General features: G+C 47.2%; 4 protein-coding genes across 7 annotated transcripts; 1 reads left to right on the top strand and 3 right to left on the bottom strand.

Moving 5' to 3' along the window:
- Positions 1-47,879: 47,879 nt before the first annotated feature.
- On the bottom strand, positions 47,880-161,735 carry LOC147729842 (protein unc-45 homolog B-like). The gene is made up of 15 exons (XM_086954039.1): positions 160,638-161,735; positions 119,055-119,220; positions 109,426-109,596; positions 105,658-105,829; positions 96,711-97,011; positions 95,422-95,516; positions 88,634-88,775; positions 87,091-87,231; positions 85,482-85,609; positions 84,310-84,376; positions 74,167-74,280; positions 68,045-68,160; positions 66,315-66,432; positions 60,108-60,266; positions 47,880-50,758 (listed from the first exon to the last, which is right to left on the bottom strand). Exons 1-15 carry the CDS (start codon positions 161,733-161,735, stop codon positions 50,498-50,500), a joined length of 3,249 nt encoding a protein of 1,082 aa, XP_086810165.1. The 3' UTR covers positions 47,880-50,497.
- Positions 161,736-244,526: 82,791 nt separating this feature from the next.
- Positions 244,527-1,025,380, top strand: LOC147729840 (schlafen family member 13-like). Its single transcript, XM_086954038.1, has 6 exons — positions 244,527-244,690; positions 600,250-601,319; positions 650,353-650,481; positions 954,288-955,029; positions 1,024,903-1,025,276; positions 1,025,373-1,025,380. The coding sequence occupies exons 1-6, from the start codon at positions 244,596-244,598 to the stop codon at positions 1,025,378-1,025,380; spliced, it is 2,418 nt and encodes an 805-aa protein (XP_086810164.1). The 5' UTR covers positions 244,527-244,595.
- LOC147729841 (uncharacterized) lies at positions 481,965-565,316 on the bottom strand. The gene is made up of 8 exons (XM_086958414.1): positions 564,680-565,316; positions 533,809-533,955; positions 508,516-508,621; positions 507,556-507,703; positions 507,256-507,349; positions 488,030-488,160; positions 483,551-483,648; positions 481,965-482,273 (listed from the first exon to the last, which is right to left on the bottom strand). The coding sequence occupies exons 1-8, from the start codon at positions 565,314-565,316 to the stop codon at positions 482,090-482,092; spliced, it is 1,545 nt and encodes a 514-aa protein (XP_086814540.1). The 3' UTR covers positions 481,965-482,089.
- Positions 1,025,381-1,093,575: 68,195 nt separating the features above from the next.
- On the bottom strand, positions 1,093,576-1,114,258 carry LOC147729839 (myosin light chain 3, skeletal muscle isoform-like). 4 transcript variants are annotated; one of them, XM_086954743.1, is made up of 5 exons: positions 1,114,172-1,114,258; positions 1,104,666-1,104,855; positions 1,099,461-1,099,634; positions 1,097,941-1,098,036; positions 1,093,576-1,094,182 (listed from the first exon to the last, which is right to left on the bottom strand). In XM_086954743.1, exons 2-5 carry the CDS (start codon positions 1,104,841-1,104,843, stop codon positions 1,094,178-1,094,180), a joined length of 453 nt encoding a protein of 150 aa, XP_086810869.1. In that variant the 5' UTR covers positions 1,104,844-1,104,855; positions 1,114,172-1,114,258; the 3' UTR covers positions 1,093,576-1,094,177. The 4 variants fall into 4 exon arrangements, with proteins under 4 accessions (XP_086810869.1, XP_086810868.1, XP_086810871.1 ...); XM_086954742.1 differs by lacking the exon at positions 1,114,172-1,114,258 and adding an exon at positions 1,113,584-1,113,888; XM_086954745.1 differs by lacking the exon at positions 1,114,172-1,114,258 and adding an exon at positions 1,102,623-1,102,813 and having other exon boundaries at positions 1,104,666-1,104,752.
- Between the last annotated feature and the right edge of the window lie 19,511 nt (positions 1,114,259-1,133,769).

The raw sequence follows: 1,133,769 nt of genomic DNA, 5'->3' as shown, positions 1-1,133,769 counted from the left end.
AAAAAAACATCTATTTAGACACTTTTTTACCCATTTATTTTTCTGTCGACCTTTAGATATACATATATGAAAAATATGTATGTTTCAGAAAGACACACATTCACTGGATGATGTCATCAGTGATGTAATTTGAGATGTCAATCTTAATAAGCCAGTTAACCAATCATTTTTTTTTTTAAAACAAGCATTTACACACTTATTTAAACATTTATTCTTATTTATTTATTTTTCAGAAAGACACACATTCACTGGATGGTGTCATCAGTGATGTCATGAGTGATGTCACTGACCATGTCATGAGTGATGTAATTTGTGACGTCATCAGCAGTGCATTACACGCGCAAGTTATAGTGAGTCCAACTAACTATAACGTGGAATTTCAATGGTTTTATGACAGTAAAATTTCCAGCTAACTATAACTGATGTGAAACCTATGGTTTTTTAGTGAATTTAATAGGTTTTTTAAATGCTAATTCCTAACTATAACTGGTGTGAAACCTATGGTTTTTTCAGTGAATATATATATATATATATATATATATAACACAGGGCCTTCATTCAGTGTGGTTAAGGTAGAACTGTTGTACATATACAATTAGCTAACATTCATCAGAATTGATCATCATGTTCTCACCCTGGGACAGATGAACGGTTGAACAAGCTCCATGCTTATTTGAAACTGTGATCCAAAATACAACATGTTTCAGCTGCAAGCACCCTTTCCTAGCATTTCTGCTTGACTCAAACATGTGTTTTTACGGTTTCATGCACACCAAATACTGTGTGCTTTTCACTCTTTCCTATATTGCAGCAATAGCAAAGACTTGTTCTCTGTGCTTTGAAAAATAGCTACATATGCAGTAGGCCCAACAGACAGCCCTCCATGCATTGGGATTGTTTAGGGTCTTAGTGTCACTTCTAAGAAAGGCCTTATGGGGTGTAGTGCAGAGCACTGTTTGCATTGCTTGTTTGCAGATACTGTGGTTGTTGAATTTGCTAAGGTAGCCAAGGTGCTTTGTTTGCTCTTTAGAGTGGAATGTGGAACTAGAAGACGTGGTTTCTAAACATAGCTTTCCCACTTGGTAGCGTGTGTGATTCTGAGCATTTTATACAATTTCACTGGTGCTCGGATTCCAATATTAGGCAGTTTTTTGAAGCTTGCCACAATATGGTACCATACAAAGTACTTAGAAGCGGTTTTACTGGAGCTCAAATGCACTTGGTTAAAGAAATGAGAAATCATTGTTCCCAATATGCCACAATAAATACACATGACGCTGTGTTAACATGTTTTGCACAACAGTGTAGATGCCAAAAGGCTGCTAAAACATATACTAATGGGGTAGCATAATTTAGGCTCCACCCTACACGTCACTGAGACGCAATCTTTATGTGCACTCAGCACAAAATATTCACTGTGCGCTTTAACCTTAGTAATGTAAAGTGCAACACTCTGACATATTATTGAAGTGTATTCACTGTATTAATCAGTCAATCAATCAAACAGAATTTGTTAAGCGCAGCTAATCACCCATGAGGATATCCAGGCGCTGGGGTTCTTGCTGCAGCGGCTCAGTTGAACAGCCAGGTCTTGAGTTTTTTCCTGAATTCCAACATCAAGAGTGAGGTCCGGATGTGAAAAGGGAGGTTGTTCCCTGTCCTGGCAGTGAGATAGTGAGCAGCATCTGCTGTGGCTTTGATGTATGTGAAGGGTGTGAGTGAGGTGAAGGGAGGAGGAGCGTAAGTGTCTGGAGGGTTGGTGGAAGTTCAGGCTGTGGTTGATGTATTCTGGTCCTTGATTGTGCAGGGCTTTGCAGGTGTGGATCAGCATCTTGAAGTAATATCTCTTCTGTATGGGGAGCCAGTGGTGGTTCCAGAGGTGGGGAGGTCGAGGATGAGTTTGGTTGGGGCATTCTGTATGGTCTGTAGTCTCTTCAGGAGGTGCAAGGTGATCCGTACGTAGAGTGCGTTGCTCTAGTCCAGCTGGCAGGTTACTAGGGCTTGGGTGATGGTACATCTGGTTTTGACCATTAGCCATCTAAAGATCTTGCGGAGCAAGCGAAGGGTGAGGAAGTAGGTGAAGGAGACTGCGTTGATGTGGTGGTTTCATGGGGGAGTTGCTGTCCAAGATGATGGTAAGGTTGCAGGCCAATCTGTGGGAGAGGTTCCTAGTTCTGAGGGCCACCAGGAGGAGTTCCACAGGGAGGTGTTGTTCCCAAACATCAGTACCTCAGTTTCCTCTAACAGAGAGAGGATGCCCTGAGTGTTGCTGGTGTTGGAAATTATGTTTAGCCCATGGGTTCTGACGATGCCGGCCAGGGTAAGACTGAGGGATGAGCCTTGAGGGATGCCGCAGATGATGCTCTTGTGTTCAGAGGTTTAGGGAGGAAGGCGGATTGGCGGTGTTCTTTCAGTGAGGAAGGGGGCGATCCAAGTGAAGGCATCTCCTTGAATTCCGATGTGGTGAAGTCTCTTGATGAGTGTGTGATGGGATATGGTGTCGAAGGCTGCTGAGAGGTTGAGGAGGATCAGGGTCTCTGTTTCACTTGGTTCAGGAGGCCTCTGATATCCTCTGTGATGGCAATGAGGGCGGTTTCAGTGCTGCGGTTGGTGCGGAACCCCGACTGGGAGCTATCCAGGAGGTTGTTGGTCTCCAGGTGTTCCGTGAGTTGGAGTTTGATTGCTTTCTCAAGTACCTTGACGTGGAAGGGAAGCAGAGAGATGGGACGGAAGTTCTTGTATTTGCTGGGGTCGGCGGATGGTTTCTTAAGGAGGGGTTTAACTTTAGCATCTTCCCATTCATTGGAGATGGTGGTTGTGGTGGTGGATGTGTTGAAGATGGTGGTGAGTTTGTTACGGATTGTCTTGCTTCCAAGATTGAAAATGTGGTGGAGACAGGGGTCTGTTGGTGCTCCTCAGTGGGCGGAGTTCATTATAGCGGTGGTGCTTTGAGTGGTGATCTGGTCCCAGGAGGTTATCTGGGTTGGGCCCTGTGGTAGAGATGAGGCTGAGGAAGCTGGCTGCAGTGCGTTGGGGCACAATGTTTTTGTAGATGTCAGAGATCTTGTGGAAGAAATCCACCAGGGTATCGCAAAGTTCCTGGGTGATGGTGTTTTCGGAAGCTGAGGGGTTGGCAAACTCTCTGATTATGTTGAATAGTTCTTTACTGCGGTTGGTGTTGGCTTCGAGGCAGATGGCCAGGGCACTCCTATTTGTCTTTTCAGAAGTTGGTGGTATTAGTTGAGTGAAAATGTGTTGTCTGTGGTGTCCTTGCTGGTATGCCATCTCCTCTCCAGTTGCTTGCAGTTATGTTTTGTGGTTCTTAGTTCCACAGTGCACCAGCTGGCCTGGTTGGCGGGGCTCTTTGGTTTTGTGGCCTGATGGGGGCGAGCCGGTGAGCCAGGCGGAGAAGTTTGTGACGCCCTGTTCTAGGTTGGTTGATATGTCAGGGTGGTAGGAGTTGAGGGCGTTGGTCAATTGGCTTTCTGATATTTTTCTCCAGGTTCGGTGAGTGGTGCTGAGCTGTTTTGTGGTGGTGCCAGCGGGGGTGGGACTGTGATAGTGAAGTGGACAATGGTGTGGTCTGTCAATGTTAGTTCGGTGACTTGTCTCTGGCCGTGAAGATGTGGTGGAGTGTGTCCTGTGATGTGTGTGGTGTTGGTGACTAATTGGGTGAGGCTGAGGATGTTCATGCTTTCGAGGAGGTTGGTGATGTTGGTATCATCCGGCCCGTTTAGGTGGAAATTGAGGTCTCTGAGGAGGATGTGCTTGGAGTTGATGGTGAGCGTGGCGATGAAACCTGAAATGGCGTCACAGAAGCTGGGGTGAGGTCCTGGAGGTCTAAAGGCAAGCGTGCCTGTGATGATAGTTTTGTCATCGGTGGGGAGTTGGAAGGTGAGATGCTCCATGATCAGGGTTGTCGTTTGTGGTGGTGGTGCAGTAGATGGTTTCCTTGTGGATGATGGTGATCCCACCTCTGTTTTTGTTGACTCCGCCACACCTGCTGGATACAGGATATCACACTGAGATAAAGGTGATGTCGGGAGACGATTCAAGGTTGACACATATCTCAGTGAGGAAGATGGTGTCACAGATCTCGGTGGAGTGTTTGCAGAGGGATCGTGCATTGAGCAAGAGGAGTGGCGATGTTCTGGGAAGGTTGTGCTTTGTGTGGCAGTGGTTGCCATGTATGCAGGTGCTTTGGTGCTGCAGGTGAAGAGGCGGTGCCAGCAGGCAAAAGGTCCTACGGTAAATTGAAGTGAGGAATGCAGCAGTGGTTGTTGCGGGGTTCATGACTCGGAGGCGGTGTTGCTTCGACCACACTGCAGCCAGCCCCTTTAAGTAAGTCTTGGGAGGGGTGCTGGGAGGTGGGAAGTGGGAGTAAGGAACGGGCAAAGAAGCGGTGGCAAAATGGCGGCAAAAACAAGCAGTGAGTGCAGAAGACAACTGTTAGCGGGGAAACAAAGATACAGTGCTACTACAAAGTTACAGTGGAAAAATGAGTGGTGAATACATGAAGCAAAAGTTAGCGGGTAAACAAAGTTACTTGTGAGTGGAGTAGCAGGCTATGCAAACAAGAGCACATGACTGAGAGTGAGTGGGCGGTTTGCAGCAAAGAGGGGGATCAGGCATGTTGACCTGTAGAAAAGCCTGTAGAAACTACACATTCATAAATGTATGTGTCTTAGGGCCAGATGTAGGTCGGTCGGTAACGGCCGAAAATCTGTATTTTCGGCCGTTACCGACCGGTATTACAGAAATGGTATGTAGGGGCATTATTTTACAGAATCGGTAAATTTACAGAATCGGTAAATTTACCGATTCTGTAAAATACCGAATCTGTATTTTTACCGATTCGGTAAATCTCAGATGTAGGTGGGACTCTTTGAGTCCCAAAGGCCCTACAAATTCGGTATTTTAACACCCAATCCAATTGGGTGTTAAAATACCGAATTCAGGTGTGCATGCACTTGTGTGCATGCACACCTAGCCATGTGACAGACAGACATGCCCATAGGGCATGTCTGTGTGCCACATGGCGCACATGCCTATTTTTGGGGCACCAGGAATCAATAGGGAATACCGATTCGGTAATTACCGAATCGGTAAATGCCGAATTCAAACGATTCGGTATTTCCACATCTGGAAATACCTACATCTCCCCCCTTCATATTTACCGACTATGAAATACCGAATCGGTAAAATTCGGTATTTCAGAGTCGGTAAATATGGTTCACCTACATCTGGCCCTTAATGTTTAAACTGTAACCTAAAACTTCCAGTTCTTATTCGTATTTACACTTATGCTTCAAGTTATATTGCATTTATTTAGAGTGCGTTAGATATGTAACACATGATTTAATTTATTAAAGTTTGCATTTATTCTGAAACTACACTCGCACACATAATCGTGTATTTGAATTGCACATTGAAATGTTTTATTTGGTTATCATGACTGTCAGCCTTAAGTGTTCAGTCCTTCAATGTTTAAGCTTCAATTTCAAGAATCTTTGTTTTTCTTGAAGGTTTTCTCTTCTGGAGGTGTGTTCCGGTGATTTCATAGTCAGTAAAAGGGGTACTTTGTATTAGAGATAGTGAGGTCTGAGAATGGGACTGTTGGCAAGAATGTGAAGCTTTAACGAGACTAAGGAGGTTTCAATTCATCGCGTATCAGGAGCTGAAGGAAGCCCAGGTTTACCCTGATATTCGAGCTGTTGGATGGGAGAATTGAATAATGTTGCCAATTTCTACTGTGCACGGAGGGAAGGTTAACAGAGTCTTCTAATGACGTGGAATTCTCAAATGTTCTCCGTGTTAATAGTTGCTTACGCTTTTGGGGTTAGTTAGACATTCCCTTTTGCATTGGAGAGGTACAGACTTCTATGCCGTTTTTACATTGAGAGTGTGGCTTTATTCTGTACACTTGACCTACTGAAGTCTTCACAATGCTGACACCTTCCTGCTTATTTTGAATTCTTTGAGACCCTTTCCCTAAACTACTCTTATTTTAGATATAGGATCTCGGGACCGATGTAGGCCGGTCGGTAACGGCCGAAAATCGGTATTTCCGGCCGTTACAGATCGGTAATTAGGCGAATGGTATGTAGGGGGCATTATTTTACCGAATCAGTAAAATTACCGATTCGGTAATTTTACCGATTCGGTAAAATAAGTAATCGGTAAATTTACCGATTCGGAGCCACCCATATGTAGCTGGGACTCTTCAGAGTCCCAGGAGCCTTAACGAATCGGTATTTTACCATCAAATCCAATTTGATGGTAAAATACCGATTCAGGTGTGCATGCACATGTGTGCATGCACACCTATGCCATGTGCCCATAGGAATGAATGGGCATTACCGATTCGGTATTTACCGAATCGGTAAATACCGAATTAATCCGATTCGGTATTCCAGCACATCTGGAATACCTACATGTCGGAGCCATAGATTTACTGATTTTAAATTACCGAATCGGTAAAATTCGGTAATTTTAAATCGGTAAATCTTTCCTACCTACATCTAGCCCTTAGTTTGGTGCTTTAGAATTCATTAATGCATATTCTAGAGAACCGGAAATGCTATACAGAGCATCAGCTATTGTTCCTCATTCTGTGTATTGCTGCTACTGAATTTTTTGTATGCTTTTTGCTACTAAGACTGAATTTTGTACAGAGATTTGGATTGACTTTGGGAATACTGTACCTTTATAATATGTTCCTGAGATTCATTTATATCCGTCTGGCTGTAAACCTCTTGCAATAAACCTTCTTATCCTAATTTACCGAACCCTCGTTCTCGTTGTGTGGACAAATTGGCTACTCTGTAAATTGAATTGTTGATTAATGTTACCGCTCTGTTACTTCTTAGGCAACTTTAAACGATTTATCATGGGATAAATGGTGAGAGTTGACCAGGCTTTCTCACTGACATATGAACTAAACCATCTTCTTTCCTACACAATTTTAAAAGACATTCTCCAAAAAGCTTTCAGATTTTGTATGGCCTCACAACCGCTTCAGAGAGAGGACTCGTGAGAAGGGCACAAATCAAGGACCTTTCAGGGAAGTTCCAATGTCACGCTCACACACTCTCACACATGTGGACTGTCACACACATGCACACTAATAAATGCAAAATCTTTTTTTCACTTACCTTAATTCCTCTTCTGCTTTAGTGCCTCCTTCTCCACCCAAGGAAGCAGGTCAAGAATCGCATACAGGATCCAAATAAACTGAAAGGGTTTCAAGGGGACGGACGTTATGTCCTATATTCTGATCGTTAAGGACTTGGATCCCTTCTTTCCTGTTTAATGTGGCCCAGAGACAGACTAACAAGCCCCATTGTAGCTTATATACTGGCTGAGGCATGCGCAGTACAGCTGATAAATTATATGGAATGTGTCTGTGTGTGGGGATGTCGCTGACTTATGCCCCTCACATGTTCGCAGTTCATACATCCATCTCTAGAATGTCATGCATTTACAGGGTAATCTGGAGATGGATTGTGTTTCAGCTCCATACCACTTCTCCCCTTCCCCTGCCTCCTGTTGTCATCGGCCAGAGGGCTCTGTGCTGTAATGCATGATCTTTACATGCACTCGGCCAGTGTCAATATGGCTATTTGTCAGTGCAGGCAGGGGCTTTGTGTCGGTCTCACGAGTGGTAGGCACCGCCAAACACTTCTTTAAACAAGCAGCCACCGTCAATGTGATACACTTCATTTGTAGTAATAATCGCCAATACGGATTCATATGACTTCTCTTCTGTACCAATCACGAACAAATATTAGAACATTGGAATGTTGGGAGCTCCATTGAAAACAATGGAGTGCTCTGGGCTTATAATGGCTGGTATAAGCCTGGAGCTCCAACATTCCAATGTTTCTTTGTTCACAGCTCTGGCTGTGAACAAAGGCTTCAGGGAGCCTGAGGGGATTCCAATCCCCTCACGCTTCCAAAAGGCTTTGTTTTTTTTGTTAGAACATTCTGTCCTCTAGTGGCAGAATGTTCTTATAGCTCTTCGTAGATGGGCTATACCGCTATTAAAGTCCCTCTCCATTGTTAAAGGCCCTCGCCTTCGGCTCGGGGCCTTTAACGCTGGAGAGGGCCTTTAATAGCCGGTATAGCCCTCTACGGCGGGCTATAAGGCTTTATTACTCTACTTTTAGCAGATTCCTTTATTACCAATGTTTTAACATTTAGCAGTGTTTAGATTCTGAATTTAACGTAGATTTAGATTTCCATGGTTTATTTTACTCCCAAAATTATCTTCTGGAGATACTTTAGTGCTGCTTTTTCAAATAGAATTATGGTTGATTTTGTGACGGACATTTTTTTTCAAATTTTGTATTGGACATTTCGTGTTCAGAATGCAGTAAAACAGTAAACAACATGTCTACCATTAAGTAGTTCAGAACAGTCATATTTCAACACTGTACTCGAGTCTGCATTGATTTGTGTAAGTATTGTATGTATAGGCTAGTCACCCGTGACATCTAACTCAGATGACCACGGGCCCCAGATCTTCTGGTGCTTAGAGATGCAGGCCCTCCAACAGAAGTTCATCCCGGTCTCCCATAAAGTCATCAAAGGGGGATCCAGAGATATTCAGCACCTAGCAATGCCTCTTTTCAATAAGCTAGCCAAGACCCATAAAAAGACACTTGTATATAGTGTGTGCTGGACCCTCCTATATCCCCAATAGAGCCATTTTTTGGTCTAGGCACTCAGAGATTTGGATGAGCCCTTTCAGTCTGGGCTGGACAGACCTCCAGTATTTAGCAGTGTGTGGGCATATGATGTGATCAAAGGAACCACTTGGGTCACTACAGCGCCAGTGGTTCAGCTTTCCCCGTTCTCCACAGACGGCCTGGACTGTAATAAGAATGGTGGAAGTATTTGAACTGAATTAGTCTGAGGTTGGCAGAGATAGCCAGTACCCGAGGGGCCATCTTAGCCTCACTCAAGTCGTTGTCGTCCAGGTCTCCAATGTCTTTTACCTACCTCCTGTGCAGCACGACCGGGGGGAGTCAGACTCTTTGAGTACCAGGGAGTTGTACATTCATGAGATACCTTTATGACCTAGTGTGCCTTGTTAGGTAAGTTGCAGTCCTATGAGATATATGACTGTCACCCAAGGCACAGGACGATTGCTGGAACCTCCAGCCTTACTCGAATGAAATGATTCTTCACTCCTCGTTTATTTCATATCTGGCATTTATTTCATTTAATTTGCGTTTTCGTGTTGAGTTCACACGGTTATTTCATTTCTTTCCAGAAAAGTATATACTTCATCAATGCATTTCGGCGGTTAAACCGCCTTCATCAGGGAAACAATCTGTGAAAGTCAAACAATAATATCTCTAAGTATACATTACTCATATGGTCACATGCACCTGATTAAATACGCTTAAATTCTAACTGCTGTTGGCAGGTTCTCCCTCCCCGCTCTGGCATTCTCATGACATGTGTAAAAAATGCTATGTCTCCTGATCGCTGATCGTTTCAATACGTTTTTCTTATTCACCGGACCGGTGAATAAGAACACCTTATTGAAACGTGAAAATTATTGGATTATTGGACAAATATCTACATACTGTCCTGCCAGTCAAAGGAAAACATTGCCTGCAATGAGAAGGAAAAGTGGCCTTTGAACGTTAAGCGACAACTCAAACTAACCTTGATTAAAACACGATGCCTCGCATTTAGATTAGAAACCACCCATGCCAAAATGTTATATTCCACTAGTAGGTCAGAACAACTTAGAAAATCACCCTGACACTACATGTATCACTTCTCTGCTTTACTTCTGAGGATTACAATTTTGTCTGACTTCTCTGCTCTTCACCTTTCTCACTGCTAAATTTCAATACTGCCTTACTAAGGCCTAGTCCCACTGAAACTCTCTTCAGCTGTGTGCCAATCCACAACTCTATGAATTTCTCAAACCCCACCACCATTCTTCGTCAGGAAGGATGGAAGCATGCTCTCCATTAGGTAGACCTTCCAAGTGGCCACTGATGTTAACTTTCAATGTATGTCCTAGAGACATTCACACTTACTCTTCACTTCAATTCAATTTCAATTAAATTCATAAAGCTTTATTCAGTACATATGGAATGACCATAAAAGCACATAAGTAACACATATGATGACAAATATTGCAGATTGGAACAAAAATAAAAACACAAAATGTCAAATAACATGCTTTTCCTGGCATTAATTGATTGATTTAAAAATATAGCAGTATAAAAGCATATATCTGCAGATTGCATGTTAAAAATTAATCTCATTGTCTCATTAACAGTGCGTGAACCATATTTAACAAACAAGAGTTTTAAGTAGGCAATACGGTAATTCTTATAAAGTTTACAGACCAATAAAAAGTGAAAGGTGCTCTGTTTTGATAGACCATCACATAGACAGGGACCGAGCGGGTGTTTTTTAAGGTTGGGCAAAGCCACCAAATGGTGTACCAGTCCACCTTAGTCTAGTAAGTACAAATTTATGTGATGGCCTTGTCACCATAGCTAAATATGAAGGGTAACCTTCATTGACAATATGGCTATTAATTTATAAAATAGAGTGGAGGGCAGTACCCCAATTTTTGATATCCGTCTCCTTACTCTAAATGCTAAAAATGTTGATTTCAGCTCATTTTGGGGTATAGTAGTTGCAGCACTTGGATCGACCATAATGTTTATGTTTAAAATTTCTGAAAAACAGTCGACAATATATTTTAACCAAGGGATTTTTAGATGATTGTCAAGGGAAAGACAATCCATTATAACAGATCTATTAAAAATTTTCTCATCCGTTAACCAGATGGAACGCCAAACCATAAGAGGCATTAGGGATAGTAAATCAATCAGATAATTAACACCCAGTTCTCTATGGATCAGCTCAGTAGGGGCGGTGGGAGGTAAACAAAGAAGCTTTTTCAGAAAGGCGTTTTCCTCCGTCTGAAAGCTATAATCACAGCTATGTCCCCAGACGCCTGCCCCATACAATGCAGTTGACATACATCTGGCTTGATAGATCTGGGGCATATCCCTGGTACGTCTGTCCACAATTTTGGCCGCAAACCTAAAAACCCCATGAGCATTTTTAGCCATTTTATTACGAACGTTGGTAAATTCGTTAGACCACTTTCTATCCTTTGAGAAGGTTATACCCAAATAACAGAATTTGTCTACATGTTGCACTTTTTGGCCATCGATAAAAAAAAGCCTTAGATAATTTTCTTTTGATCCCACAGGTCATAGTATGCGTTTTTCCCTTGTTGATGTCCAGTTTCCTGTCTTTAATAAAAACGGAAAATCTGTCGATCAAACGTTGTAAACCGAGGCGTGTTCTTGAAAGTAGCACGGCGTCATCTGCATATAATAACACTGGCACTGTAACACCATTCACCTGGGGGGCATCAGCATTAACGGTTTTTAAAACTGTATTAATTTCATTAATAAATAATGTAAAAAGTAGGGGGGCAAGGATGCAGTACTGTTATACCTCTATTAACATTAAATTTAGGGGTACACTCTCCTTTTGTGCCATAGCGCACACTAGTTTGTAGCTTTTCATATAACCTAACAAGAAAGAAGATTATGCCCTCCGGAGCTCCAAGCTGTAACAGGGTCAGCCATAGGATGGAGTGGCCCACCAGGTCGGAAGCGCTGCTTAGATCTGCAAAGCAGAGATATAGTGAACCATGTTTGGCTTGCGTATACTTCCCGATCAGTAGGTCTAAATTTATACACTGATCGAGTGTACATCGTCCCTTCCGGAATCCATACTGGCAATTGGCCAGAATCGCCTCTTGCTCTACCCACTCTTCCAATCTCGCCAACATAACTCTACTCATGATCTTAACTGAGGAGTCTAGAAGAGAGATAGGGCGATAATTTTTAACATCTGACCTATTGCCCTTCTTATGTATCGGGATTATAATTGACTCCCCCAGGTCATGGGGGCCTCGGTACATACAGCTGCATTAAAGACAATAGCCAGAAGAGGGCTCCACATCTCTGGTGCGGCTTTATAAACATCAATGGGAACACCATCTGGTACTTGAGCCTTCCCCCCTTGCTTGCACGAATACCAAGTTCGACCTCATGGGCAGTAATGTCCAGAGGTACGACCGGCCAGTTACTAAGGTTGGTTTCGGTACATGTATCGGATTTAAAAATCATAGAAAAATGGGAAACCCACCCATCGCTAGTGACATTAGAAGTAAGCTCCTGGGTATTTATCTCCTTGAGGAAAGGGGAGTTGACCGTGGCCCAGAATAGAGCACAATTAGATAGTTCAGCGGCTTGATTAAGAGTTTCCCATGCCTGCTGCTGCAGCTCCCCCTTCCTACGTTTCAGAGCAAATTTATAATCTAATCTCAGCTTGATGATTAGTTTGGTATCCCTGGGGTTTGATGTCAAAGCATATTTTTAATTCCGTTAAAAGTGAAGTACAAGTATGGTCAAACCAACCCGGTCCGTGTTTATGCTGTACTCTGTCGGGTCTAGTAAACCTGGCATCAATGCGTTTATTAATGCCATTAAAAACATCCAAAACCCGTTCCGGTTCAATGCTATTGTTTAGGATGAAGGTAATATGTGCCAAACACTCTTTGACAATAGAGCTCAATAGTTCATCAGATTTTTCCCCTTTCCATCTCATTCTCACACCGTTTGTTCTGTGGGGTTCCATATTTGTAACTGTCCTCACTGGGCAGACAGGTCTACCTCCCCAGAGTGTAGTTTCCAGAATAATACAATTATGATCACTCAGGGAAGAGACTTCAATCCTGGGGGCTGCACAGTAAGGGACTATGTTAGAAGAGACAATTACATGGTCTATAATTGAACTGGTATACCGATTTTTATAAGTGGGGATGATCTGGCCTTTTTCATCCTTAGAATTTTTTTTAATTTCTAGGTCATAATCGCCCATACATTTATTAAGTGTTTCACCATAGCTATTGTGGGGAAAATGCAGATCGTCCTGACCAGCATTATTTTTGACCCCACAGACTTTTAGGGTTGACATTTCACAAGTCGGGATATTAAAATCACCCACCCAAATAAAATCAAAAGAAACATTCATTTCTGCAATCAAATTATCGGTGGCAATGGCCAGATCCTTTACATCTTGCATCCTTGTGTTATCGAAAACATTATTATAAAAATTGAGGAGAAGTATATTACGCCCTTGTTTCTCATAGAGCCAGAGGATCTGGACGTGAGCACCCACAGTCAGATATCTTTTTACTGTAATGGACCGGTTAATAGAAACTAAAATCAAAAGTCCACCTTTGGCTCTTCCTGACATAGAGCTCTGTGCTACTAAATTATAAGAAACAAACCCCTCATAATTAACCAAATCCGTACACCACGTTTCCTGGAAACAAACAATATCATAAGTATTAATCAAATTCGTCCAGCCCAAAAAATCACCCTTAGAGTTCAACCCAGCAATATTCCAGCTAACAATAGATATGCCATAATTACCCCCTATCTTGATACTATCTAAAAAGGGCATTTCATGTTGTCCATCACCTGCGTTATGATCACCTTTTAAAATATCTCTACTGACTACTACTGTGGTTGGGTGGGCCATCAGTACTGGTTGGGAGTCTACAAATTGTTCGCTTACTTCAGTCACCTGGCAAGCTGGGATCACCTCATGGGAAGAGCAACAATCTTGGCTAAGTCAATCGTTAGAGTCTAGGGAACTTAAAGCTTGGTAACGATTTAGCACTGGTATCTCAAATACAGGACGTGGGTTAGTACGTTTATTAGGCGTTAAAGGGCCTCCTCTACTTTTATCTAAGGGTTCATTAATAAGATGGCTATAAAAGAAACCAAGTGGGCGTAAACAAATAACCTTCTCAGAATATGGTCATGTAGCTGCTCTTAACAAGGCAGTTGCAGCATGTTGGGGATATTTAAAATTAACAATAACACAGTCCCCTCCACTAATCTTTCTGGAGTTGCCAATCCAGTTAACCCTTCTGGTAGTTAAAATCTGATCAGAATAGATCGTAGGAAACCCACATTGTTTATGGAGCCAGAACACAGTTTTATTTTTTAAGGGATTCGTGTGATTCCGGTTGGTTCTGGTTCAAATGTTTATAAAAGGGTGGAACATTTGTTAAAACGACCACATATGGGGCACAGTCGGGAGGTAAGTTAATTGTATGGCTTCTCTTGACTTCTGCCAACACCGGGCCTCTCTCTGGTTCTACTGCCGGGTTCTTCCGGCACCCTATCGATTGAGGGTTAGGCATATCTGTTTCTATCAAATTTATCACTATAACGTCAGCTGGGTTAGGTACACTTGAAGCTGCTTTGCTAGCCCTTGGGCTCTTATCCACAGCCCCAGATCTCTTCACTGATTCAATATGAGCAGATAATAGGTCTCCTAACCTTGAGAACTCTATGGAAATCAGATCTAGCTTTTCAGTTAGAGGTTTAATTGCCTTTTCTATTTTAGCACCCATTATACTGACAAGCAAATCGATCTGGTCAGCTTTCATTTTTACTGTGCTACAGTTGTCTATTAGCTCCTCACTACCTTCAATACTTTTTGGTGGCGTTTTAACTACTTTTTTGTTTGGATTTCCGCCGCGTTTGGTTTGTGTTTTCCTACAACCCCTTCTTAGTCTTGGGACCGGGGACCTCTGAATGGGGGTATTGAAAATTTCCACCGGGGCAGTCTGTGTTGAATTGGAGCCTCCGGGATTATATCATCGGGATTGCTAAGATCTTTGCTGATGTCTATAGTTGGTTCAGCCAGAGGTGTCGATGGCACAATTGGCAGACTGCCGAAACCCAGCGATAATCACCGTTCAGTTTTGTCAATTTCATTGTTTATTTTATTAACTGCTTATACCAAATAATTGTCGAGCGTAGCACTAGCTAGCTCAAGGGGGGCTTTATTTCCCTTCCGTTTAGACATGTTAACATTAGGCAGCAAAACCAAGGATTATATAAAATTAGCAAAAAGTTATTATGAATGAAAACAAAATAAAACTGGTAAAATTATAACCCAGATTTCCTCATTGAGATAAAATACAGGATTTAAAAGCCACAGGCAAAGGACATTACAGTCAATAATATAGTTTGTGAGTCTCACTTTATAATTGTCCTGATGTTCGAAGACCAAGGGGTTTTGCCCAGCCCAGCCTCGTCCAACCATGGGTGGCCACAGACGGCCCGCCCTTTGCCCGGGCTTAGCCCAGTGCTGCCCGCGCGCTGTCCCGCGACGTGGGGATGCTCTCAATTTGAAGCGCCTCCTCGCACGAAAATACCGGGAGCGGCTGCACTGCGGCCGCGCTGTGATCTTCGGGAGCAGCGGCGGCAGGGGGAGACCGGCCGGAGGACCAACTGCGTGCGCCCGACCAGGAACCCAGCATCTTGCCCAGGTAAAAGTTGTTTGCCAGACACCCGCTCCGCCGGGGGTGCTCTCAATTTGAAGCGCCTCCTGGCGCGAAAATACCGGGAGCGGCTTCCTGCCGCAAGGGAGTTTGGGGCTTGTGGTCTCCCCCGCACTGCGGCCGCGCTGTGATCTTCGGGAGCAGCGGCGGCAGGGGGAGGCCGGCCGGAGGACTAATTGCGTGCGCCCGACCAGGAACACAGCGTCTTGCCCAGGTAAAAGTTGTTCGCCAGAAGTAGAGCCTCTTTTGCTCTTCCCTGCTCCTCATACCAACCTCCAATGCACATCTTTCTCTTAATTTGTCGTGTCTGACCACCACCTCTTGGCTACATCCCATACTCTCCCTACATATCCAGTCTTACCCCACTGTTGCATTTCCTTTCCCCCTCAATGATACCTGATGATCTTTTTGCTTTTATCTCCCACTCCCTGCAGCAACCCAACACAACCCTTCCAGCTTTTGCAACCTTTCTTGCTAGTGTTGTCGCCTGCACCTCTAGCACAGCCACTCCAGTTGGTGCTGTTGTCTGCTTCTGTGCCTTTTCCCCCTTTTGCTCATTCTCACTTATCTTAGCTCCACCAGGAAATTATGAATCTGTGCGTTTCTTAGTGCAATTTGTTTTTTCGGATAATTGTCCCAGGATTACCATTTAGAATACAGGTGTATTGTTAGAAGAAAGTGTTGTTCTGCCCTAGATTCCTGTCTCAGATCTGATTCCAAAGTCTAGCCTAGTTGAACCTTGGAATCATGATTCTAGCTCGAATACAAATGTAAGAAAATGTGACCTTAAAATACCCAACAGCAGCATCCTCAACCAAAACAATCAGTTTCAACAGCACAAATATTTGGAAAACCATTTGTTGTTGGGGATCCACTTGGTTTTGTGAGATACACAATCTTGACCTCAACAATTTAGTCACAGAGGCACAGAATCTAATCCCTTTTTATCATTTGTAATGTTGGCATCTAAACCTTGAACTCCATCCACTTTGACTATCGCATTTGCTGATTAGCTTGCACCGTTCAAGAGCATAAAGAAAACACGACAGCCCTGCAGAAGGTCACGTTTTACACATTTGCCAGCACTCTGTCCATGGGCCAATTCTTGCCATGTCACAGATTTTTCCTGTAAGTGCAAATGCCGAAGAAAACAATGATTATTTGACTTTTGGAATTCCTGTTAAATTAGTGCCGGGTTCTCTCGGAATCGTGTTTGTTCTGTTGGGCACGATAAGCATATAAGGGAGGAGGTGTTTTGCTGTGCTTTATAAATAATTATATGTTTTGTGGGTGGATAGTTTAGCGTCTAGACACATGTTCGTGGACGGGGTTGTTGCAGGGAGGTGCAGGAGGGGCCAGAGGGGTAAGTGCTATGGAGACGAGGGATTCTTCAAGAAGGTTTGTGTCGTGACTGGGCCGGAGGGGAACCAGTATCGACCAAAGAAAAGTGGCAGCTTTCCACCCCACTTTCGTGGAAGCTCCGGCGCAGGCAATGTCTGCAAGACTTGGTGTGGTCAAAACAGGCCTGGACTTGGCATGCCAGCCTACATTGGATATTTAGAAGCTTATCTGCCAATGATTTATCTGCTGTGGGAATTCATAGAAAAACACAGTAAACAAACAGCTGCTAGGAATCTTTGACAAGAGCAAAATAGCCATCCCCTATGAGTGTTTTTTTTTTGTTTCCTCGAAGATCGAAAACATGCCTGTTCCACCCCTGGATTGTCACGCACAGAAGCGGAATAGAGGACAGGCTTTTCTTTGTGAGAAGAGGCACGCCCACAATGTACTGCGTGATCACTGTGACCTCCTGGCCGAACTGGATTGGCTCCAGGGAGAAAAGCCTTGGAACTCAGTTAGCATATGTATAATTTGATTAGTGATTAGTTCTGCAGCTGTATACTAGGATTATTAGGATTATTGAACTATCATTGCCTACCACTTCTTTTCCGGGCTGCTCTGGACTGAGTAAAGCCTGACAATTTGGAGCATTTGAGTAAGAAGCGCAGCCAAGTTGCTTGTTCATTTGAAGTATGTGTTTGGTTTACCATCTTTGCTTGTTCCAGTTCATTTCCTAGTGGGCAAGTGTGCTTGATTTGCACAACCATGCAATGAAACTTGCAGTAAGGTGCATTCCTAGATGAGAGGCCAGTGATTGAATGGTGAGAGGGGAGAATATTGAACTTCCCTTTTATATATGCATATTTATGGTATGCATCCAGTCGTAAGCATGCGTCGGACATGGTTCTCTTTGCTGGGTCAGGGTCGTACTGGAACGGACACCAATCTAACATGTTTGACGAGGAGAGGAGGAGGCAGCAGGGGAGGGGAGAGAGGAGGGGACCTGCGCCTGTATTCCTTGTGGGAGCGAGCAGGGGCACTATCTATTTGCAAGTTAATTACAAACAGATCCTTTCAAAGCTCGCTCCCGTAAGGGAATTGCAAAACGTGCACGCGTTGCATTGAAAGCAATGCAAAGCATGCACGTTTTTGGCTGAAAAAGTGATTCGATTCCTAAAGGTCTCGTCATATGCAGCGTAGGCGAGACCTAAAAAGGTACCCTCTATAAATATAGTTCAAGGGGGAGAAAACCAGTGAACCAAGAAACAAAATCTCACTTGACTTTTATTTCTTACAAAGAGGGGTGGGGTCGCACACTACTCACACACCGGCGGAAGTTGCCCCTGAGGACTCTGGTCATTGTAGTAGAGTGTTCGCGATGCATCATCTTTCGATCTTGCTATCTTCGGGGCAACTTCCGCCGGTGTGTGAGTAGTGTGCGACCCCACCCCCTTTTTGTAACTTAAAGCTCTCTTGAGCAGCGGGCTGACGAGCCTGGGATCCCGCACCTACGCGCCGGAGTGGTACTATACCTGGCAGATATTGGCAGCCATCGGCGACCCCAGAACACTGCCTATCCCTGCTGACGAGGGTTGAAAACCCGAAACACGTGTCCAGGGATGGCGAAGACAGCGAAGATAGCAAGATCGAAAGATGATGCATCGCGAACACTCTACTACAATGACCAGAGTCCTTAGGGGCAACTTCCGCCGGTGTGTGAGTAGTGTGCGACCCCACCCCCTTTTTGTAACTTAAAGCTCCCTTGAGCAGCGGGCTGACGACCCTGGGATCCCACACCTACGCGCCGGAGTGGTACTATACCTGGCAGATATTGGCAGCCATCGGCGACCCCAGAACACTGCCTATCCCTGCTGACGAGGGTTGAAAACCCGAAACACGTGTCCAGGGATGGCGAAGACAGCGAAGATAGCAAGATCGAAAGATGATGCATCGCGAACACTCTACTACAATGACCAGATTCCTTAGGGGCAACTTCCGCCGGTGTGTGAGTAGTGTGCGACCCCACCCCCTTTTTGTAACTTAAAGCTCCCTTGAGCAGCGGGCTGACGAGCCTGGGATCCCGCACCTACGCGCCGGAGTGGTACTATACCTGGCAGATATTGGCAGCCATCGGCGACCCCAGAACACTGCCTATCCCTGCTGACGAGGGTTGAAAACCCGAAACACGTGTCCAGGGATGGCGAAGACAGCGAAGATAGCAAGATCGAAAGATGATGCATCGCAAACACTCTACTACAATGACCAGAGTCCTTAGGGGCAACTTCCGCCGGTGTGTGAGTAGTGTGCGACCCCACCCCCTTTTTGTAACTTAAAGCTCCCTTGAGCAGCGGGCTGACGAGCCTGGGATCCCGCACCTACGCGCCGGAGTGGTACTATACCTGGCAGATATTGGCAGCCATCGGCGACCCCAGAACACTGCCTATCCCTGCTGACGAGGGTTGAAAACCCGAAACACGTGTCCAGGGATGGCGAAGACAGCGAAGATAGCAAGATCGAAAGATGATGCATCGCGAACACTCTACTACAATGACCAGAGTCCTTAGGGGCAACTTCCGCCGGTGTGTGAGTAGTGTGCGACCCCACCCCCTTTTTGTAACTTAAAGCTCCCTTGAGCAGCGGGCTGACGACCCTGGGATCCCACACCTACGCGCCGGAGTGGTACTATACCTGGCAGATATTGGCAGCCATCGGCGACCCCAGAACACTGCCTATCCCTGCTGACGAGGGTTGAAAACCCGAAACACGTGTCCAGGGATGGCGAAGATAGCAAGATCGAAAGATGATGCATCGCGAACACTCTACTACAATGACCAGAGTCCTTAGGGGCAACTTCCGCCGGTGTGCGAGTAGTGTGCGACCCCACCCCCTTTTTGTGACTTTTATTTCTTCTTTGGTGCCTATATAGGGTTGTATGATGTTACAACGCATGCCATTAGAAAGCATGCCTTTACAACGAATACCTTTATCCCGACTTGCTGCCGAGGGTGCACTGGAAGTTGGAATAATATAATTTACTATTCCAACTCCAGTATGTGCAACAGTAGGGAAAGTGTTGGAGTTAACTCCAACACCTTCTACCCCCTGCAGCAAGCCTTTCGCATTGTAATGACATGCGTTGTAATGGCATGCATTGTAACGCTTCTGTTGTAAAGGCTGTTTCCCCCAATATAGTGCTGTATGCTCTGACTCCTTTTGCCCCCTACCATGTGAAGGCTCTGGTTTCTAGTTCACCACAACAACAATAGACGTTCCAAAATCTGGAGGGACCATCACCTCATCTCATTTTGTTTAAAACTCCCGATCATAAAAACTCCAACAGGAGCCATCATGAACTAAGAAACTTATAGGCACTGGAAGAAATTCACCCTGACTGATACTTTACCAATATCTATTCCATCAAACTAATAACAAAAGCGGAAAATTTCAATAACTGGCTTAGCAAAGACATCAAAATTCTAATCCCTATAAAAATATACCCATTGGCTATAAGTAAAACAAGAATTTACAATGCACGGCCTCGCCTTTGCAAAAGTTAGAGCTATTGGCATTGTAAATGACAAACTTTATTTATGGGTTGGTTTTGAAAACGGATAAATAAATGGCATTGTCATTTACAGTGCCAATAGCTTAATTTTTCGCAAATCCCTGGAACAGCTAAAAGCGAGCTACATCTTCACCATTAGTGTTAAAGGCTCGCACAGAGTGCTGTCAATGTGTCCAGTGATGTATCACTGAGCATATCTCCTATGCTGAACGCTGTAGCGCATGTTATAAGAATACAGCCATTTTACCGAGCACTTTGAGGCAGAACTGATTCAATTTTATCAGAACTTCTCCGTTTATTACACTACAAATCAGCCAATGGACTCAAAAGTGCTGACGCTATTTTACAGGGTATGCACAGCCCTGAAATGGACACACTACTACAGGATCAGTACTTTGACAGCTGGTTCCTATCAACAGCTGCCGGCTCTAACAACAGCGGGGAGCTCAGATGATGTGATAACTTTGGGGAGAGGGAAAGAGGTAAGAAGTTTCAGTTCAACCTTCTTTGCTCCCATCCTTCTCACCAGGTCAGTGCTAAGTATCCCCGTTTCATTCTCCGACATCCACCCACCCACCATGAAAGACAGTGCTATTTCTTACATCCCCGTACTGACTGTGTCCCCATCTTTGATGATGATTTTCTTCGACTGCATGACGCTGCGGTTGCAGCGCTTCATTTTCTTGCCCTGGGTCATTGTACCATCCACCGCCCCACGCCGCCACCCGCAGCTCATTCACTCGTCGCCGCCATCTTGAACCCGGAGTCCCAGGCACCGACCGACATTAACTCGCAGCGTTGGCAAACTTGCTGCTGTTGTGGTCACGTGACCCTGGCGAGGAAATGATGCGTCCTGCATTCTGACTGGCCGGGGCCTTTGCGATGTGTGCTTTGGAAACAGGTCTTTCCCGGTTGTTTTTATTTTGTTGTATAAATCTGTGAGGGTTTGTACTAGATGCAAGATGGCTAACATGCTTTCGATCTCCATGGTACGTCGTTTGTGCCATAAACTGACAGTACAGCTAAGACCACCAAAGCACACACGTCCCAGTGAAATGTGCCTACATTTTCCTACGCATTGCATGCTCTTGCATCACATCAGAGGTGGCGTTTTCTGCAATCGAACTCGACTGTCCGTGATACACTTCCGTTCACTATTCCTTTTACTTTACACACACATACATAATGCTTATCATAATATCCCTCCCCATGTGACAGAAGAAAGCTGCTTCCGTGGGACCTGCAGAGTGCGCAGTTCTGCAACTCTTGTTCCAGTTTTACTTCCTATTTAATTTCACGAGTCTCCCCTATAGTATTCGAATACAAACACCTCCAATCTTTTATGTAAAGGTCCTTGATTGTTCCCATCAGTGAGCATGTTATGCACAATAACAACACGCACAACCAAAGAATATTCTTCGTCACTCCACACCAGCGAAAAACAAAAAGCATCTAATGATGTTGTCAAATGACTGCTCAAGTTAGCCTGACCAAATCCATACCGGGTGCTTCCCTCAATTAACTATTACTACATACCTGATGACAGTGTGAAGTCTCCTCAAAAGCCGACCATCTTACTTCCCCACCCAGGAAATTACAATGACAGCACTTCAAGGGTCAGGTCTAGTCATAGAGTCGTTTGAGATGACGAGCACTGTTACCATGGAAACATAAAAGCTACTCTGGATGCACGAACAGGAGACTCCGCTCTTTTGGCACACTGTCATGGAAATAGAAAAGAGGCACTGCACTAGAAGCTCTTTAAGAACGAGCACACGCTCCTGTTAATACTACGGCCACCTCCCAGCCTCCCTAACATGGCACGGACAGTGGGCGGGTGGGAGGGAGGAGGCACGGACAGTGGGTGGGCGGGAGGGAGAAGGCACGTACAACGGGAGGGAGGGCGGGGGATAAACAAGGCCACGGACAGTGGGCGGGCGGGAGGGAGGAGGCACTGACAGTGGGCGGGCGGGAGGGAGAAGGCACGGACAACAGGAGGGAGGGCGGGGGATAAACAAGGCACAACCACGGGAAGGGGAGGATAGAGAACATGGACAACTCCTCGGCGAGAGGGAGGGTGTGGGGGGCGGGACTTAAAAAAAGAGACCGAAACGCCCACGAATCGCGTCGTGACGGGGGAAAGAGTGATTGACAACCATCTCTTCCAATGGCTAGCCTCCATTTATGGAGCTAGCCAATGGAAGAGAGAGGCGGGTTAAAGCCCCCTACTGAAGCTCAAAAGATTTCGCCTGCGCGAACACTGCTGCGCTGTGGACGCCAGGCGAAACCTAAAAAAATGGCCTTGGAGGACCAGAAAAAAGTTTTAACAACTAAAAAGAAAACTAGCTGCCGTACAGCAGAGATCGAGAATATCAGACATAAAATAGACAACATTAACCTCCATCACTGCAGAATATACAAATCATGCTTTTAGACTGCAAAAATAGGCACAAGACAACCAACTTTCAAACTAGAAAGGACATGAGGAGGAAAATAAATGACAAAACAAACAACACATGTTTACCTCATTTACACAGCTCTCAGATGCTAAAATCAAAGAATTGGTCATAGCAAGCATGCCATTAATGCTCCATCTGACCCCGATGGAACTTTCATCTTAGAACTCTAGTCCTCCTTCATCAGACTACTTGTGAAAAAGATCCTTGATGCATTAGACCTAGAAAACTATTGACGAATATCTAATGGCCCATTCCCATGAAAACTGATTGAACATCTGTATTCTTACGGATCTCCAACTTCATAAAGGGACGAATCTCACCTTGGACAATCCAACTGGGTACTGGCAAAGCAGGGCTACCAAATTGGCTCTGATATCCTTTTATGATGTAAAATATGAGTGGTGGCACTATTACTGCTCTACCTAACTGTGGCTGTGATATTGTCCACCACCAGATTCTACTACAGAGACTAGAGGAGTTCAGCATGGAAGGAAGTATCCTGAATTGATTTTCCTCCCATCTCCCAGGCAGGCAACTCCCTTGACCAAACACTGTGGAATTCTCCAAAGCTCAATCCTCGCCTCACAAAATGTTAACCTCTACCTCAGTCCATTAGCAGAAATGTTCAGCTTCTTCAACCTAACCTGCTACATTTATGCAGGAAGCAGCCAGATAATACTACAAGTGAAAAACTCAGAGGACCAAGAATTTATTAGACTTGCCCACTGTATCCATGCTTTTGATCATTTATTTGGAACTCAGCTCCTCTAAACCTAACATACTGTCCTGGAATGGGACATCTTCCAATATACAACACTCTGGCCCAAGGAACTAAGGACTCCACCATCTAAGTCACAGGAGGTACATAATTCAACTGATTTTGGATTCCAAAGTGTCTGTGACCCCTCAATTGAATCAATTGCCTTTTACATAAGGCAAAATGTCTCTTCCTACACCTACTATACTTGCAGAAACTACAATTCATTATCACCCTTGCGATGTCACATGTAGATGAGGTAAATGACCTGTATCACGAGTCACAGCTTTTCCTAGAATTCAAAGAGCTGCAGCAAGGTAGCTACTATAGCTACATCCATGGAAATGCATCAGTCTACTACAAGAACTGCTTCACTTTCTGTCTCTAGTTAGACACTCTGCCTTCAATGCAGTGAAGGCAGTCGACAAATGGTTATCAGAGGCAAAGTTTGTTTGTTCAAGACAAAGTCCAAAGCTACTCAGAGAATAGAACACTGCATTCTGGACTAGCCCCTTGCCTTTTGGTCTCATCCTACAAGAAAGTTACATTGGAAGATCATCATTATCAGGCCAGAGGTTAAATCTTTTGGAGTTTCCTTTCAGTAAAAAATCTGAATCACAAGTCATTTTGAAATTCATTGCAAAGGATATGCCCACACAAATCCCCATGCTCACTGTGCCATTAATTAAAACAGCACCTCACTAATTAAGCCCAAAACGACCAACACCAACCAGTTTTAAGTTGCTTGTGTTTTTATCTGAACAGTTCCTATTGCAGCAGCACCAAATCTCATTTGTATATGGTTTGTCCCAATCTAGAATGGCAACGCGGGTTGAAAAAAGATGTACTGGATTGTGACCCCAATCTATCTTAAATGACTGAGTAATCCAAGGATTCCACCCAGCACTTTAGATAGAGTCCAAGAGTTGTGAGGATTAATATTTCTCATTGGTGGCTATGCAACAGAGAACAGGCTGAGGTTGGATTTTTCCAGAATAGGGATGATTTGCCTCCACCTCCTGACTACAGGCCTAGAAGCTCCTCCAGATCATTTTCATGGACAGCTGCATAAAGGACACACCGCATCTGTCAAAATCGCTGCATCCAGCACACAATGGGGCACCCCTGAAGGTCTGTTGTCAGCCAAGCAAGGATAATGCCTCCCAATTTGGTATTAAAAAAAGACATTTGGTATGTAGTGCGCCCATTACATTCTAGGACCTCTGTGTCACTCCAAACCCAGATCAGTTGACTGGGGGTGAGTGCTTGCAATGTTCAAGACTCGGTCCATCATCCCCTTTGGTTTTGCTAAGTTCGCCCTAAGTTGGCAGGATATGCCCAGACATGGGTCCCTTGCCAGTGGCGGCTGGTGACATTTGAAAGTGGTGAGGCGTAAAATGCTAATCATACTGCACCGTAGCGAGCGAGCGAGCCCGAACCCCCTTAAGCAAAGGCTGGATGAGGCAAAGGGCAAAGGCTGCAATTAAGGGTGATGCGTCAGACGGCCAGATGCCTTGGGCATTAATTTGTACTGGCTGTTCTGCTTGAACCAACTCTCCTGTAAGGCATCAGGAAAGCAGGAAATTATGCAAGCCATGGGGTTAGCAGAGTAATCAAGAGGCTGCACTTGTGTGATATTAATAATACACGGGCCTGCTGTTCATGAATGGATGGATGCACAGGGCCCCTTAACAGAACAAGCTCCTCCCCATGGGGATCTCGGTTTACCAAAGGCACAAAACATAGGATGGTTTCCAAAGACTATTCCACACACAGCCTCATAAGAAAGATTTAAAGTACATAAGAGAAAAGGAGCGAGAAAGTAAACACACATCAAGTAAGACTGAAGAAAAGAAACTTTATTAAGACTCCGCATGGGTGCTCGAATACCGCAGAGTGTCGCAAGCAGCACAAAGCATTGCACCAATAAACTAACTTACCCTTCTAAAAACCTGCAAATGCAGTGCAAAACTGGACAGTGACACACAAGCGCCCGCACCGCTCTAGTAAATAACTGGTCTAGCAACAATAATAGGTAAAAGCATTTTTAGGGACCGGTTTGACAAAGCCTCCTTCAGCTGAGCCCATATTCCATGATTTAAACATACATTCTGGAATGTGGAGCCTTCTGCTCCGGAGAGAGGATTAGAGCAATACAACAGAATTTATTGTGCACACTACACATCCCCATATGATAGTGAATAGAAGCATGGACAACTAGGTTTGGAAAAAAATCAGCACACAATTACCAGATAATTGTCCTACAATGCAAACTGTAGCTACAGTTAACAATAACATTACAAAGAAAAATATATATTGGAATACAGAGTGGAAGCACCGCCACTGCTCAGTAGGTTCTTCTTTGGATGTGTGTCTGGAGCTTTTCCCTCACCCACGAATAAGACAAAAACATGTCAGTGAAGCCTCGGCTGCATACATTGCATGCGTTAATGCATATACTATGTATTTATGAATGGGTGGCAAAATATTTTATTCTCTCTGACAACTCATACCATTTCGTGTTATTCCAAGGTGCCGTTCACTGCTCTGATTGTACACTGTGAAGCCACCCCGTATTTACATCGTTAGCTCTCTGAACTGGTACTATCAGACGCAACTCTAAAATGCCTTTAGGCAAAAACAATAACCCTAAAACTTTAACGTTCCTAAATGGCACGCACGTCTGTCTTGCTTTCAATCTACTGTTTACATTACTTTAAAGTGATCCTGCAATGATCTCGCTGCCCTGTAATGGAGGGAAAATGCTCTCCTCTTCCCTCGGACTTTCACAAGCGCTTAGCTTTTGCAGTCTCTGTTCTAAAGAGCAAGAATTTTTATAAAATTGACCCTACAAAGTATTCCATGCATCAGCTGATACGGTATGCGATCAACACACTATGAGGCACAGGTGCCTAATTGACTTTTACTTCACATAAACATATGTTTATTTTTGCAAATTCTGCGTTCCTATTTGATCCTCTATTACGGTGTTGGTCATGCATAGGAGTAATGAATCGTGAGCTCTTATTGGGAAAGGCATTAACGCTACAGCACATTCCATGTGTAAGGCAAATGTATTCAACTGGTATTCTGCTGAGTCATCCACTCAATAGCATGCTTAAGAAAATACTGCTGATTCAACATTTGCAGGGGGCAATTACTCATGATCTCATTTGGGGCTAAAGCTCAAATTCGAATATTTATTTATTAAGACCACGCATTTAGAATTCATAGATGTAAACGTATGGACAATAAATTGGTTGTGAAAGAATGTTCATGTATTTTTTATGAAGAGAACATCTTGTACCATCAAGGCCTCCCTTAAACCTAGAACCTAAATTATTCAGCTGTGACGATCCAAGAATGCAGTGTTTGTGATAAGCAAGATACATGTGTATGGCTCTACAACTAAGATATATGCCTGCAAATGCTAATATAAGATCACTTTTTAGCCATTTATGATGAAAGGATTGTCACAGAAGACTGGTAAAGGGGATAGGTTTGTGTACGTAAAAATGGATACCAACATCATTTGTTCAAGTCACATATCATCCCTATCAAAAGGGCAGGAAAGACCATAGGGTTGAGCATTTGTTTTTCTTTTATTGTACCCAATGCAAAGGTCTGTTGGAAACTTCGATTTGGCAAACCTTTTTGATTTCCCTACTCTGTGTAACAAAATGAGCCTATTATAAAATTTACTAGGTTAAAAATAATGCTGTTCTCCTATGCAGCCCGATTAGCACTCTCAAAAAGGTAAACCTGGAGATATACATTCTGGTTACATTTTCCACTGTGCATAGAAAGTCTGAGCAATAGGAAAGTTTGTACAGAAACCTTCTGCATATATTTTCTAGCTTGACTGCAGTTGATCATACTGAAAAATACTTAACTACTATGTGAGAATCTCTCTATGTACAAAATATCTTCAACTGGGTGAAGACAAACCAGGAAGCACTGCAAACCAAATGAAGTGGAACAATCGATACACCTCTGCAAAATCATGCCAAAACCTTTCCATCGGATACCCCTGGAAGGCCAGGTGTTTCATTTAGAGCCGGAGTCCAGAGAGATACTCCACTCATTGAGCCTTAAAGAGCGACCGTCAGCGAGAACAAACATATACGGGTGCTGCTTAGAAGCAATGCTGAAAGATGCTGGCCATAGCAAGTATTGACCCGAAAGGTGTCAGCACTGTCTGACTGGCGAGGAACGATGAGGAAGCTAAACTAGCCTAGTGGGTGCTATCCCCAGTAATGTCCACGAGGAGACCTGGGTGCGCAAATTAAAGACATTTATGTTCATTCATTCACTCCTATGGTTTGCACATTAGCAGATGATTAATTTGATATCCTGGACAAAAGTTTTCCCAGAGCTCCTATACACTTGGGACTTGCATGCAGCAGTAACACGAGCTCACAGGGCCCCTTTACTGTCATTAGTCCACATTCATCTGTGCATTTGAAACGGCAAGCCTCGGGGAGCTTTTAAAAAATTAAAAGTGTATTTATTTATTTCCCACATTTCGCCACATAATGACAAACCTTCAATAGAGGAGGGACATATGCTGTGTCAATGAGTCAGCAGAATTAATCAGCTTCTTTGTAGACCCGCAATACTGGTTACGATATTTTTTCTATGTGTCTGTACTGTTGCTTCTGATCTTTCCGACGGCAAGATTAAGTAAATGTATTACCTATCAGTTACAAGTCTAATATAGCATAAAATTGCAATAGCTTGTTAAAAAACGTGTAAGAACAAGTAATATAGGGAAATTAGCGCAAACTGGATTAGTGTACTAACATTATGATAACACAAACAACGTATTTGCAATGATAAGACTCTGTTATAAGTGTCAGGCCCCTGCCATGCAGCCGGTAGGATTTACTCGACTTTTTTTTGCCTCTGGTGTCTTGGGATGCATTGTACTATGGCTCTGGAAACTGATCCAAGTACAACCCTAACCCTTTCTACACTTAACTCTCGGGGTAGCAAGCAAATAGCATAGCAGTGACTGTGACTTGTTAACTTCGGGATGGCACTGGCAGAGGAGGCCTGGCCTCACCTGACACAGTAAAAACCTTACGTGGATCGCGGTGGTGGTGGTGGTAACCGTGACGTTGAGTATCTGGAACTTCTCTCTCTCTCTGGTGGTCTGCTCCGAGTCCTCGATGTATGTCTTCCGTTCCGACCCACGCAGCAGCAGTAGACAGGAGACAGGAGAATTCACACTAAGCACCAGGCGGTCCGGTCCGTCCGTAGTAGATGTAGGCAGGAAGGACGACTGATCACTACTAATGCTTTCAGTTTCACTGTTAGTTGTTGTTGTGCAGCACGCCACCATCCTGCTGCAGCAGCCAATCCTGGTGCAGCGTTAACAGCGCCACTGCGCCAGGATTGGCTAACGAGCAGCCTACTATCTGCCCATATTGTGCCCGGGACCCCGGGTCCCTGCCTGTGTCTCTGGGTGATATGGAGAGGGGGGGAGGGAAGGTGTACCATTGTACGCATGCGCGGGTCAGTCTCACTACTGCCTTCTCCTGGATTTCACATGCGCAGTGTTGTAAGTGTCAAACACTATTCTGGCTGCCTGTGCGCCGCAGCCCCGCCCCCACCCCACCGCCCACTTCCTTAAAGATGCCCGATTCTGTCGGGCCGGTAGTGCGCTTGAGTCAGTGCGGCGCCGGTATTTACAGAAAAACTTTTTTTTAATGCATGATTGTTGGCACTGCAGTGCGGTCGTCCATGGATAGTGGGGCAACGCCCCAACGCCCCCAATGGACGCACCGCCACTGTCCCTTGCTCACTTTGCCACTGGATTCAAGATAGCCTGGCTGATGAGGGTTATGAACCCGAAACCGGTCCCAGGATGCTTGTTTCCGGTCCAGGGAAGACATGGCTTGGCAGTTTGGGCTGGACTGTTCCCATGAGGCACAGGGTCAGACTTATTTGCATATGACCATGTCTGAACTGGGGTGGCGGAGTGAGCTAAAGAATGGTGATGGAATAAACCCAGATCAGTTGACTGGGCGTAAGTGTTTGATTGGCTCAAACGCTCCGTCCATCATCCCCTTTTGTATCGCTTTGTTCGACGTAAATTGGCAGGGTATGCTCAGATGTGAGTCCCTTGCTCACTTGGGCACTGGATTCAAGATAGCCTGGCTGATGAGGATTATGAATCCGAATCCGGTCCCAGGATGCTTGCTTCCGGTCCAGGGAAGACATGGCTTGACTCGTTGGACTTTTCCAATGAGGCACAGGGTCAGACTGATTTGCATATGGTCATGTCTGAACTGGGGTGGCAGGGTGAGCTAAAGAATGATGATGGATTAAACCCAGATCACTTGACTGGGGATGAGTGCTTGCTATGTTTAACTTTCCATCCATCATCCCCTTTGGTTTGTCTTTGTTCGCCCCAAGTTGGCAGGGTATGCCCAGACGTGGGTCCCTTGCTCACTTTGCCACTGTATTCAAGCTAGCCTGGCTGATGACGGCTGATTAGCCAGAAACCGGTCCCAGGATGCTTGTTTCCGGTCTAGGGAAGACATGGCTTGGCAGTTCGTGCTGGACTGTTCCCATGAGGCACAGGGTCAGACTGATTTGCATATGGCATGTCTGAACTGGGGTGGCTGAGTGAGCTAAAGATTGGTGATGGATTAAACCCAGATCAGTTGACTGGGGTGAGTGTTTGGCTCAAACGCTCCGTCCATCATCCCCTTTTGTATCGCTTTTTTCCCCCCTAAGTTGGCAGGGTATGCTCACCTCCAGTCAACTGATCTGGGTTTAATCCATCACCATTCTTTAGCTCACTCAGCACTTTTTGCAAGTGGAAAATGCATCACCTAGTAGATTCAAAGTGAAGACATGATATGAAAACAAAACTCCACCTTCATTCTACACAATCTTTTCGATAAGCTGTTTACAATAAAAATCCATCAGAACCAGTGTCTCTTCGATAAGCTGTTTACAATAAAAATCCATCAGAACCAGTGTCTCTCAATGCCTGGGAGAATAATTTACTACCTCAAGAGGACAGGACCGCACCGGAAGCAAGGCACTGCCAAACTGGAAACATAAATACTGCAAAAGAGAAAAACAGTTCTCCATATTCTCTACCAGAATGTAGAACAACATCTCCATCAATGTTATCACTATTATAACTGCACCAAAACTTCTGCAATTCATAAAAGAGCCAAGAACCCACCTCTACAGAGAACGGTACACCTCCACATTATAGCCATATAGCCCTCATCTGAGGGTTATACCTGTTATTAATGGGTCTGAACTAGAGTTGTAGGCCCGAGCCACAAGGGCTGTAAGACTATTAAAACATTCCACCCACTAAGAGTAGAGTATTCTAAATTAAAAAGGGAGAAACTTGAAGACAAACATTGGAATGTTGGCGCTCTGGGCTTAAACCAGCCATATAAGCCTGGATCTACTTCATTCTCTTCATTGGAGCTCTCGGAATTTCAATTTTCTAATATAGCCGTATATCCCACTGCCAAGGGCTATGCCGGTTGTTAAAGGCTCTGAACCAGAGTTAAAGGCCCGAGCTGCAGGCGAGAGCCTATAAGCGAGGTGAAGGCCTTTAACGACAGGTAAAGCCTTAGGCCCAAGGTGCCATAAGGTTACTATAACATTTCACTGACTGAGGGTAGAATGTTCTAAATTAAAAAGGGAGAACCATGAAGACAAACATTGGAATGTTGGAGCTCCTGGCTTATACCAGCCGTTATAAGTCCGGAGCTGCTCCATTGTCTTCAATAGAGCTCTCAACATTTCAATTCTCTAATATAGGATTTACCACCTACAAAAATCTTGCTTCAGTGTAAATGATCTTGAATCGTTACTCAGGACTCACATCCATATTCAGTGTTTCATTGCTGTCTAGTTAGGTTCTACTTTTTGTTCTACAAACACCTTTACATACATACATGCATGCCATAAGGGCCTAAGGCTGATCACTTGTGAGCCCATGGTAATAAAGAAAATATTGCTCCTTTTATCAATTTTAAGATCTTCTGTAAGGCTCTGAACAGTTAGAACATATGGAACTCTTAGTATTCATGAGAGATAAAGTAACAAAGAGCCTGATATAACTGATATGTCCCTATGGAAGGTCCGTATTCAACGCAGGATCTTCTCGCTACAAGAGGTGGGAATTACAGATACCGCTCTGTCTCTCCTTTCTTCCTTTTTAAAAGACCGAGAACAGAACGTCCACTGGGAAAATCTATAATCTGAAACTTTCCATCTCCCGTGCGGTGTCCCGCAGGGATCAGCTCTGTCACCCACCCTTTTAAATGTATATATGTCCCCGTTGGCTAATGTTGTAAGGAAACATGGGTTTTCCCTGATTATGTATGCTGATGACTCCCAGCTCACGATATCAGTGTCTAAACAACCAGAGCTGGTAGCCAGCAGTTTTCATGCATGTCTGAAAGACATCATGTCCTGGATGAGCGAATTTTTTTTTTAATTAACACCGATAAAACTGAGGTTCTTGAACTGGGCAAGGGACCCTCTCTGTGGAACAGCAGCTGGTGGCCAACAGAGGCGGGGGAGTGCCCTTGCCCTGTCACCAAGGTCAGGAATCTAGGTGTGATCCTTGATGATCAACTTAAATGTTCCGCCCAGGTTAATCAGCTGACCTCTTCCTGCTTTTTTCTACTGAAAGTACTTAGGAAAATATTTCCGTTTATTACACAGGCACTCCAAAAGACTGTTGTAGTTGCACTTTTTGTTTCTAAGATCGATTATTGCAACGCGCTCTTCGTAGGGATTGATAAAGCGCAGAGCAGTAAGTTGCAATTGTTGCAAAATGCAGCAGCTAGACTGCTTATGAATATTCCTAAAGGCCGCTCTACGTCGGATGCTATTAGGTCTTTACACTGGCTTCCAGTACAGCAACGGGTTGATTTTAAGTCCCTTTGACTGGTACATAATCAATCAATCAATCATAACACTTGAATAGTGCACTACTCACCCGGAAGGGTCTCAAGGCGCTTGGGGGAAAGGGGTCCGCTACTGCTCGAACAGCCAGGTCTTGAGTTGTCTCCTGAAGGCAAGGTGGTCCTGGGTCAGCCGAAGGTGGATGGGGAGGGAGTTCCATGTCTTGGCTGCCAGGTAGGAGAAGGATCTGCCTCCGGCGGTGGCTCGTCGGATGCGTGGTACGGCGGCGAGGGCGAGGCTAGTAGACCGTAGCTGGCGGGTGGGCGTGTAGAAGGTCAGGCGGTCGTTGAGGTACTTGGGGCCCAGGTCATGGAGAGACTTGTGTGCGTGGTTGAGGAGCCTGAACGTGATCCTCTTGTTGACGGGGAGCCAGTGCAGGTCCCTCAGGTGGCCGGAGATATGGCTGCGTCGGGGATGTCCAGGATGAGTCGGGCGGAGGCGTTCTGGATGCGTTGGAGTCTTTTCTGTAGCTTGGCTGTGGTACCGGCGTAGAGGGTGTTTCCGTAGTCCAGTGGGCTGGTGACGAGGGCCTGGGTGACCGTCTTCCTGGTTTCGGTCGGGATCCATCGGAAGATCTTGCGAAGCATGCGAAGGGTGTGAAAGCGTGATGAGGAGACGGCGTTGACTTGTCTGGTCATCGAGAGGGAGGAGTCCAGGATGAAGCCCAGGTTGCGTGCGTGGTCTGTTGGCTTGGGAGCGGTGCCCAGGGCTGGGGGCCACCAGGAGTCGTCCCAGGCGGAGGGCGATGGTTCCAGGATGAGGACTTCCATCTTGTCTGAGTTCAGTTTCAGGCGGCTGTTCTTCATCCACTCGGCGACCTCTTTCATCCCTTTGTGTAGGCTGGTTCTGGCGGTGTCGGGGTCACTGGTGAGGGAGAGGATCAGCTGGGTGTCGTCGGCGTAGGAGATGATGTTGAGGTTGTGTTGGCGTGCGATGGCAGCAAGAGGTCTCATGTAGACGTTGAAGAGGGTGGGGCTGAGTTATGATCCTTGCGGGACGCCGCAGATGACTTCGGTGGCCTCGGATCGAAACGGGGGGAGGAGGACTCTCTGTGTTCTTCCGGCGAGGAACGAGATGATCCACTCCAATGCCTTCTCTTGGATGCCGATGTTGCGGAGGCGTTGGACTAGGGTGCAGTGGCAGACAGTGTCGAACGCTGCAGAGAGGTCCAGGAGGATGAGTGCCGCTGTTTCCCCGTTGTCGAGCAGGGCTCGGATGTCGTCGGTGGCTGCGATGAGGGCGGTCTCGGTGCTGTGGTTGGCTCTGAAACCGGACTGCAAGGGGTCGAGGGATCCGTTTGTCTCGAGGAAGGCGGCAAGCTGTCTGTTGACGATCTTCTCGATGACTTTGGCAGGAAAAGGGAGGAGCGAGATGGGGCGGAAGTTTTTGAAGTCGGTGGGGTCCGCTGTTGGTTTCTTCAGTATGGCGCTGAGCTCGGCATGCTTCCAGCTCTCCGGGAAGGTGGCGGTGTTGAAGGAGGTGTTGATGACGTCCCGGAGTTGGGGTGCGATGGTGGAGTCGGCCTTGTTGAAGACATGGTGGGGGCCGGGGTCGGTTGGAGATCCAGAGTGGATGGTGTTCATCGTGCGGGCTGTGTCTTCGGTGGTCACCGTGGTCCAGGTGCGGAGGGTGGCGGTGGGGAGCGTTGGTTCGACGGTTGGGTGCGTGGATGGAGCGCCGAAACTGTTGTGGATGTCGGCAATCTTGCGATGGAAGAACGAGGCGAGAGAGTCGCAGAGATCTTGTGAAGGAGTGATGTCGTTGTTGCCGGTGCTGGGGTTGGAGAACTCCTTGACGATGCTGAAGAGTTCCTTGCTGTCGTGGGCGTTGTTGTCCAGTCGCTCCTTCAGTGATTTCTTCTTGGTGGTGCGGATGAGCTGGTGGTGCTTGCGGGTGGCGTGTTTGAGGGCGGTCATGTTGTCGGTGGTCTGGTCAAGGAGCCAGGCTTTCTCGAGGGTGCGGCAGGTCTTCTTGGAGTCCTTGAGTTCGTCGGTGAACCAGGGGGCCTTCTTGCTTCTGGGTCTGCTGGGAGGGCTCTTCAGTGGTGCGAGGTCGTCGGCGCAGGCGGTCAGCCACTGCGTGAAGTTGCGGGCTGCTTCGTTGGGGTCCGTTGTGCTGGCAGGTGGGTTCTGGCCGAGGGAGGTGGTGAGCTGGTCGGCAGTGATCTGGCTCCAGCTCCTGTGAGGAATCTGTTGCGGGTGGTGGTGGGTTGTGGTTTTTCTGAAGCTGAAGTGGGCGCAGCTGTGGTCGGTCCAGTGGAGTTCGGTGGAGTTCGGTGGAGTGGCTGAAGGTGATGTGCTTGCTGGATGAGAAGACTGGATCAAGCGTGTGGCCGGTGTAGTGGGTGGGGGTGTTGACCAGTTGCTTGAGTCCGAGGTTGGCGAGGTTGTCCAGCAGGGCGGTGGTGTTGCGGTCCTTGTTGTTCTCCAGGTGGAACTTGAGGTCCCCTAGGAGGATGTAGTCGGCGGAGGGGAGGGCGTGTGGGCTGATGAAGTCTGTGATGTCTTCGCTGAATTGTGTGCGTGGTCCTGGGGGTCTGTAGATGAGGGTGCCTCTGAGGGTCGTCTTTGGGTTGGTGTGAATCTGGAAGTGGAGGTGCTCGGCGGCGGCGAAGGTGTCGCTGGAGTCGGTCGTGATGCGGATGGTGTTCTTGTGGACGATGGCGATGCCTCCTCCGGTCTGGTTGACGCGGTCCCTCCTGATGATCTTGTACCCGTCCGGGATGGCGATGTCGGGGGCTGAGGAGACGTTCATCCAGGTTTCCGTGAGGAAGGCGATGTCTGGTGATGTTGTGTCGAGGAGGTTCCAGAGTTCCACGGTGTAAGAAGGGGGAGTCTCTAGTTGGCGCAGTGCAACACTAGCGACAAGCAGGGACTCTCCTCTTCCTCGTCAGGGCTGAGGGTTACCTTCCAGACAACCTCTGCTTACCCTCTAGGTAGTGTGGCTTAAGCAGTCGCAGGCTAATCTTTGGGGCATATAGGTTAAACACTTGCAATAGTACACCTTTACAACCAACCCACCACACAACGAGACCAGACTGTATTCTGTAAAAATATATATCTTTATATAGATTTTAAGCAGGCTTGTGAATACAGTCAACGTACTTTATGAAAACGGTTGCAAGTTACTCAGTTCAGGTTACCACAGTTCTTATGCAGTTCTCTTGAGGCCCGTAGGCCGGGGTTAACCCAAGTTCTTGTGGAGCCGGCGGCTTCCAGGGGATCTGTCCCACGTCGCGTTGCCTTCCCGGGGTCGCTGATCGTTGCGGCTCTTCAGCCGAGCAGGTCACTGGTCATCCGGGGCAGCGGTGTTCTGTGGCGGCAGGGTCCTTTCCTCGTCGTCCGCTCCGACCCTGGAGGCGGCGGCTGTGCGGCGGTGACAAGTGGCAGTACGGTCCCCAAGTGCAGGACGTACCCAGCCAAATGTCGGTGCAGCTGTGGGCTCACAGCTGGGCTGTCGGGCAGGCTACCGACCTTGCGGATTCTCGTAGGGCAACTGTCCGTCTTTGCAGGTGAGTGACTGCTCGTTATGCAGTCACCTCGAGAGCTCGGACCGGACGGGTCCTCCTTCGCTTTGCTCTCGGGCTCCCGGTGCAGTTGCGGTCACGGTGTTCGGGCCAGCGGCAGCTGGTCCTTACTTTGCTCTCGCTGTTGCTTTGGGCCCCGGTCACGGTGGTCGGGAGGAAGTTGATGCCTTAGAGGAGATTCCTCTGTCGGTACTGCGGCGATGGTCAGCACCCGCAGTCGCTTTCTTCCAAGGGGGGTAGCGTCCACTGGTCCTGGGACGCTGGTCAGGGGGCAAGTTCAGTTGCAAGCCCTTGGAGATCTCTTCAGCAGAGTTTTGCACAAAGTAAAGCAAAAGTCTTCTCGTAGTCTTTTCTCCTTTCTCTCCTTCGGCAGCAAGGCACCAGACACAGGCAAGAGTCAGCACCCTTCCTTGTCTCTCACGGTCCTTCTCGTCGGGCAGAGTCCTTCTGTGGCCCAAACCGGATCTAATTTTCAAGGAGCAGGGCTCCTTCTTTTATAGGCCAATTCTTTTGTTCTCGCAGGCCAGGGGGGCCTTTGCATAGCCACTCTCAGTCCTTGAGTACCCCGGCGGGTGTACTCCGGCTTCTGCTTTCAGTGTGAGGGGCAGGCGCATCAGACGCCCCACAGGGGGTGGAGCCAGCATTGTGCGGACAGGGGCGGCCAGAGTACCTTGTTGATGGAGGCTTCGCCCTTCCTGGGCCAGGTGCCGGCAGAGTCATCCGCCGCTCCCCAGGAGGGTGGAGCCAGCATTGTGGTGGCCGAGCACAGCTACAGTTCGAGTCAAGAGGCACTCCTACCTCCCACTAAGGTGTAATCTGCGCATTCACCACCTGTCATCCCTCCAGCCCTGTCACTCACACATCCCAGACAGTCCGATACACATACCAGCAGAGGCGGGCTGAAATGGTTAAGCAAGCAAATGCTAACTTTCTAAAAGTAGCATTTGCAAACCCAGGATACTAAAATAAACTTGACTACAAGAAATATCTTATCATCCTGAGTTCAGGCATACTAAACATGACTCGCTACTATGCTCCTTGAGCCTGCGGGAATTATATGGTGTAATAATTCCAGCAGCTCAGTCTGGCCTAATGGAGCAGGTAGCCTTCAATAGTGAAATACGGTCTTGGTTGTAAGTCACTACTAGGACATGCCACACACATCAGGGCCTGTCCTACCTTACACCTACAATGCACCCTGCCCGCAGGCCTACCATAGGGGTGACTAATATGTAGTCAAGGGAAGGGTCGAGGCTGGCAAGTGGGTGCACTTGCCCAGCTGGCGTGACAGTACGGGACCGCACGCGGGTTCTGCGGTCGCAGTTCCCAGACACATCTTTACGGCTGCTTCGGTGGGTGGCGCAACCAGCGCTGCAGGCCCACCAGCAGTATTGGCATCTACAAGCCCCGGCACTCTCTAGTGCGCTTTACTTGGGACTGACAGTAAATCCAATGCACCAATCATGGATACCAATCGTATATACAGTTTTACAGTAGGGAGCACTTGCACTGCGGCACGGATCAGCCGTGGCGCAGTGCCCTGAGTATCGGAAAACCAGCAAACATCGGAGGCACATCAGCAAAAAGTGGAAGGGAGACTCACGCCAAGGTGCCAGGTCTAACATGTGTCCCCTCCAGCTGAAATGTGGGGGGAACTACCCTTCCCCAGGGAGTTCCACATCACTAAGGCGGAAAAATCTGGACAGACCGTCAGCGTTGGCGTGATCGGTGCCAGGGCGGTGTTCCACCGTAAAGTCCATACTCTGTAGAGAAATGGACCACCTCAACAGTTTCGGGTTCTCACCCCTCATTTGCATCAACCATCTGAGGGGCCTGTGGTCAGTCTGAACTCGGAAGTGAGACCCAAACAAGTAGGGTCTTAGCTTCTTCAGCGCCCAGACCACAGCAAATGCTTCACGCTCTATTGCACTCCACCTACTTTCCCGTGGAAGTAACTTCCTACTTATGAAGGCTACGGGTTGGTCAAAGCCCTCCTCAGTCATCTGTGAAAGAACAGCCCCTACACCATGCTCTGAAGCGTCTGTTTACACAATGAACTCCTTGGAGAAATCGGGGGCCAGGAGCACGGGCGCCGTGCACATGGCAGTCTTCAGGGTGTCAAAAGCCTTCTGACAGGTGTCAGTCCAAATCACATTCCTGGGCTGCTTCTTCGAAGTCAGCTCTGTCAAGGGGGTCACGATCGTGCCATAGCCCTTGACAAACCTTCTGTAATACCCAGTGAGCCCCAGGAAGGCTCTCACTGCAGTCTGGGTCTTGGGGGGTTGCCAAGCCAGGATGGTCTCAATTTTGGGCTGCAAGGGTGCTACCTTGCCACTCCCAACTTGGTGTCCCAAGTACACCACGGAACCCTGCCCAATCTGGCACTTGCTTGCCTTGATTGTGAGGCCTGCTCTGCGCAGGGCCATCAACATTTCCCAGAGGTGTCGCAGGTGTTCGGGCCAGGTACCGCTGAACACTGCGATGTCATCCAGGTAGGCGGCACTGAACTCGTCCAGTCCAGCCAACACCTGGTTGACCAATCTCTGAAAGGTGGCAGGGGCATTCTTCATCCCAAATGGCATAACCCGGAACTGGAAATGCCCATCTGGTGTCGAGAATGCCGACCTCTCCTTTGCCCCATCGGTCAAGGCGATCTGCCAGTACCCAGACGTTAAATCAAACGTGCTGAGGAACCGGGCAGCCCCTAGCCGATCAATGAGCTCGTCAGCTCTGGGGATGGGGTGCGCGTCAGTCTTCGTGACTGAGTTGAGTCCTCTGTAGTCCACACAGAACCGGAGTTCGGGTGTGGCTCCCGGCGCAGCAGCCTTCGGAACCAAGACCACGGGGCTGGACCAAGGACTGCTGGAAGACTCAACCACCCCGAGGGCAAGCATCTTGGAGACCTCCTCCTTGATGCAGGCCCGGACCCTGTCAGTTACCCTGTAAGCCTTGTGCTTCACAGGTAAGCTGTCTCCAGTGTCCACATCATGGACGCACCAATCTGTGACACTCGGAACCAGGGAGAACAGGTCTGGAAACTGCCCCAGCAACTGGCGGCAGTCCTCCTGTTGTTCGGCGGTCAGGGTGGGTGAGAGGTTAACTCCATCCACTGACCCATCCTTCTCACAGGCCACCAAGAGGTCAGGAAGAGGCTCCGACTCCTCCTCCATTCCGTCATCGGTTGCCAACAGCATGCCCACTTCGGACCTTCGCAAGTGGGGCTTGAGGCGGTTGACATGTAGGACCCGCAAAGGGTTCCTGGGCGTCTTCATGTCCACCAAGTATGTCACGGGGCTCTTGCGCTCCACAACCTCAAATGGTCCTGTCCACTTATCCTGAAGGGCACAGGGCTCCACTGGGGCCAGGACATACACCTCTTGTCCAGGCTGAAGCTCGACCAGAGTGGCATTCTGATCGTACCACCGCCTCATTTCCTCCTGGCTCGCTTCCAGATTTGCCTCGGCAAGTTGTCTGAAGCGTCTGGTCTGGTTTCTGAAGGCCAGCATGTAGCTATATACATTCTGGGGAGGTTTCCTGGGAGATTGCTCCCAGCCTTCCTTTACCAAACTCAGCGGTCCTCTCACGGGGTGACCGTACAGCAGTTCAAAGGGGCTGAACCCTAGGGACTTCTGTGGCACCTCGCGATATGCAAAAAGCAGGCATGGCAAGAGGACGTCCCACTTACGCCTAATCGGACCTTCCAGGCCCATGATCATGCCTTTTAGGGTTCGGTTGAATCTTTCAACCAACCCGTTACCTTGGGGATGGTAGGGCGTGGTGAACTTGTACGTTACGCCACACTCCTGCCAAAGGGACTTCATATACTTCGATATGAAATTGGTCCCCCTGTCGCTCACCACCTCTAGAGGGAATCCTACTCGTGAGAAAATTCCCATCAGTGCACGCCCCACCACGGGAGCCGTCACTGTCCTCAGAGGGATGGCTTCAGGGTACCGGGTGGCATGGTCCACCAAGACCAGGATGAACCTGTTGCCCATGGCTGTCTTGGGGTCCAGAGGCCCAACGATGTCAATACCCACTCGCTGGAATGGCGTACCGACCACAGGGAAGGGTTGGAGGGGAGCCTTGTTCTTCCCTCCCGTCTTCCCACTTGCCTGGCAAGTTGGACAGGTTCTGCAATAAGCATCTGAACTCTTATGCATTTGGGGCCAGTAAAAGTGGGTGACAAGCCTGTCATAGGTCTTGTCCATCCCCAAATGTCCTGCTAAAGGCACATCATGAGCCAGACCCAGTAGGAAGGCTCTGAACTTCTGGGGTACCACCAGCACACGGGCTGACCCAGGTTCAGCAGCCTTAGGCTCCGAATACAGGAGGTCGTTCTCCCAGTACACGTAATGTGTTTTGGCCTGAACACCATTGGCCTGGTCTGCAGCCTGCTGCCGCATACCCACGAGAGAAGGGCATTCTTTCTGCTCCCTGCAGAATTCCTCCCTGGAGGGTCCTCCTTCTTGCTGCCAATGGGTCAGCTCAGGCAGGTCCCCCAGTTCGGCGATCTGTTCCCCTGTAGGCTCCAGGGCATCCCCCTCAAGGTCTGCTTCCTCCTGGACCGTGGGAACTTCAGGAGCCGGTTTCCCGCGCCCCCTGCGCCTTCTCCCTAAGGCCGGTTCCTGGGCCTCTCCTTCAGGCCCCAGGACCTCTCGATCACCCCTACTGGCTGCCATTGACCGGGTGGTCACCACGCCCAGTCAGGCAGACCCACCATCCGCAGGTGAGTCGTCTTCTCCACCTTTTCCCAAGGGGAGTGCTCCAAGTCGTTCCCTAGCAAACAGTCAACAGGCATGGTTTTTCTCACACAGACCTGCAGAGTACCAGAGACCCCCCCCCACTCGAAGGGAACTTGAGCCATCGGACACTGACTCTCAGAATTATCAGCGTTGATAACCCTACAGTAGGCATGGGGTACAACCTGCTCTTGAGACACCAGGTGCTGCCTCACTGCAGTCACACTGGCTCCTGTGTCTCTAAGAGCCTCAGCTTCCTTGCCATTGATGATCACCACCTGCCCATATTTCTTAGTGTTAGAGGGCAGGTAGTTCGTAGGGATCATCTAGCTGTCTCCTAACGAGACCAGGGTCATGTGAACGGGATCTCCACCCCCCGGGACCATCATTTCTTCTCCCAGGTGAACACTAGTCACTTGTCGGGGCGGAGCACCAGTGGGTGCGGGTTTTCCAAACAGGCGACACTTGGGGTCACTGGATATGTGCCCAGGCTCGCCACATTTGAAAAAATTGAAGGGCCCCTTTGGAACAGGTTTACCTGTCGGGGCCCCATTCTGCTTCGGGGGTGGGGGAGGCTGAGAACCCTGCTGCGGGCTCCCTTGGGAACTACTTTGAGGGCCTTTTTGGAACCCTTTCTGTTTTCCCCCCTTGTCCCCCCCACTCTTCTGCTGGGGACCCTGCCCACTCTTGGCGGAGTCTCCCACGGGACCCTTGTGGACCCTGGTGCTGAGCCAGCGGTCCGCCTCCTCAGCAAGCTTCCTCGGGTTGGACAGCTTGCTATCGATCAGGTGTTGGCGTAACTCAGGAAAACAGTGATCAGACAAGTGCTCCCATGCAATTAAATCAAAGAGACCTTGAAAATCATTAACTTTGTTACCTTTCACCCAACCATCCAGCGCTCTGCAAAAGTAAGTCACATACTCCACATACGTATTCCCAGGCCGCTTAGTACATCCCCTAAACTTCTGTCTATACATTTCAGGGGTAAGCCCGTACCTGTTCATTAAAGCTTCTTTCATCTGCAAAAGTAAGTCACATACTCCACATACGTATTCCCAGGCCGCTTAGTACATCCCCTAAACTTCTGTCTATACATTTCAGGGGTAAGCCCGTACCTGTTCATTAAAGCTTCTTTCATGTGGGCATAGGATCTCTGATTCTCAACGGGCAAATCTAGCAAGGTATCTCTCCCTTCGCTAAGGAACCTTCCCCACAACCCCGCTCCCCAATCCTTGTCAGGGACCCGGTGGGAGGACATGGCTACCTCGTATGCCCTAAACCACTGCCCTATGTCATCCCCCTTAAAGAACTCCTTAACTACGTCTTTCGGGATGTGCACTCTTGACTCTACCTGCACTGGCGATGTGCTGCCACCAGAGGGAGGACGATCCAAGTCTCTCTCCTTGAGACTTATCTCCCTCATTTTTACTTCATAATCCATCTGGTGCTTTCGCTCTTCCAGCGCCATTCTTTTCGTTTCAAGCTCCAGCTGGATTTTCAATTCTGCCAACTTTCTTTCGTGATTCCGGGTTTCCTTCCTGTCCGCCAGCTCCTCTGGCGACAGGCCTTTACCAAAGCTGTGCTCGCTGTCTTGCCTCTCGAGATCGATCAGATCCCCAAGTGCATTCTGCTCCGTCGTTGCATTCTGCTCGGCGAGGACGTCTTGCTCCTCCGGGGTCTTTCTGGACTCCACCCAGGCTTTCAGGGCCTTGTAGAGCTCCGGCTTGTTTTTGCAGCCAGCGTGCGGAACTTTGAGTTTCCTACAGAAAAACTTCAGCTCCGTCTTTGAGTATTTGTCCAGCTTTGCGGCGTCCCACTCCACCTCCAACACCTCGGAGGTCGTGGACTCCGCTCCATCCAGGCTCTTCGTGCCCGGCATGGCTTCTGCACTCGGAATCTTCTTTCAGCAAAATTCAAAAAGCAAAGTCTGTGGCTAAGCAACTGGACCGTAATCCTTGTGTAGTGGTCAGAAGCTCAGGTATAGATATCGCAAGTGTAAATTCGAAAATCCTCACCGCTGCGTCCAATGTAGGAAGGGGGAGTCTCTAGTTGGCGCAGTGCAACACTAGCGACAAGCAGGGACTCTCCTCTTCCTCGTCAGGGCTGAGGGTTACCTTCCAGACAACCTCTGCTTACCCTCTAGGTAGTGTGGCTTAAGCAGTCGCAGGCTAATCTTTGGGGCATATAGGTTAAACACTTGCAATAGTACACCTTTACAACCAACCCACCACACAACGAGACCAGACTGTATTCTGTAAAAATATATATCTTTATATAGATTTTAAGCAGGCTTGTGAATACAGTCAACGTACTTTATGAAAACGGTTGCAAGTTACTCAGTTCAGGTTACCACAGTTCTTATGCAGTTCTCTTGAGGCCCGTAGGCCGGGGTTAACCCAAATTCTTGTGGAGCCGGCGGCTTCCAGGGGATCTGTCCCACGTCGCGTTGCCTTCCCGGGGTCGCTGATCGTTGCGGCTCTTCAGCCGAGCAGGTCACTGGTCATCCGGGGCAGCGGTGTTCTGTGGCGGCAGGGTCCTTTCCTCGTCGTCCGCTCCGACCCTGGAGGCGGCGGCTGTGCGGCGGTGACAAGTGGCAGTACGGTCCCCAAGTGCAGGACGTACCCAGCCAAATGTCGGTGCAGCTGTGGGCTCACAGCTGGGCTGCCGGGCAGGCTACCGACCTTGCGGATTCTCGTAGGGCAACTGTCCGTCTTTGCAGGTGAGTGACTGCTCGTTATGCAGTCACCTCGAGAGCTCGGACCGGACGGGTCCTCCTTCGCTTTGCTCTCGGGCTCCCGGTGCAGTTGCGGTCACGGTGTTCGGGCCAGCGGCGGCTGGTCCTTACTTTGCTCTCGCTGTTGCTTTGGGCCCCGGTCACGGTGGTCGGGAGGAAGTTGATGCCTTAGAGGAGATTCCTCTGTCGGTACTGCGGCGATGGTCAGCACCCGCAGTCGCTTTCTTCCAAGGGGGGTAGCGTCCACTGGTCCTGGGACGCTGGTCAGGGGGCAAGTTCAGTTGCAAGCCCTTGGAGATCTCTTCAGCAGAGTTTGGCACAAAGTAAAGCAAAAGTCTTCTCGTAGTCTTTTCTCCTTTCTCTCCTTCGGCAGCAAGGCACCAGACACAGGCAAGAGTCAGCACCCTTCCTTGTCTCTCACGGTCCTTCTCGTCGGGCAGAGTCCTTCTGTGGCCCAAACCGGATCTAATTTTCAAGGAGCAGGGCTCCTTCTTTTATAGGCCAATTCTTTTGTTCTCGCAGGCCAGGGGGGCCTTTGCATAGCCACTCTCAGTCCTTGAGTACCCCGGCGGGTGTACTCCGGCTTCTGCTTTCAGTGTGAGGGGCAGGCGCATCAGACGCCCCACAGGGGGTGGAGCCAGCATTGTGCGGACAGGGGCGGCCAGAGTACCTTGTTGATGGAGGCTTCGCCCTTCCTGGGCCAGGTGCCGGCAGAGTCATCCGCCGCTCCTCAGGAGGGTGGAGCCAGCATTGTGGTGGCCGAGCACAGCTACAGTTCGAGTCAAGAGGCACTCCTACCTCCCACTAAGGTGTAATCTGCGCATTCACCACCTGTCATCCCTCCAGCCCTGTCACTCACACATCCCAGACAGTCCGATACACATACCAGCAGAGGCTGAAATGGTTAAGCAAGCAAATGCTAACTTTCTAAAAGTAGCATTTGCAAACCCAGGATACTAAAATAAACTTGACTACAAGAAATATCTTATCATCCTGAGTTCAGGCATACTAAACATGACTCGCTACCATGCTCCTTGAGCCTGCGGGAATTATATGGTGTAATAATTCCAGCAGCTCAGTCTGGCCTAATGGAGCAGGTAGCCTTCAATAGTGAAATACGGTCTCGGTTGTAAGTCACTACTAGGACATGCCACACACATCAGGGCCTGTCCTACCTTACACCTACAATGCACCCTGCCCGCAGGCCTACCATAGGGGTGACTAATATGTAGTCAAGGGAAGGGTCGAGGCTGGCAAGTGGGTGCACTTGCCCAGCTGGCGTGACAGTACGGGACCGCACGCGGGTTCTGCGGTCGCAGTTCCCAGACACATCTTTACGGCTGCTTCGGTGGGTGGCGCAACCAGCGCTGCAGGCCCACCAGCAGTATTGGCATCTACAAGCCCCGGCACTCTCTAGTGCGCTTTACTAGGGACTGACAGTAAATCCAATGCACCAATCATGGATACCAATCGTATATACAGTTTTACAGTAGGGAGCACTTGCACTGCGGCACGGATCAGCCGTGGCGCAGTGCCCTGAGTATCGGAAAACCAGCAAACATCGGAGGCACATCAGCAAAAAGTGGAAGGGAGACTCACGCCAAGGTGCCAGGTCTAACACACGGCGTGTCTGTGGACGGAGCGGGTGTTGAGCAGGATGCACTTGAGGTTGCTGCTGGTGCTTGGCTTGGCGGGTGCGGTGCAGGTTCGGAGGCAGGTGAACTTGCAGGTTCTGCAGGTGAAGGGTCCGTGAATGTGTTTCGGGGTGGCCCGGCAGCAGGTGGGTTTCCGGCCGGCATTGAGTGCGTTGAGGGCAGCGGCGTCGTAGGTCTGTCGGGTCGTCTTGCATCGGTGGGGGCCAGGGGTCCTGGCACTGCGCGCGGTCCAGGCGCGGACGGGCGCAGACGGGTTTACCTTTGGCGCGCCTTCGGCGCGCCCGCTGCGCGAGCACGCTGCGCGTACGCGTGGACTCCGCCATAAATGGCGTAGTGGGAGGGGCGGAGCGAGAGAGGAGCAGCTGGGAGGCGGGAGCGGGGTGGCGAGTTGGGAGGGTCGAGGGAACCAGCAGGAGTGGGGTCGGGGCCGCGGGGGAGCAGCGGCAAGGAGCGGGGTGGGCAGCAGTGGGGACGGAAGCACTGGGGAACAGAACAGAGACAATACCAACAGGGCAATACTACGGCGAACGGGGGCAGGGCAGTACACGGGGCAGATAAAACAAATCAGGGCGATAATACAGACCAGGCATGGCAGTACACGGGGCAGGCTGAACAGGACAATCAGGACAGCAGCACAATACAGATAAAACAAATCAGGGCGATATTACAGACCACAGTGGGGGCACAATCAGGGCAGCGAGGCGGCGGCGGCAGCAGCAGGGAACCGGTGATTTCCTGGAGGGACCACGCGGCGGTTAGAGCGACCAGTACTGACGAGGTCAGACTGGGTCACCATACATAAGGCTCTCTATTGAGGAATTTCCGGGGAGATACAGAAATTGTTTTCTCGGTATTCACCTACTAGAACACTCAGATCTACTACGCTTGCTTTTGTCTGTGTTCCAAAAATTCGGAAGACAAGGTGGGGGGGCGCTACCTGTCTTTCTGTGCTGCCAAGCTATGGAATAAGATGCCATTGACACTTCGACTCCAGCCTAACCTCTCTATGTTTAGGAAGGAGCTGAAAACCTGGCTGTTTTCTAGGATCTAAAACTTTTCGCGACGCTTCTGTTCTGTATACTACAATCAGCGCCAAGACGCCTCGCCATTCGAGCGCTTAACAAAAAACAAATCCTCATCATCCCAGCATCAAGGACCATATTTACGAAAGTAATGGAATGCAGTGCAGCAAATGTAAATGTAAATGTAAACGTATAGGCATTTATATAGCGCACTACTTACCAGTAGGGTCCCAAGGCGCTTCGACCGCTGCGAAACCCTTCCTGGCTTCCCTGAGAGATGGTCCCTTAATGGGTATCTCCAGGGTGAGACCAGGCATCCCCGGTGGTCTGGTGGGGCCGTTAGTGAAGATGAGGCAAGCTAGTGCCCAGAGTTGCCGAGTGTGATCGCTGATCAGAGTGGGCACCGAGGCGAGAGAATTATCGAGTCCGCTGACCCTGGTCCAGAAACCTGCCGCGCCGGGAATCGAACCCTGGTCCCGGGCTGTCCTCTGCTCTCGGGTCTGCCGCCTCTAACCAGTGAGCCACACTACTGGAATGCGCCGTGTTTATCACAATACGGCGCATTCCTCACTTTTCCCAGCGCTGGTGCACAATGGGCTGCCAAGTGCTAACGCAGGCCCCTTTGCACCATTGTGCAGGTGTGCCTGTGTTGCCAGCAGGATTGTTTTTGTGCAGGAAAAGACAACTTTCTGTACAAAAACAATTCCCTGAGGTATATACCTCTTTCTATGTGTGGTGCAGAAGGTGGCACACATAGAAAGAGAAAGTAACTAGGAGAAATAAAGATATTTCTCCTCGTTACGCCTCCCATGGGAAGGTGCACCTTTTTGGCGCTTTTCCAGATCGCCCAGTAATGGTAAATCCGGGAAAGCATCAAAATCTATGGTTATTGCATGGGAGCACCCACGCCACGCCCATAGAACGCCTCCCTGGGGCAGAGTAACGCAATGCAGCGATTTGTAGTGCATTGAGTTACTCCAGATTTATCAAGCCATTCCGGGCAGCACAAGGGGGCCTTGCGTGGCTTGATAAATCGCATTTTAAAGGTTTGCGTGGATTTTGCACTACGGTACGTGGTGTGATAGCAACGCACCCTTTGATAAATATTACCATCAAGCAAGGTATGCAAAGTTTGGGCTCCCGAGTCACAAAGATTTTCTTGGAACTTACTCAAGGAGTACACATGACCTAATGCTGTATTCCAGGACTATGCCAGGAGTACTCTTGATTTATTCCTGGAATGCAGGTGTAAGTAATAAATCCTTCTGGCTGCCAGTTAGTACATAAAGATTGGCAATACGAATTCCTTTAATCCAGTAGCTCCTTAATCTAGTTTTCAGTGTTTTATGATCGTGATATTTGTAATAGTTTTTAAACTTTTTTATTTTGTGAAAAAAAACCACAAATATCACAGGTTAGTACAAAATCCTATCACTGAAATCTGCAGTGCCATGTAAAGGGTTTGCACTTTCAGCCTATCCAATCAGCCATCTGTGTGCCAGATGCTTTTCTCTTATTCAGCTGAAGAGGTCATGGTTAAATGAAGTACTAGAATTACTAGCCCTTTAAGTGGTATCTTTGACTGCAATGTCATCACTTTTAAAGGCAACTGTGACACTTGTGGGTTTGTGGTCAATGTTAAGAATGGTCCTTTTCATAAGTGTGCACGTTTTCCTATAAATACACAAGCAACATCTGAAAGTGATAATTCATTTTTATTTCAGTTTGAACATTTCATATACATCCACACATCAGAAAATCATACAAAACAGACCACGAGAAACACCTTCTAAAAAGTTGGCATTTGGAAATAAATATTATGTGCTGGATACAAACTTTAGTTCAAAGGTTGCCACTTTTACTGTGGGTACTGCTTGGTTTTTCCCTATGATATGTAAACAGTTTCCAGAAGCTGCAGGCTCCCGAAAGACTCGATAACTGTACACTTGGGACTAACATTGGGTTGAGACGCAGAGCGGGTCGGCTATGGAAGGGGTGTAAAGACCATCAGTTGAAGGCTGAATCTGGCTTTGAATTTTTGTGAGTTTTTATTTATTTGCAGCAGGGGCAGTTCAAGATTAAACTTTGTGCAAAAGTAAGAAGGTTGGCCATAAGGACTTATGTTGCTGGTTCCTTAAAGCGTTCCGATACTCTTTTAATGGTTGAAGGGTCTTTAGAAATGCTAATAAAATGAGGCGTGGAGGAGGGCAGTTGGGATGAGGGGAGCTAGTGAATGGCATGTATATATACATAAGTAACATACGATTCTTCGTGAGTTATGGTGATGTCTTATTTCAATATCAGGGGACCTCTGTAATGCATCAAGTCTTTTGAGTGATGTTTCCCTGGCAAAGAGTTTGATCTGGGGGCATCTTTTAAGAGCTGGGGAGGCTTCTTTGTAACTACACTCTGTTGCAGGAGGTACACTCTTTGCAGTCGGAGGTACACTCACAGCCAGTTTGAGGGGCAGATGGCAGGCCGATAATGTTGCCAACATGTTCATGAAAGAGTAATGCCACTCGTTTTGGCTGCAGAAAGCTTGCTTCAGAGTTTAGGATGGCTGTTGTTCCCTCTGCAGCTTCAGCAACAGAGGGGTTTTAGCTCAGCGGTTCGTAACCTGGGGTCCGCAACGCCTACTCAGGGGTATGCAGCTGCTTAAAAAATTAACAATATTGAAGATTAATGTTTATATAAATCAAGAAGCAAAATGTAAAAATTAACATTTTATAACGTCATGTAAATGTGAAGCAATTTGAAAATGGAGGCTAAAAACTGTTATCCTTATATTGACGTGTGGGAGCAGTGCAAGTGCATCAAAATGAATATAGGAACTGAACATATTTGTGAGCAAAATTAAATATTTAATCATTTGTTTGATAAATGTTTCTTTCCATATTTTTGGGGTATGTTTTTGCGGTTTAAATCAATGAGATTGCTCAGGCTGGGGTCATCCGGATTCCAGTAATGATTCAGTGGGGGTCCACGGATTCCAATAATGATTAACCTGGGGTCCACAGAAGTGGAAATGTTTAGAACCCTTGTCCTAGCAAATTTAGGTTACCATATTTGTGGGGGATGATAAGATCTGATCTGCAGTAAAATGAGAAACTGTCCTGGAATAACAGCAGTTTTTTTTAGTTGTTTAGTGTGCCTCTGAAATGATTGTGGATAATTCACATATGTACTTTTGAGGTTCAGGGCGTGCAAAGGTACTTGCTGAATAAACCAGAGAAAAGCCCTGGCTACTTCTTAGAGTTCTGCTCCCCCATGTAGCCGCCTGTGTTCTAGGCTCCCATTTGGGACTGGAGCTGCATGGAGATGTCTAATGGCTCAGATGTCCACGTCCTGAGTAGCCACATTGCCTCAATGCGAGGAAATTACTAAATGTCCATGTGCTGGACTCTTATTCCGCTACAATTTCTGAGTGCATGGAAACAGAATAAATGATACATTTAAGCACTATATGTGAAATAACAGGACTCGCGCAAGAAAACCTCTTTCAACTGAGGGGTTGGGGTGGGGGTCCTGCCTGCCGGGAGACCCTAACTGAAGGGAAAGAGTACTTTGCCTTCACGAGGTAACCACTCATTATTTGGACCAAAATAATTAACCAGTCTTTATTTGCTGAAGGTGAATTTGATGCTTCCAAGTCACAAACTATGTGACTGCAGTACAGACTGCACAGAGAAGGCCAGGGAGGAAGTGTCAGCATAAGCATACCAAGGGCGGTCACTCTGCTCCAGGCCTCTTGACTCTGATATCCAAGATGTGCAGTTCTGTGGCACGCGTGTGAAGGAGCGGAGAGCTACCACTGTGGAAGAACCTAGGTGGGTAGGTGAGAGGTAAGGTGGGTGACATGGCAGCACTTTGGACATGACATGACTAGGAACGGTCTAGCTGGGACCTTTTGACCCCTTGATTCATCCAGAGTCATGGTTAAATACAATGCATGGTCAATGACATTAAACAAATACAGTGAGGAAGAACATGTATCCAACCACGTGCATGACAAATACTGATGCTTCCTCATTGATGACTAATTCAGGAGCCAGTTCAGTGTGACACATGCCGAATAGGCCCAGAAACTGATTTTGTTTGGATAGCAGTTGTGTTGGTTTCTAGTTAGGTGCATAGATTTGAATTCATTTATGGTGTTGCAGTATGCAAGTCTCCTCCCTCACCGAGGGGTCATGGTCAGAAAGTGCCTGTCTTTCACAGTTTCTTTGGTGCACGTAAAAAGCAGATTGTCGTCAGAGTCCAACAAGCCCTACAGGGTCCTGGGAATGGTGCTAGATGAATCCATCCTTTGTACGCTTAGGAGACGGGCTTAATAAGCCCGTAATCCATGCATTTGATCAAGGCTTCGCGTGCTACGTTGATGATGTGCTGCTTCTTGGGGTTGTCCTCCTGCTTGCCTATGACTGTCAGGATCTCCAGCATCTCACATTCCACCAGCTTCTTGGCCAGCTCCTTGTCCGCGTTGATCAGGTTGTAGGCGATCACCACGCCGCGGTGCTGCACCTGCAGATCTTCACTCAGGCACAGCCGTTGCATGATTTCCACCCATTGGTTTGTCTGTAAGGGACAGACAGGAATTAAACAGTCATAATAAGACAATGCTACATTGATCAAGTTCTAGACCAGGACTTTGAATTCATTAAAAATAACAATCACCACCATGGTAGCATTGCCTTTATGAAATAATACGGCTTGCAGGTAATGCCATTCAAGTGCCCAACATGGCCATCAGCATAACAGCTGCAATACGTTGCATTTATTTAATAAACAGTTTCTCACTAGGGATCATATCCCACTTTATACCAGGGGCTGTACGCAATCATTGGCACTGACTGTTTCTTAAAGAAAAGAATAGTGAGCACTGCAAATAGTCACCAACATCAATTCCTTCCTATGTTGAGTGTTAGATTACAATAAAAAGTATGCATGTGCCTTTATTACATCCGTTTAATTGCATTTATTTTTACTTTCAGGTGTTCTCTAGGTGTACAAGGCTGGCTAATAATGTTAATCTAACAGTAATGGGTTAGATGGTCCTGTCTATTGGAGCTCACTCAACCAGGATACAGGCAATGGATGTGACCAAACAGGGTACCACCTGGTGACAACACTGAATCTGCAGAAGGAGGAACAGAAGCCCCACTCTGCACTTTTGAGGCAGCACAACATCCCACAGGGAGACATACCGCTGTACGCCTGTATTCCAGACTAGAGAACAGTGTCCCCACTATGCAAACACATTTAGAAAAGGGTGCTGGATAGGTACACCTGGTGATAACAGTGCCACCAGGCAACTTTCCACTCAATGACTTTAGAGGGAAGACATGATGATGTTAATCATGACACCTTCTCTAAGTTACAGTGAGACCAAATCACATTTTATACCATGTGACGGTACCAATAGTGCACACGCTTGGGAGTTTAGCCAGTCTTTTAAAAAGTATTGTGTTGATTTCTTGGAATAACAAATTCACAGAGTGCCAAATCTTGGAAACCATTTATGTAAACTGTTAAATTGATTTTTAAGACTGATGCCATTCACTAGAACCCAGAAACTAATTCATAGCAGGTTGTGAGGAAGACCCGGACGCACATTTGGAAATGCTTGCATTGGACGCCGCGGACCTGTTTCCTCCTTACCTTTCCCCGTCTTCTCTCATGTTTATGCAGAGCTGGTCCGGGGATCACTGGCCCTTTAAGGCGCCAGGCTTCTCAGAGGAGACGTGGGTGTCACGTGGGGCGGAGTCCTTGAAATGGGACGGCCCAGAGGAGATTCGTCGTTCACCAGGACCAACGGCTACGGAACGCCACGGGAGAACGCTGGCTCGGACCTATTCGGTCTTCCCGGAGGACAGCGCTGAAGACCTGCCATCAGAAGGTGCCGGTGCCAAGACGAAGGAAAAGAACCGCGGAGACGAGGAAACCGAAGCTGGAACAGACGGGCAGCCAGACCCTACCTGGCAACGCGACAACTCGAGCCACGGCCCTGGAGGGACGTGGCTCCACAAGGTACGGGGCCGTATTACATCAGCTTGGGGCCGCGCATTGGAGGGTGTTAAGGGTGGGGAAGCTACCGAATAACAGGGCCAGTTACGGGCTAGGACTGCACGGCACGTTTGTTCACTGGTGGTGGTTAAGGTGAAAGCTTCCCTCACTTTCCCTGCTTCCGCGTCTACATATGCTCCAGAATAGTCCCCTTACCGGTTCTTTTTGTTTCTTCTTTTCTTCTGGGTAATGCTGACCCACGGCCAAGACAAATCCTGACTGAAGAGGCCAAAGCAACTACAGAAACCAGAAGCCTTTGCACCGGAAGAGTGCTGCGTTCTTTGTTTCAAAAGACTGTACTTTAAAGAGACTGCTAACTTGCTTTCACCCCTTGTTAAAAAAATAAACCACACTAAACTTGAGGTTTCCGAGTCCTGGTCTGCTTCTGCATTACCCCACACGTGGTGTCAGAAGTGGGATTTTAGGCGCCTACAAAATGGAAAACCTCATCCAACAGTTAATTCGGGGACAGGAAAAATTAGAATGGGCAGTCGAAAAGCAAATGTCCTCTGCCAACGCAGACCGGGAACTGATAAAAGATGGACTGGCAAATCAGGCTGACCAATTATTAAAAGTGGCTGATGACCGGAGAGAACTAACTACACAGTTACAAATACGAGCAGGTACTGGTCCTAACATTTCCCTCCAGAAGTACACCGCTGGAGAGGACCCGGATGCTTTCCTTCTCAATTTTGAAAGGGCGGCCCGAGCCTCTGGGTGGCCCGAAGCTAAGTGGCCTTTTTTCCTTGCTCCCCTCCTAACTGGGGAAGCCCAGGCTGCTTACCAAGTAGCTAACCCTAACGGCAACGCTTCTTATAAGGACATTAAAGACCTTATCCTAGACCACATGGGTATGGATGCCGAGGCATATAGGGTAAAATTCAGAAAGGAGAGAGGTACTGCATCTGACAATCCAAAAACCTTGTATTTTAAGTTGAAGGGAGCTGCAGATAAGTGGTTACAGCCCCATAAACATTCCAAGGATGAGATCATGGCGATGATTTATTTGGAGCAGTATTTAGAAGCTCTCCCGTATCCTATACAAAGATGGCTTAAACAACACCATCATCTTAGTCCAGAACAAGCAGTAGAGATGGCCACAACATTTTACAGAGCCCAACCTAGAGCACTACCTTGGGACACAGAGAAAAATCCCAAAACCATAACTCCCCAAGGTAGGCCTGAGAAGAAACCACTGAAGCCAACTCTGGAACCTGTGCGGCCTAAACCGTTTAAGTTAGATCCTCCTCCATTACGTAACCCCCAATGCTTTGAGTGTGGAGAATGGGGTCACATTGCTAGGAACTGTCCCAGGAAGAAACCCCAGGAAGAACCTATGGACATTGGATGCATACCCCGTTCCATTTTGTATTCATCAGAACTGGGTCCTAGCTTTCACGTAAGTGTACAAGTGGAAGGGACGTCCGTAAAAGCTCTCCTTGACTCTGGGTGTAAACAATCCGTTATCTTAGAGTCATTGCTTCCTCCGTCCAAGGGAATAGTAAGGGGAACAGTACCAATCAGGTGCGTTCATGGGGATGTAAGGGCATATCCTTTGATAGAAATTCCAGTACTCCTTCCTACAGGGCAAACCTTGAATATTAGGCTTGGGGTTGTCCCTACCCTTCCAGAGCAAATGATAATAGGGCAGGATAACCCATCCTTCCTGTTCCTCTTACAGGAAAAATTACAAAGGCACCCATGGCCACAACGTTCCAACCTCCTTACTCAAGCTCCTTGGCTTCTAGACACAAGTTTTAGGTATGCCCAAAAAAACGACCCAACCCTTCGAGCAGCTTGGGAACAGGCAGGCCAATCCTCTTCCTCCTACCCTTCTTTTGTACTACAGAATGAGTTATTATATAGGGTAGCGAAACAGGGAGATACTCCTCAGCTGTTAGTTCCTCAAGCCTTTAGGGAACAGGTTCTTTTTTTTGCACACTCTCATCTCTTGGCAGGACATCGAGGAGCACAAAAGACCACACAAATGTTGTTACAACATTTTTACTGGCCAGGAATTTTCACCCATGTTACAAAGTTCTGTCAGGAGTGTGAGGTCTGTCAGAAAAAGAATCCATATACACCACCAGCAGTTCCTTTGCAACCTCTACCAGTTATAGGCAACCCTTTTGAAAGGGTTGGAATGGACCTTATTGGACCCCTTCCACGCACAAAAAAAGGACATGTATATGCTCTAGTGGTAGTGGACTATGCAACCAGATATCCGGAAGCTTTTCCGTTAAGAACCCCTACCACCCAGAACATTTCAGACAAACTAGTGGAGTTGTTTTCTCGCGTAGGGTTCCCTAGGGAAATCCTCACGGATCAAGGGACCCCTTTTGTTTCGAAGTTAATGAAACAAGTGTGTAAAACACTAGACATCTCCCACATCAAACATCCGTATACCACCCCCAAACTGATGGTTTGTGTGAACGCTACAACGCCACTTTAAAGCTAACACTAAAAAAACTCTTATGTGTAGAGGGGAAAGAGTGAGACATGCTCCTTCCTCTGGCTTTGTACGTGATACGGAGTCAAGTACAATCAAGTTTAGGATGTTCTCCTTCCCAACTGTTGTATGGAAGAGAACCCAGAAGTCTCTTAGAAATAACAAAAGAGGTATGGGAACAAGAGAAGGAAGAAGAAACGAAGTCATTCCTTGATTATACCAGGGGACTACGTTCCAAATTACACAAACTTAGAGAGTTTGCGGACTCTAATCTGGAAAAAGCTCAAACTAAACAGCAGATTCTCTACAATAAAGGGAAGAAGTGGAGACAGTTGTCTGTGGGAGACTGGGTCTTGGTTATGCTACCCTCTGCCATAGGGAAAACTAGAGCCGGTTGGCAAGGACCCTATAAAGTGACAGAAAAGGTCGGACTTACCTCCTATAAGATACAAATCACTCCTAAAAAGTCCCAACTGTATCATATAAATCTTCTTAAGAAATGGCTAGGTCCCCCCCCTCAAGACGTACAACACGTCGCTGATCTCTCTTCGTCCACTTCTACACTCAATCAGTTGGTCATTAATCCAGAACTAACAAAAGACCAGGAGAATACCCTGAAGAAGACCTTAACCCCTTTTGCACAGATCTTCTCTGATTTACCAGGGAGAACCTCCTTAGCGGAACATTCCATCACCACTCATCCAGGAAAACTCGTAAAACAAAAACCGTATAGAATACCAGCTGCTAGAAGGATGGCGATTGAGAAAGAAGTAGAAAACATGCTAGAGTTGGGTGTTATCAAACCATCGACTAGCAACTGGTCTTCCCCTATTGTATTAGTGCCAAAACCGGACGGGTCTGTCCGCTTTTGCATTGATTTTCGCGCTGTAAATGCCATCTCCAAATGTGATTCCTATCCTATTCCTAGGGTGGACGAACTGATAGAGAAGCTAGGAGAAGCCCAGTTCATTACCACACTTGACCTTACTAAAGGTTATTGGCAGGTGCCGCTTAAAGAGGAAGACCAAGAAAAGACTGCCTTTGCCACTCCCAATGGCCTTTACGAGTTTACGGTCCTCCCCTTTGGGCTACATGGAGCGCCTGCTACGTTCCAACGCTTAATGAATCAGGTATTGCAAAACCATCAGCAATATTCCTCGGCTTACCTAGATGACATTGTTATCTTTAGTCCTGATTGGGAAACTCATCTCCACCACTGTTCCCAAGTGTTTTCCGCTCTGCAGGCCGCTGGCTTACATGTAAACGCTAAGAAATCTAAAGCCGGGTTTAGGAAGGTGAAATACCTAGGCTATCTATTGGGAAACGGAGTCATTGAGCCGCAATCAGAGAAGGTGAAAGCTATAGTAGAGGCCCCTTTTCCGTCTACAAAAAAAGAAGTCAGGGCGTTTCTGGGGCTCCTCGGATATTACAGGCGATTCATCCCCCAATATTCTGAGTTAGCAGCACCTTTAACCGACTTGTTGCAAAAACATGTTAAAAATAAGGACCTTCAACAACCCACACCTGCTGCTAGGAAAGCCTTTCAGGACTTGAAGAAGGCCATGACTTCTGCTCCTGTTCTCCGCTCTCCTGATTTTTCCAAGCCCTTCCTTCTCCACACAGATGCCTCCGAACATGGCCTAGGTGCCGTGTTATCCCAAGCTGCTCCCGATGGTGTTGAACATCCTGTTATTTTCATCAGCCGGAAACTTTTTCCTAGGGAGCAAAGATATCCTATAATCGAGAAGGAGTGCCGCGCTATTAAATGGGCCATTGAGAAACTCCGGTATTACCTGGAGGGTGCCCATTTTCTGCTTTTCACGGACCATGCCCCTTTGCAGTGGATGAGTCGAAATAAGGGTAACAATCCGCGCATCCTCAGGTGGTTCCTCTCGTTGCAGCCCTTCTCCTTTGAGGTTATCCATCGTAAAGGTTCTGAGAATGCTAACGCTGACTTCCTGTCCCGATTTCCATTGTTCCCCGATCGTGAACAATCTGGGGTAGGGGTGTGTGAGGAAGACCCGGACGCACATTTGGAAATGCTTGCATTGGACGCCGCGGACCTGTTTCCTCCTTACCTTTCCCCGTCTTCTCTCATGTTTATGCAGAGCTGGTCCGGGGATCACTGGCCCTTTAAGGCGCCAGGCTTCTCAGAGGAGACGTGGGTGTCACGTGGGGCGGAGTCCTTGAAATGGGACGGCCCAGAGGAGATTCGTCGTTCACCAGGACCAACGGCTACGGAACGCCACGGGAGAACGCTGGCTCGGACCTATTCGGTCTTCCCGGAGGACAGCGCTGAAGACCTGCCATCAGAAGGTGCCGGTGCCAAGACGAAGGAAAAGAACCGCGGAGACGAGGAAACCGAAGCTGGAACAGACGGGCAGCCAGACCCTACCTGGCAACGCGACAACTCGAGCCACGGCCCTGGAGGGACGTGGCTCCACAAGGTACGGGGCCGTATTACATCAGCTTGGGGCCGCGCATTGGAGGGTGTTAAGGGTGGGGAAGCTACCGAATAACAGGGCCAGTTACGGGCTAGGACTGCACGGCACGTTTGTTCACTGGTGGTGGTTAAGGTGAAAGCTTCCCTCACTTTCCCTGCTTCCGCGTCTACATATGCTCCAGAATAGTCCCCTTACCGGTTCTTTTTGTTTCTTCTTTTCTTCTGGGTAATGCTGACCCACGGCCAAGACAAATCCTGACTGAAGAGGCCAAAGCAACTACAGAAACCAGAAGCCTTTGCACCGGAAGAGTGCTGCGTTCTTTGTTTCAAAAGACTGTACTTTAAAGAGACTGCTAACTTGCTTTCACCCCTTGTTAAAAAAATAAACCACACTAAACTTGAGGTTTCCGAGTCCTGGTCTGCTTCTGCATTACCCCACACAGGTTTGTTTTCAAAAATTGTCTTTATATGCTTTCTTTAAAGTGTAAATCACAATATTATTGAAAATGGCTGCCCTGGGTTGATTTATGTTGAATGTATGAATAGATCCTTTATCCTTCACCATGCACCCCTTCCCACTTGTAGTGACACATTCATTTACAATCTCTGTTCCAGGGGCGACCCTAAGACCTCCGATCCCCGGATCCTTTTTCCCTCCCATCTTCCTTTTTTCTCCCATCTTCCTTTTCTCTCTGTCTCATCCCCTTCTTCCCTTGTTTTTTGGAAGGAACAACCTCCAACAACCACCCTATGTCACACATCTTTAAAATTAGTTAATTTCTCCTTCTTTTTTGGCACTTGTCCCTAGAGTCCCTCCTGAACCCCAGTTCCTTCTGTTAACCCCTTTCTCTACCTTTGTCTCGTCAAATCTTTTTTTCTGCTTTAATATTAGAACTATCTTCCCTTACAAGGAATGAGATTTACAATTTTATATTTCATTGTAATTGTTTTTTCCAAATTGTTTCAGCTTTTATGATTGAACATTCGATATATTAGTTCACGACAGATGCAAGCTTCATTTCAAATGTGATGGCTCTTGTACACCTGAAAGAGTAAAGGACAAAAAGACAGCTTCCAATTCTCCCTACCAGTGCAAATCTGACCATGGGGTAGGGAATTGGTCATCTTACCTGCAGCCTACAGTTGCTAGTGATTCAGGTAAACATAAGTACAGTTGGAAACGTGTGCGCTATGTACAACTTCTGCCATCTAACTTATAAAGCGCAGATCAGAGAACCTTTAGTTCCTGAGTATGTCCGAGTACCATGGCACCGTAGTAGTTTACACTCTTTTCCAATGACATACCTTCGCTCTAGTTCCTAGAACTGATGTATGTCATTGTTGTAGATTAGCTACACTAACAAACTCATTTAGTCATGTTTTTCAAAAAGGTAATTTGAATTTATTAAAAGAAGCTTCTGGCACAAAATACTGACTTTCGCAATAACACAATAATTGTTGTTCTTATATGAAAAGCTGCGTTAGCCTTACTTATAGTATCATACGGCGGCCGGTAACATTCTGGGACCGTGATGTGTACCAAACCAGCACAGCAGCCACAGTCCTGATGGCTTAGCCCTAGCTGAGTAGTAACACCTGCAAAGCAGGCAATATATGCCTAAGAGCTTGCAACTATGGGTTAGACAGGGCCATAACTACAGTGGTAGACAGGAAGATCCATCCTAGAAGTAACAGCAGTAACAGAAACTCTGCATGGCTAGCTGCTACAGTCATGGAGCTGGCAAGAGTGGCTGACCATTCAAAGCCATTGTGAAGAAAGTACGTGTACAACAATCCTATTCATAAACAAGCAGCACCATCCTAGCAGTCACCTGCATGGAACTGGCAGCTCCAGCCTTTTACTTACAACCAAGATGGGTCAGTACCAGCCTGAAGGGAGAAGCCAGGACGGCTTCTCATCCTTGTTTGGGTGTCTGCCATCCCACCGCATGCTGTGACGCAAAGAGATGCACAAGGGCAGGTGTATAACATTCGATAAGAAGGAGAATTCAAGGGACAGCGAAGCAGAAACAGTGGGAACTGGGGGGATTGCGTGTTTTCTAGCAGAGAAGAGTACGAAAGCCTAGTCATACGATTGAGAAGGTATTCCGTCTGAGGGTGCTATCAGCGAGCATACTGGAAAGCACAAAGGGAAGACATGCACACCACTGCAGAACTTTCCAACTGGCAGAAAGAGTGGGGAACAAATGTGAACCTGTGGCAACCAGGTACCTTTCCTTCGCAGACAGGAGGGCATCCCCTAAAGGGGCGGGCACCGGTCACTTAGAATTAATCAGGTACTACAACAGCCCTTGGTAATTCATTTCATGGCCATGAAGATCACAGGAAAACTGCCCTTGTCAACTACTATATGTCATGTGCTGTGCAGCCGGAGCAGTGTCGCGTCAACCTTGTGCCATGCCCTGAACCCAGCCTCCGTAACGTCACGGTACTGGGGACCTCCAGACTGCAAGTGAATCAGTTGTGGGCTGAAAGTGTTATTCAGCTTCTTCCATACAGGGAAGTTTAGAGGTGGGATGCTCAATGGTTGACCCAATGCTTTTCGATGTTACTTAGGAACAACTGCACCGCACCACAGGTCAAGACAGACACAAATCACTTTTGACTTGGCCTCATTCAGTCATGTCAGTCCAGTGCCATTCACTGTCCTTCAGACTTTCGGAGATGGAGGTGATTAAGAATGTTTTAAAGTTTGCCTTCATTATTCATCTGCGTAAATCTAACTATTTCTCGCATGGAAGATGCCATTAAGTCAATAGCAAAAATGTCATGAACCTTTTCAGCATACAAACTATACCCTTGGCATTGCAGTCAGTTGTGGTGCTGTTGGTGGTGTGTGAGGCACCAGATCTCCTCCCATGTCTGAATCCTGAGCAGTGCAGACAATGCGATTTAGGTATTTTTTACTGTGATTGCCCAGCTGGGATGTGTGTGCACTTCTTGCTTACCACTTCAGTCATCTTGAAGCACAGCTTCTTCTGGGAGGAGGTGAGCATGGCAAGAGCACCGGCGGCGGCACGCTGGAGCTTCTCCTCATCTTCCTCACTGCACAGCAGCACCATCAGTTTCATCCTGTCATTACCTTCCTCCAGAAATCGTTCTTGCACCTACAATGAAGCAGAAAGAGCTGTTGCCAAACACATAATCAATAGCCTTGAATCTCTTTAGACTGGCACAGTATGAACATAGCACTTAACTTCTTGTAGGCAACTTCTTGTGTGACAATAAGGAATTGGGACAGTGATACAGACGCTCTCGTCTCAGATTGGTTGGCTCCATGGGCAGGCACAAGGCTACAGAACCGTTCACGCCTAGAGATGCATGGATGATGTTATTTAGTCAGCGACAGAGTATTACAACTCTGGGGAATCCATATTAGCACAAGGATACAAATCAATGCGCCTCTCTATAAACATCTCGCGAGGTGACACATAGGCAGGGATACCGTTACATGTAAACTTGGAGGCCGATACAATTGGCCCTGGGACACTGAGCATCTCTCCTCTTGGGCTGCAAGGCTCAGTTGAGTTGCACTGGATAGAGTGCCTTTTAATGCTAGGAAAGAATAACCCAGGGATAGGTACCTGGTTAGAGATCATTTCTGCTCTAAGGTTTCAATGTCTTTTAGAATTAGGATTTGAGTATTAAACGTTTAGCCTGTAGGAGTAGATGAATAGTTAATTTGGAAAGGTATACAGAGGTTTTCCATCTGCTGCTTTTAGGATCATACGATTGACACAGGGATAGGGCTTTCGAAACACTTAGCTAGACAGCTTATGGCATTAATACAGGGATACCGCGTTCACTTTTAGAACACATTGGCACAGGGGTAGGTAGAGTTCAGTCATCTTATGGTACCGCTCACCACTTTGTGAAAACACTCGCTGAGTATTTCCAAATGTCTCCAGGAAAGGAATAGCAGACAAGTCAATGTTTTGGACTGATGTCTTTGAAAATATGAATTTTCAGCAACCTTCAGGAACTAAGTAGTTGCTTATTCATCAGATATAAATGTGAAGTGATTTTTAGACACAAGAACTTTTTTCTAATTAAGCTGAGCTACCCAGTAAACGGGGAAGAGTTGGTTGCCTAATAAATTATATGACCGGAGCTGTTTGTGAACTATTTCACATTTCACAATATTGTGATCCTATACTTATAATGTAAAATACCAAAATGTAGCGACAAAAATATTATTGTAAACAATATTGTTAAAATAAATACAAAAATATATTTTTTACAAATGTATCAACATATTACTAACAATAAAACATAAAGTTAATAACATAAAATACATATTAGAAAAAGTAAATATATATAAGAAATATCACATATTGTTTTTTAAAATAACGTTTTTTAAACATTCAATTTCAAATATATATAATAAGGTACAACTAAAAAAAATAAACAATACAGCACATATAAAACTGAAATATTAAAGTTAGGTTAACAAAATATTAAAAACTAAAACAATACAAAAGTGTTAAAAAATGCAAATATATGCATATACCCCCGCTGTCTTATAACATCTGAAACTCAGATTTGCTTCATTTGGATTAATTTGACTTAGTAAAATCTTGTGCTAGCTAAACTTTGACTTATAATTTGTCAATTAGGATATGCTAAATTCCTTTTTTTTAAATTTACTATACACATTTTTCAATTAAAGTGCTTTGTGCATCACAAGTTGGAAGGGACACATTTAGGGCATCCCTTTCACGTTGCAACTTGGAATGCTATCTATCAATGGTTTACGACTCCAATTTTGTCACAACCATTGATAAGTTACTGACTCCTCAAAGGAGGTGATAAACCATTTGCATACTGGAAGAGGTCCGTGTGGATCCACATCCCCTCTGTGAATGAAAAAAAAAGTTTGCCATTTGGCAGGCGTTCAAGGGACCTGTATCAACTCTTGATCATTTTTTGCCTAAATTCAGACGTTACCTTTAAGTTACATTAAAAAAAAAGTACTTTAATAAAATATTATAACAGACATACTGACACCAGCAGGCCACCATCCCTTTGAGTGCATCCAATTTGTGTGAGTTGCAATTTGCGTCCTACCTCTTGAATATTGATGAGGTAGGTTGATTTGCGACCCACTCGTAATGGTTATTTTATGAACCAACCTAGCAGTACAAAGGTCATTTCACAAAATCATAATTGATTCATATAAAGTCAGTGAGCAATTTTTGACCACTTTTTGCATAACTGATTTCTTGTACATCTACCCTTTACCTTGATTGTTGCTTGGTTGGTCCAATTAGATATAACACCTGATGGACATGTATCTGGATACCAAGTCACCCATATGAGCCCTGCAATTTTTAGGTTTCGCCTGGGGCACGGAGCTCCTAGCTCCGCCCCCAGGAGAAATCTTATGTCTCTACAGTGTACTGCTTAGTCCCGCCCTCTATTCCATTGGCTAGCTCCATAAATGGAGGCTAGCCATTGGAACAGAGATCTGTCCGTCATGGCCGGACCAGATTCGTGGGCGTTCCTGCATTTTTTTCCCTCTCCACCCTTTTTGCATCGTCATTGGGCGGTGGGCGGAGTTTCGTTTTTTTTTTTTTTGGGTGTTTGTTTTCGTCATTATGCCGACCACGGCCGCCGGAAGAAGTCCAGGTGAGTGCGTTCCTTTCCCGCCCCCCCCCCCCTCCCGCTGTCCGTGTCTTTCCCGCCCCCCCTCCCACTGTCCGTTCCTTTCCCGCCCCCCCCCCTCCCGCTGTCCGTGCCTTTCCTTGTTCTGCCAGAGGTTGTGGCGCCAGGAAGACCGCGTTTTTTAATTGCTCGTTGAGGGGTGCCGCTGGTGTTTTTTCTCCTCCCTGGATGTTCCTCCACCGGGCTCCCTGAATTCCTGTCCCCCGCCCGGGACCTCCCCCCCCCCAGGACTGATGGATATCCTGTACCTGCTGGGCATACTGGTCTCGTGCGCGGTGGGCGGCACCCGGGTGCTGGCCGGGTACCCCATCTGGTGGTGAGTGGCCTCGTGCTGGGTCTTGGGTGCGGGTTTTGGGTGCCGGGGGAAGAGGTTCTTCTTTGTCCCCTTTCCCGGAGTTGAATGGTTGAGTGTGTAGACATGCATAGACCTGCAAACTGTAGCGCCTCGAGGCGGATTGTCATGAAGGGTGTATACGCACAGAGTTAACAGGAGTTATTTTTGAAGGGCTCTCCCAGTTTGGGTGTTTTTTATTTATGGCTGGTATTCATAGGCAGCAAAGGTGCCGCCCTGTTCAGGGCACACAAGGGCTTGCAGAGAAAGCAGCGGCAGAACAGACTCAGGGTTTATTTTGTGGCGCTATCTATCATTGCCGAAGTGAGTCGAAAGTGTAAAGTTTGTGAGTAGAAGCCCGCGAGGTAGCTTGTGCCAGTGTCTGTCAGCCCTAGAGTGTGAGTGTACGATCATGTCCGCATTTGAGTGAGTGCCCTGCTGTGAACGAGTGAGTGTCTGGATGCATGAGTGAGTGCGAGTGCGTGACTGTGGATGTGAGTGAGAGCGCATGGGTGCACGAGTGTTTACATCAATGAAAGTATGTTGGCGTGCTTGGGTGAGTAAGTGGAAGAGTGCGTGTGCGTGAGAATGCGTAGATGATGAACACGAGAGTGTGTAAGGCAGAGATTGCCTGGGTTCATGATCACTCTGTTGTGACAGGCAGCTCTCTTCCAAGCGCTGAGAAGCAGCCCAGGGTCAGCCTGGCGCTAAGACTAGCGTTCACCAGACTGCCCAAGGCCTCGGTGCTCAGAAGGGGAATTGTGGTATTCGGAAGGGCCCGGCCTTTAGAGGCGGTTCCAATCAGAATATTACTTATTTAGACGGGGAATGTCCCCCGTGGGCCACCGTTCGTCTCAGCTATCGATTAATGGGGCCAGGCGACAGAAGGCCAACTTCAAGATTTGTGTAGCTCTCACTACGGAGCGCGGTTGCTTTGAGGCGCTTGCTAGAGGAAAGGCTCGAGGTCCGGTGCATCTTGGTTATAGTGACACCCTATGACCGGGGTCGCTGGAATTATGCGATTTTGCAGCTGCTGCGTTTTCTGCATGATTATAGATTTGCCGCAGTTACCACCATCTCCTCATTATTTGCAGATTTAAACAAAAATAGTTTCTAGCTGAAACGGCTAAACATTCACTAAAGAAAGATCGAAACGCGGTGCAGCACAATGGCAGACCCTCTGCACATTTTAGATGGTCAATTTTAATAGATACTTTTTGTATTTAGGTGTTCCTGGTGGAAATAAGATGAAATATTTACCCACATAGTATAAATGTGTGTTAAAATGACAAAATAGTGAAATAATGTCGCCACAGAATGTGCTGCACTGTATTGCATAATTTGCCCTTTGTGCCAAATAATGTAGTTAATAGTGCTGCATGATTCGGTGCTTCAGTGCTTCATAATTTCAGTGAATCTGCTCCTGAGCTAATGGGAGCGGCTTAGGGTGGAGTGCAGGAGGTTGGGTGGCATTGATCCTGTGCTAGTGAGAGTGGCGGCGGAGACATTCACAGCCCTAGTTACATTGACATCCTAGGTCCTAAGAATGCCGCATAAAGGTCATGGTATGGCTTGGTAGGCATTATGTAGGGTGGAGCAGGGGAGGTTGGGTGGCATTGATCCTGCGCTGGTGAGAGGGGCAGCGGAGACATTCACAGCCCTGGTTACATTGACATCCTAGGTCCTAAGAATGCCGCATAAAGGTCATGGTATGGCTTGGTAGGCATTATGTAGGGTGGAGCTGGGGAGGTTGGGTGGCATTGATCCTGCGTGGTGAGAGGGGCAGCAGAGACATTTATAGCCCTGGTTACATTGACCTTCGATCACCTAACTGAAGCAGCATAGGTGGTGATTACGTGATAGGCATTGTGTAGGGTCAACCACAGAAGGCTGGGTGGCGTTGACCCTGAATGGCTGAGAGCAGCGGGGGAGACATTGGCAACGCTGTTATTTTACTTAAGAATCTCATAGGTTTGCATTTAGACTCAGGGCCTTATTAAGATCTTGGCGGACGGGATACTCCATCACAAACGTCGGGCACGCCACATTACAAGGGCATTACGCTGTATGGCACTTGCAGTACGTGGATGGAATACAGTCTTGTTTTGGTGGATTATCCTGTCCGCCGCACTCTAGGTAAGGCTCTTATCTCAGCTGGTGAGATATGCAAGCACGTATTTCCGAAACACAACACTGTGCTGTGGAACAGCCATTCCCTCCACGGGGAGATGAGCAAGGTGTCGATGAAAAGTTATTTTAATTACAAGAATTTTCATACAGCAGGAAATGCTAGCAAATGGAAGTTCACCCTAGTATCCTTGCAATGCGCACACACCACCTCTTAGCCCTACCAGGAGGCCAGGGGAAATATTTACTGTATTTTAAGAGAATATGAGTGTCTTAAGGAAAGGTATCCGCATCCCATGTTCCGAGAAGTGGAAAGCGCCAGGATTTTGGAGTGAAAGATTTTTAGAAAAGGGACATTTCTAGTAGCGTCAATTATTGGGCCGGGACTCAAGGGGTCTGAGCACCTTCAGTTTAAGGGGGCCTCGAAACTGGTCTCCATCTGGCTCATTTACCAACACAGGTTGGTAAATGGCAGTACAGAACTCTAGATTCATGGCAGCCTCAGTACTTCTGCCATTGGACGGGTGTGCCTGCACCTGTAGTGTCAGCCGTTGGCAATGTAAATAACAATGCCATTTATTTATAAGTAAAAAAAAAAAGTCATGAGCAATGCCAATAGCTCGAACTTTTCCAAAGGCTAAACCATTGCATTGTAAATGCTTGTTTAGTTTGGGAGCTCAGTCGCAGCTCAGATCAAGACTGAGAATTCTCCCTCCTCTGTCCTGCTACATATATTTCCTATATCACCTTGTATCTATTTATCAGGCACCCACTCTGTGACTGCATATGCCTTCTTATAAAATCAGTCTTATAAATTGATATTTCTAATGTCTTTGACCATTCTGTTCACTTACAGTACGAGTTGATTTTCAGTCCAACAGAATCTTACAGTGACTGCCCTTAACCCTTCAACTCACCACCAGACTCAGACTAACCCCTGCTGTTGCCTCTTCCATCATGGCCTTACTTGTCTACATTAGCTCATCATTCCTCTCTCCCCTCCATCTGCATTCACACGGCGGTGACCTCTCACCTCTTTGTTTATCACCAAGTTGCACATGCACTCTGTGGCTGCCAGCCGGATCTGTTCGTGGTTCTCAAACATGTAGTTTTCTATGTCTGGAATTGCTTTTTCTTTGATGATCTTTTGCCTGCAGATTCCAAATATGAGAAACAGTGATCAATACACAGGACCAGAGCATACACAGTGTGCAAGGAATTAACTTAAGCCCCGTGTAAACTTTCAACAAAGACAGTGTGACAAGCTTGTTGGCCAGCAAGTCCCTGACACTGACTCACATTTACATTGAAATGCAATACAAAATTAGCAAAAATCTTAGTGGAATGCATGCCCATTGTGTAGTGGTTACCATTCAGCAGGTTGGGTCTGGCTGAAATAAATTATGCATGTCAAGTAGTTTGTTTACATTATACTGACACCATAAAATACATTTCCTGTGATTGAGCCTGCAAGGGTAATCTTGGCTATTTTCTGATGGAGTCAGACATAGCTGTCAATTAAGCAGCAGATGCAGTAGTATCAGGACAAAGGGGTGAGAGGGGGCCCCTTCACCCAAATAACAGCATTATTTTCATATCCAACAGGGGTTAAGGGGTACATTTCCATCCCTGCATTAAGGCCCACTGCGCCCTTGCTATAGCACTGGATGAGTTGCATTAAAAGGTTAATTAATATTCTGTTCCTAGGATTTTAAGTCCTGTTGAGCCCGATATCCTTGTCTCAATCTTGGTCTGGTACGCACTACATGTCATTCTGTGTTCACATTCGGGGACTAGTTTGTGTACAGCGGAGTTCAACCATGAATAAAAGCCATCCCCCTTTTGCAACCATTCAGTGGTCAATATACACAGCAATGTTGGCAGGAACATCCGCCACTTTTGCGACTACCTGAAATGGGGCCAATTTCTGGATAGGTGTAGGGAGACTAGAGTAACCATTCAAGCGGCTGGAGATGATGAGGCCAAGGATAATGGGGGCCTCACTACAGGGCGTTTTATTGCACTATTTACGTTTTAATAACAATCTGAACTTATATCAAATCCACAATATCGACAAGGGAGGTTAAGTAGATTAAATTTATACTTCCCTATTTATGTTTACCTTGATGATAAACTGGTAGTCTTGGAGTTATGTGCACATAGCCATATTATAGGGCTTGGTACTGTGGCATACTGTTTCATAAGTCACACACACCGTCGAATTTACCCATCAGAGATTTTTCAAGCTTAACCTTAATTTTTACATTACAGATGTTTTATTGATTGGTCTAAAGAAGGCTTCTCATATCTCCCCTTTCTTTTTTAGAAACACTGGCCAATCATAAATGATCTTCAGTGGGTTTCGGAACTTGTTAGAATTTGGACAAGACTTAGGGTGGGCATTCTGGTTGTAAAGAAAAACTTGAATACAATCTAAAGTTAACTATATACTTACTGTTTTGGGAGGTGACGCCCAATTATTGATGATGACTGACTACAGATGTCTGTTGTGACAAATCGATGACTCTAGGCTAAGGCTGGGTTGATTCACAGGTCCTTCACTGAAAGCCTGGAAACTACATCCTACCTTTGCCACTTGGAAGGATGCACCCCAGCATCACCGATTTGGGGGTGAGCATCTTATTTGGATGCCAAGTGTAACTGTCAAATGAAAATTTTGAGCTGATGTGCCAAAGCGATGCATACAGAAATCTCTCCACTTTGCATATCAATAACGGTTTTTTAAAGACTGTAGCCACTCACCGTAATTTGTCACTTTTTCCTGCAAAATTTGTTAGACCTAAAAGAGCCTCAAAGTTTTGCATGCCATCCCGTTCTGTGTTCAGCAGACTGACTAGCGGCCGCACAACCTCGTACACCTGAGGAACAAAGACAGGTTTTATTTGAAGTGAATGGAATTGTACTTGGGATTCACACACAATAACGTAGGAACCTTAGACCCCCTGAGCAAACACGTTTGCACAGGGATCGGAATTTACCCCTTAACTCGTAATAAGTGCCTAAGTGAGTATTGGAAGAGGAAATGAGTGCACTGATTTGGAGACTTTTAACTCCAGGTCTTGGTGGCCCAGGAATCTGCCAAGAGATGCCGAGCGTTCACTTATTGACTCGTATAAAGTACCAAGATGAAGAGACTTCCATGCATAAGACCAGGTCCTCATTACAGAAGCAACCTCAAATGTAAGACATGGACAGCAAGTGGACGTTTCTGCCGTAGTTTGCTCGCTGGTAGTAAATTCCCATCAGTGAGAGCACCTGCTTGTCATTGCAAGTGGATGGGTGAGTAGGCATAACCTGATTTGTAGGGGCATTCTCAGTCAAAATACTCTACTTCCTCATGTTGTCTGTTCAACATAATAATCAGCATTAAGGAGGCGACTGCAATGGTATATATCGCTCACGTTTAGACCAGTATTTTGCTGGTAGTAATGTGGGTCTTGTAAACTGGATGAGCAACAGTCGGTCTCCTCAAGAGCTGTTGAGTTTTGGGGGTGTCCCTGGTGCCCATTTATCCATGGGAAGGAGGACTCATAGGCTCCCTTCCTTTGCGGGCACGATACTGACCCCGTTTATTCAAATATTCATATTGCCTCTTAGTGCTCTTGTATACAGGTCTTTCTTCCATCCATCTTGATGGATCAATCAATCAATCAAAGACATTTGTAGAGCGCACTACTTACCCAGAGGGTCTCAAGGCGCTTGGGGGGGGGGGTGGGTGCTGCTACTGCTCGAACAGCCAGGCCTTGAGCTTCTTCTTGAAGGAGAGGTGGTCTTGGGTCAGGCGCAGGTCGGGAGGGAGGGAGTTCCAGGTCTTGGCGGCCAGGTAGGAGAAGGACCTTCCTCCTGTTGTCGCTCTTCGGATGCGGGGGACGGCGGCGAGGGCGTGGTTGGTCGATCGGAGGTGGCGTTTGGGAGCGTAGAAGTTGAGGCGGTTGTTGAGGTAGCTCGGGCCTTGGTTGTGTAGGGATTTGTGTGCGTGGGTGAGGAGACGGAAGGTGATTCTCTTGTTGACGGGGAGCTAGTGCAGGTCTCTCAGATGTCCGGAGATGTGGCTGCGTCGGGGGATGTCGAGGATGAGTCTGGCTGAGGCGTTCTGGATCCGCTGGAGTCTCTTCTGGAGCTTGGCGGTGGTTCCGGCGTAGAGGGCGTTGCCGTAGTCCAGTCGGCTGGTGACGAGGGCCTGGGTGACCGTCTTCCTGGTCTCGGTGGGGATCCACCGGAAGATCTTCCGTAGCATGCGCAGGGTGTTAAAACAGGACGCGGAGACGGCGTTGACTTGTCTGGTCATGGAGAGGGAGGAGTCCAGGATGAAGCCCAGGTTGCGTGCGTGGTCTGTCGGTTTGGGTGCGGTGCCCAGGGCGGGGGGCCACCAGGAGTCGTCCCAGGCGGAGGGCGAGGAGCCCAGGATGAGGACTTTCGTCTTGTCTGAGTTCAGTTTCAGGTGGCTGGTCGTCATCCACTCGGCTACGTCTTTCATCCCTTCGTGAAGGTCGGCTCTGGCGGCGGCGGGGTCGTTGGTCAGGGAAAGGATCAGCTGGGTGTCGTCAGCGTAGGAGATGATGTTGAGGTTGTGTTGGCGTGCGATGGCCGCGAGGGGGCTCATGTAGACGTTGAAGAGGGTGGGGCTCAGCGAGGATCCTTGAGGGACGCCGCAGATGACTTCGGTGGCCTCTGACTTGTACGGTGGTAGACGGACTCTCTGTGTTCTTCCGTCAAGGAAGGAGATGATCCATTCCAGTGCCTTCTCCTGGATTCCAACGTTGCTGAGGCGCTGCACTAGGGTGCGGTTGCATGACAGTGTCGAATGCCGCATAGAGGTCTAGGAGGATGAGGGCCGCTGTTTCTCCGTTGTCCATCAGGGCTCGGATGTCATTGGTGGCAGCGATGAGGGCGGTCTCGGTGCTGTGGTTGGCTCGGAAGCCAGACAGTGAGGGGTCGAGGGATCCATTCGTCTCGAGGAAGGCGGCCAGCTGTTTGTTGACGGTCTTCTCGATGACTTTGGCTGGAAACGGGAGGAGCGAGATGGGGCGGTAATTCTTGAGTTCGGTGGGGTCCGCTGTAGGTTTCTTGAGTAGGGCGCTGAGTTCGGCGTGCTTCCAGCTCTCCGGGAAGGTGGCGGTGTCGAAGGAGGTGTTGATGATGTCCCGCAGGTGGGGTGCGATGACAGCGTCGGCCTTGTTGAAGACGTGGTGAGGGCAGGGGTCAGTTGAAGATCCGGAGTGGATGGAGTTCATCATGCGGACGGTGTCTTCGGTGCTGATCGCAGTCCAGGCGCGGAGGGTGGTGGTGGGGGGCGGTGGTTCGGTCGTGGCGTGCGTCGGTTGAGTGCTGGAGCTGTTGTGTATGTCCGCGATCTTGTTGTGGAAGTAGGAGGCGAGGGAGTTGCAGAGGTCTTGCGATGGGGTGATGTAGTTGTTTCCGGCGTTGGGGTTGGAGAGCTCTTTCACGATGTTGAAGAGTTCCTTGCAGTTGTGTGCGTTGTTGTCCAGCCGGTCCTTGAATGCAGTTTTCTTGGTGGCGCGGATCAGTTGGTGGTGCTTCCGGGTGGCAAGCTTGAGGGTGGTCATGTTGTCCGGTGTTGGTTCCCTTCTCCAGGCTTTCTCGAGGGCTCGGCAGTTCTTCTTGGAGCTCTTGAGTTCGTCTGTGAACCATGGGGGCTTCTTGCTGCCGGGTCTGCTGGGCGGGGTCCTCAGTGGGGCGAGTTCGTCCGCGCAGTTGCTGATCCACTTCGTGAGGTTGTCGGCGGCCTGGCTGGGGTTCGCTGAGCTGGCGGGAGGGTGCTGGCTCAGGGAAGCGGCGAGCTCGTCGGCTGTGATCTTGTTCCAGCTTCTTCGAGCAACCTGTTGCTGGTGGTGGTGGATCGTCATTCTTTTGAAGGTGAAGTGGACGCAGCTGTGGTCCGTCCAGTGGAGTCCGGTGGCGTGGCTGAAAGCGATGTCTTTGCTGGATGAGAAGACGGCGTCGAGTGTGTGTCCGGCGAGGTGGGTGGGGGTGGACACCAGCTGCTTGAGACCGAGGTTGGCGAGGTTGTCGAGCAGGGTGATGGTGTTGCGGTCGTTGTTGTTCTCCAGGTGGAAGTTGATGTCCCCCAGGAGGATGTAGTCAGCGGAGGGGAGGGCATGCGGGCTGATGAAGTCGGCAATGTCCTCGCTGAATTGTGTGCGTGGTCCCGGGGGTCGGTAGATCAGGGTGCCTCTGAGGGTGCTTTTGGGGTCCGTGTGGATCTGGAAGTGCAGGTGTTCGGCGGTTGTCAGGGTGTCGTCGGTGTTGGTCTTGATGCGGATGGTGTCCCTGTAGATGATGGCGATGCCTCCTCCAGTCTGGTTGTCGCGGTCTCTTCGGGTGATCTTGTAGCCCTCTGGGATGGCGATGGCGATGTCGGGCGCTGAGGAGTCTTTCATCCAGGTTTCCGTGACGAAGGCGACGTGGATGGAAATTAATGTGTAATCCCTTCCTGCTAGGGCTTTGCCATCATACTGATCTAACCATGTGCCTAAAGCCTGGGTAAGGGTTTTAAAATATATCAGAATCTTAACGATCTTGATGGGTACCATTTGGTGAACCAATGAACCAAAAAGAACCCTTTGCAATTGATTTTTATCTGCCCAGCAACCATTTAATGATTAACTTCCAAATCACATAATCCTTATGCAAGATGCATGCAACACATCTATTTTAGAACATCTAAAATGGATGTTGTATGAATGGTTAGCTATTGACTTGTTAATTTATATCACACAGAATGCGTCTACCTTCCGCCAGTGGCAGACTACCGAAGTCATGGAGTCCACTGTGAGGGACAGGAGATAAATCCCTTCTTACTACCATGAGGACATGATAACCCCTAGACAACGTTATGTGAATTTAAGAATTTCAACCCAAAGAAGTAAGGGCCAGACGTACAAAGATTTTTTGTGTGCCCAAATGGGTTTTAGACCCGTTTGCGCCCGCAAAACACCTGTGGCCCATGTACTAATCCCATTTTGCGAGTCACAAATCAATTTGGGAAACACAAAATATGATTAGCGACTCGCTATTAGAAAGGGGCGTTCCAAGAGCGTCCCTTCCTAATAGCGACTCCTTAAGCTATATAAGAATGTTTTGCAACCACAATTGCGGTCGCAAAACACTCAGTTTACCACCCTTCTAAGAAGGGTGGTAAACCGCCCACAAATGGGAAGGGTTCCTCAGGGGACCGCTTCCCATTTGTGAATGAATGCACAATTTTTTGGGCAGGCAGTGGTCCCTGGGACCACTGCCTGCCCTTAAAAAATGAAACTCAAAAGTTAAGTTTTTATTTTTTAAATGAATCCCGTTTTCCTTTTTAAAAAAAACGGGCTGCATTAAAAAAAATGCTTTATTTAAAAGCAGTCCCAGACATGGAGGCCACCATCCCTGGAGTGCCAACCATTCGCAATGGGGTAGCAAATTGTGACAGCCTCATTAATATGCATGAGGCTTGCAATTTACGACCCCATTGGGATTCGTAAACAATGTCTCAGACACCGTTGTTAATCCCAATTAGCGAGTAGCAAATTGCGAGTCGCAAATGCGACGCAATTTGCGACTCGCTAATTGGCGGGTCGTACTTCTGACCCTAAATTAATTCTCTATTGCGGCCCTTTATGCATGAATACACGTTGCAACTAGGTAGGGAAACTATCTCAACCCTGAAGAAGGCCTCTGAGCCATATGTCTATAAGCCAAACTTGTTGGTAGATAAGGAGGATTTTTAAGTCATAGCCAGTGGCGGCTTGCATGGATCAGGGGTGGTGGAGCAGGGGGGTGTAGTAAAATAAAAATAAACTTACCTCATCGCCGCGTCTCTCATTCGTTGTCCCTCTGCGCCGAGCCGAAACTGAGACAGGAAGCACACAAGCTCCCCTAAGCCAATTACAGTGCTGTTTTCAGCAGCTTCGTGATTGGTCTGAGCGCCGTGGTTCGGTAATCAGATGGAGTCTATGGGCCTGTGCATCTTCTTCACCCAAGAGAACATGCCAAGTGTGCATTACTTTTTGGCCGGCCCAAGACAGCTGGCCAAAACCTCATGTGCACACCACTCTACCCCATCTCTGGTACACTAGACCAAAATTCTTATGTTTGTATTTTCAAATAGGAAACAATTTTTTCAAAACAGCCCGTGTTATTGAAATTAACCAGTGCTGCTTTAAAACATTTTTTTCCTGCTTAGGAAGATATTGTGAAGAGCAGCCAATTGTCACCTGGCCCATTACTTACTGCCCAAAGCCTGTCAACTACATTCACAAAGGGATCAGTGTCCCAAAGGGAGAACTTGCTCTTTACCAGTTGCCACCTCTTTTGAGGTGTAGGTACTCAATGTGATGCTACCACAATAGTGAAATCCAAGGACACCAAATCGCCCCTTTCACATTTATTCCTAACAGCAATTAGATATGGGTCGGGAAACCCATTTTGTAAGTCAGAAATGCTTTTCTGACTTGCAATTGGGGGGGAAGACACCTCGTCACAAATCCTGTGATTTTTGCAAATCGAAGGATTTGCAGTTACAAAATAGCTTTATACAGCTAGCCCCAGGTAAAGGATAGCTTATGAGGCCTTACTTGAGAATAGTGAACCTTTCACCTTCAGGACTAGGCAGCTCATGGATTTTGTGCAAGGATACACAGCTTTCAATTTCTGCGGTTTGGTGAGATCATGGGAGGGGAGTTGTTTCTTGAGTTGGCAATATCACACAAAAAGATTGATCTATTTCTGGAGCATAAATGACATCTAGTATGTATACTCTCACTTCTTATAAAGCTCCAGATGGACTGAAAGTGGAGCACAGACACTCTTATGAGGTTTTTAGAAAGCACAAATACATTTTACATAAGGAAACCTACCCTCTCTCCAGGGAATGCAATATCCGGATTTGAAACTGCAGCAATTCTGGCCAGAGCATGGCTGGCTTTTGCTTTTCCAACATCAGTGCCCTCGAGGGCCAGCGGTATGAGTGACTGGAAAAAGACACAATAGATGCTCAAGGTTAGTGGCAATAGCATACAGGCGCCTGAAACATTTGTATTTTCTATAGTAGGCTATATCTTTTTTTTTTCTAAAGATCTTTTTAATGTTTTCAGATTACTTGTAAGTACAACTTCAACATTTATCCTCTTTGTATTCAGTTCGGGTTCAGTATTGCATAGTATACATTTCACATACACATTGTTATATAATAGGATCTGTACATCTTCATCATAGACACATCAGTTTAGTTAGGGTACCTATTCTATCCATCCCTACTACCTATCTCGATCCCCTTCAGGAAGGTATAGCGCCCCCTCAATAGGTGTGGGGTGTGCCAACCAATGCTCTGCAGCCACCTGTGTCATGTACCTCTGTTGTTTCACCCAAAACCACGCGTAATGTGCCTGTGCAGCAGTAAAATATAGTTCAAAATTCAGTATTCCAAACCCACCCTTCGAGTAAGGCCGCGTCATTATCTCCCACTGCAGTCTGGGTTGCTTACCTCCCCACATAAGGCGTTTCATCTCTGATTTAAGCGTCTTAATGAAGTGCGCTCCGGGTTAAAGAGTATGTTTAAAAACAAAAACAGTAGCTGGGGGAGTATAACCATTGTTATTAATGACGCACGCCCAGCCATGGACAAAGGCAGTGCCACCCATCGTGTAACGCTGTCTGCAATTCGAGTTATGGCCGTCCAGTAGATCACTCTTATAAGCTCCCCCCTATCTCTGGTGACTCTGATCCCCAAATATTTCAGGTCCTCCTCACACCACTCTAATGGGTAGTTCATTGGGAAGCGCTTAGTAGCTTCTGTAAGTGGGAAGAAACTAGACTTCCCCCAGTTTATCTGGACCCTGGAAAGTCGCCCAAACACTATGAACTCACGCAGTATCGGATTCAAGTCACAGATATACAAGGTAATGTCGGCGTATAGGGATATGGGAATTTGGCGTTGAAAACACTGCAGGGCCTTGTCATTATGTGTTTTCCGTAATTTCGCTGCCAGCGGCTCTACAGCGATGGCAAATAGTAATGGGGATAGTGGGCACCCCTGTATTGTCCCTCTCGTTATACTAAACATCTGCGAGGTATGCCCATTGATCAGAACTTTTGCTGCTGGCAGATAGTAGGCTATAACTTCCATTCTCACGCCCCTACTTATTGGATGGAAGGATAGGATGTAGGATGCTTTTATTGTCCATAATAGAAGTACATTGCTTCCTATACAATCAATAGTCCCTCCACTAAAGATGTCAGTGATGGTGCCATTTCAAATTGAAGGAAAACATGATTTTCTTAGGTTTGCTACACATTGCAGGCTGTTATGTTGATAATCTCCTCTTGGTAATATGGTGACGTATTACAGACCCGGGAAGCTTGTGCTGTCTCCTCTGGATAAACTTGTATGCTCCAATAGTTGCATGCTGGAGTGGTTTCCTCCTTTAAAGGGTTGGGATGTTTTCTCTTTTAAAGAAAAGCCACTCATTGCCTATTTGCGTATGGAGTGGAGTGGTCTTTTCAATCGCCAAAATACTTAATAAAATTGGAGAAACCTATCTAATCCGGCCTCTCCATGGGAGATTTATTCATACTTATAAAGGCTCAAAGCTAGCCTAACGTGGACTGTGGTACAGCTGAAGTTTATTGATGAGAGATGTGGATATTCCAGCATCTAGACTGTTGAGATAGTCAATGGAAAAAGCTGGAAGAAAATGATGATCTCCTCTTCCACTCCCAGTTTCCTCACATTGTACCGGGTGAATAATATCAGACCCAGTAATGTCAGAACAAAGCCTGCTGGCTTTTAAGACCAAAAAAGATCATTTCAGTTTTGGCCGGGAGGCGTTCATCCATGCTTTATTTTGTTTGAGACATTCTTTTTTTTATTTTTTTGAGAACCTTTATTATTACTTCAAGCAATTACAAGTATGGGCCTACAACCACCCCGGCCGGCCGCTAGTCAAAGCAGAAATACAGCAGAGCAATGTGAATAGTTGTTAAAGTTCGAAAACCGGGGTCCTACAAATGTCCAGGACATGACTTGTAGTCAAGCATACAGGGCTGAATTCAGGATTATAAAGGTTCATTTTACAATAAGGAAAAACGAAAAATAAGTGCCATAGGGTCATACATGGTCCTACAATAATGAACATGAATCAGGATATCCGCAAATAGTACAAATACAAATGAAGCATTGGGGGTAAGGTACGCAGATCAGGATAAATGTAGGCACAAACCCGTTCCGTAGCAAAACTGAACCTCACCCCTCAAAAACGAAACATATTGTGGGAGACATGAAGAACGACGACACTGAAAAGGGAAAAAAGACTAAAGGGCCATAGAAACAAATAACGGACAATTTGACAAACCCCATCCCCGTACCCCCCACCCTGCACCCCTGCAGAAGGCCACGGCCTGCCCCCCCCCCCCCCCCCCCCCCCCAGCAGCGTGCCTGTCGCCCTAATGGAGACCCAAAATATAGGAAAAGAGGAGAAAGAAGAAGAGAAGAAAAAGGTGGAGGAGGGCCCTCGATCTTGCCACCCGGCCCCACCCCTCACCCCTGCGCCCAGGAGACATCCTAAAAGCAAAATCAGAATATCCATGGAGAACATCAATTACCGACCACACCAACAATGTAATCCCAGCCAAATGTCCCCCAAGCACCGACAGCCGACAATAAGTCCACTAGACTCTGGACGGTATCATCCCTGGCCTTTTCTATCAATGGAACAAACATACGTCATTATCAATCGGTATACAGAGCGGCGTGGAGGGTCCAAGTGACCTCGGTGGGCCAGGCCGAGTTATCGCTTCATAGGACTTCAGCAACCCAAACCCATCCGAACATGTATGGCGGGAATCCGTTTGTGTCAACATTGACCACTCAGTCCCACCCTTTTCAACGTATACATGAGCCCCCTCGCGGCCATCGCACGCCAACACAACCTCAACATCATCTCCTACGCAGATGACACTCAACTGATCCTATCACTCACCAATGACCCTAGCACCGCCAAAACTAACCTACACGAAGAAATGAAAGAAGTAGCTGAATGGATGAAACACAGCCGTCTGAAACTGAACTCAGATAAAACAGAAGTCCTTATCTTAGGCACCTCCCCCTCTGCCTGGGACGACTCTTGGTGGCCAGAAGCCCTTGGAAAAGCACCCATCCCGACGGACCACGCACGGAACCTGGGCGTCATCCTGGATTCCTCACTTTCGATGTACAGACAAGTCAACGCCGTCTCTTCATCCTGCTTCAACATTCTTCGCATGCTCAAAAAAACATTTCGTTGGATCCCCAACGAAACCAGGAAAACGGTCACCCACGCTCTGGTCACGAGCCGTCTGGACTACGGAAACACCCTCTACGCTGGTACTACCGCTAAACTTCAGAAAAAACTCCAACGAATCCAGAACGCCTCAGCCAGGCTCATATTAGACATCCCGCGTAAAGAACATATCTCTGGTCACCTGAAAAACCTTCACTGGCTCCCCGTCAATAAGAGGATCACTTTCCGGCTCCTAACCCACGCACACAAAGCACTCTACGAAATCGGACCCGAATGCCTCAACACACGACTGTCCTTCTAAACCCCCTCCCGCCAGCTACGATCATCTAACCAAGCCCTTGCCACTGTACCTCGCATCAATAAAACCACCATGGGAGGTAGATCCTTCTCCTACCTGGCAGCTAAAACCTGGAACTCACTTCCCACTTACCTTCGCCTTGCTCAGAACCACCTAGCATTCAGAAAGCAACTTAAAACGTGGATATTTGACAAGTAATTCCCCACCCCTCTTCAAGCGCCTTGAGACCCTCTGGGTATGTAGCGCGCAATATAAATTTTTTGACTTGACTTGACTTGAAAACATACCCAAGTCCGACCACAGTCTCACCATCCAAGGAGGGAGAGTCACACAATCCGGCAAGCGCCGAGACGTCGCCAGGGCAGCCCAAGAAATAGATCGGCGTTGTCTCCCCAGCCGCCAATTAGTCATGTGCCCCGAAGAAACACTCGCATGTACAACAGAGCTGTCCAGGGCGATCACGGGAGCCGGATCTTTCAGCGGCTCCAGGAACCCAGGCGTAGCTGGAGCACTCTTCATGGACATAGAGGCGGGCACGTCGGCACTCCGGTTAGATCGAACTGTGCCTGTGTGGAACGGCGGGACAACAATGGCGGCCATCCTTCTTCCCAAGTCCCGGGCATTACAGATCAGGGTCTCGTGCAGGGTCGGCAGAGCAGCCAATATATCTGTGGACGTGGGCTCCTTCTCCTGCCGCCAGTCCCCTGATCTCATCCGCACGGCAACTGTTCGACCTGGATGTGGTCCGCAGGGGAGGGCGCCAGCCGCCATCTTAGCCGATCCGTTTGATTCGAGGCCTACGGCCCTGCCACACAAAACGTGCAATGGCCGATTGAGTCTCCGCGAGCCATCCTGTGGGGGGCTGTAGCGGGAGCGCCCTAAACAGGTATAGTACCTGAGGTAGAAGGGTCATCTTCACTGCGGCCACCATGCCCAGCAGCGATAACGGGCCCTTATCCCACCGGGCCAATTCCTCTCTGATTTTCGTACTCAAAGCCGTGTAATTGGCCGTGACCATCGCGGGGAGTGAGGGTGCCAAAAGGATCCCCAGATACGGAATCCGGTCCCCCGACCAGCTCAAAGGGAAAAGCCTCTGCAAGTCAGCTCTGGTGGCGCTAGTCAGCGAAATATCGAGGGCAGCAGATTTCCCGAGGTTCACCTTGAAGCCCGCCACCGCGGCAAAGAGGTCCAGTTCCGCGATACATGCAGGCAGTGACCTCGGTGGGTCATCGAGCGTCAAAATGACGTCATCCGCATAGAGGCTAATCGCATGGTGAAACTCTCCCATCCTGACCCCTATGATATCGGGGTTCTGTCGGACCCTTTGTGCAAACGGCTCCATATAAAGAGCAAAGAGCAGAGGGGACAGTGGGCATCCCTGTCGCGTACCACGTTCTATAGGAAAGGGTCGGGAGCTGCCCCCATTCACCCGGACCACCGCGGACGGAAACCGGTAGCAGTTGAAGATCAGGTGCCGGAACTTCTCGCCTACCCCGAACTTGCTCAGGACCTTCTCTAGGTAGGGCCAATGCACCCTGTCAAAAGCCTTCTCCGCGTCTATGGAGAGGAGCATGCGTTCCCCGGGAATCCTGGAGGCCTTCTCAAGAATATGAGTCACCCTCTTCGTGTTGTCCACCGTCTGCCTGCCTGGCACGAAGCCGGCTTGATCCGAGTCGACCATGCCCGGGAGATGAAGTGCCAAACGTGCCGCCAGTATGCTAGTGAAAACCTTCAGGTCCGTGTTCAGTAGCGAGATAGGGCGGTAAGATCCACAGGCAGTCCAGTCCTTGCCCGGTTTCGGGATCACGGAGACCGTGGCCTGGAGAAATTCGGGGGGAATGGCACCCGGCTCCGAGAATGTATTGAAGAGGCGGGTCACAGAGGCGCCAGCTCCTGACAGAAGGTCTTATAAAAAAGAGGGATGAAGCCATCCGGTCCCGGGGCCTTACCCGTCTTAAGCCGGGAGATCGCCGTAACCACCTCCTCGATACGAATCTCCCGCTCCAGATACTGGGCCTGATCCGGCGTCAACGACGGGAGCGGCACCGATTCCAGATAGTCCGCCTCCGCTCGGGCGGAGGGGGCCTCGCCAGTGTAGAGGTCAGCGTAGAAGTTACGGAAAACGTCCGCAATCTGCTCGTCCTCCGTGACTGACCCTCCGGCAGGAGTAACCAGCTCCTCCACTCGGTGCTGCTGATGTTGCACCCTGAGCTTGTGTGCCAAGAGCCGGCCACACCTGTCTCCACCGGTGTAATACTTGTGCTTCAGACGAAGCACCGCGTACTCCGCCCGGTCTGTGTCAAGAGCAGACAAGAGTTTCCTGGCGGCCTTCAGTTGCCTCCAGACTCTGGGGGCTCCCGTTCTGTGATGTACCTGTTCCAGCTCCCGCACCTGCCGGGTAAGCTCGTCCGTTTTGAGCTGGCGATCCTTGTTCTCCGCCGAGGAGATAGCGATAAATTCGCCCCGGAGCACAGCCTTCAGGGCAGCCCATTGCGTCGCGCGGGAGGTATCGTCGTTGTCGTTTACGCGCTGGAAGTCCGTAATGGCCGCGCGGATCTGTTGCACCGTCGAACGCCTGTGCAGTAGTGTGTCCCGGAGATGCCAGTCCCCTCTCGGACGAGCCACCGGGGGTATACTGAAGGTACCCTCCACCGGTGCATGGTCGGAGAGAAAGAGGACCCCCATGTCGGCATTCGAGGCTAGTGCGAGCATCGGGCCTGTCACTAGTAGATGATCCAGTCTCGCGTAGGACTTGTGTGCATGAGAGAAATAGGAGTACGCGCGGGTCGCGGGGTGGAGGCGGCGCCACATGTCGTGCAAGTCAAGCTCCTCCAGTCGGGTACGAACCGAGCCCGAAAGCTCTCCCAACTGGTGGCGCCGTTGCACAGACCTGTCCAGAGTCGCATCAAAGACCAAATTCAAATCTCCCCCTAGCACTATGTGCCTATCAGAGGTGGATGCCACGTCTTCCAATGCCCTGTGCAAAAATTGGTCTTGATGGTCATTGGGGCCGTATATAGAGCCTACAGTCATCACCAAGCCCCCCACCTTGATCCTATATGCCAGAAGTCTCCCTTTCTGGTCCGCTACCTTTTGCAAGACCTCCCCCCTGAACCCCCTAGAGAACAGAAGTGCCACACCTGCCGTTTTAGAAGCGCTGGAGGAAAAGAGCTGCGTGGGGAACTTGGCGGTACGCATTCTGGGACAATCCTTGGCCAGCAGATGGGTTTCCTGCAGTAGGCAGATGTCGGCCTGAGAGTTCTCCAACAGAGACAGGACGGCCCGCCTTTTAACCGGGTTATTCAGCCCTTTCACATTCAGAGTAACAACTTTAAGAGCCATCAAGGAGGGGAACCCCAGAAACGCACATGAAGGTGGGCAAGGCCCAGCAGGCGAAACACAGAGGCCACATCAAGAAACCTCAGCACACAGCGTAAGCAAACATCCCTACGGCACAGTACAGTCCCCAAACCCCAAAACCCCCCAACTAAGTGGACCCCCCCCTTCCCCCGGAACTTCGCACACCCAGCTCCACACTGCTCCCAACTCCCAGCCCCCCAGCAAACCCCCCAACTCGAAACATTCCCCTGCAACTCCCATTCCCAACCCCCGCTTCTCAAGCCATTCAAAGAAGTCATTGTCCCAGTCCGGTCCTTATCGGACAAGGCCGTGGAAAGTCGATCTAGTGGACGTCCAGCCACCACCACCAGCACCAGCACTCCCGTCCCTCCCTACCCACAGAACCCCCGCACCTGCAATGATGAAAGGCTAATGTAGACTCCCCCCGGAGTAAGTTCAGGCCGTCAAGGCCACATCACTGTTCGCTGTTGCTCTGGAGGCCTCCTGGATGGCGCTCGACATGTCCGCCCGAATCGTGGGCGAGTCAGGCCGCTCTGGTGGCGGGGAGCACCTCTCCCCGGTCTGCTGCCAACCATCTCGAGTGCTTCGCCTGCGGCGCGGCGCCGGGGTGTCTGTATCCGAAGCCGTGATACCCAATACTGCGCAGACATCCTGGAGGGACCGGAGCTGGTGCAATGTCCCGTTCCACCGGAAGATCAAGCGGAAGGGGTGCCCCCAAGAGTACTGCGTTTCATGCTCCCGGAGGAAGTCTGTGGCAATTTAAAAAGATTTCCTCTTCTGCAGCGTGACCGTGGATAAGTCCTGATAGAGGGCCACTGGGTGGTCTCTGAAGCGGAAAGGCTGCTGCCTCCGCGCCTCGCGGAGGATCCGCTCCTTCAGGGGGAAGTCCGGTAGAAAAGCCAGAATGTCCGGGGGGGGCGCCGTGGCTCTGCGAGGGCGGCCCACCCTGTGCGCCCTGTCGATACGGACTTGAAAGTCCTCTGACTCCCCCAAAATTGCACGGAAGAGGGCCTCCAGGTAGGCGGTCACGTTTTCGCCCTCCTCGTTGGACGGGACGCCCCGGACCCTGATATTGTTCCGCCTGGACCGATTTTCGAGGTCTTCGGTGTGGGCCTGCAGCTCAATCTGTTGCTCCCGCAGCCGCAGGACCTCCTGCTGCAGGTGGGTGATCTCTTCATCTCTGGAATGACCAGCCTCCTCCACAGTGTTGACTCGCTCCCCCAGGGAGTCCACCTCTCTCCGGACCTCCCGGACCTCTCCGGCCACCTCTTGCTTCAAAGTCTGAAAATCCTCCCTCAAGGAGCTAAACAACGACTCCAGGAACGATCAAGTCACCGGGGGCTCTCTGCCTTCAGCGCCTCTGGAAGGGGCCGGGGCGGCTTGGCTCCCCCCGCTGCGCAGGGCACCGCGTACCAACATGTCCGGCAAAGTTCGGTCGCCTCTCCTTTGACCCCTGGCATTCGACATCTTGGCGGGGCGGGAGTCACTGATGGCCGCAGTTTAGTGAAGAGGCTCCTAGGGTCAGGGCAGCCAGTCGTCGGTCAGGAAGCACCGCAACGCAGAGGCCCCGATCAAGGCTGGACGGCCGGTCCGAGGTTCCCAAAATGGCCGCCCATTACAGTTAATGGGCCAACGCCCAGGGAACGAGGCCTACCTCCGTCACGGGTCCAATTGTGATACACACAGTCGAAGGGCAGGCTCGCAGGGCGAGAGGCAACCAGGGCCGGCTCGCCTGGATGTACAAATACTCCGGAGGCGCGACACTACTCCGCCACGGCCAGGGTTGGGCCGGAGCAGCCGCGCGAAGCAGGCGTTCTCGAGCCCCGGACTTGCGTAGTAGTCGTAGGCCGGCTACGCCTCCGTCGCCTTTCTCCGTTCGGCTCCGCTCCGCCGGCAAAGTCCTCCTCGGCACCCACTCGGCCGCTGCAGCGCAGGCACTCCGGTAGGCCACTCGCAGTCGCTGGATCACTCCGGCGAGACCCCAAGCCTGAAGGTCTCGCGGCCCTTGGGCTGCACACAAGCCGGTCAGCGGGCACCGCCTCAGCCGATCCTGGGTGGAATCACCACCGTGGCGGGACACCTGGGGCTCGTCGACTGCTCTACACCACCACGGGGGTCACCAGGCGCGGTTACCGCTCGATCCGGGGGGGAATCAGCGGATGCAAGCGGTGCAGGGTTTCAGGGGCCCGGGAGCTCTCGGCAAGTGCGTCCTCTCAGCCCGCCATCTTGGCCACGCTCCCCGTTGCCTTACTTTTAAGTAAATCTGGGCCCAAGAATCCCTTGCACCTCCAGCTGCTATTGCAATCAAACACAAACTCCTTTATCGAGGATTATGTTTGCACGTAGCGGACCTTCAAAGGTTCTACCTTGCTGAAAGGGAGGAGTGAGGTATTTTTAGTACTGGTGTAATAATAGCTTTACTAGGTTATGGTGGATGATTTCCAGCGGTGGGGAGACATTGATTAAGTTCATAATAATGGGGCTAAACTGAACTGGGACACTAGTCAAAACACATCTGGGTGAAGTATCATAATCTTTGTCCACTGTATGTGTGTTGCCTATAAGGAGGGGGCTTCATTTGTATTTAAGGCAGAATTGTTGGAGGTGAAACGTAAATACATGTGATACCATATCAGAAATGTTCCATTTATTCCGTTGGTATTTGACTGGATTTTTTGAACAACTCATTTGAGGAGGCATTGAGTTTAATAATCGCCCGAATACTTCCTTTCAACTTAGTTTTATTAATTAAAGTTTCACTTATTTTGTTACACATTTCCTTTGGTCATTGTTTGCTCTTATTGGGCCTTGGAGGTATGATAATATCAGACACTAGTTAAAGAAGATTTTTACTTTTCAGTGCACCGGTATTGAATTTAGCATCTAAAATGACATTAAGGTAGGCTCCTAAAAGCTCTTTGTGTTTTTTAAATATGTTAAGCACTACCTTCTGTGTTTAAAGCCATTACTACCATTGAAAATAATGGTTTACATATGCTGATACAGGTAAAGGTTACATGGAATTTCTATTCTCAAGGTTTAATTTACATATCTTATTTTTTTACCTTTCCACCTCCTTGTGCCACAATAATGCCTCTGTCCTTTGGATCCTCACATAAAGCAAGGAATACCATAAAATGGAAAACAACATAAGGTAAACAGCTTATTTCTCCAACAAATATTATGCATAATAGCGTCTTGCTATTGCATCATACAAACTTCTAATTTCCTACTACTATACGTTATCTGCTTTAGATAGACCTAAACATTTTGAATGACTGCATATTCAGGTCCCTGAAAATGTAAGAAGCTTTCTGAGAGCCTCACTGTGCATTCGGACCAAGTTTAGCCATAGTGCCTGGAGGTGTGATGCTTAATGTATAGGGAAACTGCATGTGTGCAATGTGAGGGGAACTGCATGTGTGCAATAATTATCATGGAAATACTAATGGGATCCCTGCACAAATTCCTGTTTACACCATGTTCAGAATGTATAGTATGACAGAAATACACTATGGACGTATTTAAGAGACCACTGAATTTAGATGTGGGGATACTGCTGGGGTTGGGGTTGGCAGACTCTTCTGTTTATAAATTATTTCACCAATAACCGGGAAGAAAATGCAAATGCTGGAATACCGCATTCAAGTCCAGATGTATCCCCCCTTACAGAGTAACTACAGGCCCAAATCCACTAACATTTACTACATGCTTGGAGCGGGTGTCAAAAGGGTGTGAGGGCTTTGTGGAGGCCAGGGATGTGTATGGTTGGTGTGGCAGGTAGATGGAGAGCTGTGCAACAGTTACCCACAGCTCCTGTAGCACTCAAATCGGACTGGGTCAAGTGTCTTCTCGCCCAGAATTTCCAGTATCATAGTTTGCAGACCTGGGATTACCAGATCCAGCATTTATGGACTTGGTAATTTGGGGCCTGGAGACACAGGACATGTTAGATAAACCCATGAGGTATAACTCCGGGAATACCACTCCAAGCTACTTCTACTGACATTGTGCTACAATAACACGGCAGAAAATACCACAATAGTTAGCCACTTCTCGGTTGGTACATAATGACTCAACAGAGTCCTGTTTCAATGGACAATGGGTCAGCTAGGAAAGAAAGCTGAGAGAGCTATCCCCTTTTCCAGACAGTAAAGGTTGTGTGTAAATCTTCAGAATAACAGTCATACAGAGGTAATGCAACCTGGCTTTTATCTTATATTGGTTAGATAGTTACCTTGCTAAGAGCTCCTTAGTTGCATCAGTGAGGATGGCACTGTCTGCTTTCACCATGCATGTGAGCGCCGAAGTCACTCCTGCCTTGAGCAATCGCTTCACTCGCTTCGACACAAAGTCTTTCTTGTCCTGAGAAAGGTAGGATACATCTGTTAATACTTGGCAGTAGGGGTTAGATGCACATGTTATTTGCGAGGAGGTACTTTATGGTTGACAGTGTCAAAAGCTGCAGACAAAACTAAGAAAATGAGGGCAGCTTTCAATTATCTTGATGTTCCCCTTGGTTGCTACAATCAAAGCAGATTCTGTGCTGTGACTACCACTAAAACCACGCTGAGATCAGTAGTTTGGTAGTAGTAAGGAAAGATGACAATTCTGTATTCATAGCTTTCTCTGCTATTTTGGCAGGAAACAGAAGTAGTGAGATAGGGCAATAACTATTAACTTCCAAGGGGTTTAATGAGGGTTTCTTTATTAAAGGTATAATTGATGCAGTTTTCCAAGTTGTAGGAAAGTATCCAGATTTGAGGATGTTATTTAAGAGCGTGGTAAGATGTCCTTGGCACAGATGACTAGAAGGGCAAGTATAAGTAGGAGCCTAATATTAGTGGCTTCAATAAGCTTAATTGCCAGCTTCATTGACGGAGGGGGAAAAAAACGAAACATTTTCTTGGAAGGGTTTATTGTCTATGGCCGGGTTCTCCAATATTTTCTGTGAAAAGAGCGACTTATGGCCAATGAAAATCATCCTTAGCTACTAATATTATTAACATAAGTATAAAAATAGCACACGTTCACCTGTAGGCATTGTGGCGCTGAATTACAGTTGTTTATTTATACCCATTTTATCGGCCTCGGATGTCTGAAAGGATGAGTGGACCCGCCAGGATTTGAACCTGTGACCATGAAGTCAAACATAGGTACCTGCAGTGGACACATTTATCCACTGAGCCAACAGACAGTGTTGTAATACTGACCACTTCAGGCGGCTGGATTACATTAGTGGACACCGTATGCAGGATTACGAACAGTGGTCACCTCAGATCGTCATAATGGTTGTCATCAGTAATGCAGAAAAAGCCCTGCCAATGTGAGTAATACATACCAGCCCTAGGTGCAGCGCCCTTGGCTGTCAGTAAGTAACAATACTATTCAAAGCTGCACGATGTATGGCTCATATGTCAGCTTTACATATATTTTGGAAATTCAACCATTTTTCTCCAAATATTAGCTCATGCGACCCGAAAATACACACATGTGCATCTGGAATATGCACTTTCCACTTATGGTACATGTATATTAATTCAGCCAAGCTAAAGCTTCCTATTTATTAGGGTGGGCTGCACAAAGGAGAGCTACTTATAGGAAGCTGAAGAGCTACAAGTGGCGCACGAGTCACTCACTGAAGGGCCTTGGTCCATGTCTTTCATACACCTGTGCGTCTCCAGCTACATTTGCATCCAGAATTCCTGCTTTTTTCTTGGATTAACTGAATGTGATTAATATGATTCAAGGTTTCCTTGCTCAAGTGTACCACTTCCTTCTTGTTACTGCTGTGAAACTGGCTTTTCTTATCTCATAAGACCTCAATCAACAAGGGCAAGGCCTACCTTGGGATGCTCTTCGGGCACATGCTGTTTTGAGAACTTGGCCAGCTGGACCAGCTCAGGAATGATCTCTTTCACATCGTAGCTGTTGGTGCAGTTCACTAAGGTCGACGCGACAGCATACAGGACCGTCTTATCGCTAGACTGAAAATCAAGAACAGATTAGTAGATAAATACAAATGAAGAATTTGTTTTGATCTTCAAGGGCTCGATTACGAAGATGTTAGGCATCCACTGTGACACCCTTTTCGCTTTACTGCTTTGCTATACATTATTTTCTTACAGTGGGACTGTATGAGAGGGCCTCAGAGTAAATCATCACACGAACACTGATTTGAGAAATCTGTTCTAGCTCGCCATTTGTAAGTAATATAAATATACATATAGAGAGACGTATATGAATATAGAGTGAGATGGCTACCCTGTATATATGGAGTGATGAACATGTTATCTTTGGTAATGCTCTTTATGGACTCAAACTAGCTGCAGATTCTTCTCATTCTGAATATTCTCTAGGCATCAGACTGCATCTGGAAACTTTTCAGCAGTACCTCTGTGTACGGGTAGGTGGTGTCGATGACTCTGCACTGACGCTGTTCCGCTCCGGAAATGATATGCGGACGCTATATTCGCCTCACTCCCTCGCTGACGTCAGTTGCTCTCAAGACTGTCTCTTATCCGAGAGTCAGAGCCCCTATAGCAAATTGGTTGTGACAAGTGTGCAGATTCTTAGAAATTGGATCTTATTAATAAGAGAGTCCAATCACAGAAAAGGGAGGGCGGGTCTGTGGGGAATCTGTGGCAAGATATAATGTCTGTAAGAAAAAGCATTACCGGAGGTAAATAACCGGAAATAACTTTTTCTAAAGAGACTACAAGCTGTAGATTCCTCACCTTTGGAATAGATACCAAAGCAGTACCTATTCAGAGGTGGGTCTGCAAATGGACTCAAACCAGAAAGTCCTGCAGGACCAAGTAGGCAACATTTGAATCGAGTCTCACAGAGATGAGAGGTAGCTCCGGAACCGCACCTGGTGATGTAGAAAAACTGGAGCTAATTTCAGTGCGCAGGATAGCACCTATATAAGCTCCACTTGTCATTTCCGGAGCAGAACAGCATACGTTTGAAGCCGTATGGTGCCACCTCCCGATACGCAGAGGTACTGCTGAAAAGTTTCCAGATCCAGTCTGAGGAATCAGGCCAGATAAGGTGAAGGAATCTACAGCTAGAAATCTCTATCTGAAATTTAAACATATATTAACATAGTAGGCAAATCCTGAACAATTACATTGTATGAAGAATAGTCTTTAAATACATTTGTGGTCCATTAACTTTGTAGAGTCTACTTGTTTGATAGTAATGAAAAAAGGCTGCTCTTACACTACTAGATTACTATAGCAGCAGTGTCTCGAGGGAGAAGAAGAGCAAAGCTTAGAGATTTGATACAAAATCAAGGTCCTGCAAGCATCCAATATCGACAGGCTGGAGTTAAACAAATCTGAAAACATTGTTAAATATAATCAGGTTGAGTGATGGACAAGTTACCTTGGACAGTTCAAACATGGCTTGCAGAGCTGGCTCATCTTCCACAAAGTCATCCTTGACGTCTGCATCCAGGGTCAGGTAAGCAAGCCCCTCTACCGCCCACTTCCTGGTTCGATTGTCAATGCCTGCATTACACAGCCACCTGGGCAAGGAGGCGAGAAAGAGCACAGTCAGTCCTCAGACACAGTGGTTCATGAATCGTTAAAAAATAAACTACGTGTGCCATAAGAATTGTGCAGGTTCAATGATCACCTTGTTCAGACGTATACAATCAATAATACCCTCTTGATGAGGCATAGCTTCTTTTATCATTTAACAGTATTAGATACTTACATTAATTACACGCCTTAGAGTATAACCTATGTCATGATAAATCTCCATCGCTTATGGTAACGGGAAAACACACAGGAAACTGATTAAGTGAGAATGTAGGAACATAAATCTACAGTAGACAAAGATAACGAGATGACAACACTTTCATAACACTGTATAGAAAGAAAACACAAATTCTTATGCAATATTTACAAATTTTTTGATCTAGACGCATTCCTTTTGGAAAGCGACAATGATGAACCCTAACTGATTAGTGTATTCCGATAATATTTTCAACATAAGGGCACTAGGTTGGCAATTTAACCTGATGAAGGCCCATTTTATACCTATCTTTTTCACTATCCCTCATTCTCTCTTCCCCCTGATTTTCTTTTTTTTGTTCCTCTGCATCGTCTGCCCCACTCCCTTCTTATTCCTTTTATTTTGGAAAGTGAAGAACGTTTTATGACTTTTTGATATTTCTTTCAGTCTAGTCACAGGATTCAAAACTGGCTCTGGTCATATTTCATGACGATAATCAAATTTTCATCACGCTGGCTTTGTACCATTTTGGTTATTTGCCAAACGAGAGATTCACCTATTTGGATTTGTAAAACTGTTTATCCTGTTAGCTTTGCACCAAAAAGTCAAGTATCCATTTTCACTAATGTTATAGCCTCAAAAAGACTATTCTGTCAAATCGGCAAACTAACAAGCTGGCATAGATGGAAAGCTGCATCATGGGTGGGTCCAGGAATCTGTATTGGTTCAAAAGAGAACCTAGAGCTGTTGTCTGCGAATGCAAGATCTGTGGGGCCAAATGTATCATCATTGGAAACAGCGCGATGCACCATGTATGCTAAGATATATTGCATTCCTGCTCTCTCGCTGTGCTGGTGCACTCAGTGGAGCCTAGCACCAATAAAGGTACCTTTGTGCCAGGCTGCAAGGATGCCTGCGCTGCAGGCAGGATTATTTTGTGCAGGAAGGGTCAGCTTCTAGCACAAAACAATCCTTAGAGGTGTTTTTCTCTTAATAAGTGTTCTACAGAATGCTGCACACTTAGAAAGAGGAAAAAACGAGGAGAAATACAGATATTTCTCCTCGATGCACCGCTCTCAGGAAGGCGTACAATTCTGATGCATTCCCAAGTTTATCAGTCTTGGTACATCTTATAATGTTCAGAAGAACAAATGGAGGAGTACTACCCGATGAGGGCAACAGAAGGCTTTTGTCTAAACTCAGGAAACATTGTTCCTTTGTTAGTAAACCCCTCACTCACCACCTAGTGGTGATTTGCTTCATCATCGGGGCCCACCCAAGTGGCCTAGCGTCACTTGGGTGTGCTTCAACACCTGCGATTGCAGTGGAGCAGGTAGTGAAGTGTGGGGTGCGAACAAAAAAGAGTGTGAATGTTAAAATTGTCCTGGTTAATGCTTTTATACAATGTTTAATAAAAAAGTAACTGGACAAAATTAAAAATATAGGTGAGATAGTAGTAGGGAAGTTACGACCTACTTATCTCTGTTTATGTGTTGGTCGACATGTTTCTACCATAAGGGGAAAATCCCCGGTATTCCTCAGGACCAAAACAAGGAAGTGGGTGGTTTGTGCCCCTAAAAGACACACCCAGCCCTAATTCCTTGGTCATCCAGAAGAAAAATATACTCCTGGGTAAGCACGCCTAGGGTTAAGGGTGCTAAAAAACAATGCTGGGGCTCTAGTCGAGCTGCATCAAGCAGGAGTAGGGCGCTACACCGGTTACAACATAATAGTTGCGTGTGGCGAAATCAGGCGGATCACCTACTTCTCCGTACTCGCTGCTAGGTAGTGCACTACCTAGAGTGCACTACCTAGCAGCGAGTACGGAGAAGTAGGTGATCCGCCTGATTTCGCCACACGCAACTATTATGTTGTAACCGGTGTAGCGCCCTACTCCTGCTTGATGCAGCTCGACTAGAGCCCCAGCATTGTTTTTTAGCACCCTTAACCCTAGGCGTGCTTACCCAGGAGTATATTTTTCTTCTGGATGACCAAGGAATTAGGGCTGGGTGTGTCTTTTAGGGGCACAAACCACCCACTTCCTTGTTTTGGTCCTGAGGAATACCGGGGATTTTCCCCTTATGGTAGAAACATGTCGACCAACACATAAACAGAGATAAGTAGGTCGTAACTTCCCTACTACTATCTCACCTATATTTTTAATTTTGTCCAGTTACTTTTTTATTAAACATTGTATAAAAGCATTAACCAGGACAATTTTAACATTCAAATTTTGTTCGCACCCCACACTTCACTACCTGCTCCACTGCAATCGCAGGTGTTGAAGCACACCCAAGTGACGCTAGGCCACTTGGGTGGGCCCCGATGATGAAGCAAGTCACCACTAGGTGGTGAGTGAGGGGTTTACTAACAAAGGAACAATGTTTCCTGAGTTTAGACAAAAGCCTTCTGTTACCCTCATCGGGTAGTACTCCTCCATTTGTTCTTCTGAACCTTGACCAGGGAATCAGGAGTATTCCCCGTCCGACGACTACGGACGCAACTCCTTACTCTCCTTCTTGTTTTCCAACATCTTATAATGTGCCAAAATTCAAGGGTGGAAGCGTAGGCAGACCCACGCACCACCCAAGGAACACCTTCAATCAATCAATCAATCAATCAATCAATCAATCAGGACATTTTTAGAGCGGGCTACTCACCCGCAAGGGTCTCAAGGCGCTGGGGGGAGGGGTAGGTTGCTGCTGCTGCCCGAAGAGCCAGGTCTTGAGTTGCTTTCTGAAGGAGAGATGGTCTTGGGTCAGTCGTAGGTGGGTGGGGAGGGAGTTCCACGTCTTGGCAGCCAGGTAGGAGAAGGATCTTCCTCCGGTGGTGGTTCTGCGAATCGTTGGGACGGTGGCGAGGGCGATGCTGGCGGAGCAGAGTTCTCAGGTGGATGTGTAGAACGTTAGGCGGTTGTTGAGGTATTCGGGGCCAGTGTCGTGGAGAGCTTTGTGAGCGTGGGTGAAGAGCCTGAACTTGATCCTTTTGCTGACGGGGAGCCATGCAGGTCTCTCAGGTGTGGCTGTGTCGGGGTATGTCCAGGATGAGTCGTGCATTAGCGTTCTGTATGCGTTGGAGTCTTTTCTGTAGTTTGGCTGTGGTTCCGGCATAGAGGGCGTTACAGTAGTCCATTCGGCTGGTGACGAGGGCCTAGGTGACCGTCTTTCTGGTGTTGGTGGGGATCCACCGGAAGATCTTTCGGAGCATGCGCAGGGTGTTGAAACATGATGATGAGACGGCGTTGACTTGCTTGGTCATCGTGAGGGAGGAGTCCAGGATGAAGCCTAGGTTGCGTGCATGGTCCGTGGGCTTGGGGGCGGTGCCCAGTGCAGGGGGCCACCAGGAGTCGTCCTAGGCAGTGGGGGATGGCCCCAGGATGAGGACGTCCGTCTTGTCTGAGTTCAGTTTCAGACGGCTGAGCTTCATCCATTCCGCGACGTCTTTCATTACTTCCTGGAGGCTGGCTCTGGCGGTGGCGGGATCGTTGGTGAGGGAGAGTATCAACTGGGTGTCGTTGGCATAGGAGAAGATGTTTAGGTTGTGTTGGCGTGCGATGGCTGCGAGGGGGGTCATGTAGATGTTGAAGAGGGTGGGGCTGAGCGAGGAGCCTTGAGGTATGCCACAGATGATCTTGGTGGCCGGTCAGCGGAAGGGAGGGAGGTGGCCTCGCTGAGTTCTGTCGGAGAGGAAGGAGGTGATCCATTCCAGGGCCGTTCCTTGGATCCTGGCGTGATGTAGGCGGCTTGTTAGGGTGCAGTGGCAGACTGTGTTGAATGCGGCCGATAGGTTGAGGAGGATGAGGGCAGCAGTTTCCACGTTGTCGAGCAGGGACCTGATGTCGTCGGTTAGCTGTTTGTTGACGGTCTTCTTGATGACTTTAGCGGGGAACAGGAGGAGCGAGATGGGGCGGAAGTTCTTGAGTTCCGTGGGGTCTGCGGTGGGTTTCTTCAGGAGGGCGCTGATCTCCGCATGTTTCCAGCTCTCCGGAAAGGTGGTGGATGCGAAGGAGTTGTTAATGATGTTCCGGAGTTGGGGTGCGATGATGGAGTCGGCTTTGTTAAAGATGTAGTGTGGACAGGGGTCGGCAGGGGAGCCGGAGTGGATGGTGTTCATCAGGAGGGTGGTGTCTTCAGTGCTGACAGGGGTCCAGGCGTAGAGGATAGTGGTGGGGGGCGTTGGTTCGGTGGTTGGGTGCGTGGTCTGGGTGCTGAATCTGTTGTGTATGTTGGCAATCTTGTGGTGGAAGAACGAGGCGAGTGCGTCACAGAGGTCTTGCGAGGGCGTGATATCGTTGTTGCTGGCGCTGGGGTTGGAGAGCTCTTTAACGATGCCCCCCAGGGCACAGTAACCCAAGACAGTGACTTGCACTGCCTTACGATGCTCCAGATTTATGTAGCAGCACAGGGCCTAGCATGATGGCCTTGTGTTACTTGGTGAATCTGACTTAAGGACTGAGTTGCCTTTGTGGCACCATGCGTGACGCACGGGCAACGCAATCCAACGATAAATCTTGGTACATGGGCTCTGCAGTGGTTTCGGTGGTTTCCTGCCTGCTTTTGTTTTTTTGTTACATTTACATTTCTTTCTTCTTTCCTTTGTTTTTTGTTTGATGCTTTTGATTTCTTTACTTGGTGCTGAAAATTAAAGTATAATATTGCATTTCTCTCTACCGGTGTGCTATGCTAGGGTATTTTGGTAATCCAATCGGCACTTTAAAAGAGAGGCTGCAGAATGAAGGTTGGATTTCACTTTATGATGTGACTTTGTTTTAATCGTGTACTGTTTTGCATAGGATACGAATATCTACATCCCAAATTACCCCCAATCTAGTACATTGATATATATACCTGGAGAATACCCTTGTCTGAAGACGGTTAAGTGGCTGCAGCCTTCTTTCTGGACCTCCTTCTACGTTTGGCCAATACTGGCCTTTCATTCCCATTAACTCCGGAAAGTAATCATTGTCTGGAACCCATCACACCAGCAAGCGCATTACTGAGTTGCAAACATTTCCATCATCATTTTATTTGACCTAGGGATGAAGATAGGTTGATCTTTCTCTCTCTGACAAGCCACAGTGTTCCCAGCACCAGCGTCCTCAAGCAGCCACAGGCCAGACTTGATTGAGCGCATCTGAGAGTTTTGTTTTTTTGTTTTTCCCTAAAAACCTCCTTCATTTGAAGTATGTTTTTGAGGAACATATATCTTTGCCAATAGGGTGCATTCACCATGTTGCCTGCGTGGCAACGCTTAAGTGCCATCAGCGGAGCTGCCACATAGATTTCCTCCTCGGGCATGATATGGTGGACAGTCAGAGGGCAGCCCTCTGCTGGCCTGGCAGATCATCCACCATCCTCTGAGTGAGACTCTTTATCTTTACTTACGTTCCAAATTTGAGAGTGTGCCTCTCAGCCATTGAATGGATACAATATGAACCCTTTCCCCACCACAACACTAAGGCCCTCATTCCAAGGGCCAAGTAATTCCTGATTGGGCCAGTAGTAGGAGCGAACAGTCAAACTGTTGTATGTTTCACCCACACTCCAGTTTCTTTATCCCTATGCACATTTAGACAGGTACAACTTTCTGGATTATGCGCAGAGCAGTAAGGCTTATAGCGGGTGAAAAACCGAGGAACGGGTGTGCAAGCACAGATTCCTGCTGTTATTCCGCACTGCAAGGGTGTAAACTTGTAATTCAGAATCAATTTTGCACAGGGGAAATTCCAATCCCCATGGTATATGTATCTTTCTGGGGTGTAATTCTGTTCCAGATTTTACAGTAAACCCTTACTGAAGGCCTAGGTCCAGAATTAGAATGAGTGGATTCTCTAGGGGGCAATGTAGTCTTGGGCAATATGAATGGTCCCGCCAAATACACAGAAACAGATGAGCCCAGCCTTTTCTAACCCAAGGCCAACCTGAAACCAGAACTCCTCAGTGCAGCCGAAGAGGAAGATGGGTTTGAATGGAGCCCAAGCACACAGCCAGAGCCGCCCTAGTACCCCTAAGCTCTGACCAGCCCAAATGACATGTCTACAATGAAGATCTTGGGCAAGGTTAAGGGTCTGGCTAGTCTGTATCATTGTAAGCTGCCGGCTGACGGAAAGATTCACCTGATTTCCACATATTCATGCCATTTTTTCAAAAGATCTGGAGCCATGCTAAGAAGTTGCAATGAGCTCACAGGAGGAGAAAAGCTGTTCTAGAACCAGGAATTTTTTTTGAAGAATTTCCAATCTTATAATGATCCTGGAATAGAGAACTGTCTGTGCACTTGAGCTTAGCATTTGTGTAATGACTGCAACTGAAATGTGTCGCGCGATGGATTGATACAATATTACCTACCATCACAGGGCAAAGCTGCACCTCAAGCTCACAGACAAGAACAAATGACAGACAACACTGACAGCACTATGGTAAATGCATGCTTACTTCCTGCATTGCTTTGCCAGCTTCTCTGTGGATCCTTCTGCGAACTGCCGCAGACCATAGTCCGAGCCTCCAGCAGAGCCCAGCTTGCACAGCCCCTGAAAAAGAAATTGTTCTTTAGCCATGGGATCCAGGCCAGTGACCAAATGATCAGGACTCATGCAGCTCAATGACAGTGTGAAGCAGGAAGGAAGGGGAAAATGAATGAAAGTAATAATATGATACTCTCTTTTACTTGTTCGCGTGTAACACCACTGGTGAAATATTAGAGCTGCTCAGGCACCTAGTAACGTACTAACTAGGGTTACCACTCAGTTATCAGATTCCCCAAAAGGTATCTCCGAGCCACCAGGTCCTGCGACACTGAGCCGACTATTGCTGCATATCTGACACTGAGCCACTTGGAACTGTGGCACTGCAGCTGAGCCACTGGTGCCCTGCAACATTACCACTGAGCCACTGGGGCCTGTAACACTGCCACTGAGACCCCAGAGCATGCATCAGTGACACTGAGCCACTGGGGTCTGCAACAATACCCGTGAGCATCGAGGACCCCCAACCCCACAGTAGCAGTGTACTAGTAAGACATGCAACCGATCTTAAGACACCACCTCCTGCAACACTAATACTAATGTCACAAACATAACAAGAGACTGAAATCTCAGCTATGCTGGAACTAAGACCTGAGACCTATAATACTACCACTAAGACATTAGGTCCACATTAGACCTACTCTAGAGCCATGAAACGTACTCCACAACCCACCCTCTGAGCATCCAGACAGTCAGTCTTACAGTATATCCTTTGTACCATCAGGCTGGCCCCACAACCATACCTGTGATCACCAAGATTATCTCACAACCCCTATATTATCCTTCAGTCCCTGAATCATTGCCACAGAGGCACTCTGTGCCCTTCTCACAAACCGTAGTAGATGATAAGCCACAGTGTGAGACACTGTACTCACAACACAAACTGAAGCACAATTAAATTGGCCCAGATTCACATCTGTAAAAGTGACTCATCTGAATGGCCTAGAATCCTACACAGGGTTCTTCAAGCAGCCCTGCAAGCACAACAATGACTAGTTTCATTTCAGAAAATGGTACCATTCGTATTTAGGTTTTTCACTTGTACTTTAAAACATAGAAAGAGTAACCTTATCTAAAAGCATTGATGGATAATGCGTTGCACCCCAACAGCATGAAGTACCAACAAAACCACTGTATGAGGATTCAGTGATAGCATCTCTTATTCAATGATATCGGCTCTTGAGGTTCTGGATAACTCACCACCAGTGCTCGGATTTTAATCTTCTCATTCTTGGTTTTCTTATAGATCTCCTTCAGCATGGACACGCCATTGGTGATAATGAAGGTGGCTCGGCTCAGCTTGGTGGAGGCGTGGATCAGCGCCTCTACTGCTACGAGCTGGTCAATCTCGTTCTCAGAGCTGGTAAGGGCCACCATCATCTCCATAACCCCCTGCATGCCCAGAAGCTTGTTGCCAACATCAAAGGGACCCTGCAGGATGCCCGACACAGTCTGGATCGCGTGCAGATTCTTTTCCATGTTGTTTGGGTCAAATTTGCCCCTTCAGGAGAAAACAAAGGAATATGTTATCAGTCTCAATCCCACAGGGCTCTGAGAGGGAAACAATGGCATAGGATTTGGGGGCCAATGGTGATGTGAGATAAAACGAGACATTGCTGCACATTGTTTACCATCTGTAATGCTGAACATCGTTTGCCGTACACTATTGCAATGTACTAATGCAAATGCAATATTACCACAAAAAAGACTTTCCATTAGTTCTCACTGTGGCAAACTGATGTAAGTTTGTTTTTTTGTTCATCCTTTGCTCCTAAAATGGTTTCTGTCAATTCTGACATTAATCGTAGCTATTTTCGGTGTGTTCAACCTTTTTAGTGCATACATAGCGTGCTACTTGCGCTTCAAAACCCCATCAGGGGTAGCAAGCGCTTTATATATACAAACCTTTTTCCCTCTTCTATCCCGCCACCTACCCTTCTCTACCCATATAACTGAATACCATATCCACTACTCAAATTACTTCATATTTTACTATACTAATTTTCAACACTAATCCTTTATGGGTTCCGGAGTTCAAGTTCAAGTTCGGGCATTTGTATAGCGCACTGCTCACCCAGAGGGTCTCAAGGCGCTTGGGGAAGGGGTTCATTATTTGTCGAATAGCCAGGTTTTAAGTTCTTTTCTGAAGGAGATGTGGTTTTGAGTAAGGCGGAGGTGAGTGGGGAGTGAGTTCCAGGTCTTGGCAGCAAGGGAGGAGAAGGATCTGCCACCCATGGTGCATTTTCGGATGCGCGGGACAGCGGCGAGGGCTTGATTGGACGATCTTAGTTGGCGGGTGGGTTTGTAGAAGGACAGTCGAGTGTTGAGGCATTCGGGTCCTAGATTGTAGAGGGCCTTGTGTGCGTGGGTGAGAAGGCGGAATGTAATTCTTTTGTTGATGGGAAGCCAGTGGAGGTCTTTTAGGTGTCCGGTGATGTGATCTTGGCGAGGGATGTCTAATATGAGTCTCGCTGATGCGTTTTGGATGCGTTGGAGTTTTTTCTGTAATTTTGCTGTGATTCCGGCGTATAGTGTGTTACCATAATCCAGTCGACTCGTGACCAGTGTGTGGGTGACAGTCTTTCTTGTCTCGAGGGGGATCCAACGGACGAACTTTTTGAGAATGCGAAGTACGTTGAAGTAGGAGGATGAGACTGCGTTGACTTGTTTGGACATCGAGAGAGAGGAGTCTAGGATGAAGCCAAGGTTACGTGCATGGTCTGTGGGTGTGGGTGCTGTGCCCGGAGCGGAAGGCCACCAAGAGTCGTCCCAGGTAGAGGGGGAAGATCCTAGGATGAGCACCTCCGTTTTGTCTGAGTTGAGTTTTAGGCGGCTATGTTTCATCCATTCGGCTACTTCTTTCATGCCTTCGTGAAGATTGGTTTTGGCGGTGTTAGGTTCTTTGGTGAGGGAAAGGATTAACTGGGTGTCGTCGGCATAAGAGATGATGTTAAGGTTGTGTTGACGCGCGATGGAGGCGAGAGGACTCATGTAAACGTTGAAGAGGGTGGGACTGAGTGAAGATCCTTGTGGTACGCCACAGATGACTTCAGTGGCCTCAGAGTTGAATGGGGGAAGTCGGACTCTTTGAGTTCTCCCAGCGAGGAATGAGGTGATCCAGTCCAAGGCTTTTCCTTGTATTCCGATGTTGCTGTGGCGTTGCATAAGGGTGCTGTGGCAGACTGTGTCAAAAGCGGCGGAGAGGTCGAGTAGAATGAGGGCCACTGTTTCACCGTTGTCCAGTAGTGTTCGGATGTCGTCAGTCGCTGCAATGAGGGCGGTTTCGGTGCTGTGTTTGGCTCGAAACCCGGATTGCGATGGATCGAGGGAGTTGTTGGATTCAAGGAAGGCAGCGAGCTGGCTGTTGACGGCTTTCTCGATGATTTTGGCCGGGAATGGGAGGAGGGATATGGGTCGGTAGTTTTTAAGTTCAGAGGGGTCTGCTGTGGGTTTCTTCAGAAGGGCGCTGAGTTCGGCGTGTTTCCAGCTTTCTGGAAAGGTGGCAGAGTTGAACGAGCAGTTGATGACATCACGGAGATGGGGTGCGATGATGGAGTCCGCTTTGTTGAAGATGTGGTGGGGGCAGGGGTCGGTTGGCGAGCCAGAGTGGATTGAGTTCATTAGGCGGATGGTGTCTTCAGTGGTGATTGGGTTCCAGGCGTTAAGGTTGTTAGTTGGTGGAGTAGGATCTGAGGGGGGTGGGGAGGGTTGAACGCTGGGAGTATTCTCGAAGCTGTTGTAGATGTCGGCAATTTTGTTGTAGAAGAAGGAGGATAACGCATCGCAGAGGTCTTGGGAGAGAGTGATGTCGTTAGATGCTGCGGTGGAGTTGGTGAATTCTTTGACGATGTTGAAAAGTTCCTTGCTGTTGTGAGTGTTGTTGTCGAGACGATCCTTGAATGCTGATTTCTTGGCGGATCGAATCAGTTGGTGGTGTTTGCGGGTGGCTGCCTTGAGGGTGGACATGTTGTTGGTGGTTGGGTTTTTTCTCCATGTTTTCTCCAGGGTGCGGCATAGCTTCTTGGATTTTTTAAGGTCATCATTGAACCAGGGAGCCTTTTTGCTGGCTGATTTGATCTGGTGCTTTTTCAGGGGTGCTAATTCGTCAGCACTGTGGGTGATCCATTGCTTGAGATTGGTGGCCGCTTGGTTTGGGTCCAATGAGAGGGTGGGAGGGTTTTGGTTGAGTGATGTGAGGAGTTGGTCGGAGGTGATTTTGTTCCAGTTTCCCCGAGGAATAGGTTGTGGGCGGTTGTGGGTCAGGGTGGTTTTGTAGCTGAAGTGAACACAGCTGTGGTCCGTCCAGTGGAGCGCTGTGGTGCGATCGAAGGAGATGTGCTTGCTGGAGGTGAAGATAGGGTCGAGCGTGTGTCCGGCTACATGGGTAGGGGTGTCAACAAGTTGTTTGAGTCCGAGATTGGCCAGGTTGTCCAGAAGGGTGGTGGTGTTGCTGTTGAGTTTGTTTTCGAGGTGGTAGTTGAAGTCTCCTAAAAGAATGTAGTTCTCTGAGGCGAGGGCATGTGGGCTGACGAAGTCCGTGATGTCATCGCTGAATTGAGTGCGGGTACCTGGAGGCCTGTAGATGAGGGTGCCTCTAAGTGTGGTCCTAGGGTCGGTGTGGATCTGAAAGTGGAGATGTTCGGCGGTTGCAAGATTATCATCGGAGCTGGTCGTGATTTTGATGGTGTTCTTATGGATGATGGCGATGCCTCCTCCTGTTTGATTGGTGCGGTCTTTACGGGTAATCTTGTAAGCGTCTGGTATGGCTATGGCGATGTCGGGTGCTGATGATGTGTTCATCCATGTTTCTGTAAGGAAGGCGATGTCCGGTGACGCAGTGTCGAGTAGGTCCCAGAGTTCCGATGCGTGTCTGTGGACCGAGCGGATGTTGAGCAGGATGCACTTCAGGCGGTTAGAGTCGGAGCTGTGTATGGAGGAAGTGGATTTGGTGAGGGTCCTGAAGCAGTTGAACTTGCAGGAGAGGCAGGCGAATGGACCGTGGGTACGTCCTGGGGTGACTTCGCAGCATTGTGGTGCGCGTCCGGGGTTGAGGGCGAGGAGAGTTGCGGCATCATAAGTGACTCTAGTGGACTGGGTACGGTGGGAACCAGGGGGACAGGCGCTGGGCGCGGTCCAGGCGAGGACGGGCGTAGACGGGCTTACCTTTGGCGCACCTTCGGCGCGCAAATGGCGTGACCGCTGCGCGTGAACGCTGCGTGCGAATGCATCTGTCATATGTGGATGGTAGAGGGGGGAGGGGCGAGGGCGGGTCAGCTGGGAGGCGGGAGCGGGGGTGGAGACTCGGGTAGGGAGCCACAACAACAACAGTGCAGTAATCAAAACAAAATGGACGCAGGCCAAAAGCGTTTTACAATTAAAGAGCTACGATCCAAAATGCGCTTCGAAATTAATTAATTATTTGTTCAAGCGCTACGCTGTACTTGCGGTACTTCGTGCAGGCAGGCGAAGGTAGGAGTCTGGCAGATCGGGGAGCAGCGTGAGGGAGCGACCGCCTCTACAGAGTGCAGGATGGTCACAGCGCTACAGCGGGGGGAGCGGGGCTAACGCTATCAGTGGGAGGGCGGGTCAGCTGGGAGGCGGGAGCTGGGGTGGAGACTCGGGTAGGGAGCCACAACAACAACAGTGCAGTAATCAAAACAAAATGGACGCAGGCCAAAAGCGTTTTACAATTAAAGAGCTACGATCCAAAATGCGCTTCGAAATTAATTAATTATTTGTTCATCAAGCGCTACGCTGTACTTGCGGTACTTCGTGCAGGCAGGCGAAGGTAGGAGTCTGGCAGATCGGGGAGCAGCGTGAGGGAGCGACCGCCTCTGTGATTCTCACCAGAAAAGCGCTTCAACATCCATCAGGAGTAACAAGTGCTATATGAATGCAAACCTTTCTTCCCCCTTTATCCCTCCACTATCCTTCTTACACAAATAACTGACTAATATCCACCACTGAAATTGCTTTCATATTTCACCATACTAATTCACCACTAATCCTTATTGGATTCCTGAATAGCGTGCTTCAAAACCCCATCAGGGGTAGCAAGCGCTTTATAAATACAAACCTCTTTCCCTCTTCTATCCCTCCACCTACTCTTCTCTACCCAAATAACTGAATAACATATCCACTACTCAAATTACTTCATATTTTAGTATACTAATTTTCAACACTAATCCTCTATGGGTCCTGGAGTAGCATGCTACTTGCCGAAAAAGCACTTCGACGCCTAGTCAGGGGTAGTAAGAGTTATATAAATGCAATTACAATACATTTAGATGTTTGCTTCTCGCGTTTAACATTTTTTGGAAGTTTGTTTCTTTTGAGACAGAGAAGGAGCTCTGCTTATCTGGAGCAGAAATGCATCTGGATGATGAAACACAGCACTGGGCAAGTTTAGGTATATAAGTTGCTGATGGACACTCCCATCTGCATCACCATATATCAGACCCTCCAGCTTTTCGCGATTTTGCGATTCGCAAAATAATCGCGAAATCAGCTAAGGACCGCAATGACCACGATATTTACCTTTTGGGCCGCAAAATAAAATGGTGACATCTTATTGGCTGTAAGCGCACACGTCACTACATGGCGCCATACAGCCGTAATAGCGGCCTGCTTCCTGAGTCTACAATGGTCAATACGAGCTTCAGAGGAGGCTTGCACTGCCAGTAACAAACCTACACCGTGAACCCGAGAGGAGTCCTGCAGCTTGAAAGTAAGGAAGCTGCACTATTCGCCTGAGAGGAGTTCAAAGTCGTTGTTGTCAGACTAACTATGAAACTGCCAGGAAAACGGGCATGTGAAGGTAAGAAAACTGCACCGACCTGGAGCCTGAAAGGGGACATGCACTATTTTCATTCCATCGATCTTCAAATCTGAGACGCCTAAACTGCGCATGGCGGGCCCTAACTGCAACCACAGGATAAAATGAAACACTGGCCGTGGGGCCTGAGTGGCAGGGAGGAGTGCCGGTGTTTCAACCACTGAGGGTCAGTTGTGCATTCTAACATTCTCCCCATTCAATTGACAGGCCTGTAATCAAACTCTCCCCACTCGTAAAGAGTAAGCATGTTTGTTCCGAAAATATAATTTCCCTAAATATTTACAGACTGACCTAAGAATATTAAATTATTGTCTCCTCTTCTCTAATATATATGAAAATATGTCTATGTCTGTTCCCCGATTTTCAGAGGAAGCAATCAAATCGGAGCCCTTATTGGAGACACAGACGGACAGGTGAGTTGTGCGCTAGCCCCAGGGCAAAAAGACCCCACGTGATATTAAAGGCACCTGTTTGGTCGTCAACCAATAAAAACATTGCCTGTCTGATCGCAAATCGTGATTTGTACCAATGTGTGAAAACATATCGATGTTGTTCCTATAGTAGATTTTGGGGAGCAGCAAAGTCCTGGTAATTAAAAAAGAGCAGAATTGTGTGACTGCGGATGAAACTGAGACTGCCAGGAAACCGGGCATGTGAGGGTAAGAGAACTGCACCGACCAAGAGTCTGAGAGGGGACATGCACTAGTTTGATTAAATTGAACTTCAACCCTCCACTCGTAGGGCCCTCTCAGTGAGCATGACTGAACATGCACTCTGAACCGGGGAGGCGGGTTGAGCTCCTACCGTCCCATGCTTCCACACCTGCCCTTCCTGCTCTCTTTACTGTGCCCCTGTGATCCTGTTACCCAATGTGCCAACAGGGCCTCTTACCGCTGTAGGACTACTTGTGCTCTAGTCTGGTGCTGCTGTGCTCGCCAGACCCGGGGTGCCAAGCTCCTTTCCTGGTGGCATAGCTGCGGCTGCTGATGGCTATTGTTAGACCCAGATTAGGGATTCCCGGTCTCATTGGCTCTGTTCCTGGTTTCTGTTGGTCCCGGGCTCTGTGTTTGGGGAGGCCTTGCGGGTTTCCTGCTAGTGAAATGGTTCTAAATTGGATGAATGGTGCCAGCCTTTTTTATAAGCGTCCTTTCAAAAGAAAACTCAACGATATTGCGTGCACCTGTGTGTCTATGCGTAGAATTAACATAATTTAGGTGTAGGGTTATTTGTGTTGGTTAACAACCATTGAGCTTCACAGTCAAAGACCTCTTCCAAACTAAATATTGATGAAGCGTTCACTAACATACAGAGAAAAATATCACGCTCAGAACCAAATGAAATGGCGCCGGGGCAAATAAAGTGCTACAGTAACAAAGAAAGCCATTTGTATAGTAAGCTAGATGGTAAACTTGCTGAACTGTCAGGATAATTTGCGGCGAGAAGTCCACAGATGCTCGTTAGGCCATCCAAAAACGCAACCGCAGCATAAGTAGGAATGCTGAATAGACGTGGTTGCATCTTTTGAGAGAGAGGTGTTATGTGCTCCTGTACATTCCTCCAAATGAGAGACTGACAACTTGAAGCTGCATGTGTCTTCAGAATTCCATACCCTTAAGAAGTCTATGTGGTCATGGGACTCCTTGGTGCCTGGCTATATCCTTATAATGTACGGTAGTGGGTGCTTTCACCACAGAAAACGGGATGACTGGCAACTCTCTGCTATTGTGCTTGGCTTAACCTATGATCCAGAATATTACCACAAAGGGGAATATAGCAAATAACATTTTAGACACTTTAAACATGTCTATTTCAGAGTGGAATATACTGCTAAAACATTTTCACATTGATTTAAGGCTGAAAAGGAATGATTACAAGTAAAATAAAGTGCCGCAATAATGCTGCACAATTTCCGTTTCTGTGCCGCTAAATTTCCATTTTTGTGTCGCAAAATTTGCAAATCTATGCCGCAATATCCTGGGGGTCTGATATGTGTGCTCGTGTTGTATTGTCCCGTGGGTCAGTCCCCTGAATACCACAGAAGACCATCAATGCAGATGTTCACGTAAATTATCAAGTTGTGGTGTATGCTTAAATAATTTTGGGGGATGGCTTTCGGATGTAGCAGGGCACCCAGGCCCTCTTGGAGGCTGGATGCATCCCATAAATCCTGGAAAAGGTTTAATCCCAATGCCATCTTGCTCTGGGAAAAAGTAGTGAACAAGTGTAACCCGCTCCGGGGAGGGTTGAGGACCGTGATGTTGATCTCTCCTTATTTTTTTTAACTCAGGCAAATCGATTTGCATTGGATCACAATTTCTGAATATGTTGATCAATAAGCCGTAAATTGTATTGGTGGTTCTGAATAGAATACAAGAAAGAATCAAATAATGCAGGACCTCGCAGAGTACTAAGGAGCACTGTTTCTCTGGTGCAGAAACTCCTATATATGCCCACAAACACATTCTCTTATGGCTGTTTTCAAGGCTGTATAGGGTCCTGGTGCTCATCCAGCCACGTAGGCCACTGAGGTCCAGATTTACAATATTTGATGCAAGGGAGTGCAGCAAACAATGCTGCTGCTCTGCCTTGCACATAAGGGAGAGAGGAGAAATGGCCATAACTACTAAGATGTGCATTTTTTGCTTTCTCTTTCAGTTCTAGTGCACTTTTGCCCGCCATGCTCCGATGCACACACTCTTGTGCCATAGTGCAGTGTTGTGAGCGTTTTCTAAAACATATGTTTGTATTGGACGGGGGCCCTTCCAGTACAAAAACTATCTTTTTTTATCAGATTTCCCACTTCATAGGGGTGCCGTACAACGAAGCACAAATGCACAGTTGGAAAAATATGGAGACATTAAAACAGTTCTTCTAGTTACAGCCGCCAAAAGGAGGCATGAGGTTTTGGCACAAATCTTTGTCTACGAATGTTAATAGATAGGGATATGTGTCAAAGCCCATGGAGGCTTCATGGAAAGGCCCATGTAGCACTTATGGAATGCCCTTTTTTTTTTGCAAAGTGGTGCAAAGTAGCACATAGTGTGATTTTGCATTATTTCAGGGATATTTTTAAGTACACATCCAGGTTTGCAGGGGACAGTAAATCCCACCACAACTCTCAAGAAAATCCCAGCCCAACACTTGAGAAAATCCCACCAAACACTTTGCGCGGCAATTGTGTTAGTTTTGGGCGCAAACCCAGGCTTACGTGTTAGTAATCCTGTGCCCTTGTGTCTTTGGCCTTCTTGGGTTTTCCCTGTGTCCAGGATGGCCGGTTCAGCCCATGTGCGGTGATCATTCTTCATGGCTTACGTGATATATTCCTCACAGATCTTTCTGTAGTTCTCTCTCTCCGGGTCACACCGCAGGTCGTCGTAGAGCTTGTTCATAAGGATGGAGGCAGTCATCCGAGTATTTTCAGTCAGGGGGAGGCAGCTGGGCAACTCTGGGATCTGACCCAGGACTTTCAGGATTTTCCTCAGTCCTACATGGGGAACATAGGGGAAAAAGTAGGAAGAGAGCAGGGAAGTTCAATGGGTAGAACATAGGAAGAAAACAGGGGAAGTGAAAAGAGAGACAGGGCAAAGGTAATGAGACAAAAGCAACACAAGTGAGAAAATCTTGGCTAGGCAACAGCAACAATCATAGGGAAGGGGACTGGAAAGAGACTCAACAGAGAGAGCAAAATGGGCCATGTGAAGGCGAGCAACAAAAAACGAATAGACCAAAGCTATGAAGGCTGCAACCAGGTGAAAGTAAAAGATACAGGAGAGAGATGAGTTTAATGTGTCACAGTGCTCTAAAATCAATGTACAGAGACATGTAAGACCACAGAACACAATCAGTGCAAAAGAAAAGGACAAGACAAAGTAAATCATTAGAAGACACTCTTGAAGTAAGCAGATAAGAAATAGAAGATAGTAAGATAAAGAGAGAGAGACAGGCAATATGCTAGGAGGAAAAGAATGTGGAAAGAATCAGTAGGGAAGTAATGAGCGTGTGTGAAGTTGAGAACAGAGTGAGTGAGTAATGGAGAAAGACTTGGGAAAAGAGAATAGTCGAGGTGAGAAAAGTTTAAGGGTGTTAGAGAGGTGCGAGCAGAGAGTAGAGAAAGACAGAGCAGAGGGTGGAACAGAAAGAAAAGAGTACAACAATCTAGAACAAAACAAAATGGCTCAGCATTTTTTACTGTGCTGCAGGCCATGTGGCAGTGTCCATGCACGTCATAAGTGATTTAGCCGAAACCGAGCCTTAGGGTCTCTAACATATAGTAATGGCGAGAAAGTCACAAGTGTCTACTTTAGGATTGTTGGCGCCAATAAAATAGAATTTAATTAGAAGAAAGCTGGCTCAATAAGGTGTGACAATGGTATTAGTACTATTAGTAACATGACCATTGTTATGTACTGGTTGGGGAGCTGCCTGGTCCGAGTCCATTTACATGTAATTAAGTTCCAAGGCAAAAATCTTTGTGGAGGTAGACGAGCATATGGCAGTACGCAGAATTTTCTGTTGTCATGTGTCTTGCACTTAAGCTGTGAAGGAAGAGGCGGCTCCTCCGTTAAGGCGGAGAAGCATCGCCCCTTTGCTTTTTAGGAGTGTCAGTAAAGGAAACACAAAATGATAATAACAAAGTTGTCATTTTATGTTTCCGTTCTGCTTTGTGGGAGGGCTGCTCTGAGGAAGGGGGGAGTGGTTTGCGCACTCCTAGTGCACATCAGGGTTGGACTGGCCTTTGCGGGCACCGGGCGTTTCCCCTGTGGGTCACCAGGTGAGGGCCGCTTTTGGGACCCTGGGGGCCAGTTTTGTTACCGGGGCTGGCAATTTCGGCCACCTGTAACAAAATCGCGCGAAACTGGCCCTTGCAAACAGCTCGGCCGCACCCCTTGCCCCCTCCAGGGGGGGGGGCTGCCGAGCAGTTTGCCAGGGCCAGTGACGGTACCAAGTCCGGCCCTGTGCACAAGGACTGTTTGGCCGGCCGGGTCTGGTGGCTCAGTGGACTAATGCATCCACTGCAGGGGCCTGTGTTCGACCTCATGGTCACAGGTTCAAATCCCGGCAGGTCCACTCAGCCTTTCATCCATCTGAGGTCGATAAAATGAGTACCCTTGAGTTGGGTAACAATAAACATCTGTTATTCAGCGCCAAGATGCCCCATCAGGGGTGAACGTGCGCTTTACAAATACACGTATTATGTTATGTTATGTTATCTGGGGCCATCCTAAACAGTCATGCACACTTCAGATGTTCTCCATATAGGCTGCATTACAGCTTGTGTGGAGAACTTGCCCCGGCTCCCAGTCTCCATCTGGGTGCCGAGCTCAGAACAATCAAAACGCTGCATTGCAGCGTTGTGATTGGTCAGGGGAACCTGGGTGCTTCCTGGTTCCTGTTCGGCGCTAGTGGAGTCCTGACGCAGAAGAGAGACAAGGTGGTGAAAAGGTAACTTAGAATTTTACCCCTGCTTCCGCTCTCCACCCCCAATCAGTGCCGGCCGCCACTGAGGGGCTATGTTTTATCCCAATTTCAGGATTACAGAACCTGAGATGCATTAGACTGATATGCTCAAGATAGGCCTGAGATCTACCTTGAAAAATAATGGAATTGTTCTTTTGACCAATTAGGCAGAGGCAGTTTGTCAAGGTCAACTATTTACTGGAACTTTCTTTTTGTAGGGTTACAGATATTGGAGTCTTTTTGTACAATTTTATTTTATTGACCAATTTTTATTTGTTTTACGCCATCAAAATGACAATGATAATGTAAGTTGGCACACATCATTATGGTGCAGGAGATGAATTGACAATTATACATGTCAGGGGTTCTCAAGTCGTGCAACATGTTCAATGATGCATAGCACTTTGGTCTGTTGGAGGGCATTTCAAGTGAGGCACCATGCTGGCAGCTCTGCACTACCATTTACAAACACTTGTTTTATATCAGTTTGGTTAAAGTGTGAATGGAGACTATAACTTCTACAATGCATGACTCTGATGAATGAAGCCCAGGGCTTTAAAGATGGCGGGTGGGTGACATGGAGATATATGGTATTCTTAGTGATTAAACTTCCAGATAGCCGATGAAATTTTGATATACGAGTAGGACACCCCGTTTTACGGTATTTATATTTTTATCATTTCCGTCTGTATTTATCCATATTTCTTTTTGCTAATTTTACCTGTATTTATCCATATTTATTTTAGGTTTTGTGAAGAAATTAAGCTGAAATGTGTATATTTCTGCATTTATTTAACTGGTTAATTAATGTACACTCGTGTCTGAACGCCTGACAAGTTTCAATGATATATATACACACTAAGATGATAAAATATGCACTTATAAGAAAACATGCACAGTTTAGTATCATGGTTGTGCAAATCTACTGTTGTTTAAGGCTCTTTACTAAAATTCCTTTCTTTTGTAAAACCCTTGCCTGTCAATCCGCGCTGCTTTTGGCCTGGCAGTCATGATTGACAGTATTCAGAATCACTAAAGAACAACCCAATTTCCGTTTTTATCCACATTTAAAAATAAATGCAGACAGGAAAATAAATGGTTTTCTGTCTGTATTTATCTGTCAAAATCAGGAAAAACGGAAAACAGGGAGTCTTATGTACAAGCCACACTTAATCCATTAGCTAGGTTGTATGCCATATAGCGTCCTAGATATCGCTCAAAAAGATGGTCCAGTTTTGTGTAGAATTCCTATTAATAACTCCAATGTTGCAATTCTCTTGTAAATCACATTTAAGAAATTCTATTTATGCCAGACGATGCACTGATTAGGTTATTCTGGCTCTATACCATTCGCTACGAAGGAGTCAAGAATGAAGAAAAGAACGGGAAACAGCAAAGATGTTCATGGAAATGTATTGCTATTCAATAAGAAAACACCCCCGAATGCAATACAAGATCATCGAGAATTAGCACCAGGGCAGTCACGTGCATATTGATCTACTTGTTCAATAAATATTAAACTTTACAAAAACTTCTGACTCATGCAATTTTCTTGACATTTTCTGAGCATCCATGAAGCTTTGTACACAACTGAATCAACGTCAATGTGTCCCACTTACGTACCATGGTCAATGACGAAAAGGGTTCTGGAGTGGTCAGGGTTGCGGAGATTCTTACGGGGGATGTTTTTGTTGAGTAGGTTGAGTGCCTGGTCACGTCCATGTCCAGAAACTTGTTTGCTCCCCAGCATGTCCAACAGGGCCACAGTAATCATCCGCAGATCTTTCTTGGTGTCTGCAGATGTTGAACACAGGAGAGAGCTGGGTTAGTAGGTCTGCACCAGTAGCTGAAAGAAATAGAGCATCCATCCCCAACTGGTACTTCTAAATCCTCTCAGTACAGCCTAAATCAACTTATATTTTTTCTTCAACTCCCACTTGAGAGGTTTCAATCTTTGTGGGTATCCCAAACCTGCATTCTAATTACACTCACCTAATGTACCCAGGTAATAAATAGTTAATATGTTCTCTTGAAAGCAGGTTGCGCTGAAACGTATCGGCTCTACATTACTGACCCTTTTTAGTAGTTGGTAGGTTCTCGAAAGAACCAATTGTCACCTGTGCAAAATGGCTCTCCACCCATCCTTACCCATCTTCCACTTTTTCACACGGATTACAGATCTGCTCCTACAGTTGGCAATGTGGGTGGCAATCACATGCATGGCCTTTAAGGGTGTGAGGCAAGCACCAGCACCACTGGGATATACGTCTGTGTTTTCGCTGGTGGTACACATCCAGCAGTGTGTTACCACCTTTACAACCAGATTCCTCTGCCTCTTAACACATCTGTACTGAACATTGGCTCCTAAACTACAAGATTACTGCAGTGGTAATTTGAAGGTATTTGTGGACTACCTCTCTTTTTTGAATATCATTAGTATCTCTGATTAACAGGTATTGTGCGAGAATGTCAAATAGTGAATTTACCTCCGAATTGGAATGATCAGTTTGGGACTGCTACAAGAGCCAGGAATACAACTGAGGCAGACAGCAGACAAACATGTCTGGTTAAATGTGACTCCTTTGGCTCAGCTTCCAGAGAACATTAATTTCAGACAGAGTTAATGCTATTGTTTACAACCAAGAGTGACCAGGGCTAGCTGCTGTTGCCTTTTGTGCTCATGTGGTTTTATCTTTTTGTCCATGTCTGTTTCCTGTTTATATCCTCCTTTACTGTTTATTCTAATTTTTCAACTCTCTTATTCTTCTAGTCCGCTTGTGGGCATTGTGGCGTTGGATCCATTGCGCTTCCACTGTGGGAACTGTGTAATTACTGAGCAGCAGCCACTGGGATTCAAGGGATGTTGGATGCAACAACTTGGTGATGCGTTTTATAGACTGGAGAGAGAGAACTGAAAATCTTCTTTGAACTGGAGGACGCACTAAAAACAAACAAGAGCCCGCCAGTGGAATTGCTTCCATTTTGGGAAGGGTATAGTCGATAAAATGATGCCAATGTTTTTTCCTCCAGGTTTAGCATTTACCCTGAAATGTATTTGGAGGATGTTCCATTACCATCCAACTAAAATTAGGCACTTCATTTGGAAGGCAGTCACAGCTGGTATATTGTCTCCTAAGAACTGTATGACAAGGAACAGTTTGTGCATGTGGTTTGCTGCTATATCTTTATAAAATTAGGACACTGTACACTGCGGAATGCCCTGTAAATATTTTGGATGTGAAAAAAATTGCAGTTCAGCACAAAGACGCACCCATTGCTCAGGCCTGGCATGAAAAGCAATGAAAATTGTCTGGTAACATCATTGGAGCAGACATTTATTTTATTCGTTTTTATATAGCGCAGACTTTACCCGAAGGTGTCAGAGCGCTTCACAATAGGAACAGTAATGATACATGAGGAGAACATTACAAGTGAACAAATTACAAAAGCAAACGTTAAGTTACATGAGGCAAAAATGACAGTTGTGAGCAAACAAAATACAAGAGGTAGCAAACGGTGCATTACAGGAGGAAAAAGTGACATGTGTGCAGGTTACAAAAGCGTACAAAGTACAAGTAGAATTTAAGTGCTGCAATATATGGCAGACACTCAAACACAAGAACAAACGTTACGTAGGCAGTGGTGGCACTTGTGCAAGTATCTAAAGCAAACAAAAAGTAAGAGGTAGCAAACATTGTGTTACAAGAGAAAAGTGACGTGTGCATGTTACAAACGAGTACCAAACACAGGTAGAAGGATAATGCAATAAATGGTAGAACACACTGGGAAGGCACTTCCATAGTCATGGAGAAAAGGATTCTCTATAATGGAGGGTCTTCCTTCAGATAATAGAGAGGGTGTGAATTACAATTGGAAGTGTCTTTGAAGGAGGAGAACTTTGAGGTCAGTTTTGAAGGCCTGGGAGGAGGTGGTGGTCCAGAGCTGAGGCGGAAGTGAGTTCCAGATTCTCACCGCGTTGCCTGAAAAGGATTGGGCCATCTATCTTTTCTTCTTGAAAGTGGGAGGTTCAAGCAGTAAATTTTCCGCATTATGTGATGGTCTAGAGCCTCCAGAGAGTTTCAGTTTATTCACTGGGGAAGCAAGGAGAGGAGGAGTGCAAGGCTTTGTGGGTGATACAGGCAGTCTTGTAGATAGATCTTGCCTCGATGGGAAGCCAGCGGAGGGTGGATAGCATGGGTGTGATGTGGTCACTTCTTTTGGCCCCATAAATGAAGCGAGCTGCTGAATGGAGAACAGATTTAAGGGGGGACAGGTGGGATTTGGGGAGGCCAGTGAGAAGAGAATTGCAGTAGTCCAGTCTGGAGAGGACCAGCGATTGGACTAGGGTTTTAAGATCTTGCTCCGGGAAGAAGCGACAAATTCCCCAAAGAAGGCGCAGTTGATATCGAGCAGACTTTGCAATGGAGTTGATGTAGGAGATTAGATTGAGTTATTTGTCGAGTATGACACCCAGGGATTTTGCGCTGTCGACAATGATGAGTTTATTGTTAAGTAGATTCATCTGATCCATCCATGATTGAACCGGGGGAGGAGAGAGTGAGGAGGAGAGGAGGAGGAATTCAGTTTTAGAGGGATTCAGGATCAGTTGATGGGGTGACATCCAGTTTTGAATGGAGTCCAGAGTAGCGCTTAGGATGGAGAGATCATGAGTGGAGGCAACTTTGAGGTAGATTTGAGTGTCGTCTGCGTAGAGATGATAGTGGACCCCGGATTTACTTAGGAGATCTCCCAGTAGTTCTAAATAGAGATTGAACAGTGTGGGTGCAAGTATAGAGCCTTGAGGAACAACTTGACCTACCGCCGAAGGAGATGAAAGACTGTTTGCTATTTTGATCATTTGGGATCTATCAGAGAGGAAGGAATCAAACCATTTAAGCACAGTGCCCTCCATGCCCATCCTCTGTTGAAGAGTGTTGAGGAGAGTGTTGTGATTGACAGTGTCAAAGGCTGCAGAAAAGTCAAGGATAATTAGAAGACAAGACCCTCCCGAATCGAGTATCCGCAGCTCATCATCAATCACTTACAGCACGGATGATTCAGTGCTGCAGTTTTGGATGAAGCCGGACTGAAAGTTGTCCAGAAGATCATTGTCCATGTTCTGACGAGAGAGTTGTTTCGCTACACATCTTTCTGTGATCTTCGCAAGAAAGGGTAGGATAGTGATGGGGCGGAAGTTGTTGAGGTCATTCGCATCAGCAGTGGGTTTTTTAAACAGAGGGGTGACCTACCCAGTTATGAAGGGGACAGGAAGGGAGCCTTGACAGAGGGAGAGGTTGACTAGAGTTGCCCAATAGGCAAGAGAATGGGTATAGAAGTCAATGGCAATGGCACTAGGGATGGGGTCAAGAGAATGGTTGGAGGGCTTTCTTTCGCGGATGCAATTGAGGAGGGCATCTTCAGAGATGGGGTCAAAGTTCTGCCAAATGACTAGTGATTTGCGTTCCTCTGGAGGAATAGGATGAGCGACCTGATCCACCAGTGATTTCACTTTTTTGTTGAAGAATATAGCGAAATCGGCTGCTTTCTTTGTAGAGTCCTCCAACTTGGAGGTTGGGGGAGAGCAGTTAGTATTCTTGATGAGATCAAATAGTTTTTTTGGGTCTATTTTTGGCTGAATCAAGGAGGGTTCTGAAGTGCGACGCTTTCCCAAGGAAGATGTGCTTGTGGTACTTGGATCTTGCTGAATGAAGCGTGGTCAAATTATCTGTAGAGGGCCCTTGCCTCCATTGTTTCTCAGGAGTCTTAGGTGCTTCCTTTCTTCATAGAGGGATTTGTTGAACCAAGGTGCTGAGGGAATGGGCCTTTTCTTTTTGCTTTGGAGAGGAGCGACGTTATTGATTTCGACTGCAAGGACTGTGAGGCATTGGGAGGTGAGTTCGTCAACATCTAGGCTCGGGTCTAGCCTTGGAAGTGACAACAAAGCTGAATCACAGAGGGAAACTGTGTCAATATTTTTAGTGTCACAGAACCAGGAGGTAGCCCTCTTAGGTTGACCAAGAGTTATAGAGTGTGCAAGGTGAAGAGAGAATGGGAGGAGGAGGTGGTCAGACCAGTCTACATGAATAGGGGTAGCTAAAGAAAGCATGCCTGCTTTAGAAATAACAAGGTCCAGGATTGAGCCCTTGGAGTGTGTTGATTCTGTGCAGTGTTGGATATGATTGTTTTGCAGAGAGGAAGGTGGCCAGTGAATTCACGGAAGAGTCTTGCGGTAAGCCCCAGTGGAGATTGAAGTCACCCACGAAGGTCTGATTGTCACTTTGCGAGTATTGGTCGCTGATGAAGTCCGTGAGTTCCTCCATAAACGGAGGGCCGCTGCCAGGTGGGCGGTAAACGGCATAGAATCTGAGGGGTGAGCGGTGGTGTAGTTGAAGCTCAAGAGATAGGCTTTCAAAAGTGCAGAAGGAGCTGATAGGAAAAGCCTTAAGTTGAAGGGAGTTTCTAAAGATGACTGCAACACCTCCCCCAACTTTGTCAGTTCTGTCATTTCTAAAAATAGAATAGCCTGTGGGTAATAGGAGATCAAACATAGAATGAGAGGTATCGTTGAACCAGGTCTCTGTGAGGAAGAGCATGTCAATATTGTGAAAGGTGATGGTATCGGAGATTTCAAGTTTGTGTTTTCTTGCAGATCTGCAGTTGTGGAGCAGACAGCGCAGCTCTGTCAAGACTGTTTTGGTGACGGGGCACTTGGGCTATGAAGAGTGATAGGGATATTGTACATAGACGGGTGTGCCCAGGCGGGTTTAGGTGGATCTTTGGCTCTGACAGAGGAGATGGTCGGAATAGTGTAGATGGTTGGGTTACTCGGAGATGCAAGTTGAGGAAAGGTGGTGTTCAAGGGCTTATGTGGATTAACGATGGTTGCAGACAACTGGTTATGCTTGGCTATACTGGGGTGTGGGGGCGAGGTGCATCTCGTGGGAAGGTGAGAGTGTTCCAGAGGAGTAGATGTGTAAGGAAAAGAGTAGATCTTGGAACTTTAAAGTGAAATGGTAGCTACAAGCTGGGAGATGGAGGTGATAAGAGAGCCTAACTTATTTTCCAGAGAGATTAGGGCAGAGCACCAAAGGTTGTGTGGCTCGATGGAAACAGGAGGGGGTGAAATTGTTGGTGAAGACAGGGCAGGAGGAGGACAGGAGAGTTGGAGACTAGGGTCTGAAAGGTGGGGAAAGGTGGAGGTTGAGAGCGGGAGTTGGTGTATCAGAGGTGCAGGGCGGGTTGTCTTTGTTGGTGTTGCAAGAAGGAAAGGAATTAAGGACAAATTTAGGGGGAGATGGGTACGGCTCAAGGCGATGGGGTAGAAGGGGGGGAGGACTGTGTGGAATCATAGGGAAGTGGGAGGTTAGGGTGGAAAGGAGGGGAGGTGGTTGGAGAGGTCCTGTCAGCTAGGCGAGGTGGCTGTGAGGAAACGGGCATCTGGCAGAATGAGGGGCGTTGGGAGAAGGGGAAGTTGAAGAAAGGAAATGGTTCTGCTGGGCCCGAGGGAGGGAAATGGAAAGGGTTGCCAAGGCGGAGAGGGGGTAGCCTAGCAATGCTGCAGGAGTGGGGGAAAAGAGAGAGATGCTATGGGTTTGCGGAGAAATCGGGATAAATAGCGAAGGGAGGAGGGGGTAGAGAATAGTGGGAGAGGGAGGAATAAGGGGAGCGTAAGGAAAGTTAACTGGGGGAGAAGGTTGGAGGAGAGGTGGACTAAAAAGGAGGGTGGCAGGTAGGTGGCAGGTGGGAGGAGATGACATTGAAGTACCGGGACGGTGCAGATTGGACGAGGAGCGAATTAGCAAGAGGTAAGGCTGAAGTAATGAAGGGGGGGTGTACTGTGGGGGGAGGAATGTGAGAGGAGGGCACAGGAGAGGGGGAGGGTTGATGGCTGACCTGTGCTTCTCGGGGGTGCAGCCTATTAGAGTGTGGGGGGATCAAGGGAGGAGAAAGGGAGTCATGGGTGGAGCTAGATGAAGAGTCAGGGTATGACCCGGTCGCAGAAGAGGGGAGTAGGGACAGGAAGAGGTTGTCAAAGAGAGAGAGACAGGTGTATTTGCCTTGGATCATGACAGTACCGTTGTTATAGAGTGAGATAGTAAGGGAGCTGTTGAAACACGCAGATGGGGACATTTTTAGTTGTTTCCCATGAGGGATAGAGGGGGAGGAGGTGACGTTAAGAAAATTATATAAGCTGGTGGACCGTCGTGAGTGAAGAAAATGAGATCGTTTTTTAGCCTCCCAACCGACCATTGTTGAATTGATCAACAAAAAGGGAATCAGGGCAACGTTCAATAGTGTTATGCTTCAATCGTTTTACTGAAGCTTTCGTCTGGTTGGAAGGATAAATGATTTTGTAGCAGTTCATTCCAGCCTTAACTCGAGTGGTGGCCATATTGGGACAATGAGGAGGAGGAGGGTGGGGGGATATGAGAAGGGTGTTACTAGGAAAGCAGTGGTGAGGAGAAGTAAAAGGACATAAAGGGGGCACATATTCCAGACGTACACTCAACAGAATCGGTCGTAGTCGCCGTCCTAGACAACCTCAGAAAGGGCATGGATGACAACAACCACCAGGCACTGGTCCTCCTCGATCTTTCCGCCGCCTTTGACACGGTGGACCATACCATCCTACTCACCCGTGTCAAGGCGGCTGGCATCGGGGGATCAGCCCTTGTCTGGCTCTCCTCCTTTCTGAGGGACCGCACCCAGGCGGTCCGTCTAGGCGACTTCACCTCCACTCCCCTCCCTGTCACTTGTGGTGTTCCCCAGGGTTCCTCTCTCTCCCCTCTTCTCTTCAACCTTTATATCTTTCCTCTCATCTTTGCTCTCCAGCAGTTGGAGGTCACCGTCTTTAACTACGCGGATGACCTCCAGCTCATCTTTGATCTGTCCCCCTCTTCTCTCTCGGTCTCCAATTTCCAGTCTACTATGACATTCATCAGGGACTGGATGAATCACAACCACCTTAAACTGAACCCTGATAAAACTGAGCTGGTTCTCACTGGTGGTTCGTCCAGTCCCTGGAACTCTCTTTTCTGGCCCCCCTCTCTTGGCCCTGCACCCTCCCCCTCCACCACTGTCAAAACACTGGGTGTAAAAATGAACAATCAGCTCACTCTTCACTCTCACATCAGCTCCGTGGTCTCCTCCTGTTTCCTCACTCTTCGAACTATCCGCTCTGTCTCCCGTTTCTTCACCCCTCAGGCCCTCAAGACCATCATGGCCGCCCTGGTAATCTCGCGTTTGGACTACGCCAACGCTCTTTTCCATGGCATCCCTGCCTATAGTTTGCGTAGACTCCAAGCCATCCAGAACCAGGCGGCCAGACTGATATTTGGCCTCCCACGTTATCACCACTCCACCCCCCTCCTAAAGAAACTCCACTGGCTCCCCGTGAAACAACGTTCCCTCTTCAAAATCGGGTGCATGGTTTTCCAGGCCCGTCAGGGCACTGCCCCTGCTTTCATCACTTCACTTATCAAACCCTACGTCCCCGCAAGAAATCTCCGGTCCTCCTCCAAGTCCCTTCTCCTGATCCCCCGTTTCTCGCGCAAAAAATGGGGTGGATCCAATTTCTCTACTCTGGCCCCTTCCTTTTGGAACTCTCTCCCTGATAACCTCCGCTCCGCAACTCAGTACCTTTCTTTCCGTGGAGACTTGAAAACTTTCCTATTTAGCCAGGCTTTCCCCGCCTAAATTTTCTCCCCGGTCTTCCTTCCCCTCAGCCACTGAACCTTCAGCGCCAAGAAACCGCAAGGTGTATGCTGCGCTTTACAAGCATTTTAAATTAGAAATTAGAAATTAGACGTCGGGTGAAGATAACTGAACTAATGTGCCGTCCGGGAGGTGAGGTGATTAGGCAAAGATCATTAGCAGAAGAAGATAGGGGGGCTTGGAAGTCTCTGTGATTCCGCTGGTATTTGTTGGGCCCTTCAACTAGGTATACATCATGCCACCTGGCACTAGATGATATTTACAAAGGGAATTGTTTACATATGACCGGGCCAACTGGACCACTGTCAGAACCATCACAAAGCAAATTTAGTAAAAGTAAAACAGATCATAAACGAACACCCAGTACCCACTGGTGATCCCTTTGTTTAGCATCAGCCTGTAGCAACAACCACATTTGGCACCAACCGCCTCTTACCCCCATAATCTCAACAGACTAATATTGGACCCTAATCTCCTGAGAATCACTAACATGAGGGGCATAAAGCACATGTTGGAACAAAATCTCACCAGCATAACCAAAATATGCAAGACAACCTCCTCATCATGTAACCACCTTTAGAGGTTCTCAGAACAGGGTCAATAAATCATACTACTTGAAAAACATTTCATACTACATGAAAAACATTTCCTGGCACCAAAAAATCGTAATAGGGCCTGAAGCCCTGTATCCAGAATGTCAGCTGGCACTAAGTGCTGCGCAGCTGTGAGGGAATGGAGCGAAGTAGTGCATCTCACTGCAAACTCAGTCAAAACTGTCCCCACAGAGAGAGTGGCCTAAACGGTGCAGCTGGCACTACTTGCTGCACAGCTGTTAATGGCCTAAACGGTGCAGCTGGCACTTCTTGCTGCGCAGCTGTAAAAGGCCTAAACTGTGCAGCTGGCACTACTTGCTGCGTAGCTGTAAATGAGGGAGAGTCCGCCAGGGCACTCAAAGTGTCCTTTAAGTAGATAGGAAGAAACGTTGCAGCAGCCCGCGCTGCTTCTGTACTGGTAATGGTTTATCAGTAGCACATGATAAAGTGGGATAAAGTCAATTTGCCCACTCCAAGATGGCCCCCAAATGCAGAGGGTGGAACCAGCCCATTTCACTCTCTATGCATGAGTGAGTGAAGGCAAGGAAGTGCGCCATTGTCACTGAGCCATGCCTACCTTTTGTGCAGTGAATGATTTTGGTATCTCTTGTGCTGGGAACATTAGTCATAGTTTCTTAAAGTGATCTGAGACACTGGGTTAGTTAAACCTGACTTAAGAGAGTTCAACTCTGTTGTATTTGAGATTCTGGTACTATCCAACTGTGTTGCCTGGGCAGTACTGACTACACTACTACGGGTCAAGGCACTACATGTAAGACTCTCCCCTCGCCTCCCCATTGTACTTTCTTCTGCAGACTGTTTTAGGAGAACACTATCTGAAATCACATCTGATTTTACTGCAATCATCGCCCATAGGCAAGTTGAATGTTCTCAAGTCAGAAAGGTGCACAGAGACAGGAAACAGGTGATGGGGTTACTACTTACCCAGGACTATAGCCTCCTCCTTTCCATGTTCTCTCTTCTCCTCACCGGTCAGAGAATCAACAATGGACTGCACCAGGCTGCAGGTTGCCAAGGCAATCTCTTCATGGTCCACAGACATGATCCGAACGATCTTGTCAAATCCAATCATGTGCACGATGGCAGTTGCCTGTAGAAGAAGCAAGATGTGCAGATGAGGACCAAGCAGTCTTGGGTATACCCATGGGAAAGCAGATTGAAATTTTAACAAAAAAAGTAAGATATGTTGTGAAATTTTTGAATATTGTTAATTTGAACTTTTGCCTTTTGGAGAACATATTTGTATTATTATAATTATTCTGACTCTTAAAGATATACAACACAATTGTTCGCAGAGCATGGCGCCGCCCCCTCGTTAACGACATCCGTATCAGAAAACCACCAAGTTTTTACCACAACAGTGTACTATTGTAGCCTGCCTGAAGTCCAAGAAAGTGATGGGGATCCATTCTGCAGAGAAGTGCATTAATCAGGATAGCACAGGTCTCACCTTTCACGAGGCTAAACTATTGCATCCAGCTTATTGCTCCTCGAGCCCACATTGTACGGATGGTATCGTAGTTTCAATGGCAAATTCCAAACCAATAATACCACCCTCTCTTGTAGAATGGGCCCTCGAACCATCAGTCCCCCGAGAAGCAATAGCATTGACTGAGCCCCCTAGTGTTAGCAGGCAAGCACCTTCCCTAAATTCAATAGACTTAGATTTAGTACAAGATAATCCTTCTGGACTTAATGATCATTTGGTACCTTATTCCACTGTCTCAACAACACACACCTTCCCACGCCCAGGAACTTTACCTTCTGACGTTTCATTGAGTACAAGTACCTTAGTTACCTCTAACCGGACGCTCTCTGTTTTATTTTGGAACGTAGCAGTTCTCCGTTCTAAGATAAATTTCAAACCATGGTTAGATATTGTGAATGCTCACCAAATAGTATGCTTACAGGAAACTTGGGCCACCGAGCCCATGCACATTCAGGGCTACAAAACATACCACGTTCCAGCTAGTACTACAACACTACTCCTCTCTCCTCTCAATCACGGACTATCTTCACCTTCCAGCTTCGATCTTATAACTCAGTTTCTGACGCTCTGGTATTCGTTCTCTCCACTAACTGCTTCACTCTGCATGCTCTGATCTTAATATCAAAGCTCACCAGCTGCTCCAGCTAAAATAACTTCAATCTTTCTAAGAGAGTATTAGCCTTCGGTCTTTCTCTGACTTCAAAATGGCGACTGTCTGCCTTAAGTTGATTAACTGCAATAATGCTAACGGCTAGCTGCCGCCTACTAACTGACTGACTGACTGCTTCGTGCTTTTGCTAATATGGAACCTTGTTCATGCATGGAAAGTTACGGCCAGTAACCTGCCGCCCACCAAATTCTTGTACCACCCCGTGCCAAGGACACGTTCTCAGCCGGCCGGCCTGATGTTATGTCTTCGACACAAGGAAAAAATGCAGTCTTTCGATAAGGGCCAGCCTGAGCCGGTTCTCTCCAAGCAAACAACACCTCATAACTAAAACATTACATTTGACCTAAAAGCATCTCAAGCTGCCGAGGCAGAAAGAAAGATGGAGTCTCTCCCGTTTGAGGCCTGCAAGGCCCGAAATAAGCATAACTCCATTAGAAGTATACTAGCAACCTTACAAAAGGACGGATTAGTACTAGTACTAAGGAATCTATTCCTTAACATAAGTTTATGGGTCCTAGAATAAAGAAAAGGATAGGGAATTACATCAAACACCTTGTAAATAGGCCAGGTCTGGGGTTCTAGTCCTCCTATTAGAATGATAGCAGGCTAAAGTCACCTTCACTCAAAAAGGGGCAGAAAACTCGGTCAGAACAGTACCCCTCTAGTATTTGCTATGTGATTTGGGGGGGGGGGGGATTTCAATGTTCCTTTGTGTAACAATTACAAGAAAGGTATTTGCGGTCTCCAAGACGAACACGGCTGCCCCTTGACCCATTTCACACACTTGTATTTAGGCAATACCCTGAATGACTGTCTTTTTTCCCTGGAGCTGGAATATGCTAATGACCTTGCAGAATCACCCGTTGAATTTAAGCCTACATTTTACGGTATGGGTCTGTCTAGTCTCATTGACTATATTCTATGCTCCCAAATATTGCAACTATTTAAAACAGGTTCTGATAATTCAAGCGACCACTTCCCAAATAGTATCTTATTGTCAATTAACATCCCTTTACCTCACACCAGGATCAGCTTATTAAACCAACAATCTCTGACCATGGATAAGGTAAACGGCTTCTCAGTAAAATGGTCCAAAGTTGACCCTGAAGTAATGACTGGCAAAGTTATTTCCAAAGCCCTCCCTTGGTTGAACAATTGCCTGGCAGAGGATTCCACCCCCCAGTTGATTATATCCAGCTTTTTGTAGATCTTAAAAGTCATACGGGCAGAATTATTCTGTCATCATAAACCCCGAGAACAGGAATCCATAGGATGGTTTGATTCTACCTGCCGTAAAGCATTAACTGCCCTAAAAAGAGCCCTTCACAGTCAAAATAGAGATCTAGTTGAGATTGCCAAACTTAGAAAGGCTTACAAATTGGCACAACACAACCGCAAAAAGGAAATAAAGAAAATCTTTGGGCCCAATTACATGAGAGTTGTCTACGTAAAGACAGCTCCCTGTTTTGGCGCACAGTTAAATCACCCTTTTTGGTTGATGCCACAGCCTCTCAACACTTAAATGTGGCTGTGACGGCTGACGAGTGGGTGGCTCACTTTTCAAAGATATTTGGTGGATTAACCGTCGACGTTACAACTGTGGCTCAGACGGATAAGGACAGTATCAAGGATCCAATATATCCCATTGACCTCTACTTCGACCTAAACGAAGTCATTAATGCACTATCATCCTCCAAAACTGGTAAGGCCCCCGGCCCCGACGGAGTCCCACTTGATATCTTTGTAAGTAACATAGAACTTTGGTCACGCCTCCTCACCCAGGTAATGGCAGCAGTATCAAAGATAGGCCTAATAGATTCCTGGTCTTCCTCCATTCTGCTCCCCATCTTTAAAAAGGGTGAATGCAACAATCCAGCCTGTTACAGGCCTATCTCCCTCCTGGACTCCGTGGGGAAAGTCGCAGGCCGTCTGATCTTGGAACGTCTCCAGGATTGGGCGTCGGGGAATAGCATCCTAACCGATCTCCAGTATGGATTTCAGGAGGGACTTGGCACTGTTGAACAGGCACTGAATCTCACCCTCCTAATAGGCAAGTATGTAGGGGCAAAAGGAGGTAATTTGTATCTAGTTTATGTCGATCTCAGCGCAGCATTCGACTGCGTGATACATTCTAGGCTGTGGTCCATTCTCAGTGAATTGGGGGTAAACCCCCCACTTATAAAATTTCTCCGCAAGCTCTACTCTGATGCTACCGCTTGCGTGAGATACGGGATCGGCGCAGAACTATCTCCTTCATTCGCAGTAAACAAAGGAGTCAGACAGGGCTGTGTCCTGGCCCCCTTCCTATTTAATCTGTATACCAACGGGCTGGAATCGGCCATGTTAGTAGGGAGCCAGGACCTTCCATCTATTAACCACCGCCCTATTCCCGCTCTATTATACGCAGATGACTCAGTTATCTTAGCAAGAACATTAATACAGCTACAAAGGCAACTAGACAAATACTGCCAGTTTATGCTTTCCTTGGGGTTGAAAGTAAATAAAAGCAAAACATTTGTTGTGCATTTCGGGCCCAAGGCGAAGAACCCTAAACCTGTTTTTATAGAACAAGTTAGATTGGAACGCGCCAGGGAATATCCCTATTTAGGTATTCTAATGGATGACCAATTATCCTGGAAACAAGCAGTGTCTAGTAAAAAGCTACTCTATCAGAGAGCAACCTCTGCTCTTGTTTCCTTTTCAAGTAAATTGGGCAAACCAGCTCCAGCCGAGTTGCTTAAAATTTATCACGCTAAATGTCATAGCGTAGCAACTTACGGCGCAGGTATTCGGGGCTACGCTCCCGTAGACGATCTACAAAAGGTCCAAAACGGGTTTTTAAAATACATCTTGGCACTTCCTCAAAGCAAACCAATTTACGGTTGCCATATCGAGCTGGGCATCGAATATTTATAGATAACATCAGATGTCAACCGATCCTCTTATGGCACCGTATTTGGAATAAACCGCAATGCCATTTAACCCGTTCACTAATAACTGACTGTTTATCCTTGGCTTGTTGGAGCAAAATTCCTTGGCTCTTTTATGTCTCCAATTTTTTAAAGGATTTAAACTGCACATCTTACTTCTCTGAGCCCACTTCAACATCAGACATCTCCAGGAGTGCCCTGAAAAATCTCTGTTTAAACCACCTCAGAGATTTGCGTATTTCTCAAGAAGTAATTAAACCAACTAATATGCAGATCTTAATGGTCCAGACCTCCCCTGGTATCCAACCATATTTAACTTTTTTCTTATCTAACTATGAAAAATTTGTCTTAACTAGGTTTCGATTTAATTCTTTCTTTCGTCTTGTTACTTTCCCCACTGAGTTAAACTGGTCCCATGATTTGATTAAATGTCCGTGTGATGGAATATCATCTCAGTCCACATTACATGTAACTGTGTTCTGCCGATACTACGAGCAACCCCGCAAGCGCTGGATTATCCCCCTTCTTCGTGCAATGGGCCTGAGAACCTGTCGGCCAGCTAATCTGGTCCTGCAGTCGTTAGACTCACAAAATGCCGCTAAATGCGTAGCTTGTTTTTTGAAATCATGTTTGAAAATCCGCTGTACAGTTTGAGCTACCGTTCTCATGATTTTATGCCTTTTTGTACACAATTCGTCATAATTGTTTTTATCCATAGTTTTTAAAGTCAATCAGTTTTTATTTGAATTATACATTGTGATTTAAACATGTACTGTAATTTTATGATGTACTTTTTATGATTCTGCTAAGTGCTAATCGAATAAAAGTTTTGAAATGAAATGAATGTAGATTTAAAAATCATAAAACAACAAATGACAAAGCTTCAACTGACCTGGCTCAAAACAAACTATCCTCAAATCAATTGTAACCTACACAGAAATACCAGAATGTTCTAGTCCTCAATCAAAACCTAAAAAAGTTATCACTGGAGTAGAGTTGACTACACAAAATAAAAAAATGTAAAAAAACAAATACTTCCAGAATTTCGCAAACCTAAATACACTGAAGAAACAAAGTAACCTATCCCATTTCATAGGAATTTTGTCACAAACTGGCAACTCATTGCACAAACAAAAGCAGAAATGTTCTATTCATACTGCTCACACAAAGAAAGCAATTGCATGAACTCACTCCCAACAAATCCCTTTCAGGGAGTGTTAAGAAAGGCTCAGCTTTCCTTTAACTCCATCGGTGCGGCGCATTTTCCCGCTGTGCGCTGGAAATTTGAAAATCCTGCGGTTCATGACGAGCTTAGCTCGTCATGAGCGTACGAGAGGTGTACTTCATGACAAGCTGAGCTCGTCATGAGCGTCAAAGGGGTTAAATAACTATCACCAGCCAAATGGCAGGATCTTATCAAAACTAGCAGGCCAGCCAGTTGGCCTCCTGACCTTTGTCTTCCACAAATCTTCAAAAACATCTTTGCAACAATTTTTCAAGCACACCAATCAACAACTACTTAACAAAGTAGGTTTTTCTACAAGACTTCAAAAATACATAAGTACAACTATTATTGAAGATGGCAACACTGTCCCCTGGAAGACCTCAAAAATTACAGACCAATAGCAAATAGATCAATCCTAGGCAAATGTCTAGAAAGAGCAGCTTTTGCCCAGATATCAAAATTCATTTAGGATAATTCACTACAATCTGACTTCCAAACAAGATTGCACTGAATTAGACCTAATCTTCATCTGGGACTACCTTAAAACACAGTAGACGAGAAATGTTTTTATTTGATAATTTACGTAACACCTTCAAATTATTATAACTGGCTCACCTCTCTATGCATTGTATTGAACGAGGTAGCCACACTACATTAACTATAACTTGAGCCTTCTCCAGGGCGGCACCGCTTATACCTTTTTATATTATATTAGTTATACTAACTAAAATACCAGCATTTACAACCATACTTATGATGTTGCAAATCACATTTTTTGTGAGAACACATCACTATGTACTGATGTACTTTTGCAAAAAACAGTAAAATTTCGCAAAACGTCTGCAGGCACAAATATCACTACGTTTAAATACACTTATCTCTACTTCAAAACTACTATTTAAACAAAATAACACTGCAGTGTCTGACCATGTAAATAATAATTCATGTTCACCTCCCAGATAAATAATGAAAGCATAGAATCCTTGGATGTCAGGGTGTTTGTGAAAGAAGGACAAATTGCAACCACACTACATAGAAAAAGCACTACTGGAAATGCGACCCTACATGCCAGCAGTGCTCATCCCAAACACCTAATAGACAGTATTCCCTATGGGGAATTACTTAGACACAAACAAATCTGTACCAACAAAGATGTTTTTGATACATGTTGTGAGGAGGCCTTGGAGAGATTTAGAAGGAGGGGATATGAGGAAAGGAGATTGCAGGAAGCAGTCAAAAAAGTGAAGAAAAAATCAAGAGAATCCCTTCTTCCCACACTCCTAGAGGATAAGACAGATGGGGAGGAAGAGATACCTAGGCTTATCACCAGATACAACAGACAAGAGAGGAAGATCAGGTCAATTATCAGGCGTAACTGGCCGATAATATTGACGGATGGTGTACTAGCCCCCAGACTTCCTGACCGACCGACCATTACGTTCATAAAAGGGCCATCTATGCGCACACAGGTAGTGAAAAACAGTCCATAATTGAAAACCCCAGGCAGTTGGTTGACAAACAGACAAGGATTTTTTAAATGCACCTTGTGCCGGGCATGCAAATTTGGGGTCAACACATCTGAATATACTACCCCATTTAGTCCCACTGCCATTAAGATTAAGGGCAATTTTGGCTGTAGAACAGAATACGCAGTGTATGTTCTGACATGCACCTGTGGCTTAAGATATGTGGGTAGTACAAAGCTACAGGTGCACGTCAGAATTCTGCAACACCTACGCGCCATAGTCAACAATGACCCCACGTATCCAGTAGCGAGACACTTTAAGGCAGTGCATAATAACGATCTCAACTGTCTTAAGTGTTTTGTCATTAAAGCTGTCCCAAAACTGCGTAGAGGTAGAGATAGAGAAAAAAAGTTACGTAAACTTGAATCCACCATGATTTTGGAATTAGGCAGCAAAACTCCAAATGGCTTAAACAACACAGAGGATCTCCACTATTTCCTATAAGTCAGTATTTTTCTCCCTTCAGAGTACTTTTTGGGAATTTTTGAATTATGTTTCCAAATACACAGACAATGGTTACCTTGCGGTCAAATACATTTTAAGCATTTATGCAGATAAACAGGTTATTTAATACTCTTCATTGCTCTTTAGTAATTTTTTCATATACACTATCACGAATGCACTTAATTTTATATTGTGTTTAACAGTATAGAATTATGTATTTTAGGCAGCACTTGCACTTTCTGTAGAAATAATTCTATATCATCATAGAATTCTCAACTTTGGCATGATTGAAACTTTAATAGTCTAAATTCTTAATAGGGTCAGTTTACTAGTCCTTGAATATAGTAGGACAGCAACTATAATGATTTAATCAAGACATTATGATAACATTGCATATTTGCACAATTATAAATATATTATTACTGTGTTTTTAGATCAATATTTATAGATGGTTTTAACTTTGGAATTATTACCTTGGTTAATTTATTTAAAAAGATTGTAATATGTGTTATTATATATACATTATATATCTTTTTAATGTATCCATATATTTATTTATTTAATTTATATATGTGAGTATTTATTAATGCATTGTTATCAGATTAAAATTGAGTATTTTACTGGGATTTTAAAAAATAAGGTTATGCAAAACCAATGACCCAAAATTAGAAAACAGACTACAAAAATAAGTTGTATGCCACCGTGATGATAAGTATGTTCTCTATGTTCATTAGTCACGTTGTGTTGAAATGGAAATTTTAAATGGCGAATGGCTTACCCAATGTCAGTGTGATCAAGGACTGAGGAAGTTTGAAACGCGTCACTGAGGGGAAATAAATACATCTGAACCATACCTTCCCGTGGTCCGTGTCTCTCTTTCCTGTGGCAGGGGATTGCAGGAGAGTCGTCTGGTGGTGATGTGAATATATATATATATATATATATATATATATATAGATATATATATATATATATATATATATATGTAAATGTACAGGAATTTATATAGCGCAAATCACCGAGCGGTTTCTAAGCGCTTGCTTATGGAACCCGTCCTGGTATTCCCCTGTGAGATAGTATCCGCAAGGTGAAAGCCAGGCATCCCGCCGCGATGGGCCGTTGTGGAGATTAAGGAAGCTATTGCCCAGAGTCACAGAGTGTGAACCCGTGAATCGAGTAGGCACCGGAGCGAGAATTGTCGAGTCCATGGACATTTTAGGACTCAAGACCCCGCCGAGCTGGGAATTGAACCCTGGTCCCAGGCTGACCTCTGCTTCCAGGTCTGCCTCCTCTAACCAGTGAGCCACACTTCTCCACAATATATATATAGATCCTGAAATTAGCAATCCTGCACCTCCAGCTGCTTCCTGGCGAACAAGGACCACAACGAATCCCAACTTAGAGGCAAGATGTTTATTTAGACCAAATTTAACAGCAACACGGTCTGACGCGTTTCGGGCAGATGCCCTTGATCACAGATGGTGGGCATAAATGGGCATAAATCTCACCATTTCGGTTAAAAAAACTTAGATTGTATGTGACTCCCTCCTAGCATATATTCCATATAGTCCCAAATTATGTTAGCAAGATATGATAGTCCAAATCACAATGTTCCACAAAAATGGTCAATAACCCGAAATGTAGGCCATATACGCCCAGAAACCGATCACCATTAGAAGCATTGGCGGGAGATTGTTGATTCTAATGGTGATCGGTTTCTGAGCATACATGGCCTACATTTCGGGTTATTAACCATTTTTGTGGAACATTGTGATTTTGACTATCATATCTTGCTAACATAATTTGGGACTATATGGAATATATATTAGGAGGCAGTCACATACAATCTAAGTTTTTTTTAACCGAAATAGTGAGATTTATGCCCAATACGTTATAATAAGAACATTCTCGTGACCCACCTGATTTTTGGATATATAACATATTTGGTTATATCAAGGAGTTACCGACCAATGTTGAATAAAATAAGAACGCCCTGAAGAAGTTCTGTTGTACAGAACGAAACGCGTCGGCTGATTGTGGTATATAAACATAAGAAAATAAAAGCAATTGAACAAGTATCAAGACTCTGCACTTCAATAAGGACTTCAAGAAATATGATCTGATTTAATTGACTTTGCAAGTGGTGCCGTACCAAATTTTGGGACAAATATGTTTTACTCTGCGGTGGGAGTGGTGCCCTTGGATCGGGGGTATCCTTGGACTGGCACGCGAAATTCATTTTCTCTTTAATATTGATTGGTCTGTACATATTTGGAGGTTGGTGCTGTTTTTGGTTTGTCTGGTCCACTCTCCGGTTTTGGGTATTTATTGATGATAACCATGTGCACACTTTAAAAAAAAATTATTTTTCAAAGTGCCATGTGGCACACAAGTGCACTTTCTTTTAGGGGCGCCTTAGGGCCGTAGGCCCCTAGGCACCCTTGCATTTGCGTTACCTAATTTGTGATTACCAATTAGGATGGAGTCGCAATTGCAAATAGCGATTCCCTAATTGCGTTTTCAATTCTTAAGGAATCACAATTAGAGAATCGCTATTTGCTCACTGTTTTGTTGCATTGCATTTTGCGATTACCAAATTGTGATTTCTCAAATAATCGCTATTTGGTAATCACAAAATGAAACTTTGATGCGTGTGCCCCTAAATCTTAATGTCTTTATCCACTTTCAATTAAGGCAATTATGTCTTAATTTCTTAGGGAACGTGTTTCTTCATTTTAAATTCCTCCCATTTAAACAAATGGCTGTATTTTTCTGTTATAAATATGGCCCCATGTCTACAGGCTTCCTGCTCCCAGTGGCCTGGTGTCTGTAAATGTGACACTTTAAAAAAGGAGAAAGTTACAATGAAGAGTTATTCATTAAGGTAACTTTTCATTAAAATGTTCTCCCATTTCAAAGTGTCGCCTTTACATACAGAGGCATCTTGCTCCCAATGGCTGGTAGACACTGTGCCATATTTATAACTGAAAACTACAGGCATTATTTTAAGTTACAGAAATTTTAAGTGCAGAAAAATATTCCTTATTATAAAACTTTTTGCAGAACAGTTTTCTGTACTTTAAAGTTCTTCCATATATAAGCTCAAATACATACATACATACATATAAGAAAATGGTTGTAGGTTTGTGTTATACATGTAGCAGTGCACATATGGCAAAACATATGTCCTGTGCAACAAACACATACAACACAGGCTCCCAATCACCCATAGACCTATATCCCATTCATACACACACATGTTTATACATCCCCAAAGACCACACTCACACTGACACACACAGCAGCCCTGTCATAGTGACCCTAGTCAATGATTTTTTTTCAAACCATAATATCTGGCTCTATGGAAATTAGGCTTACAGGCAATTAAGAATGGAGTGAGGTGTCTGGTAGCAATGCACAAGTTGCTTAGATTTCAGTAGATCACTGTTGGACTTGGCCCTTAAGGCAGGTTCACCCCTAATCTTTTTGCTTTAGATCTATGATATGCGTGGATGATTTTCTGGTCTGTGCACACTTTTTTCTCTGTGTCCCAGAGTAAAGTGCGTGCATGTAGTTAGGCTGGCCTGCTCTCCCATAGGGATGCATGGGGAATGTCTGTGTCCCTAGTAGTTCCTGATGCGTGGGGAGTGCATGCTCGAATTTGGTATGTGCGTGTTCGTGGGAATGAATGTTTTGCAATGGTGTATGTGGCATGTGTGTGTCATGAGTAGAAATGCCATTTCTGGGACTTGGCATATTACTGTAAAATATGCCTGCAGTGTGATTGGCTGGAGCTGGCTGGTGAGCCTGGCTCCAGGAAGGCTGGATGGGTCTGCCCGGTGGTGAGTGTGAGATTAGCATGCTTGATGGCTTGGGAGGAGTGCACCTGGTCCCTGATGGGCCTGGACTTTCCCCAGACAATGCTGGCTCCACCCCCTGTAGTGCGACTGATGGCCCTAGCCCTGCCAGTGAATAGAGAGGGTGGTTGAGGTAAACAGAGTACTTCAAAACCAGCTGCGACTGGTTTTCCCCCCACCCTGCACCCTGAGACAAAGAGGTTTTTCTGTATAAGAAGGGGCTGTGTCCCCATACAATTTGTCCTGTCTTTGGTATTCTTCCAGGATCTTGCCAGAGGGGGCTGCTGCTGCTGCTGGGGCCAAGAGGACCGCCACTTGGCTGTCTCCCTGCCTGGAGACCCAGTGTGCTGGCTCTGGCCCTGCCTTGCCCCCCTGCCTGCCTCCAGACCCTGCTGGAGCTTTGCTGCGCCTGGAGGCGCTCTGACTTTTGAATTATAGCGCTAGGCGGGCTTTGTTTCCTTGAAGCGCCGAGCGCGCTTCCCTTGGCGCTTGAGAGCGTTGTGCCTTGCTCCCAGAGCGCTTGGGAGCGCTTTATCGACATTGCCGGTGCCCACCCGGCTTTGGAGCGATCTGCCGATTTTCGAAGTAGCGAGTGCCACCTCGCTTTATCTTTTAATCTAAGGCCGGTGCCACCCGGCATTGCCCCGTTGACATTTTATTGATTGAAGCCGGAGCCCACCCGGCGTTTTCCCGTGATCACCGCCGCAGCCGAGGGGGAGTGAAAGCTGTTGCCGGGCCGCTGCCTAGAGCGACCCGGAAGTCCCGCCTCCTGACCCCCATTGGCGGCCCTGGCGGAAGTCAGGCGGAGGGGAGAGCGAGACAAGGCCAGGCGGGAAACAGGAAGCAGCTTGCAGCGTCTCGCCGAGGCTCCCCGTGAGTGAGCTGCTGCTAGGAGGCTCCCGGAGAAAGAGGAGAGCCCCGCCATGAGACAGCCGGTGAGTGAAGCAGAAGGGAGGGGTGCCGGGACACATTGTTGGTGTCCGCCCCCTCTCCCCCGGTAGCGCGAGCTCGCGCTAGCATTCGGAGTGAAGCCACAAGGGCTTCACAGGGGCATTGGTTTATTCCTGAGTCCCCCGTGAGGGACTCCGACGATCTTGGGCATAAGTGTGAAGAGCCTGCGAGGCTCTGGCGGCATTTTGAATATTTAGAGCCTGAGACGCTTCAGGGGCACATCTGCGTTTTCGAGCCCACGAGGCTCCGAGCTCCCCATTGTCCTGCGAGCCCAGCGAGGCTCATTGCCCACATCGTTTTGAGCCCTGAGAGAGGCTCTGGGGGCATATTATCCTGAGAGCGCTGGAGCTCTACATTTGTGCATTTGTTCGGCGAGCCCTGAGAGGCTCTAGGGGGACACAGGCAGCTAGTTGGTTGTAGCCCCGTGGCTCCCACACTGTGTCTCCCCACCTTGTTCTTGAGCCCTCCTGGCTCCAACGTTGCCCTAACTTTTCCTGCATCAGTTGCCCAGCACTTTGTGGGCAACTGCTACGTTTTGGTTTGTGTGCTGTGCTGCCTGCGCAGCTTCCCTGACACTGAGACGCAGGGCATTCCGCCCCTTTCGAGGCCAGTTGGCCTGAGGGACATTGTGAGTGTTGTGCTACGTGCACCCCGCGCATTGTAATTTCTTGCTATGTGATTCTTGCGCAAAATGTTCTAATCTGCACCTCTGTGTTTAATACCTCATGTGCAATTGTTGACATCCCACTTTAGGTTTATCCACTCTGCTAAATGTAGAGTATTGGTGATGTCCCATTTTATGTTTATCCACTTTGCTAAATGTGACCTGCATAGAGGATTGTTGATGTCCCATTTTATGTTTAGGTTTCCTTCCCTTTGCTAAGAGTGAATTGCTTAGGTGTTGGTATTCCTTCCTTAGGTCCTGATGAGAAGGTCCTAGTTACCTGCGTGATTTCCTACAGTGTTTTAGGGTTGCGTAGGAGGTCTTTACTCTGTTCCAGTGATTACTGGATGTGTGTTGCATTTACAAGTTTGGTGCTAATCATTCTATGTTTACGTCATAAGTGTATACCTACCAGTATTATTTTCTAACAAGTGCCTACCCCTGACAGTGGTCCATGTGGCCTTGTCCTGTACATAATTCCCTTGTAAATTCTGCCCGTGCCTCTGGCACATTGTACAGTTTGCGTGTGTTATCTAATGTGTTCTGTTTATTATAATACAAAGGCTATTTTTCATATATAACCTTGTGTGGAGTCTTTCTTTGTGGTGGGCCTTGTGTGTTGTTGCTGGGGTGCGTGCCCAAATACTTAACTCATACCGCCTCCAAGTTTAGCCTAGACTGCTCGCGCCACGTTACCTAGAGGGTGAGCGGGGGTTACCTTGATGTGTGACTCCCTTGCCCTGACCTTAGGAATGGTGATCCCTGACTGACCTTGACGCGAGTCTTGGCCAGCCAGGGTCCCGTTTCTAACAATCACCATGATTTCACTGATCAGAAAAAGCTCTCACAACAGAAAAGTTTGTAGACCCCCTGTTCTATGGTGTTCTCCTTGCATGGCTAATGCAATACAAGAGCATGGCCCCGCTTTGGTTGGTCAATCTGGATAAACTGAAGGCAGAGCAAATTTCTATCATGTGTTACTTTTCACACCATATTCTACATTGCTACCTAATTTATTCTACATCCACATGCCACTCCATTCCACAGCATTCCACTCTACGCCACTCCACTCCACTATATGCTATTCCACTTTTTGGGCTTGATTAGGGGTACTGCCCATTCTGAGTGTGGCGGTCGGACCGCCGCCTCTGTTGGTATCTAGGATCCCGCGGCACGACGGTCTGAGTCGGGAATATGCTGGTGGTGCAGCAGCGACTCGGCGAGCATATTCTGAGTTGCCAAGCCACCACCCTTTCCATGTTGGTGAGCCCCCTGCTGCCTCTGGGCCCAGGGAGTACATGCGGGGGGCACACGGAGTTCTCAGAACCCCACAAAACTTCCCTGCGATGCTCATGGGGCTATTTCACAGGGACAACGCGAACAACCTCCATCGTCCCCCTCCTTACCCTATCAAGGTTGATATACTGACCAAGGCAAGGATAGGACCAGGGGAAGGAGTCAAAAGGTGGTGGGAAGGGACGTGGTCAGTGAAGACCTGGTGAAGAGTCCCACTAGACTGAGGGCACTTGTCTCGGTATCGCCAGCTATATAAGAGAGGAACCAATCGGTTAGTGCGCCTGCCCACCCTTCTAGCTTGGCCATACACACAACACTCACATCAATACAAGGAACGGTGAGTAATGGTCTATATAGTCACCTTAAACAAAGGTTGGAGAAGGAGCAACTCGAGGGCAGGCACAATACACCCCAGTTCCTGAAGCACTGGAAGAATATGGCACCAGCAATCCAAACATCAGTGAAGGAGAGGAAAGGGCTCCATGCTCACCTGCGTGGCAGCAGGGTAAAAATGTAAAGAAAAACAAGGAAGACTCCTGGGTGGTGAGGAGAACAAAGGAAACCACAATCAGGCATTCCCTGTGCATGTCATGGTGTCGCTAAGCAAGACGCTCCTGCTCTGTGGGGGACCAGGTAAGAAGCAGCGAACACGCGTTCCTTGTGCGTGTCGCGCTGTAACAAATAAGGCGCTCCTGCGCTGTGGAGACCAGGCAAGAAGCAGCGAATATGTGTTCCCTGTGTGTGTCTCGCCGTAACAAAATAAGGCTCTCCTGCGCCGCAAAGGCAAACAACATGTAAACAAATAAGGCGCTCCTGCGTCGCTGGGGACCAGGCAAGAAGCAACAAACACGCATTCCCTGTGCGTGTCACGCTGTAACAAAATAAGGCGCTCCTGCACCGCAAAGGCAAACAATATGTAAACAAATAAGGCGTTCCTGCGCTATGAGGGACCAGGCAAGAAACATCGAACACGCGTTCCCTGTGCGTGTCACGCTGTAACAAGGTGCTCCTGCACCGTGGAGAAACAAAAAAGAAGAAGCGACCACACGCTCTCTGAGCGTGTCGCGGTGCTTGTAAAACAAGGCACTCCTGCGCCACGGGGAAAAGTCAAGAAACCTGTGACCACACGTATCAGAACGTGTCACGGTCTAGGTGCCAGGGAACCATGGGGCTTTTGTCAGCAGGGAAAATGCCAACATGCGTCGGCAAGGGCTCGGGCTAGTCGGGAACTCCAAGGCGTCCGCAGGGGGGTCGTAGGTCACAGGGACAGGCTCATCGGGAACAGTACTGGAAGAACCAATGGGTTAGAGTACCGCAGCGTTATGCAGTCTCACCCCGTAGTGCATCCCACTTGACTGAGTGTGCTTTCTGGTTGGAGCGCTGGATCGCTCACCTGCCCTGCTGTCCTGCGCTCTAACCAAGACTGGAATTGCCAAACATACCACCACACGCACCACCACTCTTCCCTGGCTGGAACCATGACAGTAGTGCCCCCTGGATTTGCACCCCCCAGTTCCTACATGGTTTGGCATGTGTGTCACACTGTGCAGGAACTTACAGTTGTTGCTGTGACCACAGCGGTCTGTATGTCCACTCAATTCCACTCCTCTCTATAACACTGTTCTCCAGTCTATGCACTCCCGTACGACACACCATTCCACTGTACAACACGTCGCTCCACTCTATGATGCTCCACTCCACTATATGGCAAGCCATGCCACTCCAGACTTTATTCCACTGTATGCTACCCGACTCCACTCCATTCCACTCTACTACACTGTATTTCACTCTACGATACTCCACTCTAGCACACTACGCTCCTCCACACTCTACTCCATTGTACTGTACAACACTCCAATTAACAACAAACTAATAAATGACACTCAACCCTACGATTTGAATCACTTATACCATGTGCAATCATAGCATTCATTTTTATTTTTTTTAACATATTTTATTGGATTTTCAATTATGAACACTGCAAATTATTACAGAGTATATACCGTCCTGGTATTCCCCTGTGAGATAACCCTGGCAGGGTATCCGCAAGGTGAAAGCCAGGCATCCCGCCGCGAGGGGCCGTTGTGGAGATTAAGCAAGCTATTGCCCAGAGTCGCAGAGTGTGAACCCATGAATTGAGTAGGCACCGGAGCGAGAATTGTCAAGTCCGGGGACATTTTAGGACTCAAGACCCCGCCGAGCCGGGAATTGAACCCTGGTCCCGGGCTGACCTCTGCTTCTAGGTCTGCCTCCTCTAACCAGTGAGCCACACTTCTCAACAGTGCATCCAAATCATAGCATTCATAACAACACTTATGATATCGCAAATTACATAATTTGTTTTATTTATTTATTTATTTATGAAGAGTTTTGTATAGCGCGAAAAAGACCCTTGGGTATCAGAGCGCTTCACATTACATGAGGTAGTTATAGTCCTGCATTGTTATCATATTTTTCACAGTATTATGAGGTAGGTACATAAATGATACAAAAGGCGACAATATCAATAAAATTTCTACGAGAGTAATAGCATATAGTATGACATAAATTTTTGTAAATAGTAGCAAATAAAGTGTAAAAGAGTCAATCGATCCTAATCAACTATTTCATGTGTATGTTTCAGCTCCAGTCCTTGCGCAAGAGTTCTGACTTCCCGTGCCTCGTCTATGGAAGGAATTTACTCACTAGGAAGATCTTCGTTTCCCTCTTAAAGGTTGCTGTATCTTCAATCTTTCAGATGTTTGAAGGAAGTGAATTCCAGATTCTAGGGGCTGCTCCTGAAAAAGCCCTTTCGTAAGTTTTCTTCTTCCGGAAGATGGCAGGTCTCAGCATTAGCTCATTTATGCTCCTGGTTGGTCTGTTACCTCCCGATAGCTTAATTTTCTGAGCTAGGTATTTGGGTGTATTGTGGTGGAGCGCCTTATGTGTTATGCATGCCATTTTTAGCTGGATTCTTGCTTCGAATGGTAGCCAGTTTAATGCCTTCAAGTGTGGCGATATATGGTCAAATTTCCTTGATCCAGTGATCAGTCGTGCGGCTGCATTTAGACATGCTTTCAGGGGAGCTGTTGAAATTTTTGGTAGACCTGCTAGCGTTGTGCATCCATATTCAATCCTCGCGATAACTAGAGACTGAACTGCCAGTTTGAGGTCTGCTTTGGATATGAATGGTTTCACTTTTCTGATGTAGTTCAGATGGTAGCGGGCGCTTTTTGCCATTGCGTTGATATGGGCTTTCATGTTTAGTTTCTCATCTAGAGTGATTCCTATAGATTTCGCTGAGCCAACTAGAGTAGGGGTGCAATTTAATGCTGTTATCATATTGGACCATTCCTTCACTTCTGTGTGTTTCTTTGGTGGAGATATTAGCACAAATTCAGTGTTCGAGGCATATGGGCTGCAGATGGTACATTATGAATATATCGCCATCTGGTGTTGGGCTCGGATGATTGCACTTTGTTTTTCTCTTGGAGAGTCTTTTGTATCTTGGTGACTCCTCCCTTGGTTGGTAGTGCGCATGGGCATCGGCTCCATCCTTAGATTGTTTTTTTCCGCCATAGGGTTCGGATGAGGATCGAGACGCTCCAGATCAACTTCAGAAGAAAGTGATTTATCGGTTTTTTGTGCGTTTAGTTTCAGATGGTTGATCGATAGCCATTGTAATGTCAGTTTTAAGGTCTCATTCATTCTCATGATGTCTTCCCTGGATGTGATCTTGATGTAAATCTGGGTATCGTCCGCGTACATGTGGTAGGAAATATTAGATTTTCGAAGGATTTCAGTGAGAGGTTCGATGTAAAGGTTGAACAGTGATGGAGATAAAGTAGAGCCTTGGGGGACTCCAATTGAGTTAGGGCATGCTGGTGAGAGTGTTTGAATGACCAGGAATCTTTGCGTTCTATTCTGCAGGAAAGATTCAAACCATTTTAGCACGTTTCCAGTTATTCCCATCCTATCATGAAGCCTGCTTAGTAATTTTTCATGATTTACCGTGTCGAATGCTGATGATAGGTCCAGGAGGATAAGTAGGCATGTTTGATTACTGTATAGTGCCTGTAGTGCATCATCGATAATATGTAGGATCGCTGTTTCTGTGCTATGTCCTGTACTGAATCCTGATTGGCAGTCGTCTAGTAGTGCGAACTTCGCGATGTGTTGACTTAGTTGATTTTGTACGCATTTCTCTATTAGTTTGGCAAGTATAGGGATGTTGGTCACAGGGCGAAAGTTATTTGGATCTGCTGGGTCCGCCGTTGGTTTTTTGATGATAGGGACGACTTGACCTGTTTTTAGGCAGTCTGGAAGGATCCCTTGTGATAGGGAGGCGTTTATTATTTTGGTCCAAATGGGAATCACAATATGGTTTATGACTCTGACGCATTTAGCGGGTAGAGAATCACTATAGTGGTTGTTAGGTTTGATGTCTGATAGTGTTTTGGCTATGGTACGGAGAAGGTGCGATTTATAGTTAATGTAGTGTGGTGAATGAGGTGACAACACTGGATGCCAAGGTACACAACTTATAGTAATTTAAAGGTGCTGCCTCAATTATAAATTTGAGTTATAGCAGTAACTTTAGAATTTCTATGGTTTGTCTAGTTTAAGTTGGATTGTATAAAAGAATGAATACAGTTTTCCTAACTATCCTAACTATAACGTATTCCTAACCCCTTTGTTTATTCAGTGACTTTATATATATATATATATATATATATATATATATATATATATAAAACATGATTTCATAAACCAATGTTGCCTACTGTTACAATTGTTGAGTCAATGTACAGTGCACTTTTGAAGATAGAACACTGGCTCGCTAAGGCAATAAGCAGGAGTTTATTCTATATTTGCCATTGCAATATATTAGAATGTTATTTTGCACTTTGATAATGAGCAATACCTGGCATTTGCACTTTAAATTGTATGTACATATTTACATTCTGATTTAAGCTGAGGAAGAGAATGTTAAGGGCTGTTAGCTGTGTCAATATGTGCAATCTTTATTCATCTGTAAATTACAACTTTTTTTATTTAAACGCTGCTCACGCATTATCACAGTTCACTTTGTGATTTGCATTTAGATAAGTTTAATTTGACATGTTATTTGAGTATGATTTCCCACTGTCCAAACCAGTGCACTTTTAGGCGATGTTTTACAGAACAGTCGATATATTTAATGACATGTAAATTAACACTGTTAAGTTCTACTGAAGGTGGTTGTGAGAACAAAATTGCACTTTCACTTAAAGGATTTGAGATGGTATATAAAGCTCACCTCACGCCACAATAAAACTGTCCGTGTTAAGTCGAGCGTGTTGGGACCTGTTTATTTATTCTGAACGGGTGTGTTGAGATACTTATTCTAGCAGCGGTGTGGTAACCCGACACGCTGCTCTGTTCCGGAGCACCGTGTGAAAATGTTCTGGGGGGGGGGCTGGTTTTTCAAGCAAAAGGCAGAGTGGAGCTGCAGGGGCCCTAAGAAGAGGTGACAACCATCAAAGCCTCATTAACAAGCAAAAGATCTTTAAAAGACCTGTGAAGTACTTGGGTCCGGCTGTGTGTGCTCCCAGGAGGTAAAACACCGTCACTCCGCATTTTTTACTCGCATACCTTTACTCCTCATACCATGATAACGCAGGTACCATTACTCCGCAAAAAAAACGTATGCCATTATATATTATATGCTTTTACCACGCATGCTTTTACAACGAAATTCGTTGTAAAAGCATGATTGGTAAAAGCATATGTTTTTTATATTTAAGTGTATGGTAAGTATATGGTTTTAGTTTGGGGGTGTTGGAGTATAGTTTTTTGGGGTTCAGGGGTATTTTAAGGGTGGGTTTGGGTTATGGGGTGCAGGGGTATTTAAGGGTTACGGGATAGGTATGGGTATTGGGGTATAGGGGTATTTTTAGGGTTCAGGGGTAGGTTTGGGTTTTGGGGTACAGGGGTATTTTTAGGGTTAAAGGGTATGTTTGGGTTTTGGGGTACAGGGGTATTTAAGGGTTAAGGGATAGGTATGGGTATTGGGGTATAGGGGTATTTTTAGGGTTCAGGGGTAGGTTTGGGTTTTGGGGTATTTTTAGGATTCAGGGGTATGTTTGGGTTTTGGGGTATTTTTAGGGTTCAGGGGTAGGTTTGGTTTTTGGGGTATAGGGGTACTTTTAGGGTTCAGGGGTATGTTTGGGTTTTGGGGTACATGGGTGTTTTTAGGGTTCAGGGGTATGTTTGGGTTTTGGGGTACAGGGGTATTTTTAGGGTTCAGGGGTATGTTTGGGTTTTGGGGTACAGGGGTATTTTTAGGGTTCAGGTGTAGGTTTGGGTTTTGGGGTACAGGGGTATTTTTAGGGTTAAGGGGTATGTTTGGGTTTTGGGGTACAGGGGTATTTTTAGGGTTCAGGGGTATGTTTGGGTTTTGGGGCACAGGGGTATTTTTAGGGTTCAGGGGTAGGTTTGGGTTTTGGGGTACAGGGGTATTTTTAGGGTTCAGGGGTATGTTTGGGTTTTGGGGTACAGGGGTATTTTTAGGGTCAGGGGTAGGTTTGGGGTTTGGCGTACAGGGGTATTTTTAGGGTTCAGGGGTAGGTTTGGGTTTTGGGGTACAGGGGTATTTTTAGGGTTCAGGGGTATGTTTGGGTATTGGGGTACAGGGGTATTTTTAGGGTTCAGGGGTAGGTTTGGGTTTTAGGGTACAGGGGTATTTTTAGGGGTCAGGGGTATGTTTGGGTTTTGGGGTACAGGGGTATTTTTAGGGTTCAGGGGTAGGTTTGGTGTTTTGGGGTACAGGGTTGTTTTAGGGTTCAGGGGTAGATTTGGGTTTTGGGGTACAGGGTATATGTATAGGGTTAAGATGGGTTAGTGTTTAAGGGTGTTGGGGTATTTTAAGGAGTAAGAGTGGGTTTGGATTTTGAGGTGCTGGGGTATTTTAAGGGAGCAGGGTAGTATTAGTTTTTAGGGTGTTAAGTGTATTTTTTTTTAAATGTATATATATATATATATATATATTTTTAATTATTTTAAAACAAATATAAATGTAAAAAATGTATTTACTTATATACATATGCTTTATTTGGTTTATTTTTATATATATATATTTATTTTTATTTATATGTATATAGATGTATATATGTTTACACTTTATATATATACTAGCAGCCCGCCCCAGCGTTGCCTGGGGCAGAAGGGGGCTGGGGGCTGCATTTTTACCCCGGGGCAGAAGGTGGCTGGGGCAGCATGTTGAGCGGTGCACCAGCCGACTCCCTCCCGCCCCCCCCCCCGGCCCGCCCCACCTCCCGCCTCCCGCCCGGACTCCAGCAACATCCGAAGCAGCCCGCGCGGTGCACCCGCCGACTCCCTCCCGCCTCCCGCACCAGCAACATCTCCAGCCACGTACCTCTCACTGCTCCTCCGCTTCCCGCCGCTCCTCCCCGCGCTGCCACTGCTCCTCCGGTTCTCGTCGCTCCGCAGCTCCTACCGGCGCTGTTGTCCTCCGCTCTTCCTGGTTCAGGTGAACGCCGCTCCTCTCCTCACGCAGACGTCGCTCATGTCGTCTGCTCTTCCTGGTTCTGGTGAACGCCGCTCCTCCCCTCACGCAGACGTCGTGGCCGGCGCTAGTTGCAAGGGACTACTTTTTTAAATTTATTAATATTTTAAACAACGTTTTATTTTTATTTTTATGTAGCCTATGTCCTTCTGCTTGCCCTGAGGTTTTCTAAGATGTCTTGGGTGTGTTGATTGGCGTTGTGGTTCCCGAGATTACCAAAGGTGCAAGTTCTCTCTTTATAATAGTAGTATAGATATATATATTTTTTTATTTATATATATATATATATATATATTTATGTGTGTGTGTGTGTGTATATATATAGTGTAAGTACATTTTCTAACTTTTCCCCACATATAACTTCACCACACATGCCTTTTTAGGTCTCGTGACCTATCAATGCGCGCAAGCGCATTGAGCGGAGCGAGAATTCAAGTGCTCAAAATCCTCGTCAAACCAAGGGCTTCTTGGTGCGGTTTTCTTTGAGTTCACGTGAATCACGTGACCAAACAAGCACGCGCATCAGCCTCCCTCCCTCCCTCCTAATTGCATTTTTTCACGGCCGCACAGCACATGAAAGGGCTTCTCCCAGCGTGTGCTGTGCGGCTTCTCCTCCCCTAATTATTCATGGCCAGCCCCTGCAGCCTCTTGAAGCCATCTGTTACTCGACAACGCTGGTGGCACTTTCACGTTTAGTTAGTCTCTTAGTCTTCCCCCTTCACACTTATCAAATCATGCCTTAACATTCATTCGATAAAAGCAATGCAGCGTGAAAAAGTAACTTTGTTCATTTTTAATGATTAAAGGTGCCTTAGCCACTTCTAAGGATAGCTTGTTTTCCTCCGTGGAAACGCAGCAGAAACGTGAACATTGATTACATAAACAGACCATGTCCATATTAATTTCGTGGAAACGCAGCAGAAACGTGAACATTGATTACATAAACAGACCATGTCCATATTAATTTCGTGGAAACGCAGCAGAAACGTGAACATTGATTACATAAACAGACCATGTCCATATTAATTTCGTGGAAACGCAGCAAAAACGTGAACATTGATTACATAAACAGACCATGTCCATATTAATTTCGCAGCACCCCGGGGCCCCATCCTCTCTCACCACCACCGACGCCCTCTCCTCCTGCCCTCTGTGCCCGACAGTTTATGATGGCGGTGATTAGAGAACGTGCTGTTACAATTTCTATTTTAACTTCTGTCCTGGGAGCCTCTGACACACGAGTGCTTCACAGAACAGATAAGTGATGCGCAAGTTTACTAAGCTATTTCAGGGAGAAATATTTGTCCTGGTGAAAGCTTGCTTTTTTTCGGCTTTAGAGAGCAGCAGGAACGTGAGGGTTGATTACAGACGCAAATCATATGCACAGACTATTTCAGTGAGGTATTTTCAGTATCGTTACCTTATGCTGTGTTTACTCTGGTTTCCTGCCATCATACACAAGAACACCCGGTGTCAAAGGCTTTCTTTTAGTAAGAGAAAGTTTTTCAAAATGAAAAAAACGTAGCATTTTTTAACATTGCACATTTAAGCTTTTTTAACTTTGTCAAGTTACACAGCAACTACAGTGCACTTTTAATCACCTTTTGCAAATTTAAATAATCAGGTTAGAAAGTAGCATGGACTGCAATAGTAAAATAATATAAACAAGCAATGAGAAAAAGAGTCTAATAGGGGCAGAAAGGCACAACAAGCACTGGCGTTGCCAATAGGTTTCGCATTTGGAAAGTTGGAGCTATTGGTTTTGTAAATGACATTTTATATTTATATATTGTTATTGACAATGCCAATAACGATATATAAATATAAAATGTCATTTACAAAACCAATAGCTCCAACTTTCCAAATGCGAAACCTATTGGCAACGCCAGTACTTGTTTTATTAGTTGATGGCATTTGTAGAAAGCAGATTGGAGCTCCATAGAGCTAACATCAAAGGACACCAGCGGCTCCCTGAATCCTCTCCCCACTCGGAGCCACAGCCTCGTGCCACCCTTCCAACCCCCCAGCGACCGTCCGCTCCCCAGCCATCTGCGCAAACCCCCTCCCGCCTCCACAGCATCTCTTCCTGCGCTGCATTTACCCTGCAGTGCCACGGGTATCCGGTGTCAAAGAGGCAGGAAAACTACATCTGGGGCAACATAAACTCCTTATATCTTGCCCCTCACTGCGCAACCACCATGCGCTCCTGCGCCCGATTCCAAACCGCACGTGGGCCTTCTGCATGCCCACTCGCTGCTCCCATCTGCAAACAACCCCCCCCCCCAGCGCCATGCAGTGCCAAAAGGCACTAACCCTCCCACCTGCCACACCATCCCTCCTAAAGTGTGGCGCAATAGCCAGAGAAGCCAACTAGGAAACTAGGTTATAGTCGCAGCATTAGCTCAGCATCCGTGATTCTGGGCAAATTACATTATACCTTGCCTAAACAATTAACGTGAACTTAGCTGCACATTCTGAGGCATTGTCACGAAGCTATTCAACACTTTAACATACATTGATACAAAAGGAATCAAATTGTGAGCGATAGGACACGCAAGAGTCTTGTGACAAAAACTGTGCACAATCAGCAGATCCTTCTCTAACCATTATTTTAGGAACAATCGGATTTTGTCTTACATGGAAGCATAGGAACGCCATTTTATGTTACAAACATTGTCCTTTCCACATACTAAAAGAAACAGATTGTGAAAAAAGCACAATGCATCACGGACAGGTGAAACTCAGGCGGGCATACGGAGTGCCTCATTTATCCACAACATACCGGTTATGTCCTTGGTTTCGGGTTTAAATTGTGTTCAAATAACAGAGCGCCTGACAATCTTTCGTTTACGTACAAGCTTGGATAAAGCAACAGGTCTGGAATAGGCAAGCTGGTGGTATACACACAAGTATTGGGTCACCAGCCGTGGTACTGGGGAAGACTTTTAGGTGAATAGGCCCCATGTTTTGCTGGGAAAAAGCAAAATGAGAAGGACAGATGAACAGACCAATGAATGAATGAAAAGGCCTGAATCCACCTAAGGCCTAGGGCTCACCTAGCCCGCCCCAACCCCCTGCCCCCTCACCTCACTCAATGCAGCATCGCCTCTCTTCTCCGTAACATTCCCAGGAGATTATTGCTGAGAGCTTCAGAGTCAGCGTTTCACAGCACTTGCAGATTGTCGCAGACTGTGTAACATTTGGCACAGGCGCATCAAGAACTCCTTTTTCTCCCACAAAGGAAGAAAGCTTCCAAATAATTAATGGAGAGTGATGCGCACCAGAGACCAAATCATTGCAAACTGAAGGCCTGGGTGATGATAACAATCTTATCTGTCTTCTTTAGACAGAAGAATGTGTCACATGGGCCGACATGCATCACCACCGCCAGTGATGTTCCCTCTCCAATCCCACAGACTATCTGAAACAGGTGTCCAACAATGGTCCTGAGAGGCTGGATCCATAACTCCTTTTGAGGATCATGATGATTTATGTTGAAACAGTTAATTTATTGTATATGAATGGATCTTATGTGAATATTCTCAATCGCTGGCCCTCGTGGGCTTACGTTGGACACTCCTCTTCTAATGCTAACCACTATACCACTCAGTGAAAACTAGCATTAGCCAAGCCTACAGGCCTTGTTTTTCTTTGTAGTTACTGATCCGAGTTGGAGCGATAAAGGAAACAAGCATTTGCAATGCAATAGGTCTCGCATTCACAAGAGTTTGAGCTATTACAATTGCAAATAACAATGCCTTTTATTTTTGTCTTCATTTTAAAAACATAAAGGGCTTTGTCATTTACAAAACCAATAGCTCAAACTTTCCTACTGCGAGACCTATTGGCAACGCCAGTGCTTGTTGTTGTAAAGGCATGCGTTGTAAAGTTATATGCGGGGTTAAATTTTGCGGAGTGATTGTACTGCAGAGTAAAAGCTCTGCATTGTAAATAATGCGGAGTCAGGGTATGCGGGATTTTTGAATGCGGAATGGGATCATATATTCCTCCCAGGAAGCTGTCTCATCTCGGGCGGCCACATATGAAGGGGGGGGGAGAATGGGAGGGGGAGCTAGAGCCCTCTGAGTCCAATGGGGTTGCGCGCCTGCAAACAAGAGATTTCAATGTGGTGGGAGATTAAGTCTGTCCAGCGATATTTGGATGTGGGCTGTGTACCGAGGGGACTATAAATTCTAATAGCCCCTACATATGCAAACCCTAATCCGGACATGCTAAAAGAGTGGGCGGCAAACAGTGCAGATTTTTCAAAGCGGATGTTAACGATATTGATCAAATATGCCACCATTGATCGTGAAATTCTTCTTAAAGAAATAGAGAGCTTGAAAGAACAATTGAGCAAAATGAGTGACAGGGAGATAAATTCAAGGAGGAAATGCGAGGGCAGCTCAGAAAATATGAACAGACAATAAAAGAGCGTAAAGCGACAACATTTAGGAGAGACAAACTGGACTACCAAAGAGGACATATTTTCACTTTCTCAGGGAGATTTGATAACATACGGCATCAGAAAATGTCACAGTCAATCAGACCTCAAGGAGATACCAGGCAAAGGGGCATCTCCAGCTCTGAAATGGAAACAGATAATGAAGAGGTGAGGCAAGCAGCTTCAGTACCAACAGTGGAGTATGAGTTGCGTTTTTTGCCATGGGGCCGCAATCTAAACCTCCGACCCCTGGTGCATCGTGGCAGGAATTCACGAGGGGCTGGAAGGGGAAGAGGAAAAGAAACAAGCATTTGCAATGCAATAGGTCTCGCAGCATTAAAGTTTGAGTTATTGGCATTGTGTATGACAATGCGTTGCATAAAATTTTTAGCAAACTTTGAATTGGTGAGCAGTTTGAGTGTGTGCAAGAGTATGATGTTGCTCACAGCTGTTATTATTCACACAGCTCTAATGATGCACCTCACCACAGGGCTGACGCAGTTATTATTCACAAAGCTCTGATGATGCACCTCAGGCACGGGCTCACAGCTGTTATTATTCACACAGGTCTGATGATGCACTTCACGCACGGGGCTGCACAGTTATTATTCACACAGCTCTGATGATGCACCTCAGGCACGGGCTCACAGCTGTTATTATTCACACAGCTCTGATGATGCACCTCCGGCACGGGCTCTCAGCTTTCATTATTCACACAGCTCTGATGATGCACCTTAGGCACGGCTCACAGCTGTTATTATTAACACAGCTCTAATGATGCACCTCACGCACAGGGCTGACGCAGTTATTATTCACAAAGCTCTGATGATGCACCTTATGGACGGGTTCACATCTGTTATTATTCACACAGCTCTAATGATGCAACTCACGCACGGGGCTGACGCAGTTATTATTCACACAGCTCTGATGATGCACCTCAGCCACGGGCTCACAGCTGTTATTATTCACACAGCTCAGATGATGCACCTCACGCATGAGCTCACAGCTGTTATTATTCACACAGCTGTGATGATGCACCTCAGCCACGGGCTCACAGCTGTTATTATTCACACAGCTCAGATGATGCACCTCACGCATGAGCTCACAGCTGTTATTATTCACACAGCTCTGATGATGCACCTCAGCCACGGGCTCACAGCTGTTATTATTCACACAGCTCTGATGATGCACCTCACGCATGGGCTCACAGCTGTTGGCCCCCTAGGCGAATGCACTCCTTACCTTAAAGTTTCAAGAGGCATTCGTCAGGGTTGCCTACTGGCTCCTCTTTTATTTTCTCTTTTCATCAATCAAATAGATCTCATTCTGTGCCAGATCCCCGCAGATGCACCATTGATAGGAGGAAGCCCGGTCCCAATCCTACTTTATGCGGACGACGCTGTGCTATTGTCCCGCACACAGATTGGTTTACAGCATCTTATTGACAGTTTTATGTTGTTCATCGAAAGCAGGAGATTATTGGTAAACAAAACCAAAACCTTTGTAATGTCCTGCGGGATGAAAGCCAAGAAAGCAAAAACCAGCTTCTTCATTGACAAAGTTAAAATGACCCAAGTCAAAACCTTTTGTTATCTGGGCATCACCTATGCAAGTAATGGGCTGTGGCAATCCGAGTTTGATAACATCAGTCTAAAAACGGCGAGGTCTACCAACAGCATTTTAAAATTTTCTTCCAAACTTGGGGTGAGGAGTATCAAGGACATGATGAACATTTACAATGTAAAGTGCGTTACATCAGCGCTGTACGGTGCGGGGGTGTGGGGACATTGCATTGGTTCTTCTATACAGAGAGATGAAAATAAGTTTTTGAGGAAACTGCTATGTGTACCGACTTCGGCATCAGTAGAACTGATTCATGAAGAAGTCGGAATCAATCGCATCTCGGACCTAGCTGCATTACGTCCCCTGCTGTTATGGCGCTCAATTTGGGCTAAAACCGAAACATTATTTACCCAGGAGATAATCCTTGATTGCCTCAGGTTGGACCACTCCCCACGTATCAAGTGGTTCAAGTATATACATTACTGGTTCCATCTTTTATTCCAGATTGATATACTCCTCGACCCTAAATCTGTTGTTTCTATTCCCAAAAAAGACATCAAAAACAGGTTTCTAAGCTACAAGAAGGAGTGTCACAACAGGGTGTCCGGAACTTTACAATCTGTGATGTTTTATCGGGACTGCAATTTAAATCCCGGTTTCCAACATTACCTTTCTGGTGTTGTACGCAATTCTCATCGGTTTGTTCTAACGCGGTTAAGGTTGGGAATCGTACATCACCTTGTTGCATTCCCCATAATGGAAGCCAGATCTGATATTGCATGTCCTTGTGATAATATTTCACGCCAGAGCTGTTGTCACTTTTTATTATTTTGTAAATTATATCATTCCTACAGGGTATTGTATTTAAAACCCATCTTTTTAAAACATAATGTTCGTTCTACGAAGAACGCTTTACAACTTTTATGTTCCCTAAAGGATCTGGATATCTGTTTTTTCACAGCATCATACGTACTAAAATGCACAGCTGCCAGGAAAGCCATAGTTCTCTGATAGATCTGATTGAGTTTTGTTATTAATCATGGCTTCCTGTCTGTGGATTGATTTGTATATCTGTATGCATTTTAAATGAATTTTGTCTATTATAGGATACATATTGGGCATCATCCAAATCCTAAATTTTTAACCGACAGTTTGAGTTTTTATAAGTATTACGTTTATTTTGGTTTTTTAGATTTATTATTCTGATGACATTTTAGGAACTAATGTAACATATGTATTTGTTTGTTCTGCTTGTATGGTTTGTTTTACAAATCGAATAAAAGCATTTGAACTGAACTGAGTGCCCGGGCGGAATGCGCATGGCGGCCCCTCGGTGATCGCGACCGTGCCGGCGATCCGAGCGCTGCGGCGGAGGCCACTTTTGAGATATGGTGGAGCTAAGATGAGACAGAGCTCTGGTGGAGGGGTTCCCTACCGCGACCGGCTGCATTGAGGTGGCATCTGGAGGGGTCGCGGCGAGACACGTCTGGTGCGAGGCCTTAGCGCCTTGGAAACTACACGAGTCCCGGACTTATGGGCCTACCTGAAGGGAGGCCTGGCCAAGGCCTCGGAGGGCTGTGCCAGGAGGCAGCGCAGCTATAACGCGGCGGGGAACTAAAGGCAAGTGGGGGCATTGGCGAGCCGCTAGAGGCTGCTGCAGCCAGCCCGGGGCACCTGCGGTGGCGCTCTGGGAGATCCGGTTGCGGACTTTCAATCTGTGGCTTTGCGGTGGCGCTCACAGCCTGGGGGCTCCCTGAAGGTCAGTGCGGTGTAACCCCTGACGTGCCCACTGGTGCACCAAGAAGTAGTGAAGCCTGCTGCCCACGGCGGGGGGGGGGGTTGTTGTTTGCCTATCCCCGCCCCAGGTACACGGTGAGGAATGAGTCAGAGACTGCCATATTAAGAGAGGAGAGTTTGCCGGCCTGCTCCCTGCGCCCACTGAGACACTGATGCTTGGGCTGCGAGCTGAATCACTGGGCCTACAACTTGGAGGCAGGCGCATGCCCTCGGCTGAGGGGTCTCTGAGGAGTCTCTAGCAGTGCATAGTGTGGTCCCCGGGCAGAGTGGAGACCTCTAACAATTGTGGGGGAGACGCGTGCCACCCCTCGGAAGCTTGACTGCTTAGCAGCTGGGTGTCAGCGATCCAAGTCTGGGACTACCGATAGGATTGAGAAAAGGGGGCAGGATCCAAGACTCGCGTCCATCCACCCTGCTCGCGCCGCTGCACTCAGACATGGTGACGGGAGGAAAGGTCCTCAGAGGCAACCCCCAGAAACAGCTTGCGAAATTCGCATGGTCCAAGTCCGGAGAACAGGGTACCTATTCGAAATTAGATAAGGATGGTGGCGCAGTGGCACCCATGCAGGACCAGGAGCCCAGCTTACACAACGTCATGGCGGACATCAATGGGGTGCGTACATCAGTCGATTCAGTTAATATAGAGGTCTCACTTATCAGAGCTGACTTCCGCAAGATGGATGAGAAGGTCAAGGAACTCAAATCAGTCACAAGCGCCCTGCAGACGGACACATCTGAATTGCAATCCTAAATGCTTGAGATGCAGAAGACGCAGGAAAGGGTGTTGCAGCAACTCGATGACTACGAAGGCCGGGCCCGCCGCAACAACATTCGTCTTTTGGGGGTTCCGGAAAAAACGGAGGGGCCAGCTACGGACCTATATGTTGAAGATCGTATCACAAAACACCTCAAACCCAAGACTCTATCCAGCTATTTTTCTATTGAAAGAGCTCATAGGGTGCCGGGGGGTCGGGCGAAACCGGGGGCACCCCCAAGGTCCATTATTGCGCGAGTCTTCAACTCAATCAGACGCCGAAAATTTCAAAACCCTGCTCTCAAAATACAAGGCAGACATCTTGGAAAGAAAGGCTGCTTTCTATGAGGGAAGAATTAGGGAGGCTACTAACATTCAGCGAGAGACATTTACCATTCTAAGGGAACTTACACAACGTGAAGGGAAAATTTCAGTGGGTGACCAACCTGACGGTGACTCCTTTCAATCCTTCTTCCTTTAGAAGGTACAGGATATCATCACTGACATCAATGCACGGACAGTCACAACCATGCTGCCTAGCCAGAATGTTCAGGTGCCATCCATGACTTTGGATAGCTTCCCTCCCATTAACGACAAGTGCTTAGCGCAACTGGTCGCTCAAACTAAATCAGGCTCTAGCATAGATCCATGTCCCCCCAGAATCTTTAAAATGGCTCTGCCAGGCATTCAGCCTCAGGTACTGAGTCTACTGAATAACTCACTTAACTCAGGCTATCTGCCGATTCAGATGAAAGAAGCCAGGGTTTCCCCACTTCTGAAGAAAGCAGGAACAGACACGACAGCCTTAAAAAATTACAGGCCCATTTCGCAGCTGCCTTTTCTAAGCAAGATCCTAGAAAAGCACGTTCTCAGCACTCTAGCCGGCCATCTGGAAGAACACCATCTCCTTCATACCAAGCAGGCTGGGTTCCGGTCCCAACATAGCACAGAATTAGTCATGGCCTCGGTCGCCGATGAGTTGAGAGTCAGTGCAGATAACAAACAGCCCTGTGCCTTGATTCTATTAGACTTATCGGCGGCTTTCGACACGGTCAGCCACACCATCTTGCTGGACCGTGTCGCAAAATTGGGGATCACAGGCCAGGTGCTAAAGTGGCTAGAATCCTTCCTGTCAGGTCGAACCCAGAGAGTGCAGCTAGGAGACCAACTGTCTGAGATCCGCGACGTGACCTGGGGGGTGCCCCAGGGGTCGGCGTTATCCCCCCTGCTTTATAATATCTATCTACAACCACTGGTGGAGGAGCTTATGCGTATGAACTGCGAAATCTTTAATTACGCAGATGATACTCAGCTCTTAGTCCGGCTGGACAACACCAAAGAGGCCCAGGATTCAGTGAGGAATCTGCTCTCATTCACAGTCAACTGGATGACTAACAATATGTTGAAAGTGAATGCTGATAAGATGGAGGTGCTGGTGATTAGCAACAAAGAGGATCCCTGGAGTGACCTGTACTGGCCCCCCGAGCTAGGAACCACTCCGTCTCCTGGCCCTGTGGTAAAAAGCTTGGGGTTAAGGATCGATGCAGACCTCTCAATGGCCCCTCAAGTTTCTGCTGTGGCAGGATCCTGCATAGGTGTGTTGAGGCAATTGCGAAAGCTAGTCCCCATCTTATCTGCCTCCACCCTGCAATCGATCGTATCCGCCACAGTCATTTCGAGACTTGATTATGGTAATGCCTTATACCTAGGCCTACCACAGAAGCTGTTGAGAAAGCTGCAGGTAATACAAAACGATGCGGCCAGGCTGATCCATTCTTTGCCTAGAAACGCGCATGTAACCCCACTGCTTCAGAAGCTGCACTGGCTCCCAGTGAAATTCCGAGTGCAGTTCAAATGTCTCTGTGTGGCCCATAAGGCACTCTTTGGGAAAGCCCCAGAGTACATTAAGCAACGTCTAAAGAGGTACACTCCGGGGAGGCTACTGCGCTCAGGAACAACCCCCAACCTGTTTCAACCTAGGTTCAAATTAAAGACCAAAGGAGGCAGGGCCCTGTCCGTGCTCCTTCCACAACTGTGGAACGAGCTTCCACCTACCTTGAAAGCGGAATCGCAACTTCTACCTTTCAGAAAGAAACTAAAAACTTATCTTTTCAGAAAGGCCTTCATGACATCATAGGAGGTGAAACAACTGAGGTTCTAGGGTCATTAGTGTGTTATGTTCTTTCTGGTTAAGCGCTTAGAGACCGGCGGTGATAGGCGCTATACAAGCAATCCCTAACATAACATAACATAACATAACATAACAGGGATAGAGACATCATCTTAGAGACGGCATGCTCCAGTCCACCCCTGAAGATTGACAACTATGAAGTGGCCTTTTTTCTTGACTTCACTGCAAGGTTCAGGCTTAACGGCGCAGTTATCAAGCTGTGAAAAAGGAATTGAGGGACAGGGAGGTCAAGTATTCGAAGCTCTTTTCCGCTAGGCTGAGAGTTGAATCCGACGGCAAGTCCTGGTTTTTGGACTCCCCAGAGGCGGTCTGGGAGGGGATGGAAGGCTGGAGCTCGGTGGGGGGTAGGAGGAGAGACCGATTGGACAAACCAGGCCAGCGTCAAGAAGTTCGAGTGGAGGAAGATCGTGAAGGCCCAGTAGAAAAGACCAGTCGGCTCGAGGAACAGGACTGATGGACATGGTGGATAAGTCTGACAAGCCCACAAGCGGTGAAAAGTGCAAGTAGTGGGACCGGGGGGAGTTATACCCAATGTTATGATATTGTCCAGCAGGCTGTTTCTAAAAGTTATGACATGATATGTTTAATTTTCAACTTTATGATCAGGAGGGACTCCAATGAATCAATGTGGATGGCAAAGTTTCCAGTTATTGTGATGTGAATGGACGGGAGAGGGGATCACTCTACCCTGAGTAGTTCCAGAATTCTAGTGGGGGAGAGAAGTACTCTGCCAAGTTTGGGGGTGTGTAGTTTTGAATCCACGGGCAGGGGGGAATGGAGGGGTGAGGAGGGGGAGGGCGGACAGGGGGTTGTTTCTAGGTTGCTTGGTTTATTGATGCAATGATTGTTTCACCGATATTAGGGAGTGTACTATATGAAGGAACGCTTTTTTTTTTTTCATATCTTTTTATTAGCATTTTCAAGACAAACACATTTCTGAAATAAAACATTAATACTGTCCATCATGCTACCGAAACCCGCCCCCAAATACAGCAGTTCTTTACAATAACAATACCTACAAGAGACCACCCACTACTCACAAGCATAGAAAGTCAGTAAAAAGCATACAGTGCAATGTTTCATGAATCCAGAGGATAGGTTTGTAAGTATTCAACCAAATACGACCAATAATCTCGCGGGCGTGATCTCGCTGTCAGGTCCTCCTCATAAGTGATGAGCGTGTCATGACAGTAGGCCATGTCTCGAAGCCATTGATGAGTCGTAGGTATATTTTTACTATCCCAACATAGAGAACCTCTACGTATGGCAAGGAGCAAAGCAATCATACAATACTTGCGTTTTAAAGCCCGGACACCCCCCAATAGCCCCAAAAGACATGTGCGGCTAGAGCAGGGAATTAACACTCCCACCATATCACTCAATATTTGTGTGACGTTGACCCAATATTCCTGTACCTTCCGGCAATTCCAAGCAAGATGCAGAAAGTCCGCTGATGTAATTCCACATCGTTTACACCCTGCATCCGGTCTAAGCCCATATTTAAAGAGCCTGGCCGGTGTATAATAAGTTTGATGCAAATACTTATAATGTAATATTCTTAGATTGCCGTTGGGCGTCAACATCCCCGTTAATGAGCAGGTTATTTTCGACTCCTCTTCCATGAGGGACGTTTCAAGGGCCTCATTCCTCCTCGCCCATGATCTATGCGTTGTGTCAGCAATTTCAATATGAAGGAAAGCTTAATAGTATGTTATTAGACTTAAAGCATTCAACAAGTACAATGTACACATTGACTATTGGACGACAATTGCTAAATGGGTGGGTTTATGTTTTCTCCTACATTGCCATGATCCGTGTGATGGAACGAAGGGTGACGTGCAGCTAAGCGGAAGGATAGTGAGCGATCTCTGGCAGTAATGTCCTGGAATGTGAATGGGTTGGGCGATACAATTAAGAGGGGAATAGTGCAACAATACCTGAAGAGGCACTCGCTGGACGTGGTCTTACTGCAAGAGACCCATCTGGTAGGACAGAAATCCAAAGCCCTCACTAGATGGGGGTATAAACTCTTAGCACATGCAGACTACACTACGGGCTCACGGGGTACGGCTATACTGGTGAAAAAGACCACACCCCTAATTGTACACAAGACATGGGCAGACACTGCAGGCTGGTTTGCGGGGGTGGAGGCCCAATGGGATGGGAAAGACATCAATATACTCTCAGTCAATCTGCCACCCGCGCTGAGCAAGACAGCGCTGGAAGACCTGGGCAACAAGCTGACTGGACTCCTGGAAGGCGTACTGATTATGGGGGGAGACTACAACATGACTCTAGACGATACTGTCTATCACCAGCCACCAACGCCACAAGACAAATCTAGTTACCATCTCTCCGGTTTTACACAGACACTGGATCTGACCGATGTAGGTCAGGTGCTACATCCCACCGACAAACTGTTTACCTTTTTCTCCAATGCCCACCGTAGTTTGTCACATATTGACTACTTCTTCACACATTTGTCCTCCATAGGTAACTTTGCCCAATATAGAGTCCTACCTAGAGGGATCTCGGATCACTCCCCGATCTGGACAGAATACACGCAATAGGAACGCCAACCACCAGCCACGATAGTGATTAACCCATGGCTCCTACACATCCCATACATTAGAGACGAACTCCGTACACAAACAGAGTACTACTTTGCTGAGAATGTGGCCTCTGTTGAATCCACGCGCACAATCTGGGAGGCATTCGAAGTGGTACTCAAGGGGCTAGCCCGGTCGTTGAAGACTGGATATATCGCCAAAAAACAGGAGCTCCTGACCAAAGTGAATCTGACCTCCTTGAGCTGGAGAGGGAGCACTCGCTGGATCCTTTGCCTGACACCTGTCATAGGCTTCTCCTGAAACAGGACGAATTTCGGATTAAAACTAGGGAACAGATGGTAACCAAGCACCGCGCAATTCAGCACAGACTATACGAGCTCGGGGCCAGGACGGGCAGGACATTGACGTGGCTAGAGAGGCGGGAGCAGGGCTCTCGATGGGTTCATAGACTGACGACGCCGGAGGGAGACATAGCAGTGCACCCGAAGGACATAGCGGAACAATTCGCCGATCACTTTGATAGGGTATAATCCCCCTCTACTCACTATACAGCAGAAGACTCCCACCAGCTCCTTAAAGACAGTAATGTCCCAAGCCTTTCAGAGGCAGATAGGGAAATTATGAAGTTCGACCTCTCGAGGGAAGAATTAGGTAAGGCCCTAGGACAACTCAAATCCGGAAAAGCGATGGGGCCCAATCGGGTCCTGGTAGAGTTTCTGAAGGCCATGGCCTCTCTGACTGTGCCACATTTGAAAGCCATGTATGAGGAAAGCTTAGTGGAGGGTCAGCTACCACTGGATCAACGACCAGGTACTATCGTTGTTATTTATAAACAAGGTAAACCAATGGATGACTGTGGCTCCTATAGGCCTATTTCGTTGATAAATGTAGAGACGAAGGTGCTAGCCAAAATCCTGGCGAATAGGTTGGTGACAGTAATTACCTCACTGGTCCACTCAGACCAGTCGGGTTTTATGCCAGGGCGGAACACAGCCCTCAACCTCCGTAGAGTACACAACGTAATGGCCCGGAGACAATATATTGAAGAAGACGCAGCTATACTGTCCCTTGATGCCTCTATGGCGTTTGACTCAATAAAATGGCCATACTCATTTGAGGTGCTACAGAGGGTGGGGCTGGGCCCACGTTTTTTTGGCCTGGGTGAGACTCCTCTACACTGGGGTACTGGGCCAGGTAAGGGTCAATGGCTACACATCCCGTACGTTTGAACTCCGTAGGGGCACGAGACAGGGATGCCCATTGTCCCCACTGCTCTTCACCTTGGTACTAGAGCCGCTTGCGGCCTGGATACGGAGGGGCATGATGGTTCATGGTATGCGCTGTGTAGCCGACGTAGAAGATCGCATATCGCTTTATGCAGATGACATTCTGCTTTATTTGGCATCCCCCTATAGATCGATCAGTATGGTACTGGATATTTTCACAAATTTCTGTAAATATTCGGGATATGCAATTAACTGGCGCAAATCAGTTCTGTTTATGTTGAAAGGAGACGTGTGGCGTCTCCCGTCACGGTGTGCGATAACGGCTGTAACGGAAGGATTTCGATACCTCTGGATTTTTATTACCTCAGATCCAGCCTGTTTCTATGATTAGAATTTGGCCCCACCTCTGGCCAGGCTGCGGGCGGATGAAACATTCGAGGACCCTGCCCTTGACGCTAGTGGGGATGGTGGCACTTTTTAAGATGCTGGCCCTTCCGCGCTTTCTATATGTCCTACATAACTGTTCTCACAAGGTTCAGTTCAGTTCAATAAACTTTATTCGGTTAAAACAAATAACCATAAAAGTAGCAGACATAAAACAAATTACAATAATTACAATAATTTCAGTAATTACATCTCATGATTATCAGTACAGTGAGGTAGATCAGTAGGGGGTCTAGGCCATTTCAGTTTGCATTTGTTTCCTAAATTTAAAAACACTTTTTAAATAGTTTAAAACCACAGTAACAGTTAAAACCGTGTCCATTTTCTGTACTTCTAAAAAGGCAGGGCGACATCTGGTTAAATTCATGTCTTTTAAAAAAGGGACAATAATTTTTCTACGGAAGGCACTATAAAATCTGCAGAAAAAAAGGATGTGAATATCAGATTGTTGTGACGTACCATCACACAAACAAGTGGGCAAAATGTGATTCCATGAGTTCATGCATGGAAAAGACACTAATCTAAAAAATATACAAAATCTAAAACGAGTCAAAAGAAAACTATCATAGTTTGTCATGGGCAGGGATAAATATGGCTGGACAGAGTTAGTCTCACAGAGAGTAGGAAGGTGAGAGTGTACTGAAGGTTTCAAAATTTCCACTCTCTTCCTCTTATCCATAAGATGGTCCAGGCAGATGGTTTTTAGTGTACTCCTGGAAATGGTATCCATTGAAGATGGATCCGAATAATATGAATAGCATCCAATCTCGGTTAGGAAACGCTTTACGTATCCCAGCCATTCCATTCTGTCCACATGGTCCAAATTGAGGGTGTCCCGTAACAGGGCCCGGTTCATAACGCATTCATTGGTAGTCCATACCCTATGCCACAGTAGGATAGGTTGAATTTTGATAATGTGCGTTATGTGAGATTGGTCACGTTCAGCGTGACAGTTGAATGTGGCAGCGCACTGTGGAACTGCTAGGACTCCCCTCAAAAATGTATTCTCTACCAGCTGGATTTGATCTACATTTGCGTATCCCCACAAACCTGAGCCATACATAGCCACAGACAAACATGTAGCTTTATATATGGTTAACATTTCTTTTATCGGCTTCCTGCCCAGTTTTCTGACAAAATTCTGTAGGGCCATGATCGTTTTCATAAATAAAAGAGTTCTAGCCTTAATTGCACTTGTCCAGGAGCCTGACTCATGGAATAAAATGCCCAAATAAGAAAAGGTTGGGGTATTATCCAATGGCACATTGTTTAAAAACATACGCTTCATCAGTTTAGCTGGTTTAGGGCCACAGTTCATTGTAAAAGTCTTACTACAGTTTACTATTCAAATTCAATTCAAAAGAACTTTATTCGGTTTTCATGATGAAAGCCATAAAAGTACAAATATACACAATAGAAAATAAAAAGTTATTAATAACATTAGGTTCAAAAAATATAAAAGATTAATCTCTCACAGAGAGCACTATACTATCTCTAAAGTCCGTATTACTAGTAGGTCTAGGTTCAACATAAATTTTTCAAAACTGACTACTAGATTTTGCAGAGCACGTGGAGTGCGTGCCATGAGTACTGCGTCATCCGCATACATAAGCGCAGGGATTGCCCTCCTCCCCACCCTGGGCATATCCCTGCACTCATGCAGCAGGTGGCGCTCGAGCCCATTAATATAAAGAAGAAATAAAAAAGGTGCCAATACGCAACCTTGCCGCACTCCACGGCCTACACTAAATTGTCTGGAGCATTCTCCCCCCTTGCCGTAGCGAACAGAAGCTGTGGCTCCACTGTAAAGTTCCCTCAAGAAGCAAATGATATTATTGTCCACTCCCAAACCTTTCATTATTCTCCACAATTTAGAGTGTGATACACAATCGAACGCTGATGAAAGGTCCACAAAAGTAAAATACAAACGTTCCGATTTTATCCTTATATATTTGTGCTGCAGAAGCATTAGGTTTAACCCTTGCTCAATTGTGCCAATCCCTTTTTGAAAACCAAATTGCAAATCACTGATGATATCATTTTCCTCTGCCCAGCTTTGGAGTCTTGCCAACACAATACGTCCCAAGATTTTTACTGATGAGTCAAGAAGGGAGATTGGTCTGTAACAGGCACAACTGTTCCTATCCCCCTTCTTGTAAATCGGGACAATGACAGAGGTGAACCAGGATTCTTTCAGGCCCATTGAGAGAGCTGCATTAAAAAGTTGTACCAACATAGGTCCCCAGATTTCAGTATTAGCTTTAAATAGGTCTGCCGGAATCCCATCAGGTCCGGCAGCCTTGCCGCCTTTGGTAGATCTCAAGGCTAGAAGTACTTCATCGAGTGTTACAACCAAGTTATAACTCTGTTGTGAATCCAAACTAAAGTTCGGACCCCTACTATGGATATCTTCCTGTGCCTTATAAAGATTTGAGAAATGATCTACCCATTTATCCTCATCTATTGCAATCTCGATTCGCGCCGTATGGGTTTCATATGGGAAAGGGGTGTTAATTACTTTCCAGAATGCAGCGGAATCTTTAGATTGCGAGGCCTCGCAGAGGGAATCTATTGCCTCCTTATTTAGCGCAGTTTTCCTTACTTTCAGGGCCTGATTGTATGTGGACCTGCACTCTCTTATTTCGCCTATATCCCTGGGGCATCTGTGTACTGCCTGTTTTAGATTTTTCAATGCCCTGGTGCATGCATTATTAAACCAACTCTTGGGTCCCTTGCCTCTACGTTTTGCCTCCACCCTTAGGCTACTTTTTATGTTTGTAGCTATTATTCCAAAGTGCTCGATAATTTGATCATTAGTGGAGTTGTCACTCAGGCAAATCCTAAAACTATTTGAGCACACCTCCCAGAGTTCCTTAAAAAAGGTTGTGGGGATTACTTTGCTCCATTTAAGTGTGTACCCATTTTGTCTCCCAAGGACAACATCAACCGCTGTCTCAACTGGAGGCGCGGCCGTCGATGGGTCTGGGAACAAATCTACTACCTTAAGGCATTGTGGAAGGTGGTCACTTATGGGTAATTCGATATTCGTAACCCCCAACAGTCTGTGATTAAGATTACTGGAGGCAATAATAAAATCAATGGTTGTCGCTAAGCCTCTACCAACAAAGGTCGGTACGAAGGGTGTAGGTTCTAGGGCAAATTCATTAGCAAACCCTAAATCGAACATGAATAATAATTCATTAAGCAGGTCCCCCATCAGGGTATGATCAAAATGTGTCAAATGCATATCTCTCTCTGTCATTAGGCCACATAGGCCATGATTCCCTTTAGTACATAATGAACAATTAAAATCCCCCCCCATAAAATTATCAACTCCCTATCATTTTTATCTACCTCTGACTGTACTTGCTCCTTAAGCTGCTTCATTACAACCAGAATTTCATCTCTCGGGATATTATTATAAAAATTAATAATTAACACCCCGGCTCCTTTAAAGTTCCTAAGGGTTATAAGCTGAAAATAACTGGAATATAAATGGCAATGGGCTTGATTAATTTTAAGTTGATTTGAAACAAGCGTGGTCAAACCACCCTTTGCTCTTCCAAAATGACCACCAACAGCTGGTGTAAAGAAGGTTCTGTAACCATTTACATGGATTGATTCCTGAGTCCATGTTTCTTGCAAGGCCACTATATCCTGCCCATTTATTACAGACTCCCAGGCTGGGTTAGTGATTTTTTGCCTAAACCCTGCTATATTCCAAAACAACAGTGCACATGAATCATTCTTTATCTGAATCGGGCCATCTCCTCTCTGTTCCCCACTCCCATTTTTAACATCTATGATAGATTGCATCTGCTCCAGAATATCACTGTCGCATGGTGTCAATCTATCAGAAGAAGAGACCTTTTGTAGAGTGGGCAATTCTTGGGGTAACTTGCTCAAAGCCTCAGTACTTTTAGGGGAAACCATACCCTTATTAAGAGGGTGAGAAACTGGAGGGAAAATTTTTTTCCCGGCCAGATTTTCTTGGGATATCTGAGCTTGCTGTCAATCAACCCCATCCAGACCAGAGAAGATCTGGAAGCGATTTTGGATAGGTAGATTATACATGTGTGGGAAGAATTCACTGTTATTCCATGGTCTACCTTGAGGGGGGTTAGGCTCCAGATATGGTGGGTATTGATTATTTGAAGGGGGGTATTGATGATCTTGCAACTGATATCTTGGGTAAAACACCTCCGGCCTTTGCATGTAAATATGGGGGTCCTGAGCATTTACATAAACAGGACTGCCCAGCAAAGGTGGTGGCCCCCTTGGCCCAGGCCTATCCCAAGATCTCACATTTCTAGACCCCCGTTGTTGATGGGTTGGCTTCTTAAATAGCTGCCTATTCCAGCCCCGTTTATTATGGTCTTTTGATGGTGCATAGGGATAGAAATAGGATAAAAGATGTGTGGAGATGGCATCGCTGCTACTGGCATCGAACCAATCTCCAATGTGCCTCACGGCCCTATAATCCTTAAAATTAATGATTATAACATCACCCCTTCTATCCTTCGGTCTAACTCCCACCCAATTGGCACGCCTTACACTTAGAATTTCACCATTGATGGATGCAGGCAACGGTCTGTTGTCTCGAAGCCAAAAGGTAACCTTGTTCCGTAAGGCTACGTGATCTTCCCATTTACCTGCAGGTAGTTCTGGAACCGCTGCCATTACAATAACAAAAGGGGCAGAGTCTGGGGGTAAATCTATAGTGCGGCTCGTCTTTTCTAAGGCAGTAGTCGGTGGGTTCCCATTTCTCGATTTAGTTGTTAATATATCCTTACTACCACCCTGGTTTTGAGATTCCCCAGATTTAAGGGTTTGATCTTTAATTACTGGGGCTGCCGGCTGAGTTATAGGCACTTGTGATGTGGGAGTTAATAGCGTAACCGTGGGGCTACCCGATCTTACCCTTTCTTGCACTAGTTTCTTTTTTAGCACAGATACAGGTGCTTTAGTTGCTGGTGTTATGGGAGCTGATGTTATGGGGGGAGATATTACTTTAGATTTTGCAGGTAGGTTAGTCTTTGCTATAGGATTCATCTTAGCTTTTCCCGTGCCCTTTGTTAGGTCATGTAAAAGGAGGGAATTTTGTTCGACCTTTTTCTCTATAATGTCTAAGTGTGCACACATGATGTTGGTCTTATCCAGAATCGGTTGCACCACACCCCTGATTAGTTCTACAATTTTGGCCATCATGGCCTCTTCACCTAATAAGGTTTGACTCGTTTGTAACTGTGGGGAGTGAGCTACCCCTTTCCTTATCTTCTGTGCTTGATTACACAGTGGATCACCCCCCCTTTTTTTACTTGTTCTTATAGCAGGAGGGGAGATAGAAGACCTAGAAGATGACTCAATAGGAATTTTTGGGGAGCCTGATAACCTACCATTATCAATCCCTGTAGGTGAGTCCAGTAATGATGAGCTAGTTGGTGTGCTAGACAAAAGATGTTTGCTCATTGTAATGGGATCAAGAGGAAGGTTATCAATATTATCTATAATCCCTGGTTGTGAGAAATCAATAAGCATCACAGAGTCTGTAATACGACTCAGCGAAGTTGCTTCCCCCATTCCTCCCAAGTTGGGAGACCTTAACTCAGAGAATAGGGGTACAGTTCCAAGCACACTCCCCCCTCCTTGTGTAGTTTTATGGCTTGCCTTACTTTGCTTCCCCCTTCGTCTCACTCGGGCTTTCTTGAATCTTCTAGGGGATTCTTTAGTTGCAGGATCATTTATTCCTACAGAGAGTGTTCCCAATCCTGTGGGGGCTTGAACATGTGGGGCTTCATCATGCTGCCCCGCATGGACCATAGCTGTTACAATGGTTACTTTGCCTGCAGGGACCGGATGTTCCATTACCACAGAGTTATTAGGAACAGTAACTGGGGGCTCAGGTGTCGTAGTAATAACAGGCGAATGTTCCAATCCCAAGGAAGCCCTTCTGTTGCTGTTGATTAGCGCTACCTTTTTTATAAGGAAATTGTCCATAGTAACCACTTTAGTGGTCATAGTGGCTGATTGTTCCAAAGTCAAATAATACAAGATGTAATTATGTAGAAAATAGAAAATAGGTTCTCACTCACGTATTTGGAAGCTGCTCAGAAGAGCAGTGAGCATTGATGGACAAAAAGGGTGTGGCCCCGGCCCGGCTCCTCGGTCCCCGGAGGGCCACAGAGGGCCCGCCCTTTGCCCGGGCTTAGCCCTGGGCGTCCCACGACGCGGGGGCTCTCCTGCCTTTGTACGCGTGTTGGCGCTCTCAGGGGCGCGACCCGCGTCACTGTGTACGCGCCGCCGCGAGGCCTGCCGGGATTTGTGGTCTCCCGGAGCGGCGGCGCGGAGTCCGGTGTCCTTTGACTCTTGGCGGTGGCGGCGGTGTCTCCTGGAGCCTTCTCTGCAGCTGATTGACTCGTGGCGGTGGCGGCAATAAGGTGCGTGTTTCCCCCGCTTTGCCGGGGCTCTCCTGCCTTTGTACGCGTATTGGCGCTCTCAGGGGCGCGACCCGTGTCACTGTGTACGTGCCGCCGTGAGGCCTGCCGGGATTTGTGGTCTCCCGGAGCGGCGGCGCGGAGTCCGGTGTCCTTGGACTCTTGGCGGTGGCGGCGGTGTCTCCTGGAGCCTTCTCTGCAGCTGATTGACTCGTGGCGGTGGCGGCAATAAGGTGCGTGTTTCCCCCGCTTTGCCGGGGCTCTCCTGCCTTTGTACGCGTGTTGGCGCTCTCAGGGGCGCGACCCGCGTCACTGTGTACGCGCCACCGCGAGGCCTGCCGGGATTTGTGGTCTCCCGGAGCGGCGGCGCGGAGTCCGGTGTCCTTGGACTCTTGGCGGTGGCGGCGGTGTCTCCTGGAGCCTTCTCTGCAGCTGATTGACTCGTGGCGGTGGCGGCAATAAGGTGCGTGTTTCCCCCGCTTTGCCGGGGCTCTCCTGCCTTTGTACGCGTGTTGGCGCTCTCAGGGGCGCGACCCGCGTCACTGTGTACGCGCCGCCGCGAGGCCTGCCGGGATTTGTGGTCTCCCGGAGCGGCGGCGCGGAGTCCGGTGTCCTTGGACTCTTGGCGGTGGCGGCGGTGTCTCCTGGAGCCTTCTCTGCAGCTGATTGACTCGTGGCGGTGGCGGCAATAAGGTGCGTGTTTCTCACAAGGTCCCAGACTCGTATTCCAGGGCTATCGAGAGTGAGATAACCACGCTGCTATGGGACGGTAAAGTCCCCAGATTTCCGAGGCACAAATTGACGAAAAGCTGGTACGATGGGGGCATAGCTCTCCCGGACCTGCAGAGGTATTACTGGGCAGCGCAACTGGTGACTGTCAATCACTGGATATATCATCCCCCGGATGACCCAGCATACGCCCTCGACAGATACCAAACTGACAGCTCAGGATATTTGGGGGCTTTGTATACCACCGACATGAAAAACAAAGGGAAGTTCTTCAGACCGACCTAACATACACTAGAAATTTGGCATCTGGTTACCTCTCGACTGGGATGGGCGGGCACTCTCTCGTTGGCCACGCCACTATGGTTTGCTCAAAGGCTGGGAAGGCTAGGCTATCAGCCTGGATTCGAGAAATGGGACCTTATTGGACTATTAACAGTGGGGGATTTGGTTAAAAAGGGGGCAATACTGACTTTCAGTGAACTCCAGACAAAATATCAGATGGCACAAGGAGAAATGTACAGATACCTACAGATCAGGCACGCTTTGCAGGCAGCTTTTCCGTCTTTTAAAGACATACCGGAATCGTCGCACCTAGACGATCGCTTGCTTGATGGGCCTCTCAATTCGAAGGCAATATCCCCTAACTTACAAGAAGTTGAGTAACAACCTCCCAGACACCTTCCCGAAGCTCAGGGAGCGGTGGCAGGACTACGTAGGCCCTATAGAGGATGACGACTGGCAGTCGGCCCTTATGTCCCCACGTGAAGCAGCTATCACCCTGAGGTTTTGCCTTATTCAACATAGAATACTCCATCGATCATATATGACAGGGACAGCACTGGCCAGCATAGGATCCAAACCTGATGACAGATGTGTGAGGGGATGTGGGCAACAGGCCACATTTTACCATACACTATGGTCCTGCCCCAGGATACGCCCCCTTTGGGAGGGAGCCACGACTCATATGCACACAGCCCTGGGGAAAGCTATAACACTTACACCATAGCTCGGGCTATTGAACATCTGGGAGGCAACTGACCTAACAGAAGTCGAAAGGTAATTTACAACGCTGGGTTACACACTGGTTAATAGAGAAGTGGCTGGGGGCTGGGGGGACATGCGCCCACCTCGTGTCACCATATGGGCCAAAGAAATGGACAGATGTATGCTGGCGGAGACTGAGGTCTATAAGCCTTGGGGATGCCCCAAGAAATGGGATAAGAAGTGGTCACACTGGAACGAACACAGGGGAGATCTATGTGTGTCACCCACAACTGAAATGGAAATGCGAAGGCAAGAGAGACTGGTAGGAGATATGTAATAAACAACTCTTGATTAATGTTTTAACCGTAATATCTTGATGAGAATATGCAATGTGTCGGTCAATCATGTAATGTACTACTGTGATTTTAATCAATAAACAAAGTTTAAAAAAAACCTCCAGTACCTGGTTGACTTTCATGTCATGCTCCTCCCTTGTTCTTCCCATCGAGAGGATGTCATCCTGGAATATTAATAGGTCATTGACTCCCATGAATATGTTTTGCATAAATCTCTGCAACATCGCGGCGGCGGAAGCCAACCCAAATGGCACTCTAGTAAACCGATAGCATCCGAAAGGGGTTACGAACGTGGTAAGCTATGCTTGTTCAGATGTACAGATGGTGACAACAATAAACTTCAGAGGTGTCTGCTGGCCAGCAAGAAATCAAACACAAAGAGATTATGGATGGAGCGCTGAAACTTTTCAGACACTCACCCCCAGTCACAGATCTGGGTTGAATCCATCATCATTCTTTAGCTCACTTCACCACCTCCGTTCAGACCCAGCTATAGGCAAATCAGTCTTGACCCTGTGCCTCATGGGAACGGTCCAGCCCGAACTACCAAGCCAAACAGAAGGTTTTTTTTTTGTGGAGCAAGCTGCAGTCGCGATCAACCTTTTCGCATCCATTAGACCCCATACAGTGAGTGGAAGATAAAGTGATTTACTGGGGGACTTAGGTGTTTGTACACGTTAGGCAGGGCTTTTAGTGGGATAAAAAAAAACTGGGGGGTCTCTCATTGGGGGGTGGTTGCTGTAATTATTGGTGTGGCTTAAAACACTTAAGCTAAAAATCTGGACTTAGCATAATGTGCCACCCCAATGGTATTTTGCTGCTTCTGTCCATTCATCCAGATATATGACACAAGAAGACACATTACACCTACAACAAGCCCGGACTAATGTCTTTGCCAATGGTTGTCAGTTGCATAAGATAAATAAGCAACAACTATCACGAGCCTCATGTCCTGTTATTCAAAAAATTAATTTATCCTTGTGTGATGTAACTGGTGCGCATGTAAAGCGCTCCAAGTTTGCGATATATAAACCTGAAAAACAAGTCTCTTTGAAGTTTTTCACCCTGAGGGAAAAAATGGAGAGCCCGATAGGGACCCATCTCAGCACCAGCTTTTAAAAACTGCTGGTGCTGAGCACCAGCAGGACCCGGCCTACCTAAAGCTCTGACGTTAGAGAACTGGTACTGGGCCCCAGGACTTGTGCTCACAAAGACTGCCAATTAGCAGCTCAGCCATATCTCCTTCCTTCTTAGAGGCAGCAGAAATGGACCACGTATAACAGCATATTTGCCTTTTCTCGGTAGTAGGCTGGCTTTGTGTTTAAACAGAACCTTTTTTCATGGTCCCAAGTACCCTGCTCACTCCCCCGTCTCCATGTGCACTATTTGGGAATGCTTTGCACTTGTTATTGCATGCCCTCGGGTCTTGCACCAGATTTGTTTGTGTGATTGACACGTTTGTGGGATTATCACGTCACGCCATTTCGGTCAAAAACCGCAGGGTATCTGAGTAGAAATGCATTTAGTGGACAGCCAGAACTTCACACCATTTCATACAGCAGCTTTTCTGCTAGTACTGTGCAGCCGCAACCCGTCGCCCCCCTCCTCATAATTTTACTCTTAAAGAGGGGGTTGGAGGTGTTCCCTGCGGCCCAAACCGACCCTAGGGAGGGGGCCATAAGCACCCCTCCCCCTTTTTAATATTTAAATTTGTCCCCAAAGCCTGGCTCACCTGGGGGCTAAAAAAGAAACAAGCGCTGGAAACTGAGCTTTTTTTTAAAAAAAAAAAAGTTTGCCAGGATTTGTGGATCCTCCCGCGATTTCACAGCAATTTCTTTTGAAAAAAATGCTTTTTGCTCTACATTTATATACCTCCCATCCAGAAAGAACGCCAACATTCCAGTATGGCTCTTGCAATGTTGTTTATTGACATTCCAGTAGGGTTCTTGCAATGTTGTTTATTGATCCAGAGTGCGTGGCTATATATATATATAGAGAGAGAGAGCGAGCGAGAGAGAGAGAGAGAGAGAGAGAGAGAGAGAGAGAGCCACAGTGTGAGGTTTTATATATATATATATATATATATATATATATATATATATATATATATATATATACTATCTCGTGTGAACGGACTATGTTACCCAGCATGCACTGTTCTAATCAAGTAACTAACTACTAAGTACACACCTACTAAAGGCGGGGTGAATTGTCATGCAGTATATTAAGGTCCCACAGAGAACTCTGTAAAACAGTAGTGAAGCAGGCCCTGGAAGAAGAGGTTGTCTTCGAAACGCGTCGGCCGTGAAACGCTTCACCGAATTCAAGACCTGTTGCATGCCAACAATAAAACTTTGGTTTCAAAAGCAGCGAGTGCGCTCTAAATGCTTTAGGGCCATTGAGATACATATATATATATATATATATATATATATATATATATATATATATATATATATATATATATATATCAAACACACAAAGAGTTTCCCCCTTAGAAGAGCCACAACAGCAGTTAGGTACAATTCCGTTTATTCACAGAAAGCTGCAGCAAAGCGGGTGAAAGACCACCAAAGTTATAGTTTGCCTTCAAGTCTGCCTGACGCGTTTCATACTCCACGAGCATTTCTTCAGAGGCAAGGCGTCCATGCACAGTCATTTGCTAGTGTTCCTTATATTTACTCCACCTGCCCAAGTGGGACTCGGCTCTCGCAGAGCCTGATGGTGTTTATAGTTCCACCAACTGTACTGTGAGGCTCCGGACAAATATTAATCCACAGTGGGTCTGGGGGTGTTCCAAGCTCACGCTATACTGCACAATAGTCTCTCTGAAAACGACTTTTCTGCCTGACTGCCGCCAGTCGGGTGACTGCAGCAGACACCGCATCAGCGCGGTAGGACTTCTTCCATGGCCGGGGACCAGCCGTAATTTATCAAACACACGAAGAGTTTCCCCCTTAGAAGAGCCACAACAGCAGTTAGGTACAATTCCGTTTATTCACAGAAAGCTGCAGCAAAGCGGGTGAAAGACCACCAAAGTTATAGTTTGCCTTCAAGTCTGCCTGACGCGTTTCATACTCCACGAGCATTTCTTCAGAGGCAAGGCATCCATGCACAGTCATTTGCTAGTGTTCCTTATATTTACTCCACCTGCCCAAGTGGGTGTCGGCTCTCGCAAAGCCTGATGGTGTTTGTAGTTCCACCAACTGTACTGTGATGCTCCAGACAAATATTAATCCACAGTGGGTCTGGGGTGTCCCAAGCTCACGCTGTACTGCACAATAGTCTCTCTGAAAACGACCTTTCTGCCTGACTGCCGCCAGTCGGGTGACTGCAGCAGACATATATATATATATATATATATATATATATATATATATATATATATATATATATATATATATACATTTATACACTGAAAAAAACATAGGTTTCAGCTACGTTATAGTTAGGAAGTAGCATTTAAAAAACCTTAGAAATTCACTGAAAAACCCATAGGTTTCACCCATGTTATAGTTAGCTGGACATTTCTCTCATACAAAACCATTGAAATTCCCCCGTTATAGTTAGTTCAGCTAACTATAACTCGCGCGCCCGCAATGACCTGCTGATGACATCACATATTACATCACTCATGATATGGTCAGTGACATCACTCATCACATCACTGATGACATCTCAAATGACATCACTGATGACCTCACTTTGTGGGATAATTTTGCGGCTTGCCTGAGCCGCGTTGAAAGCCCCGGTGCTGCTACCACTCCTGCGGCGACGCCACAAGACGCCGCCGTGATGGTAACTGGCTCCACTGTTTGCAGGACAAGAGTGGCAACTGGGACACTAGCGTCTATTTCACCACCCACTGGGGGTTCATTTTCAATATCGCAAGGTACAGCCACGGCTCTCACTGGAGCAGGAGACAGGATTGCAAGGACCACCGGGCCTTGCGGAGGCCACGCCCACATGGGAGGCGGTTTGTGAACATTTAAGCAGTGCTGTGAAATCGCCGTGATTGCACTAGGCATCCAGTGTCTCTGAAGAAGTGTTTTAGCAACACGAAACGCGTCAGACAATTCTGGATCTTTATTTTGTGAAAGCCTGCGTGTGTTCCTGAATGCCCCCTGCAACCAACAATAAATGTGGCAATTACGAACCTGTTTGGCGGCTTTCTTCTATTTTGCAGGCAACGTTTGTGGGATAATTTTGCGGCTTGCCTGAGCCACGTTGAAAGCCCCGGTGCTGCTAGCACTCCTGCGGCGACGCCACAAGACGCCGCCGTGATGGTAACAGGCTCCACTGTTTGCAGGACAAGAGTGGCAACTGGGACACTCGCGTCTATTTCGCCACCCACTGGGGGTTCATTTTCAATATCGCAAGGTACAGCCACGGCTCTCACTGGAGCAGGAGACAGGACTGCAAGGACCACCGGGCCTTGCGGAGGCCACCCCCACATGGGAGGCGGTTTGTGAACATTTAAGCAGTGCTGTGAAATCGCCGTGATTGCACTAGGCATCCAGTGTCTCTGAAGAAGTGTTTTAGCAACACAAAACGCGTCGGACAATTCTGGATCTTTATTTTGTGAAAGCCTGCGTGTGTTCCCGAATGCCCCCTGCAACCAACAATAAATGTGGCAATTACGAACCTGTTTGGCGGCTTTCTTCTATTTTGCAGGCAACGTTTGTGGGATAATTTTGCGGCTTGCCTGAGCCGCGTTGAAAGCCCCGGTGCTGCTAGCACTCCTGCGGCGACGCCACAAGACGCCGCCGTGATGGTAACAGGCTCCACTGTTTGCAGGACAAGAGTGGCAACTGGGACACTAGCGTCTATTTCACCACCCACTGGGGGTTCATTTTCAATATCGCAAGGTACAGCCACGGCTCTCACTGGAGCAGGAGACAGGACTGCAAGGACCACCGGGCCTTGCGGAGGCCACGCCCACATGGGAGGCGGTTTGTGAACATTTAAGCAGTACTGTGAAATCGCCGTGATTGCACTAGGCATCCAGTGTCTCTGAAGAAGTGTTTTAGCAACACGAAACGCGTCAGACAATTCTGGATCTTTATTTTGTGAAAGCCTGCGTGTGTTCCTGAATGCCCCCTGCAACCAACAATAAATGTGGCAATTACGAACCTGTTTGGCGGCTTTCTTCTATTTTGCAGGCAACGTTTGTGGGATAATTTTGCGGCTTGCCTGAGCCACGTTGAAAGCCCCGGTGCTGCTAGCACTCCTGCGGCGACGCCACAAGACGCCGCCGTGATGGTAACAGGCTCCACTGTTTGCAGGACAAGAGTGGCAACTGGGACACTCGCGTCTATTTCGCCACCCACTGGGGGTTCATTTTCAATATCGCAAGGTACAGCCACGGCTCTCACTGGAGCAGGAGACAGGACTGCAAGGACCACCGGGCCTTGCGGAGGCCACCCCCACATGGGAGGCGGTTTGTGAACATTTAAGCAGTGCTGTGAAATCGCCGTGATTGCACTAGGCATCCAGTGTCTCTGAAGAAGTGTTTTAGCAACACAAAACGCGTCGGACAATTCTGGATCTTTATTTTGTGAAAGCCTGCGTGTGTTCCCGAATGCCCCCTGCAACCAACAATAAATGTGGCAATTACGAACCTGTTTGGCGGCTTTCTTCTATTTTGCAGGCAACGTTTGTGGGATAATTTTGCGGCTTGCCTGAGCCGCGTTGAAAGCCCCGGTGCTGCTAGCACTCCTGCGGCGACGCCACAAGACGCCGCCGTGATGGTAACAGGCTCCACTGTTTGCAGGACAAGAGTGGCAACTGGGACACTAGCGTCTATTTCACCACCCACTGGGGGTTCATTTTCAATATCGCAAGGTACAGCCACGGCTCTCACTGGAGCAGGAGACAGGACTGCAAGGACCACCGGGCCTTGCGGAGGCCACGCCCACATGGGAGGCGGTTTGTGAACATTTAAGCAGTACTGTGAAATCGCCGTGATTGCACTAGGCATCCAGTGTCTCTGAAGAAGTGTTTTAGCAACACGAAACGCGTCAGACAATTCTGGATCTTTATTTTGTGAAAGCCTGCGTGTGTTCCTGAATGCCCCCTGCAACCAACAATAAATGTGGCAATTACGAACCTGTTTGGCGGCTTTCTTCTATTTTGCAGGCAACGTTTGTGGGATAATTTTGCGGCTTGCCTGAGCCACGTTGAAAGCCCCGGTGCTGCTAGCACTCCTGCGGCGACGCCACAAGACGCCGCCGTGATGGTAACAGGCTCCACTGTTTGCAGGACAAGAGTGGCAACTGGGACACTAGCGTCTATTTCACCACTCACTGGGGGTTCATTTTCAATATCGCAAGGTACAGCCACGGCTCTCACTGGAGTAGGAGACAGGACTGCAAGGACCACCGGGCCTTGCGGAGGCCACGCCCACATAGGAGGCGGTTTGTGAACATTTAAGCAGTGCTGTGAAATCGCTGTGATTCCACTAGGCATCCAGTGTCTCTTAAGAAGTGTTTTAGCAACACGAAACGCGTTGGACAATTCTGGATCTTTATTTTGTGAAAACCTGCGTGTGTTCCTGAATGCCCCCTGCAACCAACAATAAATGTGGCAATTACGAACCTGTTTGGCGGCTTTTTTCTATTTTGCAGGCAACGTTTGTGGGATAATTTTGCTGTTTGCCTGAGCCACGTTGAAAGCCCCCATGCTGCTAGCACTCCTGCGGCGACGCCACAAGACGCCGCCGTGATGGTAACAGGCTCCACTGTTTGCAGGACAAGAGTGGCAACTGGGACACTCGCGTCTATTTCGCCACCCACTGGGGGTTCATTTTCAATATCGCAAGGTACAGCCACGGCTCTCACTGGAGCAGGAGACAGGACTGCAAGGACCACCGGGCCTTGCGGAGGCCACGCCCACATGGGAGGCGGTTTGTGAACATTTAAGCAGTGCTGTGAAATCGCCGTGATTGCACTAGGCATCCAGTGTCTCTGAAGAAGTGTTTTAGCAACACGAAACGCGTCGGACAATTCTGGATCTTTATTTTGTGAAAGCCTGCGTGTGTTCCCGAATGCCCCCTGCAACCAACAATAAATGTGGCAATTACGAACCTGTTTGGCGGCTTTCTTCTATTTTGCAGGCAACGTTTGTGGGATAATTTTGCGGCTTGCCTGAGCCGCGTTGAAAGCCCCGGTGCTGCTAGCACTCCTGCGGCGACGCCACAAGACGCCGCCGTGATGGTAACAGGCTCCACTGTTTGCAGGACAAGAGTGGCAACTGGGACACTAGCGTCTATTTCACCACCCACTGGGGGTTCATTTTCAATATCGCAAGGTACAGCCACGGCTCTCACTGGAGCAGGAGACAGGACTGCAAGGACCACCGGGCCTTGCGGAGGCCACGTCCACATGGGAGGCGGTTTGTGAACATTTAAGCAGTGCTGTGAAATCGCCGTGATTGCACTAGGCATCCAGTGTCTCTGAAGAAGTGTTTTAGCAACACGAAACGCGTCAGACAATTCTGGATCTTTATTTTGTGAAAGCCTGCGTGTGTTCCTGAATGCCCCCTGCAACCAACAATAAATGTGGCAATTACGAACCTGTTTGGCGGCTTTCTTCTATTTTGCAGGCAACGTTTGTGGGATAATTTTGCGGCTTGCCTGAGCCACGTTGAAAGCCCCGGTGCTGCTAGCACTCCTGCGGCGACGCCACAAGACGCCGCCGTGATGGTAACAGGCTCCACTGTTTGCAGGACAAGAGTGGCAACTGGGACACTAGCGTCTATTTCACCACTCACTGGGGGTTCATTTTCAATATCGCAAAGTACAGCCACGGCTCTCACTGGAGTAGGAGACAGGACTGCAAGGACCACCGGGCCTTGCGGAGGCCACGCCCACATGGGAGGCGGTTTGTGAACATTTAAGCAGTGCTGTGAAATCGCTGTGATTTCACTAGGCATCCAGTGTCTCTTAAGAAGTGTTTTAGCAACACGAAACGCGTCGGACAATTCTGGATCTTTATTTTGTGAAAACCTGCGTGTGTTCCTGAATGCCCCCTGCAACCAACAATAAATGTGGCAATTACGAACCTGTTTGGCGGCTTTTTCTATTTTGCAGGCAACGTTTGTGGGATAATTTTGCTGTTTGCCTGAGCCACGTTGAAAGCCCCGATGCTGCTAGCACTCCTGCGGCGACGCCACAAGACGCCGCCGTGATGGTAACAGGCTCCACTGTTTGCAGGACAAGAGTGGCAACTGGGACACTCGCGTCTATTTCGCCACCCACTGGGGGTTCATTTTCAATATCGCAAGGTACAGCCACGGCTCTCACTGGAGCAGGAGACATGACTGCAAGGACCACCGGGCCTTGCGGAGGCCACGCCCACATGGGAGGCGGTTTGTGAACATTTAAGCAGTGCTGTGAAATCGCCGTGATTGCACTAGGCATCCAGTGTCTCTGAAGAAGTGTTTTAGCAACACGAAACGCGTAGGACAATTCTGGATCTTTATTTTGTGAAAGCCTGCGTGTGTTCCCGAATGCCCCCTGCAACCAACAATAAATGTGGCAATTACGAACCTGTTTGGCGGCTTTCTTCTATTTTGCAGGCAACGTTTGTGGGATAATTTTGCGGCTTGCCTGAGCCGCGTTGAAAGCCCCGGTGCTGCTAGCACTCCTGCGGCGACGCCACAAGACGCCACCGTGATGGTAACAGGCTCCACTGTTTGCAGGACAAGAGTGGCAACTGGGACACTAGCGTCTATTTCACCACCCACTGGGGGTTCATTTTCAATATCGCAAGGTACAGCCACGGCTCTCACTGGGGCAGGAGACAGGACTGCAAGGACCACCGGGCCTTGCGGAGGCCACGCCCACATGGGAGGCGGTTTGTGAACATTTAAGCAGTGCTGTGAAATCGCCGTGATTGCACTAGGCATCCAGTGTCTCTGAAGAAGTGTTTTAGCAACACGAAACGCGTCAGACAATTCTGGATCTTTATTTTGTGAAAACCTGCGTGTGTTCCTGAATGCCCCCTGCAACCAACAATAAATGTGGCAATTACGAACCTGTTTGGCGGCTTTCTTCTATTTTGCAGGCAACGTTTGTGGGATATATATATATATATATATATACACACTGAAAAAATCATAGGTTTCAGCTACGTTATAGTTAGGAATTAGCATTTAAAAAACCTTAGAAATTCACTGAAAAAACCATAGGTTTCACCCATGTTATAGTTAGCTGGACATTTCTCTCATATAAAACCATTGAAATTCCTCCGTTATAGTTAGTTCAGCTAACTATAACTCGCGCGCCCGCAATGCACTGCTGATGACGTCACATATTACATCACTCATGACATGGTCAGTGACATCACTCATCACATCACTGATGACATCTCAAATGACATCACTGATGACCTCACTGATGACATCATCCTTGTGAAAGAGTGGCAGACCTCCCCTTTATAATTTATTTGGGGACACTGATAGAGTGTCCCCAAATAAATTATAAACGCCACCATCATGGGCCCTGACAGTTGGCGATGTACAGTGCACACACTTTTGGCTGTAAATGTCGCAAAAACCGCGGCGCGGCTGCCTGTGATCGGATTGCAGAGGCCGGATCATGGCAGCCTGACGTAACCTTGACGCAGGGGACGTCACATCCTGCTACTGGAGCGCGGAGTTTAAGAGAGCGAAAGGCGGCAGGCTACTGTATACTGGCCGGAGGGAGGCCTGTTTTCATGGCCGGAGGGAGGGAGCGCATCATTATAATATCGTGGCCAGTGCGCTTCAAATGATCAGGGCCGCTCGGAGCTCTACAGATATCATGATAGCACCCAGCCGTGATGCTCGCAGCTCTTCCTGAAACAGCTCGCGTAGGCCTGGGCCGCCGTGTGCTCTCAGCTGATATTATTTCAGCCCCCCCCGCCCCCTGCTGAATTAAATACTTTTGGGAAGAGTCGACGAAGACTGGATGGCCCCGCCCGACTCACAGCGGTCAAGGCAGTACAGCGACCTGGACGGCTTGGGATCAAGAAGTCACTGAGCGCGGTGCCACTGTAGCTCCCCCGACCTCGCTGCTCGAACCCAATTGCAGTCTGATGCAGATGACCTGCCGTGATGCAGGCAAGGACAAGGAACAGCCTTCCAGCAGCTGCTCACTGCCATCACCGCCGGTAATAAATCGACGATAATTATGCGGGAATATGAGATTCTGCCCGCACTCGATCCCAGGCCCACCAGCGCAGGCTGAGAGTGACCCAGTATGAGGTAGGCCATTGTTACTACAGTTAGTAGCTGGTGAAGTCTTCACTAACAATATGCATAATCCGACTCTCACTCTGCTGCTAAATTTGGTTTATAAATTACAAATATTATTAAATAACAGTTTTGCGCGCGGTCAATCAGTTGCCTGCCCACAGCTGAACTGTAGTTTTCAAGGACAAGGCGCTGCGTGACAAAGCATTTTTGAGCCAGTCAGGTGAGAGTGACTCTCTCTGGTGGTGGGCCGTCCGATTCAAAATAAACATTAATTTCAGATCCACTGCGTCACTTAAATCAGCAGGGCCTTGTGTAGCTTGCTGTGACACCCTGCTAGTGGATTGATCTGAGAGCCGAGCAGGTAGCGTTACGCCGCCCAGGGTATAATCATTTATTTTTATGGCGAGTCAGTCGAGTACTACTCCTTTTTTATTTAAATAATTATAGCGCTCTGGCGCCCGGCTGTAACCTGTATGTCAGCCTCAGGCTTGCCAATCAATGATGTCTGGTGCCAGTGCTTAATTTGTAAAATATGAAGTCCAGGTGCTCATATTTTTGTAGGAGGCCACACCCATGTCCCCTAGCTCCACCCACTTCCTTTACTGGCCCCACCCACTCACTCTATTGGCTCAACCCACATCCCCAACTAGCATGGGTGAAAGCCACATTTAATACCCGATCTGAATTCCTACCTTGGTAATATGATGATTGACTTGATACGTGTTGGTTTTCAAGCTCCTTGGAAAGAATATCTTAATAAAATCAAGGCAAAACCGCAAAAGAAACTGGATGTCATGACTTTTTGAACCAAAGATAATGAACTTGTTCTGATCATTAAAGTCCTAACTCCAAACTAATTCTGATATGAATATCTACTTATATTGTATTTTGTGTCTCCCAAGGCTGGACCCTAAACTGCCCCGGACCGGCCTATTACTAATAGATAGTGGGATATGACATTATAGAGCTCAGAGGTACAAGTCCACTATGAAGGCATCTATCACATTAAGAATATATTGGACTCTGCTAGAGGCACAATATCCACCTCCCTGGCAGATGCACGACCTGTAACTGATGTATGCACATCAGTCACTCCTGTAATATGCCCAATATTGTAATTGTATTTATACAGCATTTCCACCCAGACGACATGTCACAGCACTTTTCAGTGAGTGGCATGCGACTCTGGAACCCAAAAAGGATTAGTGGTGGGTTAATATAGGTAAATATATGTTGATTTGAGCAATGGACATGTGAGTCTTTTAGTTTAATTGAATGGGATAATGGAGGGATAGAGGATGGGAAAATCTCGAAAGGGCTATTAGGGAGATCATAGTAGCAAGATGAGGCTTGGGATGACTAAAAGGACAGATGGAGTAGGGACAAGCCTACAGAAAGGGATTTACTCTGACATAAACCAAACATTTCTTTCCCCAATTGGCACCACTTAGCCTTTACAATAATGTTCTCAACATACAACAGTGCCTTTTGCTCCCTAACATGAAGGTAATACACAATGATGTAGCTGTCAAACCCCAACCAGCACAGAATACAATTGACAACAGACTATAAAGAGTATCTATGTCTGACAGGGTGCATAGAAGAAAAGACAATGGACCAAATTTGAATGTTGAAACCATCCTGTTTTGTTTTCATGTATAGCAAACACGACATTGGAAGGTTAATAAACACAACTGTACAAAATGTACTACACACAATAATACACTAGGACACTAGAAACAGCCAAATACGCTCTGCTTGATTTGAGAACACATTTTGCATTTTGTTATTTTAAAACTTGAAACGTTTAATGATTCAATACATTTTGTAACAATCAAACCGAAACCATGCAACTGAAAAATTAAGGAAAATCACACTAAACCTATATATTGGTATTTGTCTTTTTAATTTTTTTAAATCAAATTAAAAAAACACACAATTGTGTCTTACACTTAAGAAAATTAACGAAACCCACAGCATCTGTGGCCAAAGTGCATTCTAGCTGCGTTGTTCTTTAAAATAAAACAACAGAGTGCCATGTCAGGGCAGAGTTCTAAAACTTCTTTGTGGCCAAATTAGCTTCCATGTATTGGGGGCGAGGGAGGGATGCTACAGCTCCGTTAGTGCTATTAGTAAAATAAAATACAGAATTTTGTATTTGTGACTATTCCCACTATTATGATTTTAGTAATGCAAAAGGAAAAAGGGCTGCTGCCTACAAGGTGTCTGGATATGAACTGTTACATTTTACTAAAGTTAAAAAACACTATTCCGTATTATTGTCACCACATGAGTTTATATTGAGCACTGCAATCAGGGCTGTATGAATGGAGAGGGGTGGCCTTTCTAGGGGTGGCCTAAGGGCATGTCGTTGCTGACTTAAGGTTATATACAGGTAGCGGACCTGCTGTCCCTTGCACGTACACAGAGTCACAGACAAGTCCTTAGGTGAAAATCCAGCATGAATAAACAACAAAGGTACCAGAGGGTCTCAGGTAAACGTGCCCATAAACACAAAAAAGACCAGTCAAGAACTCACCCCCACAACCAGGTTATGTCACAGAGAGCTCTCCGTGGATGAGGAAAAATACCCATCAGTCACCATTCGGATCCGCCCTTCATCATTTGGGATTTTATCCGTACCACCCGTCAGAGAATTTTTGTACTCTCCTAGGAGGTCAACCCGGTGGTAGGGGGTAGCCTCACTAGAGTAGAGAGATGACAGTGTGGTATACCACTCGATGTAGGTGAGTGGTGGAAAAAGATGGGACTGGGGTGTGCAGTGCAATAGAAGGTGTAAAGGAGAGAAACCAAAAGAAGGGGGTTTAAAATTGGTTAAGAATAAGCACCAGACAAAGATTTATTTAAATTGTGCTTACCATACCAATGTTAAAAACAGTGCGCCCGCTGACTGTCTAATTATGTGGACAGCCTCAGGACAAGAGATGGTCGACTAGTTTCAGCATTTAAAGGACTGATTTTGTCAATGCTTTCTTCAGGACCAAAAACTAACGACGGGGGCAAACAAAAACACACATAAACAAGGCAGTGACACGGTCATAGAAATGCACAGAGATGTTAACTACAGAGATGTTAACTGCATTCGATGTAGATGCAATGCGCTACTGATGTCAATGCGCTATCTAACTCAGACCGAAGGGGAACTTGATGGACTATAACGTATCTAGTCCAGGAATAGTGTGTCTAGTCAACCTATATTGGTTGCAGGCAAAGAGGGATCTTACACTTGTAACGAGGGCATGATATTGGTAACCAAAAAATAGGCGCTAACAATCTTAAAGCGCTAACTACCTAAGACAGACAGAGTATCCTCTAAATAACAGGATGTCTAGTCAAAATACTATAGTTACTGGGCAGATGTTAAAGCTACAGAACATATGTCAGCTGAAGACCTAGCAGAAAACAGTGTACCACCCTGGGCTGTTGGTTTGAGGCCAAGTATGAAAAATGCATAAGATGGCCCATGATTCACCCATATGAACAGAGGCCTAAGGGCTTGATGTAAAATCGTTCGGAGGGACAGATGTAACTATCTCCCTCTGGCTGCAAATCATGCAAGCAGTACAGTATTAAACAGAGCTCTGGCAAGACAGTATTGCGATCACAGAGAAGACCAGGGAATTTCGTCATTCAGTCCCTCTCTGTGTGTCTTCAGTTTGAGGACCCATCTCTGTTCTTTTCTGAGCAAATAATTAGCCATGTCTGTGGTGTGCGCGTGCATGAACGGCTGTTCGAGGACAGTCCATTGAAATTCTGTGGCTTGATGTTTCGCTTCAAGAAAATGGGCAGTCAGTTTGGTGGCTTGTCTCGCACACCGGATCGTGCTCTTGTGCTCCGAAATACGTATGCGGACCTTCCTTGTTGTCATGCCCACGTACCTGTAACCACATGGGCAGGTAATAAGATAAATCACGTGGTCACTGTTGCAGTTGGTAAACTTAACTTGCTTCCACGGTCTGGTGGTTCCTATATCTATTTCCAGCGACTTCTTAGTCTGTGTACAGACCTGGCAACTGCCACAGGGGTGATGCCCCTGAACAGGAGGTAGATTCCACAATGTGCCAACCGCTCTGGGCATTTCCTCACGCGGCCTGGTGTGAACCAGTCGGTCCCTTAGATTTGGGCCCCTCTTAAAAGAGACAAGCGGGCGGGGAAGCGTAAGGCGCCCGGAGTTCAATATAGGCCAGTGCTTCTTAACCGCCTTCTGAATGCCATTAGAAAGACTCCCAAATGTATGGACAAACGTGAGCCGATCTAGGTCAGGTTTGGGAGGTCTCGGTTCCAAAAGGGCTTCCCGGTTGTTGTTCTTTGCCCTTTTCATAGATCTCTTCACTAGTTTGGGTGGGTAGTTGCGAGCCACAAGTTGTCTGCTTAGATCTTCAGAGTGTTTCTCAAAAGCTGCCCCTGTGGAACAATTCCTCTGTAGCCGTAAGAATTGACTGAAAGGGAGGCTCTCCCTGAGTGCTCGTGGATGGTTACTGTCGAACAATAACAGCGAGTTCCTTGCGCTGGGCTTTCTATAAAGCTCTGATTGTAGGCCATGTGATCCTGCTGTTATAAGAAGATCCAGAAATGCTAATTCTGTTCGACCAATCTCGATGGTAAATCTGAGATGATTATTTCTGTTATTGAGCCAGCCCAAGAATTCAAGGCAGCTCTCACTCGAACCTCGCCACACCACGAAAACGTCGTCAATGTACCTTTTCCAGGTTTTCAATTTATCAATAAAAGGATTGGTCTGGTTAAGTACATGACTTTGTTCAAAGGAATGAACGTACAGATTCACCAGACTGGGGGCGTAAACACTCCCCATACTGGTCCCTGAGGTTTGAAGGTAAACCTGATCCTCGAATTTGAAAAAGTTTTGCTTCATGGCCAGTGTGGCGCAGGCCATTATGAATGAGACAGGAGTGATGCTGTTGAGCTCCCTGGACTCTAAAAGTTGGTGTATCACGTCCAGGGTCTCATCCTGTGGGATGGAGGTATAGAGTGCCTCAACATCAAATGAAACTAGGAGGTCCGTTTCTCTATCAAACTCTATATTGGGTAACAATCTGAGAAGGTCGGTGGTATCCTTTAGGTAAGTGGGCATTTCCTGCACCATGGGTCTCAAGAAATGGTCCACAAAGGTGGAGAGGGGTTCAAGGGCTGACCCTATCCCGGAAATGATGGGACGTCCCGGGGGGGGTCTTTGCTCCTTGTGAACCTTGGGTAAGGTGTAAAAGTAAGGCATTCTGGGGTGCTCGCTGCAAAGATATTTGGCTTCAGCAGGGGTGATCCATCCCTCAGTGGAGGCTTCTTCCACCATGGTTTTAATATTCATTGTCAGCTCATCGGTGGGATCATGATTGACTGGGGTATAGGATTGTCTCATATTCAATTGTCTAAGGCACTCAGTTCTATACACTTGTGTGTCCATTATCACAATAGATCCGCCCTTGTCAGCTGGCTTTATTGTTAAATTTTCGTTATCTGTCAAGGACTTCAGTGCTGTATGTAGAGTTTTAGGCAAGTTGTTAAAAACTCTATGATTAGTGCTGAAGAGGTCATCCATTTCTTTTTCTAGAGCTTGTTCATAAGCCAGTACCTGGGGAGGCATCAGATGGGTCGGGGAGTGAAAGTAGACTTGCACTTCAATCCAGTGTTGGCATCTTCTTCACTCTGCATGTTCTCTTCCTTGTCCGCGAAGAAGAAGTGTAGTCTTATTTTTCTAAGAAACTTGGATAGTTCTAGCCTGGTTTCGAACTCCTCATTGTGGTGAGTAGGCACAAAGCCTAAACCTTTGTTCAAGGCCTCCTCCTCCTGTTGTGTCAGAACATGGCTGCTCAGATTGATGACTATACTGGCGCTGCACTGCTCTGTCCGGTCTCCTTGTTCTTGGAGGAGTTGCTCCTCAGCGTTCTCCCTTCTGTTGATGTTGATGGGGGGCTGAAATGCACTTGGGGCTGTGTGTTCCCTCTCTTCCTGCCTCGGGATCTGCCTCGGCCAAACCCTAAAAAAGGCTGCCCATTAAAGTTGTTTGCCTGAAAATTGCCAGGGAAGTTAGGCATATTAGGACCCATAGGCTGTGGGAACGGGCCCGGTTGTTGCGGTGGGACGAAAGGGTGCAACCCTCCAAAGTGCCAGGGATGAGGTGACCACCACTGTTGTTGTCGGTTGCCCCTACAATTATTTCTAAAATTCCTCTTACCCTGGCCCCTGCCTGGTGGGTAGGAATTGTCACTACCAGTATCGCTGCCTGACGAATTATCGCCGGAGCTGGATGTGCTATAGGATGAGCCTTTTCTGCGGGTGTTATTACCAAAGTCTGGGGGAGTGTAGGTGTCACTAGAATAGGGATAGACCCTCTCGAACTGAAATTTGTCAAGATCTTTTTTGAATTTATCCATCTTGACCGAGAGGGTATGTTCTCTGAAGTCTCTGTTATTTTTGTTTGTTTCATCTAAGTTTTTACTAAAGACCTTCGGAGCAATTGTGGTTTTAATCTTAGATTCTAGGACCTGGATTTCTACAAGCATAGTGTCAGCTATGCGTTTAGACGTTTGAATAATCAAGATCAACCAGTCTCTGGTGCACCTCCAAGCGATCAAAGCACAGTTTTTTAGAAACTCTCTGTCATTAAGAAATAATCTAGGGGTGTTGGTCACTATGAGACCTGTCGGCGCACAGTCATTCCGTAGGTATTGAGCCATAATAGTGCCATGCGTGGCTGTCCTTGTTTGTGATTTCTTCAGAATTAATAGTTTGCCCCAATCGTCCTCACTCACAACGACTGTGGGCCCGGACGAATCTGTTAGATCAGGATGTTCAGCCAATGCTGCTTGAAGGTCAGCATCGGAAAAAGATAAACCATGATTTTCCGCCATGTCAAAGGGGGTGTCTCATATAGCGTGCAAAGAATGATTCAGAGTGGTGAAAAAGGCTCAAATCACAAATGTGTGATGAACCACCTCTACAATAAAAATGATTCGTAGAAAGTACAAGGTCCGCAGTTGAAAAACTGCACTAAACAGCAAACACAATACGGTGGAGGGGGACCTAGGGGAGATTTAAAGACCAGGCTCTGGGTACTATCCCCAACAGAACCAATAAACAACAAAGGTACCAGAGGGTCTCAGGTAAACGTGCCCATAAACACAAAAAAGACCAGTCAAGAACTCACCCCCACAACCAGGTTATGTCACAGAGAGCTCTCCGTGGATGAGGAAAAATACCCATCAGTCACCATTCGGATCCGCCCTTCATCATTTGGGATTTTATCCGTACCACCCGTCAGAGAATTTTTGTACTCTCCTAGGAGGTCAACCCGGTGGTAGGGGGTAGCCTCACTAGAGTAGAGAGATGACAGTGTGGTATACCACTCGATGTAGGTGAGTGGTGGAAAAAGATGGGACTGGGGTGTGCAGTGCAATAGAAGGTGTAAAGGAGAGAAACCAAAAGAAGGGGGTTTAAAATTGGTTAAGAATAAGCACCAGACAAAGATTTATTTAAATTGTGCTTACCATACCAATGTTAAAAACAGTGCGCCCGCTGAATGTCTAATTATGTGGACAGCCTCAGGACAAGAGATGGTCGACTAGTTTCAGCATTTAAAGGACTGATTTTGTCAATGCTTTCTTCAGGACCAAAAACTAAAATATAAAAGCTACTACACCAAGTGAACAAAGTCGCACCCTAGAAACAAAACAAGTGCATACAGTCACCTGTACGTTCTGGGTGTCCTTACTATCTGTGCAAGACACTGTGGGAAGAAGGTGAGGAGAAGGTTTTAAAATGATATATGGGCTGAGTGGTCCAACCATCAAGTATGATTTGGATTTAAACTAAACTATTTATTAAAAAATGCACTACCTGAATGCAAACGAGAATTAGGTACATTTAGGTCACAAGTTTGTTATACCAGATGCTAGTGAACTCTTACCTTAACAAGTAAGGTCAGATGGCCTCACCCCACCTGGCTGTGGCTCAGGGGAAAATGAAGCACCGCTCTAGAAAACATGTAATACACACATTAACACATACATTGCACGCAATATAGACAAGACTCCCAAAGCTAACAATAGCAGAGGATAAATGGTCATCTAGACCAATCCGAGTAACTGGATATAAAAACAGGCAAGCCCAGCGTAGGTAGACAGCCCTGTTGTAAATATGATAGCAATGGCGTGTGGGTTCACCTCACCTAACCGTCGGTACTCCTGGCCGGCGTCCTGGCCATCTGGGGAGGTACCGACAGGTGGTGGGGGAGTGTAAATAAACCTTGCCGTAACTGGAGAAAAGGTCACGTGGGGTACTCACTCGTGTCTGCTGATCGGCATTTGTTCCCGTAAAATAGTGCAACTGTGTGCTGCCGAGTTCGCCCAATCAACAGCAGACAAGGCGAAGGTACAATCACACCAGCGCCGCTATTGGGAGCGCAGCGGTGTGACGCGTGTAACTCGTGTGTTCCAATTGGGCAAAACCCCGTCTAGGACATTGCTCCTATTGGATGACAAATGGGCTTAGCGTCTATTGGGTGTCATATCGGTTGTTTGTTACCAGGCCCGCCTCCGTCTCCTAAACGACGGGGGCAAACAAAAACACACATAAACAAGGCAGTGACACGGTCATAGAAATGCACAGAGATGTTAACTACAGAGATGTTAACTGCATTCGATGTAGATGCAATGCGCTACTGATGTCAATGCGCTATCTAACTCAGACCGAAGGGGAACTTGATGGACTATAACGTATCTAGTCCAGGAATAGCGTGTCTAGTCAACCTATATTGGTTGCAGGCAAAGAGGGATCTTACACTTGTAACGAGGGCATGATATTGGTAACCAAAAAATAGGCGCTAACAATCTTAAAGCGCTAACTACCTAAGACAGACAGAGTATCCTCTAAATAACAGGATGTCTAGTCAAAATACTATAGTTACTGGGCAGATGTTAAAGCTACAGAACATATGTCAGCTGAAGACCTAGCAGAAAACAGTGTACCACCCTGGGCTGTTGGTTTGAGGCCAAGTATGAAAAATGCATAAGATGGCCCATGATTCACCCATATGAACAGAGGCCTAAGGGCTTGATGTAAAATCCTTCGGAGGGACAGATGTAACTATCTCCCTCTGGCTGCAAATCATGCAAGCAGTACAGTATTAAACAGAGCTCTGGCAAGACAGTATTGCGATCACAGAGAAGACCAGGGAATTTCGTCATTCAGTCCCTCTCTGTGTGTCTTCAGTTTGAGGACCCATCTCTGTTCTTTTCTGAGCAAATAATTAGCCACGTCTGTGGTGTGCGCGGGCATGAACGGCTGTTCGAGGACAGTCCATTGAAATTCTGTGGCTTGATGTTTCGCTTCAAGAAAATGGGCAGTCAGTTTGGTGGCTTGTCTCGCACACCGGATCGTGCTCTTGTGCTCCGAAATACGTATGCGGACCTTCCTTGTTGTCATGCCCACGTACCTGTAACTGTAAATACCTAAACTCAATTGATGCGGTTTCTTTAAAATCAAACAAGCAGCAGCTACCCTGTGTCAGTCTCCAGGACCCTGCAGTTTTATAGGTCGCAAATAAAGGCTTCCTCACTAGTTCAAAGCTACCTGGTAATTGACTCTGTCCTCAGGTTCCGATGCACTGTACGGAATGGGGGCAGTGAAGAATACCCATGACTCACCTCGGCCTGGAGTTGCAGCTTGCGTAAAAGAATGAATTCATTTTGGCTACAGGCAGTGGCGGCTGCTGACATTTGAACGTGGCGGTACAAAAGGGGGTGGTGATGGACGGAGCATCTGAACCAATCAAACACTCACACCTAGTCAACAGATCTGGGTTTAATTCATCACTGTTCTTTAGCCCACTCTGCCACCCCAATTCAGACATGGCCATATGCAAATCAGTCTGACCCTGTGCCTCATGGGAACAGTCCAGCCCGAACTGCCAAGCCATGTCTTCCCTGGACTGGAAACAAGCTTCCTAGGACCGGTTTCTGGCTTTCCAGCCGTCTTCAGCCAGGCTTGCTTGAATCCAGTGGCAAAGTGAGCAAGGGACTCACGTCTGAGCAGCCCTGCCAACTTATGGCGAACAAAGCGGTACAAAAGGGGGTGGTGATGGACGGAGCATTTGAACGTGGTGAGGCGCAAAAGTTTGCGATGAGTCCCCTTTGGCGAGTGACCCTGGCTGTCAAAAGAGTGTTTTTGGGGAGGTGAGGGGTTAAAAAGAGTGGACAAATGGTGCTTTTCATGCAAATTTGTTAAACATAAAATGTTAAAACAATTGTGAAAGTGAAGTTGACATCAATAAAGAGATTTCATGTGATAATGGCGTAGAAGTTACTAATACTGCACGATTGTCTGTGCAAATGTAGGGGTGATTGCTATGGATAGTGGAAATGTGCTACATGTTAATGAGAGTGTCCTATGCAATCGAACCATCAATTAGTACAATATTTGGGACAGTGTGGCCCAAATGCACCAACAACATACTGCACTCTCGTTACTTTCATGCAGAATGAGTGGGACCTGTACTATTTCTTGAACCACTGCAGTTTTAGTGACTTTTTAACTCCAGCAGCGCCAGGTGCTAGCAGTTAAACACACTCAGCCAGCCACAGAACAAAATCCAATTAATTTTTTGAGTCATTATAATTATTATAAATGTATCACTGCACTATGGCCGCCATGCGGGATAGGTGCTAGTGTATGCCATCCTGAGTTCACCTTCTCCTGAGCACGCTAGTGGGTGCCTGGGTTCCCAAGCGCTGGATGAGTGCGTGCGAACTACTTGGGGCGCAAACTTTCTATCTATTCAACAGCTATGTGATGGAATATGTGCATGCCAGCAGAAACAATCATATTGGCCCGGGCCATTGCTTCATCCGGGAGCAGAGACTGATTATATTTGCATTTCACCCTGAATGTAGCTGCCTTAACATACCAGGGCCATTTTTTTGCTGTACAAAGCAAAACAGAACAGAGATAGTTTGTCTATTTTTGTTGCACATGTAGTGCGAAGAAAAGAAGAGTTGGACTTCATGAGATAAAGAACGGCGCACCAGGTGTTTGTCGAGCACTTTTCCATTGCAAAAACATTCTGCTCTCGGAGCACGGAGCTGAACGGGCATTGTGTTTGCATGCTAACAAAATAATGATGTCATTGATAATGACGATGTAGACCATTTCTTTAGCTGTTCTGCAGACTGCAGCAGCAATGTTACACGGTGCACTGCAGGCCGATCATTTCCCTGTTTTAAGAATGTCAAATTAACTGTGTCACATGAGGTAGTGGCAAAATAAAACACGGTTAGCATTTTTAAATACTGGGTGATGAATTCAAGCTTGACTGGCACAGCCCCACCCCTTCCGACCCCCATCTTTCCGACTTTTTCCCGAGCAAAACTATTCTACAATTTAACAGAGTCCTGCCCTGGTGTTCCGATATTTGCCATCTTTCTAGCTCCTTGACCTCAGTCGGCCTCTCTCCGTGCGTGCTGCTCTCTGCAGAAGCCCCCGCCCGCCCCCTTCATGAGAGCAGCCCTAGGCTCTGCCTTACCATTAACTTGCTGGGGGGCCATTGAATGTGCGAGACGATGAACAACCTTCTATGGGCCGAGTGATTGTCACCGGTAAACTTAATGGTCGACGTAGGGCACCCCCTTCACTGCCCTCCACCCCGGAGCCCCCCGCGAGCACTGCATCGGCCTACTTCAGGGCCTATGGTGAGTGGCAGCAGGTGACAGGGCCTACCTGCGGCTGTTGAGGTGTTCCTGCACTGCAGTCAGTGCCTGGTAAGAAGCTGTGATCCACCCACCACGGGTGTTTGAGGGGGCACAGTGTGCCCCCGAAACGGACAAGAAGATAGGCCTGAACCTGAGACTGGTGCCACCAAGCCTCTGTCCCAGCTCTGCGTCTGCAGGAGACCAGCTGGAGCGCTCGAGGGGCTAGCCCCTGGGCCAGGACCTCCACAAGGTGGGGGTACTCGGTGCCCAGCAGAACAGGGTCTGCACCTGCAGCGCCCGCTGTGCCCACGCAGCAGGGTCGGATTGGGATCACAATTCGGCCCGGGCACTGACGAAAAAAGTGGCCCACATTCAAGAGGCGTGGCCCATATTTAAGGGGCGTGGCCCACATTCAAGGGGCGTGCCCTTTCATGAAACACCATTTGCACAGACAAGGAATGAAAGTGGGAGGATACTGTTCTTGCACATGACACAGGGCCAAGGTGACAATGGCCTACATGCTGAGCAACTAAAAAAAATAGCAAGGCCCCTTTTTGTCACAAAATTATTCCAGCCCTCCAGCACAGGAGCACCTGAAAATCAGCAAAGCCCCTGCTATTACTAACCTACTCAGCCCTCCCCAGACCTTCAGCTCAGGAGCACATGAACAGAGGTAAGTCCCCTGCAATTAGTAAATTAATCAACCCTCCAGGCCTTGGGAAAATGTCCTGGCAGGGGAGCACAAAACACAGCTTTCTGGGTCATCCAAGGTAGCCAGGTAGCCAGCTGAGGTGAAGCTGGTGCATGGGAAGTGCCTTCCCAGTGTGTTCTGGCAGTTTGAGTGTTTACCATTTACTGTAGTATTACCCTTGTACCCGTGTATGGTACCCTTTTGTAACTTGCACAAGTCACTTTTCTCTTGTAACACACTGTTTGCTCCTCTCACTTTTGTTTGCTTTAGATACTTGCACAAGTGCCACCATTGCCTACGTAACGTTTGTTATGGTGCTGGAGTGTCTGCCATTAATTGCAGTATTATACGTCTACTTGTATTTTGTACGCTTTTGTAACCTGCACACATGTCACTTTTTCCTCCTGTAATGTATCTTTTGCTCCTCTTGTATTTTGGTTGCTCACTATTGTCACTTGATTCATGTAACTTAACGTTTGCTTTTGTAATTTGTCCACTTATAATTTTCTCCTCATCTATTATTGCTGTTCCTAGTGTGAAGCGCTCTGACACCTTCGGTAAAGTCCGCGCTATATAAAATCGCATACATAAATAAAACAAAGAAATTCCAAACATCACCAGGCCCCCACAGCAAGACCCATTCTTCCTCTCCCACTGTGCCCAGAATGTGAAGGGCTGTGGGCGAGGTGCTAAGACTAAGACCATTTCTGGGCTGCATGGGCGCCAGGGGGGCGAGGTGCAAATGGCTCAAAGGCCTGAGAAACACCTGGCCCCCAGGGAGGCTGATTATTGCAAACAATCACCCCTCCCCAGCCCAGCCTCAGCTTGATTGCTTGGCAGGGCAGGGGTGAAGGAGAGCCCGCAGCTGACAATCACTGTCCGGCCGCACAGCGAGGCTGGTTTCATTTTCTCTGTCTCCGTGCCCTCTGTGGGCCGTTTTTTTTTCTCCCCTTTCCTAGTCCACTCTCTGTGGACTGGGACAGGGGAGAAAAAACGGCCCACAGAGGGCACTGAGGCACCGGCCCTTCGGCCCATTCCCGAATGCCCGCCTTGCCAATCCGCCCCTGCCACGCAGCCCAGACCACCAAGCATCCGCAGGTGAGCCGTTTCCATGGCTCAATGGCACGAGCTGGCTGAGGTCGGAGGGCAATGCCTGACTGTTCTTACGTGATGTATCCCCGGGAAGTTTCAACAAGTTTTCATAACGCATCAAAAGTTACTAAAGAAAAACATTTCTTTATTGAGCCAGTTAAGCCGAACTCATAGGCAGGGGCGTAGCTTTAGATGACACCCAGCTACGGCCGGCATCCTCGCGGGAGGTGTGTGTGCTTGTGTGTGTGTGTGGAGGGGGGGCGGAGGGAATTGTTCTTGTGGAGGAAATACAAATATAATGAAACCTAGCTTACCGCCGGGTGCCACAGGAAACTCTGTGGAGGGAAAACGTGTTGGATTAGAGGATCCTAATTGCTAGAAGCATTCCGCGGAGGAACTCCCGGACCCTTGACCTTCAGTAACCAATAGGGAGCTGCTAAAGGCTTACGTGACATGAAGAGTCCAGCCTTCTTCCGCTCCTCAAGGGGCTCTCTAACTTGCTGGAGGGGGAAGGGAACGCAGTGTTAACTGCTGAAATAAAGACGGCTCTTTGAGAGCCTGTTTGCTTTTTTTTTATATTAGTGAAAGCATAGAAGTTGAAATTAAATCGCCAGCCAGCCAGCCCGGAGTGCATGGGCTGATGAATGTGATGTTGCGCAGCACCGAAGCGAAGAGTGGGAAAAGTAAAGCTGCCTGTCTCTCTTCGTGCATGTATTTCTGAAAAATGATATTCACCACCACTGCTTCCTGAAAATAAATGATAGCCCCGGCCCTGACAATAAAGTGCCGGTGCTGAGCACCGGAAAGCACCGGCACAAATTAAGCACTGTCTGGTGCCCATCTGCGGCGTTCGCTTATCAGCTGTGTTGACTGAGACTGTTAATTTGAATATATGCAACTCATCTGTGGTGCGGGGCAGGTAGTTGTGTGCCGGCTGGGGTTGCCGAATTAGGCTATTCATGGGTTAAAGGTAGTTTTTCAAAATAATACACTACAGTACACTGGCTGTTGGCTGTGACTGACTGTGTGTCAGTACACTGGCTGTTGGCTGTGACTGACTGTGTGTGTGCCTGTCAGCCTGAGGCCTGCTCAGTGCCTGACTGACTGCGGCGGCGTCCACGCGTCAGCTGACTTGTATTAACACTTGATTTTAGTGCCCTTCCAATTCTGTGGCTTTGCAGCAGTTTGATCTGCTTAGAGTTTCTCCTTGCTAAAATGGGGAGAATTCGTGATATTTATATGTTTCCTTCCACTTTCTTCCTTGATTTTCCTCGGGACAAAGTTTCTCTAATAGTCGTTGAAATGTCACTCATAATTACCCTGAAATTATAAAAATGTCACTCGTACAAATCTGAAACCTTGGCAGCTATGGGCTTTCACTGCAGGCAGGCCTGGGGGCCAACTTGAATTACCAAGGCCTGCGTGGCTCAAGCCTCACGCAGCCTTCAGCCAGCTGTAGGCCACAGACATCGCGGCCCGGAGGCCAACTTGAATTGCCACGACCCGCGGTGGCTACAGCCTGCCTTCAGCCATCTGTACACCAGAGTCTGCCTGCAAATATACAGCACGAAACTCCAGAAATAGTTTAAGATCATACTTACGAGCGCGGAACCAATCTACTGCTTCTGAAGGTGTACAGTGGACTCTTCAGCAGGCATTTGATGGTAAGATAATTTTTTCATAAGTTGATATGGTGACATGCATAGTAAGATGCTTACTTTGCAAGGGAAAGGTTGCTGTTTTCCCAGAATAGAAATCCCAAATACGGTGACTGTTTCATAAATTCGTGTAAAGCAAGATCTGTATTATATTTTATTACCTCTTCTGCTTTTACATTCACAATCCTGAAGCACTATGGCATTGAAAATCGTAACCTGCATTAGAGTTGTTTGCCAATATAACTTGAAAGGTAATTCTTGCTAAATGCATGCACAAGAAACTATTTAAAACAAACAGTGCACATTATATTTTATTCCCCAGCATCAGTCCACAGACCTGCAGGTACCGAAACTAACTTTCTGTCGAGTGCTGCTCTCTTTGATACTCTCTCTGTGATTGATGGTCATGCTGACAGCTCTTACCTGTTTATGTGCTATAGTACATATATGATATGATTCCTGCATCTTCATTTCTGGATTTTGCTTGTGAGAAAGTGTCACTCAAAGTTGTTGAAAAGTCACTCATATTTACACTGAAATTATAAAAATGTCACACATGCTAATCTGGAACCTTGACAGCTATGCCGGTGAAGCATCCTGCTTGACAGTGGCAGCCTCAATGATGCCCCGGGTGGCCGCCATTGCTTTGCTGCGGTCGGGGTCCGAGTTGGTTTATGGCGGCCGGACACCACCAGCAGGCTCTTGATGCAGCAAAAATGTAAGTGCCCAGCCTAGCGCCTCATCTGACACACAGGCACATTAGCCACATTCAGTAAAGACATGTACGCATTTATTGGTGTTAATATTAATAATGTGTTTAAGTTAATTTTGCGTAGCGCGGCCTATGGTGTATCACAAATACTGCAACAATGTGTCCAGCATTTGCCCAATGGCGAGAGAGGGCTTATGATAATAGGGCGGGCTGCCCACGGTGCGAGGGCGGATGTTATCAGTTTCTTTACGTTTGGCTGGAGTGGATCTCGCCACTGCTTGAACAGCAGGCCAGTATTGCATGCTGCAGCGTCTCATCAAGGTGCCATTAGAATTCAGAATGGAGTTGGACCGCGGTTGCTGCAGTGCTGAAGAGAGTTAGCTGGTGCCTGCAACCTTTCATAATGATGCCGAGCGAGTCTAGACCCGAGACAGAAGGCAAAGTCTTGAGATCAGCCCATTCTTCACCAGGCCTCAGGCTCTGTAAAAGCAATATGGGTAGGGCTAGCAACTCTGGTTCACACGGCGTGACCCCAGATAGTGCACTGTGTGCTAGCCAGCCTGGACAGGGTCAGCGTCATTGACTGGCACCAGGGTGTTTTAATTTTAACTCAAAATCCTCTCGGCACGGTCCCCAGGAAGTCATTGCTGAATGAATCTAAAGAAAACAGCTGCTTGAGTCTTGTTGACACATGCTGCCCACAAGATGTTTTTGGCGTGATAGAGCCAAGCTACACAGTTGACTTCATTGGGGGCTCCGGAGCAAATATGTCCTTTTTTCCGCTGCCCCCCTTCCCCTCCCGCTATTGGCCATGGGTGGCAATCTGAGGGATAGCCCGGGGCGCCAGAAGCTCTAGCTACACCCCTGAACGCAGCCCCCGGGCGCGTTTGCAGAGGGGGAACTAATTTCCCTTGCATACTAGGGGTCCCTGGGGGCAACTAGCCCACCTGGAACCTCCAGTATGCGCCAGGGGGCTGCATTGCAGAGAGGTGTATTGAGGCCACACCCTTTTTTACACCTCTCTGCAACGCAGCCCCAGGGCGCGTTTGCAGAGGGGGAATGAATTCCCCTTGCATACTAGGGGTCCCTGGGGGCCAACTAGCCCACCTGGAACCTCCAGTATGCGCCAGGGGGCTGCATTGCAGAGAGGTGTAATGAGGCCACACCCTTTTTTACACCTCTCTGCAACGCAGCCCCCGGGTGCGTTTGCAGAGGGGAAACTAATTCCCCTTGCATACTAGGGCTCCCTGGGTGCCAACTAGCCCACCTGGAACCTCCAGTATGCGCCAGGGGGCTGCATTGCGGAGAGGTGTAATGAGGCCACACCCTTTTGTACACCTCTCTGCAACGCAACCCCCGGGCGCGTTTGCAGAGGGGGAACTAATTCCCCTTGTATACTAGGGGTCCCTGGAGGCCAAATAGCCCACCTGGAACCTCCAGTATGCGCCAGTGGGCTGTATTGCAGAGAGGTGTAATGAGGCTATGCCCCTTTTTACACCTCTCTGCAATGCAGCCCTCTGGCGCGTTTGCAGAGGGGGAACTAATTCCCCTTGCATACTGGGGGTCCCTGGGGCCAACTAGCCCACCAGGAGCCTCCAGTATGCGCCAGGGGGCTGTGTTGCTTTGCCCCGGGGGGCGGCGGTCCCCAGGGCAGTGTGGGATGGATTTGCCCCCCCCCCCACACACTTCTTTATCACTATGCCCCCGCGATTTGGTCGCCCCAGGGGGTAATTTGAAAAAAAACATACCGGGTTTAAAAAAAAAATTAATTGGGCCTTGGGGGTCCTTGTGGGACCACCTGGGCAGCAGGCCTAGGGGATCAGGGTGTTTCTACCCTGCCCCCTTTTTGTGTTCTACACGTTTGTTTTTCTGCTTTCTTGTGCCTCAGAAACTAGGTTCTAACTATAACTACCTACTGGCAATCGCCAATAGGTATATATATATATATATATATATATATATATATATATATATATATATATATATATATATATATATATATATATATATATATATATAGAGAGAGAGAGAGAGAGAGAGAGAGAGAGAGAGAGAGAGAGAGAGAGAGAGAGAGAGAGAGAGAGAGAGAGAGAGAGAGAGAGAGAGAGTGAGAGAGTTACACACTGTGGATCAATAAACAACATTGCAAGGACCCTACTGGAATGTTGGCGTTCTTTCTGGATGGGAGGGCAACTGTGAGAAACAATCATTTGAAATGCAATATGTCTCGCATTTGTGAGAGTTTAAGGTATTAGCATTGTAAATGACAATGCCTTTTATTTATGTTTTAAAAACCAAAACATAAATAAAAGGCATCGTCATTTGCAATGCGAATAGCTCAATCTCGCATAAATGCAGGACCTATTTCATTGCAGATGCTTGTTTACTTTTAGAAAGTGGACATTTTCTTGCTTAACCATGTTTGTGCCTCTGCCTGCCTGTGGAATACACATCTGGATAAGGCTGACAGTTGGACTGTTTGTGCATTCACTCTAGAAAGCCAGAGAAAGGGAGCTGAGTTGTGCCCTTCATATCCTGATGGCCCATCACCAGGCTGATCGGTCATTCTGAGCTAGAGTGGTTAAGGGCAATGGCACAATTGTTGCTCCTTTGGCCTAGCTGACTTCCAGGAATAATCAAATTTAGAGCTCCAGAGCCTTATCTAGATCAGGACGCATTGGTTGGTAAAGAGCCCCGTAACGGATTGGAATGCAGTAAGGAGAAGTCCCGGATGTGTGTGACTGCCGGAGAGGATAATATATTAAGAAATTGAATTATTTTTTATATACTTCTCGAAAGGATTAAAGTTAATTGCGCATTTGGAAATACTCAAGATAAATTGCTTACCCTTACATAAAGTATTTGGGAATCCAAGAAGAACACAAGGAGGAGTATAAAGGCTTCAACTATATTGCCATGCATTATTTATTGAAACTGTAGAAGAAAACTATTTCATCCCGGAGAAGGTGGCTCTAAATATTGGGATTCCACCGAAACGCGTTGATGCAAAACTTCGATCTAAATCTAACAGGTATTGAGTGATACAGTTGATATCAATTCGAATTTTAATTGGAAACATGATCATGGACGAGGAGAAAATCCCATGGGAGTAATCCTCCTATACTAGATTTAGTTTTGATTTCAGCTGAGAGCGTTTTATTTTATACTTAGTTCCTTGTAGGACAATAGCCAACACATGTTACAGAATAGGTTTGTATTTTTAGCCTCTGTTCTGACCCCGCCCCCGTTTTACTCAGCATCACAGATTTCACAGCCTCCCAGAAAGAATACATTCTTTGTGTACTTAAATCGTTGAGCAATACCCGACTGTCGAATCCTTTAATCAGTGCAACAGGGAGTCTTTTCTCCCTTTCTATGTCGTTTCACCCCCGGCTTGGTGCCCGGAACTTGGGGCAGGCCACTCCCCTCCCATCAGCACCTACTCAAAAGAAGAGGCTGGTAAGCACCTGCACTGCTGTCTGTGGAAGACGAGAGAGGAGGAGGACATTGCAAGGCCAGGGGTATACTAAGCGAGGTGTTCCTAAGATAGGGAGCAGAGGACGGAGATACCAAAGTACACAAGAAAACATTATTTTCTCCGTCGGTTGAGGCACGGAACGTGGCGCACAACAAAATGACTTCTCAGGAGTCCTCTTCTCTTAGAGAGGCGGGGAGGCAGCACCCACTGACGGAGTCCAGTGATGGGAACGGATCTTCCGCGGGAGGCCGGTGAGTACAACCTAACGCTGCCACCTCATCAGTCCGACATCATACTGCCATAACCTGATGTTTAGGGAGCTCCACTCTTCTCTGTAACACCTTTCCTTGTGCTTTTCTTCTGCTCCTATCTTACATGATTTGCATACTGATTTTCTTCTCTCCTAGATGCCTTTCTCCAATTTCTGATTAGCTTCAACACTTCTACACGTTAATTGTACTTATTTTTTATCCGTTTGCCTAATGCGGCGCCGGCGGGCGGGCGGGCGGGCGCCTTTCTTTTTTGTAACGCTGGCACTCCTGAAGTGTTGGGTCACCCGTTTCCCAAAGGCAGAATGTCCATAGAAGACATGGTTGATTACTGTCTATAATATATAATGTTGCAGACTTTCGGATGCTACGAACGGAAAACTTTGCAGCAAAACTTTGGCATAAATTGAATGAAATGCGTAAAATTCGGACATATTTGGAAGCTTCCGCTATTTTAGTTTTGGTTTTGGCAGGCGATGACAGCCAGACTGCACTCCAGCGGCAGCATGAGCGCTCCTCGCTTGTTCAGAGATCCTCAAGTCTGACTGCGAGAGCCATGAAAGGCAGCTCAGAAGGCTCAGTACGTGCTGCGGGGCCACTTGTATCTTGTAGACCACAGATTTTATAAATGCTTGATAAAGTGACTACCACTAAGGGAGACTACGCGGTCTTGGGGGCTGAGGCAAGGGGTCGGGAGGAGGTGCTTGTGCCTGTCTAGGGAGATCTTTGCTCCCCGCCCCCTAAAGCTGTAGGGGTTGGGTTGCCTGCAGCCCCTGTCCTTCAGGACTGGTGTAATCGGGCAGCAGGAAGGTTAATAAAGCAAAACGATTGAATTATTTATCATTTAAGAAATTGCTGGGTGTTGGATTTTTTGGGGGAGGTTATTACACAGAGGACCACACAGAGATGTTGAGTGTGGCAGAAAAAAAGTATGGTAACAGACAGCAAGATAGAGTATGGAAGAGAGAGCTCACCTGTGCTAACTTTTACAGTGTCCACTGTTTCTGGCACCTCACACTATCCAGCAATGCCACCTTCACAAGCTGCCCATGAGAGCCAGCTCCTCTCCGGCCACCAGTGCCAGCTTCACACTGTCCTCAAGCACCTTACAGTGCTCACCACTGCTTGCTTGTTGGAATTCAGAATGCTGTGAACTGGCATATGAGGCCTCTTTGTGCCTCACGTGAGCTTTGGCTGTGCTCCTCCACCAATAGTGTTAGCCAGGTATTAAATTGTGAAAGACTGAGGACTTCAAGGGGAAAAGTTTGGGGCATCCTGTACTGGTGAAAAAGGTGCAATGCAAGGGAGCATTCTGACCGAAGAACATTAAAAGTAGAGATGAGCACATGAAAACATGAGGCGTTTGTGTAGTTCACTTCCGTGCTAGCCCTCGTCTGTGAGGGTTATTGAAGTTTGCGCTACTGCTGCAATGCCTCACTTTGTTTATGTGAAGTTTATGTTTGAGTTTAAGTTTGCACAATGATCTAAACTCTAAATCATCCCTTCAGACCCAATTGGTAAATAAGTAATATAAATATATTCAAGCAATATGTGCACAGGCAAGTAATGCTTCTTTCAACGGTCAATGATCTTTTTTCTTTAGGACTTTTTTCTTTCATCTGGAGCTCCAAGTCCTACAGTTGAGGAAGTCAAAAAGGTGAAGCTAACAAGTGTCCTTTTAAGTCAGATACACCATTGTTGAGCTCCATCTAAAAAGGTTGATTGTGAGCCAAAACATCTGTGTGGAACAAAACTGGATTCTGCAGCTGCTGTCAAATCACTATTGAGGTAGTTTTGCCATCTCACTGCAGACCAAGATTGCACCTTTTGGTTTTAGTCCTTTTTTTTTTTTGTTGTGCACTACTTTTTACCTACCACTATACAGTGTAGATTTGCAAGGATCCCCCATCTCTGAAAAAGTGCTGGCAGTGCTTATAGATCACAATTAGGTTTACTGGATTAGGTCTCATTGAAAAAGTATTCTATAAAGTTAAGTGGAAATTAAGGAGATATACTTTAAACCTCCAGCTGTTTAGACACCACTCATAAGATAGATCTTCTATTATTTGAAGGTCAAACTCAGTGAGTACCATAAAGAGAATGCACTTGGTGTTGTCTTTCCTACTATTTCTTGCTGTGACCCCAAGCATGATGGATGATTGACTCTTAGTATTTAATTCATCATCATTTGACATTCTTGCATCACGCAAACTAGTCTTGAAGTGAGGGAGTGTTCAGTCAAACCATTAACTGACTAAACATATGAAACACAAACGAGAAAGCTTAAAATCAGGAGAGGGGAGTGTTTTAAATAATTCAAGTGAAATGCTGGAGTTCACAAAAAATAATGAAAACGCGTTGGAAAAGGAGATGAGTATGATGAACGTGAAAAAACTAGTCAATTTACTTTAGAAGTAGTCTTGCTTCCAAACTTCTAAAAGCTGTGTACAAACATCTGCAAATTACATTAGCCACACAAGAGAATATTTATAAACCGCCCTTGAAAATTTGAATTACGTACTCTAGGATAAACAGTGCATTTTATTTACAAACACTGTCATAAACAGGCTCCATACCTTCATTTTTCAGAAGCAGCTTCCGAGCATAAATAGACCACTATTTGGTTGACCTTGGCTGAGGTCTGAGGATAATTATTTTTAAAGCCCCCAAGGGGAAGTAAAGTACTTTTCTCCCTATAATGTTTCCCTAAAGAATTTGATCAAAAGTGAACTCTTATAATAATAATAATTCTTTATTCGGCTTTACACATTGGAAAACCATAAAGTAACAATTGATAGTACAGTTTCATATTATACAAAAGATCATGATACAGCGTAAAATTCAGACAAAAACGAATTAATATGTTTAAAACAGTGCATCAAGTTATTTCATTGCGTCATCTGGGCCTAGAGCCGGCGTTAATTTGCAGATTTTTCCTATGTTTCATTACGCATTTTAAAAAATTAAGGACAAGATAACAGACAAGTTCCGATTCCAGCAGTTGGAGACGTATCATTGCAGGGCGACACTGTCTAAGTCCCCAGCGCCTTAATAATGGTAGAAGCCAAGTTTTCCTATGTGGATGATGGAATTTACAAAACAACATTGTGTGTAAATTGCTCTGTGTGGATTCCTCATCACAGGGACAAACAGGGAGAATTAGATCCCATCTATTTCTCTCGGGAAAGGCTACTAGTCTATAAAAAAAGTCCAATCTGAATCTTGTCAGTAACATTCTATCATACGTACTAGTCTGTAATGTTAGATACGGCTGGATGGAGTATGTGACCTCAATCAAGTTTGCATGAAGAACCAAGGGTTTTGTCGACTCAGAAGTCAGCCTCAAGGACTCTAAGTGTCTCAGGGCCAGTTGTTTAAACTCTTTCTTTGGTACATCAATGATTCCTTCGGGTTGAAGATAATAGTTCTCCAAACCAAGATCCTTGAGGAAGTTTCTGATGTACCGAAGCCAAGTTATTTTTGACGATTGGTCCAGGGCCATTGAGTCTACTAAGATTGCCTGTGTCAGCGCATTTTTATCAGAAGTCCAGATGCGCCGCCAAAGCAATAATGGCTGGATCTTTAACAGGTCCTCCAAATAAGGGATTCCAAGTTCCAAATGGAATGCATAGATTGAGGTACGCCTCGGTGTTGCTAAAAGGAATCTGAGGAAGGTGTTTTCTGCCACCTGGAGGGCGCTAACGTCCACGTGTCCCCAGACTCCCGCCCCATACAGTGCAGTAGCCTGACACATGGCGCTATAAATTTTTAGTAGCTCCACTGGTGCCCTCCTCCCCAATCTCTGAGAGAAGCTCATCAGGGCCCCTATGGCTCTTTTAAAAAGATGACACCTTGTTTCTATTGCTGGCCTCCACTTCAGCCTTTCGTCAATCATAATTCCCAAGTACGGGTACTGGGCAGTTACCTCAAGTTTTTGATTTTGGAGATAAATGTCCTTCACTCGTTTTTTCCCACTGCCCGCTACCATGACACACGTTTTTTTAACATTCACATGTAGGTCTAATTCGCCCATGAAGTCCGTGAACCTATTCAGGGATTTCTGTAATTCGCGCGGAGTCTGTGCCAGAATGACGGCGTCATCTGCATAGAGCAGAGCGGAAATCAGGCGCTGTTTTACCCGCGGGAGATCCTGGCCCCCCCTCAGCATCTCTTCCTCCAGGCCATTTGTGTACAATGAGAAGAGAAAGGGGGCCAGAACACACCCCTGCCTGACTCTGCGCTCCACTCCAAAAGATGCCGTCAACTCCCCCTTCGTGCCAAAGCGCACCCTGGCAGACGCTTTAGAATAAATTTCTCTCTGAAAATCTAAAAGAGGGGGATCCACACACATTTGTCTCAGGACCATCCAAAGTTTTGCGTGTGAGACGCAATCAAACGCAGCGGACAGGTCTACGTACACCATGTAGACTGTGTCCTTCTTTGCTTGGGTGTATTTGCCCAGTATCAAACTAAGATTGAGGGCCTGCTCTACCGTTCCAAACCCCTCCCGAAATCCGAACTGAAGATCGGAAATAATGCCTCCCTCCTCAGCCCACTGCTGGAGTCGCTCAAGGACTACCCTGCCAACGACCTTGCCCAACGAGTCCAGCAGTGAGATGGGGCGGTAGCATTTAACATCCTGGCGATCCCCTTTTTTGGAAATCAGGACCATGATAGAATGAGTCCAGGATTTTATCAGTCCCACTTTTGCGGCTGCAGTGCAAACTCTGGTAAGAATGGGGGTCCAGAGATCCAGATTGTGTTCAAAAAGATCCACCGGGACCCCGTCTGGGCCTGGAGCTTTCCCATTTTTACTTGCTTCCAGTGCAACTAGTAACTCAGAGATGTCGAAATGCAGGGGTATTGGGTATTCAACTGCTGGATATGTGTTTTCTGTCCCATCTAGTGTTACTGTATTTTTAAAGATTTTAGAGAAGTGGGAAACCCAAATATCTTCCTCTATAGCCACTTCTATCTTGGGACTATTATTGTCTTAGGTAGGGGGATCTGACGGTTCGCCAAAAAGCCTCGCTATTTTTGGAGACGGCACTAGTATGTAGGTCATCCCATAATTTCTGTTTTAGTTCTTGTATTCTTAATTTGCGTGCCCTTCCATAATGCTGTCTAAGGAGTTGGATCTGCTCCAGGTCTCTGGGTCTTTTTTTTAGGGCCAGCTTAAGGTTAGTTAGGGCCACAGTACAACTATGATTAAACCACCCTTTAGTGGTTGGGTTCGAGCTCCTTGATTTTATGGTGAGAAGTCCCTTTGTTTTCTCTAATATTTGGGTAGAATAATAACAACTTCTTCATCTGTTTCTGATAGATCCAGACATTTAATTATATTTGGGTATGCTGCTTTTACCATTTTTTTGGTAATTTCAGCTGGATTTATTTTCGCCCATTTTAATGTATAGCCATTTTGTTTACCCAACTCCAATTTGTTCTGGGCAAGGGTTTTCGCTATAACTGTAGTAAGGGGCTTGGAATCAGTCAAATGTAGATCCATCCTCAAGGCAGAATGTTCACTTAATACATTTATCAGGACCTGGAAGGATCTGACTATACGTAACAGTCCAGACGACAGGAGTGAACTCTATTATGACCTTAACTAGTTTATGATTTGCCTGCAAAATGCCTCCCCTTCGGAAAAAGCCAGATCACAGGGCGCTAGGGTTAACTGCCTCATCTTTTCAACAAGAATGTTGAAACACAAAGCGCTTCCTTTCCCATGCCAATTGCTGACGCCCCTGGCTAACGTTGGAAGGGTAGAATACATCACTGTGCAATTTGTAGTAAATTCCCGGACACTGATTCAATACAGCCGATTTTAATTTTGCAAAACCGACATTTGCTCTACACAGAGTTCCAAGATGGAGTCACCACATGTCAATGAAAGCTTTGCCAGTTGTTAATCTCAAAGGAGAATGAAAAGAGTGCTTTTGAAAGCTGTCCTTTCCTTTCTTCACTGTTTCAAGGAACAAACTATAGTGGCAGATAAAGACAAAGGCACAGGATTAGCAAGGCAGAACCCAAAGTCCTGCTCACCAGGTCGTGCTGGCGCACAACGCCTACATTTTACTGCTAGTCACAACACTGTGTCCGTTCGTGAGCTGGAAGAGATTGTCGAGCACACAGCTCTGGATGACACGAGAACAGCTGGGCTGCACTTCACAGAGCTCAGTTATTAGAGAACTGCGCACAAATCCAGCTCATTTCCAAAAGCGGCACTGGGCTGGTTCAGCCCTGAGAGGCGCAGCGCCTCTCTCGAGCCTGGCTCCTCTACCTGCTGCTTTCTTCTTGTTCATAGAATTGTAAGGATAAGAACTCCTGGGTGCAGTACCTTCCACTGTCCTGCTTGTTCATGACAGGGGATCAAGCAGTTTTCCAGAGTGACAGTTACTTATTTATAACCAGGGTCAATGCAATTATGCGGTTCTGCAGCCGCAGCGCTTTCCGATTAATTATTGATCTGACGAATTTGCCATATAATTTATTGTCTGCTTCATATTCAGGTTTTAGCCCACAAATGTTTTTAACTCAAATGGACCAAAAGCTAATAAAAAGTACGGTGGCATATGCTGCTGTGCAGTAGAATGCCCTTGTAAACAGTGACGTAGTTGTAGTGCCCCAGAGTCAGTTAGCATTCTAGCGCTAACAATGTAATTACACTAAACACCCACCCACCACTGATGTCACTGGTCAGGTGCCACAGCTCTAATAAAAGTGGCCAAGCGCACGTGCTCTGGGGCAGTTGCACCCAGTAACCAGTGTGTCCTGTGTCTGTAGTCATTACCAGCATGAGGGCCTAGGGCCCGACCCTACAGTAGTTAGAAGTTAGTGTGTCGTGGGTGCCAAGAAGGAAACACAACTTACTGCAATTTGAACTGTGAAATACAGAAAATATCAAGATTCAGTGGGTTCAAGCCTCTAGATCCCGGTGCCACTGCACCAATTAAAGCTGTACTCTCCTGTTTTAGAAAGTTTTTTTTCAATTGGTTATTTATGTATTTGAGTGTTAAACTGGGAATAAACAGGCGAAACCTTTGCCCAGTGTTAGCATGTGTAAAAATATCAAAATAATGAATATTTATCAGAACTTGTGCCACGTTGAGCTGCATAATTTGCTTTTTACTGTCGCATAACTTAGCGACCTCTGCCACTTAATTTGCTCCTCCCTTGCCCCATAATTCCACTATAAAACGTTTTGTTGAATCACAAACAGTTGTAAATTCATGCTGTTGTGCGCAATATCACACTGCCATCCTGTGAATGTCACAATAGAACTTCAAACCTTCACAGACATCATCAAACCATTGTATATTCTGACATTCCTGCAGTTGCTGATTGTTAGAGGTGCTGCAGTGGGTAAACACGAGTGTTTTTTCTTCTACTCAGTATGTCTCCTTTAATATTACACAAACATGAAGAACTCTTAGTATGAGAAATAACTTACGATCGTATTCATAAGGCTGTTAAAAAATCTGTCTCGACCGACACACCCGTTAGACAAATGCTGTAAAAATATACATTTTAAGAAGGGTCGAAGGTTCCTGGGTGCTCAGTGAATTATGAATAGGCGTTTCAAGATTGGGCTGTTTCCCGCACAAATGGGCGACATTTTTCCCATTTGTGCGGGAAAAAACTACCCTCGCGGGATGCGGAAATTTGGGCGACATTTGCCCATGTGTGTGCAAAAATAGTGGATCCTGCGGAGCCCACAGAGAATCTGATATAATCAGGGCCCTCAATCATTCATAGCGCGAACACGGTACTTATGACTGCCCTGCGTTGATGGCCTGCCCCCAAGAGAGAATGGACCAATCATTTTGCAGGTCTGGCCTGTCATCATTTTAAAAAAAAGTTTCCATTTTCCTCTATTGGCGCGGGTGCGCAGCGTACTCTGAGTGCTGTGGTCCGACTGAAGCTCAAGAGAGGGAGTCATGAGTGTCAAGACAGGGCTGGATTGCTTACCCTCCAGCCTGCTTCTGTTGCGCGTGGGAGTCCTTTGGTGCCCAGCAGGTGTTTTAAGGTGAGATTATGTACAAAGTGTCCACTTTTTCTGCGCTGCTATTGTCAGCTGCCCCCTCTTCCTTTTATTCCCTCTCTTTCTGTCTCTCTCTCAGCCCCTCACTTGCTGAAACCTGTACTACAATAAACGTCTCTTACTCTCTGTTTCATTCTACTTTCCTTCATTCGTCCCCATGTGAAATGGATACAAAAAAAGAAAGATACACTTTTTGTTGGAAATGGCGTCTTTTTCTTACATATTTCTATTCCAAAGTGCAGCCTCGGGACCAAGAGAAAAAACAGGTACAAAATAGGAAAAATAAATAACTGAATAACGCTTTACACAGCAGTTGCAAAGTGGCCAGATTGGTTTTATTCTCACACAAACACATTAGCACCACTTTTACAGAGTTTACCATTGAAGCGGTACTTTCGTTTTCTTGTCATTCTTTGAACAATATTGTTTTCCCTGGGTGCGGTAGTGCACCATCCCAGGAGATTCTGCAGTACCTGGTAGTAGTAAGAAGGGATACCTTTCACATCAAACTCCTGGCAGGAAAAGTGACAGGTCTGGCAGGAAACTCCTGGCCGGAAATTTGACAGCTCTAGTCTTAAATTTGACAGCTCTGGCAGCAAACTCCTGGCTGGAAATTTGACAGGTCTGGCAGCAACTTGCTGGCCTTAAATTTGACAGGGCCTGGGCGCAGACTGCTGGCCGCAACCACTAGGGTTTTTAAAAATGGGTGACATGTAGGGTTAGTCCCAAAAGTAACAGGTTTGACTGTAAACCATGGGTCTCTCTGCAGAAGTAGCTGATTGTAAAAGGGGAGCTTTTAAAATGTAGTTGGTGGGAAACTCCTAGTATGTTTTAAAAAGCACAAACCATGTTCACTTTCCCAGGAAGGCTTGGCCCTGTTATAAAATAATAAACCAAAGCCACCCTGAGCTTTGAGATGTTGAAAAAGACAGATGTCGTGTAGAGCCAACGCTTCCCATGAGAACCTGAAACAGGGTGCCAGCTGTTAGGATGTAATTCACACACCCCAAAGCCCCTAGTCCCAAACTTGACTAGCCTGGCAGGAAATTTGACAGTTTAGTCCCAAACTTGACAGGTCTGGCTGGAAAAACTGTGGCAGGAAAATTGACAGGCTGGTCCCAAACTTGACAGGTCTGGCTGGAAAGTTGACCGATTTGGCTGGAAAAACTCTAGCAGGAAAATTGACAGGATGGTCCCAAACTTGACAAGCATGGCAGGAAAACTCGACATGCATTTTTTTAATTTCTGTCGAGTTTAAACATAGTCTTACACAAGATTTTCTGGTGTGAGCCCCTGCTTCTGTAGGCCTGTAGTGGATACAGAAAACGTATTTACGGCATATTTATGTCCGCTACTACATTATTTTCAGACCGTACAGCTCAGAAATAGCAGTCAAAGGGCAACTATTTTTATTTCTGATCTTTGTTGTCTGAAACTAAAGCACCAATTTCAAGAAATATCATGATCCTTCCCAGCATCTAAATAATTCATAGTTAATATTTAGGTTCTGAACAGAGTACAGGGAAGTTGTTTGGGGTACCTATTGCTATAGCAGGAGGAGACGTAGCACTGAATATACAATTGTGGCACACCTGCTCCATGGCATACATTATGTGTTCACACAATAAATAAGTGTACATACAAAATCAACACAACTAAAAGGTGCACTGCAAATGTGTCTTCAATCCCCAATTGTGTAGATTGTGTGCTGTATGTAGCATGTGTAACATTACACACGGACACATTCATTTTTTTGTTTGTTTTAGACACGTGGAGGTTAACTGATTAAGTCATCAGGCCTTGAAAGAGTGGTGCACCAGTTTGGCATGATTCTAAAATCTGTGACTCCTTTCTCAACAGCGTCTGTGAACGCTGCTTCGAGAGGAAACTCTAGGAAGGCTTCAGGATGCCGCCAGACTAGAGCTGCAAATGCATCTCTTCGCATAACAATGGGACAAGCAGCATTGCAAGAGATCCGCGTTCTCTTAACTCTGACTGGGGGATGGGTCCTGCCTCTAAAACACCTTTCTACAGAGACGCAGCATAGGATGCCGGTGTGGAAACAGAGGCTGTGTCTGCAGAGCTTAAATCTGCGATCAGTTATACAAACAAGTGCAACTGTTAAGGATGTATGATTTAAAGGCGCAGCATAGTTTACGGTGTATATTATTTCATTTGTACTTAAACATATGGCAGTTCCATGGCGAGTTTGCACAGACTGAAAGAGTTACATGCCTCTCCGATCTCTTCACCAGCTGAACGTTTTGGAGTTATGGTGCTGAGGTTATTTAAGCTGTTCACATCTTCAGTAGTGCGCACTACAAACAGGGATATGTGAGAAAACAAAAATTATATTGCTGGGGACTGGAACACATAATGGGGTGACCAAAGAGAAATCCAGGAAAGTAGAGGATGTGGGGAAATGACCTGAGCTGCTGTCTTTAAGAACTGGGGAGTGTTGGAATCACGGCACAGGATCGATATCTTCTTATTCTGGAAGCATGTAAAGACTGCTCATTCTGCCCGATTTAACAACAATGATATTTTAACATGGCTTCAGCACCAAATTATTTCAGGTCTTCTGATGAGGGCAATTTAAAACTGCTGTTATCGCTAAGCTCTCATTGAAGGCTCATTGTTAGAAATTAGTTTCTTTTACAGTGTCAAAGTTGCAGAAGGCTTACATGAAAGTAAAACAATTATTAACATGACACATTTTTACAAATGCCTGATGATTAGGGCTCTGTGCAATTCACATTATTTGCTTTTAAAACACAAAAGCTTTTAGTTTTGCTCCATAGCGTGTAGACAATGCCCTTTCCTCAGTCTACCATTGAAGATGTTAAAATATGTGCCTTGAGAGGAAGCTCATGGCAGGACTTCGATATGGACAGCTATCAACGTGAAAATAGGCATCTGTGCATTACAAGGACCATTAGAATATCAAGAGGCCGGTGTTCCGTGATCTCATGACGTCAGTTGCAGACTGGAGGATGGGTCCTGTTGCAAGGAAAACACTTTAGAGGAACAAGAAGCATCAGGTGCTTCTGATCTGAGACCCTGACTGCAGCAAGGATGGGGCTATAGTGCTAAAAAAGAGGCTGACTGATCATTGCCTCCTGCTCAGCGCGAGTTTAAATTAAAAACAATAAAACAACATGTGCAATTTTAAAGCACATAGTATATTTAAATGTATCCATGTTTTCTAGTTAGTTATACATTTAGAAATAATTACTTCTACATCTACAAATGTCTGAGGCATTTTTACTTAGTAAAGGGACAAATATTTCTCAGATCCCTTCAAAAGCGGAGTACATATTTGTAGCTTTTTCATAAGGTTCTTCTCACGTTGAAGTTAATTGAAGGTCTGGTATGTGGAATATGGGAGTAGGTGCAAATGGTAAGATCTAGTGTGATATGGGAGGGAAGAAGATGACTTACATCCAACATTTATAAATAGAGAAAAGAATAGTTGAGATTTAAGCCAAAGTCTAATCCCCGTGACTTTATTTAATAGATCCGGCGGCTGCTCTATATGTCTTGACAGCTAGTGTATTGTAGTACCATCTGACTACTTCCTGTTGGGCGCCAGGATACAGGTGACAGTTGCGCGTTACAAATAACAAATACAATACAATACAATACAAGTGTCCACAGACCCCGTCGATGCAGGGTCAGATGGCAGTAATAAAAATGTACAGCGAACTACACTGACAAGCACATTCAAACAATTTTGCTTCTGAAACTTTCCAGTTTGCGAAGCTGGCTGCAAAGATTAAGTGTAGAGTTTGAAAACATTTGTCCAAGATAATAAGAACGTCTAGGACAGGGGAGAGATGAGGAGAAAGAAAGACATGGATAGAGGGAAACTGAAAGAGGAAAAGACCGAGAGATACATACAAAGTCAGAGAAAGAGAAGAAGGGATGTGAGAGAGACAGCACTCTGCAAAGATAAGTCAGGGGGAGTCAGATTGAGAGAACAGGATACAAATAATGGTATAGAGAAAGACAAAAGGGGAGAGACACAGGGGAGAGAGACAGGGGAAAAGACAGAGAGAAATACATTTGCAGATATGGAAAGACCGAGATAGAGAATGCCAGGAAGAGGCAGAAAGACAGTGGTACTTCTCATGATGGGTAATATGTTTATGAACAAGATTTTCTTGCCTTTATTCAGACTTTACAATCACTTCAGGGCAGCTGCCCCTTGCATGTGATTGGAACTATTGGAAACGGCACCAAGAGGCACAACCAAACATCTAAGCATAAATATGCCTTATAACCAGGGGCAACTAGAATTGTGCAACTGAGGCTGCCTGCTGGATGTCTGCAGACCGGTACATACAACCAAGATTAATCACTCCTTTCTATTGTATGCCAATTGCACCAAGGGAAGAAAATGCGTAATTATCACTGGCTCACTGTTGCCAAATGTTTTGCATTGATACATCCATGTGTGCACACTATCAGATCACTCTCCAGAGACCTTAATCCTTGAGTGTATCCCGGCTGCCCTTCTACTCAAATCATGGAAAATTAACCAAGAATAAACTTACTGTCTTAATGAATGAGCTACAAACCATAGCAAGACATATCCGTTGGAAAACCGCGTAGCCTCATAGGAAGCAGATAGGACTTCTCTACAAGTGGGAATGATGCGAGAGAGTGCCTTACACAAGAAGAAGATTAAGTGGGAACTTTCAAGACCTATTACCTAGATACAAAAGACGCTCCACTGCCTGAAACAGAAAAGTGCTAAGAGCTCTCTTAACTCACTCTTTACCCCCCAGAGCGGGTCATTCCCTTACCATTCCCTTACTCATCTACAATGGCAAATTTGTTAAGAAGGTGAAAATTCTATATGCACTTAGCAACTCAACCTTGCACTCTCTGCGTTACCTATCATCTAATATAACCAGGGCATCGTACAAAAGCACCCCCAAAACCAGGGCCACCAATATTATGCAGCTTAAGAGTACCAAATTATACAGCATAGTTAAGTAAATTATGCATCAGATTTGAGTAAATGATATGGCAAGAAAAATCTAATTATGCAGCATAAAGCAGCACATTTTGTAATAGTATTACGTCATTATTTAGTAATTTGTAAACTTGGAAACACTGTTGGGGTATCGGTTGCATCTCATTAGAACCTATTTAACACCCAAATATAGCAATAAGCAACCATTCCAGCTTTGCAAAGGGCCTTCCACCGAGCAGCAACACGTGTCGCTTCATTTTTTATAACTTTTGAACAGTTTGAGCTAGAAACTACTTTTTGTTAATATCTGCAGATCATGTGATAGATTATGGCTTATGTGTCAAATGTGACAAATCTATAATGATGTGAAAATCGCTGCAGCTGCACAATTGAATAAACCCAATGGCCTTACTCAAAGCATACATTAGATAGTTTCTATTTAGAGTTCTATATTACAGGGATTGGGGAAACCAAACCTGTAGAGGAATGGGGAAACCACATCTGTAGAGGAAGATTTCTTTTCCTGGCAAGACATACCTCAAGTGGAAACAGAGGAGAAAGCACTACTAGAAAGAAAATATCAGAGAATGAAATTACTAACCCATCACTTAATGGCAATTAACCCAATTGTTGGAGAAAGATTCTATAAGTTGGGCAAAGCACAAATGCCTGACATTCATGATTCACTCACACAAGGAAGATGAATCCACTGGTACTTGGATTGTTGTTGTACAAGGCTTTAGGTTGTGTTCATCTCAAACCCATCAGGGGCAACTTATAAAGTGGCCGCTATCTCCAAATATTTTTTTAATCAATGTATTGTTGAAGACTGGTTAAATTTTTAACAGGCATATGGTCGCCCATCATATACCCAGTCACAAGTGACATTTGTTAATAGATGGCGGCCCAGGGGTTCCGTGGACAAATGTATCCACTTCAGGAATCTTTGTTTTATCTCATGGGAACAGGTTTTGAGCCCAGGGGGTCCAATCAGATCTTCATAATTCTGAAGTCAATAGAAAGACTACTGCTGTACTATTGTAGGGTAACAATAAACATATTATTTTAGCACCAAGAGACCTAAGGGTACAAGTGCATTTTAAAATACACGTTTTAAATTATTTGTCCTTGGCTTCTCATTCCAAAAACATCAGCCCTCCCTACTTCCCCTCTATTCATAATTTTCATTTTTGTACATTTTAAGGCTAACTGGAATGGTAGTATAATATTAACCATGTCAAGAGTGCCCACTAGGTTTTGAATTGGAGTGGAGACAGAATAATCTTGAGTTTTTAGGAATACTTGTTAATTGAGGGTTCAAGCACAATATTGATAATAATCAGACATCCTTAATCTCTGAGAAGACCAATTTCTTTATACGAAGATCCATCTTACATTTGACTCTTTAGAGGAAGGCCTAAACAGTGAATATGGTGGGTGGTCCACATTTTGCCTGCTTGTTAGGATTGATCCCCCCCCCGCTCATCCTAATATTTCTACTTCACCAGGTAGACAAAGATATACTATTCTTTGGGGGGTACATAAAACACACCAAACTCTTCTAAACTAAGGGCCGATATGCAGTCATGCGGTATATCATCCTGTGATTAAACAAGTCAACACAATTGGATGTTACGATCTCATCTACAAAAATATTACCTGACCTATTTATTGTCTCTTTAATATTGTTCACAAAAGTATAGTCCCACTGGATGTAGATTTACTATTTTTAACTCCATTGGGGGCAATGCTATTTGAAAATGTTTGTGACACAGTATTTACATGATATTCTGACAACGATATTGCTGTTTCATATGTTTCAATTGTCACAGATTGCTATCTTGCTATCAAACTCTTAGACCTAATCAATAACGGCCCGGCTAGATAGAGGCTACACATTCTACCCCAAAGGTATACCACACATGTACTATGAGTCCCCACTCATGATAGCAATGGATAACCCACTCTTATGACCAATGAACCTAACCTGGAAAGCTGTTCATAAGCCTCTGACCATGTCACACTTTTAAACTCCATTTGAGTGGAAAACCAAATGGGGTAAAACATCAAATGTGTGGTAACCATACCTCTTCATGAAAAAATGATGCACCTGTGCGAACCACAGTATCCAGAATGAAGGACTGTGTGTTATGTTGTTTTATGCATTAGTGTTGCAAAAAATACCTAACACAGAGCAAAAATGAATTTGTATTTGCAGCCTGCAAAATACTACTTTTAAATGAGTGGGAAAGAAATATGCAACATGGTGTAGTAATGATCTTACAATGTTGCAGGCCTTTTAATTTATTGCTAAATGTTCAATGAAACATATTTCCCACTGTAGGATTTTAACTGGATTTACCGTGGTTGACTAAATCTGGCTATGCAGAGCACTTTGGTAAATAACTAACGCCTTTCATGGATAATTTCCTTAACGTTGATGTACATTATGTATTTTCAGTATTAATTTTCGAGAATCTAGTTCTTAAAACACACCAGCCCTTACGGGGAAATCTTTTTTCTGAGGACTCGTATGGATAAATACAGAACCAAATGTGTTCCTTAGAATGCAAAGCGTGCCTAAAATAGCGCTGTTTTGTACATTCAGTGAAAGAATTCCAAATATAATACCAAATCTTTTTCAGTCAGGTAGCACAGTAGTCTTTGGGGTGCCAATGTTAGTTGTAAGTGAATAGCCAAGTAAATGTATTTAGACACTAGAAATTAAAAGTAGTTCTGATGGTTCAGTACTTTATTCATGAACACTGCCAAACACCCATTCAAAAAACCCTTGAGGAGCGACTGGCGTGGATTGTTCTGCTACACCTTGAGGACTCCTGCACCAACATCCAAGTCAAAAAAACCTTTGGGGGAGTGACTGGCCTGGATTGCTTTGCTGCACCTTGAGGATTCCTGCACCAACAGCCCTATCAAAAAACCTTTTGGAGTGACTGGCCTGGATTGCGTTCCTGTACCTTGTGGATTTCTGCACCAACAAACCCTTCAAAACCCCTGGGGGAGCGACTGGCGTGGATTGTCTGGGAGGCACAGAGCCAACCCTTGGAACTTAAGGCAAGAATGGAGCTGAGCAACTTCTCCCAGATTGACGTCGCCTGCCAACATGTAGAGAAGGTAAATAATGGATGGCGCAATGATGTATTAGGGTGTATGTGCAGGTTTAACAAAGATGTACTTTTTAAAAATTCTAAATAGTACTATGTAGGATGGATTGTAAACTGTTAATCTTTAAGGCTATGTGTTGTGTTTAATGTGAATAATGGTGACAATGAAGTTTTTTTAAAAGAAGTGAATTGTAATGTAATGTAATGTATTTAAAGTGAATAAAGGCTTTGTTGAGGCATAGAGTTTAAAGCTATGTTTGTAGGTATTTAATGTGAATGGTGGTGGTGTTGTAGGGCTGGCGTAGAGTTTGCAAGGTTTGTATTTAAGTGGCATAATGTTGTAGGCCTTAGGAGGGTCCCTGCAGAGGGAAACGTGTATTTTACAGGAGCATAGAAACATTTAACCATGCTGTTATACATTTAATGTCAATAAAATGTTAGAAGCTACTACTGCTTTAAGGGTACCAGAGGGTCTTTAAATAAAATACAATGTTTTCACAAATTCAAAATAAATAATGCATTATTGTACTCACCAAGCCGTTGTTGTTTTTATGGGCTTTTCGAGGGTCAGAAGTATGGGTCTGCATCCTTGCAGGAGAGCATGTAAGGGGGTTAGAGTTGGAGGGTCCTGGGGTCCTTTGGGGGGTTCTGGGTCCTTGAGTGCTTCGTTTTAAAAAATAGCCCAAAGAGCCATCTTGTAGTTGGAGCTGCACGGGGGTTCTGAGTGGGGAGGGCTCTGTGATCGTGCTGCACTGGTGTCCTGAGGACCTTGTATTTTTAAAAAAATAAGCCCCCCTGAGCCTGCTTGCATTGTGCGCTGCTCTGGGGTGTGGGCTCTGTGGGTCCATGGGGGGCTCCGGTGCCCTTGTGCCGTAATTTTTTTTGGTATAAAATGACCCCGAGCCCGCTTCTCCATGGCGCTGCTCGGGGTGAGGGTGCTCTGGTTTCCTGGTGTCCGGTAGGGCTCCGGGGCCCTTGTTTCCCGCTTTTTTTTTTTAAACTATCCCCCGAGCCCGCTTGCGGCTGGCGCGGCTCAGGTTGAAGGTCCTGGTATCCCTGGGGCTCCGTGCCCTAGTGCCGAGTTTTGCCCTTTAAAAAAATGATCCCGAGCCCGCTTGTGCAAAGCGAGGCTCTGGGGTTAGGGCTCCGTTGTCTAGCAATCGCGAGCGCTTTACATAAGAGCATGTGGCAAAACATGTAATCCTTAGTCCTTATGTTTTGCCACATGCTCTTATGTAAAGCGCTATGCCACAGGCGTGTCCCGCTCGCGATTGCTAGCAATGAATAAATAAAAAATAAAAAAACGCACCCAGGACTGCTGTTGACATCACTGAAGGGGCGGGCCTAACCCTGCAGCTCCGGATGAAGAAGCTAACAGCCGCCATGTAGCCACGGCCCTGGGGATCCACGTGGGCTCGTGGGAAATGCCCCCAGGACCCTTCGGCTGGGGACCCAGACAACGGAGCCCTAACCCCAGAGCCTCGCCTTGCGCAAGCGGGCTCGGGATCATTTTTTTGTTTAAAAAGGGTAAAACTCGGCACTTGGGCACGGAGCCCCAGGAACACCAGGACCTTCAACCCGAGCTGCGCCAGCCGCAAGCGGGCTCGGGGGATAGTTTAAAAAAAAAAAGCGGGAAACAAGAGCCCCGGAGCCCTACCGGACACCAGGAAACCAGAGCACCCTCACCCCGAGCAGCGCCATGGAGAAGCGGGCTCGGGGTCATTTTATACCAAAAAAAAGCGACAATCGGGCCCTGGAGCCCTGAAGACCCCAGGCACCACAGCCCCCTCACCCCGAGCAGCGCTTTGGAGAAGCGGGCTCGGGGTCATTTTATACCAACAAAAAAAAAACGGCATTCGGGCCATGGAGCCTTGAAGACCCCAGAAACCCCAGCACCCTCACCCCGAGCAGCGCCACGGAGAAGCGGGCTCGGGGTCATTTTATAAAGAAAAAAGCGGCACAAGGGCACCGGAGCCCCCCAGGGACCCACAGAGCCCACACCCCAGAGCAGCGCACGATGCAAGCAGGCTCAGGGGGGCTTATTTTTTTTAAAATACAAGGTCCTCAGGACACCGGGGCAGCACGATCACAGAACCCTCCCCACCCAGAACCCCCGTGCAGCTCCAACCACAAGATGGCTCTTGGGGCTATTTTTTAAAACTAAGCACTCAAGGACCCAGAACCCGCCAAAGGACCCCAGGACCCCCCAACTCTAACCCCCTTACATGCTCTCCTGCAAGGATGCAGACCCATACTTCTGACCCTCGAAAAGCCCAAAAAAACAACAACGGCTTGGTGAGTACAATAATACATTATTTATTTTGAATTTGTGAAAACATTGTATTTTATTTAAAGACCCTCTGGTACCCTTAAAGCAGTAGTTGCCTCTAACATTTTATTGACATTAAATGTATAACAGCATGGTTAAATGTTTCTATGCTCCTGTAAAATACATGTTTCCCTCTGCAGGGACCCTCCTAAGGCCTACAACATTATGCCACTTAAATACAAACCTTGCAAACTCTACGCCAGCCCTACAACACCACCACCATTCACATTAAATACCTACAAACATAGCTTTAAACTCTATGCCTCAACAAAGCCTTTATTCACTTTAAATACATTACAATTCACGTCTTTTAAAAAAACTTCATTGTCACCATTATTCACATTAAACACAACACATAGCCCCAAAGATTAACAGTTTACAATCCATCCTACATTAGCATTTTTAAAAAGTACATCTTTGTTAAACCTGCATATACACCCTAATACATCATTACGCCATCCATTATTTACCTTCTCTACATGTTGGCAGGCGACGTCAATCTGGGAGAAGTTGCTCAGCTCCATTCTTGCCTTAAGTTCCAAGGGTTGGCTCTGTGCCTCCAAGACAATCCACACCAGTCGCTCCCCCAGGGGTTTTGAAGGGTTTGTTGGTGCAGAAATCCACAAGGTACAGCAACGCAATCCAGGCCAGTCACTCCAAAAGGTTTTTTGACAGGGCTGTTGGTGCAGGAATCCTTAAGGTGCAGCAAAGCAATCCAGGCCAGTCACTCCCCCAAAGGTTTTTTTGACTTGGTTGTTGGTGCAGGAGTCCTGAAGGTGTAGCAGAACAATCCACGCCAGTCGCTCCTCAAGGGTTTTTTGAATGGGTGTTTGGCAGTGTTCATGAATAAAGTACTGAACCATCAGAACTACTTTTAATTTCTAGTGTCTAAATACATTTACTTGGCTATTCACTTACAACTAACATTGGCACCCCAAAGACAACTGTGCTACCTGACTGAAAAAGATTTGGTATTATATTTGGAATTCTTTCACTGAATGTACAAAACAGCGCTATTTTAGGCACACTTTGCATTCTAAGGAACACATTTGGTTCTGTATTTATCCATAAGAGTCCTCAGAAAAAAGATTTCCCTGTAAGGGCTGGTGTGTTTTAAGAACTAGATTCTCGAAAATTAATACTGAAAATACATAATGTACATCAACGTTAAGGAAATTATCCATGAAAGGCGTTAGTTATTTACCAAAGTGCTCTGCATAGCCAGATTTAGTCAACCACGGTAAATCCAGTTAAAATCCTACAGTGGGAAATATGTTTCATTTACCATTTAGCAATAAATTAAAAGGCCTGCAACATTGTAAGATCATTACTACACCATGTTGCATATTTCTTTCCCACTCATTTAAAATTAGTATTTTGCAGGCTGCAAATACAAATTCATTTTTGCTCTGTGTTAGGTATTTTTTGCAACACTAATGCATAAAACAACATAACACACAGTCCTTCATTCTGGATACTGTGGTTCGCACAGGTGCATCATTTTTTCATTAAGAGGTATGGTTACCACACATTTGATGTTTTACCCCATTTGGTTTTCCACTCAAATGGAGTTTAAAAGTGTGACATGGTCAGAGGCTTATGAATAGCTTTCCAGGTTAGGATCATTGGTCATAAGAGTGGGTTGTCCATTGCTATCATGAGTCGGGAATCATAGTACATGTGTGGTATACCTTTGGGGTAGAATGTGTAGCCTCTATCTAGTCGGGCCGTTATTGATTAGGTCTAAGAGTTTGGTAGCAAGATAGCAATCTGTGACAATTGAAACATATGATACAGCAATATCGTTGTCAGAATATCATGTAAATACTGTGTCACAAACATTTTCAAATAGCATTGCCCTCCAATGGAGTTAAAAATAGTAAATCTACATCCAGTGGGACTATACTTCTGTGAACAATATTAAGGAGACAATAAATAGGTCAGGTAATATTTTTGTAGATATCGTAACATCCAATTGTGTTGACTTGTTTAATCACAGGATGATATACCGCATGACTGCATATCGGCCCTTAGTTTAGAAGAGTTTGGTGTGTTTTTATGTACCCCCAAAGAATAGTATATCTTTGTATACCTGGTGAAGTAGAAATATTAAGATGAGCAGGGGGGATCAATCCTAACAAGCAGGCAAAATGTGGACCACCCACCATATTTACTGTTTAGGCCTTCCTCTAAAGAGTCAAATGTAAGATGGATCTTCGTATAAAGACATTGGTCTTCTCAGAGATTAAGGATGTCTGATTATTATCAATACTGTGCTTGAACCCTCAATTAACAAGTATTCCTAAAAACTCAAGATTATTCTGTCTCCACTCCAATTCAAAACCTAGTGGGCACTCTTGACATGGTTAATGTTATACTACCGTTTCAGTTAGCCTTAAAATGTACAAAAATGAAAATTATGAATAGAGAAGTAGGGAGGGCTGTGCTAGGAACCAATACCCCATATAACAAACAAATTCCTTTTCGGCATGCAGTGAGATAAATATAGCGTCTTCCAAGGTGTCCATGCTGAGCCATAACAGAAGACACAATGTCCCATGATGTTTTTGGAATGAGAACCAAGGATAAATAATTTAAAACGTGTATTTTAAAATGCACTTGTACCCTTAGGTCTCTTGGTGCTAAAATAATATGTTTATTGTTACCCTACAATAGTACAGCAGTAGTCTTTCTATTGACTTCAGAATTATGAAGATCTGATTGGACCCCCTGGGCTCAAAACCTGTTCCCATGAGATAAAACAAAGATTCCTGAAGTGGATACATTTGTCCACGGAACCCCTGGGCCGCCATCTATTAACAAATGTCACTTGTGACTGGGTGTATAATGGGCGACCATATGCCTGTTAGAAATTTAACCAGATTCTTCAACAATACATTGATTTAAAAAAATATTTGGAGATAGCGACCACTTTATGAGTTGCCCCTGATGGGTTTGAGATGAACACGACCTAAAGTCTTGTACAACAACAATCCAAGTACCAGTGGATTCATCTTCCTTGTGTGAGTGAATCATGAATGTCAGGCATTTGTGCTTTGCCCAACTTATAGAATCTTTCTCCAACAATTGGGTTAATTGCCATTAAGTGATGGGTTAGTAATTTCATCCTCTGATATTTTCTTTCTAGTAGTGCTTTCTTCTCGGTTTCCACTTGAGGTATGTCTTGCCAGGAAAAGAAATCTTCCTCTACAGATGTGGTTTCCCCATTCCTCTACAGGTTTGGTTTCCCCAATCCCTGTAATATAGAACTCTAAATAGAAACTATCTAATGTATGCTTTGAGTAAGGCCATTGGGTTTATTCAATTGTGCAGCTGCAGCGATTTTCACATCATTATAGATTTGTCACATTTAACACATAAGCCATAATCTACCACATGATCTGCAGATATTAACAAAAAGTAGTTTCTTGCTCAAACTGTTCAAAAGTTATAAAAAATGAAGCAACACGTGTTGCTGCTCGGTGGAAGGCCCTTTGCAAAGCTGGAATGGTCACCTTTCTGTTGCTTATTGCTATATTTGGGTGTTAAATAGGTTCTAATGAGATGCAACCGATACCCCGACAGTGTTTCCAAGTTTACAAATTACTAAATAATGACGTAATACTATTACAAAATGTGCTGCTTTATGCTGCATAATGAGATTTTTCTTGCCATATCATTTACTCAAATCTGATGCATAATTTACTTAACTCTGCTGTATAATTTGGCACTCTTAAGCTGCTATATTCTGGTGGCCCTGGTTTTGGGGGTGCTTTTGTACGATGCCCTGGTTATATTAGATGATAGGTAACGCAGAGAGTGCAAGGTTGAGTTGCTAAGTGCATATAGAATTTTCACCTTCTTAATAAATTTGCCATTGTAGATAAGTAAGGGAATGGTAAGGGAATGACCCGCTCTCGGGTGGTAAAGAGTGAGTTAAGAGAGATCTTAGCACTCTTCTGTTTCAGGCAGTGGAGTGTCTTTTGTATCTAGGTGATAGGTCTTGAAAGATTCAAGTCACTCTGTTCCCACTTAATCTTCTTCTTGTGTAAGGCACTCTCTCGCATCATTCCCACTAGTAGAATAGTCCTATCTGCTTCTTATGATGCTACACTGTTTTCCAACGGATATGTCTTGCTATGGTTTGTAGCTCATTCATTTCGACAGTAAGTTTTTTCTTGATTAATTTTCCATGATTTGAGTAGAAGGGCAGCCTGGATACACTCAAGGATTAAGGTCTCCGGAGAGTGATCTGATAGTGTGCACACATGGATGTATCAATGCAAAACATTTGGCAGCAGTGAGCCAGCCATAAAGACGCATTTTCTTCCCTTCGTGCAATTGGCATACAATAGAAAGGAGTGATCAATCTTGGCTGTATGGTATTGGTCTGCAGACATCCAGCAGGCAGCCTCAGTTGCACAATTCTAGTTGCCCTGGTTATAAGGCATATTTATGCTTAGATGTTTGGTTGTGCCTCTTGGTGCCGTTTCCAATAGTTCCAATCACATGCAAGGGGCAGCTGCCCTGAAGTGATTGTAAAGTCTGAATAAAGGCAAGAAAATCTTGTTCATAAACATATTACCCATCATGAGAAGTACTACTGTCTTTCTGCCTCTTCCTGGCATTCTCCATCTCGGTCTTTCCATGTCTGCAAATGTATTTCTCTCTGTCTTTTGCCCTGTCTCTCTCCCCTGTGTCTCTCCCCTTTTGTCTTTCTCTATACCATTCTTTTTATCCTGTTCTCTCAATCTGACTCCCCCTGACTTATCTTTGCAGCGTGCTGTCTCTCACATCCCTTCTTCTCTTTCTCTGACTTTATATGTATCTCTCTGTCTTTTCCTCTTTCAGTTTCCCTCTATCCATGTCTCTTTTTCTCCTCATCTCTCCCCTGTCCTAGGACGTTCTTATTATCTTGGACAAATGTTTTCAAACTCTACACTTAATCTTTGCAGCCTGCTTTGCAAACTGGAAAGTTTCAGAAGCAAAATTGTTTGAATGTGCTTGTCAGTGTAGTCCGCTGTGCATTTTTATTACTGCTATCTGACCCTGCATCGACGGGGTCTGTGGACACTTCATCTTCTTAAATCTCAACTATTCTTTTCTCTATTTATAAATGTTAGATGTAAGTCATCCTCTTCCCTCCCATATCACACTAGATCTTACCATTTGCACCTACTCCCATATTCCACATACCAGACCTTTAATTAACTTCCACATTGAGAACCTTATGAAAAAGCTACAAATATGTACTCAGCTTTTGAAGGGATCTGAGAAATATTTGTCCCTTTACGAAGTAAAAATGCCTCAGACATTTGTAGATGTAGAAGGAATTATTTCTAAATGTATAACAGTAACTAGAAAACATGGATACATTTAAATATACTATGTGCTTTAAAATTGCACATGTTTTATTGTTTTTAATATAAACTTGCGCTGAGCAGGAGGCTATGATCAGTCAGCCTCTTTTTTAGCACTATAGCCCCATCATTGCTGCAGTCAGGGTCTCTGTCAGAAGCACCTGATGCTTCTTGTTCCTCCAAGTGTTTTCCTTGCAACAGGACCCATCCTCCAGTCTGCAACTGACTTCATGAGATCCCGGAACACCGGCCTCTTGATATTCTAATGGTCCTTGTAATTCACAGATGCCTATTTACACGTTGATAGCTGTCCATATCGAAGTCCTGCCATGAGCTTCCTCTCAAGGCACATATTTTAACATCTTCAATGGTAGACTGAGGAAAGGGCATTGTCTACACGCTATGGAGCAAAACTAAAAGCTTTTGTGTTTTAAAAGCAAATAATTTGAATTGCACAGATCCCTAGTCATCAGGCATTTGTAAAAATGCATCATGTTAATAATTTTCTTACTTTCATGTAAGCCTTATGCAACTTTGATACTGTAAAAGAAACGAAATTCTAACAATGAGCCTTCAATGAAAGCTTAGCGATAACAGCAGTTTTAAATTGCCCTCATCAGAAGACCTGAAATAATTTGGTGCTGAAGCCATGTTAAAATATCATTGTTGTTAAATCGGGCAGAATGAGCAGTCTTTACATGCTTCCAGAATAAGAAGATATCGATCCTGTGCCGTGATTCCAACACTCCCCAGTTCTTAAAGACAGCAGCTCAGGTCATTTCCCCACATCCTCTACTTTCCTGGATTTCTTTTTGGTCACCCCATTATGTGTTCCAGTCCCCAGCAATATAATTTTTGTTTTCTCACATATCCCTGTTCGAGTACGCACTACTGAAGATGCTAACAGCTTAAATAACCTCAGCACCATAACTCCAAAACGTTCAGCTGGTGAAGAGATCAGAGAGGCATGTAACCCTTTCAGTCTGTGCAAACTCGCCATGGAACTGCTGTATGTTTAAGTACAAATGAAATAATATACACCGTAAACTATGCTGCGCCTTTAAATCATACATCCTTAACAGTTGCACTTGTTTGTATAACTGCTCGCAGATTTAAGCTCTGCAGAGACAGTCTCTGTTTCCAAACCGGCATCCTATGCTGCGTCTCTGTAGAAAGGTGTTTTAGAGGCAGGACCCATCCCCCAGTCAGAGTTAAGAGAACGCGGATCTCTTGCGATGCTGCTTGTCCCATTGTTATGCGAAGAGATGCATTTGCAGCTCTAGTCTGGCGGCATCCTGAAGCCTTCCTAGAGTTTCCTCTCAAAGCAGCGTTCACAGACGCTGTTGAGAAAGGCGTCACAGATTTTAGAATCATGCCAAACAGGCGCACCACTCTTTTAAGGCCTGATGACTTTAATCAGTTAACCTACAAGTGTCTAAAACAAACAAAAAAATGAATGTGTCCGTGTGTAATGTTACACATGCTACATACAGCACACAATCTACACAATTGGGGATTGAAGACACATTTGCAGTGCACCTTTTAGTTGTGTTAATTTTGTATCTACACTTATTTATTGTGTGAACATAAAATGTATGCCATGGAGCAGGTGTGCCACAATTGTATATTCAGTGCTACCTCTCCTCCTGCTTTAGCAATAGGTACCACAAACAACTTCCCTGTACTCTGTTCAGAACCTAAATAATAACTATGAATTATTTAGATGCTGGGAAGTATCATGATATTTCTCGAAATTGGTGCTTTAGTTTCAGACAACAAAGATCAGAAATAAAAATAGTTGCCCTTTGACTGCTATTTCTGAGCTGTACGGTCTGAAAATAATGTAGTAGCTGACATAAATATGCCGTAAATACATTTTCTGTATCCACTACAGGCCTACAGAAGCAAGGGCTCACACCAGAAAAGCTTGTGTAAGACTATGTTTAAACTCGACAGAAATTAAAAAATGCATGTCGAGTTTTCCTGCCATGCTTGTCAAGTTTGTGACCATCCTGTCAATTTTCCTGCCAGAGTTTTTTCAGCCAGACCTGTCAACTTTCCAGCCAGACCGGTCAAGTTTGGGACCATCCTGTCAATTTTCCTGCCAGAGTTTTTCCAGCCAGACCTGTCAAGTTTGGGACTAGCCTGTCAAATTTCCTACCAGGCTAGTCAAGTTTGGGACTAGCCTGTCGAATTTCCTGCCAGGCTAGTCAAGTTTGGGACTAGATGCTTTGGGGGTGTGTGAATTACATCCTAACAGCTGGCACCCTCTTTCAGGTTCTCATGGGAAGCTTTGGCTCTACACGACATCTGTCTTTCAACATCTCAAAGCTCAGGGTGGCTTTGGTTTATTATTTTATAACCGGGCCAAGCCTTCCTGGGAAAGTGAACATGGTTTGTGCTTTTTAAAACATACTATGGGTTTCCCACCAACTACATTTTAAAAGCCCCCCTTTTACAATCAGCTACTTCTGCAGAGAGACCCTTTTTTTCAAACATAAAAAACACCTCCCACACCCTGGGCTGGGGACTCAGGACTGCCCCTCAGCTGTTCAGCCAACAGCTGTCTGCAACCCCCAGTTTTAAACATACCCAGATATTTCAAGCCTACAGCCACACAGTTTTCTATGCACTTTTAAACACATACACAATTACCCCTTGGTTTGCAGTCAAACGTGTTAGTTTTGGGACTAACCCTACATGTCACCCATTTTAAAAAACCCTAGTGTTTGCGGCCAGCAGTCTGCGCCCAGGCCCTGTCAAATTTAAGGCCAGCAAGTTGCTGCCAGACCTGTCAAATTTCCTGCCAGGAGTTTGCTGCCAGACCTGTCACTTTTCCTGCCAGGAGTTTGATGTGAAAGGTATCCTTTCTTACTACTCCTGGTTGATGACTGGAGTGGAAAATGTTTATTATGATCCTTATCAGCTCTTTTCCTTATTTTAGTTTATACAATGTGTACTGCTACTCTGTGTTCAGGGATGTGGTCTGTTTAAACCATACAACTTATGTTTTGTAAGGATTTAAGCAATTGACATTGAATGGGTCCATTTTCGGGCCTTGTAGTCATGTGCTAACATTTCACGTAAAAACACTCATTGATTTCTGAATAAGGAGTATAAAAGTGTAAAGGTAATAACCATGTTTTTCTGCTTACATTACACATGCTTTACTTAATCTTGTATTCCCTATGAGGGTTTGCTTTTTCCAGGATGTTGTTACTTTTGTTTTCAGGCAGCATATTACTCTAGTGCATAATTGGAAGCAGGTGTGGCTCCGTCCGGAGTTGAGAGCGTGCAGAGTGCTGGCGTCATAGTGGCGGTGGTCGTCGTGGCGGGTGCAGGGACAGGGGCTCTGTCAAGTAGCTAGACAAAGTTTGCATCTCTGTCAGATACTACCTCCTCAGGAAACCCCACTCTTGAGAAAACTGCCAAGAGGGCTCTTGCCACAACAGGTGCTATAGTGGTCCTAAGGGAAATTGCCTCTGGGTACCTAGTGGCTTGATCCACTACCACTAGGGTAAACCTGTGCCCAGATGCAGTTTGAGAATCCATTGGTCCAACAATGTCAATCCCCACTCTTTCAAAGGGAACCCCCACCACAGGTAGTGGTATCAGGGGGGCCTTTGTAGTGCCACCTGCCTTACCACTGGCTTGACAGGTTACACAGGAGCGACAAACTCCTTGGTGTCTTCAGACATGTGGGGCCAATGAAAGTGAAGGATAACTCTGTCCCAAGTCTTGTTCTGGCCTAGGTGTCCTGCTAGGGGAATATTATGGACTAGTGTCAATAGGAAGCCCCTGAATGCCAAAGGTATGACCAACCTCCTGGCTGCACCAGGCTTGGGGTCTCTACTCTTTGAATATAGGAGTCCATCATCCCAATAAAGTTTATGGGTGCCACTAGCATTCCCAGCAGCCTCAATAGCAGCTTGCTCTCTGAGGGGTTCAAGAGAAGGGCAGCTCAGCTGCGCCTGACTCAGATCTGCCCTGGAAGGGCCCCTTGTCCCTAAGAACTCAACCTGATCAGGCTCAAGCGCCTCTGGAACAGTTCCTTCTTCAGGCTCACAATCCGCTTCCTCAGAAGACTGATCCTCACTCTGAGTCAGGGGGGAAGGCACTGCCGTAACCCTACTGCTCCTTTTCTTGGAAGGCACCTGGTCCATTATTCAAGAATCCATGGCCTGTCCAGTGTTAGACTTTCTGACGTGTGGCCTAGTCGCAGCAAACACATGTGCAGGGATCCCCAACATTGCTGCATGGGTCCTCTACTCCACTTCAGACCAGGCTGAAGTCTCTAAATCATTGCCAAGCAAGCATTTTACAGGGAGGTCTGCACTGATCACAACCTTCTTTAGGCCAGTTAACCTTCCCCAGGAGAAATCCACAACTGCCAGGGCATGAGTGGTCCTGACATTGCTGGCATTGATCACTTGGTAAGTCTCGCAAAGTATGACTGTCCAGGGTTCACAACGTCTTTTTTCACCACTGTGACAGTTGCCCATGTGTCCTGTAGGCCTCAGCCTTTTTCTCATTTATCAAAGGCTGTTGTCTGTATTTGCCCAAGTTACTGGGACTCACAGAGGTCATATCCATGCCTCCATCACAGACTAACACAGCCTGAGTTGGAACTATGACTAGGCCAGAGTCCATCTCAGATCCCAGGGTTAACCCTACTACACCATTCTGCTGAGAACCACCACTTGTAGCTGATCTAGGGGGAACAGTTGCCTTAGGGGTAATGGTGGCTGGAGCTGTCTCCTTTTTGGTGCAGTCACTGGTCCAGTGACTATTATTATTACAAACTTTGCACTATGGTTTCTTTGGGCCATCTTTCTTTTTGGAAGATTGGGAGTTCACACCATTAGAAGCTTTTTGGGGACCTTGTGAAGACTTCTGGTCTTTACCTTTCTCCTCACCCTTTTGATCTTGCTTCTTCTGATCACCACCTTGGTTCTGTACCTTCTGCCTCACCCTGGTTCTGACCCATTTGTCTGCCTTCTTTCCCAATTCTTGGGGAGAGATCAGATCAGAGTCTACCAGGTGCCGATGCAACAGCTGGTTCTGACAGTTATTAAGAATTTGTTCTCTCATGATCAGATTATTCAATCCTGTATAGTCGCACACTTTGCTGCCCAGTAACCAGCCATCCAGAGCCTTAGTAGCACAATCTGCAAAGTCAACCCAGTCCCGAGTCTGTGCCTTCTGGGTGTCTCTGAACTGTATTCTATACTGCTCAGTGGTTAAGCCAAACCCATCTATTAGTGCCCTTTTCAGGACCTTGTAATCACCAGCATCCTCTTCTCATACAGTGAGGAGCTTGTCTCTACCTTAGTCTGCAAAGGAGAGCCACAAGATTGCTGCCCACTGCTCCTGGGCAGGGGCAGTTTCTCTTCGAGGGCGTCGGGGCTCCACCCCCTTTGCATTCACGGACAAAAGAAAGCTTCAAAAGCAATACTAAACTGCTTCTTAAAAAAAAAACGTATTCACAATACACATTGAATTTTCTTACTGGGAGCTGCTGTACACTCCCACTCACCGTATTTGTTGCTGTGATGATGACCGTCCCCAAATGCACCTCTGGGTTGGCACAAACTCTCGAGTATTTGCCGGGCTGAAAACCTCACAGCCCTGAGGCCTGTGAGGTCATCAGCTCGGCAAATACATTGCATCCGTGACTAGGCTCCACCCCCTGATGACATGGGGGGTAAAGTTAGCCCTGGGCGTTTGTCTCCAGCCCTGTGGCACTAGGTCTCCATGTCAATCAGGGAGTGGAGCCACTGTCACCACACCCTTTTCTAACTCGACAGACAGACTGCAGGGAGGAAGCCAAGAAATCGAGTCTGCGCAGTTTGCCATCGGTTGTGAAGACACACTGCGCAGACTCGAGGAGTCCCTTGCTTCCCGCGCTGCAGTTAGACGCCATTAGAGCTCTGGCATGTCCTCGGATTTATTGCCAGCAACAGATTCCCGGAGACGTGGAATAAAGGATAAAGTTTTACGCACTGGAGGTGCGAGTGTTTATATGAAGGAGTCTGCATCGGTGAGGTACACAAAATGTCAACTAGTCGATTTTATTTGTTGAAATGATTGGAGGTCTGGCCTGCTCAAATTAATGCCTGTTTCGGTGCTTGCGTAATTATTCCCTCCTTCATGCTGATCGGGTTTTCAAAGACAGACAGGAGCTGTTGTATTGCACTATGCTTGTGGGATTTGCAGACACGCTTGAGGAGTTCCTATTCTGAACTCTATAAAAAATCAAGTCCATGAGCAATACATCACTTTGAATCACTTGGTTAAATATTTGTAGCTCCCAAAAAAGCATAATCATTTATTGGACTGTTGCACTCCAATCAACAAGTAGTTAAAATAGGAGGCTGGAGATGGCACGTATATAGAAAACATTTTCCAGATAGACAGAGCTCAAAGTTTAACATGTGGGTACCTTTATTTAGCCACTTTCAATCAAGACACATTAGGTAAGAAAAACAATTGTTCTGCATTTTTAATGTAGAGCACCCTGATATCAGACTACGTTCGTCTTTCTCTGATGGGGCAATGCAACAAGTAAACTGTGTTTATTTTAATTTCTTGCTCAGCTCTATTTGTCAAATGCAAATGCCGTCCTTGGATGTCTTTGGCGCTGACGTTTATAGCAACAACCGTTATTCTAAATGGACACATGCTAATGCCACTTAGCTATTTTCTTGTAGCCTGCAGCCATTATGTGTGAATAGCTGGAAAACCCAGGCATGAAAGATGCACCCTTCAGTCTCTAAGCAATATGTGTATTGGGTTGAACATACCTGGGGGAGACAAAGTTTGGGATTTTATTTTGCGTTTGAGCAATAGAGTTTGTCCCATTTTATTTTCAATCTCTCTGATTAGAACCTTAAAGTAATATCAGATTGAAAAGACAACTTCCATGTTTTTTCTTAGGGGATGATTGGATATTCATAAGGCTTCTATACAGACTTTTGATTTGTGTAGTTGATGTTCCTTATTGGCTTTCAAAATACTTTACTTTTGTCTTCTCCAAGAGCAGCTTGGGTACCTCCGTCTCCTGCCACTGCCTTGTAAGATGCTGTGAGCGCTTTCTGCACGGGCAGAACCCCACGCCAGGTTGTGGGTGCAAATTGTGTGTGTGCATATTAAAATAAAAACAACTTGTTTTTATTTAGGTCTGCTTGTCGCATTTTTTAAGTGCTGAACAGTTGGCATGCATGCGTAACTGCACTCAGTGTGTATCCAGCAGATTTTGGGAATGATGTGTGTTTACATGCCCTACTTGTTCAGCATATTGGGATCGGTATTAGCTTGTAGAGGATTTTTTAGAGTATATATTGTGACAATGCTATTTGTGCTCAGAATAATATTGGTTTATTTAGTTTGTGCGCATACATACACTGTATACAGTATATTTGCATGAGTACCGTATGTGTGTATATTAATAATGTACAGTTATTTTGATGCCCTGCCTGTATATTTTATAGGGTTTGTACAGTCTGTGTGGCATACTGTGCATGCACATTGTGTTTTCCCTATTTATGTGTTCATTGTCTGTACAGTATAGCGTGATTACAGGTCCATATTCCTAATTTTTCTAGTGCATATTTTAAATGAGGCTAGAATATAGTGTAAGCACACTCCATCAAGCTACATCATTGTATCTCATTTTGTATAAATGACATTTGCACAGGAAATGGCGACTAGCTTTCCAAAAAATGGCGTGCTCCTTAAAGTGACCCCACCCGAGCCAAGCCAAGCCCAGCCCCACCACTCTCAAACTTCACCAGCCGCCACTGCTCCTGGGGTACCTTCTGTACTTTGCAGGCCCTCTCCAGTGCAGTAATCCATTTTTGGATGTCATACTCATTCTGATAGGGAGGGACAATCTTGTTAAGGTTTCTATGGTCTTAAGACCTATCCCTACCACTAGGGATGTTGCTGCCACCATGGGGCTCTAGCCCCATCTTTTCTCTTGCTCTATGGTCTCCTTCCCTAAGGCTACTTGCTGGCTCCTTATTCTCAGCTGGGCTTCTTTCATCCTAGCCTGATGCTCTCTCTTCTCCTGGGAGGTACACCTCCTATGAGAAGAGACAGAGGACTGTATAGATGTACCAGAATGATTAAATTCCACTGAAGGAGATCTGGTCCTTCTGGGCACACCACCAACTCTACCTGGAGGGACAAAGAGAGGGCCACCTTGGCCTTCCTCATCTCCAGGCAGAACTGGGTTCTCCAGGTTTAGGTCATTGTCACCTACCTGGTCTTCATCAGTGTCAGTCCTGGGGAGGTAAATCCAGTGCTTAATTTGTGCCTGTGCTTTCCGGTGCTTAGCACCGGCACTTATTTCTCAGGGTCGGGTGTAGACTCTATATTAACTCACTGAATTCACACAGGTTTACTTTTCCCGGAGAACGCCGTAAAATATTTCAAATGAAAACCAGCATGCTTTATTACGAGCCCCATTCAGCCTCTCTGGGGAGGGACTGCCTGAGAGCACCCAGCGGAGTAGTGCCTGTGTCCATGCTCCTACGTAAGGGCTGATGACTGAACACCATTCGGATTCCACCAACGCAGCGCAGCCCCCAGGGCAGACTCAGCCTTCTGGAACAAGCACCTCCCCCCACTCTCTAACTTCCGCCCGCCTCTCCGTTTTGCGCTTCCTGCCCCATTCATGGTCCTGAGTGACGCCACTGTAATAGTGGAAAAAGACGGGTATTTTCTTTTCGAGAGCTAAAGTAACAACTGAACTACATGCCAGACGTACCATCATGGATTCAGATAAGGTTCCCCATAGCGTGGCTGAATAGCAGCCTGCCGTCATGATTCAAGGTAGTATATGACCAGACGGGTTGTTGCTAATTGCGCCGCAGGGGACGTCACTTCCTGCTGACAGAAAGCGGGAAGTATTGAGGAAGGCGCTGCTTGGCGCTTGCTGGTTTGCGGTCTGCATGAATAGCAGAATGCAAGCAGGAAAGAAACCTGTTGTGGAGTTGCAGTAAGTGAGACAGAGGGGTGCAGTGCAGCCACCATTGAGTATGTGTGTGTTAAATTATTTGTATTGTACACACAAACTGCAAATATTTCCTTTGGGCAGCTGCCTGCAGTCAGTGGGGCCGCAGTGTTACTGAACTTGCTGTAGCTCACAAGTTCTGCCTTGGAGAGGCCGCGGCCCGGGCTCAGAACAACTGTGTGTTTCTGGTCCCCTTATCTTTTCGGTCAAAAGATCGGGGGGGGGGGTGGAGGGTAGTTTAAAAGCTTGTTTCTCACAGTACTAGCAGACGACTTTGTATGTGAGATTACTGCGCAGGTCTCAGTCAGCTTGTGAGACTAATAAGTGGTGCGAGTCAGCGAGCTAGTGTAGAAGGCATCTGTCGGCAGAGGAGACAACCCTTGTAGTTAGCACCTGTATTTATAGATGAAGAGGGACAGAGCAGTAATGTGCATGCTCATAACTAGTAACGTCCAATGTAAACTAATTTGTATACCTCACAGATACAGCCTGCACATACACACACTTAAGCACGTACCTCTGTTGCAAATCCCTAAGCAAAACCACACAGGGCATACACACCAGAAAGGGTCATACCAGGCTCTGAAAGAACAGAGAGAAGACAGGATGTCCCTGCCACACACGATGGAAAATTCTGTAGATGTATCACAGATGTGCTGAAGCACATTTCGAGCAATGCACCACCTTACATAGACTCTGCAAATAGTCCGGCACGGATGAAATTTGTGAGCTCAGCTGTCCATTAAGCCTCATCATTTACCAACAAAACACAGGCACGACCATGCACTGCATGGGAGACACATGTTATGCATAGAACACCTGTCACAACCGCGAGTACTCTGGCAGAAAGGCAGCTAACCCTAACGTGGACCATCATCAACCCTAGTGCTCACATATGGCAGCATTGTACAAATCAGCGCCACTCAAATCGGCGTCTCAAAATGTTCGTCGTCACTGCAAGCACCAGTAAGATATACACAGCCCTTTTATCAGATCTGCAAATAATTGTCCCGTCACATACATCACACATGCAGTACATCACCCACATCAATATATCACAACTACCGCCCAAAACTATACCTGTAATATTGACTACAATTGGTAACATGACAGAGAGGCCTGGAGTGGTGATCTGAGCAGCATCATATAATTGTGAATGTGGAGTCCGAGGCAGGGGCAGTAGAGGTGGAAACATTAAAGCTGAAGAGGGCAGTTGAGTGATGATTTTGGCCTATTAAAGAGGTAACACGTGGAGCAGATATTAATAGGGATTTTTTTTAAGTACTGTTAGTATTAATGTAGCACGTTCCAAATTATAGGAGAGAGACACTTTTGAATTGTTGAGTACACAGGTGCCACTTCCTGTTAGCCGATGATATAGCGCTTATACTCACAAGGAGGTTCATGGTTGATAGGGTTTTGATTGTGGTACTTTGGATGTGTTATTAGGATCGATTGATGAGCTTTACCAAACTTCAGATTTAATTTTAATCTTTTTGATTCATAGCAGCTGAGATCCGCTCTGGCGTCTCTCAGCTGGTAGATCGTCAGGTGGGCAGTTTTGTTTTCAGCAGAACCCTTTATTTATTTAAATGTGGCAGGACCTTCTGTGTTTTTCTAGTGAGGAAAATATGTAACGTAGGTGCAATTTACAAGAAGGCTATTTCAGGTACAGCTAATGTAGGGGCACATCTTCATGTACTTGTCATCTGGGAAACATTGAGGAGTTGTTTGTATTGCAACGTTTTGAATTTGTCTGGCCTTGTTCACTACAGAAGCTGGATTTGTAACGTGTCCCCCCTCAATGCCCTTGAATGTACGGGTTCAGGCTGAATTTGGGATGGAACGGGATGCTTTTCATTAGATGAAAACAGTGTAATGCTACTGTACTGGCCGGGTGGTGTTTGTGGTGGATTTCGCATCATTCTTGTGTTTCTTTACCATTCTATTCTGCCCTGCATTAACAGTTTGAGTTCTATACTTTTGTTATCAGAGTAAAGCAAGTTTACTGTTGAAGTGCAGTAGCATAGAAGCTGCACATGGGTGTCATGTTTTGCTGCTGGACATGATTGTGGTGCATTGTGCGCAATGCTTATCTTGTAAAATATTAAGCGCAAGGGCCTCAAGGATTTCTGGGGCCTGTTGGCATATCCTAATGGCAAGGTTGCTTGATTTCCCTCATTCCTATTTTGCACCTTGCTCCACTTCTGTTCGAATTTCACGCTCTTGCAGGTGCTCTATTCTTCTTCGTCCTTTTCCTATCATTTCTCCCCCCTTCTTTCTCCCTATTCTGCCCCTCTCTTGCTATTTCTGACGCCAGCGCTGCCCCTTACTCTGTGAAATAAATATTCCTTTACTTGATCTTAATTTGTGATTATGGAAGGTCCTATGTATCACCTTTTTAACAAGTCTGTTCTGTCTTTATTTGCATTACAAATTATTTATGGATAGATGACAGGTCTAAAACAGATTTGAATTGTATTATTCTTGTATATTTTTTTTAAAGTGTATGTTTCAAAATGGAAATCACAGGTTTTGGATGACTTCCTCAGTAGTTTTTTTTAGGTCGAGCAGACGTACTCTCAATGCGTGAGCATTGAGAGTGTCTGCTACAGACCTAATGTGGCCCGTATTTAGGAGAGTGGACACGACTCAGACGCGCGCTTTTGCAGTCTCAGTTTTGACCGCGGGAGCGCGCGTCTGAGCCGCGCTTGCGCACAGTAACTCGCAGCCCCTGCTCACACACAGACACAGCCAGCCCCCACCCCTCTGCATGCACACACACACACACAGGCACGCGCGCACACACACACACACACACACATACACACGCTGCCGCCCCCCAGCCCCCTGCATACACACAGACACGCAAGCACGGAGCCCCACTCACCGGGACACAGCCAGCCCCCACCCCTCTGCATGCACGCACACACAGGCGCGCGCACACACATACACACGCTGCAGCCCCACTCACCGGGACTTCTACTCCGCAGGACTCTTCCGACGTCAAGGGCACAGGGACACCGGCACTCCGCTCCTTGGCTTCCCGGGCGGACGCCGGCTGCACGCAGGGCTCTCCTCTCTCTGCACCGGAGCCATGCGCCAGCCACTGCAGCCTGCCTCCTGGGAAGCTCCAGTCGCGTGTCCGGCCCCGCCCCCGTCCCAACAAATTTTGCCTGGCTTCCTGTTGAAGCCGGGCTGTGGCGGTGAGTTTGCTTGTTTCCTTTTGCTTTAGAACTCCATCAGAAAGCATCTGCTTTCCACTAATCTGCCTCATGTTTCTTTCCCCAACCAAGCACTCCTTGTTGCTCTGTCTTTACCATGCGCTTCTCCCTCCTCGCATTGCTCTTTAGTCTATATGCTTTTCTGCTCTTGCCCACTGTGTTGCTGTCTCTCCTGCATACTTCTACCCCTGCTCGAGTTGCTCTCTCCCTGTTGTCCTTGCCAACTCCTCTGATGCTCATCTCCAACCCACTCCCTTACTACCCCATACCTTCACCATTCTTTTATAAATACTTTTATTTTCTTTTGCAGCCAGGCAGCAAATGGTTGCCGACCCTCCACAAAATCACTTTCGCATACATACGTCTTTTTTTGTAATTGACCTATCTAAGGAGTACCCGCCATCTTTGATTGATAAAAAAAGAAATCTAAGTAAATAGTGCCCATGCCATTTTATAGGCGCAGGTTTCATCACACATACCCTTGTCTAAAGAATGATGCCTCCATCAACATTGGCTGCACTAATATGCCTTTTTTGGAGGAGGGGGGAGGGTGATACGAAGCTGCGGCGCAGTGGCTAGAGTGGCTGACTCCAGGTTGTGGGGCTCGCGGTTCGATCCCCGGGGACTGTGGCAGGTCAACATCATGTGGCCATGGACAACAGCTCACTTAATATCCCCAACGGCCTTGAGACCCTTAGGGTGATTAGTTCAAGCTTTACAAATCTTGACATTTATTAATATATACAATGCAGCACCAGCAAAATACATTCGCAAAGGCAAGACCTGCATGCTTTGCCAGCGCTTATTTCATTCCTATTTTTTCTGGTGCAGATCTAACTTGGAGGGCATAGATTCACTTTACAGTGAGCAACGAACCGACCCAACCCTTTCAGAGTGCAGACAGTTACAACAATATTTTTTTGAGTTACAGCCTTGCGTGAAATGAGGAAATACATACACTGTCATATCCATTATGTGCATGTCTTTAAACCTATGTTTTCACGTTGTTTTAAATAGATAGGTGCTGTCAGGTAGGGAGTATCGGTACTTCAATTTTTTTTAAAGGCGGAGGGTAGGGGTGACTGTACGCCTCAGCAGGATGCTTCCAATGGGAGCGGACCTTTTCCGGAGCAAACAGCCCGGTACTCGGATATTATGAGTGCCAGCACTTCATTATTTCTATTTCAAACACGGGTTTTGAAAGGCAGCAATCTTAGCATGGCCTTCACTCTCTAGAGCAATTTGACGATGCTAGGGTCTCCACGGGCCACTCTGCAGATGCCCAGGGTACACCGAGTCAGCTGCGTTTTAGAGCCAACTTGCTTAAAATGAAAAAGGTCAAACTTGAAGCCTTTTTATGCAAAGTGAATTAGTAATATATATATTACGTCTGGATCAAAAAAATGAAAGCACATGGCATCAGCTGCTAAGTGACAATCAGATTTCCCCTCTTCGAAATCGCCTATGGGGAGGCAACTCCCGTTCTACCCTCTCTGTAACTCACCCCCAAACCCCGTACCTCACACAATTACAGGTCTTCCCGGGGTGGTGGTTGATACCCTCTAGCGCCCTTTTATGAAAATCACACAACAATGCCACCCTCGACTCCTTACCACCCCATCCCAATGTCCAGAAGCCGCAGAGACACCACCAAATCAAAGCAACTAGACAGTATCAGCTGATCGGTCTGCGACTCATCCGAGACATATTTTGCAGCCCCCTAATGAGAGCACCATAATGTCATTCTAGTCTTTATTGCCCTTTGCCCATACAAGTTCCCAGTTGCTCACATTCTGAGGCAGACTCCTTCTGTGCGCGGCCATCCTTCGCCAAAGGTAACTTCAGCCTCTGCTGCCAGGCTTCAGCACACCAGGCTGCACACCCCTCACCCCCCAGTCACTTCATCCGCGCCCACTTCACACGCGCTCTGCAGGTCATAAACAGGACCATCTGCTCCACTCCCAGCACTGCATGACCATCTTCAAAGCAAGCTTGTAACACGAGCTGCCCTCAGACGTTCCAAGACACACACTTTTAATGCTTCTGAGGTCGATAACATGAGCCCCGTTGCATTGACACACACTGCCCTCACACACACAAGTTACTGTCACACACACAATGCTCTCAGACACACAGGCACACACAGGCACTGTTCACACACAATGCTCTCAGACACACAGGCTGCTCACACACACAGGCACTGTTCACACACAAGCACTGTTCACACACAGGCACTGTTCACACACACACAGACACAGACCCTGCTCACACACACAGATGCAGCTCACACACACAGGCACTTCACACACACACACCAGCACTTCACACACACACCGGCACTTCACACACACACCGGCACTTCACACACACACCGGCACTTCACACACACACCGGCACTGCGCACACAACAAACCGGCACTGCGCATACACACCGGCACTGCGCGCACACACACAGCCAAGGGTGCCAGGTAAAATGTATAAATAGGGATGGTTTTAAAAGAAATTTGCACTTGTTGTGCCTTTCTGCCCTCTACATCACTACATCATCACTCAGCGCTACCCCAGCATCACTCAGCACCACCACATTATCACTCAGCACCACCACATTATCACTCAGCACCACCACATTATCACTCAGCACCACCACATTATCACTCAGCACCACCACATTATCACTCAGCGCCACCACATTATCACTCAGCGCCACCACATTATCACTCAGCGCCACCACATTATCACTCAGCGCCACCACATTATCACTCAGCGCCACCACATTATCACTCAGCGCCACCACATTATCACTCAGCACCACCACAGCATCACTCAGCACCACCACAGCATCACTCAGCACCACCACAGCATCACTCAGCACCACCACAGCATCACTCAGCGCCACCACAGCATCACTCAGCGCCACCTCAGCATCACTCAGCGCCACCTCAGCATCACTCAGCGCCACCTCAGCATCACTCAGCGCCACCTCAGCATCACTCAGCGCCACCTCAGCATCACTCAGCGCCACCTCAGCACCACTCAGCACCACCTCAGCACCACTCAGCACCACCACAGCACCACTCAGCACCACCACAGCACCACTCACCACCACCACATTATCACTCACCACCACCACATTATCACTCAGCACCACTCAGCACCACCACTCAGCACCACCACTCAGCACCACCACTCAGCACCAACCAGCACATTATCACTTAGCACCACCACAGCACCACCACAGCACCCCCACAGCACCACCACTCAGCACCACCACTCAGCACCACCACTCAGCACCACCACTCAGCACCACCACTCAGCACCACCACTCAGCACCACCACTCAGCACCACCACTCAGCACCACTCGGCACCACCACAGCATCACTCGGCACCACCACAGCATCACTCGGCGCAACCCCAGGTTATAGGTGTGCCATTTGCGAAAGTTATAACTATTGGCATTGTAAAGGACAAAGCTATTAATTTACCTATTTTCAAAACCAACACATAAAAAAAAATTGTCATTTACAAGACCAATAGCTCAAACTTTCCTAATGTGAGACCTATTGCATTGCAAATGCTTGTTTTTTCTTTCTCTCTTTTTTCAAAATTTTTATTTACCTTAAAATTAAAATCCCAACCATGCCTGTAAAATTAGTCTTACTGTAGTACTACTCATGTAATACAAAATACTATTACCAAATCTATCATTTTTAGGTGTGAGATGGTATGTAGTTGTGTTGGTACTGTCATTGACAGCTCTGTAGGGTCAATGGGTGGTGTAAACTGTCGTGAGCTCCCGAAAAGGAACTTGGCTTTACAAATTAAGCACTGGGGTGGAGCAACAAGAGTAAGTGGGTGGAGCCACTGGCGGAAGTGGGTGGAGCTAAAAAACGGTGTTGGATCTAGCCCTGATCTTTTGACTGGGTGAGAGCTTTCTGCTTAATTCAGAGACTCTGTCCCTCACCACCCCTTGTTGTAAATATTTTTGTCCACCCTAAGCGTGGAAGGGTATTCTCAGATGTGAGACCCTTGCTCATTGCACCATCAGGATTCAAGCAAACCGGGCCGAAGACGGCTGTAATGCCAGAAACCGGTCCCCGGGAGCTTGTTTCCTTCCCAGTGTAAGAATTGGCGTTTGTAGTTTGGTTTGCCCTGTTCCCATCATGCACTGGGACAGGAACAGACTAATTTGCATACAGCCAGGTTCTGAAACTGGGATGGTGCAGTGAGCTAAAAAACGGTGTTGGATCTAGCCCTGATCTTTTGACTGGGTGAGAGCTTTCTGCTTAATTCAGAGACTCTGTCCCTCACCACCCCTTGTTGTAAATATTTTTGTCCACCCTAAGCGTGGAAGGGTATTCTCAGATGTGAGACCCTTGCTCATTGCACCATCAGGATTCAAGCAAACCGGACCGAAGACGGCTGTAATGCCAGAAACCGGTCCCCGGGAGCTTGTTTCCTTCCCAGTGTAAGAATTGGCGTTTGTAGTTTGGTTTGCCCTGTTCCCATCATGCACTGGGACAGGAACAGACTAATTTGCATACAGCCAGGTTCTGAAACTGGGATGGTGCAGTGAGCTAAAAAACGGTGTTGGATCTAGCCCTGATCTTTTGACTGGGTGAGAGCTTTCTGCTTAATTCAGAGACTCTGTCCCTCACCACCCCTTGTTGTAAATATTTTTGTCCACCCTAAGCGTGGAAGGGTATTCTCAGATGTGAGACCCTTGCTCATTGCACCATCAGGATTCAAGCAAACCGGGCCGAAGACGGCTGTAATGCCAGAAACCGGTCCCCGGGAGCTTGTTTCCTTCCCAGTGTAAGAATTGGCGTTTGTAGTTTGGTTTGCCCTGTTCCCATCATGCACTGGGACAGGAACAGACTAATTTGCATACAGCCAGGTTCTGAAACTGGGATGGTGCAGTGAGCTAAAAAACGGTGTTGGATCTAGCCCTGATCTTTTGACTGGGTGAGAGCTTTCTGCTTAATTCAGAGACTCTGTCCCTCACCACCCCTTGTTGTAAATATGGCTTTACAAATTAAGCACTGGGGTGGAGCAACAAGAGTAAGTGGGTGGAGCCACTGGCGGAAGTGGGTGGAGCCAAGGAAAGTGGGTGGAGCCTCCGGGGGGGAAATTGAGCACCTGCACTTCATATTTTACAAATTAAGCACTGGGTAAATCACCAGTGTTCTCTTCTTCTGATGTACCCACCCCTTTGCCTACCCGTTCAGGATCTGATGCTTTCTTAGTCATCCAGTAAGAACACCTCTATAAGGCGTTGGGTATTGGGATTCTGTCTTGGCTTCAATTTTCTCAAGGCACACAGAGCTCTTAACTCTTGAAAAGGGAATGTGTCATACTTAGATGTCTGTACTTGACTGGCATCTGGAACAGACCCGCTGGGTCCCTCCTTTGAAGACATGACTAGTGAGGTGTGGTGTATGCACCTACCTACACTATTTGGTTTCCTACTAAACCTGATGACAGATGTGTGAGGGGATGTGGGCAACAGGCCACATTTTACCATACACTATGGTCCTGCCCCAGGATACACCCCCTTTGGTAGGGAGCCACGACTCATATGCACACAGCCCTGGGGAAAGCTATAACACTTACACCACAGCTCGGGCTATTGAACATCTGGGAGGCTACTGAACTAACAGAAGTGGCAAGGTAATTTACAACGCTGGGTTACACACTGGTTAAGAGAGAAGTGGCTGGGGGCTGGGGGGACATGCGCCCACCTCGTGTCACCACATGGGCCAAAGAAATGGACAGATGTATGCTGGCGGAGACTGAGGTCTATAAGGTTCGGGGAAGCCCCAAGAAATGGGATAAGAAGTGGTCACGGTAGAACGCACACAGGGGAGATCTATGTGTGTCACCCACAACTGAAATGGAAATGCGAAGGCAAGAGAGACTGGTAGAAGATATGTAATGAACAACTCTTGATTAATGTTTTAACCTGAATATCTTGATGAGAATATGCAATGTGTCGTTCAATCATGTAATGTACTACTGTGATTTTAATCAATAAACAAAGTAAAAAAAAAAAAGAATCTCCAGTACCTGGTTGACTTTTGTCATGCTCCTCCCTTGTTCTTCCCATTGAGAGGATGTCATCCTGGAATATTAATAGGTCAGTGACTCCCGTGAATATGTTTTGCATCAATCTCTGCAACATCGCGCCGGCGGATGCCAACCCAAATGGCACTCTAGTAAACCGATAGCACCTGAAAGGGGTTATGAACGTGGTAAGCTATGCTTGTTCAGATATACAGATGGTGACAACAATAAACTTCAGAGGTGTCTGCTGGCCGGCAAGAAATCAAACACAAAGAGATGATGGATGGAGCGCTGAAACTTTTCAGGCACTCACCCCCCGTCACAGATCTGGGTTGAATCCATCATCATTCTTTAGCTCACTTCACCACCTCAGTTCAGACACAGCTATATGCAAATCAGTCTTGACCCTGTGCCTCATGGGAACAGTCCAGCCCGAACTACCAAGCCATGTCTTCCCTGGACCAGAAACAAGCATCCTGGGACTGGTTTTGGGGTAACATCCCTCATCAGCCAAGCTAGCATGAATCTAGTGGCAAAGTGAGCAAGGGACCCACGTCTGGGCACACCCTGCCAACTTAGGGCGAACAAAGCAAAGACAAGGAGATGATGAACGGAGTGCTGAAACCTTTAAAACACTCATTCCCAGACACAGATCTAGGTTGAATACCCATCTTTATCCGGCATTGCAGGTGGAAGCAAAACATATCAGAAAAGTGAACACCCACATCAAACAAAAGTTTTTTTTTTTTTGTGGAACGAGCTGCAGTCGCCATCACCCTTTTCGCATCCCTTACTTTTGGAAAAAATTAGTCCCCATACGGTGAGTGGAAGATAAAGTGATTTACTGGGGGACTCAGGTGTTTGTACACATTAGACAGGTCTTTAAGTGGGATAAAAAAAAACTGGGGGGTCTCTCATTGGGACGTGGTTGCTGTAATTAATGGCATGGCTTAAAACACTTAAGCTAAAAATCTGGACCTAGCATAATGTGCAGCCCCACTTGTATTTTGCTGCTTCTGTCCATTCATCCAGATCTATGACACAACAAGACACATAACACCTACAACAAGCCAGGACTAGTGGCTTTGCCAATGGTTGTAAGTTGCATAACATAAATAAGCAACAACTATCACTTGGTTGAATATAACATTGAGAATGCGACTGGCTTCGTGGGCGAGGTTATGGCATAAGGCTAGAGCAGCCGACCCTCAAGCTGAGAAAACAGGCTCGAGTCTCATGTCCTGTGATTCAAAAAGTTAATTTATCCTTGTGTGATGTAACTGGTGCGCATGTAAAGCGCTCCAAGTTTGCGATATATAAACCTGAAAAATTAGTCTCTTTGAAGTTTTTCACCCTGAGGGAAAAAATTGAGAGCCCGGTAGGGACCCATCTCAGCACCAGCTTTTAAAAACTGCTGGTGATGAGTACCAGCAAGACCCGGCCCACCTAAAGCTCTGGCGTTAGAGAACTGGTACTGGGCCCCAGGACTTGTGCTCACAAAGTCTGTCAATTAGCAGTTCAGCCATATCTCCTTCCTTCTTAGAGGCAGCAGAAATGGACCACGTATAACAGCATATTTGCCTTTTCTAGGTAGTAGGCTGGCTTTGTGTTTAAACAGAACCCTTTGTCATGCTCCCAAGCACCCTGCTCACTCCCCTGTCTCCATGTGCACTATTTAGGAATGCTTTGCACTTGTTATTGCATGCCCTCGGGTCTTGCACCAGATTTGTTTGTGTGATTGACACGTTTGTGGGATTATCACGTCACACCATTTCAGTTGAAAACCGCAGGATATCTGAGTAGAAATGCATTTAGTGGACAGCCAGAACTTCACACCATTTTTCATACAGCATATTTTCTGCTAGTACTGCTGTAGCCGCAACCCGTGGCCCACCTCCTCATAATTTTACTCTTAAAGAGGTGCGGCCCAAACCGATCCTAGGGAGGGGGCCCTTAGCACCCCTCCCCCTTTTTAATATTTAAATATGTCCCCAGGACCTGGCTCACCTGGGTGCTAAAAAAAGAAACAAGCCCTGGAAACTGAGCTTGTTTTAAAAAAAAAAGTTTGCCAGGATTTGTGGATCCTCCCGCGATATCACAGCAATTTCTTTAAAAAAAAAAGCTTTTTGCTCTACATTTATATACCGCCCATCCAGAAAGAACGCCAACATTCCAGTAGGGTTATTGCAATGTTGTTTATTGACATTCCAGTATGGTTCTTGCAATGTTGTTTATTGATCCACAGTGCGTGGCTATCTTATCTATCTATCTATCTATCTATCTATCTATCTATCCTCCCTCCCAGCCGGGTTCCAGGAAGAAAAAGCACTCACAGGCACGGCTCAGCTCGTTTCACAGGGCAATTTATTAAAGACAGACGCGTTTCGGGAGAGCCCTCCCTTTCTCAATGTATTTCATCTGACAAGACGTGCGCAGCGCCATTATGAATGTTTTCAAAACATTACGAAAACAAACAAAGGACTGATTCTTGTTTGCAGCACGGGGCGCCATCTTAGAATGTATAAATTTAACATATATTACACTAGATTACTAGTAAGTGTACCACATCCAAATACTGCAGTGTATCGGCTACCTTGGTGTCTTAAAAGCGAAACCAAGTACTGTATAAATATAGTATATTGCATGGCTAAGACAGCAACAACTGTTGGGAATTACCCAACCTGCGACATAAGCACAAAACTAGAATGTGAGCAGGTCGGACATAATCTTGCTGTGGATCGGCAATTGCAGCCCCAGTGTGGACTGCAGAAACATTCGATGTGGCCAAAAACTACAACAAGTCATCTAGTTCAGTCTCAGTGGTGATGAAAACATCCATCACACAACAAAAAACAAAAACACTCAAAACAATTCCAGAAAGTATTGCATCGATAATCAAACTGTAAAGTTGAAGTTAGAAACTCAGTATTCAACTAAACAGAACTCATAGCACAATAATACACACAGCTAACCCAAATGAGAGGCCAGTTCTTCTCCCATATTTAAGCCTCCAGGTGCTTTGGTCTCCAGATCAATGATCTACCGGGACTCAAGTCTCCTGAGTGTGAGCAATCTATTGCCCCCTCTAGGATTCTCTTCGACCTGGTCCAAACAAAAATACCTAAGGAGGTTCCTATCACTGTTATGTTTTAAGGAGAAATGCCGGGCCACGGGATACGTAAAGTCCTTATTCACAATGGCCCGCATGTATTCTAATATTCTCAACTTAACAGGATTAATGGTACTCCCAACGTACCGTAACAGACATGGACACATTAGGCAATAGTCAACAAAGTCAGAATGACATGACATAAACTTTGTTATTCTCTTCCCATCCTTTTTACCCGGGACTTGGTATGTTAATGTCCTTTTACTTGAAGCACAGGCTTTACATTTTCCACAAGGGAAAAATCCTTTGGTGTCTTTCAAGGTTCCTAATGGTTTCTTCATGGATGGTAGGTAGCTCTGAACTATTTGATCTCTAAGAGATCTGGCCTTTCTGAATGTGATAAGTGGGGTGTTAGGAATATCAGGCCCTACGATCTGATCCGATTTTAAGATATGCCAATGTTTGGACAGAACAGATCGCAGTTTGAACGAGTCAGCAGCATATGGTGTTATGATGCGAAATTTGCCTTCAGTATCTGGACCTTTCTTCTTGGCAAAGAGACTAGCACGTGGTATGCTCCTAACCCTATTAAGGGTGTCTTGCAAAAGGGAAGAGCTGTAACCTCTAGTTAGAAATCGTTCCATGCATTCACTAGCTGCTTTCTCGAAGTAAGTGTTGTGGCTGCAATTGCGCTTTAACCGCAAAAACTCCCCGTATGGGATATTATTAATCCATTTACGAGGATGGCCGCTAGAAGCGTGTAAAACGCTATTGCCGGCCGTCGGCTTGCGGTAAAGTTGAGTGCAAATGCGTCCCTCGCTGACACTAACTTCTAGGTCTAGGTAGTTGACCCTGTCCCTACTGATTTCGCTTGTAAATCTCAGATGGTACTCTTTTTCGTTGAGCAGTTGGATATATTGGTTAGCTTCCTCAACCGTACCATTCCACACCAGGAACAGATCATCTATGTATCTGCTCCAGGTAACCACCTTGGTGTTCCATGTGGCAAGTCTGGGGGCCCAGGCTACCTGCTCCTCCCACCAGCCGACGAAAAGATTCGCGTAGCTGGGGGCGAAGCAGGAACCCATGGCCGTACCAGAGAGTTGGCGATACATAGTGTCCTGGAAGAGAAAGATGTTATTGCGCAGACAAAATGAAATAAGTTCCAAAAGCATCTTATTATGCATTGCATATTTGAGTTCTTTTTTGCTCAGGAAATATTCCACTGCATGTAACCCCTGTTCATGGTCAATACAAGTGTATAAACTTGTTATATCCAGGGTAATCAAGATATAAGATGATTGCCACTCCAACCGTTCCACCTTTTCAATGAAATCAGTACTGTCTCTGATATATGATCTTAGGGACAGTACAAAGTTAAACAGGTGGTGATCCAAGAATTTCGACAGATTTTCAGTCAATCCTCCCATGGACGAAATTATGGGTCTTCCTGGGGGTTCCTTGATGTCCTTATGAACCTTGGGTAGATGGTAGAAACAAGGTAATATGGGATTCATAGTTTTTAGAAACAGATACTCCTCCAGGTCTAGCATTTGTTTATCATACCACTTCTTCAGTAAGGTATGAGGGTCGTTGATGCTGGTAGAATATTCCTGTTTTTTGATCACAGCATAACAGGAAGTATCCTGAAGTTGGCGCATGGCTTCTGCAACATATTTGGGCCTCGACATGATCATAATGTTGCCTCCCTTGTCTGAGGGTTTGCATACAATGGTTTTGTCCTCCATGAGTGAATTGATAGCAAATTGTTGCTCTTTAGTGGTATTATATCGCGTCTTCTGGTTACTTTGTGTGTTTCTTAGAGTCATCAGATCCCTGGTGACCACATCTGAGAAGACGTCAATAGGATCCACCGCTAGTTGGGGGACAAATTTGGAGGCCAGCTTAAAGTCACTCTTAGGTGCGACTTGGTCTATGTTGACATTGGCCAGTCTTTGCGTGAGTGTGTTATCCGCCAAGCTGGCTTCTCTCCTTAAATTGTGTAATACTTCACAGGCAGTCAAGTCGTTAACCGTGAGGAGGTCCGTTTCCTTACGATTCAATCTTAGTTGTTGGGCTTCTTTCGCTGTGGGCTTGGTTTTGTGAAACTTATGCAGTTTGACTTTCCGAATAAATTTGTACAAGTCTATACGCGTTTGCGTATACTCCATGTTTTTATTCGGACAAAAGGAGAGTCCTAGCTTTAACACGGACTCTTCAGCTGGCGTAAGGTGTCTCTCCGAAAGATTGACGATGGTGAGTTGCTCCGACGAGCTCACCATCTTCCTCTCCTCTGACTCCTGGTAACCCTCACGGTGGTTTTGGTCTGGTTGGTGCCTCTGCCTCTTCCCTTTCCCCTTCCAGCCTCCCCGTCGGGTTTGTCGGCCTCTTCTGGTGGTTTGTTCTTGCCGTCCCTTAGCCAGCTCTCTTGGATGACCGTGAACTCCTGTTGAAAAGGGGTCTCCTGGGCCACTGTCCCAGATGCAGATGCCAAGCCAGTTGTTTCATCGCCTGACAATTCACTGGCATTCACGTCGGAGTCTGATGTTTCCACTCTAGTTTCGACGTTTGATTTAGGCATTTGTCTTTTTCTTGCCACCTCCTTGCGTGGCTGATCATATTTCTTTGAGAAAGTCAGAACCCTTCCCATGGCGTAGTCCCGCTCATCTCGGTCAAACTTTTCTTGTTTGTGTAATTTGATTTTAGTTTCATATTTCTGAAGTCTTTTCTTCATGTTAGCCCTTAGCACAAAATACTGATAAAGAAGAACAAGAAGCGCTATTATGGTTTCTAATTCTTCAATTTCTTTTACCACTTTGTCGCGATCACTCCAAGCAAACTGGATTAAGATCTCCAGCATGCCTTTACATGAACTGGCTATATGGGCAGCCCAGGCTTCTAGTAGGAGGGGGTCTGGGTTCTCGTATGCAGGGACGGTAAAAATTCTCAGACCTCTAGGTACCCTCTGTACCTCGATGTAACCCTGCAAAGAGGTACCCTCCCACCATTTGCACAATTCACGTTCATAGAGTTTTTCCAGTTTTTGGAACTGCGTTGTCAAGGCATTGGGAGTGGTCACGTTAGTGGCTCGTGCCTGTTTGGAAATGTCCGGGTTTTTGTTTTTAAACATCCCCCCAGCTGCGTCTCTGCGCTCTGACATATTGAACATGTCGGAATTATTAGTCTTGTGCTTCAATTGGAGCCTGGTCCCAGGATCCAACGAGTTGCCCTGCTACGAGTCTGCTGCCGGCTTACGCTAAGCCACCAATGTCAAAGTTCAAACAAACAGATCGGGATTGCCAAAATGTGAAAACGGCTTACCACTTCGTAGGTCGGCCGGTTAGCTGCAATCCCTGTGATGCTTGATCCGGAGCAAAACAACACGGGGGTGTACTTCAGACATCAGTTCACGTTCTCCGGTGGTGGCGGTGCACTCGTGTGATAGAAAATCCGCTCCGTTTTGCACCAACAAAACACGAGTCACTCCAAAGTAGCGGGTGCTGTCTGCCACGATGGTGCTCGCGGAGAAATATCCAAGCTCCCGAAAATCCTAAAAATACCCAGCCGGGTTCCAGGAAGAAAAAGCACTCACAGGCACAGCTCAGCTCGTTTCACAGGGAAATTTATTAAAGACAGACGCGTTTCGGGAGAGCCCTCCCTTTCTCAATGTATTTCATCTGACAAGACGAAATACATATATATATATATAGAGAGAGAGAGAGAGTCAGTCACACACTGTGGATCAATAAACAATATTGCAAGGACCTTACAGGAATGTTGGCGTTCTTTCTGGATGGGAGGGCAACTGTGAGAAACAAGCATTTGGAATGCAATATGTCTTTGTGAGAGTTTAAGGTATTAGCATTGTAAATGACAATGCCTTTTATTTTTGTTTTAAAAACCAAAACCTAAATAAAAGGCATCGTCATTTGCAATGCGAATAGCTCAATCTCGCATAAATGCGGGACCTATTTCACTGCAGATGCTTGTTTACTTTTAGAAAGTGGCCATATTCTTGCTTAACCATGTTTGTGCCTCTGCCTGCCTGTGGAATACACATCTGGATTAGGCTGACAGTTGGACTGTTTGTGCATTCTCTCTAGAAAGCCAGAGAAAGGGAGCTGAGTTGTGCCCTTCATATCCTGATGGCCCATCACCAGGCTGATCGGTCATTCTGAGCTAGAGTGGTTAAGGGCAATGGCACAATTGTTGCTCCTTTGGCCTAGCTGACTTCCAGGAATAATTCAATTTAGAGCTCCAGAGCCTTATCTAGATCGGGACGATTGGTCGTCCCCTTTGTATTAAAGCATTTAAAATAAATACATGGTAAAGAGCCCGTAACGGATTGGAATGAAGTTAGGAGAAGTCCCGGATGTGTGTGACTACTGGAGAGGATAATATCCTAAGAAATTAAATTTTTTTTTATTTACTTCTCTGAAGGATTGAAGTTAATGGAGCATTTGGAAATACACAAGATAAATTGCTTACCCTTACATAAAGTATTTGGGAATCCAAGAAGAACGTAAGGAGAAGTATAAAGGCTTCAACTATATTGCCATGCATTATTTATTGAATCTGTAGAAGAAAACTATTTCATCCTGGAGAAGGTGGCTCTAAATATTGGGATTCCACCGAAACGCGTTGATGCAAAACTTTGATCTAAATCTAAGTCATTGAGTGATACAGTTGATATAAATTCGAATTTTAATTGGAAACATGATCATGGACGAGGAGAAAATTCCATGGGAGTAATCCTCTTTTACTAGATTAAGTTTTGATTTCAGCTGAGGGCGTTTTATTTTATACCTAGTTCCTTGTAGGACAACAGCCAAAAAATGTTACAGATTAGGTTGGTATTTTTAGCCTCTGTTCTGACCCTGCCCCCGTTTTACTCAGCATCACAGATTTCACAGCCTCCCAGAAAGAATACATTCTTTATGTACTTAAATCGTTGAGCAATACCCGTCTGTCGGATCCTTTAATCAGTGGAACAGGGAGTCTTTTCTCGCTTTTGGTGTCGTTTCACCTCCGGCTTGGTGCCCGGAACCTTGGGCGGGCCACTCCCCTCCCACCAGCACCTACTCAAAAGAAGAGGCTGGTAAACACCTGCACTGCTGTCTGTGGAAGACGAGAGAGAAGGAGGACATTGCAAGGCCAGGGATATACTAAGCGAGGTGTTCCTAACATAGGGAGCAGAGGACGGAGATACCCAAGTACACAAGAAAACATTATTTTCTCCATCGGCTGAGGCACGGAACGTGGCGCACAACAAAATGACTTCCCAGGAGTCCTCTTCTCTTAGGGAGGCGGGGAGGCAGCACCCATTGACGGAGTCCAGTGATGGGAACGGATCTTCCGCGGGAGGCCGGTGAGTACAACCTAACGCTGCCACCTCATTAGTCCGACATCATACTGCCATAACCTGATGTTTTAGGGAGCTCCACCCTTCTCTGTAACACCCTTCCTTGTACTTTTCTTCTGCTCCTATCTAACATGATTTGCATACTAATTTTCTTCTCTCCCAGATGCCTTTCTCCAATTTCTGATTATCTTCAACACTTCTACACGTTAATTGTACTTATTTTTTATCCGTTTGTCTAATGCGGCGCCGGCGGGCGGGCGCCTTTCTTTTTTGTAACGCTGGCACTCCTGAAGTGTTGGGTCACCCGTTTCCCAAAGGCAGAATGTCCATAGAAGACATGGTTGATTACTGTCTATAATATATAATGTTGCAGACTTTCGGATGCTACGAACGGAAAACTTTGCAGCAAAACTTTGGCATAAATTGAATGAAATGTGGAACTATGGGGTCTGGAGGGTTCAAATTCGATCATTCCCCCATAGTTATTGCTCCGATTGAAGTATCTCACCTAGTAATGAGAATCTTAATGGGGTAATAACAGTGGCTGCTGGTGATATTTGAAAGTGCTGATGCATGAAATAATTGTCGTACTGCACTGCAGCGAGCGGGCGGAGCGAGCGAGCCTGAACAACCTTCGGTGTGTTTGGCGGGGGGGGGGGTGGGTTGTCTGAGAAAATTTTAATAAAAGAGTGGACACATGATTGCAATTTCAAGCAAACTTCGGGCAGCAGGAAGGTTAATAAAGCAAAACGATTGAATTATTTATCATTTAAGAAATTGCTGGGTGTTGGATTTTTTTGGGGGAGGTTATTACACAGAGGACCACACAGAGATGTTGAGAGTGTGGCAGAAAAAAAGTATGGTAACAGACAGCAAGATAGAGTATGGAAGAGAGAGCTCACCTGTGCTAACTTTTACAGTGTCCACTGTTTCTGGCACCTCACACTATCCAGCAATGCCAACTTCACAAGCTGCCCATGAGAGCCAGCTCCTCTCTGGCCACCAGTGCCAGCTTCACACTGTCCTCAAGCACCTTACAGTGCTTACCACTGCTTGCTTGTTGGAATTCAGAATGCTGGGAACTGGCATATGAGGCCTCTTTTTGCCTCATGTGAGCTATGGCTGTGCTCCTCCACCAATAGTTAACCCGGTAATAAATTGTGAAAGACTGAGGACTACAAGGGGAAAAGTTTAGGGCATCCTGTACTGGTGAAAAAGGTGCAATGCAAGGGAGCATTCTGACCGAAGAATATTAAAAGTAGAGATGAGCACATGAAAACATGAGGCGTTTGTGTAGTTCACTTCCGTGCTAGCCCTCGTCTGTGAGGGTTATTGAAGTTTGCGCTACTGCTGCAATGCCTCACTTTTTTTGCGTGAAGTTTTTTTGAGTTTAAGTTTGCACAATGATCTAAACTCTAAATCATCCCTTCAGACCCAATTGGTAAATAAGTAATATATATATATATATTCAAGCAATATGTGCACAGGCAAGTAATGCTTGTTTCAACGGTCAATGATCTTTTTTCTTTAGGACTTTTTTCTTTCATTTGGAGCTCCAAGTCCTACAGTTGAGGAAGTCAAAAAGGTGAAGCTAACAAGTGTCCTTTTAAGTCAGATACACCATTGTTGAGCTCCATCTAAAAAGGTTGATTGTGAGCCAAAACATCTGTGTGGAACAAAACTGGATTCTGCAGCTGCTGTCAAATCACTATTGAGGTAGTTTTGCCATCTCACTGCAGACCAAGATTGCACCTTTGGTTTTAGTCCTTTTTTTGTTGTGCACTACTTTTTACCTACCACTATACAGTGTAGATTCGCAAGGATCCCCCATCTCTGAAAAAGTGCTGGCAGTGCTTATAGATCACAATTAGGTTTACTGGATTAGGTCTCATTGAAAAAGTCCATACTAATATAATAAAGAGAGAGTCCAAACCTTTGAGGCGGGTAATCTCAGGAACCTCAGCACCAATCACAACACCCAATACAGCGTTGGAATGGGCAGTTGCAGCAGAAGGACATAGGCTATGCAGACGCCCACCATATACATTTAAAAGGTAAAAGAACCGTGCCAGCAAAGTAGTCCCTTGTGGGCATGTCTGCGTTGTGCTGTGGGCGTGTGCTGGGGGCGTGAGAAAAGCTGGGGGCGTGTGGTACGTTCCGCCCTTCATGCCATGTCTCATATCGTGTGCTAATCCCACCCTGCTCCCTTTAAATACCCCTGCACCCCATAATCATAACCCACCCTTACTCCTTAAAATACCCCAACACCCTTAAACACTAACCCATCTTAACCCTATAAATATACCCTGTACCCCAAAACCAAAACCTATCCCTAAACCCTAGAAATACCCCTGTACCCCAAACCTAGCCCTGAACCCTATAAATACCCCTGTACCTCAAAACCCAAACCTACCCCTGAACCCTAATAATACCCCTGTACCCCAAAACCCAAACCTACCCCTGAACCCTAAATATAACCCTGTAACCCAAAACCCAAACCTACCCCTGAACCCTAAAATACCCCTGTACCCCAAAACCCAAACCTAGCTCTGACCCCTAAAAATACCCCTGTACCCCAAAACCCAAACCTAGCCCTGAACCCTTAAAATACCCCTGTACCCCAAAACCCAAACCTACCCCTGAACCCTAAAAATAGCCCTATACCCCAAAACCGAAACCTAGCCTTGAACCCATAAAATACCCCTGTACATCAAAACCCATACCTATCCCTAAACCCTAAAACTACCCCTGTACCCCATAACCCAAAACTATATCTGAACCCTTAAAATACCAAAACACCCCAAAACATATACCTCAGTACCCCAAAACATATACCCCTATACCAATACTTACCTTATCCAAACATTAAAAAAAAACATGCTTTTACCATTCATGCATTTACAACGAATTTTGTTGTAAATGAATGCGTGGTAAAAGCATATAAAATGTAATGCCATGCGTTATAATGGCATTGCGGAGTCATGGTACTTTCGTAATGAAAGTATGCAGAGTGATGGTATGCGGAAAGAAAGTTGCGGAATAATGGATGTTTACCCTCCCCTGGTAAGTACATTGGTGGCACGGCGGCCCACATCTCCAGCAACATACTCATATTTTTTCACCACCCATTTGAAAAATGCACAGGTTTCTCTCATTGATGGCCAGCACCGACATACACTTTTAGACACACCTCCCGCCACAATTTCTAGAATTGCGAACTTTAGAGCTGGGGAGCTACGTTCAAATCTCGGCATCAGCTCAACATCCTGTGATTCCAGGCAAATCGCTTTGTCTCCCCGTGCCTACCACAAATGAATGTGTTCTTCTGTAATGTAAATTGTGCTCATGCCATGTTGTTGGTTCGCGCTATATAATATTGCAAGGAAAAATAAAGTAGGGAAACTCGAGTTCATACACTGCTGAACGCGCACTCTTAAGTGCATCAGCAGTGCACTGTGAATCTGAGCGTTTCACAGGCCTGTCACAGATAAGAAACGCTATCAAAACGAAATCCTACAAAACAATATACTTCTGGCCAGCAGCAATTCATACCTGGACAACGTCAGGACGGGCTGCTAGTATTCTATAAAGTTACGTGGAAATTAAGGAGATATACCTTAAACCTCAAGCTGTTTAGATACCACTCGTAAGATAGATCTTCTATTATTTGAAGGTCAAACTCAGTGAGTACCATAAAGAGAATGCACTTGGTGTTGTCTTTCCTACTATTTCTTGCTGCGACCCCAAGCATGATGGATGATTGACTCTTAGGATTTAATTCATCATCATTTGACATTCTTGCATCACGCAAACTAGTCTTGAAGTGAGGGAGTGTCCAGTCAAACCATTAACTGACTAAACATATGAAACACAAACGAGAAAGCTTAAAATCAGGAGAGGGGAGTGTTTTAAATAATTCAAGTGAAATGCTGGAATTCACAAAAAATAAGGAAAATGCGTTGGAAAGGAGATGAGTATGATGAACGTGAAAAAACTAGTCAATTTACTTTATAAGTAGTTTTGCTTCCAAACTTCTAAAAGCTGTGTACAAACATCTGCAAATTACATTAGCCACACAAGAGAATATTTATAGACCGCCCTTGAAAATGTGACCTGCTTGCACTGTGTACCGAGCGATTGGAGCGAAGTTCACCTGACTCACCCTGACTCTCACCAAACTTCCTGCATTGTCAGCAATTGTCAGCATTGTCAGCAACTGATCGCCCCCCGCTTAGCGGGACCCGCTTCACAAGGACAGCGAGTGAGCGTGGGCTGCGGAGGCTCAACTGGGCTGCGAGCGTAAAGTGTCCAGGAGTCCCTGCGAGGCCAATCGGAGTCACCTGGCCCGCTCTCCCCGGAAGCCACGCCCCCAGCGCCTTGGACCCTTGATTACTGGCCCTCCTCTGTCCAACTGGTGGGACCTGCTTGCACTGTGTACCGAGCGATTGGAGCGAGGTTCACCTGACTCACCTTGACTCTCACCAAACTTCCTGCATTGTCAGCAACTGTTCGCCGGTCCCGCTTCGCGGGACCCGCTTCACAAGGACAGCGAGTGAGCGTGGGCTGCGGAGGCTCAACGGGGCTGCGAGCGTAAAGTGCAGGGACTCCATTGTCCAGGAGTCCCTGCGAGGCCAATCGGAGTCACCTGGCCCGCTCTCCCCGGAAGCCACGCCCCCAGCGCCTTGGACCCTTGATTACTGGCCCTCCTCTGTCCAACTGGTGGGACCTGCTTGCACTGTGTACCGAGCGATTAGAGCGAGGTTCACCTGACTCACCTTGACTCTCACCAAACTTCCTGCATTGTCAGCAACTGTTCGCCGGTCCCGCTTCGCGGGACCCGCTTCACAAGAACAGCGAGTGAGCGTGGGCTGCAGAGGCTCAACGGGGCTGCGAGCCTAAAGTGCAGGGACTCCATTGTCCAGGAGTCCCTGCGAGGCCAATCGGAGTCACCTGGCCCGCTCTCCCTGGAAGCCACGCCCCCAGCGTATACGTTCTCAACCCGAATCTTGCCCGCGCTCGCGGGACGCGAGCGGTGCGAAGCCCGGGCAAAGGGCGGGCCGTTTGAGGCTGTTCGAGGACCTGAGAGACCGGACCGGGCCCCTCCCTTTTCGCCTATCACTTAATCCGTCGATAGAACCAAGGAACAATGTCCACGCGTGAAAGTAGAAGCCGGGCAGTCAAAGGGAAGCAGCCAAGTGGGACCCTTGATGATTTCATAGTGAGGACTAATACTGCCATAGATATGGAGATCCATAAAATGCAGCAGAGAGTCTATTGAACTCGACGCAGCTAGAAGATTATCACAGGAGTTGGCTATGGCAAAAAAATCTTCCTTAGGGCACATTGCTACAGTTAAAACCCCCGAGCGACGTACCTGCCCTGTACCAATCCTGACGTAGGCCGTTGTGCATCAGTCCTTGGACATAACTTCCCCATTGCCAGTCCCTAATTTAGGGTAACCCACTCCGTTTTCCTAACTTAATTCCAGCTTTGGGTGGGGTGGATTTGGCAGGGGGGGCTGCCTTAGAGACAACTCCCAATAAAAAGGAGTCGTGCTGGAGTAACCTGTTTGCTACCAAAGAGGGTGCTATGCAAAAAAGGAAACGTAACACGACATCAGCCTACTCTAGGAAGAAGGCTAAAATAGCAAAGGCCCAGTCCTTTACGGGCGGGAACTCAACTGCAGGGGGGGGGGGGGTGGCGTCCCCCTTCATGTGCCCCCAACTACTAATAGTCCGAAAGCCATCGAGCCTACTTTAGTTACAATAGAAGAGGATCAAGATTTAGTGGCTGATGGTGAGAAGGACGGGGAACCAGCGTATGTGGCAGAGAAGGATGGGGTTCCTGTGTGTGTGGTAGAGGGGAGAGATATGGAATTCTTGAAGATTGTCTGGGAAACACTAAAAAACAGTCCTAATCCCCCTGGAAGTTAGATTATCACGCATAGAAACCCAGTTGCTAGAGGCAGGAAAAAGCATCCTAAATTTAGCAACCCTTAGTATAGCGGAAAACAAATCTAACAGTATACGCAATGCTGACTGCGCTGCTCTAGCACCTGCTGTCATCCCACCTGCTGTCATCCCATCTGCAAGTCCTGTGATCAAACCTATACCCAAACCCCGGTCTAAAGTTCTGGAAAATAGAGTTAATACAATAGCGGTGGTACTTAAACAGCCGCCTGCACAACCAATATTGGCTCAGAAAGACATGCCAGCCCCGAAGCTTAAAGAATCTATTACACAACAATATAACCTGCAGGGGGCTAAATCTAGGGTAAAAAAGGGTATGGGTTTCGTGGATCTTCCCCCAGATGTAAAGCCATATGTGGTGGTGCTAACAGGAGTTCCGGAAATTGCCTATCACCAACAGGAAAAGTTTGGGTCATTGAGAAATAAGGTAACACATTGGCTGAACGATAACAGGCCGCTACCCAACCATTTGAAAAGTAAAATTCTTATGGTTCGAAGGGTTCCATGGATAGGCACTACTCACAAATCTATCCCAGGTGATTGCATTATTGTCTCATTTGAAGATCCCAATACAGTACACCATCTATGTTCATGGAATAACTATGGGGGGAGCCCGTCCATTGAAGTTAGACCTCTTACTTACTTTTATCCCCCGCACTCACGTTCTAACTATGGGGGAAACTGGTTACCGGCAAGAAACCATGTCAAGGGTGGGACTTTGGATGGCTGGCAGGGCGGCCATGGTTGGTGGAATGGGGCACACACCTATAATAGATATGCTTACCTTGAGGAAGTAGACTGACTCACTCGTAGAGTAGTTTGTACTATTTGTTCTGATAATACATCCTTCACACCTAGCCCTATCTCCATGCAAATACCATGCATCCCTGCGATTGGTAACCTAAGGGCTAGTTTCGTTCTGTCTACAGGGGGGGGGGTGTAGTCAATCAACCAGATACTGATATAGTTCCCAAAGTCCCCAGCATTAAGACTGGCAATTTAGACCTAGTTGACCATGGAGTGAGGGGTGATTCCTCCCATAGTGAGACGTATGGAAAGTGTAGGTCACCCCATGTTGAGTTAATTCCTTTGATGCCAACTTCACTGGATGTAGCCATCCGAAGTGACGAATCATCTGGCAGCAGTTGCAACTTGCTGTTGCCGTTGGCTATGGGGGGGGGGAGTTCGTTCGGTCCCTTGAGGAGGTCTCGGGGGGGGTACACTTAAGCTTGACCCCGGTCGAGGCTCCTAGCACTGCTATTGACACTCTTAGGATTGATTGTGTGCCGGGCTTGGAAGATGCAGGTGGTGAAGCGTTGAAGGTCCTTAGTTGGAACATAGCAGGCCTTGCACGGAATATTGACATACCCGATTGGAACTCATTTGTCGATTCTTTCGGGATTTGTCTATTCCAGGAAACCTGGTGCTTGGAACCGCGACACAAGGTGGGCTTCACCACCTACTTTGTGCCTGCGGTACAATCACCCAGAGGTAAGGGCCGCCCCTCCGGGGGCTTACTAATATGGGCAAGTATTTCTCTGGGTCTTTCTATCAGGCATATTGCTACCAAATCACCTGATCTGCAGAGAATCTTAGAGGGCCACGTGGGGGGAGGAAGCTTGAAATTTTTTTTTTTCACAACCAATTTTATTGAGCAAATGAGCATCAAGAATGTGGCGTCTCCACAACCGGAGGTCACCACGACAATATCAATGCAGCAATTACGTAGGCAGCTAATGGTATAGCAGATTCAGAAATAGGCTCAGTATATAAATTCCCCAGCGACCCACCCTATCCCACAACTCCACCCCCCTCGCCCCGAACACACCCCCCCAACCCCCCCTACCACACGTGTATAGAAAGCAATAAAGAAAAATAAGTAGGCATAGTGCCACCAGGGCGTCGCTGCTTCGGGCCAACAATGTCACTGTGGTCAAATGTCCTCCCACTCCGCCGGGGGATCCAGGGACAGACCACGGTAGTCGGCCCACCGCTTCCAAATTTTGTAGTGTTTGCGTGGGCAGCCCCTCGCCTCAAAGATCGGCCTCTCCAGACTCATGAAATAATCCAGCCCAGCCTTCCATGCAGACAGGGGGGGGGGCCCTTACTGATTTCCATGCACGGGCCAGGTCCCGCTTAGCCACGACCAGCCCCAAAAGCAACAAGTGGCGCTTATATATATGTTACCCCCAACCCCCTCCATAATATGCAGCAGGCCCAGCCAATGTGTACGAGGAAGGTCCCAGCCCAGGACCTCAGCCAGGCAACTCCACACACCCCTCCAGAACCCAGTCAGCCGGCCACACGTCCACACAGTGTGCATCAGGGACCCAGGCACCGACCCACAGCGCAAGCATTCCGGGGATGCAATCAAACCAGCTTTCCACAGTCGTTCACGCGTATAATAAGCGCGGTGCAGGTATTTAAATTGGATGAGCCGGAGCCGGACAGCAATGGCGGTGCCACGTGGGGATTCCAGCGCCTCCCTCCAATCGTCCTCATCAAGAGGGCCCACATCCACTTCCCACGCCTCCCGAAGAGAGTGCAGGGTGGAGGAGCAGTGGATAACAAGCGTCTGGTATATTCCTTCCTGTCCCCCAGGTCCCCCATAAACACTTTAGCCTCGACCGGGCTAAACTCCGGCAAGGAGTCGAGGCCGGCGATGCTCGGGGTGAGGGCATGTCGCAGCTGGAAGTAGCGGAAGAATTGGGACTGAGGCATTTGGAACTCCGTGCGGAGCTCCTCGAAGGATTTGAGGGTGGTACCGGACATGACCTGGCCCAGTTGTGTAACCCCTATGGCTTCCCAACCTTCAAAGCCGGTCAGGGCCGCCAACTCCGGGAGCAGACCATTATGCCAGAGCGGCGTTTCAGCTGTCAACCTGCCCCACCATCCCATGCCGCGCAGTGACTGTCGCCACACAGCAAAGACCACCCTGGTAACCGAGGGCAACCCACGGCGTATGCGAGCCGAATAAAGGATGGTGTGGAGCGTGCGATCGCCCATGAGCGATCGTTCCAGGGCATAAGCCGGATCACCTCTATCGCCATACCACCATTCATTAAGGACAAGCAGATGGGAAGCTTGGTAGTAGGAGAGGAGGTCCGAGGTGGCCAGGCCCCCACAGTACGTGGATAAAAAGCACGTCTTCAATGCCACCCTGGCTGCACCGCCATCCCATAGGAAGCGGCCCAACACTGAGTTGACCTGACGGAACCACTCCAGGCCGATGGGATATGGGAAATTTTGGAGCTGGTATAGGAGACGCGGAAGCGCCACCATCTTGAAGATGGCCGATCTCCCAAAGATAGTAAGCGGCATCCTGGACCAAGTCTTGACATCAGCCTGGACCCGTTCCCACACCGGCAGGACTCCATGCGCCCAGGCCACGACCCGCGACTCCGAGAGAAAGACGCCCAGATACTTCAGGCCATTCGTTGCCACTCGCAACCCAGTAGCCCAGGGGTCAGCAACCACACCGCCACCCAGCACCCACAGGGTCGATTTGTTAAGGTTAAGATGAAGACCCGAGACCTCGCCAAACGCCCTCATGATCTCCAGAACCCGGGGTCCCGAGTGCCGTAGGTCAGTGAGAAAGAGGAGGACGTCATCCGCATATAGCGCAATCCTATCCACTAGGTCCTCACTCCAGACGAAGCCACGCAACCGGGCATCCGCTCGCACCCACGATGCCAGGGGCTCCATGGCAAGGGCAAACAGGTATGGGGACAGGGGGCAACCCTGCCGAGTACCGCGACCTATATGGAAGCGCCTAGAGGTAGCTCCGGCCACTCGGACCGAGGCCGTCACGTTGGTGTAGAGGAGACGAACGTACGACAGGAAGACCGGCCCCAGGTTAAGGCGGGCTAACAGGGTGAACAGGTACAACCAACTCACCGAATCAAAGGCTCGGTCCATATCCGCCAGTAGGAGTGCCGCCTGCTCATCTCTAGCACCCATAGCATCCACCGCCGCCTGCGCCCGTCGGATATTATGCCGGGTGGCCCTACGAGGCATGAATCCAGCCTGGTCGGGGTGGACCAGGTCAGCAATGTGGGGCAATAGGCGGTTCGCTAGGGCCTTAGCCAGAATCTTGGCCTCGATATTTAAAAGGGAAATCGGTCGGTAAGAGTCGTGCCTGTCCGGTGCCCTGCCCGGCTTCAAGAAGACAACGATCTCGGCATGGCGCCAGTCCGGTGGTAGCTCCCCCTGAGCCTGCGCCGCTTCCAGAGCGCGCCGATAGTGGGGCCCCAGCTGGACGTGAAACTTTTTATAGAATTCGCTCGGGTATCCGCTCGGGCCTGGCGCCTTTCCAGTATTGAGTTGGCCAAGGGCCTCCCCAAGTTCCTCAGCCGTAAGCGGGGCATCGAGGGCGGTCCTGGTCTCATCGGGAATGGCCTGCGGTAGTAGGTCATCAAGATATGCGGAGATCTCGCCCGTCTCCAAATGATCACGAGGGGCGTATTGCGTCTCGTAATAACGGGCAAAGCTAGCCGCCAGCAAGTCCGGATCGGTCATAACCGAGCCGTCGTCTGCCGTAAGACCCGGCAACACAAGGGGCTGGAAGGTCGCTTGACACAACCTATGTAGCATAGTACAGAACTTGTCGCCCCACTGATACACCCTGCTGCGCGTGGCGAGCCACGCCTGCCGGGCTTCATCATAAAGGACGGAGGCGTACGACTGTTGGGCTTGCAAGAGCTGCCGCACAATGCCTTCATCACCCCCAAGGCGACCACGCTGCTCTAGCTCCTCCACGCGGGCGGCGGCGGTCACAATGGCCTCCCGATGGTTTCGCCGAGCTGCCACGCACCAAGCAATATCGATGCCCCGCAGCGTGGGTTTCAGCGCCTCCCACACCACCATTGCATCCACTCCTCCCACAAGATTCTCGCGCCAGTAGTGATCAATCGCCTCACGCAGGTGATGCACATACTCAGGCCGTTGCAGCTGCCAAGATGACATCCGCCATCGGAACGGCTGTCTTTTGGAGGGGAGGGTCATAGTAGCTAGGACAGGGGAATGATCAGACAGGCCTCTGGGGAGAATCACAGCATCTCTGACTCGACTCAGACAGGCACCCGGCACAAACAGATAATCCAGTCTCGAAGGACCCATGCACCGCCGACACATATGTGAATTCACGCGCAGCAGGATGAAAGTGTCGCCACACATCAACCCAGCCCAGGCCACTCACAGTTGCACACAGTCTGGTGGGAGCAGCAGCGGGGGGGGGATCCAACACAACGGGCACCCGCCTCAGGCGATCCAGGCCCACATCCATAACCTCGTTCCAATCGCCTCCCACCACGGTCAGCGCCTCTGGAATCTCGTCCCACAGCGCAAACAGCCGCTCAGACAAGGCCCATTGCAGAGGGGTGGGGGGGCGTACACGCTACCAAAAACCACTTGTTCGGTACCCAGCAGGCCCTTGATGAAGACATATCAATTGACCTGGGGGTCAATCCATTGCTGTTCATGCACGTAAGCCACCCTGCGGTGTACCAAGATAGCCACCCCCGCGAGCCCCTCGTAAAGCCGGCATGGTACACTTGCTGAAAGCCGAACCGCTGGAGGCTAAGGGCCTTGGAGCCCAGCATGTGAGTCTCTTGAAGCAGCAGCACATCCACCATCTCCCTCTTCCCCCAACGTAGCACAGCCCCACGCTTGATTTTATCCAGAACTCCCCTCACATTCCACGTCACGACACGCAGGGTCTTTTGAGGAGACATAGTCACATGATCAGCCATTATCAACACAGTGTCCAGTACCCAGCCCCCCGCAGCACCCCGGCGCACCCCACAAATCAACAAAATCGAGAGCCATATACACGTGTGGTCCCACCCTCCCAACCCCAACATTCAGCAACCCCCCCCAGACCCAAACCTCCCCAAACATCAGCAACAAAAGAACATCCCCCCTCGCCCCGCACCCCCCACCCCAATACCTCAGAGAACATTGAAGTATCTGTCGCGGCATGGAGAGACCCGGGTCCAGAACAGAGAACCCAGGGCCCGCCATACCAATGGATCCCAACGCCCCTGTCAACACACACTCACCACCCCCCCCACAACACTCACAACCGTGAGGGTCAGAGGCCCACAAAAGGCGCCTCCCGAGCCCCATTGCGTTCCCGCTAAAAGTAATAGAAGTCCTCAGGCGGGAACAGACTGGCATAAGGAAGTTATAATAGAACAGTCTCACCAGCCAATGTAGGGCAACTCAGTACCCGGCAAATAATGTCCAGTCCCATCGAAGTTCAGCTGCCGGTATCAGAGTGTTCCGAATCTCTTGCACCACCCGTCTGTGATGCACTGGCGGAGGCCGACCTCTTCCGAGAGCGGGACCTCCGGTGTCGACCCTTTCGGTTCGCGTGGTTCGTCCGCTCCGGCGACGATCCCTGGGCCCTGCCCGGGTCCAGACCCGGCTGGGCATGTGGCCTGAGTCGCACCGTCTCGTCGGTCCAGCGGAATACCTCCTCGGGTGAATCGAAGAAGTGTGTTCGGGATTGGTACACCACTCGCAGGCGGGCCGGATAGAGGAGAGAGTATTGGAGCTTCAGGCCCCTCAACTTGGCTTTGGCGGCCACAAAGGATTGTCTTTGCTGCTGCACCGTTTTCATGTAGTCAGGGAAAATCATGATGGTATGATTCTCAAAAGTGAGCGAGCCTTTGTTCCTCGCCTCCCGCAGGATAACGTCGCGGTCATGATAGTTCAACAGCCGGGCGATGACTGGCCTGGGACGTTCACCCTCCGGCGGCCGCTGGGTCAGGGCCCTGTGTGCCCTCTCGATTACAAAGCACGTGGACAGTGCCCCTTTGGGGAGCCAGCTCTCTAGCCACTGGGTCAAGAACCTCTCCATGTCGTCCTTCTCGCACCGCTCCGGAAAGCCGATGAAGCGGAGGTTGTTCCTCCGTGCGCGCCCTTCGGCGTCCTCCACGCGGGCCGCCAACGTCTTTTGGACTCCCTCCACCTCCGCCAACCTCTTCTTCAGGGCGCCAATGTCAGATTCGGTCACCGTAATCCGGGATTCGGCCTCGGTGATCCGTCCCACCGCATTCCGGAGGTCCTGGCGGAGCAGTGTGACATCCGCTCCTACCGCCCCAATTTTGGCGTCAAGCATGTCCCGGGATTGGGTGATGGCCGCCAGGATCGCTGCATTGTCCGGCCCAGGGCCACCGCTGCCACCCGCCGCCCCGGAGCCACCACTAGGCCCGTGAATTTGTCAATAGGGCCATGTTTAGGCGGGCCGCTTCCTCCGGCCCTGGTCATGGCCAGTCGCAGGTTCGCCGGGACCGCACACCGGGCAGGGCAGGCACCACTCCCGACAAGGCTCCTGGACGGAGTATTGATATGGAAGTCCCCAAGAAGGAAGTGGGCAGGCCGGCAAGGGCCCGAGATCGCGAAACTCGAGGTCCCGGCTTCACCAAGGCGGGCAGGCCGTCACCACGTTCGTCGCCACTAGTGTCCGCCCAAGGCGCTGGAAAGAGTGGCGTCGCTGTGATCCGTGGGCAACCGTGGCAGCAGGGCCGGGTCAGAAGCGGCGCAGTGGATGCCGCCACCACCCGCAGGCCCGTAACCGCCACTGGGCGTCCCGAAACCCGGGGACCCCGGTCTCCAGCCGGTCACCAGGCCGCACGTCGCCGTCACCTCTTCTCGATTACAGGAAGGAGAAGTGTCCGCCCCAGGCGCAGAGATGTGGCACCGCCGTGATCCATGGGCAGTCGAAGCAGTGGAGCGGAGCCAAGAGCGGCGCAGTGGAGGCCACCACTGCCCGCGAGCCTGCAACCGCCACCGGGCGTCTCGAAACTCGAGGACCCCCGTCCCCAGCCGGTCACTAGGCCGCACGTCGCCGCCGCCTCTTCTCGAAAACCGGAGAGAGAAAAACGCAGGATCAACACACTGGAGCAGGCAGAGGACTTCACCAAATCGGCGCCAGTCACTGGGTAACAATAGCGGGCTCGGGGCCAGGATAAATGAACGGATTAGGTCCGGGCCGACGGGAGCTCTACAAAGCTGCGACCGCCATCTTCGCCCGCCAAGCCACGCCCCCGAAGCTTGAAATTTTAAACATCTATGTTAGAGGAACAAGGGGTGGGTCGTCCACACTTTCCCTTACGGGCATTGAGGAGTGCCTTGGTTCTTGTGGTTCCGACTCATTTGCCATACTAGCCGGGGACTTCAATTGCACATTTGAACCCCTGGCTAGGGATGACATATTGGGTACTATGGAGGATGATGCCAGGAGAGGTATCCCCTCCCTCACGTTGGCCCCTATTAGAAGCTGGTCACAAACTGCTATTGATCTTAATGCACTATGTTTGGAACACGGCTTAAGGGCAACCAACGGTAGATCGATCTCAGATCCCACAGGAGCACATACGTTTAACAGAGTGGGCCACTCTTCGCGAATTGATTTTATTCTCCTAAACTACAGTCTTTGGCCCCACCTGATAGATATGAAGGTCCTACAGTCTTCTGTTAGTGACCATAACCCCCTATCCCTGTCCTTGTCTTCTCTATGGATGGGTGCTACTCCAGCTCAAACCCCACATGTGTGGAAATCAACGCATGAAGTAATTCCCTCTAATTGTGTCAGGAGACTAAAATGAAAATCCATTGCGGCAGACGAGGAAAAGATCTTGGGTGTTAAATCCATAATGTCCATTACTGCGTTGCGTCTAGACTTGCTTGGAGACAGTTTGCTTGATGTTCCAAATCTGTTTGCTGAAACAATAAACACGTTAGGCGAATTGTTTATGGCTAATCCTATAGGCATAAGGAGCAATGCAAGAGGTAGACAAACTAGCAATGCAGGTTGGTTTTCCCCCGCCTGCCGTGCTGCCAAAAGGGAGCTGATTAAGGCTGTAAAAGCAAAGGCTGGGGCCCAGATTAGCCTAGCTAGGCGAAACTACAAGAGGACTATAATGAAGGCAAGGGCCGAGTATGAGACTAAGTTTTGGTACGATTTGAAGGCGGCCAGCGAAAGGAAGGACTCCAAGGGTTTTTGGGACCTAATAAGAACCAGGGACAAACCTGAGGGAGTGTGGTTTGATCACTTTTCCAAACTTTATGCATTGGTTGCAGGTTCTGAGGTCACCCCGTTGGAACAGTACCCCCTAGTTCGTATAGATCCCAGTGACGAATTCCTATTTACACCCAAGGAAGTAGAAGGGGCAATTAAGTGCCTTGTTCCCAACAAGGCAGCGGGCCCCGACGGCATTCCGGGGGATCTGCTCCGTCTCAATCCAGCCGAGTGGGGGAGACTTATTGCCTCCATAATGAATGCTGGCTTGGCTGCCGGACTCATGGAAGGGCGCAGAGGTCGTCCCGATCTTCAAGAAAGGGAGTCGGGATGACCCCGCTAATTATCGTCCTATAAGCCTCCTGGATTCCACACAGAAGGTGGCAGGCAAAGTGGTGCTAGGAAGGGTCTTGCAGTGGGTCCAGGAGAACCATATCCTGTCAGACTTTCAGGACGGTTTTAGAACTGGCACGGGGACGATCGAGCAAGCATTCCGACTCATGATGCTCTTTTGGAAAGTGGTTGTACTGGGCAAAGGCAGTCTGTACCTCGCATTTATAGATCTAAAGACTGCCTTTGACCTGGTCCCACGTAACCACCTGTGGAGTGTACTCGATGCTTTAGGTATTCCCCCGTACTTGCTGGATACGTTGATACGGTTTCATGCAGACAACTTTGCACAGATCAGGTGGGGCAGGCAGGGCCAAAAAACATCACGAATACCTGTAAATAGAGGTGTACGCCAGGGATGTGTACTAGCCCCCACTCTGTTTTCACTGTACGTCAACGGAGTGGTGGAGCACCTGCTGCAACATCCAGCAGACGCACCATCCCTGGCTGGTAGGAGAATACCTACCCTCCTATTTGCAGATGATACCCTCCTGATCTCTAAGTCACCAGTGGGCCTGCAGAGTCTCATAAATAGTTTTAAGACCTTCTGTGACTCTAGGGGTTTAGTCATAAACACAGGGAAAACTAAGTTCCTGGTCCTAAATCCCCCGAAGAAGCCAGTTAGACCACCTACCCTAGATCTAGTCCCACTCGAGAGGGTCAGGGAGTTCGACTATTTTGGCATCCATCTCTGTGACTCTATGAGTTGGAAACCCCATCACCAAAAGATGCTGCTTACCCATAAGAGGATGGTGGGGGCTCACCTCAAAGAACAACGTGCCTCTTCCCTAAAACCAATTGCACCAGTTCTTGACATTTACAGGGCACGAGGTGTCAGTGCATCTCTCTATGGGGCAGAACTATGGGGTGTGCAGAACGTGGACCAGTTGACTCGCTCCGAAAACAAATTTCACAAGGACTTGATGGGCCTCCCTTATAGAACACCAACCCTCCCTCTACTTTTAGATATGGGTACTCGCCCAATCAGTGATCAGGTGAGGTTGCGCCCACTTCTTTTATGGGCACGTATTTGGAGAGTCCCTGAACTGTCCAGTTATGCAGACGGCCTAAAAGAAATCCTTCTAACGCCGGTTGGGCGAAGATTCAGTGGCTAAAGGAAGTCAAGTGCCTTCTCATAGACCTGGGCCTCGAAGATGCTTGGACTACTAGATCTGCCCCACCAAAGACAACTCTAAAGAAATTATTCTGGAGCTGGGTGTCCGATGGCAGGAATAGCAACACCAATCTGTGCAGGTCAACGATGGAATTTCTTTTGGTGAAGGAGGTGCTCTTCTGCGAGCCGTACCTAGATACTATCCTATCCACCTGGGATAGGGCTCTATATTTCAGATTCAGGGTAGGCCTACTGCCAGTGGGTAAATTGACTGCCAGTTGGAAGGTTCCGGCGCAGACAACTCCTTCCTGCCCTTGCTGTTTGGACAAGCTGGAGACAGTCCCGCACTTATTATTCGAATGCCCGGCCTATGCAGATCCTCGCCGCAGATGGCTGAAACCCCTCTGTAGAGAACTTGGGACCAGATCCCACAAGGAGGCCTTAAGAATCTTAAAAACGGACCCTCGGCCCCTGTTTGCCTGTGGACTGGCTAAATTCTTAGGCTGGGCATGGCGCATCAGACTCAATAGACTCTCATATCTTGTCTAAAAAGTATTTTAGATTGTTTTTATGTGACTCTATGCAACCTGTTGTACATATTGTATGTTATTACTTTGTACTGGATTTTAATGTTTTTAATGTACATGTATATCGCTTTTTATGATATGAAAAATATCGAAATGAAGCTATTTACTACTAAAAAAATGTGAATTACGTACTCTAGGATAAACAGTGCATTTTATTTACAAACACTGTCATAAACAGGCTCCAGACCTTCATTTTTCAGATGCAGCTTAAGAGCATAAATAGACCACTATTTGGTTGACCTTGGCTGAGGTCTGAGGATAATTATTTTTAAAGCCCCCAAGGGGAAGTAAAGTACTTTTCTCCCTATAATGTTTCCCTAAAGAATTTGATCAAAAGTGAACTCTATTATGACCTTAACTAGTTTATGATTCGCCTGCAAAATGCCTCCCCTTCGGAAAAAGCCAGATCACAGCGCGCTAGGGTTGACTGCCTCATCTTTTCAACAAGAATGTTGAAACACAAAGCGCTTCCTTTCCCATGCCAATTGCTGACGCCCCTGGCTAACGTTGGAAGTGTAGAATACATCACTGTGCAATTTGTAGTAAATTCCCGGACACTGATTCAATACAGCCGATTTTAATTTTGCAAAACCGACATTTGCTCTACACAGAGTTCCAAGATGGAGTCACCACATGTCAATTAAAGCTTTGCCAGTTGTTAATCTCAAAGGAGAATGAAAAGAGTGCTTTTGAAAGCTGTCCTTTCCTTCCTTTCCTTTCTTCACTTTTTCAAGGAACAAACTATAGTGGCAGATAAAGACAAAGGCACAGGATTAGCAAGGCAGAACCCAAAGTCCTGCTCACCAGGTCGTGCTGGCGCACAGCGCCTACATTTTACTGCTAGTCACAACACTGTGTCCGTTCGTGAGCTGGAAGAGATTGTCGAGCACACAGCTCTGGATGACACGAGAACAGCTGGGCTGCACTTCACAGAGCTCAGTTATTAGAGAACTGCGCACAAATCCAGCTCATTTCCAAAAGCGGCACTGGGCAGGTTCAGCGCCTCTCTCGAGCCTGGCTCCTCTACCTGCTGCTTTCTTCTTGTTCATAGAATTGTAAGGATAAGAACTCCTGGGTGCAGTACCTTCCACTGTCCTGCTTGTTCATGACAGGGGATCAAGCAGTTTTCCAGAGTGACAGTTACTTAGTTATAACCAGGGTCAATGCAATTATGCGGTTCTGCAGCCGCAGCGCTTTCCTATTAATTATTGATCTGACGAATTTGCCATATAATTTATTGTCTGCTTCATATTGTTCAGGTTTTAGCCCACAAATGTTTTTAACTCAAACGGACCAAAAGCTAATAAAAAGTACGGTGGCATATGCTGCTGTGCAGTAGAATGCCCTTGTAAACAGTGACGTAGTTGTAGTGCCCCAGAGTCAGTTAGCATTCTAGCGCTAACAATGTAATTACACTAAACACCCACCCACCACTGATGTCACTGGTTAGGTGCCACAGCTCTAATAAAAGTGGCCGAGCGCACGTGCTCTGGGGCAGTTGCACCCAGTAACCAGTGTGTCCTGTGTCTGTAGTCATTACCAGCATGAGGGCCTAGGGCCCGACCCTACAGTAGTTAGAAGTTAGTGTGTCGTGGGTGCCAAGAAGGAAACACAACTTACTGCAATTTGAACTGTGAAATACAGAAATTATCAAGATTCAGTGGGTTCAAGCCTCTAGATCCCGGTGCCACTGCACCAAGTAAAGCTGTACTCTCCTGTTTAGAAAGGTTTTCTTCAATTGGTTATTTATGTATTTGAGTGTTAAACTGGGAATAAACAGGCGAAACCTTTGCCCAGTGTTAGCATGTGTAAAAAATATCAAAATAATGAATATTTATCAGAACTCGTGCCACGTTGAGCTGCATAATTTGCTTTTTACTGTCGCATAACTTAGCGACCTCTGCCACTTAATTTGCTCCTCCCTTGCCCCATAATTCCACTATAAAACTTTTTGTTGAATCACAAACAGTTGTAAATTCATGCTGTTGTGCGCAGTATCACACTGCCATCCTGTGAATGATGTCACAATAGAACTTCAAACCTTCACAGACATCATCAAACCATTGTACATTCTGACATTCCTGCTGTTGCTGATTGTTAGAGGTGCTGCAGTGGGTAAACACGAGTGCTTTTTCTTCTACTCAGGATGTCTCCTTTAATATTACACAAACACGAAGAACTCTTAGTATGAGAAATAACTTACAATCGTATTCATAAGGCTGTTAAAAAAATCTGTCTCGACCGACACACCCGTTAGACAAATGCTGTAAAAATATACATTTTAAGAAGGGTCGAAGGTTCCTGGGTGCTCAGTGAATTATGAATAGGCGTTTCAACATTGGGCTGTTCCCCGCACAAATGGGCGACATTTTTCCCATTTGTGCGGGAAAAAACGATCCTGGCCGGATGAGGAAATTTGGGCGACATTTGCCCATGTGTGCAAGAATAGTGGATCCTGCGGAGCCCACAGAGAATCTGATATAATCAGAGCCTTCATTCATAGCGCGAACACTGTACTTATGACGGCCCTACGTTGATGGCCTGCCCCCAAGAGAGAAAGGACCAATCATTTTGCAGGTCTGGCTAGTCGTCATTTTAAAAAAAAGTTTTCATTTGCCTCTATTGGCGCGGGTGCGCAGCGTACTCGGAGTGCTGTGGTCTGACTGAAGCTCAAGAGAGGGAGTCATGAGTGTCAAGGTAGGACTGGATTGCTTACCCTCCAGCCTGCTTCTGTTGCGCGTGGGAGTCCTTTGGTCCCCAGCAGGTGTTTTAAGGTGAGATTATGTACGAAGTGTCCACTTTTTCTGCGCTGCTAATGTCAGCTGCCCCCTCTTCCTTTTATTCCCTCTCTTTCTGTCTCTCTCTCAGCCCCTCACTTGCTGAAACCTGTACTACAATAAACGTCTCTTACACTTTGTTTGTTTCTTTCTACTTTCCTTCATTCGTCCCCATGTGAAATGGATACAAAAAAGGAAAGAAACACTTTTTCTTGGAAATGTCGTCTTTTTCTTACATATTTCTATTCCAAAGTGCAGCCTCGGGACCAAGAGAAAAACAGGTGCAAAATAGGAAAAATAAATAACTGAATAACGCATTACACAGCAGTTGCAAAGTGGCCAGATTAGTTTTATTCTCACACAAACACATTAGCGCCACTTTTACAGAGTTTGCCATTGAAGCGCTACTTTCGTTTTCTTGTCATTCTTTGAACAATATTGTTTTCCCTGGGTGCGGTAGTGCACCATCCCAGGAGGTTCTGCAGTACCTGGTTGATGACTGGAGTGGAAAATGTTTATTATGATCCTTATCAGCTCTTTTCCTTATTTTAATTTATACAATGTGTACTGCTGCTCTGTGTTCAGGGATGTGGTCTTTTTAAACCATACAACTTATGTTTTGTAAGGATTTAGGCAATTGACATTGAACGGGTCCCTTCAGGGCCTTGTAGTCATGTGCTAACATTTCAGGTAAAAACACTCATTGATTTCTGAATAATGAGTATAAAAGTGTCAAGGTAATAACCATGTTGTTCTGCTTACATTTCACATGCTTGACTTAATCTTGCATTCCCTATGATGGTTTGCTTTTTACAGGATGTTGTTGCTTTTGTTTTCAGGCAGCATATAACTCTAGTGCATAATTTGAAGCAGGTGTGGCTCCGTACGGAGTTTAGAGCATGCAGAGTGCTGGCGTCATAGTGGCGGCGGTCGTCGTGGCGGGTGCGGGGGCCAGGCATTCTGTCAAGTAGCTGGACATAAAGTTTACATCTCTGTCAGATACTTCCTCCTTAGGAAACCCCACTCTTGAGAAAACTCCCAAGAGGGCTCTTGCCACAACAGGTGCTGTAGTGGTCCTAAGGGAAATTGCCTCTGGGTATATAGTGGCATGATCCACTACCACTAGGGTAAACCTGTGCCCAGATGCAGTTTGAGAATCCATTGGTCCAACAATGTCAATCCCCACTCTTTCAAAGGGAACCCCCACCACAGGTAGTAGAATCGGGGGGGCCTTTGTAGTGCCACCTGCCTTACCACTGGCTTGACAGTTTACACAGGAGCGACAATCTCCATGGTGTCTTCAGACATGTGGGGCCAATGAAAGTGAGGGACAATTCTGTCCCAAGTCTTGTTCTGGCCTAGGTGTCCTGCTAGGGGAATATCATGGGCTAGTGTCAATAGGAAGCCCCTTAATGCCAAAGGTATGACCAACCTCCTGGCTGTACCAGGCTTGGAGTCTCTACTCTCTGAATACAGGAGTCCATCATCCCAATAAAGTTTATGGGTGCCACTAGCATTCCCAGCAGCCTCAGCAGCAGCTTGCTATCTGAGGGGTTCAAGAGAAGGGCAACTCGGCTACGCCTGACTCAGATCTTCCCTGGAAGGTCCCCCTGTTCCTAAGAACTCAACCTGATCAGGCTCAAGTTCCCCTGGGACAGTTCCTTCTTCAAGCTCACAATCCGCTTCCTCAGAAGACTGATCCTCACTCTGAGTCAGGGGGGAAGGCACTGCATTAACCCTACTGCTCCTTTTCTTGGAAGGCACCTGGTCCATTATTCCAGAATCCAGGGCCTGTCCAGTGTTAGACTTTCTGACGTGTGACCTAGTCACAGCAAACACATGTGCAGGGTTCCCCAGCATTGCTGCATGGGTCCTCAACCCCACTTCAGACCAGGCTGAAGTCTCTAAGTCATAGCCAAGCAAGCATTCTACAGGGAGGTCTGCACTGATCACAACAACCTTCTTAAGGCCAGTTACCCCTCCCCAGGAGAAATCCACAACTGCCAGGGCATGAGGGGTCCTGACATTGCTGGCATTGATCACTTGGTAAGTCTCACCAATTATGACTATCCAGGGTTCACAAAGTCTGGTATCACCACTGTGACACTTGCCCCTGTGTCCCGTAGGCCTCAGCCTTTTTCTCCTTAATCAAAGGTTGTTGTCTGTACTTGCCCAAGTTACTGGGACTCACAGAGGAGGTCATATCCATGCCTCCATCACAGACTAACACAGCCTGAGTTGGAACTCTGACTAGACCAGAGTCCATCTCAGATCCCAGGGATAACCCTGCTACACCCTTCTGCTGAGAACCACCACTTGTAGCTGAACTTGGGGGAACAGTTGCCTTAGGGGCAATGGTGGCTGGAGCTGTCTCCTTTTTGGTGCAGTCACTGGTCCAGTGACTATTATTCTTACAAACTTTGCACCATGGTTTCTTTGGGCCTTCTTTCTTTTTGGAAGATTGGGAGTTCCCACCATTAGAAGCTTTTTGGGGACCTTGTGAAGACTTCTGGTCTTTACCTTTCTCCTCACCCTTTTGATCTTGCTTCTTCTGATCACCACCTTGGTTCTGTACCTTCTGCTTCACCTTGGTTCTGACCCATTTGTCTGCCTTCTTTCCCAATTCTTGGGGAGAGGTCAGATCAGAGTCTACCAGGTGCTGATGCAACTGCTGGTTCTGACCGTTATTAAGAATTTGTTCTCTCATGATCAGATTATACAATCCTGTATAGTCACACACTTTACTGCGCAGTAACCAGCCCTCCAAAGTCTTAGTAGCACAATCTACAAATTCATCCCAGTCCTGAGTCTGTGCCTTTTGGGTGTCTCTGAACTGTATTCTATACTGCTCAGTGGTTAAGCCAAACCCATCTATTAGAGCCTTTTTCAGGACCTTGTAATCATGAGCATCCTCTTCTATTACAGTGAGGAGCATGTCTCTACCTTTGTCTGCAAAGGAGAGCCACAAGATTGCTGCCCACTGCTCCTGGGGTACCTTTTGTACCTTGCAGGCCCTCTCCAGTGCAGTAATCCATTTGTGGATGTCATCCCCATTCTGATAGGGAGGGGCAATCTTGTTAAGGTTTCTATGATCATAAGACCATCCCTACCACTAGGGATGTTGCTGCCACCATGGGGCTCTAGCCCCATATTTTTCCATGCTCTGTCAAGCTCTAGGGTCTCCTTCCCTAAGGCTACTTGCTGTCTCCTTATTCTCAGCTGGTCTTCTTTCATCCTAGCCTGATGCTCTCTCTTCTCCTGGGAGGTACACCTCCTATGAGAAGAGACAGAGGACTATAGATGTACCAGAATGATTACATTCCACTGAAGGAGATCTGGTCCTTCTGGGCACACCACCAACTCTACCTGGGGGGACAAAGAGAGGGCCACCTTGGCCTTCCCCATCTCCAGGCAGAACTGGGTTCTCCAGGTTTAGGTCATTGTCACCTACCTGGTCTTCATCAGTGTCAGAGTCCTGGGGAGGTAACTCACCAGTGTTCTCTTCTTCTGATGTATCCACCCCATTGCCTACCCTTTCAGGAACTGATGCTTTCTTAGTCATCCAGCAATAACACCTCTATGAGGCGTTGGGTATTGGGTTTCTGTTCCGGCTTCAATTTTCTCATGGCACACAGAGCCCTTAACTCTTGAAAAGGGAATGTGTCATACTTAGATGTCTGTACTTGACTGACATCTGGAACAGACCCACTGGGTCCCTCCTTTGTAGATATGACTAGTGAGGTGTGGTGTATGCACCTACCTACACTATTTGGTTTCCTACTAAACCTCTCTTGAGCTGTGGTAAGGGTGTGCTAGGCCCTTGACACACATAGCTCTAAGTTCAGTAGAACATACTATATTATAAGCTTGTGTTATATGTACTTATGGTACCTTTGGTGGTTTTTCCAATGGTATTCTCAAGATTATCTGGTAAAACAATGCACGCTGGAATCCCCCACGCTGCACACAAATGTGAGAAGTTGGCCTGGCATATGATGTCCACTATTCTAGTGGGCACCTTGCACCAGTCCAAACGACCCTTATTGATGGTAGGTTTAGACTACCTTTATAGAAAGCTATTCTAGTGGTAGCTGTGGAGAGCAGCCTTCAGGCTAAGTCTTGAAGGAATGTAAAGCAGCTTGTTTTACCAGTCTATAATCTCTTGAATGACCAAATGAAAAGAGCACCACATCAGGTATATATATAAAATATATGTATTTATTCTAAACACACCCCTCTAGCCTCTTTAAGAGGCTAGTGGCAAAAGTACAATACAAGAACTTAAATAGCACTCAGTAAATTAGCACAGTACACGTTTTTCCCTAGGGGCCTCACAAACCATATACTAAGAGTGGTATAAGTACTGCTCTCAGCACAGAGATCAGGCCTAGAGCCTGCAGAACCGCTGGGGCAACCAGGAACCACCCAAGGTAGGGACGCAGGAGACCCACGGGGTACGCTTGCAGTGTCTAAACACAGCTGCGAATCACCATTGACTTCTATGGAGAAAGGTTACAATTTTAAAGAATAAGGACACTTAGGAGGGGACTACGGTGAAACCCTTTCAGTACTGGACACTTCGAGAGTCAAGACCCATGGGAGCACCGAAGAACTCGTGTTACCTCACCCAGGGAAGCCGGGTGCATAGGTGTCTTTTTGTGTCCGGTTTCGTCATCGTTTTCAATGGAGAGCTGCAAAGAAGTGCTGCAGGCGTCCAGGTGAGGAGTGTCTGGATGGATCCAAGGGTGGATCGGAGATCTGCAGAACATGAAAGCAGAGGGGACAGAGTCTGGGTCACCAGTCAGTGACCAGGAAGGTGACCAGAAGATGCCAGCCGATGTTGGGTGCTTTCAAGTGATGGAGGTGAAGCTTGACTCTTCAGCCACGAGGTCCAGGAGGCGTCGACGACAACCAGGAGCTGGATTCTAGCTGTCCCACGTCGGATGTCGAGTGCTGCAGCGTCGGTATCCGGATTGGACCCAACAAGCCTTGGCAACAGCAACCCACGCAAGATGACCAGATTGGCTTCGGAGCCAACCATCAAGGTCTGAGTGACTCGCCCTTTGGAGAGGATTCTGGGCACGTCTGGAGCAACCAGGGAAGCCCACGAAACAAAGTAGATTCCTTCGTGGGGACCCACCAGTCGGCGGACCAGGGATCGCGAAGGGGGCTCGAGCAGGAAAGCAGGAAACGGGCCCACGGAACACTCGTGGAGTGTAGGCCTCTAAGCTTCGGTGCAAAAGGTGCTCAGGGCTTGTCAGGTTTAGAGACGGGAAACAAAGGATTGTTCATTGGAGATGTACATTTCTCAATGACTCCTTGGTATTCAAGTTGATCTTGGATCTCTCTGACCTGTTTCTTAGCTTCTTGCTTTATTGGGTATTGCCTCTGAGCAATAGGTGAAGTTTTTAACAGGATCACGTGTTAAGGAGAGTCCTCATCTCACCCTGCGTGATTTCTGTACAGTACTGGAGCTTCGGCTACTGCCCATTCCTGTGCATAAGCATGTTTTAAGTGAACGGGAACGTAGTTGGAAAATGCAGGAAAAATGACACTTTCTCCCCTGGAGCACTCCATAGCGAATGCAGGCAGCCAATTTTGTTCTGCTAACAGGTTGTCATAACCAGACAATAAGTTTTTCCAAAAGATAATTTACTTTTCTGGGCTTGTTCCCCTCCAGCCGAAGTGTTACTTCATATAACTTATGTGGGACGCTCACCCTGGTATCTGGTGTATCCACCGTGATGTAATCATTCAACTCCGCTGTCACCAGAAATTCCTTCAGGTTCAGGCGAGCTATTGTTACTTCTGCTGTGCTGTCTAGCATCGTCAGAGCCCATTCCCCGTTCAGAAGTTGTGTCCTCAGAATTCTGGGCATGTCTGATTTTCAGACCAGCAACTTTCTTTTTCTTAAATTGAGGTTTTTGATTCTTGTTATCTTCTTTTTTAGAAGTAAAGTCTTGAGTGCGCTGCTTGTCTCTGGACTGTGTGCGCTCCTCTGTGTTCTGACCCTCCTTCTCTTTTCAGAGCCTTTCTTCGAGCACTGAAAGGAACGAGAGGAACGTGTATCAGTATCCTGATACTGGTCAGGTTTCTTAATATTATCCCTATTTCTAAGTTTATACCTCTTTTCAGAGTGCTCCTGTTGAGGAGATTTACCTCAGGACTGAGATCTTTTTTTTTTTTAGTCTTCTTTTTTATTAGCCCACTTCTTTTTAGAAGAAGTCGGTGTCTGTTTAAAAGTATCCTTTTCACGACTGCCCTGTAGTTGAGGTTTTAAAATTTTCCCCCCAAAGTATCCCTGCCTAATTCTGCGTATGCAGTATCAATTATTTTGGGTAGTTCATTCTCCTGTTCTAACTGAGAGAATTCCCTTAGGCATTGGCGGATTGCCACTTATGCTGCTTCCCCTTTGATGTTAGCTAGTATTATGGCTGATACCTGATCGTAGTTATTTAATAACTTCATCCCTAAGTGTTGGACCCGGCCCATTAGGCAGGTTCACCCCTAGACTTTTTGCTTTTTCCTAGCCTGTTTTTGGAACCTGGTGGTGGTGATTTTAGGCCTCTGTGCACTTTTTCACTGTGGTACAGTGTAAAGTGCTTGAGCTCTCTGTGATGTGTGGTGAGTGACCTGCCCTCCCATAGGAATGAATGGGGAATATGTATGCCCATGGTAGTTCCTGATGTGTGGGGAGTGCAGGGTCGAGTTTGATATGTACGAACTCGTGAGAATGAATGCTGCAAAATGATATATGCGGCATGACTGTGTCTAGTCTAGAAGTACTACTTTTGGAAGTTGGTATATTTGTGTAAATTGTTGCTGGCGTGTGATTGGCTGGTGAGCCTGGCCCAGAGTGCCTGGGCCTGCTTGTGGATTGACTGTCTGGTGAGGATGACAGGGTCTGCAGAGCCTCCCAAGGGGTTATCTGAAGCCAGCCCGTGGATGAAAGGCTGCATCTGCTGCCAAAGGAAGTGGGAGGAGATATCCCCTGGGAATGACCAGGGCTGTGCCTGCCAGACCACCATGCTGGCTCCACCTCCCGCTGGGAGGCTGTCATCTCTGTCTCTGATACTGAGAGCAGAAGGAAGCCAGGACCTTTGCACAAGGACTTCAAAAGACTTCAAAGGACTTCAAAGTCTTTTTTCTGTATAAGAAGGGGCTGTGTCCCCTTCCAAGTTGTTCTTGTTTCTAACTTGAATCTGCCAGGGGCATGCTGCTGCTGGGGCTCAGGGGAATCCCTGGGCCCTGCCCAGCTCCTGGACATCTGATGGACTGCTGGGGGACTCTTCCTGGCTGTCCCCCTGCCTGGCTGCATCTTTGAGGACTTTTGCTGGACTTTGTTCTGCCCTGGAGACCTTAACCTGTGATGCTGGGACCCTTCTTGATGCAGGGGTCGTTCCTGGGAGCTTGTCTATGCCCCTAGCGCCTTGAGAGCGCTTTATTTTTCACCCGTATCAGCGTGTCTCTGCCCCGCATTTTGCGTGGGGAATTGCAGGTGCCACCCTGCTTTCTGCCCGACATCGTTGTATTGATATTTATGGGTGCCACCCCATTTATTTTATTGACCTAGCGAGTGCCCACCTCGCTTATTTGCTATTTCTTTATTTTCCTCGAGGGAGCCCACTCCTCGGGAAAACTCAGCCCCCGCCTGCCTGCCTAGCGAGGGCCGCCGCGCTGCCCGCGGCGACCTTGAAGTGACTGGCCGGCCGGCCAATCCCAGCGCGGCCGGCCGGAAGCCCTGCCCCGCAGCCCAAGGGAAGGAGAGAGGCTGCTCGAGTGGCGAGGAGGAAAAGCATGGCGGCTTTGCAGGGCTTCCCATGAGCGGAGGGAGCCCTGCGGAAGAGAGGAGGTGTGGCCGGTCTCCCATGCCTGGAGGGAGACCGGAGAGGAGCCTGACAAGGGAGGAGCGGAGGGGGCGCGGGGCACATTGTCGGTGCCCGCCCCCACCGCAAATCCGTACCGCTGCAGCCGAGGGAGAGCCGGAGCCCCCGCCTGCAAAACAGCCTGGTGAGTCAAGAGGGCTGGGGGGGGGGCTCCGTGATGTTGCTGGCGGTGCCAAGGGAGGCAGAGTCAGGGCGGCCCCGGTTGGCAGTGGGTCGCCCCAACGTGTGAAGAGCCCTGAGAGGCTCCATGCCCGCAATTTTGATTTACGAGCCTGCGAGGCTCGTGAGGGCATTTGGTTGTGTTGAGCCCTGCAAGGCTCCAACGAAGGGGGCATATCGGGGCAGATTGTCGTTGCCCGTCCCCAGCGGGCCCAGTTGTGTTTAGAGCCACAGAGGCTCTAAGGGGCCCCTAGTTATTTAGAGCCTGAGAGCTCCAACGTTTGGCTATTTACAGTAGCAGAGCCTGTGTGGCTCCAGCAGTGGCGCAGTTGGTGCCTAAGGGCCAGTGAGGGCCTTGGCGCAGTTTGTTGGCAGCTGCCACGTTTAGGCTTTTTGTACTTTTGGACTGGCGCTGCATGGCAGCGCGCTCTGACATTGGACTCAGGGCATCTTTGCCCCACAAGGCCAGTTGGCCTAGGGACTGCCACAGGTAGTGGCTTATGTAGTGTTGGCGCAATGCAATTTCTATGCTTTTAATAGTAATTGCCTACTGTGTGTTTTTGCGCTATTGACTTGTTATGGCACCTCTGAAGGTTTATGCATTATGTGTCTTCCTTTCCATGCGCTGCACCTCTGAATGGTTAGTCATTATGTGTCGTCTTGCGCTGCACCCCTGAATGTATTTTATTGCATCAAGTGCTCTATTCTTAACACCTCTGAATGTTTATGGTGTCATGTGTTTCTCCTTATTACTCCTCTGAATGTGTTCATGCATCATGGGTAAGGTGTTCTGGTTTATACCCCTAAATGTGTTTATTCTTAGGTGGTTGTCTTTATTACTCCTCTGAATGTAGGTGTATTGCATCATGAGTAATGTATTCTTTCCTAGACCCCTAAAGGTGGTTGTTCTGGTTAGTACAGGTGGTCCTAGGGAGGTCCTGGTTCCCTGCGTGACATGCTCCTAAAGTGTTTAGGGTTGCGTAGTGTGTACTTACCTGTTCTCAGTAGTTACTGGATGTGAGTTATAACTGTTATGTTATGCTACAGGGATTTTATATCCTTTTATTCTAATTTCTGAAAGTATTTCATTTTTCTACGAAGTGCTATTTCTGATTCTGACAGTGGCCCATGTGGCCCTGTCCTGTACATAATCCTATGTGAATATTGCCCGTGCCAGTTGGCACAATGTACCTGTGTGATACTATCTGATGTGTTTTTACAATACAAAAGTTATTTTTATAATAACCTTGTGTGGAGTCTCTTTTATGGTGTGCCTAGTATGTTGTTGCTGTTGTGCGCTGGCGCAAATGCTTTACACATCGCCTCCGAGTTTAGCCTTACTGCTTGTGCCAAGCTACCAAGGGGGTGAGCAGGGGGTTATCTTGGCGTGTGACTTCCTTGCCCTGACTAGAATGGTGGTTTCTGCCTGGCTTTGGCGTCAGCCTTAGCCTACCAGAAATAGCCAGTTCTAACATTGTTGGTCAGCGGTGTGGATTTGGACTTGTGTTTGCGCAGTGCCATAGCGACAACTGGCTACATTACAAAACTCTGCAATTTTTTTTTCAGATAGTCACATGTTTTGGATTATTGTTTTTGATTTTTTTTTCCTCGAGTGTCATTTTCAAATGTGTTTCTGCACTTTGTTTAGTGGCAGATGAGAGGAATTGACAGGGCGGGACGCCATTAGAGGGGAGGTTCCCATAGATTAGGAATTCCTTGCTGGGTCCCGTGTCCAATCCCAAATCCTGTCCCTGTGTGGGTAGATGGAAGAGAGGGAGTGTGAGGAGAAATGACTAGCTCAGAAGGGTGGTTGTTCCCTGAGTGTAGTGTGTGTGTCTGGATTCCCCAGTGTGGTAGGATCCAGTGGTGGCAGCTTTAATGTGTCCAGTGTGTTAATTCCCATTCCCCGCTCCCAGAGTTTGGTACCTGTGTCACTTGTGGTCAGGTTGAGTGATCAGGGGTGGTAGAAACTGCCTTACCAGTCCGAGGGGGGGGGGGGAGTGTGCAAATGAGTGGTGTCTTGAACTGGAGGAGTTAGTGTGAGTTTTTTTTTTTTAAGGAGCTTGCACGTGAGGTGTACCTCTGGTGGTGTGCAGGAGGTCCTGCAGAGGCACTGGACAAGAAGGTAGATGTCTGGCGGTGTGCTAGATGTCTTGCAGAGGCATTAGGGAGTGGTTCCAAAAGGAGTGGCTTGGGTATCTGATGATCCTGTAAAGGGGAAGAGGTTCATGTGTAACCCAGCTAGTTCCCAGTAGTATGGTAGGGGTGTAGGGGCTCACGCCCTGTCTCAGTGGAGGCGGAGTGAGTGTGGACGGTGTGTCCCACGTTGGCCTGAAACCCTATCTCAAGGCCTGGAGGGTTCCCTAAGGGAGCGCCAGGTCAGGGGCCTAAGCTGTACATTGGTCATTTGAGGAAGATCTTCCTGTGTCTAGAGGACGGGGAGTGTCTGTAACCAGAACTCCGGCGGTCCTAGTGTTGGGCAGTACCGCTCCTAGTGGAGGGTGCAGAAGTCCTGGCTCGTTGAACATTTGACCGTCTAGAGCGCTTGACCATTTGTGGGGCCTCTGGAGGTCGTTCCCCGAGGAGGGGGGAAAGCCGGGTTGGGGTTGTGGCCTGACCTGGAAGGAGTACCGAAGGAAAGTGTGTCACTGATACGCCGCTGGCGTGTGCTCTGTCTAGCCTGGGACATACTGAGAATCACCCTGTGATAGGGAGTACTGGAGGAGAGTGTGTCGCTGATACGCCGCTGGCGTGTGCTCTGTCTAGCCTGAGACATACTGATACTGGAAGGGGGTGCAGAGGGACGGTGTCCTTACTTTTGACCCCGGTTCAACCTGAGGGTTTAGATCTTAGGTTGGGAGATTAGGAAGCTTCAAGGTCAAGAGGAATCTCTGCCAAGGTAGATCAGCTGAAGAGACTGAGGAGGCTGCCCTTGCTGTGTGTTCTGGGGCCCACCTGCAGTTTGTTGTTTTCACTAAGGTAGAGGAAAGGGGGCTTTGCTGTGGACTGTGCCCCCCCACCTGCTTGAAGAGGGACTGTGCTGTGTGTTTTGTACCTCAGAAGTGGAATAGTTTCCAGGTGGTAGACCAGTGATGGAGTGAGGTCCTGATCTGGTAGGAGAATTGTGTTCTGGTGAAGTGCCTCTCTGTGAGGGTGCGGAAACCCAGAAGTCAAGGTAGGGTGGGGCATTCTTGCCCATGACCTCTGGTCAGCCTGGGGGTGTGGACCCTAGATTGTTGGATCAGTGGTAGTTGTAGCTACACTGAGAGAGTGGAGAATGGCTATTGTGTGCCAGGGGTTACTACCCCCCGCTCTGTGGATTGGTTAGGACCTGTGATATTTGGATGGTCTTGGCTGTGGATGACTAGTGTGTACCAGTGAGGTACCCTAGTGGAGTCGGAGAGTTATTATTTGGAGGAAACCATGTAGGTTCAGAATGGCGAAAAATTGGACGGTGTCCCTGCTGTGCGGGGCTGTGTCCGTGTTTTTGTCGCCCAAAGCAGTGAAGCCCATCAGTGGTGTGATTGGTCTACCCTGCGTTTTTGGCTGGAAGGGGGTTGTGTTGGACCCGGCCCATTAGGCAGGTTCACCCCTAGACTTTTTGCTTTTTCCTAGCCTGTTTTTGGAACCTGGTGGTGGTGATTTTAGGCCTCTGCGCACTTTTTCACTGTGGTACAGTGTAAAGTGCTTGAGCTCTCTGTGATGTGTGGTGAGTGACCTGCCCTCCCATAGGAATGAAAGGGGAATATGTATGCCCATGGTAGTTCCTGATGTGTGGGGAGTGCAGGGTCGAGTTTGATATGTACGAACTCGTGAGAATGAATGCTGCAAAATGATATATGCGGCATGACTGTGTCTAGTCTAGAAGTACTACTTTTGGAAGTTGGTATATTTGTGTAAATTGTTGCTGGCGTGTGATTGGCTGGTGAGCCTGGCCCAGAGTGCCTGGGCCTGCTTGTGGATTGACTGTCTGGTGAGGATGACAGGGTCTGCAGAGCCTCCAAGGGGTTATCTGAAGCCAGCCCGTGGATGAAAGGCTGCATCTGCTGCCAAAGGAAGTGGGAGGAGATATCCCCTGGGAATGACCAGGGCTGTGCCTGCCAGACCACCATGCTGGCTCCACCTCCCGCTGGGAGGCTGTCATCTCTGTCTCTGATACTGAGAGCAGAAGGAAGCCAGGACCTTTGCACAAGGACTTCAAAAGACTTCAAAGGACTTCAAAGTCTTTTTTCTGTATAAGAAGGGGCTGTGTCCCCTTCCAAGTTGTTCTTGTTTCTAACTTGAATCTGCCAGGGGCATGCTGCTGCTGGGGCTCATGGGAATCCCTGGGCCCTGCCCAGCTCCTGGACATCTGATGGACTGCTGGGGGACTCTTCCTGGCTGTCCCCCTCCCTGGCTGCATCTTTGAGGACTTTTGCTGGACTTTGTTCTGCCCTGGAGACCTTAACCTGTGATGCTGGGACCCTTCTTGATGCAGGGGTCGTTCCTGGGGGCTTGTCTATGCCCCTAGCGCCTTGAGAGCGCTTTATTTTTCACCCGTATCAGCGTGTCTCTGCCCCGCATTTTGCGTGGGGAATTGCAGGTGCCACCCTGCTTTCTGCCCGACATCGTTGTATTGATATTTATGGGTGCCACCCCATTTATTTTATTGACCTAGCGAGTGCCCACCTCGCTTATTTGCTATTTCTTTATTTTCCTCGAGGGAGCCCACTCCTCGGGAAAACTCAGCCCCCGCCTGCCTGCCTAGCGAGGGCCGCCGCGCTGCCAGCGGCGACCCGGAAGTGACTGGCCGGCCGGCCAATCCCAGCGCGGCCGGCCAGAAGCCCCGCCCTGCAGCCCGAGGGAAGGAGAGAGGCTGCTCGAGTGGCGAGGAGGAGAAGCATGGCGGCTTTGCAGGGCTTCCCATGAGCGGAGGGAGCCCTGCGGAAGAGAGGAGGTGTGGCCGGTCTCCCATGCCTGGCGGGAGACCGGAGAGGAGCCTGACAAGGGAGGAGCGGAGGGGGCGCGGGGCACATTGTCTGTGCCCGCCCCCACCGCAAATCCGTACCGCTGCAGCCGAGAGAGAGCCGGAGCCCCCGCCTGCAAAACAGCCTGGTGAGTCAAGAGGGCTGGGGGGGCTCCGTTATGTTGCTGGCGGTGCCAAGGGAGGCAGAGTCAGGGCGGCCCCGGTTGGCAGTGGGTCGCCCCAATGTGTGAAGAGCCCTGAGAGGCTCCATGCCCGCAATTTTGATTTACGAGCCTGCGAGGCTCGTGAGGGCATTTGGTTGTGTTGTGCCCTGCAAGGCTCCAACAAAGGGGGCATATCGGGGCAGATTGTCGTTGCCCGTCCCCAGCGGTTGTGTTTAGAGCCACGGAGGCTCTAAGGGGCCCCTAGTTATTTAGAGCCTGAGAGCTCCAACGTTTGGCTATTTACAGTAGCAGAGCCTGTGTGGCTCCAGCAGTGGCGCAGTTGGCGCCTAAGGGCCAGTGAGGGCCTTGGCGCAGTTTTGTTGTTTCCCAGCTGTCCAGCACTTTGTGGGCAGCTGCCACGTTTAGGCTTTTTGTACTTTTGGACTGGCGCTGCATTGCAGCGCGCTCTGACATTGGACTCAGGGCATCTTTGCCCCACAAGGCCAGTTGGCCTAGGGACTGCCACAGGTAGTGGCTTATGTAGTGTTGGCGCAATGCGATTTCTATGCTTTTAATAGTAATTGCCTACTGTGTGTTTTTGCGCTATTGACTTATGTTATGGCACCTCTGAAGGTTTATGCATTATGTGTCTTCCTTTCCATGCGCTGCACCTCTGAATGGTTAGTCATTATGTGTCGTCTTGCGCTGCACCCCTGAATGTATTTTATTGCATCAAGTGCTCTATTCTTAACACCTCTGAATGTTTATGGCGTCATGTGTTTCTCCTTATTACTCCTCTGAATGTGTTCATGCATCATGGGTAAGGTGTTCTGGTTTATACCCCTAAATGTGTTTATTCTTAGGTGGTTGTCTTTATTACTCCTCTGAATGTAGGTTATTGTATCATGGGTAATGTGCTCTTTTCCTAGACCCCTAAACGCTGAGTGATACTTAGGTGGTTGTCTTTTCTACTCCTCTGAATGTAGGTTTATTGCATCATGAGTAATGTATTCTTTCCTAGACCCCTAAATGTGTTTATTCTTAGGTGGTTGTTCTGGTTAGTACAGGTGGTCCTAGGGAGGTCCTGGTTCCCTGCGTGACATGCTCCTAAGGTGTTTAGGGTTGCGTAGTGTGTACTTACCTGTTCCCAGTAGTTACTGGATGTGATTTATAACTGTTATGTTATGCTACAGGGATTTTATATCCTTTTATTCTAATTTCTGAAAGTATTTCATTTTTCTACGAAGTGCTATTTCTGATTCTGACAGTGGCCCATGTGGCCCTGTCCTGTACATAATCCTATGTGAATATTGCCCGTGCCAGTTGGCACAATGTACCTGTGTGATACTATCTGATGTGTTTTTACAATACAAAAGTTATTTTTATAATAACCTTGTGTGGAGTCTCTTTTGTGGTGTGTCTAGTATGTTGTTGCTGTTGTGCGCTGGCGCAAATGCTTTACACATCGCCTCCGAGTTTAGCCTTACTGCTTGTGCCAAGCTACCAAGGGGGTGAGCAGGGGTTATCTTGGCGTGTGACTTCCTTGCCCTGACTAGAATGGTGGTTTCTGCCTGGCTTTGGCGTCAGCCTTAGCCTACCAGAAATAGCCAGTTCTAACACTAAGTTTAGGGCAGGTTCTGCTCCATAGTCCTTTTATATTTGTCTTGACACATCTGGAACTACTGCTGGTGAAGGAATACCATGTGTTCTGGTATGTATGGCAGCAAAGACTGTACCCCAAGAGGTGCAGTCCTCTAACTGTGGTGTTATCCCCATTGGCAAACAGATTATTAACATTCTGTGTTTTTCAAATGGGGTTGTATTTGGAAATACTGCTTCTAACTGGGTTATCTTCTGAGCTACCCAGAAAGGAATTTGTTCATGTTTTGTGGGCACTTTGCCCATTACCCCATGTAATATTTGTGGAGTAATTTTAGTCCCTGAGCTCTATGTAGGAGCTGCTGTCTGTGTAATTACTGTAGGTTGGACCGCAAGTGTCCTCAAGACAAAGTGTCTATGATGTGCATAATATGATACCATCCTTATATATATCCAATGCATTGGATATATATAAGGATGGTATCATATTATGCAAATCAAAAATGAAATAGGAAAAATGTCAATAACCTACAAAAAGGAAAATTACGAATAAAATGATGATTGCAAACATTGTCTGAAATAATTTATAGAAACCTCTGTGACCCACAGAGGAATCATTGTGTGCATACAAGGATGGGACCAGTGACCCACTGACCCCACATTATAGACTGTTATATTTGATGTCGAGGGACGCCTGACATCACTTGTATAGCACCTTAAAACCAAGGAATAATCTGTTACAAAAACCGCTGTGCGCCAGCCCTACCTATACTGCTGTTTTACGTCTTCGCGTCCACTCTTGGACCGGCTGCACGCAAACACTACAACATGAGTAACTTCGACGACATATCCAAGAGCACAGAGGCCAGAGCCTCAACCTTTGCGTTTAAACCAGATGAAGCAAATCGGATTCACGCACTCATTAGGGAGGAAAATGCCCAGGAAGCCACCACCCGCTCCAAAGAGCAACACATAAAACAATTAATTTATCTAAGCAAGAGACGCATTAACCAGCAACTACATGCGAGTACATTGGTTAAATACCACCGCAATCTACGCATACCAAGGGGACTCAGAATTGCCCTGAGACCATCACTCTGCAAGAATTCTAAAACTTTCCAAGAAAGGTGGTTCGAGATCCTTAACAAATGCTCACTCGACTTGATCCTTCTAATTATAGAAGAACTGTCCGGAATACTTGGTGAACTAACCAGGGAGATAGAGGAGACATCTACAGAACTGTCCAAAATGTTAACGGAGGACGAGCTTAAAGACATACTGGATGATATCCAAACCCAGATGGATAAGCACACCAAAGACATCAACGAACGCAAGATACGCAAATACAGGAGGGATACTCTTGATTATAAGCTCGGAGAGGTGTATACATGGGCTGAAGTCTACGCCCAGAAAAGACGCAACAAACCATATACATCACAGACAGATACCTCCTCATCGGATAGTGACAGCAACCAAAGAACAAGGAGAACTCCGCCAATACCAACGGAATCAGACACAACCAGGGCACAACAACCAACGACCAGCCACCAGACAGACCCAAGTCCTTTTTTAGAACAGGGCCAAACACAAAAAGGAGACCCCGGAGAGGACAAAACAAAAGAAAAAGAAACAAGGAAAGACCCACCCACCACGAGGAGCACAACGGGAACGATCAAGGACAAACAAACCAAGAAAATACAGAACAACTAGTCATTAACATTAGTGACTACCAACTTACCCAACACGAAATTCAACTTCTCCAAAAGGGAACTTCGTTTGTACCTACGACCGACTCAAACAACCTGGAATTGGAAGTCAGTTTCTTTAAACTCATGCGCAAACTTCGACTTCGTCATTTTTTTGACAATGTGCTACCACCCAACCCTCAAGTGGAACCAGACCAGCTACTCGGACTGAGACCACACAGCACATTCCAATCACCAGTAAGCCATAAAACACTAGATCTATTTGAAAACAGAGTCAAACAAGACCTAATGAAAATCAATCATAAACACACAAAGACCAAGAACATCACTCAAAAGGACCTAACCACATTGAGAAAAATATCCAATAATGAAACCATCACTTGTGTTAAAGCGGATAAGGGCGGCGCCCTCATAATCATGAACACGGTCATGTATGAATCGAAAGTGCTGGAGCACATTAGCGACACGACAACATACATGAAACTGGACAGGAACCCGACAACGGAATACATGAAAACCTTAAGCAACATACTGGATAAAGCGCACGAAATGGGAATAATCAATACCAAAACCAAGAACTTCCTCACCAAATCCAATTCTAGAAGCCCGATCTTAAGAATGGTCCCAAAGATTCACAAAAACCTAAGGGACCCACCCATGAGACCCATTGTCTCTACATGCGGGAGTCTACACGAACCCATTGGGCAACTACTGGACAAATATCTTCAACCAATGGTACAAACCATGAATACATACACCAAAGACACGACACACTTTATTTCGAAATTAATGAACCTCAAGCCTGAAGCAAACCAAGAACTCATCCTATGCACAGCAGATGTACGCTCCCTGTACACGTCAATACCCCACTCCTTGGGGATTGAAGCCATAGAACAGTCCTTACTCAAATCTGATATGGAAAGACCTTTTCAGACATTCCTAATGGAACTTATGTTATTTACGTTGTACCAAAGTTATTTTAAACACCAAAACACATGGTACCAACAACTCGTGGGCATGGCTATGGGCAATTCAGCTGCCCCCGCGTATGCGAATATCTTTATGCAACACTTTGAAGAAAACCATATACTCAATAACAAAAATTGGACAGAACACCTAATGCTTTTCACAAGATATATAGATGATATCTTCATCGTTTGGAAAAGCACACAAGAAGAACTGCAAAACAGACTGTTGGAATTCAATAACATAGACGAAAGAATACAATTGACCTGGGAAATCTCCAATACCTGCGTCAACTTCTTAGATGTAAAGGTTTCCATCAAAGGAACTGAATTCGAAACAGATCTCTACACAAAGCCCACCGACAGGAACAACATGCTACACTATAGCAGCTTTCACGAATCCAACCTAAAAACACATCTACCATTCTCCCAAATGGCACGAGCTAAACGCATTACATCTAACCCTCAGAATGCAGCACAACGGATCAAAGAAATTGCACACAAATTTCGCAATAGAGGTTATCCAGAAAACATCATTGAAGACTCCATACAGAGGATTAACAACCTAGACAGACAGAAACTACTGCAACCTAGCGCCAAGAAACATCAGACACGCTTAGTGGTTGTCTCAAAATTCTCTACCACCACCAACAAATTCAAAAAGATTATTCACCAACATTGGCCATTATTGAATCTGGAACCAGACTTTAATCAGATTTTTCAGGAACCTCCGCTATTCGCATATACCAGATCACGTAACCTAGGGGAACTTGTGCGACAGAAACCAAGAAAACAAGTTAGCTACACAGGGACTAAACCATGTTGTAACTGTGGAAACTGTAACTGCATCATTCGAGGTAACACGATCAACCACCCAATGAAAGGTAATAAGATCAAACTCCAAGTCAACGCCACATGTGACACCAGCAACGTCATCTATGCTCTAAAATGCCCGTGTGGAAAACTATACATCGGAGTCAGCATTAGCAGTACACTTCCACGAAGAGAAACACAACATTGCTCAGCTAAAATTCATGATACTGGAAACCATTGCCAAACAAGAGGGTAGAGATAACACCAAATTTCTACTCCAAAGAGAAAACGTTTGGATCCAAAGACTTTCCACACAGAAGCCACTGGGGCTTAATGAAAGAATCGAACTCTCTTGTTACCTGTAAAAGTTGCTCATGGACCGAGTCAGTGACTCCTGAATGATTTAAGGACTTCTGGTTAACTTTTGTTTATCTTTAGCATTTTTTAGTTTTTAATAACGCATATCGCATCATTGATTGAACTTGATTTAATTTGATTTATGAAGTACACCTATGTACTACCATATGGCTTTTCTCATGTCACCCCACACTCCCTTTAACCAACCGCACCACCCCACTCACAACACATCACCCGATCTACCCGCTTCTTGTAACACAACTACCATGCCCAGATTGCACTGCGCTTTTAACTCTACCCGAACGCGCGATAACACCATACTGTTCCTTTAACCGGCCAGAAACACTCCCACCTTCTCCCTACTAACCCACGTGACCGTGTCTCTTTAACGAAACGAAACGCGGTCAATGGCGTTCCGCCAGAACCGGCGTCTAAGAAAGGAGGACCCTACTAACAACCATCAGGTCAGTTTGCAACTGGGAACTATGCTAACACTGCTAAAACCCGAAGCACCACTTATCGGCAACTAACGCGCTTCCCCACGTTTTCCTTCGCAGGAGTATGCGCTAACTTTCTGAATGATACACGTAAGCATTCTTGTGTCGAACTTGCACACCACGCTTGTCTCACTCGGGAATAAATGGGTCACAGCATGGTGCACCCTATAAATTACCCTCACTTTTCTCCACTCCGATACCAAAGTCACCCACGATCTAGGTCCCACCACCGTGCATGCGCACACTTATATTGTATCCACGCTCTATTTAGACATTATTTATGATCCATATACTTTGTGTTTACAGAGTCCTTTCCCTGATGAAGGGGTGTATGACAACCCCGAAATGCATTGGATATATATAAGGATGGTATCATATTATGCAAATCAAAAATGAAAAAGGAAAAATGTCAATAACCTACAAAAAGGAAAATTACGAATAAAATGATGATTGCAAACATTGTCTGAAATAATTTATAGAAACCTCTGTGACCCACAGAGGAATCATTGTGTGCATACAAGGATGGGACCAGTGACCCACTGACCCCACATCATAGACTGTTATATTTGATGTCGAGGGACGCCTGACATCACTTGTATAGCACCTTAAAACCAAGGAATAATCTGTTACAAAAACCGCTGTGCGCCAGCCCTACCTATACTGCTGTCTCAAGACAAAGTGTGTCATGTTTCTTTGTGTTGAACAAGTAGTTCATCCTGTGGCATTGCGTCAATGACTGGATATGGTGCATAGGTCGCTAATATCGGCCATGTTGCTCCTGGAATCTCTAAATGACCAAGCCTTGCTCTTGTTCTTATGCGGGGTAGGGCGCCATTAAACCAGAAAATATGTTCCTGGAAAGTACGTGGAATCTCAGTCTCTTCAAAAGGAGTGTAGACCGCTTGAATGTCATCATGTAAGTAGTAATGAAATGTTTTGTTACAGCATCTGATGCTGGGAATACAACCCAAAAGTAGAATACCTCTGTTTTGATATTTTCGTATAGTAACGAATATGACTACACCTCCTCTGGGTGGTAACCCATGTTTGAGTAGTTTAACTGTCAGAGTTTGTCATCCGCATCTACCTCACCAGACTGATTAGGTCCTTGATTTAAAACATCCTCCTCAGCCATCATGTTTAGAACACAGTCTGATTGTCTAAGGAGTTTATAAAAAGGTTTTATGCAAAGGTTTTATGCACAATTTTGGGAAGTTTTCCTTTTCAAGCTTGAATAGCCAACAGTCAATACATAGGATATTTCGCCTACTCAGCTGTGGCGGATTTTGTTCCCCACTTACTCCAGACGTCTCTGGGTTTTGTAAGTAGGGTCTCTGAGAATAAGCACAGCACCACTAGGCTTCTCAGATTCTACTGTTTCAGTAAGTGCGCCTTTTATACCACGTTGGGCACCATGTAGTGTAGTCCTAATAATACCCTGTCATGCAGGACCTACGACAATTACGGATAACATATACTGTGGGCCTGGTGGCAGAATTCGCCGCATATATCAGCCTATGGTTTGCATTAGGTAGCTCACAGTGCCTACTAGAATCCCCTGTTATCGGAGAGATTAGATTTGGCAACCTCAGAACACAATAACCTCACACTCGTGGAAACTATATATTAGTTTTCCCCCAGTCACTCGTGCATGCTTGTTTTTGCTCTTAGAGAGATGCAGAGAAGAAACAGTTGAACGTGCTTACAAGAAGAATTTATTGTACAGTAGTCCTTCTAATGTAGAATATGTGTGCTGTTACAAGTGCATCACCGTAGCACAGATATAGAACAAGCAGTACAGTGAATAAAAAGGAATAGTATTGTTCTACCATTTTTCAATAGTCATGAACCTATACATGAATAAGAAATGCATTTATAAACTGAAGTGCCTACTCCTAAGATGCCTGTCTAGATGTAACTAAGTGTACCTAGCATGTGAGTAGGTGCTATATAGCCTAAGCCTAAGAGCCAAGAATCCGACTAGGCTTTAGTTAACCCCCCATACCTGAATAGCAAAAGTGTGGGACTTCGTCCTGAACCTGAGCTGGACACCCCGCAAGGGATCGTCAGACCACTGTCAGCTGGAGCGATGGCATGCCTGAACTGCAGCATCTCTGGTCAGTGTGTCAGCCGTGAAGTCTCGGTCCCTCCTGCCTTTTGATAGCAAGAGGTGGGTATTTATACAGTCTATGTGCGTATGTTCCCCATTGTTCAGTATGAGGATGACGTTGGGGATTAAACCTTGTGCGTCTATGCGAGACGCACCCCCTGGACATTGAACTCATCAATTATTCATATGCGCTAAGGATGACGTCTCGATTGGGAAAAAACCACCCTCCGCATGGAACTAGGTGAAACTTTTAGTCCATAAAAGGCTGCAGTCCTTATAAGGCGTTATGTCCTTAAAAGGCTCATTCATATGAAATAACGGGCGCTGATGTAGGGAAAGTGTACGAAGGTACCTGGACCTGTATTAGGGTACCGGTATGAAATATAACACCAAAGACCAAAGAGGGGGCTCACCCCCCACCAACCGCCTAAGAGAAGGCGAGCCAAAAGGGGCGCAAAAATTAACTGGCCAATGTGGGGTCCAGGTGAGTTTTTGAACTCCTAATGGGGGGATGCTGCCACCGACCAGAAGGGACAGCAGGGGGTTATAAGGGCACCGCTCTCCCAGCACAGCTCACTTCTTTCACCTCTTGGAGCTGAGGGATACAGTTGCAGGTAAAAAGTAACCAGAGTCATTTGATTCATGAGTACACTAGGTTTGATTAGTTTGACAGTTAGCCTAACTTCCCTGAACCACATAAGGCACATCTTATTTAATTATTTCCTTTACATAGACTGCAAAGTTTCTGACGATTAAAATAAATTCTGGATGTCCAAGCAGATCTGTTTGACATTTTTCTACCAAGGTATGTGAAGGAATGCTGTCAAATCCAAGGCAGTCCTTGATCATCTTACTATGTAACCCCCTCTTTGCGCACGACTGCCGGGAGCCGTCATGCGCAACAGTGCTCACATGTGCAGGACTGCTTCCGGCCGTCCTCGCACATGGCACTGGAAATCCCACTGGTGCAGGCACCAGATGGATTTCTTTTTCTCCCCTAAAGGCTCAGGAGCTGGGGTAGAGATTTCCCTGCTCCCGAGGGCCCCCCCTTTCTGTGAAATGACGATCCGCTCGCAAGTAGTGCTGATGTCCTTTCACAGACATGAAACTGAAATGAGCCTATAGGCTCATTTCAGTTTCATTTTCTACGTGCTCAGGGGGCTATCGCAGAAAGACGGGAGAGGTATTTAGGGTATGTTAGAAATAGGATTTCCGGTAGGCTAGGGCCAGGGCCGGAGCTAGGCAGAAACCTACACTCTAGTCAGGATAAGGGAGTTACACTCCGAAAATAACCCCTGCTCACCCCCTTCGTAGCTTGGCACGTACAGTCAGGCTTATCTTAGAGGCAGTGTGTAAAGCGTTTAGCACCCAACCGACAGTAATACAGTGGAAGCACTACAAAAGGACACCACGCCAGTTTTTAGAAAAATAACCAATAACTTTATAAACCAGCCCAAAGATGATAAAAATCCACAATACTATTTACAGAAAAGTCTGTAATTATCAAAATAAGATTCCAACAATGTTCCTTGATGTCATTAGCTCCATCCGGGGCGATCACTGCGTTGTATACAAACAAATCCAAAATATTTCTGGCGGTCTGCGGGACGCAGGCCAGCTGCGGTGTCGGGAGGACCCACAAACAGTACCTTTCAGAAATGCAGGGCAACGGTGGCCTTGAAGTCACTTGCATTTCAGGTCGAGCTCCTTTCTGATGGGATCAGGAGCACTGGTGCCAACAGGTGTCGGGTGCTGCGTTGCGAAGTGCAGCTGTGCAGCGCGGCGTACGGTGCCCCCAGGTCACGGTGCGAGCAGCGACTTGGTGGTGGCATCAGATGGCGTAGCTGATGAAATCAGGGTCGCGGTGCGAGATGAAGGCGGTGCTCGTCACGGTGTTAGCAGGTCAGGGTGCAAGCAGCGTTGTCGTTGTTGTTGTTAAAGCGCTGTCGTCGGTTGACGAGCGGGAGTCGATGGCACCGGCATCGGTGAGCCAAACCTGCGGTGTGGTATGAGGGCGGTACATCGTGTAACTTACGAGCGGTGCCCTCGAACCACGGTGCAAGCAGCGCCGTCTATTTCGGCGGGAAGTGGCAGCGTCAGGAAGGCATCGGCATCGTCGTGTAGTGAGGCGGTGCGGAGTGCGGTGCCCACAGGTCACGGTGTGAGCAGTGGCTCGGTGATGGCGTCAGCAGGCATCGAGGGTGAGAACAAAGTCGCGGTTCGCTTGGCGGTGCCAAAGCTTTGTCGAGAAGCGAGGCGGTGCGGAGTGCGGTGCCCACAGGTCACGGTGCGAGCAGCTGCTCAGTGAGGGCATCAGCAGGTGTCGTCGGTGGGACCAGGGTTGTGTTGCAGCGGTGCCCTCTGCTGTGCCTTCAGGATACGGATTCGGCAGGGTTGTCATAGATGTCAAGTTGGTGTTCTTTGGGTTGCAGCACAAAGCACACAGTCCCTAGTGCTGCGGGTCGAAGAACCTGAAGTCTTTGCTGTTCCGGAGACTTGGTGAACAGGGGGCAAGCTCTACCTCAAACCCTTGGAGAGACTCACAAATTCTGTTGCAGAAAGTCCAGTATGTGGTACGTAATGGTCTGCGATATAGTAGTAATGCACACCAATCACTGTAAGTCAAGTGCTAATGCAAGTCCTATCCCACCGCTGACAACCAATGTTAGAAATAGGATTTTCGGTAGGCTAGGGCCGGAGCCAGGCGGAAACCTCCACTCTAGTCAGGATAAGGGAGTAACACTCCAAAAATAACCCCTGCTCACCCCATTGGTAGCTTGGCACGAGCAGTCAGGCTTATCTTAGAGGCAGTGTGTAAAGCGTTTAGCATCCAACCGACTGTATTACAGTGGAAGCACTACAAAAGGACACGACACCAGTTTTAGAAAAATAACCAATAACTTTATAAACGAGCCCAAAGACGATAAAAATCCACAATACTATTTAAAAGAAAGTTTGTAATTATCAAAATAAGATTCCAACAAAGTTCCTTGATGTCGATAGCTCCGTCCGGGGCTATCACGCGGCGTGTACAAACAAATCCAAAATAGTTCTGGCGGGCCGCGGGCCAGCTGCGGTGTCGGGAGGACCCACAAACAGTACCTTTCAGAAATGCAGAGCGATGGGGCCCTTGAAGTCACTCTGGTTGCAGGTCGAGCTCCGTTCTGATGGGATCAGGAGCTCTGGCGCCAACAGGCGTCGGGTGCTGCAGTGGGAAGGGCAGCGGTGCGGCGTGCGGTACCCCCATGTCGTGGTGCGAGCAGCTTCTCGGTGGCAGCGTCAGATGGCATTGTTGGTGAGACCAGGGTTGCGGTGCGTGATGAAGGCGGTGCTCGTCACAGTGCAAGCAGGTCATGGTGCAAGCAGCGTAGTCGTTGTTGCTGAAGTGTTGTCATCGGCTGACGAGCGGGAGTAGATGGCACCGGCGTCAGTGAGCCAAGGCTGCGTTGTGGGATGAGGGCGGTGTGTCATGTAACTTACCACGGTGCACGCAGTTTCGTTGATTTTGGCGGGAAGTGGTGGCGGCAGGAAGGCCACAGCGTAGTTGTGTAGAGAGACGGTGCGGAGTGCGGTGCCCACAGGTCACGGTGCAAGCAGTGACTCAGTGAATGCGTCAGCAGGCTTTGTCGGTGAGACCAGGGTCACGGTGCGGCGTTGTGGCCGTGCTCTCGGCGGTGCCAAAGCTTCATCGTGCAGCGAGGGTGTGCGGAGTGCGGTGCCCACATGTCGCGGTGCAGCAGGTGTCGTCAGTGAGACCAGGGTCGCGTTGCGGCGTTGCAGCAGTGCCCTCTGTGGTGCCTTTAGGACACGGATTTGGCAGGGTCGTCGTAGATGTCGTTGATTTGGTGTACTTCGGGTTGCAGCACAAAACAGTCCCCAGTGCTGCGGGTGGAAAAACCTGAAGTATTTGCTGTTCCTGAGACTTCGTGAACAGGGGGCAAGGTCTACCACAAGCCCTTGGAGAGACTCGCAAATTCGGTTGCAGATAATCCAGTCCAGGCATTTCAATGCCTAAGACAGAAGCAGCCACTGCAGGTCAGCCCAGCAAAGCTACTTTGTGCTTAAACACAGGCAGTCTTCTTGATCCAGATGAGTTATAAAGTTCAGGGGTCCGGGCCCCAGAATTTGTATACAAAAATCCTTTGATTTTCCAGGCAGAGGGTGTCTGTTCCCAGCCAGAACCAGTTCGGCCTTCTCTGGTGTGATTTCCTGGCAGGAGGTGGAGCATTACAAAAGGGGGTGGTGATGGACGGAGCATCTGAATCAATCAAACACTCACACCCAGTCAACAGATCTGGGTTTAATCCATCACCGTTCTTTAGCCCACTCTGCCACCCCAGTTCAGACATAGCCATATGCAAATCAGTCTGACCCTGTGCCTCATGGGAACAGTCCAGCCCGAACTGCCAAGCCATGTCTTCCCTGGACCGGAAACAAGCTTCCGAGGACCGGTTTCTGGCATACCAGCCGTCTTCAGCCCGGCTTGCTTGAATCCAGTGGCAAAGTGAGCAAGGGACTCGCGTCTGAGCATACCCTGCCACCAGAACGGTGATGGATTAAACCCAGATCTTTTGACTGGGTGTGAGTGTTTGATTGATTCAGATGCTCTGTCCATCACAACCCCCTTTTGTACTGCTTTTGGCCGCCATAAGTGTGGCAGGGTATGCTCAGACGTGAGTCCCTTGCTCACTTTGCCACTGGATTCAAGCAAGCCTGGCTGAAGACGGCTGGAATGCCAGAAACCGGTCCTCGGAAGCTTGTTTCCGGTCCAGGGAAGACATGGATTGGCAGTTCGGGATGGACTGTTCCCATGAGGCACAGGGTCAGATTGATTTGCATATAGCCATGTCTGAACTGGGGTGGCAGAGTGGGCTATAGAACGGTGATGGATTAAACCCAGATCTTTTGACTGGGTGTGAGTGTTTGATTCAGATGCTCCATCCATCACAACCCCCTTTTGTACCGCTTTTGGCCGCCATAAGTGTGGCAGGGTATGCTCAGACGTGAGTCCCTTGCTCAGTTTGCCTCTGGATTCAAGCAAGCCTGGCTGAAGACGGCTGGAATGCCAGAAACCGGTCCTCGGAAGCTTGTTTCCAGTCCAGGGAAGACATGGCTTGGCAGTTCGGGCTGGCTGTTCCCATGAGGCACAGGGTCAGACTGATTTGCATATAGCCATGTCTGAACTGGGGTGGCAGAGTGGGCTAAAGAACGGTGATGGATTAAACCTAGATCTTTTGACTGGGTGTGAGTGTTTGATTCAGATGCTCCGTCCATCACAACCCCCTTTTGTACCGCAGGAGGTGGAGCATTGTCAGAGGCAGACCAGGCTCTTTGAGGTGCAAGGAAATCTTCTCCCTCATCCCCCATCACATCCCAGGCCTATTCAGCCCTTTCCTGTGCTACCTAGACCTACCTAGACTATCTGGAGCCATACCCGCTCCCCAGCCTTCTGTCCTCCAAAACCCAGACAGGCAATCCACATCTCAGCAGAGACACACAGGATTACCAGGCAAAATAATACCCACTTTCTAGAAGTGGCCTTTATCAACTCAGAATGAAAAGGGCACCTTCCCTAAAAGCTGTGTCTTTAGATTCCGAGTTCAGGCATACTAAACTTCATTCCCTTACCTCCTTCCCCGGGCCCGTTGGGTTTATACATTGTGATAAACCAACTGCCTGATCCATCCTATGGGGAAGGGGTGACCTTGCAATAGTGAAGAGCAAATTTGGCTGTATTCACTATCAGGACATGCCACACACCCGGGCATGTCCTGCTTTTCACATACAATGCACCCTGCCCATAGGGGTACCTTGGGCCTACCTTAGTGGCGCCTGACATGTAAGAAAAGGGAAGGGTCCGTTATGGCCAGTGTGGGCACGGGCCGTGTCAACATGGCAGTTGCGACTCAATATACCTATGTCAGCATTGGTCGATATGTTGTTGCATTTGGCTTTATGTTGAATTAAGTGACTTTCACTTGAAAGTGGAAACCCTATTTCGAGACACTTGACTTATCACTTACACACAAGTCGTTACTGTCTTCATACATTGATAGTATTATTTGTATACTTCCCAGCCCTGAGGAAGTTGCAAGATAACTCCCATTGGCGACGAAATACATGTCGGCTGGTTTTCGTGTGTTCCATTGAATAATAAAACAAGAATGAATACACTGAAGATTGAACATTGAGACTTTTTGAAACTTTTAAAGCTCTCATTTGATTGACACCTTGTTCACGTGTGCCCGGGACTTATATTGCATTGACTGTGTAGGGTTTGACCGTACACACATTTAGGGGTTTTAGGGAATTATCCCCTTGCCTGGTGATACCGTACACTCATAATTAGTATACACGAACCGTTGACATAGCAGTGCGTCTTTATCTCCTGAGTCACTAAAAATCCTTCAGACACACCTCAAACACATGGCAGTCTCGACTGCGCACAGACTCTGCGGTGGCAGGTCTGAGATACCATTTTAGGGCTACGTACATGGGTGGCACAATCCGTGCCACAGGCCCACGAGTAGCAGTTGATTCACAAGCCCCGGCACCCGTAGGGCTCTTACCCGGGACTGACGAGTAAATCAAGCATCCGACTATGGAAATACCAATTCATAACACAATTTACCATAGAAGCACCTGCACTTTACCACTGATCAGCAGTGTGAAAAGTGCACAGAAACGTTACGCCAGCACAAACCGGGAAGTCTGATAGTAATAACTCAGGGGAAACATGCCAAAAAGATGCCAAGTCTAACAGGGTATTTAGGGTTTGGTAGGTTTCCCTAGATGGCTATGAACCCCGGGTCCAAAAATGCAGATGCCCCTATGTATCCGAAAATTACCTGTTTTGCAAGGGATGTCACCTTGGCTTTTGGCCACGGGCTCAGTGGCCATCTTGGGAAACTACCAAACCCACACATTTCTGAAACGTAGACACCCGGGGGAGTCCATCGAGGTATGACTTACGTGGGTCCCCCAACGTTTTCCTACCCAGAATCCCTCAAATTTAGCTGAAAAAATCACTTTTTCCTCAAACTTCTGTCTGGGAAAGTTCTGGAATCTACATTGATCCACAAATTTCCTACCACCCAGCGTTCTCCCTGGTCTCCCGATTAAAATGATACCTCACTCGTGTGGGTGGGTCAAGTACCCGCGACAGGCAAGGGCCCAAACCGTATTCAGGAGACATCAAGATGACCTATCACAAAACAACCTGGTTTTGCAAGGGTTGTCACCTGGGTTTTTGGTCCCAGATTGGCGGCCATCTTGGGAAATTACCAAATCCACACATTTTTGAAAACTAGAGTCCAGCGAGGTATGGCTTGCGTGGATCATCCAATGTTTCCCTACCCAGAATGCCCTGCAAACCTCATATTTAGCTGAAAAAAACCCATTCTCCACATATTTTTGGGTGGAATAACCGTGAGGATACACATTTCCTACTCCACAGTGTCACCCGAGTAAAATGATACCTCACTTGTGTAGGTGGGGCAAGGTCCTGTGACTGGGAAGAGCCCAAAACATAGGTATTTAGGGTATAGCACCGACAGTTCTAAGCACAACATTTTTTTTGAAGCGTTTTTATCCAGTTCTGCATTGGACACCCACACAAGTGGGGTATCAGTTTATTCTGGACACTAAGGAGAATGTGGTGGGATAGGACATTTGTGCCAGCACGGTGATTCCACACAAACATATGTGGAAAATGTGTTTCTTTCAGCTACATTTGAGGTTTGCAGGGGATTCTGGGTAGGAAAATGTTGGGGGACCCATTCAAGCCATACCTTGCTGGACTCCCCCAGATGTCTAGTTTTCAGAAATGTGTGGGCTTGGTAGCTTTCCCTAGATGCCGTTGACCAAGGGGCCAAAAACTCATGGGACCCCCCTTGCAAAACCAGGTTGTATTGTGATAGGTAATTTTGATGTTATTCACATGAGGTTTTGAGCCCTTGCCTGTCGGGGGTATTTAACCCACCCACACAAGTGAGGTACCATTTTTCTCTGAAGACTTTGGGGAGTGCAGGGTGGGTGGAATTTTCTGGATCCACACAGATTCCAGAACTTTCCACCACAGAAATGTGAGGAAAATTTGTTTTTCTTTTACACATTTTGAGGTTTTCAAGGGATTCTGGTTAACAGAACCTGGTGAGAGCCAGACAAGTCAGCCCATCCTGGATTCCCCTGGGTGTCTAGTTTTAAAAAATTTATAGGTTTCCTAGGTTTCCTTAGGTGGCGGCAGAGCTAGGGTTCAAAATCTACAGCTAGGCACTTTGCAAAAAAAGGGTCAGTTTTCACTGTGAAAATGTAGTGTGTCCACGTTACGTTTTGGGCAGTTTCCTGTCGCGGACACTAGGCCTACCCACACGAGTGAGGTACCATTTTTCTCTGAAGACTTTGGGAAATGCTGGGTGGGTGGAATTTTGTAGATCTACAAAGATTCCAGAACTTTCCACCACAGAAATCTGTGGAAAATGTGTTTTTCTTTACAAATTCTGAGGTTTGCAAGAGATTCTGGGTAGCAGAACCTGGTGAGAGCCAGACAAGTCACCCCATCCTGGATTCCCCTGGGTGTCTAGTTTTCAAAAACGTATAGGTTTGCTGGGTTTCCTTAGGTGCCAGCAGAGCTAGTGTTCAGAAACTACAGCTAGGCACTATACCAAAAAAGGGTAATTTTTCACTGTGAAATTGATGTGTCCACGTTGTGTTTTGCACCGTGTCCTATCGCAGGCACTCAGCCTACCCACACAAGTGAGGTACCATTGTTATTGGAAGACTTTGGGAAACGCGGGGTGAGTGAAAATGTGTGGATCCACGCAGATTCCAGAACTTTACACCACAGAAATATGAGGGAAATGTGTTATTTTAGGCACATTTTGAGGTTTGCAAGGGATTCTGGGTAACAGAACCTTGTGAGAGCAAGACAAGTCACCCTATTATGGATTCCCCTAGGTGTCTAGTTTTAAATATAGTATAGGTGTCCTAGTTTTCCCTAGGTGCCGGCAGAGCTAGGGTTCAAAATCTACAGCTAGGCACTTTGCAAAAAAGGGTCTGTTTTCACTGTGAAAATGTGGTGTGTCCATGTTGCGTTTTGGGCTGTTTCCTGTCATGAGCACTAGGCCTACCCACACAAGTGGGGTACCATTTTTCTTGAAAGACTTTGGGGAACGCGGGGTAGGTGAAAATTTGTGGATATATCCAGATTCCATAACTTTCCACCACAGAAATGTGAAGAAAATGTTTTTTTCAAAAAGGGTTAGGCTTGCAAGGGATTTGGGGTAACAGAACCTGGTGAGAGCTAGTCAAGTCACCCCATCCTGGATTTCCTTCGGTGTCTAGTTTTCAAAATTGTATAGGTTTGCTAGGGGTCCCTAGGTGCCGGCACAGTTAGGGTTTAAAATCTACAGCTAGGCACTTTGCAAAAAAAGGGGCCGTTTTCACTGTGAAAACGTGGTGTGTCCATGCTGCGTTTTGGGCCGTTTCCTCTCCCGCACACTAGACCTACCCACACAAGTGAGGTACCATTTTTCTAGGAAGACTTTGGGGAATGCAGGGTGGGTGGAATTTTGTGGATCCACTGAGATTCCATTACTTTCCACCACAATAATGTAAGGAAAATTTGTTTTTTGGGACATTTTTGAGGTTTGCAAGGGATTCTGGGTAACAGAACCTGGTGAGAGCCAGACAAGTCAGCCCATCCTGGATTCCCCTTGGTGTCTAGTTTTAAAAAATGTATAGGTTTCCTAGGTTTCCTTAGGTGGCGGCAGAGCTAGGGTTCAAAATCTACAGCTAGGCACTTTGCAAAAAAAGGGTCAGTTTTCACTGTGAAAATGTAGTGTGTCCACGTTGCGTTTCGGGCAGTTTCCTGTCGCGGACACTAGGCCTACCCACACGAGTGCGGTACCATTTTTAGGTCTCGCCTAGACGAAAGCAAAAGCGAAGCTTTTGCTGTCTATGCGAGACAACTTATGTTGCCGCTTTTCTGGGAATATTGTGGACATCAGACTGTTACGAGCTTTTTCTGCTGTAGTCAGGCTGTCACGAGCTTCTCCTTTGGAGATTTGACCTCGTGAGCGCGCCTTGACTGCATCTAATGGGCCGTGCGCTTCCTTTAGTCAGTTTCACTTTGTTTCATTTCAAAGTGCAGGCGTCAATGTGTCTGGTAGTTGTTCATGTGGAGTGCCTTCTGAGTTCGTGAGCGCGCCTTGACTGCATCTAATGTGTGTGGCTTTTTTTTTCAACGTGGCCCGGGCGCTTGCTTCAGTCAGTTTCACTTTTAAGGTGCAGGCGTCAATGGGTCTGGTACTTGTTTTATTTCCATTTAATGCTCTTTGGAACAACAATTTTATATTACTTGTGTGTATTACCACTGGCCAGAATTTCAAAGACTTATATTCACGCAGGTGAAATAATACTATTGTGATTAGGGCCGATTTTTGGAGTCTGACCGTTCAGAGTGCAGAGTGGAGCTTCAGAGTGGAGCTTCAGAGTGGAGCTTCAGAGTGGAGCTTCAGAGTGGAGCTTCAGAGTGGAGCTTCAGAGTGGAGCTTCAGAGTGGAGCTTCAGAGTGGAGCTTCAGAGTGGAGCTTCAGAGTGCAGAGTCAGTGTGGAGCTTCAGAGTGGAGCTTCAGAGTGCAGAGTCAGTGTGGAGCTTCAGAGTGGAGCTTCAGAGTGCAGAGTCAGTGTGGAGCTTCAGAGTGGAGCTTCAGAGTGCAGAGTCAGTGTGGAGCTTTAGAGTGGAGCTTCAGAGTGCAGAGTCAGTGTGGAGCTTTAGAGTGGAGCTTCAGAGTGCAGAGTCAGTGTGGAGCTTCAGAGTGCAGAGTGGAGCTTCAGAGTGCAGAGTGGAGCTTCAGAGTGGAGCTTCAGAGTGCAGAGTGGAGCTTCAGAGTGCAGAGTGGAGCTTCAGAGTGGAGCTTCAGAGTGCAGAGTGGAGCTTCAGAGTGGAGCTTCAGAGTCAGTGTGGAGCTTCAGAGTGCAGAGTCAGTGTGGAGCTTCAGAGTGCAGAGTCAGTGTGGAGCTTCAGAGTGCAGAGTGGAGCTTCAGAGTGGAGCTTCAGAGTGCAGAGTGGAGCTTCAGGGTGGAGCTTCAGAGTGCAGAGTGGAGCTTCAGAGTAGAGCTTCAGAGTGCAGAGTGGAGCTTCAGAGTAGAGCTTCAGAGTGCAGAGTGGAGCTTCAGAGTGGAGCTTCAGAGTGGAGCTTCAGAGTGGAGCTTCAGAGTGGAGCTTCAGAGTGGAGCTTCAGAGTGGAGCTACAGAGTGGAGCTACAGAGTGGAGCTACAGAGTGGAGCTACAGAGTGGAGCTACAGAGTGGAGCTACAGAGTGGAGCTACAGAGTGGAGCTACAGAGTGGAGCTACAGAGTGGAGCTACAGAGTACAGAGTGGAGCTACAGAGTACAGAGTGCAGATTCAGAGTACAGAGTGCAGATTCAGAGTGCAGAGTGGAGCTTCAGAGTGCAGAGTGGAGCTTCAGAGTGCAGATTCAGAGTGCAGATTCAGAGTGGAGCTACAGAGTGCAGATTCAGAGTGCAGATTCAGAGTGCAGATTCAGAGTGGAGCTACAGAGTGCAGATTCAGAGTGGAGCTACAGAGTGCAGATTCAGAGTGGAGCTTCAGAGTGCAGAGTGGAGCTTCAGAGTGCAGAGTGGAGCTTCAGAGTGCAGATTCAGAGTACAGCTTCAGAGTGCAGATTCAGAGTACAGCTTCAGAGTGCAGAGTGGAGCGTGGAGCTTCAGAGTGGAGCTTCAGAGTGGAGCTTCAGAGTGCAGAGTGGAGCGTGGAGCTTCAGAGTGGAGCTTCAGAGTGCAGAGTGGAGCTTCAGAGTGGAGCTTCAGAGTGCAGAGTGGAGCTTCAGAGTGGAGCTTCAGAGTGCAGAGTGGAGCTTCAGAGTGCAGAGTGGAGCTTCAGAGTGGAGCTTCAGAGTGGAGCTTCAGAGTGGAGCTTCAGAGTGGAGCTTCAGAGTGGAGCTTCAGAGTGGAGCTTCAGAGTGGAGCTTCAGAGTGGAGCTTCAGAGTGGAGAGTGGGGCTTCAGAGTGGAGAGTGGAGCTTCAGAGTGGAGAGTGGAGCTTCAGAGTGGAGAGTGGGGCTTCAGAGTGCAGAGTGGAGCTTCAGAGTGTCAAGAGCAATGCCAATAGCTCTAACTTTAACAAAGGCAAAACCATTGCATTGTAAATGCTTGTTATTTTACCGAATCACATGCTCATGCTGCTGCCTGGTTTGTCTACATGCACACAGGCAGAATCACTCGGTACAAAATGGCTCCTGTTCACTCGTCAGTACGGTCTTGCGCCGCCCCACCTTCCCCCTGCCAAATACATTCATTCCAAATACTGCTTATTTTCATATCAGACTGACTTCTCACATCTGGGATAGCAGGGGCACCTTCCACAGTGATTAGTGCTTCACAAAAAATAATTCTCGGCTAGCGCTCAGAAGCCTTGAAGCTTTGATTGAATGACACTGCAGTTTGATGCCCGCTCGTTTTTTGATGCTATGCGTTCCAGACACTGATTTTATTAAGACTCACTTGGAGCTCTAAACTGTCACTTGATCTTTCTTTGGGTCATTTCGTTTGCCCGGAAGGACTAACATATCTGTGAAACCCTCTTCTTTTATAGTTTGAGCATCGTCTTCGTTTAGCAGGATAACATTATACATTTGAAAATACAAATATCCGGGAAGAGCAGAGAGCAAATCTCCGCGATGTTGGGCATTCTCCTATCATAAAGGAAGCGTGTTGGTGGGACCTGTGGCATCTAACGCATCATTTAACCCTATATGCGTGGGCACCTACCACAATAATGTATAGGATGAGTTTGTTCCGTTCCCGTTTTTAATTTGATGTAAAACTCAAATCACTGCACACTCTCTACTACACACTCTCTACTACACACTCTCTACTACAGTCACTACTCTCTACTACACACTCCCTACTACAGTCACTACTCTCTACTACACATTCTGCTACACACTCTCTACTACAGTCACTACTCTCTGCTACGCACTCTACTCTCTACTACTCTCTACTACACACTCTCTACTACACACTCTACTACACACTCTCTACTACAGTCACTACTCTCTGCTACGCACTCTACTCTCTACTACACACTCTACTACACACTCTACTACACACTCTCTACTACACACTCTACTACACACTCTCTACTACAGTCGCTACTCTCTACTACACACTGTACTACACACTCTACTACACACTACTACACACTCTCTACTACAGTCACTACTCTCTACTACACACTCACTACACACTCACTACTACAGCCACTACTCTCTTCGACACACTCTATACTAGACACTCTCTACTACACACTATCTACTACAGTCACTACTCTCTACTACACACTGTACTACACACTCTACTACAGTCACTACTCTCTACTACACACTACTACACACTCTCTACTACAGTCACTACTCTCTACTACACACTCTACTACACACTCACTACACACTCACTACTACAGCCACTACTCTCTTCGACACACTCTATACTAGACACTCTCTACTACACACTATCTACTACAGTCACTACTTACTACACTCTCTACTACACTCTCTACTACACACTCTACTACACACTCTACATTACACACTCTACATTACACACTCTACATTACACACTCTACATTACACACTCTCTACTACACACTCTCTACTACACACTCTACACACTCTACTACACTCTACTACACACTCTGCTACACACACGCTCTACTACACACTCTACTACACACCCTCTACTACTCTCTACTACTCTACTACACATTCTCTACTACTCTACTACACACTCACTACTTTCTACTACACTCTACTACAGACTCTCCACTCTCTACTCCACACTCTCTACTCCACACTCTCTACTCCACACTCTCTACTTCAATCTCTCTACCTCAATCTCTCTAATTCAATCTCTCTACCTCAATCTCTCTACCTCAATCTCTCTACTTCAATCTCTCTACTTCACATTCTGTATTACACACTCTCTACTACACACTCACTACTCTCTACTACACACTCTCTACTACACACTCTACTACACTCCCTACTACACATTCTCCTACACACTCTACTACACACTCTACTACACACTCACCACTCTACTACACACTCACCACTCTACTACACACTCACTAGTCTCTACTGCTCACTCTCTACTACACACTCTCTACTACACACTCTCTACTACACACTCTCTACTACACACTCTCTACTACACACTCACTACTCTCTACTACACACTCACTACTCTCTACTACACACTCACTACTCTCTACTACACACTCTACTACTCACTTACTACTCTCTACTCACTCTCTACTACTCACTACTACTCTCTCTACTACTCACTACTACTCTCTCTACTACTCACTACTACTCTCTCTACTACTCACTCTCTACTACTCACTCTCTACTACTCACTCTCTACTGCTCATGACAATGCCATTTATTTATCTGTTTCCAAAACCAACACATAAATAAAACATTTGTCATTTACAATGCCAAAAGCGCTAACTTTTGCAAAGGCGAGACCGTTGCATTGTAAATGCTTGTTCTCTGAAGACTTTGGGGAATGCTGGGTGGGTGGAATTTTGTAGATCTACACAGATTCCAGAACTTTCCACTACAGAAATCTGTGGAAAATGTGTTTTTCTTTACAAATTCTGAGGTTTGCAAGGGATTCTGGGTAACAGAACCTGGTGAGAGCCAGACACGTCACCCCATCCTGGATTTCCCCTGGGTGTCTAGTTTTCAAAAACGTTTAGGTTTGCTAGGTTTCCCTAGGTGCCAGCAGAGCTAGTGTTCAAAAACTACAGCTAGGCACTATACCAAAAAAGGGTAATTTTTCACTGTAAAATTGATGTGTCCACGTTGTGTTTTGCACCGTTTCCTATCGCAGGCACTCAGCCTACCCACACGAGTGAGGTACCATTTTTCTCAGAAGACTTTGGGAAATGCTGGGTGGGTGGAATTTTGTAGATCTACACAGATTCCAGAACTTTCCACTACAGAAATCTGTGGAAAATGTGTTTTTCTTTACAAATTCTGAGGTTTGCAAGGGATTCTGGGTAACAGAACCTGGCGAAAGCCAGACAAGTCACCCCATCCTGGATTCCCCTGGGTGTCTAGTTTTAAAAACGTATAGGTTTGCTAGGTTTCCCTAGGTGCCAGCAGAGCTAGTGTTTAAAAACTACAGCTAGGCACTATACCAAAAAAGGGTAATTTTTCACTGTGAAATTGATGTGTCCATGTTGTGTTTTGCAGTTTCCTATCGCAGGCACTAGGCCTAACCACACAAGTGAGGTACCATTTTTATCGGAAGACTTTGGGAAACGCGGGGTGAGTGAAAATTTGTGGATCCACGCAGATTCCAGACCTTTACACCACAGAAATATGAGGAAAATGTGGTTTTTTGGACACATTTTGAGGTTTGCAAGGGATTCTGGGTAACAGAACCTGGTGAGAGCCAGACAAGTCAGCCCATCCTGGATTCCCCTGGGTGTCTAGTTTTTTAAAATGTATAGGTTTGCTAGGTTTCCCTAGGTACCGGCAGAGCTAGGGTTCAAAATCTACAGCTAGGCACTTTGCCAAAAAAAGTGTCAGTTTTCACTGTGAAAATGTGGTGTGTCCACGTTGCGTTTTGGGCCATTTCCTGTTGCTGGCACTAGGCCTACCCACACAAGTGAGGTACCATTTTCTTGAAAGACTTTGGGGAATGTGAGGTTGGTCGAATTTTGTGGATCCACGCAGATTCCATAACTTTCCACCAAAGAAATGTGAGGAAAATGTGGTTTGTTTGACAGATGTTTGGGTTTACAAGGGATTCTGGGTATCAGAACCTGGTGAGAGCCAGTCAAGTCACCCCATCCTGGATTCCCCTGGTTGTCTAGTTTTCCAAAATGTATAGGTTTGCTAGGTTTCCCTAGGTGCTGGCAGAGTTCGGGTTCAAATTCTACAGCTAGGCACTTTGCAAATAAATGGTTTGTTTTCACTGTGAAAATGTGGTGCGTCCACGTTGCGTTTTGGGCCATTTCCTGTCGCAGGCACAAGGCCTACCCACACAAGTGAGGTACCATTTTTCTCAGAAGACTGTGGGGAACACAGTGGGTGTAATTTTGTGGATCCACACAGATTTCAGAACTTTCCACCACAGAATGTGAGGAATTTTTTTTTTTTTTAATAAATTGTTAGGTTTTCAAGGGATTCTGGGTAATAGAACCTGGTGAGAGCCATTCAAGTCACCTCATCCTGGATTCTCCTTAGTGTCTAGTTTTTAAAAATGTATTGGTGTGCTAGTTTTCCTGTTGCGGGCACGAGGCCTACCCACACAAGTGGGGTAACATTTTTATTGGGAGACTTAGGGTAACACAGAATTGTAGAGCAACTGTTATTACCTATTGACTTTAGATGCATTTTGCCTTCCAAATGAAAAACCATGTTTAAAAAAAAAGTCATTTTGAAAAATTACCTATAATTCTCATGCTAGTATGGGTACTCACAATTTCGGAAATGTGCAAATATCTACTGTTTCTAAACTCTATATTTTGTTCTTATTCCAGAAAAACATAAGTGTCTTTCATACCGATTGTTCCATGTATATATTTTCCCAAATGAATTGCTATATACCTGGTACATAATAAAAAAGCAAGAAACTGCTCAGTTATTGGCTCTGGGTTTATCAGGTCCTATATATCCCCACAACCAGAAAGGTCCAGCGGATGGAACTGTATATTGCTTTCAAACAGCTCTGATAATAAGAAGTTGTTAGAGGTGAAAACGTTGACACATGGCTGTTTTTTTCAACTAATTTTCAATATGTCCTAAATTCAACTGTTAGTTTCTATAAAGAAACCTTGAAGGATCTACACAAATGACCCCTTGCTGAATTCAGAATTTTACCTACTTTTTTAAAATGTATAGCTTTCCAGGATCCATTATTGCTTTCATACCCATTTCTACCATTAACTGGAAGGAGGTTGAAAGCACATAAAATAGCAAAAATAGGCTATAGCCCAGAAAAATGCCAAAATTGTGTAAAAAAATGTGGTTTTCAGACAAAAGTCTGCTTGTCCCTGAAAGCTGGGAAAATGGTGATTTCAGCCCCACAACCCCTTTGTTGATACCGTTTGCAGGGAAAAAACAGCCGCTTTCATCTGTAGCCCTTTTTCCCATTTTTCCAAAACAAAACAAAATGTAGCTATATTTTGGCTAATTTCTGGGTCCCCTCCAGGGCAATCCACAAACCTTGGGTAACTTAGAATCCCCATGATGTTGGAAGAGAAGGATGCATATTTGGCGTGGATACCTTATGTGGTCAAAAAGTCGCAAGGGCCTAAGCGCAAACTACCCCAAATAGCCAAAAAAAGGCTTAGCACGGGGGAAACGGCCTAGCAGCGAAGGGGTTAAGAGCAGTGCTTTAAATGTGGAAAAATAAGTGCAGGAACTCATTTAAATAGAGGTGTGACAAGTGGGCGGGCTAGGGGTGGGGCTACGGGCAAAATATGATCATACATAATTACTTCTGTACCAGTTGCAGCACATATTAAAACAAATCGACACTGCGAGCCTGATTAACAGTTCAGAGTCTGTCTAGAGACCCTGTCCTGTTAATCACAGCCTGACACAAACCCTCTCAAAGCCCTGCATTCAAATGGGCACTGCTGGAAACTTCACCAGCCACTCTGCAAAAGGCTACTTCAGCCAAGTTAAGTACAAGCTCCTCCGAAGCAGAGCAGCCTCTGCCCTGCACTGGAGGAGAAACGTAACCTGAGCCTACCGTGCCGTGGATCAGGGTACCGGTACTCTCCCTGGCTACAGAGAAGTGCAGGTATTGACAGCAAAAAAATGTGGAAGTGTCGGTACTCAGTATCAGTGAGTACTGGCCCATTTAAAGCACTGGTTATGAGGGTATCAGCATTGGTCCACACTCTGGAAGCTGAGTCTGGTGTCTTAGGGGTTCTTTGTGAGGGAGAGGATGAGCTTGGTGTTGTCGGTGTAGGAAACTATGCTGAGCCCATGCTGTCTAACGATGGCGGCGAGGGGGGCTGTGTAGATGTTGAAGAGCGTGGGGCTGAGTGAGGATCCTTGGGGTACTCTGCAGTTGATCTCTGTGGGTTCGGAGAAGAAGAGTGAGTGTCTGATCCTTTGAGTTCTGCCAGTGATGAAGGAGTGGATCCAGTTGAATGCGGTTCACCGTATGCCGGCGTCATGGAGTCTGGCAGCGAGAGTGCGGTGGGAGACGGTGTTGAAGAATGCGGAGAAGACTAGTAGGATAAGGGCTGCAGTGTGGCCCCGGTCAAGTAGCATGCAGATTTCATCTGTGGCAATGAGGAGGGCGGTCTCGGTGCTGTGGTTGCTGCGGAATCCGGACTTGGAGGAATCGAGGATGGTGTTTTCTTCGATGAAGGTGGTCAGCTGGGCGTTAATGTATCTCTGTGACTTTGGCTGCGAAAGGAAGGAGAGATATGGGCCGGTAGTTTCGAAGGTCCTTCGGGTCGGCTGAGGGTTTCTTAAGGAGGGGCTTGACCTCTGCCCGCTTCCAATCATCGCGGATTCGAAGGAGGCGTTAATGGTCCTGCATTGTTCGGGTGCTATGGTGGCGGTGGCTCTGTGGTAGGTGTGCGGCGGGCAGGGGTCCGTGGGGGCTCCTGAGTGGGTGTTCTTCATGGTCGTGGCGATGTCTTCGGTGGTAGCCAGTTTCCAGGTGCTGATGGTGGGCTGCTTGTCGATGGCAGAGAGGACGGTGGTGTCTGGAGTCTGTTCAATTAAGTTGTTGTGTAGGGCCTTGATTTTCAGGTGGAAGTAGGAGCTGAGCTTGCTGCAGAGGTTCTGGGATGGTGTGACTACCATGGTTTGCTGGTATGTTTGGTGAACTGCTGTATGACATTGAAAAGTTCTTTTGCATTACTGGTGTTGGTGTGGATTTTGTTCTTGATAAAAGTCCTCTTGGTGTCTTTTATGCGCTGGTGGTACCTGGTCATGGTGTTCCTGTAGGTGTTCTGGTCTTTGGTGGTTTTCCTGTTCCTCCAGAGTTTCTCGAGGCATCTGCAGGAGCGCCTGGCTTCTTGGAGGTCGATGGTGAACAGGTCAGCCTTCAGGGGGCATTGTCTGATGGGGTGGCGGAGGGGTGCGAGCTTGTCTGCACAGCTGGTGATCCAGCAGTGTAGGTCTTTGGCTGCAGAGTTGGCGTTGGTCGTGGCCGAGGGGGGGTCGTGGAGGAGGGTGGTGTTGAGATGTTGCTCTGTGACCTTGCTCCAGTTCCTTCAAGGCGGGCGCAGCGCAGGCTTGGGTGTGATGTTGAAGGTGACGTGTACACAGTGGTCGTCAGTCCAGAGGGGCTGCATGATGTGGCTGAAGTGGATGTTAGTCCCTCCTGTAAAGATGGGGTTGAGGATGTGTCCGGCTCTGTGGGTGGGGGTGGTGACGAGCTGCTTTCGTCCGAGGTCGGCAAGGTTGTGCGGGAGGGTGGTGGAGTCTGGATGGTGGAGGTTGTGTAGGTGGAAGTTCAGGTCTCCGATGAGAATGTAGTCCGTGGAGGCGATGACGTGGGGTGCGACGAGGTAGGCAATGGTGGTGGCGCGAGAGGCGCAAGGCCTAGGTGGTCTGTAGGCAAGGGTTCTGTGCAGAATGGTTCTTGTCTGGATCTGGAAGTGGAGGTGCTCAGTGTTGGAGATGGGGTTGCTCATGCTGGATGTGGAGAGTCGGAGGGAGCTCTTGTGCGCGATGGCGAGTCCTCCTCCTGTTATATATTTCATATCCGTACCCTAATATAGGTCCAGGGAACATTGTACACTTTCCCTACATCATTTCCATGTCATCTCATATGAACCAGCCTTATAAGATCATAAATCCTAATACTGCCTAATAGGAACACAACGCCTTATATGGACTAAACCTTTCACCTAGGTCCAAGCAGAGGGTGGGGCTTTCTCAATTGATATTGCTAGGACGTCATCCTTAGCACATATGCTGAACACGTGCACTAGAAATTCCTTTATTTAGATATAACACAGATATTTTTAAAAGAGGATTACATAGTTCACATTATATACAACTCATTAAAAATGAAAACAGCAAGACAGTCAATTAGCCAGCCATAATAAGAATAAGGGTCTTCCGCATCCTCAGCCTCCTAGGTCCATAAAAAACATTTTTTAAAAGAAGGATAAAAACCAGAAGAAAAAGTAGTACGAAAGTTAAAATCTAATATACAGGGAGCTTCACCCCATTTTCTTTACTCTCGCTGAATTGGATATCAAACAACTAAAAGACGACCCAATTTTCCTAGGGGTACTACTCATATTCTTTTCATTTCATCCCCCTAAAAGTTTGGGATGTATCGTAAGGATCATTAAGTAATAAAAAGGAAAAAGGAAATAAGAGGGAGGATTTAGCAGGACCTCTAGCTTAAAATTGCGATATGCTTGCTGGATGAACTTTGTTAGTCTGATATTTAAGTCAGTGTTTTCAGGGTTCAGAGCCACGATGATGGCTTGCCTGCAGGTTTGGGCGCCCAACCTGTTCCATTCGGCTTTTAGTTTGCACCTGCGTTGGAGGTTGAAGGCTGGGCAGAGGCAAACCACGTGTAACACTGTTTCGGCTGTTTTACCGCACCCTCTGCAGGTTAGATCTTCCGCCGTGCGTCTCCAGGGAGGTAAGTCATGCAAAAAACGCCAATCACCCATTCTAATGGCTATAAGGCTACGTTTTAGATACAGTGAATATGTGCAGGAAAGGTAAGCAGCGGGGAGTAGCCGACTGTAAGAATTTACAAGGGCCCAAGAATGGCTGCGTTTTGAGAATAGCGCTTTATCTGTGATAAGTGATCTCATTCTTTAACATTTTTTGTTGGCGATTTTAAACGCTGTCTGACTGGGGTTAAGAGCCCATAGGTCACCTGCTGACATTTGTTGAATGTAGTCCTTAAAAAGGCGACCAAACGTTCCACCTGGATTTTTCTGGGAGATTTCTAGCCAGACTAGGGATTCTAATGAGCCTGGGTTAGCCTGTCTCAGCTTGTGACAGAGGTTTAAGTATGCATCAATATTGAAAACCTCATAGTTTGGTAGCCCCATCTCCAGTCTTATCTGTGCAGCAGATGCAGAAGTTGGCAACTGGAGGACCTTTTTATAGATTTTGGTGGTTTAGGGCCGTATTCAATTTACCCTTGAATGACTCTATCCCGTATGATAGGGTGGGGACGATTTTCGCTCTCAGGACTTCCAAGACGGGCGAAAGAGTTGGACCTGAGAGGTTTTTCGAAAGCTTGGTTAAAGATACTGCAAGAGTCGTGGCTTTAACTGCAATCTCATGGCGCTGTTTTAAAAGGTTGCCCCTTGAATCCAGGTGGACACCAAGATATTTATACGATTGACCTATCGCGAGGCTTATGTTGTTAAAGGTCCACCCACCGCAGACATGTCGTTTCTTCCCAAAGGGGACTACTTGAGTTTTCTTTAAATTGACTTTGTAATTGATTCGCTATTGTGTAACGAAGCAGTGTGTCAAGGAGCCTTTGCAGCCCGACCCTGGTGAGGCTGAAAAGAACAAGGTCATCGGCATATAACAGTTGTACAAGCTCGTAATATCAAGTACTATTAGTTTGTAGTTCTCACCCCACTCAAAAGATGCCAAATGTCTGAAAAGTACTTGTATATTTGTAAATAGGACATGTATATATTTATTGGATTATGAACCTTCTTCTTTTCTTTTTCCATTCTCGTCTTTGGATAATGTAAATGTATATAGAGTAAGCCCATTGAGATAATGAAGTGGAACCTGCAACATATTAGTGGAATGGCAGGTAGCCCATACAGGGCTAGATTGATTTGAATATTTGCCAACACAGCGCGTAATAGCTCATCTGTGGGCATTATTTTGGTGTATAATAATTATTATTTACCTTTACAATATATGTATTTTGTTTATAGAAGTTTCCTAGAACAGTGCTCTGTGTGTATCTTATGTTCTATTTAGAATTTCAAGATGGCGCCTCATTTGCGAGTAGAATTGTAAACTAGCCAGTCTGTCTTCTATGTTGTTGCAGGCAAAGTAATGTTTAAAAACATGACGGCCAGACGCTTCGGTAAACACCGAGAAAGGTTATTACCGAAACGCGTCTGTTGGTTGTGCGAGTTTTCTGTGACAATAAAACAACAGAAACGTCCCCCAGGAGTGCTTCTCTTCTTTGCACGGGATCGTGGATTTAGAAGGCGTACTGGGAGAAATTGATCGTGCGGGAACACCCCCGCATTTAAAAGCACCCACCTGCGAGTGCGCCGTGCTGGTGGACTAAGGAGTGAGAATGAAAAAAAATATATATATGTGTGTATATATATATATATATATATATATATCCCAACGAAAGTTTGCCTGGATCAAGAGAGCCCACTAAGATGAATGTTGTCAGCCACAATTTTATTCAAAGAAAGCGGAGTCAAACAGCAGGGGTGCCCAACAGTTCAATTGATAGTCCTGCCCGACGCGTTTCGTGCTCGAAGAGCACTTCCTCATGGGCTGCGGGCGTCTGCATGAAGTGATGATCACAGCGGCTTCCATTAAACAAACATCACCCCGCCCTGGTGGGCGTGGCCACCACTGTGGCCTTCTGGTAATTATAGTTCCAATAATGATGCCCCAGTGGGTTGCTGTGCAATCACTCGTTTTTGCCAAAGTTATAATCCCAAGTGGGTTGTGGTTTGTGCCCACTGCCGTCTGTCCCGCTTTATTGGCATCTTTGAAAAGGCTTCACCTGTCCCTGTTGCTGCAGCGTCAAGTGACGTTGTAGCGGGCCTGCACCGAAGAACAGCAGGGCTCCTCTCACGGCTCAGACTGCGCCGTATATATCCCAACGAAAGTTTGCCTGGATCAAGAGAGCCCACTCAGATGAATGTTGTCAGCCACAATTTTATTCAAAGAAAGCGGAGTCAAACAGCAGGGGTGCCCAACAGGTTAATTGATAGTCCTGCCCGACGCGTTTCGTGCTCGAAGAGCACTTCCTCATGGGCTGCGGGCGTCTGCATGAAGTGATGATCACAGCGGCTTCCATTACATTGTGACTTCAAAACAGCAGCCGCTGCACTGAACTTTGAGTATGCAGCCCATGATTAAGTGCTGTTGAGCACGAAACGCGTCGGGGAGCAGAACTTTTAATTTGGTGTCATCACGTTCCTTCCTGTATGCAGCGCCTTCATTAAAGAATCTATTGCCTATCTTACACTGGTTGTGGGCTCTCCCTCAGCAGGCACCTTGTTTGATGGATGTAATGCGGTTCCGCCTGAACCGCGGGAGAGCCCTGCTGTTTCTACAGACCTGCCGGAGTGTCACTGACCCTGCGGCGAAAGGAAACTGGTGGCGTTTTTCTGAAGGATTATCACACTACTGCAGGGAGCACAGGTTTACACAACCCACCTGGGAACACTGTTAATAATTTTGTTTGGGGCGCGGCATGCAACCCACTGTGGTACACAAAGAAACTACAGGAACCAGAAGGCCACTCGAGGTGGCAACGCCCACTGAGGCGGGATTCCCGATTACATTGTGACTTCAAAAGAGCAGCCGCTGCACTGAACTTTGAGTATGCAGCCCATGATTAAGTGCTGTTGAGCACGAAACACGTCGGGGAGCAGAACTTTTAATTTGGTGTCATCACGTTCCTTTCTGTATGCAGCACCTTCATTAAAGAATCTATCGCCTATCTTACACTGGTTGTGGGCTCTCCCTCAGCAGGCACCTTGTTTGATGTGTATCTATATGTATATATATATATATATATATATATATATATATATATATATATATATATATATATATATATTTATATATACAATCTCCTACTGGCGGTTGCCAGTAGGTAGTTATAGTTAGGACCTAGTTTCCATAGGAAATCCACAACATTCTATTTGGAATAACTTTGGTGCCGGTTGATGAATCTTTGCGAATTTCTCAAAGAAGATAGCCCGCTCAGCTCCGCACCTTCCCTGAAAGTTTGGGGGGGATTTGTCAAGTAGGGGCTGAGAAAAAAGGGGGTCCCAAAACTTGTTTTCCCCATGTTATTTTCCATAGGACGATTAGACACGGCTACAGCCCGAACTGCTGAACGGAATTACAAGAAATTTGGCAAAATGGTAGAGTCCGATTCGCAGATCACGCTTTTGCTTAAATGGTGTAAATTCCTCCAGTAGTTCCTGAGAAAATCAAAAGAAAAAAAATATATATCTATAGGCCCGTACCTTACAGGTCTGCGTACGGTACACTCTAAACCAGAAATTGTTGGCAGCCATCTTCTGCCTCGGTAGACTGAGGCACAAGAAAGCAGAAAAACAAACGTGTACAACTCAAAAAGGGGGCAGGGTAGAAGCACCCTGACCCCCTAGGCCTGCTCAGGGGGTCCCACAAGGATCCCCAAGGCCCAAAAAAAGTATAATTTTTTTTGAAAAATCGCGGGGTTCGCGTAGAGTAAGTTATACGCGTACGGTGCGCCTACCTTCCCGAGAAAGCTGCAAGCTCATTGGCTGTCAACACTCCAAACCAGGAAGTGTTGGCAGCCATCTTGTGCTCAGTAGACCGAGGCACAAGAAAGCAGAAAAACAAACGTGTAGAACACAAAAAGGTGGCAGGGTAGAAACACCCTGACCCCTAGACCTGCCCAGGTGGTCCCACAAGGACCCCCAAGGCCCAATTTTTTTTTTTTTTTTTTTTAAACCTGGTCTGGTTTTTTCAAATTACCCCCCGGGGGGACCAAATCGCGGGGCATAGTGAAAAAGAAGTGTGGGGGGGCCCAATCCCCCCCCCCCCACACTGCCCAGGGGACCGCCACCCCCGGGGCAAAGAAACGCAGCCCCCTGGCGCATACTGGAGGCTCCTGGTGGGCTAGTTGGCCCCCAGGGACCCCAGTATGCAAGGTGAATTAGTTCCCCCTCTGCAAACACGCCAGGGGCTGCGTTCCAGAGAGGTGTAAAAAGGGGCATAGCCTCATTACACCTCTCTGCAATGCAGCCCCCTGGCGCATACTGGATGTTCCAGGTGGGCTAGTTGGCCCCCAGGGACCCCCAGTATGCAAGGGGAATTAGTTCCCCCTCTGCAAACGTGCCCGGGGGCTGGGTTACAGAGAGGTGTAAAAAAGGGTGTGGCCTTATTACACCTCTCTGCAATGCAGCCCCCTGGCGCATACTGGATGTTCCAGGTGGGCTAGTTGGCCCACAGGGACCCCCAGTATGCAAGGGGAATTAGTTCTCCCTCTGCAAACACGCCAGGGGCTGCGTTCCAGAGAGGTGTAAAAAGGGGCATAGCCTCATTACACCTCTCTGCAATGCAGCCCCCTGGCGCATACTGGATGTTCCAGGTGGGCTAGTTGGCCCCCAGGGACCCCCAGTATGCAAGGGGAATTAGTTCCCCCTCTGCAAACGCGGCAGGGGGCTGCATTGCATAGAGGTGTAGCAACATTTTTTTTTTTCAATTTATATTAAAAATATGTAATGTAATTTAAAAAATAAAATATCTAAAAACAAATAATTTAAAATAATGTAGTAAATCAGTATAAAAAATATAACAATTAATACATTTAAAAATTATCATTTACAAAACCTTTGAAATTCACTGAAAAAACCATAGGTTTCAGCCACATTATGGTTAGGAATTACCATTTAAAAAACCTTTGAAATTCACTGAAAAAACCATAGGTTTCTGCCATGTTATAGTTCGGAATTAGCATTTAAAAAACCTTGCAAATTCACTGAAAAAAACATAGGTTTCACACATGTTATAATTGGGAATTAGCATTTAAAAAACCTTTGAAATTCACTGAAAAAAAACATAGGTTTCACACCAGTTATAGTTAGCTGGACATTTTAGTCATACAAAACCATTGAAATTTTCCCATTATAGTTAGTTGTACTCACTATAACTCGCGCGCCCGCAATCCACTGCTGATGATGTCACATATTACATCATTCATGACATGGTCAGTGACATCACTGATGACATCACTGATTACATCATCCATGTGACAATGAAATACACCTCATTACAAACTAGCATAATATTTCATCACTCAATGTAAAATAGAAAGTGCCATATTTGAAACCATTGACACATCAATAGAAATTTCTAAACACCCACTCAGTGATTCATAGATCTATACACACATCTAATCACTTACCTATAGATTTAGTGTTATATGTAGTGAATAATTAACAGAATACTATCAAATATACTTATACGTCTATTTTAACATTACACCCAAGCACACATTGTATTCACTTATAAAGACATTTTACTGACTTATGTAAACAATGGATCATACTTACATTTGCTCACCTACACACTTATACAAACACCACTTCATCTATTCATATAGATAGTAACGCACACTTAGTGTGTTATAAAATCACTATTAGAAATATACAGTTATCCATACATTGACTCATACAATCACTAAGTCTTAGGCTCACTTAATTAGATATAACTGTAAGATACACTGCATTTTTTTCAAGTTTAATGGAGATGTACCATTGAGAGAATTTTTTCATCACCACCACACCCATAAACATATACACTCACTGAAACAACTGTTATAAAATTTAGTCCTAACCTCCTTTACCTACTGAATGAACTATTCACACATGTTTGGGCAATCACACACCAACCACCAAACCACATAGGCATTAATTTACCCATACAAATACTCAGTTAAGAAACCAATAACAAATATAGTCTCTAACTTAGCAATTAAGACAAAGCAATACAGACTTTCACACAGTTTAGTAACTACACATTATATATATAGTGAGACTCTACAAATTAGTCAAGGAAACAATCAATGACACTGTTACTAAATCCACCATCCACCATTCACACATTTACATTTATATATCCACTCATTCTTCAATGCAAAGTAGTGTACTTATAATACATATTTAAATATCAAAGCAAACCACATTCACTGGATGATGTCATCAGTGATGACATCTCAAATGACATCAGTGATGTCACTGACCATGTCATGAATGATGTAATATGTGACATCATCAGCAGTGGATTGCGGGTGCGCGAGTTATAGTGAGTACAACTAACTATAACGGGGGAATTTCAATGGTTTTGTATGAGTAAAATGCCCAGCTAACTATAACTGGTATGAAACCTAGGGTTTTTTCAGTGAATTTCAAAGGTTTTTTAAATGCTAATTCCTACCTATAGTGTGTGTGAAACCTATGGTTTTTTAAGTGAATATATATATATATATATATATTCACTTAAAAAACCATAGGTTTCACCTGTGGTTTTTTAAGTGAATATATATATATATATATATATATATATATATATATATATATATATATATATATATATATTTCACTTAAAAAACCATAGGTTTCAGGCCTTATATAGTTAGGAATTAGCATTTAAAAAACCATTGAAATTGCTCCTATATAGTTAGTTGTACTAACTATATTTAGCGCACCCGCAATCCACTGCTGATGATGTCGCATATTACATCATTCATGACATGGTCAGTGACATCACTGATGACATCACTGATGACATCTCAAATGACATCACTTATGACATCACTGATCAAAATATGAATTTGAGTGTTGTAAGCGAAAGATAGCATATAGTATCCTTAGCTCCCAACCTACTTCCATCAATTGAAAGGTTGCCCAGCCGGGTCATACCTCCATTGAGAGACTATGTTACCTGTGCCGCAACAGGACACTGAGATCAAATCCAATAGGACAACCAAGAGTAACTGTGGACATAACACACGTGGTTATCGATCATGGGAGACGTGTACATGTCCTCAGTCACATTTAGCCCCGCTGGGGCCTTTGTGTCAAGCTGGAGGATATATCGAGTTTCCAGTTTTCTAAGCTTGGCCTCTCTAGCCCCACCCCGTCTGCTAGCCTTGACTGCATCAATTACAAAGTATTTGAGGTTGGTATTCATACTTTGATGACAGTCTCGAAAATGCCTAGCTACCGGATATGTGTTATCCCCATTCGTGATGGCCCTTAAATGTTGGAGGATACGTTAATGTACCGGTAACTTAGTGCTGCCCACATATTTCAGTGGGCAGGGGCATTGCAAAACGTATAAAGCAAACTCAGTCTTGCATGTTAAAACCTGAGTTATAGGGTGTTCTTGGCCACTAAATCCATCTGCAAAAGTTTTGACATTGACATCATGGTTGCATGCCTTACAGGTCTTGCACCTATAAAACACCCTGTTGTTTTGGAACCACGCAGATCTCTCAATAGGTTCAGGGTTGGTGTCCACCAATTGATCTTTAAGTGATGGTGCCTTACTCAATGTTAGTGATGCTCTCTTAGGTAAGGTAGCACCGATAACAGGATCACTGGCTACAATGGGCCAGTTTTTGTTCACAATTCTGTAAATCTCTTTATGTTGTTTGCTGTAACCAGTGATAATTCTGAAGCTTTTAGCTTCATCATTATGTCTGTTATTCTCAACTGGCTGTAGCACAGGTTGACTGTTGTTACTGTGTTTTGTGAGGAGTTCCTCCCTGGTTCTAACCATAGATTTGACTCGGGCTCTCTCTATCACTGATTCAGTATAGCCCCTTTCTAAGAATCTGGTCCGACTCATGTTGGGCCACCTCAGGATCACTGGGGTTACTGCATACACGTCTCATCCGCAGCATCTCCCCATAGGGGATGCTGGAGACAAGATGAGCTGGGTGCGCACTAGCAGCATGTAAAATACTGTTGCCAGCAGTGGCTTTGTGGTAAATTCTTGTCTCCAACCGTCCATCTTTTATAAATAGCTCAATGTCCAAAAATGTGACAGAACTTTGGCTGAGAGTAGCTGTAAACTTGAGGTTGAGCTTGTTCTGATTGATATCATCAATAAATCTCTTAGCTTCTACCTCAGTACCTCTCCATACTACCAGTAAATCGTCCATAAAACGATACCATCCGATCACATTGTTCTGTATTGTCTGTTGGTATGTGGTTTTGAGGACCAGCTCCTCCCAAGCTCCCATGTGTAGACATGCGAAGCTTGGGGAGAAGCTGGCCCCCATCGCCACCCCCTGTAGCTGACGGTATAACAGGTTATTGTACATGAAAATGTTGTTAGTCAAACAGAATTCTAACATTTGCAACAGCATTATATTGTGGTCTGTGAATAGAGGCGCGCGTCTAGATAAATAGTATTTGACTGCTGACAACCCATCAGTATGTGCAATGCTTGTGTAGAAGGCTGTGACATCCAAGGCAATTAACCAGTCCCCCTCAACCCATTCAATGTGTTGGATCTTTCGTAAAAAGTCCCCTGTGTCCTGCACATAGGATTCCAATTTCTGCACATACCCCTGAAGGAAATAGTCGATGTACACAGACGTGTGTTCCAGCAGGCCACCCCTGGCGGAGATGATGGGCCTGCCAGGGGGGTGTATAGGATCTTTGTGTACTTTAGGGATAAAGTACATAATGGGTGGCACTGGATTGTCATTCCTGAGATATTTATACTGTGAGTCACTGATTAATTTGTTGGATTTCCATTTTGCTAATTTCCGATGATAGTCCGTTTTAATCAAGCTTAAAGTCTGGAAGTTAGTTCGTTCATAGCATTCGCGGTCATTTAATTGAGAGTACGCCTCCTTGTCATCCGCTCGTGTCATCAAAACTATGTTTCCGCCCTTGTCACTTCCGCGAATGACAATGCCTTTCTCCTTGGTTGAGCGGGCTGTGAGGGCTTTATAGCGTTGAGACAATGCATTGTGTCTTTTCTTGGAGGTGGATACATTTCTATGTAGATCCTTCAATTGTTTGACAACATTCTCATGGAAAATGTAGATGGCATCTCTAGGTAGTACTGAGGTAAAAACTGAAGGGGGTCTGAATAGGGTTATGGACGATGTTCTGTTCCCCAATTCATCTAGTTTTCTGATTTCATCGGCCGGAAGTGGTGATTCCCCGTAACCAGCCCCATCAATATTCCATAACTCCGTAATAATCTCAGTGCTCTGAGAGGCCCCTTCTGTATCATTTTGTGATTGTGTGGCCCCTTTGGATTTTGTCTTGAGTGCATAAAGTTTACGGAGCTTAAGCTACCTGACCGCTTTGTATAAGTCACATCTGGTAGCGGGATAGTTGAAGTTACATGGCGGCGCAAAAGTTAAAACTAAATTCAGTATTTCCTCCTCCTTAGATGTTAGGATGAGTGAGGTTAGGTTAACAATCGTTCGGTTTTTAGTTTTACTTATTCCTGCTGATTGGCAGATCCCTGCCCTTTGCCTTTCCTCTTTCTTTGATAACCGCCTCTTGTGCGCCCTGTGCCTCTGGCGCCGTTTGTAGTTTGTCCACTGTTTGCGTAGTTTTGTCTGGTGCGAGGCCTTAATGTTTGGAGTCTCTCCTGGCATAAAAAACTAATTTCTTGTCCCGGTGATGGCTTGGGGAGGGCCCCCGCTCGGGCTTGTTTTCGGCATTCTGAATCAGATTCAGTTTCTGCATCAGAGCTAAGAGCGGAGTTGGATGAATCGGTTTGTTCTTTATTTTGCCGGTTACTTCTGGGTTTGGGTTGAGGTTTTGAGACCCCACTGCGCATGGCATCATATTTTTGGGAAAACGTGAATATTGGGCCCAACTCGTAATCCATACGATCACGCTGAAATTTGTATGTTTTTCTGTCGATAATTTTGGCCTCTTTTTTCAGTCTTACGTTCATTTCCTTTGTGAGTTTAGCTCTTTCCTCATCCTCCCCCATTGTTTCTAACTGCTCATAGATCGCTGCTATTTCCGTGAGCAGTTTAGCCCGGTCAATGTCCACATACTTAATCAAAATTTGGACTTGGCGGCGCGATGCCTCAAGGTTGCACTCAGCCCATTCCCTCATTAATTCAGGGTTGGGGTCTTCGTAGGTGGGAGCTGTTAATATGCGAAGTCCTTGTGGGATACGGTTTACTTCTATATATCTTTGTAAGGATTTAGATTCCCACCATTTGGATTGTTCGCTTCTGGATTTTTTCTCAAACGTTTTGAATAGGTCTTTAAGCACTGTACTGCTGCTGTTACTGGCGCCATCATCATTTCTCCCCCGGATGTTAGTTGGGAGAGGAGAGCTGTCGGAAAACATTGTGAGTGCTAATGCCTCCCGATCTTGAACGCTGTCAGCCGACATATTTGCAATGTTTTATGAAAGTTTACTTGTGGCGTCTAACCTGCCCCGGTGTATTCTTTGGTAAACAGTGCGCCAATGCACTCTACTCCTCCCCCGCAATGCCGCTTGTAATCTTACTTGAGTACGAGTCGATGTCTGCCGGTTCCTTAGTCACCCAGTCCGCCACCTCGTGGACTCGCACTGCAAAGTTTTTTCAGCCGTTCTCAGCAGGAGCTGCAGCTTCGACTTGCGGGGGGTCAAACGCCTTGCTCTTTCCGGAGCACTCAAAATCCAGGAACCTCCCAGACGCTGTTCCGATTCAGGCGTTGTCCAATGATTGAAGAGGGTCTCGCGTTGTGGTCGGTTCGGAAACTAACCGGCCAAAATATCCAAAAAGCTGCGTCTCGCTCCCAGCACGCAGAACTTCGTCTCAGCAAGGATAGCACGGACACGGACCAGTTAGGTGCTTGAATTTTATTAGTGCAAATTCAGCCGCATGACGTTTCGGCTCCGAGGAGCCTTGCTCACATGACAACGTTCTAATTGAAACAATGCTCTTTTTAAAGTGCCAGAATTCAAATGTAAAGGCGTCACTGTCCAGATCTGCTCCACGGAATCCGATTGATGCTTATAAGGGTCCACCTGCAAATGTCACAAACCCTCTTGTACAATCACACAGAGGTTTTGAGTCATTAGGTGAGGGATAAAAAGAACAGGGAAGGGAAAGGGAAGGGTCAGCAGGGGAAGGGATATACCTGAAACGACAAAACATATACTTAGTAACACTCAAGTGAAAACAGTCTGCTCTCATATGATCTCACTAAAGAACACCCAAGTACCTTATGGTATGAAAGAAACCAGCCTTGACGAAAAACACCTCAATCACCTCTTGCCATTCTATGAAGCCTATTGGAACACAAAACACAGATCAGGGAAAAAGCACACCCTCATGAGCACATAGACCACCTGAATCATACCCCTGTATTTAACATACCATGACAGAATGCAAGAGGGTTGAGTAACTGGATTCTGATATATACACAGCTCCGGGCTGGGATAGAACATGAAATAAAGATCCTATGGTGTTAAGGTATTTAAACACGATTTCCTTATTTGCAGAAACGGCAGTGCGTCAGATGCAAGAACCACAACACTCCGCTCTACATGTCATAAGGACAATAACAGTGAACTTCCCCAGAAGGTGTCTGAACAAATCAAAGTAATCGCTGTTAGTTCCAATTAGCGAGGAATCCTCCCCGCTCCTGAATGTAAACAAAAAGGTGAATGGTAGGATACATACAGTGCACGATAGCGTGTAGATTCGACCACCACTGCGCTCCGCGGACTGTTTACCCTGAAACCAGTTTATGCAGAATATAAAGGGCAGAACCCTTCGATGCTCTCCTCGGAGTTACAGCACTCCCATTGAAGATAGAAATGGCAACGCATGGCTGTTCACCACCGCGCTCCGCTCGCTTTGAAGAAAAACACGGCTTAGCTTAGCCCGCCCGTATAGAAGCTTGGCGCTCCCCACAGATCCGATCCTACCTGGATCAACCGGACACCGAGAATCCAACCTAGCTTAGTCCCAGATAGCCGACAAGCGGCTGCACGGCGTCTCCAAACGGTTCCCGGAACCCGGAACCAAAACGAATTACACGCAACAGGAAGCGTGTTTGTGTTGTACAAATACTCCCCTTCACCGGGGAGTCTGGGAGTTGTAGTCTTAACTCCCGTTCCGATTAGAATGTCCATTCTCCTAACGCTTGCACCACCAAGTATTCAGTAATGCAGGCGCAATCTGGATTTTCCTGACAGTCACGTGGTAATGCTGAGACTAAACATGGACAAAATACTTCATCACAGTAAGTAATTGGAGACACCTTGTAAACAGAGATTAAACATCAATAAATTATGATATTTAGCACTAGGTAATACAATCATGGTAAAATACAGTGAAATTCATATAAGACGAGGAGAATCATTATAAAGTTCAATTAAAGTAGATAGTGGTGAAACTAGGCAAAAATCATGGTTAAATACAAGTACCTGATGTTGTGATATGGTATTGCAGTAAACGATATTGATTTGTTGGTACCTAGCAGTCAGATTAAAGTGCTAATGCAAGACATTTTTGCAAATTGCGCTATAGTGCAAATAATATATCAACAAATAAATAATTCTTTGAGATATGTGCAAAATACGCAACTGTGCAAATAGCTTGTTATAATATTGCTGACATTTAAAGTGCAAATAGTACTTGAACTCTGCAAATCCCGCCAATTCATTACTGAAATGTGCAAAGTAAACAGTCTAGTAGGTTAACCATAAAATCTGCTTAAAACATCTTATCATATCTAGGTTAAACTCTTAAACTATTTAAAACCTTATGTCTAGTTTACACCAATCCTCTCACTTGTCATAAGAGGCCTTCTTCTCCTACCTCACACCATTATAAGGAGTCTCATTTCAAGTCATATTTCTATAGTCCATGTAGTGAAATATCAACAATTATTGTGATTAAAAGTTATAAAAAAACTCATCATATATTTAAGACTAGTAGGGAATAAGGACCTGTGTAGTCTTAATGATGTTATAAGTGATTCTCTCATATAGACTTTATTCTTATAGCCAGCAGCAGTTTTGGCCACAAAAAATGACCTGATCAAAATATGAATTTGAGTGTTGTAAGAGAAAAATAGCATATAGTATCCTTAGATCCCCAACATACTTCCATCAATTGAAAGGTTGCTGTTGTATCCAAGAATCACAGAAGAGAGGAGTAAACTTATAGATTAAGTTTATTCTTGAAAGACAAGTACAGCACCAGGTCAGTCAGAATGTTCTTCCATCAAGCTTCAGTCTTCAACTGAAGATTAGAAGCTTAATAGAAAAAACTTTAGTACCTCTTAATTGAGCTAACATATCTTGGATACGTGGTAGGGGGAAAACAATCCACTTGTGTGTTCTTATTCAAAGCTCTAAGGTCTACACACAGCCTAAGCTCATCACAGTTCTTTTTAAGTGCGACCACAATTGGCGAAATCCATAATGAAGAATTAATGTGTTCAATAACACCATCCTTACACAGCTGATGCAGATGAATTTTCAGTTTCTCCCTAATGCTTAGAGGAACATGCCTGACCTTGTGGATCACCGGCACAGCGTCAGGTTTCAAAATGATTCTGTGTTCAAAACCCTTGACTGAGCCAAGGCTGTCAGAAAACACAACTTTGTACTTCCCCATGATTTTCTCTAAGGACAACTCTTCAGTAACTAGGGCACTAATTGTACTAGAGCGATCTAATGAAATAGGATTGTTGGTACCTGGTCTCAAAACTAAAGGGGATTTCCCTTGATCTCTCCATCCAAGAACATTATAGCCATTCTTAGCTACATAAATTTTAGCTTGCACAGTACGATCTTCAAAAGTGAGATTATCAATGAAATAACCTATTAAATCAATAACCTTCCCATTAAACGCAACAGTGCGTATATCAGGAGGTAAAAGATGAACTCCCTTCCACTGTTCCAAGAAAAGAAAATCAGCAATAATGGTGATGGGAGATCCTGATGCCTTTGTAACTTTCACAACAACCTCACCAATTTTTAAATCACAGACCGGGTCAGAAGTAGAAGAATCTTCTTGATCATCTACCAAATCAACTGACAATAGATTTTTCCTAACAATCTGTTCTTCACTTACATTAGGCACCTCCTTAGAATTCGTGACTTCCAAATACGTTGTTTTTGTTTTGAATTTACACACTGCAGCAACGTGTCCAATTTTTTTACAATTAGAACATTGTTTTTTTAATGCAGGACACGAAGTCGAATTAGCCAGATGTGACTTTGAACCACATCTAAAGCAAGCAGGAGGTTTGTCAGTTTTCTTCCATTCAATTTTAGAAGATTTATCACGTTGGTTCACACTTTGAGATGAAACTTTGTTTACTAAATCAATATGTGTAGGTTTACTATTACTCAATTCTTTAGAAGCAGAAACAGACCTTTCAATTCCTCTTGCTAATTCTAAAGTTTCCAAAAGACAGGGATTCCGACAACATAAAATTCTCTCTTGAACTTTGTTACTAAAGCAATTTACTACCTTCAATTCAATTCGGACCTTGCAAATGTCATCAAAGCATTTGGGATGAGCCTGACCTCCTACGCTGATGACACCCAATTGGTACTGGCTATCAAAGGGGACGGGGAGGAAGTGGCCAATCGATTCACGAGAGGAATGATGGCAATAGGTGACTGGATGGCCACGAATTGTCTGAAACTCAATTCAGAAAAAATTGAAGTGGTCATCTTCGGTCACCTCTCCCCGGGCTGGTCACCTGTCTGGTGGCCACCATCTTTCAGTCCCCCGCCGAGTCCAGCTAGCAAAGTGAGAAATCTAGGCGTCATCTTCGATGCTGGCCTCAATTTTATGGCACATGCGAATAAAACTGCGGCTTCAGCTCATATGAAATTGAGAATGATTAGGAAAATACTACCTTTCCTACCGAACACGGCCGGGAAAAACACTGGTCAGCTCACTAGTCCTGTCCTCCTTGGACTATTGTAACGCTCTATTCTTAAATGCCCAAGTCCGAGTGACAAATAAGATGCAGTCAATCCAAAATGCAGCCGCACGAATGCTGGCTGGGATCCCCAAGTTCGCACCAGTTACAAACATCATTAGGGATCTCCATTGGCTCCCAATACGCAGCCGTATCAAATTCAAATCGCTGTGTATTGTTTACAAGTCACTCAATAATCAAGGTCCCCACTTTCTCAAACAGAATCTTCTCCATCATGTCCCAACCCGATCTCTTCGTTCCTCTATTCAGAACTTCTTAGCTGTGCCTCGCACTAGAACAATTCAGAAGGGGGGTGGTGATGAACAGAGTGTCTGAATTAAGCAGACCACTCTTACCCAGTCTAAAGATCAGGGCTTGATCCATCACCGTTATTTAGCTCACTGCACCATCCCAGCTCAGAACCTGGCTATATGCAAATTAGTCTGTCCCTGGCCCAGTGCATCATGGGAACAGGGCAGACCAAACTACCAAGCCAATTCTTCACCAGAAAGGCGACAAGCTTCCGGGGACCAGAAACCGGTCCCCGGGAGCTTGTTTCCTTCCCAGTGTAAGAATTGGCTTTTGTAGTTTGGCCTGTTCCCATCATGCACTGGGACAGGAACAGACTAATTTGCATACAGCCAGGTTCTGAAACTGGGATGGTGCAGTGAGCTAAAAAACGGTGTTGGATCTAGCCCTGATCTTTTGACTGGGTGAGAGCTTTCTGCTTAATTCAGAGACTCTGTCCCTCACCACCCCTTGTTGTAAATATTGTTGTCCACCCTAAGCGTGGAAGGGTATTCTCAGATGTGAGACCCTTGCTCATTGCACCATCAGGATTCAAGCAAACCGGGCCGAAGACGGCTGTAATGCCAGAAACCGGTCCCCGGGAGCTTGTTTCCTTCCCAGTGTAAGAATTGGCTTTTGTAGTTTGGTTTGCCCTGTTCCCATCATGCACTGAGACAGGAACAGACTAATTTGCATACAGCCAGGTTCTGAAACTGGGATGGTGCAGTGAGCTAAAAAACGGTGTTGGATCTAGCCCTGATCTTTTGACTGGGTGAGAGCTTTCTGCTTAATTCAGAGACTCTGTCCCTCACCACCCCTTGTTGTAAATATTTTTGTCCACCCTAAGCGTGGAAGGGTATTCTCAGATGTGAGACCCTTGCTCATTGCACCATCAGGATTCAAGCAAACCGGGCCGAAGACGGCTGTAATGCCAGAAACCGGTCCCCGGGAGCTTGTTTCCTTCCCAGTGTAAGAATTGGCTTTTGTAGTTTGGTTTGCCCTGTTCCCATCATGCACTGGGACAGGAACAGACTAATTTGCATACAGCCAGGTTCTGAAACTGGGATGGTGCAGTGAGCTAAAAAACGGTGTTGGATCTAGCCCTGATCTTTTGACTGGGTGAGAGCTTTCTGCTTAATTCAGAGACTCTGTCCCTCACCACCCCTTGTTGTAAATATTTTTGTTCGCACTAGAACAGTCACCTGGGGCGACAGGCGTTTCCTGGTTGCCGCCCCTAGACTCTGGAACACCCTTCCTGCACAGATCCAAGCAAGTCCCTCCCTGTTCACATTCCGCAAACAGCTAAAGACGTGGTTATTTGACCAATAGCCTTGTATATCTTCTTTACCCCAGATGCTGATCCATCCCTTAATTAGCGCCGAGACGCCCACGGGTATTCGCCGCGCTCTACAAATGTCAATAAATAAATACAATTTGATCCCTAAGATACTGGTCAATGGGACCCTCAAATTCACAAGTCGCTGCTAGAACCCTCAATTCAGCTAAGAACGTATCAATTTTTTTATACTCTCTTTGCTTACGAGTATAAAAATTGTCTCTCAACAATTATACTCGGTTCATCTTTAAAATACTTTTCCAAACGTGCAATAGCTTCAGTATATTCATTCCAATCATCTGAAGGTGGTCTAACTACAGGAGGTTGATGGTCAAAGATTCTCTGACCTTCGGCACCCAAAGCACTATATAACATTGCATTTTTTCTAACAGGAGAACATTTTACAGCATCAATGGCAATATTATAACTATTAAACGATTTAAACCACTGAGTTCACTTAATTTTTGGAGTGCCTGGTTCAGGAAGAAATGGAGATGGAAGAACTGCAGTTTGAGCCATAATAAAATTCTAGAAGGTACTACAATGTGGAAAACATGGGTAGCGGAAATGTTTTTAAAATGAAACAAACAAAAAAATTTAATCTGAGGAAGAAGAGCTGTGTGCATCAGCGTAAATGAAACACAAAATTATTCAGACTGTGGAAAGCTGTGTGTGTCAGCGTAGACGACACACCAGTAAATATAATATCAGAATATTATAAAGCTGTGTGTATCAGCGTGAATGATGCACAAGAACTCTCAAGTTTTGTTGTAAGCTGTGTATCAGCGTGAATGATACACGTATTTTAAAACAAGAATGTGTACATCAGCAAAGAGAATACATCTAGTTCGAAAGTTTAGTAGAAATACCTCCCTTTAAAGCATCGAAGTCCGTAGAAGTGAGTGAGCGCTAATTAATTCATGGAGTCAGTAAGACGCAATGTTTATAAACACTCTCCCTTGATAAACATCGAAGTGCGTAGTAGAAGGTAAACGCTGGAAATCGTTAAGACGCGCTGCCTGTGTTGCTAGGATACGAAGAATGTCACGTGATGACCTGCACGTTGACGTGTTACGTAGCGATGATTTCCGGCGCTCGGAGATCCGGAATGAAGATGACAGGAGATTTGAAGAAGCGTCACTGAGGCGCAGGGAAGGATTCTTGAGGAGCAAGATTCGAAACAAGGAGGTAACTGTCACTTCGTTAGTTTGAATAGCGCAGTCAATGGGAACTTTTAAAAATTTATAAATAATAAATATATCTGAATTTGAATCGAAGAATGAGTGAAAATAATGTAATCAAGAACAATTGAAACAGTCAAAATATCGGCAATGAGTAAAAACAAACGAAGAAATGCGCATAAAACTGTGACAGTTACATTTTCTCTTTTAAGAAAGTGGTTCCAAAGTCAATTAACAAAAAGTAGAAGTAGAATCTATGAGCCTGCATCGAGGTATACCAGAACAATAAAGGCACATGCAGCGAAGCTCCCAATAGATTTAGGAAGTCTTAAAGAAATAAAGAAATGAGACTTATCTTAAAAGTAGTAGTAGAAGATGGCATTCAAAGTTCAAAGTAGTTCAGTAGAGGTAAATTGAAGTGTTCAAGGTCTATCAATAGTATTCAAAGAAAGACCATTCAAGTTCATGAACACTGGAGTCTGACAAGATCTTCTTGAAATAATTTCTTATCTGAGCGTGGGTTCAGAGAAGTGCTGACTTGACCACCTCGTCGCCAAATTATGTTGTATCCAAGAATCACAGAAGAGAGAAGTAAACTTATAGATTAAGTTTATTCTTGACAGACAAGTACAGCACCAGATCAGTCGGAGTGTTCTTCCATCAAGCTTCAGTCTTCAACTGAAGATTAGAAGCTTAACATTCTATAATCACCTAGCAACCTAAGCACTAGGACACAGCAGTCTAATGGAGAACACATAGAATAACTAAGAAAACATAGGATAAGGAAACATAGGATATAACAGTTGCCCAGCCGGGTCATACCTCCATTGAGGGACTATGTTATCTGGGCTGCAACAGGACACTGAGATCAAATCCAATAGGACAACCAAGAGTAACTGTGGACATAACACATGTGGTTATCGATCATGGGAAACATGTGTACATGTCCTCAGTCACATTTAGCCCCGCTGGGGCCTTTGTGTCACGCTGGAGGATATATCGAGGGTCCAGTTTTCTAAGCTTGGCCTTTCTATCCCCACCCCGTCTGCTAGCCTTGACTGCATCAATTACAAAGTATTTGAGGTTGGTATTCACACTTTGTTGACAGTCTCAAAAATGCCTAGCTACCGGATATGTGTTATCCCCATTCGTGATGGCCCTTAAATGTTGGAGGATACGTTTATGTACCGGTAACTTAGTGCTGCCCACATATTTCAGTGGGCAGGAGCATTGCAAAACGTATATATTAAACTCGGTCTTGCATGTTAAAACCCGAGTTATAGGGTGTTCTTGGCCACTAAATCCATCTGTAAACGTTTTGACATTGACACCATGGTTGCATGCCTTACAGGTCTTGCACCTATAAAACCCCCTGTTGTTTTGGAACCATGCAGATCTCTCAGTAGGTTCAGGGTTGGTGTCCACCAATTGATCTTTAAGTGACGGTGCCTTACTGAATGTTAGGGATGCTCTCTTAAGTAAGGTAGCACCGATAACAGGATCACTGGCTACAATGGGCCAGTTTTTATTCACAATTCTGTAAATCTCTTTATGTTGTTTGCTGTAACCAGTGATAATTCTGAAGCTTTTAGCTTCATCATTATGTCTGTTATTCTCAACTGGCTGTAGCACAGGTTGACTGTTGTTACTATGTTTTGTGAGGAGTTCCTCCCTGGTTCTAACCATAGATTTGACTCGGGCTCTCTCTATCACCGATTCAGTATAGCCCCTTTCTAAGAATCTGGTCCGACTCATGTTGGGCCACCTCAAGATCACTGGGGTTGCTGCATACACGTCTCATCCGCAGCATCTCCCCATAGGGGATGCTGCAGACAAGATGAGCTGGGTGCGCACTAGCAGCATGTAAAATACTGTTGCCAGCAGTGGCTTTGCGGTAAATTCTTGTCTCCAACCGTCCATCTTTTATAAATAGCTCAGTGTCCAAAAATGTGACAGAACTTTGGCTGAGAGTAGCTGTAAACTTGAGGTTGAGCTTGTTCTGATTGATATCATCAATAAATCTCTTAGCTTCTACCTCAGTACCTCTCCATACTACCAGTAAATCGTCCATAAAACGATACCATCCGATCACATTGTTCTGTATTGTCTGTTGGTATGTGGTTTTGAGGACCAGCTCCTCCCAAGCTCCCATGTGTAGACATGCGAAGCTTGGGGAGAAGCTGGCCCCCATCGCCACCCCCTGTAGCTGACGGTAAAACAGGTTATTGTACATGAAAATGTTGTTAGTCAAACAGAATTCTAACATTTGCAACAGCATTATGTTGTGGTCTGTGAATAGAGGCGCGCGTCTAGATAAATAGTATTTGACCGCTGACAACCCATCAGTATGTGCAATGCTTGTTTAGAGGGCTGTGACATCCAAGGCAATTAACCAGTCCCCCTCAACCCATTCAATGTGTTGGATCTTTCGTAAAAAGTCCCCTGTGTCCTGCACATAGGATTCCAATTTCTGCACATACCCCTGAAGGAAATAGTCGATGTACACAGACGTGTGTTCCAGCAGGCCACCCCTGGCGGAGATGATGGGCCTGCCAGGGGGGTGTATAGGATCTTTGTGTAGTTTAGGGATATATATATATATATTTTTTAGTATTAAAGTTTTTTATTAAAACAACAATGATCTGCATGTATAATTTTACAATCTTGATGTTACTTCTGTAGAGATCAATCATATTTATTGGCTGTTGGTAAATCCAGCTTGAAGAACAATTGTCCCAAAATTGTGCTTAAACCTTATCAAAATTTCCTTGGACAGTTATTCAGTGTTCTATACACGATGTCTGAACGGAGATTTAAACCCAATAAACCAGGCACTTAATCAATCGGAAGTTGAGGAAGATGCCAATGTAATACAAATTGCAGCCAATGTAAGACAAACTCTGAGAGTTAAACTACTCAAACATGGGTTACTACCCAGAGGAGGTGTAGTAATATTCATGATAGAGGCACACAAAAATTTCCAAACAGAGGTATTCTATTCCTGGATTACATTCCCAGCAGCGAATGCCATAACAGAAACTTTTCATTATTACACACGTGAAGAGATCCCAGCGGTCTACACTCCGTTTGAGGAGATAGAAATTCCGCTTACCTACCAGGAACATCTTTTCTGGTTTAATGGCGCCTTACCCCACATTACAACTAGAGCAAGGCTTGGTCCTTTGGGAAGACCAGGAGCAACATGGCAGATTATTAGCGACCTATGCACAACATCCTGACATTGACACAATGCCACGTGATGAATTACTTGTTCAACACAAAGAGTTGATAAAACTACAGAAACTTGACACACTTTGTCTTGAGGACACTAGCGGTCCATCCAACAGTAATTGCACCTAATGCAGCTCCTACACAGAACACAGGTACTAAAATTACTCCACAAACATTACACAAGGTAATGGGCAAAGTGCTCACAAAACGTGAACAAATTCCTTTCTGGGTAGCTCAGAAAATAACCCAGTTAGAAGCAGTATTTCCAAATATCACACCATTTGAAAAACACAGAATGTTAACAATCTACTTGCCCATGGGGATTACACCATAGTTAGAGGATTGTACCTCTTGGGGTACAGTATTTACTGCCATATATACCAGAACTCATGGTATTCCTTCATTAGCATTAATACCTGATGTATTAAGATAAATACAAAATGAGTAAGGAGCAGAACCTGCCCTAAACTTAGGGATGAAGGTATTAAATAAATACAACCAGGTATCGGCCATAATACTAGCTAACTTTAAAAGGGAAGCTGCATCAGTGGCAATCCAACAACGCCTACGGGAGTTGTCTCCTTTAGATCAGGAGACTGAACTACCCAAAATAATTGAAACTGCATTTGCAGAATTAGGCAGGGATAGTTTGGGGGAAAAAGCTTTAAAACCTCAACTACAGGGCAGTCCTGAGAAGGACACTTCTAAGCAGACACCAACTTTTTCTAAAAAGAAGTGGGATAATAAAAAACAAAACTACACAGACGAGAGATCTCTGTCCCGAGCCAGGTCTCCTCAACAGGAGCCCTCTGAAAAGAGGTACAACCTTAGGAATAGGGATAATATTAGGAAACCTAACGGGTATCAGGATGATACTGATACACGTTCCTCTTGTTCTTTCCAGGGCTCGAAGAAAAGCTCAGAAAGAGAAGGACAGTCAGAACACAGAGAGGAGCGCACACAGTCCAGAGACAAGCAGCACGCTCAAGACTTTACTTCTGAAAAAGCAGATATGTAAAACTCAAAACCTCAATTTAAGAAAAAGAAATTCTGAGGACACAACTTCTGAACAGGGAATGGGATCTAACGATTCTAGAGAGTGCAGCAGAAGTAACAATAGCTCGCCAGAACCTGAAGGAATTTCTGGTGACAGCGGACTTAAATGATTACAGCACGGTGGAAACACCAGACACCAGGGTGAGCATTCCACATAAGTTATATGAAATAACACTCAGGACGGAGGGGGACAAACAAGCCCAGGAAAGTAAAATGTCTTTTTTTGAAGAACTTATTATCTGGTTATGACATCATGTTAGCAGAACAAGATTGGCTGCCTGCATTCGTGATTCAGTGCCCAAGGGGAGAAAGTATAATTTTTCCTGCATTTTCCAACCACGTTCCTGTTCACTTTAAACATACATATGCACAGGAGTGGGCAGTAGCCCAAGCTCCAGCATTGTACAAAAATCATGTTGGGTGGGATGAGAACTCAACCTACCATGCGATCCTGTTAAATGTTTCACCTAATGCTCAGAGGCAATATCCTATAAAGCAAGAAGCTAAAAACAGGTCAGAGAGATCTTAGATCAACTTGAATACCAGGGGGGTCATTGAAAAATATACCTCTCCAATGAACAATCCTTTGTTTCTTGTCTCTAAACCTCACAAATACATATCGTCTAGTTTTAGATTACAGACATTTAAACTCATGCATAAAGACAGTAGCTATCCAAAATGCACATAGTGCCGCATTAATGAATAACATTGTGCACAAAAAATACAAAACCACACTGAATATCTCAAATGGATTTTTCTGCCAAAATATAGCACCTGAAATCAGGTATCTGACTGCATTCAGTATGTTAGGGTTGCAACGACAATTTTGTCGACTATCCCAAGGGTACAAGAATAGCCCGTGGTATTTTCAGCAAGAGTACCAGAGTTACTTCAAAAATGTGATGAAGAAGCGTTGTCCTATGTGGATGATATTTATCTAACAAAGACTTAGAGAGGCACTTGACCAGGGTAAGCACCATTATTATGGGATTTGCTACAGAGGGCTACAAATGTAACTTTAAAAAAATCAAAAATAGCCCACCCCAATGTCCTATTTTTGGGATATGAGCTGTCAAGTGAAGGCAAATGTCTGGCAGCTAACTTTTCAGAAAAGTGTGCGCTGCTCCAGCCTCCAAAATCATTAAGAAATTTACAATCAATACTAGGATTCCTAGATTTTGGAAGAACATACATTTTAGATTAGGCACAAAGGGTAAAACCTTTCTATGACTTAATAAAACCGGACTTTTCAGCCAGAAATTGGACACAAGAACATACTAATATTCTTTGTTCACTCCAGGAAGACATGAGAGCTTCCAAACACTTACAAACACACGTAAACATACGCCACTTGGTGATCCGAATAATTGCGGGTCAATGCGGGTACACTTATTTGACCTTCAAGGAAGGAGAAACTGTACCAATCGTATACAAATCACACCTGTACACAAATGCAGAAATGCGTTTCACTTCAACAGAAAAAATCCTGACATCTGTTCAGACTGCTGTAGCAAGAGAGAGCACTGTCTCAGGGGAAATGCATTATTGTCATAACCACAGTTCCGGCTTTAGAAGCTGTTACAAAGGCCAGCGTCTCAAATGCGAAAGGGTTACATCCAAGATGGATACAATGGGCTAATTCTCTTACTGCAACAGGCATTGAATACAGATTTGATCCAAGTTTAAAAACACAGGCATTCCTACAATACGAACCAGAATATCCTCTAACTAATGAAATCTTGCCTCTATATCAGTATGAATATATTATTTACACTGACGGATCTGCTCAACCGGCCATAGGGAATAAACAGCAATATTTTTCAGCATGTGCTTTCGTTAAAGGTTGCATGCGTGGTGGCAAGTTCCATCCTAGTTGCACAATAACGCAATCTCTTGGAGACTGCAGGGCACTGTTGGCAGAATTAAAAGCACTGATACTGGCACTTGTAAATACGGATCACTAATTCCCCACACTAATCGTGTGTGATTCTTTTTACTGTGTACAGTCGTACAATGAGTACTTACAGCATTGGGAACAAAACGGGTTTAAGGTGGCACAATTAAGCATAAAATGCTTTGGGAACAGGTAGCAGAGTTGAAAACCGAGCTACTGAGGACTCAAGTGATTCACACACTGAGTTATCAACGTGATGGCGTTCACATTGCAGGGAATTCATTGGCTGATGAAACCGCAAAGGGGGTTGTTCGCACAGCTTCTGTAGCTGCTCTCACTCGTTCGAAAATGAGAATAGACGGAGAAATTATGGTAGCTGTCATCGCTTCACGCAAAGGCAGCACAGCAGTACCTAAAACATTTCCACTCAAATACTCCTACAAGTTAGATGCACAAAACATTCCATATGCTCAGATTCCTGGAGTGGGGGATAGAGTTATACCAAATCTGGATCGTAGGCAAGGTTTAATACTAGTTGCACACGAGGGTTTCGGCTCAGCGCACACAGGCGTTACAGCGACTATTTCTTTACTGAAACAGAGCTCTTGGTGGCCAGTGTTAACTAAGCAAACTAAAGACTGTGTCTTGAAATGCAACATCTGCCACCGTTACACACTCGGCACAGACGCCCTTATTTAAAATCAGACAAACCACTCGCATGTGTGTACTTAGACCACTGCAACCCCTTACAAATGGACGGGGCTTACAGATATATCATGTTTGCAGTGGATTCCTGCTTGAGATTCCTATGGGTATGGCCTCAGCGCTCGGCTGACGCTTGAACTGTTATAAAAGATTTGCGAGTCTTTATACGTACATACGCAGTAAACACGTTACATTCTGACTGCGGCCCTGCGTTTAGCTCTCGGGCTTACAAAGAGACCATGGAAGGAATGGGCGTAGCATTGCGGTTCCATCTCCGTACCATCCTGAGGGAAATTCGGTTGTGGAGAGAAAAAAACGGGACTTAAAGCAATCTTTAACAGCTAGGGTATTAGGCAGGGGCAGTAGTTGGGTCACACACCTATATGGGGTACAGCGAGCTTTAAACAACCAGCCAAGAAACTCTCTAGGGGGTGTCACTCCATATGAAGTCCTCTTTGGGACACAAATATGGCTACCTGATCTGATTGTGAAGGCGCAGTGGCGGATGAAAAACCATTTGATATCCATGATCGTTTGGCTGTTTTACAGGATCTGAATAAATCCAGGACAAAACAAAGCAATGTCCATCTAAAGCAGACCGCCACTGAGGAAGTCCAGGTAGTCACAGCAAGACCTGTCTGGATTCCAAAATACGGGGATCTGGTCCGAGAGAAAATAATTCGGACCTTCATACAGAATCTGTACCTGTCCTTGCAGTACACGGAACAAGAACTGTGCTGCTCCCGCCTCTTTCTGGAAAAAAGGAGAAAAGATTTGTCTTAATCGACTTAATCAATCATTTGTGGAGCGCACTACTCACCCGTGAGAGTCTCAAGGCTCTGCGTGGGGGGGGGAGTGGGGTCTGCTACTGCTCAAACAGCCAGGTCTTGAGACGTCTCCTGAAGGTCAGTAGGCCCTGTGTCTGCCATAGGTGGATGGGGAGGGTGTTCCAGGTCTTGGCGGCGAGGTGGGAGAATGATCAGACCACACTATGTGGCCGATACTAAACAGTAGGCCTCGTGGATTCCACTGTAGCAGATGCCCTCCTCTAGCTACAATCCAAGAAGTTCAAACAGAAAGACTCATCACGTTTGAAGAGCCACATGTAAGCAATGAAGGACTAAGCAACAATGCTATGGAACTTGTTCCACTTGAACCAGACATTCAAATTCAAAATTAAAATCATTCACACGTTGCAATTAGACCAAATACAGATGTCTACATCAACATGCCTCTTCCAGAGGAAAATAACATTTCAACTAATCCCAATGAAATTCCTACAATTGATCGAACTGCTTCTGGCTATTTCATTAACTTTGACATGCTTCATTAACTTTGATACGTTTTCTCTGGATCCAAGCGAGCCGGAAACTATGCCAGCCAAAACACATTCAAGCAATAAGCAAATAACTTTTTTCTCTTTCTTCAAAAGACATACCTGGTATCACCTTGGATTGAACTCTGGGTAATTTCTGGGATATTGTTTTTTTCTTTTCTGGCTAGGCTTAGCCATATGAAGATTTTACATAACATGTGTCGGATGTGGAAGCGCAAGGAGGTGACGACATTTACCTGGGACTTCATGGTGAGGTTGGTGTCCAGGATGAACCCTAGGTTCCTAGCTTTTGTTACAGATTTGTCACTAGTTGTCCACTGTTTAGAATGCTGTGTCTTCTTTCTGATTGGCTTTGAGAAACAAAGGCAAAAAGTAGTCATCTTCATACCTTCAGAGAATGGCTTATAGGATTTCCTCTTTCTCTGAAGTTAAATTAATTTGCTAAATGGAACAAATTCAGGTGGAGTCAAAGAGTAAAGAGGACAAACAAGACAAGACTGCGTGAAGAACTCTACTGTTTAGTCTGACGCAAGAAGTCAGGCAGAGGGGTCAATAAATGTGCCCCTAGTGCCAATGTTGACAATGGATTGCAGATGAAGGTTTTCCTATCTGGGTCTCCGTGACATCATACATAAAGCAAATATTCCCAATGTAACATGATAGATGCTAGTTAGTGTGATTGTCTTCCACAAACGAAAGATGTAAAGAGACCAAAGTATAGCACAGGAAAGCACTGGGCTTAAAAGACACAGGAGAAGTCCTAGAGATGATGAATAGAGTCTTACTGTACATCAGTCTTTATCTTTCAATGGAATATATTTAACCGAGATTGGGCCTCTCGAAATAGCATATGTTTACCAGTGTTATACATTTAGCAGAAAACATTTACTTTTGTTTTGAGATTCTTTGTGACTTGTTTTCTAGCAGAACATCTCAGCATAATTGGCAGAGTTAAGGTGTAGATCTTCTGACTCAAAAACAGTATAATGCTCTAATTCAGATAGCATAGAATTTACAGTATCAACATCCCAATCATCTGAATACAACCCCAGTACTATTACATTACCAATAAAAACCTTGAACGCATATGGTGTCTGCAGGGGCTCTGTGAAAGGGAACTTTTGACCAAACAATACCATCATGTCACTGGAAGGGCTGAAATATTAACGAGGGACAAGTCTCTTTACAGTTTATGCGATGAAGAACTGTCAACCAGTTCTGTAGCAGGAACCCGTTCTGATAAGAAATACATAGATGTGTCTGTGGTGGATGAGACACAGTGGAACTTCTGATCTGTTGACAGCTGTCACAAGTTAAAACATATTTTCTGGTTAGTTGGTATAAACCTTGCCACCAATAGCCTCGCTGTAAGAGCAAAATAGTGGCAGGCACACCGGCATGAGCAGAAGCCACACCTTTGTGTGCAGCCAAAACTGAATCATGTCTGCGGTTTGCATTGGGAATCGCACGATCACCAACTCCAGGAATAGTTACAAAAGAAACATTCTGATCATTTAAGTGAGAACAATTTTTTAATGAAAGCCCTTGGGTAAAGTGGTGCTACTTTTAAATGCATCCACGGCAGCCAAGATATCATTATCGATACGAGTCTTAGAGCATGTCAGTGCCGCTATTTTAGTTGTGGCTACTACAGATTTGGCTACTCCATCAGCCAGAGAATCCCCTACCGCATGTGTTCCCACTCGTTGATGACTCAATGTATGTATTACATGAGCTTGTGGCAACTTAGCATTACAATCTTCCCCTTTAACCCAAAGCAGTTTAGGCTTGATTGTGTTACCCTTAAAGTCATTTTGTTAGCAAATATTTAAGTTGTCATTAAAAGACTGTGCAGAGTAATACAAATCACACACAATAAAGGAAGGGAATTCAGGATCCGTATTTTCAAGTACAAGCAGTAAACCCTTCAATTCAGCCAACTGCACCGTACAGCCCCCAAGGGACTGTGAATGAGAAGTTTGTGAGTGAAAAACTCCCTCTGACATAGTTCCGATAACAATGGCACATGCAGCAGAATATTGCTGCTTAGAACCTATAGTTGGTTGAGCAGAACCATCAGTATAAATGAATCCTATATTGATCAAGAGGCAGAATCAAAGAAGGCAAAGGGTAAACATGTTCATATTGCAAAAATGATTGTGTATGAAAAGAAGGGTCAAAGACAAAGTCTACATCTATGGCTGTCAATGACGTAGCCCATTGTATCCATCGAGGATGGAAGGCTTTCACGTTAGGGACAATGGATTTTGTAACCACCTCTAGGGCAGGCAGAGGACATACAACAATAATGCGTTTCCCTTGAGCAAGTAGCCTTTCTTTAAGGATGACCATCTGTACAACAGTTAGATTTTTTCAGTAGAAGCAAAACGCATTTCAATAGGTGAATATAGATCCGATTTATGTGCAATGGGAATTGTTTCACCTTAATTAAACACAGGATCTGAGTGTGGCAGTGTGTTCTGACGTGCAGGAGAAAGCTGAAAAATCAGGACATATTAAATCATAAATGGGCATATGCATCAAAATTCGGTAAAACGAGTCCTTATTTGCGAAAAATTAGGAATCGCAAATAAGGACTCTCATTCCGCGATGCATCAACAGATTCGGTATTTAATACCAAATCGCTAAAATATCCCGAAACCACGATAGCGAGAGTCCAAAATAAAGAATAGCAAATACCTAATTGGCAAATACCGAATCGGTATTTGCGATTTCGGTATTAGCAAATTCGCAATAAAAGGTCGCGTTGGAAGCATGTTGATGACATCAAAACCAGGAAGTCTCCCAGCCCATGCTTCATTCAGTGCCCTGAGGAGCTCAGAGGAGGAGGCAGAGCACAGGAGCTGAGGAGAGAAACAGTGATACCATAAACCAGCTATTCCATTGCATTCCAGGATGGAGAAGGATGCACCCCAGAACAAGGACATGCCCAGAAGTAGGAAGAGGAAGTTTTCAGACAAAGAACTTGAACTTCTAATCGAGGGGGTGAGCAGCAAACATGACAGGCTGTTTGGCAAGCTGTCCCTAAAGGTGCCTGAGGCGGAGAAGCGCAAGATCTGGCTGCGCATCAAGGAGAGGGTAAACACTGTAGGAGTCACCCACCGCAGCATAGACGACCTGAAAAAGAGGTGGTATGACCTCAGGAAAAGAGCGAAGGAGAGGATTGCAGAAAGGGTGAAAGATGCAGGTGGCACAGGAGGGGGAACTTCCAACATCACACCCAACACAGCCCTCGAGGACCTCGTTGAGGGTACCATTGAGCCTGACGCAGTTGTGGGGGTCACCCAATTGGACAATTCCGGCGCTGCGGCAGGAGAACAAAGTAAGATGCATGCCAGTGTAGATACGCAGCGTGTTGTCTACTCCTGCCCATTCCCCCAGGCCAATCACAGTGCACATGTAGTAGTGCCTAACGCATATACCCTCACCAAAGTGTTGCATCATGGGAGTTGTAGTCATATCATCAAAGTGTGCATGTATGATCCCCAATGTTAATGAAATGAGACCAGCAGCACAGGGCCAATAGTCAGTCCAAATGTGTCATTTATGTAGTTGAAAGTATGCAACACATATACATCCAGATAAAATAATAACAATGCACTGTTTCACACACAGATGCATCACCCCTGGATTCAGATGCCAGCGACGCCTCATAATCTCAGAAACCCCGGCAGGGGCCGATGCAGAGACTCCGCAGGGACGTCATCCCATGACAACACCAACATCATCATCACCACCACCACCACCACCATCATCACCATCACCACCACCACCGCGGACGACACCACCACCACCGCAGACAACACCACCAAGCCGCAGGGCAAATGTCCCCTCCCTGCATGTGATGGAGATGGAGCAGAGGCCAGCAGCCACAAATGTTCCAGGGCAGTCAGTTGTCACTCCGCCAGCTCAAAAACCAGCACGTGTCCGAGTCTGACAGCGGGGCAGGACCCTGGGAAGAGCTGCAGAGAGATCTGAGGATCCAACACACGGCTACGGTGTGGTTGAGACACGGATGCTGCGGGTTCAGTGCCTGCAGGGGAGACACATGGGTACTATCAACATCAACAATGCAAAATTGGCAACCAAAATGGGCACCATGACAGACGCTGTGCGTGAAATGACCACAGCCGTTGCTGAGGGTAACAGAGACATCAAACTGTGCCTACAGGAGCTCACACATGCCGTCATAGCAGGGCAACAGAGCGAGCGCAGGAGGCATCGCCAGAACTTGCTCCGTTCCAATGCCTCCATTAGGGCCATCACAAAGCTCTGCAACAGCACAGTTGTACTGTCACAGAGATTTGTGTCCCTGCAGGTCGACCTGGGCCATTACTGTGGAGATGTGGCAAAGGCCTTGGGCAAAGTGACCACTGCAGTGGAGCATCTGCAGTCTGGGACTTTTAGTGCCAGCAGTTTGCGAGTGGAGGAGGGGAGTGAGGCTGCATCAAGCGTCAGCAGCGTCTCTGTGCCGGAGGCCAGCGAGAGGAGGCGCAGTTCGCGCAGCTCCACAGCCACTGACACACATCATGGTGATGTGGAGGAGTCACGCGACAGGAGGCTGGGGGTACGTGGGAGGCACAAATAGCCATGTTCCATAGGGTCCTTGGCCATGGTGATGTAACCATGGGCCACCTACACTACTACAAGATACTCCCGTGATGACAACGGACATGTATCCTCAGCTATGTTTGGAGTCTGCATCATGTAGTCGTTTCATTAATATTCACCTGACAAGTGCTCATGTGCATTAAACATTTGCACACCAGATTATGTTGTGATGGCTCATTCTTACCTGTCTCTGAAGTGATGTTGTGTGATGTATGTCCGCCTCCTTTGACCTTCAGCTGTGTTAGGCACGTGTGCCTGTTGGTGTTGGGGGGGGGGGGGGGTTGCTGTGCATGAAAGTCATCATCTCCGTCCACCTCTATTGGTATCCCCCTTGTGGCAATGTTGTGCTGCATGGCACACACCGCTATTATCCGGCTGCAGGTCACCAGGTCATACTGCAAGGCACCTCCTGTCTTGTGTAGGATCCGGAAGTGACTCTTGAGGATGCCAAAGGTTCGCTCAACCACATTCCTGGTACTGATATGTGCTGCGTTGTAGCGCTGCTCCTGAGGTGTTGCTGGGTTGAGGTAGGGAGTGAGGAGATATTCACGCAAGGCGTAGGCGCTGTCACCTGCAGGGTGGGGAGCAAAGGGTTAGCAGCATGAATACAATTACATATGTGAGGATGGAGTTAATGATGAGGCATTTGTATGTACCTAGTAGGTGTCCCTCTCCAACGCCTGTGGATGCCACTGTGTCGGAATATGTATGCGTCGTGTGTGCTTCCAGGAAATTGTGCTACAATGTCCATTATGATGTGCTTGGCATTGCATACGACCTGCACGTTAATGGAGTGATAGGACTTCCGGTTGCGGAAGATGTATTCGTTGGCTTAGGGGGGACAGATGGGGACATGCGTGCAGTCAACTCATTCTATCACATGGGGAAATTGTGCCACCTGGTAGAAGTCCTGTTTGGTGCGGTTCAACTGCTGTGGGGTTGTGGGGAAGGTGGTGTGGTTATGAATCAATGTCAGCATGGCATCTAGGAATTTGTGGAAGAAGCGTGAAATTGCGCTTTGCGACACGCCTCCGGTTTCTGCTATAACCCCCTGGAAGCTTCCAGATGCCAGCAGGTGCAGGCTGCATAGGACAAGGACGTGGGCAGGGATGGCATTGGTCCTACGGGTCTGGTGCTGCAGTAGTAGTTCCAGGTCAGCAATGAGGCGCATGATCATTGCCGGATTCAGTCTGTACTTGTCGTAGTTTAGTTCCTCTGGCCCAGCAATGTGATGCGCACCGTGAAAACCCTGTCCTGGATCCTCCTCCTGCGATGTGCAGCAGCGTTGATTCTCATCCTCCTAGCAAGCACGCAGAGGCATATTTGAAGGGTTTCTGATTGTATACACATGTCTGCTTTATATTTTTTTTTTGTTTTTTTACCTGCCACCAACTTTACCTCCTGGTTGAGATTCCCCTTATTTTGCTCATGCAAAATAGCAATTTGGTGCATTTTCGTTATTTGCGAATTTTGGTGCATATCATAGCGATTTTTTTAATAGCGATTTGGTATTTCCGGGGGCTGATTTCATTCTGGGTATTACCAATTGGCTAATTTGCGATTCGGTAATTTACCGCGGTGGTTATTTTGCGATTCTTTATTTTTTTCGGAATTGGGGTTGATGCATTGGTATTTCAGGTTTTGCGTTCAGTAATGGCCTGTTTTACCTATTCGCTATTTTACCGGGAGCTATTTTGTTTGATGCATCTGCCAGAAAGTGGTTTAATACGTTGTGCATAATGAGGGATATATGTCCTACCAAAATTTTAAAATCCCAGCAGAGACTGCAATTTCTTAAGAGTACTTGAAGTTTACAATTGAACACACTTTTCCAGAAAATGAGGGGCAAGACTTCTACCCTCATTAATAAGATCATATCCCAACAAAGGGACTCTGAGAAAAGCTATATACAACTTTTTAAAATTAAACTTGTATCCAAGTACAGCAAATCCCAAAATTATGCAATCTACTGTTGCCAAATGGGGGTTTAATTCATTGTCAGTTAGGTAAATATCATCATCATAGGATGGCGTATCAGTGTCGATCTTATGAAGAATCAACATAATGCCTGCTGCAAAAGAATCCCGGGCTTTTTTATAGCCCATAGGAAGTCTGGTGTAGCGTCTCTGAAAACCAAGGGCGCTAAATGTAGACCAGTCATGGCTCTCTGGAGCCAAGTTGTGATTGAAAAAAAACATTGGAAAGTCGCTTTATACTTTGTACAGATGATATTATTAATCAGTGCCTTACTATGTGTATTTTTCTCCTCAATGTGCGAGTATGACTATTCAAATGTCTGTAATCTAAAACAATGCGATAGGAATGATCGGTTTTCAGAAAAGGAAGAAGAGGATTGTTGATTTAAAAGAAATAAGGTTCAATTACTTCCTTGTACTCCAGTTGCTAAATAATGTCTTTAACGGGTGCATCCCGTTTAATAGGATTCTGTGGGTGTACCTGAGGAGTGGACCGTGTAGGAATAACACGGTAAAGGGAATTCTTATCCCAACCAGTATGGTTACGATAAAGTGTGGGGGCCAGTGCAAGGGCCCATTCAGAGGCATAAGCTTGTTGAAGGTCGTCGGGGAAAAGTTGCGAGAAAGAAGGGAAAATGACATCCTCACCTTAGGGACATGCAGGAACAAAGGATGGGGGCGAATGGACCTTCGCCAACAGACTGTCATAAGACATAGTTAAAATATCCTGAAATATTGCTTTAGCTGTGCATTTAACGTCACCTTGAATTTATTTGTATATCCAAATGATATAGTCTGTCCGGAGGGGCTACGTGGGTATCCTTGGTTTCAATCATAATAAATGTATCAGTTGCTCTTGTTACCAGAAATTGGTGGAGATTCCTGCATACTGTGGTGACTTTTTCAACACTGTCTAGGATAATCACGGCTTAACTCCTGTTCAGGAGGAGGGTTCTCACTGTCTGTGGCAAACTTTGTAGTTCCTATACCCTATATAGGATGTGCGCGTTTAGACAACATACACTGCAGGCTTGGTGTCCAAACTGATTCCGGACACCCCCACCGAGTATGTTAGCCTGTATACCAGCTAGCTTATAGTGTCACTAGAAACCCCTCTTACCAAGGAGAGCATAGTTCTTAGCAACTATCCGAACATGACAACTGTGTCCCATCAGGAATCGTGGAAACAATGCTACTTTTCACTCAGTCGCTCATGCTTACTTTGTCTCAGAGAAAGATACACAGAATAAACGTTGAGGACGTTTTTCAATAAGCATTTATTGAACCAGCATCATTCTAGCGTAAAATAGGTGTGCTGAAACAACCATTAGACAGAATCAGAATAAATGATTATAAGCACCAATAGAATAAAAGGATGGTAAATTCCTACCATAGTGCTAAAACAATAAATACAGGCAAGTATAAAAAGACATGACAGTAATGAAAAGCGTACTCCTACGATGTGACCCTAACTAGATGTACCTAAGTGTACCTAACTTGTATGTAGGTGTGGAAGCCAAGAATCCCTCTAGGATAAAGTCAACCCCATTACCTGAAGTGAGAGACTGTGGGACCCCGTCTTGGTCTTGAGAAGGACACCCCCCAAACGATGTCGGACCACTGCGTGCTGGAGTGTCTGCGTGCAGGAAACTCAGCGTCTTGTGTCAGTGTCAGCATGGAAGTCCTTTTCTCCTCTCTGCCTCAGCAAAGAGATGATGCATATATACCCAAAGTACCCTCGGGGGATATACCTTGCTGTGTCATGTCGAACTAGGATGACGGAAGGAATGACCCTTATACATAGTTTATATGCAGGAGATTTGTCGTCCTGCTGTCCTACTGTGATTCCAAGAATCCTCATGCATAATGAATGAGGCTTAGGATTTTTGGAGAAAACCCCAGGTGCTCTAGTCATTGTCATAACTTGGTAAAAGGTCAGTCCTGAGATCCGTTATGTAGTGTAATATCAGGGCAATGTAGGTGAAAGGTGCATTCAGTACCTGAGCCTCTATTAGGGAACCTATATGAAATATAATAGCAGTTAATGCAGGAATTTTCTGTGTCTGATAAGGGGGTTTATATGGAGGAGGTCTATCCTCCTTTTTTAGCTTCATGTCAGACGAGCGTTGTGCTTCCGGTTGCACGCACTCTCCTTGTCTGCGATCAGATCGTCGTACTGCTGATCAGACAATTCCTGAAAGGAACACGATGACTGATACCTATCAGAAGTCCCAAGTATTAGTGCAATCACGAAGGTTGTAACATTTGTCTGAGGACTCCGGGGGTGGAGAACCTCTACATCTAGTTTTTTGTCATTGTCTGGATTTATCCCATGGTGTTTTAGGAAATTCACAGTACGCTACATCCGCTTCTACAGCAGAAATCAAAGGAGCACCCGCATTAGGGACTCCATGTTGTAACAAGTGCTAAGTAACTGCCGCACTGTGTTAACAGGAATAGCAATAGGCTGTGCCATAATTAATCTAGGAAAGATTCAAAGCACAGCACTGCAAGGGCTATAAAACCCTTTAATATTCAAGCTTGAATAACCAAACAGAACTAAGGACATCCCATTAACTCTGGAGGATAAACCCCTAGCACCACGATGTATTCAAGAAAAGGTGCGGAGGTATTGTAGACAAGCACAAGCACTAATCAGGGTTCCTGCAAGTAAGTACCAGACTAAACGTTGGCGCCACCATGTTGCAGGGATTCTACTCAAGGACAGAACTATGCTTGGAACCATAGAACATCAGTAGGTAGGGAATAAGTCACCATGCCACCTCAATATCTATGAGTCCGACTAGCTATAATGCCTCACTTGCCCTCCTAACCTTACTAGAGAAACAAGTCATTTGGCGCCCCAGAACAAAAACACTCTCAACCAGGGATCGTGGTAAAAGGACACACACACTTTAATACTCTCATTTGTACTTGAACACAATAAGATATGCAGGAGACTCGAAAGAAGTTTAGAATATTTATTTAAACTATTTCGCTCTAAAATGCAGTATACGTGCCACAGTTAGAAAACAAATCCATGCTAAAAATACTGTTCGCATGATTCATAACCCATAGACCTTAAAAAGCCCTGTCATTTTATAGGACAGTGGAACCTAAACCCTTGCTACTGCGGCTAAATGATTATATATCTGGGATTACTGGCAGACGCCGTACCTTAGCATTCACAGATAGACGTTCTACATCTCAGCAGATGCAGTGCTCTTGTATCAGAACTCTTTCCATGTGTGTGTTTTTGGCTCATGGACTTATCTATATGATAGGACATGTGTGCACATAAACAGCTGCATGCTTGCGTTAAGAACAGAACGTGAAAACATATACAGTTTTCATGTGAAAGTACAATGTGGCACGAAAGCAAGCATATTTATAGTAACGTGTGCAAAGGAAAAAGAGGCCTACAACATGCACAGTTAGGCTAATATAGGGAAAAGTACAATGTGCAACGCAGGAAACACACAACACCACCAGTTAGCTGACTGTGGATGCGTCGCAGAATGCTAGGGAGAATGCTGCTCAAAAGAGAAATAGCTCATTCCTATTGTGCAGATGCCTTGAAGCTCCTTCAGCACGTGTTTCAAGGTACTGAAACATATGGGGCGTCTCCTGTCCTGATGCCTTGGTTCACGGCATCCCCATCCCTTCATGGCTGCCCTACAGTAGAAAGTGGCAGCCGGTTCACTGATGCCCTCTAATTTCGCATAGTAAGAAATCTTGCTAATGTGGTTTTGCACCCAAGATCTATTTTAATTTTTGGAAAAGGCCCACTGTATAAATTCCTACATGTCCCTACTGGACACTTGGCCAATTCCGTGGGCACCAGTTATCACCTTAAAAGTCTCCCAGCATTTATGGTACTTGGTGGCTGTCTTGGGGACTAATTCACTGTTCACCACCATGCTCAGGTCAGGGATACCAGGTTTCAAATCTCTTGTGGTATTGCTGTCCTGTCGAGGTCCGTCTGTCGTGCGGCGCCAATTCCCTGAATCTCTGCAACTGAAAACAAGACACTGCGTCAGCCAACACATTCTCAATACCAGGAATTTGCCTGGCCCTGAATAGCCCAAAGCTGACAGCCTACCAAATGCCTCAGCAAGCAGACCACTATTGGGCAATGCGCAGTCCCTAAATTCAAAGCTTGGACAACCACATGATTGTCCACCCATAATGTAATCTGCTTATTGGTGAGACATTCTTCCTATATAGAGAAGGTGACTATGATTGGAAAGAGTTCTAGCATGGCCAACTTCTTTGTGATCCCCTTCTCATGCCAACATGTCGGCCAGCGGGCCGCCGCCCACCCTGAGCCCAATATGGCCCCAAAGCCATCACACCCAGCTGCTCTGCCGTCACCCAGGGTTCCTGTGAGATCAGGATCCCATTGAATCCGGCTAGGAATGCCGCTCATTGCTGCAGATCCTTCTTTACCCTTTGTGCCAGTCTGACTCTCTCTGCTGTCTTTTTGTCAGCCTTTTTGTCAACTATGCCAATCACCTGATGAACTGCCTCCCTGCTGGTATCACTCTGTTAGCCAAGTTAAGGTTGCCTACAAGTTGTTGAATTTCCCCCAGTGTAGCTTTCTTCTTCCCCAGCACTACCTTTATCATGTGTGTAAGGTCCTCCACTATGGCTGCTAGCAGTCTGCTTTGGCCCTGCATGGTGTATTACTCAAATCCCAGGACGGACAGCTGTCTTTTCCTGAGCTAGGGACACCCCTAGATCTTCAGCCAAATCTACAAACAACCACCCTAACAGACCCGCACACTCAGTAAAGCCAGGTTTGCCAGAGAAAAAAATGTCATCCAGGTAATGAATCCGTGCCACTGCTGGGTGACATTCCCCTAGGCCCCATTGCAGAAAGCTGCTAAATGCCTCAAAGTCAGCACAGAACGCACATCCCATCGGCAGGCACCTATTGTGGAAGTACTCTTTCCCTGTTTGAAACCTTGCAAATGATAGCTTTCTGGGTGCACAGGTAGCAGGTGGAATTCTGATTTGATGTTGGTCTTAGCCAACATGGACCCTTTCCCACTTGCCCTCATCTGGTCTATAGCATCATCTTTAGTGGCATAGGATACTGAACAGCTGTCCTGATTCAGCCAGTCTTTGACAGACTCTCCGGCTGGGTGTGACAGGTGGTGAGTAATCTAAACTGAGTGGGCTCCTTCTTGGATACCAACCCCAGCAGTGACACTACAAAATTGCTGCACTGGGGTTCTGCAAAGGGTATGGTGACCCACCCCAGGCACACCTCCTTATCTACTTTTTTCTTTGCTATGGACCGGTTGTCCCTGACTGACTGCAAGTTTTGGCTAAGATGGAGAGTTAGTGGACCGTGGTATGGTATCTTAAACTCTACCAAGAAATGCTCCGCTAGCAACTGTTTCTCTTTATGCATAGGGTAGCTGCTCAACAACTTCAGCAATGTTGCAGTTTTTACAGGAGTGGGCAATTGAATGGGGAACCAATCCTCAGCTACCGGTGTCCCCACTCCAAGGCTCCTATTTCTTGTTGAAGGTGTTTTTGGCATTCCCTTGCCCTGGGGGTCTCTTTCATTCAGTGGCTGGATGTGCCCCCCAGTTGCTGCAGGCATGCCTAAGCTTACAATACTGTCCCCACTTGCAATCAAAAAAGCTCCAAATGCAGCTTACAGCTAGGATTAACAGCAGCTTGCTCTATGGACCCAGCCACCGTTGAGGCAGTGGCAATCCAATGGATTGCTGACCCGTTAAGAGGGCTAAACTTTCCTTGAGTGGGGGCATGGCCAAACCAGTTCCCAGTTTCCTTTGGAGCAAGCAGATACTCCTGAGTTCTTCCAGGTAGGTCGGGCCTCAGTGGGGGGGAAGCCCTTCACAGGCAGCATGCTCGACCCTACGCCGCTGCCCACCTCACCTAGTCACTGCACCTTCGGGGGCAGCATGCTCCTGCCACGCCTCTGCCCTTCCTCAGCGCCACATAGGCAGTGCACTCCTTCACACCACTGCCCGTGCTGCTCATACAAACGTGCACAATTCATGGGCAGCGTGCTCCCAGCCAGATTACTGCCCGCCTATGCTCTTCACACAGGCAGTATGCTTCCCAACACATCGATGGCTGCCAAAACGCAATCTTTGGCTTTTCACTCCCAGCGCAGCTCGTGACCACACTACTGCCTGACTTAGCCGCTGCCCCATGCAGTATCTTGCTCACTTCAAGGGCAGCAAGCTCCTCACCACGCCACTGCCTGGCTAATCATCTAAGGGATCAATCTGGCATGGTCAGACTGATCGCACACCAGGCAGCAAGCTCTCCTCACTTCGCTGCCCACGCTCCAAACTACAACGCCCTATCGACATGAGTGGCAAATCCCTCCACGGCGATGGCAAAGGAATCCTCCAACGTTGAAGGCACATGTACTCTTAGGGGCCCCTCACACCCTTATATCCATGTGGCACACCCGGGGCCCCACCACTGATTGGTTGCTTAAAACCAAGCTGACCAATCAAGACCTAGCGTTTTCCCGGGCTCAGCTGCTGCCCGCTCAAGGTTCCGCCCCCAGTAGTGGTTTGTTGCAGGCTCCTCAATGGCCCATCTGTGCCTCCCCAGCCCACGTGGTAAATCTGTAGATATGATGCTCTCCTGCTTCCTCCCTGAGAGGCAGTGGCGTAACGAAACTTGAGGGGGGCCCCCTGCAATGTACACAAGGGCCCCCCCCCACGCTCTGGACCCATTCAGGAGCTCTCAGGGCGCGGGCCAGCCACTCTTGCACAATGCAGGAGGGGGGCCCGCTGGAGCTTAAAGGGGCCATATTTACAAGGACCGGAAAAGCCACGCAGTGTGGCTTTTCCTGTTCTTGTAAATATGGAGCAGTCAAATGCGCTACCAGTACGTCAAAAAAAGTGACGTACTAGTGGAGCAGGGGGGTTATAAATCTGACCCGCTGTTCTCAGTCTCCCGCAAAAGATACAGTCACCCACTTCTTCCTTTGACTCCCCAAGAAAATCAACTCTTCAGGGTATCAGAGCGCTGTTCATATAACAGTCAAGTCATACATACAACAAAATACAAGATGGAAAATGCAAGAAGCAATGCAAATACAAAAATAGATACAATATACCAAAATGGCTTGTTAAATCGGAGGAGTCCACATGAAAATGCTCCAGCTGAAGTGACTAAAAAGATAATTTGTGAAGGAATCTATTCATCACAGTGCTGACAAACTCTGCAGGCCCAATTATGTTAAGCAGTCCCCTGTTGGCACCTTCAAAGAAAATGTGTTGTAAAATGTTGCAAATGTTGTAAAATAACCAACAGTTTTAAGAGCAGAGAGGAGTGTGTGTACATGAGTTTTTTTTTTAATGACTCTTTTTATTGAAACAAAGCATCAGCAAAAGACACAGTTACAGAAGATTATTGTCATAGCCAACAAAACACCTAATGGGGGTGATTTCATCTGCAGTCAGGCATTGTTTTATTTTTTGTGCTTCAGACAGACTGCATTTAAATTGCCACGCACATTTTGGTGCAAGTTAAAAACATGGCACAAAAAAAAAACATGAAAGTGAGGCCTATTTAGTCTCAAATGCTTTTGCTGAATTAACATGTGTTTTTGCAATGTGGAGAAAAGTGGCCTTTTTAGCTTTGAAGATTAATAGAATATGTTTCTCTCTTCCCAGCTCATCCCATGCAATATACATTCACTATTTCTGTCTTAAAAGACTTTGACTTGTTGCATATTTTGATAAATAGTTTCAGTTAATAACACCTCTTTTACTTTGTTGCACATTGCATATTTATTTTGCATGTTGTACATAAATAATAGAAAAGCTGCTTTACGCTAGTAGCTTGGCTAGGTAAACATTTATAAGGTGTATTAGTATGAAGTTGGGAAACATAATGGGCTGATTCACATGACATTAATATTATCTTTTTGTTTATTTTATTTTTGGGGCCTACCATTAAATGGCTGCCTGTGAAACCATCAAAAGCTATGGCTTGCTTTGAATGAGAAGGGAGCATGCGCAGACTGTGGCAGTTTTCCTCATGCCAAGAAGTCAAGAACACCTTGAACTGTACATCCTTGTGATTCTGCCAAATGTACCAGTGTTAGTTAAAAGTGTCCATCTGACTGCGCTTTGGCAGGAAGGAAGGAAGACTATTGAAAATTTTCCCTAGCAATTGTTGCAAACTTATAAAATGTATTTATTATGTATGCTTCATTTGTTAAAAACTGGCATGGTCAGGTTTTTAGAATGCGTCAGGGTGATAAACTCATGCCATCATGACTGACCAATCAGTACAGGTTTTCCTGAAAGTTGAAACATTTTGTGTAGTCTGCCAAAATTTTGTGTATAAAAACTGACAGGGGCTGGCTTTCTCAGCTCAGCTGGCTTCTAGGCTCATTAGGGTGTGTGTGAGCTCTTGAAGAGAAGGAACAGATTAGGCCAGACAGCCTATGGGTTAGGTACGAGATCGTCACGGGTGCTGCAGGGGCGTCCGAGGAGAATCAGGGGGAGGTTTCTTGCTTCCACGTCATATCTTGGCACTTGAGGCCGCATTCCTTTGAGGTCTGGTGAACGAGGGGCTATCTCACTCCCTGCTTGCTCTTTAGACACAGACAGACAGACAGAGTGCAGCTGATTAAATAGAATTAGATGCTAAACTTCAGTTATGCTTTGACTAATTAATTAGGTCTGAAATGATTTATTTGTCTTATGCATTTATTTCTCTTTATGGGAGATTTTTGCAAACTATTTGATTTTTGATTAGCCTTGCAAGACTATTTTTCTTAGAAACTCCTTAAGACTTTTGAATGACATTTTGCGCCACATTTTCTATCCTATATGTAATGATTATATGCAGACTGTAAAATGTTCTGTATTAATGCTATTTTTTCTGTTTTCCAAATTCTGTAACCTGATTGATGTTACTGATGAATAAAGGGTCAGAAAAACTTAACTTTTAACTAGAAAATAAAACCCTTTAAATACTCAACAACTCTCTTTATTGACTTTAAATAATAATTGCATTTTTGACTGTTCATGATTATTATAGTCTCCTGAAGGTAATACATGGTGTGAAGGGCCCAACACCTTTTGAGCGGTAAATTAGAGGTAGCATGAGGGTTTTGCATTGAGAAACTCCCAGAAGATATTACCGCTCCACCAGGGGTACAGGGCACAAGAATAAATACATGTCAGAAACCTTATGGGGATGGGCGTACATCAAAAACAGCATCCCTGGGTGGCACACAAATCTCTCCTCTATTTATTCCAAGGTCCCCAAATCGAAGCCCACTTCTGAGGGCGGCCTCTCGCAATGAAAACAGTCTTCTCACGAAACGTACTCCAGTCTAGGTTATTTTTCCAGATCTCAAGGGTGGGAGGCTGCGCGGATCCCCATTGCAGGGCAATATTCCTTTTCGCTATCATGAAACTCAATGTAGCCCACTGTGTTTGTGCAAAGTTGAGGTCAGTGGGTTCCCATATGTTAAGGAGGCATCTCCTCGCCTCTGGGAGCAAGGAGACCCCCAAGACCTCGTGTATAGTGTTATGAATCCTACGCCAGTACTCAGAAATATATTGACACTCCCAGATGATATGGAGGAACGTCCCCAAGAGACCACACTTTCGTCTACACAATCCGGTATCAGACAGTCCCATGTGAACAAGACAGGGCCTCGTGACATAAACCCTGTGTAGTATTTGTAACTGAACAAGCCGTAGCCGTGCAGGAATGGCAACCACCTTAGGAGAGGACACAGCCGATTGCCAGTCGTCATCATCCAATTCTATTCCGTCTCGCACCCACTTCACCCTCAATTCCATAAATAGATCCGCCCTGTGATTAATTAGCTTCTTATAGATCAGGGAGATCGTTTTCTCGGGGAGGTGGCCATCCAAGATTCTATCCTCAAGAGGTGAGTCCTCTGGAAGATCGGCGTCCCCAGGCAGAGCCGTCTGTAGTGAATGTTGAATTTGTGCATAGCGGAAGTATTCAAAGCTCGACCGCTCGAATTCAGCCTGTAGTTCCTCAAATGACTTAATCCTCCCCTTGCCCCATATGTCTTTAATGGTGGAGATCCCTATCAGGTCCCACTTATCGAATACTTTCATCTTCTAGAGCTCCGAGTCGAAGAGTGGGGTAGCTAGCGTCAACTTGTCCCTCCATCCCAAAGAGTTCGTGGCATCATGCCAGATCCGGACTGCGTGCTTAGTCGGCCCCGTCAAGTCTAACTTTGCTGGCTTTGAGTACCATGCTCTATTATAACTGCCTCCGGGGAGGAGCCATTTATCCATGGCATAGCCAGGATCAGCAATGGGGGTCATACATTCTGTAGGAGAGTAGGGTCTGCTTTCCTATGGTCACCCCACTTTTTGCTTCACTGGTTTTCGACAATGTGGCTGTGGGCCTGCTAATCAGACCCACAGCCCAGCTGTTCTCTCTATAAATTCACTACAATGTACTTTAGGTACATTACCAATTGGATACTGGGTCACCTTATGAGCCCCTGTACAGTGTACCATAGGTACCCAGGGCATAGGTGCATCCAAGGGCTACCAGGGGCTGCAGCATATATTTTGCCACCCCTGGCTGGCCATTCGAATTGACACAACTGGCTGATCACTCAGCTGGGGCAAGGTAGTGTAATCACCCCTTGCTTAGATATAGTATGCCTATATCTAACCTTATATCTGGACACATATACCCCTATAAGTCACTCCTATGGCAGGCCTTAACAATCCTGAAGGCAGAGTGCTTGGTTTTATGTGAGATGGTGCTCTAGCATAAGCTGAGCCTGTCTGCAGCTTTCAGAACCATGTCCTTTAGCTGTTCTGGGATATTACCATACCATATACTCTTAAGTGCATTATAATCCTCGCGGTTAGATGCTAACTATGGTTTGGCTTTATCGAAACATGTCGAGTAAGGTGTCATACGATTTGGAATACTACCCCCTCGCCAGTCCTGGCGACGGGGGTAGCATTCCACCCTTCTAGAGGGAGAAGACCTGTTGTTCTAACTATTCCCGGTTAAAGTTAACCAGAGCCTCAGCATCACAAAATGGATGCTGCTGCCACAGACACAAGTCTGACCTCCTGCTGCTGGGAGTCCTTTCAGCAAGGGAGGCTTGGACAATAGATTTCCTGCCTTGAGAGGTGCTAGCACCACCCCAGACAGGATTTTGTGTATTGGGACAGGGAGGGCTCAAAGGATTGAGACATGCCTGGGGCACACAAGGTGTCCCATGCATAGTCCAGTTCAAACCGGTGCTGGGGCTTCCCTGCCCCAGCTCTGGCGCGAAACTGGACAAAGGGAAAGGGGTGTAACCGCCCCCTTCCCTGGTCCCACCCATAGGAGGGACCTAGCAGGTAATCCAGCCCCTAAGATCAGTATATAGGTAGGAGATGAGTCACTAGGACTTTAGATTATCCTGACTGAAACTTTGAAACAAAACTCTGGACCTTCATCACTCTACTTTGGAAGAAGACGACTGAAGAGTCACCCTTGTGGTCAAGGAGTGACCACCCTGCACAAGCAGGCACCCTCAAGCGATCGACGACTTGCTTTGCCGCCGCCTTCCGCCGGAGCCTGAGCCCAGAGCCTGACAAGAACCGGATTCCCAGACATCCAACAGCCCGATCGACAGTCCCTGCAAAGCGGAGACCCATGGAGGTGACGTGACACGTGGGACCGGCCATCTTGAAAAGTCTGCGACCTGCTAACTGTGCAGCCCCCGAGGTCCCCTCGAAGCTGTGCATTGGGAATTGAGAAGCCCCAGCCCAGAGCAGCATCTGCACCGAAGATCAGCCCTTCACAATTTGAGTTCTGCGTGGGGCCCTTTTGCATTTTCCTGCTCGATGCGTCTGCCCGGTCACTTGCCCGTTGGCTAGTGGCCATCTTGGCAATGATCCCGTGAAACTACACCGCTGGTCTGGTTGCTCCAGACTGGCCCATGCTTCCCTGAAAAGAAGCAGCCCCTCAGACCTTGCTGGTCTGAGTAAGAAGCCTACATCGATTCCTGCGTGGGTTGCCTTTGCCAAGGCTTGTTGCCTCCAATCTTGAAGCCGATACCGCCGACAGCGAGAGCCTTCGTGGGACAGCTCGTGACTCATCCTGGTTGTCGTCGATGACTCCTGGACCGCGTGGCTGCAGAGACATGCTTCCCATCAGCACCTGATTGCATCCCAACATCACCTGGTTCCATCCTGGTTCCATGCTGGTCACTGGCTAGTGACCCAGACTCTGTCCCCTCTGCTTTCAGGTCCTCTACATCTTCGATCCACCCGGACTCTTCTCTTCTGGCCGCCTGCAGCATCTTTACTCCAAGGCTCCATAGATCTCCACGACGAAACCCAACACACTTTTGGACCTACGCACCCGCTTCCTGTGGGTTAGGTAACGCGAGTACTACGATGCTCCTGTAGAGGTTTACATCCCTAGTGTCCTAGTTTCAAGTGGTTAAGTTCTATTCCAGTCGGAAGGCTCCTAATTCTTTAACTTTATAACTTTTACGCACCCATTGACTTCATTGTGTATACTCGTGTGCTTTTAGACACTGCACACTCCTCCCGTGGGCCTCCTGCTCCCTAACTATTGTTAGCTCAGTTTAGCCCAAGCGATTCCCAAGGCTCTAGGCCTTACCATTGTTCGTGTCGTGGTACTTATACCACTTTTTTAATATATGGTTTGACGGGCAACCCCGCCCTATCCATAATTGTGCAACTTTTGTCTATTCTATTAAGTTACTTGTTTTGCGCTTATGCTTCTGTGCTCATAAAGAGTTCAGGGGTTTGTTTTAGAAATAAATACATATATATTTTCAATATATATCTTGTGTGGTGTCCTTTCATTTGGTATTAAAGGGATTTCGTATGGTAAAACAGCTGGCTTCACATGCCCTCTTGAGTTTAGCCTAAGACTGCTTTGTCCATGCTACCCCTAGGATAGCTGGTCTATAAGGTTGACTTTACAACCATCACCATAAGGGTTGTTTGGACTGGTGCAAGGTGCTCACTAGAATAGTGAACATCATATACCAGGCCAACTTCTCACACATTCCATGATTGATCGCGTACAGCTGTAAGGCCCAATAATACCGTTTAATATCTGGGAGGGCAATGCCTTCATCATATCAGGGGAGCGTCAATTTAGCTAAACCCTCCCATAGAAGACTACGCTGCAACCCTTCCACCTCACGGAAATAGCTGGCCAGCACTACATCTAGGGTATTTAGAAGGGCATAGAGGAAACAAGGCAGTGCATTCATTTTAAAAAGGACAGCTCGCCCCAACAGGGAGAGTGGAAGTTTTCTCCAGTTGGTGATATCACTTCGAAGCCTCTGCAAAGGGGGAAGGAGATTCTGGGCATACCGAACTGCAGGGTCAAGAGAGATAAAAATCCCCAAATACTTGAACCCATCTGTACTGATTTGAATGGGACAGTTCCACGGGGGACCGGGGGTTCCCCCCTAAGGACAAACAGGGATTTCCCAAAATTGATGGAAAGCCCAGAGTTCTTACCGAAAGAGGCAGAACATAGCACACGTCAATGAGGGACTTCCGGGGAGAGGTTAAATAAAGCAGAATATCGTCCGCATACAAGGAAATTCGGTCCTCCCAGTCTGTGGACCACCGAATGCCCCGTATAGATGGTTCCCAGCGCAACCAAGCCGCCAGGGGTTCAAGGGCCAACGAGAAAAGAAGAGGTGAGAGAGGGCAGCCCTGCCGAGTACCGCGACCATGACAGAAGGACGCCGAGACCCGATTATTAACGACTATTTGAGCAAGCGGCTCAGTATATAACAAGCACACCCAGCTAATAAATTCAGGGCCAAATCCAAATTTAGACCGGACCGCCCACAAATAGGACCATTCTACAGTGTCAAAAGCCATGGTGGCATTGAGCGAAAGAATTACGGCAGGCTCCTGCAGAGTGTGGGCCCTGGCTATCACGCCATGCAACCTACGTAGATTTAAGGCCGTGTTCCTATAGGGAATAAAACCCAACTGATCTGGATGAGTCAGCTTGCTAACCACTTTCACCAGTCTATTAGAGAAGTTTGGCCAGAATTTTGGGTTTTACCCCTCAGATTGCAGCGCCATTCTTCCATCTGGCATTGAATGTGTTTACTAGCCATGAAGATGATCTAATTTGGGGCTTGCAGCTGAAGCATAAGAGTGATATCCCGAATCTTCCAACAATAGAGGATGTTGTTCCAACAATGGAGTACCTCGCTAATTGTCCCCCTGATTCGACTATTGTTTTGGGATGTCCCTCTAGGCTTCTGCCCAGGCCACCAGGGAGCGAGGCTGTACCGGGGTCAGATCAGTCCTCTGTGTTACCCTAGCGGCAAACGAGTCATCTTGGCCTAAATTGTGAACGTTTATTTGACAAAACCCCCGCCACACAGCAGCCTATAAAGAGATATATTCAGGGTGGGCTCAATCTAGTATCATGGAACATAGCTTGTTTATCTACTAAATTTGATAACCACGAATGGAGGCAGTACATCACAAAGTTCCAGATAATTTGTTTGCAGGAGACCTGGGTGTCAGACTGTAACCCCTTTCATTTAGCAGGGTTCAAGTGTTTTTCTGTGCCCGCTCAGAAATCCGTGTCGGGGAGAGCCATGGGAGGACTATTCATATTTGTGGATTTGCACATTGAGGGAGTGTGGACCAACTTAAATTGGACCTCAAATAATATGCAGGCTCTTGGGTTCTCTAGAAATGGGCTAAGTGTGATACTGGTTAACCTGTATAATGCCGTTGCAACCAAGGGGAACAAATCTATAATACGTGAAGTAAACAACAGATTAAGTGTAGAGACAGCTCATAGGAAGAGGTTGGTGGCCCCGTTCGTGATAATAGCCATTTATGCCCTAATCTATTACCTTTTAACGAAGACTGGTCTTGTTGCCCGGTGGAGGAAGGCCCGCATTTTGAGCATACGAGCGAAGGGATTGAATTAGATAAGGTATTGAAAAGTCATGCTCTGGAACATACCATTGATCTGGTCACTATTGGAAGAGAAGGTGCTGTTGCTCCAACCTTTAAGGTAGAGGGTGCAGCTCGTACATAGATTACATTGTGGTGCTTAGATTATTTAAGGACTGGATAAGAGTGGCTGAGATTGAATGAGGTGTATTCCGCGACCACAACCTCCTAGTGCTCGAGATAATAACCCTGACCCCCAGAAGAGATAGGAGAGGGGTGGTGAGAGGTAGTATTGAGAAAGTAATGGACCAGGGAAGACAACTGAGATGGTCTAAAGTTGATGGGGACGCCTTTTACAAATCATTAATGGAAAGAAGGAAAGAATCAATAGGGGAGTGTTTAGATCTCTCCGTGAAGGGGCAGTTCGTGGTTAGGGCATTTGAAGCATTGGCACACTTGATAGATGGTCTATTAAAATCTACCACAGATGCGAGGACAAAAACTACTCCCAGATGGTTTGACAAAGATTGTTCCAGAGCACAGAAAGATCTAAAAACTAGCCTGAAAACCCGCCCAAGGGATAAGTCAAGAATTGCGCAGTGCAGGAATGCATATAAAAAGGCGATTAAATGTAGGAAGGCCTCCCTTCAATCACAAGCCTGGGAAGATTTAAGGGACGCAGCCGATAGAAAGGATATGACTGTGTTCTGGAAATTAATAAATATTCCGTGTTTCCAGGACACTAATACCCCAGAAATTGGCACAACGATTCTGCCTGATCAATGGTATGCCCATTTCAAAGGCCTATATAACCACACGGAGGAGAATAATCAAGATGTAGGGAGGGGTTGTCAGTGGGTCTCCTCTGTAGAATTTTCCTTGGAGGAAATTATAGAGGCCAACCAGGGTCTAACACGAAATAAAACCCCGGGACCAGATGGTATCCCACCAGACCTTTTTTTAAGCAACGGGGAGCTGTGGGCCCCCATTCTTACAAGGCTGATAAATGTGGCTGTTGCACCTGGCCTCCAGCGTTCATGGTCATCGGCAATTATAGTTCCCATTTTTTTAAAAAGGGAACAGGGATAACCCCCAGTGTTACCGACCTATATCATTGATCGATGTGTCAGCTAAAGTCCTGGGCCGAGCGGTCCTAATGCTCCTTATGGATTGGGCCGACGAACGCCAAATTATCACCAACGTCCAGTATGAATTTAGGGCAGGGAGGTCGACGAAGGACCAGTGTCTGAACCTTTATCTATTGGTGGCCAAGTATACCATAGCCAGCAATGAAGCGGTATATTTAGGGTTTATGGACCTCACTGCAGCCTTCGATCACGTTAACAGAGAGAAGTTGTGGGCCCTGATGGAAAGTTTGGGAGTTGACCAGGGTTTGGTAAATATTCTTAGAGCATTGCACTGGAACACCTCTGCCAAAGTGCGTTTCAACCTGGAGGGGGGCACTACAGAACCTTTTTCCTGTACTAGCGGGGTCAGACAGGGATGTATTCTGGCCCCTTTCCTGTTCTCTCTGTACATTAACAATCTAGATCAGGCGCTAGGCAAGCTAAAGGTGGACTTCCCAAGAGTAGGTACTGCCCCATACCAGTGCTGCTATACGCGGATGACGCAGTACTTCTAGCCCACACCCCTAAGGGACTTCAGTGCCTGATAGATGGGTTTGTTAGTTTTATGGATACCCTAGATCTATCGGCCAACCTGACCAAGTCCTATGTTATGTTGGCTGGAATTAAACCTTGCAGGAAGTTCTCCTATAAAATAGGTGCACATATATCAGGGCAGGTACAAACCTTTTCTTATCTTGGCCTGTTATTCGATGGGTTTTTAAATTTTAAAACATGAATTGAAGAGCGGTGTACCACGCTAGTGGCCTCGACCGGTGCTATAATGAATTATGGGCGCAGGCTGGGTCGGTGGTCACCGGAGCAAGTAATTAATCTGTATAGCTCAATATGTTGCTCAAAAGGGTTTTATGGGTCCGAAGTTTGGGGTTTTGCAAATGCCCCACAATTAAAGTTGGAGGAGAACAAATATTTGAGAAAGGTGCTTAAAACCCCACAAAGTATACCAGCCTTTATTGTCCATGAGGAATTGGGTAGGGCACACATTGAGGATTTGGTAAAGGTCAGGCCCCTCATGGCTTGGATAAGGATTTGGACCAATACGGAGGCAGATCTGAGCAGACAAATTATTAGAGATTGCCTGAAAAGGGATAAAGGAATGAGTATTCCATGGTTAAAATATGTGAAGACTTCCCTTGAAGGAATTGGTTGTAATGATCTCTTCACAAAACCAATGGAAATTATCCCTCAAGATAAACTCAGAGTTAAGAGAATCTTTCTGGACCAGGTAGCCTCACGCAGAGCTCAACCGTTTTAGGCTCAACCTTTTGCATCACTTACTGGCTGGTCCGCCATGTTTTACTTTAACAGTTGAGCAAAAGGGTGCCTGCGGCTGCGACAATCGGTCTCCGCAGGACACCCTTCATTTTGTATTATTATGTCCATTTTATGTATTACCCAGACGCAGTTTTTTTAGTAGGTATTTTAAAACAGGCCAAGTTTAGACCTGCTAAGGTTGCCCTATTATTATTGCAAAGGTCTAATGACTGTTTTGTATTATGAATTTTATCAGGTTGCTTTAAGGCTAAGGAATACAAGAGGGTTGTGCTGAATGAATCTCCCATCAATTATCTGTATATAACCTTGTAGCGGGAAGGTGACGCTTATGAATGCTATTTAAATTGTTTTTAAATGTATAAATATGTACTTTTATGGTGTTTTGTAAATACCGAATAAAGGATTATTGAATTGAATTGAATGACAACCTAGTAACTTCCTTTCTTTGACTTCAATTAACCTTTAAATAAAGGCTTGCTTGTATATTTAACATATTTTTAATGTTAGTGCTGAGTTGAGTGAACAGTAGCCCAGTGCTGCTGTTGATCAGAGGGCCCTATGTGAAGGTCAGGAGGGCTGCATGCTTCTCCTAGGCTTTGAGTATCCCAGCCCTAGACCATAGTCGGAGGGCACCCTGTCCCCCCTTCCCCGCTGTGATATGCATAATTTTTGTAGTTAAGAGCAAAAAGATCGAGAAGGTGATGTTACACAGTTTCTTGAAGAGAATACATCTTGGCTATTAGGGATGTTCTAGAGCATCCCAGAGCATTCAGCCATTTACTCTTGATTAACAAGCATGGACTCATATTTAATGAGATTGGTTGGCAGATTTGTATGGTGTCCTATTTCCTGAGGTTGATGACTGTAACATAAAAGGAACGTAACCTTTGCAGGTAACCTGACCACTTCCTTTGAAATGGTGTGTTCAAGGTAGATGAACCATTGAATTTCATCCTGCATTTTAATCAGCTGGAAATCAAGGCCACTCGGATTTCTTTATGTGCCCTTATTTACTGGGACGTTCACAGTTCTTGTCTTGAAAGTATCTGGTTTGGTTAAAATATTTTAGTGCACTCCAGGTCTAGCAGTTCCAATTGGCCAGTTGCCACTAGTAGACCGGCCAGCAAAGCTTCAGAGCACAGTATTTTGGGAACCAGTGGTCATGGTCACTCACTGGGACGGCTGCCATCTTGGTGGTGGTAGGCGGTCCAGCCGAGGCAATTTCCTCACTTTCGGGTTGGGGGAGCATAAAGGCCATGGGGATATGCGAGCGTGCAGCGGACACGCGGACAGGTGATCGCTGCGGACAGATTTGATTGTTTTTAAATCTCTGCCTGATCCAGCCAATCACCGCTTTGGCCCTGCTTATGTTTCACTTGCCTAGCACTTCATTATTTGTAATCTACGACTAGGAGCTCAAATATCTTAATTGTTTAGTTGCACCCTCCGGTCCGCCGCGGTTTTCCGTTTGTGCGGAGAGGGTGTTTAGGTCTTTAGAATGCTGGAGACACTCGCTGGGACGGCCACCATCTTGGTGGTGGTAGGCGGTCCAGCCGAGGCAATTTTCTCATTTCCGGGTGGGGGAGCATAAAGGCCACAGGGATATGCAGGTGCGCAGCGGACACGTGCAGCGGGCGTGCCGGCGCGGCAAAGGCAAGCCTGTCTGTGCCCATCCGCGGTCGGCCGGGGCCAGGGGCCCGGGATCATGCCCTTTTATTTTGCTATTCATCTGCCGACCTGTATTCCCTGCAAGGAGACTGGGATCTCGACCCCTGCACCCAGAACAGGTTGGATAACTTGGGGATCCTAACCTTGAAGGGGGCTGACTCTCAACAGTTCAGGAAAAACCCTCTTGCAGGAGCCGCAGGGAAAGCATAATGAACCCCCAAGTTCTCTTACCGGCCCTGTCCATCTAGGACAAGAGACATTATCAATCTGCTACTTAAACACTCGATCAAAGATGAAACACCAACTTGAGATTTTCCACCTTCTTGACACCAGCAAACCTGATATACTTCTCTTGTCCGAAACTTGGTTGACGGATGAGTCAAGCCTGGACATCTTAGCAGCAATCCCCGATAATTAATATATCCTCCAAGCTAATAGACCTGATAACAGAGTTGGAGGAGGGGTGGCAGCGGTTATTTCTAAAAAGTACAAATGTATCTCTCTTATTACTATACCCATCCCATTAGTTGACTACCTTTTGTTTAAATTTGAATTTTACCACTTTTCCTTTACCTGTGCTGTTTTCTACAGGCCCCCTGTCCCTATGTCTACCTTTGCACAGCTGCTGAGCAAGGCTATTGCTGAGTTGGCCATAAATCTCACCAAAGTTCTGATTGTTGGTGATATCAACTATTGGCCTAACAACGCACGTGAAGGTCCTCACTCATCCGAATTTACTGACCTATTGACAGGCATGAACTATACCCAACATATTAAAGTAGCCACTCACCTCAAGGGACATACCTTAAACCAGGTTTGGTCCATTAATCTAGAGATAGCCGACCTACGAATTTCTCCATGTTCTTGGTCGGACCATTATCTCATTACTTTCACCATCCCGAGTAGCTCTATCCCCAAAGCTTTGTCTTCAGCTACTACCATGGCCAGAAATTGGAGTCGGGTTGATACCAAAGAACTCTGCACTCTACTAGCCGCATCTATACCCTCTGGTCCGTCTGTATCCCCTCGTACCCAGGCCGAAAACATCAATGCCTGGTTGAACTCAGCCAGAGACAGTCTTGCTCCTTTGAAGACATTGAAAAATAAGAGGACCCACAACGCTCAAAGTTGGTTCTCTGATGAATTGAAGGCAATGAAACTAGCCTTGCGCCGATTAGAACGGAAGTGGAGACAGGATTATTGTCCTAATAAAATAACTATTTTTTTTGGCAGCCTTTATAGCTTATAAAAGCGCCATTCTTAGGACTAAATCGGAATATTTTTCCTCTAAAATCCTGGAATCCACTAATAAGGCCAAGGATACTTTTACGATAGTGGATGAACTCGTTAAACCAGATCGTGTTACTGTAAAGCCCACTCCGTCACAAGCCTTATGTGACTCTCTTAATACTTATTTTATTGACAAGATTGTCAACATTTAATCCAGTATTCCTCAATCCCTGGTTTCTCCAGACTCTCTAGGCTCACACACACTAACCTTCACCATCTGGACCAATTCCCTCCTATTACCCATGAGGTTTTTCTTTCCTTACTTAAGAAGGTTCGCTCTGGCTCTCCCACAGATAGCTGTCCCCTCATATACTTCGGGAAATCTTCCTTCACTGTCCTGAGCCACCTATGTTGCTTCTTAATAATTCTCTTACTAAGGGCATTGCCCCAACCTTTTTAAGAGTGCCAACCACCTCCCTACAGGAAGAAGCAATTCACATAGCTATTCATAACTTGAAAATTAGTAGTTTTGCTAATGCGTTAAGTTTTGAACTCCACCAGCCACTGTGACGGATACAAGCATTCAGAAGCAAACACATTCATGTTCATCCATACTCACGCACACTATGTATTTGCAGTGGCACACATTCACAATTTGGGGTATCTTGGTGCTGATTAACACATGTGTACTCAGTGCTTAATTTGAGCAGGTGCTTTCAGGTGCTCAGCACCGGCACTTCTTTCACAGGGACGGGGCTACAATTTCTGACCCTGCAGGTGGTGGTCTCAATATTAATTGTTCAAATTCAAAATAAAAAGAATAACATACATTGCATGGTGACTGGCTGGTAAATGTTCATAGTCAGCATACGCCTGTCCAGGCAGGCATGATTGTGTTTCACCACGTTAGTGATGATGTTATCACGCCAATTACAAATCCAAGAAGTCATCGACAAACTATGTCTTGCATTCTATTCCCCGAGTCTGCTGCACCCTGCCGCTGCCTGAACCTAAGCCTCCTATTGGATAGTTGTAGCTGGGGGCTGGGTCATGACGGAGTTGAAGCAAGGAAGCTGTGTTAGAGCGCATTTGGAACTAGGGAGTGAGGGCTTTTGAGGAAGAACAAACGAAAGTAAGTGTGGACTTTCCACTTGCTGTGTAGCCAGAGTATCATATCCTGCAGCCCTGCATTCCTGCTACCCTCAACGTGCTCGATGCAGCTGTGGCCCAAAACAACTTTTGTGTGCCATGGCGTCACCTGTAGAATATGTGTGCTGCACCCCAGCATGGTAATTGCTAAGCGTGCGTGAGTCCAGTAGGCACCACAGCCATACTTACCAGCATTGGCAGCATTACGGCTGGGGACAATGCCTGTGCTTTAGCAGGCAGGGTCACAGCAAGCTGAGCAGTGGATTCCGATGCCATCGCCATCCCTGGACCTACTAATAACAGGCAGCACTATTAGTGACATCAACTGCTGTGCTCGAGCAGCTACCTGTTCTGGAAATAACCCAGTTATACTGCACTGATTAATATATGCAAAAAAAGCATTTTCATTTGGTGTACATTTTGTTTTTGCACTTGGTGTAGGTAAGAAAGTAAAACAAATGTAATATTCCTCTTCTTTTGGAAAGACAACAGGAAAACGCAGAGTTCAAAATAGCAGGGACATGTACAGGCTGACGACAGGGGTCACAGGCAGCAGCAGTGTTATAGATGAGAGAGCAAGAGTAAAGAGGAGAAAGAAACCACAGGAGAGGAGGGGGGTGTGGCCACGAGCCGAACATGGCGGACGTGTAGCGATCTAGCTCCGTCTATTGCCCGACACACTTGCTGATTATCCTGCCACCCTGCAACCCCCATTCACCCAACTGCGCCCCCTGGAGACGCCGTGGGTGTGGTGAACCAGCAACGGCGACCGCGAGTCCTGTACCACCGACTGGGACCGTGAGCGGCTGACGGCGCAGACGTGGCCTAGATCCCCGAGCCGAGCCGCGGCCTGGAGTTTTCAGTAAGGCCGGGCTGACTGACGACGGCCGGCGCTACACCGGGAGGGAGCCGGAAGAGCAGAGCACCGCGCAGCCTTACTGTAGCGCCCGGAGGACAGCGCTGGCGCGACCCATACCTCCCCGGGAGCAGCTTGAGCGGGGCGGAGTGGACGTGTCCCCTGGCCTGGCCCCGAACGATCACTGGGGGTGACCAGGCTGGGCACCCGGTGCACCGCCGCCTGAGGGACCGCGACTGTGCGCATACCCTAAGCGCCTTGCGGTGGCACCGAAAGCAGAACAAGCGCCCAGCTGAGAGCCGTGAGACACATACGGCGCCCGGGCGAGCGCTGTGGCGTGGTCGAGGAAGGCGCGTGCTTCCGCGCCCGGACCGTGGCGCGCGACTACATATTGGAACCCTCGCACAGACCGGCACCGCGGCACTGGGAGTGAAGCGGCCTCATGACACATGAAGCAGGATACGTAGACCGGAGTATCGGTACCCACGTGGGGTCACCAATACAGCGGTGGGCACAAATACTGCACCACGCAAGGCACATCCCGAGAGAGGAGATAAAACGCGCGACCACAAGATACATGCTGAGACGCAGTCTCGTGGGTCAGCATCAGTGGAGCAAAAAGGAGCAACGGCCCATGCCTGAACACGACGCGGCGCCCGAGAGTTCGGTAAGCGGCAGCGGCCTGACCCACCGAGCGTTGTGAGGCACTGAACCCTTGTGTGGAAGGGGGGGTAAAAACTGCGACGCTCTCCACGAGTGCTGGCCTGTAACATTAGCGGGTCCTGCCGGCTGCATCCGAAGTGCCTCTAGACTCGAAATAGATATGCCCCTGGGCTGCTAGGCGTGCTGGTGGAAGAGGCTACCTACACGGAGTGGGCGAACACCCGAAGATACGCAGTTCCCGCCCGGGCGCCAAGTGGGCTAGCGAGACCAGACCACCGCCACCCTGCAGACGAGATCCATGGGGAAACAGAGGGCCAAAGTACAAGACCAGGGCACGAACGCGGACATGCAGTCCACTGACTCGGAAGACCCACTGGCCTCGTCCAACATGGAAATTGTACCGCCGACGGGCAAGGGCACACAGGATGCCAAGCTGGACCTCATATTGGCCGAAATAAGGGCCTCGAGAGAGGCGCTGGAACTACGGATGGACAATATGGCCACTGGCCTGTCGCTCCTTAGGGCAGACCACAATAAACTAGCTGAGAAGGTCTCGAAACATAAGCTCGCACTTGACGACCTGATACCGCAGCAGACGGACCACTCCACGAAGATAGAAGGCATGGAAAAACAGATAAAATTGCTGTGGGACAAGATGGATGATGCGGAAGGGCGGGCCCGCCGCAACAATGTAAGAATCTTGGGAATTTCAGAGCGAAGTGAAGGGAGGATCCCCACGCAGTTTGTTGAAGACTGGCTGAAGAAGATCGTTGGTCCACAGGACCTAACCCGTTGTATAGTGTGGAACGAGCGCACAGGATGCCTGCAAAACCGCCCCGGCTGGGGGCACCACCACAACCACTGATGGCACGCCTCCTACACTATAAAGACCGAGACTCAGTGCTATGAGTGGCAAGAGAAAAAGCACCGCTAAGGTATGAGGATAAAACCATCCCAGTATACCCGGACTTCACCCCGGCGGTGCAACGAGCCAGGGCCACATTCCTAGCAGTGAAGCAAAAATTGCGGGACAGAAATTTGAAATATGCCCTGCTGTTCCCTGCTCGCCTCAAAATACTGTACGAAAATAAATCTCACTTCTTTGACACCCCTGAGGAAGCAGTGGAGTGGATGGAGGTGACTCTGACGCCGCTGAACACGCAGGACCCGCTTGAGGAGGACCAGGGCGGAGGGCCCTCACACCAGGAAGTACATCAGCAGACAAACGCGGGAGGGGAACATGCGAAAGATTCAACAGCAAGCGGAGGGACGGCCTCGGATCGGTCTGGGAAGAAGACGCAAGTGGTCCAGCTGACGGAGGCAGCTCTAGCCGCACACGATGCAAGAGGCAAAACTGATATGGGCAGCACTTCGGGCACACACATGGAGGTGTCAAGCTCTGCGGATAGCCTGCAGCTCTTCCCCAAGATCACGGCGCAAATGGCAGACGATCTCTGACTGCACCCTCGGCAGACCCCAGGTGGTAAGGTATGAAACTCACACACAGGAACGTAATTGGGTGGATGGGAAATGGGGACACACCAGCTCAGGGCACGCTGAGACACCACCAACAGGTACCAGACAGGTGTACGTGGACTGCACCCCCCAACATTTAGAAATGTTCTGGTTTGACTTCTGCCCACGTTGGGCAACAAGGTTTGGACCTCGGGTTTTTTTGCTTGGGGACCTTAAAGTTAGGGAGTTACACGTTTTCATGGCACTCGAATCATTGCATACCATATACATGGCCTTTCTGCCTAGAGGCTGGATGGACACGCCCAACACAATAAGGCATGGGGACCCTTGATACCTACAAACTATGCCCCTGGAATGTGCGGGGCATGGGGTCCATTCACAAGAGACACAGACTACTGGCACAACTCAATCGGAGAGGTGTCATGATAGCTTGCCTCCAAGAAACTCATCTTAACAGTGCGGAGAGCGCAAAACTGCTCAAGAAATGGAAAGGACAATTATTTGCTACCTCTTACTCTGTATTCTCAAGGGGGGCGGCAATATGGCTCGGGAACTCAATACCCTTTAAGATGGTGGAGAAGAGGATAGATAAGGAGGGTAGATACGTCTTTGTGCGTGGCTTGCTGGATGGCTCCCCTGTTGTGCTTGGCAGTGTGTATGCACCGAACTCCGGCCAATCTGACTTTCTAGCTGGCGTAAATGGTGTGTTGGCAGATTGGACGGAATACAAGTGGATTATAGGCGGAGATTTTAACGCAGTATTGGATATGGATGTACCATGTTACTCCGCATACCGTTACAACTACCTACCATTACAACGCGACCATTACAACGCATACCATTACAACGCATAGCGCTTTGGGGTGCTGGATAGTGGTAAGTATAATTTACTATTCTAACTCCAGTCCCCGTGGACCCTAGGGAAGGTGTTGGATAGTAAATTATACTTATTCCCTATCCTACAGCGCCCCCCAGCGCAATGCGTTGTAATGGTATGCGTTGTAAAAGTCGCGTTGTAATGGTAGTGCGGAGTAACGAATGCGTTGTAACAGGTGCATACCATTGGAGGGTATATCACTGGATAGGTCGCATCCACCTCTGCACGCCACTGAGAGTAGAAGGCAGGCAGACGCACTAGTCCAATGGGCAGAGGGATGGGATTTAGCGGACACATGACGTAGCAAACACTTGTTAAACAGAGAATACACTTTTTACTCTCCGCCCCATAGATTGCACACTAGAATAGACCGAGTTTTCTGTACCAAGCCCTTATTGGAGGCGGTTCTCACAGCGGAACATATGGGTAAGACCCTCTCTGACCATAACCCGGTGGAAGTTACGCTGCAATGGGGCAGGGTCCCGACACCAATACCGACATGGCGCCTAAATGTGGAACTGCTGGAAGACACTGTCTTTAAGAAGTCACTTGCAGATGCCATTACAACTTACTTCAACGTAAACACAGGTTCTGCTAGTTCCCGGCAAATGGAATGGGATGCATTTAAAGTGTCGAACAGAGGGGAGGCAATTGGCACACGGGTGGGCAGGAGACGTGATGTGATAGAAAGCCTTCGGGAAGTGGAGGGTCACCTAGCAATGTTGGAAAGTGAGGCTGCAGGTACGAACCTGTCATTCACGCCGCTGCAGGAGGCATACATACGTCACGCTGAACTGCTAGAGGAACTACGGGTACTGGACTATAGGGAATACACCTGCAGACAACACGCACAAGCAGAAAGATCGGGGCCTCTGCTGGCCCGCAATATACGTGATACCCCTGCGCACTTGCCTATACTAGAGGTTAATGAACAAGGGGGGTCCACAGCCATGACACAAATAGACTTTAACACTGCTTTTAGGGACTACTATGCCACATTGTACGGCCCACACCGACAACTCTTGAACACGGCATTTGAGGAGTTTATGGAGTAATTAGACCTGCCGCAACTTGAGGATCGCCAAAGAGACGACCTGAAGCGCCTTATAACGGTAGCGGAGGTCCGGCCGGCCATACTTGCGCTCCCGAGGAATAAAACCCCTGGGACAGATGGCCTCCCAGCAGAGTTCTACGGGCCTATGTTGACCTACTTGCCCAGCGCCTACAAGTGATGTATCAGGAGGCGCTGCAAACTCAGACACTGCCACAGTTATCCCTACAGGCGCTGATAGTCTCCCTCCTGAAACCGGGCAGAGACGGAATGCACTTAGCTAACTACAGGCCTCTATCTTTACTGAACACAGATTATAAAATACAAAGTAAGATCCTGGCAACGAGACTAGCTCAATATATCCCACAATTAATACACCCTGACCAATGTGGGTTCGTGCCTGGCAGGAGTACGGCTATGAACCTGCGGAGGTTAGGCCAACTCATGCTATGCGAACAGGCAGGCGAGGGTACGGAGGGCTGTATTTCCCTAGATCTGAAGCAGGCTTTCGACTCCCTTAGATGGGATTTTATGTTTGTGATGTTTGAAAAGTTTGGGATACCGCCCGAGTATATTGCCTGAGTCAGGTTGTATACCCACCCAACAGCCCGGGTACGTACGAACAGGTGCGTCTCGGCGAGCTTGGACATTGAGAAGGGTACCAGACAAGGTTGCCCACTGTCCCCGCTCTTATTTATCTTAGCGCTTGAGCCATTGCTCTGTAAACTTCGGAAATTGGCACACCACAGGGGCATGAAAAGAGCCGGGACAGTTCACGTGGTGTCAGCATATGCAGATGACATAATTCTGTACCCCCATCCCCAAAGTTTTTTGAGGAATTTCGTACATTGTCGGGCCTCACCATTAGTGAGCCTAAGTCTTATGGATACTGCTTCAACGCGGTGCGACCACTCCACTGTCCTTTGCACCACACACTTTCCAGATGGCAGAAACAACCTTCCGATACCTAGGGATTCAGGTATATAGAGGAGCTGGGGAAATGATCGATGGCAACCTGGGAAGGGCAATAGCAGCACTGAAATCGCAGGTACAATTCTGGACAGCACTACCACTGTCTGTGGCGGGCAGAGTGGCCATCTCCAAGATGGTTGTACTACCCCGCCTAATCTACTACTTCACGAGTTTGCCATTCGTGGTCCCGGCTACAATGTTTAAGATGCTGAATACGATTCTGACGGAACTAGTGTGGGGCTCGGGGCGGAGGCGTATCGGCCTGTCCAAGCTGCAGCTCACCACCGGCACGGGCGGTATGGGAGTACCAGACTTCCGGGCATACAACTTTGCCTGCCAACTACAGTGGTTTAGAAAAGGGGGTGGTGATGAACAGAGTGTCTGAATTAAGCAGACCACTCTTACCCAGTCCAAAGATCAGGGCTTGATCCATCACCGTTATTTAGCTCACTGCCCCATCCCAGCTCAGAACCTGGCTATATGCAAATTAGTCTGTCCCTGGCCCAGTGCATCATGGGAACAGGGCAGACCAAACTACCAAGCCAATTCTTCACCAGAAAGGAGACAAGCTTCCGGGGACCGGTTTCTGGCATTTCAGCCGTCGTCGGCCCGGCTTGCTTGAATCCTGATGGAGCAGTGAGCAAGGGACTCATGTCTGAGTATACCCTGCCACACCTATAGTGGCCAAAAACGATTTAGCCAGGTTCTGAGCTGGGATGGTGCAGTGAACTAAAAAACGGTGATGGATCAAGCCCTGATCTGTTGACTGGGTAGGAGTATTCTGCTTAATTCAGAAACTCTGTCCATCACCACCCCCTTTTCTGAATCGTTTTGTCCACCATAAGCGTGGAAGGGTATGCTCAGATGTGAGTCCCTTGCTCATTGCACCATCAGGATTCAAGCAAGCCGGGCCGATGACGGCTGTAATGCCAGAAACCGGTCCCCGGAAGCTTGTTTCCTTCCCAGTGAAAGAATTGGCTTGGTAGTTTGGTTTGCCCTGTTCCCATGATGCACTGGGACAGGGACAGACTAATTTGCATGTAGCCAGGTTCTGAGCTGGGATGGTGCAGTGAGCTAAAAAACGGTGATGGATCAAGCCCTGATCTGTTAACTGGGTAGGAGTATTCTGCTTAATTCAGAAACTCTGTCCATCACCACCTCCTTTTCTGAACTACAGTGTTTGGCCTACTGGCTAGCAGGACAAAATTTGCATGAAATCGACATGTCGGAAGCGGACTGGTCATGGGGCAAAGTCCCTTTACTGCTACTACCTCGTTCGGAGGTTCCGGTGGCGACGCCTTCGCTGCTTCGGCTTGCGATAAACTATTGGAGGAAGGCAGTGAAATACACGTCACCTGCGTCCTCATACGCCCCCACAGTACCACTTCTGGGAATCCCACTGGGGACGGGGCTGCTATCGAACCAAACACTCACTGCATGGCACGATGCGGGAGTGACACAAGTCGGGGATCTGTTTGCAGATGGCCGGATGATGTCCTTTGAGGACTTCCGGGATACGTATCATACCCCAGGAGGAATGTTTCTTCTGCACGCCGGAGTGCGTCGGTATGTAGCAAAGACATGGGCGCCGAATGGGGAAGAACCACTTACAAACCCGCTGTTGACGATGCAATATCTCATGGGAACGGGCAGCCACCTGACTAAATGGCTTACAAATGGTATTAGAACAGGGAGGGCGACATCGTTACAGCCTCTAAGAGCCAAATGGGAGAGAGACATCGGCAGACCGGTCAGGGACAAGGAATGGGAAGAATCCTCAAAGTTCCAAAGAATGTGTCAAGAATCCCGAAGTTTAAGTTCATACAACTGATGGTTCTACATAGGGCGTACCTAACACCTCACCGCCTACACGCTATGTTTCCTAACAAAGCTGATACTTGCCCCCGGTGTGGAGCGGATGACGCAAGGCTACTACATATGATTTGGGACTGCCCGAAATCAGGATACTACTGGAAATCGATACATGAGGCGCTGCATAACCTGGCCCCTTCCAAGCCGATTGAAACCATAGAATATGCCATATTAGGGCTGGGGCCTGTGGAGCGCAAACAAAGTGTAGTTACACGATTCACTGATGGCCTTGCTACTTGCGAAACGCACAATAACAATGCGTTGGAAGTCGGCTAGGCCGCCTGACCCAGAAATATGGAGGGCGGAGGTGGTGGGCTGGGGAAAGGCAGAAGGCGAGACACTGCAACGTAAAGAGCGTAAGGGACTCAGGAAAACCCCAATTTCCCTAGATTGGTATACTACACTGGGGGCATTTGAAGCGGAAGGGGACACCGCATCTGTTTCATCATCCACCGCCGGTTAGGACGAGGGTAGTGTGCTTAAAGTGTGTGTAGATTAATATATAGTTAGAGCTAACTTACGCTTAGATGGGAGATTACAATTCTAGGTGCAACAAATGGAAACATTACGCAATCATTATGTATATAGTCCCCATGCGATCTGTGTTGAATACAGAATTGGAAATCAGCCGTAGTAGGTAGAGCCATGTATTAAACAGTTTGACTGCAATTACTTACGAGTGCCGGGAGAGGGAGGGAAGGGGTAGGGGGGGGTTTAACAGAGAATTGTTGGGATAAAAACTGAAAATGTATAATTGTTGAACCTGACACTGATGGTAGTTGTACATATCAGACTGTAGAACTTATGACTGTGATGTGATATCTGCATTTGTACTTACCTATCCTGCTAATAAAAAAGATTTTCAAAAAAAAGAAACAACAGGAGAGGAGAGAGATAAGACGGAGCTAAGTAGAAGAAAAGGAGAGCAAATCAGATACAAAGACAAAGCAGCCATGATGTGAAGAGAGCATTAAGAAGAGAGAAGGTAGAATGAAAGGATGTAGAGGACAGGACAGAGGAAAAAAACAGACAAATGATAAAATGGAGACACCTCTAATCACTGCTAGAAGAGTGATAGTAAAGAGCCAAGATCGAGGGGAGAGAGAGCAGAGCATGGATAAAAGTGAAGAGGAAAAAGGGCAGGGATAGAATGAATAGAGGGCAAATCAGAAATGCAGGAAATAAGGTAACACACCAGGTGTGACTAAGATGATAGAACACAATTAGAGAGTTGAGAGGATAGACTCTTAGAGCAAAGCCTTAGGGGACAGACAACAGATCAAGGTTAGAAGGTAGAGACTGAGGCAGTGAGAGTGTTGAAAGTGGGGCTCACCGGAGGAAGAAGTGAGATGTGGCCTCCTTGGCAAAATGTATAGCACCTGCACTTCTATTTTTACAAATTAAGCACTGTCTGTACTGTTACCCACCTCAATTAAACCAATTTTATCAACCAGAGAAGCTAAATGGCTGAGTGGAGCTGCAGAGATTCAAACACGAATTTCTGCACATGCTGTAAATAACATGTTTTGTACTTCAAACCCCAGATCAATTCCTATAATAATAATAATAATAATAATAATAATCAGGTATTTGTAAAGCGCAAACTAATCACCCTTAAGGGTATCATAGCGCTGGGGGCCATCAAGGAGATTAAGTGAGCTTTTGCACAGAGTCAGATGTTGCTGAGCTGGCGCTGCTGTTGGGGATCGAACCGCGAGCCCAGTGCTGCGGAGTCAGACGCTCTGGCCGCTGCACCACACCTCTCCCTATACTGAGCCACAGTTTTATTAACTGCTTCCAGCATGCAAGACATCATGCATGCAGGAGCGGACGGTGCAGGAAAGCGCGGTGGGGCGGAAAGGGGGGCGAGTTGACAGTCAACGATGAGAGAACATAACATAAAAAATAAAGAAAACCACTTACCTTGCACTCGCTGGGGCGAGTTGACAGACAACGACGAGGGAAAATAACATACAAAATAAAGAAAACCCATTACCTTGCGCTCGCCGCATTGGCGATGCGGTAAGCACAAAGTAAGGTTTTCTTTTTTAATGTTATTTTTCCCTGGTTGTCATCTGTCGACTCCACCCCTCCTCTGCACCACCACGCTTACCTGCACCTGCCGCTCCTGCATGCATAGGAATTGAGATCTTGCCCATGGTGGGCTCTGAGGTTATCTGAACAGATACAAGATTCTGTGAAGGCTTTAGAAGTGCAACACAAGTGACCACCTGCAAGTCAAGAACAATAGATTTATGATTTCTTTTTGAGTCCAAGTTCTCTTGCCTTGGAAGCCATTGAACCTATCCAGATGGGTGCTATATACCCCTAAAGGCACACTCAGCCAAATACATTTTTCGAATATGACCACTTGTTCCCAAAATATTGTGCTCAGAAGTTTTGTTATAGAGGTAAAGTGGTTCTGTCGGGAACAGAATTGATTTCTTGTTTATTTAATAAAAAAAACTATATATGTGTACAAAATGACTTATGCAAACATTTTTGTCTCATTCACCATTTATGAAAAGAAAACACGGACCACGCCAAAGTCATGAAAACAAATAAAGTATAATATTCAAAAGGAAGAAAACACTTTTTGTTGTTAGGAGAAGAAATAACTTTTTTTCTTTTTGTACTTTTTTACGTTTTTGAGTATGTGAAAAACAATGCAAGGCTGTCTCAGACAATATACAAAAATAATCGGCACAGGTGCTGAAGTGAAAGTGCAAGGGAAGGAGGGCTGATTGTGAAGATGTTATATACAATGATATACAGTGCTTTAAAAACTATCATTATCAAATGACATCTATCCCTAATTGCATGAATCTATGAACCACTGTTTTTTTTATGATTTTCCTTTTGGTGTAGAGCTGAGGAATCAGGGTCAGGATTGTCTCAGACACGTCGACGTTTCGCCCCAGATGTGAGGGCGGTTTGTGCGTCACAGCAGGACTTCATCAGGTCACGGGATGCGAAATAGGACAGCCTATGATTGAATATGGAAGATTAGGGTGTGTATTAAAGTGAAACATGGGCAAGCGAACTACTCAATGGTGTCAAGAGATCCGGGATGTGTGAATTCCCGGTGAACGGTCATGCAAAGATAATTATGGGCCTTTCACACAAGGTAATTTAAAAACGGATTTAGCGATCCAGGGAGGTTAAGATAATGAGAGCTGATCAATCACAACACAAATCAGTGTAGTTGTGCCACTGAGGATATAATAATGTGAGAGCCCATCAGAGGAAGGAATTCATGCTGGAGGCATAACTAAGGACGAATTCACAAATTGTGAATGTGACAAAAATATTTGCATAAGTCATTTTGTACACGTATAGAGATAGGTTTTTTTTATTAAATAAACAAGAAGACAATTCTGTTCACGACAGAACCACTTTACCTCTGTAACTACACACCCAGGTTCTGAGGGGCACTGGACCACCCCATTATACCAGACACACAGACGTTTTGTTGGCAAGCCTACCAGTAGCAACGGGCCAACTGGAAATCCTTTTTGTTGCAGTCAAAATATTTTAGTGCATCCAAAGTATGAATTGCTGAATGTCCCAGTAACCAAGGGGCACATGAAGAACTCAGCTGCTACTGGTCACTGTCAAGCTACTGGCCTGGAAGTCTAACTGTTAAAACATTGCAGATGAACTGCAATGTTTTATCTGCGTTGCACAAAGCTTTCCAAAAGAAGTGGGCAGGTTACTTGCAAAAATTAACCTCCTGTTTTGTAACAATCATCAACGTCTGGTGATATGACATCATACCAATCTGCAAACCAGTGTCACTAAAAACATGGGTCCATATTTGTCAAGAGTAGATGGCTCGAGGCTCCGGGATGCTCTTGTACTATACACAAGAGGATACCCAAGCTGCCTTGCTCTTCAGAAACTTTTGAGACCCACTGTTCAAACATCCTTTTTGCTCTTAACTAAAAAACAATAAGCAGACATTATTCAGGGGTTCTCTTGCACTCTGGTCTGGGGACTGCTCCCTAGTGCATGACAATTTTAACGTTTGACCATTAAATGTATTTACTGATAATAATAATAATAAAGACATTTGTAGAGCGTGCACCTACCCCAAATGGGGTGTCCTGGTGCTATAGCACACAGTGATCAAGGTAGAGGAAAGTGCAATTCTAGTCATTCCGACTGAAAAGCCAGGTTTTCAAGGCCTTTCCCAAATTCCTGTTCGTACTGCATCATGCGTAGATGGGGAGGGAGGTTATTCTAACATTTGGTGGTCCCCACCTCAAATGTTCTACCTACCATTCTAGCTTTCGCAAAGCGCAGGGTGGAGAGATAGCGTTTGTGGTTGGACCTTAAAGGTCTGTCTTGTTGATATGGGCGAAGTCTCCTCCTCAGTTAGATAGGCCCCCTCCCTTGATACGCTCGAAAGGTAAACGTCAGGGCCTTAAACTCAATCCATTTGGCTATCGTAAGCCGTGGAGTTGCCTGAGGTAAGGAGAGATGCATTATCGAAGCGGAACCCCACAGACCAGTCGGGCTGCCGCGTTCTGAATAATCTGAAGTTTATGGATCAGACCGAGCAGCAGACCCATATACAGGCCGTTAGTGTAATCGAGGTAGGAGGTGATTAGAGTATGGACCACGGTTTTGCAGGTTGAGTCTGGCAGAAAATTTATACATTTTCTGATTTTAATTTTGCCAAAACAGGTTGCAGAAACCAGTTGTACATGGGTTGCGAGGAACATATCTTTGTCCCATCTCACTCCCAGATTCTTGACAGAGTTCTTCGGAGTGGGAGCGTCACCCAATTCTGCTGGCCACCATACGTTGGATGGTGGGGGGGCTTGGTTAAAGAATAAGACCTCTGTCTTGTCAGTATTAAGTTTTAGGAAATTGCAGTTCATCCAATCAGTGATATTTTTTAGGCACTCTTTCAACGGGTCAAAGGTGGTGTCTGACACTCTGCTGAAAGTAAACAGCAGCTGAGTGTCATCAGCGTAGGATGTCACCTTGATCCCGATTTTGGTGATGAGCTCCGCCAAAGGTGTTAAGTAGACATTAAGTCTGAAGTCGTGAAGTAGTGTGGCTCACTGGTTAGAGGCGGCAGACCCGAGAGCAGAGGACGGCCCGGGACCAGGGTTCGATTCCCGGCGCGGCAGGTTTCTGGACCAGGGTCAGCGGACTCGATAATTCTCTCGCCTCGGTGCCCACTCTGATCAGCGTTCACACTCGGCAACTCTGGGCATTAGCTTGCCTCATCTTCACTAACGGCCCCACCAGACCGCCGGGGATGCCTGGTCTCACCCTGGAGATACCCATTAAGGGACCATCTCTCAGGGAAGCCAGGAAGGGGTTCGCAGCGGTCGAAGCGCCTTGGGACCCTCCGGGTAAGTAGTGCGCTATATAAATGCCTATACATTTACATTAAAAAGAAGCAGGCTTACGGCCGAACCCTGAGGTACCCCCCCATTTCAGAGATTTAGCAGGCGAGGTGAAACTATAACTGCTGAATTTCAGGATTTTTTTTGTTTAAAAAGTAATGTTTTTACTGACAGTTTCACCTAACTATAACATCACTTTGGCACCAGGTACTAACTTATGTACCTTGCTTGTTTTTCTTTAGAAGAGCTGTCACCACAGTATTAAGTCTGCAGGTAGGATGATCTTAAGCCCCTTCAGACCTTGGTTATTTTAAGTGAATAGTCGCTCTAAGGAGAAGTTTTTTTTATAAGAGTGTACACTATGTTTAGTAGATACTTGTAAATTTCTCACGAGAGTTTCATTGTCTGTGTAAACTCTCTCCATAGAGTAAACACTGTTAACAGTACCCACTTTTCTACTCAGCGCTCTTCATTTCACAACGTAGGTTCAATGACTGCCAGGGGTTTGATACAGGTAACGTTTCCGTGATAGGGCATTAGTATGTAACAGGGCTTGAGAATATGGAGGAACTTGGTTTTCCCCAAAAAGTTGTATACAGATTGAAAGCCGTGTGCAGGATAGGTTACCGTTTCATCTCTAGTTCACAGTCAACATAAACTCAACTACCGATGAAATGTACGGTATATGCTAAAAGTTGCAAATAACACATGGCTTTACCCATGGGGGTTGTAAGTATAATAGCAGTAAAGACGCTTCATATTGTTCTAAACTATTCAGTCTGCACTTACTTTCATAGCTGTAATGCTATACCCATTTAAAGAGCTATGTGTACAAAAAAGCTTGGATGATGTAATCAGTGATGTTATTAAATGTCATTTAGGATGTCATCAGTAATGTCATAAATGATGTAATAGAACATGGCATGAGTGATGCCATATGTGTGGTCATAGGTAATGCATCGGGGGGAACAAGCTGCTAACTATAATTGGTAAATATGTGTTTTTTTAGTTCAAAACATTAAGGTTATCACTTACATATTTACCAAACTATAACGTTACTTTAACCTTTGCTTTTTTCAGTGAAAATATTTATATATATTTTTTTCCACTGAAAATAATAAAGATTACAGGGTCATTATCGTTAGGAAATAGAATTAAAAAAACCTTTAAAAATTCACTGAAGGGGGGCGTGGCTACGGCGGCGAACATGGCGGACGCAGCCTAAGCGAGCTCCGTCCCGCCGATCAGATATCCGGCGAGAATCCTGCGTCTCCCCGACCCTAAGATGCCCTAATTAGAGTTTTTTTGCAGTCTGAACCGGCTGCGGTGCCCCGACTGCAATTTGGAGGCTGGAGTCGACTGCTGAGCGGAGGTCCGGGTTCCGAGGTGGTGCGGCCTGCTGACACGTGAAAAGCCGGGGCCTTCATTTCCAAGCCGCCAGGCGGAGGTGCGACGCGGCCGGCGTGGCGGTGGAGCAGTGGGCGGCCCGGCACTTCCGGTACCTGGGCCATCGCAGTGAGCTGTATGGCACGGCAGAGGAGAGACGCGGTGCCTGGCGACACGGCTGTAATGCCCCAACCTCCAGTGCTGACGAGGTGAGGTGGCGGCAGAGACTACACGAGCCCCATTCGGCGGTCGTGCCGGACCGAGGGGACGCTGCAGGCCTGTGGGTGCGGCGGAACAACCATTCCCCCCCGTCCCCTACTGGATCTCGGTGGCTAGCTTTGGTGCTGACTGCAGGTGAGGCGAGGAACCTCGGCTGGGGTTGGCCGCTGCGCTCAGACGGTGCCTCATACACAGTGTGCTGAGGCCTTCACCCGGTTCCGCGATACAGCGAGGCCACTAATGGGACCCTCCCGAGGCCGGGGGGCCGGGGACTTGCTGACCGGTCCTGCAGTGGAGGACTATGGGCGGCGACGCGGAGGTGCTCGGCAGTAGAGGCGAGCCACCCCTGTGATTGACTGCACTTTGTGGCCTGGCCCCGAAATGGTGGTCCTCGGCGGCTGGTGGCGGGGCCCCTGAAGTGAAGCCCACAAGACAGTGAGGTCAACGCAACCCCGGCGCCCACCATAGTGCACCTACTGGCTTGGGATCTGAAGGGGGTGCAAACCCAACGCGGTGCCGCCGGCGCGAGAAAGCAAAATGGCGCAGGCGGCCACACAAACTGGCCTGGAAGTGGACGTCCACACCCCTGTCAATACTCCTGCAACGCCCTGGACTTGGTACCTGCATCCACGGGCCACCATGACGAGGGGTAGCAACAGTGGGCACACTTCGAAGCAAGGCACGATAGACAAATTTACCGGGCCAACTGGGAGTGCAGGAGCAGCGGGGAGCCCCCCAGCATCCGGTCCTGATAACGCTGCCCTCATGGCGGCGATAACTCAATCCAGAGATATGCTAGACGCAAAAATCGGGGCAGTTGGAGCCGACGTTACATTACTGCGCCAAGACTTGCGCAATGCGGTGGCTCGCATTACAGAAGCAGAGACGAGGATCACAGGAGTGGAAGATGACGTCGCGACCCTGAAAAAGAAGGTGGCCAACATGGAGGGGATCCAGAAGGGCCTTGCCCTACGGGCTGAGGATGCTGAAGGACGTGCTCGTAGAAACAATCTACGCTTTGTGGGATTTCCGGAGGGCTGTGAGAAGGGCGACATGGAGGCCTTCCTGGCCCACTGGCTAGAGGGATGGCTCCCTCCGGACTCTCTATCACGCTGTTTTATCATAGAACGCGCGCACCGAGCGCTGATCCAAAAGCCGCCGCCGGGAGCTCGTCCCAGACCAGTGATAGCCAGGTTGCTTAACTATCACGACCGCGACACGATCCTGCGGCAAGCGCGCATGAAGGAGCCCCTCCTGTTTGAAAATCACAAAATTCTGATATTTCCGGACTACACCAGGCTGGTACAGCAACAGCGTCAATCCTTCACTGAGGCCAAGGCGCGACTGCGGGGCTTAAATATCCAATATGCTTTGCTTTACCCAGCCCGCCTACGTGTGGTTTTCCAGTCCAAGACCCAATTCTTCAACACTCCGGAAGAAGTTTTTGCCTGGATAGATGAGACAGTCCGGGTCAGGGTGAATACTCCCCCTGGTCGAGATTCGAACACATCCTCCACAACAGGGCCCCCTCGGACCCCTCGGCGGTCACGTAGCAGAAGTAATTGGAGATCCCGTACTAAGAAGAATCCTCCCCCGGAGAATGAAGCTGCAGGAGCCGCTGAGGCTACAGACTCCCAAAATCCGACATCATAGCCTCCGAGGGGTGTGGCGGACTTCAGATTGCGATCCGGTGAGGGGACTGCACTCCTCCTGAACATGGACAACTTTTGCAGACTGCTGCTTGAGACTTCAGCTGAACAAGTAACTTTGTGGTTTTGGGGCGCGGGTTGGGAGACGACTTAAAGAGGGCGGACTTAGCCCCTCAGTTCGGAAGGGTTGTTAGTGGGGGGTTAGTTGAAACTGAGTGGGAAGTTCTTGGGGATCCATTGGGATAGTGGGTCCCGGACCTCCCGTTGGGGGCCGGTGACGATCTATACCGCAACAGGTACTTCAATGTTGCTGAGGTATGGGGGGGAGGAGGGGGTGTTTTGGGGGTTGTTAGGAGTGGGGGAGGAGAAGGGGGGGTGTTGTGGGTACAGTTGGGTGGGACAGGGGGAGGGAGTGGGGTAGGGGTGCTGTCGGGGGGTAGTTAATTTAGTCACAGTGTCTGCGCGAGTTCTGTTGCAAAAATGTGTGTGTGTGTGTCTCCAAAAGCCTAGGACCTTGCTTCTCCCTCCCACTGATAATGGCTGACATCCAGGGAACAGGCCCCTCACAGGCGCTGCTGCGAGTGGTGAGTTGGAATGTCCGAGGGATGCTGGATAAAGTAAAACGAGGGGTCTCGAGGAGTAGCAGTCCTAGTGCATCGCAGACTCCCCTATGTACGTGAGACGCAATGGATTGATGCCCATGGTAGATTTGTGTTTGTTAAAGGTATGGTTGGGGATGAGCCGGTGGTCTTTGGCAGCGTGTATGCCCCACCCCCATTGCAAGAGGCGCTCATTGAAAAGCTGTTTGAGGTGTGGGCCGATACCCCGAATGTACTGGCGATCGTGGGTGGTGACTGGAATGATGTGATGGACGGACGAATGGATCAGTATAGGCCCGGAGGGGGGCTCTCAGCAGACGCCCCCACGAAATTGAGCGGCATGGTGCAGGGAATGGGATGGATTGATTCATGGTGATACCAGCATACCCATGGTCGCGAATACTCCTATGTCTCTGCTGTGCACCGGTCCTTCTCCAGACTGGACTATTTGCTCATTTCTCCCCTGAGGCGGAAGCCGGGGGTTCTACAAACCTATCCCTTATCTGGTAACAACTTTTTTTTTTCCAAATTTTTTTTATTGTCAGGAATTCAAAAGAGATATTCAGAATTTCACTTGTTTGACACATTTTCACATTAGTAGCATGTGTAGGCAGGAGAAACGAACAGAGCATAACATGTGTCCTTAACCATCCAGTTCTGCCACGGTCATTGCACGGAGCAAGGAAGAGTAACCAACATATTCAGATCGCAGCAGAAGTCCGCTTCCCCTCCAGAGATCAGTTCCTGACATTACATTTCTAGTGTATTCACCCAAGACTAACAATGCAAAGTTTTAGAAAAAACAAAAACATTAAAACCTAACTATGGTCATCACTGAGTAATTGAGTGTGCTCATCTACCGACATTCATTTGCACGTACATTTGTTCAGCATTGCGCCCAAGGTAGTGTTGCGTTTCCGCAGCCTCCCGGCTACCCCCATCATTTCTTTAACAGACCCTTTTTTGGTTAGTCCTCGTCTTCCTCCGAGTCTGAGTCTTCACCCTCCGGTAGGGGCTCACATGGTTCTCCCCTATACGTGTTCCATGGCGACCATACCTTATTCCACTTGCGGGGGCATGCCCGTAACACATACACTGCCCTTTCTTTTACCATTAGGAGGTCCATATTCCTTATCCACCCCGCCACCGTTGGCAGCTCCGGAGCACCCCACCTCTGCGCAATGTCTCGTTTGGCCACTGTTACCGCCAGTGTAACCCAGAGTTGTCCATACCTGTTTAGGTCTGTAGGGTCCCAAATGTTCAACAGGCATTTACGGGGTTCAGGCAGGACAGACACCTTGACGGCCTGGGAGACTGTGCGCATAATTTGTCTCCAGACTTCCCGGATCTGAGGACATTCCCATAATGTGTGGAGAAGAGTTCCCTCCTCCCCGCATCCCCTGAGGCAGTATGGGTGTGGTGCCCTCTGTATTCTGTGAAGCAGCGTACGGGTGTAATAGGTGCGATGTAAAATTTTGAGTTGCACTAGGCGGAATCTGGCCGAGATGCCTACCTCTCGCGGTGAAGCAAGTGCCTCATTCCACTCTGTATCATCCATCTCACCCAGTTCCCCCACCCACTTCTCTTTGAGTTTCTGTGTTGGGTCTGGCAGGTTATTAATCAGTTTTTTGTACGTGAGTGAGGTTGCCTTCTGTTCCATAAATTCGGTCAGTAACCTGTCTTCCAGTGGTGATGATTCCGGGAGTGTGGTGTCGGGAGGGATTGCTTGCAGTAGGGCGTGACGGATCTGCACATACCGGTATGTTTCTGAGGGACCCAGGCCGTACAGTTGTTGTAGCTGGGGGAAAGGAATAACCGTGCCCTTGTCCCAAAGGTCTCCAACTACCGAGATCCCTATGGTATCCCATCGTGTGAACCCCTTACATATCCGCAAGTTTCCCAGTGTTTTAGTGTCCCACAACGGAGTTAACCTAGTTATTTTTCCCTTCCATCCCATACGTGATTGTGCTGTATGCCATAGCGTCGCCGTGTGAAGCGTTGGGCCTAGTAGGGTCTTCACTTGCGAGTGGTTGTATAGCACTGAGAGCATGCCTTCGTTCCCCAGTTGTGACCAGTCTGCCTTATACGCGGGGTCCTCCCGCGTGACGTGAATCCATTGATTAATTACCTTAAGCTGGGACGCCCAGTAATATAATTGGAGATTGGGCAGTGCGATCCCCCCCTCGTACCAGCTCTTCACCAGTTTGTCCTGCGCTATTCGCGCCGGGCCGTTGCTCCATAGCAGATTGGATATCAATGCAGCGACCTGCCGGAAGTATCGCGGGTTCACTACATAAGGGGAGTTTTCAAGCACATACAGAAACCTCGGGAGGGCCATCATTTTATATAGTGCCGCTCGCCCTAGGAGGGTCAGCGGTAGCGTTGCCCAGTATTTGACGTCCGCACGCAAGCGCGCCAGAGGTGGAAGCAAGTTCTCGGTATAGAAGTTCGCAGCATCGGCAGTAATAAAGATACCCAGGTACTTAAATGAGGTGGTAGTTATCTTTAGGGGACATTCGGCGTGCAGCACTGGATCCGGGCCTTTTAGTACATAAAGTATGGATTTGGACCATGGTAACAACTTTTTAACATTTGTATATATTTTACTAGTGTCATTTTTAAATTACCATTTGAAGGGTCACTCGAGTGCAAGACTCGCGTTGCACCGAGGCTCGCTCTACACGCTTTCACTCATCCCGGCGCAGCCGATTAGGGGCTGACGACGCGGGGTAAAGGCTGTGGGCGCCATCTTGCAGGGAGAAAGGGTTGGCGGTCCAGTTGCAGGACGCCTCCCGCCCTCCTCTACATAGTATAAAAAGACGATGCCCTTCCGTCCGCGCAGCGGGCGGGCGCGCCAGCGGCGCGCCAAAGGCAAGCCCGTCCGCACTGGGCCGAGGGCCACAACCCCTGGATCTCACTTCATATCTCGCCACCTACCTTACTCATCCCTAATGCTGACTGATCTACGTCCTCCGCCTACAGATAGATGCACTAAGTTTAACCTGGAGTCTATCACAAACATCTCCTCCCTTGAATGTAAACATTGCCAGGCCACCATACCTTTAATGAACAACTTAACTGACGGCAACAATCAGAAATACTCTAAAAAAACTATTATAGCCCTCACTAATGTCCGCTCACTGGGAAAGCACAGACAAGAAATAGCCGACCTTATTAGAGATCGGGAGATAGATATCATGTTTTTGACTGAAACATGGATGGACAAGTCGTCCGATCCATACCTCGTGATTGCCGCCCCAATTGGATTTAGAGCCCACAGATATGATAGTCAGGGCAAAAGAGGAGGTGGGATAGCTATAATCGCTCGAGATATATATAACATGAGGACCTCACCGATACGCTCGGCTACCTGTGAAGCATTGCAATTTGACATCTATCTATCCCCCACATACAATTTTAGGGGATTGTTACTATATAGACGGCCAGGAGCACCCTCCGGATTCCTTACTGAAGTCAGTACTATTTTGGAATCACTGGCAATTGAGAAATCATTAACAGTACTCGGAGACTTCAACTTCCATCTGGACAGAGGTGATGATAAAGATACATTATCTCTTCTGACTGAGATGGAAATTTTGGGGCTCTCACAGCTAGTAAACCGACCTACTCATAATGCAGGGCATACGTTGGATGGTATCTTCACTAATTTAGAAGATCTCCAAATTACTAACATCCTCCTGCTACCCTGGTCTGATCATCATATAGTTCTTGGTGCCATCACAACCAACAAGGCTTCTATTTCTAGGAGACCTCCTCTTAGTCGTGAACCATTTAAGGCCTGGAAAGACATCAACATCCCTAATCTCAAGATTTCACTGGACAGCACTAAACCAACTCTGTCTAATGATCCAGATACTGCCATTAAGCAATACCAAGACTGGTTAGGTCAAGCCACCAACAAACTATTGCCGATCAAACTAATAACTAGAAATAGGAACATCCCCTCAGCACCACGGTTTTCTGAGGAATTAAGAAAGCAGAAACAACTCTGCAGAAACAGAGAAAGGTACTGGAGAAAAAACTACGATGAGGAAAGTAAAAAAATTTACAAAGAACTGCTAGCTCAGTACAAAGTCATGATTACAGAGGCGAAAAAAAAGTATTTTAGCGAGCAAATGGACAGTGCAAAAAACTCGAATAAAAAGTTATATGATATAACCAAGCAGCTGGCAGGAAACACCCCTGATCTTAATCTCCCGACTTCACAAATCTTTTGTGAATCATTAGCACTATTCTTCTTCACAAAAGTGAATGATATTTACTCAGCCTTTTCCTCCACTGCTACTCATAGCACCAATGATATTCACACTGCCCCCCTTAGCAGAGTATTCTCACAATTTGTGGATATTTCAGAGACCCAAGCCAGAGATATTATAAGCTGCATTAAATCAGGTTCAGCACTGGATCCATGTCCCCTGAAAACCCTTGTCCCGATCATGGATTCCTTGATTCCAGCTATTACACAAATTTGTAACCTCATGTTCAGTACTGGAATCTATCCTAATCTGTTAAAAAAAAAAAAAACCTCCTGAAGCCCCTCCTGAAAAAAACAGGTTTAGATAAATCAGAGCTGAAAAATTTTAGACCAATTGCCAACCTTCCATTTTTGGCGAAGGTGGTAGAAAAGGCAATGAACATCCAACTAGCAGCTTTTATCGAGGAACATCACCTACTCGATGAGACCCAATTTGGGTTTCGTAAGTTCCATGGAACAGAGACTGCTTTGATTAAGGCTGCGGATGACATTGGATTCATCCGAGACCAAGGTGGCTCAGCACTACTGGTGCTCTTGGATCTTTCGGCAGCTTTCGACAAGGTCGACCACCAGATCTTGGTCGACCGTGTCGAGAAAATGGGAGTGCAAGGCTCAGCTAGGAACCTACTGGCTTCGTTTTTGAACGAAAGATCGCAGGCGGTGACACTGGGACCATTCGAATCGGCTAATCTGTCCTTGCCGTGTGGGGTACCTCAAGGTTCATCCCTAAGTCCGAAACTATTCAATATCTACGTGTCGGACCTGGCTAAAACCATCAAAGCCTATGGGATGAACCTTACCTCATACGCAGAGGACACACAGCTGGTTCTAGCCATCAAAAATGATGGAGAAATAGTGGCAGAAGGTTTTAAAACAGGTATGCTGGCAATCGGACAATGGATGTCCGCAAACTGTTTAAAACTTAACTCCGAAAAAACGGAGGTGGTAACTTTCGGACATCTATCCCCTAACTGGTCCCCCGCTTGGTGGCCAACATCATTCGGGGCCCTACCGAAACCAACTCCCTAGGTGAGGAACTTAGGTGTTATCTTTGATAATGACCTTAATTTTGTTGCTCATGCCACCACAGCCTTTTACAAATTACGTCTGGTGAAAAAAAATCCTCCCTTTTCTTCCAAAGAGTGCAGGCAAGACCTTGGTAAGCGCCCTAGTTTTATCTGCATTAGATTATTGCAACGGCTTGTTCGCCAATGCTCAGATTAGGGTCATCAAGAAAATGCAGACAGTACAGAATGCGGCTGCCAGACTTCTTTTGGGAATTCCTAGATATAAACCCATAGCTGCCACTATCAGGAGTTATCACTGGCTCCCAATTGGAAACCGAATTAAATTCAAGACCCTTTGCATAGTCTACAAATCACTGCATCAACAAGCACCTCAATTTTTGAGAGACCAACTAATCCCGTACAACCTTTCACGTCCACTTCGCTCGTCCAACCTTAACGACTTGGTGGTGCCCCGTACTAAGTCGGTTACTTGGAGAGATCGTCGTTTTCTGGTTACGGCCCCAAAATTATGGAACACTCTCCCCCAATATATCAGGATGAGTCCTACTCTGATGTTATTTCGAAAACAAATTAAAACCTGGTTGTTCAACCAGTAAATGTGAAGCCCAGTAATGGAGAAGTCTGCAATAGTAATAGCGCCGAGACTCCTGCGGGAAATTGTTTGCGCTTTATCAAATATTAAAATAAATAAATAAATAAATTTGTTCATTCCTTCTCCCTGGATAGGGAGAGTATACTCTACGTCTATACTCCCACGTGGTATATCCGATCACTCCCCTGTGACGCTAAACCTATACTTAGATAAGAAGCGACAGCCCTTTAGATGGCGCCTGTCTACGTGGCACCTCCAACAAGACAACTACCAATCACATATTCGAGAGGCCATATCTCACTACTGGAATGACAATGATAGGCCCGAAACAGATGCCGTCACCCTGTGGGAAGCTCTAAAACCCGTGATTCGGGGAGTCGATATTGCCTGGTGTGCGGGAGCCCGCAGGACCCGTAGGAAGGACATAGAGGAGGCAGCGGGCGGGTCTGGGATTTGGAGGGGGAGTGTAGTACTGGGGACACGGTTGAGGCTGTCGGGAAGCTGCTGTTAGCGCAGCAGTCTTATACATCCTTGTTACTAAATGAGGCGCGCCAGCTATGGTTGGCTACGCAGAGTAGAATCTATCAGTGGGGAGATAAATTCAGTACCATGCTCTACAGACTCTGCCAGAATACCTTCCGGGCGCAGTCCCTGCCGGGACTTCGCGGCGAGCTGGGGGACCCTGTGACGGCTCCGGAGGACCTTGCAGCCAGCTTTGCACAGTATTATGCGGCCCTGTACGCCCCTAGAGAAGTTCTCCCAGCGGAGGACGTAGACAAATTCTTGGCAGACCTTCCGCCGCGTGCGCTTTCGGATGAGGGTCGCGACTGGCTGGAGCTCCCTCTATCATTGGAGGAGCTGGGTGCGGCGCTGGGGGAGCTAAACACCGGGAAGGCCCCTGGACCTAACAGGTTCCCATGTGAATTCATGAAGGCCTTTCATCTCCAACTGGGGTGCGTTATAGAAAGGCATTGGAGGTGGGCAGAGAGCGTGGTCGCCTTCCGGCGGACTGGCGACATGCCGAAATTGTGGTCTTCTGTAAGCCCGGGAGGCCCCCCGAACACCATTCTTCCTATAGACCGATATCGCTCCTAAATTTTGAAGCAAAAATCTTGGCGAAAGCCGTGGCCAATCGTCTCCTCCCCTATATTACAGATTTATTTCACCCTGATCAGGCTGGATTTATGCCCCATAGGGCGACGAGACACAATATTCGTCGCGCACAGGTGGTAGTGGAGGCGGCCCGGGTTGCCGGGATCCCGGCGGCGCTCTTTCTGGCTGACATAGATAGAGCATTTGACTCCCTAAGCTGGGTCTATCTCCGAGCGCCTCTGTCCCGCCTGAATCTTGGGCCTCGCTTCCTCTCATACCTACAATTGCTATACACAGACCTGACGGCGTCTGTGAGAGTGGCGGGAGTGGTGTCGGACCCCTTATCTGTCGGCCGGGGTACCAGACAGGGCTGCCCGCTCTCGACCTATTTATTTGCATAGGCCATGGAGCCGCTAGCGGCGTGGGTGCGGGTGGACGCACAGCTGCGGGGACTCGAATGGGAGATGGGTCCGTCAGATCGTATAGCACTCTACGCTGACGACGTCCTCTTTTTTCTTACGGACATAAATAGGTCTGGGCCTAGAGTCCTTGAGATAATGCGTGTATTCAGGGAGATATCAGGCTTACACTTAAACGCGCAGAAATCCATGCTGTGGGTGCTGGGGGGACGTGAGAGGAGGGGACCCTGGGCATCAGCGCTACAGGAGGCGGCTGGCGGTATTAAATACCTGGGCGTTTTCTTGACTGATGTACCGGGAGTAGCTTGGGCACGCAACGTGGTGCCTGTCTGGGATCGCGTGCGATCTGATATGAAAACGTGGTCCAGAATGCCCCTAAACATATATGGTCGTTCAGCAATATTTAAGATGGTGGCCCTCCTGCGCCTCCTGTATCAGCTGCAGAACCACCCATATCCCATAGCACCGCAGTGGTTTCGACAAGTGAACTCGGCGTTAAGTCAGTTCCTCTGGGCCGGAGGAGTGGCGAGAGTGGCTCTTCGTATTTGGTTTCTCTCCACGTACTGTGGGGGCCTAGCCACCTCGGACATTTTGTCCTACTACCAAGCGTCTCACTTGCTGGTGCTAAATGAATGGAGGTATGGGGACCGGGGTGACCCGGCCTATGCCCTCGAGCGGTACATGATGGATCCAGACACGCTACATACCATCCTGTATTCGGCGTCCGTCAGGAAGAGGCTTCCTGTAGTTACCCAGGTGATCTTCCGAGTGTGGCGTGGTGCTCTACGCCGTATGGGGTGGTGGAATAAATTGACGAGGGAGACTCCGCTGTGGCAGAACGGACAACTGCCGGCCCTGGCGTCATTGCAGGAGTTTCAGGGCTGGGATGCCATCGGCATATCGACGTTGGGGCACGTCATGAAAGGCACAACCCTCAAGTCGTTCCAAGCATTGAGAGAGGAATATGCTATGCCTGAAACCCAATTTTTTAGGTACCTGCAGCTGCGACACACCCTGTCCCCCTCCCTGGTAGGCTTAGAATCGTTGCCAGAATTTAGCCCCCTTGAGGCTAAGGTGTTTATGGGGGAACTGGAGGAAAATAAAATTTCCAACATATATCAGACCCTGGTCACACATTGTTCCTCTCCACTGGATAGATTGCGTTCTGCGTGGGAGGGAGACGTTGGGGCTTTCGAGTAGGAAGACTGGAGGGAGGCCCTGGAAGCCCCAAGAGGAGCGGCAATAGCAGTGCGCTTACGTTTCATTCAATTCAAATACCTACATAGGGCCTATTATACCAGAGACCGACTGTGGAGGGCTGGTTTGATTGTCTCCCCTGAGTGCTTACGGTGCGAGCGGGCGGTGGGCACATTTATCCACACAGTATGGTCATGCGAGAAGCTGTCGAGGTTCTGGATGGGTGTATGGAATTGCTTGTCTGAGGTGTTGGGCTGGGACCTTCTTCCGCTCGCCGCAGCTGGGCCTTCTGCATATTATGGAACAGGTTGGAGGAAACATTTATAAGCGCCATTTACTAGTCCTAGGTCTTACCGTGGCCAAAAGCGATATAGCTCGGGCCTGGATGGACCCAGGGCCGCCTTGCTGGAAGTGTGGAGGAGGGGGTTGGACTTTTGCATGGGGCTAGAGCGTCCGGTGTTCGAGGCCAGGGGCTGCCCCCGGAAACATTTTAAGATATGGAAGCGATGGGCGGACTATAGAGGGTTGTGGCTGGAACCACCTGCGCAACGGGACGTTGGTGCCGAACAATTACTAGGTGAACCTGGGTGAAAAGGAGTACACACTGTTAGTGATTCGATAACCTTTGCTTTTGGACGATGTAGACACTGTGCGGGGATGGGGGTGGGATCCGGGAAGGAGGGTAGGGGGTGGGAAGCTGGGAGGGCTTTTTCATCTACAAATGTTGATTGAACTGAATGTATGCGATGACTCATTATTTGCTCACTGGTCCTTCGATGTATTGAGGGACAGTGTCCCATATGTAGTTCGTCAACAACATAATAAAATTTGTTCTGAAAAAAAATTCACTAAAAAAAACAAAGGTTACAGTGGCGTTTATAGGTAGTCTGATATTTCACCTATACAAAACCAGTGAAATTCCACAGTTATAATTACCAGAGCTAACTATAACTTATGCCCCCGCAATGCACAGGCTTTTGACCTCAAATATTACATTACTCATGACTAGGTCAGTGACATCTCTGATGCCATCTCAAATGACATCCCTGATGACATCATTCACAGGACCGCTCACACACCCACTCACACCCCCATATAACCTCTCGTACACCCACTGACACATCCACACAACCACTTACATACCCATTCAAAGACCCGTACCAGGACTCATAAAAGCACTCACTCCTCCATAGAGACTCTCAGACAACCATTCACTCACCCATACAGCCAGCCATACAACCAATCACTCACCCATACAGCCACTCACATAGCCACACACTCACCCATATAGCTATTGACACACTCACCCATATAGCTATTGACACACACTTATTTACCTATACAGTTACCCACACACCCACTCACTCAAACAGTCCCTCAACACAGCCACTCACTCACCCATACACTCACTCACACACCCACACAACCACTTACATACCCATACCCACATCCATGCAAGTACTCTCACAGCTGCTCACTAACCCATACAGCCATTCACACATACCGTGCAATACAGCCACTCACACACCACCTTATTTAATCAAACACCCACTCAAACTGCCACTTGCTCATCCACACAGCCACTTACACACTGAGTCACTCACTCATACAGCCATTAAGGTACCCATTCACTTGCCCATACAATCACTACACACCCACTTACCCCCATAGAGCCACTCATTCACTCACTCATACAGCCACTGACATACCTACATACTCACCAATACTACCACTCACACAGCATGTCACTCACCCACAGAGCTACTCTCATAACCACCGGCCCTTGAAGTATGCCCTACGCCCACCCTTGCAGCTCGTAATCTAGGAGTTATACTTGACACCACACTTTCCCTCGATAGACAAGTGAATAGAACCGTTTCCACCTGCTGCGGGGTTCTAAGGATCCTCCGTAAACTTTCCAACTATCTTTCCTTGGATTCCAGAAAACAACTTGCAGAACGCTGCAGCCAGGTTTGTTGTCAACGCCCCTAGACGGTCCTCTGGCTCGGCCATAAGAAATCATCTCCACTGGCTTCCGATGCTGTCCAGGATAGATTTTAAGGTATTATGTCTAGCCCACGGTGCCCTTCATGAATCCGGCGCAGAGGACATCAGGTCTTTGGTATCATTTTATACCCCTGTCAGGGTCTTGCGCTCTGCCAACAAGAACCTTCTGTCCACTCCCCGGACGAAGACCAGATGGGGAGGGAAGGCCTTCTCTGCTCTTGTCCCGAAGCTCTGGAACCTTCTCCCTGATAAGCTCAAGGGCCTTGCACCACCTGATCAATTTCCCAAAGCCTTAAAGACCTGGCTCTTTACCAAAGCTTACCAGTAGTTTTCCCCTTCTAATCTGTGCACTGCTCCCAGCTTTCCATCCTATGCGCCTTGATGCCTCTGGGCAAAGTTTCTGCGCTATACAAAATTAATTTCATTCATAACCACCTATACACCCACACTGCCACTTACACACCCATTCCACACAAGGATACATACAGTCACACAGCCACTCACATAATATGTTAGAAGTAGTATCACTCAGTAGTGCACCTAGTATACTCATTTCCTTTTGTATTAGGTTAGTATATATGTTTTACACCCATAAATAAATGAAACCACTTACACTCACTTGATGATGTCATCAGTGATGTCACTGAACATGTCATGAGTAATGTAATATGTGAGGTTATAAGAAGTGCATTGCGAGGGTGTAAGTTATAGTTAGCTCAGGTAACTATAACTGCAGAATTTCATTAGTTTTGTACGAGTAAAATTGCAGCCTAACTATAACATCCCTGTAACGTTTGGTTTTTCCAGTGAATTTCTAAGGTTTTTCAAATTCGATTTCCTAACTATAACGTCCCTGTAACTTTGATTTTGTAAGCAAATTTGTATGGTTGTGTAACTAGTAGACATGCTTGCAGAGTAGTGGAGAAAGAGAGCAGTACCTCTGACAGGTCTCAGGAGTCCATCTGTAAGGGACTTACTGGAGGTAACAGGAGGGCTTCTTGGCCCTCAGTAGCCAAGAAGACTTCATCCCCCAAGCAGTAGTGTGCCAGGAGGTGTGTTTGCAGAGTGGTGGAGAAAGGGGGCATAACCTCCAAAGTCCTTACAGCAATTGTGCACTGTGGGACTTACTGGAGGTAACAGAAGGGGTAGTTGGCCCCCATGGACCCTCTGGAATCAAGAAGACTTCATCTCCCAACCAGCAGTGCACCTGGAGGTATGTTTGCAAAGTGGTGGAGAAAGGGGCGTTACCTCCAAAGTCTTCTCAACAGTCAGACTGTGTGGGACTTACTGGAGGTAACAGTAGGGCTTGTTGGCCCCCAGGGACCCTCAGAATCCAAAGTGACTTCATCCAATAGCCAGCAGTGTGCCAGGAGATCCGTTTACAGAGTGCTGGAGAAAGGGGGCATGGACTCCGAAGACCTCTCAGCAATCCCACAGGCTGAGACTTACTGGAGTTAACATGAAGGCTTGTTGGCCCCCAAGGGCCCTCTAGATTCAAGGGGACTTAATCGCCTAACCGGAGGTGCACCAGGAGATGCCTTTGCAGAGAGGTGGAGAATGGGGGCAGGGCTTCCGGTGACTTGCCAATCTTTCTATTTATTTTTTCTTTATTTGAGGAGGGGCCGCATGGCTCCCCTACCCTGTGCCAGTTTTTGCCACACAGACCCCGTCCCTCAGTGCCCTGCTTTTTCTTGTATATTTTTATAATTTAATGGGAGAAGGGCTTAGAGGCCCCTCTCTGTGGCTGCTGTCGACATCATCCCGGGGCCTGGCCTTTTTATTTATTTTTTAATAATTGGAGGGGGCTTCCTGGTCCCCCTCCTGGGCCACTCTCAGCCTGGAGACTCCATCCTTCAGGGCACGCCTCTGTTGTGTGTACCCTGGTTCCACCAAGGGCACCCATATTTTAATGTTGGGGACCAAAAGGGGAGCCCTAAGGCCCCCGCAGTCCCTACCGGCTACCCGCCTCATGTGGGTGCCAGCATACCTTTTACACATAGGGAGCTGCTAACATACACCTCCCTGTGTGTAAAAGCAACTGTGCTCCACTTTGAGCAAGCAAGGGCAAAATGCTCTTGGTTGCTCAAAGCAGAGCACAGTTTGCTATGACTTGGCAGAAGGGGTAAACCTCACGCAAGCCAACAGCAAACAGCTATGCCCTGGGGGTGGGCACCCCAGCACATAGCAGGAGCCGGCCCTGGGTCGGTGGCGGTCCCCAGGACCATTTTGGCTCCAGGAGAGGGGCCACGCTATTCCCCTCCTTTCTATTTGCCCCAGGGAGGTGGTGGTACCTGGGGCTGCAGGGGCAGTGTGCTACCCCTCTTATATTTGCATAATGCCCAGAGACCTGGCCCACCGTGGGGCCGATAAAAATCAAAGTGCAGGAGCCAGCGCTCCATTAAAAAAAGAAATAATAATAATCCGCTGGATCCACGAAATCCTGCTGAAACTTTTTTTCTAATGCTTTGTTTCGCCCTGCGTTGTCCTAGTGGGCCCTCGCGAGAGCCCTAGGAGGTCAGGGAGATTTTACCCTGCCCCTTTTCTTTTTTTGAAACCTCATTTCCAGTGACCTTATTCAATCTAGACCCAAGATGGCTGCCAACACTTCCAGGTTGAGGTGTTGGCAGCCAATCAGATTTATTAGGATCTGAGAGTCCGTTGCAAGAACTCACGTCCCCAGATATCTATATTTCTTAAACTTAAATATCTCTGAAAATACTGAGCGGATATACACCCAATCACAAAAAGCATGCTTTCTGGACCAACAGCTAGCTTTATACCAAATTTGGTGTAAGTCTGTTCAGCGGTTCGGGCTGTAGTCGTGTTCAAAAAATGAAAAATCCCCATAGACATAAAATGGTGAAAATGCATTATGGGATAACTTGCGCTACTGCAATGCACTGCTTATGACCTCACATATTACATCACTGATGACATAGTCAGTGACATCACTGATAATATCGTAAATTACTTCACTGATGACATCCACAGAACCACTCACACATCTACCCACACCCCTAAACAACCTCTAATATACCCACTCACACACCCACACAGTGCCTCACATACCCATTCACAGACCCAACCAAGTACTCACATAACCACTCAGTCATCCATACAGCCATACACTTACCTGTACAGCTACTCACACACCCACTTACTCTCCCATGCAGCCACCCACACACCCACTCACTCACCCATAGTCTATCAACACAGACACTCACTCACCTATGCAAGCACTCACATGCTTTCACACACCCATACAACCACTTACAAACCTATTCACACATCCATACAAGCACACTCACATCGGCCTACTCTCTCAAACAGCCATTCAGTCAATCACTGTCCAATACAGCTACTCACACACCAACTCACTTAACCAAACACCCACTCACTCACCCATACAGCCACTTAAACGCCCATTCACTCACTCATACAGCTATTCAGACACCCACTCACTCACCCATACAGTTACTCACACACCCACTTACCCACCCATATAGGGACAAGTCTGTGACTCCCGCACGTGGGAAAAAAAGATTTGAGGGAATCTGACACTCGTAAGGGCTCCCTCAGACACTCCTAAAATGCACTCATAGGGTCAGGCTACCTCTACCCTGACCCCTTCTACAGTTTTCCTACAACAAATTTCATCTCCCGGGACATGGTCCCAGTATAGAAAATGGTGGCTGAAACTTAAACACTTGTTGTGGCCAGCCAATCACAGCACTGCTACTGGCTAGGAGTCTTACATAAGGGTGAAAAGCAATTACAAAAAGAGTGAGAGGTATGTATGTACAACATAACAGTCTATATGAATGTGTGTGTGTATATATATATATATATATATATATATATATATAATCACTGAAAAACCATTGAAATTCCCCCGTTATAGTTAATTCAGCTAACTATAACTTGCGCGCCCGCAATGCACTGCTGATGACGTCACATATTACATCACTCATTATATGGTCAGTGACATCGCTCATGACATCTGAAATGACATCACTGATGACATCCAGTGAATGTGTGCCTTTCTGAATAATAAATACTTTTTATATATGTATATCATCAGGTCGATGGAAGAATAAATGGGTAAATAAGTGTCTATATGGATGGTTCTTTTTGTAAAATTGATTGTATAACTAACTTATTAAGTATATCTTAGTGAATACATGTATTAGCGACTAATGTTTAAATATTTAAATATCTGTATCAGTATCTGTAGCGACAGGATAATTTATTTTATTCTGATTGGTGGTGACTATGGTCCACTGCCATCGTAGTATAGAGGTGAGGTCTCTATTCCTACTTTTGTGGCACCTGTTGGCAGGGTCTGCCCATGCATTTTAGCAGAGTTTTGCGTCTTTTTCATATTTCTCGGGCCTAAAAGGCCTAAACGTGAGAGACTCCATTTTCTTTCCTGCCTCTGCTGACCGAGGCGCTTGTAGGTCAGAAGTGATGTTTAGAGTTGAGCTGTTATTCACTAGGTGGAAAACCGGTGAGGACTGGCTCTTATCGAAAGAATGTGCTTGCTGCTCGGGCTCCAGACGCAACAGCAGATGGCCACTGTGGGAGCGTAGGGAGCGAGGAGCCTGGTACAGGAATTTGGTGGGAGGTAGCCTGTTCGTGGAAATTTCCAGTGGAGTGAGGGCATTCTATATTATCGAAAGGCAAGGAATGAAGAGGCAGTTGGCTTTTTGCAAAGGTTGGAGTTACATCGAGCAACGGTGCTTGAGTTAGTTGCTGCTAAGGTGATTTATGGATCAATTGTAATTCTATCGGCAGTTGGTCTGGAAGAGAGAGAGAGATCCAGGTTACACCATCAATTGTTTCTCGGAGAAAGAGAGAATAGTTGGTGTCCCGAGACTGTGGATAATTGCAAAGAAGGAAAGACGTTGGAGTATTGTGGAGTTAGCAGCAGAGACTATTACGTGTTCATCTGGAAGTAGAGTCGAGGATCGAAGAAGGGTCCGAGTGCTTTGGAGTGGTGGCAGCCGTGAAGGTGCATAGCGGTGCAGACGTGCATTCGTGGGTGCAGAGTAGTGAGAGTCCCGAATGAGCCAAGACAAAGACGAGAGAGGGACCCGTTCAGCTGCCGGAACCAGAATGCGCAATATTCAGGTGAAGTTGGCCTAGTTAGTATAGTGCAGTTATACATTAATTATTTCCTTTTATCCCCTAGGTTGTGGTTAGGTTATACAAATTAACTGCCCCCCTTTTGAATGTCTAGGTTGTGGCTAGGTTACTAAATGTCTAAATGATTTCCTAATGCGATGCTCCTTTTCCCTCACCAGACTATTTTGATGTTTAATAAAGGGACCCCCGAGGTGTAGTAAATATATATATTTTTCTGTTGTTCTTATGACTGGATTAACCTTTCTTTTCAGCCAGGTGCTGTTGTATAGAAGGATGGGTGATTCCCTTCTTACAGGTAACTGATGATGGGGGGAAGGTGTGGATTTAGTCGGGGAATAACCGTAAAATGTAATAACTTAGCAGTTCTTGTGTATAAGGTTCAAACCCCTATCCAGTGCACAAAGGAGAGTGACTCGCATATGAACGTCCAAATTGTAGAGAGCACCGTCGGTAGATTTCAGGTACGCCGTCGGGCATTGTAGAGAGCACCGCGGGGAGATGTCAGGTATACCGTCGGGAAGCATAGATAATTTCATTACTAGACGTTAGGGACACCATCGGGAGACGCTAACGAATCGTCGGGAGACGCTAACGAATCGTCGGGAGACGCTAACGAATCGTCGGGAGACGCTAACGAATCGTCGGGAGACGCTAACGAAATCGTCGGGAGACGCTAGCGAAATCGTCGGGAGACGCTACAGAATTGTTGGGAGACGCTAAAGAATCCGCGGGAGACGCTAAAGAGGATTCGGGATAGTAAGGTGATCATAGGATATAGTGTGGAATTCCTTAGGTTGTAGTAGTATTTTTGATAATATAAGGTGGTTTATTAGTAATTCCCCAATCTCAGGTAGGTATTTTAGGTGTGGTGTTCTATAGGGCCTGAGGAGGGTGTTGGTACGTGGCGGCTGGGTGTGCTATAATTGGTGAGCTGATAACTTGGTCCAAAAATCTGGTCGCTACAGTGTCTCACTTTCTGTAGAAGTGGCTGCATGGGTTGCTGACTAGCTACATGAGTGTGTCTATATATGTGCATAGATGCATGAATGACTGACTCACAGTTTGTATGTGTTTTGAAGACAGCATGTGTGCAGGACTGTGTGGGTGATTATAGTGTGTATGGGTTTGTTAGTGAGTAAATGACTATCTCAATAGTATCTTTATGAGTATCTACATATATTTTAATCTAGTATATGTAAGTATTGATGTATATAAGTGATTATATGTGAGAGTGAGAGATTGGACAAGTTCCTGTATAAATAAGTATGTGCTTCTATAAGTGATAGTTTAAGAGAGTAAGTATGTGTACGTTTCTCTAAAACTAAGTGTAGTGGTGTGTGAATAGCTGTATATGCTAGTAAATGGATGTTTGATAGTTTATTTGCATCTGTGAGTAATTCTCTGGATGAGTGTCGGTGTGTAACAAAATGTATAGGTCTATGAGTACATATGATGAGTGACTACATGTAAGAGTGACTATATAGAACTGTTGGTGAATGAGTGGATGTGAATGTAGATGGTGGAATTACTGAATAGGTTGTTGTAACTGGTATTGTGTCGTGCTCTCAGAAGTTGCCTCGGGAGTATCACGGAGTCGAAGCCAGACCCACAACTTCTCCTTCCAGGTTCACCATATGCCAGGAATCAGTAACACACCTGAAAGCACATGATGATGCCCAAAAGGGGAAACAGGGGAACAAAACAAGGAAAGGAGGGGAAATAAATAAAAGTCTTCTTCTTCTTTGAAGATATGTGTGGAATGGTCCAGGAACCGGAATGTCTTGGTCAGGGATCACTGCAGTCAAAATACAAGAACAGAATTATATGGTATTCTCTATTCACGAAGAATAAGACAAGTCATGATAAACCTCAGACTAAATACCTGTCTTTTATATAGTGTTTAGAGAATTCTTTCTTCTTGTGTAAAAACAATGTATCTGAAACCTCGTTTGTATTCTTTTGGTCCTATATGTAAAGAACCGGAATTAGTTGTAGTGTGGATAAGGAACCGATCTAATCGTGAATCACTCATGTAAATGTATTTATATAGCGCAAATCACCCACCGTGGTAGGTATCTAAGCGCTTGCTTAGGGAACCCGTCCTGGTATTCCCCTGTGAGATAACCCCGGCAGGGTATCCACAAGGTGAAAGCCAGTCATCCCGCCACGAGGGGCCGTTGTGGAGATTAAGCAAGCTATTGCCCAGAGTCGCAGAGTGTGAACCCATGAGTCGAGTAGGCACCGGAGCGAGAATTATAAATACACTGGGTTGTATTATAATTCACTTTGCATACAGAGACGTCCTCCTGATCAAAGATGTACAGCTATGATAACAACAAATGGTTTCAGGGATCTTCCGACCGTGTCGGGTCATCTGGCAACTCAGGAGGAGCACATATATCGCCCCTATACTGATTCCATGGCCCCCAGATTTTGCCCCATTTCTTGGGTCTCCCTCTGGCCACATACACCACCCGTTCCCTAAACATACACCAATCCGAATCTTCCATCCATTTTCCTATCGTAGGGGGTTGGGTCGCGCCCCACAGTTGAGCGATATTACACTTAGCCACCCGCATGCCAATGTGGCCCACATCTTTCCATGGGAGGAGAGGTCAGATGGCTCCCAGACATTCAGGAGGCACCTCCGCGCCTCCAACTCAAAACTCACCCTCACACCTCCTGTACCTTGGCATGAATAGCAGACCAATACCCTCTTAGAAGAGCACAGTCCCACAGGATATGGAAAAACGTTCCAGCCTCCCCACATCCTCTCTTACACACGTCACTCTCCGCCAAGCCCATTCGCACCATCCGTGGGCCAGTAACATAGCAGCGATGAAGGATCTTCAATGGGACCAGCCGAAGTCTCATTGGAATTGCAACGACCCTTGGTGAGGCCACCGCCTCCCTCCAGTCCTCATCCTCAAGGATCAATCCATCAGCAGTCCATTGGTCTCTAAGAACCACTAGGGGATCCTCCGTATGATTAACAAGTTTTTTATAAATCAAGGGGATCGTTTTTGTCTGCAGATGCCCGTCCAACACTCGATCCTCTAAGGTGATGCCTCCGGGAGCGTCGCGTCCCCGGGAATCCCGGCCCGCAACGCATGCCTAATCTGGAGGTAGCGAAACTTCTCGCCCCCTTGCAGTTGATATCGTTACTGCAACGTCTCAAATGGTATGACCCCATCCCCATCCCACAGGTCACCTACTCGAGAGATGGCATCTATAAGAGAGATGGTGTACATTTTTTTTAAATTTCTTTTTATTAATGCACACAAAAAGAAATCATAAACGCATAAAATAATTACACTGGGTTGTATTTTAATTCACTTTGCATACAGAGACGTCCTCCTGATCAAAGATGTACAGCTATGATAACAACAAATGGTTTCCGGGATCTTCCGACCGTGTCGGGTCATCTGGCAACTCTGGAGGAGCACATATATCGCCCCTATACTGATTCCATGGCCCCCAGATTTTGCCCCATTTATTGGGTCTCCCTCTGGCCACATACACCGCCCGTTCCCTAAACATACACCAATCCAAATCTTCCATCCATTTTCCTATCGTAGGGGGTTGGGTCGCCCCCCACAGTTGAGCGATATTACGCTTAGCCACACGCATGCCAATGTGGCCCACATCTTTCCATGGGAGGAGAGGTCAGATGGCTCCCAGACATTCAGGAGGCACCTCCGCGCCTCCAACTCAAAACTCACCCTCACACCTCCTGTACCTTGGCATGAATAGCAGACCAATACCCTCTTAGAAGAGCACAGTCCCACAGGATATGGAAAAACGTTCCAGCCTCCCCACATCCTCTCTTACACACGTCACTCTCCGCCAAGCCCATTCGCACCATCCGTGGGCCAGTAACATAGCAGCGATGAAGGATCTTCAATGGGACCAGCCGAAGTCTCATTGGAATTGCAACGACCCTTGGTGAGGCCACCGCCTCCCTCCAGTCCTCATCCTCAAGGATCAATCCATCAGCAGTCCATTGGTCTCTAAGAACCACTAGGGGATCCTCCGTATGATTAACAAGTTTTTTATAAATCAAGGGGATCGTTTTTGTCTGCAGATGCCCGTCCAACACTCGATCCTCTAAGGTGATGCCTCCGGGAGCGTCGCGTCCCCGGGAATCCCGGCCCGCAATGCATGCCTAATCTGGAGGTAGCGAAACTTCTCGCTCCCTTGCAGTTGATATCGTTACTGCAACGTCTCAAATGGTATGACCCCATCCCCATCCCACAGGTCACCTACTCGAGAGATGGCATCTATAAGAGAGATGGTGTACATTTTTTTTAAATTTCTTTTTATTAATGCACACAAAAAGAAATCATAAACGCATAAAATAATTACACTGGGTTGTATTATAATTCACTTTGCATACAGAGACGTCCTCCTGATCAAAGATGTACAGCTATGATAACAACAAATGGTTTCCGGGATCTTCCGACCGTGTCGGGTCATCTGGCAACTCTGGAGGAGCACATATATCGCCCCTATACTGATTCCATGGCCCCCAGATTTTGCCCCATTTCTTGGGTCTCCCTCTTGCCACATACACCGCCCGTTCCCTAAACATACACCAATCCAAATCTTCCATCCATTTTCCTATTGTAGGGGGTTGGGTCGCCCCCCACAGTTGATCGATATTACGCTTAGCCACACGCATGCCAATGTGGCCCACATCTTTCCATGGGAGGAGAGATCAGATGGCTCCCAGACATTCAGGAGGCACCTCCGCGCCTCCAACTCAAAACTCACCCGCACACCTCCTGTACCTTGGCATGAATAGCAGACCAATACCCTCTTAGAAGAGCACAGTCCCAATGAGATCCCATTTATCAAAACCCTTGGACTTCCATAAGCTTCCCAAGCGCTTAGCGTTCCATAGGGGTGTAGCCAATGTAATCCTCCCTTCCCACTAGAGGGAGCGATTGGCCTCATGCCAGACCTGCACTGCAACCGCCGTTGGTCCCACGAGGGGAAAACGTCCGCGCCTAGCATACAATGCTCTAGTTAACTCCCCGCCTGGAACCTGACCCCGATCCATAGCATAGCCGGGATCCATGGGTGAACCATATATGGTGTGATTAACCGCTGCCAACTGCGACGCCCAGTAATGCTTACGGATATCCGGCAGACCTATCCTCCGTCATACCACGGCACTGTCAATTTTGCGAAAGCAATTCGGGGTCTACCATCCCAGAGAAGCCGTCTCTGACGAGACTCAACCTCCCTGAAATACGACGGGGGAACCGGGTCCAGTGAGTTTTGGAGCGCGTACAGAAAACGGGGAAGGGCCATCATCTTAAACAGGACCGCCCGACCGAGGAGGGAGATTGGGAGCGATTTCCATCGGGTCACATCCTGACGAAGCCGGTCGAGGGGCGGTAACAAATTGTTGGAGTATCTACTCCGAGGGTCAAGGGAGATAAAAATGCCTAAATATTTAAATCCCACCGTTTCTCGTCTGACTGGACATCTCAGAGGAACCACCGGGGGATCACCACTCAAAACAAAAAGAACCGACTTTGTCCAGTTAATGGCGAAGCCAGAATACCTACCATACACCTCCAGGATATCCAGAAATGTTACCAACGAAGATCGAGGGGAGGTCAAATACAGCAGAATATCATCCGCATAGAGCGATATCTTGTCCTCCCACTCAGACGTCCATCGGAGCCCCCTGATTGACCTGTCCCAGCGGACCCAGGCCACTAGCGGCTCGAGTGCCAATGCAAATAACAGCAGGGAAAGAGGACATCCTTGCCTGGTGCCCCTTCCCAACGCAAAGTCAGCCGACCTATGGTTATTACCAACTATTCGGGCCAATGGGCCAGAATACAAAGGCGGACCCAAGATACTAACTCCGGGCCAAAGCCCATCTTACCCAGGACAGCAAAAAGACACGGCCATTCCGCCCTGTCAAATGCCATAGTGGCATCCAAGGACAACCAAACCGCCGGCTTTTGTACTGCTTTTGGCCGCCATAAGTGTGGCAGGGTATGCTCAGACGTGAGTCCCTTGCTCACTTTGCCACTGGATTCAAGCAAGTCGGGCTGAAGACGGCTGGAATGCCAGCAACCGGTCCTCGGAAGCTTGTTTCCGGTCCAGGGAAGGCATGGCTTGGCAGTTCGGGCTGGACTGTTCCCATGAGGCACAGGGTCAGACTGATTTGCATATAGCCATGTCTGAACTGGGGTGGCAGAGTGGGCTAAAGAACGGTGATGGATTAAACCCAGATCTTCTGACTGGGTGTGAGTGTTTGAATGGTTCAGATGCTCCGTCCATTACCACCCCCTTTTTAGGTTTCGCTGGGGGGCGGAGCCTTTAGGCTCCTCCTCCAGAGAAATCTGTAGTTTCTAGTATGGGTGACTTGAACACGCCCCTCTGCTTCATTGGCTAGCTCCATAAATGGAGGCTAGCCATTGGAACAGAGAGGCGTCCGTCAATGCCGGACCAGACACGGGGGCGTTCCCGAGATTCTTTGGCTTTTGCCGACGTCACGCGACGCCGGGAACGCCCCCGAGTCTGGTCCGGCCGGGCCGTGCTTGCTGCTGTCCTGCCTTGTGTCCCTCCTCCCGCCGTCCCCACGTTTCCCGCCTCCCTCCCGCCGTCCGTTCCTCTCGTGTCCTTTCCCGCCCCCCTCCCGCCCCCTGTGTCCTCTCCCGCCCCCTCCCGCCGTCTGTTCCTCTCGTGTCCTTTCCCGCCCCCCTCCCGCCCCCTGTGTCCTCTCCCGCCCCCTCCCTCCGTCCGTTCCTCTCCCGCCCCCCCTGCGCCCCCTCCTCCCCCCTGCCCGCCACCCCGCAGCCAGCCCACGGCAGCTCCTGCTGCAGTTAACGCCAGTCTTCGAGGCGCTCCCGACGTACCAAGGTAAGAGAGAGGGGTGTGTTTCACGCCCGTGGCTGCTTTAAGGCAGGCCGTGGGTTCCATCTGTGAGAATGTAAATGTATGCATTTAACGCACTTTGTTCGGTTTTATGCTTATAGCCCCGTAGACTGAGCCGAAGGACGAGGGGGAGGCATTCACGATAATTCAGAGAAACAAGTCGACCCTCCGTAATAAGCGCTGCAAAAATAAATAAATAAAATGTGATGTTATGTATTACGAGCCCAACTAAAGACGTTGTTTATTTATTTATTTACTTATTTATTTAATTCGATATTCTATAGCGCGAACTATACCCGAAGGTGTCAGAGCGCTTTACAAAAGAACCAGTTGCGATACATAAGGATTTAGGATTACAGGGACCCTGTACCAATGACATTGTTTATTAATTGCCGCTTGTATGTTCTAAATTACGCAGAGAGGCCAGCTGCACGCCCGCCTCTGCTGGAATAAGTGCGTGTGTCCTGGTGCTCGGTGCGCCCAGAAGCCTTTGCCTTCGTGCAGTGAGTTTGTATTTACAAACATTTGAGTTCTGTACTGGTGGGGTGTGGAAGGGTGTCACGGAGATCTCTCCATATGGAAAAATATTTTAAAAGCAGATAGTTCCGGGTCCTGCTTCAAACGGTGGCAGCGTTGGCTGGTATGAAAGTGTCTGTAGCTTCTTTCCATGTATGTGCGTCACGTGCGCGCTCCATCTCCTCTCCGAGCCCGGGGCGTCCCTGTAGTGGCGCAGCTCTGGCTTTCATTAGGGCAGTCTGCACAAAACCATCGAAAAGTGCCTGCTCAGCAGTTCCCGTCTACTGGCACTTATGGCACCCGCTGGGAACACTTCTTTTCAGACAGTAGCAGCACACACAGGATGCTTACACAACTGCTCCCTGCTTTCAGCGGAACCGGGGCCGATGTACCCCACCGCAGACGTCCACACAAAGTCAGCAGGGCCCACCTGGTATATTCTTCTATACTCACAGACACAACAAAGATGCGTGCTTTTAGATGCAGATCGCACACCTACAGCCACCCAGGACGCAGACATGGACGCTTACACATTCATTCACATGGACCGACAAACATACAATCACACATGCGCACACATCAACACATATCCAGACGCATAAACACAGTTCAACATGCATATATGCAGATATGTATGCAGACAACACACAGAGGCACAGCTTCACATAAACCGCACACATGCACACAGTCACAGACAACACACTTACCGGCACACACACAGACAGACCGATGGACTGGGGAGAAGATGGGCTGACAGAAGGCTAGAAAGATTGGTGAGGCACGGGCTGTGCCGGTCTGTGCCGTACACCCTGTCCACAGACCTGCAATCATACATGCACTTCACCAGACAGAAATGTGTTTTCAAATTCACATGGGCCAACACACAGACCATCACTCGTGAACCACAGTCCAGCAGATGCACAGGCACCTACGAACACAGGTCATTAAAACGTGCTGAAGTGCACAGACCAACAGGCAGAAAGCATGCGTGTGCCCATCTATATTTAATTTACAGAGGCACATCACACACACCCGGGACAGGACTGACTGGACTCCGGGGCTATCTGGCAGTGCTAGAAGCGCTAGACTGACAGGTCAGTGTGGGGGGCAGTTTTTTGTTGGCTGTTCGTATGCCGTTTATATGGCGTGGTGGCTCGGTTTTTACTGTTGATTTCCCGATATTATCACAAACAGTGCCTGCAGCAAGCACAACTGCCTGCAGTCTCCCACACCTTGGAAAACACACATACAGCTCGGCCTTTCTAAGTTCAAAAGTGTCCCGATTGGCAGAATGAGGCCCATTTATTTGAGTTACTTATTTACTAATGGGGGACACTTATTTTGGTATCCAGACCTATTTCTCTGTCCCAGTCTGACCCTGCACACAATGCACATACAAGAAAAAAGGTTGGATGGATTACAAATTCAGTATCTTTATCTCTTTAGAACTAACACATGGCACATTTAAGGTTACCAGATGACCCCATATCCACTACAAATCATGTGTTCAGGCCTGGACTTTATTTTCATGAATTGTTGTAATCAGTTGTCTTTGTACAATTAGTTCAATGGAAGCTAATCAAACCGATAACTTAAAGAATGCAGTGTGGGGCTGCGGGAACATCTTTACCAATGCTTGTTTATTGTTTTCAGTCCGGTTCTGACAGGAGCATGGGACACACCCTCTTTGGGAATGCGAGTTGTCCAAAGTCATTGGGGCGTGTGTGTTCACCATGCTGGACGGTGCTTTTAATTGTGTGTGTGTGTGTGTGTGTTTGGAGGGGGGGGCGAGGTCAACTTCACGTTCAAGCCTCGTTGTCCATTTGCTTAAGGTGGCAGGATTTTTTTCATTTAAAAAGAAAAATACGTGAAATGCTGTTCATCCAATTTAGACATCACTATGATAAAATTAATGAAAATCGCAATATTTTAAGAAAGGTACCATAACACTATTTTAAAAACAAAATGTCTGCAAGCAAAGTAAAAAGGAGTATAATATAGGTTATTTGTGATATTTTGTAGCGCACTGAAATGTCGCAGCTCACTAGCCGCTACAAAGATGGGATATGGCTTTGTTTAAAGGGACCGCCATAAATAAATAATTGAATAAATAAGATGCATTGGCTACATGCAGCTATTTTTATGTGTTTGAAGCAAAGCCCCTTTACCCTTCTCTCTGCCTCCAGGATTTTGCAGTCTGTTACTATATTTTTAGAGTGAAGGTGCCTGTCTAGAAAGAAAATACAATATTTCTCAAGAGACTGGAGTCTCTGAAAGAGGTATGGCTGGATGTCACCAAACCTCTCATGCTTCTGGCTCTTGCCTGGTCCTCCCAGAGGTGCACCCTCAGGATATATTTCCTGATTGCACTTTCTTTCAGCCAGTACCTGCTCTGACGTGGGATGTGAAGTCCTTCCATCACCGAGACAACGCCACATGGTTTGGCGTTGTGCCATGTGCAGAGTGGTTGGTCTTTGGTTAAATCACCGCCCTGCCTGTCTGGGATTGGAGAGGAGATAGAGTGTTGTCCTCCATCTCTCTCTTGTTCTCTCTCCTTCCTGTCCTCTCCTCCTCTAGCCCTCCTTCTCCTTCCTGCCCTCCCTCTCCTACCTGCCACCCTCTCCTTTCTGCCCTCTCTCACACACTCCTACCTTCCCTCCTGCCCTCCCACTCCTTCTTGCCCGCCCTCTCCTTTCTCCCTCTTTTCCTTCCTGCCCTCCCTCTCTCTCCTGCCCTCTCTTCCTTTTGACCTCTCTCCCTTCTTCCTTCTTACTCCTGCTCTCCTTAACTTCTATATCTATCACTTCTTCTCTTGCACTCAGTCTCCATCTCTCTCCCTCTTGCCCTCTCTCTTTATCTTACACTCTCTCCTTCTTGCCCTCTCTCTCCTGTCTTCTCTCACACTCCTGGCTTCACTAACATGCTAACATGCTTTATGAAATAACGTGTATTCTAATTCACTGTGCATCTGCAACTAATTGCATTATAAATGTATCCATATTTCTGTGTAAAGTAAAACACATCAACGTTTTACACATAATTCAAAGAAGTTAGAAAAGACCATTTGTCAAAAGCAATACCAAAAGCTCAAACTTTAACAAAGGCGAAACCATTGCATTGTAAATGCTTGTTTACCGCTTTTGGCCGCCATAAGTGTGGCAGGGTGTGCTCAGACGTGAGTCCCTTGTTTACTTTGCCACTGGATTCAAGCAAGCCGGGCTGAAGACGGCTGGAATGCCAGAAACTGGTCCAAGGAAGCTTGTTTCCGGTCCAAGGAAGGCATGGCTTGGCAGTTCGGGCTGGACTGTTCCCATGAGGCACAGGGTCAGACTGATTTGCATATAGCCATGTCTGAACTGGGGTGGCAGAGTGGGCTAAAGAACGGTGATGGATTAAACCCAGATCTTCTGACTGGGTGTGAGTGTTTGATTGGTTCAGATGCTCCGTCCATTACCACCCCCTTTTGTACCGCTCATGTATATGTGAAGCACCTCCCAGAACTCCGTGCAGCCTACGGAGATTGAGTGCCGTATTTCGGCGAGGCATAAATCCGGACTGGTCCGGGTGAATCAGCGACGTGATAACCTTCACAGGCCGGGTCGCCAACAGTTTGGCCTAGACTTTAGCCTCAACATTTAACAAGGAGATCGGCCGGTATGAAGAGCACTCTGTTTTCGGCCTGCCCTCCTTGTGCAGGACTATGATGTTTGCTACACGTTGATCATACGGGAGCTGATCCCTCTCCCTACTTTCCTCAAACATGTCTCTAACGAAGGGAGCCAACTTATTCATGTTCACTTTGTAGAGCTCAACGGGTAGCCCATTAGGGACTGAAGCCTTACCAGAATGGACCCCCCTGATTGCCTGTGCCACTTCGTCGTTAATTAGTGGAGAGTCAAGGAATGCCTTGTCCTCATCCGAGAGAATGGGCATCGGAATATCTCGAATCAAATCCACATTCTCGGCCTCTGAGTATTGACATTCGGCCGCATACACATTCTTATAATAGCTAGCAAACTCCTCCACAATCTCCTGAGGACTTGTGATTTTGTCCGAACCAGCGCGATGCAACACCGGAACCAACCGTGACGCCCAATCCCTCTTCTCCAACCAGGCAATCAGCTTCCCAGCCCAGAGTCGACATTCTCTTGAAAGTATCTATCTGCCACACGCACTACCTCCCTCCTAGCCGCCGGGTCTCGGAGCCGCCAAGCACTAATTGGAGCAACCCTGGCCACATCACGCCCGCCCAAGTCCAAGCTGATCCAAACAGTTGAGTGATCCGAAATCCCCCTAGCCAAGTGCCGCACCTCCCATATCCACGCAGCCTGACTCGCAGGCACCAGTACATAATCCAATCTGGAGAGGGACTTGTGCGCTGCCGAGACGTGAGTCTATTGAGATTCACCAGGGTTTTTAAACCTCCAACTATCAATCAAACCAACAGTTTCCGCAAAATCAGCCAACCACCTCCGGGACGACCATAGCTCTCGAGTCGGGCACCTATAAACCATCTCATCCATGACTGCATTAAAATCACCACCAACAATCAACAACCCAACAGGCAACATCAGAAAATTTTCCCCCAGATCCTGAAATTGTCAGACTGAAGGGCCGGGGGAACATAAACAGACATAAAGGTTACAGTTCTTCCCACCCACATCCCTGAAATACCAACATATCTGCCCCGATTATCGACCCAGGTAGCCCGTATGGCCAGCAGGAAAGTATTCTTAATCAAAATCCCGACCCCTCGCGATCCAGTCGTGAAACCTGCGTGTGCAACCAACTTATAGCCCCCTCTGTGTTGGGCGGAAATCCCAACCACCCCTCTAGCGGAGGACATTTCCCTTCCAGGAAATTTCAGATGTCGACACCCAGTGTAAAATAAAAAGGCAGAAAAACAACACAACAAACCACAATCCCAAACAAACCCCCTTCCCCCCCACCCTGTACCCCTGCCTGTGACAAACGCCTCATCCCCAACTAGCAGTGTGCCTGTCGCCCCAAACTAATCTAAGATAACTAAAGGTAGTAAATAGAGGAGGGCCTACCCACAAGCCCGCCGTACCCTCCCCCTCCCGAACGATGCCTCCACCCCCTTAGTGACTACTCATATGCTGTAACCAGACTAAGACATTTTTAAAACAGGGGGTTCCAATATTCGCTCCCTTAACTCCTCAAGATGCAGAAGACTCGATTCCAGGTCCCATGGGCACCCGTTCACCGCCTCACTGTTCATCGACCGCTGGATCGCCGGTCCCAGACTCCGGCCCATGGGAGCTGTCCAGCCAGTCCATCGCCACTTCGGGATTGTCAAAGAACTACGCCTTATCACCGTACTCCACCCATAGGCGAGCCGGATATAGCATAGCGTACTTGACGCCCTTGTCTATCAGCCGCCGTTTGACCGACAAAAACCCCTGTCGTTGTTTCTGTACCAGCTGGGTAAAATCCGGAAAGAAAAGAATGGACGTTAAACATACAGGATGTGACCGCCAGGGTGGCGGTCACATCCTAATTTGCACTGAGGGACCGTTGCTGCCCCTGCGGACGGTCCCTCCTCCTCTGTCCCTCCGCCATCCTAATAGGGCCCTAAGTTGGGAGATTAAGTCCCCTTGAATCCTGAGAGTCTCTAGGGTCCAACTAGCCCACTAGGTACCTCCAGTAAGCGCCACAGAGCTGCGTTGCAGAGAGGTGTAAAAAGGGGCGCGGCCTAGACCACCTCTCTGCAACGCAGCGCAGTGGCGCTTACTGGAAGCACCTGGTGGGCTAGTTGTCCCCCAGGGGCCCTCAGAATTGAAGGGGAATTTTTTCGCCAACTTAAAACGCGCCACAGGGAGTGTTTGCGCACGTCACCTTAGGCTCCGTCCCCTCCCTTCACCACTGTGTAAACACGCCCTGTGGCCGTTTTAAGTTAGGAGATTAAGTCCCCTTTAATCCTGAGAGTCCCTGGGTCCAACTAGCCCACCATGTACCTCCAGTAAGCACCACAGAGCTGCGTTGCAGAGAGGTGGTCTGAGGCCATGCCCCATTTTACACCTCTCTGCAATGCAACTCTCAGGGATCCTCAGGATTCAAGGGGACTTTATCCCCCAACTTAAAATTCCCACAGGGTGTGTTTGCACACATGTCACCTCAGGCTCCCCTCCTCCCTTCACCAGTTTGCAAACGGACCCCGTGGCGTGTTTTAAGAGGTAGTTTTAATCCCCCTGCCCTATTATGTACTAGGGGCTTACAGAGGAGGTCATGATAATCACAGGGGTACCCCAAACCCATAGTGTTCCCTAGTGTATGTAGGTGTTTTCTCTGTATAAGTGTCTTTTAGCATACCACTGGCTCTAGGCCTGGTTAGTCAGAGTCAGTTAACACCAGTACCCGTCTGAAAAACTTGTGGGCACAGGATGATTTTGTATCAAGGCCTCTTTCTGCTACTTTGTTAGTTCTTTCTGCACATGTCTTGCTTCTTCCTTCACTTTTCTTCGTCTTTAAGGCCTTCTGTTGCTTCTTTCTGAATTACTTTTGCTTCTTTCTGTGCGTTTTTTCTTCTTTCTTCACATGTCCTACCTCTGTAGGCATTGTTAGAAACTAGCATTTAAAAAAACCTAAGAAATTAACTTAAAAAACCATAGGTTTCAGGCACGTTATAGTTAGCAATTAGCATTTAAAAAACCTTTGAAATTCACAGAAAAAAACCATAGGTTTCAGGCACGTTATAGTTAGAAATTAGTATTTAAAAAACCTTAGAAATTCACTGAAAAAACCATCGGTTTTAGAGGCGTTATAGTTAGTTGGACATTTCACTCGTACAAAACCATAGAAATTCCCCCGTTATAGTTAGTCCAGCCATTTGAGATGTCATCAGTGATGTCATGTGTGATGTCAATGATCATGTCATGAGTGATGTATTATGTGACGTCATCAGCAGTGTATTGCGGGCCCGTGAGTTATATTTAGCTGAACTAACTATAACTGGGAAATTTCTATGGTTTTGTTCGAGTGAAATGTACAACTAACTATAACGCCCCTGAAACCTATGTTTTTTTCAGTGAATATATATATATATATATATATATCACCAGTAGGTAGTTATAGTTAAGACCATGTTTCCATAGGAAAAGCGTTTTTGACTTGCATATATCTTTGGCGTTGTTTAACAAATCTTCACATTCATTTCCAAAAATGTGCGCTGGCGATTCTTATTGTGCATGGAAAGTTTCGGGGTGATTCGTCAAGTGGGTGCTGAGAAAAAGGGGGGGTCAAAAAAGTGTGTTTTTCTAGTATGAAATGATAGTATGAATACTTTATTGCATGATTTAAAAAAAAAAAGCAATTCCTGTAATAAAAAACGCCCGGCCACCCACATGTACGAAATAGGTACATTGCCCATGGATGAGTGTATATTAAGTCCCAGAATTAGCCAGCTTATACGCCAATCCCCTTTTTTTTGGTAGGAGTATTCTTTTGAGCTTTGCAACAGATTTCCATGTGTATAAGGTAGTATTGGGGGACACGGAGACGGTAGGGCATATCACACACTTCCCCACCCCCCCTCTCGAGGAATTAGTAGTGGTATGCCGCTCTGTCAAATCAGGATCCCCGTTGGACCCGGTGTCGCCAAAACGCCTGGTAGATAGTCTGGAAGTCCTGGAGCCGTATATAAGGCACGTCCTCGACATCTCTTTCGGATTAGGAAAGCTGCCTGAGGGGTGGAAACAGGCGGTGGTGCTCCCGCTCCGGAAGAAACCCCACTTAGGTTTCGAGGTACTAGAGAATCTGAGGCCCATCTCCCTCCTACCTTTTCTGTCCAAAGTGGCGGAAAAGGTGGTCAATACCCAGATTATGAAGCACGTGGAAGAGAGGGGACTGCTCCATGCGACGCAGTTTGGCTTTAGGCCACGACATTCTACCGAGTCCGCCCTTCTCATGGCCACGGAACATCTGAGAGAGGGTGTGGATGCAGGCCAAACTATGGCCTTGATCCTGTTGGACCTCAGCGCGGCGTTCGACACTGTAGCGCATAACATCTTGCTACAGTGTCTGAACAGAGGTGGCATCTCTGGCACCGCGCTGAGATGGATCCAAGATTTCCTCAATGGGAGAAGCTTTCGAGTCAGGCAAGGAGACTGCTATTCAAAGGGGGTGCCTCTGGGCCAAGGCGTGCCGCAGGGCTCGTCATTGAGCCCAACCCTCTTTAATATGTATGTCGCGCCTGTTGCCTCGATTGTGGAGAGCCATGGCCTCCAATTGGTCTCTTACGCCGACGATACGCAGCTGGTGATCTCCCTATCGCACGCGCCCTGTCTTGCTGCCGATGGCTTCCGTTCGTGCATGAAAGACCTTGCCGAATGGATGGCCATCAATTGCTTGAAGCTGAACGGCAGCAAGACAGAGGTGCTGGTGGTGGGGAGAGCCCAGTCTGCCTGGTCGTCGGCATGGTGGCCATCCTGCCTTGGACCAACTCCAACCCCCTGCCAAGAGGCACGTAATCTGGGGGTGTGGTTTGATGCGGGTCTTACTTTTGGCCCCCAGATAAATCGGGTGGTGGGAGTCTGTTTCGGGATTCTGAAGAAATTAAGGAAAGTCCTTGACTTACTCCCGATTGAAGCCCGTCAAACCCTGGTCCATGCTCTGGTGACGGCTAGGTCGGACTATGGGAACCTGCTGTACCTAGGGGCTCCAGAAAAAAGCATGGCGCGCCTACAAGTGCTGCAGAATGCGGCAGCGCGTCTGATCCTCAGACTGCCCAAAAGGGCGCCTTCTAAGGCGGCCCTCCAGCAGCTACACTGGCTCCCTGTGAGGAGAAGAGTAGAATATAAAGCCCGCTGCACCTGTCATCGCATCCTGAATGGCAGGGCACCCGTCCCTCTGACTAAATTGATCGAAGTGTACAAACCAACACGTGCGCTTAGATCCACAGGGGGCGGCCTACTGAGGATCCCGAGAATCAAAAAAGCCCGCATGGGAGGTAGGTCTTTTAGATGCCTAGCGGCAACTAACTGGAACAAACTGCCAGCGGACTTGCGCCTGGAACCGGAGGAGACTAGGTTCCGAGCGAAACTTAAAACATTTCTCTACTCTAAATAAGTGTCCGCTCAGTTTCTGTGTCCTCTGTTAGCTGCCTCTCCCACTTTCAGCGCGTGGACACGCCGGTGTGCGTAACGCAGCGCTCTACAAATGTCCCAATAATAATAATAATAATAATAATAATAATAATAATAAGTGCCCGCAAGGAAGCTTGTCCAGCTATTGTGGAGGTCCTGAAGTCTGTGTAGCTGCCTGAGGTGGGGGTCAACTTGTCCCCCCCCCCCCCAGCTTGGTTGCTGCCTGGTCCATAAACCTTACCAGTGCGCAGTTTAAATTTGTGTTCCGCGGATCAAAACATGCCAATACTGCAGCTCTACACGATCTGACCGCCTTGATGTTCCATCCCCTCTGTAGAAGGAACCTTCTTTCCTTCAAGAGTGTTTCCCATGTGAATTCCCATAGGGATTTTTAACACGACTACAGCTCCAACCACTGGGCGGAATTACACCAAATTTGGCAGAAAGGTAGCTATTGGTCCAGAAAGAGAGATTATTGTAATTTGATGTAAATTCATTCAGTAGTTTGGGAGATATTAAAGCAAATTCAGATTTGTATATATATGGACGCGGATACTTTGCATCCCCATACACGGAGCATTGCGGATTCACATGCCTAATATGGGGATCGCACCCCTAGTGGGACTGATCTTACACCCCACACATTGATATAGACTATACCTGGGTTGGGCCCTGTAGGTCACCCAGTTTCTACAGATCACCACCCTTCCACCTTTCCCTTTCTCCCTGGGGGTGGGAACTGTGGGGAGGGGAGTGGCAGGGATCTACTACAAGCCACTCCCACACACTTGCCACCCAAGGACCTTCCCTAAAGCTTTGAACCTGAGCGGAACATCCCTGACAAGCATGGAATCCCCACACACATTTAAGCTATTCTCACTAATTGTGAGAGGCCTAAACTCCCTGAACAAATGCAGGCAGTTGTGAAGATATCTGACCAAACAGGTCCTGGACATTATCTTCTTACAAGAGACTCACTTATTGGATGCAGATCACTATCAAATGCGCCACTGACTCTATCCCACCAATTTTGGAGGCGTTTAACCACTGCTAAGACGGCAGGCTTGTGTTACAACCTTCACAATGCTCATTATATATGTCCCAAACTGTTCCCAAGACACGTTCCTACAGGGTTTTATATTCATTCAAAAGGATCCTGAATTCCATATTGACCCAGGATATAAAATATCTCAAGAACAACATACATGCATTAATTCATTTGGGCTCGGAAGACACCACGCATTCCAACAAAATCCTAATGCTCACAAAGAATGGAGAGGGGCTGGCATATCCCAACCTTCTGAAGTACTACGGGGCAGCTCACCTGCAATACATATTGTAGTGGGTGGTGCGAGGGAGCAAAAAGCACTGGATACACATGGGCCAGGCAGTAGTTTTTCGTCCAATGTGGGACTTATTAAGGTTACCCTAGCCCGCTCGCTCCGTAATAGCATACATCACCACCCCTACTAGTACAGAATTAGACATTTGGGATCAGTTAGCTCTCAGAAAGAGACTCATGACCTTTCCATATGCCAGCACATGGATCGCCAGAAATCAGTAATTTATGCCTGCCCTATAACTCGCTATCTTGCTGGAGTTTGAAAGGGGCAACTGTAAAATTGTGAGTGACCTCTTCTAGGACGGCAATATTGAGTCATTTGAAAGCTGCAAATACGACTTTCACATCGTTGAGAAGTCACAGCTTCAGTGCTTCCAGCTCAGACACTGAATACTACTCCCGACTAAGGGTGTAGTACAGCTGTAGTACCACCAGAGGACTTACACATTATGAAAACTTGGTTAGGTCATTTGATTACATGAAGGGGCTAGTCCAAAACCTATTGTGTCATTCAGGACTCTAAACCCTGATTCCACCAGGCTTACCAAACGAGATGGGCAACTGACTTGGAAACAGGCATCGTAGCGCTTCAATCTGCTCCCGAGGCTCTGTGGTATCGTAGCGCTTTCAGGCTAATTTAAACCACCGCTCGCTCTGCTGCCATTATCTGTACCTGTAGCGCTATCTCATTGTGATTGTTTGCCTTTGCCTGCATTGTAACTGTAGCGCTCGCATTGCTCTGCTCGCATTAAATTATATTTTAAAGTAATCTTTGCCCGATTGTGCATCTGCCCATACAGTCACCTTAGTTTGTGCCCCAGTCTCGCCCTGTTTCGCTTTCTTTTTGTTGCAGCCATTTTGTTGTTGTTGCCTCACAGCCCGTCTCTCCACCCCGCTCCCGCCTCCCAGCTGCTCCTCCCACGCCCCACCCCCCCCTCCACTATCCACTTATGACAGATGCTTTTGCATGCAGCGTTCACGCGCAGCGATCGCGCCTAATGCGCGCTGAAGGTGCGCCAAAGGTAAGCCCGTCTGCGCCCGTCCGCGCCTGGACCGCGCCCAGCGCCAGACCCCCTTGTTCTCACAAAACCCACTCCTCCTGCTTTACGTATGACGCCGCTACCCTCTTTGCCCTCAACCCGGGACGCAAACCACAATGCTGCGAAGCTGCCCCGGGACACACCCATGGACCCTTCGCCTGCCACTCCTGCAAATTCGCCTGCGTCAGGACCCACACCAAATCCATGAACTCCAAACAGAGCTCCCACTCTAACCACCTGAAGTGCATCCTGCTGAACTTCCGCTCAGTCCACAGACGCGCCACTGAACTCTGGGACCTACTCGACACTGCATCGCCGGACATCGCATTCATTACAGAAACCTGGATGAACACATCATCAGCCCCCGGCATCGCCATAGCCATCCTGGACGCTTACAAGATCATCCGAAAAGACCGCACCAACCAAACAGGAGGAGGCATCGCCATCATCCATAAGAACACCATCCGAATCACGACCAGCTCCGACGATAACCTCGCGACCGCCGAACACCTTCACTTCCAGATCCACACCGACCCCAGGACCACACTTAGAGGCACCCTCATCTATAGACCACCAGGAACCCGCACACAATTCACCGAAGACATCACTGACTTCATCAGCCCACATGCCCTCACCTCCGAGAACTACATTCTACTGGGAGACCTCAATTTCCACCTGGAAAAGAAAAACAACAGCAACACCACCACCCTTCTGGACAACCTAGCCAATCTCGGACTCAAACAACTTGTTGACACCCCCACCCACCTTTCCGGACACACGCTCGACCCTATCTTCACCTCCAGCAAACACATCTCCTTTGACCACACCACAGCTCTCCTTTGGACGGACCACAGCTGCGCTCACTTCAGCTACAAAAAGACCACGACCCACAACCCCCACAACCTATTCCTCGAAGAAACGGGAACAAAATCACCACCGACCAACTCTTCACATCACTTAACCAAAACCCTCATGCCATATCATCGGACCCAAACCATGCTGCCACCAAACTCACACAATGGATCACCCACAGCTCTGACGAATTAGCACCCTTGAAAAACCACCAGATCAAACAAGGTATCAAAAAGGCCCCCTGGTTCAACGATGACCTCAAGAAATCCAAGAAGTTATGTCGTACTCTTGAGAAAACCTGGAGAAAAAACCCAACCACTGATAACCTGACCACCTTCAAGGACGCCACCCGCAAACACCACCAATTGATCCGATCCACCAAGAAATCAGCATTCAAGGATCAACTCAACACCAACACCCACAACAGTAAGGAACTATTCAACATTGTCAAAGAATTTACCAACCCCACCGCTGGCACCAACGACATCACTCCCTCTCAAGACCTCTGCGACTCTTTATCCTCTTTCTTCCACAACAAAATCGCCGACATACATAACAGCTTTGAAAACCATTCCGAAGAACAGTCCACTCCACCCACCTCAGAACCAAAACGGCACTCTCACAACCTTTGCGCCTGGAACCCCATCACCACTAAAGACACCATCTGCCTGATGAACTCCATCCACTCAGGTTCACCAACCGACCCATGTCCCCACCACATTTTCAAAAGAGCAGACTCCATCATCGCACCCCATCTCTGCGATGTCATCAACTGTTCCCTCAACTCCGCTACCTTCCCGGAAAGCTGGAAACATGCCGAACTCAGCGCACTTCTGAAGAAACTCACAGCTGACCCCTCAGAACTTAAGAACTACTGCCCCATCTCACTCCTCCCATTCCCTGCTAAAGTCATTGAGAAAGCCATCAATAGTCAGCTCGCCGCCTTCCTTGAATCCAACAATTCCCTCGACCCCTCACAGTCCGGCTTCCGAGCCAACCACAGCACAGAAACCGCCCTCATCGCAGCTACAGACGACATCCGAACGCTGCTGGACAACGGAGAAACAGTCGCCCTCATCCTACTCGACCTCTCTGCCGCCTTCGACACAGTCTGTCATAGCACCCTCATACAACGCCTCAACAACGTCGGAATACAAGGAAAAGCTCTGGACTGGATCATCTCGTTCCTCGCCGGAAGAACCCAGAGAGTCCGCCTCCCCCCATCCAAATCAGAGGCCACCGAAGTCATCTGTGGCGTACCACAAGGATCATCACTCCGTCCCACCCTTTTCAACGTTTACATGAGTCCCCTCGCATCCATCGCACGACAACACAACCTCAACATCATCTCCTACGCAGACGACACCCAGCTGATCCTCTCCCTCACCAAAGACCCAAACACCGCGAAAACCAATCTACACGAAGGAATGAAAGAAGTAGCCGAATGGATGAAGAACAGCCGTTTAAAACTAAACTCAGACAAAACGGAAGTCCTCATCTTGGGATCATCCCCCTCATCCTGGGACGACTCATGGTGGCCACCGGCCCTGGGTACAGCACCCATACCTACAGATCACGCACGTAACCTGGGATTCATCCTGGACTCCTCCCTCTCGATGACCAGACAAGTCAACGCCGTCTCATCTTCATGCTTCAACATCCTACGCATGCTCAAAAAAATCTTCAGTTGGATCCCCGCCGAAACAAGAAAGACAGTCACCCACGCACTGGTCACTAGCCGACTGGATTATGGAAATACCCTTTACGCCGGAACCACTGCCAAACTACAGAAAAAACTCCAACGCATCCAAAACGCCTCAGCCAGACTCATACTGGACATCCCCCGTCAAGCTCACATTTCCGGTCACCTGAAAGACCTCCACTGGCTCCCCGTCAACAAGAGAATAACGTTCCGTCTCCTCACCCACGCACACAAGGCCCTCTACGACCCAGGACCCGAATGCCTCAACACAAGACTGTCCTTCTACACACCCACCCGCCAACTACGATCATCCAATCAAGGCCTCGCCGCAATCCCGCGCATCCACAGATCCACCATAGGAGGAAGATCCTTCTCCTACTTAGCGGCCAAAACCTGGAACTCTCTCCCCACTCACCTCCGCCTTACACAGAACCACCTCTCCTTCAGAAAGCAGCTAAAAACCTGGCTTTTCGATAAGTAATTCACGCTCCCTCCCTCAAGCGCCTTGAGACCCCCTGGGAGAGTAGTGCGCTATATAAATTCTTGAACTTGAACTAGACCTACTGTGGGTGGGCATACCTAAATCCCTCCGAAGCATCCCCCAAAGGGAATCTGGATACAAAGGGATGTTCCAATGGTACCTCACCCCAACTCTGTTTAACCTCTGCTGCAATGTAACCCTTCGTAAGCAATCTAAATGGGGCAAACCTCTGGTGCAATGTAACCCTTCTTAAACCTCTGCTGCAATGCAACCCTTCTTAAGCAATTTAAATGGGGCAAACCAAATGGAGGAATGAGTTGTCCGGTGAAATTATTGCATATTATCCTGAATGACGTATTGACCTTTTTACATGCAGTCATTGGTGTCTCTATTCCATCATCCAAAAGCCTATTGACTCTTTCTTTCAGGGTATTACACATTTGGTTACACAATGATGTGGATCTAGAAATAATGCAAAACAGCTTCATTTTTAATGTTGTATATTAAACGTTTAACGGAGATGAAAATCTCTTCTCTGCAGAAACAATCCCAAGGAATTTCTAGCACATCTTCTTTAGCAGGAACCCTGACAAATAGGCACTCTACCGCTTTGCACTAATAATTCACTAGAGCTGTCAAGTAGTTCTTCCCACTCCGAAGCATTTTGAATGGACCAGAAAAGTACATACATAGCTATTCACAATGACACGGCACAGGATTCAAAGCTATATAGAGAATTTTCAAACATTTCTGTCCATTCTTACCCAACTTTACAAATCCAGTAATCATTTCTTCAATTTATGCCCCCAATATTCTGATCTAATCAACTTCTTGGTAGATGTTTCACTCAAATTTATATTTGGGAGGCAATTCAACAATTTTAGTTCTAATATTCACCCGGTAACAACCTTGTCATTTCTTTTAATAAAACCTTACAAAATACCTCGAGTTTTAATGGCAGTTCCACCTTGCATTGCAAACCATTTTCATAATGAAATCTTTCAAAACACTTGGAGGTTTAATCACAGATCCTTCTTGCATGGCAAAACAAATCCTTCACACTGTTAATAGTGTTGTATGATACCAATTAACTCCTTGCGTGCTGATGACGGAGCCGCTCCGTCATCAGCTGCGGTTGAGCTGTGCTGATGACGGAGCGGTTCCGTCATGGCCCGGCCGCCGCGCCTGCGCAGCGCTGATTTCACGCCTGCGCAGCGCGTTCTATTGGGCGGGGCGGGCCATGACGGAACCGCTCCGTCACGAGCACAGATCAACCACGGCTGGTGACGGAGCGGTTCTGTCACCAGCATGCGGCCGCCCCGCCCTGTTAGCGCTGCGGCGGAATAGCCGCCGCAGCGAAAGGGTTAAGATAACTGTTCATTCTCAACAATCACATCAGATGAAGTAGCAACAGCATCCCTCACAGAAGCCACAACATATTCATAAAGTATTATGCTGGATCCCACTGAGTCATCATAAACCAGCATTCCTGCTGAGAAATTAGCTCTGCTATTATCCTTACCGAAAATATGATTGTTGCAAAAACGGAATTCTTAAAATTTGGACAACATTCTAAATGAAAACAATTCTTTCCAGTGCCATTATCCCATAGCAAAACTTGTCATCAATTCCAAGTGTGTAAAATCTTCCGGAAAGAAAAGTTTTCTGTCCAACCAGACCACAAGCCCCAATGCTCAGTATCAAATACTGAAAGTGGAAACCAAAGTTATTCAGAATTATCTTTTTACATTTAGACCTCTGAGTGAGTACTGCAGAAAGGCCAGACCTACTGACATCTTTAGCGACACTTCATCCAGAATGCTCCCTGAAAGGTGTTAAAGCAGGGACATTATTATCATCCTTCAAAATCGCAAAATCTTCATGCATTTGTTGTGTTCAAACTTAATATTCTTTTTTATTAGCGTTGTCAAGAAAGCTGTTAACCTCAATGTCCTCCACTAAAGGGGAGTAATACTTGGGTAAAACCAAAAAAGAAGGTAGCTGGACCTTAGACTTGGGAATCAGTACACATTATAGTATAAGTGATTGTTTAAATCTAATACCATCATTGGGTATGCGATTCTCTAAACATTACACTTCCTTACAAAGAAATTTACATTACTCCAATTGGAGTATCATACCCTTACATTGTAATATTCTCAAGATCCTACTCAGTCTTTTATTGTGTCTTCCAATGTTGATTCAAAAATTAAAATGTCATCTTGAAAAGAAATTACAATATCTAGATTGTCCATAATTCAGAAGCAGAAGGTGGCAAACCTAAAAGTATTCATAAGTAACAAAAGGCACCCTCATCAGGGAGAAACGTGGTTAAGTATCTACAATGGGGAATCAACTGAATTTTGTGGTATGCTGCAAATAAATTGAGATTCGAAAAGAATTTGGCTCCACCCATGACAGCAAACAGCTCTTACAGTTTAGATAAAGGATGACTGTGAGAATCGGTATGCTTTGGGATCAGAGGCTGACATGCTGAATTTGCTCGATTTCTTTTTCATCATAACTGTTGGAAAGACCCATTCTGAGGATTCAACCGGTAAAATAATGTCCTCTTTGCGTATTTAACTTACCGATAAATACTTAGTATATGGTAAAAAATATATCCACGACATATAAGTTAAATGTCAATAGTGGACTACAGCACCTATTGTGCTATTCACTACAGTGACAGTTCAAAAATGGCTTCAGGCCTACCAGTGAAACCTCACTGTAGCTTTGTGAAAACTGCAATTCTACCTGTCATAAAAGGCGTTTGCATGTCAAAACCTCCCTTTTAGATATTAATAAGTCACCCCTATGTAGGCCTTGTCGCCCACAATGTGGGGTGCATGGTATTTAACAGGATTTGGAAATGCCAATTGGTTTTGCATTTGCTAGAATTAGAGCTATTGGCATTCTAAATGACAATGTCTTTTACCTATGTCTTTTGATTTGGAGTGGAATGGATGTATGTGGTGTGGAGTGGAATTATGTGGATTGGACTGAAATTGTTAGTTGTGGAATTGGTGTGGGGTGGAATTGTGTGGTGTAGAGTGGATTTGTGAGGTGGAAATATGTGGCCTGGTACATAGATAGGGGTGAGAGTTGCATAGAATAGGTAGGCAGGAAGACAGAGAGGAATAGGTAGTTTGTGCACAAAGTGCTGAATTAACTCCTGACAGCAGAAAAAGTGTGAGAAAGAAGTGAAGATCAGGTGACATATGCATAAAGAGTGAGCGCCTGTGTATGCAGAAGACATCCGAAAAAAAGAAGAGAGCGTGGGGTTGAGGGACTGAAACCTTGAAAAGGTACAGGAAAGAAACTGGGCTCGAAGACCTGAAGTTAACCGTATGAGAGCTGTGGGAAGAGTGTGGGAAGTGCGAAAGAGAGGGGTGAGAGAGAGTACGAGAGAGAGAGAGAGGGAAAAGAAAGCTTTCAGAATTGACAGTTTGATGGCAGACATGCTGCTATGAACCCAGGGATTTAATAACTATAAGCTATGCCAGTAGGCCTTCTCCAGGTAGTACCTGTCCACCCTCTGGCCTTTAGTTGAACTTTCCCTTCAGGATTCTTAGCACTACCTAAGAGAAATATACTGACATCCCGTTTCACTTTTAGAAGGTAGGCGGGAGGTTGTTCGTTAAAGAGGATTAAAAATGCAAGGCAGAAACGGAATTTGAGATGTAAGGAAATGAACCAAAAATGCAAGGTAGGATGAAAGGAAAAAACTGAAAGGCAGGAGAAAAAGAAAATGTAAAGCAGAATGTTAGTAAAAATAATAGGCGGCTTGAAAGACTAATTTATGGAAAAGCCCACCTGCCACCTGGGTTGGGCCTTTAATGAAACATTTCATGGCCACACAACGTGTCATATGAATTAACTTATGTTAATAATCTACTTGCTGCATGCACTGATGATAGATTGTGACAATGTTATTATTTTGTATTGCTTTATTGCATATTACCTGTTTCTTCTACATTTATATTAGTATTCTGTAGCTTTTGTCGTCCTTTTTATTTTTCTAATACATTTTACATGCGTACAGACTAACATTTTTAGCACTAATTTTTTTAGGGGATTTGACACGTTTCATAAAGCATGAATGCGCTTTACAAAAAAAATATTGAAAAACAAAAACCTTTTCAAAAGTGATTTAACATTGTTGATTTTAAGTAATAATATACAGTGGCTGTCTGTTTAAAAAGTTTTGTTTGCAATATAGCAGGTGCCGGGCGATTACCGGGCTTAGGCAACAGTAAGATAACTTATCAAGTTACACCAATATAGAAGTAGCCAAAAAAGCTTTAAGAAGCGATACACCTGATAAATCCAGTGTTTTTTACTACTTAAGCTCTGAAGCATGTGAATTCGACACATCAGTGCTGACAACAAAGATTGGCGCTCCAGGCCCATGTGGCCTTCCACAGGCCTTGTTTAAATCGAACATCTCTCGCTGGTCAAAACAGCTAGCAATCCTTTTAGATTACTCACTAAGGAGCTCAAATATACCTGACTCTTGACTTTTTTATTTTTTATTTTTTTATTGCAGTCATAGTTTGTACAACCAGTTCGTCGATCATTCCAGCTACATTCCTTCATGTAACACAGGCTCCTAAATAAAAGCCTTACACGGCCATTCAGCTCACACACCGGAGGTCGAGCGGCATTAGACAGGAGAGCACTAGTAGCTGACAGGTGCATTAAGGCTCAAATATAACTGTTCCTCAGGCAGTACTCAGGGCTGCTTTTCTTTTTGCCCAGTCCTCCCGCTCCCGGCTTATGAAGCCCCTAACAAAAACAAACATCCCCCCCCTAACTCCCCAACCCAAGCCCCCAAATCCCTCACCCCCCTACCCCTACCCCCCTACTCCACCCCCTGCCCCCGCCTCCCCCCCCCAAGGTGTGTCCGAGCTCCACAAGAGCAAGCCAGAATCCATCGCGGGCAGTGCCTGACCGAGACAGACTATCAGGAGTAATCAAAAGGAGACTGCAGTCATCACGTGGGACGTGGAGCAATCCGAGGGAAAGAACCTGGACAATCACAAACCAAGGCTAAGGTACCTAAGGAGCAGGACTACGTGCAGGGGAACCTTCGCTGTCAGAGTCCGAAAGCGTGAGCTCCAGGACCAATCGCGCCCGGGCCCGCTCCAGAGCAGTATCAGTACCTGCCCTAAGCGCCAGCTGCAGACGTACCTCCCCCTCACAGCGGGCCCATTTACTGAGCTCCGCCCGCCACCTCTCCACCGTGGGGCCCTTACTCGCCTTCCACTGGGATGTTATGGCTCGTTTCGCTAAAAGCAGACCAAGGTCCAGGAACTTACTAGTGATTTTGTTCTTTGATGTGTGTGGGAACCAGTGCAGAACGCAGTGTGCCATTGTGGGTTGTAGATCCCTCTCAGTGACCTCCCGCAGACTCTCCACTATCCCCTGCCAAAAGGAGCCCAGTGCCGGGCAGGACCAGAACATGTGTTGGAAATCGGCCACCTCTGCCGGGCAGCGCGGGCAGGCCGCCGAGTGTGTCGGGAAGTACTTATGTAGTTTGTCAGGCGTTGGGTACGCTCTATGCAGGATGTAAAAATGCGCCAGCTGAAACCTCGCGTTGTGCGTCCCTTTCCAGGCCCGCTCTACTATACCAGACCACGCCGCCTCAGGGATCTCCGTCGTTAAATCCACATCCCATTTCGCCTTCAGAGCTAGCAGCGGGGCCAAAGCTTCCACAGTCATGCGCTTATAGAGGCACGTAATAGCCTTAACCGTCCCTGCGGCCATTACCACGTATTGACAGCCCATGGATAGTGGTGGTTCCGTCATACCCATCCTCCATGTTTACGGATCGCCGCTGTCAGCGCCGCATGAAGGAGGAAGTCTCCCCCCGGAAGATCAAAGCGATCCTACCTGACTCTTGATGAGGGGCAATAATCCATCCAATTTATAAGTCTGGCTGTCATTCATCCCAAAACAACTATAGGCTGATAGCCTTACTGGACAACGAGGTGAAGTACTTTGCGAGCATTCTACTTGAAGAACTGAGCTCTTGGGCTGATTCGAAAGGACTGATCCCAAAAAAACAAACAGGCTTCACTACAAACTTAACTTGGGCACTATGTTCAATCCATTAGCCCGATCAATGCTTATTGATAAAGCGATAGTTTAATCCAAGGTAGTTTATTGCTGTTTTCCCGACTTCAAAGCTGCCTTTCACCGGGTTCCAAGGGAGGCACTTTGGGCCAAGCCAACGAAAGGGGGAATCCCGGTTAAACTCTCGAATGCAATAGTCCAGCTACATACCAACACCTGGATACAAGTCAAGCTTGGTACCTACTCACACCTATCTCAAAAAATCACATTGTCAAGGGGAGTCATACAGGGATGCGTGCTAGCTCCGTTGCTCTTTAATCTGTTTATAGCTGACCTCTCAGCGGATCTAGATGCAATATATAGTCACCCCCCAAAATTGGTGGTATTCAGTTTTGCCATCTTTTGTATGCCGGTGACCTTGTCCTCCTCCGCCTTACGCAAGTTGGGCTGCAACGACTGCTGAATAAATTGTACAGTTACTCCGCCATGAACAACTTGGAAAGAAAACTCAAGTGGTCATATTTGGCAGGAAGCACCATAGAGGAGGTGGCTGTTCATATAATAATTCTTAAGTCTCAATAGGAAAATCTTATAAATAATTTGGGATTCATATCGACTCTAGGGGCACGTTTGTCAAGTATCGCAGCGACATCGCCATGAAAGCTATGGCTCTTCAAGATAACCTTTCAAAACTTTCTAAAAAGCTGACAGGTCCAAGCCTAGCTCAAATGTTGGAAGTCATGAGAGCTAAATTAGGCCCTACATTGTCGTACGGCTTCAAAATTTCTTAATCAGAAATCCCAGGTCCTGTTTCAAAACTAGGAAACAAACATAGGTGGTCATAACAATGGTATATCTTTGAAGCTGCTTTCCTGTAAAACCGGTGTGCCCTGGCCCAGCCTCACAACATGGAACCTTAATCCATCTTTTATATCGACTCCTGTGCCCCCCTGATAACAGCAGAATCTAGTTAAAGGGCACGTGGAATTTTTAAGCTGTGCGGCTGAGGAAAGAACGTGGCATCAACGACTTGTCATTGACTATTGAAACTCTGACTTTTACATAAAATTTGGGAGGCCATAACCTCCCAGATTAAGTTAAACTCGATGTAAAGAACATATTCAGCAAATTATGGCTGAATTGTTGGATCATACATCTCTAAGCCCGCCAGCTGCTTAATACTCCTCCCTAACTCCTCATCAGCCCATGAATGTTTCTTCCCTTTTGCGCTGCGTTGCTCTCTCTCCAGTTTGGTGGCCTATCTGTGGTTTTTAGAAGTGACCTCTATTTTTATTAACAATATTTATTGATACTTTGCCGCCATGTGGTTGTACTTAAGCGAAGGTTACCCTGTCTTGGAAGAAAACTTTTATATTAAGAATTTTACTGCCTTATTTTATTGAGAATGATGGGAGGGGCTCAGTGAAAAATATAATTTTTAATAAGTTTTGTTTCTTTTATGTGGATTGTAATGATTTAATTAATCAAACAATAAAGTGTATCAACAAAGATTTACAAATTAACAGTGGGATAACATAGAAGTGAAATGTAAGAGCGCACCACCTTTACTGGTGCATCTCTTCCCCGGTCTTATAGTATAAAATAAAGCATAATATGAAAGGAGGATACAGATTACTTTAATTGTTTTACAAATGCAAGCATGTTGTTATTTGCATAGCGACATAGTCTTCATCCCTAATTCTTAGAATACTAAGCCAATCAATAACACTGATACAAAATATTAAACAGCCCACGGAGACAGGAGTCTGTTTTCAAGCACATTTGTTGTTGTATTACAAAGTGTGGAAACATTGGCAACAAATGGTCAACAAGCACTTTGAAGTAAATTGTTGGGAAAACAGTGTTTACAACGCAGACAGACTTATGCAGTTCCATTACAACGCAGGCACTACAACGGACGCATCATAACCACATGTTCCAGTACAACGCAAGTCGTTACAATGACTTGCTTTTGGGAACGCATTGTTGGATAGCACAGACTGGAGTTTGAATAGTATGTATTGTCTGCATTGTAAAGGCATGCGTTGTAAAACCATACATGAATACGTCATACATCTGAATTGATGCCTTTAAGCAAATGCTAGAATCCTATCAGCTTTTCAAGCACTGGCTTATTTAGTTGCGAATTGACAACAGGAGTAGTGAGATGTACACTGCAGAAGCCACAAAAGATTCTTCAACACTTTTTAGGTTTCGTCTTTGTGCCTGTGAAATCTATTATTTCTAATATAAACTTAAAAGGGCCCACTCCCTTTTCTGGCATTCTGTTGGTACCTGTGCTTCCCGCTTACTTTTCCTCCATTTCTGGGGAGAGGAGTTGACCTAACGGCTAGGGCAGTCGACCTCGAATTTGGGACCCGGATTCGAGTCTCGGCAATGAAGCTGAACATCCTGTGATTCTGGGCAAATCACTTAATCTCCCCGTGCCTAACAAAAAGGAATGTGTCCTCATGTAACGCAACTGGTGCTATGTAAAGCGCTCTGTTACCCGATCCCTTCAGGTCAAGTTCACGCTACATTAAACTCCGTAAAATAAAAAATAAAAACATTTCTATTGGGTGTAGCATACTTTCCTGCATTTACCAATGCTTGTTCCTCATCTGCTTCTCATATCAGTTTCCTGTAGCTGAAATACTGTTAAAATCCGCTTGGGAGGAACAATTGTTTCCATAAAGTTTTGCCTCTTTCTGCTTTTTGAACTTGCAGCAGATTTATATAGCATAACTTGTCACCGGGAGAGATTACGTGATTTGCCCAGAATCACAAGATCTAGTGCCGTCGAAACTTGAACCGGGATCCCCAGCTCTCGCGTCAGCAGCTCTGGCCGCTGCGTAACATCCTCACCATTCCCATGATACTTGTCAGGGAGCTCTTTCCTTCGTCCCCGATAGTGATTGATAAAAACAGCTTACTCATCACATAGGCAAAACCCATGCATTACCAGTGATGTTTTTTTTAAGGAAAGAGTCTGCTTTGATAGATAAATGGTTTAATTAGGGTATCTATAAAGATAGCTATCGCAGACGGGCAAGCCAAGCTCCCACATAGACAGGACCATGTAACGCTAGATTGAAGGGTACATACAGAAGGCTTCTAGCCACACCTGCTTTTTTTCAGGTCGAGGCAGAGTGTGCATGCGAAGCATGCGTCTAGCTCGACAACTATTGTTGTCAGTCTCCTGGGAATCTGAGACAGGGTTCGGGCACGCGCGTCGATTGCAACTCATGGGCGCGCACGCCCAGGCCGGCGCTGTGCACATATCCTATCTCAGATTCCCAGGAAGTCAGCCATGCCGCCATGCCTCTCTCAGTCGCGCACACATACACACAGCCACACTCACACACACACACATACACACACACACAGGCAGGCACACGCACGCACACACACACACTGCATACACACCCGCTCACACGCGCACCCCCCTTACCTAATCTCTGTACTCCAGCTCCTTTGGCAGCACGAAGCGGGGCTCTCCCCTTACGCATGGGAGCCCCGCCGTGCTATCCGCTGCTCTTCACCCGGGCCCCCTCCTGGGACCCGGGACTTCGGCTCCCGCACTTCGCTTTGTCTCCGGGCTCGCTCCTCATAACGAAAGTTATGAATGACGCATGTTGCGCATGCGCGGGTGCCCCCGCCCTCCCACGTGCCCGTCTCTGCCTGTCACTCAGCCGCCCCCTGCCTCCTCAGACACCTTAGCACGGGGAGACAGATAGAGAAGAGATTTCACTTTCCTTGGCTAATGATTTCAAGTTCAAATGCCATTTCTCACATGCTGTTTTCAGGACATATTCGTGTAATCTGAGCCTTTGCATAGACGTGTGAACTGACTTGAAGCTTCTTGGGCAAATAAAGTGAATTAATATCGATTTCTCAAATAGCTGTCCCCAAACCCTTAATACGATATTTATTTGTGTTTTAATAACATTTCTGGGACTCGGTGCGGTGCCTCTAGAGCAGTGAGTTGTGCAAGAAAACAGTTCTAACACGTACTCAGTCAAGAATTTTAGACTTTAACAAACATCTACAATTGGATTTTTTTTATAGCGCTTACAAGCTGATCTGTATTTCGATTTATATAGCGCTTAAAAGCTCACCTGTAATTGGATCTATATAGCGCTTACAAGCTCATCTCTAATTAGATTTATATAGCGCTTACAGGCTGACATGGGCCAGGGGTGACCTTGTTGCCTAAATACCATGTGTTCTCGGAGGCCCCATCATTAATGTCATAAATCAGGGCAATGAGGTACTTACTATCTGTGGACCATTCAGGGCGGTGCATCTTCGTGGCAAGTATCCTTTTGATTGTTATGCAGGAGCAGTTACAAACCTGAAGGAGGGACTGGTAGAATCTTCCCTGTGTGATCTGGCTAACTAAAGGGGATCCAGTGGATGGTGCATCCACCGCAGGGATCTGTGTTTTGTGTCAAAAGCAAGCATCCCATTGGGTCTGCTCAGCCAATCATCTCTACCTTCTCCTGCAAGGTTGTTAAACCGTCTCCCCCACTGTAGAGAGTCTGGCGCTGTTTTACGGTCGCTTGTTCTCCTCTGCAACCACTACAGTAGGGATGCTCTGTGTGCTAATAGGGGCCCCTGCCTCCTCCCGCACAATTGCCACCATAACAGAGTGTCTGGTTATTGCAACCCTCCTTAAAGGCCAGCTCTTGGCATTACAGCCTGCAATGTTTCTGCCTATGCACATGGCGTTTTCAACATCCTTACTGTGCTTGGTTTCACCATTTATCACTTGGACATTTCTTTCAGACGATATTTTAACTTATTGTAAGACATTCTTAGAGTCAGGTTGAAAGTCTTTCTTCCCTGACCTTATCTCCAGGGTGCCACTTCTCGAGCTGCTGCACTGCACGTTCGCTGGTGACATGTGTAATTTACGGCTCCATATAAGCAGCCATCTCTGAGCCCTCCGGTTCGCGCTTCCAGAACGGAGAGATTCACGCAGAGAATAGGTGAGTGCACCCGTTCCCCGGCCCCGCCCATGCTGTGTTTGTTTAACACTGACATTTAGGTTTAATTTTTAAACACACTGAATTTCTTCCCTTCGTTTCAAATTACAGACACGAAGAGTCAGAGGAGCCGACAGGCCCACTTTCAGTAGCACAGGTATTTGATTGTGCTTTGACACACGCTCCTGCTGGTGCTGAACTTTCCATGGGTTTCAAGCACATTCCCCTAATTCATATCTCACACACTTTTTCCACAGATTTTTCTGGAAACATTGTGTGACTCCGGTAAATTAAGGTGCATTAGTTTGTTACCCGCGCATTTTGTCTTCCTTTTGCCTTTCTTGTTTTTAAATGTGAGTGATGTGTGCGTCTATTGCAGACATTTTGCAGAGAAATGTTATGTTTGTGATTCGTACAACATCCGTAAAAAGGTTTATATGAGATCAAAATAGGACCTCACATGCGAGAAGTGGGAGGCGTCAGGGAGACCACCCTCCCTCACACACCCTCACCCACACACACCCTCACCCTCACACCCCCTCACCCTCACCATCTCACTCTCACTCTCACACCCTCACACACTCACCCTCACACCCCCTCACCCACCCTCACCCACCCTCACACCCCCTCACTCTCACACTCTCACCAGCATAGCATAACAAAACATAGCATAGCATAACAAAACACAGCATAGCATAGCATAAAAAAAAAAAGCATAGGATAGCAAAACAAATCATAGCATAACAAAACAAAGCATAGGATAGCAAAACATAGCATAGCAAAACACAACAAAGCATAGCATAACAAAACACAACAAAACATAGCATAGCATAACAAAACATAACAAAACAAACCATACCATAGCATAGCATAACATAAAGCATGGCAAAACACAGCATAGTGTAACAAACCATAGCATAACAAAACACAACAAAACATAGCAGAACAAAACATAACATAACAAAACAGCATAACATAACAAAACAGCATAACATAACAAAACAGCATAACATAACAAAACATAGCATAACAAAACATAGCATAACAAAACATAGCATAACAAAACATAGCAAAACACAACAAAAAATAGCATAGCATAACAAAACATAGCATACATAACAAAACATAACATCGCAAAGCATAGCATAGCATAACAAAACCCAACAAAACACAGCATAGATTAACAAAACACAACAAAGCATAGCATAACAAAACAAAGCTTATCACAGCATAACAAAACATAGCATAACAGCATAGCATAACAAAACATAGCATAGCAAAACAAAGCATAGCATAATAAAACACAACAAAACATAGCATAACAAAGCATAGCATAAAAAGCCTAGTATAGCAACACACAGCAAAACATAGCATAGCATAACAAAACACAACAAAACATAGCATAGCATAACTAAACAAAGCATAGGATAGCAAATCTAAACATAGCATAGCAAAACAAAGCATAGCATAACATAGGATAGCAAAACAAAACATAGCATAGCATAACAAAACATAGCATAGCATAACCAAACATAGCATAACAAAACCCAACATAGCATAACAAAACACAACACAACACATATTTATTTATTTTATTTATTTTATTTTTGCTATTTTTAAAGCGCGCAAATACCCATACGGGTGTCTCGGCGCTGTTGCTCAAGGAACTCTTACTCTATGAGGATGGTTAAACAGAGGAGAAAAGCCATGTCTTGAGGCTCTTTCGGAATTTAATGAGGGTGGGGGCAGTTTTGATATGCAGTGGGAGGGTATTCCATAACTTGGCAGTAGCTGTAGTGAAGCACCTGTCTCCCCAAGTCGCTTTTTTTGTCCGAGGGACAGACAGCATGCAAGTAGTTGAGGATCGAAGTGTTCTGCGGTGCTCCAGAGGATGAAGAGCTATTTTTAGGAACTTAGGCCCTGGATAATTTAGGGTCTTGTAAGCTATACAAAGAGCCTTAAATTTTATTCGGTTTCTGATTGGAAGCCAGTGGAGTTCTTTGAGACGGTGGGATACTGAGGTGAATTTGGGGATTGAAAGTAAAATTCTTGCAGCCGCATTCTGGACGGTTTGAAATTTATTAAGGACTCCTTCCTGCGCGTTGAGAAGCAAGGAATTGCAGTAGTCCGTTTTTGAGAACACAAGAGTACTAATGAGAGTTTTGCCCGCTGATTGAGGAAGATATGGGAGAAGTTTCTTGATTCTTTTGAGTATAAAGAATGCAGATGATGTCACAGTATTGGCGTGGTGATGGAAGGTCAGTTTGTTATCAAAGATAACTCCTAAGTTACGAACCTTAGTCACCGGTTCGGGGGGGGATCCCAACTCCGGTGGCCACCATTGTGGGGACCATGCTGGTTTCAAGCTCCCGAATGTCATCACCTCCGTTTTATCAGAGTTAAGCTTGAGGCAATTTGATGACATCCAGGAGCTTATTGCCTTCATACCCTCCCGGAAATTGGCTGCCACACTGGTTCCGTTGTCATGTACAGATAGCACTAATTGCGTGTCATCGGCATATGTGGTCAATGCAATGCCATAAGATTTTATCACCCTCGCCAAGTCCGATACATAGATATTAAAAAGCGTCGGACTTAGCGAGGAACCTTGTGGGACTCCACAGGGAAGAGAAAAGGTCTGGGAGGTGTAGTTACCCATTTTGACAATCTGTGGCCTATTGGCGAGAAATGAGGCAATCAGGTCTTTGGCCGTTCCTCCTATTCCCAGGGCTGCGACACGGTCGATCAGAGTGATATGATCGACCGTGTCGAAAGCAGCGGAGAGATCTAGGAGTATCAAGACAGCTGATCCTCCCTTGTCCATAGTTGTTCTAATTTCATCAGCGGCTTTCAGTAGTGCCGTCTCAGTCCCATGTCCCTGCCTGAAACCGAACTGAGTGTCGTCTAGCAAGTTGTTGGTGTTTATGAATTTTGACAGCTGCAGGTTCATGGATTTTTCAAAAATCTTAGCTGGAAAAGGGAGACAAGCAATTGGTCTGTAGCTTGCTGGAATAAGAGGGTCTAGCGTGGGTTTTTTCAGCAATGGTTTTATTATTGCTTCTTTCCAGACAGAAGGATATGTTCCCGTAGAGAACATGGCATTACATATTGTGACTAATGAAGGGGAAATTGCTTCTGGTATGCGGTTAAGAATGGAAGGGGGGCAGGGGTCCCGGGGGGAGCCAGATTTGGTGCTGACTACTAGACGTTGAATATGATCTTTGTCTACCGGTTGAAAGGATACAAAGGTTGGTGAGTTACTGGTAGAGGGAGAAGTCACAGGTTGTAGCGGGTTAGAGCGTGAAAAAGTCTGGAAGATGGAACTGACTTTTTCCTCAAAGAAGCTAGCCAAGGCATCGGTCAGTGATTGAGAGGTCTCTAGGGGCGGCGTCGGGGGGTTGGATAAGGTAGTTACTACCCTAAATAATTCTCCGGATGAATTTTTTGCCTGGTTGATCTGAGTAACATAGTAGTGACTTTTCTCAGTAGTTATCGCTCTTTTATAGATAGCGAGGGCATTTTTGTAGGTAGATTTGTCTGCCGGGCTGTAGTTGCGGCGCCATTGTCTTTCCAGGTTCCTGCAATGTTGTTTCTGCATGCGTAGGGCCTCCGTGAACCATGGGGCTGAAGGTGTTGTTCTGTTTCGGTGTGTAGTTTTGGGAGGGGCTAGTTTGTTACAGGCCAAGTCCAGATTGGACTGGTAGTTTAGAGATGCTTTGGTGGGGTCTTGCTCAGTAGGGATATAGGTATCCTGTATCATCTCTGATAATTGAGATATATCAATATTTTTCCAGTCTCTGTATGTAAGTCGAGCTGGTACGTCAGTGTTCGATTTAGTGACAGTAGTTTGTATAGTAAAACAAATGGCTGAATGGTCTGACCAGATCAAAGGGATTATCTGGGTAATATTTACCAGAGGATTGTTTGTGAATATGCCGTCTAATGTATGGCCGGCTTGGTGAGTCGGAGAGTTAATGAGCTGTATTAGTCCCACAGCTTCAAGATCTGAAATTAGTTGTATGGTGTCTTGGTTATTTGAGATCTCAAGGTGAAAGTTAAAGTCACCTAATAGCGTAAACTGGGGGGTGCCAGCGACTGCTTCCAGTAGATTCCCTATGTTAGATAAAAACTTCGCTCTTGAACCAGGAGGGCGGTACATCAGCATTCCCTTAAAGGATGTTTTTGCTGATAAACCTAGAGTGAAAGTAAGAGACTCGTATTCTGAACAAATATGTGGTTTGGTCGCAAGTTTAAAACGGTTTTTATAAATGATGGCAATGCCGCCACCTCTTTTTATTGGTCTGTCGAGTCTACAAACATTAAAGTTGTTAGGAGTGGCTTCGGCAAAGTCGGGTCCTGAGGCCTCGTCGCCCCAAGTTTCAGTAATAAACAATAGGTCGAGTTTATGCTCCTCGATCAAGTCGGCTATTTCCGTTTTGTGTTTAGGAAGGGATCTGGCGTTTATAAGTGCCGCTTGTATGGAAGGTGTGTTATTTATTGAGGATTTTCTGGAACGTTTGATGCAAGATGGACATGACACTGGGCCTACGATATGGTTGGAGTGTCTTAGAGTGGGGAGTGAGTGAGGTTGCTCCGCTAGATGTTTTAGTTGGCGTAGTTCGTCGGCGGAATAGGTTAATCTCACCGTATGTGGATGAGGCCGCGGGTCTGGAGTAGCATGGGGGGTGGCCGTCGGCCCGTCCTCGGCGCGGACGAGCGCAGACGAGCTTGCCTTATGCGCGCCTTCGGCGCGCATTCGTCGCGCCCGCTGCGCTCGTCCGCTGCGCTTCCTGTTACAGCACATTTTTAAGTCTATGGGCTGGCATAGGAAGAGGGCGTGGTCACGTGTAGATCACGTGGGTGGGCGTGTCCGCAGCAGTGACGCGGCGTTGCCCTAGCAACCGAATGCCGAGTCAGCCCTGGATCGGCTGGCCGGTTCAGTTACAGTGCGCTAAAGCGTGGGTGAAGTTAGCAGATGGGATTAAAATGCAACGACACAAATACAATTAAAATAGAGCAAGCTAACTCCCGGCTTCCGCCTCAGGAGTGGAGGTTCTTGAACGCGCGAAAGCAGTCTGCGCGCGCTCAAGTAGGTCTGGTGGGCGTGGTCACGTGTAGATCACGTGGGTGGGCGTGTCCGCAGCAGTGACGCGGCGTTGCCCTAGCAACCGAATGCCGAGTCAGCCCTGGATCGGCTGGCCGGTTCAGTTACAGTGCGCTAAAGCGTGGGTGAAGTTAGCAGATGGGATTAAAATGCAACGACACAAATACAATTAAAATAGAGCAAGCTAACTCCCGGCTTCCGCCTCAGGAGTGGAGTTCCTTGAACGCGCGAAAGCAGTCTGCGCGCGCTCAAGTAGGTCTGGTGGGCGTGGTCACGTGTAGATCACGTGGGTGGGCGTGTCCGCAGCAGTGACGCGGCGTTGCCCTAGCAACCGAATGCCGAGTCAGCCCTGGATCGGCTGGCCGGTTCAGTTACAGTGCGCTAAAGCGTGGGTGAAGTTAGCAGATGGGATTAAAATGCAACGACACAAATACAATTAAAATAGAGCAAGCTAACTCCCGGCTTCCGCCTCAGGAGTGGAGTTCCTTGAACGCGCGAAAGCAGTCTGCGCGCGCTCAAGTAGGTCTGGTGGGCGTGGTCACGTGTAGATCACGTGGGTGGGCGTGTCCGCAGCAGTGACGCGGCGTTGCCCTAGCAACCGAATGCCGAGTCAGCCCTGGATCGGCTGGCCGGTTCAGTTACAGTGCGCTAAAGCGTGGGTGAAGTTAGCAGATGGGATTAAAATGCAACGACACAAATACAAATTAAAATAGAGCAAGCTAACTCCCGGCTTCCGCCTCAGGAGTGGAGTTCCTTGAACATAGCATAACAAAACGTAGCAAAACACAACAAAACATAGCATAGCTTAACAAAACACAACAAAACATAGCATAGCAAAACAAAACATATAAAAGCATAGCAAAACAAAACATATAAAAGCATAGCAAAACATAGCATAGCATACCAAACACAACAAAACATAGCATAGCATAAGAAAGCATAGCATAGCATAGCAAACCATAGCATAGCATAACAAAACAAAACATAGGATAGCAAAACATAGCATAGCATACAGCATCACTCAGCACCACCACAACATCACTCAGGGGCACCACAACATCACTATGCGCTACCACAGATTCACTGAACGCCATAGCATCACTCATTCGCCATCACATCACTCAGCGCCACCACAGCATCAATATGTGCATCCATTCAACAACAACTGGTTCAAATATGTTCTCTCAATGTTACAAGCTTCATTACAAATGTAACAAAAAGATGTTAATATTTCACTTCTGTTCTTGGATTTTCGTCACAATAAAATACACTGAACATAATCTTCACAAAAGTTATTTACAAAACGTTAAGCTATTGTCATTAGAAATTACAATAACTTTTATTTAAGTATTAATTATTTAAAAAAATTAAAAGCCATTGTTATTTGTAATATCAATACATGTAAGTCACGTAAATACAACACATATTGCATTACAAATGCTATAGGTGTCACATTTCCAAAAGTTATAACTATTGGCATTGTAAATGACAAAGCTATTAATTTAGCTATTTTCAAAAACAAAACATAAATAAAATATTTGTCATTTACCATACCAATAGCTCAAACTTTCCTAATGTGAGACCTATTGCATTGCAAATGCTTGTTATTGTTTGTCCTGTTTAATTTATTTACTAGCTTGAAACGTACAAGCGCACAGCATTTGGAGCAAAACAATTACCATTTAAATTCTTAAAAATTACTCAATGCTATTTTAAACAGACACACTGTACCTTATCAGTAATAAACCTTAAAAAAAATGCTTTGTGAAGCTTGTGCATGCTTTTTCCACAATAAACACAAGCATTGGTAAATGCATTAGGTTTCTCATATACGATTAATAATAAGCTGTTTTTTGTTGTAAGTTGTAGCTTGGTGAATATTTGTGCAATATAAGTTACCTAAACTCCGTTCAAGTGTTATGATTTGTCGTTGTAGCACTATAAAACAGGTTTATTGTTACTATTACAGTGCAGCACAGCCCAGTTCAAATGTAGGTGGCTCGCATGGTTTTCCTATAGAAAATCAGTCAAAGTCTGAGTAAAGGGAAAGTGCAATAACTTAAGCGCTTTAATGCCTCCTCAGGGGTAGTAATCAAAATTCCAACACAATACAACCTATTTCGGAATGGGCAGAAAGAGGATTGCACATGCAGTCCAGTGTCAAAATAGAGAATGGCAAAATTCATGCATAATAGCATAGCAGAGCTTCTGAACAATAACTATACTAACATTTCAGATGAAAACGTGCAGCACTGCAATCCTACAGGAGAATGGGACAGCAGAGATGGCCACAATAAATGTCAGTCAGTCAGTCAGTCAATAAAACTTTTTAGCCCCTTCACAGTAACCTGTGCCCTCATTTTCAAAGCCTCCAATTGGGTGGACCATTTCAGATTACTCGTAAACCATATTCCCAGGTATCTATATTCTGACACCCTCTCTAGAAGAGCTGTGCCAAGGCACCAAGGGAACCTAGTCTTACTTTTACCAAAACATAATATTTTGGTCTTCTCCATATTCACTACTAGTTTTTTATTTAAGCAGTATTCATTAAACGCATTTAATTTTCTCTGGAGACCTATCTCTGTCTGGTCCACAATCCCCAGGTTGTCCGCATATAGCAGGCAAGATATATGGTTTCCTCCTACTTTTGGGCAGGCCCCTCGGACCTCTCCTTACTTCAGTGGATGGTCTGCAATAAACAATGAAAAAAGGAGTGGGGCCAATACGCACCCCTGCCTCAGGCCATTTCCAATCTGGATCCTCCCTGACAATTCACTCTCCTCATCCAGGATTACCTGGGCCCAGTTGTCTGAATGCAGGGCCTGTATAAGGGCTAGCAGGTCATCCTTTATTTTATAGCCTACCAGGGTTGACCACAGCTGCTCCCTGCTCACAAGGTCGAACGTCGTGCGGAAGTCCACAAAGCAGCAAAAAAGATTACCCCTCTGCTCTATCGACTTCCGCGCGACCGCCCAGAGAGCAAAGCAGTGGTCCATCGCTGAATGCCCTTCTTTAAATCCACCCTGTTCAGGGGGTACTAGCAAGTTATCTTCTGCCCATTCTTTCAGCAGCCGTAGGAATACTTGGGAGAATATTTTTTCCCCAATATCCAGAAGATTTATTAGGCGATAATTTTTAGGGGAATTTACATCACCTTTTTTTATGTATCGGTCTTATAATTGCCCCTTTCCAACTAGCCGGCATAATTCCTGTATTTAAAATTCTCAAAAACATCTTTGAGAGGAATTCTGCCCACCACTCGGGATTGGTTTTTATAATATCAGCAGGTAGGTTATCTGGGCCAGCAGCCCGTGTTAAATTTAATCCGGCTATTATGGTTTTTATATGGCCTGGGGAGAACTGGCCAATAACTTCTTCCCGGACTCTTGGCCAGCTAGTTTTTTTTATAAAATTTGTTTTTATTGCGAAAATATAAATGAGGCACAAAGCATATAATCATCAGTACCGCTGATACATAAAAAGTGGTAACATATTGTCCTAGGGAATCATACACAGCCAAATACAGCCCACACCCCGGAGGCTGGGCGGCGTATGAGCGGAACACATAAAAGAAAAAGGAAAAAGAAGTCGTCTTTGTGCACTAAAGGTATGTAATTATCAGTGTATTCGCTAGTTTCTTTATGCTGCATTCCCATTTCACATAACAATTGAACAATAACCAATTACCCCAAAAAAGGCATCCTTAGCACAGATCCGATCAAATGAGGACATTTTTGTGAGGGTCAATGAAGGCATAGCCACTATATCGCCGTATAGGCCCACGGGAGTCACAGCCATATACAGGTATAGACATCAAGGAATAGTAGCGTGGCTACGTAGGGCCTCCACACTGGACCCGAATCCCCGCACCCACCCCCTAGTCAGACTCCGAGTCAGCAGAAGAGAACAGGTCAGCACTCGTGGCATCCGAATCATCCTCCGCTAGCCCCTCCATGCACAACATCCTCCAAGCCATCAAATCATCCTGTAGCTTCCTATCCCTGCGAGCGGGCTGCATGTGCACCTCTTCCGCTAGGGCCCATTCTCTTGCATCTTATCAACACCTCATTCGACACCGCCACCTTCCCCGAGAGCTGGAAGCACGCCGAACTCAGCGCTCTACTCAAGAAACCTACAGCAGACCCCACCGAACTCAAGAATTACCGCCCCATCTCTCTACTCCCGTTTCCAGCCAAAGTCATCGAGAAGACCGTCAACAAACAGCTGGCCGCCTTCCTCGAGACGAATGGATCCCTCGACCCATCGCAGTCCGGATTCCGTGCCAACCACAGCACCGAGACCGCCCTCATCGCCGCCACCGACGACATCCGAGCCCTGATGGACAACGGAGAAACAGCGGCCCTCATCCTCCTAGACCTCTCCGCGGCTTTCGACACGGTCTGCCACCGCACCCTAGTGCAGCGCCTCAGCAACGTCGGAATCCAGGAGAAGGCACTGGAATGGATCGTCTCCTTCCTCGACGGAAGAACACAGAGAGTCCGCCTACCACCATACAAGTCAGAGGCCACCGAAGTCATCTGCGGCGTCCCTCAAGGATCCTCGCTGAGCCCTACCCTCTTCAACGTCTACATGAGCCCCCTCGCGGCCATCGCACGCCAACACAACCTCAACATAATCTCCTACGCCGACGACACCCAGCTGATCCTCTCCCTGACCAACGACCCCGCCGCCGCCGCCAGAGCCAACCTGCACGAAGGAATGAAAGAGGTAGCCGAGTGGATGACGACGAGCCGCCTGAAACTGAACTCAGACAAGACGGAGGTCCTCATCCTGGGCTCCTCGCCCTCCGCCTGGGACGACTCCTGGTGGCCCCCCGCCCTGGGCACCGCACCCAAACCGACGAACCACGCACGCAACCTGGGCTTCATCCTGGACTCCTCCCGCTCCATGACCAGGCAAGTCAACGCCGTCTCCTCGTCGTGCTTCAACATCCTGCGCATGCTTCGGAAGATCTTCTGGTGGATCCCCACGGAGACCAGGAAGACCGTCACCCAGGCCCTCGTCACCAGCCGACTGGACTACGGCAACGCACTCTAGGCCGGAACCACCGCCAAGACCCAGAAGAGACTCCAGCGCATCCAGAACGCCTCAGCCAGACTCATCCTCGACATCCCACGACACAGCCACATCTCCGGACACCTAAGAGACCTGCACTGGCTCCCGGTCAACAAGAGAATCACCTTCCGTCTCCTTACCCACGCACACAAAGCTCTCCACGATCAAGGCCCGAGCTACCTCAACAACCGCATCAACTTCTACGCTCCCAAACGCCACCTCCGATCTGCCAGCCACGCCCTCGCCGCCGTCCCACGCATCCGTAGAGCCACTACAGGAGGAAGGTCCTTCTCCTACCTGGCCGCCAAGACCTGGAACTCTCTCCCGGCCGACCTGCGCCTGACCCAAGACCACCTCTCCTTCAGGAAGAAGCTCAAGACCTGGCTGTTCGAGCAGTAGCGGCACCCGTCCTCCCCCCCCCCCCCCCCCCCCCCCCAAGCGCCTTGAGACCCTACGGGTAGGTAGTGCGCTCTATAAATGTCATTGATTGATTGATTGATTGAACCACAGGGCAACCTCGGGCGCCCTTTGACCCATCCACGTGATAGCCACGCGTCTCCTTGCCAGGACGAGCAAGAGCTGCAGAAATTTATAGGACATCTTCTTCTTTCTGGGCTTCGGCACCAGCGCTAGGAGACAGTGGAGTGGCTCCAAAAGAAGGTTAATTTGTGTGGCTCGAGCAACATGGGCCACCACTTTCCGCCAAAAGTCCTGAACCAGGGGGCATTCCCACGCCAAGTGTAGGAAGCCAGCCCTCTGAGCCCCACACCTAGGGCAATTATGTCATCTGTCCGCCGATATGCGGTGCAGGGAGACAGGTGTCACATAGGTTCGGTGGACAAAGTTAAAATGGATGAGTTTGAAACGTGCGTTGCAGGAGACCTTACGGGTCAAAAGCCCGATCCGTTTCCGTTGGTCCGGCTCCAGTTCCACCCCCAAGTCCGCCTCCCACGCTGCCCAAGCCGGCGCCAGCGGGGGGGTCGAGTCCCGGCGCATGGCCAAGTAGAGAAGGGAGATCAAACGCCTGCCTCTCCCACATGATAAAATGATGTTGAGAGTGTTGGTGAGCGGGGGTGCCTCTGGGTAATGGGGCCACGTTGTTCTGGCCACGTCCTGGAGGGCTCCGTAGTGAAGGTAGTGTCCCTCGGTTAGGTCAAAGGACTCCAAGGCGCGTTCGAAGGACACGAATGAGTCATCGGGGTAGAGGTCCGCAAGAGTCTCGCACCCGCCTGAACGCCACTCCCTGTAGGACATATTCTCCTCCAATCGAAGTATCGGAGCCAAGATCCAAATCGGGAGCTCTCTATGAAACGGTGCGCGTTTCAACACCCTTTCGACGAACCGTTGCCAGATTCCGGCCGTGTGGCGCACCACATACGGTAGAGCGTGATCGGCTCCGCGACCCTGCATTAAAGCCTCCCGTAGGGTCTTTTCATCGGCTGTACCAGCCAGTAACGCCAGTTTCCATTTCTCCACGTCCGCAAACCACCTAGCGGCTGGGAGAAGCTGCGCTGCGTAATAATACAGGTCAAATCTCGGGGCCTCGAGGCCACCTTCATCCCAAGTCCGCGTCACCGTACGTAGAGCCACCCTGCTGCGTTCACCCGCCCAAAGTAGGGAGGTGAGGAGCGAGTTCAACGTTCGAAACACCCGAGGTGGCAACGGGCATACGGTGTTTTGCAAGACATATAGGACCCTGGGAAGCATTACCATTTTTGCAATCGCCAACCGCCCCATGAGGGAAAGAGGAAGCGTGTTCCAAAAGGTGACAGATTTGTGGAGGGCTGTGAGTACTCTGTCTATATTGCGGGTCAGTAGAGTCTCATCAGATATAGCCACGTGGATGCCAAGGTATCTAAACGCGAAGTGCTTACACCGGAATCCCGAATAGGGCATATCTGTGTCTGGGTTCGGAACGCAGCCCGTCAGCGGGAAAACCAGAGATTTGGTGAGATTGATACGCAACCCGGAGGCTGCACCAAAGCGGTCCAGGAGCCGCAACAATACGGGGAGGGCCTCAGAGGGGGAGGTCAGGTAGAAAAGCGCATCATCCGCGTAGAGGGAGATTACGTTAGTAGTAGTACCCACCACTATCCCCCATTGCTGTAGCTCCCTGCGGGCTGCGATGGCAAGAGGCTCGATCGCAAGGGCAAATAGGAGAGGGGATAGAGGACAACCCTGGCGGGTGCCTCTCTCCAAAGTCCACTCCTCCGAGCGAGCTGATCCCAATCGCACCCTAGCTCGGGGCGCCCTGTAGAGCACCCGGATCCAATTGCAAAAAGCAGGTCCGAACCCCATTTTTTGGAGCACCTGCAGTAGATATCACCAATGGCTTTAGCCAAATCGACGGAGACCAACACCTGAGGGCCCTCTCGTCCCTGAACCTCATGCAGGACATGGTTTAGGCGGCGCAAATTCATCGCCGTATTACGACCCGGGATAAAGCCACACTGGTCGGAGTGGATCAGTCGAGTCCTGAGAGGGGCAAGGCGAGCGGCCAAGACTTTAGTAAGGATCTTGGCATCTGTATTAATCAAGGTGATGGGGCGGTATGCCGCGGGATCGGTGCCATCACCTCCCGGCTTTAAAATCATGCACACCTCTCCGTGGTCCATAGTGGGCAGAAGGGCGCCAGTTCGCAGGGCCTCATTGTAGACTTGCAACAGGAGGGGGGGCCAGACGTGCCCGAAGGAATGATAAAATTCGGCTGGGTATCCATCCCCCCCAGGGGTCTTCGCACGGGGAGGGCAGCTATCGCCACACTAAGCTCACCCAGTGCGAGTTGCATATCCAGTTCTTTCACCTCTGCCTCCAACAGAGTCTGGAGGTCTAGGTCGTCTAGGTTCGACCGGTAGGCATCCTCCGTAATTAATGGGTCAGCCTCATAAACGGTTTTCAGAGGACACCGGAGAACCTCGAGGATGCCGGATTCAGAGTGGACCATAGTTCCACTTGAGTCACGTAAAGCAACTATCCTCTCGGGCGCGAACTCTCGGCGAAGAATCCAGGCCAATAATCGGCCAGATTTATCCCCTTCACGGTGGAGACGTTGCCTATACTGGCCCAACGTAAACCTATCAAGCCTGGTAAGGATGTCCTGTATCGACACTAAGGCATCATTTTCCACTCGCTGATCCGCTGCGTCCGGATCCGAACAAGATTGCACACGTCGAAGATCAGCCTCCGCATCCTGTAAGTCAGACAGCAACTGTTTCCGGACTCCATATGAGAGGCCCATGCACACGCCCCGCACCACTGTCTTCAGGGCTTCCCATTTAGTGGAGTAGGTTAGCTCATTTCCCCCCCAGTTGAGTTCCAAATAGTCCGACAGTGATTCCGCCACGCGTTCCCTGCCCACCTGATCCTGAAGGAGGTCAGTGGGCATTCTCCACGCACGCGGGCGCGCAGCTCGATCCGGCCACTGCGCCATGCATGTCACTGGGGCATGGTCCGATAGATATCGGGCTTGATGAGTAACCGTCAAAGTCAGGGAGGGAGTGAGGTTAGCCGCCAGAACGCGGTCTAATCTACTATGGGTACCATGTGTCGGGGTGTAACATGTGTAGAGCTTCTGGGTAGGTTGACAAGAACGCCACACGTCTATTGCCCCAAGATTGTGCATCACTTCACGTAGACGGGAAGTCATACGGGGCTTAGTGCCTGATCTGGGTGGATGACGATCCAGTTCAGGGTGCAGTACGCAATTGAAATCTCCAAACCAAAGGAGGGGTGCATCCAAACCCGACGTCACAAGATCTTGGATTCGAGAGAAAAAAGCTGGCTCATCGGTGTTTGGGGCATAGGTATTAAGGAGCACTAGCTCTTTGTCATCTAATCTAAGTCTCACCAACAGATACCTTCCCTCCACATCTGCTTCAATATATTGGACAGCGCAGGGAATCCCTGGGGCCACCCAGATGAGGACCCCCCTAGCGCGCGCCGTCATCATCTAAGTGGGTCTCCTGCAGGCAAGCAATCGAGACCCCATGTTGTTTAAGGAAAGTGAGGACCCTGTGTCTCTTAGTGCAAGTACCCAATCCACTTACATTCCACGTCAAAAATTTAAAACCCATGGCCAGTGATTGCGCCCAGTTGGGCGATAGTAGGGATACAACATGACCCGCCGCTTCTCGGCCCCCACTATAGGTGAATCTGTTAGGGTAGCTCTATCGTTAAGCCGCCCACAAATCGGTTTCAATGTGCACATGATGCCAGAAATACCTTTCCCATAACTTCCACCCCACCCCCCAACAATCCCAAAACACGGAACTTCCGTAAAAACAGGTTCTCCCCCCACCCACGAGCAAGAGGATAGCAACAAAGAAAAACGCCACCCCGCCCTTCCCCTGCCAGTGCCAGGACGTGCCCAGCCACCCCACACAACACATTCAACACTCACTCACACACAAGCCAACCCCACCCACCCTCCCTCCCAGCTCCCCAAAAAAGACCCAGCAATCCTAGGACAGTCCCCGGGCATGCCTTTTCCCCCCCAACAGTAGGTTTGGCAAGAACTTACTTAAGACACTAGTTAACTCCACCCTCTCCTCCCACACCCCAGGCCACAAAGGTGCAAGAGTTCTGGTATGGTCCATTATCCCGAATCCTCAGTGGCAGGAAAGAGCCGGGGTAACCCAATAATGTGCTGATATAAGTCCCCCCACCCGGAGATTATCTATACAAACAGGCACATCCAATACAAGTCAATAGATTACTCCAACCTTGTCTCAGTGAGGGCCATTTCTGGTACCACCGGGGCTGTAGAGTCCGTATCATGAGGCAGTTCCTGCAAAGTGTCCGGCACTAGAATATCACCAGGGGCAGGAGGTTCGGGTGACCCCGGGCCTGTTCTCATCGGTGATGTTTCCATATGGATGGCTCCATCCGCCCCCACAGTAGGTCGAGGTTCAGGAGACCCACGAGATCTAGAGCGGCGCCCCCTCCTACCTCGGTGTTTCCTCTGCGGTCTGGTCCCCCAGGTTTCACGCGGGCCACCCCGCTCACCCGGAGGGAGGTCATCTCCTGCCACTCCCACACCTCCGCTGGCGTCTCAAAGAAGTGTGCACGGCCCTGGGAAAGCACCTTAAGTTTTGCCGGGTACAAAAGCATATATAGAAGTTTCATTTCACTGAGTTTTTGTTTGACTCCCAAGTAGGATTTCCTCTGCTCCTGCACTTGTTGGGTGTAGTCAGGGTATATGGACACGTGGCTGTTTTCAATCATAAGGGACCCCGACTCCCTCGCAGCCCTTAAAATACAGTCCCGATCCTTATAGTTCAGGATCTTTGCGATAAGAGCTCTAGGGGCTTCACCTGGAGGTGGAGGGGGCACAAGGGCTCTATGCGCCCGTTCCACAACGCATACATTGGACAAACCAGATGGGCACAAGTGTATGCAGATCCAAGTTTCTAGGAAGCGTTCGGGGTTTCCCGCCTCCAGTCGTTCCGGCACTCCTAGGACCCTTATGTTGCTCCGACGGGCCCTGCCTTCTGCGTCCTCGGCCCATCTCTCCAATGCGCGGGTGGTAGATGTGAGGTGCGCAACTGATTTTTGTAGGGAGGCCACCTCACCCTGCAACTGCGTAATATTGCCCCCTGCATCCGAAACTTTATCTGCCACCTTGCGGATATCGGCTCTGAGGAGGTTCACATCTATGGAAACAGTCTCTATCTGTCGCTCCAGGGCAGTGTGGGAACCCTGGATAGCTTTCAAGTGTTCGGCTCTGGATGGCTCCGTCGGGCTCTCACCACCACCCTCGGGCCCTGTCTGGCGCGTGATCCTCTACGACGGTAGGCGCGGGGTAGTATATTGCGTAATAGTATTGGGTTGGGAGCCCTTTGAGGACCGACCGCCTCGAGCCGCCATCCCGCAAGGCAGATAAGATACTCAACCAAAGTGTGCTAAAGGGCCCCTCCAAGGCTCCACTGGTCCAAGAGGCAAGTGTGTAGAGGCCTAGGCCAGGGGCAGGTAGCGACAGGATCAAGACGAGGCTCACGACAGTCAGTGCATGGGCAGCGCCCAGGGCGAACCAGGCGATCTCACAGCAAGGTCGGTACGGGGGCAGTAGATTCCCTACCTTTATGTAACAGGGAGAGTCCAGCAGCGGCCCAAGTCCGGCACAGAGCAGAGAATTGTCGGCCGATTCACTCAATGCGTCCCTTCACGGAGACCCTCATCTCCAGTTGGCAATAGTTTGGTGCCCAGGGCAGCTCCACAGGTGCGCACTCAGCTGCAGGTCAGGCTGTATGAGAGATCTCCTCTCTCGCAGACATCAGGAGCACCACTCAGAAAGCGTCCAAAGCTGCAGGCAAAGATGGCGGACGCCGCCACTCTTAAGGCTCCCCGCCTCAGCTCCCCACCCGGGAATCTGAACTCCGGGGAGGCTCAGCTGGGGTGCAACAAGTCAAGGTTCAGCGCAGGCGGGGGGAGGACAATGCCGCAGGCCCCACACGCCTCGACTAAGGGATAGGGAGACCGGGTGTTTCAACAGCGCAGGGGACGCTATGATCAGTGCTTGGCTCCAGGAGGGGCAGCTCCCGCGCACTCACAGTTCTGGTGTGCCTTGCAGGGCCCTCAGCTCTCCGGGCTCAGTCTGCCGCATACCGGGAGGATCAATGCTCGCCTGGAACTCCGCCGCGGGGGGGGGCCGCAATCTCCACGTCCCGTGTAGTCGCCACCCCTCAAACGCCGACCGCCAGCTCCAGAGACACCCCAGCGGTGCAGCGCAGGCTGCCGGGGCCCGCCTAGAAGGTGTCCGTCACAAGTCCTTCCGTGCGTTTCCTCCGGGCGGATCGCCCACCGCCGACCCTCCGCCACAGGCCCAGACCGCGGTCTCGCGTAGCCTTAGGGCCGCACTGCAACTGCCGGCAGCGCCCTCGCCTCCGCTCAGGGCAGATCCTCGGTCCGCCGCTCCAGCTCAGGGGCCACACTCAAGTCCGGAGGGGTTCCGGCATCGAATTCAGGGGCTTGGGCAGCCCAGGCAGGATATTTAGGCAGGATTTGCGGGTCTTCGGGACGGAGCTGGTGGAGCTCACGTCCTGTCGGCCATGCTGCTTGGCCACGCCCCCTCTTGGCCAGCTAGTTACTGATGTTTCCCCACACCTTGGCCATTTGCCATAGATTTCCTCAAGGTAGATTGCCCACTTAACCTCTGGAACTGAGCATTGAATAGTCCCTACCCCTTTCCCTGTGCATTCCTGTATCATTTTCCAAAAGCCTTTGACGTTTTTTTCTTCTATTGCCTCTAGCAAGTTCAACCAGCATTTTTCTTTGAAAGATCTTTTTTTTCTCTAATAATTGCCTTATAAGTTATCCTACACTTCTTAAGTTCTAATGGTGCTGCATCGTTGTAACTACGCCCAATATTGCCTAATTGTTGCCTTCACTTTCCGACACTCTTCGTCAAACCATGGTTTGTTATTTGGATCTGCCTTAGCTTTACTTGCTGGGCTCTGATTTCTCCAATAAATGTCAGAAGTAAACATTTGTACAGCTACATTCCCTGTATATTAACAGACTAGAACTCTGCAAAAGGCTGACCACACTAACATTTCCAATGGAAGCATGTGCACCGTGGCCATCGCATAGGACCAGATTGGGACTCGGTGCAGAAAAATTAACTCTGTGGTGTTTCATATGTAAATGAGCAACACCACGATCCCAGAATAACAGAATAAAGATCCCTTTAAGAAGGTCATTTTGGCTATTCCAGAAGTAAACCTGTGCAAAACAACAACTGTAGGTCACAAGGGCTACAGGAAGATAGCACACCAAGTATGTAACCAAGTACCCAGGCTACTACTTTTGCTGTATTACAAACGAGTGAGTCACTGAACAACGCTGACAACCCCCATTACGTCTCGCCAGAGCCCAGCGCACCATCTGCAATAGAGTGATCCCGCTTAAGACTTACATACATATGTGCAACACCAAGAACCGTGCACAGAGACAGACCAGTCATGTCTGCAAGAAGGTGGCAAAAAAACGGACACTTCAGGTATTTAGGGCAGCAACACAAATTCTATAATGTGAGAGACCCGTCCTCTCTATCAGAAAGCAACAACGTGAACACTCGGGTACACACGTGCAACGCCACAGACCCAGTGTAGTAACGGATGCGTCCCGCTATATAAATGAAACAGGAAAAAAACATGAGAAGTCTGGGGAGAAGGCTAGGAGCAGCAACAATAGACAGGGGTTTGTGGGACCCATGACCGAGGTGCGGGGAAGGAGGAGGGAGAGAGGGGCGGGAGAATGAACAAGCATTTGCAATGCAACAGGTCTCTCATCAGTTAGAGTTAGAATTATTGGCATTGTAATTACAATTTTGCTTAATGTTTTTGTTTGTAGTGTTGTGAATGTATTTGACAGATAAAGAGCTGTATGTATGTGTATGCACGGGAGCAGTGACTCCTGACCCATTGAGGCACTGCCACCCAAAGCACTGAGGTCACATCCCTGCAGCCACTGCAACACAAACCGCACTAGCATGGCCAGCTTAAACAAGCATTGGAAATGCAATAGGTCTCGCATTAGGAAAGTTTGAGCTATTGGTATTGTAAATGACACTTTTTTTATTTATGTGTTGGTTTTGAAAGTAGCAAAATTAATAGCTTTGTCAGTTACAATGTCAATAGTTTTGACTTTTGCAAATGTGACACCTATAGCATTTGTAATGCAATGTGTGTTGTATTTACGTGACTTAGATGTATTGATATTACAAATAACAATGGCTTTTAATTTTGTAAATAATTAATACTTAAATAAAAAAAATTGTAATTTATAATGGCAATAGCTTAAACGTTTGTAAATAACTTTTGTGAAGATTATGTTCAGTGTATTTTATTGTGACGAAAATCCAAGAACATTGCATTTGCACCTACACACACACAGAGCCACACACATATAGATGTGGTGGTGGTGGATCTGGGGGATATGGTGGTGGTGGATGTGGTGGTGGTGGATGTGGTGGTGGTGGATGTGGTGGTTGTGGATGTGGTGAAAGTGGTGGTGGATGTGGTGGTGGAAGTGATGGTGGTGGATGTGGTGGTGGTGGATGAGGTGGTGGATGAGGTGGTGGATGTGGTGGTGGATGCGGTGGAAGTGGTGGTGGATGTGGTGGTGGATGTGGTGGTGGTGGTGGATGTGGTGGTGGTGGATGTGGTGGTGGATGTGATGGTGGATGTGGTGGTGATGGTGGATGTGGTGGTGGATGTGATGGTGGTGGTGGATGTGGTGGTGGATGTGGTGGTGGATGCGGTGGTGGATGTGGTGGTGGATGCGGTGGTGGATGTGGTGGTGGATGTGGTGGTGGATGCGGTGGTGGTGGTAGTGGTGGATGGGGTGGTGGGTGGTGGCTGTAGTGGATGTGGTAGTGGTGGATGGGGTGGTGGGTGGTGGCTGTAGTGGATGTGGTGGTGGATGTAGTGGTGGTGGGTGTGGTGGTGGTGGGTGTGGTGGTGGTGGTGGATGCGGTGGTGGTGGATGTGGTGGTGGTGGATGTGGAGGTGATGGTGGATGTGGTGGTGGTGGTGGATGTGATGGTGGATGTGGTGTTGATGGTGGATGTGGTAGATGCGGTGGTGGTGGATGCGGTGGATGTGGTGATGGTGGATGCGGTGGTGGTGGTGGATGGGGTGGAGGCGGTGGTGGTGGAGGCGGTGGTGGTGGAGGCGGTGGTGGTGGATGTGGTGGTGGTGGATGTGGTGGTGGATGTGGTGGTGGATGTGGCGGTGGATGTCATGGTGGATGTCATGGTGGATGTCATGGTGGATGTGGAGGTGATGGTGGAGGTGGATGCGGTGGATGTGGTGATGGTGGATGTGGTGGTGGAAGTAGTGGTGGTGGGTGTGGTGGTGGATGCAGTGGTGGTGGATGTGGTGATGGTGGATGCGGTGGTGGTGGTGGTGGTGGATGGGGTGGTGGTTGTGGTGGATGTGGTGGTGGATGTAGTGGTGGTGGGTGTGGTGGTCCTGTGGGTTCCATAAGGGTTTGTGACCAGATGATCTTATTTCAATAACATTTAAATTCGTGTCTGTATTTGTGTCTAAGACAGATCCAATTCTTCCGGAATTTCGAACAAAGAGTACATTACACAACCAACGGTCGAAGCCATCCCGAAAAAAAACAAGCATCCTGCTGTGAGTTAGAGGCCATTGAGGACCGTGCTGCAGGGGTGGCCTGGACGTCGCGCTCCATGAAAGGCTGAGAAGGCAGGCCAAGCGCCCAACGGGGCATTGGTGCTGTAGCCTGCAGAGCGTTGAGAGGGGCCATAAAAAGAAAGGGTACAGAGAGAGAGAGGGGGGTAGGGAGAAGGTCTGAGGGGTGAGAGAGAGACATGGGAGAAGGTAAGAGATGGCAGTGACGACGCGATGGAAAGGAGAGATGTCGCCATAGCACCCATCAGCCTGTGCCACCTATAGAGACCCACACACCCATATGTAAAACTGCGCCGCATTACTTAGGACCCTGCAGTAATAAACATGTATGCCTATAATGCTTGCACATATAGAGAGAGCGTTTCATACGAGACCTGGTGTTTGAAAGCACCCTAATAATTTATCAATAAAATAAGCATTGTAAAATAACAAATGCTGCTTTTACCACTCACTTTACCAACCTCAGAAGGATGACAGGCTCGGTTACTGGCTTTGCGAATGCTCGCTTTCTTTTTCTCTCTCATTCATGCCATGTTCATGGAGTGAAGCTAGGTAAGTGTCATGTTTGAACAGTAATTCAGGTTTAGCCATTGCAAAAAAGGTCGCTGAAGTTTGGAAATAATATGCGGAAGAAAACAATTGTGTATTGGACATCATGTCCGTGACACATAGGATAGACTTCGAGGGAAAGAGAGAAGGTTTAGTGAATCAGGGAATCACGGCAACTCATGCTTAAGCGTTGGTCGGCTCATCGGGGGGGGAGTGACAGGTGGGATAAAGGCTGCTAGGTGAAGGGAATTTATAGAAGAGGGAACATATTGTGTAAAAAACACAAAAACGGAGACATTACACAAACAGAAGTAGGAATACAATTGTGGATCCGGGTAGAGTTGGCGCTAAGTAAAACTGCAATAAGTAAATAACGAAAATGGTGAGACAATGGGGTTAAAGGGTTAACGCCCTAATGACGCGCTTACATCAACATAAAGGCCAGACAGACGGACTTCTTTGGAGAATACGAAGAAAGGCGACTGCGGGAAAATCCGTCCTCGCACCGTCATATTGAAGACGCCACCAAACCCCTCTGAACCGGTGTCTCCCAGCGTGTTTAGGTAATTGACCAATCAGTTACCATAGCAGCCGCGATAAGTCGCTTCTCAGGTGGCTAATCACGCTGCCCCATTTGGCGCGGGCCGCAGGTGATAAGGCCGTGTTTGCTAGCTCTATGGAAGCCAATCTCAAGAACCCAGGGCGGAGCCTCAAAGGAGCTCGACATGCGTCAGCATATGGGATAGGCGTGATTGTATTGGACAAGTGTACTTTTTATCACTTAAATCTGGCCTGCAAACCAAGGATGTTAATTCACCATAACGCTAGTGGTGATGGAAGTGACATCATGGTTTAGATTTATTTGCTCCGTTTTATGCGCCTGAACTCGACCCCAAGGCATCGGAGCGCCTAACATAGCAACAGTAGTCAAGACAGAAGAAAATGCCAGATACCGCTGACGAGGGAGAGGAGGTAGAGCAAGGCAAAAAAATATGAAAGTCCAGAAATTGATAAGGGTGACGAGGAAGACTAAGGGAAAAACAGATAGAAATAATTCCAACTTAGTGTGATTCTGACAAGGAACATTTATCTCTGGAGAACAGCTGCCCTGCAATAGAACAGGCTTGTCTGAAATGTAAAATGAAGGGGCTGAGGTAAAACAAGACGGATGTAAGGCAGAGGAGGGGGAGAAATGCGACACGGCGGGCAGGGGAGGGGGCGGAGTGGGGAGAGGGTGTGAAAGCAGCAGGGGCCTGGAGTGCGGCTGAGGGAACTGAAGAAATGCGACACGGCAGGCAGGGGAGGGGGCGGAGCGGGGGTGGAGCGGGGGTGTGGGAGGAGTGCGCCTGAGGGAAAATACATGCAAGGCAGGCGGCTGGGGGCATGTGCACGCGCTTTTAAGCTCAATGCGCATGCGCATTGAGCTTGAATTTCACGGGCACTGCAAGGAATCGCCACGATTCCTTGCAAGTTGGTTAAAGAGTGTTTAAGCCCCCATAGTCTCGCTAGCTCGATGCGCATGCGCATCGACAGGCGAGACCTAAAAATGACAGGAAATGCACTTTGCGTCAAGTTCTTTCTGTTTGTACATACTCTGTCAAAGTATAAATAAGGCACAGTTAATTCATGTAAATGTAGGCAGAAGCCCATAATTTACTGAGGGCCAGAGCACAGATCAAAACACTGGTGAAAATTGAGGTATTTTTATCGCGAGGTAATCAGACACTGCACTTCATGATGCGTAAAAGGCCATTTAATAGGACAGGATTGAATACCTTAAAACACTTCAACAATTTATCATAATTATAAAAACCTATTTAAACGTAAAACCTTTCTTCCCACCATTCTCTCTTCAACCCCAGCTTTCACCTCAGCACCCCATCTTGCTTCACTCCTCCTTTCACTTTTTTTCAATAACCTCCTTCCCTTCCCAGTCTCTTTCACACTTGTTTTACCAGAGCATCTTCCAATGAAGCCTCCTTGTCCTGTACTAGGCATCCTGCATCTCCCTTCGCCTATGCCACCCACCCTCCGAGGGGTGGATACTCCAGCATCTGACTCTCCAACCCCCCAACTACCACCTCTGCCCTTGCAACCTGTCCTACCATGGCAACCCTTTTGCACACATTCAAACCAGGTCCCAAACCCCAATAAAACCTGTAGGGTGGCCAAACCATTTCTCCTATGTAGTGTGAGGAGTCAGAAAGAGGCTGGAACCCCCTCTCCTGACTCCTTATATTATGACGCCCCCAAACTTCACCCTTCCTGCAATCCGCCAATCCTGTCCTGCTGTGTCATTTAACCTCGCAAAGCCTCCCAGGGGATGACTAGGCTGCGCCTTCACTTCCCCCGGGACCCACATCGCCAGGTAATCAGACACTGAACTCCACGATGGGTAAAAGGCCATTTATTAGGACAGGATTGCATACCTTAAAACACTTCAACAATTAATCATAATAATCAAAACATCTTTAAACGTAAACCCTTTCTTCCCACCATTCTCGCTTCAACTCCAGTTTTCACCTCAGCACCCCATCTTGCTTTAATCCTCCTTTCCCTAATCCCCAAGGTGCATTACCACTTGCACTGAGCTCCGGACTAAAATCCTTCCTCCTCTCAAATGTAACACAAGCACGTCTGGTCATCCCTTTACATGCACTATGGTCGCACAAACCGGCAAAACAAAACACCATCTCCCCCCAAGCATTCTCCACCAGAGCACATGATGTTGGTTGCTTGATCTTCCAAAATCCCGTCCAACTGTTAATGTTAATGTTAATGTTAGGCTAAATTTATAGAGCGCACTGACACCGGAGGTTTCCTGGCGCTGAGGCATACCGTTCCTAGTATCCCAGGGATGACAGCTGTCACCACTATCCAAATGCCATCCCACGATTCCCGAGACTGCTCACACCCTACGAAGAAAGAAAGTATTAGCACGAGCTATAAAACCCCCCTTTTCAGTTCTTCCACCCAGCGGCAACCGGAAACCCGCTGTCCCCATGTATCCCGTTGATCTATGACCAACAGTGTCCCAAGCATGCAGCCGCATTTGCTGGCGCGATCTCAATGGAGACATTCCCTGATTACTTCCACTGCCTGGTGGAGTATTGCCATCCAACGGCATAACAGTTCTGAAATGACCATCTGTAATAGGAAAAAAACCTTGCAGTATGGAGCAAGGGCTTGGTTTTCCTCGTGGCAGTCCCTTTCAATGTATGTGGACACACATACCCTGGCCCACATTCCCCACCAACTGAGCCAAGCATAGCCCCTGAAATGCATATTTACATCATTGCACTTGCCTCTCGGTGTGCGGGCAGGGGTGTGAATCGAAGACCAGCACCCTCCCCAAAAACCATACAGCCGCTGTTGCTGCATATATCTGAAGTGAACCGCATCCCAGAAATGGCCTACCTGTAATATATAGGCACTCGCCGTATTGATCGAGGCCGTAGCTTGCTACCGGGCCCACAAGTCAGCATCAATGCCCATGTAAGGTATTGAAAACCACGATTCTTGCATTCATGATGCCACAGTTAGTTCCATACCAAAACCTGTGCAGGAGACCCCAGGGCCTCGCTCGGCCCAGAGTGGGGGAGCGGTGCATCTGGCCTCCCCCCTTTGAACCCTTATGTTTCTTTTCCCACACCTTCAATTACCTGGTCAAACCCCAATTGAGTTAACTGCATATCCAACAGGCCCCAACCTCCTGTGCATATCATATTGACCACCAGCCTATTTCACCTGTGATGAAAAAACTCTGATGTCCATTCTGCTTGTGACTTCCACTGCGAACCTCCTTCCACTTCCCGGTGTTATCCCCTCTGCCTGCCTTAGCTTTCTGTAAAAACACCAACAGACATGTCAAATTGCCTTGTCTTCCGCAGGGCCTCACAACTCAGACAGCCCCACAATCACGTCCCTATGCCCTTCACCACCTCACTTATTCCATCCCTTGACACACAATCCTACCCATGCACCCCAGAATTCACAGCGAACATCCATGGCAGACACATCATCCTTCGTCGCATCATGCACCGCCCCGCTGCCGGGTTGGGTAGTGCAATTGAGGTACTGCGTGGACAATCCCACGATGTACAGAATTCAGTCATAGATGCCCCTACTTCTGACCACGAAACTGGAGTCGCCATGCACCTCAGCTGGTGTCTCCAGCCACCTGCCTGCCTCGTCTGCGGGCGTTGTCCCTTCCATCCACCACATGGCTGTCCCAACCAGGCGATCTTCCTGCACCACCAGGCCCACGAGTCGCCCTGGCCCCCACGTGGGTCTCTGTACCTTTATACCCTCCTCTCTGCCCCAGCTCACTTGGAGCCCTAGTGTCCTTTTGACTTCCCCCTCAGTCTGAATGAAAGTCCTCACAGAGCTGAACAATGCCATCATCCCCAAGGCCCTGGAGGTGTGCTTGTTCAGCGTGTTTGTTATCGACAGGCCCTTAACTGGCTCCGCTTTCTTACCCCAGGCCAACCATGGTGGCGATCAGCCAAACACACCCTCCAGTGCAGGGGGGAGGCGCCTGTTTGCACTAAGCAGCCCCTACAGCCTCTACCAGCACGGAATGCTATTGCCATACTCAGGCCCCGACACCACAAAACTTGCAACACCGGGCAACCACTTTTCGACGTGGCTTGCCAAAGCCCAGAAAACGTACCCACGTGCCAAGCGAACACTACCATTATAACCCTAAATGTACCTGATGCAACCCAGCCCCACCAATCATTCTTAGTAAAGCATCAATGAACCCATTGATACATCCACAAGTCATTGGTTGTTCGGACTATCCCTACTGTATAATAAACACTCTGAAAAGTAGGCCGGGCACGATTAAGCAAAGAAGTTTAGCACACCTCCACCAGTGCCTCCATTCTGCCAAGAAATTATCACTTTTATACCAGTGCAGACCTTTTGGAGTAGTGCTTCTTGTTCAAGATACTTGCCTCATACGTCCCTTGGCATACTGCCTTATGGGTAGGCTAGGAAAGAAGCTAGGGACCATTATCCAAGCACCTGAAGTGTGCATAAAAGAGTGATATTTCAATGTGATCCTTTCAATTAGTTGCACTCCACTCCCTGTAGCTCTCTCTGCCCCCGCACCAGTGGTGCTTGAGACAATAGCAAAACATGCCATTGACTCTTTGCATTTTACTCTGCTTAGGAACATTTCTGCTATCAGCATTTCCCTGAACAATGGTGTGGAGCCAAACCATAGGGTGCACGCTAAAAGCGCTAGCCCCTACCAACTGCGTTTGAGGTGCCCGTGAGTAATCTACTCATGTCTATATAATGTGTACCAAACCTAGCGTAAGGCCAAAATTATGCGAAGTATCTGCTTAATCCACGTTTCACAGAGGCCTAACTCAGAGGCACAGGAACTTCACCAACTGTTAAACTAATTTATGTCTGCCCTTAGCAGAGGAAGACAAACTGCTCGGAACTCACTAAAATTGATATACAGAGAAAAAATGCACATATTGGGTCGTACACAACTTTAACCAACACCCACACCTAGTGGAAGATTGTCATAGGCTCAGTACCAATGGGGTGTACAGGCAAAAACACTGTCGCAAACCAACTGAAAAATCACGCCATGCAGCCAGGCCGCCCCCTCCGATTCTTGAGGTGACCCTGTCCATCTGCCGTCAAAGCAAGAAGGATGACTGTCACTTATTTCCCGCAAAGGGCGGAGAGAGTGTCCTAAGCATGCCCGATGCCTCCATAAAACCCATGCCATCATAACCCAGAAGCGTAGTGTACGTCCCACTGCCCTCGCCACCGGCTCCGAACTCACTGCAGGCCTCCTCCCCTGGCTTAGTGACGCAATAGGAAATTTTCCCCAGACGTGAAAAACAAGCTGAAAACCCCCGGCAGCCCAACACCACCACCAGATGCGATGCACCGAGGGCCAGCTCATCGGAGGGTGTTGTAGTGTCTTGGCAATAATCACAGACACTTTCTTTGATTCAAATGGAGCTTTATTAACCCCTTGGACGCTCATGACGAGCTCCGCTCGTCATGATGTACACCTCCATACACTCATGACGAGCTGAGCTCGTCATGAACAATGGGAAAAAAGCAAAGCCAGCACAGGAGGAAAATAACACTAGCATCGATGGTGTTAATCTACTCCTCAATCGTCCCTGTCCCTACTTTAACTTCCTCTTTCCTGTCTCCACTCCTCCTCTTCCTCTGGCCCCCTAGCACCGCCCACTCCCAACTACTAGAATGCATCAAAATATTACATCTCCCCCCTTGTTAACAAAATGAACTTATCGTCCAACATATTTGTAGTTCCTCAGCGTCCAACATATTTATAGTTCCTCAATCAGCCACACGGGTTCGCGGGCCGTTCGTTTTAGCTATGGAGACGCATCTCCGTCTCCGTTGTGTGGCTTTCTGTCGCCTTGATGAGAGCATCCGTTATTACAAGAGTGCATCTTTGCAATTGCACGACCTCTCGTGTGATCGGCGTATGCTCAGACTCGTCGTGATTTTTAATCAGCTTCTGGGTGTTCCACTCACCTTCAGGGTCTGAGGTGACTGTGAAGGGCTCAGCTTGATATCGGTAGTCTGTCTTCCTTTGTGACTCTTGTTCGATTGACGCTCGATCTCCTTTCTGAGGGGATGTTGTTCTGGTTCTCTTCCGAGCACCCGCATGTACTTTTACTTCTTTTTGGCTTGTCCGGTTAAGGGCAACACTGCCCTCCTGTTCAGAATCCTATATGCCAGACGGTAAGGTACTATCTGAAGAGATCGTCTTGGTTTGGTTTGGGGACTCAATTGCTGCCTCTGGTTGTCTCATCCACTCCCGCTCGCGTTTGGGACTGGTGAACCCTTGGACCATCTGGGCATATGCATGTTTCTCTCTCATCCGATGATGATCTGTCTCTATTGACACGTCTGTCTTTCCGTGCAGATTGACTGGCTGGTCCTTTTCCATCCGGTGAGTAATGTCCACTATATCTGTTTTCCTTTTGTAGGCCCTTTGAGTCAGCCTCGCTGACCCCATCAGGGGTGACGGTGTATTATTTATGTCTTGATACACCTGTGACTGACATGACAGGTTGTCTTGTGAAGTGATTGAGTATTCAGAGACATTGGTGTGAGACATGTTGCTTTTGATGGGAAGAATGTCCCTTGTTTCTATGGTGTGTTCGGGTGGTTGACGCCATGGCCGTTGTCTGGACCATGACTCGGTCGACTCGAGGGATCGAGCAGACGTGCTTTCTGAATCGGAAGAGTCTTTGGTTGTTTTCCTTTGAGAACGTTCCTTTGAGTGTGTCCTGAATAGTAAATTTCTGAAATAGGTAGGCCGTGACGGGCTGCTCCTAGAGTCGTAAGTTTCTTTGGGATATTTCTCCGGGTACCTTTCTCGAAGTGGCTTTGGTGTCATCTCACTGGAGAGGTTGTTTGATAACCACATGTTTATGTCTTGTGTTTGATCCCAGGGTGCTTCATATTTGCCTCTCACATGATGGTAATGACCACCTCTCAGTTTCCTCGTTATCTCGGATGTCATGGATGCGCGTGCACTGACGGCTGTGCTATGGGTGTGATGTGTTCTACTGCTTGATGCTTCCTCAGACGCATCTACAGAATTTGGCGAATAGCGGGATGCTCGGGGGTGCTCGTGTGCCGATTTCCAGTGTGGGCATGATTGTTCCCATCTTCTGTAGTTTGTTTTTCTTTCCCGCTTGTTGGGCAGACTGCCATATTGTCCATGGGTGCGATCTGTCCCACTTGACGCTTCATCCTCTTCAGAATAGTTTGTGCCATGCTTTGAATGACTCCTTGAGGTTGTGTCAGTGAGACTGTCACAATCCTGGATTGACCCGGTATTTTGTATTGTTGACTCGGAGTATTCCATGTCCCTTTGTCTCTCCCGCTGTCTTATCTCTGGTCTGCCTTCACCCTCCCTCTTTCTGGTTTTGTTTGTTTCTTGGGTTTTGTTCCCAGACATGAGGGATGTCTCTTTCCTGGTATCTTTGTGTCTTGCATTCGGGTGCAATTCTTTTGATATGCCTCTTGCTTTAACCCGCACTCCAACTTCGGCCTTTCTGATGATTTCCTTTAGCGACCAATGCCCTCGAAGGATCTTGCGCTTCGTGTTAGAATTTGAACAGCCTTCGATTATCCGGAGCCAAACTGCTTCCTCATTTGTAAATATATGGAAATGGCAGCATGGTACCAAACTTTGCAACCGGGTGATGAATTTTGGCAATGGTTCTCCTGGTTCCTGCCGTGCTGTGTTGAAGACGATGCGATCATGATCCACGTCTGCCTGTGCGTGGAAATGGGCACGTAGCTTTTCTTGGAGTCTTTCGTAGGTCTCTGTGTCCTTTTCAGGAAATGTTCTGATTAAGCGTCGGCCCTCATGACCTACCAGCTGGAGGAGTAGTATCAGACATTTTCTATCTCTTCGCTCACCAGTTGCTTCAAGAAAATATTCTAGTGATTCCAGCCACCGGTTCCATTCTAGACCCAAACTCCGAGTGTCAGTCTGTGTCACTGGGGGCGGCACTTCAATGCAGGGATTGAACCGTTGTGTTGCTTTTCCTACTGCCATGAGGGAGGAAGATTCTGATCTGCTACGGTCACAGGACTGTTCACTTGGCTCCCGTCTTCTTCGCTGACTCTTTTCAGCCGAGATCTTTGGTCTGGTTGTTTCCTTTGAGGTTGGTAAGCTTCGCAACTGTCTCAATAGGCGCCAGCGAATGAAACTTGGATTTCTTGAGTTCAGAATGGCCACCACTCAGCTACACTATGCGTGAGTCGTGGCTCGCTTTCTTTAGAGTCGCATGTTAGCTGCAGGTGGTTGTTGGCTCTTCCGCGATGGTGCCTGGCACACTTAACATCTTGTTCGCTCATGTGTCTCTTTCTGGACTAGTGCAAGTTATCCACGCACTTCGTCGATGAGAGAGGGCTTCCTTGACATTCATTTACTCATGCTTCTGAATCATTTATTTTCTTAGTTCCCGTTACTTTTAATTGTTTGTCTTCACGTGGTGCTGAACGTTTCCTTTGGCACATGTCTTTGCTCGTGCTCGTTACATTCGGGATTTGTGTTCATCCGTGCTTGTTTGTGTTCACCATTGTCTTTACTTATCTCTGGCATTTGCTTGTGCTTGTTCTATTGCGCTGTTGTCTTCGCTTGGTCCTTGTATTTGCTTGTGCTTATTTCATTTGGCTGATGCGTATTCTTTCATTACGTTTACCACTGCTTGTTCTCTTGCGTTTATCAATGTTTGCTCCTTCACGTTTGCTAACATTTGCTCATTTACATTTGCCAATGCTTGTTCCTCTAAACTTGCCAAGGCTGGTTCCTTATTGTTCACTTGCAGTTATCAATGCTTGTTTTATTCCAGGTACCAATGCTTGTTTTATTTCCCTTGCTAATGCTTGTTTTGCTTCCTTTACCAAGGCTTGCTTGCTTGATACTTGTTTTGTCTTTGCTGATGCTTGTTTGCTTATTTCTTGTTGTTGCCAATGCTTGTTTCACATTTACCAATGCTTGTTTGCTTGCTTTTCCAATGCTTGTTTTGTGCTTGCCAGGGCTTGTGTACTTGCCTCTTGCCTTTGCCACTGCTTGTTTGGTCTTTGCCAATGCTTGTTTGCTTGTTTCTTGCCTTTGCCAATGCTTGTCCTGCAGTGACCAATGTTTGATTGCTTGTCTCTTGTCTTCGCCACTGCTTGTTTGGTCCTTGCCAATGCTTGTTCGCTTGCTTCTTGCTTTTGCCAATGCTTGTTTTGCATCTACCAATGCTTGTTTGCTTGTCTTCGCCAGTGTTTCTTTGGTCTTTGCCAATGCTTGTTTTGCATTTACCAATGCCTCTTTGTTTGTCTCTTGTCTTCGCCAATGCTTGTTTGGTCTTCGCCAGTGCTTGTTCGCTTGCTTCTTGCTTTTGCTAATGCTTGTTTTGCATTTACCAATGCTTGTTTGCTTGTCTTCGCCAATGCTTGCTTGGTCTTCACCAATGCTTGTTTACTTGCTTCTTGCTTTAACCACTGCTTGTTTTGCCTTTACCAATGCTTGTTTGCTTGCTTCTTGATTTTGCCAATGCTTGTTTTGTAGTTACCAATGCTTGTTTTGTGATGTCCTATACTGCCTGACCTCAAAATGGCCGCTTGCCCTCTGCACATAGAGGATGTCTTATTGGTTGCCTGATCCCAAGATGGCCGCCGTTAAGGAAATCTCGGTTCCCGCGAGATTTCAACTTCCTCCATTCTCTTCAGGCAGATTCATGCACCAGGACTCACCAGCAACCGGTCCTGCAGTTACTGAAGCATCCAGGTGGGATCGGGGTGGGCTCACGACGTCAATTCTTGAAATCTCGATCCCTTTCCACACCCGTGCCAAGTTACACGCATCCGGGGTGAGCTCCCGAGTTTAGCGCGAAGCAGCGCTCGGCCTCAGTTCTCCTCAGCGCTCGTTCGTGCTGGTCAGGCAGGGCTCCACGCGATCATTGAATCGCGGAGATAAGGCAATTACCGCTGGCCTCTGTCTTTAGGCGGCGATTTTTTTGGGGGGCACACATGTCGCGATGGCGACCACTTCTCTTGTGCTGCCCGGGACAGAACGTTTTCCTTATTCATTCGGGGATGGCAGGTAACATCATCCCACCCTCGTCGCCAGCTGTAGTGTCTTGGCAATAATCACAGACACTTTCTTTGATTCAAATGGAGCTTTATTCATCTACTCCTCACTCGTCCCTGTACTCTAACTGCCTCTTTCCCGTCTCCACTCCTCTTCCTCTGGCCCCCTAGCTCAGCCCACTCCCAACTACTAGAATGCATCACAGTATTACAGGTGTAACAGGGGATCCCTTCCAGTATCACCTGTACTGTCCCTGTGACACTGTTACCCCCCCACACTGGCCTCAGCTAGGCCCTCGCCTTCTGATCTCACGCACAAACTTTTTCTCCTCTGTAGTGTGAGGAGTCAGAGGCTGGAACCCCTCTCCTGACTCCTTATATTATGACCTCCCAAACTCCACCCTTCCCGCAATCGCCCATTCTGTCCTGCTGTGTCATTTAACCTCGCGAAGCCTCCCAGAGGAGAACTAGGCTGCGCCTTCACTTCCCCCGGGACCCACATTTGAAACTGTGGCGTCGCTTTCAAAACCAGCAGCAGAGCCGAGGCAGTTCAGCCCTTGTAACTCGTCACTGAGTGAAATGCAGGCTGCCCGGGGTCCATGAAGGAGACCCGCTAAGAGGGCGGCCGCCTTAGTGCCACAAGATGGCACAGGAGGAAGCCTCCAAGTGTTTGGGACCCTCAGGGGTCCGGTGTGCCTCATCACTTCCGGGTAGAGGGGGCATGGGGTGAGGTACATATACCTCTCACCGCCCACTGGCGCCCTCGTTGCCCACTACCCTGATGCAGTTTAGACGTGCTTTGTGATCCCCGAAAGCTGCAAATGCGGTGAGTGCATTGCTACGCCCGCCTTAACATTGTCTTTGGTGGCGGAGTTGAGACCTTTTAGCGCGGCCACTGTCCAGGCTGCAGACCGCCAAGGGGGGTAGGAAAGCTCCGGGGGGGGCACATTCAGCCTGCGCCCTGCCATGCCGCTTGGCGCTGGCCAGGACCAGGCCCTGGTTGGTGTCAAGGGTGTGAGGGGGGAGCCAACGATCGTAGCGAGGCTCCCCTCCTTCCATCCGTGTCAGGGCAGTGGAGCAGGGTCAGGCAGGCGAGAGCAGGACTGGAGTGGTGGGTTGGGGGAAGGCATCAAGGTCGATGCCGCCCTTTCCCCTGCTGCATCTCTTTACGGCTGTGCCGGTGCGGGGGCCGGTTATGGGGGGGTGGACGGCGAGCCTTGCCTGGCTTCCCACAATGCCGTCAGTGCCGGTGTTCTATCGAGCATTGGACCCCCATCGAGCTCTGTACCCCCTACGTTACAGGGGTGCAGATTTCCACAGGTTCGGTCTGTCTGCTGCGCTCCCCCATCGAGCACCGTACCCCCATACGTCACGGGGGAGGAGATATTGACGGGTTCTGTATGTCTGCTGCTGGGAGACAAAATCGCTCTGCTTACACACGCCAGCAATTATTTTCAATAAATTTAATTAATTTTGGTAATATGTCATAATCGTTGTGTTTTAAGTATTTAAATGTTGTCAGACAAGTTTTTTTCAATATTTATTTTATAATATATAATTTCTAATATAATATGATATATATAGGGGGCGCTAGAGGGCGCCAGGCAAGATGGCCGCATGTATGTGAGGCTCCGCCAGATCGAACCATAATCCTTTCAATATCCTTTACATCCTGGCCTCGTAACTCCCCTGCGCTGCGGTCATACCTGCGAGGAGCGAGGCGGCATCGTTTGGATATATTTTCGGCTTTCTAGCCGTCTCTGGTGGTGACTGCTGCTGATTGAGCTGCCGGCTGGGCCCTGACAACGTGGAGCTCTGGGACGGCCCGCGTCTGAGACCTGCCTGCTGTGGTGGATACCTGCGGTGCCTGACGGGGCTTCCGGGAGCAACTAGAGTGGCCGGACGGTCCCGTTGAGGCCAGGAGTGGGCTCTGCACGTCGGCGGAGGCGAGCGGCCGTTGCCTGGGCTGGCCCCGGCCTCTGCTGGTTGCGGTGAGTGGGGAGGCGGCCTGGGACAGCCCGGGGCTGCGGAGGTGGCGCTAGGCCGCACTGGGCCGCTCCGCGCGAGCTGCGGCTGGTGGTGGCGGGGTGCGCTCGGGCGCGGCTGCGAGGCCCGGTTGAATCAGTGCCGGCTCCGCGGTACTTGGGGGAACATGGCAGCATACTGACTGGGACTGCGGCTGAGTGCTAGCCGCGTGTGAGTGGCTGCGGATTGACTGCCCTGTAGCTCGCTAACTGGTGGTGGGGCCTACCGGGCGCCCGCTGCACTTTCCTACCGGCCATCGGCGCTGCAGGTGCCGTCTTGCGGGGCCGCAGTTCTGCTCTACCGCCCTTATTGCATTGCTTTGTGCCAGCAAGTTACAGCGCCTGGAGGTTCTGGGGTGCATGGGCTCTGCTCTGGAGTTCGGGTCTGCTGGAGGCCTGAGGAGGAGAAATTGGAGCCCAGAGGGACGTGGGCTGGGCCTTGCTTGATCGCGCTTCTCAGGCTGGTGGTGCTGCCTGTTTGGCTTCTGGAGCTCCCTCTCCCTAGAAGTTGAGATTGCTTGCCCTTCATTGTCATTGCGGATACTGCTCCGAACAGTGTGTGGGCTACAGTGACTTTGTGTGCTGGTTGTGACGATTCACTGGAGCCATGGGCAGGCCTGAAAGGAATCAGCCCAAATTAACTTTTGACGCTAAGAAGACTACGATGTCGACCTCACAGGCGCCGCCGGATACGGAACCTGCTGGGGCGTCTGGGGGTACGCCGAATTTAGAGGCTGTGCTTGTGGCAATGCAGAAAACATTGCAGTCCATAGAAGGCACCATGGAGGCAGTGAATCACAGAGTTGACCATATGGCTACGCAATTTGAGACCCAAAATGAACGGATGGGAGAGGTTGAACAGAGAGTCTCTGCCACTGAGGATGGTCTGGCTACCGTATCCTCCAAAGTCTTCAACATGGAGCGAGTTTTGGAGGTCATCCAGGCTAAGAATGAGGAGTTGGAAGGGCGGTCCCGACGCAACAACATCCGCGTCACGGGGCTGCCGGAGTCTACCAATGTGGGCCGGTTGGAAGATTTCATGGAGCGCTTGTTGCTTGATATCTTTGGAGCGGATCATTTATCCTGAGTGTTCATCGTGGAGCGGGCGCATCGCTCATTGGCGAAACGACCAGTGCCTGGAGCATCGCCCCGTCCCATCATCACCCGCATACTCAATTATAAAGACAGGGATGTGATTCTGCGCCTGGCCCGGGAGAAGGGTACTATAGACTATCAGGGAAGCAAACTCGAATTCTATCCTGATTTTACAATGGCGGTGCAAACAGCGAGTGAAGAATTTCATGCGGTGAAGCAACTGCTCAGGGCGGAGGATATTCCATATGCCATGCTCTACCCGGCCCGCCTCCGGATTGGGGCTCCGTCAGATAATAAAATCTTCACCTCTCCCAAGGCAGCCATGGACTATGCGAAGAAGCAGAAAAAAAGAAAGCAAGACTCGAATGCAGCGCAGGACAGGGAGGAGGAGCTACGTGGTGAGGCTGCATAGGTCTATGTACTTATTCAATGTGATTGTCAATCCTGGTCACACTTGCTAGGGCATTGTTACACGTTAACGCTTCACTCTTATAGCTGTCTAGTTAGTGCTATTTCCTTATTGCTGGTGGTTGATGGGCCTGTGCGACTTTGCATTCTCAACGATACCACCAGTGACCGGGCTCAAGATTTGTGACTAATGTGCCGGTGATTTCCTAACTGTTGGGGCTTGGTGCACGGGCCTCTTTCATGGTTGCTGCTGGGTGGTGGGCAGAGACATCTATGCGTATATGAGCGAGGCGCTGCAGCCCTGGATGGGGATTTATGCTGCACTGCTGTTTATTATGCTGTCCATTGAGGTTTGGCTCCTAGACCTCAGCGCTGTCTTATATGGAAGGGATGTATCAGACCTACAGATGGGGTCTGGGGGCTAGCTATTTTCTGGGACTGTTTTTGTTGCACTGCTTATTTGTCGGTTCCTAGTTGTATGCTGGCACATGCTGATAGATGTACTGCTAACTCCCCCATTGGGTGCTGCTGGAATGTTCTGGTGTGGGTCGCAGCGCGGGGAGGACGGGGATGGACGATTAGACGAACTGCTAGATCCTCTCCTGCTTGGCTAGCTAGTGGGAGTTGGGCACCTCTACGCCCCCACGTATGGGAGTTCCCCACAATTTGTTTGGTGCATAGTTCGGGGTTTGGACACCGAGGGGTTGGGGATGGCTTTGGCAGGTTGGGGGTGCTAAAGTGGGCGGGGGGCGGGGATCTGGTTGCCAGGGGTTTCAGTTATGGGGAGGGTGGTTGACTCCTGGGGGTACACGCAAGGAGGGTCTGTTCTGTGGTGCTGGGGGCTGTCTCGGGTGGGACATAGGAATGAATGCAATTGTCAATGTTTACTGGCCGAAACGTACATTTGTGACCAGACGATTAGGTATATGTATTAACTATCACTCTTTCTAGTGGGGGAACACTGAATTGGATAACGTGGAATGTGCGGGGTCTCAACAGACCACAAAAGACTAGGCAGATGCTTGCGTATTTGAATAGGCATGCAGTGCAGGTGGTATTCCTGCAGGAGACGCATCTCAGCGGGCAGGCGGCTGGCGCGGTTGCTTGCCGTTGGGCTGGTACCAGATTATCCACCTCGTACTCCTCCTATGCCCGAGGTGTCATGATCCTCATTAAAAAAGGTGTCCCATTTGTAAGTTTGCATGAGGAGATTGATAAGGAAGGTCGCTATATCATCTTGCATGGAAAACTGTGTGGTACGCTAGTCACAATGGTTAATGTATATGGGCCCAACATTGACGATCCGGACTTTTATGTCACGTTGTGGAATAAGGTTTATCGGCTGCCTCCCTCGGCGATTCTTTGTGGGGGGGGACCTGAATGTGACGCTGGATCAAGGGTTGGATAAAAAGGAAACGCGCCAGTCATCTATGAAGCGTGTGTGTGGTGCTGTCAGGGATGGGATGGAGGTGCTAGGGCTGGGTGATGTGTGGCGACTGGGACACCATGGAGTGAGGGAGGGCACCTGTTATACTTCCGCCCGTGACACTTGGTCGAGATTGGATTACTGGCTGGTGACGAAAGATGTGAGTGGCTGGGTAGCAAGGACTGTGCATTTGGCTCGCACATTATCCGACCATGCCCCTGTGCTGATGGAAGTTCGGCTCCCGACGCACGCGCATGTTCCGTTTGCATGGCAGTTGCCTCCTGGTGTGTTGAAAGACCAGGTCCTGCAAGAGAGTTTGCGTGAAGCGATTGAATTGTATTTTGATAAGAACGTTGGATCAGTGTCCAGTGCGGGCGTGATTTGGGAGGCGTTAAGGTGACAATGCGGGGCACATGCATAGGTATGCAGGCTGGGGTACTTAAATCGCTCAGGGACTCTATGGAGCGGCTGGAACATGAGTTGCTATGTTTGGAACGACAATGCGAGCAGCGGCCCTCTGATCACCTACTGGCCGACGTACGCTTGAAGGTCTCTGAGTACAATGAACTGGCAGACCAGCATTTCAATATCTATCCAAACGTGTTAGGGCTCGGTACTACGGAGAAGGTGGCAGGCCTGGGCGGGGACTGGCGGATAGGCTAAAGGATCCCTGGGCTAAACATTGTGCAGTGCAGGAAATCGGGGAGGGCGGTAGAACTGTGACCGATGCGGAAGGTATCTTGGACTGTTTCACTCGGTACTACACCAACATGTATGCACATAAAGACACGACGGACGAGGGGGAAATCTCTGAATATCTAGAAGACATCGCACTGGTTTGGCTGTCGAAGGGACAGCAGGACTTTCTGATGCACCATGTCACGGAAGGTGAACTGAGGGATGCGATTGCGGCTCTGCCCAACGGCAAGGCTGCTGATACGGATGGCCTACCGCCTGAATTCTATAAAGAGTATGTGGATATTTTGCTGCCACATCTGGCGATGCTGCTGGAAGAGGCCTTTGAATGTGGGCAACTACCTGCGACGTTGCGGGAGGCTCTTCTAGTGGTACTACGGAAACCGGGTAAACCTTTGGACAGCTGTGAGTCATACCGGCCATTGTCGTTAATGAACACAGATGTTAAGATCATTGCCAAGGTGTTAGCCACGCGATTACAACTACTTTTGCCGGTAATGGTGTTGCCGGACCAATCTGGATTTGTGCTGGAGCGCTCCACCACGCATAACCTAAGAGCACTTTTTGCCGTCCTACACCTACTCCAACCTGACTTAGCTGCGGTGGCGGTTCTATTGGACGCTGCCAAAGCATTCGATTCTGTGGCCTGGAAATACATGATGGCAATACTGCATCGCATGGGGGTGCCGTTCTTTTTTACGTCGTTGATCGCTTTGTTGTACACTAATCCTGTGGCCCGTGTGCGTGTGAACGGGCGGGTGTCAGAACCATTTGCAATACAAAGGGGCACGAGGCAGGGGTGTCCACTATCGCCTTTACTGTTTGCCATCATTCTGGAACCCCTAGCCTGTATTTTGCGCCAACGGCACGCATCCTCGTCTGTGTTTTCGTCTCCGCTCCCTGGCGGTGTCTATGTACGCGGATGACATGGTGCTTTATGTTCGAGAGCCAGACAGGTATCTAGATGGGGTGCTCAGGGAATATGTGCGGTTTGAACGTTTCTCCGACCTGTCGATCAATTGGGGGAAGTCCATAGTGCTACAGCTGACAGATATTACGTGCCCCTTTCCGTTGGAATTTCCTTTGGAATGGGCTGAGGAGCCTGTCCGCTATTTGGGCATATGGATACATAGAGACACACAAGAAATGATTCGGGCTAACTACTGTGTGGCCATTTCCAAATTAGAAGACCAAGTAGCGCGCTGGATTCGGTTGCCGCTGTCGCTTGCGGACCGCGTTGCTCTGATCAAAATGGTGGTGCTCCCCAAATTTTTATATTATTTCGTCAACATTCCGCTCCGCTTGACCTCTAGTTTTTTCACAACGTTGCAATCCCTGCTAATTACCTTGGCCTGGGGAGGGAAGAAACCGCGAGTGAAGTGGGACACCCTGACCAAACCATATGAGAGAGGCGGCTTTGCGGTGCCTGACATGAAGCTGTACTATCTATGTGCGCAGGCGCATTTCGCCTCGTACTGGATATCGGCGCCGCCATATACGCCACATGTGGCGATCGAGGCGGCAGCGACGCATCCATTGCCGTTGAAAGCGATGATTGTGAACTCACACTCTGTATATGAGAAGGGCGAGGTGGACACGGTGCAGAGTGTGGTGAGAGCGTGGCGGGAGTTGGGCAGGCGCGCGGGTTCCTTGCCGCTTTATGCGCCGGCCATGCCCCTGCTCCATCATGAGCATATATCAGTTTCGAGTGAGATAGGAGCTCTCCACCTACTACAGGATGTTGGTATAACTACAATGGGGGATATCTTCCCGGCGGGCCGCTTTCTGGCGTTGCCGACAATATTGGACCAAACCAATAATGGCACTATGGCTACCTTTATGTATGTCCGGTTGCGAGCCGCAGTGCGTGCTCTTTTTCCGACCTTCCCGATGGAGCCGCCCACGCTGGCTGCGCTGCAGTTCATGTATACAGCTACTTCTCGAGTCAAAATGGTTTTGAGGCTATACAAAATTTCACAAGATGAGGAGTGTGGTATGGATGTGGCTGCGAAGGCTAGGTGGGATGAGTGTCTGCTGGAGCCCCTTTTGGAGGATGAATGGGCGGAGTGCTGTGCTATGACCGGAAAATTCGCTGTTAATGGGAATTTTAGGCTCTTGCATTATAAATTCTTGCAACAATGGTATTATTCTCCGGAGCAACTTTTTAAATTTGGTCTGCGTGACTCCTCTATGTGCGCTGTGGGGCAGCTGTGGCTGATTTTTTACATCTGGCTCGGACGTGCCCGCGTGTGTCTAGGCTCTGGATAGCAGTGACTGAGGCATTGTCTGCTATTACCTCGGTGACCATTGAGGCAACACCACGTGTATGTTTGCTGGGTATAGTGTCTGGAGTTCCTTTGGGTGTGAGGCGGTTGGTGGCACTGGCGCTGCAGCTGGTCAAGCGCGGGGTGGCGACCTGCTGGGGAGGGAGACGGGCGCCGGAGGTGAAGACTTGGCTGAAGGACATGGCATACTGTCGAGATCAATTGACCTGCTATTATGAGGACCTACCAGCGGGCTCCTGCCCCCGCGACATCTGGGGACCGTACACCACCTATATGTTGGCGCTAATGTCTGATGATGACTAGTTTTGCCCATATCCTCGAGTGAGTGTTGTTGCATGGGGGGATGCCAGATTGGAGATGGCACGCTGCTGGCCTTTCCAGTTATCTTGACTGCTGCCTCGTGCTGATGCCTCTGGATTTACGCTGGTCGCTTGGCCGGTGCCCTGCTGTTGATTGCGTAGCTCCTATCTGTGGTTGACCCTTCTGAATTATTGCAATTTCTTGGTTCCCTTAATGTATGGCTTGGCTATTATCCTGCAGTGACTCTCTCCTACGGAGGGCAGTCCCCTCACATCGTGTCTGATGTCCCATGCGATATTTGCAAAATTGCTGTACTACACCCGGGGGGGGTGGGTTGGGGGGGGTTATTGTTGTTTCCTATTGTTTCTTAAGGCAAAAGCAAAAATGAGACCTCAGATGGATTCCTTAATGCTCCCTAAGTTTGGCTCCGAGCTCTCTACTGCTAGATACGCCACCGTGCCTCTGGCTGTCGGTATTCTGGCTGTGTGCTATGACCCATATGTGCTTCTGATTCAACGATTGCGGCCGGCCCGTTGGGTTGTAGGCCAGAAGCTGTGTAACTGTAATTCAGGTAATAAAGGTCTCAAAAAAAAAAATAATAATAATAATAATAATATGATATATATATATATATATATATATATATATATATATATATATATATATATATATATATATATATATATATATATATATATATATATTCACTGAAAAAACCATAGGTTATAGACCATATTTAGGGGTCGATTAGGATGGCGGACGGACTTGCGTCCGTCCGCCACCCCTGAGTGGGAGGGACCGTCCGCATGGGCAGCGGCGGTCCCTCCATGGCAATTAGGATGTGACCGCCACCCTGGCGGTCACATCCTGTATGTTTTACATTGCGGCGGGTGCTGCTTCAAGCAGCACCCGCCGCAATGTAAAAAATGAAAGCAGTGCATTTGCATGCACAAAGCGGCAGGCACCGCGCGGTGCCTGCCGCTTCGTGCACGCAAAGGCAGGGGGGTACCATAGGTACCCCCCATGTGCACCCCCCAAGCAACCTTCACCCAGGGGGCCCGCACCGGGCCCCCAAAGTGAATGTCCGTATGCTTTTCCACGGCGGAAAAGCCGCCGCGGAAAAGCATTACTTTCCCTACATCCTAATATGGCTGGCGGTGTCTGATAGACACCGCCAGCCATGTTAGTGCTTTTCCGCCGTGGTCGCCTTCCGACCGCGGCGGAAAAGCGGAGGACAGATTGTGAGACCCACCAGCCATCCTAATTTGGCGGTGGGTCTTTCAGGCCTCCTCGGCGGATTTCCCGCATCCTCCGGGCCGGCGGTGGCTTCCGCCGGCCCGGAGTATGCGGGAAATCCACCATCATAATGACCCCCATAGTTAGGAATTAGCATTTACAAAACCTTGAAAATTCACTGAAAAAACCATAGGTTATAGACCATATATAGTTAGGAATTAGCATTTACAAAACCTTATTTTACTCACACAAAACCATTAAAATTTGCATATATAGTTAGTTGCACTAACTATATATCGCGCACCCGCAATCCACTGCTGATCATGTCACATATTACATCATTCATGACATGATCATTCATCACTGATGACATCAGTGATGACATCTCAAATGACATCACTGATGACAACATCCAGTGACTGTATGTTTCTGTAAAGTTAAAATATGTCTTACATATTGAAGAATGAGTGGATGTATAAGTGTCTGGATGAAGGATTTAGTAGGTGCATAACTGACTGTATGAGTGAGTGATTAAATGTGTCTCACTGAGTGCATGGGTTAGTGACTAAACTGTCTTAATTTGTGCATCATTATGTCTGTTGTTCTGTAAACTGCTGCATGTGTTGATCAGTAGCTATATGAGTAACTATATGGGTTATTGATTGGTTGCCCAAGTATTTGTATGGGAGACTGAGTGTGTGTGTGGGTGGCTGGGAGGTGTATGACTCTGTGCATAGATGTGTGAGCAGTTGATTCACTAGATGTATGGGTTCAAAAGTGCATGTGGAAACAGCTGTATGGGCGGTTGACTGTGTGCATGAGTGTATTGGTGAGTGAATGGATATCTCAGTGCTACATGTCAAAGTAAGTACATATGTAAAACACAGTACATGTGAGAGTTGACATATATAAATAACTGTGCATAAGAGCCAGTGAATGTGTGAGTGGCTGTATGGATCATTGTGAACTTGTATCAGGGATTGTATAAGAGAGTAAATATGTGTTAGTATATGTTTGAATAAGTAAGGTGTGTATAACTGTATAGTTGAGGAAATGGAGGTGTGATTGATTCTTTGCATGACTGACTAGGTGTGTGAGTAACTCCATGGATGAGTGACAGTCTGTGAGTGTCTGTTTACACTGAGTGTATCTAAGGTTATATTAGAGTCTGAAGAGGTTCATCGTATTATCACATGAATGATGTCATCAGTGATGTGATCAGTAATGTCAAATGAGATGTCATCAGTGATGTGATCAGTGATGTCATTTGAGATGTCATCAGTGATGTCATCAGTGATGTCATTTGAGATGTCATCAGTGATGCCATCAGTGATGTCACTGACCATGTCATGAATGATGTAATATGTGACATGATCATCAGTGGATTGCGGGTGCGCGATATATAGTTAGTGCAACTAACTATATATGCTAATTTCAATGGTTTTGTGTGAGTAAAATAAGGTTTTGTAAATGCTAATTCCTAACTATATATGGTCTATAACCTATGGTTTTTTCAGTCAATTTTCAAGGTTTTGTAAATGCTAATTCCTAACTATATATGGTCTATAACCTATGGTTTTTTCAGTGAATTTCAATGGTTTTTTAATAGCAAATATCAAAAGCTGTAAAATGTATTCTTCTTTTAAATGAAAAATATATTTTATATGTATTTAATATAATTTTTTTATGTATATACATTTTTTGAGGGAACGAATTTATCAACTATCATGCTGAAGAAGAGTGTGGGGGAAAAAAAACAAAGAGGAGGACTAAGAGGAAAGAACAATCAGTTCAAAAATACAATTGCTTTAAAGCATGAAGTGCTTTTCCACACATTTACATTTAAATAACCCATATTAGAACATACAAAATATCTACAGAGGAAACGGTGTACATTGAATTTTAGACTCTTCATTGGTACCCACATGTTGGTACTTGCATCACCCACACAACACAACAGCTCTATTCAGAGCTACCCTACCTCAAAGCACTCTAAAATATTATTTTACTATTTCCCTTGGTTTTCCCCCTTTTTTTTTTTTTTACATATATGGGCCTCCTCAGCCACCCTCAGAAAACCTAGGGGGTCAGGATATGTCTCCCGTGCCCCCTTATACCCATTCCCAACATTGTTTATCCTCCATCGTGTGACTAAATTTGTCCGAAACACAAGATGGCGGACTCCCGTTACGCTACCGGTGAGCTACCCGGTTCGCGTACCGGGTAGCGCTTCCACCGAGAAAAATCGAAAAAAAAATTATTTTATTTTTTTGCCCTGCGGGGCCCTTTAATAGCCCCCACATCAATCCTAGGGGTTCAGGAGGGGTCTACCTTGCCCCCTTTCATTCATTTCTCCCTTCGTTTATTTCCACCTCTTGCCTCTCGATCCTACCGAGAGACAAGATGGCGGCCGCTCCGGACTGTTTAGAATGTTGACAGTCACCGGAGAGCCAATCCGCTTCTCCTCGCGAAGTTCCGTTACGCGTCTAGTACGCGAACCGGGGCGCTAACCAGGACGCTGTCACAGATATATATATTTTTTTGAACGTTAATTTCTCAAAATCCACTGGAGCACATATCTTGAGACCTAGCAAAGGCACATCGGGCAAACAGTCTCTACAATTTTGCTAAGTTTCATAGAAATCCATTCAGCCGTTTGAGCTAAAAGTGAGTCCAACCGCCCTATGGAAAACTCAATGTTAAAAACACGTTTTGAGACCCCCCTTTTTTCTCGGCCCCCGCTTGACGAAACCCCCCCAAACTTTCAGGGGACGCTCGGAAACAAAATGTGCCATTTTCCTGACAATTTCAGCCAATTTCGTTCATCAACGCCAAAGTTATTCAACATAGAATTTTCAGAAATCCCTATTCAAAAAAATCCTAACTATATATACCTACTGGCGACCGCCAGTAGGTAATATATAAATATATATGTATATATATATTATACAATATATAATAATAATATACTATATATACACACATAATATAATATTTATAATATATAATTTTTTGGCTGGCATTGATGGGGAGCAGGTAGTATTTTTGGCTCCCCGTGGTTTTGTGTACCCCCCTATATCAAAAGTGAGTTTATACAGGCCGATGCTAGCTTGCCAGTGTGTGTTGACTAGGGTTTGGCTGGCGCTGATGGGGAGCAGGTAGTATTTCTGCTCCCCGTGGTTTTGTGTACCCCTAAGTTAAAAGGGAGCTTATACAGGTCGATACTAGCTTGCCAGTGTGCGTTGACTAGGGTTTGACTGGCGCTGATGGGGAGCAGGTAGTATCTCTGCTCCCCGCGCTTTTGTGTACCTCCCTATGTAAAAAAGGAGTTTATACAGGCCGATGCTAGCTTGCCAGTGTGTGTTGACTAGGGTTTGGCTGGTGCTGATGGGGAGCAGGTAGTATTTCTGCTCCCCGCGCTTTTGTGTACCCCCCTATGTCAAAAGGGAGTTTATACAGGCCTATTCTAGGTTGGCAGTGTGCGTGGACTAGGGTTTGGCTTGCGGTGATGGGGAGCGGGTAGTATTTCTGCTCCCCGTGGTTTTGTGTACCGCCTAATTTAAAAGGGAGCTTATACAGGCCGATGCTAGCTTGCCAGTGTGCATTGACTAGGGTTTGGCTGGCGCAGATGGGGATCAGATAGTATTTCTGCTCGCCGCGCTTTTGTGTACCCCCGTATGTCAAAAGGGAGCTTATACAGGCCGATGCTAGCTTGTCAGTGTGCGTTGACTAAGGTTTGGCTGGCGCTGATGGGGAGCAGGTAGTATTTCTGCTCCCCGCGCTTTTGTGTACCCCCCTTATGTCAAAAGGGAACTTATACAGGCCGATCTTAGCTTGCCAGTGTGCGTTGACTATGGTTTGGCTGGCACTGATGTGGAGCCGGTAATATTTCTGCTCCCTGCGCTTTTGTGTACCCCCCTTATGTCAAAAGGGAGCTTATACAGGCCGATGCTAGCTTGCCAGTGTGCGTTGACTATGGTTTGGCTGACGCAGATGGTGAGCAGGTAGTATTTCTGCTCCCCGCGGTTTTGTGTACCCCCCAAGTCAAAAGGAAGCTTATGCAGGCCTATTCAAGGTTTGTAGTGTGCGTTGACTAGGGTTTGGCTGGAGGTGATGGGGAGCAGATAGTACTTCTGCTCCTTGTGGTTTTGTGTACCCCTTATGTCAAAAGGGAGCTTATACAGGCCGATGCTAGCTTGCCAGTGTGCGTTGACTAGGTTTTGGCTGGCGCTGAAGGGGAGCAGGTAGTATTTCTGCTCCCAGTCCTTTTGTGTACCCCCCTATGTCAAAAGGGAGTTTATACAGACTGATTCTAGCTTGGCTGGCGCTGATGGGGAGCATGTAGTATTGCTGCTCCCTGTGGTTTTGTGTACCCCCTAAGTTAAAAGGGAGCTTATACAGGCCGATGCTAGCTTGCCCAATGCGCGTTGACTAGGGTTTGGCTGGCGCTGATGGTGAGCAGGTAGTATTTCTGCTCCCCGCGCTTTTGTGTACCCCCCTTATGTCAAAAGGGAGCTTATACAGGCCGATGCTAGCTTGCCAGTGTGCGTTGACTATGGTTTGGCTGGCGCAGATGGTGAGCAGGTAGTATTTCTGCTCCCCGCGGTTTTGTGTACCCCCCGATGTCAAAAGGGAGCTTATACAGGGCTATTCTAGGTTGGCAGTGTGCGTGCACTAGGGTTTGGCTTGCGGTGATGGGGAGGAGATATTATTTCTGCTCCCCGTGGTTTTGTGTACCCCCTAAGTTAATAGGGAGCTTATACTGGCCAATGCTAACTTGCCAGTGTGCGTGGACTAGGGTTTGGCTGGCTGATGGGGAGCAGGTAGTATTTCTGCTCCCTGCGCTTTTGTGTTTTGTTTACCCCCCTATGTCAAAAGGGAGCTTATACAGGCCCATGCTAGCTTGCCAGTGTGCGTTGACTAGGGTTTGACTGGCGCTGATGGGGAGCAGGTAGTATCTCTGCTCCCCGCGCTTTTGTGTACCTCCCTATGTAAAAAAGGAGTTTATACAGGCCGATGCTAGCTTGCCAGTGTGTGTTGACTAGGGTTTGGCTGGTGCTGATGGGGAGCAGGTAGTATTTCTGCTCCCCGCGCTTTTGTGTACCCCCCTATGTCAAAAGGGAGTTTATACAGGCCTATTCTAGGTTGGCAGTGTGCGTGGACTAGGGTTTGGCTTGCGGTGATGGGGAGCGGGTAGTATTTCTGCTCCCCGTGGTTTTGTGTACCCCCTAATTTAAAAGGGAGCTTATACAGGCCGATGCTAGCTTGCCAGTGTGCATTGACTAGGGTTTGGCTGGCGCAGATGGGGATCAGATAGTATTTCTGCTCGCCGCGCTTTTGTGTACCCCCGTATGTCAAAAGGGAGCTTATACAGGCCGATGCTAGCTTGTCAGTGTGCGTTGACTAAGGTTTGGCTGGCGCTGATGGGGAGCAGGTAGTATTTCTGCTCCCCGCGCTTTTGTGTACCCCCCTTATGTCAAAAGGGAACTTATACAGGCCGATCTTAGCTTGCCAGTGTGCGTTGACTATGGTTTGGCTGGCACTGATGTGGAGCCGGTAATATTTCTGCTCCCTGCGCTTTTGTGTACCCCCCTTATGTCAAAAGGGAGCTTATACAGGCCGATGCTAGCTTGCCAGTGTGCGTTGACTATGGTTTGGCTGACGCAGATGGTGAGCAGGTAGTATTTCTGCTCCCCGCGGTTTTGTGTACCCCCCCAAGTCAAAAGGAAGCTTATGCAGGCCTATTCAAGGTTTGTAGTGTGCGTTGACTAGGGTTTGGCTGGAGGTGATGGGGAGCAGATAGTACTTCTGCTCCTTGTGGTTTTGTGTACCCCTTATGTCAAAAGGGAGCTTATACAGGCCGATGCTAGCTTGCCAGTGTGCGTTGACTAGGTTTTGGCTGGCGCTGAAGGGGAGCAGGTAGTATTTCTGCTCCCAGTCCTTTTGTGTACCCCCCTATGTCAAAAGGGAGTTTATACAGACTGATTCTAGCTTGGCTGGCGCTGATGGGGAGCATGTAGTATTGCTGCTCCCTGTGGTTTTGTGTACCCCCTAAGTTAAAAGGGAGCTTATACAGGCCGATGCTAGCTTGCCCAATGCGCGTTGACTAGGGTTTGGCTGGCGCTGATGGTGAGCAGGTAGTATTTCTGCTCCCCGCGCTTTTGTGTACCCCCCTTATGTCAAAAGGGAGCTTATACAGGCCGATGCTAGCTTGCCAGTGTGCGTTGACTATGGTTTGGCTGGCGCAGATGGTGAGCAGGTAGTATTTCTGCTCCCCGCGGTTTTGTGTACCCCCCGATGTCAAAAGGGAGCTTATACAGGGCTATTCTAGGTTGGCAGTGTGCGTGCACTAGGGTTTGGCTTGCGGTGATGGGGAGGAGATATTATTTCTGCTCCCCGTGGTTTTGTGTACCCCCTAAGTTAATAGGGAGCTTATACTGGCCAATGCTAACTTGCCAGTGTGCGTGGACTAGGGTTTGGCTGGCTGATGGGGAGCAGGTAGTATTTCTGCTCCCTGCGCTTTTGTGTTTTGTTTACCCCCCTATGTCAAAAGGGAGCTTATACCTGCCCATGCTAGCTTGCCGGTGTGCGTGGACTAGGGTTTGGCTGGCGCTGATGGGAAGCAGGTAGTATTTCTGCTCCCTGCGCTTTTGTGTTTTGTGTACCCCCTATGTCAAAAGGGAGCTTATACAGGCCCATGCTAGCTTGCCAGTGTGCGTTGACTAGGGTTTGGCTGGTGCAGATGGGAAGCAGGTAGTATTTTTGCTCGCCGCGCTTTTGTGTACCCCCTTAATGTCAAAAGGGAGCTTATACAGGCCCATGCTATCTTGCCAGTGTGCGTTGACTAGGGTTTGGCTGACGTTGATGGGGAGCAGAAAGTATTTCTGCTCCCCACGGTTTTGTGTACCCCCTAAGTCAAAAGGGAGCTTATACAGGCCTATTCTTGGTTGGCAGTGAGCGTGGACTATGGTTTGGCTTGCGGTGATGTGGAGCAGATTGTATTTCTATTCCCCGTTTATTTTGTGTACCCCCTAAGTAAAAAGGTAGCTTATACAGGCCGATGCTAGCTTGCCAGTGTGCGTTGACTATGGTTTGGCTGGCGCTGATGTGGAGCAGGTAGTATTTCTGCTCCCTGCTGTTTTGTGTACCCCTCTTATGTCAAAAGGGAGCTTATACAGGCCGATGCTAGCTTGCCAGTGTGCGTTGACTATGGTTTGGCTGGCGCTGATGTGGAGCAGGTAGTATTTCTGCTCCCCGTGCATTTGTGTACCCCCTATGTCAAAAGGGAGCTTATACAGGCCGATGCTAACTTGTCAGTGTGCGTTGACTATGGTTTGGCTGGCGCTGATGGGGAGCAGGTAGTATTGCTGCTCCCCGCGCTTTTGTGTACCCCCCTTATGTCAAAAGGGAGCTTATACAGGCCGATGTTAGCTTGCCAGTGTGCGTTGACTATGGTTTGGCTGGCACTGATGTGTAGCAGGTAGTATTTCTGCTACCCGCGCTTTTGTGTACCCCCCTTATGTTGAAAGGGAGCTTATACAGGCCGATGCTAGCGTGCCAGTGTGCGTTGACTATGGTTTGGCTGGCGCTGATGTGGAGCCGGTAGTATTTCTGCTCCCCGCGCTTTTGTGTACCCCCCTTATGTCAAAAGGGAGCTTATACAGGCCGATGCTAGCTTGCCAGTGTGCGTTGACTATGGTTTGGCTGGCGCAGATGGTGAGCAGGTAGTATTTCTGCTCCCCGCGGTTTTGTGTACCCCCCGATGTCAAAAGGGAGCTTATACAGGGCTATTATAGGTTGGCAGTGTGCGTGCACTAGGGTTTGGCTTGCGGTGATGGGGAGTAGATATTATTTCTGCTCCCCGTGGTTTTGTGTACCCCCTAAGTTAATAGGGAGCTTATACTGGCCAATGTTAACTTGCCAGTGTGCGTGGACTAGGGTTTGGCTGGCTGATGGGGAGCAGGTAGTATTTCTGCTCCCTGCGCTTTTGTGTTTTGTTTACCCCCCTATGTCAAAAGGGAGCTTATACAGGCCCATGCTAGCTTGCCGGTGTGCGTTGACTAGGGTTTGGCTGGTGCAGATGGGAAGCAGGTAGTATTTCTGCTCGCCGCGCTTTTGTGCACCCCCTTAATGTCAAAAGGGAGCTTGTACAGGCCCATGCTATCTTGCCAGTGTGCGTTGACTAGGGTTTGGCTGACGTTGATGGGGAGCAGATAGTATTTCTGCTCCCCACGGTTTTGTGTACCCCCTAAGTCAACGGGACTTATACAGGCCTATTCTAGGTTGGCAGTGAGCGTGGACTTTGGTTTGGCTTGCGGTGATGTGGAGCAGATTGTATTTCTATTCCCCGTTTATTTTGTGTAACCCCTAAGTCAAAAGGGAGCTTATACAGGCCGATGCTAGCTTGCCAGTGTGCGTTGACTATGGTTTGGCTGGCGCAGATGGTGAGCAGGTAGTATTTCTGCTCCCTGCGGTTTTGTGTACCCCTCTTATGTCAAAAGGGAGCTTATACAGGCCGATGCTAGCTTGCCAGTGTGCATTGACTATGGTTTGGCTGGCGCTGATGTGGAGCAGGTAGTATTTCTGCTCCCCGCGCATTTGTGTACCCCCTATGTCAAAAGGGAGCTTATACAGGCCGATGCTAGCTTGTCAGTGTGCGTTGACTATGGTTTGGCTGGCGCTGATGGGGAGCAGGTAGTATTTCTGCTCCCCGCGCTTTTGTGTACCTCCTTATGTCAAAAGGGAGCTTATACAGGCCGATGTTAGCTTGCCAGTGTGCGTTGACTATGGTTTGGCTGGCACTGATGTGGAGCAGGTAGTATTTCTGCTCCCCGCGCTTTTGTGTACCCCCTTATGTCGAAAGGGAGCTTATACAGGCCGATGTTAGCTTGCCAGTGTGCGTTGACTATGGTTTGGCTGGCGCTGATGAGGAGCCGGTAGTATTTCTGCTCCCTGTCCTTTTGTGTACCCCCTATGTCAAAAGGGAGTTTATTCAGGCTGATTCTAGCTTGGCTGGCACTGATGGGGAGCATGTAGTATTGCTGCTCCCTGTGGTTTTGTGTACCCCCTAAGTTAAAAGGGAGCTTATGCAGGCCAATGCTAGCTTGCCAATGCGCGTTGACTAGGGTTTGGCTGGCGCTGATGGGGAGCAGGTAGTATCTCTGCTCCCCGCGCTTTTGTGTACCTCCCTATGTAAAAAGGGAGTTTATACAGGCCGATGCTAGCTTGCCAGTGTGTGTTGACAAGGGTTTGGCTGGCGCTGATGGGGAGCAGGTAGTATTTCTGCTCCCCGCGCTTTTGTGTACCCCCCTATGTCAAAAGGGAGTTAATACAGGCCTATTATAGGTTGGAAGTGTGCGTGGACTAGAGTTTGGCTTGCGGTGATGGGAAGCAGGTAGTATTTCTGCTCCCCGTGGTTTTGTGTACCCCCTAAGTTAAAAGGGAGCTAATACAGGCCGATGCTAGCTTGCCAGTGTGCATTGACTAGGGTTTGGCTGGCGCAGATGGGGATCAGATAGTATTTCTGCTCGCCGCGCTTTTGTGTACCCCCTTATGTCAAAAGGGAGCTTATACAGGCCCATGGTAGCTTGCAAGTGTGCGTTGACTAGGGATTGGCTGGCGTTGATGGGGAGAAGATTGTATTTCTGCTCCACACGGTTTTGTGTACCCGCTAAGTCAAAAGGGAGCTTATACAGGCCTATTCTAGGTTTGTAGTGTGCGTTGACTAGGGTTTGGCTGGAGGTGATGGGGAGCAGATAGTATTTCTGCTCCCCGTAGTTTTGTGTACCCCCTTATGTCAAAAGGGACCTTATACAGGCCTATTCTAGGTTTGTAGTGTGCGTTGACTAGGGTTTGGCTGGCGCTGATGGGGAGCAGGTAGTATTTCTGCTCCCTGCGCTTTTGTTTACCCCCCTATGTCAAAAGGGAGTTTATACAGGCTGATTCTAGCTTGGTTGGCGCTGATGGGGATTGCTGCTCCCCGTGTATTTGTGTACCCCCTAAGGTAAAAGGGAGCTTATACAGGCCGATGCTAGCTTGCCAGTGTGCGTTGACTATGGTTTGGCTGGCGCTGATGTGGAGCAGGTAGTATTTCTGCTCCCCGTGCATTTGTGTACCCCCTATGTCAAAAGGGAGCTTATACAGGCCGATGCTAACTTGTCAGTGTGCGTTGACTATGGTTTGGCTGGCGCTGATGGGGAGCAGGTAGTATTTCTGCTCCCCGCGCTTTTGTGTACCCCCCTTATGTCAAAAGGGAGCTTATACAGGCCGATGCTAGCTTGCCAGTGTGAGTTGACTAGGGTTTGGCTGGCGCTGATGGGGAGCAGGTAGTATTTCTGCTCCCCGCGCTTTTGTGTACACCCCTATGTCAAAAGGGAGCTTATAAAGGCCTATTCTAGGTTGGCAGTGTGCGTGGACTAGGGTTTGGCTGGAGGTGATGGGGAGCAGATTGTATTTCTGCTCCCCGTTTATTTTGTGTACCCCCTAAGTCAAAAGGGAGCTTATACAGGCCGATGCTAGCTTGCCAGTGAGCATTGACTATGGTTTGGCTGGTGCAGATGGTGAGCAGGTAGTATTTCTGCTACCCGCGCTTTTGTGTACCCCCCTTATGTCAAAAGGGAGCTTATACAGGTCGATGTTAGCTTGCCAGTGTGCGTTGACTATGGTTTGGCTGGCGCTGATGTGGAGCAGGTAGTATTTCTGCTCCCCGCGGTTTTGTGTACCCCCCTATGTCAAAAGGGAGCTTATACAGGCCTATTCTAGGTTGGCAGTGTGCGTGGACTAGGGTTTGGCTGGAGGTGATGGGGAGCAGATTGTATTTCTGCTCCCCGTTTATTTTGTGTACCCCCTTAGTCAAAATGCAGCTTATACAGGCCTATTCTAGGTTTGTAGTGTGCGTTGACTAGGGTTTGGCTGGAGGTGATGGGGAGCAGATAGTATTTCTGCTCGCCGTGGTTTTGTGTACCCCCTTATGTCAAAAGGGAGCTTATACAGGCCGATGCTAGCTTGCCAGTGTGCATTGACTAGGGTTTGGCTGGCGCTGATGGGAGCAGGTAGTATTTCTGCTCCCTGACCTTTTGTGTACCCCCCATGTCAAAAGGGAGTTTATACAGGGTGATTGTAGCTGGTCTGGCGCTGATGGGGAGCATGTAGTATTGCTGCTCCCTGTGGTTTTGTGTACCCCCTAAGTTAAAAGGGAGTTTATACGGGCCAATGCTAGCTTGCCAATGCGCGTTGACTAGGGTTTGGCTGATGCTGATGGGGAGCAGGTAGTATTTCCGCTCCCCGCGCTTTTGTGTACCCCCCAATGTCAAAAGGGAGCTTACACAGGCCTATTCTAGGTTGGCAGTGTGCGTGGACTAGGGTTTAGCTTGCGGTGATGGGGAGTAGATATTAGTTCTGCTCCCCGTGGTTTTGTGTACCCCCTAAGTTAAAAGGGAGCTTATACTGGCCAATGCTAACTTGCCAGTGTACGTGGACTATGGTTTGGCTGGCGCAGATGGTGAGCAGGTAGTATTTCTTCTCCCCGCGCTTTTGTGTACCCCCCTTATGTCAAAAGGGAGCTTATACAGGCCTATTCTAGGTTGGCAGTGTGCGTGGACTCCCCGCTGTTTTGTGTACCCCCCTTATGTCAAAAGGGAGCTTATACAGGCAGATGCTAGCTTGCCAGTGTGCGTTGACTATGGTTTGGCTTGCGCTGTTGTGGAGCAGGTAGTATTTCTGCTCCCCGCGCTTTTGTGTACCCCCCGATGTCAAAAGGGAGCTTACACAGGCCTATTCTAGGTTGGCAGTGTGCGTGGACTAGGGTTTGGCTTGCGGTGATGGGGAGCAGGTAGTATTTCTGCTCCTCGCGCTTTTTGTTTTGTGCACCCCCCCTATGTCAAAAGGGAGCTTATACAGGCCCATGCCAGCTTGCCAGTGTGCGTTGACTTGGGTTTGGCTGGTGCAGATGGGGAGCAGGTAGTATTTCTGCTCCCCGGCTTTTGTGTGCCCCCCCTTATGTCAAAAGGGAGCTTATATAGGCAGATTCTTGCTTGCCTGTGTGCGTTGAATAGGGTTTGGCTGGTGCTGATGGGGAGCAGGTAGTATTTCTGCTCCCCGCGCTTTTGTGTACCCCTTTATGTCAAAAGGGAGCGTATACAGGCCGATGCTAGCTTGACAGTGTGCGTTGACTATGGTTTCGCTGGCACTGATGTGGGGCAGGTAGTATTTCTGCTCTCCACTTTTTTTTGTACCGACCTATGTCAAAAGGGAGCTTACACAGGCCAATGCTAGCTTGCCAGTGTGCGTTGACTATGGTTTGGCTAGCGCTGATGTGGAGCAGGTAGTATTTCTGCTCCCCGCGCTTGTGTACCCCCTTATTTCAAAAGGGAGCTTATACAGGCCGATGCTAGCTTGCCAGTGTGCGTTGACTATGGTTTGGCTGGCGCTGATGTGAAGCATGTAGTATTTCTGTTCCCCCCTTTTTTTTTTTACCCGCCTATGCCAAAAGGGAGCTTATACAGGCCGATGCTAGCTTGCCAGTGTACGTTGACTATGGTTTGACTGGCGCAGATGGTGAGCAGGTAGTATTTCTGCTCCACGTGGTTTTGTGTACTCCCTTATGTCAAAAGGGAGCCTATACAGGTCGATGCTAGCTTGCCAGTGTGCATTGACTAGGGTTTGGCTCGCGCTGATGGGGAGCAGGTAGTATTTCTGCTCCCTGCACTTTTCTGTACCCCCCTATGTCAAAAGAGTTTAAACAGGCTGATTCTAGCTTGGCTGTTGCTGATGGGGAGCAGGTAGTATTGCTGCTCCCCGTGGTTTTGTGTACCCCCTAAGTTAGAAGGGAGTTTATACAGGCCGATGCTAGCTTGCCAGTGTGTGTTGACTAGGGTTTGGCTGGTGCTGATGGGGAGCAGTTAGTATTTCTGCTCCCTGCGCTTTTGTGTACCCCCTAATTCAAAAGGGAGCTTATACAGGCCTATTCTAGGTTGGCAGTGTGCGTGGACAGTGGTTTAGCTTGCAGTAATGTGCAGCAGATTGTATTTCTGTTCCCTGTTTATTTTGTGTACCCCCTAAGTCAAAAGGGAGCTTATACAGGCCGATGCTAGCTTGCCAGTGTGCGTTGACTATGGTTTGGCTGGCGCAGATGGTGAGCAGGTAGTTTTTCTGCTCCCTGCGGTTTTGTGTACCCCCCCTTATGTCTAAAGGGAGCTTATACAGGCCGATGCTAGCTTGCCAGTGTGCGTTGACTATGGTTTGGCTGGCGCTGATGTGGAGCAGTTAGTATTTTTGTTCCCCGTGCTTTTGTGTACCCCCTATGTCAAAAGGGAGCTTATACAGGCCAATGCTAGCTTGCCAGTGTGCGGTGACCATGGTTTGGCTGGCGCTGATGGGGAGCAGGTAGTATTTCTGCTCCCCGCGCTTTTGTGTACCCCCCTTATGTCAAAAGGGCGCTTATAGAGGCCGATTCTTGCTTGCCAGTGTGCGTTGACTAGGGTTTGGCTGGTGCTGATGGGGAGCAGGTAGTATTTCTGCTCCCTGTGGTTTTGTGTACCCCCTAAGTCTCAAACGGAGCTTATACAGGCCTATTCTAGGTTTGTAGTGTGCGTTGATTAGGGTTTCGCTGGAGCTGATATGGAGCAGAAATACTATCTTCTCCCCGTGATTTTGTGTACCCTTTAAGTCTAAAGGGAGCTTATACAGGCCTAATTTTGGTTGGCAATGTTTGTTGACTAGTGTGATGGTGTTTGTGTACCCCCTTTGCAGCTCCTTAATCATTCTAACATAATTTCTGCACAATCTTTTCTGTTTTGGACAAAAGTGTGTTGTCATCATGTACGATATCTTTTTCACCTTTTTTTATTTGAACTCCGCTTTTTTTAGTTTCTTTCAACCTTTCATCGCAATCAGTTCCACAGCGTAGCGTCCGTTCGTTCCAGTGTTCTTAGCCTTATTGTTCTTTTGCCTACTTACCAGTTTGTGTACAAGATCCGCCGTCCTATTTGTGCAGCCTTCTTTTGTGTAACTTCTTTTATAGCTGACCTTGGTTCTTCAGTGATGGATCCAGTGTCCTGAACATACCAGTACATCTGTAGACATGTATTTTACTCCTTTCCATTCCCCCCTCCACCCTAATTGAAAATGTAATTGGGGGAGACAAAGTAAGGGGCTCTGGTCGTCACTGTGTTTTATGCTTGCAACACAGTAGGTAGGACACGGATTAAAAACCCAGCCTCCACCACTCATCGACCCTCCTGCCCCTTGTTGCCACCTCCTTTGCTCTGCCTTATCTATTAAATCTCTGCACTTGACCTGGTCCTCCTCCAGTGTATTCTCATCATAGTCCAAGCACATACAATCCATCATTTTATCTTCCCTTGCCCACTCTGTGTGTGGTGCTACCACCACCAGATATTGCACATTATACATCACCTTGAGTGTTCCCGTTCTTTGAGGCAGACAGTACCATATAGGAGAGGTGCAAAATAAGTATATAATCTTGTTGTAAACCTTTATTACTGCAGGACATAAACAAGGTTTCTTTGCTACAACAGCTTGAATTATACACAACACTACATTGGGCGCTAAAAACTGCAAAAATCACATTGTAATGTTTAGAACCCCAACTGCTCAAAATTACTCAAAACGTAACCATGAACTAGTCAATTTACACTGAAAGAATACTGAAGCATTTGCTGTGTTTAATACAAGCTTTAGTTTACTAAAAAAAGAAAACTTAAAACCGGTTTGCCCATAGGCAATTAAAACAGAAGTGGAATGCATGCAGAGTGAACAAACTGCTCAACTTTGCGCAAAACGTTCTTTAAGTCCACCAATGCAGTGTGCTAAAGTGTTTGTCTTTCAGGGCAGTTTCTCAACTAGTTTTCATCAGTGGTGGTTAAGTTCCCAGAGTAATCATTTGGGTCAGCAGCAGCATCCGCATTTTCTGCCTCCACATTATCTGCCTCATTTCCATCAATGTCCTCTTCTTTGTTTTGCTCATTGTCTTCATCATTCGCATCAGTTGTTTCCTCAACTTCCAATTCTCCCGTTTGTTCAACGATTTCAAAGGGATTCTCACCCTAAAATTAAACACAAGTTTTAAACCATCATTATCAAAATTCTCCAGAACAAATGCACACTAACTATTACAAAAGTAACAGCAAAAGTCTTGTGTACAGTGCAAGTAAAGAACTCCGATTTCAGATCACAAAAAAGCAGAAAGGATATATTATCAGAAAAGGCATCTTACAATGGGGAAAACAGATGCAGGACTTTAAAATGTTAGAGTATGTCCAGACAGACCATAGGATGGAAAATCCATGCCAGGTCTATGAACGCCCATGAGCTCCGAGGAGTCCTTGTACGGAGGGGGCGATGACTGGAATATTGAGGGTGGGCATCACATTTCCATGAAATTCATTTCCTGTGAAACTACGATTTTTTGGGTGAAACTCAGTACGGAAGAAGTGTCATTTGCAAAGCTGAGGAGTGAGTAAACAGACCTGAACGTTCTATATGCCTTGTGAGCTCACATGCCCTGGTGGCAGGAAGGTTGGAAGTGCATCTACAGCATTACAGGCTGCAAGCTAATTGTTGAGGGTAATTAACTTATCCGTTTGCAGCATGTGTACCTGTTGATGCTTTTATGCCTGGGGCTGAAGGGTTACCCATGTGTGGCGTGAAATTCGCTTTTAAGTAGAACTGCAGAATGGCCATTTTTCTGGTTGAATACAAGACTGCAACGGAAATATACTTACTAGAAATACCAATAAAGAATTTGCTGGATTACATTTATATTTAAAGCAGACATCTCCAACGGATAGCTCTGAATCTACTGGCAGCTCACCAATACCCTGGAAGATTGGGGGTTTGACAGTGTGAAAACACGAGTCAGGATACAGGTATCCTGACCCTATAGGACACATGGATACCTCATGGGCAATTGCTCAAAATGTTTTTGTGGTTTTACACTGACATATGTTGTTTTACCTACAAGAAGCAATAGAAATTCAGCAGTTATACTTATCTGAAGAAACTAGAACTTGTGCCCTTAAGTAACTTTAGGCCACAAGTTTTTTAAAAAAGTTATTAAAACTCTAAGTGCTGAATTTTCTATGGTTGTGTGGGTAAAAATGAAACTAACGTCCCTGTAACCTTTGGCTTTTTCAGTGGATTGTAAAACTTTAATTGTGACATACATCTGTGTAGTCAGAACAATAATTCTGCAAGGCATGGTCACTCACCATTGTGGTAGCTCTCATAGAAAAAGTTGGACTGCTGATTTAACTGGCCAAGCAATTATTCAACTTGAGGCAATAGGTTAAGTGTCTTCAGATTTTGCTCTTAAAAATCATACCTTGCATACTGTTCGTACCGGGACTTGACTATTGGATTGTTTTTTAGGATACTTGTAGCAGTGAGTACGCTCTCCCTTTTTATTTGTTTCTTGTAAGCCTGGAAAAAAATGTAGATAAATAAACGTTAATTTATACACATACTGCTTGCTCAACTACAATAACTTGGTTGCAACCTAGAAGAGAAGGCATTCAGTGTGGACAGAAACCCTTTAGAAACTACTCTGCCACCAGGGTGTGTCAGATAGGCATTTAACAAACACCAGGGACTCTTACTAGGGAATGACCTGCAACCTCGCTCCCTCCACAAGCAAGCAATCAAACCCCACCAAGCAGGCTGTGACCTGAAACCCTCAAGGGGAAAGAGCACGGCCAAGAGACAAGGCGAGCAGGACTCCAAGGCAGACTGCAAGGCAACGGGTTACACCGAGTCTGATTGAATGGTTGGAAACACCTCTGGCAGATTTTCTGAACACAAATAAAGAGCATTGTCATTTACAATGCAAATAGATCAAACTTTCTCAAATGCGAGACCTTTGAGGCACTCGTGCTTTAGCTGTAAACATCGTAAGATAAAGACGAGGAGCTGCAATTGCTTCAAAAGCAAAGACATAGAAAAAATGGCGGCTGCATACTTTTTTTTTCTATTTGTTTAGATTTGTTACAATGGCAGCACCTGAAACAAGCATTAGAAATGCAATAGGTCTCGCAGCATTAGAGTTAGTGCTTTTAGAATTGTTTATGGGTTTTTTTGTAAATCTTTAGCATGAGGTTGAGGGTGAGTGAGGGTGAGTGAGGGTGAGGGGTTGAGGGTGAGTGAGGGTGAGGCTGAGGGTGAGTGAGGGTGAGTGTGAGTGAGGGTGGGTGAGTGTGGGTGAGTGTGTGTGAGGGTGAGGGATTGAGGGTGAGGGGTTGAGGGTGAGTGAGGGTGAGGGGTTGAGGGTGAGTGAGGGTGAGGGGTTGAGGGTGAATGAGGGTGAGGGAGGGTGAGGGGTTGAGGGTGAGGGGTTGAGGGTGAGTGGGGATGAGTGAGGGTGAGGGGTTGAGGGTGAGTGAGGGTGAAGGTGAGTGAGGGTGAGGGTGAGTGAGGGTGAGGGTGAGTGAGGGTGAGGGTGAGTGAGGGTGGGTGAGTGAGGGTGGGTGAGTGAGGGTGAGTGAGGGTGAGTGTGGGTGAGTGTGGGTGAGTGAGGGTGAGGGGTTGAGGGTGAGGGGTTGAGGGTGAGGGGTTGAGGGTGGGTGAGGGGTTGAGGGTGAGTGAGGGGTTGAGGGTGAGGGTGAGTGAGGGTGAGGGGTTGAGGGTGAGTGAGGGGTTGAGGGTGAGGGTGAGTGAGGGTGAGGGGTTGAGGGTGAGTGGGGGTGAGTGAGGGTGAGGGGTTGAGGGTGAGTGAGGGTGAGGGGTTGAGGGTGAGTGAGGATGAGGGGTTGAGGGTGAGTGAGGATGAGGGGTTGAGGGTGAGTGAGGATGAGGGGTTGAGGGTGAGTGAGGGTGAGGGGTTGAGGGTGAGTGAGGGTGAGGGGTTGAGGGTGAATGAGGGTGAGGGAGGGTGAGGGGTTGAGGGGTTGAGGGTGAGTGGGGGTGAGTGAGGGTGAGGGGTTGAAGGTGAGTAAGGGTGAAGGTGAGTGAGGGTGAAGGTGAGTGTGGGTGGGTGTGGGTGAGTGAGTGTGGGCGAGTGTGGGTGGGTGTGGGTGAGTGTGGGTGGGTGTGGGTGAGTGAGGGTGAGGGATTGAGGGTGAGGGATTGAGGGTGAGGGATTGAGGGTGAGGGATTGAGGGTGAGGGTTTGAGGGTGAGGGATTGAGGGTGAGGGATTGAGGGTGAGGGATTAAGGGTAAGGGATTGAGGGTGAGGGATTGAGGGTGGGTGAGGGGTTGAGGGTGAGTGAGGGTGAGTGAGGGTGAGGGGTTGAGGGTGAGGGGGTAGGTATTTTGGGATGCGAGGTGACACCGCCACGAGACCTTGTCATAAATGCATAAAAACATATCCCTATAAAAAGAAAACAAAACACGAGATAAACAACATCCCTTAAGGAAAGTTACGTGCTGTGAGCCGCGGGGAGGGCTGTCGGAAACACCTACGGAACTGACATTTTAGAAACGCGTGGGCTGCAGGAAGGTCCCCCGGCACCTTGCAGAACAGAGCCTGCTTGTGATTGTGAACAGTGTGTGGTCGAATCTGCCCTCCAGCGGAAGGAACGCATCACATTGTAAATGCACGCAGCAGGGGGCGTCATGATTACCAGAGTGGGCACAAGTTGGTTGTGGGGGTCGAGTGCGGGGGGATGGCGGTTGGGCGGTACGGATAGAGGACTGGCATTTCTCATAGGGCTGCAGTGGGTCGGAAGGAAATGGAGGGGGGGGGTGCTGGCCCAGTGGTTAGTGGAGTTGGGAGTGTGCCGTGGGGGCTTGCAGTGGGTGTTTGGCGCCCCCTCCCCCTGGGTGGGGGAAGGATGGGTTTGGACCGGCAAAGCGGGCCCTAGTGTGCTAATTGCTGCGGTGTTGACGGTGCAAGTAATACCTGGAAAGACAGCCCCTGCTGCTCCCCTCCGGTGCGAGAAAGGCTGAGCAGACGGTCTGTATCCCAACTTGAAAGAAAGCGAGCCCCAGTCTGCGTTCCCGCCCAAAGTCATTGAACACGAGGAGAGTGGGAGGGTGTAAAGGACTTTACAGGAGACGCCGGAAAGTTGCCTGGAGGCTGCGGCTGCCCTTGATTCTAAGTCACTCACATGCGCTTGCACCACCCTGTTGTCCTTATGCTCTCCGCATGCCAGTCAGCCCAAATGCCACCAGTCATGCGCTCCACCATTTCTTCATCATGCTGGCTGGAGAGGAACGTTAGAGCTGTAGGTTGACTTGCGCCCGATCGGCTGGCAAATTTCGGACCACGGGAGATTTTGACGGCGCCTGCCTTTTGTCAAGGGCAGTTGAGTTTGGGGGGGGGGGGGGTTATTGGTGTCCTTTGGGTTAATCTAGTTGCGGGGGCAGGAGACCAGTCTCCCGCCAGCGATACTTTGTAGGCCGGGTTCAAAACTGGTGTGGCAGAGGGGCGTGTCTTGGGGATTTCTCGGCAGGCGGTGTGCAGAGCATGAAGCATTGCAAGTTATGCCAGGATCTGAGCCCGCGGGGTGCCAGGTGGCTGTGCTCTGGGGTGGGGGTGGGGGGGGGGATACGGGCTTCGTTCCCGACCGTGCAGGCATGGCATGTATGAGGCCCGTCCCCCACACCCGAGCAGGGCTTCGTCATAAACAAACGTGCAACTTTAGCCCACGCAGCTTGTTTGTTTTACGTTCACACAAATGCAAAGCATGACTTTGTCCTAAAAATTAATAAGAGATATAATCGCAAACCAAATTTCTAGCCAATTGCATAATGTCTTGTGATTTTGAACAATATTCACAAAATTTTATGAGAAAATTCTGTGATTCGACTGCTGGGAGGCAAGTTCTATTTCGACTATCCATTCCATAAAGTGTGACAGTCCATCTGGGCCATTTAATGCCATATTTCTCCCAAGCGAACGTACCTGAATCGAGATGAAGATTGTCACCACTTCTGCCACCAACATGAAGTCAGACTCCCCAAGAAACAGGAAGAAGAAAGTAGTCGCAAACGTGATTCTGATGATCCATTAGAAAAGGCTTGTAGTAGGAGCAATGAGGGGGAGGAGAAATGCGCTGGGGTCAGGCGGGGGAGGGCGGGTTTGGAATGACGAGCTCGCGAGGCGGTGTTGGCGGGGAGGGGGCGGAGCGGGGGAGAGGGTGTGTGTGAAACGAGACGGAGGGGAGAGAGGGGAGGGGGAGGAGAAATGCGGCAGGCAGGCAGGGGAGGAGAGGAGGGGGGGAGGAGAAATGCGACACGGCGGGAAGGGGAGGGGGCGGAACGGGGGCGGAGAGGGGAGAGAGAGAGTAGGCAAGGGTAAACAAACACGGACGTGCACGCGCCCGTGACTTTTAAGGTCAATGCGCATGCGCATAAGCTTAATGCGCATGCGCATTGACCTTAAAAGTCACGGGCACTGCAAGGAATCGCCACGATTCCTTGCAGTTAGATAAAGAGTGGATGAGCCCCTATAGTCTCGCTTGCTCGATGCGCATGCGCATCGACAGGCGAGACCTAATAAAGTGCAGCTGCTGAGATTGTAAAAAAAAAAAAGTATATTAAGAGGCATATAGCCGCGTTGGACGCTCTCCAGGAACAAAACGAAAGCGGGCCATCTTTAGTGTGGAGGCGTGCAATGCTAGTTAAAAAAAAAAGTAACCAACTGTTGCGGGAGAGCGCATCCCGCCCGCCCTGTAAGAAAATAGTGCTTGGGGGCTGCAATTATAACCTACTGAGAAACATGTAACAGTGGGTCTGGGGGTCTCCTCGTGGGAGGTTACAAGTACACAGAAAATACTACACAAGATGTCAAAACACTGAAACAAATCTGCATATACATGGAGTAAAACAAAATATCAATGAGGTAAGACATTTAAATCAACTTACCAACTTGCTTTTTGCGTGATCAGATGATTTTACATGTTGCTGCACAGAACTATGTAAAGCAGGAACATAGACACTGCAAGCACTGCAATGTACAGTCTCAACTTTCATCATGTGATCATCAGCAGAAACACCTAAATACAAAAAAAAAATAGGCTTGTAGCGCAATGATGGATACATGAAACTTCACCAAAGTATATTTTAGTGGTTCTGCCCTTCAAGTGCATTCTCAGGAACTTCGGGAAACGCAGCGAAAGGGAATGGGACAACCTTAACTTATACAATCAGTACTGGGCACACGTAAAAGTTTAAACAGTTCAGATACAATGAAGTGGTTTGTAAGAGAGTCGACACCGGTAGTTCAAAGCAAATTGTTTTTATGTAGATGATTTTCTTTTAGAAGGAAAAACAACGCCAGCCGACATGCGTTTCGTCACCAGGCCATAACCTGTGACTCTTCAGGGCTGAAATGGCGGAAAGTAAGAATATCGATGTACCGGTGATAATTCCGACCCGGTGTACGGGTGAATATTGAGGTCGTGGGTGGTGCAGTCTCTTTAGCAAAATGCCTTGGGTAGGGCAGGGCAGTCCATAAAAACGAGGAAACATGAGCGGGTGCATTCGTGTTCACGGGCCTCGGGTAGCCGGGTCCTAACAGTGCTCGTCCTGCCTAGGAATTCAGAGCTCTGGCGTGGTTTTTCCCTCTAAAAGAAAATCATCTACATAAAAACAATTTGCTTTGAACTACCGGTGTCGACTCTCTTACAAGCCTATAAGAGAGTGGGGTTTTTTGATAGGAAACAGGGATTTGATTAGGCGCTCAGCTAGTTAAGCAAAAGAGGATAGTATAATACAAAAATTAAATATGGTGCAAACTAGGCAAGGGGATATGCCCTAAAACCCGTTAATATGGTGTAGATAAACCACACACAATGAACATGAAAACAAGCACCTAGGAACCTGGTACCGAGTAGAGCGTGATAGGTCCGGCAATCTAAATCCAACCGAAAGAGCATTCCTATGGCAACATGGCCCTTTCTGTCTAGAATACCCTTTCGCGCCTACATTGTGCATTGATACTTTGCATTGAAGAGAGAACACTTCGATAGGCAATACAGCCCGGCCTTTTCAGAGGACCCATTCGCGACTTGATTGGTGTCTACTATCACGATTTGGAGATTGTTTTGGAATCATTTATGGAATGATTAGCAGTGGAGCAATACTCTGCCATAACACTGCATTTCATGCATATTCCGTCCAATTTACCTAGCAGCATTTTACCCAGGTTGGAATTATCACCGGCTGAGTGCTCTCACAGTCCTTTAGTTTTTATCACAGCCTGAAGAAGTCGCGGAGCAATTCTCCATTGTGCGACGAAACACGTGTCGGCTGGCTTGTTCTACGTTAATTCTTTTAATCCTTTTGAGATGAAAAAAGCAACTCGATCTGTAGTGTAGTTCCTATTTTCCCTATAGGCCCTGCGCATTGGAATAACATAAACAGCAGTTTAGACGTAGAAGTGCGGTCTTCCAGGTCTCTACTGACTATGCTAAACTTAATTGGGTTTGTTACCAACTAGCTCGGAGGTCACTGGAAACTTTCTTGACTGAATAGGAAGTGATCAGCTTCCCTGGCACAGCCAAGAAGGGATTCAGTTTTCCAACAACCGCATAAACATGACAACTTTGCTCCTCAGATAAGAGTCAATCTCTAGGGTCGTGTGAAACAATAGACAGTTATTTTACTCAGTCAGTTGTGCAGATTACTTTCACCAAGATGCAGAGAATGGAGAGACGGGCGTTTTCAATAAAAGGTATTATTTATTGAACAGTTTTTCTTCTCATGCAAGAGAAATGGATTGCCACAATTGCAATACTAGTTATCATATAAAGTGCGTACAGTAGAATGAGTATTGCGAAATAATACTGTAAAAGCATTGATATGGTTTCTTAGCCATACAATGGTTAAAATGAATAAAATATATACAGTCATATATACATTAGGCTAACGTACTCAACTGGTGCTTCTAACTACGCCTACCCCAGTGTGCCTGACCTAAGCCTAACACGTGGAAGGGAGTAAGTAAGTAGTTTAAGTTAAGTTGGTTTTGCCAAGGTTTGCGTCAAGAATTCTCTCTAAGGGTTTAGTCAACACCATACCTCTGGAATAGAAAGTTGGAGGTCTTGTATCTCCTCTCAGGACTCGATATCCCAGTCACTCGCAAGAGTAGGCTGGAAACGCCGGAGCTGGATTTTCTCGGCAGGAGAAAAGACAGCGTCTTTCTCAGCGCGTCAAAGAGGAGGAGGAGGGGCAGCGTCCGTGGGCTGGTTGCATCTGCTGGGCTCTGCAAGGGACAGCTGTTCAGCTCCTGTGTTCACCACACCATCGTTCGCTCGTTAGCAACGGTAGCAGTAGCAGCGTTTGCTTAGGGCAATGATGTAGGAGAGTAGGGTCTGCTATCCTATAGTCACCCCAAATTTTTGCTTTTTGCTTCACGGGTTTCTGACTTAATGTGGCTGTGGGCCTGCTAATCAGACCCACAGCCTGCTGTTCTCTCTCTAAATTACTGCCAATGCACTTTAGGTGCATTACGAATTGGAACTGGTTCACCTTATGAGCCCCTGTAGTAGTGTACCCTAGGTACCCAGGGCATAGGTGTATCCAAGGCCTACCAGGGGCTGCAGCATGTATTGTGCCACCCCTGGCCTGGCCTCCATATTTGACACAACTGGCTGATCACTCAGCTGGGGTAAGTTGGTGTAATCACCTCTTACTTGGGTACAGTATGCCTGTGCCTAACCCTAAACTGGACACATATGTTCCTATCAGCCACTCCTAGGGAAGGCCTCATCAATCCTGGAGGCAGAGTGCTTGGAAATATGTGAGATGGTGCTCTAGCATGAGCTGAGCCTGTCTGCAGCTGTCGGGAACCACTCCCTAAGCTGTTCCGGGATATTGCCATACCATATACTCTTAAGTGCATTATAATCCTCGCGGTTATTTGCTATCTTTGGTTTGGCTTTATCAAAACATGTCGAGTAAGGTGTCATACGAATTGGAATACTATCCCCTCGACAGTTCTGTCGACGGGGATAGCATTCCACCCTTCTAGCGGGACACGACATGTGTGTAGCCTTAACCCCGGTTAAAGTTAAACAGAGCCCCAGCATCACAAAATGGATGCTGCCACCACAGACACGAGTCTGGCCTCCTGCCTCTGACCGAAACTCGGCAGATGGTGGCCTGGACAAAGGGTTTCCTGCCTTGGGAGGTGCGAGCACCACCCCAGACAGGGTTTTGTGTATTGGGTAGGACAGGGCTGAATAGAATCAGACATGCCCGGGGCACACAAGGTGTCCACGTGCATAGGCCAGTCCAAACCGGTCCTGGGACTTTCCAGACCCAGGCTTGGCGCGGAACTGGACAAAGGAAAGGGGGTGTAACCGCCCCCCTTCCTGGTTCCTCCCAGAGGAGGGACCTAGTAGGTGATCCACCCCTCAGATTGGGAATAAGAGTGGGAGCAGTGCCATTGCACAGCAGATCATCCTGAATCAACTTGAAACTAAGAAGACGACTGGACTTCGACATTCTGCTGCTCAGAAGACTGAAGAGAATCTCCCTTGTGGCCTAGGAGTGGCCACCCTGTGAACACAGGTACCAACCAGCAACTCGACGTCTGCTTTGCCGCCGCCTCCCGCCGGAGCCCGAGCCCAGAGCCCGACAAGAACCAGACTCCCAGACCTCTCAGAGCCCGATCCACAGTCCCTGCAAAGAAGGGACCCGTGGAGGCACCGAGTGACGTGGGACCGGACCTCTTGGAAGACACTCGAAAAGCTGACTGCGCAGCTTCTGAGGCATCCTCGACGTTGTGCTTTGGGGACTGAGAACCCCCACCACCGAGCAGCCCTTGCACCGAAGATCAGCCCTCCAGCATCTCCACGATCTGCGCGGGGCCCTTTTGCATTGTGCCACTCGACGCGCCACCCCGGCCACTAGCCACGTGGTCAGCGGCCATCTTGGCGACGAAACCGACGATTTACACAGCAGGTCTGGTTGCTCCAGACCTACCCAAGCTCCTGTAAAAAGGAGCACTCGCTCTGACCTTGCTGGTCCGAGTGTTAAGCATCTTTCAACTTCTGCGTGGCTTGCATTTGCCAAGGCCTGTTTGCTCCGATCAGGTCGCCGACACCGCCAACAGCGAGAAGCCTGCGTGGGACAGCTCGTGACCGACTCCTGGACGTCCTCGACCCCGGGTGTCCACGTGGCTGCAGAGAGAAGCTGCGTATATCAAGAGGGAGAGAGAGGACCAGATAGCTAGTCCAGATCCCCGGTTTATATGTAGATTAAGCAAAAAGAGACTAGCTATGGGTTGGGATGGTATGATGTTTACATTGTAAAGATCATGGTGACTCAGGTAAGTTTTGTTGGTCAGGGGTGGCACCCGTTGGGTGTCTTAAGAAAGCCCTCACCCACCAACCTAGTTGGTGGCATGCTTCATCATCGGGCCCACCCAGTGACACCTAGCGTGTCCCGGGTGTGCTACGACGCCTGAATACAGCGGAGCAGGTATGTCACTGTGTGTGCGGTGAGGGATGTTAAGAAGGTGGGTTTAAAACGGCTTGGCGGGGGTCCCTATACCCGGAGGGTAAAAGACTTTATTAATAGGGCCTCCGTCAGCGGTTAAAAATAAGGCTGCGGGACGTAAGAGGCGAGTTACGACCTCTCACGTCCTTTAGAGTGTCAACATGTTTCAGCCAGTGCCTTATTGATATGCTGGCTTTCTTCAGGACAGTTAAAATGGGTCTAGGTGTAATTAAAACTAGTGGGTGTGTGGTGTGGACTATGTGTTTACACGCCCTAAAGTGTATCTAACTGTGAGAGGGGGGATTCCCTTCTCAAGATCACCTGTACATGTAACATAAAAGACAGGGACAAAACATACAGGGGAGAAAGAGTCACTATGAGGTAGAACTTCATATCATGGCAGCCGGCTTAATAGCGATGAGGTGCAGGCTATAAGCGGCTCAAGTGTAATGGTATTGGTGGTACCATTATGGTGACATATCGCACTAGAACTTCGTTAGTGGAGTGGTAATAAAAACGAAATTTTGCAACAGTGGTGAAAAAGGTGAACACAAAGAACACAATGAGGCGTAAGGACTGTGTCTTACGCTAGTTTTAAGTGGTGTCCTCTTCAAGGTTACTTTGAAGTGGCAAAGGTTAGACCCTATGGGGAGATAAAGGGTAAACCACTGGGGTTAGGAAACCTGTAGGGAGAAAAAGGTAGCGCTTACCCATGGTCGAGGTGGTAGTGACAGCATACTCACAGGATTACTGGTCGATGCCGGCTGTGGACCTAATGTGCCTCCTTCGTGGAACCGGTAAAGAGTGGCATCTGTTCCTGGCTTTTATACTCAAGGTAATTGGTGAGACGATTGGTTAAGCGATTGCACCTGGGGAGTGAGAAGAATGGTGGAAAGACTCGGTTTCGAGTCATGCTCGCGCTCCGATTGATGCCCGGTCCGCCGCGTCGGTGCGCGGTGAATTGCGCCGAGCGTAGCTGGATTGTACGTCCACCACTTCGAGAGCACCAACATCAATGCAGACTCTAACCCGTTCAGACATCATATCCTGAAATGGCACAGGTATATTGATGATATATTGGTCATATGGCAAGGAACACATCAGGAGCTGGACAACTTCCTGAACTGGCTGAACAGCAAAGACCCATATCTGAAATTCACTAGCACAGCCAGCAACCACCAACTCCCATTTCTGGACCTGGAAATCACAGCCAAAGATGGAACCTTGGTAACCACCACTTATTACAAACCCACAGCGAGGAATTCATTACTCCATTACACCAGTTTCCACCCGCGACCTCTCAGAGAAAACTTACCATATGGCCAGTTTCTCCGAATCAGAAGAAATTGCACTAATGTGAACGATTACAAATCGCAATCTGCAGACCTAGCCACCAAACTAGGAAACCGCGGGTACCCTAAAGCAATCATCAACAAAACACGGAAAAGGGCCAGAAACCAAAACCGTGAGGCACTTCTTGAGGACACCGTTAAAGAAGATGAGGAACAACCAACTACATGTGTCACCACGTATAACACCGCCTCGAATGAGGTTGCGAAAATAATCAAAAAGCATTGGAAAATCATTAATTCAGGACAGAGGAACTGGGAACCCCCCAGGTTTGCCTATAAGAGATGCCACAACCTGCGAGACCAACTAGTCAGCACCCGACCTAAACCACCACCAAAACCCCCGGAGAGCACAATACTCAATGCATGGGGCTTACCTAGGATAACAGGACACTATCCCTGTAATGACTGCAGCGTGTGCTACCTGACTTCTCACACAAAAACTCTGAACCTTGAACCCAATAAGACCTGGTCGCAAAGAAGCCACACCAACTGCAATTCACGGAACGTGATCTACCTCCTTACGTGCACATGTGGCCTCCGATACGTGGGTATGACCACACGTAAGGTCAAAACCAGGATAAATGAGCATCGCAGTACCATGCGGTGCAAGAAAAACATAAGTAAACTGACCAACCATTTCATTACCCACTACCACACTCCCAATGACTTTACCTGGACAGTCATTGAGCACATTCCCGAAAGCCCCATCAATAATGACAAGATCTTACTCAGTAAAGAGCAGAGATGGATATATCGCCTCTCTACTGCTACACATGGTCTGAATGATGCAATCCCCTGGAACTCCTTGACCAGCCTGTGATTCCAGATCTCTGAACTTACCCCTGCACTATCCCCTTGATTATGATTGGTTCACCCTGCACATTAGCATTGCCCGCAAAGTGCTTTTATAAAGTTCACCCATAACAACTCAGTGGCAGGAGCACTGTTCTCCCTTCATAGCCACTCACCAGCGCCTGGCACGCATTTCACAGTATAGCGCTGTTCTCCCCATCATAAACTACTCTTCGGCGCCTTGTGCGCCCTACCCCAGCCTCCATCACTGTTTATGAGCGTCATAACTGATTTGCTATCACTTTAGCCTTTCCGTTAGGCCGCCAGCACAATAGCCAATACTCCATCAATGCCCAGATTAGAGCAGCCATACATCCATGGAGACGCGCTGCACTCGAAGCGGCATGTAGTGTTCTCGCCGCACGCATGCACAGCGGCCCCGCACTGCCGCGCATGCGCTCTTTGCACCTAACCCAATGCGCATGCGCTAAGCGCGCCCGCTACACCGCGCACCGACGCGGCGGACCGGGCATCAATCGGAGCGCGAGCATGACTCGAAACCGAGTCTTTCCACCATTCTTCTCACTCCCCAGGTGCAATCGCTTAACCAATCGTCTCACCAATTACCTTGAGTATAAAAGCCAGGAACAGATGCCACTCTTTACCGGTTCCACGAAGGAGGCACATTAGGTCCACAGCCGGCATCGACCAGTAATCCTGTGAGTATGCTGTCACTACCACCTCGACCATGGGTAAGCGCTACCTTTTTCTCCCTACAGGTTTCCTAACCCCAGTGGTTTACCCTTTATCTCCCCATAGGGTCTAACCTTTGCCACTTCAAAGTAACCTTGAAGAGGACACCACTTAAAACTAGCGTAAGACACAGTCCTTACGCCTCATTGTGTTCTTTGTGTTCACCTTTTTCACCACTGTTGCAAAATTTCGTTTTTATTACCACTCCACTAACGAAGTTCTAGTGCGATATGTCACCATAATGGTACCACCAATACCATTACACTTGAGCCGCTTATAGCCTGCACCTCATCGCTATTAAGCCGGCTGCCATGATATGAAGTTCTACCTCATAGTGACTCTTTCTCCCCTGTATGTTTTGTCCCTGTCTTTTATGTTACATGTACAGGTGATCTTGAGAAGGGAATCCCCCCTCTCACAGTTAGATACACTTTAGGGCGTGTAGACACATAGTCCACACTACACACCCACTAGTTTTAATTACACCTACACCCATTTTAACTGTCCTGAAAAAAGCCAGCATATCAATAAGGCACTGGCTGAAACATGTTGACACTCTAAAGGACGTGAGAGGTCGTAACTCGCCTCTTACGTCCCACAGCCTTATTTTTAACCGCTGACGGAGGCCCTATTAATAAAGTCTTTTACCCTCCGGGTATAGGGACCCCCGCCAAACCGTTTTAAACCCACCTTCTTAACATCCCTCACCGCACACACAGTGACATACCTGCTCCGCTGTATTCAGGCGTCGTAGCACACCCGGGACACGCTAGGTGTCACTGGGTGGGCCCGATGATGAAGCATGCCACCAACTAGGTTGGTGGGTGAGGGCTTTCTTAAGACACCCAACGGGTGCCACCCCTGACCAACAAAACTTACCTGAGTCACCATGATCTTTACAATGTAAACATCATACCATCCCAACCCATAGCTAGTCTCTTTTTGATTAATCTGCAGAGAGAAGCTACCCGACAACGCCTGTTTGCAACCGACATCGCCTGGTTCCAATCTGGTTCCACGGTAGTCACTGGCTAGTGACTTTGAACATTGTCCCCTCTGCTTTCAGGTCTTCACATCTTCAGATCCACCCTTAGATCCACCGGAACTCTTCACATCGAGCCGCCTGCAGCATCTTCAGCTCCAAGCACCACCGACCAGCGTGACGAAACCCGACACTACTTCAGCCCTGTGCACCCGCTTCCTGTGGGTGAGGTAACTCCGCTCCGCCGGTGCTCCTGCACTGGTACACATCTCAAGGGCCTGTGTCTTAAGTTTCAGCTCCCTAGGTCACTCGGAAGGTTCCTAACTTTCTAACTTTGTACTTTTTACGCACCATAGACTTTGCATTGGAAAGTGCGTGCACTTTGAACACTGCACCCGAGTCCCGCGGGCCTTTCCCGACTTAGTCACTGCTAGTCTCGAATAGCTCCAGCGATTACCAAGGCCCTCGGCCTGTTCCCTTTCCTATTGGTATCTCTTATACCACTTTCTTAGTATATGGTTTAGGTGGCCCCTAGGGCCCATCCATATTGTGCAACTTTTGTGTATTTTAAACTGTCTTGTGATTTAACGCTTGTGCTTCTGTGCTCATAAAGCATCCAGGGCATTTTATAGTTAATAAATCAATATATATTTTCAATATATATCTGTGTAGTGTCCCTTTCATTTGGTATTCAAGGGGGTTGTGTATGGTATAACAGCTGGCGGGGGGCGTGGCTAAGCACGCAATGGCGGAGGACGTGCTCGGGTAGAGCTCCGTGAATAGCTCCCCTTCCCCCGAGCCGATTATCCGCTACATTGAACCGAGGCCGCCGGAAACTGCAGGCGGACAAACGTGAAGGTCATCTCGGCGATCTGGCCGACTTTTGCTCCGAGGCCCCGTCGGGTCAGACCCCGGCCTATCCTGCGACTCTCCTGCGGACCCGGAGGCCTCCCGGTCGGCAGAGCAACCACGAGTGACCGGGGCTTGGGCCTAGCGTACAGGCCCCGGCCCACACATCCCCGAGGGCAGCAACGGGACGGCCACCGCAACGAGGGACGACGCTGAGGGTCCGGCAGTGACCCAGCCCAGCCGCTGCTGACCTGCCCAGTGAACAACGGACAGCGGAGACACATCGCCCGCATCGCAGCCCCAGCGAGACTGTTGCCGATGCGCCTGAGGACACCCGGGGGCGCGAACAGACCCGGTGAGGACGGGGCGAGTCGGGGGGCCCCTGGGACATCGCAAGCCACCGGGCAATACCTGGGGAGACACAGGCAAGAGGGCCGCCGCGAGGGGACCGGGATCGAGAGGCCGCCCACAACTTGCCGCCACGCTTGACTCGCGCTCCCCGGGGGCTGCCAGCGAAACACTGCCGCACTGGGGGCACACACTGAGGGTCCAGCGGAGACCCGGCCCTACCGCCCCTGTCCCACCCAGTGAACGACTGAGAACCGGCGCCTACACCACAGCTCAGAAGCGATTGCCACGGGCGAGTCTGTGGCGCCTGGGGTGCACGAACTGACCCGGCGAGAAGAGGGAGAGTCAGGCGGTCCCTAGGGCGCAGCACGGCATCAGGCGCTGCCCGGAGAGTCACGGACCTGTGGCCAGGCACGGTGGGACCGGGGCGGCGGAACCACACACGCCTTACCGAAACCCCCGGTCGGGCCCACGCTTTGCAACTGCCGGTGGTGAGGGCACCTGGAGGGGCGCCAGCAGACCCCCCCACCCCCCCACATGCAAAGACACCTGAGAAAAGGGGAAAAGGACGTGCGGACGCCGCCGGCCACACACGAGACACCCGGACCCTTGGGGCGATTGCTACGCTACGGGCTGCGTGGCGCAGCTGGGCTGCGGAGAGGAGGTGACCCACTGGAGCCCCACAGCTCTCCCTACGACGACGCCAACCACGGTTGAAGGGGGAACCCCGGACCAACGGACCCTTGGCACCGGCAGAGGGTGATCTCGGTGGTGCCACCTGAGGGGCGGAGAAAAAGACTCTGCTGGACGTACACCCCCGCACATGTCAGGAGGGGTGCGGACCCGCACCGGGACTGGTGGGGCACCGCCGAAAGGGAAAACGAGCAAGCAACTCGACAAAATGGCTGCGGAGCAATTGGCCACGAGACTAGACAGCGTGCTGGCGGCCGTAGAGCGAATGGAGCAATTGCTCCAGCAAACCAGAACGTCCCTGGAGTCCAAGATAGACGGCGTGGCTGTGGACCTGACCCTCCTGCGGGACGACCACAGGAAGCTGTCCGACCGAACCAAGGTCCTGGAGGGCGAGGTGAAAGAGATCGAACCCAAAGTCACCCAAACAGACAAGCAGGTACAGGACCTCCTGAATAGAGTAGAGTTCCTGGAAGACAGGGCTGAGGATGCGGAAGGGAGGGCGAGACGAAATAACATTAGACTCGTAGGCGTCCCGGAAAAATGGGAGGGGAACCACCCAGCGCAGCATGTGGAAGAATGGCTGCGGACCCTGTTGCCCGAGGGCACGCTATCGCCTCACTTTGTCGTGGAACGCACACACCGAGTGCCGACCAGGCCCTACACGACTGGCGCCAACCCACGACCACTGCTCTTCAGGATACTGAATTACAGGGACCGGGATGCGGTTCTGCGGGAAACGAGGCGCATGGGTGAAATACGCATTGACAATGCGTCCATTATGTTTTTCCCCGACTACACCATCCAGGTGCAACGCCAGAGACACGACTTCCTGGAAGTTAAGAGGAGGCTACGCACTGCAGGCCTCAAATACTCCCTACTCTTCCCTGCGAAGCTGAGAGTGGTAGCGGGAGACAACACCTACTTCTTCGGGACACCCGGGGAGGTCAGCGAGTGGCTGGACGGAGGCACGGACTCGGCGCCCAAGCACACTCGTGGGGGCGAGGCGAGGCCCAGGAGGCGAGGCCCACGTAACCGCCGGAGACGTGGAGCCCAACAGTCCCAGCGAGCGGATGAAGGATCGCGACACTCTCCCCCGCTGGATCAGATGCTCCAGGAACAGCGTGACGCACTGCGGAAAGTTTCCCAGCTCAGCAACCCGCTCTCCCAGGACTCGCACCCCGAGGACGGACAACAGACAGCGCCCGGCGACGATGAAGAAGCCATCTACGGGATTCCAAACTCGCAGATCTCTGCAGACTTGCCGGTGGTCACGCCACAAACCTCTGATCTGGTCCACTGACTCCACTGGAGAAGTATGCACCATGGCCGCACAGGCGAGGGGGGAGAGGCGAAAGGCCATTGAGACGCTGCGACACAACAGACGCCAGGTATGACAAGGGGAGTGCCCCTCTCCCCCATGCCTACCGAACGGACAGTGGACCACAGGAACAGTGAGTACTGCATGAGTGGAACTGGCGATTGGTGGGGTTGGGGTTGGCGGGGTTGCCCCCGGACCCGTACCAGTCCTTGGCCGTCGGCAGGTACGGCTAGAGCCCGGTAAAAGACTTGCAGCTAGAGGCTCGGGGATGGAACTAGAATCCCTTTAACAACCTTAACTTCCTCTTGGCCTCAACCGTGCTTATGCGCACTGCCCCTTAGACTAGAACTGTTGTCCCTCTCACTTGAGATTATGGACGGTGGCCCGTTTCGCCACTGCCCCTTTGGTATTTTAGTGGGTCACACCCACAGTTGGTTACTGTTATCTAATGTTTTTCCCCTACCCAATGTCTACCAGGACGATGCTAAGTGTACTACGGGGGGCGGAGATGGGCGTGTTGAGATTGACAATGGGAGAGCCCCTAGCGGAGCTGCTGTCAGTGCGAAAGATGGGGAGAGGTACGCACCACTAACATGACTTCGATTAAAATATGCACTTGGAATATCAGGGGCATGCACACACCCGCGCGCAGATACCAAATATACTCCTACCTGAAGCGGCAGCAGGTGCAGATCGCACTCTTACAAGAGACACATCTATGCGGGGCGGAGGTGGTTGCACTAAGACGCAGATGGAGGGGTCAACTGTACGCCACAGAATACTCCTCGTTTGCTCGTGGGACACTACTATGGGTTAGGCCGGGTACCCCTTTCACAATGACAGAAGTGATAACAGACCAGGGGGGGAGATATGTACTAGTGAGGGGTCGGTTGGACGGGCAGCCAGTGGTCCTGGCGTCCGTGTACTCTCCAAACACAGACCAGGGAAGCTTCCTGACACACCTCTCGGAGAAATTAGCGCCCTGGCATGGAGTCCCCTGGGTACTGGGAGGTGACTACAACGCAGTGCTAGACCCTGTACTGGACCGCTCGACCCCGCCCAGACCAGACGCCACGTCATTGGGGGCAACGAAGGCTTTCACAGGGTGGGCAATGCAGTGGGACCTCAGAGATGCGTGGCCCGCACACCACCCAGACACCAGGGTATACTCATATTACTCGGGGGCACACGCGCTACATGTCCGCCTGGACAGATTCATGGTGACAACAGAAACGCTCCCACACATCACTGAGACACATTACCTCGGCCGGACACACTCAGACCATAACCCACACACGTTGGCGATAGCTTGGGAACGCCCACACCCGCCCATACCCACGTGGCGGTTGCAGCCCGCTCTGCTACTGGACGGGGCCTTCAGAGACGCCCTACAGGCCCGAGTGGCACAGTACTTCACCGACAACTCAGGCACCGCGTCCTCTCCAAGTGTGGAATGGGATGCCTTTAAAGTGGTGATACGAGGTCACTGCCTGGGCACACAAGGGAGCATACAGAAGAAATTAGAGGCAGATCTGAGCAGGGTGGAGGCGGACTTGCTCCGTTGGGAGCGGGAAGCAGTGGCCGGCACGGACGACAGGCTGCGGGAGGCCCGCGAGGAACATACGACACTACTAGAAAGGCTGAGGCACGTTAATTTTACGGCCCACTCCGCGCGGGTGCACCGACACGGCGACAAGCCGGGGAGACTGCTGGCGTGGCTGGTCAAACAGGAATCCCGCACGGAACCGGTGTCCGCTATTAGGACAACTGGAGGGGAGATAGTATACACGCAGAGCAAGATACACCAGGTGTTTGTGGGACACTATCAGACCCTATACAGGTCACAGATGAGGGTTTCCGCAGTCAGTCGCGGATTTCCTCGCAGGTGTCCAACTGCCCTCCCTGACGGATGCGCAGCAGGAGGATCTTGGGGGACCATTCACACAAGAGGAAATGCGAGAGGCTATCTTCGCATTGTCTAACGGCAAGTCTCCTGGCCCCGATGGCCTGCCTGCTGAGTTCTTTAAGGCTTGCTCGGACGTATTGATCCCGGAGATGCTCAAGCTCTATACCCATGCGATCGAGGACTCGGAGCTCCCAAATTCACTAAACGAGGCGAACCTGGTTTCGCTGCTGAAGCCAGGCAGGGACGGCACGAATATGGGGTCATACAGGCCTTTAGCCATGTTAAACACGGATTACAAAATATTCACCTCCCTGCTGGCCCGCCGCCTGACCCTGGAGGTCCCGACCCTGGTTCACGCAGACCAGAACGGGTTCATGCCGGCTAGGAGCACCTCCCGTAACCTGCGTCGTCTCTTCAGAGTCCAGGAGGCGGCCACAACACACTGGCCGAGGTCGGGATGCCTCGTCTTGGACCTGGAGAAGGCCTTCGACTCAGTGGAATGGCCGTACCTGGGAGCGGTGTTGGGAAAACTCGGCGTAGGAGATGCCTTCATGGATATGGTCGGGCTGCTTTACCAGAGGCCTAGCGTCCGCGTGCGGACGGGCAGGTTGCTGTCAGAGGCGGTGCGGGTACGCAGGGGCACCAGACAAGGCTGCCCTCTGTCGCCCCTTCTCTTCTCCCTGGCCATCGAACCCCTGGCTGCCCTACTACGGGACAAAGGAGGGGATTGGGGGATCCCGCTGGCAGACGGGGTGCACACGGTCTCGCTATATGCAGACGACCTGTTACTCTATGTGCGAGACCTCACCGCGGTGCCTGCGATGCTGTAGGACATATTCCGGACCTTTGAGGAGGTATCGGGCCTCAGGGTCAACTGGACCAAATCCGGAGTATACGCCTTCAGCCCGGACCTGGAGGAATGCGAGGTGCACCTCGGTGGCGCCCGACTTACCTGGTACCCGACCACGTTCAAGTACCTCGGGCTGCATATTTACAGAGACCCGCAGGATATACTAGAGGGCAACCTGGTACGCGCCGTGTCCTCACTGAGGGCCCAGATGAACTTCTGGAAGACGCTGCCCTTGAATGTGCCCAGCCGGATCGCTCGGTCTAAAATGATTGCGCTACCGAGACTGCTCTACCACTTTGCAAATATCCCGATGTATGTCCCCACGAGGATGTTCCGCGATCTAGAGTCGATGCTTCGCGGCTTAATTTGGAACACGGGGCGCCCACGAGTGGCCCTGGCGAAATTGTATTCCCCGACGGCGGAGGGAGGGATGGCGGTCCCCAATATGGAGCTGTACTACCTGGCAACGCAGCTGCAATGGGTTATGTACTGGCTCAGCGACTCACACCTAGACGACACTGCCAACGCAGACTACCAATGGACGCACCAGCAGGTGTGCGCGCTGTTTCATCCACTGACCAAGGGACCTCGCCCTCTGCCCCTGCACATGGCCGTAGCCCGCAAATGCTTCCTCCGCGGCTTGAAGCTGACAAAGAATGTCAGACCTTACGCTCCCGCCCTTCCCCTGCTGGGCACCCCCCGGAGGAATGGGATGGTATCGTCGCGCAGCTTGGAACCCTGGATTGCTGCCGGGGTGGAGACGATGGGCGACTTATACGCGGACGGGGCCTTGCTCCCATTTGCGGAACTATCAGAGGGCACAGGCCTGCCGGCAGGACAATTCTTGCTCCACGCGTCAGTGGTGAGGACGTACATGGTATCCTGGGGAGATATCCAGGAGGAGCCACTGCTCCACCACTTGATCCAATACCTGCACGTCATGGGCAGAGGTTCACATATCACGAACTGGCTGGCACAGGCGCTCCTCATACACACCCAGAGGCCCACACAGCAGATTAGGGACAAGTGGGCAATCCACCGAGGGAGAGATTGGACGGATAAAGAATGGAAACTGGTCTTGGCCAGCCCTGTGAATGTCCCGCGTAACTCCCGCTTCCGCACCATCCAGCTGTACATACTACACCAGGCATATCTATCACCAGACAGAATTAATAAATACTTCGCAATAGACACTGCAGCATGTCCCAGATGCGATCTGCTAGATGCGGACATCCTGCATATGCTTTGGGGCTGCCCGACACTGTCCAATTACTGGGGGGAGGTGACATCACTCCTGACACGCAGCACAGGCCCGGGACTACCCAACACGTGGGAGGCATGCGTTCTTGGGCTGTATAAGAGGACTAAACAGAACAAAACACAAGCCCGGTTCTGGGACCTAGGCCTTATCACAGCCAAGCGCCTGCTCACCAAGCATTGGAAAAGCAGAGTACCGCCAGCTCCCGCGCACTGGTATGCATCCTTCGTTAACTGGGCCAAAGCAGAGGGCACGGCACTGCGCGGGGAGGAGATAGCGGGTCTGAGACAGTTCCCGATTGCACACATCTGGGATGAAATCCTGGGGTCCCTGCAGGCAGAGGGTGTGGCCAGGGGAATCGCGCAGCGACAGCCGAGACGGGCAGGCCCTCCACGAGCGACAACATCATAGACAGGGCTGCACACCGCGCTCACCCCCCCCTCCCCTCCCCGAGGGCGACACCGACCCCCCGTCACGTACGCCGCGAACACAGTCGGCCACGCTAATGAGGGCTCTCCACCACGTAATGGCCTGCACGCTGCTCTCAACACCACAACCCTGACACAGCCCACACGAGTACACTTCCTCCCCCCCCCCTACTTCTGACCCCCTCTGCACATTCCCATGTTGAAGGTTTCGCATTCCTGTTCTTCCCTGCTACGGGAATACCCACTACCACATAGCGACAGACAGACACCCCTGGCTAAACACATGGCAAAGAACACGGGAGCGGGTGGCACCCACCGGACATGTCGCAGGGGCGACACATACGATTGCCACACATGTCGTGCAACAAGCGGACAGCTGGTGGGACGCCGCCGCTCACTGACCCTGTTCACCACCCGCTTTACAACTAACCACACGGGACGGCTGCAGCTCTCTCACTACACTGATGCGCTCCTAGCACATGCATAAGCAAGTTGAAGAGACATTGCTGCCGCATGCACCGTGGGTGCATGGAGCTGCACTGAAACCGTAGGCACACTGGGACGTACCGATGTGCACGGTACTGTTTATTTTTGTTGAAAAGTTATTGGTTCAATTATAAATAAAATGTAAAATGAGACGTCATTTACAGTGATGGCCGAGTGCTAAAAGCGCATGTTATGTATAATTTACTCGTGGCACGACACGCCGGACAATAAATAGACCTATGCATAATGCCCTCCCCTGTAAACATCTGCCTCGACACTGCACGGATTTTTTTTTGCAGCCGGCCCGCAGGGTTGTAGGCTTTGCTATATGTACTGCACTTTTTGACCAATAATAAACGTCTTCAAAAAAAAAAAAAAAAATGGTATAACAGCTGGCTTCACATGCCTTTCAGAGTTTAGCCTAAGACGGCTTTGTCCACGTTACCACTAGGATAACTGGTCTACAAGGTTGAATTACAACCATCATCATATGGGTTGCTTGGCATGGTACAAAGTGATCACTAAGAATTAGTGAGCATTATATACCAGGCCAACTTCTCACAAATGATGGTATTAAAGGTGTGACGTAAATAATTAATTTACTCTTAATTTCTATGCAGGTAAGTACTTAATCAATAATAACTCAATCGAAAATAAAAGAAAACAGAGTCCGTGGTGTTAGAGTTCTAAGGGGTTTTATTCCTTGAAAGGAATGGTTATGGCCAAGATATCATGTTCTGAACACCACACAGGATGTCAGAAGGGATAGATGAGCGCGCCAACATTTTATTAACAGTACATAGCTTATATACTTATTTCATTCCATAAGTTACAATGCAAGAGGCGTAACAGCTGAGAGAAGACAAGATAACAGAATGCACGTGGTACATGTGCGTAGTCGAGAGGCGTGAACTAGAGGTGTGTGCTAGATACGTCACAGATGGGTGTCACGAATGGGTGGCACCAAGCAGAAATGTGGCAATGTCAGCAGAAATCGGGAGCTTGGATGCGCGCGCAGCTGCATGACGCGTAACTGGAGGGGTGCAGGGGACTTGACATTTACACTGACGGAAAGAGACAGAAGTCTGGCATGTCAGATCAACTTGTGCTTCTATCATATCTGATATCTGATGTTTAGGAACTAAGCTATCTGGGCAGAAAGGTCTCTAGAGCAGAAGCTATTCTATACTAACTGTGAGTGCGTGTATAAGCGCCTGAGTGTCTGCATGAGATGCGTGGGGCATGGGGCCTTTCATGGAAACATGGCAACGGAGGCTATGACTTACTTGAATTAGTTGCGTGGAGACAGGTCGGCCCTTTAGCCCTGCAGCTGAGGAAGGATGTTTACTGTAGCTAGCAGACTGGAATGTATTTTCGGGGAGGAAAACAGATAACTCGAAGGTTATAGTCAATCTTGGCAGGCAGCAGGCTGAGCCGAGCACGGAGGGCCGCGCTAGAAGTAAGTCAGAGTTCACGGGTACGGGGGGCAGCCTGGGCTGCTTGCTCTCAGAGTCAGAGAACAGAGAGGTCTGGATGGCAGAAATTCAGGGCCTACTTCAGCCAGGGCTGAAAAACGTAGGAGTATACTACGAAAAGACGTTGGCATAGCATACTTAGAAACGGACCATATAACCCATTCATGGTGGGTCTGAAAGAGGACATGTTAACGGTAGACGCAAATGTATTTGCGTCTTCATAGCTGACACAGGAGGGAAGTTACATGCACTTTAACCTCGTACATGGAGTCGGTGGGGTACGCGCTAGGGAACATAACTTGACCATAAAATTTATATTACCTCAGGTGCCTTGTTTGACGTACGTTTTTGGACATAAGACGTCAATAAAGATGTCACTAGGAAGTGATCGTCCTTTCAGTGCTCATTAGAGTTCTATTACTAATCAAAACATAGCAAGCGGGGCTGTCCCAGGTTGCTGAGTTTTATCTTGTTGAAGAACTCGGAGTGTAATCTAGGAATCTTAGATAGTGGCTTCTGCTGTGTCATGTACGTTAATGAGCTGCAGAGGCGAGTTTCTGAAATATGCTTCTGAAATATGTTTCTGAAACATGGCTGAAATATGGCTCTGATCGTTTATGCCATTATAGGGGTATGAATGGATTATAGCTGTATAGTGGTATAAGGTCACAGTATTGATCGGGGTCCTAGATTAGAACGCGACAGATCCATTCAAGACCTTTTTTCCCTCCATCTGAAAGACATTTGATGTGTTATTGTTACATATTGCACTCACGCATTTCTTACTCTTTATGTGTTCCTAGGTGCTTGTTTTCATCGACTCTCTTACAAACCACTTAATTGTATCTAAACTGTTTAAACTTTTACGTGTGCCCAGTACCAATTGTATATTTTGTATGGGTGGGGCTCTTGCTCTAACTCACACAGGGGTTCAGGGTTCTCCCCTGCACTGGCAGCACCGTTTACAATTTTGCTCCCCGAACTACCTTCATAATATTATCAGTCCCCTGCTTGAGCGCCATTGTCCTGCCTCCCCCAAAACCTTCACAGAACCTACAACCTTAACGTATTGTATAATTTGAGAACCCGACACAAACACCACAAATCTTCACAATCTGCAAAAAGACGCAGTTCAAATAGCTTTAAAAACTTCACCTTCCAGTAGATCTTTTTCTAGTGTTTTTGCGACCTCAGTCGGGTTAGTCTGCCCTTTATGTAGAGAGGTCTTAAACTTATTGACCATGCATTCCTGAAAGATGCAGGGGCAGTTTAAGGCACGGTAGACATATAATTAGGATTGCCAACATGACATTTGAAAACCATTATAGCATTGCTATAAATAATGTGATACCCAGACCTACACTGGTTAAAAAAACCTCTAAGCATAATGCACGTCAAGCAAAACAAAAAAGAATGACGGTCTGAAATGTCACTATGCAGAACACCAGCACTTACGTGCAAAAAGGACATCACAACTTTGTCGAATTTGGTTTGCTTCTGTATATGATCCAAGGTTTGCTGGTGAGCAGTACTTTCCAGGTGAGCTTCAATGTCATTTACTTCAAATGTCCGAAATTTGCAAAAGGAACAAGCAAACGCAATCCTGGGAGAATGGATTATGAAGTGTTAGTATCAAACATTGCAATGCATCATGACAAACGCTCTATAAAAGTGATCCAGATTTTAGAGTAGCTTTTATATGAATCAAAGTTTAGTCCACTGACGAAGGCCCCGGAACTCATGGATCTCTTTCATGGCACCCAGGAAGTTACAGATCCGCTCCTAGTGGCCAGAAGTTACAAGTTGTGAAAACATGTGTTCACTAGCTACACCTTTAGTAAGTTACGTTCTAGTATATTGCCTGACCAGAGCAATTGGAGGGCAGAGCAATGGTTTCCTTTGAAGAGCAGAACAGATTAATGGGAGTGATTCACTGCACCATATACCAGCGAAGTAAAAGCATCTCATAAGCCAACCTCAAAAATAGGTTATTCCAGAACCTGTTCAAGGAGAAGCTCGTGAATTCTTAGCACTTATGCCATTTCAGGGTTAAAGGCAGTCGAGCTGGAACCTTTGCGATCTGAATTTCGATTATGACATTTGGTGCTTTACAAATTGGTTACGTCCCACAATAGAAGCTGGTTACATCCCACAATAGAAAACAATCTTCCACCCAGTTCCTTCTTGGAACAGTGGTCTTACTGGTTGCGATTATAATTGATTCTATTACCATAATGTATTTAATTTTAATGTATTATAAAACTATAATTTATGCTAATACCATAATTGAGTCATAATCAGTAAAGTATGGGTGTGATACCCCCTCACCCTTCCCCCCACAGGACTACAGCCATGTTACCATTCTTCAATTGGCTTGTGTGCAAAACCTTCAAACCCCAATAAAATAAATCAAACCTGTATCCATCGCCATATTTTTCACTGTTTTTCTCCCTTCTCAGTCTTTGCTTCTCCCGTCTGGCTTCAATTCTGCGTTTCTCTTCTTCCTCGTCATTTTTCTCGTCTGTTTAATGAAAAAGAAAGTCAATTTAGGCCTATGGCAAATTTGTTTAAGGCAATGGATTTAGTCTGGTAGGACAGGTGTGAAGGCTCTACGATTGTTTGCAAATGTTATGATAGCAACGAAACTAAAGGTGAACATGAAGTAAAATATAGCGCATGGATAACCTACGCTTTGACGACAGTTAAAGTAAAACAAACATTTGCAATGCAATAGGTCTCGCATTAGGAAAGTTTGAGCTATTGGTCTTGTCAATGACAAATTTTTTATTTATGTGTTGGTTTTGAAAATAGCGAAATAGCTTTGTCATTTACAATGCCAATACTTTTAACTTTTGCAAATGTGACACCAACAGCATTTGTAATGCAACATGTTTTGTATTTACGTGACTTAGATGTATTGATATTACAAATAACTATGGATTTTAATTTTTTTAAATAATACTGAAATAAAAGTTATTGTAATTTATAATGGCAATAGCTTAAACTTTTGTGAAGATTATGTTCAGTGTATTTTATTGTGACGAAAATCCAAGAACAGAAGTGAAATATTAACATCTTTTTGTGATATTTGTAATAAAGCTTGAAACCTTGAGAGAACATATTTGAACCAATTGTTGTTAAATGGTTGCACAGATTGATACTGTGGCGGCGACGAGTGATGCTGTGGCGTTCAGTGATGTTGTGATGTTGTGGCGTTCAGTGATGTTGTGATGCTCTGGCGTTCAGTGATGCTGTGGCGGTGCCATAGATAGAGTGAGGGCGACAGCTAGACCGAGTGAGGGCGACAGCTAGACCGAGTGAGGGCGACAGCTAGACCGAGTGAGGGCGACAGCTAGACCGAGTGAGGGCGACAGCTAGACCGAGTGAGGGCGACAGCTAGACCGAGTGAGGGCGACAGCTAGACCGAGTGAGGGCGACAGCTAGACCGAGTGAGGGCGACAGCTAGACAGAGTGAGGGCGACAGCTAGACAGAGTGAGGGCGACAGCTAGACAGAGTGAGGGCGACAGCTAGACAGAGTGAGGGCGACAGCTAGACAGAGTGAGGGCGACAGCTAGACAGAGTGAGGGCGACAGCTAGACAGAGTGAGGGCGACAGCTAGACAGAGTGAGGGCGACAGCTAGACAGAGTGAGGGCGACAGCTAGACAGAGTGAGGGCGACAGCTAGACAGAGTGAGGGCGACAGCTAGACAGAGTGAGGGCGACAGCTAGACAGAGTGAGGGCGACAGCTAGACAGAGTGAGGGCGACAGCTAGACAGAGTGAGGGCGACAGCTAGACAGAGTGAGGGCGACAGCTAGACAGAGTGAGGGCGACAGCTAGACAGAGTGAGGGCGACATATAGACAGAGTGAGGGCGACCTATAGACAGAGTGAGGGCGACATATAGACAGAGTGAGGGCGACATATAGACAGAGTGAGGGCGACATGTAGACAGAGTGAGGGCGACATGTAGACAGTGAGGGCGACATGTAGAGAGTGAGGGCGACAGGTAGACAGAGTGAGGGCGACAGGTAGACAGAGTGAGGGCGACAGGTAGACAGAGTGAGGGCGACAGGTAGACAGAGTGAGGGCGACAGGTAGACAGAGTGAGGGCGACAGGTAGACAGAGTGAGGGCGACATATAGACAGAGTGAGGGCGACATATAGACAGAGTGAGGGCGACATATAGACAGAGTGAGGGCGACATATAGACAGAGTGAGGGCGACATATAGAGTGAGGGCGACATATAGAGTGAGGGCGACAGACAGAGTGAGGGCGACAGACAGAGTGAGGGCGACAGACAGAGTGAGGGCGACAGACAGAGTGAGGGCGACAGACAGAGTGAGGGCGACAGACAGAGTGAGGGCGACAGACAGAGTGAGGGCGACAGACAGAGTGAGGGCGACAGACAGAGTGAGGGCGACAGACAGAGTGAGGGCGACAGACAGAGTGAGGGCGACAGACAGAGTGAGGGCGACAGACAGAGTGAGGGCGACAGACAGAGTGAGGGCGACAGACAGAGTGAGGGCGACAGACAGAGTGAGGGCGACAGACAGAGTGAGGGCGACAGACAGAGTGAGGGCGACAGACAGAGTGAGGGCGACAGACAGAGTGAGGGCGACAGACAGAGTGAGGGCGACAGACAGAGTGAGGGCGACAGACAGAGTGAGGGCGACAGACAGAGTGAGGGCGACAGACAGAGTGAGGGCGACAGACAGAGTGAGGGCGACAGACAGAGTGAGGGCGACAGACAGAGTGAGGGCGACAGACAGAGTGAGGGCGACAGACAGAGTGAGGGCGACAGACAGAGTGAGGGCGACAGACAGAGTGAGGGCGACAGACAGAGTGAGGGCGACAGACAGAGTGAGGGCGACAGACAGAGTGAGGGCGACAGACAGAGTGAGGGCGACAGACAGAGTGAGGGCGACAGACAGAGTGAGGGCGACAGACAGAGTGAGGGCGACAGACAGAGTGAGGGCGACAGACAGAGTGAGGGCGACAGACAGAGTGAGGGCGACAGACAGAGTGAGGGCGACAGACAGAGTGAGGGCGACAGACAGAGTGAGGGCGACAGACAGAGTGAGGGCGACAGACAGAGTGAGGGCGACAGACAGAGTGAGGGCGACAGACAGAGTGAGGGCGACAGACAGAGTGAGGGCGACAGACAGAGTGAGGGCGACAGACAGAGTGAGGGCGACAGACAGAGTGAGGGCGACAGACAGAGTGAGGGCGACAGACAGAGTGAGGGCGACAGACAGAGTGAGGGCGACAGACAGAGTGAGGGCGACAGACAGAGTGAGGGCGACATATAGACAGAGTGAGGGCGACATATAGACAGAGTGAGGGCGACATATAGACAGAGTGAGGGCGACATATAGACAGAGTGAGGGCGACATATAGACAGAGTGAGGGCGACATATAGACAGAGTGAGGGCGACATATAGACAGAGTGAGGGCGACATATAGACAGAGTGAGGGCGACATATAGACAGAGTGAGGGCGACAGATAGATGTGTGTGGTTGTGTGGGGTTGAGTGTGTGTGGGGTTGAGTGTGTGTGGGGTTGAGTGTGTGTGGGGTTGAGTGTGTGTGGGGTTGAGTGTGTGTGTGTGGGGTTGAGTGTGTGTGTGTGGGGTTGAGTGTGTGTGTGTGGGGTTGAGTGTGTGTGTGTGGGGTTGAGTGTGTGTGGGGTTGAGTGTGTGTGGTCATGGTTGTATGCATGTGTGTGTGCGTTTACAGAAGGATGTATGTGGAAGAGAGCAGCAGATCAGCACAGGAGAAGAGAAGAGAAAAGGGAGCTAAAGAAGGTGGTGGGGTGGAAGAGAGCAGCAGATCAGCACAGGAGAAGAGACCAGGGAGTTAAAGAAGGAGGCGGTGGAAGAGAGCAGTAGATCAGCACAGCAGTAGAGAACATGGAGTTAAAGAAGGAGGCGGGTAGAAGAGAGCAGCAGATCAGCACAGGAGAAGAGAAGAGAACAGGGAGCTAGAGAAGAAGGCGGGTGGAAGAGAGCAGCAGATCAGCTCGGGAGAAGAGAAGAGAACAGGGAGTTGGAGAAGGAGGTGGGTGGAAGAGAGCAGCATAACAGCACAGCAGAAGAGAACATGAAGTTAAAGAAGGTGGCGGGTAGAAGAGAGCAGCACAGCAGAAGAGAAGAGAACAGGGAGCTAGAGAAGAAGGCGGGTGGAAGAGAGCAGCAGATCAGCACAGGAGAAGAGAACGGGGAGTTAAAAAGGAGGCGGGTGGAAGAGAACAGCAGATCGGCGCAGGAGAAGAGAACAGGGAGTTGGAGAAAGAGGCGGTGGAAGAGAGCAGTAGATCAGCACAGCAAAAGAGAACATGGAGTTAAAGAAGGAGCCGGGTAGAAGAGACAGCAGATCAGCACAGGAAAAGAGAAGAGAACAGGGAGCTAGAGAAGAAGGCGGTGGAAGAGAGCAGCAGATCAGCTTGGGAGAAGAGAAGAGAAAAGGGAGTTGGAGAAGGAGGTGGGTGGAAGAGAGCAGCACAACAGCACAGCAGAAGAGAACATGAAGTTAAAGAAGGTGGCGGGTAGAAGAGAGCAGCATATCAGCACAGGAGAAGAGAAGAGAACAGGGAGCTAGAGAAGAAGGCGGGTGGAAGAGAGCAGCAGATTGGCTAAGGAGAATAGAACAGGGAGCTAGAGAAGGAGATGAGGTGAAAGAGCAGCAGATCAGCAGACGTTAACAGGGAGTTAAAGAAGGAGGCGGGATGGAAGAGAACAGCAGATTAGCACAGGAGAAGAGAACAGGGAGTTAAGGAAGGAGGCGGGTGGAAGAGAACAGCAGATCGGCGCAGGAGAAGAGAACAGGGAGTTGGAGAAGGAGGTGGGTGGAAGAGAGCAGCATAACAGCACAGCAGAAGAGAACTTGGAGTTAAAGAAGGAGGCGGGTAGAAGAGAGCAGCAGATCAGCACAGGAAAAGAGAAGAGAACAGGGAGCTAGAGAAGAAGGCGGGTGGAAGAGAGCAGCAGATCAGCTCGGGAGAAGAGAAGAGAACAGGGAGTTGGAGAAGGAGGTGGGTGGAAGAGAGCAGCATAACAGCACAGTAGAAGAGAACAGGGAGTTAAAGAAGGAGGTGGGGTGGAAGAGAGCAGCAGATCAGCACAGGAGGAGCGAACAGGGAGTTAGAGAAGGAGGCGAGGTGGAAGAGAGCAGCAGATCAGCAGAGGGAGAAAAGAAGAGAACAGGGAGTTAGAGAAGGAGGTGGGTGGAAGAGAGCAGCGGATCAGCACAGCAGAAGAGAACAGGGAGTTAAAGAAGGAGGTGGGGTTGAAGAGAGCAGCAGAACATCACAGGAGAAGAGAACAGGGAGGTAGAGAAGGAGGTGGGTGGAAGAGAGCAGCATAACAGCACAGCAGAAGAGAACATGAAGTTAAAGGAGGCGGGTGGAAGAGAGCAGCAGATCAGCACAGGAGAAGAGAACAGGGAGTTAGAGAGAGGCGAGTGGAAGAGAAAAGCAGATTAGCGCAGGAGAAGAGAATAGAACAGGGAGTTAGAGAAGGAGGTGAGGTGAAAGAGCAGCAGATCAGCAGAAGTTAACAGGGAGTTAAAGAAGGAGGCGGGTTGGAAGAGAGCAACAGATCAGCACAGGAGAAGAGAATAGAACAGGGAGTTAAAGAAGGAGGCGGGTGGAAGAGAGCAACAGATCAGCACAGGAGAAGAGAATAGAACAGGGAGCTAGAGAAGGAGATGAGGTGAAAGAGCAGCAGATCAGCAGACGTTAACAGGGAGTTAAAGAAGGAGGCGGGATGGAAGAGAACAGCATATTAGCACAGGAGAAGAGAACAGGGAGTTAAGGAAGGAGGCGGGTGGAAGAGACCAGCAGATCAGCACAGTAGAAGAGAAGAGAACAGGGAGTTAGAGAAGGAGTTCATTGGAAGAGAGGGACGGCGATCGATAGATAGAGGGAGGGAGGGCGATCGATAGATAGATAGAGGGAGGGAGGGCGATCGATAGATAGAGGGAGGGAGGGAGATCGATAGATAGATGGAGGGAGGGAGATCGATAGAGGGAGGGAGGGCGATCAATAGAGAGAGGGAGGGCGATCGATAGATAAAGGGAGGGAAGGCGGTAGAGTGAGGGCGGTAGGGTGAGGGCGGTAGGGCGAGGGCGTGTGAGAGGGCAAGGGCGTGTGAGAGGCCAAGGGTGTGAGAGGGCAAGGGCGTGTGAAAGGGCGAGGGCGTGTGAGAGGGCGAGGGCGTGTGAGGGAGGGTGAGGTCGTGTGAGGGTGGGGGAGGGTGAGGGAGGGTGAGGAAGGGCGAGGGGGTATAAGGGTGAGGGGGTGTAAGGGTGAGGGGGTGTAAGGGTGAGGGGTTGTAAGGGTGAGGGGTTGTAAGGGTGAGGGGGTGTGTGAGGGTGTGTGAGGGTGTGGGGGTGTGAGTGGGTGAGGGTGTGTGAGGGTGTGGGGGTGTGAGTGGGTGAGGGTGTGTGAGGGTGAGTGGGTGTGTGAGGGTTTGAGTGGGTGAGGGTGAAAGGGTGTGTGATGGTGAAAGGGTGGTTGAGGGAGTGTGCGGGTGAGGGGGAGTGAGGGAGGGTGTGAGGGGGTGTGATGGTGTGGAAGTGTGTGAGGGTGTGAAGGTGAGAGGTCGTGTGAAAGTGAGACCGTGTGTGAGTGTAAGAGGGTGAAAGTTTGTGTGAGGGTGAAAGTTTGTGTGAGGGTGAAAGGGTGTGTGAGGGTGAAAGGGTGTGTGAGGGTGAAAGGGTGTGTGAGGGTGAAAGGGTGTGTGAGGGTGAAAGGGTGAGGGAGGGTGTGTGAGGGTGAGGGTGTGTGAGGGTGAAAGGGTGTGTGAGGGTGAAAGGGTGTGTGAGGGTGAAAGGGTGAGGGAGGGTGTGTGAGGGTGAGGGTGTGTGAGGGTGAGGGTGTGTGAGGGTGAGGGTGTGTGCGAAGGTGAGGGTGTGTGCGAGGGTGAGGGGATGTGGGGGGTGAGGGGATGTGGGGGGTGAGGGGGTGGCGAGGGTGAGAGGGGGTGTGAGGGTGAGAGGGGGTGTGAGGGTGAGAGGGGGTGTGAGGGTGAGAGGGGGTGTGAGGGTGGTGAGGGGGTGTGAGGGTGAGGGGGTGTGAGGGAGGGTGTGTGGAGGTGTGATGGTGAGGGAGTGTGTGAGGGTGTGAAGGTGAGAGGGGGTGTGAAGGTGAGAGGGTGTGTGAGGCTGAGAGGGGGAAAGGGTGTGTGAGGGTGAAAGGGTGTGTGAGGTTTAAAGGGTGTGAGGGTGAGGGGGTGTGTGAGGGTGAGGGGTGTGAGGGTGAGGGGGTATGAGGGTGAGGGGGTAAGTGAGGGTGAGCAGGAGGGACTGAGCTAAGGGGCAGAAGAAATGTCTGCAGTGGAACAGAGACAGAAGAGAGATGCACAGAGACAAAGGGGATGAGAGGAAAGGGCGAACGGGGGAGGCAGAATCGGACGTGGGAAGAGAAGCAACAGAGCGGGGGACATCGAAAGCAGCAAAGAAGGCGGGTAGCAGGCAAATGGTGGTGCGCGATGTGCGCGGGGGAGTGGCATCCTTTGAAGTGTCTGATGCGAGGCACAGACAAATGGTGGTGTGACGTGTGCATGCGGGGGAGCGGCAGCATTTGAAGTGTCTGACGCGAATTCTGATTACCTCGTCCCTCCTCGCCAAAGTTCTTCTGTGCTCTGTTGAAATATTTGTAAATGCACAGTGTGGGAGTAAAGGAAATCTAGGAGCGCAAGCCGGGAAATTGTGTGCTTGTAACTTGTGTAGTGCTTAGCGAGGTGTGTCAACAGCAGCACTGTGTTTGGGGGAATGCAAGCGCCTATAGGTCATTGAGCTTGCATTGCTGTTAACGCTGCATATGGAATGGCCTCTAGGCGCTTGTATGAACAGGGTGCTGGTGAGAGGTCTCGCTCATGGTGCTGTTGGCACTTGTATGATGATTGTGTGATGCTGATAAGTAATTTTTTAGCACTACATACTGAATGGCCTCTAGGCGCCTGCATGAACAGGATGCTGGTGAGAAGTAGTGATTTATTTGCAGTGCAATCTCAATGCACCGTAGGCACTTGTATGGTAAGCGTAGGATGTTGAGAAGTACCGAATGATTAGCACTGCCTTTGTAAAACAAGCTCTCGGCATTGCTGTGGCGGGGGAGCAGAGCGGGAGCGCTTTCATTTGAAGTCTTATGCGGCGGGCTGGGGATCGGCAGCTTTGAAGTCTGATGCGAGGCACAGTCAAATGGTGGTTTGTGCATGCACATAGGTCACATGAACTGTGGCTAATCCGCCGTTTTGGCAGACTTTTCGGACCGCTTACTAGAAATCTCGACAATCGAGCATTGCTAAAGCAATGCTTTAGGTCGAGACCTAAAAAAATGGGGGGGGGGGGGCGGGCGGGAAGGGGGATATACATATGGTTGCAAAGAAACAAACCAATATTTGGACTAGATTCACAAGAATCATGACTCGGAGCCTGAAATAGGGGAGAGGAGAGAAGGGGACATAAGGGTAGGTAGAGGTTAAAGGTTAGAACAGGCGAGGAACAGTGAAGCGGATATGGGTAACGTTAGAAGATAGTCAAAATGGAGTTCAGCGGGGAAGATGACAAACGGACGGGACCTGGTCGACAAGATGGAGGATCCATGAAAGAGGAATGGACCAGGGTTCACAAGATGTAGGATCTAGGTTATGGGTCACCATTAAAACTATCATCACAAATTGCGGGACACAAAAAGACAAAAGTCCAAAATAAGCCCCCCACGTAGCTGGTTATACGGAGTGGAGCCGGAGTGGGGGACGCATCCGTAGCGCCAAGGGAGGGCAGAGTGCTGGAGGATGTCGGGCACAAACCGGCTGTTCGAGTGCTCACAGGCTTTGTGCTGCGGGAGAAGCAGTGCCATGAATCCGCACGCCGACATTCCAGGAAAATCTGCCTGGATGAAGGCAATGGTGCCAGAGAAAAGGGAGGCAGTAAAGTTCAGATAGCGCAGAAAAGCCCTGGGGCGAAGCGCAACGGCGCTGGGGAACTAGTCTCCACCATACCCCCCACACCTGGAAACAAGTCTTGGTCATCCCACGGGGGCGGATCTGGAGGGCAGGCTGTGGGTGAAAACAACAGCAGTCAAGCCCAGAAAAGATCAAGAGGGGCGACCTCGTCCCAGCTCCAAGACAGCCCCCGACTAGGAGAAACGCCACCAGGCATCGACCCTGCCGGGACTAGATCCGTTTTGATCACAGATTCATCAGGAAGCAGAGAGGGGGGAAGGCGACAGCAGCGGAGAGACGCAAAGAAACATGCCAGATGTCAGGCTATGTACACATTATGGCGGTCAGTGACATGCTCTCACCGGATGCAGAGTGTCCGCAGGCAACCGTGTTCCCTGAAGAGCCCGGCCATTGGGTATTGTTTACGCTTGTAACAAGTCGACTGTCCACCCCTCACCATAGCACGAACAGCAAGATGACCATTCTCCAGTCTCAACTGACGCCACGTTGACGTGCCATATACTGAAGCGGCCGTTTCAGCGAAATCCAGAGCGGTTATTTATGCGCCAGACCCACTAAGACCTTGGTCTGAAATAAAGAACACACGCTTTGGCAAGAGCAGTCTGAATAATTTGGTGGCCGGGTACCACATCAGATAAGACAAGCCAGCAAACGGGTCAGTCTGGGCCATTTGACAATGAAAGCACAAATGACTAAACCATGCAGGCGAGACAAAGCAGGCTAGAAGATGGGTCGCTGAGCCAAACAACTATATAGCGGTCACTCCAAAAGCTGCGCAATTAAATCCTACGGAAAAAATATACAACTACATCAGCTCCAGCTTTCATACCTTAGGCAAGATGTTAACGGCTACCAAAATACCTTATGTTCGTCCAACCGGAGGCGGTGATCAGTGAAAGGAAGTCAGTTACAAGCAGTCGCTTATATAAACATAGATCTGTCTGGATAGGTTGGGAGAACATAGTTCCGCTGATGAGCAGTTGATGAGCCAATGAATAAAGTGTTACACCTGGCAACGTAGAACAACTCGCCCCATCCACACCTACGTAAATGTGCGAACAGGGGATACACACCCACACGGGGGGCGAATAATACGCCTGCGCACACAACATCAAGCGAAACACACATGCGCAAAGCGTAGGGGGTAAACAGCTAGGGTGACCAACCGTCTTTAAATTTCACGGACAGTCCGTTAATTGGACCTCACGTCCGTTGTCCGTGGGGATCCTTTTTACGGACGCCTTTTGTCCGTAATTTTGTCTATCACAGGGAGCAGCACTGCTCCCCTGTGAGAAGCCTTAGCCCCTTGATGGGGCGCCACACGCTCCTCCTAGAGCACAAGAGCAGCCCCACCCGCTCATTGTCATTCTGTATGGGGCTGATGATTGCCACATGCAGAATGACAATGGGCCGTCTGGAGTGTTACTGCATGTGTTGGGCCTCCTCCTGCCTCGGTCTAGGGCAGCGCATTTTGGAAGAAATGTGCAAACACGCAAATGCTGCTACAGAATCCAGTTCATTCAAAGAAGCTGGTGAAACAAGTTGAAAAGAAGGGCCCCGGGCTATAGTTCTTTCTGGCTCATCATTTTAGAAAAGTGCAGTTTCAATATTATATTGAACAAAGCTATGGTTGCTGCATTTTTATTTTATGCATCTAACAACCACTGATAAAGCCAATACTTCTGGCTTTTTGTAGGTGTAACGTTACTTGTTATATATCTGGATACAATGACAGAAGAGGCAAAATACCAGTCCAGTGGCACACTATGCTAAACACAGATTTTTAGCTTAGGTGTTTTAAGCCCCACCCTTAATTACATCGAACACCCCCTTTTGAGAGACAACCCCCCCTTTTTTTCATCCCGCCTAAAGCCCTGGAAACAACACCATGTCACAGTCACCTCACATCCTGGCACTGTGCATCATGCATGACTCATGACTTCCACTTTTTCAGATTGCCTATGTGCAGGGGCATAGTGAACCCTCCGCCACCCACCCCTTGCTTTAGGAACTACAGCATGGGTGACATTTTTGATGGGTCTCTTCTGTCTGTAACTCTGCAGATGAAGGCTCAGCTCATAATTAATGTGAAACGGTTGGCGAGTGAGTTAGTGAAGGGATGAATGGATGTCTGGATGGATTGGTGAATGGATGATTAAAAACGTGATTAGATGGAAAATGGGCGAAAGGATGGATGGATGAGTGAAAGGGTGGATGATCGGTGAGTTTATGGGTGGATGGATGAGTGAACGATGGATGAGTGATAGGGTCAATGGATGGATTCATGAGTGGATGAGTAGAAGCAGGGCACAAGTCCTAAAAAAAGAAGTGGGGGGATGCTGCCACCGGAAGTGACGTCACAACAGGAAGTGATATCACAAAAGGTGGCTTGCACCATCAGGCTCATTGCCTCCACTCGCTCACCCCTTAGATGCGATTGCATCTGAGGAGTCCGCGCGTGAGCAGCGTGCTGTGAGCTCCGAGCTACTCGTCCCAGAGAGGCCAAAGAGTGAAGTCCAGCTGTTTGGCAGGGGAGATGGTGTCCACCCGGTAAAATAAGTGGGGGGGACGCCGTCCACCTGCGTGGTACTCCGACTCGAGTCCTGAGTAGAAGGATGGGTGGATGGATGAAAGGAAGGATGGCTAAGTGAAAGGGTCAATGGAGAGAGAAAGGGAGGATTGGTGGATGACTGAAAAGGTGAATGGGTGAAAGGATGAGTGACTGGATGGATGAGTAAGTGAAAGGATAGCTGGATGGGTGAAAGAGTAAATGGATGGTAGAGTGTATGGATTAGTGTATGGATGGATAGGGTGAAAAGGTGGATGGATGGATGGATGAGTGAAAGTGTGGATGGAGGGATGGATGAGTGAAATGATGGCTGGAAGGATACACTATCGATAGGTTTGCAAATGGATGAATATGTTTGGATATAAATGGGATTACTTATATACCATTGCGCGACCTCCTATAATGGGTCTGTAAAACCTACCTTTTGTCCCGAAGATTTGTCCTGAATTTTGACCCCCTGTCCTGAATTTTTTTCCTGAATTTTGACCCTTTGTCCTGAATTTTTACACTCACCTTCCTGAATTTGCACCCTTGACAGTTGGTCACTCTATACACAGCTCGATATGGTACACAGCTCTATAGAACACGGGTCTTAGGGCCCCGACCGTTGGGGGAATGCAGCGAGCGTTGCTTGGCTCCTCCCATCACTGGATCACCTCAGTGGCGTAACGAAACTTGAGGGGGCCCCCCTGCAAGGTACATGGAGGGGGCCCCCATGCTCCGGATCCATTCAAGCCTGCCGCCCATGCACAGTGCCGGAGAGGCCACTTGGAGCTCAGGGGGCACCCCTGCACCGCGGGGGCTATTGTTACGCCACTTACCCATAGAGGATCTGTAGCTGTATATGATAATCTGATGGGTCACACTTCAAAGCAACCCAGCTTCCCCAGTAGAACGGTCATATAACAGTAGAAGACACATATTAAAGAAAGGTCCAGTCCTATAACAGCAAAAAACACACAATCCATTATGCTTCTTTGAATGCCACCTTGTGACAGTACCTACAAGCTTTATCAGAATCTCACAAAAGGGTGAAGTTACTAGTGGATTCCCTGTCACAAAGCACACAATGCACCTGTAGTGTGTACAGATCATTGTTTTCAGGGTCAATTGATGTGATGAAAGAAAACGCTAGGAATTGCTTAGGTTGTTAAATCAAACATCAAAGGTGGAAAACTGCATTCCTGTTGACATGGAGTGACCTTACAAAAATGTATCGAAGGCCTGCGCCATCTTTAAACAAGCAGTATGCGATGCCAGCTGTAAACGCGCTAGAGGACTTAACCAGGCTCAGGGGCACAGCTATCAGAGGTGACGCCGGGCAGTGGAACTAGTGCCCAGGGGCGTGAGGGGCCCACTGCACTGTACAATGGCTGCATTTGACTACTCAACCTGTAAGTAGGATGGTTTTCCTTCTGTGCATAAGGGCTGTGTGCAACCTTGCTACACACTGACCACCTGTGTCATTTATGCAGCAGCTTGAAAAAAATATCCTGGCAGTTGCTTATCTATTTTCTTAATTCAGTCATGTCTTGGTATGCAGGACATTCAAAGATCCCAGACTCGGCAGCTGATGAACATCACTAGACCGATTAATTACACCCGCCTTTTAAAATGAAAGCAGATCAAATAAATCCGAGGTGCATGAGGAAATGTATTTTTTGAACGACAATCATTTTTACAGGACTCCATTGATTTTTACGTTGTCATCTCGTGGCAAACACTTTCCACACAACCCACCTGGTAGTTTTTCCTGATGTACAAGGAAAATTCTATCAGCATGACAAAAATCCATTTTTGCAGGCCTGCATTTCTGCCCAGGAACTGTCACCCGCCCAACCCCCTGTTCTCTTCAGTTCATCAGAAAGCCACATGGCCCTCACCCCGAGTGAATGATTCATTTTTCCTCTCCTGCTCCTAGCCTGATAAAACATCCTTGACACTGTGATCAAGTTATCTAGACAATGGTCTGACTGCTGGACTCTAATTCGGGTAAATAAACAAATGACTTGAAAGACCAGGCTTTGATCAGGCAATTGAACAATGACCTGAAAGAAAGAGCCCTGATCAAAGCAGAGCAGACAATGCTCTGTGTACGAAGCCTTGACCAGGTCACCAACTACAAGCATCGCCTTGATCAAGCTATCAACTACAAACACTGCCCTGATTGGACAATGGACTGACAGCCAAAAGAATGGTATGAGAAATGTATAAAAGGCTTGTAAGCTACAGAGTAAAGTAGCAGCCTCCTGGGTTTTGTCTCTGACTAGCTTGGGACTCTGTTCCATAGCCCGGGCTATTGAATAAATCTGGGTTCCTCCTGCAGACGAAGGCTCCTGTGTCTCCTTTTACTACGTATGAAGGGTATGGAAGACTTGGGCAGTTCCCCTGCCGCCGAGACCCTGTAAGTGGGTTATTCCGGCTCTTCATGCAGAACTATTAATTTTAAAAGCATTTAATTAGAGACGTGTTTTGCAAACAAAAAACATAAAACAAGTGGTCCTACTGAGCGTGGTTGTTGGCACTTAATCTTCAAACTAACAAAAACCATTGCCGCCTGTTACGTGGTCTATCTGTCTGCATGCTTATTTCTGGTAACTGACAAGAACCATTCATCAACAGAGCGGTGCTTAATTTTTAAAATATTAAGTGCAGGTGATCAATTTTTTTTAGGAGGCCACACTCACTTTTCCAGCTCCTTCCACATCCTCCAGCGGCTCCACCCACTTCCTTTCTTGTTTCCACTCACATCCACAAGCCTCAACACATCATAGCCACATCCTCAGATCTTGAGTTCCACAAGAAGCTGAAGACCTGGCTCTTCACATAAGCACCTTGGGGACCTCCCACCTACACAGCTGCAAAAATGCATGGATACCCTTTTGGGTGATTAGTGTAATACACAAATCAATATATCATAACAAAATGTAACATATGATAAGCCTATGACAACAACTTAAAAGTGAACTCAAAATAGAGAATGTGTTTAAATCTCAAAGTGCAGCTTTATGAAAGGTCATTAGAGGACTTGAGGCAGCTTTGCAAACTAAAGACAATGTGCTTGTACTGTGCTGTTTAAAAGATAGGAAGGGGTGAAAGAAGGAATACATTAAACAAGGCAGCAACAAATGGAGGCAGGGAGGGGAGTACTGGAGTGAGGACATATGAGTAATGGATGAAAGAAGGAGGAAATAAGAAAAGAATGTGAAAGGAAGAAATGAAGGAATAGAGGGAGAAAGGAAGTGAAAGATGGAAGAATAGAAAGAAGAAAGGAAAGGAGCAAGATAAGCATAAGGAAGAGTTGATGATAAGAAAGGAGGAAATTAACAAAGAAGAGGTGAAGGAGGGAGGAGGAAAAAAGAAAGTAAGGAAAGAATGGAGAAAGAAGGAATAAACGCACCAAGGGAGGAAGGATGGGGATTGAATGAGGGTGTAAGGAAGGAAGAATGGAATGAGGGGTGTAAGGAAGCAGGAAGCATGAAGCAAGAGGGGGAAGGAGGCATGGCTGGAGGTGCAGAGGAAGAGAAAAAGGGAAAAGAAAAAGATGAGACGAAGGAAAGAAAGGAAGTCAGGGAATAGATAACAGTGTGAAAGGTACTGGGTCAAGGAGGGACAGAGAGAATAATGACAGTGTAATATTGCAAAGAAATTGAAAAGCATCCCAGCTGTATCTCTTATGCACTGCGTGTTTTCTTCCTTTTCTTTTGTTCTTTTGTGGGATGAACTCTGTACAAGAAGATGATTGGGAGTTATCCAAATTCTTAACTATAAGTGTACAGTATCTATTTTATTGTTCTTGCACTTTTATGACCCTAGTGGCTGAAATAAAGTTAATAAATGGAATGGAAATGGAATGGGACAGCAAAAGATTGAAATATATTTATGTCCTTAACATACCATGAATGTTTGTAAAGCACATATTCACCAAAGGGGGCCTAGACACCAAATTTAAAATGTTGTTATCCAGCTCATAGGCACAAATGTTATCGACCTAAAAAAGATGAAAGACTGAATGGCACACCAAGATTTCAATTCATGACCCTGAGAACAAACACTGATTCCTGGAGTGGATATAAAGAAATGCGCAAGAAGGAAAAACATAAATGGGAGAGTGATGAAGGCGGAGAGATCTGAAGGCAAAGATAGATGCGGTAGACAAAGAATGTGAAGAGAAGTGAGGAAAGCAGAGCGAGGGAGTGCAAGACTGGAGTGGAACATGATGAGAATGAAAAAAGGAAAGAGGAAAAAGGGAAGAAGAACAGACAGCAGGGGCATGGAAAAAGAGTTCAAGGGAAAGATGAGAAGGTGAAAAATGATAAGCAGTTAATGAGGGAAGTTGGCGATTAAGAGGAAACGTGGATGTAGGGCAGAAAGTGAAAGACGAATGGAGAGAAGGGAAGGAGTAAGGTGTGAAGGGGAGGAAGAAAAGCAAATACTGATGAAGAGCAAGAAAACAGAACACCGCTCCTTTATTAAATACAGAGTAATTAATTATCTAGGGCCCGATTCACAGAAGTAACTTAAGACAAAATCCTAAACTTACTACCATTTTGATATTCACAGAAGGCACTTACTCATTTTGGTATTCACAGATGGCATTTAGGAGTCCTGAAGTTAGGAGTCCTAACTTCACTACTCCTAAACTGAGAAAAATCCTAACTTTAAGACTTTCGGTATTCACAGAAGGCATTTAGGAGTCCTAAAGTTAGGACTCCTACCTTCTATGAATACCGAAATGAGTAAGTGCCTTCTGTGAATACCAAAATGAGTAAGTGCCTTCTGTGAATACCAAAATGGAAGTAAGTTTTGGATTTTGTCTTAAGTTAGTTCTGTGAATCGGGCCCGTAAAGTTGAGGGGTGACAGGACTTTATCGTTATTGGCATAGCTGTGCTGTCCAAGACACACAATAGCGATTTAGGGCACCATATCACTGAGTGGCAAGCTTGGGGGCGCACCATTTGCGAATGCACTGTGAAAGCATGTGCCATTGTTAGTTTTAAGGACTTGTTCTTTCAGAGTGTATGTGAACATGGCGGTCCCCCCACCTCCTCAAGCTTGGTGTACACGCCACCAAAAGCGATTGTTGCATCAACCTCCAGGAGCGCTGAAGCCAGCGCTGCAAACACGTTCACTTAGAAACTCATTAACTGAACCACTCACATTGACTTGAGTATAGAAGAATACATCACAAAAACTCCATGTGAAGATGGAAACAACGTCATTTTTTTTAAATTACGGCTTCCTTTTACAATTTGTCCACTTCAGGCTTGTTTGCACAGGTCTGCCTGTAGTGTATCCTAAACATTCTACATTTTAACAAGTGTGCACCAAATCATTTGCACAACATGAATGACTCTACAGTCCTCTATGGGCAACAGTGGTGGAAGAACAAAAAGTCATATATGACTCTTTCAATTTAGCTCCTAAACTATAATTCATTTTTTTCAAAACAATTAACCCTTTCCATCTCATAATAAACCAATTACATACAGTGAAGTGGGTCAGGGGTGGCATTTTACCATAAGTAGATTTAACAAAGGAGATGGACAATGGTTTCCGCAGCATACTATTGCTCATTTTGCTTTAATCATCCGGCATGTATGTTTGGATCAATCAGTTTAAGCTGTTGTGTTCATTCATCTAGTAATTGAATTTAGTGGAAATTAAATGAAAGGAGACACTTGCAGAGACAATACGGTATGTATATGAAATTCAAACACACAAATACATTCCTGCTATTAACTAACCTGTTTCAGACCACTAACGACCGCATTTTAAATCACGTAGCACATACACTTGTGATTCTGGATGATGGGTATCATTTTTTAAAGCTTTCTTTGGTTAGGGTTCTCGTTAGCCAGTCTTTTTAATTTGGTAAAGTCAAAAGCAACTTGTAGATTAGAAGCAGCCTTCTTTTCAGATATCTGCTATTTCTTTCATCTATTGCTTCTAACAAATGTGGACTTTTTGTATCCTACAGCTGAGTCAGTGCGAACTATCTGTCGCAAAGAAAAGAAAACAATATAAAAATGCACAAAGTCCTCATTTTCAAGGCAAATACAGTACCAACACTTCTCATCTCTGGAGCAATCCATGTAATGGGAGAGTGCCACCACATCTCATCAACAAAGATGTACTCTTGGACAGTGAGTACCTGCACTTCCACGTTTCTATTTAAAGTACTGGTGGTACCGGTAGTAAAAGGAGAGCATGGTGAGATGGGAGATGTGCAACAAGAAACAATTTCACGGGGGACAGCACTGCCATTGAGTTTGAGGCATACTTACTAAGTGACCCCTGTCACTGGGGCGTAACCCTAAAGTCCACGGCTAAGGTTCAACATTGTATGCATTATTTAGTTATGTTTTTTCACAGAAGTTCCCCTATTTGGCCTTTTCCTTCCTTACCCAGAGCCCACCACAGGGTCTAAGTGTCCCCCGACAGAGGCCTACCCTGCTGTTGGGGGAGTGGGACATCCAAAGACAGAGTATCCTCATTGGAGGGCAAGGGCACTCCCAGTGCCAAAAATTATTTGCTCCACTTACGACTTACCTGATCCTTCCGAGGGCATGTGCTAGTGACATTGTGTTGCATCACGTTGTGCTGTTACAGGTCCAGCATGCCCTTCTATGCCTGCTGCCCACAGCTGCTCCCTGTAATGCTGCCACGGCCTGTGCCACGCAATTAGAGTGCTGGCAGTTTCTAAGTGCAGAGCAGCACTTGCACACCGTGGTTAGTGGTGGGTCATGAGCACTTTGAATGCAGAATTACAGACAGTTGCTGGTGAGTGCAATAAAAATGCATGCTACGCACTCTTTTTTTAAAATTTATTTCAGAAAGGCATGGAAGCAAAATAGATCTACGGAGTGCTTCATGGTATCCTGCTATCAAACCCAAACTATGTGACTCAAGCGCAGCCTCTGGCAACCATCGGTCGGATTTTAAAAGGCACTAAATCTGAAGTGCAGGCTTCCAGCACGAAAGACAGAAGTTTAATAGAATGTGCCTTTTATGCCGGATATGTATTTATTTTTTGTACATCTCCTGTTGCTTTTAATAAGCAAGTAAATCCAAACTATGAAAATCATACCTGTATTGATCTCGGGCACTCGTTTAAATTCACTCCTGGCTTTTGAATGTTGTACGGTATTGTAAAACATTTGACTTGCAGTCCTCCACAATTCCAGCATACCTTGCCCCAGTTCAGCGAAAAGCCCACCCTCAGCCATTCTCCAACAGAAATTAAACAATGTTCCTTGTGGAAGGCAGGCATGATCTGCTGACGTGACGTGACATCACTAACGAAATGATCACGCTGTTTCAATGTGCCTGGACCAGGTTGGGCCTTCCTATGAGGACATACCAGGAAGCAACAGCTGAAGAACGTGATTTACCAGGCCATCTGCTGGAGCCGGAGAAGAAAAATCGTATAGACCAGGCCCGGTGAAATAAAATAAGTGCCAGTGCTGCTGAGCACCGGAACAAATTAAGCACTGCAACAGAGTATCTTTGATAAGGCAATCCCTGTTTAATAGTGTTTCTCACCACTTCTCATTATACGTGAAAGCAAGGCAATTAAATGCAAGAGCTACATATTTGTTCATAATGAAAGAAACTCTAATTATTTTGACATTTTATTATCGTATGTGACCAGCAGCTCTCGCATTCTGGTATAGTAACAGAAAAAAGTAACCAATATATCAACTGAAGCAAAATTGTGTCCTAAATTTCGTTTACATAAATACAGCCCCATTAGAGTTAATTATTAAAAAAAAATCCACACCCTGGGACAGTAAACAATATTTACAAGACCAAATTTGTGTCAGACGATATTTTTGCTCGCAATAGTCTCACATTTCAGTGTTTGTGACAGCGAAGATGCTTAGCTGGTGGAGGGCTTGTCTGACTTGGACCCTTGCATCACCAGTCCCAGGACATCACTAAGGCAGGATGGCGAGGCTGGAAATTCTGCTTTGTTAATTACCTCCCGGCCTGAGAATGGCACCCTCATTAGTTCATGCAGGGTGCAGGGCCGGGAACTAGCTCCATTTAGAAGTCAACATAGCATGAAAATATCAGGAACCCACACTTCGCTCGAGTTCCTGCGAGCTCCGAGCGTCTGCAGCCTGTCTGTGGTGGCGAGGAGGATGGAGGAGCCGAGATGCCTCCTGGGCTCTGTACATACTTGCCCAGAGGCCACGATACAACATTGTTTCCCCTATCAGCTGCTGGAGGAAGGAGGCAATCTGCATAACATGTGGACGGGACGGAAGAAAAGTGAACGCATTTTCTTTCGTCCCTCCTAGGGCGGGCGGGGGTCATTTTCCTTGAGTACTGTGCTGAGGGCCCCCCCTGCAGCTGGGGGCCACCCAGCAATGCGGGGGCTGCGGGGCCTGTGTTAAGATCACCTTCTGGTGCTGGTTCGGGGCCCGGTTGTTGGGGGGGCGGGGGGCGGCAAGCGAGCCTCGCCCAGCTCTCCCCTTAGTGTGGCCTCCGCTTGCGCAGGCCTGATGTTGCGGAACGGCAGCGGGCCAAAAAGTTGGTCACATGCATGGTAAGGTTGTAGCAGTTTCGGGCACCTCAGGTTAGCTCACGGCCCCCGCAATCACAGGTGAGGCACTGTGATTTGGTGTTTAAGGTCGCTGTCGCTTCTAAGGCTATGTGTTCGAACTAGGGTGACCAACTGGTATTGGTGCAAATTCAGGACGGTGAGTGTAAAAATTCAGGACAAAGGGTCAAAATTCAGGACACAAATTCAGGACAGGAGGTCAAAATTCTGGACAAAACTTCAGGACAATAGGTACGTTTTACAGACACATCAGAGGTCGCGCAATAGTATATAAGTAAGCCCAGCCATTTCCAAACATATTCAAGCATTTGCAAACCTATCCATCATGCATCCTTCCATCTATCATTTCACTCATCCATCCCTTCATCCATCCCCTCATCCATCCTTTCACTCATCCTCCAATATCCATCCATCCATCCACCCTTTCACCCTATCCATCTGTACACTTATCCATCCACTCTTCATCCCATCCATCCATTCACTCATCCATTCAGCCATTTACCCTTTCACCAATCCAGCCATCCTTTCACTTACTAATCCTTCCACCCATCCACTCTTTCAGTCATCCATCCATCCTCCCTTTCTCTCTCCATCGACCCTTTCACTTAGCCTTCCTTCCATTCATCCATCCACCCACCCATCATCCATCCATCTACTCATCCACTCATGAATCCATCCATTGCCCCTATCACTCATCCATCTATCATTTCACTCCTTCACACATCTATTCATCCTTTTGTCCATCTACCCTCCCTTTCACTCACTCATCCAGCCTTACACCCACCCTTTCACTCATATGTCCATTCATTCACCCTTGCACTTATCAATCCATCAATCCATCCATCATTTCACTCATCCACCTATCCCCCATCATCCACCCACCCACCCACCATCCACCCACCCACTCATCCATCCTTTCACCCACCCACCATCCAATCCACTGATTCATCCTTTCAACCACCCACCATCCACCAACCCACTCATCCATCCATCCTTTCACCCACCCACTCATCCATCCATCCTTTCACCCACCCACTCATCATCCATTCATCCATCCATCCTTTCACCCACCCACTCATCATCCATTCATCCATCCTTTCACCCACCCACTCATCCATCCATCCATCCATCCATCCTTTCACCCACCCACTTATCCATCCATCCATCCATCCTTTCACCCATCCATCATCCTTTCACCCATCCATCCATCCATCAATCAATCAATCTGTCCTTCCCCTCATCATCCATCCATCCATCCATCCATCCATCCTTCCATCCTTCCCCTCATCATCCATCCATCCTTTTCCCTCATCATCCATCCATCCTTTTCCCTCATCATCCATCCATCCTTTTCCCTCATCATCCATCCATCCATCCTTCCCCTCATCATCCATCCATCCTTCTCCTCATCTTCATCCATCCTTCCCCTCATCTTCATCCATCCTTCCCCTCATCTTCAGCCATCCTTTTCCCTCATCTTCATCCATCCTTCCCCTCATCTTCATCCATCCTTTTCCCTCATCATCCATCCATCCATCTGTCCTTCCCCTCATCATCCGTCCTTCCCCTCATCATCCGTCCTTCCCCTCATCATCCATCCATCCATCCATCCTTCCCCTCATCATCCATCCATCCTTTTTCCTCACCATCCATCCATCAAACCATCCTTATCCATCCATCCATCCTTTTCCCTCATCATCCATCCATCCTTCCCCTCATCATCCATCCATCCATCCTTTTCCCTCATCATCCATCCATCCATCCTTCCCCTCATCATCCATCCATCCATCCATCCTTCCCCTCATCATCCATCCATCCATCCTTTCACCCACCCCCTCATCATCCATCCATTCCCTCATCATCCATCCATCCATCCATCCTTTCACCCACCCCCTCATCATCCATCCATTCACCCACCCCCTCATCATCCATCCATTCACCCTTCCCCTCATCATCCATCCTTTCACCCACCCCCTCATCATCCATCCATCCATCCATCCCCTCATCATCCATCAATCCATCCATCCCCTCATCATCCATCCATCCCCTCATCATCCATCCATCCCCTCATCATCCATCCATCCTTCCTCTCATCATCCATCCTTTCCCGTCATCCATCCATCCATCCTTCCCCTCATCCATCCTTCCTTTCATCCATCCCTCCCCTCACCCAGCCATCCATCCCATCCATTTATCCTGCCCTTCATCCATCCATCCTTTCCCTCCATCCATCCATCCATCCATCCATCCATCCTTCTCATCCATCCATCCATCCATCCTTCCCCTCCATCCATCCTTCCCATCATCCATTTATCCTGCCCCTCATCCATTTATCCTGCCCCTCATCCATTTATCCTGCCCCTCATCTATTTATCCTGCCCCTCATCCATCCATTCTTCCCCTCATCCATCCATCCTTCCCCTCCATCCATCCATCCATCCATCCTTCCCCTCCATCCATCATCCTTCCCCTCATCCATCTTAACCCTCATCAATCATCCAGCTACCCTTCCACCCATACATCCAGCTATTTACATTTTCTCTCCATCCTTCCCCTCACTCATCAATCCATCCATCTCCTGATCCATCCATCCTTCCTTCCCCTCCATCCATCCATCCATCCTTCCCCTCATCCATACATCCTTCCCATCCATCCATCCTTCCCATCCATCCATCCATCTCCTCATCCATCATCCTTCCCCTCATCCATCTTTCCCCTCATCCATCATCCAGCTACCCTTCCACCCATACATCCAGCTATTTACATTTTCTCTCCATCCTTCCCCTCACTCATCAATCCATCCATCCTCTCTCATTAGCCATTTATTCAATCTTTCATTCATCCATTCACCCTTTCACTAATTCATCCAGCCATTCACCCATCCCTTCACTTACTTACTCGCCGACCTTTCCATATAAATTTTGAGCTGAGCCCTTTTGAGAAGAGGCCCATCAAGAACTTCACCCTCGCTGCAGGGGCCGTTCCAGGACTGGGACGGAAGCCACCCAGGGGGGAGACAGGATCCACCGCAGGGGGGGACAAGAGCCACCACAGGTGGGGGTGGACTGGAGCCACAACATGGGGGGATTGGAGCCACCACATGGAGAGACAGTAGCCACCACAGGCGGGGGGGTGGGGGGGCAGGAGCCACCACAGGCGGGGGGGGCAGGAGCCACCACATGGGGGGACAAGAGCCATCACAGGCGGGGGTGGAATGGAGCCACAACATGGGATACAGGAGCCATCACAGGAGAGGGAACGTAATCCACCAGGGTGGGCACAGAGGTGGGCATGCAGTATTCTAGTATCATCTTGGGCTTCTCGCCCCCTCCTGCACAAGACAACGAGAAGACATGCTCACTGTCCAAAATGCCACCCCCTGCTGTGATATACAGTACTTACAGGAGATACTCTAAGAGAACTGATTGAACTGATTGTCCTCCATACTTTGTTAATCAGTGTGAGTGCGATTGTGCCATTTCTTTATTCTCTTACATTATAGACTGCATGTTTGAAGAACCGAGGTTTGCTTACATATAAGTGACAGTAATTAAGCTCGGTGAGGAGAAGCAGGTGCTGCCTCGGTGTAATCAGGGGTGTAATCTGGCCGAGTCTAGGATGTTTGGGGCCCCGGGCCCTGGGTAGAAATGGAATGTGTGAGCCCCCCTCTAAATAGCAGATACAAGAGGCATTCAGGGCTGTTTGCATGTGAATGGATGCCCCCTGCTCCTGAACCTGCAGCCCCTCCCTCTGTCACCTTCAAGCACCTCTTAACAGCTCATCAAGGGCTGGAGGTGTGAGGGTTGCCATCCCGCTGTGCCTCTACAGTGCTGCTGGGGGTCTGAGCTTTCATACAGCATCGAAGTCAAGAAGGGAGGTGGGGGCAAGCTGTGCCCGGTTAAAATTACGGACAAATGGCGTCCGTTAAAGAATCCTTCACGGACAACGGACAGACAGCCAAAATTACGGACTGTCCGTGAAATTTACGGACGGTTGGTCACCCTAGTTCGAACACAGGTATTTCAAAGGTTGTGGTCTCGAGTTTTAAAATCATGGTGGGACCATGCCAGTGGGAAGTCGGGGCCGGCGTCCGCAGAATTTTTTCCAGGGGGGGGGGGGCAAAATGTTAACATCATTACCATCCTCGGACATGATGTGTGCCAGATGGGGCACAAGAAAAACTGGGGCGCAGGAGGAGCAGGAAGCAGGCAGCATAGGAACTCATACACCATAGGGTTATTGTGCCACAGCCATCTCTTTCTTTTGTGGCCTTTGGTAGATATCATTCACACCTTCTAGAAGCTGGCAAAGAAAAAAGCAGAGCTTAGCTACAGACAGGAGCGGCTCTTGGCCAAAAGTGAAAAAGCACAGGCATTCAAACTGAGCTACCTTTGGAACATGCATATGGATATGAGGGCGTGGATAGCTCCACGCGGCTTGCACAAGGATATCTCTTGTGCAGTTTATAGGACATGCTATCATTTAACTGAAGCGCTGGATGAAACAAATGTTCTTTATCAGTAACACTAGGGTCCTCTGTACGAGTGCTCTGGAGCCACACGTGATAAGTTAGCACCCAAACGTTAAGGTTACTGGTGGTCGTATTAATTGTGGGAGTGCTGACGTAATGGCTATTCTCAGTGGAACTCAGGGGTTCCAATGAGAAATGGGTCTGCCCAGGTGAATCAGTAATTTTGAGTTTAATTCACTTAGTAGCGCTCTGTTCTTGCCTGCATATTCCCCTGAAATATTTGATATACTTAACATCCGAAATCTCAGTGGGAAACAAGACAGATCTGCTGTGTTTACGCAGACCTCATAATTTTGATGGCCCGTTAACTCATGCTAGTTTGTCCATCAGAATAAACGGTCTTCTGGTACTCAGGACCTAGGTGAAACATTTCCTTGGAAGATTTCAGTAAATAAAATTTCAGGCTAGTTTCCTGAGAAGCTCAGGGTGCTAAACTCAGTCTTGGTTATGGTTAGGTGTTTGGGTCGAAGGGAAGAATCCTGACTTCGGAATCTACCCATGTGGTCAACATTTTCTGAGGAGTCTGGAGCTTAGTGCACACTCAGTTGGAATTGGTGGAGCTGGATAATAAAAACAAGCTGCATTCAAATTTTACAGATTCTAGCAAGGCTTTTCTGATTTCACAGGGTTGCCCAGAGCCTGTACTACCTCTAAGATGGACGCTGTGGACTTTTTGTAGATGTGTGTTTGTATTAGCATGCCCATTCCTAAATTCCTCATTAAATTGCCATAAAGCCCTCTCATTTAGGAGTAAGTGTTCCCCATTTTCCATTTACTCCCCCTTGTCCCGCCTACATAGGCGACAAAAAGTATAATCCTACATCTATGCAGATCTCTTCACACAGAAAACAGAGGCGGAGGTCTCCAGTGATAGGTTTGTGAATGTCATTTTGTGGTACACGTACACGAATAGTACTACTGTAGTGCTACGATATTTACTAAAAAATGTAGTTTGTGAATAGGCTAGCTCTACCGTGTTTGATTGAAGGTCATTGTTTCAAATCGACCCTGGTAGCAAAGGCGCACAGGGCTGGAGACATTTAAAAAAAGTAACAGGATGATGACTCACTTGCTTTCAACTTCAAGCTGTGGGTGGGAGCAGGCAAGCCCGGGCTTTCAATCGTGCTGCAATCTTGCCGGCCGTTTTCCCGAATTCCTGCTCCTACGGTGTCAGGGGCGGCCCTGGCCTGGAAACAAACACCACCACTGCACTCCACTGTGGGGGTGGGGTCTGTGCCTGTGTGACCTTACGTGTGGGCGCGGGCGCGGTACTTTGCAGCGTAAGAGCTGCGCATGCAGCGTAAGATAGGTGACGCAGCACTCTCCGTCTGCCGCAATGATGTCATAGGGATTTCCATGGTGCTTCTGCTGATTATACAACAAAGAGGTCTGCCTGCTCACAAAATTAAAAGATCCGATCTCCGATCCACGATCATCATCTATTCTTTAATATATATATAATAAACAATGCTGGGGAATTAAAGAGGAAAATAAAAATGCCACTGACTCGACTCAGCACCAGACATTGGCCGGGTGATCCAGGGGGGGGCAAGTGCCCCCCCCTGCGGACGCCCATGGGCCGTTGGTACCTTTCGCAGGAAGGCAGCAACAAGGCCAGAAATTAACCAGACCTGCCACAGACATGCTAATTCTCTGCAGTGTTCTGTCCGACCTCGCAGTAGCAATAGGGAGGACTTGGAAGGTAGCCAGAAGCCTGTGGAGCGATCAGAGCTCACGCAGGAAACTTGTATTTTCATTGTGTATGAAGCTTAGTTTTTAAAGATTTACTTACTCTGCAATTTGACTGATAAATTGTACGTTATTGCTCGTTTAAGCCTCGTTTTTAAAAATACTCCGTGTCTGCAATTTGATTGATAAATTGTATAATACTGCTCTGTGACCCTTACCTGCTACCCTATCCCTGTTTCTGCCGCGGGAAGTCCCGTTGTGCGGAGGGAGAACCGGGTTGCCGAAATTCACAAACACCCACACATCGCCGCCATCTTAGGTGTGGGGGAGTGCAGGGACGCGGTCTAGCGCTCGCAAGCACCACCCTGACACGAGCCTACTTAGCCAAATGCTCTCCCGGCAGCGCAGCGGACGAGCGCAGCGGGCGCGCCGGAAACGCGCCAAAGTTGCGCCAAAGTCAAGCCCGTCTGCGCCGGGCCAGCGCCTAGCGCTATGACCCCTGCCCGATCTTCGCCTCTGCGCTACTCAGCTAAAGAGCTATTTCAGCTTAATCGTCCAACCTGCAACAATCCTGTCTAAGTTAACTGCTCAGACTCCTTCTCAGTCCCTAAGTGCCTGACCTGTGGGTTTCAACCTATCATCTGTAATCATCATAGTCGGGACGCCTCTCCTGCTACCAGGAGAAGGACCCTAAAATGTATCCTATTAAATACTAGATCCATGCCAAAGCACAAATGCGATATCGAGGCGTTCATAGTGGATCATGACGCAGATGTAATGTTCCTCACTGAGACCTGGTCATCAGAGGCCTCCGGTCCTGATTGGAACGTAGCAGTCCCCGAAGGCTATTTTGTAGAGTACCTCAACCGACCTGGAAGAACAGGCGGGGGCATTGGTATTATCTACAAGTCCCATCTAAAAATATTCTGCCAACCAGAGTCAAATATGAAGGCTGAAGCCTTGAACTTCAAAATAAAATGTAACAACCGTCTGATTTTCTCTGGCATGCTGCTCTACAGACCCCCTGGGCCAAAAACTCCCTTCATTACTGCTCTTCACACATATTTGGAATCCACCACTGACTCCGCCACTTTCACAATTCTAGGAGATTTTAATTTTCTTCTCGAAGCCACCAACGACTCTGATTCCATAACTCTCATTGACAACCTGCTTAGCTTTGATATGATCCAACTAGTGTGTAAGCCCACCCATAATGCAGGACATACTCTCGATGGCATTATCACTAACAACAATAACCTAAAATTTTCCTCTATTTTGCCTGTCCCATGGTCTGACCATATGGCTGTCTTTTTTTTAACCTAAAATTCAATGACTCTGCCAGACACAGAAGACGCTTCCTGCTCCCGGAAAATAAGCGCTCATGGAAGAACTTAGATTCGAAACTGCTAACAGAGGCGCTTGCTAACAATCCACCAACTTTTGAGCAATGTAGCATCGACACCGGAGCTTCCAACTTTAACAGATGGATTGCCCAGGCTGCCGATGAGTTAGCTCCTCTGGAGTCCCGAGTGCCTAAGAAACGGTCGGCCACCGCCCAGTGGTACACGGCTGAGCTGAAATTAATCAAACTTAAATGCCGCAAAGCCGAGCGCATTTGGCGATCTAATTACTGTGTTCTTAAAAAGGCTGAATACTCCAAAGTTCTGCAGGAGTATAAAGCAGCGATTATTCAGGCCAAATCTATATTCTACACCACCAAAATCCAAGAAGCCCCTAACTCTGCCAGAGAGCTCTTCAAAACAGTTACTCTTCTGGCAAAAACCCCGCGAGACACTATATTTACACCTGACCAGAATTTTGTCGGGAACATTGCTGCTTTTTTCCAGAACAAAGTACAGGCAGTATATGATGATCTAAGCACTGTAGCTACCAACTCCAATACTGACCTTAACATCTCTATCACTCCCACTCAGGTCCCGGCAGCGGGCACTAGGGAATCATCACCATCCACTTTCCCTACCTACCCCAGGTTTCCCATGTTAAAGGAGTCGGAGGTCGGGGACCTTCTCCTACAGATGAAATCAGGATCCCCATTGGATCCATGCCCTCCGCCCATACTGCATTCTATTCCACTAGCCATAACTGGAGTTTTGACAAGGCTATCTGCTCGAGCTCTTTCCCTTCAATCTGGAAGAAAGCCTGTATCCGCCCGATTCTTAAGAAAGAATCACTCAATCCCTCCGAAACTAAAAACTATCGGCCCATCTCCTGTCTGCCTCTACCAGCTAAAATCCTCGAGAAAGCCATGAACTTAGAACTGATGACTTTTCTAACGAAGAATAACCTTCTTGACTCTACACAACATGGCTTTCGAGCATGCCATTCAACTGAGTCAGCTCTCATCATGGCAACAGAGGATATCAGGAAGACTATGGATGACGGTGGAAGAACGGCCCTCATATTACTTGACTTAACCGCGGCGTTCGACACCGTCAACCACTCGGTCCTACTGAGCCGACTGGAAAATCTGGGCATCTCTGATGCCGCTCTGGCCCTCTTAGCATCATTCCTAACAGGTAGAATCCAACAGGTTTACTGGGATGGACTTAAATCAGAGGAATTCACTCTTCCTGGAGGAGTCCCACAAGGGTCGGCGTTATCACCAACCTTGTTCAATCTATATGTCACCCCCTTGGCGGATCTGATAAAATCTCATGGCCTGAGATGAGTGTCTTATGCAGACGACACGCTAATCATAGTGTCTGTCTCCGATTCTATTGAAGCAACTGCAGGGCGTTTCAGGAATTGCCTTCTCAATGTGAAAAACTGGATGAGCCAAAACTTTCTCAAATTAAATACTGAGAAGACTGAAGTCATAGAATTCGGTCAGAAGCCCTCGATATGGAGTCAGCTATGGTGGCCCCCGGAAGCCGGCTGCTGTCCAACTCCAGCCGAGAAGGTCAGAAACCTTGGATTTCTATTGGACAAAAACCTCTCCTGCACTGCGCAGGTTAATCAAGTCACCTCTGCCTGTTTTCATACGCTGAAGGTACTTAGAAAGATCTTGCCCTACATCCCACCCACCTTAAAAAAGACTGTTATTGCCGCCCTGGTAATATCTCGGGTTGACTATTGCAACTCTCTCTATCTTGGTACGGGAGAGAAGCAAATGATCAAGCTGCAGGCTATCCAGAACGCGGCCGCCAGAGTTCTTTTGAACCTGCCAAGGCGTCACCCCTCCTCCTGTGCCATTCGAGAGCTACACTGGCTGCCAATTAAGCGCAGAGTTCAGTTTAAGGCCCTCTGCCTGGCCCATAAAGCCGTTCACGGAAAAGGATCGGATGACCTGGCCAAACTCCTCCCGCGATATGTGCCCAACCTAATACTAAGATCGGCCAATCCAGACCTGGTCTGTGTGCCTAGAATCCGGAGAGTGCGTTGGGGTGGAAGATCCTTTTCTAATCAGGCTTCCAAACTTTGGAACTCACTGCCTGCTGAACTTCGCTCACAAGCCTCCAAATTGAGGTTCAGAAAACCCCTGAAAACATGGCTGTTTTCCCTACCCTGATCTGCCTCACATCGACTTCTAATCTACAGCGCCAAGACGCCGCGGCATTCGAGCGCTTAATAAAAAACTTCGGTCAGTCAAGGGGCCCGGATTGGCCCAGATTGGCCTTGCTGAGGGAGGGTCGACAGTAGACAATGGGATTCCACCCCCTCCCCCGCCTTCGCATTCCGGGGAACTGAATTTGACACATAGGGCCCTGCTGCAACAGCAGAATTGCCAGCCCACACATACGTTGAATCACTGCCGGTGATTTTGGGGCCATTCTACACAGGCCAGACCAACCTGCAGTGACAGACCCCTGGGCACAGATCTGTGCAGGCAGCGGTGAGGCTCATCGAGGCACCCGGAGCTCTTCAGGCTGGGTCACGCTATATACATTTCACATCCCCCAGGCAGGACAGCGACTTTTCGAGCTGGTTTTTACACGAGGCACCTGGAGTACTTTTGAGAGGAAAGGCGGGCGCTTGTGCAGCACCACAGGCAAGAGGTGTGACAGGTTCCTACAAATGTTGCTAGGTACCCTATCCATCAGGTTTTCTATTGTTCGGTGGGCCTTTGATTAATGTGGTTTTGATACGACCTCACAGGCGCTCATGTGTCTCCCTGCTGGGAGAAACATGTTCAATTAGCTTGCATGTCTTAGCCTCGCCATAATTTCATCATCCATGCTCCTTTGAGAATAGGCACCCCTGCCCTCATGATCAATTTTCGTTTGTCCCATTTACAGTCCGGAGGTACAGTCATCGGCACTATGCAGGCCCCCCCCCCTTTTCATTAATAATAAAAAAATATCATAATGATGATGAGGAATAAAACCTGGGCCGGCTGTGGCCATCAGGGTGGTGGCAGGTATAAGCACTTTTTAATGTAAGGAGGAGCAGCTGAGTGCTGGGCGGGTAAAACTATCCCGGCGAGTTATCGTTCCAGAGAATACGGCCAAGGCACGCTAAAGGCCAGATGAGCGGAGAGCTCTCACCGAGGTACAGCAGTAAGAAGCAACTGTGTGACATAGCAGGTAGAGAAGGGGACTGTGGGTTAAGGCCTGGTTGCTAGATACCAGAAACCAAGACATTACGCTACTGCACCATGCCTCAGCAAAGTATCTCATTATATACTCCCCCCTACTTCTCACAAGGACATATTGTGGGGCTCCCAAACCTCCCTTAACAAGCAAATTGTTGTGGTGCCTGTTTGTCTCCCCGAACAGAGAACCAGCACAGAACATCTGGAAATGTACATGCAACCGTGACCCTGGGATTAAAGAGCAGCAGGGTTGGGGCACAGGGCAGGAGTGGTCTGCTCTCTTTCAAGAGCTCGTATATCATTTTACAGGTTGTTATCAGAAACACTTCCCACCTCCTACCACTATATTGTGTGCAAGGGTCGGTGAGCGTCTCATTCACGTGGAGGTCCATACAAAGGTGTGTAGGGAAGTAAAACACTAAAGAGAGAGTCAAAGATCATAATAAATATAGGTATAAAATACAACCTCGGCAGCCTGTTCCTTAATGGGATCAAAATTGTGATGTACAATGATGACCATTACATGCATGTGGAAGACCCTTTTCAAAGGTTAGTTGGTAATCTTTTGTTCCGGTATCCAGTATTTATTTAGGGTAAACGGGTATTAAGGTGGGGATAACTTTGGCAGTATTTCCATGCCTGTAGGTATGAAGTGACAAAGTTATGTGTCCCAAGTTGGCAACATGTTAAGGGAGGGTATATATGTATTTTAATCTTGAATTAGCAGGAGTACAAATGATGTCAAAGGTTCAGCCCAGGAACACAGATTCATCCAAAATGCAATGGTCATTTCTTTGCAGAAACGTGTAACATCCACTCCGGATCACCGACCGACCCCTGCCCTCACCACGTCTTCAACAAGGCCGACGCTGTCATCACACCCCACCTGCGAGACATCATCAACACATCCTTCGACACCGCCACCTTCCCTGAGAGCTGGAAGCACGCCGAACTCAGCGCTCTACTCAAGAAACCCACAGCGGACCCCACCGAACTCAAGAATTACCGCCCCATCTCGCTCCTCCCGTTTCCAGCCAAAGTCATCGAGAAGACCGTCAACAAGCAGATGGCCGCCTTCCTCGAGACGAACAGATCCCTCGACCCCTCACAGTCCGGCTTCCGAGCCAATCACAGCACCGAGACCGCCCTCATCGCCGCCACCGATGACATCCGAGCCCTGATGGACAACGGAGAAACAGCGGCCCTCATCCTCCTAGACCTCTCCGCGGCATTCGACACTGTCTGCCACCGCACCCTAGTACAGCGCCTCAGCAACGTCGGAATCCAGGACAAGGCGCTGGAATGGATCATCTCCTTCCTCGACGGAAGAACACAGAGAGTCCGCCTTCCACCGTACAAGTCAGAGGCCTCCGAAGTCATCTGCGGCGTCCCTCAAGGATCCTCGCTGAGCCCCACCCTCTTCAACGTCTACATGAGCCCCCTCGCGGCCATCGCACACCAACACAACCTCAGCATAATCTCCTACGCCGACGACACCCAGCTGATCCTCTCCCTGACCAACGACCCCGCCGCCGCCAGAGCCAACCTGCACGAAGGGATGAAAGAGGTAGCCGAGTGGATGACGACCAGCCGCCTGAAACTGAACTCTGACAAGACGGAGGTCCTCATCCTGGGCTCTTCACCCTCCGCCTGGGACGACTCCTGGTGGCCTCCCACCCTGGGCACCGCACCCAAACCAACAGACCATGCACGCAACCTGGGCTTCATCCTGGACTCCTCCCTCTCCATGACCAGGCAAGTCAACAACGTCTCCTCGGCGTGCTTCAACATCCTACGCATGCTACGGAAGATCTTCTGGTGGATCCCCACCGAGACCAGGAAGACCGTCACCCAGGCCCTCGTCACTAGCCGACTGGACTACGGCAACGCCCTCTACGCCGGTACCACCGCCAAGCTCCAGAAGAGACTCCAGCGGATCCAGAACGCCTCTGCCAGACTCATCCTCGACATCCCACGAACCAGCCACATCTCCGGACATCTGAGAGACCTTCACTGGCTCCCCGTCAACAAAAGAATCACCTTCCGCCTCCTCACCCACGCACACAAAGCCCTACACGACCAAGGCCCGAGCTACCTCAACAGCCGAATCAACTTCTACGCTCCCAAACGCCACCTCCGATCAGCCAACCACGCCCTCGCCGCCGTCCCCCGCATCCGAAGAGCGACTACAGGAGGAAGGTCCTTCTCCTACCTGGCCGCCAAGACCTGGAACTCCCTCCCGACCGACCTGGTCCTGACCCAAGACCACCTCTCCTTCAGGAAGAAGCTGAAGACCTGGCTGTTCGAGCAGTAGCGGCACCCCCCCTCCCCCAGCGCCTTGAGACCCTACGGGTATGTAGTGCGCTCTATAAATGTCACTGATTGATTGATTGAACATGGAAATTATTCTGAATCATGACGAGGCTTCCTGTTATGTGTTAAGTTGTTGATTACTTTCTATGAAGGGTTTACTTTTATTCTAGTACAGCTGAATGACCTGGGAAACTCTCTCCCTGTTCAGGTACACTTACTCCTCGCCAGCTAGCAGTCAAGGGAGCAAGCCAGCCTTTCAATGAGGCGGTGCGTTGGCTGCATGATGCAGTGCGAGACTGCCTAGTGTGCAGTGTGCTGTAAGAGGTGATTGAGCGGAGACAGCCGGTGCGATGGATGCATGTTGCAAGGCGAGACTGCCTTTGTGCACTGAGCTGTAAGAGGGGATTGAGAGGAGGCAGCCTTGGCGACAGTTGCATGGGGATGTGTGAGACTGCCTAGTGTGCAATGTGATGTAGGAAGTACTTGTCCTTTGACTTTGAGCGATTCGTTCAATGCTTTTTTTTCATAGAACTATTTTCGCAAATTTTTAATTCAGTAGTTTTGGATGGCGCCTACGTCTCAAATCCATCACTATTTCATTGACGATCGGGTGACCCGTGTTTAAGGATATATCCATGGTTCGTTCCGTGGCTAATTAATGTTTCCAGTACACCAAGACACCCGTTTTTACACTATGACCAAGACAGAAAAACTGTTCAGGTCTGAATCATTAGGCCACAGAGTGGCACGACAGAATAATTCTAAACCTGCAGGTGGCACATTTGAAAAAAGGAGCCAGCTAATCATGCCGTCTAACATTGTGGTATCTGGTTTTTCCCGGCCTCCACTCCTCACTATCCTCGGGGAATTTGCAAGTAAACCATGTGGTAGATACAGGATGAAGAGCCTGAACGGTGTGGCGCGCCATGCCAGGAAGAGTTGACAGCTTACATATTTTAACCCTATGCCATGATAGTCTATTCGTCCAGGCCAGAATCATGGGGGCACCGGGTAGCTCGACTAGGTACCTTTTAGCGTACACAGGGCACATGTGGTTTGGTGCAGGGTGATTCCTCCCACTCCACCATGTGCCAGCCAGAAAGGGGGTGACTGGTACTTAGAGGATTATACTTTATTAATCTGTACTTGTGATTTTGAAGGGACTTTGGCCAATTTTCTGACTTGCCCTTATCCATTATTTGTTTCCGCTCCCTCTGAGCCAGGTGTAACAGATGGTACCCTTCCCAGATGCACAGTGACAAGCTGTCCCTAGGGTCCCTCTTAGGACTCAGCTGGCTATCTTACTATAGAAATGGTTATATCAAACCGTTAGCATCATTGTATCCCACTCACATTTTACATCTGGCCTTTGAAACCGGGCAACAAGGAAGAAGGGTCTTTCAAACTGTACCTTTAATTTCATTCATGCATGTTCTATTTAAAAAGAGATTCTTCTATTTTGCATTACCTCAAATGCCCAGTTAAATGCCACTTGATTTTCTGTGTCCTGCAATCTAAGGGCTTGGTTGGGTGTTGCTTTCCCCTACCAATTGGTCTACAGATTTCCACACTAGGACCAGTAACTCTCTGTGCTACCTTAACAGCAGTATCTGTATGACAAAAGCTTCTTTAGTAAGTAGAGATCAGTGGGGTAAGGCGTGCACTGCAAGGATCAGTGGGTAACCGTCAAATGTTTGCTTACAAGGTCTGTAAAGTTGATGCAATGGGTAATTTCTTCTACATAGCACTGGGCACAATCTTTAGGTCACAGATTTGCATACTAATACATTTCCTATGGTGTTCTTGCATTTGGCATAGAGATCGAGGTGTAATCCCAGGTCAAAGATCCTTTTCAAACAGGATAGCTCACTGGGGTATGTGCCTGCTGCAGACCCCATCTGTACTGTTCCGGACATAAGTAGCTTGGTCAAGCTTTCACTCTTTGAGTCTGATAAAATTATCACCAGTAACTTGCATTGCAATGAACAGCTTGAGTAAATATCAAGGAAAAATTAACGATTGCACTGGGTGTGATATGCCCAGTTATTTTAGGGTAATGATTCTGCTACAAGTACAAAGGTTAGACTGGGACTCTGTCAACGGAGCAGGACCTCTTATTCACGGTTTGTACTGGCCCAGCGTACACTGCGGGGGCAGGAGTTCTACCTCCCGGCCCCCCCGGTGGGGTTTCTCTCAGCCTGGTACCTCCCTCTTCAGCTCCAACATGCCCACAGGTTCAACCACCCGGTTCTTGGAAAATTACCACTGGCGCTGGGAGGGCTACAGCACAAAGAGCAAAGGCTGCAAGTTATTGGACTGGGTAGCAATGTTAACCTGATAATCATGGACAGGATGTCCCCTAGGCTGAAGGTGTGCAAACACGCCCTGGGTAGGTTTGGAATAGGTGTGTAAAGGTCGTGCCAACTCAGCAAAGAAGTAGCTCATTCGCCCCGTGGCCAGGTGACAGGTGCTTCAGTTAAGCATCCCCTGCCAAGTTAGCCAGTTGACCTAGGGAGGTGGGGTAAGTTGCCATCCACTAGGGGCCGCTGCCTCAGAGTTGGGGAAAACAAGGTATTATAGCACTAAAAGGCTACGATGGTTCAAGTAAAGTTGGCATGTCCTTCCAACTAAGAGGGAGACTACCCAGGTTTTATTCGGGGGAGGGTTAGCAATGCCGGGGATAATGAAGCAAACTAGGTAGCCTGGTGGGGGTTTAAGTTGCCACCGCATATAGGGCACAGTGCAGTGATTTCACACTGGCAGAAGTTTTGTAAGTGCATGTCTTGCGCTAGGAGGGGATATCAGCCCGGAATACCAACTCTTATATTTGCAGGCAAAAGGTGTGGGGCTAGCGTGCGATCGCCATGTTAGGAAGTGGCCAGTTAATGGAGATGCCCCTCAACATTAGCAGTGGGTACCACAGGATGCTTCAATAATGGTTCTGAGACTGCCTGCCCCATAGCTGGCCCAGCCAGATGGGTAGGAGTGGTTGCCCTTAGAGGGGGGCAAGGTCCCCAGGGTGTGGGGTACACTGGTTGGAGGATAAAGTGTGGTAGAGCTCCTACATTTCCTCTCCTGCATCCCAGCAACATCCCGATCTGGGGGCTGGGTAATCCACACCAGGGTGGGTACACCGGGACGGCTACACAACATACGTAAAAGTCCGGAGTCAGACTGGGGGGGTTCGTTTTAAACTGTCCTCCCGTTCTCACATCCACTTGTCTGCTTCCTGGTTTACATTAGCAGAAGTTCGGCACAGGGCCACTCACGCCGGGGTGGGGACAGTAGCATGGTGACTCAACATCTGTAGATCACTTGCAGATGGTGATTGACTTGCAGGCAATAGGAAAAGAAGGGGCAGGCAAGTTCTGCGTATGAATTACTACAGAGCTCCACTAGCCAAGAGCACTGGCCCTGTGTAAACACATGCCTCTCATGGAGGAGAAGGATCTGTTGCAAGAGATGACGTCTACCATGTGTAAGATGGGCAACAATTGGGGGCATGGGAGTTATGCTTTTGCTAGCTTAGTCCACAGGGTGCTTTGAAGAAGATGTGGTTTCACCTGCTAAAAGTGGCCTTGGACGTATTTGCTGGACCGGTGAGAGGCCCGGGTATCCGCGGGATGTAGGTAAAAATGCCTACCCTTGTCCAGAGTGGGCATGGACCTGTTTGCTGGACCTGGGAGAGGCCCTCGAACCAGCAGAATGCAGGTTAAGATGCTTAAGTGCAAAGTGCAGTATATAAAAAGGTTTGCAGTGCTCAATATAGGGTTGAAGCAACCCAGCATTTCTTTATTTTGCCAGGATCAATGGTTTGGGTATATGACCTATCGTGCGTCTTGAGGGTGGCACGAGGGGCGGAATGCAGGAAACAGGGGCATGGGTTGTTTCCACCACTGAGTTAATTTGGTTGGGGGGCCTAGGCTTGCGCTATAACAGCTTGCTGAAGATAGCTGCAGCACAGACCGGGGGGTGAGGCAGAGTCTCCCCTCCTAACGGAAGACCTCCATGCGTAAGATAAGCAACTAATTAGGGGGCATGTGATTTATAGGGGTCAGGCATAACCCCTCGCTTATTGGGATAAGGAGCCCGGTCAGGGGAGGCCAGGAATCCTCGCGCAGGAGAGTTAACGGCCTCACTGCCACAGATCTTATCTGGCTAGGATACCCGGGCATGCGCTGGACCTGCTTGCTGAAGAAGCTGCAGCAGAATTTGAGGGGGATTCCTCCTGCTAATGTGATGGTCATACACTTGAGAGGGAACAAAGGGCACTGGGGAGAAGGGCACAGCTTCAAGAAATGGCGGTCACCAAGTGTAAATTGAGCAACCAGCTGGGGACCTGTGAAATATAGTGGTCTGAGATAACGCCCCGGCGGGTGTGGCAGGGCACTTGATCTAAGGAAGCCATGGAGGTCTCTCGCAGGAAGGTTAACAGCACCATGAGGAAATTCACTGAGCAAAGGGGTTTTGGCTTCATCCGTCATGGGTTACTGCACACCAAGGCCACAGGGTGTTTGGGTGAAGATGGGGTACACCTGTCCAGAGTGGGTATGGACCTGTTCTTACTTGATCTGGGGGAGGCCTTGGAGACAGCAGGGTGTAAGTAATGGAGGCTATCTTGGTGGGGGGCTCTGGGGTGACGGTGGCCACACCCAGAGCTGTGGCGGAGTTACAGGGCGATCCAGAGGCTGTAAGGTACACAAGGGTACTCTCTGCTCTGCAGGAGCACAACAAGGGTGCAAAGGCCAAATATCCACAGGGAGGTCCTCTCGTTAGACCCTGGAGGAGCGACGGTGCCCCGTTAGTCCTACGGGTGGTTGTGGACCTGAGCAACTGGGGGTTGCCTGGCAGGCTCCGCCCCCTTATGGGGCGTGAGCAAGGGGGTGGGCTGTTGGTCCACCGGTGGGAGGGATGTTCCCTCCCCCAAAATATGGCAAACACCGTTGGGTAGGGCCACGGTGTAAAATGACTCATCAGTTGGCAGGCGGCGAGGGGTGCCTGCCTTGGGATCACCCGTAAGGTAACCCACCATGTTGGCATATTTGTAATGCTAATAAACCTGCAGCAGTTTTCTCCACAAAGAAGGTGTCTTGTCTGGTTATTTCTCTAGGAGATTGCTGTATGGGGTGATGGCGAGTGTTGCGATATTGGAACTAAGCTGATAAGTATTTAGGAGAGGTAGCTCAACTACTGCGCTAGAAGGAAATCAGCTGCCATGCTTGCTGTTTGATTGCGGTCGCCTTGCATGGGGGTTGGCGGGACACAAATGGAGCTAGAAAATAATAATAATAATAAGAAAATTTATAGAGAAGCCTGGTTACACTAAGGCCAGTGGGTCCCCGCGCTATGGTGCGGCTAGCAACAGTTAAGCAGGCAAGTCCCTCTCTCCAGATCCTCAGAAACGAGCCTCCTCCCCCTCTAACCTGAGGGGAAGAGGTGAGTTTTCAGTTGTTTCCGAAACATACGGTCAGAGGTCTCCAGTCGCATTCTAGGTGGGAGTCTATTCCAGTGTTGAGCTGCCTGGACACGGAAAGAGCGCCCACCCATCCGGGCTCTTCTGATCTTAGGGACCTTAGCCAGCCCTGTCCCAGTAGATATCAATTGGCGCGCTGGAGTATAAGGGGGCAACAGGTCAAGAAGATAAGAGGGCCCTTTCCCCTGCATAATGAGATGACTGATCGACAGGGTTTTAAAAAGCACCCGTTCTTTGATAGGAAGCCAATGTAGTGATTCCAAGGCTTTCTTAGATGACGCTCTTTTGGGCAGCATCAATACCATACGAGCAGCCGCATTTTGTATACGCTGTAGCCGAGTGATACACCTGATATTAGCTCCCAGGTACAGGGCATTCCCATAGTCCAGCCTAGATGTGATAAGGGCATGGACAAGGGTTTTCCTGGCCGACGTGGGAAGTAGATCAAGTGTCTTCCGCATACTCCTCAAAATACCAAAGCACTGTCCTGCCACGCGCCTTGTGTGATACTCAAAGGAGATTTTGTTGTCTAGCCAGGTACCCAAATTTCGGACTTGTTTGCTGGGGATAGGTTGAGGCCCCAGCACCTGCGGCCACCATGCCGATGTCCACACAGATGGTGCTTTCCCCACAACCAGGACTTCCGTCTTACTTCCGTTTAATTTCAAACAGTTATTCGCCATCCAGGCCGCTACTTCCTGTAAGCACGTCAAAAAGTTACTGGCTGCTGTCTCATCTGAATGAGCGAGGGACACAACAAGTTGGGTGTCGTCGGCGTAGGATACCACTTGCACCCCAAACCTTTCAGTGATCTCTGCTACTGGAGCTACGTAGAGATTAAAAAAGGTGGGGCTCAAGCTGGACCACTGAGGCACCCCCTGTTTCAGCCTAGTGTTCTTCGACCGGTATGGTCCTTGAGCTACTTAGAAGCTACGATTCTGGAGGAATGACTCCAACCACTCCAAAGCTCTACCTGCCACTCCCCCTTTTTTTTAGACACTGTAGCAAGGTGTGATGTGCTACAGTGTCAAAGGCGGTGAAAGTTAAGGAGATAGGTCCCGGGACGTGGGGTAGGCTGGACCGTATATATATTAGAGAAACAAGTGCCACCCCCACTGATTTTAGGTGCTCCTTACTACGAGCAAACAAATCAAGAAATGAATCACCGATCTGTTTGGTATATTTATTTATACCTGTTATTTAGAAAGTTCAACATATAGGCTTAAACGAGTTGTCCGAGAAAAACACTCGACATATAACCAAATACTAAACAAGAAAAGGGAAAATATATTTACAAAAATTCACGAAAAACACAGGAGAACACACAACTAGTGTGACATACATATCATAGATATCATAGAGAATGATCATTTAGCAACATTCATTTAGCAATATTAATTTCATGCTGAATGTTCATTTCATATTCATTAGAGTAATCGGAACATTAGTTCATCCAAACAATATGTACTCAATGAAGGAGACACGTACTAGGAAAACAATGGAAGAATGCAGACAAATTAATCAAACACCCAGTTAAATCAAGAAAACAATTATGTATTCTCTGCGCATTCCTCCAGTGGTGCCACTGGAGGAATGCGCAGAGAATACATAATTGATCATTCTCTATGATATCTATGATATGTATGTCACACTAGTTGTGTGTTCTCCTGTGTTTTTCGTGAATTTTTGTAAATATATTTTCCCTTTTCTTGTTTAGTATTTGGTTATATGTCGAGTGTTTTTCTCGGACAACTCGTTTAAGCCTATATGTTGAACTTTCTAAATAACAGGTATAAATAAATATACCAAACAGATCGGTGATTCATTTCTTGATTTGTTTGCTCGTAGTAAGGAGCACCTAAAATCAGTGGGGGTGGCACTTGTTTCTCTAATACAGTGTCAAAGGCAGCACTTAAATCCTAAAGGATAAGTGCTGCTGTCTGACCTTCGTCCACCAACTTCCGTATGATTTCAGTTGATAGGAGCAAGGCATATTCAGTAGAGTAGGACGCCCGAAAGCCTGATTGGGTGGGGTGGAGTAGTTTACCAGTTTCAATATGCTTTGTCAGTTGCATATTGACAACTTTCTCCGCGATTTTAGCAAAGTAGGGGAGAAGGGAAATGGGGCGCAAATTGTCCAGTTGCTCTGAGCTGATATTGGGTTTTTTAAGCGGGAGTACCACAGCCTCTTTCCAAGCTATCGGAACAGTGCCCGACCCAAAGGAGAGTTCTAACAGATGGCGTATGTGGGGTTCCAGAATTTTTATACTTTCCCTTAGTATTTTCGCAGGCGCTGGATCATTAGGGGAACACGATTTGATTTTAGACGCTATTTTGATTAAAATATCCTGCGGGGGAGTGCTAAAGAATGTAAGTGACTCAGTTCCATTATGCTTTATAGTGGCTTCTTCTATCCCGCCGCCCACTCTGGCCTCCGCCGGGAACGAGGACTAGATTTTTCCCACTTTATCCGCAAAGAACTGCACCACGCGATCACAGGATTCCACTGATCCTTTCGCAGGTGCAACGGAGCTGGACAGGGAGGATACTTCCTTAAACACAGAAAACAGCTCCTTAGCTGAATTATCAGCTCCCTCTATTCTGTCCCTGTAATAGGAAGTACGGTGTTTCCTTATCAGGGCATGATAGCTTTTGAGCTTGATTTTATAATCCCTCCTGGCTACCACGGAAAAACCTTTCCTCCAGCGTCTTTCAAGGCGTTTGCACGCCGCCTTTTCCTTGATGAGGTCGTGCCCAAACCACTGTGCAGATTTAGTTTGCTTCCATGGTTTTTTATTGGTCCAATGGGCTATGTTGTCCAGTGCCTGTGTAATGCCTCTATCGAGAGCGTCACACGCCGCCTCAATCTCTAGATCCTCCGGGGGTCCACCCTGACCAAGAAGGTTGTTAAACTTGTCCTTGGAGAAACCTGCCCATCTCCTACGGTTGTTTTTATCATCCGCCTTGCCTACCCTCACCAACTGTGCCTCTATCTTAAAAGAAATCTGAAAGTGATCCGACCAAACCACAGGTACTTGGGGGATCGACAGTCATCGATTCCCAGTTGGAGAAAATCGGATCTAATAAGTGGCCGTGACAGTGGGTGGGCAGTTCCGACTTAAGAGTCATTTGCATCGCTGCTAGCTCATTACGGATCTCTTCAGCCTCTATGTTGGCAGGATCATCAAAATTGAAATTTAAGTCCCCCAAGAGTATCAATCTCTCATATCTTATAGCTGGCTGTACCAAACAGTCAATCAGACTCTCTGTAAATCTAGTCCTTGAGCCCGGAGGCCTATAAACTAGGAACCCTTTTAGGACCTGTCTATCAAGACCTGTGATGGAGAAGAATCCAGCTTCACTCTCCCTGATGTCAGCTACCTCCAGTGTACATTGTATTTCAGACTTAAAGATTACAGCAAGTCCACCTCCCAGCCCCGTGGGTCTGTCTATCCTATTGATGTCATACCCCCGCTGTAATGCATCTATAATGTCGGGAGGAGAGTCCTCATTCAGCCATGTTTCAGTTAAAAACAGAACGTCCAGCTGTCCATCTATTAATAAGTCATGTATTTCCATTTTATGCTTCCCTAAAGATCTGCAATTAATAAGAGACAATCTCATCTTCTGTGCAGTGTTCTCAGATTTGGGCTGCTGGCCCAAAATAAAAGGGCAGTGATTACACCTTCTTCTTTCAAGGGTTAACGCTATACTGTATACACAATTATCTCCGACCCTAGGCTGGAGTTCCAGCAGTTGTTTGGCGCTATATTTTATCACAGTAGGAGGACCGGCAGGGGTTCTGGCCTCCAGCCCCGTACGACCGCGGACGGGCGCAGACGGGCTTGTCTTTGGCGCGTCTTCGGCGCGTCCGCTGCGCGCGTCCGCTGCACTGCCGCTGAGGCATGGGTCTTTTATCCCCGGTCGCTCCCTCCAACTAGAGCGCTAACCGCTGTACGCGGAAGTGCCTGGCTCTACCTACCCCGCCCTCCGTGCAACGGTACTGGCTACCACGTCGGACCAGGGCGGGAAGGACAGAACGACGAGCTCAGGCCTCCAGGTGAGAAGAAAGCATTGTTTGCTCAGGCCTCCAGGTGAGTACCGTCTGCCACACAGTACCCTCTCAACCCTGCCTTAGTTTTTAAAATTCTAAAAGAGATTCTTGTGCACTAAGTTAAATGCCTTAAGCCACGTGCAGAGTAAATAAAATATTTTAAAAGCAATGGAAGATACTTGCAGGGTTAACTATCGTAGCAAGCCACAAACAGCTCAGGGGGACACGCCACCGCCCACCTTCGCCGTACCGCGGCCGCCAAGCCCTGCGTCTTTTATCCCCGGTCGCTCCCTCCAACTAGAGCGCTAACTGCCGTACGCGGAAGTGCCGGGCTCTACCTACCCCGCCCTCCACGCAACGGTACTGGCTACCGCTTCGGACCAGGGCGGGAAGGACAGAACGCCGAGCTCTGGCCTCCAGGTGAGTACCGTCTGCCACACAGTACCCTCTCAACCCTGCCTTAGTTTTTAAAATTCTAAAAGAGATTCTTGTGCACTAAGTTAAATGCCTTAAGCCACGTGCAGAGTAAATAAAATATTTTAAAAGCAATGGAAGATACCTGCAGGGTTAACTACCGTAGCAAGCCACAAACAGCTCAGGGGGACACTGCCACCGCCCACCTTCGCCGCTCCCGCTGTCTGTAATTGACAACCTTACATGTAATACACTGTTGGTCAAACAACGAAAACAAGCAAAAGTACACAAACAAAATTCATGCAGCCATGTAAAGTTAAATAAATGCCCAATAAAATAATACAAGTGTCATATAAATAAACAAACGTAGCCATGCATGCTGTTACAAGATAATTTTTTCAAATGCAAGGGCAAAAGTACGCAAATGTTAGTTAAAAGGAGTCCAATTACAACACATGAACAAATGCGCGAAGCAGGGAAAGTTCATTAAAAGCCCAATTAAAAAACTTAAAGTTGTTCGAGAAACAGAGAAACAAGGAAATGTAGACAGAGGCCACAGCTTACTGCAGCCCACAAGTCCCAGTGGTCACGGCTTAAGGCAGCCCACACGTCCCAGCGGTGCTTCAATCCGCTGATCTGAGCAGTACAGAGCTGGCTGGGTTCTGGTGCAGTAGTTATATTGCCCCGTCGTGATCCAGTGCAATGTGTAAATATAAAAAATAAATACATCTTCGGGCACGCGGGAGAGGAGAGCGGTGACAAGCTAATTGAAGAGAGGTGGCCTGTGTATTTTTGGCTGAGGGATGTTTGACAATGACTAGCAAACAAGTGCTGGCCTCTGATGCACTCGAGTGAGTGCCTGCTTGTGGCCTGGGGGCCTTGGGAGTGCGAATTGCAGTGTAAACAAGCACCGGGCTCTGCTGCAATTGAGTGGGTCTCTGCTGAATGTGTCCATGTGTAACATAACTGGTGCTCATGTTGAGCAAGTTAAGGTGAGATGACAATAACAAAGAAAAACTGATCTGCTGACAGAGAAAAAAAAGCGTTGTGCATGCAACACCATTAAAAACTAGTTTCACTAAAGCCGATATTAACAGTATTTCGGCCACGGGAAACTGATAAGAGAAGCAGCTGAGGAACAACCATTGGTAAATGCAGGAAAATGTTACAGCCAAAAGAAATGGAGGAAAAGTAAGTGGCAAGCACAGGAACCAATGAGAAGCCAGGAAAGTGAGGGGGCGAGATGTAAGCCCCTTTTAAGTTTATATTACAAATAATAGATTTTACTAGCACAGCGCAAGTGGTGTAGGCAAAACCTAAAACATTTTTGCAAAGCAAGCAGACACGTTTTGGGATGCATAATTACATTTGTTTGTTTTCAATTAATAAGTAGTAAAAAAGATTAGGGGGTATAGGCGAGCAGTTGAAAGGTGGAGTGTTTCACACAAATACACAAGCAAGCAAAACCTCTTTCATACGCTATGCAACTTTTCAATTCTAACACTGCTGCTTTTCCTCAGAATAATTAAAGGCAATGTCAGGAGTGCTGTTATCAAATATTTAAGGAATAATAGTGCTGTAGAGTATGAATAGGAAATATGCGCTTACCACCTCTAGTCGTGCACCATTTTCCCATGTGCTTTTATTCTGTTGGAGCTCGACTGGCCTGTTGTGTAACAGAGATATTTCTTGCGAGCCTAGCATCTCTGACTAGCCGACCAGGTTGGGGCAAGCAGTTGCTAAAGCTCTCAAAACTTAAACTAATTAATTTTATAGGCGTACACACTGTGCATTATCTCTAACTATCAATCTGATGTTAAAAAGCTTTATAAAAAAGCAGACCTGTGTCCCGAAGTGTAATTTCAATGCTTGGTTTTCTAGTGATAAGGATGAGTATGTGAGAGTTTAAAATATTTTTGTTGCAGTGTGGGAGGGGGTGCGATATTTCTTGCCAGCATTGCACTTTTGCGAAGCAGGTATAGCTTGAGCGAGCAGTTACTTAAGGAAGGTTTCAATACTTAAACCAATATATTTTACATAAGTCCATACCTTATTTTTAATTTTTTTACATCGCTACCTGAAGCATGGGCACCATTTTGCAAGTTAAGCAAAATAGGTTTCAAACACGTATCTTAAAAAGTAATAACATTTTGTTTTCTAGTGATAATGTAGTGTCTGAGCACATTGGAATGCGCATGTAGTGTACTGGAGATATTTATTGAAAGCCCAGCATCTCTGACGAACTGCAGTGCTAGGTCAAGCAGTTACTGAAGTTCTCTATATCTAAGCAAATACATTTTAAATGCATTCACACTTGACATTAGCTTTTTTTTGTTAAGAACATTTTGTAAAGCAGCTTTTTTTTTGTTAAGAACATTTGGTAAAGCATGTATGTGCTTTATAAAAGCAAACACATTAGTGTCCAAAGCCAGCACACACTTTTCCTGAAGCACAATGCTACTTAACTGCAGAAGGTTGAATAGTTCCTGGGGGTGTGGCTTGGAATACGTAGATAGCGGTCGCGTGAGCCACTGCTCCGCGCCAGCCCTGCATGTATCCAGCCAATTATTGGTCCCTGTCATGACCTGACAGACAGATGATGGACAAGGCGACAGGACAGTAGGGACAGCAGACACTAGGACCCTGTGGGTCGTGAGGGAGGTGACCAGGTCACCGGACACCACATCCGGTAAGGGGACAGGAAGAGGACAGATTCGACCAGGGCGACCACGTAGAAGGACGTGTGTGGGACCAGCTGTATGCAACACCATAATAAAGAACCGTGAGCGCACCTACCTGTGTCCGTGAGTGATTGCGCTGCGCAGTGCCACCCTTACAGACACGACAACTGGCGACGAAGGGTGTGAGAGGAACAGACGTGCATCTTGACGCCATCGACATCGGAAGAACCAGGTGCCCACCCTGGATGTGCCCAAAGACCAAAGAAGAAGAGTGAAAAGAAGCGACATCGGAGCCCACCCGACCGCCTCTGACGAACAATCCGGGAACACTGTGGTAAGCGTGAAAGGAACGCGCGAAATCTCAAAATAGGCGCGAGCTCTCGCGAGAGTCTCGGCGGCCATTTTGGGATCAGGCGGCTAGACCAATCAGAGGCGAGATCGGGGAAGCGGCCATTTTGGGGCCAGGCAAGCGAGATTTCGAACGCGAAATCTCGCGAGAAGAGCGGCGGCCATTTTAGGAAAAAGACAAAAGCAGGAAAAAGCATAGAAATAAGGAGAGCGGCCATCACGGAGTCAGGCGAATAAGAAGAAAGAGCAGAAAACAACAAAAAAGAGACAAGAAAAGCATAGAAAGGCTAAGAATATAAACAAAAGACTAGAAATATAAGAATACAAAGAAGAAACAAACGAAGAAAGAGAAAAGAAAGTCATAAAAGAGACACATAAGCAAAAGGAAAGTAGAAAGATTAAAATAAAACAAAGCAGAAGAAGAAGAAAAACAAGCGGAAGAAAAGAGACAAAAGAGAAAAGAAGATAAAGCAAGAGAACCGAAGAAGAAGAAAAAGAGGAAATAAAAGAGGAACAAACAGATAAAGAAAGAAGGAAAGAATGGCAGATCCGAAGCCTAACGCACAATACATACAGGAGACCACTACCGTTTAACCTATCGGAGCCACAAATAGGAATAAGGTGGGAAAAGTGGATCAGACGGTTTGAAAGATATGTAGACGATACAGATGTAGTAGCTGGAAAGAAACTGGGACTACTATTGAATTTGGCAGGGGACGACGTCGAAGAACTTCTGGTGACACTGCCGACCGAAGAAACAAAAACATATGACCAACTAAAGAAATGCCTAACAGCCAAATTCGACCCGCAACGAAACATTGATTTCGAACGATATACTTTTACCATCGCATGTCAACAAGTCGGCGAAACACTAGACGACTTCGCGACACGGCTGAGGAAATTGGTGACCCATTGTGAATTTGACAAATTCGATAACGAGCAAGCAATCAGGCTACGGATCATAGAAGGCTGTCGCGACACAGGATTCAGAGCAAGAATACTTAAGGAACCAACCTCGTTGGAGAACATCCTGTCACTAGCGAGAGCAGAAGCGAGAGCAGCGGAACATGCCAAGGAAATGGAAAGAGGGAAGAGCGTTGAAACAGAAAACGCACACTTTACGACAAACAGATATCGTACAGACCAACGAAGAAATGACTGGAGGGAACAAAAAGAGAGGAGACGACCTGAAAGAACATGTTACAAGTGCGGAATGGATTTTCCGCACAGAGGTCAATGCCCCGCATTTGGCCAGACGTGCAGAAGATGTGGTGTAAGAAATCACTACGCCAGTATGTGCCAAGGTGCCCCATTAAGAGACGACAATGGGAGAACAGGAAGACAACAGGAATCGACGACAAGACATGTCAGGTATGTTGACAACGAAAGGAGGAGTTCATCACGAGGGTCAGGTGAAGAAGAGGAAGTAGAGAAAGTAGAAAGACTATATCACATGTCGGAGGTGCACGACGAGCAGAGCAAGGAAGAAGAAGCAGGAGAAAGAACACAGCCAGCAGACAAAAGCACCCGAGGAAAGACAGACCATGCAAAGATAAGAGTAGGAGTGCATGAAACAGACTTTGTACTGGACAGTGGTGCAACTTGCAATGTCATGTGTGCATCGGAGTATGAGAGAATGGAAGTAAAGCCGATCCTGAGAGCGTCCAAGGTAAAGATCTTTACTTGGGGGGCAAGGAAAGAAGTAACTAACCTGGGGAAGTTCACAGAGGAACTGAAATACAATGACAAGATAAATAAGGAGGACATTCATGTTCTACAAGGCGATGTCCCAGGGCCATGCCTGATGAGCAGCAGCACCGCCCAAACAATGGGCCTTATAACAATGACATATAAAAAAGACAACAGCTATGTTGGGAGCAAGCAAAGAGAAGACTCAGGGAACAAAGAAAGAGGAAGAGAACAAAAAAGAACAATGGAGTGAACAAATACAACTCAAGGCGGCGGTAGAAATAAAGGAGCAAGAAACAAAATGGAGGGCAGAGAACAACGATCAAGGCGACGAGAGGCCGGCAAAAAGAGAGCAGAAGGAGGACAACGGAAGGACAGAAAGAAAAGTGAGAGGAGCGAGCAACGACAAAGAGAGAGCGACTGGCAAACTGAGAAAAGACGGAGAACAACTGAAAAGCAGGAAGAAAGATGACGGCAGAAAACGACGATCAAGGAAGGGATGCAAAGGGACAAAGAGACTACGTAGACAGAAGTAGGAAACAGAGACTGGGGAGACAGATCGACGAGACTGACAATCTCTCTCTCTCTCTCTCTCTCTCTCTCTCTCTCTCTCTCTCTCTCTCTCTCTCTCACTGCAACGACGAGTTAATGATGTAAATGGTGGGGACACGGAGTGATTAGTAGAACTGAGCCACGAACTGTTGTTGCAACAAAGGGGGAGATGTCATGACCTGACAGACAGATGACGGACAAGGCGACAGGACAGTAGGGACAGCAGACACTAGGACCCTGTGGGTCGTGAGGGAGGTGACCAGGTCACCGGACACCACATCCGGTCAGGGGACAGGAAGAGGACAGATTCGACCAGGGCGACCACGTAGAAGGACGTGTGTGGGACCAGCTGTATGCAACACCATAATAAAGAACCGTGAGCGCACCTACCTGTGTCCGTGAGTGATTGCGCTGCGCAGTGCCACCCTTGCAGACACGACAGTCCCCACCTGCATCCTCTGCGCCAGCGGGACATCGCAACAGTGGGGAAAACCTACTGGACTGGCTAAGACACACTGGAACGCGGATGGAGGTTGCCGATGCAACATCTGCAAAATCTGGCACCCGAGCCGCAAGATAGCGGCCATGACGAGCAAGGAGTGTGCACAAACCTGCAGTTGTATCCCCCGCTGGGCTTGGGGCTGGGGCCTGTGCGGTGGGTGAGGCGGCTGACAGGGTGCGCGAGACTCGCGCACCTTGTTGATGACCTGGAAGCGGCGAGACCCCAGTTGTGCAGCTCGGAGGCCTGAGGACTGGGCCTGCCCCCGGAGCTGCTCTGAGAATGAGACGGGATCTGCTACCTGTGACGTCCCGCGGGGCCCTGCTTGTTGTGGATGCACCAGCCACGCGGACAGGTGTGCGGATGAAGGGCCCGCCCTGCCTGGGTGGGAAGCTTGTGACGCCCTGTCGTGGCCTGGTGCTGGGTTCTGCACCCCAAGAGGCTGAAGATCAGGGGCGTCACGGACAGAGCTGATGCTTGGGACATTGGAAAGGCCTTCCTAGGGCTAGTAATCTCCCGCCAACCTGCTGGCCCTGGTGCAGTCACCCTAACCGGAGGTGGCAAGGACACAGTGAAACAGGTGAGAGTGTAGTGGTGCCCAGCATTGGGCAGCATTCACAGACTTGGTGCAACATGGCCCCTTTGCGTTGAAAGGGTCTTGCGCGGGAAGACAGTCTCCATACCTGAAGCATATTGCTGGTGGACTCAAACAGGGCCCAAGGCCTGCGGTAATCTAAAGCCATGTGCTCGATACTGAGGAAGTTACCCAGTACCTTCCCACGTGCCATATTTTCAGGTGCCATCATCGCCACAAGTACAGGACTATACCAGGCCCCACACAGCGGCTGTAAGACACGCAAGTGGGGTGTATATCCACCCTTCGCGTTGGATTGGCAACGGTGCTACCCTTGTCAACTCCGCTTGAGGCTCAGAATTCCTGTACCCCAGGAGGAAGAGGGGAAAACATTGAGAAAACCAAAACGAAGATGACAGGCGCCCGTTTGGATCGAGGAGAAGAGACCGCTGACTCAACTCAGGCCCCAGCTACCTCACTGGACCCGGTGTAACAACAGCTGAATAAAATCTTAGGCATACTTGCCAACACAAAGGCTACTCTCCATCAAGATATCAGCACCGTATCAGCGGGATTGGGCCTCCTCAGAGCCGAGCATTACAAATTAGCGGACCGAGTAAAAACAGCAGAGGCCTCGATTTCGGAACTCCACCCAATACAAACAAGATTAACCCACCAAGTTACTGAGCTCAACGAAAGGGTCAACACATTAGAGCGCAGTGCCGAAGATGCAGAGAGGCGCAATAGGAGGAATAACATACGGATCATTGGGCTGCCGGAAGGATCACAGGGCGGCAACATGATCACCTTCTTAGAACCCTGGCTTCGCATGGTAATGGCACCAGAGGGCCTCTCCCTGTTCCACACACTTGAGAGGGCTCTTAGGGCCCTCGCCCACCCGCCGGGCCCGGGTCACCTCCGCGTCCCGTGGTACCTAAATACCTCCACTATAAAGACAGCGGTGTCCTCCTGCAGAAGGCATGTGCTGATGGCCCATTCACGGTGGACAATAACCAAGTTTCTATCTTTCCTGATTACACGGCTGAAGTGCAGAGACAGCGGGCCTCCTATCTGGAGATCAAGAATGCATTAAGGGAAGAAAACTTGCAGTACTTTCTGATGTTACCTGCAAGGCTCGCATAGTGCTAGACCAAAAGACACTATTTTGTGGTGAAAACCCAGATGCTGCCTGGGAATGGCTGGAATCCTACAAAGCTGGGCACAATCCTAAGAAACCAGGTGCAGTAGACTTTCACAGCACCACAAGAGCAAGAAAGAGAGCACGATCCCGATCAAAGTCGCCCAAACGACCCAGCCTCTCACAAATTGAGAGAGAGAGATCGGCTGCCTTGCAAGCTGTAGCTGCCATCATGAAAATAGCCGAGTCTGCGCCGGAACCTGGTTCTGGATCACCTAAACAAACTGGGGGCTCGGACTCAGACAGCTCACAAGCGGATAGCACCACATTGTCAACGGTCACTTCCAGAACACCAGACGATCTTTAAATGGATTGAGACTATTTCACTTGGAGTCATTCCCTGAGACACCATAGGGTTGCCTGCTGTGGCTGAGGATCAGTGGGCGGGTGCCAAAGGTCCCAAAGGCTGGCGTGGGTTGCCCTGCACACAAGAACACCGCAAGTCAGATGGTTCTGCACTTGCTGCGGCCTGCTCACGCCCCGGATGGCCTCACCTGTCATGGAAGGGGCTTCCAGACAACTTGGATGGTTTGCTTGCAGTTTGGGTGGATGGCCATTGCCAGACTGCTCTGGGGACTGTGGAGTTCAAGTTTATGGGGTTTCCTATTGTTTCACACCATTGATTTTATTTTTAGGCAGGTGGGGTCCTGGTTCATTGTTTTGGGATATGGGTGGGAGGGGATGGTGGACCTAAACACCTGAGCTCAAGAATATGCCTCTGATCAAAATGCACTTAAATTACTGACATGGAACATTAGAGGAATGGTCCCAGCCACTAAACACCATAACATACATGGATATCTACTCAGGAGAGGGGTACATATTGCCTTCCTTCAGAAAACACATCACACCCATGGAGAGGTAGAGCACTTACGCAGAAGATGGAGGGCAAATATTTGCTAGCTCCTACTCCGCATATGCAAGGAGTGTGTTGATATGGGTGAGAGCTGGTATTCCATTCGAGCCCCTGCAAACACTTATAGATAAAGATGGCAGATATGTATTATTAAAGGGCAAGATTTTTGGAAAGGACATCACGCTGGGCAGTGTATACACGCCTAACCAAGACCAGGTACTCTTTCTTCAGAACCTTTCGGCCCCTCTTGCTGAATTGTTCACCCCAAATGTCTTAATAGGTGGCGACTTTAATTATGTCACAAATATCCTTCTAGATCGCCCACACCCTGCATTAGAGTGCTCAAGCCCACCGTACTGCAGTGGGGTTCAAGGACTGGAGGGGACATTTGGGACTGGCAGATGCTGGAAGGACACAACATGCGAGAGTCTGGGACTATTCCTATTACTAACCCCTACACCACTTACACACCAGGCTGGACTTTTTCTTGACCACACCTGACCTAGTTTGCTCGGTCTCTCACACAGAATACCTAGGGCACACCTTCTCAGATCATAGGTCCTCTTACTAACCCTCCAACCTACAAGGACACGCCCACCGATCCCACTATGGTGACTAAATCTGTCAAGGTTAGAGGACACTTACTTTAAGGAGACCATAGGCACTGCCATTGCACTTACTTTGTCAGTTACGCACAGACGGCATCCACCACATTGGTGGAATGGGAGGCATTCAAAGTAGTTATGATGAGGCACTGCCTCAGACAATAAATTGGGGCTAAGAGAGAACTTCATCAGCAATTAGAAGTACTGGCGGAAGACCTGCATAGACCAGACAATGAACAAGGAATGAGACCAGACGCGCAAACTAACCTAAAGCACACACCCGCACTATACCACCAAGCTCTTGAGCAGCTGCATTGCCACGATTACGGGCTATCTTCCAAAAGTGCAGGAGGAAGAGGGGTGGCCTGGCAGACTATTGGCATGGCTAATTAGGCCGGAGACACGCGGAACTCAGATTACTCAAATCAGAACCAATGAAGGGATCTCACACTACCCCTGATGCCATTAATGCAACATTCTGTGACTAATTTACAATCCTAAACAATGCCCCCCCTCCCGACACTTTCAGAAGCCCAGAGGAAGTTCTTAAGAGTGCTGAACCCTTGGACATCAGATAAATAGGTGGTGTATGCTTTGGGAGGGCCGGTGACTGTACATGAGATTCGGGCAGCAATTAAAAGCATGGCAACTGGGAAAACCCCGGGTGCTGACGGCCTGCCAGCCAAATTTTACTACACGTACGCCTCTAGGCTTGCGCCACAATTGTAGACACTGTATACAGAATCCCTGAGGTTGGGACATCTCCCCTACTCAACATGGGATGCCTTATTGGTCCCTCTCCCCAAGAAGCCCTTGACCGAGGCGAAGGTCACAGATTTTCGACTACTCTCCATGTTAAGCATGCACTTTAAAATTCGTACTAAGGTCCCGGCGCTCTGCTTACTTCCCCACATGCCAGAACTGGTTCACACAGACCAGAACAGCTTTATCCCTGCCAGAAACCTGTAGTTCAACCTACGCAGAATGAATTTAATACTGTACCACCCAGATGCCCGACAATTGCCCCTGGCAGGCCTCCTGTCAATAGACCTAGAGAAGGCCTTTGACACAGTGAGATGGGACTACCTGTTTGAGACTATGAAATACATGGGCCTGGGTGAGGGCTGGGACAAGATGGGTGAGGTTACTCTATGAACACCCAACAGCCAGGGTAAAAACCGGAAAGACGGTGTCTACGCGATATGGGGTTTTTCGAGGCACGTAACAGGGCTGCCGACTGTCACCACTCCTGATAGCATGGAGCCGTTGGCAGCGCTGTTCAGACGCTGTGGCGAGGGACTTGGCATAACTTTAGGAGGGAACGCACACATTTTTTCTTATATATGCGACTGCAGGTACTTGAACAGCGATCGATCTAGTGGGGCAGTTTGAGTCACAGTCCGGACTTAAAGTTAATCGCACTGAGACCTATCTGTTTCTATGTCCACTGACACAGCCCGCCCCCCTGAACCTCGTAGAAGGTATTAATTGGTTCCTATAACCTTCAGATACCTGGGAATTCAGGTATTTCATTCACTAGATGACGTATGCGAAAGTAATATCGGAAAGGCCCTCAGATCCCTGAGATCTAACGTTTTTGTTTTTTTAAAAACTTTATTTTTGAATTTTTGGCAACAAAACAGCATCAAAGAGTGCATTCACATGTACACATTTTAGTCCATAATCTATAAAGCATGCATAGAACCAGGGGATGGGCTATATACTTTTTCGTTACAATAGCCGTGTACCATTCTCAGTTGGTCTCACACCGTACACAGCAGTAGGCCACATAGCGTCTCAGGTTGCGTGCAGCGACAACATATTTCTACAAAGGGGGATCTTCTACAAATTAGCATACTTTCAAAAGGCGCCCTATTTACCCAAGCACCGGTTACAGATAACATCAAAGCCGTTTATTCAATGCGTGCCGGCATATTAACACACCCCCATCCTCTGAAATGAAAGCTCACACAGTACTCAGTCCATTATTTCGGGTCCACATTCTCTGTACCCTGTACTCACATGTGCGCTTAAGGAATATGTCATAGAAGATACATATGGGCCCTCCTAGGAAGTCGTCTCCTCTTCAGCATCACCATTCTCATTTAATAGGTAATATTGCAATGGGGCCCAGATATCTTTTGGCCGTGAAGTGATTGGCAATAATTCCGAATATGTATTTAATGTTCTTGGCAATAAGTAAGGTCACGCAGCCAGTCCTTAAATTTAGGGGCCCTACCCCTGCCCCATCTACATGCAACTCTCCTTTTAGCCACCAAGAGGGCTAGTGCAATAAATTTGCGGTGTGCTGCCTGTATGGACTCTACATATCCCAATAGAGCCAGAATGGGGGAGGGGTCTATCTCTGTATCAATCATTTTGGACAGTGCTGCAAACACCTGACTCCAATAGAGCTGAACTGCATCACATGCCCACTCCAGATGCAAAAAATCAGCCCCTGGGGCGCGGCGTCTGTCACAATTATCAGTAGTGAGAAGTTGAAATCTACACATTCGGGCTGGAGTGTAATACAGTCGGTGTACAAATTTGTAATGTATAATTCTGTATCTGCTGCTGGAAGAAATGCGCTCCGTCTGTTGGAGACAAAATTCCCATTGCCTGTCCGTGAGTGGCGTCTCCAGTTCCTGGTCCCATCTTATTTTAGCCGCTAATGGTGGGGTAGCTATTTGTGTGTGCACTGATCTGTATATTGTCGATACCAGTTTGCTAGGGGTGTCTTTTTGAAGTATGTGCTGCAAAGGAGCAAAAGTTCGAGGTTCATGAGGGAAATCAGGCGTAAGTGCTTTCAGTCCCTGACGCAGCCTAATGTACAGAAAGACGTCTAGTGGAGATGGTTGTATGCCTTCATATAAATGTTCCATAGTACGGAATGTTCCATTGTGATACAAGTCGCCCCATGTCGCAACGTGGATCCTGTGGAGCAGCCTGCGAAATCCCGCTTCCTGCAGTAAGGGCACATTTGGGTGGTAAGCAAGCGGTAATAGCGGCGCATAGAGCATTGCAGTCTCCAATCTAGCAGCAAGTCGGGTCCACGCGGTTACTGTACTCATCACCGTCGTGGGTGTCTTGTCCCTGCCTGGTACCAAGGCGTAGAACGCGCCTTCTATGGGGATCGGATGGGCCAGCCAGTGCTCCGCCGCCAGCTGGTGCATGTATCGAGGCTGATGCACCCAAAAGAAGGCATAGTGAGCCTGAGCAGCCTGGTAATACAATTCAAAGTCTGGCACGCCAAACCCGCCCTGGTTATACGGCCTAGTTAGGGTGTCCCATTTCAGTCGAGGCGTTTTTCCGCCCAATACCAATCTGATGAGTTCCGTTCGAAGCTGCTGAAAAAAATTCCTGCCTGGGTAGAAAGGAATATTTAAAAACAAGTATAGCAATTGGGGGAGGATCGCCATCTTAATCAAAGACGCCCTACCAGCCATGGATAGGGGCAGGGTAATCCATCTCGTAATATTATCAACAATGCGAGTCATCGTAGTGCCATAGTTAGCTCTGAGTAATTCATCTCGGTCCTTCTCTATGTGGATACCCAAGTATTTGAAATCTCCCTCGCACCAAGTGATGGGGTAATCCAGCCCAAATTGTGTCGTGGATGCCGTGAGTGGGAATATGCACGACTTACCCCAATTGATTTGAACTCCGGAGAGTCTACCAAAATGTATAAACTCTCTGAGAATGGGGTTCAAGTGTTCGCTGGGATCACGCACGTATAAAGTGATATCATCCGCATACATGGAGATTAGAATTTGTCTCTGAAAGCATCGCAGCGCTCTGTCATTGTGATGTTGTCGCAACTTCGCCGCCAGGGGCTCCGTAGCTATAGCAAACAGGAGCAGCGATAGGGGACACCCCTGCCTAGTGCCTCTGGTGACGGGGAATTCAGAGGAAAGTCTGCCATTAATGAGCACTCTGGCCACCGGATTCTCGTGTAGGAGCTTAATTCATGAAATAAATATTATCGGAAAGCCCATTCGCTCCAAGATTCGGAACACATAGTCCCATTCTAGAGAATCAAAGGCCTTAGTGGCATCGAGGAAAATGGCAGCCATCGGTTGGTCTTCGTGTACCGAGTTTAGAACCGAAAAGAAAGTACGTAAATTATGTGACGTCGCTCTGCCAGGCACAAAACCCGATTGGTCGGGCATATCAGGGTAGGGAGCAGGAGGCTGATACGAGTAGCAATCAGTTTGGCAAGTATTTTCACATCGCAATTTAGCAAGGATAGGGGCCGGTAAGAGTGACATTTATTCGCCGGTTTCCCGGGTTTCAAAAGTGATGTAATAAGTGCTAAACACATAGAGGGCGGCAAGTGGCCCACCTCAAGGGCATCTTCGTAGACCTCTCGTAGTACCGGAGCCATAAAATCTTTATACGTTTTATAAAATTCTATTGGGATCCCGTCTAATTCCGTAGCTTTACCTGACCGCATATACATGATCCCCTCTCGCACCTCATCCAGCTCGAAGGGGGCACTCAAAAACGCCCTCTGTGCATCACTAAGCAAACCAAGGGAAACATCGGCTAGATATTCTCGCAAGTGGGGGTCACCCGTTCTAGTGGACGTGTATAGCGTGCTGTAGTGTGTCACAAAAGAGTTGAGGATTTGTGCGGTGTCTTTAAATACCTCTCCCTCCGGATTTTTGAGCTCCAGTATAATATTAGGCGCTCGTGCCAGTTTCATCGTTGCAGCCAAGGCCTTCCCCGGTCTCTCGCCTTCGCCATAGCGGCGAGCGATCCAATACTTGCCCCTAAATTTCGATTCCCTAGTGGCTTCGTCAGTGTACTCAGCAATTTTCTCACGTATACTCGAGAGGGTGGCATCATCAGGACAAGTAGCCAATGACGCCTCAAGGTTTTTAAGTTCCATCTCTAGTGTCGTCAATCGTGCCACGATGCTTTTTAAAACCCCGGAACCCTTAGCGATACAGAACCCCCTCAAAGTCACCTTGAATGCGTCCCAAATAGTTTCTACGTCATTAACAGAATCTTTATTCCGCTTGAAAAAATCGAAACATTCCTCGCGGAGCTCTTCCTGAAATGCAGCGTCAAGTAACATCGTAGGTTGCAGTCGCCAGGCAGTGGTCGGGGGGCCTAAATCTGCCGAACGCAGAGTGATTTTCACAGGCCAGTGATCAGAGTACGTTCTAGGGAGATGCTGTGATTTAACAAGTGAAGTGTAAAGCTGTGGTGTCAGAAATATATAGTCAAGTCTCTCCCATGAATGCGCTTGTGCCGTAAAATGTGTACCCTCCCTTGTGTCAGTGTGTAAATGTATCTAGGTGTCAATCAAATTATGATCCGCGAGTGCCGCACGAAGTGTCGTTCTTGCCCTAGTGTAATGGTGAGGGATGGGTGTGACCTGTCCATAGCAGGGTCCAGGGTAGTGTTGAAATCTCCCCCCCAGATGAGATGTTGCGGGCCTGTTCCTACAATTGCCGCCCACAGATCCGTGAAGAACTGAGGATCATCAATGTTGGGACCATAGCAGCACACCAAGGTGACCGCAATGGTTCCTAGTCTGCCCCACATCATACAATACCGTCCCTGAGCGTCCACAGTGGTACCAGCCATAGTAAAGGGCGTACCTTTCCGTACCAGTATTGCTGTGCCCCTAGAATATGTTGAGAAGGACGAGAATACCGTGTGAATCGCCCACCTGTTGGCAAAGGTTTGGACAGCCTGTGCCTTGAAGAGAGTTTCTTGGAGAAAGGCTATATGCACTGAGTGGCGGTCCAGGTATGATAGAATTTGACGCCGTTTCCTAGGGTCTCCCAAGCCCCTCACATTCCATGTCAATACATTTAAATCAGTATCCCCCCATGAGTGGTGTGGTCTCTCAACACTAGGTAGCATATTAGGTACATCCGTGAGGGTCTGAGGTCGTGAGTAGCCGCATCAGGGTCCTGCTCTGTCACAGTGGGCCAATGGTCAAACAGACCGAACCCTAAGGTAATACACATGCTGGTGCAGTCTTGTGGATCAATGCCTGTGTACAAATGCACTGCGAGGGTATCCTCCCGCCTACCATCATCACAAAGGCCTGTCAGGTCTATATGTAGCAACTCTTCGATAGTCATTGCGCCCAAACTTATACTGTAATTAGCGAACACCCAACCCTCCCCCTCCCTCAACTGAAACAACTCTAAGTCTCCAAAAGCAGAAGCTCCTACTGTAGTGTCAACAGTCAATGCGATAAGTCCTATCCAATACAATGCAAGGCCTTGTGCCCCGTCTTCCCCCCATTTAAATAACATTGGATACATCCAGCCCCGTTCCACAAACCAGGACACAACTGCAGTCAAGCCTAAACTATAGTCCATGTCATTCGCTCTTGCAAGTATGAATCGCAACACGTATCTCAAACAATCGGCATCATGCATTTTCGATAAAAGGACATCCGAATCATGGATGATAGCATAGAAAACCAAATTTGTCTCAAAAAGCCCTATACCACCCCCCACCCACTGAAGCATCCCCAACTTGCCAGCATCCCCATCCCACCCCCTCCCTTAGCAACCATTAAACAACCCAACATTTGCAATATAGTCAACATGTCCATTGGGGTACACCCTATGGGGTTCGTCTAAGGTGCGCACATAGCCACCCCCTAAACCTTGCCCTTCGTCCTGTTCGGCCGCATTTGGGCGCATTCTAGGGAAGGGGGCGGTGCCTGGAATACATTACCACAAACAGTCCAGTACCTGTCCATGGGACACTCGATCAGCAGCAGCGTCCTCTCACATTTGAAGCCCTCCTGTGGGCCTCCAGGTAATGTCAATGGGACAACCTGGGGATCAGAGCTCCAACTTAATCGTCTTCATTCGGCGATTGGACATCGTCCTGTCCCTCGCCGCCACTGTTTCTATGCCCAGAACGTTCCCGTCTCAGAGCCTTCAGAAAATCTTCCACCTGTTGTGGATTCGTGAAGAAGTGCTGCTTAGCTTGATGAGTCACTCTCAGCTTCGCCGGGTACAGCAGCGCATAGTCCACCTGTAGTGCGCGGAGTTTTTTCTTGACATCAAGGAATTTACGTCGTTGTTCCTGCACTGTAGGCGTAAAGTCTGGATAAATGGAAAAGCTGACACCATCACACGTGAGATTTTGGTTGGTGCGTGCTGCTTGCAGCGCAGTATCCCGGTCCCGGTAGTTTAGGAGCCGTGCAATGATGGGTCGTGGTGGGGCTCCAGGCTTAGGCCGTGGACCAAGCGAGCGGTGTGCCCTTTCGACGATAAATTGTTTGGAGAACGCCTCAGGCCCAATTGCAGCAATGAGTATCTTCTCCATGTACTCTTCCATGCGCCCGTGTTGGTGGATTCCGGCACGCCTATCACGCGAATGTTATTTCGCCGGCTGCGAGCTTCCAACTCCTCATTCTTCGCAGCAATAACTCTGAGGATATTGTCCATTCTCGAGATCTGCGTGGTATGCGAGGCCGTGGTGTCATCGTTACCAGATATTCGCCTTTCAGTTTCAGTGATGCGCTCTTCGTGTACATCCATTTTCTGTACAATGGCGTCCATTCTTGACGACATCCGGTCGACTTTGTCCACTATTGTGGCAAACCCCAGCCTCATTTCTTGCATCATCTGTTGCATTTCTGACGCGGAGGAGCTAGAACTCGTTCCAGTTGTCGATGGGCTTTGGGAGCCCCCTGTATCCGGCGCGCTCCGCAACCCTTTCTTTGCAGTGATGGACTCAAATGTTAGCTTAGGTTGCCGATTATCCTGCTTTCCCATGGTGGGTCTCTTGTAGGGACTCGCAGCAGTTGGTAAAGGTCGCTTTTCACGTTCTTCCCGGCGAGGGCAGGAGCTTGTACTCATGGGCACAGTGCAGCGCGACTGGGTGTCTCCACCACCAATATGCCGAGACGTCCGAGTAGTTTATACCAGTTGTGGTATACGGGCGGGTGAAATAGGCGCAATGCACCGCCTCTAGTAGAGTAATCCCAGCTGCATACAGCCCTGCGGCACCTATAGCAATCTCAGTGGGAAGATGAGGCTGGTGAGGCAGTTATCGACCTCCACCCCCACCACGCAGAAAGTCAGGGAGACGTCTTGAGCGGTCGCCCGCGTTTCCAGGTAGCAAATCAGGTCTGCCCACGCGGCCTAGTAGATAGTCTCTTCTCACTCTGGGCAGATAGAGCAGGAACGTGGGGGCACCATACTGCAGGTCAAGACAGTGCAGCGAAAATCTGTAGAACTTGCGGCAGAGTAGTGCCTCCAGTACGGCCGCATATGCTGGCACGTAGCTCCTCCAGTAGCAATGAGGGGCAAAGTGGACGCAATCACCTCAGTATAGTATCGACTGTTCCTCCTGGTCCGCGCATTGGACTCCGTGATGCGCGTCAGGCACCTCCAGTAGGCATTTCGCCGTTACCAACGGCCCTCTGTGCTGTGTGCCCGGGTGTGTCCATCTGCGGCCATAGGCCCCACAATAAGCTGTAGCGAGCACGGAGGCTCGTCAGGGTGTCTCTGCGTAGGTAGGAGCCTTCCGCTACCTCACCACGCAGCAGCCGAGTCTCGGGCTCCCTCCGAGAGATGCACACAGACCAACCCGTGGGGTCCAGGCACCACAGCGGGGGATCTGCGCCGTGCCCAGGTAGGTTCTCACAAGTAATTACAGCCCGTTTAGAATGTCCAGGAGCAGGGGGGGAGGGTTAGCCCTTTCGATCTGTGCTCCGCAGTCTGCTGGTACATGCAGATGTCACTGCGCCTTGCTACGGCGTCACTTAGCAGTCCAAAAGCCCCCTTATAGGCAGCACGCCTCACCGCAGTTCCCAGTCTTCCCCCGCTCGCCGCACAAACCTCAGCCGCTTGTTATACAGGTGCCGCTGATGGCATCAATAGTGTCCATTACTGCTCCGGTGCCTCTTGGTCTCCTGCCCTTCAGTAGCGCCGAAAGGTGGGCACTTCCTAGTGATCTTCCTCCAGAGGCCTGTGTGCCTCGTGGTGCGCCGCGGTCTGGCGTAGTCTTCAGGCCCCCTCAGCACGCTCCGCCCAATCGGACTACCAATAAAGGCCCAGGTTTCCCTTTCTAAAATGGTTATGCTGCCACGCCTCTTATACTTCTTCACTAATCTCCCCACCACAGTCCCCACCTCTTGGTTTAGACAACTGAATGCATTGCTGCGAGATCTCATATGGGAAAGGGGTAGGCGGCGGGTAGCCCTAACAACTTCACAACGTCCATCAACAGAGGGCGGCCTGGGGTCCCAAACTTCTAACTCTGGGCCATATTATCAAGCCTGGGCGATAAAATTATCGCCACTTTATCGGCAGGAAACTGCAGCTAAAGTGTCGATAATGGGCTTGATAATATGCTCCATGGAATTCCAATCGAAGCTCATGTTAGATGTCCTTCACATCTAACATGAGCTTCGATTGGAATTCCAGGGACGACAGTGGGATGTACACTTGAGCACACAGTCGGGTGTGCCTATTGGGGTTTTTCTCCTGACCACTCAAATGGAAAGTGGTTAGTAAATTTCTAGACTTGGCATTGGTCCTGGCTAGGCGGCGAACAGTAATGACTTGGAAATCCACAACGGGACCAACAGGTACCACCTGGAAGCAAGATGTAACATACAGGGCCGGGGCAGAGGGCAGGGTCCTGGGAGAGAAGAGATCAGGGGGCTGAGACAATACCCTATAGAAAGACACTGGAGAAAGATATTAGAGACATCGGAAAACCCAGAGCGAGACCAAAGCAGGGAAGACGAAATGACAATGACGCCTAAATAAGAGTTGAATGGGGTTGACGAACGAACATCTGTTGGGTACCCACTGGGAATCCCCTGTGAGAATTGCTAATACCATCAGATACTGATACACTGAATGATGAGCGGCAAGGCAGGGGCATTGACCCCTCACGCCCTTCCCACTTTCCAGCACTGATAGCATGCAGTTAGAGGGCAGTGGTGGCCTAAGCCCTGGTGAGAAATAAGGGGACATTTCACAACCATGTACACCCTAACCTCCACATCATCTAGACAACCATCCGGTACTCTTGATATGGCTATACAGCCTCGACCCCACTGCCTAGTTAGTTAATTCGTTTCTACGCTACTTATGTTATGCCGTTCTATGAACACAACAAATATCCATAGTTGAGTTCACCAGGTTCAGATTAGGATTAGCGCTGGGACGCTCTAGGGCAGCCATGCGCTCTACAAGTCCAAATCAAATCAAATCAAATCAATAGTTGTAGACTCCCGACCAAAGGGAATGCACAACGGCAAACACGAACATGCCTGTGTACTAGATGGGTTATACCTTATTTTTTGGGGAGGAATATTTTTATTGAATTATGCTTACAACATTGCCAGTAATATTGTACATTGATAAATCTTACATCATACATTTTATAGGGTAGCCTGCAAGGTGTTACAAGTTGCTGGCATCATTCAGTCCCGTACGAGTCATACATCAGTTGCCCCTTTTTCTGCTACCATGCCACCTGCGAGGCTCTGTGTGAGGCTGTGTGGATTAGTTACAGAGACTGGAGTCTGATTCCTCAGGCGGAGGCGTGCAAATATTGCCTCTAAATGCGTTCCACCTGCCCCAACCTGTGCTCACTTCTTAGGACACCCCTTATGAATAAACACTGCCCTCTCCGCCACCATCGCCCTATCTAGGTCGTGACACCAGTGCTGAAGTAGAGGGGTAGTGGGCGCCCCCCAGTGTTGTGCGATGTTTCGCTTAGCCATTGTGATCCCCAGGGTCGCCCAAGCCTGTGCTGCTGCATGTTTGAGGTCGGTGTGCTTCCAAATATTAAGAAGGCACCTCCGAGGTTCAGGGAGAACCCCAAAACTGCAGACCTGGGTGATCGTGTCCATGACTGTTTCCCAGTAGCGTGCAATCCTGGGACAGTCCCATAGCGGTGCCCCGCATCCCACAGCCCCTCACACAGGGGTGTGTCCGTCCGTCCTATATTTTGAAGCATCGTCCTGGTGAAATAGGTTCTGTGCAATATTTTCAACTGCACAAGTCGCAGTCTGGCCGGGATCGCCACCTTCCGCGGAGATGCTAAGGCCTCCTGCCAGTCTTGGTCGTCCATGTCTCCCAGCTCCATCCACCATTTCTCTCACAGGGAGCAGGTGGGATCTTTCTGGTTGTATAACAACTTGCGGTACGTGAGAGAGATCGCTTTTTTTGTAAGGCAGTCGGTCAGGAAGCGGTCCTCAAGCGGCGAGGATTCGAGTAGAACGTCGCCTAGGGTTATTGCTGCGGTAAGTGTGTGCTTGATTTGTAAGTATTGGAACTGTTCCGAGTCTGCCATTTGGTATGTTGTGCGCAACTGGGCGAATGTCACCATCTCTCCCCCTTTCCACAGGTCTCCCACCCTAGAGATTCCAATTGTGTCCCATTCAGTGAAACCTTTACTATTACGAAGCATGCCCAGTTTTGGGGTGTCCCAGAGTGGTGTGTGTTGGGTGAGTACTCCCTCCCAGTTAAGCGCTTGTTGCTCCTTGAACCATGTGAGCACTGTGCGCACGGTGGGGGCCGATCAGTGTGCGGTGCTTGGCCTTGTGGTAAAGGAATCTCAAGAGACCATCCTTGCCGAGCACGTGTCTGTCCAGTCGAAGGGATGGCTTCTCCTGCGATTGCTTTATTACTATAAGTTGGTAGACCCAATAATATATTTGTACATTGGGCAGGGCAATACCGGCGTCGCACCAGCTTCTGGTAAGTTTGGACATTGCTATGCCTGGAGGTTTGTTGTCCCAGAGGAGGAGGCCCACCTCCCCGCAATGGATTTAAAATAAGAGTCTGGAACAGGGGTTGATGTGTTCTGGAGGGCGTACAAAAACCTGAGGAGGGCCATCATTTTGAACATGGCTGCTCGGCCAAGGAGGGGCAGGGGCAGTGAATGCCAATAATTCACGTCACTCTTTAGCCTCCGCAGAGGGGGCAGGAGGTTACGCTCATAGAAATGGTTGTGGGCTGGTGTAATGTGGATGCCCAGGTACTTGAACCCATCATCCCCAATTTATATTGTTACATCTCTGGGCAAACGTGGCGGAGGACGGTGAAGAATAAACTGAACCGATTTCGCCCATTTGATCGTATACCCAGAGAATCTGCCGTAGGATGCACAGATTTCTAGCAGACAATTGATTGATCGACTAGGGGAGGACATGTAGAATAGAATATCGTCTGCGTAGAGGGAGATGCGGTCCTCCCACCCCTCCGTCCACCGCAGACCCGTATAACTGGATCCCCTCTGATCCATGACGCAAGCGGCTCTAGCACCAGGGCGAACAGAAGTGGGGACAGCGGACAGCCCTGCCTGGTCCTGCTTCCCGAGGGAAGTCGTCAGATACTCGTCCGTTAACCACCACGTGGGCCATGGGTTGCGTATATAGGAGCCAAACCCAAGCCAGAAATCTGGGGACAAAGCCGAATTTATGGAGTGCTGCGAGCAAAAAGGGCCATTCCACTCGATCAAAGGCCATACTGGCGTCTAAGCATAAATTAACTGCATCTTCTTGAATGGGCGACATGCCGGCCATTACACCACAAAGCTGTCGCAGGTTCATTGCTGTGTTGCGGCCCGACATAAAACCCGACTGGTCAGGGTGTGTTAGTGACGTGAGATATGGTTGGAGCCTGGTCGCTAACATTTTCGCCAGTATTTTCGCTTCTGCTTTAAGGAGCGAAATTGGACGGTAGGAGGTGCACTCCTCTGAGGGCTTACCCGGTTTTGGAATTGCCGCAAGAGTCGTTATTCTCTGGTCCCGTGGGAGTATGCCTTTTTCTAGACTGTCCTCGAACATTTTCAATAGATGAGGCCCCAATGTATCTGCTTCTTTTTCGTAGAGCTCCACAGGTATACTGTTCGGGCCCAGTGTTTTGCCCGGTTGGAGCCCTCTAATTGCAGCTGTAATTTCGTCTTCCGTAAGCGGGGTACTCTAGTGTTTGGACCTCTGGGGCCGCTAATGTTGGTAGGCGTATGACTTTAAGGAATGCCTGACACTCTTCCTCACTAGCGTCTGATGGGCGTTGATGGGCGGGAACAAAGAGTCAAGCTGGGGGAGTTCCTATCTCCATCCCAACCAGTGCTGTGTGGGGTCCCACAAGGGTCGGCCCTTAGTCCGACCCTATTCAACATCTACGTGACCCCACTAGCCAGACTAATAAGAACTTTCGGGATGGAGGTAGTTTCTTACGCAGATGACACCCAAATACTCGTCTCTCTTCCCCATTCAGATGTACAAACTGCCTCCAAGTTTAGATCTTGTATGGAGGCGGTTGGTCATTGGATGATCCAGAATTAACTCAAACTGAATGGGGAGAAGACTGAGGTGATGGTGTTCGGAGGGAAAGAGAACACCTGGTCAGCCAGCTGGTGGCCTGACTCGCTAGGAGAGTGCCCCCCACAACATCTGCTAAGAATCTTGGGGTGATGATAGACCCTGCCCTGGATATGGGCAGGCAGGTGAGTAGAACCATCTCCACCTGCTGGGGCTTAATTCACACCCTGCGAAGGATCAGGAAATACCTCTCTCTACAGTCCAGAAAGCAAATAGCTGTCGCACTCATTGGCTCACGTCTGGACTACTGTAATGCGCTGTATGCGGGGCTAAATAGGAGCCTCCTGCAGCGCTTACAGGTAGTTCAGAATGCCACAGCCAGATTTGTTCTGGATGTTCCCAGACGCTCCTCGGCCACGTTGGCCAGGAAAACGCTGCACTGGCTACCGGTGGAACACCGAGTACGGTTCAAAGTCCTATGCATGACCTATAGAGCCATTGCAAAAAACAGCGTTATGGGAGTTGGTTCCATCATCTCCCATTACATTCCCGGAAGGAACTTGCGTTCCTCCGGGAAATCGCTCTTGACAGTTCCCCGCATACGAAGAGCCAAGAGGGGTGGCAGGGCCTTCTCTACCCTAGCTCCCAAATGGTGGAATGATCTTCCTTTGGATCTTAGGTCTCTACCTTCCCTACAGAAATCCCAAAGTGCCCTTAAAACTCGCCTCTTTCTGCAAGCCTATGTGTAAGGATGTATGTTTCAATTTTCTGATGGTATTGTTAGGCGCCTTGATACCTGCGGGTTATTGTTCAGCGCGTTATAAATTTTTATCAAATCAAATCAGCGTCGGTGGTAGGCGTGTAAACCGTCTCATAGTGTCGTGCGAAGGCAGCAACTATGTCTTGCGGGTCTGTTATGTCCGCCCCGGAAGCCAAGTGGAGCCGTGCCACCCAACGACTGGCACGCTCTGTTTTATCGCGCCAGGCGAGGAGCTTGCCGGCTTTATACCCCACCTCGTATATCGTGTGTTGTGTTTGCTTAGCTGTGGCCTTCGCGCCCTCCCGTAAGTGATCTCTAAGGGCCTGTCTGGCTAGGGCTAATTTGTGTGTTGTGTTGTTGGTTGGGTCCCTTATGTTTCCCTCTTCCGCCAGTCACTGCTCTCTCGAGCTCCTGCACCTGAGGGCCTTGTCTCTTTTGTGGGCAGTGATCAGTGAAATGGCCTGTCCGCGTATAACCGTCCTGTATGCTTCCCAGAGAGTTGATGGGGAGGTCACAGAGTGTGTGTTATCTTGGAAGTAGTGTTTTGTGGCTTTGTGTAGCTTTTTCCCAATAGTAGGGGCCTTCAGGTATCCTGGGTATATGGGGTATATAAGCCTCTGCCCAGTGTGATGTGAAGTATATTGTACTGCTATCGGAGAGTGATCGGATATCCCTCTAGGGAGGTGTTTGATCTCTAGGATGTATGACGTTACAACGCATGCTTTTACCACGCATGCCTTTACAACGCGGTTTTTACATCGCAAACCTTTACAACGCATAGCGCTTTGGGGTGCTGGATAGTGAATAGTTTAATTTACTATTCCAACTCCAGTCCCCGTGGACACTAGGGAAGGTGTTGGATAGTAAATTAAACGTATTCCCTATCCTAGAGCGCCCCCAAGCGCAATGCGTTGTAATGGTTTGCGTTGTAAAAGTTGCGTCGTAAAGGCACTGCGTTGTAAAAGTTGCGTTGTAAAGGATGTTTCTCGATCTCTAGGATGTTCTTTAGGTTTGTGGGGAGATAAAGATATAGTCAATCCAGGACATGCTGTTATGTGCTTCTGAGTGGTATGTGTATTTGCGTTCCGTGGGATGATGTGTGCTCCACACGTCCACTAGCCCATTGTTACTGAAAAATCTCGGAAGTGTGTATGGGAAGCCCCTAGGTCTCTCAGGACAGGTCAAGTACAGCATTAAAATACCCCCCCATTATCAGTTTCCCTAAGGGCAATGAAAGGAAAAAGGTGTCCAGGGCTGGGAAGGCAAGACTGTGGAGTGCGGGGGGAATATACACTGTGACCAGGTTGAATGCACGCCCCTCCCATTGACAAGAGAGTGCCGCAAAACGTCCTTGGTCATCCGTGTGTATCACCAGTGGGCAACTTTTCGGTACCAGTATTCCCACCCCCCTTGAGCCTGAGGTGAATTCGGAGTGCGCTATCATCTTGAAGCCCCATCTATCCCGAGCCTGGGTGGCTGTTCCCACCAGGTGCATTTCCTGTAAGAAGACCACTGAGGAAGTGTGCCTCTTAAGATGTTATAATATTAACCCTCTCTTTATTTTGTCACATAGTCCGTTCACATTCCAGAATATAATGGTGAGAGGGGGGCAGGACTTGTGCGTATCTCCCTAGAGTGAGTGTACGGGGTCAGGGATTACATCCCCTGGGACATTGAACTGAGCGTGGGGCATTGGAGCGGTGTGCACCTGTCGTTGGGTTCCATGCATGCTAACCATGAAATGCATGTGTTCGGCAGTTGGTTGCATAGCAAAAGTGAAACAATAATTGAAAAAGTAAATAAAAACAAAAACATAATCTCCCCCTCCTCCCCCCTCCCTGCCTCCCTGCTAGACCGATTCCAAACTACCCGCCACCCCAACATTGCAGAGTGCTTTAGACCCTGAAAAAGTACTTGCGTGCGGGGGGAGAACATCCGGAGCACGCTGTGCATCTACGTCATTCAAAGACTTCAGAAGATTAAGAACTGTACTGAACACATGGCATCGGAAAGGAGGTAATAAAGTTTAGTAGGTGGACCCCACTGGGTCATCGTCGAGCCCCCCTCGGGCGATGAACGCTGTAGTTGTGCTGCGCAGGGGTGGGTTCTCGTGGCTATCCCAGGAGTGTCGTTATGAAGTTGTTGACTGTAATCCTTGGTGTGTCAGTTCCCTGAGTCTGCACGCGATGGGGCCTCCTCTTCACCTACTCGCCTCTGACTGTGCGGGGTCACACCCGGTGGGCGACGTTGCTGTTGTCGATTGTCTTTTTTGGGCCCATTTACCTGGCGCCAGTCCTGGGCATCATCAGGTGTGTCGAAAAAACAGGTTTTCCCGTCCGCCACCACCCTGAGCTTCACAGGAAACAGCATTGAGTTGGCAAGTTCTCTGCGCCTAAGTTCTTTTTTGACGTCTAGAAAGCTTCTTCTCTGCTTGGGGACAGCTACAGTGTAGTCCGGGAGGAATGCGATTGTGGAAATGTGAATGCGCAATGGTGGCGCCACCCGTGCTGTTTGGAGAATAGCGTTGCAGTCCCTGAAACGAAAGATCTGAGCCAGGATTGGTCTGGGGGAGCTCCCGGTTTGGGTCTACCGCCTGGCACTCTGTGGGCCCTTTCTACAGAGAAGAAACTTGATAGCCCCCTTGGTTGGACCTGTGTTTTGATGAGCTCCTCTACATATAGGTCCATGGCAGGCCCCTTTCGGTTTCCCGCACGCCTGTAATGCGCACATTTTTGCGCCTGGACCTGCCTTCCTGATCTTCCAGCTTGGATGCCATCTGTCGGGTCCGAGCTTCCAGTTGTTGGAGCTTTCGTTGTAGGGAGGCTTTCGTAGGGAGGCCGTGTCCTTCGTGAGGGTTGCCGTAGTGTTTTCGACTTCGGTCACTCTCAAAGTCATTTTTTGGAAGTCGGCGCGGAGGAACGACACGTCTGCCGAGATAGACCCCACTGTCGTTTGGACATTCATAAGAGCAGCCATGATGTCCTGCAGCGTGACTTCCTACCGGCCCTCAGGTGTTGGGTTGGATACTGTGGAGGTCTGTTGAACGCCGGCATCAGTGAGCTCTTTAGAATACGTGTATTTATCGAACTTGATTTGCTGGGTTGTGCGTGAGCCTTGGCCCCCCCATTGGTGCAGGTCTTTAGGCTGATTCTGCCTCTTGACCAAGTTGTGGGCAGTACTCACCGCCACCTACCCTGTGAATGGCTGCCATTGGCAGCCTGTCAGGTTTCCTGCTGCGGTGCTAGGAAGACTGTAGCCCCCACTACCCCCCGATCTGGCACAGCGTCAACAAGGTGGTGTCGGGCCCTCGATTAGAGCTGGTGTACCTGGGGCTCAGAGTATGGGAGTGGCCGGACTGGTTTTAGAATTGAAACCTCCTGAGAGTAGGAACACTCGCTCGTACCAATTTTAAATATTTGTGTGATACTGTGATTTTAAAGCACTTACTGCCCTTCCTGGCACTTGATCTTCTTGGCGCATACGGCCCGCACAGCGGAATTAGCGCTGACGCGGGAGAGTTTCTCCCAAACTTTTTGTCGCCATTGCCCACGCCCAGACAAAGGACTCGCCCACTCTGAGACCACGCCCCCCGCAACATCATTCAAAAGCGCGCTGATTACAAGTGGCGCTGTTTAGACTTGAAACCTCCTGAGGCACAGCCGGGAGTAGGAACACTCACTCGTACCAATTTTAAATATTTGTGTGATACTGTGATACTGTGATTTTAAAGCACTTACTGCCCTTCCTGGCACTTGATCTTCTTGGCGCAGACGGCCCGTACAGCGGAATTAGCGCTGACGCGGGAGAGTTTCTCCCAACCTTTTCACCGCCATTGCCCAGACAAGGGACACGCCCACTCTGAGGCCACGCCCCCACACTCTAACCACACTATAAATATGTGCTGCTACCGGAAGCGCAGCGGACGAGCGCAGCGGGCGCGACGTTTGCGCGCCGAAGGCGCGCTTAAGGCAAGCTCGTCTGCGCTCGTCCACGCCCGGCCGGGCCCAGGGCCCACGCCCCCTGGTCGTTTTGAGGGAATAAGGCGTGTATACAGCTCAAGCTATCTACATCAGCTGCGCCCACCGATTTCATCCAGATGTGGCCCTTCTAGACATCCCCTGGAGATCCCTCGCTGCTGCACGCACTGTAAATCAAAGCTAACTACTATTACTACCGCCAGATCTGAGGTAAAGGATTACTCCATGTTTCTGCTCAAATGCAGGTCTCTAGTGAAACACTGCTTAGAAATCTCCTTGCTCTTAGATGAACATACACCGGATGCTATATTTTTGACCGAGACTTGGTTAAATCAAGATTCTCAGCCAGATCTGGCTCAGGCCATTATTCCGGGATACCTGATAGCGCGGGCTGACCGACCGTTGGGCAGAGGCGGCGGCCTTGCGATCATTTATAAGTAGAGCTATGTCTGCCGCAGCCTGACGGAGGAGATTGAGGACTGTGAAAGTTTTTCTTTTGCAATTGAGTTTTCCCCTAATACCAGCTTTACTGGTATTCTTATCTATCGTCCTCCTGGATCTATCGGACAATTTAACACCTCTCTTCTGTCGGTGGCATCCCAACTGGTTGTCTCTCCCTCTAATTTCACCTTATTGGGAGATTTCAATATCCATTTCGACAACCTGTTGGACCCCACGGCATTAGAGATGATGTCAAGTCTAGCTGCCATCCAACTAGAGCAATTAGTTCCCTCCTCCACGCACGAAAAAGGTCATCTTTTAGACCCGATCTTTAGTAATAGTGACCAACTTAAAGTAGGCACTATTAGAAGCCTTCCATGGTCGGATCATTTCCTGATAGCCTTCACCTGGACCACTAGTAAACCCCCTCCATCCTCTTTTACATCTCAGAAAACCCGAAACTGGTCCAAAATCTCTATAGATAATTGGACGAAGGCTCTTAGCATCACTAGACCTCTACTTTCCCATGACCCGACGGCAAACAATAATAAATACGACGAGTGGATCACCGCCTCTCTTGACCTGGTTCTCCCTTCACATCTATCTGGGTCAAAGAGGGTAAATCAGCACCGTGGTACACAGAAGACCTTAAGGACCAAAAGCGCTTCTGCAAGAGACAAGAGAGGAAATGGCGTATGACCTACAATCCTGCTGATGAAGCTACTTACAGGGAAGCCATCAGGAACTATAAATTGGCAATAAAAACTTCACCAGCAGCCTACTATAATGATAAAATAATAATGGCTAAATCCAAGCCGAAAGAAATATATCGCATAGTAAGCTCCCTGACAAAACCTTCTCCGCCCACCACAGATAATAGTAGTTCCCCTTCTAAATGCAACGAGCTGGTTGACTTCTTTTTTCAGAAAGTTAACAAAATATACCTCTCCATTCCTGATCCAGCCATTGTTTCACTTTCGCAACGCTCGGACTCCGCTCTGGATACGGTAACTCCCCCTCACAATAAGCTAGAGTCTTTTCCATTGTTGAATCTGGAAACATTGGAGTCTTTGGCACATCAAATAAAATCCGGCTCACCGTGTGACCCTGCCCCCCCGGGCTCTCTGGGGTTGGCCAGTAAAACCATCTTCCCTGCTCTCCTGGAATTGCTGAACTCCTCCATTTTGAGTGGGATGGTACCGGCGACATGGAAGCATGCAATGGTACGGACCTTGTTAAAAAACCTTCTCTCGACCCAGCTAACCCTAGCAATTACCGCCCGATTTCTCTGCTCCCATGGGCATCTAAGATCCTGGAGAAGCACGCCAATACCATTCTGACAAAGTTTCTCGAGGAAAACCACCTCCTCGATGCTTCCCAGACGGGCTTTCGCCCAAAACATGGGACAGAGACTGCTCTATTGGCTGTGACTGAGGAGGCAAGACGGATCTTGGATCTGGGGGGGTCAGTGGCAGTGATCCTCCTCGATCTGAGTGCCGCGTTTGACACGGTACATCATAAAATTCTGATGAACCGTCTCGCCGACCTGGGAGTGTCCGGAGAAGCCCTGGTTTGGTTCGAGTCTTTTCTATCGGACAGAACCTTCCAGGTCTTTGGCGGCACATCCATGTCATCAAGCAGACCTTTGGGGTGCGGAGTTCCGCAGGGTTCATCCTTGAGCCCTACGCTCTTCAACGCATACATGAGGCCGCTGGCTGGGATTGTTCGTCCGCATGGCATTAACATCATTTTCTATGCGGACGACACCCAGCTGGTGGTCTCCCTTGCGCAGAAGAGCGGCCTCCAATCACCGCTTAATTTAGCGGCGTGCCTGGAGGAAGTAAAGAGTTGGATGATGAGCTCATGTCTGAAGCTCAACGACGACGAGACCGAGCTCATGCTCCTGGGCCCGGCGGCCCCCTCTACTGTGGAGCTGTTATGGCCCGCGAGCATGGGGGCGGCTCCTGCCCCCAGGGATAACATCAAAAGTCTGGGTGTATGGTTAGATAAGTCGTTGAGCTTCAACACACAGGCCACCAAGGTGTCGGCCACCTGCTTTGGCCTCCTTAGGGTAATCAAAAAAATTCTCCCCCTTCTTCCATTTGAGGCCAGACAAATAATCATACAGGGCCTCGTCCAATCCCGCCTGGACTTTAATAATGCCCTCTATCTGGGAGCACCCGACTATACCCTGAAAAAACTCCAGCGCGCTCAAAACTGTGCTGCCCGTGCGTTACTGGGAGTCCCACGAAGAACCTCAATAAAAGCTGGCCTAAGAACTCTACACTGGTTGCCTGTTAGGGACAGAGTGAAGTTCAAAGCTCTGTGCATTGCTCACCAGACCCTCTGGAAAATGGGTCCAGAAATCAATCGTTCCCTGATTTCCCCTTACCTGCCCAACAAGGTGCTTCGATCTTCTACTGCATCTCTGGCCAAGATTCTTAGAATCTTTAGAGCCAGAACAGGAGGACGCTCGTTTTCGTATAATGTGTCAAGACTGTGGAACACTCTTCCTTTGCAGTTGAGAGGCAACTCCAACTTGACCAGTTTCCGGAAACAGCTCAAAACTTTTTGTTTCAGTAACCACATAACTCCTGTTCTTCTGAGGGTTTCTTGTTTAGTCACAGCGCCTGGACGCCTCAGGGCAACTGTAGTGCTTTATAAATTTTATTTTCATTTCATTTCATTTTCATTTCACTGGTACTGGCACCGGCCCCTCGTACCGTCGATGGAGATTGTGGAGGGCCTGTGGTAGGAGGGTATGCGAAGCGCTTCGGTCTTGATGCATCTACGTGTGTGGCAGGCCTTTGCTTTGGATCACAGGGTAATGCTGCTGATTGAGAGTGGAGACCTTGGGACCAGGACAGCATCGTCTCTCGTGGCCCCTCAGTGGCTCGTGTCTAGTATTTCGTGTGTCTTTATGGTGCTGTAGGGCAGGATGGCCCCTCTTCCATACCAGCTGGTGTTGGCCGAGACTCACAATTCTCAAAAGGCTTGAGGGGGCGTTTAGTTCCTGAGGCGGGGACTCGTGAGACGGGAGCGCTCCATGGGTCGCGCCAGATGTCGCGCATCCCGCTGCTGAAGCTCTGATGGCCGTGTGGGCTGAGCTGGGAGCCCTGGCCGGGGTGTGGGTTCCGAGCGTGTCTTCCCCCACGGGCACCACCAGTGCCGTTGTATGGGCGGGTCTCGGGCCTGGAGGTGGGCGTTCCCCAGGTGTCGAACAGGCCTTTCCACCCTCGTCCGGTGCCCCCGGATAGGAAACTGGAGGGAACGTCCCCAATAGAAAGTCGGTGTGGGCATTGGGCCGCCAGGCACCACCAGCTACGCCGCCCAGCGTCACACAGGCAGCCTCCACAAGATTCTACTCAGTCCATACGTTTCGGGTTAGGGCAGAAGAGTCCAGGACCACCAGCAGGTCAGTCCCCCCCTCACCGCCTACCCTCTGTACACTTCGATCCAACCCCCTCCTGGGGTCCATCCAGTCGCTGCACCTCTATTGCTGTGCATGCCCCTTTGTTGTGAACTGTCAGCGCTCCGCGCTCCGCCTTGCTCTTCTGCCAGGTGGGTGGGTGGTTGGCGACGATCCTTCGGCTTCCCTGGGGTCCAAGAGGACAAAGAGGACAAGACCCCTGGGAAGCCGCCTTAAATAACTTGCCACTGGGTTTCGGTTTCCTTTATGTACTCCCAGTGACGTCACCAGGGATCCTACACCTCATCCAGCCCCCAGAGGAGGCTCGATTTCGTTGCCCTACTAAGGGTGTCCCTCCCCTAGGCTCGGGGGGCGCCTACTCGTGAGCAGCACAAGATAGGTTTTGTTAGTTGCATGACTTATTAATGTAATGCTTTTCGTTGCTTAACCTTAAAAAGATGGAAGTGCAATATAGATGCTCTAGTAACAAATATGTAAAAATAACAGTAAGTTCACATAGGAGTGAGAAGTAAGCCCCCACCACCTCAACTAGTTCTATTTTTCCCAGGCACTTTAAAACTGTTTGAGCTCAGCTAACATGTAAGACACCAGAGATTTTTGTTGCCATCTGAGCATCACGAACAACTACATCAAGGAATAAACTGTGCTACTTTCGGTTGAAGCATTTATCTAAAGCACAATAGAAAACATTGGTTGACAATGCATTTTAAAACAACTTCAATTACAGACAATGCTGCGCTAAAAGGCAGACCAAACGCAAAAAGCAAAGCAACAACTACATCGAGGAGTTCTTGTCAGTAGAAAAAAAGGATAGCTACAATATAATTTTATTTTAAAAACGCATTTAAACAGTACCGTGCGGGGGAAGAACCAAACACAGGTCTGAAAGCAGATTGGGTGAAAGAAATAAAGTCCCCAAAAATAAACAAAAATAAACAGAAAAAACACAAAGGTGTAAAAACATGGAAGCTAGGCGCTTCTCCGTGAGAGGATACAAATGCCAAGAAGAATTGACAAGCCCTAAGGAAGCCTTTTGGAAGGACAAACATAAGAAGTATTCACAATGCTTGGGTGGGCTGCAAGCCCACAGAAGAGATTACAACATGTCTCGGAGAGACAGCGCATGCTCTGCCTTAGCTCGACCTAAAAATAGGGCATACACGGTCAGATTCATCAAGCTTAATTGCGCTCGCAAAGGGCCAGATTCTGAGAATCTGGCCCTTTGCGAGTGCAATTTTTGCATTTGGGATTCATCATCCCAAATGCAAAATTTGCTAATAAAGAGGAATTGCATTTAAGGAATCTCTATTTGAGATTTGATAAGCGTGGCTCAAATCCACCTGAGTGACTTACCGCACTCACCTATAGTCACTATACAGGAAGTCAGCCGGACAGTGGAGAAGAATAAACAAAAGTCTTTATTAGGCCAAACAACACTCATATGAGAGGGCCCTGTCCGACCTCACTCCTAGGAGTGCGAACGAGAGGACTGACTCTCTGCATCACAGCAATACATTATAATGCAATACAGTAACGAGGGGTACGCCCCTTGTGGAAAATTACCGAGCCCCAGACCATGGAACAATGCTCTCATAGAGCAGGCATCTGCACCTGCGAGGGATACATTATTATCTCTGCTCAAGGCCATGGAGCTGGGCTTCGGCGTCTCCGGGCATGAGAATATTACTGATAAGGAGACTTGTTAGTTTCGGCCACAGCAAGCTAAGAAATGAAAACTGCTGTCTTAGTACATTTCTGTATTCCTGCGGGAGGGGCATATGAGCGAGTAGGGTCCGCAGGCACAGAGGGTTACACAAAATGGTGGCACACAGGCTAAGCTAAGAAACTAATGTGGTCATATATACATTTGAATATACGTAAGGAGCAGTAGAATAATTCAGCATAAGGGCATATACGAACGTCATCAGTTAGCCATATGATGCTAACTCACACATACAGCAAATAGTAATTAGGTGTCGAAAAGTGAATTCTATCAGACCCTCCTTTTAGCATCATTGGCTAACTATGGCCTCATTTATTTGCCAAAAGGTAGTGCCGACATCCATTCTAGGGGCAGGACTTAGTATTTTTAATCTAGAACATCCTCAGCAATGAACATCAACCAACTTGCATCAGCAGGAATTTCAGTAATCATAGAATTTGTGTATTGAGTAGGTGGCTTCTTTTTCGGGCGTATATTCGCGGCACACATTGAACAGCAAGGGGGAAGACAGTATATGCAAAGGCAGCATGTTAAAATAACAGTCACGACACCAACCAGACCCATCAGTATTTTCCAGCCCCAGGAAGAAAAGGCACCCCAAAGCCACCCCTGCAAGGACCATGACCCATTATCCTGATGCAGTTCAGTCGCTAATCTATGCAATTTTTGTACTGCCAAGTTAACAGTTGGGGCGGAGTCAGGGATGTAAACACAGCAAGACGTCCCGATGACGCGACAGGCCCCGCCCCTATCAGCTAGTATGACGTCAAGGACCATCCTGTTCTGGATCGTGAATAATCTCATAGCCTGAATCTCAACAGATATGTTAGTCGTAATGTCAGCTTCAGTTAGGACCACCTTTTCCATTACTCTAGACAGTCGTCTAATAGCTCTACTGTTAAATATCGGACCCCAGAAAGGCAGCAAACCCTTAGAGAAATCAGTCCATTGCTGATACGAGGTGTCCGTCTGGTCGACGTCATCTACCTGAAGTTCCCTCCTTTTACGCTGCTCTTGCGGCTGCTCCTGAGGACTGGGGAATCGACGATGAGTTTTGTGGTAATCAGAGGGAGCCACATACACAGGGGGAATCATGTAAGCTAGGTAGCACACCCCACCCCAACCCTCGGGCAACCATAAGTATCCATTATCACCGCAGACGAAATAGATACTGGGTGGGGCAATCAAAGAGGGGCTAAGAGGCAAGCGTATTGAAGCAGTCACATTACAAGAGCTATTACCAACTTTTATGGGACCCCTTCCCTCTATACAGAAAAATGGAGAAGGACCCACCACTGCCAGGGGTATCAGAGACTTAGAACTGTCGTTACTCTTCGGGGGGTGTCTGTAGGACAGAGTGGCATTCAATTTCAGGAAACTATCCCTAAGTCTGTCAGTATCATTTGGTATCAGGAATCGACCCAGCCTTTTCTCACACGTCTCTATAAAAGTCTGGTCAAAACGTCCATCAGTATATATTCGTTCAAGGGAAGATGGAGGCAGAGGGCGTACTCGCATTGTCATTGTCCATCCCCTATTCTGCAGTCGGGGAGTCAGGGAATCTGGCTGTTGGAAGTATTTAACAAGACCTATAAGAGTATACCACCCCACACAACTATTCACCGGCGTCAAAGGGAGAGCAAGGAATCTATCTTTCTTATAGGCAGCAGAAGGCAAAAGCCCACAAACCCAGCAATCTGTCATGTTGGTAGTGGCGTGTGCATGGTGCAAAGTCTTAATAAAAACATTATCTTTATAATTCTTTCTCAGCATTCTTTCACCGAAATCAACAGTAATCATATTGTGTTCAGGAACAGGGGTGGGTGTGGGTGCAAGCACGTGAACAGGGTAAGCTTTATCCAAGAAAAATAATATTCCAAGAGTCACTATAAAAGCAATCAGAACAATGATGATGACCACTATCTTTCCTCTTCGGGGAAGGGCCAACCAAGGGGAATCAGGCACAGGTCTTAGAGGAGCCGCAAAGGGCTGCTCCTCATCAGGAATTGGACGCCCAAAGGGATACATTCTTAATAATCTTTCAAAAATATCAAAAATCAAAAATCAAAAATTCACACTACTACTAGAAAAATAGTCCCAGACAATCCTCAACCGGCCAGAGGGGATCTTCAACCCTTAAAAAGGGATCTTCTCCCTGTGTCCTTCAAAGCCTCACAGGCAGGCTTTTACCGTCCATACCTTATTCCACCGATGGTTAGTCAGCAATTTAGAAACAAGGGAAACACTTAATTTGGGCCCCGCACCACTCTATAGTCTCAAAGAACACAATCTTCGGCCGAACACCAGGGCTCTTATAAGTACATCCCTACCACTAAATCTTCTTATTCATGAAATCCACTAAGCCCTTCTTCCGGTGTCCAGTCCATCACTTGCAGCACTTGTATTTGTTATTTTCTTATTCGGGGCCTCAAATTATAGCGAGTGCTCCCTGGCACTTCAGGATCTGTGAACAAAACAGGTGTATCTGTGGCAGACGCTGGACTTTCTGATCTCTCTTCACTAGTAGCAAGGGGAGTTGCAGAGCTCACCAAATTCTCTATTCCGCTACGCTCTTCTCCAATCAGTGAAGCATCCGAGAAAGGAGCATACCTCGGTATAGATTCATGCTCTTGGTCAGCGATGCCATCCTGTACCCACTTGTCATAGGGCAACGGGAGCGGGACTCTCTTTACATGTGAGGCATGGGTCCACGCTTTCCTGCCGTCGATCCGAAGCGCCGTGCGCGTAGTGAGGAGCACTTGGCGCGGCTCTGACCACCTTGGTTCCAGACAAGACTTCCGCTGGTATCGTCGCACCACGACCCAATCCCCTGGGTGGATGGTGTGTCCAGGCCCCTCCGGCAACGGCTTCAGAGTGTCTGCTACCTGCTGATGAATAGAACGAAGATCTTTAGTCAAAGCATACAGATAATCTGTCAACAGAGGATAAGGAACTTCGGAAAAACATCTGGGCACTCCCCAGATATTGGCCGGACGGCCAAATACCACCTCGTGTGGGGAGACGCCCATTTTTGCATTTACAGTGACTCTCGTGGAAAGCAAAGCTAAGGGAAGTGCGTCTGGCCAACGGAGACCTGTACTCTCACATATTTTGGCCATCTTTAGCTTGAGTGTGCCGTTAAACCGTTCCACCAGTCCTGCCGCCTGAGGATGCAAGGCTGAGTGGAACTTCTGAGAGATGTGCAAACCTTTGCATATATTTTTCACTAATTCAGCATTAAAGGACGTACCATTATCACTCCAGATCACCCTAGGTAATCCGAAGCGGGAAAAATACTCTTTGATCAACATTTTAGCAGTAGAAATGGCTGTACAATCTTTCGTAGCGTACGCCTCCACCCACCTACTAAAAGCACATACGACTACAAGGACATATTTCAAGTTATTGACCCTTTCCATTTCGATGTAATCCATCTGGATCACCTCGAAAGGGAAAGAAGGGGGTGCAAAATTTCCAGTTGGGACAGGAGTACCCTTTCCAGGATTGTGTCTCAAACACACCATACACTGGCGAACCAAATTAGTGGCCATCTTAGAGATATTTTTATTACTCCAAACCGGGTCTAACAGTTTGCAGATACCCTTGGCGCTCACATGGGCAGGCCCATGCGCCATCGTCACTACTGGAAGGACATACGCATTCGGTAGCAGCCATCGTCTCTTGTCTGTCACATCTGTCCAACATTCATCCGCATCCAGTCGTCCCTGCCCATCCTTCCATGCTCTCAATTCCTCGTCCGTCGCTTTTCCTTGTATGTTCTTGACACTCTGTACAGTGTCTGCGAACATATGAACATCTGGGACCCATCTAGCTGGTCCTGCCACAAACATTCGTGGTAGTTTTTCTCTAGCAGTTTCCTTCGCTGTCTCATCGGCAAAAGCATTGCCTCTTCCCACATCATCCACTATCGTCTTGTGTGCGCTACATTTTATCACAGACAATCTCTTAGGTAGTGTCAGTGCCGTTAGCAGTCGTAATATCAGTGGACCATGTTGTATTCGTTGCCCATGGGAAGTCAAAAATCCCCGTTCTGCCCAAAGTCGCCCATAATTATGAGCCACGCCAAAGGCGTATTGGCTATCAGTATAAATGTTCACATCCAACCCCTCACTCAACTCACATGCTCTCAGTAAGGCAATAATTTCGGCAGCCTGGGCAGAATTGTAAGGTATTCTAGAAGTCTCCACCACTGTCTGTAATGTTGTTATTGCATATGCTGCTGTCGATGTACCGTCTGGTAATTTAAAACAGGATCCATCGACATACAATTCCCCGTCTGGTTCTTCCATGGGCCTGTCTGTCAGATCCACCCTCCCCTTTGTCTCCTCTTCAGTCCTGTACAGACAGTCATGTATGTCATCGTCTTTTGTGTCAGTGTCTGTGGGGATAGGTAACAAGGTGGCGGGGTTCAATGTAGCACACCTTTTAATGGTTACATGGGGTGCAAAAAGAGTCATCTCGTAACCCGTCAGACGAGCGCTTGTTAAATGCTGCGTCTGTGTCCTGTTCAGCAAAATATCCACAGCATGCGGTACCATTACTGTGAGGTCTGATCCCAGCACGAGCCCTGCCGATTGTCTTATAGAGACCGCAGCAGCCGCTGTGGCTCTCAAACAGCTCGGCAGCGCTCTTGCCACGTTATCGAGCATTGCGGAAAAGTACGCACATGGTCTCTGCTTCCCCCCAAAACACTGAGTTAAAACAGACAACGCGCAACCTTCCGCCTCGTGCACGTAAAGAACAAAAGGCTTCTGGTAATCAGGTGTTCCAAGAACTGGCGCAGAACACAAAGACGTTTTTAGTGACTCAAACGCTTCTTGACATGCAGGTGTCCAGGGTAGGGGCTCGCGCACTTCTTTGGTAGTCAGATACAATAGGGGTTTTGTTAGTAACGCATAGTTAGGTATCCACTGACGACAATACGATGTTATGCCTAAGAACGCGCGAACCTCTCGCTGCGTGTTAGGGACCTGCATGTTAGTGATCGCTTTTATGCGCTCTGGCGTCAATCTCCTCCCCACTTTCGAAAGGAGGTGACCGAGATAGGTGACCTCCGTTCGACAGTATTGAAATTTTGGAAGGGACACTTTATGCCCCCTCGCAGCCAAATGATGGAGTAATTTTACAGTAGCATCCCGACAACCCTGTTCGTCATCCGATGCTATAAGGATATCATCCACATACTGCAACATGACGTTGCCAGGTGGAAGTTCCAACTCATCCAATTGTGCCTTCAGTGCTTGACTATAGATGCTCGGACTCTCAGTGTACCCCTGAGGAATTCTTTTAAAGCGGAAACTTCGGCCAGCCAATGAGAATCCGAAGAGATATCTGCTCTCTTCATGTACTGGTATACTGAAGAAAGCATTCTTCAAATCAAGGACAGAGAAATATTTAGCTGAAGGTGGAATCATTGTCAATATCGTAGTAATATCTGAGACCACCGGGTACTGTGGTTCCACCACCTTATTTACATGGCGCAAATCAATCACAAACCTATAAACATCAGGGGTATTATCAGTAGCCTCAGGTGACCGTCTTTTGAGGATAGGTAAAATAGGGCTGTTGCATATGTTCGAATCAGTCTCTTCCACTACACCAGACCGTATTAAATCTTGTATTATTTGTAACAGGGCCTTCTCCCCCTCCCTAGGGATCCTGTACTGTGGAACTCGGGGCAGTTTCGCTCCCACCTTCACCCTTATCGTCACCGGAGCAATATCCATTCTGCCTACATCAGTATCATTGATAGCCCACAAGCTGTCGGGTATGCCTTGGAATTCAGGTGGTAATGGGTCATCCTTCGAAAAACATTGGAATGGGCGGGCAACGTTCGGGCCCAAAGTAAGGTACACGCCGTCGGGAGAACAATAGATGGTGGCGTGCAACCTCTTTAATAAATCTAGACCCAACAAATTTTCCCCACAATTGGATGTCAATAAAAATGGTGAATCAACCGTAAAAGGGCCAATCGTTAACGTGAGAGGTTTAGAAATGGGGCTAATCACCGGAGTTCCCGCGAAACCCACGGAGATGTTATTTTTGCCAGACAGAGCCGCCCCTGGGACACAAGAACGAGCCACAGAACTTTTCGTTGCACCCGTATCCACTAGAAATTTTTGTTGAGACCCCAATAAGTCGGCTTCGACATAAGGTCCCCTCTGATCAACTTCCATAAGTACCGGTCCCATGCTCTGTCCTACGCTATCCTAGTTGTGGGAAAATCCTGTCAGATCATCCACTGAGTAATCATCATTATAGTACTGGCCGCCACCCCTTTGTGACTGCTGTCTGTCCGCACCATTGTCAAAGTAATTTCCTCCCGGTCTCCCACCAACATCTGTCCGGGCAACCTGCCTTCCAAAATCACCACCACCACGTCCTCTTCCTCGTCCAGGGCCGGCACCTGACTGGAGCAATGGGCAATCCCGCCACCAATGCCCTTCCTGCTTACATTTCGCACACTGATTTGGCCCCAGCCGCTCCCTACTCTCACCTCTTCCAAAACTCCCTCCTCGACTCTGCGCTGCACCCCTTCCCCTTCCTCTAGCCACTTGCTGTAACAAAACCCTCGTCTTCAAATCCTTAGCCTTCTTTTCCTGTTTGTCCTTACTTTCATTTACCCTGTGTTCATAATACTGAGCCATGCTAAGGATACCCGAAGGAGAGGACGTTGTCCACGTACTCTCCGGCGCTTGCAACCTAGCGGATATTTCAGGCAATAAGTTTGTAACAAATCTATTAACAAAAAGCCGCAATCCGCCATCTTGTGACACATCCTGTCCACTGTAATCCATAAACGTCTCCTCAAATCTCGTAAAGAAATCCGAGACCGCTTCATCCTTTTTCTGCTTACAAGCCGTCAACTTGTCCCAGTCTACCTTTTTCGGTGGGATAAGTGAGTGCATATACTTTATTATGCGCCCTGGCAAGGCTAATATCTCAGCCTTCGGCTTCTCCCCTGGCTTACGCTCCTTGTCCCAATCCTGCAACTCCTGCCATGTACCTCCCAGCTCCTCCTTATGATCCGTACCTTTCACTTGCCGCCACACATCAACCGGGACCAAAAGCCCGAAAAACAATTCAACATCAGCCAACGTCATCACCGTAGAAGACGCCGCTTCCGTAAGCTCTTTGTAATAGGCAGTCGGATTCTTTCTAGAATCCGGCAGCTGGGCCTTCAATGACAACACCTCACTCCTCTTCCATGGCGTATACACCCATTGTTCCTGAAAATGTGCATCAATTCTGTTCCTAGTAACAGCCTTCGTTACCGGGTCCAGCAACTCGGGGACCTCGGGGTGGAAAATAGGGTGTACCTCGCGCATTGGATGGAGACCTGGGAAATGGGGTGTGCCAGCAGAGGGTAATTCATTCCTGTATTGCAACAGCGCACGCAGACTACTCATCACTTCTTTCACCCCTGTGTTCGTTCTGTATGCTCCAGCCTGTATATCTCGTAAAACCGCCGGGGCCACACCTCCATACCCCTGTTCCCATAGCGGTATCAATACATTAGACATATGCCACAAAGCGTGCTGCTGCATCAAAGGCTCAAAATCCTTCATAGTGGACCAAATATCCTCAAACGAATAAATATTGTTCCTTGCCCACTGACATGCCTGATTGGCCACCATACTTTTTTCATCTAAACCAACTGTAGAGCGTGTAAGCAACTTCCGTACCTGCGAAAATAATCCGCTACCTGCGCCTCGACTCGGTGTTAGCATCTCCTGGCTGGGGGTGGTACTGGCTGAAGCACTTGGGAGCGCCAAAGAAAATTGGGAGGGTGCAGGTGAGGTGGTCTGGATCTGAGGTAGGGAAACGAGGGGTGTTGAGGGCGAAGATTGTTGGGGAGCACTTGAGGGGACCTCACTGCTAGGGGCCGAAACTGGCAAGGAGGGATACAAGGGCTGTGGGGCATAGGGGGGAGGGGGTCGGGCATTCAAAATGTCTTCCATCTCATCTGGGTCGTCTTCGCGCACTACATAACTCTTATTTTCTTTCAACCTGCAAAGCCTGTCTGCGCGCTCCAAACGCTGCTCATTCTCATTCTTAGTGTGTTCTCTCGCCTTCTGTGCCATAGTCTGAGTGGACTTTTTATAAGCCTCTTTCTCTTCTCTCATCTTACGTTTCCAAGCTTCTTTCTGCCATAATCTCAGGGAATCGAACATGCTCTGCCGGCTACGCCGAGCAAACAATTTGTCCTGTAAATAATCCAATTTTTCCTCCTCAAAAGAACCCGTCAAAGGCCATTGTAAATCCACATTATCAGCAGTGTACCGATGCCATAAGGAACCAAACAAAATCGGGGGCAATCCATGCTTGACATACATATCAAAGCTTGGAGTGCCCTCAGGAGGGGCAGGTTGGCTTTTAGCCAGTCTAGTATCTGAGGGTCGACAACAACATCCGAAACACCGTAATTTGCTGAAACACGGCATCTTTACTTTAATGTAAAAATAACACTTCTCCACTGACTACGTTTACCTTGAATCACAACTCGGGTTCATTCACACACACACACATATAGACAGACATCAGAGAACCACGTATACATATACAATATCTCCAAACACGTGTTACCAAATGGGACAAGGCCCGTCGACCAAGTCCTGGGGAACCTGGACTCTACCGCAGACCGAACAGTACGCTAACTGTTCTGAGGACGGGGAACAGATCCGCCACCCGTGCGGCACTATGGATCGCTGCGCACTTTACCGCGGGAAACCCAGATCTCACCTCCACTGAACCGCCACACTAGGAGTTCAGGGTAAGTACCGGAGTCTGCCCACAATGAGCCACGCCTTCACCACAGTACCATTCGGTCGGATCACTACAAACAATCACATCTAAATACGTCCCCAACCTCATCAAGTCTGTCAGAGCACCAACTCGTACTCTGAGTTCCCCGGAGCACACTAGCCCCAGGAGCACGCCGGCTCCTCAAACCATTGGAGACACTCCAGTCTCCCGGAACACTCCCGTTCCTGCAATAATCACAGGTGGACCACTCACCTTCCGTAGACGGCACCGACCTCTACCGTTCTCCACCTCCGGCTGCCAGGACCAACACGGTCAGCTTCAAGTTCCGCCTTCTGGACCCCGGCGTAGGATCCGAACCGGGACCTCTCCCGATCAGCAGGGTGGGGCAGCGCTGCGAGAACCAAGCTCGGCATCAGATGGGTACCCGGGCCCACCGTGCCGACCAGCGGGTCCCCGGTCTTCTGCTACCCACTTGCGGGTGAGAAAGATCCTTATCGCGGGGTCCCTATTCGGGCGCCATCTGATAAGCGTGGCTCAAATCCACCCGAGTGACTTACCGCACTCACCTATAGTCACTATACAGGAAGTCAGCCGGACAGTGGAGAAGAATAAACAAAAGTCTTTATTAGGCCAAACACTCATATGAGAGGGCCCTGTCCGACCTCACTCCTAGGAGTGCGAACGAGAGGACTGACTCTCTGCATCACAGCAATACATTATAATGCAATACAGTAACGAGGGGTACGCCCCTTGTGGAAAATTACCGAGCCCCAGACCATGGAACAATGCTCTCATAGAGCAGGCATCTGCACCTGCGAGGGATACATTATTATCTCTGCTCAAGGCCATGGAGCTGGGCTTCGGCGTCTCCGGGCATGAGAATATTACTGATAAGGAGACTTGTTAGTTTCGGCCACAGCAAGCTAAGAAATGAAAACTGCTGTCTTAGTACATTTCTGTATTCCTGCGGGAGGGGCATATGAGCGAGTAGGGTCCGCAGGCACAGAGGGTTACACAAAATGGTGGCACACAGGCTAAGCTAAGAAACTAATGTGGTCATACATACATTTGAATATACGTAAGGAGCAGTAGAATAATTCAGCATAAGGGCATATACGAACGTCATCAGTTAGCCATATGATGCTAACTCACACATACAGCAAATAGTAATTAGGTGTCGAAAAGTGAATTCTATCAGACCCTCCTTTTAGCATCATTGGCTAACTATGGCCTCATTTATTTGCCAAAAGGTAGTGCCGACATCCATTCTAGGGGCAGGACTTAGTATTTTTAATCTAGAACATCCTCAGCAATGAACATCAACCAACTTGCATTCCTTAAATGCAATTCATGAAACATTTAAAAATTGCGAAATCGCAATTTTGGGCCGCTATTTACTGCGAGGTCAAACCTCGTGGTAAATAGCGAAAACTTAGAAAAATGCATTTAAATGCATTTTTCTAAGTTGCATGTTACACACACACATGCCCTTTGAACATGTGTGTGCGCAACACCAATGTAGATTACATTTCAGGGGTGCTGCAGGGCGTCCTTTGGACACCCTGGCACCCTTGAAATCACATCCTTATTTGCGATTAGCAAATTGCTAATCGCAAATAAGGAATAACTCCCCATTCATTCCTATGGGCCTTTAGGCCTTTAGGCAGTGAATACCTTTAGGCCTTTAGGCAGTGAATACACAATTCTTGTGTATTCACTGCCTGTTTGCTGGAAAACCCCACTTTTGTTCTACTAGATTCTTCTAGTTTTATTTGGGGTACAGTGGCTGCCCCAAACTAGATTTTAGTGTGAGATGTAGGAAGATCATATTATTGCGATTGTGCAGTTAATCAGCCAATATTTCTTTAATTGTACATAAACAGAAAGACGGAGAAGCTGTCACCAAGGGAGAAAGCAGAACCCTCCAAAAGTGAGATAAATTGGCAGGCAGTGTCTTCAGTGGATTGAAGTCGCCAAAGGTGGATTCAGGACTATGTAGCCTTGGTATTATGAGGAAAATAAGCACTGATTACAAGTTAGAAATATCAGAAAAACTTAAATAAATCCATTCCGAATTTAGAAGACAGATTTACACTGGTGCCCTCAAGACTTTAAAAAACAGCCTATGCAGTTACTAGCAAAACGAATGCTTAGCATATGTAAGAACTAAAGTGCATGTTTATATTTAGAAAATCTATAAATTTAAAAAATTGAACAACAAAATATAAAAGATTTATGAGATTTACCAAAATAATACAAAGTGTATAAGTATCTGTGTGAAGGATTCATCCAAAGAGCAAATAGGAATGGTGGTACACTCAACTAAATTTATAGATCTATTCTAATTTAAAAAAGCAAAGATTAATAGTAGCACACTGCAAACTTTATGAAGAACCTACAGAGTTACAAACCATAGAATTACTCACCATCTGTAAGAAATAAAGTGCAGTTTTACATGTATGGAATCCATACGTTTAAAAATAGGAATTAAAAAACGCAGTATGAAAGGATTATAGAATTTACACACAAACACAAAGTGCACCAGTTTCTGTGTGAAAGATTCATCACAGAGGCAAATAAGTATAGACTCAGTTTGATCCAAAATAAATGTAGGTGACTTCTAATACTAACCAGACAAAATTTAGTTAACAATGATCATTCGCAACCAAAAATAGATATGGCTCCATCCCCACCGAGGGCATGAAATGGAATAATCCCAAAGGGGCATTTTTTTTTCTTTCTCCAATTCGCTGTTAGAGGTGTTGTGACCTCTACATTTATTTTTTTACCCATGAAATGCCACCCCTCGTGATCCCTGGGGCTCATATACAAATCAGGTCTGCCAAGGGAGTCAGCGATCTGTTTGATATGCTGAAGCCATGGGATCTTACATCTAGAATCTCAGGCTAAACAGTCCTCAGTGATGTGTCTGATCAATGCAGTGTGTATATTACACAAAATCCACTGCCATAACAACATTGTAGCTAACTTATGTTAGGATTGGAACGCTTTGGCTTTTTTTTATTTGTAAGAGAGACTTAATCAGTTTATTTTCTACTTTTGGGAACATTACACATATCCTTGCCTTTTGATATCATGAGTGTGTTACGTTTGTTTATATACAATACGAATGAGATAGGTGCTAAAATGCAGCCTTGTCTGACTCCCAGTTCCAACTCTAAAGAGTCAGAGCATTCCCCTTTACGCCCTACCTTACAGATGCTGAGACACCTGTGTGTAGGGTATGGAGGACGTCAGCCAGGGCCTGATCCATGCCCATGTTTCATCTCCCCTAGTATTTCAGCTGTATTGCAAAAATCATAACCTTTTAAACACTTGCCTGTCAAAACCTCCTCCTTCTCATTTTTGGGTCAGAGGGCCTAATTGCCTCATCTAGGAGAGGTTTCCAAAAAAGTGGAACTAGCCCCTATTTTTGCATTAAAAAGGCATCCAAGGATGAAACTATAAAGTAAGATTAGATCTGTACCTCAGCACTTCTATTACAAGAAATAAAGTGCCAGGGCTGTACTGTTTGACCCTTTTATGTACATCATTATAGATGTTATTGAAAAAAATTAAAACATCTGTAGCAGAAAACCCACAAAATTTACATTTCTGGTATGGGAAATGGTAAAGGAAAGGCCCTCAAATCGAAAGAAACCCTAAGTAGAGTCTTTAGCCCACCTCCTCCCAGCTCTACTACTGAGTGAAGGGGAGGCAGGCAAGGAATAACAAAAGAAATCCTTCCCAGGTTATTTAATCAATGGTGCATGTGTCCTGTAACATAATAAATGCGTTACTATAAGGAGCCACTCCTCATCAGATACTTTAAAAGCAGTGACAGAGATATTCCAACAGATCATGTTCAGAGACAAAACAATAGTTAACGTCACAACAGAACTGTTTTGAACCAGGGAAGCCCCTCCTCCTCCTCCCTTCCTTCAATCAAGTTGATTTAAATCAGAATGGGGCTGAAAAGATTTTGCACAGTTAATGGATAGTCAGTTGGCGGGAGGGGCAGATATTGACGCTTTTGGTAATTGGGTGTATTGCCATACCGGAAATGGCTATAAAAAATCCCACGGGTAATCGACTAATGTGTTTGCTTGAACATGGCCTAATAGGATCTTGTGACAGAAGATATCTAGCCAGATCAGGACTATAAAAATGTATCATCACACAACCCCCTTGAGATTTTTACACAATGGTCCTACTACAGCCACCCCCTCACAAATAAAATTATCTTACACTGAGCAATGTTAAAACCTGTGTACTTGGTAACTCAATGCACACCTTGTTCTTTAGCTGGATGGTTGACTCGATTGTCGTCAATGTTAGCACTGGTACATTGGCCATAACAACCACCTAAGGGCAGACTTGAGGGGGAATACTGAAATATGATGGCGGGGTCGGCTGGAGATATTCACCTTTTAGGAGGTTCTCTTGGGTCCAATTGCACTACGGGTGTTAAGCCTTCTAGCTGTTTCCTCACCCCTTGTTCGATATCATTACTGTTATCAGAGTGCAAGGGAGAATTATCTTTGCCTGTTCTAACAGGAGATTAGTTGATACCCAGACAACAACCAACTCATTCTCTCCCTATCCAACGAACCCAACGCAGCCACACATAACTTTCAAGAATTAATAAAAGCAGTTGCCAAATGGATGAAAAGCAGCCGCCTACAACTCAACACTGACAAAACAGAAGTACTCATCATGGGCCCAAATCCCGATACCTGGAGCGACACCTGGTGGCCCCGCGCCCTCGGAAACCTGCCCATCGCCATGGACCAAGCACACAATCTTGGAATCATGCTTTACTCCGAACTCAAAATGGACTGCCAGATCAATGTGGTGGATTGTGACTTAAAGGACTAAAGTAAGAAGATAAAATCTTTTACCAGGATTAACCTGGTTGGTAAATCTGACCTGTGCTCCATGGCAGTCAGAATAAAATTGCATCTAAGTCCCGCTCCACCGTGACCATTGACTATCATTGGCACTTAATCCTTCTGGCGCTATTCCTGCTTGGAACTTTAAAAAAATCATATCACAGGTTTCACACTGATTTTCAGGTCATTTTGTTTATTAACATTTAACCTATTTTTCTAATTCAATATGAGATTTTAATTGTTTTGCATTTTGACTTTAATACTGTTGTAGTAATGCATAAATGCGCCTACTAGTCCTCCCCGTGGCTGACCTCGACCCATGGGGCACCCGAATAAGAAGAGTGCCTGCAGACTTTCATTATAAGCGAGAATCCTGGCTCAACCTTTTAGTTGCTGCCTATCACTCGACGCCCTCAGGAGGCTTCTCCTGAAACTAATGTATATAATGAAAGCAGTTTGCTCCTGCTTGGAAGCCTCGTCGCTGTGCTTCTCCAAAACTGATGTAAAATTATTTCGAGGTGTGGTAAATTTACCGACTATTACAAAAAAAACTCCTTGAAAGACGATCTGACAAGGCATCCGAAAAGTGTCCGCAGCTCGGGAAAGTGTGTTTACCGTCCTGTAATATTGCACTGATCCCTTGACAATTTGTACTTTTGTTTACTATGGTTAGTAACCCACCTACCTTAATTTCTTTTATACATCAGGGGGATCACATACTTTGTTCTTTCATACTGTGCATTCTTAATGTTTTTTGGCACTTGCACTTGAATGCTTGAAGCCTGATTGTTTTAAACGCCTATTTTTAACATGTGGGGCTCACCCATTCTATTTTAACAAAATGTAACCATTGTCACTCTTTTTATTGATGAACCTGTGCTTCTGGATAGGAGGTCACCTACTTTATAATAACTGGAAGTAAATGTATATGGTTTTTATTAACTAAAACAATAAAAAAAACATACTTGATTACTTAGGGGCAGATTTACAAGCTCCTTGTGCTGCCAGTACGTCCCTTTTTGTGCATTTCTCTGCCTCATGTTTACAAGAACAGGAAAAGTCACCCTGCGTGGCTTTTCCTGCCCTTGTAAATATACCCCCTTTACATGCAGCTCTTTGCGTGAAAGGGGCGTTCCATGGGTGTTTCTGGGGGAGTTCCCAAACAACACCCATGGAACCAGACACATTTCCAGATTTTCGAGGAATCATAAACCTGGAAATGCCTCAGTATCCTATGCCACCCTAGGGGTGAGGTAGTGAGGCGCAACACGGAGTTGTGCCTCACTACCTCACGCCTAGTTTTTTTTTCTCTTTCAATGTGTGCTGTATTCTACAGCACGCATTGAAAGAGGTAAATGCCTGTAGTGATTGTTTTCGTGCAGGAAGTTGACCCTTCCTGCACAAAAATAATCACCCCATGACACAGGCATCCTTGCACCATGTTGCAAGGGTGCCTGCACCGGCGCATGACAGCTGTTTGTGCGCCAGCACAGGGGAGAGCCCAGGAATGCGGCATATCATTGTAAATATGTCGTATTCCTGTGCTCTGAAAGTGGCCCAGCGTGGTGCAGCCAAAGGGCTTGCTGTGCCGCACTGCGGCACCTTCTTGTAAATCTGCCCCTTAATGCATAAATACTGTACACATTGCCCTACGTTAAGCCTGTCTGGTCTGTGCCATCGCTACCAGAGGGTTGAGCTCAGGTTAATTTAGTGACATTGAAGGTTCACCCTGAAAAGGATTGTGACTGCTCCTGGAAGTAGGTGGCCGCCCACCACAAATATTATTCGATTTCTTACAGCAAACATGGAACAAGCAAAAAACTTAAAAAATATTAACACAAATGAGTGGTTTAACAGCCCAGGTACACCATTCATCTCATGTGAGTGACTCCTTTTCTGGCCGTAGCACACGTCGGGCACAATGATGTCACTTACTGTGCAAGACAGTTATGGATGAAGTGGACTGACCCATTGACCCCTTCTGAATGCTGTGGTGAGAAAAGAAAATGTGAATGACAATAGTCTTTCGAGCTGGCAAAGGGCTAGGGCCGATTTATCTCAGAAGGAGACTTCGCCCATATGCTCAGACCAGAACTTTACGGTCCAACTCTTAATTCCGGCTGGTCACCCCCAGATTCAAAAAAGCTAGATCTGGAGGTAAATCATTTGAGGTGGGCGCCACTCAATGTTGTAACAAACTTCCCCTGTACCTGCGCCTCATTCAGTCGGAACCCTTGTTTCGCAAATCCCTTAAAACGCGGCTATTTAATAGTCAGGACTAGTCTAAGCTTGATCAACGGCCATGCTCTTTGTCTGTGATAGCGCCGGGACACCCCGTTGGGGTAGCTGCGTGCTTAATAAATGCCTTATCATTATTATTATTATTAATAATATTAATGACACCAAATATGCCAGTAGATGAAGAGAAGTCACCGAAAAATTCATGTATATATGTAGATCTGTACATATTTTTTATTATGAATTGTTTGATAAAAAAGGAGGTTTGCGAGGTAGCTAAAACTGTCTTAATGCCTGACATAAACATATGTTTTTGCTAGAGTTTTGATCCTGGGGCTGATATGTCATGAAAAGGAATGACATTCACAGCGTTGTGTATTATAGCTAACAAAACTTAACTAAACAGGTTTGTAATAAAATAATGTAGAAATGTCTCATGAATGTAAATATTTTAAGTTCTTAATAATGAAATTATTTTTTCTTTTTCAGGAGCGGGTTGATTAAAGAAAATGAAATAAAAGTTAATTTAGAAACAAGTTATCCTGACGTGGTTATTGAAGTAGGACCAATAAACTTTGGGGAAAAAGAGCGCAATCACATGCAGAAAGATAAGAGGAACATTCAAAACAAGAGAATTAGGAGAGCTGCCTGTGCGCTATTAAATTCTGGAGGAGGCGTGATACAAGCTCAAATAAGAAATGGACACACGTATGCTTATGTGAAGGATGGGCTTGGACTGGACATTGAGGAGTCTCTAAGAGATCTTGTTCAAACAGCGGACTTGGAAAAGTATTTTGAGACTTTGCAACAAAACAAACTCATGCTGATTTTCGTGAAAACGTGGGCTGCTGATAAAGAAGATGGTGTGACGAAGCCCCACATTTGTAGTCTGAATACGAATTTGTTTAACAGATCTTCAACTTCAATCATTGAACGAAAATCAAGTGATGCTTTGAGATTTTTAAGGCGGAAGCAACTGAGTTCCAGACAGGAAGTGGGCGAACCTCCTGCAGAAAGGTCCCTTTTATGTGGCCAGGAAGGTAGCAATCTCGCTTTGGCTGCTAGCCTTTTTGGAAATGATCAGTTAGAGTACAAACAAATCCTGGACTTTGGTGAATCCATGCATGTTGAGTTAAAATCATTTAAAACAATGCATTGTCTAAAACGTATAAAAGAGAGGCTGCCAGAGTATATTTCTGCATTTGCAAATGCACAGGGAGGGTATATGATTTATGGAGTTGAAGATAAATCAAGAGAAGTTATTGGGTTTAGTGACCAGATAGCAAGCAAGGACACTTTAAAACAGGAAACTGCTCGAGCCGTTGCGAAACTTCATCTTTTGCACTTCTGTGATTCAGGTGGAGGCATAACGTGGGACCTGAAAACCATACCTGTATTTGAAAAGGATTGCTGCACGGGCCATATCTGTATTATCAAGATTGAGCCATTTTGTTGTGCTGTGTTTACTGACAATCCCGATTCTTGGGTCGTGCAGAAGAATTGTGTGAAGCAACTGGAACCAAAAGAATGGAAAGACATGATGATGGCTGTTGACCCTGGTATGAAATAAACTTTACTTTGTCTGGTTGATAAATGTAACTTTTAATGTGGGGACAGTCACAGTAATATGTAATTAAATCATATTTTCCCCAACACTGTTAAATGAATGTACTTCTTGTTTTGCATTTGTACTTCACCTGTAGCTTTCTTGTGGGAGTAGGTGAGCGAGAGAGTGAATGGTATACGTGTGGGGAATGGGCGGAGGAGGGGGGTGGAATGAAGATGCCTCTCATGTTTACTTTTTTCGATGCACTATAAACTTCTCAGGTGCCTCATGCTCAAGTCCAGTCGCTGGCTCTGGTGGCCCAAGGGCTATCTGGCTCCTCAATTGCTCCATGGGTAGACTGCAGTCACACGCTTCAGAGCGTGGAGAAGCTGCTGTCAGCAACTCTCTGCAGCTACCAACCAAGACTATGCTGCGGTTACTAATTATTCAGCATTCATTTACTACCTGCACAGTCTTTAAGTTTCTTTCAGGACATGCACAATGGAATCATACTTAATGGAATCCTGTTCCTCTATGACCAGATGTCTTTGGGTTTTGGCTGACCCAGATTTTCAGAAGCATCATTGTGAGAAAGCAAAATGTTATAAAGAAAATACAATTATCGCAGACTTTTTAGCCAGGACACACTTTCTAGATGCACAGTAACTCCTAATTGGTGGGTAATGTGAGTTCTTCTTGCAGTCACATTTCTCTATCTGAGGTGCCCTTAAAGCAGTGCGTTGAAGCAGTGCTTACAGTGACAATACAGAGCATTTTATGAGACTTAAGAAGACCACTGCAACCCACTCAGAGGTGTCACGGGAGCTGAGGAAAGCAAAAAAGTGATGGAATTATTGTATGAATTAATCTCCGCCACTGGCAAATCCAGTCTATCCAGTCCCATTCTTCATATACAACACTCCACGCTGAAACCCTGCCTTCAAGCCAAAACTAGCAATCCCCCATGTTGCATTTGGTAAACTCATGATTTTAAAAAGCCTTTTTCTCTCGTGTTATTGCCTATAAATGTTTTCCTAATTTGAAACTGTTAGTCTCTCCATTAATTGATGCTTAAAGTTTCCATTTAGAATTATTAATTGCCAAAGATTGCGGCTACGCAGACAGAGTACCATTTTAGCCAAATATTGTTTTCTCCTTCAGGGGTTTGAAGCAATATGTAGTAACTCCTGTTGTGGCACATACCAGAATTCCAAGTTCCTGTCTGCCTCATAAGGTGGTAGGAAACTTTATTGTTCAGTTAAAGGTCTCAAACTTTATTTAACATATGTAAAAGTATTCTGGCCAGAACATTCTAGAACTTTCAGGGGCATATTTACAAGCCCCTATTGCCACCACAACGTCCTATTTACAAGGGCAGCGTAAATAGGAGGCAACACCAAAATTAGGACTAGGGATAACCTGGTCTTAAACAGGCGAAACAAGGAGAAATGCTTTATTTCTCCCCGTTTTTGCTGCTTCCATGTATGCTGCCTTGTGCAGCACACATAGAAACAGCAAATTGCCTATGATTGTTTATGTGCAGGAAGGATGGTGATACCTGATAATCTCCTTTACTGACGCAGGTAACTGCATACACACAACAATTCCTCACATCCATCGTATTCACGTACTCATACAACTTCGCATAAGCATTCAATGTTTAATCACCTTTTGACAAATCTACGTGCAGCAAGCGACTAGCCTTATCAATCGTAGTACTGTCAGCTCCTAATGTTCACTATTTTGTTGTAGAAGTAATAGGTGTGGATGTCCCATGTGCTCCCACCCAACTTCTTTTTCGTGTGAACCTATAACGGACATGGCAGTGATTATTGCTATAACTATGATTACTCCTACTATGAGTGTACCTATCTTAGTTCTTCTTCCACTCTGGCCTAGATTATCTTCTTTTGAACATAGGTTTTTATTTACAGTTCATAGTTCAATTTACATCCCTTATAAGATCTGAACCAATTTCCTCGATGACACATTGCAAAAGTTCAAAACAAAATGCAGCAATCTCCTTAGCTGTCGGAAACGTAAGGTCAAGCTTCACAGGCCACTCAGTCTCTTGAGGATCTGGCACAGTCGGTGTCAAAAATCCATTGTCTTCTGCTCCAGGGACTAACAGTTTGATTTCAATTATCAGTACTGATGTCCCCCACCTCACTTGTCCTGAACTCACTCTCCCAGACCTCAGGGTTCCCGGCATCTATAATCCGATACGTCCACTCCGGGGCAGCGTATCTCTGGCACGGTACTCTTGCTCTCCAAGACTTCAAGCTCACTGTGCTTGTCCTGTATCACTTTGCTCTGATTCAGACATTTCAGATATGGGAGCAAGATCTCTTTCAGGCCACAATTCTCTTCCAACATCAGTTCTCCTTCACACCACTCGACCACCTTCCACACCAGTCTCTTCAGCTGAGTCTGACTCTATACCACTCGCAACGTTACCATCTCCCTCAGAGTCAATACCTGGGCCTTGTGTAGTGTGACCCCCCTAAGCACAACCTGGTGGATGACCACCCTCATCAGAGACACCCCCATCTTGGCTGGCCCTCTCCAGTGGCGTGAATCCAGTTCGGCAAGCCTCCGCACTTCACTTCAGTGTTCGTTACCAAGATCACCGGATACGGACCTCACCAACGGGCATCAAAACAGCTCTTCCTCATTTGGTTCTGGACCAAGACCCAGTCCCCTGAACACAGGTCATGACAGAGGTCCTTAAAGGTCGGTGCAGTCACAGTTTCAACCTGGTGAGACACAGAACGGAACATGACAGCCAGTCATTTGCAATAGTCAAGGGTCAGATCATCTGTGATGTTTATCAATGCTGTAGACGGCACTATAGGCAAGCGCATCGCCATCTCCATCAAAATTTCATGTGGGGATAGTGCAGTCCTTCTATCTGGAATGCTGCGCAAACTCATCAGTACCAAAGGCAACTCATCAGGTCAACTCGGTGAAGTCGAGGAGCACACCTTTGCCATTCTCATCTTTAGGGTCCCATTGACCTGTTCCACAATACCAGATGCCTCCGGTCTGTAGCTACAGTACAGTCTCTGATCAACTTGTAAGTCAGTACACAACAGCTTTATGATCTCCCTATGGAAGTGTTCCTCTATCCGACTCCAATGAAGTTTAAAACCCAAACGCGCAATCAATTCTCTAAGCAACAACTACTGTGAGGCTGTCACACCTTCTAGTCTGGTATGCTTCCACCCACAGTGAAAAAACACATCCCAACCAAAATGTACTTCAGCCCAGCATCTCAATTAAATCAAGCTGAATCCTACTAAAGGGACCCTACGACTTCCCAATGTGACTCAAGGCAACCACTGTTTTCTTCCCAGCATTCATCTGTTCGCATGCAACACACCTGTGACACACTGCTTCTGCAAACACACCAAATCTCGGGTTAAACCATGTTTGTCTGAACACTGGCACCATTGCATCTTTCCCAATGTGAACTGCTCCATGAATCTGTCTCGCTATAGGGCTCAAAAGACAATCCGGCAGCACAGCTTTACCGTCTGTTGAAACCCAAATGCCATCTTCTCTCTTTTCACAACCAGCTTTGATCCAACCAGCTTCCTCTCGGTCAGACTCTTCTCGCTGCAGATGCTTGACCTCATCCTAAGTGTCCCCTATGACCAACATCATGCTGAGCTCAGTTCTCTCTGTGCTCTCGCCTGAGTAATCGCCATTAAAGATACAAGCATGAACAGCACAAAAGCGGGCAACTTCGTCCGCGTACCTGTTACCCATAGTGACAAAATCCTGCTCTTACCCATAAGCGGTACACTTTACCACAACCATTTCCTTTGTTTGCTTTAAGGCTTCCAACAGTCATCTTACATATTCCCCATTCCTGATAAGAGATCCTGATGATGTTAAGAACCCCCTCTGTGACCATAGCTGTCCGAAGTCATGAACAACACCGAAACCGTACTGGCTTTCGGCATAAATGGTGACTCGGATTTGATCAGAAACAAAGCATGCATGGGTCCAGGCAATGATTTTAGCCACTTGTGTGAGTGTACTCCTTGTAAGCAAGCCACTTCCACAACTCCAGAAACAGTACAGAATGCAAAAGCTGCTCTCATGTAATCCTCATTGTCTCTCAGACATGAACCATCAACAAAAAGTACTTGGTCTGATTCAGGCAGTGATTCATCGACAATGTCGCGTCTTGGTTTGGTACAGAGTTCAGTCACATCCAGACAGTTCTGGTCCTCATAATCTTCCCCTTTAGCACTTGGAACAGTCATCAAAGTAGCAGGATTTAATACAGAACATCTTTTCAAGGTGACATTCTTGGAGGCCAGCAAAATCTGTTCATAGTGGGTAAGCCTGTTATTAGTCAAGTGCTGTGTTTTTGTTCTTGTCATCAGGAGCTCAACTGAGTGTGGAACATCCACAGTAAGGGGCTAACCCATTACAATGCTTTCACATCTTTCAATACTGACACCAGTTGCAGCAATGGATTTCAGACATCCGGGCAACGCTGAAGCTACAGGATCTAATGCAGCTAAGAAGTAAGCCACTGGTCTACGGACATCGCCATGTACCTAGGTGAGTACAGACATTGCACAATCCTCTCTCCCACAACAGAACAACGAAAACGCTTTGTTGTAATCAAGCATTCCTAGAGCTGGGGCACGACACAGGCTTTCACTCAGCTCCAAGAAGGCCACCAAGCAGTCGTTATCCCATGGTACCGGATCACTCACATCCTTGTGTGCCAATTTCTGTAAGGGCTTCGCCTTCAACAAGAAGTTGGAAATCCACTGTCAGTAACAGCCAATCATACCCAAAAACATCCTAACTTCCTTCTGTGTGGTAGGCAGATTCATTGTCAGGATTACCTCCATGCAGTCTGGTGAAACCTTTCGCTTGCCTTTCTCAATGCGATGACACAAATACTGTACTTAAGGCAAACAATACTGAAGTTTGCCTAGGGACCCCTTGTGTCCATTCTCTACCAAGTGATTTAATAGGGCAATGGTATCCTCCCTACAAGCCTCCTTGGTCTCTGATGCAATCAGGAGGTCGTCAGTGTACTGCACAAGCACTGAGCTTTTCGGCAGCATCATACTCCCAAGATTCTTTATCAATATCTGGTTAAAGATCGATGGACTCTCAGTATAGCCTTGTAGAATATGACACCATGGTAAAACAAGGTTCTCCAGCCAGAAAGCGAATAAAAATTGGCTTTCCTCATGTAAGGGTATTGAAAAGAATGCGTGACACAAATCAATCACTGTAAACCATTGAGCTTTGCAAGGGATTTGAAATAGGATAACGGATGGATTTGGTACCACAGGACAACATGGAATCACAATCGTGTTGACCCTCGCAGGCCCCGCACAATCCTATACTTCCCACTTGATTTCTGTAACCCCATTATAGGTGAATTACACGGACTTCCCATGATCTCTTTTAGGAGGGACACATCCGTTACAATGCGGTCTTTACACCGCAATACTTTTGCAACATGGCCCTTACAACGCAAGTTATTACAATGACTTGCGCTGTATGGCAATATACACTAAGGATTAGTATGATTTACTATTCCAACACCTTCCCTACTGTTACGTAGGCTGGAGTTGGAATAGTAAGTCATGCTATTCCTAAGTCCAGCGCCCTCCAAAGCAAGTCGTTGTAACAACTTGCGTTGTAATGACTGCGTTGTAGACGTATTGCGGTGTAAAGACCTCGATGTAGAGTCATGCATTCTTTTTAGGATGCCCTGCGCAATCATAGACTTAATCACTGGTGTAATTCCTGCCACAGTTTCTGGAGTCAGGTTGTACTGAGGCATTCTCGGAAATTCAGTATCTGGCTTAATCTTTATGCGAACTGGCTCGATCCCTCGAATTAGTCCCATCTCCTCTCCCTTGAAATCCCACACCACAGGAGGGACAGTGTCTCTGAGATCATATGGCATGTCGTCCACTGTTAGCACAGGGTACTTTTCTACACAGTGATTCTGATTTGCCAATTTGAATGCAATGTCATCATCATTGGTCTGCAATTCCACACCGTTGGATGTGCAATAGATGGTACAGTTTATACAAAAGGTTACATCCCGATAAACAGACTGGACTTAAATTGCATACCACAAACTGGTGTTGGTCCTGGAATGCTCCTATTCTCACAGGTATCTCATTTGTCATTCTAAAATTGGCAACTCCTACAACTTGGATCAATTTTCCCGAGAGGGGTAGGTTTGGGACTACTGCAGATCTAATGCACAGAGAGGGGGACGCACATCTCGCGGTCGAACGGCTAGCACCAGTATAAATCAAGAATGTAATTGGATGACTGTCTACATCTGCCTCCAAATATGGTCGTCGCTGGTCTACCAGCCTCTAATCGTGCTCCAAGGGTACAGTCTTCCTCCCCCCTCAGGCACCGCCAATACAACTGGTCTTGATCAAATTTGTCCAAAGTCTCCATGAATTGCATTTGGTGATACACTCGATTACCCGTAGAAATTCTCTTAGGTTGGGGTACCTGCACTAGCTGATTCGGACCCCTCCTTCGCTTACAGATCTAGGTCTCGTTACAGTATTGATGACATCCGGCACCTGTATATCTTCCTGATCCTGAAACTGATTCACCGGATTTGCTCGACACTCGCGCTTCCAATGCCCGATTTTGTGACAATAATGAGAGGCAGTGGTTCTCTTCAATGTACCAATGTCTACCCCTGACTTGGGATCCGTTCCTTTCCTTTTTCCCCGTTCTGTATTGTTCTGTGCATTCGGAGTCCCTCCTTGATTATTCCCTGATTTCGACCTAAAGTCCCTCCATTCGTCTGCCCCAGTTCCTCTCTGTTCGCATTCCTCATCTGGATCAACATTAGTTTGTCCTTCATGTTTCTATGCTTAGAATCCACCTCATCTCTAGAGTATCTGGCATACCGTAGAATTTCATCCAGACTTGTTCTGTCAGCAGATTAGATGCTGCTGAATCATGACGCTAATCTCTGTTCTCAAACCCAGCGCGAACTTGGACACATACTGTCCCATATCATTCGGGTCTAAAGTATCCTACCCACTGTACTGCTTAAAGGTTTGCAACAGCCTTTCATACAAACATGCACTGATTCCTTAGGCTCTTGGATGGTTCGATCTATCTTAACCCAATCGATATCTTGAGGGGCAATCTTAGACTTTAACCATATAATTACCTGTTCGAAGTTTTTCATGACAAAAGGTGTAGGACCATGTGTTATGGGGTCTCTATCTGTTTCCGTAGAAGGTCAATTAACAGCTATTTTACTAGAAGACCACAAGTCGCTAGGAACCACAATATCAAACCGTGTATTCAAATCAATCCACAACACCTTGGAAATCTTTACAAAGCAATCGACTTGCTTGTACCATTCAGCAGGTTTCTCCCTCAGCTGAGGAAAGTCATTTGTGAATGCTGTCAAATCACCCCTGCTCCAAGGTACATGCATGTACCCTCCACTTGGTACTTCTTGCAATGGGCAAACTTCAACTCCTGGTATACCCCCACCTGGCGGAGGCGTTTCCCCTGTCACCTTCCTAACATTCTTCTTCTTCGACCATCTTTCTTCCCATTTATCAAGCATGCTCCATGCGTGTATCCCTATGACCAGCTCTTGAATATGTGTCTTCAACCCTATGACCCTTTTCTCCTCAAGTTCCTGATCAGTCAGTCAGTCACAATATCTTTATTTCGGCGAAATGCCATAAAAGAGACAAATTGTAGGTAAAATGCATTCTACATAGTATCAAATTCCATTTAAATCCACTGTAAATCAGAATAAAAATGGTAATAAAATATTTACATAGGTTAAAAAAGAAATCATTGCGATTTGAGAAGTTTTGCCCTTCTTCACCACATGCGATACAGAAACCTAGAAATTGCATAAACAATGGGCAAATCAGTGTTTGTTTTTAAAAGTCTATATACATCCATACATCGACGAGAGCCCAGATTCCTGCATAAATTAATTAGCTTATACTGCCGTATTATACGATAACCCTCACAGAAGAACAGCACATGTATGTCAGTCTCTTCTTTGGCAGTACATGCAGGACAACTCTTTTCCAGCCCATTTGTCCATTTATTTGTCACAGCATGGAGCGGGAGACATCCATGTCGAAACTGCAGGAAGAGTTTACTACCAAGAGTTCGGTGATCACATCAAGCACAGAATCCATGGCATATGTGCATTTAACCTCCAGAAAGGAAGATGTCCTGGTACCAACCACGGGGCCTGTGTAAAAATTCCTCAGGTGCACATCCCAATATCTTGCAATCAGTTTCTTACATGTGATTCTAAAACAAGTAGTACTCAGATTTTCCCCAAAATCACCATAGCCTAAAGCGAACAAAGTTTGTTTAATATAGGCTATCCACGGATAGCTCCCACTCCCAGGTAAACTAAGAAACTTGATTAACTCTTTTTAGGGCTCGCCTGCTGATGCGCTTGCGCATAGCTGGCGAAGCTCTATAGTGGCTTATCCAGAGTTTAACCACTGGCGATTCCATGCACTGCATGTGCGCTTTTTAGGTCATTGCGCAAGCGCAAGCCCTAAAAAGCGCGTGCACAATGCCACCGGCTGCCTGCCTGCCTGCCTCGCATTACCACATCAAAGGCAGCCCAGCCTCCCTCCCACAAGCTTCTCAGCGTGCGCTCTGCATTTCTCCTCCCAGCGCATTTCTCATCCCTTAATTATTCACGGCCGGCCGTACTTTCAGTTTCACGGCCGCCAGGCCGTGTCTCCTTTTATGCTCTCTGATGCTTGTTTTTTTTTTAACTTGTTATTAAATTCCATTCTGCGCCTGTAAACACTTTGCGGAAGAAATAATAACATTACTTGGATAATCTGATATAAACAAAGTAAAAAAAAAGAACAGAAATAGCTCTGAGTTAAAAAAAAAAGAACAGGTTTGATTTATTCCAGTCTGTGAGAAAGAAATCCTGTCCTCTTGAAACGGAAAAATCTCTGATCAAGAGCTTTTTTTCTACAGTATTCGGACTCTGTCTCTACTTTAATACACACTTTAGCTCCTTCTTATCTCTTTTCCCCTCCCCCTCTCGCCACCCACATTTCTTTGCTTCCCTCTCTACCCCTCCCTCCACTGGCTTTCCTTCTTTTTCTTTCCTCCCACATCTCTCCATCCCATTCCCTCCCCCTGCTGCTCTCTGTCTTATCTCCTCCCTCTTCCTTTATCTCCTCTACCTCCCCGGCACAGAAAGCTCTCGTGACCCGCAGTCCCTTCCCTCGCCCCCTCTCCCTCCTGTCGCCCTGATATCTATCACCTGTCCCCGCGCTCACTTCATTCTCCTGTCTCTGTCCGCCTTTTCTTCTCACGGTCGCCTCTTTCTGTCTCCATCTTTTACGAACAGCCGTCTCCCTCCCTGCCCTCTTCCCGCAGTCTGCCTCTTCCTCCCCCGCCATGATAAACTGTTTTTTCCATGATGTGCAGAGCAGCACCGCCCGGCCCAGCCCCACTCCCAATCTCGTGTCTAGTTTCGCCGGTGCAAAGTGTGTCTGTACTTCTCTCACGTTAAGCTTTAACTGCGTTTCTGCACTGTGGCCCACTGCTGTGTCTGTCCTGTTTACAGAGCACAATTTTCACAATCGCATGTCCACTGTTGGTGCTGACGGTTAATCATTCCTACCTTCGTTCTGTGCTCACCCCGACCCCTCTAGCTCTCCATTTCATCATACTCTTGTTTTCTACAGTATTCGGACTCTGTCTCTTTCAAGCCAAACATTTTATTCACATCAAAGGCTACTGCTGCCGTGACTCGCATTTCTCCTCCCTCCTCCCCTTTCACTGCCCAGGTCGGCCGTACTTTCACTTTACACGGCCGCCAGGCCGTGTCTCGGGTTTTTTTTAACATGGCAGCTTTCTCGCATTTCTCCTCCCCCCTCCCCACAGCAATGCCAAGAGCTTTTTTTCTACAGTATTCGGACTCTGTCTCTTTCAAGCCAAACACCACTTAATTTTGGTTTCGAACAGTTATACTTGCATTTTACAACAGAAGCAGACTGGTGTACTGCAACAACTGGCTTTAAATATTTTTGTTTAGTTGTTTTCTGTTTTATTTGGGATTCATTTTATGACTAAAAGTGGGTCCAACCTAACAAAGACAGGAAGAATGCGCATACAATCCACTGTATGAGATCAGTGCCGTCTCACTTTTCTCTAGGGGTTTTATGGTCCCTGAAGTCATTGGAATGTGCTCTACGACAGACCGGGGCCATTCGTTGTCTGTTTTACGAAATCTGACTTGTGCCAGACTGGCCGCATGTCTGCCAGGACATAGCAGACAAAAAAAGAATTACCTGGGTTGATGTAATCTGTAAGTACAGGTGTGGCTAGAAAGCGTGCTTAGATGCACTAAGAACATGCACCCATTAAGGACATTACAAAAGATAAATCTGCCCCAGCACGGGCACCCAAGCTTCGTAGTTTTATAGCCTGGGTTCCTGCACTTGCACGGCCTCAGCAAATGTTTGTACTAGATAACTTGTGTTTGCTTCATATGGACGTGCTGATGGTTTCCATCCCTCACTTTCAAGGACAAGCGCAATACATTTATATTTATGAGCCGGGCTTTTAAACCAGCAGAATTCCAAATGTGAACGTTCCATTTTCACTTCTCTTTTTCTGTTCCTTATAATTGGGAAGATTCGTCTTGTGCTCGTCTAGTTTTTATCGTTTCCTGTTCAATCGTATCTGTTTCCGATACTTTTAACATGCACATTCTTCTCTCTCCAGTGTGTAGTAGCAGCTGTCTAATGCAGCTTTAACGATTACATCTAAGTCACGTAAATACAAAACATGTTGCATTACAAATGCTATAGGTGTCACATTTGCAAAAGTTATAACTATTGGCATTGTAAATGACAAAGCTATTAATTTAGCTATTTTAAAAAATAACACATAAATAAAAAAAAATTAATTTATAAGACCAATAGCTCAAACTTTCCTAATGCGAGCCCTATTGCATTTCCAATGCTTGTTTAAATATGGCTAGTTCAGGAGTTGTCCATATCCTTCGCCAATTCCTGATCAGTGTAAGTCAACCTATGGTTTCCCTGCAGCATTTAAGTCTTAGACAAATCCACATCATACCTTTGGGCCAATTCTGTCAGTTTCTCATGTGCTCGCCTTGCTTTACAAGTGACATCCTTCACTACAAACAACAATTCATCCTGTTCATGAGGTTCTATTCTTTCTAAAGGCAAGCTGCCACTGATTCTCATCCACTTTTGCTTTTAGCCTCACTACATCTATCAATATTACCATTATTGCAGCTTTAATTATTCCCTAATTTGAGACACTACTCTGTCCTTCCTTTTCCCCACTCTGCTTTCTCTCTCGACTCTCTGATGTTGTAGGCTGCAGGACATGCTGATCTCCAGAAGCTCCCTGATCTGTACATACCTCTGATATCCTTCACATGGGGCCTCTATCTGGAGCTTCCCACATTCTCAAATCTGAATTTGAGTTTGCCAATGACATTGATTGTATTTTACCAGACCCAACATGCATCCTCGAAGAGTCTGCGGTTGCTGGCAGGGGTTACTAGCTTCTACAGGCACCAAAAATTTACTGTTTCCATTCATCGTCACATTCCATCCTGGGTTTATCCTTTCCCCCAATCCTGACTGCTGTTGACTGGCTGTCTCTCCTAACCTCTGGTCATACACTGAGACTACAGTTCCGATGGTGACCAATACCTTAAGGGCTTCCGGCAACCTTATAGCAGTGTTGACTCCACTTGACTTTGCACCTTAAAATATCGGTATCGTTGCCCCTTCTGCTCCTGTACTGTGTCCTGCCTGTGGCCTTACCATTCTTTCCATATTTGCCGCATTTGCCAGTTCTCGGTTTCCCTCTTCTGAGTGTGGGTAGTATGGAGGAGGTCGCTCTGCTAACAACAAGTCTAACAAACTGTCATTGGTGTCACTCCCATCATCTCCATCTCCATTCCCATTCCGAGCATCTCCCTCTTTTAATAATAGTGGGTACAACCTCTCTCCCTCGATGGTGTGTATTCTCCATCTCTTAAACTGCCCATCCCATTGAGTATCCTGATATGCTTTCATTGCTTTCCTCATTCTCCCCTGACATTTTTCCCTGTTGTTTGCCTGAGCTGCCCGCATCCAAGCATCTTGTGCCTCAAACTGTGTTGGTCTGTGTGGAGGCCGTAATGAAGACATCACTCCCCTCAACTGATACAGTACCTCTATTTGAAATTAACCATAGCGTGGAAAAGACAAATCTCCTTCTTTGTCAGTAATTTTATGCCAATTTTGAATCCAAACTATAGTGTGGAGTTCTATGTTCGTTGCTATGTAACGTGCTGGGGTATCCACAGGTGGTGCTTCCTCACCCACCCGAGTCATCACTCCCCTATCTCCTATAGATACATCACGTAGAACCTTAAAGCATTGCATGATTATTATTTATCTTATTTCATTTATTGAAGTTTTGCAAATACAATAAACATTAAATGCAGCCACATCCTTATACATATTATTGTAGTCACACATGGCAGTATCCCCTTCATCATTAACAGTAAACAGAGGTACCTCTCGCCAGTAATCGTTTTGTTTTTAACCGTCTTGTCTTATTTTGTTCAACCCCACATCACATCTCCTTCTTGTCCCTCTAACTCCATTTTCCTCCTAGTATTCCCCACTTGTAGACATTCAGTTTCTCAATTCGTTATCAAATTCCATGTAACCCTTTACGACGTTAGCTGTTAAAGTGCCTCTTTTTCTGTCAGGTGCTCTCTTATTCTCCAACCAGGGGAGGATTATGTTGGGTGAGCCATCAAGTACACCATCAACGGGTCCAATATATCTTTCGGGATAGATGTGGGTGGAGGGAGCTCTGTATACACAAGGCACTGCTCTTGCCACAATATAAGATCTTGCAACCAGACTTTGAATTTGGGAGCTCTGCCTCTCCCCCATCTTCAAGCGACTCATCTGTTAGCCAACAGAAAACCCAATGCCGCAAACTTTCTATGTGTTGCTTCAATTTCCGAAGTGTACCCGAGCAACGCTAAGATCGACGATTATGGCAGTGATGCTGCTATCATCTCTCTGAATGCTGTTAGTACCTGCCACCAGTATGCCTTTATAGATGTGCAGTTCCAGGCTGTAATACATGCGATGGAGAAATGTATAATGTATTATATGGAGGCGGCTGTTGACGGATATGTTTCCGATATGAGCACAACTATATTCCCACCGGATATCAGTGAGGTGCTCGCCCAGGTCTATCTTCCATCGCTGTTTGGAATCAGTGGGGAAACCTGTTGAAGAGGCCTGTGTCTGGCGGTAGAGGAGGGAGACCATGTATGTTAGGATGGTGCACTGTAGTGTAGCATGGAGTGGTCCCAGCATTGGTGGTTCCTGAGGGAATGCAGGCGTGGCTTTTGCTTTCTCGCCTTAAGTGCGCCAGGTATGCCCAGACAGTGGTCCTGGGCTCACTGTGCCACTGGAATAAGCTATCCTGGCTGAAGAGGGGTGAAACCCCGAAACCGGTCCTAGAATGCTTGTTTCTGGTCCAGGGAGGGCAGTTCGGGCTGGACTGTTCCCATGAGGCACAGGGTCAAGACTGATTTGCATATGGCTAGGTCTAAACTGGGGTGGCATGGTGAGCAAAAGAATGATGGATTTAACCCAGATCTCTTGATTCGGGGTGAATGTTTTGATTTGTTCTGCATTCCGTCCATCAATTATGTGTCTTTTGCTTTCTCGCCCCAAGTGCGCCAGGTATACCCAGACGTGAGTCCTGGGCTCACTGTGCCACTGGAATCAAGCTATCCTGGCTGAAGAGGGGTGAAACACCGAAACCGGTCCTCTTGACTGGGGGTAAATGTTTTGATTTGGTCTGCATTCAGTCCATTAATTGTGTGTCTTTTGCTTTGACACTTTGGCGTCTCCCGAATAGGAATAATTCAATTGTTGTCGGGTCTTTACTATGGAAGAACTATACTCTACTTTTAAATATCCCATTGTTGTAAAGGTCCCCCCCAAGTGTGCACCTTGACTTTATGCAACAGATTTCAGCAACCTGTTTCTTGTGTCACTGTGAGCGCTGGCTTACACAGGAGGCTCAATCTAGGCAGGTATACAGCATTGGTACTGCTATCCTATATGCAATACTCTTCTATGCAGCAGTGGTGCATTCTAATGTGGTAATATCTTTATCTCTGCTCTTGGGCTTATGTGCGATGAAGCTCGGCAATGGGACTGGATCCTTGTAACCTTGTTCAATTGCTATGTGTGGCATGTGAGGGTGTGGAACCAGTATACCTCATAGTGCGCCCGCGCACATAGATAGTAAAGTTTCATGTCTGGTACTTCGAAGACCCCCTGTGAGAAGGGGCATGTGAGTATGTCCCATTTGAGTCGATGATGTTTACCTCTCCATGCCAATCTGATTAGTTGTGAGTGGAGTGTTTTTAAAAAATTTCGCCCTTGCTTATATGGTATAATTATGAAAAGATACAATAGTTTAGGCAGTAGCTCCATTTTCATCAATGAAATTCATCCTGCCATTGAGAGTGGCATGTCTATCCACCACGTAATCTTGTCTGTAAGGGAGGCTACGGTCTGCCCATAGTTGGTCCGCATGAGCTCTGTCTTATCCTTGTAAATGACTATTCCTAGATATTTAACAACCTACTGGCACCACTTAATGGGGTATTCAAGAGGATATTTCTGAGTTATTTCCGTGAGTGGGAAAATCAGTGTTTTTCTCCCAATTAAAATTCTCTCAGTATGGGGTTCAGACTTATTTGCGGGTTTCGCACGTAGATTGATATGTCGTCTGCGTATAGCGTATAGAGACGCCAATATGTGTTGTGAGACGGTGCCGAGGGCCCCCCTACCTGGAAGTAGCTCTCTCACACACGTACCGCCTTCCTTTCCACCGGGACTGCAACCCCGCGAACACTTCCTCGTGTCGGAAACGGGGCCCGGAGCAGCAACCATAACAAACGGACCCCCGCCCTTCTCTCTCTTACAGGAACCAACCAGAGAACTGTGTTCATAGGAAGTACATCCCTCTGACCCCGGAAGTCCCGCCCCTGTGGCAGCGCCAGAACAGGGAAAAGCCGAGACCAGGGACCAGAATGCCGTCGGAGCATCGTGGCAGGACACTCGGACTGGAGCCGAAGAAGGAGAACAGGCGAACGACGAAGACGTGTGGACCGAAGAGTGGTGAAGTCCTCAGGAGGTGGCTGAAGAGCGGCCGCGACTCACTGGAGAGTTGCGGCGGACCGTGTGAGTACCCTACTGATTCCTTTTCGGTGCTCACTAGGAGCTCGCTGTAAAGTCCCTGTAAATAACCCCCATCTCTTTAGATACACGTTCCTTGCACTGTACCATACATGTATAGCACCCTCACTGTGTAACAAGCCCTTCCCCACACGACCCGATTCGACACCCTTTCTGCATACCGCCCTTCTTTTCCTCCCCCCCCCCGATACCTCCCTTCCCCACTGTCTCCTTTCTCCCCCCTCACTGCCCGGGTGATGGTGACTGTTACTATTGTACCTTGAGATTCAAGATAGGACTAACGGTCCCCTGTTTTTCTCCTCTTACTGCCCTCCGTGGATCCTCCCCGATACCGGACCCGTCGTCGGACGTCCTGAAGAACTGTACCCGGACCCAAGACCCGGAGTGGACACCGGCAACATCCCCCGAACCCTTTTCTGTTGTGGCTTATTTTCTGCCTTATGTGAAATAAACTAACAGCATAGTCCACTAAATTCGGCCTCCTTGCCTGCTTTTCCGGCCTGCAGCACACCCACCATCACATGTGTCTGGTGGGATAACATATGGCATGATCCCGATGGTGTTGGCATAATTTTAAAGCAAGCCGTTCCACTGCCAGAGCAACAATAAAGGGTGAAAATGGGCATCCCTGGCTTATTCCTCACGACCACGTGAACATGGACTGGAAGTACTCCGTTGATGAGTACTTTCGCTTGTGGCTGTTGATACAGCAATCTAATCCAGGGGAGAAAATCGTATGGCATCCCCATGCGCTTCAACACTCTCAGCAGATCCCCCCCCCCCACTAACGAATCAATGGCTTTGGTGGCGTCTAGGAAGACTGCTGCCTTCTCTGGGTCAACATTTTGAAGAAGGGAGAAGAGCGTTTGAAGGTTATGTGACGTTATGTAGAAAAAGGTAGGGCTATGGCCTTTCTCAAGATTTGCCCGGCGCTAACCGCCTTTGTACCATTCAAATTACCAAGCAATGAGGCAGGCGCCGGAGACCAGAAGGCGGGAAACAGAAGTTTTATTCCGACGGAGCAGAACACATCAGATCAGACAACAAGGTATCGTCTCGAGGTGCTCTAACAGCCTCTCGGAGGCCTGGCCTCTTATACACTGGTTTATGGCATGTGACCTTTCTTTATTACAATCAGAACATTGTGAAGCAAGAAAAAGACATCCCCATAATCCTCGTGTCAATCCCACCCCCGTATACCTTCACAATAGTGGTCCTTAACCTGCTGATAAGGGGAGGGGGTCATCACGCAGCTGAGTGTTCCACCAAGTCTTAGGATGTGTGCGCCTGATCATACCCCAGGGGGTGGTGAGGCCCTGGTCAACAGTGTGTCTTTTGAAGAGGGATGACTCCATACAATGAAGGGCAGTAAATGGTATCTCCTAGCTTAGGCGATGGCCTCGGACCTGTGTGGACAGTCGGACACGGGGTAAGGGGTCATCAAGGGAGTGGTATTCATGCCGCGCGGACAATTGAGCGCGGAGGGAAGGTTTATCAACAGAGGGGCATTCATGGGCGGAGAGGAGGTGCTGGTCAGGCGCTGGCGTGACTTCCAAGGACAGGGTCATGCAGAGGGGTAGGCTCAGGAGAGGGAGGGAGGGGGAGCCAGGATGCGCGGAGGATGCTTGCTGGGTCAGAGGGGCGCGCTGACGATAGATCGCGGACAGGGAGACCATGATACCTAAAATGGCTGCCGTGCACGTCGTACGTGGGTGACAAGCTGGCGCAGATGATGTTTAGATCGCAAACTAAAATTCCACAGTCCTCCCTTTTAACATGTCTCGCCAACTTGTCAGTTTGGATTTATCCCCATAAGGCCACGTATTTCTACTTCATAGAGGGGACTCATGTGCTCATTTCGGAAGTCCAAAGTCTTTGGGCACATACAGTTAGAAACAAGGCCGCACAAAGATGGCAGACATTGGATACCTAAGCAACACCCACATAATATCACAACAGGTATCAGCACGAAGGAAAACAACCTCCAACCCCAGTTCTTCAAAGTGTCCCAAAACCAGCTCCCGAGCGACCATCCTTCTTGTTCTTGGTGAACCTCCGAGGAAAGTCTGTGGAGGTGCTCAATTGCTTTGTAGACGGAAGGCGAGTTATCTGGCACATAGGTGCAGCAGCTGGATCCGATGATGCGGCAGGCTCCTCCTCGGTCGGCTAGGACCACGTCTAGGACAAGACGGTTTTGAAGGGTCACAAGACGGACCGCCTGAAGTTCCGCCGTGTTGTTGGCGAGGATGCCAGCCGTGATGTTGATCGTTGTTTCTACTGCCTGGGTCAGGTGTCGGATAGCGCGGCTGTTTGCCATTGGGCCCCACAAAGGAACAAGTCCCTTTGCTGCATCTAGGAACTGGGCTCCAGTGGAATCGGCTTGTCCGATGTCATCTGCACGCCTCTGCCGGTGATGGTTGGCAGGGGCTACATATGTGGGTGGAAGAACGAAGGCAATGTAACAGATACCCTTCCATCCTTTCGGGAGCCAGGTGTAAGCTTTGGTGCCACACACAAAGTACATATTTGGAGAAGCAACAAAGGAAGGGGGGTCAACTGAGTCCAATGTTCTGGTGATTCAGCAGGCACTGTGACCCACCAGCTGTGTTCCATGGCCTTCGAGACACACAAGACCTGTGACATTGATAACAGACAGAGCCACAGTCAGAGTAGCGGTAGTTTGTTCTTGCAGATGAGAGAAGGTGGTTCTGGCTGGATTGTGGAGCACCTGTACTTCGACTCGTTCTTTGGCTGGAATGTCTTTAAGGAAGGTGGCGCCTGTGAGCGCGGGACACACGGCAGCAGAGGTCTTTCCGGTTTTGTTCAGCCAGAACCCAGAGTAGAAGTGCGACACTGTCTGGCTGGAAGTGGCGTTGCCCTTGTGGCTCTCTTGCATGAGGATCAACCAGGCGAGGCAGGAGCCGTGAACTGAGAAAGGAGAAGGGATGAAGGGGATGGAGTGTCCAGTGGCATGCGGGAGCAACCCGCAGATCCAGCAGTTCGTAGCATTTGCAGCAAGGTTGTGTTGGTGCAACAGTTGCACGAAGGAATTGTTCCAGAATTCCCTGCGCCTTTCTCGGAGCTGAGGCGACAGAGAGATTAGGTGATGCTCTTTCAGGGGTGTTGGCTGTGCAGTAGGTAGCAATGCCTCATGAGCCGGTGTGCTTTCCTCCAGAATCCAGAAGGAGGTCACGAGGAGGAGGCAGAAGAGGAAGACAATAAAGAGGGCGATTGTCTTTGATTTGTGCAAATTGTCAGTCTTTGGGTTTCTATAGTGGGTATTTCCTGTTTCTTCCATCATCTTCTCACCTGGCGCTTCCATCATCTTCTTATCTGACGCTTCCATCACCTTCAAGGGGCTCGGTAGCGGGCAGAACCACAGACTCCGTTTAGCTTCTCTCCCGGCAACCCTTGGTTGTGCTTAGGTCACCGTTCTGAGATTCAACTTAGTCCGTGGCCTACTTAGCCGAAGCTCCCTCCTTTCGACGCAGGAAATACCCTTCTCTGGAGGGCACAGTGGGATCAGAGAATTTTGCAAGTTCAAGTGCCTCAGTATCGGGATAACAGTTCAATGTTGGTCGGTCTTTGTTCAGGAGCTCTTCTTGGGTGTTGACGTTTTCAGTCGTGGCCAGGTTAGCAGAGACCTTTCGGCAGTGATGTGCGTGCAGCCAGTGCCTCTTCCCCTCCACTCGAAGCGCCGTCCGTGTGGTAATCAGCACTTGCCAGGGGCCCGTCCAACGGGGTTCCAGACTCTTGGCCCGCTGGAAATTTCGTATCAGCACGAAATCTCCTGGTTGGATGTCATGGCCGGGGCCCCTGGAAGCATCGGGGATGGCCTGCTGCACCTGTTGATGAATGACAGACAACGTCTTAGTTAATTTGCACAAATAATCAGACAGTAGGACGTCCGGGACGTCATGAATGGAGGTCGGCTTGGGAGCGGTCCAGAGGTTCATCGGTCGCCCGAATACGACCTCATAGGGGGTCAAATGGTGTTTAGTGGGAGTGGAGCGCATTGATAGCAGGGCCAAAGGGAGAGCGTTTGGCCATTTAAGTCCGGTGGTTGCCACTATTTTTGACAATTTCAACTTCAATGTGGCATTATGGCGTTCCACCAGACCGGCGGATTGGGGGTGGAAGACTGCGTGAAATCTCTGTCTCACCCCCAATCCTTTTAGGATTAGTTGGATAACCTCAGCTATGAAGTGGGGGCCATTGTCGCTCCACAAAATTCGACAAAGGCCATAGCGAGGGAAGAATTCTTTCAGTAGTACTTTGGCAGTAGTCATGGCAGTGTTGTCACGGGTTGGATAGGCTTCTACCCATTTGCTGAAGGCACATACGATGACTAGTACATACTTCAAGCTTTGGCATCTCTCTAGTTGGATGTAGTCCATCTGAAGGACCTCAAAGGGGTGATTGGGGGTCCCAAACCCTCCCCGGGGTACCACAGTTCCTTTCCCGGGGTTGTGTTGCAAACAGATAAGGCACTGTTGGACTAGACGTCTGGCTGAGTCGGGGATTTTGTTGTTGTGCCAGACTTTGGAAATGAGTTCAACCATGGGTGCAGATCCTATGTGTGCGGGGGAATGCGCCATAGTCAGTATGGGGATCAGGTATGAATCAGGCAGCAACCATCTGTTTGCATCTTTTGTTCGCCAGCAGCCCTCATCATCCTTCAAACCCACCCTTGCCCATTCAGTCAGTTCGTGAGGGGTGCTGGCCGACTGGATGTCTCTGATCATTTCCCTTGCGTCAGTCCATCTCTCTGCTTGTGACCTGGTCACATACATGCGCGTTACCGTCCTATTCTCAGCAGTGGTTCGTGCAGTGATGTCGGCCAGTGCATTCCCTTGTCCAACTAAGTCTGTCACCCTTTTGTGTGCCTGACATTTGATCACCGCTAATCGTTTGGGGAGGAGAACTGCTTCAATCAGGGCGGAGACTAGATCTCCGTGGAGGATAGGGGTGCCGTGGGACGTCAGGAATCCCCTCTCCCTCCACAGGAGCCCAAAATGGTGGACCACCCCGAAGGCATACTGGCTGTCTGTATATACGTTCGCGGTGGTCCCTGTGGCTATGATGCATGCTCGGGTGAGGGCTATCAGCTCTGCTGCCTGGGCAGATCGTTGTGTGATGCAGGCTGTTTCAACTACTGTTCGGGCTGTCGTTACTGCATAGGCAGCTGAAGTGGTGCCATCTGGGAGTTTGATGCATGAGCCGTCTACCCATAGCTCTCCATCGGGGTCAGTGAAAGTAGTGTCTCGGAGGTCAACTCTACTCCTAGTTTGTTCGTCCGTGAGGGTCACACAGTCGTGTATGGGAGGGACGTCGGGGTCATTTTCAGGCAGGGGCAACAATGTGGCAGGATTCAAAGTTGTGCATCTCTTTAGTGTGATGTGGGGTGCAAGTAGCGTCAGTTCGTACCCTGTCAGTCGTGCGCTAGTCAGGTGTTGGGTCTTTGTCTGGTTCAAAAGGGTGTCGACTGCATGGGGTACTAACACAGTGAGAGGGTTTGAAAGTACGATTCCTTCGCTCTGACGGATAGAGACAGCAGCGGCAGCTACTGCTCGAAGGCAGGCAGGCAAAGCTCTAGCTACAGGATCAAGAGTGGCGGAGAAGTAGGCACAAGGGCCCTGCTTAGAACCAATCGATTGAGTTAGGACAGACAATGCGCATCCCTCCCTTTCGTGGGTGAAGAGGGAGAAGGGTTTGGAGTAATCCGGCGTTCCGAGGACGGGTGCTGAGCAGAGTGCATCCCGTAATTCCTTAAAGGAGGCTTGACACTCAGTGGTCCAAGGAAGCGGGGAGGGGACATCTTTGGTCAACAGGGCAAGTAATGGTTTCACAATGAGGCTGTAATTAGGTAACCACTGTCTGCAGAAAGAAGTTAGGCCAACCAAAGAGCGGACTTGCTTTTGCGTTTTTGGGACAGGGGTGTCTAGAATGGTTTGGATTCGGTCGGGTGTGAGTTTCCTCCCTTCTTTGGACAGGAGATGGCCTAGGTATGTCACTTGTGGCTGGCAGAACTGTAATTTCTTTTTGGAAACTTTGTGGCCATTGTCTGCAAGAAAGTGTAGGAGTTGGACAGTGGCTGTGATTGCCAGTGGGGTGGTGTCGGCTGCCAAAAGGATATCATCGACATATTGGATCAACACCACTCCATCTGGTAGCTGGAAGGCATCCAGCTGTCTTTTGAGGGCCTGGCTGTAAATGCTCGGGCTTTCAGTGTACCCCTGGGGAGCTCTACAAAATCGGTACGAGCGGGATTTTAGGGTGAAGCCGAAGAGATAACGGCTGTCTGGGTGGATGGGGATAGAGAAAAACGCATTCTTGAGGTCGATAACAGTGAAGGTGGTGGCAGTGGACGGGACGAGGGTCAGAATGGTGGTGATGTCTGAGACCACGGGGTATTGGGGTACAACCACTTTGTTAATCTCTCGCAGGTCGATGATGAAGCGGTACGCTTTCTCATCTCCTTCACCTTGTTTCTTAACAATGGGTAGGATTGGGCTGTTACAGACGTTGCTAACCACCTCTTCAACCACTCCTGCATCCACCAGAGATTGAATGATCGCTACCAGTGCCTTCTCGCCCTCGGGGGATATCCGATATTGTGGGAGTTTCGGGAGCATAGCGTCCGGTCTTACAGTTATATGAATGGGGTCAATCATCATTCGTCCCACATCAGAGTCATTTTTGGCCCATAGGTACGGAGGCAGAGTATCAAGCAAGGACAGGTCAGCATCAGTTATGGAGCACATGTGTCGTGTCGGGCAAGATTTGGGTATATCTGGGTTGTCGTACAGGATGACTCGGATTCCATCTGGGGAACACCTAATGGTCGCTCGAAAATGTTTCAGTAAGTCGATGCCCATGATGGCGTCAGGGGAGTTGGAGGAGAGCAGAAATGTTGTGTCAGTGATGTTGCTTTCTAGGTCAAAGGTGATAGGTACGGACAGGGGATTAGTGGAGGGCGTTCCATCGAAACCTATCGACGTAATGTGTGAGCCAGACAAGGGTGCCCTTGGAATCAGTCGTTTTGATAACACACTACGTGTCGCCCCAGTGTCTACCAAAAATGGAGACTCTGTACCCAGGACCTTAGCGGTGACATAAGGACCTTGCTGGTCAACACAGAGCTCGACTGGATCCCTCCCTTGCCCCTGGCAGTCCTATGCAAAATCAGGGGTATTCTCACCGTTAGATACTTGATACTGGTTCTGTCGGGGACGGTCAAATGTGTTCAATCTCCCTGATCTGTCATTGCTGGTGTCGTTTGTGTGCCCTCGTCCTTGTCCTCTGTTTCTCTGACCACCTGCCACATCCCTGGGGTCCCTATTTCTATTCATCTCTAGCAGAACCGGACACTCGGATTTCCAGTGGCCGAATCCTTTGCAGAAGGCGCATTGGTCATTGCTAATGTCTCTACGTCCAGTGTGTGGTGTTGGGGAGTGATCTTTAGGAGGTAGATTTCTGGGGGTGGTCGATTGGTAGTTCCCCCTTTGGTGTTCCCATCCTACCGCTATACCTTGTATCTGGGCTATCATTACCCTTTCCTTTAAATATTTCTTATTTTTCTCGGACGCCCTATCATTCTCATTCTTTTGGTGCTCGTAATACTGAGCCATCTGAAGGATAGCTGCGGGTTTGGAGGCCCCCCAACTACTCTCACTCGTCTGCAATTTTTGGGAGACCTCTTGTGTTAGGCCCTTTACATAATTTTGTACAAACAGGTGCTGTCCGGTTGCGGTGGTCATGTCTTGGCCACTGTAGTCGGAGAACACTGTCTCGAATCGGGAGAAGTATTCTGACACATCTTCCTGGGGTTTCTGTCGACAGGCCGTGACTATCGACCAGTCTACCTTTCTTTCTGGGATCAGTGTCTTTAACTTCTGAACTAGTTTGTCTGGGAGTTCCAGTATGTCCTTTACTGGTTTCCTTCCTGGCTCTCGCTGTCTATCTAGTTTACCGAGTTGGTCCCAGGTATGTCCAAACAGATCCGTGTGGTCAGCCTTCCGGATTTGCTTCCACACGTCAGCTGGCAGGCATAACCCGAAGAACAAGTCAATGTCCGCTAAAGTCATTATCGTCGAACCCAAGGCTGTGCCTAATTCGGTATAGAATGCTGTCGGGTTCTTTCTTAAATCGGGCAGAGTTTGTTTAAAGGTTAGGATATCTTGTCGGTCCCATCGTTGGTAAACCCAATTATACACAACTCTCCCTTTTGCATCTGCGTGATTAATATCGTCGCTTGTTCCCAGGCCACGAGGCGGGATCCAGTAAGGGGCCGCCTCTCTGATGGGCATCATAGTATTGGCTACTTCTACTGAGGTCGTTTCAGGGACTGTAACCTTGGCTTCTGGTTTTTGTTCCGTGAGGTGGCGGAGGACCTCAAGCATCTGCATGAAGAGCTCCGTCGCCTCACATTCAGTCCCATCTCCAACATCAATCTTCCTATACAGCGTTGTTAGTTTAGCGGGGCCCTTACTTTGATACCTATCTTCATATGCGTTCAGGGTGTGGTAGCTGAATCGCAAGATGAAATGCCGCCTGTGGCTGTCGGCATGTGAGTTATATACGCTCATTGTGTAATCCTCGCTCTCCCTTCGTTCTACTAATGTCTTTGCTATTTTGTCGATCCCATCCCGCTCATCTTTGCTCAACCTATTTGGTCTGGCTGGTGGTTGTTTGCTAGCTTCAGGGTCGTCTGACGATGTTGTTAATGTGGCTGGTGCAGAGGCCGTGAGGGCTGGTGCACTAGCACTAAGGTCACTTTCGCTCGTACTCGGGGCTTGCAAGCTTTGTTGGCAGGGGGCATATGGAGAGGGCATGTAGATGATTGGAGAACCTAGCAGTAACTCATCGCTCGCCCGTTGTTTGGAGGGCAATTCAGGGTAGAGTGCAGAGGGGGTCCTTACAGGACATTGACCTGTCGACCCTGATTCTTGGTTTAGTGCAGCTTCTTTTCTTTCTGTTATTTCTTCTTCTAGTTGCTTAGCGGCTAGGTGGGCTGCCTTTCGTAATTCTTTCCCTATTTTTGCTTCTTCCCTTTTCTTTCGTTGTTCCGTTTCTTTGCGCCACATGCCTATACTATCGAGCATAGTGGGCGTGGTCTTATTTTTCTGGAGCGCTATTTCCAATGTTTTTATTTTATTTTCATTAAAGGAACCTATCAGTGGCCACTGACTTTCAGGGTTCTTCTTGGTATATTTATGCCATAGCTTAGTATAAGCTATAGCGACTAGTCCATGCTTAGTGAACATGTCCTTATTAGGGGTGCCTTCCAGTGGGGCTGGATGGTTCATCTCTAATAAGCGGTCCGGGCTGAACAGGCTACCAACCAGTGGGGAGAAGATAGGCATGACGGGTTACAACGGGGACAAAGGTCTGCACTACCTATCTTATCACGGCGGGCAAAGACTAGACAGAATATTTCTATTCTCCGTTGTTTGCCGGCGGTGAATACCTCAAAAGAACCAATACCGAACAATCAATGTTCGGTCAATCAAACAATCAGTGGGGAGAATAAGTGGGTGCGAAAAAGGTTTGCGTTACCCACTCTTTCTCTACCTGCAAAGAGAGACCTTGTTCTTCCCTGTTTGCGGACAAAGAATCTCCAGACAATAATCCACGAACGATAGTTCGGGAAAACAGTGGGGGAGGAAGATAGGCACGACGGATTACAATGGGGACAAAAGTCTGCGTTACCTATCCTTCACTGCTTGCAAAGAGAGAGCCTGTTGTTTTCTCCGTTTGCAGACGGTGAATCTCCAGAGGTTTCAACAAAGCGTAATACTAGTATTATTCAAACAAAACAATCATTTCTCAGTTTGTCGTGTCTACACGACCTTACCCGGACCGCATGGACGGTTTCCTGTCTTCTGGATCCAGCGCCCGATCGTCCTCTCTTCTTCGTGATGTTCGTGGCACTCCTGATGGTTCCCAGTCAGGACCGTAGATCACTCGAGAGAGGTCTGTTCGGAACTAGTGAAGGTCGGATGATCGGCTGTCAGACGAGGGTCTATCGGACACGAGCTCTCCCGATCGTTGCAGTCGTTCACTCTGTCGTCGGGACCTCTCCCACTGGATCCACGTGTCGCTGATGGGCCCCACGCTTTGGGACGCCAATTGTAGAAAAAGGTAGGGCTATGGCCTTTCTCAAGATTTGCCCGGCGCTAACCGCCTTTGTACCATTCAAATTACCAAGCAATGAGGCAGGCGCCGGAGACCAGAAGGCGGGAAACAGAAGTTTTATTCCGACGGAGCAGAACACATCAGATCAGACAACAAGGTATCGTCTCGAGGTGCTCTAACAGCCTCTCGGAGGCCTGGCCTCTTATACACTGGTTTATGGCATGTGACCTTTCTTTATTACAATCAGAACATTGTGAAGCAAGAAAAAGACATCCCCATAATCCTCGTGTCAATCCCACCCCCGTATACCTTCACAATAGAGGTCCTTAACCTGCTGATAAGGGGAGGGGGTCATCACGCAGCTGAGTGTTCCACCAAGTCTTAGGATGTGTGCGCCTGATCATACCCCAGGGGGTGGTGAGGCCCTGGTCAACAGTGTGTCTTTTGAAGAGGGATGACTCCATACAATGAAGGGCAGTAAATGGTATCTCCTAGCTTAGGCGATGGCCTCGGACCTGTGTGGACAGTCGGACACGGGGTAAGGGGGTCATCAAGGGAGTGGTATTCATGCCGCGCGGACAATTGAGCGCGGAGGGAAGGTTTATCAACAGAGGGGCATTCATGGGCGGAGAGGAGGTGCTGGTCAGGCGCTGGCGTGACTTCCAAGGACAGGGTCATGCAGAAGGGTTAGGCTCAGGAGAGGGAGGGAGGGGGAGCCAGGATGCGCGGAGGATGCTTGCTGGGTCAGAGGGGCGCGCTGACGATAGATCGCGGACAGGGAGACCATGATACCTAAAATGGCTGCCGTGCACGTCGTACGTGGGTGACAAGCTGGCGCAGATGATGTTTAGATCGCAAACTAAAATTCCACAGTTAACCTCCCTGGAATAAATCCTGCCTAATCTGGCAGCACCAGAGAGCTCATCGGGACACTGAGCCTGTTGGCCAGCACCGTGGCCAATATTTTAGCGTAGCAGTTAATTACCAAAAGAGGCCTATAGGATTCACATTTGCTACCCGATTTCCTGAGTTTCAGTAATGAAACAATTGTCGCCTCTTGCATTGTCTTGGGGAGAATTCCCTCTTCCCTGGCCTTTACATAGACCTGCTTAAGTACCAGAGTCAGGTGTTCAATGTATGCCTTGTAGAACTCAGCCGGTTGGCCGTCTGAACCAGGGGCTCTACCCGAGCGCACTTGCATTATTGCTGCCTTGATTTTAGTCTTCCTCAATTTCAGTGGAGAGGAAATCCCTTTGAGGGACATCTCCCAGCCAGCCCACAGCCACGTCCTCCAAGTATACCCCTAGCAGGGGGAGGTTTTTGTCCCTTTTGATGTGTACAGCTCAGGTTAATAATTAGTAAATGTTTGTAGTATAGCCATGTGTCTTTAATGCGCTGTACCATGTGCATCTTGTATCTCTAGCACATAGTTTGGAAATCTGGGGTGTCGTATCTGTTCTGGCAGGGCCTTCCCTGGTCTCTCTACCTCTCCATACCTGCGGTCTTGGAATTATTTGCTATGGGACAAGCATTCCCATTCAGCTGTCTCCTTATACTTCACTAATTTTCCTCTAAGGTAATTTAGTGTCATTCCTGCCTGAGCATCTGTAAGCTGTTGCTCTAGTTGTTTAAGTTCAGCCTCTATACTTGTGAGGGTGTTCTTTATATCCTGCAGGGCTCCTCCCCCTTCTCTATACATATACCATGCATAGTGACTTTAAAAGCCTCCCTCACCATGGCTATACTAGGGACCGGCCCAACATTTCTTTGAAAGAATACACATATCGACTGCCCCATCTCTTCTCTGAAAGGAGTGTCTAGCAACATTGTAGGGTTAAGTTGCCATGCTGCACGAGGCATACATTCAGACGGGGGCTCAGTGTGAGTCTCATTGGGGAGTTTTCTCACACCAGGGAGTGGTCTGAGAGGGTTCGTGCAAAGTGCTGTGCCTGTGCTACCCAGGGTCCCATACCCTTAGAAACTATCCAATGATCGAGTCTGGACCATGTGGAGTGAACTGGAGAGTAGTAGGTGCCTTCTTCTATCTGGGGATGGAGATGCCGCCATGCGTCCAAGTACGTAGCGGTCCGTAGACTTCATCTTCCCAGGCTTATCAAGGCAAACGATCCGTCGTTTGCCTTGTCTCCACACGGGCAGACTGACATTGCTATTACCCCTTTTAGTGCGTTCCAGGACCCTTGGCATTACCTGTTTGTCAGATGAAACAGGCATATTAGATCTATTTGAGACCATATGCACGATTGTACATGCTGGGTGTTACGAACACGCAGTGCTCACCCTTCTTATATTATGAGGGACACCTTGGCTCCATTTGAGCATGCACAGGCGGTTTAGAGCCATCACTTGGACTGCACACCATATCTTGGATTTTCCTTGTGGTCTCACTACTTATTTGAGCACACAGTGCTGTAGTAATTTTACATTAGAGTAATGCACTAGCAGGTTATACGGTGAAAAGGTCCTACGTCCAGTAGAGGACATCCAGATTCATTGTAAGCTTCTCCCATATGAAGCTACTTATTCGCTGTACTTGCCGGCTTAATATGTCCAGCTCTACCGGTCTTTCTTCCATACCTCTTCAGCCCTAAAAAAGTCCAATGGACGAAACATGTGTCGGCTCCCAGTGTTTGTTGTACTACATTGAGAAGAAAGGAATGAGAAAAGAAAACGTGGAATGGACTTCCTGTGATTGCTGATATGGCTACTACCTTTTAAATAAGATGGACTAATTTTTGTGTGCCTCAGCATATGTGTATATATGCGTCTAGTAGCTGGTTGTCCATTAATTTATGTTGTAATTGATTTTGTGTAGCCGTGTAATGGTGGGGATGGAGATTGGATCTTTCTCTGTCGGTTCCAGCGTCGTATTAAAGTCTCCGACCCATAATACATAAGTAGATCCTATATCCATCATCTTACCCCATAAAATATTTTAAAAGGAGGAGTGGTCTACATTCGGGCCGTAGCAGCACACCAGGGTAACCGAATGCATGACTAATCAACCCCACGTGATGCTGTAGCGCCCCGGTGTGTCCTGCACGCCCCCATTGCCACATAGGGTGTGTTCTTTTTTACTAGTATTACAGTGTCCCTTGCGCATGTGGAAAACGAAGAGAAGCTCCTATGTCCTGGCCAGAGATGTTCCGTCCCAGACCCCAGGTGCGTTTCTTGTAACATGGCTATGTGGATATTGTGCCTGTCGAGATAGCCTAGGATATGTCTACATTCCATGGGTTCCCCAACCCCGGAATATTTCAGGTGAGGTGATTTAGTCCTATAGATTTAGATGTATCAGTCATGGGGTGAGTGCTGTGTATATCTCTCTATCAGCTGACATACCACTTCTCCATAATTCTCTACCAGCATGACTCCTTGCCTTGCTTAACTGGCTTCGTGTGCTACATTTGATTGGATGCAACTTCTCTCCCTCACCCCACCCACAACGACTTCCCCAACCTGTCGAGTATTGAATCCCCTCCCTCCCCCAACCAATGCTTCTAGCGTGAAGCAGTCTCATTCAATGAGCACTGCTATTAAAGTATTCTTTCAATCCAATAATACTGAAAGTGAAGAGACAAAGAGTAATAGTGAGAGATAGAGTCCCAAATAAATTGAAAAAATTTGATAGAGATCACCTGTCTGGTGCAGTCCTCCAAGGAGGCACTGCAGCCATCCCCCGTCCTCCTATTCGGAAAGGTGGGGGGTGCCTGGGAGACAAGTCAATAGTGCCTCATTACATCCTTATGGAATAGTGAAGGATTTTTTTTTTTTAGTAATGTTCCAATCTAATTCTGAATATTGTGGATTAGATCTATATCTGTCTGCCTTACAATTGCAGGGTATCTGTGTTGCAAGGTAGCTCAGTATTCCTGTGCAGTGAGCTTTACCTCCCCTCCAACATCAGTGATGTTGAATGTCTTGATGCTTCTCCAACGCCTTTGTCCGCCTCGCCACGTACAACTTTCTTTAGATAGTATTATGCCTGTTATATATATAAAAATATTGTTTCCCTTGGTGGGTGATGCGTAGGCGCACCGGGTATAACTTTGCATAGTCTATTTGGGCTTGACGTAGTTTCTTCTTGATGGGTAAGAACTTTTTCTGGGCTTCCTGCACCGCCATTGTAAAGTCTGGGTAGATTGCTATGTTGTTGCCATTGAATTCTATTTGCTTTTTTTCTCTGGATAGCCTGAGGGTCGCATTGCTACCCGGCCAAACAAGGTGAGCAGCATTTTTTCGACGTCGTCCTCCAGCCGTCCCGTGTTGGTGCTCTGGGGTACACCCATAATACTCACATTATTGCGCAGTGAGCGCGCTTCCAAGTCCTTGTTTTTGGCTGCGATAACTTTGAGAAAACGTTCCATTTGAGATAGTTGTCACCTCCTCTCCTCCGACGTGTCCTCCAACTCTGATATTCTGTGTTCGGCTTCCTGTAGCCTAGTGTCGCGTTTTTCCAGTTTCTGCGTTATAAAGTCAAATCCTGTGCACATAGAATCCATCTTCATTTCTTCTATGGATGTCAGACTCTGTCTCGTGGTCAATAGGAGGGTTTTTACATCGTCCTCTGCTGGGTCTGAATTATTAGGGGATCACTCTATCATCTTGCCTTCCACGTCTCTGTATTAAGATCTCCCTGTCTTTCTGGGTTCTAATGAGAGCTTTGACTGGTTGCCCTCTGTTCTGCCCATTCTAGGCCTTCTCCTTAGTAATGTTCGCTTTTTGGCGTGGTGTGGCTCACCCTGATATCCCTCTCTCTGTCCGGTTCTGTGCACTACCTTTATGTGGTGTTTCCCCTCTATCAAGAACCGAGAACTATGCTGCTTAAGTCCTGCGGGAGCCCGATGGGCTGTGTCACTCCCTTGTTAGTTACGGGGGTTAAGCTAAGCAGTCTGTGGCAGTATTATCAGTGCACGTCTTTACTAATATTATCCCACCTTTGCAATGCTGATTGGCATGTACTCCTGGTTTGCGTGCTCCCATGCGTTTTGGGCCTAAGGTGGTCCTCTCCCTGGCAGGGGTAGTCGCTGCGAGTCTAGTTTCCCCGTCAGTACTCTGGGGTGGTGGATGAGGCGCTGTCTGCCGCAAATGCTGGTATGCATCATGGTATCAAAAGTCCCTACCTTATCGGTAATGTTTGCAGGGATGACCACCTCATGGTAAATGTCCGCATCTTGCGCCTGGTTGAGAATTGGGGGAATGGTAACGCTCCCCATGTCCCCCCTCCAGTCTGGTTTGTGCTGTCAATGCTGGGGTTATAAGTTGCCCCTAGTGTCCCAGTGCGGAGGATCCGGCTGCTCCCGGTGCTGCCGGGCATGCCCGATGTCGCAGTAGCGTACTCTCCTGTGACGGGGCCTTTTGCGTTCCCAAACTGTGCGCCGCGGCGCCCTGGTGCGCCGTGAAAGGAAGTCAGGGGCGCCGCGCGATGTGAGAAAGTTGCACTAAATGTGTCACTTTCGCCCCCCCGCCTCCGTGATGAATAGGTTGCTCTGCCCCTAGTCTTGGCCTTTCTGAAGCAGAGCATCACGGCGGCGGGGGGTGCACAAACAGCGCACATAGGACTCGGCTACAGACATAGCTGTGAGGCCCACCTGCCAATGAAGATCCAGGCACTTCTTACTCAAAGGCAAAAGATGATGCCCATAATCCCGCATTTTGGCGCCTGGCAGTTCTAACCATTAAAAAAGACAATCAACTCTTTCAGCTGCTGATGAGCTGTGAAAGAGATGCTGGTCAGTGGCAGAAAGGAAGGTGTTACAGCACAGGAGGGGGTCATGCTCCCTGTGGAGTCATGAGCACCTTCGGTTATTTAGATGCAAATAGCATTGAAAGAGTAAATGAAACTATTTTTTTCATTTTTTCCCCCTCAATTTTTATATAGAGCAAACCCAACCCAAACATATTGGAGTGCTTTACATGAGCACCAATGACATTTCATAAGGACATATTCCTTTTTTAGATACGGAGAGATTAAGTTATTTGCCCAGGATCACAGGATGTTGAGCCATAACCAGAATCAAACCTAATTCCTCAGTTCCAAAGTGGGTAGCTCTGACCTCAAGCTCCATCTTCTCCCCTCCTCTACCCATGCTCAGGACCTGTCCAGGAAGTACACTCTTAATATCTATGTCATACATCGGTGGTTCCCAAAGTGGCACCCTGGTGCGCCGTGAAGGGAAGCCAGGGGTGACGCGCCGCTGTGCAGGATGTGGGTCTGAAAAAAATATATAATTATCCTCAAAATGTAGTGAAACTGCGAGCTGCCAATTTTGGAGCTGGGGAACCGGGTTCGACACTCAGCGTCAGCTCAGAATCCTCTGTCCTTCTGGGCAAATCACTTAATCTCCCAGCGCCTACAAAAACAGAATACACAAATGTATCCTTGTGTAAAGTGACTGGTACTCTAAAATGACTGTCTTTAACCTCCATTGGGTGGGTGGGTGCATGGTCAGGGTCCTGGTGGAGAGCATTGGGTGGGTGGGTGCAGGGTCAGGGGCCTGGTGGAGAGCATTGGGTGGGAGGGTGCAGGGTCAGGTCCTTGCGGAGAGCATTGGGTAGGTGGGTCAGGGGCCTGGTGGAGAGCGTTGGGTGGGTGGGTGCAGAGTGAGAGGCCTGGTGGGGAGCGTTGGGTGGGTGGGTGCAGGGTCAGGGTCCTGGTGGAGAGCTTTGGGTGGGTGGGTGCAGGGTCAGGGTCCTGGTGGAGAGCATTGGGTGGGTGGGCGCAGGGTCAGGGGCCTGGTGGAGAGCGTTGGGTGGGTGGGTGCAGGGTCAGGTCCTTGCGGAGAGCATTGGGTGGGTGGGTCAGGGGCCTGGTGGGGAGCGTTGGGTGGGTGGGTGCAGGGTGAGAGGCCTGGTGGGGAGCGTTGGGTGGGTGCAGGGTCAGGGCCCTGGTGTAGAGCGTTGGGTGGGTGAGTGGAGGGTTAGGGGCCTGGTGGAGAGCGTAGGGTGGGTGGGTGCGGGGTCAGGGGCCTGGTGGAGAGAGTTGGGTGGGTGAGTGGAGGGTTAGGGGCCTGGTGGAGAGCGTAGGGTGGGTGCAGGCTCAGGGGCCTGGTGGAGAGCGTTGGGTGGGTGGGTGCGGGGTCAGGGGCCTGGTGTAGAGTGTTGGGTGGGTGGGTGCGGGGTCAGGGGCCTGGTGGAGAGCGTTGGGTGGGTGCAGGCTCAAGGGCCTGGTGGAGAGCGTTGGGTGGGTGGGTGCAGGGTGGGGGGCCTGGTGGAGAGCATTGGGTGGGTGCAGGCTCAGGGGCCTGGTGGAGAGCGTTGGGAGGGTGGGTGGGTGCGGGGTCAGGGGCCTGGTGGAGAGCGTTGGGAGGGTGGGTGGGTGCGGGGTCAGGGGCCTGGTGGAGAGCGTTGAGTGGGTGGGTGCAGGGTGGGGGGCCTGGTGGAGAGCGTAGTGTGGGTGCAGGGTCAGGGGCCTGGTGGAGAGCGTTGGGTGGGTGCGGGGTCAGGGGCCTGGTGGAGAGCGTTGGGTGGGTGGGTGCAGGGTGGGGGGCCTGGTGGAGAGCATTGGGTGGGTGCAGGCTCAGGGGCTTGGTGGAGAGCGTTGGGAGGGTGGGTGGGTGCGGGGTCAGGGGCCTGGTGGAGAGCATTGAGTGGGTGGTGCAGGGTGGGGGGCCTGGTGGAGAGCGTAGTGTGGGTGCAGGGTCAGGGACCTGGTGGAGAGCGTTGGGTGGGTGCAGGGTGCGGGGTCAGGGGCCTGGTGGAGAGCGTTGGGTGGGCGCCTTATGCCCTGATGCAGCCGCACTCTGCCAGCTTCTGTCTTTGCCTCACTCCTCGTTGAGGGGTCGTCACTCGTGACTGCTGCATGTTGGAGAGTGTGAGGGAAGAAGGGTGCAAGGCAGAGGGGAGAAGGGTGCAAGGCAGAGGGGAGAAGGGTGCAAGGAGGAGGGGAGAAGGGTGCAAGGTAGAGGGGAGAAGGGTGCAAGGAGGAGGGGAGAAGGGTGCAAGGAGGAGGGGAGAAGGGTGCAAGGAGGAGGGGAGAAGGGTGCAAGGAGGAGGGGAGAAGGGTGCAAGGAGGAGGGGAGAAGGGTGCACAGCAGAGAGGAGAAGGGTGCACGGCAGAGAGGAGAAGGGTGCACGGCAGAGAGGAGAAGGGTGCACGGCAGAGGGGAGAAGGGTGCACGGCAGAGGGGAGAAGAGTGCACGGCAGAGGGGAGAAGGGTGCACGGCAGAGGGGAGAAGGGTGCACGGCAGAGGGGAGAAGGGTGCACGGCAGAGGGGAGAAGGGTGCACGGCAGAGGGGAGAAGGGTGCAAGGCAGAGGGGAGAAGGGTGCCAGCCAGAGAGGAGAAGGGTGCAAGGCAGAGAAAAGAAGGGTGCAAGGCAGAGGGGAGAAGGGTGCAAGGCAGAGGGGAGAAGGGTGCAAGGCAGAGGGGAGAAGGGTGCAAGGTAGAAAAGGGTGCAAGGCAGAGGTGAAGTAGGGTACAATGGGGAAGGGGGAGAAGGGTGCAAGGTGGAGGGGGAGAAGGGTGTAAGGCAGAGGGGGAAAGGGTCCAAGGGGGATGGTGATGAAGTTAAAAATTTGCCCCCTCCCCCACTGAAAACATTTCTGAGGATACCCATGTTCAGAGCCCACCTCACGTAAACTTCTTGTAACGCCACAGAGCTCCTTGAGCCTTTCTCTAGACTGGTTACTTTTAGTGGGAGTGCTTTATACTACTCTATGTATGCATTGAAATGTACTTTATAAGATCTTTGTGATTGCAAATAAAGATTTATGACAGTGATGACTACTCTCTGAATCCTTCATCACGTCTAGGCTTGTTTCTTCATGTAGACCAGTGGCTCCCAAAGGGTGCGCAGGTAAAAAAATGATGGGGAGCCACGGCCAACTGCCAATTAGGTCAAGGGAGCCACGGGTCAAAAAAGTTTGGGAACCACTGGCTTAGCCCTATCTATTTAGTGCGGTGTTTGCTGCCGCCACTGCCTGCCTCCGTACCTATAGTTTTTCAGCGTGTCTCTCAGCCTCTTGTATGTCTGGCTTCAGCATCTTGTCTGTACACTCGGGACCTCATTCACCTCGCAGAGTCTGGTGCAGTCCTCAACGTTGATCCGTGTCGGCTACCTTGTTCCCTACCTCCGATCTCTGATCTAGTGGCGCGTTGAGAGCCTGCTCTCTGGTCCCCCGCAGTCCCTCCACCTGCTTTTTATCTCCACTTAAACTGCGGTGCCAGTCTAGTGGCATCTGCTCTCCCGATTTTACCTGAGGGGGGGGGGGCACTCCGGTCGCTCCAGCTCTCTTCTGCAGCCTCTTTCCTCCCGCGCCGGCTTCTGTCTCTGCTTTGTGGCCACAGAAGGGATTTCTCTGGTGTTTGAGTGTCGTCCTAGCCGGCCACGACACTCCAGTCAATGTTACCTACCTTTCAGTGCTTGATTGCGGATGTTTGGGCAGAATTATTGCAGACAATAGTTACGGGCTGCGGGAGCCTCACACAAGTGCTGCCATCTAGTGTGCACACCCCCTAGCGCCACAAAGCATCGCATGATTAAATCAATTTTACTCAACAGATTACATTTTTAGCTTTAGCTTCCCTGACAATCACCAACCAATCCCAGTGTGGTGTTACACTAACCAACCTATCGCAGCGAGACACATCCTGACGTCACCCTTTTCCTCCTCGCAGTGGTTCTCCCTCCTTCACAAACTCATTTTACACAATCACTCTCGCAATCATCAAAACAAGTAATTGTCTGCCTTTCTAGAAGATGATAGAATTCCATCACTCAAGGACATTCACACACCATGACCCTTGAACTGCGCTGGCCACTCAAATCAATGTAGTCGACACCTGAGCATGAGGCTTTCCACACGATTCTAACAAGTCCACTCACACAAAGTTCCATGTCTCAGGCGGGTTGTCAATAGAGCTTCACAAATTCCTAACAAACCAATGGCCAGACAATCACAACAAAATAAGTGTTTTCTACACTACAAATATATCCCAGGATCTTAGGCTACTCTTGAGCCCGATAACCAAAACAAAATGAAACTCTCTGACTACGCATGTCCGGCCCGGAACCACATTCACTCAACATCACACAATAAATCAATCAATCAATCAGGAGTTTATAAAGCGTGCTACTCACCCGTGAGGGTCTCAAGGCGCTGAGGGGGGTAGGGAGGAATGGTGCAGCTCCTGATCAGTCGAAGAGACAGGTTTCGAGGCTCTTCCTGAAGGTGTGCAGAGTTGGGAAGCGTCTGATGTTGAATAGGAGCTCGTTCCAGGTCTTGGCTGCAATGTAGGAGAAGGCTCTTCCGCCTGCTCTGGTTCTGTGGATGCGTGGGGTCTCGGCCAGGGCGAGGTCGGTGGAGCGGAGGTTCCTTTTGGGTACGTGGAAGGAGACTCTTTCGTTGAGATATTTGGGTCCGATGTTGTGCAGGGATTTGTATGCGGGGTGCGTAGTTTGAAGGTTACTCTCTTCTCGATGGGGAGCCGGTGGAAGTCTTGTAGGTGCAAGTTTGCATCCCTAATGATACTCACTCCTCCGTTCGCAGCTGTTCTCGACGATCCATCAATCTGTCAGTCTCTGCCAAAATCCGCCTCTCTTCGTTCTCAATCATTGGGTAATTTCTGCGGCTCTACGGGTCTAAATCTTTTCTAAAATTTTCTAGATTCTCCCCTCACTTCAAGAGACAACCATTCTCTCCTACCATCAGGAGGAGCCGGGTTCCACGTTCTAGACTTACTCTGCAACCCCTGGACGATGCTTCATTTTGTCTGCTTGTAAGTGTGGAGGGGAGAAAATTATTGTTAGACAATTAAACATTACAGTTCCAATGACGCATGTCTCCGAAAAATCAGGCTCCCAAATCAGTTTAGTTCATTTATTACAAAACCAAGATCAACTGGACATACAAACACCTCAAGATGAGGGTGTAGAAATACATTGGAGCTAACACAAAACCAAACCTATGGGTACACATATGGTATGTTATGTTATACAGACTTACATAATGCATGTCGACCCATAGGTGTCTTGGCGCCTGCTGAACATAAGTATACTGAGCCAGGAGGTGACTAGTTGTTAAATAGCCATGTCTTAAGTTCTTTTCTGAAGGCAAGGAGGGTGGGTATGGCCCTAGGATGTAGTGGAAGAGAGTTCCACGGACAGGCTGTGCTGTTAGTGAAGCTACTTCCTCCTTTCCTGACTCTTGTGGTTGTAATCAGTCTAGCACTAGCTGACCAAAGATGCCTGTTTGGGGTATGCCAATTAAAAGCCTTCCATAACCATTCTGGACCTTCCCTATGGAAGGTCTTATGGTCCACACAGAGAGCTTTAAATTTATTTTGCTGTTGCACCGGGAGCCAGTGTAGTTTCCAGATGCCTGAAGATACTGCCTGATATTTGGGAATGTCCAGAATCAATCTGGCTACTGCATTTTTCTCTGCCTGGAGCTTCCTAAGTAGTTTTTCCTGGAGATTCAAGTACACGCCGTTACAATAGTCTAGCTGTGACATGACTAGTGCAGAGACCACAGTCTCCCTGGTGTTTCGGGGATAAAAGGGAACATTTTCCTTAAGATTTTGATGGTATGGAATGAAGAGGATAGACGGACTTGATAGTGGTTTGATATAAATGTAAATGTAAATTGATACTTGTATAGCGCACTACTCACCCGCAATGGTCTCAAGTCGCTTGTACGAATACCGCTGTGGAACCCATCCTGGCTTACCCTGTGAGGCGTCCACTCCTGGGCACCCCCAAGGTGGAGGCCAGGCATCCTTAGCGTTGAGGGGGCAATTGTGGAGATTAAGCAAGATATTGCCCAGAGTTGCAGAGTGGGACTCCATGATTGGAATAGGCACCGAGGCGAGAAATATCAGGTCTGTGGAATTTTGAGCCCAAGACCCTCCGAGGCAGGGAATTGAACCCTGGTCCCGGGCTAGACCTCTGCATCAGGGTCTGCCGCTCTAACAATTGAGCCACACTTCTCCACTATAGGTTCAATGGCGCCACTTAGAATGTGTCACAGTAAAGTAGGTACTGAGCTATTCGACGGTGCTACAAGGTAAAGAGAACCACTATTCCCCCCAAATTTGGCTACTGCCTCAAAACTACAACACTCCTTAGCACACGTAAGATTATAGTACAGCTTGTATATGCCAGTGTTTCCACCAATTGTCACAATATAATAGAAATTAGTTCTTGTCCTTCAGTTTCAAATTTATTCCTGTTCACTGGAAATTTTCACACAGCCGACACGTGTTTCGTCGTTAGATGGGAATGTAACCCAGGACTTTTTCAAGGCTGTACAGATTGAAAAGAAAAAACATTTCGCCATATGTATATATAATGCTATTAGATCTTGGTTTTAGAAGAGTATAGAAGATATCATTACTTTTTGTGTTACAGAAGTTGCTCCACCGTGATCCAATAGCATATTATAGTGACCAATACGAGCGGTGGGGATACAGGTATAAAGGTAAAGAAGGGAGGTATCCCAAAACATAATATAAGTATAACACAGAATGTACCTCTGAGAAAAACTCAGACGGTCTATGAGCCTATTGTGAGATGGAGAGACCAAGTGCCATTTGTTTATCCTAATCGGATGTGCATAAGTGATGGTGTTGGACATGATAATAGAAACGGTGGGATGTATATTAAAAAAAAAAAAAAAAAAAAAAAAGGATTCATGCGAGGATAGTTTAAATTAAACTTGTTTGAAAATTGTAAAATACCTATTTCCAGGTCTCTTCTCTCTTTACTGCAAAAGATAACAAGTAAAACACTACATAAGCAACTTGTGCTATCATGGGCTTTAATTAAGTTTGTGAGTGGTATTGCGCAGTCACTTACGTTTAATGCAGTGATAATTCCAACCCGCATATGGGCTCTACGGGGGGCGTCCGTTGTGTATTCTTCAAATATTATTTGCCTAATTATGGCTCCAATTCGGTCAAGGTGGCTGTAATAATATTTGTTTCAATGTTTTAATGGTTCGATATAAGAATCAAATGGATCTATAATGTACATGGAGACATATCGAATGTTAAATTAACGATCATGTGGTCGATGTATAAACCACCCGAGTGCACTGTATTACTGATCGAAATCTTTTAGATATCTAACATTAATATACGTATAAACAGCGCTGCTGTTATTTCAAATTAAATCTTCCTTTACAAATGGGAGTCTGTATTCTTAATTAAGTTATACCTTATATGGTCCATGAGCACCATGCTAATGGTGCAAGTACAGTATTTGAAATAAGCACCATGATCAGTCTATTCTTGTCTAATCGTGCTCTCATTGTTAAAAGTTCCGTATTTATAAATATAATGTATATAAATACGTGGTTGAAGTACAGAAATTCAAATCTTAAATTGTGGGTAAAAAATTCAATTAGCTCCCTCGTGTTAGGTTTATTATTAAAATTACTACATTGCATTGGACAGTAAATCCGTCCAAATCCTTGTTTGCCTACCTTTCGCCAGTACGGTCAGTTTCATGAAGTCCCCCGTTCATTCGCAGCGTGTCCGCTCGAGTGCGAGAGTCTCTCCTCGCCGCGTTATTTAGTTTTACACTTCCGTGTTAGGGTCGTTATTGATTGGATGAATATACACGTGACCCGAGTCCCCAAAGGTAGAAGAGTTCTCGGTCAGCGTGGTAGCCACCTTGGAGTGCAGTAAAAACATCAAGCGAAAGTGCACTATATGCCTAAAATATATATGTGATCTGTTATTTTTACTTTATATTCGGTTAGTGATTTTTATCGGTGGAGAAATTGGGATAAATTCAGTACTAAGTATTAAAATAGGAAACTTTGTGTTACGATAACTTGTTATCCATTATGATGATAAAATGGATAGGTGGGTCGCGCTAAACCATAAATTGTATGCGGATTTAATAAATGTTGAGTCTGTATGTTGTTTGTTGAGAAAGAGCCCGGTGACTTCAGTATTCGCGCCCCAACTCTGTGAAGAGTATCTCATGATCGTCCAGCTTTTTTAACCAAAGCGGCGGACATTTTAAAGTCCCTATTATTAAAATTATACCTCAGGAGATTTATTTGGTTAATTCTAAGCACAGTTTGTTAGTAACCTCTTATCTTATCTTATCTTAAGTGCAATTTGTAAAGCGCACTGACACCGTAGGCTTCCTGGCGCTGTAGATTTAAACGTAAGTTGTACTATTGGGGTAGTTCACTCTACTATTTTTTCGTCCAGGATTTTTAACGTGAGTGCTATAATAATATTCGTGATAGGGTTGATATAATAACTACTATAAATTGTGTGATCTACTTGTCTCTCCATCAATATAAGGATCCGTACATGGTCATGGTACTAACATTTAAAATAAACAAACTTTCAGTCCTATGTAACATTTCTTTTCGTGTTGCTATAGTAGTATAGTGCCTCTGTTGTTAATAACAGTATAAGTACATTGTATACCATACACAAAACTGCGGTTCATTCAAGGTTGTTATTTCTGGATTTGTGATGGTATAATAGTATACAGGATATATGGTTCTCATGTGCTCTGTATTGTAACTTGCCTAGCTCCCTAGGAAGTAGTGTAGCTCATGGTCAATGTTTAGGCCCAGTTCTACACTTCGCATTTTCATAATCCATTGGGCCTCTCTACGTCTTAGTGTCAGTTCCCTGTTGCCACCTCTTGGGTGTCTTGGTGTGTGTTCAATCCCAAAGAACTCAAATGAGTGGTTCGTCGTCTGAGCTTGACATATTGACATATGGGCAGCCACCGGGTACCTCCTGTCTCCTTGCTTAATTGCTCTTATGTGCTCATTAATTCTTTCCCTCAGTGTCCGTATTGTGCTGCCTATGCATCTTTTACCACATTTGCAGTCTAAAGCATAGATTACGAATTTGGTCAGGCAGTTGATGTTAGTGTAAATACGGTAATGTTTTTTGTCAGGTCCCTCGAATTCTGTTATCTTTTTGCAGGCCCATTTGCAAGCACTGCAGTTATGAAGAGGACACTATCTTAGACACCTGGGCCACATACCTGCGCTTATGGTCCACGATAAAGTCTAGGTTTTTAGCTTTGGTCACCGGGAGGAGAGGTGAGCCCACACTGTCGGGCCACCAGGCAGGAGACCAGGCAGGAGACCATGCTGGAGAGAGAGTGCCAAATAGTATAACCTCAGTTTTACTTGAGTTCAACTTTAGGCATTGTCTGCTCATCCAGCTGCTCAGGGCAGTTATACAGTCATGTAATCTTAAATAGTAGTTCATGTCATTGTCCACAGCTGACACAACCATTTGGGTGTCATCAGCATAGGATGTTGGATTTAGATTAAAACTTTTGATTAAAGAGGCGAGTTCCTAGCCATAGATATTAAATATCGTTGGGCTTAATGAGTAGCCATGGGTAACCCCACATGGTAAAGTGAAGGGTGAAGATTTAAACTGACCAAGATTCAGAGTTTGGGATTCCTCCGATAGCAATGATGTTAATAAGGCAAAAGCTTTAACTTTGACTCCTATTTCACTTAGACGGTGGACCAACAACCTATGGTCCATGGTGTCGAACGCTGTGGATAGGTCCAATATAATAAAAGCTGCTGACCCTCCGCTATCTAGTTCCATTCTTATTTCTTTGATCGTTTTTATAAGTGCAGTCTCTGTACTATGGTTCACTCTAAACCCAAATGGACTAGGGTCTAAAAGCTGATTCTCGAGAATTAAGTTAGCTAACTCTGCATTGATTATTTTTTCTACAATAATTATGGCAGGGGAAGTCTCGGGATAGGACAATAGTTGGCACGATCGTTCGTATCCAGAGTTGTTTTTTTGATAAGCGGAAGAATGCAGGCTTGTTTCTAAAGGGTAGGAAATGTCCCTTGCAGAAATATTTGATTAAACACTGAGGAAAGATGAGCGGCAATAGGCTGAGTTGCAAGCTTTAAAATCTTTGGGGAACATCGGTCGTCCGGAGAGTCATATTTAGCAGCTAAGAGAAGAGAGGCTAATTGGTTGGGAGATGTCGGGGTGAAGTCTATGAGCAAAGAGTAATCAGTCACTTCCTGGTCGTTTATATTCGTGATGTCATTAGATTTATCAAAAAGGTCAAAGATTTGGTTGACCTTGTTTCTAAAAGTATGGGCAAGGGTGTCACAGAATCCTTGATTATGCGTGATTGAGTTGTTTTTGGTAACTGAAGTAAGCTTTGTTATAACGTGGAACAGTCCTTTATGGGAGTTGCCTGCATTTTCAATTAATTGGGTGTAGTAGACGACGCAGCATACATAGAATGACCAATTCGAGAATCAGGACACAGAAGCTTATCTTCCCGACATCCAGAGTCCCCCTAATTGGACGTTCGTAGGTAAAGAGTATTAGTCTGTCCCTACACTATCACTAATGTGACATCCCTACTTAGCATTTCCCAGGCAAGGTTTTAAAAGGTGTCAGCATGTGAAGGCTTCCTAAGAAGACCATTCACTTGAATGGGTCAAGTACCATGAAGCTACGGAGCTTGTTCTAAGATGCTCTCTCTTCTTAAGGCAAGGCAGAAGTCCAAAGACTCTGTCCCTAAACCCAATAGAAGAATCAAATACAATCTCCCATCAGGCTATGTGGCATCACCCCATCCACGCAAGACACCTACTAGTAGGTAACTTTCCATGCGGCAGCGATGCTCCCAGGCCTAGGCTCGATGACCTTGATTCCCAGGTTCTCTCCAGTGAGAAAGAATCACACATTGTCAGCGTCATCATTATTAGCTTCTCCTACCTAAGCCTAACTCCTAAATCAAAGACATTATTCTAGCTCACAAAGATGCGTTTCTCAACTACAACCGAAAGCATGAGAAAGAACAAGTTCTGCATATACTTGAATTCTACTAACAAACCTGACTCAAGAGCGACATGGAAAAATACACGTTTGGCCTATAGAATTTGGCCAAAATAAGAAACACGTTAGTTCATAAAACACATGTATATATAATTATTGTTACTGAGCACATTTAAATCAATGCGTTGCATAAGCATACAAATTATAATGTTCATTAGTCACACGTAGAATTCTTCACATCAAGATTCAGGTCTAAACATACGTAATTGAAATGCAGATTTCTCCACGTTATACAGATATATGTCTATCACTTTGCTTTACGCGTTATTACAGTACACATCCTAATGGCACAAATGTTAACACGATAAAAGATTATATGTGGGTGCGGACTAACCCTGATTATGATGCACCCTGACAACCGCCAGAGCAATTTGCGCTCTATCAAGCTGCAAATGGCATTCACTTAATACATTGGCAAATGCATGTTGTGCTTTTTCTTTCCAGGGTTCTTGCTGGAAAGCAAATTGTAAATTTCTTGAAAGGTATAGTGGTGGGGTGAAGTAGCTGCGAAGGCCCCCTTAGAGATCACGCGTATTGACTCGCTCTCATCTGACGCGTTTGAAATATTGATAATAAATATAAAACACAACATGGTGCTAGTTGGTAGAGCAGCCCTTGTATAAAGACCCCGGGAGGTAAATCTGAATTCGTTAACAATCTGCTGGATATCTTAGTCTCTCACATGTTGGCCACAGATAATTTTATTTTACTAGGTGATTTTAACTACCATGCGGAGCTATCACATGATGTGGACTCCCGTAATCTAATATCAACCTTAGAAACCATGGGATTAACCCAGCGGGTCCTGGGCCCCACACATCAAGCTGGTCATTCATTGGACCTAGTATTTTCCAATATGACTGACTTACACTGTGACCCCCCTTTGCAGATGATCTGGACAGATCATTTCTTAATAAATTTTTAATTTCCCAAATCTTCTATGCTACAGACTACAACTCATAAAGAATCCACGCTTATTCGACTGTGGCATAAAATGACACCTGAGGCGTTTAAGATGCACTTTAAGCCTCCGGACAATAATCTTAATGATGCTGGATTAATGGCTATGCGATTAGAAATGTCTATCAGAAATTCGCTAGACGAAATCATCCCAGAAAGGAAAGTAAACCTAAAAAGAATTGCCTCACCTTGGTTTACCGAGACCTTGAAACGAAAAAAAACTGATTTTAGGTCGGCGGAGAGACTATGGCGCAAGTCTAGAACACCTGAAAACCGCTTGACGTATAAATCAACTCATTTTGATTACATGAAACATATAAAGGCAGCAAAGTCCCTCTACATCACGCAAAGAATAAATACGGCCTCTCAATCTAGTAAAGAATTGTATAATATAGTTAGGGAGTTTACCACTCCGAAGGTCGAGCAATCTGATTTTGACCCCTCGCCAGAATGGGTGAGTTCGCTGGCCTCCTACTTTTATAGTAAGATCCAGTTAATATATTCCTCTTTTCCCTCTTCACCTCAAAGGGCAGTTGTAAGCGAGGAGACTCCCTTGAATTCTGAGCCTACTCCTGAAGTCATGGATCTTCCATCCATTACAGAATTGGAGCTCACTTCCCCAGCTGAAGTGCATTGGCACTCAAAAAAATTAAGTCAGGATCTCCCAACGATCCCTTACTCCCTCGTAAGTGCAGTGAATTATTCCTACTGCTGGCTGACGATCTGACTAGCATTTTTAACGCTTCCTTTGAGAGTGCTTCCTTCCCTAGTAGCTGGAAATTGGCGCAAGTTAGGCCAATTCTTAATAAGCCTAATAGTGACCCTTCTATTTTGTCTAACTACAGACTAATTTCTTTATTACCTTACTTTGGTAAGGTTCTTGAATATTTGGTTAATAAACGTCTGTCTTCTTACATTGAAACCCATACACTTCTGGACCCGTCACAATCAGGCTTCTGTGCCGCACATGGCACGGAAACCACAATAATAGAAATAGTGGATAACATCCGACTCTCCTTGGATAGGGGCGAATCAGCCATTCTGGTACTATTAGATCTTTCCTCTGCCTTTGACACCATCTCCCATAGCATCTTGAAACATCGGCTGTGGGAGGTTGGTGTCAGAGGCAATGCTATGGCCTGGTTTGTGGACTATCTCCGGGACCGTCACTCTTACATCAGGATGAATTCTCATACATCCGCCACTATTCCTCTTTCTGTGGGGGTCCCGCAGGGATCTATCCTTAGTCCATTATTATTTAATCTTTATCTCCGCCCTCTGGCCAATATCATAAAATCCTATGGCTTCTCTACTGTGTCTTATGCAGACGATACGCAGGTACTTATCACCTGCAGATCTAATCTCCAGGAAACCTGCACCAGTTTTAAACAATGTATGACTCACATAAAAAACTGGATGAGTGAAAGCAAACTTCAACTCAACTGCAGCAAGACCGAAATCTTATTATTTGGCAAGGCCAAGACCTACTGGTCTCAGGACTGGTGGCCTTCTGATTTAGGGCCTTGCCCCGAGCCTAAAGAAGCTGTAAGAGACTTAGGGATTAAGCTTGATGGCGACCTCTCTAAGAAGACTCACGTTAGCCATGTGGCCGGGACCTGTTTCGGCATTCTCCGATTATTGCGCAAAATTTTTAAATGGCTTCCATCTGAAGCCAGAAAGCCCCTGGTCCAGGGACTGATTGTCAGTAGGCTTGATTATGGTAATGCCTTGTTCGCCTCCATTAATGTGAATCTGCTAGCCAAATTACAAACCATTCAGAACGCGGCAGCAAGGCTAGTGTTGGGCCTGCCTCCGAGGTCTGCTTCCAAACCTTCTCTTAAAAAGCTGCACTGGCTTCCCGTGCGCCAAAGATGCCACTTTAAAATTTTGAATTTAACTCATAAACTCCTTCATGGGATTGGCCCTTCTTATCTAACAAAGAAATTAGCCTGGTATATTCCTTCCAGAGCCCTCCGCTCTAGCTCTAGGTTTTTGCTGTCTCAGCCTAGAGTACGAACGGCTAGAAATGGATGCCGTTCCTTTACATATGTGGCTCCTCAACTATGGAATAAGTTACCCACTCATATCCTGTCCCTCTCTAATCATCTTGAGTTTCGAAGGGATTTTGAAAACGTGGCTCTTCCCGAAATAAAGTCCCCTTGTACCTGTTCTCTCCGGGGGGTTAATGCCTTTCTCCTGCAAAGCGCCTTGAGACCTCTTCTGGTGATAGGTGCGCTATATAAAAGCATTTGACTTTTGACATTTGACAATTCTCTTTTGTAAGTGTTTATCAAAATAAATAGCTTCTCACAGTGTGTGACAAATGGTGGCTCTATCAACATGCTTATGTCAGATTGTCTGGGGTGGAGCTCCCCAGTAAAGTGCAGAGTTCTGTGCAGTGACTCTATGCTCAAAACATGAATTATCCCTGTTATGGGAAACCCACCTCCCTCAGGAGAACACAGCCAGGCTGCAATGTAAATTCTTCACAAATGAATTCAACTCACTGTACCTATCAAAATACAGGGGTATTTTCTTTTGAGCACCACAGTTTCCTTACAATTGAGTGATTCCATAAGGAATCAAGGCCGTCCTGTTGAGTTTGGTAAAGTGGAAGACCACTGTAAATCACCGGTGCTCCAGCCCTGCCAAACATGTGGTTTTCCCAGGAGTCAGTGGAAGCATCAGGTTTACAGTGGTGGAGCCACAACAGGTACCTCGGTGTAAACTGTTGATAGGTTGGCCCATGCAGTAAGTAGCTGCCAGGTCATACATATGACTACCATCACCGGTTTCGCAGTACTAATCACTTATTTTCCCTGCCTTTGTCTGCCATGCATGAGCACAGAAATTGTAAAACGCCTTCTACAGGGAGGGAAAAAATTCACTTTGTGTTAGGCCATTTTATTTTTTGTTCAGAAAAAATAAACTCTTGCTTTGGTTTCTATCAAGAGTGCCATGGCATTTGAAAAACATTGAACTGGTATGTGGCCCACGTGATCACCAGTGGCTACGTGTATTTCAAGCATTCCTTCATTTTATGTTCTTTGTTTGTTATAATGCAATACTGTACAGGGGCAAGCATCTAGATCGTCAGTCCCTACTTCTTTATCTAAGTTTATTGCGTTCCAGACGATGACAAAGCTAAGCAATCACTGAAACCTCTGAGTTTAGATTTAAGAAAATAGACAGGAAATATCTACACTGGAATAAAGTTCCAGGCCTAATGGTTTTATTATCCCATATATCAAGGCGTTAACCCACATCTGACTTTATCTTTAGCCACAGCCCACAACTCCTTTCTGTCCTGTGCTACGATAACCTATTTCATGTCTAGTCATAATCATGCCCAAACCTGGAATGTAGCGGGTCAGATTATCTAAATATCCTAATGAACTGCAACAGCAAAATGTATTAGAAACCACAAAAGGTACTTGACACACCTGAAGCAAGCTGGCTTCCTTAAGTATAGAAAAGTAGACAACAGTAGGCATAAATGCCGTTGACTTAGCATCAATAAATATGTACCAGCGCTACCCGCTCCTCCCCTGATGGTCACTCCATCTAATAATGCACAAGTACAAAAAATAGGCTATTTGAGGCTTACAAACCGCTAGTAATATGCACTTTATGCTATTTAGTACTCCATGCCCCCTACCAGAAGTGGTTGTCAGGCTGCAGGATTTCCAAACAGTGTCAGGATTCAAAGAAAATCCTCAGAAAGACAAAGCAATCAATAGAACAGAGGACAAAAACACTGTTGGTAGTGAAGCACGTTAAGCTTTAACTTACACATCAAGGGCCAACTTCCCAAATTGAACTAAAAAAGAAATCCAACAACTGTTTCTGAAGTGTGTACAGGCTAACAAACTACCCAGGGTTGCATGCAAAGTCTTCAGTAAGATTAGTTTTAAGGGGGGCCTAGCCTTACTGGACATTAATGAATAAAATATAGCTGTTCCCTAAAAACAGCGCAGGAGTGAAAGGGATTGGTAGGTATGGGGAGGCCCTGATGATTAGGAAGTTGAAATAATGTTGAACAAATCTCTATGCTTTGCGTAGCTAGAAAGACAGCATGACAATCTGTAAAGAACAACATTCTTGTCTGTCCCCTGCCCCCAACACCTGTACGCTTACGCATAAATAACATGGTAAAATGGTCTGAAGAAACAAACAGAGACTGAAGGTGAGTAATGGTCCAACCTTTGGGCGAGGGCCACAATATCATCAGTCTGAACTCAACAGAAGAGAAGAGGTAATAAACTATACATGTAATAAATAGAACTTGAACCCTGTGAGGCTAGGTTCCATCTATGGTAGTCTGCCATGTGTTGAAGGGACTGTTAGAAGTCAGTCACAGTGCTATAAACATTTTCTGGAAATACATTTCTCACCACACGAAAGACCTAGGGACCTAGCAACCTTAAAAGCCATTACAGATCCTGTTAGCTGCTGTTGAAGAAAATGAACCATATTCAGTAGGCTCAATGACAAGGAAACTGATCTCATGTCCTGGTTGTCCACCCAATACCCTCACAATCCTAGATGGATATTGTTGACGCAAAGTCACACTAATTTATTTCGCGAGATTGTAGAAGTTGGCATTTTATTATCTGTAGGAAGGAGGCTTACACAGAATACAAAAATCAACACTGGATTTTGATTGGTTTCTGTCTGGAGGGAACATATATATTGTATCATTTAGAGAAATGTTATGTTTTAACTGTGTGAAGCTTGTTTGTTAGGCAAGTTACTTGTCCCTGGCCACCAAGCGGACATCCTTTTTTCCCCTTCACTTGAGGTCAGTGCTCCTTGTTTTCCTGCTACTAGGGATACACTTGAGAGCCAGTACATTATTTCTCATTCTAATCTGAACTTATATATGGTTCTTCTTTCCATGCAATATTGACTGACATCTGCTCCTTCGGAATTTCCTTGCTCAGCTCACAGTCTTAGTTTAGCATTAGGGGGTTTCCTTTACGGAAATCGGACTCCGCTTTGACTTGCATACTTTACTATTAACAATGTAATGCTCTTCTTTATTGAACTGAATTTCTTGGAGTATATTTATGTACGCTGTATTCAGATGAATTTTAAATTATGACTAATAGCTTTAACTGGAGATTGTAACTTGACTAATCTGCTAATAACCCTTCATGGTTTGCGAACAAACTCCTCTCTGTAGTTACTGTGGGGCCAACATCTGCTTCACTGTAATTACGTTATTGAATTTGTGATTTCAGCCTTAGTTAGAAACAAAGGTCAATCCTTGTTGAAACAAAGGTCAATCCTTGTTGAAACAAAGGTCAATCCTTGTTGACATAGTGAAGTTTCGAGATTGTTCCAAGATTGCTCAATGCTATCACCATCTTTATCCATATTGCTATCAATTTATTCTGAGGCGCAGTTAAAGACAATCTACTGGCCTAAAATATGGAATGTACACACCATCGAAAAGATTTACTCTCTAGTAAAAGATGCATTGGCAAAATGTAAGAAATTGTGGACCAACTTCTAAACTTTTAAGAAACTTTCACTCAGGGGACTGACTACCTTGATCAAATCTCTATTTTGTTCTAAAAGCTGAGTATTCTGATAAACCAAAACGAAAATGGCAGAAGCTTTGTATCAATATATTTTGGGTGGCATTCCATGCTCATAGTCTCTTCCCTCTCGAGTCATTAGCAGAAAAGATCACAATTTTCCAATTGGCCTTTGGAGAACATTTGCTCGTGTGGAAATGCAGTGATTCACAAATAACAAATTATTATTTTGTTTTTTTTATCCTCCAGGTGGTCCATATCTGGCTGATTATTTCAACACTGCACTGAGTATGTCTGGTGCACCTCCAATGGTGCGGCCCGTGTATATAAGAAAAGGTTTAGAGGATTTAGCGGAACTTACAGAATATATGTTTGGCGGTAAGTCCTTCTTTGAAGAAATACGATTATCTTAGCTGCAAGTTTTTAGTTTGCCTTTGTGTGACGTTTTCATGATTTTGGTGTGCCTATTTGTGAGGTTTACTTCCTTATGTGTGACAGTTTGGGTACCATTTTATAAAAATATTGGCAGCTGCATCCTTTCGGAAATGTAATGGTGTTAAAACAAAAGTCTAGAATGAAAAGTGATTGTGACTGTGAATAAAATACCTTGACCGTCGAAATGTACCATAACACAGGCCACTTGATAGCTGTGCTATAGGCTCACCATTACCCTGTTAATCAGCAAACCCATTTTAATCCCATTTTAATCTGGTACTTGAAGGATCCAGTTGAAGGGAACCAAAACTACAATAACCTGAAAGAGTAATGATGGTAAATGAAGGCTTATGAATGGACCATCCATCACTCAAAAACAAGTTGTAAACCAACAACCACCTCCCGCACAATGAACAGTGATACTTGAGGCATGCTGCTAATGATTAAAAGTCCTTTAAACTGAATGGCTGGAGCCAAGTGAGAGGGATGCAGCTGCTTACAAGACCTTAATGCAGGCAGCACCATGCTCCCCTCTGAAGATCTCCAATGCCAAAATCTGGGCCATTGTATAGGGGAGGAATGTGTGATGTGGATTTGTTTATGTTTATTTAGCTTGCCATGGAGCCACATTTATACCTTGACTAATCTTTTCAAATGAGTACAACATCAATAATTTTTCTTAGTCCTTGTGGGGAAAGCTTGCTCCCAAGTACTTCGATATCATGTGTGACACAAGGTAGTCCTGGCCTTTGCTGGCAACATTACTTTGCATTTTGGGACTTGTAGTTTTATTTTTTGACATCTAAGGGGCTTCTAAGTTCCAACATTCTTGTGGCATTGGCTTACAGGTTAGATTTGCCTAGTAGTATTAGAAATCCATCCTCTGATATAATGTTTATATTCCTACAGTTTTGGATCAATTATACTGTACATTTAATGCAGAATGATCCATGTTTACAACAGTCTCTGGACAAAAACGTGGAGCATAACCTCACATTCTTCCCTGTAATTTATATGTGGAAGGTGAAAGCCTGTGGAGTATTGAAAGTTATTCCAGGTGTCTTAGATCGTTTGAGGTTCATGCTGGAAATACATTTACTTTGTATGCTGTTAGTTATTGTTAAGAAATGGATTTTATATATGCAGTTTGTGATGATGTACTTATTTTCTGTCTTTTATGATCAGTTTGGTCGAAATAAAGACTAATAAAATAAAAAACCAAATAAGTATGCTATTATTCTGAATTAAGTATACTTCTTTTCAAAAGGTTGTAGTCTGTTTATAACCTTGAATGTTGATTAAAACTTTAGTTTTAGGGGGCATGGCCTAAAATTGACACTGTCACTGTAGAGATGGCACTCCAGCGGGCAGATCTGAATAAAATGTGTGTGTCTTGTAAAGCGCACTGCTACCCGGAGGTGTCCTGGTGCTATAGACCGCTGGGAAACCCGTCCTGGCTTTCCCTGTGAGATGTTCCCTCCTGGGTATCTCCAAGGTGAAACCAGGCATCCCCGGCGTTTGTGGGGGGGCCGTTGTGGAGATGAGGCAAGCTAATGCCCAGAGTTGCTGAGTGTGATCCCTGGTTAGAGTAGGCACCGAGACGAGAATAATCGAGTCCGCTGACCCTGGTTAACGACCCTGCTGCGTCGGGAATTGAACCCTGGTCCCGGGCTGTCCTCTGCTTCCGGGTCTGCCGCCTCTAACCAGTGAGCCACACCACTCCACTGACCTCGGAGAAGGCCACACATAACGCCACGGCGATCGCTGAACTGCAACAAACCAGTAAGGAACTGAAGGATCGAGTCCAGCAGTTAACCAGACAGCAGGAGCGATCGGAGGCCTGGCTGGAGGACCAGGAAGGAAGGGCACGAAGGAAAAATATTCGAGAAGTGGGTGTGCCGGAGAAAAAAGAAGGGCGGAGTGTTGACTTGTTCTTAGAGGACCTTATCCTGACCCACTTAAAGCCCAAATGTCTCTCCAAATTCTTTGTTATTGAGAGGGCGCACAGAGCTCTGATTCCTCTGCCACGCCTGTGCTCCCCCACGGATGATCATTGCCGGGATCCTAAACTATAGGGACCGCGACGCCATCTTGCAAGCCACTCGACAACATGGGGACCTGCGGATCGACAATGCCGCCATCCGATTCTTCCCGGATTTCACGGTCAAGGTCCAGCAGCAACGTCGTTCCTTTGACAGATTTAAAAAGGAGCTTTGCCAATGCGGCATTATGTATATGATGTTCTTTCCGGCACGTCTCAAGCTTATTTTCAAGGGTAAGTCCTTCTTCTTCACGTCCCCGGAGGACGCCCACGCATGGCTGGAGGAGAATGTGCATCATCCTGAGAGTCAGCGGCCGAGGGACAGTTGGAGAGATACGGCAGTGCGTTCCCCGGCCTCTTCCATCGGTTCGACGGACGGAGAGAGACGGAGGCACGGAGGGGCTCGAATGCCGGGTGGATCCAGGTCACGGAGCTTCACTGCTTCGCCCGACCTTGGCTGAGACTGCGGAGGGAGCCATGGCCTGAGGGCTGGACTGTACTGCACGTAAAGTATGGGTTGGCCACAGATGGGGCTAAGTGGTTAAGGGGGACACTCACCCTGTTTGACTGCTGGGTGTGACTTTGGATCCTAAAGTGCGCTTTCTGAGAGGGCACATGTCATGTAGGGGTGGGGCTAGGACGGTATCTATATTACTGATTGCCCTGTCTAACATGCTTACCCTATCTCTCCTTGAACTTGGAATGATAGCAGCTAGATATGTGTCTGTGGGCTGGACGGGAATACCTGATTGGTTGCAGCACACCCCCCCAAAGTTTTTCGTTTTATGGGCGACAGGCGCTCTGCTTGTTGGGGTGAGTCGGGCCAGGTTGGCCTGAGCAGCAGGGTAGCAGGGTGGGGGGTGGAGATGGGTGGGTGGGGGGTGGTTGAGTGTTAGATTGTTACCTTTTGGTTGGCACAGTGTTTGGTTCAATGGGCTCCATTTGCACTATTGATGGATATGTAGGTGGCGAGCGGCGGCAAGGGAGGGCACTCACCTATTCGATACTTTTTGCTGGTGATCTAGGACACATACGCAAAGGACACAGATGATTAGTATATTGTCCTGGAATGTTAACGGTCTGCAGAACAAAATCAAACGCACCATGGTCCTTCAGTATCTCCACAGGAACTCTCCGGACATAGTCTTTCTTCAGGAGACACACCTAATGGGGAATCATTACAAGGCCCTCAACAGGTTTGGATATACGCTTCAGGCGCATGCAGACTTTACTATGGGCTCCAGGGGGGTTGGGATCCATGTGAAAAACACGCTTCCACTGGTGATTAGTCGTAAGTGGCTTGACCCGCTGGGGCGCTATGCAGCTATGTCTGGGCGATGGGAGGGATGCACACTTAACCTCTGTTCTGTTTACAATCCTCCGAAATTGCAGGGCACCACATTCCCAGACATCGGGACACTGCTACTGGATATGCCAGATGGAATACTAGTTTTAGGAGGGGACATGAATGATGTGATGGTTCGAGACATGGATAGGTCTGCGGCTCTGTCGGACTGGGGGGAGGGACGTCACCTTTGGGACATTGTACATGCGATGGGATTGGTGGATCTTTGGCGGTCACACAATCCCCACCTCCGACACTTCACGCACATCTCAGTGGCACACGGTACGGGGTCCCAGATTGATTACCTCTTCACACAAGTGGGACACATGGGCCTAATTAATAACGGGTGTCATAAAGCCAGAGGCATATCTGATCACTCCCCGGTGGAAATACAATTAAGAGGTCCCATACAGGAGTGGTCTATCCCTCCTCGGCTGGATGTTTTTTTGTTTAAAGATCAGGAGTTTCAAGACCGGTTTGGGGAGAGATTGGATCAATATTTTGAGGAGAATGTAGGCTCTGTTAGCTCCCGATGCACCCTTTGGGAGGCTTATAAGACCGTGGCTAGGGACTTTGTGCAGGCACAACCTGGGAAGCGTAGGAAGGAAAAGAACGCTCAAATTGATGGCCTAGAAACTGAGCTTCACAACTTGGAGCGGGCTGGAGGGGAGTCGCAGGAGCAAGAGCAGGAACTTAGGCGCAGGATGAGACTCAAAGAAAAATAGTTGAGGGACGTAATGACTGATCAGGCACGGTCGCGGTCCATTGCAACGCAGAGCCGTGTCTATGATTTGGGGGTCAAGGCGAACAAAATGATAGCCTGGCTGGAGAAGCGAGACAGGGACCGTAACTGGGTTCCAGGAATCCGAACGATAGACGGGACTACGCGAGATGCCAGTGTAGACATTGCTGAGGCGTTTGCACGGTACTAAGAGACTGTCTATCAGTCGCATACTGAACGGCAAGAAGGGGAGTGTGTCGAATGTTTGCGAGACATAACACTGCCTACCTTAGACCCAGAAGATAAGGCAATCATGGAGTCGGACATTTCTGTAGAGGAGTAGAGGCGCCAATGGGTGATTTACAGGCGGGAAATGCCCCGGGCCCCAACGGGTTCCCAGCAGAGGTGTTTAAATGTGTGTCAAGACGGGTTGCCCCACTCATGCTACACATGTTTAATGAGGCCAAGCAAGAAGGGATGTTACCGAGGGATCTCCGATCTGCCACGATAGTAGTAATACATAAGCCTGGCAAATCGCAGGATCTCTGCAGTTCTTACAGGCCCATCTCACTCCTTAACTATGAAACCAAAGTCCTGGGTAAGATCCTAGCCACAAGGCTGGGGGCGGTTATTCAGTCCTTGATCCACCCGGATCAATCGGGCTTTATGCCCCATAGAAATACTCGGCTTAACTTGTGGCGCCTGTTTGGGGAGCTCCAGGCTGCATCCAGCGGCCCGACTGCACCGGCGGCGTTACTGTCCATAGACGCCCATATGGCCTTTGACAGTATTGAATGGCACTATATTTATGCGGTCCTGGCCAGGCCGGGCTTTGGAGATAATTTCAGAGCGTGGGTGCGGTTGTTATATACGGCACCGCACGCGAGGGTCCGAGTCAATGGTGCCCTCTCGAGGGAGTTCCAACTGGGGCGGGGCACGAGGCAGGGGTGCCCGCTTTCCCTGACGTTATTTGCCCTAGCTCTGGATCCGCTGGCAGCCTGGGTACAGACTGATCCCAGGGTACGAGGCATTGATTTAGGGGGCGGCTCGGAGGAGCGTATATCACTATACGATGATGATGTTTTATTATATGTTCAGGACCCGGCTGACTCCATCAGGCGACTCATGCACATCCTGCGCTCTTTCGGCGAATATTCGGGATACCGCATTAATTGGGTCTATGAGGGAGGTTTGGCTGTCCCTGATGTTAGGCTCTATTATTGGGCAGCGCAGTTGGTCAATATTAACAGGTGGGTGTTCGCCCCGATGGAGGAGCCGGCTTATAGGATGGATCGCATGGTCCTGGGTGAAGGCACCTACCTGGACGCGCTATACCGCAGGAGTGGGTGTGGATCCCCTCTGCCCCCTCTGACAGTAGCGGTTCTGGAGGCGTGTAGGAAAGCGACAAAATTGTTGGGAAGGTGGTGAAACTTACATTGCAAACCCTGTAATGGGTGGTGAACTACCTCTCTGTAGTGGTGAAACTGCGGGATCTGCGTAAATGGAGTCTCATTGGCATAGATGTGAATGAATGAATGAATCAATAGTCTTGTAACGCGCAACTTAACCCAAAGGCATCAAGGCGCCTAAAAGATGGTACTGTTTGTAATATGAACCGATACAAGATTACAGATAGGACTCTGCAAAAAGCAATGTTTTTAATGCTTTACGGAAAATCATGACGGATGGTTGCCCCTTTAATTCAGGGGGAAGAGTGTTAGATGTGTTAGGGGATGTATGGAAGAGAGGGGATGTGTTAGAATTTACTGCCATGCAGGAGGAATTCCAGTTGGGGAAGGGGGAGTTTCACCACTATTTTCCTACAAGCGTGAAAGGAGTTTGCAAGACGCACTAGTTCATACCCGTCCCAGAATTAATGATCCGGTCAGGGACACTAGTGTACTCGCCACGCGGGGCTTGCCCCCTGTCAATGGCCATTTTCCATGCGGAGGGTGCAGCGTTTGCCATCTTACAACAGCGACGAAGACACTAAATCTAGAAGCTGGCAAACTCTGGCATCTCGAAGGCCATACAAACTGCAACTCAAGTAACGCTACCTATCTAGTCACTTGCCCCTGCAATTTCAAATATGTGGGGATGACCACGAGGAAAATAAAACTACGCATCAGTGAACATCGCAGCAATGTGAGATGCCAGAAAAGCAGAACAAAACTAACTGCTCATTTCCTGGAACGTGGTCATTGCCCGAACGACATCAGATGGACGGTGATAGAGCAAATCAATCAAGGTAGTGAGAGTAGTATCTTTGAAAAGGAACAAAGATGGATTTACCGTCTTTCCACGCATTTACAGTGATTGAATGATGCTATACCCTGGGGCTCCGTAATGCGACGATAAGTGTACCACTCAGTCAGTAGAGACCTAGATGACCTCAGTCCTACGTCTACACTGCTGTTTATGTTATTCCAATGCGCAGAGCCTATTGGGAAAATAGGAACTACACTACATGGCGCCCAACGTTTGGTAAGGTGATAATCTAACGCAAGACACTAGAGTAACTCAGTCGTGCTTTTTCACACAGAACCCTTTCCCCATAAAAACTTCAATAGACGTCTGGAGTGGGTGAAAGGTTAATATCCGCCGAAACTTAGTAGGATGAGAATCCTATGTATTAGTTTCTGGTTTGATCAACGTTGAAGGATACAGTGTTCCAAAATATTGTGCACCTAATCTTTGTTTCCTTGAAACTCGATCTGCAACAGAAAACTTTCAGTCAGTTAAAATGACAGAAAGTGACGAAGAAAGGGAGCGAATAAGACTAGCAGCTCGACTCTTAGAGGAAGACACAAGTCTCCATGAAACTGAACCGGATGCTATCATCATTCCAGTCAATGTAAGAAGAACTATAACTCTAAAACTTATAGAAAATGGACTGACACCACGAGGTGGTACAGTCATATTCGTGATAGAGGCACATGAATATCGGCAGACAGAGGTATTCTATTCATGGATACATTTTCCAGCAGCACACGCTACGACAAAAGACTTCCACTATTACAAAATAGAGGAACCTCCGGATGAATACACTCCTTTCGAGGAGATTGAAATTCCACTAAAATACCAAGAGCACCTGCTCTGGTTTAAAGGCGCCCTAAAACATAATAATCACATCACCAGGCTCGGTCCACTAGGTAGACCAGGAGCAACGTGGCCGGTTCTAGCCAGCTACACACCACATCCACACATTGATAAAATGTCAGTTCCTGAACTTTTAGCTCAGCTAAAACTCTTAATTAAAATACATAGACAATTAGTCCAGTATGTCATGCGGATTTCAATAGTCCAACCGACATTTAACATTCCACAGCAGACCCCTCACCAGGGGAACATAAACAAAATCACACCACAGAACATGCAATCATGTCTTGGTAAAGTACCCATAAAACGGGAACAAATTCCATTCTGGTTAGCACAGAAAATTACTCAAACAGAGGCAGTATTTCCAGATACTACTCCTACTGAGAAACACAGAATTCTGACTATCTGCCTCCCGATGGGGATCGCACCACATGTGGAGGACTGTGACACTTGGGGCACCGTCTTTGCTTCCATCTACACAAAAACACATGGTGTCCCGTCTATGGCGGTCATACCAGATGTATTAAGACAGATTCAAAATGAATACGGTCCAGAACCTGCTTTAACTCTGGGTATGAAATTACTAAAAGACTACAAGCTGGTCTCGGCTATATTATTAGCCAACATAAAAGGTGAAGCAGCATCTGTGGAGACCTGCCAGAAATTGAAGGAAACAGATATAGCAGCCCAACCATTGGAACTTGCCAGAATCATAGAAAAATCCTATGAAGAGCTAGGAAGAGATGGTTTTGGTGGGAAACCAGTAAAACCCCAACTAACTGAAAATCCTGAAAAAACATTTATTAAAAATAATTTAAAGACTCCAAAAAAGAGTTGGGAAGGTAATAAACAAACCATTCCCAGGGAAAAACGTGTTCGAGGTATGTGGGCTGCTGAATTCATATCTGTGCATAGATCGCCGCCTAGTGTTGGGTCCGGATGATTGCACATTGTTGTCCTGGAAGAGTCTTCGAAGTATCACGAGATAGGTGGCTCCTCCCCTGGACTACAGTGCGCATGGGCATCGCCTCCATCCCCAGATTGTTTTTTCCCGCCATTGGGTTCGGATGTGTTTCGGTTCCCTCTGTCGGAATCGATAGTTGTTAAACTTTTCTAACTGGAGACCAAAAGGTCTGTAGGCTGAGCGTCGGTATCGTTTCGTTCGGGTTTCTTGTCTGTTTCTCAGCTCCGAACTCTTGCTACCCATCCGCATGCTCTTGGCGCGGACGGGCCTACTCTACGCTCCAGCCATGGAACGAACTCCGTTCAAGAGGTGCCCGGTGTGCACCTCCAAGTATCCACACCTCGATGTGCACCCTGTGTGCAACAAGTGTTTGTCACCGGACCATGACGAAGCCAGATGTATGGCCTGCTCGAAGTTCCGGTGTAGGAAAACTCTCAAGATTCGTCGGGCCGCTAGACTCCAGGCCCAGTTATCGGCTACCCCGGCGCCCCGCCAGACAACATCTTCGAGGAATTTGTTGAAGACGACGACGCCATACAGGTTTCGGACTCTAGTCCCGCGTCCGAGGGGGATGCCTACGACGCGGGTGATGAGGACTTTGACGAAGCCGGCGACGAGGTAGGGGACGACGATAGGGCCATTGCCACCGTGGGGGATAGCTCGGAGGAAGAGCATCCCCGAACTGACTAAGGGGTCAACCCCCTTCATGCGGCCCAGGTCGAGGGATCGCCTTCGGGCCTTACCCAAGACCTCGTTACTAGTCCAACAGCCCCGCCTCCGGGCCCGGTCACGGACATTTCTGAGGCGCCACTCCCGTTAACAAAAACGAAAGTGAAGCCATCGGGATCCGCTCCCCCGGTTTCGAAACCGAAAGTGAAAGCTGCGCTGGTGCAGAAGGCTCTGGAGGCGTCAACTTCCACACAATTCAAGATGGCCGACTTGAAGAGCCACGCCAAAATGGCCGACCCGAAGCCCTCAGGGTCGACGCCGAAGGCGAAGTCGACCGGCGCGGCTGCGTCGGCGCCGAAGATGGTCGTGGCCGATGACCCGAAGAAGGCTCCGAAGAAGCGTCAAGGCGATGCCGCGGCCCAGGCTTCGCCGGCGCCAGCCCTCGGGGACAAGGAACGTGATGTGTCGGCTCCGAAGAAGGTGCCTTTCGCCGAACCGACTCCCGACTCGGGGAGATCGCTCGAGCCGGTCAAGCCCTCTCCAGCCTTAACCAAGAAGGTCGCAGAATCCCTGCAACGGCTTCGAAACACTGTGGTTCCCGAACCAGGAGATTTGGCGCCGAAGCACACACCTAAGCCCGCGAAGGCGCAGACGCCTATCCGCTTTACCCTGCCACCAAAGTCGACGCCGAAGGCTTTCGCTCCGAAGCATGGGGCAGGCGTGCCCTCGAAGGAGGTATCGACGCCCAAAGTGGCATTAGTGGTGTCGAAGCCTCGGCTCCAGCCACTTGCAGAGGAGGAGCATCGAGAGGTCATCATCGACGCCAATACTGGGAAACTGTCTCTCCTCAAAAGAAAAATCACCACAGAGCCGGTGTTGGAACATTTTCGGATTCCTCTCAAAAATAAGAAGGATTCTGCGGGTACTTCGGCCCCGATAGAGCCTATGTCTCCACAAGCCTTAGAACACTCGCCAACGCGTTCCAATGCAGGGGATGCTGACGATGAGGAGGTCGAGTACAACTATCCAGCGTACTCGGATCCGGAGGAGGAACATGAACCTTGGTCTGCCGGAGGCGACCCAGAGGACCCGCAGTCGGGTCAGGAACCGCAGCTTTTTGCGGCAAAGACTTCACCTACGGAGGACTCGGCAGCCTTCAACGCTTTGATTGAAAGGGCTGCAGCTAACCATGATGTCGAGCTGCACTCAGACCCTGTGGATGTGGACTTTTTGTTTGACACTTTCTCAGTGGCTGAGAAGTCAGTCAAAACACTGCCAATGCTCAAGGGAGTGCTGAAGCACGCGACGGTGGTCTTCAAGGAGCCCACTCGGGCGCGTGTCATCAATCCTCGCATTGATAAGAAATATAAGGCAGCGCCCTCGGATCCAACATACATCAAGGGACACTTGCCACTGGACTCGTTGGTTGTATCCAACGCACGAAAGAGGGCGAACTCCCAGACCACTGGTGACGCTCCTCCCCCAGACAAAGAGTCGAAAATATTTGAGGCCTCAGGGAAACTGATTGCTGCACAGGCAGCTAATATTTGGAGAATCTCAAACACACAGGCCCTACTTGCACGCTATGATAGGGCTCATTATGACACCTTAGAATCACTACTGCAACACTTGCCTGACCAGTACAAGGAGGCAGGAGAAATGTTAATTCAGGAGTGAAAGCTCATCACAAACGCTTCCATCAAGTGTGCGCTGGACGTGGCTGATACAGCCTCCAGGGCCATCAACACTAGCGTGTTGCTAAGGAGACACGCATGGCTTAGGATATCAGGGTTCAAACCGGATATACAAACAACCATCCTGAACCAAACAGTTAATCCTGACCACCTGTTCGGCCCAGAGGTGGATGCGACCCTGGAAAAGATGAAAAAAGATACAGACACTGCCAAGTCGATGGGGGCCCTCCAGTCTCAGCAGTTTCGGGGTGGTTCCTTTCGCCGCTCCAATACCAGAGGCACCTCAAGGGGTCAGGCATCGCAGTCCACACAGTATTATAAAAGTAATACCCAAACCTCATACGCCAACAAGGGTAGAGGTGGCTACAGAGGCAACAACATCAAGGGCAGGGAACGTGGAAACAACAGCTCCAGGTCCACCACCGCCAACAAGCAGTGACGTCTTGTCACTGCCCCCGACCACACAACACCGGTCGGGGGGAGACTCCAGCAGTTCCTGCCCGCGTGGAAATCCATCACCACGGACAGGTGGGTCAAGTCTCTTATCCAGTACGGTTACTGTCTGGAACTTACTTCCACTCCACCAAACATACCTCCAAGAAGCCGTCCTATGTCCGGCGAGCACTTGCACTTGTTGCAGCAGGAAGTTCAAGTCATGCTGCAAAAAGGGGCAATAGAGCTCGTCCCTCTGCAGGAAAGGGGAACAGGGGTTTACTCCCTGTATTTTCTAATCCCCAAAAAGGACGGATCCCTCAGGCCCATCCTGGACCTCAGGCCCCTCAACTGGTACATTCTCTCAGAGCACTTCTATATGCTCACGTTACAGCAGGTACTCCCTCTGCTTCAGCAGGGGGACTTCCTGGCTACGCTGGATCTAAAAGATGCATACTTTCATATCCCCCTGCATCCTTCCCACAGAAAGTATCTCAGATTTACGATTCAAGACCAGCATTACCAGTTCAGGGTTCTGCCGTTCGGGGTCACCACAGCGCCAAGGGTCTTTACGAAGTGCCTGGCGACTGTGGCGGCGCATCTACGACGCCAAAACGTCCACGTCTATCCTTATCTGGACGACTGGCTCATTCAGGCAAAAACAGAACAGCAGTGCGCCGAACACGTGTCCCGCACCATTCATCTCCTGCACGATCTGGGATTCTCTCTGAACTACCCAAAATCCCATCTCCAGCCCGCCCATGTACGGCAGTATCTGGGCGCGACGATAAACACTCTGGCGGCCACTGCGCAGCCAAATTCAGTGAGAATCGCCAGTATCCAAACGCTGATCCAACGATTCAGGCCCCAGCACTCGCTTCCAGCGAAAGTGTTCATGCAGTTGATAGGCATGATGGCCTCCTGCATCTCCATTGTCCCGCACGCGAGACTACATATGCGTCCGCTTCAGGAGTGCCTAGCACGTCAGTGGACTCAGGCTCATGGGCAGCTAACAGACCTAGTGTTGGTGAGCGGTCGGGCGTACAACTCTCTGCATTGGTGGAATCCACAAAACCTTTGCAAGGGCCGACCGTTCCAAGAGCCTGTGCCACAGATTATCCTGACAACGGACGCTTCTCTCCAGGGTTGGGGAGCTCATGTACTCCACTACACAGTGCAGGGACTATGGACACTACAGCAAAGGAGGATGCACATCAATGTGTTGGAACTGATGGCAATCTTCATGGCCTTGAAGGCGTTCAAAGTACATCTGTGCAACAAGGTCATGTTGATCCGGACGGACAACATGACAGCCATGTACTACATTCAGAAGCAGGGAGGCACACACTCTCCGCAGCTGTCTCATCTGGCTCAGAGCATGTGGAAGTGGGCCATTCAGAGGAACATCTTCCTCATGGCAGAGCATCTCCCGGGCAAGGACAACCAGATGGCGGACCTGCTCAGCAGGCACAGCCATCAAATGCACGAGTGGGAGATACATCCATCAGTACTCCGACCGTACTTCCAAAGGTGGGGTCATCCAGAGATAGACCTGTTCGCCACAAAGGAGAACGCAAAATGCCGAAGCTTCGCCGCCAGGTTCCCACACCCGCAATCACAGGGCAATGCGATGTGGATGAACTGGTCAGGCAGATTTGCGTACGCTTTTCCCCCAGCACCTCTGATACCGCTGGTGGCACGCAAGCTCAGGCAGCACTCGATGACTCTCATCCTGGTTGCTCCAACGTGGGCTCGCCAGCCGTGGTACACCACGTTTCTGGAACTCTCCGTGGTACCGCATCAAAGGCTTCATCTCACTCCCAGCCTTCTGACGCAGAGCCATGGCGACATTCAGCACCCAGATCCGCAACAGCTCAACCTGGCGATCTGGCTCCTGAAGTCCTAGAGTTTGGCTACCTCAATCTTCCTCCCGATTGCATGAACATCATTCGGGAGGCAAGGAAGCCCACTACTAGAGCTTGTTATGCGGCTAAATGGAAGAGGTTTGTCATTTACTGTGTTAACCACGATATTGACCCGCTAGATGCTTCCATTCAAAACATCATTTGTTACCTGTTCCACCTGTATCAATGCAATTTGGCGTACTCTTCCATCCGCATTCACCTGTCTGCTATGGCAGCATACCTCCAGAATAGGCAACACCTGTCACTTTTTAAGGTCCCTGTTATCAAGGCTTTTCTGAAAGGACTCAAGAGAGTCATTCCACCAAGGACCCCACCAGCTCCAGAATGGAACCTCAATGTGGTTCTTACAAGACTGATGGGTCCTCCCTTTGAGCCACTGCACTCTTGTGAGCTTCAGTTTCTGACGTGGAAGGTTGCTTTCTTAGTAGCAATTACATCGCTACGGAGGGTTAGCGAGTTGCAGGCGTCACCATCCAGGAACCTTTCTTCCAAGTACATGCTAACAGGGTTGTGCTCCGCACTAACCCTAAATTCTTACCCAAGGTTGTATCTCAATTCCATATGAACCAGACAATTGAGTTGCCGGTGTTTTTCCAAAACCCAGAGACGCTGGCGGAGCGAATGCTCCACACCCTTGACGTTAAAAGAGCCTTGATGTACTACGTGGACAGGACACAAGATTTTCGCAAAACCAAGCAGCTTTTCGTTGCTTTTGCCTCACACCACAAGGGAAACGCTATCTCCAAAGCTGGGATCGCTAGGTGGATCGTGAAATGCATTCAAATCTGTTACGCTAAAGCTAAACGCACTCTCACTATCCCACCAAGAGCCCACTCCACCAGGAAGTTGGGGGCCTCTATGGCTTTCCTAGGTAACATTCCCTTAGAAGATATTTGTAGGGCAGCCACATGGTCTACCACACATACTTTCACTAAACATTACTGTGTAGACGTGCACTCCAAACAGCAGGCAGCTGTTGGTCAGGCTGTTCTCAAAACGCTTTTTCAGACTGCTGCAGCTGGCACGGGCGGCCGCCGCTAATGGAGGGACTGCTATATATCCTATGCACAGATATGAATTCAGCAGCCCACATGCCTCCAACTGCAAATGCTACTTACCAGTATGCATCTGTTCTTGGCATGTAGGGCTGCTGACATTCATATCGCCCACCCTCCTCCCCGGCGCCTGTAGCAGCTGCAGTCTTCATATATGTATATGCTCATAGCATGGTCATCATTCACATACTTCACTCCATCTCTGCCAATGGCTAAAAACAATCTGGGGATGGAGGCGATGCCCATGCGCACTGTAGTCCAGGGGAGGAGCCACCTATCTCGTGATACTTCGAAGACTCTTCCAGGACAACAATGTGCAATCATCCGGACCCAACACTAGGCGGCGATCTATGTACAGATATGAATGTCAGCAGCCCTACATGCCAAGAACAGATGCATACTGGTAAGTAGCATTTGCATTCCAGTCCAGAGGAAGGTCACCTCAGCGTAGAGAGAGATCTCCAGGCCGAGAAGACAAGTCTCCCCAAAGGGAGCCCTCTGAAAAAAGATACAACCTTAGAGATAGGGATAAAATAGGAAAACCAGACAGATATCAAGATGTTGATACATGTCCCTCTAGATCCTTCTCACTGATTCTTTCTCGATCTTCCTCACTGAAATCGAAAAGAAGAGGACGGTCAGAACACAGAGAAGAGCACGTCAAGTCCAAAGACAAGGAACCTGCTCATCAAAGTAAAACATTACAATTTCCCAGAAAGAAGGTAGCAAGTATTAAGATTAAACATGCCGAGAATTCTGAGGACACAGCTGAAAAACGGAGAGTGGGCCCAGACAATGCTAGACAGCGGAGCAGAAGTGACCATAGCTCACAAGACCCTGAAGAATCTTCTGGAGACAGTGGACACGAATGAGTACATTCAAGTGGAAACTGCAGACACACGAGTTAGTGTGCCCCATAAGCTATATGAAATAACATTACGTATAGAGGGAGATAAAACCAGGAAAATAAAAAGTCTCTTTTGGGAAAAACTTTCAAAAGGCTATGACATTCTGTTAGCTGAGAAAGACTGGCCACCAGAGTTTGTCAGGGAGTGCCCTCATGGCGAAGAAATGATTATATACAATAGAAGGGGGTTCCCCAGGGCAGATAGGCGATGTAGGCAGGAAGGGGGAGGAAATCAATAGAACAATTAGAAAAGAACACCCTGCCAAGGATGATAATAAGTGGTCCTATACAGGATCCGATTCTGGTTAGAGGGGAGCAATATCAAATAAATATCAGGACCCAAGACAACAGATAGATAGCAGTCAGTTCATCTTTTTATAGAAAATATGTTTTTTTATTATTTGTTTTGATGCAATCAGTCATGTTTAAGAAACAATCACAAAATAACAGATTCTAGAATTAATAAAAACCATCAATGAAGTTCATCATTTCATGTGGGGAAGAATTTTCTCCAAAGAATTAGGTGTTCCACTCACTCCAGGGATTTTCAAGGGGCTCAACAGACACTCACATCTTACAGGGGTCATTCATACTCATACATGTTCAACCACTTCACACGGGTAAATCTTGTTTCGCCTGCAACAAAAGGGTTGGACTTATGGTTGCATGGACGGGGGTGCAACTTGGAGAGGGCAAGTTAGGTGGAATACTGTTGCCGTTCTTGGTGGTAGCACCAACGCGCGTTTCGCTGTGAAGCACCTTCGTCAGGGCTGGCAGAGATGATGGGGGAGGGGAACACACAGGCTGTCGCTAGCATGGGGCCAAAGGTCTGGAATATAGTTTCATTCTTGAGGTTCCTAGTACCTGCGTATATCCGTTATTCTGGATTTTAAGGGATTGCACTGGTAGTATTGCGGGAGTGAGGGCCACGTCTGACGCTCAGAAGTCGATCGGGGGCGGGCTTCCGATCTGGGTGCTTCCTACGGTGTAATTATGGAGGCCGCGTCTGGGTTAGAGAGAGGGAGGGGAACTGGAGACTTGGACCGTCTTCCGTTTTCTTTCGACGAGCCCGGTACGCTCAAGTATATCTCTCAGCAGATGTAGAATCTACGCGCTTCCAGACAGCGGGAATTAATCGTCTAGGATTCCTGTCATGGTGACGTAGGACCCAGAACGTTCCGGGTCCTACGTCCCCATGACAGGAATCCTAGACGATTAATTCCCGCTGTCTGGAAACGCGTCGATTCTACATCTGCCTAGAGATATACTTGAGCGTACCGGGCTCGTCGAAAGAAAACGGAAGACGGTCCAAGTCTCCAGTTCCCCTCCCTCTCTCTAACCCAGACGCGGCCTCCATAATTACACCGTAGGAAGCACCCAGATCGGAAGCCCGCCCCCGATCGACTTCTGAGCGTCGGACGTGGCCCTCACGCCCGCAATACTACCAGTGTGATCCCTTAACATCCCGAATAACGGATATACGCAGGTACTAGGAACCTCAAGAATGAAACTATATTCCAGACCTTTGGCCCCATGCTAGCGACAGCCTGTGTGTTCCCCACCCCCATCATCTCTGCCAGCCCTGACGAAGGTGCTTCACACCGAAACGCGCGTTGGCGCTACCACCAAGAACGGCAACAGAATTCCACCTAACTTGCCCTCTCCAAGTTGCACCCCCGTCCATGCAACCATAAGTCCAACCCTTTTGTTGCAGGTGAAACGAGATTTACCCGCGTGAAGTGGTTGAACATGTATGAGTATGAATGACCCCTGTAAGATGTGAGTGTCTGTTGAGCCCCTTGAAATTCCCTGGAGTGAGTGGAGCACCTAATTCTTTGGAGAAAATTCTTCCCCACATGAAATGATGAACTTCATTGATGGTTTTTATTAATTCTAGAATCTGTTTTTTTGTGATTGTTTCTTAAACATGACTGATTGCATCAAAACAAATAATAAAAAAACATATATTTTCTATAAAAAGATGAACTGACTGCTATCTATCTGTTGTCTTGGGTCCTGATATTCATTTGATATTGCTCCCCTCTAACCATAATCGGATCCTGTATAGGACCACTTATTATCATCCTTTGCAGGGTGTTCTTTTCTAATTGTTCGAAGAAATGATTATGCCTGCCTTCTCAAATCATATCCCGATTCATAAAAAATACACATATTCAAGAAAATGGGCAGTAGCCCAAGCTCCTGCTTTGTACAAAAATCATGTAGGATGGGATGAGGACTCACCTCACCACAAGATACAGTTAAAAAATCAGCCCACTGCACAAAGGCAGTACCCAGTTAAACAAGAACCTAAAAAACAAGTCAGGGAGATCTTAGATCAACTTGAATACCAAGGGGTGATCGAAACATGCACCTCTCAAATGAACAATCCTTTGTTTCCTGTCTCCAAGCCAGACGATTCATATCGTCTAGTTTTGGACTACAGACACCTTAACTCCTGTTGTAAAACATTTGCAGTACAAAACTCACATAGTGCAGCACTAATGAATAACATTGTGCGCAAAAAATATAAAATGACATTAGACATCTCTAATGGATTCTTCTGTCAAAACATTGCACCTGAAAGCAGGTATTTGACCGCTTTCTCAATATTTGGATCGCAAAAACAATTTTGCCGACTCCCACAGGGATTCAAGAATAGCCCAGGAATATTCTCAGCAAGGGTAACAGAGTTACTACAAATATAAGATGATGAAGCATTATCATATGTCGATGACTCACTTAAAAAGGTTGAACACCATAATACTTGGACTCGCCTCAGAGGGTTACAAATTCAACTTTAAAAAGTCACAAATTGCCCATCTAACTGTCCTATTTTTAGGATATGAATTATCAAGTGAAGGCAAAAGCCTGGCAGACAATTTCTTAGAAAAATGTGCTGTACTCCAAGCACCAAAAACGCTGAAGAATTTACAATCACTACTAGGTTTCCTGAATTTCGGAAGAACATACATTCTAAATTATGCTGAGAGGGTTAAACCTCTCTATGAATTAATAAAACCAGATTTCAAACAAACCAATTGGACTCAGAAACACACAGAAATTTTGAGATCACTACAAACAGACATGTTAACTAAAACAAAATTACAAGCACGTGAAAACACACGCAATCTTGTAATCTGAGTCATCCCAGGAAGATGCGGATTCACATACCTGACCTCTAATGAGGGACAAACGATACCTATAGCTTACAAATCACATTTGTACACTGAAGCTGAAATGAAATTCAGCTCCACAGAAAAAATTCTAACTGGTGTTAGAACTGCTGTAGCTAAAGAAAGAGCCCTAGCCCAAGGCAGAAAAATATCTGTTTTTTCAGCAGAATCAGCCCTTGAGGCGTTAACAAGTCCTCGTGACCTGGTTAAAGGGGTATTAGATCCAAAATGGATAGAATGGGAAACTTCTTTCGCTACAGAAGACGTGAAATACTGTTTTGACCTAAAACTGAAAAAACTAGATCTAGTATATGAACGCGGATATCCTCTGCCAGCTGAAATTATGCCTCTAGAAAAATATACCTACGTAATCTATATGGACAGATTCGCACAACACTATGATGTAGAAAATAAATCTTATGATGCAGCGTGCGCGATTGTTAAAGGTCGCCGGCGCTCTGGTAAATTCAAACCAATGATTACCAAAACGGAATCACTCAGGAAATGTTCAGCTCAGCGAGCTGAAATAAGAACTTTAAAGATGGCGCTTGAAAATGCCGATCGCAAATTCCCCACACTAATAGTGTGCGATTCGTATTTCTGCGTCAAATCCTACAACAGTGACATGCAGACATGGATCAAAAATGGTTACAAAGATGACACAGGTGCTACAATAAAGCATAAAAGGCTTTGGGAACAGGTAGTTCTTTTGCAGAAAGAACTACGAAAGACTCACGTGATACACGCATTGAGTCATCGGCGTGATAGCGTTCACGTTGCAGGGAATTAATTGGCTAACACAGCCACAGCGGAAGCGGTTCAACCAGCTTCCGTAGCCACTGAAAAGCGTTCAGAAAAACACATAGATGGGGAAACCATGCTAGCTGTAAAAGCCTCATTAAAAGGCGATTATTAAGCATTACCTCTTAACTATCCACTCAGTAATACGTACATAATTGATGCAAACTCCGTTCCGTTTGCTCGAATCCCTGGAGTGGGGGATAAGGTAATTCCAACCACGAACAGGAGAGTCTTCCTGATTGAAGACGCACACATGGGACTGGGTCCGAGGCACCAAGAGATCGCGAAATCTCTAAAAGAATTACAATCAGAATACTGGTGGCCGGGGATGAGCCTGCATTATTCCAAATTTGCAAAGGATTGTCCGGACTGCAACAGAGATCGCAGTCGTGAACCGACCGGAGTAATGCCAGGACCCTTTTATTAGAAAGCATCAGGCTATCTATAACGCAGAAATCCAGTCGGAGAAATGCGTCCCCATAATAATTAAGGCTAAATTCACATAAAAATGTAGATCACTGCACTCGGCTGACGCCAGAACTGTTATAAAAGAGTTGCGAGTCTTTATCGGCACATACACAATTGGCATGCTACATTCTGATCAGAGTCCTGCGTTTAGCTCTCGAGCTTACAAAGAGGCCATGAACAGTATGGGCATCGCATTGCGGTATTCTTCTCCCTTCCATCCTGAGGGAAATGCGGTTGTGGAAAGAAAAAACCGGGACATAAAGCAATCTATAACGGCGAGGGTATTAGGTTCGGGTGATGGGTGGGTCAAACATTTAACAAGTGTCCAACGTAGTCTTAATAATCTGCCAAGAAACTCTCTAAAAAGTCTCACTCCATACAAACTATTGTTCGGAACTAGAATGCATATTCAGGACCTTGATAGTCACACTTCAGTGCTAGAAGAAAAAACCTTTGATATCAAAGATCGTTTGGCTGTTTTACAGGATTTAAATGAAAAAAGAAAAAACCTGAGTAACATAAAGTTGAAACAACAGTCGACATCCACTGAAGAAAAACCACCTGTCCCAGCAAGACCTGTCTGGATTCCAAAGATTGGGGATCTAGTCAGAGAAAAGATTGCGGTAAAGAAGGAATTTGGGCCTTTGTACAGAAAAGCAGTACCTGTCTTAGCCATCAACGGAACAAGATCAGTAGTACTTCCGCCCCTTGCTGGTAAAAAGGAGAACCGATTTGTATCCATCGACCTGGTAAAACCACAATCATGTGGCCAATAATAAGTAGTAGGCCAAGTGAACTCCCAAGAAATAGCAGAATACCGAAGTTTGCTACAATCCAAGAGGCTCATGCTGAGAGACTAAACAAATTTGAGAAATCTGCAATGAATAAAAAAGGACTATGCAATAATGCCATGGAACTTGTGCCTCTTGAAACCCAAATAGTAACAGTTTGTCAAGAAACACCAATCTACAATGATGTAGCCTCAGACTATTCTAATGAAACAAAGAAAAATGCAAAAGTAAATGAAAATCCGGAAGCAATTCCAACAATTGACAGAACTGCATCAGGCTACTTCATCAACTTCGACAATTTCTCTGAAGACCCAAGCGAACGTGAAGAAACGCCTCCAACAAAAAGTTTTAAAAACAAAGTAATTGAACTCTTTCCCCAACTGAAAGAGACATATCTAATTTCACCATGCATTGAATTTTGGATTGTGTTAGGTGTACTTTTCCTCCAGCTTTGGCTCATCATGGTTCTATGTTTGGGAAAATTCATTGAAGGGAAGTATAGTACAATGGACACAGCAAGTCAGAACATCAACTTGGTCCTAAAGCCACACACATCCTCTCACATCGAGAAAAGAGAACTGTCATCAGTGAACATCACAGCCATTCCAATACCCGGTGGGGTAGCATGGGACAGAACGGATTATGACATTTTTGGCCCGGTCGAGCTCTTGAAGTATCCTCACCAGCTCAAGATTTCATTAAGTGATTTTGTGACACCTAGTACCTTCTCTGATGACTGGGACTTTGAAAACATTAATAATATGATGCCAGATTTAGTAATGTCAGGCAAATTTACAGAACAAGATTACTTGCAGGGTTCATCCAATTATGAAGAGCTTTACTGCTACAACCATTATGGTGTTCACTATTTGCATAAAACTGCTCAGCCTAGAAATGTTTTAATTTTTTAACCAGTGGGAACACTGTCCAACTCCAGTTCGAGAAATTTGGAGTTTTTGAGAAATTCCAATACTTCTCAGGGTTTAATAACAGTGATCCAAGAACGTTTTATTTTAAAATGTTAAATAGAACAGGAATGAAAACAATGTTGACAAATACTAAATTGATTTATTCAGAAAAATGTTATGACAAGATGTCTACATTAGGTTTCGAATTTTGGAAAGACACCATTGAAACAAAAACAATCTGGGGTTCCAAAGATTGGCAAGTACAAGGCCTAGAAGCACTGTTTAGGGCCTGCATGATCCCAGAACAAATGATATTCTTGAATGACACAATTCAACAAACTACTTGTCTTGGCCTAGCTAAGATAAAAGACTTGAATACACCGTCTATTCCGAAACCCATGCCTGATAGTGACAGCACTACTGATGTGGAGATAGACGTTTCTAATATTTATACCAAAACAGAACACATACTGATTGGAAAAAGTGGTTGATCTGGCCAACAGACAAGAATAACTGTCAAGATAGATTCCTGAATAAAACACAGGAGTTCAAAATGACCAGACCAGACCCTAGATATTCCCAGAGACAACATCCAGGGATAGTTACAACATACAGTGTAGGGAAACTATGCCTTGAGTGGCTACAGAAATCCACACTGCCTGAAATTAAGCAACACTTGACTTTACTTAAAGACGGTGCTGACTTGCGTGATTTTATAATGGGACCACGCAAACAGCGTCAAAAACGTTTCATAGCGGCCGGTATACACGCTGCATACAACGAAGCATGGAAAGTAATGCAAATTGAGACAGCAGAAAAAATACGAGAAATTGATCGTATAAATTTGGAAAAATCACTTTCTGTTGTGGACAATGGGTTAACGACTCTGTCTTCCAGAATATATTCACTGGACAGCATTGTATCGTCTGCCTTTGATATTATAGAGCAGGACTTACTAATGTTACAACATGGTCAGTCTCAATTACGTTCTATTGTACAGCTTGGATGGACGTTGCAAAATCTGCGTTCAGGCTACGTACCATGGCGTTTAATCAACACAATGTCATTATTCGGTATCTTTAACCTTACTGATAAACAAATCAGTTTGGCACAAAAAGGAGCAGACTATACGATTCTGAGCATTGAAAAACTCGAGAGATTACCATTGACAATGTCAGAGAGACCTGTCATCGAATGGATAATACATGGAACGATTACAATTCTGATAACAACTTTCCAGTTTAAATACTGTCAAGAGTATATACCAGCAGGCCAGTATGAAAGGTTTGGTAAAGAATACATCAAATCAACCTGGGATTTACCTTATACACACAGATATTATAGTGAAGGAAACAAGGAGGTATTTCTTAGTGGTAAAATTTTTTAAAAATCACTAAGCGGTAAACTTCTGTGTCAAGGTATTAATTTGCATGGAGCCTGCGAAGGGTCTTCAAACAACCTTTCATGTCACCTGCATGGCACGCCTGCAAAACAGAGCCATTTTTTAGACCACTTTCTAACGGTAGTTACATTTTAATAAGTGACCACAGCTGTTGTGGCATGCTGCCAGGAACAGCCTATCTGACATCTGTAACTTCCAGGGCCATTTGCTGTATGCAAGTATTGTATCCACACAGCAAACCAGATATGGGGGCTGCGTTATGGCTTCGGTTGAATATCTCTTCTATTCGAATTGATACTTTAAGCAGAATGAAGTCTATTCTTTTACAAACAACTGTGCCTCTAACGTCATCAAAAGAAACATATGATCTGCAAGTTGCAAGGACAGCAGCAGAGATACATACCCTTTTATCAACAAATTGCCCCGTACATTTCGTAGAAGTGTTAAGCCAAATCTTAAACATGTCTGATTCCAGTGGCATCGCACATGTATTTAAGACAATTTGTTCGGGACTGTTGGCACCCTTTGAAACAGTTCTGGGTATCTTCCTGAATTTTGTCCATTCTGTCTTTGGCGGCCTACCCTTAATCTTGGGACTCGTGGCAGGAATTTTATTTTTGCTTCTTCTGCACCGATATGGCGAGCCAATCCACAGGCTAGACTCAAGCAACGATGGAAGAAACGATCCTAGCAATACAATACCGAGACCGTATCACTAAGGTCCTCGGATTGGCCCGGCTAAGAGATCTGAGTACAACCTGGTTTCTTTCATTCAGACCGATCTGGTAAAATTGCATCATACCTGTGCTTCGATGTCTGCTATGCGGAGAAGAATGCGTGTTGGACATCTGTCTAACACTACAATCAGCAGTACCAATGGATATCGATACTTTGCTAGGTCCTGTAACGACTCATGCATCGTGTTGTCCCCAGCGGCTACAGATTCTGATGACGGCATTCGTTGAGACTTCACCACTACGAGTAGGTGGCAGTGAGGTGCGAGAGGAAAGCAGCACCAAACAGGTACAGCCTTCTGTGAGCATTGCTGATCCAACCATCGATGATAGCAATCACGCAGAAAACTGCACAGTTGCAGTATTTTCGAACTTGGTCGAACTTTCACCTGATGCGGTAGACCAATTTTTTGCGGGTCTGTCTGAAATAATGTTCTCTCCAATCAACGAGAATAACTCTTAAATAAAAACAATGAGCACACAGCGTTACATGAACTCTGAATTCGGCCTTCAGTTTTTGATAAACAAAGCTACAGAAAATATTTGGAACTTTTCCCCTGAAAGCGAAATTATTTTTGCCCATATTTTCAAAATATTTACCTTTTATTTTGGCACACGGTACTCTGCTTAAAGTAGAACTATTCTTAGAGAACAGCTTCTATTTTAGGATACTAGAGACAATATTTTACCTCAGCCTCTAGCGCATATACAGCAATTTGTATAAATATGTGATGAAATGGTCTCGACCTTCTTTTCTGTATTTAGAGCCATTTCATGTGTAATTTTCGCAATTCATTCAGCTGATATATATATGCATTTATCTGAATGATGATGCTGCTTGAAAAGCGTACAGTACAAATACAAATTTTTTGTGTATTTACCTTGTACCATTTCAAATGCGAAATATGTATTTTGGGGTGGGTCGGAAAACACACATGCATCATTGAATGTTTACGATTGCTTAGCTTTTTAGTAATGATGGACATCAATCCGTGGAGTGGGTGTCGTGTTCATATCTAGGACCCTAATTCGATATTCCCGATTTATGCCCTTGTTGGGTTATAATCAATAATATCCTGACAAAGGCATAAGAATCAGATCCATATTCAGTAATAGCCCATGCAGTCCAAAACACAGCGGGGCTACTCCCATCGACTCCTAGAAAGCACAACGTGTTCTTTAAACAAACCAAGCCTCCAGCAGCCCGGGAAAACCCCCTGCTTTTGTTTTGATTTGAACAAGAACTCCTGAAGTCCAGCAAGAACTGTTAGTTCTTGGTGACGTCTTATGTCCAACCTTACGTCAAACCCGGCACCTTTCAGGTATAAAATACCAACAGTTGCCTTAAGCAAACACACTGTGGTTTGAAGCAGAGCGGCCATCTACTTGCCCGAGAGCCCAGCTGATGCGAGTGCCCACGGAAGCCGCCCCTCCTTTTTGACGACTGAGAGAGACGCTGTCTTTCTCTCCAGCCGAGAAAATCCAGCTCCGGTGTTTCCAGCCTACCCTGGCGGGTTGCTGGGATATCGAGTTCTGACGAAAGAGATACCAGACCTCCCACATTCTATTACCAAGGTACGGAGCTGACTAAACCCTTTCTTGATGCAGATTCTTGGCAAAATCATCTTAACCAACTTAACTTAAAACTGCTACTTACTCGTCCCATCCCACGCATTAGGCTTAGGTCAGGTACACTGGGGTAGGCTTAGTTAGAAGCACCAGTTGAGTACTTTAGTCAATTTATTTATGTATGTATATTTTTTATCCATTTTAAAGTATCATATGGCTAAGAAACCGTATCAATGCTTTTACAGTATTATTTCATAATACTACTTTTACTGTACGCACTTTACTTTACTTTAAGTATTGCAATAGTGGCAATTCATTTCTCTTGCATGAGAAGGAAGACTGCTCAATAAATAACACCTTTTTATTGAAAACGCCCGTCTCTCTATTTCTCTGCATTCTGGTGAAACTGAGTATGCACTGCTGACTGAGTGAAATAGCTGTCTATTGTTTTCACATGACTCTAGAGATATACTCTTATTCTGAGGGAGCAAAGTTGTCATGTTTATGCGGTTGTCGGAAACTGAATCCCTTCTTGTCTGAGTCAGGGGAGCTTGTCCCTCCCTATTCATTCAAGAAAGTTTCCAGTGACCTCTGAGCTAGCTGGCGCAAACCTAAATTAAGTTTAACATAGTCAGTAGAGACCTAGATGACCTCAGTCCTACGTCTACACTGCTGTTTATGTTATTCCAATGCACAGAGCCTATTGGGAAAATAGGAACTACACTACAGTCTCATCTGCTTTAATTTTTTTCCCCATGTCTATTGATTTATTTCAGATTCATCATCCCTCACGCACTGGAGGGGTTGTACGAGGAAGTTCCTGTGCACCGGTTACACACAAGTTTGTAATCTTTATGTCCTTCCCGCCCGAGGTGGTTTTGGCGCCTTAGCGTGCGCTACCCACGAGGCAAGGATTTGTGTGGTCCTGACGAATGCTGAGCTGACTAGTGGCTCACCATAGCAGAAACATGTCGACCTTTGTATTTTTATGTATAGGACTTTTTGGTTCAAATTAACACAACCCTCTTTATGTCCGCCTCTCACTTATGTTTTTAATGGAGTTAGAACTACCCCTTTATTAAATGAATCATTCTAGTTTGGGGAGTAGTCCACACTCCTTTTAACTCACTTTTCACCACTGTTGGGTACTACTTCACGTATTCAAAACAAGAAACCAATGAAGACAACTGGCAACCGACTTTCAGTTGGTGCCTGAGGGTTCTTTTTCTGCACTGCGTCTGCAAAACCTACCTTATTGCTCTTTCTTTTTCTTGAACTCATGTTTTGGTGGCAGTAATTGAATGTCTTTACCTCCACCTTCTTATGTGTGTTTTATCGTTTTTAGTCACTCTTCTGTTGATTTGGATTCAGAGTTTCTCCATTACCAACAGTTCAGGCATGCCGTCCTTCGCCACATTCATCAAGGGGATCAATTGCCAGAGTATGCCCCATTGGAGTATAGGCTATTGTTAGACCCAATGGTAGATAGGGTAATCTTCCTCACATATAAGAAACTTATCAATAATCTCCCTGACCCCCTGGGGCCTCTGCGAGAGAAATGGGAGTCTGAGGTTGGGCTGTTGGAGGAGGATGATTGGAATGAGGTTTTGCAGAGCCCCCGGGAAGTGGTGATACGTGCTCGGTTTAGACTTATCCAGCTATGCATCCTGCATTGCTCCTACACTCCACGCATGACACAATACCTTATTGGGTACGTTGACTCACAGTTATGTCTGCGGGGCTGTGGTGAAGTGGGCACCTTCTTCCATATATTGTGGGACTGTGCTCGGATCCGGGTGTATTGGTCCAGCCTGGTAGATATCATGTCTGAGGTGGTTGGTGCGGAGGTTCCTCTGGAGGCCCGTTGGCATATCCTAGGAGTCACAAGTGATCTTACATGGCCCAAATGGGACAAGGTCTGGTTAGCATTGGCGAGCATGGTGGCCAAAAGAAACATAGCTAGATTGTGGGGTAGCGATGTGGTACCCACAGTGGAAGAGTGGGAGAATGACCTCGATTGGTGCCAGAGGGTGGAGATGGTGATTTATAAGAGCAGAGGATGTCCGAGGAAGTGGGAAAAGATCTGGGGAGTGTGGAGACTGTATAGGGGGGAGGTATTAGATACTCAATCTATTTCTGTTACTGAATGATATTGTATGCACTTTTTGTGATTGAATATGCAGACTGTGGCGTTTGTGTTGACATTTATGCATCCATCTGTCGCATGCATGTCCGCCCACAATCATGTGTTGTATGGTATGTTACTGTCACTGAGCCTATTCTCTTAATAAAAAGATTTAAAAAACAAAAAGTTAGTTTTAGAACGGTCATCAAAAAAATGGCTTGTAACAGAGTACATTTTACAGGCCACTCCTCAAAGACCAGATGCCAAACCTTTGACTAAAGGGAGCATAGCAAAAAACTTTTGAAAATAGGGCAAACAAATACATCAGTGTTACCTTTGGACGCAGGAGGTTTTACATTTTTTCTGGGACGGTTAGGAGTTTTGACTCAAAATTGTGTAGCTGCAGGAAGTTTTCTCTCTTAAACACCAATAGAATACCAGCCTGTCATGCACAAAACACAGCCTGAGAGGTGAGCTAGAAGTGCATACCAGCAGGCAATGTTTACAATGCACACGTTGCCCGATGTTCTCAGCACTTCAAAGTAGTGTGACCTTCCCGCTGCTGTCTGTGAGCCACGTTTTTCAGAAGGGACGAGGACAATGGAGGTCAGAGTGCCAAAACGGAGGGCCTGTTTTTATTAGGTATCAGCTTGAAGAGACATGTTGTATATACTTTGTGGGCTTCAGCCTGCCAATAGGTTTCCTATAGCTGGCTCCATCATCGTTATTATATTCTTTGGCCCCATTTGTCCATGGCATGCATGCTTTATGCCTCCTCCTGTGTTTAGCCCTCCCTGAGAGCACGGACCAACTACTACTATCAATCCACTGCTCCCATTTTATGACCATTTTAGGAACTTCTTTTGTCTTCGTTAAAGAGCCCTTCTTAGGAGTACCTGTGTTTTCATTAGCTCCGAGCTCTGTTGGCCTGTAATCTTGTTCTTATCTCATCACATTTGCTGGGCATTCAAAGACCAAGATCCTATTGCAGCGTTGCTTCCCCCCCCCCCACTTGCTCCTTATATCTGGTTGAGAAGCATGATGTGCTGGCATTCATTCGCAGTTGTGTAGGCACCAGCCTATGTTAACTAAAGCTTTGGACTTCAGACTGTTGTGTCTAAAAACAACCCTCCCATGGCCTACATACTTATGCTTGCCATGTACTATGTGTTCGAGGCATATGAGCTGCAGATTTCACACTCTGTGCATAGATCGCCATCTGGTGTTGTGCTTGGATGCTTGCACCTTGTTGTTGTCTTGGAAAAAATGTATTTTGTAGTCACGAGATAGGTGACCCCTCCCTTGGACGATAGTGCGCATGGGCATCGGCTCCATCCTTAGGTTGTTTTTTTCCGCCATCGGGTTCGGATGTAACGTCTGCGCTCCGGTTCGGTATTGTTATCCAAACCTTTTTGATGCGCACAGCATAGCAAACTCAATGGTATTGTTTTGATCGTGTGCTTTTCTACGCGCTACTCAAAGACTCTATTCTGGTCGTCGACGCAGGCCGCTGGGCCTATCGACGCCATTCAAGGCTATGGCTAATGGAAAGGACTCCTTTTAAACAATGCCCCCAGTGTGGAGCTAAATTTCCACACAGCGACGAACATAAGGTCTGCAACCTCTGTCTCTCGTCCGAGCACAAGGAGAATAATTGCCAGGCCTAAAAATCCTTTCAATCCTTTCGGGCCCGACGACACGTTATGGCGCAACAGGCAACTCTGGTGCCGGAGGACATCTTCAACGAAGGCCCTGATGTCTCAGAAGAGGATTCAGAGGATCTGGAAATTGTTTCCAAGGCAGACAACTACGACTCAGACAACCACATCACTCCAGGTCAACGAGTGAGTACAATTGCCCCAACCCCAACCCCACCTGAAAAAAATAGGCTCCAGTCAAGACTTCGCCTGCAGGTCCCAGTCGCGACCAAAAGAAAGCTTCAGAAGCCCCGCCCTCGGGCCCAGCTCCGAAGATAAAAGAGAAGCCTTAAGGAGGCTCAGGACCGACCAAGCCGCATATCAGTGCCCCACAGACACCATTGGCACCGAAACTGGGAGCGCATCCTACTCCTGCAGTCCCTAAAAAGCCATTGGCACAAAGCACCTCGACGCCGAAGGAAAAGACCTCGGATCCGAAAAAAAACCATTCGGAACCAAAGAAGATTTCCGCCTCGACATCGAAGCCAAAGGATCCAAAAACCCCTTCTGAGGCTCAGTAGCAGAAATCTAAACCCCGCTCGGACCTGAAGAAATCGGCGCGGAAAGCGAGTACCGAAGAGGAAGAACTTTTTCGCCCGGATCCCATCGATCCAAAACAAAAAGCTATTCAAGAGGACCCCGAACCAGTACATGTGGTCAATGTTCCACACAAGAAGAGGAAATTGGACACCCCACTCATCCCTGAGGTGCCTGTAAAGAATGGAGACTGTGCCACTACACCTTTACGACCCGGTTCTTCCTACTAAGCCTTTCTCTCCTCCAAATTCTCCCATACTACCACCATACACACCACCACCACAGAATGATGATGATTTAGGGGGTGGGGAAGGGAACACTGACCCTGATGACGACACAGATATACCACAGGACGATTGGGATGATTATGATGACCCAGTAGATCCTCCAGACCTTCCTGATCCTGATGCAAACCCATCAAAGCATCTCCCCCAGATGACAATATTGGTTTTAGTCCGCTTATAGACAGAGCTGCCCAGTACCATGGTGTTCAAATGCACTCAGACCCCACAGAGGAGGACTTCCTAATAGACACATTTGCACAGTCACAAAAGACTGTACAAACGTTACCAATGTTAAAAGGTGTCATTAAACACGCCCCAGACATATTCAAAGACCCTGTAAGGGCTAGAATTCTCAATCCCCAAATTGACAAAAATTATAAACCAGCACCCAATGATCTCACCGACATCAAGAGCCAACTTCCTTTAGATTCTCTAGTGGTGATCAACTCTAGAAAACGTGCCAACTCCCAGACCTCCAGTGATGCTCCACCTCCGGACAAAGATGCTTCAGGCAAAAGAGTTGCTGCTCAAGCAACTAATCATTGGAGGATAGCCAATGCGCAGGCATTACTTGCCAGGTATGATACGGCTCAATACGACCAGCTAGAAACCCTATTGCAGCATTTGCCTGATCAATATAAGACCAAGGCCAATGATTTGACTTGAGAGGGCAAATTAATTAATAACGCATCAATCAAGTGTGCCCTCGACGCAGCAGACACCGCATATAGGTCCATTAACACTAGTGTGTTACTAAGGAGGCATCCCTGGTTGCCGATTTCTAGCTTCAAACAGGAGGTACAAACAACTATCCTCAATCAGCCCGTCAATCAGGAACAACCTTTCGGCCCAGCTGTGGATACAGCTTTAGAAACAATGAAAAAGGACAGAGACTGCTAAATCCATGGGAGCATAACAGTCTCCATCCACACGAGGTTCCTTTCAACGCTTCTTCTATAGAGGTGCACAAAAAAACATTAGTGCAGACACTGCCTCTTCCTCCTACAAAAGCACCACACAAACATCCCTCAATAAGGGATATTTTAGAGGTTGGTACAGGGGAAATAACAACAAAGGAAGAGGCCACGGTAACAGCAACACGTGCCTCTCTCACTAATAAGAAGTGACTTTCCTCCAGACCATTCCACTCCGGTCGGAGGGAGACTCTCAGTTCCTACCTGTCTGGAATTCCATCACTACAGACAAGTGGGTAAGACAAATTATCCAGTATGGTTACTGCCTGGAACTTACTGCAACTCCACCCAACATACCACACAAGCAGCGGCCAATGTCCAGGGAACATCTGACCCTCCTCAAGCAGGCAGTTCTTTCGCTGCTTCAAAAACATGCAATAGGAGAGAGGGAAACATGGCGGCAGCAAGCTGCAGTGCTCCGGACCCGGGCTCCCGTTGAGCTCTCTCCTTCCTTCGTGAAATGCGTTTTAAAGCATAGAATGTTGTGTGTCCAACTTATCCCAAATATTTCTTAGATTCATCGAAATATAGGCTATATTTCCTTACAAAGCTTTTCTTTACTCGACCTGACCTGGTCTGGCCTGGCCTGGTGTGGCGTTCTGTGGAATCGGCATCTTGTCTCGTCGGAGGTGTTGGCGGCTTGCTCCCGGCTGGCTCCCGGTCCGTCTTGGCTTGGAGTGTTGTTGCCCTCGTTTTCATTTTCTCTGGCGTTCTTTTTGGCCCCTGTGTGTTTCTTTGTCGGAGGTTATCTCTCTCCAGGTCGGCTCTCGGGTCCGCTGTCAGGTCCGCTGCCGGGCTTGCTTCGTTGGAGAATGACCGCCCAGGAAGTCCGTAGGGGGCATAGAATCCGGAGCGTCCTCCAGGGCACTCGCGGTAGTGCTTCCGGGTCCCTTGAAAGTGGAGTGATCGTGAGCAGGAGCGAGAGTGTGATCAACAGCAAGACTGAGTCTGGGACACTGGAGGAGCAGAACGGAGCCAAGGTGAGCGGTGGGCAAAGTATCACAACCGACCTAGAGTCAGCAGTTCAGTCGGTAGCTGGATTGGTGTTATGTGCTGCAAAATCAAAAGGGAAATGAGGGGCAAAACTAAGAAGAGAGAAGAGAGAAGGGAGTGTAGATAACAACCTCTAATTAAACACAACCAACAACGAGAAAGTGCAGGCGCCAGGTCAGAATGGTCATCGAAGTGGCACCAATAAGAAAAGTAAAAGCTCCACTTTTCTATGTGCTGAAGTTAAAGCTAAACGATCAAAAGGGAGCAAATTGGCAAAAACAATTAAAAGTGCTGCAATTTCTGGCTTGAGAGTAACACCTTCTCTAAGATCCTACTTCAAAGTGGTGCCGCAAGTTTTAGATCTGGTGAAAGAGAGTTTGCCATTTGAGTTACCCTTTCCTCTCTCCCCTGTTCCTTCCTCCTCAACGGATATTGGGGCAATGTCTCTGGTGTGTAAGAAGTCGGATATCAGCACCGGGACTGTTAGCAAGGAGAGAACTATGGGGGGAACTATGGAGGCTGTTGCAGTTGGTGCAGAAGAGGGAGGAAGCCCAGACGAATCTGTCTTAGAGCCACAACAATCACAGTCGCTTTTAGAGGTATCCGATATATTGGAGGCATCGGAGCAGGGAGAGGCCGGGCCGAAGAAAATACCCTTAATGTTAAGCAGCTCCTTGGATAGTTCTCTGGTTGAGGGTAGCGGCGTTATGAAAACAGCTTCTTTGAAATCCATGTTCTTATCTCTGTCATCCATACTAATATAATAAAGAGAGAGCCCAAACATTTGAGGCGGGTAATCTCAGGAACCACAGCACCAATCACAACACCCAATACAGCGTTGGAAAGGGCAGTTGCAGCAGAAGGACATAGGCTATGCAGACGCCCACCATATACATTTAAAAGGTGAAAGAACCGTGCCAGCAAAGTAGTCCCTTGTGGGCGTGTCTGCGTTGTGCTGTAGGCGTGTGCTGGGGGCGTGACAAACCCTGGGGGCGTGTGGTACGTTGCACCCTTCATGCCATGTCTCATATTGTGTGCTAATCTCACCCTGCTCCCTTTAAATACCCATGCACCCCATAATCATAACCCACCCTTACTCCTTAAAATACCCCAACACCCTTAAACAAAAACCCATCTTAACCCTATAAATATACCCTGTACCCCAAAACCCAAACCTATCCCTAAAGCCTAAAAATACCCCTGTAACCGAAAACCCAAACCTAGCCCTGAACCCTATAAATACCCCTGTACCTCAAAACCCAAACCTACCCCTGAACCCTAAAAATACCCCTGTACCCCAAAACCCAAACCTAGCCCTGAACCCTAAAAATACCACTGTACCCCAAAACCCAAACATACCCCTGAACCCTAAAATACCCCTGTACCCCAAAACCCAAACCTAGCCCTGAACCCTTAAAATACCTCTGTACCCCAAAACCCAAACCTACCCCTGAACCCTAAAAATACCCCTGTACCCCAAAACCCAAACCTACCCCTGAACCCTAAAATACCCCTGTACCCCAAAACCCAAACCTAGCACTGAACCCTAAAAATACCCCAAAACCCAAACCTAGCCCTGAACCCTAAAATACCCCTGTACCTCAAAACCCATACCTATCCCTAAACCCTAAAACTACCCCTGTACCCCATAACCCAAAACTATATCTGAACCCTTAAAATACCCAAACACCCCAAAACATATACCGCAGTACCCCAAAACATATACCCCTATACCCATACTTACCTTATCCAAACATTAAAAAAAACATGCATTTCCAACGAATTTCGTTGTAAATGTATGCGTGGTAAAAGCATATAAAATGTAATGCCATGCGTTATAATGGCATTGAGGAGTCATGGTACTTTCGTAATGAAAGTATGCGATGTGATGGTATGCGGAAAGAAAGTTGTAGAATAATGGGTGTTTATCCTCCCCCGGTAAGTACATTGGTGGCACGGCGGCCCACATCTCCAGCAACATACTCATATTTTTTCACCACCCATTTGAAAAATGCACAGGTCTCTCTCATTGATGGCCAGCACCGACATACACTTTTAGACACACCTCCCGCCACAAGTTGTAGAATTGCAAACTTTAGAGCTGGGGAGCTACGTTCGAATCTCGGCATCAGCTCAACATCGTGTGATTACAGGCAAATCGCTTTGTCTCCCCGTGCCTACCACAAATGAATGTGTTCTTCTGTAATGTAAATTGTGCTCATGCCAGGTTGTCGAGTTCGCCCTATATAATATTGCAAGGAAAAATAAAGTAGGGAAACTCGAGTTCACACACTACTAAACGCGCACTCTTAAGTGCATCAGCAGTGCACTGTGAATCGGACCGTTTCACAGGCCTGTCACAGATAAGAAATGCTATCAAAACGAAATCCTACAAAACAATATACTACTGGCCGGCAGCAATTCATACCCGGACAACGTCGGGACGGGCTGCTAGTATGATATAAAAAGGGGATTTGAGGCTTCAGCTGCAATCCAGACAGAAATTCGGAACTTCTGCGAATCCCTTGATAATAAAATTGACGGGCTTAACACCAGAACAGCGGTGTTAGAAGATACGGTGGCGGGCTTCTCTCTACACCTGGACCAGGCCAAGGCTGACATTGCCAGTCTTAGAAAAGAAGATCTTGCCTTGTCTGAAAGAATGGATCACTTGGAGAACAATGCTCGGCGCAGTAACCTTTGAATCCTTAATGTTCCAGAGGGGAGTGAGGGTACTGACATAAAGCAGTACGTCATCATGCTCTTAAAAGACTCTCTAGGGCTGGTGCATTCAGTGGAAGAGCTCTGTACTGACATACAACAAATTCATAGGGACCCTTTTAGGAGGAATACTCAAAGATCTAAACCAAGAGAAATTCTAGTCAATTTCCATACTTATGCTCTCAAAGAGGGTATTCCCAATCAAGCCCTGAAGCAGAAATCTTTGAGTGGAAAGGGGTTTACCTTCCAGATAATGTCAGATTTATCTAGGGTAAACTTGGATAAACAGTGGACGCTGGAGAGGAGGCTAGACGGTTTTAGGAAATTAGGGGCAGTCGCAAAAGTCATGTTTCCAGCTGCACTAAAAATTATGCATAATAATAAAATGCATAATATTAGATCTGTACAGGCTGCGGACAAATTACTGCTCGCTTTGGGGAGTGAGAAAGGTTCATCAGGTTAGGCCTGAGTCAGTGTCGACCCTCTAGTTGAGTCTCCCTCCCTATTTACTTAATTGTTGTAATTTTAGAATGAGGGGGAAAAAAAACAACAGTTCGATCACAAGAGAAAGAAAAAGAAAGGAAATAAAAAAAAAAGAGAAGGGAAAAGGGAGAAAGAAAGGAGAGCCTGTTCTAGGTTCTTTTTTTTTTTTTAAAGGAAAAAGGAAGGAAAAAAACTGGAGAAATGAAGAAGGAAAGGGGGAAAAAAAGAAATATATGATTATAGCTATATTTAGGGCAATTTATTAATTCTTTGGCATTTGTAACTCTTAGTAGGGAGTAGATGCGGTGGGAGTCCGGAGGGCACTATCTTCTGGACTAGTTCCGGATAGATAGGGCAAGGGTTTCCCATGGGGGGGGGGGGGGGGGGGGGGGGGGTGCTAGGTAGTGTAGGGCACGGGGTTAGTGGGTGGGTGTTGCAAGGGAAAAAAATTAAAAATGTCCTCATTTTCTGCTTGGTACTGGTTCTCTTTTTAGTTATTAGAGTGATGCTTGGTGGATTCAATATATTATCGCAGTATTGGATGCTTGGTGGATTTAACATATTATCGCTGTATTGGATGGGTTTTGGGGAGCCCGGGCTGGCAACTGGAAAGATGAAGGGGGGAGGCGTTGTCTCTCATGAGTAGTCTGCGGATTCTCTCTTGGAATAATAATGGCCTTCGCACCAGACCCAGAAGGGGTAAGATCTTGCAATATCTTCGTGACTCTGATGCGCAGGTCATTGTTCTCCAGGAGACGCATTTGACAGAATCAGAGATGCTTTCCTTGGCTAAAAAGAACAGATGGATTGATTTATGAATTTCAACAACTCAAACTATGAACAACAGGGGAGTCACGATCTTGTTTAAGAAATCTGTAAAAGCCCGGCTCATATCTAAATTAGTAGACCCAGGTGGCAGATGGGTAATAGCAACAGTAAACATTGCAGGGGCACAAATTACAATAGCAGGATATTACGGTCCAAACCAGGATGACCCATTGGTCTTGAAAACTATCTTCTCGCATCTATTATCTTTTCCAGAGCCCACCATCTTGGCTGGAGATTTTAACATAGTTTTGGAACCCCTTCTAGATAAATCGCCTAACAGTCGGGCCTTAATTCCCTCAAAAAACAGGGTTTTTTATTGGATAAGATGAAGCAGTATGGCTATTTAGATATTTGGAGAATCAGGTCAGGTCAACAAATGGGTGTTTAATTTCGTAACTACAAATATCGCCATTAATCATTAATTGATTTTATTTTGATTAATCAGAAACTGGAACATTTTGTTAAAAACATCTCTTACCTCCCCTCTTATTCATCAGACCATTCTGATGTCTGTATGGTAATGGAAGGTTTTCCCAAAGTTTCCCCTAGAACTTGGTCGATTGATCGAACATTTCTTTCAGCACCAGAGGATACCTCGTTTTTAGTAATGGAAGCTGAGTGCTTTATGAATACGAACATCGGCTCAGCTTCGTTGGGGTGTGTTTGGGACTCCTTTAAGGCCTTCCTAAGGGGCCTAATAACTAATAGGGTCACCTATAGGGGGAAGTTTTATAGAGAGGCAGTATCATCTACTGAGGCTGAAATTTCTAGGATACAAGGGGAAATTGATTTGCATTCAGCTGCTCCTATTAATTTCTTGCAGGAATTGCAAAACAAGCTACTGCAGGTAAAGGGGCATTTGGGTTCAGTGTTGAGTGCTCGTGTACTTCAAAGGTGGGAAGCCAGTAAAGTTGCCCACTTCCAGTATGGGGAGGGGGCAGGGAGACTTTTATCCTGGAAAGCAAAAACTGACCAGGTTTGGCACAATATTGACTCAATTACCCATGATAATGTGTCCTACTCTTCAGACTAAGACATCAGAAGAATTTTTCGACTATTTTTCCAAGATATTTATCGTGAGGATAAATATATTGAGGCAGATCGTATTGAGTACTGGTTAAAGGAGACCCCACTGCCATCGCTGACCTCGGAACAACGTGCCTCATTAGATCGGGTGATTACACAAGACTAGGTCAAAGCCGCTATTTTGAGTAGCAAGAAGGGGAAGGCGGCAGGTCCGGATGGCCTTCCGGCCTAGATTTATAGAGCTTTGGAGCAGGCAATTTGTCCTTTTCTAACTTCCCTATTTAACCAGATCCTTCAGGAGGGAATGTCACCCCCTGTTTCTTGGGATAGCGCATCCATAACTTTGATTTTAAAACCAGGTAAACCAGCATCAAACTGTGGGTCGTATAGACCGATCTCCATCTTAAATGTTGATTATAAAATCTTCGCCTCTATTTTGGCTAGTAGATTGGGGTCGGTTGCTGGTGACATCTTACACCAAGACCAGAGGGGCTTTGTTAAAGGCCGACAATTATTTGAATTGACCTACGACCTTATAGGGGCGATTGACATGGCATCCACTGACTCCCTTCCCTTGGCTGTTCTTACGCTCAACGCAACTAAGGCCTTCGACAGGGTGAATTGGTCATACCTGTCGGGGTCTTAGGTAGATTTAACATCGGGGATCGATTTCGCCGAGCAGTGAGACTGCTATACCAGAATCCCACAGCCTGCCTTTTGGTGAATGGAACATTATCAGACCCATTTAACATCACAAGGGGTACACGTCAGGGCTGCCCTCTCTCCCCTCTCCTGTTTGACCTATATATCGAACCCTTCGCCCAACGGCTGAGGGACGATCTTAACATCAAGCCTTTTAGGTACAGGGGATGGGAAAGGAAGGTGGCCCTGTACGCTGATGACATCCTGATTTTTTCATCAGAACTGCGGACAGCCCTTCCATCGGTAATTAAATTGGCTCAGGATTTTGTGGAAATCTCTGGTTATGAGGTTAATGCCTCTAAAACAGAGATTATGTTGTGGAATGACAAGGATTTAGGAGCAGGGGTGCTGCATAGTTCAAAAATGGGGTATCTTGGCCTAAACATCGTCCATGATGTTAATAAGATTGTTGAAAATAATTTTTCTGCTGCAGCTAAGGATTGTCGTAGACTTATGCGTACATGGTCCTCGCTTCCTTTCTCCATCCTGGGAAGGGTAAACCTTATAAAGATGTCCATTTTACCAAAAATTACTTTTTTGTTTAACACCATTCCTCTTTACTTTGAACCGTTACCTTTATCTAATTGCAGAGCGATATTAGTTCTTTTATTCGGGCTCAGCATATACCCAGGATTGCCTGGAAAAAGCTTAGGCGGCGAAGAGAGAAGGGAGCACTAGCAGCGCCAGATCTTCAATTGTATGCATGGGCATTCCAACTCACCCCTTCTCGCATGCTATTGAAGATGCCCACTGATATCAGGATTGGTTGCATGTTCAGGGCCATGCTTAGTGGCGTAAGCTCAGCACAGGTGGGTTTTTTGTTTACATTTGGAGATCCTACATTTTTAGAAAGATAAAACTAAAGGTCTTCCAGGGAATGACGAGAACATGGGCTAAGCTCAGGAGCTCTATAAGGCTGGGATATTTCTCTAGCAGGGCACCTCAGTGGGATTCACCTGGGAGCCCGGGATGGCTTGGTGATAGCTTTGCTCTGCCCTTGAGAGAGGCTGGGTTGGAAGTTTGGGGTGATTTGTTTGTAGAAGGAGTTCTGGTTCCATGGGAATCTCTGAATGATAGAATTGGACCAAGTCTCTCTAGGTTTAAATGCCTACAGATTGCTACCTGGGCTCACTCACAGGCCACTGTCAAGAGTAGAATCCTAGCAGGGGGGGTAGTCATTTAGAGTCCCTACTTCTTGATAGAATTCCGTCCAGAAAGGAGGTCCCGCTTTGGTATCACTCAATTCTAGAAGAGATTGATGGCGAATTTCATCTGCCAGAGAAACTCTGGGGGACCCCCTTTGCGGCCCATGATGTGGAAAATCTTTGGCTTACTTCCTTCAAGCTACTTTGGGATATCGTCAAGCCATCGTGGCTCCGCAGAAATCACCTCTTCACTCTCCATAGGGCTTATTACTCACCACAGAGGCTTTCAAAATTCTCCAAGGACTCACTTGTAGCGTGTGCTAGATGTGGGGCAAAGGCTGCCTTGGACTTACACATGTTTTTTGATTGTCCTTTTTTGGTTTCCTTTTGGGATTCTATAAGTTCTTCACTTACCGCTTCTTTGGGTTGCCTAATCACGATAAATCCTGCTCTTGCAATATTTGGTGTGATGGATGGGGTTATGGGACCTGCTAAAGATCTTCTTTTTTACTCCATCCTGTTGGCCAGGAGGGAAATTTGTAAAAAATGGAAAGACTCAATACCACCCTCTTTTTTGAACTGGCGGGCATCTGTATTACAGGTGTCAAAGTTGGACTTGGCAAGGTCAGGTAACAAAGATAAAAGAGCTTTTTGGCACCTTTTGAAGTGTGACCAACAGTGAGTTTATAGACTGCGTTTTTTTGTTGTTGTTTTTTTCCCACATGGTCCAATGATTATGCTGCTTTTGGTTTTCTCCCCTTTCCGGTGCTCCTATATATTCCAGTGGGGTCCAGGATCTTGGTGTATAATTGCAGCAATATTGCTCCCCAATGGTCTCTGTTCAAAGGTCGTTGAGTTTGCGACATCACTGAGTGGCTGTGCTGTTAGAATAACAAACCATGCCATCCAGTTCGCTGAGGCAGTGTGTCGCTCTCTGTAGACTCTAACGGAAGAACCAAGGTGGAAAATGAGGACCAAAAAACCCCCCAAAAAACATGCAATAGAACCAGTCCCCATACAACATCAATGGACAGGGGTTTACTCCCTATATTTCCTAATCCCCAAAAAAGACGGTACCCTAAGACCAATACTGGATCTCAGGCCTCTCAATCTCTACATACAGTCAGATCATTTCCACACAATCACTCTTCAACAGGTTCTTCCACTTCTTCAACAATGCAACTTCCTTGCCACACTAGATCTCAAGGACGCCTACTTCCATATTCCCATACACCCTGCTCACAGAAAATACCTGAGGTTCACGGTGGACAGACAAAACTATCAATTCAAAGTCCTCCCATTTGGGGTGACCACAGCACCCAGGGTGTTCACAAAGTGCCTTGAAGTAGTAGCACCACACTTGAGAAGACAACAAATCCATGTATTTCCATACCTCGAAGACTGGCTCTTAAAAGCCAACTCACACAACCAGTGTGTTCACCACACTTATCAAACCATACAACTGCTACATAATTTAGGGTTCACAATAAATTATACCAAGTCACATCTCCAACCCTCCTACATACATCAGTATCTAGGAGCTACAAGAGACACTTCCAAAAACCTGGTATACCCCAATCCAGCAAGGATAGCCAGTATGCAAACCCTCATCTCCAAGTTTCATCCCCAACACTCTCTCCCAGCACAAGTGTTTATGCAGCTCATAGGAATGATGGCCTCTTGCATTTTCATTGTACTTCACGCAAGACTTCAGATGCACCCTTTACAGGAATACTTAGCAAGTCAGTGGAACCAGGCTCAAGGTCAACTTAAAGATCTGGTGTTGGTGGACAGTCAGAAACATTGCTCTCTGCAGTTGTGGAACACACAAAACCTTTCCAAAGGGTGGCCGTTCCTAGAGCCAGTTCCACAGATAGTGTTAATAGCAGGCGCATCACTCACCGGCTGGGGAGCCCATCTCCTAAACCACACAATTCAGGGCAGGTGGACCACGCAACAAAAACTGTTCCACATCAATTATTTAGAATTACTGGCAATATTTCTAGCGTTAAAGTCGTTCCAAACACATCTCCTCAACAAAGCTGTCCTAGTCGGCACAGACAATAGGACAGCAATGTATTTCATACAGGAACAAGGAGGCACACGTTCTTTGCAGCTGTCTCACCTAGCAAAAAAAAAATGGAGATGAGTCATCCCACAAAACATATATCTTCTGGCACAACATCTTCCAGGAGTGAACAATCAGATAGCGGATCTGTTAAGTCATCAGACTCAACAGATACACGAATGGGAACTTCATCCACAAGTTCTTCAACCCGTCTTCCAAATGTGGGGCCAACCAGACATAGATCTGTTCGCCCCACAGGCAAACGCAAAATGCCCAACCTATGCCGCCAGGTTTCCACACCCATTGTCCAAGGACAATGTGATATGGATGAACTGGTCAGGCAGATTTGCTAATCTTTTCCGCTACTCCCGCTCATTCCGCTAGTAGTACGCAAGCTCAAACATCAGTCTCTCAAGATGATCCTGGATTGCTCCCACATGGGCACGGCAACCATGGTTCACAACACTACTAGAACTCTCAGTAGTTTCCCACCAAAAAGTACGTCTTTCCCCAAAGCTGCTAACGCAGAACCATGGAGAGATAAGACACCCAGATCTAGTGCAATTGAATCTAGAGATCTGACTCCTGAAATCCTAGAGTTTGGTTACCTTAACCTCGCACCGGACTGTATGAGTATTATTAAAGAAGCCAGACGCCCCACTACTAGAGCTTGTTATGCAGCTAAATGGAAAAGGTTTGTCATTTACTTCAATAATAACAAAATTGACCCATTAGATGCTTCAATTCAGAACATTATCTGCTAGTTGCTACATCTACAAAGATGCAATCTAGCATACTTATCAATAAGATTACATCTGGCTGCTCTTGCCGCCTACCTACCTACAAAACAGACAACATTTGTCATTGATTAGGGTACCCGCTATCAAAGCCTTTATGGAAGGCCTTAAAAGGATAATTCCACCCAGACTGCCACCCTCTCCAGTGTGGAACCTAAACATTGTTCTTACTAGACTCATGGGTCCCCCATTTGAGCCTTTACACAAATGCGAATTACAATTCCTTACATGGAAAGTAGCTTTCCTTGTTGCAATCACCTCTCTCAGAACAGTAAGTGAGATCCAGGCTTTAACCATACAAGAACCATTCTAACAAATACATCGTAACAAGGTGGTTCTTAGGAAAAATCCAAAATCCTTCCCAAAGTATTCTCTGCTTTCCACCTTAATCAATCAGTAGAGTTACCAGTATTTTTTCAAAACCTGTATTCAGTAGCATAAAGAGCTCTTCACACGCTCGACGTCAAAAGAGCTTTACTTTACTACATAGAAAGGACTAAAGCCTTTAGGAAAACAAAGCAACTGTTTGTAGCTTTCTCTCCACCTCATAAAGGCAATCCTATTTCCAAAGCCGGAATTGCCAGGTGGATAGTAAAATGTATTCAAATATGCTATCAGAAAGCAAAACATACGTTAACAATTCCCCCTAGAGCGCATTTAACATGCAAACTAGGGGCTTCCATTGCATTCTTAGGGAATATTCCCCTAGAAGACATTTGTAAGGCAGCAACATGTTCTACCACACACACCTTCACCAAACACTATTGTATTGATGTGCAAGAAAAACAACAAGCTTCTGTAGACCAAGCTGTTCTTAAGACACTTTTTCAAACCACTGCAACGGATACAGGTGACCACCGCTAGGGGATACACTACTCTACAGTCTATGCAGAGAGTGAGAATTCTGCAGCTCATATGCCTCGAACGGAAAATGCAACTTACCAGTATGCATCTGTTCTTTGCATGTAGAGCTGTAGAGATTCACACACCCACCCACCTCCCCAGAACCTGTATCTGTTGCAGTGCTATCTTACTTAGATACATTCTTATAGACATCATTCTGTTTTCTACAAACTCCATCATTTCCCTTCATGGCGAAAAACAATATGAGGATGGAGCCGTTGCCCATGCGCACTATCGTCCAAGGGAGGAGTCACCTATCTTGTGACTACAATAGACTTCTTCCAAGACAACAAAAAGGTGCAAGCATCCAAGCCCAACGCCAGATGGCGATCTATGCACAGAGTGTGAATCTTTGCAGCTCTACATGCCAAGAACAGATGCATACTGGTAATCTGCAATGGAAAAATAACGCAGTGTGTAGCGCACCAAGCATATAGTTCGTCAGGCACAAATGAGGTCAGGTGTTAAACGACAGTTCGATAGTTCGTTAGCAGCAATAATGCAAAGTGTAATACAACAGTTTTACGTGCTCTGTTAACAGTGCTCCCGTTATAGATCAAATGATGACACAAAAGTACTGCTTCCCACTCCGGCCCCAGCACTGCCCCTCCTTGGGTCAGCACAGGCTGGGATCCGAGCCGAGGCAATGGCTCAGGCAGCTGACTGAACTGAGAGGCCGAGAGAGTGTCCCTATGGGCCCGCACCCCACCCCAGGTGTTGATCCACGTTACCTGGGGGGGGCGCGACCCCACTCCCTTCCCCGAAGTCAGCGACTTGGGCATTGATCCAGAACTCATTCATGGGGTGTGGCGGACCTGGGCCGGCAGCTCAGCTCTTCCAGCTGCCGGTCCGGGCCGCTGCGGGTGACTCTGAGGGCCCAATGACTTGGCCCTTCTTCCAGCGATCTCAGTCCACAGCGAGATCCACCCTCAGCACAGTGGAGACTTTCACTTCCAAATCAGTGCACCCCCTGACTCAAGCACTCCTCACCAACGCCTCAGGTTGCACCTTGACACGCACATCGTGTCCGAGACTCCACTCCTCTCTGGTGCTCACGACCACCCAGCGCTCTTCACCAACGCCACGCTTGCACCTCGACACGTACCCTGCGCTTCCAAGTCTCTGGTCTGCTCCCGGATGTATGACGTTACAACGCATACTTTTACAACGCATACCTTTACAACACATTTTTTACAACGCAACATCCTTTACAACACATTCCATTACAATCCATGCCTTTACAACGAATTTTCTAAAAACTACCTTTACAATGCATTCCATTACAATGCATACTACCTTTACAACGCATACCATTACATTGCATGTATGGTAAGTATTGGATAGTGTAGGGGTAAAAATTACTATTCTAACTCCAGGGGGTGCAACAGTAGGGTAAGTGTTGGATAGTGTAGGGGTAAAAATTACTATTCTAACTCCAGGGGGTGCAACAATAGGGTAAGTGTTGGATAGTGTAAGGGTATTATGCGTTGTAATGGTATGCGTTGTAATGGTATGCGTTGTATGAATGAATGAATGAAAAGCAACTTATAATGCGCAACTTAAACCCGAAGGCATCAAGGCGCCTAACAGACAAAAAATCATCAAAAAAGGCAGAAACAAAAACTACAGGTAGGCTATGACAAAAAGACGAGTCTTCAGAGCTTTTCTAAAGGCTTGCAGAGTGGGCAGAGCCTTAATTTCATCTGGTAGGGTGTTCCACCATTTAGGCGCAAGACTCGAAAAGGCTCTACCACCCCACTTAGCTCTCCGAAAGCGCGGCGAACATAGCAGAGATTTCTTGGCAGAGCGTAAATTTCTAGAAGGGCTGTAAGGGACCAAAAGGTCAGCAATTCCTCCCGACCTGTTTCTCGCCAAAGCTCCATATGTCAAGCAGAGAATTTTAAAAAGAATCCTATCCTCCATCGGAAGCCAATGAAGGAGTTTCCTGGCAGCAGTAGCTGATGAACGTCTGGGTAAGTCTAGAACAAACCTTGCTGCGGCGTTCTGAACCATTTGTAACCGCTGCAGCAGGCCCTTATTGATCCCTGCATACAGCGCGTTACAATAGCCTAATCTCGACCCTATCAGGGCTACCACGACTTGTTTTCTCGCTTGCGGGGACAGGTAGTGTTTGATCTTCCTTAGAATGTGAATAACACCCCAGCAGGTGGCAATTGTTCTGTTAACCTGCTGCCGCATACTCAGCAAAGGGTCAACCAGGACTCCCAAATTCTTGGCTAGGCCCGTGGGTGCTGGGCAGGCTCCCAACGAGGTAGACCACCATTCCGCCGACCATATCTCCTCCTTTCCTCCGAACACCAGAATCTCCGTCTTCTCGCCGTTAAGCCTCAATGAGTTGTTAATCATCCATTGGGCGACTGCCTCCATACATGATCTAAAATTGGAGGCAGTCAGAGTGACAGACTGGGCGAGAGACACCAGAATCTGCGTGTCGTCGGCATAGGAGACTACCTCCATCCCGAAAGATCTAATAAGCCTGGCCAGTGGGGTTACATAGATGTTAAATAGGGTCGGACTTAATGCCGACCCCTGAGGAACCCCACAGTGCACAGGAAGGGATGGAGATAGAAACTCTCCCAGCTTAACTCTCTGTCCTCTCCGATCAAGAAAGGAGGTCAGTAGGCTAAGTGCAGCCCCCTCCAACCCTATCTCCCTCAGTCGAGATGTTAATACCGAGGGAGAGAGGGTGTCAAACGCAGCTGTGAGATCTAGGAGGACGAGCAGGGTAGTCTGACCCCTGTCCACCCTAGTGCGAATGTTGTCAAGCACAATGGTGAGGGCAGACTCCGTACTGTGCCCCCTCCTAAAACCGTGCTGCGAATGATCAAAAAGATCAGAGTTTTCCAGGAAGGCTGAAAGATGCTGGTTCAGATGTATTTCCAGCATCTTTGCAGGGGCTGGGAGCAGGGAAATGGGGCGAAATTTTTTTAGCACCCCAGGGTCCAGCGTGGGTTTTTTCAGCAGTGGTTTCACTACTGCCCTCTTCCACTGCGGTGGAAAGATACCGTCCCTCATGGCCTTGTTCATGATCTCCAAAAGTGGCGGCAGCAGAGTCTCCTTACACTGCTTTAGGAGCTTAAGAGGGCAGGGGTATAACAGGGAGCCCGACTTGATCCTGCTGAGCAGACTCTCTAAGTCAGATAGAGAAAGGGGAGGAAAACTACACAGAGTAGCCTGTGGAGAGACCTCAACCACCAAGAGAGAAAGAAGGGGGAGAGATGGATAATGAGGTCTTCTGCATCTCTAACGCAGTGTGGATATCACCGATTTTAGATTGAAAAAATTGGGCAATGTCGTTACAGAGCTGTTGGGATCCAATAACGGGGTTGGGCATCTGCAGGGAGGTGAGAGAGTCCACGATTTTTAAAAGCTCTTTCGGGGAGGACAGGGTGTTGGTACGAATTGTAAAATACTCCTGTTTGGTTCTAATAACCTCAGCCTTGTACCTCCTCAATATTGATTTATGAACTACTTTATCCTTAGGGTCCCAGGAGGCCTGCCAAAGGCGTTCCTGTCTCCTGACTCCCTGCCTAAGAAGCCTTAACGGCTCGGAGAACCATGGGGCCGACTGCCTTTTCCTAGCGCAATAACGCAGGGAGGCCGGGGCCAGCTCTTCTATTGCATTTATGACAGCGGTATCAAGTTGTTGTACTGCCATACCTACATCTTCCTCCCTTGAAATGGCATCACTAGGGATCCTCAGGACAAGTGAATCATTAGAAATCTTTTTAAAATTTCTCAGAGAAACCATTTTACTCCCAGCCTTTGCCTTACTGTTCATGGAAGTAAAGGCCAGTTCTATCGGGACAGCAAAATGATCGGACCGCGAGAGAGGAAGAGGGTCTTTGACAGTCAGCCTCCCGTCATTCGAAACGATCGAGTTGTAATGACATGAGTTGTCATTGTATGCGTTGTAGTGTCATGCGTGGTAATGGTTGCGTTGTAATGGCATGCGTTGTAAGGGATGCTGCGTTGTAATGGTAGTGCGTTGTAAAAGTTGTGTAAAGGTTGTTTCCCCATCTCCCGGTGCACACGATGTCCAGGCGCTCTTCACCAACGCCCTGGCTGCACCACGACATGCACTCTTCGTGTCAAAGACTCACTTCTTCTTTTGGTGCCTATGAGGCCCAGGCACTCTTCACAAACACCCGTGCTGCACAATGACACGCATCCAGAGCGTCCAAGACTCACTTCTTCCTCTGGTGTGCACGAGACCCAAGCGCTCTTCGCAAACATCCGGGCTGCAACACGACACGCACCCAGCGCGTCCGTGTCCCGCTTCTTCCTTTGGTGCACACGAGACCCAGGCGCTCTTCACAAACACCCGGGCTGTACCTCGACACGCACACTGGGCGCCCGAGCCTCACCTCGTCTCCCTGTGCACACCACGACCAGGCGCTCCTAGACAATGCCTCTGTCCTGCACTACAACACGGACAAAGCACGTCCGAGACTTAGTCTACTCCTGCATGGCCCCGATTACATGGCAACACTTCTGAGGGTATCAAGCGGCAAAAAGCACGCGCACACCGTGTTGCTTGGGGCTTCTCTGGACACTTTTATGATCCTGTATTTCCAAACAGGGAGCCAGCTCACCTCGGGCCCTTGGGGATACAAGACACAGCACAATGCACAGTCTTCTTCAAGCAGGGGTACCCAGCGCCTCTAAGCACACTCCCAACAGCCTCTCCCTTCGTTAGAACAGCAAACGGCAGACCAGCCCTAGATCACGAAGCAAGGATTGGTCCATCCACAGCAGCCTCTTCAGTTGCTCCTTCTTTAGCAGAGGTTCCTGTTGACCACAGTATGGGTCTAAGCCTTAACAGTCTCAATACATATGTGTGTTCATTCCCACTTTCAGGGGTTTCAACTCTCCTAGTTATACCCCTTACTGTCTTTGAGGTTCGTATGTGCTCAGGGGTCCCTGACCCCTCTCTAAATCAGTTCTGGGTGTCTCCCTCCGAGTGTCACCTCTCTCCCTTTGATACTTGGGGTTTGGATCCCTAATCCCTCAGCAAGAGATGGGTCAATTGATTTATATCACCATCCCAGGCCTTTTCACCTCCTGGGCTTCTCCTCCCCCTACTTTCCTGATGCAGGGCAGCCTGGTGCCATCTTAACCCCTCCCTGGGTCAAGACCTCTCCCAGCTCCTCTCACCTTTCAGTTCCAGACAGGTAATCCACATTTCAGAGACACACCGAAATGCTCAGAGCTCAACACTCAGCCACTTTCTAAAAGAGTGGTTTATGAACACACAGTCACAAAACCACCTTCACAGAAAGATGTGTTATAACACTGTGAGTTCATACATACTAAACTTCACCTCTCCATTCCAAACTGACAGGAAACTAGGCTAAGAAACACAACACCCAGCCTCCCCCATTCTGTCCTATGGGCAGGATGGCCTTTCAGCTGTGGAAAACGAAATGGAGAGTTTTTCACTGTCAGAACATAGCAAATGTAAATGTATGTATACTTGTAAAGCGCACTATCACCTTTCAGGCATCCTGGCGCTGTATACCGCTGTGGAACCCTTCCTGGCTTTCCCTGTGAGATGCCCCCTACTGGGCACCCCCAAGGTGAAGCCAGGCATCCCAGCGCTTTCTGGACCATTGTGGAGATTAAGCAAGCTATTGTCCAGAGTTGCAGAGTGGGACCGAGGCGAGAATTATCGAGTCCGTGGACACTGAGCCCAAGACCCTGCCGCGTCGGGAATTGAACCCTGGTCCCGGGTCAGACCTCTGCATCAGTGTCTGCCGCTTCTAACCAGTGAGCCACACTTCTCCATAAACGTACTGAACATATACTGAAGCATACACTTCAGTATATGTTCTGCCTTTTACCTACACAGAACCCTGTCCAAGGGTTACCTGGGGGTCTACCACCGGGGTGCCCAATGTGTATGTAAAAGGGAAAGTCAGGCCTGACAAGTGGTTACACTTGTCAGGAGAACCGGCGAACATTCTGCGCGCACGCTCTACGCTGAAGACCTGAGTTCCCTTCTCTGCGTGCTCCTACCTTACTAGCATTTACACTCACAATGCACATCACTAGTAAGGCAAACATAATAATCATGGCCAACCAATCACCATTACATTTTAAGCAGGAAACTCTTGTACTTTGACACTGAACATTAGTGGCAAACTACCCAAAGCATCCAAATCAGCTATTCTAGGTCAGGAAAACGGTCTAGGGGGAAGCAAAGAGTGTAGGAAACTTCAGCCAAAAAGGCCAAGTCCTACAGTGTGCCACCACCGAGTTGTGTTACTGGGATTAGGGCCTATGACTAGAAGGCAACATGTGTCACTGTATTACTTATCTCACATGGTGCCACGCTCACAGATAACACACACATTATTTTTCTCACCTTTTTTGTTGAGCCTATCTTCTTATTCCTTTCCTTGCACTCCATTCCTTATGCTCTGTGTCTGTGTTCCCTTTGTTCTGTAGTCACTGTCTCCTTTCATTTTAACCGTACTTATTTCCGCCTTTGTCTTTCTCATAATTCCTTTTTCCCTTTCTCTTCTATTCTGTCTTCATTTTCTTATTCTTCCTCTTGAACTCTTTTAATCTCCTTTCCATTTTCCTGCCACTGGTGGCTCTTTCCATTTTTTAAAACTTTTCTCATCCTCTGTACTTTTTTTGCTTTTACCCTATTTATCTTAGCTTTCTCTCCCTCCTTCTCTTTATTTTCCCTCCCCATGTTCAAAACAACCGACTTGTATCCCATATGTTTATTCTTCCCTCCCCCAATCAGAAATTGTCCCAGTTGCAGAAGGCTGATGCAGGGCAGAAGTATCTCCTATATGCTCACAAAATGCGTTACTCTACACCCTGATGAGTGAATCTTGGCAGGACTGGATTATGTCGAAAAATGCATGAGAACCCATGCTTTTTAGGTCGAGCCTGGCAAATGCAGCGCAAAGCGCTGACGCCAGCGAGAAGTATTGTCACTGAGTTGCCTCTCATGCGAGAAAAAGGAGACAAGAGATGGGCACGCACAAGAGAAAGACCAGACTGGAAATGTGGACGCGCGCGTTTACAGGAGATGCTCAAGTGCGTAGGGCTCATTTCCAGTCCGTCTCTTGCACGTGCGCATGACACGCTTTCATTTTTCCTCCCTCGCCCCGTCGGCTTCAGATCATTCCACTCGGAGATGCAGAGGCTGAGAGGTGGCAGGCAGCGTCTGGCACGGAGGTAGGCTGGGGCTTCTTGCGAGACGCAGAACAGGACTTCTGGTACATCTTCAAACTGAGGCTGGTTCTAAAGGGCTGACTGAGGCAGCTCGCTGCGCACGTTAAGAGACCCCCTCCTCCTTCAATGCGCAGCGGACTTGTTAAAACAGTTAAAAAAAAGAATTTCTATACTTTTTCACCAATCGCGGTAACCGTGTTTACTTTAACATACCGTGGGTGGCGCGATTGTTGTAAAAGTAAAGGAATAGTTGCACAGTTTAATATCTCAGTTTTGGGGCCGCGATTGTTGAAAACGAGCATAAAATTCCAAAACTGAGATATTTAACTGCACACCTATTTCTTTACATTTCCAACAATCACAGCACCCAAGGTATGTTAAAGTGAAGCCCTGGTAATACCTTGGCAACTAACACACTTGGCATGTTGCCCAAAACAAACAAAAAAAGTCATAAAGGGGAGGGAAGGCAGCAGGTACAATATCAAAATAGAAAGTGCACACCTGTCTATTAAGTGCACAAACCAGTTAAACAACAGGTGTGGCCCACGTAAAAGCCGTAGAAAATATATTTTCGGACTTAACATATTTACCAGCTACAAATAAAGTGTTGGGAAGGGAGCCACAACCTACAACTCACGGTGCTTTATTATGTAGTATGTTCCACGGCGTTGCTTGTTATATCATAAACTACTCCGGATTTGGTGGGAACGGCTGACTCACTCCTTTGCTGTGTCTGAAGACCAGCGTCCAGGCGCCCAGTTCATAGGAACAGCTGCCTCTGTTTGCGTTCACTACACCCTGTCACCTGCTAACTCTCTCTGTCCCCCGCCTCCCTCTCTGCCCCTTTCGTCATCATCACATTCCTACAATTCCGCTCTGAGCGCCTACACATTTGAAAAGGACGGTGAAGCGCTTACACGGACGCAAAAGACATATAAGACATATTTATAGTTTAATATCTACCAAATCACTAACAATACAGTATGCATACTCTATCAGTTAAGTGCTCGATTTTATGGCGATTATAGCAGACGAGTCCAGTGAGCATGACCAGAAATTTCAAATGAGGCCACGTATCTTCCTGTGGCTCCCCCTTACTCTCCCACAACACTGCTCGCAAGAGCGAAAGGGAGAAAGATCAATTTGAGAACTGTATTTATTGTTCTATTTTGCAAAGATCGTTTTCTTGAAATAGTTTGTTACTGTTTTGAATGGCTTCGAAGTTTTAAGTTAACTAAGAGCAGTGCTTCAAATTCTGAGATATCTGGCATGTATTTGCGCAACTTTCACTTTCAATCTTTATTAGTTATTTCTTGATCGGAGCAAGGGTACCTTACTTCAGGGTTTTATTTTCTACATTTCACGCTCTCTGGTCTGCATCCTTTGTGAGAGAATTGTCCTGGAAGTTGGTTATTTTTTCCTACCTGTACCACTTCAAGGTGCAATCTTGGAAGGAGAGTGCTCTGGTGGCCAGAAAATGAGCACGGCATCCTACTTAACCACTTCCGTGCTGATGACGGACCCGCTCCGTCATCAGCCGCGGTAGCGCTGTGCTGATGACGGAGCGTTCCGTCATGGCCTGCTCGCCGCGCCTGCGCGGATTCCGTGCCTGTGCTGGGCGTTCCATTGAGCGGGCGGGGCCATGACGGTACCGCTCCGTCATGAGCACAGCTCAACCGAGGCTGGTGATGGGGCGGTTCCGTCACCAGCATAGGCGCGCCGCACATCCCCCCATCCCCCCGCCCCCTTAGCGCTGCGGCAGAATAGCCGCTGCAGCGAAGGTGCTAAGGTCTGGTGCGCGGATGCGCATGCAGCCCCATCCGCATTTGGATCGTGTCCAGCGCCAGCCATGCTGGCCAGTTTGGCAATAAATCCAAGCAGAATTTCATACTGGAGTGCAGCAGTCTGGGCTCTCCAACCTTTGAGTGAGTGCTCAGTTAAATTATCTTTTAACTTCACCAATGGTCACCTTACCTGTACAAAATGATATGTTCGAGGCATGTGTGCTATAGATACACATGCTTTGCATACTCCTGCCATCTAGTGTTGGGTCCGGATGTTTGCATATTGATTTTCTTCGAAGAAGTCTTTTCCAGTGACATGTTAAGGCGACTCCTCCTTTTGGTGATAATGTGCATGGGCATGGACTCCATTGTTAGATTGTTTTCTTTTTGCCATCGGGTTCGGACGTGGGTTATGGTGCTCCGGTTCAAAACCGTTCTTTGGGATCCCGTCGGTGCGCAACTGACTGTACCCTCGTCAATATAATTTTGTATGCATCTCACCATTCTCCGCGTGTCAAAAAATAGGAAAACTCTCAATCTTCTGTATAGAAGACATCGTTATGGGGCCTTCGGGCCTAGCAGCGTCGACCGACTTACACTCTGTTCCGTAGTATCCTGCATTCTGCCGATGGAACGGACTCTGTTTCAATTTTGTCCTCAGTGCCACTCCAATTATCCGCTCACCGACCTGTATAAAGTCTGCAAATTTTGTCTCTCACCGGAGCACAAAGAAGAAGACTGCGATGCTTGTTGATTCCTCTAATCAAAAATGGGACCATAGGGCTTGAGGAGGAGAAATGCAACAGCAAAACATCGAACATACCCCGGATGTCTTCGGAGAAGATATCGAGCAGGAGCAAATGGAGGTGTCAGCAGCAGAAGAGGAGGCTTCCTTCTCTATCCAAGAGTCGGACTTTGATCTGGAGATTGAGTTGGAGTCCAAAGAAGGTTCAGCAGGACTGGGTGCCATGAGTAATAAAGCCCCTTTTTCTCCCAAACTTCCTTCCACCAAAAAAAAGTTTTCTGTGCCCCACTGCCTGTTTGCCATGGTCCACACCGAAAAACTGCTTCTAACGCCCCACCCTCTGCACCAAAAAGACAATGAAGCCTACTGGCTTTGGGCCGAGACAATGCCCCTTTGGTTCCGAAACATTATGGACAGAAAGAGAAAAAAGATAAATCCAGCTCGGCATTGAAAATTTCGCTGCTGAAACAAAAAGACACTTCCTTAAAACCACCAGAGTCGATGCTGGAAAAATTGAAAGAGAAGCTGGATCCAAACAAAAGAAGATTCATATCAATCCTGATACTGGACACATAACAGCTAATCCAGTAATACCAAAAAGGAAGGCAGACACTGAATACAAAATCCATCTGAAGAAGAAAAAGGACATGTCTACCAGCCCTATTAACATTCCTCAAACCCCTCTACCTTCTTCACCAGTTCCCATTATTCCAGATATATATCCTCTACACATTACACCTTCAGGTTCTCCTAACACAAATCCTGATTTAGGAGTGGATGACGATATTTATAATCTGCCACCAACTGATCCATGATCCAAGATACAGACCTTGATCTATACCCAGCAAAACCTTCCCCTCCTGACGATAATACTGCATATCAGGAGTTGACTGATAGGGCAGGGGACACGCCGTGAAGGTGTTACCAGGCGCTTTATAAGCTGTTTTATTATTTTTATTATTAATTATCATGAGTACCCTTACACAAAGAATCCCTAGAAGAGGATTTCCTATTCAAAACCATAGGAAAAACACACAAAACAACACAAATTTTGCCTATGTTGAAAGGGATGATGAGTCATACGAATTATATTTCTAAAGACCCAGCTTGAGCATGCATACTAATACCAAGGGTGGACAAAAAATATAAATCCTCACCATCTGACTTAGTTTTTATAAGGGGTCAGTTGCCTTTAGATTCATTGGTGGTCTCTCATGCCTGTAAGAGGGCAAACTCGCAAACCTCAGGAGAGGCACCATCTCCAGATAAAGAATCCAAACTAATAGATGTGTCAGGGAAGAGAGTAGCTAAATCAGCCAACCATTGGTGTGTAGCTAATACGCAAGGTCTGTTGTCCAGATACGAAAGAGCTCACTGGGATGAAATGGAAGAATTATTGCAGTATCTCCCAGAAGAACAAAAAAAGAGGGGGCAGGAAATACTGCAGGAAGGTAAACTTATTTCTAATTCATCTATCAGGTGTACATTAGATGCTGTAGATAATGCAGCTAGAGGAATCCATACTAACATTTTGCTAAGAAGACCTGCATTGCTCAGAATTTCTGGTTTTAAACCAGAAGTTCAGCAAACCATTCTTACTACACCCTTTCATAAGGAGCACCTTTTTGGTCCTCAAATAGACCAATCCCTTGAAAAGATGAACAAGCATTTGCAATGCAATAGATCTTGCAGCATTAAAGTTTGAGTTATTGGCATTGTATATGACAATGTGTTGCATTAAAGTTTTAGCAAAGTCTGTATTGGTGTATAAAGATGATTTGCAAGATGATAGCTGTTGCAAAATATTAAGCAATGTTGGCAATAATATTATATTATAATAATATTGTAAGTTACTGTTGTACTTATAAGCCTTTTGGTAGCGCATAGTGATGTTATGGTGCCCCTGAGTGATGCTGCGGTGGTGCCGAGTGATGCTGTGGTGATAGCATAGATAGTGAGGGCGATAGATAGATAGAGGGAGGGTGAAAGATAGAGGGAGGGCGAAAGATAGATAGAGGGAGGGCGAGAGAGAGATAGAGGGATGACGAGAGAGAGATAGAGGGAGGGCGAGAGAGAGATAGAGGGAGGGCGAGAGAGAGATAGAGGGATGGCGAGAGAGAGATAGAGGCAGGGCGAGAGAGAGATAGAGGGTGTGCGAGGGATGGAGTGTGGGTCGAGGGATGAGTTTGGGTCGAGGGATGAGTGTGGGTCGAGGGATGAGTGTGGGTCGAGGGATGAGTGTGGGTCGAGGGATGGAGTGTGGGGCGAGGGATGGAGTGTGGGGCGAGACTGTCCCATTGTTCGGGTGCTCAAGGCGAGTTTAGGGATAGGGAGCAAGATTCTGCCCTGCGAGAGAAAACGGCGCCTGACTCCGACCAAGGTTGTCCCGGCCTCGGACTGAGATCGACTGGTGTACTGAGGCCCCCCTGTTATAGCGCCACCACCGCAACCCGCACTCCCTTGCAGAAACCCCTTTAATAAAGCATCAATGCATTCCGCTCAGTAACGGAATTACTTGTGTCGCAACCTCAGGTCCCTGAATACAGCAGCCCCCACCGCAGAGCAGAATGGCAAATTCCAGTTCGCAACCACAATGTTTCTTTAGGGAATTTGGAAAGTTGTTCCTAAATGTAAAGTTAGTAGGTAATTCTAGGAGAGATCCACAATATCACTTTTTTTTAAAGTTTTCAGCTAATATATAAATATGCACACACAGAGTTTCACAGCTAAAACCAGGACATATGTGCGGCATTATATGCATGGTACATATGAATCTTGACAAACTTGAACATTGTCCCTTTAAAACCATGTAATCCAAAAACGTGAGGTTGACAGTGTGTAATGTGTAGAAGCCTCGCATACCCTCAGTTTCAGCTATTAAGCAATTAAAACTCAGTCAACCCGTTCATACAAGAAAGGAGGTGGGTGTAAAAGTTCCACACTGTAACAGGGTGCGGTGAAGTCGCTCCCAAGGCAGGAAATAGTCTTCATTTTTTTATTAAAAGTGGCACGCAAGGGGTTAAATTGGCTGCACTGTCATTATACACTCACCTTCACAAAGCGGAGCTGACAGGGGGTGTGAGTGCATCACAGTGTTTTTCTTTTTTTATTGGAAGAGAAAAGGCCGGGCTTCGACTTCCGCTCAGCTCTATCACTCTTGGCAGACCTCGTGGTCAGTGACTGTGGTGGGTAGAGAGTGGCAATCATTATCTGGAAAGACTGAAGGCAGTGGGAATTTCTCCCAGAGCCTGACAGTGAGTAATAATAACAATGCTCAGGCTACATGCTTTTTCTATCATTGGCCTCTCTGCAGAGCGATGGATTGGATTGCCACACGTGCTAATGGCAATTCATATTTTACTATTAAAGAGTGTGAAGGACAGATGCACAGCTGTTGAAATACTGACAGCTCCACGGGAAAACAAAATGTTGTGGCTAAAGGTGAGGAGAGTGTATGGGTGTGTGAGTGAGATGATGGTTAGGAGGCTACACAAGAAAGTACATACTGAAAAATAGAGGAAAAAGATAGAGGAGATGGAAGAATGTGTTTGAGACATTCTGAAGACAATTCCCGCGTCCACAGAACTCAATTATGCTTCAAGTAAAGACTAATATTTTCAGTTTTGAAACATTTTCAACTCGGATTATTCACACCAAAAATCAGTATTACTCATTCAGCTGATACTGTTGATAAACATCAGCAACGCTAATAGGTCTGTATTGTTTTAAGGGTATGTTTCTTGGTTGTGAAATTTGCCTGGATGCAATAACTGAAAATAACAAAGAGCCACCCAAATGCTGCCCATTGCTTTGATTTAGTCACAACAAAGTGTCACTGGAAGTGGCACATATTTGGCAGTAGAATGTCACTCAGAAACACTCCGAAACCCACACAAAGGCATTTTGAAACTTGTCTGCAATGCACGAGAACAGGCACGCGCCCGAAAATCCCTCAGAATCGAGTTATTACAGTAAGCAACCTGAAACAAGATTATTTTGTTTATCACGAAAACCTGCCTGAAGGGCTGTAACAAAGGCGCGCCAGTTCTGTATGTACAAGGTTTACATTGCACAAGCGGCTCGAGGAGAGTCACGGGAGGTAATCTGAAGTCTGTTTACAGTACAGGCGTGCAGCGAGCGCCACAAAGACCATGCGTACAGCAGCCTTCCCGCCTCGGGAGGCATGTACTGGCAGCAGGCAGCGAAATACAATAGGGCTCCGTGGAACAGAGAGACGCGGAGGCCGAGCCCGGCCCTGCGAGCAGAAAACAAGAGAGCGCGCCGAGGGAGGGTCCGTTCCATCGCCTGACAATGGCAGCAGAGAGGCGCGCACTGCGGAGCGCCGTGCCAGCGAGTGCCCGGATCATGAGTCAGGAAAACCAGAACAGAGCACTGGGTCCCGGTGACACAGGCCAGGGCTCCCTTTGTAAGCAACCCCGGACATTAATAACAAGAGCGGACACGGCACCATCATGGCAGAGGCAGATTCAGACGCGCGCCTTCGGATTGCGTCGTGCGCGTGAGCTTGTAACGTAGACAGCTCACGTACGCGACCCAATCCGAAGGCGCGCGTCTGAATCCGCCTCTGCCATAGACAATGCTGCGCGCGTGGCCAGCTCTTGTCTCCACTCGTTGTCGGCTGAGCCGACAGCTATAGTTCTCGCAGCGACAGCGCGCTTTCGCGCTTTTGCCAGGGCGAGACCTAAATACCGAAGTGGCACAATCTAGGGGAGCACTTTAACCTCTGTTAGAAGGAGATTGTTTTCGTTGCTCCCTTTACAGAAGAGGTTCCAAAACTAATACCACAGATGTGGCCGCGTCTCCATATAAGACACAAACATCCCCCTCTAGAGGATTTTATAAGGGTGGTTATAGAGGAAACAAGTTTAAGGAAACGGGTCGAGGTACACCAACCCGCTCCTTTCAGTCCACTAACAAGCAATAACTTGCTAGTACTGTCCCCCCCTCCCCCCACCCCGACCATTCATCACCTGTCAGGGGAAGATTACAACAATCTCCTCACATTTGGCAGTCAATAGAAACAGACAAATGGGTTTTAGGTATTATCCCACATGGTTATTGCCTGAAGCTTACCAGCAATCCTACCAGTATTCCACCTCGCATTCACAAACTTTCACCACAATACCAACAGCTCCTCAAACAGATGAAAGCTCTTCTAACAAAAGGAACTTACATGTATCAAGCAAAAATGCGATCGCAAACTCCGAGATTCGCAGAATTTTGGCGTTTGCAATCGCATTTTTGCTAAATGGTATGTATGAGGCAAATCTGTGTGAAATATAAGGAATCACAAAATTTGCGATTCCTTATTTTACAATTGCATTTAAGGAATCGCAAATTTTGCGATTCCTTAAATGCAATGTAAGAAGCACCAAAAAAGTGCAATTTGGCCTTATGGAATCGCAAATTACCATCAACTTCAAGTTGGTGGTAATTTGCGATTTCTTTGAAAAATGCACTTTTTTGCATTTTTCAAAGTGCAATGTGAAGCACATACATGCCCTTAGGGCATGTATGTGCGCCACATGTGCACCCATGGTTATTTCAGGGGTGCAACAGGGTATCCTTTTGACACCCTTGCACCCTTGAAATTGCATTCTCAATTTGCGATTCTCTAATTGCCCATTGGAATGAATGGGGAGGAATTCCTTAATTGTGAATCGCAATTTGAGATTCGCAATTAAGAAATATGTAGGATTCGCAAAATGTATTGCAAATCCTATATACATAGCATTTTGCGATTCTCAAATAGCGATTCGGCCCTATATAGCCAGTTCCATTACAACATCAAGGATCATGAGTTTACTCACTTTACTTCATACTCCCCAAAAAGGACGGGTCTCTAGGATCAATGTTAGATCTCAGAACGTTAAACCTACACATACTGTCAGAAGAATTCAATATGGTTACCCTTCAACAAGTGCTACCACTTCTTCAACAAGGCAACTTTATGCCCCCACTAGACATAAAGGACACATACTTCCATATTCCTGCACACCCAGCACATCGCAAATATCTCAGATTTGTGATAGCAGGAAATCACTATCATTTCAAATTACTCCCATTCGGAGTAACTACTGCAGCCAGAGTATTTATAAAATGTCTAGCAGTGGTAGCAGCTCATTTAAGAAGACAACAAATTCATGTCTTCCCATATATGGACAATTGGCTCATCAACGCCAACACACATCAGAGGTGTCTACAGCACACTCAAGCTACCATAAACCTACTTCATCAATTGGTATTTACAATCTTGCACAAAAATCCCATCTTCAACCCTCACTACTGCAACCATATCTGGGCACAATGATAAATACTCACACAGCTCTAGCCTCTCCCAGTACAGCCAGAATTCTAAACTGTCAAACTTTATTACTGCAGTTTTAAATCAATCAATACCCAACAGTCAAAACGTTCATGCAACTGTTGGGGATAACCACCTTATGCATTGTAATAGTGCCTCATGCAAGATTACACGTGTCCTCAGCAGGAATGCTTAGCACTTCAGTGGAATCAATCACAGGGTAAATTAACAGATATAGGGGCATATGTATAAAAAAAGATGTTTGTGATTCTCAAAATGCGTTTTATAGCATATCACAATTTGAGAATTGCAAACCACGATGTAATAAAAAAATCACTAATAAATTGTGATTCTCAAAAATTTGCAGAATGACACTGCGAATCAGCTATTAGTGATTCTCAATTTGCGAAATTGCAAATAAAGAATCGCAAAAATAGGGAATCTGCAATTCAGGTGCAGCTTGATGACATCACACCCAGGAAGTGGGAGTGCCATGCTGCACCTGATTGCCTGAGGCTGAGTCAGAGGCTGTGAGGAGAGGCAGAGAACTGAGCACTGCATGTCCAAACATCCACAATGGAGCCCCAGGAGAAAGAGCAGGACAAGAAGGAGGCCGGTAGAAAGAGAAAGCAGAAGTTCAGTGAGAGGGGGGAGGAGGAGGTGCTGATAAAGGAGATGGTACTCAGCCATGAAATATTATTTGTGAAAAAGTCCCAGAGTCCAGAAAGAGGAAAATATGGCTGGACATCCAGGCTAAGGTAAATGCCGTTGGTGTGTCCCAGCGCACTGTGGAGGACCTAAGAAAGAGATGGTATGACATGCGCTCCAGGTCAAAGGAGAAGGTGGCAACCAGGCTGGCGGAGGCTAAGAAGACTGGTGGGGGAATACCAACTGCAACAGAGTTAGGGTGACCAGATTCTCAAAACAAAAAACTGGGACAGGTCATAAACATAGAAGTAGGACTACGGTTTGCAGTAACCATCGACATAAAAGTAGGACTATTTGACAGCTGCCATAGACATAGAAAAGGGACTACAATGACCGCTCCCTCCACAGACCGAGTGGGCACTGGCTATGCAGAACCTGTAGGTTGCGAAGGAAACTCACACTGTCACAGACTGTTTGAGCAGGACCCTCGGTGTACATATATCTGTGAAGGAAACTTACAGTGCCACTATCTGTGCTGAACCTGTACTGTATAAGAGAAAAGCGCACTGCCACTGCACATGCTGCCAGGCAAGTGTGCGTGTGTATGATGCTTGCATTGGTGCTGCGTGCATTATACCTGCTCTCTACAAGACAGGTGCTTGCCCCATCACTGCCCGTGCTTTCGCTGGTGTGTATATGTGGTGTGTTGCAGCCTGAGTGGAATAAATTTAGCGGTGGGGGTATCAGCGCAGTTCACACGAATGCCCCTCAGGTGAAAGGGTTTAGTAGATATGTCACCTGTAGGATTAGGAAGACCTGTGTTGTTATCCTGGCTGTCCTCACTGGACCGGATTGTGGGATCCTACGCATGACTTGCTCTTATGTACTTTTCAAAAAAAGGGCAGGATGTAAGTAGGCACAACGTTTGAACATAAGCATGATGGAAATTATACAAGATGCAATCTAATTCCTTGCCGCATACTTTGGAAGCAGAAGACTGGCGCTGACAAATGTAACTTAATTTCATTTTCTGTGCCTCAGTTCACAATGTGGGCTACTCGAGAACATTTATTAATTCATTCAAGAGGTTTATACTGTATGTCACATAGGGAATTCATGGGTGTTCCGTATACAGGATATGTAAAAAAGAAAGCCAGTTTGTCTTGGTGTCACAGAATGTGCACTCATCAACTTGCATGGTGTTCTCCCTAAAGGTGTATGTCTCGGCTAAAGAGTGTCCCCACCGGTGAATCCATCATGCATTATATTAATGTGCAGATAAATTCCTCAGGTGGTAACCATGTTTAGGTTGAATTTTTTAAAGTACAATTTGGGTAAATGTCCTAAGGAAGATGCACAAAACTTTATAAGGAGCATCAGTTTGCAACCCTTTTTTTTTAAAGCGCTTCAAATCATCACATTATTCAGTTCGACCAGATGAAAGTCATTTGTGGGGTGGCAGAAAACCTCACCGAACATCCCTGACAAAATGGGCAATTAAGCTGAGCAAGTATACGTTATCAAAGGAGAATATTAGTGTTCTCAGTAGCGACCTGTTGTTTAAAAGACTATGGGCCTCATTTATGACTTTTTGCCGTAGGGAAGCGCAGCAGGCCTTCCTGCTGCGCTTCCCTACGGCAAAAGAAAAGGGCAGAAATGCGCCGTATCTATAAGATACGGCGCATTCCTGTCCTTTTCCCCTGCGCCAGCGCACAATGGGCTGCCTGCGCCAGCGCAGGCACCCTTGCACAATGGTGCAAGGGTGCCTGCGTTGTGGGGAAGATTATTTTTGTACAGGAAGGGAAACCTTTCTGTACAAAAATAATCACAAGAGGCTTTTCCTCTTTCTATGTGTGCTGTAGAATGCAGCACACATAGAAAAAGGAAATACGAGGAGAAATAAATACATTTCTCCCTGTTGCGCCTCCCTTACGCCTCCCCTGGGGAGGCGTAAGCTTTTGGCACTGCTTCAGAGTTACGATTTCTCGTAAATCTGGGGCAGTGTCAAAAGGCCATGGATGTTCCTGGGAACGCCCCCAGCAACACCCATTGCACGCCCCTTTAACGCAGTACACTGCGTTAAAGGGACTGATATTTATCAGGCAGCAGTACGCCACAAAAACTGGCGTACTGCTGCCTGATAAATACCACGCAGGCTTCTGTGCCACGGAACTTCATGAAAAGTGAAGTTCCGATGGCGCAAGGGGCCTCATAAATGAGGCCCTATATTCCAAAAAATGCAACACCCACTCGTTCCAGAAAATGATATCTTACTTTTTTCCTCCTAAAAACGGACAATGGCTGAGCAGTGTATTTACAGGGTTGACTAGACCTTTGTCGATTTCCCCCGCTATTCCCCCCTCCCCCCCCCTAACTGCAGAGACTTGTGTTTACACCAGGTACCGGACCAGTATTAGTAGGCGGTCACAGCAGTTAAAAGGCCCGTGTGGTGCCGCAAGCAGGGTGCGAGGATTTGTTCTAATGTGCAAATGAGGCCTGATTAACATCTTTGCAACACGCCTGTGGGGGCACCTCTTGGAAGTCAGCAAAAGTACGTAGGTGGCGCTGCGTGGACAAAGAGAAGGGAAATCCAGAGAGAAAATGTCTCTCTTCAAAAGATTTCCCTTCCTGCTACAGCGCTCACCTCAGTGAAGTCACACGCAGTGCAAACAGAGCATGCGGCCAATCGGATTAATGAAAAACCGGGACATTTGTGTGTATAACCCGGACACTGTTCGAAAACGGGGACATTTGACTCATTTGGAGAAAAGTGTCGGGACACGGGGACACTTCTCCAAAAACGGGGACCGTCCGGCGAAAACCGGGACGTCTGGTCACCCTAAACAGAGTCAACACCCCACGAAGAGTTGCTGGAGTCCACCTTTCAGCCCGAGAGCGTCAGTAGTGTGACGGACATAGACAGCTCCAACCCTGCAAAGACCAGCCAAGGTAAGATGCATGCCACATCCAGCCTCGCACATCACTATCCCATTCACACACTCAGGAATGCACCAACTACAAAGTGCATATGCTACTGCAGACCACTTATTCCAGCACACACAGCAATGCATCATGTGAGATGTAGTCAGATACATCATACAGTGGGGCAATGAGACACAGCAATGTAGAAGCAGTATGAGAAATCCAGTAAATGCAAAAAGCGGTAGATAGCAGTTAGCTAATATAAACTGAGAAAACTTTGAGTGAGAAATGCAGCTCATGTCACAAAATCAAAATGTGCCTTTTCATTCACTGCACCACCTGAAACACAGGATGACAGTGCAGGAGCTGAGGAGGCGGCACATATAGAGGAGCAGGCAGGGCAGAAGGACACAGATGACACCCCGCAGACCACACCTGTCCCACTGAGAAAGTGCACCATTGTGCCCCACTGCCACTTCTTGAGGCAGAAACCCAGTCCATAGGGGAGGTTGATGGTCAGGGTGGGTCAGGGCAGCGTTAAAACAGGTCCAGGAACAGCACACACTGCAGCGTTGTGAGGAAGGATCTGTGAGACGCAGGCCAAGGGCGAGCACCAGCGCTGCCGCAGCTGATGAACCCACTGTGTATGTTGGACTGGAGGGCAGCATGCTGAAAATACAGCGCCTGCAACAAATATCAATGCGGTCCATTAACCGGCAGCTGGTCTCAGTAAACAGCAACCTACGTGACATGAGGGAGGACATCGGGGACATGGCAGGTGCAATCTGAGAACTTTGTGCCACAATGAAGCAGGAGCAGGCAGCCAGGCGCAGGGGGAGACAACGTCTCAACAGCCATTTAGGCACCTACACCAAGGCGGTGAACCACATTGCACTGCCACGAGCCTGCTGTCACGTCGCTCCGTGAGCATGCAAGTAGAGATGGCCCACTGCAGCCAGGATGTGTCGAAAAGGCCTAGTGCTGGTCACCACCACTGTGTTACAGTTGCAGACAGCTTACACAGGTGGCACAAGAGTCCTGGGGTCAGGGGAGAGTGAGGAGCTGTCCAGCAGGAGCAGCATAACTCCACCAGTGCCCAAAACAAGACGGTGCAGTGGGACACAGGGTGCAACACCTGAGTAGTCAAGGGAGGATAGTCAGCACCCTGAGCGGGCACCAGCAGGCCGTTCCAGGAAGAGATGAACTGTCATCACTGAGTTTAGCAAATGGTGAAGCAAACCATTATAACCGAACTTGTGACTTGCCTACATACCTGCACTGTGGCCATAACATGTGCTACGTCTAGTGACACTCATGATGTGTCTGTTGGGTTGTGTGACTAAATTTATCCTGCAGCTTAAGAATTGAAAAAAACACAGACCTGCACCAAAACATCTTTTGTAATATGTCATTATTTCTCACCTAGAAATAGTTCTGTGTGTCTGACGTCTCTGTCGTCCGACAGCTGCCCCAACTCCAACTGCTGGTCTGCAAGGGGGGCCTGGGCTCTCATCCTTAGAAGTATCTGTATCAGTTAATTCTACTGGAATGCCTTTTTTCATAGCTATGTTGTGGAGCATTGCACATGTAGCCACAATCTTGCAGCAGGTTTCTGAGCTGTATTGGAGTGCTTCTCTGCTTTTATGCAGGCTGCGGAACCGGCTCTTCAGTATCCCAAATGTCTACTCAATTACACATCGCGTAGATTTGTGTGCGCGATTAAATCTCCTCTCCCTCGCATTGGCTGGATTGAGGTATGGTGTCAGGCTGAAGTCCTGCTCTGCATATGCACTGTCACCTACAGGATTGAAAACAAGGGGGGAGTTAATGTCCTCCCATCCCAGTCATTTACTGTATGTTGGAATGTTTGACATGCATTTATCTAGCAGGTAGCCCTCACCAAACTTTCCAGCATTGAGACGTCTGTATATCCTATCTAAAGATAAATGAGTCGTGAGTACTGCCTTGGTATTTTTCCACAATATCATTCATGATATATTTAGCATTGCAGATGACCTTTATGTTTAGCGAAAGATTTTCAGTTTCTGAATACATATTCATTGTTTGATGGTGGTGTGAGGGCCACATGGGTTCAATCTATGCAGCCAATTACGTGGGGGAATTGTACAATCTGGTAGAAGTTCAGTTTTTTTTGCTGTAATGCCTGTTGTGTGCTGGGGAATTGTATATGATGTTGTAGCCTCTGTACCATTGCATCCTGGAATGCATGGAAGAAGTGCAACAGGCAACTCTGGGAGACCCCACCTGCTACCGCTATCACCCCTTGAAAAGTCCCTGAGGCTAGTAAGTGCAGTGAGCACAGGACCTGCACATGGGTTGGAATTGTTTGGGTCCTGCGTTTTGGGTGTTCCAGCTGGGGTTTCAGCTCCTCTATCAGGTCCAAAATGGTGGCTGAGTTCAGCCTATACTTCTCATGGATCTCCTCGTCAGTCTGCTGAAACCAGTGCTTAATTTGTGCCAGTGCTTTCCGGTGCTTAGCACCAGCACTAATTTCTTAGGGCCGGGTCTACAGAGTACACTGCATGCAATCATGACGTATGCTCTGTAGTGTGAGTTAACGGTCTCCTCCCTGCTCACGGACCACCAGAAACGGCTGTTGAGGTGATGTGACGTGACGTCCCTGCCTCTGCCTCAGCTCAGCATAAGTAACTACCAATCTAACATAGGCAGCAATAAAATTATCGCTAGTGCACTACGGCCGCAACCAATTAACTGCTGTAGTCTTGCTTGATGAATTATTTGCGTAGCCCCGGGCGTCGTCCCTCCTTGGCATTGAATCATCAAGTTTTTTTTTTTCCCGGGTCGGCCTGACCAATGCAGATCAAGATTCCGAATATTTGCGTACTGCGCAGCTGCAGCACCAGTCATTCGAAGAACCAACAGCGTGTCAAGCATCAGCAGGCCAATAACTACAAAAAAAGGCAGTAAGTGATTATTTCATTTTTGTTTCTGAACGCTAAAGTGCAACCACCGTGGTCTGGTCATAGGTCAGGGTTCATTTGCAAATGCACTGCAGATGACGACCTACTGCCGTAGAATCCTGATTTCCGGGCTACCTGGTCCGAGTCATGAGTAACAAATTGTTTGGCAATATTATTTGGGTGCCTCCTGGCTCATGCGTGCAAACAATGGCTTCGGACGGGTCGCACAGTCCTGGCAGAGGCAGGGTCTCAGTTAATTAAAAAATCTGGGGTAGCTGAGTTGATGAGCACGCCACCGCCGCTCGCACCACCGCAGGCTTTCTTGAGGGTCACCCGGCCCACAAGCATTGATGGCGGCTGAATCACCGTTATGAGCCTGTTGCTGCCTTAGCTGTTGCTGTTCCACTCGCCAAGTTCGGCCCGCTGCTCTGTGCAGTGTGGGAAGTCACTTGGCAATAATTACGATCCCCTGGAGTGAATTAAGTATCAACCGGCCCTACCGCGCTGCTGGGGCCGGCCTGCTGCCTGTAGCTGTGAGAGTGTGTACCAGCCCAGGCAAGAGGAGCCTGTCACCGCAGCGCCGTCTCCGCTCGTAGCCTGCCTCTAATCAAAGTAAGTGCAGGATTAAACATCACATCACTTCTGAACTCGAAAATCTATTGGGTCTCTTAATACAATGAACGTCCCTGTGCTCATTTGATTGGCCAAATTTATAACCGTGGAGCCGTCACCGGCTCAAAATTTCGGTAGTGGAGAGTCTGCAACTCTGATACATTCATTTCAAGTGAGGAGATCCAATCTTGAAAACAGCCCTCTTCCGCCTCCTTACCTCCCCCTGCCCCCCACTATATCAGTCATTAAGTTATTCTCTGTAGTCGAGGTGAGGAAGTGGCAGGCGCCGGTTTTCGCAAGATAATCGGACCCTACTACAATAACTGACGTTGCTGAAATTTACAGAAATGTCCTTTTGTTTTTAGTGAGGTGGAGGGCACTGTCAATGAGTGGTGCAGATCTGAGTCCGCGTTGTGGTTAACAGTAGGATCAGCTTAAAAGGGCACGAGATGCTTCAGTTTCTGGTGCTTTCCAGCAGTTTTTACATCTTCTTAGAGTGTCCTGTTGCTCAAATGAGTGTAATTGCTGATATTTTATGTTTTCCTAGTCTTCATTGCTTGATTTTGCTTGCAAAAAAGTGTCACTCATATTCGTTGAAATGTCACTCATAATTACACTGAAATTATGAAAATGTCACATTTGGCAATCTCAAACCTTTGCAGCTATGAACAATAAATAATGTGTCTATATTTGGCACATTAATTCAACTTTTAAAGGGAATCACTATTTGCCCTGGAAACAAAAGAAATAGGTTTAAATGGCGCTGTGATAGAGAGATCTGTATACTGCCCAGCACAGTTCAAGACGGAAGCCCTGCTGAGAGCAGCTTCACATAGATCTAACGCAAATAGCTAGCCAAAAGTAAGTTTCAGTCTGACGTAGAAAAATAAATGAAAACTGAACTAACCACATCAGTCTTCAAAAGATTAAAAAACTACTTGCAGACAAATGTTGCTTTACCAAAGGAAGGAACAAATACACAGTCCAGCAAGACATGCAAGGAGAAAATAAATGTTCTCTAGGAAAATGCAGCTGCATTGCAATGTGTAGTGTTCTTATCAAAACCTATGCCTACTTCTCACATAGTGCTTCATGGCTCATGCTCTTCCATGGCTCATGCACATTTTAGTATAGAATCTTGTTAAGATAGAATGTTTAGTCTTGAACTGCTTGTCAGTTGTTTCTGTGCTTTGAAGGATGAGGTCTTTTGCATTGAAGATACAATAAAGACCTTCAATCAACTATATCTCTGCCTGCCTGCTGTTGATTTCAACGACCACTCTTCATTTTGGTGACGATTGGACTTTAACCATCACAAAAGACCTCAACTCAACTATCTTAATTTTTCACTTCTTCGTTATAAACTGGAAGACAAGCTAAGGTATTCCCTGAAACCTCTTCTTTCAGCCTAAATCTATCAAACAGGATATGGACATATTTTATAAAGATTTTTAAAAAAGCCTTTATCAACAGCACCTTCATCTGCCAGTGCGCGTTGATGCAAAGAATCGCTTTTACATGTCTCGTCTTTCAAGAGTTTGCTGCCTTTATTGCCAAGTGGATTGCAGCGTGATTCGTACTTTGTGGTTCCCTTTTCCTGCATCGGTCGTCAATTTCCAGTTCTTAAGGAAGCTATGCAATTGGCTCTTGTGTCCAGATCTAACTGGAATAAGCTATAAAAAAGAAAGTCTGCGAGTACAGATTCACACCCCATTCCTCTACAGGTGTAACCTCCTTTACCTTGTTTAAGGGGAGGACAGGGCTTCTACTCATCTCAAGCCTCTTTGGGTCGCTGCAAAAATGTCTGAAGTTGGAAGTTTTAATGATAATATAGTTGGTTGGAAAGATCGAGTGTTGGAAAAGATGGATAGGAGGAAGAGTGTGTATGATACAAGGAAAGCTGTAAAGAAAACGGTGGTGAATGTTGGTGCTTGGGTCAGGATAAAGTTACCAGAAAGAAAATTTGGTATTTCCAAATTTAGCCAACCAACTAAAATAATCAAACTCTTGGGTAATGCAGTTAGAACACAAGATCATAAAGTTCGGAACCTCAATAGAATTGCCAAATGTTCTCCAAACAGTTCTGAACAGGGTACTTCTTGTTCCTCTGGCTCTGCTCCAGAAACTGACATGAGGAGATCTGGCAGGGTTAGGTCAGTTCCTCTTCGTCTTCAAGATTTTGTATAACATGTTTTTTTTTACTTTTCCATGTTCACTTGTTATTTTTGTTTGTTTATGAAAAGAGGGAGGTGATGTAGTGTTCTTATCAAAACCTATGCCTACTTCTCACATGCTTGTCAGTTGTTTCGGTGCTTTGAAGGATGAGGTCTCTTGCATTGAAGATACAATAAAGACCTTCAATCCACTATATCTCTGCCTGCCTGTTGTTTATTTCATCCGCTCCTTTAGTCTGATACTTAGTTCAGGGTAGATGACAAATAATTTGTAATATGACAAACTTTCCGAGAGCACTCCAGGGACAGAATGACCGATGCATTAATTGGAAAAGTGTGGGTATTAACTACTCCAGAATACATTGTTGCTACAGAGAAGTGCTGGTACTCTCCCATTAAACGTACTGGCCTTCTGCTGAGAAGTGCGGGTACTCTAACATGAAAATGAAAGAAGTGCAGGTATTTGGTCCCTAAAAGTACCAGCCCATTTCAAGCACCGATTAGAAACACTACAGTAGCTTTTCAGGAATACACACACATGTGTCAATGTGCGTAGTGCACAGTTACACATTTGTTAAAGCGTATGAAAATGGGGTTCACATGTAAGTTTTTCTTTCTTTCAGGGGATGCTGATTTTCCCGTAGACAATCCAAGTCTCCTACAGCTCACAAGATTTTGGATTATTCCCACCGCAGTGTGTCCTTGGAAAAACAATGATCTTTTCCCTCGACAATAAATCAACTTTTAAATGTACCTTTGTGAATGCCTGCAAGTTTGTGGGTCTTCACATAAGTTGCAAGGCATTCTTGCCATTGAATGTCCACTCTCCCGGCTTCTTACCCAGATTAGTGCAGAGGATGTGGCATAGCAGCCAGCGTTGCTTATTGAGGAACTGGTGAACCAGTTTGAGTCTCGGTGTCGGCTCACCATCCTGTTATTCTGGGCAAATCACTCAATCTCCCAGTGCCTACCAAAAATGAATGTGTCCTTGTATAATGTAACTGGTGCTCATGTAAAGCGCTCCAATACCTTTGAGTCGAGTTCACACCATATAAAACTGCAGCAAGAAAATAAGCAGATTTTCTCACAATTCATAATATAAGAGCTATTAATATTAGTAGTTATTGTTTGAAGAAATAATTTAGATTTTCTTTCCAGAAGTGATATTTTTTGTAAGTGTGAGTTTTATGAGCTGCTGACGTTGAAACTTGAGGTGCTATTTTTGTCCATGAAGTACTGATGCTATTCAATTTATATGTATAGTGGCTATAAGGGCCGTTAAAAGAGTAAATGATAGCCCTGAGAAGAGCATTGCTTTGGCAGTAGCATTGTAGTGTAGTTCCTAGTTTCCCACTAGGCCCTGCGCATTGGAATAACATAAACAGTAGTATCGACGTAGAAGTGCGGATCTTCCAGGCCTCTACTGACTATACTAAACTTAATTGGGTTTGTTACCAACTAGCTCAGAGGTCACTGGAAACTTTCTTGACTGAATAGGAAGTGATCCGCTTCCCTGGCTCAGACAAGAAGGGATTCAGTCTTCCAACAACCGTGCAACATGACAACTTTGCTCCTCAGATCAAGAGTCGATCTCTAGGGTCGTGTGAAACAATAGACAGTTATTTTACTCAGTAAAGTTAGTGCAGATTACTTTCACAATATGTAGAGAATAGAGAGACTGGCGTTTGTCAATAAAGGGTTAACATTTATTGAACAGTCTTTCTTCTCGTGGAAGGGGAGTAAGTAAGTAGCTATAAGTTAAGTTGGTTTTGCCAAGGTTTGCTTCAAGAATTCTCTTCTAAGGGTTTAGTCAACACCATACCTCTGAATAGAATGATGGAGGTCTGGTATCTCCTTCAGGGGAAACTCGATATCCCAGTCACCCGCAAGGGTAGACTAGAAACGCCGGAGCTGGATTTCTCTGCAGGAGAAAGGCAGCGTCTCTCTTCAGCGCGTCGAGGAGGAGGAGGGGAGACAGCGTCCGCGGGCAGCTGGCATCTGCTGGGATCTTCGCAGAGGACGGCTGTTCAGCTCCTACTTTCACCACACCATCGTTCGCTAGTTAGCAGCGATAGCAGTAGCGATAGCAGCTATGGTATCCATCAGCATAACCGCAGCTTCAGGCGACGGGCAACAGGCAATTGCTTAAGGCAACGTTGGTAATATTTATACCTGAAAGGTGCCTTGTTTGATGTAAGTTTGCTGGACATAAGACGTCAATATAGATGTCACTAGGAAGTGATCTCCTATCAGTTGCTCATTAGAGTTCTATTACTAATCAAAACAAAGCAAGGGGGATTTCCCAGGTTGCTGAGTTTTTATCTTGTTGAAGAACTCGGAGTGTTAATCTAGGAATCTCAGATAGTGACTTCTGCTATGTCATTGCACTAATTGGTTGCAAGGGAAGTGGCAGAGTAAACTATTCTGAAATGTGGCTCTGTTCGTGTGAGGCCAGAGATGAGTTTCTGAATATTGCACTTGAACGGTTATGCCAATATAGGGAATAAATGGATTTATAGCCGAATAGGGGCATAAGGTCACAGTATCGATCAGGATCCTAGATAAGCACGCAACACCCACTCCACGGGTTCATGTCCATCAAATTACTAAAACTAGAGAAATAAGATGCATGTGTAACATTGCCCACCCCAAAATACATATATGCATTTGAAATAGGCGTATATTGTAATACGTGAAAATTATAGGTACTGTACGTTTTTAAAGCATAGAAATCATTCAAAAATTATAGCATATGCAATCAATGAACGATTATGCAAAAAGAATTACACATGAAATATCTCTGAAACAGAAGAAGGGCGAGATAAATCATCACATATAAATGCATTGCAATAACATGTGCTAGAGGCTGGTGTAAAGTTACTATGTCTCTAGATGTGTTTAGAAATAGAAGTTTGAAGCTTCTGTTCTCTAAGAATAGTTTTTACTTTAAGCAAAGAATTTTTCGTGCCAAAAAAGGGTGTCAATATTAAAAAAGTGTTCAATTCAAAAGAATTAATTCTTGAACGGGGAAATAGAGTTCCAACGCTTTTAGCAGTTTTTGTTGTTCAAAACTGAAGGCCGAATTCAGAGTTCATGGGAACGCTGTGTGTCGGAATGCTTCTCAAAAGTTATTGTTTCTGTTCGGGTGAGAACATCATATCAGACAAGCTCTCAAAAAATTGGTCTACAAAATCAGGTGACAGTTCGACCAAATTTGATAGTGCTGTAACTTGGCAGGTGTGAGAATGATTGCTGTCATCAAAGGCAGGATCAGCAATGCTCACTGAACGTTGTACCTGGATGATGTTGCTGTTGTCACTCGCTCTACTGTTACCACTTGGTCGTAGCACAGGAGTCTCCACGAATGCCGTCATCAGGATTGGTAGCCGCTGGGAACAACACAATGCGTGAGCCTTTATCGGACTGAGCAAAGTATCAACATCCATTGGTACTGCTGATGGAAGTGCAAGTGCAAGACAGGTGTCTAACACGCATTCATCTCCGCATAGCAGATATCGTAGCACAGGTAAAATGCAGTTTTGCCATATTGGTCTGAATGAAAGGAACCAGGTCATGTTTAGATCTCTCAGCCTGGCCAATCCAAGGACGTTAGTTATTCTGTCCCGGTAGCGCATTGCTAGGATTGTCTCTTCCATTCCCATAGGAGCCGTGTCTGAGCTGAGGCTTGCCATAACGAAGCAGGAGGGTCAAAAATAAAATCCCTGCCACGAGTCCCAAAAATAAGGGTATGCCGCCAAAAACAGAGTGGACAAAATTTGGAACGATTCCCAGAATTGCTTGAAATGGTGTTAGCAGTCCCGTAAAAATCGTCTTAAATATGCCTGGGATGCCTATGGCACTAGACATGTTAAGGAGTTGGCTAAGCATTTCTACGAAATGCACGGGGCAATTTGTTGATAAAAGTTCATGAACTTCAGTAGCTGTCCTTGCAACTAGAAGATCATACGTCTCTTTTGATGACGTTATAGGCACTGTTGTCTGCAAAAGCACAGACTTCATTTTGCTTAAAGTATCAATTCGTATAGAATAGAGATTCAGACGAGGCCAGATGGGAGTCTCTGTGTCTACAGGCCCGCTCGGGAACAAAGCCTGCATACAGCATTTGACCGTGGATGTTACGCTTACTAGATAACTTTTCCCTGGAACAAGGCCACAACATCTGTGATCCGTTCTAAGAATGTAACTCCCATTTGCAAGTTGCATAAAGAAGGGCTCTATCTGAGTTGCAGGTGTGACAAGCTGGTGGCATGAAAGGTTGTTAGAATTTCCATCACAAGCTCCGTGTAAATTAATACCCTGGCACAAAAGTATACCGCTCAGTGAACGTTTACAGTTTTCACCACTAAGAAATACATTTTTGTCGCTGTCACTGTAGCATGAATGTGTGTATGGTAATTTCCATTCTGATTTTACATAACCTTTACCCAATCGTTCATACTGGCCAGTAGGTATGTACTCAAGGCATTTTTTAAATCGGAAAGTTGTTATCGGAATAGTGATAATTCCGTGTATTATCCATTCAATGACAGGACTTTCTGACATTGTCAATGGTAATCTCTCAAGTCTTTCGATGCTCAGGATTGTATAGTCTGCTCCTTTCTGTGCCAAACTGATTTGTTTATCAGTGAGGTTAAAAATGGAAAACAATGACGTTGTGTTGATTAAACGCCAAGGCACATAGCCTGAACGAAGATTTTGCAGCGTCCAGCCTAATTGTACAATAGAACGTAATTGAGATTGGCCATGCTGTAACATTAGCAAGTCTCTGTCTATTATGTCAAAGGCAGAAGATACAATATTGTCCAACGAATATATTCTGGAGGACAGAGTCATTAACCCATTGTCCACTACAGAAAGTGATTTTTCCAAATTAATACGATCAATTTCTCGTATTTTCTCTGCTGTTTCAATTTGTGTGACTTTCCAAGCCTCGTTGCAGCATATATACTGGTCGCTATGAAACGCTTTTGACGCTGTTTGCGTGGTCCAAGAATGAAATCGCGCAAATCAGCACCCTCTTTTAGTAAAGACAAGTGTTGCTTAATTTCAGCCAGTGTGGATGTTGTTAGCCATTCAAGGCAGAGTTTCCCTACACTGTATGTTGTTACTATCCCTGGATGTTGTCTCTGGGAGTATCTAGGGTCTTGTCTGGTCATTTTTAACCCCTGTGTTTTGTTCAGGAATCTATCTTGACAGTTTTTTGTGTCAATAGGCCAGATTAACCACTTTTTCCAATCAGGATGTGTTCTGTTAAAATGTAAAATTTTGGATACGTCTATCTCAATATCTGCAGTTGTGTTTTCAGGTATTGGCATTGGAATAGACGGTTTGTTTAGGTCTTTGATCTTAGCTAGGCCAAGACAGGATGTTTGGTGAATTGTGTCATTTAAAAACATCATTTGTTCTGGTATCATGCAGGTTCTGAATAGTGCTTCAAGGCCTTGTACCTGCCAATCTTTTGTACCCCAGATTGTTTTCGTTTCAATGTTATTTTTCCAATAATCAAAACCAAATGTCATCATTTTTTCATAAAATGCTTCTGAATATATCAATTTAGAATTTGTCAGCATTGTTTTCATTCCTGTTTTATCTAACAGTTTGTAATAAAACGTTTCTGCATTACTGGTGTTAAACCCTGAGAAGTACTTGAATTTCTCATAGAATGTTTTAGAACTACTTTTTGATGGTGTAGCACAATGTTCCCATTGATTATACTTAAAAACATTTCTGGGCTGTGCAGATTTATGCAAGTAATGGTCGCCATAATGGGTAAAACAAAACATTTGTTCATAACTAGACGAACCTTGTAAATAATTATGATCTGTAAATCTAGCTGACATTACTAAATCTGACATCATATTATTAATACTTTCAAAATCCCAATCATCAGAGAATGAACTAGGTTTTACAAAGTCACTTAAGGAAACCTTCAGTTGATGAGGATACTTCAGGATCTCAACCGGACCATAGATCTCATAGTCAGTTTTCTCCCATACTACCCCACCGGGTATCGGAATGGCTGTGACATTTACTGTTGACAGTTCTCTTTTCTTCACGTGGGATGATCTGTGTGGTTTGAGGACTAAGTTGATGTTCTGACTTGCTGTGTCCATTGTACTATATTTTCCCTCAATGAATTTTCCCAAACAAAGTACCATGATGAGCCAAAGCAGGAGGAAAAATACACCTAGACCGAACCAGAACTCTAACCAAGGGGAAACAATGTAGATTTCCTTTAGTTGATGAAAGAGTTCCGTTGCTTTTTCTTTAAAAGTCTTTTTTATTTCTGGCATTACTTCGGGGTTGCTTAAATCTTCAGAGAAGTTGTCGAAGTTGATGAAATAACCAGAGGCAGTTCTGTCAATCGTTGGAATTGTTCTTTCAATTTGTCTTTCGGTAGCACATTCTGATGCCACATCATTGTAGACTGGTGTTTCTTGACGAACTGTTTCAATCTGTGTCTCAAGAGGCACGAGTTCCATGGCATTATTGCATAGTCCTTCTTTGTTCACTGCAGGCTGATCGAATGTGATTAGTCTTTCAGTTTGAACCTCTTGGATTTTTGAAAGTTTGGGTATTCTGTTGTTTTTTGGGAGTCCACTGGGCCTACTGTTGATTATAGGCCACATGGTTGTGGTTTTACCAGGTCGATGGACACGACTCTGTTCTCCTTTTTACCAGCAAGGGGCGGTAGTACTACTGATCTTGTTCCGGTGACTGCCAAGACAGGTACTGCTTTTCTGTAAGAAGGCCCAAATTCCTTCTTCACCGCGATCTTTTCTCTGACTAGATCCCCAATCTTTGGAATCCAGACAGGCCTTGCTGGGGCTGTTGCTTGTGGTGCCTCGTCAGTGGTAGTTGGCTGGTGCTTTAACTTTATGTTGCTTAAGGATTTTCTTGTTTCATTCAGTTCCTGTAAAACAGCCAAACGATCTTTTACATCAAAGTCCGTTGTTTTTTCTTGTACCACTGACACCTGACTATCGAGGTCCTGAATATGCATTCTAATTCCGAACAATAGTTCGTATGGGCTGAAACCTTTTAGAGAATTTCTTGGCAAGTTATTAAGACTAGTTTGGACACTTATTAAATGTTTGACCCACCCAGCGCCTGAACCTAATACCTTTGTTGTTATAGATCGCTTTATGTCCCGGTTTTTTCTTTCTACCACACTATTCCCTTCGGGGTGCGACGGACAAGAATACCGCAACCCAATTCCGATGCTGGCCATGGCCTCCTTATAAGCTCGAGAGCTGAAAGCAGGACCCTGGTCAGAATGGAACGTGGTAATTGCGTATGTGCCGATAAAGACTCGCAGATCTTTTATAACCGTTCTAGCGTCAGCCGAGCGCTGGGGGCCTCATTTTTAAGTGCTTTTTGTCTTAAAGGTGTACACTGGGACGCGCTTCTCTTCTTTGATTGCGCAGATAGATCGCCTTATGCTGTCTATCAGGGATCCTGAAACTACACTGGCCGGTTCATTACTGCGATCTCTGTTGCAGTCTTTACAATTTTGAGCAAAGCATTGAATATCTATGCTCATTCCTGTCCACCAGTACTCTAATTGTAATTCTTTCAGAGAGTCTTTGATTCTTTGGTGTCTCAGACCCAACCCCATGTGTGCTTCCAGTAAGAGGAAGCCCCTCCTGCTCCTGTTTGGAACCACTCTATCCCCCACTACAGGGATTCGAGCAAAAGGAACGGAGTTTGCATCAATTACGTATGCATAATTGAGTGGATAATTCACGGGTAGCGCTGCACAGTCGCCTTTTAAGGTCGTTTTTACTGCCAGCATGGTTTCCCCGTCAATGTATTTTTCTGTACGCTTTTTTGTGGCTACGGAAGCCGGTTTAGTTGCTTTCGCTGTGGCTGTATTAGCCAATGAATTCCCTGCAACGTGAACGCCATCACGTTGAAGACTCTGTGCGTGTACCACGTGAGTCTTTTGTAGTTCTTTCTGTAAAAGAGCTACTTGGTTCCAGAGGAATTTATGCTTTATTGTGGCACCTGTGTCATCTTTGTAATCGTTTTCAATCCAGCTCTGCAATTTATTATTGTAAGAATTGACGCAAAAATGAGAATCGCACACGATAAGTGTCGGGAATTCACGTTCTGCATTTTCAAGCGCCATCTTTAAAGATCTGATTTCAGTTCTCTGAACCGAACAGTTTCTTACAGATTCAGTTTTTGTTACTTTCGGTCTGAATTTACCGCACAGCCAGCGACCTTTAATAATCGCACATGCTGCATTGTAGGATTTGCTCTCTACGTTGAAATGCTGTACAAAACTATCTGTATAGATTATACAGGCGTACTGTGGGAGAGGCAGAAGTTCGATTTGCAGAGGATATTCTTCTTCATATTCTAAATCATTCAGTTCTTCGAATTGCTGGGCGAAATAGTATTTCACATCTTCCGCTCCTAGAGAATCTATGCACTGTATCCATTTCGGATCCAGTGACACTGTAGGCAGGTTTACTGGGCTGAATAGCGCCTCGAAGGCGGATTCCGCTGTAACAGTGATACTTCTGCCTTTTGCTAGTTCTCTTTCTTTAGCTATAGCGATTTGCACTGCTTTCACAGTTCTTTCTGTGGGACTGAATGTTTTCTCCGCTTGTGTGTACAAGTGAGATTTGTATGCTATTGGTACCGATTCTCCCTCATTAGAGGTCAGGTACGTGAATCCGCATCTTCCTGGGATGACTCGGATTACAAGATTGCGTGTGTTGTCACGTGTATCTAATTTTGTTTTTGCTAACATGTCTGTTTGCAGTGATCTCCAAATTTCTGTGTGTTTTTGAGTCCAGGTGATTTGTTTAAAATCAGGTTTAATTAATTCGTAGAGAGGTTTAACCCTCTCTGCGTAATTTAGAATGTAAGTTCTTCCGAAATTCAGAAAACCTAGTATGGATTGTAAATTCTTCAGCGTTTTTGGAGCTTGGAGTACAGCTCACTTCTCTAAAAAGTTGTCCGCTAGGCTTTTCCCTTCACTTGATAATTCGTATCCTAAGAATAGTACTGTCAGATGGGCAATTCGAGACTTTTTAAAGTTGAATTTGTAACCCTCTGCTGCGAACCCAAGTATAATGGTGTTCACTCTTTTCAAGTGAGTATCCAAGTAGTCATCTGTGAGATAGATGTCGTCGACATAAGATAATGCCTCATCATCATACATTTGTAGTAACTCTGTTACTCTAGCTGAGAATAGTCCTGGGCTGTTCTTGAACCCCTGTGGGAGTCGGCAGAATTTTTCTGCTACCCAAATGCTGAGAAAGCGGTCAAGTATCTGCTTTCTGGTGCAATGTTTTGACAAAAGAAACCATTAGATATGTCTAATGTCGTTTTATATTTTTTCCTAACTATATTATTCATTAGGGCTGCACTGTGCGAATTTTGTACTGCAAATGTTTTGCAACATGAGTTTAGATGTCTGTAGTCCAAAACTAGACGATATGAATTGTCTGGCTTGGAGACAGGAAACAAAGGATTGTTCATTTGAGACGTGCATGTTTCAATCACCCCCTGGTATTCAAGTTGATCTAAAATCTCCCTGACTTGTTTTTTAGCTTCTTGCTTTATGGGATACTGCCGTTGGGCAGTTGGTTCACTTTTTAACTGGATTTTGTGGGGAGGAGAGTCCTCATCCCATCCTACATGATTTTTATATAATGCCGGTGCCTGGGCTACTGCCCATTTCCTTGCATAAGTATATTTTTTGTGAATCGGAATGTGATTCGAGAAGGCAGGCATAATCACTTCTTCGCCATGAGGGCACTCCCTGACAAACTCTGGGGGCCAATCTTTTTCAGCTAACAGGATATCATAGCCTTTTGAGAGTTTATCCCAAAATAGACCCCTAATTTTCCTAGTCTTATCACCCTCTATACGCAATGTTATTTAGTATATCTTATGGGGCTTGCTAAGTCTGGTGTCGGCAGTTTCAACCCGAATGTATTCATTTGTGTCCACTGTCTCCAGATGACTCATCAGGATCTTGCGCGCTATACTGATTTCTGCTGCACTGTCTAACATTGTCTGTGCCCACTCCCCGTTTTTCAACTGTGTCCTCAGTATTCTCGGCATGTTCGATTACTCTAATACTGGCTACCTTCTTTTTTGGAAATTGTGATTTCTTATTTTGAGCAGGTTCCTTGTCTTTTGACTTGGTGTGCTCTCCTGGGTCTGACCGTCCTCTTCTTTCCGATTTCTGCGAAAAAGATCGAGAGGGACGTGTATCAATACTTTGATATCTGTCAGGCTTCTTCAAATTATCCCTATTTCTAAGGTTATATCTTTTCTCAGAGGGTTCCCGCTGGGGAGACTGGTGTTCTCGAGTCGGAGTTCTTTCCCTCCGTCGAGGAAACCTTCCTCTGGTCTGGAAAACTTTTTCTTTGGGACTGGACTGTTTATTTCCATCCCAGCTCTTTTTAGGAGTATTTAAATTATTCTTAATAAATAATTTTTCAGGATTTTCGAGCAGTTGGGGCTTAACTGGTTTTCCACCCCAGCTGTCTCTACCTAATTCTTCATAGCATTTTTCTATGATTCTGGCAAGCTCTATTGGCTGATCTGTTATATCTGTTTCCCTCAACTTCTGGCGGATCGCCACAGATGCTGCTTCTCCTTTTATGTTGGCTAATAATATAGCCGAGACCTGCTTGAAGTCTTTCAGTAATTTCATACCAAGAGTCAAGGCGGGCTCTGGACCGTATTCATTCTGAATCTGTTTTAGCACTTCTGGTATTACCACCATTGACGGAACACCGTGTGTTTTTGTGTAAATGGAAGCAAAGACTGTACCCCAAGTGTCACTGTCCTCCACGTGTGGTGCGACCCCCATTGGAAGGCAGATGGTCAAGATTCTGTGTTTCTCTATAGGGGTAGTATTAGGAAATACTGCCTCTATTTGAGTGATTTTCTGCGCTAACCAGAAAGGAATTTGTTCCCGTTTTATGGGTGTTTTACCAAGACATGATTGTATGTTCTGTGGTGTAATTTTATTAGTGTTCCCCTGATGAGGGGTCAGCTGTGGTACATTAACAGCTGGTTGGACTGTTGCAGTCCGCATTACATATTGGACTAATTGCCTATGTATTTTAAATAATGTTTTTAGCTGTACTAACAGCTCTTCTTTAGACATTTTTGCATTGTCCGGATGTGGTGTGTAGCTGGCTAGAACCGGCCACGTTGCTCCTGGTCTACCTAGTGGACCGAGCCTAGTTATGTGATCATTGTGTTTTAGGGCGCCATTAAACCAGAGCAGGTGCTCTTGGAATTTTAGTGGGATTTCAGTCTCCTCGAAAGGAGCGTACTCTTCCGGTGGATCCTCTATTTTATAATAATGGAACTCGTGTGTTGCAGCGTTTGCTGCTGGAAAGTTTATCCATGAATAGAATATCTCTGTCTGCCGATATTCGTGAGCTTCTATCACGAAAATTACTGTACCACCTTGGGCGGTCAGTCCGTTTTCTATAAGTTTTAACGTTATAGTTTTTCTTAAATGTACCGGGATGATTATTGCACCCGGTTCAGTATCGTCGGGACCCTGCTGAGTCGCATTTACTGCGGCTCCAGTGGTGCCGTTTTCTAAGTCTGACATTTTATTGTCAGAAAGGTTTTTTGCAGAGTAGGTCTCCAAGGAGACAAAGATTAGGTGCACAATATTTTGGAACACTGTATCCTTCAACGTTGAATAAACCAGAGCTTTACATAGGAATCTCTTCCTACTAAGGTCGGGCGGATTTTAACCTTTCACCCACTCCAGACGTCTATTGGAGTATTTACGGGAGAAAGGGGTCTGTGTGAAATATGCACGACTGAGTTACTCTAACGTCTTGCGTTAGTTTATCGCCTTACCAAACGTTTGGGCGCCATGTAGTGTAGTTCCTAGTTTCCCACTAGGCCCTGCGAATTGGAATAACATAAACAGTAGTATCGACGTAGAAGTGCGGATCTTCCAGGCCTCTACTGACTATGCTAAACTTAATTGGGTTTGTTACCAACTAGCTCAGAGGTCACTGGAAACTTTCTTGACTGAATAGGAAGTGATCAGCTTCCCTGGCTCAGACAAGAAGGGATTCAGTTTTCCAACAACCGTGCAACATGACAACTTTGCTCCTCAGATCAAGAGTCGATCTCTAGGGTCGTGTGAAACAATAGACAGTTATTTTACTCAGTAAAGTTAGTGCAGATTACTTTCACAATATGTAGAGAATAGAGAGACGGGCGTTTGTCAATAAAGGGTTAACATTTATTGAACAGTCTTTCTTCTCGTACAAGAGAAATGAATTGCCACAATTACAAGACTTGTTATTGTAAAAAGTACGTACAGTAAGATAAGTATTGCGAAATAATACTGTAAAAGCATTGATATGGTTGCTTAGCCATACAATGGTTTAAAATGAATAAAACATATATACAGTCATATATACATTAGGCTAAAATACTCAACTGGTGCTTCTAACTAAGCCTACCCCAGTGTGCCTGACCTAAGCCTAACACGTGGAAGGGGAGTAAGTAAGTAGCTTTAAGTTAAGTTGGTTTTGCCAAGGTTTGCTTCAAGAATTCTCTTCTAAGGGTTTAGTCAACACCATACCTCTGAATAGAATGATGGAGGTCTGGTATCTCCTTCAGGGGAAACTCGATATCCCAGTCACCCGCAAGGGTAGACTAGAAACGCCGGAGCTGGATTTCTCTGCAGGAGAAAGGCAGCGTCTCTCTTCAGCGCGTCGAGGAGGGGAGACAGCGTCCACGGGCAGCTGGCATCTGCTGGGCTCTTCGCAGAGGACGGCTGTTCAGCTCCTACTTTCACCACACCATCGTTCGCTAGTTAGCAGCGATAGCAGTAGCGATAGCAGCTATGGTATCATCAGCATAACCGCAGCTTCAGGCGACGGGCAACAGGCAATTGCTTAAGGCAACGTTGGTAATATTTATACCTGAAAGGTGCCTTGTTTGACGTAAGTTTGCTGGACATAAGACGTCAATATAGATGTCACTAGGAAGTGATCTCCTATCAGTTGCTCATTAGAGTTCTATTACTAATCAAAACAAAGCAAGGGGGATTTCCCAGGTTGCTGAGTTTTTATCTTGTTGAAGAACTCGGAGTGTTAATCTAGGAATCTCAGATAGTGACTTCTGCTATGTCATTGCACTAATTGGTTGCAAGGGAAGTGGCAGAGTAAACTATTCTGAAATGTGGCTCTGTTCGTGTGAGGCCAGAGATGAGTTTCTGAATATTGCACTTGAACGGTTATGCCAATATAGGGAATAAATGGATTTATAGCCGAATAGGGGCATAAGGTCACAGTATCGATCAGGATCCTAGATAAGCACGCAACAGCATTAAGTTCAGATTATGGTCTGACTTTACCATGGTGACATAAGTTTGCTGCTCTCTGAGCTACTTTGAGTATCACAAGGTTTTATGGTGCTAGGAGTTTCTTTCAGGTCTTTTAAAGCTTGAGGATGAAAAATTAATCGGGAGTATCTGTCTTTAGTGTTCAGGATGCTTGATTCACAATAGGCCATCACCCCAGCTTTTGTTAAGCCAGCATGGTGCCTTGTATAACACTACTAGACTTCTTTAGGGGCGTATGTTATTTTTCTAAATCTCAGATGATAGATTACAGAGTCACTTACTGACACTGGATTCGTCTGTATCATGTAAAAAAGACAGGTGAACTGGAGGCATTTAGGCCGAAAGGTCCTCAGGACTATTTGTTAAAATGTATAAATCGTGGATCTTGGGCAAAATCCAGAAATGGAGTTCTTCATTTTAATCAAGCTGGCTTTTGAGAGGGATTGTGCACCAAATAAGAAGAGCAGCTAAATCTACATTTTTACTTAGCGTTCCTTGAGCTTGCCCTGGCTTTTGATTCTTTGACTCAGAACAACTGTTGTCAAAATATGGAAAAGTTGGGGATTTACAGGGGTTTGATATCTTTAAATTGGATTTTGTGCAATTATACCTCAATAAATGTACCCAAGGCCTAGAGAAGGATTTTGTTTTTCTCAATAAAACAAGGAAGGGGGTGGGATAGTGCTACTCATGGGCTTCTGTTCTATTTTTTCTCTATATCACTGAATTTTCCCATGGGGAGAATGACTGGGTTAAGGATGTGTCCATGTAAAGTAAAAGTGATGCCCTCCTCCATGCACATTATACAGTCCAGGGTCTGCATTATAGATGCGGCGCACTGTTCTATTCTGTGCCGTCATACACAATAAAATCTATGCGCCGAACAGGACAGATTCAAAAGAGGCACATTTCTCCAATGGGCAACACTGTGAGGTGTAGACGGAGAGGATTTAAAGTGATACACTATCGTTATACATTATTCCGTTGTAATATTGTTTCTGAAAGTATCTTTCAGAATTAGTGGGTCGCTCTAACTCTTTTCTACGCCAGTTAAGGATGTGGGTGGAGCCAATAGAGTAAGTGGGTGGAGCCAGTGCAGGAAGTGGGCGTGGTCTCCCACAAAAATGTGAGCACCTGGAATTCATATTCTACAAATTAAGCACTGGCTGAAACAGAGTGATGCGCACTCTGAAGATCCGTTCCTGTCGCCGCCTCCTCTGTGCTGCAGCCCGAATTCCCAGCCTCCTGGCTATCACATGCAGCGCTGCCATTGTGGAAGTCCCTGTTGCATTGTGGGCTTGTTTATATAGGTTGCACCTGGTTACCACCTGCTTTGAGTTGGTGGTAATTTAGATGTGCAAAATTGTGAATTTCACGAAATTGCAATTTGCTAATTTTTCATACATTGATTTGCGAACTCGCATTCTGCGATTTCTCTATTTGCGCATTTTGCTGGTTGCATGTCACAGCTTGAATTTACAATGGGAATTCGCAGATTTCGGGCCTTGCAAAATAGGTATTCGCTAAATTTGGTAATTTCTGTTTTACGATGCGAAAATGTGTCATACATAGCACAAGTCCATTATGCGGTTGCAAACACTGTTTTATTTCAATTCACAGTGCTTGCGATTGCAACTTAGCTTGATAAATATGCCTCTTTGTGTTGGTAGACAGCCGCACTCATCACTCTCTGCAGTGGTGGAACAAAACAAACGTTCTTTAAAACGGGCGGCTCTTCATCAATCCAATTCCACAAACCGTGCTAACAGCATATGCATCTCACAGTTTGGGTTGCCCATCTTTAGCATTTAACAATTTGGGGCTTATGGAACGACAAGCACAAATATATTCACATTAGTTCCTTAGAGCTTCTAGCTGTTTATCTAACACTAAAAGATTTTCAACCTCATATGTAGGGAAAGTTGCATTAATCTGGATGGACAATATGACAGCTATGTACTATTTACAAAAACAGGGCGGGGGGGGTGCACTCTCTACAGTTGTCATGCCTCTCTCAGACCATTTGGTAATACATCACAAAATTAATCTTCTGGCAGAACTCCTTCCAAGGATGCACAAACTATTTGCAAACCTCCTCAGCAGGATGCAGCAACAAGTACACAAATAGGAACACCATCCCCAGGTCCTCCTTCCATACTTCCAAAAATGGGGATTTCCACAGTTGGAGATCTTTGCCACCGCAAAGAACTTAAAAGGCCTAAACTTTGCCTCCAAAATCCCACAACATCAATAGAAAGGCAATGCCCCATGGATGAGCTGGCCAGGGATATTTGCTTGCGCTTTTCTACCTCTCCCTCTCCTTCCATTTGTGGTTTGGAAACTCAGGCAGACATCTCTCACACTGATTCTAGTGGCTTTCACATGGGCTCGTCAACCATAGTTCACCACACTACTAGACTTGTCAATCAATCAATCAAGGCATTTGTAGAAGGTGCTACTCGCCCGTAAGGGTCTCAAGGCGCTGGGGGCAGGGGGCTGCTATTTCTCGAATAGCCAGGTTTTGAGTAGTCTCCTGAAAGTTAGTAGGTCTTCGGTCTGCCGTAGGAGGATGGGGAGGGTGTTCCAGGTCTTGGCGGCGAGGTAGGAGAATGATCTTCCGTCGGAGGTCGCTCTTCGGATGCGAGGGACGGTAGACAGGGCGCGGTCGGCGGAGCTGGCGGTTCGGGGTGTAGAAGGTGAGTCGTCTGTTGAGGTATGCTGGTCCAGTGTTGTGGAGTGCTGTTAGAAATGGGATCTCTGGTTGGCTGAGGATTGCGCCAAAGCCAGGCAGAGACCACCATTCTAAGTCAGGGCAAGGGAGTCACACGCCAAGATAACCCCTGCTCACTCTCTAGGTTGCGTGGCGCGAGCAGTCAAGGCTTATCCCGGAGGCGATGTGTAAAGCATTTGCATACGCACCCACCAGCAACAACATCCCAGGCCCCCCACAAAAGGAACTCCACACCAGGTTATATAAAAAATAGCCTTTGTATTATCAAAACACATCATAATCATAATCACAGGATGTACATTGTGCCAACTGGCACGGGCAATATTTACAAGGGATTATGTACACCTGACAGGGCCACATGGACCACTGTCAGCATCAGCACTTGGTAAAGAAATAGTACATTAGATACATTTGTAAAAGTAAAATAGGTCATAAAACGCACAACTAGTAACCACTGGTAATCACTACACTTTCAACAGTCTGTGCCATGAAATCCATCCTACACAGTACCTCATCAGTCTAACTACATTAGAGCTTCACCTCTAAGTAAAACCTTACACTAGGGGCGTAAATCACACATGGAAGTACAATCTCCCTAACATACCTAAACAGGAAAAACAACCTCCTATGCATAAACCATGTCTAGAGGTATCAGAACACAGGGTGCGCAAAACATACTACACACAGTACATTTCCTAACACCCAAAGCATTTGCATATAAATCACCATAGCACATAAATCACATTAGGGTCCAGGTTGCGCCACTGCGCTAGAACCTAAACGTAGCAGCTGCCCACTACTTGCTGGGCAGCTGAGGACAAGAACAGGGCCTAAACGCTGCAGCTGGCACTAAGTACTGCGCAGCTGTGGAAGGCCAAAGTAGGGGCAAAGGAGTGCGACTCACTCCTGAGTCCAGAGTACATGACCCTAGAAAGGAAAACCTAAACGGTGCAGCTGCACACTACTTGCTGGGCAGCTGTAACTCAAACTGCGATATGGGCCCTCGCTGGCCCTCGGGAGCAAAACTGCATCCACTGTTGGAGCCCCATGGCTCTAGAATTACATGTCGCGCACACGGTGGAACCCTCTAGGCTCTGGACAAACGTGTGCCCTCTGGACTTAAACTGCGCCACTCAGGGGAGCCCTCGAGGCTCCAAACAAATAGGGTGCATTTTGGGTTGGAGCCATCTAGGCTCTAAAATAACTGGGCCTCTCCGGGAGCCCTTCGAGGCTCTCAAAAAGAAGTGGGCCCTCAGGGGCAAGAACACGGGCCCCTCTAATCGTTGGAGCAGCCCACTGACACACAGGGACATTCTGACGCAGTGCCTCGCACCGGCGCCTCAAACTCCATCGGCTCCCAGAGGGAGCAGTAACCGCAATGCCCCCACGTCCCCTGGTCCAGCCCTGACTCACCGGGCTGCTGGGGGAGGTTCTCTCTTCCTCGGGCGGCGGTAGCGCTTTGCGGGACTCGCTCTCCCCATGGGAGCCCCGCCTTCAAAATGCGCTCGCTTCGCCCGGTCTTCACCCGGTCCCCCATCTCGGGACCGGGACTTAGTGTTTGGAGCCTTCGTGGCTCTGGGGCAGCAGTCTCCTCTTCTGGCCGGGCGCCGGCCAATCCCAGCGCGGCGACGGGCATGACTTCCTTCGACAACCCGGAAGTCTCACCTACCACCAGGCATGATGCTGCCTGACTTCCGGTTTCGCCGCGGCGGTGATTTCCCAGGGGCAATAACGAGGGGTGGGCACCCTCAAAGTCCAGAACAAAAGGAGAGACGGGGTGGGCACCCGTTAAGGTGCATGTCAAGAAGGGTGGCACGCTCAATGATTCTCTACACAAACACGAAGACGCAGGGTGGGCACCTGCGCACTCTGGGGCATACAAAGGGCAGGAGCGCTTCCCTCCGAGGGAAAATTATAGCGCTCTGCCCAGAAATGAAAAATAAAGTGTTCCCAAGGCGCTGGGGGCACGGACAGCACCAAAAGGCCCTAGAGATGACCCCTACAACAAGAAGGGTCCCAGCAACACAGGACAAGGCTTCTGGGGCAAGGAAAAATCTCCCAGCCAACCTCAGGCCAGGCAGAAGGGGCCCCAGAAAGAGGTCCTCCAGCAATACAGGGGCTGGGCAGGGCCCAGGGAGGCAAGCCTTCCCCTGGGCCCAAGCAACAGCACGCCCCTGGTAGATTCAAGTCAGGAAAACAAGAACATTTTACATGAGGTCACAGCCTCTTTTTATATACAGAAATCCTTTGTCTCCAAAGGTACATTCAAGGGGCAAACCAGATGCAACTGGTTCCTGAGCACTTTGTTTTGCTCAGCCCCTCTCCCTATTCACAGGACAGGCCAGGGACATCAGACGCACCACAGGGGGTGGAGCCAGCATTGTGGATGGAAGGCCCAGTCCTATTCAGGTCCCAGGTGCACTCCTCCCTCCCATCAACATGCAGACCCCTCCATTCACCACCGGGGCAGACCCATCCTGACTCCTGGAGCCAGGCACACCAGCCAGCTCCAGCCAATCACAACCCAGACAGCCAATTCACATTACCTGCATAGGCAGGCCAACTTCAAGAAGTGAGTGCATCCCTGGATGGAGGTACACCGTAGGGTTCCAAAATAAATTTAGACTCCAATAAATTTCATGATATTATTTTCACAAGTCAAAATATAATTCCCTTTGGGCGAATTGCCGTAGAAAAACAAATTCTTACATATAAACACTTGGACTCACCAATATCAAATTACAACAAGGAAGAAATATACATAATTTAAAAAAATTAAGTGAAAACACTATAATAAAAGTAGATCTTAAACAATTTATTGACATACACTATATTTTGTTAAAAAATGGGAAACATATACAAGACGGAACACTATAAAATAAGTAAATTCAACATTCCAATAAAAAAGGAGCTACGGGAAAAGGACTAAATTCCAACAAAACAATTTTTTTCGAATTTTCCTTAATTTCATATTCCAGTATTGCTCCTTGAGCATCGACGCGTTTCGGCGTTATAGTTAATATTTGACCGCCTTCATCAGGACAATTGCAAAAAACGTTTCCCAATGGTTCTCAACTGATAGTATAACTCAGTATATGATATGTTGTTCCTCTCACTTTAAAATTCTTCTATGGGGAACAACAGAATGTAACCTTTTTAAACACCCCGGGACCCATGTGGGATACGGTCAGAAGTAACAGAGGGTTTAGGGTTCTTCCTCCACCTAATGATTGGGGTATTGGCTTGAGAAATAGATATGAAGCCTTATCAGGACTAAATGACTGTGACTGACTGGGCAGAACTAATTCTGATCTAATCAGTCCCACTGATGATCAACTAGTGGGGGAATTGATAGCTACATCAGATTCTGGTACTACTACTGATTTACTGATAAATGTTAACAATATGCAGGGTGACCATGTTGACATAACTAATGACTATCATTATATTGGTGGTTTAGTCTATGATGAAACTAGAGACTTAAATTTAATTGTATCGTCTGATGTGACCACAAATGTGATCAATGGTAGAGTAAATGATTTCACCCAACAGCAGCTCAGGGTTAGAGATCTGAGCAATGCTGAATCTAATAATGACAATGTATCCGCACACCATACACTCCTGTCCTGGAATGTTGCAGGCCTGAAAAGTAAAATTCCTTCATTGGACTGGCAACAATTCCTGGACTCTAAGGACATAATCCTCTTACAGGAAACATGGCAGATACATCCAGACCCGGTTCAGGGCTACCTACATTTCTTCATCCAAGCTACACCCAGCTTGCGAGGAAGGCCTAAAGGTGGCCTGGTAACTTGGGTTAAACAAAACAATGAATACTCAGCCCTGCAATTGGTCACTAATAGCCCAGATATATTGTTGGTCAAACTACAGCGACCGCTATGTAAGGACCTGTATATATTCAATATCTATTCAAGGGGACTGCCAGGGGGTAAAAGCACTGAGGCTGTAGAACAGCTAGACTCCCTCTTAAAGCAACACTGCTTGAATGCCAATGTTATCGTGGGGGGCGATTTTAATTGCTGTTTTGAACCTTTAGACAAGCATGATGTAGATCTTTTGATAGAAGAGGACTACACTTGGGATATCCCTCCGCTTTGCTTAGTACCCATCAGAAAATGGTCTGAGGCTGCATTACAATTAAAAGTTTTGTGTGTTGAGGCAGGGTTACGGGCTACCAATGGTAGAACGAGCTCGGACAAACAGGGCGCCCCCACTTTTTCTAATGGAACTTCACAAAGTCGCATAGATTATATTCTGGTTAATAAAGAGAACTGGGCCAGTGTTATAGACATGCGGATTGAGCCAAGGGTGGAAAGCGATCACGACCCCCTAGTCATGAAATTTCAATTGTTTGACCTATCTATAAAAGATGAATTGAGTGAAAATGTTGAGATAAATCTCTCAAATGATAATAGACGAGTTAGATGGTCAATTTGTGCAGCCAATGAGGAAAGCATATCTGCTATGAGGGACTTAACAATTGAGGCTATTAGCGAAGCAAGGAGTGCATCAATTATGGATTCCACAGTGCTTGAAATTAGTAAGATCCACGATGAATTTTTTAACAAATTAAAATCTTTTTTTGTCAAAAGAGTCACCAAGAAGCAGCGTAGGCCAGCAAAAAAGGAAGATCAGTGGTACAATAAAACCTGCAGGGTTGCCTATAAGGCACTGTCTGAAGCTGTAAAGACAAGAGATAAAAATAAAATAAAGGAGGCCCGAGTTACTTATAAAAAAGTTCAAATTTGTGCAAAAAAGGAATGGGAGGAAGATTACTGGAGGGATCTCCTTATAGCCAGTGGGGAAAGATCCATGACATCGTTCTGGAACATTGTCAAATGGGGAAGGGGGGCGGTAAGAGGTGAACCCATGAATAATGTTCCACCAGAAGCTTGGGTTTCCCACTTTGCGACCCAGTTCTCTGTAGAAGAAGGTGAAGTAGAAGTGAGCTTGGTACAAACAGATAACCAAACGAGCTACCTTTCCTTCACCAAAGATGATGTTATAAAAACCCTGAACACTATCCCCAAAGCCAGAGCCCCGGGCCCAGACTCCGTTCCTGCAGATTTATTTTTACACGATAAAGAGCTATGGGCTACTTATATCCAACTGCTTGCCAATGGCATTGCGAAGGGCTCACCCATCCCTGAGATTTGGAAGGGTGCCGAGATCGTCCCGATCTATAAAAAGGGGGCATGCTCGGACCCAGGCAATTATCGACCTATTAGCCTGATCGCATGCATTCAGAAAGTATTGGCTAGACTTATATTGCAGCGAATCCATGGGTGGATAGACGATCAGGACATACTGTCACCCCTTCAGGCAGGCTTTCGCAGCCATACTAGTACCATTGATCAAGTTTTTAGGTTTGTGTTACTATACTGGCGTGTGGTTTTAATTGGGGGGGGGATGCTTTTTGCTGCTTTCGTCGATTTAAAATCGGCTTTTGATTTAGTCCCCCGCCATAAGTTATGGAATATACTGCAAGAGCAGGGTATTCCAAATGAAATTCTTCATATACTAGTTAGAATGCATGAGAACAATTACGCCCAAGTTCGCTGGAATCAGCGGGGTAGTGTCACGGATAAATTTCCTATCGCGAAGGGAGTACGTCAAGGATGCGTACTAGCTCCAACGCTCTTTTCACTATACATCAACAGGGTGATTAGTTACTTTGAACATCAGCCCACAGACGCCCCAAAGTTGGCAGGAAGACTAATCCCCCTGCTGATGTTTGCAGATGACACCTTGCTGATATCAAAGACACAGCAGGGACTCCAGAGAGCCATTGGCGTTTTTGAAATGTTTTGCAGAGACCATGGTCTTGTCATAAACACAAGCAAAACTAAATTTATGGTTATGCACAAACGAAGACATATCAGAGGGAATGTAACTATGGACGGGGTCCTATTAGAACAGACCCAGGTCTTTAAGTATCTTGGAATCAATTTGTCCTACAACCTAGACTGGAAAGAACATACAAATGAGCTAGTAACAAGACATGCTCAACTAACAGGAGCCCTTACCAAGGAACTTTACTCTTCACATTCCAAACCTATTAAACCGGCAATAAAAATTTATAATGCCAAGGTAGGAGCGGCTGTCCTTTATGGGGCAGAACTCTGGGGGCCCAGTAATCTTACAAAGTTAACGGTAGCTCAAAATAAATTTCTCCGCAACATTACTGGCTTACCTATGTCAACCCCCCTGATACCTTTAAATTACGATCTGGGATTCTATAGCTTTGAGGACATGGCAAGGTATAGATCAGCTGCCTACTGGAGAAGGCTATGGGTAACCCCAGAACTCTCCCAGTATGCCCAAGGCTTCCTAGATGTTAGATCCCAGGATAAAAGTGGCAAAATAGCTTGGATGAGAGACGTAAGAGTCATATATAGGGCAATGGGATTATCCCAATTATGGGATGATCCTATAAGCAATGTTTTTCCACCCAAAAAGGTATTCCGAGATTTATATTGGAGTATGATAGAGACCAATTGCTTTGGGAAATGTACTGTTCGATCATTTACCTATGATTTTTTAGACCTTAAACACTCTCCGGCCCTAGAGCCTTATTGGGACTGGATTACTGTTCCAGGGGACCGGAAGAGGTATCACCAATTTAGGGTGGGGACCCTGCCGCTAAACTCCTTAACTGAGAAATGGCATAAGAGCCACACTTCAAGGTGTCCCTTTTGCAATGACCACAAGGAAAACATTGGTCATGTGTTGTTCGTTTGTCCCGAATATAGTGCCCCAAGGCGATCATGGCTGAAACCGATCTGTGTAAAGCTAGGTCTCAAAACTGCAAATGAGGCACTTAGGATCTTAAGAAATGATGCTTCACAGCCCGTTGTCATAGCCATGTCAAAATTTTTCCACTGGATGTGGATAATTCGGGCACGCAAAATGATGCTGAATTAATTCTAGGTTAGCCATTGTCCCATCTGGAATGTTTATACATTGTTTTTTAAAAAATAATGAATCTTGCATACTGTGATAGTAACATGTGTACTCTTGCATTCTTGCATTAATGAACTAGTTTTTTATATTTGTGCTTTTAATTCTGCTTCTTTTGAATAATTTTTTAATAATTTTTAATTGATAATATGTAAAAGTGTAAATATGATGTTTTAGGGTTATATTTATTAATTTTTCTTTCTAACTTTTAGACCAATTAATTCAATGTGGATCTTGTCTCATTGTGGGGCAGGGTGTGGGGTTCTAAAAACAACAATCTTTTTTAACTGTAAATTGTCTTTTATGATTGAAATATATCGAATAAAGACTATTTTGAATTGAAAATATGATATGGGGTACTCTGCCTCCTTCTCAATCATAGGGGATATTCGTCCAGCGAATTATCTTCTTCTCAATGTTTTAAAAAACAGAATTGTCCTCCTAAATAGTCGTAATAATAGATTAGGAGGGGACAGCGACGTAGTTTCTGAGCTTCATAAATAACAGCTTTAATATAAGTCTGGGATAATGTAAGCCAAACACGCGGTAAAAGTGTGGTCATGAACATACACAGTCTGTAGAGTCTGAATTCAGAGGTCCATTAATAATATACAGTCCCACGATACGGGAATCATAGATCACACGAGGTTCTAGCTGCGTGCATTCCCTTTCACCTCTGATACAAAAAGCCTCCCGCGTGTTGGTATATGATGTTCGAAACGGCAAACGGTATTAGTGACAGTCCAGTTCTTAACTTGAGCCTATTTTCATTGATGCTATATATTTCTGTTAGAAGTATAGTCTTAATATACACCAGTACCCGTTATATAGTCCGTTTTTTATTTTTAGTTCAAATATCCTTCCTGTTAGTCCTCCTTTTATTTTCATTACCCTTCACCTTAGCCTATCACCTGCATGTTCATTGACATATCAGCCTTAGAATCGCCCGCTGTCGAACTCCACTGGGGTGACACTCTGACCTAACACGGCCCCTCGGATTTAACCGAACAGCTTCTTTAATTCAAGTAAGTGAAGCTATAGCATGACGTTTGCGCGCTAACAGGAGCGTTCCGCTCCATTATTACACTTTGTAATACTTGGTCCCTTACTTGTTTTTACAGCACTACGTTTATATCGGCTTTTCAGAGTCCACGCCGTGAGTGTTTACCACGTTTTTTTAAATAACGCACTACAGCGATTAACCCACCTGTTTGCTTTATTAGAAGTCTCCACACGGAGCATTAACACTACGCTGTCGTCGCACTCCGCATGGCAGCCTCACCATTTATCAAAACACAGTTCACTTTTATTCACCGATGCTTCCGTGTACACTATATATCGTTAACCGACACGAGCACTCTATTTTATTAGTTGTTCACCTACATGGGTACATCATCACCATACTTACCGCGCAGAATGCTTGTCGCATTTTTATATTACCGTAAAGCATGGTCAGGCACTTATTGGCATGCCCGTTCAGGCACCTTACTAACCTTTGGCAACTAGACACATAAACTTTAGTTGATATACCTATTTTCTATGTTACGCTAACAGGTTACTTAATCTTCTTCATTCTTTGTAGATACCACTTGATAAAGGGCTCCGCCCGAAATGCATAGGGAGTGGAAATCATTTACCAGCACATAACATGCTTGTGAAGATCGCATAACTTTGATATGATGTAAATATCAAACAACTCCTTTCATGGAATAAATTGACAAAATAATATCATGAACTTTATTGGAGTCTAAATTTATTTTGGAACCCTACGGTGTGCCTCCATCCAGGGATGCACTCACTCTTATGCGTGCACATAACGTTATTGTACTTCACAGCGTCATTGGACGGTGACGCCACCTGGGAGAGCACCCTACCTGTTTAAACCTTTGAATCTAAACTAACGGATAAAACATAGTAGTGCACCTCCCACCTCTTGATCAACTTCAAGAAGTGGCACTTCCACACTAGACACATTAAAGCCGCACACATCATCGTGCAGCATTCAATCTCACGAGTTCGCACATACCAAACTCAACCTTGCACTCCCCACGGATCAGGAATTACCATGGACACACATATTCCCCATGCATTCCTATGGGAGGGCAGGCCACTCTCACACACGCACTCAGAGAGCGCACGCACTTTACACTGCGCCACAGTGCTAAAGTGCGCAAAGACCAGGAATTACTATAATGATGTAACATTAAAAGGAAGAAATTTCAGGGGTGAACCTACCAGAAGGGCCAAGTGCCTTGTGAGCGTGGGTGAGGAGCTTGAAGGGGATCCTGTTGTTGACGGGGAGCCAGTGCAGGTCTCTCAGGTGGGGTGTGATGTGGCTGTGGCGTGGGATGTCGAGGATCAGGCGTGCAAAGGCGTTCTGTATGCGTTGCAGTCATTTCAGCAGTTTAGCCGGGGCTGCTGCGTAGAGGGCGTTTCCGTAGTCCAGCCTGCTGCTGACGAGGGCCTGGGTGACCAATCCTCTTGTGGCGGTTGGGATCCACCTGTAGATCTTGCTGAGCATGCGGAGGGTGTTGAAAGAGGAGGATGAGATGGAGTTGACTTGCTTGGACATGGAGCGTGTTGAATAAAGGATGAACCCCAGGTTGCGTGCGTGGTCGGTAGGTGTCGGTGCTGCTCCCAGGTGGTCGGACATCAGGAGTCGTCTCAGGCTGAGGGGGTGGAGCCGAGGATGAGGCCCTTCGTCTTGTCCAGGTTCAGCTTCAGACGGCTGTTCTTCATCCATTCGGCGACGGCGTTTATTCTTTCGTGGAGGTTGGTTTTGGCAGTGAGAGGGTCCTTGGTGAGGGAGAGGATCAGCTGTGTGTCGTCGGCGTAGGAGATGATGTTGAGGTCATGCAGTGTGGCGACGTGGGCGAGCAGTGCCATGTAGATTTTGAACAATGTCGGGCTGAGGTATGATCCTTGGGGTACGCCGCAGATGATGTTGGAGGCTTCGAATCAGAAAGGGGGAGGCGGACGCTCTGTGTTCTGTCAGAGAGGAAGGAGGTGGTCCAGTCCAGTGCTTTGCCTCGGATCCCTATGTCGTGGAGGTGAGTGCGCAGGGTGCAGTGCATACCGTGTTGAAGGCAGCTGATAGGTCCAGGAGGATGAGGACTGCGGTCTCGCCGTTGTCCAGCAGGGCCCTAATGTCATCGGTGGTGGCGATGAGGGCTGTTTCGGTGCTGTAGTTGCTGCAGAAGCCGGACTCGGACGGGTCCAGGATGTTGCATTCCTCGAGGTAGCGGGTCAGCAGTTTGTTGATGGTTTTCTCGATGACCTTTGCCGGGAACGGGAGCAGGGAGATGGGACGGAAGTTCTTGAGGTCCCATGGGTCTGCCTTGGGTTTCTTGAGCAAGGCGTTGATCTTGGCGTGCTTCCAGCTCTCCAGGAAGGTTGCAGTCTCCAAGGAGATGTTGTCAGTGGTTCCACATCAAAAGTTGTACCTCACTTCCAACCTTCTCACACAGAACCATGGAGATATCAGACATCCAAACCCCAAGGAGCTCAATCTAGCAATCTGGTTCCTGAAATCATAGAGTTTGGATACCTAAACCTACCACCAGATTATATGACACTTCCTAAAGAGGCAAGGAAACTTACCACTAGAGAATGTTATGCAGCTAAGTGGAAAAGGTTGTTTTATATTGTAATAATTACACAATGAATCCATTAGATGCTTCTTTACAAAATAGTATTTGTTTCCTTTTGCATCTACAACAAGTTGGCTTAGCCTACACATCTATTTGACTAGACCTTGCGGCAGTAGCTGCATATCTACAAAACAGACAACATCTATCCTTGTTTAAGGTTCCAGAAATTAAAGCCTTTATGGAAGGCCTTAAGAGAATACTACCAGCTAGGTTACCACCTGCACCAGTATGGAACCTTAACATTGTTCTCACAAGGCTTATGGGTCCACCTTTTGAGCCATTGCACATTTGTGAATTACAATTTCTTTCATGAAAGGTAGCCTTTCTCGTTGCTATCACTTCATTAAGGCGTGTTGGTGAGCTACAGGCATTAACCTAAGAAGAACGTTTCTTTCAACTTCATAAAGATAGAGTGGTTCTTCGTACAAATTCAAAATTCCTTCCAAGAGTAGTTTCTGCTTTTCATATGAACCAATCAGTTGAATTACCTGTGTTCTTCCCTCAACCTGATGCGATAGCAGAAAGGGCTCTACACACTCTTGATGTCAAAACAGCACTATTATACTTAGGCTTTCCTGTTTTCGGTTTCTATTTTTGGTAAATTCTGGTGGGGTTTTTTCAGTGTCTTCAATACCTTAAAAAAACAGTGGTTATCAGTGGTTACACATTTTCGTGCCCTTCAAAACAACAGAAAAAGTGTTTTTCCAGTGTTTATGGAATGTCTAGCTTTTAATTATTGCTTGCTTTCTGCACTGATAGCGCATGTGTATAGACCGCGTGTGTACAGGGTATATGAGATCCAAATACATTTTTACAAATCAAACTTAATGTAGTACACCATACAATACTTCTTTAGTGAGTCTGTGATCATGCGGGCTCGCTCTTTCCTTCCTATGTAAACGTTTATCTGTGAAAAGGCCCACTCAACATTGGAACTTAAGACGGGCAACGCCATAACAGCCAGTACACAATTTGCTAACTCTGTCCAATGACATAGCTTTCAATGCCAGTACTGGTGCACCTGAAGATTGTGATTCTCTAGGACATGTTCTGCAACATATCCGTTGAATTGGGTGCATATACCCTCAGTTATTGAAGCAGTAAAAAATGAAGCTGTACTTTTCAAAGTCTGGAGAAAATTCAGAAGGGATCTGGAACCTGTGCAGAGTACCTCAGTGAGGCTTCATTAACATCAAATGTCATGGTTGGGGAAGGGACATTTCTATGCATCTTCACAAGCCATTCCCATAGAATGTAAAATAACGTTTCCTGAATTGCTCCTCCACATTTCTTTGCTTATCAAGTGGCAAGAATTGTAACATGCAGCATGGTGCTATGCCAAAGTCACTAAAAGTGTCGCCCAGCCTACTCTCAAGGAGATGTTTCAGGTCTACACCAATTACGCTGAACACATGGTAGACAAGGGTGTTTTCAGACTCTAGTATTTTGATTATGTCCACTACAACAGTCATGTATTCCTGTAAAAGCCTAAGCATGCAGTAGACTGTACTTTTTTTCACATCACTATCAATATGTGACCAAAGATCATCACATTTCTTGCCTTTGGCATCATTACTAAGCAAACATTCTGTAAACAGTGACCACATGGATAATATAGCATTTACAGCCTCTAGGACTGAGAACCACCGGCTAAATGACAGTTAGGATGACTCTTCCTTTGATGCCACACAAAGTACAAAATGAGAAATCTTTGCATTTTGGTTCCCGGGCATATCTAAACAGTGCAACAGATTGGACTACAAAGTCAAAGGCATTCTTCATTAACTCTGAAGATTGTTAAGATGCTTTCAGCATACCATTTAGCAAGTGAGAAGGATCTCTTACAGGGAAGCACTTCAGCTCAGGCATCGATTTTGACCGATCCTCATGCAACTTTTTCATATACGTAGCTGAATTACTGCGAATACAAACAATATCACTCCAATCTTTATTGAACTTGGTAGGAACTTTTTTGCAGCAGCATTCCAAGTGACACTGCGTTCCATGTTTACCAAACTTCTGTTGTCATGTTTTCACCACTATCTCAGATGCTTGGTGACAACACTCTTTTCACATATACCTGTAACTACACCTTGCATTGCCTGGAGTGTTTGGCAATTCATCTACAATCAATAATGACTCTCTAAAAAAGGGGGCTGATGTATCAAAGGATTTCACCCATTCTCTATCTGTGGGTAAATGTGATGGTATATATTGGGAAAAATTCATATGAAACCAGCCATTTTACCTATCAGTGAAATCAAATGTAGCCAAAATATTAAATAGGATTTTGATATTTCCTGATTCTCTACAGTTTATAAAATAACTGAATAAGACCTAAAAAATGCTTCTAAACACTGCATCTTTAGACCGAAGACCACAAAACTGAATAAAAGTAGATAGAAGAAACAATATTTTAGTGACATTCCTTAACAACAAAACTCAAGCAGAATAGCCCAGTCTTTCTCATTGCTGCCTTGTATAATGTTACATTGTATTGGCCCCTTCAGGAAGAAATAAAAATGAGTCTTTCACTCATCAACTTAGTTTGTAGTTCTGAAGGTGTTTTTACAGTGTTTGTGTTCATACCGGTGATGGTTATTTTCCTTTCAGTGGGGTTTTATCAGTTATTATAGGTTTAAACCTAAAACCAGACAACCTAATTATACTATATTGAAAGAACAAAAGATTTTTGCAAAACCAAACAACTATTTGTTGCATTAGCTCCACCTCATAAAGGAAATCATATATCTAAATCAGGTATTTCTAGATGGATTGTTAAATATATTCAAATTTGTTATGTTAAAGCTAAAAGAACTTTAACTATATATCCTAGAGCACATTCAACTATCAAGATAGGAGCATCTATGACCTTTTTAGCTACCACTCCGATAGCTGACATATGTAAAGCAGCTACATGGTCTACACCACACACATTTACTAAACATTATTGTGTGGATGTATTAGCACGTCAACAAGCTAATGCAGGACAAGCAGTGCTAAAAACACTTTTTCAAACAACTGAAACACCCACTGGTTAGCGATCACTTAGGGAGAATATTGCTATACAGTCTATGTAAAGCATGTGTATCTACAAAACACATGCCTCAAACGGATTATGTTGCTTACCCTGTAAGCATCTGTTCTTGGCATGTAAAGCTGTAGATTTGCATATGCCCTACCTCCTTCCCAGACACCTGTGGCTGTTGCATTTCTTATTATTCACATTATGGGCTCGATTACGATTCGGAAAAAAAATCCGCCGTACGATTCGTATTCGTAGCCGAATCCGTACGAATGGGAAACTACCGTCCGAACTGCGTACTACGATCCATTTCCGCCGATTTCCGTACGAATATCAGCGAACCGTACGAACCACTGTCTAAGACCCGTACGAATTAGCCTCGGAAATCCTACTGTACGATTTGTAAACATGCCGTACAACCACACTAGTACGATCCGGTTCGGAAAGCCTGTACGAGATTCGTACGGCCCAAAGTAGTCGTGCATGAACAATGATTCGTACGGAAATTATCGCCTCACAGCAAGCGGCATCAACACATACCACCCGTGTACCCCTCGATGAAGCATACACGACCCCCCCACCCGCCAACGGCCCGTACCAGTCACCTGCGTGCATAAATACGACACACACACCCTCCCTCAAGTGACCGCCAACCCCCCCAAACCCCCAACGGCCTGTACAAGTCACCCACCCGCACAAATATGACACGCACACCCCCCTCAAGCGACCGCCAACCCCCCCCACCCACCAACGGCCCGTACAAGTCACCCGCACGCACAAATACAACACGCACACCACCCCTCAAGGGATCGCCATAGTCACCCGCACACACAAATATGACACGCACTCCTCCCCTCAAGTGACCACCAACCCCCCACACCCCCAACGGCCTGTACAAGTCACCCGCACACACAAATATGATACGCACACCCCCCTCAAGCGACCGCCAAGCCCCCCACACCCCCCACGGCCCTTACAAGTCGCCCGCACAAATACGACACGCACACCTCCCTGAAGCGACCGCCAACCCCCCCACCGCCAACGGCCCGTACGAGTCACCCGCACGTACAAATACAACACGCACACCCCCAACGGCCCATACAAGTCACCCGCACGCACAAATACGACACGCACACCCCCCTCAAGCGACCGCCAACCCCCCACCCGCCAACGGCCCGTACAAGTCAGCCACACGCACAAATACGACATGCACACCTCTCCTCAAGCGACCGCCAACCCCCCCGCCAACGGCCCGTACAAGTCACCTGCACCCACAAATACGACACGCACACCCCCCTCAAGCGACCGCCAACCCTCCCACACCCCCAACGGCCCGTACAAGTCACCCGCACGCACAAGTACGACATGCACACACACCGATCTAGCCTACGCGAACCCCCCCCCCCCACACCCCTAACGGGCCCTATAAGTCACCCGCACAAACAAGTACGACCTGCACACATTACGCGAACCCCTAAACCAGCACAAGGACTTTGCAAACGAGTCGCACAACACCACTAAACATGTCTCCTGTGTACACACCATTGAGAAACAAGCTCTTGGCCATATCCAAACAGGCAAACAGAGGGCAAAAGTCACACCCACCCCATATAACACACACACCAACAATTCATACTAAGCCACACCCACAAATGGACCAATAAAAGGGTCCACACATACAACCCAACATCCTTTGCAACATACTTTTTTGCAAAAAAAAGAGCCTGCCAGCACATCACCAACTGCACCCATTAACCTGCACACATACAACCTATCGTATCTACACCCACAATACCCCCTTCACACTCAGACCCACACACCCTCTTCCATACACACCATCACCCCCTCAATCACATACACCCCACACCATGACCACACCAAAGAATCCAAAGTTCACTAACCCGGAAAATGAGGTCCTTACAGATGAAGTCATCAGTCGAGCCACAGCTGTTTGGCGCATTGGTCAGACAGACCAGCATAGCTGAAAAAACTTGCATGTGGGAGAAGATCGCTGACAAGGTCAATGCTGTTGCACCCATCAGGCGCACCAGGCAGGAATGCCAGGCCAGGTGGTATGATCTGCGGAGGATGGTCAAGAAGAAGATGGACCAAGACTACGCCGCTGCAAACCACACTGGCGGTGGTGGTCCCCGCAGACCTCCAGTATACCTTCCCTGGGAGGAGAAAGTCATGACCCTGTTTCCACCGGTGGGAGTACATGGAATAGAAGGAGTCATTGAGCCTGGTGAGCACACAAAAAACACATGTAATATGTTAGAACTTACAACAGTGCCCAGCAGTATGGGGGTGGGTGGCCATGAACCCCAGCAGTGCCCAACAGTATGGGTGTGGGTGGCCATGAGTCCCAGCAGTACCCAACAGTATGGGGGTAGTTGCAAGGGGGAGGCTGAAAGGGTAGAAAGTGTAGGGTAGGAGGCTGCTCTCATCCCATATGTCCCAGGTACACACCCAAGCACCATGCTCAACTGTGAAATTACAGACAAGATAGTGGACCACAGCCTTCCTAACTTTTCATGTTGTTGACACACGTTTTGTAGATGCATCATTTGGTGACACAGTAATGCAGTGTAGCAAGCGAGCAAGCCCAAACCACCTGTCTCCATCCCTCTGTTGCCCTCCTCCCTCTGTCTGTCTCCCTCCCTCAGACTGCCTCCCTCTGTCTGTCACCCTCTGTCTCCGTCCCTCTGTCTCCGTCCCCCTCTATCTCCGTCCCCCTCTGTCTCCCTCTGTCTGTCTCCCTCCTTAGTTCTGGCTCCCTCCCCCTGTCACCCTCCTCCCTCTGTATCCCACCCTCAGTTTTCCTCCCTCTGTCACCTCACCCCAGCTCCCTGGGCACACACACAGCCGCACCCGAGCACTTCACAGGTCTATTAAAGACCATAGAGAAGAGTGTCTAGGGATGTCTCTTAATTACCAACAGTTATGTGCTAAGTGCCTACGACACACCCAGCAGTTGAAGGTAACACAGTACTGTCTCAGGACACACAGTTTTGAAAGCTCTGTAGTAGACAATGGGCCCTGGTGCAGACAGAACAAGGTCCTCCTGTGATCATGTGGTCAGACATCCTGTGCAGGAACCCACAAACACGATCATGGAAGCATGCTTCATGAGGGCAAAGCCAAACCACGGAGGATGGAAGCTTGCAAATCACACTCAAACTACTAGCATGGCCTGTCACACACACCCCTTACAGAAACTTATCCCCTGGGGACAGGCAATGGAGTGCAACACTGTCACAATTGTCATGTACCACAACTAAACACTCACTCATATGAATACACATACAACTATAACATGCACAGTGCAGATGCTCCAGTCCATTGTGCCTCTCACACAATGCACTTGCCCCATCTTATGAACGTTGTGGATGCACTTAAGTACCAACATGGACATTGGTATTGACAAGGTGATGCGTCTTGGAGAAGTGCCACGTCCTAAAGCCATGATCGAGAAGTGGGTGTACAGGTCCAGGGGGTTGGCATTGGTTGGCCATCACGGAACAGCAACACCTATCCAAAGTAGATGAATTTATCCTTTAAAATTCCACTCTGTCTCTTACATGAACATGCTGCATCTAAACTCTGTGCATGCTTGACGCAGGCATAAGGATTGACACTGTATCCTGAATGTTGCGTGAAACAGAGCACTGCTGTTTATGTGTTGTGCCGGCAAGACAAGACACATCAATGGCTGTGTCACTCATTGTCAAGAGAATGGAAGAAGGAAAATACCCCTGAGTACATGTCAATTTGCTACCACTACATACACAACTGAACAATGACAGCAATGTTAAGCTGGTGGAACTGTGATGCTGATAATGGATAACACATTAAGATGTTTCTTGAATGTGCATTAACAGTGTCTGTCTCTCACACACACAGGGCAACGTGTGGAAACCACCCCCAACCAGGGGGGAGAAGTATCCCAGTCCCAGGTTCAGCAGACCCTGACCCCACCGACAGCAACGCCACTCAAAGCACTGTGGATGACCCCAACCAACCTGGCCCCTCTGGATCCCAAACCCCTGCAGCAACTGTACCAGCTACATCTGTGCCAACCACCGGACCGATTCCCACCACATCCCAGCAGACAGGTCAGAGCCCTGCCCATGATCCACCAGAGAGACAGTCTGAAAATGAGGGACAGCCTTTGGCGGGCACCCTTGAGGTGGCAGACAACATCCACCCTGCCAGCACTCGGGGGTCCCGTCGATCGGATGTGCCCACAAGCGCAGGCCGTGCTCGTGTGGGTCAGGGTGGTGGGAGTGGCGCAAGGCAGAGGCGAGATTCTGGCCAGTCAGCTGCAGGGCCCGGTATTACTGAACTGAGTACCATCCTGGAGGCATACCGGCGGGACACCAGGGAGGTAAGCCAGGTAGTGGAGGCCCTCAACGAGCTGAAACAGCAGACTGAGCAACATGCCAGGCAAGAACGACATTATGGACGGGTGGAGGCAACACTGGCTGAGCTCTTGACGGTGCATCGGGATATGAGCCAATCACTACGTCAGATTGCTGGCAACATGCAGCACCCTCCCTGTGTCACCAGGCCAGAAACATCAAGGCAAAGTGCAACACCAGCCACAGGGAGGGAGCAGGAGGAGGAGGAACTGTCTGACGTAGCGTCCCATGCATCGTCCAGACCTGCACGTGAGGGTCCCCCAAGGAAGAAGGGTCGTCCACGGCTAAGACGTTGAGGGGCAATGGGTCATGCACAACTCCCAGGACACCTGACCTGGCATATTGCCTTTGGGTGCAACAGCATCACCTATCAGACTCTCCCACATGGACTTGCTGGTCACAGTCTGCCCAATGATGCCAAGCACTGTGGCCTGTACTCTGTTGACTCAAACTGTAAGGCATCTCATCTCCAGCAGTGAACTTTGGATTCCCCCCCTTTCTGTACAGCTCTTACTCACGTTTCCTGCTCAAGATCACCTAATAAATATAAGAAACATCATACGCATTTGTGTAGTCATCTTGTGCCAACAGTATAAAAAATATGTGTGTGCAAATTTATGAAATGCAAGAGTATTTAACAAACTGCAGCCATCCACACACTTGGATCTGAGTCCGGTTGAGGACACACATAGGTCACAATATTCTAACAACTAGATACATGGATGGAAATACACACCTGTGATGGTTAGTAAATGCTGGAGGGGGTTTGGCTCACAAAACTGCAATTACAGACAGGCACAGGAGAGTCACTTGGAGGTGTATAGATCAGGGTTAAAAAGCTAGGTGTACACGTAGGGAGTACCTACATCTGTGTCCTCGGGTATGTGAACTATCATCAGCATGCTGCTGTACTGTGGATGTGATGAATGGCACACAGGCAAAGGGTGGCAGGACAGACTGTGGGCAATGGGCTGTAGCACTCTACACAAGCTCACCTGATTACGTGACCTCCCCCTATGGAGCTACAACTACAAAACTGATTTGATGGGTGCAACGCATCCAGAACACCTAGCCACGTCTGACAATTATCTTCGCCAGAACGGCCACATCACACGGCGCGTGCCTGCCTGCCTGTGTGTGCGTCCACAGACCTGAATCGCCGCGCGTGCCCCGGTCTATCTCCCTTGAAAGCGAACTCGGCGACAATAGGTCTCGATGCCGAGACCTAAAAAGAGAAAAAGGGATCGTACAAAGTTTAGAAATAAAATGACTAAGGTAACACTTATACGGGAACTGCGCTGCTGGCGTGCAAAAAGAGGACCTGACTTCAGCACGCGGAGGCGGTGTCTAAGTACTCAGACAATGTCATCACGGCGCACACGACGCCAACGACACACGCGGAGCCGCAGACGACGCCTACCGATGCACAAGGGTACTGCTAAGCACAAATTGGCAGATCCAGTCTGACGCTTGGGGATATTCTAAGGTGAGGACGTGGTCACACAGGGTCATGCTGTGCGTCAATTAGACATCTGTGACAGTGGGCATGTTGCTGTCATCATGTGACAGTTCCCTGTAGTGAATGGTGTGCCATTCCAGTGTTGATGTGCATCACAATATGTTGAAGACGTTACTCAGGTGAGAAGTGTTGAATGTATGTGAGACACATGTGCACCATGATTAATGACATGTCTCAACAGCTCTTCACACATCAACTGAGCCACACGATCACATTTCCTGTGCTTCTTCACTGTCTGCCACACCTAGGGCCTGCTGATGGAAGGATGCCATGCTGATGTATACATCCACATCGTCAACATGAGTGTAGACTACATCCCTGCCATGTGATTTCCTGGGGTCACTCTCCCAATGGTGACATGAATGAGGTCATGAAAGCAGCCTACACAAGCATTCACTTGAGCATGTCTAAGGCACTGTACCCCAAGTGAACGTGCGTGTGTACGGAACGTTTCCCTATTGCATTGTAGCCATACGTGAGCAGAGTGTACCCCAATGGTACGTGCGTGTGTACGCCTCATTTCCCTATTGCATTGTAGCCATACGCGAGCAGTGCGTACCCCATTGGTAAGTGTGTGTGTTCGCCTGGTTTCCCTATTGCATTGTAGACATACGCGAGCAGAGCGTACCCCAATGGTACGTGCGTGTGTACGCCTCGTTTCCCTATTGCATTGTAGCCATACGCGAGCAGAGCGTACCCCAATGGTACGTGCGTGTGTATGCCTCGTTTCCATATTGCATTGTAGCCATACGCGAGCAGTGCGTACCCCAATGGTACGTGCGTGTGTATGGGTCGTTTCACTATTGCATTGTAGCCATATGCGAGCAGAGCGTACCCCAATGGTATGTGCGTGTGTACGTGTCGTTTCACCATTGAATGAGTTGCATTTGTGACGGCAATCGCACCGTACTTGTGTGGGGATTCAAAAAATACATAGGGAACATCTAGGGGAACAGTGTAATGATTAGAATGCAGCCAGGTTGTCATGGATACAGAGATTTTAGAGTCTCCTACAGGTGTTCTGGAAAATTCAGTTGGGGAAAAGTATACAATGTGGCAAAAGTTGTTGTTCAGCTCTGGCTCACTTTTCAAACCATGCATATGTGTGTCATGGCCTTATGTGTCATGGGATTGGATGAAACATAGGATGCAAACTAGTGTGGCCTATCACGCACTACTCCTTGGACTCACAGACCCTCTGCAGCACAGATATAAGGCAGCATGTGGCTGTGGGATGGCACTTGCCTGCACAACATTGGAGTGGAAAACACAGTTGCTGTCTCTGTATCCTCTGGAACCTGATTAGCTGAGCATGGAGAGGGCACCTGCATTCAGTGATGGTGAGAACAAGGCCCTGCTGGATGCCCTCCTGCCTAACTACAGCAAGCTGTATGGGAGACCAGAGGAGCAGGTGAGTGATGTGTGCACTACCGTGGAGTGTGCACCTGTTGTGTGTGTGACACTACAGCCATTGTGTATGTATAGTTGAGAGATGCTATGTTGTTGGGAGTGAGTGCCGGTGTGTACAGTATTGTCTGAAGAGGGTTATTTGTTGTAGTGGGGTGTGTGACAGCATGTCCCGTGCTGCAGTGCACCCGGATGTAGCATATATTGCTCAGTGAGTGCCATGCTGAAAGAGTGGTTTGCACCCCTTATGTCATCTGTAGCCTTTCAATGGCATGTTGTGCATTTCTGTGTGCTCACAGGCCACATACGCCTGGACAATGATGCAAGTGTGTTCAGCATCCTATGCCCTGTTATCCTCGAGTATTTAGTGCAAATGTGTGTCTCTGGGACATGGACCAGGTGTACTGATGTTCTTTATCTTTACATTCGTGACAGGTATCTGCCTATGAGAAGGGTGACATCTGGCTGGACGTTGCCAGGGCTGTCAGGACTGAGGGGGGGCCTCGCAGGAGGCTCAGAAACATCAAGAAGAGACGGCAGGACATCCGGTGCTGGACCCGCTGCATCGCCAGGGTACAGCTGAAGCTGGAAGCTCCACGCCAACTTTGCGGCACCCGCCACCTCACCCCCCACATGCTCCAGGTCCTGGAAGTGGTGTTCCCAGACCTCCATAGGCAGTTGCGGGGGAGACAGCAGCAAGAAGGGGGTAGGTACATGTCTGTTTGTTGTCATGTGTGTCACATGCTACCTGCAGTGCTCCGAGGCATGCTAACACTCCCACAGTTGGAGTGGTGTTGTCAGACAGGCACTTCATGCATTGGCATGAGAATGGCCAAGTTTCAGCAGATGCTTGTTTACATGCCTTGCCCTACTCAACATTTGCCCAGCACTTTGCCAACACTTTTTCTTTAACAGGTACTCCTAAGGTGCAATGTCTTAGTATGCATATTCCTTAGCACATCATCATGTTGGAGGGAGGTCTGTGACACTTGTTGTTACCTTACATGTAGCACCACGTGTGCACTGTATCTCCCCTTCTTCATATTTGTGCACTGAGCAGGAGTCTCAAAATGTGTTTTCTGCACGAGTCAGCCTCAGTGGCCTTTGTCCATGGTGTACTTTCTAATTGTCATGTGTTAGCTACAGGAGCACACTGTACATGTAAAATAATTTTGGCTTCTGCATACTCACACTGTGCAGTGTGTGTGTGCATATACTCAAAATATGTTGCATGTTGTTTGAAAATCTTATAGATGGTCAGCCACACAATGTGACTTTGGGTGTAGACAGCTGTAATGCCAGTGTGAGGTGACGGTACACTTGGTCCAGGTCCCAGGATGGCATCACATGGCAGTTCATGAAGGACTTTTACCATGTGACACAGGGTCACAGCAATTCAAACATGACCATGTCTGGTTTTGTGTGGCAGGGTGGGCAAATGAACAGTGAATCATCATCAGTTATCCGGTTGTCAGGCAGTGGCTCATCAATGTGTCTCTCATACAAGTTGTTGCCTTGCCTGTTACTTCTATCCTACTATACATTGAACGTACTTTCTATTCAGATTGCACAAGACTAGGCTTAGCATTGTGTATAGTTCAGTGGCTTGTGACTCATGATGCATGCCATGTTAAGAAATGTTGCAAAATGATTTCTAGCTGATATGTCAGATGTGTACAGGTGACTGATATGTTTTTCTTATTCTCCTTGCCAACAGCATCATCACCACAATCTGGAGGAGACACAGGCCCGGACCTGACAGAGGGACCCAGCGACAGTGCCAACTGCTTTGAGGAGTCAGAGGGAGGCAGTGGCACGGAGGGTGAGGAGAGTCTGCGGGCCGGACCCCATGTGACCGACACCTCCTACCATGGGGACGGCTCGGAATCAGACTCTCAGGAGGAGGGGGAATATGCAGAAATGGCCTCTTCTTCATCTTTGGCTGGCCTCTCCTCCTCCAGTACCATCTCCACCCTCCCAGTTGTTAGGGTCCCTAGGGTCCGTGCTAGCCCCCGTGTCTCCTTTGTTCCCGGCACCGCAGCACCTGCCCCTGTGTCCCCTGCTGCCCTCAGTGCTGAGTCTGTGGACCTACTCCGGCAGATTGTAGTAGGTCAGACATCCATGTTGACTGTCCTCCATGGACATACACAACTCATCACACAGTTGTTGTCGTTCATGGAGGGCATGTCATCTGGCATGTCTGATCTACGTCGGAGTGTGGCTGCCATAGAGTCAACACCGACAGCAGCTCTGTCCACCCAGCAGCATCTGGCCCCCCCCCCCCATCCTTCTGACCCATCCACCTCAGACTCTCCCATATCTTCCCAACGTACACGCAGACGCCACAGGTCAGACACCACAACAGACACACCCAGCACACCCACACACCAGGCAAAGCACAAATCACCACGTACCCAATCTCAAGGGGATGTAGGCACACCCACAGGGAGAGGGGACAGTCATCACACACGCATCCACAGCTCCGCAACAACAGGCTCACAACCCTCTACCTCCACCCCCAATGTGTCCCCGGGTTCAGGTGGTAGTTTTTGAGAACTGGCTGAAGTTTGCAGACAAGTTTATCTAGCAACTTTCTGCGATGCACCGGCCAGTGGGGATGAATCCACACCACCTGCACCCACTACACCTGTCCTTTCCTCTCCTGTCCCTGCGGTGCCGGAGGATTCCACAGATGATGCCCCCACTGTTTCCACTGTGGATTGAACTCCATGTGCAGGCAAGTTAGGGTGTGTCAACATCCATGAAGGCACAAACTGTCATTCTCACTTGTTTGGACTGGCTATTGGCCTTCTGTGAGCAAGGACTAATATTTGCATTTTAATTTTGGATCCAGCTGAATAAAGCTATTTATTTTCTGTACTTTAGTTTGTCTGATAATGGCTTTGACTGCTGTGTGCCAGGGAGCTGGTGTGATGTTCAAATTTGGGTATAGTAACATGTGTCTATTTCCTGATGGTAATGAGGTTAACAATGGTATGTTTCTGCTTTTACTGCTGGGCACTGCTGGGCACTGGTGGGGGTCTTAGCCACACACACACTCTAATGCTGGGCACTGCTGTGGGTCTTGGCCACACACACTCTAATGCTGGGCACTGCTGTGGGTCTTGGCCACACACACTGTAATGCTGGGCACTGCTGGGCACTGGTGGGGGTCTTAGCCACACACACACACTCTAATGCTGGGCACTGCTGGGCACTGGTGGGGGTCTTGGCCACACACACCCTATGCTGCTGGGCACTGCTGGGGGTCTTAGCCACACACACACTCTAATGCTGGGCACTGCTGGGCCCTGGTGGGGGTCTTGGCCACACACACCCCATGCTGCTGGGCACTGCTTGGGGTCTTAGCCACACACACACTCTAATGCTGGGCACTGCTGGGCACTGGTGGGGGTCTTAGCCACACACTTTTATGCTGGGCACTGCTGGGCACTGGTGGGGGTCTTAGCCACACACACTGTTATGCTGGGCACTGGTGGGGGTCTTAGCCACACACACACTCTAATGCTGGGCACTGGTGGGGGTCTTGGCCACACACACCCTATGCTGCTGGGCACTGCTGTGGGTCCTAGCCACACACACACTCTAATGCTGGGCACTGCTGGGGGTCTTAGCCACACACACACTCTTATGCTGGGCACTGCTGGGCACTGGTGGGGGTCTTAGCCACACACACTCTAATGCTGGGCACTGCTGGGCACTGGTGGAGGTCTTAGCCACACACACTCTAATGCTGGGCACTGCTGGGGGTCTTAGCCACACACACACTCTTATGCTGGGCACTGCTGGGCACTGGTGGGGGTCTTAGCCACACACACTCTAATGCTGGGCACTGCTGGGGGTCTTAGCCACACACACACTCTAATGCTGGGCACTGCTGGGTACTGGTGGGGGTCTTGGCCACACACACTGTGAGAAGTTGGCCTGATATGTGGTGTTTCCAATTCTGGAACCACCTTGTATCAGTCCAAACAATCCCTTATGGTGTCTGGTTGTAAGTCAACCTTGTAGACAAGCTATCCTAGGGGTAGCATGGACTAAGCAGCCTTAAAGGCTTAACTTGAGAGGTCGTGTTAAGCGAGCTGTTTTACCACATACAATCCTGTAATACCAAATGAAAGGACACCACACAAGTATATATTATAAAAATATATGTGTTTATTTCTAAATTAATCCCCAGTACTCTTTATGAGCAAAGGGGCACAAGCGTTAAATCAAAAGCACAGTATAACATACAAAGTTGCACAATTATGGATGAGGGCGGGTGGCCACTCAAACCATATATAAAAAAAAGTGGTATAAGAGATACCAATCGAACAGTGGTTAGGCCTAGGGCCTAGGGAATCGCTGGGAGCAGTCTGGACCAGCAATGCTGAAGTCGGGAAAAGCCCGCGGGATTCGGGTGCAGCACTTAAAGTGCGGCTTGCACCAATGCAATGTCAATGGTGCGTAAAAGTTACACAAAGTTAGTTTAAAGATACTTCCGCTGAACCTAGAGGAACAAAACTTAAGACACAGACCCTAGAGGTGTGTACCAATGTGGGCACACCGGCGTTGCAATGTTACCTCACCCACAGGAAGTGGGTGCACAGGGTCGACGTGGCGTCGGGTTTTGACACGCAGGTTCTTGGTGCTTGGAGCTGGAGAAGCTGCAGGCGATGGGAAGCAGAAGTGTCCGGTGTGATCCAAGGGTGGATCACACCGGATGAATCTGAAAGCAGAGGGGACAGAGTCTGGGTCACTCAGCAGTGACCAGGGTGGAACCAGGATGTATCCAGGCAATGTCGGGCGCAATCAGATGGTTGTCGAGAGGCTTCTCTCCGCTGTCACGTGGGCTCTGGGGCATCTGCGACGTCCAGGAGCAGGTCACGATCTGTCCCACGCAGGCTCTCGCCGTCAGCACCGTCGGCTTCAAGATTGCAGCAAACAGCACTTGGCAAAAGCAATCCACGCGGAACCAGGAGATTGCTTCTCACTCAGACCAGGAGGGTCAAAGTGGGGGCTCCTTTTCACAGGAGCTGGTGCAGATCTGGAGCAACCAGAAAAGCAAGTCGATTTCGGGTTTTCGTCGGCACAGGGGCCACAAGCCAGCTGGCTAGTGACCGGGCCAACGCGTCGAGCCAACACAAGCAGAAGGGCCCCACGCAGCACTCGTCGGGTGTGGAGTGGGTAGCTTTGGTGCAAGTGTAGCTCAGGGTTGGGGCTACTCAATCCCCGGTGTACAGCTTCAAGATTCACTCGTGGACTGCAAAGTCAGCGTCTCGTGGCCTTTTCAAGATGGCATGCCCCACGCTTCCGGTCGCCTCCACTGGTCTCAGCTCTGCAGGGACTGTGGATCGGGCTGGGAGAAGGCAGGCAAGCTTGATCTTGTCGATCTCTGTCGCTCGAGTTCTGGCGGGAACTGCAACAAAGCAAGGGTCGAGGTGCTGGGTGGTGCCTGTTTGCACAGGGTGGTCACTCCTTGACCACAAGGGAGATTCTTCAGTCTTCTACGTCGAGTAGTAGGTCGAAGTGTCCAGATTTCGTTCCTTATGTTTCTTCAGGATGATCTGAGTTGCATTGTCACTGCTCCCACTCTTATTCGAATCTGGTGGGCTGGACATCCTGCTAGGTCCCCTCCTATGGGTGGGACCCAGGAAGGGGGTGGATACACCCCTTTCCTTTGATCCAGGCCGCGCTGGGACTGGGGCTGGTGAGCCCCAGAACCGGTTTGGCCGGATTATGCAAGGGGCAGCCTTGTGCTCCCCAGGCAGTGTCTGGTTTCTTTGAAACCTCCCTGCTACAATCCACTATCTCCTGTCTGGGGTGGTTTGACACCGCCCTGCGACAGGAAACCCTTTGTCCAGGCCACCATTTGCTGAGTTTCGGTCAGCAGCAGTAGGCCAGACCCGTGTCTGTGGCAGAGGCATCCATTTTGTGGATCCGAGGCTCTTTTAAAATCAACCGCGTTTCAGTAAAGTAACATGTCTTCTCCCTCTAGAAGGGTGGAATGCTACCCCCGTCGCCAGAACTGGTGAGGGGGTAGTATTCCAATTCGTATGACACCTTACACGACATGTTTTGATAAAGCCAAACCAAAGTTACTATATAACTGCGAGGATTATAAGGCACTTAATAGTATATGGTATGGCATTGTCCCGGATCAGCTTAGGGAGTTTTTCCCGACAGCTGCAGACAGGCTCAGCTCATGCCAGAGCTCCATCTCACATAAAACCACGCACTCTGCCTCCAGGATTGATAAGGCCTTCCATAGGAGTGACTCACAGGTTTATATGTGTCCAGATATAGGTTTAGATATAGGTATACTATATCTAAGCAAGGGGTGATTACACCCACTTGCCCCAGCTGAATGATCAGCCAGTTGTGTCAATTTAAGAACCAGCCAGGGGTGGCAAAAGCTATACTTCAGCCCCTGGTAGGCCTTGGTGGCACCTATGCCCTGAGCACCTATAGTGCATGGTACAGGGGCTGACAAGGAGTCCATTTTCCAATTGTGGTATGTACCTATAGCACATGTATTATAAATTTAGAGAGAGAACAGCAGGCTGGGGGTCTGATTAGCAGGCCCACAGCCTCAGTAAGTCGAAAACCAGTGAAGCAAAAAGCAAAAATTGGGGTGACCATAGGATAGCAGACCCTACTCTCCTACACACACCCTATGCTGCTGGGCACTGCTGGGGCTCTTAGCCACACACACACTCTACTGCTGGGCACTGGTGGGGGTCTTAGCCACACACACCCTATGCTGCTGGGCACTGCTGGGGGTCTTAGCCACACACACACTCTAATGCTGGGCACTGCTGGGGGTCTTAGCCACACACACCCTATGCTGCTGGGCACTGGTGGGGGTCTTAGTCACACACACACTCTAATGCTGGGCACTGTTGGGCACTGGTGGGAGTCTTGGCCACACACACCCTATGCTGCTGGGCACTGCTGGGGGTCTTAGCCACACACACCCTATGCTGCTGGGCACTGCTGGGCACTGGTGTGGGTCTTAGCCACACACACACTCTAATGCTGGGCACTGCTAGGCACTGCTGGGAGTCTTAGCCACACACACTCTTATGCTGGGCACTGCTGGGCACTGGTGGGGGTCTTAGCCACACACACTCTAATGCTGGGCACTGCTGGGGGCTTAGCCACACACACACACTCTAATGCTAAGCACTGCTGGGCACTGATGGGGGTCTTGGCCACACACACCCTATGCTGCTGGGCACTGCTGGGGGTCTTAGCCACACACACTGTTATGCTGGGCACTGCTGGGCACTGGTGGGGGTCTTAGCCACACACACACTCTAATGCTGGGCACTGCTGGGCACTGGTGGCGGTCTTAGCCACACACACTCTTATGCTGGGCACTGCTGGGCACTGGTGGGGGTCTTAGCCACACACACTCTTATGCTGGGCACTGCTGGGCACTGGTGGGGGTCTTGGCCACACACACACACTATGCTGCTGGGCACTGCTGGGCACTGGTGTGGGTCTTAGCCACACACACACTCTAATGCTGGGCACTGCTGGGGGTCTTAGCCGCACACACACTCTAATGCTGGGCACTGCTGGGTGTGTTTTCTACACATCACTTAGACTTACACTGACACTGCAGACGTATGTCCCACATGTCTCACCATTACACTGGTGTTATGCGGTACCGTACCGTACCCTGAGGTGGATGACATATGTGCGGCACGTCTCACTATTACACTGGTGATATGCGGGAGCTTACCGTACCCCAGAGGATCTATGACGTAGGTGCGGCACGTCTCACTATTACACTGGTGATATGCGGTAGCGTTCCGCACCCCGAGGTCGATGACGTAGGTGCGGCACGTCTGACTATTACACTGGTGATATGCGGTAGCTTACCGTACCCCGGGGTCGATGACGTAGGTGCGGCACGTCTGACTATTACACTGGTAATATGCGGTAGCGTACCGTACCCCGAGGTCGATGATGTAGGTGCGGCACGTCTGACTATTACACTGGTGATATGCGGAAGCTTACTGTACCCCGGGGTCGATGAGTAGGTGCGGCACGTCTGACTATTACACTGGTGTTATGCGGTAGCGTACCGTACCCCGTGGTCGATGATGTAGGTGCGGCACGTCTGACTATTACACTGGTGATATGCGGTAGCGTACTGTACCCCGAGGTCGAGGACGTAGGTGCGGCACGTCTGACTATTACACTGGGGATATGCGGTAGCGTGTGGCACAACGTACCCTGTCATTACAGGCGTTGAATTGAGATGTGCGCGTGTGGCACCACGTACAGGTATGTTGGACTTCGTTGTACTCACTGTCTGCGCCGTCGTCGGTTTCTATGTACGAGGTGGTGGTCGTACAGGACTGGGATGACACGGACGATGGGGTTCATGTCTTGTTTGTCGCGTACCGGGGTGCGGGTCGGGCCGGACTCTGCTTTTACGGCAGTTTTTGACTCTCGTAGCAAAAGAGCCGTACGGAGTGTCTTCAACACGAATCGTACTTCCTGGTACGGAAGACGCGGTCTATTTACGTTCGGACGTAGCGTGAAGCGTCAGCCAAATGCCATTCGTATGGGCTTTCGATTTGTACGGAGTTTTTAACGAGTCGTACGGAGTGACGCTTTGGATTGGGATCGTACTTGCAGAATCGTACGGAGACGTGTACGTGAACGATTCGTACAGGGATAAACGCTCCGTGCAGAAATTCAAAGCGCTTTTTTCCGGATCGGAATCGGCCCCTATATACGCATGGACATCTCTGTACTAAAATGACACCATTTTCACCCTCTTGCAGGAAAACAATATAACAGTAGAATCCTTTTTTTTTTTTTTTTGAATCAAACAATATGGTCATGGTAACCAAGACATATCCAAACAACAAATTTGATACATACTGGAGAAACATAACGAGAACATAAGAAACATTTGAAAAATAATTTATGGAACAACAACATTATACAAATTTCAAATTATTCATAAGACAAGCAGAACATATGAAAAATACCTAGAAAGATGATCTAAAATGTTACTTTAGCCATGCCTCGACCGGAGCCCATATCTTACAGGCTAACTTCCGCCTTTGCCTGCCCTTTAACGTGAACACAGAAGATTCTAATTTATAAACCGCCAACAGCCTTGCCCTCCAATTAATAAATGTTGGAGCTTCTGGACTCAGCCATTGCGATGTAATACAAAGGCGGACCAATGACATGGCTATAAACAAAAAAGCAGATGTAAACCACAAGGTTCTAGCCACTGCCAAGACTTCAACCCCCATTACCACCATTTCTGAGGACAGTGAGCACGGAACCTGAAGCGTAACATTGATAAATTGCTCAACCTCGGATAAGAAGTCATTAAGACTCGGGCAGGAGTACAACATATGCACTGAGTCTGCTGCATGCATACCTCATCTTTCACAATGATCTACTTTACTAGAGCCCCATTTCGCTATTTTTGCAGGTGTATAGTATAGGTCAAATACTGCCATGTAGCTTTGCGTTTGAAGGCTTCCCGCGACTAAGACCTTGCTAGAAAACTCAAGTGCTGTTCTCACATCAACACCTGTTTACAGAGTTTGCCATCCCATTTAGTATTGACCGTCTCTAAGTCATCTGGGGACCTGGATAGCAGATATTGATAGATAGTCCCTATTTTTGCCTTTTTTTGGATCATCTCGAAAATAGGACATTTGTCAAGCATAGAGGGAGAAATCCTAAGGCGTTTAAATATATAACTTCTAAGCTGTAAATATTTTAAACAATCATGAATATTCAACTGGAATTTATGTCTAAGGGACGAATAAGAAAGTACTTGACCAGCCCCGACTAAGTCCCCTATAGTTTGAATTTCGAGTACCTGCCATCTAAGAATAGTTGGATCTTGGAATAGGCTGGGAAGTAATCTTGCGGATTTAAATGGAGTATAAAAGTTTACATTAGGAATAGATAATTTCTGTCTGATCTTTTGCCAAATTGTAAACATAGCAATGGCTACCTTGAACCTGTTTTTTTTTTAAGTAACTAGGCTCCAAAATTTGTGTTAAAACACCATTAGCACCCAAACCAAGGCCCAGCTCATAAATAGTAGGGCTATTACATAGTTGAACCTCCACCCGATCTCCTAACAATGGTACCCCTAAGGACTGGAGCATCACCGACCAATAATAAATTACCAGATCCGGTACTGCCAAACCGCCCGGTCATGCGGGAGGCGCATCCATTTCGCTGTTCTTCGGGACCGGCGGTAGCCCCACAGAAACCCATAACAAGTCCTGTTAGCTTTAACCAGGCTTTTTTGTGATAGCTCTAACGGTATCCTCCGGAAGAGATAATCAATCAATCAATCAGTACATTTATAGAGCGCAATACTCACCCGTGAGGGTCTCAAGGCGCTAAAGGGGAGGGGTGCTGTCATTGCTCGAATAGCCAGGTCTTGAGGTGCTTCCTGAAGGTGAGATGGTCCTGGGTCAGTCGAAGGTGTGCGGGGAGTGAGTTCCATGTCTTTGTGGCCAGGTAGGAGAACGACCTTCCTCCATCGGTGGATCTGTGGATCCGTGGAACGGTGGCGAGGGCGAGGCTGGCTGAACGGAGCTGGCGAGTGGGGGTGTAGAACAAGAGGCGGTCGTTGAGGTATGCAGGTCCTTTGTTGTGGAGCGCTTTGTGTGCGGGGTGAGTAGCCTGAACGTGATCCTCTTGTTGACGGGGAGCCAGTGCAGGTCTCTCAAGTGGGTGTATATGTGGCTGTGGCGGGGGATGTCGAGGATGAGTCGGGCAGAGGCGTTTTGTATGCGCTGAAGTTGTTTCTGGAGTTTGGCTGTGGTTCCTGCATAGAGGGCGTTTCCGTAGTCCAGTCGGCTGGTGACGAGGGCCTGGGTGACGGTCTTTCTGGTTTCTGTGGGGATCCACCTGAAGATTTTTCGGAGCATGCGCTGGGTGTTGAAGCAGGATGAGGATACAGTGTTAACTTGTCTGGTCAGCGAGAGGGAGGAGTCCAGGATGAATCCTAGGTTACGTGCGTGGTCCGAGGGAGTCGGCGCAGGGCCCAGTGCTGTGGGCCACCAGGTGTCGTCCTAGGCGGAGAGGGATGGTCCGAGGATGAGGACCTCCGTCTTGTCTGAGTTCAGCTTCAGGCGGCTGAACTTCATCTATTCTGCGACGTCTTTCCTTTCTTCCTGGTGGTTGGTTTTGGCGGTGGCTGGGTCCTTGGTGAGGGAGAATATCAGTTGGGTGTTGTCAGCGTAGGAGATGATGTTGATGTTGTGTTTGCGTGCGATGGCGGCGAGGGGGATCATGTAGATATTGAAGAGGGTTGGGCTGAGATGAGGTGCCCAGGGGTTTGCCGCAGATGATCTTGGTGGCTTCGGAGCGCAAGGGAGGGAGGCGGACTCTCTGAGTTCTGTCGGAGAGGAATGATGTAATCCAGTCCAGGGCCTTTCCTTGGATCCCAGTGTTGTAGAGGCGGGTTATTAGGGTGCGGTGGCAGACGGTGTCAAAGGCTGCCGAGAGGTCTAGGAGAATGAGGGCGGTTGTTTCTACGTTGTCCATCATGGTCCTGATGTCATCGGTGGCTGCGATGAGAGCGGTTTCTGTGCTGTGGTTTGCTCGGAATCCCGACTGGGATGGGTCGAGCGAGTTGTTCGTCTCGAGGAAAGCGGTCAGCTGTTTATTGGCGGTCTTCTCGATGACTTTGGCCGGGAAGGGAAGAAGAGAGATGGGGCGGAAGTTCTTGAGGTCTCTGGGATCCGCTGTGGGTTTTTTCAGTAGGGCGTTGATCTCTGCGTGCTTCCAGCTCTCCTGGAAGGTGGCTGATGTGAAGGAGCTGTTTATGACGTTCCAGAGGTGGGGTGCGATGATGCTGTCGGCTTTGTTGAAGATGTAGTGGGGGCAGGGGTCAGCGGGGGATCCGGAGTAGATGGTGTTCATGACGTGGGTGGTGTCTTCCGTGCTGATGGGTGTCCATGCGTTGAGGGTGGTGGTAGGGGTCGTTGGTTCTGTGATTGGAGGCGGAATTTGGGGTCTGAAGCTGTTGTGTATATCAGTGATCTTGTGGTGGATGAATGTGGCGAGGGAGTTGCAGAGGTCTTGTGACGGTGTGATGTCGTTGTTGCTGGCGCTGGGGTTGGAGAGCTCTTTGACGATGCTGAAGAGTTCCTTGCTGTTGTGGGTGTTCTTGTCCAGTCGCTCTTTGAACGATGTCCTTTTGGTGGTGTGGATCAGCTGATGGTGTTCGCGGGTGGCGTTTTTGAGGGCTGTCATGTTTTCTGAAGTCCGATCGTGGCGCCAGGTTTTTTCGAGGGTCTGGCAGGATTTCTTTGATTCTTTGAGGTTGACTATGAACCATGATGTTTTCCTGTTGCCGGTCTTGCCTGGGGGGTTCTTCAGTGGAGCGAGGTCGTCGGCGCAGTTGGTGATCTATTGTGCGAGGTTGTGGGCTGCGTTGTTAGGGTCAGCGGTGTCGGCTGGCGGGTTCTGGTTTAGTGATGAGAGGAGCTGGTCTGTGGTGATTTTGATCCAGCATCTGTGGGGGATTTGTTGTGTGCGGTGGTGGGATGTATTCTTTTTGGAGGTGAAGTGGATGCATCTGTGGTCGTTCCAGGGTAGTTCTGTGGAGTCGCTGAAGGAGACGTAGTTGCTGGTGGAGAATATGGGTTCGAGCGTGTGGCCGGCTCGGTGGGTGGGGGTGTCAACCAGTTGCTTGAGTCCGTAGTGGGCCAGGATGTCGAGCAGGGTGGTGGTGTTGCTGTAGTTGTTCTTCTCTAGGTGGAAGTTCAGGTCCCCTAGGAGGATGTATTCTGGTGAGGCTAGGGCGTGCGGGCTGATGAAGTCGGCGATGTTTTCGGTGAATTTTGTGCGTGGCCCCGGGGGTCTGTAGATGAGCGTTCCTCTCAGGGTGGTCTTGGGGTCGGTGTGTATTTGGAAGTGTAGGTGTTGGGCGGTGGAGAGTGTGTCTTTGGCTTTGGCAGACTTGCAGCTTGTAAGTGGGCTTTACAGTCTCTATCGCTCTGTTCCACATCCTGTGAACGTGCCGAAGTATAAATATATATTGAGTCCCAAGTGTGTTACTTTTCGCGGGACCGTCCTGGTCAAAGTGCTTGGTTCAAACTGGTGTCTGTTCCTGACGGGACCTTCAACTGCAGGTTATCCCTCTCATGGATAGCCCTCTCTCGTGGGTGTCCCCTCTCACTGGACGACCCGGAGGCCTTTGTGCCAGGCTTCCACTGGACCGGTGGACATGCCGCCTTGCCTCTTCAACATGTTGAAGGACGTCGCTGCGAGTCCTCTTCTCCGTGTCCGAGTTCCACCTGAAAGGGTGTTGTTGGCACTGGTTCCGTCTTGTGCAACCTTCGGTCTTCCAGGATCTTCAGCGCGAGCTTCCACAGTCCGTCTCTCGTTGGGGATCCGCTGCCACCGGTGTCCCTGAGGCCTCTGCCCCTGGATTTCCACGGCCCTTGTGTCCGTTCCATCCCAAAGGTGGTTGTTACCAACAAACCGGCCTGCTCGCTTCTGTCCTTCCTGGATGACTGTTGGGTTCGCATGTGGATGCTTGCTTCCAGTGGTGTTACTTGAATCCCAGTCGTGCGTGTGGACTGTCCTGCACCTCTCACGTTCTCCTCTGTGTTTCCCCTTTTTTTGTGTGTCGTAGTGTTTTAGTCCACACTCCTCTTGGTTCTACTCCATTCTCTTATCTTCCTGTCGTCATGCTTCTCAGACCTCTTCTCCTTTCCTTCTCTTTGGTGGTGGCCGACGTGCCTCTCAGACCTCTTCTCCTTTTCTTCTTTTCTAGGGTGGCAGATGTGCCATTCAGACATCTTCTCCTTCTCCTTTTCCTTTTCGCATCGCGGTCTGGTCCTCTTGCTGTCTTCACCTTCCTAACCAGACTTCTCCAGGCAGCGTGCACTCCGCCTGCTTCCATCCGGTCTTGTCCTGGTTCACGGACACTGTCTTCTCCGAGTCTGTGACTGGACCGGGCGTTGCGATCTTCTCTCTCTCCTTAGACGTTGAGTGTTGACTTGTGGTTGGTGAAGTTCGTTAGTTGCTGATCGTGAACTGTGTCTTGATGTTCGAACTTCTGGGACCTCTGGCCGGTCCACTCTGCCAATGGTGGCAGGCTATCTTCTGTCCTCTTGTGGGATGCTTGCTGTGTTGTGGTTTGTTGACCTTTGCTCCGGTCACCTCCTTTCGCGACCCCCAGTGGGTCGGCTTTTGGCGCGGCCATCTGGCTGGCCGGCTTCTTGGGTGCGTCACGTCGTGTGATCGTTCCGGCTCTTCTTGCGACCATCTGGTTGGTCAGCTTTACCTTCTCTGCGACCAGACGGGGTGGTCTTCTGCGTGAGTCCTCACGCTTCGCTGTTTTCGGTTGGGTCGCTCTTCGCTCCGTTCCGGTGCTTGAGCGTTGGCGCGCTTTTGTCCGCGCTCTTCTTGTGCTTTTTTTCAGTGCGGAGGGTTACGTCACCGCTCCGAGCTTCTTCGTGTTCGGTTCGTTCCCGTTACTTCACGGGGCGTGCTTGCTTTCTTCTCGGGACCCTGGAGCAGTGTTGGCAGTCGTCGCGCTTCTTCACTGTGTCGCACTTGCCTGGTGGGGAGTCTCGTGGTGGTGCTCCTTTCTCTTCTTCCGGCAGCGGTGACAGCCTGTGGCCACTAGGCGTCACCGTGCTTTCCGTTGGTGTGGCGTCAGTGCTTCTGGCGGACTGCGCTTCTGCTCCGTCGTCCTTCTGGCGCGTGGAGTTCCTTCACTCCTTGCGCGCTTCTGCGCATCGCAGTGCTGTGCTGTCCTGGTGGGGCTTACTTGCTGCGGTGTGGCGTTCCTTCGCCACTGTATAGTGTCTCTTGGGTGGCAGCGTTCTCTGGTGACCTGGCTCCCGTTACCACTGTTCGCCACTTTGTTCATCTTGGGGAGCTCTGTCGTTCCTACACGTGTGCTGTATGTAGCCTGTCTTGTTTTCCTGCACACTTCCCTTGGCTTGCCGTGTGCTTGTTTCTCTTAGTCCTTCAACTCTATCACTACCATTGTGTAGCTCCTTCGTGCTGCTGAGTGCAGTGTGCACTGTGTCTCACTGTCCTGAGTCGCATCGCTTACTTCCCGGCACAGTGTTGCCTGCTACTCCCTCGCCCAAGATCTTTAGTGCACTCCCTGATGTGCATTGTATCTTGCAGACTGTCTCTTGGTGTAACCCAGCACTTTGGGCATGCAATTACAGTTTGGCCACTAGATGGCAGTGTTGTACAATTCCTGGCCTGCTTTTGCCTTTTCCTGCCAGTTCTCCCTGGGGCTGGAGCTCTCCTCTCTACCATTGGGGCATGGACCTTACCCACGGCTGCCCGGCAAGTTCATTTCCCATTCTACTGGGGCTTTGTGAGGATGGAGGCTCGTTCCCTTCATGTTCCCCCTGGGGTCTTCTGTCCGCTGCTGGGTGCTTTCTTTCGATGTGACTGTGACTGGGTGGGGGGGGGGGCTACCGGTCATCGCTTCTTGTCCCGCCTCTCCTCACTTAGTTTGGGCGGCGCTGGCCGCATGCAGACCTTTTCCTCGTCCCCCGCCCCTCGCAGCAGCTTCTTCATTCATGCGCTGCCTGGGGGGAGGGGGGGGATTAGCGCCACACAAAGGCGCAAGTTCGGTGGGAAACAGATCTAGGCAGGCCACTCTCCTCTAAAGAATGGGAACGTATCCTATACCGAGTGCATCACACCGCACATAGTGTAGTGGGGGCTGAATCCACCTTTAAGATCCTCTCTTATTGGTATTATACACCTGCACGAATACATAGATGGGATAAAAGCAAGACAGACCTCTGCTGGGGGATGCGGAATAGCTGGCACTCTTGTGCACCTACTTTGACACTGCTCGCAATTGGAAAGATATTGGGGTGAGGTCTTGGATAACATAGATGCAGCGTTTGGCATCTCACTGCCACGAGCTCCGGAGTATACTCTCCTTGGCCTCTCGCATCCTAAGACTTTCCCACTGACATCTCTCAGAGGTTAACAAATAGCACTAGCACTGTTGGCGGCCAGGCAGGTCATCCTAGAACAATGGGGCACAATGGCAGTCCCAGAGTTCCTAGCCTGGGTACACCATTTATGGAACTTCCTAAGCGTCTATCGATGGGGTGGAAGGGGGAGAGATTTTGTAACTTTGTGGGAGCCTTTTGTGAGTTTACTGTCACGAATTATGAGGGAAGTAACGTGCCCGAAGTTTCCGCAAGTCCTTTGCTTTCTACCAATGGAGCAGTCATCAGCAGACGCTCATCCAGTGGTGTGAAGGGGGTCATATACCAAGCTTGATTTGGATGCTGGATAACGACTAGGAAGTTTAACCGGTGCGAAGGGTAGGGGTGGTGGGAGGGGTGTTGGGAGGAAGGGTTTTTTTTTCTCTTGGTTCCTGATTGTTATTTGTCAGAAAATGGAAGACGCCTCTAGTAGCCTGGTAGCTCAGGCCCGGCTCCAGGAATTTTTACTTGGGTGGGCCAAGGGTGCCTTTGGGTGGGCCTCTGCGGGCTCGATTTGTGGCATACATATTCTGGGCAGGCCTGCTTCAGGGCCCTCCTTTATCTTTTCTTAGTCTTACTAGGCCAAGTAAAGCGCACTCTTTTGCAAATCTCTTTCTAAATATTATCACTCTCAAAAAGTGTTTTTTCCATGTAATGTTCCTTTGATGGGAAGAGGAGGTTTCTGGGGTGGGAGTATCAGGCAAGTGACACTTCTCGGGCTCCCTCTGCGAGCCTTCAGGGAGATTCCCTCTTCATTACTTCATCCACCTGACCCCAGACTCTACAACACATTCAATCCCTTAAAGACTTGATTATCCACTACTCCTCTCCAGTGCACCTTATCTCACAGCTTTCCTTGGGCCCCAGCCCCATGACAGGCACCATCGGGCTCCACTTTAATTTTTCCCCGGTAAAAACATTAGTAAACTCACCTTCAAACTTAAAACATTGAATATGTAGCAGTAAATATAATTAGCACACACTTTAAAGTATGATCCACAGTAGCCCTTATGACCGAACTGTTAATTAAATAAACAAAAAAACAGAAATTCCAATACAGGGCCGGCTTCAGCGCTGATGAAAATTCTTTTTTTGGTGCCGCACCAATAACCTCTTTCTCCGTAAATACCTTTACTACCACCTTCCAACAGTGCCCCTCATCTCTCCATGGCCCCCCTATTGACCTCCTCCTCGGATTCCCTCACTGCCACACGCCACAAGTGCCCCTCATCTCCCCATAGCCCCTCCCCTTATGACCTCTTCCTCGAATTCCCTCCCTGCCACCCTCCACCAGTGCCCTTCATCTCTCTCTAGCCCCTCCCCCTCATGACCTCCTCCTCAGCCTCCCTCACTGCCAACCTCCACCAGTGCTCCTCATCTCTCCCTAGCTCCCCCCTCCACCCATGACCTCTTCCTCGGATTCCCTCACTTCCTCCCTCCAACAATGCCCCTCATCTTTAAGTAGCTCCTCTCTCAAATGCATTTAATTTGTTGTATAGCGCTACTCATATCAGTGTAGGGTGTCACAGTGCTTTACATCACGCACACATTATACAGAGACAATGAATCATACAAGTATGTAAATCAGTCTACAGGGAATGTCACATAAGCCAATGAGGATTACAAGGTGTAGGATTCACATGTTATCCGTACTGGTGGGAAGTATATTTTAAGAGGGTTTGGTCTGGGGAAACACAACCTTAGGATTTAAAGAGTATTCCATGGGGGTCAGCTTTACTGCTAAAAATGTATATCTACCCAAACATACTCATTTTAGCAACATTAGAATAACGAAATACTGGGGCAGTTATAACTATATCACAAAACAAAAAAAGCGAAGTTCTATCTATACCATTCATGTTTGTATGCAGCTCTTTGATGACAGTTCATTGGTCACTGTCCTATGTTAGGATTGTAACTTCTGAACTCCAAGTAACACAAGGTTCTCTGTGACAAAGGCAGGAACCACTGAGCTATCCACATAAAACACAGTTCATCTGCATTTAAAAACGACTAACATACCAATGATTGCTCTCCAGCAGGATCATTAATCACCAGTGTTAACTGGACATTTTGTATTGTCTTATTGTTGTCCTGCATCCACCATTGATAATGATAACAAGAATTGGCCTAGCCAATAGGTCTCGCCTTTGGGACCTTATAAGTGCTTAGTTATCCAGCACAATATCCTTGGTGCAACAACATCAACTGTTGCATGGCTAAACACTTATAAGGTCCCAAAGGCAAGACCCATTGGCTATGCCAATGCTTGTTTCTTCTGCTTTGTTTTTCTAGATGAACAGTGATATGCAGAAGAATGATATTATGGCAACATGTTTATTTTTTGTGCACTTTATGTAATTAAAGAGCGTTATTTTAAAAATGACTTATGTTAAACTGATATAAATATATTTTGCAACAAATATCTAACTGCTTTTTAGTGTGTTTAATTTTACAATACAGATTCTACTTTTATTCTCCACACCTGCACCCATCCTGTCTATTTCAAATGAAAAAGCAAAATACCAAGGCTATTTGAATGTTGTGGGAAGGCAAGCGTGTGACCATGTATTATAAAGTACACCCTAGCATACATTAATGCGATATTGCAAGTTACTGCCACAACCTTATAAAGGAACTTTGCCTTCAGTCTCATTCTTCTATATAGTCATGGAACTTGTCTGTAACTTGCTAAATCCTTAATATGTACAGTAGGGTTATTTAAGCCACATGTAATATACCTACATGTAGGTTTGGGTGTTATGATGAGCTAAAAGGTAGTGCCTTCCTTCTTGGGTGCTTTTACCGTTTTAGCACAGTTCTGCTCATCAGAACCTGTGAAAGTGTTTTAGGCCAATCTGCTTTTGTCGCCTCTGAAAACCAGCATTTCATTTTTCTTCTATTTCTTTTGTGCAGTTTTATATAGCGCAAACTGGGCCTGAAGGTATTGGACATCTTTTCATGAGCACTTGTAACATTAACACAAGGCCCCATTCATTTTTAAGCACAGAGTGAATAGGTGATTTGCCCAAAGTCACAGGACGTTAAGTGACAGACTTGAACCAGGTTACCAAGGTCCAAAGTCAGCACTTCTGGTCATAACGCCTCACGCCAAGATGGGTCTTTTAGACAGAGCTGCTAAAGGCAGTGTGTTCCTATTGGTGTTTTTAGGGTTGCAACACAATGCTGCTTTTCATTGCTTGTGAAGACCAGCAAGCTGTCCCAACTTTAAAAATACACCAACACAGGCGCATAGTCTATCGGTAAAAGATGGCACTAGGCAATGTGTCAGTGTTGGTGTTGGTGTTTCTTGCCTCAAGAATGGCCTGGGCTCGGATCGTGTTAGGCTCAAGGGTCTATGAGGACCCCGAGTCAGAGCCAGGCATCGGTCTCGAACCAATCTCGAGCTTTAAGGGGTCGTCCACCAGTATGAAAATACTGGCGAGATGGGCGCCTGATAACCAAAATTCACTTTAACTTGTTTTGTTCACTAATGAACAGACACCTACGTCCGTTTCTAACAATCACTGCTCCAGCACACACATCACGACCCTGATATACTCTAAATAAAAAGCTGTGCATTCAGTGACCCCATGCGACCACGTGAGGAGTGGGATCCTAGCATTGAACAGACAACTTGGGTTTGATGCACTTTACTGTAATGTACAGTGCATTTTGAAAGTGCTTCAGTGCAGGCACAGCGCAGGCATAAGGTGCTGTAATAGGCCCTTTGGTTCCCAGCTCATCTAGGAGTAACCAGATTGTTAGCATCAAAATCAGGGACGTTCCACAACAAAGCAGGAGTACACCTGTGCTTCGTTTGAGGGGCACAGAGTGCAGCTGGCAGCCCGCATAACCAGGGAAAGCACAAACAACAAAGCACCGCGTAATGATATTTAACTTTCACACAGCTGCATCTCTTAACTGAACTGCTTTCTAATCAGGGCTTCCACCTAATCCTCCCCAGGAACTTATGAAAACTTGCCGCCCTCGCTATTGCGTCGACCTTCTCCAAAAAAAAAAAATGATGTGTTACATTTACTGAAATTTACTGAGACAAAATGGTGAAAAACAGTGGTGAAAACGGGGAGTGTCCTTCTACACTGGAGACTCCTGGTTTACCTTTGTTCCACCTCTAAGTGGAAAACGAAGCCTCATTAACATGTAAATGGCCCTTAAAGAAGTGTGAAGGACTCGGGTGCGGCTGTGATAATTTCTAAAACTGTCTCTGTGTGTGTGCTCCCCGGAAGCTGTTTCGGCCCGGCCTGATGCACACAACGGGGGAGGGTTTAAGCACTTTGATCCCAAACGCGTTGCGCTCAGCCTGCCTTCAAGCCCTCGCTGCGAGGGCCAAGGATCCTGTTTGGGTGGGCCAGGCTCATGTTTGGGTGGGCCGGGCCCACCCGGCCCACCCGCTAGAACCGGGCCTGTGGTAGCTACAGATCTACGCGGCCGGCCTCCGGGTTGTGGCCTAAACTCTGTGTAAGTCCACATAATGCTTGCTCTGCCGGCCTCTGGATGTAGGCAGAAAGCTGTGTTTTGCAAATTTCTCGTCCTATCAATAAAAAGTTTGATTCAAAAATAATTCATCAGGTACACAATGGAGAGTTCCATTCAAAATATATGATTTGTAAAACTACAGTACTTTGACTTTATTGGTCTCTGTGTTCCACAGAAACTGAGAGAAGACTTGCAGTGGGTAACTTACTGGGAGGATGAATGAGCAGGAACAAAATTAATAGAACACCAAAAGTCGCATCCATTTTAATAATAATGGTGTCTCACATGGAAATGAGAACCCAAGGAGAAAAAAATGCAAGTTGACAAGATAACATTGAGTTTTGATAATCCTATATATTTGTTATAAATAACTTCATATATTCTGATATGTAGAAGAACAGCACTGCGTTACATAAAATGGCATGTAACCTGTGGGATACTGTGCACAAGTGCTCGTGAAATAGTGTCAACGCAAGTGACATGTGAGGAAGTATGTACAGTGACACGAAGGGGAGAAATGAAAAAGACAATTGGTAGTGAAATTTACATAGTAGAGATACCCAGGTAAGGAATGTTAATATAGGCAGGTGAAGTCAAGGTGGGTGTCCTTGAGGAGCTAGCGCTGAGGTTTTCGCAGTGGCCTGTTGGGAGTGTTCAGGCCTTCATCAGGACAAGGCTACTCTTATTTTTAGGTCTCGGCTAGAAGCGAGCGAAGCTCGCTCTCGCCAGAGACCTTATTGTTAGCGGCTCAGCTTCCCAGGACGACAGCACTGGCCGCGCGCAAGGCGATTTGCGCCGGCCACGCGCACGCGAACGCGCTGTCCTCCTCGGAAGCTGAGACGCTAGCAATACCTCCCGCTGCTTGCGCATGCGCCGTGCCCAATGGAAGGTTTCGGGCTTACGCATGCGCCGTGCCCATTACCGCAGGACCGGCCGCGGCAGACCCGGGGCTGCGGCCGTCAACGCCGGCTGAACGCGCGGAAGGAACGGGGACTGTAATGCTTGTCATTATTGTTATTGGTATTAAGAGTTCGATACTAAAAGGAGGCAGAAGCAGACGGCCATTACTCCTTCACAGGCCGCGGGTTTGTTTTAAAAGGGACAGAATGACAATGCAGTATATTCTGTTTTGACAAAGATTATTGATTGAAGCCCCCACACAATAGTGCAAAGCTTTACACTCGAGCAGAGCAGGCTTTTCTGTCATGAAGGCATAATGATGTGTTTGCTCTTCCCTGCACTGCGTGGTCTGTATATTTTACAAACACCACAACAGAGATAGATAGAAGCGCCGGCATGCTGGGGAAATGTGTTATTTCGGAAATGGGAGAGGGAAAGTGCTTTGTGTCTGAGATTCCCATGCCGATAGAGAGGCTAAGTCTTAAAGCGGCGCAGGGATGCCTCGCCGTGCCCCAGGGGGCTCTCGTTCTGAGGCGAGTGCAGACTGGAGTCTGGGGAGGGTGACAGCAAACAACGACCACAAGACATTTACAGCAGGTCTGTCAGAGAAAGGTCGCAGGGTTTTGGATTCACAATGTTTTCAGTCACAGCCGAGCACTTGGTGAAGCCACTTTCACCCGACAGTGGGCGCTAAAGACCGCTCAAGTCGTGCAGTCCATTTGTGCTACTAACACAAGAACAGGGGGAACTAAAATGTTTATGTTCCTGATGCTAATCACAGGAGGATAGAGAGTATGCCATGCAGCACAGGCACACATTTGCTATAGCATCATTGCTCCATTTCCCGCCAATTTGCTGTTGGATATACTTTTAGACACTACGGCAGATGAGACTTCTTTTTGTTGCACCAACTCCTCCGTTATTAGTGTTTAACAATTTCTTCCAGTAAGGTGGTTGCCTCCACCATCGTAGTGAGTGCAGAGCAGTGAGTGCGGAGCAGTGAGTGCGGAGCAGTGAGTAGTGAGTGCAGAGTAGTGAGTAGTGAGTGCAGAGTAGTGAGTGCAGAGTAGTGAGTGCAGAGTAGAGAGTGCAGAGTAGAGAGTGCAGAGTAGAGAGTGCAGAGTAGAGAGTGCAGAGTAGAGAGTGCAGAGTAGAGAGTGCAGAGTAGTGAGTGCAGAGTAGTGAGTGCAGAGTGCAGAGTAGTGAGTGCAGAGTAGTGAGTACAGAGTGCAGAGTAGTGAGTGCAGAGTAGTGAGTGCAGAGTGCAGAGTAGTGAGTGCAGAGTGCAGAGTAGTGAGTGCAGAGTGCAGAGTAGTGAGTGCAGAGTGCAGAGTAGTGAGTGCAGAGTAGTGAGTGCAGAGTAGTGAGTGCAGAGTAGTGAGTGCAGAGTAGTGAGTGCAGAGTAGTGAGTAGTGAGTGCAGAGTAGTGAGTGCAGAGTAGTGAGTGCAGAGTAGTGAGTGCAGAGTAGTGAGTGCAGAGTAGTGACTAGTGAGTGCAGAGTAGTGAGTAGTGAGTGCAGAGTAGTGAGTAGTGAGTGCAGAGTAGTGAGTAGTGAGTGCAGAGTAGTGAGTAGTGAGTGCAGAGTAGTGAGTGCAGAGTAGTGAGTGCAGAGTAGTGAGTAGTGAGTGCAGAGTAGTGAGTGCAGAGTAGTGAGTGCAGAGTAGTGAGTGCAGAGTAGTGAGTGCAGAGTAGTGAGTGCAGAGTAGTGAGTGCAGAGTAGTGACTAGTGAGTGCAGAGTAGTGAGTGCAGAGTAGTGACTAGTGAGTGCAGAGTAGTGAGTAGTGAGTGCAGAGTAGTGAGTAGTGAGTGCAGAGTAGTGAGTAGTGAGTGCAGAGTAGTGAGTAGTGAGTGCAGAGTAGTGAGTGCAGAGTAGTGAGTGCAGAGTAGTGAGTGCAGAGTAGTGAGTGCAGAGTAGTGAGTAGTGAGTGCAGAGTAGTGAGTAGTGAGTGCAGAGTAGTGAGTAGTGAGTGCAGAGTAGTGAGTAGTGAGTGCAGAGTAGTGAGTAGTGAGTGCAGAGTAGTGAGCAGTGAGTAGTGAGTGCAGAGTAGTGAGCAGTGAGTGCAGAGTAGTGAGCAGTGAGTAGTGAGTGCAGAGCAGTGAGCAGTGAGTGCAGAGCAGTGAGTGCAGAGTAGTGAGTAGTGAGTGCACATCATCAGAGCTGTATGAATAATAACTGTATCAGCGTGAGGTGCATCATCCACATTGCTCAGGTCACCCAAATTCCTGCACTCTCTACCACACTGCTTTCAAGAACAGCATACTCTTGCACACACACTCACTGCTCACCAATTCAAAGTTTGCTAAACATTTTATGCAACGCATTGTCATACACAATGCCAATAACTCAAACTTTAATGCTGCGAGCCCTATTGCATTGTAAATGCTTGTCTTTCTTCGGCTCCTCCTCACGTCGCGTGGCCATGTTTGTCCCAGTCATATGACCGCAAAGAAGGAATAAAGAGACAGCCCGGGTGAGTCATAAGAAGCCGAGCACGGGCTGCTGTGTGAGCAAAGGGCGGCAGTGAGGCCACCGGAGTTTTCCGGGACAGATTTAATAGCGACTAAAAGTATGGCTTGTTTCATATCTAGGCAATATGAGAAAATGTAAAAAAGGGAAAAGTCTAAACAATGCATGACTTGGCTATTTACATATTTGTTTGCACAGAAATGCTGAGAGCACTGATCTGATGGTGCCTAGTCTCATTAAATCAATATAAATCAACATCCATTTGGAGGGAAAATAATTAGCGTGCGCTTTGTGAGCGACGAGATCTTACACCAAAGTGTTTAAAAGGAAAGTTGCACATCCCATGAATCTGGTGCCAGTTTCGCTCCAGCATATTGGCCCGGAATCTAGCACATCCCAAACAATGTAGAAGGGGCAGTTAAACTCACATAATCCAGTAGTAAACAGTAGGCCGTAGTTTAGATCCATTTATTAACCCAAGCCATTCGGAGCTGTAGGGAGGTGTGCGCAGGTCTACCTTTTGACACAACACTGAGCAGACCGAAAAAGCTTTTCTAGCCTCAGCAAATGAGGGCAAATGCACATTTTTAATTATGAGGGCTCCTTTGGCCGTGAAGCCTTTCTCTACTCTCGTTGATTAAATGGTCTTGTATTAACAAGTATTGTGGATTTTACGAGGTCACCATGGTACCAGACTCTTGTGAGTGGAGGGACGACAGCTAAAACCTGGCTTCACGAGATTCCTCATAGTAAAACCATCAGTTACCTAATTGTTTTATTTCGTGCAGAGTGGTGAGTGCAGAGTGGTGAGTGCAGAGTGGTGAGTGCAGAGTGGTGAGTGCAGAGTGGTGAGTGCGCAGAGTGGTGAGTGCGCAGAGTGGTGAGTGCGCAGAGTGGTGAGTGCGCAGAGTGGTGAGTGCGCAGAGTGGTGAGTGTGCAGGGCATTGTGTGCTGTTGAGTGCAGAGTGCTGTGTATTGGCAATGTTAATGACAATGCCCATTTATTTTTGATTTAAAGAAAAAAATGTCATGAGCAATGCCAATAGCTCTACCTTTAATGATGCCGAGACCATTGCATTGCAAATGCTTGTTATTACAGTGTTGTGGGTAAAATGAACACACTCAAAGGTGGACTGAGTTGAGTGAGAGATATGAGGGGAGATATCGAAAACAAGGGGAGGGGGAAGGCTTTGAGGAGTTAAATGAGCCAGAGGGGAAAGGGGAAGACAGGTTAGAGCATGGCAAACACGTGAGAAAGCGTAGGAAGATTACTGCGTGTCTAGGCTCAAAGAGAAAGACAGAGGAGCAAGTAAGTTGTCCCTATCTGTGATCAGGAGCGCGGAGGTGCAATTTGTGTTGCAGCAACACATACGTTGTACGCAACAGAAATCCCAATCGTAGGCGGGCAGGCTCCCTGTATGAATGAGGTTTTTTTTTTTTTTTTTTTTTTTTTTTTTTGAACTGTTTATTTGCAGGATAGTAAAATTGCACAATCGTTACAGTACATGCAGTCACTTGTCTTACATCTCATTGAAATACATCAGTTGTACCGTACTTGCTCATATTGCCTTTTCCTATTTTCAACCTGTTACACTATTCCCAACTCAACCCCCCAACCCCCCCCTCCCAATTTCCCTCCCCCGGCACTCCTATTCAGGCATAGTATGGGTTCAGACATGTCGGTACAGTATGTACCCTATTCTTTCTTAATCCACCCCTTTGTCGCTATGCCATGAAGGTCCATATAAAGGGCATCACAGCCCAATTCGAGTTCTTCCTGTGCAGTGCACCTGTGTCCTTGTGTGGGTCACTGTCACTTGGCATTCGGGTACTCAGGGGAATCCAATGAAGCGGTGACTCCCAAAGCAATCAGCTCCTTTCAGTCACTCAAGGACGACCCCACAGAGGTAGCATCCTCATCCAACAGTTCAAAAGATAACATAATAGTGTTCCATTCGAGGGATATAGGAATCCTTCTCAAGCCTTTACGCTCCTCGGTCTGTATTGCCATTCCCTCCGCCTTGCCCCACCTCACCACCTCCGCCTTCCACATCTCCGGGTCAGGGGGCCTGCTCGACTTCCACCTCATAGTAATGGTACGTTTTGCCAGTAGCATTGCTAGGTCAACAAACCTTGTGGCCACACTTTTCTTGCGTTCTGCAGGTCCCAGTCCCAGTAAGCTAGAGGATATAGTGTTGTGTTGTCTGGTGGGGGACACCCTGTGCAAGGCGGTGTGTACCGTTGCCCAAAAATAACCTAATTTCGGGCACTCCCATAACATGTGTATTATCCTCGCATCTTCCATGCCGCACCGGGGGCATGAATCCAGTGTGTTGGGGAACATTACGTGCAATCGGTGAGGTGTGAGGTATGCGCGGTGTAGGATCATGAGTTGGATGAATTTAAATTTTGGGTTCCGCGAGACTTTCCTAGGGAATGCAAGGGCCCGCTCCCACTCTTTATCTCGAAACTCTCGACCTGTATCCCTCTCCCACGCCTCGCGCAGTGGCTGCAACGACACCGCCCTCCCTTCACGTATACCACTTGTAATCCATTTTGTTAAATGGCTCCCTGTACCCATCAGGTATTGCATCGTGTGCAGTGGATTTGTATTTGGTTCTATGCCGTCCGGTGCCCATTGCCGTGTGATGTAGTCGCGCACCCCTGCATGTAGTAAGAACATTCCCCCAGGCGTATGGTGCACCGTGCAAAAGTCCTCACAGGACATCATATGTCCCTCACTAAATAGGTCGCCCACCTGTGCTACCCCGGCATCAGTCCACGTAGCGAGTGCCCTGGTAGACAATACGCTTGTCCCCAGCGGGATCCCCAGCAGTGGTATCGTTGGGGCATAGGAAGAGGCCGGGGACGAGTATCGTACGGCCCGCCTCCAGCAGGTAATGGCCAACTTGAGCAGGGGGGGAGATTGCCCAGGGATCGCAGCGTTAGGCAGCAACAGGGTGTGTATGACTCCTCTCTCCCTATCCGCTTCGGACATGCCTATTTCGTGCAGGTTGCGACCCGCTAGCCAATAGGCCAGCCATTGTAATTGGCATGCGTAGTAATATGCCAGGAAGTCCGGGACTCCCATCCCGCCAGCCGTTGCAGGCAGCTGTAGTTTCGCCAGGCTTATGCGCCGTCTGCCCCGTCCCCAGACCAGCTCCGTTAGCATGGTGTTCAAGGTTCGGAATACAGCAGCTGTCGCCAAGAAGGGCAAGTTCGTAAAGTAGTAAAGAAGTCTTGGGAGCACTACCATCTTAGAGATGGCCACCCTGCCCGCCACCGATAATGGTAGCGTGGTCCAGAATTGTACCTGCGACCTCAGAGCTGCCACAGCGCGGCCCAGATTACCGTCAAGCATATCTGCCGCCGTCCTATAGATCTGTATCCCCAGGTAGCGAAAGGTTGTTTCCGCCATTTCAAAACTGTGGGGCGGGAATGGTAAGGGGGCGCTCGCGTCGAGGGCATTAAAGCAGTACCCATACGACTTAGAGTCGCTTATCGTGAGGCCGGAGAGTGCACTGAAGTCTTCAAAGAGCCCAGGAATGGGGTCCAGATCACCGTGCAGGTCTCTTAAATAAAGGATGATGTCGTCGGCGTAGGCCGACACCACATGAGTTACGCCTCCCCTCGTGATGCCCCTGTGCTGCGCTCGAAGCCGAAGCTTGCACAGCAGTGGCTCTAGCGCCAGTACAAACAATAGCGGGGATAGAGGGCAACCCTGCCTCGTACCCCTCGCTATGTCCAACTGTGGCGATATGCATCTGTTCGTGCGGACCCTAGCAGTGGGATGAGTGTACAGTAATCGGATCCAATCAATAAAGCCAGCCGGGAGCCCAAACCGTGCCAGTGCTGCAAACATATAATCCCACCGGAGTGAGTCAAATGCCTGACGCAAGTCCAATGAGATACAGCCCTCAGCTGACGTAGGTAAACGCTCGTGTAACATGAGCTGACTGAGCCTCCTCAGATTCATTGCAGTGCTTCGACCGGGCACGAAACCGCACTGGTCCGGGTGGACCAGGCTCGGAATATGTTGTGCCAGTCTCAGTGCCAACACCTTGCTCAGCACCTTGTGATCGGTGTTTAATAGGGATAGCGGTCTATAATTAGCTGGCCGTAAACAGTCCCTGCCCGGCTTAGGCAACGAGACAATCAGGGCCTGCAGCGCGGACTGCGGTAACCCTTTAGTTTTCTTTGCTTCGTTAAACACCTCATAAAGCCGCGGGGCCAATAGGTCAATAAACGCCCCGTAAAATTCTGCCGGTAGGCCATCGGTACCCGGGGTTTTGTTTCTCGGAAGTGCCCGTATTGCCTGCCTGATTTCCGCAACCGTTATGGGCCGCGCTAAGTCCTCACTCTGGGCCTGTTCCAGTCGCGGTAGTTCCAGTCCCGTCATGAACTCTTCGAATGCCTCGTCCGACATGTGTCGATGTGGATCATACAGTGACTCGTAATAGTCACGAAAGGCGGTATTTATACCGATCTGTGTCACAGCCAGCCTCCCAGTTTGGTCCAAAACCTCCAGTATTGGAGTGGGGGCAGGGCTATCCCGCAGCAATCGGGCCAGCAAGGGCCCAGATTTGTCAGCGTGGGCATGTTGCCTACATGTATATTCCTTGTAGTCCAGGACACGCAGTTCCTCCAACAGCTCGGCGTGTTGAATGTGCGCCTCCTGCAAAGGTGTAAAAGGTAAGTTCGTGCCCGCAGCCTCCCTCTCCAGCATGGCCAAGCTGCCCTCCACTTTATTAAGCTTCTCTAAGACCAGGCGTCTCATGCCTGAGCGTGTGTTCATTGCATCCCCCCTTATGGTCACCTTAAAGGCATCCCATTCGATCTGACGCGTACTAGCCGTGCCGCCATTAAAATGGAAATGTTGTGTGATTGCCTCTGCTATAGTTGCCTTAAAAACAGTGTCTTCAAGCAGTTCCGGGGACATACGCCATGTCGGTATCGGTGTGGGTATCGTGCCCCATCTCAGCGTGACTTCCATTGGGTTGTGGTCCGAAAGGGTCTTGCCCATGTGTTCTGAGGCCACTACCCCCCCCAGCAATGTTGTGCTACAGAACATGTGATCTATTCTCGTGTGTAGACCATGGGGAGGGGAGAAGTAGGTGTACTCTCTATCCGTCAAGTGCGTGCATCGCCAAGTATCCGCCAGCCCCCAGCCCATTGCCCACTGCGAGAGTGCTTCAGCCTGCCTTCTACTTTCAGTAGCTTGCAGTGGTGGGTGCGATCTGTCCAGTGATACGTCTAGAACTGCATTAAAGTCCCCTCCAATAATCCACACACTCTCCGACCATTCAGTTAATACTCTGTTAAGCGCGGTCAAGAAAACCGGCTGACCCGTATTTGGCGCATACACGCTACCAAGCACAACAGGGGAACCATCCAACAACCCCCTTAGAAGCACATACCTTCCCTCTGGGTCGATCCTTTCTTCCAGTATCTTAAAAGGGACAGAGTTCCTGATCCATATCGCCGCCCCCCGGGAGAACACTGAGTAAGTAGTAGCAAACAGCTGCCCCTTCCATTTCTTTAGCAGTTTCACACCTTCATCTCTATTCAAATGCGTCTCCTGTAAGTATGCCACAGCAACACGCCTCCTATTGAGCTGAGCCAGCACCCTATGCCTTTTTTGGATTGAGCCCATGCCTCTTACATTCCAGGTGCACATTTTGTATTCACTAAGGGACCCCATGACTGTTAGCGAAAATTATATTCAGCGTGTCCCACCCTATTCCAATCAGTCTTGCGAAGGTTTCCATGAGTGCCCTAATTACAAACAATCCCAAAACGTCAAGGTCCCCATTCAAAGAACTGTGAGGTCCAAACACTTGCACCCAACTGGGGTGCCAATTGAACAGAACCATTGCTGCGCCCTGGGGGGTGTGGGCCCGCTCTCCCTTGTCTGGGCCCCGCCGGAATCCCTGCGGCGTGCCCTGACAGGTGTTCGTACCCCCGGCCCCAGTCGACCCGCCCAGAGTCTCACATGCAGTCTGTACATTACCAGTCGGAGTCTTCCGAAGTCCCTTTAAAGATCGTTAGCTTCTTGTGCGGTTATTTTCGGAAACAGTTGCAGGCTGTCCGCAGAACCAGACACCTCTGTCCGGGAATCGGAGGCGCTATCCAGCACCGTCTCACCATCCGCGTTGTGCGCAGCCAAGGCGGCCTCTGTCAGCAGGGACCTCTCCTGCGATACCCGCATCCCAGCCAAGGGATCCGGACCACTCGTGCCCGCCTCCTCCTCGTGTGTGGCACTCGCTCCGGGCTGCCGCTCCTCGCCCTTCGAGCGTCCTTCCCTCTGTCTACCCTCCTCAAATGGATCTTGCGAGTTGGGCGGCGTCAGCGTCACTTCCATCCATTCCGCCGCCTCCTCAGCCGTGTCAAAGAAGAGTGATTTGTTGTTATGAATTATTTTCAAGCGGGCTGGAAACAGCAGGGCATATTTAAGATTCCTGTCACGCAGGCGTCTCTTCACACCCAGAAACGTTGACCTGGCCCTTTGCACCGTCGGGGTGAAGTCTGGGTAGATCGAGATAGTTTTGTCCTCAAAGCGTATCGGCGCGTTCTCTCGTGCCACTCTCAAGACTATGTCCCTGTCTTTGTAGTTAAGCAGGCGGGCTATTAAGGGGCGAGGTGGTGCTCCCGGCTTTGGTGGTCTAGACGGTATCCTATGCGCCCTCTCCACACTGTAGAGTGGCGTAAGTTCCTGTGGCCCCGCAAGTTTCTTCAGCCAATCCTCAACAAACTGGGTTGGGTTCCTCCCCTCGCTGCGCTCCGGAATTCCTAGGATGCGCACGTTGTTGCGGCGAGCCCGCCCTTCCGCTTCGTCCATCCTCTCCCATACCAGCTTCATCTGCTTCTCCATGTTTTCCATTTTCGTGGATTGCTCCGTTTGCTGCGGTATCAGGTCGTCCAGAGCCAGTTTGTGTTCCGTGACCTTCTCCGCCAGCTTGTTATGGTCGGCGCGTAGTAGAGACATACCCGTCGCCATACTGTCCATGCGCGTTTCAAGCGCTTCTCTTGAAGCCCTTATCTCAGACAGAATAAGGTCCAGTTTGGCCTCCTGTGAAGTCTGGCCCGTCGGAGGCACCATCTCGATGTTTGAGGAGGCCAGTGGGTCTTCCGAGCCTGTAGACTGCAGAGTCCGGTCGGCGCCCCTCTCAGGCACCTTGGTCCTGTTCCTGCCCATGTTTCTGACAGTGCGGCGGTGGTTGTGTCCCCAGGGGGTCCCCTTCCCTGCGCACAGTAGGTCAGTCTCAGGGATCCAACGTGCACTGGGCTCAGCTCTGCAATCACCAGTGACTCCGTGCGGAAGCGAAGTGGCGTGTTCCCTCCTTGTCGCACCTGGCCCCCCGAAGGTATCGCCTTTCCCTGCTCGGGGGGGGGGGGGCACCCCAGGCCACTGTTATTCAGCTGCTCGGCGTCCAGTGAGGTATGCTAAGCAAGGTCCGTTCCCTTATCAGGGTACTGCTCAGAAGAGGGTCGGCGGGCCCAGTGTGTCCTCGTTAGCGCTTCTTCAGGCGTGTCCGTGCAGACTGACTGCACCCCTGCGGTGTCCACCCCCTGCCAGAGTCTCTCTGTTAGGCGCTCAGGGGAACTTACGCCAGTGTGTGTGGGTCCTCCGCCCGCAGATCCTGCAGCTCCCCACAGCCGTAACGTACGGCTCCCTTGTTCCAGTGACCCCTGCAATGTGCAGTACTCCCGGCGTCAGTGGTGTGAGCTGCGCTGCCGCCAGAGCCACCAGGGTAGTGCTCCAGGTGCTGCGTCGCAGTAAAGGTCCCCTGCCGGTAGGCAATATGGCCGCCTTACCGCCGGATGCCTCTGCAGTGGCTGGGCCCCCTCTCCGACAGTGGGACGTTCCCAGCAAGTCCGAGGCTCTGCTCGTCTGTGGCGGCGTCCCTATTCCACCAGTGTGGGCCGTGCACAGCACCGGGCCGTCTCCTGCACCTCGGGGCCCACAGCGTGTGACAGCTGTACTGCAGGATGCCCCAGCCTTCTTCGTCCAGGTCGTCGCAAGTCGGGTATGGCGCGGGCCTCAGTTGGGGCCGCCGGGCCTCAGTTGTGGCCGCCGGGCCTCTCCGCCTTCCCGCTGCACTTCGTCCCCGGCTAGGCCGCCTCCCTCCGCTGCGTGTCTGGCAGGTCCGCGGTTTCCCTTCCTCCAGTGGGCCCTAAGCGGCAGAGGAGCTCCCGGCGTCTCTCCGGCCAGTTGCACCAGGGGGGCTCATCAAGTGCGCCAACTGGGTCCCGGGGGGCCGGTGTTGGCACTGCTCGTCCTCCGTAGGCGGTCCCTTGCCCACTCCACTTTCCTCCGGCTCGGCGCCCCCAGGCTGGTCGCACTCCGTACGGGCACACTCACCACTGGAGGCCGCGGCTCCGGTCTTCCCAGCAGGCCTCCCCCGCGTCAGATGTGTCGGCGACGTGCGAAGTGTCACCTCGGTCACCAGACTCCGACCGGTCCGCTCAGCAGTGCCCCCGCAGTTTTTCGGACCCGGGCGGGTCGTCAGGGCCGTCAGGGTATCAGGATGGTATGCTTGTTTTACCGGGCAGAGGACGGAGCTAACTCAGCAAGCGTCCGCCATGCTCGGCTCTCGGCCACGCCCCCCCTGTATGAATGAGGTTAAGGATGCATCTGTCTGAAGTGAAAGAAGAAAGGTAAGTACGCTAGTCAGGGGTGGAGGTGGGAACTAATAACTGTGAGAGAGAACCACTCACTGGTCGGGAAGGGTCAGACGTAGTCACGTCGGGATGTCTCTGGAAGAGGGTCCTGTGCGGGTCCAGTGGTTACTGCCAAGATCCGCAGTAAGGAAAAAGCAGCTGGAGTTGTTTATCTGAGGAAGAAGGGAGGTACTTGGGTCAAGGGAGTGTGATGCAAATAAGGGTCAAGGACAGCTGGGTAGAGACGGGTCATGCATTAAGTGTACCTCCACAAGGGTGGGTCTAGTTGACAGTGGGACTTGAAATTATAAGTGTGGTGCAATGTGGCGAAATTGCTGTGAAACTAGGTACTAAATCAAGTATAGTTGGTATGGTCATATAACGTACTGTAGTTGGTGGGGGTATTGTGGCGTGGTATGGCAGCCATACGGACGTGGTTGGACTGGTTGGTTATCGTGAAAGGAAGTTAGTGCAACAACCAGGGGAGGTAAGAAGATCTGGAAAACAAAGTAAGGTAGCTGCTTACTCAGAGTGCCACAGAAGGTCTAATGAGTGTGAATCCGTTGCTCAAGTGAAGAGAAACAACTCAAGTGCGGTATTCCATATGGCAGGAAATGCCGGTGGCAAGCGTGCTAAAAGATGACAGCCCTGAGAACGTGCTAAAATAACGGCGCAATATAGTGCAGGTAAAGGGCTCGTCTGATCAATCAATCAATCAACAACATTTATATCGCGCACTACTCACCCGGAGGGTCTCAAGGCGCTTGGGGAGGGGGGGGTCCGCTACTGCTCGAACAGCCAGGTCTTGAGCTGCTTCCTGAAGGCGAGGTGGTCTTGGGTCAGGCGGAGGTGGGTCGGGAGGGAGTTCCAGGTCTTGGCGGCCAGGTGGGAGAAGGACCTTCCTCCTGTTGTGGCTCTTCGGATGCGGGGGACGGCGATGAGGGCGTGGCTGGTTGATCGGAGATGGCGTGTGGGAGCGTAGAAGTTGAGGCGGCTGTTGAGATAACTCGGGCCTTGGTTGTATAGGGCTTTGTGTGCGTGGGTGAGGAGCCGGAAGGTGATTCTCTTGTTGACCGGGAGCCAGTGCAGGTCTCTCAGGTGTCCGGAGATGTGGCTGTGTCTGGGGATGTCAAGGATGAGTCTTGCTGAGGCGTTCTGGATTCGCTGGAGTCTCTTCTGGAGCTTGGCGGTTGTTCCGGCGTAGAGGGCGTTGCCGTAGTCCAGACGGCTGGTGACGAGGGCCTGGGTGACCGTCTTCCTGGTCTCGGTGGGGATCCACCGGAAGATCTTACGTAGCATGCGCAGGATGTTGAAACAAGACGAGGAGAAGGCGTTGACTTGTCTGGTCATGGAGAGGGAGGAGTCCAGGATGAAGCCCAGGTTACGTGCGTGGTCTGTCGGTTTGGGTGCGGTGCCCAGGGCAGGGGGCCACCAGGAGTCGTCCCAGGCGGAGGGTGAGGAGCCCAGGATGAGGACTTCCGTCTTGTCTGAGTTCAGTTTTAGGCGGCTGGTCGTCATCCATTCGGCTACGTCTTTTATCCCTTCGTGTAGGGATAAAATCAGAGGTCCGGAGGCCAGGGAGTGCGCATAGCGATTAAAAGAGCAGCACAACTTATTTGAAAGCAAACGGCAGTCAGCGAGGAATGAATCTAAGGTGGACGGAGCCGGCATTAGTCTGGCCCGAGTACAGGCGACAATGCGTTGCGGGTGCTAAAAAGCCGGTGTAGTCACATGGTACGCATGCGCGTATTGACGTTTTGGAGAACTAGACCGGTACAGTGCATGCGAGAAGGAAAGAAAGAAAAGACTTAGAACCTCTCATGTTTGTTCCAATAGTTTGGTATTTAGGCACTTTAAAAAAAACTGAGTAAATAAATTAAACATTGGAATTTAAGTTAAAAGGGAGATTTACAGCACCCAAAGACAGCAATACTGGGGTGTATAGCAATTATGTACTTGGTCATTAGGTAACATTCGCCAGTGGTGTTTTGCGTAAAACATACATAGAAATACACATTTGGTAGGTTACATTAATAGAGTTATCATCCTGAAGAGGGTAATATGATGGTCTGTAGGCCTTTTTAAGGTGGACATTATACAATAAGGCGAAAACTTTAAAAGTTAGTGCATAGCAGGGTAGTGTGTGGAACATGCATACAATTATACATTTATTGGCCACACCTATGCATTTATCATTCTGGAGAAGGAGATGGCAAACATAACGGTCTGTATGCGTGTTCAGGTGTGCAATTAAGAATGGGAATACAGTCGGAGTATAGCATAATGGGTATGGCAAAGAACACAGGAACAGCCGGCAGCGGGTGGAGAAATTGTACGAAGGCATATCATGGTAATGCATTGGGCGTGTGTCCATATGAGGTGAACAGTGTGTGGGACATGTAGAATCATGTCCTGGTACTGTTACCCTCATCTAGGGTGTTCAAGCCGTGTTCAATTGTGTTGCAACGTGCTATCCAGCGGCACTCACATCTGTTTAGAAGTCTCTGCATGTTACCACCCCTTGTTTGTAGGGTGGTTGATCAGTGACCAGCCAAGTGAAGTCAGTCTCCTTGGGGTCATGTTCTTGGAAGTGCGGGGCCAGTGGTGCGGTTAGTACGCCACATCTTATGTGGCTCCAATGTTGGATGATTCTGTACTTAATCAATTGGGTCATCTGTCCAATGTAGAAAAGGTCACAGAGGCAACGTATAACATAGATCATGTTGTATGATCTAAAGGGCGGTAAATGTTTAGTGGGTAATTTTGTCCATTGAATTTGAATTATTTGGTGTTCATTGAGCTTGAACATGCAACGCATCTTTGGCGCTTGTAGTGGCCCTCTATAGTTGGTAGGCCCCAGGCACCCGTGATAGATCCCTCTCTAGTGTTGACCTTGGGCCAAGTGATGGCATGCACTATGTGGTCTGCTAGGTTTTCGTCTCCTGCGATAGGAGAACAGTGGTGGTTCATTGAAGAGTCCTAGAGGGGTAAGAGTATTCCAATGCCTTGTTATGATTTTGGTGCTGGTGGGGGAGAAAGTGGAGACAAAGGGGCTGCAGGTATTTCTCCTTTTTAGGTCTCGGCCTGCGTAGGCTGCGCTTGCACAGTCTCGCTGGCCGCGAAATTTTGTTTCTTAGTGTGGGGGCTTGGACCCGCCTCTTTTCTCCATTGGCTGGCTTCCTAAACGGAGGCCAGCCATTGGAGGAGAGGGGCATCACTCCGTTCAAGACCGGATTCAGGGGCGTTTTTTTTCTCTTCTTTCGGTTTCCTTTCTCTCCTCTTCCCTTTGTCTGGAATTTTACATTCCAGCCAATGGGAAGAGGAGAGAAAGAAAACCACGCCCCCGAATCCGAAAATGTCAGCGCTTTTCGGAAGCGATTTCTGCTGGACCGCCGCCGGAAGAAGAGAAGCTGCTGAGTCCTCTGGTGAGTGCTCGCTTTTCTTTCCTCTGTTCCCTGATTGTCTTCCCCCTCGTTGTGCTTGCTTTCCTGCCCCCTAGTTGTGCGTCTGCCCCCTAGTTGTGCGTCTGCCCCCTAGTTGTGCGTCTGCCCCCTTGTTGTGCGTCTGCCCCCTCGTTGTGCTTGCTTTCCTGCCTCCTCGTGTTTTTCTGCCCCCTGATTGTGCCACTTTTCTTGCCTTCTGCCCCCTGATTGTGCCGTTTTTCTTGCCTTCTGCCCCCTGATTGTGCCGCTTTTCTTGCCTTCTGCCCCCTGATTGTGCTGTTTTTCTTACCTTCTGCCCCCTGATTGTGCCGTTTTTCTTGCCTCTGCCCCCCTGTTTGTGCCGTTTTTCTTGCCTCTGCCCCCCCTGATTGTGCCGTTTTTCTTGCCTCTGTTCCCCTGATTGTGCCGTTTTTCTTGACTTCTGCCCCCTGATTGTGCCGCTTTTCTTGCCTCTGCCCCCCTGATTGTGCCGTTTTTCTTGCCTCTGCCCCCCCTGATTGTGCAGTTTTTCTTGCCTTCTGCCCCCAGATTGTGCCGCTTTTCTTGCCTTCTGCCCCCTGATTGTGCCGCTTTTCTTGCCTTCTGCCCCCAGATTGTGCCGCTTTTCTTGCCCTCTGCCCCCTGATTGTGCCGTTTTTCTTGCCTCTGTTCCCCTGATTGTGCAGTTTTTCTTGCCTTCTGCCCCCTGATTGTGCCGCTTTTCTTGCCTTCTGCCCCCTGATTTCGCCATTTTTCTTGCCTCTGCCCCCTGATTGTGTAGTTTTTCTTGCCTCTGTTCCCCTGATTGTGCCGTTTTTCTTGCCTCTGTTCCCCTGATTGTGCCGTTTTTCTTGCCTCTGCCCCCCTGATTGTGCCGTTTTTCTTGCCTTTTGCCCCCTGATTGTGCCGCTTTTCTTGCCTTGTGTGTGTGGCTCTGTGTGTGTGTGTGGCTCCGCCTGTGTGTTTGTAGCTCTGTCTCTGTGTGTGTGTGTGTGTGGCTCTGTCTGAGTGTGTGTCTGTGGCTCTGTCTATGTGTGTGTGTGTCTCTGTGTGTTGGGCTCTGTGTGTGTGTGGCTCTGTGTGTGTGTTGGGCTCTGTGTGTGTGTTGGGCTCTGTGTGTTGGGCTCTGTGTTGGACTCTGTCTGTGTGGCTCTGTGTGTTGGGCTCGGTCTGTGTGTGTGGCTCTGTCTGTGTGTGTAGCTTTTTTTGTAGGTGGCTCTATGTGTGGGTGGCTCTGTGTGTGTGTAGGTGGCTCTGTGTGTGTGTGGGTGGCTCTGTGTGTGTGTGGGTGGCTCTGTGTGTGTGTGGGTGGCTCTGTGTGTGTGTGGGTGGCTCTATGTGAATGACTGTGTGGGTGGCTCTGTATGTGTGTGTGGGTGGCATTGCTCGCATGCTCAAAAAAACTTTTCGCTGGATCCCTACCGAAACTAGAAAAACAGTCACCCACGCTCTGGTCACGAGCCGACTGGACTACGGAAACACCCTCTACGCCGGCACCACCGCAAAACTCCAGAAAAAACTACAACGCATCCAGAACGCCTCAGCCAGGCTCATACTAGACATCCCGCGTAAAGAACACATCTCTGATCACCTGAAAAACCTCCACTGGCTCCCCGTCAATAAGAGGATCACTTTCCGGCTCCTAACCCACGCACACAAAGCACTCTACGAAATCGGACCCGAATGCCTCAACACACGACTATCCTTCTACACCCCCTCCCGCCAGCTACGATCCTCCAACCAAGCCCTTGCCACTGTACCCCGCATCAACAAAACCACCATGGGAGGTAGATCCTTCTCCTACCTAGCAGCTAAAACTTGGAACTCACTTCCCACTGACCTTCGCCTTACTCAGAACCACCTAGCATTCAGAAAACAACTCAAAACCTGGATATTCGACAAGTAACTCCCCACCCTTCTTCAAGCGCCTTGAGACCCCCTGGGTATGTAGCGCGCTATATAAATCTTTTGACTTGACTTGACTTGACTTGTGTGGCTCTGTGTGGGTGCAAATGCAATAGGTCTCGCATTTGCGAGCGATTAAGCTATTGGCATTGTAAATGACAATGCCATTTATTTATGTTTTAAAAACAAAAACATAAATAAAAATGTCATGAGCAATGCCAATAGCTCTAACTTTAACAATGCCGAGACCACTGCATTGTAAATGCTTGTTTCTTTAGGTATTAGTAAAGTCTTGTGGTGATTATACCAAGCACTTTACGGGCTCTGGTTACCAATTTCTTTGGGTATCCACGCCTGATGAGTAAGGACCACTGCTTCCCTGAAGAAGTCCTTCTTCCACTTGCAATTTCTACGGATCCTCAATGATTGCCCGAATGATAGACCATCACGAAGACACCATGGGTGGAAGCTGGAGTATAACAGTAGGGTATTTCGTTCTGTGGGTTTCCTAAATAGTGATGTACCTATTTTGCTATCTTCTACTTAAAGCAAAATGTCTAGGAATGGAAGACAATTCTCTTTAGGGTCAATGGTAAATCTCAGGTGGCGTTGGCAAATACTAAGCAATTCAACAAACTGTAGTAATGTCTCATTGTTGCCTGTCCAAATCAGCATGATGTCATCTATATAGCGACGGCATTAGGAAATGCTTGTTCTGAAAGGGTTAAGTGGGGTAAGGATGTTTGTTTTCTCCAGGTTGTATACGTAAAGTATAGCGAAATTTGGGGCGAAGCAGGGGCCCATAGAGACTCCTTTAATCTGTAGGTAATAAGTATCTTTGTATAGAAATTAGTTATTTCCTAACGTAATCTCCAGTAGGAACAGCAAAAAGTTGGTGGGGGATAAGTGCCAGATGTGGAGATGTGTCATGTATTTCCTTTATAAAAGAAGAGGCGCTCCCTGTGGGGAATATTGGTATACAGGGATTCGATGTCCATGCCAACCATCAGGTCTGTACCTATAGTTAAGGGGGTGTCTTCAATGAGATTAATCAGCTCCATGTTGTCACGGACATAAGTGTCTGTGAGTGGGACGAATTACTTGATGATGCTGTCAATGTATTTGTCAATGGGCTCCAGGATGGAGCCGCATCCCAATACTATAGGTCTACCTGGGGGTTTTGTAGATCCTTGTGTATCTTTGGTAGAACGTAAATTACCGGGGTGTGAAGATGGCTGTTGTTTAGATAGATCGCTTCTTTGACAGTGATTCGGCCAGTTCCGTTATTTGTTGGATTTTCAATCTTATTTCCCATAATGGATCACATGATAGTGCGTAGTAGTGGTCAGTGTTGCCCAATAGACTTAGGAGCTCGGTGTCATATTTTGCTTGCTCCATGATGACAATCCCTCCGCCTTAATCAGCTGGCTTAATAATTATATCCTTGTTGGATGCAAGGCCCTTCAAGGCTTGTTTTTCAAGTAGAGTGAGGTTGTAAGGTATGAAATCATGTTGAGATTGGATGTTCTTCATCTCAAGTAGAACACATCAGGTCAGGATTTCAGCAGGCATCAAGGCTGAAGAGGGATGGAATATGGAGGCTGGTTGAAAGAGTAAGTAAGTGGTTTGCTCACATTGTGGTCTCTCTGCAAAAAACGGCTGAAGTCTTATCCTTCTGAAGAATTCCAATAGATTTTCCTGTAATTCAAAGAAGTTGCTTTTTGCTGTCCGGACGAAAGTAAGTCCTTTGCTCAAATGGCTAGTTTCATGAGGTGAGAGGTCATGTTGGGATAGGTTGAAAATGGGGAGCGACTTGGCGTTGTTCGCGTTCATGGTGGTGATCCCCGTTGTTAGTTTGGGCCCAATTGATAGAATTTACGGCGCGTTTGAACTCTCCTGAGTATTGGTACTGGTAGTTCCCTCTCAAACGTCTACTGCCTCTGCCTTGGTTTGTGTCTAAAAAAATTGCTGGGAGTATAGGTTGAGGTCTTTGCGGTTGAGGTCTCTGTGGTCTTGAAGTACATGAGCCCTCACCGGGGCTGGAGTCTTTGGTTGAGGTATTTGAGAAGTCAGAAAAGGACACTTGTTGATGGTTGCTGAATCTTCGCCAATTTCTTTGTGGTATGGGTGGTTGGAAAGGTGTATCGTAAAAATCATCTCTGAGACAAGGGTAAGTTGATGTAATTGCGGATGTCTTTTTAAATTTTATTAATTTTCTTATTTTGTTCAAATGTGTCAAAATTGGAGATGGTTGTACTTCATTTGTCCAGAAGGTTTTTTGCACCCACTATGGTATTGTCTTCTAGAATAAGTTTCTCTAATTTGTCTATCTCCTCTTGTCCCTTGCAACTGTGTTCAAGGGCTGTTTTGATGCCAAGGACCATCCAGTGTTTTGAGCACATCGTGGCTAGGTGCCTGTATACCCCGATCTGAATTTAGGGTCCTGTGTGAAGATTTATTAATTTTTATTTTTTATTTAAGACGTTTTCTATAGCGCTGACCAGACCCGGGGGTATCGGAGCGCTTTACAACAGGAGGGAAAGAAAACATAATCATATACAGTTTGGGAGGAGGATTAACGTGATCATAAGTGTTAAAAAAATTACAATTGTGATGAGCATCAGAGGCGCGCCATTGAGGTAGAGAGGTCTAGGGGACCAAGGTGCCCAGGTAATCTGGATACATGGACAAATTTGAGAGGAGGATAAACGTGTTCATAAGTGTTCAAAATATTACAATTGTGATGAGCGTCCTAGGTGCGCCATTGAGGTCAAGAGGTCTGGGGGTGCAAGGTGCGCTGTTGAGGTAGAGAGGGTTAGAGGTAATCTCAATACAAGGACAAGGATTAAGGCTGAGAGATTTCTCTGAGCGGCGATGGAGCAATGCGAACGGGTTGGGGAGATTGGGTGAGGTAGGCAGTGGATGCGCATTACCAGATGACTGATGGCTGGGGGCTTGAGAGTCACAGATTTCAGTTCCGGAAGGCACGGTTGAGGTAGAGGACTTTTAGGAGGCTTTTGAATTTTGCAAAGGAGGGGGTAGTTCTGATGGGCACGGGAATGGAGTTCCAGATTTTGAGTGAGTTTCCTGCAAAGTAGCTGGCTGTGGTTTTTTGTTTGCGTGTTTTCAGGGGGAGGAGTAAGAGGGAGTTGGAACTCCTAAGACTTCTAGACTGGCCGGCTTTCTTAAGTTTAGAGGCTAGGTATTCTGGTTTCCCTGTGTGCAGGGCTTTGTGTGTGAGGCATGCAGTTCTGAAGCTTCAGGTTGAGGAAGGCTCTTTTTGCAGAGTTCTTGATGTGATTGGTCATGGCTAGCTTGTAATCAAGGAGCGTGGCTTGAAGGCCGATGGGAGAGGCAGCGTGAGCAAATCCCCGATAATATCCTGAAATCACCCGATGCCTGCACTTTTCTGTAAATGTCAAGAGTGCAGGAAACGGAGTAGATCAAGATTAGCAGGTTCCTGAACTCGTTGACAGAGCGGCTTGAGAGCAGCGAGGTATTTCCTGTGAAGGGCCTGCAGCGAGTGAGGCGGAGCACCAGCTTTGACTTCCCCACCCGGGCGACACAGAGGATCGGCGCAGGAGACTGAAGAGCACAGATGTTGGCGAAGCGACGGAACCGATGAGGTGGGAGTCTCCTCGCAGCCTAGTGCAGGGCTCTAAATGCCGGAGGTTTCCGAAGGACAGCGTGACTCCCGGCGGGGACCTATGCTGAAGGTGAACGGGAGCGGAGCTGCTTTGAGCGGTGTGAGCACGGAGACTTCACCCCCCTGGAGGCGGTAGTCAGGATCAAGCCAACAGGGCGATATAGAGTGGCTGCCCGTAGGAGTGCGGAGGGCCGGCAGCACCAGCTCTAGGAACGGTGAGTGGGGCGCGGCGACCCTGGGCCCCACGCTACGGAGGTGGAGGCGGGGCGCTGGGTGAACCGCGGCCTGCGAGCTGGGGCTGGAGGGGGGAAGCACGCAGAGCAACACCGGGGACATCGAAGCGGCGTTGGATGAGGTGTACTTGAGGAGCCCATATACGACCGAAATAAGTGCCGACGGGAGTGTGGGGCTGGTGCTCTGATACGGGCAGAGTGGAGTGTGGGGGAAGGTGGCAGGTACCTGCGTCAGAGTGGAGCCAGCGGAGCGCCGTGTGAAATGGTACATAAAGGGCGGTGGTGAGAGCGGAGAAAGGCGCACGCTGCTGGCAGAGCTTGGCGGACACTGAGGTTGGGCAGGGGAACTGTGTGGCGCACGAACTGCGGAGCATATTAGAATTGAGCCTGGGACCCTCGAAATTGCTTTAACTGAAGGAAAGGGACATGGTTAACCGCAATAGTGGCTTGTGATCCAAATGGGCACTGGACTGGGGTCGTGTCTATGATTGTGGACAGTGAGGGATAAATGCGATGGCCGTGATCAGGACTCAGCAGTGAGGTGCCGCGCCCTTGGTACTGAAGAGAACCCGGGGTGAGAACTTTGGCCTGAGTGGGCATTTTGGAGGTGTGAGCAGTTACCCTGGGACTGGCTAGGGGCTGAGTTGGCTGGCGGAGAGCACGAACAGGGGTGAAAGCTTCGAAACTGGCAACGACTAGACGTGACTGGGATCGTGCACCGCATGCTCCGAATTTGCACTCCCAGCATTCTGAGGGTGCACTGCGAGCTGGTTTGAGTGATCTTCTCAGTAAGGGTGCTCTTGGGGAGAGGCACAGCTGGCCCGGTGAATCCACACTTGGATTTTCTGTCAACAACACAGACGAGGTGAAGAGCTAGTACACGCAGGTGCGGGGACTGGCAGGTCAGATCATGGTGAAACTCAAGGGGAAGAAAGACTGGGCTCCCCAGTTATCAGATGCAGAGACTCTCAGCCAGGCAGAGCAGAGGGCCATGGAGATACCTCAGGACCCTGGGATGCAGCAACAGTTTGACCGCATTTTAGCGGCCATAGCGGATTCTTGTACCGCTTTACAACAGGACATTGCTCAGGTGGCGACGGGCCTGGGCCTTTTGAGAGCGGACCACTCAAAGCTTGTCGATAGGGTTAAGCAGGTAGAAGATAAACTCCAGGAGGTGGCACCAGCCCAGTCAACGTTAGAGAGCAAAATGACGGATGCGCTGTACAGGATTCAGACATTGGAGAGACGGGCAGAGGATGCCGGGTGGGTGTAAGAGTTTGCGCGGTCCCTTGTTGGCACTGAGCACCCCCAACTGCCCATAAGGCATGCCCGCAGTGGTTTCTGGTGGTCTTAGATGTGTGTTGCCTGTTGCTATGGTTTGGACGGGGACTGGCAGTTTTGTTCTAGGACCTGTTCTTGGGAGGGAGGGGGAATGGGGCTGTTGGGGGTATGGTTGGAAATGAGGGCCACTGGGAAGTGTAAACATGTGCAGAAGGAAAGGAGGACATTGTTCGGCTGCAATGGGGACATTACCTGAATTGTGTTGCGTCACTTGGAACGTGAGAGGTCTGCATTCTATGGGGAGGTGCCATAAAGTACATGCCTATTTAGTCAGGAGGGTAGTACACATAGCGCTGTTGCAAGAAACCCATCTAACCAAAGCAGAAGGTCAGGCTCTGCAGCGCAGGTGGAGAGGCCAGGTCTTTAGTACATCATACTCGGCATTTGCACTGGGGTGTTAATTTGGGTAAGGGCAGGGGTCCATTATCAAGCCACGAAACGGACCATAGATCCGGAAGGCAGATTTGTGGTGGAGGAGGGGCGACTATATGGTAGGGACATAGTGCTATGCAGCGTTTATGCACCAAATACAGAACAAGCACGCTTCCTTGACCGCATGTCAGGTATATTAGCACATTATTTGACAGGCCCAGTGGTGCTGGGGGGGAATTTAAGCTCTGTAGCAGATATATCGCTAGACAGATCACACCCCCCACTGGCTGATTCCCCCAACCTGTAGACTGGCCAAAAATAGGTTGGATTGGCAGAATCGATGGAATCTGGCGGATGTATGGCGCACCCATCACCCGCGAGATCAGGATTATTCCTTCTTCTCAGCGATGCACGAACTCCATGTTAGGTTAGGTGCAATTGTATGTTCCACATCGATAACGCCCACTGTGAAACGTTCGGAAGATCTAGCAAGGACACTGTCGGATCATAATCCGTTATTGATTACGGTGAATTGGGTGACAGTGAAATCTGACATTCCCACTTGGCGACTGCGTCCAGAGACGTTAGAAGATCCGGTCTTCCAGAGGGAAATTGGAGAGGGAATAGAGCACTATTTTACAGATAATGAGGGAACGGCTTCTTCTCGAGCGGTGGAGTGGGACGCATTTAAGGTGGTGATAAGGGGGCTCTGTATTAGTAGGCATGTAGGGGGTACGAAAGGTGTTGCTCCAAGATGTGGAGAAGGCCGAAAGTAAGTTGAGAGCGGCGGAACAGGCTAGACCGGAGCGTCCAGAAGTACAGGCGGAAGTGGTGGCGGCAAAGGAGGCAGTTGCAGAAGAAATAGAAAGATTACGAAGTTTTGATTATAAGACCTTAATCGCAAAAACTCATACGGAGGGGGATAAAGTGGGAACACTGCTGGCATGGTTGGCTAATCCCAACCAGAGAGGCTCTCCAATTATGGCGCTAGATGGCAGGATGGTAACGTCATATACACTCAGCGTGAGATTCTGGCACAATTTTTGGACTACTATAAGGCTTTATATGGCAGTGCACTGAAGGCAGGAGAGATAGAAATCAAAGCCTACTTAGAGAATGTACCACTCCCGCAGCTGGAGGAGGAACAGGCGGATTCTTTAGGTCGGAATATTACTCTGGAGGAAGTTCGGACTGCGATTAAGCACATGGCTTGGAATAAAACCCCAGATGAGGACGGTCTACCCATAGAACTCTACTCGAGCGATGTGGATATACTAGCCCCGCTGCTATTGACAGTTTATAATGAAGTGCGAGAGTTGGGTCACCTTCCCAGGTCCATGAGGGAGGCACTTATTATCCCTTTACTAAAACCAGGGAGAGAAAGCACAGATATGTCAGCAGACAGGCCATTATCGATGTTGACCACAGATTATAAAATCTTGAGCCGAGTATTGGCAACCCGCCTCCTACAACATATGACTGATTTGATACATGGGGACCAGGCAGGGTTCATCCCATCTAGGAACACGGCCACGAATGTGAGGCGACTGCTGAGAATAATGGGTGATGATCAAAGAGGCTCCTATATGCCCACGGTGTTATCAATGGACATAGAGAAGGCATTCGATAGTTTGGAATGGCCATATTTATATAAAACATTGGGGCAGTTTGGATGGGTGATGCGTTTGTAAGCTGGACTAGGATATTATATACTTTGGCAGTGGCAAGAGTGCGAGTGGGGGCGTTGATTTCGTCCCAATACAAAGTAGAACTGGGTACGCGGCAGGGCTGCTCGCTGTCCCCGCTTTTGTTTGCGCTGGCCATAGAACCATTAGCGGCTAGAGCCAGACTGGGGCATAGTTATGAGGGTCTGCAATTTAGAGGGGAACCGCAATACATTTCGCTGTACGCGGATGACCTGCTGATATTTTTGGCGAACACTGGGGAAGCGGTGCAGGGAGCCGCACTTTTGTTATCAAAGTTTGGTGACATCTCAGGATTGAGAGTGAATTGGAATAAGAACGTGCCTATTTCTGGTGAAGCCAGGCGGCTCAATGCCTGAGCTTTCTTTGGAAGTCTGTTGGGAGCCGACGTGCCTGACATATTTCGGGGTCCGAATTTACCTCAAGACTGTTGATGTGCTGGAGGGGAATGTCTAGAGATGTGTGCGAGCATTGAAGGGGAGTATGGCATTTTGGTCAATTCTCCCGCTGTCTGTGATGAGGTGGATAGCACTATTGAAGATGGTGGCTCTACCTAGATTGTTATATTTCTTTCAGACGTTGCCTAACTGTGTCCCGAGTTCAGTGTTTAAATTACTGAAATCCATGATAGTGGGGTTCCTCTGGGGCAATGGGCGACGAAGGGTGGCCCAGGCAACGGTAATGAGGCCGAAAGTTGAGGGCGGACTTGCAGTTCCAGAATTTGAGCTCTATTATCTAGCAGCAAAACTCCAGGTGTTGACAGAAGAAATCGCAAGAGAGTTTAGGGGCCCGGAACACTTGAGAGGCAGGGGAATCCAGAGACATGTATTGTCATTCATAGTGCTGCAGCAAAAGCTTAACATTAGGGATCTCTCGCTAGAAGAGAAAACGTTGAGACTGTGTTGGAACCGAAGTCAGCGAAGGGCTGAGGTGCTGCATTCCTATGCCCCGGAAATCCCACTAGGGATGATAACAGCATTACCCCATTGGAGTGATTGGACTGCACTGATGTAATGGAATAGGCAGGGATTCAAGTGCTGGGGGACCTAAACAAGGACGGCGAGTTACACCAGGCTTCAGGAGCGGTATGGTCTGCCGGGGGGGAGGGGGTGTTTCTGATACACACGGCTCTGGTAGCGGCAATTAGGAAACACTGGAGGGAGGGGTCAGTTGAACCCAAAATGACTATGGCATGTCAGTATACTGTGATGGCGGTGGGGACCTTCAAGGCAGTTACATGCCTTTATTCTAGGATGCTACATGAAGGACTCAAACCACTAGATAAGTTGGGAGACAGGCATTGGGAAGTCCATACCGGACTCCGCATGGGGACATATCCTTCGCAGGGCCTGGAAGAGCACCAGGAATGCACGGTTCCAACTGGTGCATTTCTTCATACTATACAGGGCATACTTGACACTGAGTAAGATTCAGAAATATTTTCAGGTGGAAGATGCGGCATGTCCTAGGTGTGCGGGAGAGGGAGTGAAATTGGAGCACATGTTGTGGGGGTATCCAAAGCTGGGAGAATATTGGAAGGAGGTGGGAGACCTATTAAATACAGTCACTGATAGACGGTTAGATTTTGATATAGCTACATGCCTGCTAAATTGGTTTCCTCACACGTCCAAAACGAAGGTGACCAGTAAATTTGTGGACATGGGATTATTGCTAGCGAAGAGAGAAATAACAACGCACTGGAAGTCGAAGTAGGGTCCCAACTGTAGGAGATGGAAAGCAGAGCTCAGTAAATGGGCCAGTAGTGAGAGTGTTATTAGATTTCGACAGGTGCGACGTTCAAAGAATGAGAAAGTTCTGGAGACAGCAACAGCTTGGGAGATGCTGGTCCAGTTGGTGACTGATCAGGTAACGGAGAACGAATAAATGGGGAGCACTGTTACCTTAGGCGACCGAGTAATGGACATTATCAGTGAGCTTGGATTGCAGATGGATCATAGGATGAGTCTTAAGTATGAGCTGCATGCATTACACACCAGTGGCGGGGGGAGGGGGCGGGTGTTAGTTGGAGCTAGAAGTGGATTTGTAAGTAAGTTAGTTGTATTTAGAGTGTAGGATGCAGGATGTGAGTAGATTGCAGTGCTACTATTGAACTGAAATACTGACAAGATGATAGAACTGTCTTACGGTGAAGTAATATTTCAGTATTGGACTTGATTTGAAGACTTAAAGCAATGACCAGTACAGCATCTAGAACTTTGTCAACAAATGTCAATAAAATATCTTTTAAAAAAAAATGGTTAGCTTGTGATCAAGGGTGATTCCACATGATTTTACAGAGCTTGCCAAGGTGAGGTTGCCGTTGAGAGCATCGATTGCTTTCAGCCATTCAACGATTTGCGGATTTTCTTCCTTGTTGGAAATTAAGAGGAATTCAGTTTTCCCCTGATTGGGTTTAAGGTGGTTGGCAGATAACCATTCTTAAACCTCTCTGAGAGTATTTTTGAGTCTTAGAATGTCATTGAAGGAGGAGGTTTCCAAGTAGATCTGAGTGTCATCTGCATATAGATGGAAGGGGATGTTGGCTTTTTTTAGAATGGTGGTGAGGGTTTCCATATAAATGTTGAACAATTGAGGGGAGAGAACGGATCCTTGGGGGACACCTCTGTTGACTGGTAGGAGGTCAGATGAAAAGGGTTTGATTTGTACCCTTTGGGAGCGATTTTGAAAGAAGGCGGAGAACCATTGAAGGGCCACCTCATCTGCACCTACACGGTCCTTGAGAGCCTTGATGAGAAGACTGTGATCCACTGTGTCAAAGGCCACTGATAGATCCAGGAGGATGAGGAGGCAGCAATGATCCGAGTCAAGGGAGTCGAGGATGTCATCCACGATGTTAAGGATTGCAGTTTTGGTCCTGCAGCCTTTTCTAAAGCCTGAGTGGTGTTGGTCTAGCAGATTGATATTGTCGATATGTTGGTTCAGCTGTCGGAGAACGCATTTTTCGAGGATTTTGGTTAGGAAGTGAAGATTGGAGACAGGTCTGAAGTTGTTCAAGTCATTAGTGTCTAGGCCTGGTTTCTTCAGAAGAGGTGTGACTTGGCCAACTTTGAAGCAGTCTGGGATGATGCCTGTTTTTAGGGAGCTGTTTATGATTTCGCACCAGAGTGATGCTAGGGAGAGTTTCAGTTTTTTGGCCATATGCGAGGGTAAAGGATCAGGGGTGTGGGATGAGGGCTTGGAGGAGGAGATTAAATTAAGGATCTCGACTTCCGGTATAGGGTCAAAGTAACTTCAGGTACTTTTGGGTCGTTCTATCAAGATGGTTTTGATTGCTGGAAACCAGTTTTTGCCGGCAGGATGGAGGTTGATGTCAAGAGAGAGTTTGATCTTTGTGATTTTTTCGTTAAAGAAGTTGGCAAAGCTGTCACATGAGTCTTTGGAGGCCTGGGCATTAGTAGTGGAATGCTTGAATGTTTGTTTTTTGATGATGTTAAAGAGCTCTCTTGGCCTGTTTTTGGCCTTGTCCAGCGCGTTGGAGAAGAAGTTGGTTTTTTCATTATTGATATGTTTTTTGTACTGTCTTCTTGCTCTTTTGAGTTCTTCGCAGAGGCAGGGGGAGGGTTTTTTTCTCCAGAGACGTTCTGTGGCTCTGAGTTGTCTCCTTTCATTGTGATGTCCTTGTTGAACCAGGATCTGGAGGGGATGTTCCTGGGTTTTTTCTGTTTCCTTGGAGCTAGATGGTCTAAAATGGAGGACATGGTTAAGTTAAATCCTGTGTCTTTTTACATTTTTTAAGTCTGTCCACTAGAACACGGGAGGAGTTGGCTGCTGTGGAATGGGGAGTGGGAGTGGAGGAAAGAAGGGAGGTTCCACTGAGAATTCTCTGAATAGAATTGTCAGAGTAGTTAGGGGTCTCCCATGAAACAGCTACACAGAAATGTATGTGATTTGAATAACAAAAAATGTGTCCCGAGAGGGACAACCTCGCGCAGCAAGCAGTTGCTCAAAGTAAGCAATATCAGACTACAGGAGGTAGTCCATACACCCTATAGAGACCAGGGCGAACATCTATAACATACAACAATATCTCCGAGGGTATTAGTTAGTGGTCAATTTGGAGCAGCACAAATAATTGCTGGAAGCAGAAGGAGAAACCAGGGAGACCAAAATGCAATTTGACAACATAAAATTGAGTTTTGATAATCATATATATTTGTTATAAATAAGTTCATATATTCTGACATGTAGAAGAACAGCACTGCGTTACATTAAATGGCATGAAACCTGTGGGATACTCTGCTCGTGAAATATTGACGACTCAAGGGACACGACGCAAGGGAAAGTTTTCCACAGATATAATAAATTCCCCTCATAATGGGTCACCATTTAGACAACAAATCTCCATACACTTGTTAGGATTCATCACACTCGCTTTCTCCTATAAATTCTTCCTTCCCTTTTTCCCCTTTTTCTGTAGGATTTCACCTTATCATATACATTCACATTTTCTTTCCTGCTCTACTTACGACCAAGGATGCAAACCAGAAAGCCTAAATAATTCTTCTTTAATTTTTTCATAGGCGAGCTTTGGCAGTTCAAAATTTTTCACTCCCTTCATTCCTTATTGTATTATCTAATAACACACTCCACATTACTCAATAAACATAAAAAGCTCATATTCAAATTAGTATATGTCTGCTTTCTGCAATAAACCTGAAATACTCATAATATTGAATTATTTTATCATTCTCATCAATAAACAAATTCTCTAAAGACAAAATAAAATCAGTTTGATAACAATGAGAAATTCCTCTCGATTAAAAATAGCCACAAAATGTTACAAGACAGTGAATATGACATGTCTAATTGTATGTTTGCCAAACCCTCTCTGCTGCTGAAATGGGAAAGTAAGTACATACATAACATTTATTGATTCTCATAATATCCACATGCTCGCTAATCATTTTATTATACAAATTAACCACTAGCTAAATGCTCTTCATGTAATGGTATCATTTGACTAAGGGCTAGATGTAGGTAAATCAGATTTACCGAATCATAAACACCGAATTTTACCGATTCGGTATGCATGAATCGGTAAATCTGATGTAGGTAATTATTCGGTAACAAATACCGAATCGGTAGGATTCAGTATTTACCGATTCGGTAATTACCGAATGTGTATTTGCCATTGATTCCTATGGGCCTTGAAGCCCATAGGAATAAATGGCAAATACAGATTCGTAAATTACCGAATCGGTAAAAATACCGAATTGCCAAGGGGGACAGGGTGTCACTTTGACACCCTGTTGCACGCCTGTTTCTGGCTTGTGTGCCCTAAGGGCATGTCTGTGTGCCACATGGCACAGGTGTACATGTACAGATGTGCATGTACACAGGAATTCGTTATTTACCATGCAATAGTATTACATGGTAAATAACAAATTCTTAGGGGCCTGTGGCACTGTTTGCAGTGCCACCTACATATAGATTTACCGAGTCGGTAAATTTACCGATTCGGTATTTTACAGATTCGGTAAATTTACCGAATCTGTAAATTTACTGATTCTGTAAAATTTAGGCACCCTACATCTCAATCACCAAATACCGGTCGGTAACTGCCAAAATCGGCCGTTACCGACCAGTATTTGGTGACCTACATCTGGCCCTTAATTCTTCGTAATTAGTTTTAATTTCAGCCCTATTTTTCCCATAACTTGGATCATTTCCTACAGGAATTTGTAAGCACACCAACATGTCAACTAATACTAATAAAATTATAATAGCAGCGTCAGCCCTACAATTTAAAAGCATCTGCTGTTTCCCATTTTCACAATTGAGACCCAAAAAAAAAATACTTTTTAAACCAATAATAATGTTTCTTCTTTTTTCGAATTTCTTCAAAACGATTATCAACAAAATGAAAACAAAATTCAGCATTGTAGTCTCTGTAAGTTTGTATTTTAAAAAATGTAAGCAGTCTGACGTACGTTTCTCGACCACTTTCTTTTTCTTTCTTTCTAGACCTTCTTCACTGCTGGCTAATTATTTTCTTAATTTCATCTTTCAGGGTGGTTCTTCTTCACTTTCAGTCACTGTGTCTGAACCACTCCCAAAACTATATTGACTTTTTCTCATGCAGTAGTACTCCTCCAAAATTTCATCTGCTGCTGCTTCTTCAGACACTGATACATACACTCTGGTAAGGAATGTTTTCAATTTGGAATTTTCTGTCTAGCTGGTCTTTTGGCAACTGGTGATCCACTGTAATTTCTAGAGTCAATTGTCTCTCAAGGTCTCTTAAGTTTGAGAGTGCTTTTGTTTACAGGTTTTCTTTCTTTGAATATCTTCAGCTTTCTCTTTTTCTACTACATTATCCAATTTCCTTTTTTTTTTTTTACTTTGGCTTGAGCCAATCCTAAACTCTGACTCAAATACAAGGGCATAACGCAGGCCCCCCGCAGTCCCCGAGGTGCGGGGGGGACCCACGATCTAGGGAGCCCTCACTCAGTGGAGCCGGCTGCAAGCAAGCCTCTTCAAGTCTTCACGAATTAAATCAAATGGTGCGCAACTGCGCACGGCCTCCCCAAGTCCCCATAAATTAAATGGTGTGCGCACGCTACGGTGACTGCCGCTAAGCCTCTTCATTAATTAAATGGTGTGCGGCATGCCCTGCCTGCCGGCCTCTTAATAAATGAATTAAATAGTTGTTGTGCAGTACGCTCGGGCCCTGGGCGAGGTGACGCAGACTTCAGGGTGGGGCATAGGCCAGGGTGGGGCTGGTGACCACTGCCTGCCATTGTCATGCACATTGCAATTTAAAAGTGCGTGTGACTTGTGGTGAGGCATCCCAGAAGGACCCAGCCAGAGACTACTGTACTGAGAAGGGTGCGGACGCCGTGCCAGGATAATTTAATTATTACTAGAGTACTAGCCCCTGCCTGGCTAGCCTTGCCCTGTCTTCTGCTGCCCGCCCGCTCCTTCCTCCGAAGCTGTAGGCCAGCCGCCACCACGCTCCAATGATCAGTTCGATAAAAAAAGCTTGTTTAAATGTATTAACCTAAGAAGTTTGTACTTTCTAACACCTGTGCAGTGCTGTGGGAGTGAGTAACTTTTAAAAGGCTGATCTAGGAAGTGTGGTAAGTTTTTGACGAGAACCACCTCTCACAATGGCCTCCCTACCCTGCCAAGGGATTGAGAGGCAGTTACTTACACATGTGCTTTGCTTGTTTGTACGTGTTGAGGCCAAACACATTGATTTGTCATTATTTCACGGGTTTACTGGCGCAGTCTCAATGATAGACATCTTAGACTACTATTTTATACATTTCGCCAGATTCAGGAAGTTGCTGGGACTTTAACCTTTTTTTTAAATAACTTTATTTTCCATTTTCAAATACAAAGACCGTATATAAATGCAGCCGTTCACCAATACATCAGAGTATATTGTCAAATCATATCCATATAAACGACGATCTCAATGAGCAATCCACAAGATAACTTGTAGGAGCTTATGTCGGCTGTTCAGCTAGATGTCTTTTGTGACCAGGCAACATTTGGCCCATTGCTCATCCGTAATTGCCGTTCCCAAATCCACCTCCCATGCCCTACGGATTTTGCTGTCATCAACCGGTTTCCGTGCTGCACATGCCTTATAGAGCTTTAAGTGAGATGTACGTTGCTAGTATTTTCAATCACCATAGTGAGAGGAGGGAAGGAGGTGGGCTCAATCGGGAAAGACATGAAAGTGGAGCCTAAGGCTGAACGGATGCAGCCCATGACAAACCTGTCCATAATGGTGCCTGTTTGGAAACGGGTGTCCTCCTGTAAGGAAAGGATGTGGCCACCTGGGTAGAGGTCGCCTATCTGTGAGAGTTCAAATTTGGCCAGAGTGCATTGAACCAATTGCTGCAAGGTAATTGGAATCAAATGGGGGTTTTCGCTGGGCAGAGCCGAGGAGTAAAGCACTTCTGTACCTGTGACCCAACAAAGTTTCTTCCATGCCCAGCTTGTGGAAGTTACTGTTTGGATATCCACTGGGTCTCTGGGAAAGCCTGTGGGGAGAATGGTCGAAAGTTGTTCAGGCAGATTGAGATCAGGCGCCAGGGTGGTACCAAGAGTAGGCGTAGCTACATTGGGCCACTAAATAGTATAACTGCAGATCTGGAACATTATATCCCCCTCTCTCATAGGGCAATGTGAGGACAGCCTATCTGACTCTCGCAGGTTTTCCACCCCAAATCAATCTGGATAATGGAGTGTGCAGTGTGTGAAAAAACCTATTTGTAAGAGGAATAGGTATATTATTAAAAAGATACAAGAATTTTGGGAGTACCACCAAGTTGAGAATCGCCGCCCGGCCTGCTAGTGATAAGGGAAGTCTCAGCCATGTCTCAATTTGAGTTGTGAGTGTGTCAACCGCTCGCCCATAATTCAGACTTAAGATTTGGGTAGTATCTAAGTGGATATGAATTCCTAGATATTTCACTGAGTCAGTGCACCACTCCAAAGGGAATTCACAGTCCAACTTTTGAGTGTTTGCTGTCAGCGGAAATATAACTGATTTGTGCTAGTTTATTCCCAAACCAGAGAAGCGACCAAAGCAAATGATTTCTCTGATCAGTTCATGCAGATTATCCTGAGGGTGCCTGACAAGGAGGATCATGTTGTCTGCTTACAAGGAAACTAGGAGGGGGCTGGTATTTAACTGTAGACCCCTATGTAGATGACGCTCCTGAAAGTGACGTATTAAAGGGTCCATGGCCAGGATGAATAATAATGGGGACAATGGGCAGCCCTGTCTGGTTCCACGGAACAACTGAAAGGTGCTAGAGAGTGTGCCGTTTAGGCGTAAGTGGGCAGTTGGTTTTGTCATATAGATATACTTTGCCTATTTGCTGTGTTAAGTTAGCATGAGCTTATTAGGAGTTTAAACGCCATTTTACCTTTCTGCTGCTTCTGCACACAACACATATCTGTTGCTTTAGCTTTGAGACTAGTAGAACAGGGGAAGCAACAACAACAACAGAAACAGGAGTCTCGTCCTGCGTCTCCATTGCCTGCGCCCCCAGAACGTGTTTATGACTTGCGCGATGATAAAATCACCTGATCGATTTCAGGTTTCTGATCAACGCTCTCCTCGTTCTTTTCAGGAACCATCAGCCTTTTCAACCGGTGGTGGAGGAGGCGGCAGGGGACGGGGTGGCCAGCAAGGACGCGACCAGCCCCGCTTGAAAGACGATAAAGGCAAGCAGGACGATTCTACACCGAAGAGACCCCAGTTTCAGAAAAAGAAAGTCGCCGCTTTTTCAGGGAGATATGCCACAGATAGTCAGAAAGGTTCTGTGAAATCTGACATGGGCTCTGACCTTGCTGGACAGCGCGGCGGAGATTACCATAGTGCGAGAGGCCCTGCGTCCACTACTGAAGGTGACAGCGACTGACCGTTATGTTGTTGTGGAGAAAGCTGACACTAGAGTAGCTCCCCCTAACAGACTTTATGAAATAGTACTGTTCATTGAAGGTGACCTACAACGTACCATAAAAGGGGTATTTTGGGAGAATCTTACGACTACCTATGAAATTTTATTAGCGGAGGCTGACTGGCCCCCACCTTTTGTGCTCGCGGCTCCAAGAGGGGAGGAGGTAATCCTCCCAAGTTTTGCGCACACTGTCTAGAAGGAGCATGTGCTGAATTTTGCAGAAGAGTGGGCTAAAGCCCTCGCGCCGGCTCTGTACCGTACACACTGTGGGTGGGATAAATTTTCCCCACACCACGAGATTACTTTGCGGTCTATGCCACAGTCTCAACCTCAATATCCCATAAGGCGCGAAGCTAAGGCTTCCGTTGTGGAAATCCTTGAACAATTGGAATATCAAGGAGTGATTGAAACTTGTGTGTCACCAATGAATAACCCTCTTTTTACTGTGACCAAGCCTGACGGTTCATATCGTTTGGTGTTGGATTAACGGCATTTAAACTCGCGTTGCCGTACTTGTGCAGTACAGAATACTCACAGCTCTGCCTTAGTGGATAGTCTTGTGCGTAAGCGGTTTAAAACCACGCTTGACATTTCCAACGATTTTTATGCCCACCATTTGGATGGTCTAAGTTCCAAGTGGACTAGCTTTACTTGCGGCGGTGTCAAAAATCCTTTCAAACGTTTACCGATGGGCTATAAGAATAGTCCTGGAGTGTTTGCTGCCCGCATAGTCTCTCTCTTGGAGAGAGTTGACCCGGATGCTTGTTCCTATGTGGATGACATTTATCTCACGGATGACGAACTTTGGGAGCATCTGTGTCGAGTTGACCGCTTAATTTGTTGCTTTGCGGACTTCGGTTACAAATTCAACTTTGCAAAATCGCACATTGCGGAGTACACAGTGTTGTTTCTGGGCTACGAGCTCAACAATGAAGGTCGAGGATTAGCTCCTCACTTCTTGGAGAAATGCGCACAACTGCGCGCTCCGACAACTCTGAAAAAATTACAGTCTTTGCTGGGATTTTTGAATTTCGGGAGGTCATACATTCCTGAATATGCCCAGCGTATCAAGCCTTTGTATGCTTTGATACAACCAACTTTTACCAAATCAAACTGGCTGCCGGAGCACTCAGCTATACTGCAATCTTTGCAGGCTGATCTGCTCGCTTCTAAATACTTGTTGACTCGTGACAACCACACCAACCTGGTGATAAGAATCATCCCTGGACGGTGGGTTTCATATACCTTACTTTTAACGAAGGAGACACAGTACCTATTGCCTACAAGTCACACTTGTACACTTCGGATGAAATGCGATTTTCCACTGTGGAGAAAGTTTTGAGGGCTGTACAGATGGCGATTCTTAAGGAACGTGCTCTGTCACAGGGAAAACGCATGTTGGTTGTTACCCCGTGTCCTGCTTTGGAAGCAGTTACGAAAGCCAGTGTGCCTAATTCTAAAGCTTTGCACCCTCGGTGGATACAATGGGCAGCATCATTGACGTCCCCGGATGTCACGTTTATTTTTGATGCCTCCTTACGGTCGCAGGAGTTTTTGCAATATGAATTTGTTCATCCTGCACCTTTGGCTATGCGGCCCTTGGAGGATTTCCATTGCATCATATACACTGATGGTTCGGCGCAGGTTGCGCATGGTTCTAAACGTGCCTACGTTTCCTCATGCGCCAATGTGGTAGGTGCCATGGTGAATGATGAGTTCAAGTCCAAAGTCGTGCACACGCAGACTCTAGGGGACTGCACCGCACAATTGGCAGAGCTTCGTACTCTGATGCTTGCATTGGAGTCACAGATCCTAGTGTGACAACACTTATTGTAAGTGATTCTTACTACTGTGTCCAGTCTTACAATGAAAACTTGTTCTTTTGGATTCAGAATGATTTTCGGGATTCCAAGGGTAGCACAATAAAACATAAAATGATCTGAGTCTGAGTGGCTGAGCTTAAAGAGCAGTGGCCACTCGTGTTTGTAATTCATACTCTTGGTCATCAGCGTGTTGGAGCCCACGCTGTTGGCAACTCGCTGGCTGATGAAGCAGCGAAATCTGCGGTATTGACATATTTAGTTGCAGCAGTCACACGGTCGAAAAGTAAGATTGATGATGATATCTTGGCGGCTGTTGCTGCCTCTGAGAAGGGAAGTAAACATCCTCAGGGGTTCCCTTCGAAGTACTCATACCACTTAAGTCCCGATAAGGTTCCTTATGTGAAAGTTCCTGGAGTTGGGGAGAAATTGATTCCCAACTCAGATCGCAGAAATACATTGATCACAGCGGCCCATGAAGGAGTTGCGTCTGCGCATGCGGGCGTTTCTGCCACTGTGTCTCAATTACAGCAACGTTTTTGGTGGCGGGGACTGTACAAACAGACGCGTGATTATGTCCTTCAATACGACATTTGCCAGCAGATTAATCCTTCAACTGTTGCGCATCTACCACAAACACAGTTGTACATTTCTAATAAACCACTGGGTTGTGTTTATTTAGATCACTGCGGTCCTTTTTCTTCTGATACTGCATATAAGTACATCTTAGTCGCAGTTGATTTATGCACACGCTTTGTATGGGTATGGCCTCACCGCAGCGCTGATTCACGGACTGTCATAAGGGATTTGCGTGTCTTTGTAGGGATTTTTGCCTGTGGTACCTTCCATTCGGATCAGGGTCCTGCTTTCGCCTCTAAGGCGTATAAGGATACCATGGCTTCGATGGGGGTCCAAGTCAAGTTTTCGTCTCCATACAGACCTGAGATTAATAGTGTAGTGGAACGAATGAACCGTGACTTAAAGCAATCATTGACAGCTCGAGTTATAGGCACTGGCAGGAATTGGCTGGCCCATCTCAATGGCGTGCAGCGTGCTCTTAATAATCTCCCTAGAAGGTCTCTGGGTGGGCGGACCCCGTACGAAATGCTCTTTGGTATCAAGATGTATGTACCGGACCTTGACGGTCTAGACTCGGTGGCTGTTGCTGCCTCCTTTGACGTAGATGAACATTGCAATATTTTACAGACTCTACAAAAGACAAGAGACAGTCTTGCAAAGGAACATTTGCCCTCCTCTTCGGATGATGCGTTGCAGATCCCGGTAGTTGGCTGGCTACCCCAAGTTGGTGAATTGGTTCGGGAGAAGATCGATAACAAGAAAGAATTTGGTCCCTCATACCGTGCTCCAGTTCCTGTACTTGGTGTGAAGGGCACAAGAACAGTCATTTTACCACCACTTCCAGGTCGTAAAGAAAACAGGTATATCTCCATTGACAATGTCAAAATACACAGAGTGGCCGATTCTTCTTAGTATGACACCAGCAGTCTCATGTCCCTCGATGGTGAGAAATTCTGTATTGGCCACAGCTTCGAATCCTGAGCCAGAGGTGACCCTCGAGATGCCTGCAATTTCAAGTCCTTTATTGAGTGCATTGCCTGGTCCTTAACTTGATGAAACTGATTACACTTACCCAACTGACTTATCGATGCCTGATTTGCAAACGCGTTTGGCCACAGAATCCAGATTTTCATTTGACACTGTTTCACGCACTTCAGGAAAGCCCACAAAGATTAGGGTCTATGCAACATTGTTTAAAAAACATTTTTTGATTCCCCCTTAGACTTACATTTGGTTGGGGCTTTTTTCACTTTACCTTTTTATGTCAATTGGTTTTGTGTTTTATTTTTTCCGATTCATTAATGGAAACTATGTCGAGGAGAGAACATGCATTCGACATCTAAATGGAACATTGGCACCTCATTCCTCGTCACATTCTGCCAACAGATTGAAGAGAGACTTGGCCTTTGTTAACATCACTGCTTGGCCTGTCCTGGATGGGATAGTCTGGGATGCTGTTAAATTTCAAATCCATGGGCCCACTGAAGTTATAAATGTCCCTAATGTGCTTAGAGTTAACATGGCGGATGTGGTTAAACAAAACATACGTTCTGATGATTGGGATGTTCAGGCCGTAGAGGCTTTGTTTGCTGATTTGAAATATTATGCTGCTTTTGATGCTGAAGATTTATATTTAGAATCTGCTAATTATGGTGATTTGTTTTGCTTCCAACATTTTGGCAATCATTACCTACATAAAACTAATTCCAGGAGGAGTACTGTCAATTATACACAGTGGGAACATTGCCCTGCTCCTTTGAGAGGCAGCTCAAATACATTTTTGAAAAAGTACACTTATTTTACTGATTTTAATCAGTCCAATCCCGCTTCATTTTATTTTAGAATGACAGTAAAATCCATGTCCAAAGTTAGACAGATACTAAGTTATTGTACTCGAAGTCCTTTGTAGACCAGCTAGCTGTTGGAGGCTACGAGTTGGGGAAGGAAACCATTGACCTTAAATCTGTTTGGGGTTCTAAAAGTTGGCAGGTACAAGGCACTGAGGCTTTGCACCGTGCATATCTCATCCCGAATCATATGTTGTTTTTGAATTCTACCATCTCACAGACCACATGCTTTGGATTAGCTACTTCTAAAAAATTAAATATTCCTTCCTTCCCTGATTTGGAAGAATATTCAGGTTTGGAAAATTCAACAACGTTTTCGATTAGAGAGTTGTAAACTCTATTGCGAAATTCGTCCTTTAACATATCCAATTTGGATCCCAAGGGTTGGTTGATGTGGCACAGAAGTGCTGATTCATGCCAGCATCTTTTTTGGGTCTGGCTGATGGTTTTACACAGGTCAGGGTCGATCCCCGTTTTGAGAGTGACCATTCTGTTACCACTTATTCAGTAGGCAAGTTGTGCCAGAATTGCCTCACATTGGCGTCAGTCAAACTGCATTTGTCTAAACTTACTGACGATGTTGATTTGAATGATTTCATAAAAGGCCCGGCAAGAGGTAGATCTAGAAGATGGATATATGCAGTTTATAATGAACTCTGGAAAACATCACAGATAGAGGCGGCTAGGGCTATTGATCAAGCTAATTTAGAGAAAGTGCTTACTTTAGTGGATAACAGCATTAACACGCTTTCCTCCCGCATCTACACATTGGATAATATTGTGTCATCTGTTGTTGATATTGTGCAAGATGATGTGTCTGCATTATACCATGGTCAAAATTAATTGCGTTCTATTATGCAGTTTGCATGGACCCTTCAGACGCTAAAGGCGGGAAGGTGCCTTGGAATTACATGAATGTGTCATCTCTTTTTGCCCTGTTTAATTTGACCGATAAGCAACCTTTGCTTTCAATGAGAGATGCATCTTTTTCCATGTTACATATTGAACGATTAGAGTCTTTACCTTTCTCAGTGGCAGAGGTCACTACTGAAACGTGGCTTATCCACGTATTAATAACTTTACTGTTTGCGCTTTTTCAATTTACAAATTGTATGAAATATTTTGCCATTGGTAGATACGAGCCTCTTGGTAGCTCCTATTTACATGAAGCCTAGTCGCTTCCTTTTACTTACAGATGCCTTAGGGAAGGAAAGGAGGTTTATCTGAAAGGTGAAGAGTGCACCGAAACACCTGATCATTCATTAATGTGTAGACATATTCAATTACACGGATCTTGTAATCAGGAACAGCCTAATTTGGCATGTGTTTTAAAAGGTACCCCTGTGCCCGCTATCATCCCCGCATTCCCTCTACTGGCAAACAGTAGTTATTTACTTTTAAATAATGAAGATTGCTGTGGGTTATTAAAGGGCATTGCTTATGTAGTTACAGTCAGTGAACGTGTGGTTTGCTGTAAAAATGTGTTGTATCCACCCACGCATGGGAACTTGGATGTTTCCATCTGGCCGAGGATGCCGACCTTGAAGGCAGAGTTCAATAAGATGAGTCGAATAAGAGCCCTATTGTCACAAAAAGAAGTTGCCCTGACATCTGCTCGTGAAACATTTGTCCTTCACGTAGCTAACACCCGCACAGAGGTGCATGCTTTATTAAACACTGACCTACCATTGCATTTCGGTGACCTGATTCATACAATCTTTAACGCATCCTCCACATCGGGGCTGGTGCACTTTTTTAAAGTAGTGAGCAGTGGTCTTGTGACTTCTTTCCAAAAGATATTTGGAGTAATTCCTGCTTTCTTCCATTAGATCTTTTCCAGCCTATTTGGTGGATTTCCCGTTTTGCTGACGCTGGCTGCAGGCTTTCTAGTGCTATTTTGTTTTATTAAAAATGGATGCACGTCCTCAATCAATCAATCAATCAATCATGGCATTTATATCGCGCACTACTCACCCGGAAGGGTCTCAAGGCGCGTGGGGAGGGGGGTCTGCTACTGCTCGAACAGCCAGGTCTTGAGCTGTTTCCTGAAGGCGAGGTGGTCCTGGGTCAGCCGCAGGTGGACGGGCAGGGAGTTCCATGTCTTAGCCGCTAGGTAGGAGAAGGATCTTCCTCCGGCGGTGGCTCTCTGGATGCGAGGCACGACGGCGAGGGCGAGGTTCGCTGATCGCAGTTTGCGGGTGGGCGTGTAGAAGGTCAGGCGGTTGTTGAGGTACCTAGGGCCCAGGTCGTGGAGGGATTTGTGTGCGTGGGTGAGGAGTCTGAACGTGATCCTCTTGTTGACAGGGAGCCAGTGTAGGTCTCTCGTGGCTCGAGATGTGGCTGCGTCGGGGGACGTCCAGGATGAGTCGGGCGGAGGCGTTCTGGATGCGCTGGAGTCTCTTCTGAAGCTTGGCTGTTGTTCCGGCGTAGAGGGTGTTTCCATAGTCCAGTCTGCTGGTGATGAGGGCCTGGGTGACCGTCTTCCTTGTCTCGGTGGGAATCCATTGGAAGATCTTGTGGAGCATGCGGAGTGTGTGGAAGCAGGATGAGGAGACGGCGTTGACTTGTCTGGTCATCGATAGGGAGGAGTCCAGGATGATGCCCAAGTTGCGTGCGTGGTCTGTTGGCTTGGGTGCGGCGCCTAGGGCTGGGGGCCACCAGGAGTCGTCCCATGCGGAGGGCGATGTTCCCAGGATGAGGACTTCTGTCTTGTCCGTGTTCAACTTTAGGCGGCTGCTGTTCATCCATTCGGTGACGTCTTTCATCCCTTCGTGAAGGCTCGCTTTGGCGGTGTCGGGGTCTTTGGTGAGGGAGAGGATCAGCTGGGTGTCATCGGCGTAGGAAATGATGTTCAGGTTGTGATTGCGAGCGATGGCAGCCAGTGGTTTCATGTAGATGTTGAAGAGAGTGGGGCTGAGCGATGATCCTTGCGGGACGCCGCAGATGACTTCGGTGGCCTCCGAGCGGAACGGCGGGAGGCGTACTCTCTGTGTTCTTCCGGAGAGGTATGAGGTGATCCAGTCCAGGGCCTTCCCCTGGATGCCGGTGTCATTGAGTCGTTGGACTAGGGTGCGGTGGCAAACAGTATCGAATGCAGCGGAGAGGTCAAGGAGGATGAGTGCCGCTGTTTCACCGTTGTCGAGCAGGGCTCGGATGTCAGTGGCTGCGATGAGGGCGGTCTCGGTGCTGTGATTGGCTCTGAATCCGGACTGCGATGGGTCGAGGGATCCGTTCGTCTCGAGGAAGGCGGCCAGTTGCTTGTTGACGACCTTTTTGATTACTTTGGCCGGGAAGGGAAGGAGCGAGATGGGGCGGAAGTTCTTGAGGTCGGTCGGGTCCGCTGTTGGTTTCTTCAGTAGTGCGCTGAGCTCGGCGTGCTTCCAGCTCTCAGGGAAGGTGGCTGTGTTGAAGGAGGTGTTGATGATGTCTCGGAGATGGGGTGCGATGGTGGGGGCTGCTTTGTTGAAGATGTGGTGGGGGCACGGGTCGGTCGGCGATCCGGAGTGGATGGTGTTCATCATGCTTGTCGTGTCTTCGGGGGTCACCTCAGTCCATGTCTGGAGGATGGCGGCTGGGTGCGTAGGTTCGACCGGTGGGTGCGGGGGTTGAGCGCTGAAACTGTTGTGGATGTCGAAGATCTTGCGGTGGAAGTACGAGGCGAGGGAGTCGCAGAGGTCCTGTGAGGGGGTGATGTCGTTGTTGCCGGTGCTGGGGTTGGAGAATTCCTTGACGATGTTGAAGAGCTCCTTGCTGTCATGGGCGTTCTTGTCCAGTCGTTCCTTCAGAGATTTCTTCTTTGTGGTGCGGATGAGCTGGTGATGTCTGCGGGTGGCGAGTTTGAGGGCGGTCATGTTGTCGGTGGTCTTGTTGAGGAGCCAGGTCCTGTGTTCCAAGACGAGCTGTCGCGGTTAGCACTGTTTCGCAACAGAATGCTTGAATACTATGGAACTTTGCCGCTAGCCGCCTTAAGGGGAACATATGGATTATCATTTCGATTTTCCTATTTCACATGTGTCCAGCCTGTCTTTCACTGCCTGAGCTGCGATTTCGACTGGGCCCTGGATTTGTGTCTCTGCAATATGGTGTATCCTGAAGTGGTTTTTAATCATCTCATGAGCCTCTTAGTTGCTTATGAATTGCTTTGGTCTGACGGAGGGATTATGGCCTTTGCAGCGATGCATGGAATACTGGGTCGTTGGAATATATTCGCAGCGGCGCAAGATTTCTTGTCACACAGCTTCATTGAGAACCCGCCGAGTTGTCCTCTGATGATACTAGAGGCTCCGGTAATTGAAGAGCATGTATGTTCTTTCCCACTATTAAATTGGATGGCTGAGTTATTTTGGGATGATAACAGTGACTTCCTTTTGGAAGCTGTTGCTGCCTATTTTGCATACTCAGTATTAGGCTTAGTCCTATAGAGGCCTTGGATATCATGGAACTTTTTCGATATTTTTTGGGGGGAAATTATGATGGACATTTTTAGTCTCAGACCTATTGACTTTAATTACAGTGAACACTAAATTGTGATGCTGGTGAGATTTTGGTTTTTTGGCTGACAACATTTTTTTCCCCACCTGCTCAAATTTGAACTGACTACTTCATTGAAATCTGCATTTCAAAATGTAGTCACTTATCTTATCTCATCCGTGCTCGGATCATGGGAGGGTGTCATATAGATATACTTTGCCTATATGCTGTGTTAAGTTAGCATGAGCTTATTAGGAGTTTAAACAACATTTTATCTTTCCGCTGCTTCTGCACACAACACATATCTGTTGCTTTAGCTTTGAGCCTAGTAGAATGTTTTGATTCACACGAGAATAATATGTTGTTACTTTGATATCAGCCTTGCTTGGTGAGCTGTGTCTGTACAGTGAGTGCTGAAACCTTCAAGGATATCTCAACACAGTGGTTGTTGCGAGGTCTGATCTTCGCACGTTCCTAGACATGACATACATGCAGCTGCGGCCAAATTCTGGCTTTAGGCACGTTTTATATTGCTTTGCACAAGAGGATACAAACACACTTGATGGTGCTTCACATGCAGAGAGCTGGTGGAAGATGATGTGATCCCTTACCACTAGGATATTAAGGTATGTGGCCGCCCTGTTAAAAACCCAAAGAGACCTTCTTAGATATAATATAATATACTAGCTAGGGAGGGTGAGAATTAGATGTTACTGAACTCTATTCGTTTTTGCATTTTACCATGCTTTCACCTTTTGTATTCTATGGACTAGTGACTATGATGATTACTTTGTTTGTTATAATATGTTTGCTTGTATTACCTAAGATACTGCGTTTGAGAACACTGAATTAGTGAATAAACATTTCAAATGTGCACGCATCCTCATTTACTCCTTGTTCCGGATTGAAATGATTGTATAACGAAAGAGTGTTCATGTGTTCCACATTACCTGAGGTGTACTAAGTCCATGTTCTGGTTTGTCTAAGCATTGGGAGTTTGTGATAACCAATGAGACACTGTAGCTAGTCTGGTAGGGGATTTTGGGTACTAAGGTGAGTTTTGGTACACCCTAATTCACTGAGGTTCCAAGTCTCTATGTACAGTTCTGTATGAGAACGGAATCCCTGCGACAGTTTGTTGTTCAATAATGTTGTTGTGGCAATGAAACCAAAGGGCATGCCCATGCTTCTCATCACAGAGAGAAAGAAGGACCTTTCTAAGGAATCAAAGGCTTTCTCCGTGTCTAGGAGGATAGCGGCTGCTGGCGTATCTAGGTTTATCCGGTGTATGACCGAAAAGATAGTTAGAAGATTAAGTGAGGTGGAGCGGTGTGGAACAAAACCGGATTGAGCCGGTGAAATGATAAATTCCATTAAATGGGACAGCCTGTTGGAAATAACTTTAGCTAAGATTTTATAGTCTAAGTTTTGGAAGGATAGCGTCCGATACCATCCACATTGCGCGGGTACTTACCCGGTTTAGGAAGGAGAATTATTAATGCCTCTCTGAAGGCGGCGGGTAGAATTTGTGCCTCTAATGCCTCAGCATATACCTCAATGAGTTTTGGGGCTAATAGCTCTTTGTATTCCTTGTAGAAGTTGCCAGTAAATCCGTCGAGCCCGGGCGCCGACGAGCCACGAATAGTATCAATAGCTCATATTACATCTGCAACCAAGATTGGTTCTGCCAAGAAATCCTGCATGTCTTTCTCAAGGTACACCAAGGCAATCTCATATAAATAGCCTTCTTGCGCTGTGTAGTCGCTCCCTATAGTGGTGGAATAGAGGGCAGAGAAGTATTCCAGGAATGTGTTCTGTATGTCTGCCATAGAGGTGTATGTGTGTGCGTCTGCGGAGAGTATTTAATTGATGTAGGTTTTGTAATATGGGGGGGGCGTAGAATTTGGGCCAAAACCTGCCGGGTCTCTCACCCTCGCCGTACCATTGGGCCATCTGATATTTCCCCAGGAATAAAATGTACTGGTCAGCTGTTTCCCTGTATTCTTCCAGTATATTTAGCCTCGTACCCTCTTGAGTGGGTTGTGGGTGGCTTGTGGTTGCTACATCCAGTGTCTGAAGGTTGCGTTCTAGGCGTGTCAGTGTGTTTCGTAGGTCTCTGAGGATTCCTGCATGTTTAGCTATGCACTTACCCCTGATAACAACCTTAAAACCCTCCCATAGAACCATCCACATGTCCACTGAGCCTGAGTTGATGTCAAAGGTGTCCTCTATGTCTTCCCGTATTTCTGCTTTGAACGCTTCATGATGCAAAGCGCAGCTAGGGAAGCGGCATTGGCGCTCAAAGCCCTCTGAGCGAGAAATTTTAAGGTGTATCATCACTGGGGAATGGTCTGATTAGGTCCTGGGAAGAGTCCTAACTGATGCGCACCAATTTAAACGTGGGGGGAGAATAGCAATAATCTATCCTCGTCCAGGTGTTGTGTTGGCTTGAGTAGGGGGTATTCTCTGTGGTGTTTGGATTACTTTTGCGGCATGCATCTAATAATGTAAATCGGTCACAGAGCTCATGCAGCGCTCGGCGTGCTCGCGGTATAGTGTCTGAGGACATAAAGGTGCAATCCATGGCAGGGTTGAGCAATAGGTTGAAATCCCCACCTATGATTAACGTTTGTGACTGCATCTGCATGAGTCATGTGTGAAGGGAATTAAAGAAGTCGCGGGCATCTGTATTGGGGGCGTAAACACAAAGCAGTGTAACGTTTCTATCCTGCAGTGTCCCAGTAACCGCTAGGTATCATCCTTCATCGTGTTGGAGCATGGAACAAAAGCGGAAGGGAACTCTTTTATGTATTAAAATGGCCGTGCCCCTCGCGTATTTGCTGTAATTAGTGAAATATCTGTGTGCCCCCCAACTAGCGCCAAAGTGTGCCATGTTAGTTTTGGGGAGATGAGTCTCCTGTAAATAAGCTATATCTACATTATGTCATAACAGATAGTGGAGCACCTGTCTACGTTTCCGCTTGTAATTAAGACCCCGTACATTCCATGACATTAGGGAGAGGTTTGAGGGACCCTCTGTTACCAAACCTGGCCATGTATCTGGGATAGCAACTTCATTACTGTATTGTGGTGACAATAAGCAATTATTAATAACAGTGAACAACTTAATATGTCCCGTGAGACCGGACGTTGGAATTTAAGCAACCCCCCTCCATCCCCCACCCAGCCAAACCCCATCCGGGGAAGGGCCAATCCCAGCAAAACGAATAACGTGAAGTACCAAACTGTTTCACAGTGAAATGAAAATCGCAAAGAACAGTACCCCAGAATTAACCAAACCATTTTCAAAAGATACACCTTGGGGAGTGGCAACACCCCCAAATGCAGTGCCAATGTAAGGAGGTCAGTGAGCATATTCCTAAGTACACAATAAAGTAAGTCCATGAGACTAGCTGTTGAGTCACCCCGTGCCCGCACTGGAGAACAGTTCGGCACTTGCGTTTGATCCACGGTGTGGAGGGGAAGGGCCCGATCTCGGCCTGGTAGGTGGAATATTGTTCTGTTTGTAGAAAACTCCTGGGCCCCCGCTGGGTTTTCGAGATGCGAGCCTTGCCATCCATATTGACCTTTAGCCTGGCAGGGTATAACATACCATAACGCAGCCTCAGGTTCCTCAGGGCGGCTTTGACCCCATTGAATTTATGCTGTGCGTCTTGTACCATGGCCGTGAAATCTGGGTCGAAGGACAGTTTTGCGCCATGCCAGTCCATGTCACCTCTTTCTCTAGGCAAGTGGAGTGTAGCATCACGGTCCCTAAAGTTCATTATTTGCGCCACAATGGGCCTGGGAAAAGACCTGGGTTGGGGCGTGGTCCCAGGGATCTGTGTGCCCTTTCAATCACAAACCCAGTAGTGAAGGAGTCTCTGCTGAATAATTCGATTAACAAGGTCTCAACAAATAAATCCATTCGGCATGTGGAAGTTGGCTCCGGAACGTCAAGAATGCGTACATTGTTGCGGCATCTGCGGGCTTCGAGGTCTTAATTTTTGATGGCCACCTCCTTTAAAATATGTTTGACCCGTTTGAGACGCTTGGCGGATTGTGCAGTTCCATCTTCAATGTCGGAGATGCGTGCTTCGAGCCGCCTGCCGTGCACTTGGATGTTGGCGCCCAGATTCCAAATGGTTTTATCGAGTAGATCAAACCGGTTGTCCAAAGCCTTAAAGCCCGCTAGCATCTCGCGGAGTAGGGAAGCTGCTGTGTCAGAGGAAGAGTCGTCTTGCCCCACTTGTTGCGCAGATTCCACCTTGGTAAGGTCCTGTTGCGGAGCAGTGTCAACCAGTTTTTCAAATGGCAGAGTTCTTTGTTTTGGGTCTTTGCGTCCCATACCATGTCAAAACCGCTTTGCCGTTACCCAGGCCTCAGCGGGCGCACCCTGAGCTATTAGTTCCCTCACCACGGATGTGCAATGATGAATCCAAAATGGTGATGGTAGTTATGAGCGGACTTGGGGGCCGCTGAGCAGGATGTGTTGTAGGTGCCGCCCTGGCGTAGCCTGGAGATTCGCCCAAACTTATGGGGGCAGTGTAAGTCGTGGGTGGGAACCCCAGGGCCACCGACTGTATATGAGGGGAGCACCCCGAGGGCGCTTGCGCCCGAAGCAGAGCCAGGGCGTGCAGTACCTTGATGGAGAAGAGAGAGCCAGAGATGAACACTTTTATGGAGGGCTCAGTCCCCAATGGCAGCGTAGATATCCCCTGTGGATCCTAGAACAGGGAGGCACAGATCGTTTCAGGTTTCCCCCAGTAGCGACTTTGGGCTGTTACAATAGGGATGGTAAGCAAGTAGGATCTCGCCGCTGCTGAATTAATGTCAGAGGGTCCAGTGTGCCGCGGCCTAGCCCCCCTGCGGGTAGCTGGCCGCCATGGAAGTCTGTCACAGGTCCGGGCAGGGCTCGGGCGGGAGTATAGTGTGCCTCACTGTATTGGGGGCCGTCGCGAGTTTTAGGCTCCAGCGGAGTCACTGTTGTCCAGTAGTTCTTCGGCACCACCCATCTGGAGGGAGGCCAGGCATGAGACTCGCACCGGGGCGCGGCGTCGCTGCAGTTACAAGTCGCCACCGATCCTATGTGCGCAAACCAAATGGAGCATGGGTAGGGTCGGCGGGGGTCAGCACGTCTTCCGCCGCATTCTGCGCCAAACTTGTGGGCATTTAAGCGACGCTGAGTGCAGGAATATGCTATTAGGCTGGAAAGCTCAACTGAGCTTCATAGCCAGGTGTCCATTTTCGTTGCCGGCTGAACACCCCCCCCCCCCCCCCCCCACCTCCCCTCCCCCTGGACTTTAACCATCACGACAAAGTAAATAATCACGGGCCATATGTATCAAAATTTCTATTTGTGATACTCAGATACCGTTTTTTGCGAATCACTATTCGAGAATCGCAAAATGCTATGTATGTAGGATTTGCAAAACATTTTGCGCATTCTACATATTCCTTAATTGCGAATTGCAAATTGCAATTCGCAATTAAGGAATACCTTCCCATCCATTCCTATGGGCCTAGAGGCCCAAAGGAATGAATGAGAAGACATTCGCAATTTGCGATTATCAATTAGAGAATCGCAAATTGCGAATGCAATTTCAATGGTGCAAGGGTGTCCAAAGGGCACCCTGTTGCACCCATGAAATGTACATGTGTGCACAAGTGGCGCACATACATGCCCTAAGGGCATGTATGTGAGTAATATTGCACTTTTAAAAATGCAAAAAAGTAAATTTTTCAAAGAAATCACAAATTACCAACAACTTGAAGTTGGTGGTAATTTGCGATTCCTTAAGGCCAAATCACACTTTTATTGTGGTTCTTAACATTGCATTTAAGGATTCGCAATTTGCGATTTCTTAAATGCAATTGCAAAATAGGGATTCGCAAAATTTGCGATTCCTTATTTTGCGAGGGATGTTTTGTGTCATACATTGGACACTGCTGATTTGCGATCGCAAATGCCAAAATTCTGCGATCGCAAAATTGCCTTCATACATATGGCCCAAGGTGCTAAAAATTACGATTTATAAAACTGATAAAATAGAATGGAACATTTTTCTGCATGACATCGGTTGTTCGATCCAGTTTGAGATTAACAAATTTCCTTGTATATTTTATCAGTTATATTATTAGCCACACCACATAGCTCAGAGGGTTGAGGGACAGTTACAAAGCTCTGTGTATGGCTACTATTTTTTTGTTAAAGGTTTAATAAGCCTGTGGTGTATGCCATATAAATGTTACATCACATGCATTTGTATAGCACATTCCCACCATTTGTTTGGTTTCAAAGCACTTTCTGAAACTGGGCACCATTTGTAGTTCTGGGATTCTGGATGACTGGAGCAAAAGTGAGCTGTTGATATTGCATTTAGATATGTTTCATTTCATTTAGATAGGAATAATTTTTGGATGGCGACTGGCAGGATGGTGGGCACTAAACTATTGTTTACTGGTGGGTTAAACTGTCTCTGGCTATATCTTTTGACAGTTAAGATGTTTTTTGCCCGGAGAGCGTTGTTTGCGATCTGGCGGCCCCAGGGAAGCTGCTGTCTTTTGGGTCACTTCGTGAATAGTCCTCAGATCTCTGCTGCACGCACAGGGTCGGGCCCTATTGGAAGCACAAATGAGAAGCGAGGTAACTGCAGCAGTTTGCTTCAGTCAGTCCGACATTATGCGAATATCACAAACAGGAAGCCTGAGTTTCCAAGCCAGCTGGATGACCTGCCTCCAACAAGTCTACAGAAAGATTATGCTGCCGTAAAAATTGCGGAATCAGCGGATGAAAGTGTCAAGCGGTTGTTGTCACTGGAAATGGCAAGTCGGAGGGAGAAGATGCAAGTCAAAATCCAGCAGTTGGTGGACGTGGTGAGGAGGAATCCATATGACTTTAGCTCCACCTAGGTGAAAATTGCAAACTTCGGTCTGAGCTTGTTTCGCACACTATGTGCCTTGATCACTAGCCTCATGCACTTCTTCAGCAACTTTCACTCTGTTCATATGAGCAGCATGGATCCATTGAGGCACTCCTGTGCACTTGACTGCTCTACTTGTCATCAGAATGATCTGGAGGGGGCCTCCCCATCTTTCATCCAAGCAGCCTTTGCGAACGTGCTTCTGGACAACCACCCAATCACACACATTCAGTTTGTGACGGGATGTATCCTTGTAGTCTTCAGTTGACACATTCACCTGATGAGAAACAGATTTCTCCATATAAGCCAGACTTTTGGAATCCCGAACACTCATCAGTTATCAAAACTAATGCTGCTGAAGGCACAAATGCAAGTCTCACTGCCCTGCAATCAGTATTGCATATGGATTCAAGACTGACTTTGTCTAGAGTACTTCTAATATTTACAAAAACAAGAGGAAGAGCATCAGGCCACTTCAGACCAGTTGAGGCACACATTTCGCCAGTTTATTCTTCAAAGTGCCATTCATACATTCTACCAAACCCAAAGATTGGGGTTGATAACTACAATTACATATTTTCTAGTTCTCAAAAGCTGTGCAGATTATTTATAACACTTCTTTCTTGAAATGTGCGCCATGATCAGTCTCAATAGGGGTTGGAAGTCCAAATCTGGGAATCAACTCCCTTAACAACAAGTTGGCAACTTTAAGGCTGCTCTTCTTGTGGGCAGTGCTTCCACTCAGTTGCTCAACAGGCAGACTTTTACTAAGACATACTTCAAGCCATTACCTTGTGAAATCTCAATAAAATCTGCCTTGAAACTCATAAATGTACCCACTGATTGCCAATGTGATTCATGATATTAACAGTTTTCTTGCCCTGATTATTCAAATAGCAAACAGGTACCCAAGGAGAAAGATTAGCACAATTCTTATGAAATTCATTGAAACAATGAATTATCACTGAGCACAAGTTCTTTAATCTAATCATTGAATATACTGCACAGTGCCCACACAGTTAAAAGTCCTACTCTGCATATCCAACGGGCCATGTGTCCAGCGTTCATTAAGCGGTTGAGTCAAACACATCCAAAAAGCTTTCTGTTACACGGACATGCATGAAGCAAGCTTGGCGTTCTTCGCTCTGATAGCCAAGTGACTTTGAGCCTACACTTTATATCAGGAGCAATTTTTGCTTTTACTGGGTTATAAGGAGTGGGCTTTTTCTAGTCTGTCGTACCGCGTTTGCTTTCATAGAGGAGAGTTGTTAGTAAAAATACACAAGGAAGGTCTGTGGAATTTAAATCTTGAGCTAGGCAATGCAATGTCAATTTCCTTGACTTTCTATCCTGAGGAGGCCTTTTAATCACATTGGTCGAAACGCATAGACTTTTCCTGTTGGAAGAAGTCAGGTAGAGCAAAATATCTTTTAGATTACAATAGCAGTAGAGTACAGTACAGGGTTTTGGCCCTTTACTCCCTTGGAGAAAGGACTACCTTCAGGTGGATTCAATGCCGGAAGAGCTTGGATAATCACCCTTCAGTTCAGTTCAATTAGTCTTTATTTCGAATAAAAAGATTCATAAAAGACAACAGGTAAAAAGCATTTCCAGTAAACAACATTATACAATAAAACCCCCATTACATTAAATATGGTATGTAACATTAAAATTAGTAAAACAATTTACAGATTCTTTACACGGATAAGCCACATCCAACCCAGAAATTTTGCTACACAAATCGCAGATTTAGCAGTGCGTAGATCTCTTAATTTAAGAAGGGCTGTGTGGCTACCCCCACAATTTAAAGTTTTGCAGATTGGTCTCAACCATTTTAGTCTGGGCTGTCGATAGGCAGGACATGCAAAAAATACATGGCCCAGGCTTTCTACTTGTTCAGGGCAAAAGGGGCATTTGTCGCTAGAATTTGTTGCCCACTTTGCAGTAAAGGACTTGATCGGTAAGGTTCCCACTCGGAACTGATGGTACAGCTTACGATCAAGCGTCTTACAAATCAAGTCCCAGTATGGTTCCAGAAAAGGGGTTAATTTGTGCATAAGAAACTGTCCTGTTAGGTTGTTAGCAGCTGAGAGGGAGACCAAAGCGGATTTTTTTGCAGCCCAGAAGAGCTCTTTGAATTCCGCTTTTGATGGGAAGTTTGAGCATTCAGGATGTAGCCATAGCTCTGGGAGGCCCATCAGATACAGTATCTGCTTTACCTCCCTAAGCCATGGAATTTTCTGAGCACCCCACAATGCTCTGACCTCACCAAGTTCTTGGGCAAATAAGCTAAGTTCTTCGGTCGTCCAAAGGCGACGCCAAAGAGCAACAAGACGGTACTGGGCCATCTCACCCAACGATTTGCAACCTAGATCTAAAAGCAGAGGAGTAATGGGGGAAGATTGGGGGAGACCCACTAACTTCCTGAGGAACTTATTCTGAGCATTGGTAAGGGCAGACAAACCTATATACCCCCAGATGTCCGCACCATACAGTGTAGCCGCGTTCACTTTGGCATCGTATATTTTTAAAGCAGGTGTAATGCGCTTCGTCAGGGATTTTTTCTGTTCCTTTAACCGGCACCCTGAAAGGCGAATGAACTTAAGGGTTAGCACTTCCAGCTGGGGTTTCCAAGTGATTTGGTGGTCCAAGGTTACGCCCAAATAGGACATGACTTTAACTTGTTCTATTGGAACACCCTCTAAAGAAAATGAGCTGGTAATGGGCTTGTTTTTGTTAAAAATCATAAATTTGGTTTTGTCTGCATTAATTTGGAGGTCATTTTGTGAACAAAACTCAGAAAATCTGTTTAAAGCAGCCTGCAGGCCGCTACGGGTCCTTGAGAGGAGCAGGGTGTCATCAGCAAATATTAGCAAAGGATATTTTGAGCCCCCCAGGGTAGGTGCATCTGTGTGGATTTCATTGAAGAAAGCAACCACCCGGTTAATAAACAGGAGGAACAAGGTAGGGGCCAGCACGCAACCCTGCTGGACACCACGTTCTACAGGGAAGCTAGCAGTCACCTGTCCCTGGTTGCCTCATCTTACGCGCGCAAAGTTGTCCTCATGAAGGCGTCTGACCAGGTCTAATAGGTCTGGGGGAAATTCCATACTTTTTAGGGCATCCCAAAGTTTGGCCCTGGGAACCATATCAAATGCCGACCGAAGGTCGACGAAGGCAGCATAGATGACCCCCCCGCCCAAAAAGACCACCTTCCAGTATAACATAGTGAGCCGAATACCTGGTCTAGGGTGCTGGTGCCTGATCTAAACCCTGCCTGCAGGGGGGAGAGTATGTTGTTCTGCTCAATCCACCCCTGTATTCTAGCTAGGGCCATTCGTGCTACCACTTTTTGAATGGTGTCGATCAGGCTGATGGGGCGGTAGTTTTTTGGTAAAGATCGATCCCCTTTTTTAAAGACCGGTATTATTTCAGCCCCTTTCCAAGACTGCGGTATTCTTTCCCCGGCTGCTATCGAGTTGGCTAAGATAGTAATATAAGGGACCCACAGATCTAGGTTTAATTTGAAAAGGTCGGCTGGTACGGCGTCAATGCCTGGGGCTTTCCCGGACTGGATGGATCCTAAAGCATGTTTGGTGTCAGAGCAGCTAAAGATAAGTCTATTCTCATGTGAGGCTGATTGGGTCCCTGATGGGGGCACTTCAGCCGACTGGGGAACATTCTGAATGGTAAATTGAGCAGAAAAAAATTCCACCCAATCTCCTGCTGAAACATGATTTTCAGGGGATAATGTATCCGAACCCCTTCCCCGCCTGACTATCTCCCAAAATCTAATTTGGTTGGAAGACTCACATGCTTGAAGAAGGTCAAGCCAATATGAGTCATCCCAGTCCCTTTTTGCATCCCAGATGGTACGTTTATAAATCTGTCTCGCTGTTCTAATGGCCGGGGGATTTCTAGATTTGACCGCAGCAATGAGTGTGCCGTGGGCTTCTCTGCAGTTTTTATTGTACCACCCTTTACGTTGCTTAACCTTCAATTTCCGGCATGGTCTGGTAAGGAGATCTTTAATTGCCACAAAGCATGCCTCGTGAAGGTCAACGTTGTTAGTCGTGGGCTGGTCGCTAGGAGAAGGTGCCAACATCTTTTCTTTAGTGGTAAGGGCCAGTTCTTCTATCTGACTGACAAGCTCAGGGTCAGCTATCACCTTGGACCATTTGACCCGTCTTCTGTTGTCACACAAGACGAGGTCAGATGTGATACAGTCTGATTCCTCCTGAGGTGGCACTAACCCTGGGACCTTGAGTACAAGAGAGAGGGGGTTGTGATCACTCTCCGGCCTGCTATCTATAGTCATGTCAGACATAGATGCCCAGGATTCGATGTTAATGAGTATATAGTCAATGCGGCTTGCGCAAGACCCATTATCAAATGTTGGCTTCCCCTCCTTATCAGATAAGCTACGGCCATTTGCGGCTCGGAACCCCCATTCCAAGCACAGCCCAAGCCAATGGAAAGCAGCCTCCGTTCCCCTGACAGCCTTGGTGATTGTTAACGGGGGGATGTTCCATGTAGAGTCCTCATCTAAGCCAACATCTTCGGCAAGGTTCAGAATAGGCTCAAATGAGCAGTTCAAGTCCCCAGCCACTATGGTGAGTTGGTCACTTTTGTGCTCATTCAAGAGGGCTTCCAGATCATTAGGGATCGGTTGCTTCTTGCCGCCCTGGCAACCTCTAGCATAAATGTTAATGAGGAGTATTTCTTTGCAGTTCGCCTTGCTTAGGGATATGCAAAGCAGGTCGGGATTTGTCCCCGCTATTTCTCTAGTGTTAAAACCCAAGCTGTTTTTTATCCAGATGGAGAGTCCACCCGAGGCCCTGCCCTTCATGCCCTGAGTTGCCGGTTTATAGAAGTTAAGATAACCTTGTCTAAAAAGTGGGGCAACTGACCAGGTTTCTTGGAACAGGATGACGTCATGGGAGGAAATGTAATCAGCCCAGTCATCATTGTCCAAGCGACCCCTAAGACCCGCTATATTCCAAGATATTATTTTGAGTAGGCTATCTGGGCTGTTAGTACAAGGGAAAGCATGGTGAGCCGGGGATCCTGCATCAGCCTGGAAGGGATAGTGGTCAGTGGGAAAAAATGTTTGTTCGGATGAAGGCGACATTTGGCAGCCTTTGCTATCAACTCTTATAGTGTTCGTACTAGGGACTGTCAGCTCCCCTTTTGTGTTCGCCCACGCCCCGAGTCAGTCAACCTCCTCCAGGCAGCCGAACATATTAGACGTCGGGGCTCCCTGCCACCAACTACTCTGGCTTGGCCCCTCATACCTATAACCCCTATTTCTAGACTTTTGAATTGTTGACCAAGTCCCACCTGTCCTGTGGAGATTTCTAGGGGGATAGAAAAAGGTGAGGGGTCTGACGACAACTGACTGGTCGTTTGCGCAAGGGGCCCATGAACAGAGGTGCTGTGCAGTATTAGGATCAGCAAACGTCACCACTATACAGTCACCCATGATGGATTTATGGCTCGTTCCAATCCACGGTACTCTTCGCACCATTAGTACCCGGCTTCTTTGATGGCTAGGGAGCTGTCTATTTGTATTTAGCCAGTGTATGACCTTGTTTTTGAGGGACCAATGGTCCTCTTTTGTTAGTGGGTCGAGGGTCGGTACACCGGCTAAAACGATGACGTATGGACTGGCTTCCGGTGGTAAATCTATGTAGCCCCCACGGAAGTTGGGTCTACTAGGTTCAAGGGGTGGCTGAGCATTGAGGGCTGGCTGATTAGTTTGCCGATCGGCTGATGGCATAGGTTTTGATCGTGCAGTGTGTGATTCAGCCCCTGCCCGAGGGGCACTGGGCTTAGGTTTGGATGGCACTGGGGGCACGTTAGAGGGGCATACTCTTGGATTTGGGATGGTGGGGATGCTATTTCCTATTATTGTACGTGGTTTGGGAACAGGTTTGGGTCGCTCGATAGGAGTAGCTGGTGCTTCTACTTCTATGCATTGTGAGGATGAACTCCCCCCCCCTGTGAAAGTCCAGCTTCCATCTGCTTGAGACTAAGGCTGGCCAGTGTAACTATTGTCTTATCCATCTCAAGCAGATGGTTTTCTATTCTAGAAAGTTTGAGTTCCAAGGGGGTGAGTAGTTTCTTAAGAGTGACCCAAACAGTTTGTACAAATTCCTCATCACCCCTCTTGTCCCTCTCCACCCCACATAAACTTCCCTCCCTTGACCCCTCTACACACGAGCCAGGAGATGCTACCACCTGGGTGACTTTCGAAGCTCCCTCCGGAGCGTAGGTGGTAGCACAAGCAATGCTGTCAGTGTGGGTTTTGTCGTTTAGTTCACCATGTGCACAGGCAATCAATGGGCGTCGGCAATTAAAAAACTGGGCTCTCGCAATTTTTGCCTTCTTGCGAGCAAAGGCAGATCTGGCCAAGCTCTTTTTTTGCTGAAACGCCTTTTTATTTGCAATGGTGTTAGCCCTTGTTGCAACCCTAGGTGATTTGCTCTTCGCCTTTGAGCTTGTACTGTCTACAGGTTTAACTGGCGCTACCTCCTCCGCCGGGTTTGGTGGAGATTCCCTATCTAGGTCACTTAGGGGCAGAGAGGGGCAGTGATGTATATCAGCTAAAGTAAGCATGGGGCGAGGACCTGTTGTCCGCTCAGGGGTAAGAGCTAGAGCAAGGTTACCAAGTGACGATTTTTTCGAGGAGGCAATATTAAGAGACAATTTGCGGGCAGCATCAAGTTCAAGGGAGACTCTGTGTTGCATTTTGTTAATTTCGTGGTCAATCGCCAAGTTGGTCTTAAATAAAAAGTCATCCAAAGTCCCACTAGGTCCACCAAGTCCCCTTGCAGTTTTACTTCGTGTGGCTCGTGTGCACATGATGGTCAGTGGGGAGCTTGCCACAAGATAATGGAAACAGACTCACGTGCAATGACTTGCCGTAGTGCCAAATAACGTGGCCCAGCCCAGACCTCTTAGGCCTCGAACGGCCTCTCCCGGCGCGCTCCCGCACGCTCCCGCGTAGCGGGGACACTGGGAAACCAAATACACAATCCTGCTTGTTCGTTGGTTGATAGGCAGGGGGGCGTGGCCAGCGGGGAGAGCAGCCCAGGTGTAGCAAGTTGGGCGCGCAGGGGCTCCTGGTCGCTGGAGTCCCTGGCCAACAGCTCGCAGCCCCGCTGGTCTCTACACCTCACCCGCGCTCCTCCTAACAGGTACCAGCAGGTACAAGCAAACAGCCTCCTCGGTCAGGGGATCGAAGCGGGACCCGCGAAGCGGGTCCGGCGAGTCGTGATGAAGAGCTGCTCCGTGCAGCAAGGCACACCAATCCTCAGTCCGCCTCGAAGGGTCCAAGCAAGGAAAGGCTACAGATCAGCAAAGGGTCCCAGCCACTCTGGGGTGAGTGCCGCTTTTCAGTCCGTCGGCAGGGGGGCGTGGCCAGCGGGGAGAGCAGCCCAGGTGTAGCAAGTTGGGCGCGCAGGGGCTCCTGGTCGCTGGAGTCCCTGGCCAACAGCTCGCAGCCCCGCTGGTCTCTACACCTCACCCGCGCTCCTCCTAACAGGTACCGGCAGGTACAAGCAAACAGCCTCCTCGGTCAGGGGATCGAAGCGGGACCCGCGAAGCGGGTCCGGCGAGTCGTGATGAAGAGCTGCTCCGTGCAGCAAGGCACACCAATCCTCAGTCCGCCTCGAAGGGTCCAAGCAAGGAAAGGCTACAGATCAGCAAAGGGTCCCAGCCACTCTGGGGTGAGTGCCGCTTTTCAGTCCGTCGGCAGGGGGGCGTGGCCAGCGGGGAGAGCAGCCCAGGTGTAGCAAGTTGGGCGCGCAGGGGCTCCTGGTCGCTGGAGTCCCTGGCCAACAGCTCGCAGCCCCGCTGGTCTCTACACCTCACCCGCGCTCCTCCTAACAGGTACCGGCAGGTACAAGCAAACAGCCTCCTCGGTCAGGGGATCGAAGCGGGACCCGCGAAGCGGGTCCGGCGAGTCGTGATGAAGAGCTGCTCCGTGCAGCAAGGCACACCAATCCTCAGTCCGCCTCGAAGGGTCCAAGCAAGGAAAGGCTACAGATCAGCAAAGGGTCCCAGCCACTCTGGGGTGAGTGCCGCTTTTCAGTCCGTCGGCAGGGGGGCGTGGCCAGCGGGGAGAGCAGCCCAGGTGTAGCAAGTTGGGCGCGCAGGGGCTCCTGGTCGCTGGAGTCCCTGGCCAACAGCTCGCAGCCCCGCTGGTCTCTACACCTCACCCGCGCTCCTCCTAACAGGTACCAGCAGGTACAAGCAAACAGCCTCCTCGGTCAGGGGATCGAAGCGGGACCCGCGAAGCGGGTCCGGCGAGTCGTGATGAAGAGCTGCTCCGTGCAGCAAGGCACACCAATCCTCAGTCCGCCTCGAAGGGTCCAAGCAAGGAAAGGCTACAGATCAGCAAAGGGTCCCCTTTCAAAGGGTCCCCTTGCAAAGGATCTCTGTCAAACACTCTCAAACACACCACTCTTATTGACAATCTTAAATGCAATCCTCTTTAGAAAAAATAAATGTTCACATAGCCATAGATTATACTGTAAACATAAATCAACATTCTACAGAATTCAATTTTGCTTAGTTCCTATGGCTGTACACAACCTTGTTGTGTACAGCCATAAGAACTAAGCAAAAATGAATTTTGTAGAATGTTGATTTATGTTTACAGTATAATCTATGGCTATGTGAAAATTTATTTTTTGTAAAGAGTATTGCATTTAAGAATAAGAGTGGTGTGATTGAGAGTATGTTTGAGAGTGTTTGACGGAGATCTGGAATGATAGTGAGTATGATTGATATGAGGGGGATGTTTTAATGTATATAATGTTTTCATGTATTGTATGATATATGTTTCTTTGAAATGTTAAAAAACTTTTGGGAAATAATGACTAAAATAGTTCAAATGAAGAAAAACAAAATAAAAAGAAGGATTGATTCGAAAAACAAAGGATCTCTCACTTAATGTTCTATTCATAGGTGAGACAGAAGAATAGACAGTGCATTGAGATAGGCAGCATTGGCATTTTTGTTGTATAGAAAGTAACATCGAATCTGGCAGGACATATTTCTGTTTTGAATTTATGTACAAATCCTGGTCATTTTTATATTGCCTAACTGTTCCCATTCTCTTTTCTAATTTTCATAGAGCCTACTTCTGCAAGTCATTGAGTTCAGTTGAATCACATTGAATACATAAAGAAACAACTTGCATTGTTTAACATTTGTGGAATCATCATTCTGGTTTTGTTGAATTATTGTCCCTTCTTGAGGGGCACACTATTTGGCCATCTGGTCTGCACATCTGTTTTCCAAAGTGACCGTATTTTTGCCAGATTTATGGGCAATACTCTTAACCACACACACTTCTTTTGGTTTCTGTATTGCATTCATGTAATTCAAAATATACATTCCATTTTTGATTGGAGCTCCTAATATTGTCATGAATTTTCTTTGTGACCATAGCTGCCCATAAACTTTGAACACCAAAACCATACTGGCTATCTGTATAGATTGTTGCACTCAAATTCTCTGACAAGCAGCAAGCTCTCTTTAAGGCAATTAATTCTGCCACTTGCACTGATATCTGGTAAGGAGGAGGCCTCAAGTGTCTCTGTGATGGAGCATACTGCATAAGCAGCTCTTAGTCCTCCATATTGGTCTCTTAAACAAGAACCATCAACAAATAATATCAAGTCAGGGCATGGCCAAGCTGCCGACAGTAATGGCTGTGTACCGTTGAAGCTCCGCCGGCCTCCTCACAATCCTGAACATATATGCACTAGCATACTTACTGGGAAATAGCCTGTATCTGCCTCTGCTGTACCGGAGGACGCCCTGCTGAGGAGAGAAGTGACACGAATGGAGACAAGGCTCCTTTATTCCCTGAAGCACCGGGAAGATAGTTGTGTCTGCACTAATTCTGTCCAAGCTGGACTATTGCACCGGCTTGTACATGAATCTTCAGGTCAGACTACTCAGGAAGCTTCAGGCGGTACAGAATGTGGCTGCCAGACTGATCTTGTATGTTCCCAAATATCAGCCAATCATGAGAGGCATTTAGGATCTTCATTGGCTCTCAGTATGCCAGTGAATTAAATTTAAGGTGCTCTGCATTGCTCATAAGGCCCTGCAAAGAAAAGGTCCAGGATTTCTTTGTAAAGTTTTTAGTTTGTGCTTTTCAAGTAGATCTCCCTGATCTGCCGATGTCAGACTGGTTAACACCGTTAGAATCAGGAAAGCAAATTGGGGAGGTAGGAGTTTCAGCTATAGCACATCCAAGCTGTGGAACTCTCTTCCATTATATCTTAGGACTGTACCCACCCTTCTGGCATTCAGGAAAAAACTTAAGACATGGCTTTTCAGAAATTAGCTGTACCTCAGCACAGTATGTTCATGATCCAGTAAGCGCCAAGACACCTAAGGGTATATGCGTGCTATACAGGTTCTAATAACATAACAAGGCCAAACAACCGTCTGTCTTGCTGATGGGGCCTAACTGCAGCCTTCGCTGGCTTTGACGCGGCCAGGCAGGCCGATTGTTAAGGGAGCTGCCACTCTTGAAACTAGCCCAGAGAAGACTGCGGACCCAATTGCGGCTCGCGGCTGACTGCTGTGCCACACCAGGTGAGACTGTGAAGCTGTGAGGAGAGGTGCCCGGACTGCAGGGCATGTCGCTGGAGGAAGCCCGTGGATCCTTGTTGCGGCTGCAGGGAGCAGGCGTTGGGCTGAAGGGAGGCAGCATCTGAGAGAGACATGTTCAGGAGCAAGGTAAATCTGACCCTCGCTTCACTCGTTGGCCCTGCGGGGACTGGGACCACGGATGAACCTGGGAGCCAGCTGCCAGACAGGGTAGGGCCGGCCGAGTACAGCGTGCGTGCCTCCTGCCCCTCTGCACCATCCATCTTGTCCTCCTGCAGGCTGCTGGATCAGGCCTAGAAGGCATGGCGGCTGATAGGGATCGGGCAATGTGTTAGTGCATCTAGTTAAGCCCACCATGACGAGGCAACGGTTCTTCTCTACTAAAGCACCACCTGCAGCAACACTTTGGGCCACTGGGCATTGGAAAACTCCAGAGGTGCCAGCTCTGGGGGTGTGGGTCTAGCCGTATGCTTGCTGGTCGTGACTTCTGGCTTGCTGCCCCCCCCCACGCATCGTGGCTACCAGCCATTGCTGAGATAGCCAAAAAGGAATCGGCGGAGTGCCCGAGCACCACCTGGACGCCCCATTGTGAACACCATCTTACCTGTATATCAGCTGCACTTGGCTCACACAGGCACAGAAACCCTTGTTCGGTGGCCCAATTGGGGACTTCGCTTAGGTGCTTTGACCCCCTACAATTTATTGGTGCTGTGCCTCCTGCTATCTAGTCTGTACCCCCGTTAAGGACCTGACCATACACAGGCCTTTGTGCTATGCGGCGTACGCTCACCTTGATCTCCCGACAGTAACTTTCAGAAGACATAGCTGGAAACCATACACGCTCCTGCTTGAAGTGTGGGCTATGGCTGCATATCTAAACTGTGCAGACTGATATAACACCCTACGTTGCAGCGGGCTACATTTCATAGTGAACCGAAACAGCGCCCACTATCCTTCCAAAAAACCGAGACTCCTGGGGCTGGCCTGGGTCTGACGATGGCAGAAGAGGGTACCACCTTCAACACCCCTACTGTGGAACCTCCTGTCACAGATGCCCTAACGATGTAGCTGCGACAGGGCTTTAGAGCACTAGACTGCCTCTTTGACACTCTAGATAAAAGACTGGACCCGATGGGCATGCGCCTGGAGAAACATGAACGTAGACTCGAGATGGTGGAAGTTAGTTTCAGGCTTGGACGATGCAGCTGCCCAGTTGGCCAAGAAGCTAGACCGCATGGAAAGAATTATAAAGGCGGTAGCAATAAAGAACAAGGGCTTGGAGGCCAGGAGCAGACAAACACTGTCTACCTGGACCAGTTTGTAGAACACCCACAGTCAGAACTGTTCGGCAAAGACTCTTTCACTCCAACCTTCATGGTCGAGAGAGCCCATTTCTCACTTGGGCCGCACCCAAACGCTGCATGTCCACCACGCCCGCTCATCCCTCGCCTCCTAAACGTCCGGGATAGGGACACTGCCCTAGATAGGGCAAGAGAAAGGGGACTGCTTAGCTAGCATGGCTCCTCTATTTTGCTGCGCCCGGATTTCACTGCCATGGTCCAGGAGGCCTGTCACAAATGCACAGGAGTTAAAGCCACGCTACTCAATCTGGGACTTCGATATGGAATGATCTATCCTGTCCACCTCCTTGAGGCGAGGTAAATGGCAAGCTGCGTCTATTGGATACTGCCATGGGTCTGGACTGGCTGGCTTGCCTGGTGAGGGTGTGTGCATGCCTCCGAGTGCATCCAATCACACTTGATGTCAGGTCACTTGTACTGGTTGGCGGTCTAGCCTCCGTTCACCGTAAGCAGATGCCAGTACAATCAATCAGCGCTTCCGGGGGATACACCATAACTGCCTACGGTGCCTGCTGAACAGCACTTTGGATTAACACCTTTCCCTGCTGAGTCCATTCACGCAGCCCAGCAGAATTACCTTTCCAGGGACTCACAAGCGTAGGAGTGCTTGCTTCCGTCTTGACTTAGGCTCGCTGGCGCGCGCAGCTGTTTCTCCGTAGCTCGGGGCATACACAGGAGCGCTTGCTCATAACTTGCCTGTGGCTAGTGCAGGAGCACTTAGCTGTTCCTTGCTACCTGCAGATAAGCGCAGGAGCGCTTATCTTTTCTTTTCTAGTTTTACAGATAGATCAGGCGGTGTTTCCATATGGATCCAAGGAACACAGTGGGGTTACCATTCTGGTCTTCAGGAGGTTATCTTCCATACCACTAGCTTCCTCCCCGGTCCCATCTTCATCCTGGTCAGTACACACACATTTTCTAGGGGAAGGTGGGAGACGGTGGTGGTTGTTCATGTAATCTCTGAGAGATTGCTTCACAAGCAGAAGGTAAGACTTGTGGGGTTCCGACAGATACCCCGACGGACGGGCAGGACTTCTGTCACAGATACTCAGATGAGCGCGGAGCACAACGGCATGAATTACCTGAAGGGTCACCGCCGATCACACACTTCTTTTTCTCTAGGCTGATTTCACCAGATCAACAATAACATTAACCATGCAATTATCATGCAGAAGACCTGTTCACACTACATTCTATTGTTGACTACCTCTCAAATGCCTGAGTTCATACAATTTTTATGGCAATTACATTGTTGGTAATTTTTCTTCATAGAGGACGTAGGGAACAGGCGTATTGCTGCTACCCACCAAGTGTAGTTCATACACAGCTGATTTGGTTTCACTCTGTTCAAAGAGTTGATGTTTGTGGCAATTCTGTTAGTGCTGGGTCTTCCCTGGAGGGACGGAACCAGAGATGGGTGGAGGGAAGGGGAATTTGTTGAGCACCGGTTATGTTTCAGATGTTTGATTTTTAGTTCTCTGATGGTACCGCACTATCTATCTTAGAAATATCCATTATCCTCTTTCTTAATAAGCGAGGGTGGCACATAATAAGATAGTCCCCTTCGCGGATATTACACTAGCAACTTGGAACATACGAGGACTGAACAACTGACGTAAAGGCAAGCAGGTACTACATGAACAGCAGCGACACCAGGTTGACATTGCTTTCTTACAAGAGACGCACCTACTCCTGCATCCCCTCCCACTTTTGCCTCTACACGGGGAGCGCACCGAATTTTTCTCCGGCTACAGCACAAATGCTAGAGGGGTCTCCATCCTTAACCATAAGCGAGTACCATTCCAGGTGAACGCCGTTCGTACTGACACAGAGGGGCGTTATCTATTGGTAGTGGGTCAGTTACTAGGTAACACTATCCTGTTAGTCAACATATAAGTGCCGAACATTATTTGGGAGGAGATTTCAACTTACTACTAGACCCTAAAAGAGACAGCACAACAAGCACCCTGAGCACTAAACCCCGCTCCAGGTGCGCTTTACAGGAGCTATGATAGCCACAAACTCTGTTTGACCCCTGGCCACTGCAGCACCCTCTACAACCCGCCTACACGTATTGGCTTAGTGTGCCCACCCTAACTTCCTGGATAGGTTCCACAGCACACGATCCAAACACTCTCTCGGACAACTACCCTGTAATGCTGAAATTGCATGTGCCCAGGGTGGACGAGGTTGAACAACAGTGGAAATTCCCCATGGTGGCACTCCAGGATGAATTGTTTTGGTCAGAACTCTGTACTGCTATAGTAGAATACTTTTGAAATAAACAAAGGATCAGTTTACTCCTGGAACACCGTGTGGGAGGTCTCAAGGCATATATGAGGGGAGTTTGTATCTCCAAACACGGGGGGATTCTGAAAGACTTATGAAATACCCTGTTTCAAATAGAGAAGAGGCTATCTGAAATTGACTAAGCCCAGACATTGCAAGGGTCACAGACACATTTACATCTCCGTTTATCCCTGATGGCAGAATTCCATGAGGCGGCTGGGAGAGAAACCCATTACTTGGGAAAATACTCGACGTCTAGGTGGTATGGGGAGGGGAAAGACCGGGTTGCCCATTGACTAGGTTGCTGCAACCCCCCAGGGGCCATGCTTACATAACTACTCGTCTTCGATTGGAAGGCTTTATGTTACAGATGCAATGGGTATCCAGGGAGCTATACTTAACTATTACACCGATTTATACACCTCTCATGTTACTGAGGAAGCCACGGATAGACATTGGTTAAATAAGACACAAGGCGTGTACCTCTTGGACCATCAATGCTCTATTCTTTTTTACCACAGGTCATTTGATTTCACCTGCAGGAAGGTTTGGATTAGTCAACTACATTTGGTACGTTGACATTGACGCCATCATACAATCATCAGTTTAAAAACCAAAACTCAGAGTTCAATTTATCATAGGGGTGTATTTGTTTGTTTTTCCTTTCTTTGGTTTTCTTAGTTTGAGACAGAAACACTAATATACAAACATGACAAAGACTTTTTCAGCAGCCAAATGATATAAAACTCTATAAACAGTAATGGCAAAACAAAACATGCATTGCATAAATTTCATAGATCTTCAACTGGTTGGTTTTTGATAGTCCTACTATATTTATAAAGTATCGATCGGGCCTTATTAATTTGTACGCCCTCGATACTGTGGTCATTCTTCGGTCCAAAGTGATGAGGTCAGGGAGAGCCTGCCAAAGTCCAAGAAATAAGCTATCTAATTCCAGCTTAGTTAGAAATCTTTTAGTCAAAGTCAAAGTCAAAAAGGTTTATTGCATAATTAATTAAAATTATTACAATTTTCACATGATAATTAATAATACAAATGTAAATATGTTTACTAAAATTAAGTCTCCTCCTTTGTTAAAAATAATGTGGAACAATGTTTTAAAAGTTTCTTCCGGAGATACTCCTGCTGTCTTGGAATATCAAAATGTTTTTGCTTGTTTATGCGAACTTTACCAATCGAATAAATCAAGGCAGCCTTGGTGTCCTGCTTCTTAACCTTCTCCTTGATCTACTTAGCTCAAACATTTTTTCACTTCTGCCAAGAATTTTGTTCCCCGGCAAGCCATAATGATAGAACTCCCTCCTAACCAGCAAGTTACTGCTTGTCTGCAGGTGCGGATATTTAGCTCATTGCAAATACCTTTTAACAGTCGTTGCCTTTGTGCCATAAGTGCCGGACAGACACACAAAAAATTAGCTAGTGATTCTGTTTTATAACCGCATAGTCTGCATTGCTCAGTCTGGTGGTTACCTTCCCAGGATGGTAATAGATCCTTCAAGATGTGCATGCCCATCCTATAATCTGTAAAAGCTCTTTTTAAGTGCACGTTGAAGTGGGAGGTTAAGTAAGCGTGTGGTAATCCTGCTTTGAAGGAATTGATAATGGTCCAGCCGTGTCGCCGTTTTAGTAGTGTCCCTTTATCTTCTTGAAAAGATTTATTCCTTGCTGCCGTGTTGGCCAATCTACTTATGCTTGCTTTATCCGTCGCGGATTCCCATGCGGCTTCCAACTCCGGCTCTTTTACGCAGGTTTTCAGGTAGGAGCACGGGGTTCCGGTCTCCCCTTGATTTTTTTTATAACTTCCCAGTTTAGCCAGTCCATGGATTCTGGGTCTGCAGATCTAAGTTTATAACACAGTTTTACGTAGCCGCTCATGCTCCTGTATTTCTGGTTTTGCAGACCAAATTCAAGCCTAACTTGCGAGGTTGAGGCACATCTTGGAAGATTAAAAACTGCTTTGTAGATTTTGGTTTGGAGATCATTTAGTAAGTCTGTTTCCTTGCCACACCAGGTGACTAGACCATAAGACAGAGAGGGTAAAATTTGTGCCGACATGACCTTCAACAGGTGTTTGTGATTTGGACAATCCATCTTTGTTTTTAGTAGACGGTAACCAAAATTAGGGTTTGGGCTTTTGCGCGTATTGCAGTTTTATGCTCCGTTTGTTTTACGCCCTGAGATATTGTAATTCCGAGGTACTTGTACGACCCTTGTTCTTTCACCTTTGTCCCGTTCACCATCCATGTATATCTTAGTTTTTTTGGGTCTACCAGACGGACCACTTTTGTTTTTTCTTTGCTTAGGTCCAGACCCTCTTGCTTTAAGTATGCTGCTAGTATGTTTAGAGCTCTTTGTAGACCAATTGGAGTTTTACTCAGCAATACTATATCATCTGCATATTGCAGGCAAGGAATTCGATGATTTGCCAATGATGGTGGGTGAACTTCGTCCGTCTCGAGCACTTTTGCGAGGTCGGAAAGGAAAAGATTAAAAAGGGTGGGTGCTAAAACACAACCTTGTTTTAGGCCCTGGTACTTTGGTATATTCCTCGTGGTATAAGCTCCATTTCCTAATTTCACCTTTGCCCATGTGTTTTGGTATAGAACTTTTATTGCCTTTAACAGTTTGGTTGGCATCCCCCAACACTGTAGTTTGCCCCATAAGCGCTCTCGGTTAACTCTGTCGAAGGCCGATTTAATATCGACGAAGCAGGCGTACAACCGTGCACCCTTTGCTGCCATTCTGTCCGTTAGTAATGACATGCAAGTTACGTTGGTGATTGTTCCCATTTTCCGCCTAAAGCCTGTCTGGAACCAAGGGATTCTGTTTGATTCTTCAATACAGTCTTGCAGCTTTAAGAGGATGCAGGAGGCGTGAAGCTTTGCTTCTACATCTATCAAAGATATAAGCCTATAATTTGTTGGATTACGATGGTCGCCATGTTTAAATATTGGGTGAGTGACGTTACCCTTCCAAGACGCGGGTACCTGGGCATCATTATAAATATGATTGAAAAGTGGCATTAGGGTATCTGCCCAGAATTCTGGGTCGTGTTTCAAGATGGCGTTGGGCAGCCCGTTTGGGCCTGGTGCTCCTTCAGCTTTTAGTCTTGTAATGATTTTACAGAGTTCTCCTCTAGTGGTTAATTCCGGGAATACCGTCTCCTCTTTTGAACCCCACTTCGTCCCTAGTCCTTCTGTACCTGTGTTGGTAATTCCCGTCAGATCATCCTCAATTAAATTTGTTGACCTTATGTCGTTCGAGAGACCTGCTGTTGTTGTGCAATATAGGGATTGTACATGCTGGGACCAAGCGTCGGCTCCTACTCCTGCTTCCTGATGGAGTTTAGATCCTTTATTTAGATCATTAATAATGCCCCAAAAGTAACGACTGTTAGGATGTTTTCCTGCACTTAGGAGTTTATTCCATAGCTTTTCCTTATAGGAGGATTTTGTGATGCTCAGTGACTTTCTATATCGATTTACAAAAGGGGGTGGTGATGAACAGAGTGTCTGAATTGAGCAGACCACTCTTACCCAGTCCAAAGATCAGGGCTTGATCCATCACCGTTATTTATCTCACTGCCCCATCCCAGCTCAGAACCTGGCTATATGCAAATCAGTCTGTCCCTGGCCCAGTGCATCATGGGAACAGGGCAGACTAAACTACCAAGCCAATTCTTTACCAGAAAGGAGACAAGCTACCGGGGACCGGTTTCTGGCATTTCAGCCTCTTCGGCCCGGCTTGCTTGAATCCTGATGGAGCAGTGAGAAAGGGACTCATGTCTGAGTATACCCTGCCACACCTATAGTGGCCAAAAATCGATTTACAAAAGGGGGTGGTGATGAACAGAGTGTCTGAATTGAGCAGACCACTCTTACCCAGTCCAAAGATCAGGGCTTGATCCATCACCGTTATTTATCTCACTGCCCCATCCCAGCTCAGAACCTGGCTATATGCAAATCAGTCTGTCCCTGGCCCAGTGCATCATGGGAACAGGGCAGACTAAACTACCAAGCCAATTCTTTACCAGAAAGGAGACAAGCTACCGGGGACCGGTTTCTGGCATTTCAGCCTCTTCGGCCCGGCTTGCTTGAATCCTGATGGAGCAGTGAGAAAGGGACTCATGTCTGAGTATACCCTGCCACACCTATAGTGGCCAAAAATCGATTTACAAAAGGGGGTGGTGATGAACAGAGTGTCTGAATTGAGCAGACCACTCTTACCCAGTCCAAAGATCAGGGCTTGATCCATCACCGTTATTTATCTCACTGCCCCATCCCAGCTCAGAACCTGGCTATATGCAAATCAGTCTGTCCCTGGCCCAGTGCATCATGGGAACAGGGCAGACTAAACTACCAAGCCAATTCTTTACCAGAAAGGAGACAAGCTACCGGGGACCGGTTTCTGGCATTTCAGCCTCTTCGGCCCGGCTTGCTTGAATCCTGATGGAGCAGTGAGAAAGGGACTCATGTCTGAGTATACCCTGCCACACCTATAGTGGCCAAAAATCGATTTACAAAAGGGGGTGGTGATGAACAGAGTGTCTGAATTGAGCAGACCACTCTTACCCAGTCCAAAGATCAGGGCTTGATCCATCACCGTTATTTATCTCACTGCCCCATCCCAGCTCAGAACCTGGCTATATGCAAATCAGTCTGTCCCTGGCCCAGTGCATCATGGGAACAGGGCAGACTAAACTACCAAGCCAATTCTTTACCAGAAAGGAGACAAGCTACCGGGGACCGGTTTCTGGCATTTCAGCCTCTTCGGCCCGGCTTGCTTGAATCCTGATGGAGCAGTGAGAAAGGGACTCATGTCTGAGTATACCCTGCCACACCTATAGTGGCCAAAAATCGATTTACAAAAGGGGGTGGTGATGAACAGAGTGTCTGAATTGAGCAGACCACTCTTACCCAGTCCAAAGATCAGGGCTTGATCCATCACCGTTATTTATCTCACTGCCCCATCCCAGCTCAGAACCTGGCTATATGCAAATCAGTCTGTCCCTGGCCCAGTGCATCATGGGAACAGGGCAGACTAAACTACCAAGCCAATTCTTTACCAGAAAGGAGACAAGCTACCGGGGACCGGTTTCTGGCATTTCAGCCTCTTCGGCCCGGCTTGCTTGAATCCTGATGGAGCAGTGAGAAAGGGACTCATGTCTGAGTATACCCTGCCACACCTATAGTGGCCAAAAATCGATTTACAAAAGGGGGTGGTGATGAACAGAGTGTCTGAATTGAGCAGACCACTCTTACCCAGTCCAAAGATCAGGGCTTGATCCATCACCGTTATTTATCTCACTGCCCCATCCCAGCTCAGAACCTGGCTATATGCAAATCAGTCTGTCCCTGGCCCAGTGCATCATGGGAACAGGGCAGACTAAACTACCAAGCCAATTCTTTACCAGAAAGGAGACAAGCTACCGGGGACCGGTTTCTGGCATTTCAGCCTCTTCGGCCCGGCTTGCTTGAATCCTGATGGAGCAGTGAGAAAGGGACTCATGTCTGAGTATACCCTGCCACACCTATAGTGGCCAAAAATCGATTTACAAAAGGGGGTGGTGATGAACAGAGTGTCTGAATTGAGCAGACCACTCTTACCCAGTCCAAAGATCAGGGCTTGATCCATCACCGTTATTTATCTCACTGCCCCATCCCAGCTCAGAACCTGGCTATATGCAAATCAGTCTGTCCCTGGCCCAGTGCATCATGGGAACAGGGCAGACTAAACTACCAAGCCAATTCTTTACCAGAAAGGAGACAAGCTACCGGGGAACGGTTTCTGGCATTTCAGCCTCTTCGGCCCGGCTTGCTTGAATCCTGATGGAGCAGTGAGAAAGGGACTCATGTCTGAGTATACCCTGCCACACCTATAGTGGCCAAAAATCGATTTACAAAAGGGGGTGGTGATGAACAGAGTGTCTGAATTGAGCAGACCACTCTTACCCAGTCCAAAGATCAGGGCTTGATCCATCACCGTTATTTATCTCACTGCCCCATCCCAGCTCAGAACCTGGCTATATGCAAATCAGTCTGTCCCTGGCCCAGTGCATCATGGGAACAGGGCAGACTAAACTACCAAGCCAATTCTTTACCAGAAAGGAGACAAGCTACCGGGGAACGGTTTCTGGCATTTCAGCCTCTTCGGCCCGGCTTGCTTGAATCCTGATGGAGCAGTGAGAAAGGGACTCATGTCTGAGTATACCCTGCCACACCTATAGTGGCCAAAAATCGATTTACAAAAGGGGGTGGTGAAGAACAGAGTGTCTGAATTGAGCAGACCACTCTTACCCAGTCCAAAGATCAGGGCTTGATCCATCACCGTTATTTATCTCACTGCCCCATCCCAGCTCAGAACCTGGCTATATGCAAATCAGTCTGTCCCTGGCCCAGTGCATCATGGGAACAGGGCAGACTAAACTACCAAGCCAATTCTTTACCAGAAAGGAGACAAGCTACCGGGGACCGGTTTCTGGCATTTCAGCCTCTTCGGCCCGGCTTGCTTGAATCCTGATGGAGCAGTGAGAAAGGGACTCATGTCTGAGTATACCCTGCCACACCTATAGTGGCCAAAATCGATTTACAAAAGGGGGTGGTGATGAACAGAGTGTCTGAATTGAGCAGACCACTCTTACCCAGTCCAAAGATCAGGGCTTGATCCATCACCGTTATTTATCTCACTGCCCCATCCCAGCTCAGAACCTGGCTATATGCAAATCAGTCTGTCCCTGGCCCAGTGCATCATGGGAACAGGGCAGACTAAACTACCAAGCCAATTCTTTACCAGAAAGGAGACAAGCTACCGGGGACCGGTTTCTGGCATTTCAGCCTCTTCGGCCCGGCTTGCTTGAATCCTGATGGAGCAGTGAGAAAGGGACTCATGTCTGAGTATACCCTGCCACACCTATAGTGGCCAAAAATCGATTTACAAAAGGGGGTGGTGATGAACAGAGTGTCTGAATTGAGCTGACCACTCTTACCCAGTCCAAAGATCAGGGCTTGATCCATCACCGTTATTTATCTCACTGCCCCATCCCAGCTCAGAACCTGGCTATATGCAAATCAGTCTGTCCCTGGCCCAGTGCATCATGGGAACAGGGCAGACTAAACTACCAAGCCAATTCTTTACCAGAAAGGAGACAAGCTACCGGGGACCGGTTTCTGGCATTTCAGCCTCTTCGGCCCGGCTTGCTTGAATCCTGATGGAGCAGTGAGAAAGGGACTCATGTCTGAGTATACCCTGCCACACCTATAGTGGCCAAAAATCGATTTACAAAAGGGGGTGGTGATGAACAGAGTGTCTGAATTGAGCAGACCACTCTTACCCAGTCCAAAGATCAGGGCTTGATCCATCACCGTTATTTATCTCACTGCCCCATCCCAGCTCAGAACCTGGCTATATGCAAATCAGTCTGTCCCTGGCCCAGTGCATCATGGGAACAGGGCAGACTAAACTACCAAGCCAATTCTTTACCAGAAAGGAGACAAGCTACCGGGGACCGGTTTCTGGCATTTCAGCCTCTTCGGCCCGGCTTGCTTGAATCCTGATGGAGCAGTGAGAAAGGGACTCATGTCTGAGTATACCCTGCCACACCTATAGTGGCCAAAAATCGATTTACAAAAGGGGGTGGTGATGAACAGAGTGTCTGAATTGAGCAGACCACTCTTACCCAGTCCAAAGATCAGGGCTTGATCCATCACCGTTATTTATCTCACTGCCCCATCCCAGCTCAGAACCTGGCTATATGCAAATCAGTCTGTCCCTGGCCCAGTGCATCATGGGAACAGGGCAGACTAAACTACCAAGCCAATTCTTTACCAGAAAGGAGACAAGCTACCGGGGACCGGTTTCTGGCATTTCAGCCTCTTCGGCCCGGCTTGCTTGAATCCTGATGGAGCAGTGAGAAAGGGACTCATGTCTGAGTATACCCTGCCACACCTATAGTGGCCAAAAATCGATTTACAAAAGGGGGTGGTGATGAACAGAGTGTCTGAATTGAGCAGACCACTCTTACCCCGTCCAAAGATCAGGGCTTGATCCATCACCGTTATTTATCTCACTGCCCCATCCCAGCTCAGAACCTGGCTATATGCAAATCAGTCTGTCCCTGGCCCAGTGCATCATGGGAACAGGGCAGACTAAACTACCAAGCCAATTCTTTACCAGAAAGGAGACAAGCTACCGGGGACCGGTTTCTGGCATTTCAGCCTCTTCGGCCCGGCTTGCTTGAATCCTGATGGAGCAGTGAGAAAGGGACTCATGTCTGAGTATACCCTGCCACACCTATAGTGGCCAAAAATCGATTTACAAAAGGGGGTGGTGATGAACAGAGTGTCTGAATTGAGCAGACCACTCTTACCCAGTCCAAAGATCAGGGCTTGATCCATCACCGTTATTTATCTCACTGCCCCATCCCAGCTCAGAACCTGGCTATATGCAAATCAGTCTGTCCCTGGCCCAGTGCATCATGGGAACAGGGCAGACTAAACTACCAAGCCAATTCTTTACCAGAAAGGAGACAAGCTACCGGGGACCGGTTTCTGGCATTTCAGCCTCTTCGGCCCGGCTTGCTTGAATCCTGATGGAGCAGTGAGAAAGGGACTCATGTCTGAGTATACCCTGCCACACCTATAGTGGCCAAAAATCGATTTACAAAAGGGGGTGGTGATGAACAGAGTGTCTGAATTGAGCAGACCACTCTTACCCAGTCCAAAGATCAGGGCTTGATCCATCACCGTTATTTATCTCACTGCCCCATCCCAGCTCAGAACCTGGCTATATGCAAATCAGTCTGTCCCTGGCCCAGTGCATCATGGGAACAGGGCAGACTAAACTACCAAGCCAATTCTTTACCAGAAAGGAGACAAGCTACCGGGGACCGGTTTCTGGCATTTCAGCCTCTTCGGCCCGGCTTGCTTGAATCCTGATGGAGCAGTGAGAAAGGGACTCATGTCTGAGTATACCCTGCCACACCTATAGTGGCCAAAAATCGATTTACAAAAGGGGGTGGTGATGAACAGAGTGTCTGAATTGAGCAGACCACTCTTACCCAGTCCAAAGATCAGGGCTTGATCCATCACCGTTATTTATCTCACTGCCCCATCCCAGCTCAGAACCTGGCTATATGCAAATCAGTCTGTCCCTGGCCCAGTGCATCATGGGAACAGGGCAGACTAAACTACCAAGCCAATTCTTTACCAGAAAGGAGACAAGCTACCGGGGACCGGTTTCTGGCATTTCAGTGACTTTCTATAAGCGCTTCTGGCTTCAATCAGGTCTCCCTTGTTTGTTTGTAACCCCAGTCTTTTTTGCCGTGCTAGATCTCGGGCCTCTTTAGCTACCCTCCTTTTTTGGTTCTTAGTTCCATGTTAAACCAGGGCTCCCTTTTGAGGGTAGACTTGCTCTGTATCCCTGATGTTGCTGGAAATTTATGGAAAAGGTCCAGGACCAATTGCTCCCAATTTTTTACAATATCTTCCTTTTTTTGCAACCCTAACTCAAGTTTTTGAGCTGTGACGGTGGACCGAATTTTTTCCAGCCCTTCTCCTCGCCATTTTAATTTCTTTAGGTTGAATTTGGATGCTTGATGAAGTAGACAAGACATGTTCGGTGCCAGAGTGGGCGTGGTGTTTAAGGTAGTTATTTGGGGCAAAGGGTCACTTTCTGGCCGTTGAGCAATTTGGAAAGTCTTGATGCCTGGAACTAGGTCGTCGCCTACTATTGTGTAGTCTATTGTTGAGTGGGCCCTTCCACACAGGTACGTAATACCGCGAAGGCGCGAGCCAAATGACACATACCCAGAAAGAAGCATTTGGCTCGCGCCTTCGCAATTAATTTATGGCTAATCACAATTCCTGACTCCTGACGGACATCCCCGGTTTCCTCCGTAGGTTTACCCTTTATCGAGGCTGACGGAGCGGCAGCCCGTCCCCCGTTTGTTGTCATCCTTAGGAGTGCGGAGTATCGGATGTTTGCTGATTACTCTATTCCAGAGCGCTGACATGCTGTAACGAAAGACTGGTTGTCTATTTAGGTCTCCCGCTCTTCAATTGGAGTTTCACGAACCAATATCGCTGAGATCGACTACGACTTTCGCGTAGTTCATCTAACTCCCACGTCTAGAGCCCAGTTGGGCCTTGACTCCATGATAGGATTGCCCCACCCTACCCTCCTGTATATGTCCTGATGAAGACCCCGCCAAAGGACTCAACGTAGCCTACAGATAGGGGTCGAAACGTCGACGGCCTTCTCCTTGGACTTCCGGCACATGCCCTTAACAGGTCCAATTTGACTGTGTGACCGTTGAATGTCATTCGTTAACAGTTCATCAATGGATGCCTTGATATTCGGCATTTGGAGTAGGGCGCAGGTGCGCTCATTTTCCGAAACAGTGGCGCACATGCGGGCAAGTGCGGTGTTCGACTTTGGTCCTGAAATTCCTCCTGGATTTTCGTTTGAAGATGTTACCAATTTCAAGGGGCTGAACTGTGTTCTGGGGGGAATCGGACCGTGATGGTTGACCGATTTAGACGGACTTTGTATGCCAAGGTTTTCACCCAAGGCTTGTCTGGGCTTTGTTTGCTCAGGGCCTCCGTTATCAGTGATATGGGTAGAGTCGGTGGTTCCTTGCCTTGGGTTGTGGTCTTTCATTAAGACTGAACTTGCTTCTCTTTGGTCAATATGGGCTTTAGCTGATGCGGAATTCGTTGTGCCGGATTGATTAGCGGGTATTGTTGTCACTCTCTGCCTTGATTCTCCATCCCTCAAGAGGATTTGGGTGTCTACTTTGTCTGACGGCTGGTTTGGACCCTCCTTGCCGCCTTGCGGCGTGGTCAGTAAGGTGGAGTTGGATTCCTGGGGGTATTTACTTTAAAGATCGGAAACAAGTTGCCTAATTCTGTGTTTTGTTGCTGTTTATACTTTAATCTGGCTTTCCTGGCCTTTTTCTTTTGTCTCTTGGTTGCTATTTTTTCCTCTTTAAAGGATTTTTGAGTGAGCTGAGTTATTTCAAGGTCTTGTGCTGATCTTTCTGGCCACACTTCCCTCGGGTTGTGTTCTGAATCCTTTTGATGGTTGCTGGTTAAGTGCTCCTTTGTGCTTAACCTATGGAGAGCGTGTGGTTTTTCCGAAGTAAGATTGGTTGTTTTTTCAGGAGTGTCTTACCTCCCCTAGGATGTCCATCAGGATGGCAGGCAAACTTGCTAATTTTTCAATTATGAGACCACAACCACAATAACACTCTTGTTTATTAGGGCTGTGTGGGCATCTGGTTTCCCCTGGTTTATTACTAGTGATGAAAGTTCGTCCAATTTTGTGTTTATGCCCGCAATATGGCCTGCCACTAAGGTGATGAGGTCAATCTGCACCTTCTTTTTATTTGATTGATAGTTCAGGACTTTTATGGCTTGATCTAAAGAACTTAATAAGGTCCTGATCCATGTGGACGGCTGATCTCCTTGTATCTTCTTTGAATCTTTGGTGTCTGTGTCCATCGAGCTACCTGATGAAATAGTTATTGGTGCGGTTTGATTTGAGTGAAGGTCATTTATTGACATGATGTTGCTGTCATTTATAGTAAGGTTATGATGGATTATTTTTTCCACTGGGCAGCGTGGGGTAGACATTGCCAAACCTAGACTCGGGTACTGATTTTTTTGGACTCGGCTCAGTTCGTGGAGCTCTACCTTGAGTATCTAGGTACGTAGATATTCTCTCCGTTAGTTCTTCCAATTTGGAGTTGTTCAATAGAAACAGCGGTTTTTGCCATGGATCTCCGTCACGTGGAGATACTGAAGGAGAATTGCTGTGGCTTGCCGGTCCCTCGTTAGGCCTTGTTGGTCCTTTGAGATCCATTACTTCAACCAGGTCGGTAAGTGTTGTGCTGTGGCTTGCCGGTCCCTCGTTAGGCCTTGTTGGTCCTTTGAGATCCATTACTTCAACCAGGTCGTTAAGTGTTGTGCTGTTATTTATATTCCGACTACTATCCTTTGTGATGGGATCAACCACGATGTCCTTTGGGGTTTCGGCGTGGTCTTTTTCCCCTAAGTAGGGGTTTGAATGATGCACTTGTGCAGTAACAATCGCTGAGTTTCCCTTGGGTGTGGAGCCCTTGGATTGTGGTTGGGGATTTGGCCCTTGTTGATCATCGGTCATGTTAGGCGGGCTTTTATCCGGTGTAGAGAGTACGTTAATTGGGGAAATAGGGTTTGGCAAGTTGCTGGCCTCAACTGTTGGCGCGTAAATTGCAGCAATAGGGTCCTTTAGATAAAAGAATTTTAGGAGCCCCGATTTTCTTGTAAGATTTGATGTCATTTCGGGGGTTGGTACTGAGACCAACCTTTCCCTTGTACTGGATTTGGCCCCTGAAGGATTGTCTTCTGCGTTTGACTTCTTTAGTTTTTTTGGGGGCTTTTTGTTTTCCACTGGGTGTCGCATTCTCCCTGATCTCATTTTTCCCCGGTTGGGGCTCAGGCCCACTTATTTCCACTCCTTGCTCCCTGCCCCCCTGAACTTTGATGAGGGGGTACTAGGGTCTTGGCGTCTTGGCGTGGTCCAATACGGGTCAATACGGGTCAGCACGGCAGTGTGTGAGGGATTGACGGCGAGGTTCTAAGATTCTTAGCTAGCTGGTGGGAGAGCTTGGCTCCCTCTTCCTCTTCCCCCCGTCCTTGTGCCTGGTACTTCCGTTTGGTTTTCCTCGCTGACTGTCTGCCGGTCTGTGCCAGTCTGTGCTGGTCCGCTGAGCTGCGGGCTGTCTCCCGCTGTTTATGCCCCCCACTTCTCCCCTGGACTCCTCTCAGCACAGGGCAGGGCAAGGGTGGTGCCCACCTACTGACTTGACTGACTCCTTACTCCCTTCCTCTGAGCCCCGCTGAGCCCTACTTGGTCCTGGGGCTAACAGTGGGTTACAGTGGGTTGCTGCTAATGCCTGGTGAGTGCTAAAGGAGTCCGCTGTGGACTGTGAGTCTGTGGGCAGTGACTACGGTGCTGCCAGTCCGGAGCAAATGCAGGTGGGCAGTGATGAGTACGGGTGAGTACGGGTGAGACTGAACTATTGCGGGGCTGAGCTCTCACCTTGCTCCTTCGACGCTTCCTGCTCACTGCTTCGCTTCTCTGCTTGCCTCTGCTCTCTTCTGTCCTCCTTCTGTCCTCCTCCCATCAGCTAGGAAGTGCAGGAAATCGCTGTTGTTGCCTGCTGCGAGCCGATTGACTGGGTGCCCGATTGTTCAACAAGTGCCTTTAGAGTCAGGGAGTCTGTCGCCGAAACTGCCGCTTACCACTCGACCTCCCCCCAGCCAAGGAAGGGAGGGGGGAGCAGGGGGGCACTGTGGAGTCCTGATTCAAATTGAGCGTTCTACGGGCTCGGACTCGGCGTGGGGGTGGGTGCAGGCGTGGGTGTAAGCGTCACCCGAATGTTCCCGAATTTGCCCGAAAGTGCCCGAATTAGCCTGACCTTGCCTGGGTCCCTCTCGCAAGGCGGCTATGGCCCGCAGCTCTCCCGCGACTCCCGTTGCTTCAACTTCGCGGGATTCTCGGGCCTCCCGACTCTCCTTCTTTTCTCAGCTTTCTCTGCTTTTTCTCCCAGGGGTCGGCGCTTGCTGGGTTGCCGCCGTGCCGTGCCGTGCTCGCTGCTCACTGCTGCTGCTGCTGTGCTGCTCTCTAGCACCACCGGAAATTAGGACGCTCTGTTGCCTGATCTTTTAGTATCTGTGTAATTCCACACAGGGAATCCCTTGGCCTCAGTGAGGGGGGTGCCGACACGTTTAGAACTTCGTGTAGGGACCGTGAAGATTTTCAGATGGTCTTCCTCAGGGCTGGAGATTCTGTATAGGACTCTGTGGTGAAAGAGGGTCAAATTAGTCTATTGATAATGAGGGGTTATTTTTTAAGCAAACAATGCTCTGGCATGTTTAAAAGAAATTAAAAAAGTTACCCATACTTCATGAGTTCCATCATGTGTCTTGTACTGGTATAATGGTCCAGGGGGTGTGGCACTTCTTGTGTTTCTTATATCTTCTTTACTGTAGGGGGTAAACTCTCTGAAAGGACATAAGGGTGAGGAAGATGGAAGGAGGAAAAGATTGAATTTATGATTTTTTAAGAGGCATTGGTCAGTTTTTTTATGGGGCTACAATTTTTCACACAGGTGTGGAACTCATGCGGAATGTGGTCTTAGGGGAGTGCCTCTGTTTTGATGACTGTTGTTAGTTTAGATGCTAAATTGGCAGTTCCACAGTGCCTGGAGAAACCAAGTCGTTGTGCCTTCACATTGTTTTTTTGTGTGTCGTTCGTGTGGGACTGGTGCACATGACTTTGGATTAGTTCATAGTGAGGGCATGATTGTGACCATTGATCATAACTCATGCTTATTTATTATTATTATTTAAATTTGTTTGGCGCACAGCTAACCGGAGGTTTCCCGGCGCCGACGGACCCGCACTAAAAAGAAGAGGGCAAGGCTCTAGTGGTTAAATAGCCACAGTTTTAAGTGAGTTCCATAGAGAAGGAGCTAAGTAGGCAAAAGACTTTCCGCCCATACATGCTTGTTTGATCCTGGGGAACTGATATTTTAACTGATTAGAGCATCGCCGGAGACGTGAGGGAAGGTATGGATGAACCAAGGCACCAAGACAACGTGGTGCTGAACCCATTTTAATCCCATGCATATAGCAGAGGGCTTTAAATTTGGAGCGATTTTCCATCCTAAGCCAGTGGAGATCACGGCGTGGACCTGTAATAGAGGCCATTCTAGGTAGCTGGCATAAAAGTCTGGCTGCCGAATTCTGGATCACTTGCAGCTTCCGAATCACCTCTTTACTTGCGCCCAGATACAAGACGTTGCCGTAGTCCAGTCAGGACACAATAGGAGCCTGGATAACTGTTTTTGGAGTGGAAGGTGGAAACATCCAGAGAATTTTCTTGAGACATTTTAAAATTGTAAAACAGGTTGAGGCGACTTTAACCACTTGCTGTTTCATAGACAGCTGGTCATCAATGATTATATCGAGGTTAGGAACAGATTGTGAGGGGGTAGGGAGGTCACCCACCTGAGGTGGTCAATACTGGAGACCCCAAATAGTTTTATTTCCACTGAAGATAAGAATTTCTGTTTTACCTCCATTAAGTTTCAGCCTGTTTGTATGCATCCAGCCAGCTATCTATTGCAGCCCAACCTGGAGAGAGGACACGTTCTAAGTCTCCTTGGTAGACTAGGAGAAAATAAGCTGGGTGTCATCTGCATAAGAATATATGGTCAGCCCAGCCTCCTCTGCTTTGGTGGCCAGGGGGCTAACATAGATGTTAAAAAGTGATGGGCTGAATATAGAGCCCTCCACTCCATACGTGGAAACATGGGTCTGAGAGCTTGCAGTTGGGGATAAGACCTGAAAGGTCCTGTTATACAAAAAGCTAGAGAACCACTTGAGTGCTGATCCGACAATACCCCTAGAATGTAAGACTTCTAAAAGAGTTGTGTGGGATACAGTGTCGAACGCAGCACTCAAGTCAAGTAAAATAAGTGTCACAGTACCATGCTTCCTATGGTCATGCATGCAATTGCTTACTATGTTTTTAACCAGTTGTGGTGGTTTCTAGGCCCTTCATTATAGCATGCGTTACTTGCTTGATGGTGCATTACCTTCATTTCCGTTCTCGAGGGGTTTTCAGTCTTCCGATCGTCCACCTCTGCTGTTCTGGTACTTCTGGTTGGCCGGCGGCGTTATGAAATGTTTGACGGGTCCCGTATTCTACCCTCCGACGTATTAATTAATTAATTAATTGTGTGCTTATATAGCGCAGGAATCACTCCCGAAGGGGTACCTCCGCGCTTCGACCGCTGCGAAACCCTTCCTGGCTTCCCTGAGAGATGGTCCCTTAATGGGTATCTCCAGGGTGAGACCAGGCATCCCCGGCGGTCTGGTGGGGCCGTTAGTGAAGATGAGGCAAGCTAATGCCCAGAGTTGCCGAGTGTGATCGCTGATCAGAGTGGGCACCGAGGCGAGAGAATTATCGAGTCCGCTGACCCTGGTCCAGAAACCTGCCGCGTCGGGAATCGAACCCTGGTCCCGGGCCGTCCTCTGCTCTCGGGTCTGCCGCCTCTAACCAGTGAGCCACACTACTTCACTTATGCGTGCCACGGCGTTGTGGCGTGCTTTCTGTTAACTGGCCGCATGCCTGACTTTAATGCCTGACTTCCTGCTTGCTAGTCCCGCTGGATGACTCCCTTTGTTTTTAAAAAAATACTTCCGATTTGCTTGTTAGGGCAACGCGTTCAGCATCGTGTTGTTTCTATCTCACAGAACTGTGAGATGGTCTTGTTTATGCACGGGGACCTTTTTTAAGTTCTGGGGATGTTTAGAATATTTAACAATACTGACATGGCCACAGGTCCAATATTCTCTTGAGTGGCTGTTTGCTGGCGGGGGATTCTTTAGTCTTGGAGCAAACTGCAATGTTATTGCTTTATCTGAACGGGACGAAGAGAGTACATAGACATTGTTGGAAACTGTGCAAACTTTTTGTTAGTGGCCCTGAAAATGCTTGAGGTGTTTGGGAATACTGGCAAAGCCATTGTTTCATCATCATCCCGGGTGAATGTTTTCTGGCACAAGTTCTTTAGTCTTCGGAGCAAAAAATAGTGATTATTCCCAAAAGGGCATTGGGACATCATGGAAATTGTTAAAAACAGTGCATAATTTCTGTCATTTCGTTCAGTCCATTGGCAGTTGTTCCTAACTTCAATATTAGTTTAGCTTCAAAGCGTGCCAGCAGTGTGTCTACACCTTTTCCCTTTACATGTTTCAGGATAGTCCACTGGATGTCGTTTGGGGGCCATGGTCCTTTTGGAGGTAGTGTTCAACCATTGGCGCATTAGGCACTTTACATTTGATTCAGGATTTGTGCTGCGTTATACGTTTCTTCACTTGTTGTGTGGTCTTGCCGATATATGCTAATTTGCAGGGGCACATTATGCTGTAAATCACATTTGTCGTATTGCAATTGGTGAACTTGCTCTAAAAGGCGATGTGCTAACCTTTCGGGTTGGCTCCTTTCTGAAGGCGGCGGTGCACACTCGTAATTCTATGTGCCCCTGCTGAAACATTGCACTTTATCTTGTCTTAACCTGTAAGCTATATGCTATTTTAATTAATTTTGCACTTTTTTCTTATCTGTGTACTGTATTACTGGAGTATTACTTTTAATTCTAATTTTAACTGTATGTTTTAATTGTCCCTTTGTTGTTGAATTTTTCTATGAATATGCTGCTGTTTGCCTGTACTTTTATGGATATGTATTGGTATCTGAATAAAGTTTATACTTACTTACTTACTGGTGAACTCATTGTGGCGGTTATTTTAGTTCCCATAGTTGAAAAGGCTTCATTTTACAGTACTTGAGCAAGAGTTCCAGTTTCCGCATTTTTGGAGCCCTATTACAGGGGGAAGGGCCAGCATGGTTTGTAGTGTGGGCTGGTGTTTTTTTACTTGAGTCTTTGCCCTGACCAAGTGGTCTCTGATGCTTTTGTTTTTCTGCAATGCGAAGACCGGTAATTCTTTAAAGACTTCCATGCCTTTTACTTTATTCCAGTTCGTTTTTACAATCTTATTTATTTCATTTGTCATCCCTGGGAATGTTGTTACGCAAATCAAGGGCGTTTCCTTTGTTCTTTCTTTGGGAGTTAGAAGGGCCTCTCTTGGAGTTTACCAGGCCCTTTGCATTGCCCGTTTCATTAGTTTTCACTGATATTTTCTCTCAACCAATTTTTCAAGTAATATTTTTGCGTTTTCAAAGTAGTCTTCCTTTCTTGAGCAATTACGCCTGATTCTCAAAAACTGGCTGAACGCCGGTTTTCTTTCAAATTGCGTTGATGGAAACTGGAAAAATGTAGCATAGTGTTTATATCTGTCTGCTTTATACACAATGTCATGTAGATGGTGCCTTCTTCGTGTCGAGCAGTGAGGTAGAGGAAGTTGATGTTTTCATTGCTTGAATTCAAAGTAAACTGAATATTAGGGTTCCTCTGACTTGGCCATTCTTTGAACTCTTCAAGTGTTTCTGGTTGGCCCCACCATAGCATGACAACATCATCTATATACCTGCGCCACATTATTATGTGCCCATCGTATGGATTATGATGATTGTAAATCCATTGTTCTTCGTAGAGTGCCATACACATGACTCCATTTCTGGGGTGAATTGACACCCCATCGCGTCTCGTTTTTTTGTAGATATTATTTGTCATTAAATTGAAAGAAGTTATACTTCAAACAGATTTCTGCCATTTCCACCAAGTACTCAGTTGGAATGTTGTGTGGTCCATTTTTCTAGAAAATAGTGAAGGGCTTCCAAACCAGCTTCATGCAGAATGTTGGTGTAAAGACTTACAATATCTAAGGTGACTAAGAGTTCACTATGTTAGTCAAATGGGTGCCCTTCCAAGATGTTAATTGTTAGTGTCTCTAAGGTAACTTGCAGTGGAGCTCACAAGCGGTTTTAGAAAGATGTCAATGTATTTTGCCGGTCTTTCTATATTAATGAATTAACTCCCAAAATTATTGGTCTACCTGGGGGATTTTCTGGGTCTTTATGTATCTTCAGGAAGATATACAGGAGTGGTGTCCTTGGATTCTCATTGAGTAGGTATTTGGCTTATTTTTTAGATAGCTATCTGTTGTCTTTTCCTGTTTGAATTAGTTGCATCAATTTGTTTTTAACCATTTGGGAAAGATCTTGTTCTATTTTTCGATAATGATTTTCATTATCAAGTTGTCGGTTACTTTCGGATTCATACTGTGCTCTTTCCATTAGGACGATTGCCCCGCCTTTGTCAGCGGGCCTAATTATGAGGTCTTTGTTGTACTAAAGTTTTTCAAGAGCCACTTTTTCGTTCCTTGTCATATTCCATTTCGTATACCTGTTTCTGTTATCTAGGAGATCAAGGTCTCTCATCTAATTTTTTTCAAAGTAGAGCAACTCTATTGGGGTGCTGCTCGTTGAAGGGAAGAACAGTGACTGATCTTTGAGTCCTGAGTAGCTTCTGTCCAAATTGTATGGGCTGTCAGCGAAGAAAGACTTGAGACTCATTTTTCGGAAGAGCTGGATCATTTCCAACTTCGTTTGGATCATGTCTGGCATGAAGGAGAGTCCTTTGGTTAAGACTTGGATCTCTTCAGTCGTGAGCTCGTATTTTGTTAAATTGTAAATCAGACTTTGTGAAGTTCTTACCATCTGTAGGTGTTCCTCCGTGTATTTATCGCTCCCTGGTACTGGTTGGAATTGGGATTGGGGTTGAACCACTGTTGGGCTATGTTTCGTACTCCGGGGCGGCCATTGCCTCTTTCTAAAAAAGGTGGTGGCCCCTGGTAGAAACGTACTTGTTGATTGCCCCTTGTGCTTGTTGTAGGTTCGGCGTTGCTTGAGCTGTCCAAATAAGAGGAGGCGTCGGAGAAGGTCGTGAATAGTTTTTTGCTTCTTCCCCCGAAGGTTCTTAATATCCTTGTGTTGGCCGGTTGTTTGTCTCACTGAAATTTGCTATGTCTTTTTGTAGTTTAGCTCGTTTGAAATAGTCAGTGTTCTTTTGAAAGGTCGCATTTTCTTTTTCCAACTTTGCTAGTGTAGCGTTCACGTTTTTAATAGCCTTGTTCCTCAGAACCGCTTTTTCAATCTCTGATTATTTCCAATTCTTCTCGGCTCATGCGTTCAGCCGTTTTAATAGAAAGGAACATCCAGTCTCTGGAGCACTTAGTTCCTATATGGCTGAAGTCGCCCAGGTACACTGGTTGGTCAACAAAGATGACCGGTATGTTCTTGACCTGGAGGTCAACAGGGATGGTGCCTGCTCTTAGATGTTCCAATAATACTTATTCGTGTAGGGCAGTACGGATTTGTTTTTTCTTCAGTCTGTTTTTTTCTCCAATTCTGACTGTTGTCGTAGGTTAGTGTGATGTACTCCCTATATTTAAACTGGACGGTCTTTTCAGGAGATCCTCAAATTCTTACTCCCGGTAACTTAAAGTTTTTGGTTCTGACGTGTGTTTTTGAAGTGGTGTAGAAGTATGGGTAAAAAAGATTTAGCAAGTTTTTGTAGAAAATTTGATAAATTAAATAGTGAAGTGGCTCAGTAAGGTATGTTTTTATTAGGATAATTCTCTTTCAGTGGATAGAAGATCCACTGTAAGTAGAGCGGTAGCCTCTGAGAATTATTTTCTTTCACAGAGATCCCTCATAGGCATGGTGCCCACACTCATATGTGTTTCAAAGAAAGGGGAAGGATTATGTTAAGGACCAAGAGCCTAGAATCGGTTAAACAAGACAATAGGCGTGTACCTCTTGGACCATCAATGTTCTATTCTTTTGTACCACAGGTCATTTGATTTCGCCTGCAGGTAGGTTTAGATTAGCCAACTACATTTGGTACACAACGGGCCCTGTGGTGTGTGCCTCCCTGTCCTGGGCTCTGACTTCCAGCCCACCGCGTGACAAAGCTCCCGAGACCGGGTCCCATGAGCCCAGGGAGGCCTTCCCTTCGCATACGGGACCAGGAACTCTGACTGGGGTCCTGCAGGGTCTCGGGCGGGTGCTACCACAGTGGGCTCCATCCCCTGGCCTGCCCCAAGGCCAATGTCCTGGGTGTGCGGGACCCCAGGACCCCGAGTCCCCAAGCCCACCAAGGGGAGATGGGAGTCCTTTTGTTAAGGCATACAGCGGGCAGATTGCTGTCCTACGGGCACAGCCATCTGGCCGCCCCAACCCTTCGGCCATCTGTTCCTGCACAATGCTTTCCAATGCCGCTGCCAGATGACAGGGCTGCCTTAGAAGTCCTGAGGAGGGTTCATTCGATTCCGCGAGGCCAGGAAGTGCTCCAGGAGACCAGGTTTGTGGGCGCCTTGGGTCCCCTCTGTCACTCGGTGTGCAGGGATTACCGGAAAGAGGGATCGCCTTCCTTCAGATTACTAGGGACCCCCTCACAGCCTAGCGTTTCTCAGCCGGCTACCAGATGGGCCAGGACCAGGCAACTCCCCACCAGTCTGGGACTGTGATGTTCTGGTATGTTATGTTAAAAATATTTATACCGCGCACGGTCACCAGACGGTTTCATGGCGCTCACAGGCAATAGCGGGAAAACAGAACAGCAAAGTTACTCATAAGCTAATTGAAAAAGATGAGTTTTAAGTGATTTTCGAAAGCAAGCATAACTGGGGCAAAGTCTGAGTGAGATCGGGAGGAATTCCACAGTGTGGGGGCCAAGAAAGAGAAACACAGGCCTTCATGCTTTTTGCGTTTGTACCTTGGTATAGTCAGCAAGTTGTGAGAAGTGGACCGGAGATCTCTCGAGGGAATGTGGCGCTGGAGGCTAGAAGTGATGAAAGCAGGGGCAAGATCGATGAGAGCCTTAAAGACAGTACAGCCAAGTTTAAACATGCAGCGATAGGCCACTGGGAGCTAGTGCAGTCTCCTCAACAGGGGCGAGACATGTTGATGTTTGGGCTGATGGAAGACCAGTCTGGCCACCTGGTTTTGCACCAGCTGCAGCCGGTGGAGATGGTAGGCAGGTATCCCAATGTAGAGGGAGTTAGCGTAGTCAATACGGGAGGTGACAAGAGCCATAATGACGAGTACGAGTGCTTCGGTAGTAAGGAACCAACGAATTTTGCAGATCCTGCGTAGGTGAAAGAAGCAGGATGATGTGACAGCATTAATTTGAGGCCTCATAGACAGATCACTACATATAATTACGCCTAGGCTCTTTACCGAATTGACAGGGCAGGGCGGGGGTCCAAGGGAGGGGGGCCAGAAGCTGGAGTTCCAGGGGTTAGCTAACCCACCCATCAACACTAACTCCGTCTTTTTGGGATTGAGCTTCAGCTGGCTATAATGCATCCACTCAGAGATAGCAAGCATGGTGGATTGGAAGTTGGCACAAGAGGAGGGAGTAGGATCAACAGGGAAAATCAACGGTAAATCGTCCGCGTAATTAAAAATGGTAACCGGGGTGTGACAGAGGGAAGCTATAAGAGGTTGCATGTAAAGATTGAATAAAAGAGGCGACAAAGCAGAGCCCTGAGGAACTCCACAAGAAAGAGAGGAATATGTAGCAAAGAAAGTGGACAGATAAACTGCCTGGGAGCGCTGGTGCAAAAAAGATCTGATCCAAGTTAGAGCCATGCCCTGAATACCCGCATTGTTGACACGGTCGATCAAATAGCATGATCGACCGTGTCAAAGGCGGCCGACAAGTCTAGTAGAACAAGTGCCTCGGCAATGTTCTTGTCGGCGCCTTGCCTCAGCACATCCATTACTGCCACGATAACAGCTTCGGTAGAATGGGCTGGCCTGAAGCCGGCTTGCTGGTTATCCAAAAAGGAAGAACCCTCAATGAATGCGCTGAGACAGCGAGTAACATAAGTCTCCAAAATTTTCCCCAGCTATGGGAGGAGGGAGATCGGCCGGTAATTACTCAGGACTGAAGGATCGGCACCAGGCTTTTTTAATATAGGAACTACAACCGCCTGTTTAAAAGAATCCGGGACTGTGCCTGTGGCAAGCGAGTTGTTAAGAAGTGCCAGCGGGGGATCAGGACAGGCCAAGAAGGCTTCTTTAAGGATTTGAGGGGGACAACAGTCATTAGGGGAACCCGAGCTCACAGTGTGTAGCAAGGAGATAAACTCCGTGGAAGAAATGGGGGGGGGAAGACATCCAAACGACAGGGATTCATAGGAGGTAAAGGAGGAGGAGTGGGGGAAAAAGGGAGGGGGATGTTATTTTTAATGATGGCAATTTTGTCGATGAAGTATGAGTTGAGGGAATCACAGAGGGCTTGTGTGGGTTGTGGTTGGACAGTAACACGGTCTGGCAAGGTGAGTTCCTCAACAATTGAAAAAATGTCTTTAGCCTTAGAGGCAGAGTCCATAATTTTCTGAGAGAAGTAAGAAGTTTTGGCCAATAGGATATATTTTTTATACTGTTTCAATAGATCAACATACGCGGTTTTTGATGCAGGGTCGTAGTTACGCCTCCATCAGCGCTCAGCTTGGCGGAGGGCCAGTTTGTCCAATTTCAATAGATCAGTGAACCACCGCTGAGCGTCATGAGGACGTTTGGTTTTAATAATTCTTAGCGGGCCACTTTATCGCTAGCGGATACCAGCCACTGTTCGAGGGCACCGACCTGGTCAGTCATCGGGATCAGGTCCCTGGGGGCTGTCGTGGCTAGAATGGAATGGAATTCTGTGATTTTAGCTCGTTTCCAGTTAGGGTGGATAGGCGGAGTGAAATTGAGGGAGAAAGAAATAAAAAAGTGGTCAGACCAAGAACATGGATACACTGAAGGAGGGGAAATGTCAAGGTTGGCCGTCCAGACTTGATCAAGGGTATGGCCTTTGCTATGAGTGGCTACTGTAATGTGCTGACTGCAATTCAGACCAAGTAAGAGGTCAGTGAATTCTTCAGAAAGACTGCTTTCACGAGGATCTGACGGCCAATAATTAAAATCGCCAATGATGAGAATTTTGGCGGAATTAATAATTAGCTGAGAGACTAAGTCACCAAACTGTTGGGAGAAAAGGGACATGTAGTCAGGGGTTCTATAAACAAGGACACAAATAAAGGAAAACCTAGGAGAGGTAACTTTAAAAGTAAGAATGTCAGTTTTAGAGAGAGTAGAAGTTTCGAGGGTAGTAAACTTATGCTGGGAGCGAATAATAGCTGCAACCCCCCCTCCTGCTCTCCCGACTGCCCTATTAGATTGTAAGATATAGTAGCCAGTGGGGATAGCAGCAAGGATATCCGGGGCAGAGTCATCAGTTAACCAAGTCTCCGAGAGAAGAAGGATATCTACTTTATTATCGTCCAGCAACTGAAGTATCTCGAGCTGATGCTTCACCAGCAAGCGAGTATTAAGGTAGACTATTGCCAGTGAATGTGGTCCAGGGGGCCCAACGCCTGGTGGAGTTGTAGGGAAGTCACTGCAATTTGTGGAAGTACTCAAAGCAGATGTACCTAGAGGGGGGCCCTGAGAAGTCAAGATACCACAGTCCCGGGCAGCACCGGCAGCACGGGAATGTAGGGGCCCAGAGTGTTGAAGGGCGTGGAGATCCGCGGAGGAGTAGGTAATCCGTTGGGCATAGTGAATGGCCGCTGGCCGCAACCGGCCGCGGACGGGCGCAGACGGGCTTAACTTTGGCGCAACTTCGGCGCGGAGTCGGTGCGCCCACTGGGCTCGTCCGCTGCGCTTCCGCCATGTCCCCATCTTAAATACCCCAAGGAGAGGGAACAACTAGCACGCTAACCTGCGTGGAGAGTGTGGCAGGCAGGAAGTGGTGTGGGGCGTGTTGCTCACGAAGAGACCCTCCGCTCGATCGGCACACAGCCGCGGCGGAACGGGGTCGGGAGCAGGAAGAGCAGCAAGTAAGTAGCGTTTAAACAGTTTAAAAATAGCCTCAAGTGTCTTAAAATCGCACCAAAGCAATAAACATAATAAACAGAAACACGGAGGAGGCTAGCACTATGTGAGCTTCGAGCAGCCTGAATCGCCGCTATCATCACAGGGAGCACAGAGTCCACCCCTAGAAGTAACCTTGAGCTCCACAAAAACTAGCACGCTAACCTGCGTAGAGAGTGTGGCAGGCAGGAAATGGTGTGGGGCGTGTTGCTCACGAAGAGACCCTCCGCTCGATCGGCGCACAGCCGCGGTGGAACGGGGTCAGGAGCAGGAAGAGCAGCAAGTAAGTAGCGTTTAAACAGTTTAAAAATAGCATCAAGAGTCTTAAAATCACACCAAAGCAATAAACATAATAAACAGAAACACGGTGGAGGCTAGCGCTATGTGAGCTTCGAGCAGCCTGAATCGCCGCTATCAAGGACTCTGTCATCTGGCCTGCCGCATGGCAAAGAACACAGGACGGGGAGCTCTGGGCGTGCAGGAGAGGCCTGCCTGGGCCCTGGAGCTCCGACCTCCCTGCGATCTATTGAAAGTCATCCTCTGAGCCAATCTTTTGTTTTCGTCCGTGGGTGCCCGTTGAACCACCTCCACCACCCCCGGGGTGGGTACCTATACTGCCAGGCTGGTGGGAGGGATACAGGGGGTTTTCGGTCTGTCGGAGGCACAGGAACGGGTGCCGTGATGCCTTGCAGGTCAGCAGGGGGACCAGATGGCCGGTTCAGGATCCTCCGCCTCCCACTACCCCACACAGGTCGCAGGGAAGTAATCAGGCTCCTGGGTCGGAGCCTCACAATCACCTGCCTTGGAGCGCTTGCCATCTCTTGCTGTCACTGGACTGCCGTGCGACTGGGTCCAGTAATCCCAGGCCATCTGGTTGCTGGGTCGTCCAGGGCCATCTTGTTGCCTGGCTGGGTGATGAGATGGCCCGGCGGGCTGCGCGACCAGATGACCAGCTGTCATGCCGGCCGGCCTAACTCCAACTTCTGTCCTCTCCCGGGGTTCTGTAGGCCCCCACTAGTTGAGGAAAATGGGCTTCCAGGGCAGGCCCTCTGGGAGTGGATGTGGCCTGGGCTTAAGCCTCCTCAGCTCCTTGGGCTTCAGGAGGGTGGAAGGTTGACACCCTGAGGCCACGGTATGGAGTGACAGCCAGGGCAGGGAGGTTGCAGGCCCTGGGAGGTCTCTCTTGTTCCCGTACTGGGTTGGGTGATAAAGAGCGGAGACCGGCCCTGCATCAAGGCCCAGCCCCATGGAGTGCCGAGCTGGAACAGGAGCCTGGGAGCATACTGAGAATCCCTCAGCAGATGCCTGGGCCCGGTCTCAAATGGCAGCCACTGTCGATGTCCGCAGGGCCAGGGAGCCAGCAGGTCTGGGTCTGTGAGCCCACCAGGGCCCTGGGTTCCATTCTCTCCCCCTCGGCGTGGTAAAGGGGAGGCATGCTGCCCCTGCTTGACTGGGCCATGGGGAGGGCACCCTGGCTCAGGGCTCTTTTCTCTAGCCTGCCGTGTGGCAAAGGGCACAGAACGGGGGTCCCGCTGGCAAGGCAGGCTTACCCTGCTTGGCTGGGTTTAGAAGCAGGGGATGGAGCCAGGGCTTGGGGTGGGAGCCCTCGTCCTGCAGGCAGTCGCGTGCCCCAAGCATCCAGTAAAACCCTGAAGGCTCTACACATACGCCTGCTTGCTGAATTCAGAATGTTGTCTTCTATTCAGAGACAGCAAACCGTTCGTTGATGCCATTTGCAGGGAAAAAACACAAGCGCTTTCTTTTGCATTACTTGTTTCCAGCTGTATTTTGGCTAATGTCTCGTTGCCTCCAGGGGAATCCATAAACCTTGGGCACCTCTAGAATCCCCAGGATGTTTGGGAAGAAAGGACCCAAATTTGGAATGGATACATATGTGTACAAAATGTTATTGGGGTCTAAGCGCAAACTACCCTAAATAGCTAATAAGGGCTTGGTACAGGGCGGGGAAAAGGCCTGGCAGCGAAGGAGTTAAACTGCGCATGTCACTTTGGTGGGCCATCTTGCGACGGCCAGCCTGACATGCGTAGTTTAAACTTCCCCCAACTGGAGCTGTAATAAAGCCGGGTGGATAGCACTGGCCCCAATTGCCAGTGGGAGCAGTGAGTTAGCCCGCTCCATCCAATCCCAGTTCTGCTCTCACAGCATGAGAGCAGCATCGGGACTGACTAGGGGAGCTGACTCTGGGGACATGAGCCGGGCCATTCATGCTGGTGCAACTTGCAGAAATGGCTGTCTGACCTCGCTGCTGCCTGCAGCTGTTCCTCAAGGACGAATGCCATTTAGCAACCTCGCCGGCACAACATCAACATGGAAAGCAAGCTAATTGTGGCACCATACTAGTCCAATAGTGACTCCAAAGCGCATTGGCCACAGAACTCCACGGTCACGTGCAATAGTTTTGAAAAGTACTATTGGATCATTTTATCTGGTGGTTGGCCCTTGCTTATGAATTATCAAGGCACTTTTGCTGAAATGTATTTTGACTGCTGGCACACAAGGATTCATTTATGACATTGTTTCTTCCTTTAAGGCTGGAGAGCCCATGAAAACATCAGTTTTGTTGGGGATATTCAAGCTCAGCTGACCCGGCTTCTGCTGTTTAATAATCAGCACCATTGTTTTCAGAGCAGTTTGATCACCAGCTTGACCAAGCATAAATATTGTATCACAACTTTGCACATTATCTTTTTGCTGTGCATTTTTTAGCCTGGCAGACTCAACGTGGTTAGTACATTCCGCTTGTTTTGTGTAAGACCGAATTGGCATGCAATCGCTGACTATCATGAAAGCAGCAGGAGAGAGAGCTGTCTCCTGCAGTGGGTGTACGAGTCTCAATTCACACTTTGAAATGATAGCAGGCAAGTGGTGTTACCAGAGCTCACCTGAGCGAAGACAGAGGCATGACTTTCTTGAGCCGACTTGATGATCCGCAGGTAAGTCTTTTAAGACGTTGTCTGTACAGCCTGTTTCCTCGCCTCACCACTTTGAAAAGTTGCCAGCCGCTACTGACCAATCCTGCTATCTGAGCCTCCATCATACCCATGGAGAGAATATGGGCAGCATAAGCGCATTTTGAGGGCAGTCCTGTTTATTTCCTGTGTTGTCAACCTTTCTACAACTATCGATATGAATGTTCCTCTTGCTGACCGTCCATGTCTGATGAAGGGTGGAACGTATTACTTATCGCAATATTGTAAATTGCCATGTATGGTGCAGTATCTTACTAAAAATAAAGTTTTTTAAAATATATCAGATCTTCCAGTTCCAATGGAACTTCTTTTATGTCTTGGCTTGGTTTTGTGCAAAATTTGGTCACCTCTATAAAGTCATGGTCCAACTCACAATCATTTTCATCATCCCTGTCTCCATTACCTTATCTGAAATTGGAAGCAATGTTAATAGAATTTAGCACATTACACCTTCGAATTAAGATGTTCTCTGCTGCAAGAATAACTTTGTTTGTCACGTGCTGTGTTTTGGTTCTTGTCAAAAGGATTTCAGCTAAATGTGGGACAGAGGCAATTACCATGTATTACCATCTGGCCCGTAACAATATCTTCACTATGTTCAATTGTGAGACAAACTGCTGCAACCGATTTAAAAGAATCAGGAAGATTTGCAGTTACTGGAGCCAATGAACATGAAAGATATACTACTGGCCTCGTAAGTCCTTCATGTTTCTTAGTGTGCACATCCATCTTTTTCATGACAAAATAGGAAAAACATCATATTGTAATCAGGCAACCCGAGTGCGGTCGCATGACACAAACTCCCTTTCAGTTCCTTGAATGCAACAAGCCACTCTTCGTCAAATGGTACCAGATCCTGTACAAGTCAGCCTTACTGAAAGTTTTGCAATCCAAGTAAAATGTGAAATCCGGTGATGACAGTAGCCAAAAACTTTAAGAAACATCAAACATCCCTAAGGGTGGTCTGCGGGCTCTATTTCAGTACTGACCCCAGCCCAGAGCCCCCCAAGCACCTTGACATGCAGGCGAAGCAGGTGAGGCCTGCCCGGGCCCGACGGACCCCCAACCAGGGACCTCGGCCTTGGGGCAGGACAGAGGACGGAGCCCAGGGCCGGAGTTCTAGCCCTGGGGCACCGCCGAGACATGCATGGGAGGCCTCCCGGGCCAGCAGAACCCGTCCGAGGTACTCTAGCAGGCAGGGGACCAGAGGACGGAGCCCAGGATAGAGGTGGGCCGGTCTAGACCCATCATAAACACCTCCCTCAAGATATCCACCTTCCCAGACAACTAGAAACACCCCAAAGTCTCCGCCCTCCTCATAAAAACCCTCAGCCAACCCTGAAGTATTCAGCAATTTCCAACCCATCTCGCTGCCCCCCTTCCCAGCCAAAGTCATTGAGAGGATCATCAACAGACACCACTTGACCACCTAGAACGCCACAAACACCTATACGACTCACAATCAGGATTCCGAAACAACCAAAGCACTGAAACTGCTCTCACTGCTTCTCCAAATGACATTCGCACCCTCCTCAACCGTGTACAGGTGACCGCCCTTATATTCCCCAACCTCTCCTCTGTTTGACACCGGCTTGCACCACAAACTCCTCGTCAGACAACACACAGCATTCAAATGGATAGCTTCAATCCTCTCCGGAAGGACACGAGTCAGGCTCACTTTATTCACATCAGAACCCAAGAACCTCATATGCATAGTCCTACAGGGATCATCACTCAGCCCAACACTTTTCATTATGTACGTGACTGCTTACTTTGCCACTGGATTCAAGCTAGCCTGGCTGATGAGGGGTGTTACCCCGAAACTGGTTCCAGGATGCTTGTTTCCGGTCCAGGGAAGACCTGGCTTGGCAGTTCGGGCTGAACTGTTCCCATGAGGCACAGGGTCAAGACTGATTTGCATATGGCCGGGTCTGAACTGGGGTGGCAAAGTGTGCAAAAAAATGATGATCGATTCAACCCAAATCTGTGACTGGGGGTGAGTGTCTGAAAAGTTTCAGCACTCCGTACATTATCTCCTTGTGTTTGCTTTGTTCACCCTATGTTGGCAGGTTATGCCCAGATGTGTGTCCCTTGCTCACTTTGCCACTGGATTCAAGCTAGTCTACCTGATGAGGGTTGTTACCCAGAAACCGGTCCCAGGTAGTTTGCTTCTGGTCCAGGGAAGACCTGGCTTGACAGTTCAGGCTGGACTGTTCCCATGAGGCACAGGGCCAAGACTGATTTGCATATGGCTGGGTCTGAACTGGGATGGCGAAGAGAGATAAAGAATGATGGATTCAACCCAGCTCTGTAACTGGGGGTGAGTGTCTGAAATGTTTCACCGCTCCATCCATCATCTCCTTGTGTTTGCAGTGACCTCTCTAGCTAACATCATCAGATCCACAGAATCGACATCATTTCCTACGCTGACGACACCCAGCTTATTTTTGCTCTCTCAGACTACACCACCAAGACAAACCCCCAACAATGCATGCCCATTGTGACCAATTGGATGAAAGAGAACTGTTTCAAGTAAAACACAGACAAAACTGACGTGCTGATCTTTAAGAATATGAGCTCACCTTGGGACTCCACCTGGTGGCCTGCTGAACTCAAACCCACATCACCCCAACTAACCAACAACCCTAGGAACCCAGCCTCATCCTGAAAGCCAACCTCACCTTAAAGTTCCAGGTCAACGCCGTCACCCTGACGCAAGGATTCTGCTCCTACACAGAACTGTGCACATAGAACCAGGACCTCAGTGAATTGTGGTGTACCAAAATCTCACCTTAGTGCCTAGAAAACCCCAACCAGCTAGCATTAGTGTCACATTAGCTCTTCATCCTATAGCAAAGCAACCAATGATTAGACAACCCAGAACATGCGACCAAAGATATACTCAGGAATGGTGGGAGGTGAGAACACTCTTTCGTTATACTCTCATACCAGTCCACAAGAGGAGTAAAAAAGAGACAAGGGTAAAGTTAAAATATTTATTTTAACGACATGCTTGCAGGTGCAGTATCTTTGCTAACATAAGCAGACATATTATTAGAAATAATGTGAGCAGCATTGTTACAATTCCATAAAACACAAAAGGAGAAATCATATTACAATGATGGTGAAAATAGGTACAGTAGCGCCTAGTAAATCACCCTCCCTAGCTAGGAACTATGTTTTATAAACTAAAGAAGGTCTCAGGCTTGTTTGGGGGATCCCATTACCTCTCCACTCGGCAAGAGTGAATCACATCAGGATCAGCAAAGGCTCTCTGCATCACTGGAAACTGAAAATCTTCCAAATGTGTGAAATCATGACTGCAGTGTGATAATAAAGGCGCCACGATCTCGGCTGGCCTGCAGCTGCCATTTGTTGTGTCTAAGACCGTTAGCCAATCAGTACGAACAACAGTTACTATGTTATGATCACCTTGACGGCTTCAGCACTCACTGTGCAGACTCGGGCCACAATGTAAGTCTAGGGATGTCGAAAACAAGCTTTTCTCGTGTAAAGCATTTCTCGCAGCCTAACTTACAACAGCAATTATATGTAGTATTGTGTGCAAAAGCGTCAAAAAGGTAAAAAGGCATTTAAACCTCTAATAAGCTCCTGCTAACATAAGAGGGAACATAAACTAGGTTTAGGCCTCACTACACCCTCCCTTGATTGGAGAACGCACTATAAAGGGTGCAAAGTTTGTTGAACGCAGAGTTCAAGTTCGAATAAGACAGAACCAAGTTCAGAAATGTTGCCAAACATGTCAATTGGGAGTAGAAATCCGAATTAATATCCATGACATTTTCAAAACATCTCTTGGTGACCATGACATATAAGAAAGTGGAGAGAGAGGGAAAAAAAATACATTGTTTAAGGTCACGAATCCATAATTTGTCTATGAAGGGGAAAAAGGTGCCACTTCAGTCCAACAGCGTATATGCACAGTATGTCGCAAATGCCTCCAATAGGAAGTCATTGTTACCATCCGTGAACATTTCAGCCATCCAATTTAGCAATGGAAAGGAACACTCATGTTCTTCAACAGCCGGAGCCTCTAGTACCATCAGAGGACAACTCGGGTGTTCTTCCAGAAAACTGAGTGCCAAGAAGTCAACTGCCGCAGACCATATATTCCAAATGCCTAGGACCCCATGAGCCGCTGCGCAGGCCATAATCCCGATACCAGAACAATCTAGTCCATGAGCAACTAAGGGACTCATTAGTAGATCATAATCCGGGTTAGGAGACACTGTATTGCAGAGACACAAATCCAGAGCCCATTCAAAACCACAATCCAGGCAGTGGAAATAGGCTGCACGCATGTAAAGTACAAAAACCAGAAGGATAGACCATACGCCACACTCAAAGTAGCCAGAGATAGCGATCCATAGTATTCAAGCATCCGGTTACGAACCTGGAGCAGCCGGGGCTGGTTGTCGAGTGGCACAGGATGTGCAACCATTTTTCAGCAAGAAAATCAACAGTAGTACACTGGCTCCTAAGGCGAGAATCAACGGTAAAACCGCCAAACAGGCTGGAGAAAATAGAATGAAAAAATGCTGGTATCACACCAAATCTGGGGCCAGATGTAGGTGCCCTAATACTGGTCGGTAACGGCCGAATTCGGCCGTTACAGACCGGTATTAGGGTTTTCTAATGTAGGGGGCCTATATTTTACCGATTCTGTAAATTTACAGAATCGGTAAATTTACCGAATCGGTAAAATACCGAATCGGTATATTTACCGATTCGGTAAATCCAGATGTAGCTGGCACTTCAAAGAGTGCCACAGGCCCTTTAGGAGTCGGTATTTACCACCCAATAAAATACCAAATTCAGGTGTACATGCACATCTGTGCATGTACACCTGTGCCATGTGACACACAGACATGCGCTTAGGGCATGTATATGTGCCACATGGCACACAAGCCTGAAATTGGGGTGCTACAGGGTATCAAAGGGACACCCTGTTCCCCCTTGCAGGATTCGGTATTTACCGATTTGGTAAATACCGAATCGGTATTTCCCATTGATTCCTATGGGCTCCAAGGCCCATAGGAATCAGTGGGAAATACCGATTCGGTATTTACCGAATCGGTAAATAATCAAAATTACCTACATCTGCCTCCTTCCTATTTACCTACTCTTAAATACCGAATCGGTAAAATTCAGTATTTAAGAGTAGGTAAATCAGAATTACCTACATCTAACCCCTAGTTTGGAATGAGGTCACAAGGCCAGAACTTAGTAATTTAAAAAAGTATGCCAAGCCTGTGGTGGAAGAGGCATTAAATATCGTGTGAATCAAAGCACCGAAATGCAGGGGCAGGTCAGTATTTAATAATGCATGCACCTCAGTTCGAGTGTTAGCAACGTAAAGGATTAATGTTTCACGCGCAGATGTAAGGGCGACTTCTTTCTCGGACAAAACAGCCCTTATTCGACTCATCTTGTTGAACTCTGCTTTCAAAGTTGGAATAGAAGGCCAGATGGATACACCGATCCTCCCATGTGGAGGAAGAAACAGAACATTCTTACATTCTTACTGTTGGGAAACAGTAACGATGTACGGAATTCCCGCAAGCATACCACAGCAGTCTTCATTATTTATTAACAAAAACTACCGTTTGCTAACAATGTGAACATAGGTGTAATAGCCGGGGCTGGAGTGCCTTTTAAAACACATGCCAGATTCGGTGCTGTCATATTACACGAACTGTGCAATTGCAAATTTCAACAGACTAATGAGTGATTGGGAGTGGAAGTGCAATCTTTCCCTTTTAAACAAACTTATTTACCCTCCCTCAGACACCTATATGTGAACGGAAGAGACCAAACCTCATGGAGATATGCGCTACCCACTGGTTCATATCTGCCTATTGGGTAGTGCTTCATGCATGCTTCAAATTTAAATGGAGGAAAAGGCAGCGTTATCAACCCGTGGATAAGCCAAACTGCAGAATTTGTTTCGGCCACAGAAAATGGCAATGGTTCTAACTTTTCAATATGTAACAGAGAAAATATAAAATCTTTCATCGACATGAATTGTTGCTTAACAGTCAAATTAAAAGGCAGAAACAGGGAAGACGTGTTCATGTAATCCCAAGGCACCTTCCCAGATTTTAACGTCTGTAAAGTCCATGCAAACTGCAGAATAGAGCTCAATTGATTTTGACCATGGTACAGAACTGCAACATCTTCTTGCACAATATCGACAACAGAAGATACAATATTATCTAATGTGTAAATTCGGGAAGAAAGGGTGTTAATGCTATTATCCACAACAGCAAGTACTTTTTCTAAATTAGCTTGATTAATAGCCCTAAGTCTTGAAGCAGCTTCAATTTGGGACAGTTTCCAAACCTCGTTGTAAATAGCATATATCCATCTTTTTGATCTGCCAGCGGCAGGACCTTTTACAAAATCATTTAAATCAAGCGCATCAGTTATTTGGATAAATGTAGTTTAACAGACACCAAGGTGGAATGCTTTAGCCAGTTCTGGCACAGCTTACCTACAGAATAGGAGGTGACAGAATGACCTCTCTCAAATCATGGATCTAACCTAACCGCTGTATAGCCAGGGGTCAGACCCAGAAAACGGTGTTGGGAAGAATCTGCACTCTTTTGCCACAGTAGCCAACCTTCGGGATTCAGCCCAGAAATGTTAAAGGACGTGTTGTGCAACAGGGCCTGTAAATCAGTAAGGGAAGCACTGGTGGAATAATTCCAATGGGGGTATTCACCCAAATCAGGAAATGAAGGAGCATTTCATTTTTTAGACGTAGCCAATCCAAAGCATGTGGTTTGTGAAATAGTATTGTTCAGGAACAACATATGGTTCGGGATAGGACATGCACGATGCAAAGCTTCAGTGCCTTGCACTTGCCAATTTTTAGAACCCTAAACAGATTTAAGATCAATTGTATCTTTCCACAGTTCATAGCCCCCAATAGCCAATTGGTCAGTAAGGACTTTGAATACAGCAATTTCGAGTGGGTAAGTCTAACCTTGGAAGAGGACTTTTCAGTCACTTTAAAATAAAACGCATCAAGGTTTGATTGATTAAAATCAGTAAAGTAAGAAAACTTTTTTAGCACAGTTTTAGAGCTGCCTTGAACTAGAGCAGGACAATGTTCCCATTGTGTGTAATTTATCATATTTCTAAAAGTGTTTGCTTTATGCAGAAAGTGATTTCCATAGTGTTGGTAACAGAACAAATCACCATAATTAGCAGAATCTAAATACAAATCTTCAGCATCAAAGGCAGCATAATATTTCAAATCAGAAAATAGAGCCTCTACGGCTTGGATGTCCCAATCATCAGAGAAAATATTTTGTTTAACCACAGCCCCCATAGATACACGAAGTACATTAGGGACATTAATAACCTCTGTGGGACCATGAATCTGGAATTTTACAATCCCATCTAAGACAGGCCAAGCAGTGATGTTCACAAATGTCTGGTCCCTCTTCATTCTGTGCAATGAGGAGTGAGGTGCCAAAGTTCCATCAATTAGTCTAATTGTAGATCTTTCTTTAACATAGTGTCCGTTCACAAGTCTGAAAAAATACACCACAAATCCAATGGACATGAATAAAAAAAAATTTAAAAAGCACCAGCCAAATGTAAGTCCAGTTAGGAACCATACAGCAAAAATTGAAACTTTAGAGGGAGACTTTGATGTGTTTGAGTCAGTGTCAAATGAAAAACGTGATTGATTAGCGACACAGGTCTCTAAATCAGGCATGGACAAATCAGAAGGATATGTGTACTCAGTTTTATTGATGGGAGTATCAGCTGGAGGATTCAATAAAGGATCTGCAACTGTAGACATCTTGATGGCAACATCAGGTCCGGCAGCAGCTGTTGGAACCAAAACAGAGTTTTGCAGCATAGCTGGACAAGAGACCGCAGGTATCTTACTAAGAAGAATCGGCCACTCTGTGTAGTCGGTATTTACCGAATCGGTAAATAATCAAAATTACCTACATCTGCCTCCTTCCTATTTACCTACTCTTAAATACCGAATCGGTAAAATTCAGTATTTAAGAGTAGGTAAATCAGAATTACCTACATCTAACCCCTAGTTTGGAATGAGGTCACAAGGCCAGAACTTAGTAATTTAAAAAAGTATGCCAAGCCTGTGGTGGAAGAGGCATTAAATATCGTGTGAATCAAAGCACCGAAATGCAGGGGCAGGTCAGTATTTAATAATGCATGCACCTCAGTTCGAGTGTTAGCAACGTAAAGGATTAATGTTTCACGCGCAGATGTAAGGGCGACTTCTTTCTCGGACAAAACAGCCCTTATTCGACTCATCTTGTTGAACTCTGCTTTCAAAGTTGGAATAGAAGGCCAGATGGATACACCGATCCTCCCATGTGGAGGAAGAAACAGAACATTCTTACATTCTTACTGTTGGGAAACAGTAACGATGTACGGAATTCCCGCAAGCATACCACAGCAGTCTTCATTATTTATTAACAAAAACTACCGTTTGCTAACAATGTGAACATAGGTGTAATAGCCGGGGCTGGAGTGCCTTTTAAAACACATGCCAGATTCGGTGCTGTCATATTACACGAACTGTGCAATTGCAAATTTCAACAGACTAATGAGTGATTGGGAGTGGAAGTGCAATCTTTCCCTTTTAAACAAACTTATTTACCCTCCCTCAGACACCTATATGTGAACGGAAGAGACCAAACCTCATGGAGATATGCGCTACCCACTGGTTCATATCTGCCTATTGGGTAGTGCTTCATGCATGCTTCAAATTTAAATGGAGGAAAAGGCAGCGTTATCAACCCGTGGATAAGCCAAACTGCAGAATTTGTTTCGGCCACAGAAAATGGCAATGGTTCTAACTTTTCAATATGTAACAGAGAAAATATAAAATCTTTCATCGACATGAATTGTTGCTTAACAGTCAAATTAAAAGGCAGAAACAGGGAAGACGTGTTCATGTAATCCCAAGGCACCTTCCCAGATTTTAACATCTGTAAAGTCCATGCAAACTGCAGAATAGAGCTCAATTGATTTTGACCATGGTACAGAACTGCAACATCTTCTTGCACAATATCGACAACAGAAGATACAATATTATCTAATGTGTAAATTCGGGAAGAAAGGGTGTTAATGCTATTATCCACAACAGCAAGTACTTTTTCTAAATTAGCTTGATTAATAGCCCTAAGTCTTGAAGCAGCTTCAATTTGGGACAGTTTCCAAACCTCGTTGTAAATAGCATATATCCATCTTTTTGATCTGCCAGCGGCAGGACCTTTTACAAAATCATTTAAATCAAGCGCATCAGTTATTTGGATAAATGTAGTTTAACAGACACCAAGGTGGAATGCTTTAGCCAGTTCTGGCACAGCTTACCTACAGAATAGGAGGTGACAGAATGACCTCTCTCAAATCATGGATCTAACCTAACCGCTGTATAGCCAGGGGTCAGACCCAGAAAACGGTGTTGGGAAGAATCTGCACTCTTTTGCCACAGTAGCCAACCTTCGGGATTCAGCCCAGAAATGTTAAAGGACGTGTTGTGCAACAGGGCCTGTAAATCAGTAAGGGAAGCACTGGTGGAATAATTCCAATGGGGGTATTCACCCAAATCAGGAAATGAAGGAGCATTTCATTTTTTAGACGTAGCCAATCCAAAGCATGTGGTTTGTGAAATAGTATTGTTCAGGAACAACATATGGTTCGGGATAGGACATGCACGATGCAAAGCTTCAGTGCCTTGCACTTGCCAATTTTTAGAACCCTAAACAGATTTAAGATCAATTGTATCTTTCCACAGTTCATAGCCCCCAATAGCCAATTGGTCAGTAAGGACTTTGAATACAGCAATTTCGAGTGGGTAAGTCTAACCTTGGAAGAGGACTTTTCAGTCACTTTAAAATAAAACGCATCAAGGTTTGATTGATTAAAATCAGTAAAGTAAGAAAACTTTTTTAGCACAGTTTTAGAGCTGCCTTGAACTAGAGCAGGACAATGTTCCCATTGTGTGTAATTTATCATATTTCTAAAAGTGTTTGCTTTATGCAGAAAGTGATTTCCATAGTGTTGGTAACAGAACAAATCACCATAATTAGCAGAATCTAAATACAAATCTTCAGCATCAAAGGCAGCATAATATTTCAAATCAGAAAATAGAGCCTCTACGGCTTGGATGTCCCAATCATCAGAGAAAATATTTTGTTTAACCACAGCCCCCATAGATACACGAAGTACATTAGGGACATTAATAACCTCTGTGGGACCATGAATCTGGAATTTTACAATCCCATCTAAGACAGGCCAAGCAGTGATGTTCACAAATGTCTGGTCCCTCTTCATTCTGTGCAATGAGGAGTGAGGTGCCAAAGTTCCATCAATTAGTCTAATTGTAGATCTTTCTTTAACATAGTGTCCGTTCACAAGTCTGAAAAAATACACCACAAATCCAATGGACATGAATAAAAAAAAATTTAAAAAGCACCAGCCAAATGTAAGTCCAGTTAGGAACCATACAGCAAAAATTGAAACTTTAGAGGGAGACTTTGATGTGTTTGAGTCAGTGTCAAATGAAAAACGTGATTGATTAGCGACACAGGTCTCTAAATCAGGCATGGACAAATCAGCAGGATATGTGTACTCAGTTTTATTGATGGGAGTATCAGCTGGAGGATTCAATAAAGGATCTGCAACTGTAGACATCTTGATGGCAACATCAGGTCCGGCAGCAGCTGTTGGAACCAAAACAGAGTTTTGCAGCATAGCTGGACAAGAGACCGCAGGTATCTTACTAAGAAGAATCGGCCACTCTGTGTAGTTTGACATTGTCAATGGAGATGTACCTGTTTTCCTTTCGACCAGGAAGTGGAGGTAAAATGACTGTTCTTGTACCCTTCACGCCAAGCACAGCAACTGGAGCATTTATTTATTTGATTTATTTAAAGAGTTTTATATAGCGCTGGCTAGACCCGGAGGTATCAGAGCGCTTTACATGAGGTTCCACAAAATTATAGGATTACAGCAGTTCCAATTTACTTCAGTTGCTAGACAAACAATTACAAGAGCATAGAAAATGAGATAAGTGAAGAGTAGAGGGTAAGGGGGTAAGGGTAAAGGGGTGGGAGGGAGATACGGCAGAAAGACGAAGAAAAATCTGCCCAAAGTCCGGCTGGGTAGGTGACGGTCGAGGGGGAAGTCCCAAAACTCATCTCCTCTATGGCTATCAGGTAGCTAGGTCTCAATGGGAAACATTTAAAGAACATGGAGGGCAAAATAAATGGAGCGTAGTGGGGAGGGGACAGGGAAGGTGAGAAAGGGAGGATAGGGGAAGAGACAACAAGGAGAGATGAAATGAAGTCTGTGTAAAGGCCGACTGGGTAGGTGACAACCAAGGAGGGAGTCCACGGCCAATCTCCCCTATAGCTAAACCAGGTAGCTCCATCGGGCATCAGACAAAATAGTTCAGTCTCAATACATTGAGAGAGGAGAGAAGGAGAGACATAAATAGAGGGAGGATGCGGGAATAGACGACAGGGGAGACGAAAGGAAGCCTGGCTAAAGACCGAATGGATAGGTGACGTCCAAGGAGGGCATCCCCGACCTGTCTCTCCTATAGCTAAACCAGGTAGCTCCATCGGGCATCAGACAAAATAGCTAGATCTCAAATGATGAGGGAAAATTCACAGGTAAGCAGGATTGGGACTAGGGCCAGGACAGGTGAGGGCAGAGGTCAGTAGCAGGAAAGTGGTGAGGAGTAGAGCGGGGAGGGGTAAGGGGTAGGTAGTTCGGTAACAGTTACAAGGTTACAAACAGTTACCGTAGCATGGTAATGCATACAAAGCAGCTACATTGGCTTCCTGTGACGGGTTGGTTGATATTTAATACCGGATGTATGGTCTTTAAGACCTTGTCCAGTTTGTCCGAAATGGACAGGTCGGGTAGGGGTGCTTTAGTTAAGACCCATGTCGGGGTCTTTGGCATGTTTTCTGGGGCGGTTTTGGGGACTGCGGCGTGCTGTGATGCTCTCGGTTTCCCCATTGCTGCGGGGACTGAAGGAGTGGTACGTGGTGTTGTGCCCACTGCATGTATGCTGGGTGATCCTGACGAAGGAGTGACGCCCACCTGACTGAGGAGGGAACGAACAGCCATTCGATGGGCCTCTGGAATTGCGGGGGCCCTCGCTCCGGTCACCTCAGCGTTGATCTTGCCACTATGTCACTGCGGGGGGAGGCGGGTGCTGTGGCGCAGTTTGGGTGTTGTCGCGGGGAAGCAGTCTTTGTAGGGACCCCAGGTGGTCAATGAGCTAGTTTACGTGTTTGTCCAGTACCCCAGCTAAGAGATCATAACCGGTAGAATCAGGGTTACAGGACCACCATCTTAGGGTTAGGTAGCCACCCTTGTGGAGCCGGTATGTCTTTGCAGCAGGATGAGGGAGTCTCTTTGGAAGTGCCCCTGATTATGTGCAACCACTGCTCACCTTACTCTTAATGATGCCTCATTCCCCAAGGAGTGTCCAGATGTTTAGAAACGGCTCGGTCAGCCGCTTTCAGTGCTGGTGTTCAGTGCATGAAATGAGGGGCCGAATTCCTTCATGTTCTCAATCTTCTCACGGACCGGTTCACCAACTTCGGGTAGCCAGCCAACTACCGGAATCTGCAACGTAGCAACAGATATGGAGGGCAAATGTTCCTTTGCAAGACTGTCTCTGGTCTATTGTAGGTTCTGTAAAACATTAGAATGTTCTGCTACATCAAAGGATGCGGCGGCCGCCGCCATGTCTAAACCTTCAAGGTCCGTAACAAACATTTTGATACCAAAGAGCATTTTGTATGGAGTCCGCCCACCCAGAGACCTTCTAGGGAGATTATTAAGTGCACGCTGAACACTAATTAGGTGGGCTAGCCAGTTCCAACCAGTACCTAATACCTTCGCTGTCAAGGATTGCTTTAAGTCACGGCTCATCCGCTCCACAACACTATTGCCTTCAGGCCGATATGGAGACGAAAATTTGACCTGGACCCCCAATGAATGCATGGCATCCTTGTATGCCTTGGAGGCAAACGCTGGACCCTGGTCCGAATGGAAGGTACCACATAGAAAACTTCCCACAAAGACATGCAAATCCCTTACGGCAGTTCTGAAATCAGCACTGCGTTGTGGCCATACCCACACAAAGCGTGTGCACGAATCAACTGCAACTAAGATGTACTTATACGCAGTATCAGAAGAGAAATGACTGCAGTGATCTAGATAAACACACACAAGTGGTTTGTTAGAAATGTACAACTGTGTCTGGAGCGGACGTGCAGCAGAAGAAGGTTTAATCTGCTGACAAATGTCACAATGAAGGACATAATCACGCGTTTGTTTATACAATCCTCACCACCAATAAAGCTGTTGTAGGAGAGATACAGTAGCCGACACGCTGGCATGCGTGGACGCCATACCCTTGTGGGCTGCTGTAATCAAAGACTGCCTGTTGTCTGCGTTGGGAATCAACTTGTCACTAGTGTTGTTAATTCTCACATAAGGAACTTTATCAGGACTTAAATGATAAGAGTATTTAGAAGGGAAACCTTTTGGGTAATTACCTCCCTTCTCTGTTGCGGCAATAGCTGCCAAGATGTCATCATCAATCTTATTTTTGGAACGTGTAACTGCTGCTACTGAATATGTCGCAACTGCTGTCTTGGTGGCTTCATCTGCAAGACTGTTACCAACAGCGTGAACTCCAAAACGCTGATGACCAAGAGTATGAATTACAAAAACGAGTGGGAGTCTTTCTTTAAGTTCAGCCACTCGAACCCAGATCATTTTATGTTTTATTGTGCGACCTTTGGAGACACGATAACCATTTTGAGTCCAAAAGGATAAATTGTCATTGTATGATTGAACACAGTAGTAAGAGTCACTTACGATAAGAGGAGTCACATTAGGATCTGCGTACTCTAATGCAAGCATCAGAGCACGAAGCTCTGCCAATTGTGCTGTACAGTCCCCTAATGTCTGTGCGTACGACATCGGACTTGATCTCACCATTCACCATAGTACCAACCACAATTGCGCAGGCCGAAACGTAGGCGTGTCTTGAACCCGTAGCCGGTTGCGCAGAACCGTTAGTGTATATGATACAATGAAAATCCTCTAAAGGCCGCATGGTCAGAGGAGCGGGATGAACAAATTCATACTGTAAAAACTCCTGATCTGCAGTGAGGAATCAAAAATGAACGAGACATCCGGAGATGTCAAGGACGTGGCACACTGTATCCACCGCGGGTGTAAAGCCTTCGAATTTGGTACACTGGCTTTCATCACTGCCTCCAAGGCAGGATACGGAGTAACAACCAAAATGCGTTTTCCCTGAGACAGAGCACGTTCCTTAAGAATCGCCATTTGCACTGCTGTCAAAACTTTTATCACAGTGGAAAACCGCAACTCTGCTGAAGTGTACAAGTGTGACTTGTAAGCGATAGGGACTGTGTCACCCTCATTAAAAGTGAGGTATGTGAAACCCACTGCCCCTGGTACGATTCTTATCACCAGGTTGGTGTGTTTATCACGAGTCAACAAGAATTTAGATTCTAGAATATCAGCCTGCAAAGATTGTAAGATTGCTGAATGTTCAGGCAGCAAGCACGATTTGGAGAAAGTAGGTTGTACCAAAGCATAAAGAGGCTTGATACGCTGGGCATAATCAGGAATATAAGTACGCCCGAAATTCAGAAAACCCAGTAAAGATTGTAGTTTTTTCAATGTTGTGGGAGCGCACAGTTGTGCGCATTTCTCCAAGAAGTGAGGAGCCAAACCTCGACCTTCATTGTTGAGCTCATAACCCAGGAACAAACACTGTGTACTCTGCAATGTGAGATTTCGCTAAGTTGAATTTATAGCCAAAATCCGCAAAATTGCAAATTTTGCGGTCAACACGACACAGATGCGGCCATAATTAGTCATCTGTGAGATAAATGTCATCAACATACGAACATGCATCTGCGTCGAGCCCTTTCAAAAGAGAGACTATGTGGGCGGCAAACACGCCTGGACTATTTTTATAGCCTATAGCCAAACGATAGAATTGGCGTTGTTTGCCACCACTGGTAAAAGCTGTCCATTGGCTAGTCATAGAGGACCGGCTGTGGGCAAAGAAGTCATTGGCTATATCAAGTGTAATTTTAAACGTTTTGCGCACTAGACTATCCACAAGAGCAGAACTGTGAGTATTCTGCACCGCACATGTACAACACTGTGAATTTAGGTGGCGGTAATCCAATACCAAACCGCACGAGCCATCTGGCTTGGCCACAGTAAAAAGAGGCTTATTCATCAGAGACACACACGTTTTAATCACACTTTGATATTCTAATTGTTCAAGGATCTCAGCCACGGGAGCCTTCGCTTCACGTCGCATAGGGTATTGGGGTTGAGGCTGTGGCATTGACCGCAAGGGTATTTCATGTCTGGGGGAAAATTTGTCCCAACCACAATGAGTACGGTACAAAGCCAGCACAAGCCCCTTAGCCCAATCTTCTGCAAAATGCATGGCTTGCTCCTTCGGCACTGTGTGTGCAAAAGCAGGGAGGATTACCTCCTCCCCTTACGGAGCTGCTAAAACAAATGGTGGGGGCCAGTCGACCTCTGCCAACAAAATGTCATAGGTAGTAGTTAGATGTTCCCAAAATACTCCTTTTATGGTACTTTGTATGTCACCTTCAATTAAAAGGACAATTTCAAATAGTCTTTCAGGCAGAGCCACTCTAGCGTCAGCCGTCTCAACTACAACATATTTGTCAGTGACTGTCGCCTTCAGTAGTGGGCGCAAGGCCTCTCGTATAATGGTAATCTCTGCCGTGCTGTCAAACAGCACAGCGCCCATGTCAGATTCCGAAGCTGCGTTCTCACTATCCGTGGCATATCCCGCTGTTACAGCAGCAGCTTTCTTCTTCTGAAACTTGGGTCTCGGACGTGAAGAGTCGTCCTGTTTGCCTTTACCGTCAGCCTTGCGAGGCTGCTCATGGCTCTGCTGGTTACCCTGACCTCTGCCGCTGCCTCCTCCACCGGTTGGTGAGACAGATGTTTCCTGTTAAGAGCAAGGAGAACATTGATCAGGAACCTGAAAATGATCAGGTGACTTAATCGTAGCGCGGTCGCGCAATTCAGAAGTGCGCTCAGTAGACACAGGCACTGGCGAGGAGGATCGGGACCCCGTTTCTTATTTTTGGTCCAAGCCTGTTTAGGACCTTGGGGGCAATAATCTTTGTCAGACTTCGCCGCCTGCTTTTGTGCTGTCTTGGCAAAAGGCTTAACACCTAAACTATTACGGGCAACGGTCTTATAAGCCGCCGTGATAATTCTCGGTAACTGACGTGGTTTCACTGCATCGGGGACAACGCGTAAAGCATTCGACACTTGGAAGCTCACCGCATCTCCCATAACGTTAGCAAGGACAAGTTCGGAAACTACGTCAAACACTCCAACGAGTCTCATTCCCAGTTCAACAGCCGCCTCCAGTCCGTGCTCATCCTGAACACGCTTAATGACGGGGGGTAGGACAGACATTGACGGGGTGTCGAAGCATCTCGTGTAGACTGCCGCAAAAATCATACCCCATGTGGTACAGTCAGTCACTTCAGGTACTAAGTCTTTCTGCAAACTAATCGTTAAAATCCTGTGTTTCTCCACAGGAGTCGTATTGGGAAATACTGCATCCAGTTGGTCAATTTTCTCGGCAAGCCAAAAAGGCATTTCAGCCTTATCTTGGGGACGCCTGCCCATACCGCATTAACCATAACGGGACTAAGCTTCAACCCGTACGGCCCAAATGGATACGCCGCAACGCCAGGACCCCCCCTGGTAAGTTTGCGGGAAATGTAATGAACAAATGCCCTAATAACCGCTACAGCAGAGGTATGAAGGGGCCTTAATTCAAGTAAAGGACATTCCCCTGCACGTGGGTGCAGGGTAAATCCAGCCAAAATAGGCCAAGCACCTGGAATGGACAAAGGACCTAATCTAATTGGTGTTAGAGGGTGGGAAAGGTGCCATCAAACCAAATGCAGTGCTGCCAAGCAGAAATCGGAACCCCCTGTGTCCTATAAGGAGTGTACTCTGTAGGCAGGGAAGTGGGAATGTAAGTATGAAACACATTAGTATCCGCATTAATTGCCGGAAACGTAACCCACGAGTAGAAAAGCTCAAATGGGTGTGCTGCGTCTGCATCCACAGCAAAAACCACTGCCATGCCTTCCAAGGCAACGTTGAACCCCTGCAAATGATTGCGTACAGCCAAACAACTGCGCTGCGGAATATCAACGGCCATATTGACACAGAAAGAATAAAGAACGATGTAAATGTAATATAGCACAACTGGGTAGTAATTCAATAGAAACTGTTTATTAATTATCAAGCTTGAATAGACCTATTTAACTATAGGTAGGTTTATCCGTCACCACTGTCAACCGGAAACAATAGTGAGGGGGTTGTGGACTGATATAAGCTGTAGGAGAGTAGGGTCTGCTTCCTATGGTCACCCCCACTTTTTGCTGTGATTTTCTGGTTTTTCGACTTTAGTGTGGCTGTAGGCCTGTGTTGGAACCTAAATATGTCAGGTCACCTAGGGTAGCCTGGCCTAGCGTAAGACAATTTCAATAGAGGCACATGTGTAAAGGTTGCAAACCACCCAGCAGTAAACCAATGCAATTTCACTCAAAAAGGACGCTACACCAAAGTTTGGAATAATACGAGCTTGTTTATGAAAATAATCTTTGCTCTTTTGATTCAGAAATCACAGCTCAGTGGATTACATTTACCTATGAAACTATTAAGATTTTTAAAGTTGTTAAATCATGAAAATTAAGCAGATTCTCAACTTAATAACACATTACATTTTAGACATGAGGTTTCTAAATTCCTCATAAGTTGCCAAAACATTCACATTACTCGGCTTGTCACATTTGCATCACAGAGCAGTAGTTCCCAGGAAGCAGTGTTAGTACTCCTCTAGGAAAGGGGTTTACCCACTTTCTCCCTCTCCACCACTGTCATTAGCAAGATCTGGCCAACCCTTCAAATTCCCCTTTGGCTTAGACTGGCTCTCCTGGAGAAATGACCCGCTGAAGGCAATGAGCCGATCTGCGTATTTTCAAGATAAAGCAAACATTCAATGTAAACCCTTCAGAGATTCCTCAAGGGCGCTGCGCAATCTGGGTCAGATCCTCTGTTTAAGTAACTGATATGTCTCGCTTCCCTGCCCTCGTTTTGACTTCCTTATGAGGACCACTTCCCCCTCTGAACCTTCTCCTTACTTGTGGTTGAACTGCTGGCTGTGGTCTTGTCACACCAGAGGAGGGGGGGGGGAAACCGGCAAGGAAAAGGAGCTGAATGACGTACAGGCTCCACAGCCTTTAGGGGCTCCTTTGCTCTCCCCTCCCGCTCAAGCCAGCTGCTCCGTGTGGCGCTCGAGCGGGGGAAAGAGGACACTGCAATACCCACGAGCCGCTGCTGTACTCCAGGCGCTTCCCTGTCCGGTCCCGCCTCCACCTTCCTGTTGGGAAGCGGCACGACCGGGCATGCGCGGGAGAACAGCGGCTCAGGTTGGAGTCTGCTCGGCACTGCGGGACTGCCTCCTCCGGTCCCGCCCACACGCGCCGTCTGACGCGTTCCTTTAGCCGGGCTGGCGCTGACAGGAGACAGATAGAGAAAGGCGATTCTCCTCACGATGTTACTGCCGCAGCCACCGGATTCAGGGCAACGTAGGGGGGCTGAACCAGGCGGCCAGTGCACTCTGTGGCGCCTCGCTGAATACACGTTCCCAGCCCCACTACAGTCAATTCAATTCCTCCTTGGCAAAGGCTGCCCCAGGTAACGGGGAAAGGGGGAATCGGCTTGAGTTTTATGGCGATTGACTCCTCTCCTGCTCACAGTCCCTTTAGCTACTGATGGGAGTATCCTGGAGTCACTTCCCTCAAGTTCCGCCCTAAAGCCTCTATTCTTACTGGGTAGGGGGGGGGGGGCTTCCCTCAGGTACAGTCTCACTCACCCACGCCTTACACTGGGACCAGGGGAGAATTGGTGCCCAGGGTCTTTAGGATTTCTCACCCAGCGGGGTCAGGTCAAGTAACCAAAGGGAGGTCGGGCGGTGAATCAATAAGGAGCGTCCCTAGACTGGGAGGTCAACCCTTTGACTATCCTACCCCCACCTTCCGCTACAGCCTGTCCTCCAGCCAGCCCACACTGCAAGACCAAATGGCTGACCAGCATTCCGCCTTTCATAGGCTGACCCTCAGAGGTCCAGAAGGGACCAGAAGGTTCTGGAATGCCCTACTCTATCCTATGGGACAGGTTCCAGGTATGACAGTTGGGACTGTTGGTAGCCACCATTTTGTGACTCCAAGGGAATTCCTGTCAGGAAAGGCCTCTAGGCCTGAGGTGAAAAACTATGAGGGTGAAAAAGCACCTATCCCCTAAACCAACACCTTGAAAAAGCTAGTGGACACAAAAATAAATAAAGGCATGAGGGGCAAAAAGGGGACAAAATAAGTAATAAATTGGAGGGACTACGCAAAAAGTCAGACAGGTCTAACACGCGTCCCCCCCCAGGTGAAAGTGGGGAGGGCTACCCAACCCCTTGGGAGTCCTCATCACTAAGGCGGAAATACCTGGAGAGACCGTCTGCATTGGCGTGGTCCACTCCAGGCCGATGTTCCACCCGGAAGTCCATTCCCTGTAGGGAGATGGACCACCTCAACAGCTTGGGATTCTCCCCCTTCATCTGCATTAGCCAACGAAGGGGTCGGTGGTCAGTCTGAACCAGGAAGTGCGAGCCAAACGGGTATGGCCGCAGCTTCTTCAGAGCCCACACCACCGCAAAAGCTTCCCTCTCAATTGCACTCCACTTCTGTTCCCGGGAAAGCAGTCTCCTGGATAGGAAGACTACAGGCTGATCCAGGCCCTCTTCATTTAGTTGCGATAACACTGCCCCAATGCCATGTTCTGATGCATCTGTCTGGACAATGAATTCCTTGGAGAAGTCTGGGGCCCTCAGGACCAGTGCTGCACACATTGCCTGCTTCAGTTTCTCAAAAGCTTGCTGACAAGCTTTCGTCCAAACTACCCGTCGAGGTTGTTTCTTGGAGGTGAGCTCTGTGAGGGGCGCTACAATAGTGCCATACCCCTTCACAAAGCGACGGTAGTAGCCTGTGAGGCCCAGGAAAGCTCGGACCTCAGTCTGTGTCTTGGGGGGTTCCCAGGCCATTATTGCCTCAATCTTTGCCTGCAGGGGCAGCACTGTCCCCCTACCCACCAAGTGTCCAAGGTACACAACCGACCCCTGCCCAATCTGGCATTTGCTGGCATTGATTGTCAATCCAGCTTGTTTCAGGGCCTGGAGAACTGCTTGCAAATGTTGCAAATGGTCCTCCCAACTGCTACTGAAGACAGCAATGTCATCCAGGTAAGCAGCAGAGAAACCCTCCATTCCAGAGAGGACCTGATTCACCAGTCGCTGAAATGTGGCAGGGGCATTTTTGAGCCCAAAGGGCATCACACAAAATTGGAAGTGTCCCTCAGGCGTGGAGAAGGCTGACCTTTCCTTTGCTCCATCTGTCAAGGAGATCTGCCAGTACCCTGAAGTGAGGTCAAAGGTACTTAGGTATTGGGCAGCTCCTAGCCGGTCAATTAATTCATCCGCCCTAGGGATCGGATGAGCATCAGTCTTTGTAACTGAGTTCAGTCCCAGGTAATCCACACAGAACCTCAGTTCTGGTGTGGTGCCTGGTGGAGCGGCTTTTGGCACTAGCACCACCGGACTGGACCAAGGGCTATTGGAAGGTTCTATAACTCCTAGCTCTAGCATCTTGGCAACCTCTCCATGGATGCTAGCCTTCACCTTGTCGGACAGCCGGTAGGTGTTCGACTTCACTGGTGGGCTGTCCCCTGTGTCCACATCATGGGTACACAGGTGAGTCCTTCCCGGGACAAGGGATAACAACGTAGAGTATTGCTCCAGTATCTGGCGGCAGTCCTCCCGCTGTTCAGGAGTTAGAGTGGGAGAGAGAATCACTCCCTCCACTGACCCATCCTTCTCTTGAGACGAGAACAAGTCTGGGAGAGGTTCGCTTTCCGCTTCCTCTTCCCCATCAGTCACCATCATTAAAATGACCTCGGGCCTCTCATGGTGGGGTTTGAGTCGGTTGGCATGCAGCACCCGTAGGGGCTGTCGAGGGGTCTTAAGGTCCACCAGGTATGTGGCCTTACCCTTCTTTTCCAACACTTCAAATGGGCCTGTCCAGCGATCCTGGAGGGCACTAAGCTCTCCAGGTTCCATCATCCACACTTTCTGGCCAGGCTCCAATTCCACCTGGTGAGCATTGTGGTCATACCACTCTTTCATGACTGCCTGGCTGGCCTCCAAGTTGTCAGAAGCTTGCTTCCACAACTTCGCCATTTGGCTCCTGAAGGCCAGCATGTAGCTCACCACATCCTGGGGGGGTTTCCTGGGAGACTTTTCCCAACCATCCTTTACCAGGCTGAGAGGACCGCGTACAGGGTGCCCATACAGAAGTTCGAAGGGGCTGAAGCCCACTCCCTTCTGTGGCACTTCCCTGTAGGAGAATAGCAAACAGGGTAGGAGGACGTCCCATTTCCTCCGCAGGCTTTCAGGCAGACTTCTGATCATGATCTTCAAGGTTTTGTTGAACCTCTCAACGAGTCCATTCGACTGGGGGTGATAGGGAGTGGTGAACCGGTAGGTCACTCCACACTCCTTCCACATTGCCCGCATGTAAGCTGACATAAAGTTGGTCCCCCTGTCCGACACAACTTCTTTGGGGAAACCCACTCGGTTAAAGATCCCCATTAGGGCCCTAGCCACCACAGGTGCAGTGACTGTCCTCAGAGGAATTGCCTCTGGGTACCGTGTGGCATGATCCACATGAACCTGTGACCAGCTGTTGTTGGTGGATCTAAAGGCCCTACAATGTCGATTCCCACCCTTTCAAAGGGGGTGCTAACGACTGGAAGTGGTTCCAGGGGAGCTTTCAGCTTCACCCCTGTTTTCCCACTGGCCTGGCAGGATACACATGTCCGACAGTAAGTGTTGGACGCCACTTTCATCTGAGGCCAGTAAAAGTGGAGGACAAGCCGAGCAAAGGTCTTGTCCTGACCTAAGTGTCCTGCCAAGGGTATAGCATGAGCCAATTCCAGCAGAAAGGCTCGGTATTGTTGCGGGACTACCAAGGCCCTTGATGAACCAGGTAAGGGTACCTTGGGTTCACTGTAGAGGAGTCCATCCTCCCAGTAAATATGGTAGTGTCCTATAACGTCACCTGCTGCCTGGGCTTCAGCCTGTCGCCTCAGTCCCTCAAGGGTAGGGCACTCCCTCTGCCCCTTACAGAATTCCTCTCTGGTAGGTCCTCCCTCCACATGCCACTCAGCAGGGATGGGTAAATCCTCCAGAGAGTCTACTTCCCCCTCCACGGACTCCTGGTCCACCACCGCAGGTGGCCGATCCGTCACATGGGGTGCGGAAGCCGAAGCAGGCTCTTCCTGTCTTCGGGTCTGTCCCTTTTTGGCAGCAGGTTGGGCCATTGTTCCAGGCTCCAACCCAGGCGAACTCCCTCTCCGGGCAGTCGCAGACCTTGTGCTCACACAGGCCCAGTCAGGTGTACCCAGCATCGCAGTGTGCGTCCGGTATTCCACCTCTCTCCAAGCGTTGTGCTTCATATCATTCCCCAGCAGACAATCAACTGGCACAGCAGGGCTTACGGCAACTCGAAGTGAACCTGCAACCCCTTCCCACTCAAAGGGAACCTCAGCCACTGGATAGTGGCCCATTCTGCCGTCACCATAACTGTGGGACACCTTTTTGTTCCACATCGTAGCACTGCTTTCTTTGATTGCATTTGCCGCTAAATATTTTATTCTTCACTGTTTTTTCTTAGTGCTTTTGCTTTTAATCCTCAATCTTTTCCACATTCATCCTTCTTTCCAACCTCAAACCAGGAAACGCAATTTTCCAAAATTTTTCTCATGTTAATGTTGGGCCATCCGAACCTCTTGACAAAAACACGTACTGATGCCAAAATCCATTTAAAAAGCAGTTTATTTAAACCCAATGCATTTCAGGCCTCTTGGGGCCTTTCGTCAGGGGTAACTGAAAGTACAAAATAAATCCATTAAGATTCCATCCACCCGTTTAAAACCACAATATCATGTACTTCAATGATTATTATCAAGGTTGACATTATGTAATTGTGTTAAAAATAAGCTTCAAACAAGTTACACACGAGAATTCATTCTTACATAAACCCGAGTTAACACATTGCTGCCTTCATGAGTTGCACTCCCTGTGTTTTATGGGACCAACTGTTTGCTCTCTTAATCATTAACTGTACATCTTTAAATATAACCTTTTCACTGGTTCCCATTATAAAGCCCTTTTTAAACATTTCCTGGCTTACCTGCTGTTAATAAAACAGCGTGCTCACTCCAGCTCAGAACAAAATAATCTCTCTTGCATCCTCTCGGTTTAAAAGCGTGGCTTTCACTCCTCTCTCCTTGAATTCCCCACTTAGTGCAACTCTAATTATCACCTGTGAAATACTAAACCTCGCCCATTCCCAACTGATTACTCACATTCCCATAGTGCACCATAAATCTAAACGAACTTAAACACTGGAATATTTTTCTGTGAACAATGATGAATCATGATTACATAACATTATTTGGCACTGCTATGACATTGCAATTATCATGAAGTACTTTCGAGTCTTCTTTAAAATGTGCTTTTTAAATGAAAGATTTTCCGCCTGGCTTGAAGGTGGTCACATGCATTTTTTCCAAAAGTTCACAGTTTTGTTCGGGTGCTGTTTACCCCGGGGGCTAAATTTTGTAAAACATCACATACATGAAGGGGCAGCACTCCAATATTTACTCAGTTTTAATTATCCATTTTTAATTGACACAGTCCTTTTAATCCATCGCGTCAGCCATCGCGGCGGGGTGGAGTACATTGGGAATCACCTGCTCTGGAGACACCAGTCGACTTCTCACCATAGTCATACTGGCTCCTGTATCTCTCAGAGCCTCCCCTCTCTGGCCATTGATGGTGATCCATTGCCCATATTTAACAGTATTTGGGGGCACGTGGATCTTAGGAACCATCTCCCGTTCCCCCAGGGACACTAAGGTGACACCCGCCCACTCACCCCCCTTATCTAAGGGCAACTCCTCCCCGAGCGCTACACTAGCTACTCCCGGTGGTTTTCCTCCGGTGGGAGGGGGTGTTCTCTTTGGGCATCTGACATCTCCCTTATAATGTCCAACACCACCATATTCAAAGCAGTGGAGAACCCTTAGCTGCTGGCTTTGGCCAGGATTAGGGTTTCTGGGCGGGTTTGCCTTAGGGGTGAAACCTGTTCCTATTCCCTGGAAATTGTTTTGGGGACCTTTAGAGAACTCCCTCTTTTTATCTCCCCCCCTCCTTCTTCTGGCGGGGCGCCCTGTCCGGCCTTTTGGGAATCCCCTCCAGTCCCCTTTGAGGACACCCGGGTACTTGCCCAGATGTCCGCCACCTCTGCAAGCTTCCGGGGATTGGTCAGCTTGCTGTCCACCAGGTGTTGGCGCAGCTCGGGAAAGCATTTCTCGAGGAGGTGCTCTTTCAAAAATAGATCATACAGCCCCTCATAATCCTTCACCTCACTGCCCTTTACCCAGCCCTCTAAGGCCTTTCTTGCGTAATCAAGGAAGTCCACCCAGTTCTGGGTGCTTAACTTGTGGCTCCCACTGAACTTCTGACGGTACCTTTCTGGGGTAAGCCCAAACTTCCTTACCAATGCTAGCTTCATGGTGGGGTAGTTGGTTTGCTCCTCTGGTTCCAGGGCCAGCAAGGTGTCCCGACCAGTAGGAGGCATGTACTTATACAAACCACCCCCCCAGTGCTTCTCCTGCACCCCATGGGCTCTTAAGGAGACCTCATAGGCAGCCAACCACTTGGCTATGTCATCCCCCTGACTAAAGCTAGCAATAAGGTCTTTTGGCAAATAGGGTCTGGACTCCCTGGCTGTTTCCTTGGATTCGCTGCCACCATTCATTACAGGAGAGGGCCCCCGCTGCAGGGCCTGGAGTTCCAACTCTTTCAACCTGAACTCATGAGCCATCCTCCTCTCTTCCTTCTCCTGCTCCAGCTTAGCCAACTCCCATTTTAATTGCCTCTTTTCCCTCCTGTCAGCGAGTTCTGCTTTGGTTAAGCTTCCCCCGGAGACGCTACTGCCCCTCCTGGAGTAAGACACTGGTCCTGGGAGTAGGTTTTCCCCCTCTGAGTGGAATAATCCATCTATCTCCACAACCGTGTCCCGGTCTGTCCCTTCATCCTCCTCCTTCCCTTCTTTGTGTGCTTCCACCCAAGCCCTTAGACTGGTCTGGAGTTCCCCCTTCCTGGCACCATGCTTAAAAAATACCCCCATTTGTTGGCAGTAATTTTTCAGTTGGGCCACAGAATAGGTGTCTAGTTTTTCTAGTGCAAACTCCATTTTACAACAGGCAATACCACGTTATACACACAAGGAAATTTGAGTTGCAAGGGCAACCTGAAGCTACCTCCACCCCACCACCAGGAACAAATTTGGAAAAACAAAAGTAAAAATTAGGAGGGCCGCTAGGAGAAAACTCCTGGTGTAGGCTAGTGAATTACGCTCAATTACTACTGAGTAGCTGCAACCACAGTCAAAATCCAACCGCTAGACACCAACTTGTTGGAACCTAAATATGTCAGGTCACCTAGGGTAGCCTGGCCTAGCGTAAGACAATTTCAATAGAGGCACATGTGTAAAGGTTGCAAACCACCCAGCAGTAAACCAACGCAATTTCACTCAAAAAGGACGCTACACCAAAGTTTGGAAAAATACAAGCTTCTTTATAAAAATAATCTTTGCTCTTTTGATTCAGAAATCACAGCTCAGTGGATTACATTTACCTATGAAACTATTAAGATTTTTAAAGTTGTTAAATCATGAAAATTAAGCAGATTCTCAACTTAATAACACATTACATTTTAGACATGAGGTTTCTAAATTCCTCATAAGTTGCCAAAACATTCACATTACTCGGCTTGTCACATTTGCATCACAGAGCAGTAGTTCCCAGGAAGCAGTGTTAGTACTCCTCTAGGAAAGGGGTTTACCCACTTTCTTCCTCTCCACCGCTGTCATTAGCAAGATCTGGCCAACCCTTCAAATTCCCCTTTGGCTTAGACTCGCTCTCCTGGAGAAATGACCCGCTGAAGGCAATGAGCCGATCTGCGTATTTTCAAGATAAAGCAAACATTCAATGTAAACCCTTCAGGGATTCCTCAAGGGCGCTGCGCAATCTGGGTCAGATCCTCTGTTTAAGTAACTGATATGTCTCGCTTCCCTGCCCTCGTTTTGACTTCCTTATGAGGACCACTTCCCCCTCTGAACCTTCTCGTTACTTGTGGTTGAACTGCTGGCTGTGGTCTTGTCACACCAGAGGAGGCGGGGGGAAAAACCAGCAAGGAAAAGGAGCCGAATGACGTACAGGCTCCACAGCCTTTAGGGGCTCCTTTGCTCTCCCCTCCCGCTCAAGCCAGCTGCTCCGTGTGGCGCTCGAGCGGGGGAAAGAGGACACTGCAATACCCCTGAGCCGCTGCTGTACTGCAGGTGCTTCCCTGTCCGGTCCTGCCTCCACCTTCCTGTTGGGCTGCGGCACGACCGGGCATGCGCGGGAGAACAGCGGCTCAGGTTGGAGTCTGCTCGGCACTGCGGGACTGCCTCCTCCGGTCCCGCCCACACGCTCCGTCTGACGCATTCCTTTAGCCGGGCTGGCGCTGACAGGAGACAGATAGAGAAAGGCGATTCTCCTCACGATGTTACTGCCGCAGCCACCGGATTCAGGGCAACGTAGGCGGGCTGAACCAGGCGGCCAGTGCACTCTATGGCGCCTCGCTGAATACACGTTCCCAGCCCCACTACAGTCAATTCAATTCCTCCTTGGCAAAGGCTGCCCCAGGTTACGGGGAAAGGGGGAATAGGCTTGAGTTTTATGGCGATTGACTCCTCTCCTGCTCACAGTCCCTTTAGCTACTGATGGGAGTATCCTGGAGTCACTTCCCTCAAGTTCCGCCCTAAAGCCTCTATTCTTACTGGGTAGGGGGGGGCTTCCCTCAGGTACAGTCTCACTCACCCACGCCTTACACTGGGACCAGGGGAGAATTGGTGCCCAGGGTCTTCAGGATTTCTCACCCAGCGGGGTCAGGTCAAGTAACCAAAGGGAGGTCGGGCGGTGAATCAATAAGGAGCGTCCCTAGACTGGGAGGTCAACCCTTTGACTATCCTACCCCCACCTTCCGCTACACCCTGTCCTCCAGCCAGCCCACACTGCAAGACCAAATGGCTGACCAGCATTCCGCCTTTTATAGGCTGACCCTCAGAGGTCCAGAAGGGACCAGAAGGTTCTGGAATGCCCTACTCTATCCTATGGGACAGGTTCCAGGTATGACAGTTGGGACTGTTGGTAGCCACCATTTTGTGACTCCAAGGGAATTCCTGTCAGGAAAGGCCTCTAGGCCTGAGGTGAAAAACTATGAGGGTGAAAAAGCACCTATCCCCTAAAACCAACACCTTGAAAAAGCTAGTGGACACAAAAATAAATAAAGGCATGAGGGGCAAAAAGGGGACAAAATAAGTAATAAATTGGAGGGACTACGCAAAAAGTCAGACAGGTCTAACAGCCTGCTAATCAGAGCCACAGCCCAGCTGTTCTCTCTCTAAATTGATACCATGTACTTTAGGTACATACCAGATTGGTTACTGGGTCACATTTGTGAGTCCCTGTATAGTGTACCCAGGGCATAGGTGCATCCAAGGCCTACCAGGGGCTGCAGCATGTATTTTACCACCCCTGACTGGCCATCTAAACTGACACCACAGGCTGATCATTCAGCTTGGGTAATGTGGTGTAATCACCCCTAACTTAGATTTAGTATACCTATATCTACTATATATATAGACACATAGACACCTATAAGTCACTCCTATGGCATGCCTTAACAATCCTGGAACTATAAACCAAAAACAGTACCAATATTGCCACACTACTTCAACTTGGACCAAGGATGATCACTCGAATCACTGACTGAAACAGTAACTCTCGGGAAATGTTTTATCCGGAATAAATCCAATAAGTTTTATTATTTTTGCATCACGAACTTCATATCAATGAGCAATTTTTTTCATTTGAATAAACACTTGTTTAGCTCCACGTAACATGCCAAAAAACATAAATTCAACAAACAAAAAGACAATATTTTTTTGCAACAAACTCTCATCTTGCATTCGACATTCATACAGAACAACACATTGATATATACACACATATAGCCATTATACAAATATATTTACAACATCAATTTTTAGGAAAACGTAGCATTGGAAATCAGCAAATAAAGAGTTTTGATATGCTTGAGAGTCAATCGGAAATTCCTAATGCTGGGTAGAGGAGGTCTACGCGTTTCGATGACCCCTGGTTGTGGGGAAATCTCGTCAGGACCATGCGCCTGTGAATGGAGAACAAAATTGGGTCAACCATAGGGACCGAACCCTGCATCTCAACGCTACAGTGGGGTATGGGAAAACTAGTCCTACCTCTCAGTTGCTGGGTTCTCTTTTGCGGTTGAAACTGTAACAAAAACAGAGCCTCTTTTAGCCTCTAATTCCAAAAAAGCATTAGCACTTTCTTGATTACCACATTCATGCGTGAATACTCACATAGTTTTACGCATGCCGCGATTTAACAAAATCTGGTTGTCACAAATTCGGATGGAAGTGGAGATCTAGAAGAATAGAAGGACTAGTCAGGGTACGGTGGGTATTATGCTGGTGGCGGTAGCCGCTGTGGTTGAAAAGGGAGCTACTTACTTTTGTCGTAGCGTGGAAATGAGTTGGGTACTGTTTCCCGGGTAGCACGGTGAAACGGCTCTTTTTTGGTTTCCTGAAAGGAAGGGAAGACTAATGTCAGGTCTTCAGTGGAAAACCTTTTTCTTGTGGTTCTATTCTACCACGGCGTTTAAATATACCTGTTTGGTTCTAGTACGCTGAGTATATCGGGGGGTCCACGCTCTTCGGTCTCTGTCAGTAAATGCAGCTGCCGGCACCATCCAGTCGGTGTTCCTGATCTCGTGTGTCCTAGTTTTACTCACTTCCTGGTTCAGAGAATTATGGGGATTGTAGTTTAAAAGTCCGTCGTCATGGAGACGATGTGTGTTTCCGTTGAACTAGACTATGTGTAGTCGGGCTCACGGTCTGCACAGGAAACCGCAACCCGAATGGGGATGTGTTCATGTTTCCTATAAGATCTTGTAGTGTTTACAAACGGTAAATCTCAGAGAGTTCATTGAGACCATTTGTCGCCGTATTGAACTTGACTATAAGCATGGCTTCATTGCGTGATAGTTTCTCTTCAATGTCACCACCTCTGGGGTCTTTTTCAATTTTCGCGATAACTGTCCATTTTAGATCATCTAATGTGTGCTCATGACTCATCCAATGATTAACAAGTGGGGCAGTTGTCACATTCTTTTTTATCCGTGATTTATGTTGGGTAATGCGGCATCTTACCTCCTGACTTGTTTTGCCGATGTACAACTTGTCGCAAGGGCATTTTATGCCGTAAATGACGTATCTAGATTTACAGTTCGTGAATTTCTCATGTTTCCAGAACAATTGCTTATGTTGGAACAGACCTCCTTCTTCTGTACTTGCACAGCAAATGCAAGACCCGCATTTGTGATGTCCTTGGATAGGCGGCAGTCCTAGCATGGTGCCAATTGTTGGTGTGTTCTGCTTTATTGCTGCTCGAACTAAGTGGTTGGCAACACTTTGATCCTTTTTAAAGGCAAATAATGGCTTCTCTTTCAGTGTCTCATCAACATTTTCCACCAGATGCCAATTTTGTAAGATGGTTTTTTTGTATTGATTCGAGTTGGGGCAAAATGTGGAGACGCATACTATCCTGTTGAGAGTTGGTTTTGCCTTTTTGACTAGTAGTGTATCTCGAGGAATCCACCATACTCTCTTCATCGTTCTTCTCAGTAATTTTATGGGATAGCCTCTTAGCGCTGAATTGTCTGTCAGGTTAGCAGCGTGAAACATATATTCGTCTTTGAAATGGCAGTTTCTCTTTACCGTGCTACCCGGGAAACAGTACCCAACTCATTTCCACGCTACGACAAAAGTAAGTAGCTCCCTTTTCAACCACAGCGGCTACCGCCACCAGCATAATACCCACCGTACCCTGACTAGTCCTTCTATTCTTCTAGATCTCCACTTCCATTCGAATTTGTGACAACCAGATTTTGTTAAATCGCGGCATGCGTAAAACTATGTGAGTATTCACGTATGAATGTGGTAATCAAGAAAGTGCTAATGCTTTTTTGGAATTAGAGGCTAAAAGAGGCTCTGTTTTTGTTACAGTTTCAACCGCAAAAGAGAACCCAGCAACTGAGAGGTAGGACTAGTTTTCCCATACCCCACTGTAGAGTTGAGAGGCAGGGTTCGGTCCCTATGGTTGACCCAATTTTGTTCTCCATTCACAGGCGCATGGTCCTGACGAGATTTCCCCACAACCAGGGGTCATCGAAACGCGTAGACCTCCTCTACCCAGCATTAGGAATTTCCGATTGACTCTCAAGCATATCAAAACTCTTTATTTGCTGATTTCCAATGCTACGTTTTCCTAAAAATTGATGTTGTAAATATATTTGTATAATGGCTATATGTGTGTATATATCAATGTGTTGTTCTGTATGAATGTCGAATGCAAGATGAGAGTTTGTTGCAAAAAAATATTGTCTTTTTGTTTGTTGAATTTATGTTTTTTGGCATGTTACGTGGAGCTAAACAAGTGTTTATTCAAATGAAAAAAATTGCTCATTGATATGAAGTTCGTGATGCAAAAATAATAAAACTTATTGGATTTATTCCGGATAAAACATTTCCCGAGAGTTACTGTTTCAGTCAGTGATTCGAGTGATCATCCTTGGTCCAAGTTGAAGTAGTGTGGCAATATTGGTACTGTTTTTGGTTTATAGTTAATTGATGGTGAGGCTTGTCCTTATTGCCAGTGAGCCCAGACCCTGTCTTGGTATTGGTTAACAATCCTGGAGGCAGAGTGCTTGGTTTTTATGTGAGAGGGTGCCTTAGCATGAGCTGAGCCCCTCTGCAGCTTTCAGGACCATCTCCTTATAGCTGTTCTATGATATAGCCATACCATATACTCTTAAGTGCATTATAATCCTCGCGGTTAATGCTAATTTTGGTTTGGCTTTATCGAAACATGTCGTGTAAGGTGTCAAACACTTTGGAATACTACCCCTCCCACCAATTCTGGTGGTGGGGGTAACATTCCACCCCTCTAGAGGGAGAAGACATGTAAGTACTGCTTTCCCTGGTTAAAGTTAAACAGAGCCTCAGCAGCACAAAATGGATGCTGCTGCCACAGACACGAGTCTGACCTGCTGCTGGACGAAACTCCGGCAGGGGAGGCCTGGACAATAGGTTTCCTGTCAAGGGAGGTGCTAGCAACTCCCCAGACAGGCTTTAGTGTATTGGGGCCGGGAGGGCTGCATCAGCATATGCTTTTCCAGACACTGCCTGGGGCTCACAAGGTGCTCCATGCAGGAGGGACCTAGCAGGTAATCCAGCCCCCTTTCTTTGTATAAGTATAGGAGCTGTGTCCCCAGGACTTTAGATTATCCTGGACTGAAACTTTGAAACAGAACTCTTGGACCTTCGATGTTCTATACCGACTAGAAGACTGAAGACATCTCCCTTGTGGTCAAGAAGTGACCACCCAGTGCAAACAGGCGCCAACAGTAACTTGCCGGTCTGCTTTGGCGACGCTCCCGCCGGAACCCGAAGACTCAGCGACACAGGAACTGGACTTCCAGACTTCTCGGACCCCGACCCATATCCACAGCAAAGCTGAGACCGGTAGCAGACACAAGGGACGTGTGACCCGACACCCTGGACATCCTGCATTTTGCTAACTGCATCGACTCCTGAGGAAACTCGCAGTTGTGCATTAGGGTACGAGAAGCTCCAGACCCAAGCGCCATTTGCACCGAAGCTCAGCCCTCCACACTCCACGAGTGCCACGTGGGGCCTGCTCTTGCATTTCAGCTCAACGCGTCTTCCCGGTTGCTAGCCTGCTGGCTAGTTAACCCTCCGAAGACTTCCTTTTGAATTTACACTGCTGGCCTGGTTGCTCCAGGCTTGTTCGAGCTTCCCTCCAAAGGAGAAGCACCCCAGACCTTGCTGGTCTGACTCAAAGCCAATCTTCACTTCCTGCGTGGATTGCATTTGCCAAGGCTTGTTGGGTCCAATCCGGATACCGACACCGCAGTCAACTACATCCTTTGTGGGACAGCTGGAATCCAGCTCCTGGTTGTCGTCGACGCCTCCTGGTCCTCGTGGCTGCAGAGACAAGCTTCACCTTTTCCTGAATAGAAGCAACATCGCCTGGTTCCTTCCTGGTCACTGGCTAGTGACCCAGACTCTGTCCCCTCTGTTTTCAGGTTCTTCAGATCTTCGATCCACCCTTGGATCCACCCGGACACTTTTCCCCTGGTCGCCTGCAGCACTTATTTGCAGATCTCCATAGAAAACTACGACGAAACCCGACACGAAAAGACACCTATGCACCCGGCTTCCCTGGGTGAGGTAACTAGAGTACTCCGGTGCTCCCTTGGGTCTTGACTCTCAAAGTGTCCTAGTTTAAAAGGGTTCCATCCAAGTCCATACGGAAGTGTCCTTAAATTGTACTTTTGTAACTTCTCGATTCCCATTCTAAGTCAATGGTAACTCGCGACTGTGTTTAGACACTACACACGTCTCCCGTGGGTCTCCTACTTCCAAGCCCTTGGTTGTTTATTGTAGCCCCAGCGATTCCCTAGGCCCTAGGCCTATTCACTATTTCTGTAGTGGCTCTTATACCACTATTTTAGTATATGGTTTGTGAGGCCCGTAGGGCAAAACTGTTTTTGTGCAACTTATCGGATGCTAATTAAGTAACTTGTGATGTACTTTTGCCTCTGACCTCATAAAGAGACCAGAGGGGTTTTGTTAGAAATAAATACAATTATATTTGATATATACCTCATTTGGTATTCAAGGGATTATAATTGGTAAAACAAACAGCTTCACATGCTCTTTGGAGTTTAGCCTAAGACTGGTGGTCCACGCTTCTACTAGGATAGCTAGTCTATAAGGTTGACTTTACAACCACCATCAATAAGGGTCGATTTAGACTGGTGCAAGGTGCCACTAGAACTAATGACATCATATGCCAGGCTAACTTCTCACATAAGCACTACTCCAGAGTCTCACAATATGACCACAATGTTAGGTGCCCACGTTGGGCACCATGTCACAAGGATTCTGCTCCTACACAGAGCTGTGCATAGAGAACCAGGACCTCAGTGAATTGTGGTTTACCAAAAACTCACCTTAGTGCCTAGAACACCCCAACCAGCTAGCCTCAGTGTAACATTAGCTTTTCGTCCTATAGCAAAGCAACCAATGATTAGACAACCCAGAACATGCGACCAAGGATATTCTCAGGAATGGTGGGAAGTGAGAACAGTTTCGTTATACTCTCATACCAGTCCACAACAGGAGTAAAAAAAAGACACGGGTAAAGTTAAAATATTTAGTTTGACGACGTGCTCTCAGGTGCAGTATCTTTGCTAACATAAGCAGACATATTATTAGAAATAATGTGAGCAGCATTGTTACAATTCCATAAAACGCAAAAGGAGAAATCATATTACAATGATGGCAGGAATCTTGAACAATATTATTGTAGGATTTGGTACCAAAAGACAACATGTGATCTGATGTATTTTCCTCAAGTCTTACAACATTCTCCTTTTACCACTAACTGGCACATGCATCAACCAAAATTGCCCCCGGTAAAATTGCGAATCGGTAAAACAATTCGTTACCGACCGCGAAACATAATCTCCCAATGCATCAACCACAATACCGAAAAAACTCCAGAATCACAAATTAACCCACGCGGTAAATTACCGAATCGCAAAATAGCTATTTGAAATTACCGATACATTCAATTGCTCCCGGAAATAGTGAATTGCAAATGAATAATCGCAATGGAATGCATCAAACTTCGCAAATCCCCAAAATCCCCAAATTCGCTATTTAGCAAGAGCAGAATAAGGGGAATCCCAACCAGGAGGTAAAGTTAATGAAAGGAAGAAAAAAAAAAAAATATATATATATATATATATATATCTATACTACTATTATAAAGAGAGAACTTGCACCTTTAGGCAAGGTAAACTTGGGAACTACAGCGCCAATCCACACTCCCAAGACATCTTAGAAAACCTCAGGGCAAGCAGAAGGACATAGGCTACATAAAAATAAAAATAAAACGTTTTAAAAAAAATTAATAAATTAAAAAAAGTAGTCCCTTGCAACTAGCGCCGGCCGCGACGTCTGCATGAGGGGAGGAGCGGCGGCGAGATGAGCGACGTGAGAGGAGGAGCGGCGACAGAACCAGGAAGAGCGGAGAACAACAGCGCCGGTAGGAGCTGTGAGAACCGGAGGAGCAGTGGCAGTGAGAGGTACGTTGCTGGGGCGGGAGGGAGTCGGCGGGTGCCCAGCGCGGGCTTTAATGTTTATGGAGTGCGGGAGGCGGGAGGCGGGGCGGGGGGGCTGCTACTTATCAACTTAATTCGAGTCGAGGCGGGAGGCGGGGCGGGGGGGGCTGCTACTTCTCAACTTAATTCGAGGCGGGAGGCGGGGCGGGGGGGGGCTGCTACTTCTTAACTTCGAGTCCGGGCGGGAGGCGGGAGGTGGGCTTTGGGGGAGTCGGAGAACATGCTGCCCCAGCCACCTTCTGCCCCGGGGTAAACATGCAGCCCCCAGCCCCCTTCTGCCCCAGGCAACGCTGGGGCGGGCTGCTAGTATATATATATATATTTGAAACAGGTGGATACAATCAGAAACCCTTCAAGAATGGCACTGGAGACCCCGTATGTTAACCAAAATGGCTGCCCTCTACGTGCTTGCAAGGAGGATGAGAAATAATGCAGAAGCACAGCGCAGGAGGAGGATCCAGGAGAGGGTATTCAGGGTGCGCATCACATTACTGGGCCAAAATTACGACGAAATCTATGACACGTACAGACTAAATCGTGCCATGATCATGCGCCTAAATGCGCCTAATTACTGACCTGGAACCACTACTGTAGCACCAGACCCGTAGAACCAATGCCATCCCTGCGCACGTCCAGGTCCTACGCAGGATGCACCAGCTGGAGTCTGGAAGTTTCCAGGGCGTCGTTGCGGTTGCCGGAGGCGTATCACAAAGCGCACTTTCACGCTTCTTCAACAAATTCATTGATGCCATGCTGACAATGATACATACCCATATCACCTTCCCCACAACCCCACAGCAGTTGAACCAGACCAAACAGGACTTCTACCAGGTGGCACAATTTCTCCATGTCATAGGATGTATTGACTGCACGCATTTCCCCATCTGTCCCCCCTCAGCCAACGAGTACATATTCCGCAAACGGAAGTCCTATCACTCGATAAACGTGCAGGTTGTGTACAATGCCAAGCACATCATTATGGACATTATAGCGCAATTTCCCGGGAGCATACACGACTCCTACATATTCAGACACAGTGGCATCCACAGGCGTCTGCTCAATGGTGAATTCGGAGAGGGACACCTACTTGGTACATACATATACCTATTTGTTAGGCCATCATCACATATGTAATTGTATTCATGCTGCTAACCCTTTGCTCCCCACCCTGTAGGTGACAGCGCATACGCCTTGTGTGAATATCTCCTCACTCCCTACCTCAACCCAGCAACACACCTGGAGCAGCGCTACAACGCGGCACATATCAGTACCAGGAATGTGGTAGAGAGAACATTTAGTATCTTTAAAAGTCACTTCCAGATCCTACATAAGACAGCAGGTGCATTGCAGTATAACCCTGTAACCTGCTGCAGGATAATAGCAGTGTGTGCCATGCTGCAAAACATTGCGACAAGAAGGGGGATACCAATAGAGGTGAACAGAGATGACAACACCGACAGGCACACGTGTCAAACACAGCTGAAGGTCAAAGGAGGTGGACATATATCACACAGCATCACTTCAGAGGCAGGTAAGAATGAGCCATCACAATATATTCAGGAGTGCAAATGTTTAATTCACATGAGCACTTGTCAGAGTAAATATACATAATTCGTAGACATGACATGGCTCCTCTACATCACCACGATGTGTGTCGGTGGCTGAAGAGCTGTACGAACTGCGCCACCTGTTACTTGTCTCCGGCACAGAGACACTTCTTACACTCGATGCCGCCTCACTGCCCTCCTCCCCTCCCAAGTTGCTGGCACTAAATGTGCCAGACTGCAGATGTTCAACTGCAGTGGTCACATGGCCTAAGGCCTTCGCCACATCCCTGCAGTAATGACCTAGGTCTATCTGCAGTGACACTGATCTGCGTGACAAAACAGCAGTTCAGTTGCAGAGCTTGATGATTGCCCTAGTCGATGCAGTGGAACGGAGCAAGTTCTGCCGATGCCTCCTGCGCTCACTGTGTTGTCCTGCTAGGACGGCACAAGTGAGTTCCTGTAGGGTCTTGTTGATGTCACGATTCCACTCTGCTACTACAGTGGTCAGTTGACGCACAGCGTCTGTCATTGTGCACATGTGTCTTGCCAGTTTGGAGAGGTTGAGGTTTATTGTTCCCATATATCTCCACTGCAGGTGCTGAACACGCAGCATCTGCGACTCTACCCCACCATAGAGGTTTGCAGGCTGTTCGGATCCCTCATCAATACTGATCATGGCCCTGCACCGCTGTCTGACCTGGATGCGTGCTGGTGTTGGAGCTGGCGGAGTGACACGTGACTGGCGGGTAACACTTGTGGGTGCTGGACTCGGCCCGTCTCAATTACCTGCTGGGGGGGACATGTGCCCTATGCCTTGGTGGTGTTGTCAGTAGTGGTGGTGATGGTGGTGATGTCGGTGGTGGTGCTGGTGTGGATTGACGTCCCTGCGGAGTCTCTCCATCGGTCTATGCCGGTGTTTCGGAAATGATGAGGCATTCGCTGTCATCAGAGTCCACCGGAGATGCATTTGTGTGTGAAACAGTGCATTGTTATTTTATTTTGTTACTTTATCTGTTTATCATTTTGCATACTTTGAACATTATAAATGACATATTTAGACAGACTGTTAGGCCTGTGCTGCTGGTCTCATTTCTTGCGCATTGGTGATCAAACATACACACTTGGCTGACATGACTACAACCCCCATGATGAAACACTTCTGTGTGGGTATATGTGTTATGCACTTCTTCCTGCACACTGTGATTAACCTGGGGGGATGGACATAGGTATACAATACGCAAGTGCTTATTTGGGTGACTCTCGCGACTGCCTCTGTCTCAATAGTCCCCTCGACAAGGTCCTCCATGGCTGTGTTGGCAGGTACTCTGGATGGCCCCCCACCTGTGCCAGCTGCTTCCTTCACCCTTTCCGCAATGCGCTCCTTTGCCCTTTTTCTGAGGTCATACCGCCTCTTTTTCAGATCGTCAATGCTGCGGTGCGTGACTCCTACCGAATTTACCCTCTCCTTGATGCGCAGCCAGATCTTGCGCTTCCTGGCTTCAGGCACCTTGAGTGACAGCTTTCCAAAAACCTTGTCATGCTTGCTGCTCACCCCCTCTATCAAATGTTCCAGTTCCCCATCAGAGGATGTTCTCTTCCTCTTCCTGGGCGTGTCTGATGGTTTTGATGCATTCTTGTCCATCCTGGATAGCTGTGGTGTGGCTGGGTTGTGAGGGTGAAGTCTCTCAGCTCAGCTCCTATGCTTTGCCTCCTCCTCTGAGCTCCTTAGGGCACTGAATGAAGCATGGGCTGGATGACTTTCTGGTTGTGATGTCATCAGCCTGCTTCCAAAGCGACCCGTTTTTTGCAAATTCGCTATTTCCGAATTCGCTAATACTGGAATCGGTAATAGCGATTTCGGATTTTGCTAATCTTTATTTTGAGGACTCGCTATTGTGTATTGGGTGTTTCTTAGCGATTTTTACAGAATCGCTAATAAATACCGAATCTGTTGATGCATCCCGGAAAACGAACCCTTATTTGGGATTCCTTATTTTTCTCTAATAAGGACTCATTCCTCCGAATTTTGATGCATGTGCACCTAAGTTATTTTAATGTCCTTTATTGGAGAGTGGCAAGGGCTACCACATCTTGCAGACTGTCACATTCTATCATTTGTTCAATATCAAACTTCATTCCTTCTGCTTCCTTTGAAAGTCTGTATTGTCTAATTCTGATAAAAACAGCATTGGAGTTTGACATTGATTTTAACAGGTTTTGCACTTTTGTTTTTATCTTCTCTCTTTACCTGTGAAATCTCATACCTCTTCTACAGTATGTTTTAAATCCTGAGGCAGATCATATTTAGCAAAAACTGTGAACAACTGAATTTTTGTAACCTTTGATTTAAATTTAAATACTGAATCTTCATCTTGAATTTCAACTGCAACATCATCTGGTGTACAGTAAATCACGTAGTTCTGAGGAAAACCATTATTTATAATCGATGAATTCTGCAGGTACCCTGTAATGCAAGGAATCGTATTTCTTATGGTTTGTTGCAATACTGGAGCTACAGTCTTATTCATACAGAATTGCCCTTGATGTTGCACACTCTGCACAGAGGCTAGCTGGACTGGTGCAACTGACTGGGTATGCATCTGATTTAAGTTACTCTGTATCTGAGGAACAAAATAATTCTGGATTTGGTCTGGATTCTTCCTACACTTTCACTTACCGTGCCAGATTTTACTACAAAAATGACAAGCAGTGCTCTTTTTCACTAATTTTATATTTTCAATTCACTCCAGAATTATTCATGACTCCTCTTCTATGACCTTTCATCTGCACCATTTCTCCTTCTCGCACCTTACATGGGATTTTCAAAACATTTTCTAGAGTTATCAGGCAGCACAAAGATCATAACTCATCATCTGATTCTTGCCACTTCTGAATCTGCTTTGTCTCTACAATCACCAACTGCTCTGTAACTCTTTTCTGCTTTGTGTCAAACCAATCACTGCTATATTTCAGGATCTCATTGACACCCTTAGTCTGCCAATAGAACACACTCTGCTGCACATGCACACTAAGTTTAGGACCCAAACCTAAAACAAAAACTGATATGAATCCCCTCACTCCTTCTTTCTTAGATTCTCTAACTCCGCTGTGTTGTTTCTAAATATGAATAAGCCTCTTATTGTAAGAATGCTCCAATTCCTCTGGCTCTTTATCGGCCCCTCAGGATCTTTGCCTTGTTCACTTACTTCACTAGCACTTTCTTTTTCAAAAGATCTTTCACTGCTCTATATTTGTCAGCAACTATTTCACTGGAGCATACTTAGAATCCACTCTACCTGGCATCTCAGTTGGCCAAGAAATAGCAGCCTTCCATATAGTCCATGGGTCACTAGGAACAATAGTCTCAAATACCATATCCAAATCAGTCCAAATCATTTTTGAATAGCCACTAATCTGTGAACCTCCTTGTACCATTTGCCAGGTTACTCTTGCAGTTTTGGAAAATATGTCATGAATGCATAAAGATCACCTTTAGCCCAAGGTACATACACATAATTCCCTTCAAGCACCTCTCTCGAATGGAATTCCGGCACTGTTTCTGGTTCTTAATTACTAACAATCACCTTTCCATTCTTTTGTGCCTTTGTAGATTTCTTTTTAGTAGTGACTGTATTTTTACACCTTCCTCTTTACTTCTAAAAATATCTCCAGTCTAAAGTGTTCTTATGTAGATACTTAATGTGAAGTTATAAAGTCCTCAAACACAATTCTTATATTTCGCCTTTACTCAAATCTAATTTATAATTTGTCTTTACATTTCTCATTCTGCTAATATCAACTTTGCATTCCTCATCTAATTCATCAAGCTTATCAGATACATGGTGCGAGCCAGGACGATCTTCGGCTGAGTTGTCAGAACTGTGGAAATCGAAAATAATTGCTGTTAGCATGAACTGAAGCAATCTTGTTTGCAGCATCCATTTTTGTTAGCCTTGTGATTCTGCTGTCTTCACCGTTACCTGCCTTTCTATTCTGCTTGAGTCATCAGCTTTAGTTAACTCTTTCTATTCTAAACTCAAGCAATGTATGAGCTCAGAAAAGCCTGTAGCTGCTAGAATGCACCTGTTTGAGAATGTAACTGTCTATCATATCCTACTGATGTAAGCAGTTCTGTCCCCGCTCCCACTTTGTTGACTAAGTAATTACTCATCTGCCCGTGTCTGGCTGTAACTAGTCCTGTGTATGCTTGTACCTTCTATTTTTAACTACATGCTTACCAGTGCAGAAAACACAATATATAAGCACCATGGTCTGTGTATTCAAGCCACTACCTCCTGGAACACTTGAGGGTGTTGTATGGACGTGGTCTCACTCATGAGTGAATAAACGTATTTTGAATTCCAGCTTCAGTGCCAATCTCTACTTTGTTACTCACAAAGAGAAATTAAATGTAATCACAAAGAGAAATTACATTTAATCACAAAGAGAAATTACATTTAATCTCTTGGAATATAGCAGGAATAAGCAAAATCGGTGACAACGAAAACTTGAGGCAATTTCTGGAAACTGCCAACATACTTTGCCTCCAAGAGACCTGGGCCTGGCCAGCACCTCATTGGCAGGGCACTACAAACACTTTATTCCAGCCATAAAAAAGAATTTATTCGGCCGACCAGCCGGCAGCCTCTCAGTTTTTATAAAGCATGATAGTGCTCTTGAAGCCAAAACTATCAATTTCCACGGATGTATGACGTTACAACGCATGCTTTTACCACGCATGCTGTTACAACGCAAGTATTACAATGAAAACCTTTACAACGCATTACACTTGGGGGTGCTGGATAGTGAGTAGTTTAATTTACTATTCCAACTCCAGTCCCCGTGGACACTAGGGAAGGTGTTGGATAGTAAATTAAAACTATTCCTTATCCTAGAGCGCCCCCCAGTGTAATGCGTTGTAATGGTTTTCGTTGTAATACATGCGTTGTAACAGCACTGCGTGGTAAAAGTTGCGTTGTAAAGGTTGCATACCATTTAAACACAACAGGACTGCAAGCCATACAAATCAAAGGCCTGAATACGAATTTACATCCTATGCCTCTTCTAATAATTAACTGTTATATAAACCCGGCCCTGTTTACCACAAAAGAGAAGTTGGAGGGGCTGCTGGGGAAATTAGAAGATCTCCTGTGTAAATATAAATCCCACCAGGTTATCCTAGCGGGGGATTTTAATCTGAAGGATCTGGACACTAACAACTCCCCTCTCCTGAGTTCTGGCAGGGCAGCGCCCTTGATCAACTTCGTCAGCAACCACAACCTATGCACTGAAGAAAGCCTACTCGAACACATGGCATCCCCCTCCTACCATCAGAGACATTTCAAGAATTGATTACATCATGATCAGCGAAGCACTGGCAGATAGCTTGTATGACTTTGAAGTAGAAGAAAGGTCAGAAAGTGATCACAGGCCATTGAGAGCGGTCTTCCTGACGACAGTCCCGACAGCTCCACACTATCAAACCATTGGCACATCTAGAGGGGATGAAAATCAAGTGTTTTGAAGAGAATCAAATGGTCAGTCAAGATAGGCAACTCGTTACAAACATGGCTGGAAGAAAAACAGGAAGGCAATCTCTTTACTCCAACATCACCCATAAAAGCCTGGGAAGATATTGTGGAGGACCTACAAGAAAAGTTTGGGAATCCCCAGACAAAATACATCAGGCATACAGGACAACCAAGACAGGGCAGCAGAGACCTAAACAAAGACATACAGGTCTGTAAACGCCTCCTGCGCAAGGCTCTAGCAAAAAAGAAAAGAGGGGCCTGCGCTTCTGAGGGACCGACGGTTGCATCTCTGAGGGCAGCACTGAGAAAAAAAAATTGGGAACACAAAACCGCCATCACAGAAAGGGAATGGCTAAAAGTCTTTTCCTTGATAAAACGAAAGAACCCAGTCCACCTGTGGAGACATGTAAATCAAATGAGCAGCAGAGGAATATCAAGAGAGAATGGAGTAGCAGAAAAGGACTGGCTGGCGTATGTAAATCAGCTTTATACAAGTACCGCTGCCCACAAAGACAGTCTGGAGGTGGCCAGTGGCATAGAGAGCCCAGACCGGCAAACAAACATCGCTCCAGGCGACATGAAAGCCAGCCAAGACAAATGGCCTGAGGGTAAGAGAACGCTGGCAGAACCATATGATGAAATACCAGCCAAGCTAAATCCCCATATGGTCAGTATGATCATTAACCCTTCGACGCTGATGACGAGCTCAGCTCGTCATGAAGTACACCTCTTGTACGCTCATGACGAGCTGAGCTCGTCATGAACCGCAGGATTTGCGAATCTTTAGCGCACAGCGGGAAAATGCGCTGCACTGATGGTGTTAAGAACATGAAGAACGATGGGGCCCCTGGATCAAATGGAATTCCAGCACCAGTCTTTAATAAGGCCCCCGACTTCTGGGCAGGTTTGCTAACTCCTTTATTCATCCACACATTCCAATCATCAACAACCCCCGATTCCTGGAGGGGCTCCATTTTGGTCCCCATACATAAAAAAGTAGACCGCTAGAACCTTCGAACTATAGGCTTATTGCCCTGCTTGACCTTGAAGCCAAGGCTTATGCTCGCCTTCTATTAAAGGACTTTGAGGGGTGGGCAGAAGAGAACAGCACTATACCATCTTATCAAACGGGCTTCAGGTCAAAAGCATGGACCATGGATAACGTACTGGCACTGGCCTATTTATCCACCCAGAAGAACCATACCCCACTGTTCTGCTGCTTCGTGGATTACAGCACAGCCTTCGATAAAGTGGTGCGAAGAAGATTATGGTTGTAGCTAGAAAACTGGGGCATTCCACCGAACCAATTGAAGGCAATAAGATCGCTTTATGAAGATACCTGGGTAAGAGTCAAAACCAGCGCCAGCACTGTGTCCTCGAAACTCAACACGGAGAACGGGCTGAAACAAGGTTGCATGCTGGCTCCCATTCTTTTCAATCTTTACACGGCGGACCTGGGCGATGCCCTTAAAGGAGCCAGCCCAGTAGCTCCAAGACTAGGAAATGTGAAGTTGCTGGTGCTCCAATATGCTGACGACACTGCCATAATGGATCACACAAAAGTGGGTCTCCAAAGAGCCCTGACTGCTTTAAATCAATTTGATAACATCAATAATCTGACAGTAAATCAAGGAAAGACCAAGGTTGTCATCTTTGGGTCCTACCATCAGAAAAAGAAAGCACAATGGCATTTGGGCAACCTGCAAATCAAGACGGCGGTGTCATACAATTACCTTGGGGTCTGGCTGACAGATCGGGCTAAGGATCATATATTCACTCAAACAACTAAACAATCAGCTGATTAGTCCAACCGCCGGCCCAATACTGAAAGCTATGAAAGCAAAACTGCTACCTGCAACCAGCTATGGCCACCAGGCTTTCCCCGGGTCACTGCAGGCCTACTTAAATACAGCACAATCTAAAGCTTATAAAACAGTGTTTCAAACCCCAAGGGCAGCAAGGCAAGCAAGGCTAAGATTGGAGCTGGGAGTGGCAAGGCCGGACCTGATATGCCAGGGTGACATCATAAAACTATACCTCAGGATTTTAAGGGCTCCGGCCTCTGAAGTACCAAAAATTCACAATACTCCTTCCCAGGGGTCTTACCAACAAGTAGTCCATTCAAAGGCAGCAAAGAAATAAACAGAGAATCTGAAGTATGAAAAAGACATCTTTATTACAATTAATTGTGAGGCTACGTCACCCAGTCACACCTAAAGCAACTGGAGGAGGCAGCCTCCTGAATGGTCTCCGCACAGACCTTTTATACTGTTTATTATGCCCTAGGCAAACATTCCTCACTTTACAGTGTATCATACAAATATTTTTACTACAAAGAAAAAGCAGAGTCATGGTGACAGTCCACATTTAGTGTGTCCAGTTCGTGATCAATTACCCGGCAAGGCCCAACATTTCCATCAGATATCGGTGTACCCTCAATAAAACCGGGCTCCTCCTCATCATAAAGCAAAAGAAGAGAAAAGGCAAGGACAGGTGTGAGCAAGATTTGGGCGGGGGTGTGTGTGCTGGGTACAGTTTATGGCCTGTTGTGCTTTGATGCTATCTCGTCCGGCCACTGGGAGAGAAACTGACCAAACAGGTTTGGCCTGGAGCCATGGCTTCAGCTTGGCCAGGTCACAGAGAAGTCAATTAAGGTGTGTGTGTCCTTTGATATCAAATTCAGCTGAGGTTACAAGCCTATGTGAAGGGCAACTCACAAAATGTCTGCCAAGCGTAAAATGGAACCCAAGGGTTCAAAAACAAAAATGGCGATTTCGAGGTGAAATCGTTACTCGATTATGACAAATGCTTGTGCATAGTGTACTAGCCATTATCGGTCTTTTGACACCAAAATCGTCATGCTACGACAAAGTTTGTTGCACGAGTCCAGAATTTTCAGAACTACACCTACTCCTTAAAACTCCAACTAAAATCAATCTTTGAAGAGCCTTGCACGCCCTGGCATTCTGCACTGGATAAAGCGATTCAGACATTGAATATAGTGAGAGAAAGCATATCGAGGGCGGACATCCCCCTGAACACATGGAAAATAGTGATAAATAAACAAATGTGTGAAATCTCATTTGATTTGGACCGCAAATCCCTCCGCTCAAGTCCACTCCAAGGGCCCGATGTAGGAGTCCTAATACCGGTTGGAAACGGCCAATTTCGGCCGTTTCCGACCGGTATTAGGGTTTTCTAATGTAGGAGCATGCTTTACAGAATCGGTATTTTACCGAATCTGTATTTACAGATTCGGTAAAATTACCGAATCGGTAAATACAGACTCGGTAAAAATACCGATTCTGTAAAAGCACATGTAGGTAGCACATCTTCGAGTGCCGCAGTCCTTTCAGATTCGGTATTTTACCAACCAATCCAATTGGGTGGTAAAATACCGAATCCAGGTGTGCATGCACATCTGTGCATGCACACCTGTGCAATGTGACACACAGACATGCCCTTAGGGCATGTCTGTGTGCCACATGGCACACTAGTCCGGAATTGGGGTGCCAGAGGGTGTCAAAGTGACACACCCTGCACCCTTGCAAAAATCGGAATTTACCGAATCGGTAAATTTGAATTTGAATTAGAATTTAAAATTATTTATAAAGCGCACGTTCGCCAGCGGCTCCATGGCGCTACAACTTGTAGATAACCGGGTGGAAAGAGGCAGAAGCTAGAATAAAGGAATACAACCTGCAAGAGGGCGGCTAATTGAAGGCTTTGGTGAACAAGTGGGCTTTAAGCTGTTTCCTGAATTGCGGATAAAAAGTTAAGGCTCTGAGCTCGGGAGGCAGGGAGTTCCAAAAGAGTGGAGCAAGGGTCGCAAATTTCGATCCTCCCTATTTCTTCCTCCGGAATCGCGGGACTGTGAGGAGGGATTGGGTGGATGAACGAAGATCTCTGGTAGGGACATAGGGGATAATCTCGGAAGAGATAAAAGCCGGTGCCGTGCCCAGTCTAGCTTGGTAGGTGATAGAGGCCAGCTTGAACTGGACACGTTCACGGGCTGGGAGCCAATGCAGAGGTTTGAGAAGGGGGGAGACATGGTGGGACTTAGGTAATTTAAACACCAGGCGCGCCGCCTGGTTCTGAATCTGCTGCAGCCGCCTAAGACTATATGCAGGTATACTAGCATATAGGGCGTTGCCGTAATCCAGGCGGGAGATGACCATTGCCAGGGTGATCAATTTCAAAGCGTGAAAAGAAAAGAAGCGGGACACCTTACGTATAGTGCGCAGTGAGAGAAAGGAAGAGGACACCACAGAACTAACGTGGGAGTGAAGAGTGAGCTGGGGATTGAGCTTGATGCCTAGTACCGATTCGGTATTCACCATTGATTCCTATGGGCTTCAAGGCCCATAGGAATCAATGGGGGATACCGATTCTGTATTTACCGAATCGGTAAATACCGAATCTTACAGATTCGGTATTTACCGATTCTGAAATACCTACATGTGCCCCCTTCTATTTTACCACTTCTTAAATACCGAATCGGTAAAATTCGGTATTTTAGAAGTGGTAAATTAGAATTACCTACATCTAGCCCTTAGTCTCCTTGAATAGTTCTTACACAGTAGGAAAAGCCCAGGCTTATTTAAGTGACGCCATTACACCATCAGTTCGAAGTAAAATCTTGTCCATGAGACTAATCCCCCTTGGAATTGTGGATTTCAATCCGGAGTGGGCTCGCAGAGGGGAAGCCACTAAATGCAGACTCTGCCCATACAAGAGGGAATCGTGGCTCCACCTGCTATGTTGTTGCCCCAGTCTTATCAATGAAAGAAGGCTATTACTGGGTACGATTTGCTCCACTAATGGAACAAAATCCTGCAGCGAAGCATCAGCCATGCGTTTTTCCACAAACAGCACGATGATTCTAGCTAGACTGGGGAAATTTGTCCATCATATTAGGACTGACTTCAAACTGGCAAATGAATGCAATAAAACCCGGGAGAAGATCACTGCAAATCCAGCGCAAGGATGCTAAGGTGGCATAGTCCGTGCATCAGTGCTTGTCTGCACTCCCAGCATCCCAGTCAGGAAAACCTTTCTCATGGTGAATGGCCTAGAGGATAACGGGAAGGAATCATAACCTGACAATGCCACCCATAGAACAACATGGGAGCCCGGGCCAACCTTAAAGCCACACCACACCTCTGTAAACACTAACTCTGGGGAAGACCGACTTTGGTGGAACTTGGGGAGGGGAGTTAAACGTTCTTTTTTTTTTCCTTTTCTTTTTACCAAAACATATTTTAAACCCCTGTTACAAATAATAGTTTTTAATCATTCTTCTAGCTGTAATATGATGAGCACTTTTTATTGTAATGATTTTAATTAATTGCACAGTTAATAAAATATTAAGAATGTACTTTGTTACTCTAGGGACCTGTGGGCAGAGAAGGGTGAACCCCTGCACCGGTGGGCCCCTAAAAAGACTCCTTTCCACAGAACTCCTCCTCTCGCCATATCAGGACGCTGTGTGCAATGTTCGGCGATGCGCGAATGGGGGCTGCTGCCGGCTGGAGCACAGAGACGAGCTATGGGGCTGCGTTAAGAAACAACGGACGCGGAGGCTGCTGTCCAGAATAGGACCAACACCTTAATGCACTCAGATCACTGTAGACGGCTCCCTAAAAATTAAGGCTCAGCACGCCTGATTTTCTGTGGCCAACCAAGGGTTTTAATCTTGGCAAAGGGATAGCAGGACACATTCTGAAGCAAAATAAACTGTATATTAATCCTGACACAGGGCATATTCATGCCAACACACCATCCAAGCACAAGCTTCCTCATGACGACAGTCATTATAAAATCCCTTTGAAAAAGAGAAATTGTGGTAGTAGCCCTTTTCATCCACTACCATCATCTCCTCCTCCTCCCTCCTCCCCAACTTTACATCCTTTACATATTACATCTCATCAATCTCCATTAGCTCACCATGGCGGAGATTATATTGATGAAGGAGACACACACTTACCAGGGGATCCATAGACAGACAGATTATACAATTGACCCTCCAATGGATAATGATCCTGACCATTTACCCTGTCAAGCCATCTCCAACTGATGACAATTTCGCTTATCAAGAACTCATTGCCAGGGCTGCACAATACCATGGGGTGGAGCTCCATAAAAAAATCCCTAGAGGAGGACTTTCTATTTGACACTTTAGGATCCACACACCGGTCGGGCCAGACACTCCCTATGCTCATAGGTATGATGAGGCACGCAGATGACTTTTTTAAAGACCCTGTATGTGCACGAGTCCTCACTCCTACAGTTGACAAGAAAATTAAACCTTCCCCAACAGATCCAGTATTTATTAAAGGCCAGTTACCACTTGATTCTTTGGTAGTATCTAATGCTTGTAAGCAAGCTAATTCTCAAAGTTTGGGGGATTCTCCTCCCCCAGATAAAGAGTCAAAACTCATTGATGCTTCTGGCAAACGTATAGCTGCTCAAGTGGCCAATCACTGGCGCATTGGAAACACACAGGGCCAGAAACGATAGAGCACACTGGGACGAAAGGCGCAATTACTACAATATCTCCCAGATGAGTATAAAGCCAAAACTCAAGACTTACCCCCAGATGCATCAAGAACCCATTTTGCTATTCCTTAATAAAATAATGATTAGCTATAAGGAATAGCAAAATGCAATGCATGAAGAAATCACAAAAAAATTGCGATTTCTTAAAATTCCTTAATTGCGACTCGCAAATTGCGAGTCACAATTAAGGAATACCACCCCATTCATTCCTATGGGCCTAGAGGCAATGGGACTTTTTACTGTGTATAACTTGTTTGTATAATGCATTTAATTTGATTACACCAGGATTCTTAAATTGATGTGTGACTCTGCAGTAGATACCGTAATTTGGATTTGTTAGATAGTGGATAAAATTGTAACAGAGCACACTTTTTATAAATATAGCTGTATCCATAAGGTGTACCAATGTAATATGTTCTTGATTTAAAAAAAAAAAAAATTCTTCACAAAAAAATATATAAATAAAACTTTGAGAGTTATAAAGAATAATATTGATGTGTGGCGTTCCATTAGTAATCATAAGATGGTAAATATAATGTGACAACAATTTAAGTGTGTAGGCCGTATGGTCACCAATTGAAAGATCAATACACAGAAAGGAAATATTTTGATATAGTTCTAGGGCCTAGAGGCCCATAGGAATGAATGGGAGGACATTCTCAATTTGCGAATCGCAATTAGCGATTCACAAATTGAGATGCGATTTCAAGGGTGCAGGGGTGTCCAAAGGACACCCTATTGCACCCCTGAAATTGATCTGTGCACATATGTTGCACACACACATGCCCTTAGGGCATGTGTGTGCGCAACATGAAACTTTGAAAAATGCACTTTAGTGCATTTTTCAAAGTTTTTGCAAATTACCATGAAGTTCAACTTCATGGTAATTTGCGAGCCCTATTAGCGAAATCGCTATTTTATCAACTTTAATGCATTGCATTTAAGGAATCTCAATTTGAGATTCCTTAAATGCAAGTAATCGCAATTTTGCGATTTCTTAATTTGCGATTTTTGCATTTGGGATGATGCATCCCAAATGCAAAAATTCCGGTCGCAAAGGGGCAGATTTTGAGAATCTGCCCCTTTGCGAGCCGGTTTTACCTTGATGCATCTGGGCCTTAGTCCAGGAAGGAAAATGAATTTCCAACTCTTCCATAAGGTGTGCTGTAGTTGCTGCTGACACCGCAGCTCGGGATGTAAATGCTAGCATCTTACTCAGAAGGCATGCCTGGTTACGGATTTCCGGGTTTAAACCTGAAGTCCAACAATTCATTCTAAATACATTTTTTGATAAACAACATCTTTTTGGCCCCGAAGTTGATCAAACGCTAGAAAAAACGAAAAAGGACACTGAAGTTGACAAGGATATAGGAGCACTTCATTCCCCTTCAAACAGAGATGCTCCTTTTGGCGCTCTTTTTACCGGGGAGTGTCCAAGTCAACAACCTCAGGTCATAACACTTCCTCCTACAAGGGTAACAACCAATCCTCTTCTCCAAGAGGGTTTTTCAGAGGAGGTTATAGGGGAAACAGTTCCAAATGTAGGGGTAAAAACTCCCCTTCCCCTAATAAATAGTGACTTCCCCACGCTTCCCACCTATTATTCCACACCTGTTAGAGGAAGACTTCAACGCTTTCTCCACATTTGGGAATCTATAACAATCTACAAATGGGTGCTTGGAATTATCCAACATGGTTATTGCCTGGAGCTTACCACCAATCCTCCAAATATTCCACCTCGTTTTCACAAATTGTCACCAGAGCATCTGCTATTGCTCATAAGAGGTGCAATCTCTCCTACTGAAAGGAGCCATAAAACTAGTTCCACTTCAGTACCAAGGGTCAGGGGTCTATTCTCTCTACTTTCTGATCCCCGAAAAGGACGGCTCACTAAGACCTATTCTAAATCTCAGAGAGTTGAACTGATACATACTGTCAAAGCACTTTCACATGGTGACCCTTCAACAGGTACTTCCTCTTTTACAGCAAGGCAATTTTATGCCTACTCTAGACTTAAAGGACGCATATTTTCACATTCCAATTCATCCAGCTCATGGCAAATACCTCAGATTTGTGATAGCAGGCAGGCATTACCAGTTCAAAGTACTTTTGTTTGGAGTCACCACTGCTCCTAGAGTATTTCACACATTTCTAGCAGTAGTAGCAGCTCATCTCAGAAGACATGGATTTATGTCTTCCCCTACCTAGACGACTGGCTTGTCAAAGCCAGCACTTACCAAAGCTGTCTGCCACACACTCAGACAACAATACTCTTACTTCATCGATTGGGCTTCACCATTAAAGGCACAAAAGTCTAACCAGTGTCCTGCACAGATGCAGTCTTATCTAGAAGCTACTATCAACACTCTAAAATCTCTAGCCTCTCTCAATGCAGCCAGAATTCACCAGATTCAGTCTATATTCCTACAGTTTCAACCCAATCAAACATTACCAGCCAGAGATTTCATGTAACTGCTGGGAATGATGGATCTTGCATCGCAATCATGCCTAATGCAAGTCTTCACATGTGTCCTCTACAAGAAGGTCCAGCGAGTCAGTGAAATCAATCACAGGGTTGATTCCCATCGCTCTCTGCAGTGGTGGAACCCACAAAACTTATCAAAAAGGCTTCCCTTCATAGAACCTATTCCACAGATTGTGCTAACAGCAGACACATCTCTCACTGGTTGGGGTGCCCATCTTCAACACTGCACAATCCAGGGTCTATGTAGCGACAAACACAGAACTCTCCACATTAACTACCTAGTACTTCTGGCAGTGTTCCTAGCACTCAAAGCTTTTCAGACTCACCTTATAAGCAAAGCTGTCCTAGTCCGCACAGACAACATGACAGCAGTGTACTATATACAAGGAGGGTCTCACTCTCTCTAACTGTCACGCCTCTCACAAAACATTTAGAACTGGGCAATTCATTGCAACAACTATCTCCTGGCAGAACACCTTGCAGGAGTAAACAATCAGATTGCCGATCACCTCAGCAGTCAAAGGCAGCAAGTTCACAAGTGGGTACTTCATCCCTAAGTTCTTCTTCTCTACTTCCAACACTGGGGATTTCCACAAATAGATCTGTTTGCCACAATAGACAATGCAAAATGCTCAAACTTCACATCCAGGTTCCCACCCCCTCTATCCAAAGGCAATGCCCTATGGATGAATCAGTATATATAATATATATAATATATATTAGTATAATAGGGATGTACCATGTTACAACCATACTATTACGACTACCTACCATTACAACTCAACTTTTACAACGCAAAAACGTTTACAACGCATGTATTTACAACGCATTTTTTTACAACGCAGGTACCTTTACAACGCATACCATTACAACGTAAGTATTGGTAAGTATATATTAATTTAAAAATCGTAAATTAATTTAAAAAAAATAATTTAATGTTATTTAATGTAATTTAATATCAATTAATTAATTAATTTAATTTAATTATAATTTTAATTTATTTTTACCCTGTACCCCTGTACCCCAAAAACTAAAAACGGACCCTGAACCCTAAAAATACCCCTTTACCCAAAAACTAAAAACTGACCCTGAACCCTAAAAATACCCCTTTACCCAAAAACTAAAAACTGACCCTGAACCCTAAAAATACCCCTTTACCCAAAAACTAAAAACTGTCCCTGAACCCTAAAAATACCCCTTTACCCAAAAACTAAAAACTGACCCTAAACCCCCAAAATACCCCTTTACCCAAAAACTAAAAACTGACCCCGAACCCTAAAAATACCCCTTTACCCAAAAACTAAAAACTGACCCTGAACCCCAAAAATACCCCTTTACCCAAAAACTAAAAACTGACCCTGAACCCTAAAAATACCCCTTTACCCAAAAACTAAAAACTGACCCTGAACCCTAAAAATACCCCTTTACCCAAAAACTAAAAACTGACCCTAAACCCTAAAAATACCCCTTTACCCCAAACATATAACATTTAAAATATAATTATATACTTACCAATACTTGCGTTGTAATGGTATGCGTTGTAAAGGTACCTGCGTTGTAAAAAAATGCGTTGTAAATACATGCGTTGTAAAAGTTTTTGCGTTGTAAAAGTTGAGTTGTAATGGTAGGTAGTCGTAAAAGTTGCGTTGTAACGGGTGTATACCGTATAATAGATGTTTGCCTATGCTTTTCTGCCTCTCCCACAACTTCCATTGCTAGTTCGAAAGCTCAGCTCACTCCGAGCCATTGAGAAATCAGACATCCAAATCCCAAGGATGTCAACCTAGTGGTTTGTTTCCTGAAGTCACAGAGTTTGGGTATTTAAATCTACTACCACAATGTATGACTATTTTAAAAGAAGCAAAAATCCTACTACCAGGGCTTTCTATGCAGCAAAATGGAAAAGATTTGTTATCTATTGTAATAACAACAAGATCAGTTCTTTAGATGCTTCTATACAAAATATTGTCTGTTACCTGTTGCATTTACAGCAAACTGGGTTGACTTACACATCTATTCGTTTACACCTTGCAGCAGTGGCTGCCTATTTGCAAAACAGGCAACATTTATCTCTTTTCAACATTCCAGTAACCAATGCTTTCATGGAATGTTTGAAAAAAGTAATACCACCAAGAGTTCCACCCGCACCAGTGTGGAATCTCATTATTGTACTTACAAGACTTATGGGTCCATCCTTTGAACCCTTACATAAATGTCCTCTACAGTTCCTCTCATTGAAACCTGCTTTCCTCATTGCTATCACTTCATTGAGGAGAGTTAGTGAGCTACAGGCTTTAACTCTGGAAGAACATTTCTTTCAACTCCATAAAGATAGAGTTGTTCTTCACACCAATCTAAAATTCCTTCCCATAGTGATTTCTGCTTTTCATATTAATCAATCAGTTGTTACCTTGCTTTTCCTCAACCTGATTCCGTGGCAGAGAGAGCTACCACACGCTAGACGTTAGAAGGGCTTTAATATGAATGAATCAAGCGCATATGGGCAGTATAGCTCAAACTGAAGCTGCACTGACTGAACAAAGGGCAGTAGATAACGTGGCAATGGTGGCAATGGCAATGGCGATAATAGCGGTAATGGAGGTAATGGTGGTAATGGCAACTGCTGGGTCGAGGTGGGCGCAGCGTCTGCGTGCATGAATAAGGATATCACTTTAAAAGAGACATTGCCAGTGGTAACAGAGGCATTAACAGAGATCGATAGTGTTGATATCCAGACGGAAGCTGTAGTTCAAACGCCAGAAGATACTCTGAGGGAAGAAGTTAATCAAGAGCTCAACAAACTTGGTTCTACGATAGTAGTAGTGAACGAAACAGCTATTTTAGGTACTGATGGTTCTTATCTAACGAAAGGAGCTCACCCTCTGTTAAATCCAGGCTCTCCCTCTGATGAATGTTTTTTCTCTGTAAACGAGGGTGAGGAGGATGAGAATGAGGAGGAGGAGGAGGAGGAGGAGGAGGAGGAGGTGGATGGGGAAGAGGAGTTGGGGGGGGGGAGGATTCTGAAACCTCCTCGGGCGCTGTGGGGACAGAGAGTGATCAAACTATGTCGGGATTAGTAACGGAGACAGCAGCCACATCTGAAACTGGAGAGGGCTCGGCTCACGAGAGATCTGTGAAACATAAGTCCAAAATTTTGACCAAAAAAAGAAGGAAATCAAAAAACATTGTAAGTCCTATAAATGCTGATATCGCTATGAGACTTGACTGGGACTACTCTGCTACGTCGCAGATGTACCAAGAGACCGCTGGAGGGACAGGAGATAAAAGTATGGGTACTCTAGAAATACCAGAGCATAGTATGGAACAAAGACAGAGGCAGAGTCAGAGTCAGAACCAGAGCCAGAGGCAGCCACAAGGGCAGTCATCACCAAAGGGGCTTGATCTGATGTTTTCAATGCTGAAGCAGATACAAACTGAGGCGAGAGTGGAAAGCCGTAGAGCTAGGCAGGAAAGCAAAAAGATACAAGGATCTCTTCGTAAAGTAAATAGATTATACGCAGATTTATCAGGGAAAGTTACAGAGGTAGAAGAAAGAACTGGTGTGTTGCAAGACGAAATGAAGAGATGGCAGGAATTTAGGCAGGAGCAAGAGAAGACTACAACAGATGTGCTATGGAAATTGGAAGAATTTGAGAACAGGCAACGCAGAAAACAATATCAGACTTTTGGGTATTGCAGAGGGTAGAGAGGGGCAGGATGTGAGATCTTATGTTATAGAGCTACTTAAGGGTGCACTTCCCGATATAAAAGGCTGGGATTGGGAATTGGAGATACAGCGTGCACACAGGTTTCCATTCACACGAAGAAAGGGTGATGTTTCAAATAAACCTAGAGCAATACTTATATATGTTGGAAATTGTCTGTTGAGAGAGGAGATAATGGCGAAGGCAAAACCGCAGACTAAGTGTAGATATAAGGATGTTGAGTTTTTTGCTAGGCCTGACTTCTGCCATACAACTGTAGAAAGGAGGTGGAGGCTGCGGGAGTTGATTGTACCCTTTGAAAAAATGGGATGCGAGGCATATCTGATGTTTCCTAGCAGGCTGAAAGTGGTAAGGGATGGTCAGTTTAAAATGTTCTATTCTGAAATTAAAGCATATGAGTTTTTGACATGGCTAAAAGAGAATAGTCCACAGTCTCAGACACAGGCTGATAGAGAACGAGCAGTAGCTTTGGTTACTAAAGGAAGTAAGAAGCCATAAAAGTATATAAAATGGACAAGAGTACAAATGAAATGATCAGAGTAAAGTAATTTCAGAAGTTTGTATATATATAGGATGTTATCATCTTGTTTGTATAGGTTGGTATTAAGAAAGGGGGAGTGGGGGGGCACGGTGGTCCCACACAGTCACAGCTGTCACATATAGGTCCTATGGACTTATTTGCCTGTAGGGGGGGGGACAGTCAGGGTGGGGACTCAGGGGGGGTGGTGGTGGGGGAGGGGTGAGGAACAACAAAAAATTTGGTATCACGGTAGAGGAATAAAGGAAGTAACTCAGAAGATAATGACCAGTAAAACAAGGAAAATGTATGAGCTATATATGACTATTAGTCCAACATGTATAAGGAATGAGATGCAGTTAGGTATAAGAAATGGTGACCTACTTAAGAACCCAGGATGAACACTCGAATAATGACATGGAATGTCTGTGGGCTAAATGATAGATTAAAAAGACAGAAGGTGGCTATTTTGATTAAGAGTCTTAGATTAGACTTTTTAATATTGCAAGAAACACACATCCAGGCGTCTGAAATCCATTTACTTGAACAATTAGGACTTACTGTATTAGCGTATTCGAGACAGGGGTCTAGGAATAGGGGAGTGGCAGTAATGGCAAGGCAGAGAGATATTACTACTAGGAAAAAATGGGAGGATGCTTGGGGGAGATGGGCTTTAATAGAATGCCTGGTAGGAGAACAATGGGTAACTTTTGGTTCTATATATGGTTCTACAGGAGACGATGCGGAAATCTTTGAGCAGGTCGATATAGAGTTGGCAACATGGGCCCCATATGTAGTAATAGGAGGGGATTTTAACCTCAATGGTGCAGGTGGTCTGGGATTGGGGCTAGGACCCCCAGTCAAATACAAAGGAAGGAAAAGAAGAGTGTTTCAAGCAGTTTGCTCTCTAGCCAGGAATAATGGGTTATTGGATGTGTGGGATACTCTTAAGCCAGGAGAGGATGGATATACGTATTATTCAGCACTGCATAAAGTAAGTGCAAGATTAGATTATTTTTTGGTCAGTAGTCAAGGTCTTGATAGTGCAGATATTGAGAGACTGCCAAGAGTATTGGCGGATCATAACCCTCTGATTGTTACTTTAAAAGGATTGGTAGTGGCAAAGGGGGGATCGGTGTGGACTTTCGAGAGAGCACTGGTGGAAGATGAGGCATATATTCAGCATATGAAAAGTTGGATAACAGAATTCCTGACAATAAATAGAGACACAGCAACTGCAGGGATGGTATGGGACAGCTTTAAGGCTGGGGTGAGGGGAGAGACTATAAGCTTTGGAGCTAGGAGAAGGAAACAGGAGCAAGAGAGAAGTAATGTCTTAAAAAGGGAGATACTTACAGCAGAGGAAGAACTGAGTAAAAGCGTATACCCACTTGATAGTAATGGATGTGTAACAAATCCCGCTATAATGAAACTGGCAAAATTACGAATGGAAGCAGAAGAATATATAACAGCAAAGGCAGCAAAACAATATGTGACTAACAGGGAAAAATGTTATGAGCTGAATGACCGAGTAGGTAAAATGTTAGCAATCAGAGCAAGACAAAAGGTATCGCTTGGGGAGATAAAGGCAATAAAAGACAGTGCAGGAAATGTGGTAACAAGTGTTCAACAAATCAGAGAAGTTTTAGGAAATTTTATATGAACTTATACCAAGAAAATGTTGTAAAAGATCCTGAAAAGATAGTGGCCTATTTGAATGATTACGAAGGGTCTGAGATGGATGAAACAGAGAGAAAAAGGCTAGATAATCTGTTAGATCAACAGGAGATAGGAAGTGCTCTGAAAAATCTTCCATCTGGTAAAGCAGCTGGGCCGGATAAGATTCCGCTTGAATTTTATAAGGTGTTCTGGGAAGAGTTAGGGAAGGATATGGTATGCACTATGCAACAGGCACAGAGGGGATTATCAGTACCAAACTCTTGGTCTGGGGCAGAAATAGTTGTCGTCTTAAAGAAAGGAAAGCCACCTACAGATCCGGGATCGTACAGACCAATTACGCTAATGAACACTGATACAAAGATCTACTCCAAAGCATTGGCAATAAGATTCGCTAGCGTAATAACACCACTAGTTACTATTACTCAGCATGGATTCATACCTGGACGAGGAACTACGCATCACATACGTAAATTAATAACTCTTATTGATAAAATGGAAGTTAGTGGGGAACCATTTTCGGTCTTATTGTTAGATGCCGAGAAAGCATTTGACCGTGTATCCTGGGTGTATTTGTGGAGTGTTTTAGGAAGGGTGGGTTTTGGAAATGGCTTTCTTACGGCAATAAAGACCTTGTATAGAGATCCAGTGGCTACAATAAGAATAAATTCGGGAACAGAGCAAGTAAAAATCAATAGGGGTACTAGACAGGGGTGTCCATGCTCCCCACTACTTTTTGCAATATATCTGGATCCCTTAATACACAGAATGGAAGCGAATGGAAATATACCTCCAGTTGCCACACCCAGGGGGGATTGTAAGATACTTGCTTATGCCGATGATGTGGCTGTTGTAACACCAGCACCCACAGAGGCTGTTAGATATTTGGAAATGGAGGCTAAAAAATTCGGGGAAGTGTCAGGATACTCTTTAAATACTGGGAAAACACAGATTATAAAGAATAATAAGGTAGCGTGTCAAGATCCACGAGTGGTACAGACAGGAACTTATTTGGGTGTGACGATCACTACAGAGTTAGGAAAGTTAGTAGAATTAAACATAGATCCTATTATAAGAAAGGTGGGGAAAGACCTAGATAGACTCAACAATTTACACCTCACAATAGTTGGTAGAGTAAACATCATAAAGATGTTAATTTTACCAAAATTCTTATACATCTTCAGAACAATCCCGTTATGGTTTGATAACCTCTGGTTTAAAAAGATCGAAGGAATGATTAACAGATTCATCTGGTCTAAAGGCAAAACTAGGAGAGCAGCAAGATATATGGTACTCCCAAGAGAGAGAGGAGGATGGGCTCTACCGGATCTGAAATCTTACTACTGGGCTGCAGCCTTACAATATATGATTGGATTGATAGGAGGAGCAGAAGTAGAAGGGGAAGAGGATTTAGGATCATTAGCAATATACGGTTTATTGATGAGGGAAGAGGTTAAAAATATATTTTTGAAACATTTTGACACAGCTTACTTTAAAAGGACACGATTCAAGACCATTTTGGGAGCTTATAATATTTGGAAGGCTTTCACTAAGAAATGTGGTCTGGGGAAGATTAATAGATACACGAGAGTAAGAGACAACACAGTATTCCCTGAGGATATATTTTCTGATTTAGTATATATGGAGTGGTACCGGAAGGGGATAATAAAAGTGGGGGACTTGATGGGCGCACAGGGGATGAAACAATTTGTGCAATTACAGGAGAAATATGATTTAGCTACAAGGCATTTTTTAAAATATCTCCAAGTAAGAAGCTTTTTGGAAAGCAAAAGGGGGGGCTCGAGAGGCTTTGAGAAAAATCCGATACTTGAGGCGATACATAGTGGAGTAGACTGCACTATTAAAAGGTTCTATGCAGAATTAATCGAATCAAAGCCAGACGATATGGTTAAGTGGGGGGAAAGCTGGTCGGTTAAACTGGATATAGAAGTGGGATGTTTTAACATGTCAGTAGAACTAGGACACAATATTTTGTGCTCTGCATCATTGCAGGCCCAGCACTACAAAACTATATACCGGTTATATTACACACCAGCAAAACTCGCACAATGGGGGGCGATTACTGGGATAAACTGTCCTAGGTGTGGAAGTCTACAGGCAGATATAATTCATATTTTTGCAACATGTCCATGTCTATCAATAATATTGAATGAAATACAAATGTTTTTGCAAAGGGCATTGAAATTAACTGTCAACTTAACCCCCACGATTGTGTTATTGGGAGTAGATTCGGGCAATGTGCATGGAGAGGGTAGTTATTTTATTTTGTCGCTATGGCTGTTTTTAGGTTATGTATTGCTTCAGCCTGGCTTGAGCAGTCAGCACCAGTATTTCAGCACTGGTTAGCTAAGGTTCTAAGTATATACAGTTTGGAAAAAGCAATATACTCTAGAAAAGGAAAGAATGGGAGGAAGTTAGGATTAAAAATATGGGAGCCGATAATAAAATGGAAGGAAGAAGTATAATGTATATAATGTATATAAGGATGTAATGAAGATTGGGGCAGGAGGGAGGGCCCATAAGTGTTTAGCAAGTAACAATGTGATGAATGATTTTTTTGGTTTTTGGGAAAGAAGAAGTGTAATGTATATATTGTATATGATGTATAGGTTCGTAAAAGTATATTAAGGGCAGGCGGGAGGAGGCACAGGTGTTTTTTAAGAAATAGTGTGTTATACGATTTTTTTGGCAATTCTCAAGTACCCCACACGGTTGGATTGAATAATTTCTAAATCTAAGCTCATGATGTATATGGTTTTTTTATGCGCATTATAGTACAAGGTGTTCTTTCTTTTATTGTTTTTTCTTTCTCTTTATGGAAATATGATTGAATTGATATAGTAAACTGTTCCTCACCCCCGGTGCAGGGGGGGAAAATAATGTGTAAAAAGCTGTTAATAAAAAGAATTTAAAAAAAAAAAAAAAGAAAGAAGGGCTTTAATATATTACATGGAAAGGACCAAAGATTTCCGCAAAACCAAAAAACTATTTGTTGCAATTGCGCTGCCTCACAAAGGCAACCCCATCTCTAAATCAGACATTTCAAGATGGATTGTTAAATGCATTCAAATATACTATGCTAAAGCCAAAAGAACTGTATCCATACCCCCTAGAGCGCATTCAACACGCAAGATAGGGGCTAGTATGGCCTTTTTAGGCAACAGTCCTTTAGCTGACATATGTAAAGCAGCTACATGGTCTCCACCACACACATTTACTAAACACTACTGTGTAGATGAGTTAGCGAGGCAACAAGCTAATGTAGACCAAGCAGTACTTAAAATACTGTTTCAGACAACTACAGGTTAGCCACAGCTGCTTAGGGAGTATACTGCTGTATTGTCTATGCAAAGCATGTGATATACAGCTCACATGCCTCAAACCAATTATGTTACTTACCCAGTGAGCATCTGTTCTCGGCAGGTAGAGCTGTAGATTCACATGCGCCCCCCGTCCTTCCCGGTCTTCTGTAGTTGTTGCCGTTTCTCAGTTTACAAACATATGCATGAACATTTCTATTCTACACTTATCTCCATTCTCGCCCTCGAGGGGGTGGGGGAAAATCTAACAATGGAGTCGATGCCCATGCGCACTCTCACCGAAAGGAGGAGTCACCGTACCTCATGACTGGAAAGACTTCTTCTAAGACAAAAACATCTTGCAAACATCCGGACCCAACACCAGATGGCAGGAGTATGCAAAGCATGTGAATCTACAGCTCTATATGCCAATAACAGATGCTTACTGGGTAGATAACATTATCCTTACAAGACCCAGCACATTTGTTTCAAATGCAATAGCACAATATCAGCTTGTACATGTAAATTTGATAGCAAATCCATATATCTGCACATTGTTAATAATGCATAAAAATATAAAATGCACAAAAACGCCTAACACAGATTCGGTCCGTAAATTCAAACAAGAATATTTTGAACTATACTTTCTATCGGCATGTTCCTTAATTCTTGAATGAGACTCATTCAATTAGGATGTGAATTTTCAACATAAGGGCCTAGAAACAGTATCTGTCGGTATGGAGAAAGGCCCCAGTGAATGGCACTGGAAACTGTGCACCCCTTCCTTGAGATCATCATATCAAGCTGTCACTTTTTGATCTTTGCCTCATCACACACGACCATTGTGTGTGTGTGGAAGGCATTTTCTGGTATAAGGAATAAGACCAATAAGCCATGCTTTGCAGTTAGAAAAACACACCCTACGCCCACACTCGAGAGCGTGTTTGCCAACTCACCGGTTTGTAGAGGACTGACTGTGGTGGCAACAATACAGATTCTAGCAGCAGGGCAGTCATTTTAGAACTGTCATGAATTTTGTCTTACTAGCCTCTCCTGTATTTTTGTATATTTTCTGCCAGGTTCTCTGTAGCTTGGTCCTTAATCCATTCATGAGGTACATGGATATCATGTGAATATACATTCTTTGTGTTTGGAGGACACATGGAGTGCTTATGACACATGGCTGTGGTGACACTGGGTTGTATGTTCTGCAGGGTATACTTTAGTTGTACCTAGATGGAGGGTTTAAGGTAGAGCCCAGACTGCAGATATGAATTGCAACTCCTGCAGCCCCCAAAATGTTCCAGGGATCCTTGTATGGAACATGCTGGGGAGGTTTAAGGAAGGTGACAGAGGGCTCTATGAAGCCAGAGAATTTCTCCCTGTCCTTTCCTGGTCATCATTCTTTCCAGGGCTACTTCACCACAGGTTAAAAGTTCGTTAAATGCAGCAGTCCCCTTGGATTTGTGCTAATATTTTGTGTTGGACCAGGCTAGAAACTCCCACCTTCCCTCTGACTGTTTGCTCACACTTGTGACAAAGACCACATCGGGGCCAGTCTGATTGGAAATAGCAAGGAACCACAACTACCCAGCGGTACCTGAGCTACTGGAGGACTGACTGCGACTTGAGAATAAAGATCAGACAAACACGCACATTTTGTGCCAAGGCTTCTTTACCTAAATTCCAGTAATTTTACAATAATTGCAATGAGAACCTCTCTGTGCTTCAGGTTTGGGTATCCAGTGCAGGGACGTAACACAGGCTCCTAAGGTGCAGGTGGGCCCCTAAACCTTAAGGGAGCCTCAATCTTTAAGCAACCCACACTCAGCCTCAGTCCAATGTATATCTGGGAGATATGGGAGATTTGAGGGACCCTTCATCACATTCTGAAGGAGGGCCCAACCATTTTGCGTTATGCCGCAGATTTTCACTGCCAGCTTTCCTTGCTAGGTTCAGGACCAGAACCGGGGAAGTTTGGCTACCTACCAAGCGAAGCTGTAGTGGAGTCAAGTGACTGCCGAAGAGGAGCACTGGAGAGGTGTAGAGATGATGGATTGTCACAGTCACTGAAACTTTTAGAGGACCTCCATCACTACTTACTTTGGAGGATCGCTGGGTAATCCGAGAGCAATAGCAATGTAGGCTGTTCCGTGGAAGTGCCCAATATACTTTGACCTTCAAGAGAGATCCACAGTGTTTTTTTTGTGGTTTTTTTAATTTGTTTATTCAAAGTTGCATAGTTATTACATTACAGTGGCATATGCAATCAGAACTGCTTTAAAAACATACAAAAGCAGGAGTTACACTGTAATGAAGGGCTTATAGGATGTGTACTTTTTCTTGTTTTCCCCCTAGTCTTCCCCCCCATTTCAACAAGGGAACACAACCAATTCAGGCAAAACTCAGTGCTTTAAGTAACAAGGAGGTAAATCTACGCGTACATATCTAGTATTAGCAGTCAACATTGCCATTATATCCGGGGATGTGGCGCTAGTCCAATACAGCGAGTGAGGGGACATACATTCACATTTCTAGGCATATGTAGAGACATTCACAAGCAGAAGTGCACATAATTTTCGGAAACAAATGACCACTGAGAAATCTTAGTCATATATTCTTATATAATAAACAGCAATCGGGTCTTCCCCATTCAGCCAAAGTCACAAAGAACACATCTTCTCATCTAGCAACATCGTCTATCGCCCCAGAGGGAGACTGCTCAGAGTTGGGGGTGTTCGCTCTAGCACTTGTCCACTGTAGAAACGGTTCCCAAATATCTTTGGGTCGGGAAGCAGAGGGTATGAGTTCCCAATAATTATCTAGTTGCGTATGGCCGTATGTCACATCTGCCAACCATGCATCAAATTTAGGCAATGCCCTACGTCCCCAATGTACAGCCACCTGGCGTCTAGCGTATAGAAGCAGTAAGGCATGAAGTTTTCGATCATTAGGTGCAGTATCAATTACATATCCCAACAGCCCAAGGGCCGGGGAAGGGTCATCTGTTCTAAGGAGGATCTGATTAATCGCAGAAAAAATGGCGGACCAATACTCAGCAAGCATTGCGCAGCTCCAGGCGACATGTAAGAAAGAAGCCTTTTCGGCGCCACACTTCCAACAGTTAGTGTCATCTTGCAGTCCCATGCGGTGCAGCGACACTGGTGTGCGTTAAAACCTGTGTAAAAATTTGAAATGAATTTGTCGGAGTTTATAGTTAGGCGATAGTTCAGTTAGTTGTCTGCAGCAAAAGGACCACTGATCTTCTGTCAAAGGCTCCTCCAGTTCCGCATTCCACGCTTGCATGGATGTCGGCACTATAATAGGGGCTTGCTCCTGTATACTGTTATACAATCTAGATACAAGTTTTATGGGAGATGCTCTAGCAAGCACGTTTTAGAGCGCTTGCAATTGTGGAGGTTCTTCAGGAAACTGACCCCAGAACGCCTTACAGGACGTTTTCAGCTTATGGTAGGTAAATAGATCATTGAAAGTCAGGGGCTCGTCGTCGCCACCCGATTGGGGGTCCTGAAACGTGCCATTCGGGTATAAGTCAGCAAATGTACGCAATGGTGCTCCACGTATGGAGATATCACCTCCACTTACAGCCAAACAGGGCATCATAGGGTTGCATCTCAAAGGGATTGCCGGTGCATATAGGAGCGGAAGTCGAGCTCTCTTCTGGAGTTCTCGCCACACCCACCTAAGCATATTGGCTGTATCAATGTCCAGGGAGGGTCGTGGTGCTTTGCTATATAAGGCTACACTTAGTGGTAATGGGGCCACGGAGTCTAATTCCACTGCAACGTGTGGTTGGTATGGCGTTGGATATACCCAAAAATGAACAAATTGGGCCTGCGCACACAATGCGTACAGCTGCATATCAGGAGCGCCCAATCCCCCCTGTCGGAGCGGTAGTGTCAAGAGTGCCCAAGATACTCTGGCCTGACCTCCAGCGCACACCAGTGACAATAGGGTAGATCGCAGACAAGTGTGAAAATGTTTCGTTAATGGGATTGGGGTAGAGGAACTTCGGCAACACCACCATTTTTGCCAGTGCAATCCTCCCAACTAAGGACAGAGGGATTTTTTTCCAAATAGCTACTTTGGTTTCCTGGTATGAAGCCTGATTGGTCCGGCAGGGCCACCATCGGTAGTAACGGCTGCAGTCTGTCAGCAATTATTTTTGCGTAGATTTTTACATCCACGTTGATGAGGGAAAGAGGCCTATAAGAATCTAACGACTGGCTATCTTTATCTGGTTTTAAAAGCGTTATTATCAGGGCTTCGTGCATGGACTCAGGTAAAATTCCAGCTTCAAGGGCTTCAGCAAAAACTGCGTGCAACCGCGGAGCTAGTTCATCTGCATAGGTCTTATAAAAGGCCGTCGTGAGGCCATCAGGGCCAGGGGCCTTGTTTAACGGCATACTTTTTATTACCTTGGCTATATCTTGAGCTGTGATCGGGATGTCCATGTGTTCGCGGTGTGTGTTGTTAAACCATACCAAGGCTATCGTGTCTAAATATGCATCGAGGGATTCTGGAGTCATACTTTGTCTGGATTTATATAGGTTAGAGTAGAACTCTGTGAAAGTGTGAAGAACTGCCTCCTGTCCCACCACCACCTCCCCGTCTGGATGCATAATGGAGTGTATGTATGTGGATTGTGATCTGGTGGAGATGAGGCGAGCCAGTGTCCTGCTGGGTCTATCGCCCTCCCCGTATCTACGGGCCTCTGCCTGCTTGCCCAAGAATTTTACCTCTCGTTGTGCCTCCTCATTAAAGTCTAGGAGTTTAGCTTTCATTTGAACCGCTAATTCAGGCGTGGGACTATCGCAGAAACGTGATTCCATCTCCTTCAGCTCTCCCTCAACCTTGCTTAGCGTATTTCTAATGGCCTTTAGTAACCCTGCCTTACGCGCAATACACTGCCCCCTGATTACCACTTTAAATGCATCCCACAGGACAGACTCCGTTGACACTGAGCCCGCGTTCGTTTCAAAGTATTGGACTTTGTCTGCTCTGATTTCTTCGGTAAATGCTGTATCTAATAATGCATGTGGTGGTAAGCGCAAGGTGAAGGCACGAGTGGGAGCATAAAGCACTTTAATTTCCAACAGGCATGGAGCATGATCAGAGAGCGATCTAGCTTGATTACACACATTCACTGTCCATGTAGCCACATCAGGCGACACCAGCCATTAATCTAGCCTCGACCAGGCAGCATGGTGACTCGCAATACAGGTGCCCTCCCTTACATTCGGGTGCCTAGCCCTCCATATGTCTAGCAATAAACCCTCTTGGAGAATGTCTAGCAATGCATGCCTGGCACTTGGGTGCAGCTGCCTCGATGCCCCCTTGCGATCGAAATCATTCAGTACAACATTAAAGTCTCCACCCCAAATGGCAGTTGGGCAATCCATCAACGCTATTTGCGCCCATACAGATCTAAAATATTCTGGGTCGTCAATATTTGGGCCATATATCGCTGCCAATACCAATGGCTTCCCCAGTAGGGTGCCGTATACCACAACAAATCTGCCCTCCGGGTCGCAGTACACATTATGTTCCTTCCAATTTAGTCCTCTACGTACAAGGATGGCCACCCCACGGGCATAATTAGAGTAAATGGCAGAGTAAATCGAGCTCCATCTGGAGTGTTTCAGCCTGGGGGATGGTGTGGAATTGGTGTGTGTCTCCTGCAAAAAGCACATGTCTATTTTGTGTCTTATAAGATATCCATGCATTAATCTCGCCTTCCTGCCGTCACTAAGCCTGCGGATGTTCCAAGTTAACACCCTTGTCATCTCCATTGCAATGTTGATGCTGCATTCCTACTATACAATAATTGTCTAGTCACCTTTTCCAAGTCCAATGACCGCACAGTGCAAATGAGAATAGTACTTAGCACTCACCAAACATCCCAACAACCCCTTCCTCCCACCACCCACAGCAACTCCCCAATTAGGTTGTGTCATAGCCTCCCCTAACCTACGCATAGCGTAAACATAATGAAACATTGGGAATCACCCCTTGAGGGCGTGGTATCCTGAGCTTACACCCCTGTTTGCACAGGGTGGCTGCGCACTTTAGCCTAGGTTGCTAGCGTCTAACCTTGATACTTCAAATCTATACGCATGTAGCCAATGCGCAGGGCGCCCAGTGGAGTTCAGCATGAGAACATAACAAGCCCAAGGGTACAATATAGCAAACTTTGCAAACATGTGGTGCTCCATAGCACATTAGTGGTACATTTAAACTAAATAACCTGTGAACGGAAGCAAGATCCCTCTACTGAGGAGCAGACGTCTTTGAAATCAAGTCCAGTGGGATCAATCATTGTCACTTAAACGACTTCCTTCATCCCCCAGCTGTGCATGTTTCCTCTTCGGCCTAGTACTGCAAACATTCTTTGCGAATTTCAAAGCAGTCTTAGCGTCTGTAAAATAATGGGTAGTACCATCATGCGCTACTCGCAGTTTCGCTGGGTACAAAAGGGAGTACTGTATGTCCGCCTGCATCAAGAGCTTCTTAGCTGGGAGGAATTCTTTTCTGGCCGCCTGCACTAGTGGGGTAAAATCAGGGTAGAACGAAATGGAGTTGCCTTTATGTGTTATTTTACCCTTCTCTCGTGCAAGACGCAGTATTAGATCCCTGTCCTGATAATTAAGTAGCTTGGCATGGATGGGCCTCGGCGTCGAACCCACAGGTGGTTTCTGGCCCAGCGCCCTATGTGCACGTTCAACTGTGAAGACCTGAGACAAGTTCGGCTCAAATATTTCATGCAATAGGTCCATGACAAAGGTCTCCATCTTTCCTATGGCGGTGGTCTCCGGAATACCAGTTATGCGCACATTGCATCTGCGGGAACGCGCTTCTAAGTCATCTGCCTTTGCGCGCAAAAATTCAACCTCTTTCTCCAAGTTAGTCATTTGATGCAGGCGACCGTGTGTTCGTGTCTGCTGGCGCCAACGAACTATAGTCATCCAATGTGCAGGACTAATGTTCACTTCCCTAATGTCTCTGCAACAGTTTGGGTTTGGGACTTTCTGCGCGCAGCACGCTATCAATTACCGTCCCTCCATGAGGTCAATGCTTGCCAGCCAGGTCCTCTTCACAGTGGTTATTGGGCGAATCCTGCTGTTCAAGTGGCTGTTGCGTCGTTTCCCGCAGGCTGAGCACCATCGATGATCAAATGCCCCAGACGTAGAAGGGTGTCTAGCACAATCCACCGATGTGGCGAGAGTAATGCTTTTTACAGTTGGAGGTGGCGCGGGTTAACGGCGGTCTCTACCCTCGCACATATTTTCTTCAGCCGTCCGGAGGATAGTCCGGGGTGCCCACCAGTTCGATTACAGCACAGCGCTTTGTTCATCACTTGGGTCAGGCCTCTTAACGCACACACCGGAAAGCGCGCGAAATGGCGATGCGACGCTGTTTAGCCAAATAACTCGACCACGGTGTTCCAAGTACAGCCCAATCTCTGAAGATTCAGTGCAACAAAACTTCCCTGCAGATCAATTCATTGTGTACCCTGATCACGTATAGTCCGAGTTTGCTCACCGAGGCTCTCCGACCGCCCCTCCGTTTTTAAAATGGCGGTCCGCCAGGCCTCGCGAAAGTTAGGTAAACAGCCCAAACTATAGCCATTGCCTCATACTCGCTCACATAAATATGTTCGTCTATTCATGCATGTGTCCATCTCACATCCGGCGGCGGAGTGCCTCGCTCACCTTCACAATGTCAGGGTCTCAAGCGTTTATTGCTGGCCTGCGCAGGTGGGCCGTCACAGCACCAGGCTGTAGTAGGTCGCGACTTCCGAACAGGGCTCCATACCATGCGGGCCCCGCACTCGCAGCCCACCGGCAGATCTCACGGAGCCAATAACTTTACGTCGGATCGTACCAGGACCGGCAAACTTTCTCCACTGCCGCTCGATGTCCTCAGCCACCTCCGAATCAGGAGATATTGGTTAACTTCGCATCCTAGTCAGGATTTTTAACAGGATTAATAGCGCAGCCGGCGGAGCTCGCTTAGAAAGCGGCCATGTCGCTGCTCGGCTAGCCACGCCCCCACAGTGTTTAGTTGGAGATTATATTATCTGAAATGAGCGCCTAGAGGTATGATGTGCCTGATGATGACCGGAGAGAGGGGTGCCCAAAAGGTGGTCGAAAGAGTCACCAGTTCAATTAGGCTGGCCTTCTAGCTGTTTTGGGTGGGTGACTTGTATATGGGCCTAAGGAGAATCCAAGAAGCAAGACTCAGTTGACGGTAATCATGCAAATCCTGCACCATTGCTCCACTGCTGGTGTTGACGGTACCTGCACTTGTCTGGCCTAGTGTGCACCCACCACATACTGCCACTGAGGCCAAGAGGAGCAGGGGCATCACGCTCAGAGGGCCATGCATGACACAATGCATTTGGAGTAAAGTGGCAGGACCTCTGAAGAAGACACAACTGAATACAACTTCAGGCCGGAATCACACAAACCCTGCACAAAGGACATAAAGGTAGTGTGACATTGCAACTCACTGGAGGGAGGGAGAAGTGTGACTGTTCAGGGCTGAACCGCTAACTTGTTACAACATAGACCGGCTAGAGTTTGCCCAAAGGTCCATTGAAATAACCCTGTATTGGAACCGCACCATGTAGTGCCAAAGGCCAATGCACTTACCATCACAGATTGTTCCCTAAGTATTAGCGTGGGTACTATTTCACATGCCCACTGCAAAAGCCCTCTATTGATTATGTACCATGATTATGTTGTGAGTAAAGTAGCAATAAAGTAGTTTATTTCTATAGACTAAAGGTACTGGCTGAACAGTAATGCAATTAATTGCTACTTGATGATTGTTGAGTTCTGATCCCTCTCTGAGTAACCTTGGAATTCTTGCCCTTGCTGCTCTGAGGGTCAAGTGCTATAGGGGTGTACTTGACGCTCAGTTTTGAAGAGTAAAGTCAAGCCTCAAATTACCAGTGGTAAAAGGCTCTTATTTTCACAATCTGGACCCAGTTATCCCCGTCTGGCTTGGGACTCATGAAAAAGATTTCACAGTGATGTCCGAACTTAAAATGAGAACCCTCCTCGAGAAGCCTAACGTCAATGCAAACATTGATTTTACAATTCTAGACCAGTGTTTCCTTGCACATATGGCAAGTGCACACATCTGAATAGACACAGGTCACCACACAGTTCGAAAGTAATGATTATTTTCTCCTTTTATGAGCCCAGTATATGTAGGAGCCTCATCTCTTAAGGCAGTTTCTAAAGTTGAAATACGCTGTGACAGACAGTCGCCTGGTCTTTTTGTAGAGCTCTACTGCACTCAAACTACTCAGCTGATGTGCGTTCAGCCATGGCCTCACTGAAGGCCATACAGCCCCCTGAGCTGCATTTCCAGTGAGATGGAATTCTGTTAAGCTCTCACAGAACTACTGATTCAGCATTTCCTATCCCTCTACACCAAGATTGATTGCCATAGTGGTTTTCACCCCTGAATGTTTCGCCTTTTATCATTCTAATTCTTATGCTCAATGAAGACCCTTCACATCCTGCTTGTACTGCCCAATTTCACTAATCAACATAAATATCGAGGTGTGGGTGATCAGAATGGTTCCTGGTTTCTCTCCACTTTCTGCTCCCCCAATAAACCCGGCTTTATATTAGCCTTCCCCACATCACTCAATCTCCAAAGATTACATTAAGATCAAAACTATAATAGAGAAAATCCTCTCCCTAAGGCTATAGCAGTTAGCTACGCTGTCCACACTTATTGCTACCTCCTTAACAGTGAATGCCCCATGTGCATTCATTAGTTTGCTGTCCGTTGTCCCCACCTCTCCGCCTGTAATTTGCATTATCTCAACCTCTCTCCGCTATGATAAAGAAGTGCTACTTTGTTTGTATTAAAGTTTTATAATTCTTGTACACAGAGGCCCCGATTTACACATTTTTATCAAGATGGTTTTTTCCTTGCTGTCACAAAAAAAGTGAATTACCAGACGTGTAGTACATTACATACAGTTTACTAGCAACACATTTTATTTAGCCTTCACATTGCTCATTCAACAAGGACAATTGAAGTGTCATGGGGATCACCCCACTTCTAAGATATTCTGGGCCACATTACATAACTCCATTATACTATGTCTTGATTCGGGTTCCAATACTGATTCACAAGTGTGCCATTTGTCACAAAAGATTCTGTTTTGGTAAGGGAAAACGTGGCTCTTTACTGTTGCCCCAACCCAGTTAATGTTTGGCATTGTGTACTGTTCATTTCAATAACATTTATTGATTAGGATTTCTTCTGGACTTTAAATAAGGAATGAACTCTAATACACAGTGGGTGATTAAGACGTTATTAACACATGAATAAACACATGATGGAAACATTTTATTACAGGTAAGTACAAGTTTCTTTCATTGTATTCCCACCTATATTTCCATTACGGAGGTGTCTATGTTACTTAAACACAGGAGCAAGCAAGGGTGGAACCATGTATTTCAAACTGTTTACTGAAGTACTTGAGATTTTCACATTTGCTCTTACACTTCTCTCATAACTGATTAACAATCTTCTAGTATCACAATTTTCCTTTTTCCCAAGTTATTAGAATTTGCCAGTGGTCTCAAACATTATCTTTCTTACATTATTCTCCCCCCCCCCAATGTTTATTCCTTGAACTGCACTCCGCATCTTTTTCACCTGTGTCCAACTTTATAACCAATTAGCATTAAAATAGACTTTCTTCTACATCCATATCTTTGGACCTATTGTAACACTCAACACAGTTGACCACACTACTCTTCTCTTCTCTATAGTTTTAGTATGCATTACTGGCATGGCATAGAACTGTCCCATCTTACAGTTCTCAGACACTACACATTTTTTTCTCTATTGCATGGGTCTCAAAGATACGAATACCGACCCGTAGGAGTACCTCTAGGTTTTGTATTCAGCCCCCTTATTGTCTCCCTCTTCACCTGTTACCTTGGTGACATCTCAATCACTTTCTCATATCATATTTATACCGACTCCCAAGAAGTTGAGAGAAAATTCAGACCAATTAGCAGTTTGTAGAATCCTCTGATACTTTTTCTGTTTATGTTGTTATTAAGTTTGATCCAGCGTGGCTACAGAAATTCTGTCTCAACCGTATCACCATTAACTACCTAATACTCACCTTACTAGATATTCTACAAGCCCATAAAACCGAGACAGAAAAACCAGGAGCTGAATCATGTGGCCTAGTTATTCACACTATCAAACCCTTATGTACAATATTTACAACTGCAGTATAACATTTTAATCATAACAACGAAGTAACATTTAACCAGACCACTAAGGCCGATGTGATCAACTAATGGTAACGACTAAATAATCAAGACCAGCTTGACGTTTTAAGTCTTTTATTTTAAATTTCAAAGTTCAAAATCAAAACTTTATTAGCTTTTTATTAATGAAAACATTTTTATTAATTCAATCAACATCAAGAATTAGTTTTTTGGCACAAAGGTCTGGCATATCAAAAATTGCTCAAAATTATAAATCTATGTTAAGAAAACCCTAATTCCCTAAATTGAGCTTTCTGACCTGCAAAGAAAAAGACATATGAATTTTGCAAAGCCCTTACGTGTCCAAAGGAAAACGGACAGCACTTCGCCCTCAGGAAACAGTCAGCACCGCTCCCCACAAAGGGCTTAATTTTTATACCCTTTTCTGACTCACTAATCTAACTAAATGTTATATTTTAGTAAAATGCAGCAACCCAATTGGTTGCCGACCATCAGACCACCGAAAGGCCAACGCATCAGTCCTCATGACATCATTATGTTATTGTCCATTGACAGAAGCGACACTGGCTTCCTAGAGTTTGATACTTTTAACCAAATGTACGTAGCTGTTTCCTCCAGGATTTAGGCCAAGCTGCCTCTACACGCTTCCTTAGCCTTGTCGATTTCACTCTCGAAGCTTTCGCACACATTGTCCTTTGTTTGAGCTCCTGCACGTTTCCGTGGAAGTTTTTTTTTTTATTAAAACATCAACTCTGCTTGTGCTCAGCTTCTTTCAGTCAGGCCAACCATGGTTCTCCAAAACTAGGCCTCAAGCCTTTCACACGGGCTAGTATTTAAACAAACAAAAGAATAATTAATTCAAGCAATGAAAACCCTTCTGTTACCCACCCATTGCTAATACCTTTACCCATTAATTTATGTCACCTAGCAGAAGCGCACAAATAAAGCAACACATTTATAATCTACCATTCTTCATAGAGTCCAGCAGGAACCTTCAATAATCTGAAAGAGAAAAAGAGATGACAAACACAACATTAACCTTAAACGAAAACATAGAAACATACACAAAATGCACACAAAAATAAGCACATGCCATTTTACTCAGCCGCATTAATATTGACAAAGACAAAAGGACAGACAAACAACATTATTTACGTGTTAAAAAACATACTCGCAAATGCAACATGAGCACATATAATGTTAATCCCACGTGTTGTGTAATGTATAAACTTAAACTGGGTTGGTTAATATCAATAAATCATGCAATAACTCATTAATAAATTAGTTCATGTTATAGGAAATGACTTCACAAGCTTTTTTCTGAAGCTCGCTCCATCAACTCCCTCATCTGGTGATTTCAAAATCACCAAACAATACCCAAAATTTAGAAAATTTTGAACCCAATTTAGAGACGTCACACCTTGAATTCTCTTAGTATTAGTCTCCCTAAACCCCTGTTTCTGCAGTTTGCTCAACACTCTGAAACTGAGCCCTTCGCATCTCTTCTAACTCATATTCCTTCTCCTGTTCCTTTCTGAGTTTAATTATCCTCTTTTTCTCCCTCTGGTGCTTCTTTCTTTTGTGAATCATGCAACTAATTTTTAGCAGCAATATCACCATAACGATGACAATTACTGGACAGAGCACTTTGCCAATGATTGATCCACCAATCTCTGAAAACCATTCTTTAATTGCCTCAATTCTTTTGCCCAAGCGTTCTGTAAAATTTTCTTCTTCCAAAGGTTCCATTTCCTCATGATACTCAGTAATGTTTTTAATAAGCGACTCGATATTCCGACTCTTGTCAGGAATATAAGTACAACAATGTTGGACATGCAAGACCCCACAGACCCCTCCCTCTTTTGCAAGCAGAATGTCTAATGCAAGACGATTCTGCATAACCATGCTTCTGGTAGCAACAAGTTCTGTGTTGACCAATTGGAAACCACTTGCAGTATCTGTTGACAATCTATCTACAATTGTTGAAACCTTTCTGATCTTAATCGAATTCATGGTAATTCACACCATGGGAATGATTGCACCAAAAATATCCCCCATGACTTCTGAAAAACTCTCCCTCTTGAACCTGTTCAGGTGATTCCCAAATTCAAAGGTTCCTTTCTCATTTCTGTCAACATGGAAAATTTTGGGAAAAACCAATCCAAGGTAACACGTCCCATACCAATGTTCTGGGAGGCTAAAATACGCCTTGTTACTGCAAATAAAATAAATCCCGGGAAAAATTGGATCCCTAACACCCTTGAATCCCCAACCCCCTATAATACGATAGGTATCTTCACACTGACTTGCACCAACAAAGAAATTATCATACAAAGTGTTATCCCTTCTAATGCAAAATTTACCACTAACTGGTTCATCTATATGAATAGCAGCATTTGTGTTAACGCCATTTAACTTAGCATCCTCCATTTGCCAATACTTGGATTTGGCATGTTTCAACATCTCATTCCTCTTGTAAACAGCCCTCCTTTCCTCAACCATATTCAAAAAAGTCTTTTCTTCAGCTCTCATTTTGCAAGTTAAATTATTTCTATAAGCATACTCATAATTGAGTTAATTAGTAACCAAGAAGAATTCCCTCATCTGTTTCGCAGGTTTAACTTTGTTTAAGCTATTTACAACTTTGAGGTTAGCGAAAATCTCATCAAAATCTGAGTAATAGTACTCCAGACAACCAGTTTGATAAAAAAACTAGCAATTACACTGCAGGTGATGCCATAAGTGAGGGGCAGCATATTATAAGTGACTCCCTCTGCGACAGAAGCAGGCAACTTCACACAAACATAACAATCCTTAACATTCATTACTTTAACATATTCAGATAAAAGGCTTGAAAATGAATTGCTAGAAAAATCTCCACCAGATCTATCTTGATGGATCCTTGGATCATGCTCAATAACTCTGCTAAACTTGTCAGCATGTTTTTCTTGTTTAGTCTCTACCTTACTTGTTATATTAGTCTTTAATTTCTGCTTATCAATACCAAAAGGATATACTACAGCTAAAATTAACCAAACCAGTATTAAAAGAACCACACATACTGAAGACATCTTACAACATCTCTTCAGAATTGAACGCCTTGATGTATCAGAGCTAGGCATGTTCAGACAAATAAACTAAACAAAAATTTTAAATAATGTAAAACTGTAAAATTAAATTTAAATAAAAAACTAAAACTAAAAATCAAAATATATATCCCTCCTATTAAAATTTTTTTTTTTTGAAAATTAACCCTATACAGCTTTTCTTCGACCTTGCGTCATATGAACATGTGTTTTCCAACTAACAGTATTTCTTCGACCTTATGTCACCTAAAACAATGTCACCCTAACACATTTTCTTCAGCCTTATGCCAGGAAATTATAAACCTAATCTAAAACTATACAGCTTCAATCTATGTCACTAGCTTCTTCCAATTCTTCCAGACTACTACTTCCCACCTCTACAGTTGGCGGAATCATTATATAAGTCCACTCTGGGGACTTATACTTTTGATTTGGCTTTATCACTCTTCTTGTCTTGCGAGTGATCACTTCAATTTTCTTATTCTTTTTGTTTTTCTTATCATTGTCTCCCCCCTGACTAGAAACCTCATTAATTTGATCTTTTGATTTTTTAACCAATCTGAACTTCAGATTATCCTCTGGCCAAATGTCTCCTTTTCTCAAGACTTTCTTCTTTGGCACTGTTTCATTTCATTCACTTTTCCAAGATCTTTTTCTGAATTTTCTCACATCAGATTCTTCATCACTTTCTTCTGTATCTGTTTCTGAGACTTTAAACCTGTATCTAGGAACTTCTTTACTCAGCAGCTTCACTCCATTAGGAACATCATCCTTACTGCTGGTACTTGGCAATTCTTCCTCTTCTTCCAGAATCACCTTCAACTTCCCAGTTTCAGAATTCTTGCTCCTGCTCACAGAGCTACTCTTCTGCTTTTCAATACTCTCCTGGACTTGATTTTCCTTTTGCTCAGGGATTTCTGCTTCAGAATCTTTTCCTTCTTCTTGAGATTCTTTTTCTAGCAGATCTTCATCAACAATTTGTTCTTCAGTCACTATTTCCAGATCTTCTTCATTCAAGTTCTGATTTGCATCTAGATTCTCAAGATGTTGGTTTTCTTGCTGATCATCAGATTCTGGATCTTCTGGATCCCCCTCTGAATCAGAATCAGTTGTTGTCTCACTTTCTTCATCAGATTTATCAGGAGCTGGCACACGAATAGTATGACTTGGATGCACCCACCTTTTTAATCCTCTGCATTTAACTGCATTTGTTGTGACAAGAATTACTTGCCTTGGCTTTTGCCATCTAGGTACTAAACAGTTTCTCCTTCGATGTACCTTTGTCCTTACCCAGTCTCCGGGTAGCAGATCATGTGCTTGTTCCTTCTCTTTTGTTATTACATCTGTCCCCACCTGATGAAACACAGAGTTAACTACATCAGAGAGATTCTGACAGTATTCAATGATTGCACTATCATTAATACTCATAAGCTTGCCAACTGGAACAAATGCTTGCCTCATTACTCTGCCCATTACAATATCATGGGGACTAAGGCCTGTCTTTTTCTCCTAAATGTCGTATTGCTAAGGGGGAGCTTATTGCTGCGGTAAAGAGTAGGGATCAGGTAGCTATTAGTTCTGCAAGGAAATCCTATAAAAAAATAGTGGCTGAGGCAAAGGAGGCTTATGATTATCACTTCTGGTGCGACCTAACCGAAGCTAGTAGCATGAAGGATTCCAAAGGGTTCTGGGATCTCCTAAGAGCAAGGAACAAGCCCATTGACCAGCAAATAACCTGTAACATCCCGGGTGATGCTTGGTTTGCACACTTCTCCAAGCTCTATTCTGCTGCACTGGACTTGTCTCCTCCATGCCCGGGATCCTTGTCCATTACAACTGCTAATTCTTTTGCTATAGACCTCCCTTTCACTAGTCAGGAAGTCGAAAGGGCTATCAGAGGCATTGTCCCCAATAAGGCCCCGGGCCCCGACGGGATCCCAGGGGACCTACTGAAATCCTACCCAGCAGTGTGGAGCAGATTAATCGCTTCACTTTTAAATGAGGCTCTGCTAGGAGAATCTTTTCCTGACTCTTGGAGGGGTGCAGAAGTTGTGCCTATCTTTAAGAAAGGCAGCAGGGACGACCCAGCCAACTATCGCCCTATAAGCTTGTTGGATTCAACCCAGAAGGTTGCGGGGAAAGTTGTCCTGGGTAGGATCCTGCAGTGGGCCGATGAGGGAAAGATCCTGTCCGATTTCCAGGCAGGTTTTAGAACAGGGACAGGCACCATCGAGCAAACATTCCGCCTTCTGATGATATACTGGAAGGTGGTGGTACTGGGAGGGGGTACGTTATATCTAGTCTTTATTGACTTGAGAACGGCCTTCGACCTGGTCCCGCGGAAACTACTTTGGAATGTCCTCGATGGATTAGGGTTACCCACCTACTTGCTGATCTTGCTTAAAAAATTCCATGAAGGCAATTTCGCCCAGATCAGGTGGGGTGTCCAGGGTGAAAAAACATCTCGTATCCCAGTAGACAGGGGCGTCCGCCAGGGGTGTGTGCTTGCCCCCACTCTGTTTTCACTATATGTCAACGGAGTGGTGGAGCATCTGCTGCAACATCCTGCGGATGCACCTACCCTGGCGGGTAGAAAAGTCCCAACGCTCCTGTTTGCGGATGACACCCTCCTGATCTCGAAATCCCCAGCGGGCATTCAGAAATTGCTTTCTAGTTTTAAATCCTTCTGTGACAGCAGGGGTTTAGCTATAAACATAAGCAAGACCAAATTCCTTGTCCTTAACCCCCCCAAGAAATCTGTTGCCCCACCCGTTCTAGACTCCATCCCTCTGGAGAGAGTCAAAGAATTTGATTACCTGGGAATTCGTTTGTGTGACTCAATGAGTTGGAAGGCACACCATCAAAAGGTGTTTCTGACTCATAAAAGGGTCACAGGTGCCTTGCTCAAGGAACAACGAGCCTCTTCGTTGAAACCAATTGGGGCAGTGCTAGATATCTACAGAGCAAGGGTAGTAAGCGCAGCTCTATATGGCGCTGAACTGTGGGGTACGCAGAGAGTCGATACCTTGGCCCATCTGGAAAATAACTTCCATAAAGATCTGATGAGGCTACCCCACAGTACTCCTACAATCCCCCTCTTGATGGATGCAGGTACTCGCCCAATTTGTGAGCAAGCAAAATTACGCCCCCTGCTACTTTGGTCCCGGGTATGGAATGTCCCAGAATTGAGTAGTTACGCGGATGCCCTGATAGATCTGTTGTCTCTTCCAGGTTGTAATAAGATACCCTGGTTCAAGGAGGTAAAACGATTGCTCTATGAGCTGAGATTAGGAGATGCCTGGGCCAATAAAACAGCACCGCCCAAGCAGTTCCTAAAGAACGCCTACTGGTTATGGGTAAAAAACAACAGAATGCGTAATTCCAACCATTGCAAATCTGTTGCCCAGTTCTTATTAGTTAAAGATCTCCCCTTCAGGGAACCCTATCTGGACCTAATCCACAGCTCTGGAGACAGATCACTCTACTTCAAATTTAGGGTGGGTGTTCTCCCCCTAGGATCGCTAACTTCCTCTTGGAATCCTCCTTTTCAAACGGTGGCGTTTTGTCCGTTTTGCGACTCAAGGGTTGAGTCTGTCGCCCACTTTCTGTTTGAGTGCAGTGTCTATGCAGCGCCTAGATTGAAATGGCTAAAGCCCTTGTGTAGAAGTCTGGGAACAAGATCACATGTAGAAGCCCTACGTATACTGCGCTCTGATGCTCGCCCATTCTTTGCATGCTGCATGGCAAAATTTCTTGGCTGGGCTTGGCGTTTAAGATCTGCAAGAAAGCTACTGATCCAGTAATGCCCTTTTTTGTCCAGATATTAGCGCAATCATTGGAATGATAGCTTAAATGTGTATTTTGTGTATTACTGTTTTAATTACGATTCCCTACGGTATTTTATATTATGCATCTTTGTAATGATTTTATTCTTTGTACTGCTTTTATGATATGTACCGTATCGAAATAAAGCTATACTACTACTCTGGAGTACTTCTCAATGACATCAGAACAAGTGGAAGAGCATCCGTCCACTTTACTCCTGTAGCTAGACACATTTTTGAAATTCTATTCTTGATTGTTCCATTAATTTGCTCTACAACACCTGATGCTTCTGGTCTGTATGCACAGTGCAGTTTTTGTTCAATGTTTAAGGCTTCACAAATCAATTTCATCAATCTGTTTTCAAAATGGGTTCCGCAATCACTTTCAATGGTCACTGGAAATCCGTACCTAGGTATGATCTCCCTCAAGAGCAATTTTGCCACAGGGACTGAGTCATTGTGACGAGTTGGGAAAGCTTCCACCCATCTTGAAAACAGACAAATGAACACAAGCACTTATTTTAGTCTATTGTGCATCGGCATTTCAATGAAATCCATTTGTAACCTGGTAAAAGGACCACCCTCCCGTCCTATTGTTCCCATGCTTACAACAGTCTTCCTGTTTGGATTAATTTGTTGACAGGTCAAACATCTTTGGCAAAGTGACTCTGCAATGATTCTAAATTTTGGACTGAACCATGTTTCTCTGAATAGTCTAATCATGGAATCTCTACCTAAATGCCCTGGACCATGGTACATCCGTGCCATGTCAGCAATCATGCTATTTGGTAAAGCAGGTCTGCCATCTTTGTAGACCCAAACTCCATCTTCTTCTCTCTGTCTGCACTCTGCTTTTAACCATGTGTTTTTCTCCTCATCATCTGCTTCATCTTGTATTTCTTTTACTCTCTCCCAAGTTTCAACTACAGATATTAGCATGAGAGAGTTCAACGTGTGACTTTTGTCTTTTTCCCAATTGATTGAATAATTGTTCTTCGCGCAGTATCTCGCAATTTCGTCTGCATACGCGTTACCTTTGGTAATGTAATCCTCTCCTTTTTTATGAGCTGCACATTTTACGACAGCAATTTGTTCTGGTAATTGAATGCCATCAATCAATCTCTTGATCAATTTTGCATTTCTTATTGGCGTTCCCGCAGAGGTCAAATAACCCCTTTGAGACCAGAGTTGTCCATAGTCATGACCTACGCCATAACCATATTGACTATCAGTCACTATGGTTACCTTTTTACCAGCTGCTCTTTCACAAGCCCGAATTAAACCAAGTAATTCAGCTATTTGAGCTGATCGAATTCCATCAAGAGGTGAACCCTCAACCACATCTGAAACTGTGCATACTGAGTATGCTGCTCTCAGAATTCCTTCATCTGTTCTTAGACAAGAACCATCCACAAAATAGACTAAGTCTGATTCAGGTAAAGGAACATCTTTTATGTCCTGGCAAGGTTTGGTGCAATAATCTACAACATCCAAACATTCATGATCAATGTCAGATTCGTTACTTACCTCAGTAATAACACCATCCGGCAATAATGTAGAAGGGTTCAAGTTCACACACCTTGCAATTGAAACATTATCTGATCCCAGAATAGTTTTTTCATATTTTGTCAATCTGTTACTAGTTAAATGTTGGGTTTTGCTTCTAGTAAGAAGAATTTCAACTGAATGAGGTACATATACTTTTACAGGAAATCCCATAATGATACCCTCACTTTGCTCAAGACTTACACTTGTTGCAGCCACTGCTTTTAAGCAACCTGGCAAAGCTTTTGCAACAGGATCCAAAACTGCTGAGAAATAAGCTATTGGTTTTCTCAGTTTTCCATGTCTCTGGATCAGAACTGACAGTGCACAACCTTCTCTCTCACTGCAGTACAGCTCAAATTATTTCTCGTAATCTGGCATACCCAAAGCTGGAGCTTCACACAAACTTTTCTTTAACTGTTCAAAAGATTCTAATTCAGTTATTGACAATTTGATTGGGTCCTTTATGTCTGCTTTTGTCAATCTCTGCAGTGGTTTTGCAATTACGGAAAATCCACTAATCCACTGACGACAGTAACCAACCATTCCTAGAAACATTCTGACCTGTCTTTGTGTTGTCGGGGGCTGTATTGCTCGAATCATTTTTATTCTCTCAATAGTCACTTGTCTGATTCCCTTCGCAATTCTGTGAACAAGGTACTTTACCTCTTGTTTGCAAAACTGTAATTTTGCAGGTGACACTTTATGTCCCTCATCTGCCAAACGATTCAAAAGAGTAATGGTGTCAGTAACACAATTTTCTCGTGTTTTTGCTGCCACGAGTAAGTCATCAATATATTGCACCAATGTTGAATTCCCAGGTAAAATCAAATCTTCCAGGGATTTCTTTAATAACTGATTAAAGATAGATGGACTTTCTGTATACCCCTGTGGGATACGACACCATGCTAAGATTCTGTTCTGGAACCTAAATGCAAAAATTTGTTGGCTTTCTGGATGCAGTGGAACTGTAAAGAAGGCATTACATAGGTCAATGACCGTATACCATTCTGCATCATGCGGAATCTGATAAAGAATTACCGCAGGGTTTGGAACAATTGGGCAACATGGAACAACAATTTGGTTAACCTTTCTTAAATCCTGAACAATCCTGTACGTTCCATTTGGCTTTTTAATACCCATAATTGGCGAATTACATGGGCTACTCTCAATCTCTTTCAGCACTCCTTGACTTATGAATTTTTAAATCACTGAAATGACACCTTCAATTGTTTCAGCTTTCATTTTGTATTGGGGAACATTCGGGAAATCTACTCCTTGTTTCACTGTAATTTTTACTGGATCCACATTTTTCATAAGACCCATATCATTTCCAGTCAGGTCCCAAATTTCTGGTTTTACTGGCTTTTTGAGCTCTTCTGGCAAATTGTTTTTGTCAAAGACAGGAAACAATAATTTCCTTTCTTCTTCAACCATCAACATTGTTAATTTATAAAGACCATCTACTTCTGATGTCTGTAACTCAATGCCATCTGGTGAGCAATATATCTTGCAATTCATTTTGCACAATATATCGCGACCCAACAGATTTACAGGACTGCTGTCTCAAACTAGAAACCTGTGTTTATCTTTGAAATTCCCTATTTCAACTTTTACAGGCTCTGTCAGACTTGTTTTTATTTGCTGATTAGCTACGCCTACAACTTGGATGGTTTCACCAGAGAGAGGAAGGTTCTCTATTTCTGTTGATCTAACAGTAGAGCGGGTAGCACCTGTGTCCACAAGAAAAGTGACATCTTTATCATTCACCTTACCATTTACAAATGGACCAGACTGATCTACCTCAAGAGTGGGTCCAAGCACACACTCTTCTTCCTCTCTCAGGCACCGTCATGAGTAATCATCAGATGAATCACTTTCCTCTTTATTTTTTAGCCAAAACTGTTGTGAAGTATTTGACAAATTTACCTTTGACACATTATTTACCTGATTACCACCACAGAAACCTGTTTCAGGTGTAAATCTTTGAGCATTTACACAATTCGGGAATGGTGCTTGTGGAATTTGGCTCTGCTGAAACTGGCTCTGCTGATTTGCTATCTGTTGCTGTAGCTGTCGCTGCTGACTTAACTCGTTTAACTGCTGCTGTAGCTGTTGCTGTTGCTGCTGATTTAACTCACTCTGCATCTGTGGATTCAATGAATTATTTTTAAAATTTCTGGGCGGGTTTTTACACTCGCGTTTCCAGTGTCCAATTTCGCCGCAATTAAAACATGGGAGCTTTTGTTTTAGCTCTTCAACATTTACATTTAATTTAGGCTTGCCATTTAAATTATTCTTAAATTTGCCTTGATTCTGTTGCATGTTTTTATTTTCAAAGGCCATCTGCTGTTGCTGATGTTCAGCTACCTTCACTTGCGCCCACATTGCCTTTTCCTTCAAGTTCTTCTGTTTTGCATCTAACTCATCACTGCAATATTTTGCCTTTCTCAGGATGTCATCAACTGAAAGTGCTTGCCAACACACAATTCCGTTTCTAATCATTTCTCAAATTTCAGGTCTCAGGCCATAGACAAACCTGTAGATAAAGTGGCTCATGTCCTTTTCACTTAATTTTTCATAGCCACTGTACTGTTTGAAGACTAACAGGAGTCTTTCATAGAATGAGTGTACTGACTCTTTCGGCCCTTGATTTGTTCTGTCAATTTTAACCCAGTCTACTTCTTTCGGGGGAATTTTCCCTTTCAGCCAATAGATTACTTTGTTATATAGATCCATAACATCTTTTGACGGAGCACCTGTAACTGTGTCTCGAGCAGGCTCTTCCTTTGGCCAATCCACAGAAATTTTACATTCTGTCCAAATTTCTGATGGGACAACAATGTCAAAGAATCCATCCAGATCAATCCACAGAACCTTTGACACTTTAATAAATCTATCTACTTGCCGATACCATTCGACTGGTTTCTCTCTCAACCTGGGGAAATCATTAGTGAACAACAGAATATCCTGTCTTGACCATGGGACATGCACATACCCTCCTCCTGCTATTTCCCTCATTGGAAATTCTGAAACTGTTTCTCCTCTTACTCTTTTGTCCTGATCTTTATTCTTTGACCATTTTATTCTCCATTTACCTAATTCTCCTATTTTTTTCAGAAAAGCAATCAATTCTTTAATATGTGCCATCCTTCCTGCAACATTAAGATTATCAATGTCTTTTTCAGAAAAATCCGCTCTGTAGTGTTTCTGCAAATGTTTTTGTTTGCTCAAATCAATTTCTAATTCAGCAGCCATTTCTTCCAATTGCTCATACCTGTTTTTCGTCTTCCACTGGATACTCTTGCAAATAAAAAGAAGTTCATCATCCTGATACAATTTCAGACTGTCAGTACCAATTGTGCCAATAATTAATTCCTCCAAATCAGCCTTTAATTTTGCAACATCAAGTTTTTTAATTTCAGGTGCTTCAGGAGACAATGCATTTTGTGTTAAATCTATTCTATTTAGGCTTCTTTCTGAAGGGCCTGGATCTGATTCTGCAGCAGATGGTGTCTGAGAATCTGTTAAGCTTCGATTTAAAGTTAAATTTGGCATCATAGATTTTTCTCTATGAATCTCTGAAAGTTCTGAATAAAATTTCTCAGCCACTTTTTGAATTTCCACATTTAGTGGAACTGTCAAAGCAGAATGTCTATTTTCTCCTTGATCAAAAACCGGTACAACAGGACCAATGGTTACTGGTACTGTCACTGCTTCCATGCTTTTTGTTAATTGCTGAATTAAATCTTCCTTTGCTCTATTATAACTAGAGATTTCTGTCAAATCTGCAAAGGTTCTCTCTGAAATTCTTTGAAAATTACTTCTCTGTTCTGGGACTCTATTTTCTCTGGGTGTACTAGTATTATTTATTGACCCTACTCTTTCAGGTAATTTTAAAAATCTGGGTGAACCTTCATCTTCCCTAGGAGGTGCACTTGGAGAAGTTTCTGTAGAAACTCTCGGTGTCATTTGAGAATCTACCTGATAAGGTGGCGGTTTACGTTTAGTAACGTAAATGTCTTCTAAAATTGCATCATCTAATTCTTTATCAAGTCTGTTTGTCTTACATTTTTTCTTTTGACCTGGCTCCTCGGTAATCATTATTCTTACTGGATACAGACAATCATACATGTCTGCTTTTCTCCAACGCCTTACTTTGTCCTCATGTGTTTCTCTATTTAAAATCTGTTTAGAATTTCTAGGTGCTGAGCATTTGCTTTCACGTTCAAGTTCCATCATCTCAACTTCCCATTCAACTAAAGCCTCAAATTGTGTAGGTCTAGGCTTCGGTACAAGATCCATCATCCTTTCTCTCAGGTTCCTCAAAACTTTCATATTAAATGACCCATCCTCCGGCCATGCTAATACGCCATCCTTTTGTGTATAATGCATCCAATTCTCAAACCAAATCACAGTATGATAACCATATTCACCTTCCATATAAGCTGCGGGTGTTTTATACTTATGAAGTAATTTACCACCACGCGTTTCAATTTTCTTGTCACGTTTAAGTAGATTTTTCACCTTTTGAAACCATGAAGGCTTCTTTTTCTCGAAATCATTCCAATAACTCATGTTTTAAAATCAATTTACTTCTTCCGAAACCTCAAAAATGTTTTCTCGGTGTTCCGCTACCTCAGCCAATCCGTGCGCGAAAGACACCAACAGTCCAATCAGATTAAGCCACGTCACCACTTTGCTCAACCAATAGAAGTACAATATTCAGAACTGACCAATCTGGTGTTAGCTCGTCACAGTCATGTGAACCAATCAGTGCGCTTGCTGTGACGTATGTTAGCCAATCACAGCGCGAACCGAAATGACGTAGACTGCCGCTGCAGCTTCTCAGTGTGTTACTCCGTAAACTCACCCCTCCTTTACAAAAAATTTTCACAGCGCCATTTTAAACAATGCGTTTCCAATGGTTTTCAATTAGTAACTACAAATAAACAAACCACTTGTCTGTTTCGCTAATAAAGTGATAGTTTTACAAACATTCAGAACCCTCTTCGCATGAAATAGACAACGCTATTTTCACGAATCATTCACGCATTCAAACGGAAAACCCTGTTCATACACACACAAAGTCTTGGCAGGACTTTAACCAACCACAGAAATCGTCACACGTTAATAAGAATAGACGACGCTATCTTACCCTTCATTCAAGTTTAGATAAATCTATTACTCTTTTCACAAAAAGTTTTAAAACAGGCTCACCAGGTCCCTATGCCTAATGCTACGATTTCATAGACAATCCTCACTACGCATTTAACCAGTCAGATCTAAGGTCCCTAAACTTGTGTTGTACGACCACAACACGTGATATATTCTATACCACAATTTTGAAACAGCACAAATGCACTGTGTAACTCTTCCAGTCACACTACTCTTCGCCGGCGAACAACCAGGAATTTTTCACACTGCTGGAAAAATCCTATTGACTACATACAACAAATGAACAAACCTAACAACATGTTTTAGACATGCATCCTATGTAATTACCATGTAAAATGTCAGTTACCATAGTAACCATCCTCTGCTACCAGAGATTTGATCCAGTGTGGCTACAGAAATTCTGTCTCAACCGTATCACCATTAACTACCTAATACTCACCTTACTAGATATTCTACAAGCCCATAAAACCGAGACAGAAAAACCAGGAGCTGAATCATGTGGCCTAGTTATTCACACTATCAAACCCTTATGTACAATATTTACAACTGCAGTATAACATTTTAATCATAACAACGAAGTAACATTTAACCAGACCACTAAGGCCGATGTGATCAACTAATGGTAACGACTAAATAATCAAGACCAGCTTGACGTTTTAAGTCTTTTATTTTAAATTTCAAAGTTCAAAATCAAAACTTTATTAGCTTTTTATTAATGAAAACATTTTTATTAATTCAATCAACATCAAGAATTAGTTTTTTGGCACAAAGGTCTGGCATATCAAAAATAGCTCAAAATTATAAATCTATGTTAAGAAAACCCTAATTCCCTAAATTAAGCTTTCTGACCTGTAAAGAAAAAGACATAGGAATTTTGCAAAGCCCTTACGTGTCCAAAGGAAAACGGACAGCACTTCGCCCTCAGGAAACAGTCAGCACCGCTCCCCACAAAGGGCTTAATTTTTATACCCTTTTCTGACTCACTAATCTAACTAAATGTTATATTTTAGTAAAATGCAGCAACCCAATTGGTTGCCGACCATCAGACCACCGAAAGGCCAACGCATCAGTCCTCATGACATCATTATGTCATTGTCCATTGACAGAAGCGACACTGGCTTCCTAGAGTTTGATACTTTTAACCAAATGTACGTAGCTGTTTCCTCCAGGATTTAGGCCAAGCTGCCTCTACACGCTTCCTTAGCCTTGACGATTTCACTCTCTAAGCTTTCGCACACATTGTCCTTTGTTTGAGCTCCTGCACGTTTCCGTGGAAGTTTTTTTTAATTAAAACATCAACTCTGCTTGTGCTCAGCTTCTTTCAGTCAGGCCAACCATGGTTCTCCAAAACTAGGCCTCAAGCCTTTCACACGGGCTAGTATTTAAACAAACAAAAGAATAATTAATTCAAGCAATGAAAACCCTTCTGTTACCCACCCATTGCTAATACCTTTACCCATTAATTTATGTCACCTAGCAGAAGCGCACAAATAAAGCAACACATTTATAATCTACCATTCTTCATAGAGTCCAGCAGGAACCTTCATTAATCTGAAAGAGAAAAAGAGATGACAAACACAACATATAACCTTAAACGAAAACATAGAAACATACACAAAATGCACACAAAAATAAGCACATGCCATTTTACTCAGCCGCATTAATATTGACAAAGACAAAAGGACAGACAAACAACATTATTTACGTGTTAAAAAACATACTCGCAAATGCAACATGAGCACATATAATGTTAATCCCACGTGTTGTGTAATGTATAAACTTAAACTAGGTTGGTTAATATCAATAAATCATGCAATAACTCATTAATAAATTAGTTCATGTTATAGGAAATGACTTCACGAGCTTTTTTCTGAAGCTCGCTCCATCAAGTACAAACTTGCCTTAGCCACAGAAGACCACTTTGATGGCAAGGGACTTAATCAATATACAGAAACGTGACTGAATTATTCTTGTTGTTTAACCAGTTCGAAGTGCTAAGTAAGGGCCAGGTTTGAGATGCATTTTGTGTGATGGGTCTCAATATGCTTATTTGGTGGTCCATGGATAGCTTCCTGATGTAGAGCAATGACCAATAGAAATGTTTTATTGACTCGATGCCACTTGCAGAATACTTAGCCAGAGGAAATAATAATGTTCTGAGTTCAACGTTCATGTCGTAAGGCCTTGGTTTTTTTGATTTCTCTAATGGATGTTTTGTTTGTGTGTGGAAAATAATGCACTTCTGTAATGTAGCTTGCTCAGTCTTTTGGACTGGACGTATTGTATGTCTTAATAATTACTTATTATTTTTTTGCGTAGGGAGCACACATGGAATAAAGATAAATCCAGACAACCTTTATACAGAGCTTTCAAACGAGTATCCCGGAATAAGAAAATTAATGGAAATAATTCCTATGTCTCGAGGATATATCCTGTTTTCCAGAAGCTGGGGTGTCGATGTTGGACTTTCACAGAACAAGGATGTTATTAGTGATGCTCTCGTGCTAGCTCCCAATGCTTATCCAACCCTCTGCACCATCTATCAGGATCGTAATGCTGTTGATACTGTGAAGAAATATTCAAGATCCGTTGCACGTACCCTAAAACAAAAGATAGTAAATATTGGAGGTTACACAGGGAAACTCTGTGTAATTCCCAAACTTTTTAATCTTGCAAGAGAGGGGAACTGTCTAAATGCTGAAGGTTTGGACCAAGATTTAGATACAGATAAGGCTCTTAAGGTCGAGTATCCTGACTCCTATAAAATAACCAGCACAATAAATGATCTGCAGGAGGCGCTGGTGATAGTCTTGCTTAATTTTAGATCTCTTCTTAGTGACCAGCTTGGATGCGAGCTTTTTAATTTACTCACCATCAAGCAGTACGAAATCCTTTCCAGGAATATCCGAAAGTCTAGACTGCTGTTTATCCATGGATTGCCGGGAACCGGGAAGACGGTGATAGCCATGAAGATCATTGAAAAAATAAAGAATGTCTATAATTGCGGTTGGAGAGATATTCTGTACGTCTGTGAAAATCGACCTCTTCTAGAACACATAAGGTAAGAATTTTATTGTGAGAAATCCGGGTGCATAGTTTAAAAACGACGTATGTGTTAAGGCAATGCCAAGCTGAATTTAGAGTGAAAACGTTAAGAGGAAAGACTACCAACACAGCCCACGTCCACAGCTCATTGTGTCTGAGCATAACTAATACCGCATAATATGCATTAGGGAGAAAGGAGAGAGAAAACATGGGGGATCGGAGACGGTCCCACTATTGGCCTACAATAATTTCGACACTACTTTATCAACTACAGCTAAGTTGTCAAGGTAAGTAGCGGGTGAGCTAAGGATATTACAATCTAAAATTCCTTAGATATATTCACCTCAACTATATAGTGGTCGTGAATGTTGTGGAATTATTGCAGGTCAATATATTTTCCTCGATATAGTGACATACTGCTGAAAACACATTTACACTGGTATAAACCACAATGAAACAAAAGAACAATGGTCACAGGTATGGAAGAATATTTTCGTTCGATATATATCACGTTTTGGTTTGTCTGGTTAACATGATCTTGCATGCAATCGTGTGCTCTCCTCTTCCTGATGAATACTTTCATGATGAATCTAAGAGTAATTAGCACCTCCCTGTGAACACCTAGCCCAACAGCTACTTCACTCAAGAAGACATGTTCTAAATTGTTCCAGTTTCTAGTTTCAACTCGTCTGCACAACTTTGATACATATGGATTTACATAATTTAAAAACACCCTTTTATGTCACCCAATTCGGTGTGTGGGTTTATGTCCCTTATCTTTTATTGTATTTTTTCCTTTATTGATTCTTTTATCTGTTCTTTTTATGCCATCTATATACACCTTTCACCATGTCGTAAGCTTAAGGTAAATACTAGGCATTTGATATACTGCTGAGATAATCTGCAGAATTGTGTTTGACAAATTAAGGATATGACCAAGATCAGTATATCATCATTTCATTTAATATCGAGACTTCATCAAACCGTCTCTGACACACAGTGAGGTTTCTAATTATTCTAATCACCACAGTGCTGCATAACGAAAGTGACAAAATGTGGAGAATAGTGAACCAAAATTTGGCAGCTCAAAAAATAGTTAATAAATGGAGACTAGCTAGCCATTCCCAGCCACGAGTGCTATCCACCTTTTGATACAGTTGTTCACATTAAGCTGAAACATATTTGGCCCAAATGATCTTTAGGAGTAGTAGCCTGCCCGACATTCTACAGGTTAACGAGACATCTTTTTAATTATATTTTCTTTCTCAGTCTACAGGAAATCATCATCATAAAATATTTATTTCGGTAATGAACCCTAAAAGCACAGATAAAAACATATGGCAATAATACAATTAGGAGACATTCACAGTTAGACATAGCAAGAGACTTTACAGATCACATTAAAAAACTAGATCAATAAATAAGTTGCCAATAAAACAAAGCAGAATTAGTCGCTTGTCTTGAATGCCAGACTTAATCATGGGTGATTAAAATTATGCGGATACGTCACATGGCTGCCAGAAACTGCTAAACAGAAAAAACAATGGGTCCGGATGTGTCAGTCTTTAATACTCTAAATGCATGTATACAATGCCGGAAACCAAGGTTTTTACACAAGGGAACGAGCCAGTGCTTCCTGGGTTTATGATATGCAGGACAACAGAAGAAGACATGTAGCTCCGATTCGCTATCACATTCACAGGAAGGACATTTTTTCGGGGCAGGCGTAGACCAGTTACTAGTAAAGGCTCTTACAGGTAATACTCCATGCCTCCATTGTACACACCCCGAGGGGAAGAGCAGAGGAGTTTTCTCAGAAGATGAGCGTTAGCATGAAGATGAATGAGGGGCAGACTGCAAATAGAGTGATAAAGGGTGGTTTTAGAATGTCTACCTGAGTCCACTGAAAGTTTATTTGGTGGTCACAGTGAGATTGTTAAAATGCAAGAGAATTAGAGATTCAACAGATATACCCTAGTACATACGGTCAACATGTTTCAGCCAACAGGCATTCGTCAGGACCTATATTACCGGTCACTCTGCAAACGTGATCAAGTGAAAAAAGAGAAATAATGCAAGCCACCACTGGAACCGTGTGGCTTATTGTTCAACGTCCCTCTTCTTATCAGAGGAGTATGTAAACTAATGGGCGATGTGGTCGCATGCACTCTCTTAGCTCTTGAACCATCTCGTGGTGCCCAGTTTGAAATGCCGGTGCCTCCGCTGCTGAGATGACAGGCTAGAGATCGGTAGATCATTGCCAGGTTTTTTCTGTTAGTGAAGGCCGTACAATCTCTGCTGCACTCTTAGATTTGTGTTGTGTGAAGTTCCAGTTCCACAAAGTCGGTGCCGACTACGAGGAGCTCGGCCATACTCTATCAAGCCCACCTTTCTTAGAACTGAACCAGGTCAGATCCCTCTTTATGCATAATTCTTCTCCGGTCCCTTATTTCTGTTTACTTGTTCCTTTTTAGGCACAGGCATGGGTTTCTCAGCTAACAACCATCTTTTTGTTACACTGTGGTTGGCTGCTGTTAACATTAGCTTCACTTAGCTTGATATTGTTTGGATTCCAACAAAAAATGGAGTGCGTAGGTCAGGGAACCATGGCTCATGACGAGCTGAGCTCGTCATGAGCATAGGAGGGGTTAATAATCCAAAGTATGTTCGAACACACAGACGTCGCGTAGAAAATGTAATATATTATATCATTCGACACAAAAGGCCATTTTCACAGTTTGCATTTGGACACAACATACTCATCTACATAGGAAGCATAAATGCCTGTATTTTCTATAAGCATCAACAAAATGAACGGTTGTCCTTCTGGGTCAGATTTTTAGTTTAAAACAGCTTTCACCTGGTTACTATGTAACGCTGTATAATAATCAATGGATCATGGGGAAAATAACAGTTGGTGTGAATCCCAAAGACATTACAAACTGCCCATCATGTCCAGTTTCTCTGTGACCACACCTGGGTTTATCCCCCCACCTAAATCTTCCCTGGTCCATTCCTTAACACCTCCTATGCTCACGACGAGCTCAGCTCGTCATGAGCCGTGGAACGCTCGCACGCTGGGCTAATTCCCCTGATGTGCTGAGCGTTCCACACAAACGGGTGTGGTCATGACAAGCTGACCTCGTCATGAGCAGGGGGGCGCTGTGCGCGCCCCTCCTCCCCCCAGCACAGCGGGGGAAACAGCCCCGCAGCCGAGGGGTTCATTTCAGGGTTTCTTTATCTATTGCTTCAAATGGCTCAGGAAGTCCTAATCCCGGCCAACCACTCATCCTAAGAGTATGTATTTAAAGTAGTATTACCCTTCCCTCTTCTTCTGGAAAGGCGAGGAACATTGCACTTCAAGCTACCGCCTTATCTGGTCCTTTCATTCCCTGTGTGGCCTTTTTATACATTTAGAAGACTTTATATTCTGCTCTGCTTAGTGCCTTGTATCTCCATTTTGTTAGTCTTGGACCTCACTTGACTGCCAAGTCATCTTCATCTACAGTAACAGGGCGAGATCAATGAACCTACTTTACGTTTTTAGATCACAGGAAAAGGGCAAACAGACACACCTGTGATTGGGTTTGAATTGATCCTTTAGTTGCATCGTTTAAGGTGTGTACTATACTTTCCCAGTATTTGGGCAAAATAGTCTCACATTCTATGGAAAATACCCAATTCTGTAGTTTCACATCTGGGGAAGGACATATTTGCCCTAAGATAGAGCTGGGTAAATTTGTCATGGGTGAGATAGATTCTATCCACAACATTTTATTGGATCCGTTTGAAACATGTATTCTGGTATACTCTGGGTACTTTACTTAGCATACAACTTAATTTTGTGTCACCTATGTCCATTTCAACATCCATCACCCAGTTCTGTCTGAAGTCTTATGAGCATCTGATACAATATTGACTATGGGCCTGGAGTACGAAATCAATACCTAGCCGCAGAAGCAGGGTATAAGTCCCATCCATCATTGAGATTAGACTTTTTCATCACAGTTGCCAAATGTCTTCTCAATGTCAATTGACATGACTAGGGCACACGGGGTCATTGTTGTCACCCAATCCAGTATCTGAAACAAGCACCTGGGGCTGTATCATGATCTTGTTTCCTGTGCTAGCACAGAATAGATCTGTGTATTTAATTTGTTGTTTTGAGAGCATACATTAACTCGAAATATTACAGTGTCAGGGCATGTTTTGCTGACAGCAAAACAAAGAAACACAAAGAGGCAGTTATGAGCTTTGATGTCAGCATACAAACTGTAACTCTGAGATATTTCTAGTTAATGTCCGAACCCATGACACCAAAATACACAGACCTCTGAAGAGCTTCTTCCTGAGATAAAACTGTTCTGGTCCGGAACAACATTTGGGCAAGCATTGAAAAGAGTCTTATAGTCCAGGATTACCATCGAAAAGGGGCAATTGCCCAGGTTTTGAGAGGGACACTATGAGAACTTCTTATATTTTTGGGGGAATGATCGTTTCTAAAAGAACAGTGAATTTATTTTGGACAATATAGGTGCCATCTGATTAATATAGGTAACATACAATTTAACCACCGATCCATGAGAGGACATAGCGAGTAATGACTCAGCCCAGCCTGAGGACAAAGTTTCTCATTGCGGCCTATCGCATTTCCCACTGCTGGGAGAGGAGAAAGTGGCTGACCTATTGGTAAAAATCAAATCTGGTTCGCCTCTAGACCCTTGCCCTCCGCAAATACTACATCTGGCTTCAGGGGAGATAAGTATCCCACTGTCCCCCATATTAAACTAAAGTATAGCCTCAGGAGTATTCCCAACGATCTGGAAAAAAGCCTTTATTTGCCCTCTCCTAAAAAATACTCAAGCTGGATCCCCTAGACGAGATAAACTACCGCCCCACCTCCTGTCTGCCTCTACCTGCAAAGGTCCTCGAGAAGGCTATGAACTCAGAACTAACGTCATATCTAGAAACCAATAACCAATAGATCATGTCTGAGCATACCCACCCCACTCGGGGTGACAAATGCAAAAACCACAGTTGATGGACAGAATGCAGAACAATGTCATACATTCACCCCAGTACAGAGATCTGGGCCTAAATCCATCGTTTTTTTGCACTCCACACCACCCGAGTTCAGACATGGCCATATGCAAATCAGTCTGACCCTGTGCCTCATGGGAACAGTCAGCCCGAACTGCCAAGCCATGCCTTCCCTGGACCGGAAACAAGCTTCCGAGGACCGGTTTCTGGCATTCCAGCCGTCTTCAGCCCGGCTTGCTTGAATCCAGTGGTGTGGAGAGCATGGGACTCACGTCTGAGCATACCCATCCCACTCGGGGTGACAAATGCAAAAACCACAGTTGATGGACAGAATGCAGAACAATGTCATACATTCACCCCAGTACAGAGATCTGGGCCTAAATCCATCGTTTTTTTGCACTCCACACCACCCCAGTTCAGACATGGCCATATGCAAATCAGTCTGACCCTGTGCCTCATGGGAACAGTCCAGCCCGAACTGCTAAGCCATGCCTTCCCTGGACCGGAAACAAGCTTCCGAGGACCGGTTTCTGGCATTCCAGCCGTCTTCAGCCCGGCTTGCTTGAATCCAGTGGTGTGGAGAGCATTGGACTCACGCCTGAGCATACCCATCCCACTCGGGGTGACAAATGCAAAAACCACAGTTGATGGACAGAATGCAGAACAATGTCATACATTCACCCCAGTACAGAGATCTGGGCCTAAATCCATTGTTTTTTTGCACTCCACACCACCCCAGTTCAGACATGGCCATATGCAAATCAGTCTGACCCTGTGCCTCATGGGAACAGTCAGCCCGAACTGCCAAGCCATGCCTTCCCTGGACCGGAAACAAGCTTCCGAGGACCGGTTTCTGGCATACCAGCCGTCTTCAGCCCGGCTTGCTTGAATCCAATGGTGTGGAGAGCATGGGACTCACGTCTGAGCATACCCATCCCACTCGGGGTGACAAATGCAAAAACCACAGTTGATTGGGAGAATGCAGAACAATGTCATACATTCACCCCAGTACAGAGATCTGGGCCTAAATCCATCATTTTTTTGCACTCCACACCACCCCAGTTCAGACATGGCCATATGCAAATCAGTCTGAGCCTGTGCCTCATGGGAACAGTCCAGCCCGAACTGCCAAGCCATGCCTTCCCTGGACCGGAAACAAGCTTCCAAGGACCGGTTTCTGGCATTCCAGCCGTCTTCAGCCCGGCTTGCTTGAATCCAGTGGTGTGGAGAGATGGGACTCACGTCTGAGCATACCCATCCCACTCGGGGTGACAAATGCAAAAACCACAGTTGATGGACAGAATGCAGAACAATGTCATACATTCACCCCAGTACAGAGATCTGGGCCTAAATCCATTGTTTTTTTGCACTCCACACCACCCCAGTTCAGACATGGCCATATGCAAATCAGTCTGACCCTGTGCCTCATGGGAACAGTCAGCCCGAACTGCCAAGCCATGCCTTCCCTGGACCGGAAACAAGCTTCCGAGGACCGGTTTCTGACATTCCAGCCGTCTTCAGCCCGGCTTGCTTGAATCCAATGGTGTGGAGAGCATGGGACTCACGTCTGAGCATACCCATCCCACTCGGGGTGACAAATGCAAAAACCACAGTTGATGGACAGAATGCAGAACAATGTCATACATTCACCCCAGTACAGAGATCTGGGCCTAAATCCATCGTTTTTTTGCACTCCACACCACCCCAGTTCAGACATGGCCATATGCAAATCAGTCTGACCCTGTGCCTCATGGGAACAGTCCAGCCCGAACTGCCATGCCATGCCTTCCCTGGACGGGAAACAAGCTTCCAAGGACCGGTTTCTGGCATTCCAGCCGTCTTCAGCCCGGCTTGCTTGAATCCAGTGGTGTGGAGAGCATAGGACTCACGTCTGAGCATACCCATCCCCTTCGGGGTGACAAATGCAAAAACCACAGTTGATGGACAGAATGCAGAACAATGTCATACATTCACCCCAGTACAGAGATCTGGGCCTAAATCCATTGTTTTTTTGCACTCCACACCACCCCAGTTCAGACATGTCCATATGCAAATCAGTCTGACCCTGTGCCTCATGGGAACAGTCCAGCCCGAACTGCCAAGCCATGCCTTTCCTGGACCGGAAACAAGCTTCCGAGGACCGGTTTCTGGCATTCCAGCCGTCTTCAGCCCGGCTTGCTTGAATCCAGTGGTGTGGAGAGCATGGGACTCACGTCTGAGCATACCCATCCCACTCGGGGTGACAAATGCAAAAACCACAGTTGATGGACAGAATGCAGAACAATGTCATACATTCACCCCAGTACAGAGATCTGGGCCTAAATCCATCGTTTTTTTGCACTCCACACCACCCCAGTTCAGACAATGCTATATGCAAATCAGTCTGACCCTGTGCCTCATGGGAACAGTCCAGCCCGAACTGCCAAGCCATGCCTTCCCTGGACCGGAAACAAGCTTCCGAGGACCGGTTTCTGGCATTCCAGCCGTCTTCAGCCCGGCTTGCTTGAATCCAGTGGTGTGGAGAGCATGGGACTCACGTCTGAGCATACCCATCCCACTCTGGGTGACAAATGCAAAAACCACAGTTGATGGACAGAATGCAGAACAATGTCATACATTCACCCCAGTACAGAGATCTGGGCCTAAATCCATTGTTTTTTTGCACTCCACACCACCCCAGTTCAGACATGGCCATATGCAAATGAGTCTGACCCTGTGCCTCATGGGAGCAGTCCAGCCCGAACTGCCAAGCCATGCCTTCCCTGGACCGGAAACAAGCTTCCGAGGACCTGTTTCTGGCATTCCAGCCGTCTTCAGCCCAGCTTGCTTGAATCCAGTGGTGTGGAGAGCATGGGACTCATGTCTGAGCATACCCATCCCACTCGGGGTGATAAATGCAAAAACCACAGTTGATGGACAGAATGCAGAACAATGTCATACATTCACCCCAGTACAGGATCTGGGCCTAAATCCATCGTTTTTTTGCACTCCACACCACCCCAGTTCAGACATGGCCATATGCAAATCAGTCTCACCCTGTGCCTCATGGGAACACTCCAGCCCGAACTGCCAAGCCATGCCTTCCCTGGACCGGAAACAAGCTTCCGAGGATCTGTTTCTGGTATTCCAGCCGTCTTCAGCCCGGCTTGCTTGAATCCAGTGGTGTGGAGAGCATAGGAATCACGTCTGAGCATACCCATCCCACTCGGGGTGACAAATGCAAAAACCACAGTTGATGGACAGAATGCAGAACAATGTCATACATTCACCCCAGTACAGAGATCTGGGCCTAAATCCATCGTTATTTTGCACTCCACACCAACCCATTTCAGACATGGCCATATGCAAATCAGTCTGACCCTGTGCCTCATTGGAACAGTCAGCCCGAACTGCCAAGCCATTCCTTCCCTGGACCGGAAACAAGCTTCCGAGGAGCGGTTTCTGGCATTCCAGCCGTCTTCAGCCCTGCTTGCTTGAATCCAATGGTGTGGAGAGCATGGGACTCACGTCTGAGCATACCCATACCACTCGGGGTGACAAATGCAAAAACCACAGTTGATGGACAGAATGCAGAACAATGTCATACATTCACCCCAGTACAGAGATCTGGGCCTAAATCCATCGTTTTTTTGCACTCCACACCACCCCAGTTCAGACATGGCCATATGCAAATCAGTCTGACCCTGTGCCTCATGGGAACAGTCCAGCCCGAACTGCCAAGCCATGCCTTCCCTGGACCGGAAACAAGCTTCCGAGGACCGGTTTCTGGCATTCCAGCTGTCTTCAGCATGGCTTGCTTGAATCCAGTGGTGTGGAGAGCATGGGACTCACGCCTGAGCATACCCATCCCACTCGGGGTGACAAATGCAAAAACCACAGTTGATGGACAGAATGCAGAACAATGTCATACATTCACCCCAGTACAGAGGTCTGGGCCTAAATCCATCGTTTTTTTGCACTCCACACCAACCCAGTTCAGACATTGCCATATGCAAATCAGTCTGACCCTGTGCCTCATTGGAACAGACAGCCCGAACTGCCAAGCCATTCCTTCCCTGGACCGGAAACAAGCTTCCGAGGACCGTGTAGGAGAGTAGGGTCTGCTATCCTATGGTCACCCCAAATTTTTGCTTTTTGCTTCACTGGTTTCTGACTTAATGTGGCTGTGGGCCTGCTAATCAGACCCACAGCCTGCTGTTCTCTCTCTAAATTACTGCCAATGCACTCTAGGTGCATTACGAATTGGATACTGGTTCACCCTATAAGCCCCTGTAATAGTGTACCATAGGTACCCAGGGCATAGGTGCATCCAAGGCCTACCAGGGGCTGTATCACGTATTGTGCCACCCCTGGCCTGGCCTCCAGATTTGACACAACTGGCTGATCACTCAGCTGGGGTAAGTTGGTGTAATCGCCTCTTACTTAGATATAGTATCCCTATATCTAACCTTAAACTGGACACATGTTAACCTGTGAGCCATTCCTATGGAAGGCCCCTGCAATCCTGGGGGCAGAGTGCGTGGTTACATGTGAGATGGTGCTCTAGCATGAGCTGAGCCTGTCTGCAGCTGTCGGGAACCACTCCCTAAGCTGTTCTGGGATATTGCCATACCATATACTCTTAAGTGCATTATAATCCTCGCGGTTATATGCTATCTTTGGTTTGGCTTTATCAAAACATGTCGAGTAAGGTGTCATACGAATTGGAATACTATCCCCTCGACAGTTCTGTCGACGGGGATAGCATTCCACCCTTCTAGAGGGACACGACATGTGTGTAGCCTTAACCCCGATTAAAGTTAACCCGAGCCTCAGCATCACAAAATGGATGCTGCCACCACAGACACGAGTCTGGCCTCCTGCTGCTGACCGAAACTCGGCAGATGGTGGCCTGGACAAAGGGTTTCCTGCCTGGGGAGGTGCGAGCACCACCCCAGACAGGGTTTTGTGTATTGGGTAGGACAGGGCTGAATAGAAACAGACATGCCCGGGGCACACAAGGTGTCCCCGTGCATAAGCAGTCCAAACCGGTCCTGGGACTTTCCAGACCCAGGCCTGGCGAGGAGCTGGACAAAGGAAAGGGGGTGTAACCGCCCCCCTTCCTGGTTCCTCCCAGAGGAGGGACCTAGTAGGTGATCCACCCCTCAGATTGGGAATAAGAGTGGGAGCTGTGCCATTGCACAGCAGATCATCCTGAATCAACTTTAAACAAAGAAGAAGACTGGACTTTGACATTCTGCTGCTCAGAAGACTGAAGAGAATCTCCCTTGTGGCCTAGGAGTGGCCACCCTGTGAAAGCAGGTACCAACCAGCGAATCGACGTCTGCTTTGCCGCCGCCTCCCGCCGGAGCCCGAGCCCAGAGCCTGACAAGATCCAGACTCCCAGACTTCTCCAAGTCCGATCCACAGTCCCTGCAAAGAAGGGACCCGTGGAGGCATCGAGAGACGTGGGACCGGCCATCTTGAAGGACACCCGAAGAGCTGACTGCGCAGCACCAGAGGCATCCTCGACGTTGTGCTTTGGGGCCTGAGAACCCCCACCACCGAGCAGCCCTTGCACCGAAGATCAGCCCCCCAGCATCTTCACGATCTGCGTGGGGCCCTTTTGCATTGTGCCACTTGACGCGCCATCCCGGCCACTAGCCATGCGGCCAGCGGCCATCTTGGCGACGAAACCGACAACTTACACTGCGGGTCTGGTTGCTCCAGACTTGCCCTCGCTCCTGTAAAAAGGAGCACCCGCTCTGACCTTGCTGGTCCGAGTAACATGCCTTTTTTATCTTCTGCGTGGCTTGCATTAGCCAAGGCCTGTTTGCTTCTATCAAGTCGCCGACACCGCCAACAGCGAGAAGCCTACGTGGGACAGCTCGTGACCGACTCCTGGATGTCCTCGACCCCCGGTGTCCACGTGGCTGCAGAGAGAAGCTACAAGACAACGCCTGTTTGCACCCGACATCGCCTGGTTCCAATCTGGTTCCACGGTAGTCACTGGCTAGTGACTTTGAACATTGTCCCCTCTGCTTTCAGGTCTTCACATCTTCAGATCCACCCTTGGATCCACCGGAACTCTTCACCTCGAGCCGCCTGCAGCATCTTCAGCTCCAAGCACCATCGACCAGCGTGACGAAACCCGACACTACTTCGACCCTGTGCACCCGCTTCCTGTGGGTGAGGTAACTCAGCTCCGCCGGTGTTCCTACACTGGTACACATCTCAAGGGCCTGTGTCTTAAGTTTCAGCTTTATAGGTCACTCGGAAGGTTCCGAACTATCTAACTTTGTACTTTTTACGCACCATAGACTTTACATTGGAAAGTGCGTGCACTTTGAACACTGCACCCGAGTCCCGCGGGCCTTTCCCGACTTAATCACTGCTAGTCTCGAATAGCTCCAGCGATTCCCAAGGCCCTAGGCCTGTTCCCTTTCCATTTGGTATCTCTTATACCACTTATTTAGTATATGGTTTAGGTGGCCCCTAGGGCTCATCCATATTGTGCAACTTTTGTGTATTTTAAACTGTCTTGTGATTTAACGCTTGTGCTTCTGTGCTCATAAAAAGTCCAGGGGATTTTGTAGTTAATAAATCTAAATATATATTTTCAATATATATCTGTGTGGTGTCCCTTTCATTTGGTATTCAAGGGGGTTGTGTATGGTAATACAGCTGGCTTCACATGCCTTTCAGAGTTTAGCCTAAGACTGCTTTGTCCACGTTACCACTAGGATAACTGGTCTATAAGGTTGACTTACAACCAATCATCATAAGGGTTGCTTGGCATGGTACAAAGTGATCACTAGAATTAGTGAGCATTATATACCAGGCCAACTTCTCACAGACCGGTTTCTGGCATTCCAGCCGTCTTCAGCCCTGCTTGCTTGAATCCAATGGTGTGGAGAGCATGGGACTCACGTCTGAGCATACCCATCCCACTCTGGGTGACAAATGCAAAAACCACAGTTGATGGACAGAATGCAGAACAATGTCATACATTCACCCCAGTACAGAGATCTGGGCCTAAATCCATCGTTTTTTTGCACTCCACACCACCCCAGTTCAGACATGGCCATATGCAAATCAGTCTGACCCTGTGCCTCATGGGAACAGTCAGCCCGAACTGCCAAGCCATGCCTTCCCTGGACCGGAAACAAGCTTCCGAGGACCGGTTTCTGGCATTCCAGCCGTCTTCAGCCCGGCTTGCTTGAATCCAGTGGTGTGGAGAGCATGGGACTCACGTCTGAGCATACCCATCCCACTCGGGGTGACAAATGCAAAAACCACAGTTGATGGACAGAATGCAGAACAATGTCATACATTCACCCCAGTACAGAGATCTGGGCCTAAATCCATCGTTTTTTTGCACTCCACACCACCCCAGTTCAGACATGGCCATATGCAAATCAGTCTGACCCTGTGCCTCATGGGAACAGTCCAGCCCGAACTGCTAAGCCATGCCTTCCCTGGACCGGAAACAAGCTTCCGAGGACCGGTTTCTGGCATTCCAGCCGTCTTCAGCCCGGCTTGCTTGAATCCAGTGGTGTGGAGAGCATGGGACTCACGTCTGAGCATACCCATCCCACTCGGGGTGACAAATGCAAAAACCACAGTTGATGGACAGAATGCAGAACAATGTCATACATTCACCCCAGTACAGATATCTGGGCCTAAATCCATTGTTTTTTGCACTTCACACCACCCCAGTTCAGACATGGCCATATGCAAATCAGTCTGAGCCTGTGCCTCATGGGAACAGTCAGCCCGAACTGCCAAGCCATGCCTTCCCTGGACCGGAAACAAGCTTCCGAGGACCGGTTTCTGGCATTCCAGCCGTCTTCAGCCCGGCTTGCTTGAATCCAATGGTGTGGAGAGCATGGGACTCACGTCTGAGCATACCCATCCCACTCGGGGTGACAAATGCAAAAACCACAGTTGATTGGGAGAATGCAGAACAATGTCATACATTCACCCCAGTACAGAGATCTGGGCCTAAATCCATCATTTTTTTGCACTCCACACCACCCCAGTTCAGACATGGCCATATGCAAATCAGTCTGACCCTGTGCCTCATGGGAACAGTCCAGCCCGAACTGCCAAGCCATGCCTTCCCTGGACCGGAAACAAGCTTCCAAGGACCGGTTTCTGGCATTCCAGCCGTCTTCAGCCCGGCTTGCTTGAATCCAGTGGTGTGGAGAGATGGGACTCACGTCTTAGCATACCCATCCCACTCGGGGTGACAAATGCAAAAACCACAGTTGATGGACAGAATGCAGAACAATGTCATACATTCACCCCAGTACAGAGATCTGGGCCTAAATCCATCGTTTTTTTGCACTCCACACCACCCCAGTTCAGACAATGCTATATGCAAATCAGTCTGACCCTGTGCCTCATGGGAACAGTCCAGCCCGAACTGCCAAGCCATGCCTTCCCTGGACCGGAAACAAGCTTCCGAGGACCGGTTTCTGGCATTCCAGCCGTCTTCAGCCCGGCTTGCTTGAATCCAGTGGTGTGGAGAGCATGGGACTCACGTCTGAGCATACCCATCCCACTCTGGGTGACAAATGCAAAAACCACAGTTGATGGACAGAATGCAGAACAATGTCATACATTCACCCCAGTACAGAGATCTGGGCCTAAATCCATTGTTTTTTTGCACTCCACACCACCCCAGTTCAGACATGGCCATATGCAAATGAGTCTGACCCTGTGCCTCATGGGAGCAGTCCAGCCCGAACTGCCAAGCCATGCCTTCCCTGGACCGGAAACAAGCTTCCGAGGACCGGTTTCTGGCATTCCAGCCGTCTTCAGCCCAGCTTGCTTGAATCCAGTGGTGTGGAGAGCATGGGACTCATGTCTGAGCATACCCATCCCACTCGGGGTGATAAATGCAAAAACCACAGTTGATGGACAGAATGCAGAACAATGTCATACATTCACCCCAGTACAGGATCTGGGCCTAAATCCATCGTTCGTTTTTTTGCACTCCACACCACCCCAGTTCAGACATGGCCATATGCAAATCAGTCTCACCCTGTGCCTCATGGGAACACTCCAGCCCGAACTGCCAAGCCATGCCTTCCCTGGACCGGAAACAAGCTTCCGAGGATCTGTTTCTGGTATTCCAGCCGTCTTCAGCCCGGCTTGCTTGAATCCAGTGGTGTGGAGAGAATAGGAATCACGTCTGAGCATACCCATCCCACTCGGGGTGACAAATGCAAAAACCACAGTTGATGGACAGAATGCAGAACAATGTCATACATTCACCCCAGTACAGAGATCTGGGCCTAAATCCATCGTTATTTTGCACTCCACACCAACCCATTTCAGACATGGCCATATGCAAATCAGTCTGACCCTGTGCCTCATTGGAACAGTCAGCCCGAACTGCCAAGCCATTCCTTCCCTGGACCGGAAACAAGCTTCCGAGGAGCGGTTTCTGGCATTCCAGCCGTCTTCAGCCCTGCTTGCTTGAATCCAATGGTGTGGAGAGCATGGGACTCACGTCTGAGCATACCCATACCACTCGGGGTGACAAATGCAAAAACCACAGTTGATGGACAGAATGCAGAACAATGTCATACATTCACCCTAGTACAGAGATCTGGGCCTAAATCCATCGTTTTTTTGCACTCCACACCACCCCAGTTCAGACATGGCCATATGCAAATCAGTCTGACCCTGTGCCTCATGGGAACAGTCCAGCCCGAACTGCCAAGCCATGCCTTCCCTGGACCGGAAACAAGCTTCCGAGGACCGGTTTCTGGCATTCCAGCTGTCTTCAGCATGGCTTGCTTGAATCCAGTGGTGTGGAGAGCATGGGACTCACGCCTGAGCATACCCATCCCACTCGGGGTGACAAATGCAAAAACCACAGTTGATGGACAGAATGCAGAACAATGTCATACATTCACCCCAGTACAGAGGTCTGGGCCTAAATCCATCGTTTTTTTGCACTCCACACCAACCCAGTTCAGACATTGCCATATGCAAATCAGTCTGACCCTGTGCCTCTTTGGAACAGACAGCCCGAACTGCCAAGCCATTCCTTCCCTGGACCGGAAACAAGCTTCCGAGGACCGTGTAGGAGAGTAGGGTCTGCTATCCTATGGTCACCCCAAATTTTTGCTTTTTGCTTCACTGGTTTCTGACTTAATGTGGCTGTGGGCCTGCTAATCAGACCCACAGCCTGCTGTTCTCTCTCTAAATTACTGCCAATGCACTCTAGGTGCATTACGAATTGGATACTGGTTCACCCTATAAGCCCCTGTAATAGTGTACCATAGGTACCCAGGGCATAGGTGCATCCAAGGCCTACCAGGGGCTGTATCACGTATTGTGCCACCCCTGGCCTGGCCTCCAGATTTGACACAACTGGCTGATCACTCAGCTGGGGTAAGTTGGTGTAATCGCCTCTTACTTAGATATAGTATCCCTATATCTAACCTTAAACTGGACACATGTTAACCTGTGAGCCATTCCTATGGAAGGCCCCTGCAATCCTGGGGGCAGAGTGCGTGGTTACATGTGAGATGGTGCTCTAGCATGAGTTGAGCCTGTCTGCAGCTGTCGGGAACCACTCCCTAAGCTGTTCTGGGATATTGCCATACCATATACTCTTAAGTGCATTATAATCCTCGCAGTTATATGCTATCTTTGGTTTGGCTTTATCAAAACATGTCGAGTAAGGTGTCATACGAATTGGAATACTATCCCCTCGACAGTTCTGTCGACGGGGATAGCATTCCACCCTTCTAGAGGGACACGACATGTGTGTAGCCTTAACCCCGATTAAAGTTAACCCGAGCCTCAGCATCACAAAATGGATGCTGCCACCACAGACACGAGTCTGGCCTCCTGCTGCTGACCGAAACTCGGCAGATGGTGGCCTGGACAAAGGGTTTCCTGCCTGGGGAGGTGCGAGCACCACCCCAGACAGGGTTTTGTGTATTGGGTAGGACAGGGCTGAATAGAAACAGACATGCCCGGGGCACACAAGGTGTCCCCGTGCATAAGCAGTCCAAACCGGTCCTGGGACTTTCCAGACCCAGGCCTGGCGAGGAGCTGGACAAAGGAAAGGGGGTGTAACCGCCCCCCTTCCTGGTTCCTCCCAGAGGAGGGACCTAGTAGGTGATCCACCCCTCAGATTGGGAATAAGAGTGGGAGCTGTGCCATTGCACAGCAGATCATCCTGAATCAACTTTAAACAAAGAAGAAGACTGGACTTTGACATTCTGCTGCTCAGAAGACTGAAGAGAATCTCCCTTGTGGCCTAGGAGTGGCCACCCTGTGAAAGCAGGTACCAACCAGCGAATCGACGTCTGCTTTGCCGCCGCCTCCCGCCGGAGCCCGAGCCCAGAGCCTGACAAGATCCAGACTCCCAGACTTCTCCAAGTCCGATCCACAGTCCCTGCAAAGAAGGGACCCGTGGAGGCATCGAGAGACGTGGGACCGGCCATCTTGAAGGACACCCGAAGAGCTGACTGCGCAGCACCAGAGGCATCCTCGACGTTGTGCTTTGGGGCCTGAGAACCCCCACCACCGAGCAGCCCTTGCACCGAAGATCAGCCCCCCAGCATCTTCACGATCTGCGTGGGGCCCTTTTGCATTGTGCCACTTGACGCGCCATCCCGGCCACTAGCCATGCGGCCAGCGGCCATCTTGGCGACGAAACCGACAACTTACACTGCGGGTCTGGTTGCTCCAGACTTGCCCTCGCTCCTGTAAAAAGGAGCACCCGCTCTGACCTTGCTGGTCCGAGTAACATGCCTTTTTTATCTTCTGCGTGGCTTGCATTAGCCAAGGCCTGTTTGCTTCTATCAAGTCGCCGACACCGCCAACAGCGAGAAGCCTACGTGGGACAGCTCGTGACCGACTCCTGGATGTCCTCGACCCCCGGTGTCCACGTGGCTGCAGAGAGAAGCTACAAGACAACGCCTGTTTGCACCCGACATCGCCTGGTTCCAATCTGGTTCCACGGTAGTCACTGGCTAGTGACTTTGAACATTGTCCCCTCTGCTTTCAGGTCTTCACATCTTCAGATCCACCCTTGGATCCACCGGAACTCTTCACCTCGAGCCGCCTGCAGCATCTTCAGCTCCAAGCACCATCGACCAGCGTGACGAAACCCGACACTACTTCGACCCTGTGCACCCGCTTCCTGTGGGTGAGGTAACTCAGCTCCGCCGGTGTTCCTACACTGGTACACATCTCAAGGGCCTGTGTCTTAAGTTTCAGCTTTATAGGTCACTCGGAAGGTTCCGAACTATCTAACTTTGTACTTTTTACGCACCATAGACTTTACATTGGAAAGTGCGTGCACTTTGAACACTGCACCCGAGTCCCGCGGGCCTTTCCCGACTTAATCACTGCTAGTCTCGAATAGCTCCAGCGATTCCCAAGGCCCTAGGCCTGTTCCCTTTCCATTTGGTATCTCTTATACCACTTATTTAGTATATGGTTTAGGTGGCCCCTAGGGCTCATCCATATTGTGCAACTTTTGTGTATTTTAAACTGTCTTGTGATTTAACGCTTGTGCTTCTGTGCTCATAAAAAGTCCAGGGGATTTTGTAGTTAATAAATCTAAATATATATTTTCAATATATATCTGTGTGGTGTCCCTTTCATTTGGTATTCAAGGGGGTTGTGTATGGTAATACAGCTGGCTTCACATGCCTTTCAGAGTTTAGCCTAAGACTGCTTTGTCCACGTTACCACTAGGATAACTGGTCTATAAGGTTGACTTACAACCAATCATCATAAGGGTTGCTTGGCATGGTACAAAGTGATCACTAGAATTAGTGAGCATTATATACCAGGCCAACTTCTCACAGACCGGTTTCTGGCATTCCAGCCGTCTTCAGCCCTGCTTGCTTGAATCCAATGGTGTGGAGAGCATGGGACTCACGTCTGAGCATACCCATCCCACTCTGGGTGACAAATGCAAAAACCACAGTTGATGGACAGAATGCAGAACAATGTCATACATTCACCCCAGTACAGAGATCTGGGCCTAAATCCATCGTTTTTTTGCACTCCACACCACCCCAGTTCAGACATGGCCATATGCAAATCAGTCTGACCCTGTGCCTCATGGGAACAGTCAGCCCGAACTGCCAAGCCATGCCTTCCCTGGACCGGAAACAAGCTTCCGAGGACCGGTTTCTGGCATTCCAGCCGTCTTCAGCCCGGCTTGCTTGAATCCAGTGGTGTGGAGAGCATGGGACTCACGTCTGAGCATACCCATCCCACTCGGGGTGACAAATGCAAAAACCACAGTTGATGGACAGAATGCAGAACAATGTCATACATTCACCCCAGTACAGAGATCTGGGCCTAAATCCATCGTTTTTTTGCACTCCACACCACCCCAGTTCAGACATGGCCATATGCAAATCAGTCTGACCCTGTGCCTCATGGGAACAGTCCAGCCCGAACTGCTAAGCCATGCCTTCCCTGGACCGGAAACAAGCTTCCGAGGACCGGTTTCTGGCATTCCAGCCGTCTTCAGCCCGGCTTGCTTGAATCCAGTGGTGTGGAGAGCATGGGACTCACGTCTGAGCATACCCATCCCACTCGGGGTGACAAATGCAAAAACCACAGTTGATGGACAGAATGCAGAACAATGTCATACATTCACCCCAGTACAGAGATCTGGGCCTAAATCCATTGTTTTTTTGCACTTCACACCACCCCAGTTCAGACATGGCCATATGCAAATCAGTCTGAGCCTGTGCCTCATGGGAACAGTCAGCCCGAACTGCCAAGCCATGCCTTCCCTGGACCGGAAACAAGCTTCCGAGGACCGGTTTCTGGCATTCCAGCCGTCTTCAGCCCGGCTTGCTTGAATCCAATGGTGTGGAGAGCATGGGACTCACGTCTGAGCATACCCATCCCACTCGGGGTGACAAATGCAAAAACCACAGTTGATTGGGAGAATGCAGAACAATGTCATACATTCACCCCAGTACAGAGATCTGGGCCTAAATCCATCATTTTTTTGCACTCCACACCACCCCAGTTCAGACATGGCCATATGCAAATCAGTCTGACCCTGTGCCTCATGGGAACAGTCCAGCCCGAACTGCCAAGCCATGCCTTCCCTGGACCGGAAACAAGCTTCCAAGGACCGGTTTCTGGAATTCCAGCCGTCTTCAGCCCGGCTTGCTTGAATCCAGTGGTGTGGAGAGATGGGACTCACGTCTGAGCATACCCATCCCACTCGGGGTGACAAATGCAAAAACCACAGTTGATGGACAGAATGCAGAACAATGTCATACATTCACCCCAGTACAGAGATCTGGGCCTAAATCCATTGTTTTTTTGCACTCCACACCACCCCAGTGCAGACATGGCCATATGCAAATCAGTCTGACCCTGTGCCTCATGGGAACAGTCAGCCCGAACTGCCAAGCCATGCCTTCCCTGGACCGGAAACAAGCTTCCGAGGACCGGTTTCTGGCATTCCAGCCGTCTTCAGCCCGGCTTGCTTGAATCCAATGTCGTGGAGAGCATGGGACTCACGTCTGAGCATACCCATCCCACTCGGGGTGACAAATGCAAAAACCACAGTTGATGGACAGAATGCAGAACAATGTCATACATTCACCCCAGTACAGAGATCTGGGCCTAAATCCATCTTTTTTTGCACTCCACACCACCCCAGTTCAGACATGGCCATATGCAAATCAGTCTGACCCTGTGCCTCATGGGAACAGTCCAGCCCGAACTGCCATGCCATGCCTTCCCTGGACCGGAAACAAGCTTCCGAGGACCGGTTTCTGGCATTCCAGCCGTCTTCAGCCCGGCTTGCTTGAATCCAGTGGTGTGGAGAGCATAGGACTCACGTCTGAGCATACCCATCCCCTTTGGGGTGACAAATGCAAAAACCACAGTTGATGGACAGAATGCAGAACAATGTCATACATTCACCCCAGTACAGAGATCTGGGCCTAAATCCATTGTTTTTTTGCACTCCACACCACCCCAGTTCAGACATGTCCATATGCAAATCAGTCTGACCCTGTGCCTCATGGGAACAGTCCAGCCCGAACTGCCAAGCCATGCCTTTCCTGGACCGGAAACAAGCTTCCGAGGACCGGTTTCTGGCATTCCAGCCGTCTTCAGCCCGGCTTGCTTGAATCCAGTGGTGTGGAGAGCATGGGACTCACGTCTGAGCATACCCATCCCACTCTGGGTGACAAATGCAAAAACCACAGTTGATGGACAGAATGCAGAACAATGTCATACATTCACCCCAGTACAGAGATCTGGGCCTAAATCCATTGTTTTTTTGCACTCCACACCACCCCAGTTCAGACATGGCCATATGCAAATGAGTCTGACCCTGTGCCTCATGGGAGTAGTCCAGCCCGAACTGCCAAGCCATGCCTTCCCTGGACCGGAAACAAGCTTCCGAGGACCGGTTTCTGGTATTCCAGCCGTCTTCAGCCCGGCTTGCTTGAATCCAGTGGTGTGGAGAGCATGGGACTCACGTCTGAGCATACCCATCCCACTCTGGGTGACAAATGCAAAAACCACAGTTGATGGACAGAATGCAGAACAATGTCATACATTCACCCCAGTACAGAGATCTGGGCCTAAATCCATCGTTATTTTGCACTCCACACCAACCCAGTTCAGACATGGCCATATGCAAATCAGTCTGACCCTGTGCCTCATTGGAACAGTCAGCCCGAACTGCCAAGCCATTCCTTCCCTGGACCGGAAACAAGCTTCTGAGGACCGGTTTCTGGCATTCCAGCCGTCTTCAGCCCGGCTTGCTTGAATCCAGTGGTGTGGAGAGCATGGGACTCATGTCTGAGCATACCCATCCCACTCGGGGTGATAAATGCAAAAACCACAGTTGATGGACAGAATGCAGAACAATGTCATACATTCACCCCAGTACAGGATCTGGGCCTAAATCCATCGTTTTTTTGCACTCCACACCACCCCAGTTCAGACATGGCCATATGCAAATCAGTCTCACCCTGTGCCTCATGGGAACAGTCCAGCCCGAACTGCCAAGCCATGCCTTCCCTGGACCGGAAACAAGCTTCCGAGGACCGGTTTCTGGTATTCCAGCCGTCTTCAGCCCGGCTTGCTTGAATCCAGTGGTGTGGAGAGCATGGGAATCACGTCTGAGCATACCCATCCCACTCTGGGTGACAAATGCAAAAACCACAGTTGATGGACAGAATGCAGAACAATGTCATACATTCACCCCAGTACAGAGATCTGGGCCTAAATCCATCGTTATTTTGCACTCCACACCAACCCAGTTCAGACATGGCCATATGCAAATCAGTCTGACCCTGTGCCTCATTGGAACAGTCAGCCCGAACTGCCAAGCCATTCCTTCCCTGGACCGGAAACAAGCTTCTGAGGACCGGTTTCTGGCATTCCAGCCGTCTTCAGCCCGGCTTGCTTGAATCCAGTGGTGTGGAGAGCATGGGACTCATGTCTGAGCATACCCATCCCACTCGGGGTGAAAAATGCAAAAACCACAGTTGATGGACAGAAAGCAGAACAATGTCATACATTCACCCCAGTACAGGATCTGGGCCTAAATCCATCGTTATTTTGCACTCCACACCACCCCAGTTCAGACATGGCCATATGCAAATCAGTCTCACCCTGTGCCTCATGGGAACAGTCCAGCCCGAACTGCCAAGCCATGCCTTCCCTGGACCGGAAACAAGCTTCCGAGGATCGGTTTCTGGTATTCCAGCCGTCTTCAGCCCGGCTTGCTTGAATCCAGTGGTTTGGAGAGCATAGGAATCACGTCTGAGCATACCCATCCCACTCGGGGTGACAAATGCAAAAACCACAGTTGATGGACAGAATGCAGAACAATGTCATACATTCACCCCAGTACAGAGATCTGGGCCTAAATCCATCGTTATTTTGCACTCCACACCAACCCAGTTCAGACATGGCGTTATGCAAATCAGTCTGACCCTGTGCCTCATTGGAACAGTCAGCCCGAACTGCCAAGCCATTCCTTCCCTGGACCGGAAACAAGCTTCCGAGGACCGGTTTCTGGCATTCCAGCCGTCTTCAGCCCTGCTTGCTTGAATCCAATGGTGTGGAGAGCATGGGACTCACGTCTGAGCATACCCATACCACTCGGGGTGACAAATGCAAAAACCACAGTTGATGGACAGAATGCAGAACAATGTCATACATTCACCCCAGTACAGAGATCTGGGCCTAAATCCATCGTTTTTTTGCACTCCACACCACCCCAGTTCAGACATGGCCATATGCAAATCAGTCTGACCCTGTGCCTCATGGGAACAGTCCAGCCCGAACTGCCAAGCCATGCCTTCCCTGGACCGGAAACAAGCTTCCGAGGACCGGTTTCTGGCATTCCAGCCGTCTTCAGCATGGCTTGCTTGAATCCAGTGGTGTGGAGAGCATGGGACTCACGCCTGAGCATACCCATCCCACTCGGGGTGACAAATGCAAAAACCACAGTTGATGGACAGAATGCAGAACAATGTCATACATTCACCCCAGTACAGAGGTCTGGGCCTAAATGCATTGTTTTTTTGCACTCCACACCACCCCAGTGCAGACAAGGCCATATGCAAATCAGTCTGACCCTGTGCCTCATGGGAACAGTCCAGCCCGAACTGCCAAGCCATGCCTTCCCTGGACCGGAAACAAGCTTCCGAGGACCGGTTTCTGGCATTCCAGCCGTCTTCAGCCCGGCTTGCTTGAATCCAGTGGTGTGGAGAGCATGGGACTCATGTCTGGACATACCCATCCCACTCGGGGTGACAAATGCAACAACCACAGTTGATGGACAGAATGCAGAACAATGTCATACATTCACCCCAGTATAGAGATCTGGGCCTAAATCCATCGTTATTTTGCACTCCACACCAACCCAGTTCAGACATGGCCATATGCAAATCAGTCTGACCCTGTGCCTCATTGGAACAGTCAGCCCGAACTGCCAAGCCATTCCTTCCCTGGACCGGAAACAAGCTTCCGAGGACCGGTTTCTGGCATTCCAGCCGTCTTCAGCCCTGCTTGCGTGAATCCAATAGTGTGGAGAGCATGGGACTCACGTCTGAGCATACCCATCCCACTCGGGGTGACAAATGCATAAACCACAGTTGATGGACAGAATGCAGAACAATGTCATACATTCACCCCAGTACAGAGATCTGGGCCTAAATCCATCGTTTTTTTGCACTCCACACCACCCCAGTTCAGACATGGCCATATGCAAATCAGTCTGAGCCTGTGCCTCATGGGAACGGAACAGTCCAGCCCGAACTGCCAAGCCATGCCTTCCCTGGACCGGAAACAAGCTTCTGAGGACCGGTTTCTGGCATTCCAGCCGTCTTCAGCCCGGATTGCTTGAATCCAGTGGTGTGCAGAGCATGGGACTCACGTCTGAGCATACCCATCCCACTCTGGGTGACAAATGTAAAAACAACAGTTGATGGACAGAATACAGAACAATGTCATACATTCACCCCAGTACAGAGATCTGGGCCTAAATCCATCGTTTTTTTGCACTCCACACCACCCCAGTTCAGACATGCCCATATGCAAATCAGTCTGACCCTGTGCCTCATAGGAGCAGTCCAGCCCGAACTGCCAAGCCATGCCTTCCCTGGACCGGAAACAAGCTTCCGAGGACCGGTTTCTAGCATTCAGCCGTCTTCAGCCCGGCTTGCTTGAATCCAATGGTGTGGAGAGCATGGGACTCACGCCTGAGCATACCCATCCCCTTCGGGGTGACAAATGCAAAAACCACAGTTGATGGACAGAATACAGAACAATGTCATACATTTACCCCAGTACAGAGATCTGGGCCTAAATCCATCTTTTTTTTGCACTCCACCCCACCCCAGTTCAGACATGGCCATATGCAAATCAGTCTGACCCTGCGCCTCATGGGAACAGTCCAGCCCGAACTGCCAAGCCATGCCGTCCCTGGACCGGAAACAAGCTTAGAGGACCAGTTTCTGGCATTCCAGCCGTCTTCAGCCCGGCTTGCTTGAATCCAGTGGTGTGGAGAGCATGGGACTCATGTCTGAGCATACCCATCCCACTCGGGGTGACAAATGCAAAAACCACAGTTGATGGACAGAATGCAGAACAATGTCATACATTCACCCCAGTACAGGATCTGGGCCTAAATCCATCATTCTTTTGCACTCCACACCACCCCAGTTCAGACATGGCCATATGCAAATCAGTCTGACCCTGTGCCTCATGGGAACAGTCCAGCCCGAACTGCCAAGCCATGCCTTCCCTGGACCGGAAACAAGCTTCCGAGGACCGGTTTCTGGCATTCAGCCGTCTTCAGCCCGGCTTGCTTGAATCCAATGGTGTGGAGAGCATGGGACTCACGTCTGAGCATACCCATCCCACTCGGGGTGACAAATGCAAAAACCACAGTTGATGGACAGAATGCAGAACAATGTCATACATTCACCCCAGTACAGAGATCTGGGCCTAAATCCATCGTTATTTTGCACTCCACACCAACCCAGTTCAGACATGGCCATATGCAAATCAGTCTGACCCTGTGCCTCATGGGAACAGTCAGCCCGAACTGCCAAGCCATGCCTTCCCTGGACCGGAAACAAGCTTCCGAGGACCGGTTTCTGGCATTCCAGCCGTCTTCAGCCCTGCTTGCTTGAATCCAATGGTGTGGAGAGCATGGGACTCACGTCTGAGCATACCCATCCCACTCGGGGTGACAAATGCAAAAACCACAGTTGATGGACAGAATGCAGAACAATGTCATACATTCACCCCAGTACAGAGATCTGGGCCTAAATCCATCGTTTTTTTGCACTCCACACCACCCCAGTTCAGACATGGCCATATGCAAATCAGTCTGACCCTGTGCCTCATGGGAACAGTCCAGCCCGAACTGCCAAGCCATGCCTTCCCTGGACCGGAAACAAGCTTCCGAGGACCGGTTTCTGGCATTCCAGCCGTCTTCAGCCCGGCTTGCTTGAATCCAGTGGTGTGGAGAGCATGGGACTCACGTCTGAGCATACCCATCCCACTCGGGATCACAAATGCAAAAACCACAGTTGATAGACAGAATGCAGAACAATGTCATACATTCACCCCAGTACAGAGATATGGGCCTAAATCCATTGTTTTTTTGCACTCCACACCACCCCAGCTCAGACATGGCCATATGCAAATCAGTCTGACCCTGTGCCTCATGGGAACAGTCCAGCCCGAACTGCCAAGCCATGCCTTCCTTGGACCGGAAACAAGCTTCCGAGGACCGGTTTCTGGCATTCCAGCCGTCTTCAGCCTGGCTTGCTTGAATCCAGTGGTGTGGAGAGCATGGGACTCACGTCTGAGCATACCCATCCCCTTTGGGGTGACAAATGCAAAAACCACAGTTGATGGACAGAATGCAGAACAATGTCATACATTCACCCCAGTACAGAGATCTGGGCCTAAATCCATTGTTTTTTGCACTCCACACCACCCCAGTTCAGACAAGGCCATATACAAATCAGTCTGACCCTGTGCCTCATGGGAACAGTCCAGCCCGAACTGCCAAGCCTTGCCTTTCCTGGACCGGAAACAAGCTTCAGAGGACCGGTTTCTGGCATTCCAGCCGTCTTCAGCACGGCTTGCTTGAATCCAGTGGTGTGGAGAGCATGGGACTCACGCCTGAGCATACCCATCCCACTCGGGGTGACAAATGCAAAAACCACAGTTGATGGACAGAATACAGAACAATGTCATACATTCACCCCAGTACAGAGATCTGGGCCTAAATCCATCGTTTTTTTGCACTCCACACCACCCCAGTTCAGACATGGCCATATGAAAATCAGTCTGACCCTGTGCCTCATGGGAACAGTCCAGCCCGAACTGCCAAGCCATGCCTTCCTTGGACCGGAAACAAGCTTCCGAGGACCGGTTTCTGGCATTCCAGCCGTCTTCAGCCCGGCTTGCTTGAATCCAGTGGTGTGGAGAGCATGGGACTCACGTCTGAGCATACCCATCCCATTCGGGGTGACAAATGCAAAAACCACAGTTGATGGACAGAATGCAGAACAATGTCATACATTCACCCCAGTACAGAGATCTTGGCCTAAATCCATCGTTTTTTCGCACTCCACACCACCCCAGTTCAGACATGCCCATATGCAAATCAGTCTGACCCTGTGCCTCATGGGAACAGTCCAGCCCGAACTGCCAAGCCATGCCTTCCCTGGACCGGAAACAAGCTTCCGAGGACCGGTTTCTGGCATTCAGCCGTCTTCAGCCCGGCTTGCTTGAATCCAATGGTGTGGAGAGCATGGGACTCACGTCTGAGCATACCCATCCCACTCGGGGTGACAAATGCAAAAACCACAGTTGATGGACAGAATGCAGAACAATGTCATACATTCACCCCAGTACAGAGATCTGGGCCTAAATCCATCGTTTTTTTGCACTCCACACCACCCCAGTTCAGACATGGCTATATGCAAATCAGTCTGACCCTGTGCCTCATGGGAACAGTCCAGCCCGAACTGCCAAGCCATGCCTTCCCTGGACCGGAAACAAGCTTCCGAGGACCGGTTTCTGGCATTCCAGCCGTCTTCAGCCCGGCTTGCTTGAATCCAGTGGTGTGTAGAGCATGGGACTCACGTCTGAGCATACCCATACCACTCGGGGTGACAAATGCAAAAACCACAGTTGATGGACAGAATGCAGAACAATGTCATACATTCACCCCAGTACAGAGATCTGGGCCTAAATCCATCGTTTTTTTGCAATCCACACCACCCCAGTTCAGACATGGCCATATGCAAATCAGCCTGACCCTGTGCCTCATGGGAACAGTCCAGCCCGAACTGCCAAGCCATGCCTTCCCTGGACCGGAAACAAGCTTCCGAGGACCAGTTTCTGGCATTCCAGCCGTCTTCAGCCCGGCTTGCTTGAATCCAGTGGTGTGGAGAGCATGGGACTCACGTCTGAGCATACCAATCCCACTGGGGGTGACAAATGCAAAAACCACAGTTGATGGACAGAATACAGAACAATGTCATACATGCACCCCAGTTCAGAGATCTGGGCCTAAACCCATCGTTTTTTTGCATTCCACACCACCCCAGTTCAGACAAAGCCATATGCAAATCAGTCTGACCCTGTGCCTCATGGGAACAGTCCAGCCGAACTGCCAAGCCATGCCTTCCCTGGACCGGAAACAAGCTTCCGAGGACCAGTTTCTGGCATTCCAGCCGTCTTCAGCCCGGCTTGCTTGAATCCAGTGGTGTGGAGAGCATGGGACTCACGTCTGAGCATACCCATCCCCTTCGAGATGACAAATACAAAAACCACAGTTGATGGACAGAATACAGAACAATGTCATACATTCACCCCAGTACAGAGATCTGGGCCTAAATCCATCTTTTTTTTGCACTCCACCCCACCCCAGTTCAGACATGGCCATATTCAAATCAGGCTGACCCTGCGCCTCATGGGAACAGTCCAGCCCGAACTGCCAAGCCATGCCTTCCCTGGACCGGAAACAAGCTTCCGAGGACCGGTTTCTGGCATTCCAGCCGTCTTCAGCCCTGCTTGCTTGAGTCCAATAGTGTGGAGAGCATGGGACTCACGTCTGAGCATACCCATCCCACTCGGGGTGACAAATGCAAAAACCACAGTTGATGGACAGAATGCAGAACAATGTCATACATTCACCCCAGTACAGAGATCTGGGCCTAAATCCATCGTTTTTTTGCACTCCACACCACCCCAGTTCAGACATGGCCATATGCAAATCAGTCTGAGCCTGTGCCTCATGGGAACGGAACAGTCCAGCCCGAACTGCCAAGCCATGCCTTCCCTGGACCGGAAACAAGCTTCTGAGGACCGGTTTCTGGCATTCCAGCCGTCTTCAGCCCGGATTGCTTGAATCCAGTGGTGTGCAGAGCATGGGACTCACGTCTGAGCATACCCATCCCACTCTGGGTGACAAATGCAAAAACCACAGTTGATGGACAGAATACAGAACAATGTCATACATTCACCCCAGTACAGAGATCTGGGCCTAAATCCATCGTATTTTTTGCACTCCACACCACCCCAGTTCAGACATGGCCATATGCAAATCAGTCTGACCCTGTGCCTCATGGGAACAGTCCAGCCCGAACTGCCAAGCCATGCCTTCCTTGGACCGGAAACAAGCTTCCGAGGACCGGTTTCTGGCATTCCAGCCGTCTTCAGCCCGGCTTGCTTGAATCCAGTGGTGTGGAGAGCATGGGACTCACGTCTGAGCATACCCATCCCATTCGGGGTGACAAATGCAAAAACCACAGTTGATGGACAGAATGCAGAACAATGTCATACATTCACCCCAGTACAGAGATCTTGGCCTAAATCCATCGTTTTTTCGCACTCCACACCACCCCAGTTCAGACATGCCCATATGCAAATCAGTCTGACCCTGTGCCTCATGGGAACAGTCCAGCCCGAACTGCCAAGCCATGCCTTCCCTGGACCGGAAACAAGCTTCCGAGGACCGGTTTCTGGCATTCAGCCGTCTTCAGCCCGGCTTGCTTGAACCCAATGGTGTGGAGAGCATGGGACTCACGTCTGAGCATACCCATCCCACTCGGGGTGACAAATGCAAAAACCACAGTTGATGGACAGAATGCAGAACAATGTCATACATTCACCCCAGTACAGAGATCTGGGCCTAAATCCATCGTTATTTTGCACTCCACACCAACCCAGTTCAGACATGGCCATATGCAAATCAGTCTGACCCTGTGCCTCATGGGAACAGTCAGCCCGAACTGCCAAGCCATGTCTTCCCTGGACCGGAAACAAGCTTCCGAGGACCGGGTTCTGGCATTCCAGCCGTCTTCAGCCCTGCTTGCTTGAATCCAATGGTGTGGAGAGCATGGGACTCACGTCTGAGCATACCCATCCCACTCGGGGTGACAAATGCAAAAACCACAGCTGATGGACAGAATGCAGAACAATGTCATACATTCACCCCAGTACAGAGATCTGGGCCTAAATCCATCGTTTTTTTGCACTCCACACCACCCCAGTTCAGACATGGCCATATGCAAATCAGTCCGACCCTGTGCCTCGTGGGAACAGTCCAGCCCGAACTGCCAAGCCATGCCTTCCCTGGACCGGAAACAAGCTTCCGAGGACCGGTTTCTGGCATTCCAGCCGTCTTCAGCCCGGCTTGCTTGAATCCAGTGGTGTGGAGAGCATGGGACTCACGTCTGAGCATACCCATCCCACTCGGGATCACAAATGCAAAAACCACAGTTGATGGACAGAATGCAGAACAATGTCATACATTCACCCCAGTACAGAGATCTGGGCCTAAATCCATCGTTTTTTTGCACTCCACACCACCCCAGTTCAGACATGGCCGTATGCAAATCAGTCTGACCCTGTGCCTCATGGAAACAGTCCAGCCTGAACTGCCAAGCCATGCCTTCCCTGGACCAGAAACAAGCTTCCGAGGACCTATTTCAGGCATTCAAGCTGTCTTCAGCCCGGCTTGCTTGAATCCAGTGGTGTGGAGAGCATGGGACTCACGTCTGAGCATACCCATCCCACTCGGCGTGACAAATGCAAAAACCACAGTTGATGGACAGAATGCAGAACAATGTCATACATTCACCCCAGTACAGAGATCTGGGCCTAAATCCATTGTTTTTTGCACTCCACACCACCCCAGTTCAGACAAGGCCATATGCAAATCAGTCTGACCCTGTGCCTCATGGGAACAGTCCAGCCCGAACTGCCAAGCCTTGCCTTTCCTGGACCGGAAACAAGCTTCCGAGGACCGGTTTCTGGCATCCCAGACGTCTTCAGCCCGGCTTGCTTGAATCCAGTGGTGTGGAGAGCATGGGACTCACGTCTGAGCATACCAATCCCACTGGGGGTGACAAATGCAAAAACCACAGTTGATGGACAGAATACAGAACAATGTCATACATGCACCCCAGTTCAGAGATCTGGGCCTAAACCCATCGTTTTTTTGCATTCCACACCACCCCAGTTCAGACAAAGCCATATGCAAATCAGTCTGACCCTGTGCCTCATGGGAACAGTCCAGCCGAACTGCCAAGCCATGCCTTCCCTGGACCGGAAACAAGCTTCAGAGGACCGGTTTCTAGCATTCCAGCCGTCTTTAGACCGGCTTGCTTGAGTCCAGTGGTGTGGAGAGCATGGAACTCACGTCTGAGCATACCCATCTCACTCGGGGTGACAAATGCAACAACCTCAGTTGATGGACAGAATGCAGAACAATGTCATACATTCACCCCAGTACAGAGATCTGGGCCTAAATCCATCGTTTTTTTGCACTCCACACCACCCCAGTTCAGACATGGCCATATGCAAATCAGTCTGACCCTGTGCCTCATGGAAACAGTCCAGCCCGAACTGCCAAGCCATGCCTTCCCTGGACCGGAAACAAGCTTCCGAGGTCCGGTTTCTGGTATTCCAGCCGTCTTCAGCCCGGCTTGCTTGAATCCAGTGGTGTGGAGAGCATGGGACTCACGTCTGAGCATACCCATCCCACTCGGGGTGACAAATGCAAAAACCACAGTTGATGGACAGAATGCAGAACAATGTCATACATTCACCCCAGTACAGAGATCTTGGCCTAAATCCATTATTTTTTTCGCACTCCACACCACCCCAGTTCAGACATGCCCATATGCAAATCAGTCTGACCCTGTGCCTCATGGGAACAGTCCAGCCCGAACTGCCAAGCCATGCCTTCCCTGGACCGGAAACAAGCTTTCGAGGACCGGTGACTGGCATTCCAGCCGTCTTCAGCCCGGCTTGCTTGAATCCATTGGTGTGAAGAGCATGGGACTCACGTCTGAGCATACCCATCCCACTCTGGGTGACAAATGCAAAAACCACAGTTGATGGACAGAATACAGAACAATGTCATACATTCACCCCAGTACAGAGATCTGGGCCTAAATCCATCGTTTTTTTGCTCTCCACACCACCCCAGTTCAGACATGGCCATATACAAATCAGTCTGACCCTGTGCCTCATGGGAACAGTCCAGCCCGAACTGCCAAGCCATGCCGTCCCTGGACCGGAAACAAGCTTCCGAGGACCGGTTTCTGGCATTCCAGCCGTCTTCAGCCCGGCTTGCTTGAATCCAGTGGTGTGGAGAGCATGGGACTCACGCCTGAGCATACCCATCCCACTCGGGGTGACAAATGCAAAAACCACAGTTGATGGACAGAATGCAGAACAATGTCATCCATTCACCCCAGTACAGAGATATGGGCCTAAATCCATCGTTTTTTTGCACTCCACACCACCCCAGCTCAGACATGGCCATATGCAAATCAGTCTGACCCTGTGCCTCATGGGAACAGTCCAGCCCGAACTGCCAAGCCATGCCTTCCCTGGACCGGAAACAAGCTTCCGAGGACCGGTTTCTGGCATTCCAGCCGTCTTCAGCCCGGCTTGCTTGAATCCAGTGGTGTGGAGAGCATGGGACTCACGTCTGAGCATACCCATCCCACTCGGGGTGACAAATGCAAAAACCACAGTTGATGGACAGAATGCAGAACAATGTCATACATTCACCCCAGTACAGAGATCTGGGCCTTAATCCATCGTTTTTTTGCACTCCACACCACCCCAGTTCAGACATGGCCATATGCAAATCAGTCTGACCCTGTGCCTCATGGGAACAGTCCAGCCCGAACTACCAAGCCATGCCTTCCCTGGACCGGAAACAAGCTTCCGAGGACCGGTTTCTGACATTCCAGCCGTCTACAGCCCGGCTTGCTTGAATCCAGTGGTGTGGAGAGCATGGGACTCACGTCTGAGCATACCCATCCCACTCGGGTGACAAATGCAAAAACCACAGTTGATGGACAGAATACAGAACAATGTCATACATTCACCCCAGTACAGAGATCTGGGCCTATATCCATCTTTTTTTGCACCCCACCCCAGTTCAGACATGGCCATATGCAAATCAGGCTGACCCTGTGCCTCATAGGAACAGTCCAGCCCGAACTGCCAAGCCCTGCCTTCCCTGGACCGGAAACAAGCTTCCGAGGACCGGTTTCTGGCATTCAGCCGTCTTCAGCCCCGCTTGCTTGAATCCAATGGTGTGGAGAGCATGGGAATCACGTCTGAGCATACCCATCCCACTCGGGGTGACAAATGCAAAAACCACAGTTGATGGACAGAATGCAGAACAATGTCATACATTCACCCCAGTACAGAGATCTGGGCCTAAATCCATCGTTTTTTTGCACTCCACACCACCCCAGTTCAGACATGGCCATATGCAAATCAGTCTGACCCTGTGCCTCATGGGAACAGTCCAGCCCGAACTGCCAAGCCATGCCTTCCCTGGACCGGAAACAAGCTTTCGAGGACCGGTTTCGGGCATTCCAGCCGTCTTCAGCCCGGCTTGCTTGAATCCAGTGGTGTGGAGAGCATGGGACTCACGTCTGAGCATACCCATCCCACTCTAAGTGACAAATGCAAAAACCACAGTTGATGGACAGAATACAGAACAATGTCATACATTCACCCCAGTACAGAGATCTGGGCCTAATTCCATCGTTTTTTTGCACTCCACACCACCCCAGTTCAGGAATGGCCATATACAAATCAGTCTGACCCTGTGCCTCATGAGAACAGTCCAGCCCGAACTGCCAAGCCATGCCTTCCCTGGACCGGAAACAAGCTTCCGAGGACCGGTTTCTGGCATGCCAGCCGTCTTCAGCCCGGCTTGCTTGAATCCAGTGGTGTGGAGAGCATGGGACTCACGTCTGAGCATACCCATCCCACTCGGGGTGACAAATGCAAAAACCACAGTTGATGGACAGAATGCAGAACAATGTCAAACATTCACCCCAGTACAGAGATCTGGGCCTAAATCCATCGTTTTTTCGCACTCCACACCACCCCAGTTCAGACATAGCCATATGCAAATCAGTCTGACCCCGTGCCTCATGGGAACAGTCCAGCCCGAACTGCCATGCCTTCCCTGGACCGGAAACAAGCTTCTGAGGACCGGTGTCTGGCATTCCAGCCGTCTTCAGCCCGGCTTGCTTGAATCCAGTGGTGTGGAGAGCATGGGACTCACGTCTGAGCATACCCATCCCACTCGGGGTGACAAATGCAAAAACCACAGTTGATGGACAGAATGCAGAACAATGTCATACATTCACTCCAGTACAGAGATATGGGCCTAAATCCATCGTTTTTTTTGCACTCCACACCACCCCAGTTCAGACATGGCCATATGCAAATCAGTCTGACCCTGTTCCTCATGGGAACAGTCCAGCCCGAACTGCCAAGCCATGCCTTCCCTGGACCGGAAACAAGCTTCCGAGGACCGGTTTCTGGCATGCCAGCCGTCTTCAGCCCGGCTTGCTTGAATCCAGTGGTATGGAGAGCATGGGACTCACGTCTGAGCATACCCATCCCACTCGGGGTGACAAATGCAACAAGCATTGGAAATGCAATAGGTCTCGCAGTAGTAAAGTTTGAGCTATAGGTGTTATTTATTTTTTTGTTTTTTATTTATGTGTTGTTTTTTCTAAATAGCTAAATTAATAGCTTTCTTCTTTACAAAGCCAATAGTTATAATTTTTGTAAATGTGACACCTCTAGCATTTGTAAAGCAACATGTTTTGTATTAACGGGACTTATATGTGACTATATGTCGACTAAATTATGCAGCAAGAAAAATTATGTAGAGTATTGCGGCACAATTTGTGATCATATTTCATTACTTTATCATTTTCATACTTGTTAGCACTGTCTGGGCTGAGACTCCACCTCATAATTACCAGTTTAACCCTCAAACAAAGCAATAAGCAATGGATGTGTGACCAGTCACCCTTTGCAAATGACCTTCCATTGTGCAGCAATACGTTTTGCAGTATTGTTTAGTTACTGTTGATCTGTTTCAGCTAGAAACTTTTTTTTGTGTTCAACTCTGCAGGATATGCAGCAGACAATGGATTATGTGGCGCTTGCAACAAATCCATCATCATGCAGATAATGTTGCAGCCACAAAATTGCGTAATTCCAGTGGCCCTCGCTATGGGGAAATAAACAATATTCACCAGCCCCATAAGCCAAGTTACACATATGGCCAGACCAGAGCACACGGGGTACTGCAGTCAATTTAGAGTGTGCGAGTTATTAAAATTGGACAACCAGTGTCAGTAGAGACGAGCCACAACTGTTAACGGGGGCTGCACTGCGTTGTGAATGTAACATCTTAAAACAGGCACATTGAGGTTGTAGCTTGTTCTGTGACAGAGGTGTGAGTTACGCAGTTCTCACCACAGAGCCCAGGATAGTCGCTCAGCAGAAAATTCTGGCACCCTGTTTTGTGATTAATTTCAGACGGTTCGAGGGGGAACAGTGGGAGAGACTGAGGCAACCAGAGGAAACGTGGGATGGAGTGATGGAACAAAACAGGGAGGGGATACTTAGGATGGGCTGACGCAGCACAATGTAACAAGCATTGGCAAAGAATATGTACAGCAAAGTAAGCAAGGGATAAGGAGACAGGAACTGTAAATACAATGAAAGAAAGTGGAGGCACGGATGAGGGACATAAGAGAGCAGTAAGAAGGGGATGAACTAGAGGAAAAGGGGTGAACAAGAGGAGAAAGAAAGCAATGGCGGGGAAAAAAGCAGGCAGCGGAAAGAGGAGAGGTTAAGAAAAAGACTGATTAGAGGATGTATGAGCAATGGCCAGGGGGCATGAGCCATCAGTTCTGCGCTATGCTGTTCTTGTGACTACCACGGTTCCTCTTTATGGGGAAAATAATAGTCTCTGGGGAAACCCGAGAGTTTCAGAATGTGCACTGAATCCGAGTTCTCAATGTGCAGGAAGGCGGCAGTGGGGATCGTGGTAACTTTCCGAGCCCGGTCTGAGCACGTGTCAGGGAGTTCCCCTCGCACAGAATCAGCTGAGGCAGCCTGGCAACGGGTGGGTACTGGGGGGGAGAACGAGGCTCCTGGCACCAAGAATAAAACGAAGATACACACGCACAAACAGAGGCGCCACCAAGGCACGGCTGTCCCCGCGCTCGACATTCACGAGACGGTGGAGGCGAACTGACAGTTTACAAATATTAATACAAATAAAATACAATGTGGACAATTGACATAACTAACGACAGTAACCACCTTCCAACTCCGCTATTCCTAGCGTTTGTTTCTTAGAGGTAGTTGATAGTGACATGGCAGGCAGGGGAGGGGGGCGGAGCGGGGTGTGGGAGGAGTGCGGGAACAGACGGCGAGGGGAGGAGAGTAGGAGGAGGAGAGTAGGGGAGGCACGGCCTAGCGGCCGTGCAATCAAGAAGTGAGGGGGCGGGAGAGTAGGCAAGGGAGGCGGCTGGGGGGAGGGGGGAGGAGAAATGCGACGTGACATGGCAGGCAGGGGAGGGGGCGGAGCGGGGGTGTGGGAGGAGTGCGGGAACAGACGGCGAGGGGAGGAGAGTAGGAGGAGGAGAGTAGGGGAGGCACGGCCTAGCGGCCGTGCAATCAAGAAGTGAGGGGGCGGGAGAGTAGGCAAGGCAGGCGGCTGGGGGCATGTGCACGCGCTTTTAAGCTCAATGCGCATGCGCATTGAGCTTAAAAGTCACGGGCACTGCAAGGAATCGCCACGATTCCTTGCAAGTTGGATAAAGAGTGGATGAGCCCCCATAGTCTCGCTTGCTCGATGCGCATGCGCATCGACAGGCGAGACCTAAAAACCACAGTTGATGGACAGAATGCAGAACAATGTCATACATTAACTTCAGTACAGAGATCTGGGCCTAAATCCATCGTTTTTTCGCACTCCACACCACCCCAGTTCAGACATGGCCATATGCAAATCAGTCTGACCCTGTGCCTCATGTGAACAGTCCAGCCTGAACTGCCAAGCCATGCCTTCCCTGGACCGGAAACAAGCTTCCGAGGACCGGTTTCTGGCATGCCAGCCGTCTTCAGCCCGGCTTGCTTGAATCCAGTGGTGTGGAGAGCATGGGACTCGCGTCTGAGCATACCAATCCCACTGGGGGTGACAAATGCAAAAACCACAGTTGATGGACAGAATACAGAACAATGTCATACAATCACCCCAGTTCAGAGATCTGGGCCTAAATCCATCGTTTTCTTGCACTCCACACCACCCCAGTTCAGACATGGCCATATGCAAATCAGTCTGACCCTGTGCCTCATAGGAACAGTCCAGCCCGAACTGCCAAGCCATGCCTTCCCTGGACCGGAAACAAGCTTCCGAGGACTGGTTTCTGGCATTCCAGCCGTTTTCAGCCCGGCTTGCTTGAATCCAGTGGTGTGGAGAGCATGGGACTCACGTCTGAGCATACCCATCCCACTCGGGATCACAAATGCAAAAACCACAGTTGATGGACAGAATGCAGAACAATGTCATACATTCATCCCAGTACAGAGATCTGGGCCTAAATCCATCGTTTTTTTGCAATCCACACCACCCCAGTTCAGACATGGCCATATGCAAATCAGTCTGACCCTGTGCCTCATGGGAACAGTCCAGCCCGAACTGCCAAGCCATGCCTTCCCTGGACCGGAAACAAGCTTCCGAGGACCGGTTTCTAGCATTCCAGCCGTCTTCAGCCCGGCTTGCTTGAGTCCAGTGGTGTGAAGAGCATGGGACTCACGTCTGAGCCTACCCATTCGACTCGGGGTGACAAATGCAAAAACCACAGTTGATGGACAGAATACAGAACAATGTGATACATTCACTTCAGTACAGAGATCTGGGCCTAAATCCATCGTTTTTTCGCACTCCACACCACCCCAGTTCAGACATGGCCATATGCAAATCAGTCTGACCCTGTGCCTCATGGGAACAGTCCAGCCCGAACTGCCAAGCCATGCCTTCCCTGGACCGGAAACAAGCTTCCGAGGACCGGTTTCTGGCATTCCAGCCGTCTTCAGCCCGGCTTGCTTGAATCCAGTGGTGTGGAGAGCATGGGACTCACGTCTGAGCATACCCATCCCACTCGGGGTGACAAATGCAAAAACCACAGTTGATGGACAGAATGCAGAACAATGTCATACATTCACCCCAGTACAGAGATCTGGGTCTAAATCCATCGTTTTTTTGCACTCCACACCACCCCAGTTCAGACATGGCCATATGGAAATCAGTCTGACCCTGTGCCTCATGGGAACAGTCCAGCCCGAACTGCCAAGCCATGCCTTCCCTGGACCGGAAACAAGCTTCCGAGGACCGGTTTCTAGCATTCCAGCCGTCTTCAGCCCGGCTTGCTTGAGTCCAGTGGTGTGGAGAGCATGGGACTCACGTCTGAGCATACCCATCCCACTCGGGGTGACAAATGCAAAAACCACAGTTGATGGACAGAATGTAGAACAATGTCATACATTCACCCCAGTACAGAGATCTGGGTCTAAATCCATCGTTTTTTTGCACTCCACACCACCCCAGTTCAGACATGGACATATGCAAATCAGTCTGACCCTGTGCCTCATGGGAACAGTCCAGCCCGAACTGCCAAGCCATGCCTTCCCTGGACCGGAAGCAAGCTTCTGAGGACCGGGTTCTGGCATTCCAGCCGTCTTCAGCCCGGCTTGCTTGAATCCAGTGGTGTGGAGAGCATGGGATTCACGTCTGAGCATACCCATCCCACTCGGGATCACAAATGCAAAAACCACAGTTGATGGACAGAATGCAGAACAATGTCATACATTCACCCCAGTACAGAGATCTGGGCCTAAATCCATCGTTTTTTTTGCACTCCACACCACCCCAGTTCAGACATGGCCATATGCAAATCAGTCTGACCCTGTGCCTCATGGGAACAGTCCAGCCCGAACTGCCAAGCCATGCCTTCTCTGGACCGGAAACAAGCTTCCGATGACCGGTTTCAGGCATTCCAGCCGTCTTCAGCCCAGCTTGCTTGAATCCAGTGGTGTGGAGAGCATGGGATTCACGTCTGAGCATACCCATCCCACTCGGGATCACAAATGCAAAAACCACAGTTGATGGACAGAATGCTTAACAATGTCATACATTCACCCCAGTACAGAGATCTGGGCCTAAATCCATCGTTTTTTGCACTCCACACCACCCCAGTTCAGACATGGCCATATGCAAATCAGTCTGACCCTGTGCCTCATGGGAACAGTCCAGCCCGAACTGCCAAGCCATGCCTTCCCTGGACCGGAAACAAGCTTCCGAGGACCGGTTTCTAGCATTTCAGCCGTCTTCAGCCCGGCTTGCTTGAGTCCAGTGGTGTGGAGAGCATGGGACTCACGTCTGAGCATACCCATCCCACTCTGGGTGACAAATGCAAAAACCACAGTTGATGGACAGAATGCAGAACAATGTCATACATTCACCCCAGTACAGAGATCTGGGCCTAAATCAATCATTTTTTTGCACTCCACACCACCCCAGTTCAGACATGCCCATTTGCAAATCAGTCTGACCCTGTGCCTCATGGGCACAGTCCATCCCGAACTGCCAAGCCATGCCTTCCCTGGACCGAAACAAGCTTCCGAGGACCGGTTTCTGGCATTCCAGCCGTCTTGGGGTGGCAGAGTGGGCTAAAGAACGGTGATGGATTAAACCCAGATCTTTTGACTGGGTGTGAGTGTTTGATTGGTTCAGATGCTCCGTCCATTACCACCCCCTTTTGTACCGCTTTTGGCCGCCATAAGTGTGGCAGGGTATGCTCAGACGTGAGTCCTTTGCTCACTTTGCCACTGGATTCAAGCAAGCCGGGCTGAAGACGGCTGGAATGCCAGAAACCGGTCCTCGGAAGCTTGTTTTCGGTCCAGGGAAGGCATGGCTTGGCAGTTCGGGCTGGACTGTTCCCATGAGGCACAGGGTGAGACTGATGTTCCCATGAGGCACAGGGTGAGACTGATTTGCATATAGCCATGTCTGAACTGGGGTGGCAGAGTGGGCTAAAGAACGGTGATGGATTAAACCCAGATCTTTTGACTGGGTGTGAGTGTTTGATTGGTTCAGATGCTCCATCCATTACCACCCCCTTTTGTACCGCTATCAACGCATTGGCACGCAGACATGGACATCTTGCTCTATGCGTTCATGAAGCACTAATGTCTGCATGGGCAAGTTTGCCGAAAGGGCTATTTTGTTCGCTCAATCCTACAGGGCTTCTTGGCTTGAGTCAGTTCTCAGACCCACCATCTAAAAGTTACTGCTCTGATATCTAATCAAAATGTGAGGAATCGGCTGTTAGAAGTCTCTATCAGAAAAACATCTTACTTTACATCGGTAACAATCTTTCTGGTAGAGACTCTCTCTATCTAACTGCAGATTCTTCACTGATCCTCTCATCCTCCCTGTTCTGCTAACTGGGTTCTGCCCATTAATAAGATCCAAAATGTAGTACTCTGCGCACTGATCAAAGCCAATTTGCAGTTGGGGCTCAGTGCTCAGGAGCATGGACCGCTTTGAAAGCACCTACCGGCATGCAGAGGTACTGTTCACATATTTCCAGATTCAGTCTAATACCTCAATCAATCAATCAATCAATCAATCAAAGCATTTTTATATAGCGCGCTACTCACCCGGAGGGTCTCAAGGCGCTTGGGGAGGGGGGGGTCCACTACTGCTCGAACAGCCAGGTCTTGAGCTGCTTACTGAAGGCGAGATGGTCTTGAGTCCGGCGGAGGTGGGTCGGGAGGGAGTTCCACGTCTTGGCGGCTAGGTAGGAGAAGGACCTTCCTCCTGTGGTGGCTCTTCGGATGCGGGGGACGGCGGCGAGGGCGTGGTTGGTCGAACGGAGCTGGCGTGTGGGGGTGTAGAAGTTGAGGCGGTTGTTGAGGTATCTTGGGCCTTGGTTGTGTAAGGCTTTGTGTGCGTGGGTGAGGAGTCGGAACGTGATTCTCTTGTTGACCGGGAGCCAGTGCAGGTCTCTCAGGTGTCCGGAGATGTGGCTGTGTCGGGGGTTGTCGAGGATGAGTCTTGCTGAGGCGTTCTGGATCCGCTGGAGTCTCTTCTGGAGTTTGGCAGTGGTTCCGGCATAGAGGGAGTTGCCGTAGTCCAGTCGGCTGGTGACGAGGGCCTGTATGACCGTCTTCCTGGTCTCGGTGGGGATCCACCGGAAGATCTTACGTAGCATGCGCAGGATGTTGAAGCACTATGAGGAGACGGCGTTGACTTGTCTGGTCATGGAGAGGGAGGAGTCCAGGATGAAGCCCAGGTTGCGTGCGTGTTCTGTTGGTATGGGTGCGCTACCCAGGGCGGGGGGCCACCAGGAGTCGTCCATGGCGGAGGGGGACAAGCCCAGGATCAGGACTTCCGTCTTGTCTGAATTCAGTTTCAGGCGGCTGTTCATCATCCACTTGGCTACGTCTGTCATCCCTTCGTGTAGGTTGGCTCTGGCGGTGGCGGGGTCGTTGGTGAGGGAGAGGATCAGCTGGGTGTCGTCGGCGTAAGAGATGATTTTGAGGTTGTGTTGGCGTGCGATGGCCGCGAGGGGGCTCATGTAGATATTGAAGAGGGTGGGGCTGAGCGAGGAGCCTTGAGGAACGCCGCAGATGACTTCGGTGGCTTCTGATCTGAATGGGGGGAGGCAGACTCTCTGTGTCCTTCCGGCGAGGAAGGAGATGATCCATTCTAGAGCCTTCTCTTGGATTCCGACGTTGCTGAGGCGCTGCACTAGGGTGCGGTGGCAGACAGTGTTGAATGCAGCGGAGAGGTCCAGGAGGATGAGGGCCGCAGTCTCCCCGTTGTCGAGCAGGGCTCGGATGTCATCGGTGGCTGCGATGAGGGCGATCTCGATGCTGTGGTTGGCCCGGAAGCCAGACTGCGAGAGGTCGAGGGATCCGTTTGCCTCGAGGAAGGCGGCCAGCTGCTTGTTGACGGTCTTCTCGAGGACTTTGGCCGGAAACGGGAGGAGCGAGATGGGGCGGTAGTTTTTGAGGTCGGTGGGGTCTGCTGATGGTTTCTTCAGTAGAGCGCTGAGTTCGGCGTGCTTCCAGCTCTCCAGGAAGGTAGCAGTGTCGAAGGAGGTGTTGATGATGTCCCGCAGGTGGGGTGCGATGACGGCGTCGGCCTTGTTGAAGACGTGGTGGGGGCAGGGGTCGGTTGGAGATCCAGAGTGGATGGAGTTCATCGTGCGTTGGGTTTCTACGATGTTGATCGGGGTCCAGGCGCGGAGGGTGGTGGTGGGGGGTGCCGGTGCGGTCGTGGGGTGCATTGGCTGTGTGCTGAATCTGTTGTGTATGTCTGCGATCTTGTTGTGGAAGTAAGAGGCGAGGGAGTTGCAGAGGTCTTGCGATGGAGTGATGTCGTTGTTTCCGGCGCTGGGGTTGGAGAGCTCTTTGACGATGTTGAAGAGTTCCTTGCTGTTGTGTGCGTTGTTGTCCAGTCGTTCCTTGAATGCGGTTTTCTTGGTGGCGTGGATCAGTTGGTGGTGTTTTCGAGTGGCAGTCTTGAGGGTGGTCATGTTGTCTGGTGTTGGGTCTCTGCGCCAGGTTCTCTCGAGGGCTCGGCAGTTCTTCTTGGAGCTCTTGATTTCGTCTGTGAACCATGGTGCTTTCTTACTGCCGGGTCTGGGGGGCGGGGTCCTCAGAGGGGCGAGGTCGTCAGCGCAGCTGCTGATCCACTTCGTGAGGTTGTTGGCGGCCTGGTTGGGGTCCGCTGAGCTGACGGGGGGATCCTGGCTCAGGGATGCGGCGAGCTGGTCGGCTGTGATCTTGTTCCAGCTTCTGCGTGCAACCTGTTGCTGGTGGGGGTGGATCGTGTTCTTTCTGAAGCTGAAGTGGACGCGGCTGTGGTCCGTCCAGTGGAGTCCGGTGGCGTGGCTGAAGGCGATGTCCTTGCTGGAGGAGAAGATGGGGTCGAGTGTGTGTCCGGCGTAGTGGGCGGGGGTGGTCACTAGCTGCTTGAGAACGAGGTTAGCGAGGTTGTCCAGCAGGGTGGTGGTGTTGTGGTCGTTGTTGTTCTCCAGGTGGAAGTTGAGGTCCCCGAGGAGGATGTAGTCAGCGGAGGGGAGGGCGTGCGGGCTGATGAAGTCGGCGATGTCTTCGCTGAATTGTGTGCGTGGTACCGGGGGTCTGTAGATGAGGGTGCCTCTGAGGGTGGTCTTGGGGTTGGTGTGGTTCTGGAAGTGCAGGTGTTCGGCGGCTTTGAGGGTGTCGTCGGTGTAGGTCGTGATGCGGATGGTGTTTCTGTGGACGATGGCGATGCCTCCTCCGGTCTGATTGCCGCGGTCTCTCCGGGTGATCTTGTATCCGTCTGGGATGGCGATGGCGATGTCGGGTGCTGAGGAGGCGTTCATCCAGGTTTCCGTGAGGAAGGCGATGTCTGGTGATGTTGTGTCGATCAGGTTCCAGAGTTGGACGGCGTGTCTGTGGACGGAGCGGGTGTTGAGCAGGATACATTTGAGGTGGTTGCTGCTGGTTCTCTGCTTGTTGGGTGCGGGTGCCGTGCAGGTCCGGATGCAGGAGAACTTGCAGGAGTGGCAGCTGAAGGGTCCCTGGGTGCGTCTCGGGGTGACTCGGTAGCATCCAGGGGTCCGGCCGGTGTTGAGTGCGTTGAGTTCGGTGGCGGTGTAGGTCCGGCGGGTGGACTGGTTTCTGCGAGGGCCAGGGGTCCGGGCGCTGGGCGCGGTCCAGGCGCGGACGGGCGCAGACGGGCTTACCTTTGGCACGCCTTCGGCGCACAATCGGGGCACCCGCTGCGCGTGCCCGCTGCGCGTACGCGCGGTCGCCATTTATGGCGAAGTGGGAGGGAGGGAGGATCAGCTGGGAGGCGGGAGCGGGGAGGGCACAGAAGGCAAAGGGGGCGTGGCCGCAAGCACGGCGGCGGGAAGCGGGGAGTGGGACGGGGGGCACAGAGAGGGAAACGGCACAGCCAAGAAACAGAACAAAATGGGAACAGTACAGTAAGAGGCAAAATGAACAAACAATGAATAAACAATGCAGCAAAAGAAATCACAGTACGCAACTACAGCGGGGGCTGGGTCGTCGGGGTGGGCTCAGCGAGGCTGAGGGCAGTAGCGGGGAGAAGTAGCACACGCTACAGCTGGCGGCCGTGTGGCGCGGGAGTGTCCTGGGAACATGCAAAAGGTGAGAAATCTGTGGTTAGATTCTCTACCAAAAAGAGAGTTACTGTAGGTATGTAACTTGTTCATTATTGTTTTGCAATCAAAATCAGCTCCTCAAAGTAAGTGGTAAGCCACTTGCAAACCGCGGAGTATGCAGAGAAGTATACTGGGTCATTTTTTGAGAGTGTTCACAAAAACGTTTTTTAGAAGAATTCAGTGGTGCATGGATGGAAAAAATTGTTTGTGTATTTTTTTTAACTGCATCCTGTTTTCCTTTAGAGAAAATGCACTGCATTTGAAAAAAAAGGTTGCTTTATTTAAAAGCAATCACAGACATAATGGGTCTGCTGACCTCAGCAGATCACCTTGCCTGTGACTCTAGCCAATCATCTTGGGTCACAAATTACGACCTACCTCATGAATACATGAGGTAGGTCGAATTACCCCCCACTGCGATTCAGTGTTTTGTGAACCGCCCTCTTAACAAATAGGTGCATTTGGTTGAAGTTGATGCACAAATTGCGACCACTTCTACAAAATCCACAATAGCACATTCCAAAAGGGAGATTGCAAACAACGATTTGGTATTGGTTGCAATTTATGATTTCTTATTTAGAATTTGGGAAATAAGGGTTCCTGGTTACTCAGAAAATTAATTATTCAGATGTTCAGTAGATTCCTTGTGTTTATCCTATGTTCCAAAACTGCCACTGTCAGGTTCCATTTCTTTCAGAACATCAAATGTACAGTGCCCTTTACCACCTCTGCAACTGTATAATAAAGCAGATTTCTTTTCACTGTCCTTTTTTCCATCAATTGCTATATAAGATATATTGAACTATTGTTTCCAGACATTAACCCTTCCAAGAAAACTGATGGTGCACTCACAACAGACAGCGCAAGCTGTTTGGTTAGAAAAGACCTACTGTGGGAGTACCAAGAATTTACAGTGGGCAAACAAGTGTAAACAGGTTAATGTTGTATCCAATCAAATAAAATCCAGGAAATCCATAAGAAAATTGGAAGAAGATGTATTCTTAAAAGAACAACATAATAGATCCAACAGGTGTCTTTCTTGGTCAGCCTCCACTCAATAACTGAAGACTGAAGCTTCCAAGAGAGCAAGATTCTACGTTGTTAGGTAACAGAACATAATGAAAGATGCAGGATCAACTAATGCTAGATAACTTATAAATACTATACATATAACGAATATAACACATCTTCCTTCTATAGTAGTGTGAAAAAATAAACAAATTAAGTAATGTAATCTTTTAGATACTTAGGTCTAAATCTCTGTCTAGAACAGGTGACATCATTCAAAACATTGGAAGGTAAATTGTCATCAGCTCTATCTACAGGCATCCCACAAGGAGAATTGTGCAAAGTATCTAAACTCAATTGATCTTTTAGAGATAGTTTAACTTGTGAAGAGGAATTTTGTGAAGAGGTTTTACAAGGATCATCTAAACTATCTTCTTGAACATGAAAATAAGATGTCACATTCTTAAAAGGAAATTTCATACCATCAGAGAAACTTGAAACTTGAGAATGTTTAACTTGATTAGAGAATCTGCAATTGCAATCAACATTCTTTATCCTGGCCACATTCCTCTTGCTCCACCATTTTCCTCCAGAAACCATAACAGAGTGTTTGTTAACTTTGACAACAACAGTCTCTGGATAGAATTTAGAACCTCTAACTTAAAATGGTCTCCTTACGCGAACTTTATCACCAACATTGAAAATTTCTTCTTTAACATGTTTACTCTCATCATACCTGGATTTAGATACCATTTGAGAATGTTCAACCTTGGTTTTAATTTGCTCTAACGATGGAATGCTCTTACTTGAATCTGTATTAGATACAACCCATTGAGGAGAAAGTTCATTAAAAGAATGTCTTCCTCTCAGCATAGCAAAAGGAGTAACACCTGTGGTTGCATGAGGAGTATTATTATACAACCAAATTCTGTCACTTACAACCTCTTGAACCTTTAAGCCTGAAGACGATGCCAATTGTATTGAATCCTTAAAAAGGTTCACTCTTTCCAGAAGCCCATTGCCTTGTGGGCTATAAAGAGCAGTTATGAGATGTTTGATGCCATAATTTTGCAAAAAACTTCATGTTGTGCGATATAAATTGTACCCCATTATCTGACACTGAGAAAGAGGATAATCCTTCAGATCTAAAAAGTTTCTTCAAATACTGAATCACATTCTCAGTATTGGGATCTCTCATGAATTTATAAGAAACCCACTTAAAATGATAATCAACCAAAGTTAAAATATATCTAAACCCTTGATTAAGATCACTAATAGGACCAATAAAATCAATCCTTATTTTTTTCCAAGGGTTGTGAGGAAAGTTGACTGGACACATAGGAGAATTAGTTGTATGAAGAGATTTTTCTGCATGTGAACTTTCAAGACAATTGTTTAAAGAAGTCTCAACCAGAATGTCCATTCCAGGCCACCACTAATTTAAACGCAACCTTTCTTGGTACTGGTAATACCAGTGTGACATTTATGAGCTAAAGAAATAAGTTTGTTCCTAAGGCTAGCTGGGGAATGAGAAAAGAACCTCTCATAATGAAATCACCTTCAATGCTTATTTCTTCCTTAACTTTTGAAAAAGGAACAAGTTCTTTATCAATTTCATTTTCTCTGGGCCAACCACTTTAAATACATTTTTTGAGTACAGTTTGGCAAGTGTCAGAACATGAAGCTTGTAACCAATCAGAATCAGAAATGGTATCACTATTTAATGTTAAACCTTCAATTAGGTTAATAACAATTTATTTGTCATCCAGCAAAGTTTCGATGTTATTTTCATAAATAGGACATCTCGATAAATCAGCTTTGAAATTTTTTCCACCTGGAATGTGTCTCATAGAAATGTTGTAATCATATAATTTAGAAAACAAACGTACAAGTCTAGGACTGCCATTTCTTAACCCTCTGTCATTCCAAATGGAGATTAGCGGTTTATGATCAGAAATTAATACAAATTCTCTGCCCCATACATAAGTTGAAAAGTATTTGGTACCCCTTACACAAGCTTGAACTTCTTTTTCGATGGTACTGTAATTTTTTTCCGATGATGAAAGTCCCCTGGAAGCAAACGCAATTATATTTTCTTCACCATCAACCATTTGACTAAGAACAGCACTTACACCAGAGTTACTGGCATCAACCGTGATGTAGGACAAGAAGTCTTCACTAAAAGGTCTGAGTGCAGGAGCATTAATTATTAAATGTTTTAAACTTTCAAATGAAGACTGTTGTTCCTTGCCCCACATGAATTTAACATTACTTCTGGTTAAGTTTCTCAATGGTTCACTAATCAGACCAAACTTTTGTACAAATCGAGAATAGTATTCACTCAAATCTAAAAATGACCTTAATTGGTCTTTGTCAGATGATTGAGCACATTCCCGAATTGCTTTCAAAAGATCTTGTTTAGGAGTTATTCCATAGTCAGAAATTACATGTCCTAAGTATTCCACACTGTTTTAGCAAAAATGTGCATTTTTGTCTCTTGACTGTCATGCCAAATTTACTAAGAATGCCTAGAACTTGGTTAAGCTTTTCCAAGTGTTCTTGAACAGAATTAGTTGAGATAGGAATATCATTTGATAGGCCACAACATGTTTTATGTCACCAAAAAGTTGAAACATGAGCTTTTGAAAAACTGAGGCTGCTGAAGACAGTCCAAATGGCATTGTTAGAAATCTATAAGCACCAAATGGCGTGTTAAAAGTAGTAAGATCTTTGGAATCTTCATGCAACTCAATTTGTGGTAGGCTGCCCTTAAATCTATGGTAGAGATTATTTTTGTACCTTTTAATTGAGCCAACATATCTTGTATACGTGGTAGGGGAAAACAATCAACCTGTATGTTTTTGTTCAAAGATATTAAATCTACACACAGCCTGATTTCATCACAATTCTTTTTAAGAGCTATAACTATTGGAGAAACCCATAGAGCAGAATCAACTTGTTCGATAACTCCATCAGAACACAGTTGTAATAGGTGTGCTTTTATTTTGTCTCTGATACTCAACGGGACATGTCTAACTTTATGGATGACTGGAACTGCATCAGGTTTCAGTATCATTTTATGTTGAAATCCTTTAACTGATCCTAGTTTTTCATTTAAAACATCTTTATGTTTGTCAAGAATGGCCTCTAAAGACAGATTTTCTGAATGAAAAGAATTTATGTTAGTAGAGTTATCTAAAAAAAATAGGATTGTCAGTGCCCGGTCTCAAAACCATGCTAAATTTACCCTGATCTTTCCAGCCAAATAAATTATAACCCTTCTTGGCTACATACATTTCAGAGTTGATAACTCTATTTTGAAAATTTATATCATGAGTGAAATAGCCCATCATATCCATTTAATGACCTCCAAAGGTCACTGTACGAATGTCAGGAGGAAGAGGTTTAGAGTCTTTCCATTCTTTAAAGAAAAAATTGTCCGACAGGATGGTTACAGGTGAACCAGAGTCAACCGTGACTTTAGTCTGAATGTCACCAATTCGAACGTCACAGACAGGATCACCTATATTGACTTTGTCTGCTAATTCTAACATATCAACTGATAATAAAGTTTTGTTAACGCTGGTGTGATCTGTGTGAGATTCTTGAACATCAGACTCTAAGGATTCTAAATTCATAACTTTAGATTTAAACTTACATGCAGAAGTAAGATGTTCCATTTTCCTACAATTGGAACATTGTTTATTGATAGCAGGACAGCAAGATGCGTTCGCTAGATGAGATTTAGTACCACATCTGAAACATTGAAGAGGTTTATCAGATTTTTTCCAATCTTGTCTAGAGTTTAAAGGTTTATTACGTTGAGGTGTAATAGGAGGAGTTTGAGAAGATATTTTATTTATAGATTCAGTGCCAGTGTTTTTTACATTTCTTAATTCTTTAGAGGCATCTACTGATCTTTCAATACCCCTGGCAATTTCTAATGTTTCAATGAGGAAGGATTTCTGCAACACAAAATCCTTTCCTGAACCTTGTTGCTGAAACAATTCACAACAATTTGATCTCTGAGATATTGTTTAACAGGACCCTCAAACTCACAAGAGGAGGCAAGCACTCTTAGTTCAGCAGGAAAATTGTCAATAGATTCATGTTCACGTTGTTTACGTGTATAAAATTTGTGCCTCTCAACAATTATACTTGGCTCATCTTTAAAATGTTTTTCAAGACGAAGAACAGCTTCAGTAAATTAATTCCAATCGTCCAAAGGTGGACAAACAATAGGAGGCTGATGGTCAAAAATTCTTTGACCTTCATTGCCAAGACAATTATACAACATTGCATTTTTTCTAACAGGAGAGAATTTTACACCATCAATAGCAATAATGTAGCTATTGAATGATTTGTACCATTGAGTCCAGTTCATTTTAGGTGTACCAGGTTCAGGAAGAAAAAGAGAAGGAAGTGCTGCTGTTTGAACAGCCATAGATAGTAAAATGTAAAACTAGTAAAATAGAGGAAGGAAAATATGATAAACAGAATCCCAGTGGATGAAATATATCAATAAGCAAATTCAGTGTCAAATTGTCCAGTGTAAAAAGCATAAATAGTAAATTAATTCATCAATTTTTCTAATTATCAACATAGTTAATTAAAATACAGAATAATTTGAAAGTTACATTAAAAATGTACTCAGGATACTTACTATTGTTGAAGAAAATTTGAAAAATAATTGAGACTGATTAAATCAATCATTAAATGGTGTACGCATTACCGTGCGCAAATCCAAGGTGTGGAATAGAATCTGTGAGGTAAATTTAAAAAATGAAGAAACATTGGTGTGTGCGTCACCGCGTTTCTCACGAAACACTTAATCGAAGAAAATGCGTGTCAATGGTGTGCACATCACTGCGCGTTAAAGGAGTCAACAACAACGATGAGAAGGAGGAGCTTCTCGCATGTTAATTGTGCATCAAGTTGGTGTGCGCATCACCGCGCAAAAGACGACGCGCCAACAAACAAATATGAATAAGAAGGGCTTCTCCCGTGATACTTGTGCGTGAAGATGGTGTGCGCGTCAAAGAGCAAAATACGTAGAATAGTTGAAGACGACGTTCCAGTGTACGTAGAAGCGTCAGGGGCAGGTCGATCCAGAGAATGGAGGACGAAGGTTCGGCAATCTGATGGTGAAGATTATGGAATGGAATGACAAGTTCCAAAAGTTCGGTAGATCGTTGAAGGTATGATCGTTGAAGGTATGACGAACTTGGAAATAAACAAAATCACTGGTAAGAAAGTTAATCAATTACTTAGTGAAAACCCGTATATTTGATGAAAAGGAAACGGGCTGAATAAATCCACAGGTGAAGACATCAGTTAATCTTCTTGTAGTAAAAGTCAATTTAGTTAAAAGTGTGAAGCAAAGGTAAGCTAAACGATAAAATTGAAATAAAATGAGGCACAATCATTAAAATTAAAATAAATGAAATCGCTCGATCATGGCAGGATTTTCAGCAAGAGAGGTCTAGCAAACTATTGAAGTAACTAGATAGATGACGGTTGGAAATGCTCGGATGACGGTTGAAAAAGCTTGCTAAATCACTGCAGGGAGATCTTCAGCGAATAGAAAGTTCAATAAAGTGCCCAATTAATTACATAGGTTGAAGGGTGGATCAGTATGGAAAGTTTCACAATAAGTAAATAGGCATACCGTAATTTTCAATTGAAATAGTAGCGCAAGATGAAACAAAGGTCTGTAGGATCATGAAAGTCTCAAAAATGAAGAAAATGGTGGGTCCGTGTAGTGTTTTTGTCTTCTCCACCTCATCGCCAAATTTATGTTGTATCCAATCAAATAAAATCCAGGAAATCCATAAGAAAATTGGAAGAAGATTTATTCTTAAAAGAAGAACAACACAATAGATCTAACAGGTGTCTCTCTTGGTCAGCCTCCACTCAATAACTGAAGACTGAAGCTTTCAAGAGAGCAATATTCCACTTTGCTAGGTAACGGAACATAATGAAAGATACAGGCTCAACTAATGCTAGATAACTAATAAATACTATACATAAAAAGAATATAACAGTTAACTATACCCATTACGCAAAAAACTGTGTTCACTGTCAATATCTACATGAACTGCACATTTCAAAAACTAACAAAATCCAAAGTAGACCTCTTGCGTAAAAAAAAGATAATACGGTACACCATTCAGCGTGAAAAGATTCTGCAGTCTTGTAATTTAAAAATGAGGCTCTCCTGCGGACTTGCAATATCAATTTTTTTTCCATGGTTAGGCCTTTAGTGAAATAGATGCAATAAGCGTTAGCGTAAACAAACAACGCATAGGCTGAAAACGTACCGCATCTGCCCAGGAAGTAAAGTAATGGATTAAAGGAAGTGATGTAATGGACCCTGCATACTGCAAACCGGGAACTGTGAATTTACTTTCGCTTTCACAATCAGTCACAGTTTTACTGTCTGTGTTTGCTAGTGGTGATGTTGTGATTGTGCTGGAGAGTGGTTTTGGAGATCGAAGAGGTTGTGTGTTGTGTCTTCTGTCCCTGTTGTGTTCATTAAGTCCTTTTTGTGTGTTTTAATGGTATATTTTTGTTTATTGTCCTGTGTACTGTCTGATGTTTGTCTCTTTGGGTACATTTGTTATAGGGGTTTTGGGTGTTTTTAAGGGGTTTTTGTTGTGGTAGGATTGTTGTTTGAGCATGGGATCATGCCAAGGCATAGTCCGCACATGAATGCGCCGGGGTTAGGGCCATTCCTGTGGTTGGTCTAATATTACCTTCCCAATATGATAGCTCGTGGGGGCAGTGTGATCCAGGGCTACCATGTTAAGATCAGGAATCAACAGTGGGAGAACATACGTCAACAGATGCAGCTCATCTATGCTGGACTGTGATACCCCACAATTAAAGCATCACTGGGCAGATGAGGTTGGCAGGGAGTCCAACCTATTTCAGAACGGGGCATCGAAGTGGACTAACATGTAAGTACATATAATGTGTATGCTCTCTTATGCTTAATGTACCCATTAATACTTTTTGGAACCATTAAGTATGGCTCACAAGAATGTTTTGTGCTAATTAGCAATGTCCCCATGCAAGAGGGAAAAGGGGCAAATGCCATGCCAATAGGTGCAAAAAGAACAATTGATGGACAGAATGTCAAACAATGTCAAACATTCACCCCAGGTCCTCCCTGGACCGGAAACAAGCATCCTAGGACTGGTTTTGAGGTTTCACCTCTCATGAGGGTGTGGTGAGAGGTAGTGCCTGTTGGTTGTTGGGCGGGGATGTGATGACGCCACAATGCTGCTGACCCTCCCTGTGTCCGGAGGTGAGGTCCCAATGGAGTCCAGGAGCTCTTGGAGGGTGTCATTGTAGATGGTTGGTAGGTTGTCTTCGTAGCCATCATCACTGGTGTCCGGGATAGGGTACTGGCCAGGAGGTAATGGTTCATCCTCTGCAATAAGATGGGGAAATACTGTTGGCGATGTCTTCTACATGTTGACATGGTTTAAGGCAGTTGACAAACAAAGTGCATTACATGACACTTTCAGTTCTTTATTGATGCGTAAGACAGCTGTTGTGCAATGGAATGGATGGCAGATAGCACTGTATTTTATTTCAGATGACAGGAATTTCAGTATTGTCATCAGTACCACTGTGAGCCTATTTTGAGTAGATGGTGCCTGTCCTACAAGTCAGTATTTAATCCCTGACGTTTATGCCATTTCATTATGACCAGAGTTGGTCATTTGCAGGTAGTCTGATATCTCTATACTCCGATCCATCCTCTTGTATGTGTCCATTGACTCCTCTGGCTGTTTCAAACTAGGTTGTGGCAGCCAACTTACTCCCAAACAGTGATGAGACCCTGATCATACAATGACTCTCCAGTGCCAATGCCAACTACATCATGCGGGCCATCTCCAATGAGCAGACATGGCAGGATGTTATAGAGTTATATGTGTCAGGCAGCATAGCAGATGTTAGAGTTTCTGGGAATGGTGACATGTACCTATCAGGGGGCATGTTACATTGTTATGGCACAACACAGCGATCACTTTATCTACGCAAGCCTGTGTCTTTGCACATACACAGGACAGCACCATATTCACAAGGATTGGGTGCACCACATGTTTTTCCTTGAGCTGACACTGTTGAACACAGATAGCCGTGTGCCATGGTGTAAGGCTACCTGCATTGGTGCACAGCTGTCATTTTTACAGTAGCGCAGAGGTGTGCACATGGATGGAACATAATCCAGTGTATATGTCCTTCAATGCATTTGTGAGATGATGCATGCTGGCACTGCCGTAATGTATGCATAGAAGCCCTTTTCCTTTTCACTTTACCTATAGCCCATGTTCCAGTGGTGTACACAGGTTGCATTCACCCCCACACCCAGTCATATATGTGTGGAGGAGTTTTCAGATGGTCCCTACCATGGCAGCTGACACATGTGTGGTGTGAGCCTGCATGCCAGGACAGCTGAATGCCATGTAGACAGGTATGGGAGTCACAATATACATGTCCCTATGTGTATGTACAAGCCATGGCCCACAGATCTCCCATCCCTCAAGTGTGATGTTCATCCTGTTGTGGAGAATGAGCCTTTTTAGGGGCTCACTGGTGCAGGGGTTTACCCTTATCCGTTCACAGGTCCTTAGACCAACAAAATGGAGATTGGCATGGAAGCTGGAATACCAAATAACACGTTTATTAATCTCTCTTGAGTGAGACTACATGAATACAGCACCCTCAGGCACTGTAGGAGGTAGTCCAAGGAATACAGAAACTAAGGGTTTTATATACCCTGTTTGCAGCTGAGTAAGCATGGAGACTCAAAGGGGAGGTACAGGCATACACAGGAACAGCTATTGACTAACATGGGCAGGTAAATATTACTTAGTCAGCAAAATGGGAGGGGAGATAGAACTGATTACATCAGTTGAAACAGCCCGACAGTTACATTCTAAAACAAGTGCATTCTAGCAGCTACAGGCCTTTCTGAGCATACACAGTGCTCTGGCTCAGTACTGAAGGAGTTAACTACAGTTGATGACTCAAGCAAAATAGAAAGGCAAGCAACAGTGAAGGTGGGAGAAGCACATGGTTAGCACATGGCTAACAAAAATGGATGCCAAAACCAAAATGGCTTCAGCTCATGCTAACAGATTATCTGTGATTTCCACAGACGGCCCTTTTTGCATTAGCTGAAGACATCCGCTATGCAATAGAAGAAACATGCAAGCTATCATCTATATTAACTAACATTAGTGCTCCTATTTCTTGGTCAGTTACTAGTCGGGCATTTGCATTCTGAACATTTTGTTTATCTGGTATACATGAGGTACAAGTAGAAATACATAGAGGACAGAGTATTGGGTCACATTGCATACAAAGGCAGCAGGAAAAAAGGATCGCAACAATTATATATAGGGCTGATAATAACATCCGGCCTCAGACAGAAAACAGTGTCCAAAGCCATCCAATACAAGTTCGTGTCCCTGAATTCCAGTGGATTGCAGTGGCTATTTTATTCAGTTTTGGAAATAGCCAACAGCACATGTCTGATGCAATGTCTAAATAAAAACATTATCTTGATAGACCTTCCGGTGTTCTTCTTTATGAGGGCTAGAGTACTAATTATATGTTCAGGGGCAGGGCGGAGTGGTAGTTATCAAAGTGTGCACAAGATGTTTTTCTTGCTGAAAAAAACAGTATTCCAAATACGATTATTGAAGCAAACACAATCATTGTCTCGTAGTCACAAAAACAATCTTTGTTTTGGGAGACAAGGAGGACCAAACAGGCCTCCTCAAAAATGGGATGACCAAAGGGGTACATTGCTAACAAAAAAGTACTTGAGAAATTGAAGCCACTGTACAATCAGCCAGAGGGGAGTTTTCTCCCTGTGTCCGTCTGAGCCTTACAGGCAGGCTCTTATCGCTCATCAAGTGTTCACTTCTCCCACGGTGGAGCTGCACAACTTGCAACCCAGAAAAACAATCACGGCCCAGGCTAAGGAAAAAAGTAGTTCTTTCAGGTTAGGGCAATCACCCTCCAGGGCAAATACCCTCAACTATCCTGTCCAGTGTCTCAGGCAGTGCACCAGTATTCTTCACTCTAATATAACAGGCACCAGAGGCACAGCACCTGTACCCTGAACTCAAGTCCTTCCCAAACTTCTGTGTTGCTCTGCTGGCGCACTATCCTTTCGCCGGGCCCACAGATTTTCCCTAGTGTGTCCAGGCACCTCCTTATCGACAAACAAAGGTGCAGACTTGTATTCACTTGGGGACCGGGACTCGGAAGCATAATGCTGAAGCATCTGAAGCAACTATTGTTTCAGAGGGGTTCACCTCAAGCAAAGCCTCCTTGCTGTCCTTGTCGATCTGTGCCTCTCTCAGGTGGGCATCAGGAAAAAAGGAACAAAGCAAGGAATCAGCTCTCTGTCCTGATTTGTGACCCCGCCTTTCGCCCAAGACAGTGGTAGGGATACACATTTCACGTCACTTTCATGGACCCAGTGCTTCCAGCCTTCTACCTTCACTGCGGTCCTAGGTGCCAGAACCACCTGTGCTGGTTTCGTTCACCTCAGTTCCAAGCTAGACTTGCACTGAATCCCTAGTCTGGGTCTGATGTCCGGGCCCCTCTGGCAATGATTGTAAGGCAGCAGATATCTCTTAGTGAACAGAACAGAAATCTTTAGACACAACATACAAATAATCAATCAAAAGAGGATATTCAATTTCAGAAACGCCCCTATATTATTCTTCTGAAGAACCTCAAAGAAAAAGGAATTTCAAAACAACTATTCTTTTAACAAACTTGGACTTATAAGTCACCATGATACAGATTCTACTTTGTGAACCTTCACTATTGTGCAAAACTGCAGACTCTTCTAAAATTATTTTCCTTGCATAGGAAGAACAATGTTTTGCTCTTATGACCATGCTCTCATATTATAGGTGTAGCGACAAACTCTAAAACTGTGAATGTAGCAGAAATCCATTTTAAATTAATAACTAATAAATTAAGCCTAACCTAATAGGTACATGAATTTTAACATGAAGAACTTGTTTGTGGCAGACAAGAAAATAAGCAAAAGAACATTTTGTTCTTAAGAATGTGTGCTAAGGGCATATGGGCATCTTTCCTAGTATTGTGAACAATATGCATCATGCTTTTCATGATTTGGGCCATGTAATATCATTATGAGGGAAGAAACCTATTCACTAGTTTAGCAAGGGCTGTCAGCTTGATTACATAGACTAACTAATGAGGGACTCGTGATGCCTTTTTGACTTATGTAGTGCTGTAATAACAAACAATAATGATGTTGCCACCTGAAAATTTGTAACAAAAACCACAAACATATAGTTCCCCTTAAAGGTCAAATAAGGGAACATCATTTACAGACAGGAGGGGCAATAACTTGGTGTATTTATTTATTCATTTTGTTGATTCTAACAACTTGTTCAAACAGTATTACTTAATAGCCACTTAGACGTGCACTGGTGAAGTACTTTGTCTCCATTTATTCAAGAGCATATTCACAGCATCCTGTGAAATGAATGACTAAAGTGAGCCCAACCGATTGTCTAATAGCCGTTCCTAGACAGCTTAGACACAACATACAAAAAATCAATCAAAAGAGGATATTCAATTTCAGAAACGCCCCAATATTATTCTTCTGAAGAATCTCAAAGAAAAAGGAATTTCAAAACAACTATTCTTTTAACAAACTTGGACTTATAAGTCATCATGATACAGCTACTACTTTGTTAACCTTCACTATTGTGCAAAACTGTAGACTCCTCTAAAATTATTTTCCTTGCATAAGAAGAACAATGTTTTGCTCTTATGACCATGCTCTCATATTATAGGTGTAGCAACAAACTCTAAAACTGTGAAAGTAACAGAGATCCATTTTACATGAATAACTAATAAATTAAGCATAACATGAATTTTTCAGCAGAACATGTTTGTGGCAGACAAGAAAACAAGCAAAAGAACATTTTGTTCATAAGAATGTGTGCTAAGGGCATATGGGCATCTTTTCTAGTATTGTGAACAATATGCATCATACTTTTCACGATCTGGGCCATGTAATATCATATTGAGGGAAGAAACCTATTCACCAGTTCTAGCAAGGGCTGTCAGCTTGATTACATAGACTAACTAATGAGGGACTTGTGATGCCTCTGCGACTTATGTAGTGCTGTAATTACAAACAATAATGGTGTTGCCAACTGGAAATTTGGAACAAAAACCACCAACATATAGTTCCCCTTAAAGGTCAAATAAGGGTACATCATTTACAGACAGGAGGGGCAATAACTTGGCGTATTTATTTATTCATTTTGTTGATTCTAACAACTTGTTCAAACAGTATTACTTAATAGCCACTTAGACGTGCACTGGTGAGGTGCTATGTCTCTATTTATTCACGAGCATATTCACGGCATCTTGTGAAATGAATGACTAAAGTGAGCCTAACCGATTGTCTAATGGCCGTTCCTAGACAGCTTAGACAGGCGAGAGAGAGAGAGAGAGAGAAACACAGTGTGTTACTTAATTTTGCTTATCCTTAATTTGCCCAGGAGCTAGTCTCCTACCCCCTTTCGACAGTAGGTAACCTAAACAGGTGACCTCCTTTAGACAATACTTTCCTCTTTTGGAGCAGGGCACGGACAGACTTGTAGGAGGTAAATAACTAGGGGAAACCACACCAAGGAGGCCACGTCCAATACTATTGAACTGTACCACCTTGTAAATTGTGGAGTACAAGCACATTGAGCTAATTAGAAAACATTAATCAAATGACCAACTACCAATTCCTTTAGACATTGTACTGTTTAACATGATAGTGCATTAATGCAAACTTTATTTCATTGCCCCTCCTTCTCTCTCTACGCTCTGGCTCCCTCTTTCTTTCAAACCCCTCCTTTGTGGGTATTTAGCTATCAGCCGTGCTGGTTTGCTAAATACAAAACTTGACCTCTGACTCTTAAACCTGTTGTCCCTTGTCTGAGCAAAGTTATCCCCATGTGGCCATCACAATTCAAAGTAACTTATTCGAGAAGCATGACTAAAGGGCATCCCTGCTCCGTGCCCGTTGGCTGATATTTGAAAGGTTGGATGTAACGTTTCCTCTTTATTTTTTTATTCTTGTGCAGTGTATTTTCTAGCACCTAAAAATTGGCTCAAAATTTTAGTTTTCATAATGCGCCCAGAACTATTGTGCATTAAGGTGTGCAATGTAATTCACATGCCCCTAGAGCTACTCTTTTTGTATAAATTTTAATTGCATTTGAGACTGCAGCCATTAGGCCATATTAGAAATCATATTTTAAGTTTGTCACTAAGATAGAATAATATTGTCATTGTTAGAGAAACTAATATTCACCTTTTTAATTTTGATGCACAATATATTTAACAATTTAGATATTGAAATCTTAATGCAAACTTTGCACAGGGTAATTTTCTACATTGCAAAATATTATTGAATTTTAACAATAGTGTTATTAGACATTATAAAGATCATAATTATGCAAACACGATTTTAGTGCAATGACTTTTCATTTTTTTTCCATGTAGTCATTTTTGAATAAGGATCACTAACCCTTTTGTTGTTTCTACATAAGAAAAGCAAGCCTCATTCCTCTCCTCTTGTCTGTAAATGCATTTATTTATGGCACTCACAAAACTTCTTTTGAAACTAAGCACAGAAGCTTTACTGAAACATAGAAAGTTTGTTTCACTCTTTGGAAAGTAGTAATTATTTACCATCAGATCCACAGATGTGCTTCTTAGGAAAGCAACAGGAAAAAAGTCCTTACTTTTATGATTTCTCTTTTATCCAAAATAATAAAGCTGTATTTCTAACTTTCGAAATTAGTAGTCTTTGATGCACTTGCCATTTTGTACTAACTTAAAACCTAGTTGCCACAGTGTTTATTTTTATGTGTGCCTGTCTTATTTATTTAGCCGTATTTTATGACCAGCAGGTGTTAGCGTCTACACTTTTCAGGAGAGAAGGCAGCAGCTGGTGCTGGGAATGAGGCTCCATTCATTCTATTAAAAACCCGGCATTCCAAGCCAGTCAAACTATATCGTTTGCAGTGTGGTAAAAAGAGGATGCTTTTATTTTATCAGCAACCAATTACTCATATAATGTGAATGCCTTTTAATATTTAAAATGATGTATCTAAGGATAGTGCTGTAACATTTTGCACCACTGATAGGCAGTACTAACAAAATGTTGGTCACCTATTTTTAATTTTGTTAAGTCCTGGTTGTGTAAAACACACACATTTGTTTTTCTCAGTGAGGCCTACTTTTTCCTATTGAGTTTGAATTCTAATGTTTTACCATTGTGACAATATAATAATTGAATGTTCACACATCTATACTTTGTTACTGCTTTACTTTTCATAGTAGCGTGCAGCTTCTTAACATATTTTATATAATTCATTCTTTGAAATTTAAAGTGTAATTCTTCCAATCGAATCTGCAGAACACAATGACGACAACAAACCAAATTGAGTTCATTCCAAACATTTTCAAGAAGGGGCCACATACACATAACACACAATGCAGCTTGCTGAGGAAAGCCATCCTTACACAAAGAGCACAGTCACTACTCACTCAAACAAGTACTTCACAAACATTATCACGGGTGTCAATCCACAAACCTCATAGACACTGAAACACAAAATCAACCCACAAATCAACACCGGGATAAAAACAAGAGGCAGCCCACAGTCTGTACTTAAACCAAACCAATTGTAAATCATATTTACAAACAAAAGAGCTCTCAAAAGCAGTCCAGATACTGCACAAAGACAAGTAAACGGCCTAAAAACTGTTCAATATTCAATAAGACAGGCTCTAGCCCCAGACCTTTTTCCAAAATACACCAAATTACCAGTTGGTCCGGCAGAGTGTTCGCAAACACTCTGCGTCTTTACCAAATCCTACTTATTCCAGAAGGCATGCCTATTACAGTGGATCAGGATCCTTTTTGGTATATTTGCTCCACAGTGTACTATACATTATGGAAGAAATACCATATTTAATATACATAAACCTATTAGGTGTCCCTTCTAGGGGAGCCGGGTGACTACTTTCTAGATCCATATTGGTACCTCCAAGACAGCAACATATTCTAAGAAGGCATGCCACAAATATTATAGTAAATATAATAGTATAACTAAAGTAGTACTTATCCCAAATATAATACTTATCCCAAATATATTAAATTAGAAACAAAACATCTCCTCATTACCTGCCTTTGTTTATTGCAATAATAAAACAAACAAAACCAGAATCATGGCCAAGCAAATCCAAAACAAGAGTGTCGCTCCAGCGACCTTACCAAACCAAAGTCTCCAACCTCCACCTGCCAAGCTCTGGGTCAACCTAATGGTCAATTACGCCAAAGGAGATCTCAGTTGTGACGGCCCAACACCTAGAGGCTCTGATCGGGAAAATCGGAAAAACACGTCGGTCTGCAAAGACAAAGGTTCTCCTCGTGCAGGGTGCCTCCTCATTAGATTCCTGTCCTCCGCCAAGACCGCTCCTTCAGATGGCCGTGTCTCCGAAGGGCCCAACGTTGGGGACCAATTTGTGGAAAATTAGCCTTTTTAGGGGCTCACTGGTGCAGGGGTTCACCATTATCTGTTCACAGGTCCTTAGACCAAACAATTGAGATTGGCACAGAAGCTGGAATATCAAATAACACGTTTATTAATCATGAGTGGGACTACCTCAATACAGCACCGTCAGGCACTGTAGGAGGTAGTCCAAGGAATACAGAAACCAAGGGTCTTATATACCCTGTTTACAGCTGAGTAAGCATGGTGACTCAAGAAGGAGGTACAAGCATACACAGGAATAGCTATTGACTAACATGGGCAGGCAAATGTTACTTAGTCAGCAAAATGGGAGGGGAGATAGAACTTCTACCATCAGTCGAAACAGCCTGACAGTTACATTCTAAAACAGGTGCATTATAGCAGCTACAGCTCTTTCTGAGCATACACAGTGCTCTGGCTCAGTACTGAAGGAGTTAACTACAGCTGATGACTGAAGCAAAATAGAAAGGCAAGCAACAGTGAAGGCTGGAGAAGCACATGGCTAGCACATGGCTAACAAAAAAGGATGCCACAACCAAAATGGCTTCAGCTCATGCTAACAGATTATCTGCGATTTCCACACTGTGATATACCAAATGTATGCTAGGAATGTGTAGCCTGGGTTAATGTGCATGGGCCCAAGTGGGACAGAGGGGCATCTTTTATAGACATGTGGGGCAGTGCAGCACAGCGCCAAACTGTGTGAATAGGAAAGTGCAGGGTTTCAATGTGTTTAGGACAGTACAACACATCCCTGTGCTTTCCTTTCTGTTGGTGCACATTCAGCTGGGTACCTTTGTACTATGGTGCAGGGGTGCCTGATTTGGTGTACATCTGCTGTATGTGTCACAGTGCATGCATTTTTTTTAACACAAACTTTATTAAGGTTTTTGGGTTTGAAGGCATGTTATACATTCTGGAATTCTTTTTTTACATTTTGTATAACATAGTATTCATATACATTCATAATTCCATACAATTACAGTATTTTTCAGATTGTCTGTATCAAATATTAGTTTACAGCCAAGTTAGTTATGTACTCACAAACCAATTTTATTGAAACAGTAGACATAGGTGTGTTTTTCAATAACATTTAACCCTCCCTTACTACCCCTCCCTCAATACATCCCGCCCCATTAACAGTCCCCTAAAAACGTTGCTGCCGTAATGAGTCTGAATCGCTGTACAATTGGGAATCAGGCATTATCTATATGGTCATTCAATGTATCACGGGGACCCTCCAACGCCTCCTCTGTTTCTGCTTTAAACTGTTCTATCAGTTGAGCCCAGTCTAGGGAGATCTGCTTCTTCCTCAACCCTCTATATTCCTCGGCCTGAAGTACTTCCCCTTCAGCCCCAGCCCATCGAATAACCTCCTCCCTCCATTTGCCTTCTCGTGGTGCTGTGCGGGATTTTCAGCGCTGAGTGATCACTCTTTTAGCAAGCATCAGGGCTAACCCCGTAAAGCGGCGTTGTAACGTCGCCTTTTTGGGGAGAGGCCTCTATAGTAGCCCAAGGAGAGCTCTCTGTAAGTAGGGAAAGGCTCGGTGTGATCTCCGACCAAAACTTCCCCAATGTAGGATAGGTCCATAACATGTGAATAAAGTCAGCACTATAATGAGAACATCTTGGACAGTCAGAAGAGGCAGTAGGATACATTTTCTGTATTGTCAAAGGAAGTGAGGTAAGCCTTGTGTAATATTAATAGCTGTATTGTTTTTAGTCGGAAATTGCGGGAGCCCCGTCTTTGGTGTTCCAGAACTAGGGCCCGCTCTCTATCTTCCGATTCCCTTACTAGCACCGTTTCCCATTTTTGCAGAAGTGGTAACAGTGGAGTACTGTAGGAAGGTGGATACCTGACTATGGTTATCCCAGATTTTTTGCCTAGTGTTTAGCTGGTTTTCGACTTAGCCTGGGCCCTGATTAGCAGGATCCCAGGCCAACTATCTGCTCTCTCTTCAAAATGGACTCCATGTACCCTAGGTACATACCTAATTGGATATTGGGTCACCTTATGAGCCCCTGTACAGAGTACTATAGGTACCCAGGGCATAGGTGTATCCAAGGCCTACCAGGGCTGCAGCATATCTTTTGCAACCCCTGGCTGACCATCCAAACTGACACAACTGGCTGATCACTCAGCTGGGGCAAGGTTGTGTAATCACCCCTTGCTGAGATATAGTATACCTATGTCTAAACCTATATCTGGACACATATACACCTATAAGTCACTCATATGGCAGGCCTTCACAATCCTGGAGGCAGAGTGCTTGGTTTTATGCGAGATGGGGCTCTAGCATGAGCTGAGCTTGTCTGCAGCTTTCGGAACCAAGTCCTTATAGCTGTTCTAGGATATTGCCATACCATATACTCTTAAGTGCATTATGAACCTCGCGGTTAAATGCCATCTTTGGTTTGGCTTTATCAAAACATGTCGTGTAAGGTGTCATACGCTTTGAAATACTACCCCCTCGCCAGTCCTGGCGACGGGGCAGCATTCCACCCTTCTAGAGGGAGAAGACATGTTACTTTGCTTAAACGCGGTTAAAACTAACCAGAGCCACAGCATCACAAAATGGATGCTGCTGCCACAGACACAAGTCTGGCTTCCTGCTGCTGACCGAAACTCCGGCAGGGGAGGCCTGGACAAAAGGTTTTCTGTCACAGGGAGGTGTTACACCACCCCAGACAGGAGATAGTGGATTGGGGAAGGGAGGGCTGAATGAAACTAGACACTGCCTGGGGCGCACAAGGTGTCCCAGGCAAAGCCCAGTTCAAACCGGTGCTGGGGCACTCCAGCCCTAGCTCTGGCGCGAAACTGGTCAAGGGGAAAGGGGTGTAACCACCCCCTTCCTGGGTCCCACCCATAGGAGGGACCTGGCAGGAGATCCAGCCCCTTGATTTGGAATAAAGGTAGGAGCTGTGCCCATAGACATTAGATTATCCTGACTGAAACTTTGAAACGTAACTCTGGACCCTACGACATCCTACTCGACGTAGAAGATTGAAGAATCTCCCTTGTGGTCAAGGAGTGACCACCCTGCACAAGCAGCCACCATTAGCGCTCAAAGGTTTTCTTTGTTGTTGCTCCCGCCGGAGCTCGAACCACAGAGACCGACAAAAACCGGACTTCCAGACATCCAACAACCTGATCCACAGTCCCAGCAAAGCTAAGACCCGTAAAGGCGACATGAGACGTGGGACCGGCCATCTTGGAAAGCCAGCGAAGTACTTCCTGTGCAGCTCCCGAGGCATCCTCGAAGCTGTGCATTGGGGATTGAGAAGCCCCAGCCCCGAGCAGCTCTTGCACCGAAGACCACCTCTCCACACTCACCGAGTGCTGCGTGGGGCCCTTTTGCATTTTTCCTGCTTGACGCGTTGTCCGGTCAAATTTAAACTGCTGGTCTGGTTGCTCCAGACTGGCCCTTGCTCCCCTGAAAAGGAGCAGCCCATCAGACCTTCCCGGTCTGATCCAGAAGCCATCTTCGATTCCTGCGCGGGTTGCATTTGCCATGGCCTGTTGGCTCCGATTAGAGAACCAACACCGCCGACAGCGAGAGCCTTCGTGGGACAGTTCGCGTCCACCTCCTAGTCGTCCTCGATACTTCCTGGTCCACGTGGCAGCGGAGACAAGCTTCATGACATCACCTGATTGCAACCCGACATCGCTTGGTTCCTTCCTGGTTCCTTCCTGGTCACTGGCTAGTGACTCAGACCCTGTCCCCTCTGCTTTCAGGTACTCTACATCTTCGATCCACCCTTGGATTCAACCGGACTCTTCTCTCCTGGTCGCCTGCAGCATCTTCACCTCCAGGCTCCATAGAACTCCACGACGAAACCTGACGCACTTTGACACCCATGCACCCGCTTCTTGTGGGTGAGGTAACGAGAGTACTCCGGTGCTCCTGTAGTGGTTTACACCTCTAGTGTCCTAATTTTAAGTGGTTAAGTTCTAGTCCAGTCGGAAGACTCCCAAACCTATAACTTTCTAATTTTTACACACCATTGACTTCTATGGTAAACGCGTGTGCCTATAGACACTGCACCCGCATCCTGTGGGCTTCCTATGTCCTAACTGCTGTTAGTCCAGTGTATCCCCAGCGATTCTCAAGGCCCTAGGCCTTACCATTGTTTGTGACGTGGTTCTTATACCACTATTTTAGTATATGGTTTTTGGGGCCACCCGGGCCTATCCATATTTGTGCAACTTTTGTATGCTATATGAAGTTCCTTGTTTAACGCTTGTGCTTCTGTGCTCATAAAGAGTACAGGGGATTATTCTAGTAATAAATACATATATTTTATAATATATAACTTGTGTGGTGTCCTTTCATTTGGTATTAAAAGGATTGCATATGGTAAAACAGCTGGCTTCACATGCCTTCTTGAGTTTAGCCTAAGACTGCTTTTGTCCATGCTACCCCTAGGATAGCTGGTCTATAAGGTTGACTTACAACCAATCACCATAAGGGTCGTTTGGACTGGTGCAAGGTGCTCACTAGAATAGTGATCATCATATACCAGGCCAACTTCTCACAAGTACCCAGATGTGCCCTCTATATAACTATCTAACAAGGTGGCATCCATGTCCCATTATGTGAATGGTCTTCAACAATTGAAAGGTAGGCGGTTCCCTCTGATCCACCAACCAATATCTCAGAATAAATTGTGTAATTGCCGCATGCGTGAGGAATAATGTTTCTGGTACTGCGTTAGTGCTCACAAATTCATTATGGGGCATCCGGTTACCATCCAAATATATGTCACAGATCGTGTCCGTACCGGCCTGTGTCCAACTCCTTAGCGGAGCATTTGACAATATTCCATGTCGGGTGTGTAGGCCACAAAGTGGGATATTTAGGGCATATGAGATAGGTAACTTTGCATATTTTAGTGCCTGCTTCCAATAATGTATTGCAATATGCAGAAAGGGAGGGTCTTGCATCTTGTCGACACCAGGGCATAACAATGCCGGTAGAGTTCCGCGCTGCAAACGTTCAGGAGAATATCCTATTTCAAATAGATTATGGCCAGCTAACCAACATGCTAGCCATTGCAGTTGCCCAACTATGCAATATGCCTTAAAATCAGGAGACCCCATACCGCCTGCGATGCTCGGAAGCTGCATTTTGGCCAAGGCTAGTCTATGCCGATCCGTTCCCCAAAGTAAAGTTGACAATAAGGTATCTAGTGTTTTAAAAATCCATGCCGGGAGGGCAACAGGAAGGTTCACAAAGTGATATAGGAGTCTGGGCAACATGACCATTTTAGACACAGCCAGAACGAGATCTGGGAATGGAGCGAATTAATAGTTTTAACCACATTCCCATCTATAATGTCCGCATTGGTCCTGTAGATGTGTATTCGTAAATATTTGAAGGTTGTGGGTTACAATTTGAACTGCAAAATTGCAAATAGGGTCTATCGTAAGGTTTGTAAAAGGAGTACGCCACTGATTTTGAGGTAGTAAGATATAAACCAGATACTTCACAGAAGTTATGGGTTACTTATTGTTATTCAAATCTTTAAAATACAGCAGCATGTCTTCTGCGTAGAATGATACAGAATGGGTTGTCTCACCTATTGGGATACCGTATGGGACCATACTAATATAAACAACAAGGGCGAGAGGGGGCATCCCTGGTGTGTTCCACAATAGACACGATATGTGGGCGAGGTGGCTGTCCCAGTCTTAGCACGGGCTGTAGGGTTGGTGTAGAGCAATTTTACCCAATTGCAATATTCTGGGGTAAACCAAATTTGGCCAATACGGCCAGCACATAAGGCCAACTCTGGGTATCGAACGCTTGGCGTACATCTAGTGATAAGCATCCTGCTGACACCGCTCATGCTGAGGCTGCTTGTATCAAGGCATGTAGCTTGCGAATATTTAGTGAGGTACTGCGTTTAGGTATGAACCCACATTGATCCGTGTGTATTCATTTGGGAAGTAAGGGGTGTATTCTTGACGCTAACATTTTACGAAGTATTTTGTATTCAGTATTAAGGAATGATAGGGGTCTATAGAATGTGAGATCAGTCGGGCCTTATCAGGTTTCAATAGGGACGTGACTAATGCTTCTCTAATAGTAGGAGGCAGCAAGCTTTCGGCAAGTGAGGTGGTATAAAGTTGCAATAATTTGAGAATCATTGATGCTGCAAATGTTGACTAACATTGAATAGGGAGCCCATCTGAGCCCGGTGTCTTATTACGGGCTAATGCTTTTATCGCCGTACGGATCTCTGCTGTGGTGATCGGGGCTGCCAATTCCTTGGCGTTTGAATCCGAAATAGTGGGGAGTTCCATATCTCCAAGAAAGTGAGCTCCTGTCATGTTTAGGGAGGGAGCAGTATAATCCCAGTACATGCAGTTAATCCAGGAATGTGCCGTATTTTGTAAAAACAGCACATTGCTGCTCTTTTAGTTTGAGTTATGAGAGCTGAGCAATGAGGCTTGCGACGCTGCCCTATGCCAACATGTGATCAAAATGCCCATGAGCCTGCCAGTGATGTCATATTTAAGCATAGAGTAGTCAGGTGGCTACTGTTTGATCTGCAGACAGTGCAGCAGAGCGCTGAGACATAGCTAGCTTGGCTGCACCACATTACATAGTTCCCCCGTTGTCCAGCGTTTGTACTTATCCTGATGCAGTTGGTCATAGTAGGCACTGTCCTGTCCCACTACTACAACCATCGACTCCTCAGAAATTAATGCGGACACCTGCTCCTCCAGGGGATCCAGGTCCTTCTGGTTTGCAATGCTGCCTGTAGATTGGTTGACCGTTTCTGCTTACTTTTGCACTTGGCATCGGATCACTGACAGAATTTCGACCTCATAAATATCGACCTACAAGAATATCGAGTCAACAATATCGAGGGCAAAAATATCGACATCCTATCTACAACATGGTAAGTACAAAAATATCGAAAAAATAATATAGATGTAAAAAATATCGATGTTAAAATTATCGATTTTTTTCTTTTAATATATAAATGTAAAATTAAGTATATAACACTAATAAATAAAACATACATATTTAAAAGTATCTAATGTTTAAAATTAATAAATAATACATATATATTAATAATACATTAAATATATACAGTAAATATACAATATATATGTACTGAACAATAAGTATTAATAATTATTTTACTAATTTATACATTAATGAAATATATTCTAATTTACTAATACATTTACAAACATAAAACAATAACATAAATAAAATGTAAGTAATATAAAAAATAAAATAAACATTTGATATTTTAACAATTAATTATATAAAACGTTGGATAGCGTAAGGGTAAAAATTACTATTCCTACTCCAGAGAGTGCAACAGTAGGGAAAGCGTTTGATAGCGTAGGGATAAAATTACTATTCCCACTCCAGAGAGTGCAACAGTAGGGAAAACTGACCCTGAACCCAAAAAACACCCCTTTACCCAAGAACTAAAAACTGACCCTGAACCCTAAAAATACCCCTTTACCCAAAAAACAAAACTGACCCTGAACCCTAAAAATACCCCTTTACCCAAAAACTGAAAACTGACCCTGAACCCAAAAAATACCCCTTTACCCAAGAACTGAAAACTGACCCTGAACCCTAAAAATACCCCTTTACCCAAAAACTGAAAACTGACCCTGAACCCTAAAAATACCCCTTTACCCAAAAACTGAAAACTGACCCTGAACCCAAAAAATACCCCTTTACCCAAAAACTGAAAACTGACCCTGAACCCTAAAAATACCCCTTTACCCAAGAACTGAAAACTGACCCTGAACCCTAAAAATACCCCTTTACCCAAAAGCTGAAAACTGACCCTGAACCCTAAAAATACCCCTTTACCCAAAAACTGAAAACTGACCCTAAACCCTAAAAATACCCCTTTACCCAAAAACTGAAAACTGACCCTGAACCCTAAAAATACCCCTTTACCCAAGAACTGAAAACTGACCCTGAACCCTAAAAATACCCCTTTACCCAAAAACTGAAAACTGACCCTGAACCCTAAAAATACCCCTTTACCCAAGAACTGAAAACTGACCCTGAACCCTAAAAAAACCCATTTACCCAAAAACCCAAAACTGACCCTGAACACTAAAAATACCCCTTTACCCAAAAACCCAAAACTGACCCTGAACCCTAAAAATACTCCTTTACCCAAAATTAATTAATATTATTTAATTAGCAATTAATTATTAATTAACAATAAAGTAAATATATTAGCACATTAGCTGTAATGAATTTAATTTAATAATTAATATCATTTTTCCCCAATTAATTAACAGTAACTAAAAATTATATATATAAATAAATTACTCTAATTAATGTAATTAACTAATTAATATTATTTAATTACCAATTAATTACTAATTTAAAATATGTACAAAATTATATTAATTAATTAACTAATTAATATTAATTATTTACCAATTAATTATAAATATTTAAAAACATATATTAATTAATTAATTATTATTAAATTACTCCCCACCCTATTCCCCTATAAACCCACATCCCGCTACAGAAAATATATATCAATTAATCAATTAATTTTTTTCCAATTAATCAATATTAATTAGCAATTAATTATAATTAAATAATTAATCCTACTAATTATTAATCAACTTACCATAATTAAATTACTTCCCACCCTATTCCCCTATAAACCCACAACCCGCTACAGAACATATATATCAATTAATACATTAATTAAAATTATTTTCCTATTATTTTCAAATAATTACCAATTAATTATAATTTATTAATAAATCCTACTAATTAATAATCAATTTACCATAATTAAATTACTTCCCACCCTATTCCCCTATAAACCCACAACCCGCTCCGGTACTAAAACATACAATTTTCTTATACATTTATTTATTATTATATAAAATGTATACACATATAATAGTAATTATTTTAAATACATAAATTAAACATATAACACATACATAATAAAAAACTATAAAATAATACAAATATCGATATTAGTGTCATCGAAATTAGTAACATCGATATATATGCTATCGATATTACTAACTTCGATATTACTTACATCGATATTAAGTATTTCGATATTACTTACCTTGGGTCGATATTCTGTCCTACGATATTCTTGCCTTCGATATTATGCTCCTTCGATATTTCAGACTCGATATTATGGTAGGTCGATGTTTCCTACTCGATATTTTGACTGTGTACCCTTGGCATCATGCCAGCGCATCTTACAGCCCATCACTGTCCTCTTGACTTCAGCTACGCCGTTCACTTTGTACACTATGGACTGCCATATGGCCTTTTTAGTCCGCAATGACACTTTGGAACTGATGAAGAGCAGGTGCTTCGTCATCTCCGAGATCAAGATCTCATTCTCCTCCTGACTGAACCTGCATTTCATCTTCCTCTTCCCCTCTGGCTGGCCATCTTGGCCGGTAGTGGGGTTGGGGGGATTTGTTGTCCTGTGCTGTGCTCATTCGTGGCTGCTCCATTCTGTATTCAGGTAAGTTTAACAGTTTTTTCCACCTTAGCAGCATTTTACTGTTTTTTTTCCAGCTAGACGCACAAAAGTGCCGTTAGGCCGGCAAGCATGGATTTTCTTGCCACCAGTTGGCCGAACATCAATTATTGTTAGGCAGTGTGCATTTTTTTATTGACTTGGTGCTTGTGTTAGTGTCATGTTTTTTACAATGCTTATCCGTACTAACTCCTTGTAGAGCCATAATGTGAATAAGACGCTAGCATGGTGTTAGGAATTTTCGTACGGCACCTGTAAATATTTTGACGCTCCGGTGCGTGAAAACAGCGTAGTGCTATTTCTTGTAAATATACCCCTGGGTTTCTTAAGTCGAATACTACTTAAGTTATGATGGTCATCTCCAACAAATAACCGATGCCTCATTCTTTAGTTTTTTGTTTGCAGTTTTTCCTCTTTTCTTGTAACTTGTGTATCACTTTGGGTTTCTTAGTTATTTGCTTTCTCATTTACAAATAGAATAAAAAAGTTGAACAGCCCTGATTGTATTATGATGGTTTATATTATACTGCCTGTCTATACAGTCATCAAATAGTGTAAATTTACAACCTTTTTGTGAACGTTTATTCTTTTTTTTTTTAGATTAACAAACATTTGCCAGTCAGTTACACGGACAACCTTTATGAGAGAAGATTTTTCATCTGTCCAGCATATCATAGTTGATGAAGCTCAGAATTTTCGTCTGGAAGAAGGTGACTGGTATGCAAAAGCTAAGGAACTTTGCAACAGGCCTCAGAATCCCAATGGGCCTGGTGTTCTCTGGATATTTTTGGATTACTTCCAGAAATATCACCCTTATGACAATGGTCTTCCGATGCTTGATAAGCAGTATCCTAGGGAGTGGCTAACCAAAGGGATCTACGTTGTCATGAAGAAAAAGATGGATGCCATTGTTCAAGAAAGTAGCAGGGAATCATCTAGTTTTTTAAAACGTTTGGTAGATGCAGGGGTGCAGGGTGGGGGGTTGGGGGAAGGGATTTTTCGTTTTTTAGTTTCTATGGCCTTTGTTCTCTTCTCTTATCTTTCTTTGTCTTTTTCTTTTTCTGGGTCAGTGCAGTAGGTTTCCTTTGGTATCGATCACTGCTTTTTCATCTGTGCCTCAATTTTCGTGGTGTTCTCTGGGTCTTAGGGCAGGTGACTAGCAGGCGCGAATTGACCGCAATATTCCTTCATATCCTGAACCGTTTGTTTCAGCGCCATTGATTTGACCGATTGCAGTTTACTGTTGACACGTTTACTATTCTGCCTGCCATTTTTCTCTGCTGGGAAATTGTTCGCCACCTGATCCTTCCATCCTATATTATAAAATGAAAACCTTTTATATCCTGTTTTTCTAATTGTGCTGTTCAGTGACCAAGAGTACGTTAGCATGGTGATTCTGCTCCCCGAGGTGCTGCATGTGATTTAAAATTTGTTCTCTGCCAATCTAACTGCTTAGCGGCCAGCCCCGGGGGTTGTAGGCCCATGCTTGTATTTGGTTGAAATGTCAATAAAGGTTTTCCAAAAAAAAAAAATGGGATTTTTTTTTAAATATTGTAAGTTATGTGCAAGGTAAACCTAAAATAGTCTGTTCAGAGACAAACAGCACAAATCCATTTCCCTAATGAAACATGTTGTGTCTTTTGATGGTGCAGGGATGATTTCCAAAGGTTTTTCAGACTCTTGCACACTTATTTAGCCACACATTCGATTGTGCGAAATTGAAACAGGTAATCACTGGACGACACTAATGCTATGATTACGTATGGTAATCCCCATTACTCTTAGTCCTACTCGTCCTCGACCCAGTCATCACTCATGAGGTATTCCACAGACAGGAAACAAAACAGGAAACGCTTTTAGGCTCCACCCCCCCTCCTGCCAGGTGCTATATCAGACCCAACCACCAGAAGCACATCCTGACACACCAAGCAACAAAGGCCTGGACAGGGAGGGAGGGCGGGAAGTATGACTGGGTCGAGGACGAGTAGGACTAAGAGTAATGGGGATTACCATACGTAATCATAGCATTACCTCTACGTCCCTCGTCCTCGACCCAGTCATCACTCATGAGGCATACCAAAGCAACACCCAAACAGGCCTTTGGCAACCCAAATACAGCAAAATACAGACCAGACACAAAGGAGTGCAGCAAGCGAAAATCTTTAATACAAAAACAGAACTCAGAGCGGAGGGGGAACCCCCACAGCTTGCAACACCCCACGACCAAAATTGGCCCGGTCAGACAGGGCACAATTCAACCTGTAGTGACGCACAAACGTGGACTCGGAGGCCCAGGTCCCAGCACGACAAATCTCATCAAGAGACACTCCATGAAAAGCAGCCCAGGAGGCAGACACGCCCCGAGTGGAACGCGCCTGAACCCCCGCAGGACAAGGCAAACCAGCACCACTATAGGCAAGAGTGATGACAGCCTTAATCCAGCGACCCAAGGTGAGCTTGGAAGCAGCCTTACCCTTACCAGCCAAACCAAAGGTGACAAAGAGAGAGTCTGAAGAGCGAAACACCCCAGACCGAGCCACATAAATGGACAAGGCACGCCTCAGGTCCAAAGAATGAAGCAACAGCTCAGAAGGAGAAGAAGGAGAAGGACACAAAGAAGGAAGAACCAGCTCCTGAGAGGAATGGAAACGGGAGCGGACCTTGGGGACAAAACCAGGATCCAAGGAGAGCACAACAGCGTCATCCAGAAAACGTAAAAACGGGGGGGAACAACGCAAGGCCGTAAGCTCCCCCAACCGTCTTGCAGATGTAATGGCCACCAGAAAAACCACCTTGTAGGACAGAAACTTAAGGTCCACAGACTCCAAAGGCTCAAAGGGGGAAGATTGCAAAACACCCAACACCAAGGAGAGATCCCAAGGGGGTACCAGAGAACGAACAGAAGGGGAGGAAAGAGAAAAACTACGAAACAGACGAGAAACCAACAGGCCATCCGAAGAAAGAAAAGAATCCGGGTCCCGGAAGGCCCGGATAGCAGCCCACTGGCCCCTCAAGGTATAAACAGCAAAGCGTTTCTGAAAGCCATCCAGAAAAAACTGAAGGATAGAAGACACAGGGCAAGAGGTAGGAGACAAACCAGAAGAGGAACACCACCCTGAGAAGGAAGCCCAGTGTTTCGAGTAGGAAGACAAAGTAGATGGCCTACGAGAGGCCTGCATCACAGAGATGATGTGGTCGGGCAGACCACGGACCCCAAGAGACAACCGTTCAACCTCCAGACCGCCAAGGAGAGGGGAACCAGAAGAGGAGACTGGGACCTCAGAGGAGACGGGTAGCGGGGCAGAAGCCAAGGAGGGCCCACCGTGAGGCCCAGCAGCAGAGGAAACCAGGACCTCCTCGGCCAGTGCGGAAGAACAGCCACCACCTGAGCCCCCTCCCGCTGAACCTTCAACAAGAAGGCAGGAATCAGAGGAAAGGGAGGAAAGGCATAAAGAAGCCAAGGAGGCCACCGGAGAGACAAGGCATCCACTCCCCAGGCGCCCACCTCCGGAGACCTGGAGCAGAACAGGGGAACCAGGGCATTGGACCGGGAGGCGAACAAGTCCAGAACAGGAGTCCCGAACCTCAGGCAAATCAAGCGAAAAGTATGGGGATCCAGGCACAGGGACAGAGACGAAGGGAACCTCCGGCTCAACGAATCCGCCACCACGTTGTCCACACCCCGAATGTGCTGAGCAGACAGGGCCAGAAGATTCTCCTCCGCCCAGACCGAAATGGAGCAGGCCACCAGATTCAGGGAAGAACTGCGGGTCCCCCCCTGGTGATTGAGATAGGCCACAGACACGGTGTTGTCCGACCTCACCAGGACATGGCAACCCATCAGATGAAGATGGAAAAAGCGAAGCGCCCTCTCCACTGCAGACAACTCCCTCCAGTTGGACGACCTGCGAGACTCCACCGGGAGCCAACGAGCCTGCACAGCCCAATGGTCCAGAGTCGCCCCCCAGCCGGAAGCGCTGGCATCCGTTGTCACAACCAGAGGAGGAGGCAGACGGAACAACATCCCCACGGAAAGGTGGAGAGGATCCAGCCACCATTGAAGAGCAGACACAATATCCAGAGACACGGGCACAGGGACCGCATAATCCAGGACAGGAAAGGGGACCCACCGCTGCACATGCCACAGCAGAGGGCGCAGATGAACCCTGGCCCAAGGCACGGTGAAGACAGAAGCAGCCATGTGGCCCTGAACCTCCAGCCACTGAAGAAGGGGAGCAGAGGGCAGCGACAACAATCTCCTCAGCAAAGACTGGAGGCGGCGAATCCGGGCCTCCGGCAGGAACACTTTGCCCAACACGGAATCGAACACAGCACCGATGAAGGTCCTCCGAGTGGCAGGCTCCAGGTGGCATTTCGGTAAGTTTATCAAGAATCCGTGGTCCCTGAGCGTAGTCATGGTCAAGAGAAGGTGGCGAGACATGACCTCCAGGGACGGAGCCTGAACCATCCAGTCGTCTAGATACGGGAACACCGACACCCCCAGGAGATGGAGATGGGCCACCAAGGGAGCCACCACCTTGGTGAACACCCGGGGGGCGGAACGAAGACCAAAGGGAAGGACGCAGAACTGCCAGTGCTGGCCCTCCAGGCAGAAGCGCAGGAAACGCTGATCCCCCACAGCCACCGGGACGTGAAGGTAAGCATCCTGGAGGTCCAGAGTGGAGAACACCCAACCGGACTGAATCAGCGGAATAATCTTCTGGAGAGTCTCCATTTTGAACGGGATCTTCCGCACGAACAAGTTCAGACCTCGAAGGTTGATGACCACCCGGAAGCCCCCGGTGATCTTCGGCACCACAAAGACAATGGAGTAGACGCCCAACCCCCTCTCCGCCACCGGAACAGGTACAACTGCAAGCTTGCTGACCAAAGAACGAACCCCGTCCGACAAGGCCAGACGGCGGGAGGCATCCCGCGGAGAAGGGGTCACCACCACCCCTGAGGGGGGAGGGGGGGACAGGAACTCGATCCGGTAGCCCCTCGACAAGACATCCAGCACCCATCTGTCGGTCGTCGTCAGGCGCCAAGCAGGAAGGAACAAGCGAAGTCTCCCACCAACCAGAGGCGGACCACCAGCGAGAACGTCCCCCAGGCTGGCATAGTCAGGAACGCTGCGGACCAGACCCGGCACCCCTCTGAGACTTCTTCTGAAACTTCCTGGGAAAAGACCGGCCAGGGCCCCGCTGACTTCGAAAGGAGGACTGCAGAAACCTGGAAGGCTGGCGGAAAGACCTGGCACCAGAGAATGACGAACCCCCACGGGGTGGAAGGTCACGAAAAGACAAAGAATGCTTGCGTTCCTTGAAGACCTTGTGCAGTTTTTCTTCCAGCAAGTCACCAAACAGACGAGTACCAGTGAAAGGTAGCCTCAAAGCCATGGAACGCTGGGCTGCGTCCGTCTTCCAATCCCGCAGAAACAGGTTACGGCGGGCAGCAATAGAGGAACCACAGGACATAGCAGAAGCTCTCACAGTATCAAAAGCGATGTCCGACAGGAATTCTGTCTGGCGCTCCATAGACTCCAGCAACTCAGGACAACCCGCACCCACCTGCATGGATGCAAACAGGGATTTGAAATCGGTCAGCAAAGACTGGGCAACGTACGCCCCATAAACGCCAGAACGAATAGCCAGATGAGAAGCGGCATAGGACTTCTTCAGGGCAGAATCCACCTTCTTGTCCACCCCGTCCTTCAAAATGTTATCATCAGCCATGGAAGGGCGACCCACAAGACTGGCCACCACAGAGTCCACAGGAACGGAATCAGGCAAAGTGTCCGCCATATCCTGTAACGGATAAAGTTTAGACATAAACCTAGGCATGGCAATACGATCCGGGTCCTTCCACTCCTTCAGCAGAACATCAGACACAAAGGGATGCACCGGCAAGGAAGAGGCAACAGGTTTCCGAAACTGCGGCAAGAGCGAATCCTGAGAGGTACTAGGCGCAGCGTCATCAGGAAACCCCATGTTAACACGAACATGGGAAAGGACATCAGGCAAGAAGTCCCTGGAAATGTACTTTCCCTGCAGATCAACAGCAGCCAATGAAGAGTCATCAGAATCAGCAGAGGAGGAAATATCGGAATAAAGGGCGGCAGAACCAGAAAGACCAACAGCATCCTTCCTGGTCGCCTTGATATCAGAAAGAGTCTCCAGGATAAGGCGCTTAATCCGCTCATCATCAGCCTTCCTGGCTCGCTTCACAGGAGGAGAGGAGCCCCCACTAGAACCCGGGGAAGACGGAGGCACAGGAGAGGAATGCTTCCTCTTGTGATGATGTTTACCCATAACGTACACACCACGCACAAAGCAGGAACAAATGAATGCACACCACAAAAGCACACAAACACCCCCACAGAGGACGACTATATATACAGGGAGGACCGTAATAGGCCAAAAAACGGCCAAAACAACCAAGAACGCCTCACAAAACAACGAGGGAGGCAAGCCCACGACCCCCAAGCCAACCAACAAGCTAGGCCGGAAAGAGGGAGGGGCAGGCAAAGCAAAAAGAGAGAAGCAAACAGCCCCCGCGGCTAAAGCAGCCGAAATGAAGAAGCGACTCACCCAGGAACCGTCAGCGCCATCACCACTACCAGAAACTGGACGCAGGGTCGCCTGGTCAGGAGGAGGCGGCACACATCCTGAATCATGAAATGGCCCTCAAGGACAGGAGCGCCCGGAGCCCACCCGGGCGTCCGCCAAAACAGCCTACCGGGAAGAAAGCCCACCGCGCATGCGCGGAAACAACCAGGCATCGCGAGAGTAGGCGGAAGCCCGGCCGGAGGTAAACAGAGCAGCGGCGCCGGCCAACCCTCGCCGCGACCAGCAGCGCCACCACACCGGGCCCCCACAACCCCAGAGGGGCCCGGGGGAGAAAGGGCAATGACACGGGGAGGAGCGACGCATCCCAGCGCTCCCCCCACGGCCCCAAGGTAACGAAGCCCACACGCAACATCCCCCGGGTCCCCTTAACCATAGAGAGGCCGGGGGGGGCGAGGAAGAACAAAGGGAGGAACGCGCAGACAAAAAACAGCACGCCCAACCCTTACCTGCCTTGCATCCATCCAGGCACAGCAACAGCGAACAGGGCAGGAAGCAGAGGAAGACCAGAGAAGCCCAGCAGCCCCGGTCAACCAAGCCCTGGAGGAGACAGGGAAGCCCAGCAGCCCCACTCCAAAAAGAATCCCACGAAGGTCCATGGGAGCCCCCCAGAGCCCAGCAGAGGAGGATCCACAGGACAAAGATGGAGGTAAGTGCCCGGCACCCACCCCAGCGTCTCCCATCAAGTAATTCACCGACAGGAAACAAAACAGGATGTGCTTCTGGTGGTTGGGTCTGATATAGCACCTGGCAGGAGGGGGGGTGGAGCCTAAAAGCGTTTCCTGTTTTGTTTCCTGTCTGTGGAATACCTCATGAGTGATGACTGGGTCGAGGACGAGGGACGTAGAGGTAATGATCTTAATAGCAGATCTATGGGGCTTTTTTTATAGTTTGGGTAAACAATGCAACACTTGGATCTGTGGTTTTTAGGTCTCGTAGAGAGACCTTTTGCCATCCATCCACAAAGCTGACTTTTTACGATGCGGATTTTCAAAAGTTCACGTGAATCCCAATCACGTGACCTGCTCTCATGCACGAGCCTTCCCCCTGCCAGCAGCCTTTCTCCCTTCACAGCCATCTGTTCCTCTCTCCCCGCCCCCCGCCGTCACTTATTCACGGACGCCTAATCAGCCTGCCTACCCCCTCCCTACATCTGCCTACGTCCTGCAGAACTTGTTTTTAAATCCGCCCCCCCCCCGCCACAACAATGCCGAGAGCTTGTTTACCTCCCGCACTTGGCAACCACGCAAACATTCACAATTTTTGTTTCGCCTCGATTAATTAAGCCATATAATTATCAGAGGCTGTGATGCAGCCTTTCGCCAACAAAGCTCCAGAGGGGCGAAACAATAGGAAGTCTGTCAGTATGAATGCATTCCACGCGCCACGGATGCACAAGGATATCCGAAACAATGAGAGAAATGCTGCCTGCAACTGAGCACAAAGCATGCAGCTCTCAGCACGCACATATTGCCAGAGACATACCGCCGGCTCCCTGGGACACAGATACCTCGTTAGATACCGGCCGGTCCGATAAGATTAATTTGCAGTCATGTCGTGCTACTTTTTGCCCGTTGCATTAATTTAGAGCCTGAGTGACGTTTTTTGGATTGAAGAGGCGGCTGTAAATTCATCTACTTTCACCTCGCTTTTCACCCCCATCCCATTTCAGTACCCTTTTTTCTTTCTCTTGCGTTTTCTCTTCTCACCACACCTCATCAAGCATTCTTCCTATTCGTCTCTTTCACGTATTGCCTCTTCTCTTTAATTCCTTTCTTTAGTGTATCTGCGTTCCATTTGATTTCCCTCTTCTCTGTTCCTTTTCCTCTCTGTTTTATTTCCATGACCTTTTCTCTAGTCACCCTCGTTTTGCATCATTTCCTTTCATGTTTTTTCTCTTTCTATCCACACGTCCCTAAACCTAACTCCCAGTCTCATTTTATTCCGGTAGGCGTTATCATACCTTCTCTCCTTTCATCTTTCTTCTGTCCACCCTCTTTTCATTCTTTCTTCCTCCTCAGCCCCTTTCTACACAACTCTTGCCTCGCGAACTCCTTCTACAACCTCAAGTGATTTCCTTGTGCACACAAGTGATCTGGTCTTTCCTGTGCTAGAGGGGTTTTCGTGTAGAAATCGACTGAAAGCCCAGTGTTGTTCACAATCACGTGTTGGACTCCAGTGCCTGAGGGTGTTTCATATGTAGACGCTATAGAAATCTATGAAGACGGTGTGCCGAGCTTTTGACAGCCCCATGTCACCGGGGCACCTCCAGCCATGTCTGCTATATTTTTCACCAACGCGAAGCAATTCTGGGACTTGGATTTCTCCTCCCCCTCCCCAGCCAGCTTCCCCCAGGCCGTGTTCCCTCCCACCTTTCCTCCTCTGTCCCTCTCCCTCCCTACATCCAGCACAGAATCCACAACTGTCACGTCAGTGCCTGCCACATTAGGCACTGGTAGTGTTTCTTACCCATCTGATGCACTTTAGTTATTGTTTGGAAACACTCAGGAAATCTTGGAGAGATGCCGACCTCTTACGGAAATGTTTGCAGGGAATGTTAGAAGACTACTGAAGTGCTATTCGCACATGCTGGGTAAACAAATGTATTGCACGTAGAGACTGGAGGCTTTGCCAGCCACAGGTATCCGTCCCCGTTAATAGTATTCCTCTCCTTATTTAACCGTCCTATCTAAGGTTCTACTCTAAGCTGTGTTGAGATGCGATCTCTAGGCAAGCCGGAAGGTCAAAGCGTGTTTACAGACATGGCACCACGTGTACGGCAAAAAATTACACCTAACTGTCCTGCCGAGCACTTAGAAATACATCGCATTGTAGATAAAATAAGTGTGAGTTACCTCTTCAGTCTCCTTCACTAGCGACCGCATTGCCTACCATCTTTCAGAGGCTTCCTTTCATGTCGGAATATCCCAGGGTCTAGTAAATAGTTCCCAGTGCTGCCTTTGTGTTGTGTTGTTTCATTGCAAACAGCTGATGTGAATAATTCGCACCACCTTCTCTCCTTATTACCGCAGTGATTAGCCTTTTGCATTCTTACAGAATAGCTCGTGCACCTCTGTGTCGCGGCTGGTGTGAAGGTGGTACATTCAGCTCAGAATCAGAGCTAGCACTGCAGTCTCTTATAGGGAGCGATGGGATGACGTAGTAACTCTGTTTATTATTATTTCACAAGGCTGCACTAGTCCCCTGGTGCACCTCTGTGTCGCAGATGGTTTGAAGGTGGTACATTCAGCTCAGAATCAGAGCTCACACTGCAGTCTCTTGTGGGGAGCGATGTTTTTTTCTCTAAAAACCCCGGACTCAAAACAGCTCTCTGGCATCCCTCCCCTTCCCATCCACTGCCTCTCGCTCCTTTCTACCTTCTGTCTCTGCGCCTCTTCTGTTATTTCTTAACCTACGCTTCCTCCCTCATTTCTTCTCCTCCCTCCACTCTCTCAATGCGTTTGCCTTCATCTGCCTCCGGTGATGAGTGAGTCCTGTTATTCGTTCTCTCCCACTCATCGGCGTCGCCCCAACAACTGGTTCAAATATGTTCTCTCAATGTTTCAAGCTTTATTACAAATGTCACAAAAAGATGTTAATATTTCACTTCTGTTCTTGGATTTTCGTCACAATAAAATAAACTGAACATAATCTTCACAAAAGTTATTTACAAAAGTTTAAGCTATTGCCATTATAAATGACAATCACTTTTATTTAAGTATTTATTATTTTAAATATCAATACATCTAAGTCACGTAAATACAAAACATGTTGCACTACAAATTCTATAGGTGTCACATTTGCGAAAGTTATAGCTATTGGCATTGTAAATGACAAAGCTATTAATTTAGCTATTTTCAAAAACCACACATAAATACAGAAATTGTCAATTACAAGACCAATAGCTCAAACTTTCCTAATGCGAGACCTATTGCATTGCAAATGCTTGTTGATTTTGTCTGCTCACATGGGAGAGTAGGGAGGCGGGGCAAAGATAGTGAGGGCTGACAGCGCTCGTGCAAACTAAGGCAAGATGAGTTGGTCCCCGAGCAGTCAGTGGCAATAAACATTGTGTGGGACAACATACTATTTCTAGAGTGTGTGATTCAGGCTGCGCTTCGAGTCTGTGTTCCTACATCTCATAATGTAATGCCTGGACGTGTATACCTTGAAACTCCTGGTTACTAGGGTCAGCCGAGCAATATTCTGCCTGCGCGAGGAACTTTGCAGAATTCCACAGAGTTTTTTTGACAGCTCCTCGGAATTCTTTGAAATGAAACTCGCAAGCTCTGGCCAGTCTTACTGGACAGCCTAAAACAAATAAAGCCAGCAAACAGAAAGCAAGCAACTGTGAGTTACAAAACACAGAGCCGAAGTAATGGGCAGCATGCATTTCCAAGGAGGTTTTTACAATTAACCCATGTAGTCTTTTGCAACCAGACAGCTCTGCTGTTTGGTAGGCATCAACCTAAAAAGAGGAATGGTGGTTAGAGAAGCATGGTCCCGAAGCTATTAACAAGGTATATGGTACTAGGGAACATAAATCAAGTCAAGACAATAGACAACACCTTTGAGACCACACTACGCCGGGGTGATGTATCCACTGGTAGACTGTTCTACACATTCTTAGGAAATAGTCTTACCATGCTATTGTAACTTAGGATGCTTGTAAGTAAATCTTAATTATTTAGGTATATCAAAGCACCTGAGATGAGAAGAAAGCTGGTGAGCAAAAGCGGATAAAGTAACTTGCCCAGGATCACTCAATGTCTTCGAATGGGAACCCATGATTACAACTCTAGTTTCCATGTTTCCCAATAAACAACTAAATCATTGAAGCTTAACTCCTCCCACACAGGGCATAGTTTGTGGCTGCTCTTCTCTGTTTTCTCTGTTTTGTTATGCCTTGTGTGGTACATGTCAAGGAAGACAAAATAAAACATTAACTGAACGCGCTCAAAGTTATATTTGTGAATTGGTCGGAGAGTGGCGGGGATGGGAGGAGGGTGCTGGACATAAATCTTATGTTTCTTAGACACAAACTCTGTGACTGCAGCCCATGTCCTTTATTTTACATTTGTTTTTATTGCATTTTTAAAAAAGAACACAGCAAAAAGTGAAACATATTCGCCACAGGAAAGATAGTGCACAGCGTATTAATTCGGTAAGTAGCATACAATGCTCCGATAGCAAACACAATAACAATCTCCAAACCACAAGAGTGCAGGGTATATTTCGCATTATTAGTGTTAAGACGTTTCAATCAGTAAGTTCAGGGTGCAATAGTAGGTAGGAGTGGTTGCCAAATGTTCTTGGGTCGAGAAGCAAGGGGTATATACTGTTAATGTTACATAAACATCACTAGTTGTATTGCAGTAAATTAGATCTCTAGCCATGAATTTACCGTGTGAGGCTGGGGCCCACCCCAGTGCAGGGAGATCTGCCTCTTGGCTAGCAATAAGGCGATAGCAGTAAAGTGGGGAGGGTGATAGCTCTGATTCCACCATCAACGTCAAATAATCGAAAATCTCCTCCCAAAACGCCAGAACAGGGGGGCAATTCAATGCCTGGTGGTTGAAGTTGGTATGTGGCGCTGCACATATCTGGCAATTGTCAGGCCTAGTGGGATCCATTTTAGCAAGAAGTTTTGGAGTGACATAGGCCCTATGTATATATTTAAAATGAAGAAGCTTGTGTTTGTAATTATTGGAAATGAAACAGGTTTGTTCACAACAAAATGTCCATGTTTTATCAGTCAATGGATGTCCCAGATCAGCCTCCCAGGCTGCCCATGCCCCCTTCTGGTCTAAGAGTCTGGGCAAGGAGGTACAGCTGGGAGACCAAATGTGTGCTACTGGGTGATATGTTTATTGTGGATGGGGGGTGGGGGAGTCCTGCTCCATCAGCGAGGGGCATATTGCAGCAGTCAGTCAGTCAGTCAGTCAAATTTCTTTATTTCAGTTAATGAAAACCATAAAAGCAATGCAAAATTAATTATTACACATGTTAAAATTGTAAAATTATGCACATGATTACAATTTAATGTTTACAAAATAAAACAATTAAAATCTTCGATACAAGGACAAAATAAAATCAGTATCATAAAACCATAGACCCACCACAATTTCAGACAGTCCACAGTACATTATTAGATAAATAAGTTTGGTTTTTGGGCAATTTTACCCTACAAATGAATTCAGCTGAGGGAGTCTCGTTTTGTTTAGGCGCGCTGCCGCTACCAGAAAGCTGGCTACACTGTAGGTGACCTGGACAGAATCAAGCATTTGTAAGTGTAGGAGGGCAGGCCTCACCTGAACTGTTGGACCTAGATTACCCAAGCCTACATATGGTAGCTTGGCACAGTAGTAGTCTAAAGCTAACTCCAGGCGTTGGCTAAGTACTTACAAGTCTTACCCACAGTAACACAGTGATGAACCACCAAAATAAAGACACAACACCTCTGTTTGGAAAAATACCGTTACCTTTTATAAAAATAATATGACTCTTTGAATTCAAATTATACAGGTTACCACATCAGTTTCACTCAGAAATAAACGTTACACTTTTGTCTTGGGAAAATACATGACGCTCTTCTTGCTGTGGAAAAATTACAGTGAAACACATTCTATTGGCAATGGATACGGTGATGAATGAATAACACACTTCTGGGACTAGTAATATTCCAAGAGAATTACACTATGCAATATCACTTTTACATTAACAATCCATATCATCAACATTTCATGACTTGAACCAGCCCAAATCCCTGGTTACTTCCTTACCAAAGGGTTAAGAACTCCCTCCCCCCCTCTGTACCTTCACACAGAGCAAGGGTGCACACTTACAGTCACCTACAGGGCTATAAATGCCTATAGATCGTTCCCCAATGGGCTAGTACTGTCAGTGCTCTATTGGGAGTAGTTTATCTGTCAATCCACCTATAAAACTGGGGAGGGGGGTTATAGGGTTACTATCCCCCCAGCTATTATGGCACAATTTCGAGTTTGATCAGCCCACACGTCAGGGCACCTTGTTGTACATAAGATCGGGTAGTTTGTTTTAACATAAGCCCCTAAGGCACAACACCTTCCTGTTTCTCCCCCCTCTCTCCTTACTGTTACCGTGGCAGATCCGCCACAGTTCTCTTTTCTTGCCTGCCAACCGGCCTCAAAGGGCTTCGCCCAGCTCCCCTGATTGTCTCCTCAACTTGAGCTGGCGCTGGGGCGGTTGGTGTCACACGGAAGGCTAATCGGGGGAGTCTCTCCCTTTCTGTTGCTTGGGGCGCTGTTCTTTGGTGCGCTGAGACCGGGACAAGGCGGGGCACTCACGGTGTGGAAGCGCCGAGCAGGCTTCCCCGACGATCGTCTCCTCGGTGTCCGGACGTCTCCTGCGCGCTCCGGCTCGTCTGCGCAGCTGCGGGAAGGAAGTGCTCCGGCGGGAAGTCGGCGCGGGTCACCTGACGCGGACGCGTCTCTTCACGGAGGCTGCTCGTAGTTCAGACACGCCTCCCAGAAGCCTCGCCTCTCCTGATCCGCCTCCTCACGGCCAAGGTTAGGACAGCGCGGGCGCGAGGGATTAGTATTCCCGCCCGGCGCTGCACTTTCGCCGCTTTGCCTGTCCAGTCTCTCCCCTCACCTGGCACCACGGGGATCACTTCTCTGAAGCGGCGACTCGCTCCTCCAGGCTGCCAAAGTTCTCTTGACACGCGCCTTCTTTATGGCGCGACCAATGACACTGGTCACAACGTGGGGCCCACAGCTCCTCCTGCAGACTGTAAGGTGAGCGTTGGCAAGGGGGAAATCAATGATGATCTTCAATAGAAGTGTCTTGACAGCTTCCACAGGCGCAGAGTGAGAAGGGTCTCCCTTCACATTCAGTTAGCTGTTTTTCTCCGCAATTAATGTATGGGGAGGGATTGGTCAGAGGCTAAAGGGGGAACAACCCTCTGAAGAAACTGTCAGCCTCAGAGACAAACTAGCTGCTCTCAGTGTGTCCACCTCCTCTCACCACTGCCTCACTCCTCCACTGTTGGGTCAGCACAAAATGGCTGCTGGTCACTGGCCTTATATAGGGTGGCCTGAGACCTGCAGAATCCTCTAGTGTATTCTAGAAAGTTCCCTAATGTTAACCTATGGACCTGTCCTCCAGTGGTGTCCGTTATGGCAGTTGGTGGACACCATTTTAGGTCTCTGGAGATCCCTAGATTTTCAAGGGGGCTGACTAGGCCTCACAGGTTATGAGGGAAAAATGGCGTCATCGCCAAGGAGCACCTAGCCTCCTGACAGCATTAAAAAACTCCTGATGGACATATGTAAAAATAAAAATAGAAACTCTGGGAGGCTAAGGGGGACAAAAAAAATAAATCATGGTGGTTAGAGTCTTCCCAGAAGCAGACAGGTCTAACACGCGTCCCCCCCAGCTGAAAGTGGGGAGAACTACCCAACCCCTTGGGAGTCCTCATCACTAAGGCAGAAATATCTGGATAGACCGTCTGCATTGGCATGGTCTGCCCCAGGTCGGTGTTCCACCCTAAAGTCCATTCCCTGTAGGGAGATGGACCACCTTAGCAACTTGGGATTCTCCCCCTTCATTTGCATCAGCCAACGAAGGGGGCGATGGTCAGTCTGAACTAGGAAGTGCGAACCAAACAGGTATGGTCGTAACTTCTTCAGAGCCCAAACCACCGCAAAGGCTTCTCTCTCAATTGTACTCCACCTCCTTTCCCTGGGGAGTAGTCTCCTGGACAGGAAGACCACGGGTTGATCCAAGCCCTCATCATTTAGCTGCGATAACACTGCCCCAATGCCATGTTCTGACGCATCTGTTTGGACAATGAATTCCCTAGCAAAATCAGGTGCCTTGAGAATGGGAGCGGAACACAATGCTTGTTTCAAGGTCAGGAAGGCTCGCTGGCAAGCCTCCGTCCAGACTACCCGTCGGGGTTGCTTCTTGGAAGTAAGCTCAGTGAGAGGGGCCACGATAGTGCCATACCCCTTCACGAAGCGACGGTAATATCCAGTGAGGCCCAGGAAGGCTCGGACCTCTGTTTGAGTCTTGGGGGGCTCCCAGGCAATGATAGCCTCAATCTTGGCCTGGAGGGGCTGCACCGTCCCTCTGCCCACCAAGTGACCTAGGTACACCACCGACCCCTGTCCGATCTGACACTTGCTGGCCTTGATTGTCAATCCAGCCTGTTGTAGGGCATGCAGAACAGCTTGCAGATGCTGCAAATGGTCCTCCCAGCTGCTACTGAAGACAGCAATGTCGTCCAGGTATGCAGCAGAAAAAGCTTCCATTCCAGAAAGGACCCTGTTCACCAGCCGCTGAAAAGTGGCAGGGGCATTCTTGAGCCCATAGGGCATCACACGAAATTGGTAGTGTCCCTCAGGTGTAGAGAAGGCTGACCTTTCCTTCGCCTCCTCCGTAAGGGAAATCTGCCAGTACCCCGAAGTTAGGTCAAAGGTACTTAAGTATTGAGCAGCTCCCAGCCGGTCAATCAGCTCATCCGCCCGTGGGATGGGATGGGCATCAGTTTTGGTCACTGAGTTCAAGCCTCGGTAGTCCACACAGAACCTCAATTCCGGTGTGGTGCCTGGTGGGGCAGCCTTTGGTACCAAAACCACCGGGCTAGACCAAGGGCTTCCAGAAGGTTCGATCACTCCCAGTTCCAGCATCTTGGCGACTTCACCCTTGATGCTGGCCTTCACCTTGTCCGACAGCCGGTAGATTTTAGACTTCACAGGTGGGCTGTCTCCTGTGTCCACGTCATGGATACACAGGTGGGTTCTACCCGGGACAAGGGAGAACAGAGAAGAAAATTGCTCCAGGATCTGGCGGCAATCACTCTGCTGTTCAGGAGTTAGGGATGGCGAGAGAATTACTCCCTCCACCGACCCATCCTTTTCTTGGGACGAGAGAAGATCAGGGAGAGGTTCGCTTTCTTCTTCCTCTGCTCCATCGGTTACCATCATCAAGACAACCGCGGGCCTCTCATGATGTGGCTTGAGGCGATTGGCATGCAGCACCCTGTGGGGCTGCCTCGGGGCCTTAAGATCCACCAAGTAGGTGGACTTCCCCTTCTTTTCCAACACCTCAAAGGGGCCTGTCCAACGGTCCTGGAGGGCATTTAGCTCTCCAGGTTCCATCACCCACACCTTCTGTCCAGGCTCCAGTTCCACTGGGTGAGCGTTGTGGTCATACCACTCTTTCATCACTGCTTGGCTGGCCTCCAAGTTGTCTGAAGCTTGCTTCCACAACTTAGCCATTTGGCTCCGGAAGGCCAGCATGTAGCTCACCACGTCCTGGGGAAGTTTTCTGGGAGTCCGTTCCCATCCGTCCTTCACCAGGCTGAGAGGTCCCCGTACAGGGTGCCCGTACAAAGGTTCGAAGGGGCTGAAGCCCACTCCCTTTTGTGGCACTTCCCTGTAAGAAAACAAGAGACAGGGGAGGAGGATGTCCCATTTCCTCCGCAGGCTCTCAGGTAGACTCCTGATCATACCTTTCAAGGTTTTGTTAAACCTTTCCACAAGACCATTGGTTTGTGAGTGATAAGGAGTGGTGAACCGATAGGTAACTCCACACTCCTTCCACATAGCCCGCATGTACGCTGAAAGGAAGTTAGTCCCCCTGTCGGACACAACCTCCTTGGGGAAACCCACTCGGGTAAAGATCCCCATCAGGGCCCTTGCCACCACAGGTGCAGTGATGGTCCTCAGAGGTATGGCCTCTGGGTACCGTGTGGCATGATCCACCAAAACCAGTATGAACCGGTGACCAGCTGACGTTGGTGGATCCAATGGCCCTACAATGTCGATGCCCACCCTCTCAAAGGGGGTGCTAACGACAGGTAGTGGTTCCAGGGGAGCTTTAAGCTTCACTCCTGTTTTCCCACTAGCTTGGCAGGACACACATGTCCGACAGTATGTGTCAGACGCCACTTTCATTCGGGGCCAATAGAAGTGGGGGACAAGCCGGGCAAAGGTCTTGTCCTGTCCTAGATGTCCTGCCAATGGTATCTCATGAGCCAGTTCCAGTAGAAAGGCTCTAAAGCATTGAGGGACCACCAAGGCTCTGGCTGAACCATGGCCAGGTGCCTTGGGCTCACTGTAGAGGAGTCCATCCTCCCAGTAAATCCGGTAACTCCCTTCAATGTTTCCTGCTGCCTGGGCGTTGGCCTGTTGCCGCAGCCCCTCGAGAGTAGGACACTCTTTCTGAGCTTCACAGAATTCTTCCCTGGAAGGACCTCCCTCCACATGCCATTCAGTAGGGATGGGTAGGTTCTCCAAGGAAGCAACATTCTCCCCTGTGGACTCCAGATCCACCTCCGCAGGTGGTCCAGCTGTCTCACGAGGTGGAGATGTCGAGGCAGGGTCCTCCGGCCTCTTGTCCTTCTCCTCTCTGGCAGCCGGCTGGGCCATTGTTCCAGGCTCCAGCGTAAGCAAACTTCCCCTTCGGGCAGTCGCTGACCTTGTGCTGACACAAGTCCAGTCAGGGGGTCCCAACATCGCAGAGTGAGTCTGGTACTCCACCCTCCTCCAAGCATTGTGCTCCATATCATTCCCTAACAGGCAGTCAACAGGCACGGCAGGGCTTACGGCAACTCGAAGTGGACCTGCAACCCCTCCCCACTCAAAGGGAACCTCAGCCACAGGGTAGTGGCCCAATCTGCCGTCAGCCATTACGGCGGGATGGAGTACGTCTGGGATGACCTGCTCTGGAGACACCAGCTGACTCCTTACCATAGTCATGCTGGCTCCTGTGTCTCTCAGAGCCTCCCCTCTACGGCCATTGATGGTGACCCACTGCTCATACTTAGTAGTATTAGAGGGCAGCTGGGTCTTGGGAACCATCTCCTTATCTCCCAGGGACACTAAGGTGACACCCGCCCGCTCCCCTCCATTAACCAAAGGCATCTCCTCCCCGAGCACTACACTAGTGATTCCCGGGGCTTTTCCTCCAGTGGGAGGGGGTGGTCTTTTTGGGCATCTCACATCTCCTTTATAGTGTCCCACACCACCACACTCAAAACAATGAACAACCCTTGGCTGCTGGCTTTGGCCAGGGTTAGGGTTGCGAGGGGGGTTACTCTTGGGGATGAATCCTCTGCCCCTTCCTTGCGAAGTGTTTTGTGGCCCTTTTGAGAACTCCCTCTTAGTTTCCCCTCCCTCTTTCTTCTGGGGGGCGCCCTGTCCTGGCTTCTGGGAATTCCCTCCAGTCCCCTTAGTCGACACCCGGGTACTAACCCAGATGTCCGCCTCCTCAGCAAGCTTCCTGGGGCTGGTCAGCTTGCTGTCCACCAGATGCTGTCTTAGCTCGGGAAGACACTTCTCGAGTAGGTGTTCCTTGAGTATGAGGTCATATAGTCCCTCATAGTCTCCTACTTCGCTGCCTCTTACCCAACCCTCCAGGGCCTTCCTGGAGTAGTCCAAGAAATCTACCCAGTTTTGTGTGCCCAACTTGTAGCTGCCCCGGAACTTTTGCCTATATTTCTCAGGGGTCAACCCAAACTTCTTGAGCAGCGCTGATTTCATAGCCGGATAGTAGGTCTGTTCACTCTGGTCAAGGGCCAACAAAGTATCCCTGCCAGTGGGGGGCATGTATTTGTATAACCCACCTCCCCAGTGGACTTCCAGAATCCCATGGGCCCTCAGCGAGACCTCGTAGGCGGCTAGCCATTTAGCAATGTCGTCACTGGGTACATAACAAGCCATAATGTCTTTTGGTAGGTACGGTCTAGGTTCCCTGGTGTTGGTTTGGTTATCGCTGCCACCATTCTCTGGTTTGGGGGTACGTAAATTCAGGGCTTGCAAATCCATCTCTTTGATGGTCCGCTCATGCTCCAACCTCTTTTCCTCCCTCACCATGTCCATCCTGGCTAGTTCTATTCTCATCCTCCTCTCCTCCCTCCTGTCTTCTAACTCGGCGTCGGTCAGGCCCCTCTCTGACACACTACTGCCCACTCTAGAAGGTGTTCTAGGACCTGTTACAAGGTTCTCCCCTCCCGCCTGGTACAGTGTTGCGGTCTCCAGGACAGTGTCCTTGTCACTCTCTTCAGGATCTACCTCCTCCCCGGAACGAGCCTCTACCCATGCCCGAATACTGGTCAGCAGCTCAACTTTTCTGGCGCCTTTCTTGAAAAACACCCCCTGCTGCTGACACCATTCTTTCAATTGAGGCACAGTATAATTGTCTAGCTCTTCCACATTTATCTCCATTCTTATTTGAAGTATAAAATGCTACACAGGAGAAATCCACAGAGTGACCTGAGGTCAACCTCCACCCACCGCCAGAAGTCAATTTAGAAAAATCAAAAATGTAAATTAGGAGGGCCGCAGGGAGAAAACTCCAGGTGGGGTCTCGTGGTTGGCACTGCGTTACTAATAAGTAAGTGTAAGTACAAATCCGCTATCCCACCGCTGAAACACCAATTATGTTGGACCTAGATTACCCAAGCCTACATATGGTAGCTTGGCACAGTAGTAGTCTAAAGCTAACTCCAGGCGTTGGCTAAGTACTTACAAGTCTTACCCACAGTAACACAGTGATGAACCACCAAAATAAAGACACAACACCTCTGTTTGGAAAAATACCGTTACCTTTTATAAAAATAATATGACTCTTTGAATTCAAATTATACAGGTTACCACATCAGTTTCACTCAGAAATAAACGTTACACTTTTGTCTTGGGAAAATACATGACGCTCTTCTTGCTGTGGAAAAATTACAGTGAAACACATTCTATTGGCAATGGATACGGTGATGAATGAATAACACACTTCTGGGACTAGTAATATTCCAAGAGAATTACACTATGCAATATCACTTTTACATTAACAATCCATATCATCAACATTTCATGACTTGAACCAGCCCAAATCCCTGGTTACTTCCTTACCAAAGGGTTAAGAACTCCCTCCCCCCCTCTGTACCTTCACACAGAGCAAGGGTGCACACTTACAGTCACCTACAGGGCTATAAATGCCTATAGATCGTTCCCCAATGGGCTAGTACTGTCAGTGCTCTATTGGGAGTAGTTTATCTGTCAATCCACCTATAAAACTGGGGAGGGGGGTTATAGGGTTACTATCCCCCCAGCTATTATGGCACAATTTCGAGTTTGATCAGCCCACACGTCAGGGCACCTTGTTGTACATAAGATCGGGTAGTTTGTTTTAACATAAGCCCCTAAGGCACAACACCTTCCTGTTTCTCCCCCCTCTCTCCTTACTGTTACTGTGGCAGATCCGCCACAGTTCTCTTTTCTTGCCTGCCAACCGGCCTCAAAGGGCTTCGCCCAGCTCCCCTGATTGTCTCCTCAACTTGAGCTGGCGCTGGGGCGGTTGGTGTCACACGGAAGGCTAATCGGGGGAGTCTCTCCCTTTCTGTTGCTTGGGGCGCTGTTCTTTGGTGCGCTGAGACCGGGACAAGGCGGGGCACTCACGGTGTGGAAGCGCCGAGCAGGCTTCCCCGACGATCGTCTCCTCGGTGTCCGGACGTCTCCTGCGCGCTCCGGCTCGTCTGCGCAGCTGCGGGAAGGAAGTGCTCTGGCGGGAAGTCGGCGCGGGTCACCTGACGCGGACGCGTCTCTTCACGGAGGCTGCTCGTAGTTCAGACACGCCTCCCAGAAGCCTCGCCTCTCCTGATCCGCCTCCTCACGGCCAAGGTTAGGACAGCGCGGGCGCGAGGGATTAGTATTCCCGCCCGGCGCTGCACTTTCGCCGCTTTGCCTGTCCAGTCTCTCCCCTCACCTGGCACCACGGGGATCACTTCTCTGAAGCGGCGACTCGCTCCTCCAGGCTGCCAAAGTTCTCTTGACACGCGCCTTCTTTATGGCGCGACCAATGACACTGGTCACAACGTGGGGCCCACAGCTCCTCCTGCAGACTGTAAGGTGAGCGTTGGCAAGGGGGAAATCAATGATGATCTTCAATAGAAGTGTCTTGACAGCTTCCACAGGCGCAGAGTGAGAAGGGTCTCCCTTCACATTCAGTTAGCTGTTTTTCTCCGCAATTAATGTATGGGGAGGGATTGGTCAGAGGCTAAAGGGGGAACAACCCTCTGAAGAAACTGTCAGCCTCAGAGACAAACTAGCTGCTCTCAGTGTGTCCACCTCCTCTCACCACTGCCTCACTCCTCCACTCTTGGGTCAGCACAAAATGGCTGCTGGTCACTGGCCTTATATAGGGTGGCCTGAGACCTGCAGAATCCTCTAGTGTATTCTAGAAAGTTCCCTAATGTTAACCTATGGACCTGTCCTCCAGTGGTGTCCGTTATGGCAGTTGGTGGACACCATTTTAGGTCTCTGGAGATCCCTAGATTTTCAAGGGGGCTGACTAGGCCTCACAGGTTATGAGGGAAAAATGGCGTCATCGCCAAGGAGCACCTAGCCTCCTGACAGCATTAAAAAACTCCTGATGGACATATGTAAAAATAAAAATAGAAACTCTGGGAGGCTAAGGGGGACAAAAAAAATAAATCATGGTGGTTAGAGTCTTCCCAGAAGCAGACAGGTCTAACATGAACAAATTTTAATTCCTTCAGGATTGGGTTTAAAAAATGTTTGGGGAGATTCCCAGACCATAAATTGATCTCACTGTGGGTTTCCTAAGTTCAACCTCCTCCCTCTCTAACTCCAACAAGTTGCGAAAGTTATGCTTAATCCACCCTACATCCTCATTCCTTAGGCCCTGTGGTGATAGATACATTTCCGGACGCCCTAGCCTAACGCATGCCGCTCTAACATACGAGAGCCAGGGTATTCTATCCGCTCTGTCTAGGGCCACACAATCCTTGAGTATTAGGTGGTTCAACGTAATCTCCTCGTTCAACCAGCAGTCAAAGAGACCCTTGTCCTCTGGATAAGAAATGTATCCACAATGTCTGTAACTGAGCACACTGGCCCCTCCTTAAATGCATTCCCAGTACTTTAGATATGAAAAACTTTATTGCATGATTTAAAAAAAAAACCTTTGCAAGTTACAAAAGATAAAAGTTTACATTTTAAAAGAAAATAGAGCCCCAATTCTTTATAGTAAAAGACCCCCGGGCGCCCGATTGTCAGAGGTCTCTTGTAAACTGCCCTGCCGCCGATACATTGATGGTGATCCCTTTGGGGCAATTGTGGTTGTGTCCAAGTTTTAAATCAAATTGACTCCCGGAGTAAGCCAACCTGTGTGCTAAGCCCCTTTAGTCAGTTAGTTTGAGGACTCTAACAGTTTATCCTTTGTCTGGATGTCTGCGAGGAGGACCTGCCAGTTATTTTTCTAGTGGAGGTTGCTTTTGATGAATACCCTCCCCTAGTTTTTTGCACTCCCATTCTTAATTGATCACTCCCATTCTTAATTTTAGAAAACTTAATTTAGTGTGTGCGGAAAACAGCAGGGTTAGATACCTCTGAGGCGTCAGCTGGACGTAAGATAAGAAGGTCATCCAGCCGGGGCTTCTTCTTGCTAGACATGCCTTATCTTCTATTGAGGAGAGTTTTTTACGCTTATTTTTGCTAGCCTTTTGAATTCGTTATGGCTGACTTGTAGGTTCCAAACTTTGTTCAGGACTAGAGTTTTTAGTCCTCTTGCCCAATATTCATGCCCTGCTCGCAAGTACTTGAATCCGGCATCGGGAGAGCATATGTTGTGTTAAATTCCCAGTGGTCGGTGGTATCCATGGAATATTTGGTAGAGGCAAGTGCTGGGAATATAGGCGGTCAGCCTTCAAATATTTACGGTCTTAACCAGGCCCAGCATGTAGTCTGCTATGTGTGAATTTCTGTTGGTGTTCTTGTAAGGCCCTGCAGTAACAGAGTATGAAGGGGGCAAAGGCGGGCCTGGGAGTATTTAGTTTTTAAGTACTGTAATTGCGCGTCTGGGTGATGCCAGAAACAGGCGTAGTGTTCCTGCGCTATTAAATAATATAAGTAGAAATCGGGCACTCCAAACTTGCCCCATTCAAGAGGCATTATGAGCGTCTGCCATCTCACCCGGGCCCATCCCCCGGCCCAAACCAGCCGGGTCAACATGCTCCTGAGCGTATCAAAGAAAGTAGTTGTGAGTGGTATGGGAATGTTAAAAAATAAAGAAAGAAGGTGTGGTAAAACAACCATCTGGATAATCGCTTTCCTACCAGCAATTGACAACAGAAGTGTTATCCTTCAATTCACAGGACCTCGCCCGTCTGTAATACTCAACAAGCGGAGTGGCGCGGCCACACAATACCTGGCACGGCAGCGGGCTGTGAGCAGCTGAGGTGGGCTGAGGCCTGTGCGTGTAGCCCGTGCCCGATGTCCCAAAGACTCGCTTGCGGTACGGGCTGGCACTGGACCCCGCCTGCCTCCCGCCGGGGACTACAGCCACCAATCTTGCTGCCCTGCCAGAGCCTGCCGTGCCGGGACACTACTGAGGCCTACATTGCTATGGGCGGAGCTGCGGAGTGAGACCTTCTAGTACCAGGAGCTGGGGCCTGAGGGGACCCGCCTGTGGCTGTGCAGGAGGGTCCTGGGCCTCTAGTACCTGCGTGAGGCCGTCCTGAGACTTCCTGGGCACCTGACCGGCCCGCTGGGCCCCCTTGAAGTGCCGCGTCAACCCAATCCTGCGACCGCAAGAGACCGGGAACCCAAGGGGGGCTTGGGGGAGGGAGCTGACCGAAGGGAGGTCCCCTCCCCCGAGCAGTTTGGGAGGGCTGCGAGGGTTTTTTTTTATAAGTTGACAGAACTTTCTGGAATTGGGCTGGCCTAGTAGGTTTTGCCAGCCCAATTATAAAATCTCGTTTCCCCGCCTCCTAGCCACCATTTTAGGTTTGGTGACCTGGTGGCTAGGAGGATAGTCAGCGTTTTTTGTGTCTGTTGGTTATTTGTAGACTTTTAGGGCAGCTCCTTTAGTGTTTATTGTAGATAACCTTATCGGTACAATGGAGGATTATCGAGTGCTGGAGGCCATGCGCCTTTTGTCTGAGGCAGGTCGCATGGATTTGCTGGTGGGAGGGGGGCCGGCGCGCCCCCCCCCAGCGCCAGGCCTCCGCTGGTGTGTCCGCTGCTGTAATGGCGTGCTCCTCGCCAAAGAAGAGACGTTCTGCGCAGGTAAGCGAAAGGGGCCGGTCCCGTACGAGGAAACCGGCCCCTCCTGGGAAAGCGCGAGTTGTGGTTGGGGCGAGGGGAGCTCCGGCGGTGTCTGCAGCTCCTTCCGACTGTGTGCGGGTAGTGCGTCAGGCTCCTGCGTTGCAGGCGCGAGTGGCAGCTGGGTTTGAGGGAGCTCCGGCGGTGTTTATGGCGGGCTGGGTTACGAGGCGGGAGGCGCTTCGGCGAGCGTATCTTTGATTCAGGCGGGCCGGGCTCCTCTGGAGCAGAGCCTTGTCTCGGCTGCACCTGCTGCGGTGAAGGCGGCCGGCAAGAGGGGGGGGGCGGAGAGCGAGTACGAAGCGCTCCGCCTCTGACCCGTTGGGAGCGAGAAAATCGGAGCCGGAGAAGGGGCAGGCAGCGCGTGGTGTTAGAAGAGGCTCCCTTCAATTTATTGAATCTCGGGGATCGGGGCAGGCGATGAGGGAGCCGGTGGGGCAGTTGTTAACCCCTCCAGGTCATGTAGTGGCTGAGACACAAGGCCATGCTGGAAGTAATGTCTGGGCCTACTTTGCATATTGTACACAGGACTACTTCAGATAGGTTTTCTTCAGTTGGTCTTGAGGGCTCTTGGGGTCGGGAACGTTCGGTGGGCCAGGTATCATTTGGTGCTAGTACAGATATGGTTGTTCATGAAATGGAGGGTAATGTGGGGAGTCCTTTACTGTTTTCCACGCCTGGTTCTTCTGTGGGTGCTGCATTGTCGGTGGGGGGGGTTCCAGGGGAGAGGGGGAGTGGGCTCAAATGGGAGAGGGGGGTTCAGTTTCTGGTGCTGCTTTGGTTTTGGATGTTTCACGGCCTTCGGACACAGGGTCTTTTGGTTTTTTGGATGTGGGTGACAGTTTTCAGAGGGTGGGTAGGGGTCGGTCACAGGTGGGCCATGGAGCTTTTTCTTGTGATGTCAATGTTCCAGGTCATGTAGCTGGTGCAGGGAGTTTGGGGCTTGGAGGGGCAGTGGTGGGTCATTCTGCAGGGGTATGGCAACCTGTTGTAAGGAGTGTGGGGGGTGTTGGTTTACCTGACACGGCGCCAGAACATGACAGGGTTTTCAAACAAGTTAGTGGTGGGCCTATACAGGGCTTTAGGGAGCCTGTTCCTTATTGGTCGGGGGTGCGGGAGGCCCCTCTTTGATGTTTGGTTCTCCTGGGTGTGAGCATTTTGGTACTGCAGGTTTGGCTCAGCGTGGATTACAGAAGGATGGTGAGAGTCAAGTTTGGCATTCAGGGGCTCCTCTTCGGGTTTCTTCTTCAGTGGTGGCGATTGATAATTTGGATTATAGCGATGATGAAGAGGTGATAGGCGATTCTCCGGTTAGGGGGGCGCCCTTGAGGGATGGTAGTAGGGGACGCTCTTTGGATAGACTTCAGGAGACGGTGTTTGGTTCTAATTTGCAGGGGACAGAGTCTGGTTTGGGTGCAGTATTTAGGAACCCTATTTACAAAAAGGGGTGGTGAGGGACAGAGTCTCTGAATTAAGCAGAAAGCTCTCACCCAGTCAAAAGATCAGGGCTAGATCCAACACCGTTTTTTAGCTCACTGCACCATCCCAGTTTCAGAACCTGGCTGTATGCAAATTAGTCTGTTCCTGTCCAAGTGCATGATGGGAACAGGACAAACCAAACTACAGAAGCCAATTCTTACACTAAGAAGGAAACAAGCTCCCGGGGACCGGTTTCTGGCATTACAGCCGTCTTCGGCCCGGTTTGCTTGAATCCTGATGGTGCAATGAGCAAGGGTCTCACATCTGAGAATACCCTTCCACGCTTAGGGTGGACAAAAAAATTTACAAAAAGGGGTGGTGAGGGACAGAGTCTCTGAATTAAGCAGAAAGCTCTCACCCAGTCAAAAGATCAGGGCTAGATCCAACACCGTTTTTTAGCTCACTGCACCATCCCAGTTTCAGAACCTGGCTGTATGCAAATTAGTCTGTTCCTGTCCCAGTGCATGATGGGAACAGGACAAACCAAACTACAGAAGCCAATTCTTACACTGGGAAGGAAACAAGCTCCCGGGGACCGGTTTCTGGCATTACAGCCGTCTTCGGCCCAGTTTGCTTGAATCCTGATGGTGCAATGAGCAAGGGTCTCACATCTGAGAATACCCTTCCACGCTTAGGGTGGACAAAAATATTTACAAAAAGGGGTGGTGAGGGACAGAGTCTCTGAATTAAGCAGAAAGCTCTCACCCAGTCAAAAGATCAGGGCTAGATCCAACACCGTTTTTTAGCTCACTGCACCATCCCAGTTTCAGAACCTGGCTGTATGCAAATTAGTCTGTTCCTGTCCCAGTGCATGATGGGAACAGGACAAACCAAACTACAGAAGCCAATTCTTACACTGGGAAGGAAACAAGCTCCCGGGGACCGGTTTCTGGCATTACAGCCGTCTTCGGCCCGGTTTGCTTGAATCCTGATGGTGCAATGAGCAAGGGTCTCACATCTGAGAATACCCTTCCACGCTTAGGGTGGACAAAAATATTTACAAAAAGGGGTGGTGAGGGACAGAGTCTCTGAATTAAGCAGAAAGCTCTCACCCAGTCAAAAGATCAGGGCTAGATCCAACACAGTTTTTTAGCTCACTGCACCATCCCAGTTTCAGAACCTGGCTGTATGCAAATTAGTCTGTTCCTGTCCCAGTGCATGATGGGAACAGGACAAACCAAACTACAGAAGCCAATTCTTACACTGGGAAGGAAACAAGCTCCCGGGGACCGGTTTCTGGCATTACAGCTGTCTTCGGCCCGGTTTGCTTGAATCCTGATGGTGCAATGAGCAAGGGTCTCACATCTGAGAATACCCTTCCACGCTTAGGGTGGACAAAAATATTTACAAAAAGGGGTGGTGAGGGACAGAGTCTCTGAATTAAGCAGAAAGCTCTCACCCAGTCAAAAGATCAGGGCTAGATCCAACACCGTTTTTTAGCTCACTGCACCATCCCAGTTTCAGAACCTGGCTGTATGCAAATTAGTCTGTTCCTGTCCCAGTGCATGATGGGAACAGGACAAACCAAACTACAGAAGCCAATTCTTACACTGGGAAGGAAACAAGCTCCCGGGGACCGGTTTCTGGCATTACAGCCGTCTTCGGCCCGGTTTGCTTGAATCCTGATGGTGCAATGAGCAAGGGTCTCACATCTGAGAATACCCTTCCACGCTTAGGGTGGACAAAAATATTTACAAAAAGGGGTGGTGAGGGACAGAGTCTCTGAATTAAGCAGAAAGCTCTCACCCAGTCAAAAGATCAGGGTTAGATCCAACACCGTTTTTTAGCTCACTGCACCATCCCAGTTTCAGAACCTGGCTGTATGCAAATTAGTCTGTTCCTGTCCCAGTGCATGATGGGAACAGGACAAACCAAACTACAGAAGCCAATTCTTACACTGGGAAGGAAACAAGCTCCCGGGGACCGGTTTCTGGCATTACAGCCGTCTTCGGCCCGGTTTGCTTGAATCCTGATGGTGCAATGAGCAAGGGTCTCACATCTGAGAATACCCTTCCACGCTTAGGGTGGACAAAAATATTTACAAAAAGGGGTGGTGAGGGACAGAGTCTCTGAATTAAGCAGAAAGCTCTCACCCAGTCAAAAGATCAGGGCTAGATCCAACACCGTTTTTTAGCTCACTGCACCATCCCAGTTTCAGAACCTGGCTGTATGCAAATTAGTCTGTTCCTGTCCCAGTGCATGATGGGAACAGGACAAACCAAACTACAGAAGCCAATTCTTACACTGGGAAGGAAACAAGCTCCCGGGGACCGGTTTCTGGCATTACAGCCGTCTTCGGCCCGGTTTGCTTGAATCCTGATGGTGCAATGAGCAAGGGTCTCACATCTGAGAATACCCTTCCACGCTTAGGGTGGACAAAAATATTTACAAAAAGGGGTGGTGAGGGACAGAGTCTCTGAATTAAGCAGAAAGCTCTCACCCAGTCAAAAGATCAGGGCTAGATCCAACACCGTTTTTTAGCTCACTGCACCATCCCAGTTTCAGAACCTGGCTGTATGCAAATTAGTCTGTTCCTGTCCCAGTGCATGATGGGAACAGGACAAACCAAACTACAGGAGCCAATTCTTACACTGGGAAGGAAACAAGCTCCCGGGGACCGGTTTCTGGCATTACAGCCGTCTTCGGCCCGGTTTGCTTGAATCCTGATGGTGCAATGAGCAAGGGTCTCACATCTGAGAATACCCTTCCACGCTTAGGGTGGACAAAAATATTTACAAAAAGGGTCGTGAGGGACAGAGTCTCTGAATTAAGCAGAAAACTCTCACCCAGTCAAAAGATCAGGGCTAGATCCAACACCGTTTTTTAGCTCACTGCACCATCCCAGTTTCAGAACCTGGCTGTATGCAAATTAGTCTGTTCCTGTCCCAGTGCATGATGGGAACAGGACAAACCAAACTACAGAAGCCGATTCTTACACTGGGAAGGAAACAAGCTCCCGGGGACCGGTTTCTGGCATTACAGCTGTCTTCGGCCCGGTTTGCTTGAATCCTGATGGTGCAATGAGCAAGGGTCTCACATCTGAGAATACCCTTCCACGCTTAGGGTGGACAAAAATATTTACAAAAAGGGGTGGTGAGGGACAGAGTCTCTGAATTAAGCAGAAAGCTCTCACCCAGTCAAAAGATCAGGGCTAGATCCAACACCGTTTTTTAGCTCACTGCACCATCCCAGTTTCAGAACCTGGCTGTATGCAAATTAGTCTGTTCCTGTCCCAGTGCATGATGGGAACAGGACAAACCAAACTACAGAAGCCAATTCTTACACTGGGAAGGAAACAAGCTCCCGGGGACCGGTTTCTGGCATTACAGCCGTCTTCGGCCCGGTTTGCTTGAATCCTGATGGTGCAATGAGCAAGGGTCTCACATCTGAGAATACCCTTCCACGCTTAGGGTGGACAAAAATATTTACAAAAAGGGGTGGTGAGGGACAGAGTCTCTGAATTAAGCAGAAAGCTCTCACCCAGTCAAAAGATCAGGGCTAGATCCAACAACGTTTTTTAGCTCACTGCACCATCCCAGTTTCAGAACCTGGCTGTATGCAAATTAGTCTGTCCCTGTCCCAGTGCATGATGGGAACAGGACAAACCAAACTACAGAAGCCAATTCTTACACTGGGAAGGAAACAAGCTCCTGGGGACCGGTTTCTGGCATTACAGCCGTCTTCGGCCCGGTTTGCTTGAATCCTGATGGTGCAATGAGCAAGGTCCCTTGCTCATTGCACCATCAGGATTCAAGCAAACCGGGCCGAAGACGGCTGTAATGCCAGAAACCGGTCCCCGGGACCTTGTTTCCTTCCCAGTGTAAGAATTGGCTTCTGTAGTTTGGTTTGTCCTGTTCCCATCATGCACTGGGACAGGAACAGACTAATTTGCATACAGCCAGGTTCTGAAACTGGGATGGTGCAGTGAGCTAAAAAACGGTGTTGGATCTAGCCCTGATCTCTTGACTGGGTGAGAGTTTTCTGCTTTATTCAGAGACTCTGTCCCTCACCACCCCTTGTTGTAAATATTTTTGTCCACCCTAAGCGTGGAAGGGTATACTCAGACATGAGTCCCTTGCTCATTGCACCATCAGGATTCAAGCAAACCGGGCCGAAGACGGCTGTAATGCCAGAAACCGGTCCCCGGGAGCTTGTTTCCTTCCCAGTGTAAGAATTGGCTTTTGTAGTTTGGTTTGCCCTGTTCCCATCATGCACTGGGACAGGAACAGACTTATTTGCATACAGCCAGGTTCTGAAACTGGGATGGTGCAGTGAGCTAAAAAACGGTGTTGGATCTAGCCCTGATCTCTTGACTGGGTGAGAGTTTTCTGCTTTATTCAGAGACTCTGTCCCTCACCACCCCTTGTTGTAAATATTTTTGTCCACCCTAAGCGTGGAAGGGTATACTCAGACATGAGTCCCTTGCTCATTGCACCATCAGGATTCAAGCAAACCGGGCCGAAGACGGCTGAAATGCCAGAAACCGGTCCCCGGGAGCTTGTTTCCTTCCCAGTGTAAGAATTGGCTTTTGTAGTTTGGTTTGCCCTGTTCCCATCATGCACTGGGACAGGAACAGACTAATTTGCATACAGCCAGGTTCTGAAACTGGGATGGTGCAGTGAGCTAAAAAACGGTGTTGGATCTAGCCCTGATCTCTTCACTGGGTGAGAGTTTTCTGCTTTATTCAGAGACTCTGTACCTCACCACCCCTTGTTGTAAATATTTTTGTCCACCCTAAGCGTGGAAGGGTATACTCAGACATGAGTCCCTTGCTCATTGCACCATCAGGATTCAAGCAAACCGAGCCGAAGACGGCTGTAATGCCAGAAACCGGTCCTCGGGAGCTTGTTTCCTTCCCAGTGTAAGAATTGGCTTTTGTAGTTTGGTTTGCCCTGTTCCCATCATGCACTGGGACAAGAACAGACTAATTTGCATACAGCCAGGTTCTGAAACTGGGATGGTGCAGTGAGCTAAAAAACGGTGTTGGATCTAGCCCTGATCTCTTGACTGGGTGAGAGTTTTCTGCTTTATTCAGAGACTCTGTCCCTCACCACCCCTTGTTGTAAATATTTTTGTCCACCCTAAGCGTGGAAGGGTATACTCAGACATGAGTCCCTTGCTCATTGCACCATCAGGATTCAAGCAAACCGGGCCGAAGACGGCTGTAATGCCAGAAACCGGTCCCCGGGAGCTTGTTTCCTTCCCAGTGTAAGAATTGGCTTTTGTAGTTTGGTTTGCCCTGTTCCCATCATGCACTGGGACAGGAACAGACTAATTTGCATACAGCCAGGTTCTGAAACTGGGATGGTGCAGTGAGCTAAAAAACGGTGTTGGATCTAGCCCTGATCTCTTGACTGGGTGAGAGTTTTCTGCTTTATTCAGAGACTCTGTCCCTCACCACCCCTTGTTGTAAATATTTTTGTCCACCCTAAGCGTGGAAGGGTATACTCAGACATGAGTCCCTTGCTCATTGCACCATCAGGATTCAAGCAAACCGGGCCGAAGACGGCTGTAATGCCAGAAACCGGTCCCCGGGAGCTTGTTTCCTTCCCAGTGTAAGAATTGGCTTTTGTAGTTTGGTTTGCCCTGTTCCCATCATGCACTGGGACAGGAGAAGACTAATTTGCATACAGCCAGGTTCTGAAACTGGGATGGTGCAGTGAGCTAAAAAACGGTGTTGGATCTAGCCCTGATCTCTTGACTGGGTGAGAGTTTTCTGCTTTATTCAGAGACTCTGTCCCTCACCACCCCTTGTTGTAAATATTTTTGTCCACCCTAAGCGTGGAAGGGTATACTCAGACATGAGTCCCTTGCTCATTGCACCATCAGGATTCAAGCAAACCGGGCCGAAGACGGCTGTAATGCCAGAAACCGGTCCCCGGGAGCTTGTTTCCTTCCCAGTGTAAGAATTGGCTTTTGTAGTTTGGTTTGCCCTGTTCCCATCATGCACTGGGACAGGAACAGACTAATTTGCATACAGCCAGGTTCTGAAACTGGGATGGTGCAGTGAGCTAAAAAACGGTGTTGGATCTAGCCCTGATCTCTTGACTGGGTGAGAGTTTTCTGCTTTATTCAGAGACTCTGTCCCTCACCACCCCTTGTTGTAAGTATTTAGGAACCCTAGCACACCAGTCCAAACTTTTTCTTTTCAGGACAGGGATAGGTGCGGCGGTCCAGACTTGGCAGGGCGCGGTCCAGTCCAATTTCGGCGAGGTGAAGCGAGGAGAATGCCTAGCGCGGCCCTCTCTGTTCCACCGAGGGAACCCGCCGCGGTCGGCACACGAGGGTCCGGCGTGACCCCGCCGGCCCCAGCGAGTAGCCGGTATAGTTGGCCTACCTTACCGGCGGCTATGGAGCCGCAGAGTCAGTGCAAGGGGAGTTACAGGCGGGTGCAGTCTGCTCCCCCCCCTGGAGGTTCTTCACAACCATTAAAATGTACTATTGTTGATACCGGGTTAGGTAAGACCCGTAGTGATGTGTTGCCTATTGGTTTTGATTCAGTGGTCCTGGATTATGATGAAGACAGTCCCGAGGAAGAAGAATTACGGGACGTGGAGGGGGGGGAACCCTCTCATGTGTCTGGTAGTGTTTTTCAGGCTCAAGCGGTGCAGAGTCAAGTGCAAGTGAGAAGAGAGCACGGCCCGTCGGTCAGGGCGCCTCGCAGACAGGATACATTGGTTTCAGCTCCACGGGCGGAGCCTTCAAGAGTGGTCTCTTTGTTACCAGGTGAGCAATTAGCTGCACAGGCCAAACCTACTATGGTGTCTGTGGGCACAGGAGGGGAAGTGCCGGTTGTCTTGGGCGAAGGGAGGTTGCTGAAAGGACGTTACGTTAAAGACACTGCTGTGGGCACTGACGATGTTTTGGAAGTCACAGGTAAAGTGGAGAGTGGTACTAGCACTGATGCTCCTAGTGTGGTAAAGAAGTCATTGGCCAGCAAGGAATTGAAAATTAAAAAGTTGCCTTATATGGGTGTCACGAAGCCTTTGGGTGCCCATTTGATGCTGGCTATGAAAGAACGTATTTGGAAGGGAGAGTATGTAGAAATTCTTAAGTTACTACACCGGGAAGTCCGGTCCAAAGAAGGGTCGAAAGAAGAAGAGTTTGAGTTGGCAAAATGTCCTAGAGTTCCGTTAACCATTGAAAATTGGACGGCTGCATTCCTTATTTATGCGAGTGTATATTGTGAAAAGTTTCCAGAGCGCAGCGTGTCCCTTTTTAAATACATGGATGTTATACGCAAGGCTCAGCTTACTGGCGGGGGGTTTGCTTGGTCGCAATATGATGAGGAGTTCAGGGCCAGGATGGCTTGGGATCCAGAGGCCAAGTGGGGGGAGCTGGACACTGACTTATGGCAGCATACCATGGGATCTGCATCGGGGGGTAAGACTATCTTTACAGCTAGTGGTCTCCCCTTAATTTACCCGCCCTTTCAGGGCAAACCCACCCGGGGAGGGGTGGGGAGTACTTCAAACACACAGTCTGGATCGGGCACATGCTGGGAATTCAACAAAGGGTCCTGTAGTAGGGAGTATTATAAGTTTAGACACGAATGCTCTGGCTGTGGTAGGCGGCACCCATTTTCTAGATGCTGGGATAACAAACCAGCAGGAGGTCAACAGGGGAAACAGTCAGGTGCAAGTGGCTCGGGGACGTCCCAACAGTTTTCAGGGGGTAGGGGATCCAGAGGTACTCAGGGTGTTGGGCCCAAGGGCTCATACACCGGTTAAGTTGGATAAGTTGCGCCTTGCTCTTCAGGATTATGATAATGAAGCTGTGAAGAAAAAATTGTTGGATGGTTTTGAATTTGGTTTCCAGTTGGGTTACATGGGTTCCAGACAAAGGAGATGGTCTGCTAATCTGAAATCAGCGTCTGAGCATGGCGCAGTAGTGCAAGACAAGTTAAATAAAGAAGTGCATGAAGGAAGGATGGCTGGCCCTTTTCACGATTGGCCGATCCTTAATTTGATAATATCACCTATTGGAGTGGTCCCGAAGAAGGATCCGGGACAATTCAGGCTTATTCAACACTTGTCATGGCCAGAAGGGTCGTCGGTCAATGATTTTATTGATCCAGAGGCTGTTTCAGTCTCTTATTCCTCAGTTGACGTGGCCATGTCACTTGTTGTGACCGCGGGCGCAGCTGCTGAGATGGCCAAGTGTGATATAAAGTCTGCTTTCCGGCTGCTGCCTGTCCATCCGGATGACTGGTGTCTACTGGGTATACATTTTTCAGGAAAATGGTATGTGGACAAGGCTTTGCCGATGGGTTGCTTAATTTCATGTGCTCTTTTTGAGTGTTTCAGTACTTTTTTACAATGGTACTTTACTCATCAGTCTGGTAACGCACTACCTAGATGACTTTTTCTTTGTCGGGTCCCCGGGCTCCACGGAGTGCCAGTCTGCTCTGGACACTTTCCAAGGGCTCATGGAGGATCTGGGAGTTCCTTTGGCTCCCGAGAAAACTATGGGTCCTGCCACTGTTTTGTCCTTTTTGGGAATTGAACTTGATTCTGTGGCAATGCGGGCTCGCTTGCCTGAGGATAAAAAAGTGAAGATGCTGGAGTTGCTGGAAACCATGTTGTCAAAAAGGAAAGTGTTGGTGAGAGATATTCAGGTGTTGCTAGGCCATCTCAATTTTGCCTGTAGGGTCGTGAGAGCAGGAAGGACTTTTTGTCGCAGATTGGGCAGGGCTCTTGCAGGTCAACATTTGCCTCACCATCGCGTTCGCTTGTCTGCTGGTGTCAAGGAAGATCTGAGAATGTGGAAAGTTTTTCTCTCTTCTTTTAATGGTGTTCCTTTGGTTCGGGACGTTGACTTCCAGTGGGATGTGCAAATGTTTTCGGATGCGGCTGGCAGTGGTGGATTTGGTCTGTATTGGAATGGAAGATGGTGTGCGGAACGTTGGCCGGATGACTGGTTGAATGGTGGTCGCAGCATTACCTTTTTGGAGCTTTTTCCTTTGCTGGTGGCTTTGACCCTGTGGGGGGAGGGCTTGGCACATAAGAAAGTGCTTTTTCGTGTAGACAACATGGCTGTGGGGGAGATTGTTAATCAACAGTCTGCCAGGGATGAACAAGTCTTGAAGCTCATGAGAGTCTTCGTGCTGGGCTGTTTGAAACACGACATTCACTTTCGTGCTTTGCACAGTCCTGGTGTGGACAATGACATTGCGGATGCTCTGTCTCGTTCACAGTGGGGGAGATTCCGTGGACTGGCGACGGAGGCAGACAGAGCACCGACCCCGATGCCGATTCATCTGTGGCACGTAGGCAACGTCGGGTCTTACAACTGGTGGTAGGTTCTTTGTCTGTGTCTACGCGTTCTGCTTATTCTCTGGCCTGGAGGGAGTTCTTGGAGTCCGGCGCTTGCAGGCGGGAGGAGGTTTGGCGTCGTTCTGAGGATGTGGTAAATTTCATTCTAGATCTCATGGATAAAGGTCTGACCAGGGTAACCATTGCAGGTAAATTGGCAGGGATAGCTTTCATGGGTAAGTTGGTATGGGGTTATTCCCCTTCAGCAGGGGAGATTGGCAGGAGAATGCTGGAGGGCTGGGCTAGAGAACAGTTGGGTTACATGGGTTCCAGACAAAGGAGATGGTCTGCTAATCTGAAATCAGCGTCTGAGTATGGTGCAGTAGTGCAAGACAAGTTAAATAAAGAAGTGCATGAAGGAAGGATGGCTGGCCCTTTTCACGATTGGCCGATCCTTAATTTGATAATATTACCTATTGGAGTGGTCCCGAAGAAGGATCCGGGACAATTCAGGCTTATTCAACACTTGTCATGGCCAGAAGGGTCGTCGGTCAATGATTTTATTGATCCAGAGGCTGTTTCAGTCTCTTATTCCTCAGTTGACGTGGCCATGTCACTTGTTGTGACCGCGGGCGCAGCTGCTGAGATGGCCAAGTGTGATATAAAGTCCGCTTTCCGGCTGCTGCCTGTCCATCCGGATGACTGGTGTCTACTGGGTATACATTTTTCAGGAAAATTGTATGTGGACAAGGCTTTGCCGATGGGTTGCTCCGTTTCATGTGCTCTTTTTGAGTGTTTCAGTACTTTTTTACAATGGTACTTTATTCATCAGTCTGGTAACGCACTACCTAGATGACTTTTTCTTTGTCGGATCCTCGGGCTCCACGGAGTGCCAGTCTGCTCTGGACACTTTCCAAGGGCTCATGGAGGATCTGGGAGTTCCTTTGGCTCCCGAGAAAACTATGGGTCCTGCCACTGTTTTGTCCTTTTTGGGAATTGAACTTGATTCTGTGGCAATGCGGGCTCGCTTGCCTGAGGATAAAAAAGTGAAGATGCTGGAGTTGCTGGAAACCATGTTGTCAAAAAGGAAAGTGTTGGTGAGAGATATTCAGGTGTTGCTAGGCCATCTCAATTTTGCCTGTAGGGTCGTAAGAGCAGGAAGGACTTTTTGTCGCAGATTGGGCAGGGCTCTTGCAGGTCAACATTTGCCTCACCATCGTGTTCGCTTGTCTGCTGGTGTCAAGGAAGACCTGAGAATGTGGAAAGTTTTTCTCTCTTCTTTTAATGGTGTTCCTTTGGTTCGGGACGTTTACTTCCAGTGGGATGTGCAAATGTTTTCGGATGCGGCTGGCAGTGATGGATTTGGTCTGTATTGGAATGGAAGATGGTGTGCGGAACGTTGGCCGGATGACTGGTTGAATGGTGGTCGCAGCATTACCTTTTTGGAGCTTTTTCCTTTGCTGGTGGCTTTGACCCTGTGGGGGGAGGTCTTGGCACATAAGAAAGTGCTTTTTCGTGTAGACAACATGGCTGTGGTGGAGATTGTTAATCGACAGTCTGCCAGGGATGAACAAGTCTTGAAGCTCATGAGAGTCTTCGTGCTGGGCTGTTTGAAACACGACATTCACTTTCGTGCTTTGCACAGTCCTGGTGTGGACAATGACATTGCGGATGCTCTGTCTCGTTCACAGTGGGGGAGATTCCGTGGACTGGCGAGGGAGGCAGACAGAGCACCGACCCCGATGCCGATTCATCTGTGGCACGTAGGCAACGTCGGGTCTTACAACTGGTGGTAGGTTCTTTGTCTGTGTCTACGCGTTCTTCTTATTCTCTGGCCTGGAGGGAGTTCTTGGAGTCCGGCGCTTGCAGGCGGGAGGAGGTTTGGCGTCGTTCTGAGGATGTGGTAAATTTCATTCTAGATCTCATGGATAAAGGTCTGACCAGGGTAACCATTGCAGGTAAATTGGCAGGGATAGCTTTCATGGGTAAGTTGGTATGGGGTTATTCCCCTTCAGCAGGGGAGATTGGCAGGAGAATGCTGGAGGGCTGGGCTAGAGAACAAGGGCACACCAGTAGATTCAGGGCTCCTTTATCTTGGCAGATTCTGGCTCGGCTGATAACTATTCTTCCTTCGGTTTGTTCAGATGACTTTGAGTCATGCTTATTCTCCATGTTAATGGCATTTATGTTTTCTGGAGCTTTTAGGGTTTCGGAGTTGTTGGGCTCAAAATGTAAGTGTGGCCTCTTTTGGCGTGATGTTTTTTGTTCTGATGAGGGGGTGCATATCTGGTTAGCCAGCTCCAAAACTGATCAGAAGAAGGGGAAGGGAGTGTGGTTGCAAGCGCGTTCTCCAAAGATCACTTGCCCTTTACTGTTGGCGCGGTGCTGGCGTTCTTTATCCGGGGGTGGTGATGAGGCTCTTGTTTTCCAGCATATGGATGGCACTCCTGTTACAGCATACCAATTTCGCATGGTTTTGCGCAAGGCGTTACACCACCTGGGTCTGGATGGGAACTCATAAAGTACACATTCTTTCCGGATTGGTGCTGCAACTGAAGCTTTCAATAGGGGTTGGACACAAAAAGATATCATGAGGTTGGGGCGTTGGTCTTCAAACTGCTTTCAGCGCTACGTGAGAAGTCAAGCGGAGGAGGCGCATGCGTCATCTTCCTTCCCATGAGCTTTAACTCTGTTTTCTTTTATAGGATCTGTTGCTGGGCCCCGTTCTCCTGTGGTGACAGTCTGGATAGTTGGGCATTCCTTCGTGAAATGGGCCCGAGTCCAGGCGGCGCAGAGTTACTTCGGAGAGCTTCTGGGTTTTAATGCTCGCATGTTCAATTTGGTTTGGAAGGGGAAAGGTGATATGCTCTGGAGAGAGTTAATTCCATGTCTCAACAACAATATGGTGGGCGGGCTATGTCCTGATATTCTGGTGATTCATCTTGGGGAGAACGATCTTTGCACCACTAAGGGTGTTGTATTGTTGAGGGCTATCAAGAAGGATTTGAGCCTTATCAAGGAGTTTTGGGCTGGGTGCCATGTTTTCTAGACTGAGCTAGTTCCGCGTAGGATTTGGAGAGGAGCGGTAAACCCCAGAGCTGTCGACAGAGCCAGGAAAAAAGTAAATTCTGAGGTTTCTAGATGTTGTCGTTGTCTTGGTTTCAGCAGGATTTCTCATAGAGAGATTCGATTCGAGACAGTGGAATTTTTCAAGGATGATGGTGTTCATCTTTCTAGAGTGGGGATGGACCTCTACTTGTTAGAGCTGCGTGAAGTTTTGGCACGTTCATTAGCAATGCAGCGTTGAACTTTTTTCGTTTTGGCTTCTATTTTCCTGTTTGGGGGGCAGAAAGGAAGGTGGTGTAGTTTCCTCTTCCCCCCCTACCTTTCTGGGTGGTGGGGTTTTGTTGTCTCGGTGCGGTTTATTGTTAAGTTTTGGTGAGTATTGGTCGGATTCATTGATCGACAGGTACAGGGGAAGTTGGTCATTGTTTGACCGTTCAGGTTTTGGGGGGTATTGACAGAGGTGAAGGGTCAGGCAGGGTTTCTGGTTATCGAGGGCCTGGCTTTCAATATGTGATTGGGGTGTTGATGACGTAATGGGTTAAGTGATGATGTAATGATTTGATTATGACGTAATGCTTTATTAATGATGTTATGTTTATAATGTTATTGTAATGTTTTAATGCTGTATTGTTGGGTGGGGGAGGGGCCAAAGAATTTTAGGGGAGGGGGTGGGGGTTTGTAGTTAATTATTTATTTAGTGAGGTATAGTTTTGTAAGGCGTTGCCAAGGTTTTATACATTGTAATGTGCACCTGTTTCCTAATAAAGCGGCCTTTTTCACACTCAAAACATTTTGGTCTACTTTTCTCCCACCCCTCGCCCTCCCTCCCAAGGGGGGCTTGGGGGAGGGAGCTGACCGAAGGGAGGTCCCCTCCCCCGGGCAGTTTGGGAGGGCTGCGAGGGTTTTTTTCTATAAGTTGACAGAACTTTCTGGAGTTGGGCTGGCCTAGTAGGTTTTGCCAGCCCAATTATAAAATCTTGTTTCCCCGCCTCCTAGCCACCATTTTAGGTTTGGTGACCTGGTGGCTAGGAGGATAGTCAGCGTTTTTTGTCCCGCCCTCCCTCCCCTTATATATATTCCTCTTTCATTGGGTTTTTTACTTTCCCACCTTTTCACGGTAGAGAATTTTCATTCTTTTATTTTTATAACCTTTCTTTTGGTGATTCAAAGGCTGTTTTCTGTTTAATAGGTGTGCAGGGGGTTTCTTGTGCTTTGGATTGTCGCTAGGAACAGGCGCTGTGCGGGGTTTTGTTGTCTCGGTGCGGTTTATTGTTAAGTTTTGGTGAGTATTGGTCGGATTCATTGATCGACAGGTACAAGGGAAGTTGGTCATTGTTTGACCGTTCAGGTTTTGGGGGGTATTGACAGAGGTGAAGGGTCAGGCAGGGTTTCTGGTTATCGAGGGCCTGGCTTTCAATATGTGATTGGGGTGTTGATGACGTAATGGGTTAAGTGATGATGTAATGATTTGATTATGACGTAATGCTTTATTAATGATGTTATGTTTATAATGTTATTGTAATGTTTTAATGCTGTATTGTTGGGTGGGGGAGGGGCCAAAGAATTTTAGGGGAGGGGGTGGGGGGCGGGGGTTTGTAGTTAATTATTTATTTAGTGAGGTATAGTTTTGTAAGGCGTTGCCAAGGTTTTATACATTGTAATGTGCACCTGTTTCCTAATAAAGCGGCCTTTTTCACACTCAAAACATTTTGGTCTACTTTTCTCCCACCCCTCGCCCTCCCTCCCAAGTCTCTGAAGCACGCGGCGGCCCGGATCTTCGCTGCGGCCGCGCAGTTGAAGTGGCATGCCCGCTCTGACGGCTAGTGACTCCATCCACCAGGAGAGCAGACGATACTCCACAGCCCCCAGGGGACCAGCCTACTCTAAATCCCTGCTAGGACACACCAGGTACCACAGCACCGGTATGTAGCAGTTGGGCCCATTTTCAAAGCTGGGTGAGCCTGTTACCAGAAATCATAGCTGCGCACCACAGCACTCTTGAAGCCCACGCAGCCAACAGGCCCAGTTAGAAGCATGCTCGGGCCAGGGCAAAGGGCTGCTAAAATCACATACTCTGCTATCTAAACAGCACCAGGGGAGGCTGAATCTATCTTAACAATCGCCAATACGCAAACAACAGAATAAAGAGGTGCTGAAGGAGTAAAAGGCACCTGGCAACATAAGCAACATACGCACGTGGGGACGGGGCAAACTAGCACAGAATACCCCCTTAAAGCCTCTGCAGACCGATGGCCGTGGAGCAAACACCCCTACAACCATAGGCCTCGCTCTCGAACACTGCGTTGAGCAAGGCATCCGTTGGCAATCACCATTGCCTGTATGGACGTGCAAGACTAGGCAAAGTTAGTGTTAATGTTGCTGGTGAGATCTCAGACAACATGGGGGTAGTTAATTTGTCGCCTGCACATGTATCAGGATGTCTGGAGTTAAATACCTGTGGTCTATATTGGGCCATTTGCCGTGTGGTGCAGAGTAGAAGAGAGGCCTGCGTCACTCGCATGCTGATGCCGCCAGACGTCAACCAGCAGATGATGCTGCATGTACGAGCTCTTCCGTGGAGTGTGGCCTAGTGATATGGTCGGTGCCTGTGGTGTCAGAAGAAGGCTGTAAAGTTAGGTTGAAGTTGACCCCCAATATAATAGAGTCGATGGGAATAGCAGAAATGTGAGAAGATAGGCTAGTGAAAAAACCCGGCGCATCCACATTAGGGGCGTATATATTGATTATAAGTAGTAGCTTTGCCCCCAGGCTACCCGCCACTACAATATACCTCCCTCATGGCCAGTAATTACCCTACCGGTTTTAAACAGCAGTGTTTTGTGAATCAGAATGCATACCCTACTGGAGTAGGCTCTGTAACTAGCAAAGAGAATAGATTGTATGCCGTTTATGGATTTAAGCCAAGCATTTGACTGTGTAATTCACTCAAAACTCTGGGACATAATGGTGAGGATGGGGGTGGTCTTGGCAATAATCGGTTTTATCTGACACATTTTTTCCAACACCTCAGCCTGTGTTAGATATGGTAAAGAGGGAGAGTTAACATGCCCTTTTAAGATTGAAAGAGGTGTTAGGGAGGGGTGCGTTCTTGCCCCCTTTGTATTCTCTGTATATTCTAATGGAGTTGAGGCAGCTCTTGCAGGAGTAACTCCAGATGTCCCCATCTTTGACTCCACTGCTATACCTATATTAGCATACGCCGATGATGCTGTTTTAATTGCAAGAACAAGGTTGGCTCTTCAAAGTTTAATAACGGCCTACGTTGCATTTTTTTTACCTCATTGAGACTGAAGGTGAACGAAGCAAAGTCTTTTGTCCTTATTACAGGGACCTCATTTTCAAGAAGATCCCCGAACATCACTATAGGCTCACAGAGAATGGAGGTTGTAGATTCCTTTCCATACTTAGGGGTTCACTTCGACAGAAAACTTTTGTGGGCTTGTATGGTGAATAACAGGACGTTAGCAATATAGCGGGGTATGGAAGCTCTTTGAACCTTCACAAAAAGACTAGGGTCAAAACCACTACCAGCACTAAAAAAAGTATATCAGGCCAAGATAGTAACGGCAGTAACCGATGAGGCAGGGGTGTGGGGTATTGCCTCGGCAAGCCAACTTCAATCTTTGAAGGATAGATTTTATAAGAAATTGTACGTCGTCCCCATCCAATATTCAAATTACAACTACCATCTTGCATTCGGCATACCTTATTTGATTGATAATATTAAGGTTACCCCGGTATTCCTGTGACCTATTTGGCGCAGGGACACCATGAATCTGACCCAGACCATGATAGTATTTGTAAAATACCTTGGCTCGAGTATGTGAGATCTTCACTGTCAGCATTGGGACTCGAGGAACTTTTCATTACCCCAAGTCTCTGTGAAAAAATAACAAATGGAAAGTTAAAGTCTTTATTTCTAGCGAAACTGACACAAGACCGCAAAAATGCTAATTATTCTAAGGTTACAGTGATGTTGTATTCATATTTGGAGCATATAAGAAGCCTGCAACACAGATTTATCCTGATTAGAGTTTGGTTGAATGTAATCCCCTTTATGTTCGGTTTTCCTGCGAGGAGCTTTAGATTCAATGACTTGGTACTCTGCCCTTGTGAGCATGGATTGGGGCAGTCTGATCTCCATATTCTATTTTTCTGTGGGTTTTACACGAAAGAACGAACTGCATTTTTATGTCCAATTTTTAAAAAGATGAATTTTGCGCAATGACATATATATATTTTAACCTCTTAAACCCATTTGTATGTTTTTCAATAGCTAGCTTTTTATCGGCATGTCTAAGGAGAAGGACATTTATAGAGAGCAGCCTTGAGCAGGTGTGAGGAGGCGTATCGTGCATGGTAACAACTGCCCATTTAAAGCATGATGTAATGACAGCTTGTTTTCATCAAAATTGAAGTGAAGACTTAATAGGGACTCTAGTATCAGATTGCAGTTCACCGGTCCTTCACACATCAATCACAAGTGGGAGAGAAAAAGTCATTTCCTGGAGGGAAAGTTCACTTTCAATTTGTGCTGCTTTCAAAACTGCTGGGGTGTCAACAGGGGCGCAACTAGGTCTTAATTTCAGGGGAGGCTAACATGGCAAATGAAGGGGCGTGGCTAGTGTTAATCAATGGGGCGGGGCTAAAATGGCAGATAATCGGGATTGATTAATGCTCAGGTCAAGCGGAGAAAACGTGATGAATTCTGCATTTGAAACTGGACAATTAGAGCACACATTTTTGTTAATTTGATGCATTTATGTCCTATTGTCTTATGAAAAAGGAACAGAATGTACTGAATTAAAAGGCCAATTTAATATATTTTACTACAAAGCACTTTAGGAACACAATATAACCAATTTTCACAATGCCATTTCAAGGCGACGACCCTTTTTCGCCAGTTCGTCAACAATTGCTTCTATAGGAGGACAATGGGCTCGTGAAATGTTTATTATTGCAAGTCCAAAACCCATACCCACCCTGAACCCTAAAATTACCCCTGGTACCCCAAAACCCATACCCACCCTGAACCCCAAAGTTACCCCCTGGCACCCCAAAACCCATACCCACCCTGAACCCTAAAATTGCCCCCCTGACACCCGAAAACCCACACCCACCCTGAAACCCTAAAATTCCCATCTCACATCCTAAAACCCATACCGACCCTGAACCCTAAAATTAACCCCATAGCACCCAAAAACCCTTAACCACCCTAAAATTACCCCTGGCACACCAAAACCCATACCCACGCTGAACCCTAAAATTACCCCCTGGGACCCCAAAACCCATACCCACCCTGAACCCTAAAATTGCCCCCCTGACACCCGAAAACCACACCCACCCTAAACCCATACCCGCTCTGAACCCTAATATTAACCCCATGGCACCCCAAAACCCATTACCACTCTGACCCCCAAAATTACCCCCTGAACCCTAAAATGACACCCTTGCCCCCAAAACCCATGCCCACCCTGAACCCTAAAATTACCCCTGGCACCCCAAAACCCATACCCACGCTGAACCCTAATAGTAGCCCTGGCACCACAAAACCCATACCCACCCTGAAGCCTAAAATTACCCCTGGCTCCCCAAAACCCATACCCACCCTGAAGCCTAAAATTACCCCTGGCACCCCAAAACCCACACCCACCCTAAACCCCTAAATTCCCTTCTGGCCCCCAAAGCCCTTACCCGTCCTGAACCCTAAAATTACCCCCTGGCACACCAAATCCCATTACTACCCTGAACCCTAAAATTACCCCTGGCACCCTAAAACCCATACCCACTCAGAACCCTAAAATTACCCCCTGGCACCCCAATCCGTAACCCACCCTGAACCCTAAAATTACTCGCTGGCACCCTAAAACCCACACCCACCCTGAACCCTAAAGTTACCTACATAGCACCCCAAAAAATTAACACTACAAACTTACACTACATGTGCATATTCGGAGGGGACTCTCCTCTGACGTTTCCATGTATGTAAGTCAAAAACAACATTCCCTTAGAGTAACCTAGATATGCAGGCAGTAGGTAATGCTGTGCTGAAGAATTCATTAAAGTTACTGAAACTTACATAAAAAATGGCTGCCTGCTCTTCTGATAGTATTCAGTTGAGTTTGGCTGATCAGCAGCACTGCGTCCTGGCATCCAGCCCCTCCCGAAGATCTCACAGTGTAGATAGGTGTGTGTCAAATGTTTCCTGCTTTCTCCTTGCCAGGGCCTCCTCTGCTTCTGTGTCGTTGGTGCCCATGGATGCAAAAAGAGAAAGATCCATGGCCCTGTTCACCATTTAACTGGTGAGCAGGGCCTTGGATGTGAATTCCATACAAGTGCACAGACAGCAGGGGCAAAGGGATGGCAGTGCAGGTGATGCTTTTACTTTGTAAATTAATTCCTGCTGGCGTCATAGCCCAGGGTTTGCTGTCTGTGCAATTGTATGGAATACACATCCATGCAAGTGCACAGACAGCAAACCCTGGGGTTTGACGCCAGCAGGAATTCCTATACAAAGGAAAAGCGTCACCTGCACTGGCCAGCCCTTTCCCCCTGCTGTGTGCATCTTCCCACTCCCACCCCCACCCCATGCTGAACACATCAAGTGCTTAGGTAAAAATCCCTGCCTTCAGGCAATGATATCACCTCGGGCCAGTAAAGGAAAACAAGAGGTTAACTGAAACTGTTCAGAGGCTGGCTGGCTTGGGCTGCTGGGCCTCAGAAAGCATCATAAAAACCACATTCTCGGCTCCGATGCGCAGCCTTCTTTTATCCTTTCAGTGCGCGTCAAATTAGCCCGGGCTGGAGAATACGACGGGGGCGCTGAAGCCCGGTGAGCCCAAGGGTGTTGTGCGCCTGGGTGTCAAAGAAATGGGTAGTTCCGTCAACTTGAACACGGAGTCGCACTAGGTACGGCATGGCATAGCGGATATTGGCTCCCTTTAGAACACGGCTAATGCCTTGAAGTTTTCGCCAAGTTTCCTGCACCACAGGTGTAAAGTCGGGATAGAATGACAATGACGTCCCATGATATTGAAGACCCTCGATCTCTGTGGCACGTTGAAGCGCCATATCCCACGTGGTACCCCGACTCAAGCCCTGATTATCATGCGCAACTGGGCCAATCTGGGGTCGAGCGACCGATGTTCCCGCTCGACTGTGAATGTCCCAGAGAAGGTGTATCTTCCAAAGAGGTCCTTGAGCAGGCGCTCCATGTATGCCTCCATGGGGCATGTGGATTTGGCCACCTCAGCAATTCGCAGGTTATTGCGGCTCGATCTTGCATTCAAGTCATATGCCTTTAACGCTGTCGTCTTGAAGGGTGCATCTAACGAGATCTAGAAGGTGGCCATTGCTGATTACTCATCTTCCGTGTTGGAAACTCGCTTTTCGGCGGATTCTATGCAGGCCTTGTGTTGTTCTAGGCGGCCGTGCATAGTGTCAAGGTGCGCTTCGCGGTTGTCAAACCGCGCATTAAGCACCGTAAAACCAATCCGTAGCTCCGCCATTATGACCGCCACTCCCACCATGGGGGGTTGTTCAGCATCTGGAGGGTCTGTGGGGCCCAGGGAGTCACCACACGCGTGGCATCCCCACCATTCCGTCTAGGAGCTTTGGTAAGTTCAAATGGCAGCTGCCGCTGCTTGAGGTCACCCCGACCCATTATAAGGCAGGAGGGGCTCAATCAAGATCGTGAAGCACTGGCAGCTAATTAAATCCAGGGGTTGGTATACGAGCATCACAATTGGGAAAACTATGATAGATATCTCTGAATATACAAAGCAGACCGCACTCCTCCGTTACTGGGCCGTGCAGCAGGATGTCATTGTTAAACTGTTATCATGAGTCCCCCCTCAGCTGGGGCATGCTGTCAAAAGGCCGGATCAATACTCACAGATATTAAATAGCACCGCTTGTGTGGCTCCAGTTTTCCCCCGGTGAGAGCGATAGAGAAAGGTGCTTACATCAATACATTGATGGGGCTCCATAACGCAGCATAGGATCGCGGCGCCAGGAGCCTTTTGCATGGGCTGCTATGAAATCATCCCGCTGGTGCATTCCAATGCGTGGGTACTGGAGATCAATATCGGCGTCTCCTGCTGTGCGCCCTGCTGTTGCCCAAGAGCCGAGCCGGTGACTCACCACTGTGTAACTGAGCGGGGGCAAGGACGGAGCAGCTCGCCCTGGCGTCCCACTGAGCCCAGAGTCCTCGGTCTCAATTTGTGGGGAGGCCGCGTGGCCGCAGCCCCGCCCCAAACTCGCCCACGACCCTGTCTTCACGGGGCCTCTGGAGGCCTTGACAGGCTGCCGCCGTCGCACTGCTCCCCACCGGTCTCATTTTCTGACCCCAAAACACGAAGGAAAGCCGCTTGTGCAAACCTTCAACCCCACGGACGTAACCCCAATATATAAGATAACTTATCTTTTATATTGACAATATACAACTCATTTGCAATAAATGCTTAACTTTAACTTTAAAATTGCTTCATTCTATTTTTGAGCAAAATCATAAAAGCACAGATACAGCACATTTAATACAACATTAATAGCGTAAAAGCGTTTTGCCTTGTTTTGACGAAATCTTTGTGCTTGACTGTTTACCTCCGTGTAACCCTCGTTTTCCCCGCGTTTTTTCGCTAATTTGTGCCTGTATTTTTGCTTTTGCCTTGTTTTGACGAAATCTTTGTGCTTGACTGTTTACCTCCGTGTAACCCTCGTTTTCCCCGCGTTTTTTCGCTAATTTGTGCCTGTATTTTTGCTCTTTTTCGTGCTTTCTCTCCTTCCTTGTTGTCCGCCTACCGCGCCGCCCCCCGCCCTCCCTTCCCGCCACCGCCGCTTGTCCCCGCCCCTTTTCTCTTCTGTAACCCTCCCCGCCTCCCAGCTGCCCCGCCCACCCGCGCACTTCGCCTTAAATGGCGACCGTGCGTACGCGCAGCGGTCACGCGCAGCGGTCACGCGCAGCGGGCGCGCCGTTTGTGCGCCGAAGGCGCGCCAAATGTAAGCCCGTCTGCGCCCGTCCCCGACCGGATCGCGACCAGCGCCAGGACCCCTGGACCTCGAAGATCTCGACCGACCCGCCTGACGTACTCAGCCGCCACCCTCATCGCACTCAACACCGGCCGACTCCCAGAATGCCACCAAGCCACTCCAAGGCGCAGCCACGGACCGTTCAGCTGCCACGCCTGCAAGTTCTCCTGCAGCCGGACCTGCACCGCACCAGCACCCGCCAAGCCGAACACCAGCAGTACCCACCTCAAGTGCATCCTGCTCAACACCCGCTCCGTCCACAGACACGCCATCGAACTCTGGAACCTCCTAGACGCCACAGCCCCTGACGTTGCCTTCCTCACGGAGACCTGGATGAACGCCTCTTCAGCCCCCGACATCGCCATCGCTATCCCTGAGGGCTACAAGATCGTCCGGAGGGACCGAAACGCCAACCAGATGGGAGGAGGCATCGCCATCGTCCACAGGAGCACCATCCGTCTCACAACCAGCACCGACAACACCCTGACCAGCGCCGAACACCTGCATTTCCAGATCCACACCAACCCGAACACCACCCTCAGAGGCACCCTGATCTACCGACCCCCTGGACCACGCACACAATTCAGCGAGGACATCACCGACTTCGTCAGCCCGCATGCCCTCCCCTCCGCTGACTACATCCTCCTGGGAGACCTCAACTTCCATCTGGAGAACAACAACGACCGCAACACCAGCACCCTGCTCGACAACCTCGCCAACCTGGGACTCAAGCAACTGGTGTCCACCCCCACCCACCTCGCCGGACACACACTCGACGCCGTCTTCTCATCCAGCACAGACATCGACTTCAACCACGCCACAGAGCTCCAATGGACGGACCACAGCTGCGTCCACTTCACCTTCAAGAGAACGACGACCCACCACCACCAGCAACAGGCCGCCCGCAGAAGCTGGAACAAGATCACAGCAGACCAGCTCGCCACCTCCCTGAGCCAGCACCCACCTGCCAGCTCAGCGGACCCCAGCCAGGCCGCCGACAACCTCACGAAGTGGATCACCATCTGCGCGGACGAGCTCGCCCCGCTGAGGTCCCCGCCCAGCAGACCCAGCAGCAAGAAGGCCCCTTGGTTCACCAACGAACTCAAGAGCTCCAAGAAGAACTGCAGAGCCCTCGAGAAAGTCTGGAAAAGGGAACCAACACCGGACAACAGGACCTCCTACAAACTTGCCACCCGGAAACACCACCAGCTGATCCGCGCCGCCAAGAGAACAGCATTCAAGGACCGGCTGGACAACAACGCACACAACAGCAAGGAACTCTTCAACATCGTGAAAGAGCTTTCCAACCCCAGCGCAGGAAACAACGACATCTCCCCATCGCAAGACCTCTGCAACTCCCTCGCCTCATACTTCCACAACAAGATCACGGACATACACAGCAGCTTCAACAACCAACCAACGCACACCACGACCGACCAGCCACCCCCCCCCACCACCACCCTCCACGCCTGGACCCCGATCAGCACCGAAGACACCATCCGCACGATGAACTCCATCCACTCCGGATCACCAACCGACCCCTGCCCTCACCACGTCTTCAACAAGGCCGACGCGGTCATCGCACCCCACCTGCGAGACATCATTAACACATCCTTCAACTCCGCCATCTTCCCTGAAAGCTGGAAACACGCCGAACTTAGCGCTCTACTCAAGAAACCAACAGCGGACCCCACCGACCTCAAGAATTACCGCCCCATCTCGCTTCTCCCGTTTCCAGCCAAAGTCATCGAGAAGACCGTCAACAAGCAGATGGCCGCCTTCCTCGAGACGAACGGATCCCTCGACCCCTCACAGTCCGGCTTCCGAGCCAAACACAGCACCGAGACCGCCCTCATCGCCGCCACCGATGACATCCGAGCCCTGATGGACAATGGAGAAACAGCGGCCCTCATCCTCCTAGACCTCTCCGCGGCATTCGACACGGTCTGCCACCGCACCCTAATACGGCGCCTCAGCAACATCGGAATCCAGGACAAGGCGCTGGAATGGATCATCTCCTTCCTCGACGGAAGAACACAGCGAGTCCGCCTACCACCGTACAAGTCAGAGGCCTCCGAAGTCATCTGCGGCGTCCCTCAAGGATCATCTCTGAGCCCCACCCTCTTCAACGTCTACATGAGCCCCCTCGCGGCCATCGTACGCAAACACCACCTCAGCATCATCTCCTACGCCGACGACACCCAGCTGATCCTCTCCCTGACCAACAACCCCGCCGCCGCCAGAGCCAACCTGCACGAAGGGATGAAAGAGGTAGCCGAGTGGATGACGACCAGCCGCCTGAAACTGAACTCGGACAAGACGGAGGTCCTCATCCTGGGCTCCTCACCCTCCGCCTGGGACGACTCCTGGTGGCCCCCCGCCCTGGGCACCGCACCCAAACCAACGGACCATGCACGAAACCTGGGCTTCATCCTGGACTCCTCCCTCTCCATGACCAGGCAAGTCAACAGCGTCTCCTCGGCGTGCTTCAACATCCTACGCATGCTACGGAAGATCTTCTGGTGGATCCCCACAGAGACCAGGAAGACCGTCACCCAGGCCCTCGTCACCAGCCGACTGGACTACGGCAACGCCCTCTACGCCGGGACCACCGCCAAGCTCCAGAAGAGACTCCAGCGGATCCAAAACGCCTCAGCCAGACTCATCCTCGACATCCCACGATCCAGCCACATCTCCGGACATCTGAGAGACCTTCACTGGCTCCCCATCAACAAGAGAATCACCTTCCGCCTCCTCACCCACGCACACAAAGCCCTACACGACCAAGGCCCAATCTACCTCAACAGCCGAGTCAACTTCTACGCTCCCAAACGCCACCTCCGATCAGCCAACCACGCCCTCGCCGCCGTCCCCCGCATCCGAAGAGCGACTACAGGAGGAAGGTCCTTCTCCTACCTGGCCGCCAAGACCTGGAACTCCCTCCCGTCCGACCTACGCCTGACCCAAGACCACCTCTCCTTCAGGAAGAAGCTGAAGACCTGGCTGTTCGAGCAGTAGCGGCACCCCCACCCCCAGCGCCTTGAGACCCTACGGGTATGTAGCGCGCTCTATAAGTGTGATTGATTGATTGATTGATAAACAATCATAAAACATGTCATGAGCTAAAAACGATCATAATAAACAATCCATCATATTAAATAAAATCAATCCAAGTTTAGGGAACGACAAATCGAAGGTGCATTTGTAAAAAAGCAAATTTTAAGGTTAAAAAGTTAAAACAGCTTGCAGTTAGTGCGGGATAAATCTCACAACTCACATGGTCTTCCTCAAGGCAATTACTATTCTCAAGTATGATGCCACTGCTTTTACCACAAAAGCTGTTTCCAGCATCTTCAACTTACAATAAGCAGCTCTGCATCCCCTAATGCCCCATTTAATAAAAATAGGCTTTAAAAACTGTTTCCTTGGTGGCGCATAAAATTTACAGAAAAGAATGGAATGTATATTTGATTGGTTCGATGACCCATCGCATGGGCACTTCACCAAAAGTTTCGACCAATCATTGCATCTTGGGAACGTTACCAGGCGATAATAGATGTCTGCCCGGAACCTAGTCAGTAACATTCTCTGTAAAGGACTAGAATCAATCATTAGATAAGGTTTTATGTCTTTATGAAGAACAAGAGCCTGGCTTGCCTTGACCTTGTGTTTATCTTTTTCGTCAAGCCATCTTATGTTGTTTAAAAATTCCAAAATCAGTTTTTTGAGCATACGCCTTGAGACAGATTCTAAGCACGCTGGGTTTTCAAAGTATTCTTTATGGCCGATGTCAGTTGCCATGTTTTTACTGTAGTGCAACCATTTAATGTTTCGTGCTCCATCCAACTGTAGGCAATGCAAAATAGCCTTCTTCCTATTTAGGGATGTCTCTGGAGTCATCCAGATCTTGTGCCACAGGAGAAGGGGGGAGGATTTAATTATATCCTCTATGTATGGAATCCCCAGTTCGCTGTGGCTGAAGTAAATAGACATTGATTTAGGTGTTGCTATTAAATAACGGATGAAATCGCTTTCGGTAATACCAGCGCCATAAATGCCGGTGGAAATGCATTTGGCTTTATATATTTGTATAAGCTTTTTAACTGGGCGGCCACCTAATTTCCTCGCGAAGTTTTTCAGGGCACCGTTAGCTCTACTAAAAGCCAGATTTCTGGCATACACTGCCTTAGTCCAACTCCCCCTACTGTCAAAGTTTACTCCTAAATAAGAAAAACTGGTGGTATTTTCTATTTTTTTCTTATTCAAAAAGATTGCCTTATTAGTTTTTTGAAAGGCACTACATCTCATAGTGTAAGTCTTGGAAACATTAATTGATAGCCCGCGTGCGTTCATATAATCTGAGAATTCAATCACCGCCCTTTGCAGGCCGATAACGGGGCGGGATATAATTGCAGCGTCATCCGCGTACAAAAGGATGGGGATAGAATTTTCACCCACCGCTGGATAATCATACTGAAAGGTCTTAAGGTGCTCTGCCACGCTATTTATATATAGGATGAAGAGAAAGGGTGCCAGAATGCACCCTTGTCTCACTCCTCTATTAATGCTAAATTTATCAGAGCATGCCCCGTCCCACCGGTACCTTACCCTCGCCCCTGCATCCCTATACAATTCTTTAATGAATAATATAATCTGCTGATCTATGCCAATGCCATTTAACGTCTCCCACAGCATAGAATGGTTAACACAATCAAACGCGGAACTCAGGTCCACAAACGTTATAAAAAGACTTTCGTTCTTTGCTTGAGTGTATTTTGCAGTCAGCAGTGCTAAATTAAGGCCCTGTTCTTGCATGCCCTTGCCTGTGCGAAAGCCATATTGAACACCGGATATGACCTGGTTTTCCTCTGCCCAGTCCTGCAACCTATTGAGAATGATTCTGCCTGCTACCTTCATTAAGGCATCTAAAAGAGATATTGGCCGATAGCAGGCAGGGTCGTTCCTATTCCTTTTTTAAAAATTGGCACTACTATTGCGTCTGGTCATGTAGAAATGAAGCCTAAAACGTTAACGCTATTTAAAACGTTTGTTAATAGAGGTGACCACAATGCTGGCTCGCTTTTATATATGTCAATTGGAACGCCATCTGGTCCCGGTGCCTTCCCCGAAGCCCTTTCCTTGATAGCCCTCAATACCTCCTTATGCTCGAAGACAATCCCCAATGGAAACCGCTTAGAGGACTCCTGATTATCAATAGCATTATTAGTCACCAGTGAATTGGGGTTCTTATACAAGGTGGAAAAATGCTCGACCCAGACATCTCCTGGCACTGCTATGTCAATTATATCTGTATCCTTTTCTAGAAAAAAAGGAGCATTGACAACCCTCCAGAAGGCGATGTTGTCATTTTTTAAACAAGCTTCATGGAGGCTTTGCCAAGTTTCATGTTTTAGTTCTTGTCTCTTTCTAGATAGGGCAGTCCGGTAGAGTTTTCGCGCCTGTCTTACCCGTTCTAATGATCTTGGTGATTCATGTAATACCGATATTAGATTTTTATGTGCCTTTGAGCAATCTTTGTCGAACCAGCCCTTCCTTTTATAAGAATGTTTTTTATATGGTCTTAACAGCAAGTTCTTTATCTCGGTCGTGATATCCCCAAAAGAGTCAAGAACTTTTTGAGGACTTTCAGATTCAGACAAACAAGTCAATAGGTGTTCAAAAACTCTGGTGACCAATTTTTGTAAAAAGATATCAGGCTGTACTCTCTCCCACTTAATAGAGTAACCATTTGTTCTGCCTAGAGTTATTGGCGTGCAATAGATCACCTCATCAGTTGGTACCTGTCCCGTTGTTAACAAAGAGAAGGAAATTGGGTAGTGATCACTGAAAGCTAGATCTAAAGTCTCCCATGACAGGACTAAGCGCCGATACCTTAGTGATAGAAGGGTGAAGTCAATTATAGAGTTTGCCCCTCTCCCATTAAAGGTTGGTTTGAAGTCCTCCGCTGGAGAGCAGCTTTCATTTACAAAACCCAAGTCAAATTCGTAGATCAATTCGTTTAACAGGTCTCCTATCCCTAAATGAACAAAATGGGTCGGTACTTGTGCCCTGTTCTCCTTCAAGGGGTAGATACCAGTATCCCTGCCAGTACAGACTTTACAATTAAAGTCACCTACCCATATAAGTGCCAGGTCTCCAGCACCTTTTTTCTCCAGTGTCTTTAACTGTCTCCTTAAGTTAGAAATAATCACATCCCATAATTAGGCATGGGCGTTATTGTAAAAATTTATAATATCCAGTTTTTTTTACTTCCGGCCAGCTGAGTAGTAGTACATGGTAAAACTCTGCTGAGATAAATTTGGTGGCTGTAATGTCAGATGCCTTCGAAATATAAATACATAAGCCACCTTTGTTTCTGCCATGATTGCTTGGTGTACCTGGGGTGTTAAAAGTTTGATATCCCTTTAAATGTATTTCATGGGTCAACCATGTTTCTTGGAAACACAAAATACTGTATTTGTGTATTATCTCTAGCCAATCGGGGTCATCCACCTTATTCTTCATGCCCGCTAAATTCCAGGACATGATCAGTTGACCATTATTTATCCTCTTGTCGGTAATGTCGGCCCCTCCTGTCCTACCATTTGTATCATTTGGGCCTTTTTCCTTACTTAATTCCTCGTCATCTATGGTGTTTGGGATATCATCATGCTCTCTCAAAGATCCATCACTTCCGTGTGAGAGTCAATCAACCCCCTCCATTCCCATGAGTGAAGAGAAGCGATTTGAGGTAGTGATGTTGAACATAGGAGGCACCGCAAACCTACTATTTAAATTTCCTCTTCTTAGGGGGTTGCCTACTAAGGCTTTTGGATAGAAGTAGCTGAGATTTCTAGTGGATATACCTCCTTCATAGCCTTCCGGGTACCAATCTCTGATGTAGGTTACTGCCCTGTGATCCCTAAAATGTATAATGATGACGTCCCCAGGTACCTCTTTAGGTCTTCTTCCCACCCAACCTAGCCTTCTGACGTGTAAAATCTCGCCGTCTAAGTTTGGGGATAATGGCCTGTTCACTCTTAGCCAGTGCATGACCTTGTTCTTGAGAGTCTGATGGCTTTCAAACTTCCCCCCTAACAGTTCTGGCACCCCTGTTAATACAATGGCATAAGGTTCGGCCTCCGGCGGGAGATCTATGTGTTGGACAGGGCCTATGATCTCTTTGTTCAGATTGGGAGTTATCCGCTTATTGCCATGATCCTGTTGGTCTTTCTTAGTTGGTTGTCCAACCCTGCTTTTATCTAATGCTTCCCTGGGCTTAGATAGTTCAGGGACTATGTTTGTGGGCTGTGTGTCCGTAATGTCATCGTGGTCTATACATTTCCGATTACCACTGGTTACATGGTTAGTTGTTTTTAAAACTGTCTTCAGCTCAGGGGCAATCGGGAGGGTCGATCTTTGTCGATAGTTCTTTAAGTAAGTGAGTATTAGCACTTCGAATGGCTGTGATGGAACCAAGTTGTTCAGCCATTCGCTTTACCCTCTCGACAAGAGGTAGTATCAGAGATTTGATTAATTGCTCAATGTTATTCATTAAAGCTTCCTGGGAGTCTATAGTCAAATAGTCCTGATCAGCTTTGTTTACAACTGGGCCTTTAGTTCTCTTAGGGCTCATAGTGGTCTTATGGATTTTTGCTTGATTCCTCTTTTGCTTGTTAACCCCCTTATTCTTTTTGTAGAAGTGCTTCGACCTAATGTTTTAACATTGACATCCCTCTCATTGGCATGGTCACTGGCTATTTCTAATAAGGACTCTTCCCGAGTTTGTTCGGTTTGCGAACCAGTACTGATGTCAATGAGATTTAAGTCCCTGGGTCTCCCTGGGCAATCGGGTAGATCCTGTAGCTGGGGGGGAATGCCTATATCATTTGTTTGTCCTGATATGAACCCATCCTGTGTGGGGGTTTTAACTGATTAAATGGCCCCCAAAGATGAACGTTTATTCTGCCTTTCAGAGGATATACGCCTCTCAGTTAATACCATTTCCTTTCCTAAGACAGAGGTGGCCCTGGTAATGAAAGCATCTAAGGTCCCTCTGACAGAGCCTCCCTCCAATGATTTCCGTCCTAAGCTGGGGATACGAGTCAATTTCTGTACAGGGGTTTCAGTACAGTAAGCATAAAACACATGTACATCTTGCTGAATTTAACATGTATTGTCAGTGAAAGTTAGAGTCTTACTTCAATGTCCCGAAAGATGTTAACCAAGGGGGGGTGGCCCAGCCCAGCCTTGGACAGCCCCGGACGGCCACAGACGGCCCGCCCTTTGCCCGTGTTCTGAGAATCATTGGGTCCCCGTGAGTGGCTGCCCCCCCTACGTCACAGGGTACAATGATTCTCAGAACCAAGCTATTATGCGTCGCTCCCCCATGGCGGTTTGTACCCCCTACGTCACGGGGGCGGAGCCGTTCTGGTGTTTTAGTGTAGGGCAGAGCGGCCCCCGCGCGGTGTACTCCGCAGAGCGTTGCCTACATTGACAGTGCGGCCCCTTCGACCAGGTTTAACTCCCCCCATGGCCTGCTTGCGTGGTGGAGTGCTCCGGGGAAGCGGCGTACTGGTGTTGCGCCTTCTCCCGCTGCAGAGTCTGTGGAAGGCTCGGTGCACGAGGCTTCATGGCGGAGCCAGACAAGTGCAGGCGTGAGTCGTCAGAATTCAAGTACGCTTCAATAGCTCAGTTGGGAGAGCGTATGACTGCAGAGCTGGAGGACCCGGGTTCAATCCCGGTTTCGGCATAGTTGCAATTTCGGTTTTTATTTTTATTTTATTTATGTATGTATTTATTTATTTATTTATGCGATTTTATATAGCGCGAACTTTACCCGAAGGTGTCAGAGCGCTTCACTTTAGGACCAGTAATGATACAAGAGGAAACAATTGCAAATTAACAAATTACAAAAGCAAACGTTAAGTTACATGATAAAAAATGACAATAGTGAGCAACCAAAATACATGAGGTAGCAATCGATACATTACAGGAGAAACAAGCACTGGCGTTGCCAATAGGTTTCGCCTTTGGAAAGTTGGAGCTATTGGTTTTGTAAATGACATTTTATATTTATATATTGTTATTGACAATGCCAATAACGATATATAAATATAAAATGTCATTTACAAAACCAATAGCTCCAAATTTCCAAATGCGAAACCTATTGGCAACGCCAGCGCTTGTTTTAAATGACGCGGCATGGCACAGCTAAATTGGCCGCAACACCCCGCTGCGCCATTTCCTTGTAATTATAGCCCCCTGTTCCTTCCTTCCCTCCCAGGTGAGGGTCGTCCCCTGCTGATCCTGGCGAGTGCGCGGGGTCAAAGGTTGCGTTTCACTCAGTGAAAGGCAGTAAATAAACTGGAACAGCCTCTAAATCAGCTCCCACCAAGAGGTGAGTGACGGGGGGGAGGGGCTCAGAAGGAGGGGGGCAGCCCCGGCAGGGGGCCCACGGAGCACTGCAGGACAGGCCTTCCGGATGGAGGCCGGAGCCAGGTGAGCAGGGCGAAGATCGCGGTGTCAAGGTGCATTATGGTATATTTACTGGATTGCATTGTTTGGTTCATATTTTGTAAACGGCCCGTGAGATCCCCGGGGCCAGTGTGGCGGGAGGAAGCCAGGCAGGACTTGCAGTTAAAGTTCACCATCAGGCATCCGATCTCTAAACAGAAACAGCAGGAAAGCCCGTCGGCATAGCTCAGTGGGTTAATGCGCCTGAAAGTGAGATGTATCTGCAACCTGCAGCTTACACGCTGGAGGAGCCACTTGGGCCTTTCATCCTTCTGAGGCTAATAAAATACTGCGCTCCGAGTTTGTATTATAAGATGACTCGCTCTTTGCAGCATTTCAAAGATAAAACTTGTAGCTGCGAGCACTACATACAAAACCTTCCATGCTGCACCCAATTACCCCACAGAGGCAAATGTACAAGCAACAGGCTACGAATCCTGCACCACGAAAAGCGCCCAGGGGGTCAGTGAAAACGGTAGCGCTTCCGTGACCAGGACAGGGCCAGGAAGCGCTAGACATACACGGAGTAGCCACTTAAGAAGTGAGGAAGCGCTTCAGGCCACAAGGGGGTACGGGTAGCGCTATGTAAATATTATTAAAAATGCATCTGATGCTCTGACGAACGGGGCACTGTGGCCCTCACGTGGGCACCGGCTGCTGCATGGTGTTCGGGTACAACAGAACGGAAGCCACGCCAGTGCAGAGTCGACTCTAGTCTATTGTAGGCAGAAGGGGAGACTGGCCCTGCAGAGGGGGAGTGGGGGTACAGACAGGAGGATGCTCATGTACCGGCATGATGGGGGCGGGGTAAGAAGAGGGGTGACGGGCACGAGAGATGCAGGATAATCAAAATCAAAAGGAGCACCGCCAGCTGGACACAGGAGGAGAGGGTGACAACACCCGCAGACAGACAGCGGGACAGCCAGAGATAGGTGGGGTGAGAAGGGCACAGAGTAAAGCAGAGGGGTGAGAGGCACGGGCGCCCTCAGGGACCCAATCACTCACCACGTAGGAGGACCCGCCCTCCCCGCTGTGGGTCTCGGTCTCTGGGATGGAGAAGTGCATGTCCCCCGGTCTCGCGCACCACGCTCCTCTCTCCAGGCACGGCACGCGCCGTCTCGCGCCTGCCCCTCCCACACACCTTCCCCTCTCCTCACAGCATCACAGACAGTGGGTGGGAGGGCGGGAGGTGGCACGGACAGTGGGCGGGCGGGGGGTGGCACGGACAGCGGGCGGGAGGGAGAAGGCAGGACAACGGGAGGGAGGGGGATTTTATTTATGAAGGCATCGGAAACGGACAGTGGGCGGGCGGGAGGGAGGAGGCACGGACAGTGGGCGGGCGGGAGGGAGAAGGCAGGACAACGGGAGGGAGGGGGATTTTATTTATTTCTTTTATTTATGAAGGCATCGAACACGGACAGTGGGCGGGCGGGAGGGAGGAGGCACGGACAGTGGGCGGGCGGGAGAGAGACGGCTAAAAAAACAAGGCCAAGGGAGAGAGGAAAATCCCTGAACATCGTGAAAGAAACAGGAGCCAGTAGTTGATGTATCTAGGATGTTTCTGTTTTGCATGTACTACACTAAGGGGATACTCTCATCCATCACTCTGCCAGGTTTGTAGGAGGATATTGGGTGGTGGTGTATAAAACAACTGAGAGGGATAGGGAAGGTTCAAGGTTCTATAGATGAGTTATAGGGCCGAAGGGAATGGGATAATATGACTGGGAAACTACACAAAAAGTGCCTTTGAAAAATCATGTGCTGACTGGCTCAAAGTAGCGGGCAGAGCGGAGCAACAACGTGAGTGTGTACAGGAAACAATTCTCCAAAACGTAGTGTGCTGGCCGGCTCAGCTTGAGTACGTGAGCGGAGCAGCAAAACATACGATAAAAAGAAATGATGGGAACTCTGAGGAGTGACACCTATGACACGGCGTGCTGACCGGCTCAGGAATTAGGAGCGTAGCAGCAATGCGCGTGCAGGCAGAGCTCACGAGCAAAGAAATATGAGGCTGGGGGGGGGGGTCGCGTGCTGGCCGGCTCCAAGTTCACAGGAGCGGAGCGAGCAGCAACTCGAATAAAGGCGAAAGGGAGATGCCAAAATTAAAGGTGTGGTGCGCTGACCGGCTTAGAAGCGGGCGGAGCGGAACAGCGACGTGCACGCCAACAGGAATGTACCTCTCTTGAAAGGGGGCCAAGGAGGTCCGCAGGAGTCCGGGGCCAAGGCTGGATAAACCCATAATTAAAGACGGGACGGAGAGCTGGACAATACACCAAACGCGCAGCAACCAGGAACCAAAATGAAACAAGGGGGGCGTGGTCACGTGTCAAGAACAGTAAGCCAAGCAATGGCTTACGTAGGAGATGGCCTGTTACGAGCCTCAGGGACCATCTCAAAAGTACTCGCATCAGTGGATTTCACAATCCCTGGCCATGCATTAATGTTCTACCAGTTTGTAGTCCTCTGGAGGCATGGCGCTAAACCTAGTTCCTAACACACTAGAGATGTGTCATAAGTGTAAGGTGGTCCTGCTTTGGTGAGGGGGCGAGATAATAAAACAAGTCAGGTCCCGGGCCGTGCTGTGATTGGCTGACGTCACGGGGGTGTCCCGGACCGGCAGCCAATCACAGCGCGGCCCGGGAAATGACGTCACGGGGGTGTCCCGGGCCGGCAGCCAATCACAGCGCGGCCCAGGACAAAGGGGCGGGACTTAAAAAAAGCCCGAGAAACGCCCCCGAATCGCGTTTTCCCGAGAAAGCGTGATTGACAGCCTCTGCCTCCCAATGGCTAGCCTCCATTTATGGAGCTAGCCAATGGGAAACAGAGGCGGTCCGTACATCCCTACTGTAGACAAAAGTTTTCGATCTGGGAGGGGCACTGTGTGCCCCTCGCCAGGTCGAAACCTAAAAAGTGATATGTGTGCAGGCTACAAAAGCATACAAAGTACAAGTAGAGGTATAATACTGCAATAAATGGCAGACACTCCAGCACAAGAACAAACGTTACGTAGGCAATGGTGGCACTTGTGCAAGTATCTAAAGCAAACAAAATGTGAGAGGTAGCAAACAGTGTGTTACAAGAGAAAAGTGACATGTGCAAGTTACAAAAGGGTACCATACACCGGTACAAGGATAATACTGGAAAAAATGGTAAACATTCAAACTACCAGAACACACTCGGAAGGAACTTCCATAGTCCAGGACAATAGACTTTTCGATAATGGGAGGTCTTCCTTCAGAAGATAGCGAGGGTGTGAATTAGATTTGGAGGTGTCTTTGGAGGAGCAGTCAGTCTTAAGTCAAAATCAAAATCAAATTAAGATCAAAATACGGCGGTCTATCCTCAACGCGGGTGGCCTTATTAGACTTAGTTTTTATACCCGTTTTACACCCCTTTTACAATAAAGGCCTGACGGATCTCTGTTATATGTGTTCATATGTATTTCCACCTGTAATAGAAGGGACCTTGCAGCTTTTCTGTGTTATTTACTGTCCCTTGGTTTCTCACGCTTACTAAGTGTTCCCGACAGGAATTGTTTTCGCCCACGGGCGGGATACTTGAAATGTTCCTTGACCGGTGGGGTTTTACCAATGTGCGCTTCTAGTTGCAATGCCTGTGCAATTTGCATTATAAGCTTCATGCCTCAACTGCCTAGACGATGTCTTTGTGTCATAACACGAAATGGTTAACACTTCCAGTCACGCAGCCTTAAGACGCTCACGTTGGTGTGGAGATGGCGTGCTCTCATGTTATAGATTGACTCTACATACGATGGCCCAACTGGACGCTAAATCCAGACGGGGCTGGGAGAGCTTGGCCCCGCTCTGGGGTTCCAGCGTTACTACTACACCACTGTCGGGTGATGGTAAGGTATCTTACTAATGCCAAGGGTTACGTATTCAGTGCAGGTAGGTACTATATATTGTCCCAAACTAGTACCTTCACAATGTACTTCCATGAGTACATCGGGGACTACTTCCTATCATGGCGCAGTTTCTCGCTTATCCGCGACAGGCCTTCCCAAGTGGCTGAGTGCGGATTAGAGACGATTACGAGCCGGGGGGCGTAACCCAATCAGGTTCCACTTATACCAGTTTGGATTACGCCCTTCGCTCGTGTTCCCAAATTGCTCCTAGGCTCCTAATGCTTCAAGTTCAGACGGAGCAATTTTTTGACTTACGCCTTACCGGCTGTAACAACAGGAGGGCCCTCGGAGTGCGCACACGCTCCTTATAACTAGACATGGCTCTTACGCCCTTGTGGGCTGCAAAGATTTCGACTACAGCTCTGCTGAGGAGCCGGTTATATTATTAATTTCACTTCTGGTGTGCAAAGGGTTGGCTCCCCCTCTTACTCCTCCGTGATTGGTGCCTTGCACTACAATATTACATTCTGACACCCTTACATGGGCGTGATTGGTGCTTGGCACTACAATATTACATTCGGACACCCTTACAAGGCTGGGTGAGTTACAAGGAGGATGAAACGTACATTAAAGGAGCATTCGCCCCAGAATGCACTTGGTGCCAATCGGGATTTTTCCATCCCAGTGTCGGTCACCAGGGCCCCAGGTATACAGTCCTCAACACGGTGTGGTAAGCCCTATGACCGCCCATCATTATTATTTACGCATATCCTTTGGGCGTTGTTGTTTTGTCTTGTTTCTTATCCTTTTTCTTTTTTCCTATTTCATTTCTCCTACCGCCAAGGTCGGTCTTCTTCCTACCATTGACATCCACCCCCGCCTGATTCTAGATCTTAAATACGATGGATTTATCCAGCACTGTCGTACTAGATAGTTCGGTCTCTCTGGGGACTCCGCGGGTTGCAGGGTCCACGATACGGTTTTGGGTACGTTTTTCACCCCTTCTCCTCCAAGAGATGTAAATCCCTTTTCTGGGAAATGGATGATTTATCCATGCCACATGGGGGGTCGTTCACCATTAACTTTGTGGCAAGGTATCTAGAGTTTTTGGGGCAAGTTTAGCCTTCCCCTAGACCCCCGGGGATACGTCATAATAACGGTCCTTTACGTTTGCACCTTCTTATCGCCATTTTCGCCTATAACCCCTTATGCTTCAGGGTTTCTGCTTCCGGTCCCTTTTCGGGAATACACAATATCAGGGCCGGTTCCAGCTGCACTTCCGTTCCCCTATGCCTCAGGGGGTTCATCCATTATCTCGTTCTCTGGCATTGTCTGAGGGTGCAATCCTTCACATACTTCCCCTTGAAGCTCACTCTGGAGCTCTCCGTGCAAGGGTTCCTTCAGGCGCTTTGGTGTGCTGGTATTATTACCTTCGTTCCCATTAGCCTCTTTGGCTCTTTCCAATATATTGTAAACGGAGCTACCGCCAACTTAGGAGGTTCCTGTTCCTCCTACTAAAGGAGGGGTTGACTCCTTTTCCCTTAGACACCCTTCTAAGGCCTTATATTGGAAAGGGGTGTGGCGTTAAGGCGACTGACGCTGGAATCTGGGGATCACGGTTCGATCCTCGGCGCCAGATTAGCCTGGCACCATGTGACTCTGGCAATAGCTTGCTTAATCTTCCTGACGACCCCTACAGTGGAGGGGTGGAGTGGAGAAGCGTGGCTCAGTGGTTAGAGGCGGCAGACCCAGAAGCTGAGATCAGCCGTGGACCAGGGTTCGATTCCCCGCCTCGCGGGTCTCGGGCTCAAAAAAAAAAATTCCACGGAGTTGACAATTCTCGCTCTGGTGCCTACTCGACTCACGGGGTCACACTCTGCGACTCTGGGTAATAGCTTGCTTAATCTCCACTACGGCCCCTCGTGGCGGGATGCCTGGCTTTCACCTTGTGGATACCCGGCCGGGGTATCTCACAGGGGAATACCAGGACGGGTTCCCTAAGCAAGCGCCTTGAGGCCCCTGGGTTAAAGTGCGCTATATAAATCGAAACACATTTACATTTACATTTACAGCTCGAGACCCTTACGGGTGATCGTTTGCGCTTTGCCAATGTGAATTATTATTACACCTTCACTGTCAGCAGAAACAGATCCTAGCATTTCTGATGTATGAAGACCTCCATGCCGACTTCAACACCCATGGCCAAGGGTTGTGTCCTGATTACCAAGGTTTCTGGCATGTCCGCCGTCAAGTAAGCAATCACCTTTTTTGGGTTCAGGGTTTCCGATAACAACTGAAAATTGTCAGGCGCTTAACTGCGTGCTGGCGCTCCCCTATAACTCCAGGTTCTTCAGTCCCTTGCGATTCATTCAACGTGGGAGTGCCAGGTTAGCTGGTGGATATATGACACGGGACTCTGCTGTGGGGTTAATTTTCCCCACATGGCGGGCGCTCTTATACCAAATGTGTGCATATTGATTTTTCGCTCGGTTTTTCCAATGGACCGGGTTTTAGACTATTATTTTCCAACAGAGGGTGAATGGATAGGCTTGAGCCAATATTTCTCGTTAGGTATTCCGTTCACTCCCTCCCAAATCAGAATATTCCTCAGGGGAAGGGTTTTTCTCTACTTTCCCTTATTGATAATGGCCTTTTCATACATACTATCCAGTGATGATAGGCCTAATCTACTTTGCCAGTGTGCGTTGTGTACGGTTTGGCTGGTGTGGATGGGGAGCAGGTAGTATTTCTGCTCCCCGTGGTTTTGTGTACCCCCTAACTCAAAAGGGAGCTTATACAGGCCTAATCTACTTTGCCAGTGTGTGTTGTCTAGGGTTTGGCTGGCGTAGTATTTCTGCTCACTGTTGTTTCCTGTACCCCCTAACTCAAAAGGGAGCTTATACAGGCCTGTTCTAGTTTGCCAGTGTGCGTTGACTAGGGTTTTGCTGGCGTTGATGGGTATTTACAACAAGGGGTGGTGAGGGACAGAGTCTCTGAATTAAGCAGAAAGCTCTCACCCAGTCAAGAGATCAGGGCTAGATCCAACACCGTTTTTTAGCTCACTGCACCATCCCAGTTTCAGAACCTGGCTGTATGCAAATTAGTCTGTTCCTGTCCCAGTGCATGATGGGAACAGGGCAAACCAAACTACAAAAGCCAATTCTTAAACTGGGAAGGAAACAAGCTCCCGGGGACCGGTTTCTGGCATTACAGCCGTCTTCGGCCCGGTTTGCTTGAATCCTGATGGTGCAATGAGCAAGGTATACTCAGACATGAGTCCCTTTCTCACTGCTCCATCAGGATTCAAGCAAGCCGGGCCGAAGACGGCTGAAATGCCAGAAACCGGTCCCCGGTAGCTTGTCTCCTTTCTGGTGAAGAATTGGCTTGGTAGTTTAGTCTGCCCTGTTCCCATGATGCACTGGGCCAGGGACAGACTGATTTGCATATAGCCAGGTTCTGAGCTGGGATGGGGCAGTGAGATAAATAACGGTGATGGATCTAGCCCTGATCTTTGGACTGGGTAAGAGTGGTCTGCTTAATTCAGACACTCTGTTCATCACCACCCCCTTTTCTGAGGCGTTGATGGGTAGCAGGTAGTATTTCTGCTCCCCGTTGTTTTGTGTACTCCCTAAGTCAAAAGGGAACTTATACAGGCCTAATCTTGGTTGACAGTGTGTGTTGACTAGGGTGATGGTGTTTGTATACCCTCTTTGCAGCTCCTTAATCATTCTAACATATAATTTCTGCACTATCTTTTCAGTTTTGGACAAAAGAGTGTTACCCCAGTGTCTTCTCATCAGGTACGATATCTTTTTCACCTTTTTAGGGCTTGCAAGCGAAGCGAGCGAAAAGCACTTTTACTAGGGTTTCAAAAATGGACCTTGAAATTCCACATAGGTCGTGCATGTGCATTTCAAGGTCCATTGTGATTGGGCTTTGCATGCGTGCTGTTATATAACAAAACACGCAATAGGCCATATGCGGTCGCTTAACTCCGCCTACGGCCTATTGGTGTTTGTTATGCGCACCAAAGCCCATGTGTCTTCAATTATGGCAGCCAGACACGGCGCCACTCAGGAGCTTATTTTTTTTGTTTGGGATCCATTTCACTGTCGAAGCAACTAAACGCTGGATGGTGCCTGGTTGCCCAGGGTGGTCACTCCTTGGCCACAAGGGAGATTCTTCAGTCTTCAGCTCAGGTGAATGTCGAAGGGCAAGGGACTGAAGGGCAAGGGACTGTGGGAAGTAGTGCTGTCAGAACCATTCGGGAACATGAAATGCCCCGTGTAGATAATCCAACCCTCTACAGTGCGTGGGCACAAGATAACATTTTACCTGGTAGTACTCATGCCCACGCTCTGATACCCACAGATCAGCCTGATCTGATTTCAATATCTTCTGCCTCACATAATCAGGAACTAACACAATCACAAGGCTCCTCTGTTGCGCAAGTGGTCACTCATCACGCTAAAATTAGGTAATTGGCCTCCAAATCTAAAACTCTACTCGTAATTTTGAAGGTTCTGTCCTGGAACGTTGCGGGCATTGCCAACAAAATACATACCGATGACTGGGATGTCCATAGTGATGTTTGTCTCTTTCAAGAGACTTGGGCTAGGGAACCCCTGTACAGAATGGGATATGCTACCTTTGAAATCAAGGCCAGTTGGAGTGGCAAGGGGAGACCCTCGGGCGGCTTGGCGGTGTGGGTAGCCAGCCACATTGGATGCACTGTGGAGAATGTAGTTACGTCCTCCCAGGACATACAGTGTGTCTTGCTCGAATGGCCCAATGCCCCTAAGTTAGCAATCATAAATGTGTACTTTCGTCCAGTTGGTCCCACCATGAAGTCACCTACACTTGATGATCTCTCGTCCTTTCTGGGCCAACTACCCAAAGACTGTAAGATACTGATGGGTGGAGACTTCAATAGTCACTTCGAACCACTGGAAGGGTTGAGGGAAGGCGCACTCACAGCAGAAGATGACTTTTGGGGTGTTCCGGTGTGTCAATCTCCACATCCCAAATCTTGGTCTCCTCTTGCAGTGCAAATTATGTCTTTGACACTTAATTTTGCTCTAAGGGCTTGCAATGGGCGAACAATCTCAGACACCCCTTCAATATGTACTTTTAACAGGAAGGATCAGGAATCGCGGCTGGACTACATTTTCGTAGATATTAGCCTGTGGTCCAAGGTTAAAGATTTTAAAGTAGTTGCACGAACGGACAGTGACCACAATTCACTTTTATTAGACATGGTGTATCCTGTAGCTGCAGTGGGACCGCAGCCCGCTGAGACCAGGGAGGACCTAAGTAACCTGGTTCTCACCTCCAACAGGCGTAGGGTAAAATGGGAGAAACTGGTAAATTTGCAAGAAAGCATTAGGAAATTGTATGAGCTAGCACTCCCCAAGTTAGAGGACTTGGATAATTTAATTAACCAACCCAGACTTCAAAACTTTAATAATAAATTAGCTTTAATCCACGAAGAGTTAGTGGGCGTTCTGGGTGAGGTTCTTTTCCCGGAAGTAGTGCAGCGCAAGCAAAAGACTCGAACCTCTACCTGGTATAACTCAGACTGTAAAAAGTCCAAGTCTGAGTTAATAACAGCAATAAAAGCTGGAACAGACAGGGGCAAGGTCGCTGAGCTTAGGCGGGAATATAAGGACATAATGGCGCAGGCAAGGTCAGAGTGGGACTGGGACAGATGGCAGGATCTCTCTCTCGCCCTAGAGACGAGGGATTCTAGGAGATTCTGGTCTTTGGTAAACATTGGTACCGGCGAACCAAAAACTGCAGTGGAGCCCAACATTGCAGCCTCTGTGTGGGAAGACCACTTTGGTAAGCTCTACGAAGATATCTTCGAAGGTTCCAATGATGTGGCTGCTGCCGTCCTATCCCAATCTGGCGACGGATTGGAATTTAGCCTTGGGGAGGTGGTCAGCGCAATAGAGAGACTGGCACTGGGTAAAGCACTGGGGCTGGATAGATTGCCTGGTGACCTCTTTAGGTCCCATCCTGAGATCTGGGCCCCGTATCTTTGGAGGGGTGTTTGTGGTGCTACAGCCCCCTAATAAATGCTTTTTCTGGTAAATAGTTGGGTACAGATGCTTTAAGTCGGGTATGGTGAGGTGTCGGTCGGATTTCACCAGGAATGTTTGCATACATGCAGACAAAAAATACACTGTCTCCTCTCTGTTTTAAAAGTCTTCATAAATGTTGGTTATTTTACAAAATATTGTGTTTTCTCTCACTTAGTACCGCTACCCATCCTCATTTGTCTCCCTTTCCACTGCCACTTTAGCCCCTCTCATGCACCCTGCTTGTTGTATAATGTATTATAACATTAAATGCCAGCGCAATTGTTGGGAAATCTGAAGCTCACACCCCCAATCTTACTGACCAAACTACACCTCTGTGACTGCAAACCCGTATCCCCTGTGCTTCAGCAGCATGCTGTCTCACAGCTTCAAGGAACTATAAACAGCCAGGTTTGAAGGCTTTCACAATTTGAGGTGGATGTCAATTCTTCTTGCAAGAATTGAGTTTCAGAGGTGCCGCCCTGGACTGAGGAGCTTGCAGCAGTGCAGGACATCCTGAAGGAAGTCATCCTGTGTGAAGTTTATACATTTGTGGGTGGGGGGGCGCGAACTAGACCTGAAGGCATCAGAGCGCTTTACATGAGCACCAGTTGTGTTAGAGACGAACACATTAATTGTTAGGTCTCGCTAAACCAATGCGTAAGCATTGTTCGGCGAGATTATAGTAAGGCTTCCGAAAAGTCTCCCCAAACTGCGGATTCAATTCAGTTCATGTGAGCCAGGCGCGTGCACATCGCCAGCCACATCCCACACCATGCCTCAGCATCAGACTTGAAAGGAAGCCGCTCCCCCGCCCCACTCCGCGCAATGCCAGAGCTAGTTTTTCTCGCTTTTTTTTGGTGCTTCATTCCACCTACCACTTTACACTGACTTGTTCACTTTCCTCCCATTTCTATCTCCTTCTCTCAGTCTCCTCCTTCATGTATTTCTCTGTCAATCTCCCTGTCTCCCATTCTTCATCTTCGATGCATCTTTTATTTTCTTACATGCTTTGGTGTACTTTCTCCTTTCTTCCTCCATATTTTCTACAACTTCATCACCTGTATTCTCATATCTTCTTTATTACTGCCTTCCTTATTTGATTTCCTCTTCTTCATTCCACCTTCCTTGTTCTCGCTCCGGTTTTCTCTTTCTTACCTCATTCCTCGTTCTTTCCAACATTGCCCCATCCTCTTCAGTCTCTTTCTCTGTCCGTCTGCCTTTCTCCGTCTCTACTTCTGCTCATTATTTCTTCTGTCCCCAATGTGCAGCTTCCAGTCTTTATTCCTTCCATTCTCTTCTTTCTATCCTGTTGATCTTTCCCCTTTACTCCTTCCACCCTGCATGCCCGCCTCTACTGCTTCCTTCGTTTTCGCGCTTTACTTCCGTAGTCTTTATTCTGTCAATCCACTTCGGTTCTCCTCCCTCATAACCCCCTCCTCCGTTTATCCCTGTCTTCGCCCCTCTTCCTTCTTCCTAATCATATTATTTTCTTCCTCCTCTCCTTTCCTCCCTCGTCTTCCCCGCTCTTTCTTGCTTCCTTGGTTCCTCCGTTCCTGTGTGTCCAGCCCCCTCTCCCTGGCACCTCTGACCTTTCCTGCTGCTTCCCGACCACCCTGACAGTCGGGAGCTGGTGCCTGTGGGTGCAGAGTCTGGCTCGGCGTGATTTATGCCATTGGTATAACAGCAGACACACTGCAGTCCATCACTGCAGTCCCCCCTGATTAAAATTCAGCTCCGGCCCCGACTGCAGCACTCCACAAATGGAATATTCTACATAATTTCCGAAAATGCTTGTTTTTCTTGTTTAAAAAGTGACCTTGTGTGATGTAACTAGTGTTCATTTAAAGCGCTGCAATACCTTCCGATAGAGTTCGCGCTAAATAAAAGTGCAGAAAAAACACAAGACAAATCGAACGCTTTAAAGCAAGAAAGGAACACCTCAGTGGGTGAATCACCCAGCTGGTGTCACAAGGCCCCCATAGGCAGAGCGGATGTTTCTTGCCATCCTCACCTCTGCTGATTATGTAGAGGCTACCAGGCCTTACAGTGACACCTCGTCACCCAGAATACCCTCGGCACCCTCTCCAATCTCACACCTCAGCAAAGAGCCTTTGATCAGCATTAAACAGGCGAGTGCTCCCCCCTGGGGCGCTACCTCCGGGCATAAAACACCACCTTGAGTGTACCCCTTCTTTGAGGTAGACAGTACCACATAGGAGAGGTGCAAAATAAGTGTATAATCTTGTTGTAAGCCTTTATTACTGCAGGACATAATCAGGGTTTCTTTGCTACAACAGCTTGAATTATATACAACACTACATTGGGCGCTAAAAACTGGAAAAATTCACATTGGAATGTTTAGAACTCCAACTGCTCAAAATTACTCAAAACGTAACCATGAACAAATCAATTTACACTGGAAGAATACTGAAGCATTTGCTGTGCGTAATATACTAAAAAAAAAAAACATAAAACCGGTTTGCCCATAGGCAATTAAAACAGAAGTGGAATGCATGCAGGGTGAACGAACTGCTCAACTTTGCGGAAAATTGTTCTTTAAGTCCACCAATGCAGTGTGCTAAAGTGTTTGGTCTTTCAGGGCAGTTTCTCAACTAGTTTTCATCAGTGGTGGTTAAGTCCCCAGAGTAATCATTTGGGTCAGCAGCATCATCCGCATCTGCACTTTCTGCCTCCACATTATCTGCTCCTCATTTTCATCGTTTTCACCATCAATGTCCTCCTTTTCGATTTGCTCATGGTCTTCATCATTCGCATCAGTTGTTTCCTCAACTACCGATTCTCCTGTTTGTTCAACGATTTCAAAGGGATTCTCACCCTAAAAGTAAACACAAGTTTTAAACCATCTTTAGCAAAATTTTGCAGAACAAATGCACACTAACTATTACAAAAGTAACAACAAAAGTCTTGTGTACAGTGCAAGTAAAGAACTTTCAGATCACAAAAAAGCAGAAAGAATGTATTATTAGAAAAGGCATCTTACAACGGGGAGAACATATGCAGGACTTCTAAATTTTAGAGTATGTCCAGACAGGCCATAGGATGGAAAAATCCATGCCAGGTCTATGAACGCCCATGAGCTCCGAGGAGTCCTTGTACAGAGGGGGCGATGACTGGAATATTGAGGGTGGGCATCACATTTCCAAGAAATTAATTTCCTGCGAAACTACAATTTTTTGGGTGAAACTCAGTACGGAAGAAGTGTTATTTGCAAAGCTGAGTTAGGAGTAAACAGATCTGAACATTCAATATGCAGTGTGAGCCCTGGAGGCAGGAAGGGTGGAAGTGCATCCACAGCATTACAGGCTGCAAGCTAATTGTTGATGGTAATTAACTTATCAGTTTGCAGCATGTGTACCTGTTTGATTTAATTAATGATTTTATTTAATTTGTATAGCTCTTGAATCACCCCCAGGGGGGTATCTCAGCGCTTGGAAGCACAGCATAGGTCATGGGTACTCACAAACGTTCTTTCAGGGGCCAAATTTACACTGTGGTTTGTGTCCGAGGGCCGCACCAGTGGGGGCGGGGTCAGTGGGGGAGGTGGCAGGGCTAGAGCAACAAAAAAAACAACTGACCATGAGGTTGATCACTGGTCCCTGCAGCGGACACCTTCGTCCACTGAGCCACCAGACCCGGGATACACACATCTCTTGCTCTCTCTTTGTCTCCCTCCCTCACTCTCCCTACCTCTCCCATACTCTGTTCCCCTCCCTCTGTCTTCTTCCCCCTGTCTCCCTTTCCCTCTCTCACTCCCTCCCCCCTTTCCCTCTCACTCCCTCACTCTGTCTCCCTTTCCCTCTCTCACTCCCTCACTCTGTCTCCCTTTCCCTCACTCACTTTCCCTCCCTTCCTTTCCCTCTCACTGTCTCCCTTTCCCCCTGTCACTCCCTCACTCTGTCACTCCTTTTCCCTCCTTTCCCTCTCTTTCCCTCTCACTCCCTCACTGTCTCCCTTTCCCACTCTCACTCCCTCACTCTGTCAGGGCAGTTTTCAGGAGTCTTCCGAATTTAAGATGGTCCAGACACTGTCTTAGGGCCAGCTGTAGTTGATTCCAGATGAAGGGTGCGAGAAGGACTTGCCTCCGGGTCTAGCCTTTTTAGGTCTCCCCTTTACCATTCCGCAGGAATGGGAAATGGGGAGAATTCAAGTCGGCTATTTTCTCTTCAAACCAAAGGGCTTTCAGCCCCGCGGTTTTCATGCTGTTCACGTGAACCACGTGATAACATGCACGCGCATTCAGGGCCAGCCAGCCCAGCACATCAAAGGGCTTCTCCTCCCCTAATTATTCATGGCCGGCCGTACTTTCAGTTTCCCGAAACGGCTTCTCCTCACCTAATTAGGGGAGGAGAAGCCCTTTGATGTGCTTCACACCAATGCGCCTCAGTCATTCCTCTTGTTTGTATTTGCTTCCAGTCTCCGATCTGCTCATGTGCACAAGACGCTTTACACATTACACTCATCTGCCTGAAGTGGGAGTTTTAAACAAGCAAAGCTGGTCCTTCTGTACTTGCAGTTTCACTTCTAATGTGTGTTGTTATTTATCATGATTTTTAGCTGAGGTGTATCACGCTCGTTCATGAGTTTGATCTCTTCATACTGTGAAATGTTTTCTAAGTTGTTTTTGATTGCCTTACCGCTGGAGGTGTCCCTGTGCTACATTTAGCCTCTGACACATGCAACGCCACGCAACCACGCAACGCCACTCAACCACGCAACGCCACTCAACCATGCAACGCCACTCAACCATGCAACGCCACTCACACATGCAACGCCACTCACACATGCAACGCCACTCACACACACATGCAACGCCACTCAACATGCAACGGCACTCAACCACGCAACGCCACTCAACATGCAACGCCACTCAACCACGCAACGCCACTCAACCACGCAACGCCACTCAACTACGCCACGCAACTACGCAACGCCATGCAACTACGCAACGCCACGCAACTACGCAACGCCACGGATGCAACGCCACTCACACATGCAACGCCACTCACACACACATGCAACGCCACTCACACATGCAACGCCACTCACACACGCAACGCCACTCACACATGCAACGCCACTCACACACACAACGCCACTCACACACACAACGCCACTCACACACGAAAAACCACTCACGTTGCCAATAGGTCTCGCAGTACGACAGTTGGAGCCATTACAATTGCAAATAACAATGCCTTTCACTTTGGTTATCATTTTAAATACATAAAGGGCTTTGTCATTTACAAAACCAATAGCTCCAACTTCCCTACTGCGAGACCTATTGGCAACGCCAGTGCTTGTTTATGTTGGGGCTTTTGAGGAGCGATTGGGAGCTGGCGCGCAGAGTCCGAGCCGGGTAATAGCGGCGAAGTTTCTCTACTACATCGGGAGGGCCATTGCCCCAGATAGCTTTGTGTGTGAGACAGCAGATCTAGAATTTCACGCGCTGTCGTATGGGCAGCCAGTGTAGCTGATGAGGGAGGGGAGAGGAAGCTGATCTGGGGGGAGCATTCAGAACCGTGCAGGCGGCTGTGTTTGGTATCATTTGCAATTGGTTTAAGGAGGACTCATTTGCTGCGATCAATAGGGTGTTGCAATAGTCCAGCTTGCTTGGTATCAGGGCCTGTGTTAGGGTTTTCCTTGTTGTGTCGGGGACATAAGTAAAAGCTTTCCTTAGTAAGCCATGGGTGTGGAAGCAGGATCAGGCTGTGTGAGTAACGTGTTTCTTCATGTTTAGGGACTGTTGAAGGTGAACACAGAGGTTTTTGACTGTGGTTGCCGGGGGTGTGCCTAGTTCTGGGGGCCACCAGGAAGGTGACCAGAGGAGGGGGCATCTCCAAAGAGCAGAACCTCAGTTTTTGCAGCGTTCAGCTGGAGGAAATTGCTTTCCATCCAGTGAGATTTCCAGCATTCCTAAAGAGAAGGTAGATTGGGCAGATTGAGAAGTTTTATTGAAAGAGAAGGTAAGCTGTTGATGCTTTTATGCCTGTGGCTGAAGGGTTACCCATGTGTGGTGTGAAATTCGCTTTTAAGTAGAACTGCAGAATGGCCATATTTCTGGTTGAATACAAGACTGCAACAGAAATATACTTACTAGAAATACCAATAAAGAATTTGCTGGATTACATTTATATTTAAAGGAGACATCTCCAACGGATAGCTCTGAATCTACTGGCAGCTCACCAATACCCTGGAAGATTGGGGGTTTGACAGTGTGAAAACACGAGTCAGGATACAGGTATCCTGAACCTATAGGACACATGGAGGGACCCCCTCATGGGCAATTGCTTTTTTTTAAAAACCTATTAAAATTTTAAGTGCTGACTTTTCTATGGTTGTGTGGGTAAAAATGAAACTAACGTCCCTGGAACCTTTGGCATTTTCAGTGGGTTGTAAAACTTTAATTGTGACAGACATCTGAGTAGTCAGAACAATAATTCTGGAAGGCATGGTCACTCACCATTGTGGTAACTCTCATAGAAAAAGTTGGACTGCCGATTTAACTGGCCAAGCAATTATTCAACTTGAGTCAATAGGTTCAATGTCTTCAGATATGGCTCCTAAAAATCTTACCGTTGCATACTGTTCGTACCGGGACTTGACTGTTGGGTTGTTTAGGATACTTGTAGCAGTGAGTATGCTCTCCCTTTTTATTTGTTCCTTGTAAGCCTGGATTTTTTTTTAGATAAATAAACGTTAATTTATACACATACTGCTAGTTCAACTACAATAACTTGGTTGGAACCTAGAAGAGAAGGCATTCAATGTGGACAGAAACCCTTTAGAAACTACTCTGCCACCAGGGTGTGCCAGATAAGCGTTTAAAAAACACCAGGGACTCTTATTAGGGAATGACCCGCAATCTCGCTCCCTCCACAAGCAAGCAATCAAACCCCACCAAGCAGGCCGTGACCTGAAACCCCCAAGGGGAAAAGAGCACAGCCAAGAGACCAGGCGAGCAGATAATGTGCTTTAATGTAAGCTGGGACTCCGATGTCTGTGCTCTTTTCAGGACATGCCCTTTGAAGGACACAGATTGGTCAATGAGAGAGCCCAAGGATTTGGAAAAAAATGAAATAGGGAGAAGAGGCCATCCAATTTCAAAGACATGCCCTTCACATTGACAAAGCCTTTATTTGAGATACCCATAATTAATATTATAACCACCACACTGCCCAATTATTTCAACTATCAAACCAATGCCAAGGTGTTGGCGATGTGAAGGTCTGTAATTGTTAATGACGTGATGGGTTGCACTGACATTCATATAGAGCCACTCTCACACAGACAGAGCCACCCACACACAGAGCCGACAAAAGAAGCTATCCACACAGAGCGCTACACACAGAGCGCTATGCGCCACACACAGACAGAGAGCCACACACAGACAGACAGAGCGCCACACACACACAGACAGACAGAGCGCCACACACACACAGACAGAGCGCCACACACACAGAGACAGAGCCACACACACAGACAGAGCCACACACACAGACAGAGCCACACACACAGACAGAGCCACACACACAGACAGATCTTCTCACCTGCACAAAGGAAAGGACAAAAATGCACACAGGCTTCGATCAAACACCTTCCACATTAACTGCCAAGAATGCAGCAGCACGCACAGCTTCAGACCCAGCACTTACCCACCAAATACACTTCCGCCACAGAAGCAGCACTGGCTGGTGAGACTAGCCAGCCACCAGGGTAAAACCAGACAGAGCAGATGTTCTGAAGAGGCCGCTACCCACAAGACAAGGGCGCCACCAATTTCCAGGACATGGCTCACCAAGACTAACTATTAGTCAGTCAAAGCTCTAGCCTGTAGAATGGGCAATCCCAAAACCACTTGTAACCCAACCATGTCCCCGTCCTCCCTCGCCCCAAAAGAATGTACAGTTAAATGAGATTGATAGGACACTTTGTAAGGCTGAAACAGGGCACATTAACTGTAATATCCAGACGCGGGTAGAAATCTAAGCTCGGAATCAGAAAGGGGGGCCCTGAATACTGCAGGGGGGCTGGGGAGTTCAGCAGTCAATTACTCTCTGCCTTGAAAATAGTACTGTGCCAAAATGGCCTCTTACCCAGAGTGACTAGTACATGTCGCAGCTCAGCGCCCATCACAGAGCCATTGGCTTCTTTGTCGAAGACCCTCAGCCCCTCCACAAAGTCATCGTAGGTACCCTGGTCCTTGTTCTTCGCAATTGTCTGCAGCATGGGCAAGAACTCGTCAAAGCCAAGCTTCTTGGTGTTAAGCTCTGGGAAGGAGAGAAGAGTTCAGAGGAGCAGTCACCGGCTGGAGCAGCATGCCAGGCTGGAGAGTACACATTAACAGTGACAATGTGATCGTCCAAGTTCCCCAAAAACCCCCTACCACCTCCAGTCAGGTTTTTGTCCCATCCCAGACTGCCAATGAATATTACTGATATGGTCCATCTAGCAACTGTGAACGAGGCAGAGATCTCCAATTCAATGTGTGGCACAGGGCAGGGTCAGAGCTGAGGGCACAGGTGTAAGAGCTGAGGGCACAGGTGTAAGAGCTGAGGGCACAGGTGTAAGAGCTGTGGGCAAAGGGGTAAGAGCTGAGGGCAAAGGGGTAAGAGCTGAGGGCAAAGGGGTAAGAGCTGAGGGCAAAGGGGTAAGAGCTGAGGGTGAAAGGTGAGTAGAAATCTGGCGTGTTGGGAATGAGTAGAGCACAGGATACAGATTGCTTAGTGGGTGTGTGTGTGTATTCAAAGGATAAGAAGTATGTGCGGACTTCTGTGAGCTCCCCATTCCTATCGCAATACATAATGCCTTACATACTAGAGTCACATTTTCTACAGCGTGTTCCTCCTGTCACAAATCAATATTTCAACTATTTATTAAACAATTATTGCTTGAAATAGCCTGGAGGTAGGACAGCAAACGCGCATATATACCTAATTTACGAGACGGTTTCCAGTTTCCCTTTGCTGCTGGGGGGAAGAGTTGCATCATAAATACCAGAAATCATGTTTCCACAATTTAATCGCCAGTAACTCCTGAAATATTTAACAATGTTAATACCAGATCTGCCACGATTGTCACATTTTATGTAATATCCTAAATCAGATACAAGCAACACGTCGCGCCCAAGTGAAAGAGGCCCATTAGACTCTAATGCAAGCCTAAGGTTTAGTAATAATAGCCAACAAGGATATAGTGAGCACTTCTGACTTGCCCCCTAGGTTCAATGCACCACAGACATAATGAGCCCCTGGGTCTCATCGTAACAGACTGTGCACTCTGAAATACACCTTAAAATGTAGCTCCTTCAGATTCACCCAAGTTAATTTTCAACTGGGGGGTGCTCTGGTCCACGGATGAGTGGCGTATGCTCAGATCCAGGGGTGAGTGGCGGGTGCTCTGGTCCAGGGGTGAGTAGCGGGTGCTCAGATCTAGGGGTGAGTAGGGGTACTCTGGTCCAGGGGTGAGAGGCAGGTGCTCTGGTCCAGGGGTGAGTGGCGGGTGCTCAGATCTAGGGGTGAGTAGGGGTACTCTGGTCCAGGGGTGAGAGGCAGGTGCTCTGGTCCAGGGGGTGAGTGGCGGGTGCTCTGGTCCAGGGGTAAGTGGTGGGTGTTCTGGTCCAGGGGTGAGTGGCGGGTGCTCTGGTCCAGGGGTGAGTAGCAGGTGCTCAGATCCAGGGGTGAGTGGGGGTGTTCAGATCCAGTGTTTAGTGGCGGGAGGCAGACAGGGTGTAGTTGTGAGTGATTCCTGCAGAGGTCCTGTGGTGATGGCAATGTCCAGTGTAGGGGTGAATGACTGGTGCCGAGGACCAGTGTGGGGGTGAATAACATGCGCGGGGTGCATAACGTGTGCGGGGGTGCATAACGTGTGCGGGGGTGAATGAGGGGTGCTCGGGTCCAGTGTGAGTGACGGGTGCCGTTATCCAGTGTGAGTGACGGGTGTGGAGGTCCAGTGCAGGGTGAGAGATTCAGGTTCATCCCAGCCACTCGTTCGTCTAAACCTCGCTCTCATCCAGCACCGACTCCGCATCTCACCCGCCCAGTATTACAAAATAATCCAGCGCCCACCTGTTCGTGAGCCGAAGGGGTGGCAGCGAGGGGGTGAGCTCTCCGTCCGCCATATCCCGGCTCAGGACGCCTCCGACAGACAAACACTCACTGAGTAATTACAACACCTGGCTGCTGCGCTCCATCACAACAAACTTCGCCCAACCGGAAGTTGCATTCTGAAGGAATCCGAGCTCGGAGCCGGCCCGGCCGGGTCTGGCTCCTCTGGAATGCGGCTCCACCGGCGCAGCCTCGGCCCAGGCCTCGGGGGGATGGATGCGGGCGGGCCACGGGCGCCTGCTCTGGGCACCAGGTTCAGGCAGAAAAGGGAATGGCTGGTTCCGTCTGAACTTAACAGGAGGCAGTTCAGAGAGCAGCCGCTGGGCGGCGTGCCTGGCGTTTACAAGAGAGCGCCAACCTGCCAACCACTCCCAAAAGACAATGAGGCATTGCCCTGGCTGCCGTAGCCTGCCAGGGAGAAGAGCGCAGAAGAGCATGGCAGGCAGGGGGTGCACAATAATCGAGTGAAAGCCACAGACGTATGCCAGCTGCACCCTGGCCATCAGACCCCATCTCTGCCCGCCAGCGACATAATCTTCGAACGTCGCCCTCTGGTAGCAGCGCACACACCCGGTCTACCCAGCCCGTCATCATCCCAGGCTGTGCGCCTCACCCATCGGTGCCAGCTAAACGAAAACTGTTTAACCGGACCCCACATACCCTGTCGTCGGACCTACCCTCTGGTGCCAGCCACACAGCGACGGCTGAACGGCACCGGCTAGACTTGGAACCGCATTCTCCCTTACGAGCCAATCTCTAGAGATAGATAGAGGTAGGGCGATAGATAGAGGGAGGGAGGGCGATAGATAGATAGAGGGCGATAGATAGATAGAGGCGATAGATAGATAGAGGGAGGGCGATGGATAGAGGGAGGGCGATGGATAGATAGAGGGAGGGCGATAGATAGAGGGAGGGCAATAGATAGATAGGAGGGCGATAGATAGATAGGAGGGCGATAGATAGAAGGAGGGCAATAACAGACAGATGTCCCTTCCAATGGCTAGCCTCCATTTATGGAGCTAGCCAATGGAAGAGCAGGCGGGACAAAGCACCCATACTGCTAAACAAAAGGTTTCGACTGTGCGAACGCTGCTGCGCAGCAGATCGCCAGGCGAAACCTAAAAAACAGAAGCTGTCTGTCTAGAAACATACCTTTTTTTGACCGCATTGCCATTTGACCCAGGTTTTCTCAATTTAGGTTTTTTGCCGACAAACGCCCCTCCAATGGGTTTATTAAGCGATTGCATCATCTTTCTTTTCATCCACCTTCCAGCAGGCCCACCAAATACCAGACTTTTCTGGTAGTCGACAACAATTCCAGGTCTCTGCATACCGCCATAATCCTGCAAATTGATAACATAAAATTAGCAGAGAGTATGCAGATAAGGCAAGTTACATGGTGTGCAAAAATGTGTTAACAGTTTTATAATAATGGCAGGCATAATCCAAGAACCAATGTTAGGTGGTCAAGGAATTCGTAGGCTAAGCAGCAGTTGTTGCCATTCTGGTAGGTGTAGATACTTCTTGGCTACAATTATGAAAACTGCAGAAAGGACACTGCTGTACAGGTTTTCATTTGCATTAGTGAGTTGAGAAATAAAGAAGATAAAATGCTTATAAACATGTGTGTGGTTGGGTCTGGTAGCGCGTGTGGTTTGGTTGTGTGTGGTGTGGTTGTGTGTGAGAGAACAGGGAGTTAGAGAAGGAGGCGGAGTGAAAGAACAGCAGATCAGCACAGTAAAAGAACAGGGAGTTAAAGAAGGAGGTGGGGTGGAAGAGAGCAGCAGATCAGCACGTGATAAGAGAAGAGAACAGGGAGTTAGAGGAGGAGGCGGGGTGGAAGAGAGCAGCAGTTCAGCACGTGAGAAGACAAGAGAACAGGGAGTTAGAGAAGGAGGTAGGGTGGAAGAGAGCAGCAGATCAGCACGTGAGAAGAGAAGAGAACAGGGCGATAAATAGAGGGAGGGCGATAGATAGAGGGAGGGAAGGCGATAGAATGAGGGCGATAGATAAGAAAGGGAAGGAGGGCGATAGAGTAAGGGAGGGCGATAGAGAGGAAGGGAGGGCGATAGAGAGGAAGGGAGGGGCGATAGAGTAAGGGAGGGGCGATAGAGTAAGGGAGGGGCGATAGAGTAAGGGAGGGGCGATAGAGTAAGGGAGGGGCGATAGAGTAAGGGAGGGGCGATAGAGTAAGGGAGGGGCGATAGAGTAAGGGAGGGGCGATAGAGTAAGGGAGGGGCGATAGAGTAAGGGAGGGGCGATAGAGTGAGGGAGGGGCGATAGAGTAAGGGAGGGGCGATAGAGTAAGGGAGGGCAATAGAGTAAGGGAGGGCAATAGAGTAAGGGAGGGCAATAGAGTAAGGGAGGGCAATAGAGTAAGGGAGGGCAATAGAGTAAGGGAGGGCAATAGAGTAAGGGAGGGCAATAGATAGACAGATAGATAGATAGAGGGAGGGTGATAGATAGAGAGGGAGGGCGATAGATAGATAGAGAGGGAGGGCGATAGATAGATAGAGAGGGAGGGCAATAGATAGATACAGAGGGAGGGCGATAGATAGAGTGAAGGAGGGCGATAGAGGGAGTGCGATAGATAGAGGGAGTGCGATAGATAGAGGGAGTGCAACAGATAGAGAGAGGGAGTGTGATAGATAGAGAGAGGGAGGGCGATAGATAGAGAGAGGGAGGGCGATAGATAGAGGGAGGGCGATAGATAGAGGGAGGGAGGGCGATAGATAGAGAGAGGGAGGGCGATAGATAGAGGGAGGGCGATAGATAGAGGGAGGGCGATAGATAGAGGGAGGGCGATAGATAGAGGGAGGGCGATAGATAGAGGGAGGGCGATAGATAGAGGGTGGGCGATAGATAGAGGGAGGGCGATAGATAGAGGGAGGGCGATAGATAGATTGAGGGAGTGCGAGAGATAGATTGAGGGAGTGCGAGAGATAGAGGGAGGGAGTGCGAGAGATAGAGGGAGGGAAGGCGATAGATAGATAGGAGGGCGATAGATAGGAGGGCAATAACAGACAGATGTCCCTTTCAATGGCTAGCCTCCATTTATGGAGCTAGCCAATGGAAGAGCAGGCGGGACAAAGCACCCATACTGCTAAACAAAAGTTTTCGCCTGCGCGAACACTGCTATGCAGCGGATCGCCAGGCGAAACCTAAAAAACAGAAGCTGTCTATCTAGAAACATACCTTCTTTGACCGCATTGCCATTTGATCCAGGTTTTCTCAATTTAGGTTTTTTGCCAACAAACGCCCCTCCAATGGGTTTATTAAGCGATTGCATCATCTTTCTTTTCATCCACCTTCCAGCAGGCCCACCAAATACCAGACTTTTCTGGTAGTCGACAACAATTCCAGGTCTCTGCATACCGCCATAATCCTGCAAATTGATAACATAAAATTAGCAGAGAGTATGCAGATAAGGCAAGTTACATGGTGTGCAAAAATGTGTTAACAGTTTTATAATAATGGCAGGCATAATCCAAGAACCAATGTTGGGTGGTCAAGGAATTCGTAGGCTAAGCAGCAGTTGTTGCCATTCTGGTAGGTGTAGATACTTCTTGGCTACAATTATGAAAACTGCAGTAAGGACACTGCTGTACAGGTTTTCATTTGCATTAGTGAGTTGAGAAATAAAGAAGATAAAATGCTTATAAACATGTGTGTGGTTGGGTCTGGTTGCGCGTGTGGTTTGGTTGTGTGTGGTGTGGTTGTGTGTGAGAGAACAGGGAGTTAGAGAAGGAGGCGGGGTGAAAGAACAGCAGATCAGCACAGTAAAAGAACAGGGAGTTAAAGAAGGAGGTGGGGTGGAAGAGAGCAGCAGATCAGCACGTGAGTAGAGAACAGGGAGTTAGAGAAGGAGGCGGGGTGGAAGAGAGCAGCAGATCAGCACGTGAGAAGAGAAGAGAAGAGAAGAGAACAGGGCGATATATAGAGGGAGGGCGATAGATAGAGTGAGGGCGATAGATAAGAAAGGGAAGGAGGGCGATAGAGTAAGGGAGGACTTTATTTTTCTGACACCGAATCCGACATTGAATTTCCTGCCACCCCTGGGGACGGGAGCGATTAAGGTACACATGAAAACACCCAGCCAGCGGACCGTTCTGTTCCTTCATCCAGACCTGCAGGCGCAAGGCGCAGACTACCTGTCGTTCCAACCCATGACGGGGCGAGACCGGTGGACATTAGCAGGACCGGCAGACTGTTAGGACCGCCAGCTAAACTTAAGGACTACATTTGTGGATAGTGGAACCTTATGTTCTCTATCTGTTTCTACTGTTCCCATCACCCCCAAAGGAGGGGGATGTGTTGTGTTTATAATACTTGTGTCCCTACTAGGACACCTTACTAGACGTGCTTCCCAGTGTCCCTGCGAGGACACCGTTCAGCAGTGAGGTCACCAGCTGATAACTGTCACATATGACAGTTACCAGCTGATCGCCGAGCTGACTGCCGCTTCGCTCCATGTTAGGAGCAAACGTGTTGGTCGGAATAAAGAAGTTAAGAACACTCAATAGTTTTGTATTTTTCTTACACACTTTGCCAGGGCCGGTTCTGGTTCCCAGTCCGGCCCTGCAAGAGCATCGCCAATACCTGCTTAAAATATGCACTAGATGCAGTGGAAACATCAGACCGACATTATGATAGGAATCACTGAGAGAGCTATGCCTCGTTAAGAATTTCAGGTTTTAAGTTCTTAGGCGCTAGGTGGTACACTGGTGAATGGCCGCCATTACGTGAGGCTCTCACCGTCCGGAGATCTAAATCCAGCATTTATCCTTTCAAATCGGCACCCCGTAGGCCCCCAGCAGCAGCAATCCCTGCCTTGAGCCCACGGTACGTGATGTGAGAGTTACAACGCAATCGGAGCTGCGGAGTTTTTCAAAAGGAATCCAGTTGAATTAAAGAAATAACTTTTTGTTGGTGGCATGCAGGTATAAGCATGAACAAAATCCTACGCTTTACAATGCAGTTCAAAGAAGAGAAAAGGGAAAAAAGTCAAAGAGAATTCAAAATTGATCAAAAACACGCCCTTACTTCTGAATAATATTGTAACGAGGAAGTAATGGTAAACATCAGCAACGACCGCAGCATTTGAACATTTTACTGAATAGCCTGTTCCATCGAACAGCTCTAGATAGCCACATTTTTTTATATGGCCTCAGGCAGCAGAGTATGAAAGCATTCCTTAGCAAACAATCATTGCACATCCCAGATTGAGCATATGGTGTCCCCCACCACAGAGAAGGAGAAAGTATGTTTTCTGTGCTGTACTCATGGGCCCTGAAACCACATAAGAACGTTCAGCCTCTGGAAGTAAATATATAATAGTTTCTGTACTATCGAATTAATTTCTTCACAAATTTGAGAATGATTGCTAAGATTTTGCTAATATCAGGGGCGTAGCTAGAGCTTGAGGCGCCCGGGGCTACCCCTCAGATTGCCGCCCCTGGCATCCGCAGCCCTGTGATTGTGTGAGCTTAAGTCTCGGACTCGAATTTTGAATCTCACCTCACTGTCAAATTTCGGGCACAAATGCTTCTCACATGTCTCATTGGAATGCTAGTTTTACATTGATCTATTAACTAGTGCAAGTAAGTGTTAACTATCTGAACTTGCAGTTGTAGAGGGCTGCGCACAGCACCCCGGGGCCACTCGCTTAATTATACTGGTGTGATTTTTTTAAAATACTTTCGAACATATCGGTCATCCTGCCTGACTGTGACCGCTATGTGGGTCTCACAGGCTCTCCTGTGGCTTGCCCACCAATCATGCTATCACACATATGCTCACTGTGGTGGCCGGAGTACGTAAGTCAGCTGACTCTAATGAATTTATGGTATAGGCCTGAGTCAAATGAGATTAGTGTTAGGGTATCTAACACCCTGTTATAGTCTGGGCCCAGGTCCAGAGAGGGCAGCATTGAGTTTAGTGATTCTTCTCTACTGGTTTATTATTTGAGCTCTCTCCAAACATCCACAAATGCCACATGTTCACAGACATCAATCAGCGTGTGTTGTGACCGTCACTCGAGACGGACTACTTTTGCACTTACCTGTGTGAATCTGGATCTGAAGGTGGGGTGTTGGATTTAGGGGTCTTTCAACAACTGCTGTGTTGCAGGCTTTAAACAGCAATGCAGGGTGGAATGAATACCCGACTGAAGACCAAGCTGCTTCTGTGCCATGGGGCAGAAAAAAAATTCAACCTTTGCTTGAAGTGTTGTCTGGTGTATTTACACTTGGTGTGGAACTTGTCACTCGCTGTGAGACACTAGAGATATTTATGCCAGGACATCAAGGCAGGCTCTGGTGATGCTCCTGCCACTACAACTCTGAATGCGTCATGTGCACCCAGCAATACCCCTTCTACATTAATGGGGTCCAGTAAAGATCTGTATTCTCTACTAAACTGTTGTCTTGTATTGTCAGTGGCTCTTATTGCACAGCTTCGCTCCATCAGTTCTACAGCCTAACCGCAGGTCCTTGCTCTTTTTGGTGTTAATTCTTAGCGGAGCCATGTGACCTGCTTACTAGAGGTCCATAGCTGTCATTTTAATTATAGTCAGCTGCAGCAGGCGTTTGCAGCCGTTTCAGATCTTCTAAGAGTTTTTCGGTGCTCAAATGGGTCTAATTTCTGATATTTATGTTTCCTCATCTTCATTGCTTGCATTTTGCTCGCAAGAAAATGTCAAATTTCACTTATAACCACACTGAAATTATGAACATGTCACACATAGCAATCTGAAACCTTGGCAGCTATGGATGGCACATGTCATGATGTCATTTGCTGACTGCCTAACTTGGTTAGTCCCCCTCACTTCTTTTTATAGGACTTGTGCCCACTGCCCTGCCACTCAACAAAGATCCTTTCCTCCCCTCGTGACAACTGTTTAGCTCTTACCTTCCCCAGGCTCCAGTATGCCACAGTGGTGGCAGGGTCTCTTCCAAAGGGGTTGGTTCTGCTGCAGTCTGCAGCAAATCGTTCAGGCACTGCCACTGCCCCAGACTTAACTCATAACTGCCAAGATTTCAGATTGCTATGAGGGCTGAGGCAGTGGCAGTACCTCGGCGCTACGCTTAAGAAGGACAAGCAGATTGCGAGGGCTCTCCTCTGCTTGAAACGACTATTGCTACAATTGTACTGATGTACTGATGTGTTTTTAGAATTACTGATGTGCTCTTAAAATTACCGACTTTTAAAAAATCTTTTACTTCAATTGTGTGAATTATCCTCTTACTCACCGCTACTTTGCCTGTGACTGACTGTATTCCCCCTAAGCCCTGGTCCACCGCGGCTTTACGTGCCGTTTGCTGTGGAGGGCTAGGTCGGCCGCCATCTTAGGTGTGGGTCGGACCCTGCCGGACCGGAGTTAGCGGTCCAGCGGAGGTTGGGGCTTCAGTCTACAATTAGCCATGCCTTTCAGGACGCGCAGCGGCCACGCGCAGCGGGCGCGCCGTCTGCGCGCCGAAGGAGCGCCAAAGGAGGGCCCGTCTGTGCCCGTCCGTGTCCCGGATGCGGCCAGCGCCAGCCCCCCTGCAGCTGCCCTCCTATCCTCTGATCGGCCGCGTGTCTCCTCTCGTGAGTATTTAATTGCACTTAATACTAAATCATGCCCCTGTTTGAGTCAATGGGACTTGGCAGATACTGTTCAGCACACCTGTCAAGCATGCACATTCCGCTTTCAACCTACTCTACCAGCCCCTACACAGTGTGCTACTGACTCGTCATGTCTCCGGGCCGGCTTGATCAATGCCAGATCACTGGTAAAACATTCCAATGATATATTCGAGCTACTAAGTGACAACGAGTTTGACCTTCTCTTTATCACTGAAACATGGCTCAATGACACATGTAACCCAGTGATCGAACTTGCCATCCCACGCGGCTTCAAAATTATTAGACAAGACCGCCCCCTAGGTAGAGGAGGTGGCATAGCAGCCATCTTTCGGGATAAATGGACCTTTTCTCTAGACTCTATGGGCCCATCCATTGATGCTGAGGTACTCCATTTTTCTCTCACTTTAGGGGCTCATTTTACCTTAGGTGGATCTCTGGTATACCGACCACCTGGCCACGCAGGAAAATTTCTAGAGGCACTAGAGGACATGATAGTCCCACGCGCCCTGAAATACCCCACATATCTCCTTCTGGGGGACTTTAATATCCATGTGGACCAGCTTGATCTATCTGACACAGTTCGGCTAAACGATGCGTTTGCGATGGCCCAACTGAAACAGTGGATCAAGGTTCCCACCCACTCAGGGGGTCATGTCCTTGACTTAGTATGTACCAACTTTAACATAAATATGTCTGAACCTGAGAGATTAAACTGGTCTGATCACATACTAATAAGATTCTCCTGGCCCCTGTCTCGCCCTGCTGAGACCAACCATTCTGCGGCTCATACACAGAAAATTAATATAGCTTTGCTCTGTGATCATCTCGATACCTCCCGCCCCTCACTTCCTTCAGAAATTGAACCAGCAGTGAGCCTATTTAACTCATGGATCGAAGAAGGTGTTGCTCTTTCAACTAAAACAGGTCGCGTCTGCAGAGTTCGCTCCTCCCCTTCTAAACCTTGGTTCTCCAACACCCTCCGCGATCTTAAATCAGGCTGCAAAAAACTCGAAAGACGTTGGAGACAAGCATACCTCCCTGAGGCCAAGAAAGAACTAAGAATAGCTCAAAAGAAGTATTATGCTGCAATTAAAGTGGCAAAAAGCTCATACTATGATGGGCGTATTACCAAGGCCAATAACAATAGCGCAGAAATCTTTGCTGTTGTCAAAAGCTTTGTCTCTCCTTGCGCCGCTCACCCTCTTTTAGCCTCATCGGCAAAATGGTGTGAAGAACTCTCTGTGTTTTTTGTGGAAAAAATTGATAAAATCCAAGATGATTTGCTTACTGTATGTAACAATCTTCCAGCCTCCATGACTACTCCTATCCCCACTATGCCCACTTCTACGGATCAGTTTGCCCTCTTCACCCCAGTGAATACAACTGAGGTCGTGAAAATTCTGGCTACTTTAAAATCGGGCTCCCCTGCGAACCCATGCCCTGCCAGAGTCCTTGCGGGTCTGGCTAATACAGTCGGCCAAGAGGTGACACATATTGTGAACCTCTCTTTTTCCAGCGCCACTGTGCAAGCCCGCTGGAAACAAGCAAAATTGCTACCACTCCTTAAGAAAAATGGCCTAGATCCAAAACCCCCCGCTAACTTCCGGCCCATATCTTTATTGCCAGCTCTGACAAAGATGTGCGAAAAAGTTGCATTTTCACAGCTGGACAGATTTGTTGAAAACTCTCAAGCTCTCCACCCTGCGCAATCAGGCTTTAGAGCTGCTTTCAGTACAGAGACGGCCCTAGTCGAGGTCTCTGAGGCTATCCGTGAGTGCTTAGACGGAGGTGGCAGAGCGGCGCTGATTTTATTGGACCTCTCTGCCGCCTTCGATACGGTCCCTCACTCCCTCCTACTTACCAGACTAGCAGACATAGGCATAACTGGCCCTGCTCTCGGATGGTTAAGATCTTTTTTAGATGACAGGTCCCAGCAAGTGTGGATGCCGCCTTTCTCCTCCTCTCCCAAAAAACTCTCTACTGGCGTACCACAGGGCTCCACCTTAAGCCCCCTGCTTTTTAATGTCTATATGACCCCCCTTATCTATCTTGCGGAACAGCTAGGGGCCAAAATTATGGCCTATGCCGATGATACCCAGCTCTTGTTTACATGGCCCAAAAACAACCTGGACACGACGAGAGTCCAATTCTGCTTATCATCGGTCTTCCGCTGGCTGGCCTTGGCTCAACTTAAGTGTAATGAGAGCAAATCTGAAATTCTGCTGTACGGCTCCTTCCCAGATAATTTTTATGATTCTCTCTGGCCCACCGATTTTCCTAGCCCCAAATCCACAGGTGGACCTGCAAAAAACCTAGGAATTTGGTTTAGCAATAATCTCAGATTTGAAGACCACCTGAAAAAACTCACTGGAATCTGCTTCTCCACTCTCAAAACCTTACGCAGATTTCTTCCTTTGCTTCCGCGATCAGCTAAGGAGACGGTCATTCGCGCTCTGATATTATCCAGATTGGATTATGCGAATGCTCTCTACTGCGGACTCCCAGCCTATCTGATCCACCGCCTCCAAGTCATCCAAAATGCTGCGGTCCGGCTGCTGTTTAACATACCCAGAAGATCTAGCGTCCGCCAACCACTCCGAGACCTCCACTGGCTCCCAGTGGCTCAAAGGATCTTATTCAAGATCCTTGTGTTAGCATACCGAGCACTACACTTAACAGGCCCAACCTATTTGAGAAAAAGATTCTCTCTCTATGCTCCCAACCGCCCTCTCAGATCAAGTAGTCTTCATCAAATGACGGTACCAAAGTTCAAATATAGCAGGCTTGGTGGACAATCCATTTCTGTTAGAGCAGCGAGAGCTTGGAATACCCTGCCTCTGCAACTGAGAACAGCCCCTTCCATCATGGCATTCAGGAAAGGCTTAAAAACCTACCTCTTTAACACCAATGCCTAATGGCTGTCCCTCTTTTGCATTTACTGTGATCTGTTCCCTTCTTTTTTTCCGCGCCAGGATACTATACTATTTAGTAACAGAGCGCGTTACAAAAGCCTCTATAATAATAATATAATAATATGTGTGACATTTTCATAATTTTAGTGTAATTGTGAGTGACATTTCAATGACTAAGAGTGACACTTTTTTGCGAGCAAAAATCATCCAATGAAGACTGGGGAAACTTCTAAATATCAGAAATTACTGACATTTGACCAACAAGAAAATCACCCGACACATCCCCTCCCGGGCAGCCTGGCTGGTAAAACTGTCACGCAATGACCCGTAGTCTGCGAAGATAAACCCAGTTAGTCAGGTCACCCACGATAAGGATGAGGAGACAGAGCAGCCATGCGGCTGGGCCTGCAGAATTAGTGTGCTTAAATCAGATCTGTAGATAAACCAGGTTTACTCAGAAGGATGATTAGACAGAGCAGCCCTGCCTGCAGATTTTAAACTAAATTGATTGTGTGTGACTGAAATAATTTATCAGAGATGATCAGACTGTGCGTGCCACTCCGCGGTGGCTATTACACAAGCACTAATTATTAAACTGTACATAGCTGCCAAGGTTTCAGATTGCTATGTGAGATTTTCATAATTTCAGTGTAAATATGACAGCATACAGTGACTATGAGTGACACTTTCCTGTGTGCAAAATCAAGCAATGAAGATGAGGGAAACGTAAATATCAGAAATGACACCAATTTGAGCAACAAAACACTATAAGGAGAACTTAAAACTTCTGCACAGCGCCGGGAAGGGAACTAACTTCACACGAGGGTCTGTAGTGATAAATGAATGCAAAATTACCAGTAAGATTTAACCGGTTTAATATTGAACTAAAAGAGCTCATGACGAAGTGCACCACAGCGGCAGACTCCGGGCCACTGCACATTGACACAGCAGGGATGGCCTCGCACCTGAGCAGTGATTGACACAGTCCAGCTCTCTACTCCTCTATGGCAGCGCAGCTCTCTAAAGGTGTTACAGTGCTGCTTGCTGGTGCTAGCGCTGTCATGTGAGAGTCAGAGACAGTCTTTCTGTTGTAGTGTCTCTCTCCCGTTGGTCATGTTAGGGGTGCAATCAGGGCGGCCTCTCCTGCAGCCTGTGACAAACGCACATGACTGGAGGACTTCACTGGTCAGTGTGAACTTCAGATGCGTCTGGCCTGCCAATTAGGTCCAGATGGGGCGGGGGGAGGCTGCAGTTAGAGAAAACATCCTGCAGCCCACAAACTCAACAGATCAGCGGAAGTGTTGTGCACGACCCCAACTGGGCAGCGGAGAAGGGACAAATGAAAATGTTTTCATGTAAATGCACCCACTGGTGAAAAGTGACAACATGCCAACACCAGCTGCATTACTATTGATTGCATAAGCCCAGTAATGCATGCCGTTTTCAAATCGTCACACAACACTCCCTAGGCTAAAGTTTACCCGAATGTCACAAAAATACATTGTTTACTAACACAATTAAACACTTTGCGAAAGAAATTAAATTATAAAGCAGGAGGCTTATTTCTGACAATACCTGAATGGAAAGCGGAGATCAAAGAGCTGATAACGCTGTCTGTGCGCCGTAGGTAGCCCTGGTAGCAGCTGAACTCAGCTCTGGCCCAACCATCGAACGAGCAGGCCAGGGGGGCGACTGCCGTGATCCAAAGCAGACGGCTACCCCGGGGTGCATTAAAGTAGTAGGCCTCCGTCCCAGGCCTGTGACTGTGGAAGCGGGCGGGCGTACCTTAGACTGCTGTTAAGGCATTCGATTCGGGGCAGCAGGAAGGAGAGGCTAAACGGCGCAATGGGGGCACAGTAGGGAGCTGCATCTGGGACAGCTCTTGGTGCTGCGGCCCCTCGCAAAAAACACAGGAGTTAGCACTATGAGCAGCAGAGTGACAGTCCGTGGAGGAGGCGAGCACGTGAAGCCTCACTGCTGCTGTGCTGCATTTCGGAATCGAACCAAAGGAGAACCCTGAATCCGTCCTAACACATCGGACGGCGTCTTCCCACGGAGCGCGACCTGCGAGCCTGTCGGATCTGCCACCCACGAGAGGCCGCGGCACTGCCTAGGGAACCGGGCTGCGCAAGTACAGGGCCCGGAGGGGAGACCATCCTTTACCTAGGGGGACTGATTGGAGGCGCGTGGCTGCCGCATTCACGGAGGAGCGCCCCCCCCCCCCGGCAACGTAGAGTTGGCCCCAGTCGCTGATGGGCGGGGTAGTGATACGTCATTAAAATTAATGTGCGCATGCGCATGTGCGCACAAACCTTAATGTGCGCATGCGCATGTGCGCACAAACCGGGGATCCAGTCCCTGATGGACGGGGTAGTGAAACGTCATGAAAATTAATGTGCGCATGCGCACCATTGGTGCGCATGCGCAAAATGACAGGGGGGGCGCTCACTCACGGGACCAGCGGTTCATGGAACACCCGGGCTTAGCCCCGCGTCGCCCGCGCGCGTCCCGCGGCGCGGGGGGTGACGTTGGCTTTTATGCGCCTCCTGGCGCGATAGCCCCGTGCGCGCTTCCGGCCGCATGGGCTGCTGGGAGTTGGAGTCCCACGGGCCCGCTCTCCACACAGCGGCCGCACCTAGATGGCGTTGGTGTGGGGCAGCGGGAGGCGGGTCGATGCGGCAGCACAGGTGGCGTGTACGCCGAAATGAAGAGGCAGCAGGTAGGGTCTCAATCTTTCCCCGGTACAAAGAGGCAGCAAGTGAGGCCACAAAGGTTCGCCGAATAAACAAAAAGCTCCCCCTGTCAAATGTACACCATCCAATCTGAAAAATTGAAAGTCATCTTTACCAATGTCATCATGTGATAACCAAGATATGTTGTTGATGAGGCAGCACTGGCGAACTTCCCTGTTAAATTTTCGACGGGCTCTGTCGACGAGTGCAGTAAATACAAGTTTTCTAACGGGCGAAGAATGTACAATTCTGGTCAGCTTTCACTTCAAAAAGGAGTCCGAGGCCAAATAATTGAACCAAATCATTTTCTCTTAAATGAATTAACAAAACCTTGGGTAATGGCTTATGGGCAGCCAACTCATTCAAACTGGGTAACAGCTGACATCATTTCATCCAGCTCTTACCATACCAAAATATGTCTGTATCTTCAAAACTAAAGCCTAAATTAACACCATAATGGCTTCTGTCTGCTTGCTTGGCCTCCCATCTGATAAAAGAATGTCCTATAATCCATACATTCGTCATTGACGGTGATTAAAGTATGCAGGGACCTAGAAAGAGATACATATTAGCAAGAACAAAAATGGATTTTTAAAATTCATCAAAACTTCTAACATATTTTAAACAAAAATTCGATGACCAGCGACCAAGCTGGCGCAGTTGCTGTAAAGAAACCCCCCCTCCTGGCAGCCTCTGAAGCAGCTCCTATGCGAAATGATGTGTGTGCCAAAATCTAGCAGATTAAACCTAAGGCAAGCAAGGATTTCCTCAATACTGCTAAAAGCTGGGACGTGGTGAGCTCGGAGCCATCCTGGTGTTGAAAAATACAGTTACTATTAGGATAATGAGGAAATTCTTGAAAATTTGACCAGGCGAACCAAGGGCATAGCGGACCGCTAACTTTCCGCAGCACCACAGTGGCCCCTTTTCCTCTGTGATCTGTTTTAGAGGACTCTAAACGTATTCTTATTGAATCCAATGATGTTGACACATTTGAGTATCTTAGACCTTGAATAAATGGCTTTCCCAAGAGTTCGGATACCCTAAAGGCGCCAAAAAATTACCGTAACATGCACAGTTGAAAAAGTGCAACTTCAAACTTGGAATAGCAAAGTGTAGGCCACGTTGTTATAAGCATTTCCAACAACTCAAAAGATATAGGCTTGCGCATCATTGCACATTATTGTACCATGTTTTTTCACCTTGAACCAACCCAGCAATATTCTTCTACCTAACTCGCCCATGGACGGCTCATAACCCCAAAAACATTTCCCATAGAAAGTTATCCCTGACAGTTTTCCTGCAATGGTGGTAGCTGCTATGTTTCTATTAATATTGCTCAGCACAAAACACAGTATATCATCATTGTGTAGTAACAGGCCAAGGTGATCATTGTCACGACAAGTCGCACCTGACTGCCGGAATTCCTCCCAAGCCCTCCTATAAGCTAAGCGCGTACTGATAGCAAGAGTATGCTCCACCAACATCCTTATCTTCAGTCTGCTAGCAGCCATAGCTCCTGAGGAATTGAAGTCTTTTCTGGATCTGCTTCAGGTGCCAAACCACAGAATCTCTGCCACTGGGAACGAGATAACGCATCTGCTATATTATTGGCCATCCCAGGAATATGCTTAACTCTAAAGGTTATGTTCAACATTAAACAACTAAGCATAAAGCTCTGTAATAACTGCATCAGGCGTTTGTCCCTTGCCTTCTGGCCCCTGACCAAATCAACCACAGTTTTGTTATCAACGTGAAATAGCACCGATTTATTAGCTCGGAACTTACCCCAGACTGACAATGCTACTATCAGGGGAAAAAAACTCAAAGAATGCAATACTGCGCTTCTCAATGATCCAGTGAGGAGGCCAAGGCTCAGCGCACCCTTTTCCATCCCAAAAAGTCCAAAACCATTAGCTCCTGAAGCATCAGAAAATATCTGTATAGACCGCACAAAATGTTCGTCAATGGACCTGATAGAAACACCATTAAAACTTTGCAGGAAAATCAAACAAACCTGAAAATCTGCTTTTGAAGGGAGACTCTGACCCTGTGATGCGGTAATGACACGCCAGCCATGGCAAAACCCAACCTTCTGCAAAAAGATCTCCCAGCTTTCACTACTATACAGGCAAAATTCAAATGTCCCAACAACCGTTGAATTTCAAAGAGAGTTAGTTTTCGTGACCCTTTAGCATGGTTCAGCAAATTCACAATTTCTTGTACTTTTACCTTAGGTAACCTGGCTTCCATTTTTAGCGTATCAATCTCTATTCCTAGGAATAACAAACATGTCTCTGGTCCCTCCGTTTTCTCTTTTGCCAATTGTACACCTAACTCCTGCATCATTGTTTGGAAAAATTGAAGGGCTTTACTGCATAGTTGTGAACCTCTTTGACCAAAAAATAGAACATCGTCCAAATAATGAGACAACTACATGTAGCCTGACCTGAATGAGCAAAGCCACTGTAGAAAGGAGCTGAAATCTTCAAACAGTTGACATGATACTGCGCAACCCATAGGTAACACTTTGACAAAGAAATGTCCCTGGAAATGTATGCCCAGTAACTCAAAATCTTGTGGATGTACTGGAAGTAACCTAAAAGCTGACTTTATATCACATTTTGCCAACTCCGCTCCTGAGCCGGCCTTTTCAACTAAATCCAAAGCTACGTCCACTGATGCAAATTGCACTACAGTGTCCTCTTTTGCTATGAAATCGTTCACTCACAATCCTTGAGTCCAAGATAAATGTTGAATCATGCGAAATTCTCCCTGCGCTTTCTTAGGAACCACTCCTAAAGATTGGGAAGAGGCCAAGAAAAGAAGGGGCCGGCTATTCTACCTTCGGCACTTTCGGAGTCTAATTTGTTAGCTATCACTTGTGGAAATTGCTTGGCAGATTTTAAATTTTGCGCAAACCTGCGCTGCCTGGGACCTTGATAACCTAGTTTGAGGCCCTCTTTAAACCCCCACTCCAGTTTTACAGCTTTCTCTCTGAGAGGGTAGAACCTACGCCACTTGCATAAGTTGGGAATATCAATTGGTGTAACCGCCTTTGAAAGGAGGCTGGACAGGGGCACCTCTCCCTCTGCCCTGACCTGTATAAAAGCTTGATGTTTGTTCGCTAAAACATTGTAGCATGGCATGCTTACCCACGTATTTTGAGCACTCATACCTGTATTTGCATGGATACTTTTGACAGAAACCCCTGTTAAAATTCCAACAGGCTCCTGTGGCATAGGCTGTGTTTTTTGCCCAGGATCCCACCTCTCCCGGAGAGGGTCTACCCAGAAAGGGCCGGGGAGTAACCGCTAAACCACTGGCGGTATGCAATGCAGGAGGAGGCCTCTGTGGATACATCCACTGAACCCACAATTCGTTATCAACTTCACCCAAAGGTTTTTCGGGAATTAACACTAAACAAGCTCTGACCTCCTCGTCATAATGCAACCATGCAAACCCCCCAAACTCTTCCTGAGCCTTTCAAATCATGTCCAAGTATTTCAAGATCTAAACCGAAAGGTCCGGAAACTTTTCACAATAGACACTCATGAAAATCAAAAAGGCTGAGGTCCAGGAATCAATGTTAGTAGGAACCCTGGGTCTCTTCGCTAGTTCCCATGCCTCTTCCCTTGAACCTTCTTTAGATTGAAGCTCTCTATGTAGTAGTTCAAAGACATCTACAAATTCCCCATTCCAAATCTTGTCTTTTGTATGTTTATTTAGGTGTGAACCTAAGGGTATGGACACACCCATATAGGGCAACATCTTTAAACTCATGGTTTTGTCCTTTGCATCTTTATCTTCTTGAGAAACTGAGCTAGATGCCTTATCTGCAACTGTATCTGTTTTAGGGGATACCTGCTCTTGTAACTTTACAGACTCACAATGACAACAGACCTTAGCGTTCGTGACTTTTTCGGGAACTGTGATTGTTTTACGTTTTCTAACATTAGATTGACAACAACAGCTAATAACTTGCCCACCTGTTTGAAGGGGCTTGTCCAACGATGCACCTTTCTTCGCAATTAGACCGTCTGAAGCTTTGGAGAAACGTTCAAGCTGCTGCCAGATGCTTTACGATTCTGCAGCCTTTAAAATATTAGCTTGAGAAATCTGATTAACCAGCCCCCCGTGCGTGGAAGGAAAACAGTCATTAGAAAGGTTCTCTTGATTTGCAATCTCACCCTCCTCTAGCTCTGATAAATCGTCGTCATCCTCATCATAAGGGTTCCTTGTACCCCCACTACCTGAAGGCTGAGCCCCATCCCAGGCCCCGCCATCAAAAGACCTCCAGTTTACTGCTTTCTTGAACTGGGAGCTCCTAACATCAGGTAAGGGATTTGGAAAAATCTCTTGAACAGCTTTTCTTTTCATAGACAAGGGTGAGCAAGACGCTTGAAACTTGCTCAATGGTGGTGCACCACACTTATTGCCCTTCTGCAGCACTGTCGAAGAGTCAGCCAGCAAGTCGCTATTACTTGCCGACATATAGGGTCCTTGAAAATTACCAGGCACCGTGCGAAAAGGTGAACAAGACACTGGAAACTTGCTACACCTGATGCCCTTCAATTTTTAAGTAGGATTGGCCTGCAAGCCGTCACTACTCGCAGATGAGTGAGGTTCAGGCATCACCAGACTGCCTGTTGTATTCCCTTCCATCCAAACCCAACCACCCGCTCTAGGAGGCTCACTCGCTGACCTCAGGGGTCTAATCTCAGCACCACCAACCTGAGAGTTTGATACCACAGACCTAACCCTCTTACTGATTGAAAATTGGGAAGGAGACAAACCAGAAAACACCTCAGGAGCCCTATCTAGCCCCGTTGCTGAAGGAGAAACTTGAGGTAAAACATAACCTTCCGTTGAAAAATCACTGTTAACAGAAGAAATAACACAAGAAAGTGGCCTGTCACAAGCAGCGGAAGCCTCTGCGTTAGATAATACCATTTTTGTATTAAATATAGGAATATCACGCCTTAAAGACAGCTCACCAGACACTTTCTTCAAAACATCACCAGAATTACCTAAATAAACATTGCCACTAGGTGGCGTCAACGCCTCAATATTATCCATGGCATCCCCTTCTGAAAGTTTGGATATCCCTTTAAGAAAAGCAGATTTCCTAAACCCTCTGCCTCTCACTGAGCGTGTGCGAGCCCTCCCTCTACATTTCAACACCACTGGAGGAGCTGGCTGCTGTACAGTAAGCATGGGAGCCTTCTTTGCCATTTTATTTAAGGTCTTTTTATTATCACCAGGCACCACCTCAGGGGAACTGTCTGTCAGCGTACAAGCATTCACTGCAGCAGACACCCCTTCTGATGTAGCCCTTTTCTTCATACTTAACCCAATCCAGGCTTGGTTCAGCACCCCAGGGGCCAGTAAATCTTCCCTCCCCACTTTCCATAATACCCTCAGTGCCTCCCTGACTTTCTCTGCCACTTCTGCCATCGTTTACAACCACTTAGAGCCTCCCACAGAGCCAATAAAACTGTCAGGAGCAGCATAAAAATAGGGCGCCTCCTGCCTACCTGACTCTCATTCCCACTTGGCATTAATTAGAATGCGGTATTCAAACGCTGCGTTCTAATCCAGGCGCCTAACCGGCACGAGATCGCTCCAGGGCGATACCACGTGCCCGAAGCTGCCCGGGGGTGGACATTCTTTGAATGCCACCCCAAGCCCCCATTTTAAGGGGAAGGTGTAAAAGTGGGGTTAACATAAAAAAAAAAAAACAGACAGAAGGAAAACCGTGAATGTTGTAGGAAAGCGTAGATGTTTACGATGTATGTACAACTTTTTGAATATTGTGAAGCACATCTTTGTAAATGAAAATATTTCGGTGGTCGGGCAGGCATTGCTGGACAGCCATCAACAACACTGAGATACACAGGAGTACGCGGTATGCACACAGCAATGTCTACTACATGCAGCACTGAGATCAACATAAATGTTGCACTCTTAAACGGTTATTTATGTCAAGTCAAATAAATGGAGGAGAGTTTTATCGAGGGTCTTGTTTTACTGTCAGCAGAAATAATTGAATATTTCAAAATGCAGCGATTTCAGGGACTATGGGGGAAAGAGTGAAATATACGAGACACATTCATGGATTGCAGTGGAACGAATATGAAATAATGGGGAAGTGCTTTGGATATACGTACTGTACCAAAGAGGGAATACAAAGAAATTAAGTGAGTGCTGGAACTGCAGCAGAGATGTAAGTGGTTACTGCAGAAATTAAGGCTGCCAGGCTTCACGATGGAAAGTCTAGCAAATAGGGAAGAATAGAGTGATAATGTTTGCCTCTTTGGATCAAAATTTGTGATTGAATGCATTGTTGGGAAACAAGGTATTAAGGGGACCATTATGATGGCGGGCGGAGGCACCACCGCAGTCCTGGTGGAAAAGGCCTTTTTTTCGCACGCCAGCAGCGGTCCTCACGCCCGCCATATTAGTATGGCCAAACATAGCCCATTTCCTGTCCGCCGCAGTGCCATGTGAACGGCCATCAAAGTGCGCCCGCCACCGTGGTGGTGAGAGCCAATAGCGACTCACCACCATGTGGAATGACGTCTTGTCTGCCGTACAAATCAGGATGCTCCAAACAGGCAGTTGCACCACAGCGGACAAACCGCCTAACCAGAGATGGTTGAGCGCGAAACTAGATAACTGGTCCCTTCCATCCGGTCCGGACCATAATGGATCCACCTCTACACGTCTTCCCGGTGCTGTACCTGATAATCTACCTGCAAGTCATGGACCTTCGCGGATGCCGCCGCAGGTACGCAAACACACAACGCCGCACACAACCATAACACACAACTCATGGGCTGATATACGGTTACTGTCCACACCAGACTCCCTGGTGGGGACAGGAAGACATCCACAAGTGTATCCACACATGTCCTACCTGTCACTAAATCATCCTTCCGCATCCAAGTCACCCACCAACCGCGATATTGAAGCAATGTCCCGGTCACGTCATTGCAGCAGTGAAGACACGGGAAAACATGGGCACAATGCAGAAGGCAAGGCCCGCATGAGACATGGGTGGTGCACAAAGATCATAGGGACACACCTCCACCCGCCACACACTAGTCCCCCCTTAAGGTACATGCTGTGTGCCTCTCCTGTGCTTCCCCATGCACAATAACTAGCCAGGTGAACCCACACCCTGCCCCACACACACCAAACAACGAGGGAGACAGCCTCAGCAGGTTGGGCTGCAGAGGAACACACAGCACAGAAGCACAGGGTACGGGCAACCCACACACCACACCTACATCACCAAGTCCAGGCACAAAATGAACACTCACACATATAAACAATCACTCAACTGGACACACAGCCTGCCAAGTCACACAGACATACCCCACACTGACACACAGCCACATACACAGATCACATGCCAGCAGCAATGGAGGACAACCAATAGGAAATCCAAAGCGATGTGCACACAAATTTAAAGGCCAAGGAGCTAACTACTAAGCATGTGTACATCACATGCAAGAGAAGGATATAACAACACCCTCAGTCCATCAAATCACACATGGCTGTCACAGTGAGTGAAGTTAAACCACAGTCACCTCAGTGCAACAACTCAAGGAGAGAACAAGGCAACCCATGTATAGGCACAGGGATGAAAGGAAGGCTCTGAAGTCAAACAGTGAATAGCCACACATCTGTATCCAACCACTTCACAGCTGTATGTCAGCAGCGTAACACACAGGGCCCATTGCAACACTCCATGACTGTCAAACACAAGTAGGCGCCTTCACACATACCCCACCCAAACCCCACTCACATCTGCAGCACACAACACCAGTGTCAAACACACAGAAGGGTGCTAATAATGTCCAGCCAATACACTGACAAATAATCACACTCCCTGGGGGGTATCCACAAACATCACAAACACACTCAGGGATGCCTGAAACAATGCTTGCACAAACACAACAGCCAGACACAAAATTCAATAACATACACAGAACTACAAGAAGACCAGACCTGAACTGTGCAGGAAAACTGTGGAAAGGCAGTGGGAGGCCAGGCAGAACAGGAGTACACAACCTCATTAGTCAGGAACAATGCACAGACAACATACACCAACACAGACAAGAAGTGCATCGTCACAAAACAATCATGGACACACACTGTGAAAAATGGGCCTACAATGACACACAGACAGACATACCACACCACCCATCAAGTCAACATGGTGTCATGGTGTACAACATGCTTTCACATGCACAATAATGACAAGTGATCGCTCAAATATGATAGGAGAAAGCACCAAGGACGCACCAAAAACAAGCCCAGGAACAAGAATAGCCCTAAGTGCATGTGACAGACACACAAGTAAGGCACACTACACTGACAACACACATTTGAATGAAACACAACACACCAACAAAACACACACACTTACATGCAAATAGACCACACTCGGAGCATCTGTCAGCTGCAAGAGACAACACAGCCCAAACACTGCACACATCCACATCAAACACACAAAAGATGCACATGACAATAAATAACATTGCAAACACAGCAGGACATAAGGGGATGCACACCAGGCAAGGACAAGGCAACATACACCCGCAGCACTGCATGCACGACAGGCAGTGTGCGTACACAAAACATACCAGGTCCACACAGATATGAGTGAAACACCATGAACACCCACAACAACAACAAGCACAGCAAACAGACATACATCACACTCAGGAAGTGAAGCAGTACCTCAGCAAACACACAAACAGCTAACCCAACACCCACAGATGCACCCAGGTGTAAACAACATGACCAGAGGACTGTGCAGAATAAACAGTTGAACTGCATATGAGCAACCATGACTGTAAAACTGTGTAAGAAAATCACATATAACCAATTGGGAAAATGTCCTGAGTGGCACATTGCCCCTGCGCACAGATCAGCTCCACAAAGCATAGTGTAACAAATGAAGTGATGGGGAGGCACACACACTGGCAACCCAAGGGATAGCTGACATGAGCGTGAAGTGGTGTGTCCGTCAGTATTGGACATGGCAGGAGTGCACTATACACAAATAGATGGAGTGCAGACTCACAATGAGGCATTAGAAGCACAGATAGGGGATGGTATGACTTCACACCCCACATGCCATACTGGAGCAAACAAAAGCACCATGTGACAACAATGCATGAAAAAACACACCCACAATGTCAGTGTGGCTGAGCAGGTCTGCACAGTGACCACAAACAGTATCAAGACACATGGCTGACCAACAAAACACAACACTTAACTGACAGTCACACACTCTGCATACTCACACTTACCACAAACAACAAGTAGGAGTCCCCCAGAAGTGCAAGGACACGCCATCACACACTGCACAGTGCACAATCTACAACTCCCCCGTGTGCACACAATCACAAGCACAGGCTGACCAATCAAACTAACAGGTACTCAACTCCTGGGTGAAACATGTGTGCAGTTGACATTGCAGGGGCACACACATCAACACTACTGACAACATTTCCTGTTCAACCCTGCACACTTCTTGACCACACAAGTGCACACATTGGACTCAACACATGTGACTAGGATGGCTGCCCATCACAAGATGAGTATACACTGCTGTGCACACATTCAAGTAAGATCACACAGACATGATGACCCTGGCCAGCCTGCTTGCAACGCTGTGGATAGAATCCCAGTCTGTGCTGGCAGTGCATCCAAACATGATGTGTACAATATAGCCCACCTGACAAAATAATGATTATGACAACAGTAGTTCAACAAAAACAACCATAATTACACCCCCAAGCCTCAGAGTCAAGAAGAACTGAAGTGCCAGTCACCTCCGTGAAACCCTGTAAGAGTTAAACAACCCATTGGCAATGTTGAAGTGGCATACACAGCATGTGTCACAGTAAAACATACCCGCACAGAAAACGCTTTATTCAGCAAGGACACTGACAAAACAGACAACAGGAGTAACTGTTCAAGTGTATCCACACATGTCCTACCTGTCACTAAATCATCCTTCCGCATCCAGGTCACTCACCAACCGCGATATTGAAGCAATGTCCCGGTCACGTCACTGCAGCAGTGAAGACACGGGAAAACATGGGCACAATGCAGAAGGCAAGGCCCGCATGAGACATGGGTGGTGCACAAAGATCATAGGGACACACCTCCAGCCGCCACATACTAGTCCCCCCTTAAGGTACATGCTGTGTGCCTCTCCTGTGCTCCCCCATGCACAATAACTAGCCAGGCGAACCCACACCCTGCCCCACACACCAAACAACGAGGGAGACAGCCTCAGCAGGTTGGGCTGCAGAGGAACACACAGCACAGAAGCACAGGGTACGGGCAACCCACACACCACACCTACATCACCAAGTCCAGGCACAAAATGCACACTCACACATATAAACAATCACTCAACTGGACACACAGCCTGCCAAGTCACACAGACATACCCCACACTGACACACAGCCACATATACAGATCACATGCCAGCAGCAATGGAGGACAACCAATAGGAAATCCAAAGCGATGTGCACACAAATTTAAAGGCCAAGAAGCTAACTACTAAGCATGTGTACATCACATGCAAGAGAAGGATATAACAACACCCTCAGTCCATCAAATCACACATGGCTGTCACAGTGAGTGAAGTTAAACCACAGTCACCTCAGTGCAACAACTCAAGGAGAGAACAAGGCAACCCATGTATAGGCACAGGGATGAAAGGAAGGCTCTGAAGTCAAACAGTGAATAGCCACACATCTGTATCCAACCACTTCACAGCTGTATGTCAGCAGCGCAACACACAGGGCCCAGCAGGTGGGGAAGGTGACGGACCTGTGGGCCCTGGTCACCTTTGTGGCGGTAGAAAGACCTTGGAACAGTACAATTGCCCGACGGAATGGACGGGAGTCCGCCTTGCGTACTCCCTAGGCTAGCACTGAGGGGGGAGACGGTAAGCTCCCCGCTGTGAAATAGGACCCCGGCTGGGGAGGCTAGGGTGACATGTTACGAGCCTCCTGGGTCCCTGGTCAGCCTGGTGGTCGGAGGGTGGGTTCCCGGAGAAGGCGGACAAGGATCAGAGGTTGGGGGGCCCACTCCTCTTGGGTCGCAGGTGGGTTGCACCTCGCGTGGATGCACGGCATGGAAGAGGGGAGCCGGAAGCCCCCTCCCCCCCCCTTAGTGTTGGAAGATTAGAATCTTAATCTGGCGAAAGAAGATCAGCAAGTCAAGAATAAAATTGTGTTGATAACTGCATTTAATGTACTGTAATGAATTTTGAAATGCCTTGTCATGTTTATGAAATGTCAAAAAATATTAAACATGGCCGTTTTTGACACCCACACAAATCTCTGTTGTTGATTATCATGTGGGTGGTCAGGTTATAAGGAGGGAGCGGGGAGCATGCTGGGGGATCCGGGTCCTATACAGATCACATGCCAGCAGCAATGGAGGACAACCAATAGGAAATCCAAAGCGATGTGCACACAAATTTAAAGGCCAAGAAGCTAACTACTAAGCATGTGTACATCACATGCAAGAGAAGGATATAACAACACCCTCAGTCCATCAAATCACACATGGCTGTCACAGTGAGTGAAGTTAAACCACAGTCACCTCAGTGCAACAACTCAAGGAGAGAACAAGGCAACCCATGTATAGGCACAGGGATGAAAGGAAGGCTCTGAAGTCAAACAGTGAATAGCCACACATCTGTATCCAACCACTTCACAGCTGTATGTCAGCAGCGCAACACACAGGGCCCATTGCAACACTCCATGACTGTCAAACACAAGTAGGCGCCTTCACACATACCCCACCCAAACCCCACTCACATCTGCAGCACACACCAGTGTCAAACACTCAGAAGGGTGCCAATAATGTCCAGCCAATACACTGACAAATAATCACACTCCCTGGGGGTTATCCACAAACATCACAAACACACTCAGGGATGCCTGAAACAATGCTTGCACAAACACAACAGCCAGACACAAAATTCAATAACATACACAGAACTACAAGAAGACCAGACCTGAACTGTGCAGGAAAACTGTGGAAAGGCAGTGGGAGGCCAGGCAGAACAGGAGTACACAACCTCATTAGTCAGGAACAATGCACAGACAACATTCACCAACACAGACAAGAAGTGCATCGTCACAAAACAAACATGGACACACATTGTGAAAAATGGGCCTACAATGACACACAGACAGACATGCCACACCACCCATCAAGTCAACATGGTGTCATGGTGTACAACATGCTTTCACATGCACAATAATGACAAGTGATCGCTCAAATATGATAGGAGGAAGCACCAAGGACGCACCAAAAACAAGCCCAGGAACAAGAATAGCCCTAAGTGCATGTGACAGACACACAAGTAAGGCACACTACACTGACAACACACATTTGAATGAAACACAACACACCAACAAAACACACACACTTACATGCAAATAGACCACACTCGGAGCATCTGTCAGCTGCAAGAGACAACACAGCCCAAACACTGCACACATCCACATCAAACACACAACAGATGCACTTGACAATACATAACATTGCAAACACAGCAGGACATAAGGGGATGCACACCAGGCAAGGACAAGGCAACATACACCCGCAGCACTGCATGCACGACAGGCAGTGTGCGTACACAAAACATACCAGGTCCACACAGATATGAGTGAAACACCATGAACACCCACAACAACAACAAGCACAGCAAATAGACATACATCACACTCAGGAAGTGAAGCAGTACCTCAGCAAACACACAAACAGCTAACCCAACACCCACAGATGCACCCAGGTGTAAACAACATGACCAGAGGACTGTGCAGAACAAACAGTTGAACTGCATATGAGCAACCATGACTGTAAAACTGTGTAAGAAAATCACATATAACCATTTGGGGAAATGTCCTGAGTGGCACATTGCCCCTGCGCACAGATCAGCACCACAAAGCATAGTGTAACAAATGAAGTGATGGGGAGGCACACACACTGGCAACCCAAGGGATAGCTGACATGAGCGTGAAGTGGTGTGTCCGTCAGTATTGGACATGGCAGGAGTGCACTATACACAAATAGATGGAGTGCAGACTCACAATGAGGCATTAGAAGCACAGATAGGGGATGGTATGACTTCACACCCCACATGCCATACTGGAGCAAACAAAAGCACCATGTGACAACAATGCATGAAAAAACACACCCACAATGTCAGTGTGGCTGAGCAGGTCTGCACAGTGACCACAAACAGTATCAAGACACATGGCTGACCAACAAAACACAACACTTAACTGACAGTCACACACTCTGCATACTCACACTTACCACAAAGAACAAGTAGGAGTCCCCCAGAAGTGCAAGGACACGCCAGCACACACTGCACAGTGCACAACCTACAACTCCCACGTGTGCACACAATCACAAGCACAGGCTGACCAATCAAACTAACAGGTACTCAACTCCTGGGTGAAACATGTGTGCAGTTGACATTGCAGGGGCACACACATCAACACTACTGACAACATTTCCTGTTCAACCCTGCACACTTCTTGACCACACAAGTGCACACATTGGACTCAACACATGTGACTAGGATGGCTGCCCATCACAAGATGAGTATACACTGCTGTGCACACATTCAAGTAAGATCACACAGACATGATGACCCTGGCCAGCCTGCTTGCAACGCTGTGGATAGAATCCCAGTCTGTGCTGGCAGTGCATCCAAACATGATGTGTACAATATAGCCCACCTGACAAAATAATGATTATGACAACAGTAGTTCAACAAAAACAACCATAATTACACCCCCAAGCCTCAGAGTCAAGAAGAACTGAAGTGCCAGTCACCTCCGTGAAACCCTGTAAAAGTTAAACAACCCATTGGCAATGTTGAAGTGGCATACACAGCATGTGTCACAGTAAAACATACCCGCACAGAAAACGCTTTATTCAGCAAGGACACTGACAAAACAGACAACAGGAGTAACTGTTCAAGTGTATCCACACATGTCCTACCTGTCACTAAATCATCCTTCCGCATCCAGGTCACTCACCAACCGCGATATTGAAGCAATGTCCCGGTCACGTCACTGCAGCAGTGAAGACACGGGAAAACATGGGCACAATGCAGAAGGCAAGGCCCGCATGAGACATGGGTGGTGCACAAAGATCATAGGGACACACCTCCACCCGCCACATACTAGTCCCCCCTTAAGGTACATGCTGTGTGCCTCTCCTGTGCTCCCCCATGCACAATAACTAGCCAGGCGAACCCACACCCTGCCCCACACACCAAACAACGAGGGAGACAGCCTCAGCAGGTTGGGCTGCAGAGGAACACACAGCACAGAAGCACAGGGTACGGGCAACCCACACACCACACCTACATCACCAAGTCCAGGCACAAAATGCACACTCACACATATAAACAATCACTCAACTGGACACACAGCCTGCCAAGTCACACAGACATACCCCACACTGACACACAGCCACATATACAGATCACATGCCAGCAGCAATGGAGGACAACCAATAGGAAATCCAAAGCGATGTGCACACAAATTTAAAGGCCAAGAAGCTAACCACTAAGCATGTGTACATCACATGCAAGAGAAGGATATAACAACACCCTCAGTCCATCAAATCACACATGGCTGTCACAGTGAGTGAAGTTAAACCACAGTCACCTCAGTGCAACAACTCAAGGAGAGAACAAGGCAACCCATGTATAGGCACAGGGATGAAAGGAAGGCTCTGAAGTCAAACAGTGAATAGCCACACATCTGTATCCAACCACTTCACAGCTGTATGTCAGCAGCGCAACACACAGGGCCCAGCAGGTGGGGAAGGTGACGGACCTGTGGGCCCTGGTCACCTTTGTGGCGGTAGAAAGACCTTGGAACAGTACAATTGCCCGACGGAATGGACGGGAGTCCGCCTTGCGTACTCCCTAGGCTAGCACTGAGGGGGGAGAGGGTAAGCTCCCCGCTGTGAAATAGGACCCCGGCTGGGGAGGCTAGGGCGACATGTTACGAGCCTCCTGGGTCCCTGGTCAGCCTGGTGGTCGGAGGGTGGGTTCCCGGAGAAGGCGGACAAGGATCAGAGGTTGGGGGGCCCACTCCTCTTGGGTCGCAGGTGGGTTGCACCTCGCGTGGATGCACGGCATGGAAGAGGGGAGCCGGAAGCCCCCTCCCCCCCCCCTTAGTGTTGGAAGATTAGAATCTTAATCTGGCGAAAGAAGATCAGCAAGTCAAGAATAAAATTGTGTTGATAACTGCATTTAATGTAATGTAATGAATTTTGAAATGCCTTGTCATGTTTATGAAATGTCAAAAAATATTAAACATGGCCGTTTTTGACACCCACACAAATCTCTGTCGTTGATTATCATGTGGGTGGTCAGGTTATAAGGAGGGAGCGGGGAGCATGCTGGGGGATCCGGGTCCTATACAGATCACATGCCAGCAGCAATAGAGGACAACCAATAGGAAATCCAAAGCGATGTGCACACAAATTTAAAGGCCAAGAAGCTAACTACTAAGCATGTGTACATCACATGCAAGAGAAGGATATAACAACACCCTCAGTCCATCAAATCACACATGGCTGTCACAGTGAGTGAAGTTAAACCACAGTCACCTCAGTGCAACAACTCAAGGAGAGAACAAGGCAACCCATGTATAGGCACAGGGATGAAAGGAAGGCTCTGAAGTCAAACAGTGAATAGCCACACATCTGTATCCAACCACTTCACAGCTGTATGTCAGCAGCGCAACACACAGGGCCCATTGCAACACTCCATGACTGTCAAACACAAGTAGGCGCCTTCACACATACCCCACCCAAACCCCACTCACATCTGCAGCACACAACACCAGTGTCAAACACTCAGAAGGGTGCCAATAATGTCCAGCCAATACACTGACAAATAATCACACTCCCTGGGGGTTATCCACAAACATCACAAACACACTCAGGGATGCCTGAAACAATGCTTGCACAAACACAACAGCCAGACACAAAATTCAATAACATACACAGAACTACAAGAAGACCAGACCTGAACTGTGCAGGAAAACTGTGGAAAGGCAGTGGGAGGCCAGGCAGAACAGGAGTACACAACCTCATTAGTCAGGAACAATGCACAGACAACATTCACCAACACAGACAAGAAGTGCATCGTCACAAAACAAACATGGACACACATTGTGAAAAATGGGCCTACAATGACACACAGACAGACATGCCACACCACCCATCAAGTCAACATGGTGTCATGGTGTACAACATGCTTTCACATGCACAATAATGACAAGTGATCGCTCAAATATGATAGGAGGAAGCACCAAGGACGCACCAAAAACAAGCCCAGGAACAAGAATAGCCCTAAGTGCATGTGACAGACACACAAGTAAGGCACACTACACTGACAACACACATTTGAATGAAACACAACACACCAACAAAACACACACACTTACATGCAAATAGACCACACTCGGAGCATCTGTCAGCTGCAAGAGACAACACAGCCCAAACACTGCACACATCCACATCAAACACACAACAGATGCACTTGACAATACATAACATTGCAAACACAGCAGGACATAAGGGGATGCACACCAGGCAAGGACAAGGCAACATACACCCGCAGCACTGCATGCACGACAGGCAGTGTGCGTACACAAAACATACCAGGTCCACACAGATATGAGTGAAACACCATGAACACCCACAACAACAACAAGCACAGCAAACAGACATACATCACACTCAGGAAGTGAAGCAGTACCTCAGCAAACACACAAACAGCTAACCCAACACCCACAGATGCACCCAGGTGTAAACAACATGACCAGAGGACTGTGCAGAACAAACAGTTGAACTGCATATGAGCAACCATGACTGTAAAACTGTGTAAGAAAATCACATATAACCATTTGGGAAAATGTCCTGAGTGGCACATTGCCCCTGCGCACAGATCAGCACCACAAAGCATAGTGTAACAAATGAAGTGATGGGGAGGCACACACACTGGCAACCCAAGGGATAGCTGACATGAGCGTGAAGTGGTGTGTCCGTCAGTATTGGACATGGCAGGAGTGCACTATACACAAATAGATGGAGTGCAGACTCACAATGAGGCATTAGAAGCACAGATAGGGGATGGTATGACTTCACACCCCACATGCCATACTGGAGCAAACAAAAGCACCATGTGACAACAATGCATGAAAAAACACACCCACAATGTCAGTGTGGCTGAGCAGGTCTGCACAGTGACCACAAACAGTATCAAGACACATGGCTGACCAACAAAACACAACACTTAACTGACAGTCACACACTCTGCATACTCACACTTACCACAAAGAACAAGTAGGAGTCCCCCAGAAGTGCAAGGACACGCCAGCACACACTGCACAGTGCACAACCTACAACTCCCACGTGTGCACACAATCACAAGCACAGGCTGACCAATCAAACTAACATGTACTCAACTCCTGGGTGAAACATGTGTGCAGTTGACATTGCAGGGGCACACACATCAACACTACTGACAAAATTTCCTGTTCAACCCTGCACACTTCTTGACCACACAAGTGCACACATTGGACTCAACACATGTGACTAGGATGGCTGCCCATCACAAGATGAGTATACACTGCTGTGCACACATCAAGTAAGATCACACAGACATGATGACCCTGGCCAGCCTGCTTGCAACCCTATGGATAGAATCCCAGTCTGTGCTGGCAGTGCATCCAAACATGATGTGTACAATATAGCCCACCTGACAAAATAATGATTATGACAACAGTAGTTCAACAAAAACAACCATAATTACACTCCCCAGCCTCAGAGTCAAGAAGAACCGAAGTGCCAGTCACCTCAGTGAAACCCTGTAAAAGTTAAACAACCCATTGGCAATGTTGAAGTGGCATACACAGCATGTGTCACAGTAAAACATACCCGCACAGAAAACGCTTTATTCAGCAAGGACACTGACAAAACAGACAACAGGAGTAACTTTCTTTATTCACATACTAGCAGCCCGCCCCAGCGTTGCCCAGGGCAGAAGGGGGCTGGGGGCAGCATTTCAGGCTTGCGTGCACTCCCGCTCCGGCCCCCGCCCGCCACGACATTGTCTGTGTCCCGGACAATGTCGTGGCGGGCGGTGGCCGGGGCGGGAGTGCACGCAAGCCTGAAATGCTCCCCCCAGACCCTGAGCCTTACAGCAGTTGTTCCGGGCCAACCTCCTGCACCGGCTCACTCCCGTCCCGTGTCCCAGAGCCTTACCTGAGCCGCCGCTCCTCCCTGAGCTCCTCACTTCACCGCCGCTCCTCCTTGCAAGCCTGAAATGCTGCCCCCAGACCCTGAGCCTTACCGCAGTTGTTCCGGGCCAACCTCCCGCACCGGTTCCCTCCCGTCCCGTGTCACAGAGCCTTACCTGAGCCGCCGCTCCTCCCCGAGCTCCTCACTTCACCGCCGCTCCTCCTCGTCATCACGTACGTTGCGGCCAGCGCTACGTCGTGGTCGTCATCGTCGCAGCCGGCGCTACTTTCAGGGCACTACTTTTTTTTTAAGTTATATTTTTAAATGTACGTTTTTTTTTATTTTCTATAGCCTTTGTCCATCTGCACACCCTGAGGATTACAACAATGTATTGGGTGTGTGGATTGGCGCTGTGGTTCCTGAGTTTACCTTGCCAAAAGGTTTGTGTTCTCTCTTTATAATAGTAGTATAGATTACTCAGATATGCACCAATAGTAGACAAGAGCAAGGCCAGTGGCCAGCACAAAGTGCAGATGAGGTACATGAGAACCTGCACAGGGAAGGGGCAAATATCAGTGAACATACAGGCCAGTGGCCAGCACAAAGTGCAAATGAGGTACATGAGATTCTGCACAGGGAAGGGGCAAACAGCAGTGAACAGCAAGGCCAGTGGCCAGCACAAAGTGCAAATGAGGTAC

This window comes from Lissotriton vulgaris, chromosome 2_1 (assembly GCF_964263255.1).
Source record: "Lissotriton vulgaris chromosome 2_1, aLisVul1.2, whole genome shotgun sequence".
NCBI lineage: Eukaryota > Metazoa > Chordata > Amphibia > Caudata > Salamandridae > Lissotriton > Lissotriton vulgaris.
The sequence above is the reverse complement of the archived record's forward strand: the minus strand, read 5'-3'. Positions and strand labels throughout refer to the sequence as shown.

Excerpts from the sequence above, each read along its gene's own strand:
- LOC147729839 (XM_086954743.1), bottom strand. The coding sequence starts at position 1,104,843 with ATGCAGAGACCTGGAATTGTTGTCGACTACCAGAAAAGTCTGGTATTT. Across the intron at positions 1,099,635-1,104,665 it reads TGGCAATGCGGTCAAAGAAG|AGCTTAACACCAAGAAGCTT; the intron begins GTATGTTTCTAG and ends TCTCCTTCCCAG. Across the intron at positions 1,098,037-1,099,460 it reads ACATGTACTAGTCACTCTGG|GCTTACAAGGAACAAATAAA; the intron begins GTAAGAGGCCAT and ends AAAAAAATCCAG.
- LOC147729840 (XM_086954038.1), top strand. The coding sequence starts at position 244,596 with ATGACTTCCCAGGAGTCCTCTTCTCTTAGGGAGGCGGGGAGGCAGCAC. Across the intron at positions 244,691-600,249 it reads GGATCTTCCGCGGGAGGCCG|GAGCGGGTTGATTAAAGAAA; the intron begins GTGAGTACAACC and ends TTTCTTTTTCAG. Across the intron at positions 650,482-954,287 it reads TACAGAATATATGTTTGGCG|GGAGCACACATGGAATAAAG; the intron begins GTAAGTCCTTCT and ends TTTTTTGCGTAG.
- LOC147729842 (XM_086954039.1), bottom strand. The coding sequence starts at position 161,735 with ATGACCACTAAAGTGGTTACTATGGACAATTTCCTTATAAAAAAGGTA. Across the intron at positions 109,597-119,054 it reads GGAGGAGGCTATAGTCCTGG|ACACCAAGAAAGATCTGCGG; the intron begins GTAAGTAGTAAC and ends CAACATCTGCAG. Across the intron at positions 87,232-88,633 it reads CCATGTTTGAACTGTCCAAG|TCTAGCGATAAGACGGTCCT; the intron begins GTAACTTGTCCA and ends CTTGATTTTCAG.
- LOC147729841 (XM_086958414.1), bottom strand. The coding sequence starts at position 565,316 with ATGTTACTTGACGCTGCATTTCAGGAAGAGCTCCGCGAGGAATGTTTC. Across the intron at positions 488,161-507,255 it reads AGAAAAAGATCTACTGGAAG|GTGTTTCTGCTGATGATCAC; the intron begins GTGAAGTTTTTA and ends TTTTGTATTTAG. Across the intron at positions 482,274-483,550 it reads CGGTACGAACAGTATGCAAG|GGTGAGAATCCCTTTGAAAT; the intron begins GTATGATTTTTA and ends GTTTAATTTTAG.